This window comes from Leptosomus discolor, chromosome 19 (assembly GCF_034619465.1).
Source record: "Leptosomus discolor isolate bLepDis1 chromosome 19, bLepDis1.hap2, whole genome shotgun sequence".
In the NCBI taxonomy this organism is placed as follows: Eukaryota; Metazoa; Chordata; class Aves; order Leptosomiformes; family Leptosomidae; genus Leptosomus; species Leptosomus discolor.
Window position 1 is genome coordinate 4,873,703 of NC_141409.1, and position 1,153,433 is coordinate 6,027,135.

The 1,153,433-nt window shown below is 46.9% G+C and overlaps 5 protein-coding genes across 9 annotated transcripts; 4 read left to right on the forward strand and 1 right to left on the reverse strand.

Moving 5' to 3' along the window:
• The first annotated feature begins 380,734 nt into the window (after positions 1 to 380,734).
• On the forward strand, positions 380,735 to 558,536 carry PAPPA (pappalysin 1). Of its 3 annotated transcripts, none has more exons than XM_086475664.1 (23): positions 380,735 to 381,131; positions 406,564 to 407,632; positions 433,839 to 433,984; positions 438,439 to 438,732; positions 442,700 to 442,892; positions 449,448 to 449,569; positions 455,145 to 455,652; positions 466,332 to 466,346; positions 472,801 to 472,914; positions 474,525 to 474,616; positions 486,994 to 487,190; positions 505,405 to 505,518; positions 505,916 to 506,051; positions 509,707 to 509,920; positions 519,267 to 519,435; positions 526,019 to 526,202; positions 528,814 to 529,024; positions 529,633 to 529,804; positions 533,183 to 533,330; positions 535,964 to 536,073; positions 542,437 to 542,508; positions 546,380 to 546,478; positions 558,429 to 558,536. In XM_086475664.1, the coding sequence occupies exons 1-23, from the start codon at positions 380,735 to 380,737 to the stop codon at positions 558,534 to 558,536; spliced, it is 4,884 nt and encodes a 1,627-aa protein (XP_086331790.1). The 3 variants fall into 3 exon arrangements, with proteins under 3 accessions (XP_086331790.1, XP_086331788.1, XP_009953353.1); XM_086475662.1 differs by lacking the exon at positions 466,332 to 466,346 and adding an exon at positions 547,270 to 547,320 and having other exon boundaries at positions 472,786 to 472,914; XM_009955051.2 differs by lacking the exon at positions 466,332 to 466,346 and having other exon boundaries at positions 472,786 to 472,914.
• Positions 558,537 to 574,101: 15,565 nt separating this feature from the next.
• On the reverse strand, positions 574,102 to 928,385 carry ASTN2 (astrotactin 2). Its single transcript, XM_086475491.1, has 23 exons — positions 928,010 to 928,385; positions 873,036 to 873,223; positions 837,450 to 837,834; positions 818,040 to 818,189; positions 809,290 to 809,397; positions 795,599 to 795,745; positions 783,466 to 783,633; positions 771,274 to 771,358; positions 771,029 to 771,103; positions 770,433 to 770,570; positions 735,681 to 735,831; positions 723,516 to 723,682; positions 721,334 to 721,522; positions 702,427 to 702,551; positions 701,891 to 701,995; positions 700,173 to 700,352; positions 676,795 to 677,060; positions 663,773 to 663,906; positions 662,453 to 662,601; positions 606,249 to 606,390; positions 582,460 to 582,560; positions 581,025 to 581,208; positions 574,102 to 574,339 (listed from the first exon to the last, which is right to left on the reverse strand). Exons 1-23 carry the CDS (start codon positions 928,383 to 928,385, stop codon positions 574,102 to 574,104), a joined length of 3,951 nt encoding a protein of 1,316 aa, XP_086331617.1.
• TRIM32 (tripartite motif containing 32) lies at positions 688,531 to 693,810 on the forward strand. 3 transcript variants are annotated; one of them, XM_086475493.1, is made up of 3 exons: positions 688,531 to 688,538; positions 689,360 to 691,384; positions 693,793 to 693,810. In XM_086475493.1, exon 2 carries the CDS (start codon positions 689,427 to 689,429, stop codon positions 691,368 to 691,370), a length of 1,944 nt encoding a protein of 647 aa, XP_086331619.1. In that variant the 5' UTR covers positions 688,531 to 688,538; positions 689,360 to 689,426; the 3' UTR covers positions 691,371 to 691,384; positions 693,793 to 693,810. The 3 variants fall into 3 exon arrangements, with proteins under 3 accessions (XP_086331619.1, XP_086331620.1, XP_086331618.1); XM_086475494.1 differs by lacking the exon at positions 693,793 to 693,810 and adding an exon at positions 692,347 to 692,365; XM_086475492.1 differs by lacking the exon at positions 693,793 to 693,810 and having other exon boundaries at positions 689,360 to 692,113.
• A 78,417-nt stretch (positions 928,386 to 1,006,802) lies between the features above and the next one.
• On the forward strand, positions 1,006,803 to 1,022,547 carry LOC147414105 (uncharacterized). Its single transcript, XM_086475927.1, is given in 14 exon segments — positions 1,006,803 to 1,006,861; positions 1,007,181 to 1,007,217; positions 1,007,438 to 1,007,614; positions 1,011,576 to 1,011,672; positions 1,013,233 to 1,013,334; positions 1,013,806 to 1,013,860; positions 1,017,749 to 1,017,844; positions 1,018,404 to 1,018,621; positions 1,018,932 to 1,019,001; positions 1,019,003 to 1,019,036; positions 1,020,488 to 1,020,630; positions 1,021,019 to 1,021,117; positions 1,022,092 to 1,022,153; positions 1,022,471 to 1,022,547. Coding segments are annotated over 14 exon segments (1,326 nt in total).
• Positions 1,022,548 to 1,028,214: 5,667 nt separating this feature from the next.
• TLR4 (toll like receptor 4) lies at positions 1,028,215 to 1,032,874 on the forward strand. Its single transcript, XM_009947763.2, has 3 exons — positions 1,028,215 to 1,028,319; positions 1,029,161 to 1,029,327; positions 1,030,583 to 1,032,874. Exons 1-3 carry the CDS (start codon positions 1,028,215 to 1,028,217, stop codon positions 1,032,840 to 1,032,842), a joined length of 2,532 nt encoding a protein of 843 aa, XP_009946065.2. The 3' UTR covers positions 1,032,843 to 1,032,874.
• The last annotated feature ends 120,559 nt before the right edge of the window (positions 1,032,875 to 1,153,433 follow it).

The following is a 1,153,433-nucleotide window of genomic DNA, read 5'->3' on the forward strand; positions in this document are numbered from 1 at the left end:
ATGGTGTGCTAAAGTCACACCAGAAATTAAGTCTGAGAAAGTGACTGTTGGTAAATCAGAGCACAGTTTCAAAGCCCAGTACCTCAAACTGCCACAGCTCAAAACAAATACCTTTTTATTATTGGAAAGCTGAGGTTTCTAACTTTCCAGTGATGTAAATCATCCATTCCTAAGCCTAGAGCTTTATGAGACAACGGACCTTAAAACTGTCAATGGCCCTTCAGCTTAGCAGACTGTGATGGCATGTGTCCAAGGACAAATATATCAAGTCACAGGCTTCAAATCAGAGTAATTTTTAACCACTCTGAATTTCTCATGTTTCAATATGTGTTGCACAGGTAGAACAGGTAAATGTGTAGCTGATAATGAAGTAGACACCACCCTCTGCATTTACACTTACTCCCAAATGTAATCTTCAACCTATACAGATACCGGGGTTCATAATGGAAATAGCCAACTGAACAAACACTGTTTCTCCCTTACAGATTTGCCAATATGGGACATCCATTTACACCAGACAACTGTTATACAATCCAGTACACTTCACTGCCACTTAGCGCCACTCAAACCTCTGAACATGGGCTCCAAAGCTAGATGAACAGATGTACTGTTCGTGTTGTACTAGGAAAACAGCAGAGAACTGCACAAGCAGGTCTGGTATTTCCAATGGTTTTACCAGAAGGGACGAAAGGGTTAAAGCTGTGGCTCCAAAGCAACATCACTTGCTTCTCAGTTCTGCTTCACTCCTGAAAAGGATGCATGTCCCGAGAAGCACAGAGTCTGACATCTAATCTCATTTTCTTATCAAAAGGTGAAACAATACTCAAGAACAAACTCTGACAGTCTCTTTATAACAAGTCAGAACATCTTCATACATGAATAGTCTTTGGCTATTTTTAGATATTTTATAAAAAGCAGTAATGTGAAAAATATACCACCTGATCTGAACCTCAAACGCGTTTAGAAATGCTGTTCTAGCAACATGATAGTTAAGTTTAAGTGAATACTGAGGAGAAATGATCCAGTCTTGAAGAGCTGGGATAAAAAAAAAAAAGAATAGATCTCCATTAACAAAAAGTCTCCAGTTAACACAGTTACTCATAATTTTGTGGAGCACTTTTTAGCCTGAGTTTAGGGCTACTCCAAGTAGGTCCTAGCATCATTGTTTCAACAGGAGGATTGGATCTGCTTGGTTCTCTTTTCATATGCCTACCACCAGAGTGTACCCGGATAAGACATCTTTAGCAGAATATCAGCTTTGTCTTCAAATGAGACATGGCATTCTAATCTGCAGGCTGTATGGTTTTCAGCAGACCCTTTGGCTCTTCTACAGCTTTGGAAACACTGATAAAGTAACCATAGTTATAGGATTAAGGACTGGAACTTGCAAAGAATTTTCTCTGGGGTAAAAGGAGCCAGAGAATAAAATTAATGAACAAAAAATATGGGAAACAAATAGCCATTTGCTGAAGATAGTGACTGATAGGATCAGTGACAGTGGGGGCAAGCAGTCCCCTGTACAGCATCCCTCTCACTCCACCCCTTTCCAGCTGCTAATCGCCCTTCTCAGCTCAGATGCGCATCCTTTCCTGAGCAGTGGTGCAGATTTGTAGCAGGTTTCATTTATCAAACATCTGCTCCCGAGATCCCCATAGCAGTAAGAAAAAACCCGAAAGACATCATAACACTTTTCTGCAAGTGTTCCTAGGATTCAAAGGACTGTCACTAGCCCCCACTGTTCATCTCATTCTCAGACTACGGCATGCTTAAGATTTCACGGCTTTAAAAGGTAAACGCACAACCCCAGCAGAATAAGACAAAACACGCATATAACATGATTCAGGAAGTGTGTAAAATGAATTCACATTATTTATATGAATTTTTTAAAAAATAAACTGGTAGAGAAAAACAAACACAGTGGCTTGACAATAAGGCTTTTACCCAGTCCATAATGTCACATGCACCTCATTGATTTCTATTTTTTTCATGAAAGACAATTAGATAAATATCTTTATTATGCTTCTTTATGTTATAATGTCCCCACTGTGCAAGAGGACATGTCACCATCATTTCAATCCGAACATACCTTTCTCCTGCATAGGATGATACGGACTTTTCAGAAGTTTAGAATAACTGCCAAAAACTCTGTCTCCTAGAGCCAGAGAGCAAATCAGGCAGGTAAAACACTGCAAAAGTGATATAACACAAAGTTTTGAGTAAGTGGGCTTAACTCCCAAACGAAGCTAAGTGTGATCACCTTCTCCCAGTCAGCTTCTGTATTTTAAGCCAATTTGAGCCTAAGTGGTAAGTGCAGACACAGTCATGCAGAAAATCTCAGTGCACAAGGGAACAAGTAGTAAAGAAAGTGTCTCTGTATTTCCATGATGATGGAGAATTTCAACCTCCCACTCCCCAGAACCCATCCATTTAAGTACTGGTAATAAGATACCTGCTGAATCTTCCTTTGTCTTTTGCTCCCCACTGCAGACTAATGTTACCATACTTCAAAAAGAAACTGGAGCCCAGTGGGGGTGGGGAGGAAGGTGACAAAGGCTTTAGCGCAAATAAGTGTGCAGACAGCAAATTAAAAAGGAAAAGGGCCTGACCCTTTTCAAGTCATACACAAGAGCATAGGAATAGGAGTTACCTGGGAGGTTTAAGAACTGCAAGTGGATTTGGTCTGGTATAGGAGGTGAGGATGGGGGACACATTCAGTAGCCAAGAGGAAATCCCAAATCTGATTTTCTACCCTTCCTGGCAATTCAATTCGTCTGTAGTTCTGTAGATGTTCAGCATTCAACTAACTCATCTTTCATTCATTCATTGGATCAGACTGATGTCATTGAGACACTTCATATTTTATTATTACACCAGATAATAAAGACAAACTAAAGACAGGCACGCTCCAACTCAAAAATATTCCCTAATAAGATCTCTGACTATTCAGACTGATAGTCACAGCTACGAGGATCACAACAGAGTACTGTGTCACTGCAAACTTGTGTGGGAGCTCCTGATTTTTTAGTTCAGGAAAGAAGCAGACTTACCTTACAGACTCTGACAGAGATTAGATCCCGCTGTGAGCAGTCTCCATGAAATAAATATGATGTTAAAGTCAGCTATCGGCTTCTGACTTTGTTGCCGTCCTGTCAAAACTCAGAGAAGTTGCGTTGCTTAATTTCGCGCGTGAGTGTGTGAAAGAGAAACGTTTGACAGTAAGGCAAACTGGTCGCATCAGCCAGATTCGGCTGGGTTTATATAGCTGAGCTGCAAATCCTGATCCTTGGCTCATTCCACTGTAATAGGACGCCTGAAGGCATTTTTTTCAGTTTTGCTTTAAAGGAACAGCCTCTCTCTTTGGCATAGCTTCTGAAAGACACACACGCACACTCACATACACACACTGTCATACACAGGCACACACACAAAAAAAAGAATTTGCATGCAATTTATGGCTAAAGAAGGAAACCCCTGAACCATTAAAAAAGAAAGTCAGCTCAGGGCAAATGACTCAGAAAGCAGAATATTTTCCTTACGGCATCAGCAGAGTACATTATCAGGAGTTTTAATCCTCTCATCCCCATTATTTTAACATTGCGAAAGAGTAGCAAACAAATAAAATCACAGGAATCACCAGGAGGATTTCAATTCTAGAAGCTCCTACAGAACATAATGGGTCTAATGTGCAGTTAGTGTAAATGGACTGCAACTGAAAAATTCAATTTTACACAAGCTGAGGATCTGGCAAATCCCCTTTGCATCCTTTTGCACTCCTTCTGCTCTCTCAAGAGCCGTATGGAGAAGAGTGGAGAAATCAAGAAAAAAAAGTCTCGTAAGTAGAGTGCTAGCCTGATTCTTTGTAAAAAGGAGAGCGAGAGAAAAGCCGGAAGAGAATGACACAGGAGGGATTCCCTTTCTTCTCAGATCTGATAAAAAGAGATTATGTGGCTGTGTGTGTGTAAAGATAATCCAACCACTTTTGTGAGGCTTACGGTTTCTCAGTCATGGCATTCTCTCCGCTTCCCATCCCAGAGATATCAGTAACACACAGAGTGCTCATCTGGGACCTTCTCAGGGGTGGTTTTTATCTGGAACCTCAGACTTACGGCAAACAGTAAAGATTGCAGTGAAAGGATTCTCATTAACACTGATCTCCCTCCTACCTGATACTAAAAATCTGCCTCTCCCTTGCCTACACCCCAGCCCACTGTTGGTTTGATTTTTGCCTCCCCCCCCTTTTTTTTGGGGGTGGGGGGAGGGGCAGGGGGAGCACAGGGAGAGGGGAATATTAATCTTTAACTTTCAGGTCTATCTTCTAGGATGAAGGATGAAATCACTCTTCTGTTTGATGATCTAGAAACCAAGACTCACTCAAACACCTCTGAAGACAATGAAATCACAAAACGTTGCTCACCAATTACCCGTTTCCAGGGCTATGGGACAGCCCAGTAGGAAAGGAATGGGAACAAGAGGTCTCATAAGGGTAAAAATGGATTGGCTGGGCCATTCTGATGATGTTTCTTTCTGAATGTTTCTCCTTCCAGCTGGCCTTTCCCAGGCTTCATGGACTCACACATCACTTCCAGGATATTTACCATTTTGCTGCTTCACAAGCACAGCACTACCAGGAAGATTTGGCCCATCCTACACATTTAGGAAAGGATGGGAGAATTCTGACCCTGAAATCCTTAATCACCATTTTAGAATAATTATTTTTGAAGATGATACAAAATGGAGTTCTTTTGCTCGATGAACTACTTGTATTTGAAAGCCACAGTAAATAAAATATAACATCAACCCCATGTGTGTATTCCCTGGTGTCTAATAATGTTGCTGAGCTCATGCCAATCTCCCTTCCTCAGCACATGGCACAAATTTTAGTCATTTCCAAATAGATGCTGATGAAAAATCATGGAAAAAAATAATCATAGATGTTTTGCAAACTATTTTTCCAACCAACACGGGCCGTTTCTCCAACCAATTACAAAGTGTTCAAAAAACACTGAGAACAAAAGTTTCAGTAAAATCAGTGATGCATCTGTATCAGCCATTTATGAACACTCATCTCTAATTGCTGTGTTAATTTTTTGACTTGCTGCATTTCATAGCAGGCATTCCCTAAGAGAAGAAATGAGACTTTATTGGAAAGAGGGTCAGAAGTGCTGGCTAATCCCTGGTAGAGGCTTCAGATCCTCTTTGATTGCTGACTTTTTAAAAATAAATCTTGTTCTGGACATCTCCACCAATCTCAAAGGCAATGAGGTTACTCTATACAGCCACCAGTAAATCTCCAATTTTTGTGTGCAATTCTTCTTAGAATATGATGGCCCTGGTACCAGTCTACAGTAGCTCTCCCCAGTTATATAGTCCCGTGAAGTTCAATTAAAATGTGTACTCAAGGCCAAAAACTGAACATGAGATGTAACACAATTTTTCCAATAAAATCTGATGGGGACTCAGAAAAAGAGAGTTCCCCATACGATGAACCATTCCCTGTCTCTTACTTCAGTAGGCCTTTCACACATTTGCAAAACACTTTATTTCACTGTCCATACCCACAAGTCTGAACAAGATAGTTAAAGCTTGTGTGGAAACCATGGAAAGTAACTTACAGGATTTGTTTTTAGAGCATTTGCTAATACTAGCTTTTCTGCCAACAGTTGTTGAATCAAAATTTAAATTGAATTTTTCTCCAATAATTCTCCACCCACTTACCTGACTTGAAAAAAAAAGCCATAAGATTAGTTTCAGATAAGAGTTCAGGCCTGTTCTTGTTTTAACTTTTTGGGCTCACCCATCCTTCATCATACGCAGTTGCAAACATTGAATGATACACTGAGTCAGAAGCAAATAATAACATGAAAGAACAGAGAAAATGTATTTTAATCAGAAAGATCGCTTTAGGTTGTGATCTCTAACAAGCAGGACTAAAACTGAATTCTGTGGTATCCTCTTTCATTAGATAAACATTGATAGCAATTGATTTTTTTTATATGAAAGGAACAGGGAGAAATTAAATGGACACTGAACTTCATACTCTTGAGCTTACTGCCGTAGTTTTATGTGCTTACAAGCTGATATTAGATATTAAATTCAAACAAGTATAGAAGATCATAACAGAGATAAATCTAGGAACATCTTGGTATTTATGAGAGCATAAAAGAGAACGACTAACTTTTTTTTTTTTTTTTTAATACGAGTGAACTGCAAAAAATACGCTTATTATTACCTTGTGACAAAATTATTACAACACAGGTAGTTGGACCTCATTCCAATTTAATACCTGTGTTGGTTCACCCAGTCCCAGGAATAATCTACTTTGTAGCAGAATGTTTGAGAGAGTGAAAGCTGCCCTGAATACAAAGATATGAACACAGGGGGAATTAATGCTGCCATTAGCATAGCCTGAGAAGACTTCTGCCATGCACATAGTGCAGCCGATTTTAGTAACATGCAGATGGGAAAGCAGCGAGCCACTGGCATCACGCTTACATGACAAACGGCTAGGTGATACTGCTTTGGGGCAGGGAAACAGATACTTGATTTGAACAATTTTAGGAGCCAGAAGTATTCCGTGCCTGCGGCTGGAAGGAAGCGTATTTCTCATAGAAAACTAATGTTAGAGTAGGGCAATGCTCAAAAGCAGTACCAAGAGCACAGCATGGAGACAGCCAAGCCAGGCAGCTTGAGAAACGGTACCAATTTAGTCACAATGAAACACATCCTGCTGAAGACAGCTTATCTTATTTAATGTTAAGAGGAAGATGAAAAATCAGGATTTTAAAATAGACTATAATATCACAGGGCATGTCCTTAAGAGGACATGACTTTAAAGATGATCCATTCTTCCAACTGATACTTTTAGGTCAAGTAATTTCCAGAGGCATTTTGATACCTCTTCACTGAATAGCCTTTCCCTACATTCTCTGACTTTTGAGACCACATTCACAACATTTCACTGGTACAGAACCAAGTTCAAGGTATTTTGTCTTTACATCTGCATTATCTTGATTCCTTTACAACTGTACCCAAATACAGGTCAGTTAATTCTAGTTCACGCTCAGTACTATTCCTGCAATCGTGCTAAAACTTTGGATCTTGGGCTACCATCTTATTTGCTGCTTTTCAGTTATTTCCCACTAATTTTCAGCAAACCATTGTCCCAGTGTATTCACTGCTTCTTGCTTGACGCTCATTTGCAAAGAGACTTTGATTTCTATGATAGCATTTCTCAGTTAGAACCATCTAATCCTAATATATAAGATGACACTTCAACTTATTTCCCCAGAAAATATCTAAACTCTTGCTTTAAATATCTGCTATTTGCAGCAATTCATGTCTCCTCTACACTAATATTCTCCCTTCCCTGTTGTGATTACTCTCAAACAGACTAAAGGCTTTCAAGCATTGCAGACTTTTGGCTACTTGTCCAGTGCTTGTATTTAGGTGAGAACACTAATTTATATAGTTATACATAGACCATCCTTTCCCAAATGTTATGAACACTGGTATGACCATGCTCAACCATGCTGAAGACAACATTGCTTTGAGGCTGGATTGATCCCAGTAATTGCAACCCACATTAAAAAGCAGAAAAAGTGTCCATTATTTTGCCATCAGAAAATGCAGAAGCTCATTCTTAACCCAGGGGGAGTCTGACCTAAATAGATGAATGTAGAAACTGAAGGTACAAGTTTGCAATTGCTGCACAGATCAGCATTACTGAGAACTTCAGAGGAATAAACTGCACATGCAAAGACAGCAAAGCTTAATGGACATACTGTCCATTAAAATATTAAATATCAGACCAAACGCTAAATTACAAAAACACACTTGTCAATTTTGGAATTTTTAAGAGATGATCTCCAAAAAGGAAAAGGAAATTTCCTTTATTATTTGCCAGGACAAATTATCAGGATTATTTGACAGGATTATTATCAGGTCATTTCCCAAGGGTTGCATTCATTCCCTAAATGAAGAAATAGGAAGCAGCTGTTTGAGAGCACACCCACTGTGCTTGTGTACTGCCTGTACACAGGAAGACAGTTGTGACAGATATTCATTTTGCCTTTCCTTAACTGTTCCTTTAAGAGATAAGTATGTCTCAAGAGCATTTGCATGACCTGCAAAGACCACAGGCTTAATCACAAACAAGCAATGTTAGTGTTTAATAAAGCTATTTCAATCTCTCTTATCACGTCAGTGAAAAGAAGTATGTGCCTGTTAAGGCATACATGAGAGTGGAGCCAGATGACTTGGGTGCTAATGCAAGGTCTGCCATGCTCTGAAAAGATGACCTTGATAATATTTTTCCCTGATCTATAAAATAAATATCCTTTTAAAGGTAGACATCAACACGCTGATAATATACACTAAAAAGGAATTTGTTGTTAGTGAAATCACAGACATCGACAAAGATAATCTAGATGCCAATCACATCCTGGGCTGTATCAAGAGAAGCATGGCCAGCAGATCAAGAGAGGTGATTCTCCCCCTCTACTCTGCTCTGGTGAGGCCCCACTTGGAGTACTGCGTCCAGCTCTGGAGCTCTCAACACAAGGACGACGTGGACCTGGTGGAGCGGGTCCAGAGGAGGCCATGAAAATGATCAGGGGGCTGGAGCACCTCCCCTGTGAGGACAGGCTGGGAGAGTTGGGGTTGTTCAGCCTGGAGAAGAGAAGGCTCCAGGGAGACCTTAAAGCAGCCTTCCAGTGCTTGAAGGGGACTACAGGAAAGGTGGGGAGGGACTGTTTACAGGGGCACGTAGCGATAGGACGAGGGGCAATGGTTTTAAACTAGAAATGGGTAGATTTAGATTGGATATTAGGAAGAAGTTATTTACCATAAGGGTGGTAAAGCACTGGAAGACTTTGCCCAGAGAGGTGGTGGAGGACCCATCCCTGGAGACATTCAAGATCAGGCTTGATGGGGCTCTAGGCAACCTCATCCAGCTAAAGATGTCCTTGCTCACTGCAGGGGGGTTGGACTAGATGACCTTTGGGGGTCTCTTCCACCCAAACCATTCTACGATTCTATGATAGATATATTTGCAGTAGACTTTATTAGAAGTTTATGAGAGAAAATACAGCTTTTACTACGTATCAAGATAGGAATTGCAACAAGAAAGAATATACCAAATTGATGAAAACTGAGTGAGAAAGGGAAGCTCACTGTATAGGATGGTGTAAAGCTTTTATCAGTACATTAGCATTACTTGTAAGTGGCTAATCCATAGACGACACAAGGAAAGGAACTCCACTGCTGTCAAGGTTTTATAACATGCCACCCCAACTTGTATCCTCTAAGCACTTGAGTTCATAAAAATACTCAAGCACAGGCTTCTATCCATCCCTAAATACTTATGTTCACTTTACTGTAATCATGCTTTTAAGATTATTGATGTCAAAATTACAGCTAATCACATTAAACACATCCTTGCAGGAACAGTTTCCCTACTGAAGCTTAAGTAACGAAACCAGCAAAGCAGAAGTCTGTAGTGCTTATCCATTCTATTTGAAAGATGTTCAAATATAACAATAGCCATTACCAGTATCTGCCCTACAGTGATGAGGATTCCTAGTGCTAGTAAAGACTGAGGGGTGGATAGCTATACACAAACAGATGTGAACACACCTAAGTACATTTCTGTTAGAAAACTTGATGCAATTTCACCCAACTATCATTGGGCAGGGGATTGGCCTGGGAGGAAGGTAGCTTGTATTCCCCACAGAATTACTCTACCTAAGCACTCCCTTAGATAGAGATGGGAGCATCAAATGAACATGGCAGTTGAAGAATGTAGGTCTCCACAGAGAGTGATAGCAATGTTCCCTTGGTCTCTATCTTGGTATACCGATTCTTATTGTTTAATAACAATCTATCTTAATTTTTGATAGGAATTTGATGGTGCTTGCTATCCAAACGTCCTCATTTATGCCATGTTAACACCTCCCATACACTTTCCCTGCACCCCAGCAAAAAAAGCTGTGGACACTCCATAATCTTTGACGTCTTCCTGGACTAAGTGATGGTCCCGAAGGGCCCTGCACTTCCCCAAGTGACATGTTGCTCCCAGAAAATGTGTCCAGTCACTAAGAGACACGTCAATGTCAACTGGTCACCAGAAATGGACCACTCATCTAGTGTAAGCATGAGACTACTCCTCCGCAGGAACGTACACCTGTCACGTAAATGGGTCTTTGTTTGCTGCTACTAAATATAAAAATCTGCTTTCTTAGGAAAAAGCAGAATGAAGATTTAGCTACCAGAGCATCTTCTGGTTAACTGCTTCCTTAAATGATTCTAATTAGTGTGAGCTATGCTGTGGTGTACCTAAAAGACAGAGAAGTGGTTTCATGAGTTTAGGCAATATTTAGTCCCAACTGCACTTTTCACCCAAAAATGTCAAAGCACTTACACAGAAAAAGAATGAGATGGGACCTTAAAGGTAATACAGTCTTTCCCTAGGGCACAACAAGCTATACTGAAACCAATACAGTTTAGTAAAACAAGCTTGGCACAGAACATAGCACTTTTCTTTGAGGGGGAACTACACCAAAATTAAACACAACGTCAGTAGCAGGATGAGAAATAAAAGGCCAGAAGCCTACATGTCAAATTTGACATTTTTCAGCTATCCATACCCAAATACACAACACCCTGTTTCTGTTATAATTCCTGCCTTAGGATGAAGGCCTCTATTGTCTCTATTCGTGGAAAACAGTGAAAAACACTTTTGTAAGGGAAAAAAGAAAAGAAAAAAAGATCACAGCTCAGTTTAGTCACTCATGCTTCAGGCAGTGCTGTCAATTTGTCTAAAGGCTGTACCTGGCCTGGTTAGCTATTTCACAGGTAACCCATAATGAACCTACACATGCAACCACCCCTACCCCCACCTCCCCCCAACATAAAAAAAGAGAAACTTTGTAGGATTTGGATCCATGGAGCAGTTGAAAGTGGCGGGTTTGGTGATCACTGTGTAGTAACTAATTTTTGCTAATCGGAGACACAAGACCCACTTGCTGTCAAGGTAACCATGTCCAACCTTTAAAGTAGAAACCTGGTCACAACAGCTGTCTTAATCCTAAAGCAAAACCCTGACACATGGACACACTGTAGAAAAATGTGGCAGAAGCACCTTCAATTATATACCCTCTGGAAATTAAACATCATACCATGCAGATCATCACCTGCATTCCTATGAGTGAAGGTAAGCAAGCCTATAGACAAATTAGTATTTATGACAGGTATTCCAGTCAAAGTTCTATCAATAGCATCCATAAAAGACCCACTTGAGGATGAGCAGACACACTGTGTCCATCTTGTACAGTTTGACTGGCTTTTACAAAGGCAATCCTGATCCACTGACATAAGAGAGGAGGAAAAAATCCATTCCCATTCAAAGCACCCCAATAAGAAAGGAAGAGACCTGTTTGTCTGTCCTTTGAGTTGGCAAAAAAACTATCTCCCCAAAATGCCCAAACCTTTGAGGAAAGTTTCCTGTCAAAGTACTAGAGATCTCGAGCTGTGGTTGAGAAGACAGGAAATGTCCCAAAACAACTAAAAACTTCCTGTTTGTGCTGGCCCTAGACACTTATATCTGTCGTTGTCAAAGCATATCCTAAAATAGTTTTAAACTGATATATCACGGTCACAGATTATCAGTTAGGGATATTTAATCTCTCCATCCTGCTTTTGGGGATGAGTAGCAGATAAAGCCATTAGAGAAAGTCAGGAATCTGGCTGATGGAGAACCGATCATTTTCTTTGTAATACTTAGCCTCTGCAATCAGCTGAAGAGGTGAAAGGTTCACTGAAACAGTAGAGACATAAGCCAGACAGCAGAGCTGTTTGACCTGTATTTTGTACAGACCAGCCAAGTGTTTTAGTGTGAGAGTTGGAACTAATCTGTTCATTTTCAAGGAAGAACTAACTTCGGATGTCGAACCTGAGGTTCAAGAGCAATAACCCAGGAGCAGAGGGGAGGTGGCCTGGGAAAGTACAATAGACACATATACTTGGAATATAATTCTGGCTTTCTTGAGTACTAACAAAGAGGTTTTTACAGCTACATTTGCCTAATTATTGCCTCACTTCTTGATAATGTAACAAAAAACATGGTCAAGGAAAAGCAGAGTTGTGAGAATTTCCACTTGACTCTCCAGCTCCAATCTGGCCAGTTTTTAGTGAAAAGTGCTGATTAGCATCTCCCTCTCCTCTGTTTTTTCTCAGAATTGCCCCCTGACCAGCTAGGATATCATACCCAAGTTGTCAAAGACTGGCAAGGACCAGCTGCCTGATTAATCGCACGTCACTCACAAGAGTCCTCAGAAATGTCCTGCCTGATCTAGCTGTTCATCTCCAGTTTGCACCTAGGCATGAAGAGACAGGAGCAGAATCCTACCAGCCCAGTTCCTGGTGCTGCCCATTTTACCCAAGTTATCTATAGACACAGAAAAGCAGTGGCAAGAGGGAGAAGTGATGCTGGCTCTTCACACAGCTCTGCTCCCATTTGTACGGCAGGGAGGGGGAACACGAGCTCTTTCTGCTCTCTCCTTGTGTATCGCTCACCACACTGCACTGCGTGGCTAGTGAGGTCACACCATAAAAGCAGACCAAAGGAGCAGAGGGAGGCCTTTTTTCCTTGCCTTTTCCCCAGCATTTCCGGTAGGAACCCATACACCTCTCCTCATATCCTGCATTTGGCTTCTTCAGGGACCAAAGGGAAACCTCAAAGCAGATGGGATTTAGCTTACTTACATTCTCTATAGCTAACTCAGATTTTATTAAACACAGCTGTAATCCCAGACCTCTTCAACTGAGTTAGCTCACTTCTTATGTTGCTTCAGTATCTTTAGAAATCCAGGCTTAGCAGTAATTTTGAGCCAAAAAGAAAAAAAAAAAAAAAAAAAGAACAAAGCATCTAAGTCATGAATTTAACAAAAACAAACGCAAGTTTGTAGCTGAGCCCTTACTAATCCTTTCTTATTTCCCAGTTCTTCACATCTTTAATAGGGCAGTGTAGTCTGCCCTAGACTGAGACTAGAGTCCATCAGATAACACAGCAGAAGAAAAATACACACAAGAGTAAGACAGGATAATGCATAACTGACTAGTCCTTATACCAAGTGCCTTTCCTGCATTCCCGCAAGCCCAGAAGCACCCTGTTACTGCCTCGAAAGTTTGGGGCTCTTAACACCAACAAGATGTTACTCGGTTTAAACCTTCTCTCTTCCTGCTAACCATCTTTCTTACCTCAGATTCAAGATTATCTCCCTTTCAGAGCTAGCAAACAAGGCAAACCTTCCACAACAGAATAATCTAAATTATCCCACATTGCAAGAAGGTTGCTTGCAACCCATTTATATGACAGTGCAACAACAGAAATCCTGTATGCAGCTTTTATTCTGAATACAAGACTTTCATGCCCATATTTTGGAGTGTAAATTGTATGACAGTGCAAATACTCCCCCCAAACTTCGTTTACAAAATTGAAGTTAATTAAATGCACAGGTTCAATTCACAAAAGGGCAGACATTTCATATTTTTGCACTATCAGTATCAATACTTTCATAATACCTATGGTTTCAAAATGATCAAGACAGAGCAGAAAAGTCTTGTTGCTGTGTACAGGGGTAAACTCAACTATTTGATCATCCCAAACAAATGTCAGTCTCTGTCTATAATAAGGAATGCACAGCAGAAGCACGCAACTAAAATGAGGATCTAACCAAGGAAAAGAGGGGGAGGGGGGAAGTTCCTGCTGTAGATCTCTGCTTTAATCTGTCATCTCCAGAACAGCCCTGATTTTGTTAGAGTGCAGTTAGGTTTCTCTCATCTAAAGCAATTTTTAGGGCAAACATTTGCATTATGAGAGTTTTTTCCTACTCTTGTTGTTGTTTTAAACTGCATTTATTCTGGCCAAGGCAGTGCCTCCCACAAGGCTGAATTCTAAAAATTGATGCTTGGAGAACAATGAGAGAATTCAGAACCTATATAGGTGTTAAATTCCAAATATTTCATTTCTTCTTTAAAAGCTTTTTACAGACACCATTATGCAATGAGGATTAGAAGTACTCTTGTAACAGCCAGTGCTTTAGTATCCCAAAATGATCATGTCCAAGGTTGCTCATTACAGTTAGGAAGTGATTCCATTTTGTAAAGCCAACAAAAGGTACTCCATGTCATGAATTCCAGTCAATTATAGCCAAATTCAGCCCACGTCCTCATACTGTGGTTTTCCACAACCTCAACATGGTAACTGCTACACAGTAAATTTGTATCTCACTACCTGTTGCTAAATAAGAATAAAATATAAAAAAAGAGCAGTGTGGTGGGAAACTTGGAATTCCACACATCAAGTATCTTGGATTTCAACTTGGCATTTGGCCAAGGTGCAGAAGCACTTATGGTCCTCACATATTTCTCTGATAGTATTATGACTCCTCTTTTTCTTTTTTTTTTTTTCCCCCCTTCTGTCTACATTACTAGTGTCTGTTCCAAACTTGCTGTGTAATGAAGTGACACAAGGCTTAGGAACGTCCCCTGGAACAAACTACCAACCCCCACCGCCTACTGTGACGGGGAGACTCGTGGCTCTGACTTCATGGCACCCGGGACTAACAAGCACAGAGCTACTGCAGCAGCCCTGGCAAGAATAAAAAAGCAACCAGACTCTATACGTCCGCCCAGTACTGAGGGGGAAGTGAGTGAGGACAGATTTTCCATTCTATAACCAGAGGCCCATCTTACGGGAAATTTCAGTCAGTAAAAGCAAAATGTTACTGGAATGTTGCCTTCTTGAGCTTGCATGGAATTTTTTATTATTATTAAACTTGGAGAAACAGGTGTGAAAAATTCATCTCTTTCCCCACGGGGCCTGTTTAGATGTTGCAGATTGCGCGGACTCTGCGAGATGCAAAAGGGCTTCTGTCTGGCAGTGTTACCTGCAGACAAATACCTGTTTCTAATTAGCTGCGGGTGTTCCCCCCCGCCTGCCCACCCCGAGGCAAGTCAGAAGGAAAGCATTTGGCGATAACAACGACATTGTCTGCTGAAACAAGCTGTCAAATCACTTCCTTTGCATTCAGTGTATCCCATAATGTAGCTGAAGAAGTGAGCTGGAGCATCTCAGCTGTGAGCAGCCACAACGTGAAAAAACTCCCCTCTGAAGATAACGGACGCTCAGCCCCCACTGAGAGACTACCATGAAATTACACTGAGGCCCTGTGAAAACACTGGCTGCTCTTCCTTTAGGTGAGGCAGCACAGAAAGACTTCATGGAGCCAGAAAGCATCTTTCCCGGCTGTGCCACCTCCCCACCCTCAGGTGCCACACTCTCAGGCACTCAAGACAGGGCTGCAAGTCCTACAACACTGAGAAGCATTAAGGTAAGAAGGCCCTGAGCAGGCAGCCAGACAATGATAGCACTAGAACAAGGGAGAAATGCCCTTTTCATTCTATTGAGCCCTCTGTTATGAGCTGCATATGTTTAAAGACACATTACAATTCAGGAAGGGTAGTACAACAGATTTTACTCCTTTCAGCAGCTGGCTCGGACAGCAGAGACACAGATTCAGGGAGTCTCAGATCCAGAAAAAAAATAGTACAGAGAGAACAACAAGCAATGCCTCAGTAAAACAATTTTCATCTCCAGGCTAATGGACTCTTAAGGAAGTTATTAAGATATAACCTTGGAAGTGACTCTTGGCACCTGTGCCTGTTCCAACACTGTGGTACAGGTGAACAAAATAACCATCACTAAAAAAGGAAAAAAATTACATTATTTGCATCTACTGACAGGCAAAAGCAAACAGCCCAGTAACAAGGGCAAGGAACATACAAAATCCTCTGAGTTTTCTAACTCAACTTGTTTCCTCTCCAGAAGCTGACTGCAAAGGACATAGTTGGTATAAGAGCTCTATCAAGGGGAACAGCAGGCAACGGACACCTTTCAGGTTCTTTCTTCTGAAAGCAGTCCAGGGAATTAACACTTCTTTTACTGTGTATAAAAAACCCCCCAGAACTAAAAAACCCCAGCAAAAACTCTTGTGCATGAAAGATCAGACGATTAAAAGCTATGGGATTCGCTTGCCTTTCCTAGGGTCAAATCCAGCCCTGCTGCATTGTGGCCACTTTGCAGCCTGGTACACAGCGGGAGTTACGCTGTGCTGCGTTCTCTCCTCCCACCACCAGCAAAGGACTGTCCTGGCCTGTGCCTGTGGGCTTATACTTGTGTTTCATTTGAGTGCAGTGCATTTTGCCAAAGCGAGAATGTATGAGATGCACTTTTTACAAAGGGAGTTTTCTCTCCAGGTTCTGGACTATCTGATAGTCAGACCTTTTCTCAAGGCAGCACTGAAAGTGAGCTATTTGTTCTGTAATTAACTATTTCAGAGATAAGTTACTGGACTGCCTGGACTGCTGTCTAGACCTAGTCTGGCAATTCCCATTTTCCTACAGAGTCTAATGGAGTTCCTCATGTATCACATATCTTTTATTTCATTTTATTTTTTTAACCATGAAATTAAATCTCTTACCTCATTAAAGAAGAATCTGATGAAAGGCAAATCTATTTCAGAGAAAGTTGATATATTTACCCACAATGGACTGCCTGACCTCCAGACTGCTGTGGATTTAATGTGGGAGCCTACAAAAACTTCACTGTTTTAACTAAGCAGGAAGAGGTTGAGAGGAAGGAGAGCACTCAAGAGCAAATTCTACTCTTAAAGGGTAGAATCTACTCCAAAATAGCTTCCCCCCTAAAAAAAGAGACATTACTTCAGGTTTCGACTGGTGAAAACGAGCTTGCCTCCTAAATGACAGGTCAAAAGTTTGATGTTCTAGACTGGAGGAGAGGAAGTGGTTAATGTTTCCCCGCACTGTAAAAAGCCAACTGTGTCAATAGACTATGTTCCACCTGGAGAAAGGAAGTTTCTAAATGTGGTCAAATTGACATCAGAAATGCATAGGTGCAGCCTCCTATACAGTATCAGGAAACTCAAGGCGAGACATTATACGCCAATGGAATATTTTTTTACCTTGAGAATATGTATAATGTAATTATTGAAAATGTGGCTCAGGGACCCTCATGACTCAGGGTGTGCAAATCTCAAATTCCTTCACAGGTTAATAGGCCTATTTGGGGAAAATACCAACAATCTGGACGCTTCTACAAAGCTTTCTCCAAATGCCCCTGTGTCAATTTGGCTTGGAAACTAGGCTGAGCACAGCATGAGACTCAGCTCTCCTCAGAGAGCTATGGGACTTGAATGGTTTCCTTTGCTTGCTAAATGCAAGCTGTACAGGAGGTTTTGAGGACTTAATGAAAATTACTACGACTTACTTAGTTTTCCAAGAAGTTCATTGATGAAAATTGCTGCTCACAGATGCATTTTGAACTCAATTACGACTGGGCAAAACCAACAATTTCCATTCTCCAGACAAGGTGGTCAAAGGATGTGAAATGACACCACCTATGCCATGCAAGTCTGAGACCATGTACACCACCATGTTAGAAAGGCCCTTGGCTCTTACTATGACTTTCCAGTCCTGGGTAATCATGAAGTATCATATCATGACTTAACTAGCTGTCCCTCTCACCAGATCATGACAGGTATTAGCCAGAAAGACAACTACAGAAACAATGTTTACTGGGAGCAAATGCCTACATTCAGAATGGCAACAGTAAGGAGGGAAGGAAGCCTTAGAAATTAACTCAGTCCTCAGTTCTCATGTCCTCAGGACCCACAGCACACAGCAACTCCTGGAGCCTTATGCCCAGGATAAGCCTGTCTGTGCATGCAACTGACACTAGACTGCTGCCAAAATCTCCTCAGAAACATCCTACCTCGTTCATTTTGCACTCTGTGCATAGTTAAAGTCCTGTCATTCCCCCACCTGCAGTGAAATGACAGGTAGAGGAGCAGGTCCTCGGTACCTTCTGTTCTACCAGCCAGGCACTGTGAAGCCATATGTCTCCTCATTCAACCTGAATTCAGGATTCAGGGGAAGGCTCAGAAACAGCTTGTAAAGATGTTTTCTCCTGCTTCATAAACTGTCCCTGTATCACACACAGCTCTTGCAAACAGCTGCAGCCTCCCAAGTACCTACTTTAAAAAACATGCAATATGGTTTTGGCATCTAGAGAAACTGCAATTTAAAAATTGTGAAAGCAGCTTATGCCAACTAGTTCCAGACTAGATGGCAAAGGAAGCAACGAACGTGAAGGCATAGAAAATGAAGTTTCCATACAGACTATTTGGTAACAGGTCGCCTCACAACATAGATGGCACTGAAGGTGTGTTTCAGAATCCCAGGGCAGTTTTGAAGCCCTCTTTCAGTGCCACTGCGGTTCCCTAGACCTAGGGAGTTTATACGCATATAGTTGAGACAAGGTTAAACTATCACACCGTTGGCCTGTAGTACAGACATACCAAAGGCCCCATATAAGTGTCTGACTTTCAAAGGGAAAGAGAAAATAAAGATAAACATACTTGCCAAATGCCACATACTCCTAGAAAATGAAATATTTTCTGGAGTGACTTTTGGCCTGTGCTTTGCCCTTTTGCCAGGGGTTTACAGCCAGATGTTACAGTTCTGTCTGTGTCTTGGTTTGAAAGACAGGTGTCTGCTGAGGAAGGCAGGAGCCTCCCTTGAAATGGAAAATGCAACCCCCTTCCCTCCAAATTATTATAATTTTGAAATTAATGGGCCTTCAGGCAAAGATATGGGGAATAGGAATAACAGTTCTTTACTAATATATATATATATATAACACAAGGCAGGGAAAAACAAACAACCCACTGGTTTACACTGACAGAGTCAGAAATACAACCTGACACCCTGTTAGGGGGGCAGTAGCAGTCCGATAAGATGCTGGCTACAGCCCTCCTGAAGCGATGGATGTAGTGCTGTGGAAGCAGCGATCTTGTAAAAGGGTCTGGTCTTCCTCCGAAGGTCCAGTGGTAGGTAGGTAGCTCTTGTCCTCTGGAACTCCAGTGGGGGGAAAAGCTCCTCTGGGAATCCAGGGGAAGAAGGCTGCTAGGGTGTTCGAGATCTCAGTTTTTATTTAGCATGGACTGCTTGGCTCCTTCCCCCCGGGCGGAGCATCTCACCATGGGATGGGGAGTCGTGAGGCAGTTCCTTGATGGGCCATTAACAGGAGATAGTCCAGGAGCGAGTTATCGATGGGTCAGGCGATAAGGCCTTGTTGTGCCCAGTAACAGGAGATAGTCCAGAGGGGGGAGGCAGGGAGCACCGCCCCACCTGGTCTCAACAGCTCCTGAAGATGGTGATAGAATACTTTTTTTTGGGGGGGGGGGGGGGCACATCTTACACTAATCTAGGACAGTGTGGGTCCCTTCACAGAGCAGGCAGAACAGCTCTGCACTGATTACACAGCCCTGTCTGAGTTTCCTCAGCAAGACAACTAGGGATTTTCCATTTCTCATGAACATTCCTGACTCGCTGTAGTGACTTCCCTCGAGTTTCTGAGCATTTTCAAATATACTTTAAGCACAAAAGGAAGGAACACAACAGCTGAATTGGAGACTGCTAATAAATCTGGGGTTTTTTAAAGGCTGTGCACAGATTTGCAAAACTCATCCCTTTATATCAGTTAACAGAAGAAGGTAAATAACAGAGTAGCATAATTTTGCTAAGAATCTTTGCAATATTTTCTAAATTGCCCTAGAATAACACTGATCTTTGGCCTTGCAGCTGTATGACCTCTGCTGAAAAGGCGACTGTTCACACACACTAACGTATTCTTGGGGTGCATCCACACAGCAAAATGAAGGTGCAACTCGCTATATTGCTTTCACTGTAGCGACACAGATAACGGCTGTAATAAGGAGGTGGCAGTGTGGGATTTGGCTCAACTGAAGTTAGTTTTGAGAGTCTGCTGAAGGTGTAGCTATATAATGTGGCATCTCTCCAGTAGTAAAATCTGTCATGTATTTTAATAGTCCTTACTATTCATGCCACTCAGTTTGAAGCTTACTTGGAAGTTATGCCTGCATATAGTACAATAAGCTCTTCGTTTTGCTGGCAATATGTGAGGACAGAAAGGACAGGTAAACTCCGAACAAGTTCAATGCTGGCTTCTTTCAAAGCAGCAGGAAAAGCCCCAAAGTTAGGGCACAAGTGACGTCCATAAGCTCTCTAGCTACAGGATGACACTTGTGAACACAGGATGACAGAAATTGTGCAATCATTGAAGGGGCTAATGATCACCCTTTAATGACTCTCTAACTCACTGAACTTTCAAAGGTACTTGATAAACTTGGCTGTGTCTCCCATTCACACTGTCTGTCCAACATTTACTACAAATCAGTTTCTGGCAGACAGTCTTGAACCATCTTCAATTCACGGTTCCCTGAAAATAGAGAAGAGGGATGTAAGAACACTTTAGTTGTTCTTATACCTTGTGAGCTCCAAAGCAGGGAAAATCCTAGAGGCATATAGCTCAATGTCATCGAGTTAAGCAAAGTGACATCAAAGGCATCGAGTTATTTCTTGGAGATATCTGGATGAAAAGGGTCCGTGGGGGACTGATATAATTTTGTAAGAATCCCAGCTATAAACAGATTAGTAAATTATTGTGACAGACGGTAAGCCTTTCGTAAGAATGTTTACCACTGAGTTCCACAGGCCAGGATCTGGCCGAGCCCGTCATCCTGAAACATAACCAATGAGTAGAGACTTCCAGGAATCACATGCTGCTAAAGAAGGTGCCGGCAAGGCAGGCTGGAAGCTAGAAGATGACTGTGGAAGAGGTGGCGGGGGCAGGGGCGGGGCGGGGGGGGGCTGGTGACATTCTTTCCTGACTCTTACTCCAAGATTCAAGTATGGAAGCCAGAGGACAGCAAGCCAAAGAGCTAAACACATCTGCTTTTGCAGAGGTGTTAGCCAGAAGAGTCTGACAAACGGATCTGTGCCAACAAAACAGGTCCCTAAGGTGTCAGGCTAGAACTGTGCAAGTGAAGATGTTTGGTCTGAGCTTTATCTACTTCAGAGTATTGCAGCAGCTTTTTCCTTCAGTAAGATAATCAAAGCATTAGAGTGGTGCAGTGAAGGATGGAAATACTTGGATAGATAGTCTCATAAAGGAGAAAGAATAAGTATTCCATGATACAGATCTTGTTCTTCCCTGTATAGCAAACCACAATAAAAGTCTTTCTGGAATAAGATAGGGCTAAGTTTGAAAGCTGAACCTGAAAAACAATGAATTGTACATTAGTGCTATTCTCTGCCTTTCCAAAATCCTCTACCTGAAACTCCACTGCATTTTGTGTAGTTACAGACAGAAAACAAAATAAAGACCAAATGACATAGACAAGGTTACATACAATGTCTGTGACAGAGCCAGAAGCAGCCCGATCTCCTTGCGCCCAGGAGGATGCCTCCTCTAAACCAAATACTTCATCCCTTTGCAAGTCTGCAACGGAATGTGTGGCTTCTGGGCAAGGCAGAACTAGAAGGAAACTTTCTTTGGAATGGACATATCTGCGAAAAAACTTGTTTCAATGTTGCGAAAAGGAAAACACCCAACACCCCTTTCCCAACCTTTAAGTTAAAGGATACTTTTTCCTATTGACTCATGATAACTGTCAGACCCTAAACTTGCAGACACTTACACATTCAGTGACTACAACCCACATCACAAAATCTGTTTCATTAGTGTCATACTGGCTCACTGGGGCCTCAAGCACAAGGGAGAATTAAGCTTATGGGTTATTAGGGCCAGCAAGGAACACACAAATCACTGAAACCAAACTTCTGCCTTCAACAAACCAAAATACTTTGTCAAATATTTCAGTACATGAATACCAATACAGAAATAATTCTTAGCTTGAAATGGGCATCTACACCTCTGCATAGCTATTTACCTGTCTAGAGCTTCAGAATGATATCTAAAACCTGGTGAAGAACAGATCCTTATATAAATTTCACCAGCCCCAGTTCTGCCCTCATGAGCCTCAGTCATGTTTGCCCTTTTCGTTCTTATTAATGCTGAGTAACACATTCCCTACCAATGATGGCTATGTTCATAAATATTTACAACAACTGACTGAAAGAAATCATACTTTGTTCCATCCACCCATCTACACTTAAGTGTGTCAGAAAGCCTAAACTATTACACTGCCAAACAGAGAAGTTCATGAAATATGAAGCAACACAGTTCAACTTTGCTCAAACACAGTTCAGCCAGTTTTCATCAGCTGCACATCTAGTTTTGTATATAGTTTACATTTAGGACCTCCTAACATCACTTATTTCCTTGGTATACTATGAGATAGCCAAACTACCTGTTTTGTCTACTCCGGTTGCTATGGTTTCTCATGGTCCAGTTGAGAAGTCCCTCCTGAACTTCAGAAGCTTCAGACGTATAGCCTTACACACCCTCCTCACACTGCTCCCCACGTGATTTTAGTCTCACTGAGCTTTCTGTGTCTTGTTAAAGCTTGATACAGATTGACCTGTCTCATACAGAAGAAGGGGGGTGGGCTATTTGGTCCATTCTTTCCCAGCCCCGTGCATGTCACATTCAACCCGTTATGAACTGTAATGAGTTTCAGCTACCTGACAGCTCTTTATCATTTATGTTTGTATGAACTGAGTAGACTGGTGCTTTCCCCAAATGCACGGTCCAAGTACAGAACACTACAAGCACTTGGATTTTTCGCCCAAGGCTTTGGGTTTTTTCTCCCATTTTACTTACAGACTGAAGGAAACTTTGGGATGGGAAGACAAAGGCTCGATATCCACTCTCGTTTCATCTTCCTCACAGCAAAAAAAAAAACCCACCCAGGCTTTAGAGCCAAACATTGGTTCCAGTGCAGTAGCAGCGGGCCAGTTTGTTTTCTTACAGTATCTATTCAGAGACAACGAGGCTTTACCCTTCTCAGTTTTGTCCTATATTTCTAATTAGTAGTAAGACTGGATTGTCTTTTTTTTTTAATTCAGCTATTAGATACAAATAGATTCACATAATCTCAACAGCTCTGTAGTGTATTCACTGTTTCTAGTTGCTGCTTCTTTGCATTCTTGCATATTGGACACTGAAATTGCTTTTTAAAGTAGGTTTTGGCTTGCTGCGTTTAACCTCATTGATCCTGAATGTAAATAAAGTTTCAACTTGTTGGATTCCCATTTAAAGTGTGACACAATGTTCTATTTCACAATATTCAGAGGTGAGGGGGAGTGGGGGTTGTGTGGAGATAAATCAAGAAAAGCCGAAGTTCTCAAAAAGATAAAGAGAAGACCAGTGCTGCAATTCACTGAACCAAATATACTTGTTTGCTGCTTGTTTGCAAAGAGGAAAACTTCACCCCAATACAGGCCACTAATTTTCATGTGTATATATTCCTCATCTTCCTGCCTGCCTTATCTTGTCTTTCAGTTAATACTAATTCTTTGTTATTCCCTGTAGTGATAATACAACTTCCTAGGATTTAGACAGAAGGTCCTTCAGAGGAAGACATGCTATAACATCAGTATGCAGATTTTACACCTTTCAGGTTTACTTTTGGTTTCTTTGTTGTTTCTCATTAACTCAAAAGGAAAAATCATTTATAAAGAAGATATTAAATATAATCAAAGTTTAGGAGGATGAGGAAACAGTCTTGCAATAAATACTTTCATTACCCCCAGGACATAGACAAATAATTTAATATTCTTTGGATTTCTGATGAGGAAACTCAGGCACAGTGATACCTCAAAGTCCTCTACTTTTCAGGGCAGGAACGTAAGACACATACCGAGTCAGGGCAGGTACTGTAAGACACATATCGAGTAAAACCAATGCAATTGAGGACAAAATTTGACCAAGGGTGTTCAGTACATTAGCCCCATCCCAGTTACTATATATAAAGGCTCAAATCAGAATCAAGTTCAGCATCAAAAAGAAAACATCAACTACATAAAACCAAATTTTCCACAAACCTGTAATTTACATTTTCACACATGATACTAAGGGCAGGATACTACAGATTGAACTTGTGATTCCAGCATATCCCCACAGCTGGTATGTTGGAATAGCTCCTCAATGTCCAGCTACTGTGAAAAGTATTTATGAAGCATGCTGGGATGGATTAAAAAGGAAAGGAGGAGGAGGGAGCTAACTGGTTGGCCTGTCACAGTTTCCCCACCACTTTCCTATCCCTATTTGGAGGGAATGGGAGCTTTCCAAATGCCTGCATGCAGCAGAGGCTGTAGGTCTGAAATCTACGTCAGCTGCGCTCTCATCCACCGCCCTGCCAGACACAAACCCTGCCTGATGGGAACCGAGTTGTCAGAGGACCTGTCGAGTTTGTTATTTACACTGTCGTGTTTAAAACTGCTGCAAGGAAACCCAGGGGATATTAAGCAGAGCTGTTCCTTCCCTGTCAAAATGTGTAAACATGAACAAATACGGGGTCTGTCTGGAGAACATCAAAGTCAGGTAACAGCCCAGTGCAACACCCAAGAGCTGTGGGGGGACTAAAGTGTGAAAGAGTTCTTGTTTTACATAGCTGCTGTGAAACGTCACACGGCCTGGGGTTAGAGCATGTGTTGGCCATGTTTCCACATCTCCTCCTTCTAGCTGCCTGGAGCCAGATTGTTTCAACCTTTTGTTTGCTTTAAAGTGTCCTTCTGTCCTGCTTTTCTTGAAACATCACACACCCTGCATGCCAGATGCTGCTAATCTAGCACTGCTGACTCGATGCATATTCTGGCCTCTTGAAGAATGAGGGAATAATTTCTTTAATGTCACAGTTTGGTATTGTACACAGAACAGACGCAAATGAAGTGGACACACAATTGTCCCAAACTGTGTGGGTATCCACACAGAAACACCTGCTGCTGTCTCAGCCACAGACGCTCCAGTGTCCAAACACATCAGCAGACTTACTCCTTTCATGTCTCACAGCCCTACTGTGAATTGCAGAGACACATGAAATCTTGGGCAGACGTTAATCTTTACTTACACAAATAATCACGTTGACAAATCCTGTGTTTATAGACTGCTTACATGAGGAAGGTCTACAAGTAAGAACTCTGCTTGGATTTATACTTTATAAGGATGTGACATCCTATAGCCCAAGTACACTGCAGATGTATTTGTATTCGGGGCCAGATCTCTACTCTGATACAGCACAGCTGATTTTGGTGAAGTCACGCTGAGTAACAAGCTGGCCTTCTCTCATTAGTTCGTCATTTTGATTTGCCCTTGCTATTTTAAGAGACCTGCCTGGGATTTCCCATACCAGATACGACCTCCAGGCTGCCCTTTCTCTATGATGACACAATAATATCTAATTGCAAGCCCTTAAGAAAATTTTGTAAAAACATTTATGCACTATTCTTGATCAGCCCTCCCCTCACCCAGCTCAGGCTCAAAACAGTTGGCTCAGTGACTCAGCTGCAAAAATCAGCTAGAAGACTCTACCGTTTCGGTTTTGTTATCATAACAGAAAACCTGAATCCACACACCACATCTTTCCTCCAGATGGAGAATTCCTTCTCTCCAAAGCTCTCTTCAAAATGTTGATTAGCAGTTACTGCATAAGAGAAAGGAGAAACTGCTTTCCTTTAATCCTCTCTAGATACAAATTATTTTTTTTCCACAGTGATGGTGGGCTGCTGCATCTAGCAGGTATATCTGGAAATCAGTAATGTTATTAATTCTCTGCAGTGGCCCAGACTCCTCTGACAGACGACTCAGGGTCTCTGCAAAGCCCAGAGGTCCTCAATGGGCAGGATGGACAGAGCAATCACTTTGACAAATTTTTTTCAAAGACCTGCTAGAGGAACTAGATCTTCTCCCACTTCAGCAATGTAATAAAGTAAGTACATGTTTCCTTTACCACTTACTCTTCCAGGAATAAAGAGTGCTTTCATCAGACAGGGAGATGAAGGCGCTTCTTGCACCCTTTACGTATCTTTCACTGGAGAAGTTAGACCTCCAAAATAAACTAACTGAGCAACAGCTAATGATGTGTAACTGTGTATGAAGCCCCAATGCCGATGTAACTCCAGCACTTTCTTCTACATCCAGTCACATGTGCCCTCCATAGGATGCGTATCGTCATGCAGCTTGTGTCAGAGTCACCATCAACAAAGGAATGGAATTCACATGTGAAAATCCTTTCTTAAATAGAACAGCTGTAGGGGAAGGCTTGTGTATTGAGTAGGGTTCTCACTCTAGGAGAATATATCTGCAAAAAATTCAGTTAAGGACTGGGGTAAGCTGTTTATCCTATCGTTTCACTTCATTACCTTTGGCCAAGGCCCTAGGGTTAGAGCCAATAAAGGATTTTGATGCTCACAACCTAAACGGAGGCCTTGCTTCAGCTGTCTGTCTCTTCCCCCACACCCCACCCCACCCCTCCCAAAGCTATGAAGTCTCATTTTACCAATGGGAATTACAAAGGAGATGAAATCAGTTTGGAAAAATTAATTCCAGAGGATTTCTTTCTCTAATTGAAACAGATTTCTGTTTGGACACCATTGGGAAAGCCACATTTAGAGTAGGAATGGGTGATGACTTCAAAAATACTGTTCTGATGAAAGACAGAATAAAAATATTTTATAGCAGATAAACTATCATGGAGAGAGACTCAGAGTACAGCCTCTGTATGAAAATAGGGGGAAAAAAAACACTTCTGTGAGAGTTTCTGACGCTTCAGATCAACATTTTCTTTCAAGATGTACCCATATCTTTACCAGGTGCTTGTTACAAAAATACTTAAATTTAAATCCTGACTTAAAAGACAAACTGGCACCAGAAAATGTACACCTAGGTAAGAGCATAAAACCAGTATACCCACAGTCAAAAGAAATACTTAAGGCATCTGCTAAGGGAAAAAAAAAAAAAGCCTCCCCTTCATGCATCAGACTTTATTTGAATGATGAAGAGAGTCAGTGGCTTCTAATACACCAGAGACAAGAAAGTGGCTCTCCTCAGAAGGGTGTTGCAAAGACATTTGGAAAGCAGACAAGTTACAGGTGGAAATGCCTCTATGATACTCCAAAGCCTGCCCTATGACATGTTTAGGTATGTGCCTGTATTTACCCTTGCTCAAGAAAACACTGCTATCCAAAATCTTCAAAATTCATGGACATCAAATGAATATTAAAGTTCAGCATATTCTTAAGAATTTGCTGAATCAGGGCCTATATCATGTAGTTTCAGCAGGCGTAGAGATGCAAGTGTAACACCTAACTGTAAACTCTTTGAAATTACTGGTGACAAAGGATAAATATGAGTCAAATATGCATCACTAAAGGTTTTCATGTAATTTTAAGGTGAAGGTCATCTTCAATGGATCATAGCAGCACTCTCGTACCATCATCACACGCCTGTGAATTCTCTAACATTCTATAAAGATGAATATTTGATTCTTCTCACTCTATTTTTGCATATTAAAAAAATACTGAAGTAATACAAACAAATCTCTTTCCTTGCACAGGAGGAGAGTAAAGCACTGTACAAACCAAAGAGAAGATTCTCAGTTGTACTAATAGTCACTGGAGTTGCCTGTCCTGGAGGCAGAGCAAGTGAAATTAATGACTTAAAGTCTCTTTATGGCACCAATTTTGTATGAACAGCCTTTATTTCAAACAAGAATCACAACATCAATCTTTATCCTGCCTTGTACCTTACCCTCCAAATATATACACACAGTTCACCACCACATTGTTTACAAAACAAGTTGTTCCAGAAGCACAGACTGAATTCCTACCGATTTCTGTCCTTTGCCCCTTCCCTGCCACAATGCTTCTACCAAGCATAAGACATCATATTCTGCTCCTATTTAAGGCCTACAGAGCTTGCACTGGCCAGTCAGTACATACACGCTGGCTGGCCAGCTGACTGTGACCAAGTCGTGCCACAGCTGAATTCTTCCTGCCTTTCCACTAGCGGGTACATAGATTTGGGCTCTTCTGGTCTGCATAGTCGCTGGGTTCAGGAATGTGTACAGATTTACTGACATCAAGACTTTCACTCCTCAAACACCTGATCAGAATCCAACAATATGATCAAGTTAAAGGCGCATGTGGAGTGCAGGCAGAGGAGACATGCCAGGCAGGCTGGATGGTTAAATTCATGAATAGGTAGGTTGTATAAACCTCATTTCCCTATGAAAATATGCTAAAAATAGAGCCAATTCAAAAAAAAAAAAAAGACAGACAAGGCATCTTGAAACGCTTTATCTTTTGCTTATTTTCAGTACAACTGACTAATCAGTTGAATCAAACTGTACCATTTTAGTCTTTGCTTAATAAAGGGATTTTAAGCTTTGTACGAAAGAAGACATTACCTAGAACTTCCATGGGGAAGTAAATAGCTTGGCAGTGTGGTACAACTATACCAAAAATACCTTTAAACTCTTGAACAGTACCTGAACCTTCAGGTAAACCTACTAATCAGAGCTGCTCAGCTAGGCCTACATCCCTACCGCTAGCTGCGAGAAAGATCACGTTTATCACCACAGTGATACGTACGTGCCAGGGAGAGAAGTTCACAAGAACTACCATGAACTACTTAATTTGCTTTTACCCTCTCACAGAAATGCCTGTGCTGTACTAACAGTTTACATACAAGGACACACACGAGCAAATTGCATGTCTCCTCCACCTGCAACCCACGCTGGCAGGTCACAAGGCAGCAAGTCCACGGCAATGACAGCCCAGCACTAAACCCGAGCTGATACATCCTTTGTGGCACCACCTGGGATTTCAACGCCATTTTACCACCAATATAGAACTCCTTAACCAGAGCTGCTGCGCACCTGCCAGCTTAGAGCTCATGATGTACAAGTGTATGATTGTCCACTCCTGTCTGTGTAGCCACCATAAGGCTTACCTTAATCCAGTTTGGAAGCGGATGAGCTGAAACTGTGTGAAGGCACTCAGAAGAATGTCTGTAGGAGGATTTACTGCAAAAAAAAGTATGAGAATGAACTTTAAGGGCAGTAGTTATCCCCTGATAGACAAGTCTTGAGCTAGTTTGTTCTCTGCTCTGCTCCAACAGCAAGGCAGTAACAAATTCCCTTTTCCCTTTGCTGGCTCTGCAGCTGAAGACTAGGTCACACTCCAAAACTACTTTCAGTAAATCCTTATGAAGGCATCAAAAGCCCCAGTTACACTAAACTGGGGGTTTTAATTTTTTTTTTTGCTCTACACAGCAAATTCCACCTCCCCTACAGATCCATGACCTAATTCAGTCTCAAAGGATCCAGTAGAAGTACACGGAGAAAAACCAATGAACAATTTGGAATTATGGCACGGTATCTTTCACACAGGACTTAAGCCATTTCATCCTTGATATGTCATTGTTACTCCCGACAGCTCTCTGCATGTGATTTGTGGCACGTGGCAATGACACAGGGCATGATTGTTGTAAATGTTGTAGCACAACTTAACAAACTCCTGTTAAGAGAGATCAAGTCAACATGACATTTGCAGAGAGCAGATTAAGTTGCTTTTGTGTGATGCTCCAGAAGGCTTAGGAGCTCTTGACAATTATTTGGAAAAGCAACTTTTTTTGCTTCCTAGGAACAGATTTTTAAGGAACGAAGTGTGTTATCTACTTCTGCAAAAACCAGTCAGGCAGAAACATCACTGTCAGTACAGAATTCACAATGAAGGAGGCAGTAATGGGAAGCAGATGCAAACATTTTGTGATTCAAGAGGCCAATCCAGACCAACAAAGTGGGTACAGTTAGCTGGAAAGGAAGTGGGAACATCTCCCAAAAATATTCTGCTGACTTGACTTCATGTCTGCTGGGGGAACTCATGAAATCTTGATTGGTTTAAAGATAGCTGTGGCAATGTCTGGGCCTTCAGATTTCATGGAAACAACTATGCTTGGTAGGGGGACACAAAACTGCATGCCCTTCTATTAAAAAAGCATCCAATTAAAATTTTTCAGCTTACTGTGTAGCACATTCAGGTTCTTGATTTAGAAGATCGAACAGACTCTGAATTAAAAGCTGTTGTTCGTGTATATTTTGGGACTCCCTTTCCTGCACTACCCACTTGCCTGACAGCTTCCAAAGGGTGTAGACTCACAATGTTCCTCATGAAAGAAAGCAACTTACTGCCTTCACTGAAGATATGAGACACAGAAAAACTAAAGTCTAGATATTTTGAAGTGGGATCTTGACAGAATTTGGGCACGTCAAACAGCTTCAAAACCCCCCTTGACTTTGTTGTTATTGATGCTTTTTTCCAGTAAAACTCCCTTGATATCTAAAACCCTGTTTCTTCATTTCACAGAATAGTTCATTTAGCTCATATACTGGGAAGGGCTGCTCTTAACCATGGGCCACTTTACCACCTTTCTCCTGAGGTGGAATAATCCGTCTAAAGACAGTTCGTAGAAAAGAATTGAACAGTCACTGAGTTGACAGAACAATGGTGTATGTAGCTTATGCACTTTATATTAAACATTAATTGAAGTAAATTCAAATATTTAAAATAAAAATTTTGGACAACTACCAAATGAAACAGAATTGCATCTGCTTAAGGAGTTACCCACTCATGAGGTCATCAGCACACAATCCCTCTGTATTACATACAAAATACAGCAACTTAAGCTGCTGAAAGAAAATGAGCAAAAGCATGCCAGATTAAACCCTGATGAAAGACAAACAATCTTCCACCTTGGGTCATTTTTTTTTTTGCTGATCCAGCTGATAAGCAGTAACACTGCTGAGGCTGTAACTATCAACTTCAATAATGTCTCACAGCCTCAACCTCGAAGTCATGGCTGATGTCCCCACCACTGCATATAAGTGAAATGTTGTAGTGGAAAATTGTTACCTTTCAAGTAGCAGCCAGTTATTACACTAAAAACCTCTGAAGAAAGAAGCACTAAGAGATAAGACCAAGGTGATAGAAAATAGGCATGCCAAATTGGGCCAGTATGTCCTGAATTTTCCACATCCTTCTTCCTTTTTCCATCTGATTCCCTACTTGAAACCTGAAAGTTCTTCCAGGGGTTTAGCGTAAGCCAGGCATACTTTATATAAAGATGAATACATTCCTGCAATAATAATATAATAATTAAAATAATAAAGCAGTAAAAGACACTTTAACTACCGGCATCATCAACTCCCTAGTAGATCTGACGTAAGCAAGTGAAACACATCACAGCCGCCTTAGTGAAAACTCACTGATAGATTTTAAGGCAGAGAAGCATCACTGAGATTCTTAATTAGACTAGCCGAAAGTCTCATCTGGATTATTTTACCCCATTATTGTAATGATTTCTGAATGCAGAAATTCTGGTTTAGCTACAATTTCTCTACTAAAATGGTTGTATAGATCACCAAGATGAAACAGATTTCCATAGAAATTATATGGGATAGCGTCAACACAACTATAGAGCCTTACAGAATTTATCTACCTTTTTAAAGTTTGGTGACATATTTAACAGAGTACTCCAGGTACCATGAAACTGTTTACGAACCCTATGGAAAAGATCTTCCTGTTCAACTGTTTTTCCCCCTGCAATGGAAGGAACCTTGTGAGAAAGCACGTCCAAGAGCTCTGTGCCAGACCACCTACCGACCTGTTTAACACATGCCAGGAGCTGCAGGATGCCAAGTGGGCCAGTGGGTTTCTCTGCCCAGATGAACTGTTGGTGTCCCAGCAAGGGCAACAAGTTCAGCCACAAGACAAAGGAGCATTTCATTTCTCCTGCTTTCCTGTTCCACTTTTGTGTCTGCCTGTGAGTCTCTGTTGTTAAAAGCAAATGATTAATTGGGCACTGGGGAGCTGTCAGTATTATTTTTTTTAACGAATGGACTTTTCTCAACTCAGATGACAAGCACTTTAAGATATTTGGGGTATTTTCTTCAAATTTTATGTTCCTAAGTCCATGGTTTGTTTTGGGGTTTGGGTTTTTGTTTTGTTTTGTTTTGTTTTTTAAAGATTCTTTATCAGAATTTGTACATGACAAAGCACATGAAAAGAGTGAGCCCTTGCAATGTGCTAACAAGAAGGCTACAGCCAAGTCTGGCTCCCTAACTACAGTGTAATCCAAAATAATTCTTTTCACTTCCGTAGAGAAGTAGCAAAACTAGTTAACGCAACACAAATTAGAGTAACAGCAGTGCTGCTGCAACGTATGCTGGGCAGCTTACACCACACCAAGGGGCTGCTTTAGCACTGAAAGAACCACCAAAATCTGAGCTGTTTGGACATGGCTTCTCCTTGTGGGACAGGTGGGCACAAGCTTCATCTCATGAAGACTGCTTGTTACCAAACTTCTGCATGCTGCTAGGAGCTAATCAACACCTAGTCCAGCCACGTTTACCTTCCCCACCCCCACCACGTCCTGGCATAAGGGAGCTTCAGGCTCAAGGTCTGAGTATGTGTTGCAGTGAAGAAAAAAAAAAAAAAAATCTTTACTGCACACTGCTTCGAATCTGGCTTACTGCATAAGCTGCAATCTCTTCAGCATAGAAACAGATGCTGCTTGTACACATGGGCTGTGTTTGGAAGTGCCACTGGAATTCATCATCACTATGGGTAACAGAGCCTTTTCAAATGTCACTTTAGCCCTAAGCCAGGAACAGTAAAGTACAACCAAAAGCACAGAAGTGAAGTTCTCTGCCTACGGAAATCAATGAGAATTTTGTCCTTGACTTCACTGGAGCCAGGCTTTCATCCAATGTATTTGTACTTTAGGTTTCCCATGGTGAATAAATAGAAATGAAAAGCTGAAGTCCTGGCACCAGTATTATGAGTCAGACAATCAAGTATGTGCAGTATGCACTACTTCAGAAAAATCAGGCTTTTAGGGCATCAGTGTCAAGATATGCAACCATGTGAAATTGTTAAGCTAGACAACATGACTTCTTTAGCAGGAGCAACAACCTCCTGCATGTTTGCTTTTGTAGACAGCAAGTCAGCAGGGTTATCAGTCTCAAAGAAGTTTTGCAGATACCGAGTTGCTCTGGGAAGCACACAGGGTTGCTTGGTATGCTGGGGAAAGAGGAGTATGAAAAGAAAATTGTCAAAGCTGGGACAGCCCTTGTCAAAAAGCTGTGATGTAAACATAGCGTTCATGAAATGAGATTTTGCTATTTTATAACCCAAAGCCAAGGTGCTATTTGGTCCCAAGTGAGAATTTTTCCCCATAATCCAGCTGAAAGGTTCTATCCTTTGTAGGTACTTACACCTCCATACTAAAAAGAGTAAAAAATTATTTCCGCAACAATTTTCACGATTGTTAATAGTTGTCATACTTTATAAACACGTGTTTGTCACATCAGAATTACTAGTCACAATCATTAACTCAAGCTGCCTGATGCTATGTTGTAATTTTCCATTAGGAACATCTGACTGGAAAGAAAAATAATCAAAAACTAAGTGAGGCTAGTATTAAAAAAATAGCTCTTAAAATCTTTTATAGTGCTCCTTTTGTTGTTTTGTCTGTCCTTTATCTGTTAACATGTTGGAGAAATCACATCAGTCCTGTTATGTATAAACATGTTTGGATTTTTCCTTTCTTTTTTAAACACACCTGCAGCATGCCTTTTGTCTGTATATACCTGCACATAGGTACCAACCACCCCAGTTTTAGCTATCCAAAGTCACTGGCCATTTTGGAAAAAAATCTCAAGTGAAAAAATCACAACCTGCAGAGCTAGCACATTTCTAGGATCTGTAAAACCAGAAACATTCTTCTACTAACTGCCTTTTATAGCTTCTGTTTTCTCACCTGCAAAATAACACCCGTCTGCTTTGCAAGACGAGCAAAGAAGAGATACCATTAAAAACAGGTTAGACAGCATCCAACAGTACTAATGGCAAGTTTTTTCCTCTTTTCTCTCTCTCTGTTTTTGTTTGTTTGGGTAGGGGGTTGAGGGGCGTGTTCGGTTTTGGTTTTTAATAAATCAGATATTGAAGGTCTGGTTCTTTGCAAAATTACAGGTCTGTAGCTTACAATCCTTTTTGCCTTGTGTCTTTGAAGATCACCAGTCATCTGGGGGCCACTCCTTATTCAATGCCCTTCCTCCAGGAGGAGCAGCTATAAGAGCTGTGGCAGTGCTACACGCACACGTGCATCACGCTCTGTCCAGCTCAAGTACCAAGAGGAGGGCTAGAGGGGCCAGACCTGCCCCAGCCTATTACAGGTGCCACCAGGAAGCCCCATTTTCTCCATATGAAACAACATGATGTGCCGCTTGAGGAGCCCTTAAGGGAGAGAAGTCAGAAATCCCGGAGCTTTTCCTTCTTTGGGTCATCCCCACCTCCCTCTCCTTTTTCCCCTTCTCTGCAGGGAAGTTGTGTCTGTGGTGCACAGACTTTCCATGTCTGCAGTTGCTCGTATTCTCTTGTTGTGGTTTCTTAGGAGCATTCCTGAACTGTGAACTCGTTGATTCTTCCAGATTAGAGCAGGGAAACCAGTCCAAGTGCCTAGTATTCCCCCCTCCACACGGACAGACAGAGTTCAGCTGGTTTGCATGTGGAGCCTGAACTCCAGAGAATGGCTGAAGCTAAAAGCAGCTGCTGATACTATCACAGCAGGATGCTAACTGCACATTTTCATGTAGAGACATCATCACTTAAGAGCTCTCTGCTAACAATCTCAACAGCTGCTTTTTTGGCTTTGTTGACGCAGATATCCCAGAGTGAGATATATGGGTGCCTGTGCCCTTTTCCTTCCTCCAGGCTCCCTTTAATATCCATTTAATCATGTTTACTGGTTTTCTCTTTAATCCAAATGACGATTTCAAGCAAGATTTTCAAGCTGCATGCATGATTTTGGGGGAAAGATATGTATACACACAGTTAGGAAGATGTTCCCTGATCAGCTTGAATGCTGAACATCCACTGAACAGTGCGGATACCAGGGCAGCTCAGGGACTGATGATCCACAGACAGGCCATAAGCTTCAGCTCTTGATTCACTTTGGATATGTTCCAGCAGACAGGCAGGAGTATGTTCTACCTATTTTCAGGTCCAGACAGCCACAAGCCCCTTTGAATCTAGCATGGCAGAGCTTTTGCAGGAACATACTTTTGCCCAAATTAAGAAGGTCTGCAGAGATGTGGCATGTATGAGTTCGGGCACGGAGTTCTACATAGTCATGTGTCTTTTGGTCAGTTCGGGGCATGTGGTAAACAAGCTTGTGTTTGCCTGCAAAAATACCATGTAGGCATAATCTTAAATACTCCCCAAAACTTCAACCCAGGCTCTCATTTTCCTTAGGTTCTCTTGGTAATTTTAAGGTTACTGTTGTTTGTTTTGAAATTGCTATGGTGATTACCTAGGCAGGTATCTGATTCAGATGATTTACTTTAAAATGATTAGCCCAAGGTAACATTATGTTCCCATCTAGAATTAGTAAGTGTTTGTAAAATGTGCTTAGCGAGCTTCCAGCTGCACCTCATGCACTTCTTGCAGACCTCCCAGGCTCTCAGGGAGGTGCAGCATCTGCCAAGGCCATGGGCAGTGGTGGCTGTTCTGCTGGAGATGCTGATGCTGAGGCATCAGTTCCTCCTGAAGAGATTTTGGTTAAATGTTAGGAGAGTAAGAAAACTCCCCCTCCTCAACAAGGCAAGGGAAGAAAACAAGATGGAAAACTTATGGGCTGAGAAAGACAGGGAGATCACTTACCAACTACAGTCATAGGCAAACCATTTTTTTTTTTTAAAAAAAAAAAGTAATTCAGTGTATTGACAATTAAAATACATTTGGAAAGTGAGAAACAAATTAAAACACTTTTCCCCCACCCCCTTCTTCACAGGCTCCGTTTCACTCCTGACTCCTCTTCTTCCCTCCCAGTTGCGAGCAGTGCAGGGAGACAGGGAATGGAGGGTTATGGTCATAACATACTCCTCTCTGACACTCTTCTCCCTCATACTTTTCACTTCTCTAGCATGGGTCCTTCACGGGTCACAGTTGCTGTCAGGAACTGTCCCCCTCTCCAGCACGAGGTCCTCCAGGGGCTGCAGTGGGGATCTCTGCTCTGCTGTGGGGTCCCCTCTGCGGGCTGCAGGGAAATACCTGCTCCCCCTCCTCCTTCGCTGGCCTGGGTCTTCGCAGGGCTGCTTCCCCACACTTTTTTCCTCATCCTCACTGACTGTGTGGCATTTTGCCCCCCCTTCTAAAATACGTTTTTCACAGAGGTACCCCCAGAGTAGCTTGCAGGCCCAGCCGGGCCTTGCAGTGGCGCTGCTGGAAACAGCTGTGTCCAGCATGGAGCAGGCCCGACCTCACCTCACAGAGGCTTCTGCAGCCTCCCCATGACCCAAACCTTGCCACCTACACTCAGGACACACTTTTATAAGCTTTATTCAAAATGGGAGGCTTTTTTTTTTTAACAAGTCTTTGCCCCTGAAGCACAACTGTTCTGTACGAATGGAAATGCTGGTGATGCTTCCTTGTTAAAATGGCAGGATAACATCCACGCTGCAGGTCAGACACCCCAGCAGCACATCCAGAGCCTGACCCAGATTTCACCCAGTTTTGGCTTTTGCCGAAGTTTGTAGCCAGCGGCCTCTGTTGCACAAAAACACCGACTCCCCGCTCTGATGCGAAGGAAATTGGAACATGTCAATTCCTGCAAAATCTATGGACACCTTGCAACATCCCATCCCAAACAGTGATGAATAACGCAGCATTCATCCTCCACGTTGAGCAAGTGGCAGCGTCGCCAGCTCTCACCCCAGCAGCCGGTGAGTCAGCAGTCCGGGATGTCCCTAGCTGCCGTTCAGGCAGCCCATGCTAACACAAGCTAGACTACTATTTAAGGTCATTCCTAGCTTCTGCGTGGCCCTAGGCCAAATCATATTTGCAGGGCTTTAGCCAACTCCTCCTCTGAAGTTACCCCTCAAACGCAGTATGCAGTCACTTCCTCTGCACGTCTCTGGTGCTCAGGGCTGGGGTGGCTTCCTCCTCCTCTGCCACCTCTGCACGGTGCTCCTGGGGCAACATGGGACACCTTTCTCCCAGAAACACAGCTGGAGCTTCGCTTTCTGGACCATGAAGTCAGGGAAATCACTCACAAACGCAGCTGGGGCTCCAGTCAGACCATAAATGGGGACCTTTGGGCCTTGTTATGAGGTTACATTTAACATTCAAACAATTGTTTTCATGTGACTCTGCATCCGGTAATAAGTTTGTGGCACATGGTTTTCAGAATAGTGCAATCTCTTGTGCCTTCATAAATCTCACAGGCTTTCTGAGTAATCCTGCCTGGGCGAATATACTAGCTCTGACCCAGGGATACTGCCCGGATGCACATGATTGAGGTTTTCTCTCAAGGTCAGATAAGAATACCTCACTTCATTGCAGTGAAGCACAGTTGAAGACATAGGGGGAACTTTTCTACCCTTTACAAGGATAGAGGTAGATGGAATTTTAATGTCAGCTTTGGTCACATCTTTCTTGCTGAGCACGCTTTGTATTTGTCATCAGTTCAGTGGTGTTCCAATTTTTAGCACAAATATTACAGTACAAAAACCACCCAACCCAACAACAACTTGAAATAAAGATGACTCTAGGAACAGTGGAAAACTTTAGCCAAGAAAGACATTAACAGCATAGGATTCAGCTTTGCTTATCCTTCATCTGTTACTCTTCTCCCATATAGAGAGACTTCACTCCAGAAATGAAGGGGTTAGAGATTTAGATACTAGCTAAAGACGTGTGTTCAACATTTTCTCCCCCACCAGAAATCCTGTGTGATTTCAGGTGATGCACGGTCCTTTCATACCACTCTTCCTCACCTGGAAAACCCAAACATCAATCCTCCCTTACAGCAAAAATGCTTTCAAGATTAGGAGGTTGCTTTAAGACCAAGCCCAATGGGATTTATACTTTGATTTCAGAGCAAGAAAAGCAGGCAAATTTCTGAGCAACCTGAAAAATATCTCTTTAAATGCCACTTCTGTCTCATTTACACTTTTTCAATTCGATTTATCTGAACAATTCATTTATCCCTAATCTATTCACGTCTCTAGCTGCACTGGAGGTGAGAACCTTCACATTTAGAATAAAAATCTTTAAAGGATGAGGTAAGTAAGTAGAGGTTCTTGATCCTATGCCCAGCCATTTGATATGCAAGCACTTCATTAATTATCACAGTAACAAAGGAGGTCTCATAAGGTTTTGCAGGAAGAAGACAGTATATGGAACAGCAGATCGCTAAGATATTAAAAACTACTAGGAGAGAGGTGGAGTCTGAAGAAAATCTGGTGTTTAATTCTGGACTGAAAGAACATGCTTATCCCCAGAATGATCTCCCAGAGAGCACCAGTGCAGGTGAATCCCATCTCACACAAAACCAACAAGACAACAGGTAGTACTACCCTCTTCAGCTCAAAGTCAACTGCCAAAGCCATTTAGGGTGAAGAAGATAGGACCAAGACCCAGCTTTGTTGGATTTGGAGCAAGGATGGGAACCCTTGAGTCAAAGCTCCCACAGCAATCCCTAGTTCCCAGCTGGCAGTCTCTCAGCTTCTCATGAACTTGCTCTGCTTTGTGTCACTAGCTAAATATTTGTTGGAGCAAGGATAGAAAGCTGTTCCCATATTCATATCGTGTATCATATCAAATGAGGCATTTAGAAGGGGAGAGCAACTCACCCCAGATGAGCTGCTAGAGAAGACTGTGTCCAAGTCAAAGTTCTGCTTTCATGAAGCCCCCCCTTTTATGTTGCTCCTCTTCAGAAACAACAAAGCAACAATAAAAGCTGGCGTATATCAATGTGCTAGATGGATTTTTATGAGGTTTATTTCTTAAGATGTTGATTCATTTGTAAATTAAGAACATAGTTCATTGTGCAATCTCCTTTTAATGACACTCAAACATCAAATGCAGAAAATTAAATAGTAGCTTGTATACCAAGAAGAGGAGATCCTTTTTAAGTTGTTTTGTCTAATTGTCGGGGTTTTTTTGCCCCAGCATATGACAAGTGTTCCAAGAACATATGAATAAAATACACAGAATATATACTTCAGAAAGATAAAAGTCAAGATTCAATTTGACTTTAGGGCAACTAAAAAAGAAGTGGTTTTTTTTGAACTAGTTACGTTACCCAAACTAGTTCCACACTCACCAACCACAAATGCTACTCAAAACATGAGAGCTGCACAGACTTGTGTTTGCTTCCACAGTCAGAGAAACAACTAGGTCAGGCACCTTCCCTAGTGTCAGCCACCAATCCTCATCGCATTGAGAAAAGAGCACGATGTTTCAGGTAGCACTAGAGACTTATTCAGAACCAGCTACTGTATTTTCTCCATCAGTACTGGCCCTGCTGCCCGAGGAACACGCATAGCTGCAAGACTGAGCTGCAGCAGAACTAGAAAACTGCTCAAAGATGCAAGCAAGCTACACTGCGAAAGTTTGTGTGAGGAGCATACAGCCAGGTGCCGTCAGCAGTTAGAGGCACTATACTAGGTAGTTTCTAACAGAAAGCACAGGAATCCGCAAATTGTGTAACAGGGCTCAGCAAAACACCTCGAGGGACAGTGAAAACTAGTTGAGTTTCTTGTTTTATTATAGTCGAACTGAAAGTCTGACAGAAAGAAAAATGAGTGTGTTCTGGAGAGAATGTTAGCTTTGAAAAAGAGAGCAAGTTGCAAAACAAGCCTTATGGAAAACTTAGTGACACTAGAGGCAGCTTCTGGTTGGGAAAATGAATAGCACAGCTCTTTGCAGCACTTAACCACCTGCTCATGCTGCTACACTCGGTGTAATTAGGCAGAACAAACTATTGGAGGGAATGGAGCGAAGACATGTAGGAAAACATGCATTTCAGGAATCAGAAAGACAAAGTGATCTTTATCACTCATAAATTAAACTCTGAGCCCAAGTGGTGCAGCAGCATGCATGTTAAGCCAGATTTCTGTTCACACAAAAATGGGAAAAATTACTTCCAGAGAGTTTTACTTTGAAAGGGCTAGTTATTAAAGTCCCTTTTGTGAAGATATTAGTTAAAGCTGCCCCTACCACGACTTGCAGTGCAGCTTTTCAGGAGCCTGAGGTCTGTCTGGTGTTGGTTCATGCCTATACAATGGCTCCATTTGAACTCAGAAAAGCAGAGCTCATCTTTCTTCATATTCATTACTGATACTATTCAAGAGCTCATAATCCATTTACATTTAAAACGACTGTAAATAATGCACTTGTTTTGGTATGAAGGGAACAATCCTAAAACTTTTCTCAAATTAGATTTTTTTTTTTTCCCAATCCTCGTATTTTTAGAAGGGATAACATTGCTTCATCTTTCCCTGTAGTGTCCCATGTGGTTGATAATCCTTCTCCAAATTTTGCTTTTACACACAAACAAAAGTGCAGGGATGATCTGGCATGCCTGTACACCATACCCTCTTCTCCCGAATGGGATGTTCTTGGTTGTTAAAGCAAAAAAAAAAAAAAAAAAAGTCTTGCTTTAATCATTCACCCTTATTTCCATTATTAGTCAATTAGGCACATGCTACTTGCCCGCAAGGAATGCCCACTCCATCTCAATTTTAATTGGATCCATATATTGAAAAAGAGCAACTTTCACCCCAAAACCATGCTTCAGACCTGATGGTTTTTTGACTTTTAGAAGAATCCTACTCCTCAGTTTTCTTCTCATTACAGCCTATTTTTTTCCTTGTTCACTTGTTTTTTTTTTTAAATTGTATTCTAAAAGCAAAATTCTGAGCAGAAAACCTTCTGTGATTTCCTTTCTGTGAGATACCTGAGATTTTTTCCTATTTCATAATGGTGATAAAACAACAATACTGTTGCAACACTCAAAAATTATTCTGCAAAATACCTCAAAACTTACACATATTTAAAACAAATCAGTCCAATGTTATTCCCCTAAATGTTCTGCTCATTTCTAGCGCAGAGCACAGCTTTGGCCCATTCTTCCATACGAGGCAAACAAATATGATTTGCAGTGGCAATATACGTCACTGCAAATTTCTCAGAGTCCTACTCAGTTCTAAAGTCAGGCCAACACGAAGATGCTTAACACATTACAGCACTAAAACAAGTCAGTGCTGCATCTGCATAGAGCAGCAGGCTGCTTGTGGCAGTTCAGACAGGAATCTCATGACACTTAAACTTCTCTGGGAGTGCAAGTGGGACGTTAGAAAGAGAGTAACTCATGTCTTACATCCACTTTCAAACCAATAATATGAGGCAATCCCAACAGAGATGAAAATGAAGCACGAGATCTTGCATTCCAGTAAATAAGAATAACATGATGAGAATTACCACTGCAGTCAATGCAGTGAATGTCAGACTGTCACCAATGCAGTGATTCAGGCAAAGGGCACTAGTCACCATATTCACAATCTCTGTAGCATGTTCTGGAACTTGCAGCTACATCAGAATATTTCATTACAAAAGCTGACTGGAAAAAACATTAAAAATCCATTTAATAGAAAAGATAAATCTTCAAAGGGATCTTTTTGCACCACATCAGGATGAATTCAAAACATTTTCAGTCAATTCAGATAATGAAATATAAACCCCAAGAAATAGCTAAGAAATTAGTGTCCATTGCATTCCCAAGAACTGTGCTAAAGTAGGTTCAAAAGTACTGCTCAAAGTGTCACATCTCAGGAAACCATCTTAATCAGTAAGACAGTGAGTTTCTGTATCAGAATGGCGCCACTTTTAAATAAGTAAACAAACACGGGTTTTGGTGACCTGGTCACCTTCCTGAGTGGGACTGAGTCACCACAATTCACCTCTGCGAAAGGCAGATAACCTGAATCTGACTTTATTCACTTAGCCACTGGCTAGCCTGAGACACTCTCCTTCTTCTGACTTTCACCATCAATTCCAGCTAGGGAGAAAGAGCTCTTCCAGATAAGTTTAATCAAAACCACACCATTTCCAAGAACAACTTTGGAAATCTACTGGCACCAAGATTTTTAAAATTCCCAAGCATCCACTCAGCCTTTTTCTGTTAGTAGAATGAAGTTGAATGTGCAGCTTGTTAGGAGAAGTCCTGACAGCGTATGCAGCTCGACTCTGAGAAACTGAGCACTCGCCTTCCTGCAAACGCCTTCAGCAGTGGATGGCTGGGGATTTTTGAAGATGTTGCTGCCAACAGGAAGAAACTGTCAAGTAAAACAAACCACTGGGAAAAACCCATTTCAGGAGACCAAAGAACTGCGGGCATTTTCACATCTGAAGATTAATAGAAGCTTTGTTTTTATTATTATTTCCTTTTTTTTTGTTTTGTTTTGTTGGTTTTGGTTGGTTGGAGGTGGTTTGGTGTTGTGGGGTCTTCTGTTTGGGGTTTTTATTTGTTTGTTTTTAAAATACCTTTGTAAGAATCAAGAACCAGCTAGTGGAATACAGCTGCACTATCCTCTGAAGGTCCTCAGTGTGTGCCTGCAGAAAGGACAGCTGTCACATGACCAGCATAGATCAGACTGTCCAAACCTCACCACTTGGAGAAATCTAGTTTCAGGAGGCCAAAAAGTAATTGTTGCAAGCTTCACATCTGAAGACTATCAAGCTGTTTTTATTATGATTTCAGGTTTATGATATTTTAGTGTCTTTAAAAGAACCAAGCCTCATTTGTCAAATAATAAGTATATAAAATGTATTAAAGTCTTTGTGAAACAGTTCATTAAAAAGAAAAAAAATATGAACAAGCAATCAAAGGCCATTTGTACAGCATCTTCCCCTGGGAATTTAGTGCTCTTGACTGCCATTTGACATTGATCATCACTTCTCTTCACTAGCAGGGAAGGAAATAAGAGTCTCATCTTGTACTCAAGAGCAAAGTTGATATGAATGTCTAAACCAACTACAAGTTCTGACGAGATGCAATCAGATTTGTTTCATTTTCTTATTTTCTACTAAAAGAGGCAACTTGAAACCACAGTATTTTTCACTCTCTGGATTTAGAGTCTCTCCCCAGGAAAGTCTGCTATCCAAACACTTTGATTTCTAAACAAACAAGTTCAGACTGTAGTTGTTTGCACTACAGTAGAAGAAATGAATGCTTCAATGCATAATCACCTGCTGCAAAACCTGCTAAAAACGTGAACAGATCCAAGTTCACCCTTTGGGCTTCACTGGATAAACAACAGGGGAATTCAGCAAAGTTAAGCTCTCTGCCATCAATACTTCTGTCAGCAAACACTTGTAGGCACAGACCTTATTAGAGAAGGTTCATATTTTAGGCTTTGATCCTTATCATAACAAGAAGAGCTAAGCCCTACCTAGGTGCCTTTAACACATGACTTATCTAGAAGACCCACTGCTTTAGCACATTAAGTTGCAAAATATCCTGGCAGATGCATTATCTCTTCCCAAAGCTCACTCGTCACTAATGCTGCTGGTTTTCTGCTACTTCTTTTAAAGACAGTCTGCAGTGACAATCAAAAGCACAACTTTGCTTGGCAAATGTGCACAATGCTCACAGTGCCTCCCCGCCACAAACTCATTTCCTTTCTAAACGCTTTGCTGACCTTTCTCCAGAGGCCACGGCAACTACTTTTTGAAGACTTGTGAGAAAGAGAGGGGAACTCAATCACCACAAAGTATTTTTCTTAGTACTTCTCAGCTATTTCCCCATTATAATTAATCAAGGGCTCTGGGCAACAGGCTCTGAGTCAGGCAGTGTTGCAGGTGGCAACTAATTTCAGGAGAACCAGCTGTAGCTCTGGGTTTGGGTGAGAATGAACTGGAGGAGCAGAGCTGACAGGAACTCACATAGTCTTCAGCACCGTCTCCTCTTCAGCTGATCACTTACAATAAGGAAACAGCAACCAATCCAGGCATCCAAGGGCAGCTTTCAAGGAAAGCAGCTCTTAACCTACAGCTCACTTGCCCTCTGAGCAGACAGGCAAGAAACTTTCCCATTAAACCTAAAATCTAAGTATTGCTAAATAGGAAATTATTTCCTAGGAAACTTAGGGCTTTGCTTTAATTAACTTTACAGAGTCTTCTACCTCCTTGTGATATGTGGTGAAACCCTTTAGTTGTCTGGTTTTCAGTTTGTTCCACAACTATGTTTGTTGAGAAAGCTATGCCCGGGCAGCAGCTCTCCATTCCCTTTGTCCTGCCTGCTGTGCTTGGGTTAAAATAAATCTAGGAAGAGCTAACAAATCCAGCCGGGGAGACCAGAGTTTCACTGTCACCTGCTTTCCAGAGCAATAGCCTGGAACTCAAGAACTAGGGGGCTTCTCTTCAGCTTCGCTATGCCATGCTAGCTTTTTGCTACAATCCCATTCCCTACATAGGCGTTCAGGCTCTCCTACCCTTTGTCACGTATCTGGAAGTTAAGTAATTTCTGCCCCTTAAGGAAAAGTTAGTCAGGAGTTTCTGGAAGTGCTCAGCGTTGTTGTACCCGTAATTAGTTTTTACACAATGCACAATTTCAACCATGAAGTTGCTTTTCCACAGAACGCTCCGAGGTGTTTGCTTTAACAACACTAACCCCTGCAAAATCTATCAACTATCTTGCAGTGATCCTGCTCCCTCCTGAAATATTTTTCTGTTAAAGACATTACTGTCTCACAGGAAATCATTACCTTCCATGCATACACTACCTACCTCGTACTTTTTGGTCACATTGCTATCAAAAGTGAAACTCAAAATTATGCCTAAGCTGGGATGATCATTGCCTATTTGTACAGGCAAGTACCCTATTCATGGACTGACCACACAGAGACATCCCCTTTGGCATAGGCTGGAAAATGCAAACACACTAGGACTGCCTTGTTTCTTTTAAAAATAGCACTGAATAAAGGGCTCCTTCATTTCAGGCAACTACCTAGGAAGTCAGAGAATTTTTTGACCCATTCCTTTGAATTACCAGCTAACATCTCCATTTCATTCAGAAAGCTGCCTTGGGTTCGTGCAGTAAGGAATTAAATTCTCCCCCCCCCCCCTCCCCCCCCAGCAGGAAAAGAAATACTTAGTGGTATCCAAAGATTAACTAAAGGAAGCCTGTAAGCACACATGGAAGCCTGGACAGCACCGCAGCAGTGTGTTTGACGCATGTTCCCTGTGCAGCCAAGTCTTTACCAACACCAATTGTTTTACTTCCCCTCCTTACCTATGTCGGTTTTTGGCAGGGGAATGGTAGAAAGCATATTCAGAGCAAGAGGCATGATATCACGATCTGTAACCAACTCAACTGTGTTTCCTACACAGAACAAGGTAGGGGAGATTCTAAAAACCAGACTAAAGTTCAGAGGTGGATCCAAAACCGTTGTATGAATATTCATTCATCCAGATGCATAGACATAATTTATTTTGTCATATTTACTTGGTGGTAAATGCCAATTTGACCATTTTTGTAAGAAGTAAGATGGTAGATCACTTTTTTTCCCCTTCAATTATTTGCCCAGAATTTTATGGATATACCACAGAAATGGGAAATGCAAGTGCATTACCAACCTTACAACATGCGTAACAAAACCTGTTTAAAAATCTTGCCTTGCAGTTGAACTTGACGATATCTGCATGAACTGAGGCAGTTTCCGACTCAGTGTACGAGCGGGTCAGACATGTAGCAGCAGTTTCAACAGGGCACAGAGCACGAGTTACTGTGCCCTGCCTCTGTTCCTATGGGTCTGAACCGGCTCATGTCAGGCTTTCTGGGAGCACAAGAGGCAAGTAAGGCCAGTCTGCACTGCCATTGAAAATGTGCCCTTGACTCCACACTGCTTGTAGACAATCTTTTTATGCTTTGCTGTTGAGGCTATGACAAGCTATTACTCCTTTGTGAAGGGGAAGCATTCTCAGGTGTAAGGAAGACAAGACAGGAAGAGGAGAAGGAGGAAGGAAGAGACTGGGACGATGACAAGGAAGAAACAGAAGAAACAAAACTTTGTTAAGTAAAATATATGAGAAGACTGAGATCCGGGTCTGATGCAAGACTCCGTAACAGCATACATAGTCTGAAATGTAACTGGAGAGCTATTTCTGACAGGCCTGATTCTAGATGGTGGCATCTTAATGGACTGGCTGGCATCTTGATGGGACATCTAGCAAAGACTCAGATAACCAAGCAGACACAGAGGGTTTCTGGAGAGTTTTTTATGGAAACGGAAACATTCTAGACCAGAGAGGGAAAGAAGAGAAATTACAAAGCGAGAGCTGAGGTGTTATAAACAGACATTAGTAAGACAGTGTGGCAGACTGGGGGGCAGAGTCACCATCGCTCACCAGTAAAATGATTCAAAGAGGTGAGGCACAGTGATAACATAAAGGCCAACAACAAATCTTTGCTCTCGAATCTGTTCTTAGGTAATTTACATGCGAAAAATACTCAAAGGGAAAAAGCAGTGCAATGTAAAGTGGGATACTGCATTAACCTTTTAGCATTTCCATTCGTGCTCTACCTTCCTTTCTTCTGGCATGTTGGTAGGAATGGGCTTCAGCAGAGCTGGCCCTCTTCTCCCTACACCACAAATCCCATCAACATCTGTACCTGCACCACACATCTGGCAAGGAAATGCAACCTTTTGTGGATAAACCACTTCCATACCAACACAAGTAACTGACTTGTAATTTAAAACACTTCATCCCATTCACTGTAACATAAGTTAGTCTGCAAGGTTACGCCACTTCTTGAAGATACCACAGTCCAAAGTAATCCGAGGACAGATACAGGAAGAGAGGCTAAACCAGATTTTTTAAAGTGTACATTAAACAAGCAACACCACAAACAAACTGCCCCACCTTCATTAAGTACTAAAACAAAGATTGTTTCTGCCACTTTTCTGTCTCTGCAAATCTGTTTTCACTAATAAAATCCCTTCCCAAAGCAGTGTTTGCCTCAGCTGAAATATGTTTACCTATTTTTTTCTAGCTATACAGAATTAGAGCAAGCCAGAGAAGCATCATCTCGCTTCTCAGCTCGAGAAGTAAGGACAAGTGGTCCTATTTCAAACTCCTCCACCAACAAAAATCGATATCCACTAAATAGAAAACCAGTAAAGCTCATAAATCCCTGCCTGTACAGTTTCTTGGAGACTGAACAGGAATTGGAAATGAAAAAGTTTCTTATAAAAATCACAAGTCAACATTAATTATTGTATTACAACATCAATGGCTCATTGATCAAAAGAAACATTTATTCTCAAGCATTTAATATCCTTTGTATCTATCACTGTGAAAGAAAGAAAAAAGCTCCCAATGGTCAAATTCTCACTACCTCTCTGTTTTTAGCAAGCCCCTCCCTCTCATGTTCATGCCATTTGTGCCTTCTTTCCATTGCCCTTCTTTGCACCTTAGGGTAGTCACCTAACTTCTTGGTCAGTTTTGCAGCTTTAAGTCAGAAATTTTGGATCCTCTTAGGAACGAGGAGATACATATCCAGTAATGACTATGAGACGCTGTGTTCATTTACAAAAGAGTCAAAAGGCAGCCCTTCTCGTGAGACAGATATAATTTATCTCATTTTGTGGAAACAGAGGCACACAGAGGTTAAGACATCTTGCCCAGGGCTTCATTGAATCATTCTAAAGCCAGAGGTTGGACCAGGAGCCCCAAGCTCTTGCTCCTTTGCTCTAATCAATTAACCACTTTTCCTCTTCAGGATTTATTTCCTCTTTCATGACTGATGACTCAGCTACTCTCTAAGGAGGGCATTGTATACTACTTCATGATGAGGGGCTAATTCCTCCTTGACACATGCTGTTGGGTATAACATGACCCAATGTTACTGAGATAATCAGCCCATTGTCTCAGTATGTTAATTGAGACAAATGGTGTAATGAGTCATGTTTAGGTGTCTGCTTCAATGTTTCCTCTTTGTTTTCTGCTTCTGAGATTAATGCCTTCATTCCTTGGAGGTGACTGCTGATGTTCCTCCTCCTCTGAGCACCACTGCTGGGATAGCACAAGCACATGCAGTATCTCATTTGCAAAATATTCTGCTTATTCAGATTTGCTATTTTCAGAGTCTTTGGAGAATTCTTTTTCCGTGCCAACTGTTTTTAAGGTTAAAAGCAAATGAGAACAGAATCAAAATAACAACTCCCCTTCTGCCCCCCTCTTTACACTTGAATTAAAAATGTGAACACATCGTTTATAAACTTCACCATTTGGGACTACGTTTAAAAGATTTTATCAGCCGAGCATTACTCGGCTGTTAATCAGGGGCGTTTCTGTCTGAGCTTTCAATATGGGAGCCAGGGACCTTCACTCACAGGGCCATGGATGTAGGAACAGAGGGCAAACAGTGATACTCGATTTGTTTAGAGCAGGGCCTGGTATTTGGTATTTGCCATGTTCATGTTTTCACCTTTGCAGGGGATTCATTTGCCCACAACTACTTGAAAAAACGTCATCTAAATCATTCCTCCAGAGAGCAAACCCATAGCTTCCAGAGCTGAAAACACTGGCAGTTACAACTTGAGCTAAAACCCTAAGCCAAGCTTGTGACGCTTCCTTGCTAATGGATAGCTGAAACTTGGGATGCACTACTTTTTCCTCTTTTAATCCCAGTAGGTTGCAATCAAAGCACAGTAAAGGGGTTTCCCTTATCCTCTTTAGCTGCATCTTAGGCAGCTCTCTGAGTCTTATTTCTCCCCAGCCAGTACAGCACAGCACAGCAAAGGCAGTCAGAGAGGCACTGTGGCTCTTACCCCACGTATGGGACCAGTGGTCATCCTTTTTGCTTGCATCTGCTGAAGGCTCATCTAAACACTCCTTGCAAGCAGCCACATAACTTCTGCCCATATTTGAGGCTGGCTAGGCATGAGCCTGCTTCAGGCTAAGAGTCATAGGGGCCCTTTTACACGTCTCTCAAAGCCCCAGGCTTGTGGCCGTACCAGCAGGGCTGCACAGCTTCTAGACAGAGGCCAATTCATACATAGGTGGCTTGAGCAGGCACTTGAACACATGCATAAACCACAGAGCCAGGCTCTGCATTTCTTCAGACAGATCTATTTCCCTCTTTCAAAATCTCACCAAGGGGGAGAAAGGAAATAGCCCTTATGTAGACCCCTGCAATTTTTCTCTTTAGGGGCTATATAATCCCACATATCATATGAGAGTATTCAGCAGACGTGTCTGAATTCAGCAGCTGCACATTTTCCCTCGGCTTGCAGTCAGTGGTTAGAGGTAAACAACTAGGCTTCCCAAATCAAAATATTGTTTAGTGCTAACACCAGAAGCTAAACATAATATTAAAGCTAGAGGATTTTTAACATAGTGAAAGGATTTGAAAGAATGCCTCCTATTCAGTGGAAATTAAAATCTTCCCTAAGACATCCACTGTGAATTAAGCCAAAGCATGTATAGAAAAAAACCAAAACATCCCACAGAGCTGCACTGTAACCATCCATGGTCATACTCAGCATCAGTAAATTACTGCGTATGAGGCATGGCCTCAAGGGAGTTTAGCAAGAGTTGTTTAAGGATTTAACAAAAGGGCACAAGTCTGTGTATAGACAAAACTCAGAGCAGGGCTAGCAAAGTCAATACACTGGAATTTATTGCTAAAGGCAGCAGCAAAAACGGCAAAAAGTTTGCTCTTCTGAAACTTCTAAAAAAGTTATCGTGCTAGCTTTTGCAAGGTCATGTATCTCATCAGAAACATCCACGTCTCCCCCAGCCCATCTGCAGGTGGGCTTTCCGTGGGGGTCCCTCACACGCAGTGGGATGACATCAGCTGCACACGAGACAGCGGCTACGCTCATGTAGGATATGATCCATCTGGAGGCTGCTGAGGTACAGCCGACAGCCTTATAAGAAGCACAACTTGGCCGTGTGCTGTGCACTCTCAGCTGAGACAGGTTAGAGAAGACAGCACCATCAGAAGGGAGCCGAGCGCTCGTGCATTTGCATGGCCACAGTAGTTAATGATGCGGCAGCACGTAAGTAGTGATCCATTTTCACACAACTTTATTCATCGGGATTGTATGGGGTGTTAAAAGCTAGATGTCGTGACAAATCTGGGTCCCAAAATAGAGCCTTAACTCTTTAGCAAGGTGCCTCACCCCCCCACCCCCCTCCGAGGTAGAATATACTCAATTTGGATAAAGATAGAAGCTGCCACTTGGGCGTTTCTTAGCTGGGCCCAAGCACGTGGTTTCAGTTATGCCCTTCATAATTGATTAAATTCCAGACTTGTTTGGATTTTGTTTCCAGCCTGGAAATACAATACACAAGCACAATACAATCACGTTAGAAACAAGTTCTGATGAAGAAGTTTGTTTCCTTGTAAAAGGTTAAAGTGCCACCAAAATATTTGGCTGCCACTGTAAAGAAAGGGGTTTCCCTTCTATGCTGGGCTAGCAAAAATTGAAAGACAGCTTTATGGGTTCTTTCTAAATGTTTAAATAAGGACATGTCAGAAAGTTCAGTCAGAAACAACAAGAAAAGCCTTTTTTTTTTTTTTTTTTCCCCTCTCCATTGCAGCTTTCTGTAATTTCCATCTGACTGTTCAAGGCCAGTCCTCTCTCAGGGACATAAATACCCAAGGGACGCTCTAAATATCCAATCATTACAAAGATATTTTATTTGCAAGATATTTTTACATAGTAGACAAGAGAGTCTAAACCAGGCCATTAGCTGCATAAACAACCCAACTCTGTTTCAGTTTTGTCTCTACAACACTGTTTCAGTTTACAACACTATTTCAGTTTTGCCCCTACAACTGCATATCTCCTCCTGCACTGAGCTAGAAAGCTGAATTATGTCAGCACACCAAACTCTGCAGCTAGGGAAGGGCAGACATTACATTAACTGGACTTGAACTTTACAAGTAAGTTAAAGGTAACACCTGCTATGCGACGTCCAGAGTTTAATCAGTGGAGATTAGGAAAAAGTGAGGCACCCTAATGCCTGCTTCTTCCTTCAGCCATGCTACCATCCTGAATGGGCTCCAGTGTGCACAACAAGCAGAGCTTTGCTACAGCATATTCAAATTCCACTCACAAACCCTCAAGGAGAGACAGAAAATGTATCATTTCTATGTGTACAAATATTGTTCTTTATGGTTTTTTGGCTAAGTACAGCCATTTAAGACCTTTCCTTCTTGCTGCCAAAACAAACACAATTCCTTTTTATTATTTTAAAAACAATAAAATTACATGTTATTCAATTTACACTAAATTTATCTGCCTCTGCACAATAGCTTTTAAAAAAAAATCCAGATAAAACAAATTATACCAAAGGATTCAAAGTGAAGAGGTGAAATGCAAGCTGGGCAGATGACAGAAGAGTTTCAAAGCCAAGGTCAACATTATTTTGAGAAATGCAAAAGTCATGTAAGCTGTCTTCTCTTAACTGCTGCCCACTCTCTTGCCTGCTCCCTTGCCCACCACAGATCTTGCTGTTACGGCTTCAGACACAGTCCTGAGCCTGGTCATTGGACTCAGGAGTACTGCAAAACCTCTGCAAGGACCAGTTAACATTCCAGTTGAGACTCAGAGCTACAAGAGAGGGAATTTGTTCTCCTTGAAGCCCTTCAGATCCCCTCTGCCCCTTTTTTTTCTTTTTCTGTTTTCAATACAAAAGCAGTTTTCAAAAAACAGAGGGTCCAGTGAACAATTTAATACATTCTGGATTGAGTAAAAACTAAAAACTGTGCCATATCCTTAATTCAAACAGCTGGAATATCTATATCTATATCTTATCTATCTATCTATCTATCTATATATCTTTTCTATGGCTCTAAGAGGGGAGGAAGGAAGAAAATAAAAAAAGGGAAGAGAAAGTGTTTTAAAGACAGCAAAGCCCTACCGTAGATTTCCAGAGAGAATCCACAGGCAACTATATTCCCTCGAGGAAGATGAATGAATGGGGACTACACACAAAATAATTTTATGCTGTGTGGTAGGGGAGGTGGAAGAAAAGTTGTTGGGTAACAGTGACAGAAGAAAACACTAGAAAGGAAAGGAAAGTGCCAGTGAAGAAGAGAGCTGACCTTTGACAGGGCTCTGCAGAGCAGATGCAGCAATTCCTGCCTTGTAGATGCAGCGCTGTGTTTTGTAATTGGCCATTGTTGGCGGGGATTTGCACAGTGAGCTCTTTGTAGTGGATTCCTTAATAGACTCCTATTCTTCCTGGGGCTGCTTGCGGAGGTTGGGAGGGAGGCAGAGGGCAGGGTAAGATGGGAGAAACATTTCAGGGAGCTGAGAGACAGAAGAGAAACAGCAAAATAGATTTCCCCACGGGCTGCAGTGGCAAAAACATACACCAGAGGTTTGAGGGCTTGGAAAGTTGAAACAGGAGATTTAAATTCAAGGCAAGGTAACATTTTCTTTTAGGAGCTCAGACTATTTACATTCCAGTTGTGGCTGTGAATGGGCCTGGATAACCCACTGCCCTGAGCACCCCTCCATCTTCTTGGGCTGACAGGCTCAGCCTGCGCTAGGCAGGAAGCCAAACTTCCATATGCTGTCTGATCCACTGTCACCTCTGTCTTGAGAAAGGCTATATGCAGGTAAATCACTCTGCCAACCTTTTCAATGAAAATGCTTTATCTTTCTAGCATTCGAGAGCACAATTTCCCAAAACATAACTGTACTTCTACACTGGTTCAATTCCTTTCATTTTTTCAGATCTTATTTCAGTGAAGTCGGAGAATAACAGAAGCCTAAGGCCTCTGTTAGATGTGTTCACCTTTAAGAATTTGATAGAAATAGATAATCCTGATACAGACTTCCAGGAGTTTGTTCAAGAAATCACACACACACACCCCTTACTGTGTTTAGGTTTTGCAACTGTTCAGATCCCGTTATTTTCATCCTTGATAAGTTCTGTAAGCCATTTTGATAATAACAGGTAAATTCCGAATTTCTAGCTCCCTTTAAGGCTTCTACGCTCTCTCACGCCTTCTCCCAAACTACCACCTCAGAATAAAGAAAAACATTCGGAACAATCAAAAGAAGAAAATTTGGAAATAGATGCAGTTTCCACATTCATCCTTTGAATCACGAATAAATCACTAATAACAGCTTTTTTAATGTTTTGTGAGTTTTTTTGGGGGGTGGGTTTTTTTGATTGTTTGGGGTTTTTTTTTGGTTTGTGAGGGGGTTTTTTTGTTGGTTGTTTGTTTGTTTTTTAAATTGCAGGATGACAGTCAGTCCCTCCTGAAGATGAGAACAGAAAGATAACTCTAGCAGAACATTACTACAAGTGTCACACCTTCAAAAAGAAGTTTCACAACTCCCATTTCCAAACACCAGTAGAGGACACACACACAACCATATAAGCTGTGATGACCTGGAAAACACTTTGCTTGCTTTCTCAATTCTTTATTCAGTCTTGTGCTTGTGGGTTTTGCCTCTTAGTTTGGATAATGGCAGCTGTTCTAAATGCATATCCTTGCAAACACCCATACTGTAGTGCTTAAAGATGGGGACTTTGGATTCAGTCCTGTGTTGATATGACCCAGCAGTGTGCACTCACAGCCCAGAAAGCCAACCACATCCTGGGCTGCATGAAAAGCAGCGTGGCCAGCAGGGCAAGGGAGGGGATTCTCCCCCTCTGTTCTGGTCAGACCCCACCTGCAGGGCTGCCTCCAGCTCTGGGGCCCCCAGCACATGAAGGACATGGACCTGCTCGAGTGGGTCCAGAGGAGGCCACGAAGATGATCAGGGGCTGGAGCAGCTCCCCTGTGAGGACAGGCTGGGAGAGTTGGGGTTGTTCAGCCTGGAGAAGAGAAGGCTCCAGGGAGACATTGCAGGGGCCTTCCAGTGCTTGAAGGGGCTACAGGAAAGATGGGGAGGGACTCTTGATCAGGGAGGGTAGTGACAGGACGAGGGGTAATGGCTTTACACTGAAAGAGGAGAGATTTAGGTTAGATATTAGGAAGAAATTCTTCCCTGTCAGGGTGCTGAGACCCTGGCACAGGTTGCCCAGAGAAGCTGTGGCTGCCCCTCCCTGGCAGTGCTCAAGGCCAGGCTAGATGGGGCTGGGAGCAACCTGGTCTGGTGGAAGGTGTCCCTGCCCATGGTGGGGGGGTTGGACTAGATGGTCTTTCAAGGTCCCTTCCAACCCAAACCATCCTATGATTCCATAATACAGCCTGCTGCTGTGTCACACGGGTCTGAGGTGCAGTGCCATGACCCAGCTGTCACATACAGCCAGTCGCCTGGTGTGTCGATCTGCCAGCCAGTCCTACCAGGCCCACACTCAAAACCTGAGAGCAACTGTACCTAAGGATATACCAGAAACCATGCAAATGCCAGTGTGGCACTGTGGCTCCTTGTAAGTAAATATGCACCGTCAGGTGTGTACTGTATGATCAGGTGGATCAAGCACTGGGCCAACAGCAAAGTTCCACGGTCTGCAGCAGGGAAACAGTCTGCTAAAGCTCAAGTCAAATCCTTCCATGCCAAGTCCCAATTTCTTATAGAAATGCCTTCTTTGACTTTCTCCCCTTTGGACACTACCTGCCTTTAATTATGCTCTCCTTTCTGCAAGTAAAAAAAAAAGGCAAGCTGCGTGCCTCGTGAAGATCAGATCTACTGAATACTTCAGTCTTATGATCCCAAGATTTAGCCAGCTTCACCAAATAGTACCAGCTGAGAGGAAAAATTACAAATACCCCCATGGACGTAATAGTGCCTCTTCCCCTTTTATATTTGTACACAGCCAGCTCAAGGGAAAGCACACAAGGCAAGCAATCGGCGTTCAACACCCTTCTCTGCCCAGGTTCCAAATGCCTGTGTTTAAGGTGGTCATTGTAACCAGCCAGGAGTGCCTCTATACTCACACGCTCAACACATCTTCCACTTGAAGTCTTCCATGTTCCAGCAGGAAGAAACTGTGTTCTTCCACTTAAATTATAGTCTGATAATTAGATCTGCTTGGATGCAGGAGATACAGGTTTGAATCTTTTCAGGAAAAAGAGAAAACTGAGCCAGAATCTTACAACTGACTGAATGCCCCAACCTGTAGTCTGTCTAGAGAAAAGGTAGGATCACCACCTTTATGATTCTGCTTTTCTTTACTTAGACCACAAGTGCAACAAGTATTTGCAGTAAAATACGTTTTTTAAGTGATGGTTTCATTCCAGAGAGAAATGGAAAATACTGAAAATGTAATTTGATTCAACAAGGTAACTAAATCCAGGCCAAGAATAAATAGGCAAACAATTGCTCAGACAATCCATCTATTTAATCCATCCTGCTCCTGATTAAAGCATCTTGGTTTTTTCTTCTCCTTCCAACCCAGTTTCTTTCTCCACACCCTTCTCCCAGTTCCCTCCTGATTTCCTCTCATTCTTTCATCTTTGTCCCCAGGGAGCCAGGCCAGGCCATTGCAGCTGGCAATGACGGGCTATACCCCCCTCCCCATCCCATCGTTGCAACATGCTGTCCTGTTAACAACTCTGGGTACCCTCATGGATTTATTGGACTCATGCAAAACCTTGACCTGTTGGCTTCCCTGAAGCAATGCAGAATTTAAGCAGCAGAAACCTCCCATTTCACTAGACATCACAGTATTTTTTTTTTTTTTTTTTTTTTACAGAGACTGATGTCAGCTTGAACATGTGGCAATTGGAAAGACAACATTTGTACTCTGGGAACAGCAAAAGCTGTTTCCTTTGCTTTGTAATTAGATCTTCAAGTTGGCCTAATCCATGTGCTGCATGAAAAGGCGTATTCTTCTTAGCCTCAGGCACTCCAGTTGGAAAAAGAGACCGTCAAATTTCTCTAAAAGGTATCCCTCAGCCTATTTTGTGGCATAAACCCCAAAATTTACCAACAAGTGGGTCACGTATAATTGAAAGAAGTCCAGCAGGGTTAAACACTGTCTGCGGATGACATGAGAATGGGCATACCTTGTGCAGCTCTGGAATGGGAAATGTTATTTTGAACTGAAAAGCAGAAATTTCCTGCACCTTCACTCGTAGCTGGGATCAGAGTCATTCTCAAGAAGTTAGACGGTTCTAATTCTTCCCATTATGATTTGCATGGACACCTAGAGGTATAAGCTCCCTTTACCCTCTAAGTTCCAGCTCTCCAGCAGCCTGTTGGGGGGGGGGGGGGGGAACAAATCAAGGGGCTTGTGGGTGTCTAAGTGTCTCCTATGCAAAGTGCAGATAAAGGTGCTAACCTCTTCTGAGAGCTACACTGAAGTGTGCCACACGAGGACGTTACTAACAGCAGATGAGTGCTTTCTAAAGTTTTGTCCCATATTTTACAAGAAAAATATGCCTATAAGCTCTGGTCTGAAAAAACTTTTTAATTCCTAGTTTACTGTGAAATACAGAAAAAACATTTCACGAGCCAATTCTCCCATTTTGTAAAAATAAATCTCAGTAAGAGATCCACACAGACTACATTTTCTCCTGGGCCATTCTTCCCCCACTGGGAACTAAAACAGATTTCTAAAATTCTCTCAGCAGGAAACATACTGTGATGTCTCTACTCTACCATTGCATCAGAAACCATACAGCCCTTATGCCTAATTTTGTTCTGACAAAGTTTATTCATGGGCTATAGTATTTTCATCACAAAAGGAAATTCTTAAGAGCAGCTCTGCATTCAATTTTTTCATTGTCAAATTCAGGTTGAGATTACCCCCTTTCCCCCTAAATAAATAGTTTCTAATGTCCTAGACAGAGTTGTTTGTTTTCATTTTGTGTTTGGTTTTGTTTGGGTTTTTGGTTTTGGTTTTTGTTTTTTTACCTTCAGTCATGACGATGTAATTCTTTGTTAGACTGCACTTCAAGCTAGGTCTGTGAAGCGATCTGCAGCTAACTAACCTAATATATGTACCAGTGCATAAATCCATACCACTTCTCTTTGTAATTCCCTCCACCACCCCCAACCCCCTCCACCCTGCATTCTTTTGCTGACCTAGTTTAGAAAACTTCTGCTCTCAAAAAGTTATTCAGTACAAGTGAGGACAAATTTAGCAGGGTGACAGTGTGTGGAGCTGGGAACGGTTTTTTATCATGAGCATTCCTGTGAGAGGTTTCCTAACAGTAAATCATGAATTTGAAATTATCCTTAAGTTCTGAGTCACTTTGAGAGGTTTCATGTGGATGTATTATGTCCTGGGTTGTGGGCACACAAAATAAGTAATTACTTGCTTCTCATTAAGAAGGTACAGACATAAGAATGAGTACTATGCTATGACTATTTAGCAGAAACATCTTGAGAAATATAACAATTAATCCAACCTCAGAGTACAAAATATTCATAGTTTTCCATAAAAATAATGTGTCTTCTTTCCTCAGAGAAGTTGAAACTTCAATTAGATAGCTGAAAACTTTCAACTTAAGTTCTTCTTCAAAACATACAGATCTTCTAGGAAGTACTTTTAGTGCTTTTTAATTATTTGAGAACAAAGTTTCAGTGGAAAAAATATCTGACCCGTGCCAGTAATTACACAATCTGTCATTAGAAAAATGCCACATCTGCCATCCGTAGCACCTTAAACCATGATCTTATTTCTGCTTAGGAAAAGTCATTGGGATAGATGCAGTAGCAACGCACGCACAAAAGAAGCCCCACCATCTCTACATAGATCGAGAGAACCAAGAGCAGCACTTGTTGCCATGATGATGACGCACAGGAAGAAGTATCACTGAAGGCCCTTTTTGCCTTTATCAGGAGGTTTCATAGAAAGCTGCTCATTATTGTCTACTCATACCATTCCATTAATAGATTCATTAAGGGTACACACTGAAAAAATAAGTTTTTACTTGCCTTATTTCCTATTTAAAAAGAAAAAACAACAACCAAAAAAAAAAAAAAATCACAAGAACTCAAGGGCACACCTCCCAGCTACCATATTATGGACTTAAGACCATGCCTAATTTTACCTGCACCATTCATATCTTTAGTTAATTTCATCTGAAGTAAAATAAAGCTTAAAACACCCAAGACTGTAGTCCTGATGTGCACTGTACAGCACTGGCCGACTAACATGTTTTAGACCAGAAGCCAGGAACCTTGCCCTGAGGAAACAGGCAAAACTGAACTAAACAAACTAAACAGCATGAGTTAAGCTTGGGGTTTGGCTTTGTTTTTTTAAAAACTTCATGCAACTATTTAGCTTACTTCAGATCTATGGAAACCAGAGGCCAATCAGCAGGAGAACATCAAGAAGTTAAGCACTGATTTCAACTCACTTCCAGCAGCTGAGGGTTTAGTGAAGAACATTCCCTTGCCCCCAGCTTGTCCTGGGTTACAAATCACATTAGCTCAGTATTGTGAGACACAGAGTGAAACAGAGCATAGCTTCAGAAACTAGCCCAAAGCACTCTAAGAACCAGAGCAAATCAGTGCAAACGATGGGAGGACGGTTGCCAAAGCAATCTTTGCAGTTGTTCTCTTCTGACTTTGGGTGGCAAGAGAACGGGGGTGTTATGCCACAGCCTGCAGCTTCACACGATGTCAAGGGAAAAGATTAGCTCATCTTTCAGTGACAGACAGGAGCTTGGCCTGTGTTTTTTCACAAACATCACCTTTCCCAAGGGAGAGAGAATTTACACCCTTGTCTGTCTCAAGCAATAAGTGTCAGTTATCAAATGCAAACCCACCGCCTTCCAGTCAGCACTTCTCCAGAATGACAAGCAGCTGGAGCAAAACAGCACAATAACCCATTGAGTATGAGAAAGAGAAAGCTTTTTGCCACAGGGCAGTGTTACAGGTCTTTCTGAAGCTTAAGGAAAGGTAATTAGAGGTCTTGTATAATCTATTCCTGTCACGTCTGGGCTGTAGTGGAAAAAGGACCTCCACAGCTCTTCTAAGAAATTTAACATACTGCTGGAGACTGTCTTTACTTTAAACATATGGCATTTTCAGTGTAGTTCCCAATCCTGAACACTGTGTGAAATACTTACAGTACTGGATAACCTTTCCAGTACAATGGCTTTGCAGATTCTGTATTTCAAACACACAAAAAAGCTTACTCAATTCAATGCTTTTTACCATCAAAAAGCTGAACAGCTTTCAGCCAAGTCAAACCTGGAGTAGAAGACACTCAAAGAACATTCACCTGCACCTGTGATGGAGAATTACACATTGCTCATCCAATCGTGACTATTTTGGTAAAGGTACTGACAAAATAACCAAATAAGCCTGGTTCAGAATCTTAGCCTGGATCTACTGGAGTAAGTATCTAAAATAAAGTTGCAAATTGATGTGAAAAAAAAGACAAAAGCCAGTGCCACCTCAAAAATCCCTGCCATAATCAAAGTTTGTAAAAATTATCACTAAAGGAAGTGTTGTCCCAAAATAGGACAATTATTAATCACTGTAGGAAAGGCAGTTTTCCTATGATGAGAACCCTTTGAAAAAAGAAGAGGTGACAAACTGATGAATGCAGTGAAAGCTAAGGAAAACCATTTCGGAGTAATGGCTTACAGCATGCTGAAAGTGCTTGATATCTGCCAGGCACAACAGGTGTGTGTGGGAAGGCCAATGCATTTACTTAAATATGACGGCAAAGGGAAGAGGAATAAAAGAAAATAAAATTAAACCCAAAAGAGACAGAAATCACTGAGCTAATAGCTTTCAGTGTTTCCCGCAGAAGTAGTAGCCAGTACTGTTGAAATGACAGGTCCCTCTCAAGAGCTTTTAAACGCATTGGAAGTGACTACCTCTTCCCAGGAACTCCAAGTCTAAGCAGACAAGGTAGGCAAAGAAAGAGGTGGAGAGGGGAATAATTATACAGAATGTGTAGATGGGGAACAAAGGGACTAAGTTACTTGTCACACAATATCTTGTGTTTCAAATACCTAATTCTACAGTCTAAGCAATAAAGACCACCCTTTCTCTTGACAGCGTATTTTTAATTGCAAACAATCCAAAGGAAAGGAAGGGTCTACCACTGAGAAGTATTAATCCTCCTAATTAAGTGGAGTAGCTGGAAAGCAGTTAAGAAAACAAGTGAAAGAGTGAAAGGAAACTCGCTGAATAACATCAGAAATAAACACCAGCCTTCTTGATAAGTATGACACTTCCATCAGTCAGAGCCCCAGGGGAGTGTCGTGCTGGGAAATACAGATTGGTATTTCTTGAGGAACATTAAAACCCAAAAAGCATTTTAAGCAGTACAGTATATAATAGCACCACAGAGCCCCACTGGAGTATGGTACAGCAAGCAGGAGGTCCAAATTTTATCCCTTCAGCTCCCACTGCCTGAAGTAATTTCAGGCTATTTACTTGCCTTAGCATGTTCAGTAGAAGTGACAGAATTTGAAAATTCACCTTAAAATAAGCATTTAAACTGAAGTAATTAAAAATCCATTTGGCAAATGCTTTGTCCTTTGCTTCTGCAGCCCAGTCCATAAATTAAGAGAATAGAAATGACCGTCTTCGTAAGTAGTCCGACAACTGGCATAAGCAGCAGTGGGATGCTCTTTTGTAATGAAGATGCTTTTAAAGCTCTGTTATCAGTGTGCTTGCAGATCAGCATCTGTATTGGCAAGCAACAGGCACGTTACAAATCAGTACTAAGGAGATTTCCCCAACTTGAAATACGTATTTTTAACAAGCATGCTCTACTGATAGTCTTTGTGACTCTTCCTCTGCAAGTACAAAGTGCTTGGGATTTCCTCCTAGTAGTAAGTATTCATGGTGCTGTAGCAACAATTTGGGCCTGCTCCTCCATGTTAATTAAGTTCACATTTTCAGGTCATGTACTTAGGCTTCATTGCATAGTTATCAGACTTTCTGTTCTCATATTTTGTTTTCTTTTTTCCTCCCTCCTTTCTTTCAAGCTTGGTTGAGGCTTTACTTTTTCACATTTGTCCTTTTCCTGTTATGCCTCATGACCTCTACAGTAGCTTTTCCCCACTCCTTTTGGACTCTGCACTTCATCACTGAAGATGACTATTGTCGCCAGCTACATTCTGGAACGACTTATTTATTTTATTAGTTCCCTTTATCCTCCTCCCTCCTTCATTTATGATGATACATATTCCTGACAGCTTTAATATTTTGACTATGAATAAATTCCTAGCCCCTTCCACAGTCAAGTCCTTGAGCTCCTCAGCCTCATGACTTCATTCCCAACTTCCCTTTGTGTATCGATCTCTGTTCTTTTAAAACCAGTTTGGACTTACTTTTGCTGCTTATATTATATACCAACTCACTGGGAAAATGAAATTGGTTGGAAACTTTTCTGCAGAAGGCATAAAAGCTTTTAAGTCCTCCATTCCCAAATTCAAACAATGGAATAAGAAAAGCCCTGTTGCTTCAACACTCTATAGGCAGCAATTCACAAAGTTACAACAGTGTGTGAAGGTCAGTAACGCAGCCTATCCTCCTCAGCTGGAATTCCTGACACACAGAAGCTATTGTCCATCAGAAATGAGTAGAGGAGAGCTGCTGAGGATTTCTTCCTCTTTCTGAGTAAACAAGGTTAAACACGACATCCAAGAAAACTCCCAAGTCAGCAAAACAAAAAGTAATTGTGTTCTTCCAGGCCAAATATGGCCATAAGGAAAGAAGGAAAGGACCTTTTGGCCACATGAAGAGAGAGTTGTCAAAGACAACTTTTATTTTGTTGTGATGCTATTTCAGCACAACTGTATCCCCTGCATTTCCAGAGGGGAAAAAAAAAATTAAAAAGCAACAGTAATTGCCAAAGAACTGAAGTTGAACAAACAAAATACGAATCAGCTTCCTGAGAAATGGACTTCAGTAAACTTTTTATTTGATCCTCTGAACTTTTAGAGTGAGAAAAAGCAGGGGAAAGAAAGGCCTTCTGAACTAAAGCATTCTTGAGGACAGGTTTTTGAGTCCAGTGATCAAAATGCACAGATTATATTAAATCACAATACTTCATTTAACTGCGAAGACTTGGTTTCATCAGTACCTCGTAAGTTTTTTTTCTTTCAGAATGTGTAGTTTTATATTTGAAACTGTAGTACAAAATGAAGTCTCAAAACAAGAAAGTGTTTTCTAAAACAGAAGTTACATGAGTATCTTTGACTCTCCCCATCTGAACAGATAAGCAGGGAAAGAATATTCTGTGCTCATTACAACTCAGCACTGAAATGAGGAGCTGAGATGATCAGAAAACACATTTTCCACAGTAAAAAAAAATTCTGTAGCTGCAAATCTGGTGGAATTGTGTGACACTTGAGTCGCTCTGAAAAAACCCCCACAGTTTTCAATCACTAGTATGTAGTTGGGGGGGTTAATGCTTTTATAAAAATGTGATCTTTGGGAGATGTGGGATGAATTTTTATTCTTCTTACAGAAAGTCAATTAAATCGGTGAGGCATAAAAAGATCAAATTGCAGTACAGCATTAGCAAAAATTTAAATAGCATCTTTCTAGCATAATGCCATTTCAGAAAGTAGTACAGCATTCCTCCCAGGAGGGCTGACATTTAAATATTTATGGGATCAAATGCTAATGACAGAAGATTTGCTCGACCTTCTGTCCCTGCCAACAGAGGATACAGCTCTATAATGTCTCTGCTAATATTTTAACTGTGCTTCCTTTTAAGTGACACAATAATCAGGGATTTCTCCCATTTTGTCTTTTGTTGTGTTTGAGGCCAGCAGAGTCATCAGCTTCATCAGATCATGGGCAGAGGCCTTATCTATACCCTCAGTGTAGGTTCCAAAACTGGATGAGGTGCTACGCAATAGAAGAAATCAGTGAAGCAACGGTTTTCTAGTAGTTTGTCGTATCAGGCCTCCAACTGCTCTTATGAGATCATGTTCTTACTGAAATCATAAGATAGATTCACATCTCAGCTAATCTTGCAACATCATGTCAGCTAAGCTGCTTTTGCGCCGATTTAAGACGAGATCTGATCCCTGGGAGAACAGAGATTGTTCAAAACATCAATATGAGCCCAAAGTGGTTGTAGATACACCAACTACAAAATAAATCCTTTAATTATAAAGCGTGGGAATACCAATTTAAACACAAAATGCAGGTTTTAGGAACTCATCTTCCAGACTTCTTCAGCACCCTGAGTAACAAAAAAAAATCTTATCCTAAAATTGAGACAAGTTAAGACTGAAGTATTACATGTATTCAACTGGCAAGACAAAAGATGTTGAGCTAGCAATTCTCCTCTGCTGGAAAAGCTTTGGATTATCACTACAGGAAAGAAAAGTTCACCACATAGGGGAGTTGTTGTTTAAAGTAATTATCTCCAATGAACTGGCATGATTTGATGCCTTAGAGCAGGTTGGATAAACAGCACCTTACCAAATGAAGGCTTGCCTACATATAACAGTTAAAGTGATAAAAAACCCCTCCTGTGCACTAACCCTTCCCCACAGAAGCAGCACTGAAAGTCAGCTTCCTGCTGATACTAATAGAACAGTGTTTTTCATAATCTGAGTTTTTCTTCAAAACACTGATTTCACAGTGACTTTTACTTTTCTCTACTTGTCTCTGTAGGAAGCGGGAATCTACTGCTACTGAAGTCCTCTGATAGAACTATGGTAAGTATGGTAAAAAGGACATCAAGTATCTGCAAGAACCGTGGGATGGGCTAGAGCAGGCAGGTAAAAAAACTACTTGAGTGTTTCCCCTCTGATCACATCTGATCCCTTGTTTCTTTCTTCACTGAGGTCTTCATCAGCATGATGCTGCTAAGCTTTCCTCCAAAGCAACAACCACCAAAGCTGAAAGAGTTCTTAAGCACCTTTTTACTATTCAAAGCAGTAAGTTAAGCCCATATCTGCAGGGCCCTGGACCTGCATTCAGAGAGGTGCTCAGTAACACTTTATTCAACTGAAACCACTGTTCCCTCTGGGTTAACTGGAGTTTTTACGGGTCAAGTCACAGCTATATATAGAAAAACTTGCTAATTTATTGTTCTTGAATACTGTAACCTCATAATCTCACAAGGCTCTAAATATGTTTCTCATTAGAAGTGACATTTGAATTTCAGAGGGTGGTGGATGATGTTGTTTTGTTTCCTGTTTTATTTTTATAGCCGTTTCCAATTAGCTGTTTGTTAAATTGATTTTAGTGTTTGATGTATTCTGTATTTAATCAGGACAGTATGTGTTGTACCCTAGATGTCGTATAACACTTTCTGAATGAAATTCACATATCCTCTCTCCACTGTTAATTCTGAACACAAATAGAATAGATTAATCAATGACAGAAGCAAAAGAACCTTACAGAAATTAACTGGCTGCATTATGGAATAAGTGATTGCTCCATAATACCCTGCACATAAGATGAGCTTTTTCTCCTGGCAGATCTCATAAGTGGACTTTTATCATGACAGACAGAACAACAGAGGGTTTCAAATGGTTTCTAATGATTAAAGGCAAGAACAAGTCACAACTCTTTCTCCCTTTCCCAAAAAAAGATTAACGTAAAGCACCTTGGGATTTGTCTACATGAAAAGCTTCATATAAAATAATTGCTGTAAAAATACTTGCCAGCATTTGTCAAATGCTGTCCTTTGAATAGTTGACATCTCTATTAAAATCTCTGTCAATTAGTATTCCATTCAGCATTAGTAAATGGTAAGTGTCAAGCAGTTACAATATAGTCCCAGCTGATGAAACTAAAAAAGAATCTAATGCAAATTCCAGAAGGCTTCAGATGTAGTTTTAAAACACTTTCCTTAGAGCCCAGCCTTTTATTTGCTGACAGATGCTTTTGTAGACCTGCTAACTTTTGAAGCCAGCAAACAGTAATCACCCAGGCAGAGGTTGCATCAGCAGAATAAGCACAGCAACAATGAAAAAGACTCCGTATTTTGAATGAAACTTGAGCACATTTGCCAATATCAACAGGTACCACACCATTGTTTCTTGGAGATTCATCTGCTTGTGTAAGCTGTCCCAGTTCTCTCTGGCAAAAAGGAAAAGCTGCTTTCAAATTTCACCTACATCAGCACCAATGAGGAGCAACACCACAAAACCAGAATTAGTTCCAGTTTATATCAAGATTACTGAGGTTGAAACCCTTGAAATTTCAATTTTCCAGTCACTGAAATGAAGGCAGTAAATAATACTTGCCTACCATAAGAGGGAATTGGGCTGACACAGTAACATTTGCTCAGTGTTCAAAACATTCTAGCTCAAATGATTCACATATTCTAAATTTGCCTCAAGTTCATCCTGTGCCTAACGCCAGTGATTTCAATCAACTTACACCAAAAGATGTTTGGTCAGCCTTTTTTTGCACCAAGCACACTGTATTTTCTGCTGCTGTGCCCAAATGCAACCCAGATGGCTTCCTTGGCATGCAGCCAGGCACAGGTCTTCTTACCTGGCAGCAAACCCCCATGCCACTGCACCACTCAGTGGCCTGAATCTGTCTTCATATATGAAAAATAAGAAACCACACAGAACTCAAGCTAAATTTCATTTCCCTTCCCACTCACCAGCCTCCAGGAGCAAAGAATTTTTGCTTCAGGCTTTTTAATTAAAGCTTGCCTTCTACAGCTGCACTGTGTTAACACTGGACCCATTATTTGGCTTGCAACGTACCTGTATAGCCAAGAACTGCAGACATGAAACAGGAATGTGGCAGACTAGAAAGAGTGAGAGAGATGGTCGCTGGTGAGACATGGGTCAAAGCAGACAAGAGAGTTAGGCTGTATTGTCCATTGTCAGGGCATACGAGCACAGGAGTGCAGAAAAGAACAAGAATCCAGAAATTTGCATTCAGAAGTTTAAGAAAAAAAAATTCCTATGTGGGTTTAGTTAAATCACAAAACGGTTCAAAGTTTCATTTTCTTTGTAAAAACTGTAGTCCTGATTACCACCTTTGGCTGTTGCTGAAATCCCCCATTAATGCCTCAGTTTCTCTCTTCAAAATGCTACACTTTAGCTTTACCCTCACTTCTGTGCATTACCAAGACACTTCAGCTTGGTATCGAGTTGATAACGACCTATGCCCTGGCTGTGCTTAAATGAGATCCCAGTTCTGCATAACCCTCCTGTTCGACCAGTTATGGTATGTTCAGGATTTGTAATACAAAAAAGTCTCTGACAGAACACGCTAACAACTGTAAGTATCTTCTAAAAGATCAGTAGAGAAAGAGTTCTCTCTTCTCATGTACAGCTTCCAAACCTTTAGGAGGCAACCAAAGGTAATGCCAAAGAAACCTCTCTCAAAGAGACATAACCACACAGTTATAGGCTATTCCTACACTGTTCTGGAGGTGTGCTTCATTAGTTTATCTATAAAATTATTAAGAGTTCAGAGGTTTACAGATACTACAGTGACATGGAACAGTCGATAGAAATATACCATCTATCTTCAACAGGTTGCCCGTTGAAACCAATAGCCACCTTTAGTTTCTTTGCCCAAACGAGAAAACAAGCCTATTACAAAGTTTTATTGTAATTTTATGAAGAAAGTGACATGTGTTGGGGATTAACATTAATGAAAGAGAACCAAAACCTCATACTTTTGGAACAGAGTGTCCTGGAATGCAAGAGCAAATTTAGACCTAAAAATCAAGATTCATTTTCACAGCAAGTATTTCCCATTTTCTGCCAACGAAAATAGCAGATTTAATGAAAAATAAGCCGAAGCCCACAATCTCAGTACAAAACAGGGACATGGATGATACCTAAAAGTGAATTTCAACCTTTTGGCTAAGTTGTTATGCAAAAAAGGCCACACATGAAGTGACCACATGAAAGCTGGGACTACAGTGCTGCGGGAAGCAGATGCATTGGAAGGGTAAGACACGGAGAAAGGCTGGAACTTCTTACTGAGACAACACCACCAAGCTGCCTCTGCAGCTGTGCCTAGTGAACCCCAAGATGGAACACTATACGGCCCTACATGTAGTACCAGGCCCTGAATAAATTGGGAAACATGTGAAAAAAGGTAATGCCTAATTACCTTAATTAACAACAGAATTATGACAAACTAGCTGATTGCCAAGACACCCCTTGCTTAACAGAAGGCACTGCTTCCTCAACTCTCAGACATGGCTGTATTTCAACCCTGGTGGTCATACATTACCCAAAGTCACTGAGCAGTAGAATTTTAACACAAAATGCTGCAAAAGGCTTATCTTAAGAGCAAGCTAAAGTGCCTCCACACCTAACCAAAAGTTTTGTAGAAAAAAAGGACCAGGTTATGTAAAAAGCCTTTTGTTTTTCACATTTGAAGCAAGAGCTTCAAAAAAAGGTCTGGGTTCACAAATACTCAGAGCTATAATGAGGGGGTTTTGCCATAGGGCCAGTGTTTTTTAAACAAGGTGTGGAAATTTCTCATGGGCTTATTCAGAAATCGGCCAGTGAATACTGAGTTAAGAACATCCTCAAGCTGCTTCACAGCTGTCTGCACACAGCTCTCCGAAACAGCTCGCGTAGCCTAGTTTAACTCAACGGCAGACACGCTCATGCAGACTGCACTTTAGAAACCATCCCCACGGGTCAGGGTTTTGGAAAAAGCTTTCCCCCATCTCCCTTCCCAGCAACTGCACGGGACTCCAACACAAATCACCGACCCGCCGCTCTCACACGTCCCCTGCCGCTGGCAGGGACAGGCTCCGCCAGCAGCGGCGCGCCCCGGGGCTCGCAGCCGGGCCGGGGCCGCCCGCGGGGCCGGGGCCGCAGCCCCGCAGCCCGGCGCGGGGAGCCCCGGAGCGGCGCGGCCGCGGGCGCTGTCCGCCCCCCGCGGTGCTGAACCGAGCTGCGGCCGCGGCCGCCCGGGCCGGAGCCGGGAGAGGCGAAGCCCTCGGGGCGGCTCCGCTGGGCGCAGCGACCTCCCGAGCCCGCGGACCCGGGCGGCCGCTTCCCGAGCCACGTTTTAGAAGTGGCCGCAGCCCAAGCACGTACCGTCCCGCCAAGGAAGCTGCCGAGATGAGACAAGATCAATTTTTTTTCCCCCGTCACCTCTAGAAAAGGGTTCCTGTGAATCATCACCAGAAGTGACAAACCACACATGGGAAGCTTCAGCTGTATACCGAAGTACCTAGTGCACCTGAAACTCCCATTTTGCCCCAGTCCTGCACATTTGGAGAGCAGAGAACCAGTGACATCAGAATGTAAATGATCCACGTCAGCTTTAGCAGGTGACACTTGAGGTGAAGGGCCATGTGAGCATCAGTAAAGGAGTGAACACTGTTTGCCTCGAGACATATTTAATGTGAGAAAAGCAGAAACTACAATGAGTCAGTCCATCTTTTCAACCACAGTTCACACTGTAACACTCGTAGAAGCTGGGGATAGGCTACCCAAGGTACCAAAGGTCTAAATGGATCTTATCACAAGTATCTAGTTAACCAAAACCAAGAATTTTTATTAGTTGGCCTAAAACTCTAAGTTATTCTCAGTTCCAGGTTGGGACAAATATTTTAAATTTTGTTCTACAGCTGAAACGTCTGTTGGACCAAACATGAGTAAAACTCAAAAATAAAGGATGGAAAAATCAGATCAAACAGACATAACCACACAGTTTTAAAATGAACTTATAGTCTCTACAGTGAAAGCACCAAGAGTCTGATCAAGTGCAAACACTTTGACACTGCAGCAACTGTAGTTTAAGAAAAAGATTGATTAAAAATGTTATGGAAAATTCACATCTGCTAAGAGTGGTAAAAATAGAAAGGCAAGAAACAGCTTGTTCTTAATTCTTTTACTGTTTGCCAGCCAAGCCCTCTGTAGTTCAAATAACTTCTCTGAACTCAGCTTTTAAGCTGGATTGTATATTTTCTTATGCCACAATTACTAAGAGCCTGTTTTCAATATGATTTAACTTAACCAGCTGAGTATATATACTAGCCTATACACACTGCTGAAAGGTTTCTCTTGCTTATGGGCTATTCTGCTGAGAAGAGCTTTAACCATGACATCATCACATAGTTCCATCAACTTAGCACAACAGGATCCCCTTTTCTTTTTCCTGTTCCTCGTGGTTCTTTGGCACCACTTCCAGGAGCTTTAAAAGCAATAAGTAGATCTTGAAAGACAGCAGCTCCTTGAGAGACTTAAGCCACTGAAATTAGAATCTCTGAAGAAAAACAGAATAGGTATTCTAATTATTTTTCCCTCTCCAAAGAGAACAGACCTTGATTGCCTGCTGTGGTAAGCACATGCTAAGAACTGATGAAGACATCTGTTAACCGACAGACTACATTTGCACCTACTTTTATTAAATTCTTTCTCCAGCAATTTTATCTTCTCATCACTGTACTACCTGAACACCTGTCTCCACAGAATTAATCCTTGCAATACCATGAAAAAACCCACGTAACAGTAACAAAATTTCCCAGCATCATACAGAGCTTGCAAGAAGTGTTTCAAGGAAGTAAAAATTCCTTATAAACTGCCATTGAAACAGACCCTTCTCCCTCTCCAAGATTACACTGTTTTGTAAAGCAAAGGCTTCTCAGGCGCAAACCAGTATTTCTAGTCATATATATATATATATGCCAACCAGGAAGGATAAATGACAGGTGATTACGGCACACGTCTGACACGCTAGTGATGTGGCACATTTTTAAATCTATAGAGGGTTTTTTTTTTTTTTTTTTTTAAATTTGGACCTTAGGACTAGAATCAGGGTCCCAGATAGTTCTTAAGAGTAATCAAACTCCCTAAATCCTAGACAATCCCACACATAGCACTAAACAATAATTTCTGCTCAGGCTTGGAGGGCCAAACCGTAGGTGCTGTGAAGTAACAAAGCCCCATTGGAGATGGTGTGGTACTTGGAGCCAACAGGATGACTTTTATTCCGGTGTGCCACTGACTGGACTGACATTTTATATCAAGTCACTTCATCTCTGTGCTTTAGTCTCCCATTTGCAAAATAGAAATGAGACATTTAATTAAGAATACAGTCTGAAGAGCTGCAGGTTTTGCTGTAGTCTTAAGTTACAGTTGCTGGCTGCACTTTATTTTCTCTCATTTGTCTGCATTTACAAGACAGACACTAACAGACAATGTGAACGAGCTGCTTTCAGTGTGGTTAACCAGGTTACTTTAGATCATCTTCAGCAGCACATCTGACTGCGCCCCAAAATGTTTGCTTGAAAAAAACTGATAAAGACCTTACTCTTGTCCAAAACTTTACCCTCTCTTAAATGGTCACTAGAAGTACTTGCTACTACTGGCTGAGCCTGGTTCTCTGCATTCCAGTGGATGGGATTTCCAAAGTTATCCCTATGAGTCTTTTCCACAAATAAATTCTATTCTTTTAGCAATTTTTTTTCTGTGTATCTTTACTTCCCTTCATAACACTAGTAGTAGCTATCTCCCTGTATACCACCTAAATAGTTTCTATAGCCTGGGTTTTTAAATTAGACTTTTCAACACCTCTCAGGTGCTCAGGTGTTACCCTGACCCTAAACACAGGTATCTGTTTAATTTCTCCACATGATCAACCCCTTCATCCTCCTGTTTGTTCATTTTTCCACAATACTTTAATCACTCAGCAGATAACCTGGCAAACAAATTCCTTAACTATATCCTGGGTGTGCTACTCCACAGCAGGACAGAAGCTGGAAAGCCAACAATGACAGTTGTTTTTCCACAGGAAAGATATCAATTGGAAACCAAGCCAGTTATTTTCTGATAAGCATCGGTAGCTTCTCACCCAGAAGGAAGGAGTTCTATGGAACTTTATCTATGCTACTGCAAATCACTCCACTTACTTTATTCCAAATTAGTTTTGACTGAGAAAATGAATCCTTTAAAGATAACATTTGTGGTCCTAACCACATACTCTCTAGGACCTCACACATCCAAAGTTCTTGTGGCTTCCTTTAAATAACTGTCCTCAGCATAACTCCTAACTTGGGCAGTATTTATGCTGCTCAGGCAGCAAAAGCTGCATTTGCCAAAAGGGTTATAAAATAGCCAAAGGACATGGCCTGTTAAAAACTGGGATCAGCTTGATATTGCATGTTTTTACAGGCCTTCAAAGCTTAAGGACATCTCAAGAGTTTGCCATATAAATATCCTGGTGGAAGAAAAAAGCTATTTATAGCTATTTTGGGGTTTTTGTTTGGTTGATTTTTTGTGGGGGCTTTTGAGGGGAGGGGGTGTTGCTTTTTTGTTGTTGTTGTACCTTGAGGAAAAAAACCCTGTGGTATCTAGGGCAAGATCCCACAGTATCTAGCTCCAGGCTAAGAACTTCCACTGTCACGACTCCCTTTGGAAACTGCACATCTATGTTTATTATAAAACAGCTTCTGACTAAACTACACAAGACTTCAAAAAGCTGATCTTTCCCCACTGTAAAACAAGCTGGCTTTTTATGAGGTCTTTTCCCTACCACATCTCCCCCTCCCAAACTTCTACTTGTGTATCTCTGCCTCGCGTTGTGATGCAACATTTCTGTATGACCAACATTTCACATTTCCGCTAAACCTAATGGCTGGTTGGAAGCTAGATACAGGCCACGGCCCCCGAAAGTCAGTTAATGATGACTTTCATACCAGCTTTTTGGAAGTGCATCTCACTAAAACACTGCCTAAGTAAAGATCCATTATGGTGACAAGTCTTGATGCCCTTGATATGTTTGCTGTTCCAAGCCACAAAAGAAAACAGGGAAGAAAAGAAAAAAAAAAAAAAAAAAAAAAAAAAAAAGTGGAAACAGTCATGGCTAGTAAATAATTCCTAGGAAGTTCTGTGCAGGGCTTTCAGCCACACTGTAAATTCTGTAGAGTGAGAAAACTCATTATTATTTGGCACAATGGCATGTTATCCTGATAAAGAAACTGAACAATGCCTGACTAGCTTACCGAAGGCCAAAAAACCCCCAAAAGTCCACCAAGTATTTGCTGCCTGGGGCAAATATTAAAGTGTCACAAAATGTGTAGCTGTTGGTAATTGTGCCAATGCTTTGAGGCTTTGGAGAACACATTTTCCAGTTTGTCAGGACAGTAAAACCATGCAGCTTAAGGTTACTGCAGTCAAGTTTTTGAAACTAATGCTGGTATCACTGGGGTAACATATACATAAACGCAGTCAGGCAGTTGGTAGGGAGCGATAGACTCACTGACGTTATTAGAACAGCATACATTTACATAGGCCAAAGATCTCGGAAATTCATCAAATTCCAGCCTCCAAACTAATTCTTACTTTTTGCAGAAGTTTCAGCATTTCTTTTATTTTGAGAATAGCAGCTTCATGGAGGTAATTCTTCGGCTGTTGTTTTTTAATCCACAATAGTTGAGCTAATTTGATTATTCGTTCCACCTTCTTTTGCTCCAGTGAAATGGCTGTGGACATATTTTCATGGCTGTAAATAGCAAAAAGCTTCATAGTCAGATATAATCCCTACATTCAGTTCTAAAGTAAACTGCCTTTTTCTTAAAAAAAAAAAAAAAAAAAAACCAAACAGCGATGGGACATACAAAGAATTAGCAAAATGCATTTTATTATCTATTTTAACTCCTACTATTTTGAGTTATAAGGAGACTGATTTTACCAACTATAAAAAGAAATCCCATGCCGTTTTTGCGGTAGTTGATTCTTTTTGTCAGTGACCAGACAACAACTCAGTAATCCTGACCTTGCAAGACTGCAGACTGGAGTTCAGTAATGCTGAGCTCCCATGGTTTAGGTTTAAATTTTGCTATCTCTGCGTTTTATACCACTGTGAACTTCTGTGACAGAAGACTGTGTATTTGTACTTCCTTTTCTACAGTAGGATATGTACTTTCCGCACACCTTCTGTCAAAAGCAGGCTCCAAACTACTTCCATAATGCAGGAAGGAAAACAAATACATCTGACATCTTAATAGCTAAAATTCTTAGACATGCACTTACCAGATAGCATCTCTCTAGTGATTCACTGTTTTGAGTAGGCTGTATCTACATGATAACACCAAAGAGGGCCATCATTTGGCCTATCAAAATTTAATGCTACGACTACTGAGACAAAGTATACAGCTGTGTATTGAAGAAATTTGTCTGTTTTCAAGGTGAAATTCTAGCCCAAAGTCACAAGCAAAAACTGAATGCAGTTCAATAGAATTTCATGCTTTTAATCTCAACATCTTAGAGATATATGAAAGATTTATTTATAGCAATTCAACATTATTCAATGTCATTCACTCTACAGAGGAAAGAATCCCTTGGAGCATTAGTACATTAATAAAGCTAGTGTACGCTGCTTCTCCATTCACGACTGTATGAAATGTATAAAAGTTTCCACTGCAAAGCGCAGCTGACTTTTAAACCCGGAGAAATCAGACATCAACCACTAGGTCCTACACATGTCACCTTTTCAGTAATGTTCAGTAGAGAATACTACTTTTCTGAAGTGTTTTGGCATGGAAAACGGAACCAGTGAACTGGCTGAATTGAGTTCCATGTGTTAAATACATCCTCCAACAAAACACATAGACTCCAAAATGACCTCATAGTTTATGCAGCAAGAAATAAGAGGCAAGAATGACAACCAATACAAAGACGCTGTCTCCTAAAAGATGGGGCTTATCGAAAGCCTACTTAAATCAGTGGGAGTCTTTCCATCAACTTCAAGAGTCTTTGGGCCAGATACCATACGAAAAGTCCTACAGCTGGACCAAAATACAGAAACTATAGGGAGGAATATTAAAACCAAGAAAACCACTTAAAAATGCTTAAACCCCAGAAGTATGGCTTCTCCCTAAATGTCATTGAAATATCGTGCAGTTTCCTGCATTAAAAAGACCCTCAAATCAATGCCCTGTGCCAAGAAATAAATTACAAAGAACTATACCATATATTTCTCTGGAAACCGAGGCCAAGGTGAATTACCAGCATCCAAGTACTGAAAGTTCTCTTGAGGAATATATAAACAGTCACCAAAATGCACTGGCTCCCAAACCCATCTGCACCATTTCCTATCAAACATTATCAATATATTCATTCAAACACGCAGCATAAGCATTATCAGAATACATATATACCACAAGTTGTCCACCCGTGTTATTTCGATGCCAGTTGCCTTTAGCACTATGAGGTCTTAGTCTTCTGGACAATCCTTGAAATGTCTATGTGAACCTATGGAGGAAGACTCAAATTTGTTCTGCAATGGCATTCTTTGTTATAGAGCAAAGATTTTTGTGTGTTTAAAGACAATATTTGGAATGGAAATTAGGGTCTTGCTTAGCTTTATAAATATGTGCCTCTTGGCTTTAAAAAGCTGTGCATATCAATACCTAAAATAATTTTAAAAAAAATAATTGAGTGAGTCTCAGTGATTCCCTCCCAGGAAGTTGAAGTCAGGTGAAGTAAAAACTTGAAATCAGTTCACCAACTTAAACCCTTTGGACAGAATTCTAAGCTTCTAGATTTCCAGCAGCTGAAGCTATCAGATATCCAGAACTTTCAGACAAACAGCCTCACTCTATACGACATTTACATCTGGCACACCCCACACAGTGCCTTTGGTCCTGTGCAGGCACATATGAATTCTCTCAAGTCAGAAGCACACGCATTAACATGTAGCCCACTCCTTCAAGTTACAGTTTGCCAGCATACAAATTTTCACAGGAGTGAAGTTTTTGTATGAAAAGATGAAAGTTAAGATTAGTCCTAATTCAGCAAGACTTTTAAACACGTGTCTAATATAAGTAGGCAAGTAATTCAACCGCAAGGCTGAAAGCTGGGAATGTGCAAAAGTGCTTTCCTTAATTATGTCCAAAAAACCAGATCAGTACAGGCTGAATAGTAAAACCAAAATATTTAACTGGTTAATAGTATCAGCAAGAAAAGTTTCGATCCCAGGTTGTCATGATCTGTTCTGTAGGTTTTGTTTTTAACACAGCTTCTGGTTTACCTCTAACAGTGAGACAGTTTTGAACTCCTAAAAATATGAAGTCTATCTGAATCTTCAGAATCTGTTTACACAAATGAATCCCTGTGTTAAAATGCTTTTTCAGCATTTGAGAGGTTCCTGAGTCTACTAACATTAAATATAGTTTAAACATACAAACAAGGGGATATAACCTCCTAGGCAGAGCAAATACAGAGGACTTTCTCTTTTTTTGCTTGTTTTCAATTTTAAAAACTTCAGTCTGCAGCCACATTGAGTTAGTTGATGAGTTGCCTAAAAAGCAGAGTCCCGAGAGTAAACGTGATTTTAAGGGAGAAATTAGGTGGAATCAGTTTATTCAACACAGACCAACTTCCCCTCAGAACAGTTCATTTTACTGCTAGGAATAGTGCTAACATCTGATATGAAACCAACTCTCTCAGAGGAAGGGTAATTTTAAAGATGAAAGGGTAGACAGTATCCATTAATGAACTAATACAGATCATGACTTTAGGAATAGAAGCAGTCTGTGGTGTTGCTGTAATCAGTAATATTATTCCTGACAAATAATGCAATTAGCTCCAAACAGGATCATGGTAATTAGTTTTACCTTAAGTATATAGTAGCAAAAGCATGTAGAAAGCTGTGCTTTCAACAGCTCCAAAGCCAAGGTGAAAGTCCACTGCAATAAACTGCACGACCAGGTCTGGGATTTTTAACTACATTAAAGTCGAGACATCATGGAATCCAGTTGGAGCCATTCCAGACTCTCTGCTCCATCACTCGGCCTCTAATCAGAACCAGTCAAGGGAAACCTGACTGCACAGCTCTGACTCAAACCATTGGCATGCACAGAATAAATAAAAAGTAGCAAATTATTAATTTAAAAAACAACCCTTTGACAGAGTTGATACCTTAACAAATACAAGGAGCTTTCAGAAGGATGTATGTATGTAAATGCCCCCGTTGCTAAGGAAAGGAGACATTATATACACAGTACAGGAGAGCTCCAGGGCTCAGCACACCTATTTCTTTTCCTACCTTCCCCTCCTTCTTTCTTTCTACTAATTGTCTAACTATGTATGTCTGAGGCAAAAGTTTGTCACAGTTTTCCATGCAAGAAGCCAAGCTCAGTAGCAATACGTATGAAATATCTGGGGTATTACAATAAAACTTGCATGCAAGAACACAAAAATTCAAAAACTGAAACTAATAACTGAACTTAGGCCTTGCCTATCACACATTGAAAGAGAAGCTTTCTTTTAATTATATGTTCTTTCTTCTCCTCAGTCGTATTTACTGCAGTATGCTCAAAGCTTAAGCTGCACATTGAATGGTCTGCAAATTCTTTGGGGAACTTCTGCACCCACGGCAGTGCATGAAGTGCCCTTATTACTCCTGTACTACTGACAGAAGGTGTAGTCCTGAACTGGCTCTGGGCTGGCAACAGAAAGTAAAGAGATGCACTCTGAAATTAAACCAGTTCCCTGGCGGAAATGAAAAAAGAACAGCTTGGCACGGAATTCCTCCATTCTCTCTACCCACAGAAGTGACTTTCGTAGTAAATTAACCACATCACAACAGAGTCAGATCGAAACTGAATTTTGAACTCCGCTTGGTTCTCCCACAACCCTCTCTTATTGCTGGAAAATCATATTTCCACAAACGGCTACGTGCTGCTCCACTGTGTCCAGCAGCTGCAGATCTCCATAGCAGCACATGTTCTTCCTTAGTGACCTGATGTTCCACTCTCCCCTTGGCAGGGCTGGCAAGGGACACTGCATGCCTGCTCACACACGGGTATGGGCCGTGTGTTCACTTCCAGTTGACAAGATGATCGGACAGACTGTAAATACACATAGAAATACAAGCGTATGTTAACTGGGAATTGTACACACTCAAATACCTGGGACTGGCAGAAGGGGAAGTCACTTTATGCTCCTTATCCCAGAAGGAGGGAACCTCGCTGAAAAAAATCATAAGACTGGAAAGAAAAAATAAATTCTCATCATCTCACCTAATTACATGAAGCCAAACTTCAGAAAAGGAAACCAAGTTTCCAAAACTGTGGGACTGAAAACTGAATATCGAGAGCTGACAGTGCTTTGAATATCTCTGGTATTTCTTTGCCGCTGCAGAGTGCTGCACTTAATCTATATGCCTGATCTGGAAACCCTTAAACCATTATGAATTCTGTTGCTATGGTATACACACATATGTAGGTATACACACCTACATCCTGCAAAGTACTTATTTGTCTGGCAGGCTGGAAAATATAGGACAATGGGGGAATCTTTCTGGATGAGTCACTATGTGAGCCGCTTAGAACCCTCCAGGGCGGTCTGGGTATTCCTCTGGCTTTTAATGTATTTCAGTAAGAACTGTAGGGTTTGCTGTAATCTTAACAATTCTGTTTCCCTTGGCAGCCTTCCACCTTTGTGAGGTGAAGCCTGAGGTTTGCAAGAGCAGTAGGGGAAGAAGGATTAGTAAGTTATTCTCGATAACTCCCTAACCTCCTTCATTTCTTCCCCTCTTGGCTCTCATCATTTCTTTCCCCACCATTCCTTAAAATGCACTTTAATTACTTCATCATTGCCAAACAGAACCACAAAGTCCCTGTTGACTAGTCTTCCACAATAAAAAGCAAACACACACGCATATAAATACATACACATACTCTATAATAACCCCTTCAAATCTAGAGCTTAGACTGAATTGAGACATCCTAAATATAGTACAGGCTGTGGCTAAAAACCTTGTGGGTTTTATTTTTTCCAATCTAGGAAATAAAGTTTTCATCAGCCTGAAACTTCAGTTCTAATAAAACAAGAAAGTGCCTTTCACTTAATGTTACCAGTAATGCCTCAGGTGGTGCTGAGCACAGACACTTACTGATGAAAACTTTAAAGATCCACAGCTTTGTTAGCAGGAGGGAATCTGAAGGGCTTTTGAGCCTACTGGAGATAGTCTTGCATGAAGATGTTGGTCTATTAACTGTCACAGCAAGGCCAAAGACATCCCATTCAGCTGCTCTTGAAAGGCAAGACACCTCCTCTGACTAAGGGATGACTAGAGAAAGCATGAGCAAAATAACATTGAATAATAGCTACTAGAGCTAAATCTGCTGGTGCTCTAAGAATGTATAAGGGCAGACTTTCAAACTAACAGCATGTACTAAGAACCATGTTAAACAGTAGCTCTGATGACCTCTCTCAGGCCAGTTTTTGCCTGATCAATTGCTTTTAGTGAGTCACTGAAGTTTCTTGCACATTCTGCCTATCCTGTCTAGGTTATAAGTACATCGTGACCGGGACTGTCTCCTTACACTGTTCTCAAAATACTTCTAAAAGTGGAGACTATCACATGGGGTTGAAAAGACAGCTGATAGAAAAATCAAAAAAAGTATAAATAATTGGGCTGTTCCTCTTCACTACCTCTTACCAACTCTTCTAAGCAAGAGAAAGTACATCCAACTGATTCCTGGATCTATGCTTGGGCAAGAGCTTATAAGGAACAGAAAGGACCATTAGGCTACTGGAGACACAGAAGCTGTTAACTGAAATCATGAGGACGGGCTGAGTTTAAGGTGACTATAAAAACACCCGAGTCTTTCAGCACAGGGACAGTGCACAGAAAGTTAATGGTGAGTGAGTTTCAACCTCCTGAATGCACCCTGTAACTTATGTTTTCATGGGGTTTCTGTCTCGCAGTATTGATCCTGAAGGGCCACATCTTCTATACTAAACTAAAACAGGGGACAAGTGTGGACCCAAACCCTTCCTCTAAAGCAATGCAAAGGAGAGAATATCCCTATAGTATTAAGCTCTGATTAGCATCAGTTGAGTCTAGCAAAGCAATAGGCAGAAGTAGCAAAGGAGAAATGCACTGATACTTGCTCCCTCAAAGGAGGGGTGGAAGTAAGCCTCAGTCAGCAAGTGGCTTCTGCAGTAGCCTTGAGAAGGCTGACACTAAAAATCCAGCCTAAGCACCATCACTTTCCCAGTAGATCTCTCACCCGTGAAGCAACACAGACAAGCTACGCAGCTCACTTGCCTGTAGCTGTCTACTGCAATCAAAGTTTCCATTTCTAGTGCTGGCTTGCGACCAGGCCAAAATGAAAGCAGGATGTATTCCCCTGCTGCTGAATGTTTTGTCTGCCTGTTCCTTAACCTCACTGATGTAAACTCTGTGCTTCCCCCCCCAACCCCCTTCAGTGTTTAATTTCTATTTCAGCCTAATGGCTAGCTTGGGTGCGTGTGTTTGCTTTCACTTTGATTCATTGCCAAGCTGTATCTGAAAATGTAGAAGGGTGATGGAAATGTTTAAAAACATATTAAAAGCTATTAAAACTCATTGCTTTTGCATGTTACATGTGTTGTTTCTTCCTCTGAAATGAAGCTAATGATCTTTGAACACTGTTCTCCCTCATTCTGACCCTCCACCTCTCCTCCCACCATGCCACTGTAATATGCAGGAGTTATTCCTTGATGGGATGCTGTTTTGATCAGACCATCCGAGTTTGCCTAAAGGAGAAGAAAAAAACAAACAAACCACAAAACAAAGCAAGAAAGCCTCATTTCCCCCACAAAATACAAGAGTTTTCCAGTGCAAAAGGGTAGCTGCACAAAGGTAATTATTTTTACCCAGCTGGCACTCTTATGCAGCAACTCCCCATATCTGATGCTAGGCATGAACAAACTATTGAGAGCTCCAACCGACAAATATACCTGCATCAGCCCCAGATAGGAGAGACTTGCACTCAGACTAGTCCTGAGAAATCATAACCAATACTATGCATCTGTGTTGAAAAGGCCAGGGCTCATGGGGAGCTGCACATTTCCTAAAGCACTTCACTTTCTTTCCCCTTCTATTAGGACACTTCACTATCCAAGATGGGGTTGCACAGGAATCAGTTTCATTAAGTAATTTTCTGCCCTATACCTGGTTATAATTGATGCAACTAGTTTTGCATTTGTTTACTGCTGGAGTCATTGGAAGGCTGAGTGTAGCAACAAGATGGACTTCAGATGAGAACAGTCCTCTCCAGTCTTAAACTAGTCAAAGCATGGGAACCGGAGGCATTGGGGCACTACCATACAGTGAAGTTAGTAGCACAGATAAGGGGAAACAGCATGTCTTTTGGGATGAAATCCAGTGTCCCAACTCTGACCACATGCCATTCACGTAAGTGTGCACCATTGGAGGGACAGAGCCACCCATTACATGAAGACTTCTTCCATTTCTGGGTGCAGAGTTTTTTGTTTGCTCTCTTCAGGACAGCAAAAGCTAAAATCTCAAGCCAACCTCATACCCACCAGGCAAAACAATTATGAAAGACAAGTGACAAGGGGTCCTCCTTCTGCTGACTGGTTCTCCTAACTAGAGTATCATTTCTTCTCATTTTGCATGGATCAGGTTTGATGTTTCAAATCTCAGGCTTTTAGAAATAGATTGAGAAACAGTGAGAGAATTTTGCCAAATTTCTCCTATAAGTAATGATCAGAGAAAACCTGCTTAGGAAGAGCAAATCCACAGAATTCTACAAAACAAGTTACAGTTTCTTATTCCTTTCTAGGAACAGTAAGGAAAGTTAGAGGTCTATGTCATTATTCCACTGGCTTTAGTAGTAGTTTTTATTTACAATCAGCTGTCTGAAGAATTTCTAAGTTATTTAAACAGGCCTTTTAGGAAAGCAATCCAAAATGTGCGCGCAATCACCCACGAAAGGGGGAAAACCTCTCACTCAAGGGTATGGTACCCAGGAACTATAATCATTCACCCCAAATGGCAAGGGTTCACTCCAGGCTACATCCAGCAGTATTCACTCACGAAAGGTGGGGGTGAGTGCGCTCAGCCCCGGGGAGTTTCCTCAGGCAGGTCCTGACCCCAGGGCAGAGCCCCCCACTGCAGCCCCGTTGCTCCCAGGACGACCAACCCCCAATAGGCTCCGCGGTGGGGCCCCAGTTGTACCCGAGTCCAATTTGGCCTGTGATCATCTCTAATGAGTTGGCACCAGCAGGAGAAGACAAGGTAAACACAGTGATCAGGTTTTCAACAGCCGGAAAGCCCCGTCTTTGTATGTTTAGTCTCCTGAAAGACCTGATCCCTATCAGGTCTTCAGCAAGTCCTAGTTTTCAGGTCAGGGCGATGCCCCTGCCACAGAGGCGACTGATGAATTATCATAAATATTTGGTTCCTGTTGCATCGAATACTCAGCAGCAGGCGGGGACAGTTTGCATCTACTACGGATCAGTGGATACAGCACAGACAGCTATCTGCACTGAACAGAAACAGCAAATTCCGCCAGAGACTTGTTTCTTAGAGGCCTGGTTCTCAAGAAATCCTTTATTGGGTGTCATTGTTGATGCCAAATATTGGTTTGTTCGAAACAAGGGGAACTGAAGCTCTGTCCCCCAGAGCTTTTCTTAGGACAAGCTGTCTGGGTCTGAAAAGGTGGCAAAGCAAGAAAAAAGGGATCTCAGTGTTTCATGACCATGTTAAATGCCACCTGAGTCAGAGCAAGTAACATTAGGGAAATGGTGGCAGAAAGTTTCTGGAACTAACCCACACAGGACTTTCCAACAGATAGCATCAACAACCCATGACTAGCCTATTCTCCACTCTCATACACTCCCATCCACCATCCTAACCTGAAGCATTGATATTGCTTTAAGGTGAATTTGGATCCAGCTATTACACACACACACACACACACACAATCTAGTTGTTACATTTCCTAGATTCATTACATTTGGAAAAAGTAAAACTTACTTAGGCTGGTGTACTAGGCCTAGCTTCAGCACATCTCACCTCACAGACATTGATCTACATTTAAAAAGCAAAGTTGCAGCAAGAAAGGAAAGTGAGAAGAATGGGAGAGAAAGGAGCTATATGTAACAGAATAATGCAAATTATCACCCAATGATCACGCAAGCATGGCAGTTCATAGCCTCACATCAGTATGGTCCAGTGATTATCATGATTTATAGGAGCTAAAACAAAATAAAAGAGCACAAAAGGGGAAGAAGGCATATCCTGGTGACTTGTTAGGGTACTGCAAGATTTACTGAGCAGCCTGAGCAAGAGTGCAAAGTAGGTCAACTCATTATCACTACAAGGCCACTTAGTTTCTTTTATGTCTTTGTAGTACTGTTTCAGCACTTTCTTACAATATTTTTACTAGCTAGATCTCCCTTCTACTTTAGCAGCACGCGCTGTTAGTACTAAACACCTATTGTCTTTGTAGATCAGCATTTCCCTGGTGCAGGCACATTGCTTAATTTCTATAACTTGAATATTCACCTCCTCAGCACAACCACCAAGGCCAAAGCACCTCTTCCTTTGTGCATACACAATGACTTGCTGTGAAGCAGAATACAGTCTTGAAAGGCAAATTCTTGCATAATGCCAGTGCTTCCATAAAAAGTTCACAATTTAAAGCACTATTGCTAAAACATACTCACAAAAGTAAATTGTAAAAACGCTTGGAAAGAGAAACTCAATGCAACAATAACCTACTATCTAAAACAAGTAAATGGAAAGTAACAGGAGTACATTAAGACAACTATTTAGCCATGTCCCTTTAAATGACTATATGATACAGCTTGAATGCAGACCAAGTTCTCTGTTCCACTGTTGTTAGGGTGGTAGCTGTTTAGCAGCTGTAGGTATTTTTCCACAACAATTCAGAGTAGGAAATATCCAAGCTCCTCGGAACAAGTTCTTCACCTATTCCACTCGGTTTTACAAAGAAATACAGCACAGATGCATTCTTGCCATACCCTGTCCCTCCCAAGTCCAGACACGCACTAAACACTAAGACTCATGAACTGAATCCAAAAGCGGAATTCTTTCTCAAATCCTCCATTTGAAATAAAGCTGTTCTCCAATAGCATTGACTCTGCACTGGGGTCCTTCTAATTACTGAATGCCAGTACCTTTATACAGAAAAACTACCAGGTGTCAAATGACTTTTAAGCTACTACAAGGCAAAAACTTATTAAGAACTGACAGCTAAATGTTAAGGCAGAAAAAGAAAATTCTAAAAGAAGGCACAATCTCTTAGCAGAGATAGTGAATAAACTTTGCAACACAACATCTGAACAAGTGGCAGGATCAGTAATCCAGGAGGCGAGGTCAGCATCTCTCCCTCAATATCTAGAGATTAGGTTCCTGCAGAAGAAATGCTTTAACAAAAGAAGTTAAGGCTCCATACAGGAGTAACAGGGAAACGTATAGCCTGCAATGTACCATCTCTAACCTCTTAAAAAGAGCTCCCTGTAGCTTAAGCTGTGTGAAATCTGTCTTCTCTTCAAGCTCAGGCATTTGCCTTTGGAAAGAAAAGCCTTGACAAGAACATTGTAGAGTCATAGTTTTGCTAATTTGAACAAACATGAGTCTGTCCAAACTAAAGAGCTATTCCTTGGTGCTCAGTGGCAATTATGGTTTTCCTGAGGATTTGGCCAGCTTTGGAAAGCAAGAATATGCATTAGTCCACCAGCTCAGGCTTTGCTAGCCAATTTATGCTTCCTTAATCATCACAATATTCTCCATGGGCAGCTCCCAAAGCCACCCAGCTGTCTGACGCCATTTCTCTTGCCAGTCATGATTTAATGATAGCCTTCTCACTGCCACTCCATTTCAACAGCAATCAGCAATTCTTGTATTTGCCTTGCTGACCAGGCTTCCAGCTGTACAGTCCTGTACACACTCTGCACATCAGTTTGCTTCAGAAGTCCATATCCACGTATCATTTCCAGCATACCCACAACTGGCAAGTATGTTTCCAGACAAATCAGGACAGAAGTACACTGCTCAGCTTCAAAGTTGATGAGTAGCAATAAAGCTAAATTACAACAGTACAGTTTGTTCATTGATGTAGCACTTTGTCTGGCCTCCTAAAACCCCATAATGAAAAAAGGAGAACATTTCCTTGGGCCAAATTTAGATGATATATAGACATGACTGCCTAAACATGACTTCAGATGTTAAAGTTGAGTTGTTTTGAGCGAGCCTCCTAGGGTGACAAAGAAACACCAGCTGTAGCCCTCCGAGCTGCGTAGCGCTCGGGAACACAACCCAGCTCTGGTGCACCAGAAAGCTGATGGAGTTTTACTGTCGCCAGTTCCAGAGCCCCACACAAGGTACCTAAGCAGCAATCTGTGCATCACACTTCATTGTGTGACATAGCTCTTGTAAGTTCTGCTCACCCTGAGCTGACAAGAATAAAAAGGGACATCTGGCCTTACCTCTTGTAGCTTCGTTGATCCAGGATTTGTCACCATTTACAAGGGGCAGAACTTTTTAATACAAGCCAAGTTACTTCCATGTTCAATCTTGCTTCAGAAGAGGAGCTGCCACACTTGAACCCTGTGTGGCCAGACTGTCCCAGTTACAGTTGGTATACATGCATTTTTAAATTAGTTGGCAGTTCATATTCACCTACTTGATTACTTTTCCCCTTCCTTTTGTCCCTTATCACTTTCATCCCATAGAAAAGATGTTGCTTCTTCACTCACTCAAGGTGGGCAACAGGACTTGCTGTCTCTTCTCAAAACTACACAGCTTTTCCATCTCAGAATAGCACACAGACACTTGTGCTGTACCTGCTCCGAGAATAAACAAAATTCCAGTTTTCTGTTTAGAGACAAGGGCTACCCTCTGTGGTCTAAGAATATATTGCAGAACAAAGCACAGCTGCAGAGGCAACTTCTTCAAGCTTGCTTGAAACACAATCTGAGGTTGTTAAATCAATCATGCCTGCATAAGGCAAGAGCAGTTTAGACAGAGCTTCACAGCCCAGCTGATTCCAGTACCTAGAACTACAACATACTTCTACCTTAGACCATGCTGAAGGCATACCTTTTATTAATGGTAGCTGCAAACACCTCCTTTGGCTCAGAGGAGACATTATCATAGAACAGGATCCTAGAGCATCTCAGATTGGAAGGGACTCATAAAGATCATCAAGTCCAACTCCCTGCTTCTCACAGGACTACCTAAAACTAAACCATATGACTAAGAGTGTCATCCAGACACTCCTTGAACTCTGACAGGCTGGCACGTGGAAGACATCTTAATTTGGGTTTAGTTTTTAAGAACAACCCTTTTTCTTACTGCAGTTGACAAGACATACTTTTCTTCAAAAATTATAGTCAAGTGCTTCAGGCCCAGAGCACAGCAGAATCATGCATCGAGGTAACAGTACCACAGAAGTTCTCATTTAAAGAAAAAATATTCCCAGAATCTATCAGAAATGTTGGGCAAGTGTTTGAAGTATGGGTGACCGTCAAGTGAAACTGACTGGGGCTGAGTCAATCTTCAGGGGAGATAGCATTGCACCTCCAGAGCATAAACCTTTAGGCAGGATGGAAACAGAATTGACCCAATTCAGAAAAAAGGGTGTTCAGCCATCCAGAGACCTAAAAGGGATTTGAAAGTTTCCCCTGTTCAGCACAGAGGCAGCTGTTTGAGAATTCAAATCACGAAGGCAAATACAAAATTTGGTTCTTATCTGAACCTCCAAGTGCCTTTTAGCTCCTACAGAGCCTGCTGTTTCAAATGCCTACTTAGAAAAAGTGTCTCTAAGCAACAGAGATCTGATTCATCCCAAATTAAAGTAAATTGAAGTGTGACCTTCTGCACCCAGTTTACATTGGATTGGACCCCAACCTGGATAACCAAGTTGCCCAAACCTACACTTAAAGAATGAGCAGGTACAGGCTCAAGCTACATGGCTATAATCTGCAAGAGCTGAGTGCCAAGTACAGCTTTAAAACCTTTCTCTATTTTAAGGAGCAGATTTTTTACTCCCAGATGTATTAAGCTAAACTAGAGCTAATGCACAGATTTGTAAGAGAACAGAACTGAAGAATAGGTCTATATATGGAAAACTCCTGTAATGCAGATAAGTAATTTTTCCAAAATGAGGGGGTGACTAGGCAGACAGCAAGAATTTTGGCAGAGAAGAGATCTTTTGTGGAAGGGCAGTCATTTATCTTTATTCTCCTGCTACAGCTCCAGGAGAAGTAACAATCACCAAGATTTATAACTGGCCATAAATATGCTTAGAACACTCTTAAAACGGCCCAGAAGGGACCACACCATACACTAAGGATTTGAGACTTCTCAAAGCAAGCTTAGAAATCCGTACAAAAAAGGCCCTAATATGCAACAGTTCAGATACACCTGTTACCTCTGTAATAATATTACATTACCAAAAGCTTGGTTTCAAAGTTTTTTGAAAGGGCTCTCTTCCCCCCATCATTTTTAGCTTTCCTCCTTGGATAAAAGCCAAGGTTTCAAGGACAGCACTGATGAAACAGTAACTCGAGTGAAAACAAATTGGAACTGAACAAAGGCACCCTCACATACTGCCTTCCTCACTGGAGCCAAGGTTTCTTATTTCCTTAGTGACTTTCAGCTTATGAGGCTTCCCCTATGTTAACTAGAACAACATTTCTTTCAACAGTACCCAACTGCTTCTGCCAGCTTTGGCCACGTGAGTTCATCCAAGCCTTGCCTTATAGCTCACCCACTGACCAGTTTAGCCCCTGGCCCACACTGATTCTTATCATCCCAACTTTTCTATTTCTCCAGCTTTAGGGTTATGCAGCTCCCAGGTTCTGCTCCCATTTCAGGATTTCTATGTTTCAGGTCCAGCTGACCACTGGCTGGTACATCCCATAATCAGCAAAAGCACAAAGCCACAGCCAGGAGCAAAGGGTGGATGACACTGCAAAGGGAATGAGAGCCCTGCTGTACCTGCTCAGAGAATTAGAACATGGGTTCCCAAGTTCTTTGGAAAGCCCAAACAGAGAGAAGCAGCCAGCACCCAGCCCACCTGGCAGAAAAGTGATACCTCAAGGTGATGGAGGAAATTCTCTCCTCCAGTAATGCTGGCTGTTCAGCACAGATTCTGCCCTCTAGGCAAGCATGCCTAGCTGCCAGTGGCTTGAAAGTTCAGCAACATTTTGCAGGACCAGGCTTAAGGCTCAAAGACTTGACAGTTTCCAGCAACAGAATGTGTCCTTCTGTAGGACTGAAAGACGTAGGAAGACTATCTCCCTTATTAGGCCAGTCCAGTGTGCATGCAGAGGAAAGACTGGGGAGTCTGATATGTTACTAGCTTCCCATTTCCAGGAACCTCTAGAAAAAGGGTAAAAGCAGACAGAGGAGCAGTGATTAAAGTTCAGTGCAGAGGTAAGCAGTCCCTGGCACCAGTCTCAAGTTTAGTATCAGAATTTTCACATGGGCTTGGGGGCACAGTTAGCTATAACACTTTTTAAAATACACCTGACTTTGGACTCCAGACACATTCACTACTTCTGATTTCATTTATGGTAATTGCAGCAGGGAAATATTGGGGAGAGCATGGATAACCACCCTTTGCAATTAAGATGTGCAACTGTGAAGTACCCAACAGCAGCTGACCTACCCACAATGATTGTAGGTGAAAGAGTGAGATGTCAATAAGAGTAAAACCGATTGGTTGTCTTCAGAGTAAATGGAGAGGACAACATCTACCTTTCTAACTTGCAATAGCTATTGACACTGGACCAACTTGATCCAGTGAAAAACTGGCCTACAGGGCAGGAGTTCAGGACTCATTAAGGCCTTGCCCAGTGGATGCTAATTCACACTTCTAAGCTGTGAAAATAAGAAGCTGTTGCAGTTACTGTCAAGACTTTGAAAAGAACTGTTTAATATTCTCAGGGTACTGGTCAAGCCTTCTATGCTTATACTCTGAAAGGTCAGCCAACCTTGTCCAGCCTCAAAAGACAGGTATTTGTGTCTCTCATCTGTCCTCATGAGTGCAAAGACATCATGAGGAAAGAGCTGGGCTACAAGGTATGTCTAAATATAGAGCTACCCTCGGGGGTCATTCTGTAAGAACATCACAAGGTACACAATCCAGGCAGTTCTCTCAGAAAACTCACTTCTCCCAATGACTCCTTAAAAAATTTTCCAAGCAAATTGCTGAGCCCATAGCTTGTCAGCTTTCAGGCATGCTGTTCATCTGAAGCAAGCATTCTGACTCTCTAGTTATTATTACCCAATCTTTCAAGGCAGCCAGCTGGCTACAGGAAAAAGGACTATGGCCTGGATCACAAGACTGGGGTTTCAGAGATGCTCAGCACTTACAGCTCTTCACATAGTTGGAAAAATTGAAGGAGGGACGAAGACAAAAGGGAGAAGAATAAGTCTGGGACTGTAAACACTCATAATTAGTGATGGATTTAAACTATGAAACAACTCAAAAGAAATAAATTCAAAGCCTACTGTTATTATCCTAGTATTCAGTATCACGCAGTGGAATACTACTCTAACATACATATGCATGACAAAATATCAAAGGATTTCTTCACATATCGGTACCTACTTAAGATGGCGTTAAAAAACCAGCATTGCCGTCTACAACAACAAGAGCTCTGCACTTTTCTCACTGAGAAAGTGTTACTGGTGCTCTGCTAAGAGCCTTCTCAGGATTGCTTTTAGAAAATAAAATTAATGTAACTTTAGTTTAGTCATTAGTTCCATTGTCCTAGAAAGAAGTAGTACTGCTAGTGAATTACTACTTCTGTCTGGGGAATTGCTTAGAAGAGTTTTCTGTTAAAACACGAGTTGTGTAGCACAGAAACATGCCACTTCCACTGAAGCACCACTTAAGTCCTCTAATATTGTGACAAGATTCTGTGTGCCCAGAAAACAGACAAATAAACCTGCGAGTTGCAAGTACAGGATTCAGAGCAGTTCAGCTTACTGAAGAGCAGACTACAGCACTCCTCAAAGCCTAGCATCAGACCTATGAGTCTGTCCATATTAGTGTTGGATTCAGCTGCTTGCTGGTGCACTCCAGCTGCCTCACTTGCAGGGAGAACTTAGGTGTAGATGAGTCAGGTTAATTCCTAAATGAAGAGATACTCTGCAAACTCACACAGTGGTCACCCGGCAAAATATAAAGCACTGAACCTGGGACTGCTAGTGCAAACAGAGCTCTATTCTGCAGGAAGAACAAGGAGTTGCCTAGGGCAGCCAAATGTTTAGGAGTGCTTTATTGTGTGACTGACTAGAGGTGGGAGGGACATTTTGAAGACTGCCAAAGAAAGAAACCCCAGGGCCAAGCAGAGGGGCGGAGAACAACCTACAACCTATTTTCTGTCTTTAGCCTCCATCCCCCTTCGAGAAGTTTCTCACGAAATGGTAGATTCTATCATCTTACCTAGCTGGTCTCAGCATGTTCCTGCAGAATTAAATAGTGGTCCATGAAGGAGAAGTTGGGGCTTTAAGTGTCAGCTGTGAAATCAGAACTCTAGATGAAAAACAAACAGTCTCCAGTCACCCTCAGTCTCTTCAGATCACATTTTCCAGCTAACATGCAGTCATCTGACTGGAATTACATCTGGAAGCATATATAATCCTAAGAAAACATCACAGCAGCTCATTCAGTGAAGCAGAAAAGCCCAATCCAAGCTTCTGTTACAGGACACTTCTTGGGACTGGGGGGGGGAAAGGAGAACTGAGGTAGATCTAACGCTAAAATTTTGTTTTGGTATATTTTAACCAACATCCTCACTATGATATCCTGAAAGCTTCTTAGTATTTCTATTGCAAATTCTTCACATCAAAACCCTCTCACACCTTCAGTTCATGCAGGATGAGACAATGCCCTGATCTAGAATAAGGAGTACATGGATGTACGACATGAAAGGCAGGGCAAAGTGCTGCAAACACTTTAACGTGACAGGAAAGTTACAGCTAACAAGTGCAGTCTTTAGTTATCAGTGAAATCAAATCTCATGTGTACTTCACCTACAGCCTGCTACTTCGAGGGTTAAGTGCCACAACCTTATATAAGGTGCACCACAATGCATCTGTCAAGCAGTTATTTTCTATGGATCCTTTCCTCTCGCATTTTGAAATTCTTCAAGACAAGGACTGTCTCCTGTTAGGCATAGGACAGTGCTTACCTCAACAGGGCTCTGAGCTTGACCCTGGCTCCAAGGCGTCACTGCCACCACCACGTCAAATAAAATTTGAACAGTGCAGCCCAGGAAGCTGAATGAGGAGGCAGTGATTGCTGCGCACATGCTCTACGATGGGCTGCTGCACTTGGTAAGGTATGCTAGAACATGATGCTAGTGTCACCATTGCTTTACTGAATGACACCCTGGCCACCATGACATTCTCTATCAAAGAGTACCTCTGCTGGGGACAGCAGGTAAGATTCTCCTGTTAGTCATCAGCTAGGGACAATCATCTAGAGAAGACCTTTGGATTCTCTGCTAGTACCTGGGACGCAGCCACAGTATCATCACTACATCACTGCAGAGCAGAAGGATGCCTTAGATCTAGTCAGAAATCAAGGAAACTGGGACGTTGAACTGAAGATGTCTGCACAAGAGCTTTCTTCCTCTGTGCTATAGCAGATTCCATCTGTAAGTGTATTTACAGAATACAGCAGCACTAGCCAAGTGCATTCTCAGCTGACAGCTAGAATTGTCTTAAGAACAAGTTTATTGGGTTTTCAGGTTTGTCTCATTGGATCATTTTTAAATACCATCTACATTATCTGACACATGACACTGCAGTAAAAAAAACCAGACCACCTACAGTCACTATGATGCTTGCTTTAGTGACTCAACCCTGACCTTCAAAGTGGCTAATTTTATTTGCAGCTTGGAGCTCCAGGTCAACTACTTTCTAGCTAGCACAGCTCTTCCAATATTTCAGGTGACTCCATTGTGCATTATTGATACCTCAATTCTTCCAAAGCATAACAGGTATCCCAAAAAGCCTTATGCCATTGCACTAGTGCCAGTAACATGGGCATGGAAAGGAGAAGGTGACAGGATGAATGCCATGCAACTTACAATAGCCCATTCTGTTAGGAGTGTCACATCTTGAGGGCTGTTCCAACAGCCAAATTTCTTCCTGGTGACACAGGAAAGTGGGCTCAGGTCTGGTTGTATTGGTCCACCTTTCTCTTTCAAGTAGATTAGGGGAGTTAAGATGTAGTACGTGGTGCTGGTCCCTCAAATTTATCTACTTCTACTAATAACTTCATTTACTTTTCATTTTGAATAAGTCCTCAACCTCAAATACTACAAGTGACATTAACAACCTTCTTAAGTTACTTTCCTGGTGAGTGGCAGAGTTTAAAGTCTGCAAGAAAGTGAACTTTCAATTTTGGTCACCCACATCTTTGATAAGTAAAGGATTAATTATAACATATTTTCTTCTAAATAGAGAGAAAGGAAGAATTATCCTAAATTTAGATGTTTTGCTCTGTAAGAACTCAACTAGAAGGAATCTTAAATGTTGATTCATAAGCCAATACAAGTTATAGACAAATATTTTAAAGCCTCACAAATTCAGAGGATACTCAGGTGTCCACAGTTTCTTGCAAAGCATCATCATGAAAGATTACACTCTGCTGAAAGTGCAATGAACTGAAAAACTGGCTGCAGCTGTATGGCAGAGTAAGGCTACTTCCTGATACAATTTAACATAGCTTGACATGCAGCTTTTTCATCTTTTACATGGGTTTTTATTTCTTAGAATGCAGGAGGATGGTATGAAGGGAAAGAGAACCAGCTGATTGGACAAGGCCTCCATGATGGTCTACAGTGCTGGTCTACCAGGGAAAAAGAGTTGGTCAGAAAATGAAAGCCATGAAGGTCATTCTTTTGGGGAGTCATTTACTTACATAATTCTATAAAAATTAGTTTCAGGAAATTTCACTTCCATTTTTAGAAAAAAAAATTTAAGAGGTACTCTTACATATCCTTTCCCCTCCCAGCTTCTGTTTGCTTTCCCTCCTATGTCTCACATTTTCTTCTCTGCTAGTAAAACAAACAAGAAAAGACAGAGTAGTTTGCAAGTTTGCCAAGCTTTCCAACGCTCAAGTTTCATGACAGTGTAAAATGAAAGAGAATCTTTTTCAATATAAAGTGCCTCAAAGAAGTCCTTTCCCAAGTCCAGGATCAGCAGTCCTTATTGTGCCAAGCAAGGTAACAAGAGGCACACAGCAGGCACTTCCTTCGGCTACCCATATTATTGGCTCTGTCTCCAAAGAAGGGGATGTGACTTTTTCTTACACATACAAGAAACCTGCTAGGGCAGAAAACTGAGCCAACAGACTGCATAAGTGGAAAGAATTGGACCTTGGAGAAGGCAACTAGCTGGGTTACACTCAAGAAGGAAATAAAGAACGAGATGTCTGAACGCCTTTTCTGATGTGGTCCATGAACAGCAGCTACGTGCTGCTTCCATCCCTCGGGACGGACTGTACCGTGCTCTTCTCCACACCACTCAGTATGTTATACCCAAGGTCACACAAGTACCCTGGAGACTTCAAGTGCCTTGCTGGAGGAGGAAGGAGGCGGGCAAAGATGACTTATGAATAGAGCTATTCACCATATCCCACGGTGGGCATTCTTTTCAGCTTGAAACAGCAGCCAGGCTCTCCAACACTAACCACAGATGGAGGCTCTGCCAAAAGAGATGCTGAGAAAGGGGAAAAAGCCTCCTGGTTGATTTGTATTTCATCAAGTAAGGTACTGCCAAGAGTCACATTATATAGGGACTTAAGATGCCTCTAGGTTTTGAATAGTGGACTTTGCTGTTGATAACTAGACCTGGATTATTTTTTCCATGCAAAAAATAAAGCAGCCCAGGCCAACAAGAACCATTTGCAGATTAATGCCAAGCTGTGGGAGTGGCTGTGGACAATTCTATTTTTTTCTTCAAAACATCAATCTGTTCTACTGTTTTTGAAAGCTGAAGCCAAACAAGGCAGTACACTGAAGTCAGGTTGCCTAAAAGTTAAAGGGCAATATTCCTACAAGTATTTCTTAAAAGCCCGAGATGTTTGTCAAGAACAGTTTGATCCCAAAGGATTTTCATTTTAGTTCACAAGTAAGCCAAAAAAAGTTAAGTGATTTGTACAACTCAAACACTTCATCAAGGCATCAAGAGCCAGGAAAGCAGATATGCCTAAGCACCCAGCTCCTTTACTTCTTTCATATCTGAGCAACACTCCTAAAAGGCATCTTCTTGAGTGGTCTCTAGTCTCTCCAGAAATTCTGCATTTCTCACATAAGTCAGATTCTTTTAAATGTTCAAGACTTGAAAGGTCAGCTGCCAGTGTCATGCTAACAACTGTGCTACTACGGACAAAAGCTCAGATAGACTTCAAGACCATTGTGTATTGTAAGACATCTTCTGCCTTGTGTAAGCTACACTACCACAAGAATGAAATCTATAAATCATTCCCCCAAAATGATGGATTAATTAGGCTATTTCAATGGGATATACAAACACTGACAACATGCCAAATACTGTTTCCTGCATACCTCATATGTAAAAGCCTACTGCAGAGCTGGGAGTTATTGCCATAGCCAGTGAGCATCTCAAACGTACCTTGTGTAGGAAGACCTTGCCCTGGAGTACTATAATTATGTTTAGCAAAGTTCAGATTTTCAAAATTCAGACCAATTTTCATTTGAAGCATCTGTTTAGCTCAGGTTAGCATAAGTGATTGGAGTGTCATCTGACCAGTTTTACTCCTATTGCCTATTTACCGTGCTGCATTACAGCAAGTTCTTACCTGAAGGAAGCAAATCATACATGTTGGCATTAAACAAGGATCCATGCCTAGTAATTGAGATATGTCATGTCTGCACACCAGAGTTGTCCATACAAGAATATCTCAAGTTTCTTTCCAGAAAACCATCCAGAGCCTCTTTTTGAGCTTTAGCGCATTCAGAATCATTTTGGAAAGTCTACCCATTTGTGGGTCTATAACAAGCTGAGCATTTTAGAGAAACTTAGTCCTTTGGTACCAAGTCCTTTTAAGGATCTCAGCTTATCAGTGAGGTTCTTTAGAAGATTTTAAAGAGCTTGAGAGCAGATGCCAATGTCAGAAACAACAAACTGATGCACCTTTAGCAACTCTGATTTCTAGCTGTATTGTCCCCACTTCACTTTGATCACAATTCAACAGGAAAACACAGAATCAGAGCCCCAGACAAGCAACTTCGATTTCTGCTATATGTTTGCATTGATAAGAAACTTAGGCTTGGAAAGCAGAAGCATGTACTTAAGAAGCAGAAATCCCATGTTATAGCCCCTACTGAATGAAGTCAGGAGCTGGGGATACAGCATTTGAAGGAACTAGCAAAGATCTACAGGACTGGAAGATACATCGTTTCCATCCCTAGATGGGGGATTTATTATTACACAGGCTTCCAGCAAGCAACTGAAGACCATAACAAACTTACCTCATAAGGAAAAAAAAAAAAAAAAAAAAAGCCTTAAAGGAAAAAGCCTCAAGGAATTTTAACAGTGAAGATACCAGGGTATAGGAAATTTCTGTACAAGCAGGCATGTGCTCCTATTCTGGAGGTTTAACTGATGGCAATCAGCATCCAGCACAGAAGCTAGAGGCTGTTCGGATCTGAGGAGCTGCTCTTTGCACTGAGCTGATGCCTCTGCTTCTGCGCCCCAGGGCAGGCAGCTTTAATTAGCACAGGCCAGATGTACACAGGCCTCCGATGAGATGGTTCATGACCTAGAACACAAACAGCTTTAACAAAGTACTAATTCTGCTTCAAAAGGCAAGCCCTTTAATGAATTTATACAAGCCTCAAGGCTAGAGTTACCATCCAAATATTACTGGTCTTAAAAAGAAGGAAGTAAAAAAGGAAGGAGGTAGAAGTACGGATAAATTATAGCCAGGAGCACTGGAACCAGACATGCGTTACCTGGTCTGGTGGTTGGGACAGTGAAGCAACTTGGGAAGTAACGTGGAACTGCTATAAAACCTCATTGCAGCTTCACAAGTGCAACACTGCAGTATTTCAGGCAGATTGTAGCCTTCAAAAACAAGAGTGAGGCTTTGGAAAGGTTTAAGACAAACACTAATGCAGTTGAGAAAATGCCTTCACTGGCCTTTAGCTCCCCAACTGAAAGGCATAGCAAATTTGCAGGTGAAGTTCAGAGAGGAAGAGCCCAAGGCAGCATACCTTATCAAGCTCATTAGCTCTGGCTCATTCCCACAACTGCTTGTTCTTTTTGCTGTCACAGTCAGATGAGCAGAGACATCTAGCTGTGAGGCTGCAGGGTCAACAACAGTTTAGCACTGATGGGAATAGCATAGAAACAGAGGGGAGAACCTAAATCTCCTCTCTTCCCTACTCTGCCACTGACCTGACACGTGAAACAAAGACAAAAACTTGTTCTACCGCAGTATATTAACTCCTATAAGTTCTTAAATCCAGCTAACAGAAGGGACCTTCAGTATAATTTTAAATAATATCCCTCTCAGTCCTTGTGGCTGTTGGCCAACAACATGGCTCTCTTCATCCTCAGCAAGCCAGTTTCCTGCCAGCCATGCCTGTGCTCCAAGCCAGCCAAGCCAGCTCTGATCCCAAAGCCATGCAACTACTGTAGCACAGTACTAAACCTGAGACAGCAAACTAGCAAGCTCTGCCTCAGACACAGGCAGAGAAATCAGCAAGTCCTGATGTACCAGGAAGCCAGAATACGCAAGATGCCTCATGTGGATGATGAAAAGTAAGAACAATCTGTTATCCTGGGAACAGCAAGACCACCACAGGGAGATGAAGGATTACATAAAAGCAGACATTGTCAAACGACTCCTGGGTCTACTGAGTATGCAGTTTTAACATCAGCCTTCTTGGATATTGCAGTGTGCCTGTAGTCTTCTAGGTAGATAGCAGTTTTAGAACCCATCTGTCCATAAAAACATTTCTTCCCAATACTGCTTAGGCCTGTTTGCCTTGTAACGTAAAGGAGAGCAGAAGAAAACAGTTGTTAAATGGAACAGATTCATTGCACTCAAGTTTCTGAATTGTCTGTATGGGAACGCTAGCCTTCAGGAACAGGATGGGTAACAAGTCACTGAGGAGAGTTGGTGATGAGGCTGCTTTTACGGGGCTTTGGCACACAGGAAAAAACCCCAAATTCTATCCATATATAGAAGGAACTTCATTACCTAGTCCTCTCCAAGAGAGTGTTAAAATGGGTTGCTGGTAAATTCGCCTCCTTTTCTTTCCTACTCTCACCTTGCTTTAAAGAAAAGCTTCTTACCACCTTAAATTCCTAGTATATGATTGCCTGCTTTGCCTTCCTTTCCATGTGAGAGCCCTGAGAATGACAGCATTGTGTTCACAATACGGTCAGCGATCTCTTCACCAAGGCTGTTAATTAGTTCATCCATTACTCTGCCTTAGCAAGTCGTATCTCACATATCAGCTTCACTTTTACTACTGGACTGAAATCAGATTGGCCCAACAGCACAGGGACTACCCACAGTTCCATTTGTGTTAAACCCTTACACAGGCCCTATTAGTGTAGGGCTTACAAACTACAGGATTTAATGTGTTGGTTGCAGCTATTAAATGCTCTTACTAGTTTCACCAACAGAAAACCAAGGTAGAGAACAGGCTGCATACCCACAATCCCATGGGAAATACACATAAAACAATGACTCAACTTCAAGTCACTTAAGTCCCATGCGAGAATCACTTTCTCAAAGTTCACATGTTACCATATTGAATCCTTTAAGACTGCTCAGGTGCCTAAAATCAGTCACATGCTCAAAGTAAGTTGTTGATAGACCTCCAAATTATTTAATTTTCTTAAACAGTGCTGAACAAGTTGCAACAAGCAACTTTTCCTACTGACAGACTCACCTTTCGCCTATCAAGATCCTGAGCAATCTGCACAGCCTCCTCCCAGCGTGGGCACTCACAGCCCCCACATCAGTAAAACAGCCACGGAGGAGGAGTGCCCAGGGTGGACACCACACAATTTTAGTCACTTGCATCCAATTACAAAAAATCTGCAGGGGCCAGAAACAAGCCATTTTCTTTCAAGACATTATCATGCTGTGCATCTGATCAACAAGCAAGCAACATGCCATGGCCTGAAATAACTCATGAAGCTGGCTGAGTAGAAAAATAAGTTTTTATAAAAAAACCCAAAAACTATATAAAAGCACATGTCTTTGTCAGACTCTTACTGGTTGCAAGCCTGCATCTCCCAGAACTACTTTTATGAACACAAAAGCAACTATAATGCTGGCAAGAATCCAACACAGCTTGTATCTGTCCAAATCATCAGCTATATTTTTGATTTAGCTGTAATTTACACAGCCAAATTCAACACACCGAACAAGGCAGAGTCATTTTAAAGATGCTCTGAAAGCAAAGGCAGAGAAAGACAAACCATTCAGAAGCAAGGGCAGTGTGGTCAGGCAAGGCTCCTGGAATCTCTATGGAAAAAGAAAAAGTGGTGCCTTCAGGAGTCATAGAGCCTAAACAACTGGGGAAGGTGGGGAAAAGAACAGAGTTCTTCCTGTAGAGCTGGGGGATTTTTTTTTTTTTTTTTTTTTTTTGGAACAAAACCAGCATTTGTCTTCGTATTTGTCCTTGAAATTGTGCAATACCTCTTTGATCAACAGCATCTCTCTGTTTTGTCTCCTTTAGCACTGTCAAATGTTGTCTTTTCTTCACCTAACATTACTTATTTCTGCAAGAGCGTGCAAGGAGCTCACATGCCCCTAACATCACAGGGAACAAGGTGGCATGGAAATCTAAAGTTCTTGGATGAGGTAAGCAAGAGTCACCTACAGAAGAAAGACAAGGTGGGCTCTACATGTGGATGTGCTGGATTCACCAAAGCTCAGATCTCACTTTCTGTGTAAAAGGTTTAAAGCTCGCATTACTACCAATGATTAACTAAACATTTCACTTTTAAAGGAAAGCAGAAAAAGCTTTTTCTGAACATATTTTACTTCTTGATTATACCAGTATCTATAAAGTACAGCAGAAAGACTTACACTGCATGTGGCTTATGGTCTAATATCAGCATTACTTGTGAAAGATTGGTACCACTGCGAAGTACAAGTTGAGGAATAGCATTTGCACTCACACAGGTGACCAAATACAATCTCAAAAGGTAAAAGCTCTCGATAAATTTTTAGAACAGACTACAACTGAAGCAGAGAACCTTATCCATGAGGAACAAAGATTAAAAAGGTGCCCTAAGTGCAGTAACAGTCATGACAGGCTTCTTGCCTTCACAGCTGCTCATTACAAAATCCAAAGCAAAGCCCCCACTGATACCATTGCACAGGGGCATTTGCCTCAAAGGGGTGCAATAACCACAGCTCCACAGCACTCCACAGCTCCTGTGGCCTGAAAAGTCCCTTCAGTGTACATCCCAATGCAAGAGTGCAGCTCAACTCTCCAGCAGTCATGCTCCAACAAAACTGGACTACTGGAGAGCTTTGCATGGAGTTTCATTAATGCACTATGAACAGGCAGACAATAGCCATTAGTGACCAAAAACCAACCATCTTTTTGCACTCAGAAAAGCCCTGGGACATAAGGTGACCAGGGTATTACAAGGAACTGGACTTTCACATTTTGACTAACCTTTTCCACTGTTGTATATTTTTCTTTGCTTCCACCTAAGCCCTGCCAGCCACCGCTGACAAAACTACTGAACTGTGAATTCCTAAACATAAGAGCATAAGTGATCACCCCTACAATGGCAAGAGAAGAACAGATGATGAGTGATGAGGCCTCGTTAACTACCCAGGCTCTGCAGAGGAGTTTCCAACACTCATCACAAAATGACAAATATTAAAATACTCGTGCTGGTTTCTCTGAAGGCATTAGGGACCAGCTATGTAATGGAACACAGATATTCCTAGATTTTATCTCATGCTTTCTCTTCAGGGATCAGGGTACAAGTAACCTAAAATGCACCAAGAACCAAATTAAATTCAGGACCTGGCAAAGAGTTTCAGCCATTCTGAAAAAGCTTTTAACAAGGAAGATTTTCTTTTTAAGAAAAGCTTCTTAAGCTGATCTCGATATTGATTGCTCTTTAGTAGCAGGAATAGGAAAAGGAGCAAGAGGCATGATTTCAACACAGAGAACACTCAGTGGAGCTCGAGTCTGGAAATGCTCAGTGCAACTCAAATGCTTGGTGAAGCTCAGTTTAAAAGCAAAACAAAACCAAAATAACCCCAGAAAGACAAAATACTTCAGAGCACACTGAAAACAAAAGAAAAGAATGCCTGATGAGACAGGCTCTTTCTCCGTCAGAGGTTGGGCCAGTTGCTGACACAAAGCAAGGGTACATCTAACACTACCGACTGTTTCAGACCTGTAACCAAGGCAGGCTCCTACTTTGCATTCCCCCCTGCCCCCAGCACCACTCTGGGCTCTGTTTCAGCTCAACAGGCAGAGCACAAACAAAACCAAGTTTATAAAAAATGAAAGATTTAATACCTCTGCAGCTGTGTTAGTCACGCTGACCTACAACAAGCTATTAGTCCTCAGGCGTACAACAGTCAAAATACACGTGCGAGCATCTGCGCCTTTCCTCCCTGCCCCCCGGCCCCCCAGCCCCCCGTACAGCCGGGCTGCGCGGCTGCCCTTCGAGCCCACTCCCCAAACCAACCTGGCTGCAACGCCACCTTGTGTTTCGCCATTTCGAGGAAAAACGGTATTTACTGTTAGGGTGAACACTCATTCACCCTTTTCATCTAGATTTCCTTACTGCTAAGCATCAATCCCCTCGTACAGCTGAGATAGCAGCACATGTCCAACAGAGGCAACAGCCTTCGGGAATTCTTACATCTAAGTTCTACCAGGCAGCGTAGCCCAAAACACTCGGAACAATCTATTCAAGCATGTAATTTGTTCCAAGAAAACACTACAAAAGGCAAAAGTCGGACCTTTACCCTATTCATTGCTATCCTTAGTTCCCTTTGCCTTCAAAATCCTCAAAACACTTCACTAAAGACACACAGGTGTATTAACCATCTTGATAGCACCCGCCACAAACAGTCCCTGCATTTCATCCAAAATGCTCAAAACACTCTCCTTCCACTGGATCCATGAAGGAGTTTCTACTGATTTCAGTACAGCTAGGAACTAACAGGACATCTAGAAGCCCCAGAGAACTGCTGCTAGAACAAAATTCTGCCTATTCTTCCTGGTTCTTGTAGATGTTTCAATACTTGAGCTTGCTTTAGTGAATGAACACGATTGGAAGCCATCCTTAAGTAATACAGCCACACACAAAATCATACATGAACCTTCTAGGCAGGGCTGAAATCACCCCTCAGCCCAAAGATCTTTCCTACTCATCCTGCTTTCAAACTCTAGCAACAGCCTACTTAGAACCACCTCATCCAGCAAGAAAATTTGGAAATAAGTTTTTGTATTACCTGTTCTTTTTAGCAGCATTGGAGGAGGAAGACTATTGCCCAAGCCTTATTTCTATAGAGGAAAAAAAAAAAACAACATAAGAGCATAGTAGATCTCAGGTATTAAATACCAGAGCGAAAATTGCAGCATTGACTGCAGAGTTTAGACATTAAAATTAGCTTGTATATTTAAGGATATAATTTTAGAATTTCCAAAGAACTACAAGACATAAGTGGTCTGGCAAAACAAAAACATTCTTCGCATTAAAACTGCTTTAATCCAAAATAACATTTGACCCCCAAATGAAGCATGCTTCATTTACTTTTTGAAGGAACTTCCAAAATAGGGGGGAAAAAAAAAAATTAAAAATCAAGATTGAGATTATTTCTTGCTATAACAAAGCTGAAAGAATTAAATGTTTCGAAGATGCTAAAGAAAAAGCTCTCATATCCCCTCCTAAGGATTATAAAAGATTCATTTAACAGTTTGATACCCTGAGAAGTTCTATTGGCCTCCAAACTTTAGCTGAAATAGAACTAGATGAAGCTTTTCAAGACATAACTTGCAGGAACTTCAGCAAAAAAACATTACTTTTTCTAAGTTATACTGGTCCTTGAAGCCCCATCAAAAAAATTATCTTGGAGCTGATTTAAAAACCCCTGCTTTCACCTTTTCTCCATCCCTTCTTAACCTGTTTTACACCTTAGCCTTCTGCTCTGAACCTCTACCCTCCTCCAAAATAATTCTATTTTATCAGAAATTAAATATAATTCTTTAACCAGGACACAGGGACATCTTCCATGACATCCAAAACTTCAGGGCTTTGACTGAAAGCTACAAAAGAAATAAAAGCAAGCGCAGGACCTAGAAGCACTACATGAGATCAGGTTGTCACTGTATCAGCTTGCAAGATGATAATGCTTTGTCCAGAAAAGTTACCCGTTGTCTGGATCATCATCTTAAACTGCAAAGGTGCAACTAGATACAAAAATCCTCCAAAGTCTATTGAGGTAATAGAAGCTTTAAATACTTTTGTTAGTCTCTGTCAAATGACTTGCCAAAGGAGGAATCCATACACTGCCACACTGCTTCAGACCAAAGGTTCATCTAGCTAGAGAGAAAACCATACCAAGTTTAAGCTGTTCACTAGAATGCAACACCCTATGAAGATATTCAGGGATTTCTTCTCCGGTATCCCATTTGAAGACTGGATTTTAAAAGGAAATGAATTGAAGGGGCTGGCAGACTGCTATCAACTTTCTATACACCCCAAGCTAGGTGCGAGCAGACCAGGAAAGTCAAAGGTGCCCAGGAACTGTTGGGCATTGATGCAGCACATCACAGAATGCCCCAGGCACTCAGGCTGACAGCTACCAGCAAAGCCCTAGGGCTTTCTGTCAGTTTAGTCTTTCAGACTAACGAGGTGTTGGCCTTTTGGGTAACTTCTTTGCTGTCTGGGCACAACGTCTTACAAAGTTTTCCAGAAATTACTTGCTTTGTTTGAAAGATCCTCAGTCAGCCCAAAAAAAGTAACTGGAAGCAACAACTCCGGTGGGGGAAGTGCCAAGTCAGCAAAATAATTGAATTTGGTGAGGGCTTCCTCAATTCAACACCTGGGTGTGTTCAAAAGAGAAGCATTTTTCAAGGGAAGTGGCTTGCAAGAGCTGATGAAGTATTATTAAGTCAGCTGAAGAAGCAGAAAGGTCACAAAATAGTGACCTCTGAGCAAGCAGAAGTGAGAGGTTAGCTAAAAAAACTTCACCGTGCTCACAAGCGAGGCCATAAGCACGTAAGAAAAGCAAGAGAAAGGCAAGCCCGCATAGTTTTTCCCCTCAATACTCTCCCAAATTCAGACTGTTTCCACCTCCAGGAATTCTCCAAGTTTGAACTGTTTGCTATATCCTAAGCCAGCTGCACAGCCTAGTTTCTCCACCATACACCTAATCTAGCTATTGAATCTGCCCGTCTCACACTGGTGCTGGACTATTGTGACTTCTGTTCTGAAAACAGGCTGTTCAGAAGCAGAATAATCTTTGTAAACAATTTGGTTTCCACAGACCTATTTGCATCTCACTGCTACAGCTTCTCAGATTCCAGTGAAGTTGTATGTTTGAATGATAGTCTACCCCTGCTAGGAGGTTATGACCCTTAATACCAAAAGTTCCACACTTAAAGAGTCTTTTCTTGAGGTTTTCTATCTAAAACTGATTAAGCAGCTTGTTTTTCCCTTTAATTGATGTTTACTTTCTGTCAGTGCATACGCATCAGTATTTTCTTAAATCGCTGACAGCGGTATGAAGCATTACGAATTCTAACCAACACGGGAAGCCACGCATTTGTTATTTATACTAAGGCACATACACATCACTCATTTTCAGGTCTTTTGGAAAAAAGGAATCAAAAAAGGTCTATTGAATAAACAAACTGTCCAGTAGCATAAATACTTCGCATCAAGTGCCTCAAAACCTTTGATTGGGAGATAAGAGGCAGCTGTTACTGCCTTCCACAGCTTTCACGGGGAACAAGAGATGTGGTTCTTCAGAACTCGTGCTGTTTCTTTCACGGCCTAAAGATGTTCCACTTGCTCGGAGGATGGTTTCCTGTGGCTTCCCTGCCCGGGCATCACCAATCACATCAGTTAGCAGGCGCAGAAAATACACCTTTTAAGTGTGTCCATACTGAGACAAGCCCGGTTCTTTGACCTCAAAGGATCAGTTTTCTGAATGCCTTCATTACAGGAGTAAGTTACCCTTCCCTATGCCATATAAACCAGATATAACTAAAGGTAAGAGTAACATGCAAGTTTGACAACTGGCTCAAGATTTAAGGGCAGTAGGAAAAACTGGATGATAATGCAGAGACTTTTTGCATAGCACCCACTATTCCAAAAAGGTGATACAGCCCAGGGAAAAGCAGGACAACTCCTCTAAGAACTAGTATACTTCTCATAGCTAGTGCAAGTGCTGTAAGCAGAAACAAGTGATACTCTTTTTCCCCTTTCTCAAAATTAATTTATGACCAAGAAAATACACTAAAGACTTAAAATAAGCCTTGCTCATTTTAGTGCATCTCTTCACCCTGATCATACGCTGCTGATCAGAAACCACATATGCCTCTCAAAACCAGCCAAATTTTGGTAAGGTCTGTCAGCTATCTACCCCCTGTAATAGCCATGCAATTTAGTCTATGTACATGATAGCCAAGACCTTTGAACTGCATCTGTTAGTTTTGACTAGAAATTTTACAAGTGTAGTTCATTTTGCTAAATTTTTATTAAGGATGCATCTAGAAAGCCTGAACTGGCCTGGGTCGTTTGGGTCACACCAGCAGTGACATACACTGGCAAACAACTAATAACCTAATTCTAGAGTGTCAATCCTGCCCCTTCAGACTGTACATCTGTACACTGTACAGACTGACTGCCTGCTCGTCACTAGTTCAGGAGGCCTGATCATTGTTTTCCTTGGCATTGAAGTTTTTCAGTAAACTTTCTTTGCTTATTTTTGCCACAGACTTCAAAGATGGATTACTCTAGAACTACACAGTTTTCAAGTCAGAGAAGGAAAAACAACAAGTAACCTTTTAGCTTCAGCTCGCATCAGTTCACTCCCTTCTTCCTTGTTTTCAGTTCAAATATGTACTTCAAACACATACTGCCAAGCATTTCTTGGAGTATCAGTACTCGCAATTAAAACCACACTGCAGCTTAAATGCCCATGTAGGGATCTCTCCATCACCTGCGTGTCTTCACTAGTCAAGGCTCCCCATGTTGACAATCAAAGAATTGATGGAATTTGGGGGTCTGAAAGGCTTTTCAGTTGTTCCAACAAATAACAAATGCACGTGAAAGTTACCAAGTGGATCATTGGGGAACACAGGCAAGAAATTAAACCCAACTAGGCAAGCTACAGATTGCTATCTGGGTGCTGGACTGCATCCTCGTTCCTCCTGGCTGGCGTTCTCCTCCAGCCCAGCTGGACCTGTTGAGTACATACCATGCATAGAAGATTCCTAATCTGGGAGTTAGAAATCAAGCTCTTCATTCTTCCTGTTTGGCTGAACTGGTGATATTGAGGCTTCCACACAAAGTACTTCAAAAATATGAAACAATGAGTAAGTCTTGATCCAGATGGGAGATAGAGAGGCTGACTGCACATGTATACCTCATATCAGAACCAAGATCTTTAATGCTTAGAACTTCAGAGCTTTGTCTTGGACCCACATCTGTTTATAGCGGAATAGTTTGCATAATTTTAAATTTTCCTAAGATCAGCTTCCGTGGAAGTGTACTCCTTTGACACTACTAATCAGAGTATCCAAGGGCCATATCCCAAGCAGATTTACTGGCTTGGCTCCCTTTAACCCAGACATTTGCATTGCATCACTTCCTAGTGAATAGCTCCAGATTGCAACAAGAGGGATGCAACCAAACTTTCTGCCCCAGATCTGGCAGCAACCACCCAATTTATGCCAGTTGTCCTCAGATTCTGCTGCTGAGGTATTTCTATAGTAACAGGTGGTCTCAATCCTAAAAGAATAGCTGTGAAGAATCCAGGGATGATTTTTCAGAAGCTCTAGACACACAGGAACACTTCAATCAGTTCATAAGTAATTATAATAGAGCTATAGGTGTCCTACTCACATTTGACTTAGTCACTAGCGGCCATGTCCTTTGCAAACTAAAGGACTTGGGTCACACACAGAGAACACTGCCAGTTCTCAGCCAATCCCATTTACGCACTACCATCAACATTCTTGACTAAACTCAGGAGGGTGAGAAACAGATCTCCGGACATCCTTTCATGCTGTTATAGCTATTCCCACTTTCCCCTCAGCAGGATGATGGGGATGAATTATTCGCTACAGCAAAGGAACTCCAATTCCTTTTGCTGTGTGCTCTGGGGTCAGAGCACTGGATGTTTTAACAGTCCTACTAAGAGTTCCTGAAAGCCATAACAGCAACTAATGGATCTGCCAGACGCAGCTTCTTAAAAATACCATCAGGTTGGCTAATGGAAACTCCAGCCCTCCTCTGCCTGTTTTTTCATACATTTATTTTAAGTATCGTTTCACTCATGTTAAGAGTAAAAACACTGTCCCTTCACTCAAATTTGATTCTGTGCCAGATCTTCAGTGCTATTTCTAGGGCAATAAATTAAGCATTGATCAAGTTGTGTTTACATTACCTCCTAAGGAACCATGGGTGTGAAAAACCAATAACAAAATATAGAGTCTGGTGTCTAAAACAGAGTTATGCCTCCCCTTTGGGCATTATTCCACTGGCTGTAGGATAAGCTTGTTGTTATTATGGCTAACTACACCAATTTGTATGAAAAACCTGGCTTGAGCCTTCACCTAAAAACTCAAGCCAGTTCTCTTGCTACTGAAGTGCAGGTATTTTCCCTCCCTCCATCGCAGGCTGGGACTAGAAATGTTGAAACACCAAAAGCCCATTTCTTTGTGGTGCTCACCTGAACCATACTGTTATACAGCTGGTGCAGCAAAACAGAAAACCAGGCTGCCTGAAAAAAGCTGCCCTTCCATTTTCCTCACAACAAATCTCTGGTACAAATGTTTTTTCAATCCCCATTTTATAGATTCATATTTAAGTATGCAAAAAAATCAAAATGAAAAATCCTCTGAATCTACAAATTAACTGATACTGGCACAGCCTGCTCCAGTAGCTATAGTCTCCATCACACACCAAGAAACTAATTTATTGGTATTTCTCTCTCATTTAATATTTTCCATTAAAGGAGACCTCAAGAAACTCAAGTTTCAAGCAGATGTACTACCAGCATAACTCGAGTTCCCAATATGGCTATGTCAATCAAAAACTTGCAATCCAGACTCCAGATTCTCAGTTGTTCTCAGGGTCACATCCTTTCATTTAAATTTGTTGCTTCAGATTTTGACTTGAGATCCACAAAGGACAGCCTTTCTCTGATTTTCCCTTTCCTCTTCAGTTTTGCTTACCATTTGGCTGAAACATTATAGCTGAACTAAGAACTCACAACAGAAGCCGAGAAAACAGCTCTTAAAGCATCAGCATCGACGCAAATAACCTTGAAGTCTGCCACTGATTCAATCCTAAATCTCAGTTTAAATCTTAATTTTGTACTGATGAACCAAATCCAAACTTGGGAATATTTGGAGCACGTCCAGAGGAGGGCCACAAAAATTATCAGGGGATGGAGCACCTCCTCTGTGAGGACAGACTGAGAGAGCTGGGGTTGTCCAGCCTGGAGAAGAGAATGGGGAAACCTTATAGTGGCCTCCTAGTACTTCAGCCTGCAAAGCTTTGAGGGCTCTACCTGCTGCTAAAAATAAGCCAGTCTAGGGTAGATAACATCTACAGAGAAGGACAGTTTCTCCATCTCAAGGAGGGGAAAAAAGCATCAGCTGAATAGAGAAAGACAGAGGAAGATGTATTTCAGAAGTGAGACCCTTGCCACAGTCAGGAACTCTGACGTCTTTTGTGATTACTGTCCATTTGAAAATCCTGCCAGGTTAGATACATGGAAAAAACCAAGTCTTTGAACACTCACTAATCCAGAGTTTATAGCTCAAACCTCTTTTTCCACTAGCAACCTTTGATCACTTGCCATGGGTGGAGCCCAATGAATACTTCCTGTTGAGCAGGACATGCCCTTGTTCTTTGCAGTACTACCGTATCTGAACGGTGAGTGGTAGGACCAGCAGCTGTTCGCACATTTGGAGATCAGTACAAGCATCACACCAGGTGGAAATTACCCCATCTATACCAGTAAAAACTGGAGACTTGGCATGTGATAGGGCGCTTCATTCCCGCACTAGGATCTTCTTTCCAAAAAGCAGACAGCATACATGAGCATTGTTGACTTAAAAACCAAGTCAAGGGGAGGCCCAGATGGCTGTGACATTCCACAAGTATTCGTGTGTATGTAGGACTGCATCACAGCTGCAAAGCATAAGGCAATATGAACACCAAACTGATAGGACTTTAAATTGCTATGAAAAGCCAAGCATATCGAAAAGTAGCATCAGCCTTTTCACAGGGAAACGTGAATTCACATCATCAATCTCGTGCTTGCCAAGAGCACATGGCAAGGATGGAGAGGAGCCCTCTCCTTCACCAGATGGCATGTTCTGACACTTATTTTTGTAAAGCTCTATTTACCCACCACACAATTTCACCAGATACTCTCAGCTTTCACTGAAATCCAGGCAACCTTTCCTAGAGTGGGAGGGAGGACACACAGACCTTGGTTAATGCTCTATCAAGAGCTGACCTTATGGTGGGGCATTCTACAGTAATTACAGGGAACAAAACATGAACTCTTCATTTTCAGCAAAAAATCCTATGAGGCCTGTAAGGTCATTTACATAGTTTTAACCTTGCATGACAACAAAACACTTGAGTTTTCTAAATATTCACATAGATGTAATTGGCTTCTGAACTATAACTGATTCTAGCCTGAAAACAAACGGAAATCAAGCATCTTAAGGCAGAGTTTAGTAGACCAAAACATATGCAAGCTAGAACAGTGCCTCATAGGCCAGACTGAATCACGAAAGCAAGATCTCAATTAGCTGTTACTCAAGAAGTACGAAGTAAGACAGGAACCCTCATAGATTAGAGGAAGGTTGGCTGCTTTTCCATCAAGAATTCAAAACTTTGAAAGTCAAATCAGTTTTATTAAGCTGACCAAAGCCAAAAATAATTTTTTTCCATCTGAAATTACGGAAACCATAATTATGGAAACAACACCATAGGAAAGAAGAGACTATATAGCAATACAGTGAACTTGTATATCTTGTCACAGGCAGCAAGTTATTAAGAACAAGCTATTCAACCTCCTCGCACTTTGGTACATTCGTGATTCCCACCTTCTTTTAATCTATTTCAGCTATGAAATAGATTCAGTTGCACCAGACCTTTGGACTCAAAAAATGGAATTTCTTAAGATCTGAGGATAAAATTGATTGAAACATTAATAACCTATTTACAAATGAAAAGCCATTGAAATCAAAGCATCTCCAGTCCACATTCATATTTACATACATGAAAGATACAGATCTAAGCCACCGGAAACTTAACTGTGATTAATCCGATTAGTTACAAAACAGTTTCAGAATCAATGGGGTTAAGGGAACTTGCATTGATTCTCAGCCAATAGTTTGTATTTAAAAAATCTCCCTAACACTGCTAAGGCATAATCCTACAGAAACCCTCACAAATCACGCAGCTGGAAGACATAAGCAACCCGCAAACAATTATCTCAACTTCTGCACTTATCCTTCATATTTCCATCAGGCCATCTTGGGTGAGGCGATACATTCTCTGAGACATAAGGGTGAGTTCCTGAAGAACGCTGACAAATGCTCCCTCAGCTACATAGCTCTTGAGTAAGTCGTGTGGCAGCTCAGTGAATCACAGGCAGAAGGTAAATTGACAGCTTTACAGTCATTTGTGCACTTGGTTGTGGGAGGATATAGATGTGCTATGGCAAAAGGAGACAAAGCACAGGAGGAAAAAAAAAATAAGAAAGAGCTAGAGAGTTGGGACACATTACTCATTTTTTCTGGAACAAACCTTAAAAGAGTCTCTGAACTTCCAAGTTGAGAAGTTTCTTCAGTTCCTCTGGGCAGGCAAATCACAAAAGTTCATCTCACATGAACAAGCATATTTGCAAGACCTCTTGTAAGCCCAGTGAATTATCATCAAGCTGCTGCCCCCTGGCAGTTTGGCTTTTATTTTTAGCAGGAAGCAGCTTGTTATTATGATAAGGACTGAGTGGATTTGCTGCCAGCATCAGTTTTTCAGCTGCCATTAAATAAATAAGTAAGCCTCAAAACAGAGATCTTCAGTCGGAGGACCAGTTCAGGCTTTTCCTTGCCTCATGGACCTGTGCAAACCCTCTCATCTGGAATGATTCTCACAGCATACAGTCCCTAACTCTGTAGCAGAAGGAACCTCTCAATGGGGAGAGATGATAGCAAACCTATCCTCAGCATCTTCAACAGGCAGGGAGGCCAGCATGTGGCTGAACCCTCCTACATTCCAGCCAGCAGCATTGAGTGTCCCAGAGCATTCATCTGCGGACAGCATGGGCAAGCACCGTACTTGGATGAGAATGAGAAACCACAGCCTGAAAAACAATCGTTTCCACCTTCTCATGTACATATTTTTAGAAATTTCAGTTGCATATGGGCTTTGTTGTGCCAAAATTGCCAACTTAGTAAAAGAAACCAACTAAATATCACTCAAAATAACAAGCCTCCAACACACTGCAGTAGCAATACAGGTCCCAAAAGAACACACTGTGCTCCTCCTGGAAAGAGTTATAAAACACCACACACACACCTCTTGGTAATAAAAGTCTGGATTTTCCAAGGCACATGAGTGAGCTGTGCAAACCCTTTCATGTAAGCTCCTATAGCCAGCCTAGCTTCTTGTCACATCTGTGGCACTACTATACATCATATTCTGCTTAATAAGTTCATTTAAAATGAATGTATCAAAGTTGTGGTTTCTGCCACTGCTGCCAGGTTAATATACCTTTGCTCTTGCTGACACCCCTCCACCCCTGCCAGATAACAGGAACAGTTCAAGTTCAAACCCAAGAAAACCTGTCTAGTCACTGTAACAAAAACAGTAGAGCAAAACGTGCTGAAGATTTTATCAGTTCTGATAGTTCAACTCTACCTATTAAAATACACAAAAGTGAACACACCAAAACAGTTTGCATTTTCAAATTTAAACAGTGATCTAATGTGCAATGATAGTAAAAAAATTATGACTTGTAAATACTGGGCATTGTGCAAACATCACAGGTGCACAAAGTATCACTGTACTAGAAACTACAAAGTCAAGAAGTCTAGAGTTAAATGCCAGCATTCAAGACAGTTTTTGCAAGCTTTGTAAGAGCTGGGCATTGCTTGTTACATTCACAAGCATGTGAACAGAACACCTTCACAAACATTGGGGCTATTTATCTCCTTTGAACTCTGACACGGCAATCAAAGCTCAACAAGAGCTGGTTTAAAACCCATCTAGACACAGAGGCAAGGCCTTTTCCTCCATTAATGTCATTTGGTGACAAGAGTGAAGTAGCCTGCTGACAATAAGCTAGACAGGTAGCTATTCTCTTAAAGTTTTAGATGGAAGGCACTGATTTCTAGGAATATAAACAAAGAACAAGAAACTTTAGGCCTCCTTATATACAGCTGGCTCTATTAGCCCCATTAATAGTCTTTATTTATCCATTTCATTGAAAAACAGACATTCTCAAACATCCTTATCTTTCCAGGGAGGATGACAACAAAAAATACAGACAAGCCACTACACCCAAGCACAACACAAATTAAGAGAAAATATTAAACTTGGTCTCATTTTAGTTATAATCAATATTTATCTACTTTCACAGAGCTATATTTGACTTGCTTTCATTGCATAGAATTTTAATTAGACATGAGGTAAGATAATGCAGCCACAGTGAACAAGAGCCAAAATTTTAGTTAACAGGGAAAATGATACCCTAATGCGATTGGTGCTTAGTTCTTCCAAGAAAAATGCACGGCGGTTGAAATGAAAACAATACACACACCAAAGGGACCTTCGAGAAAGCTCCAGCATGGCATCTAGAACAAGGAGACAGGACTATGAGCTCTTTCTATTTTACGAAGGAATTCTGTGATAAATGGATTCCTGCTAAACCAGAGTCTAACAAGAAGCTCTCAATGGCATTCCCTCATTCCAGCTCCTCCCACATGATCTCAAGTCAACACAGTTTCTGAAAAAGTAGTGGAGAACAGTGCTCAAGAGGCTAACAATAAGTGATAAGGACATCCTTCTTGGAAAGAGACATAATTTTGAACTTCTCATCATGAGCAAGTTCTCTAACTACACATTTAAAGCACGATCATATCCTCCTGCAACTATAAGAACAGAAGAGGAATTTCTTTCTGAAGGAGGTAATCACCTGTGCTTATTCCAGGACATGCTTCTGGGATGCAGATCTTGGCAGAAATTGAAGAGGAGCCTTCCTTGCAAACGTAGTGCTTCCTCCATAATGACAGCATCACAGAGGGAATCCTATGATCACTAATAATCTTCTGCCAGGTAGACTGGAGGGCTCCTACTCCCTACATTTGTGTTTCAGATGCCATCATGAGGTGCATCATGCACTGTGGAAACCAGGAAACAACACTCAGGAAACATTTCCTCTCTATTCACCTTGCGGACCTCTCCCTCCAGAGCTCATGCCTAGTCTATAAAGGATCCAGTGAGGAAGCAGGCACATGCTCCTGTAGCTACAGAAATGTAATGGCTAGATGCAGCAAGAACTCTGAGTGCAAGTTTGAAGCTGTATTCTGGGCTGCTGCAAATCAGCACACACAGAGTCTGGGTCTCAAGTCCACAACCAGTGCATTGTCAAAGAAGTATTCTCCAATGTGTACTGCCCAAACCAAATTAGATCATTACCATAATTTTCATCTTTTTGTTGTGGTTTTTGTTTATTTGTCTGTTTTTCAGTAGTCTCAGTCTTCAGTTGCTCTCTTGCTTGGATGCAAGGTACAGCATGAGATATAAAAGGAATATCCAAAGTCAGTTCTTTGGTTTTTTGAGTCAGATTGTCCTGTGCTCTATTACTATTCAATGCCCAAGGTAATACAACAATTCTGTTTTGGTAATGTCTATTTACAGAACACTAAATATCCAGGAATACTAATTTTACTATTTGCAGTCTTAGTAACTGTAATAATGCAAGAAAACATTTCATTTCAGTGCATGCACAGCACAGATGTTGTCTGTCACCTTGCATACATGCTGTCATTTAACACTTATGCAGAATGCTGCTACCAGGCAGAACATTTTGCATCTATTTTATCCTTCCTTTATAGGGCTGCAGAAATTTTATGAGGATCCTGCCCTCCCCTGAAATATTTCGATTACTGTTTTCAGTGCTTAGTACTCATAGCAGTAATCCTCACAGCAGTGAGCATCACTCTTCGAACTGAAAACAAACATCATTCAGAGCTAAAGAGTCATCACAACATGAATATGAAAGACTGATTGGCAACTGCTGTGGCACCGAAGGTTTAGGTCTAATAGGAAGACCAGAAAGGAGACACTTATGCTTTGAAAAGGCACATCCTCAGGTTGTTTCCCCACTGAGACTACAGCAAAGCAGACAGCCCCCCTGCTTCTGTCAGATAAAAAGACTCTAGAAAAATGAACCCAGGCAGACAGTACACAGAACTTGATTTTCCTCTCTGAAGTTCAGCGTTGGCTACACGTTGCAATACACACAGCACCAAGGACCCACCCAGCCCAGGGCTCAGGACACCAAGATTTTTGAAATCAAAAAACATAGCTGCTTTACATTTAGCTGCCTTGTAAAATAGTACCTAGGAAGGGATGGAAAGGAACACATAGCTCACAGATGCTTGCTCTGTAGATTTGAAAGAGTTTTGCCTGCAACACTTAAGGCCCTATCCTGCTGGCTTCATGTGAAAGTTGATGTTCCAAATGCAGTAGAGTGACTTCTGGAAGTTAACTGCTCAACTTTGGTGTTGGGCTACCTCGAGTTCAGTTAAAGTCCGTGAGAACAAGCATCGTGTCTTATTTTACTGCACATATACCTTTAAGTGATGTCCAATATAGAATTAATTTTATCCAACAGAGAACTGTAAAAAACAGAATCCAAAGTTGCAAGCATTCATTCTGCTACTGCTATAGCTGGGAACACTTCCAACATGACAATGCTTTCTTGAAAAGTCATAATTTAAAAGGTGACCTTAGGTGGTAATTTCTGAGAACAAGCACGAGAGTGCCAACCTGAACATACTTGATGATGGACTACCAAGAGACAGCAGACAGCCTGCTATGCCTTCTGCCATCTCTTCAGAATGCCCCAAAAGGTGAAACACAATTAAATAGTTAGAAAGAGTTTTGGCACAAAACTGCTCATCCCCTGAAAGTGGTGCAGCTGAAAGCTAATGAACTATTCTACTTTGAAACCAGCTGCAAATTCACACCTAAGGAAAGTGGGCACTTCCCCTGCTGGATTAATCCGTTGTGTTTAAGGTCAGTAGAAAAGCAGTCAAACAGACTGTGGAAAGATGTTCTTTGAAAGAAGTTCACTGACAGGTTTTTTATTTATTAGTAATAGTGCTATAGCTTTAGAGGACAAGATACTGAGTCACATTCAGATGCGCTATTGTCCTTAATTTTACCAGCAGCAGTAGAACCACCTACCTGATGAAACAGGAGTCAACACAACCTGTTCTGGCAAAACTACCGACTAAGAATAACTAGAACTTAGTGATTTGCACTCAGCACATACACGGGTTGCGAGAAAGGCATAACTACTTTCACACACCTAGCACAGCACATGTAGACTTGGTACCAGATTCTGACTCCAGATGCACCTTTGCATCATTTTGATCAAGAAAGGCAAAGAGGCAGGACTGAAAGTTCTAAGTTTCTACCGTGAGAAATACGTATTTTGCTCCTAGTGAAAGCTGGCATCCATCTGTAACCACCTCTTTTCTTTATAGGAGAGAATTTCTTTTGAAGGGAGGAACGACAAATTCCTCAGACTACACCTTGGTACAATACAGCACACATACATCCCTTTACCCTACAACATTACTGTGAGAGATGCACTCAACCCCTCAACAAAACTACCAGTAGTTTGCTATGGGCTCCAAGGGAAATAAAGGCCTAAACTGACCCAAACATTAAAGTTAGCACAAGATTCCCTCTCCCCAAGCCTAGAATAGATACACGTAACAGTAGCTTCCAGCTTTTAACACACACACCTCCACCATCCCAGTTTGGTTATAAACAATCCCCTGATATACCTGGGAAAATATCAGAATGAGAATTTTTCAGGATCATCATTCTAGGAAGTTTAACAGTTAATTGTTGCTCCCAACTCATTTTATCCACAACAACCAAACATAGGAAGCAGCAGGCACAGAAAGCAAAAATAAGGAGGAGCAAAGTTTCTACTGTATATTCCCAAAGTAGGAGGAAATTAGATCACAAAGAGTCCTAACATAAACAAAGGAGATAAGGAGACTCAATCTGGGGAAGACAAAATGCAAAAACTTACACTAATAATTATCACCCAGACATGAATGATTAATCCAAAAAATACTTCTCCATATGTCATCTTGCAACTTAAAAGTTTGCAAGAAATTTAGAACATGCCGTTGCCTTCCTTCAACAGTATTCTCAGATCACTAAGGCAAGGAAGACAGAAATGCTCAATTTCTAGCATGAGCTGGAAAGACTTTTGAACAACTCTGACAGATCAGTAATAAATTACTATTATATGGCTGCATATTCCCACCTACTGTCTCATGTAATGTGAAAGGAATGAAAAAGAAGAATACGGGCAGATGGAAGCAGCATATAAAAACAGCTTCTTCAAGTCTCCAGAGAGGAAAAATAAAATATCTTAAGAGTTGTTTTGCCTGAGCAGTAGCCACATTAAATGCACCAAGACATTGCTATGATGGACACTGCAAAGCTTATATAGCTTCAAAACATTGAAAGACTAAACATGTACCTTAGACAAGAAGTCCCTGAATACATCTACAAAGCATGCATTTCCTTCACTTTGTCAGGGAGCAACAAGGGTCAGTTACTCCACAGAGCACAGTCTAGAGCATAAGGAAATTGGGCCAGAGACAGATCTGGAAACAAGGCACCAGCACAAGCACAAAGTCCATCCAAGTTGCAGAGCTAAAGACAGGGCTGGAGACAAACTACAGACATGCACACCAAGAGTCCTGTCAGGAGATGACCAGCCTACTTCCATCTGTCCAAAGTCTATTGAGGAGGCAGGGCCAAAGGAAGGAATGGAAACACACATACCTAACACAGCCCCAGCAGATGTGAGGGTCCAAGTCCAAACTTAAATGGGTTTTCTGGGCCCTGGGCAGAGTGTTGGTAGGCAGCCCAGGAGAGGTTGATCAGGGCTATTAAGTCCTAGTGGTGGACTCAGGGCCCCAGCACACTCATCACAGCTCAGCCAGTATTTTTGTTCCCCTAGATTGTGTTTCTGCAACCCCTAAAGACAACGTGATTTAACTTGAACACAGCTGTTTTGAATACACATAAATAGGGGTTTAAGATACCTCTGTTTGCATTTTTGGACTTTAATCTTCAGCTATGAGACTGCCCACAGTTAGCACCCCCACCAAATCGCAGCAGTCCAGAGCTATTATCATTAGGCTACTTGCCATTCTTGCTTCCTTGTAATCCTTTCTTTCCTTCTAGAAATGCAAAAAAAAAAAATCACCCTCACAATAGCGCAACTGCTTCTGCAGGAGGATGCAGCCAAGGCCTGTCTCAGTATACTGAAGCAGAAAAGTCTCTTCTTTTTTTCCAGACCATCCTCTCAGCCAGCAGTACCTTCTAGACTGAAGGCCTTTCAACACCTCCAGGCTACTAAAAACTCAGCACAAAACATTTGGACATGCTTCTACAAGGTACAGGCTAAAACAAGCCGCAGTCAACTGCTACTAGCCAAATTCATAATCATCATTGTAGCCTACAGGGAGAAAGTGCCACAATATAGTTTTTCTTGGACTTGGGCAGTAAGTCTTACCACAAACCACCAGGCAGCCCTCCTACTCCCTTTTAAGCTAAGCCTTGTCCTCTATGGGCAAACCAAAAAGGGAAAACCCTAACACTTAGCTTTGATATCATTGACTGATAGTCCAGTTTGCCTAGTTGTCTACTAGACAAAATAGACTAGTTTGTCTAGTAGAGGAGGCAAAATGGCTTGACTACCTAGAAGGAGCCAAGACTTTCGATCTTCACCTGTGAACTTGCCATATCCTCTGTTAACTTAATGAAGTTAACTTAATGCAAGGCTTTTCAGGGAAAACTGTCTTATGCTAGGTGTTGTATAGATATGTAACAAGGGAACTTTGTCAGCGTATTGCAAACAGTTTTAAAGAAAAGCGTAAATAGCAAGCTAGACTATAAGCAAATAAAATCTTACCAAATAAATGCTGTGCAACAGTCTCGCTAACAAAATCAAAGTGAAAGATGAAAGCAATATTTCTCAGCTCCTACATGAGTGGGAAAGGGGAAAGCTGTTATTTTGTATACTGAAAACCTGCATAGCCCACAACTTTATACATAAATGGAATCACAGACACGCAAACTTAACGCGCTTATTTTTTTAGATTCCAAATCAGTGTCAGTCTCTGTCACCTACTGGAGCACAGTGTTTCAGACCCTGTGTGAAATGTGCTTATCTGATTCGTGTTCGTCTTTGTTCCCGAGTTTTCCTTCCCCCACAAGGATGTTTTATCTATTTGATGAGCAAAATTGGTAAACAGATAACATCTTGCCTAACACGAGAAGACAAAGCTCCAGATATCAAGGAAACACATCTACACACCCAGGACACATCTACACACCCAGGACACATCTACACACCCAGGACACATCTACAGGATTGCTCCTTACAAGAGGTATTTGCATCAGAAAAAGGGCCCTGGCTTGTGCTCAGGGAGGAAGATTCAACTAATGCAAGGAAGCTTAAGAGCGACCATCGGAGGTGTAAATGAATCCCGGGAACTTATCGTCAATCACCAGAGGTGTGGGTGAATCCCGGGAACTCATCACTGTAGGACTGCCCTTCTCAGGAGGTCTGATTAATGTGTGTGATTTTTGTGTATATGAACTGATGTGTCTTGCTAGCCCGCTGCAAAAGAACATGCCTATTATGAATATGTAGTTAATGCTAGACTATAAAAGAAGTTGCTTTGTTTTTCACGGTGTGCATCCTGGTAGAGCAGAGACTCCCGGCGCACCCAGCGCTGTTTGCTTATCTCTATTCACTCAATAAATTGGAAACTTTGTTTAAAAACCTGGTTTGTGACAAAATTATTTATCACACCCTGGAATATCACAAAAGAAAAACGAAAGAGGAGAAAAAACATAGATGGGTTTAATATACTGCAAATAGTGACACTCTGAAGCTTCAAAAAATCACAAGGCTTTTTTAAAAACAAAAGACTGCTTACCTTCTATTTTGGTAACTCTGCCTTTCAGGTCGATTTTTCTTCCAGATGCACACAGGTTGGGGAAGTGCAGGTTCCTGGTAACAGTGGCTGAAGTTCTGACACTGCTTGTCAGGTCTAGGAGCTGGGACACTATGAAAAACTCCAAATCCTGAGACATTCACACTCCTATCACAGCTGCCAGCAGTAAAACCCTGTCAGGGCAGGGAGAGCACTAATGACCCTGACTGCCCCCACCTGACCACAGCCATGGCAAGGCTGTATTTAAGCCCAGATGGGGCTACTGACCTCTTCTTGGGCTGTGTGTGGGGTTGTTTCTGGTGTTGTTAGGGTTGTATGCTGCTTTGTTCCTCTAGCTTCTATCCTGCAACGTTGCCTGGATGGACCTTGGACCTGTCTCATCTCTAAGAGTGTTTTCAATGCTGTGGGCTCTCAGCTGCCCTCCCTGGGCCGGCCCTGCTGCCTTGCTCAGGTATGATACTAGGCCCTGCTGGGCAAGACCCCTGCCCTGTTGTCCTGCTCAGCTCTCATTCACCAAGCCCAAACCCCTTGGAGCCCTGAGCTGGGCACACTGGGGCCTTGGCCCTGCTGCTCCCCCTGAGAGGGACCAGCCTGGCCCAGGGCTCTGGCTTCCCCATGGCACCCCCCCACCGCCTGGTCCTGGGCTCCTGAGAGCTGCCTGGCCTCCCTGTGGACAGCTGGATCCCCTGCTCAGGACCCAGTGTTGCTGTCCTGGCTCTGTCCCTTGAGGTAGGCCCTAATGCCCCCCAGCCATTTAACTGCTCTAGAGCCCAGGCCTCTGTGGGCTTTGGTGCCTATCCTGTGGGGAGGCCCTGAGGGCACCGACAGGCCTTGACAGCCCTGACCAGCCACCCTGGGCCTCCCAGACCCCATTCCAGCCTGGGGCCCTCAGTCCTGGCCCCAGCAGTGCTGTAGGGTGCTGGTCTCTAGCTCTGCCTCAGTCTGAAATGGCTCAGGGGCCTCCATCCTCTTCCCTCACTGCATCTACTGCGCTGTGTGTGAGCACAAGGTTGTCTTCCCTGTCTGACAGCTAAGGGACACTTTGTGAGCTGCTCATCATTGCCAGCTCTGGGTTAAAAGGCTGTGTCCCGGGCCTGCTGGCAGCGGGTGGGGGGGCCTCTGAGCTGGCAGGAAGCACTAACGCTTTCTCAGTGGGGAATAACAGGAATCTCCATGCTCCTAAATCACTGTGTCCTAAACATGCGCTTTCCAGAAGAGAGCATCAATCGCGTTGGAATCAGCAGAGGTACAAAACATGGGGTGGAATGATTTTCTAGGTATAGCAAAACTGAAGAAAGGAGATTAAAAAAGTCATCTTAGTTTTTTTCAATTGAAGCTCAAACAGAGAGAAAGATAAGAAAAATAAACAATGTTTTGTGTTTTCTTCCCAGCAGCTCAAGAAAATTCACTTTGCCTCAATCTGTAACTGCTCCCTTGGACTTGAATCTTTTTGTTTCTTTTAGTTATTTAATCTTTTGAATGCAAAAAAAAAATGGACTTAAAGCATTGCTTTTGAGTCAATATGTATTCATTTTCAAACCAGAAGATACAGAAAATGTAATTTAGAAAAACAAAGCCAAGCAAATCAGGATAAAAACATCACATGACAGCACTTCATTTTTTTTCAAAGGTTTTTTCCTAACTATTCTGGCCAAAACTACCTGATAAATTCAAGGTGCATTGGTAAAAAGCTTCAGCATCCCCTGAAAATCCTTTTATTCTTTTTTAATATTGGTCCCTTCATTTAACCAGCTTGAAAGAGCAAATCCTTATTCCAGTTTAACCACTGCAAATGGAAAATCTAAGCCCTCTCAAAGCATTTTCCTCCTAAATCACTAATTAGAAGGGAAGACAGTAAAAAAAAAAAAAAACCTGTTGAATTTATGACTAGCAGAAGATATCAAGAAAAAGTTTTCTTATCAGAAAAAGCATTTATGTGAACAAATATGAAAATATCATTTGTACTAGATGCCTCTCCACACTGCAACTGTGTCAACATAATGATTACTGAATTTTTTCCCTTGCTAGTTGGGGGACCCTTTATGGTGTTGCCAAGTGTCCTTGTCCTAGCCAGATATAAACCCCGCGCTGTTTTTCCTGCAGAAGGATTTCCTGTAACTCTTCCCTCTGTCCTTCATAGGTTTTAAGTATGGAGTGTGTGGCAGAATGGGTGTGACAGGTTATTACTAAACCACTAAATAAGCAGTCAAACTTCCGGACGTGTGGTGTGAACAGCATGCTAAAGTTCATTATTTAACTTGTTTTTTTCTTCTAAGAACTGAATTCATCTAAGTTCTCAGCTCTCATGATTTATCATACACTGAATATTTGAGTTTTGCCTTACAGTCCAACTGCTGGAGTATGGTGTTTGAACATGAACATCTTTTTTCTTCCCTTATTTTAGGCATTATAGCTATAGAGAAAACAGAAGCTAAAAGAAAAAAATACTAGTGACTTAAGGCAGTCTTGTGATTAATTTTTTTTAATGCTTGGGCAAAGCAACACTGACTCACTGTAGCCATGTCTAGTATCTCCAAACACCCTTGACAAGGGTATTGCCTGGCCAAGATTTGTGCTTAAAAGTCCCAGCTGTTTATGTGGTATTTGTGTGGGGGAAACATGTGGCAATAAATGTTTCTTTTAACTGAAAAATGGTTGAAGGGATGTTCCTACAAATTCCTCAAAATAAGTGAGCAAAACCAACTGTGGGCAGGAATTAAACAAGATCAATTCACAATAAAAATAATGTTTAGGACTGAAATCTTTCTGCACTTCCAGCTGTGGAAGTAGCTCCCCTGTGTGTTCTAGGTGTAGCCTAAGGAAACAGGGGGGCTGCTATTAGGTTTTCATCACAAAGCTGCCTCTGTAGGCCATCTGAAACTCACTGTTCAGTAATTGTAGACTAGCAGCACTTTGTAGAATTTTCAGTTGTGCTCTACTCGGAACACTAAGACCAAGGGTAAAATTCCTAAGAAAAGAAAATGCATTATAGATTTTTTTGCAGATTTAGTGCACCTCACTTTGGTGTTATTTGCATACCACTTTCAGCCAGGTCTTGGCAAGGATTTTATGCAAACTGAACAGACTGACCCCAGATTATCTCTGGCATTGGATTCTACAAAATACCCTTTTGAATCAGTGGGAGCCTTTAAAAGACTTTAAAATATGAAGTCTACCAATACTTCTGAGGTCCTCTCTCATCTGACTTCACCTCATTTGTCCCTGTTCTTAAAACCCATCTGTCTATATGATTGTCTTGGCAATCACTGGGGAAGATCAGGAAGAGAAGCTGTAAAATGGGTTGTTCCATTTTATCTCAGGAGGTCCAAATGCCTCTGTTTCCTTCTCTTTTAGCTCAGGGTAGGATTTTAGTTCCTTAATTCCCCTTATATATAGCATACAGGAAGGTAGAGAAACTAAGATAACCACAACCATCGTAATCATTAAACTTTTGCATCTCTGCAATTTTTTTAATTCCCCAAAATATGTTCATGGATATTTTTGCAGAAGTTAGTGAGATCTTTGGAATTTGTTCTAGGTTTGCTCATTCATGCCTTTACGTGTCCATTCGGTTTGCACAAGCTGTGCATCTTGCACAAGCTGTGCATCTCGCCTCAGCCCAAAATAGGTTTTCTACAGATGCTTAAGTCCTGAACTGCAGGTATTTGGCACACAGGGTAGGATTAACCTCAGTCTCAGTTTGTTGTCTAGAAGTTAGATGTTTAGTCTAAGTGGAATGTCTGGCTTGTATTATAGTCAATGAAGAAACAAGCACTTCAAGAGTGATTGAGCTCGTACAACTGCTTTGGGTAGGCAGTGGGGATCTCTTTACCGGGTAGAGAGGGCATTCAGATAACCATGGAGTGAATCAGAAAGATTTCTACCACAGTTTATCCAGTACTAAGTAATAAGGGGTGGGGGGCATGGCATGGCACAGTGGTTTAATTTGCCCTTTCCAAATGTACAGAGAAAGATAAACCCCTCTTTAAGGTTCGCTGTTTGATATCACAGGGATCCATGGCTCACACTATGAGGACTGTTGGTGTGCATCTTTAGTGTACATCTGGGTTTAAGATTCCCAGTGTGCAAATAAAGCAGCTTGGCTCGAGAGACTAGCAGGCAGAAAGCCCACAGCATGTTTATAGCTACATTTTTTTGGCTTGTATTTATCTGAGGGGTTCCACTTTTGGTTTAATTACATTCTGTATAAATCATGAGTAAAGTTATATTTAAAACTGGAGAGTTCTAATGTAGAACATTTTCAAGGGTGCTGCAGTTTGTAGAGAAAGAGCATCAACCAGCCAGGACAGACTGAGAAAACCAAAAACCTGACCAATAACCTGGGCCTATTAGGTTAGTGTGGGTTAAATAACCTGCTTAACCTACTCCAAAAACTCATGCCCAGTCCTGTTGGCTGCACAAAAGGCCCAGAACCAAAGGCTGATGTAAACGCTGATTAAGTTGTAATTTCCAGAGGTGTGTTTCTTGTCTATAAGATGTGCTGTCCTAGGAGCTCTAGCAGCTTTTTCACAGCTGAAGTGACTTCAGGGCCAGTGTGAGCTACAGACACTCTTACCTAAGCCTATCTTATCCCTGCATGTGATTTTCTAGGTCAGAAACACGCATGCATGCATAGATGGCCTGCATATATGCTATACAGGTTACATTTCAGGGACACATTCAAATGACTGTGTGATAAAGATCTGATATACAGCAGACTGCTGAGGGAACTAGAGAGATTCCTCAAATTCTTGTATTCTGGAAGATGAAAGGCAAAATACAGGAGTAGTACGGGAGAAAGTACACCAGAGTGCCTTCACAAGGCTTTCTCTCCTTAAAGCTTCCACTACAGCAATCACATCACAGGCTCCATTTGACTCCATGACCTAAACCACCTTAAGAGTGGCTCTTTCTTCCCCAGAAGGTAGACCTGAAGGGCATATTTTCTCCTGCCTCTTCCAAAATCCCTTTCCCAACTACTCCAAGCTGTAAGGGTGACTTGGATAAATCCTTATCCCTAGGGTTTTCCTGGCCTCCTGCTCCCTGGTACAGAGCATTTTATTATCCATACGTGAAAGGCATAACTTTAGCTTAACCAGAACACATAAGCTGGATCCAGATTCAAAAGCCAGACTCCCCTGGTGTTACCCTGCTCCCCTTGCTGTGAGCACCCCTGGGAATGGGCAAGATCCCCATGTGGGAGTCCCACACGTATCGGGATGGATGGGCAGGATGACAGGCAGCCTGTTTGTGCAAAGCTGGCTGTGGCGAACGCTGTGGAGCCCCTTATTCGATGTGTCTGTGTACAGGGGTGCTTTGCCTTGCTGCTGTTGTGCCGCAGAGGGAGTGAGGGATTCCCCCAGGGGTTCCCCTGGGTGCTGCCCCAGGGCTGGGCTGGTCTTGGATTAGCCTCCTTGGGATTGAACTGCTGTTTTCACCTGGATGGTGTGCAGGGAGAGTTTTTGTGTGTGTCTTGCTGTGTGTTTGCGCTTGGAACGATTCACTGTGTGAAGATGAGTTTTTCCTTCACCCGAGTTTCAAGAACACACAGTATAATGGAGCTCCCTCTGTGTCTATGATGCACAGCTAAAACTAATAAATGGTAATGAAGATACTGCAGAAGAGAGGAGGAGGTGAGGGCTGTTACTTTCTAGGGGAAATTATTGCTGCTTTCATTTGCATGTAAATGTCATCTCATTTGGAACTGATGTATTCCATCAAATATTTTATAGTAGCCAGTCCTCTCTATTACCACAATTGTTCAGCATTATTGACAATTAAATTTTTCTAATGTATATTTTAAAAATATGCATAGAAATAACATAAAAATGTCTGTTTTCTGCTGCCTGGTACCCATTTACTTTTTCCTATGCAAAAGAAAGTGCAAATGGATGTGAAACATTACCATGTCAGTGTGTAAGTCTCTGTAAGATCTAATTAGATAATCCACATGCAAAGGAATCTATTTTTTTCCTTGCACAATACAATTATATGTTGACCTTTTCTAACATAAAATGTAAATCCCTGGTATATGGGGAAGTCAGGGAAGGTGCTATACAAGCTCAGGCACAAAGGCTAGCAAATCATGACTCTTTCCCTGACCTATCTTTCAGCTAGCTCAGAAAAAGCAGAAATGCAACATGTTGCTTTGAAAAGGAGAAAAAAAAACCCAACAAACAGTCTTGATAAACTAGGCTGGCATTCTTGTCAGCAGCTTGAGCAAACAGAGGCACAGGGAGAAAAAGCATAGCCCTTTGAGTGACCTAGCCCTGGCTTGAGGTTGTGAACAGGAGCCTGGTACAACTGGCATTAAGCATGTTTAGGAGAAAAGCTTGGAAAGGACTTCTGTGGTCAGGGTGCAGGCACAGTAAAGATTAAAAAAAAAAGGTGACTCAACTAGTTAGTCTGAAGGCAAGTTTCGCTCTGACTCAGAAAAAGAACTGAAAACAGTTATGGCAGTTCTATTCAATATATTGGTGTTTTGGAAACAGTGAATGGAAACTTAAGAAATAAGGAGCCGTGTGTGGGGGGCTCAGACGACTCAGACTGGTGGTGATGGATGTGTTTAGGCTGCTTGGTTAGTAAAGGTGAATGACTAGATCACCAGAGCCTGTATAACTGTTTACATTAATCCTCCTCTGTAAATAACATTCCTCTGGGAGTGTGTATGCACACATACACTCCACTTAACAGTTGTAGTCATGTTAAAAAATTGTTACGTTAAAAAAGAAACAAAATCGGATCTAAGCCTGTGAATGATGCCTCTTGAATGGCTTTAGCAGAAGGAAAGCAGACCTTGATGTGAAAAGTATGTTTTTCTGTGCCCTCTTCCTTCTCTTTCATGGTGCAAGCTCAGTATGATTGATGTGACGCTTAAATGTAACAGGGCTTGCTCTCCAATGTGCCTGTGGAGCAGGATGGTAGCCATGTGGTAATGTCATCCAATTTGATCAATCTTTCTCATGTAAATGGATAATTCTCTGCTGTGAAACAATGTCTACAATTTCCTCACCCTTAAACGAGGTTTCATTTTCTGTTGTCTAATCTTTATCTGCCTCCTTGGAGGAAAAATGGTTTATTTTCAGAAGAGGAACAAACAGGACGTAATGAGAGACAACCCATTCCGTGCTGAAAGTGGAGTCCCTTAACATTTTGTTTCTTCTCTGAAATCTGTGATATTTTCTTTAGATAAATATAGCGGGTTTTGACCTTGTAGCTTTTCTGGATTGCCTAATGAGTAAAATCACTTGCCCTACGTTTGTTCCATGTAACTTTCTATTTGGGTCTCATATCTTTGTCACTTGCTCTTACCCAACTTATAAATCCTGATGCTATGTTGTGCGTCACTTCTTGCCTCCCCTAAGCCCCTCCCTTTGTTATAGCAAAGAAAATCTGTGATGCCTGCTCTCATCATCTACTTTTTTGAGGAAAGAGAAATCAGGAAAGACTAATTGCATTGTTAAACCAGCAGAAGTGGAGAGGAGCAGAAGCAATAACTGGACAGACTTGCTTCCAGAAGTAAAAGATTGACTTAGGCCTCATCTGTGTTGACTTCAAAGAACTTAAATTCACAGAGCTGGACTCTGGTTAAAGAAGCTTTGACTCAATGCTAAGAATGTGCAAACACATTCGGATAAGATAAGCACCCTGAGGTTTTAATTCATAATCCTGAGTTTTTGAAGTTGTACTAGAGTAAGTAGTACTGTGAGCAAACATCGTCCTGATATTATAGACCTATTCTGAGGTTTTATTTGTTCCATTGCTCTCTGTCTTCAGATCTCCTGTATCCTGGGCTTCTTGCTTCCTGGTGGGCAGGACTTCACAGATGGGAATGCCCTTGAGGCAAGATGAAGAGCAATTGGAGGAACCCTGAAGGAGAAAAACAAGAATGATCAAAGGTTTAAAAACAACCATGACCTTTGGTGTATGGTTGAAAGAATGGGGATTCTTAAATGTGGAGAGGAGAACTAAGAGACATGATGTTCTTTAAATACATAAAATTTAGCTGCAAAAGATTAAACTGTTCTCCATGTGCAGTATGAACAAGAATAGTAGTGAAAGATTTAAATCACAGGAAAGGAAAATTTAGGGAATATGTTATAAAAGATGTTCTAAGGAGACCAAGGCATTGAATTCCCTAGGGGTATGTGGAATTGCTGTCATTGGAGAGTTTTAAGAACAGAAGAGTCCAACATTTCTTGGAAATGAGGTTAATTAATGCCAGTACCAAATCTGTAGGGGAGAAAATCTGATCCTTTCAAATCAATGGGATATTATGAAGAACATCCTTATGTGGGTTTCCTTTCCAGTATCCCCTTCTTAAACAGATGAATTTACTATAATAAAAACATTTTTAACAGCAAAAAGCCCTTTAAAATATTGACATATCATATTCCATTTTTTGCAAAGATGGTGTTTTGTGTTTTCTTCAGCTTTTGGTGAAAATTAAATTATTTTTTTTTCCTGAAATAGATGATGGCCTTATATCCCAAAGGGATATAAGTGATTATTTTCTTTCCAGTTCTCTTAATGTTTAGAACAGCATTAGAATCTAAACAAGTCCTGTGTGTTTTTCATGCTAGTGGATAAAAACCAGTGTTTTACTGAAAAGACACAGACTAGAGCTTCATCCTATCACACGCTGGTCATCTTCCTGCAGCAAATCCAACCTCAGGCCTTAAGGGGACTTTGAGTATACATGCAGCTCCAACGGCTGAGGTTTTGATCTTGCAGGGTGAGCTACTGACAAAGTTCTACCAAAATATCTCTTGGCTTGGGATGATCTGAAGCCCTGTAGGACGAAGAGAAGAAGATATATAACTCCTTTTCCTTCCTTCGTGCATAACTGGCTATTGGCCTGACAGTAGTGTTAGCTAAAAACACAGGTGACAGGCTTCGGAAGAACAGACTTTGAGAGTGCTGTGTTCTGGGCTACTGAAATTTCACCTGAAATTGCACGGAATAGAAAATGGCCTACCCTGAGCTTCTGAAGTGCTCGGGCTGTAAACCGCTGAGGGTTGTGGGGGTTAGGACTGAGCTGTCTGATGGGCAAGCTCTGAGAAGGGGCTCAGGCCTAAACTGTGTGTGCAGTGTGAGCAGAGCTGTTAAGTGTTCTGGGTCATAAAGAAGGATTATGGCCACAGCTGGTTGATGGTTTTATGCAAAACACTGTTTTGTATCTTTTGATTGCTTTTCAGTTCTTCTGAGCTGAGGCTTACTGATGTATTTGAAATGAGTTGTCATCTGGCAGCTCTCTCAACAGGAGCTGCTTGCTGTAGTGAAGTTACTCATTTGTTCATGTTCACAAAATCAGACGCTTACTGAGTTGTTCTGATATGTACGTTCTTTAAAGCAAAGAATAAAATTCTGTAAAGTATTATATATATAATGTACAAAAAAAATAACATGAGCCCCGATAGCCATCTTCCTTTAATTGTCACTCTGTTGATGACACTGTTTCTGAATCCTTGTCCTTAAGACTGTTGTGGGTACATCCCACTTTGGTGTTGAGACAAGTGAGTGTGTTGTTTATGCTTGCCCTAGACAACAGTTTGGCAAAGGAGAAATTTTCACCCCTCAAGAGTATGGTTGGTGAGCAGCTGGCAGGATGCTGTTATACCTCCGCTTCCTGTCAGCTCCCGTCTACCTCAGAAAGCCCAGATGCAGTTTACTTTATTTGTTGTGTGTCGTGGTGGTAGAAAGTCTGGCTACCGACTTAGCCACAATGTAGATAAATTATATATGCCTGACCAGTGTTTGTGTCATGAAGTATTAACTACAAGACCTGGCTAGGAGCTGAAATCTGGTGTTCTTCACTAACTCTTTGATAAGAGCAGGAGCAGAGTGCTAGCAGAGAAAAACATATCAAATATTTAGCATCTACCCAACTAAAAGAAAACAAATTCTCTGCCTGATCATGGTAAAGACAGTCTAGAAAAGCAAGGTTAGTTTATGCATGGTCTTGATGAGGCACTTCTCTTCCACTAGTCTTTCTGGGGAACGCTGGAGCCAAAAGGGGTATATGGATCCAGCTTTTACAAATCATTCTAGTTTCTGGGATGGGCAGGAGCGAGGCTGTGAAACTAAACATTTCTGACCTTTGCAGAAAGAAGCAATTGAAATCTAGCTGTGGAAAGAGTGTGACATCTGAAACTCGGCCCTTCCTTTCAGTGAAACCTTTCCAAAGTATTGCTGAAGTCTGTTTTACTGAAGGTTTGAAAAAAAGCCACACTGGCTGCTGGATGATAGACCTTTAGCTATTGCAGTCCAAACATGAAAGAAGGGTTGGTGCATTTCTGAAAAAATTATTTTACTCTTTATTCAGCTAGTGGATATGAAATAGCTTCAGTCTGGGGAGTTGGGAAGAATGCAGTGCAGCCCTGTGCTAAAGAGAACATAGACATCAACTAACTGATCGGATGCTGTTGGAGGAACTAAGAAAAAGGGCTGGGAAGGTCTTTCAAAGTCAGGTCCAATCTCTGGCTCTGTCAGGCATTCGTGTCATAATGGCATTTATAAATGCGTCAAGATGGATTTTCAAATCAAGGCTGAGTCCCACTACTGCTGTGAGAAGGCTGCTTCAAAACCTTATCTAAGATGGTTAAAATCCTTCTAATTTCCAACCTTGGCATACTACTGCCCAGCTTATGGCCATTTATTAACGAAAGCTTTGAGCAAGGCTGCTGAACTTCATTTCATCAAGATTAAGTTTTTGTGCCAACAGCCTTTTTTACCTAGCTCTCTCCCTTCCTAAAATTTATATTAATGAATGCCACTCCAAACACTATGCCACCATGTTGCCAAATAACATGCTGTGCTAAAGAATTGGATTAACATGAAAGCAATTTCCCTTTCCTCTGTCTTTCATCTGAAAGTTTTCTAACCCTCTCCTAAGTCTTCCTAAAATGTAAGTTTCTTCCTCCTCATTTACTTTATCCATGTTTTCCTCATCTGTTTGTGGTCTGTTCCAGTCCATCCTTTCTGGAAATGAAGCATCCCTATCACATTCTTTTAGCTCTTGCTTTGCCAGACCAAACTCTCCCTGGTTCCGAGTCACTTGTTTCCACCCATTTCTGGATTTATCTCCAGCAGTCCTCTGGGATGGATAAATGGCCTTCCACTGGAAAATGGTCTCCTGCTCAGTAAAAACTTTTTTTAATTGGAAATATTGCTAGAAAGGATGAATTTTTTCAAGGCATCTTTTACAAAATCTAGCAGATTTTTCCAAGCTGTGTGTTTCATTAACTGGAATATTCCTTTGGCACCAAAGGTAGGATTTTGTGATGTCCTCTGCCAGCATCTTGGCTCCTGGGAAATTCTAGATTTTCACTTCTATGTATTTACTTCTAGAGCCCTTTCCCTCTGTTAAATCAAGTTGGAGTAGTTTATTTTTTTAGAAACATAGGCACTTTCTCGGGTTTTCTCCAATATGTGATTATTTATGCTAAGGGTGGCAACATGCCTCTGATACAGGCCTTTATTAACAAAGATATATTATCAACAAGGAGAAATTCCAAACACCAGAATGCTTCTACATGGCAGAAGATCCTTTTGGTTTTGCCTGCACTTCTCATTTTCAGAGGAAGAAACTGAGAATAATCTTAATGCAAACGATACTTATGGAGTGGCAGTGAGAGCAGGGAGGCTTATTCTCTGTCTTATTGTACTACATCTGTCACCTCCTTGTGACCCTGCCTGCAGGGAAGCTCTGCTCCAGAGAGGAAGCATGTCCTTGGGGAAGGAACAGGGGAGAAGGGTCTTTTTCCATCTGGCCCCTCATCCCACTGGCAGGGCATAGAGGAGATACGGGTAGGGAGCAGGCTACAGAGGGACCTGGTGATAAACAACAGACCTTTATGATGCTGTAGTTTTACTAGCAGCTAATTGTTTGGTATGGGATACAGCCAGAAACCTGCTACTGCTGAGGCATCCTTCTATCGCTGTAACTATATAGTTTGTGCACCAGGGTCACAGAATTCAGGGTTCAAAATACCCATTAAGGCTCACGAGCAATCACCCTTGGGAGCCCCTCAACTGCTGGCTAAACAGTGCCCTCTCATTGCTTAGCCTCTGCTGGAAGAGTCAAGGACATACTGTCTCACTTGTTCTGATTCTGGCCTGGGTTGGTTTGTGCAAATATTAATGTTGGCTTTTCCCTTTCTCAGCCTGCCTCCTCATATGGTGAGAGACCACATGTATGAATAATGTGACAAGCATTTCTTTTGGTGGGGTTGGAAAATGCAACTTTCCTAGAGTTAGATCCAGAATTGGCAAGAGTCACTGCTGCCACTTGGTTCTTGGACTTAGCAGAAGCAGCAGCAACCCCTTTTCATTAGCAGGCATCTGGGGCAGATAAAAGGCCGTCTGAAGTCAGTGGGCACCAGAGAATTGCATTCAGGAATTTACTTCAAAGTCACAAGGCACTCAAGCTGCTGGCAGCGGTTCCCTCTGCGGGAAGACGGGCTGCTCTGCCGCTCTTGAGCTGTGTGTGGCTCAGGCAGCCCCGGGGTGCCTCCTCAGAGAGGACTGACATGGTTAACTGTGGGAGGAAGCACGTGAGCAGGAGTCCCCTGCTACGTCGGGAGTCTAAAATTTTTTTGTGGATGTTACCCTGACAAGAGGGGACTCCCTTGGCCCTACCAGTTAAAAACCTTGCTGGTAAAATGGGAACATGGTTGATTAATAAGAAAAAAGGTCAAAAAACATATGAGTATTGTTTTCAGGATTATGGAACAAATCTTGATGTATCAACCTAAATCTAATCGTAGCCCTCTTTACAGGCTGGTTAGAGCTTATTGAGAATAAAATTAAAGCAGCTTTGATTTTGGCCCAAACATAAAGCTGAAATACTGAAATAGCATGAAAAGACATTTTTCTTATAGTAATTTCTGACCACATGAAAATAAGGAAGTACTACAAATCTTTCAAGAAAGCTCAACTTTATGATATTTCCAGCATCATTTCCAGATTAAACAGATTTGGCTCAATATTCAAGCTGCTTTAGTCTCATCTGAACCAAACACATTTTCTGAGATTTATGTCACTCTGGGCTTTACTCCTTATGGGAGTCTTATTGCAGATTTTTGAAAGTTCTGTTTATGGGTATATTTAGGGGAACTGTGCAAATCATTCAGCCTCAATCTCAAAAGCCTGGATCCTGCTTTCGGCAGCAAACCTGGGACCACTGACCAGATCAGTAAGAGTCTAACAAACTCTGGACAAAGTTCCGTGGAAAGGGGGTCCAGGTCGGATTTTAATTTTGACTTTACTCAGTTTAGAGAAGAGAGAATACTGAGGAATGGGAATGTTGTTGTATGATTTCTTGCTGTCCCACAGGCTTCTTTGATTTCTAAGCTGGCTGTGTAACTTCTAAAAGCTATTTAGGTATCCAGTTGCTGTTGATTTTAATCAGAGGTAAGGAACACCTGGTGAGCGTTAGCTCATTACTTTCTGAGCCGATGTCAGTAATGATTTCTTGATAATGTCTGAGTTGAAGCTCAGTTTTGCAGAGTGTAGCTGCTGAGCCTGCTGGGACCATCTTACAAGAATGACTGTAGTCTGTGTTATTCCTTCTCTGCACAGAGACATACATAGCTTATTCCAGATTCCAGCTGGCCAAAAAAAGGTTGTGAGGTGGTCTGGCAAGTTAGGAATAAGGTTAAGGGAACTCAAGCCCCAGTAAGGCATCACCTCTCTGATTCAGACCTGCATGCAGCAGGGATGGTATATCACTTTGGTACACTAGAGTAGTGTTATAGATTGTGAAGTGCTTCCTTACCACTATGATTACTAGGACCACTTAAGAATTTTTGGATTATTCTGAAGAAAAAGCTATTGAATTGAGGCCAGCTGTTAGGGGGAGATTTCTTCATTTATTTGAATATCAGTGATATGCAGGGTCATAATCAGGATGTTTCATCTAGGAAATCAAAATACTACTTCTTTTGATTTCTATTGCACTTTTATGCATCTAAGCTCTCTCCCGATTAATTTGAATGTAAATGCACTGAGGTCGCACTATGTAAAGGCTGCATTTATCTCCCTGAATGTCCCGTTCAGCAGCCATTTTGTTCTTAGAGCAACTTTCTGGACTGTAACAAAGGAGATGACAACACTAGTTTTTCTTATGACTACTGAACTTTATCTGCTTTCTTTCATGCTACTCTTGTAAAGACTCAGATGAAGCTGGACATGACATGTTTTGTTCGTTTTGTAGGGAAAAGATAAAATAACTGAAAGTCTCTAACAATTTAAAAGAGCAAGTCCTGGCAAAAATGAAATTGTCCTAATTCAGGAAAAAAAGACTTTCACCATAGTGCCCATCATTCTGAAAGCAATAGTGTTTACCAGATTGGTATTTTTGGCCTTTGTTTATCATTAAAAACAAAAATCAGGTTTATAAAGGAGATTTGGCAAAGATATTACCTGTAACAAATTCTAATCACTTTAGATATTTCTAGTATGATGAGATCCATGCTTCTTTCAAAAAGATCTTTGGACTCCCAATGGGGAGGGTGTTTACAGCTCTGTACCTTCAAGGTTTTAACTTGATTATTTGCAGGCAACACAGTCTGCCTACTTATATAACAGAACAACAATTGTATAATCACGACTTTTAAGTGAAAAGTCACATGATTTGAGTTTTGTTTAAACTCAGCTGGTTCTTGTTTCTTAATGGGTTGCCATTCTCTTGTACGCACCCTCAAGGAGAGTGAATTTGATAATTCGAAACAGCATTTCATCTTTGTCTTTTCATTCTTTGTAAAGGCTTTCAAAACCTTCCAAACTGCTGGGGAAATAGCTTCCAGTATTAGTTATCCGGACTAATTACACACTTTTGCGTGGAACTGGTCTGGCATTAATGGTTCAACAAGAGTTTTCCTAGTGAGCACGTTTGCCCTTGTGCATGAACAACTCCCCACAGATCAGTTTGCAGACTTCAGCTTGTAATGGGCCACAGAGACTTGGAGTGCTCTCAAGAACATGGTGGATATGACACAGAGAACTGCAAGGATGGAGGATCAGAGGCAGCAGTCACAAGGAAATGTATGTATATGTGTTTGTATGTATGACAGAAAATAGTTTTCCTGGAGAAAACAAATCTGAATAATGTTCCTGAGGAATTGGGAATACAATAGTTCCCACACCAGGATCAGAGGATTTGAACTGAGTGCCTGTTCAAGCATTCAGACCTTGCAGAATTTTAATGCCCATCTTTTGCGCCATACTAGTTCCTATATTCTGTGAGCTGTTCTTTCAAACTACAGGTCTTCTGGAAGTAAAATAATGGGGGAGAAAACCATCTATTTGTCCTGGATAAGAAATGGTGTAGAATAAAGTGACTAGATTTCCTGTAATGTTCCATTTGATGACTCTTCATAGTTGTAGTAAAAAACATCGTTTGGGAGATAAATTGAGAGAGGCAGTAAACACAAAAAGGTTAATGAAATACTTGATTTCTGGTTCATTCATTGGAAGAGAGGAAACATAAGAGGTTCTGGTGTTCATAATCCATGAGTATTTCCATTATGTACCCTGTGTCTCCTTCTTTCTTTCTCTCCTAGATCGAAGATTCTCTTTTTCCTTTCCTATTTCTTCATCATCCTCCTTTTTGCTACTTCCAATGTACTCCCTGTGGCCTGAAAGAGCTCCCTTGCCCCACACCCCAACTCCCTGTTGAAGTGCTAGCAAGTCCTCTTGTTTTTTCTGCTCAGTCTTGTGCTTTAAGTGGCCTTTCTGGTAGATCTGTTAGAACATATTTAAGATTTGTTTTCTCTTCAGAATATGCTAAACTACATGAGTGTCACAGTTTGCGGCTGAGCCGGCCACTAACGAATGACAGACGCTCTCTACTAACCCGTCTCCTCTCCCAAAAAGGGGAAAGGAAAGAGAACAAAGGAGAGAGACTTTACGGTTTGGAAAAGAAAACTAAAACAGCTTTAATGAAACAATAACAGTAAAAGAAGAGATAATAAAAATAAGGAAATAATGAAATATATACAATATGTACAAATAGATACAAAACAAATACTGAACCCAACTCCCCCCACCCCGATGACGACACGTCACCACCACACTGCAGGGCTGGCACTGGGGCAGTCCCAGGCTGGACTGGGCAGCAGACAGGGACGGGATGCAGGAGCTGGACTCAGACACTGGATTCAGGGCTGCATGGGTTGGGATCGACGACAGAAGGACAGACAGAGTCCTCCTCAGATGTCGCCATCGAAGAAGAGAGAGGGACCCTTGTGATCCCTCAGCTTTATACTGAATATGATGTCTATGGGATGGAACACTCTGTGGGTCAGGTTTGGGTCACCTGTGTGGTTTGCTCCTCCCTGTAGGTGTGACCTTTTTCGTGTTTGTGACCCTTTTCACGGATGGCACCCCAACACAGAGTACAAGGTTTAGCAGTGACCTTGGTCGCTACAAGAACAAGTCTAAGCAAGGGCCTCTCTGCATCCCGTTCCTTGGTACTGGCTGTAAACATCAGGTCTTGTCACTGCTGGGAGCAGTCACTGCCTGGAAAAACATGCTGCTGTTTCAGAAAGTGCCGTTAGTTAGAGGAGACTTAACTAAAAAGTTAAAGCACTAAACCAGAATTAGATCTGATTTAGCCCAAATCAGGACATTGAGGAAAGCTAAACATGCACAGAAAACTGTCTTAACATAAGTGTGGCACTTACAGTAGTTGCTCTGGGATGTCTGTTGACAGCAAATGAGAGTAGAGGTGATTTACTAGTACAGGCTTTTTCTCCTGTAAGATATGATTCCCCATTTGAAGAATTTGAAACTGTTAGGCTTGGCTCTTTTCCTAGAGTCAGGTTTAGCCTGGAAAGGCTAAGTGACATGGCATCTCGGCATGCTAGAAGTACTGCATCCCGCAAACAGATCCTTCCCTTTGCTACAAGACTAGAACAGCAAATATTTGCTGTAGTTACTCTGCTATTCTCCATGTGGCTGTTATGTTTTGTTGAGTGACGATGACAGCTACGTGCATGAGCAAGATGTCTGTTCTTCCTCTGCTGTAAGCTGGTTTTGATTTTCCTTAACATAAAGCAAGCAGAGGACAATGGATCATATTGTGCTTGATTAAATTTTCTGAGCAAATGGCTTAATGTCCCCTGTGCACTATCTTAGCCAGGGTTACTTCACTATAACCACAAGAGAAAGCTGAATCAGCTAGCAGATTGAGCCACAGGTAGTGTCTGAATCCAGCTGCTGATGGGAAAGGCATTTTTCCTCTCTTCCCAAGTCTTTTCTTGTAGCATAGTGTCCACTGGGATGGCTGTGGAGGCAGTATTATATTGCAAGGACATGTGTCTCACTCTCTGACAGTCTTCCATGACTTCATAATTTATAGCATAATAAAGTGAAAATCATATGTTGCAGTTGCTCCTCCTGGAGTGGGCAAGGCAATACAGCGGCTGCCCTAGCAGGCAGGTCATCATCTCTGATTTCAGAAGCCATTTTGAAAAGAAAGAGAGTATTATTGAGTATCATTTATATGGAAAGAAGCAAAGACGCTCTCAAAATGAGGAAAAGCAATCTGTAAGTGCAAAAATGCTAAACATGAGTTGTTATTTGGTGTGTATGTTTGAGAGAGACTTTATCCCTCTATTCTTTGTTTCTAATGTCTGACAAACAGTATTTAATGGAACGGGGCAGACAGAGTCAAGCTGAGACATGGATTTAATTCCTTACCTCTATAAAAAACCCCCACATTTCTTGCTCAACTTTGCATGATGGAGAGGGAATGTATGGGGACATAAATTTAAGCATTAAATTACATTAGAATTCATTTACTCTGTTTTCAAAAAAAGGGAAGGAAAATGTTCACAAAGGTGATAGTATTTGCAGGCACTTCTGCCTTTGCCTGGTCACTAATGTAACTAATGTGTATTTGCACTATTACGCTTTGCTCAGAGCATAGGCACACCCCACAGAACCAGCGCAGAGGGGATTATCCATGGATCTAACTGCTTCCCCTTGAAGGTAGCAAAACTGCAAGTCACAAGGCAGATGCTGTCAAATACAGTAGCACATGCAAAAGTGGGACATGATGGGAAGCTGATCCAGAGGCACAGGATGAGAGAAGCCGTGGTAACAGCAGCATGTGGTTGAAGACAGTGGTGACAAGGAGTGGCATTTGGTCACTTACAAAGCTGGAACTCCGAAGAGCTTTCAGATTTGCTGTACCAATTGCTCTTGGCAGACCAAGTGATGCCCCTGGAAATAGAAGTGCAAATAATGAGCAATGTCAGACGCAAGAGAAGCCCAGATTTGGTGTTTGAAAGTTTATGGACCTGTTGGATCCCCTAGTTCCATCAGCCTTGTTGTATGACAGCATACGTTGTCATGCATCTTCATGCATAGATTTGTGCCAAATATTCCAGTACATCATCCACGTACACTGGGGAGAAAAATGTAAGAGAACTCTTTTCCTTATCATACGGAACCAGCACCTTAAATTATACTTGGTGACTGAGAAACGAGGTGTTCAGGTTTGGTCCGTGTAGGTATGTGCCCTATATCTGAACCACACTCTCGACAGCTGTTTTATCAGGCATGGGGACATGGAAAATACCTATATTTTTAATGCTGAATAGTCTATACCGATGGTCATTCTGTACCTAGGTAATTTTCTTCTTTGTAACCCTTGACTAACCTCTGAATACAGACCCATTTCACGTCACGCTTTAGGAAGTTAGAAGGGCTCCCTGAGAACTGTGGAGTTTGAGCCATGTCAGGATTTCTTCAGTACAGGGAGCTTTCCTTTATGGAGCTTGCTTGGCTGCTCTGTTCTCTCCAGATATATTCCAGCTGCTTCCCATTTCTCAGCTGATGCAGGCTCTTGATATTTTCATAGTTAGGTAAAGGAAGCCAGCAAATCCTTATCCCTTTTGCCTCCCCTTTCCCCTCACACACATGACTGACAGGAAAATAAGCACTAATATGTCATCTTTAAAATAAGAGGGGGACATGGTTTCTCTATGAAGTAGTGGAAACAATGACATCATGTTTGGAACAGCTTTTTTCCCTTTTTCCCTTCTAATTGCACTGAGTTTTTAAAGCCAGGGAATAAAATCTTCCCCTCTGGAGTGGGAGAATGTTCCCTGTAGGCTGCTGTTTGTCTGGGCTTGGTATGACTCATGCTGCTCCTTTTGCAGTTCATTGATGAATGACTAGAACCAGGAGCTGGGAACTTAGGCGGCACAGGGAGAAAGCAAGGAGTGTAAGTCAATTGGCGAATGAAAATGAGGAGGAAACGTTATTTATGGAAAGTCCAGTGACTGGTTCTTTATTTCTTTATTATATTTCTTTCACTTTAAAGGAAACGGCTCCTATAGCAAGAATGACTCAGTCATCAGATGTAGCCAGTGATGTGGGTTTGCCAGTTACTTATTATTATGTTGACCTTTTATCACAGCATGGTGCAAGTGCACAGTTCCAGATAAGACCACAGATGTGAAGGCAGAGGAGGGAAACAGCAGTGGGTGGAAAACCCATCATTTATGGTCAAGCATCAGTCCTGTGTGTCTACAATGAGAAGCAGCTCTTTGATGGCTGTTTGAGCTGACCTGAAATAGTATTGAGAGGTTTGTCCTCCGTAACACTGTGTCCACACAACAGCATGTGTTGACTTTCACAGGTTTTTGGAGTTCCAAGTCTTGACAAAGCACAGTGACAAGTCAGATACAGTGACAAGCCAGGTACAATACTATATCAGCTCTCTCTGTTAAATGTTTTTCTTGCTGCCACAAAGTCTGGCTGTGATAGCACCATCACATCCCAGCTCTGCAGAACTCCTCAGAAATCCCCAAAGGGTCCCTAACTCTTCACTGGGGAGAATTTAGCCATGTGCTAACAGAGGCAAAGGAAGGAGAGAAACAAAGGAGGAGACTGGACAATGGTTGGACCCGATGATCTTGAAGGTCTCTTCCAACCTAAACTGTTCTACTATTCTAAGTGATCTTTCTAGTTTCCCTTCTTTCCTCTCTCTCTCTCTTTCTGCCTCCACTTGTTACAAAATGACAGTGAAGTACAGGAAAGAACCGAAAAATGGATCAAGGTATGGTATCTGATCATTTAGTCTATGAGGGTAGCCCAGAAGTTGCAAAAGTTGTCTGAGCTCAGCAAAGAAAGAAAATACGACACTCTCTTCAGGAGAAGACTTTAAATCCAGCTGATTTTGCTTTGTGCCTGTATTGCCTGTTCTGAAATACTTGTGCTTGCAAGTAAAATTGAATTTTCACTGTTCTGAAACACTTGCAGACAGCATGTTTTTAGACTCAGCAGTAATAAGACTAAGCCTAAGACGGTTAGTGCTAGAGACCTGATGTTACGCTATCCCAGTCAAATCAATCCAAATAAAACCCTCCAGCAGTGGCTAGAAGCTGTTCTGCAAGAGGAGCTGGCTGCTAACTGAAGGTTCAGTGCACATCTGAAACAGTCTAAGTACCATGAATACACTGTTGGTACCTCTGCACTGCTAAATAAAGGAGGCCCAGGAAATGGGGGAGGGCGAGCAAGCAAGCACTCCTAGTTGTCTATGCTGCCTTCTTAAGTCTCTTTTGGACTTCATTTTGGACACTTCAGCAAGCTCTAAGATAAGTCTGCTTTACAGAGGGCTGGCTGTAGGCAGTGTGGGTATCAGCCAGTAAGCACAATGTGATGTTAGAACTGGGAATTAGTTCCTGGTCCTCCCTATTCAGGAGTATAAATACAGTCTCTGGAGTAACGTGAAAACCATTGGCGTACAGGTGACATTCGCTTTTTTACAGTTTTCTTTATGTCGTTCCCACTTCCTAGATGCATACGCTGGAAGGTGCAGCACAAGACAAGACTGAGTCCCTTTTAATCCAATACAACACTTCTTATTGCTACTCATATCACCTAATATCTTAGGACCATGAGAATAACTCCATCTGATAAAAGTTTGGATGCATTTTCAAGGTAGAATTGGACTGCTCTGTGTTTAAACAGAGGCACCCCAAGAGCAGTAGTGGTCTGCTCTCCAAATAAACTAGAGTTACTCAGGAACCTTTGTGCTTATTTTTATAACTATCTCAGACATCTAGGGGTGGATCAACTGAGTTTGAAGTTCAGAGTTTGCTACCTCTGAGATGTACCATTGCTACAGGGTATGGGAGAAGTTCTCTAAAGTGGATCAGGGAAGAGATCAGACTTTAATAAAAGCTATTAAAAATGCTCTTAACCCAGATAATTTCATATATTTGCTTTACTATACATGACTGCCATAACCTAACTGTTAGTGAAACAACTGGGAGGAGGAGGAATATGCACAGCTGGGGTATCTAAGAGGGTCTTAACCTCTTAAAACATTAATGCTGTGGAAGATGAATGTATGCACCTTGAACATTTGTGCACAGAAAGTATAAAATGTTTCTTTTGGTGCTTTAGCCTTGCTAAGTGACTTACACCATGATCTGAAAGGAGTAGAGCATGTAAGAGCAGCGCCATGATTGTAGTTAAATATCCTACAGAAAACTTTGATAAACTTTTCTTGGCATGCTCTAGTCCTGTTAGTGTTACTTTACAGCTTAGCTATTACACACATCAGAATCATGCACAGAACTAATCCCTCCGTTTTAGACAAAACAGCTAGGAGACAGTACAGTTTTAATCCGTGTATCCAATATATCCAAAGTTCTCTGACTTGATGAAATGGAAAGTGCCATAGGAAAGTCTAAAGTGAGGGACTGTAAATAGTTTGAGCTGACATTTCCTCTTGGAAGTTAGGGAAAGGAATGAAGTGAAGCAGCCAGCATGAATGCTCACTTGAATCTTGAGGGAAAACCTAACATTTAAGAGACTCTTGTTTTTTACTGATACTGTAATTTGTAAAGCCACATCTGAAGGCCGTTTGTTTTTGTACTCAAGATACCAATTCAAAACACACTCTTATTTAACACAAAACTACTTGCTGTCCTCTTTTCTTACCCCATTTCTCCATTCCCTCCTTGTCTTTGAATTCTCTGCAGTAATTCCTGAATACAGGTTGGAAATTAAGCTATTTACCAGCTTAGAAAGATGAAAAGATTTGGTAACGAAGCTTGACACGCTAAGCTTGGTGTCTGCACATGGGAGCATTCCTCATCGCTCTTTTTGTGTGCGAGTCTGGAGTTTCCAATTAAATCTGATATAGTGGTCACTCACAGCAGCCCTGGTGTGCTAGGCAGTATCACATACCCAGAAGCAGCACGGGCACTTGCTCTGCTTTTTAGGGCAGCATCCTGAACAGCCTCTGCAGATGTTTATTATAAGAACCTGTAAAGCAAAGCGCTCTGAGGTGAATGAGACACAGGATGCATATCTGAGAAAATTCACTAGAACTAGGAAGTGGGAGAGTTGCCTACAAATGTTTTCCTTTGCATGCTCCTTCACTGTAGTATTATAAACAACCATAAATATTTTTAGGCTTGTTGTAGTTCTGAAAAATACTATCCTCATTTTGTGCATAAAGTCTTGGATGTTCCATTTGTCTAGAGAGGTACTGTTCTATGCTGGGAAATATTTGATCAAGCCAGCCTAGCAAAGAAATGCTTTCGGGAAGTTAGTAAAGCTGGCAGCCAAACAAAAGGCAATGTTTCATTATGTGCCTTTAGAAAATCACGGTGCTTTTCTGGTCTTTGTGCTCTTGCAGCTTTGCGTTCCAGAGCATCGCGTGTGAGCCCTGCTTAGTGCTTGCTCCGAGTTGCTTCAGATTGCTATGACAAACTCGCTGTGTGCTTTTGCTTGTTTACTACATTCTTGTTCAGTTCTTTTCTTCTTTTAATTCTTGTTATAATAAGACCATTTTCAATGGAAAGTGGTGTTTTTATGGCCAAAGCTTTATAAGCCTCTTCTGCTCCTGCAGTCATGAAGCCAGCATAATTTCAGTGTATGACATGTCAGCTGGGAGGTTCAACTGCAGCATGAACAGACGAATGTAATTAACCTAGCTGTAATCCAATTAGTCAGTGGTATCCAAGCTAAAAAGCTGTACCAGCAACAGCCATAACATCCTACCTGGTACCCCAGATATATATTCAACAACTGGGATCTCTTTCACCGCGAGTTTTATTTACAGGATGTCTCTGTGCTGTTTTCACACTTGGTAGACGTACCCCTCAGAACAGCCTACACCTCTTTTCAGAGCAGCATCTCGAACAGCCTCTGAAGATGACGTTTATTGTGGTCTAGGTGTCAACATCTTCAACGAGTCCCAAAGGACCTGTTACCTGGTTAAACAATGACTAAAATAGCGTGCTCATTAGCTCCATTCCACCATGTCCTCTGCAAGCTTGTCTGGCCATACTGTAAAGGAAGGGGATGATTTATGTCTGGCTATAGGATACTCAGATCATGCACTCTGCTGCCAGTTTTCCCCTTTTATTGGCAAATGCAGATACAAGAAAATTCCAAGCAAAATTCTGTATCCAAGGAAAAGGCAATGAAAAAAATTCTGTTGACATGAGTGAAGCCAGGATTTCAAGTATTTTCACCTAATTTTCATTTATTAAACCCAGGTAGTCTGTCAGGAGCTCCCTGAAGGCAGAGGAGCTGTGCTCATTTATGCTTGAAAGCAACTGATTCACATTTTCTGCTGTTTAAAACCCTCTATAAAGTTTATGTGGAGATATTTCCTTACAGGTTTTTTTTTTCCCCCTAGGCTGTCTCCTTCTCATGCCATTTCTTATCCAACACTTTATTGACAAATTTTCTCTTTTGACCTTTTTCCCAGTAAGTTCAAAGCAGCCTTCATTCCCAAGCCTTCACTGCAGTTACCATGACTTTTGGCCTTGCAAGACAAGGGTTTTTAGCCTTCGTAATACATTCGACATCTTTTATCAATGAAAATGCATATAGGTTCAGTGTGTTAATGGGGCTTCTAAAAAATGCTGCAACGTAATTCCATATCTGAATACTTTTGGCATAGATACCTTTATTTCAGATGATTCTAGACTCTAAGATAACAAATAGCTCTTTCTCAGGATGTTAGTACGCAATGGACGGATACGCTCCACAGTGGCTTCCTCTTGAATTTTAATGATGTGCTGTTTGTAATTCTCTCAGTATCAAACAGTTCAGTGCTATCCCAGCAGCTCATCTATCATTGATCTATGAATCCAGTGAGGGGTTTGATCTTCTAGCTTATTTCAGCAAACAAAAATGTTATGGAAACATACTGAGCACTCTCAGCCCAGTGCACAGTGATTTCAATCCTGCCTTCAGCATCCCAGTTTAAAGTAAAACGTGTTCCACCTGAGGGATTTTTTTGGAGGTGGGTGAGAGGGTTTATTTTTTTACACTTCTGGGACTTGTTTCGGCCATCCTGGAAATAAAGAGTTGCTTTCCCTAAGTCCAGAGATGGTCTTCGTAAAGCCCTTTAGAATACCAGGGAGTTTTGCCTCACCTGGGAACAAGGCTGAGACACAATAAACAAGACATTAACGTGTCTCTGGAATCTGATCTGTTATTCCCGTTATGGAAGAGGATGACCTGTACTGATCAGACAAACATAGCAAAGTCTTAGTTCAATACTAAATGGGAATGATACATTTATGTTTGAAAACAACTGCTGGCTTTGGCAGACCTCTGCGGGACTTTGTGCCTGGAATCTGCATGTACAGAGTGAGAAGTTCAGCTGTACAACGGTTATGCCTGTGTTCTTCAGGAAGAAGCGCCGTAGGCTAGATGGAGGTGTCCTTTCCTCATCCTGACCTACAAGCCTCCATAAAAATGTTAATGACTTTGACTTTTGAAGTTAAAAACCTCAATATTCTCCCACTGGTGCCCACTTTAGAGAAGACAAACCATAAGAAGTAAAAAGAATCTGCAGCATACTGCAAACTCTCTGCAGATGTATCTGCACTACACAGTGTAGTGCAAAGTACCAGTAACTGGGCTGGCCAAGGCTTTCTTCCCAGCCCATTACCCCAGTACCATACAGCAACCTAGCTCCCAGTACATGACCCACTTGGGTCAGTGCCATGTGTGTTTTGGTGTGTTGGTTGCCTTCATCACAACAATATCTCATAAGTGGTGACCTTACCTTCACAACTCTTGATGACTTTAATACAGTTAATGGGCTTAACTGTACGTATAGGGAGCGGTGCTACAGAAAAATTGAATCTGTTAATTAAAACCCTAGGCTAAGAGAGGGAGTTGAGATCTCACAGCACAAAAGGAGATTGTAGGGGGTTGACAGGGATAAATAAGCTTGTGTATTGAAATCCACGCAGACACCTGAAGAAGATGCCCGTTCTTTGAAATCAGGTTCTACATGATCTGAAAAAAACAAACAAACAAAAAAACCCCAAACCAAAACAAATCATCAAACAAAAAACCCCCCAGCTGCTTATTTAAGCTGACCAACTGGAAAAACTTGGAAGTTTGGCCTATAGAAAGCATAAATCTAGTTGCATTCTTTCTGCACTAGAGAAAAGTGGATGCACACTAAGGGATCATGAGAATACCTGCTCCGTTTGTGACCTGACTTGCTCCATGCACGTTACAGTGTGTTTTGAAGTGCCATAAATATGAGAAGTATCTAACAAAAAAGTCCTATCTGTAAAATAATACCAATCCTGGATGCTGGTTAATTCAAAAGGGATATTTAAATTCTCAGGCATTTGTTGGAGAGCTATGACTAGTTATTTAGTGTACCCTACTGGGAAATCCTAAGGACCTTGACAACAGGTTTTTTAATTAAAAAGTACTTTTTGGAAACTTCAACTTTGCACATCTCATCACAGCTGACTATGGTATGTGCATTCTCTCACATGAAAATAAGCATCTTTCCAGAATCCAAAAGATTAATAACATGAAATCAAGTTATATTGACAGTAAGGCTCATTCTGCTCATTTGCCCTGGGGAGACATCAAAAGCTGAACTTAGCCTGGAGATTATAGACTTTCCTGTGTCATACTCACAGCCATAGTATCCAAGCGTATTAACCAACTTGTCTAACATCTGTTGTGTGGTGTTGTCTCATCTCTTTGTCTGTTCTTTCCAAACTAAATTTTCACAATTTTCAGAGAACAAAACCCAAATTGTAGTCCTTCTAGTAGATTTCGCTTTAAGTAACTGTTTTGTAAAATGAAAGCACAATAACAGCAAAGCAGAACAGCAAAGGCAAAAGTGCAGCTCCTTTATTTTTTCCTTCTATTCCAGTTCATGCATAGAGTAGCAAAACTTACTTAAAACATTCTTCCTTTTCCGTCCACAGCTGCCTGTGGAGCCGTGCTGGGAACCAGAGCAGGGGACTGATCACACTGAATCAGTCTGCACGAGCATGACCACAGTTATTCTGAAATGTCCAGGGAGTGAAGGAGGAAAAATTGATACTGCCCACTGGTCTCTCTCTCTTTAAACTACTTTCTTGTTTGGGATCACGAGAAAGATATTTTCATAATAGCCCATATAGAGAAACACCTTTCTGGCTACAGCTTGCGATCAGTGTATGCTTGAAGCACAAAGTCATTGTTCTCATCCTATGCAAGTTTTGCACATTCAGAACTGCATGGACTTCACTTCAGCTGGCCGCGTGCCCATGAAAACGATTCACTGCCAGCACAGGCAGATTTATATTTAAGGGCTGACTTTCTGCCTAAAAGACAAGGATTTTAAATCCTTCTGTTACCAGCTGTTTGTTAAAATATCTGTGATCTGAGGGCTTTAACAGGGGTTATACCGATGTATCTGAAGGAAGTATTTGCACCAGTGTTTGTCATAGGTCGTGGGCTCAATCCATTCATGGAATAGCCTGACTGAATTCAAGTCATACTAGGTATAAGCTAGCTTGGTTTTGACTTTTGCTAGAGGATTGAACAGATCAGAGAAATGTGGATGTTAAGGTAGCATAAGCTTAGTCGTGAGTTTACTCCCTGCCAGATCCTCTCTGATCACTCTAAATGTACCTCAGTACTTTGGACTACAGCATAGTGTGGACCTGTGTGGGTACCAGCAACAATTACCACCACAGGCCAGCTTGCAGCGGAATGATCTACAATCATCGTCCCTATGTCCTCATTTGGCGTGAGCAACAAAGATTCTGGCATCAGAACTGGTGTGCACGGCTCCGTGCTCCGCCGAGGTCACAGCCCAGATGTACCCAGTCTGCAGAGACCCCGAATGTTTCCCATATGGACAGTTAGGCTGTAGCTAGCGGATCTGACGCTCATTGCACCGTGGGTTGCTGAGTGGGGATCTCAGCAGAGTCTGATTCACTGTCTGCAGGCAATCTGTGGTTGAGTAACTGTATTTTGCTGCTGCCTGCCTTTCTGGCTGAAGTTGGTCTGGGAGCCTTGCAGCACATTCACATGTCCTTTAGGGAAGATCTTCTTTAATATTAAAATAAACAGATGTCTTGGTGGTTTCTGATATCATAAGTATTCTTTCCTGTGAACTAAAGCTACTATTATTAGTGGGTTCATATCTATTCAAAGAGTTCTTTTATTCCCTTCTCCTTTTTTCATCTCACATACGTGCTGGTTTTCTAGCATCCATTTTACATGTGTAAAGAACATTGCTCTCCCTGTGGTTCTTGTCAATGCGTTAAGCTGCTCCTAATGGGATTCCAGGGTCATCATGTGAGTTTGGGATGCATCTACTTGGGGATATGCTAGTCATATGTCTCTTAAGAACTTTGTTGACAGCTATCAGCTGTTGGATATTGAGTGCATTTTTAGGCATGAACACTTGCCACCAACGTAAATATAAGGTTAGATTCCAAGTTGCCATGAAACAGAGGTGTCAGAAACCATTCCTTGCAGGTGCTCCAGGCAAGAAACTTGCTGGTGGGCAGAGTCTTTCATTCTGGGCAGTTGTTTAAATGGAGGAAGAAACTCGGGACATGATGAGAATGGAGAGACAAACTAGGAACGGGAGGAGAACAGTCTGTGACCATGCTCTCCCTAAACTCACACAGTTGCATCTGAAAATTGGATGAGGGTCTATTTTTTTCTATGATTAGAATACCATTTGAACAAGCCCTTCTAGGAAAGGCCATGGGATTGTGACACAGGGGCTGGACACCTGGACAGAATCTTGTCTATTGATTTGGGGTCCTGAAAACCTTTCTGTACTACCAGACTGTAGATTCAGAACAGCCTATGAGTGTAAGCTCCTGGATTTTGGGTGTATTCTTCCTTGCTAAACAAATAATGAGCAGCTTGTTTGTCCAGATGCCAAAGGACATAGGCTGGATACGTTCACCCAGTACAGCTGCGGTTTCTGTTGTGTGTGTGTGACTTTTAACACATAGTTACTAGGTTTTGCATGCGCTTTTTTTTTTTTTTTTCAGTTCAAGATGCTGGAAGTAGTGCAAGAACTGTGTTGTAGCCCATCAAAATGGTGTTTTCACAGTATGATCATAAAGATGCCACATGCCTTGGTATGGGCCATGACTGCGTACTGGGAACTCCTGAGGGTGCAAAGTCTCCTGGAGCAGTGTAAGGTGAGTCAACCAGCCTGGCGAACTCTTGCCTACGTTACCTAATAAGCCCAGGACCTTGTTTTTCCCAGAACTGAGTCTGAATTTTGCCCTGAAGGCTGCTAGTTGTCACAGAACATGATTGTGCATGGGAGACAGCGACCACCAGTGCTCGAGCCCCTGAACTTATCCTGCTCTGTTCAGCTGTATAGCCACAACCTGTGGGACTACAGGGGGATTTCCTGAGGCTGGAGTTACATTGTGCATTGGGGTACACTTTAGGTTTATGAGCTAAAGACAAATGCTGGCTATCTGAATGGCATAGTGCAATGGCATGCAAAGGTAACAGCCCTGAGCTTAGTAAAAGGTTGCCAAGCTAGTCTATCGTTCCACTTGTGCTACCTTCCTTTCCTTCCCCAGGGCTGACACAGCTGTTCCAAGCCAGCCAGTATGTTTTGCTTTGGAAGGAGGAATTGTATTGTATAGAAACATCCACTGTTAGTCAGCACTGTGCTAAATTCCTTCTCTCTTCTGTACTTTCTGAAAACTTCTCTTGTGTACTTTGCTAAGACCTTTCTCTAGCAAGTCACCTTATTCCCATCTTTTTCCAGCCATATTTTTCCCTAGACTGTTCCATTTCCCAGTACATGCTTCCAGTCACCATTTTCTCAAATTTGCCAGCCCTGATCTCTGCTCGTAACCAGCCCACCCACTTACATATGCGGCTGCCTTTGGGAGTACCTGCCGCCTTCGCTGAGTAGCTTCTTTGCAGACAGACAATCCTCTGGGGAACATCAGTAAGCCTCTCAAAATGTTGGGAGGAATATCAAATTCTCATGCTCTCTGTTATGAAATAGCCTCCTACTAGAAGGAGAAATAAACACACTTCTCTTACAGGCAATGTGTTCATTATTTGTGCCTTCTAGGGGTCCCTTCTACTGATACCTGCCTCTGGGACACATAAATCATTAGTTTAACTTGATATGTGTGTTTTCTAGTCTTCTGTTTTCAGGGCAGTGAACATGTTGGCATTTATCCAGTCAACCTTCCCAGAGCAGTACAGTTATTTTGTTACAGCTCTCTTGAATGCAGTATCTGTACATTTGTTCACATAGTAGATTATGGTAATGTTAAAAATATTCCTTTAACCTTGTTTCAGTCAGGACTCAGAAGAATAGTCTGATTTATCTGCTTCATGGGTGGTACTTCAGGCAGTTAATTAACCAAAGCATAAACTACCTTATTTACCTTGACTGTCTCTTTGTGTCTGCCAATAACATTTAGTATTCCAAATTGAAATTGGCCAGAGAAATGGAAGAATGTGTTCAGTGGCTTTATTATCCTCTAATAGGACATTCCGTCAGTTCACAAATTCATACTGCTCCTGATTCTCTGTCTTCTTGCAGTACTTTTAAGCCAGAAATGAACCTGCTGTGTGTCACAGAACCAGAGGAAGAGGCACCAGCACTACCAAAAGCTTCCACAGTGGTACCCCAGGCCAGTGCAGGTTGTCTGCAGTTCCTGCAGCTGGGTTTGTACCTTAATAGAAAAACGTTGCCAGGTTTGCACCTTAATGGAAAATCTTTTTCCAGTCCCAAACCTGACAATCCTGGACATATGATCAAGACTACAGCTGTTATGCTAAAACAAATAGTAAAGACATGGTATCAACCTTGACAACTGTTCTACTCTGACCAGTTGGAAATAGCTAGAAATAGAGCATCTGCAATTTAGCAGAAGAAAACAAAACTGTGCCTGAGCTGCTAGACATCAGGAGCACACAGGGGCCATGCTCCCTTCCAGACTCCTAGAGGCAAGCAGCAGTAGCCTGAAAGCATGAAATGTAATTTACTGTCTCAATGAAAATCATGAAAGCAAATCAGGACTACTTTTAGCAAAATCATGAGAATTTCTCCTCACATTTTTGCTTGTATCAGCATTAGGGAAAGCAGCAGCTCTATAAATAGGCAGCACTTTTTCCTTATAATGAAGTGCAAGATAAGTATTTGCAAGAGAGTCTTTCTGACATGGTCATAATGTGAAGTTAAGAACTACTGACGTAATGGCAACTGAACTGAACTGGAACTCTGATCTGTAAGTATTAAAGTTTCCTTTAAAATTCATCTTGTGTAAAACCAGTCCCCATGAATCTCATCCAGATTCAACGTTTCAGAAAAAAGCTGGAGGATGCAGATTTCTTCCTGCATAACTTGATGCTATAAATCAAAGCAGCTAGGTGTCTACCTCTGGTTGTTTAGCCTCAGGGTGGGGCTGCAAATATGCCTTCCTTTAAAAGTTTCCTCAGTCTTGTGAAGCTGAGGAGGTCTCGTTCTTCTGACAAGTTTTCTTCACATCTTTAGAAAAGGCAACTTTGTCAGTATAGCTCTCAGAAGTTCCAATGGTCAGTAACAGCGTTTTAACATGGATAATGAAATGGTCAAACTCCATTTCTTTTAATGCCTAAGACTGGGTTTCTTAGAAATGAGTAGGAGATACTCCATTTCACCAGAACAAAGAAAATAGCTGAAGTGGATGGCTGTTAGACTGAAACCCAAGAGCACAGTGTTAAATTCCTCATTCAAAGAGTGACTTCTTGTGCAACCCTGTCTAAGCAGCTTCAGAACAGGCATATCCTTCATGATAAACCAAGTAGGTTAATACTTCTGTCCTGATAAAAGTGCTTTGGGAAAAGAAATGTGGTGGTTTAGGGGTAGGCAGACCATCTTTTGCTCCTGGAATCCCGTGGCAAGATAACTATTCTTTATTCATAATAACCATAAAAAGCAGCGAAGTTCATTGTGAAAGGAAAAATTTTGCTGTAACAACAGTAACGGTTTCCTAAGTGACAGGCAGTATGCCTGTCTGGTCAGAAAGACATAGCAATGATTGTATCTAGACAGTATAGTAAGCACCACTTGGTCCACTTCCGTGGAGACTTCAAAAAAACTTCTAGTTAGATTTGATATGTTGAGCATGGCCCCAAATCCAAGGCATCTGTACAACTGCTGACTTCATTATTTGGCATCCTCCTGGTGTCTGACTGCAGAGGCCAGTCTCCCAGAAGAAGTAAACTGGGTGCCTTGGCTCATGCTCATTTCCATCCATGGGACTGCTGTCTGCTTGTCTAAGCCATCACTTGCAGCTATCTCAGTCTCTCAGTATGTTCAAAAGGAGGGGAGAATTAAAGGGAAAGAGAGCAGGGCGAGGAAATCCCTTTCAACTTAGAAACCGTCTGAGCACCACAAATTCTATCAGAAAAAGATCCAAAATAAGATCCCGGAGAGGGGAGTCTTCACATCAAAATAAACAGTTGAATACCCGTTTGGAGCATGTCATTTTAACTGAAGAGGCTTTTGGATTGCTCTGCACTTAAAGCTTGCCAAGGCCATGGGTGAAAGGACAGCTTGGGAAAAAGATTGTTTGAGTTTCTTGCTAACAGCACTTCAGAAATAATGGGTTGTGAATGATGCATAAGGTTTGACAAGGCCTGTGGACCATCCGTCATCTGATACATAGAGTCCTTCTGTGTACAAGGTCAGGTTGACATGAGCCAAGATGAAATTGTAAAAGTGCTGAATGTCCCTAAAAAACTTCTCTGTGTTAACTGGGTTAACTAACCGCTCTTTTGAAGGCACCTAAAAGTCTGAACAGAACTTAAGTCATAACAAAAGAAGTGGCCTGTGGTAGAAATGCTTATAAACCATCATGTATTATCAGGTACTGCGGAATAAATTTTTGTGGAGTTTGCGGATGAAAAGCAGCTTTGAAAGAGCAGAAAACCAGCCCACCCCCCAAATTTTTAAAGTTTAAGTATAGTACTTCACTATGGGTTTTTAAATCCTCTTTTCTGGGTTTTCAAATATAAACCAAGCATATTAAATGAATCCAGAACAGCACCTGACATTTTAAAAAATGATTGACGTAACGCACTGGGGCTTTTCAGACTGAAAGTTCAAAAAATTAATTAGCATTTGCACTTTTCATTTGAATAGGAAGAGTGTGTAATTTATTTAATGTTTTTAACTGTAAGGAGAGGTCAGTGCAGAAAGACAGGACATTTCCTATTCATTTCTGGAAAACAGAGAAATAATCAGACATGTCTTCTCTGGTAGCAAAGCTCATTGAAGAAATTTCAAATTGCATACTGCAGTTTACTTGCCTTCAGTAACACTGAGGCAACTGTCCACACACGGTTCTGAACAAGATTGCTGAAGTGATCTTGCTTTAAAATAGCTTATTTTTGTTTAAGGAGTGTTTTAGCCAGGTCAGCATGTGGCTTCAGGAGGCATTGTACAGACACAAAGGGAATGGGACGGGGGCAGCAGCTGGGAGCAGGCTGTACACGAGACCTTCCTAAACTATCCAGAAAAAACCACATCATCAGACAACACTGTAAACTTACAATTCTTAGGCAACTTTGAGCAAGTGATTTCTCAGAAACTTGTCATAACACGGTGGACTACATTTTGTGTTTGCAATGGTGACATCTTCATTTTTCTTATCTAGAAAGTTCTGCCTTTAAAAGTGGCATATATTCAGCTAGATCTCCAGTGTAAAAACTAAGGATGGGGTTATGACTTCTTTATAAATGTTCAGTAGTACTTGGTTAACCGTTAAACCACCCCCTTGAAAAGAAGAAAAATATATATTCGTGGAGAGCTACAGCATTAAGGAAAAGTATCAGCTTGTCCCAGAGGGTGGAGAATCACTAGGAACAGTCTGAGCCAGCATCTTCGTATAATTGAGACGAAAATTATCTGGGAGAACAGAAAAACATAGTGGGAATACTCACTGGTTAAGAATGCTGCTGCTGTCATCTCACACAATTTGTTAGTTTGGTGTCCTCCAAAAAGCATAAGGGAATTAGAGACCTAAATTCCATCAGGATTCACTGGGACTTGGTTACGCTACTTCCATGGGCTGTTTTGTAAACAAAACCCATTACGGTCACCTTTGCTCTTCAGCCCATATGCACGGCCTTCTCTTGTCACTGCTGAGGAAACATGATCTTGTACAGACATGGAAACTTGACTTCTGCTCTGGCGCAGCCGGAAAGCCTGTTGTGTTGCATTTAGCCCATGACCTGCACAGTAACGTGTTATCAATATACTAACCACACAAGGATTTGAAGTTATTTCTCACTCAAGCTGAGGAAAGCTACCCTGCGGTGCTCCTTTCACATCACTGAACCTCACTCACTTTCTTCCACTGCCCTGCACAACAGCGATGCAGGCAGGCTGCCTCGGAGTCACCGACCATGGGAAATTGTTGCTTATGAGGCAGACTGTAACCTGCTCACTGAGCAGAGTAACCCAGCAATGCTACAGCTGATGCTCAGCAGACTCCATGACACGTCCTGTTCTTGAACTAAGATATCTGAGTCTGGACCTGGGTTGCCTCAAAGGCTGCAGGCAGCGCAGCAGTCTGCAGCTGTGCTGCACTGACTAGTTTTGACTTGAGCCCTTGAGCCCAGGGAGCAAAGTGGGATGGTGTCAGGCCACAGCAGTGAGGCTATTCCCTGTGGACATCAGCTAGTGTCTGCTTTTGGCCTGTTTCAGCTCTCAATGCAAGATCCACCCACCAGTTTGAGAAGGTCTCACCAGAGCAATGTCCCCTCCACAAGCACTGTGGACTACCAAAGAAAAGAAAAAGAAAAAATGCAGAGAAATAAAGAGGAGGAAATACCCAGACAAATTGTGAGGGTGTGAGAGCCCTGAGGACACTAATAGCCTTCATGGCCCTGACTAGCCTCACCTGAGGCCTCCACCATGCCCATGGGCTCAGAAGATGATTTAAACTCAGTCCTGGGATTTTGCTCCTAGCTCAAGCTATGCTGTAGGATTGCTGGCCTCTAGCTTAGCCCTGCTGAGCCACAGACCGCAGTGATCTGGACCCTGACTCATGAATCGATTTCTGGGCTTGGCATCAAATCTGCACTGTCATATGGACCTCTCTGTAATCACTGGGCTGTGTCTGGCCCTGTTTGCCATCACTGAACCTAATCCTGACTTGCTGACTTATACTTGCTCCTGGCTTGGCCTTGAACCTCATTCATCACTATGGTTTTGTTTGGTGATTGGGACTCTTGGTTGAACCCGGCCACCACACCCTGGTCTGTCCCGCTCACCTTGCTCAGGGGCTAGTGATGCTTCTGCTCTGCTGGCCCCAGGATGACTCCTGCTCTCTGTCCTTTTGGAAGTGGCTGACACTACTGTGCCTGACAGGGGATTGTGAAAGCATTTGGATATCTATGCCAGCATTCCCATGAGCTTGTTGGACGCAAACTTACGAAAGAGTCTCCTTTATGAGTTTGCTTGCCATAGCAGGGAACTAGCCTTGATGACCCAGGTAATTCCTCACAGTTACATGCTGCTAAAATGCACGTGAACAGAATGCAGATGTATTGAGGGTAAATCCTGGATAAGCTGGAACATCCTAAAGAAATGCCCAGTGAAATGAGGGGACTAACTATATTGCACTCACCACTGAGATGTACACCTTTAAAAGTGTGTGTTTGATAAATTCTTCTTGTAAGATTATAGGGTATTTGGGAATAACTCTTCTGGTTTGCTTAGAAAGCAAAAACTCTGGAGAGCAGATTGGAGGGAGCTCTTTTTACTGCTAGCCTTATTCAGGTTCCTAAGCTGATTAAATGAGGCTTTGGATAATGTGTGTCATGTCTCAGCACTGCAAGGGTGAAGTGTTTCAGGAGCCAGAGCAGACTTTTAGTTACATCATAAGAACTCTGGTTACACTTGAAAGGCAGCTTACCTCTGCCTCTTGTTAGTTGTTTCTGCCAGCCATGTCCTCTTAAGTCATTTCTGTTGGTAGGTACCGTAACCCAAGTTTCAGAAGGGACTGGGGAAGGCAGAATTAAGTGCTGCTCTTCTGTAGATACACTGCATGGAAAGGCTTTGATGCTTCAGAATTGAGAAGTGCTGAGCAGAGAGCTATCTCTTCCAATAAGTCAGGAAACACTGGGGACGGGCTGTGTTTTACATCTTGTTCCCTTCAACATCTTGAAAGAAGGTCTTTCCCAGTGAAAGTGAGCTGCTGTTGAATGAAAGTGCAATCAAGATCTGATTTCCTTCTCCAGCCACAAGGCAACAGCTCATCCTCACCCCCTCATTTGTGTAATCAAAGAACTGTAAATGTTGTCTGCAAAGTGGGACAGCTTCAAGCAGAAGGAAAGTAAAAATTCCTTGCGGCTCCACTGTGGAGTAGCCTCTCTGGCACTATCCTAAGGAGTGAGAGCTCTGATGCTCAGTGCACTAAAGTGGAGAAATGAAATTTGGGAGCAGAAGCGACATTAAAGCCACTAAGTTTTCTCCTTTCACTACAGAGAAGATCACGTCTTCGTTATTTAGCATGCAGGAAGGAATGAGACAAACAATAGATTAGAAACTAAAAAACATGGTGTGTCGTCTTTCCCCTAAAAAGAATAATTATTTTAGATAAGGCACTTGGCAGAAAGACCATGCATGGTCTAATCTAGGAAGCATGTCATTATTTAGCCTCAGTTATCTCCCAAATACTGTTTAAAAATTCTAGCCTCCTAGTAAACTAGGATAAAGACCAGTTAACCCAGCGCTGATGGTCACTTCGTGATATGCAGCTGGCCTGTGTGAGAGTCACAGGATTTTCCGTGAAAGAAATCCATTTCTGCTAAATAGATTTTTATACAGAATGGATTGTTTTTGCCAAACTAGACTGGTTTTCAAAATCACAACCAATGTGAATAGAAAAATCCCGGAATTATGGGCCTACGCCCATTTCTGTATGAATATTTTTCACGTACTTAATGTGGACATGTATCTACTTAGCTAATGGAGCGAAAACAACAGCTCACTTCAAATAGGCCACCAAAGAATTGTTGGCTCACTTAGACATTCATATGTTGTTTGCCTGTAACAAATCCACTAAGAACATGCCTCATTTTGTTAATCCTTCTGTTTTAATGTGTGTACAGAGGTCTCTAGTTGGACAGGAAGATTCTTATAAGGCCAAATTAAGATATTCCTCTTTTTTGTGAAGAAGCTGGGGTCTGATTTTTCTGCATATTAATTGCTTGCAGTGAAAGGAGAATTTCAGACCCCTCTAATCCAGTAGGTTATCACATGCCCTTTGTATTTGCCTTGTGACAGGAAAGGCAAATTCAAAACTCACTACTGTTTTTTGAGGCCAGACTCTCCTTAAACTGGCTTAAGTCAGTGATTATTCCTGATTTATCCTGCTATTTTTGAGGGGACAATCATGATGGTTGATATTTAGCTAGCTAAATAGAGACACATGGAGGGAGGAGAAAGGGGCATGAATATACATTTAGAGAAATGTGGAAGGCAATACTCTATTAAATACTTGTGAACAGACCACATAGCACTTAGCTCACCCGTCAGTGCATCGAAACTCCTATCGGTCAGAACAAATAAACCTAAAATGAGATTACAATACTTTCCTATTCTTGAAATCTTTTATCCAAGAAATGCAAAGTTGAAGGAATTCTTTACTGGAAGACTCATAATCCCTAGAGTGGTTTGCATTGTGTGTATTTCACCAAAATCATTTTCATATGAGTATTGGAATGCTTTGCAAAATCCCTCTATTTGCCTTTGGGGATGTTCCAAAACTCTTCCAGAAAGTCTAAAGTTTCAGGGATTTTCTGGGATTATTTGACTTCAACTGGAACGTGCCTCACCTTATTCCAGACAGAAGAGAAATAAAGTCAGCATGTTTCTCCGGAAGCTGAGCCTGTGTATACAAACACAGCACTTCTACTGGTAACTCTTTGTTGCAGAAGACGGTAAGTGTGTGTCTGTGTGCAAGAGAGGCCCCTTTGCCACTCAGGTTAGTGGATCATTATCTTGAAAAATTAATAAAGCACAAGGAAACAAGTTTATAGAGTAAAGAATTTTTCACCTAAAAGATGATGGTTCACTGACCAGTTGTTTTCCTGCAAACAAGTATGTCCTTGTCAAAGCTGGGTTACAAAATGGAAAAAAATGGAAAAGGGAAAAAGGTGTGGGAGGACTAGCATAGAACAGAAAATTTCAAAGATCATGAAGTCTGGGGCAATGTATGTGAGAATCGAGGAAAATATGTCCTCGACTGCCAAGAGCCAGCTGGGAAACACACTTCCATGGGAGATAACGTCCTTAAGCAATGTGACAAAACTATTGTTTTACAAAACTGTTCCTCTATAACAAGGTGATGTTAGTGATGAGGCCTAATCAATGAGCAGGAAGAAGATGTGTTTTCATGCAAAACCGAATGATCTAGAGGAAAAGTTTTCCTTTGAGGAAGACACATCAGCAAGTGACGTAAATATCTAAAGAGGGTTACTTTTCAGCTGTAACCTGCCAAAATACTCATTAAACATTTAGCCCGAAGTTCGTAATATCTTCCATTTAAAATTAATACTATTCAAGATGAAAGCAGCTGAAATTATTTTTTAAAGTATTTTATTTCTCCATTGAAAAATTGTAAGCAACGCTGCATACAAAAATGGCACTCATACTTGTCCGCTGCACCAGGAATTGAAATTCATCGAGTAGACATTAAAACTTAGTAAGTGATCTGCACAGAGATAGACCAAAGTTAACAAATGTATGTGGCCCTATCTAATTCATTGAAGAGCTCTTTAATGCTATGCAGATTGCTTGAACGCTGCTGTGGGAAGCATCTTAAATCCTTAAACAAAGGAGTAGCTACAATGAATTATAAAATTAATATTAGGTCTTTTCAGTCATGTATTAAAAAATGGCAGCTGAAACCTTCTGAAAGAGATGGAAGTCTCTCTTTAAAATCTTGTCACTGCAAGATTCCCTGGTCTCAAGAAAAACAGAGAAAGGAAATACAAATAGCAAGAGAAAAGCCTCCTCTTTCTTCAGCAACGGATTACATTACAAGACGGATTTTGGCAGCCTATTCATATTTCACCTCAGTGGCTGAAGTTTTCACCTCTCATCCCAAAATAAATGTAAAAGGATTTCAAAGCTTCAGTACTTCTATCTGAGCTGTACCTACTCTTTTTTCTTTCGTCATACAATAAACTACCCAGTAAGCTTCTGTCTTTCTAGCTTTGGTGGTTATGAAGGTCACTGAAAAGATATCTATTGCAATTTTGCAGTCAGCTGGAAATATAAGCATGTCAAATTTTCTAGGTGCTTGTCGCAATTCCTTGGCATACATGCAGTAACTTGAGTGAATCAAGGGTCTGTTTCCCCTCCTAGAATATTATACGGGGGGCTTGCAAACACAGTAAGACTTAAAGGATTTTAGGATGACCTTTCTGCTGTACTGCATTCTTCTGGTGTTCACCCGTGCGGGGCTTTAGCTACCACAAGCTGTGCCATACATTCTTTAAGGTTCTTTGTAACATCTAAAATTTTGAAAAAGCTGTGATGCCAGAAAGCGGTAAACTCAACCTGGTTCCTAACATGATAGCTGCTCATTCAGCAGCCTAATTGTTAACAGGCAGTTGTGAACTACTATCAAAGTGTCACGGTTTGATTATTCACTTCAACAGGACTAAGGGGACCTTGTATCTTTTGGCATTTTGCAGATTACATACCAAATGGCTGATACGAGGAAGGGTTTTGAGGTCACCCAAACTCAGTGCCAATTGCTTAATGCACAGCCGTGGCTGAGCTGTATGTCAGTTCACAAAGCCAGCATGCAAGAAGACTTCATTAAAAATTCATATACCTTTCCAGGACACAGAGACATGTGAAAGATGTTTTTGAAGGAAAGCCTGAAATAGAATTAAGAAGGTCTCGTTTGGAAATATTTCACTGCACTATGGGTCCTGATGAGCACACCGCTTGATTCCACTCTTGCAAGGATGACATTTTCTGATCTTGATAATTTGCATAAACCAGGAATAGCCCAGTCTGCAGTAAAGGCTAAGGGATAGGTAATCACCAAGAGTCAAATACTAACCTTTGTCAGCAGTAGCACTCCCAGTGACATTAGTGGTAACTGCATACTGCAGTAGGGACAGAGAGTCTGCTTTCTACAGAAACCTTCAGCTGCAGCCTGTGAAAGTTTAACTAGCCCTGGAATTTTTCTTGAAACAAAGGGACTGGGACATAACTTGTTTCATTTTCTTGTTAGACATACTGGTCTTCTCGAGATTAAATGAAAGATAGGAGGAAAACAAATCCAGCTAACTTTTGTTTATCTTACTGAATCAATTGCATAAAGTCTGGCACAAGTAAATGTTTACTGTAGGTTATTTTGCCAAGTTTAAAATCCTCTTCCTAGATGCACCATGTTTCCAGTGCCTTTCAGAGGGGATTCCTTCCTGCCAACCTTTTTTCTAATATTTACTCAAGGGAAGCAGTGTGTTTTCCACAGAGTGATCCAAATTCACTGCCTGCATAAATCCACAGAAGTCAGTGAAATTGTGTTGCCAGCAAAGAAAATGGTCTCTTCATTCTTCACAAGGCTGAGAGAAAATTGCCTACAAGTAGGAGAGCATATGAAAAATACCAGGATGAGACAATTAAAGATAGAGTCCACTTGACAGGCTTGCCCGTTTTTTTACTTCCTAAGTTTCTTTGTTAGCGCCATTTACCATATTATTAATCATGTCGTCTTTCTACATCACTATTTACTCCTTATTAGCTAATATTTACCTACATCTCTCTGAAGGTTTTTCATACATGTAGCTATCCTTATGATTGTTTTACCCAAAGTTCAGGACTTGGAGTAATTTAAGACATACATAAGGCCTGCAGGGATTCTACAAATGTGTGAGGGGAGAAATATGGCAGCCAAGCTGGCTGGCCTTGCTTAATGTAATTCCAAGACAGTACTGGATATGTCAGAAATGCTGTATTCTTCACTCTTTCAAACTAAAAATGGATAGCCTCTGGAACTAGTGAGCAGAAGACTTCTCATTGGCAGCTACTGTGAAGATCCAATTCCTCCTGTAGTGAAGTTGCAGCTCTTTCTGAAGGTCAGTTTTTTAAGTTACTAGTAGCAGATAATCAATAAGGCAGACCCTGGTTAACGGGGCAGCTTTACTTACCTTCCCAGCTCCATCTTCTGAACCAAGGCTTTGCGCTGTCATCTATCAGTTGCCTTTAACTAAAATATTTGTTGGCTTCCAAATCACAGCTGTTCACAGGTAACCCAGGTTAATGCAGCCATTCAGACAACCACCCCTATCTAAACAGTGCTAACATTCCAGTTGTGCCTCCTGCCACAGAGACACTGAGACATAAGCAAATAAAAGTAGGTCACTCAGCTGTCACAAGCATGAGAACAAACACTCTGCCAGCTTAGAAAATGTGTGTGTTTGCATTTGGGTTTTACACTTTATTTTATTCTTTCATACAAGCAAGAAATTAAAAAAAAAAAAGGCAAGTAATGTGAGCAAAAAACTTCTTGAGCTTCATTTAATATCTTAATGAGCTTTCTTAACTCTGAGTGAGACAGAAAGCAAAGACGTGTTTTCTCTAGATCTTTAGAGAAAACACTTTCCAGTGGAAAGTACCAATCTAGGAATCATTCCATGGAGTCCACTCAAGAAGACTTGTTTGCACTGACACAGTGGAAATTGTCTGGGGATGCAGTGATCTGAGGTCAGAGGGGCTCATTTTGGTAAGGAGGTGTTTTGGAAAGCTAACTAGAGCTGGCTAAGTACTAACATCCATTTTAAATGAGCATGTTGTCAGAAATAATTAGAATTAATATGCTTGTCTTCATGCCATTGCCTTATCTCTTACTGGTGGTTATTTCAGATGATGTGCATGAATCTGAAATGCTAGAATTTAAGTGATTAGTCAAACAAAGTTTACTAAACAGAAAATTGTTTATAAATTATTATGAAGGCACACTAGGAGAACACGCATTGTGTGGGTATGTGGATTGTATTGGCTCTCAGTTTTGCCACAGACCACTTTTCAGACACTGAAAAGCTTAATGGACCTCAACTTTGATTCAGCACTTTAAAGACTGTGTGACAAAGTGTCAGTCTACATTGCAGATTCACCAGAAAGGGAGGAGAGAAAAATACCCCCTCCAAAGGTGACTATATATTAAGCTCTTATGTGTCCTAATCACCGAGGTTAGAGTATCTGCAGTGATGGGAAATGTGGGCTTGACACTCTCCAGGCACAGCACTGAGCTGTTTCACTTCTTGGAGTTCTCTGACTAGAAATAATCACATATTCTGTGCTTCAAAAACATCCACGACAGGGTTCCTTACCTTGGTTTGTCCTGGATGGAGGGGCTTTTCAAAGACGGTTACTGTTCTGAGAGCTGAGGAGAGGAATACCATTTTGTGATAATGCTGATCAATGAGCTAAGCTGTGGGGAGGGAGAGGAGGCACGTTCTGGGGGCTATAGGGCTCTGCTACAGAGACCGAGTGCACCTTGAGCTTTGTCATTTGAACGCCTTTTGTGCATTTGATATTCTGGCTTTCAGAAGGCCACACATGAAATCTGTGATAGAGTAGTGAATAAAACCACAGCCTCCTGGCTTAACATCCACTTAGCTACCCTCACTCCCCTGATTGGAATCTTTCTCTTCTTTCCACTATGCCTGAAGAAATTATTTTTTTCTGGTTTTGTTTTTGTTTTTTAAGAAAAACTTCTTTTAAAAGCTACAAAGGACAGTTGAGATGCATCTCCTTGTTTTCACAAAATGTTAAAGCTAGAAGCTTTATGAGTTGTCTAAGAGATTTAGCTACATTATAGCTACTATAGCCATTAACCTCAATGGCAAAGTCCTCTGCCACCACATGTATTTTTTGAGTTATTTTTGTGCGAGTGTATTTAAAGTTTCAAGGCCAGACTTTCTGAAGTTGAGAAAAGCCAGAATCACAGTTCTTAAGTAATCTGAATTTGGTCTCTTTATATATGTACATTATGGTACAGTTTAAAAAAATACGGTTACTTTTTTCCCCCATGTGACTCAGTACTTCTCATGATGAGGATGAGCAACTACCCCTCTTACAGTCACATGCTTTATTTACCGGATAATATTCAAAGCTATTCTGATTTTTTCTGTTTTTTTTTTTTTTTTTTCCTATTGTGCCCATTACTATAGCGTTTTAGCCTTTACAAAGCCCTCTCATATTCATTTCCATTATGGCTGGATACAATGGGGCTGATGGGGAAATAAAGACACAGGATTTAAGTAACCTCTAACTTTTGGGTGCTTATTGAGAGACCCCCAATGGCTGATTTTTTTCAGAGCACTTAGCAGTACAGAGCACTTCATTTGTTCCCAGCTCCCACTGAGTTCAGCTGCAGCTGTGAGTACTTAGCACTTCGGCACATCAGGCTCCTGGGGCCCCGGTCAAAGAAGGAACACACAGTAAGTGGCCACCTGACATGACTTAGCTTAGCATGGTGGGGTACTTGGTGGTAGAAACTGATATCCAGTCTAAGTCTGTATCCAATTGCCAGAGCCATGAGATCATCTTTTCTTTTCCAGCAAATCTTTCCTCATGTAGCATGAGTTGTCCTAGAAATGAAGTAGGAGTCTTAAAGTTTCTATTGTTATACAGCTCTAATTCAGTGCAGGATATGTCTGCTTTGGGTTTTTTTAACCCAAATGAAGTAACTTGGAATAGGGATGGACAGTGTGTGGTCAAGGCACAGTGAGAAGAAAGTCAGCAGCTTTGAAGGAGGTAAGTTTTTTAAGCATAGGAATCAGATAAGATGCATCTTTTTGGTAGGAGTTGCTGAGAGGTACGGAGGAAAGTTGTCTTAAACTTGTATCTGCATCCTTAATGTTGGTTTTCTTCTAGCACGTCTGTTTTAGAAATACATTACTTCTTTGTAATCTATCTGCCTCCTGAGGGGTGGAAACTGAAAAGGGATATAGTGGCCATCTCTGATATTGATATACAGAAGGACTCTTATGGCTCCTGCTGTCCTGCTCTGTGTCTGCCCTGCACTTCAGAGACATCCCCGGCATCTTTGTCTTGTAGCTACTGTTCTGCAGACTGTATGCTTTTTCCCCCATGCTCCTTGAAAAAGCAAGAGACCCCCATCTGCAGTCTTTCCTCACTAGGAGTGAAGAGAAAGCTTCCTTTTTTAGGGCAGGGCTCATCAATGCTTAGAGATGCAGGACTCTGGAGATGTTTAATAGACCTTTAATCATCTTCCCAGAGAGACAGAAAAGCAAAGGCCAGTGTATATCAACTTTTGCAATTCTCTGTTTTCTTGGCTACATGTACAGCTGGTTCCTACCACCAAATATCCTAAGGAGAGTTTCACTGAGAACAATGAAGCGTTTGAGAAAGAAGAGAAAATTCACAGTGCCATCCAGTTGTTTAAGTCCAGAGGAAGTATTTTGCTCATTCCTTCTATAGCAGTTTTAAGAAGCTCTTGCTCTAGAAAGGATGGCTAGATACACAGGCAGTCAGCCAGAGGATTGGTAAAGCAAGGACAAGCAACTCCCTTTGTATGCAAAGGATTATGGATAAGAAAGGTCCCTATAAAATTTCTCATAACCACCTTGGCATGTTGTCTGTTTTCTCATGGTTTAATATTTTGAGTGAAATGGAAGGCATAGAAACCATATGCAGATGAGCTGAGAAGGCTGTTTTTGTTTAAGATGGCTTAAAAAGGACTATTCCTAATCACCATGCTCAGTTACAGCTGTTGTAAGAAGTCAGATCTGCAAGGTTTGCTTCAAGTATTACAAATATATCCCAAATACTCCTTCCTCTGCAAACACATCAGGAGAACAAAGTAAGTCTGATCCTTCCTGAGGAAGGACTGTATGTACTGAAGGGGTGGTGTTGGTCATCCACTTCAAGAATGTTCTCAGAAGTTTCAACTAATACTTGTTTAAGTGTCCACTTTCAAGCAGCATATGAATAAGCTTCTTTGAGTTTTCTGCCTTATTCTTAACCAGCAAGGGGCACTATTAGTCACCTCAGTATTCAGTTTGCAGACTTTGAATACCAAAACAGAACAAATAGACAGAAAGGCAAAAACACTGACTATGGTTCTGTGTCTTGAAATGTCTGATTCTACGTATTAAGTGCCAGCCACACCACTTACCTCTACAAGAATACTCATGTGTTACTTTGCTGTCTGTTCGCTGGACTTTTTTATTCCTGGGCCTCTAAACCAACAACTAACCCACCTCTTTCTGTAGTGTTTGGCTCTTCTGGACTTGTGACTGGGAAAGCAATGATCAGTCACAATTATTTTAAGAGATAGTGGTGGCCATGGAAACTGATTGAAAGGAAGACTCAAAGGGTGGGAAAGCAGAGCCTGAAGAGCTCTTCAGGGAACCTGTTTATGGCTGAGTTTACAACTGCCAGACAATAGGAATCACAATTAGGCAAGACCAGACTGAAAATGTTGTGCATTATTCTAACAATGAAACAATTAATCTCTTTAATAACTTCCCAGTTACTGTGATTGATTGTCTCACTGACAATCTCATATTTGCTACAGATCTGCTCGAACTAAAATAGCAATTAAATTGTGGGCAGACTAGAGATAACAATCATTGCTTTCAGCCACACCTGTGGTTCACCATTTAGTAGCCTCAGGCACTCCCTTTTCAAAAGCAAGGTGACAGTGGTAAATTCAGGAAAGTATTTTCTTGGCTTTACACTCAGGTAACCTCAAAGGTGCCAGACTAGTCCTGGAGACCAAAAGACCTGCCTGTTTGCAGAAAGGGTGGCTCACTATGTATTAAGAAAGGATTGCCCAGCCCGGGAGGCTCAGTTCCATGCTGACCTAGAGGTAAATTCTTCTGCAGCAATCAATAAAAAATAATACTATTTTCTGAGACTGGTACTAAGGTGTTTGAGCTGACTTGGACATTTTACCACAAACAGCACAACACAGACCTCTGGCTTATTCCTGTTTAGCAAATAAATTGTTTTCAAATACATAGGCTGTGCAGTTACCTAGAAAAATTGTGTCTTATTACTTGTCCCTCCTGCAATCTATTCCTGCGATAAGCAATATGTATTTGTTGGAGATAATACTGTCATGGAGAATTTTGTCTCCAGAGAGTAACAACCACATACTGATTTCCAAATCACAGCCATGATGTTTGCACAGCTGGTTTTATAACCAGGTATTCCAACCACATTTACATGCAAAACTTTCTAGGTTGCTTATGCTTATATTTTGATGTCCAAAATACCCACCTTCACGGAGTGGTTTGACCTGTGGTGAAATCTATAACTTCTAAATGCTGATTCAATGTAGGAGATCTGGTCTGGTAGAATACTTTGTTTTCAGCTTAGTAAGGCTGATAACACCAATGACTTATACAAGGCTTTGTTGTATGTGTCACAGTTTCACCTACAGCTTTCCATGCACAATTGTGCTTCCTGAGAATGGTGAAGGGTAAAGACCTAACTAAAGCTCCTATCCTTTGTGTCTTTGGAGAAAATTCCTTTGTACCTTTGGGGAAATTGTTTTTATCTCAGCTTCATTGGTCTTTCATTCCTTCCTTTGCCCTTTCTTTTTAGTCTCTTTTGTTTGTTTGTTTCATGTGTAGGTTGTTAGATCTTTAAATGCAGGTATTTGACCATCACATCTGTTATGTGCTAACTACTACAGTGAGGCTTGGTCTTAACTGGCTCCTGCTGTATACGATCAATGCCCACGTTCAGTCAGCTGTAGTCTACAAAGGCTCAGTCTATCAATTCTGAGCAAGCTGACTGGGCAAACGTGTCTGATTTCCCAGAGACCTTGGGAGATATTTGCCTTTCAGTTATTTGCAAGATTTCTAAACTGTTCTGTTTTCTTCAGTACTCAAGTATGTCATTACCTTGAATAATCAGAATAAAACTCATTTCTAGTCAGTTCCAAGTGACAGGGAGATCTTACCCAACATGTTCCTTTGCGTAGGAGCTTGAATCCATTCCATTATTTTGTCAGCCAGTATTTATGGTCTTCCAATCTCTTCCCCATGGCAGCTGGCTAAAGTTTGAAAGCAATTACAAGTCTGGGCTGATGTTTGTCAGTTTGTGGGAGGGAGTAACTAAGTGCTAACATTCAAAAACAATTCACTTTCTCTGCCTGAAAGTCTGTTGGGAGAAGACCCTTTTCTCTGGGTTAAATTGTTCGTATAGTGCAAGTGCCAGAACTAGTCTGGGTGCAGTTCTGAGATGGAAAGAAACTATTTTGCCCAAGTTCTGTCTCATGTTTTCTTCTTCTAGAGTCTTTCACAGAGGAATCCAGATCTTCCTCATAAATTTCTACCTAACCCTAGATACATCCTTTCTTGAAATAGCAATCGTAACACTGCATTCTGTGATAAGCATCTGAACAACATCTTTGCCCAAGATGTTCCACAAGCGACCTTCATCCTCCTCGCTCGACAGACAACAGTATTCCTAAATTTATAAGTGGGTTTCAAGTTGGGGAAAGAAAGAAAACATTATCACCCCTTCGTTTTGGAGTCATTTGAGTAATGTGTTTGACAGCCAGATCTGGGTGTGGAGAGCTAGACAGATTGAAAGTGTGTAGGAAAAAATCCATAAATTTTATTCTACTAGACTTCCTATCTCACTTTCTAAAGTCACTTTTTCTTTCTCCCAGTATTTCTTGTCCATAAGCAGACCTGACTGTATGACAGAAAGGAGCCATTCGCTGTACAAAGCAACATTGATCAACTCATGCCAGAAATGCCTCATTTAAGCAAGCTTTGAGATTGAAGCCCTCTCCTTTCCAAAGCACGTCCAACTTGTGTACTAGCAACAAAACACCTTTTGTCTCTCTCATAGCTCTTTATTCTTTAAATCAATGTGAAATCAACAACTGAACAACTCTCTCTCCTATCCTAAACTGGGGATCTGCATTTGGGATTCAGTCCTGGTTCTGACTTAGTTTTCAGTGCCTCTTTCCTACAGTCTGGGCTGACGGCAGTGTGAGAGCTACTAGGTACCACTGCTGCCACCCGCCCTCGTGAATCAGAAATTGCTCCTCTCTCTGACATCACTGCATCATGGTCCTGGGAAAGAAGCTAAGCATGATTGCAGGGTAGGAAAAAAGCATTGAAAGAAAAATTTCATTGGTTTGAGGTTAAATCCATGATTGTAGTCCAAAGATGCCCTAGGACTGACTGTCCTTTGCAGCAAGCTGTTGAGGGGAACACTCACGCAGAAATCTGGCAGAGAGAGAAACCTTGAGATAGCCTGTGATAACCAGACCAAAAAAAGGGAGTGGAGCTGATGGAAGCTGGCCTGGAAATATAAATCTAAAAATAACATATGCTTTCAATAAGTTACTTCTCCTGGCTGCATTCTTTAAATGCCTGTTTATTCAGTGCTATATACAGTGTGTTCTATGCTCCACATACTATATGTAATTTATCCTGCAGCCTGAAATAATCCTGAAAAAAAAAAAAAAAAGACCCCAAAAAACACTCTACAGATGCAAAACTTCAGTCTACAGATTAAGGGCTTAGCACCAAACTGCTAGGCCAGACCACCATGCCTGGAAGTTGTTAAGCACTTTGTGAAGTTTCATGTTATCTCCTAGTGCTTCTCTCCTCCCCTGTTATTTCATCCCTTTAGCTTCACATCTGGACCCCAGAGCACCTCGGGTTGCCGGTTTGCATATCACTGAGAAACACATTTTTCATCACTTTATTGAGAACTACTGCAGTAGACGTCAAGTGAGGAGATGGTATTTTATGGTGGAGCTGACTAACTTCACACATTTTTTGAGATCATTCTAGCCTTGCCAATTTTTTTCTGATAACTGACAAATGCTATAGGGTCTGTATTGAGCACAAAAAACTACAGTCCCCGAGCACCCACCAAGGACTGCAAGCAGGGGAATCTTTGTCTTCTTGTGAGCCCCAAACCTGCCCTCTCACAGGCTCTGCTTCTTCCTGCTCATACCCCCTCTGCAGCCAGTGTGCCTTTCAGGTAGGGAATAGCATGGACAAGAGATGATGTCATGTATTTCAATCCTTCATGGAGCTTTTAAACGGCTGGAAGACTGTATGAGTAATGAATTGTTAAAAATGGTTCATGTCAAGAGGTCACTGCTGCTGCTGCAGGATGTGCCAGTGACTCAAAGAAAAGGCAAATGGCTTATTTCTCTGAGCGAGCAATGACTCATTAACATCTGCCTTTTTCTATTCATACATGTGAATTCTCCCATTGACTTGCAGATTTTCCTTTCCATTCTCTTTTACAGTAAGACTGTTACTATTTTAGTCTATTTTAGTCCTTCTATAGGCAACTTTTTCCACTGCCCTCTTCCACTTCTTCCTTGGGAAGGAGTTGCTGATGAAACTCCCTTTCAGAAAGACTGCAGCTCTCTGAAGCCAGTTTGTCAGGAACCGGTGGCGTTACGAGATCCTTCAGTGCCAAAGTGCAAAGCATTTCACAGAAAGTTTTTCTTAGAGGCTTATGGAGTATGGGAATTCTGAAAGAGGTAGATCTGGAGTGATTTGAGAGCTCCTATACAACTGCTTGCCTGCCTCTCTTTGGAAGGAAGTTTTCCCCCATCATTACACCCTTCTCCACGCTGCCAGGCTGTCTAACCCAGCGTGCTGCTGATTTTGTCAGTTTGATCGGATCTATCTTTAGCTTCCACCTCTGCAGAAATCGGTTGGTTTTCAAATTTCATCAAAACACTTTGAATCAAATTAAAGCCTGTGATTTTTGGTTTGTGTTCTTAGCTGCCAGCAGGGTGCTGGTGGATTTCTTTAATGACAGTCTTGGGTACATGTGGTTGTACTGTGGCATTCTCTGCTTCCAAGAAATGCTGTGTGTAGGTGCTGGCAACATCTCAGAGGTAAGGGTACACTGACACGGCAGTGTCCCTCCTCTTTCTCTGTGCCATTGTGGGCCAAAGTACAGTGGCCTAAAGTCTGGGCACTGGTGTGGGACATACTCTTTAAGGAAGCTTCAAAATAAGATGGTTCATTTGGACCTGTTTAGTGCTAATGTTTGTCATGAAATGGGAAAAAAAAGGTTTAAAGGATAAAACGAAAGCTTTAACCATCATGTCTCTGATGTATAAACGATCCCTGTCTTCGCATCTCCAGCACTTTGTGGATCTAAGCTCCATCCAACTAAACTTTTCCAGGCTCTCTTACATTCCTTCCTTCTCTCTTGTCTTGGTTGACTTTGGCCAGGACATCTCTGCACTCCCAGTTCATTCAATTCAGAACCAATTCTGAAGCTAAAGCTGTAAATGTTTTCTTAGAGATGCTTATCTTTGTGATCACAACAGGGAATCATGACCTCCTTTTAAATAATAAGAATCTGACTATTCATGTCTGGTTTTAGACACCACAATATAGCAGAGGCTTGGAGGGATGGTGAGCAGGGAGTGATTGTCGAGAAATGGAGGGCACAAAAGCCATACCAGGAGAAGAGGTTAAGCACGTCCCCTCCAGCCACTTTTTGGTTATTTTTCCCATAAAATGAGACATTTGTTCATTTTTGCTTATGGCTTGGGAATCATTAATCAGTGTTGTTTACCCTCAAAACTGACCCTAAAGGTGACTAGTGTCGTCTTTTTTTTTTTTTGTTCTGGTTCACAAAACAAAGAGTATAGTGATTAGTTTAGGTTTGAACAAAACAGTATTGAAACCCAAATAAAATACTTTGATTAGAAACTATCAGGTGACACCGCTGCTCCATCAGGGGAAGCTCCCAAACTGCAGGCTGCAGGGCTGCCTTTTCCTCTCCTTCTCCTTTCTGGATTTTCCCAGGGAGACTCTCCTACAGGAGCAGATATGAGACAGCTTCGTTATCTGTGAATCAACAGTCTCTGGAGATCTCATAGCAGATGCATAAAAGTGCAAATTTCAGCATTTTTCAAACCTCAGGTTATTACTTCGGATCTAACAAGCGTGCTTCTACCACCCGCAATGGAATAGGAAAAGAAAAGTTTTCATGCAGTCTCCCCCAGCCAAGGAGCTCTTGGCCTCTGCTCCTCATGCAGAAGACCCCTGTTTGGTGGGAATAATTGCATTATACTATCACCCACGCTTGTCTTCTAAATAGAGCTTTTGCAATCTCTTTGGATGACCCTTAGGTTGAAGGCCAGATACTCTGTTAAAAATTGATGTAATTTGCTGAATGTCAATAGCTTTGCACCCTCAGCTGGTTTAAGTTAGTGCAGCTCCATAAAAGTCAGGGGGTCTATACTAATTGACATCAGCTGGGCTTATGGTGCAGCGCTGCTATTTCTGCAGCAGCTTGCTTTTGTGGAGATGAGGGGGTCAGGCAGTTTCATGGGGTTTGCAGGGAAGGAGCAAAAAGAGATGAGTTTAAAAGGTCTTTGTGCAAAATAGCTTTTTCAGCTGGTACTTTTTAAGAGAGCTTAATGAAGAGGAACCACAGGATGAGACTATTGTATGCTGCAGGGCAGGAGTAAGGGAACTGTGTGGTGCGGACTGTGCTACTGAGCATGGGACTGTTCATGTGAGGAGAGAGAGGCTGCTTTGCTGCACTTCCCTCTTGCTGGCTCTGCTTACACTTTGATGAACATTGCAAGTCTACTATAAGAAGGACCATGTTGTGTTTTTGTGAAGAGCAGGACAGTAACTGCTGTGAAGTGCACAATTTTACACCAGTCTTCGAGACAGAATCTTACCCACCATTTGCAGTGAAAAGAATTAACTTAAACTGTGGTTCAGACTGCCATGATGCTTTTCTTCCTCTTGTGTAATGTCCTAGGCAAATTATAAAATCATTTTAGAGATGTCACTTTGTACACACTTGCAGAAGCAGTTGCATCCATAAGAAAGAGAGTAGGGCACTGCAAAGCCATGTGATCTGAAAAGCATATTTTCCAAACGTTGCTTGATGCAATGCTGTGACTGGCTGTTGTTCAGTGAGACTTTAGCCTAACTGTGGTGTTTAGTTGTATCTGCACAGCAGCATTAAGGCCTGTAGGAAAGAATCCGGGGGGACCAGCTGCCTGCAGGGTGGACACCTCCAGGAAATGCCTCTAGTTATCCCAGCAACACATGAATGGGAATGCATAAGCTGCTTGTCAAGGTAACTCTTTTTACCAAAGCTTAATTAACCTTGATGCTGCTTACAGATATTAACCACACAATGAAGATATGTCTGTACAGATGATAGTATTTTCATATTCCTGATTCAAAAAATCTTCTGAAAGATCCTTAAAGGTCATATGGTGATCTAGAGTCTTCATTGTCTCTGCAGCCTTCGCTTGTCACCACTGTCTGGCAGACCGATGTTCTGCTATGCCAAGCTTGGTCTTGGATGAGGTGTCTGTAACAAAGCATTTCTATTGAATATGACTATCTTCCCACGTGATGCACCTTGCCCTGCAGTCCTATGGCACTTTCACAAACTCTGCTGCCTGGAAATTTTGATCAGCCAGTGACATTCATTTTTGTTTCTGGATCATAAATGAAGGCGTGCAAGCATCCTCGCCATTCAGCCACAGGCCATTCTTGATCTCACCCTGCTTACTTGTCGGAATGATTACAAACCACTTGCAAAACTGTTGGAAATGCCTGAGAATGTTGTGTCTGCAGTACAACTACAGTATTTTTAGTCTGGGGTTTTTCTTGGTGTTTTTTTTTTTTTTTTTTTTTAATTCTCTTCAACACTCCTCATTTGCATCTAGCAATATATGCATGGGATGCTACCCCTACAGCTGAAGTTTTGCAGTGGCCTGTGGATGCTTCTGCTGTGCTTTGGATCACTTGAACCACTGCTCACTGCTGGCTCTACACTGAGGTGGATCAGGAAGGATTTGAAAGGTCTGTTTTGGTGACCAGCTGCTGGAGCCAGCTGTGAGGAGCAGAAAGCAGCGCTCCAGCTTTTTTCAGTAATATGAGGCCATGCTTTCTGAGCTAGTTCTCGGTGGATACATGCCAAAATCTCCCCCTAAAGCCCACCGGTGGTATTGTCACCATTCACCAACATGAGTTGCAGAAGAGTATTCACAGCTTGAACTTGCTTTGCCTCAGTTCTCCCAGATACCTAAAACACAGTGTTGAAGCAGGACTGAAACATGCAAAAGAGCTGCCACTGCTGCACAGCTTCTGTGGGGAAAGAGCAGGTTCCTGTCTCCTTACCCAGCAGTCCCAATAGTGGTACTGTCTATCCTGCTCTTTTCATCCTCCTCTACCTGAGATGTGAAAAGAGAGGATCCTCCCACTGCAATTCTAGGGTGGAAGATGGAATACGCTCTTTGAAATGTTCAGCAGGACACACAATTTGAAGCAATGAGCAAACAGATTACCTTGTACAGCCAGGAACTCATAGGAATTTAAACGGGATAGAAATATGACCCATGTCAGAAATAATTAACCAACATCCTCGATTTCTGGTGATATTCTGGAGCTTCATTTCTGTAAGCCCAAATAAATGTTCAGTCTTAGTTGTACAGGGAGGTCAAAACCTCAGCTCATGACACTCTACAGGCATCAGCTGCAGCCACGCGGAACACTCCCTTTGTTCCGGTGCATGGTTGTAATTTACTTGAACGCTCATGAAAAGAGATACACCTGCTTTTCCTGGACTCCTCTCAGGGACTCGGCGCATATGTGAAAATATATCTTCCATCTGCTGACTTCTAGTTGAAGTTTGTTTCTGTTCTTTAAGGTCTCTGTTTCGAACACACAGAATCAGAGAAAGATCTGCTTCATAACAAAATTTTCAGTGAGTGGTTCTGAGGAAGGAAAGCTAAAGAAATCCCAAAGAAATTGCTTGGTTCATTCCAGCAAGGAATGCTATATGCAGTCACTTAATCCCTGGGCTCATACTGGTATGCATTGTTGTGTTGAAATCAAGACATACTTAAACTTCCAAAGTGAATTAATTTATCTGCTGCTCTGAATTCCTTGTTTTGCTTTAAGAAATATAACAACATTATCCAGAAATGTTCTCTTCCAAGTTGATTACAGAGATGAGTTGCTGGAAGGTATCAAACATTTACAGCTCCAAAGGGAGAGAGACGTTTATGCATAGTAAGAAACTGTAAACACTTCAGGTATTGCATACTTCTGACAGAGAAGGCAGGCATTTATGATGCATAAACAATCTGAACAAACAAGAGGTTTGTACAGGAAGGACGTGATGGTCCAAGTCTTTGCCTGGTGTAAAGCAGTGTTGCTTTACTTGACTTCCTTACTGCAAGATGGTTCATGATGGCCGAGGTCTGGTTCAAGGGCAATCAGTGAATGGACTGGAGCAGGTATAGGGATTTGGTCTAGGAAAACAAGCTCTCTGTTCATACAAATCTTTTGCAAATGTTTTCAAACATTTTTGTGGTGAAAAAATGTTGCTGGGACATTCAAGGTCTTTTATTATTTACTTTTTTTAATTCTTGGATTTTCCATGTGTCCAAATAGGCGGATTGATTGATTGTCAAAGGTAACTTAAACTATTCTAACTGTAGCAGTGGGAAGAACCTGATATGTCAGAGATACCCACAAGAGAACTAAAAGGGCATCATCAATCAAGTGAGGTAGTTAATGGCAAATTAAACATGGAAAAAGCAACAAATGAATTTAAAAGTTGTTGGCCCTGATTTTGAGAATATTTTGTACGAGACTGCTTCCCCGGTAAATGTCCAAATATACTCGGATCTAAAGTGTTCCTAGATACTAGCCAAGCTGCCACAGTCTTTTTTTGTTTCCATGATCCATCTCCTTTGCAGCTAATCTAGCATGTACTACTCACTTTATTGACAGCTCTGTCACCTTCGGGCTACAAGTCTGCTGTTAGCATGTGTGAACATTTTTAACTTCCAGCAAAAACACCAAGGCTTGATATAATGCAGGAGGAGATACTTTTAATAAGATGCTTAATCGAGGTCTGTCCTTGTCAAGGCAACATGAAAACAGATGCTAAGATTCCTCTGTTCCTTTCTAAAATCCTGAATCGTGTCATGTTAACCAGGAAACATTTTTTTTTTCATTCAGTATAAAAAACAAACAACAAACAAATAACAAAAATCGATTAAAAGACAACTTGTTTAGCTAATTGACTATGAAAATAGAGATAGAACCAAGTAATAAAACTCAGTGGAATCTTTCAAATATGAGTCAAATGTAAAATATCTATTCACTAATCTAAACCAGGCTGGTAGCTACAGCTTCCACTTTTCTCTGTGTGGTAATCTAGTCCAAGATTAAAGGTAGCCAAGCTTAGTTTAGCTCACCAGAGATATTTTTCTAAAACTTGACTAGACTCCAAATGTCACGTGTAGACAAATCAAGATCTCATAGCCAAGACAGTGCCAACTGCTTCATATTAGTCTTATTAAACTTATCTGCCCATGTCTCTTGTCCATCACCCTGTCCCTAGTGCGAAAAACATTATATAAACTGCATTTTGTTACATGATGTTGCTGGAATTCAGGCTATGAAATGTTGCCGGTCACATTGTGTTTGCACATGCTTCAAGTGTTCAGGGGATCTGAAAAACTCATTTAGCTCTTCTCTGTTTGGAAGGTTTTAAAACTCATTTGGCATTTCTGTTTGGAAGGTTTTTAAGTCACTGTAAACTAAGCGTAGGCTGAGACACATCTCTTCCCTGAGTCTTTCACTTCTTGCTCAATCTGCCCATCTAGCTGATAAAGTGGTTCACCTCTTCTGAGGTCATGAGATGCTAGACAGGGGTCCTGGGGTTGGTCTGAAACCTGCAGTAGGACACTCTGTGCAGTAAGAGTAAATCAAATGATTACACTGATAATGTGGTCTTCTACCCAGGAAATCTGAAAGCTCTGGGTAGAAGAAATCTACCCAGAAATCTACCCTAGAAATCTCTCTATTTAACTCTAGCCATTTTCTAGCAAAATATCACTGAAAAGTCAGGGGGTCTGTGAGCAAATGCATTTTATTGCTAGAGTGGAACAGCAACTCAAGGTACAGTTCCCCGCTCTCTGGTGATGACAAGTCAAAATCCAGATTCTCCTCCATTGCTCACTACTGATGTTGTATCATAGAATTATTTAGGTTGGAAAGGACCTTTAAGATCATCGAGTCCAACCATTAACGCTCAGATTAACTCTTACGAGTCTGCTCTCTCCACAGTCTGGCAAAGCACAGGACTGGCAAGGACTGATTGGTCTTTGAGTCTGTATAAACCACAAAATATCTCCCAAAGCTGTGAAGCATAAATCATACAGTTAAAGGCCAATAGTCATAACTAGACCATGGCATAGGAGAGAGCACAAGGGAGTAAGGTCAAGGGCCCTAATGCTTCAGGGAATTTGTCAGATAAAACCTCTAGGTAGCCCCAAGGTTTGGCTTTGTCCTGTGCCACTGAAGAAAGTAAAATACCCCTGGTACTCCCTCCCTAATAGTCTGACTTAAGAGTAAAAAAAAATCCATCCTGCCTCCATCTGTGGTTGTAGGCTAGATAAAATGGGCATCTCGGGATGTGAACGAGGCCAGGGTTACTGGTGTACCTGTTCAGCTTGTCTCTAGGTATTGCTGGCTCCAGCAGTGCAGAGAAAGGGTGAGTTCTGTAGAAAGCAGAGGATGCAGAACAGAAATGCTTCCTAGCCACGCTATACACCTAACAGAAGAACCAAAGTGTGAGGTTCACATCGCATAAACCCGATGGACACAAACCAGATCTCACTCCCTTGAAAGTCTACAACGTATACTGAGCTCATATAGAAGTTGAAGCAGCATCGAAATTCAGTTCTGGACCTGAAATCCCACTCAGTCAGTGTACTTTTAAAGCCCTGTAGCACTTGGTGCTTTGGGGCTTGATTTAGACAGCACTTTTAGAGAAAAATAGAGCAGACACCAGATTCTGGTCCTTATAAGCCACTTGGCACAGGGTTCCTTACCACTGTGACAGCCCATCCTTTAGCTGCCACGTAAGTCTCTCCTTCAGCACAGTGGTTTCAATTCACGCTACTGGCACTGTAGAGAATGCATTCAAACCTCACTGCAACGATTTGTTTTCCTTCATTCAGTTTTGTTTCACCAGTTTTGTTGGTGCCAAGCAGAACCAGCCCTTTGAACTCTTTATTTAAAAACCTTTTTATTGTGACTGTCGGGTGTCCCCTCCAGAGCTGACCACCAAGCACTGCACATGGCCAGGCTTGCCAAAACGCTCTGAGAAACTGCTCTTCCCTTTCCCCACTCCCATACTGCCTTTTGTGGTTTGCTATTTAGAAATCTAGAGAAGAAGAACAGATGGAATAAATCGTCTGGTGGTAGCCAAGTGACTGAAACACTTCTGGGAAATGCTGCATCTCTCTTTCTGTTGGATTTAGATGTGAGATGCCCAGAAGTCACTCTTGTGTCAGGAGTGTCAGGAACAATTTGCTTTGCGAAGCACTGTAAATCTCCGAGTCTGTTCTGCTTCCGGGAAGGCTCCCCAGCAGAGACGCCTGGAGCCCGCTCACGGGGAACTTCCAGCCAGCCCGGGGCTCTCCTCTAAACCAGCATCCGTGTTGTTAGAGCATATAGGAATGAGGCCAAAACCACCATCTATATATCACCTCTGCGGATGTGGCATATAAGCAGGGGAAAATGGGGAGGCACACATTAAATCTTACAAGTACCATTTTCTTTTCCCTTCCTTCTTCTCTTCCACCCTCCTCCCCTCTCCTCCTTCCAACCCCTGCTTTTTTTCGGTAGCTGACGGGGGTGGTAAAATTCCAGGGGGCCAAGACAAACTGTTAAACGTTGTGATTTCTAATGGTTCCTCTTGAAAATCGCTGACAGATGCTGGTCCTGAGATCAGAATAGCAGAGGCTGCCAGCGTGAGGCTCAGGGCCAGCCATTGATTCCCCTTTTAACAGTGAAATCTAAATCTATGGTTACTCTCCAGGCAGAGACTATATGCCACTTTTCTCAAAGTTTCTCCTTGTGCCCTCATCTTCCCTTTTATTCCTATTCTGTTTCCCACTTCCCTAGACTTTACCCTTTATTCTCTATTTTGTAATTTTAATTCATAACTTTTCTTTTTCTTTTCGTATTTTCCTTCCTTGTTTCTTTTTGCTGTCTAGCTACTGGACTCTATGGATGTTTGCCCAGCTACAACTTAGAAAAAGAAAAGTGCAGGAATTTGACTGATGCAGCAAGTTTCTCTTCTTTTTGGAGCCTCTAATTCAGCCTGTTTGTGTCTCAAAATAATAGACGGATAGAGCCAAAGAGGGAGATGGCATGGGGGCTCGTTTGGTATTGAGGTCAGTCAGGGTCTTGCCGAAGGAGACAGAGGTAAGCTGCCAGCTTAGGGAAGGAATGCGTTTTGATTCCAGCCAGCCGTGTAGCTGCATTTGTGCACGCTGTGGCAGAACTATTGCTGCATCCATAATGCGCCCCAGCACCTGGCATAGCAGTCTGGGCTTTTTCCTCATTTAACACCGTCTTCTTGTGACAGAATATCCCTAACTGGAAGTCTTGCAAAGGAAGAGATTAGCCAAGGTTTCAGTTTTGCTGGTAGAGCTCGGAACAGCACTGACACAGTCCCAAACATTGTCATGAGTTTAAGAAACAATAGCAGGCACTGAGATGTGGAGGAGGGAAGATATTTGTCCCTAGAAAGGTTCATGAAATTTGCATGGAGTTGGAAACTGCTGCCCTCCAAGGCACAAATTTCTGCCAGCATGCAGGGTTAAGTCTCCAATTCACCTTTCTTTTGCTGTGATTGTTGTGAATATGAAAGCAGTAGAGGTGCAGGTATGAGTACCTGGGAATTGCGTCTGAGGTCCTTAGTTTGAAGTAAATACATGTGCACAGTTTGTGGGACCAAATCTGCTTTCTTTGGTTACTTCTTTGTAAGTGTGCTACGGCCACGAGTTGTGGTGGAGAAAATTCATACTGAGCATCATGGAAAACATCTTCACTAGGAAGATAGTGCAGCACTGAGCAAGCTACTAGAGAGGCTGTGCCATCTCTATCCCCTGGGGCTCTCAGCCTTGGCTGCCTTGATCTAGTACTGGTAATAGTCCAATAGCTGAACGGGAGATTGGACTAGAAACCTCCAGAAATCCTTTCCAACCACCACTTCTGTGATGTTCAGATGTCAGTTGGCAACGGTAGGATGTAAACACAAGTAGACAGAGCTCTTTCCCTGAAAATATTCACCACTGAGACACCCAACTGAGGCACATCCCTGTTCCAACAACCTGATCAGAAAAACAGTGATGGCTACTCCTTACCTTTTGTCTTCAACAGCCGTGTCAATGGACCTCAAGATAGCATCATAGAGTTGCTTTGGGCCAGAAAGTATGACCCATTCAGAGCTGTGCTGCTTAACCAAGCCTTCCTTTCACCAGTGTAGCAATTCATGCATGGAAAGCCATTTTATCCCTTTTCCTGCTTGCAAGGGACCCCAGTATATCCCCTCATGCTTATCCAACAAGCAAATGTTGGAAACTGGGATCTGCCAGAGATGTGAATCCCCAGCTTCCTGGCTGGCAGCATTAGTGGTCATGCTTGCAGAGTGTTTTGCTGCCTTATTAGCAGCTGTCAACACCACTAAGGGAATGCCTCTCACTCTGACCAGCAGCCACAGGAGATTAATGTGTGTGATCCTAGAGGAATCGTTTCTTCTGGCTGCTCATGTGCCACAATTAGCACCTTAATCTCTAAGCTGGTACTTGCTTCATTATTAATGAAACGATTGTCAAGGATTTCCTTCCAGAGAGTTGGGGGAGTGCCATGTCAGAAAGGCAGTGATGAAGGATCAGATGAATAGAGGCAGAGCCTGGGAGCTGTGCAGATATTGCATTGCTCATGTCACCACCTCATTACTGTTGTTGGCTTTTATGGCACCATAAACATTCGGCTGCACCATTTTCCTCCCGCTGCAGACTCTGAAACAAGGGAGCTATCAGCACCTCCGAGGAGGCACTCAGCGTGATGCAGTAGTGAGTTCAGTGCCTATATAAAGGTTACCATAAAAGCAGCCTAGAAGTTTGAGCACAGGCATCCACAGGGTAGGCTATGCATCCTCTCCTGGGGCTGGAGGATTACAACAAAGTTTCAAAAAAACCTTCATCTCCAAAAAGGGGACGTACAGCACTAATGTCCCTTTGTCTCATGGTTCCAAAGCGTAAGAGGTAGCCACGGTGTATGGTGTCTCCTGTTGTTGGAGGGCACGATGAAGTGCAGAAACATATCATCTTCACAGTTGTATCTGTGCCACCACTAGTGTGAAAGGCAAGTTCTGCATTTTTAACAGAGAAAGTCTGAAAGGTGAAGCAGCTACATACGGGCATCCCCATAACTGGTTAAACAAAGAAATTCAAGCAACTGACTCACTGACCTGCATTCATTTTCACTGTGGTCTTCAAACACCAGGCAGCAGGGGAGAGCCTGCTCGAAGCTGCAGCCGTTTCTGAACCGTGAGCTATCTCCAGTGCAACATAGTCCTCTCCCAGCTTCACAGGGACCGTGTTTGTTCTGTCACATAAAGTAAAAAAGCAGGAACCACGGTATAAGCTCTAGGTGAGTGTTTGTTCTTCAGTGTTCTGCTTGCCTGTAGTAGGTATGAGTATGGTGCTGTTCTGTACAAGAGAGACGCATTTGAGATCACAGTGCAGACTGTGGCAGTCACAGATATTTCATTCAAAACCAGAAGGAATTACGTTGCTTCAACGCACAAGCACCTAACCACAGATGGGCAGTTAATACCTCATGGCAGAAACATGATTTGAGTCTTCCAACTCTTAAAATCCAAGTGCTACTCAGAGAGTGAAAGCATCAGCCTTGCCTGTAAAACTGATGAAAAAGTATCAGTCAAGTAATTTAATTCAGTAAGGAACAGCAGTGAAATAGCACTGAAGAAGAAACTCATTACACTGTTTGATATTTTTTGCAAAATACAGGACATATGTAATTGTGTTTTTCATTGCTGGGTTCACTGCCTGATCCTAGTGAATAAATAATGTTAGGGGAAGTAAAGTATATCTGGATACATATTTCTATAAATGTCTCTGTTATAATTGCTATTTATTATTTATAGTGTAGTTAACACCTAAATCCTATCAGAAGTTGCAGTTTTAAGCACTGTACCCACTCAAAACATCTAATACAGCCTTCATCTTGACACACAACCTTAAATAAGACAGACTTAAGACCTGAGGTGTGCTTAGAGTAGGAGAACGAGTGTCATCCATTTGCCTTCGATATTAGGGCAGTGGTGAATCTGCTGGGAATGCTCCTTGTGAGGGCACCAAACCGACCGCATGTTCTGCAGATATGTTTGTGCCCGGCTGTGGGATGTAGGGTATGAATGTGCACAGTTGCCAGAAAGTGCTATATTTCTCACAGTGGCCATAGATGACAAAAGTTTCAGATCCTCCTCCAAGCTCAAATTCTCTGTGCACAAACAGGAGAATGAAAATATAAAGAGAAAATATAACACTGAAAAGCAAGAGCTTCCATGTCACAAAGATGTAGTAAATATGAAGTCAGTGGGGCTTTTTACATTCCTACTGATCTGGTACTTTGCCAAGAACTGTGCAGACTTTACAAAGTCCAGCTAGGGAGCTCATACAGGAGGAGGAGGAGGAAGAAAATGGTGTCTTTTCTTTGAAGTGTTTTGTTTTCTGCCTTGAGATACTCCCATGCAGAACTGAGCTGCGATGGGAGAAAGATGGGGAATAAATAGAGGTCCAGAATGCATAAATAACCATGACAAGTCCTCTACAGAGCCAAACTACTTTGCACGTGGGAAGAACTAAGTGGGATGAAAAAAAAGAGCTATAGGTTAAAACCCAAGAGACTGTCCGTGCTAGAAAATGACTCATTATTAACATCACTTGTTAAAAATAAGACCCTTCCCCTCACGTGGGATTGAAAAGACACTGGCTACTTAAGTGGACAGAGCCAAAATATTTTCAGTACATATTATAGACAACGTATGAGACCCCTGAGCAAGAGATTTCTGTAAAAGAAGATGGGAACGGTTTGGCTTTTTCTACCCCGGCAATCAGGTAATTATTCAGGCAGCGGGTGTGTGCTGGTTTTGGCTGGGATAGAGTCGATTTTCTTCATAGTAGCTAGTATGGGGCTATGTTTTGGATTTGTGCTGAGAATAGTGTTGATAACACAGGGATGGTTGAGTTACCGCTGAGCCTTTTCTGCCTCTCACACCCCACCACCAGCCTGTAGGCTGGGGGTGCACAAGAAGTTGGGAGGTCACACAGCTGGGACAGCTGACCCCAACTTGCCAAAGGGACACTCCATACGACATCATGCTCAGCGTACAAAGCTGGGGGAAGAGAAGGAAGGGTGAGTGATCGGAGTGATGGCATTTGTCTTCTCAAGACACATGATGGAGCCCCACTTTCCTGGAGATGGCTGAACATCTGATGGGAAGTGAACAAATTCCTTGTTTTGCTTTGCATGTGTGTGTGCCTTTTGCTTTACCTATTAAACTGTCTTTATCTCAACCCAGAAGTTTTCCCACTTTTACTCTTCTTTCCCTCGTCCCACCAGGGGGTGTGAGCGAGCGGCTGTGTGGGGCTCAGTTGCCAGCTGGGTTAAACCACGACAGGGTACCAAGCAAGAACTCCTCGCTGGCATCTGTTGTCAGCCACACATCAGAGCCACCGATGACTCAAGAGCTCAAATTTCTGTCGTGCACCAAACCAGAGTGTGCACAGAGATCTCTGATTGTTTGGGTGAGAAATGCCATGGGTGACATCAGCACCTGACTCGTGCTATCTCCTTTGGCCCGTATTTTCTGCAACAGTAGGGAAGTACGTACAAGTGTACAAGTCCGTGCCAGGGAGGTAGAGCCGTGAGCATGTGCTAATTTGTGTCTAGACAGCCTGCCCTCACTGCTCCCCCCGGTTTCCCTGGTGCTAATGCACTGCCTTTTATGCACTGTTTCAGATGGAAGAGGAAGTGTTGAAATGCAAACCTGAGGAAATGGTGTTAATGTCACTTATACCCTGATTATGTCACTGTACGGCTGCATCTGTTAGGTGCCCTGCAATAAACTGCATTTCTTGTCCTCCCTCAGAGGCCTGTTCAGGCACAGTCGACAGCATTTCCAGCTTACAGGCTTGGGTTTCTTCACATGGAGAATGAAGTGCAGGAAGGGCCGAGCAGGGTTGAAACTTGGTTCCGTCACAGAGTTGGAGTTTTGCCAGTACTTACACCTAGACCTGGGAGCCAGGAAGCATTCCTGGGTCCTACAGTACTGCCTGGCTTATTAATCATGGCCTCATAAACCTGGTTACATCAAACACCCTCTTAGTTCACACCTGCATCATGGTGAGATTATTAAAAATCAAGAGTAGGGATATGAGAGGAATTTGTCAGCCTTTTGGATTTCAGAATTGGAGGCAGAATAGTTTGTATGAAGCTTGCAGAAATGCAGCCTGTGTGGTCCAACTTGGCTTAGTTGCTGACGGAATTTTTAAAATTGGAAATATCAAAATTAACAAATACTGAAAAAATAAAATTTAAAAAGTAAACACAATAAAACCAGAAAAAAGTTTTACAGAAAAAAATCTAGTTTTCCTCTTTTTAGCAATCTCTTTTAATGGATACCTCACATACACACTGTGGCTAATAATCTGCACTTAATTTATCGCATATTTTTATTAGTAACCTAAAGTCATGCAAACATCCTCAGATTGTTACCTTTCTTTTCTGGATGCTGTTGTAAAAGTTTCAGAGCTAACAAACGAAAGAGGATGTTTCACTGGTCATTGTGCTTGGAAAGAGACTGTTCAAGTCAGGTTTAAGTGGAGACTTCTTAGGCGACCTCAGTAAATGCTCGGATGGTATTTCAGTGCTTAGTTGTGATTGTTTTCCATGGAAATGAGGTGCCTAAATTCCTTGCCAGAGAGCAAATTACAGGACGATGATTGGTCTCTGCATGTGGTAACAGAGCCATCTGAGGAAACCTTTGTGGGTTACCTTTCACTGAGGGCTGCAAATCAGCCAACACAGCAACTTCTTGGTGTGTCTGAGCCCTCAGATTGGTTATTTCTCTGTTTCCTATTGGCAAAATTAAGATTTCAGTGTTTTTTTCTTCAAAGGAGTGAAGATGAGTACATTTGTGTTCATAAGGTTGACCTATGTTAGAAAAATACTGGAATATATGAAAAGTGCCAGTAATACAACATTAAAGTGGGTGTCTGCATGACTGTTTTGTGTGACTTGCTGATCTGTTGCTGGTTAACAGGGTGCTGAATGCTGGGCCCACACGTTCACCTGGGGAAGTGCTCCTTGTTAATTATTAGTATTTTGACAAAGGTTATCAGAGCTGCCCAGCACCTTTTGAAAACGTATGAATAATTCCCTGATACGATAAGAAAACAAAGAAGTGATTTCTTCTGGTTACTGTTTTCCTTCTCCATCTTGTTCCATGCTGTGCTGGTAAAGGTTTTATGAAACTGAGTGATGCCCTCGGGAACCAGCCACAACTCCAGGAAAGGCGGCAGCAGGCTCTGGTTTCGGTAGTTTGGCTTTTCTCAAATTCCTGGTTTCAAACACCCCCTTGGGGAGGTAGCAGCTGTGAGCGACCCCAGGCCTTAGCATGGGGCTGTGGAGGTTCCTCCCTAGTGGAGCCAGGAAAGGTAAAACCAAGAAATAACTAACTGCAGAGCTCGAAGGAGCAGAAAAAGAGCGCGGGGTGAAACCATGCCATGGGGGAGGTGAGCTTGCCATTTCTGGGGCAAAGCAGCTCAAACTGCGGTGGAGTCAGAAGGTTGCGTCAGGTGCAGCAGGTGATGGCGATGTGCTGCACGACACATGCTCAGTGAACAGGTATTTTCAGATTTAGAGTCAGTTTGTGTCCTTCTTGCAGCACAGGCAGAACTCGAGTCTGTCTGAAACAGGCCTGGTTTGCTCAATCACTGAAGAAACTGTCTTAAATTCTTGCGATTTAAGATCTCTCTGCAAGATGTAGCCAGGAGCTGCTGACCATTCTCTGCATGCAACCCCAGGCAGGGAGCTGCCAGTGCAGGCACAAGTGACTCTATTAGTATAAATTACATTTAAGATCCTAGGGGCTGGATATATATTGTTTCTCTAAGCACAAAGGCATCCAACTAACCAGATCTCCATGGCACTGAGTTGTGCTGTGCCACCCTTACGGGGCCACGTTTGCAGGTTATTGGCCTCCAGGGGCAAGCAGGAGGGTGTACGCTCCTGAAGGGGCACGGGGAAGACAGGGGCTTGTGTTGTCTCTCCAGCTCATCTCTTTGCTGGATTGACTATTTTTTTTGCATAACAACCTCTCCCCTGTCTAGGTCTCGGTGCATGGCTTTATGGCTGGGACTGAACCGGTGCTGGTTGGTCCGCTCATTCAGAGCCTTGTAATGATAATAACAGTCAGTCCATCTAAACCACTGAGAGTACCTCTGGATCTTCTCTACAGACACAATTCACTCATCCATCAGGATTCTCCCTCTTATTCCCCTTGAAAAACATTCGTCATTTCACAGTCTATCTCTGAGGAAGAGCTGGGGACCAGGATGTGTTGCAATGGCTGTGGGGAACACGCCAGCTAGTGACTGCAATACAAAATGCAGTCATTTGCTGACAGCTGGCTCTTTTTTCCTCTCTTGTTTCTCTTTTTCCAGTTCTCCCTGCTGACGTTTGTATGTAATTAGAGAAGAGAAAGTTAATGAGTAAATCATAGGAATTAAAAATGTCTCCAAAGCAGATGGATCCTATTAGCTATAATTCTCAGGCTGCAGTAGTTTTCCAGTGCTTGGGACAAAGTTCTGAGCAATCAGATTTGCAGATGTGTATTGATGTGGCAATTACACACAGCATGTCAAGTGTCAGAGAAGATACATACCAAGGTAGCCTAGGAAAGAGAGAAAATCTTTCTGTTCATCTTCATAGTAGGCATAAATCAACCGGTTTAGATCAAAAAATCATCCCTAGATTGAGAATACAACAAAAGCAAACTGACAAAAGCCCAAACCCGCCCTTTTTTCCATCCCCATTGCATTTGCATTCACTGTAAGAAAACCACTTCCCCCAGAACCTGTACAATCTGATGTTTTGGATGCCTCTGGGAGGATTCCTGTGAGATTCCTCACTTTTTCAGTTGCCAATCAGTTCTCTGCCAAATCCTTGCAGCTCAGTTTTGGGCCAGTTTGTTAGCTTGAACATGGTGCTGTGACGCCCATACATACCTAAACGGCACAGTTATAACAGTTATACCCTCCCAACAGTGGCTGAATTAAAAAACAGTAACAGGATCCAAAATGTTAATCAAGTGGGAGAACTCCTTAGTTCTTTTCTGTGGTTCTTAAATGGGGAAATTTCTCCTCAAGCAAATACCTCACAAGTGTCTATTCTGCAATACAAGGTCATGGAGAAAAGCGCAGAGGGCCAGGGCTGATAGATGCCCTCTCTCCATTCCTGTGTGCTCCCAACATCACTGTTTGCTTCACTGTTTGTTTGGACATTTCAAACTGACACTTGGCACTTGCTCCGCACCGCACAGCAGCACAACCATTTTTAGCCTCAACTAGAAGACAAGTCCAAGGGCTGAATCAGAAGGAGAAAAGTAATGTTCAGAGAATAACATCAGGGAATATTGGACACGACAGAGATTAAAATGTGTTTCAGAGAGCTCCAGAAGAGTTTAACAAACACGGATGACATGACAGCTATGGATAGAACTGCATATAACCTTTCAGACACAAATCAGCTGTCAAAAATGTTCAGCACACATTTTAAAATCTTTCACACAAATCTCACTTTTCTGGCTAAGACAAACTTTCTCCCTTCGAAAAGCAGAAACAGTTTTCAAAGAGCTTTTCTTCCATCATTTACTTATTATGATTGATCTACATGTCACCCAAGATACCATGCCCTTGACTTTTGTTGTATCAGTAGTGACTGGCAGAAAGTGAGAGGCAGAGCAGAGAAGCCAGCCAGCCTATCTGTCAGTGTATCTCCCAGTGAGACAAAGAAAGTTAATCCTGTTGGTTGTGCCTAAGTGGAGCAACAGTAGGACTAAAAGGGTGATTCAGTTCCTCTGTATGGCACTGGTCTGGAACTTGAAAACCAAAGGAAAGCATGTACATGAAACCTTTTCCTTCCAACTCCATCAGCTGATCTAATAAAGTATAAATTATACGCTGTCTCCCCACAAAGCTTGCCTCACTGATGCCTTGGGCCATCACATTTTCCTGCAAAACTGTTCTACTGTGACATGTCATTCTGGCACTGTAGGAAGTGTGAAAATTGTAAAGGAAGGTACAGAAGTTACATGAAGGCTGAGAAAATGCTTCAGAACAAGAATATAAATTGGTGAAATATGTTTAATTGGTAAAAGAAAATATTGAGAGGTGAAGTAAATATGTTATGTAAGTACAATTCCTCGGGAAAAAAATAAAATACTGGGCCATGCTGAGCTCCTCAGTTATCCAGCAAAGTAAGAAGCAGCAGACAGGTCTGAAGCTGAATAAATTTGTGTAAGAAATTCTATGTTGCTGGATGTTTTCATACAAAGCCTTTCTGGAAGATACATTTTAGGCAAACACAAATTATTTTCTTCAGAATAATTAGGTGCAAGGGAATGGTCTGGCCCACATGAAATGTTGGAGTAGGTCATCTAGGGATCCCCCTGATCATAACGTCCCTGCACATGCTTTGCAGCTGCCCACACCACGAAGAGCTGTCCGACAGCTATGCAGCCACTGAGTGGGAGTGGAGGCAGAGGTTAAGTGACTTGCCTGAGGTCACGCAGTGGAACAGGAAAGCAAACCCCCTGTCTCCTGACTGCCCCCGTCTCCCCTGTGGGCTGTCCTCCTCTGTCTTTTCAAACTGTGTCTTCTCCTCCACACATACTGTTGGGACACTAAAAAAAGAAAAAGGTAGTTAAGGAGATTAGCCAGCAGGTCTGAGGTAGTTTCCTGTGCACATAATGACTTCTGATGCTAATGGGGCTGTCGTCCTGGAGTAGCTCAGGGCAAATCATCTGTGTATTGGTGGCTGGAAGGTTAGGTAAGATCTCTGCAGGTCAGGTACCGAGGTGTGCACCACCAGCAGCTCTGACTGACCCTCTGAGAGGTCTGGACTCCCACTGGTTGTGACAGAATATATGCCAGCCCAACACATGCTGGTTTACAGAAGTAGTTATGTGTCTTTACTGCCATACAGCCAACGGGGAAACTGAGGCATAGGGTGGCAATTGAGGTTTCCAAGACATTACAGTAAGTCCCTAGCAGATCTGCACACAGCAACTTTGTACATGGCAAATGGGCCTTTTTGTAATGTTTTCTGACATCCGATCTGACAGGAAATCTGGGACTTCCCCAACAGAAAAAAGGAACGAAGCTGAGAACAGAATAGTCACAAGACATGACTGACCGAGGATTTGGGATTAGTTTGCAACTGGTTTGTAAATGACTTAAGCCGTTTCTATTTTCTTTGCATCTGTTTGCCTTATCTTACAAATGAAAGCTGCCAGATACTCCTGATAGAGAAATAAAGTGCCAGTGCCAAATAATACGCAGTAAATAAACACCTCAGGTACTTTCATAGCTTTTCCCTTGGTTTAAATCTAATTGATGCTTAAAAATCTGTGTACTTCAATTTTCCGGTGGACCAGTATCTTTGAAGGTGCATTCCATCTCTGTGAAAGGCTTGGTGGCAGTGTGGGTCAGCCAGCACGTCTGGTAGCTACTGAGTTTAGGAGACCTGTTGCCTTCTGCTGAGAACTATGGCTTGTTTGCCCTTGAGAGTGCACAGGATCTACTGGCTTCTCATCTCAGGGAAAAAGATCTATGGGCATGGAGGTTAGAGTTCAGGGAAGAAGTCTCACTACCTGAGTGAGATGAAGACCCAGCAGTAGGGAAGAGTAAGAAATTGGGCAGCTCTGGGAGGCAAAGTTGCAGAGCATAAGAATTTTTTTTTTCTCCCTCAAAGGAGAGGAAGGAACATTATGTGCTGGAAGTGTTTTGCACTACACTGCTTGTGGGAAGAAAGTGGCTCTTGAAAAGCTGCTAACTAGGTTATGGGTGAGGAAGGAGATAAAAAAGATCAGGAACCCAGGTAAAACTGCTTAACCAGGCTCAGCCCATCTACTTACCTCCAAGTATAATGGCAGTCTGAAGTCCAAACCCATGTAAGCAAAGCACAGATGTCTGAGCACAAAGGAAGGAACATAACCTACAGCAATCAAGTATTTCTTTCCAGGCCTCTCCATACCATTTCACACCATTAAGCTCGCAGAGACACCATGTTCGGATACGGATGCTGCATGACTGGAGCTTGGGCGCTCCCTCAGAGCGACGGGAGGAAGGTATTTACAGTGTGGGTGTTGATCTCCTTCGGCATCCCCCTGGGTTTGGCCCCGCATTTCTGCCCTCAGTCCCCACCAAAAGCCCAAGCAAAGCACAGGCTTCAGTCCTGGAAAGGGGAAGCACTCACAGAGCACAGCCCTGGTGAACCGGTCTGAAGATTCATTCTTTCTGGTGAGTTTGTACAAATGCTGCTGTTGCTTGTGATTGGCAAGGGGCTAAGGACTGCCAGCAGGAGCAGCCCGGCTCCACAGAGTCCTTCTCCTGAATTCCTCTAATCAGACTATTAATAGTGAACAGTTTTGACTTAGTGTCCCACACAATGTCACTCACCAAACAGTTTCTCAAAAGTTGCTTGAAAGCCCGACAAGCATCACTGGAGCTGTTGTTTTCTTTTCATTTCTTTTTGTAAACTGACTTAAAGCCAGTATCAATATTTATCTGCAACTAGGGAAGTGTTTTGCTGCCAGGAATTTGAACACTCTGTTTTCCTCTAACTATAAATGGGGCAATTACTAAAGAGAATATTTCCAAAATGAATGAATGGAACATTAATTTCCCCTTAGCCCCAGTCTCTAGTCATCCCACAAATAACCCTTTACGTATTTTTAAGTCTTATCTGATGGTTAAGTTGCAGCTCCATTGCAAAATATTATTTTATTAAGATATTCTGGGTATTGCTATCCCTCAGACATGACTATCTAGTTGTTTTGTCCACATTAACTGTTCTTGAAAGGTATGTTTCTTCTGTGTCCTTCACTTGGAGTGACAGAAGAATTTTTTTCCTTCATCACAGATCATAGAAAAAAATCTGAAAGTTACCCTAAGAAATTGTTTAGTTAGCCCCATGCCCAGGGCTAGGTCTGATATACCTGAACTGTTGTCTACAGATAGCAGTCTGACCTGCTTGCACTCAGAAACCTGCAACCTTGGCAAGTCTATAGCTTCCTTACACAAATTATTCAGGGGCTTTGCTACTCCTGTGCATTCACTGCAGTTTCATCAAAACATCCTCAGCTACACTTTAAACTTATAACTTCTTGCCCTTACCACAATCGATATAGTAAATGTTTTATTCTCTTCCTTTTTGCAATTATCTTCCACATATTTGAGCACTGTTACCACGTCTTTCCTTTGCCTTCTCTTCTCCAGGCTTATATAGACCAAGTCTTTTCAGTGGTTCATCACAGGTCACATTCTCCAGGGCTCTGATCATTCCTCTTGCTTTTCTTTGGACTTCTTCAAACTGATCTTCCAGTCTTTCTTGATGTATGGTGCTTCAAACTGAGTAACAGTCTGCCAGCTGGAGTCTCATGGTGTGAGCAGGCTGGCAGGTGATCTATCAGCTCACACAAAACAATAAGGGGATACAAAATAGAAGCTGATGGCTACATGTCATCAGCTCCTAGTACATCTACTGTCTTTTAAAGTCTCTACTAAGTTGTATTGTATACTGGTGTGCCAGCTGACACCAACAGGCCAAAGAAGCCTTATGTTCCTTTCCACCTACACTTTGGCCAACTGTTCTCTGATTAATTTTCAATAGTGGGAGGTAAGACGGGTTCCAAACCTGCTCCCTTTAAACCATCCATCATTATTAACCTACTAAGCCAAATAAAAGTGTTCTTTGATGATAGCTTATGCCCCTGGGGAGGAAAAAGTTGGAAGAAAAGTTGGAGAGAATGAGACATTTCATTAATTACCCCATAGCAACTTAGTGGGAGGCTGGATATTTTCCTAAACTCCCAAGCTGTTTTGTGCACACATCCTCCCCCACATTTTTTTGTACTTGGTATGTTATTTCCATCTCTCTGCTAAACTCTTGGTGTTGCCAGTTGCCAAGCTAAGGTCTTGCAAATTCTCCCTCGCTGTTGAAAACAGGGACATTTCTGTGAATCACTCAGATTAAGAGGAGTTACCACATGCCAAGATACTTGTGATGGATACACTTTAATGGAAGCTGTGACTTCACATATTTATATGTATAGATCAGCCTCCAGCTGTGGAAGGATTCCCTCTTTTCTATCAGTTCAGCTTGGGATGTGATCTCACCACGTTTTGCTTTCTCATGGAAGACCTCCAAGTAAAGCCCAGATTACTGTGGGAAGCTGTGCTGTAGACTTAGAAGTTGCCCTTCTCCATTTCAGCTTCCAAGCCAGTCTCTTATTGTAAAGTCTGCATGGTGTCCATATAAATCACTATGCTCATGGTAGAGGATTGAAGCCAAGTCCCTCAACACCAGTATCCCAGATCCCTGTAACTTTTGCCTGTAAAGTAGCAATTTAATCCAGCAGTTACATTTCTTTTTCTAAAACTCAGACCTAACATTGCTAAATTAGTTCCTGATTTGCTTTAAAAGTTGCTGCATTAGAAGAAAAGACAGTGTAGCCAGAGCCTAAGTAGATAACGCCAAACTTTCTAACACGCTTCATTAAAGCATGCACACAAATACCTCTTTGCGTAATGAGCCCCTAAGGTGTGGGGATGATCCAGTCAAGACTGAGTCTGAAGTTCTCTGTTCTCTGCCCTATGTTGTCTCTGAGCTGCTGTTGGATGTGAAGTTGTTCCTTCCACTTCTCCTTGCCCAGTTTATCAGTCATTTAAAAAAGAGAAAAAAAGATGCTATTGTTTAGTATTTTGTTTGTTTAGGATTTCTCATCTTCAATGTGATGTAAAGGGTAGGCACCATATTATTGTCTTTGGACATGGAATTTGCACAGTTTAAAGACCTGCTTTTAAAACAGTATAGATAAAGTATGGATTATACAATGTTAACTTTATGGGAAGTCAAACACCAACGTTGGATATTTGTAAGATTTTATCCATGTGTATTTTTGGATTAACAGTTAATTAAAAAAATCCCTCCGATGCTCTTCTTTATTCAAGTAGATTGTGGGCAGGAAGTGAGATTCAAAAATAACCTCTCAATAATTCCATATTGAATTCCTGATTGGAGATTGCCAGCATGAGTTCATCAGTCAAATATAAATGAAAAATAACTTAATTTTTTGAATCCTCTAAAGATCTAAATTGCTAATGGTAGACATTGCAGAGTGGAAGGAAAAATCATTAACTGCCTACATTCACAAATTAAAATTATGTTTCTCCAGTCCTAACAAAGGATGAAAGAAATGCTGGACTGGGTATGTTTTGCACTCGCTTACTGCCCACGGTAAGCACATTTCCCTTGTTGGAAGGGGAGAGGCTCCTGATCAGCATTGTGCCTACAGCTTCCAGCAATTCCAGATAACTCTGATTTCATCTCAGGGGGCCAGGAACCAAAACTGTACAGGAGATCCTGGCATTCAAATCCAATCCTCAATTCCCTTGCACTCAAAATGGCAGAACTCTTGGGTTTGGTTTTGACATCGCTCACTTCAAATGGTATCTAACTTATTGTTTGGCTCTTTGGCCGTCGTTTCCATTCCAGAATTTTGTCTTATTACTACAGCAACTTTACTCCATCTACTTTGTGGACAATGCATTAGACAAACTTCATGAAAAATATCTCAATGTTTTTGCTAAAAAGGCTGAAAGTTAATGCTTTCTCCACACAGGAGACAATTTATGTGTATCTGGAATAGCCTTGGCTACCTTCAGCTGTAAAATACAAAATCCTTCCCTGATCTTAATGCCACGTCTGGGGTATGGCTCTAAACTGCTAAGGGCAGCTGTTGTATGCTCTGGGAGGCCATAGGCATTTGTTGGCATTCCCAGGGATTATTACTAAGGCAGACACATGCTGGGGAAGAACCAACGCTCAATTTAGATAATGGTGACTTCTTTACTTGATACAAATTTTGTCTGAAGCCCAGAAACCTTTCTGAACCCACTAGAGGTCACAAACATGAATAAATATTTGAAAATGCATATAGTAAGTTTTTGCACCTTGTTAAAGTCGGTTGCAGAAGTTCCTCTGCCATCAACAGGAGCACGAACAAGCCCTGTCAGAGGTGAAGGAGGGCTGCTGCCTTCTCAGGAGGACTCACCGAAAGAGAAACAATCAAGAAAACAAAGAATAAGCATGTGATTCACCCTCTGAGCTCCCCAGAGACATCCAGGCCTGAATCACTGCATGTGCAGAGGCAGATTAATCGGAAAGCGTTTATTAATAATTTAAGAATAGGCTGACCCTTGGCTTTGTGCTCATCCCTGGCAAGTTTCTTATACCACTGATTCAGTCAAGCCAATTCCAACCTCTGACATTACATGGAGGTACTTGCTTGCTTAAATAGTGGGAAATAATCCAGAAAAACACACTAGCCAGAGGGAATGAAGAGGCAGAGAGCATAAATTTACACTGTCACTTTGAGTCTGAGCCTGTTTCTAAACCCTCACACGCCTTCTCTCCATATTGTTTACCAGCACTTTGACTAAGCCTTGGAGCTTTCTTGAGGATCAGGCTTGAGCACACTTCATGCTTTAGCATATCCCACGTACTCATTCATGTAAAAGGGTGAGTGCAGTCAAATATGTTATGTTCCAGTCTACCAGTAAGCTATTTCACAGCATACTCATCTCTCTTTTTAGATTCCTTTCTTCCCACCCAGGCCATTGGGCAACGGGAAGGTGTGAATCTGCTGCAAAAAGAAACAGCGCATCCTCTTTAATTTTCACATGGGGAAACTGCTCTCAACAGGATGACCCACTCAACAGAATGACCCAACAGGATGACTCAACTGGGAAGTGGGAATCTGCTGCAAAAAGAAGCAGAGCATCCTCTTTATTTGTCATATGGGAAACCACTCAACACAATACCTACACCCTTTGAAACTGGGATATGCTGGGGCTGAGCATTGTGGACCAACCTCAGGTTGCATTTGAAAGGACATTTTTTTTTTCCAAATTGTAGTTTGGATGCATCTAAATCTCATGGTGACCTGGAGATTTTCTGAGATTGTAGATAAATATGGTAAAAGTACCACAACAAGTGAGCTGGATGTTTTAACCAGAATTAGGGTTTGGTCACCCTAACAGCTCTCTTCAAGGACTCAGATGACACCTATCTCTCGGCCTTTAACCCAGTATCCTACCTCCTCAGTCAGTCTCCCCAGTGATTATTAGTGGTGGCAAGCCACAGGGGTCTCACTTTAGTTCTAACAGTCTCCCAATACATTCAGTTTATTTTCAAAACTTTTTGTTTTGAAATGCCAAAACGAATCAGAGAAGAGATCCTCTACACAGCACTAAAGATGTTAAAAAAGTGTGGATTAGGGGCATGTCCTTTTCCAGTGAATCTCTCAAGACACCTGGACATGTAAACGTCTTTACCTGCACCGTTAAGAGTGACAATTTTGGAGACCTTGCCCACTATCTCAAAGGTTACCTGGCTTTCTTTGTATGATAGAGATCCCTCTTTGGTGCTATATAGAAAGGGCTTGCCTTATGATTCCTTGTTGCCTTGTAAGAGTGCAATCACAGGATTGCAGACTCTGGCTTCATTTTCCATGGCGCATCTTTCAGCAAAAGTAACGTGTTTGAAAAACGAGGATGTAATTTTATCCCATTACAGATCACACAGTGTGACTCTATAAAAGGCAGTCTTGTTCTGGTTATAAGATTGGTCCATGGCAGGTAAGTCTGTATTCACCAAGGTATCTTCACAGCCCCATGAAATGCCAGCAGATAACTGCTCTTTCAGCTCATGCTCTGGTTGGTATAAATGATGATGCAGACACAACACTGCATTACCCTCAGATGTGTTTCCAGTTAGCTGCTCAGAAGTGCATGTGCATCAAATCTGTACTCCGAAGCACACTGATCGCCCCTTTTCCCGTGGGAAAGGTGTTAGAACCATGCATAAACTTCCTCACAGACAGGAACTTTGCATATTCTTAACTAGCTGTGATAACCTTGAGCTTATTATCACTGTGAACAGTCAAAATAAAATATGCTAGTTCATCTTTCACTACTGTGCCATTCAGCTTTTGGCTTAGTTCTTCTGTCTTCCCCTACTATGAGTAGCCTCATTGCCAAAGAATAGACTGACACCAGTATCAGTCCTATAGCAGGTCAGAGCAGAAATGAGTGCAGTCCCTTGGTACACTTCACTGTTGGCAGAGAAAGGGTTAAACCTAAATAGAAACGACATTGCCATGCTTTCTGCTCTCTGTCCTTACCATTTTTTGAATAGTCAGGGAAAAGTAGAGGTACATATTGTTTTCTTATTCTTGCTGTTGCATTTAAAACTTTGGAGAGGGGGGGATTTACAGGGCGAGCAAAGCTCCGCTCGCAAGTGGGTTCAAAGCAGTTCTACGAACTGCTTCTGAGCTTTTAAAAAAATATTATCCTTCCCACTCTAAATGATCGATGAAGAAAAAGACAAACCGTTGCCTATCACACAACAATCACTCTCAAACGCTGTTTCCTTAACTGTGTTTTGTATTACTGGCGACTCTCCCATTTCCATCTCCTCCACTTGGCACATATTCTCCGGCTTTCCAATGCCTAGGGGACTGTGTTATCATGATCAACTGAGAAGGAAATTACAAAAATGGCATCCTGTAATATTTCATGTGGGAATCAAATGCCGCTTTACCATGAAGTCATTGTTTTCAGCCCATAAAATCCAGTGTACTTCAGAAGTTAATTTCAGTTACCAGAAACAATTTTTAGACTGGCAAATAGATGTACATGAGCTGAAGCGGATCTGATCCCGCTTTGAAGAGAACTTCACGTTTATGTGTCACAGCTGTCAGAAATTCACGTGCCTCCAGAGACTTCGGGCCTTTCTTTCACTCCAAGTAGTGACAGACGCTGTCAGGATTTGGCTTCTCAGTCCCTATATTGCTATGGATCTGGGCCAGCAATGTGCCGTGAAAGAAGCTGACAGTAATCCCTGCTTGTGGTAAGGTGTCCTTGGTATTTTAAGTAAATCCTCTTGTTCGTTGAACAGGAAAGTTCCCACTTGCCATTCGGCTGAAGGATGGTAACCAGATGTCCGTGCACCGGATCTCCATAACCAAAGAAATGAGGCAGTGAGGGCACCAATCAATTCCCGCTGGCTTCTCCAGGCCGACTGATCTGAACAGCACAGCCAGAGCGAGTACAGGAAGCACAGAGCAGTGAGCTCTCCTTGCACAAATGCTGTGGGTGACCTGACTAGGCACCACGGGCATTTCTCCAGGATTTCCAGATACTCACAGGCTGGTCTGAGCTACTGCCCTGCCTGAGCCGTGAGTTATGTAGAAATCCTGGAAAGTCAGCCAGTGTCTTTGTGCCTGGGCAAACGCTGAGGCAGAGAAAGCATATGGATCTGGGCTTTCCTGGACACAGGGTAACTTTTCAGCTGCTACATTTAAGCCACACATTCAAAGTTCTCTATCTAGATCTAGTGGAACAAGCCTGTTCACTGGCCTGATGGAAGATGCTCCTCTCTGTCTGATTGAGAGATTGAAATCTCAAAACATCATGGCTAAAATAATCTTGGCTGATCTGAAATCTGTGCCTTTTTATTGACTAGTTTGTCATTTTACTGTAGTTCAGAGGATGTTTACCTTCAGAAATATCTTCCCCTCACTGTCAAGAGGGGAACAAGTCAATATGCACTAACTCCTGTATATTGCTTTACGCCTCGAGGAAACTATTCTTTTGAAAGTCTCTCCAAAACTATACATTTGAGGTCCTTCCTATATTATTGCTGTTATGGAAAATATTTAGAAGTTGAAATCGAAATGGTCTGTCCCAGGTTCAAAACTGCAGGGAAGTGTTGCAGAGCAAAGCTGAGGATTTTGTGAATTCACAGAGGTAACCTGCAGTGACGTCTTTTATACTCCAGTGCTAACACCGCTCCAGCCTCCACTTTAATTTAGAGCTGCCCAAATTTTTTCTGTCTTTACCTTATTATCTAAGCTCTCAGGATGATTCTCAGAGGGCCTGAAGCTACACATTAGGCCTGCATGGATCACCTCATATTCTAGTTGTCAGATAGTGATTTTGCCAAAAACCGTGTTTCAGTGGTCCCCAAGCTGTTTTAATTCAGGCTGGATTCACAGATGAGCTCTGGCTGGAGGAGCACGGGCATGGCTGGAGTCATGGTGCTTCCTCGTCTTTTTTCCAATACCTCAGTGGTAAGCGAATGGGAGTGCAACAGGGCTACGAGAAGCTGGGGTTTGTGTCTCTCCTCTGCCAAAGCAGGGCTCATCTTATAGCTCTTGCAAGTCTATCCACTAGGTTACCCAATAGTTAGGCTTCGTGTCTCCAGTTTGGGCTAACCCCACAGTCTGTAGGCTACCTAGATAGGAAGGTGGAGAACAAGTCAGTGCCTGTCAATGGAGGGACTGCCCAGGAGAGAAGATATTACTTCCCACCTTCTGCTCCTGGAAACACATAGCAGAAGAGGACCCTTGGTAGACTGAGGGCACCCTCAGTGATGCCATTCCCTCTGGCTCACACACGTCAGTGTAGTGGTAAAAGACAGGAGTACAAAGCCCTCCAGGCACAGGAGGGAATCTGTGAGCTGCTGGAGGACTGCCAGGGCTGCTCCCAAGTGTCCCATATATGCCCTGAAAAGCAGGAGAGATTTCTCCACAAAGGAGAGCTCTTGAACAGGAGGAGCTGTTGTCCATTGCTGCTTGGTTTGACACAATTAACAGAAGCCAGTTTAATGCTGCCATGAGAAACAGCGCTCTCAGGCTGGGATTGTCAGAAGCAGCTCTGGTGAAAGTTGCCTGGCTCTGCAAAGGCATCCCACGCTGGTTTCAAGGAGTTCTTTTTCAGCAAAGCGAAGGGTAATTCCCTGCCTGTTAAGAGCCATTTCCTTTGGACTGCCCTGCTTATCTTTTCAAATAGTGTATTTAAATACATTTCCCATCTGGGAGAGATTTCTTAGGGTGAGGGGAAGAATTTTAGGGAAAGGATGAAGATCTACGGAAAATAAATTCTGTGGCTGTAAGAAGGGCTCTGAAAAGGGGAGAACAGTCTGGGCTGTAGGTTTTATTAACCATGTATTATATGCAATTACGCACCCCCAAGCGCACATATAGGCTGTAATAATATTTTTTAGTGTCTCCAGCTCCACTTCTGTGTTTGGTGATGTCACCAGCAGCTTGCAGCGAGTTAGAGGCAGAAGAAAGAGGGAAATAGAATGTTATTCCTCATTTTGGATGATGTAGGAAGCAGGGATGTGTAAAAGCTATTCTTGGCATGGTGCTTTTCTTGAAGTCATGTTTGAGGTAACCTGAGCTGCACTCCATGTGTTTCTTATCAGTGGCACAAAAAATTGGTGGAATCCGCAAAACCCCTGAAACACCACCACACCTTCCCACTCCGGAAGCTAAAGTGAAATTCTTTCTGCTGCAGTGTCAGCAGAGAAGGGATGCTGTCATGCTTGTCTTATTTTTGTTAACTGTCTACCTTGAAAGTAGCTTTCACTAGGCAAGAGCAACAGGGCAAGTGCCAAGGCTTCACGCCAAGCTGATCCTAAATTAGTAGTTAACACCTGACCCAAGCTGTAATTACCACCCCTGTGTTACTGTCACATGGGTAGCTGAGGGTTTTTTGTTCACCTGGACTCTTTTTTTGGCTTTACATATTCCAAATTTAAGCTTGCCTGGAAGAAAGGAGTTCTTTTCATCTCGTTGCCTTTGGTGTTGCAGTGTTAGGAAAGCTTGAGACACCACTCTGAAGTTTCCTTCTGAGCAGCACATGCTGTCCTTGCAGGGAAGGGATTAACCCATGAGATGGCACGGCTCTGAGGAGATGCCAACCTGCCATGAAGCTCTGCTAGCATCCTGGGTTCCCCTTGCCCTCCAGTGACATTCAGAACCTTGGAACAGAACCAGGATGTCACACACTCTGTGAGAAACAAGGACATCTTATCAGACAGTGCCTGAACCAAAGAGGTTACAGCCTAGGTAAGCAAAGAGCAGGAGGGGAAGCTGCCCTTGTGGAAGGAAACAGCCCGGCAGGTCACTGGTATAGCTGCTCACAAAGCGGGCTGCCTGGGCTCCCGTGCCAGAGCCGTACCCATATATCATTTGGAGGGTGTCTAGAGTAGGTCTTCTGTAAAACAAAGTGGGGTCCTTCAGTTCAGCACCCAAGTATCTCTGCACAATGCACGGATGCCTGCTTTAGGGCTGCGTGTGCTCAGGAACACATAATTTCTGCCGTCACCCTGCAAGGACACGTCTGAGTGGCTAAACACTGCTTCCACTAAATGGGATGGGACAGAGGAACTGAAAAACACATATGCCAACACGCAGAGAGAGAACATGACTTTCTCTATCTTGGTTTGGTTTTCTTTTGATAGGAATGGATTTGACCCACCTCTTAAGGCAGAATGCTGTGGCGAAGTCAGTGTGGTCAGAAAGCTTGGGAAAATGCTGCAGCCTAAGTCTGTCTGACTGTTGTCTCCCAGTGCCTTGCCCTGGAGGACAACAAACCGAATGGCCTGTTATCTGTGGCTATCTGCAGCAGAACACTGCTTCCCCTGCCATTGACACTGCTAATCAGTCACGGGCAATTCTCCCCGTTTCACACACATATACTTGGGTACAGGCTTTCACCCCATGAATAAACAGGGCTCTATAGTCCTAGCTTTCTTCAAATTCTTTGCTTTGGGGAAATGAGTGGAAGCACAGAGCAATGTGAATTGAAAGCTTGCCACCTTCCGGACATTGCGGAGTACTGTGTCTCCCACAGAAAAAGTAACTGCAAAAAGGGACCTCCAGCCTGCAACTGAAAGTAAATATGCAAGTGCCAGTGTACGTGTACGAACATTAGGGATGAAGACAGAAGAAGATGGATGGAGAAGGAATGTGAGTGGCACAGTGCAGCAGTCTAACCCATCCTCACCAAGGCTGGAGTGCTCATTTTCTCCCTTTATGTTTCTGTATGTTGCTGAGCTGCTGAAAATAAGGGATGGTACAGCACATGCAAGTATGTGCCTATACGACTCCATCCATCCATTCAAGACATATCTTTTCTTTTCCCGGTCCCACCTGCACATCTGCACAGCCCTGGCCATATGCTGGAACCTCGGCCTCTTGCACTGCAAACCCCGGTGACCTTCTCCTAGCAGCGAATAATATTTTTCAGATGATGGGAGCCTGACAGTTTTTTTACCTGAAAGCAAAGCAAAAATAATACAAACTAAAATATTTTTCCTTTCTTTATCTGTTTTTTTTTTTAGATGAGTCCATCTCTTGTGATGGGAGTCTGAACAGACATTTGTGCAGTCTCAGTACAACTTTACTGGTCTGTCTGGACAATGAGAGCTCTCAAAATCCCCAGGATCAGTACAGCTCTCCAATCCTACCCTTTCATTGAAATTTCACAACATTCACCAGTAACTCAACTCTCAACACAGGAAAAAGGCCTGCAGGCAAACAGACTTGTTTTCTGTAGCTGTATCAGATATCAGCGACACACTGTGTACATGCACTGGATGTTTACAGGTCTGGGGAGCAGAAACATGGCTACCACAGAGACACCACTCTCAGATATACCACATGAAACCCAAGGCTCAATTTAAACATCAGTGTATTACCCGGGAGGAAATCACAGCTATTCTTTCTGTGATAGGAGCTATAAACATGGATATTATTCCAAAATAAGGCCAGGGTTACATACTCTTGCAAGCTTCAGAAAGCTTTCAGCTCCCCCTGAAGAAGACAGCTGCAATAGAAAGTGATCAACAAACCACGGAGGTAGCTGTATTTTTGCCAAAAAATACTGCTCTTACTTTCTTGCTGGAGCTGGAGCCAGAAATTGCAAAACCCCATACATGCTGCATGCAGCATCTCTCCCAAATACTGGTACCTAGCCATTCACTTAGAAAGCAGGTATAGGCATCATATAGGGTGTCACAGCATTCCTACTGTATTATGATTTCATTCCTCTGAACATTACAAATCACTTCTTTTCTGGCCTTGTTAAGCCTGACCTGCCTGAAACTCAGTTCGAGTGACTCAAAGTAATTAAGTTCCCCCTCTGTCACCCTCCCAGCCCAGTGTAGTAACAGAAATTGCTTTAGATATTTGTGTTCAGATCCAGGGGTGGTACATTTGTCCTCGAGAGCAAAAGGTCAGAAGGACGTTTCATCCCTCTCCTGCCTAAAGTGCTGCTGCTTTCCTCTTGCCTTTGCACACTTAAGAGCCACGTCTTGGTGTGTGCAGTGCAAATAAACAGCAACCACAAATTTGTCTTCGAGAAATGGAAGACAACTCTTATACAAATAGATCTACTTTGGGTCCCCAGGTACATGTGAACCTGCATCCCCTTTGGGATGCGGAGAAAGGCTTCAATCTCCCATGTGTTTCTGCAGCCTTCAAGCGCTGCCTGAACCTTGGTGTGCTCTTTCCTCCTGCTTTTGCCCGTGTGCAGATGTGCTGGTGGCAGCGAGGTGGCACACTGCACAAACCGCCATCACCGCCTCCTCAGTGGGATCAGAATTTCCCACCCCTTCCAGGACAGCCCAGCAGTAGTAGAGATTTTGCGTCAGCTTCAGGGGCAAATGCCGTTAGAGCAAAAATGATGATGGTAACAGGCATGCAGATGAGTAAAGTCATTTAATCTAGATTATCATCATCTTAATTATGGCAGTGTAATCAACCTTTTTGACCGTACAAATTGCTTACTAAAAACATAGCAAAAAGCTTGAGGGCACATCAGGCAGAGCTCAGACAGCTGTGAGAAGAGGAACTCCAAGGGCGATTCGAAGGTGCGAGGTGGCATCAGCCTCCGAAAATTGTGTCCCCAGGCAAGATGGTGATTTGAGGGTCCCCCTCCTCGCTGGGGATTCACATTAACCAGCAGGCATTATGCTGCAAGGCTGTGACACCAGCAGGAGTAAAGGTGTGTGTGATCTGGTTACAACTCATCTGAGGCTCACAGGGCACTCTGAATTAGGGAGAAGTATGCAACTGCTGTTAGTGTACACTGTGTTACACCAGGTCTAAGTTGCTTTTCCTTTTTTTGAAGTCATCAGGAATTGCCTCTCTCTCTCCTAGTGCTGTTCGCTGTCTCTGACTGTCACCACAAAATTGGCTAATAATGCACAGGTAGTTTCTGTTATCACCCCCCTTTTAGCAGAGTGTGTGAGGTTTTGCAACCCTAAGAAAAAGACTGACAGCTTTTGAGTCTTATCCCACAAAACAAGCTTCAGTCCCAGGATACAATGCACGCAAATGCAGCAGTGTAACCACCTGCACCAACACCATCCCTTTGACTCATAAATTCAGTCTGCAGTGGCCTTGCATCAAGGTGTCCCTTTGCCTTGTCAGACCACCACAACACAAACCTGAGGCTAACTTCACGCCTACCAAAATCAGGAGCACTCTTGAGACACTAGACCTGGTGGCACTAGTGCCACTGCCGCTGAAGCTCCATCACAGAGATGACACCAAGGCAAAAGAACAACCTTGCCCTGCAATATTGCACGGATGCCTTGCAGCAAAACCACTACTGCCAGCCAGTATCCGTGTCCCAGGAAAGACACGTGAACCAATATTAGACCATGGCAGAGCAACCTCACAATGCGCAGGCCTCCCCTCCTTAGACAATTCCCTGAATGTCCCCCATCTGAGTTCCAGTAAGAGATGTGACTGCCTGTCTGCGCGAGGTGATATCTGGCATGCTCAAGGCTTTGTATTGCAGACATCAAACTCAACATAATGGAAGATTTCTTGGAATTTTCCACTAGCTGCAGAGGAGACTTCAGTCTAATTCCTTGTAGTTCCTTTCATGTCTCTCTTCAGAAGACACCCTAAAATTACTAACATCAACCCTGTTTAAAATACTTTGATTCCTAGTGATATTAGCTACTGAATTTGGTGACTTGCAGCTAATGCTCTATACCTGGAACGAATCCCTGCCTTGTTCTCAGGATAAGGAAGTAATCTCAAAAGCTTTTTGAATAAGCTCATGCCGTGCAGATTTCGGGCAGAGGCACATAGAAGAGCCCTTGCAGATGTACTTGGTATAAACCTGCAGACAGAGGCTGAAATAACACGTAAGTGCTTTTGTAGCAGAAGTAACATATTTATGCTGTCACAATTCTTGCACCTTGATCTTTGACTTTCCCTCCACTGTCTGTGTCCACAGCTCTCTCCAAAATCCTACGACCAAGAACAGTCTCTTTTTAATTATACCCATTTTTCTCACAGCACATGCTGTGCCTTTCCATTTCCACATATAGACCTGGCTCCTCCTTTTACTCTGTCTCTTGCTTTAGCCAGGACAACAAGACACGCTGGAGTGACCCGTACAGCCCTGCAGCTTAGAATCCTCTTGTGGTATCAAAGCCAGTCTTGGGGATTCTGTGTTGTCCCACATTTTAGAAGCAGCACAATTGCCCCCCATGGCCTTTTTCTAAGATACAGCTTTTCCTCTCGCACCTTCTCCTCAAGCTGTCAGCGTGGGAACACATCTAGTACTTAGTCCTGAAACACGAAAGAGGAGCACTCACCACCCCCCTTGGCCCCTGCAGAAAACTTCTCCATCCTTTTCTTACCGTTACCGTCTCAATCTGGCCTTGCCCACACTGAACCCTACACCTCCCCAGCTTCCTGGCCACGGGAACGCGGGAGCTTTGCTCCTGTGAGGAGCAGGGGGTGTGGGCGGCCGGCCCGGCACCGCGGTGCCCCGGCTCGGGGCGGGGAGCGCTGGAGGGACCCCGCGGGGCTGTTCACCTGCTCTCAGGGCACCCCTACATGCCTCCTCTGCCCCTCGATGTGATCCTGCAATTAGTTCAGTCCCAGCTGCAGGCGGTGCTGGGCCGGCCCATGTGGCTCCAGTAAGGATTTAAGGGCGGGCTTGCAGCCGCACAGCTTTCTACCTGCGCGGCCTGAGGGGGCGAAGGGGTCCTGTGGGGCGAGCCCCCGCTCCGGCCTGTCCGTCCCCGCGGGAAAGGGCTCCTGCTTCAGGAGGAGGCTCCGGGCGAGGCTGGAGGAAAGGCGGTAAGGCACTCGGCGGGGCGGGCGGCCCCCGGGCGGCGGGGGTGCCGAAGGTGCCGAAGCGCTCCGGTGCCCGCCGGACTTAGGGCCTGGGCCGGGCGAAGGCCGCCGTCGCCCGCCCGCGGAGCGGCTGAGGGCCGGGGAGGGGGGGGGCGGTGTTCAGACCCGCTAGATGGCGGCAGCTCCTCAAATTTGTGTATTTGTCATGGAAATGCGGGGGATGAGGCTTTTCGGGTGGAAGCTGTGATGGGAAGTGGGCGCCTCAATTCCCAGGGGTTCCTGCACCCCCCGGACTGTGGTGTGGGAGCAGTTCGGGGGTGTCGGTGCAACTGGAAACACTTGCTTGGGGGGCTCCCTTCAGAGCAGGGGGAGGATGATGACCTCGAACGTGTAATTCTTCTAAGAAATGCGGCAAACCCGCCTCTCCAGCCCGCTGCTGAGTGCATTGCGAGCCTTTCCCCCGCCAGACGGAGCTTCGGCGTGTTCCTACCCGCTGGGGTGTCTCGGGGCTGGTGAGGCCTGTGCAGCCCCTGAGGTGGCTGATGGGCGGTTAACGGAGCTGAAAGCTCTCTAAATGGGATCCAACGTGTGTAAACATTGCATTTGCCTGAAAGGGCCGCGGGTGTGAGCAGCGCTGGAGCCTCCCTGGGTTTGCAGCTCGTTTGCCAAAATACTTCAGCAGCTCTGGCTGCTGTTCCTGAGACTTTTGCTGTGTTCAAAATCAGTCGTTTCGATGTCAGCAATTTCCAAAGCTAGAACGAGTAGATTTGAGGACAGATTCCTGATCTGTGACAGTGTAATTAACGCCCACCTATTTAAGGCAAGGAATATTGCATCCTAACCCTACGCAGGCTGGATAATGCCTGTCTGTTGCCTTTTGTCATGCAGACCCACCTATGGAGGACTAAGAGCCCCTTCCTGGGTGGGGTTACCGAAGCTCTTAGCAGCTAATGCCTTGTTTCGTGGGAACCCTGGACATGTTCACTGTGTGAAATCAATCCTGGCTAAAACCTTTACTCTCTGCAGATGCAGCAGAATTGTCATGTTTATTTATAGACAGGATATAAATGACTTGATGAAGGTCAGGTGAGAAAGTTGTGGGAAAGCTGGGAGGTAAATAAGCACTTGACTGATGGGCAATGGCAGGGAGAGGGAAGACAGTTGTGTTAGCTCAGACATCTTAATCCCCTTTTCACTGCTGATACTATTAGATTAGTCCTTCCCTTTTGCATGCTTATCTGTACCTCTGTTGTGCAGTGCACACACCCTTTGCGTTTCCCAGGCTGCAGAGAGCATCCCTTTCCTGCCGCAGTTCCGATGCATTTCACGGGAGCGAGCATTTCTAAGTGTTTGCCTGCTGTGTTGCTTTGCTTAGGTGCAATGCTGGGAAGAGAGCAGCCCCCAAATCTTTCGTTTCTGGTTGGTTACAGATTTGCTGGGAAGCTTTCAAGAACTGGGCAGGTTTCCTAATGCCTGATGTTTCAGACTTGCTTGTGTAGCTTTGTAGCAGAGTGCAGTCACCTGGGCATCTCTAGGAGTTGTATCAGGTGACAGGTACCATTGTTCTTGCTATTGTCATTCCTAAAACATGGAATATGCTTCATTGCAGGTCCCTTACCCAGAAACTGTCTTTTGCTGTAACACATCCCTGGTGTTAAAGGTGCCAGGCTATGTTTCCAGTAGTCCACATACAAGACAGCACAACCTGTCAGTGACTCAAAGATGTGCGATCTTCCATGTGCTTATCTGCTTGTAGCTTGCCAGAGGGCGTCTCTTCTATGATGCTTATCATACTGTTGAAGTCCTCACCCAACAGTGCTGGTGGGGCTTGTTCATCCAGATTCTGCTTTTCATGGAACAGTCCTGCAAAACTGGGGACAACTCCCCTGGTTCGTTTGTGTTCAACTCCCTTCCCATCTACACTGTAGTGCAGTTTAATGGGGATGTGAATTTTAACCTTTTTCTGAAGTGCCATTTTCTTCCTGCTTTCCTAATATCACCAGCAGAAACGCTGATGTCCTCTGGATGCAGTTACCTAGAGCCAGCTCTCTTCTGGAAGGCAAAAGGGAGCTTGTTAAGTTACCTCCATGCTTAATTAATGATCGAACTTGGTGGGGTGGAAATGCTCCCTTCTGCCCAGCGCAGTTCTGTTGCACAGAGTGTCATTCTGTACCCAAACCTGTACTTTGTCAGCACTCAAATGGTAACTGTGCTTGATACAGACATAAATGGGATGAATATTGGTAGCTTACATGTAGCTCTTGATTCCCCTTGTGTGTCTGTTCTGCGAAGTGTTTGGAGGGCTGAGCAAAGGAAGGGAATAGGATAGTGAATTTGAGGCCTTTATTTCTATTTGCAGAAGTCAAATGACTGGAATTAAATGTGACCTGTGTGAAAGCCAACCTTGTTTCCAAAAAGTGCATGGGGAGCTGAGATCAGAAGACACATTACAAACATTGCAGTAGCATAACTTGAGGCAAGTGCAATCATTTACTTGACTAATGAATCCCCTGGGCTGCTAGCAAGAGAGCAAATCTCTCATTCATCTTCTTAATTTAATAAGCAGAGGGGTTGGCCTTAAGGGTAAATGAAATGCGTAGTGATCCCATGAATGTTTCAGCAAATTGATGTACAATAAGATAAGGGAGATCCAGCAAATGGCTTACTTTATTCTGAGAGACTGTCAATGGGTTTTAAGGGAAAGGGAGAGAAGCTGGAGCTGATAGCTCTGTGTAGCGCTCTCTGCTGCGTATCTCTCCCAGTCTCTCCAATTTGTACAGGCTGGACCACAGGATTTTTGTTAGGATATCGTCTAGTGAGCTTAGTGCAAAAGTAAGGCCTGTTGTGCTTGGTGCTGCACATGGGATAGCCATCAGAGAGATCAATGAGCTTGCTGAGCTCTGCAGCATGCGAAAGGCTGAGCAGGGAATGCAATCTGTCAGCGGCAAATAACCCTCTGCTGTTTTACGTGCCTCTGTGTATACAGTGAGTTGTTGCTCCTTGGAAAGGTTCATGGCAGAGCTGGAGGATGCCTGTACTTGTGGGAGCTAATGAGGCTCATTCCTGTCTTTCATGCTCTTAATTACTTTAGAGAAGTCTTCTACAGCGTGAAACAATGAAATGCTTTAATGGCTAGAACAGCGATTGTTGGTTCTGCCATCATGGCAATTGCTGTGTGATCACCTGAGTAAGTGTTATGTGTTGGGGAAACTGAGGCAGGGATGAAATCATGATATTGCTATAGATAATAAACTTTTTTAGTATAGAAATAAAAACGGGGTAAGGAAGCTTCTGACACAGGCAATAAATTTGGTAGTTTTTTAAAGAAAAAAACCAACCAATGAATTCCCAGAAGGGAATACTTTTTAAAGTTCAATTAAACCATGAACCATATAAAATGACTTTTGGGAGGCTGACTAAAGCATAAATAAGTTGAAAATGGGAATGTTTGTTCTTGGCTATTGTTCGAGGGAGGATTTTGGGATTAGATGGTCCATTGCTATTGAATGTAGTTCATTACTTATGATCTTCCAAGGCCCTTTACGATGAACACAAAATATAGAGCAGAAAACCAAGTTGAATTATCAAAGAATTAGTACTTTTTGACATGTCATGAGTTTCAGAGTTCTTGAAATCAAACTGGATGGTCAGATTTTCTGTTAATGAAGCTAAAATATGCAGATATAATGAAGTTCATTGCACTGGAATCTGAAATAATTTGTGAACTCTGAGATGGAAGCTACAGAATATGGGTTTCAGTTATGAAACTTCATGTGTACACGTTAGTATAGATCTGTATTAGAGTAAGGTTGTTTATAATGGAGTGCTTTTGAATTCTGGCCAGTATTTGCAGGGCTGCTCTTCTGGAGCTTAGTGCCTTTAAGAATGTCTAGCAAATTGCTGTTTTTAATTGAAGTCAATAGTTGCCATGTGCTAAACAAGGTGTTGGCATAGTGTGAGCAGCATCAGTCTATTTTAGGGTTCAGGTAGTGGAACTGAACACATGAAGGACTGAAATCTCAATATTGCAGCATTTATGCTGGCATAAAGCAAAATTCCTCAGAAACACCAATTGGTGACTGGATTTGTTGTAAACGGACATAGGTTCATTTTGCTTGGAAGCCAAGCTCAGAGCCAGTTTTCGTGGCCTGTTGTTCCCTAGATAGTCACCAACCCTGCTGCCAAATGCAGCAGCGTTGCACAGTGCCTGCAGCTTTGCAGCCTGTGTGGTGATGGGCAAGGTGCTCCTGGGGCAGGGCACAGTCAGTTTTGGGGTGTGGAGAGCTTAATGTTGTAACAAAGAAAATTTGACTGAATTGGACTACTAATGTTTTGTGTCCTTTGCAGTATTGTAGCTGTCAAAGATGCATGTTGTAGGAAGCATTTTTATTTGCATGAGAGAAAACAATAACCAGGTGTTTGGGTTTCAGCGAGCTCGGGCAAAGGGGAAGCTTCCAGAGGGGAATATCCTCGTTTCCACTGTGACTAAGAGGCTTGACATTAAATGGTCTGTGCTGTCAAGACTGTCTAGGAACTGAAAGGTTTAGGCTGATGTGTTGTGGTCAGGTTCAGTGGTTGGAGCTCCTGGTTGTTCATGGAGCAGATGGTACTGGGGGATGAAACAACCCCAGCTGGGTGTGTGGTGTCACTCCCTTGGGTGCTTCCCTACCTGCAGGGCTGCTTTGAACTAGTCAGTAAAGGCCAGATCCATCCCCAAATCAGACTTAAGGCATGAGCTCTGCTGGCATAGGGAGAGGAAAGAGAAGTGTCCTGGTTCTGTAGTTGGGATGCAGAGGGTGAGGGATACCTGCCTCTGTTGGCTAGGAGTCCCCATGATTTGGAGCGCTCCTAAGGTCTTGTAGATTGTCTGCTTGCTGCTCTTCCAGCTTAGCTGCTGTATCTTCATCCCTTCTGGAGACTAGTTTTATCAAAGGAACAACTTGGAGTGAAGGAAGGGACATGCTGTGGCTGAGCCTGAGGGAAACTTCATTCCTGATGGAAAAGAGTGGGTTGTGTAGGTCTGATCTTGCTCCTGGTTGCAAAGTCTCCCCCTCCCCTTGCTTGCAGAGCTCATCAGCTGTGTTGAGCTGATACGGTTTGCTGAACTAACAAAATTATCCCTCTCGGGGCAACCCAGTGAACCCAGTATACATACTAGTTCTGGGTGCAAGTCACTGGATAAGGAACTGTTAACTCCTTCACACACACACACACCCTCCCCCCCCCTTGGCTTGCTTCTTGGTAAGTATGTCAGAGCTGCTTGGTTGTGTCACTTCATCCAGACTAACTCTTTGATGCTTCAGCCTGTTTTTACTTGAGAGTGATTTTTTTTTGTGTGTGTGTGTGCTGGTGTATTAGAAGAATGAATTTTTTTGGCTGTACTGCTAGCTGTCACTTTCTTCCTAAGAGTCTGGGCAACATTTAGCTGTGTTAGGTGGGGAGACAAATAGTGGTGATGGTTCAGGCTGATTCAGCCCTCTGTCCACCTCTGCACGCTGATGCCTAGTTAACCACTTTTTTGTGTGAACCTGATGAGCATCAGGGTGAGAGGGGCCACCAGTCTTGGCTGAGACATCAGATTTTCATTTCTCAGTTTGCTGTGCATAGCTCACTGCAAACTGGGGATTTGATATCAAACTGGTGTCAGGCTTACAAGAAATAAACACTTCCTGCTGACAGACCCTAGGCTGTCACAAGCCTGTTGCACACCCAGGCATGGGACCCCAAGTGTCCCATCTCTCTTGCTGTGCTGCCTCTTTACATGAGTGAGAAGCTCCTGGATTGGTGTGCTGTGCTGTTGTGTGCAGCTGGTGAGCTGAGCAAGTGACTCCAGAGAAGCTTGCCTTGAAATGGAAGAGCTGAATGATAGGGATACACAAGTGCTGTAATACCAGCCAGGGCCTGAGCTTGCATATTCCTGTGTCTCTGAGGGTGGCCAGTGCCAGATGCGTCTGAGAGGTGCCAGAAACTCCTTATGTGCTCTTTTAAAATGTCAAACTCTTCTGTCTGCTCCACAGAGCGAAGAGATCTTTCATGTCTTCAGCTGAGCCTCCATATTAAAAATGGTAGTTCTGTACCTTGTTCCAGAGCTTGCTGGGTTTCATTTGGCCAGAAATCCAAACCTCTCCTGTACTCCTGCCCCAGGAGGTTTAGCCTTAATGCATTTATCTGTGTGTACAAGGAGAAGGGAACATTTCTGTTTTTACAGATGGCGTAGATTCAGGAAATCCAGTCAGCTGGTGTGGATCTGGAAACCATTCTGCCCTTATTAACACCCTCCGATGATATAAACAGAGAATCCCCAAAGCAAGGAGCAGTCTAAATAAAACTTCGGGCCAAACCAGAACATCTAAGGTGTGCCAGATCTTGCCTTAGGGAGAGAGGATGGGAAGTGCCAGGAAAGGGAAGATCTTAATTTCTAAGAGAACAGCCCTATGATTAAGGAAAGTCTGTACTCTTGCCTCTCCCAGAAGGGAGAGAGGAGAGCTGAGGAAGGGATATCCTATGGAAGGGGCTTTTCTCTGCCACTGCCTTGTCTCTTCTCTTGGAAATGACTGGCAAGATCTAAGCCAGGGATTGTTTTAAGACAGAGGTTGGAGGCCAGAAAGCCTTTGTAGATCTGAGCCTGTATTTGCTGTCTGCCTCAGTTTCCTGTCTGTAGTACAGGAAGAGCAACTAAAAATATCCAGCTGCAGAGCAGTATCTGTGCCTGTGGTGGGAGCCCTGAGGTCTTGCTGTATGGCATGTCCTTCCTAGTGTCTGGAGGGGGATCTGGTGGCCACAGGTGTGGTACGTGAGGGGTTGGGGATGTGCCGCTTGCCACTGGAGTGGGTGCCACAGCTCAGGATGCATCTCTGCTGCGTGCCCTTGCCCTGACTTGCATTTGTAGTGGGGAGCAGACCATGGAGCAAATGGATCTTTAATGGGGTGTTTAAGAGGCTGTTCCTGTGTCCTGCCAAATGGAATGGGACAGTTCTTCCAGGGCTGATGTGTCCAATCAAGAGAGATGGTGAAGGGGCTAGAAAATGCTGTGATGCAACTTGGAGAACTGAAATAAAAAAGGGAGTTTCCTCCTCCTTTTCTTCTACTGTCTTATCTTTCTGGTTTCCTTTTATCTCTCTCCCCTTTCTGTTCGTGTCTGTTCTTCCCCTGTAATTCCTAGCGTAAGTAAGAAAGAATTTAATATGCTGAGACAGGAGAGAAGTTGTTCCATGCGTTGCAGATGCACAACATGTCTTCATTAACTCCCCATGACATTCAAAATAGCTGGAGATAAAGACAAACTAAATCTGGGAAGACAAATATAAATACTGTTCCCCCTCCCTTCCTCTCGTCCCTGCACAGTGCACCCCCCTAGGGCATGCATTCAATTACTGAAGATGAATGGAGCAAAGCAGTGCAGCATTTGGGATGTTTTGAATAGCGCTGCCAACTCCTACCATCAGATGGCCCCACACTTCACGAAATCCGCTCCCTGCCCAAGGTCCAGCCTGGGAGATGCTCCATACAGTCTGCAGTCCTTCCTTTCCCTGGTGGGGTGGTGGCTGGCAGGCAGTCAGGGAAGGCCAGCAAAGCCCTGAGCAGGCACTGCTGCTTTTCCCACGTTTGTGCTGTCTCTTTTTGACCTCCTGAGGTGTGTGGAAGGGAAGACCTTGGTGTTTAAGGCATGAGATGGGGAGCGAGGAGTCAGGCTTGCTCTCCCTCACCCTACTGTGTAGCTGTGAGCAAGTGATGTAGCTTCTCCCTGGGGTGTGGACACAGGCTGGTGGCAGTGGGGAGCAGGAGTGCTCGCTCAGAGAGGCTGCATGTGCGGTTGCTTCTGCTCTCCAGTAAATCCGCATGGCATTGCAGAGAGCTTGAGTTCTGCTGAGTGTAGTAGTTCTGTGTGCCTGTGTCCACCCTGGCCTCCCTCCCCGGCACACAGAGGGTTTGGGTCTGAGCTGTGCTGTGGTGTAAGGAGAGCTGATGCACTAGGGCAGCGTGGGCGTGGAGGGTCTCAGCGGTGGAATTGGTTTCATGCAGGTTCTTACCCTGTAGAATGACTGTTGGCATATTATGGGTCCTGTTTGCCAGTGGTTAATGTGTCTGTGTAGGGCTTCCTCACTCCTGGAGATCTGGAGTGAAACTTGAGGATTTTTTGGGGAGAAGTCTCTCTGCCCTGGGGTTTGCAGCTGGGTACCCAGAACAGCCCGGCTTGCTCTGACTCAAAGGTGCACAAAGAGCTGCTCTTTCATGCATCCTTTCCTGTACTCCACCAGACTCAAACTCCATTCAAGCTTTACTTGTGTGGAAGTCTCTCTGATCTCTTGGAGCTTTTCTGTTGCTGCAGTGCTGCAAGAGTTAGGGTGAGTTCAGATTACTGCGAGCTGGGGTGAACAGCTTCCCAAGGAAGGACTTGCCATCTCTTTCCATTATAGTCTTTTCAGTTCCCTACCTCTCTCTGCACAGCAGATGATTATCTCGCAAAAGCATTCTGGGTTTTTTCCTGCGTAGTTCAAATTATCCTTTCCTAAGTGCATTACCTTGCATTTGTCTGCACTGAACTTCATCTGACTTCATGCTGCCCATCTACCTAGCTTTGTTAAATGTAATTGAGATTGAGTTTGGGCTGGGGGGAGGTCTGGGGTTGATGTAGCAGAAAAGCAGAGGCCTGTGCTTCCAGGACTGAAGAAATACTGTGAGCTATTGCAGTTGTTGAGTCCTGTTAAATCCAGTTGTATTCATGTTACAGTGAATTAAGTGAACATCAGAAACAAAAAGGCAGGGCAGAACCTCATCTCTGCTACACCAGGCTTAAAACTAGAATAACCAAATAGCTTTCCTTTTGTGGATTCCCATTTCATGCTCCTTTGTCTGAGGTCAGAATCTGTTCCTTGGAAATTGTCTAGAAATGGCAAGTTCTTTATCTAGCAGCAGCAGGCTGAGAGAGTGAAATGGGGATTGTTACCTTGTGTCAGAGGACACAACCCCTGAGGGTTCACTACAGCCCAAGCAGGAATCTGGACACAGTTTTCTCATTAAGAACAGTATCTGCTTCCAAGGACTTAAGCAAGTTCATCTACACGAATGAGCTGGTGAATAGTCTTTCAATTTGCTCTGATTGTTTCATTGCTTAAATTACTCCAAGTAACTGGCTGCTCCTAAGAAGTTAAACTTCTAATAGGAATCATGGGGGTAAAGCCACAAACTACTGTTAAAATGAACCTGCTGCTTGTCAATAGAAGTATGCAGTCCAGTGGACTCTGCAATAGCAGGGGACTGTATTCAGCCACCCAGGCAATACCTTTCCATCCCTTGCTGTTGAAAGGCTTTTGTGGTGTAAGGTGGCATGCTGTTGAGAAGGACCCAGACCTCCATTTGGAGAAGTGAACTCAACACTTACCTGTGGCTTGCATACAGGTCAGATGAGATGTTTACATGATTTTTTGCAAGGAGTCGATCAGAAATAAATTCAGAGTTTGAATTACCCCTCCTGCAGTCAGCAGAGGAAGGTATGTCAAAGGGTGCCCCTCTGTTCCCATGCTTCTCCTTAGAGGAACAGCAGCCATAATTCGCCTGCTCAAATGCTGTAATTGCCTTGGTGCTGGAACTTGGGTAGTGGGATGTTGAACCCCCTTTAAACTCCTTTAGTCTGGTGTTTTTAAGCCTTGCAGCCCTGCTGTGAGGAAGGGGTTGTGTTATCGCACTGTTTACAGAGCAGGCACCTGAAATGGTGAGATCAGCTATCCAGCACCAACGGAGATGAAACAGAGGGGAGACGGTGGGTGACATAGGCTGTAAGGACTCTGCTTGTGCAGCTGTGACCAGCCAAGTTCTGCTGGAGATCTTCCTGCTGTTCCCTGTACTGCCTCACCTTTCCCTTTGTTGGTGCTTAGTCGTTCTGTTCCTCTCTTTCTTCTTGTGTTCCTTTTAATGGTTTATTATTGCCTTAGTGGGGTTTTTCCCTCCTTCAGTTCCTGTGACTTGCACAATGAACAGCTCCAGCATCCCTGTACATGACTAGCAGCTTCAGGTAACATTTAGTGGCAATTAAATGAGATTCTCCTCCCCCATCCTGCCCCTTTGTTGAATGAATCTAAAAAGGCTTTTATGGGGGGGGAAATGCAGGGGGGAAATTAAAAGGGTTCATAAAAGTGAATTTTAAGAAAAGCCTAATGAAGGAAATGAACCTCCTGAGAGATCAAAGCTGAACCTGCTGTGCCAGTGCAGAGAGTTTAGGCTTTTTCTTATGTTTCCACTGGCATGAAAGCACATGCACAAATATTTCTTCCAACAGCTTTAACTCTTAAAGTCCTGTGGGGTTGGCATTAATGGACTGTTTCTGTTTGCTCTAGTGCTAGAGCTCAACTGTTTAATTAGAACTTTGCTTATGTGAAGCCTCCTTTCACTTATGGAGAGGATTTGGCATCCCCATGATCCATCAGACCCAACAGTATAGGGGTGCCACCTTCTTTGCTAAGAGCGGTGTCAGCTCTGTGCTTTGCTGTGTGGCATTGCTCCTGCTGCTGGCTACAATGGCCCTGAGGAAAGCCATGAAATCATTTAGGTTGAAAAAGACGTAAATACTGTCCCAAGTAGGAGATAAGACAATACCCCTCCATTCTTCTGGTTGCCAGCTCTGCCTCATGCGGGGAGGTGGAAATGGCTAATCACCTGGTCACAGTAAATTATGGAAATGTTACGAAGCCTTAAAATTCCATTTTCCTTAAATTAAAAAAATAGGGGTCTCTCAGTAGGCTCCGAGGGGGATGGAAATGTTGACTGAGTTGCATGTAGGGGAAGTTCCATTAATCATGGAAAGCAAACTGAAGGCTCTTAATTTTTAACCCATTTTGTAGGCCAGACTCCCCATACCTGTAATTTTTCCATTACACATGTAATCTCCTTTCTGAAAAGGGCTAGGTTTGTTTAGCATCAATTTTTTTGGTTGTTGTGGATTAAAGACTGGATGGTTCAAATTTGTCAGGGGCTGGCTCTGGTCTCCTCTCCTCATCTCGTCACTTGTCGCCCTTGCACAGGTCCCAAGGCTCTTACTTTTAAAGTGTTTCCATGTGTTCGAGAATAGAATAAAAATGGGGCTGCACAGAGCGCCTTATGCACTCGCAGCTTCCCAGAGTGCTAATGAGGAACATATTGGCAGTAAGTGGCTGAGTAGAGCAGTATAGCAGGAACAACAACTTGCACGCAGCCTTATTTATTGCAGGCCTGTTTCTCAGAGAGGGAATGTCAACCTGGATTTGGACTTTCACCTAATCTTCTCTGAATGTACCCAGAGATATTAAGTGGCCACCTACTCGGCTGCTGGACTTCAGTTTAAAAGCAGATTCAAAAGCCTGCTTCTATGAAGCAAATTACTCTCAGGCGCAGTGGTGGCTGTGGGTCACGGCTGTAGCCTCAGGCTCAGTATAAAATCTTTGGACCTGATAGTTTTGTGTTTAAGCTGGGGTGATTTTGCCATGGTGAGATTGCTGCTGGTGTAGGATTGGTGGCAAGGGTGGAGGGGAAATTTTGCCCCTTTCCTCTAGTGGGAGGTGATGCTAAAGTTACTATAAGAGCTAGCTGGAATGTGGTCTTCCCAGAACCTAGCCTAGGAGGAAACAGTGGGCTGTCTTGGGTCTGCATGTCAGGAAAGAACCCTTCTGTCTTCCACAGCAGCCTGTTTGAGCAAGGAGGTGGGGAAGAAAACAATAGGGACCAAAGTCAAAATCCAGTGATGTGCACCCAGACCCAGGAAACTTCATGGACATGCCCAGGATGAGAACCTGATTTTTCAGATTGGCCTGTTGCCTTTTAATAGCAGTAATGCTGCTTGCCTGGGCCAAAGGGAGGATTTATTTGTGGGCCAGCACATGTGTTGCATTGCTTGGTCTCCTTCATCTCTTTGCCCTTTTTGAATGCAGTGTTCATAAGCCAGTCTGCTGTGAGTGCTCCACTGTAGTGCCCTATTCTCTAGTAATACTCCTTAATACAGAAAGCGGTGAAAAGTATCCCTGCCTGCTACTGTGTCTCTATTTGTAGGAAAAGCTGGAGATGTCTGGTAGACTGTCTCCTGCCTGCTACTGGGGTGCTTCCAGGAATCTATGGAGTATTGAATTTGGCCCAATGAACATAGTTACACTTCAAAAAGCTAGTCATCGAATTATTTTTATAATTAGTTGTCTCTAGAGATTAGTGATTATCCATGTGCATCCTAATGACCTGATTAAAATATCTTTGAACCATGCTTTCTCTTTTTCATTTACCCGGATCCAATCAGGCAAAGCCATGATGGAGAGCACTTTGCCTTTTACTGGACTGACTGGGTAGCAATTAGCTGACAGTTACAGCATATATATACAGTTATAACTAAAAACAATATATAGTTTTAAAGGGGTCTTCAAGGTGAACAGAGGAAATTTTCTTAAAAAGTTCTTTATTAACAGGCTGACCCAGCTGCTTCAATAGTGCAAAACTGACATTGCTCTGATTTACCCTGGCTGAGAACTTCACCCTCTGCATTAAATTACACAAATTACTATGACTATTGCAAACTACAGTCAGTCCCTTCCTGCCAAGGGATGAGCTCATGATTCCTCACTTGTCTTGTGAGGGTTACAATGACCTAACCGGGACCGAAGATGCGAGTTCTCACAGCCCTTTTTGACTGCTGTTCATAGCAGGAATGGTGACTTCTCTGAAAACCACTGCGTTATCAGCAGCTATGTGGGAATGACAATTCCTTTGTTCTTCCTGGAGCTGGAGGAATATTACCAGCGTGTGTGTGAGCCGGTTGGGGTCTAAAGGCAAATCCATCAGTGTCTGGTCACGTTATCAGGCTGGTTGAAGGTTATTTCTGATTCTGAGCTTTGTCTGTTTCTTGGTATTGCAAACAACATAGCTTCCCCTGGGGATGGTGGTTCCTATTCTAACTGGGTATGAGTTTTGTCCCTGCACAAACTTGCTTATTTGCCTCTCAGACTTTTTACTGCTTATGCAGGGAACGAGGGAGCTGAAGCAAAGCCGTCACCTCGCCTATGCTGAAAAACCTTATAGTGAAGGAGGAAGCTGACTCAAATTGAAGCAGATGCTATGTGGGAACAATTACCTGAGAGAAACTCTGGGAGGGAGTGGAAGAGATAATGAAACACCTAGGGATTTGGGAGTCAGCTTTCCAAGGAGCCAAAGGGGTTAGCAGTTTAGAGTTGGAGCTTGCAGCTGTGGTAAGAATCAGCTTCCCTTTCTCTCTGCTCCTCCTTGTTCCCCTCCTTCCTCCCTCTAGCTCAGGGGATGGAGAAGGTGACCTTTGGAGCATGAGTCACATTGCCAGCAAAGAACCCCGGCTGCAATGGTGCTGTGCTTGAAATGCAACTTGCTGAGCTCAGCTGCTGCCTGCAGCCCTGGCCAAGGCAAACAGCCGGTGTGGGGGCTGCAGCAGGGATATAGCTGGGTCCTGACCCAGCTGCTTGTCAGCAGAGGAGCTCTCTCCCTGCTAGATGGGGCGTCACTGTCGCCAGATCCAAAGCAGCATGAGCTCTACATGGATGTGAACTTAATGCCCTACGAGTCCAGGAGAACAAGAGCAGGATGGGTGCCCAGAAATCATCCAGCCGTGGATTCCCTGGAGCCTGAGGTTTAACTAGCTTCCCTCCCCTTTCTCTTCTCCTGCAGGCAAGCACTCCTATTCCATCAGCTCATCTGAGAAGGCCAGCTTTGTTTTCCGTTTACCTACATGGCTTCCAGTACTGTTGATAGGGGATTTAGCATATGTGTTAATAGCAGGCTGAGCTGGGAGGACCAGGGGTTGAATAACACTCGCTGGGTTTCTGTACCTGTCCTGCCAAAAGCCCACTGTTAGTTAAGGCTGTTTCTATTCAGTCCAATAACAAAAACCAGAGTTTGGACAAATCTTCATTCCTGCAAAACAGCCTGCGCTGTTCAAAATGGGTTGCTGTGGGGGGGTTAGGCAACTTCAGTAGCCCAATGGTGCAAGCAGCAACCTTTGCACTTGCAGTGCACCTCAAAGTAAAAATGGGGTCAATTTTTGGCAGCTGAAGGCCCCCAAGAGATCCAGTCACGTCTCTGAGCCTTCATCCCAGTTTGGTTTCAGGCTCATTGTTCCCCCATCCTTCTGTGCCTCAGTTGCTTTCTGAGAAGAAATGCTGATTGCCGGGGAGCAGAGTGCTTCAGCCTCTCCACGTTGCCTTTCTGTTGACTTCAGAGCCTAGTTCAAGGTTTTGCTGCCTGTATTGAAAGGCCTCCATGGTGCTGGCTGTGGATAATACTTCTTCCTTCTGAACTGTGGATCTCTTGAGCTGCTAAGAGAAAGTCTGAGTGTTAAAGATGGCTGATTTGCAAGAGATGGGCTATGGCCCAGAGGTGAGATGGATTGAGAGAAAGAAAAGCATACCAGAAAACTACTGAAACTACTGGTTTTCAACCTGTGGTTTGTGACTTGCTTCTAAGGAGTTGCGAAGAAATTTAGAGGAACCTGTCATCAGTATGCAGATATCTGCCTTTTGGGGGAGAAACCTGTGTTTTAGGAACTTTAATAATAATAATAATACTACAAAAACCTTCTTCAATGATGTAGGTCTGTCATACAAATTTTGATGTGAATCTTGTCAAAACTGTCAAGTCTGTAATGCGGAGAGCTTCATCTTGTGTACTATAAACTCACGTAAAGTGAGATGTCTGTGGTTTGCTACTTACCTCTGTGGTTTCTTTAACCCATACTGAGGGGTTCAAGAGGTGGCATTGTTTCTAAGACAACATGCAATTTGGCCCAATTCATATGTGGCTTCTGTTCTCCCACTTTAAATCTAAGGGAAAGACTGTAAAAGCTACGTTGGGGGCATGCTGGAGGAGGTTGAGATATACTTTACAATACAGGAGATTACACTCATTTTTCTCAGACTTGATAAACTGGGGCTATCACAGGCAATCACCTTGGCTCGGGTAAAATGTGTCCAGTTAGCAGTTTCTGTGGTAAGCACAGAGAGTGCATCAGCAAAGACTTGAAACATCTTTGTTCATTACTTGTTATTGTTTCACCTGCCTTGAAATGGTAATCGCAAGTGCTTTGATTCATGGGTTAGAACGCAATTTATTTTCAATTGTTGCAGGCCTGTCCTACTTGCTCCTGAGCTGGACTTTGGAAATTTCCCCATGAGCACTCACCAAATCCTAACAGATCCCCCCACTCCTGCTGCAGCAGTGTGCCTTCATCAGCAAAAGATGTAGGGAATGTTATACCCGTTAAACCAAGGCATTATGGTGATCTTGTCTTGTTGGTTTTTTTTTAAGCTTTGTTATTTACTTTATTTTCTTTAGATTTCACACTCAGGAAGGAATAGGCCAAAACTGGCTTAAAGGAAGCTATGGCACTATGCTGAGAGCAGCAGCTGAGGATCCTGCTTTCTATTCAGTCTATTGATTTAGACACTTGTAGATTTTTCTGTACCTGAAATATTTTTCATGCTGTAGCAGAACTAGCTTTAACTCGGATGAAATTTTGCAGTTAAGGCAGTGAAATCTTTAGAAATGTTATGTTTTCACAGTGATCGGGATCTGCAAATTAGCGCTGCCGCTGGTGTTACCATCAGGAACTAGGCGGTGTTGGGGACTGTGTATGTGAGTGCCAGAGAAGAACTTTCGTATTTAGCTGTTGGACAAGCTTGTGCGTGATACTCTGAAAAGAAGCCTCGGTGTTAATCGGAGAGGAACAGTTCCAGAGCTGAACACAATAGCAACAAGTCTGGAGGGGACCTCAAGAAATCATGTAATTCAGCCTGCTGCTCTAAGCCAGGATTTGTTCTACGTAGGTTATTCCTGACATACCTGCCTAATCTGCTTTTAATTTGCAGTGAGGGAGTACTTTTACAGACTGATGGAGGAGATTTTTGGCTTCCTAATATTTCACCTTAATCTCCCATGGTTCAAATTAGTATTGTTATTCCTTGTCCTATCAACCCAGGAGCAGAGAGAAAAAATTGCTTTTGTTCCCTCTTGCCTAGTTGAAGACTGAGGGGAAATTCATTGATCTTTCCTCAGGCAGGACACTCCCTGATCATTCAGCCTTGTCTCTGTGTTTTCTAGACATCTTATTCCTACTCATTTCCTCTGAACTTGCTCCAGTTCTGTGCTTTGCTTAAAATGCAGCACCAAACACTGGATGTGGTACCCCGACCTGAGGCCTGAAGCAATGCAGGAGAAACTCATTTTACAGGGATCCTCTTTGTCTTTATAGGTGTTTAGCTTTTATTCCTCCCAGGAAACCCAGAAACAGTGCAGTTCAGCTCTGTCTGGCCAGGCAGATTTGTGGGATGCTGTGTCTACCAAGTGATTCAAAGTTTCTGATACTGTTTGATTTCAACAAAAATCTAAGGTCGCATATGCAAAATAGACATCCGGGGATCCGCAAAAGCTTGCAAGTCAGTAATATTCAGTCTTGCACAGAAAACTGGTTCATCACTTGGACACATGTAGCCCTCAACATATTGCTGCTGCGGCGCTGTATGCTCTGCCATAGCCTGCTGCAGGAGAGCTGAGTTGAAGGTCAAGTGCTGCAGAGCAATTAGCTTCCAGCCAGCCAAGCCAAAGCAATTCTGACACCTCGGCACAAGAGGGTGCAATAGGTTTGTAATAAAACCGGGACACCTTCTGCTGCAATGGTGCCAGTAGAGAAGTTTTTCTTTGCTGAGACTTCTCTTGCAAACCTAACATTCTGTTAATTGGTGGAGTTTGAGCTGTGTGAGTTTGCCTCGTTATTTTCAAGTCCTTTTCACTCTGAGTATTTCCATAATTATGGTAATTAAACTTGGTGGGTTTTTAATTATTTTTTTAAAATAATCAGAACTGTAGTTGAATTATGAGAGTGCCAAAATGAGCCTGGCAAATCATAATTTTAGTTTGCTGCATTATAAATCAAAAGCAGACTTGATTTCCCAGCTTGCTGGATGTTTTGTTAACCAGATCACTCCAGCTCTCCTGAGGCCTCGTATGCCAAGAGCTGTCCCTGAACGAACAATCAGGCTTTATAAATAGCAGCCTTAACAAGAGCGTCACTGCCAGATGCTGCTGAAATAACTTAGGGACTCGTGCGCAAAGGAAACTCCCTCATCTGGGGGCAGCTGGGCTCCTATCCATTATCCAGGACATCCCCCTGCTTGTGAAATTTCAGAGAAGCTGTTAGGATGCCTGCAGACGGGGTCACAAGCACATTCCCATGTTTCTCAGATGCTGGGCTTGCCAGCAGCTCCTCCTGATATGCTTTGTGTTTACTACAGGAGTTCAAGATCTGAGTTTGATCTATTGCTTCCACTCGTGTCTTGTATAGAAACAGCCGTAACTCATCTCTGCCTAATTAGCTCTAACCAGTGTGTAGCTCTGCTCTCCCTTAGCGCCGCAATGGCTGAGCTGCCTTCTAAGGATCCCTTAATGTTTAGCAACAATTGCAAGGGGTGGTTCAGGCTCCTGCCTTCCCTGAAGAAGCAAGTTCTTTTCTCAAAATCCTTCCTTGTGCCTATTGCCGGTTCTCTTGTCTGGTAACACCATTCTTTTTAAGCAATTAAGGTGATTGGTGGACAATGTGCTGCAGTTTCTAGGTAAACAATGATTTTTAAAGTGCAGGGTATGTGTGCAAGTCTCCAATAAGGCATTATTTAAGAAGCACTATGTGCTGGGTTCTGTATCAGAATATAGTAAGAATTTATAGTCTTGGCCTTTCAGACATCTAGGTAAGGTAATAAGGACCTGCTGGTACTTGAACTCCCTAGGACTTTTGTAAGGAGGCAGATGTCTGTCTGAACAAACTGTAAAAGCCTCTCCAGAGGTATGGGAACAAGAAGCCACTTAAGCCCAGATTGCCTTTGTCCCCATAGTGTGCCTTATTCTGAATGCAGCCTGTCCTTTGGAGCTAATGTTCACAGACCAGCACGGTTGATGTTGCAAAGCCATGGCCTGCTCACAAGCGTGCTTTGGCAGGAAAAGAGGACAGGGAGGAATGACAGAGATGAACTCTGTGGGGCTGGGCAAGTCATTTGGGGTCAGTGTCAGTTTTACCTCTGAACCAAAGCGTGATTAAATACTGTTCTGAGTAAGTGCTTTACTCATGATCTGAGTCTCTGTAGTTTCCCACATATGAAGATGGTCACTGCTTGCATGAGGAGGTACTTCTGGTGCAGTGACAGCGGGCTACGTGAGTGCTGTGGATGGAAAGGAAGAGCCCCGTGTTGCTGTGGAAGCAAATGACTTCATAGCACAAGAGTGTTCTTCCCGAAATACTTTCTGCCTTGTGTGTTGGGTCTCCCGTAAGCCCTAATGTACAAGCTCTTGTCTCTTGTTCTGTCTCGCCAAAGGCGTAGAAATACATGCTTCCATCCTGGGGCATCCCTGTGCATTAGGAATGTGTTTGTTCATCCCCATGCTCTGAAAAATAAGCCCTTCTGTTTCCAGAGAACTGCAAATTTTGTAGTTATTTTGGTAGCTTTTTTCCTGGTTCATTTGAATGTGTTCTGTATTGTGCAAGCTATATAATTTCTTCTATTTCCTGACTGTGCCTCTGTTAACTTTAGTTTTCAGACTTTTAGGTAGGGGAAAAAGGGAATCATGGGGGAAGTCATCTCTAAAAAGGGAAGATAACGCTCTTTCACATCTGGAGCAATGTTTCTCAGTGAAGTCAAACAGTTTGAGACTACCTGGTTCCCAGCATGTGGCATGCTAGGTTTTAAACATTAGAGGCACAGTATATCCCAGGTAACTGCTGATCATGTACCACAGGGTGTGTAAACACATCACCCCATGGGTGGAAATATTTGGCTAAGGAACACTTATTTGCAATCCTTAAATACGTGCAATAAGCGCACCCTGTGCTAAGCAGCAGCTTCTGTACATCTTTGTCTACAGGAAGTTATCAAAAGGCTGAGGAAAATAAATCTTATTTCAGGCTTTCATCTGAAATGAGACTTATAAATATATATGTATAATGTATTTGAAAAAAGTCTAAAGATGTTATGTGGACGAGTCGGGTTCTGTGATCATTTCTGGGAAGATGCTGTCAACAGAAATGCAGACATACTTGCTTACTCATAACCACCGCGATCTGTGGGCTGTTCTGCTGCTCGGACAAACAAGAGCAGGAATGACCAGCTGGGTCACCACAGAGCTCTGAGAGCGTCTTGAATTAACAGTCAAAACATTTTCTGCCTTAACTTCGTGACTGTGTATGCACATTGATGTCTCCTGAACAGGCAGTACTTGCTATGAGAGCTGGATCTGTTCTGAAATGGTGGTATTGAGCCAGGTTCTTGGGACAGGATTTTCTGTCATCCTGTCTGTTATGGAGTCTGTTACACAGGACAAAAATGGAGGTGTGAAACTTGTCATTATGCTTGAAGTATTTACTTCCATTGAAAGTGACTTCACAAACTGCAGGGCTGGAAGATCAGGTCATGTGTAATTTAAGTCCTTGTTTCTGTTCATTTTTCCTGGTGTTTTTGCCCAGGTAGTTTGCCTATTGCAATGACCCACTCTTGCACATCTTGCTATGAAGTGAAATTCCTGAGTGTGGTGCATGGGGGAGAGGTATTCCACAGGAGGATCCATGGAAACTAGTACAGGGAGTTGGGAGCTCCTGGTATTTCCTAGTAGGAATTGCCCTGAGGGGGTAAAAAATGATGACGCTGAACTTGTAGCTGCCACAGACTGAATTTGGCATTATTAAACGTGCATGTATCTTTACTCAGCACTTTTGCTCTTTGAAAACTGAGTAGAGCAATTCCTTGATCTAGTCAAGAACAAACAACAGCTCACCCTGCCTCTCCAGACTCCGAAAGCTTTGCTTGTGTGAGTTTTGCAGGGCATGCATGCATGTGTGAGTGAGAAATAGGGAGAAATGTGTTGGCAGTTCTTAATTTCTTATCATTAAGAACTGGATATTAAATGAATGACATCTAACCCTTCTTCTGACTTTGCCTCAGTCTTCACGGTGCTGGGTTTCTTAAGTGATGTAGTTATTAGTTGGAAAGTTGCTAATTGTGCCTCTTCTCCAGAATTATTGTCATGGTCCAGGAAACGTAACCTCTTTCAAATTCTCCTTGTGTTCTACTTTGTCCTTGTCTGCTCCTCCTTCAGGCTTGCACTGCTCTGTGTTTCTGATTTAGATGTGACGTTAAGCTTATCCAGTTTAGTCTGAGCTGGTGCTTTTGCAACAGAAAGCAAATACTTGCAGTCACCCGTATCTACTGGATCCAGTTTCCATCTGTCTTTTCTGTGGAAGTCCATTGTATTTTTACACCATCATGTCTCAGACTGTAGTAGTACAAGATGTCCCTTTACACCTCTCACAAACAGCTTATGTGGTGCTGTGACCAAATTCAGTGATGGTGCAAATGGGTGCAGCTCTGTAAACGGTATGGAGCTTGGCTAGGCTGCATTTGCCCTGTGAACCTTGCTGCTCATCGCACTTCATCAGTGCTGCAGAAGGAAAAAGAACGCTCTGCATTCAGACTGCATGCAACTCGCTGCAATCCCTTCCCTCCCAATGAAACAAATCTCCCCTTTGAGGCAAACTGCTTACACTAAGCAAATCCTCTGCTACATGCCTGTGTGCATGTGCTTCAACTTACATACCCCATCCCTGCAAAAGGTCTCTTGGGGTTCTCACTAGGTGGCAGTTTTCCTTCCTTACACTGTTCTTGGCATCACTAGTTCCTGTGGCACTTGTTCTTCTGCCACCCACCTTCTGTTTGGATACAGAGTTCATCTCACTAAAAAGGGAACAGTGGATGACTTGATCCTGGCTTAGGGCTCTGATTCAGCTGCCTGCTCCAATCTACCTGTGCAGATCAGGCTCTTGTTGCTTGCCCCTTACCTTCGGTGTTTCCGAAGCAGGAGGGGGTGGATGGGAGAAGGAATTTGTTTACTAATGAATCCCCAAGCCCTGCTATTTAAAGAGTAAGAGGATGGGCTAATAAAAGGGTGTTGCTCAGGTGATGCAGGCTTTGGTTAGCTTATGGTGGCAATTTCCTGCTTCAAGCCATCCACCTGCTACTACTGCCCTTCAACCTGAGCCCTGGACATTCACAGCTTGGCAAAATCCGTGAAGTGTTACTGCATACAGCATTCCTTTAGTATACAAAGTATTCTTAGCATATGCTAAAAATATAGCATGAGTACTAAAACTATACAGCTCTTTCCAGAGAACCTTTCTAATTTCTGTAGATATAGTACATGTCAAGAAGCAAATTACAGGTCATCTCATTTCCCTGTGTTTGTTTAAAAAGAAGGCTAACATTTGGGCAAATGCTTGCTATGACTTGTATTTTTTTTTAGGTAATGGTGGGTTTCATCTTATGGGAGCAATCAAAATGGAGCTTGATTTGGGAAATAAGGAGTATCACAGATCTTGTGCATATAGGTAAATAGAACTCCTGAAAAGGCAAGATGTATTTTGTGCAAGCCTTGAACTAATTGGAAAATAAAATCCTTACTTTATCCATTTTTGTCTCCCTGCCTTTTTTAAGCACACAGATTCTAAAATGTCTTATATCTTTCTAATGGCTTGAATTGCTGTTGTATGACATCTGGCTGCACAGGTGTGGTGGCAAAATAGCTGATTCCTGATGGAAAGAAATGTGCACCTAAGTTGTATGAGGGCATTACTGAAGTACGGACCTCTGCCTTGAACTCCTCTTTACCCCATGTTTCTGATGTACAGATTTTCTGTCCACGTGAGCAGCTTAGGTGAGAAAGGAGGATCTGCCTTTGTGATTTGGAATAGCAAGAGGAAAAATTGGGGAATTCATGAACTTATCACAAACCTTTTGCAAGTGGGGGTGGTGTTGCGTAGAAGGGAAAGAGAAAGGCCCCCATTCAACAGAGAAGTTTGCTGCAAACTTGACTGAGCTAAGCCTGGCAGCAGAACAAGAGCATGGGCAGCAGGCTGGCTGCAATGATAAGGCGTTTTTGAATACATGAGTTTGGTGTAGTTCAGTGGTACAAAGCCAAATTCTCTTTCATAGTGTATCTGGAGTATAACTCCATTTGTCTTAATGGAGATGCATCCCAGGTTTACAGGGGTGGTGGAGTGAAGAGGGAAAAGATTATGCATAAAACAGGTGAGTGGTGGAAAAAACTCTTTTCCTACCACAGTTTTTAGTGAGAAATCATGTGGACAGCAGCTTCTAGTCTGCCAATGCAAATTGAGACAAATTAGAGGGTAGATTAATTATTATAATGTCATGGTAGCAATGCTGCAGTCCAGGTTGCAGAAGGCATTTCCATTATCAGCTCTATTCTTCACAGTTACCTTTTAATTGGTAATGTATTTGTATATAAATTAAGGCAAGAAAGCCTCTAGCCTTTTGTTTTATAGTCATTAAAGAAATGCTTCAGTGGGTTTTGGACTAGAAGGAAAGAGGGACCCTTTACAATGATCGGAACAGACGGTAATGCCCCACAAGGGGGACATTTGTAAGAATGGAAATTCCTTTTTAGACCTCGCAGTGGAATACGAGTTAGATACAGATCTGATAAACAGGCTATTTTAAATCTCTGTTTGGGGATATGGGAAAGTGAAATGTGCAGCTGGCAAGCTAAATCTCATCATGCTTCACTTCTTAGAAACAGACAGTTGCCAAACAAAAGACCTTATTACAGTTATTCTAGTAATAACTAATATACATACCTGTATGTATATGTATATCTCCCTTCAGAGTACAGCTGCAGGAAGAAGCTGTGCAGAAAGATAGTTTGCATTTGCAGTGTCTTGAAGGTGACAAACTCTCCACATTTTTAAGAACTTTGATGTGCACTTTAAGTGTAATCTGAGTTTCAACTTGCAATGAAAACTCCTCTGTAAATAAATAATCTACTTTTAATGTTCTATTTGAGAGGTGCTATGGCCTCAAAGATAGAAAATTTTTTATCTGAAATGTAGAAAATCTGTGCTATAGATCTGATAAGGACCTGTTCATGTGCTAGGTCATCGTACCTGTTTTCCCTTCCCACGCTTTTATAAATGAAATTAAGGCAAGTAGGATCTTTAGAACCTCACCTATCTCGTTATGGGGACGCAGCTTTTATATATATACAAAAAGAAATGGTCATCTTGGAACGATTAGGTTTTTCTGGAAGGTGGGTTAAAAGACTGCAGCGTGGTGAAAACCTGGGTGGAACTTGAAATTTCTCTTTCAACTGGAATCTCAGTGTTTTGTTTGACTTTTCCAAGAGGCTCTAGAGGGGCCTCGTACACCCTGCAGTCTACTTGAGGAGAGCCAGGTGGCTTGGGCTGTCTTGGTGACAAACCTCTGGAGCATCCGTTTGGTGAATTGCCTTGGGGCAAGAGCACTGGGGGCTTGCTGAGTATGCATCAGATTCAGAGCTGGAACCTTCATGTTAATATATGGTTCCTTCTCTTTCTCAGCCCATCATGCTTATTTTCAAGGGGTTGGGACCTGGCCATCCTACCTACAAGGTGGGAATTGTCTTGGTAGCTCAGTGGGCAGAGAACTGATGACCCAGTGGGCAGATGGCCTTGAGACTGCTTTCAAAATGGACGTGCTGTTGCAGTGTTTTGATGAACCATTGCTTTTCCTCAAGAAAATAACAAAAAGACTGTCAGTTCCATACATGCTGTACTTGCACTTAAAGTAAAAGCAGTGAGAACTTTTCCTGCTCCTGGGAGCTTTACGTTTACTTCAGTAGGAAGGACTGTTAATTTAAGTATGCAATTGATATATGTCATCCAAATCAAAACATCTTGCATGAATGCGATTAAATGAAATTCTTCAAGTACGTTCTTGCCATCTGGAACAACTTTTCCATATTTTGTTGTCTCATTGACTTTTCAAAAACTTAACTGAAAATGTATTTTTACTTTTTTTCTTTAATACGTAATTTTCATCTCCACTGCACTTCTATAAAAATCTGCAAATCATTTTGGAATAAGCATTAAGGGGAGGGAGCTCTTCAGTGTCAGAACACAATCCTGTTGGGTACTGGAGGCTTCTGCACAGAGATCCCACTGTGTCCCATCCCTGCCTCCGGGGGACCTGGCATCTTGCTGATTGTAGCCTAGGAGTCCTATCTGACAGATTATCCTGAATGAAATGGGAAGGGATGTGTGGCTGATGTGATGCCCACAGCCTGGCCAGCTGATGCCACTTCTTCCTTAGAGGAGGCAGGCTGCCTTTGTCAGGTAAATGCAGTCTCCAAAGCAGCAGAAAATAAAGTAGCCTCTGTTTGGGATCAGTTGCACACTCCTCACATTGGACCATCCTGTTAGGAACAGGAGCCTTCCCAAGTCTGCTTCTGTGGAGACCAGGGTCAAAATACCCCGTGTATGAATTCAGAGCATACAATACAAATGAACTCCTAAATGCATGGTCAACTTCAGGCTTGTTAAGGCTTGCTGCAAACAAGCTGTGCATGAGATCAAGGCTCAGCTAAGCAGAGATGAAATGCCAAAGCAGGATTTGGGGGGTACAAAGGCATAGATAACCATGCTTGTTGCCTTTCAGGGACCTCTTTAAGCAGAAATATGGACAAATTGTTACATGCAGATTGCTGTGCATGTGTCTGGGGGGACGGGGACGGGGACCACAACAAAAAAAAATCCTGCAAATGTGCTGAGTATGGACTGAATTAGCTGAAACTAGCTTCTTTTCAGATATCCAGCCTGGGATTTTCAAATTTACCTGGATTGTTTGGTGCTCACTTTATTTCCTTAATGGCATCTTATTATCTGAATTACTTGAAAAATCTGTAATTTTGCATTGTCTCAAGTTGTGTGATGTTCCTTTTTACTAAGTTTTGCTTTGGATTATTTTCAGTGAAAAACAATGCCCTCCCACCCCCAAAACTTCCTTTGCCTTGGATGCTGGGTGGGTGCACTCTGGAAGTAACAAAATGAGAGACCCAGCAATCAGTTGTTTAGCAGATTGAAAATATTGAGGGATTCTGTCCTGTAACATAAATAGCTATTTATGTACTTTTTTGTGACTCACTATTTCTGATGTGAATAATTTACAAAAATAGTAATGAGGGAAGACTAAATAAGGAGAAGTACAAGAATTGAAAAGGAAGAATCCAAAAGTTAGGTTTAACTGTAACTGTTTGCTGTTTGCAATGTCTGGAGGTTTAGGCAACTTAAACATTTAAACCACAAAGTGAGGAAAGTCTGGCTTGAGAGTACTTTGTCTCAAACTTTGAGCCTAGCATACCCCAATTAACTTTTGTTTGAATTTTAGTCTTGGCCTAAATCTGATCCTACTGAAGACAGTAGCAACATACCTATTGGTATATGCCCGTCCACAGAAAACTGGGCCAGTGCTTGCAAGATCCTGCTGATGTTACAGATTCAGAAAAATATTTATTATTCTGTGGCAGAAGGAGAAAGACTTCAATATCCGCATTAACTCCGTTTAACTTATGGCACTTACTTCACTGATGCTTGGTGACGGTTGTCTTGGTGTCCTACTATAGATAAGAGGTATACAGGTAGGTATGCACATCCTGACACTGTGGAGGATCATGTTGGAAGGTGTTTTGCCACTACACTGACAAATGAAGGAGTCTAAGGTGCTGTGTGGCTCTATCTGGTACCTTAAGTAGGATGAATGGAGACCTGTGCCAAGGTGGTCGGAAGCTGAAGAGTGGTCTGCAGCTCATCGGCATCCCAGATAGGCAATAGAGAAGGGATTTCTACCAGAGACTAGGTACTGTTGCCCAGTGAGGAGACATCTTTTGATCATTCCTCTGTCTCTTGACTCCTGAAATTGATACATATAAGGCAAAAATATTTTTAAAGTTTTGGCCCACTCTGCTGCTGCTGACCCCAGTGGGAGCAGGGTGAGTACTTCTGACATTCCCACTCTGAGTTCAAGCAACTTCCTTTCTTTTCCCTTGAGCTCTCACCATGGATCTGTTGTGAAGAAAATGATGAGAAAATGTTCCTGCGTCTGGTTTCTCGTTGATGGCGGTAGTGCTGGAGCCATGCTGTCATGTTGTCAGGTCCCAGCTTGCATTTGCAAACTTATCTGCTAGGAAAACTGCTTGTGTCCTATAAATAGAGATGTCCAAGAATGGTTTGATTAAAAGTTTGTTTACTGTTTGAAGTCTCCCATTTGTGGAAAGCATTAAGCCAGTTGGAATAATAAGATTTCCAGAAATACCCATCAGGAAGTTTCCTCAGGTTCAGGGCAGCTCTGTGACAAAGTTGCTGGCTTGGGAAGATGGATAAGGTGCAATTGCTTTTCTGATTAAAGCAGATTGAAGTCTCCGTTCTCAAGCATGCCAATCACTCTTTTACCTCCCCCTGAATCTTTCAGAACTGTTCTCCTTCTAATGCACCAGTGATGTGGAATGAAGCTAAATTTCAAAATGCTGGAGGGTTTAGAGGAGCAGATTGTTCTCTAGCCAGTCCTCCTGCTATGTAAGCGGACTGAAGTCTGGAAGACAATAGATCTTGATAACACAATGTCCCCCTTCTCTGCTCTCCCCTCGAGGTCCTTACTGGAGAACAGCATCAATAGGAAAACACTGTGATGCATAAGATACTTATTAAAAGGCTTTAGAAAAACAGGGTACTTATTTATGTTCCTAAATTTGGCTTTAGGTGGCCACTCATCTTTGAAAATGCTAGCCTCAATGGATAAGCTGTAGGTTGTTTTGTTTTTTTTTTTTAAGCTGCAGACAGATTAAGTGGACTTCTGTTTACCTGCCTGGCAGCCTTGCAGAAATAGGATGGCAAAACCACAAAAGGGAAGAAATGTTCCATCATTTGGAGGGTGACATCATTTGCAAGTCAATGAATGATCTCCCATTTAGGCTCTTGCATAAATGGCTGTTAATGGTTGTTTGGCAGACCCTGCCAAATAGGGTCTGGATTAATGTGGTCATTGTTCTAGATTTATTATTCCCTTTTTTAAAGAATGCTCTTATATATTCAAATGGAGCAGAGGCAGTATTGCTAGTGCGAAGTGAAGCATACTGACTTAGGGGTCATATGTCAGGCACTGAAATTACTGTCTGTATTGTGGTTTTCTTTATTGAAAAAAGAGTTTCAATCAGAATACAAAGAGTTCCTTTGAACCTTTAACCATTCTTAGACCTTCTAATTATTTCGGAAAGACTTAGGTATACTTCCACCTGGACAATACTGAACTCTTTTATCAAAGTTCCCTGAAAACTTGGGGAAGTTCTAGTCCAGAACTGGATCTCAGCTTTGTGGCTTCATCGCTTTGCCAGATAATGTTAGTGTTTATAAGCAGCACGAGTAGCTAGAATTTCCCTGTCAGTTCCTATTACAAGACCCTGATTTTAGTTGATTATAACTTTGCCAGACTTGTACTGTGGAGCTGACGTTTTCCATACTTGATATTTTTTTGAAAGTTGCAGTTAATATGGCTCATCTGTCTTGTTGCAAGGGAGGGAGCTGGAAAATAAGCTGTTTTGCTCATGTGCTCCTCTTCGAACTAGCAATTTTAGAACTAGGAATTTTCTTGGTATAAGGAATTAGTTCAGATGTCAGTTTTCTTGTTTTATGTGGCACTGATGGCTTTGCTAAGAGCTGGAAGTTGGGGCTCATAGCATGTATGTAGCTGGCTTACAGGCTGATCCACCATAATTTCTAAGGGGTACACGAGGGGGCCAAATTCTGGTAGTATGACTACTGCAGTTCTGGAATATCAGACTTCTATAATGCCTGACTAAAGAGCTTTAGCTGCCTTTATTTGCGATTTTCATTTGAACTCTGGATTCTAGAAAGTTGGGTAGGCTTATCTCTTGAAAATTTGATGTAAAAAATGAAAACTGGAGTGGTTTTTTGTGTTTGTGTCAGCAAAGTAATAAAGGGTTTATAGCTGCAATCAGGATTTTGCTTAAAAGAAGTGTGTACATTTAAGTCCTGCTTTGTTTTTGTATAGTTTTTGCCTTGGTGTTTTGTTTCGGTGTTAGTTGAACCCACTTTACAGCAAAAATTTCAGAATAGCACCCTGCTTAGGACAATTCTGAAATGGATTTGAACCACGTTGTGTTTACTCCGGTTTCTAGGTTATACTGCTGAAGGCAAACACTTGTGAAAATGCAAAGAAGCAATGGAAATAAGAAGGAAGTGAACTTATTTGAACTTTCAGGAAAGAATTTAAACCCCATTTAACTTATTTAAAATGTGAGTTGACTGCCCAGGTCTGTTCTTGTGCAGTTTGGATAAATATCCCTGTCCTTAATCACAGCAGAGATCAGCCACTAGTTCTTTGTATGTAAACTGTGTGCACAAGGGCTTACATTGAGGGTGAACTTGGGGGAATGATGTTCCTGGTCATAAAGCAATTAAACTAATATGTTCTGGAAGAGGAGGGAAGGGAAAATGGATGTCCTTTGGCTGGCAGTTCCCATTCCACCTCTGTACATTATATGAAATGCTGGCTTTGCATCATACAGATTTTTTCTTCCACTGTCATTCTTCTACAGTGCTCTTTAAAAGCTGAGAATAATTTATCTTAGCATATGTAAGTTTATTTTTTATGTAATTATATGTACCATCATGTTAACTTTGTGAAAAGGTTGTGCCTATTGTCCTTAGAAAACCAAAGTGATTATCATGGGTTTGTTTTGTTACACAATTGTTTAAATTATAATAAGTTACCATCATTGTTTCTTGAGTCCAGCTGTGTTTATGGATTAAGATCTACTGACTCAAATATTTACAGTGTTCTAAAAATTATGAGAACATGCAGTGCTGGGGGTTTTCCATATGCTGCTTTATTTGACTGTGATGGTTCACAATCACAACTGGAAAAGAAGTCTTGGTCCAGAATGGTTTTGTAAAAGACTGAGTACCTCTTACATCTGTCTGGACCAGTGCTGCCCGTCACTCTGTGGTGTGGGTGTGTAGAGGCTATTCCAGGTTTCCAAGAGAGACCAGAGCTCTGGCGGTGATGGGTGCTGGATCCTCTGGAAAACTTGACCCAGATGGGAGTACTGACTGAGCCCTGGATGTCTGGCTAGAGCCAGTGATAACTGCATCAGATTCTACCCCCAGGCCACTCCAGTTTTAAGCATCTTCTTGATGTGGGTACCTGCTTCTGCAAGGAGTGTAGTCTGTGGACCTCTTCAGAGCAGTTTTGTGTCTCTATCTAAGGCAGACTAAGAGTTGCATTTGTGCTGTTGTTGTGGGCCGGGTCTCTTTGGTGTGAGGAACTGGTGTTACTAATAGAAGTGCTGTGTTTCTTGCAGGGAAAGAACAAGCCCTCATGACTTGAACCCCTGTGCTGCAGTTCAGGAGCATGTGTCTCTGCAGGGAAACACTCAGTTCATTGAAGTCTGTCAGATTTGAGCATGTGCCTGTAAGCCCATGTTTAATGCTGTGTTTGTGTTCAAATACTTCCTCATGCAGGGGCTGAGTCTGCTGCTTCTGAAGCCGTAAGCCAATATCAAATGGTAAGGGGATTAGGAGGGAACTTTCCCTCTTGGCTAGCTGTTCTGTAACTGCCTGCCACAGAGCTGTTGTGTTTTTCCTTTGTAGCACTGAGTACCAGCCACTGTTGACAGCAGGTTGTTAAATTTGTTGGGCCACTAGTCAGTCACCATGGCAATCCCTATGCTTCTGAGGGGGGAGGAAGGGATGTGAGGTCATTGTGCTTTGCTGTAAATAGAGCAGGATGAGTTTGTCAGAAGAGCTGAATCATCAGATTTGTCCTGCGAGCCTTGAATACGCCCTGTCCGGGCTGCCAGCCGTCACCCTCTGCCGTGACTGTTCACACTTTTGCTGTGGGCTCCTGCTACTTGTATTGAGCACAACAGACCTCATGTTGGTTTTGGCACCTCCTTTGCATTTTATGTCATGGCAGTAATAAGTTAGGCATCGTTTTGCTGTCATTCATAAAGCACAAGCTGTTTAAAGGCAAAAACATCATGGAAAGCAGGTGAGATGCATGCCTACCTTACCAAGGCACTGCCCCAACATCAATGTAGAGACTCTGATGGGGCTGGACTCTTGTAGACCCTTTCACAGGTTGTTTTTGGTCCTAGTTCCACATCAGCTTTTAAACTGAGTACAAGTGACCAGGGTGGTCACTTCTGTATAGCCTTTGTGTGTACCAAGTCTCTTGAACTAGGTCATACAAGCACGTGTTCTTACCTTCAAGGCTGAAACTGAATATCTTCATTACTCCGGTAAATGGGCTTTTCTTGCTGCCTGTGTACCCTAGTCTCAAGTGTGTTGCCAGAAACCAGTCCTTTCTGACCCGTTCATGTGACAGCACCTCTGTCACAAGCAAACTCACAGAAGCAAAATGCTCTCACAGGATGGTAGGCTGTGTTCTGTGAACGGCCTGGCAACCTCAGCAGATTGGCCCCTGGCTTGTGCCCTGTTTGCGGAGCCTTGTGTCTTTCCTGGAGCTGTGCTCCTTCTGTTTTCCATGTGGGATGATTATCTACAAGTCTGTCACCGGATCTTGTGACATGAGTGCTGTCCTCCGTTCCACCTGCCCAGGTTCACTGTGGGTGTAGATGGAGTCAGCACTCATCCAGTGATGCTTCAGTTGTATGCAACATTCATGAAGGATGTTGAAGTATGATTAAAACTAGGTTTATGGCAGCTTTTTTACCTAGACTGTTTAAAAAGAACATGTCCATTGTTCTTTCTAGCATTGAGATGGGACGTTGTCCATTTCTTCATTCTCTCAGTGATCAGTCACGTAAGCATGTGCTTAAAGTTAAAGAAGAGTTAAGTCTTGTCCTGAAAGAAGGCCTTGTGGTATTTTGTTTCATTAATAACACTGTAAACCCTGGTTTCTGTGGGTCTGAGGGTTTTTTAAATTCTCGTCTCCATTGCATGTATTGGAATAGAAGTTATTCCCCTGTGCATAGGAAATATCCCTAATGGAGTTATGGACGCTTTGTTTTCCTCTGTACCATGCTGAGGACTCACCTCATTGTGTCTGCCTAATTACAGAGTGAAATACAATCCTCCGTCTGTCTCTTCATTGTTAATCACTGTGAGTTTGGATAAAAATATTAACCCAAAGTATGAAGTAGTGTAAGTATGAAAGCAGTATGAAGACAAAGCAAGAAAGCCATCTGTTCTCTCCTTTTCTTCCTTTGGCATATGGAGGCGTGTTCTTCTGCTAAAGTCCATGTGTTCTTCCTGAGATATTTGTTTTGTTTGTTTTATATATAATATTTTAGTCAAAGTATTTGTGTCTGTGTAGGTGTGAATATCGATGTAATATGATACAATGGAAGCTGGTTGATACAGCTGATGTGCTGAATAGTCGTGCTCTGCCTGTGGTTTTAAAAGTCTGAAATGTCCAAAATGTATTCACCACGTCTGGGGCTTTGTGTTTAGTGAGTTTTTGAAACTGCAAGATTAAACTGAGTAAAAATGATAGCATCCACTCTTACTGAAGTTGTTCAATACTGTTAGTAATTGTACCTTGTGTTCAGAGGCTAATAAATTTGCTGAAGTGGTAGTCATTTGGGTCAGTGCTATGGGCTAACTGTAGACTGATATTCTTCTGGACTCTTGAGACAGCTGATCGATTTGACATATAGATGGAGATGAATGGTTTGCCCATATCTAAAAATATATTTTTAACTTCAGGGGTTGGAGTACTTGAAATAAATAGAAGGTCCTGACGAGGGGACATGAGCTCTGTCCTGCAGATGTATGAACACGCACAGCTTTAGCCTCGTCAAGCTCTAAAACCAAACATGACCCTAAAAAGGGGTGTTGATGGGGGCTACTTGAAGTGATGGGTGTGATTTTCTATCTTGGTGCCAGTGCCCTGCCGGAGTGGGTAGTAGGCCTTTTTCAGATGCATAGGTTCATGCTGCTATTTGTGAGCTTTTGCTTGCTAAAATAACAATTTCCAGCAGAAAAGGCTGTGATGAAATGAGAGAACAGAGGTTGAAGAGTGTGGAATAAATAAATGGTGGGGGTGGGCAGAGTGCTGAAGGAGGGGGAGAGGAATATTTGAGCATTGCTAGCCCTGAGCCTGATCCTGGTGACAGCCAATGTGGTCATGTAAGAGAACTGTTTCACAGGGGTAAGCAGGGCTGAAGGTGTGAACGGTCTGGTGTTCATTAACATCTCGATGTTTGCCTTCAATCAGTTGCTATAATGTCTTTTTTTTGCATATGGTATTAAATATAAAGACTGTTCTTGTGAAATCTAGTTCTTTCATCTAGGGGATTAGAGATAAATATCAGTTTAACACTCCAGTAATTATCTAGCACACTTTTATTTTGCTGATTAGAGCTGTGAAACTTCTGAAAGCTTGCATCAAATCAGACTTGTTCATTAAATCTCCGTTGGAACTATGGTACAAGTTGAGTCTGAAGGTGACAGATGCAGCAGTTCTGTTATAAAACTTGTTTCGCTTACCTGGATGAAATCAAAGTTGTATGTATTTATTAAAAATATGGGTATTTTTAACCCTGATGAATGTGTGAGAAATTAGCAGCTTTAAAAAATGCTATTTTGGAAGATTCACTTAAACCTGAACACTAGTGAGCATTATCATGCCAACTGTGTGCACAAGATAAAAGAGAAAAGAAAATAACCTATAAATAGCTGTGATGATTCTTTAAAACTCCTGTTTTTATCAAATTGTAGTGGATGAATGTTTGACCAGCAGTCACTGTGAACATAAGACAGAAATAGCATTCATAGAAATCTTAGATGATAACACATCACTAGCTTCATTGTATATTTTCTGTTTCATGGTAACTACAGAGGACCAGAGTCCACAAAACAGTCTGTGCTCATACAAAAGGCACCCCTGTATAGCAAATGAACAAAATGTTCTTGGATCAAACTCCAGTTTTTATTTTATTTCTTTTTAGGCCAGAAAAAGTTATTTGAATGCTCCCACAGCTTTCCTCTTCACCTCTTGTCCTGTTACATCCTCTGACATCATACTGTGCTTCCAAGGAGAAGTTTATGGTGTCACGAAAAGGGCCTCAGAAGTTCAAGACGCTGTGACACTGAGAGAAAGTGTCTGTATGTTTTCAAACATTATGGAAATTGTAAGCGTGCTTTCCAAAACTGTCAGAAATATATGCTTTGAAAAGATGAATGCATGTGTGGGATTAACTCCTCATGTTACACATGTACTCTGGAGTGTGTTGTTTTCTCCCACTGGTCTCTGGAGCCCAGTATCTCAAATGGAATCTGACACACCACACCAGATGCTAAATGAGGCCTTTCCAAATTGAGGTGTGTGTTTTCTGTGCTGAATGTAATCTTTCCAGACCTAGTTTGTGTAAGTCTGATGGGAGTTGTCCTGCTGTTTTGGAACTATTCACCTGGCTCCACCACAGCCCATCTTTGTGTTTGCTGGTGTTAACAAATGCATGTGGATGGGTCCCTCCTCCCCCCTGCCTCTGAATCGTCCCCAGTTGAAATGTCTTGTTGGTGTAGTTGGTGTAGCTAGTGGTGTACATATGGAGCATATTTCTAGGAAATGTTATGCGAGCTGGTTCCAAAAAAGAGGCAAGCATAGGAAAATGATGTTAATGCTATCCCTAAAGCAGATAAAATCCATTTCATATGTTATTCCTCTTCTTTTTAAGAAAGGAGAAGTGAATAATTATAGCAGCTGTTTGTGCTATAACAAACTGGCACTGTGTATTCATCGCTAACACTAAACAGCTGATCTGTTGCAGATCCCAAGACTCTTCATAATAAGATCTTGAAAGACAAGGTTTACCTGGATATGAAACAAGAAATCCTCCACTAACCTTGGCACTCACTAGCTCAGAGTACAAATGGCAAGCCGAAATGAGCATAACCAGCTATGACAGGTATCTGGCTTGGGCAGGAGATGTCCCATACCTCATTTAGGAGGAGGGCCATGAGGTTGCCTAAGCGTGTGTGGTTTAAAGGACTGACCTGGTAGATGGCACTATGTTGTCAAGCCTCCTCTTCATGTCTGACTTAAATCTTTTGAGAAGCAAGTGCCCTCTAGCTCCCCTGCTGAAGTTGTTCAGAATTTCTAGGTTAAGAAAGGAGGATGGATGAATGTGAATTTTCTCTTTTCATTGTTTTTAGGCTAATGATCGGGGTTCTCATCAAGCTGAGCAGAGATCTGTACTTCAGTCTCTGTCCCCCAGGAATGTCTAAATCTGTAAAAGTTGACTAATCTTTGGGTACAATACAGTGCCTCTGCCGTGTTCAGTGTGGCACTGCATGAACCTGTCTTTTGATGTTGATCTGTCTGTTACGCTGTCTTCTAGATAAAGTGCTGTTAACACATCATCTCTTAAAGCACGAGACTTTCACATGGCAGTGACAGGTAATATATACTTGTTTCCCTGAAAAAAAAATCTTTTCCGTTAGCAATGACTTGCTGATTGCCTATTTATTTTCACAAATCTTCTCATGTCAAAATATTTTGATAAAAGTCTGGCCCATATTAAATAATCAAGAAAATAATTACTACTTCCAATTTCATTTAATTTTTGACTGTCAAATAATCTAACAAGCTTATTTTTAGATCTCAGGAATACATCTTGTGAGGTGCTGCAGTGAGTGAGCAAAGATGGTTTGTACTCAGCAGAGGCTGGGGAATGGAGGGAAGCGGCTGGTTTCAAAGCTCGGCATACGCTAGGACTGAAAGGGAGAGAGCGTGTGGAAGGAAGAAATACTGTATGTGCAATCTTGACCCAGCAACATTGGGTTAATGATCACAAAGTGGCAGCCAAATTGGTTAATTAGAGAATAAGTGCCTGCTGTTTGCATCTGTCTCATTAAGTCTGAAGAATAAAGCTGCTGAGGAGAGGTACTGAACAGTGCTGGTTCACAGGGTGCTGGCTTTGGGGTGGTTTGGGTACTGGTCTACTGGAATTGTTTCTCAAGTTGTTGAATGTGACTTGTATACTCCGAAAGTTGTATATGGGGTCAAGCACTGAGCTGTAAAGAATGTTTATTCTTAGTTTGATATGCTGGTCTGAAACATTACTGTAAAACGGCTCCGTTTTAACATGCAGCAGGAATTTCCTGTATTTGTGCCATTAATGTTGAAAATGTTGAAGTTGCAAAGAAAAGGTACATGGAGAGGGAGGGAGTTAAGGTAGGGTGGGAGAGTGAAATTGCAGGTGAAGGGGTTGATTTTTAAAGGAGGATGTGGGCTGTTCGAACAAGTCTTTCGAGGCTGTCCCCAGATATCTGCCAAGTGTGGCACTTCTGGGACTGGCGGGAGGCTTGTGTTAGATCGCCAGTATGAGATTTACAGGAACCAGGCCTAAGTGGATGGGACTTGAGAAACCAAAGTGCTTGGGATGCCTTTCTTGCTTATTTGTTTTGGTTTTGTGGTTTTGGTTTGTTTGTTTTTTTTTTGGATGGTGAAAGCCAGTAGAAGGATAGTGAGTCTGCCGAGATAGGTAACTCCCTGTTGCCCTGCCGAGTACGGAGGGGGACAGAAAGGTGAAGACAGTATGAGGTGGTGCAGGTAGAGCAGGACAGGTCAAGAAAAACGTTTGGGGAACGATTGTTGCGTTTCCCCTGTAGTCCTTGCCTGCACAGGATGCATGGGTTAGGATGTGGGCAGTTATTAGATATGCAAGAGTAAAAGTCTCGAAAGCTGGCATGGCACAGGGGACTCCAAACCAGCGTTGGTAACAGTGAACTGAGAAAAAACAGCCCTGCTGCCCATTAACAGGCAGCCCTAATGTGAGACTGTTCTCTTAAGGCTGTTTCTTGTGATCCTTTTTCTTCCAAAGGCCGTTAACTGTATTTGCAGGCCTGATACGGGCAGAATGATGTTCTGCTTTGAGAAAGATGGTAATTCAGGGCACTTCCCAGAGTGTACTGAGGCCATTAGGGACCTAGTCTAAACGACAGTCTTTCTCCATTGACTTTGAATCGGGTTGTTGCATCCTACAGTTGAAACTTCAGCCCCCTTGCAAGGATTTTGGACACTTAGTCCCCCATGGAAAATTAAAATGAGATTAGAAAAGTGCAGCCTGCTATTCTAAGTGGATTGAATCAAAAGTAGGAACAGGCTTGGGGTTTTGTTAACAATCAATTGAAACTTAATACTGCAATCACTTTCAGCATCCACAGGGAGAGAAGGCAATATCTCTGGAAAAAGACAGTATTGTATATCACAGAATTGAATATTCTGCATGGAATATTTATTGGAAAATGATTTATATTCACTTAATTTTCCCCTACAAATGTCTGCCCTTTTCTGGCTGGAATTGTCTTCATAACCACATCCCTGTTTCTAAAACTGCTAATAGAGCTGATTTAAGTTGTTCATATAAAATGCTTTTCGTGGAGAAAAGAATTGTTCTTAAAGTGCATCTGACTAAAATATGCCAAGGTTATTAGCACTTCACATTTTGCAAATGAATTCATATCTTATCTAAAATTTTAATTGAACATACGTGGCTTGCATTTTTAATAACTTTCCTGAAAAGATTATTCTTTTCCTGATAAAAACCAGACTGTGCTCACTAAAGAAAAATCAAAGGAAAATTTGAGCAAAATTACCCTTTCCCTCAAAAAAGATGTTTGAAGAAATAAAATAGCAAAATAGGTCTCTTTGGGCCCTTGCAAAATGCAAATATCTCTTAATGGGCAGGTTTTGCTTGGCTGTTAACTAGTTGTAGCTGTTCTTGCTTCATTTGGTTTGCATAACCATGGCCTAATTCAAAACCATTTTTTCCTAATGTACCCTTTTGTTACTACTTCTGTGCTAATATTCTGGCATTTACCCGTTTCCTTAATAGCTTTGTATCTCCTTTTCACCTGGCCTGCTCCTGCGGTATGCATGGCAGCGACATTTGTGCCTGAGCTGGTGTCTGTCCCTGCAACATGTACCCCTTGCTGTCTCCCTGCTTGTCCCCCTCACCTCAGTCATGAAGATGCCTGGCCCTGTGAGGGCAAGGGACGTGGGGAACAGTGGATGAGGTGCCTGCTCTGTGCCCCAGAGGGATGGTGGAGGGGCACAAGAGGCCTGGGGAGAGGAACAGGCAGTGGGCTTGCATGCTGGACCCTTGGGTGGGGAGATGGACATGGCAGGCACCATGATGGAATGATGGGCCTCAACCTTATCCATCCAGCTTGCAGCTCTTCCTTTGCCTCCACCAGCACCATTGAGCATGCCCTTGTGTGAACTCCTCTAGCACAGGAGTGTTTAAGTTCCTAAGTCTTAACAGGTGATGACCAGAGAATCCAACTGCTTTAAAAACCAGGAAGATTGAAGCAGGGTGGATCCAGAGAACTTTGATGGCAAGCATAAGCACTCAGTTTCCAACAAATAGTTTTCTGGATTTAATTCTTGCCATACATAAACAAGGGCTCCACCAATTGTACTTTGATATTAGAATTAGTTTGATTTGAAATCAACCAGAACACTTCCATCCTGGCAATAGATCACTTTTATGTTGCATGTGGTTCCATTAGGAAAGATTTGATGTCACTGTCAGGGTAGAATTGCTGATTTCAATCTTGTCTGGTTTCCCTCTTTGCACTTTGGCAAGTAGAGAAATATTTTGCTGTTCTGTGTAGTTTTCCACTGAAGAACTAGGGCATCTCAGTAGTCTCTAAAAAAAAAAAAAGGCTGGTAGCTGCCATCTTAGTGTTCTCAAATAAGTAAAACATCTCAAAGATTTTTTTTTTTCTCTGCTGACTTGCAGCTGCTGTGTTCATTTATTAGGGTGGGAGTCTATGGGGTCCAGCCTTCAAATAAATTTTGAAAGGTCAGTTGCATGGTGCTGGACACTTTACCAGAATGCATGAGACATTGTCTTTCTGGGGTTTAATTCCAGTTCTCTGTACCTGTAAAAATATTGATAACCCAATATTACAGATAACCCAATATTACAGAAAAGGGCAGACTTTGTACCCCAGGACCCAGGTTTGACTGAAAAACGAGTGGAGTGGGTAAAAGCAGAGCAGCAGGGGTTGGAGAGAGGTGCTGTCACATCATTGAAATGTGGTCCCAGTTCAGCATCATTCTTTACCAGTACCAGAAACTCTTAAGCAGTCCCTCCTTTCTGTGACATTGTATGACAATGTCCATTTCCACACCAGTTTCTTTTTTCTTCCTCAAATTTAGAAAGTAAGTGCACAATTCTAGTTGGTGTGGCATTTGACTGCTGCGCTATTGTTAGGATGTTGGCCTGTCTATTCTGAATAACCAAAGCTACAGTTAGGCCCCATGCAAAAATTAACTGTGTGTCCCAGGCCGGATCTAACTGTGTTTTCCCCTGACTCACAGGCATAAGAGAATCTCTGGAAGAGTTTGGGAGAGGTAGTGCCATGGGAGGCAATGTCCTGAGTGAAATATTCTGGTGTTGACAGTACTTTTGTTAACATTCTTCAGACAAATCTGTGGAGTACAATTGGTTTGGATTTACATTTAAAACACAAAACTAAATTGAACCCTGAATTTCCAGTCATCATCTAGGCGTTGATACTTTTTGACTTAGGCTTAGCGCTTACGTGTCCCACTAATATCAGTGATATGTTAAAACAGTATGGCCAAGTACCGTACTCCCTCTGATATTTAAATATATAACATATTTGGAGTTCTTTGCTTTTGCTTCTAATCTTTCAGCAACCTTATACTTTCTGACTTATCTCTCAAACCAAGGACAGACTTTTTTTTCTTCATTGGGGAATTCTGTTTTCAATCAGAAGGTGTCAGCAACTTAGACTTCAGGGATACTGTCAAGTAGTGCTAGATTATTGATAATTTTGCAAGAATGACCACACCAAAACACTGTAAATGTTTGCAGATACTCAGAGTCTGTGGCAAGGGTGGGAATAAGCGCTAACATGCCAGGAAAAGCGTATGGGAGAGATTTTTTTGCTTAATAGATAGTAAAGAGAACTAGAAGTCACATGACAAGCCATTTCTCTAAACTTGTCTTTGGTTTCTCAAAGCCAAGTGTAATGTTGGAAGGTTTGGATCTGATAGAGAACTCAAATCTTTGCAAATACTGCGGAAGACTTTCTTGAAGCTGGCTGCCCGGCAGGAGCCCATTTCTTTTCAAGTAGTTCAGCCAAGTGTTCAGATCCTGCAGCACTTGTCGGTGTTGCACAGAACCCTTTTTGCAACTAGTTTTTGGAACATTTGGAAAACTTACTTCACAGTGCGGGAGCTCAAGACCTATTTTACACCTGTTCCTCTAACACCCCTGTGCTTCCAGGATCCTCATCAAAAAGGCATAATTTATACTGACAGAATACTTTGCTGATATTAGTTGATAACTATTCAGTGAGTGAAAAGTGCTGATAAATGTGCTTTTATATGGCTGCATTGGAAAAGCTTTTACTGGCACACACCACAAAAGCTGACCCTGTTCTTCACTTTAATTGACATCGATGGCCAGACTGGCAAGTTTCTTATGTAGATTTAGGATCCGTGTTGGAGTCAAATATCTTCCAGAATTTCACCAGGGCTCCAGCTCTTAATAGTTTGGTGGGCTTTTTTGGAAAGCCAGAGGTTAGGCACAGTATACGTGTGGCATAGTGTGGTAATCCCCTGCTTGGGCCAAGCAGGTTGGCTCCAGCTCTGCACCTCCCTGGCAGTAGCTTTGGCAGGCTTGAATTTAGCTCCTGGAAAATGTGCTGGGGAGTGGAAGAAAAGGAGTTTGGCGTTTACAGGGCCTTGAAAACAAAATGCTTTTTTTTCACAGGAGGATTTTTAGGATTTGTGTGGGGGAGGGAAGCAAGGAGCTTGTTCAGAGGTAAAGGGAATATCTCATTAATGATTTACTAATGAGCTGTAAAAGTTCTGACTCTTTAACATCTGAGGATGGAAAATGTTTTTTTGGAATGCTGCAGCCCCACAAAGGCTGGGGCAGATCCTGGCTGCCTCTGTGTAGGGTCTTTGATACAGTCTGACTTACCTCTTTACTCCAGTCCCTTAGGCCTTAGAAAAGATTAATCACAGTGTGGTGGGAAGCACATGGAAATAGCAAAGAGATGAGAAATGAGAGCGGGAGAGAGCAGGAAAAAAGCCCCAACATGAAACACTGTTTTCTTTCTGGTAGGGCTCGGGCAGGAATAAATTGCCAATGATCTCACTTTCGAGCAATGTCAGTTTACTGCTGACTCTGAACTGACCGTTTAGCAGGGGCTTCTCCTTTTGAGGCCTGATGGGCTTCTCGGCTCTGGCTTACAAGGGAAGAGCCTGGTAATGATACAGGTTTTATGAGCAACGCAGCAGTCATTTGGTTTGGGCAAGTCCAGCCAGAGCCCAGTGCAGTCGATGTAAAGGACACAGGCTTCAGCCTGTTAGCTCTGTCCCTATCAAATTGGCTCAGACCAAAAGGTAACGCTGCACATATCCAGTCCGTAGGTGGGCACAACATACACTGCTGTGGCTTATACAGAAGAAATGAGGCAGATCAGAGCATAACAAAACAGAGATAATTAACTGAAACGTGACAACTCTGAAATCAGAGTCCCTGGAGTGTTAAACAGCAAGGACTTGGAAAGAGTCCAGGAAGGGCCAGGGTATGGTATAGATTTGCCTTTCCTGGAGTTATGCTGCTTTATTCTGTGTTACATCTCTAGCTTGGAAGAATATGAGCATTTTTCTGCAACCAGTTCCTGTGGTCTTTATTTCTCTGGTAGTAGCTAAGGACAGTGCTGGAGTTAAGGCATGGCTCTTGAAATTGGTGTACCAGGGTTTGCGTCCTGGTTCTGCCAGTGACTTGTGTAGCTGTCAGTAAATCACTTAATTCCCTCTGAGCTTCAATTTTCCACCTATGAAATATTTTAACAAAGCTTTTCTTCTGTTCATTATCAGTACAGCCTACAGCTCTTTGGGATGGGGCCACTCGTGGCCAAGTGCATGTGAAGTACCTGCAGGACAAGGCCGTTGCTTTGTTTGAGTCATGATGTTTTCCAATGAAATATTAATAACACAAGTGGAAGCCCCTGCTGGGGTTAGCCGTGAAATCTCTTGGCTTCCAGTTTGCAAGCAGCCTTTGTCAAGTGAGCACAGCACAGAGAAGCTATGACCTCCCCAAAGCCCTGTGCGCACCTTTCCTTGCAATGACTCCTGCCTGGGAACAACTCTAACACTGTAAATCCTCCTGCACGAGGCAGCACTCCCATGGCCTTGTACAGTTAGGGAGAGCAGGGACTGTATGAAGGTGCTCCACGTTTACAACCTCATCTTGCTAAGAGAAGTTGGAACCTACCCAAGCATCTATCTAAGCAGTGTTAGCACTTTGTTTTCTTGGTTTTAAAGCTGAAGTGTTTAGTTAATGTCTGTGCAGGTGGTTAAATACAATGGCTCCCTCTGCCAAGTTACAAATATGAAGTTTACTGGAAAGGAAAAAAAGTCATAAAGTCAAAGTTTATTCATGGTTTTTGTGGGTTGTAAATGTAAGGAAATGAGACCACTCGCACAGATGGGTGTAATAATGTATGTCTAGTGTGATACCTGAAAATGCCACTCAGCTATAGGCCTTGAGACTCAAAGCAGTGTGCCCAAGTCCCCTTTAACTTGTAGGTTGACACAGTTTGTATTTAACAAACTAAGTATGTTCAGTCAGTGTGACTGTATTTTGCAAACATTGCTGCAGAAAAACTATTTAACAGCAAAGCACATATATTTTAACCTAAGCCTAAACACCTTTCTGAAAAAAAGCTGCCATGCCAGGGGTGTGGGATTGGTGGAAGAGGATTCTGCATTTGGTTCGTAACAGCCTGAGAAGCGGCACCCCAAGTAGCGGTGCAAGCTGCAAGGCGCTGGAGCTACCCCCAATTTTGTGGTTCTGTCATCATGATTCTGGGAAGAGCTAAATGACAAACACAAATTTAATATCCTTTGAGCAACAGGTGAATTTTCATCTATTTCTGGATGCAAGGATGCAAATATAATTTACAATGAGTGACCTGTGAGGTAACGTGTGCACCTTCTCTTCCCATTACTGATCACTCTAGGGGAGAGCTTCCTCCCTAGGAAAGGACCTAAAAGCTTGTAGATAATGGAGTCCTGCCCTGTGTTCAAGAGCTGTTGGTGAGCGCTTCTCAGGAACTGAGCAAGCTCTGCAGTGGCTGGGAAAGCAGAGCTTAACAGGCTGTTGCAGATCCCCCTTGTGCAGCTGGCAGGAGAGAGGGCAGTCAGCGTGTACCAGGCAGCCGTGTTCATCTTCCTTCATTTAGCACCAAGGAGAAACTTGAAGCTGCTGGGGAGGTGTCTTCTTAGGCAGTGGTCTGAAAAACCATTACTCTGAAGCATTGCTGGTATTGCTGCTGACCTGCTACCAGTTCTAGTAGCAAATCACTCCTCTTGATTTCTAGACAGAAAAAACATTGATTTGGTTTTCTCCTGCATCCTAGTTTTCATCTTCAGTTTAGGCTGTTATGAAAAGGAGAAAAATATTCTGTTTCTGCAAGCTTTAGAGTAACCTTCTTGCAAAGTAAATGCACTTGTATATTCATGAGTAACAGGCAGTGCCATGGTTGTCCCCTAAATGCCCAGTGAGGAGTGATGGGCAAGCTCCTGTACACTTGGGTAACAGCCAGGCATGTTCTCATGATCAAACTAGCCTCTGGGAGTGTTTTCCCAGTGGATGAGTTAGGAGGCAAGGATATACCTTTTCTGCCCTGGTGAGCTTGTGGTTTAGGTGTCAGAATCTACTTGAACCACCCCCAAGGAAATGATGATTAAAACAGCCCCCAAGTGACACATGTTCCTCTCCGCAGCTTCATGGTGGAAGGCTCCAAGGTCTGTTGGTGAGATCAAGCTTCCTGCTGAGAAGTCAACTCAAGCTGGCTAGAGATTAAATAACACTTTTAACTGCTCGATACTGTGAAGCTTAGAAGAAGGAGACATGCAGTGTCACCTAGGGAGTAAACCAAAGCTTGCTGAAGCCCATTGAAAGGTTTCCATTGAATTCAGCAGGTATGGGAGCAAGCTGCCAGCACCATGCTGATGTGACCTCAGGTTACAGCTGTGCCACTGCCACTAAAGGAGGCTGTTCAGGTTGGAGCTCAGCATCTATCCCAGCAAAGGCAATTGAAAAAGAAAGAAAAGGGGTGGGTTTGAATGTGGAGCTCATTTCAGATGCTTTCAGTTTATAGACTGGATTTATCACCCAGAGCTGAAATGATTTCTCAGTATTAAGACACCTGCCCTTCCCCACGGCCAGCTCATAAATGACATTGCTCTTTAATATAATGGTTTTAAAGGTACAAAGGGTAAGTTCCAGCTGAAGCAATGTTTAATTTGGCTTTTGTGGTTCAGACAGCTAAGGAGCTGTGGGCATGTCAGTTTGAATTTCAGCTGCAGCTCTGTCAGGCACCCAAACTGAGCTGTAAGCATGTACCACTGTGCCCCTAGACAGGGCCTCGTGCTTTAGGCAGCCCTGTACTTCAGGGAGCACTTAACATGTGAAAGAATTTATTCCTGGTTTGAATTTGAGCAGCACTACAGTGCATTGTACTTTATTACAATGCTTCTGAATTGCTTTCATAATTTCCCCTGTGCCACCACCCGAATGTCATTCTTCTCCCGTGCATACTCTGCTCCAGCTTAGCACATGGCTGCCTGCTGAAGCTTGCCTGCAGGCTCCTCTGGCGTGGCTGATGCTTTACGTTCCCATATCATCTCTCAACCAGTCTGAATGAATTTCAATTCACAGTAGTCCTGTGTAGGAACGAAATGTGATTATGTCTTGTGAGGAAAAACAAGGTGAGGAGATGAATGCTGTACATGAAGACAGTGGCAATCCATGGCAGGAGGAAAAAGCAGAAAAGCTGCGGAGCTGCCAGCTGTCTAGTTCTCTTCTGCTACTGGATTTTGGTTTGTCCCATGTGTTAACTGGATTACAGGAAGAAAAGTCTTTTGATGGCCTAAAGCTCATGTCCATCCTGGCAGAGGCAATGGGCAGCCTTCAACACTTACATGTATTCCAGTTTTAATGACAGATTTTTTTGAGCTTAAGAGTTTCCCTTGAGACGTGCATTCTTCTTTTTGAACCTCTGGAAACTGAGGTTAAATGAGAAGATGAGTTTTCTTTAAAATAAGTATCCTTCTGCTTGGTGTCTTCTCTGGAGCTGCGAAGTCCTTCAAGGTGTCAGACAACTGTCAGTGAGGTTATTAGTCACAACTTGGTCCCATGAACGAGTTGGGATTATTGCATTAGGAAAGTGCTCAGCATACAGAGACCCCATCCTGTGCTGTGATTTGGGAGAAGAAAACTGGATGCAAAGTTTCCTCTTAACAAATGTGTCCTCATTTATCATCACTTACTGTCTTTGGAAAATGAGAGATTGTTTTTCCAAGTGATCCTGCAGCATTGGGAAGACTTCACAGAATCATAGAGTGGTTTAGGTTGGAAGGGACCTCAAAGATCATCTAGTTCCAACCCCCTGACTTCTGCAGCTTTGACTCACTGTGATTATTCCCAAGTGTTGTCATTGGTTCTTCCTGTATTTATGTGAAACTGCTCTTAGCCTGTGCTTGGCTCTGAAAGCTGATCCTATTCAGAAGTTCTTTGAATAGGAATAAAACCCACCCAAACACACCTCCACCTCCTGCTTAAGGTCTAAAATATGATTTGCTTCATTCAATTTCATGCTACTGGGAGATGCCAAGCTGAAACTTCTACAGATCCCAAATCTTCTATTTTTCTTTGTCAGGCTATTGTTCACGGAAGAAGTTACATAGATGGGTTATAATTAAGGAGAGGCTAAAAAGAACATAATATAGATCACTATGCAATTATCGTTAAACCTGTACCATGCTGTTCTGGTCTCTGGATGTCTAAACATGCTAAGACGTGATTCTCTGCTGGCCTGTGTTGTAGTCACATCCATCAAAGCAGAAGTCGAAAGCATTACTAAATTGGACTGTGGATGATGACCCTTGCTTTAATGTAAATGACTGTGATGCAGATTTGAGCCCTGCTCTGTTTGTGCCCTGTGAAGATGTGTAACTTCTGCTTCCTGTGAGCGTAGGAGAGGACTGGCCCCATGTAGCAGGTGCTAATACAAACTCTTGCAATCCCAGTCTCAGTACAGTTAAGGATTATCAAGTAAAAGTGCAACTGCTTGTTACTAAAAGCTATAGCCTCCAGTATTTTTCTGCTCACAAATGATAGCTTCCAAAGTTCCTGGTCTTGTAAGATGTGGCAGGATCCCTAACCACCAGTAGTGTGCTGAGGCAACAGTTGAAGTATTGTGCAAAGCCACACATGAAAGGTGAAGTTTATTTCTGTCAGCTCAGTTTAGCTTGGAGCTTAAGTGTATCTGCCTGTGGCAGCCATAATGTAAGGATGTTAATAATGACTTTCTGTATGAACTAGACATAAAAACTTGCTGTATTCTCTTTAGCAAGTAAACATGCTGCTCTTACATCAGGGCTTGTAATAAAGGCTTCTTTCTCTGATTCCTTCTCTATCCAGATGTTTCTCTGTTACCAGTGTAGCAGAGAAACATCTTCAGCTCTTAAGGCCATCAAAATATTCACTACACCCCTGTCTTAATGTCGTCTTTTCTGTTCTATTCATTCAATTCCAAGTATGGTATGTGCTGTATTTTTCTTTTTAGAAAACATGTAGCTACTTCTAAGAAACTTTCTCCCACACTGAATGTCTTTCCCAAGCATGAGAACATTCTACCCTTTCATTTGCTCACCAGACATTGCATGATTTGCAATGGAAACTGGCAAGAACATTTAAAATAATAAAAATAAAAATTGTGATCATCTCAGAACTGGAAGATGAGTGCATTTGCTGAGATATGCAGGGGTTTTGAGCACTGTGATTGAAGTCTCCAGGAATGTTAACTGAATTTTAATTTGTCAGTAACAAAACGGTATGTATGGAGTGAGTGTGTTAGAGGTCAGAAGAGGGTGAGGGAGACGGAGCCGTGCAGGGTAAATGCACCACTTAGTGCACGCTGAACAGGTTTTTGGTTACTGCAGTTTTCAGACTTGTGCTCTAATGTTTATTGATTTGAACAGGGGCTCTCACACACTAATTAATGTGGCATTAGTTGTCCACAGTACTCTTGGAAAAGCTGTGTGCTGTGTATTAGTGTTACTCCTGCTGATGTGAGATCTGCCGTGACTGATGGGGCAGGAATGGACAAAAGTGTGTGGGTATCTTTGGACTAGATTATGAACAGCGGGTGGGCGGGGGTCAGGTGCAGGGATGCTTGTTTCCTCATCCGCCTGCTTTTCTTGTGTGCTTTGTGGGGGAATCCTTGGGAATTTGTTTTAAATGGCTGTTGAATTGACTTGCTTCAGTTTTTCAGGAGCCCCTATCAGACCTTTTGTCTGGCTTTGTGCGGGGAGTTGTTCCCTAAGATCTCATGAATTCTGGTTCAAAAGCAATACATAATCTAGTTCTGATCAAATGAAAATAAGGAATTCAAAGAAAGTGTTGGAGACAGCCCCGAAATTGAAGATGCTTTTAAAATAACATGAGAGGAACCCAGCCTTTTTTATTATTATTTCCTCAGGTCAAAAGATTGAGGAGGTGACTCCAAACTGATTTTGAAGTGCTGAAGACTTTACATGAAAAGGTCCTGCCTATTGTCTGATAAAAGCAGCGTTAATCTCTCTGTACTAGACCACTCAAACCAGTAGCAATCTGGTCGATAATGGAATTGGCTCTCCCATAAGCATGAAGCTGAGCTGTACTTGTTCTGCTCTAGCTTCTTTACAGTCAGATAAGAGTAATTCTTACAGTAGGTTTTTGTTTCATACCAGGGCAAGGAGGTTGGCAAGTAATCCAAAGAGGAGGTACTCTTGAGGTCACCACACTAAATCAGGCAATGGCCCACTCAGGTTTTGTGGGCTTTTATTATTGTGTGAAGTTGCCAGGGACTATTTTGGATCACATGAGTAGCTTTGCTGAGACAAAACTAGTAGAGCTCTGTGTTGTTTGTTGTAGGTAGGTCAAGGTGAATGCCCTCTCACGAAACAAGCTTTTGTGCAGCTGCCCTTCAGAGCTTTCTGCCTAGTGCAGAGCATCCTCCATACATTGCACCATCTCCTCCATTTTTGTCTCCAAATATATGAAGCTGACGTCTACCTCAGGCATTTCTCCTGCTGTTCTGCACTCCTGTGGTGTCTCCTGTCACAGATCTTTGGCCAATGGAGCAGTGAGGAAGAAGGGTCATATAGCAAATGTGGCTCTGAACTGAGGCACAGAGATCAAGGGGAGTAAAGGTTTTGCTTCACCAGCACTGTTAGACCCTGTTGATGTTTCTCACTCAGTCCTTAATCCATAAAGTGAGACTAAAAAAACCTCCCTAAATGCTGGCAGAGCTGAGAGGGTGATTTCAGTATCATTTGTGAGGTATTAAAGCCCAGATCCTTGAAGTATTTCAGCATCTTTTTCCTATTTAAGAGTTGCTGAATGAAGCATCTGAATAAATCTATCTCATGGTTTTGGGCTGGCTTTATTTGTGATTTTTGAGCTTTTTTGGTTTGGCAAAACCATGATAAACTCTTTTTGGATGGAGGCCACGTTTCTCTTTGAAATCCTGTGAAGCGGCACATGAAGCTATGCGCCTCTACTTGTTTCGCAGTAATAAGGGAGTGATGGACTGGGAGCTGTGTGTAGCAGTCCAGCTGTTCCCACACAAATCCTTCATTTGGATGAAAGGAGACTGTCGCTGTTAAAATGATAGCAGTGAATGGCATCAGAAATACGATAGACAGATGGATGTTAATGTAACAGCTGTAAAAGGCCCATATGAGAAAACTGGGATAAAGGCTAATTTCTTCTACTTCAGTTGTATTGCATTGTTTTTTCTGAATGAATTGGGTACTTGGTGATCCAATGGCAACATAATTTCCAATTGTAAAGGGATGATGCACAATTGCTAAAGCTGTCAGGTACTGCCAGCTGGAGGACTGGCTGCTGGGATCCTACATTTGCCCAGATAAGTGGGAAACTTCTTAGTAAGACATAGCTTCAGGACATGGGCACTTGTGGAAGTGCAAAAAATTTGTTCCTTCCTTCCTTTTCAAGTTTGCCCTGTTCTCTTGCAGTACTTGGGCACTGAAAATGGTGAGCTTCCGTTCCCCAAGCGTAAGGGAGAAGATCCAGCACAAAATTGAGATGATCGGGAGCCAACAGTATGTGACCGAGCAAGGACGTTCACAGAGCTGGGCTTGTTTAGTTAGGCAAGGAGGGGATGAAGCAGCTCCTTACGAGCGATCTACAGCTACTTGGAGGGGAGTTACTAAGTCAAGGGAGATGTTAGTAGCGCCAGATAATACAACAAGGGGGCAGTGGCTGTAAAACAGCTGTTTGGAAGCTGCAAGTTGAATATTAGGAAAATAGTTTTCCCTAGAAAGGAAGTGCAGGCCTGGGATGGGTTGTCTAGACAGGCTGTGGAAGCACCATCCTTGGAGGTTGTTGAGTCTTGGCTAGACGAAGCTGTGGCTGACCTGAGCCAGCGTTGGCAATGGTCCTGTGTTGAGCGAGAGACTGAGAGGTCCCTCCCAGACAATATTTCTGTGATAAGAGAGATTGGAAGGGAAAAGCTGTATCTGCAAAACCACTTATTTTAATACTTGACATTGGACAAAATTAGTTGAGGGACAGAAAACATGAGGGAAGCATTTCTTAAATATGTGGGAACAAAGAGCAACTTAAAAATGTAATAAAATAATAAGTCCAGACACTGTATTTTACTTCAGGCTTCTTGAAGAAAAAGTTCTGCAGCATCTCAAACTATAGCTATCCATTTATGTACATGTAAAACCGTACACCAGTGGATCTGTCATAGCTTTTCTTCACTTTGAGACAAGTGTAGATTCTATGGGTTTCTTATTCCCAGCACATTTACTGTATAAACAAAACTTGTTTTATTATGTTTGCTCATTTGGAAAACAGATAATACTTTGGGTGCATATTCTAAGATTTTTTTGGACTCACTTCAATATTTTTTCCTGTGTCATAATAGTTGGCTTGTAACAGCACAGTATAGTAATGGGCTGATTGTGGCTGAAATCAGAACCATATACCAGAGGCTGGTTTTTGATCTTTTATGTCAGTTATGGTTACTACAAAACTTTGACTAGTTGGTTGAATTTGAAGATAGAGAAAAATCTCCTGAGCGAAAAAGAAAAATGAGTACTTGGAGCCAGTAATAGTTACTTAGCTTTTGAGTGTTCAGGGTTTCCCAAAGATTCCTCCTTCTTCCCGAGAAGTGTGAGCTGGTGCTGAGTTTGTAGGTTCATGGGAGAAATAGGTGGTGAAAGATTAGTCATGTTCATTACCACACAATGGTAGTCCTCAGTGCTGTGTGTATCTTGAGCAAGCAGATCTAGGCAAGACGAATTCTGTCCAAGCTTGGTGCTGATGCTGTGAAGGAAAGAGGTGATATTTTTCAGCACATAGGCTTCCTAAACTGCTGTATTGGATCTTTCCAAGCTGCAGAATCGGGAATGGGATTTAAAGATCCATGTGAAATGGCAGAACCCTGGGGCTTCACTGGAGCAAGAATTTCAGCCATATTTTCAAGAACTACTGTCCTCTCTCCAATTTTTCTTATGAGAGATCACGTCTCTTGAGGGCATGCTTGTCACGCTTGCTATGGGGAAATTACCTTGAAGGTGTTCTGCCAGAAGCCTAATTTTGGGCTGGTTCCAGTTTGCTTCGCTAATGGGTAAACGGTTGAGTTATCTTGGGAGCTTAGTCACATCAAGATATTGCTCATACTAAGCACTAATTCATTTAGTTGCATAGAAGGCTTTTGAGATGATGGCTTCATCATGAGTCAGTTATTCATTATCACATTCCTCTGACATTACACAGCAATATTGGAACTGCCACAAGAAAACAGATGAATGATACAAGATTAGATGGACCTTGTCGCTGATAATGGCTAACGTATCATACTTCAGACAGACACAAACAACCAAAGCGTTGCATCAGGCTGCTCATGCGAGGGAGACAGAAGCCCTTCTCAGCCCCTGCCTGCGGTTAGCTTATATATAGAAATGTGAAAGTGACTTTGCAGCTTGATTTCAGTTACTGGCATGGTGAAATTCCTATTCCTAACCATGTAATCATTCCTTTTGAAAATCTTTTTAAGGTATTCTCTTCAATTAGCACTTGTTTCAGTGAGCTTCACAGATTAATTAGATGTTGCATTACAAAAATAATTATGCCTTTTAACCGTTTTCAGTTATTTACTTCTTTAAATGTTAGTTTTGTGAAGCAAACTGGCTTGATGCCATAATCGTTTCAGCAGAATCTAACACAGATTAATGAACAAACTTGAAAAGCAAGCAGTAAGTCCCCCAGCATTTTGTAATTAAGCAGTTTGATTAAAAACAACTGGAATGAGTCTCTGCACTGAGAAACAAAGTGGAACAGCTCTCTGCATTGAGACCTCCATAACAACAAATATCAAAACCAGGTCTGAAAGTAATTTAGACAGCTTAAAATTTTTCTTGGCTACCTGATAGTTTCCTTAGGAGAGGTTTTTGAAGAGTGGGCATTTAGGCAGTGCAGATATTATTCCCCAACCTTCTACTTTGCAAACACAGAATGACAAAGGGATACAGCTGACTTTTTTGAGGAACTCAAAAAGCTTGTCCTGACGCTCTTCTGCTGCTCTGCAGCCACAGCTCATGTAATTCAAAGGAGGTGACTTTTTAATATGAGCTGAGAATTTGTGCCATCAGCTTTAATGGAGTTGCTTCTGCCTTACCATGATGCCAGTGAGATCTAAACCGGGCCCTCTGAAAGTACCTGTGCACAAATGGCTGCTGGCTATGAGAAGCTCTGTTACAAGTGTTGGACCAAAGGCTTAAAACTGCTGCTGGAGTGAAATTCCAGCACCAATTTTGGGGAAGCTGTGCTGATTTACACCGACTGACAAGCTGGCTCAACATAAAGCCAGGCATAATGAGTAGTTTGACTGTGAGTATCCAAGGGCTTCATCATGCTGGTTCCTGTGCGTGTGTGAACAGTGCTGTAATTGATGTGAACAAGGCTAGTCTGAAAAACCTGATCCTGCAGCTGAAGTGCAAGGCAGTCCTAAATGTTGTTCACCTCGCACTAAGGGCAAGTGAGACAGAAAAATACACGCGTTCTTCTCTCCCTGTCCTAGCATTACCTGCCTGAGCTACATTTCTGTGGAAACGTGCCTGTCTGAGGCCTCAGACATCAATTTTCTCTTATTTTCTAACCCATTTAGCTCTCTTTTTCACAGGCAGATCTTGTTTAGAATCAATAGCTCCCCACTATCAGCCCCATTTAGTGTGTATTCATTTATTGGATTTTAAAAAAGGAGAGGAAGAAAATATAAGAGAGAAAATATGGAGTTTTTGTTGGAAGTTAGTATTTGAAATGCAGACTCATTCCTTTGGCTTTTACTATTACTGCATTACAGAACACAGTTGAAACCCTTTATGCTCTGTCTTGTCTTATAAAATCCATAAGCAGACTACAAAGGTCTCTTCTAATGTCCTCCAAACTTGAGACGTCAAATTCTGCTTGTACCCTTTTAGTCAGTCCTCTCCTCAGATGCATCTTCCACAAATTTGCAGCAGGTCATAAAGTCTTTCAGATCTGGCCTCTACCAAACTATGTCATGAAATGAATTCTTGAAGACATCTGACAGTGACCTGTTCTATCATTCTGCAGTTCTCTGCGGAAGGGTGGTCACCTCCTCTACCGAAGGTAGCTTAGATGGCATCTGTAGGGCTATCATGCTGCCTGGCTGTCTGGGTTGTAGATTTGTCAGTCATTCTTGCAGACTTTAAAATTAATTTGTTAGCTTTAGCAATGAATTAAGGAACATCCTGTCTTCCAGAGAGCCTGCTTAAAATTTAGGTGTTTGGAGAAAAAGAAAGTTTAGGGAGAGTTTTGTCTGGAGCTCTGGGGAGGACTCGCGTTGGGGCAGTTGGCTGCTGGGGGGAAGAGGGAGCAGAGCTGAGCCCGGGAAGGCGGGAGGGGTGGGGGGAAGGTGGGTGGTTGTTCAGAGCTGGTTGTATCTCTCGTTGTCCTTGATGGTGGCGGTTGTCCACTAAATTGCTGCTGTTGTCCCCGGGTTGAGTCTGCCTGTTGCCCGTGCCCATCGCTGGTGAGTGAGCCCCCCCTGGGCTGGGTCTCGCCCCTCGGGCCTTTTGGTTGTGTAGGGGTGAGTGGTGAGCAGCTGCGGGGGACTTTTGTTGCCGGCTGGGTAGGCTCAAACCACAACACTGATTTGCCTGAATGTAGAAAGAATGGAAGCAAGTCAGGGCATCTTTTCATGCTGGGAATGTGGACAGACTCCATGCTGGAGATGTGATGAAGTTGGTTTTATTTGAGAAGGCCCAGCACGTGTGGCTCCTTTAAAGCCCTATGTCATGCATGCCTGTCTGTATGGTTCTTCTAAAAGATCCTAAGAAGGACCCAATGAACATGAACACTTAAAGAAAGCCCTGGTACCTAAGTGCACTGCAGTGTATTCCCCAGGGATCAGGCCAAAACTCTCATTGTAGTGTCAATTATTGAAATGGGCCGGCTCAGCTCTCTTCTCAGCAGCCCTTCTCGCCTTGGTGAGGAGCATACTTTCAGGGTCCAGGGAAGAGGCGTGCTACTGCGCCTGCTATTTGGCAGAGGCTTCAAACACATCAAACACCAGAGGCAGAAGTGTTTCTGTTGCAAAGCGTCCAACCGACCTGCTGGGCCAGCTTTCGATGCTGTGGAGGCTCCCTGTGTGTCAGAGTGGTTAGTAAAAGGCAGTTTGAGTTTGGGACTTTTTTTGTCGAGCCAGACCTAGTGGTCTGGGATAGAGAAGTGTGGACAAAAAGAAGTTAATTGAAGGTAAGCTAAACTGAGCTTGCAATATAAGTTGTAGTAACAGCACTGAACCTATCTCTTCCATCCACATTGAAAGGGACTCGACTCTGGAAGCAAACGTACATGCAGCATAGCTTTAGTCCAGGTAGCTCAAGGGCTGATAGATCTACACCTTAGTAGTCCAGGCTTCAGTGCAAGATGCACAAAGTGGATCTGAGAGGCTTTGTACATGTGCAGGATTAATCTTTGCAGCTCCTGCTTCACTGCTTTTGGTACTCAGGCAAACCAGATTAAAGATACACGAGGTATATTTGCTCTTACACCTCCTCCTGTCGTCATAACAGCTATTATGTTTTTGTAGAGACCCACAATTACAATGGTGATTACTGTGAAGCAAATACAATCACCTTTTTTTCCTTTTCTAACATATGCCTATCTGTTATTTAACTGTGAGTTTCTTAGAGCAGGGGTTTCATCTCCTTAAATTGTTGGAAGGCATCTGGCAAATAATGGATGCAAGTGTGTACAAACACTGATAAGCTTCACCTCTTTCAGACTGCTTTCTACTCAGATGGGAATCAAAGCTGGAAAACATAAAACTTCTAAAGCATGTGCTGTTTCCAAGCTTCAGTACAGTGGCCTGAAGTCATGGCTCTCAAACCTCTTATCTGTAAAGCCCCGAGAGAGCTGAGGCTGACCAGGAATGCTGAGTTGTATCTTCCTTGCATTGTGTCTTGTGCTTTGGTGCTGCTGCTTACGGCCCCCATAGGTTAAGGGTCAATGCATGGGCATCATTTAGGTGAAGGCTTGCACTGATGTTACGTATAAACTGTTCTGATTGGTATATTATCTATACTTTGTTCACAATCTGACTGTATTCTGCTTGCTTTCTACCTGAGATTTAGAAGATTCTCCCCCCCCCCCCCCCGCCTCGATACCTTGGCCCCAGACTAGTTGAGCCATTCTATGGCTCACGTAAGGGCTGCCAAATCTGCCCTTCTCTTAGATGCACCTTACAAAGCTCACAGGGAAGTTTAACAGCACAAGTACAAAATCTGCATCCTTTTCTTCTGCTGTGATAATGGGTAATATGAATTCTACTTTACTGTTTATCTAGAAAATACACTAGTGTGAAGCAAAGAGGTGTGAAAAATACTGTGAGGATGGCCATAATGAAGTTTCTCCCCAAACAGTAGAGTCTGCATAGGCTAGTAATAAGTTCACCTTATTGCTGAGGAGATGAAGCTGCTAAATGTGTAAAGGCTCTACTCTTAAGCATTCCCTTAAGAGTAAACAGCCCTTCCTGGGGAGGTTGAAATAATGATCCATTTAGGCTTTTATTCAGAGTTCAAATTTCACCTACATCTCTCTGCCTAGGCTATATCAAAATCCAGGCACTACTGCAATCCTCTGGAGACCCGAATGAAGATCTGAAGACCTGAATCTGAAGCCAGCCAAGAGGCAAAGGGACTCGGGAGAAATCTAGGCAGCCTGAATGTGGTCTTTAGTGACTATTCACATCTCATGTGTTCTTTAGCCAACAGCTTGCATCCAAGAATGTAATATCCTCCTCCACTCGTTCCCCTCTTTCTGTCCAGTCCTACAGCCCTTATGTGAACTTTGAGTAATTCCCATCAAAGTCAGCTGGTTTGCTGAGTGAAGTTCAAGTCCCTCTTGGCTCTCTGTAGCGCAGCTTTAAGTCCTGGTAATAAAAGAGATTGGGGAATCTGCAGAGGATTAGCAAACCACAGGCCAACTCCATATGCTGTGCACTGCCTCATCAGCCCTTTTCTGAAGAAAAGGTAACTTGCTGTCCAGTCTTCCCAAGTCCAGCAGAGACCTTAAAGCCTGCTACCTTTCACCTGAAGGTCTGTCTAGAGATCTTCCCTGAAGCCTCAGTATAAATTATAAGTGAACCCTGTGGTTCCACTCCTAGCGGGGAGGTTAATGAGATACGTTATGAAGATTGACAGTCTTTCTTGACAGCCTTCATAGCATCGCTTGGATTCTCTCCTGACGATAACTTCCATGGTAGTAAATTATAACTGGACGTAAAGCCTTCACAGAGAAATGAAGGCACTATTTTGCACTTACCAACTCTAAATGAGAAAGAGGCAATTTTAAGCGATACACTTATCAGGCTTAGCTTGAGCAATGATTCAAGCTTCCAAGATAGATACTACTGAAGTGGTTTTATTGCTCTAAATGGGATTAAAATTCACTTTTATCAAAGCATCAAGATCCCTAAACATGTACTTAATCAAGAATATTAGACTATAGCCTAAGTTGTTCTATTCCTAATTTCAGTACAGGGCTTTTTAAATGAACGTGGTGTGTGCTAAACAGGAGAGGGCAAATGTGTCAAAGACTTCAACTGTTCTGTGTCCTGAGCTGCTTTTGAATTGTAGCTGGACCTTTCCTCCCTGGCATCTAAGTGCTTTTTGGGTTTGAAATTACTGGATTTTTAATTGTCTTGGTCTGACAATGTGTGGTGATGCAAGCATGTTAGAGATGAACCCAGCTGGAGTGCATGAGAAGGCCCCTCTCCCAGACTTCGGGGCCTTGCCAGACATTTGAAACAAAGCACTGCGTTTCAGGCCTCCTTTATTGATGTGTCTGAACTGCATCACTTATTCTGACCCGCTCCAAGCGAGGGGAATTGATAGCAATATGAATCAGTGCCTGGATCCAATATCCGTGGCTTAAGATCAGCTCATGGAAATACAGGCGTTTCTGAGAGATGTGGTACCCAGGGATGCAAATAGGAAACTGCCAGCTCTAATGCAGCTTTCTTTTCTCCCTACTAATTGTTTTAGATAATGAGGGAGATGGAAGCACTCATGATGTTTAAGCCTAGAGGGTTGAATCCCATCAGGGTTGACTCAGCTATTCGTCTTTGCAAAGCAGATAAGCTTGGTGGTGTGCGTAGTAGAAATGAAAAAAAAAAAGTTCTCCATTATGAAAAAAGACTACGTTTGAACAATGCTTGTAAAAATGCCCTTCCCCCGCCCTCTACCCCAACTGAAGGGGAGGAAAATATTGTTAAAAAAGACGTGTGTATTTGGAATCACCGTTTTAACAGCTTTGACCAAGCTAAAATAGAATGGTAATATTCACAGGGTAAAAGGATCTACAAAACAAGGAGGGGAGGCTGATCCGGGTTGCCCGCGTTGCAGTCCCTGCCCCGGCAGCCTCACCGCAGAGTGAGCGATGCTCTGTGTGCACCGCTGTTGGCTCCGGAATAGCTCCCACTTCAGCTTTTTAATTTCCTATAGTTGAAGGTGCTGCAGGGGATTATCTTGCATCTTTCATACATACGGCTTTTATTTACTTTTCTAAAATACTTATCTTCACATAACAGACACTCCTTTTCTGGCCCTGTGACAAACACGGTTTTGGTGATACACACAGAGCTACTCCTGTGGTGGGGTGGAGGAACGTGCAGTATCGTGTAGCTGGGTGCCAGGAGCATGTCCCAGTATGTGTGATGTGCCTGTGTGATCTGTCATGGCAAGAATGAGCTTCTTTAGGCTATGGAGAAGTTGTGCCAATGTTGCTGTGTGCAAATCGTTGGTAAAATCTGTGCTGTTGTGTGAAAGTGCATGAGTACCCACCACCACGAGGTGTGATGGTGCAGGGTGAGCACTGGCAGCCTGCCCCTTTGGATCCTTAATGTGGTCTCATACTGGTGCTGAGCAGTAATTTTGGTTTGTGAGCGAACTGGAGTAAGGGAGTACAGAATAAATATGGCTGGATTGAAAAGTTCCTGCTTAGGGGAGGAAATTATGCTCAGCCATGCTGACACAAAGCTGCCTTGTGCAAGGCCCTCCGTGGCTTTTGGGAGGGCAGAAGCATTGCTTTGCCCCCTCCTTGCCCACTGGTATGGTTATGGCTTGCAGAGAGCTCTGTTGAGCCTGCAGGGCCTGTGCATTGGCAGCACCGGGATGGCACCTGGATGCAAGGGAAAAACGAGTTCTCCGTTTCTACTCGATTGCGCACCTCTGCAGTGAACTGGTCAAAACTGGGAGCTTTTTCCTAGTACCTGGGGGTTTCATTGGCGTCTTCTGGAATTTTTTTAATAGCTTTTACTTTATCTGTATTTTACAGTTGTAACTCCATTATAGGAAGACTATGGGACTTATCTAGCAGCCATCTTTCTCAAGCGGATGCTGTAGGTCAGAGGCAAAGTCCTTTTCCCTATATATTTTTCTTTACAAGTATCCCATTCTGGTTATCTTCCCTTTGCCCCTGAGTGCTGATGTCTCACACATGCTTATTTTTTTTTCCTTTAGGGACTTGCAGGAATGTGCCTGTTTACAATGGGGAGAGGCGCCATTGTAGCAAGTGTCGTGTTTACCCTGTGACTCTTGTTTCTGAAAAAGGAAGAATTTCCAAGGAGGAGCGGGGATGTCGTTCGGGGAATCCACTTGATCTGTCCCCACAGTTTTCGTGTTTTCTTATCCTCTGGGGGGGTTCTTACTCTAGTCAGAATTGCAGATTGACATAGCTATTTGTTATTCTTAGCTGCTTTTGAGAGAAGCCAAAAATGATGGTTTCCATTAGTCATTTCCCATGTTGACCATATAAAGGCCATGGCAGGGCATGATGCTGGCCCTCAGCCTATTGCCAGTATCCAGGAATCAGGGTGGAGGACTCTCCCTGCAGACTGTACATTAAGGGGAATTCCTTTTCATGGGTGAAGGTTCACATTTTTCCTCTGGGGCTGGAGAATCATCCTGTTCCTTCATCCATAGATTCAGCTATGCTAGGCAGCTTCCCCAAGCTTGCCATGTCTGGGGCTCCCAGAGTTTGATAGACTTTGCTCAGCCACTGAACTGCAATACAGCGTGGCTTGACGCTAGGGGTAGCGATAGGTTTGGCATCCGGAGTAAAAGAATCGGCATGGATAAACAAATACAGAGTAAGGCTAATCCGAAATGCATATCCTTTCCTCTTTTGTTTTCTGTTCTAATTGTTTGAGGTTCACAAAACTGTGGTTAGTTATTTCTCTGTGTTCCTTTTCTCTGTTGCTTTTCAGCTTTGCCAGCTGCCTTCTTTCTTGTGGCATTCCTGGTACGAGAGGAAGGACAGGCACTAGAAGGCAGCTTAAAGGCTGTTTGTGAAAGTTTTGCAGTCCAAGTTGGCAGACAGAAAAGGCCTAAGTGTGGATGGATATTCAAGTGTTTTACTTCTGTGAGCCTAATGATCAGTACTGTGTCGTTGAATCATGAGCTGTATGGAACGTCCATCTGAGCAAAGACTTCGTTTGTTCTCTGAAATGCTTAGCATGTTCTAAAGCGATAATGGCATTAATAATAAAAAGATATATTAAGTTATGGAGATGGTCTCTTTAAAGCAGAGAATACACTCACTGACTGGCAGAGAGAATGCTGTTGCGAAGTGATAGCTTGGTATTATTGTTTATTATACCTTACAGCTTTGAGCGTATTTTTCTTGCTTATTTATTGCTGCTTGAACTTTATTTTGTCCAGAACGTGCCAGAAGGCCTTCAGTCGAGTCACGTTGCTCCTGGCTTAGTGGAATCCTGGGACTCATCTTTGATTTCCTGACACCATCAAAGTTTGGTGGAGCCTAATAGGCAGAAAAGCTTGACCAACACTACTTGGTGACGGAGAACTGATGTTCAAGTCACTTGTGTGTTAGAACGGGCCTTGAAGTAGCTCCAGCTCCAGGCACCCTTGTGTGGAGCAGACTTACCTGAGCTGCCGCCTTGGGGTTACTGCTGTCTGGCAGGAGAAGGTGAATCACTGCCTCAGCGCTTCCAGCAAGTTTCAGATTCTGTTGTACTGTTGCATATTCGGAGGTCTGGAGCATTTTTACTCTTTCCCTTTGCCCACTTTAAATGTGTGAGGTTACAGTTTCAGGGCAGGTATCAAGCCCTTCTCTGTGCTGAGAGATAAGCACCTCAGGCGCCAGAGTAACCTAAAGCTGAAAGCCGTAACGGGTGCCTTGGGTCCTGCTGCGCAGTTTGCTGCTGTCAGTAGTGTCTTAGCACTGTGCAAGGAATAACTTTTTCACAAATTGTACATTCTACAGAAACTGTAAAGAAATTTCAAGAAAGATACAAAACAAAGCAGCTCTCCAAAAGGGTCCTGTATGTTAAGAGATGATAATTTTTAGTGCTTAAGACAGGAAGAAAATTAATGAGAAATTATAACAAAGCCCACTGGAGTCAAACGTGTGATTCCTCCTCTTCTTACTGCCCATCCAGGCCTTTCTTCCTATTAATTTCATTCTTGCATGGTCTTCCTAATTCCTTTTAGTGATCTTATTTACCTGGAACTGTGGCTTGCTTAGCAACTCAGAGCCACAGAAACTGTTGGGTCTGCTATTTTCCAGGCTTTAGCTGAAGCAGAATGGAAGCTGATACTCCTTGTAGAAGAGAGTACTATTGCATAGTGAGTTTCTTTCAGCCTGTGCGGTTCCAAGTCACCTCTGTGGTGAGCACAGCACATGTGCCAGCCCAACTGGGCTGCGAATAAGGATATCCAGGGGAAAAAAGTGGGACATGAGCTTTAGCTCAGTGAAAACATTTCAGATTTTCTGGAAGTGCAGAATAGAAGTGATAAATATTTTACGTTTTTAAAAAAGCCAGCATTGGTTCTGTTAATTTAAGTAATTTTTCATGTAGTTAATGTTTATCAGAGAGCAGTGCTGGTGCTGATCTTCAGCTGGTAAAAATTAGTGTGTTTCCATAGATGAATGAATCTGCTCTGGCTTATTCCAGCTCAGCATTTAACTTACTACAAATAATGAAATTGTGAGGTAGGGATGTAAGGAAGAAATTAGCCAAGCTGCAGCTTGGCAGAAATCACCGTCCTGTTTTCAAGAGTCCTGAATGCTCGAGACTAGAATTGGCCAAAACGCTTATTACAAAGAGTATTAACAACTTAATGCCTTTATAGCTGTTAAGTACTTGCAAATCAACCCCGCTTTGCTTTCAGAGCGTTTGTTGTTTTGCAATTACTCGGAGGCAACTCAGAGGGGTCGCGTTCAGGCTTCAGGCCCGAATCTGTTCTCCATTCCCACCGCCTGTGGTGTGGTTGGTTGCCCAAGTGACGTGGGATCATTTCTCTCCCTGATTGGGCAACCGAAGCATTTTAAGCATGAGAATAATTAATAACACACTGCGCTGTAATGTGGATGGCAGCTGCAGGTGTTTGACGTTTCTGAAACCCAGACATCCACAGGACATTAAAATGTATTAATGTTGTAGCTCTGAGGGGCTTCTGCCGTGGAGAAGACGCCCATTGTACTTGGCACCGTGCAAATGCCGAAGAGATGTCCCCTGCTCCGAAGCATTTACAATGCAAGTAGTTTTTAATCCTGTTGTTAAAAATTACAATGCGTTGTGCGTTACAACTGTGTAACACAATGTTCGTGAAGAAGCAGAAACAAAGATGCGCTGAGAGATGCAGTGCCCACTTGAAAATCCTACATCTGTCGGAAACACTTGGCCTACCTTGTACAAATGACCTTCAAAGGTATTGTCATGGATAGAGATTTTGAAGGGGTAGGGAAAAAGATTGCCCCTTTAGCCTGCTCATGTTCTGTATCTGAAATCGCTTTCCATGGAGTCAGCCTTACATGTGAGCTCTTTGCTTCTCACCCTCATGATGTCCATTGAAGAAAATTATTAGCAGTGAACTCTGTGTGAAGCATCTTTTAAAGTCTGATGTTGCATAAACTGTGATTCCTGCTCATGTGTACTGTGTCTGTAAGCATGTGAAACTTGATTGTCTTCATGTTTCCCTAAAAGTATGCAATTTACAACTTCCAATTTATCACCTTTTTTTCCTGATTATCATTCACTTTGTTTTCTTTATGTTTAGGAGTCATTGTGACAAATACTTTTGCTTTACTTTTTATTGTTGGGTAGACACGGGGATTTCAAATTTGCTGCTTAGTTGCCTTGGAGAAGCTACGTGGGTAAATCGCATTCCCATCCATCTCTTTCCTACAAATCTGATAAATCTGATATATCTAGTTACAGTTTGCACAAAGCTGCTGTTCAAGTGGTACAACCTCAATTTTCCTCTCCCTTAAACAAAAGTAAACAACCACAAGTAGAAAAGAAAAAGGTGATTTCAGAAAGACGACTTCTCAGGTTTTTTGATTAAAAGACAGATTTAAAGGAGTGTGTGTGAAAAGACTCACTTGTGGTCATTACAATCTTCTGTAGTGAAGAAGACTGCATCCTATTTATTTCATTTAAAGAAGTTTTTTGGCCTTTGTGTTTTTCAGAGGCACATATAATTTCTTTTTTTTTTTTATTCCAGAGTTTTGTAAAAAGCTCTGAATGGCTTCCAGAGACCAGAATGCTGAAGATTGAGACTGTTGAGAGTAACCTGTAGTTGGGAAACTCAAAAGCATCCTTTAAGAAATATAGGTGCTCTACTTCATTTAATTAAATGCCCTACTTAGAATAAGTGAATCGGCTGGGTGAAATATCTTTATCTGTCATGTTTTTGTAAAGAAATAAGACAAGTTAAAGGTATGCTAATCTTTCCCATTATTCTGAAGCAAAGCTTTCAATAAGAAATAGTGCCTTTCAAATGCAAGTGTCATAGTTAACACCTCTTTATAAAAGATAAATGGTAATGGAAGAGGAAAACAATTACTATAGTACTTTCAGAGGAAAGCCCTTATGGATGAAATAGAGGTTCTTAGTGGAAGATCGTAAAAGAATGCATCATAAAACAAACAACTTAGAACGAGGAAGAGCTAAACTTAAGAGAAAATTAGTTCTTTTTATTTTCATTTCACTTATTTTCCTGTGGCAGTCAAAATTGATGCTTCTGGTGGAATTTGTGTGGTTGTGACACTCTTATCTTTTGCTGTTGTAAATGTACTTTTGCAAAGAGATTTAAGGACCTGCTGGAGCTCTGATCACCCTGTGGAGGGTCTTCTCTCTTTCCCTGTTGGCTCTAAGGCAGAGGAACTTTCTCTGGTCCAGGCTGGCTTAATGGATCTGTTGTGCCCCGCTGTGCAATATTTGAGCTGAAATTTTCAAGAGACTCAGTGGGGAGTTAACATTTTTGGCAAGAATTTTCCATAAAAATACCTTAGACCCGTTTGATATTTTCAGCCCTTTGTGTTTCCTTCTGTGTTATCTCAGCACGCAGCTGGCAATGGCAAGGGTCAGTCAGAAAGCCCGGATCCAGCAAAGCACTCTGGCGTATGATTGCATTTAGACAGTAAATAGCAGTGGCATCAAATCATGTGAATTAGGAAGAAGGATGAAGTTGGTCAAAGCAATGGACCCCAGTGCCTTGGATTCGGATGGTAGGTCTGCCGCAGAATGTCCCTGTATGACCTTGGAAGACACCTAGCCTTGCTGTGCATACCTGTTAATCGCTGTATTTTCTTTTATTTTTGTTTCTGGGGAATTAAAAACCAAATATTTAGGGCCCTGTGAACTTTTATCAAATTAGACATTTCTGACTGCAGTGAAGCACACATTGTTTGAAAGTGTCTGCAGGCTTCCTCGACCCCTTCCGTTTTCTGGGCAGATTAGTGATGAATGGCAGTTGGTCTTTCTCTCAAAATACAGACTTTTGGATGCGGGAGCGTGTCTACAGCTGCCACTGCCTCACAGACAGAGGTGGAAGTGTGGTGTATTGAACTGCATCTAGAGACCTGCCCTGGGGCCATGGTGAGGACTGGACTTGTGTTTGACGCAGGGACCAGCAAGCCGAACTGAGGTCAAGCCAGGCACGCTCTTGCGAAAACAGTGACCACGTTTGCTTGAACATGCCCAGCTGCTTAAGGCTCTGCAAGATGCAAGGTGTGGTTCCCAGATCAGTGGTTCGTGGGCTGCCCCTGAGGGATTCAAAGCCCATGCAGGGTACAGGCCAGCTGCTGCTGTGTCTTCCCACCAACCACAATCATAGCTAGGGTCTTCCTTCCTGCAAATATCCTACCCTTAGTGTGTGCAAACGGAGAGGTGCAATACAGATGAAGTAACAGATTATGCAAATGTGTAAACAGTTGTGATTTCCCCTGAGATTTTCAGTGCAATTGGATGGAGTGACTACAATGAAGGAACGTTGCTCAGTACTCTTAGGCATGTGAGATCTGACCAATAATACATTACTAAGATAATACTTTCTTAGCTCATATTTATGCTGGGAAGATTGATTAGTCTTTACTTGTAATATGCTGGGAAACTGGGAAGCATTATTTGCAATAAATACTAAGCACTACTCTTACTGAGGCATCTGTGACTCAGTTCCTTAGTTTTAAATAAATAAAAGCCTCTGTCATTAACAACAACAAAATAGATGCAAAAGGCCTTACTCAGCTACAAATTTTCAGTTGACAAATTTGAATTGACAAAGCTCAAGTAATTAAAACCATGAGCTGGAAAAGATCCTCAAATGTCAGAATAGGTCTGAGACCTGGAACTTAGCAATGCTGAAGACTTCTAGCTTTATATCTCAATGTAAGTTTTCCCTCTCATTTCTTTGCAGCCAGGACTAATACCTTGGCTTTTATCTGGCCTCTTACCTAAACACAGGGCTATCCCAAACAATGTGAACAGTAAAGGTTTTGAAGGATCGTGAAGCAATAAGCAGTAGATATCTGCAGAAGCTTGTATGTCATCTCATGGACAGAGCTTAAATTGGAGCAATGTTGCATTGCACCCCTTCCCATCATCAGGAGCCTGGAGAGCGAATGGGATGGGCTCAGGAGGTAAATGATTTTATTTGGTTCGTGAAGCTTTGGTGAACACTGGGAGAAATGCCCCCAGGGTGTTTCTTAGGTGGAGAAGGCTGATGAAAGTGCTCTACAAAAAACCTCTTCGTGAAACTTCTCTCTCTAGCTGGGCTGAGATTTGCAAAGACAGTAGTAGAGCTGGGTGGCCAAACTTCTTTGCACATCCTGTGCTTACTAGGAAATGCCTTGTCCTCTGAGATACTGAGCAGCTGGAAAGGGCTTTACATCCCTGTGATCACTCTAGAACATGCATCTAGCAGGCACTGCTTTCTGTTGGCTTCATGGTGTTTTGCATTTCTCTGCCTCCTGGTTTGTGTCCGTTACTACCATATCAAATGCTTAAGATCTAGTGGATTGTTTTTCTATTTTAATTCCACAGATGAATTGACAAACAGCAGATTCTACACACTTACTCTCCTGAGTTTTTCAAGTGTAGAGATAAGCTCAGCATTTTAATGTGGTATTGATCTGAGCCCTCTGGAATTTGAATTTGCTTGACTTTGTAAAGTTTGCATAGGTAGGATATCTGAACATCAGATGCCTGTCAAGCTAGAGACTGGCCTGTTTGATCTGGCTAACTCGTAATTAATTGAGCTGTTAATGTGAGTATTTGATAAGAACACCTGGGGATGTTTGGCTCAAAAGGTGCTGGAGATGTGGAGCATGACAGATGGCGGCTCTCCAAATTTAAATCAGGTAGGTCTTAAACAATGATTTATAGCTGGGGAGAGTGGAATGTGAAGTGATGTGATATTTTCCAAGTGAAGCAGTCTGGTCTTTCTTAAGATCAGGATACAGGATGGAAATGATCTGAGCTGTCTATTAACAGCCTTCATTTCAGCTGGAACAGGCTTTTCTATTGTGCTTTTTGTGCCAAGAGCCTCCCTAAGCACTTTGCCATGACAAACCGCATAATAGTTCAGTTTATGGAGGCAACACGTAGAACAGTGATAATGCATGTAATACCTCAGTACTGATTTAGGGGTGCGCTTTGACTTGCCAGCAAGCTTCACATCCCAGGAAAATTGACTGCAAGCCCACAAGGATTTAATTTCCAGTGGTAGGTAGAGAGAACACAAAGAGCTCTCGTTCTTCCTAAGTTACAACTACAGAGATCATCAGTCAGGCACTGTTAGGGTTTTCGTGGCAGCTGTAGTGGGGTGTGTTGCAGCACACTCGCATGTTAACCAGGCAAGTTAGCAGCACCTCTTTTCTGAGCGCAATAAGTGGCTCTGGAGAAAGAGGATCAGTTTTCATTTAAGGGGCATGTACGCTGGTGAGGCTAAAGCCTGCAGGGGCTGGAAATGAATGGCATGGTGTGTTTGACTGGTTGCCTCGTTCTTTGCCAATGAAGCAGCTTTCCAACTGCAAATGCTTATTCGGTTATTGCTTCTTTTGGTGTTAACACCCACCACAGGAGTGGATGCAAACAGTGCTGTGTTATCACAAAGTTCCTTCTTCCTTCACAGTCTGACTTGCCATTGCTGATTCCTTGTCCTCCTGGGCTGTTCTAGCCTAATTTGGCAGAAGTCAGAGCTGACTCTGGCCCTTGAACCTGAGTGTGTACTTTATGAAAGGAGAGAACAAGTGACAACTTCCACATAGACAGTCTTGCTGTGTGGGTGGAGGGGAATATACAGCAAGAACTTACTATCCTTTTATTACATCATTCCCAAATATTTTTAACCTCAGTTGTACTAAGATTGTACCCAGAGCTGATTGAAACACCTGTTTTAACACATTCTTGGCTTGTTTTGCTCTTCAGACTGGAAAATTTCCTCTGGGGAATGAATACATTACTTGAGGAGGAGGGTGTAGGAAACGGAGGTTGTGCAAGGAACGCTGAACACCGCATTCTGCTTCTGCACAGTACTTTATAGCTCTATGTGAAGACTTTCTGCAGCTTTACTGTTTGCTTTCTGATCAAACTCATTAGATGCTGAGCCATCAGAAACGTTCATTTACTCATAAGCTTTCTCCCTTTGTGTCTGACTGCTGTTGAAGTTAAACCGGTGTCTGCCCATGCATTTTTGGACTTTGTTCTATCGCTGTTCAGAAAGGATCTGAACTAACCACTGTGCCATTGTGAAGAATGTGTTAAAGCTGAGTTTCTCTGCCAATCTCTTCTCGATTGCTTTTGTTCGTTCTGTCTATATCACCAAACCAAAGCATCGGATTCCACTACAAAGCGTATTCTTATTTCACAGGCTTCTGTTAAGTGTACTCACAGTCAGAGGCACTGCTGTACACTAAGTGACATAAAAAGGGGTTTGGTTTTTTGTATTGAATTCTGTTCATATTCAAGTCACAGCATCTTTTAAATTCATTTTTGTTGCTAAAAGACTGACTCCCTCTTCTCTTAGGAAAAGTGCTGTCTCAATTGAAGATTAAATACATCATAGAATAACTAGTTTGGGGGTGTGTGTGGGACACACATCTGAGTGTTTCTGGTCTAACCCTCCTGCTCCCAGCAGGGCTAAGCTTGACGTTAGATGGGGTTGCTTAGGGCTTTGTGCGGTTGGGGTTTGGTTATCTTTAGAGATGGAGATTGCAGTCTCTCTAGGCAATTCTGTTCCAGTACTTGCTCTTACTGTTATTTTCCCCCCTTTTCTAGTAGGAATTTCTCTCATTGCAACCTGTATGTTTCCTCTTGCTCTTTGTCTCTGCACCTCTAAGAGCTTGGCTCTATCTTCTCATTACCTGCCTGTTCTCATTACCCCCTGGTGCTTGAAGACTCTGATGAGATGTCCCTTTAGCCCTCAGGCAGAGCAAACTCAGCTTTCCCTGCTGCTCTTCATACTTCATGTGCTCTGAAGTATGGTCTGTTACCATCCTAGTCGTTCTTCTCTGAGCTCGGTCCAGCTTGGCCTCATTTTACTGACCTTGGTTTTCCTTCTTTCTATAGTTATGCCTGAGACCCGTTCCTAGGTTAATAAAACTAACAAGGCTCTCTTCCTTTATTTCTACCAAGATGAATTTCAGCTCTACTCGGATTATTTCAAACCAGCTGTTGCTTTATGCAGATGCTGGGAGTGGAAATAGTGAAAAGTCAAGTACAGAGGGAAATGTACTCAAAATATTTGTCCTCATAATGTAGTGTGGGTATCACAGTGAAGTAGGCACAAGCTTGCAGAAATACTCTGGGGTTTTGCATGTATCCAAACATATACGCTGTTTAAGCTTCCTTGTTAAATTCTTATGCTCAATATCAGAAATAATTCTTAATCTGATCAGATCTGTTCTGTGCAGTTGACAGTCTTGTGTCTTCAGGCCCAGATGAGGTTGGTAGCCACGTATCCTTCTCAGAGACAATTGGGAAATAATTAAAATCTGGAAATCATCATTCAGGCAAGGGTGGAAAATGTTTTGCATTTCCTAAGTAGCTATGACAGTTTTCACGAGTGCTTGATTTCTTCTGAAACCCCTCACTTGTTTATTTTGCCACTCAATGTTCATTGTTTCCCCTCAAAAAGTGTATCCTCATGAGAAGCATGGGCAGTATTGGTGTGTCAGCGAGGCAGGAAGGCAGCTACCTTCTGCTCTGAAGGTGTGTATCTGTTCTTTCATCTTTTCTTCCTGTAATACCAATGCTGCAGAATCCTGAAGCTTTTCTTATTGATCTTCATCCATCTCCCACCTTTTGGATGTGGTGGGTTTTTCTCTAAGCTGCTCTCAAGGGTCAGTCCAGAGCAGTCCTGCTGATGCTGAGTTCAGTAGCAGATCAAGGACTTGGTCGGGGCATAAGTGTGGCAACATCCCGATTTGGGAGTGAGCTCTGACACCCGAGCGGCTCAGCTCGCCGGGCCTGTCCCCGCGGCACTGGCGTGCGTGGCTGAGCGCTGCCTGGCCGGCCTCACGGCGCGGCCACCCGTGTACCCGAGCACGTTGGGTGACCTGGCGTGGGAGACCTGCGTGCAGGCATCGGCCGTCGCTGGCGTCTCTGCACGGCAGCCCCACCATAAAGCGCACAACTGGCAGGATCCCACTGCAATCATAGTGCAAAAGCGTTAGGTTTGATTTAGGGTCCTGAAGCAAATGTCTATCTAGATAACCTTTTCTTCTGGCTCTGCCTGTAAAGAGCGGTAGAAGGTGCTGTTATTTTTGGAAGTGACTTTGCTTATGCAGAGTTGTCTGTTAGGAGCTGAAATACAACTGTCCCTTACTTCAGCTGGAGGCATTTCCATATAAAAGCTGCTTTAACTTGTTGCTGTATTGTAAATTTATTTTGGGGGGTTTAATATTGAAGTCTGCCCAGCATATAGTATTAGTGAGAGTGAAATTACATGAATGTGAAATGGAAGAGTTTAAATATTTAAAGGGCACTAAATGGATTAGGTTTCAGTCTCCCACTGAAGGAGCTGTTCTCTGTGTTTCTCCCCAGCATTTTATGCCACACATACATTAGAACTTCAGACTAAGGATGCATAATGCATTCAGGTACTATTTCCAGTTTCTCCTTTTCTTCAGCCTGCAGTGTCTTGCTTAGCTAAAAATCAGTTTGCTATTACACAAATTCCTTCAGGACATAAAGAGGTCTATGTAACTAGCCCAATTAATTAATGTTTTTACGCTGTACTTTAATCAAACATGATAGCCAGGCAGTTAAATATGGCCACTCATCAGTATTTTCCAATGGAGCTTATTTTTTGTGATTAAATTATTATTGCAATCTGTCTATGTGCCCTTCCACTATCAACAAACTATACTTGGTAAATGTGTAGCCCAAAAGATGACCCTAAACCTGTCTGTGAGGTTCCATTTGACTGGCCATCTTGTTACGGGAGGTCACTAGAGCTGTAGGCTGGGGTCACTTTAAAGCTATCTTAAACATGGCTTGCTCCTTGCAGGACTGGTGGAAACACCTGGACCCCCGTTCTGTAGGTTAATTTACTCTGGTTTGCCACAGGAGTGAGTGGAGCATCATTCAGATGGCAAAGCAAAACATCCAAGGCCTCAGGTCTTTCCATTCTTCCTTGTCTCTTCTCGCCCTTGAGATCAGGGCTGAGTTTACATAGGTGTAAATCTACTAGTACTGCGCAAGCAGATAAGTATGAAGAGTTCACTGTACCAAGCTGGGTATTTTCCTATCCCTGGTGGAGCAGAGAGGCTCAGCCGTAGTAATACATTCTATAAAAACAATGCTTATACCTTTTATTGTGCATTCTCCTGCAAGATAACACGCTGAGTTGAAAAATACAGTCTTTGGGAAGTATTTCCTCTTACCTCTCAAGGCAAAAGAGTCAATGGGGCCAAGGGTTCTACCTGGTGGTGGATGCTGTCAGTCGCTTGAAACGTTGGCAAAGCTGAATACAGAAACAAGTTCCTGGAGATTATCATGGTAGCAGTCTACACTTCAGCTACATCTCTTAATGACTGTCCCAAGTAACTTGAGTGCTGCTTGGATGTCCTAAACCCATAGGCATGTGTGTATGTGTGGCCAGTCACAGAACTGCAGAAAATCAGGGCTAGAGGGGGCCTTGGTAGCCTTGGACACTGACAATTCGTTGGCTATTTTAACTCAAGGACTATCTGGACTTCTTAAAAAAAAAAAAAGTAAAGACTATGTTGACCAGCTTTGCCACAGTTGTTTATTGTTTAAGTCAAGCAAATATTAGGCTAAACTACAAGAAATTATGTATTGCTATTTAATTTCATGTGGGTGTGCATGTACAAGAGGCTTTTACTACTGCTTTTACCTACAGCTTCCAGCACTCCTGAGGCACTGACTAAGCTTGGACTTAAAGGATTTCTATGTTGATAGTCTTTATTTTCTTACAGTCTTACTTTCTCTTTTCTGTTGATCTCTGTCTTTATTTCTACCATTTTAGGAGTAGAGAAAGAAGGAAGAGATGGACTGCGTTTTAAAAAAAAAAAAGAGGGAGAGAAGGAACTTATGCTTAACCTATAACTGCATAAAAAAAGGAAAATCCAATTCAACCAAATCCTCAGTGTGTCCGATGTCTCAACTTTTGTTTTGGAAACAAAAAGCAGTTTTGACTTTCAGGAAACTTGAGGTTGGTGTATTGACACTTGGAACAAAAAAATTTGTTAAGCGTAACTTTTTTTGATAGAAAGACCCTCTACTGAAAAGTTCTTGATTGAAAGATAGTTGAATGGTGGATTCACCTGCTGCTTCCCCAGCATCACTTGCTGCCTGGAGGTTCCCCAGTCCATGCATTGATCACGGGTACTCTGGGTTAGCAATTCAGATCGTTGCTGCTCCTCACGCCCTCCGCAAACACAGTTATAGTTCTTGCATTAATTAAAAGTGGCCTTTTTACTTTCTCCAGAAGCCCTGTCACTGTGCAAATGCAGCCTGAAGGGACATTTCTTTTCCTCTCCCAGCAAAGATTGCATAAGGATTGCTAGCACGTGGATGCAGTGCGTGGTGTGCGGCAGCCAAATAATCATGGATTTAAGAGTCCCTCAGCACTCATTCACACGCCAGACCGTAACCGCTCTGATTTTCCCCTTTCAGCAGCTGCAATACCCAGGCACAATGGGGTGAGTTAAGGTTAAGGATGTCATTTCAGCTTTAACTTGGAATGTCCTTGCTTTGATGGCCCCAAGCCAAATCCTTAACATTATTTTAATGTCGTTTTTCTTCTTCATTTTATGTTTGCATACATTTAAAAACAGAGCAGGGGTTACTTATGTCACAGCTGTGCATACTTTCTAAGGCCAATGGATAAATACAGGCTTTATACTCCAAGAGGAAATTTTTTGTAGGACCCAAAATACAAGTTGGTTGAGAGTTTGGTTGGTGGAAGAGATTGGCTGTGTCTCCCTTGATTTTGACGGAATTGGGCTGATTTATCTCTGCTGAGGATCTGGCCCTCTGTTCTCTTTAAGCTCAGAACTTTTTTCTGGCTACTTGACATATATTTTTGTTTGTATAGAATTATCTGTCTCTTCCCACCCATTTCCTACTTCCCGTCTTTCCAGATTTAGGGTTTGATTTTGCAGACTGAATCTATTTATCTGATTTTTTTTTTCCTAAAGAAAAATATTTATTTATTTTTAGGCCAAACAAGTGCTGCATGTTTTGTGTCAGTATGCAAGTGGCTTGGTTGAAATCTCAGCTGAGTGAAGTTTTTCAGTTTGTTTACTGGAGTCTTCCCCAGCAACTTGACTAATTCTTCCTTTTCTGATCAGGATTAATGATGTGCTAAAAGGTGTTCTAGTCTATTTTTCTGGTATTGAAGCATTGAGCCAATATCTATAGTATGAAGTGTCAAAGTACAAAAATGCTTTAGGAGAACCTTTCAAACAAATTTCTTAGCCAAATACTAGAGAAAAATATTGTTTTGTTTTCTTTGGGATTTTTTTTGTTGTTTTCTTTGTAACAGAATGGAGATTTTTGGGATTGATGTCTATTTTTTCTTCAGTTCTCTTGTTTTTATCCTGGGTAAAAGTTTCAACTCTTTATTTTCCTTGCAATCAGAAAATTAAAATCTGGCAGCCATTTTTTCTGCCAAAACAACCTGGGATTTTAGTGGAGGAAGGTCCCAGGGACCCGACAACTACAGCTTTAATTATATACATGAAGTTGCAATGGCAAAAATAAATGATAGCAGTGCTAGTTGAGACTAGTGCGTTGTGTAGCTAGATCAGAATGCGGAGATCAGTGGAAGGTTTTCCACTGACCTTAATAAGCTTCAGGTCAAGCCGTAGGCTTGTAAGATGAAGTTTATTTCTTTGGCAACCCTCTATACACTGCACGGCCATCTCCTAAGCTTAGAAGCTCAGCAGCAGCACGTGTGCCCCCTGTATTGCGGCTCGCTCTGGTTTCCTGCGGATCCCTCCGGAGCAGCAGAAGGTTTGAACGTGATGCTCATTTACAGATGCACAGCGCAGGTTCCACCTCAGAGCTCCTGCGTGTGGTTCCTCTCCTCCAGGGCTGGAGGGAGATGAAACATTCATGGCTCTGTGGCCCCTGAGCGCAGCTAGTTGCAGGAGGGGATTTTTTTAACGCAGTCACGCTATCCCTGCCATGCACAGACTTTTCATTTGAGCACTAATGCTCCACCTGAAGACATAATTGTGACGTTTATGGTCAATGTAATACTGATTGACTCTCCTGGCAGATGGATTTCAAAAGTGTTCTCCTTTGTATCAGTGCTAGTACAGCAGTCGCTGCCTTCCTAGGGGGAAAAAAAATGTTGCATACTCTGTTCTTTAGAAATCTGTATTCTTATTAAAAATGCATATTCTGTATTTCTGAAAGTAAGAAAGGGAGGAAGAGAGCACAAAGCAGCAAGAGGGAGAAAAGTCTTATTCTGAGCACTGGGAGGGTTTATTCCTTTTGGATGTTTTGTTCACAACAAACTTTCCCTGAGCCAAGAGCGCGGAGCAGCGGGAAGCGTCCAGTCCTGCCTGCGTTCTGCTGTCCACATCACACGTTAATACCAACCGCCGTGTTTTTCTGAGCAGAGGGGGTGTACGAGGTGACGCTTCAAGGGGCAGTTTCCTGCTTTGTTGGGAAGAGGCAGAAAGACACTTTGTGTCTCATCAAGCTGGTGCCTTTTCTGGCGTGCCTGAACTGCTGCATCGTGCCCAAACGTGCACATCGGCCGAGGGGCCACGGCCTCCCCTGGAGCAGGCGCCATGGGGCTGGAGGGCGGGCGGCTGCAAGTCAGCCTTGCCTTGTCTGGTTAAGCCCATTCTGTTTTCATGGCACTGGGGGTGTTGTCAGTTAAAATGTTTGCATTCCCCTTGCGAGCTGTGCCCTGTTTTGATGAGCAATTGTGCTGTGGAAGGGCGCGGAGCTGGCAGGGTGGGTGTGCTGGTTGTCCACTGAGCTGCAAGAGCAGCTGAGTCCCCTCGCGCCGTTTCTCCTGTGCTCCCGGGTCTCTGTGAGCTGAGCAGCAATTAGGACAACGGCTTTTTCTTCACGTGCTTTAGTACAATGCACCAGAACTTAGAAACTGTTTTGAGTGCTGGTCTGTGTGCTGACATGTGAAACTCTTTATTCTGGAGGATACTGAGCTGAGGCTCATGCTCGCTCTGGCAAACAGACTGAAATGTCATTGCTTTTTAGTATTTGCATTTGTCATGTCTGGTGCTCCTATTCGCCACCCAGTAATTTCTGTCTTGTGAAACAGCCACAACTTTCATTGTTCTGACCCACCAAATTGCTTTGGACATGTATGAGAGCTGGGCATAGATTCTTGTCATTTCTACACGTACGTGCACGTTCATGCCTGTCCTTGTAGGTTAATTCTTATCTCTCCTGCATTCACTTCTGCAGATACTTCAGCACCTTTCAGCAGCGATCGTGGGTTGTGCATGGATCTGTGTGTCGCACTCGCAACAAAAAACAAGGAGGAGCCAGATGAGGTAAAGGCAAAACAATCCAAAATTAGCATCGTGAAACCTCTACAAAGTTTTGCAAACCTTTACAAAGTTTTACGCTTTCATTTCAGTTGAAGCTGCAATTCTTCTTCCCAGTGGAAGCATTCGGCAGTGTCAACAATTTTCCACAAAATAAAAAAGCTGTGTTTGGAAAAGCATTTTCCCCATGAGAAAACTGTTTAATCTGAAAAAAATAATTTCAGCCATCTCTGGTATGATACAAACTTCGCTCTGCAATAACCTATAGAACCTACATATGCCAGAAACTAAAAACTATTATTTGTTCTTAGAGAATGCTGTATGTTGAAAGAGAAATCTGTTCTACAGGTGCAGGCAACAAGGACAGTATGTTTGTGCAACCTGCAGCAGGGGTGTTTACATCTACCTTGCAGGATGCAAATTTTTAGTTTTTATCTTTTTCAGACCCTTACTCTTTAGCCTGAATAAAAAGAGGCATTGGTGATGTGAGACTGCTGCTTTTGAATAGTGGGATTCAAAACTAAAATTTGTGTTATTGCATCCTAATTTAGGAGATGACTTTTGCTGTTGTATCTGACTGACTTTTTTCCATGGCACATGGTTTCTGGGGGTGGGAAAGAGTATGTTGGAGACATCATCTGTGAAATTATTGCTTCTCTTAGGCAAAAGAAATTCATCCTAATTTACTGAATCCCATAGCATTTCTGTTTCTGAAACAGCCACACTTCTGAGGGACATAATTTTAGCTGTTAGTAGAAGTTGAAACTATGTCCAGAAGCTTGAAGCTGTAACTGTGAAAGGAGAACTAAAAGCATGAATTACTTGGCTTTAAAGTAGGAACTTTTAGCAGAGAACAGTAATGGAGTTGCAATATCTTTGGGATAGACACGTTTCACTCAGGTAGCTTATGGAGTAGAGGTGTTCGTGGTAGATGACTGCACAGGAATAAATCCTGTTCTCAGATGAACTAAAAAGTACCATCCAAAAGCAATCTCCAGTGTCATTTTTAGCTTGAGGAAGCAGGACCAGGGTGATGCTGCAGATACTTCAAACAGGGTCATTTCAAATGTAAATTGTTTTAGTTGCAGTTCTCAGAGGCTGCTGAACTGTATCAAGAATTAAGTCCAAGCCTGAACAAATGCTGGGAAAGAATAATATGAATATTTCTAAATATGAAGAAGTATTATTATTCTCTTCAATGGCAGTAAACAGATAGTATACTTACCTTGGTAATACATTTTAAAATTTTTTTGTAGTGGTGGAAAGTACCAATCATATGCTAAACGAGTCAAGTTGTCTCTCTTTCACAGAATGCGATCTGGTCAGGTTAAGGCTACAGAGGGAATATTAGACTTGATGATTGAATAAATAGCTCCAGCAAACTTGCTGTTGTAGTCTTGATCAAAACCTCAAAATTTTCCAAGAAGGGAGGCAGATGGACTCACCCAGAGCTCCATATATTTGCATCAGTGACTGAAATGTATCAGAGTCAGAAGTTCAGTGGATAGAGAAATGACTCATTTCTTTTTTTGACTAACAATAAAGTCATTCAGCTGAAGTGGAGACAAGTCATATCTGATATCATATTTTTATATCATTTTTGCTTATTATAATTTATTTTCTACAGATTGATACTGCACAGAGAAATATGATGCATTGTTCCGAAATTAAATTTGAATCTGTATCAAGGCAATTTAATCCCACTTGGAGTTGGTGGATAAAGGAGCAAGCGTAACCTTCAATAATTCCCTTGCTCATAGTTGGCTTTTTCTCATGCACAACAATTTAAAACAGAATCACTTTCTCTAATGAGAGACTATAAATTACTCCTTTAATGAGACACATGAAGTTTGAAGAGTAGAATTCCCACGTTCCTCTTATCTGTAAGCCTGGGTGCCTCAAGGGATGGGGAAAGATCCGTAGTGCTGAATTTCTGTGTTATAGCATTGCTCAGTATTAAGATGATTATTACAATATCATTAGGTCCCAGATGGGAATCTGGACTTCAGTATGGTAAGTATTGTTTCCATTTAATGTGAGAGTCTTAAAATGCTTAGAATTGAAACAAAAATTGGGAGGGGAGCTTGGATCTGCCCAAAACCAAAGAGCAATGTGGTGACATAGTTTCTCACCATTCCTTCTATGCTGTTCCTACAAATGCAGTGCTTTGTGTTTCAGTAAGTTATTTTTCATATAGATACTGGCATCTGCATTCTCTCTTGCAAAAAAAAATAGTGTTTGGAAAGGATTACTTATTTGTGCAGATAACTAGCAGTGTAACGTGGTGTAAGGAAGCAAGGGTCAAAACCTCAGAAGTGACCTTTGTGAAGTCAGTTCCACGCATCTTCTGTAGCACAGACTGTGGTAGCTCCACAAATCTTGGAACAAATTTTGGCATATCAAGAGTCCTGTTTTGATTTACAGATTGGTAGCACAGCCTTTGGTCAGTTATATCCTCGCTGTTGAGTGTCCATAATATCAAAACCAACCTCGCTTTTTCCACTGCGGTGCTTCAAGGTGTTGGCAGGTCTGGTGCATGGTCCCCGGGAGTGGCAAATGCTTTGTGCCCTTGTGTAAGGGTTGAGCACGAGTATGTGCGCTGGTGGGGAGCGATCTGGTCTGTGCGCCCTTAGGCTCCACGTCGTGGGTGTTAACTTCTGCCTCACGTGGGGTCCCTACGAGTTTCTCTTTTCTTGACCTCACCCCACGGCATGAATGAGAGAGCTGGAGGGAAGGACTGTTTGCAGTATCCCCGCTGTGCTGGCAGTGCCGTGCTCCTCCATGGCTCGTTGGGGGATTGCTCTCAGCAACTGTCCAGGGAGGTTCTCCCTTAAGAGGTTTTTGGAAGTCAGCTCAGACAGGTCCTGGCCAGGGAACACAGTTTGTGGGTGGTGGCATGTGGCCGCACTATGGGTGGCACCAGTGAGACAGTACAGCGTTGGAGAGAAAGGTCATTGTCCGAGGGATCTTTGAAGAGGGGCTGTGTAGCACTTGTGGCCGAAGAGGCTTATGCATCTGTAAAGAACCACTATTTATGCACGATGACACAGTTTTATATACACTTGTGTACTAAATCCATAGCACTCAACATATTAGTCATGCAGATGCTGTCCTGGCTAGCCCAATGTATTCTCTGCTCATGCTCTGCAATTGTAAGTAATGTAATAAAAGTACAAAGTATGATTGCTAGCTTATTCTTCTCTTCTTTCTTGAAGAAAGGCAGTTTGTTTCATTTATTTTTCATAAACTGTCCAGTTGCTGGTATCATAGCAATACAATTTAAGGTATTAGCATATTTATAAACCAGCGTGTGGTCTAGTGTACTGTTTCTGGTTGGAGACCAAGCTGTTACTGGTCCTTTGCCTCTGCCAAGACCGGCCCAAGGCAGAGCTGTCTCAGCAGACTTTATGTATGTGTCTTCTTTCAGAAGATGTGTTCTTTGCGATGTGGACTTTCATTTATTATGTATTTATACAGCACTTAGCATCATGAAAGTCCTGATCCAATTGATTTCTAGCACTTGGGCGAAAGAAACTTATGCAATAACAATCACTGTCCCCTGTTGCCTTTCAAACACTTCAAAATTTAAGCAGAATACATTCTTAAAAGAGGGCTAATTAAGTAGAGTTGTTCTGCACAGAGAACCAGTGTTTCTCAAATGCTTTCAAAACTGTAAAACAATCTGTGAGTAGCCAACAAAAAAGTATGTTAACAAAGGCCAAATCAAACAGTGATTCAGAATTTGAATTAAAGGTCATAAAAACCCTGTTTGCATTAATCACGGAGTTCTGGTATGAATATTAATAGCAGCTGAGAGCTGTTGAATAGATGTTTAAGCTAAAAATTAAGCATTAATTAAACATTTATTAAAACTTAACTCTATAAATGCTTTATAGCTAAAAAGCTATAATCAGGGCTAGGCTGGATGAAGGCGTGGGCTATTAGTGCCCCTTCCTTTGAGTTAAATGTGGCACCAATAAGACTCAGATTGGTGTGAAAATATGTTTTAGGAAACTATTTGCAGTATCTCAAAGAGCTATGTCTTGCACTAAGGTCCTTGGAGTACCAGGCTGTAAGACATTAACAAGATTAAATTTTCTGACTACTACTAGTTATCTAAATGACTTCTGTACTAGGATTATATCAGGACATTTTCTTTCTGCCCAGATCAGGAAATTCTTTGTGGACAAGATCTGGTGTGTGAGATAAATGGTAACTGCTCAGAATGGATGGCTTAATGGCTGATTTGGTTCTTGCCTTTAAATCTGTGAAAAATCCAAAAGAAATGCCAAAAAATGCAAGTCAAACATGTCGAGTGTTTACGTTTATGGATCTGCTGAAAATACAACTTTAACTGGTTTTGCAGACAGTGAACACTTTTCTCTCTGCAGAAATACAAGCCTAAACTACTCTTTACTTGGCACATTAGTGTTTCTAGAGATCATAATTTCTTTCTACTTTTCCTGTAGAAATTATTATTACAAATAATTTTGCTTGATCTTGATGTTATGGTTTAATGTTGATATATCAGAAAGAGGGACAATAGCTAGTTAGATAAACTTGGGCCGTAGATGGAAGTGACCCATGAAGTTAAAGAAGATTAACCTGTGGAAACAAAGCTGTGTTTTAAGTGGCTGGTAGAAAATACTTCTAAGGGAGCTGGGAGCCCTGCAGTGCTGCTTAATGCATCTCTGAATTGCTAGACTATTACAGACATCCAGATATCTGTATTTGTAATACCTTACAAAATGGGGTTCCAATTTTGAATTGAGGCTCTGGTTATTTGCCTAATAAAAGCAATGGATATATTAATGTTAAGTGAGAAGGAATGGTACATGTCAGCAGGTGGCAAATGCCCTTTTCTAGTAATTGCACTTATCAAGGCTAATGGCCAGATGAAATTACCTAATAATCGTTTTTTCCCTGAATTCCTGTACCATTCATCGACACGTTGTAGGGTTCTGTCAGTAGTGTTTCCTAATGAGAATGCAAAGGGTGCAAGTGATTCTTAGTTGACCTTGTTGGCCTGAATTCATGTTAGCTGGAGATGTTGTAGAGGTCAGTCCTCTGTTTCATTTCAGGAACTGCTCAATAGCAGTTTAAGTAATTCACCAGTGTGAAAAGATGACTTAACATTTCAGATAAAAACACCTTGTCCTTAAAATGCGCTGGATGGCTCTTCTTGGACAGTATGTGATTCCAGGGCTCAGAGGCTTGCTTTAGGAAGCAAGGGATTTTTACATGAGGGATTGCATACCCAAAAGACCTCATGCATCTTGAAAATCTCAGCTCAAACATCTGCTGGCAAACATATATAGCCAGGAGGAAATGTGTGTTGTTTTTTTTCTAGTTTGCACATGAGCCTAAAGCATGGCCAGTGGAGAACTTGGATAGGAGATGCTTGCAGACTGAACTACAGACTGGAGGATGGGAGCAGAAGTTACTGAGTAGCAAGACAGTCTTCCTTCATGGTTTGATGCTACATCGACAGCACACGGCACTACGGTTCAGGAGAAGTCTCATGGCAGGAGTTAGCTTGGATATCTGTAAAATCAAAATTCTGCTTCTGGGTTGCAAAAAGGTCTTTACAAGTGTTGAAGACTTAGTCCCAGCGTACTGGCTAAATTCCAGAAGGCATCAAGTTTTTGTACCATGCCTCCTTTGTGCAATTCCCAATGGATACAATAAACTTGATCTGTTTTGCTGTACCTGAGGAGCTGCTGTGCTTGACCTTTTTGGCGACTATGTTTTGATGTCAAAGTGCTAAATATGTTCTGTCGGAGTCTTTCCTGATAAAAATGCCATGCAAATTTATTCTTTACATTAGATTCATTTATATCACAGCTGACTTGATAGTAGAGGAAAAGTGGATCCTTAGGAGATGTAAATTAGTGAATGCCCATTTCTGTCTGCCAAGAATCTGTCTGGGATGTCTTTGGTCATACTCTTCAAGTTGTAATCAGACACAGGCATATTTCTGTCTCCCAAGGTCTCTTTGTCAAGCACTTAGTTCTTCATTTAAACCATCTTCTGAGTCCAGAAGAGGTTTTCTGTGCTGGCCTAAGAGACACTTACCTTTAAAATGGCTTGTTCTTCCCCATCTGCCCTTGTGTGTTGTTCCTATCCCCTGTGCTACTGCAGCGTGCTATTCTGTCCTGCACAGAGCATGTTGTGTGAAGGCTGAGACGTCCTCGTGTGAGGAGACAGACAGCCTGGCAACATCCTGCAGCAACGCTGGTTTTCATCCTCCCGAGACAAGAAATCAGCACTGTCAAGGGAAGTGCTGGCTATCTTGAACTTCCATGTCCAGTGCAGATCTCCAGTCCTGCAGGTGAGCCTGCAAAACATGCAGTCCCCTAAAATCCCTTTGAGAGTGTTTTATTGATAGGCTACTGGTTTACACTATTTTAATAACTTAATGCAAATAAAAAAATCTGCGAGAACTGAAAGGTCATGTAGGCTGCAAAACAGCATCTGAAACTTATGAAGAGCTCTGCCTCTGCATAAAGAGGCAGAGCTGGTTTGGAAAATTTTCAGTAAAAATATTAATATCCTCATGGACAGGAGTAATCTGGATTATTCCAAATTTCTCATGAGAAAGCCTGTGTTTTTTATAGATACTCTTTTATCCAACAACAAAGAATTCTAAATTATATAATAGCTGAAATTAAGCTAAATTTAGAGAAAGAAGCATCAAGTAAAAGTGATCTAAAGCAAAACAGGATATCTTTAAAGTTTAAAAGGAGAACATTCCACTGTACCCAAACTGTTTTTTCTCTCTTTCCTCATTAACTTTTTGCTCTATACAAACTTTCTGCAATTTTGACATTTTTTTGTCTGATTTGGGCATGGGGGTGTGAGGGGAGAAGAGGATCTTCAAAATCTTGAAAACCATTTCTGCCCAGAGTTAACAGCAAGAGAGGAATCGCTCTAGGGGTAGCAAGAGGAGGCAGATGTGGCATGCCCGCTGCTGAAAGTACTCCGGAAAGTCTAGTCTATCTTTACGTCAATAGAAGGGGAATTAACTTGCCTCCTACCCCTGATGCTGGTTCACAGCCTATATTGCTCACAACTGCTCTTTTATTTGCATTTTAGCTACATGAACTACTGTTACAATTAGTTCTTAAGGTTTCCTGTGGAAGTTCCTTCATTCTGAGGTCAGAAAATCTTTGCTCTGCTCAAAAGTTTTTGAGGAAATGGGAGCCAGCAAAGCAGGGAGCTTGTTAGCAAAGCTGGTCTATGCTTTGGATTGATTTTGTTTTCTCTAATGGCGTGATCATAACAGTTGCACTCTAATTTTTGTACAGAGTTGTAGACATTTCAGGCAATGTAAATATATACATTGGCATGCTTATTAGCTCTGCTGTTTAAGTTACGGATATTTGATAGTGTATAATAAAACCAAGTGGTCCTGTGTACCATTTGTCATGCTGAGCTTGGACTCATCTCTTTGTACTCCCACTCCACCCTTTCCAACTTCATTATATTCCAAATGCTCCTCCTTGCTTGGAGCAAAATCAATCCTCGTTTTGCATTGGGTGGAAGAGGAGAAATGCGTGCTGGGATTTTTCCCAATGCACAGAGCTGCGTGCAGACTTAATACTCGCTTAAACGATAAGCGTGGGGCTTCCCTGGGGGCGGGGAACATTGTAAGACAGCTGAGGTCATGGTCACAGCCTCAGCCCCCATGTATTAAACTGCAGAAAGAAGTGGAAATATGAGAGGGCCCTTTCCACTTATCAGGAGAGAATACTACTGTGAATGCTGCTTCCCTCAGCCGCCATACGCTGCAGGCGAAATAGTAAGTCCCTGCAGCTCTCGGAAGTGATTTTTGTTTAATCATCCCTTCGCTTCAAAACACCGGTTTGCCCCCGCTAGCCCAGTCTGTGTTTCCTTTGCCGAAGGACTGGCTCGTGTTGCTAGCTAAATGCATCAGGCCTGAGTTGGAGTGATGGTAGAAGATGTGTTTTTCTAGCTGAGGATGCAAGTTGCTAGGTGAGGTTTAGGGCATGGTATTTATACCCACAGGACCTCAGAGAGGCTAAAAAATGTGACTTTCTAATTCCACTGGGGGTTGGGTGCTGATTTACCTGTATAACCTGCTAAGGTGAGATGCCAGTGGTGCAGAGATAGGAGAAACCCCAGTATAAATGTCAGAGGGCTCTACATAGTCCCTAGGCTGTGTCCCGTCTTGCAGGAGTACATGTTCCACATATGCCAGTTGGGAGGAAAAAATGCCCCAGAGACCCTTCTCCCTGCCAGGGTACTCCCAGTGCTGGTAGGTTTCTGGGGTGTCCATTTTTCTCAGGGGTGTCCTTGGCCTTTACCCCCTTCTCTTCCCACAAAGACCAATGGCTCAGGCAGACCCTCAGAGTTTTACTCTGAAGCTCTTGAAATTATCCAGCATTGCCAAAAGAAAGGTTTTGCTGACAGTTAGAATCCTATTGGCAAACCTAAGTGGATTTATGATCTTGGGTGGAAACCAATTTGAACTATAATTTTACATGAATCTGATCCCTCTCTTGAGCCAGGCAAAACTTCATGATTCTGGCTGATTTTTCACACTCAGTTTTTGAGCACTTCTGTTCAGATTTGAGCTGAAGATAAAACTCTGGACCCATGATTCTGTGCAAACCAAAACTCCAAGCCCATGCAAATAGGTAGAACTCTGTTCCCTGCTTCTTGATGTCTCTAGCTGTAGGTGGAATTTCTGGATGTCTCCTGCTCGATTTCCTATTCCCCAAAGGAGCCCATTGGAAGTTTCACATATGCTCCAGAATATAAACTAACATGTTCAAAGCATGTGCCACCATCTCATGTTATGACAATTGTTATAATTAAAAGCGTTGCAGTGTTACCTCCCCTACTCCTCTTAGCGTCTTCTGCCATTTGCACACACACCCCTCCCCCCCTCCCCGTCCCCAGTCCAGTGCTATTTGGGGAACAGCAATTTTGAGTTTTCTGGGTTCAGTTTCTGCTCCAGACACTGGGTGTGATCATGGAAAAACACTTCAGGCTTCCCTACGTGCAGGCAGGCGTAAGAGTTAAGTGGGTGCAGTCGAGTGCCCTGCAGATTTTTCTGCATGCTGCAGCCACCGTTTGTAAACAGGAATACACATAATAGGTTGAGAAATCAGCTCCAAAACAACAGGCATTGTTTGTGTGCTGAGTAACTAGTGATCAATTAGGATCTGGGACAAAAACATGTTGTGTCCAGATGAATGTAAAACCAGAGCCTCCCCTGCCAAAAACTCCAAGTGATACCTTTGGAACTAGTGGAAAGTTTAGTTAACTTTTTTCCCCATATTTGATTTAACTTGTGAGAGTATTTTTTTTATTTCAGCAAACTAATGAGAAATGTTATAAAAATAATGAAATATCAAGTGAACACTGGCTAGTTGCACCTCTCCCTGTGTCATGATAGGAATGTGACGGGGTTGTGTTTGCAGCGGCCAGAGCTAAGCCCCTGAGCCGCACGGGTGGCGTTTCTGTCGGGCAAAGATGGGCTGAGGCTTGATGTGCTGTGAAGGTGGTGTCGTGAGCTGTCGGACTGTTTTTCTGCCATCTCCTCGGGGTCTGCGCTGTGAAGGTGTGTGAATTGGTTGGGTGGAGCAGTCTTAGAGGATGTGTAAAGGACCATATACAGTATGTCCCCTATACAGCACCCCCCTATACAGCAGGTGACATTTGTAGTCTGACTTGCGACAGCGTTGACAATCAAATATAAGCAGTGGTGTCTGTCAGTGCACCAGGAGCCCGCTGGTGTCTTGTAGCTATCAGGGCACCAATGGGAATTGGGCTTTGGTGCACCTGGCTGGGTCCAGAAGGTCTGCAGATCAGCTGTGGTAAAGATGCAGGTTCATACAAGCTGCTTTAATTTCTTTATTCTGTGTAATATGAGGGAACATTATCAAAATTTCTTCCCTGTCTGTACCTGTGGGCATTAGGGCTTTGTCTCTGACTTGCTCCCACATTGCTGAATGCAGCAGTCACCTTCTGCCTGAGTTATACCTAGGACAGCTCTTTCTTAAGCTGCATTGGTGACTTCAGAGCCACTCAAGGTCAGTGACCACGCAAGGACAGCAGCAGCATTGTTTGTGATCTGAGGCAAGCGATTCAGTTGCTAAATGGATTTGAGTTGAGCTTGTTTTTTATCATCCTGAAATAACCACTGCTCAAACAATTGTAATTCTTCTGATGTCTTTCTGGAAAACATTTGGCTTGTTTGGCAGTGCAGTGTTGTGTAAATAAATATGTACCAAGCATCAAAGTCAAGGAGGGGAGGGAGAGTTCTCCAATAATTATGTAAATAAATCCACATAGTGCACTCTGATATTAGCTACCACGTGCATTTATATTAATCGGTATGGACATCACTGACAAGTGAATCTATTCCGTTTCGTTCTCCTGAAGGTTTCAAATTAATGCTTCATTTTGCTTCTTGTTTCCCTGTAAGGGATGCAGGGGGGATGCAAAGGCTGCCTTATCTCAGCATCCCCTTCAGGTATCTCTGAGAGACTGAGACCAATCAAACTTTGCCTAAGAGTACTTGGCATGAGAGAGTTTACAAGCTTGATCCAGCACTTAAAAAAACCACATTAGGAAAAAATAAATACACTCGTTTGCTGGAATGGCGTTTATTTGTTGATCTCATCTTGACCTCTTTGGGGAGGCTAAAGGACGTTCAGTGACTGTAAAGCGCAAAGACTTCTGTGTATATCCCCAGATGAACTTTTTTGATGCTCCATTGACAACATCTGTAATTCAGCCAACTTGAGTGGCTCTCCATTTTCCTTTATCCAAAGAACTTGTTTGTTTGTCCAGGATTTGGCACCCCTGCTTAATCACAGAGTAAGTGAGAAAAACCAGTTGCTCTCACTGCTTCTGTGATATTTTCCACCTGAACTACTAACCCACTGAAGTATGTTGTGAGAAGATGGGAAATCTTCCAGTTTGGTGGTGATGCAGGCTACCTAAATTGTAAAGTTGGGTCCTCGTTCAGGGTTCTACCAAACTTGGAGCTGATAACTGGCTACCCATGTCCCTAAGGAAAAAGAGGACATGAGTAATGTGGCAGGAGGTGGAGATGGTCAGGAGTAAGGTGTGAGGGTGCTCTTTTGGAAAGCAGGGAAATGATGAAAATAGCAGTTGGAAGTGATGTTTTCCATTTGTGGAGTCTGAGTTACGGGGCAGTTGGCCCCCTTGTTAAAGTCAGAAGTGTAGGAGCAAGGAGTAGGAGGTGGAGGAAGAAAGGATTGTTACCATCTTCTAATTCAGAATCCCAGAAAACCAGAACTTAACTCATGACTAGGGCATAAAATCACGGTAAATGAGAAAGAGCTGAGATAAGTATCTTACTGCTTTTTAATCCTTATAAAGATGACATGCGGCTTTCTTGGAGAGGCAGATTGCTTCAGCACGAGGAGGGGCAAGTGCCCAGGCCACTACAGAGAAAGAAAATCAATGGGGCAGAGAGGGCCACTTTGGGCCCACTTGTTAGCTAGAATTTACTCAGCTTTTCTGTTTTTCTTTGCAGCCTTATGGCAGGTTCCAGGTAACATGTGTGATTGCTGATTACATTACAGCTAGGAGATTATTTGCATTGGAGTGTAGGGCAAGTGAAATAAGCCTTCAAACCAGAACAGCAGTGTAGATGCTCATGTTTCAGTTTTTAACTGATGCAGAATAGTTTGAGAAAGACCATGCAGTATTTTCACTTCTTGGTGTGAGAATATCATACAGATTTGTTTTATTCGTGCTCTTGGCTAATTTATTGCTGTGAATGGGGATCTGTGTTTCCATTGTATCCTGAAGGTGAGCAAATATGCACTGCATGCATTGTTAAAATTCACTGCACCTCCAGTTGCTAAGATGCTCAGCAAGAGTAGCATTGGTAAATTGATTAATTAGATCAATTACTTAAGATTCCCCTCCCCCCCCTCTGTGCTTGCACAGTTTGCTTCAAATACCAGCATTTAAAATAGCCCTGCCTGAGTTAGAGCTATGAATGATTACTCCTCTGGCCAAAACAGCGCACGCTGTCAGTTTGAAGCTGTCTGTTCAGTGCCTATGGCCGAGCGAACGGTTCTGGCAAGTCCTGCAGTTGTACGGTGCAACGTATTGGTAAGCTGAAGTACCTGGGTGTTCACAGGATCTGCTCTTGCTGCTGCTCACCACTATTTTTCTACTCCTCCTACTTGCTGTATTTTATTAAGCATGTATCATATGCAAATAAATGTTTATTGATAGGTTGGTTATGTACCTTTTACAAAGACTGTAAAGGCAAGATGGGTGTATTTTATATGGTGAAAAATCACAGGAAAACTTAAAAAAATAGCTTTCAGGAAAGCAAGGTAACTGGAACAGACTAAGAATTGGGAGAAAAGATCTTCTGAGAAGGTGAGCTAAGGGAAAAGTGACTTAAGGAAAGCTGGGAGACCCTTAGGGAGTCTCAAGGCCACAAGTTCAAGCTATGCCATTCAGAAGGTATAGTAGGGGACTAAATCGGTTTAATCATGAGCTCATCGTTGACCTCAAATGCAAGAAAGAAACATGCAATAAGAGGAAACTAGGTCACGCTTGAAGAATGAGAACAGAAGTGTAGCAGGAGCATAGACAAAATCAGAAAGGCCAAAGAACTAAATAAAGACAGAACGTTTAAGAGCCATTGGCATAACTAGATATCATTCTATATCACTGTTACAAGAGGCTGTTCTTCTATACAATAGGGAAAGAAAGCTATCAACATATCAGTGCTGAAGATAATTGTTTAATGTCTTTTCTTCATATGAAGTTTCAACACTAATTAGATGATTTCTGTAATTAGGACTAGTTATATACAGTAAGGTCCCAACCTAGTTATGTGAAAATGGGTTAGGACCAACCTGGATAATTTAGGTGTTTTCAGATTGGTTGGAATTATGAATTTAATTTTAGAGTACTTAAAAAAAAAGATATTTCAGTGCTGCAAGTCAGGTTAACTTGCAAAGGAGAGAATCAGAAGCCTGTGAAAAGACTAGCGCAGTGAATATTCTTAAAAAAGAAGAAAGAGGAGGAGTTGGGGAGCTAGAGATCCACCAATTTAACGTTGATTGACGTTAACATGTAGATGACTTAACATTGAACAAGTTCTCCAACAACCTCCTTTAAACACAGACAAGATAACAGGGATAAGAATACCATGCCAAAAATCTCATCAAAGCCATCTAACTTCCTTGTGCGGCGTGGCAGTAGGTCTCGTGGACAGAGAAGCAGCAGCAGATTCGTGTATTCAGATTTCAGTTGGATGTTTGGCAGTGTCTCAGTGACATCATAAGCAAGTTACAGAAAAATTGTCTTAGTCCATTTAAGATCTTAATTACTTTTGAGAGGGCTGTTGTCGCTTTATTGATTAGAGTGGGGATCTAGAAGGCTTACCTTAGGCTTCACCTGCTGGACTTTCTGCTTAAAGGCTTCAGTAAGTGTATAAAGTAAAGTGGGATGAATCTAGGCCAGTATTCAGTGCTATCACTTCAAAGCTCCATGGAGTTTCCGGCAGAACCATGAATGGAGATTTCTTCATCCTCCATGCCATAGATGACCTGCTGAACGCTCCCCAAGGAGAGAGGAACCCCCTCTCTAGGTGACCTGTGTTTGCCTTGCTGGGAGTGGATGAAGAAAGGACCTCGGTAGAGTAGATGCATATGTGTTCATCTAAGTAATCTGTACCGGCTTCTTCCCAGGTGCAAACAGCTCCAGTGGATGCAAGGAGCAGGGAGTGAAACCACTGTTGGATTAGGGATCTGGGGTTACATTGAAGTGGGGGCTCCTCCCTCTAGCTTCTGCAAATGCCCTGACTTGCCCTGTTGCTGAATTCAGCATTGTACTACCTCTCGTGCCCCAGCAACCCAGAGCAATAGCCTGGTTATTCAGTCTTAAAATCAGGCCTAATTGCAAACCAGGCCCAGTGGCCAAAGGACAAGAGTATTATAAATGCCAAATATTTCTGAGAAGCCAACTCGTCCCAGGGAGGGACAGCTGCTCCTAATTTGCCTGAGAGAATCATATTTTAAAGCTTAAAAGTACAATAATTTTTGTGCATAGCAGGGCAGCTACTCCCTACCCAGAAGGGTTTAGTATTTGTGTGCCTTGGCCTGCCAGCTGTGAGATGGGAAGAATACTTGTCTGCTCAAAAGGCGACTTTGAGACATGCTAAATTATTTCAAAATCTATCTTTGAGGCCTTCAGAAGAAAACTGCTGAATGATACTAAGTTTTTAGATACTAGACCCTGTAACAGGATAGCAGTGTCCAACTTCAATAAAGCCAGGTCTTCCAGTCCAGGGGGACCTCAGTGCAGCATAACACAAGAAGGTAAAGATTGTGGATGTTTCACTCAGTCTTGGATTGGAGGAGCTGTTGAAGAAGGCACATGTTCCTAAAGAATGAGCCTGTCTTGAGAGGCACAGTGGGGAAGGAAGAATTCAGCTGGCAGTTGGCACAGTTTGCATCCAGGAGGGTTGGGGAGGACTGGGGCTGGGGCTTTTTGCAGGACACAGCTAAAAGCTATGGCTGTAATTGCTTCTTTTACAGGTGGGATATCCTCTCTCAGCATCAGTCTTTGTCAGGCAGCTGGTTCTACCTGGAACAAATCTTGTTTTGCCTGGGGAAGTCATTGTGACTGCCATCCTTGAAAGGGGTTGTAAATCCTTGATAGGAAGGAGCCCCGCTGTTGCAAGAGGCGACTAATGGGCAAGTTGGGAAGTGATAACTGCACATGCCCAAGGTGTTCAGACAACTGCTGGATGCTTGCAGCAAATGTCAGCGCTGTGGGTTGGGAACGTCATTTACGCCTTGGCTGCGCAGTCTGGCTGTGTGCTTCCGCTCCTGCTGCTTCTCTGAAGGGCTTGTGTGAAAGGATTATAGGAAATGAGAGACAAGGGATCTGAAGAAACTCTGCAGCCTGCTCCCAAGGAGACTGTATATCCACCTGCCTTCTGACAGTGCCATCACTGGACCTATCTAATAAGCTTCTTGTCCATATGCTGCTATGAATTTGGATCACTGAAATGCATACAGATCAAACACTACGTTCAAGAAAATGCAGGCATCCACAGATGCTTTTTGTCCTCTTGCATCAGGTGTTTCTCTTGCAGATGTGGTACTTCCATCTCTGGTCAAAGCGACCTAGAATTTTAAATGTTGATGTCTTTTCAGTGTTCTCACTGTTTGTAGCCACAAGGTGGCATTGCAGATTAAAGGGAAAACCTCTCTTGTTCAGGGAGATACGAGGGAGGTGGGAGACTTGGGAAAAATTGTACAGCCATCCTGAAATGCTTTCTAGGTCTTGGAGATGCAAAGAAGACGTTTCCTTTCAGCTCACAGGCCTCCTGTTTTGATTGGAGTGAGCATGATGTTTGCTTCATTATGATCATGAAGAGTTTCAACTGATTCAGCATCTGCAAATATGTTTGAGCTGTTCAGAGCTGCTACTTTGCTCTCCTCCTGCCTTTGGGATGTGATGTAGTTTTAGAGCTGTGAGAAGGGTGATGGCGTCATCTCACAGGCTCTTTTGTTTCAGTTTATATGTTCAGATCCTGAAGAAAACTTCTTTCTTCCCCTTCCTACTCCTGCTCCCCCAGTCACATTTCCCTTTGTTTCTGTGCAGGCTCAAATTTGGGCTCTCTGAAAGGATGCTGAGCTGTAGCAAGTGAAGCTAAACCCTCGAACAAAGGTTTGAAGCTAGACAAAGTCTTAAGGGCTATTTATTTGTTTACTTACAAACAGCAAGGTGAATTGAGCATACTGTAGCTGGACCTTCTCTGCACTTTCTAGGTTTTACTGTGATCCCAGGATCAGCTTTTTACGTTAAGGGTAAGAAGACTTGGATCAGGATGTTGAAAGGTGTTTGCTTCTCTGTTGAGTCCAGATGCAATAACAAGGCATGTAGGAGATCTGAGTGAATCCTTCGGAAGCCTAATTTGCACTAAAAAAATGATACGAGATTTCTTACTCTGGCAATACTGACCATTTAAGATCAGAATGTCCTTCACCATTTTATTTCCTTGTCTCTCTTGAGTCCCTGTCCCAGGGAGCATGTCATTCCTCTGTGTGAGTACAAGCTGTAACGCAATGAAGGGGCCTGATTATTGCTCAGTCCCCACTATGCTGCTGTAATATAGCTGCTGTATTGCTGATGGCTCCTTTCTAGTCCTAACTATACTTATCAGTGCTTGTTGCCTTTGTCTGTATAGACTTTCCATTTAAACCAGGGAAAGTAGCTCTGCTGAAAGATGGCTCTCCCCAGCAGTGGAAACAAGTGCTAAATGGAGTGGGGGAGCACCATGCCAGCAAAGGAAAATCTTATCTGTTTTGGAAAGAAAGTGAAAATAGTATTACTTTTACCTCTGCTTTGGAGAAGGAAGGGAAGGCAGGTTAAATTAAAAAAGCTAGCTTTTGCTCAAAAACCACTAAAAGTGTTTGCTGTGAATGTTGCAGATAAGTAGAAGATAATTGACAGTGTGTTTCCCCAGGCGAGAGGAACACCTCTGTCCCAATTCTTTTCTAAGAAGGAGGAAAGCAGTGAAAAATTTTCAGCAGTGTTAACGGGCACACGAGAGTGGAGGGAAACATCGTGTGGTTTTGCTTGGACAATTTTCACCTGGTTGAGAAAGCCAGGGCATATAATAAATACTTACAGATCCACAGATAGAGATAGATTTATATACATGTACATATGTGTATGTATAGGAGAATCTTGATATTTTGGGCGTGTCTGATTCCTTTTGTGACAGCTTTTTTCAGAACTATTTCTGAAAAATATTCCTAGCGTCTTCAGCTATGTTTGCTTTGCCAATTGTCCGTACATTTATCCTAGTTTTCCCTGCGTGTCTGCCTTGAGTGTACTGCACTGAGTGGAGAGGCCCTCGCGCAGACCAGCTGTACCCGGGCTGTGAAACTGGTTTCCTCCATGGTCCAAAAGACCATGGTGAGCTGGCCACAAAAGCGTGCAAAAATGTTGTCGGTCTAGGTAGCGTGGGAAACGCTGATCCAGTTCCTTGTTCCGTTACAGGCCTCGCAGCTAACTTTCCCCAAAATATTCATCTGCCTCTTCTCAGCAAGGGCAATGCTGCTCAGCAGTGCACACTGGGCAGTTTATGTTCCCGCTGGAGCAGACGCTGTCTCTCGCTATGTGTAATGCCTGGTCAGACTTGGACTGGGAGGCCTGATGGAATATAAACATCAAGCGTTTATTAAGTATTGTGAATATTCTGCCCCTGATATGTAAATAAGCAGTTGGCATTTTGATTCATGGGATGATTGATGGTGCTAGAAATATGTAAGGCTAATGGGAACATCCAATTAGGTTAGGATAATTTTAAAAGGGTATATGTATCCTTCTGGGTGCTATGTGCTTCTGGGTGTAAGCCAGCTACTAAATGCTAGGGTTTAGGATGGGGCTAGCAAGAAACCTCTTCTTACCAAGGTTGTTTCATAACTGCCTACTGCAGAGTTTCGTATTTACCACTGGAGCAGCTGGTGCTGGCTCAACTCATCTGTCAGGCAGGGTGCCGAAAGAGATGTATTACTGGACTGACCCAAATAGTGAATCTGATGTTCTTGGCATTTTTTCAGTCTCCTGACCTGAAGGGAGAAGTGAACCTTTTGAAAAAGAAAAGTTATACATAAAAAATCCTGTGCAGTGCACATTTCCGGATGAATGTTCAGGCCAGCATTACTTAATGCTGAAATCAAAGCTTTGGGGATTCATGGGCATTTCCAAGGCTGCTGTGATACCACAACCCCTGTGTATAACCTCCTGCTTAACACAGGGCTTTTATTCACCTTGAAATTCTCTTTTACTCTTCAATCAGCTCTGCTCTGGAAGGAGAGTGGGGGAAGGAGTAATATGATTTAGCAGGATCTCTGGAGACGAGCAGATGCAAGTCCAGCTCTCCTGGAATAGAGACACTTATTACAGTGATGGCTGTTCATATTCCAGAGGAGGTGGTCACAGAAAATTTGGGACAGTATGAAGGTTCTCTGGGGAAAAGGTGCTGTTTAAACTACTGTCTGTGTGTAACTGTTAAGTAGCCTGCATCACAGGAGAAAACCAAAATTTGCTGCATCCTGGAAAACACTGTGTGAACAAGTTTGGTAGATGTAGTCTAGTAAAGATGGGATCTCTTGTGCCTATTGCTGCTGACTGATAAGTACCTTGGGGCAGTCTCAGCCTTGCTGAATTCTCATTGAATGCCCGGTTAGTGGGAAAGTTGTGCTTTTGCTAGAGGGGCATGCTGAACAGCATATGGTGTAGCTTGGTGACACAGAGGTTCAGACGTGTATTCTGCTACAGAATGAAATCACAAACTAGATTTCTTTTTTTCTTTTATTTTCCTTCCTTCTATTTCCAAAAAGGAACTTTGCTATTTTCTCCTGCTCCCCAACGAAATAAACCGTATGGTGGTTGCCAGGGCATTCGCCTAACGTGGCAAATACTTGAATTCAGGTGCTTTCTGTAAAGCAGGCAGGTTTTCGACCTGCACAAATTTGAGTATTGCAATCACTCAGCTACTGCTGCTTAGTCTGAATTAGAGGACAGGAAGAAACACCTCTCTGCTTTTGCTGAAAGAAACATGCCTCTGAAAATACCTTTGTTTTTGACAAATCAGTATTTTCTTTAAAATATTTCTATTGTTTGTTGCTGAGTTCAAATGCTAAGGCCTTCATCTAGAATAGCATTGAGTTTGAAAGATTATATTTGGTCTTCAAATCTATAACCTGCTGACACACTACAAAGGTCTGAGATGGCTGCCAACACCTAAGCACATTTTTAGAGTACAAACAGTGGCTTTAGTCATAGCTAAGTTGCATGAATCAGTCCATTCTTCCTTGGACAGTCCTTCTGAAGAGGAAATTTGTTTAAATTTCTCTCTATTGTGCATCTGTAGTTCATGCTTTCGTATGGAAACAATTTTTTCATGTTCATTAGGGAGGGCTGAGTAAGGAAACAGCGACACATTGACCTCAAACGCTCTCAGGGAAGTTTCTAGAGCCTTGGTCTGCCTGTACGGAGGTGTGTGTGTGCTTACTCCAGTCTGTCCTTGTTCCTCTGGTTATCCTGTGTGCACCTCCCACTGACCCACCATCCCTACTTGCACAGCAAAAAGCTCACAGGTATTTTGAAGGTGAGTGCTGAGGAGAAGCAAGTTGATAGGAAGAAGTTTATACTATTGCTATTTTTGTTCTACCTGCTGTGTAGATGCAGAGGAATATACTCACATCCACTGTCAAGTTAGCAATTTCTGTTCTCAGTAGATTCATTTCAAGGTTAAATGCAGAGCAACTACTGCCCTTGATTTCCTTACCAAAAGTCTTAAAGGCCCTGCTTGAAAAGGAAGTTTTGTTTCCATGGCTTGAAGTGACACCAAGAGCTGTGGACATCTGTGCCCAAGGGATGCTGAGCCCCAGTTGGCATTTCAGAGATGTCTCTGCTCACGCGCTCTCTTCTCCCTGTCAGACACTCGTTTTAGCTGCTGCTACCCAGTTCGTGCTGAACACGTTGTTTTTAACAGTCATCTCTCATCCTTTCTGTGCAAGATTCAGTTGGCTAAAAAGGCTTTATTCCTGTTTGTTCTTGTGGAGAATAGGGCAGAACCACACCAGACTAGATCCATATGTATGTGAACACATCTGGCTGTGAGAACATCTGGCAATGGGGTTGAGGAGCACATGTAAGCAGCCCTCTTTGGGTAGCAGCAGGTTCAGTTCAGGAACGTGAGATTAAGGGGTATGGATAAGAGTTAATATTTATGTTTTGTGGGAAAGCCTTGGGGGAAAAAAAAATTCTTCTATTTTGGACCGAAGAAGTACAAATTTGAAATTTTCCATGGAAAAGAATTACTCCCATTTTAAATCTCCTCCCACCCCCCCATGCATTTAAATGTTGGAATGAAATGGAACCAAATTTGAAAGCTCATGACTGGTCCTTAAAAAGTTAACCAGGAGCTGACAGCACGGAAATCTTGGGGTGATAACTGAGCTGAAGACCAAAAGCAATTACTCCTGAGCCCAGAAATGGTGATCTGTACGAAGGCATGGGCCCAGCTTTGAGGAGCATGAAATCTGTTCTTTGATTTTTACCTTGGTTTTGACCATATCATTTAAGAACTACAATTAGGAAACACCATAATTGTCCTCATGTACTTAACTGAATAATTGCGTTGGTTTAATATCACCAATTTGTTTCGTATTTTATACTCCACTCCTTTAGAGTGCCTTTCCATGGAGACTTTGCGCTCCCTTCCTCTTTCCTTCCCTTGCTCTTTTCATTGCTGTATTGTTCATTGTTCGTCTGGGATAGGCAGAACCGTGTTGTTCTTTGTAGTGTCATAGCCCGGAGGGAGAATTTTTTGCGAGATAGTCACTACCGCAAACCTTGAAGCCTCCACGTAACCTTATTTGTAATCCAGTTACGTTGTGCTCTCGTATCTTCCTAGGCCACAAGGCACCCAGATACATCCCTGAGTCGATGATTCCCGGTTGAGCAGCTGTCGTTAAGATAACAGACTTCACCCTCACAGCTCTGCCCGTAGGAATATAGAATGGTTCATACATATGACTAGGTCTTGTGGTTCAGCAGGGCTTTCTGGAATGGCCAATGCATTAGAAGGTAGTTCTCTTCTCTCTCTCCCCTCCCACTGACCTTCCCCGACATGTCCTTGACTAAATATGTAGTGCTGCACACGAAAGGAAGGAATTTAGAAGTGTGTGAAGTACGTGCAATTAAATGTCGTGCAAGCCACATGTGGTTTTGTTGCTCCAAATTCAGCTCACATAGATGGAAAGGATTACAAAATGCGGGAACAACTTGGGTCAACCTGGACTGTTAAACAAAATATGTTTTTCTTTGGTAGCACCTAGGAGTATGTGATGCGTTTTAGCAAATGAAGACGACGATGTGGAATCCAAGTCAGGGGCTCAAGCAAGGTATAATTGTCACAGGACTACGAAAGTCGGGCAGTTACTTCATGAGCCTTACTACTTCTGGTGCTTGAAATAGTTGCTGCTTGCTTTGTTTGGCTTGTGCTGCTGCAGAGAAGGGAATGTTTTCCATGCCCGCTGTGACAGGACAAGAAGGAATGAAGGTAGGAGTTGGAAGTGAGGTGATGGCTCAGGCTCACTAATGGGAAATTAGGCAAAGGAGAGACGGGAACTGTTCATGTTGAGCCTTCAGAGAGCCAAAGCTTAGGGGGCTCTCAGGTCTTTAAGATTATTTAAGATTATTTTCCCTTGCTGGACCATGCAGCAAATGACGTATCCCCATATGTGAGCTTTTATTACCCGCCATTCCTAGGGAGATGAGTAGAGTGTCTCCCTGAGATTAGGGTGTTTTCCACTGGTTTTACTTGAGAATTGCTCTGTCCTGTTAGAACTGCTCTGCCCCTTTTGTAAGCCAAAAGACTACAGCAAACCTGACACAGCCCTGTTGTCTTCTGTGCCCTGAGCTCTGAAAGGTTTGGTACACTGGTTGATGGAGGAAGGATACGTGCCTTTCCCTGAAAAACTAAGGAGAATTAGTTGCTCTCTGTAATGGCAATGCCGTTGCCTTTCCTAGTCAGCTACTGCCAGCTGTGGAAGTCACGTTCCCTCCTGCCAGCCGTTCATTGTGCTTTTGCAGTAGGAAGAGGGGGGATGGAAGAAGGGGGGATCTTAATTGAAAAAATAGGCCTAGGGCTTCAGGGACGTAACAAAGTCAGTGGGAGTGTGTGAACAGCAATTTATTTTGTCAGTTCAAGTTACAGTCACTCTGACATGTGAAAATTGCAGATGCCAGTTTCTCAATGTGTCACTGTGACACAAAGCATCCCAAATAAATAAATAATGAAACTTTGGGCTTGGTTTGCAGAGCTTTGGAAAGCCCAAAGAAATAGCATGTAAAAATTGGCAGATAACCTGAGAGAATTTCGACATAAGGGACACGATTTTAGCTCAGCCTTTCACAAGATGATCTTTGTACCTTTCATTGCTTCAATAGACTGTTTCTTTCGTCATTGGAGTCTTCATATAGTTTATGGCCTTCATAGCCTCTTTGGGCTTTGAAAATGGAGCTGTTTTCACGAAGAATGGAGCAGACCTTTTTCTCTTGGAGGTGTAAATGATTGGCAGGAGTGTGGCTGAGGTGTTGGTCTGAGACTGTGTAGATTTCCAAAGCAACTCGTTAAGGCTAGGATCCAATTAGGAAATTACCTGTTACCCTGACTGCTTAGAAGCCTTTTTTATGTTCCATTTCTGTATTTTATTCTTCACTTGTAAAATGCGAGTAATGGTCTCCTGTCTTTTCTGATTTAGTTTAGATTTTTCAGTAAGGAACACTCCTTTCCACGTATTTCAATAGCACTTAATGTAATTTGGTTCAGCTTTTATTATGCTATCTAAATATTCTAGCAATGATATCTTTTGTGCAAATCAAGTAGTTCCAATGGTAGTGTCACCAATGAATGTTTGTTCATTGGGCTTACAGAAGTAGACAAATAGCCATTAGTGATCAGGTGACAAGTTAGAAAAATGAGGAGTAGATTAAAGTTCAATCAGAAAGAAACTGTTCTGCAGCGACCCTTGTCAGGATCTTGAGTGGCAGCAAAGACATTCATTGCCCTTAAAGAGAAGTCCTTAATAACGTGGCAAAGCTTGAAATGTTTTCTTTCTCATTTCCCCAGTTGATGTGGGTTAGGAGTCAACAGTGTGGTCAGATAGATTGTGTGAATTCTCAGGAAATCTTGAATAACTAGACTAATTTTATCTAAGAAAAAGTGAGAGAAGATTTAAGTCTTCAAATGCATTAAAGGCCTGTGTGTGCAAGAAGATACATGTTATCTTTGGAGAAGGAGAATAGGATGAGAAGCTGTAAATTTAAATTGCAAGGAGATCTGTGTCCAGAAGCTGAAGAAAGTAGCAACAAGGCCAGTGAGGATGAGAGCTTGTGCTGTTATCTGTAGCATGTAGTCCTAGCAAGCTGGGGATGGAAGGGAGTTCCGGACACTGTCTAGCCAACCCTTGCTCTAAACCAACGTCTAAAAGATAAGTGCTAATATTTTTGCACAGTATTTCAAGAAGCTGAAAGTCAATGCAGATAGCAAAGTTTATCTGGTTTTGTGACTTTGGAGGAACTGTTAAGCTGACACTTGTTACCAGCAGGTAGATTGTGCCCAGGGGTGTTTCACTAGTGTAAGAGAATGTCCCTGTTCGTAGGACAGCACATCACCTTCAGCTGCTCTGCTGTCTCTTTTCATGTAAAATTAAAAATAGGGGATGGATTCTCAGAAACTCAAAGCCAAATTGTCCTTCCTGTGCAGCCAGGGCCAAAAGTAATTTTGCTCACATGAGGCTGAGATGTGAAATGAGCCAGAGAGGGATCAGCTCCTGGTGACAGATGGGCGGGCTCAGTCTGCACACTTTGCAGGACATAGTTGTATCTGAAGTTGTTCTTTTCCATGGAAAAGCATCGTTGACTTCACATCAGTGCTCCAAGGGGAAGTGGTGCACTGCCCTTCTCACGCTTTTGAGAGGAACGTATCTGCTTCCTTGGGAATTACGGAAAGAAACGGTACGAACATGAGCCAGCAGTGTGCCCGGGTGGCCAAGAAGGCCAACGGCATCCTGGCCTGTATCAGCAACAGGAAGGCCAGCAGGAATAGGGAGGTGATTGTGCCCCTGTACTCGGCACTGGTGAGGCCGCCCCTCGAATGCTGTGTGCAGTTTTGGGCCCCTCACTACAAGAAAGACATTGAGGTGCTGGAGCGTGTCCAGAGAAAGGCAGCGAAGCTGGTGAAGGGTCTGGAGAACAGGTCTTGTGAGGAGCGGCTGAGGGAACTGGGGGTGTTCAGCCTGGAGAAGAGGAGGCTGAGGGGAGACCTTATCACTCTCTACAACTGCCTGGGAGGAGGTTGTAGTGAGGTGGGGATAGGTCTCTTCTCCCAACTAACTGACGGTAGGAGGAGAGGAAATGGCCACAAGTTGCAGCAGGGGAAGTTTAGATTGGACATTAGGAAAAATTTCTTTACTGAAAGAGTGGTCAAACATTGAACCAGGCTGCCCAGGCAAGTGGTAGAATCACCGTCTCTGGAGGTGTTCAAAAAACATGTACATGTGGCACTTTGGGACATGGTTTGATGGTCATGGTGGTGTTGGGTTGACGGTTGAACTTGATCATCTTAGAGGTCTCTTCCAACCTAATGATTATATGATTCTAAAAAAAAAAAGAATTAGGCTGCAAATAAATCTTAGGACTTTTACTGGATGTTCTTCATCCGTAGCTGTCCTTGTCACATGCTTCTGAGTACATCCTTAGATGGACAGTCTTGAGAGCGCTGATGCAGTTACTCAACAGACCACTTAACATCATGTGAGCTCTGTGCTTGTCTATACCCTTAAAACATGCGTCATTGTACACTGTAATTATAAGGAGAGCAAACTGGCAAGGAAGGATGATTGCATCATTAAGACACTGGAACGGGAATAACTAATTTTGCTGTTAACTCCTCACCTAACCCTGGATATGACACTGAAGATCAGTTTTCTCATTTGAAAGGACAAAAATTTCCTACCTTATTTGTCTTATTTTCTTGTATTGTCATTAAGTCTACATAACAATTTGAAGGGATAGACATGAGGAAGTTGTGTCTACGGCATGAGTGATGAGAATCAAATTCAAACTGGAATTTGAACTAAGACTATAGGTGTCCCACAGTAAGAATATTAGTGTCAATAATAATGTTTATAATAAAAATATTTGCAGAGAGTTTGGAAGTTTAATCATAACAGAAATAGCTAAAAGCAAAGGCTGTAGTATATAATAGACCTGGTTAATTCTTTGTGTCAATTTGCAACCCTGACATCTCTCACCAAGTATTTTGGCAAGCTCATAGCACTTTCAAGAAAAGATTTAACAGCCAAGTTACAGCATTGACATCTCATGTTGCTTTTAGTTTATTATTATTGCAAAATGCACTACTGAACACTTACCAGTGCATCATGAAATAAAATGCTGTAGAATTACAAATGGATTTTGCTTGCAAGATGAATGAGTCTCTGATTTAGAATCTTTACTATCAGTATCATTGATGCTTTCATGGTAAAGATGAATGCAGTTGCAAGGGTGGGTTTTGTTTTGGTTTTTTTAATTTGGAAGTTTTGGCACAATTTTGAAAAGGTAAATTTTGGTGACATTTGTTGTAATCTTTTTCCCAAAGAGTTCAGCCAGCAATGAAATAAGAGTGGTTTTGTTTGGTTTCCCCCCCCCCCCCCCCCCGGTTTGTTTCTTTTTCCTCTTCTAGATAAAGCAGTTTTTGTGAAGTCAACCTTTTTCTACCTCTGCTCCTACCTCCCACACCCCTGCTCTCACACACAAAATTCCGCAGTCCCCGGGGGCTCCGTTACCCATTGGTGCTGTTGGCAAGAAGCTCCTCTGTTCATAGAACCCGTTTTCTTGTGCTGTGTTCCTTGTGTCTCCATCTTTGTGTGTGTCATGTTATAAATACATGCAAAACTATCACAGCTGAAGAGCAAAGTCATCACGTTCAAATTCACAGTGTAAGCAATAGGGTTCTTTTTTGTTAAATATTTCAGACAATGCTTTTATCAAAATGGGTCATTCTGTCTAGTCAGTGTGCCGCTCCTGGCAACGACCAGTTCTAGGTGCAAGAACTGCTGCAGTGTGCAGTAATGGATTAAATACGTCCACTGTGAAAGATTCTTCCTTAATTACATTAGTTTGAGGTTTATTTTATGCCCTGATATGTGGCGTTGAGCCAAAGAGGCCACAATACACCTTCCTTTCCAAGGTCCGAGCACAGAAAAGTATCCCTTTACAAGAAGGGCGCTTAAGTGCTTTTCTGAATCAAAGCCTGAGTCAGTGCTTTAATGTACTCTGTTCATGCTTGGAAATGGCTTATATTCCTCTGAGCAAATTTCCTTTAAAGAAGCTCAGCCTACTACAGTGTCTGAAGAATTCAATGTCATACTGAAAACTTATCCCCCAGATCTGTGTCCAAAGAGATCCTGCTTAATGGATGCTACCTATTACTTACTGCCATACAGCATTCCTCTTTCAAGCACTGAAACAGTCTGTTCTCTCTCCAGGCAATGTGTCAAATTTTCGTCTGGTCGCCTATGGTGTTTTCCATTTATATTCAAGGTTCTAGAGAAGGTCACTTCAGTGCAGCATCAATAGCACCTCCGTACCCATGATCTCATACACATATTTGGGGCTGGCTCTAAGGCAAGAGTAGGGTAGGACTCAGACTGCCCACTGGAAAGTTTAGGCAGCCATCTCGTGTAGGAGAGTAATTTAGAGATATGTTCTCTTTGTCACGGCTGCTTTCAGCACAGTGGACCACATTGTCCTTTCAGAAAGTCCGAAGCAGGTGCCCGACCTGCCTGGAAACGCTTTATTGTGGTTCATTTCAAGCCTTACTGCTGACTGCTGGTTCCTTGTCTGACTATTGCAGTCCTCGAGGAAGATTCATCCCTTAGTCTTGCTGGGCTATTTTAAGGCAGTGCTTCTAAGTATCTGTGTGAGCCCATATGCTTCAATTAGCTTTTGTCTGGCCTGAGCTGTTTTTGTTATCACCCTCTTTTTGCTGATAAAGCAGGAACATTTTTAGAGATGAATTCCCTCTCCACCCCCCTGCAGGAGCTCTAGGATGGATGGGAATGAACTTTGTCAGGTGCTTAGAGTAAAAGGGAATTGTCAGGATACCTGGCTCCCTGTTGGTCCTGACAAATCGCTCAGGGCCCTCGTGTCTCAGGTTGCTCGATCTGCAAAGCAAGGCTAGTATTTCTTTCCATTATATATATTAATAGCACTTAGTAACTTTGAACAAGGTCAGGACTTCACTGCATTACATACTGTGCTAAGACATGCATATATTAGTTCCTGTCTCATGCCTTCTGTAAAGAAGTGATGTAAGAATGCAGTGCCTGAGAGATGCAAGAAATGATCCATAATGCATGATGTATTCTGAGGTTCTGTCCTGTCACTCTGGCTCTTCTGATGGAGTGCGTTATGGGCAGGAGATAACTTGAGCTGGCCTTTTGTAACTTGATTATCTTATATCAGTCTTAATACCCGTGATAAAGATCCATGACTGAAGGGAGGCGATGTCTGAAAACACTCTGCAAAGTTTTGGTGCTGCTGGTGGTGACAAACCAGGGAGAACAAAGCAGCAATGCCAAAGCATGTGTACCTCCACCAAAGCTGACCCGCATTTTCTCTACATTTAAGCTCCTCATTTTCACACTGCCTTAAGTACTGAAGTTGTTCTCTAGATGATCCCATGCTCCTTCAAGTGCAGACCAACGACTCACTGAATTAAGAGATTAGGAGACAACAGCTCTGTGAACCTACAGTATGAGTTAACAAATAGGCTGTTCATGCATCCCATGTTTAGGGCTGCCTGACAAGCAACCTTCTGCCATCACCACCATGACTTTGTTCTACACTTTAAACTTGGAAGCTGTGGTTAAAGCAAAGAATAGTTTGGAACCTCTGGTTGTTAAATCAGTGCAAGCTCCTGTTGTGGATGCACAGTGACAGCACGGTTGCTAATGTCTGTAAAACCGCTTTACAGGACTCAGTTCTTTGGGTGAGACCCACACACTGTTAGTTCCTTTGCAGACAGGATGAGGGACCTTTGTGCGCAGAAGTGATGTGTTGGGGTAGCATTGCTGAGGTTATGGAGATGTGAGTTTGGATCTGTGCTGGGACATGATTTATTTTGGCTCCTTCCATATATGGACAATATTGATAAATGGTGCTTCCTCCTAGTACCATCATGCCTGTATATTCTGGTTTCATACTTGGAGCCAATAGTTAAAGTTCAGCGTGGGAACAAAGGCAACGGGATGTGCTGTTGATCATGTAAATTTGTTGGTGACAAACAGGCTGCCCTTGGGCCAGGATTGGACTAAAGTGGAGTGGGTGCTTGTCTCTGAAAAGCATGAGTTGCTAGGACTTGAGGAAAGAGCAAAGTCTAAGCAAAACCGTAGTAAATTGTCGTCCTCTGTAAGGCACAGAGATGGACCTGCAAAACCAGTTCAGCTGCAGAGCTAAAGCTTCGTATCAGAAGGACCACAGCGAGGCTAGTGATGTACTGATACAGATGTCAACAGAACATCATACTGAACTGAAATGGTTGTGATGTAGCAAAATCAGGGTGTGCAAGCTCTGAAAGTGGAATGAATTTGAGATTAGCAACACTATATGGAGAGCTACAGCTTAATCTTGTGTGAAAAGGCATACAAAATAATTTATGAAATGAGAGCCTAGCTGTGAGATGGTAATCAGTTGCTGACCTGTGATATTCTGAAGGTTTACTTAATGCAGAATTAGTCAGAAATCTTTAAAATCAATGGTGAATAAAATATCCCTTTAGCTTTCCATTTCTATGTTTTTTTTTTTAATAACGCAATCTCAGTTCATAACATTTGAAAGCGAGGTACAAGTTTAGTGAAGGCAGTGAATACAGTTTGAGAGATGCTGGCTCTTCATGCCTTGCAGTCATGCAGGGCAGTGCTTGGGGGGAAAAAAGGTAAATGATCCAGAGCCTTCATTCCAAGAAAGAGTCTAGACATTAAGCCACTGCATAAAAAGCTATTGGAAATTCAAGGATTTCCTTACAAGTACTTGCATCTTTCTTTCCTGGCTTCTTCTGGAAGTTGCAAAGAGGTCCACTGACTTCTCTGAGATTCACAGTACCACATAAATTAAACGTAAAGACTCCATGGGAAGTGGGCCAAAGGAGAAGACAGTTCTTAAATATATTATCTATTTCACTCTTCTCCTTTATACATTTCTCTCCATGGCAACTCTTCCTCTGTACTTAGTGAAATATGCTTTGAAGTAAGTTGAATTGCCAAAAAAGTAAGATAAACTGCCAAAAAACAGTTAAGTTACATTTTCAGTCCCCATTTGGTATGAAATAATACAGCAGAGCTAGTAAATATGACAGTCATGTTACTTCCAGTGTTGATGCAGTGGCCTCAAAAATCACCTCAAATTATTCTGCCTATGTCTGTTTGAGTGATGAGGTGACACAATACCGAACAAGCAGCAAAGAAAGCAGAAGGTCCTATAGAGGGGGGTTGGACTGGATGATCTTTCGAGGTCCCTTCCAACCCCTAGCATTCTGTGATGCTGTGAATACTGGGTCCTTTTAAGAGCTGGTGGCTGTTTGGATAAAGGAACTCATGGAAATAAGCACTGGCTGCACAGCTGGTACCCACTAATAGACCTCTGGAGCAGAAAACAGGCTAGTCACAAGTGAGGTGTCCATGGCTGGTAGCAAGCAGGGACTGTCCATGCTGGATAGAAATGTCACAGGAAAGGCACCTTTTTCTATCGACTGTTTCAGGGTTTAGGGGTGTCGAGTGTGTCTGTCTTCTGATTGTTCGTGTTGGCCAACTCACAGCTGCTTTTTGAAGGTATTTATTTTTGTACCTGTTACGTTTATCAGGGTGGATTAGCCAAGTCTGTTGACTTCAGTGCTTTGGCAGAGGCTGTCAGAAATTATTTTAGCAATGCTCTGCCCTGGACAAAGTGCATTTACTTCTCAACCTGTGCTCTCACTTCCAAGCAATAAGCTACTGAGGGTTTCATTTACAGTCAGACGTTCAGTGGAGTTCCTATCTGCAGCTCTTTGTTGTACGTAGGATTTTTGTTCGCTGAAATCAAAGAGAAAGGACCATCTCCACCTAATGGCTTCTGGCTACCAGTAAATGGTGGCTATTCCACAAGGAGGTATAAAGCAGAGTAGGATGTTTTCAGAGATGTAATAAATCTGCTGGGATTGTCACAAGGAGTGCCAACATCATTTGAAAGAAGGGAACTTGTGGCATTTCCTTCACTCCATCTCAGGCGTCATTTCCACAAAGACTTGAATACATCGGCCAAATTCTCTGCTCAGCAGATCTATCATTTTCCAGCACCAAAGGGCTGGGCCCATCCTCTGCTAATTGTTTAGGGTAATACCATGCTCGATTTTTCACTACCAGTGTTTTAGGGGAACTAAAACCCAGCCCTCTTCTTGGGTAAGCTGATTGACCTTTGATAGTACCTTCAGGGCTGTGAAGAGGTTTTTAATGGAACATATTCACCCTAATGTTGTTCAAGGTAAGGAAGAATTTAATCTGAAGTAAAGGCTCGTTGTTTGAGACTTCCATTGGAAATTGAATATCCTCTCTATCCGATTTTCTCCAGCAAAAAGTTCACTAATTTTCTCTCACATGACTCAGACTAACCTTTACATTCATTCATACGTTTAAAGTAAATGCAGCTACTCACTTCAGAAAGGTTTCTCGCTCACGCGAATTAGTCTGTTCATTCTCTTAATAATTCTACTTGCTTCCCCTGTGGATGAATGTCACTGCAACCTCTGTGCTTCCATACTAAAACCTGATCTCGTCACTCACTTCAAAGATGCAATTCACTGCCAAATACCTCACCTTCATCCATCTCAATCTAAACTCAGCAAAATGACCTCTCAAAAAGTACTTTACAGAGGCACTCTTTAATCAACATCTGTTTAGAGCTTTCCCCGTTAACTTCACATAGGCAGATTGTTTTCCATAATTAGACACAGATAGGCTTTGATATAACCAGCTGACATATAGAATACATATTCATTTCTCCCTCTGACTTCTTGAAGGATCTGAGTAATGCAGAAGATACACCTAGTGCATTTAATACTAGTCTCAAGAGCTTCAGACTTGTCTAAGAGGGTCACTGAAGCACTTCAGGTAAAACTCTCATCTCTTGTTAAAAGGGGAGGCTTAGGACAGTGTGATGCTCTTGACGAATTAAGAGGCTGTATTTAGGTAAGAAATGGAGAGGAACTTGGAGCTCGTGTCTCCTTATTTTCCTTTGCTAGATGGGCTATAAGGGGCAGAAATGTTCTTAAGGGACAAGAAAATGATGACATGAATAGAGCTATCACTGCAAAGAGTTTATGGTTTTGCAGTTACAGCCTTCAACAGCTACTTGGGGCTCATTGATGCTCACTGTGGTGGACTTTGCTTGATCTGTATTGTCTTAGGCCATTGGTAGAGACTCAAGTTCAGATAAACACTTAAACATATGCTTAAAGTTATTCATGTGTAAAATACCCCTTAAGCTGTCTCTACTAAACATGACCTTGGTCTCCTGGTGCTGCAGTTCCACAGTGAAAAATAGAAATACGATAACAGCTTTATCAGTCTGAAAACTGCCAGCAGTCCCATGCTACTATTTCTCATGTAACATAACAAAACATATCTATAAATGTGATAGTATTTACTGGCTTGATTCTGCCATTTCCCTTCAGTGAAATTAAATAACAGCTGACTCCAGAGGCAGGCTGATTGATTTCAGTGAAACTAATGCTACTACTCAACAAGAGTAAAAGCAGAAGTAGCGGAGTCAGGCACCGAGCAGGTTCTTTTTATTCCCCTGTTAGTGCCACAGAGCTCTGGCTATTTTGAGAAAGCCTGTTCGTATTTTCCCTTTTGCTGTCTCCTCCTGTTCTTTTCTTTTCACCTTTTCTCAGCTTGATAGAAGGGTCTCAAAACTTATCAATTGACTGTCAGCTTTAAAAATCTCCTTTTTCTGGAATTTTCAGGTTCTTCAAGTAAGCATTTAGAGCCACCGTATCTCCAAACCATCTGCTGTTATGGGGGCGGGGGCAGACACTTTAAAAGGTGACAGCTGACTTTCAAAAGTCTTTAGTAATTGCAGCCCCAGTTGAAATTATTGAGAACTAATAGTCTGAAATGTTTTGGAAAGTCAGGGCATGGAAGGGTTCATTTACATTCCGCTGCCTCCAGCCCCATAATTTTCTACTGTTTTTCAATGTGTTGTTGTTGAAGGTATTGAAGTTGGGAGGTGATTAAAACTCAGTAGTTCATTTGGTCTTTAGCATGTTGTTTCCAAACATTTCCAACAGAACTAAATGCTCAAGTCCCGTTAAATTGGGGTCTAAATGCCTTAGCTTTCTTTACAAATCCTTCTGGTAGGCATCAGATATCAAACAGACAAAACAAAAAAATTAAGCTGAAGCCAGGGTATTTTTCTTTCCCTATGGGGAAAAGGGCATCCATTATGCAATGAATCTTCTTTTGTAATGGTTTGGTGGCTTTGACAAAATCCATTCTATTTCATTGTCCTTTTACTTTACATAATGTCCATAAAATGGCAAAACAGAAGATGTTATTGCTGATCAGAACAATTAGTATAAAGCTTTTGAGCAGAATAACGTTGCAAAAAAAAAAAAAACCACAAACCTTTCGGGCCAGAGCAACTTTCTCAGGAACTGTGTTCTGCACGAAAGGGTATGACTTGTCTTGCAGTCCCCCAAAGCAGTTTTCATCTGTTGTCTTCATATCAGAAAAAGAAAAAAAAAAAAGGAAGAAAGGAGCTGGCCTAGTTGCTCTCACATTGTAATACCCAGCACGTTGCAAGATACCAGAATGAATGTTACAAGACAGGTAAAGCTTAATTGTACCTTGATCCCAGGGGATGCTGGAAACTCCTAGTAAAATGAGATTCTGTGAAACTGAAACAATTAAATAAGCTTTTTTAACATTAGTCTGGAGAAGACCTAAAATGTGATCCATCTGGGAGACACTGCTCTTATATGGATGCCTCTGGGTTTCAGAGAGGAGTTCCAGCCAGGTGTAGGGGTGTGCCTACGTGTATAAAGTTACAAGGAAGCTTAAAGATCTTTCAGAGCAGAGAGAAAACTAATAAACCTGTAGTTCATCTAATCTGGGTTTAGCCTTGTAGCACACAAGTATTCCATAGGTAAATCCCTGGGTGCAGAGGACACATCTAAGAAGGACAGCGAAGCCAATGCCCCAGTTCCCATTGATTTTTGCTGGGAGTCCGACTTACGTGTGTCTTTGATTATTGGCCCCTGGTTTCTGATGGATATAACCACCCTGCTTTCGTACGAACCCTGTTGTGTTCGCCTGTGGGCTGTCCTCTCCTGCTCCGTAACCCTCGTGGCAGGCTTTGAGGAGCTGTGCCCAAAGCCCAGGAACGGCGATGACGGGAGGGAGCAAGGAGCTTTGGGTGGCTTATTGCAGAAAACTCCAGGAGCATGGGTGGGAGATGCTAAAATTGTTAGGGGAGGCCTCGTAATTGGAATACAGTTCTGTAGATGGTTATTTCATCGGAGAGTAGTCCTTAATTAATACAGAGCCTCCAGAGCACACTTTCTCAGCTCTTTCTTCCCATCCCTCCCCTCACGTATGTGTCTATGCGCATTAATCAAATCACTCTTCTGTTCCATCCATGAGTTGAACACGGGGACTGAATTTCTTGCCAGCTTATGCATAAGTTAAAGCCGAGGTATTTGATCTGTGAAAGCCGGCTGAGCTGCGGCGCTCTGCAACGAGCAGGTCTCGGTCTCTGCAGGCGCCCTCCCTCTATCGGTCCCTGATCCTTCATTTCCTCTGATGTCATCACTCCGATTTAAACAGAGGGGCCAGGTTAAAAAGACAGAAATTTGTTTGGCTTTAACCTCCGGCAAGTTCAGGCCTGTTCGGACATGTCCATGGACGTTTCAAGAAGCGGGAGTTTCTCTAGCGATCGCTGAGCGTTCCTGCCCTCCTCCCCGGCACAGAGCTCTTTGGCATAAGTTCATTCTTCTGAAACCTCAGTATTTACACAGGCTCTGTGACTGCGATTTACTCAGGGTCCAGCTGCTGATACTTCAGTTTTCTGAAGTAAAAGGTTGGAATCGAAAGCTCCAGGAGAGTGCTTCTGCTTGTCACGCAGTTCATACAGTTCCTCCCAGCTTGCTCTGCATTAGGCTGTTTGCATCCAAATGGGGTCCCCCAAACCCACATCCAGCAGCTTGGCATGGGATAACATCCTGAACGGGGGAAACCAAGGTGTCTGGAAAGGGGTGGCTGCCATCCGTGCCCTAGCAGGCCACTCTTCCCCTGGAAAACCTTTGCACACGATCATTTGAATACTGATCCGAAGTTCTTTTCCTTAGGATCGCACTTTCTGTTCTGAGAAGGATGCTGCAGTCAGCACGTATGTCTGAGTGTTTTATAGGATCAGTGAAGAATTTCATAGGATACAGAAGGTCCTGAACAGTGCCAAGTGCAGCTCTTCAGTGCAAAAGGGCAGTGTGAAATTAGCAAATATTTTTCATTAATATTTCTAGTAAAACAACAATAACTCTATTCTAGGCCTGTAATTTTTTTAAAGAAGTCTTTCACCAGCCTTCACTGAGTTTTAACCTTGAATTTCTAAGTTCCTGTGTTTCAGCTTGGGATGGAGAGCGAGAATCATCCTCATCAGAGGTATTATTTTTAGAAGTTGGGATTTCTTGTAAATGTAGAGTTTTAACCAAAAATATTGAGGGCTTTTGTCCAGAAAAGGAACACTCTTAAATAAAAATACTAATCTTCCAGTTAAAAAAGAAATCCTATTTTCAAGTAATACACTGGAAAAACCCTACAATATTTTAATTAAATTAAATCACAATGAAATGCAGAAGACTTAAATAGATTGACTGTCTAGTATAGCTGCTAATCTGTCTCATGTTCAGTGATCTGGTTCACCCTGCATAATCATAATCTATTCTGCATACGTTGTTCCAGACTGACTACATCCCAAAATATTTTGCAGAGTTAATCAAATGCAGACTGAGATTCAAAGAAAAGGAGAACAGTTAAGTTGTATATGCAAGAGATAAATGTATTGCTTTCAGGTACAGCTTGGAAATAGATAAAAAGCTGCAGATCTGTAAGGGAACTTTCTCAGAGCTCCTGTAAGCGTGTTCAGTAGCTCCTGTAAGCTCACAGAGGATTGCAGCGATGCCAGGTGCTCTGCAGTTTGATTTCTGTATCTGGGTCTGTGAGTTAATACAGAGGAGATGGAAGATGTTCCATCATCCCGCTATGGGCAAGCAAAGTTCAGTAGTCAGATTTCTTCTGTGCTTTTAGGATGCAGCTTATCTGAAGGACTTGGCAATACTGCCTTGAGTCTCCATTGCCTTCACTCCAGCCACGCTCATTTACACCAGTTAAGAGTTTAGGCTGAGACCTCCAAGGAGAGCTAGGCACCTAGCTTGCTTTGAAAATCTGGGATTTTTTCCCAGATGCTTTTCAGAGCTTTTGTGGTTGCCTGACTCTCTATTTCTCAAATTCCACTTTTTTTTCCTGGCCTCCTCTGACCCAGCCTAACCCTTCTTTTCTTTCTTGATTCCTCTAACCTGCTTCTGAGCCATTTACTTGTTTTGTTTCTCTGATCAAAATGTATTTTGGTCTGAGCTTGGGAAGAAATTCTTTTTAGTCAGTCTGTATTAGAAACACTCGGCCATGTGCTACCAGTCCACTTTGGCATTATTATTCTTAGCCAGGTTTATTCGGATTTGCACATAAGCCTGTTTTAAGAAGGAAATCAGGCAGAAGCAAACCTTCTGCTTCTATCGAGATCCAGCGTTCAGAAGTCCTCGGTTCGAATTTCAGCCATTTCTAATTAAGAGCTCATCAAACCTCATAAAACCCGCAGGGTTTCCAAGGATCTCTTGCTAATGGCTACACTTGGAAAAAAAAGTACTTGAGTTGGAGTTATTTTGCTTTCAAAGTGCACTGTGTACTTGTGTCATCAACTTCCTTTTCTTTCTGTGACATCTGTGGACAAAATGTTTTTGGAGATGGTTTGGTCAGTTAGATGAGAAATTATATATTAAGCACGTTACCATATAAATTTGCTTTTCAAAGTGCTTTTGGTCATCAGCTCATACACAGAGGCAGGAGCATGCACACATGGTCTCGCATATACCAGTTACATGACAAGCTTCCAGGAAAGCAGAAACTTGCATATGTATTTATATTATTTAGACTTCCGCTAATTTCTAAGGGAATGCTGCCTGTTGTTTTTTATTCAAATGGCTCTGCATTATTTTTGAAGCCAAAATTGAATTATTTTTTTAATTTTAATTTTTGAATTTGAATTTTTGAAGCAAAAAATTACACATAAACTCATCTGCTCACTCTGTCTGAGTTTCCAGATAATACAGATCCTGTTCTTGCATTATTTTTCCCTCCGTATATCAGTCCCTGAGTCGAAACCCCTTAAAAACATAAATGCAAACATAGAAAACAACGAATGTTAGGATAGTTAGTCCATTACTTAAAATGGAAGGAGAGGAAATAACAAATGATACAGAGAATGAAGTATTCAATGCCTTTTTTGGTTGCTTCTCCAAAAAAAGGTCAACTGTGGTTGTGTACTAATGCAGTGAGTTTTAACAAGGGGATCATCTAAAATAGCAAAAGGCTATGCTGGCTAACATGTAGATAATTTCGATGTTCTGCAGTTCAGCAGGACCTGATGAAATCTACCCTGGAGTACTTCAGCATCTAGCTGAAACAATCCCAGAGTGATTAGAGATTATCTTTCAGAGTTCACAGATGACCAAGGTAGAGTCAGAGGCCCAGGGAAGGGTAAACATAAGGTCTATTTTTAAGTAGGGGGAAAATGAGAACCAAGGGGATTATGGAACAGTAAAACTATCTTTAATACCCCAAAAGTTTCTAGAATTAGCTGTTACAAGCACTCAGAGAATAAGAAGTTAATAAGAAACAGCAGATATGGATTTGTCAAGAGCAAATCATGTCAAACCAGTACAATTTCTTTGCCGGGTGGATGAAGTAGTAAATAAAAACCAAGAAGTGCATATGATGTTTGTTGATTTTCAGTAAGGCGTTGAATGCTGTCATTCATGGCATCCTCGCAGTCAAAGTTGTGTGCTGTATTTCAAATTGCCACATTGTGGAGGCACAACTGGTTGTCAACTAAAGCTCAAAAAGTAGATGTAGGTCGTTTCCTGTCAAGATGGGAGGGCATGTCAAGTGGGGTCCCTCAAGGGTCTGCCCTGAGTCGGGAAGTGCTCAGTACTTTAGTGACTGTCTTGCATGATGATTAAAGTGCATATTAATAACATTTTCTGAGGTCGTGTTGGTGGGATTGCAGCATTTTGGAATGGAGAAGCAGAATTCGGAATGATTTTTATACCTGGTTATATGAAATTAGCAACTTGAAATGTGCTAAAACCAAATCATAATGGTTAATGACATGAATGCAAACCAGAAAATACTATGCAAGAGAAGCAATATTTAAAAAATAAGACAATTAAGGATGCTGGAAAATAGTAAACTGAATATCATATAACATCATAAAACTGCTTCAGAAAAGACAACTCATGCACCGGAGAGTTTTGGTGGGACTTGTGGGTGAAAGACAAGGGGTAGATTTTGCTTTGCAGGCAACCTTCGTACAGCCTTGGCTGCGTTCCGCTTTGGTTGTGCAGTTCAAGAAAAATCCTGACAAATTGGAGAGAGACTAAAGGAGAGCCATAGGAATGATAAGAGGTTTGGAAAATGTAACATATGAGGAAAGATTGGAAGAATTGGATTTGTTTAGTCTAGAGAAGGGAAGACTGACAGGACGTGATAACATTCCTCCAATATGTAAAACATGGCTAGAAAGAGAATGGTGATGAATTGTTCTTCATAGCAGCAATGAGTAGGAGAAAAATAATTGGTGGTGTAATTTCTAGCAGAAAGGGTTTAGTTTAGACGTTAGAAAAGCTTTCTAGCTTCGAGGATGTTTTGGTAGTAAAATAAGCCATGTGAGAAGGTTACTGGATCTGCTTCCTTGGAGGTCTTTCAAAACAAGTCAGTCATCTGTCAGGGATGGTCTAGGAGTATTTTGTGTTGCCCTCTATGAGGGAGCAGGCTAGACTGCAGCTTTGGGTACGTTCTGGCACTTAAATCTTAGTTGTAAGTGCATTTAAAGACTAGACTGAATGAAATGCTGGCAACTGGCAGGTAGATGCAGTGTTGGTTGTTTGTCTACTGTGTTTTTCAGAGGGATGATGCTGTAGATGCATCTAAGTTCTTATACTCATGTGAGTTTATACATCCAACACTTGGGCAAGGTAAGTGACACACTTCTTAGAGCAGGCAAGGAACAAGGTGGACTAAGTTGTTTCACCAAGATTATTCTGTATTATATAAACTAACCTGTTTATATTACCAGGCCCAGTGCCCTTTCAACTAAAATATCCTTCAGGTTTTGTGAGAAGCGTTGTGTGTGTCTCGTCTCTGGTGGTTTGGACAGTAGACAATTGGGAATAGTTGTTCCATATGATCGCAGTCTTCCTCAGCATTTGTGTTGTGGTTTTCACACATTTCTCTTCATTGTGCAGTGATTAGTAATTAAGGTGTTTAGGTTTTTAAATGGCTTAATTTGTTATTTACAGTTGACTCTGAGATAACTGTGACCGAGTGGAAGCAGCATGAAGATACATCTACAACTTTCCATTCCCAAGCTCACCATTACCACGTGAATACTGCTTCCTGCAAATTGAGTCCTCTCGTTTTAAATCACAGATGACTTTTTGATACAAATGTCAAGGGAGGCTGGGATTTTTGAAGTGCCTAAGAGGTCCAGACACCTACAGCTTCCTAAACCTGATGAACACCTTGTTGGTGAAACAAGGATAATTTGGGATGTAATTCTGTCTTCCCTCTTTCTAGAATTGTGACCAGAAGAATGGAAATGTGATTGTATGCTATTTGTTTTTCTTGCATGAACCTGGAAGTCTAAAAGGGACATAAAGGTAGTGTAAGTACAGTTGTTGCACGTGGGTTTTTGAGTAAATGGAAGTGGCCTCTGGAAAGGCCAAGTATCTAGAATTGTCATCATTTGAAGTTCCATGGTGCTGTTCAGAAAAAAACAATCTGAAATGCTTTTGTAGCATTTCCTCAGGACTGGTCCGTTCTGACTTTGTGGGGAGGCTCTGCCAGGGGAGGTCCAGCTGAGCAGGGGCTGGCAGTCCGGTGCCATGTTATCCCACTCCAAATGTCTTGCCCCAGGAATCTTGTGGCCTCCATGAAGCCCAGCTTGTGCAGTTACGGGAAACCTTGACACAACAAGGCTACCATCACCACTAATGCCCGTGGTTGTTTTGTCACAGCGGTGTGGGGTATGCTGGATGCCTGTACATTGGAGGGTAAGTAATTTTGTTGAGAGATCACCCTAATGACAAGGTGAGAGAAGAAGTGGAGGTTGGCAGGTTTTCTGCCTCCGCAGCACCCTGTCTTCCCTTACACGATGTTGCTTTATGTGTCTGAGCAGCAGGAAGCAATTGTCCAAGTAACATGAGCTTGAGTCCTCACCACTGATGTGTGTTTAGCATTGGGATTGCCGGTTTTCATGCCTTGGGAGTTGCGATGCAGAATTAGGTAGCCTGATGGTGGGTTTGCGAGAGGTTGCGCAGTGTAGCTGGCTGCCCCAGCACATGACCCTCGCTAGGGCTGGACCAGCACGAGCCAGGCGCGATATCTTCCAGCTGCACCGACCGGTTCCCAAATTCCAGTTTTAAACCTGGGACCAAACAAAGTGATATCCAGAAGGTTTCTTGTTGGGGGGGGGGGGTGTGTGTTTGTGTGTTTTGCTACACAGCTGCATCATCCCAGAATGAACTGTCCTAACTAGAGGCAGAGACTGCGTGGACCAAGGACACCTCTCTGTCTCTGAATCTGTGCTTACAAGAAGCAAACCTCTGTAAAATCCCACCTTCACACTTTGCCTGCGGAACACAAAAGGTTAAAAGCCAAAGCTGTGTGTTGCTTTCCTGCAGTGAATTGACTTCTTTTCTGATAAAGATAATGGGTGAGATGTTCCCCCACCCCTCCACTGATCCCTTCTCACCCCGCTGCTGCACACACCATTTCTTCTGCACTACACATTATAAGTGGGGGAGATTTCTTGAACCAGGGGCCTCCTGCTTAATGCACTAAGGACTCAGTCAGGCCAAAAATGCCTGTAGCATATGGGGAAGGAAAGGGCCAGCAGTGAGCAAGCTTGGACAGATGTGCTATAGAGGGAGTGTGGTGTTAGTGGGGGTGGAGAAAGCTCTCCCCCCCCAGCCGTTTCAGAGGGTGGCCAATGAAGAGAAATGGACCCTTTTTAGGACCCCAACAGTTAGGGAGAGCCCCTGAGGCATTTTTGGCCGGGAGGTTGTGCGCGCACACACACGGAACAGTTCAGCAGCAGTCCAATCCCCAGTGACATGGAGCTTTTTCTTAATTCAGAGCATATTTCAGGCTTCAGTTTAAGGGGGGGAAAAAAAACAACACCAAAAACCAACCCATAAACCATAAAGAATCTATTGAAACAATTGTAAGGGGAAAAAATAGAATGTGGCTGCAGCCGAAGTTGTTAGGGAGGAGATGTAGGGGAGAGATGAAAAATAAAAGAAACAATTACCATTTTCCTCACTGGCCTCAGATAAGCCTGGCAAAATACAGATCTGTGCAGGAGCTTTCCAAAAAAGCAGAGGTGCCTCCCTCAGGCTGCTGCCCTCAGGTGAGCTTCTGGTGGAACTGGGCTTCCTGACAGATGCAGCTCTGCTTGTTCACTTGTCTTTGCCTGGCAGCATCTCCTGTGTTTCTCGGTGGTGTTTTTCAAACAGAAGCTTAAAGCCGGGGGATCAGTAGTTCATCTTCTTGCTTGAGCACCTTCATTTGGGGATCTCAAAGCACATTCGAAGCAAGAGGCTTGCAAGCTTTCTGGGGAAGCGAGGCCATCTGATGAGACTCCACAGATGCAGAAACAGCCTCTTAAAGTGTTCAAGTGATGTTTGAAGGTTGCCTGGCAGGACTCGGAATGGCACCACCATAACGCCAACCCTCCTGCACAGAATCGCTCTGCAGTGTGATCTTTCCTGACAACAATGTTTTTGTTTTGTTTGCAATTAGAAATTAAGTGCCTGGACATTGGTGTCCTATTAAAGAGCCAACTGAGTTGGTCCCTGCCCCAAATACCTTCCGGTCTTTGCTCTCGGGGACAACTTTCCTCTAAAGGTGAATTAGATGCACAGGACTCGTAGCACAGCTTGTTCATTACTGCCAAGGACCTGCAGTGCAGGATGCGTCTCCTCAGTTAACATCTGTTTTTTTGACCAAATTGCCTCAGTTTCTGCATGGGCCCACAGCTGACATAAAATGCTGAGAAATTATGACTATTTTTGTTGTTTGGGTGTGTTGATTTTTTTTTTTTAAAACCAGCTGTTCATTTTGGCATCCTGAGCTGTGTTTACTTACAATGGTACCCAAGCAATTATGATGTTAAAAAAATTACTCTCAACTTACCCCAGTGCAAGGAGGTGGAAAAAAAAAGGGGAGGGATGTGTGTGTCTCGTGAGGGGACTTTTGGCATCGGACCAACAGGAGCAGTCGGCATTTGGAGGGAAAAGATGCATGTGCACATTAGGAGGCAACATCTGGTCCTAGGGCCACACGTTCAAATGCTGCCCTTGCATCTGCTGCCACAAAAGAGAAATGCTGCTTCTGCGCTGTCACGCTGTGTGTGGCGTTGGGTCTCTGTGGGCAAAGGGGTTCGGGGTAGCAAGGTGGCTGTGTGGGAGGTTTAGGCATGCTGACCCAGATTTTTAGTTGTTTATTTTTTTCTGTCAAGTCAAGAAGAAAGCAAGCAGGTGAACAAAATCCAGTTTCGGAAGGGAACTGGGTACCCGAGATATTTCTGCTGTCCTGTTTTTAGATGTTCCTTGTGCACTTAAAAGCTTAAGGGATTGCGTAAGGGATTCTTTGACTGCTGTCTGGGCTCTAATTCCAATTCAAATCAGTGAGAAATCAATAGGTGCTAGGTGCCTGGAAATTGCTCTCCTATTGAGGACTTGAAATGGCAGGAGGAGTAATGCTTGTGTGTCTTTGAAAATAAAGTGGCACTTTGTCACCCAACAGTAATTGTCCCATCAGCCCTACAGCTCTGTTCCGAGGAGCTCCTGTTATGGTTATTTCTGACCTCGGTTTACTGCTTTGCTGTCCAGGTGTCTATCTAGTGCTCACCAGGGTTGTCCAAGGCAGATAGGAAGACTTCGAACTAAAAGCGGTAGCAGCAATTTCCTTGGCTTTAGCGGCAGCCTTTGGGGAGTTGAACATTGGTTGTTTCGTCTGCAGTTAAACTTTGGATCTGATGGCCCTGATTTAGGAATCTAAATTCAGCTTTACATCACCTAAGGCAATAAAATGCCTGGCAGCCTTGAAGACTAATTATTGAGATTAAAAGGAGACAGTGTGGCTTGCTGACTTTTCCAGGGGATGCAAGACATTCAGCCTCAAAACAAAATTGTTGTCATTTATTGTATTTATTGTCAGTCTCTCTAGTGGATTTGGAAAGCTTGAATGCAGGACAGAAAGAAACCAAAGTGCAAGGAGAGGGGATCTGTTTTCCTGTCCCTTACTTGATATTATAGAGTGAGTTATTAATTTTTATACTCTGCATTTGCTCACACCTTTGGGCATATTACGCTGCTTTGGGTAAATCCCTTTGGACCAAATCTGAATTACCTGCAAGACCTCCTCAGTTTAGATTTAACTTTGTGTTGCATTTGCAGTAGTATGCTGAACTCTTAACTCTTGTTTTGCTTCAGCCCTACCTTCCGCTCACAGACAGAAATCCTGATCAGAAGGTGAGCGGGGCTGCAAGCTGAATGCATCTGGGCGATGCTTGTGGACAGAAGGGTTGAAGGTGTGCTGCGGGTGGTGGGGAAGAACCAAACTGGGAGGCTGCCAGCTTTTTTAATCCTGTCACCTTGTGCCAGCAGGATGTTACTGTGCAGTGCGGCTGGCCTCGCCCAAGGAGCTCAGTGTGACCTAACTGTAGTAGAGACCAGTTTGTAAGCAAATGGTGCTTCCCCCGTTCGTCAGTCCGCAGCTTGTGCTCCAGACCCACATTTCCTTCAGCGGGGATAACAGCTGAGAACGTAGCTGCTGCCAGCCCAGCATCTCGGCTCTTGGAGGCTGTGGTCACAGTGCTGTCTACAAGAGTATCTCCATTTTCTTGGCCGGATATCTCTGTGGGTAACTCCATACTTCCTTGCTAAATTCCTCTTGGAGTTTTATTTTGATTTGCATCTGTTCCTTGGGCGATGTAAGGTTTTACTTTGTCTTGACTAGCACTTGTTGTAAATGCATTTTTTTCCCCAATAGTGGTAAAAGCCTGAGTTTGGAAAGTGAGAGCTTTTGAGAAGGTGTTGCAGAGCGTTACCTTTTCCCCAGTGGAGGGATGGTGAGTAGACTAAATAGGCCCAAAGGCATTTAGAAAATGCAGAAGGAGTTAAAAAGCCAATGCTTTTGCAGGTTAAGGGATGAGTTTGGGATCCCTTGTGTATCCAGACATCTTGATATGCTGGTGAAATCAAAGAACTGTAAGTTCAAGTGAGTGTTTACAGGCTTCCAAATTCAGTTAATTTATGACATGTTTAATATGTTTTTACAAATGTTTGCTGTACTCAAGTAGTGACGATGCTTTATTTGGTCAGTAAAATTCCATCCTGCCTGCAATAAGCAAAGACCTGAATGTCACAGGGATGTTCTGGGTCTAAGGAAAAATATTCACACTCATTTTAAACAGATATTCCAAATTCCTCTTCTTTTTTTAAATAGGAACTTAAACCTGTCACTGAAACCACCAACAGGACTTTCCAGTTCTCACTAACATTAAGGGATATTTCTGTTTTTCCTGGTTTCCATTCTTCCTCTTTTTCTTTTCTCTTTTTTTTTTTTCCTTCACCCTCTTTCTTCAGCATAACAAGATTGGAAATTAGTGCTGGCTTGAGGCCATGGCTGCATCTATGAGGCCATTTAAAGTTATTGCTCTCTACTCCCTCTGGGCCAGTAGGAAGTTCAGCTGTGATCACAGAGAAAAAAACACCCTAAAATGCTAGAAATAATAATTTAAAAAAAATCAGAAGACTATAGAGTTGCTTTTATGCACTCCAGGTTTTGCATGTAAAGAACTATGAAAGCAGCTAGAAATACTGAAAAGCAGCTTTTTGTGCTGAGGTGCTGGGATGGCTCTGGTGAGATTTGTGATCATGGCCAGAAGGGAGAGTCTGTTTTACTTTGGGCTTCTGCCCTCTGACCTTTACATAGGTATAGTCAGGAATAGTCCTACTGGCGCTGGTGGGGTTCAGCTGCTGTGCAGTTGGAGTGAGGGAAAGCTCTGAGCATCTGTGCAGGTGGAAAAGGATTTGCAGCTTCACTCCCATTCTAGATCTGAATTTAGCAAATCATCTTATGCAGGAACCTGACCTGAAGGAAGCCTTTTATTAGGGCAGCATGGCTTGGACTAGGATTTGGGAAGGTGAACATGAGATTGGTTCACGTGGGCTAGAATTTTAGTGAAAGAACCTGCCTTCTTAGAAAATATCCTCTCTTGTAAATAGAAGCCTTTTTGGCTGGAACAGGGAGCTGAAGATGAAGGACTGGCCTATACATGTGCACACAGATAACCTTTTTACATGTACAAGTTGGTGGCTTTTCAGACAGTTTGTACACTCATCTGAAAGCATCTGACTTGGTCTAGTGAGTATGAAAAAAGCAGATCCTGGCTTACATGAGTGAATGGATACCCCTAAGCCCTCACCTTCTTTTTCAGCCTGAAGTTGAATGACCTGGTCCTGTGAAATCTGTCCCCACAAGCTTTCTTTTTGCTTTTGTCACAGCAGTAGCTGCTGAGCAGTATTTGGGCTAGTTCTTGAGATACGAGTGGAGTTTTTGTCTTTGCAGACAGAAGAAGCTTTCTAGGAGGGAAGGAAGGGAAACCTCGAGCATATTCACTTTCCATGAAAAGGTGAAGGTGTTTTCCGAGTCTCTGTATGAAGAGGGGAGGATGTTGTTTAATGGATTTAGACATTGTCCCAGCATCAAATATACAAACCATGTCCCAGATCAGGTATGGGTCATGGAGACGATGAAACTTTTAAAGAAATGAGTCACCAGAATGCTTTGAGTCTTCCTGATATTTTCCAACTTGTGGTAGCTCTGAATTTGTGTTCCTTTGAAAATTTCAACTTTCCACTCAATTCTAAAAGGATTAAATCCAGTCATTCATTGAGCTGTGGTCCTACTTGCTATTGCCTGTCCAAAAGGCAGTTGAAAAGCAGCTCAGGACAATTGGTCAATATGTGATGATTTGGTATTATTTTGGTGTTATTTACATCACAGAACCTCCATAGACTCTGCCCTTCGTGATGATCTCATTGTTGATGAAGTCGATGTTCTCCTTGCCCCCCCGAATTTACAGTCAATATAGGTTAGGCAAAGAGAGTCTTACATCATATCCTTGGTTAATTGCAAATTCAGACTGTTCTACTTTAAGACTGCTTATCCTACAGCTCAATTCAATGCCATATCCATTTCTCAGACTATTTTAGATTAATGCAGGCACTCTCTTAACTGAGCAGAGATTTTACCATAGATTTTAAAGTTTAGGAGAATTCTTTAAATTTCTAACCTTGAGTTCCCATTTCTCCTGTGGTCATCAGTTGGCAGATCCTGTGTAAGAAACTCCTTGCTTTCCTGTTTGTCATGAAGGGTTAAAAAATAAATAGCAGTGTGTGTTCTGGGGGGCCAAACTTTTTCTTCTGCTCCGTCTCCTTTTGATTTAAAAGCTTTGTTTATCTCTGTAAAGTCACTGGCAGGCCATAAAGAGATATATTGCCTTGGTGCAGACAGCACAAGCTCTGCTCCTGGGAAAGCAATGGACTGTGAAGTTGAGTGTGTGCGTGTGTGGGCCCGCTCATAATTCAGGAAGGGTTCTCTTTTGGGAAGCTCCCAATGGACACTGCCTACAGCCGCTTGCGGCTCCTTGTAGGAGAAGCGTGCATGTATCCAGGAGGGTTGGTCAGGCGCACTGCTTTTGATGTTCTCATAAAGCCATCACTCCAAAGCCTGGAATCGCAAGGCTGTTGAACTCAGTCATAATAGAGTGGATAAAGTACTCCCAATGTGGGTTTGTTGTGTTTTGGTGGGTTTTTTTTTGGATAGCGAAATAATGTAATGTCAGAGCCCAGCTTGCTCGGGCACTCCCTGTTTAGCCAGCATTGAGTAGTGAGATTCAACCCCAGCGTTACTGCTTGGCTTCGCAGGCACTGCCGCCAGTACCTGCATGGGTACGTTCCCTTGCGGCAGCTGGACTCTGCGTTTCAGAATCGTGTGTTCCCCCTGCACGTCCCTAGCTGCTCCCATGGGTGTTCCCACAAGTGTGGGGGAGCAGTGATCTTGGCTGGGGTGAAAGGTAGAGCTTTTTAGAAGGAGAGATGGAATAGGTGACTGACTTCTGCCTGGCATTTAGACTGCAGAGACTGCTTTATTTGCTGAGCAGAGGACACTTAGGTTTAATCTTCAATGGAATTGACTTGTAATGTCCTTTTTGCTTATCACCAGAGGAGGAATCTACTGAAAAAGAGGGCAGAGCACCAAATGCAGCTGAACCGCTGCCAGCAGAAAGGTTATTGATTCCCTGCAAGGGGAGATAGGAAGCTGCTGCTTTCCTCTTTTAACAGCAAGTCATGCTTTGTGGGAATTCCCTACCTGGTATTACGGATTTCCAAAGATCTGTGTTCAAGTCTTGAGAAAAGGAGTCGGGAAGCAGCAGACCCCTGTCTTGGAGAATTTCCTCTGTGCAGAGGATTAGCATGAGAACAGCGGATCATTTCAATCCCACTGCCTTTCTCAATACATTAAGTGACACGTAGCCTAGAGAAGGCCCCTGAAGATTAATGCTTTCCACCAATTCAGTTTATCTTTGGGAACTCCATCAACATATGTAGAACGTGGGCCCTCAGCCGGCCACCTCCTTGTCTCCAGCAGGCTGAACCCACTCTGGTTTTCCTTGTGGCTGACACAAAAGGGGTTCCAGACTTGCCGTGTCTTCTGCAGCTCTGGGTTGCTATACTGACAAGGCTGTTAATCAGAGCCTCTCTGTAAGCTTGTTTGTCTGGGGAGAAATCATTAGTACCTTTTTATACAGTGAGGATAAATCTGAGAATCGCCTGAAAATCTGCAGGAAATTACTTTTCAAGTGACCGATGATATGACCTCTGATTTCCTAATGATCTAGGAAGAGTTCAAGTCCAAGTGCTTGTATATGCAGAATGCCAAATTTATATATACAAAGCATCATAATTACTGTCATGGAGATTTACAGCGCTTTACAAATCATTAATAATCATAATAATAATATTTACCATAACTCTTTCTGGCAGATTAATTGCAATTCTCTTTGACCATCCTCAAACTACTTTTCTTACAACATCTTTCCCATTGGCATGAAAATGAAGTACACAAAACGTAACTTATTGACATAAAGGGTGGCTTTATTTGCACATGTTTATTTGAGACAAAACCAGGTATTTGCTATTGAAGTGAAAGCATAAGCATCAATGAATCAGCAGATCTTTTAAGACAGCACTGGGTGTTGCTACATTTCATCACGGCGTTATCAGGTGATGTGCTCTGATGGATTTGGGGCAGGCAGGTGGGATTCTTACTGCTCAGTTAAGGTACCATTTGCAGTAATGTGTATAAAAGACATACATAGTCATTTGCGTGAGAATCTTAGAGGTCTTCACACCTGTTTTGGGGTGGAACATCCCCAGATGATAAATGTCAAGTTTAGGCTACACTGACTGATGTATAATTGATGGACTGAGGTGATGGGAATTTCTCATTCTTCTAAATACCACTAAAATTATGAAATTTGAGAAAGGAAGAAAGTAAGAGAATGTTTTACCATTTCCTCTGCTTTCCTACTCCTCGGTATACAAAGCTTGCAAGCAATTTCAGCAGGGATAGAACATAAATGTTGGCATGCAATGGCATTTTTTAGTTTGAAATATTTTATGTTAGTATATTTTCTTATATTTCCTTATATTTTTACAAGATAAAAGCCTTTACAAGCTATGTTATTGTAGCAGTTTTATGAATTTTCCTCCCATTTTTTGACAGCATGTACTATTTCTGCCAATGCCATGGGTATTGTTTCTTTTTTATGAATTATTCTGTCTAGATCTGGTTTTATCCGTTACTGGAAATCTGATATTAATAGGCCTTTATTCTATGGCAGATTCATTAATTTGAAAGGGCATTTAAATTATTGTTTATGCATTTTGACATTGTTCTGTTATCTATTTAAAAAAAAAAAAAGTCAGGCAATATGAACATTTTGTATCTTAGTTTCATGCTTCTCTTTGTTTATTCTTCCAACACATTTTGGGCGTATAATGATCATTCTACTTGCTGTGGTAGCACCCTGCTTGCTGTGGGGTAGAAGAAATCATCCGCTTAATTGTTTACAGGAATACTACCCACTGGTTGATGGTTTAAAATGTTCTGGCTCTAAGATAGACCAACCGCTCACATTTCTGGTGAACTCACTGGGAGCTGCGAGTAGTGTGCGTGAGCCAAAGTTGCAAAAACTTGTAACCTCATATTGAAATACTGCTTCAAATATATTATACAGTAATTTAATAATTTCTCAGACCAATACAACCTTGAACTGCATTCAGTGTGGCAGCATCAGACTCCCTACTGAGGTACAACAGCCTGAATATTAGGAAACCTTCCACAGGATGACAGAGGGAAAGCTCAGACACCTCAACCTCAGCTCTGTCTCATCAAACTTTCATCTCTGTGAGACAGTTACAAAAGCTCATGTGTTATTATGCAAAGCGTTGAACTATTAGTGCCTGCTGACATGGAGAAAAATGGTAATAGTATTTCTCTCCCACCTGCCTGTCCTTCAATTTAATTTTATAGCGGGTGTCTCATAATTTTTTAAGTTTCCAAAAAAAGACGTAAAGAATCTTTTCTAAAAGAAAGTGCCAAGCAAGCTGAATGTAGACGTTGCTGCCAATTCCTCCTTTAATACTTTTAAAACAAATACAGATTTACAGGCACACTCACACCAGAGCTGTGTGCCAAAGACCATCAGAACGAAAGACATGTGTTAGAATACATATGTATAAAGTGGGTCTGATGATTCACATAATTTCATGCCTGGAGACAGAACACATTTACATGATGTTGTTTAATTTGTTTTTAATGTATATGGTGTTTCTTGGTCTAATCTGTTGGTTCCCCATTCTGTGTGTCCAGCAATAGAAGGTGCATGTTTGTGCGAGACACAGTGGCTCACCTAACAAGGACCGTTCTATGTTTATTCCTATATTCTCTGTTCAGTGTAATTCCACAGAGATAATTACCCATGAATGCATTCTCCTTTCTCAAGTAAATTAAAGGGTTTCCCATATGGTACGTCCTCCTGAGACCACAAGGAGTTTTCTGAGAATCTGCAATGGTTCAGGTACAAGGAGACTCCCAGCTTAGCTGTAACCTTTGAGGTCCTTCCTATTTTCATACCGACACCTATGTCATCAATCCCATTACAGAAAAATTCCTCTAATCGGAAAACCCTGCTAGTGGAAAACCTGTCCTCATCCTATGAAAAGTAAGAAGTACCACGGGGATGTTTTTGTTGTTAGTGAATCATATCTGGTAGGAGTTGTTTCTTTTTCGTGTGCCACACCTCCAGCCCCCTCCGAGCCGTCCAGCCAATTGCTTTGGCTGAACAGCCCATGGAAGTATAGCGTACCGTAATTGCTTCATTGTGTTGCTTTAAGAGGAAAGGAAAATAGCTATTACTGTGAGCAAGTGCTTCTGGTTTTTTTCCCCTATTGCTCTCGTGTGTTTTGGTTACAAAACGTATCCTGTTCTGAAACTGGTTTTTTTGAGACTTTCTGTTGTTCAGGTGGAAGATTGAGAATGGGCATCTGTTGGTAACGCAGCCGCTGGTAAAGAGAGAGAACACTGGTTTAGAGAAATATTCTTCATGTATAGAAAGGGAATGAAACTATTACTGACTAATTTTCATTCTGATCTCTGTATGGAAGGTAACAAAGCACAGTTTTATTCCTGGAAAGCATGGTGAGGTGAGGTTTGATGCCTACTTACTTTCATCTCGTCTTCAGTTACATAACAGTAAATGGAGAAGCGACTTTTAAAATTACTGTACTTGTTTATCTATTTGGCTATAGATGCAAATATGGAATTTAATAGTCAGTGGCTGAGATATAAAGCTCTATAAATTCGGGGTTCTGCCTGTAAAGAAGCTGTTCTTCCATAAGAGGCTATTCTGAGAAAAATGAACAAAAAGAGCCCAGCTCTGGTAAACAGAGATCAGACCTATTACTGGAGGTATCTAGAAATTTATGACTAGAAAAGGTATTAAGTTGTGACCTGATGGTCTCCTGCTGCTGAGGCTCCAATGGTGATTAGAAAGAAGTGATTTCATTGTCATATGGAGGCTGCTGCCCTCATCCCTGGGTTTTTTCCTCATTGAGAAGCTGAACGTGGTATTCGGGACAAAGAGGAAAAAATGGCTCCCCACACATGCACACAAAGTGTTATCACTGCCAGCTCCTCATCTTCAAAGACCCCTGACTGAAGCTCTGTGTGACTAAGTCCACTTAATTCCCCACCTAAGAGAAAAAAGTAGAGTTCAGAAGTTCAAGAAACTCTTTTGCTAACCACACGCTTGTGGTTGTCTGGGCTGCAGGGTAAGGACTTAGGCTGAATCGCTCAGTGTTTCAGACCTGCTCACAGTCTTGTAACATCTTCTTTCAAGGCAGTGAATGGCCAGAAAGGTGGAAGGCTTCACACGCTGCTGGTGGGATCTGAGCACTCTTAGATGTCACCTTGGGAGCTGTTCAGTATGAAATATCCGGAAGTCTCATCCCAAGTTCTGGGAACATTTAGCATAAGATGGTGTATTCATGGCCTTGACAGGCTCATATATAACCTGGTATAGCATCCTCCTTTCCTCCCAACTTGTGTAACTGTTAATAGTAGTAGTCTCTTATAAAGCTTAAAGCACATAGAGCATTTAAAGCTTATAACATTTATAGATTGCTACAGTAGCAGGAGAATCAAGCTAATGAAAGGATTGGGTGGGTGCCCTGAATTAATACGACCATAATCTAATTCATTTTAACTTCTTGCTGCCTATGAAACCTTCCTCTCTCCTCCAGCAGCATACTTAGGGCCCAGTTCACAGGCTCGTGGCAGATAACGGGAAGGTTCCTGCACAGCAGGGCTGACAGTCAGGTTTTGAAGAGGAGGCCCTTGGCAAGGACAGAATAGCGATGGCAAGGTCCTCCGTGGAGGGCAGCAGGAGGTCTAGGAGTGGGGGATTCAGAATTTGAAGAGTGAAGAGGAGAATCAGAGCCAGGAGGTGTAGATGAAGCAGTGGGGTTTGAAAGAGGCTCTCTGCTGTAATTGGAAATAGAGATGCTTTTTTTTTTCTTAAAAATTTCCATAGTATGGAGTCTGCTTGCGCCCAGAGGTTGTCTTATAGGCTGCTCCTTTATGTTTATGACCACAGAGCATTTTACCCTCCCTTCTCTGCCCTTGCAATTCCCTGGAGAGATTGTGTTTGGAGAATACTTCTTGTAGTTATAACTGTTAAGTGCAGTAAAATGTATTTGATTGTGCTGTCTACTTTTGTTCTTTGTTTCATCTCCATCTCCCATCTGTTTTGTTTGTTTTGGGCGAAAAGGAAGGATTATTGAGTGATCTGTAGTTCATCCCTTGGAAGCTTGAAGGGTGGGGAGGTTGCTCAGGACTTGCAAGCAGTCAGGTTGAGGAGCTGGAGGGGAAAGCAGTGATTTTGAGAGTGAGCAAGGCGTTGTGGATTGTCCTGACAGATTTTGTTGAACTGTGTTACTGGATCACTGATTCCAAGAAAATATTACAGCACATGTCCGTGTAACAGCCAGTTCATACTTCTGACCTTTTCATGTTCTTCTCAGAAGCTGTGTATGACAGTGTTTTCTATGTACGTACTTTGACAGCCCTCCCTGTCTACTAGAGAGTTATGGAAAATAATATTATAATTTAACAACATGATAAAGGACTATCAAATTCTTTTTCTTAAATCTGAATCCTTGTATACCATGCTAGGGTTTCAGTAGCTTCTGAGTGCTCAGAAGCTAAGGGATGGGCCTGTTCTAGGATGTGGAAAATTCAGTGAAAAACAAGGCATTAAAGAAAGTAATAGCTGGACACGATTGAATGAGTAGCACTGTTCGTCATGGACCTGTCCTGAACTCATGCCCTAGCACAGTTTGAGGACTGGTGTTGTGCTTGGAGTAAACCTAAAACCAAAGTTGAAGCCACTTGTACTCATTAAAGGACTTGTGGCAGCTTTCACAGTGCTGGATGAGCAACACCTTGCCCTGGTCAGACACTTACTTGAGTGTGTCTCTTCTATGTGTTGATTGTGGCTATTTATAACACCTTATTTAGGAGGTTCTCTCCATCACTTTCTTTCTCCATTGAGTCAATGAAGAGAGAGTGTATCTAAATTAAGTTTCTCCTCTTACTTGCCTCCTGTTGTTTTCCCCCTCACTAGGTATATAAGAAATCGGGAGATATTATTCTCATAATGTAGGCTAAGATAGGTATCTAAAAGTGGTGTTTATACCCCCATTCTCTAAGTGTGTCCAGCATCCTCATTCAGGTAAGATATGCCATGTCCTTTCCTCCTAAATTGCTTTGTCATATTAAAGTGCTTCCAAGGTGGCTATGCATCCATCATGATCCCATGCACTTCTGTGAGTACCCGGATACATATGGGGGTGTTAAAATCGATTTTGTATGAAGGGACTTGCGAGCAGCAAAATAATGCCTTGAATAGAGACATGTGTGCAAGGGTTTGCATATAACTAAAGGATGAGGAAATAGGTGCAGTTGAGGCAAATCATGGTTCCCCTCCAGGTAACACAGTCAGCAACCACTGGCTGTAGACTTAGGGCTGGATTAAAGTGTCAGTGAATGCAGAGTTGCGCTACCCAGAGCTCCTGCTCCCAACAAGGCGAGATCTGGGTGATGGGTTCTGCAGGGTGGAGGTGTTTCCCTGCAAGCAAAGGTGCTACAGGCATACAGTTCTCTGCAGCTTCTCGAGTGCCAGGCTCCATCTGCTCTGTCCTGGATCCTGCTGTGAGGCACACGTGACAGATAGCATCGACATCTCTGGGAGGGCTCTGTGTGCTGCCTCTGGTGCTGGTTCCTCTGCTGTCAGCCAGCCTGCAGAGCTGTGGTGCTCACATACACATCTGCCCACTCTGCCTGCTTGAAGGGGCTGTGGTCCAGTCCTTCAGGTCTAGGATGCAGGCAATGAATACCCACAATCAGCATTTGCTTTGTTAATCCCTTGCGTAATCCTACAGATAACGTGGAGACCTGACTTGGTGTCTAGTGGGGAGAGGAAACCACAGCTCTGAAAAGGGCGGTGTCAGGATTCCTGGGATAGTCACCATCAAACCACAACGTGGTATGGTGAAATATGCCCATGCTAGGCTGAAACCTGCTCACGTTCCTTGCGGAAGAGCCGTCTTATAGAGTCTTCCCTTAGAGAAGACATCTGCAGACAAAGCCGATGAGATCCTGCCCCGAGGAGCACCTGCAGGGCCAGGCCTGTGCTCTCCAAGCTGTTTCAGGATGCATGGCGGAGCGAAGCTGGTCAGCCTGCAAATGCAACGATTTGTTTGTTTACACAGAAACTCCCTCCTGTGCCCTGCAGAGCCCTGAAGCCAGAGCTTCATCGGGGAGTGCGCGTGCTGGTTTGGGCAGGAGGCATGGCACGGGGGGCACCCGACCTGGTTGAAAGACAGCTCCTCTGACTCATCAGCTGAAAGCAAAATGAGCTGTATATATTTAAAGGAAAGCTCTATTTTAAAAATTAATGATCTGCAAGGGAGAGAGGAGAAACTGCTTCTCTGTAATGCAGAAAAAGGCCCTGATGACCACAGCCTGGGTCCCTTTCCAGATGATGTCATCATCAGTCTAAATAATAAATTTTTAACGATGTGGAAAAAAAAAAAGAGGAGGAAATAAAAAAGAGGGGGACTCTGTTTCAATGAGGAGTAAAAGTAGCTAGTGGCAACAGGGTCTAAGGAAAATATATGGTTGGGTGAGGTTTCTGCCCTGTGTAATTAGATTATCCCAAGTGTAGGAGTGTGCTGCAAAAGGCACATTGAAATGCCAGTAATTGACTGCTCTGTGTCTTCCCCTGCCGCATAGCCATGCAGAATGGAAAACTGGGGTACTTGGGATATATAAGGCAGAGGGGCAGCCTATAAACGGGATTGCTAATAATAGGCAGTTAAGATTAGAAGGGAAAGTATGGGCTCACATCAGCCCAGAGACTAGGGGATATTTTCCCCTCATAAATAACAGGCCACAAGAAATCTATTCAAACGAATTTGTGTTGGGTTGACAAATGTATGCAGTATATTACCAATGGAGTACTCACACTGACTCTTTAATGCAGCTTAAATTACTAACAACACATTCATTTTTAAATGCGCTCAGTTTTGTTTCACAGTACCCCCCTGGAAACGTGTTGCCCGTTGCTGTGAGCGTGTTGTGCAGGCGAGGAGGGCTTGGGGAGAGCTGGGCCGGCATCAGCAGTGTGCCTTTGAAGGGAGGTTGTGGCACCAGTGAGGACTGAATTTTTTTTTTTTTTTTTTCCACTTTACGCTGACTCCCCATCGTGGGGGGACCCTCTGGCATTTTCCATGAGATTCCAGCCAGAGTTTTCACCAAAAAGCCCCCAAACCAAACCTTAGCTAATACTGGGATTGTGCAAGGTATTAGAATGTATCTGATGTCCTTTTGAGCTGTATTTTAAGTGATCTGACTTCAAGATCCTATTCAGGGCTTAAGCTCCGGTGCACTGTGTATTCCTGTAGAGATGACCCTCTCCATGAAGAACTTATGAGCTAAGGAGACAAGACGGCAGCTATTCCAACCTGGCAGGCGAGGGGGCTCGGTCGTCCAAAAGCAACAAAAAATTCATGTCAAAGCTATGGACCAAAACTGCATTTCTTAAATCTCAGTCTTGTATTTTCCCAACTAAAAGTATTAACCCAAATCAAGGTTTTCATGCACCTCAGCTACCTGAAAGTCAGGCCCTGAAAGGAACAGATGTGTTTCATGAGGTTTGGGGTTTTCTAATGGGAGATTTCAATGGTTTTAATACCCAAATCTTCACCTTCTCCTCAAACTGTAAGGGACAGATTTATGTCATGTTTTGTAGTGGGCTGATCCTAATACCCTTGTTGTGAGACAGATTTACTGTAGTTGTCAAGACTGATTTGCTGTAGAAGTCAATACCTCAGCCCGCTGGTGCTTTAAGGAAAGAAGGCCTGGGTGTTTAATGCCATAAATATTTTATTCTTGCTCTGCCATACAAACGTTGCATGGCCTCTCAAAAACAACTTACTTCTATTATGCCCCAGTTTCTCATGAGTTAAATGGAAATAACAACACTTCTGACGGTGGAGTGAGTAAGGTCTATGAAATAAGGAGACTTCTGACCAGGAAGATGGAAAAAAAAGTCTTTTCTCTGCTAGGCCCTATTATTTTGTTTAAATGATTTTTTTTCCATTTTTCTGTTTTCATTGCTCCTTAAATAGTCACTTTAATTTCCTTTCAGTTTTGTTCTGGTCTGCAAAGGCATACCTTTTAGACACCCTTCACTTTGCGGGTCATTTGGTGTCTCTCTGTGTTGCTGCTGCTATTCCCTTAGTGAGGGAAAAAGGCAGCTTGGAAAGTATTTGTTGGGTTGGAAGGTGACATTCGCAGGGCCCAGCAGAGGTGCTGCAGTTTGCAAATTGGACATGGCTCTTCCCACAGTTAGCTGGTGGTGATGCAGAGGAGGACGAAAATGTTCGGTCTTGACTGTCTTTTTGTCTGCTCTGGGTCCCTGCGAGCAGAGCAGACACTGCTGCGCTCACAGCTGGGTTTTTGTCTGCTGGCCAGGCAGGAGGGGACCAAGCAGGACCTAAATCCTCGGGTCACTGATGTGTCCTTTGTTATTCCCATGTTTCTTCCACCACTGTGAAGGATACATTGAGCTTTGGGTTTTATGCTGGGCTAAAGACCCATCCATCCAAGTCTGCTACAGTCTAAAACACAACTCACATTTCACAGGTCTAATACAGACACTTACGAGCTCTTTTTTTATTATTAGCTTGCTCAGAGTTTGCCACGGATGGACAGTTTGTTAAATATTGGCTCAGCTTGTGTGTGCTGTCTTTCTTTTGTCTGTTTTGATAGAGCTGGTTGCTCTATCAGTGAGCAGCACACAGGTTAAACATGTCTCTTTTTGTACAGGGCGACAGTCAGTTAATGAAAAAGATGAGCAATTTGCATAGAAAAAGGACGCCGAGTTGGCAGTGAAAACTGACAGTGCAAGCTGACTGTGTTTGGTGGAAACAAGTAACGCTGGTGGGAAGACTGGAGTCACCTCGCCGTTCCTTGCGTGTGTTGCACCGGCTGCAGTGGAGTTTCTTTGCCAGCACGCTGGATGCAGAGCTGGGAGAAAAAGTGAACGAGTTGCCAGGGGCTGTCTGGACGGGATGCGAGTACAGCGGAAGCGTGAGCCATCACACCAGCTATGTGGCGGTTGAGGAACCCGTCTGCAGAAACCAGGCCTTCTCCGAAATGTGAGTTACACCATTTCTCAAAACTGTATGTAGCAAGAAGTGACTGGGAGGCCGGTGATTCATTCTGGGTTAATGTAAAGGTACCAGAGGGGCTAATATAAAGGAAGAAAATTGATACTGGCTTTGCAATGTTTGTGGTGCAGAAATATGTACAAATGTTTCACTGGGGAAGAGTGGAACAATCCGATGCAATATTAAAACCAAAAAATACCCACCTAACAACAAACAAACAGCCATGGGGATGTAGGGGCTGGTAACAGTGACTGGGTATCTGTAAATGACTGCACAGGTATTTGCTTACTGCGATGGGTTTCATTGCCGCTGAAAGGAAAGGGCCCTTGTGAGACGGTAGAAATTGTATGAGAAAACTTTGCTTGAATTGTAGCACTGGGATTATTGTGTCAAACACACTTCGGTGTGTATCCATGGGAGTTACACGAGGGACAGATTTGACCCTTTGGGATGAATGCTCTGGGGAAATTAAAACTAGCTGTAAAAGCTATATATAGTTGAAAAGGCTATGGTAACATTTTATGCGGTATAAGCCATGTTCTATTCTTTACAGAAAGCCATATCTGTAAAAAAGCAATTAGAAGTGCTTCCCTGAAAAAAAGGCAATTGAACACAGTGAATGAACTGCAGGAATTGTACAGTTTCCAGAAAATGGTGGTAGTGAAGCATTTGTGGGATCCATAAAGTCACCATAAATTCCTAACTGAATATGGATTCACTCTCCAACTCTAAAACCACAAGATTTATTTCCTGCTGGCAGGGGAGGTGAAGTTTGCAGAGCCAGATCTGTCTCGAGCATGCCAGCAGGTGGTGAAAGCACCAGTATGTTCCCAAGTGTGTAATGTTCCCAACATCACCTTGGTTGGCAGCATCCTTTCAAGATGAGAAGACAGGACTGGGTTGGTTTGGTTTTTTGTTTGAAGACCTGCCTGTGTTTTCAACACATGTGATTGTATATGAGCAGGAAGGTTTACTAGCATGCAACATGCCCTGTTGGAAAAGAAGGATAAGGTAGTGGGTACGCTACTGATTTCACTCAGGAAGATCTAGTTCTGGCTCAAGTGCTGACTTGAAGCCGCACAAGGTCTCTCTGTGCGGTGGGGTTGCTCGCTGGTGATTCACGTCTCTTGTGGTACAAACCCAAACAATGTGATAAAGTTTTTTGAGTTTCCTTTCCGTGAAATTTGCTTTGTCCTCCAGACTGTGGATGTTTCATGGACACGTGCTTTCAGGAGGAGGTATTGCTGTGGATGGTGGAGGTTTTGGGGGGTTTTTCCCTCCTTTCTGCTGATTCCCATTGGCCTCTTCCTCTGGAGCCTGGTTCCAGTGCAGTTTACTTCAGACTCCCATCTTTTAACTGTGCCGTGCTTCTCCTACTGCTGAACGTAAGAGCAGCACCGGCTCCACCAGCCAAAACTTTTAGTCGCTGACTACCTGCGATAGTGATGGAAATACACATACTAATGTTGATTTGGGGTGGGAAAACTGGAGCGTAAGTCCCAGCTTCAGGTAGGATGAAGTAAGACAGGGAGATATCGACTGAAAGTGCTGCACTGAAATGGCGAAGTCTGTGGCTGCAGAAATTTGTAACTATTTGTGCCCTGTCAAAGATGAATGGCTACGTCTCTTTGCAAAGTCATCTGCATAGCTGGGTAAATGTGATTGCATTGATTTAGCGCGTCTTCGTGAGTCTTTTAACAACCACAGGAGCTAGAAATGTCTTTTGTTGTTGTTTTTTTTTAATGAAAGCTGACGTTCTGGAGCACCAGTCAGCAGGAAGCGGGGGTAAGTTTATTGGCTGTTTTGGTGGGGCCTGGAGAATAATTCTGCCTTTCTCCTGCCTTTTGTCTATTCAGACTGTAAATTCATTGAAGCAAGGACTGCTTTCTACTGTGTGTCTTTATAGCACTTGCTGCAATGGATCTGTGCTCTCAGCTAAATCCCCTAAGGCTTAACAAAATATAAATTAGGATAATGGGATAATAAGTGAAATGTTAAATGGTTGTGGGGGGTGGTTTATTTACACGAATTATCACCTTAAAAAAAAAAAAAACCAAAACACAACAAAGTCCTTCTGAAATCCTGGTGGGAGTGTTAGCTCTGTGGCAAAAACTGTGCATTATTCTACAGTGATGATAAGACAGGGCAGTCGTATGGTCGTTGTGCCCCATTTTAGTGGAGAGGACACAGGCTGGTTTCAGACTTCTTGTAACCCAGACTTCTCTAAGCTGAATTTGCTGTTAGCAGTGGGAAATTACTCCCTGCAGTTTCTTTCCACAGACTCCAGTGATTGCTTTGTGTTGCACAGAGCCTTGGGCAGGGCTTTAACACCCAGGAACATATCCTGGAAAGATAAAATGATTTCTTCCTCCTTCAGCGCCTGTGCAGAGGGATCTTCAATGTGTTCTCTGTCTGTTTTGTTAAGGGAGGCTGTGATGCTAAGCTGGGCAGATGTGACAGAGTGGAAGCGTGCAATAGAGCTGCAGCAAGGCTGATGTGGTGTCACGCTGGTGTAGGATTTGTACCTTTGCTTCATATGAGTGCAAATAAGGTAAGACCTTGGGATCCAGGCTGCTATGCATATGGAGGAGCTCAGAAAAGAGGTGTAGAGTGGTGAGATTCCTCAAAAATCCAGGGCAGAATTGCTCATCTGTGTTGTGCAAAAAATGGCAATCTTAATCCCACTCAGCAATGTGCCAAATCCAAGCCCTTGCCAGTGGCTCATTCTCCTACTTGCAAACCCCCAGCCTGTTGTCTGAGTCCTTTTAGGTGCTTTGCTTAGGGCAGTGCTGAGGCCTGTGGGTCCATCCATAGTTCAAGCGAGTGGAAAGCTCATCTCTAGCTCTTGTTTTTAACATAGTTGAAATCATCATCATCAGAACTTTCTGTTGCTCAGATATCGGAAGTCCTCATGGAAGTTAGTGGCCCGTCTGTCTGCCTGTCTGTGTTGTACTGGCTACTTCCAGGTGACCTGCCAGCTGTGGTGTCAGGTCAGCAGGAGACATCGTGTTCTAGGCTTTGCAGGGTGAAGCAGCCCTGGAGGTGGTAAATGTTGCTACCACAAAACAGCCCTACGTGCAGGCTGAGTGCAGTGGTGCAGTGCACGTCCCGTATCCCTACCCACGCTGAGTTCCTGGAGGCCAGAATACCCCGGCTGCATTTTAGCACTGGTTGAACACTTGTATACCTGTCTCTCTGAAGCACCTGCTTCTGTGATAGATCACCTTTGCTTTTTCCACTTCCAGAGCAGACAGCACAGCTCAGTCACACCAGAGAGCCTCACTCCAAACACAGACCAGTGTAAGAGAGCCAAACTGAGGCCAGTGGTCTGTCAGCAGATCATCCAGCTTGGGAGGAGGCAGAAACAGGATTTGCTGTCAGCTTCGTGCCAGTGACAGCACCGCGATGTTACTTGCTGTAGATTAATGTGGGAGAAGGTCCTTGCCGACAACCCCTGCAAAACAGTTCAGCTTCAAGTGGAATTACAGTGGTCCTTTTAGATAAGTATATTTTTGCCAGCTGATCCCCAACAGCACTCCCAGTGGTGGGGAAAGCTGAAACTATTACTGTAAATACAAAAGGGAAGACATACTTGGCATCCCTTTACATTAGAGCTGGCTCAGAAGAACGTCTGCGTAGCTGTTCCGCTGCCAAGATGGATTGTAGTCAGATAGTACACATTGCAAAGGAACCAGAGCACACACTGAGATCTGTTGGGGTTTTTTTAACAATAGTTTATTTGTGTTTCAAAGGGATAGTTACAGGAATCCAGATCAATATGCTTGTCCAGAACTGTGCCTTCCTATTTTAGGGCCTGGATGAATAGGAGGTTACTTGAGTTCACATGCATATTGAGGGATCGGTGCCTGCGGTAATGCAGCCTCCCAGGCTTGTTACTTTTCGGTTTTGAAAGTGAACGTGAAAGAGCTGCAAGACTGAAGTTGCCATTGTTCTGGTTCCTGGAGTTTTATATTTTTTCCAACAAAGTCCGTGTGGCGTTGCATGTTGTGAGGCTCTTTGTGAACGGTGAGGCCGTGTCTCCACAGGAGATGGTAGGAGCTGAGCACTCCCCATCCAAGGTGTTTAAATAGACTTCCGTTGAAGCATTTTAGGCGCGTGTCCTGAGAACATGTCAAGGTTTGGAGTAACTCAAACGCTTCTGAAAGGGATGGAGGACTGGCTGTTTCAGTTACATATTCTGATTTTTTTTTAATGGAAAATGATAAAAGTACAACTTTGAACATGTATTTGGTGTTTCCCAATCCTAGGTTTTGAAACCATCTGTATATTTTCAGCACTTTATCCCATTTGTTGGAACAAGAAAAATGGTTGACTAATGGAGTTGGTTGCATGGGACCAAAAAAATGGTGTCTGGTTGGTTCTGTTTCTGAGATCTTTTGAAATGCTGTTTCGGACAACATGTTGTAAGTGCTTGAGAATTAGACCTGCAATTGATTTGAGAAATGTTGGTTTATGACCTGTTTTTTCTCTACTAATCTTGATATATTTTTAAGGGACACAGGCAAAAAACCAGGAGTTTGAATAGATGTGGGTACTTAGATGCTCAGGGTGAGAGTAAGGTAGTTTCCTGTATAGAATTTCAAGCCCTGATTTATAGCAAGCAATAGTTTTCTGACAGTTTTAAGCATGTTCCACTGCTGCACCTGGGTTTTTGAGGGCAAAATTGCATCCATTACTTGAGCATATATGGTATCTAGCTCATAATGAATTATGCTGCTCGTGCTTTGAATGGTGCCACTGCATTTTTTGTGAAGTGTAGGCTCAACAAAGTATATCAGCAGACAGAGCCAGTTTCTTCTGAATTTCAACCTGTGACAACTTTCTCAACACACACTGGTCTACGTTGAACCAAGGGGCTATCTTGATGCGTGTGTTCCAACGCAGCAGTGCTTCAGAGTTCAAATTCTGGTGTCATCTGGCACATTTCTGATGTCTCTGGCTTCAGTGATGACATCCTGTTACATGAAGAATTTTGGCTGGTGCATGGTGTTCTCAGTTCAACTGTTTTGCATAGCTGAGGAAGACACCATCCTGACTAAGTCAGTGTAGTTTGAAGCAGTGTGTCTGGTCTTTGCTGTGAGAAGGGCTTCTTTAATCTTGTATTACTTTTCTCCATTTTTTCTCCTTCCCCCAGGTGTTTGTGCACTGCCCGGCATGGAAGGTTAGGCGGTTGCTGGTGGTGATACTGTTGCAGGAGCAATAAGCACTGCAGCAGTCCCAGTGGAGGGCAAGAGAAAGGAGTTGTGGTTCAGCAGGGATTTCACAGCCCTCACTTGTAGTTGTATTAGAAGGTGAATGATTGAGAAGGTTATGAAAAGGATGTGGCTTATCTTCTTCTGTTTGCCACTGGTTTTGCTGATTGTTTTTTACCTGAGCTGATAGGATGGGGGCAGCGGGGGGAGACTCTTCCTACACACCCCAACACTATGAGGGGAAGAAATGGTTTTACAGGCTTTAAAGAAGCAAGGCAAGATTTCCAGAAATGCATGAATTAGGAACCAGGCATAATTGCAGGGGATACTTTGAGAGCAGAGCTCTTCCCAGGTGCAGGTCCCTTTAAAAAGAAACCTTTAGCATGTTTCTGACCCCACCGAATTAGGGGACTGGTCCCCCACTGCGGTGATGAGAGGGACAATGAGAGCACAGTCCAGAAGACGCTTGCACAATGCTTCCTGGCCCTGGCTGGGACCTGAAGTCCCTTGCTGTCCTGAGCACAGTAGAAAACTCTGCACACTGACATTGCCTTGCAGATAACTGGCTGGGAAAGGATTTCTTCAGGGCTTGTACTCCATCTCCACCCACACTTGCAGTCCCAGAGTCACCAAAGAAAATTTAAAAATATTGTGCCAAATGTTTGCTCAGTTAATTTTTTTAGGCCTTTTTTGTACTTAACCCCTGTTATGATTCTTGATTTTTTTTTTTTTTTTTTGTTCCTGTCTTCCCTTAAAAAAGTTTCCCTTTTGAGGGATGATCCTTAGGAGTTGGATGTGTAAGAGACTCATACAGAGACTGCCTTAGCCATACTCACCTTGCAAGTGCTCCCATGCAATGCTTTTCTCTGCACACATTTGTGATCTGGGAGTTTTATTTAGCACTTTTTGAGGGGAATCAAATCAAGGTTGGATTTCAACGTCTCTTGGAGAGAGGGAATGCACGGCACAGACTGCATTGCAGGGAAAGGTACCCAGCACGTCATGTGCCTGCTCACTCCTCATTCTTCACTTTGTTCTCGCTGTTCCTTGAGTCGAGGGACCAACCTCTGTTTGCCCCTGTTCAGGAGTAAAGTCACTGAACCAGAGGGGTCCTTGTTTTGGCATAACAAGAGATAGCCTTTTGCTTCTGCTTTTTCGAGCTTTGCACAACTTTTGGAAGAAGCAGTGGTCTTCCATGTTTATCGTATCTGCAGTGTGATGCCATGACATCCATGTGTCGGAATCTACCTGCACTTCCAGTTGGAGAGTGGGAGAGAGGGCAGGGTGCAGCTGCAGGCTCATCCCAAGTCACTTAACCAACTCTTCACCTTCAGTGGCTGTGAAACATGCTTGGGACGTGCTTCCAGGCTCTGTTGGGTCTCGAATGTAGAGGATTGTGGTCTGTCCCAGCAATGGTTCCCCCACCACTGGGGTGGTGGAAGTACAACGACTGTGATGTACAGTGAGTGGTTCTTGTAGGAAGCTTATAACCTGTTCATGTATCGAGAGTTTCAATGTGTGCATGGCTGGAGAGGAATGAAAGGCACAGATTTATTCCTTTAGAAGGTGGGTTAGTCCTGGTTCAGCAGTGCCTGGGCAGGGGTGTGTAGTGGGAGAGAGCAAGCTGTTTCTGTACGTCCCAGGCAGCACCCTGTGAGGTGCATTCAGATGAGTTTCACCTTGGCACATGCCATGCGTCGCCTTGGCTTCCTTAGCAGGTCTGCTCTTCAGCATCTCAGGAGAACACCCAAACGAATCACCAATTACATTTTGTGCTTTAATTAAACAGAAAGGTGGGCCCATGCTTCAGCTTCACTGTGAGCCACAGCATTAAATAATCTCTTGAATGATTACAGACCCAGCAAATTGAGGCACTGCTTGCTGCTTTTCTTCACGTGTCAGTGATTTACCTTGAAGATTCCCCTGCGAGTAGTGAGTTTGGTGTCCTCCTAACCTGCCCCAGAGAGGTTTTGAGGCAGGGATGGTGTGAAGAGTCCTGAGCATCTGTTGGTACTTGGAGGGAGCCCCATGCTGTTAAGGGCTGGCTAGGAGATGCTCAGAATCCTACAGCATCTGGGCCCTGTGTGTAAGACCTGATATTAAAGCAAGGAGCGTATCCAAAATTTGTGCCACAGAGGGAAGCATTGGCAACATGACAGGAGCCCAAAGGTTGTGCTTCATTTGCATGTGTATTTGCATAATTGCTAATGCATGAGATGCACGTTAATAATCACTCTTGCATCTTTATCATTCTCAATAAGTACAGAGAAAATTTCTTGCTCTTGGAGTTCATCAGCAATAAAAACCTGCAGAGTCCTCATTCTGTAATCGCAGGGAATTAGGGACACCTTGGGAGGGACATTTTTGTCGTCGTTGGATGCATCTGCCCTTAAACCTGTAGTTCATAAAATCTAACTCTGGACTAGTTCTGGGCAAGAGAAATTAACTGTGAAGGGAAAAGTACTTAGAAATTTTTATACTAGTGAGGATATTTTGAGGAGCCTAGAAAAGCTGGCACCTGGATCCTGTTGAATTTCAGTGGAAGTTCCACCTCCTTTTGCTCTGTTTGAAGCCTCCGCAAAACCCTATGGGGCACAGCCAAGGAAGAGGGTGGTTCTTTTTGGGTGCTTGGTGTGGGGACTTAGTGGGACTGACTTAGAGTGGCATGTCGGATGGAGCTGGTTGCTCTAGATGTATAGTCTGATCCTGTCCCTGCCACAAAGACTTTGTTTCTCACGTAGACAGGACATAGAAAGGATTGGAAGAGGGAATGCAGGCAGAGGGGTTTGCATATCAGAAAAAGCTCCTCTTTACCAGCTTGTCTTGTTTTAACCTTACCAACTGAATTTCTCTCATTCTCAAGCTTATATTTGCTTTGCAGAGTCGTTCCTTCTGACACCACTCTTCTGCATTATACTGTGGTGGCATTACTTAACTGCTGGAAGTCGCAGTGGCTTTAGGATGGAGAGGGACAGATTTCTGCATGTGACCAAATGATGCAGTTGTCTGTTGCAGGAGGGACCTGACTGCAATGGCCTTGGTGTGATGGACCAGTGCTGTGTTCCAGCCTGGAAAGTCTGGGCTTTGCTCATGTACTTCTACAATGTTTTTGTTACAGTTGGCCCGAAAATGGGGACTCAATTCAACAGAAAACATTTTTTGACTTTCTAATGTTTGTTTTCGTTTTTTCTCAGATTTAAAACTTTTTAACGTTTTTCAGGATGGGGGAGATGGAAGGATATGATTACATCCATCCGAAACCATCACTGTCCCGTGGCTTGGATTGAGATGACTCAAATTCAGAGTCCTCCTTTTCTTTATTTGGGCCTTGAGTCAAATCTAGGTGGGTACCATGATCATGTTGGAGGGCATTCTGGAACAGATTCCTTAATCCCATCTTGATCTTCTTTTAAAACAAGAGTGTAACTGAAACTTCTCTCTACAGTGTTTGGTTCAACAAATCAGCATTTTCTCTAAAAACAAATACATATCAATAGGGATCGTTGATATTGTTCTTTTGTCTTCTCTGCTGTATGTACTGTAATTATGGAATATTACCTTAGTTGGTAATGACTAGATACGTTATGTATTTACCACCACAGCATCTCAGTTTAGTGTCTCTCTTGGGGATATTTGCTCCAGAGTTTTCCCTGTGAAAAAGGGAAATCTTAATTTGTCCAAACAAGCAGCAGCCTGTGAAGAAGGGGACAAGCACTTACAAGCCTTGTTCCGCATGACAGGAGTCCTATGATTTTGCGACAAGGGGTGCCATGTTTCAGGCACCTGCTTTGCTTCAGCAGGGTGAATTCATTGCTGGTGATTGTCTGTTCCACTGTATGGTTTCTCAGGCATCTGGGAAACTGCTGAGTTTTTGCATAATTGTCTTTACACTTCCACTTCAGATGTCTTCAAATGTTTCTAAACTTAACACGTAGGAGATTGAGCAGGCATTGACTGGTTTCTCTAAGGTAGAGATCTCACGTTTTTCTTCCATGGGATTTCACTTTGCCCTTCAAATAATGTTTGTGCCCTCAGAGTCATTGTGGCTTCCGTGCTTACTTTGAAACTGTATTGATCATGTAATTAAAGTGTCTTCTGACTGCCTCAGCAATCTAGCAAGATTGAGACCTAGGCTTTCTTGGCTGGTTTCAGAAACCTCAATCTGTCCTTCATTTTAATCTTAACTCCCAACGTGATTCTTGCAGTTACTTACAGATCTTGCAGCCTGTGCTCCTCAGCCTTCAACTGCGCAGGATTCAGTCAACTAGAAAATGTAGATAGATCTCAGTCCTGCGTTGTGTTAATTCCAGCCTTGCAGTGCAACCGACTCATTCTAGTTGTACTAGACTTCTGTCCAGAGGCCCCAAGGCAGACACAGGGAATCACTGTCCAAATGCATGGAGATACATTCCCTTGGCCTTTGCCGACTTCCAGCAAAGAAATGGGAATGATTCTTGTACTTTTTATTTAAAATTATACATCTGATGGAAAGATAAATGCAATAATCATCATTCACTGTTCAAAATCATCATTGGTTCACTTTATGTTGGCTGTGAATAATGCCAAAGGTGCTTGCACAAAAAAACCACCGTGAAGGGATATCTGGTTGATTGACTAAATTCGGTAGTGCTGCAAAGTGAACCAATAAAAAAGAAGCAAGACTGTCAGCCATTCAATCTCTTTTCATCTCTGCATTGTCTTTCACAGCTGCTACTACAAAGCCTTTCACAAACTTATCAATGCTTCTAAAATCTGTTTGGGATAGGTAGTACAATTCCAGATGTGGCTAGATTGTTCTGGGAAGGAAAGGGTTTAAAAAAAGTTGTTTTAAGGAATAAAATACACACTAGTAACAAGAGGAGGCAAGTCAAGAGTGAATGTGAGTACACTCTGGCAGACAGCTTCCCAGCTGAGGAATATAATGCAAAAAGCCTACTGGCCAAAAGTTTTTGTCCAAGACTTCCAAAGTCCAGCATTACCTATAATCATGTCCAATCTCTTGCTGATCCAAAAGCCAATTTTTCAACTCAATTCCGGCTGAAATTAGAAACCCCTGTAGAGATCTCAGATTGGTGAAAAAAGCCTGTTACCGTACATGCCAGAGATCATTCCTGCTGCCACATTCTGGACCAAGTGCAATTTCTTCTAATAAAAACATTTCTGGCAAAGCTGTACATTAAGAGTTAGCGTAATCGAATCTGGATGTGAGGAAGGCATGCAAACTTGCTTCCAAGTCAGCAAGAGTTAGGCAGGATTTAATCCTCCATGTATTTTTATTATGATATAAAAAGCTGTTATATTGGTATTTTTAATACATTTATCAAAAGGAAACTGCAAATCCAAAGTCGCTTCCAAATTTCCCACTGATACAGGAATGAGTAGCTGAGACAATTCTGAAGTGAACTGAGGCAATGGGATTTTGTAATAGGGGTTTAGCTGCCAGGAGACCAGCACTTGGATTTGACTTTTAACCAGTTCACACTAGACCTATGCAAACATTTTCCCTGAACATTTGCTGTAGCGTGAAGCTGACTTTTTTTTTTTTGTTCTTCCTGTCTGCTCTGTTTGTGCACATTTTTCTGTTGGCTTTTCATGAACATTTCAGCAAGCCATAGGATCTCCTGGGATGACAAAGCCAGTCACCAGCCATGCACCAGCAGCTCCCACCACAGCCAGCACCACTTACTTAGGGGCCTAAGAATAGGAGGCAGCAGACATTTCTATTAAACCCTCTTTTTTAAAAACAGCTTGGCTCTCATTTACTCGTCTAAATAAGGTCCAGATTTTCAGAAGAGCTCAATAGATTGCGTGCTGAACACTTGTGAAAATAGAGTCTACATTTCATGTCTACTCTGGGGCTCAAGGCTTTCAGAAAGCTGGCCTCAAATTTCTTGTTCTTGGACAAACAACGAGTGTTTGGGTATACGTTTGGGTTGGTTTTGCCTTCCTTGCCCTGGGGTTTCCAGTGGTGTGACGCTGTCCAGTGTGAGTGGCTGGGCCGGCGTGACATCCTGCGGGATGCTATGGGAGGAAGTGGTAAGGGGCCTCCGATATGGGAGATGGGCATTTCATTCCCTGCTCCACCACAGATGGCCTTCAGGGTCTTTGGCTGGGCTTTTCAGGCTGTTTAGTGGATGTTTGAGTGTCAAAAGGAAGCAATTCAGCTTTCGCATCCTAAAATTAAGATACTTGGAAAGGACCTGATTTTGAGACCTACCTCTGCCTTTTAATATATATCCCAAGCTAGGTGGTGAGAGTGGAGGCACTCCATCATCGCTCAGAGTTTCGTTCTCAGTTGATGTGCTCTGACTTCTTGATTTGTTTGTTTGCTTTTTAAAATCCTTGCTTCCGAGGGATTTGTGAGGACAAATGCGTTGACACTATAAAAAGTGGTTGGGAACTAAGCTAATAGAGACAGTGTAAATCTGATGTACCAGTTCTGAAGCCCAGTTTAGAGCCTAGGGGCATCTCACTAGCTTTTTATTCCTTCTCAGTACCAATTACTTTTGGATGCTAAACAACCTGTCCTGAAACCTGACTGTACTACAGTATTTTTCATCCTGAAAACCCCTAAAACTACACAGCAAATATATTACATAAACCATACAGGGATCATTTTACCCATCTTTAGAAAGCAACCTTTGTGGGTTTGGAAAGTGTGAGAACAGCAGTGTTATGCAGGAAGCATCATTTTTAATCAGGATGCTTTCATCTGCACAGTGAAAGTCCCTTGCCAAAAGCTCTCTCATCTCTGACCCCTTATGTGGTGATATAACGTAGTTCCTCCTGGGGCATGAGAGATGCTGAGGTCAGCCTTGCCGTGTAGGCTGAATTACTGATATTAAAGAGGATAATTGGCATTTCCACCGCCTGGTACAGTTAATAACACAGCATCCAGATCAACCGTCTAGAGCGCTGTAAAATAATCATAAGGAGAATACAGTTCTTTAATAGCAATAAAAGTATAATAAGGTCCTCTAAATAGCGTAACAAAAGTTGAACGAACCCAATATTAAAACACTATATATTATTAATTTTTTTTTTTAAAGTCTATAACAACGAGATCCTCTGGCACACAAGTACAAAATCAAATTTAACAAGCGAGTTAAATAAGCAATTAGGAGTGGGGATTTTAAACTTCTTTCCCATCTCAACTGCTTTAATTTAGCACAAGTGGAGATCTGCCTTGTGTATTGCAAACCCTCCCTGGTGATAGCCACACCTGAACAGTGGCATTATCAGAGAGACTGGCATTTTTACAAAAAGGTTGAAGTCCTGATTCTCATGGTGCGTCAGATTCCCCAAAGTGACCCTTTCTTACATGATGACCTTGTGAAGACGCACATTCAGTTTTCTCTTCTGCCTGGGGGAATTCAGACTGAAATTTCCTTCTTTCCAGAAACATCTCTGCCCAGGGAGCTGCTTGCTGTGCACTGGGTGCTGTTTCCAGTGCTGCAGTTAGTTTTATTGGTCTCTTAATAAGAATGCAGGAATCATTTGATAAGAAAGAGGGAAAAAAAAATCTGAGGCCTTGTAAAAAGTGCCTTTGCCAGTGGTAGGAGACCTGAGTTCCAGCCGTAACTCCAAGGTTGTTTAAGCGTTTTTCATGGAACAGCTGAGCAAGCAAAGAAGCAAAACCGGAGGAGCTTGAGAAGTTCAAAGGAACTGAGTGAGGTGCCTTTAGGGTTGGCGGAAGTTTTCAGGTTACTGTTTTGAGCATAAGAATCTAAATTCAGAATCTAAACCTCAAGATCCAAGTCCTATTTTGGCCTTGTCCTGATGCACTCTCAAAAAAATTACCTTTGTCTTAAAGAATGTGTATACAGCAAGCAACAGGCATTTCTGTTGGATGAACTCTCCCAGTAAACCATAGTATCTTTCTAGCTCAGCCACCGGGATTTTACTGGCAAATTACGCATCGATGTGTGAGGTCCTCAGATATGCTGTATGTTGGAGGAGCTCTGTGACTGATACTGCTGGTATTCACATTTGCACTACTGCCATTTGAAGAATCTAATCACAGCCATAAAGAAGACATACCATCCTACCTGCTTTTCTAATTCATGAATCTGTTCTGGACGTCCTTAAAATACAGTGGGATTTTTAAGCCATTCTCTTCAAGTGTTGTTACAAGAGGGATTTTGGAGGTATTTTGCAAGGCTGGACTGGTGTGCTGCCATCCTTGGCAGTTCTTTGTTGATAATGGACTCCATCATCTTTAAGGTCTCTGTTTCTGCAATTATTGGAAATGTCATGGATGGTAACTGACTGGCGAAGTAAAGACAACGGACTGTTTTGGAGGAGTACGGTGTTTCAGCCACATTTTGCTTTGCCATTTTCATATAGTATCTGTCTTGTTCAGGAGCATGTCCTGGTTTAACTCTCTGCTCAACAGCAGGAGAGCAGCAGCACTGGCCCTGCAGTCAGCACCAGACATGTCCCTTTTCATTCTCCTTCGTATGACTGAATATTTCCCTTTAGCTATCTTTTTTTTTTTTTTTTTTTTTTTTACAAAGAAACTTTTATCTGTAGCCACATGTGCAAAACTCTCAAATGGGCTGTTTCAAATCTAGTCAAGGTCATTGAAAAAAGATATTTTTTAAGTGGCTAGGGCTCTTAAAAGTCCTTTTGGATTCCCCAGAAGCGAAAAAGCAGCATTTACCCTGTAAGCCTTATAGATCAAGGACTTGAGTATCTTTCAACATCCTAAAGCCCATGCAGACTTTAAACTGGTATTCCCAGCTCATTCGCCAAAAGAAGAGGAGGAAAATGAAATGAACTGAAAGCTTTTGCCTTCAGGTCTGGTGCAATAGGCCTTCTGAAGCCTGGAGTCGGAATTGTTTCAATCTATGTAAATATCGGGAAATTAAATTCCATATGTCCCATGCCAGATGCTCCCAGCTGCTGCTGCTGTGCGGGGATCGGTGAGCAGACAGTTTAGCCTTGTCAGGCGGTGGCGGAGGGTGGGGGGGGCAGAATAAAAAATAGAAGGAATAGGAAGGGGGGTGGATTGTCATTTTGAGGTCAGGAGGGTAATGTGCACAAGTGGCTATGCCAGTGAGCTGACAACCCAAATCACCACATAGCTGTAAGTGCCGTGTGAGGCTTAAAACTGGAAGACCCCAGTGAGAGCGTCACAGGACTTGGCGTGAGAGCTCGACTGTAATGTATATTGTTTATTCCAAAGCGTATAGAAATTGCGTACGTATGGGAAACAGTCAGGTTTGGACCGTGAGTGGCTCGAGTGGGTAAATCCCCGCCTGGGAAAAATAGCCCAGAGCAGGCAAAGGCCTGTTGCTGAGCCAGCCAGCCATTGGCAGTGACTGCACAGGCCACTTGTCACAGGCCCTCGCTGCTCTGCCCCTGGGCCCGGCCGTACCCGCCATGGCCCGTGTCCATCACCCCGGCTCCAGCCTTTTGGCCGGCCCCTATGTACGTGTTACGGCAGGATCGCACGTTTATTTCCTGGGTTTGTTATTTATATCGTGAGCCTCACGCGGTGGAAGGGAAAGAAGCAGAGCGACACAACTGCAATTTTAAATGACCTATTCTTAAAAAAGCACACAGGCCCTAATGAAACTAGAGATTTAAGAATCCTCGTGGAAACTCCAGCTGCCTAAAAATAGGCAGTGCCCCTCTCGCGTCCACACAGATCCTTCGCCGCGCTCCTGGCCGTCAGCGCAGCCGTGCCCCAGCCTGGCCGGAGGCGGGTGGAAGTGCTGCCAGCCCGTCCGGAGCAGCCCTCTGCCTAGGCCGGCCCACGCTCCGGTGGCTGCTCCTGCCTCCCTCCCCCTTCTTATTTTATTTTTTTTTTTTTCGTAATGTGGTGACAAGTGGAACGGTCTCCAAAAAAGAGCGGCCTTGTGGCTTGCCCCAACATCGCTGCAGACGTTCGGTAAACACGAGGGAAGCCGGAGCCCCATGGCTGGGGCGCGGGAGGGAGCGGGCGAGGAGGGCCGAGCGGTTACTCAGCATTTACTGTCTGAGAAGGTGAGAGTTACTGTGGAAAAACCCTGCAGCTTTATTGTTCTAACCTTTATTTAAATATAGAATCTATAACCCGTTTTTCCAGAGAATTTAAAATAGCGGTTTTTCGGCTTGCAACCACCCTGTCCAACTTCTGAGGTATCACATACTTATGTATTATTTTATGGAGCTGACAGAGGGGGAGTCTAGGGGGGTAAAAATAGCTGAAATAGCCAACGGCAGCCTGTGGAATAAACCCGTGTGTGTGCATGCGTCTTGGGAGGAAGGTTGGCTGCCGCCAGCCTGCCAAAGCCTGTGCTTGCTTTGACGTTAGCCCGCCATCCTCCTCCCGTGGCTCCCCAGCACGAGGGGCTCAGGCCTCGGGGCTGCCAACAAAAACCACCATTTCCCCACGCAGTGCCCGCAAGAAGGGCTCAGGCGCCCTCGCCCCCGCCGTCCCGCCTGAAAGAATTATTTGTAAACTTCGCCAGCGAAGGCATATCATTAGAAGTGATATTTTCTAGTGGCAAGCCTGGAAAAAGAAGTGGCGGGGGGGGGGGAGAGGGTATCAAATGAGCAAGGTGGTTTCCTCGGTGCTGCTGGAGCTGCTTAGTCTGGCACGGTCGTGTCGCTCTGCGGTGGGGTTTGCCTGGTTTCGGGACCCGGGGCCTCAGGTTTGCCTGGTTTCGGGACACGGGGCCTCCCCTGTCGCTGCCCATCTGGGACAGGCAGCAGCGTTCTGGTTTCTTGTGTGTCAGAGGAGTCCCTTATGACTTCCATTCCTGCTCCCCTTTTGTTCCCTTGTAGCGTGCTTTTAATACTTTGCTGAAGACTTGCTGTAGAGCGAGAAGCAGAGAAGCCATGAGGAAACACCTCCCTTATTCTCCAGCAAATCTGCACATGTCTGTGGGGTAGCAGTCAGTCTGAAGCAAGGCTTTTTTAAGCTACAAATGCCCATATTGCGGGAGTATTGTGAAATCCCTGTGGAAATCTGGGCCTTGGGTAGGTAGTGATGTTCTGTTGTTCAGGTCTACGTGGCCAAGACAGACGAACTACATGCAGGGAGGCTGGTGTGGCTCGCTGAGGGTCGCACTGAAGCTTGGTGGCAAAGCCAGGTCTGCTCTGCTGCCAGCACAGTGCCCAGAGGCTGTTCAGGGATTTTGCGTGGTCAGTGTTTTCTGTATGGCTCTTTCTGCCCCATTCTCACAGTGACGACTGCTTTGTTCTGCGAAAGAATAAAGTTTTTCCCCTCGAAAGAATGTATTTTAGGGACTTAAACCACATCAGAACAGTCACGGTGAGCATATGGGTATGCCAGCAGAATCTCAGTGGGCTCACTTATCACTCGTGCATCTGTTCCCCTGCTGCTTCCCTCCCCTGTCTCTGTCGGGTACCTCCCTGAATGTCATAGCGTTTACTTCTTAATTTTCTGCGTTTTTGGAAGGTTGATGTTTTGATTGTCTGATGGCTGACTAAAAGTTGCCTACCTGTTTCCCCGTTCTTGATAAATGAGTCTGCAGAACTCAAAAAGTGAAAGTCATGGCGGAAAGATAGAGGGCCAGGAAGTGTACAAGGAGGGGCAGCTAGCAAAAGGTGTTAACCAAATCAAAATGGAATGAAGCCGGTGGGTGGGTGTGAGTCCATCTCATCAGAGCGGGTTTCAGAAAAGCGAGGTGTGTTTGTGGGGAAAAGTTGTACTGTCTTTGTTTGAAAAAGGAAAAGGGAACATTTTGCATTCCATTGGTTATCTCAAGGTGAAATTGTAGTGTACGTAGAGCATGAGGAAGGTTTCTTTCCAGAGTTTGACAAGATCTCTGCCCTGATTCTCCCCAAGCAGGTTTGCCATAGCCAGCTAGGCGGCCATGAAAAGCAATGATCCTTCCTGCCCACCTGGTGTTTTACATGGTAGTAATTGTCTTGGTGTAGAATCACAAAGGAATATCTTGGGTTTTTTTTTTCACCCAGATGGGGTAAAATTACTGATCCTTTGCTTATCCATCCTTTTGATGGATCAAGTTGAGGTAGAGGATTGTTCATGTTTACTCTTCATTCACGACTTGTACTGCATAGTGACACACTAAAATCTCTTTGCTCCCAGAATAAACTTCTAAACTGTTTCTCATAAAGACCCTGTCAGCAAGTTAATCAGGGACTCAACCAATGTATTCTGGTACAAGTTCTTAGATCAATCATCATTTATTATGGAAATATACAGAAGCGCCAAGAGACTTTTGTGTGCGTTATCACGGACAACATACAAATAGTAAATTAAAGGAGACTGCTGAGGATCTAAACTGAACAGAAAGTGCAGAGATATAGGAATGGGTTTGAAAAATTTTCCAAAATCTCTACCTCTGTTTGCTCTATTGCTGTCCAATATGGTGTCTAAGGTATTCAGGGGAAAAAGTGACTTTCATGGAGAGGCTCTGTGTGAGTGTAAGTTGCTTGTAATGTCAGTGTCTTTCTGACCAATGTCTCTAAACATGTGGAATGCTAATTGATCTTTTTTCAACTTCTGTAATCACATGGGATTTAGGTTTTCTTTGAAGTCCTTAGTGAAAGTTCAAGTTGGCTTTTATTTACCATAATTTATTTACCTACTTTTAACTGTGAAAAAAAGGCACTTCTGTCATGATGTCAGGGGGCCAGCCTTCCTCTCTGCTCCCCTCCCACAATGTGACCATTATATCAACATATGGCAAACATTTCTCCTATTCTGTGTTTACTCCCAGCAGTAAAAATTCAGTAAAAAGCCAAGGGCCTTCCATAGAGGGAGGAAAACTCAGCTACAGCCTTCAGGACGGGAAAAGCAAATACACTTTTAACAAGAAAGTTATTGGGACATTGCTAAGTATTTCCAAGAAATAAAATAACAAAGGAGCTTGTATCCAAGAGGAGTCACATATCTTCAGAAAGTATAAGCATCATGGAAAAAAATCCTGAAGGATTATTATTGAAAGGTTAGCTGAAATTAAAAGCACGTTTATGCAGCCAGAGGAGTTTTTGGGCTTTAATTCATTAGCTCAGGTTTCATCTACCAGGATTCTGCCCCCGGCACGTGTAATAAGATTAGTTCATTAATCGTCGAGTCCTTGGGAATTAACATACTGGAGGTGCCTTTCTCCCCCTCTGAAAAGTCCCCCTGGATATATAAACACAGCAGCAATTTTGTTGAATGTGGGATCAGAGTTAGTCGTGCCAGGTTTGGCTTGATGAGAATGACTGAATCCTATAAACAAGTGAACAGTGGGAGAAACATGTTAAGAAAAAAACCCTTGTTTTGTCTTTTAGAGTTGTACTGCAGTGTTTGGCTGACTGCGTATGGAAATCCAGTGTATTAACTCTTTTAAAAAATTGAAAAATGGAAGGAAAAAAGGGAAGCACAGAGTGGTTTGTTTTACAGAATAATTACCCTGGGAACTCTGCTCCCTACCTGCCACCCCATTAGAAAAGTAAGGATGAAGGGTCGGAAGGGGGCCCAAGCAGCAGCTGGGCAAGCACGGGCTGGGGAGGTGTGTGCATCCTTGGGGCCAGACCTGGGCAGAGAGCGATGCAGAAGCATTTCTGCCTGCCAGAGAGGTGTGTTTTGTACGTCCGTGGAAGGGACAGCAGCACCGTCCTGGGGCAGCGCTGGCCTTGTTCGGAAGGCGGGACAGCCAGCCTGGCTGCTCCTGCAGCAGCTGGCTGAAGGCAGGTGGAGGGAGCGCGTGGTCAGCAACGCGGGAAAAGGATGTCGGGATTCTTGTCTTTCCTTCCCTTGCTCAGCCTAAACAAGGTCAAGGCAAGATGTGGCCTGATCCTTTTCACTGACCGAACGGGAAAGAACCACCTTTGTAATAAGACCTTTTAAAAACCGCTTGGGTCATGCGCCCATCTACGTTGTGCCATGTTGTCGTGCAATTTAAGCAGATTAAAAACACATTTAACAAAGTGCAAGGAAGGAAATGCCCTGATCTCAAGCGGCAAGGGTCAGAAGTGACATGAATGATTAGGTGCGTTATTGGGTATTTTGATATGCCCTTGCTTAGTTCTGAGGTTCTTTAAGGATTTTGAAGCAGGGAACGTAAGGCATGAGGCGCTGGATTCATGGGAATTTACCTGCCAGAGGAAATTCAGCTTTCCTTTTTTTGTAACTTCTGAATCTCTTTTTTCTTCTCTCCGCGATCAGATAGAAGCTATTTTGTAACAGAGGCATATTTCACTTTTGGAGCTGTAGGAAAACATTCCTGATATTGGCAAAGGAGACCAGGGTGGGATGATTTATGAGTAGAAGATTAAAAAGAGCTAAATATGGCTGCTTGATTTTAAAATGACTAAGTAGGTATATGATAACTATCTTCAAACACATAAATACTAGAGACAAACAGAAAGTCTAGTTTGAGCCAACAGAGGCAAACCTGTAGGCAGTGGAAGGAAAATAAGGAACACTCAGGCTGAACATCAAGAGAAAATCCCTAGTAGTGAGACCTTTCTAAAAATCTCAAGGTACAACAATGCTCCAGTTGTAATAATGTCGTAAAAGTGTCCCAGTGCTGCAAATATTGTAATGAGTGCTGGGGATTTCCCATTTATTATGCCCAGGTGGGATTAAATAACCAAGGCAAAGGAAGGCTTGATTCAGTCATTAGCCCCTGTGAGGATCTGGAAGGAGTGCAGGAGCAAATCGGGTAAACCTCTCAGTGCCAATAAGTGGGGGGAGATGGTGACCAAAGGAAAGGTGAATGTGAAATTATCCTATTTGGGCTCAAAGTGCGATCTGAATGGTGAATGCCCTTAATGAAAGCATGGCTGCTTTAGTAATCTGAAACCTCCATAACTATTTTAGGCTGTAATTGTGGCTAATAGAAGGAAATGGATTTATATTTTGCTAGAATGCATTATTTATCAGTAAGAGTTTTAGGATTCATACAGCATTGTGGTGAGAACTGCTTGATAAAGAGAGCCTAAATAGACCGATTCAGCTATGCTGTATGCACTGGTTTTTTGGGTGTAAACCCAAAGTCCAGAACCAAATAAAAAAAGAGGATAGTTCTGTATTGACATGGCCAAATAAGACTTTGTAAAGGCAGCCAGAAATACAAAGCGAGGGTGTAGTGCCACTGTGGGATATAGAGCCTGTAAATAAGGAAGAGAGGGAGCAGGGAGAGGGCAGAATCTCCCGAATGTTCCTAAACCAAGGGGACAATATATAGAGAAGGACTGAAAAAAGCAATTGCAAGGGCCCTTTCCAGATCTGCCGAGCTGATGACCAAGCCCTCCTGAGATCATAAAGATCCAGGGGACATCCAGTTTCCCGGAGCAAAATCCTGTACTTATTTCCTTAAGAGAGAAACTTTGTCACCCACCCCAGGGCAAGCTGCTGCAATCCCAGCGAGGTGAATCCTGCTGAATTTTAATTCTACGCCATCCACTTCCAGAGAGGGAGCAGTCTGGGGCTACAAGTAACGGAGTAACACAACAAATGTGGCTATCAGGAAATGTTTATAAGGGAAGGGCACTGGGCTATGAGACTGTCACTGCAGCAGGATGATGGAATCCCATTTTTTAGGGCTTTTTTTTAAAGCAGTCTGGACAAAATCCTAGAAAACGTCTTTGAAGACAAACCTGCGCTGGCAGGGGAACAAGCTGGAAGATCTAACTGGACTTCTCCACCTCCAGCTCTGATGATCTGAGCACAGTTTCCCACGAGGAGGCCGAAGCCTTACTGCCTGAATCACTTCAGCGGCTCAGTCAGACCCACAGCCCCTTACGCTCATGACGGGCGTCTCCCAGCTCCGCCGACACCGGTGGGACTACTGTGTTGGCAACTCCCTGTGCAAGAAGCTCTTGCACAACCTGGCCCTTCTATCAGGAAGTGAGCAATCCTGATGAACAGTTAACTATGCACATCCCAGACGCAATTCCTACACAATCATTGCTATTTTATCATCCATGCCTGCATTTTTGTGGCTGCTGCTTCTTTCAAAAACCGAAGAAAACAAAGTGAACTATTTTATGTTTTGTTTTTCTTAGTAATTCATGATTAATGGAGTAAATCTTGGAATCTCTACTCAGGGATTTTCACTTTGTGTTACCCAGGCCTTCTGTTTATTCATGTTTTGTAACAGAAATAAAACGTATTTCCTTTTAGCTCAAGGCACCTAATCAGGATTAGGCCTGGAGCAGAATATTTTGCATTCTTGCGTTCCAGGAGTACCTTGATGTGGAGTTATCTTTTGTCAACTGTAGATTGAATATTCAATTATGCTACTCTTTTTTTAGAAAGGTATTTTAGGGCCTATCTGATCAAGTGATACTGAATACAGTTATTCTCTGCACCACATTTTGTAAACCTTACAAGTTTATTAGCTGAAAGTTGATAGTTGAAGAAGAATTTGGTTTGTGAGGCTGCGTCTCTGCGGGATTGAGGGATTGGCTGCCACTCACTGCTGTGTAAGCTGTGCAGCAGTCTGCTCGTGTCTGGCACACAAGTTACGGGTCTCAGTCTTACGCTGAGCTCAGACTAGCAACTTGTGCTTTTAGTCCCCGGTTTATGCAGTATCTGCGGCACAGGAGTCACTGTATCTCCTCCTACCGGTTGGCACTGCCACCTCCTCTGCAGACCAGTGAGCACTATAATGTTTACAAGAAGCTGTGATTTATGTACAAAATCAAAGCTCTTTTGAAACAGCATCTAATTTGCAGTGGCTTGAAATAACAGTCTTTTCCTTGTATCTCCAGTGGATGAAGATGAGTGACTTGGAGGGAGACAGATGTCAAATCAAGGCAGAGCGTGTCCTGGATGCTTCTCAGTCAATGCCTCGTTATCAAAGCCAAACTGAATTGTAAAGCTTTTCTGCAATTACAGTAATAAGCAGCTTTATTTAAATGTAATTGCTTTAACTGAAAATATCCTAGTGCGAGTTTTTTTGTTCTGTCTGGTGTTTGGAAAAGTCTCTATAGCTTTGAGTCACCTATTTTGAATTTTTAAAAGGCTTATGTCTAGTTACACTACAGACGTGTTATTACACATTGAGGTCTTAGTCATTTTGTTCTGCTCTTGCATCCTGGTGTGTTTATTCACTTTGGTTTATCTGAATAGGGAGGGAGGGAACCTGGAGGCAGTGGGAAGGGTACACAGATGGAAGGAAAGGTCCCACCTATGTTTAGAAACAGTTGGCCTTTACTTTTTTTTTTTAGATTATTTTTATTTCATTGACTTACTCTAAATAGTGATACAATTGTGAAAGAACGAGAAGTCCAGAAAAATACTGGTTTTCTAAGACAGCTTTCTGTCTGTATTGGAGAATCTCATTGAGTTGTAACATCAGACCTCACCTTTCCAAATAGCTTTTGTATTTACAGTGCATTATTTGCTTTTATTTTCATACAAAGGGATTACTTGTTCCTTTTTTATTGTTGTTATTTTTCCTTTTGTGTTACTGAGCCTGTAATGTACTCAGGAAGTTGGGTTGTTACAGGTTGGCAGACTGTACCAGACTCAGGAACTGAGCAAAACTTTCGATCCCTTGACTTTTGGTTTTCCAAAATTAAAATTTGCATCAAAAGTGTGTACATTACGCTTGTCGCCTAAATATCCAGGCTGATGCTGCTGGGTTTGGGCTGCAGTGAGCCTCGTTCTTCTCTGCTCCATGGCTTTTGCTCCCCACCCTTCCTGTTTGAGCTGTGGTCTGTTCAGTCACGTAAGAGATTTTGAATCAGGACTCCTGAACCTCCTCTTGACCCCATGCGGGACTCTGTACGACATGAGTCACTTCACCAGTCAGCGAAGTTTGGCCTCATTTGGTCTGAGTATTGGGCAAATTACATTACTGGGCACTTGGCGGGACAGCTGTGGTCTCTGGGTCTTCCTGGCCTGGTGAGAGCAGCAGTGAGGTGACCTGGAGGTGACGCTGCTCAGCAGAAACTGCCACGGCAGCGTCCCTGAGGCAGCCTGTGTACCTGTGTGGCTCCCTGTCACTTTGTCTTCAGGCAGTGGCAAAATTAGTAAGTGTAAAAAAGAGGTTTATTAAACAAAACCGATGTGGCAGGAGAACTACTTAAGTGCACTGTGTGGAGGAGAAGTGTTGGCCAGGTACAAGGACAGGGCATAGGAAAATGGGGAAGGACACATCTGTAAATTAATATGAAGAAAAGAAGCAAATTTCCTTTCCGCCTGTGCTGAACTCAGCTCTCTGTTTGATTGTTGCTTTTACCAACAGGGAAGGCGGCCTTTTAAATCTCTCCCCGGCTGCGCAGGTGGCAGTGTAAGTAGCATAAAACAGAACTTGTCAAATCCAGGAATCTGGCTCGTGGAGAGCAAATCCCAGAAAGAGGAAAAAAAACCCTCAACCCCAAAAGAAAACAAAAACACGATACCTAAACCAGACTTCCACTTCTGGGATCAGATCAAAACAACAAAAAGCCCAAAAAGATTAAACTAAGCTCAACTCGAATTAGTTTATTGTGTTGCATGTTTCTTGAGGCGAAAGAGTTTACTTTGGAATTAAAGCGCACACAGAAAGCACAGCCCTCGACTGGACGTTCGGCGCGCTAATAGTTTGCAGAGGAGTTCGGGGAAGTTGACTCTAAAAAACAGATGGGTGTCGAGAGGCACCGTTGAGGTCTCTGCATTCCTCTCTGCGTATCGGCGTGGGGTTGTTGTGCTGAGATGGTCAGAAACTATGCAGCTGTTTGATTCCTCTGCTTGAGCAGCCCTGCACGCGTACGGAGCCGAACACCCCGCGGAGCCCTCTGTGCTGTGTAACGCAGGCTCTGCCAGGGACCAGCCCCGCTGCAAACACAGCGAGGGGGTGGAGGAGAGGGGAGGGCGCTTCAGGGGGCTGAAGACCCGCTTTGGGGAAGGGTCAGTGACGTGCTCTGGGGTGGCCTGGTCGAATTGTATCTGCCTCCATCATTTCTTGTGGTTGTGGGACCGGTGTGAGGATTCCCCCAAAAGGTTTCTCTCGTAGTACTGGTTGGTAGCGTTTTGTAGCGTTTTGGCAGGCAGGATCCCGGCCACAAATAATTAGTGCAGAGGTGGCATGAAATTGAAAAATGAATTAAGAAAATATTTGCTTTTTAACTTTCAGTCAGAGCTTTGGTGTCGTGTTTGGGAATAGTTCCTGTTTGATTCCAGCTGGGTTGAAGTTTTTGTACTTTTCTGGTTCATTCAACTTCTGAGGTGAGAGAAGGACATTTCTTTGTGCTGGGGGTGTCTCCACAAGTCCACCCCCACAGGTCTTTATTGAATGGGGAAACATGGGATGCCATAATAAGAAAGGGTCACTGGTCCCCCAAGGAGGCTGCTGTGTTCTCAGAGGACCTGGCATAATGGGGCTCATGAGCCTGTGACAAGTTCACGTGAAATAATGTTTCCAAGTGGAAGCAAATCCAGTGGTAAAACATTTGGAAACTACTGCCCCAGTGACCCTTTTCTGCAGTGGTAGAGGGTGCAACCTTCCCTGTTACTCCGAGGACTGGCAAAGGAACGGAGATATTGCCAGTCTTAAGTTTCTATTTTATTTACTTATTTTTAAGGCTGCAGTCTTGGCAATAGCAAAATGCCAATGGCTATTTGTGCAAGGGCTGCTAAGCTCCCTTCCATAGCATCACTGGGCTGCCTGCCCTGAGAAGGGCATTTCTTTCAAGGTCATCTCCTGAGGACCAAGGATTGCTCTGTTCAGATGAGGGACAGAGTCTCTCTTCTCTCCTCCAAGGTTGCTCAGCTGGAAGCAGTGCACTGAGAGCTTTCCAGTCTGACTGGGAAGGCTCTGACTGACTGAGAGGGCTGGGAGGTGACGGATGTGAACGCAAGGACATTATGGAGAGCAGGAAGAGTGGCTGAGGTGGAGAACTGGCTGCTTTTTTATTCTACTTCTACTGGCCTAACTCCAAGTTCCTCCTTTACCCCTTAATATCACCCAAGATACGACTCTGGTCCATTTGGAGAAGGCACAGGTAGGATTACAGGGCGCTCTGGGAGCAATTAAGAGGCCAGCCATGAGGCCTCTGACACCACTTCCTAGGTGCCCGCAGCAGCGAGCCTCCTTACTGCTCCAGCTTCTCCAGGCCTGGGGAGTGTCTGGGCAGATGCTGGCTGGCAGCTAGGAGGGAGGTAAGAAGCAGGGGTTGAGTGGTGGGTTGCTTGAAGATGAGTTTCTGAGAAAAAGAGCAGTTTAGTGCCAAAGGACAAGGTGTCAGAGCAGTGTGATGCTTGAGGGAAGGTCAGCCTGGTTTTCCTTGGTTTATTTTCACATTTGACCTTTTGGTTAAGGAGTCCAGTCAGTCCAATTTATTCCAGCATAAAGAAAAGACACTGAATTTAATTGGTGACTGGCAGTGGAAGGTTGTATTTTTGGACCAGGGATGTATACTGAGGGAACCTATTCATTAGCTTTCCTAATACTCTGAATATCAGTGGCTACTGCTGCTTTATGATTCTGGCTTCGTGTGAACAGTGTTTATGCTAGCGCTCTGCTTTGATGGCATTGGATGTATTCCCCAACAGCAACTCCTAAGGTATGGTAAAACAAGGTGGAACTAGCACATGATAAACAGAACCATCTGACTTTGCTATGGCCTCATATGCCCTTGACGCTCTTTGAGGTGTAATGTGGGGTTTCCCTAGCACTAAATCTCTGTGATTTTGTACAGAGTTTGAGGCAAGAGGGGGAAGCTACTTGGCTGGTTTTGTTTGTGGGTTTTTTTTTTCTAAAGGTCTAACTCTCTTGAAATAACACGTAAGAGTCAATAGGGTTGTTAGTAGCTACAGTGGGAATTATTAATCCCACTTTTGTAGATGAGTGGTGACTGTTAAGGATGGATGCATGGTTAAGTCCTCTGTAAACCACAGCTGGGATAATACAAAAATTTAAATTCTAACCAGTGTTTTATTGGTTTGGTGTTTTCTCCATGCTTGTGCTCCTTGCTAGCGACTTGGCCACAGGAAGAGCTGTATTTATTGACTGTTATGTCCAGTCCCAATGAAAACAGGAAATCCCTAGGAATCACAAGAAATCCATCCAAATCTCATCCATTAAATGAGAATCAAAATAGCGAGGAATCAAACTGCTGATTCTTCCTAATATCACGTTACTGCTGGAAAGGTGGTCTCTGAAATCAGCCAGAAGTTGATAGAAACTGGTGGACTTGAAGCTGCAAACTGGCTTTAGTAGGGCTGTAGGGAGTAAGGCTGAAATGTTTCTTTCTCCTTTACGTGTCTGTTTGCTGTATGTTTGAACTATCGCCATGTGCCATATTGTGGCATCAGGTTTTTAAATTCCTCATTGATTGGAGGGAAGATTTCTGTTTAAAAATCAATGGCTCAGGGTGGCTTGTGAGGAACCAGGAAGGGAAGCCCATTTGGTGTTTGTGTAACATTTGCTAGATTTGCTTAAACAGACACACATCAAAATAAATGCTGTAACCTTTCAATAATGTTTAGTCTCCTCGAGAACGAACATACTGTAAGTATGTGTGTTAAGTATACACCATTAATAGTCTCTGTGACATTTGGGCTGGCTCCACAGGGGAGATGAAGGGCATGCACTGAAAATGGTATCAAAAGGGAAAAATAATCACCTTGAGTCACAGAAATAAAATTTACCAGAAGTTGCAGGAATAAAAATAGGTTATTTGCATTCTCTTGATTGACTTTAACCTCTGTGATGTTGCCATCAGAGGACACAGCTTAGGTCCTTTCATAGCCCAGGTTTCTTCTCTGAAGTTGTGACAGGAATGGGTCCAGAAATTCCTGGAGAAGCATCACAGATGATGGATAATTTTGGTGTAAGTTACTGCTATTACTTAAAGGCAGTCATTTTTTCTTAAATTCTGTCTCTCTCTGTTGGCCTTTTCTGTTTCTGTTTGGAATGATAGAACTGTAAGCATAAATACCTAAGGACAAATTCCCCCTATGGCAGACTTTGTCCCCAACTGGTTCACCACATCAAAGCCCGTGGAAGCAATCTTCTGCTTCTGGAAGCGTGTGAACCATTGCAGTCTTCTGCCCTAAAATGAATGGCAGTGGAGAGGTGAGGCTGGCCTAGATGTCAATTAGGTAATTCCATGAAGGAAGAGTGATTTTGATGGAGATGATAAACTCAGTGAAGAGTTCTGTTAATGTCAGTGACCTTGAATACAGCCTTGGAGGAGCACAAAAAGGATTTTTTGTTATGGTTGGGTTTTTTTTCTTTGAAGAATCATGCCTTACCAGTTCACTGGTGTCTGCAAAACACCCCCTACCTGATGTTTTTGTTGTTGGGTTTTTTAATGAACTCAATGGCACTAGCTAACTATGGAGGTTTGTTTCCACTAAGACTGAAGCTAAGAGAACCATGACTTAACTGAAACTCTGAGCTGTATCAAGTTTTGCTTAGGCTCCAGAAAGCTTGGTTATTCCCTTTTTATTAACTTTCCTTGTCTCCCGTTATCTCTCAATGATAAGAATGGTTATTATTTCTGGACCATTGAGCTAAGACTATTTAAATTGTTTATTGGTGTATAAAGGCTGATGTGATTTTTGTGGTGGATCATATCATCCTACAATAAACAGTTAGATAAAGTAGGATGGGATGCCTCAACCTGGTGGATTAATGGTGAGTTTTAACAGAACAAGAATTCCAAGGCCCCTGAGCTCACCCAGACCTGTCCACAGTTGCCTTTTAAGGCTTTGGACAGTCTCTAGAGATAAGTCACTAAGGATGGCTGCAGAGCATGCAACTTTCTCTTCACAGGGGACATGTGTTCAGTCTCGAGAAAAACTGTTCTTCCTACGGTGCATTGCCCAGCTCTGGAGTGTAGTTTAGGTGAACGTAGTTGTCATGAGTTTATGTAACTCTGCCACATCAACTATGTACATCTTGTATTAGCCACAAGGTTCGATTTGACATTTTTCTGTAGCTCTTAACATAAATGGAACTGACAGAGAGGTGCTGCAGGTGAAATCTTAGGGCCTTTCTGGAATACCCCTGGTAATAGGGCTGGGGAGTCAAATGCAGATCTATGAATTTTGTATCATCTCTGCGTCAGCCATGGCCTTGGGGAATGTTCCAGGGTGGACTTGAATAGGCTGAGATGGGAGCAAATCGGGGCATGGCTCAGACAGACCTACATTTGGCTGTGGCTCTGCCGGCAGATTAAACTGGCTTTCCAAAAGATTTTGTCGTTGGTGTGACTCAGCATCATTAAACTTGAAAGCAATAGCTAGATTGGTGATCAGAAAGAGAACTTGGGGACCATCACTCAAGGTTTGATGCCCTAAGTCAGAGTGACATCCAGATGACTCATGTTCTTGCAAGTCTCTAAGCCAATGTTTTTTAAACACAGAAGGGCTTTGGATAAGCTTCTGAACTGGACCCAACCTTCCAATGGTTTGAGGTTCACCTAGTACTATTTTCTGTCTAGCTTAGGCAAAGGCTTAAATTTAGAAAAATAACTTAGTGTGTAAACATTAAGCAGTTTGTTTAAATATTAAGTGTTAAAGTTGCAGGTTGGTTTTTTCACTTGAGCATGGAAATACGTAACCTAATTTGCAGAGGTGTGGAAGCCAAATCAATTTTGGTGCTGGAGTGAGCTCAGCTCAGCACTTACGATGTGTGTATTGCTTAGAGCTATAACCAAAATGTTTGCAGTTTCACTCTGTGCCCTGGACTAGTCAATATTTGGGATAAAGGAGGAATTATTTGCAATTGTAATATTCCAATGGTAGGAAATGACATTGATGATGTCTGATTGCATTTGAATAAGCATGTAGGAGGACAAAACCCCAATTCTGTAAAGGCTTTTGTGGGTAAACAAAACTTTGCATCCTGGGAGCAGCTGGATGAAACAGCAATCATAAGATATATATTAATAACGTCCATATGTCTTTACAGAACTGGGGATAGATATTCTCCCTCTGAGAGCCAAAACAGAATGAAATTAAAGTACAGAATTTGCCACTGTGATGTTCGTTTGGGGAAATTTTGGAAGATGAACTATTGTGTAAAATGTTTCTCTTTGTTGGGGCTTGTGGTTTATTCTCCCTCCTCCAACAATTACAGTTTCTCAAGAGTAACCTAAGAATTGTTGAGTAAAGGTCATTTATCTAGTATAGATTTCCCTAGGATTGCTTTTCACTCTGGCTGTCACAAAGATTTGATGCCGGAAACTGCCCCAATTCATTATAGAAGCAAGCTTGCTAGTACAGAGCGTGGATGTGGAAGTTTGGGGGCAGCTGGCTGGAGAAAGGCAAGGCCTTGTCTGCTAGGAAGAAATCACAGTTTGTTTCGGTTTGTTACCCCCTTGCTTGCCATACTGGTATCCAAAGGGCAGTAACATTTCTACAAATGAAAAGAGGAATGACAGCCAAATGAAAAACCCTCCTCGTTTATTTAAGATAGCATCCAGATCTACCCACTTTGGTTTGATTTTGCTGCTTTTTTTACCTGTTTGCTCCATGCACTGCATAGATTTAGTAGGGTTTGCCAAAGCAGACCTTCAAGTGGTGCCAGCAGGAGAAAATCTGGCAGTGCGGTATGTGAAGCACTCGAGGACTTTTTTAGCTCGATGCATTTTCCCGAGGTCTCTTCCACCTTGTGTTCTCAACAAAGGGCTTTCCCACAAGTTGTCGTGTCTGCTGCGGTATGATACTGTTCCTACAAATGCATCTATCTTTCACTGTGTGGGAATGCCCAGTAACGAGAGCTGAATGGAGTGAAGTTGTGAGTCAGGGACTTGGATAGCTTTCGTACCACGTATCATTAGCTTCCCTGTATCTAGGCTGTCATTCAAATGCATCTTGGGTTGTTGGTGTCTGAACGTTGCTGCCAGCTGATGATTGTCCAGGCATCCAGGTGGTTTCAGCTCTGTACCTGTCAGAAGCAAACAAACAAATCCTCTGTTGTTTGGCTGGTTCTGGTTTTTGCACTTTCAGGCAGTTTCAAAGACTGTTTTCCGTGTCTTTGCCAGTTCTCAGCTGCAGGTGTTTCTCAAGGCCTGGACTTCAAGCCTGGTTTGAGGCTGTGGTTATTTGCTTGTGTGTAGTGAAAGGCACCTGCACAAAGGCTGTCACTTCCCAGGAGATCAGAGAGCCACACAGACTCCCTCTTAACTGCACCTTCGTGAGCCTGAAGTCCCAAGGCTCCCTTAACAACCCAAAGGAGGAAGAGAAAACAAAGTTAGGCTCCTGATGGTTTTTCTGGAGGGTGATTCAATACAGCGACTTCTCAGGCTATAAAGGGAACCCGAGAAGTTTTAACCTGGCAAAATCACGGATCACCCATGTGGATGCCCACTGCCATCAGACATGCAGCAAAGCCCTGCAAGCACTCTTCAGTGTTCAAAGGGATGGTGCAAGGTGCAGGAACCAGAGCCGGTGGCTGGGAGGGAGCGGTACGCACACTGCAGCTGTCTGGACTGTACCTATTATGTGGATAAGCAATCAGCTCCTGTCTCCAGGGCTGTCAATCTGGAACCTTTCACCAGCACTAAATTCACTTTAGAAAAATAAAAGAGAGACAGAAAGATTAGTCAGACTTCTAAAATGCTTCAAGAAACTTTAATGTTATTATCTAAGCAGAAAGATATCCAGCAATTCCTAAGCTATTTAACATAATAGGCAGTTGCTGACAAACGACGTTATCGAGCATACGCTCTTGAGTGAGGAAGAACGATACGATCTTGCTTAAATTGTATTTTAACAAACATGCCTATCTAACAATTAAGCTGGAGCAATTTTACTCTAATAGATGCTTTTGCTGCTTAATATAGAAATTTACATGTTCATTTGTAGCCCCCAGAGATCCCACAGCTGCCAGACTCCCAGCTGCCACCACCCCATTCCTCCCCCTGCGACTTGCTCTCAGCTTTGTCTATGAGCACTTGATCTAACGAAGCACTTTAAAATACAAATCCCACTGTTTTCTTGGCCGTGGAGCCGAGCTCACTGGGCTGTATTTGAAATAGGCTGTCTGCCAGCCAGACACCCTTACTCACCTCAGCTAATTTTACTCCATCTGATGGCAAAATTAGTCGTTCCCTCCTCCCTCCTTATCAGAATCCTGTTGCATTATACACAACTCTACGAAATCCTGGAAAGGGCAGTCCTCCTCGGTGCGCTTGGCCGCTCACCCTGTCCCTCCTCCCGTGACACGGTGCGAGGGCTGTCCTGCCCGGGGTCAGCTCTGCGGCCATGGTGGGCAGTTTCGGGTAGGACGGGCACCAGAAGAGGCAGCGGCTCGTCGGCTGAAACGCTGCCATCCGATTCACGAGGCATTTCCCAGATAAGGAGCTTACAGCGGGAGGTGGCAACAGGCAACTTGGGCGCTGGCAGCGTTTTTCCATTCTCCAGTTACTCTGTAGTTCAGCTTGGGACAGACACAAGCCTGATGTAATACGCTGTGTGCTATTTCAAGGAAGCGGAGCCCGTGTCCTTCAGGCCAGCCCTCGGAAAGTTTGGAAGATAAGAAATCCCACTCTGAATGTTTCTTACAGTCTCAGATGAGAGAAATAGGTAACGCTTTCTTTTAACTCTGCCGGTGAAACATAGTTGTTTCATCTGAAACCCCAGAAGTGGGGTGCCTGTAGCTCATCGTTTCACGTGCACACACATACTTTTAGCATTGCTGTAGCAGAAGGTGGCAGGTAGAAATGAATGCACGGCTAGCAAATTGGGAGTTGTTTGGGAAATGTGAAATCAGTTACCTGTGGACTCTGCCATACCGAAAGCGACACAGTGATGCAGGTACTTGGCTCCTTTTTCCTTGGGGATGAAAAGCAGAGGGCCTTAGTTTACCTTTGGGCCTCATCTGTTTTTCTGTCACACGGATGAAGGATCTTCTGATCCAGGTGCTGCCTTTTGCCCCCTGGACACAGTTGGAGGCAGGATACTGAGCTAGATGGAGGCTGAGTCTGATCATGAGGTTATTCTTATGCAGGAACTAGCAAAAACTGTATCCCTAAGTAACTTGTCTAGCAACAGGAAAAAAGCCCAAACTTCTCTGTGATTTGGCACGAATAATTCTGTAAGCTATAGAGAAAGGGGTATGTTCTCAATTCATGTTTTCTAGGGGTTTGGCCCAGAGCTTTTTTCTCCAACTTGCATACCATTGTGACAGCTTTGTAAAACATTGTCAAAAATAATTCTTTGTGGATTATCTCATATTATGATCAGCTGTCCGTATCGTAACAAGGGGCGTCCAAAAAAGTTATTTCCCCCCTCTCACCCTTGCTGAGTGATAAACCTCATACCAAAGGTGCCTGCAAGGGTTGGAAGGCCAGAGAATCTGTTCCATTTGTTTTCCCGCCTGAAACAAAAACACTTTTACTTAATCAAAGAGGGAGACAACACCACTCCACTTGGCAAACAAACTTATAAAAGTGCACTTGCTGGAAAAATTTATAGTTTGTTCCTGAAAAACGACAGAGCATATTGATAGCATAGCACAATCTGACTTGTGCTTCCTGTGTGGCAAAGGGAGTGAGCATCCTCCCGAAGTCTGGAGATGACCTCTCCTCTGCAAGGTGACAGATGCCTTCATTTATAAATAGGCCTAATTAGAATCAGGATGATGGAGTTGTCCAATGAGTTTGGGAAATTCCTCCCCTCCCGAAGGGAAGAAGTGCATCTTCTGAAATAATTTGTGGAGGACGATAAATTAGCCCTGGAAGAAGTGGCCCCTGGGCTGCTCCAGGGACAGGAAAAACACCACATTGAAGTATTTTCACTGAACACCTTCTCCCCAATCTCCTGCAAGCTTTCCAGCGATGAACCAGAATGGCCTTGCAGAGAACTGTCCCAACTAACCAAGTGCTGCAAATAGAGGTCAGCATGGACAGCTAACTACTAGAAGGCACCTTGAACCAACAATTTAGCCAAATGTGGAGGTGTTAATGCAGACAACAGTGACTGCATGGTTGAGGAGGATGTCTCTGGAAAGTGTCTTCCAAACCACACCCAGAGAGGAAAAGCAGAGTCTCGGATAACCAGAGTCTTGGAAATACTTTCCTCTGCCTAGCATGTGTCCAAAAACTCCTGGAAAGAGACTCCTGAAGATCTTGCATAGAAAAGATTTCAGCCTGTGGAAAAGCTCTGCTGATATTTGTTGCGTGGCCTCTTGTCACTGCCACCTTGTGAAGTGCCTTCCCCTCAAGACATGGGAGGGCATCAGATTAGACAACGATGTTTGTGTAGCTCTAAATAAAGCATTGCATGTAGGCATTCAGTGCTTTAAAATTAAATCAAGGTAAATTTGGTCTCAAAACTCCACATGGAGTGAAAAAGTGAATCTCATTGTTTTGAAAAGTTGGAACGAAAACACTTGGACTCTTTCAGAAGCTTTTGTTTTCTTTCCTTTTTCATCTCTTTTGGCCAAAGCTATTAGCTTCATTTCATACAGCTTGAAGAGAAATTGTGAATGGTCCAGAATTTCACTTACAGCTTAAAAAACCCAACAAAACCAAAACAAAACCCCAAACTTACCTTAAAACAAATGCTCTTAGGTGTAGCTGTTTCTGAGAATAGGCCATGTGAGAGGTAACAGCCGAGGTTACGATTTTCTAGTGCTTTCGATATAAAACGATGACTTTTTTTCAGTTACTCATGCAGCCTGAAATTTTTCCTGCTGGTTCATCTCTTAAAACATTTGAGCCAAACTAGTCTTCTCTTTCCAGGAACAAATTGGAGGAAATTATTTTGTATTACCCGTTAAAAAACCCAAACAAACTCACAGCTGTTTCAGTGTGAAACTCTCAAACACAGAAAGACTTGACATTTGTTAATAGGATGTGGGGGCCTCGCTCTGCTGATGTGCATTTTTCTGACCCTAAATTTGCAGCCAATTCTGTCTGCAACTGTGCATGTTGCATAGTTTTGGAGCCCCTGCTCCTGAACTATCAGTGCACGGTAGAGGAAAAGACTGCCATCCGTGCTCACGTGCCAAAAATAGAGCTTCCGTTGCTCTCCACCCCAGTTCATTCCTGGAGCAAGGATCTCGGCGCTGAGTGAGGCAGCCCTAAGGAGCATGTGATCCTAGTGTCGGGGACGTTGTTGTAGCATGTGTGCACGTGGGGAACAAATTTTGATTGCACAGTCAAGCATAATTCAGGGATTTCCTAATCACTGAAATCTTGACTCTGCAACCTTATGAATTTTCTTCCATCTGTGTGGTGTAATTCATTGCTATAATTGCAACAGATGGCTGGGTTGGATTTTTTTTTTAAACCATGATATGGCAAAAAACTGAGATAGTAAAAATAATTGAGTCTTGGGGTTGGTGATGTTATACACTGTGTGAAGTGTCAGATTCTGACAGGAACATACATTTGGCATTACCTGTCTATAAAATGCGTTGTTCTAAAAATCACAGTACGCTACTTTGTCCTAGGTGTAGTGGCCAGGTAGCAGCCACTTGTCACTGTAACAACTCTTACAGCTCTGGCATGGCTGCTTCATGTGGATGCGTGGTCATCCTTAGCCTGCCTACACCGAGCAGAGACACAACACAAATGATAGGAAGGTATAATCCTGTCTTGCAGGCTGCCAGCTGAGGACAGGTGATTTTGGAGAAAGGAAGTGCAGCTTCTTCCCCAAATCTTTGGCTCAACTCAATGTACATGGCGAGCCCAGTGTTTTAGAGGAGATTCAAGTTAACTTTCCAGAAACCTTCAGTTCTCGTAGACCTCTGCAATTCCTGGCTTCACAGCACCAGGTATGTCAAAACATCACATCGGAGGCTGTTTTGATGGCATCATAGTTCGACCAGATGCAAGATAGAAATCCTAGGAAAGCTTTCATGCCCTCCATTGAATTTTGGAGAGCCTATATTAGAGGCAGCAAAGCAGTTTAAGGAACAGTCCTTTAAACAAACCTTTGAATTTTTTTTGGATTTTAAGTGATCTAAGGAAAATGTCAGATTTTACCTAGTTCCGTACTGGGGTTTGCAAACTGGAGAAAAGTAGAGAATGAAGGTAGGGAATGACCCCTCACTCCCCAGTGTTTGGAAGAAATGTTCCTGCTTCAAATGATGTCTGCCCATCATAATTATCTTTAAAATACACTTTGCAAGTTATGCAGAAAGAGGCTGCGTTTTACCTCTGCAGAGCAATTACCTAGAAGTGATGTATTGATTCAAGATTATACTTTTTGCTTATCAAAAGTTGTCTTTGTGCCCCCTATTATTCCAAAGTCTTCTAGGTAGACACTCTATGGGATAGTAGAGCACATGGAGAAATGGGTGTCTCTATACCTTTAACTGATGAAAGAGATTTCCAGTCTTAAAAGCAAAACCAGAGCTGTTCACAGAATGCTGGTAGAGCCAGTGACATTAATGTGACATGCTGAACCCTGCTCAGTATCTGTGGGAATGCAGATTGAAAAGTTTTGTCTGGTTCAAGTTCAAGATACTGACAGCTTGAGAGGCAGTGCAGGTAGCAAAAGAGGCCACGGTGAGAGACAAAATAAGGGCAAATGTAGATACCCACGTACCTGCCTTGCTGTTCTGGGATGCTGTAGCGCCATCCTTTGGACTCTTTATTTGGGTGGTTGAGTGGCAGATTTTTCAAGTGTTTTGTTTTTCAAGGAACAGAAGCCATGTATCAGCTCAGAAAAGTTGCAAGTCTGTGCTACTGTAGATTTTGTTGGTCATCTTGCATTTCTCTTGTATGAAGGTTTTTTGAGAATTGTTACACAGAGGTAAGGGAAACGTTGGGCCAACATGGGGCCACCTTCTGATGCAGGGTATAGAGTTTTTCTGATTCTCCCTACTGCTCATAGACCATGCTACAACTGCAGAGAATAATGTTATAAAGTATTATTATTTTCATAAGATTTTTTTCACTTAATATAATCACTCGAATATATAATTGAGGCTGCCTGTGACATCCTTTTAATCTAGTAATGGTATAACTCTATAACAGTCTATTTGAAACGTCAGCATTAGGGAGGGAAAGTGAGCTGGATCACCGGAAAATGTGCTCATCCCTAATGCAATTATTAGTCCTTTTAAATAACTTGTTCAAAAAGAGGGAGAGTGAGTTGCTGACTGCACATTCAAAGGTTTTTCCCCACCTTGGGATCCTTTTTCATCCCTAGTGGAGGTGTGGAAGAAGGGAAGCCAAAGCAATGACATAGCTTCTGCCTTTAGCCCTTGCTAGGAAAACATCCTGTTACACCTAATATCCTCCACAGCAATCGCTTCGTTGGCTACAACCCAGAAAACCTTCCCGCTAATGCCAGAGCCTGCTGCCTAACAATAACAGAGGGTGACAGCCACTTGCAAGGTGTGGCTCTGACTCATGCTTCATGTTTGCGCCACTTCCTCCTGCACGCCCACCCCAAAACATGCCCCTGGAGCGGGGCCCCACCGTCCCTTCGTCCACTTGGTCCCGCAGCCAAGCCCGGGGCCCGTTCCAGCGTTGCCGTCTGCTTCTGAGGCTGCTCCTGCACTTTATGTCTTTTTTGGTTTCTTGCATCCCTTCTGGAGGCCTCGATCTACCCTCCTTCATCTCCGGTCAGAAAACTAGACCAGCGCCACTTCCGAGGTGTGCGAACGGGCAGCAGACGTGGGACTGGGAGCCTCTGCGTCGCGGGGCGAGGCGAGCGGTTGTGGGAGCATTGCATCGCCCCGAATTGCACGAGGGCTGGTCACCCACGTGGTGGATTCAGCAGGAGCTGCCCTGCACGCTCTCCCTTCCCAGTCTCCTTTGGGCGCTGCTCTGGAAGCCTGGGGACAGAGTACTTCTAGTGTGGTGGGTTTGGGTTTTTTTTTTTTGGCTTTTTTTTTTGGTTTTGTTTTGTTTTAATCAATTAAGAAGCACAGGAGGAAATCAGTGATGGTAGACTGTTGGGATTATTTTTGAACCATGTTTTATTCTCTTAGTCAACTATAATGGGACTGCAGGAGGCTTTATGACGAGCTGTAAAAACTCACCGCTGAGTGTGGTGGTTTAATGGTCACAGGGACTTTCAAAAAAGAATACAGTTTATTTTTATGTAGCATCCTTTTTTTTTAAAAAAAAAAAAAGTCAGAAAGCATTTCACAGGGAGGAGGTAAAATAGACACTGAATGCTTCCAGGAGCTGGATCCTGCTTTGGAGGGAGAAAGGGCGAAGTGGTATATAAAGAAGGACAGGTACCATTTACAAGTGGGAAGGATGAGGGGAGAGAATGGAAAGTGAGAGTAATGGCAGAAAGAAAATGAATGTGGAGGAGTTGGACGGTACGAGAGGGGAAGGATGCAATTATAGAAAGGGAAAGAAGAGGGGAGGTGAATGCTACCTTAGGGGCTAGATGCATTTTTGGCAGGAGGGGAGACTGGTGGGTTTTGCAGGAGGTAGCTGCTGAGAGGGGAGGGAAAGTAGCAAGAGCTGTGAGAGGAGGGATGATGGCTGGGCAAGACGCGTGCCTGACCGAAACGGTGGGTTTCTGTGCTTCTCCTGGAGGTGATGGTGATACCCTGTATGAGATTTCCGGGAATTTAAGGAAAAACCATTCCAGTATTACACTCACCAGTCATACCACTAGTTTCTGCACAGCAGCGCTTTCCAAAGATGGCCTCTCTACGGGATTTGCACAGAAAGAAAGGCTGATAAGCAGGAACACCCTCGGGAAGACCAAGCATCCAGATTCCTCTGTCGGTGATAGAAGTACCTGAAGTTAGCCCTGTCAAAGATAGTCCTTTGTGGTTTTAATCCTAAGCGATTATATGGCTTCTGCAACATGCCCCATGGTGGCAAACCTCAGAGAAAGGCAAGAACCCGTTTCAGCTAACAGATTTTCTTGTGTTCAGAATAAACTGAGAAAGTAGCACCCGCAATCCCGTTGAGCACTCAGGGCGTGAACACCCAGACACAAAGGCTTGGCGTGTAGCAGGATTAGAAGGGCATAAAGAGACATAGCACCTCCAGGGTGGCACCTCCTGCGCTTCCTACTGAGGAAGGAGTGTCCCAACATAATTTTAATGTCTGCATCCAACAACCAATCTGAAATCTGGCACCAGGGTATTTTAGTTGCAACCTGTGTCTGCTCCTGTTAGAAGTTCATTATTAAGCCTTGATAATGCTATCCCTGTCTCAAAGACCTCGCGGGCCTTCAAGAGATGTAGAGATAGGGAGGTCTGGAGCCATTGGCAAATTGAGACAAGAAATAATTCCCCTTCCCCTGAAGAATGCAAGTGAATGAATTTTTTGCAGATGAAGTGCTTGGTTTAAAAAAACCGACACCCTCCCCCAAAACCAAACAAACAAAACCCAAGATGTCTCAGACTGGAGAAGAAAATAGTGAGAGAAAATACTAAAGAACCTGAAGGCCAAAGAGCTTTTATTCCTCACTCTGAAGAAGAGTAGCATAGATTTAATGGTCTCAGGAGGAGGAATGAGGAAGCTACAAGCAACAGAAGTAATTATAGTAAACTGTGCAGAAAATTAGCTTTTCTGAATGGAGTTATGTCTTGCCCATTTGTCAGTGAATAATCTTAGCTTTTCACTCAGATCTTCCCAGTAAGGGGAGGGCCTTGAGAGCCCAAAGCTTTCCGTAGGGTGCTGCGGGCCCCCTCCAGCTCACTCTGGCTTGCTGCCTCCGGGGAGCCTCAGGAGGGGAGACCCAGCAGGAGCCAGGTGGACGAGGGCTGCTCTTCGTGCGAGGCTTAGATGTCGAGCTGTGGTACAGCAATGGAAATGCCACTGTGGATTTCCATTCAGTGTCTTTTTGCCTGAGATGAACCACTGGAAAAAAAAACACACAAAAAACCCAAACTCATCCAAGAGAGAAGTACTCTGTTCCTCTGACCTGCTTCCTACCCGGCTATGTGCGTGCTGCCTGCCGTAGACATTAAGGCTGTAAAAGCTTATTGTCAAATCAATTCTGCTTTTACTGAGACCGGAGAGACCAGGAGCGCGCCTTGAAAGACTTCAAATCTTGCCCCTCCCTGATGATTTGCAAAGTTTAATTTCTGTAATGGGCTCTGGTGACAGAGGCATTCACTATTTTTCCAACAGGAATTGCTGAATGTATGAATGACTCATTCTGTAGGCGGGAGATATAATGGCAGCCTTCGATATCCTGATCTAAGGGCGGGGAGGTTGTGTGGGAGGGGAGGAATGGGGTACACTTTAAGTTAAATTATCCACCTTGCTTCCCCTTCATCAGGCAGCCCCTCCTTCTCACAAAGTCCCTTCCTGGCCTGGTATCAGGATAATGCTGAAAGGGAAAGGGAAGGCTGAGGGACCTCCTCTGGGAGATGAAGTTTATAATATATGCATTTGCCTGGAAATGCCATAAGAAATTAATATTTGTTACAGAAACAGTGGGACTGCATTAATATTTTAATATTAAATGAATATTTAATTTGAAAGCTTTGATTTGAAAGTGAATGAGACAGCCATGACATGAACAGTTGTGCTGTTCCTGTTAAGAAATGTTAATGATTTATTGACAATGTCGGTAGCAATAACTTTACACTGTTTCAGTTACATAATGCCTTTGAAATATTGGTAAAGTAATTACTGAGAACAAAAAGCAGGCTGGATTCAGCAGCCCTGTTGGGAAGGACTTATGTTAAAGAAAAGTGCGATTTCCTCTAGAAAGAGGATCCCACCCAGTCCCCCAGAGCTGGGCTGGCTGGGGCATTAGGTGGCCACCCTCTCCCCCAAATCAGCCTCTTACCCCGGTTCCGGCTCTCTCTCTTGCCTGAGGTGCGCTAAGCCAACACATTGCTCTGGCAGCGGCTCCTGAAGAGTAAGGCTGAACCTGGAGGGGCTGAGAGCTTCCCAGAGCCAGGCTTCTCAGCCAGCTTCCCACAGCGACTCCTGCCATGGACCCTGGCGCCTTTTGTAGCTGAAAATTGTTTGCTCCGGGGTTTCTTGTGGCTTTTCTGGCTGAAGATGATTCAGGGGTATCTGTTAATTTTCATGCGTTCAGTAATCTCAAACATCAAAAACATCTTAATCGCTCAAGCCAGGTTTATTTTGCACATGTTAAAGGGTTGTTCAAGCTGTACCTGTAGTTTCTGGGAGCTCTCTTAGGGTTTTACCCTGCGGTGTGAAGGTAGTGAGGGAACAGAGGAAAGCAAACAGGTCTGTTGCCTCATGAGCACCCTGAGCTCAGTCTTAAATTGCAGCTGAAACTAGAAGTCCTCGGCTGAATGTGGCTCCAGTGAACCTGAACTAGATGCCTACACCCTGTAGGCATGGGTTCTGAGGACTCTCTGCCTGTAGTTTTTAAACTCCTTGAAAACTCTGAGAAAAAAGCTCTTCTCTGCTGAATAAATAGGGATGTGGAATATTTTTGTGACATGGTCTGTTACGCATTAGCTCAGAACAAGGAAAATTCATCTAAAAAATAAAGAGACACTTTGGCTTGGTGTCTTGAAAGCTGTACCATGCTGTAGGTTCCCAGTTCCAGAAATGTGTTTCTTCTTGAGGCCAATCTTTGCACAAAATTAAGAGAAAAATGAAATCTAAATTCTCAGTGTGACCCAATCTAAACAGAGAGTTTTCTTCCTTATTTTTTCTTTTTTCCTTTGTTGTTTCCCCCCCCCCCCATTTTCATGTTATTGTTACAATCAGCCTTAGTAAAAGTAAGTTAGTGGAATGAGGAAGCAAAAACCCAATATAGGATGCAGTTAAAAATACTGGTTCTTGACCCTGATAATCTTTCTCATTTTCCAATTGCGTTTTTCTGATGGCAGTCTTGGTGAATTTAGTGCTGGCAAAAGATGCTAGACATAGAAGGATGGCTTGAACTTGTATAATGTTAACACATGTTTTTGTCTGCTGCACCTCTGCCCTGGTCCCTCTGCTACCTCCTGGTACCTTCAGGTGGATTCTAGGTGATGTTTTGAGGAGTGAAGGCTCCAACAAATCACATCACAGAAGACAGTCAAAAAGGATCAGATCGACTTAATAACCTTGGCCATACTTAAGGCTGGAAAAAGAACAGCTATTACTGCAGCGTGGTAGAAACTTAGCAGTTGAATATGTAAACATCAGTTCCTGCCTAAATCCTTCACTTCCACTGACATGAGTGGAAAGGTAGGCTTCGACATAACTATGTAGCTCTTGATTTTGGTGGATTTGCCCCAGCCTTTACAGTGGGGCTCATCATCCCACTCACCTTTAGCGAGAGAGCTGCCTGCGTTCCCCATGAAATAACTGCTGCAAACTCAACGAACAGCTTTTCCTATTAAAAATTGGCAATACGTTATTTGCCACAAAGCATGCACTGTTTTGGAGCACATGACATTTTGAGGGCTGAAATATTGTGAATACTCCTAATAGAGTTGATTTCATTTGTGAACAAAAAGCCTCCCTATTTTTCATAGTAACTGTTCAGTAAACTATTCTGACAACAACTGAAGTCTGATCAAATTAAAATCAGTCCAACCTTTTTTTAGTGGCAAACTGAACTGAAAAGATTTTGCTATCCTAGAAAGAGTTGCTAACCTTTGCGGGCAGGTCCTATAGCATTTAATAGCAAAGGGTACCTTCCTGTCTAAATATTGTGAACTATGGAATTTAATGAGATTTGTATTGCGCTATAGAAATGGACTTTAGAGAATTAATTTTGAAGTCTGTAGGTTTAAATGTTTTCTAAAAATAGTATTGAATATATACAGGGCTTTGTGCTTCTATGCCTATTTAGTTTTGGAGAATGTTTTAATGTATTATTTGGGTTTTCATTTGATGCACTTTTCTTTTTCCTTGTTCTTTTTTAAAGCATTGGTGGCAAAGGAATGAAAGGAGGCTATTTTTTGCTACAGGATAAATTTTGATATTTCGATTCCGTTTTTTGCCTCCTGAGGAATTTTCTATTTTCTTGAGATTCTTAACCAGGTCATTCACGTCCTCATTGGTTTAATTACCTGCCTTAGCAGTGTATCTGAGCTGCCATTTCAACAGTCCAGTACATTTAGTGTGTCCAATTCTGTGCACAGATGTACTTGTGCAATAACAAGCAGTTTTAAAACTAGGATACATGAATATCCTCCAATACAAACAAGGTTATATTTTCTCAGATCCAGTTCTCTGCAGCTTTTATAGCTGTCCATATGATGTTTTCTGTTTTTCATGCTAGTGGGCAAACGGGGTTTGACACTCGATAGTGAGCTGTACTACATCAGAGAGATCTGCTACGTATCACTGGAGAACCGGGTATCACCTCAAAGAGCAAAGGGAATTTTTGGAAATCCTGTTAGATGCATTAACAATGAGCTGGGGATAAAGTCAAAACCCTGCTTAAGACATTTCGATTGAGTATTGCCATACAACTACAGCCAGTGGTGGGTCTTGGCTGAAATTTTATTTATACATTAAGACAGATAGAGATGGATTTCACTAGTTTAAACGTAGCTTTAGTGCAGACAAAAGCAATAGGAGGTGGCGGGGAAAGCACAGGCTGCCACCACCCTCACATATGGCAGTTGTTTCCTATAATGCTTCATATATTGTATTTATTTCACACAGTGACATATCACAGAAAGCCACCGATGCCAAATTCCTAACAAAAAAGCCCCAACCTGCAGCTCTTAGCAAGGGTTGTCCTCCAACGTCTTTGTTTTATTGTTGGTTTTCTTTTTTCTTCTGCTTTTCATCTGTCTGGTTTCTATTTCCACTCTTTCTGTTCTTCCCTTCTCCGTTTTGTTTTGTCTTGTTTTGTTTTTTTACTGTATTTGAGGAATCTCAATTGCACTGAGAAGCCGGAGAGGTATGAGTGGAATGTTTTGATTTAATACATCCTTGCCTGAACTTTCTTTTGACAAATCGATTAATCTCTGTGGATTCTGGGGGCAGAGCATTAGAGGGGGCACAGGGAGATGAAGCAGCAGGGGTGCAAGGCTGATATGAGGATGGGGAAACTTGGCGGGGCAGCTGGGATCGGGAAGGGAGGACTCTGGAGTGCTTCAGGTGCAAGGGGATGACAGATAAAGTTATGAGATTTTTCAAATTCTGGAGCTCAGCACGACTGAAAAGACGAGCTGTATCTTCCAGGCAGGCAGGTGATCGCCTTGCTCTGCGCTGCCAGATCCTGCCTGGCTTGCTCTGAACTTCAGGTTTAAGGTATAAGCGGCAGTTGGGCAGAGGCCGGCTCAGAGGCCGGGTGCATGGCGTTCAGGCTGACGTAGCCTCCTGTGTCAGCTTGGGGCAGAAGTTGGCCTTCGGCTGCTGATTTACGGATGATCGCAAGGACCCGAGTCCGGATGAGGATCAGATGCCTGTTGAGGCTTGGGAGCATTTGAGTCAAGGACTTAACTTGGGCCCTGTGTGCTGTGAAGACAGGACAAACTGCTAAATTCAGATCTGCTGCTGAAGGCTGTGACAGCCTGGCTGGGAGGGTTCCCCACTTGGCTCCATACCTCGTGTGCATGGGACTCTGCAGCTGTGTTTTTCAAATGCCATTCAAATGAAAGCAGAAAGGGGAAATCCCATTTCACTGGGAATAGCTCTCAAATACAGAGAGAAGCTTTTCCTCTGAATTCTGTCTTTTGGCTTTCTTGCTGCAGAATGACACACAGTGTCTCTCCCTTGATCAATTTGTTTATCATTTGCTTGATTTTCTTCTTCAATAGCAAGACACGACAGGTTTCTCTAGTTAATCCTGTTAGTACTGGCATTGGAGCAGAAATTTAGTTTAGGAAAAACATTTGGGTATGTTAAACTTTCTTGTAGATGATGCCTGTGAATAGCAAAACATGGCCTGATATGTTTGAATTTTCTAGATTATTCCTGAGCCATGTATTTCCGTCTGTCTGTCTGAGTCCTGCTCCTTGTCTCTCCCCATGCCTGCTTACGTGCCAGCACCAACTTCCCTTCTGGCTTTTGGAGCTGCTTGTGTTGCTCTTCCGATACAATACCACAGTGTGCTGACTACCCTTTGGAGGAGCTGGGAGAGCAGCAAGCAGAGCCCTCTTCTCCATCTCTAGCTCCTGGACCCAGCTCTCCTCCAGTAGCCGATGCCACCCTGCCCGAGGAAGCCCACCCTGGCACGTGGGGCTGGAGAGCTGCCCCACCGCTTCTGCTGTGTTCCTCCTCAGGGACAGCTGATAATGACTTCTCTCTCTTTAATGTTTTAAAAGTGATGTATGGCTAGAGGAAAATGTCAGAGCAGAGCACTGGAAGACTGATGACCTCCCATGTATCTTCTGAACAGGTACCCGGCTAGTAGAGGCCCCATATGCCTTTCCAAGGCAGCCCCCCTCCCCTCTCTGCACCCATGCCTACTATTTATCTTGTGAGGAAAACATTAGTAGGTCTAAGAGGATAGTTTAGGCTCCAGAGCTCACCCAGTCCTTGACCTCTTGGCTGAGACTTGCCGATGGGGCGATGACTAATTAACAGCAACTGCAGTGTTGTGTTTTGGGTTGTGGATGTATATATGCCTCTCTGGGTGGAACGTGTCTGCTGATGTACCGTATGTTTACAAAGGCAGGGGACCCCCGTGTAAGAAGTGAGCCCCCGTCTTTTCTGTCTTAGAGTTGTTTGACTGTCTGGTGCTGTCCAGTAAGTTTTTGGCTCAGTGAAACAGTCTTTTCTCCTCCCCTGTTGGCTTCCCGATTTTGTCTGGGCTGTTTTGGAAGCCTGAGTGCATCCTGGAAATGGATTTGGGGTGGCCCTGGCAGGTGTCAGGGTGGGCTCGTGAGTCCTGTCATGCACACAGCTCTCTGGAGCTGCCAACTGCAGTGAGGCAGCCTGAGCAAAGTGAAAATGCTCGGGGTGAATAAAGCGACGGTCCTGTGCTGTCCTCCTCCAGCTACCAGTATTTGCAAACTGGAGATGCAAACCACAAGGAGTTTTTCCCTTCCTGGTCAGTGGACTGCTTATCTTGCTCCCCTTTCCTTCCCAACCAGGTGTAATTCTCTTCTTCCAGCATTTGACCCAACTCCAGAAATATTGGAGGAAATACAACCTTTGGGTGAGGTGATTTGGGAACCCCATAACACATCTTGCATTCTGGAAAATCAGGGTATCTCCTTGTGCACTCTCCTGGGTTTTACCTGCTTTTTCAGGAGCAACATTTGATAGTTCTCCTCTTAGCCCCTCAGAAATTCCTCATTGGGCAAGAAGCGCAGAAGTGATTAAAATGATGTTCTACAGTTCTGGGTTTCAGCATCCTGGTGTCATCTGAGGATCTTAAATCTCTGGACAAACAGCCTTTTAAAATAGACATCACTTCGGTCTCCTTAAAAGAGAGGGGAAAGCGAGGCAAAGAGTTTTTGTGACCTTGTTGGGGTTTTAAACCTGTCCAAAAGGGGCAGGGGTCTCCAAGCAGGGCTTTCGACACAGGGGCAATGCCAGGAGGGCCTAGGGAGGGTGCTGGGAGCTCGCTCCTGCCAAAGGCGCACAGGGATGCCCCTTGGCCGCCCTGGCGGTGTGGGGCCAGCTGGGCATGGTGCTGTGGGCACTTGCGGAGACCCAAGAGGTCCTTCCTGCTCTCAGTATCTTTTGCTTTAGGCTGTGATTTTGCTGCCCCCATCAGTCTGCTGGTTTAGGAACTTGCCTCCTTTGCCTGTGTGGTGCTCAGCCGTGTCGGGATGTGGCCTTGCAGAAGTGAGAGGTAACGGGCCTGGCCCCAAAGCTGCCCCGTGGGACCCCCTGGGGCTGCTCACGTAAGCCTTGTGCATCCTCACATGCGCGCCTTGGGTCACAGGGACGGGGCCTTGGAGTGGCAACTGGGCACCGCATAGCTGAGGTCTGTGCTCCTTGTTCTCTTCATGCCTGAGCAAAGATTTCGTCCAAGCAGTCCATCCCAGACACTCAGATTTACAGTATTCTGTCCAAATTAAAATGGACCCACTGAATTAATTTACATTGACAAGGAAGAATGTGCCCCATTGCTTACATCATCTACCGTGTCTTTTTGCTCTCACCACAGTGTTGTAGAACAGAGATTATTGTCCCACCCCCAAGAATGTATTTCAAGAATGTGGTGGAAAAAAAAAATAGAAAGAATATGTAACTTTTCTGGAAATACGATATTTCATGAGGGAAATTTGAAGGATAAAGTAACCGAATTCCAGGCGAACAGGCATCGGTATTGTTAGGAAATACAGCTCTCTGCAGGGCAAAAAAGAGTGGTATGCTGGGTTTAAATAGGAATTTATAGCCACTGACTGCAAATTACCTTATAAAATTACTGATACCTTCATAAAGTCATCAATTATGTGTTTAGTCTTGATTGTCATTTATTGCACTTCTTAATTGTTCAGTAAACTTTTCTGGATTAAATGGTATATTTCAAATTGACATGAAGCTGTTTTATTGATATAAATTAGCGTAGTGTGTGTTTTACACATGGGACAACTGGGGGACCAGCAGTAGAAGAGTCTCTTATCCAGTAATGAAGGCGCTGTAGGGCTGGTGTTCCGATTTCTGCTCAAGTTAGCATAGTTGTATGAAATTATGAGTCTGCAGGCAATAGTTACGAAGGACCCTGAAAATCAGGATTATTAGTATGGACTGCGACAGTAAAGGCAGCACACAGGCTTTTAATTGTTTGTCCTTTTCAAAATAGGAGGAGGAAGGACAGATAGAGAAAACACTTAAAAAACTGGCAAATTTTCGCCGAGTCCAAATTAGGTCTTCTGTTAAATCTTTTCCAAGACAGAACATGTTTGGCATTTTTTTATTGTTGGTTTTTCAGTTATTAGCCTTTTTGCGTTTTCTTGGGCTCTCGAGGAGCTGTGGCCACGTTCCACCTAATGCAACCCATGTCTCACTGTCGCGACACCAAGTGAGTGGCTCTGTCTCCTTGGAGGTGCTGAGCTTCGTGGGATTCGCAACCCAGAATGCTCAAATCCCTTTTTCTTTGAAGCTATTCTCGGCTCTTTGGGTTTCATTCCTCGCTATTCTGTGGAGGCAGCGTGATTCCTATCATACCATTGTTGATTGCATAAAATATTCCCTGAATCCAACACGTTGCATTAAAATCTGGTGTCTGGGCCCTGTCTGATTCTGAACAGAGTAGCTGTTGGATTGCGTTTCAGCGACCCTCAACCCAAGCCAAGTTCAGAGAGACTTGATTGGGATATCGGTGAGGGGTAAAAACCATGCAAACCTCTGCTGTGATTGATGGAGTTGTGCACAGTGAGGACAAATATGTACAAATACTTGCCCAAAATAGTAGGGCCTCAATTCAGCTGTAACTGGCAGACTTTGCAGCTCGACTTTCAAGAAACATATTTTTTAATTGACCTTCATGTGAGTAATTTGAAGAGCCAATGCTGGTTTTCACAAGGAGAGTTTCAAGAGGTGGAATCTCCCATCATGTGATAAATTGGTAATTTTACTGTATCATGAGTGATTAAAACTGACCCCCAGGGAGCCAAAAAGAATGCGGTGTGACTTCCTTGCCTAATTAACGGAGAACAAATGTGAAAATGTGTACATTACGGTAAATTGTGTGCTAATTGGCCTTAGAGAAATACTAAATATGAGAAAGAAATGGGCATATGATTTCGAACGTATTTGAGAGGTTTTACAGTGTGCTTGCAAATAGTAGGGAAAAAAGGTCGAATTTTGACAAAACCATTATTTGTTATGATTTATTCACTCAGCTTTAGTCTTGAACCTGGGAGTTATTGGCAGCTTCAGCTAAGATTCCTGCTGAGTATTTCTCTTATAATGACTGCATACAGCATGTAGCTCAATGCTATTTTTTTGGCATAATATCGTAAATATCTATTTTAATTCTTGTCTCTATATGTGTATCTGGGGTTTGGTGCTTTTTTCCTTTTTCTTGTGAAAATACCTCTAGATGGAGGACAGTATCCTGCTCCCTTTACTTAAGAGAATACTCCACTTGAGTTCATCAGGAGGATTATTCTCCTTGGGTAGAAACCCCTCTGCCAGAAGGCCCCGTACATCACTGAAGTACTGGCTTAAGCAGAGAATAAACGTCCATCTGTGCAGGGTAGAATTTCATCTGTTGTCAGGGAAGTTAGATCTGACCCACAGACTTAAGGAATCCCAGATTTACTTGCTATTCCTAAAATCACATTTCTTTCACTCTCTGTTCTTTACCACTCGGGACTCCAGAGTTTATGTATCACATTTTCTTTATGCTTTTGCTATGTCTTAGAAAGAAAAGTGGTTGAACGTGTAATTCATGCGCTAGAGGTGAATTCTGTCTTTTCATACTTCTGCCTTCCCTGAGTACAGAAAGCTGAGCTTTGGGCTTTTCCTTTGTAGCAGGAGTACCCCAGAATTTGTTACTGGAGTTGCAGTCTGATGCACTGAAGTGTTGCGTTTTGGTCCCAGTGAAACCCTTTTCTTTCGCCAGTAATATCGTAAGAGATAGAAGGTCAAGTATGTTCAAAATGAAATGATGCAGTGCCATCAAATCGAAATGTTTCCGTAATGTTCTTTGATGATTTCAGCCAAATCATAATGTCCCTAAGAAACATTGTGATTTCACGGAATTAGTTTTTTCCACTGGAAAAACTGGAACCCGCATTATTTAAGATAAAGAGCCTGCTCTTCCAGACTTGACGTGGGCAAAGTTCCCGGGGACTTCGGGGGAGTTGTCAAGTGCAGAAGGCAGTGTCCCCGGCAGCAGGGCTCTCCCTGGTTTAGCTCTTATTTGAAGTTGAACAGGTTCACTTTAAATCTTTGAATTTTTTGTGTGATTTGCGCTGTCCTCTCTGTGTTAAATTAGAATAGTAAAGCGCAGTACTTCAGCTATGATCTTAAATTGTTTCTGCCGAGCAGGCACGTACGCCTAAGTGTCGTCTTTGCATCCCTCCAAGTTCTTTGAGATGTTTATGGGAGTTTATACTGTGGTGTAGTTTGTTTCTTGGCTAACAATTTCCCCTTGGTTGTTGAGAGGCTTAATTGCTTTGAGGTCTTCTATTAAAAACTTTGTAGATGTTGCCAGTATTTTGTGTGTTTCTTGTAAGTAGAGCTGTCGTGGAGGGAAGGTCTGTATGGTTAGCGAGGCGCTGGGCAGCTGTACTTGACTTCTGGTGGGACTTCGTGGATATAACCAACATTTCTGAAAATGCTAATGGTACATCCTCGAGTGTTTGCAAATTAGTGAGAAACTGAAAAAAACGCCATCTCTTGGAAGCCTTGCAAGAATACAACAACTCTTTCTCGTTGAAAAATTTACTTTTAGTAATTTTATCATGTGTATTGTAAGTGTAAGCAGTCATAACAAACTCACACTAATAGGGTAATCTGCAAAAGCAGAAAGATCACAGTCCCAGGAAAACTCTCTTGTGTGATTGCTGTTCAGAGTCTGTAGGTAAGTAAGGTGTGACATTCGTTAATTTTGAGATGGAAGAGGAGGAGGATGTGGGTTACTGGGTTTGGGACTGAATTTGGTGCGATTTAACTTGGTTCTAGTGGATGACTTCCGAGTGGAATAGTGGCCCGTAGATTCGGAGTGTGCTACTGCTAAGTCATTTCCACTTACTAAGTACTTAGAAAAATCCTTTTTGTTGCCATCAGGGGGAGCTTTTGAGATCTTTCAAGAGTGAAAAAAAAATATTAAAAAAAAAAAAAAGAGGAGAAAAAAAGGAAACGTCCCAGCTCAGAAACAGAGATCTACAAACCAGCAAGCAGCCAGAATCTTACCTGTGGCTGCAACTAAGCCAAGGAAACCAGGGGAGCTGAATTCCTTAGACTGAAAAATTAGCAATATTGAGAGAGGATTTTTTGACTCAATCCACCAATAAAATTATTAATTTTTTTTTACTATTATTTCAAAAAACCCAGGAGTCTTTGGAGCATTCAAAAGCCAAATCCTGCTCTGTTGCTACAGCTTCTGGAAGGCAAATGCTCTTCAAAAAGCTTCTCTCCTTTTAGCTCCTGATGATTCGATGGGGACCTTTGATGCAACATTTGGATTAGCTGCACACAACTGCACTGAGGGGGACCACAAAAGGGGGAGCCTGCCTGATTGCATAACTTTAAGAAAATAATAAGAGGAAAAGAAAGAATTAGAAAAAGAGAGAGAGAGTGAAAAAGAGAGAAAGAAAGCAATTAAAAAAATATCTGAGACTCAAGTTTCAAGACTCTTTATGTGCTGCAGAGGAGCATAAGATTTACCAGCAAAGTGCAACGGGGAGTCTGAGAGGAGAAATAGCTTTCTGTTTTGCCAAGAAAAAAAAATAGGAATGTGTGTTTTGGACTGGGCTGAGAAAGAAAGCTGGGGAGATTGCAAAAAGGGGGGTGCAGGATTTTTGTCACATTGATCCATTCATCTTGATTGTCTTCTTTAAAAAATAAATAAGAGGGGGGGAAAGTGATAGGGGGAAAGAGGAAGAGAGGAAAAGAAGGGGGGAAAAAGAAAACAGCAAAAGTGTTTGAACCTCTGGAGCTATCTGCTCCTTCAAGCTGATTGATTAGTCATGATCCCTGCAGTTTTAATGGGAATCATTCAATTGGGAAGGTGGAGCACCCTAGAGTAGATTAGCATATTCTTGTTTACTCATCTTCTGAGGGGCTTTTTCTCTTTTCTTTCATTTTGTGGAGAAGAAGGGAGGGGGGGAGGTTGGGGGGAAGGAGGGGGTTGTGGCTTATGTTATAAAGGAGGCCAAAAAATAAATAGATTAGAGCATCTTTGGGGGGGAGGGAAATCAGTGGGTCTGAGTCTTGGAGAAAGCTGGGGGGGGTTGTTTTGGGTTTTTTGTTTTGTGTGTGTGTGAGTGTGTGTGTGTTTTTTTTAAGAAGAAAAAAATAAAGGGAAGAAAATCCAGCAGAGAAAAGAAGAGAGAGAGGAATTCCAGCTGTGGAGGAATAGAGGAGAAGAAGACAGATAGAGGAAGAAGAACAGAGAAATACATTTCAACCAAGGAGTTTTGATTTATTTTATTTTTATTTGTTTCAAGGGGGAAAAAAAAAATCTATAAGCAGGAAAAAGAAAGAAAGAAAAAGAAAAAAAGACAAGAAAAAGCAACTGAGAAGGGTTATAAAAAGAGCAAATACCAAGAAGGGTGAACAAGAGAAGAAAGTCAAGGCAAGGAGGAGCCCAAAGCTGGCAGATCGGGAGGATTTGCAGGGGAGAAGGGGGGGGAAGATTGGAAATGCAGCTCTGGAGTTTGCTGCTGCCTCTTGCGCTGCTCTGTACAGCCCTAGCCAGCGGACCCGAATGTGGGATGGACGAGCGCTCCCGCAGGGCGCGGAGGGACACCAGGCACAGCCGCCAGCCCCGCCACACCGCCCCGGGCACCTGTGCCACCAGGTTAGCCCGGGGACGGCGCTCGGCGGCGGGGCTGGAGCCTGGGCATGGCCCCCGCAGGAGGCAACAGCGGGAGGCGGAGGGCGACGAGGAGTCCCTTACCCCGAGCAGGGCGCTCTATTTCAGTGGACAAGGTGACCAGCTGCGGCTGAAGGCAGATGTCGAGCTGCCCCGAGATGCCTTCACTTTGCAAGTGTGGCTGAAAGCCGAAGGAGGACAGAGATCCCCGGCTGTCATTGCAGGTAGGTGGCTGGTCGTGCCTGGGGCTGCAGCATCCCTTTCACGTTTCGGGAGCCGGCAGAGCAGCCAGCTGCAGGCGTGCGTGTGTGTAGTGGCCGTGTGTGCACATCTCGGTGTGCGGGTGTGCCTCGCGATGTGCGGGTGTGTGTGAGTGCGTGTGGAAACGCGCCCGGTGCGTCTGGTGTATGGGTGTTTGGTGAAATACCGGAGCTCAGCAAACTGTCTGAAAGTATATGCTCGCAGAAAAAGTTATGTAAACTTTTGCATAGGGAAATGGCAGTATCCTGGGTAGTTTCTGTGTTTCCGTGTGTACGGGTTAAGATGCACATAGGAGAGAGGGCTCTTACGGTGAGTTTTTACCTAATTTTCACGTTGGAAAACTGTAAATAGAGCATTTGAAAGTTGCTTGTATGGATGGATGAAAAGAAGTGTATGTGTCTACTGTGTGGCTGCAAAGAAATGCATATCTAAGGTCCCCATACAATTTCCTCAGTTTTATTAGCTTTTTAGTGTACTTCACGGTTACCTTTTTAGATGCAGTGTTAGCGTGTGGTTTCCAAAAAGCTATAAAGGAACTTTTGGCTATTGTGAAACCTCAAATGAATCAAATGAGTTTATAAAGTTCCCAACCCCTCGACACTCAGCTGGGGCTGGGACTAGCGCTGCAGCTAGAGGATGTGTTGAGTATTTTTGTCTCTGCTTAGAAATGGCAAGTGTAACACAAATGATTGTAAGGTCAAATAGCCCTATAAAATCATTTAGTACTCAAAGCAGCTACCAGTCTAAGCTGTCTGAGCTGAACAATAACGAGGAATATCGCACTTTTCTTATTTAAATTTTATGAGCCCATCGTGAATTTGGGTCCTTTCCCCCCTCGTTCGCTCCCTCTCCCCCTCCCTCCCGCCACCTCTCGCCCTCTCCCCGCTTTAGTGATAAAGTGCAGCGAAGTTGTCATGAAATCGGATACTTTTCAGAGGGTTACAAGCCCTTATAAATGTCGCCACATCCATCTTTGCTCTGAAGGAAGTCATAGAAAATGGAAATGCCCTTAAAAAACAGAAAACAAGTCAGAAAGAGAAACGGGTATGGGGTGGGGGGGAGGAAGACATGTTTTACAGTTCTTTTGGCAAGGAGATTCCCTGAAAGTACAAAGTTTCCATGTCCTAGGATGCCTTAAAGAGACAGGGAGGATTTCCCCTTTCCCTTGAACTGGAGTCACTTCCTACCAGAAGGCAGCGGATGCTTGTGCCGGTGGTACCGTGGCTGCCCTGGCCAGCCCAGCTCGCCTCGCCCTGCCGCCCTCCTTCTGCCATGGGCTCTGGCTCTGCTGCCCCATCCCCAACCTGGGCGACTGTCCTCTCACAAGAAAGTTGCTTTGTCCTAAGGAAAACAAACCCAAAGATGAGCTCAGCAGTGTTTTTCCTTAACTTTCTCCAATTCCAGCTGCTCTTCTGGCTTGTGAGGAGGGGGCTGCGGGGTGTGTGTGTGGCTGCTGGGGTGTGCAGGAGGTGCTGGGCATGGGCTGGTCCCTTTTGCCTTTAGTAGGACAGGCAGATGAATAATTTCATAGGTGAAATAGATTATGACTTGCTTTATTTCCCTTGGCTTTCTCTTACTCCACTCTTCTGGTTCCCAATCTTAACTTAAACCCCAGGGCTCAAAGTGCTTCCCTTTCAAGTTAGCAAAGACAGAATTTGGGTTTACACGGATCTCATCAGAGGCAAAACAAGGTCAGTGTGGTTTTTTTTAATGTGTTTAATCTGACACCTAAGACCCTGTGTCTGTCTGTGGTGCAAGTATCTCTAATTCATACAATAGGGAACCTGGACAAACACACACAAAGATCATTTGTAGTAAAATACTTTAATTGGATGGGGGAGGTTGGGTTGTTGCCTGTATAAAACACTTGACCCATTTTATGCATGGAAATAACATTCCACTGTGAAAAATGAAAAGAAATGCCCCAGTTTAGCACTGTAGAGCTTGCAGCTCAGCTCGGGAAGACTTTGTGATTTTTATTTTATTTTTAAGCTTCCCCCCCCCCCCCCCCCCCCACTCTTGAAGAGGAGCCAGGTTTGGCTCTGCATGTAAACACCTGGAAGAGGTCCAAGAGGAACTCACTCGGAGTATCCTCCGCACACCACAGCCTCCTAGACCTGCAGCAAGCTTAGGGAGAGATTACACTTCCCTCAATGGGGAAATCAAGGGTTCTGGCTGCCAAAACTCTTGGCTTTCTCATTTTCACTGTTTTGGGATGTGACAGACTCGGGAGCCCTGTTCTGTAGGACCCCACTGACATCAAGAGCCCTTCTGGGTGTTTGGCAGGGAAGAGACTAGGTCAGATTTGCAGACAGTGCCAGAAGTGAATTTCTTCCCAACTTCCATCCCAAAGTGGGAAACCGTGTGATTGTACAGATCTGAGGGAAAGGGCAGAATTGACTGGAAGACCCCTCTTTTTCAGGGTCCTCCTTGTATCTTCATCTTCTTTCTGCCCCCCACCCTCTGCCTGCATTGACTGCTCCCCTTCCATCCCTTCTTGCTGGCATATAAATAGTCACTGCAAGTCCTGTAGGAGCCACATGTGCGCCTACAGGGGAAGCCTGTTGTGTCTGTTAAAAATCTCATGTAGGACCCAAGTTGTTATCAGCTTCTACGCCTGAGCCCTGATATAACGGAGCTCTTCTGCTAATCCAGGCTACAGGAGTTTCTGTCTGGAGCCAACTCTCCTTACGTCACCCTCTGCTGCAGTATTCAATTTGTTTTCATAAATGGCTAATTTTACAGCGCTGTTAAGTGGGTTCGTCATTGTGCCGGGCCATGCCCTGTCTCTGATGAGAGGCAGTCCTTGGTGCCAGGCTCTGCCAATTTTCGCGCTGGTTGGCAGTGATGTTATTGCTGCCCTGTTTGGCTTCACTGATATCTGTGCTGGCATTTGTCAGGGAAAGCTGTTGGGAAACGAGAAGTCTGACCCATTGATCTGTGTTACGCAAAAGCTCAGAAGCGTTTTCGGAGCTGGGCTGTGCTTCATGTGCGGCTCCCGCGGTGCGGGGAGGCAGCTCCCGGCTCGTGCGTACTTGCCTCCCTCCCCGGGCCGCGTAGTTCTTGGACAAACACTCCTTGGATGTGTGTACCTACCACACAGCACAGTACATCCCTCTCATAAACACACACATGTGCACATGGAACTAATCATGCAAGTTTGTGCACTTTCCCCTGTAGAGTCTTTGAATGCATCTCTAGCTGTGAAGGAAGGAGTTAAGGTCCAGACTATGGTCAAGTTAGGTAATACCGTGCAATGCAAAATAAGACGCTTCAAAGCACCGTTGACCTTGCTTCTGTGGTAATCAAAGGTATTTCAGTTCTACTGTGGAAATGCAACTCCATCCTAAGAAAGAGGATCCTCCTGAGTCCCTGTCAGTGTGTTTTCTGGTCTATGGCTCAGGAGCGGGACGGCTTGTGTTTTCATAGGAATGAGATGTTGACTCTTTACTGGCTGGGAGCTGAGAGGAGCGGGATGAATGATCTGCAGCGGGAGCTGGAGTAAGAAGGCGTGCCTGCTCTGAAGAGTGAAAGTTATTTGTGTTTTGTTTGGGTTTTTTTTTTCCTTTCCTGGTTTCATTCTCCTCTGTCTCTCTATTCCTCTGCCTGCCAAAAGAGAGCACGAGCCCAACTTAGTAAAGCTGCATATGTAAGGGAGTGCCTATGTTTTCCCAACTTCAGTCCTTGATGAACATAAAACTGCAGCAGAATCCAAAGGGAAAGAAATGCCAAAATCAGCACAGTGGAGCTCACTGAAAGCCACAGCTCTTGCATGTAAGAGACTGAGAAACATCTGTGTCAGGGTCCAATAATTGGGCAATTATAAAGATATGTAATTGACGCTGTGTAGGTCTGTTCCCTCCTCAGGGTTTAAGTATATATGTTTACTTTTGGGGGTTAATTTGGTTCTTTCCTGAAGTTTTGGAGTCTGCTGTTGATTTAATACGCTTCAGGTAGAATCGGTGAGCTGGGTCCTATCCCTGGAGCTGATCCTTGTAGCGGGTGTGTTGGGAACTTCAGGATGTTTTCAATAGAGAGTTTGCTCTGAGTTTCACTGGCATTAAAATAATAGGTAGATGGATAATGCAGCATTTTCTCAGCGTCAACAACCTGTTGTCTTTTAATGGCATGAATTTTCTTGTGTTGATCTATAATGAAGTACTGTAATGAAGGGCTATAGAATAAGCCAAATGTAAAGCCTGTAGTTCTGTCTAATTAGTGCTGGCATGTGCCATGTCTCAGGGTGATGGGCATGATGGACGGAGAGGAATAACAGCTGGACCAAAGTGACAGGAGCTTAACCGCCTGCCCAGATGCTCCTTCAGGGTGACAAGGTCCAATACACCATTGCTGAAGGCTACAGGTGGCTGTGGGGTTTTGGCTTCCCTGTAGGTGGGTTCAAGTGATTAGCCACGTCAGGACTAAGGATCTGGATAAGACTTGACTAATAGACCAAAGTATGAAAAAAATACAGCATAGCTTCTCATTTACTAAACATTTGTGTTTGAACAGCACATTTCCTTCAGCCTGTAGAAGCCGGGACAAGAGTCAGAAACTGGAAGAGAAAAAGAATTTTTCTTTCTACAAGATTTCCAATTTTAACTGGTCTCATTCTTTTGACCAGCTACGCACTAGAGTCAGAACAGCACAGTTAGAAGAAAGTTGGTTTTTTTGTTGTGGGGTTTTTGGTTGTTTTTTTTTTTTTTTTAAGTTAAAGCAGTTACATGTAGGTAAATGGTAAAAGGATGGTAAATTTGGATTATATGTAGGAAAAAGGTAAAAGGATGGCAAATTTAGATTCCAAAATGACGTATGGCTGTCTCCTGTAGGCACAGAGATGTGTCCCAGGCTGAGCTCGCCTCTCCAAGCTTCATTTCAGCCTGATTTATTTCAAGCCAGCCTGTTTCAGTTAGAAAAATGCGTGTGAGGCGGAAAGCAAGCTGAAGGGATGGTGTTTGGAGAGAGAGCGCGAGCGGGATTCTCCTCAGGGATTCGTGGAGATGTCTGGAGAAGCACAGAGCAGAGCTGCGGTGGGCAGGCCTCAGTGGTGCGGGCGAGAAGAAGCCCTTGGAGAGGCTTTGCACGCTAAGCCATCACGGAAAGACAGACCTGGTCGATGAGTCAGATGCCTGGAAGTTATTGCATCAGGTTGAAGCCGCTCTCTGGGTCCCCACGTCACCTCCCCACACAGCACTGGGGGAGCACTGCAGATCCCCGAGGCCACGGCCGCGCCGAGCGGAGGCGGAGGTGCCCACCATGAGCCCCAGCCACGTGTGGCGTCGTGAGGGCTGCACTCCATTCCCAAATCCCAGAGGTCTCAGTGAGCACTGCAGCGGCTGGGAGCGCTACGCTCGCTCCCTGGGGACCCTCACCCCGACCCTGTCACGAAGGTAGGTGCCCCTCACCTCCCTCATGAAGAACAGGGTCCAGGAGTTTGATGCTGCTTCACAGCCTTCACGTGTTCATTAGCCGTTGCCGCGGGCGGGAGACATCCTTGGCCGGGTTTGTCGAACAGCAAAGAGCCGAACTGCCAGCTGGTCCCTGGGGCCCGACCCCAGTTAAATGAAGCAGAGTGGAGCAGGGATTTTTAGTGGAGAAATTCCCTCTTTGGGGCCTGGGTCTGGCTCTGTCAGGACACAGGTGCCAAGCTCCTCAGGTCTGTCGCAAGAGAGGCACAGCCACGACACCTGCCTGAGCGGCCTTAACTCAAAAATACTACGGGACCGACGGGTTTTAGGTGACCACGGGATTAACTGAGCGCTTTCACCTTGGATTTGCATTGCTCATGCTGGCCTGAGCCAGGAAAAAGAGCCAAAATATAGTGGCTTTTTTCAAAAAGACATATTGAAAAAACAAAAATAAACCCTTCCATGAGTGGGGTCAGCTGAAATGTTCCCGTGTACTAGTTTTGCTTCCAATTTTAGCCATTGTTTTTTCAGCTCCTCTTTTCTTTCCTCTGATAGAAATTATAGGAGCAGAAGCAGAGGAGGGACCACCTGGGTTGCCAAATTCAGTCCCCTGCAGTGTCAGGGATATAACAGCAGATAATTAGTCCAAACATTCACAGAATATCCACTTTGTAGGTTCTGATATAGCACAGGCCACAGAAAATTTCCCAGTGCTCTACTATAAACCGAAGATCTTTAGCTAAGACCAAGAGTCACCACTATAATGTTAGACAGGAAAAGAGAAGGACAGATTGACAACCTCTTAAGTACCTAAAATCCAAAGGATTGGCTTAGAAAACCTTTAAGTATAAGAAAGAAAAACATTTGCTGGTAAAAGATATCAGCTTTCTTATTTTCAGAAAGTTAAAAAAGAATCAGGTGTTTTGACAGTTATGAAACTTCTATTGAAATTTTAAGTTAGAATATTTGCCAAAACTGATCCTTTCCCACAGATAGTCTGTTTTGATTAATTTCCCTTTTTCCTGAGAAAAATATTTTATCAAACATTTCCCACCCTTCTCTGGTCTTAGTCTGTGTGGCAGTTCCTACATCCCGTCACAGTAAGAATGTTCACTTTATTACATTTTTACTTCTTCAAATCTTGTATTCCAGATTATTCTGCGAAGGCATCAGAAAAGTTTTGTTTGATCAAAACCTTCCACATTTTTCTCTCAACTACATCAGCCAGTCTAATATCACCTTTTTCTTCATTTAACCTCCCCTCTCAAAACTAGCAAATTTTTCATCTAATACTGTCTTTACATGATCAGTATATATTACTCTTTCTATTTCAACTATGCAAAAAATATTGGATTTTCTGTTTCCTGGGTTCTGGGCATTTGCTTCATGCATTGTTCTGGGCACAGAACAGTTGACTGTGCTGTCCTTTTTCTTTGTTTATTTTCCCCAAAATGAAGCTTCTGTAAATGAAGGTGTACCTTTCTTCTGACTGTATACTTACATTGCTCTATGAGCATTTCCCTCGAGGTAGCTGATATCTGCATATGATTCTTAGTTTTCTTTCAGCTTTCTGTGGAGAAGAAACACTTGATTGTTGTTCTGCTAATTTCTGCTTGTCCCTACGTTTCTCTTTGTTTTCTCTGGTGTGAGCATGCATGCACATACACAATTTCCAAAGCACCTTTGATTTTTTTTCCCAGATCAATAGAGCATTTAAACTTCAATGATCAAGGAAGAGCAGCTTGTTTATTTCCCCACATACTCTGACACAAGTGGCAGATCTTGTAAACTGCTTTGATTTGATGTTAGTGCCTATTATAAAGTTTACTCTCCCCAAAGCCGCCCATGAAGTCAAAGTACTCTTACTCTGAACGTGAGCAGAGCAGAACTCAAAAAGGTGAGTTAAAAAGAGAACAAGAGTGAATATCTTATCCCAGAATCTTGCTTCCTGCTATCCTTGTTCATAGTGGTCAGAACAATTTGCCTGGTTGAGGACTGTTCAACATCTATAAGGTTGCCAGCACCGAGTGAGGGTGCAGTAGGTGTCGTAGTTAAAACTGTGAACAAATACAAGTCAGATTATCCCTTGGTGAGAGTGAGGCTGGATTCATGATGTTAGCTTTACGCAGGCAGCATGGATTTGATCCTAAACCTTTTCAAGATCATGAAAAAACGCCTTTGACCTTGGCTGACTCTGACTTAGGCTCTGATTTCAGAGAGTGTTTTGCATCCCTCTTCTACCGCCTGGACCCTTCCATGGTCCTTGCTTTAACATCCCTTATTTTGCTGTCCTTTCTTGCTTTGGATACAAGAGCAGAAATATTGTGAAGCTCTAACATCAGAGGAGTTGGCCAGGGGAAGGGGACATGTTTATTTTTGTTGTTTTTGCTATACTCCAAATCCCACTTTGGCCTCTGTCTCTTTCAACCTTGCTCTTAAAATTTTCTTTTTTTTTTTTTCTTTTTGGGGGGCGGGGGGGCACTTTTTCAGTGTTAAAAAGAGCACTTATTCAAAACACTCTGTCCGGTTTTCTGTTTTGCTGGGTGATGTAAGTGTGTAGCTTTCCCGTCCAACCTCTCCACCCTCTCTTATCGTCGTCACAGTCTCGGTTCTTTCTCTACTATCTGGTGTCCTTGTTTCCCCCGTCTTTCCCTTCTTCTTGCCTCGCACAGTTGCTGGTTTTCTCCTCCCTAGCAAGCACGTGCCGTGGGTAACCCTGTGCACTCTGCAGTTCTCACCTTCTTCTGCCGCAGGAGCAGGGTATCTCCTCCTTGCAGACCAAGGGTGGCCACCAGCTTGGTGGCTTCAGCCAACTCGTGTTGGAAGTGCTGTGGGAACAGAGGGTAAGCAGGCTGTGTGTTTGTGTGCTTAGTCAGGCATATGCTCATGCATATTTTCTGGGAATTACTGATATTGTTCTGTTTAATATCCATCCTAGCGGTACACAAACAAGGTTGTTCTCACAAAGAGGGAATCAGGGTGAAGTGAAACTGAGAAGCATCTGGAATTGGCCTGGTGAAGCGGCATCTGAGAGTTATGATACCAGCTCGTGAAAGCAAAAGAATTGCTGTGTTAGAGAAGAAAACCACTTTGTTCTTTGCTGATCAACTCCCGGGGTCTGGTAGGCTTTCCTTGAGTCTCCGTTTTGAGTGATACTTAGGGCTCTTCTATCTCTTCTCCTTCTTCCCTCTGCTGTGTTTTTCCCCCTTTTCCTTATCTAATTTATTGTCTCTCTATTTGCTTTAAATCACCTTCCCATATGGATTTATCTCCTCTGACCTATCTTCCCCTCCCTCATCTGATTCCCGGGAGTCTTCTGTCGTCATGGAATTGGGAGAAGAGGAGCCCTGTTGCCGACACCGAGCATCAGCTGCAGGCTCCTTTCCTCCTTCGTTTTCTTCCTTGCTTGTTCTCTGGTGTTAGTGTTGGAAGCATATTCACAAAGCTCATCCATTGGATTGAGGAAAGAGATCTTATCACCATTATTTTGTTTGTTTTATTTAAGGCAGGGAGAGAAATGGAAAGGAAAGGCCTTCACTGTTACCAATGTTACTTAGTTTTGAATGGAGGGTTTTTTCTCTTGTACTGATGTATCCTACTACTCTTATTTTCCTTTATCATTGTGGTTTTGTAGTCCTGATAACTGCCTCCAAACATCCTGCTGATGGTGGTGATAAGTTTCTCAGGCATGAGAGAACATTGCCCTTAAAATCAGGGAAACTGAGGAATGGAGGGGTGCTCTGATTTGTCCAAGGTGTGGTGGCATGTTGGTGGCAGAGCTGGAAACAGAAGCCAGCAGGCTTGGCCTTTTGTTAAACTTTTTTTGTTAGGGGTGATGATGGTTATTCCTCAGCCTGCGTTGTTCCCCACGTGACGGCAGCACACCCCAATTCCTGGAGGGTGTTTACTTGTAGCTGCCGATGGTTCTTCACTGGTTAGTTGCTGCACTGAGCTAATGGTGGTGATGAAGTCTTTTACCTGGTGTCGCACCGTTGAAAGCTCTGGCAACACAGGGGATGGGTGAAGACGGCATTTGTGACGTGAGCTCTTTGGAGGTGGCAGAAAATCAGGTGGTCTGGAATTAATGTCTCTGAACCAGACATGCTGGTGATGTTTGAATCAGCATGAATTACTGTATTTCTCAAATGGAACAGCGTGTGCAGCCCATGATCAGAGAGAAAAGCAAATACCACCGAAGCCCCTTAGTTCAGAGTACTCTTATTTAAATTGGATACACTGATATTTTTGGTACACCTGCACATTGATTAATATATTGGCTTGCTGGAACAGCTTGTGAAACGTGTACGTTATAACTGCTTCTCTTCTGAGGAAATGCTGAAAATCTGTCTCTGGGTATCTCAGGTTATTAATGAAGGGCAAAAGCAATTAATTTACCCCATAGTTAAGTACAGACCAGGTGAGAGGTTGCAGAAGGGGTCTTGCACACAGCATGTTAGTGCCCCAGACCGTTTTGGGGAGGGATCATCATCTAGTGCATACCCTCGTGGCTAAACGACCAGTGTTTCTGTCAGGAGCGTCAACAGGGAGGCTGTGCATCATACGGCCCATGGGATTTTGCTCTGAATTCAACAGCATCTGTGCTTGTAAAGTCTGAGGTGCTAAGGTTGAAATCTGGAGCTTACATTACTACTGTCTTACATTGCATCTGTCTTGTGGATAAACAGAGCAGCCTCTCCGAGGTCAAAACAGCACCTTTCACCAGTGATAATTTAATGGGAATTATTTTCAGCGTAAACTAGACAAGAATTGGAAACCTGCTGTGCTGTGGCTCATGAATGGAGATGTTCAGGGAGAAAAAGCAAATGTTAACTAAATGCATTACGCACACAATTTTGAAACACGTACTTGGCAGAGGGAAGGGTGAGCAGTAGAAGCCAGATTCTGTTGTTGAACACACCAGTGTAAACCCAGAGTAACTCCTTTGGAGAGGAAATCAGGGGGGCTGCTGCAGACCGATGAACATGTAGAATTTGGGGCAGAGACAGAGTGCGTGCAATGGGGAAAATGAACAAGCTGAGAAGTGGATGTCATGGAGAACAACCTCCAACCACCGTCACCGCTGTTGATGGTTTAATTTGGGTGTGTAATGGTTATGGTGATGCAGTGGGAAACATTTGTACAATGTGGGGTTGTTTTTACTTTTTGGAGCGTTTTCTGCATATACCTATCGTAATCCCTCTAGACTGTGAAATTAGGCCATATACCAGTTTTACAGTGAGCCCTTTGTGTTTCTGGCAACAAACACTTCTGAACTCTACTCTCCAGTCTTGTGACCCTAAACTCCTTCACCCCTCCCATACTGTCCCATCTCCAGCAGTAATATCCCCTCCTCTGTTTATAAACAAACACCCTCAGAGGAAGTTCACAGGAAGAAAAGTTAGTTAATGAAACTGAACCCTGCACTCAAGTCCAGGCTGTGGGTTGGAGCCAGCAGGGTTGCGGGATGTTTCCTACTCTGCATCTGCTTGTAGGAGTTTCTTTGATGAGATGTTTGCCTGTCTGCCTAGCTATGCGTCTTTCTCTTCTTTTCCCTTCGTCACGGAAAATATGAAAAAAGAGAGAGTAAAATTATAGTCTCAATTTGCTTTAAAATCAGTGTGGATAGTCTTCAGGAATCCCGAGCAGGGAGGCTAACTTCGATGAACTTGTAGAAATTCTTTTTGATAAATCTACTGATTTTGTCCCTTTTTTTTTTTTTTTTTTTTTTTTTTTTTTTTTAAAGCACTGGCATTTAGATTCTGGCTCCTGGTAAAACTGTTGCTCTTGAGTTGCGTAAAGGCTGTAAAGGACTAAAACAGCCTAAACGATCATTGTCCTGCTGTAGTCTGAGCATGAGGCTGATACATCTGGTGTTGCACATCACTCTCAGAACTACCAGCTTTAGGAGGTAGGAGTGAGCAGGACCCAAGGAAGTGGATAACGAGGGACTGAGTAGTCACCGTGAGCTGTGGAGCAAAGGACACGTAGGCGTGTGGTAATGGTGCTGTCGGCTGCAAAACACAAAATGCTTTAACGTGCTCCAGAGGTCCCCCAAACCCCTTACAGCACAGGGGGAACCCAAGAAAAAGTCCATTTTCTTGTGGCTGCTCCTGGGTTGTGCCTTTAGTACCGCACCTTGGTGGTCTCAGACAGGAGGTGAGGGAATTATGTGTTTGTTTCCTTCCAGGAGACACTGGGATCCTCTGGAAAAGCCTTTCTGGCTACTCAAAATTGATGGGAAAATCATCAGATAAAGAAAAGCTGTGGAGTGAGGGAGGCAGCACTGGTCGGGGCTGTGTTTCCTCGCTTGTGCAGAGGTGTGTTATCAATGCAGTGCTCATGTCACCGTCCCAGGCTCCTCCTCTTCCATAAGAGTGTCTTTGGAAATTGGGAATAAGGGAGCTTTTACAGATATAGTAGATGTGAAAGTCTGGTCCAATTTTTAGGCCAAAGTGCCTTGAAGTTTTGGATGTATTACAGAAAGTCTCCGGTGCTGGAGAATCTCCATACCTTAAAATGTGGTGGTTTAAAATAGTCTTATCTGTTGTTTTTGTTGAAAGAGCAGTTTCTCTTATTGTACAAATATTTTCTGTCATGTAATTAATAGCCTTATCTCTAAGACTATTCCAGTGTGGTCTCTCCACCTCCCACCCCAATGGATGGGGGAAGACAATCAGAAATGAACATTTCATATTGCAGCATGGACAAAGTTTATCAGTTGTTACACAATCCCTTTGCCTGTGAACAGATTAAATAAAGAAGTGGGGTGGGGTGGTGGTGGAAATGGACCTGATTTATATTGGTGAGTTTCCTCCAAGAATTCCAGGATAACTATCAACAGTTTCTCCTAGGAGGAATGTTGAGCGATTCATTCTTGCCCTTTGAAGAGCTCTGAATTAATGAAGAGCAGAGTATCTTCTGCTCGTTGCGCTGGGAAAGACTGGAATTCCCCAAAGTCCTCTTGCTAGAGATGGTTTAATCAAACAGACTGTTTACATTCTATGTCTCACCAGAGGCAATGCTCAAACAGGGGTGGTCTTCAGCTATATGCTGTAATACTAGGGGTTTATTTTATTTTATTTTAAACACCAGCATACCACCAGTTTTACTGGGAAATGGCTGTATCCGAACACCTGCAGGCTCCGTGGAACAGTCCGGAGAGGGAAGCAACAGCAGCTGCATCACACAGAAGCAGAATGATACTGTGAGGGGTCTGTGTTTCTTCTCCAAAGGTTTCTGCAGGGTTGGGATTTGGCTGCAAAGCAGGAACACTTGCACTCACGGAGGAAGAGATCTTGCAACGGTAGGAGGCTGAACCACACCAAACTCTTCCTTCTGCCTCAAGCGCTGATGGCAGAGGCAGAGAAGCAAGGGCCTTCCTGCCCCCACCATGCGTTTTGTCTCACACTGAAGGCCAAACTGTTTTGGTGAACAGTTTCTGTGCTCTGATACTTAAGAAGGCACTAGATAAAATGGGAGCTATGTATTTCACGAGAGAGAAGGAAGAAAGAAGCGAGATCAGGATAGCTCTTCCTGCCATCGCCCATCTCTCGCCTCCCCTCACGATGAATGTCTCTTGCACCTGTATCAAGAAACCAACACGTTATTGCACATCTGCCTGTCTGAAATTAGCCGTGAACCTTGAGTCAGGATCTAATTTTGTGTTCAGATACATTTTCATTTTTTTCTAAAGACACTTTGGTGTCTTCTGGCAGTGATGTATTTCCTCTCCCCATGCACAGGATCTTCTGTGCATCATTGAGGAGGATGCACGTAAGTAGGCAATGTGGCCAACATTCTTCCAAACCCAAGCAATCCAACCAGCTGTTCAGCAGGGATGTTATTTATTGAGAACTGTCAATGTGTTCAACACATGGTGTCCTTTGCACTGACGAACTTGCAGCCTGGCTTTTATGGGGTTTCTCTGACACTTGTCAAACACTGGTGACAGGGCAAGCTTGACGAGGCACACGTTTTTATGTGAACATGACTATAGAAGGGCATTGCCACAAGATGTTCTGTGAGGAAAGCAGAGACGGAGACTAGTTGGCAGAGAAGAAAACAGAGTCAGTTGCAAAGGGTAGAGGTTTCTTTTTGGCTGGTGGTTTCGGGAAAAGAACAGATATTCCCTTCAGCGATAAATTAGATGCTTTGCGAGAATTTGTTTCAGTGGTGATGAAACTGCTGTGAGAGGCTCCCGCTTCTGCTAATTCAAGCTGCTTATTTTGTGGCACAGTGGCTGGAGGTGCACAGGTTGCTCTGGGATTTTAGTTGCTACCTCGCCATTGCTCTGAGGTGCCTTCAGCCCTGTCCTTTCCATTTGTGAAGGTAGGATAATGGTTCTCAGCAGCCCCCAGAGGGACGCTGTTTGTAAGGATGAGGTAGTACCATCAGTGCAGTGCTTCGATCGTATGATGCTGAAAGTGGGAAATGCCACTCTGTTGTACCAAAAAGAAGAAATGCTTGGCCAAGAAGTCCCATTGGCCAGAGTCGTGCTAGGTCCCTGCAGTGCTATGCTCCTGTAGAGAAGACTGTGGTTGTGGAATGCCAATGAGACAAAAAGACAGAGGCGTATCTTGCCCATCTCCTACTTATCTATTTGTCCCATCTTTTTTCTCTTGACTTGTGTAAGCTCGTATTTGTGAGTATCACAGGTATTTATTTTCCCCTACTGAAAACCAGAGCTGTTGCCTGAGCAGTGTGACTCTGGCCACGTTCCCCCCTATTCAGCACAATGCAATCTTGGCTCTTCAGTGGTTAATATTTTCTGTCAACAACCTGCAAGAAAACATAAAATCAGTGCTGATAAAATTTGCAGATGTTGCAGAGTGCAGGGAGTGGTAAACAATGACCAAAACAGGACTCTCATTTGGGTGTTTTCGAAAATTGAGAACATGCAAACAGTATGCATTAGAAGAAAGCCAAATGTGAAGTCATACATATAGAAAGATGGGCAGCAGGTCATACATAAAGGAGGGATGGTGGGGGAAGGGTCTTTCACCTGGAAGCTAAATGTGTGGGAGTAACTGCCTGTTGGAATAGATAAAGCGTGTAAATGTGAGCTGCTAATGTGGTGCTGTGGCCAAAGGTTTAGAGTCATTGTTGGCTATGTAAACAAGGGAGCCTTGAACAGGATTGGGGAGGTTGTGTTATCCTTGTATTGACACTGGAGTAGCTGCTCCTGAAGTGCTTTTTCCAGTTCTGGTGTCCACAGTTTAAGAAGGATGTTTTCAAAAAGAGGATTTAGATTAAAAAAATTAACAATGACAATAATTATATGACTGGTAACCAGTCTTAAAGTATTTAGTGCAAGAAGGTTAAGAGGTGACTTGATCATTATGATAACTTTATGTTTGGGGAATATTAATCTGATAATTCAAGATTGGAAATCAATTGTAGATGTTAGGAGTAAATCTAATGGATGCACATGGAGACTAAGCAACTTTAGAACAGAGGGAAAGTATGGTATTTTTAGCCCTGAGAGTAGTCAGTCATTGAAAAGTCTTTCCAAGAGAATGGTGGAATACCTGTCACCATAACTTTCAAATAAAAATTTAGTGTTTTTCCAAATTACAAGTTCTTTAAAGAGGAGTTAATTCAGTCCCCACCCGTAATGTGTCTGCTTATAACGTCAGATTATTCTGTGATTTTCAGCTATTACTGCAAAAATAATTGAAGGTAACAGTAAGGCACAGGTAGCACTAGGATGCTAATTTAAAATCCTTTCATTTTCCAGTATATCTATGGATTCTCCTTGATACCTGTAGGGTTTTTGTAGGATCTCCTGGGCATCACTATAGTTGAATTGTCAGGCTCAGTTTCATATGTTGTTAATCTTGTTTAGGTTTTGTCACCTTTAACCAGAATGGTGTGCTGAGCAATGACTTGACTTTTCACCTTCCAAACATCCAGAGTGCTAGTCTGAAGACAAGCTGAAAAACGAGACTGAAATCTTTTCTCATTCCCCTTCAAGGTAGTAAGAGTTTTACTGTTGACTTCAGTGAAGCCAAGAATTTACCTCCAGAATACAACCTTTGGGGAGCAAAATCAAGGTTTCCCTGTGGAAGCTGGAGCACTGACAGTGTCAGGACTGTGAAGCTAACGCAGCAGATGTCCATTAAAAACAAACAGGTGAATGAGAAAGCAGAGAATAAGCTTGAGGTGACTTTTGCTTGTCATCTTCATGCTGAGTGGTCTGTCTCATTGTCTCAGGGCAGAACAGCAGTCTGGAAGGGTACGTAGGCTGCCTGCTGAAGTGACCTATTCCTATGACTTTGGCTGAGTTGCAAACAAAATATAGACCAAAGGCCTATCAAAGGTAATTAGGGTTCTGAGACAGGATTTTGTTTCATTTGAGCCATCCCCAGCTGGAGACCGTTCCTCAAAATTCAAATTTAAGCCAAGTGCTCAAAATGTGCCAGTCTGCTCCCTCAAACCCACGTGCACATGTATATATAGGCCTATGCACAGAGAAAGCAGTACATGTACATGCTGTTTTGTTAGTCTTCATTTCTTTGGTTCCAAATTTAACCAGAAGTGGAAGGGCTGAAATAACATAAGAATGGTTGGACATACGATATTTCCTGCTGCTCAGCTAAACACAAGAATTGCCAAAAACCTTCCAAGGTAGCTTGTTTCTTTTACATTTTTCTCCCAGTTCTGCAGACTTGAGAAGGTCAATTACTTTTGAGAAGCATTTGACTTTGGCAACGCTTATGGAAAGCGAAGTAGAATTATGACCTTTTGGAGGTTTGCCCATCGCTGTCCCATCTTGTCCTTGAAGAACTAAAGGCTGAATTTTCAGCTACAGCCTTCGGTTTAATAGGTGTGAATTTGTTTCTGTACGCTTCCAAGACATTGTGAGTATCTGTGTGAGAATTTTCTTTTAGATGTCTGTTTATTTGTGCTCACAGATCAAGTGATCACTGATATTTGTAGAGCAGAAATACAGGCTCAGGTATTTCCAGGAGGAAAATCATACTAAAACAAATGAAATTGGATTCAAACTGAGCAGAAAAATAGAGCTCTAAAATTATATACTTAGGTTAGTATGTGGTGACTACAGCCTATCTGGAATGCATACTTATAATAGTTATATCATGTTAGAGAGTCAGGTTTTTTCAGCAGGATGTTTCCTAGAAAGCAGAAATATCTCTGTGGTTTGTGTATGGGTTTGGAACTTGTATGCAAGTATGGAGCGGGGAATTTGAGGCACGAAATAGCCATGATTAGAGAAGGCCCGGATCCCTTTCAAAAGCGACAGCAGAAAACAGGCACAATCAGCTCCGTTCTGCCTGCTGTTATTGCATGCTGTTCTGTGTATTGCATTGGAGACATTTCTTTTAAGGTTGGTAAATTCCTCCGTTGTTTCCATTAGTACAGGAAAGATGCAGTCATATGGGAAAGCCAGATGCAATAAGATATTTGAGTCTGGATAAGATCTAAGATATTTTTACAATAAAATATTTAATTCTTACAGAGGCAAAGACCTTGCGTGGTATAAATCAGTGTAAATGCACTGGAACTACTCAGTTTTGCACTCACAAAGTATCTGCCCAAGAATGTTCTCAAAATCCAATTAAATAACTAAAACTGTTTCATGTGGAAATGCCCCTCAATTACAAAGACAAGCCTAAGCTATCATGATGTGATTTTTACAGTCTCCTCGCAGGGTGCCCTAGTTTGCATTCATGGAATTTTTTGGTTTTGTTTTGTTTTTGTAATAATGTGGATGTTGGCCATCTGTCTGATCCTGGAAAGGTTGTAAGGTTGTCCCCGCTCCCCAGGTCCTCTTCCCACTCCCTCATTGATCATAATGTTTGATTTAGGTGCCACTAGATTTCGTTCTTTGTTCTCTAGCCCTAACCTCCCCCCCCAACACACATGCATTGTGCAATGGTGTAAAAGCTCTTCTCTCTGCAGCTGGGAGTAGTAACTGCTCATCTGGTTCCAGTGCTGCCCTAAAGCTGCTGTAAAGGTCAGAGGCAAGGGAATTCTAAAAAGCAAAACAAGCTGTTTTGTTGTCCCCCCTTCAATCCTGGCTGTGTATTTTGATCAGCACCACAAGCAATCTCGTGCGTAGACCTCCACTTCTCGCTGCTCCGCAATTCTGGCCTTTGAGGGGGTTCCGTAGGGCAGAATGTCGGGCAATTTTCCAGCACAACTATGGGCTTGGCCGCTGCTGCAGCTGATTGACTTGCAGTGCTTGTCAGGCACAAAGCACGTTTTGAAAGGAAATGCCATATTGAACTCCCAGTGAGCTGATGGGTATTGTGCACGGTCATCTGATGGCACAGATGTGCCCCTAATAATCCTTCCAGGAGAACGTTTCCTCCTGGGATGCTCTGGCCATCTGATCTGCTCTGAGGTATGCTGACCTATCTTGACCCAGTTTATGATCAAGTCTCTCTGCTGTTTTCGAAAAGGAGCCCAGAAATACCACTTTATCATTTAGATTGCCTGGAAGTGATAGTACTTAACGTGTCTGTTCCTTCCATAGAAGATGCTCTCTGTGTTTGCTCTCTAGCATTAACTCTTACAAAAGGTAGGAAAGCCACTCCGTGTTAGCATGCACAAGAGTGAATTTCTCTGTAGAGCTCTGGCAGCTAATCAGTATTTGGCTAATAGTGCAGGGAAGAGGAGGAAACGTGGAAGCGGAGGTAACGTATGTTCCAACAAGCATGTTGCTGGGTACATTCCTCTGTGTGTGTAGAGTGACCCTTCTGCTGGTGTGCCATTGTGTTTACGCCCTCTTTTGCAGGTTTGTGTGTGCTTCCAGTTTTGTGTGTGTGGTGCATGTGTCTGGGGAAGATGGATGATTTTCATGCATGCCTCTTGATATGTATCTGTGTGTTTTGCAGCATCTGCTTTTAAAGTGGGAACGATGTTAGTGCTGGATTTCTCTGAAGGTGAATACACTGCCTCAGCTACAATAGGATGGTTAATTCGTAACCTGGCTCTGCTGATCAGTGAGCATAGATAAGCTTGGAAGTTGAGAGGTCTGTTAAGGTCCCTTTGAGCCAAACCAACAAACATATTGAGGGCTTTCTGTTCCCTGTATTTGAAGGGTATCTGGGTTTTCATAAACACTAACCTCTGCTTTATTATCAGTGGGCCACACTAGAGTGTCTAAAACTGGCAGCCACCAACCTGAATTCTTGTCTGAATCAAGCATGTTGCAAAGCCTCCCGTATTTGTGACATACACCGGTGATTCTCTGCAGGAAGATGCTGATGGCTGCAGGGTGTATGACTCTAAGTAGTATCCAAACGAAGCCTGCCTGTACTGTCTTAATACTGTCTCTATGTCTGCGTGTGATCATCTCTAATAACATGGACACATACTGGTTTTCCAAGCTTCAACCAAAAATACTGGGTTGTTTCTGAGAACAAGGCAGAAGAAATAGATTGTTTTGTAGATATTAGAAAATCCTTACCCTCGTTCTCTGGAATGTTCCCATGGTCCCAGACTTTATAGCAGGGTCTGAAGTTTGACCCTTGTGAAGGATGTGCTTTTTGCTATCCAGCTAAAAGCCCACCTAAACCTAGTTATTAGATCATAAACAGCCACAGTTTGTTAACCAAGTACCAGTCTCCACTGGTTCTGCAGCTTTGTTGTGAAACGCTTAGGGAGATCTAGATAAGAAGCCAACCTTCCCACTAATACTTGTTTACGCTGATACTGTATACAAAGGAGCCCTTGCAAAAGCAATACCCAGTCTCCAAGCATGACCCTGTTATAATACTGCAAGGACTGAAGCTCGCTCCGCTGTCACCTGGTTATGCAGTGTTGTGTGTTCCCCTACACCTCAAAATCCTCACAATCTAATAATTTCTCACTAACCCCAGCCTACCAGATCTGCTTGCAGGAAGCTCTTAGATACTGTTAGCGCGTATATTCTCACAATAGGCTCAGTGAAGTGTCACTAATGTGATTGTCCATGCCAGTGGCTGCTCTGTTGCAGCCTACATGATTTTGTTATCAGAAGGGAAGGATTTATGTAGTGTTCATAACTAACCAGCCACTACAAATTCATGTTTTGCTGTTTTAGCTGTTCTCACCTCCCTGTTTTCAGGCTTCAAGGTATCTCACTGAGCATGTGAGTGACTGGGAATTTGAGAAACAGTACAGAATATGTGCTTAATATAATGCTAAATGGCAATGATATAAAGATTTTGATATTGCAAAGAGCCTTGTGCCAAATTCTCAATATTAAATAGGCATAGCTGTATTAGACTCTGCATTTCTACATGATGAGGATCTTGTCTTTCATGTCAAAACAAAAAGAACTCTCTCCTGTCTCAGATCTGAATCCTATTGCATAGCTTGTAAGTGATAATATCTGGTGTGAATTCAGCGAGATAGGTGTCAGCAGCAAACATCCCCTTTTTGCTCACTTAAGTAATACATTGCCACCTGAGCAAGTCTCAGGTGGTTTGTTTGAGCCACTCCTTGTCTCAGGGGCCGACCTCAGGAGGCCTCTTAGCTGTGTTGGAAATGGTATAGACAGAGATGTTGCCTAAAGTACTTCTAGACTTTGAATTATTTAACTCTCATGGAAGGAAGTGGGGGCTGGGGAAAGCACGGCAAAGGAAAGGAGAGATTATTTCTCCCCTTTGTAGAACTGTATTGGGTTCAACGTCATACCATGAAATATCCAGTGCAGAACTCAAGAACTGCTCCAGTGGATCTTCGCTGACTTATCCAATTGCATGGAACATGGGGATACTTAACCCAAATCTGTCGGTTTTAATTATTTTCCTCTGGACAGATAAAAGCTTTCTATAGGTTCCTGTAGAATATTTGCTCTTTCAAGCGTTCCTCTGTGCTTTGATACTAAACGATTAAAGCATGCTAAAGAAAAAAACAGCCCCAACCTTTAGCTCCCTGTTCTTGGGCCCCCTGACTGCAGCTTTGATTGTTGACCTAAATTCCCCTTTCATAACTGAGTCCTGTCACCTCTGGTTGGAGTCTCCCAGCAAAACAGGCACAGCCAACTTTCAGAAGTGCGGGGCACTGTTTTCCGTTCTGCCTTGCACGGCTGTGACGGGCGCCACAGCACACCTGATGTGTTCAAAGTCAAAATGACCTCCTCCTTCCCCTGCCCCCAGCCTCTCGGCTCCTGGAAAGGAAAGCATAACAAGTCTTTTTTGTTTGTTTGTTTTGGGTTTTTTTTGGTTGGTTGGGTTGGGTTTTTTTTTTTTTTTTGAGGGGTTTGGTGGTTGTTGTTGTTGTTGTTACTTCCTGTTGCTCAGCAAAGTGGGGAAACTTTTTCTGCATAATGAATTAAATTCTTAGGTAATTCTATGGTTGGGCTGATTACCGGGAAGATTGCTGTTAGCAAGATGCAAGAAACAGCACTGAAGTGCGTGAGGGAGGCCTGGAGTCTGTTATTGATAATATTAAAGTGGATTACAGCAGCTTGCATCGGCTACTTCGGCCTCTCTTCTTTCAAACTCTGCCCACAGAGTGTGCCTTATGACTCCAGCAGCTACAGCCTCTAGCTGTGAGTTCCCGTTTCTCTATGGCTGCTGCTGATAAACATCTCCTCCAATCTCGGTGTCGTGAGCTCGGTTACAGCAACGCCTCATGTCCTCACCCAAGACTTTCTTCCAGAACTTCAGCAGCTGATGCTCATGCTGCCAAATCCTGTCCAGTGCACAGGGCCCGTGCGGGGAGTGTGGCTCTATTTAAGTCCCCAGCAAAGTCCTGAAAACAAACTGGGATCTAAGTCATACACCGGCCTTGGTTAGGGCCTCCTGGAAGAGGTCAGATGGACAGTTGTGTGTTGGAGTGGTTGTGGGTCAGTAGCCAGAGAACTGAGATTTCACTTGTTAAAAAATGGGAGAGACTATATTTATGGTTTTCCATGTTTGGCTTTTGGCCTCTGGAGTTTGATTTTCCAGCTTTCCCCACCCTTTTGATGCCTAGGAATTTACTTTTCCTATAAGGGACAAACATCATGGGACTGGAAGGAGCCTCGTGGGCCATCAAAGTCTGTCTCTGGCCAAGCATACAGGAACGTGGCATCTCACTCTGTTCATGCACTTCTCTGGACTTGTCTGAAAAGTGACTCACTCCTTTGTGGGAAAGGAAGGTTACCAATGCCTCTTACTGGAAAGCTGAACTAGCACCTCTTCTTTTTTTTAGTAAAAGAGAAAATTCTGCTTTAATCGGTTGTGTTTCAGGAACAGAAGCTTTACAGGGAAAAATCATTCAGACTAAGGAGTTAGAAGCGCTGTCAGTATTCCTCTCAGCTGTAGCTCCATCCCTTTCTAGCAACTCAGGGCAAGCAGAAGTGAGGAAAACTGTTTGCTGCTGTATGAAACTTGTACATATTTTTTTAATCTAATTGCTGTGGGGAAAACAAACACCAGTTTTATTTCGCACCATTTGTTGGCTCAGAAACTTCAGGCATATTCGCCAAATTGTGGTTTTGCAGTCATTGGCTTGAATCTCGTTTACCATGAGGCCTCTTTACACCACTCTTGGTTTGTAAAGGGATAATAAGTAGCTAAAAATGTCCTTTACCACATTATTGTAAAGAATTCTCAGTGTAAATGAGAATCTAAACTCTGTATGTTTTTCATGTAAATGTTGGTTGTGGTCACAGCTGAATTTTGAAATTCGGAGTGTCAACCATTGCAAGGGACGATTTTGCTCAAAAACAGCCTTGTTTGGGGTAAAAGAGGCCTCTTCTTGTTTAAAATGTTCTTAATTATGTCTGAGAAATAACTCATGGCTATGGAACCTTTTACTAAATTGAAATAAATTGTGAAAACATCAAATTATTCAGTTTTCAGAAGTTCTGGCAATTATTTCACATGTCCCTCTTTCAATGGCTTTGCCCTTATTAGTTGTCATAGAAGAAGTAATAAATTCTTTTATTATGACATCCAAAGTCCCAGCTGAAATTAGTTTCATTGTGCTGGGGACAAAACGGAAAAGTGACACTCCCTTAGCCGGAGGATTCTTAGTCTAAAGCCAAAAGTAAGTGAAGGATTGGGAAAGTAGGTACAGTGTACAAGCGAAAGAAGGTCATAAAGAACTGGTACGACTTTGCAAGTTATAGGGAGTGTGGATTTTTTATCCCTTTTCTTAGTCTTTTTCCTTTCTCTTAAGAATAAAACAAGTCTTGCTGCCGAAGGGATTGTGTTCAATCTGTCTTTTCATCAAGAGTTGGATGTCTGTAATAGTAAAAGTTTGAGAAAAGAAAACTGTACGTGGCATATGGATTCAGTAGTGACCTTTGCCCTAAACTAGAAAATGTAAGGAACTGGAATAGTAGACTGTTTTAGTTCAGCAGCTTTCATACTGGCATGTTCAGTGGTGTCCCTATTGTCACTGTTTTTTTTCTTTTTCTGCCCTCCTTTGGCTCCCTGTAAATCTTGAATTGATGGCAGCTGTTTGAGCCAAACTCAAGACACATTGCATCACATCAGGGTTTAAATGCTCAAAGGCAAGGGAGGATTGCTACTATTCTGTAGTATTCCTCCAGCAGCTCCATCTGTTCAGCTGAGGTCAATCACTAGCATCATGCAGCACTTCAGAGAGAGAGGAAGATGTTCTTTAATGCTGGCTAGGAAACTGAATTTCCATTCCATAATAATTTATTAGTTCTTTGGGGGAAAATTTCCAGCCCTGGTCAGTACAAAAAGCCAAAGAAACTGACCTTAAAGGCTGTATGGTGGACTTCCCCGGAGCTGGAGACCCCAGAAGCCTGTTCCAGGACTTCCAGCCATCCATCCAAAAGTAGGGATCTTGGATGCCTTAAGAAACAGGTGGTGCAGCTACTGCACGTGCAGCTGCCCTGTGGTCCTCAGGCCTGGAGGATTCAGACAAAGGTGGCAGGAGGTAGTGGGGAGCACGGCTGGGATGAGTTGACTTTCTGTGCTTGCAGTCAAACAGTCAAGGAAGTCCTTGGGTTTTCCCTGACCATGTTGAAGACCTGTAGCTTCTCAGAGAGGTTTGTTGGGACTAGCCTGTTTCTGCATCACTTTTTCTGCTCTCACCGTGTTGGCATTTCTTGGCAGGCAAAAGCTCACTTACAAAACGTCCAACCAGCTCTAATGGTCTTATTATAATAAGTTGAGATTTTTATAACTTTTTTTTATTACTTATTTGGAAGAGGGACTCATCTTGCCAGCTGTCTTGTTATTCATTGCAGTATTATCCACCCACTACCGTTGGACAATACCTTCATTTGAGATCCATAAAAATGCAGATGTTTATGGACTCTCTTACATCTGAAAATGATGTAAAAGTATTTATTCCATAAAGAAAAATTAAAAACCACTTGAAAAACAGACTCCAGAAGGTCATTGGTAGCTTTGGCTTTCATATCACGGATTTCTCTGGTAAATATCCATCCCAGCAAACATGATTTTTTTGTTTTAGCGTATTTGTTTTTTCCTTCTCTGGTTCTCCTCGTCTCCTTTCTTGTGACCAGAAGTAGCAGTATAAACTAGAAGCTGGTCTCGAAAAGGTTTTGAACTGAGTGCGCCCTACAGATGAATAAACACATTACCTTCCGAACCCTGGGATCTCTCTTCCAAAGGAAACAGGAAAAGGGGGAGCTTAGAGTCCCTAGCAAAATACCAGCATGCAGAAAAAAAGGCCTGTTTAAGTTTTTTAACTTTCCCATCAGAAGACTTTCTTTACAGGGGGAGGAGGAGGAGGAGAGGGGAAGGGTGTGAGGAAGGTGGATGCTGGGAGAAAGGAGGAAAAATACAGTGAATGCTCCTGTAACCTTTGCTCTGTTGATACTAGACAAGACTGCACTGTTAATGAGTGATTGTTAACAGATGGCTGTTGAGCAACTTAGTCAGAAGCAGAAGATGTTATTTGGTTGTAGTGCTGGGAGGGTTAGGGTGCAGGGGTGAGGTAAGGGGATATTTAGTCTTTTCATGAGGACTGAACTGTGAGAGATTTATGATTTTTTGTTTAGGCTTTTGAAAGTAGAGGCTTGGGGAAGAATTGCTTTCTATGTGCTGATGGTAGAAAGGCCGTTTGGTGTTGAAGGCTCTAAGGATTATTTTTTCAGTTGACAGGTGTCCCTGAAGCCCTTGGCCTTTGGGAACTAAAAGATGGAAATGTAGGTCTTTAGCTTGCCAAACCTTGTGTCTCAAACTGAGAAGGAGTGGGCTCTTCCCACTGCTTGGAGCTGTCTGAAGACTGGTTGAGAGAGCGTTAGGTGTGGATCCGCACTTTGTCTATGAGAGAAATCATTAGTGCATCTTCCCTGCGATGCACCAAATTGTTAGTAAGTGTGTGTGTGAGGGGGCAGGAATCTTTCTGAATGTATGTGTCCATCCATGCATGTTTCTTGCCCTTTCTGGTGTGGTATATACACCTTGTTCAGCACATCCAGCATACCAGCGTATGCCATTTCCTTACTGGTTTTTATTGTGTATGAATTTGAAGGTAGCCTGAACACATCCCATTCACTCCCTGTTGGATTTGGGTGCTTGAACCTATCAAGATTATTGTAGCTGCTCAGTGTTTCTCAAACTGTGCAGTACTTAGATTTTATACTTATAAAATACTATACTTTGTACTATACTTCTCATCTGGACCTTATTAGATACAAGGGTTGGAGGTATGAGGTATGAGTGAGATCAACAAGGGTTGCTTCTTCAGACTGTTCTTATTGTCAACCAATGATGTACGGTTTCAGTGAAGGTAAGAGCCGAACGCACAGTACAATATTTTGCTGATAGGAGTTTGCAAAAGAGTTTTGGTCTTTGGTCAGGGAGGGAGAATCCCATTTGTACACGCCACTGGCAGATCTTGACCTTTAATAGCAAGTCTTAAGCAAGATCTCCTGCAATCATGCACTAGATGGTTTAATAACTTTCTTTACGCTTTCTAACATATGTAGGTGAGTGTGTGTATATACGTATAGAGATATATATTTATACAATTTAACGACTAATTTCTTTATTCTGTCATCCTTATTCATTTATATTTCTTTTTTGGGGGCACATAGGACTATATGACAAATGTTCTTACACCTCCCGTGACCGAGGATGGGTCCTGGGGATTAACACCGTCAGTGACCAGGGGAATAGAGACCCCCGCTATTTCTTCTCTCTGAAGACGGACCGTGCTCGCAAAATAACCACCATTGCAGCACATCGCAGCTACCTCCCCAACCAGTGGGTGCATCTGGCTGCCACGTATGATGGGCACCTGATGAAACTCTATGTGAACGGTGCCCAGGTGGCCACAAGTGGAGAGCAAGTGGGCAGCATCTTCAGTCTTCTGACCTTGAAGTGTAAGGTGCTCATGGTTGGAGGAAATGCCCTGAACCAGAACTATCGGGGTTACGTAGAGCACTTCAGCCTCTGGAGGACAGCCCGGTCTCAGAAGGAGATCTTGTTGGACATGGGCCAGGCAATTCACAGACAAGACATGCCTCTACCTCAGCTAGTTCTTCAAGACAGTTTACTGAATGTGAAAAGCACCTGGTCTCCCATGAAGGATGGCAGCAGTCCTCAGAGCAAGTTTAGCTATCATCATGGCTATTTGCTGGATACCAGCCTAGACCCTCCTCTCTGCGGACAGACAGTCTGTGACAACACGGATGTAATTGCCAGCTACAACAAGCTCCCTAGCTTCCGCCGCAACAAAATCGTTCGCTACCGCGTGGTAAATCTCTACGACGACAAGCACCAGAACCCTACTGTCAGCCAGCAGCAGATTGAGTTCCAGCATCAGCATTTAAATGAGGCTTTCAGCCACTACAACATCACCTGGGAGCTGGAGGTGCTGGAGGTGAAGAACTCTTCCCTTCGCCACCGACTCATCCTGGCCAACTGTGATATCAGCAAGATCGGGGACGAGAACTGTGATCCTGAGTGCAATCACACCTTGACTGGGTACGATGGCGGAGACTGCCGACACGTACGCCACACGCTCTTCAACAAGAAGAAGCAGAATGGTGTGTGTGACATGGATTGTAATTACGAGAGATACAACTTCGATGGTGGGGAATGCTGTAACCCAGAGATAACAGAAGTCACCAAGACATGCTTTGACCCATATTCTCCTTACAGGTAGGAAATTTCTTAAACAAGCTTTTTTTGATCATAGTAATGAGTATCTGTCTAGCTATTGATCAGCCTGCTGGCTTTTGAACCCTTGTGTTGTTGCCATTATGGACTTTGTAGTTTGTGATTAATGTATTTTTTTCTCAGCATTTGGCTCACGTTACGGTTATCCAAATGCAATCTCAGTAACGGTCTCAACAGCATCTTACCGTTGAGCTGGTATTCTCCATCTAGGCTAAAGAAAGCTAGGGCTAAAGGCTGAAGCAGCCAACTTGGGAGACCGGTTAGTTGTTGGTTACGAGCAGCATATTGTAGCATTGCACAGTTTCTTTTAACCATGGACTCTCGGGACTGGGGACTGGATGTCACTGAAAGATCTCGTGTTTGGAGAGGAAAGAGCCCCTCAGGCATCCTCTTATGTAGACTTTAATTCTGTAGGACTTCTTTGAAGGTAGGTAGGTTATTCTATATTCTTAGAGCTATGAGTACAGCTTTCTGTTAAGCACTGCTGCAGAGGGGCAGCTGAGTCTGTGGGTTGTGAGGAGGGAGGTGGGTACCAGGTTCCTGGCAGTGCTGTTGCACACATGGGGTGGGTAACTGAACTCTTCTGCGCCCCTTTTTGTGTGAATGAAAATGGAGGTAATGCCACTTCATTGCAAATGGCAGGGCGAGTTCCTGTGGGTGGATGTCCATTTATAATACCCTGAGGTCCTCAGCTACAGGCTTCCTTGTGTTGCAGTTTGAAGAGGGATGTCCTTGAACAACTTGCATCAGTTGAGTACCATGTACCTACAGTTACTCCAACTTGCTTTTGGTCATCTTCAGATAAGAATATGTTTAAATAAAAAAAGTGTTCCCTGTGAATGAGTCAGAAATATAAACACAGAAGATGAAGGTTAAAGCTGAAATTCTGTTGTTTGTATTCCATGTTACGTTTTTTTTAGAGCAATTCATGGAGTCATGGGAGTAAACCTGTAGATGGTCAGAACCCCCTCTGTTGTCAACACTAAAGTTCAGGTTAAGAAGGAAGGTATGAGCTGTTCTGGAGTCTCTTCCATTATAGCAATTCAGGCTATGTTTGTAACTTCCTTAGTAGAGAGAAGTTTTTAAACAACATTATCAGCTCTAGTGGAGCTTTAAATACACATAATTAAGCTGCAAAGAAATACTTCCTTTCCAGCTTTTTTTTTTTTTAAACTCCAGTGAGGTTGCTTTTAAAAAAATCCTTATAGCTCAGCTTGACTTCAGTCAGTCACCAGTGAACAAAGCTCAAAAGAGGAATTACTTTAAATACTAATGGTTGAAAATACCGAAAGCAAAAATGCCAGTCTTTTAATACTGTTCAACTGGAGAGGAGCACAACTAAACAAATACCGTCAAAGGCGTAATGCAAATTGGGTTGTTTTAACACCGTAGTTCTGAGAACTCGAGGTGTTAGTTATAACAACTATGACAATTTTTAGAAAAATACATTATTTTAGATTTGATAGTACCCTTTTCTCACTTGTTCTGTGACCAGCATAATACCCATACAAAATGAAATAGGAAGAGACTTGTATATTTTAGTTGACAGATTTGAGGCTGTGCCTTAATGTTATTCTGACATACAGAGATGTTTCTATTTCAAATTAAGTCTTTTTGCTGCACAAATTGTACTTGCACAAGCCTGAGCGAGATATTTAGATCCAAAATGTGAAGTTACCTTAACACAGCATATGCAGTTGGATGTTCCTTTTGGAGACAACCACCTTGCTGAACTTGCCTAGAGGATTTGCATTTCGTGGCATTGAGCTCACAGATCTTCTGTGTGTTCATTTTGGCTTGAGAAGCACCGCCGCTTGATGGACACGCTGAAATCAGTGAGGGAGGCCTGAAGGTCCTCTTCCCCGGTGTAGAGCCTGAGAAAATCATAGATCCTCCAAAGATTTCATTTAGTTGTTAAATTTCATTTATTTGTCTTTGGACAGACATTCTAATGCAGCATTGATCACTGGCAATGAAACCAAGAAAGGCAGTAGAAGATAATCCGTCTCTCCAGAGCCTTTATTTGGTGGCTGATGTGCTTAGGCTGAGCTCATACCCACCACTATGATGCATGTTTGCCCTCAGCATGGCAAAATAGAGCAGCTAGGTCTGTGGACTTATCAGTGAGGTTTGTAAGGCTGAAGATTGCTTTGAGTGTTTAGGCTAACAAATGCAGGTTTAGGGCAGTGGCTTTGGCAGGGATGCCTTCATTGACTAGAAGGGTTGAAGATTCAAACCCTATGTTTGGCTTTGGTATTGCCCTCAGCATCATCCCCTGAGAGAGATTTCCATGCCAATTAGTGACTCAGTCAAAATCTGTGACTCAGTTGGCACCAACTGGGCCCCTTTTGCATCACCAGCCCCTCTTGTCATCACTTTCATTGGCAAAGAGTCCTCGGTCCCCTCTAGTGCAGGTCTTGCACCACGTCAGCGAAGACATCTCGACAGCCACTGAGAGCTCACATCTAATTCCAGGTATTTCCTCTGCCAAAGTTCAGTCTAACAATAGAAGAAGAAAGGGAAAAGAGCCTTCAGTCTGGTGAAGAAAAGGGAGGGGAAGAACGATGAAATGGTACCAATAAAAAGTTTCCTGAACTTTGTGCTGTAAAGACTCTTCACAGCCTTCCTTGGTACTGGGGGGGCCTTCAGATGCAACTGGGTTTTGTTCCTTCTATATCCTTAGTGTCAGCAGTTGTAGCCAGCTGTTTGTCATGCAGAGTTTATTCCTGAAATACTTTTGTCCTTTGGAACCACCCAAAAAGTGCTAATGCTTGATTAATGCTCTTATAAACATGAACCCTCTTCAGTGACTCTTCACCTCCAATTTTTAGTCCCTTTCCTTCTTCTGACTCTCATTCCCAGTCCATCAAGCCTTTGTCCTGGGACAAAGGAGCTGAGTCTTCTTACAGAAAACTCTGTGGATGCTCTTTGACTAAGTGCAACCACCGATACGATATCACTACAACAATTTCAAGACACCTCTGATCTGCGTTAGAAGTTTCTTGCGATCCTTTTGGCACCTTGGACAAAGTGCTCAGATACTTTGACGAACTCCTTCAGTCACTGTTGTGGTACAACTATGGTGACTTTAGAGCTGTTCCCAGCAGCAGAGCTGGGTTTTTTTTCTTCCTAATCTCTCTTTGTGGCACCTCTCCAAAAATACTTTCCTTCAAGAAGCTGAGATTCTGTGCCATAGTCAGGTAGTGGGGATGTTTGTGGATAGAGATTTAGGTTCAGTGACATATCTATAAAGAAATTTGACAGAGGGAAAGGTCAGAGGGACGGCACTGATGGATGGAGACTCTGCTCTCAAAGCTGCTCAGCAAAAAAGCTGTAAACATTGTGGTACCAACTAGATCATCTCTCCTCTTTTTTAATAGCCTACAGGGAAAAAAACAAAGGACTGGTTACCATTAGCCACACAGCAGGCTTTATCCCAGAATATCTGCCTCACTTCTTTTTATTAATTTCATGAGAGTGGGACAAAATGTATTTAGTCCCAGCACAAAATTTGCAAATATTGTTCAGCTTTTCTTTATTTCTGCAGTTCTGGGGAACTAGAACATGCTAAGATCATACAGTCTGGCTCAATACAAAGGGAAGAAGCAAGGATAAACACACTTGCCAGAAAGGCACATTCCTTGTGTTATTTGGGATATTGCTGGTTACAAAATAGGGAAGACTTTGAGCTCATGACACCTACCATGGCTCCTTTTCAAAAAACTTGAAACAAACAGCAAGGGAACATAGGAAATCATGCTCTGTAAGTGCCATTTGATGTGGCAAATTCTTGCACCATACTATGGTTAACTGAGCTGTTCCTTTTATGTAATATTGGGCTTGCACATCAGGCTTCACCACAGGATCCCATGGATAGATAAGAAAGCATTCCCCTTGACGCCCTCTTAGGAAAAGGCTGATGAAATTCCTGAAGCAGTAAAAGCTACTGGAGTCTCTTCAAACCCCCTCGATTCATACCGAATACTTGCTGGAAATCCCCTCAGAATAACTGACCCTGGGGACAGGCTTTCTCAACATCCACATGTGTGCCCTGAAGGCTCCTGCAACCCTTCAGTTCTGCCTAAACAAGGGGCAGGGGTGAGCTGTACATGCTGCAGGGTCTGTTTGCAGCGCCTGCCTGCAGGCTCGGGGTGACACCGAACCAAAGAGCTGGAGTCCAGTGCCCTGCTGATCCCGCCCTTTGCTGTGGCCTTTTCCAACGCTTGAATTGTGGGGTTCAGCAAACCTTAGCGTTGCGTCACATCAGCTCGGTCAAGGTTAAAGGCGTTGGCACGTTCCGGGCACGCGTAAATTTGACTCTGAATACAGGTTTGAACAGTTTGTAGAAATTTCCATAGTGGTTTTGAACAGCAATAGCTGTGGCAGAGCCCTGTACGAGGAGCACGCTGTGCTGTGCCGTGTGGACCACAGCAGTAGCATTAGAAGGAGGTGGTGGCTGGCTAGTCCGCAGCCTAGGTCAGCCCTGTACAGGTAACTGAGCTGTGGCTGCCCTTCAGTGCTCCTCCGTGGAGTTTCTGATTAGATCAGTCCTTGTTTCTTTTTTCCTTCTCTTCCGCTGGAAAGCTATTTATGAGGCTTCTTTGCAAAATATGGTCAATTTACTCTGGAGGAGGGAGGCATACTTAATGCCCTTTTCTAGGAGCTGGAAGAGTTGTAAGAAACACTCCTTGAGTCCTAATAAAGGACTAATTTCCACCTAATCCTAAACACTAAAAAGAACAGAAGAAATTCATCAAAGCTCTTCAATTCAGGAAGCTTGAGAACTTAATCCCCTGCCTGGAAGAGACCATTGTGCAGCTCTTGACATCAAGGATTCCTGCATTCACACAGGTATCAGACAGACATAGAGCAAATACCTGAGGTTTTGTCTAGGGATTCAGTGTTAAATGTCCAGTTCTTTAATTCCCAGCCCCAGGGCTGTTTAGAAGGTGGAGAGGTAGCACTGTCCAGAGTTGCTGTATCTTGGTAGTTGTCACCCAAAAGCCAAGTCCCAACAGGAAATCCTCTGTTCTCTCTGTTTATTCTGTCCTCTCTTCCAGATGTCAGGGATGTTAATCAGCTGGGAGGAGTTGCATCTGTTCCCATGCTAGCAACTGACATTTATAAGTCTAGTATTGAATTCTGATACAGACAGGACTTCAGTTCTAAAGAAACTATTTCTACGTATAAAATTGCACACCCTAGAAACAGTAGGAGTTTGCTCGATTTAGCTTGACCCACAGTCATCTTTTCCAAGTGTTTTTTTCGAGAAACATTTTTTCCCCAAGACTCATAGGACTCATGGTTTCTTTCATGGATGTTATCCGTTATGTAAAAAGATCACTGTCTGGTCAAACTGCAGGATGCTTGGAATGGAGACAGCCTATAAAACCTATGGAGTAAACTATCAGAGATCATTAAGAATCCTTGTGGGAGACAATAGATTAAAGTATTATTATGCTCTCCAGTGCTAATACAGACCCATTTAGCTCTGGCTCTGGAACCTCACATGGAAGATTTGCAAGCGCAGAGTCTGCAGATCTGGCAAGGACTGAATTTGCCCCTCACTGCTCGGAAGCACTGCATCCTCCAGGACCAGCTGCCCCGCGGATGCTCTCCAGCAGCCCCTTACCAGCCACTGTTTAAGCAAACAAGGTGAAGCACATCCCCTCCCACGTTCCGAAAAGTAGCGGTGCATATAAGCTGTCTCATTCTCTTTGCTGATCAATTCGAATGATACTGTGTCACACACCGACCCACAGTTTGGTCACATCCAACACGCCTCTTTCAAATGCTGTGGGGCTTTGCATTAATCACCCTGTTTTTCTCCCAGATCCACTTGTGTACAACCTCTCTTCAGCAGTGGCTGTGAGGTGCCCTTTGCGTTTTTAATTAGCGGCAGCTGAAACCCTCTGTAAAATGAGGAGGTTGCACCTTTCACACAGAGAAAGATGCAAAGCACAGGCTATTTCTGTGGCAAGCGTAACCGGTGCAGTATTCACAATTGCAATTCACATTCTGTCTTTCAGGCTTCTGGTAGGAATTTAAGCCCAATTCTTGCAAGCAATACCTGCCCCTTGGGGAAATACAGAGTAGCCACTTCCACCATGCTCCGTTTGCAGCATCCGTGGTCATTGTGCCTATGACTTTGCCTCTCGCATGCGTTGCTGGACTGGGGCAAACAGTACTTCAGTTGAGGTGGTTTTTTTTCCCACGATCCCTTCGCTATTGCTGCCAGGGGAAATATATGGAAGTCTTTCCGAAGAGATGATGCTGACTTGTGCTGTGTCCTGGGGGGAGTTTGCTCTCTGCAGCCACACTTCAACCCCTCAGCATTTCTGGTGCCTTCACATAGTGGGTTCGCAGGGTTCAGGAGAAGGGGTGAGAAGGAAAAGGTGGATTTTCTTTATATAGTCTCAGCTGAAAATGTCAATGTGAGCAAAGTCATGAATACTGGCCTAGCAGCTCTGCCTTTTCCTGATATCTTGAACTTAATGCTGGGGGAGCAAGCAAACCCAAAAGTGTGATTACTCAAAAAATAGCAGTTTCTATAGGTAGGTTATATTTTTGGGTAGAAAAATACCTTTATGCCATAGAGGACTTACCTGCAGCCTCAGTAATGGAGTGATGAAAAGACTGGGAAAAGAGATGCAAGTTCCTAACAGAAGAAACAGATAATAGTGTGCCAGTGCTATGATTTTCAGAGCAATGGTGTTCTTGAGGTATCTGGGAGAGCCGAAGCTTACAAGTGACAGGTTTCAGCAGCAGGGTGGATATTTTTTCTTAAGCCAATTAAATAGTGTTAGGAATAAAAGATAATAATACAAAGAAGGGTTTATGAGCTTGAAAACTTGTCCTTTTTTCCCAAAATTAGTCAGTTGCTCCAGTTAAAAAAAAAAAAAAAATTCTCCCATGAAATTATTGCCTGTGATTTTTTTTTGTAGTCCTTTTATTTTGTTGGCCTGTTGGGGGATTTCAGAGGTATGAGGAGTGTGTGTCAGGGGATTTGTGTGTGTATGTATGTTTAAATTTGATAGCTGGAACAGCGAGGAGGGGATTAGCTAAATGGAAAGGTGATGGAAAAGAGGAACGTCTTGGAAAAGATTGAAGGAGAAAGGATGCAGAGGTAGATCTGTAGGCAACAACACGAAGCACAGTCTAGTCTGTTGGCCCTTGTTTGAACTTCTTTGGCACCAGTTCCGGATGTTTTAAGTCCCTGTCTGCCTCCTCCCTATTCTGTCTTCCTTCTTTCCCCAAGGCAGGTTGTCCCTTCAGTATAGGCTGTCTCCTCTGCCCAGTTTGGGGCAGGAGACACCCAAGAAGGGGATGTCTCGGTTTATCCTCTCTTAACTGCAGCGAGAGTTAATGGTCCCTCAGACACCCCAGGATCAGGACAGTGTGGAGCTGTCCCATCACTTTTGCACCTGTCCACCACTAAGATACGCTTGTGCAGAGTGATTGGCAGGGACAGTTTCGAAGTACGTGTGATGTCTTCTCCATTAGCTACGTGTCAGGACGCTCACTGAAATCGCCATATAGTCCTAAAACTTTCTCTGTGTGCATATTTGAGAAGGATGAAGAGTGTGGGTGATCAGAGGGGCTACAGAGAGCTGCTGGTAGTAATTTCCTTAGAGCTATCAGGAAACACAATGATACAGAGCCTCACCACAGATCTTTTAGGATTACTGAAATAGCTGGAGCCACTTCAATAGCTGTAACGTGTTCGTAAAAGCTGTGTTGTAAAAAAGCACGATGCTGATAGCCGTAGTCATTTTTCATCCATTAGAGCCAGATTCATTGAGAAGTAAGATGGATCTATCCCCATCCGACGTGGGGGAGTGTTTAGAGCAGGGATACAAACCGCTACTGTCAAAAGCAATTCTGTGTTTGCTTGATTGCAGCCCTGGCTGAGGAGGAGTTACAGGACCCACATAGAGTGGAGGAAGATTAGGAGCTGCTGGGGTCAGTGAAATCCTGTCCTTCAGTTTTGTTCTGAGTAAATTTGCCATTTTGGAGTTTCTCAGGGTAACTCAACTGAAACTAGGTAGTTTAAACATAATTTCAGCGCTCCAAATTAACATAAATTTGCAATAAAGTGTTTTCAGGTTCATTAATAATGGATGGGTGGCTACGCCATCAGAGCACTTGTTCTCAGCTTCCAAAAGCATCAGGGTGAGCTACACATACGAAACTTCTTGGAGTACTTAAATGTTCAGGGTATGAAACTCTTAATAAACCTCAAAAAAAGCCAGGAAATTTGGAGTGAAGGCTGAAACTCCATACCTAGTGCACCCTACTGGGTCTTTGTATTTCAGAACACGTTATGTTTGTTCGCTGAAATATCTCCAGTATGGAGCTCTTTAGGGTGGAGTTTCACCTTTAACTCTAAATTTCCTGGCATGTGTGAGTTTGAAGTACACGCTTAACTTTTCCCCAGTGCTGTTTTTCATTTTTAATTTCCTTTTTCTTTTAAAGGAGGGACCCTGCTAGAGGGACCCGTGCTTAAAAAGGACCCCATTGGAACCAAGATTAGAGGTTTTGGCCTGATTTGATCTTCCTGAAATTCTTCAGGAGAACTAGGTTCAGCGAATTTTTTCTACCGTTGTTTTAAAGGCTCTTGTGGCCAATCCACCCCAGTGAAAAAGATCGATAAAATCTGCACCCTGCAGACCAATTATTTTAGAAGGTACCCAGATGTTTGAGTAGCATATAACAAACTTGGAAACACAGATCATCTCATGTAAATTCTAGTTAAAGATCTGGTCATGGCCATTGATATGTGTGAGCTGTTTGTTGTGAGATGTATTATTTCTGTTAATTCAATGACTGCAGAAGCAGCCCATGTTGACATTTGTTGGGTTACATCAGTGATGGTAAAACAGTGGAAACAGCAGTGGTTTGGAATGACAGCAGTGGCAATTACCTGCAATGCTTTTAAAAATAATTTTGGCCCTAGACGTTGAAAAGATGTATCATCACTGATTTGTGTGAGGGCAGCTTCAGCAGGGTTGAATTACAAGGCTTTGGAGAATAAAATTCTTTCTGCTGCCTCAAAATGCATCTTTTGGGCCGTACTGCCAGTAGATGAATAATACGGAATAAATTTGCTTCTCATGTAATATCCTTGTTGTGTCAATGAATTGAGGACTTCAGCGAGAAGCTGGGGTAGTTAGTTTCCCCAGCACAAGACTGTTGGTTTTTCAAATCATTCCCATCAGCTTTGCAAAGAGAATTTATCTTAGTGAAATGTCCCTCGGGAACTTTGAAAAGTGCTGAAGTTACATGGCGTTGGCTGTGGAAGCGCCTGCAGCCTCAGAGCGGGTGTGCTGTAAGTGCGGGGAGCCCCAGCCTGGTTTGCAGAGGGCTTGAGGCTCCCGTACCATTTCCCTGCTGACCCTCGCGATGGCTGTGCCGCTGTACGCTTTGCGTGGAAGTCCCTGAAACTCAGCAATTGTTGAAGGTTTTCAAGAACTTCAGTTCACGCAGATGAAAATTCAAAGTGAAATCCGGGGAGGATTCCTGCTGCGTGGAGCCAGATTCTTTGTCACCGACCAGCCTCTCTGCGGTGGGACTGGTACCCTGCGGCACTGAGAGGATGAGGAACTCCCTGTATCCTCCGCTAAGCTGAATAGTTCTCATTCTGATGCCTAAAAGCACTTTGTCGCTTCACTGGGAGACAACATTTGTCTCCTTTCACCCTTTCCAGTATGGCCCTGTCAACATCCTTGTGTTCCATCTCCAGCCTTGACTTTGTAATACAGATCACAGCTGGTTGGTTTGAATTTCCCCTGAGTTACCCAGGATGCTGCTGAAAGCACAGGAAGAGCAGAAATGCTTTAATCAGTTAAATCAATCAAACCAAAAAAAGTAGACTAGACCTTAAATTTTACCCCGCGACCTTTGATACTCGCTGCGATGACGTCTTTGTCCTATTTCTTTAAGTGCAAGATTTTATTGGGACTTGGCAGAAGGGTGGAGTGAGGAAGACACAGGAGGGGGGTTTGCTGAGTTAAAAAAGGAAAAAGAAAATGTCAGTGAGAAAATGGAAATACCCTGATGTTTCTCCAGGCTAGTGCTGGAGTTGGCCTCTCTCTCTGTTGCAGGGAAGGGGCTCCTTTTCCGTTAGCTTGACTATGGCCTTATTTAATCGGTTTGCTCTGACATGGAGCCAAGAAAGGGCTTTGCTGTGTGATGCCAGGTCCTGCGTGCGTTCAGGCATCCACAGCTGGTCCCTAGCAAGGGTTGGCTTTTGACTACTGAGGTATTTTTTTATAGCCACAGAGGGCATCTATTAATAGATGAGATTTACCAAAACACGGAGCTACGCAGCATGGTGTGGAGGGGAAGAGGGAAACCTGGGTGATTTATGCCAGGAAAATTCCATGTTAAAATTATACTGAAAGACATCGTAAAAATGAATATGCCAAGAAGGGGATTTAATCTGTTACTCAGGCCATGCCAGTGTTTCTCCTCCATTAAGGATCTGCCACATTGCATGAAGTATGTTGCTGAATTATTTCTTGAGCATTAAACAGCACAAATTATACAACGGATAAAGATAAAACACATAGGCAAAAAATACCAGCTTTTCTGAGGTGTGATTAGACGGTGAAAGAAATACCAAAAGGAAGTGGAGGCATTCCTGACCCAGAAGACATTTCAGTTTGATCAGACATGGGATTAGGGGTAAAATGTGAAGAATTCCACATTGTGTGGTGGGAACGAGCTGATCAGGAGTTTGCTGCTTTGTTTATTGATTCATTTCGAATTTCTGTGATACGATGTAATGAGACTTGTGCCCTTGTCAGACTTGCAAATTATATTTGTATATTGAAGAAGACAGGTTAGGGAGCATTGAGCAGAAAGGAGTAAGGGTGTCAATTTAAGCTTCTTGTGCAGTCAGAGCTCAGACATTGATTAAATAACATAAAATCCAGACGATATCAATTAATAGATCCATCACTGTAATCATCTACACATTTTTTGTGCACCTTCCAAAGGCACAAAAGGGAATTATATTCCCAAGACAAGACCCGCTGATTGCCAGTAGCATGTGGGTATCAAAATCCCCTTTACACTTTGAAAAGCTTTGCCTTAAGTTGTTTGGTGTTTCCTTGATTCATTTATTTGTTTAATTAAAAATGAGACAGGGAGAGATTAATTGGTGAAAAATTCAAAGTAAATAAAGGAATGTGACACACTCATTTAGAGAATGTGGGTAGACGTCAAAAAGGCCAGAGCTTAGTTTTCTTTCACGTGAGCATCAGAGCGTATGGAAGTGTTTGCAAACTCTCTGAACTGCTTAGTTTTGCAGAACTGGTCGAAAACAATTACAAAACAGCATTTTTCTCTGATCTGATTTCCATGAGGTTGATGATGCTCTACTCCTCTCTTCAATCCCAGCAAGCGCAAATGGAGACATAGGCATGCCTGAGAAGTATTAAGAATTACATAAACTTGTATTATTTAAAATACCTGAATATGTTTGGGCTTGGCATTTCTGGTTAAGGGTTTTTATTTTGCATTCACCTTTGGCTTGCTCTCTGTTAGGGACTCATTCTGCAAGTTGCTGATTCCTCCCCAAAATGTGTAGGTTTAGTGTTGCTGCACTAAGTGCTGAGGATAAGCATTGGCTATTTGCAGTTGTGGCTCAGTTAGTTCCTTAGGGGAACAGTCATGCCATCTGCTCGCAGCAGGTATAGTCACACAGCATAGGCATGACCTAGAGAATTAAATCTTGAAGTCTTTATAATTGCTGGAGAAACGATAGCTGCTTCCACTAGGATTCAGAGCACCTAGGTTAGAGACTGAAACTAGGTATGTGAATGCCACGCACAATTTACGTCAGGCTTCCCCATCACGCTGCATTCCTTAACAGTTGTTCAATCTTTTCTATTTTTACATATATAATGTTGTTCCAAACGTATGTTATGCTTTCTGTCTGGACTAAGTTACACATCCCAAGCTCTTTGAAGTCTGTAGAAAGACTGAACTCCCAAAGACTTTGGTCTTTGGCTTGGATCTCTACATCCAGAGCACGAGTGAGGTCAAGAGCCTTCCTGAGACGAAGGGCAATAGCGAAGAGGAAAGCTCCTACAGAACAGCGCTGCACTAGAGTAAGCAGAAGAAATGTTCTGGGTAAGGATTGATGGCAACAGTTCACAGCATTATGAAAATTACTTCCCTTTTGCCTCCAGCCTTTTTACCACGACTGTGTCGGTGCCAAAAACCAGAACTCACTCACTAATTCTTCCAGAATTGATCGGTCATGATAAACTTCCAAACACAGAGCAAAATGCTTTGTCAGACACAGTGTTTCTCCCAGTTTGCCTGAAGAAATCTGTGCCGTTGGATTCCCCCCCTGCACCCAGCTGGATTCAGAAAAGGGCTAGGAGTTCCTGCCTTCCTCCTCATGCACTCGGAGTTCCTCTAAGAGATTTTACTTCTGGGGATGGATTTATTCGTGTGTTTTTGCTTCAAAATGTCTTACTTTGACTAAAAAAAATGCAGGCTCAAACCTTTAGCTATACTTGTCTTGATCAGACACAGAGTTTTCTTTATCCATCTGGGAACAATACCTGAAGCATTTCCAGTTTTTGATCTAGAAAACCATCTGGAGGAGGTAGTCCAAAAGGTGGTTCCAGGCTGCCTTCTTTCCCCCACAGCTGAATAAGGCAGGATATCAGGTTTTGCAAAGTTCTTGAGATGTACTTGGGCTGGCAGCAGAGGAGTTGTGGAAGTGAGGAAATTCGTAACAGCCCCCCTGTGTCTTTGACAGGGAGCTGCAAGGCATTTTGTTTTAACATACGTTTCATAAATGAGGGTTTGTATAATTCAGGGCCTATGTGTGGGAAACAGTGGACAAAAAGGACAACCTGCAATTTTTGCTGGATCCTTTGCAAAGCTAATTTTGCAGTCATCAAGATCTTATGTCCCCTGGTAGTTGTTAGTGATGTGTTACTACTAAATTACTGCAGCGAACCGGAGCGAAAGCTGATGTGTGGTTGAGATACACAAATAGAGTGACAAAGGGTGCAAATGTTACAGGGAAATTAAACTGCATGGCCTGTCTATAGCGGCCATGCTCGTGGCAAGCGTTGGTCAAGAAATTTGTCATAAAGGAAGATTAAAGTTTTGTCCTTCTTATGTTGGTATTCGACAATGGAGAACAGATCTTTGTGTTCTCATACCCCTTTGCTAGAGGTCTGTGTTTAATTCAAGTGGCTCCACAGGCCTATGGTGCCAAAACAGGCAATTTCTGCACTCCTGTCTGAAGGCCAAATATATGGGTATGATTTCCTATAGTTTACTGTTACATGCTGGATCACTATTGTACGTTTCATAAGCTGCCAGTCCAATTTTGTAGGGTCTTGGGAAATGTGTCCTCCAGGGAATGCTTACAATCAGCCTTATGTTTTGGACTGATAGTGCCTGTTTTCTAGTACACGTTAGCGGATCCATATGTGACGCAACCCAAATGTCCTTCTATCCAACTAATAACCTGGGCATTAGATGTGTCTGCTTCCCAGCGTTTTCTTAAGGGGCAGACGGCCTTTTCTGCTTGATACATCCTTCAGTTCAAGAAGCGTCAGCTCTCAGAAGCACACGTGTACGATGGTATTTGCTTTACCTTTGGTCTGTGCAGAAGTTGCAGGTCCTGCATAGGTTTAAAAACCAGAAAGTCTGCAAGTTCTTCAGTGTTTGGAAAAGGCATATTTACATCTTTCCTCCTGTTGCTTGTCTCTGGCTCAACAGAGAGAAATGAGGGGCAGTATTTTGATGTTGGGGAGTTAATTATGTCAGCAGTGTCTCTTACAGCCGTTGCTGCCACGTGTTGTCTCCTAATATTAGCAGCTTGACAAAACCATGATGTACGAAGTCCTCTCTCCTCTTCTTTTCTTTCTGTCTTCCTAATGAACAGGAGTAGAAATAAAATAAACAAATAAATAAATGTTGGATTTAGAAAATACACTGTCCACAATATTTTCTGTCTGCAACTCTGAGCTATTTTCATTGCAGGTGTGTTGGTGTTTCTTCCAGATCACCTGGCAATTTGCTGTGGATTCTGGGAACTTCAAAGCTAAATGTTCTTATGTGAAATTTCTGTTTCAGCGACTGACGTTTTCTGTTTCCTTGTACTCTCTTCACTGTTGGGAAAGAACAAGAGTAACCGGCTTTTGTAGATCTCATAATATTTAGTAGTTCTTTGAATCCTACTATTAAATTTTATTTATTTTTTTTTTCCTCCTTAAAAAATGTGTTCAAGACTTCATTGTTGAAGATAAAGACTTACTGGTGTGATCCATCAATACCCCCTTAAAAACTAGAAAACAAAAAGAGCTAAATATTAGTCCTTTGATGTAACAGGGAGGAAAAAAAACTCACGAACTTTGAAAATGCGATGCTTTTAGTGCCAGGGCACAAGCTTTTCTTGGTTTCCCTGAATCAAAGTCTCCATCACCAGACTATGTTCTTTGTGATCTCACTTTGGTGTCTCCTACTCTTTCCTGCATAAGATGAAATAAGAGGAAGTTTCAACCTGTCTCATTTGAATCAGGTTTTCATTTCTTTCTCAGAAAAGAGGAAAATTGGGATTTTCCTAACCATAAGCCACTGATGACCTGCCCACTGCAGCAGGACCAACTTTATGCACAACCCCGCCAGGAGGTTAAGAAAAGAGATTTCGAAGTCCATGAGTTGTAAAAACAAAAACAGAAAAGAAGCGGCATCTCCAAAGCAAAAGTGATGTTTTGCAAGATGCGTATTTGGACTGGTTATTTTGGCCCATCAGCTCTAGAAGTATCTGTAATAAACATGCTACGTCCTTTGTGGTTATGTATGATTTTTTTTTTTTTTTTTTTTCTGATGTCGGCCTGATTCCAAGTCGCTCTTCATCTTCATTCCAATAGCAATGTGTATCTCACTTTGTGGCATGGGGTTTATGTGCAGGGAGGATTAGTGTCAAAAAGTGAGATGAAAGGAGCAAAGAATTTGATCTTGTTCTTTTTTTCATCCTGCATTTTTTACCGCTAAAGATGCTGAAGGGCCAGCCCCTTAAAGTCCCAGCTGCACACCCCAGCAGGGTCAGTGCCATGTGTCACCCTTCTGCAGGAGCTGGGACTAATTGTGATCTCGCTGTGAGCACCTCAAGGCCCCAGTGCTCCCTACCCTGACCTGTGTTTGGCTTCCTAAAAATCCCAAACATTCCCACGGTAGGTGACTGCTGGAGCCCACCCAGGCAGGTCCTGACCTCTCCTGCCTGCCTGCAGTTGCCTGCTGCAAGGGCAGATGGCACAGGTCGATGGAGCTCAGGGCAGAGCCATATCCACGCAGTGGCATAGCCCCGTGCTTTCCATGGACTCTAAAGAGGGGACACGAAGCATTTCACAGTGCTCCAGAAGTTCCAAAACCTGGGTCGCTCCGGCTGTGACTCCCAAGGGTCACGCCAGCCAGGCACTTGTATGGGCAGGCTGCAAATGTGACCTCAAGCTTGACCCCGCAGCCACTGGGATAGAGATGAGAAAGACGAGGCTGGAGTTGAATATTAGTTGTGGAAATTGTTAGACCACTTTAATACAGAGAGTTGCTAGGAGCTACTCCTGTAATTAAAGAAAATTCTGTGTCAAAGCCTCAAGTTTCCTCTTGATCTCTAACTTCCAGTCTGATTAACAGAGGCTCAGCCTAACTCTTGACCTGATTCAGGGGAGCGATGACAGGCTGCATTCCTGTCTCTGGTGCTTTTCATAAAAAAAATCAGGTTTGTTCTGGTGACTGAAACCAAAATGTCCTTTACTTGAACCGTTGTGCAGCGTGTTATGCACATTATCTGTTGGTTGGTTTTGGAAGCTTTGGGATGAGAGGTGGTATGTAAATGCCAAATATTATTAGAACGGTGGCTGCTCGCTCATTGAAAGCAGAGCCCTGGTTTGACAAGAAAATCTGTTTATGAGGTAAATGTGCTACATTGACTTCAGAAATAGTGAAGCTGAGGGATTCAGGAAGGACCAGCTTATTGTAGGGAGCTCTGACTTTCCATCTGCTGAGCACTGGACCATTAGGACTTTTTTGCAGATTGTAAAATATGACTAAAAGATTGTAAATAGGAGTGAAGGCTTGTAAAATATGATTAGTGGCCACCAGCAGAAAACGTAAAGGATCAGTAACACAAGCCACCACTTATTTAAAAGAAAGATGATCCATATTATCACAGAACATAGGCTCAAGAGATCGGGTTTCTAATCCTAGCTGTCACACTGAATGATTTTGTTACTTTGAACAAATTATTGCATTTCTCTACCTCAATTTTGCCATTCGGAAGGCAAGGAAAATTATTCCATTTGCCTATTTCATGGCTTCTTCAGTCATGGTAAAATTTGTGAAGGGGAGGCCCAGCGCAAGGGTTCTTGTCACACTTTGCTATCACTTAAGCCCTTGGACAGGGTTTGGAGCAGTGCAGAGGGCTTGTGTCAGGGCTTTGACCAGAGTGGAATTTCTCTCTTCATGTTTAGGAAGCATTTTGAGGCCCAGAGGGGAAGCACTGTGGAAGTGCCAAGCAGTATAACTGATGGTTAAAATAGCCTAATATATATATGTGTGTATATATATATATATATATATATATATACACACACACACACACCTTCCTATACTGCTTTAAATTCTGGAGTAAACCTGAATGAGGTTTGCTGCAGCCAAAAAGGGTTTTCAGAAAAGCGGCAAAGGAAATCTGTTGTAACAGAACGGGTTCCTGAAACTATCCTTACACCACTTCTTTATCGTTTGACTTTTCTCCTTGTTACAATGGTTCAGCCTGTAGAGTCTGGAAAAACATCAGGGTAACCAGGGCAGAGGGAATATCAGATGGAGATGAGGGATGGATAAGAGATGAATTACAGTACATTTCTCATGGGTCATTTGGCTGTAGTCTTGAAAAGGAGAGAGAAAAAAATCCCAAAGTAGTAAAAGAAAGAAAAAGAGACAATCAAAACAAATAAACCTGCCAGTGTTGCTGATTTCAAAGGTCTGTGAAATGTGCATATATGCTTCATAATGCTTTGCTGTTTTAAAGAGATGCGTCTTGAAATGTTCCATGCTTTAATCCCACTCACTGTCTCAGAAGTTAATTGTACAGTAAGATCACAATTCTCTTTGCCAAGGCTTTCCCTTTGTTTTCTTTTTTCTTCCTGCAAGTTGGCCAGCCAGCGTATCTTTTCCTAGTTCTGTGTAGTTGGTTAGCTTTATTATTTTTTATGGTCGTGTGAGGAAATGGGGGTTTTCAGTTCTTGCTGCACGACTGAACTCAAATGTTGCTCCACTCTTGGATTTAGACCTTGCAAAGGAAGAAGGCTCAGTGATCATGTTTATTGTCTGTGACACTGAAACTCTTTAAAAACCTACATAAAGATAATCTATAAAGGTTTTTACAAGGACATGCAGTGATAGGGCAAGGGGTAATGGCTTTAAACTGAAAGAGGGGAGATTTAGATCAGATGTAAGGAAGAAGTTCTTCCCTGTGAGGGTGGTGAGATCCTGGCACAGGTTGCCCAGAGAAGCTGTGGCTGCCCCTCCCTGGCAGTGCTCAAGGCCAGGCTGGATGGGGCTGGGAGCAACCTGGTCTGGTGGAAGGTGTCCCTGCCCAGGGCAGGGGTTGGACTAGATGGTCTTTAAGGTCCCTTCCAACCCCAAACCAGTCTGTGATCCTATAATAAAGGTGGGGTCTCTGGTAGAAGAAATGGGCGGTAAAGCCTGGGAGGATAAAGGGAGAGAGGGAACAAATAATTTTGTGTGCATTAACAGCCTCCCCAGATTTTTGCCTAGAGCTCAGACAGAACATGTTTGACATTTGAAAGTTTTTACATCATCTTTTTCCCCATTATTTTTCCCTGAGCCTCTACTCTTTCTTATCCTGGCCAGAACCAGCAGCAAAAGTGCTGGGGGGAAAAAAAAAATAATCTGTTTTCACTGTATTTCTGAATCTCAGCCCAGGTTTGTGAAGGATTTGGCAAGGATTTGCAAACCTTTGAGAGAATCTGTGTGGAGATCTGAGGAAACCCGCCTCCCTCCTTAAAAAAGCAAGTTGTGTTGGCCAGAAATTGGGCAAAAATTGGTCGTTTCAACTGAGGTTTCCTTTGAGATTTTGGATATGAACATGAAGCTGCACTTTGAGAATTAAGTTTTGCTCTGACTAACTCTAGATTTACACTGGAGCGAATACATCACAGTCAGTGCTGATACTTTTGTGCCGCCCATTGAGAACAGAAGCTGGCTCAAAGTGCAAGCTCACGTAAACCAAACCAAAGAGGACCCAGAGCTAGGTTTGGAGCTCCAGCCACCAGGTTTATTCCAGCCTGTTGCTGTGGTTCAGACCATTAAGTAGATGGTGCATTTGAAACATCCAGAAGTTATCGATAAGCAATTGTATGAAATAAAGCTGTATCCTATATTAGAGGTCTTTTATGAGAAAGTCAGATAGGGCTGAGCAGGGGTGTGCCGTTACGGTTCTATAGATGGTAATACTGATTTTTAGAACTTAGTATCGAGTAATTTCCTTAATGTGTGGGGTGGGGTTTTTCCTTGCCGTCCTAAAGATTCATAGTGCAAAATGGTACAGTAGAAATGTGCTTATTCCTAGGACTGTCCTGCTGGAAAGTCAGCATTTCAAAGCAAATGGAATGAAACTGATGACTTGATAGTTGTAAAAATTTCCTACTTTAGACCAAGGAGCTGCTCTCAGTCTTATTATAACATAAAGAAAACCCAGACCCAAAGGATTCCCATATTTTACCCAGTAAAACTCTTTTATTTTCTTTCTATAATTTTTTTAATAGTTTTTTTTTTTTCATAGGGTGGGTAAAGCCTGAGTCACTAGCATAATGGTAGAATTAATTCAGTTGGGAAAAGAGGGCACCCTAGGATCAATGAACACCCAGACTTTTGTAGCCATGTGAGCTTTTATTTTGTAATATGTGTTGCTTAGGGTCGGTCTTAACTGTAGGACCTGCCACTGATGTAAAAATCCTCGTCCAGCTTTAGGCAGCTAACCTGAATGCATTAGCAGTGTCACGGAGAGTGACACAGAGTTCAGCACAGGCTACCAAGCCTACCCAGGAAGCTGGGTTTATATTTAAACAAGTGTCTTTTCTTGGATCCTTATCATATTTTTTTTTTTCGCCAAAACATTCCTCCTTTCTTGTAACGGGAGATCAGATTTGGGGGCTGTAGAGGACATTGTGCTGCAGCGGATAAACCAAAATTCTTTAAAAGCTGCCAAGCCTACATGTGCTGACAGTGCTTGCAATTTATGCTTGTGGACATGACCTAGTGACTGCCTGGTTTGGATGCGGTTGGAATTGCAGTTACACATTTGGATTTCAGTGTGAACACAGGCAGTGATCTGGATCTAAATTGGGACCTGAAGCCTTTCACTTGTAATATTCTGGCTCCGCTCTATTTCAGGCTCTGTCCCAATCACTGAAAGATTTATACCTTAATCAATAAATTATCATGACTTTTACTACATTTACAGCAGTGTCTTAAATTAACACTAAACTAAATGTAGATGAGGCACGCTTCCTGCTTCACATGATTTATGGCAATCCGTATGAAATGAGGAGCAAAATTAAACTTGCCAGCAAAGGCAGATCTTTAACATCAGATCAGACAAAATTTTTATTGCAAGTCCACTGCTAAAGAGGGTTTGTAAGTTGTCTTTTTTTGTTCAGGTTTTTGATAGACCTGTAGCACTTTAGGCAAAAAAAAAAGAAGAAAAAATGTTAGAAACGTTTGTAGGTCTGAAATCTCTACTGTGTACTTTATGTCAGGTTGGAGGTGATAGACAGGACAAATGTAGCAGTTACATGGCACTGATAAGCTCTCAGCTTGAGGACTGTGTCCTCTTTTGATGACCTGCCTTTGAGAAAGATGTGGAGAGTGCAGATAAGAACATCAGAAATGACCAGAGGTCTTAAAAACATAACCAGTGGGGAGAGGCTGAAGAAATACAGTGGTTTTAGCCTAAAAATGAGACAGTTTACAGGAGATAGAATAAGCTTTCAAATAAGTAATAGGTTTGGTAAAGCAGAAGGGAATCATCTAATCTCCCTGTCTGTGAGGAGTGGCACAAATAGTCATGCATATCTGTCACAGCAAAAAGTATTCAGGTGGACCTTCAGATAAAGGTATTGACCATAAAGGTATTGAAAAATGGGCTGCAGGTTGCTGGGGCAGTGGCAGAGTCCTTGTCACGTGTGATCATAAGTATGAGCTAGATAAGAATTTGCTTGGTGGGACAAATGGAGATGGCCCTGCTTTGGGGTGGAGGGCTAGCAGCGATGGTCTCCAGGCATCCTTTTCAGACTTGTTTTTCTGTGACAGAAGGCAAAAGGCAGCTTATACACCAGCATCAACACTGTGTCTCCAAAAGGAGAGTTCCGTGTCTAACCACCCAAGACTGAGAAGTCACAGGGGGGAAATTTAAATTACAATTGTGCACCTCTGCTACATGGCCCCCTTTCATGGTCAGCTTTCAGTGTTGTTGAAGTCACGGCTCTTGCCATTATCTTCAGGAAGAACATCATTTATCTCGAAACCGTCCTTGCTGCTCACTACAGATACTGAAAATCTCTAGGTGGACACTGCACCCTAAAATGTTGGGCCCCCCACATTGCTGGAACAAACGGGACAAAGCTGGTGTCTGTCCACGTACCAACTGATGTGGTCTTTACTGCTCTAGTGAGTTAGTGTCGATCCCAAGACCAAGATCAGAGCTGCAGGGACAAAGGGAACACCACTGAGACCTATCAGCCCCACCACGTTGGGAACCACACCTGGATCTGTCACAGGCTGCTGGTGAGTGTTGCTAGGGCTGTCCAGAAAATCTTTCTCTTTGTCTGCTAAGCTGTATATCATGGGCTGACAGCTTTTTTGAGAGCACCAAATGAAAGCAGAAACAAGGAGCCTTGGGAAGGAGAGTGATGTACTGGGTCCCTTGATTCCAGCAGACTTGGTCTGTCCTGCCTTGTGCTGAACCTGCTGGGTAAAGGATAGGACGTTATATGTCAAAAGATAAAATGGGAACTTTTTGAGGCTGACTTCCCGATTCAAAAGATGCCGATGGTTTTGGATTTTTGGTTTGGTTTGGTTTGGTTTTTTTAATGATGAAATGCAGTGCCTTTTATTCCTAACAAACTCACCAGGTGGTTGGAGGCCTTACTCCAACAGTGAGCAGATAGCAAAGTTCCTACTCTGTATTTGGGTGGGGTCTTGCAAATAATCCCTTAAGTACCCTGTTTGTTTTCTTGCTGTAAAGCGACACTTGTCTTTGAAGGAAAAAACCAAAACAAAGTCAGATAGAGAATAACTCAGAGCAAACAGTAGAAAACATTTCCTAACAATAAGGGCTGGAAAGCTCTGTGTTCCTTGCAAAAACAACCACGAGTGCCAGAGGCTGCACCCCAGCCACATTAGGGAAACATGGGAAAGCCACTCTTTGACCTGGAGGAAAATGGGGGGAGGAAGAGTTTCCAACCCAGTTACAAAACTGCTCGACTCTAGTCACCAAGGCCAGATTTAGTATGATTAGAACTGATACCAACAGAGTTTAAAAGCCGTTGTCAAATATTTGTAGCTGAGCAGCAGAGATTTGTGGCTGGGTTTGGCTTTGGAGCTGAGGGCCAGCAGAAGGGAGCTCCTCGCAGCGGCCCCCGCAGGCAGGTGGGGCTGCTCGCTGGGGGCTTCACCTCACCACCTGAGGACGAGTTCTGCTGCGGCGAAGCCACAGCCCAAAGGGACAGGAGATGGGCTTGACAGATGAGACAGGCACAGGGATAATGGCTCGTGTGACTGATGGGGCAGGCTGTGTGGCGGGTAGGGCAGTCGCGAGACGCTGCTGCATGAGCTAAAGCCTCCATTAGACTGAAACTGGAGCACTGTCCAGGATACACGTTACTGATTGAGGTCGGGGGCTCACTGGGGAAGGGTGAGCTGCTGTACAGTACGGTTTCAGAGGGCTATTTACACTGCAGTGGAGGAAAAAAGCAAACCAAAGCTGTGCATTGGACAAATAAGTCGATGAAAAGATGTGGGTGGGAATGTGCACATTGCTTGATATGATTTGGTGTCCCAAATGGCCTTAAACAGCCCATAGAATTTCTATGTCTAAAACAGATTCCAGCAAAGGAGACCTTTTATGATGCACTAATAGGCTCATTAGGCTTTCTTGAGCAAGGCAGGCTCACAGCATCATATGTTTTTTCCATTACAGGAATTACACGTGTTTTGTTGTGCTTTGGGTTTTGTTTTGTTTTCCACATAGACTTGCCCTGACAGTTCCCCCATTCAGGTTTATATTGGAGGTACCATCTCGAGCCAATGAATTTTATGAAATATGTTGCTGGCACTCACGGAGAGATGCATAAAGGAAATATTCTAATGACAGTTGGAGAGGCTTTGATCCCTTTCCAAGACTGCACTCATGTCTTTGAAATGCGAGTTTGGCAGTGCTGGAAAGGCTGGGCTCTTTGGCTCTCTTTGGCACAAGCCCATGTGACAGACATTAAGTCCTCTATCAGGGGACCCACATAACCTTGAGAAGTGTAAGCAATGCTCGCAGATCGCGTTGGGTCAGATAGTCTGGGCTGATAACAAAGCAGCCGCGGCAGCAGGGGGGAGTCAGCCTAGTCCAACGCAATAACTGAAAACTATTTTGACCTGGTAACTGTTGGGTCTGCTGCCTGTGGCTACGTGGTTGGACATGAACTGCAAAAGTAGTTAATTTATGCCTCCTTGAGTGTAGGAATGTGGTGATGATGGATAGGGATGGGAGGTTATTAGAAACATGGGGAGGAAGGAGAGGATAGAATTCCAGCTCATGTTTTTATCTCTTACACGCACACACATACACACTGGTTCCTTTGCATACGTACTCTTGGTTATCTTGCCTGTGTGCACAATCCAAACCCTTGGTTACACACTCACACCTCTGTTCATGAACGCACATGCAGGCACATGTTCCCACGCTTACGAGGGATTTGCCTCAGCTAAATGCTTGAGCATGTTTATGTGTTGGGGGTTGCTGACTGCTCTTACAAAGGGGTTTGCATTTACTTCCTCCCAAGCACCATCTGCTTACACCTACTCCTGTGCAGACCCGTTGCTAAAGATCCTCTTAGCGTTCTGTTCTTACACCGTTTGAATGTTTTCTGCTCATTTGCAGACCTGCGTTGGCTAGCAGAGGAGCAGTGGTCAGAGAAATCCTATGAAACCAAGTCCAGTTGACTTAGTACAGTGGATTTACATAAGACATGAGTTCAGTCTCGGCGATGGACTGACGTCACTGGTCAATTAGTTAAATGCTGTCTGCTCTGGATGTTTTCTGCAGTAATAGTTGATGTACAAAACTCTGACCAGAGGCCCCACCTGTGTCCAGCTCCTGAGTCCTCAGCACAGGAAAGACATGGACCTGCTCGAGTGTGTCCAGAGGAGGCCACGAAGATGATCAGGGGCTGGAGCAGCTCCCTGTGAGGACAGGCTGGGAGAGTTGGGGTTGTCCAGCCTGGAGAAGAGAAGGCTCTGGGGAGACCTTAGAGCTTAAATGGGGCTACAGGAAAGATGGGGGCAATCTTTTTAGCAGGGCCTGTTGTGATATGGCATGGAGTAATGGTTTTAAACTAAAGGAGGGTGGATTTAGACTAGATATAAGGGAGAAATTTTTTATAATGAGGGTGGTGAAACACTGGCACAGGCTGCCCAGAGAGGTGGTAGAAGCCCCATCCTTGGAAGCTTTCAAGGTCAGGTTGGACGGGGCTCTGAGCAACATGATGTGGCTGAAGATGTCCCTGCTCACTGCGGGGGGGTGATGACCTTTAAAGGTCCCTTCCAACCCAAATCATTGTATGATTTTATGAAAACAGCCCTGGCTGAGTGTTGAAGCACATAGCCTGTATGCAAGTGAGAGGGCAATTGTGGCCATGCACTGAGGATATAAAAGGGGATTGGATTGTGGAAACAACAAGCAGAGAGACAGCTGAGAGTAAAGAAATACTAGTTTAGATTATTTGAAACCCTAAGAGAAGAGCAAGGATAAAAATGGTAATCTCAGGAGGGGGGGTTGATTATAGTTACTCCTACAGAGATTTGCATAGGCCATAGGCATCTGCATCCAGAGTCAACAAGCGCGGTCTCAATGCAGACAGTGAGCCTTCCCTTCCCGCTGTGATACAAAACACACAAACATTTTTCTACTTAGAGGTACGCAGTGCTTCTGTTTCTGTCCTTTTCTCTCTTGCACAAAGTATGACATCACTCTCACGTTCTCCCTTACACTTCTGCTCGCTGGCTTTAACTGATGCTGCCATACATGCAGACATACACATGGTCCCCTTCACGTGCACACATCCTCCGCCACATATTCCCCCTGTGCTCTTACGTTTCTGTTTGGAAATGCACATTAGCTCTCATACGTAATTTCAAACTATTGCTTGTGGACATGTGTAAGTATGAGCCCATGTTTGGAAAAGATGTTTTCAAAGGCACAAAGAAGATCCTAGAAATAGATTACACACAGTCTCAGAACGTTGTGCAGATACGTGCAGAACAAGCTTGAGGAGCTAAGGGGAAGAGCTGTGTATTTTCCATAGATGTGTTGGGAACAGTAGAGAGATGAGAAATGTGTAAAGGGTCACAGCGCTGACCTGTCCTTCAGGATGTCATCCACATTTGATCGGAAGATAAACACTGTATGGAATGGAAACATACCCTTCTACTGGTGTCCCCAAAGAGCACGTCTTCCTCCATGAGTCAGCGAGGGCCTGGGGACACCCAGCCATGATCTATTTTGGAGGCAATGACTTCAGCAAGTGGCAGGGGAAGCTATTGTGGAAATATGAATGTGTTTTCCATTGGGGAGTCCTCCAGGGAAGGACAGAAAGATCTTGGTGCTGAGCCAACTCCCCTATTTTTTCTTCACCCTTCTGGGAACGAAAGCCTTGCAAAGTATGTGAGGAACCCTCCTTATTGAACGTGAGTGCGTTTGGTTTGTGAGAGCTACATGAGCCTTATACACACCCATACACGTATGGAAAGGGGGATTTTAGGAAGCAGGAATCAACCTCCTCAACACCATCATGGAGTCGCTTTCCTTACAAGCTAGTCAACCGTGCTTGACTCAGTGTGATATCTCTCTCTGGTGTTTCTACCTGTCAAGTGAAGATAGCACAGCTTATCTGTATTTTAGATCTTGGGTTAGCACAATGCTTCCTATCAAAAACCAAAGTAAGACAGAAACAGAGAACCAGTGGGTTTACTCTTATACTTCATTTTCTCCAGTTTTACTCTGAGATAGAGCATCACAGTGCCACTGAAAGCAGCGTGGCACTGCAGTATGTGCTTTGGCAGGTAGCTCCTGTATTCCAGTATTGACAAAGTCTGCTTCTTTAAAGGAGTGCAAAAAGTACTTCCAGCGGCCTTCAAGCCTAAGGGATTGGCTTTGCTTGCGTGAAACCTGATTGCTCCATAACCTCCAGACAGCCCAAAAGCTGAGAAGAAACAACGTTCACTTGGCGGGGGGGGAACCTAAGGAGCCGTAGGAATTCATGTCATGGCATGGTACCACTGCTGCGGAGATCTCTTGCAAGGAGACCTCTTGGCACAGCTTCGATTGCTGGAAATAGCAATTCCCAAACAACCATCCTCTTTAGACCATACGCATCTCAGCACGAGTGACTGCCACTGGTGCTAAAGGAGTAACTTTGGGAGCTGGTGTTAGTTGTTGCACTAGCCTAAAGTTGTGAAACTTGTTATCGTGAAGGAAAATTAAAGGTAACAATAATAAACAGTTTAGAGAAAATGTGCAAGGTAACTGCTGATATAAAAAGATTTACTGACTATAACGCATGGTTAATTACATCCATAATGAATAGATTCCTATACTTATCTTAGGAATGTGGACAGCTTTATGTATTTACCTTGGATTTTGTGGCCTTAGTTAATCAATGGCCTGAAGCCCTTAGATGAGATTTACTGTATGAATGCAAAGTAATTGAAGTTTGGGAGTGAGTTACTACAGTGTTTCAGGTGACTGATATGCAGGATATTGTAAGATCTTTGCCTGGATTGCAGCACTTCTTCAATCCTTGGTTGCTTTTTGTGTCACCTTTAGGAAAAAAAAACCACAACTTTTCTCTTTCTACAGAGCATACTTAGATGTCAATGAACTGAAGAACATACTCAAACTGGATGGATCCACACACCTCAACATCTTCTTTGCCAATTCCTCCGAGGAAGAGCTGGCTGGAGTGGCAACTTGGCCCTGGGACAAGGAAGCCTTGATGCATCTAGGTGAGTGATAAAGATGTTTCTTCTTTGTAAAGCATTCTTTTGAGGCTCTAAGAAGGAAAGACAAATATGCATTAAGCTCTGTTCTGATTTCTTATCATTCCTCTGATACATAGTCAGGGGAAAAAAAGTATTTCACGATTCCCAGATACTGGCTCACAACCAGGAAAATATTAGGTTATAAACCCAAAGCATATTATGGTATTTGTAGATGATGTCAAGCTGAAAGTATTTCACGTTTTAAGTGAAGCTACTTTACAGGGCATTCGCTCCATGGGAGCACTTTGTGAAGAAGATTGGGGGGGATAGGTGCACGGATGATAGACAGAAGTGAATTTTTAACCTTAGCCTGATTTTTAGTTCATTACTTAGTAAGGGTTCAATTAATTTTCCTTACAGACTATAGTTAAAATTTTTTGCTATTTTTCTCTACCAATGTGCGAAAGAGCAAACTGCTGAGCGATTATATTTCTAATGTTCATTTGAGTGGAACTGGAAAGAGTTCACTACCCTGCAGATTGCCCTGCGTGTTTCATAACTAGGTTGCTGAGTATGGCTGCTGGAACCCAGGGATCCTGACAAAGCTGTGCAGCCTCCCAAGCAACTCATTGCCCTGACACCTGCAGTGCCACTGGACCTGTGTTCCTTGCAAAATGTCAGATGAACCTCAAAAGGTTCAGAAGGCACCAACTGAGTCTGTATGTACTTCTCTTAACTCACAAAACCTCCCTCGGGCTTCAAACCTGATCTGGTCATTTTGTTAGAGCAGGGATTCTCACAGGTTTTCAAGATATTTCTCCAGCTTGTCCCAAACTTCCTAGGCTGGAAGCCCAGTTTCAGCCAAGTTCAGTCTTTCTGAAAGGCTGTTTCAGACCCAACCCCACGTTGAGCAAAACAAAAAAATTGTGGCAAGTATAAATGTAGATGAGCAGAGCGAAATATGGCGTTTGTTATTCTTAAGCATACTGTGAGAGCTGAACTACAACTTGAGCCATCAGTCAGGGAGGCTCTTCCATGTTCGAAAATACATTACCCCAAGACTAGAAGTTAACATCTCTTTTTAGTCACCTGCCCATAGAGAGGCTCCATGGTCAGACCAAGCAGCTGGAGCTGGCTACCCCACTTCAGTTAGTAAACGTTTCATGGCGATATTCATCTCTGCAGCTGCTCTGGAAGAAGTGTGAGCAAACGTCCCTTCCCAAAGACTGGCACTGTCACACATCCAGTCTCCTGCCAAGCTGGGCTGGAGGTGAAGCCACTTCCACTCTGATTTGCCTCCAGCCCCATCTCCGTGGGCTCCTGCTGGGAGCACCCAAAGCAGAAGGTGCTGTAAATGCCTGTGCCAGTGAGCATTCCCCATGGCAACATTTTCTGGCAAAGCTAGATATTAACCCCAGCCTCAACCAGCACCTACTGCTGTGATTTCTATCACTTTGTAGTACCACAACCCCCTACTCCTGTACTAGCCCCACAGTAACTGTTTGCTTCTGATTGTGCAACAGCATGGGTTGCTGGTGGGAAACGTTAGCCCTGATGCTACTGCTGGAGTGCGATATAGCCGATCCTTCCCTAAATGAGTATTTTTACAGCTTCCCTTGGTATTGCCATGGGAGGGAGCAGAGAACAAGGGCAGAGCTCCAGAGCACCAAGAAGAACCTTCTGCAAGAGGGCTGGGGCGTGCCCAAAGCCCTGATGAGTTCTTCTGTCACTTCGTTAAGCTAATTGTCAACATCATGCCTGAGCAAAACAATTTGAATTCAGCTCCTACAGTGTATTGACAGAATTCATTGACCAAAGAAAGATCTCATGAGAAAAAAAGACATTAGCCAACAGTTTAAAGTTGACTTGCAGTGGAAAAAAGTAAAAATAAATAAATAATGGTCATAATTTCCTGTCATAATAGCCCTCCCAGACCTGTGCTTGGTCTGTAAGAATTCATCTTTAATCTTTTTTACTCTCTTCTATAAATCCAATATGTACTTAATAAAAAATATGAAATACGTCCTGTGGTGCAGATCTAAAGGCTGGGATAGAGATTGTCTGGGTGAGGGAGTTTATCTTTTCTGTAAAACTGCAATTGATTTAGATTCTTGACAGCTGTGAAAAATATAAATTTTCAACAAAGGCAAAAATAAAATTTCCCTCTCCAGCTGCCTCAGGGCTGTCCAGTGCAGAACCATTTACCCTGCCTTTATTTTGAAGGCACGTCCTGCTGAGGAATTTCATGAATACTCTGGCCATTGGAAAACAAACTCTGGAATTATCTTTGGGAAAGAGACCCCCACAAAACGTACCCAGGTACTCTCTGGGTGTAAGTGGATCCACCTGGGATGAGACTAAGCACCAGAGAAATCAGAGCATGTGTTGTGTAAGGGGTGGGGAGAGGGATACAAGGAATATGGGGAATTGCAGTGGCTGGTACTGGTAGCTCTGTATACGCTTAATTGGGGTTGTGGAGAACTTGTCTAAGGAACAGTTCAGTGCTGTGAAAAGGACGTGCAGATGCTACATGTGGCATAATAGGTATTGTGTGATTGATTTTATTCACTCTTTTGTGTCTGTATTCAAATTTTCAGTTCATTTTTTTTAATACTATATAAGTATTTGTATACGCCCGTGTGACTCCTCTGCACTGTGTGTATGTAGTCACACATGCCCGTGCACAAAGGGAAAGTCTTTTCTCTGTTGCTATTCATGCATGTGTCCCTGTAAGACACCCAAAGTGGTCCTTCCTCTCTCTTTGGTATTGACAAAATGTCAACTGGAACACTGTACTTGAAGGAAAATGTGAGACAACTGGAAAAACCAAAGGAGAACAGTCAGGGAAGTCTAGAGAAAGGACTGAGCTACAAGGAAAGGTTGAAGGTATTACAGTTACTCAGACTGAAGGAAAAGAGCCTAAAGTGGGGATGATGACAGTCTCATAAAAGCCGATGAAAGGGGAGGAGGATCTTCTGTTCTTCGTCTCTGTGTGAGGCAGGACTTGAAGTCGTGAACTTAAATTGCCAAAAAATCAATTCAGATTAGATGTGAGTTAAATCCTTGCAGCCCTGCAGCTGAGTGCTGAAATTGATTGCTGGGGCAGTCATGTCATCAGGGGTTGTAAGGAGACGTTAGGCCAATGTGTGTGAGGGGTGGTATAGACCTAATTGGTCCTGCATTGTTTGAGAGTAGAATTTAGGTGACTTCTTAAGATCTTCTCGGTCTTATTTTCCTCTAATTCCATGTTTATTGCAACCAAGTCTCCAGGCAGATGAGAAGAAAGACTCTGTGGTGCGTCAGGACCCAGTGATCTCATCTTTCGTGCACTACAGTCACTGATAAAGTTTCTCCTGCCAAAACCTTTTCTCTCCTCATTGTCACTAAATTATTAGTGTACCATATCCAGGATTTATTTTCCTACTATAGCTTTTACAAAGCAGTCTTCTGTTCTCATGGTAGGCAGTATACACAAACAGTTTTAAATAAAAGGCTTGGAAAAGTTGAGGTCAACAAGCTAAATAAAGAAAATATGAAGCATATCATAAATCCAAAGGTACATCTAGCTGAGCTAAAAATATAATTCTTATGATTAATTCAATATACTGTAAAGGCTCGCTAATTTACCATTTGCTTATCTACACATCCCATAATACATACAACAAAAGAATCACCACTGGTTTTCTTTGCACACATTTAACAACCATGCAGTTCTTTTAGAATTATCACATTCCAGGATTTCATGTTTTTTGACACATTAGACTTATGCATATTCATTAGTGGACTGTGTAGTTCAGATCAAACTAGGCTTGTCTGAATATATGAACAGAGTGTGTTCCTGACAGTTACTTCAAAGCTGTCTGTATGATCAGAGCTCACCCTGCAAAAACTGTTCCATCCTTGCGTGTATCCTGTTTTCTTTGTCCAGCTATTAGTTTGCAAATATTGGTGGAACCCACTGCAATTTTTATGGCATTTCAGAAATTAATAAGCTTCTCTTATATCCTTACCCTGTGGAGTAATATACAGAGAGTGCTTCAGGTATGTTTTGACTCTTGATATCAAATACATTGGTAACACTTCTCTGGGCAGAATCATTCTTTTTAAGCACAGTAATTTATTTGAAATTGTGTAGTATGAAGTAATTGCATGTAGGATTTTTCTCTAAGTTAACTAAGAAACCAGATAATTGAGCGTGTCCACTGAAAGACCAATTGTCACTGTGGTTTTGGTTTAGGACGTTGGGCTTTGTCCCGCAATTCCTCATCCTCAGAGCCCCAGATTAAGGGTGAGACTAAACCTTGCTGTGTAGTTTCTCTGAGCAGGCAATGTGCTTGATTGTGCAAAAAGCTGTCTGTGCTATAGAGGATTCAATAAACTGCCAGTGGATCTGCCCTTAGTTGTCTTCCTTTCCCTTTCTCATGCTTTTTGGAGGAAGACAAGGCAGACATAGAAGCTATTCTCTTTTCCCCTTGCAGGTGGCATTGTGCTGAATCCGTCCTTCTATGGAATCCCTGGCCACACGCACACAATGATCCATGAAATTGGGCACAGCCTGGGGCTCTATCACGTCTTCCGAGGAATCTCAGAGATCCTCTCCTGCAGCGATCCATGCATGGAAACTGAGCCCTCCTTTGAGACTGGGGACCTCTGCAGTGACACCAACCCTGCTCCTAAGCACAAGCTGTGTGGGGATCCTGGACCTGGCAATGACACATGTGGTTTTCACAGTTTCGTGAACACACCGTTCAGTAACTTCATGAGCTATGCAGGTACTTGACTTTCCTCGGTTTGCTGGTGGTGTCTGTGGTTGGGCAAGAACAAAGAATGGCAGTGTTCCCTCTGATTTCTGCAGTCCGCTTCACGCCGGACTTTATGGTGACCTGCGTGTCCATTGGTCTAGGACCAGGCTTGGCAAGGGATCAGACTTGGTGGCCTCAGGAATCCCTTCCAGTTCTCCTGTTCTTTTTTCCCAGCTTTCCCCAACTTTACATAGTTTCATGTGAAGACCAGGCAGAAGGTTTGGGGGAGGGAAGAAATGAGATAAGCATTAAGAAAACAGCTTCTAAAGGCTCTACAGCAACTTTGGCACCCTATTTCCCTGGGATCTGGATGCCTGATCCATGAAGTCTTCTTTGAAAAATCCAAATTCAGATTGTTTGCCCCCTCCCAAGGAGATACTAAATGTTAGGTGAATATTGATACCACCAAGGCTGCAGGAGAAACCTGTGGTAGGTAGACATCTAATGAGACGCTGCTCGTGCCTCCTTGTGTCTGTTCAAATACCATGTTTGTGGTTTGATTTGGAGTCACTGTGGTTCAGCTAGAACACTCACACCTGAGTTTCATCATTAGAGTGTGAGTACTGGGATAGTACCTGGATCAGGATTGCTCTTCTGGTCAAAGTAAAACCACCCCTCCAAGAGGAACAAGCTGCTTAAGCAAAAGCCCGATTTTGTAGTTACAGCCCTGCAAGCTTCTGTAGGCACAGCTCTGTCACTCAGGGGTGCCGGTTCGTGCCCCTCCTACCAACAGAGCGTAATGCAAACAGAGCTTGAGCTCCTGTCAGCCTTACCCATCAGGTGAGGATGGGGTGGGGTCCTTGCTGCACCCCTGGAAGTTCAAGGAGAGTTGAAGGATCCTCTTTATTTTCCCGGAAAGAACAGGGGATACCTTGGCTTGTATTTCCCCTTATTTTGGGTCATGGGGTCTAGCCATGATGAAGGTCTGTGACATTGAGCTGACGGCATCAACAGTGTTTTAAAGGTGACCAATATACTTACAGCCAGTGAAGGGCACCTTTATACTCCAGGCGAAAACACAGATTGCCCACTCAAAAGGTCATAGGAATGCTTATTCTGTAATAAAACTGTAGAGAAGCAAAGTGTTTAATGTCATCTGGGGCACAGATTGAAATGATTTGTAACAGAAATGCTTTTATGCCCTTCATAGCACTAGCTAAAAGTGATGCTTAGTTTTCTCTTTATTTTTCTGTTTGTTTAGAGGGTGTTTTCAGGGACAAGCGTACACGCACTGAGTCAGCTCCTCAGCGTGTTGTGCACTTTGTTGCCTGCGGTAGGGCAGAAAGTCTTATTGCCCGATACAGCCTTCTGGTAACATCACATAAATAAGTCAGTGCCACTTCAGGTGACACGATCCCTCCACTAAATCTGCCTCTGTGTATGTGACAAAGGGTTGACCGTGCTTGTTTCGAAATGCTGAGGTCTCTTCTTCTGAAGAGAACTTGCCTTGCCTGTTCTCTCAAGAGCCGAGACAGAGAAGCAGACCACAGAGATACCTATCTGCTCTTGGGAGCTACGTATGTGCTGGTGTTCTGAGCAGAAACCTTTTTTTTTTTTGTCCCTTGAAAAATCAAGTGAAGCGACATGATAGGCATCTCTAGAGCTCATGCATGAATCTGTTTGCTTTTCTGTTGTTGCCAGTGGAATAAAAATATATCAGGATATCAAATTGCTGTAGAAATACCTTTGAAACATCTAGGTTGAGGTCATGCAGCTCCAAACATTGCCTTTCTTTCCTTTTTTGTTTTGCTGCTTGTATACAGCTTGATCATACTGTGTCTCTGTCTAACATTCATCTGTCCAGTTAACCCCAGCTCTCTAGCAAAGCACAGACTTAAAGGGAAACTTTTCTTTCCCTGCAATAACAAGTTACAATGTCCAGAAGATCAAGAAGCGTGAGAAATTCGACTTGTAAATTATTTTTACAAGTCCAAATAGCTATGGTATTCCCAAATAAAAAGATAAGTTAGTCTTTAAGAAGACTCTTCCTGAAGTCAGCAGGAATTCTTCCTCTGGATTCTGTTGGAGTAATCATCCCAGCAAAGTCTTTTGAATTTCTCTACTTATTACATCATCTGAGGATCTTGAACCTTTCTTGAAATCTAGTGATCAAGTGAAATAACTTTCTCCCTTGCCTTTCCTCCCTTCCCTTCCTCCAGGACACAGACTGTGCTGATGTTTAAGCAGATTAAGAATGCAGGTCATCTTTCTCCGGTGCCATTGTTTCACTGCGTTGTCCTATATGTATTTTATTGTTCCTTTATAATGGCTATTAATGGCCTTTGTCTCCTTCTGGGCTTCCGTGAAGAATATTTATGGCTTTTACAGCATGCTCAGGGATAGACCATTAGTAATTATTGAGGAAATCCAGAGATGTTGTGTTAAAGCAGCTTTTTGCATACCCCCAGAGATTTGTAGGTATTTTCAAGCTGGTGGTGTCTGTCTGTCTGCTGTGCCTGTTTGGTGAGGAGAGGTTCACTGCTCAACGAGATTAGGAGAGACACATAACATGTGAACTGACGTGTCCTTACTGTGGTAGGACTGCATTTGGGGCTGTAATTTGAGCAGGATCCCAGCTGAAGCTGGCTCCTTTTGCTTGCATATCTGGGAAGATGTGGTAAGGTTTTAAATTAGCCAGCAATTTCACACTTCTCTTCAGAACGAATTCATATTTTTTTGTTCCTCTTGAGTTCCACAGGGCACGGACTTGAAGACATCAGAGCATCTAGTAATGCTATAACAATATTGAACTGCCAACTCACACGCAGACAAGCAACTCTCTGAACAGCCTTTGGTGACCTGCATCTTCCCAGAAAAGTGTATTACTTGACCTGTGCAAAACTGTCATTGTTGTTTGTATCGCAGCAACACGCAGAGGTCCCATCTGGGACTGAGCTTCACAGGGCTAGGAACTCTGCAGGCACATGTGAAGAAACACTCTGTTTTCAAGAGCTTTTCATCTGATGGGAAGAGTACCAGAAAAACGGTTGAAGTGCTAGCATCAAGTTCTTCAGCACAGCTTTTCTGGGTGACTTTGCACAACATATTTATCCCTTCTGTGATCTGCGCAAGGAAGAAATAGTAATTTCCTACTTCTCCAACCCATTGTAGTTGTAAAGTTGTTCGGTGTTCAGAGGGCACTAGATGTGTTCTTGTTGGGTGAGAACAGATGAAATGAGAAATGGATGTTTATGGGAAATTATCCAGCAAAATTATTTCTCCATTTTGAATGAAAAAGAAATTTGAAATATCAAAAACATTTATAAAAGTTCAGAAAGGGGTTAGAATCACAATGGCAATGGGGCAGATTTTTGATAGAAATAAAGTTATTTTACTTCACCAAAGATGTATATTTTTAATCAGTGTTTGTAATGATTTTTTTTAAATTAATCTTTCAGAACATTTATTTGTTCATTAGAAATTTTAAGAACCTTAAAAAAGTATTTATTTTTAAAATTCTGTGTTCTTTTAATCTAAGAAATCTGTCGATTGCACAGTTTGCATGCATCTCAGTCAATACTTTATCCTAACACTAGCCCTCCTCTCTCAGAGATATTCTTTTAGACATGGAATTCTTTTGAGCCCAGAGGTCCGCTGGTAGCCCCAATTCTGACCAGAAGATGTGTACTGAGGCTTTCTGTTTCTTCACCTCCGTGTGTCTCTGTCTCATCTAGAGGTGATTTCTAGGTGCTTCATATGTATCTTGGACTAGAGGGAGAGAACGTTTATTGGTTTATTTTTTCCTTTTTAGCTTTTGTTTCCTTTCACCTGCCTCCACGAGTGATGACTGCAGTAATTTCTTCACAGGCCATCAACTCTGGAGTGCTGCGAGAACCTATCCTGGCCCTTGCAAGAAGCTGCCATTTGCTAGGTTGTAATTGTCTCTCTTGTTCCCACCTTATCTCCCACGTTGATGTGGCTTCTGCTTTGATTTCAGACGATGACTGCACCGACTCCTTCACACCCAACCAAGTGGCCAGGATGCACTGCTACTTAGACCTCGTCTATCAGAGCTGGCAGCCCACGAAGAAACCAGCTCCTATTGCGATTGCCCCCCAGATCGTGGCTCGGACCTCCACCTCTGTCACCCTGGAGTGGTTTCCACCCATTGATGGCCACTTCTTTGAAAGGTGATCACGTGCTGCGCTGTACTCTTGCACTGGATTGAATGGAACGGGGAGAAATAGGGGAACGACCTGGGGCCTCACTCCAGGAGTGCAGCTTTAACATGTGCTGAGCTCAGTCTGGATTAAAGCTCGTTTCTAAATCGGTTCATGCCGAGGATGTTATTGATCTGTTTTCTGCTCTTCCTTTCTCAGCCTGTAGCACTCAGTTGAGGGCCATTGATTTGTCATGTAAAGGGCAAATCTTTTTCCATATGTTATGGGAGGAATTTTCAATCAATGATTCTGGCCCTGTGATTCCTGCTGTTATTTCTGCTCACAAATACCTGTGGTCTTCTGCTCTGCCTGCACGTTCCCCCCTCCTCCTCTTGCATGTTTCCTTTGCAAGGACAAAGTGAATCTTGTTTCTACTCCAGTGACAATGCAGAGCTCGTGGGCAGTGGAGTCTCACGGGGCAAGGAGGCGGTAGGGCCGGGGAGAGGGACAAATGCTGCCTCCTCCCTGAGCTGCAGGTCTGAGCTGGGAATTGAGCAAGGCAGAGTCAAAGACCTAAAACCCGGAATATCATGCAAGTGTCACCTTGCTGCACCCTGAGTAGATCGTGTAGGTCAGAGCATGTGTGTGTGTTCGTGTCCAATAGGCACGCAGCTATGTGGTACTGATAATGAAAAATTAGATGAATGTAGGGCTCTGGACAAGAGTTGCAGCACATTGCAGTTCATAGTCTGAGCAACTCTACCCTAGGATGACCTGAGCTACTGGGTAGTTCATCTAAGTACTCTTATGTGGCCCTTGGACGACCCGCATAAGCTATGGGAGTCCTAGCAGAGAACTTCCTAAACGGTGGGCCTTCTCGCGTTACCGCTAACTCACCTACCCTGTTTGCATTTCTTCTCCTCTTCTTGCTTTGTTATTTTATAGAAACAAACTTCAAGTGTCCTTCAGGACTGTTGCAGTACGTATCACAGGAGGCCAAATTTACAAGCGTATTAGTGCCCAAAGAGCTGTTTCAGCACTGCTGCTTTGTTCAGTGAGAGCACCTTGAAAGGCACTGCCTCCATCAGGGATGAAACTCCTTCCAGCACTGCTAGGACATCATGGCCGTTTCAGTGGCCAGCGTGCACTTTATCAGAGTAGGCAGATGGCCGTTATTTTCTGCTCAGATGAGATTTTCCACCTTTATGGCAGATTAATATGGGGAGGGCAATCAAATCATATTAGGAGTTGATAAAGAGAGGTTTTGTGCTCTGAACAGCGTTTGCTTTAATTGCCGTTTTGCAGCTGAATCCTTTTACTCCCTACGTGTGAAAAGGACTTACGTGAAGTTCTGAAAATTATTTCAGAATTTTTTAGCCCATAATCATTTTTAGGTAAATTAAGTTTCCCCAATTTAATTTAGATTTCAGAAGATACTTATTGTGTGTTAAATAAATACCATCTGCCTCTTAAAACACATTGATGCAGAGTTAATTGTTATGTAACCAAATATGTCTTTATTACATATTTCTCATAACTCAATCAATATGTTCTTAATAAACCCTAGTTAGTTGCTTCTTAAATAACATACAGTGGATAGCCTGCTAAAGCTAAAATTTCATAACAGAGTTATCATATGTTAAATAAATAGTGATCTTCTAGAAAAAAAAGTCCTTTGAGTTTTCAAATCTGTGCTCAGTATTACTGAAGAAATTTAAAGAGACAGCCTCGAATACTTTGAGCCCAATTCCTTGTTAAAATGCTAACAGATACCGAAATGTTACTGTGACCATTTAAACATGTCACTGAAATGTATGAATGATCCTGTCTAAAACGTGCCCAAACTTCTGATATATTAATCAAAACAAGGACGATAGTAGTATTACAGTGACAAATACTGGGAAAGCTCGCGTGCTGAACTTGCAGTACGGATGTGTCCAGCGCTGCTTGGTTAGAGATACATGCCTGGATCAATTTGTAAAATTGGGTCACTGTGCAAGACAAGTAGGAGGTAAGATTGGCCAAGTATAATCTTATCTGTGTGTGGGAATACTGTAAATCTTTGCAGATATTTTTACACAAAGTGCACACCATGGCCCAAATTTTACTTGCCTCACTTGAATGAATAAACTCATTCACTTCAATGGGACTATTCATGTAAAAACAGAAGACTGATACTCAACTGCCGAGTGCCTTGGGCCTGGTTTCTAATGCACAGAGGCCCCTTCCATGCTGTTTTGACAGTGTAAAAGGGCCTTGAAAGGATGAATGGCTCTGGCTACATTAGCAAGTATTGTGGCCCAATATAAGTAGATCTCCAGCGCAAAACTGTTGTTAATGAAGACCTGACGTCAACACTGTAGGGTTTTAGGGGGGTTGTTTCAGCCTAGCTCTAGCCAGGCCCCGTGGCATCAGCAGTTGGAGCACATCAGGTGTGGTCCTGGAGCACATCTCCTCTCTGGTTTCAGGCAAAACTGGGTCTTCCAATGCTCCGGGACTGCTCCGAGTGCTGCAAGTGGGGAAGATGAGTTTCACTTCAAAAGCTTGCTCTTGATCCAAATTACAATGCTACTGTAGGTGCACTCAGTGTAACTCAAGTTCCTTTTATGTCCCTGTTATTCTCTAGAGCTATGCATAGGCAGTTACCTCTGCTTAATGAAAGTCAGGAAGGGAAAATTTAGCATTGCGTTTAAAAATGTAGTGCTGGGCTGGCTGTATCTGTGGGTGAGGTCCTGACAGGTCTGCGGTTGAGGGGAGATGAAGCATGGAAGCAAAGACCAGGTGCCTTTTGCCTGCTTAGATGCAGCTTTGCCACAGGTGCCACAGTATTCGGTGCTTTTTTCTGAGGGCCTCAGTTCTAGAAATTACATGATTAATTACATGGGTTTGGGGACGGAGAGTAATGCTAACTCATAGTTCTTGTAATTTTGGGGTTGGCTATCTTGTGACCTGCCACCTTGGCAAGTGTAGCTACATGAGCTGTGCACAGAAGTAAAATCTTCTTCCTGACAGACCCTCCTTACCTGTTTAGTGTGTTCAATTATGTCTGCTGTATTACTCTTGAGTGTCATTTACTGGCACATAAATTTGCCAACGTGTGTTTGACCCTAAACTCCAGAAGCTGGTTGAGCTTCTAAACATCTCTGATAATCAAATACATGAAGAACCAGCATTTCTTCTTGTAGCTACTACACACGGGATTGGAATGCTTGCCGTTCTCCATCCTCCCGTTAAAAAAAAAGCATGAAAAATGTCGCATGCGCATATAATACTATGTAATAATAAAATAATAATAGAGCCAACAAAACAAGTGAAAACAAGTGAGAAAAAGAAAACTCTATTCATTTCCTGACTGCATCTATTAGATGCGTTCATCTGCTGTCGCTTAGCATCCATTCATGCGCCTCCTGTTTGATATGCACAGGCAGGATGTAAACAGTTATTGTAATGGGGCTCTGCAGCAAATTCTGCTTGGACAGAAAACTTTGAATGCATCTGCTCTTCCCAGTTTTCATTGAGGTGACTGCATTAATTTCCATGAATCTGATGCTATCTCATTCTTAGCAAGCAAATATTTTGGTCAGTATGGTGTCCCAGATCTAGATGGCTGGGCTTGATAAATGCTTGCCTAAACCTTGCTGGAAAGTTTCAGGGCCTTAGAGGAGAGAGCACCAATTCTGAATTTCAAGTAAGCAGATACAATTTAGTCTGAAAACAGGCACTCTTTACTGAAAGGAATGACAGATTTTTACTAGTCTTGAATTGCCCACTGAACTGGTGTTGGCCCTGAAGTGAACTGTCTGTTTTTCACTAGTAATCTTTAGATTTTGAATCCACTTCACTGAAATATCATGCTGTAGGAGTGAATTCCTCCTGCGCTCTGAACTTCATAAGCTGGAATTTCCCCAGTACTTGGCTTATTAGAAAACAGAGAAGTCTAGATTTTCCATTACCCTGCACTTTGGGGAGTCATGTGCACCGGTGTATAAGGTGTCAGATATGCTATCATTCCTAATTAATAGTGTTTTGAACCAATTTACGCTCATTTTGTCTTGGTGTCAGTGGCTGCATAAGGTGTAAGGATCTGGCTTAGATTTTCATAAGCCTGTAAATACAATTCCATAATTAGTTTTGACATTCATGGCTGCTTGTAGGATTTGTGTGCAAGTTTCTGCAGACCAAAAACTTTAACCCAGGAGTCATCCCCTGTGTAACTCTTTTCAGCCAGTGGAGTTACATCAGGGTTGAGTTTGGCTCCCAAATTGGAAAAGTAAAAAGAGAAAGTTTGCTCATAGCTTTTCCCACATGATGCTCCTTGTGATTTCTCTTACCTCCAAGTCCTCGCTGGTAAAAGGAAATGTTTGTCTATAAGCCTACAGTTTTTTCCACCATGGCAGCCTGTGATGAAATTGTATAGCTGCTAATTTGAGTAAAAAGCAGTACTAATTGTGGAAACTTGGCTTTCAAAGCCCTGTCCTCATCCAGGACCAAGCGCTAATGCAGGAGTCTCTTTGTAGAGAAACTGAAGGATTGTTAATGCAGGGACTTCTATCCTGACTGTTGGTGGACGTGTCTGAAAAACAACTGCACGATGGTAATTCTACATTTTGATTTCTCAGTACCTTTTATTCTGGATTCTTGAAATTGTTCACTTATATTATTTAGGCAAGCCAAGTTAGACACTTAAACCACTGCAAAATAGACAGCTGACAAATTAAACTGGGAGGCAGTGTCATACCAATAGTGCAGGTGGGTGAAGCCAGACAGACAGACACGTGTTTCGCAATATGCCCAAATTTGTTCATTTCCACTGTTGCAGATTGTGCAAGGAAGAGGAGGGCACCTTTGCTTCCCCCTTCGTTATTCTACCCCATTGCCACGTTTTATTCTTGAGATGTTTTCAGCAGGTGCATCCCTTTCTGCACTGCCTGCAAGTTCAGTCATTTACCGTCTCTTTGTAGGGGTGGCTGTGGGCCATATTGAAATGGATATGAGTTTTACCACCAGTTTCATTCCAAGTCCCCTCTGTTGACAATCCCTGCTTCCGCCTAATTAAGCCAAGAGAAAGTTGACTTTCAAATAGATCCCTGTCAACAAATAGGAGATGCTAAGCTGTGGAGCAGCACCAAAGGGAAAGGAGACAGCACAGCCCGGGAGGGCTCTGAGGGTAAATGTACAGTCCTGGTGTCCTCGCTGAGGATTCAGAATAACTTTGGCCTGAGGATCACAGTGCCCTTCGCAAAGCAGTGCTGAAATAAGTCGCGCAATGGGAGATGGTTAAAATTTGCATAGCTGATTATAATAATTGATGACTCAATTCATACTTACTGGGCTGGCTTAGAGAGTACACTGTGTTATGCACAAATTGTTTGCCTAAAACTTCTGTCCTTTACTAGGTGCATTTAATCATTGAAGTAATTATTTTTTTCCTTTCATTTTGAGTGGGCAGTGTTCCTTAAAGCAAAACAATGACTTCTGAATAATAAGCAACTTACTGGGATGAATGACCACATGTTCTTGGGGCCACAGTTCCAACTTTTGTGACCCCAAGGAATGTAGGGGCTGAACTATGTGAGCTGCATCCTCAGCTGATATAAGTCAGCTTAGTGTTATGAAGATTATAGAGTTACTCCAGCCGACATCAGCTTAAACCCTGATCTTGTGAATGTATTAGCAAAAATATGTGTGAATCAGTGTTTAACTGGGTTTTCCTGTTCAACCACTTCTGTTGATCGCACTTTATTGACAATAGCTGGTATTGCATGTATTGCGTAGGTGAAGTTGTGTTGGTGTTGGGCAGTGAAGTGCCTTTCTTAATGCCATGTCATGCCATCTGATGGTGTGGAGCCATAAGATGTTCCAGTTCAGAAACAGCCATCCACTGGTGCCAAAGCTACCAGGTATTGAATCCAGTTTCTCCTGCAAAAAGGATTAAGGGCATGTTGTTTTCTGTACATTCGTAATCCATCCCTTTTCCAGGCTTGTAATGATCTAGGCTGTGATGCTCTTCCAAAAGCAGGTCCTTGTGTACTTAGTAAAGCCATGCTTTGCAGAGCAGCTCTGTCTGATATTCTCAGAGCCTGGGACTTCACCCTCTCCTCTAATCACCAGTAAGCCCAAGGCCTTCACAATCCTGAAGATACTACAAGTTCAAGCAATAAATCTATGGTGGGAGCAGAAATAGATCTGAAATCTCCTGAGGCTGGTTTTTCTGCTCTAACCGCTAAGCAACATGTATTTTCTTTTGTCAGGGTTTGATCCAGTTGTAGTGCAGGGGGGGGAGGAAAAAAAAACAAAACAAAACACAAAACCCAACAAAACCCAAAAAACCAAGATACAGCTGAGCGTGATTTCACAGGTTGCTGTCGTTTTGTTTTGGATGGTGGACTCACAGATGCCATCTACACAGGCTGTTAGCCCAAACCTACAGAAGGTCAGTGTCAGAGAACACTCTTGTCAGTGCCTTGAGAAAAGAGGGTTAAGTGGAACTGAATTCTAAGTCTTATTGCTTTTAATATAGTTGGATAAGCAGCTCATTCAGCTGTTACTAAGTTGGTGTGTTTTCCTGTTTTCCTGGCCTCCTAGAGAAGTGGGATCAGCATGTGATCTGTGTGCGGAAGGAAGAGTCCTGGTACAATATGCCTTCAGCGCCTCTTCTCCGATGCCCTGCGATCCCTCGGGGCACTGGAGCCCACGGGAAGCAGAAGGTGAGTCATGGGGCTGAGGACAAAGATGTGGTAGCAGAGAAGATGGGCCGGAGCAAAAGGAGAGCCACAAAGACAGTGGGAAAATCTGGGAGAGAATGAGTGATTGTACCTGTATGTAGCATGAACAAAACTAGAGGACAAATGAATATACTGTGCCCTGAAGTAATGCCACTGGCTTAAATGTTTGTGTTTTGGCTCCCATGTCCTGTCCGTGCCCGTGAATTAAATGAATTCCGGGAGCTGAACCTGAATTTCAGAAAGCAGCAGAGTGCCAAGAAATGCTGACCATTCACATCTGCCAGATGAATTCCTCAGGGGAGCTGTTTACTCCTTCTACTCCAACTCTGAAAGTGAAGAATTGCATGTTATTTATTTGGGCCTGGTTTCTGCTGCGTTGGCTTGCGTTGAATCGTAACGGGCTGCACCAGCAGACAGGGTGAAAGGAGATTGCCCTTTGGGCAAGTACGCTGCAGCATAAACACAGGTGACTATGTCAGGCCCAGTCTAGTTCAGAGTGTTTTGCAAGTCATTCTTACTGCTTCTCTTAGAGCATGCCAGAGGGAGACTGGTCTGCAGAGCTGGTTGCACAATGCCATGAGATCTCCATCATTAACTCTCCTCCATATGTACCTTCTATTAGCTAAGTAGGTGGATGCGATGGAACATATTTAAGATTATACCCGGCAGAGGTCAGTAATCACAAATTACGGTTTGGAAAGAGCAAAATAGTTTTTCAATCTGTCCATCACGAGCTGTTCCTTCAGGCAGCACTCTCTGGGCCCAGACTTCACTCTAAACACACAGGTGGGTTCAGTGAACTCAATACCAGGCCAATACCTGGATTTTGCAAACTCGTTATACAAATACCTCCTTACATTAAGGGCTTCTCTGTCCTGCAGCTGGAGCATGCGGGAGGTATTCTACAAGGAAGATGATTTATAAGCTAATGTGGTGATATATGCAGTGCTGGCACCCAGGAGCCCTCCCTAGTCCTAAGGTCAGCACGTGCAGCAAGCTGCATCCCCGCTGCGTGATGGGACAAGATGTGTGAGCAAGTGTCCTCTGCGCCCCCGCACCCACCTCCCAGGATGGGGGCCCAACAGAGGTTGCGGTTCAGTCCAACTCACCTCTCCCGTTTGGGCATCCAAGGGCCAAGGCTGCTGGACACAGTGGAGAGCGCACCTGCCCCTTGGGTGGGTGTTGGAGGGCTTTGACCTGGGAAGTAGCGCTCTGGCTGTGAGTGTGACTGGATTATCAAGTAAACAGGATTAGCGAAGTTTGGATCGCTTGCAGTAGTAGTGCAGGGTGGAAGGTGGAATTTCCCCTTAGCCAAGGATTACAAGACTTTGAAACCTGGTTTCATTTGGAACAAAACCTGAAACTTTTGAAATTCACCATGAAGGAAAATTAAAACCAAAAAGTGTTTGAGGCTGGCCATAATGTTTTGTTTAGCTCATATAATTCCTCTTTCATGAACTTTGGTTAAATTATTACATTCGAAAATATCCTCTTTTAGTATATAATCTAGGGCAAAAGCAACTTAATATTAAAATGAAAAGTATTTCAAAGTGCAAAAGTGAAACGATTTCTTCCAAAAATGTCAAAACACAATGTTCTAATATTGTTAGAACTTTCTTCCCATTTTCTCTTTCCAGAATAAAATTTTGGCCAAATAAACCCAATTTTACAAAGTGTTTTGATTTTGAAAGAACTGCATATTCCATTGAGATATGCAGTTCCGTCAAAATTTCTCCAACGAGCTCTGATTTGAAAACCTCTAGATCTCACATGTCTTGCCAGCGGCATCATTCCTAGAGAAACTAAGCTACTCTAAGATTTATTACTCAGCTGCATTTTGCATTTAATTTCCTCTTCTTACAGTGTGTGCCTGCATGTTCTTAACTATGAAGGGTGCAGCCTGATCCTTATCTGTCTCATTCAATTGCTGTTGTGCCATTGCTCTGGAAAGAAAATTTGGGAATCCTATCCCCTTACTACGTTAATAAGTTGTCTCCAATTTAGGGTAGAAAATACACCAAGTGTATGGTATTTGTTGCTCTGTAATTTTCTGTCATCACTACCACACTCCCTGACATTCAGGATCTCTGCCTATTTGCACTTGGTCTGAGTTACAAATAGCACAGTTAGATCATTGTCTGGCTTCTTTAATTGTCTATCTGTGAGTACTCACATGTGAAAGCTTTAAATTCACTTTCTGCAAGTGTTCACGTGTGTAAATCTCCACTGCTTGAATGTTCATGGAAAGCGAATACAAAAGAGGCATAAGCATGGCCAAAATGAACTCATTTTAAAATTTGAGACGACACTCATGGAAAATGTTTTGTAGTACTCATCCAGCTTCGTACCAGAAAACCACATTTCTTATGTGTCTCCAAAGCAGCTCTGAACTTGACTGGTCTGATTTAATTTTCTTGAGGTCTCATGGTGTTGTTATGCTGCACAGTTACCCCAGGCAGCTGACATCAGCCGTGGTCTGGACTATGTGTGACCCGTGCCCATTGCAAAACTCTGCCGTGGGGCTGTGTCCTTCCTAGTGCCCTGCATGTGCCCAAGCATGGTGGGGTCCAGCCCCCCACGCTGAGATATTTTGTGGTTCTTTCTCAGCCAGTTGTGTCCCTTGCCTGAGGGGCTGTTTGCTCCTTGGCAGTGGTTGTGGGAAGGCACTGGCAGTCAGGCAGTTCTGATTTACTCTTTACCTTCACCATAGAGCAAGAAAGCTCTAACCTACCTGGATTCTCACCAGCAACACCAGCTAGGTAAACAAACCTTACAGCACCTCCGCAACTTGGTCAAAGGGGTTTTTTATATATGAAAGGTGATTTTGGCTCAAACCCAAGTAAGGATCTTTGCTTACTGTGCGATATGTGCATGTATCAGTCAGTTCTTCCTCCCTGGCTCACTACTAACAAAGAGGAGGGTGAGGATATAATACAAAATTTTGCTGCCTTAGACTGCTCTAGTGCCCTGCCTTTCACAATGGCAAATATTTCACTTGAGAGCAATTCATTCTGTATTTGCAAGTGAAATTGTCTCAGTTGGACATTAAAGTCCCACTGGATGGTTCCTTTGTCTTGACTGCCCAATACGTGTGGCAGGTGAGTTATAGTTGTGACACGGCTGCATCCCAAGAGGCTGCTGATCCCAGCTGGCCTCCTTGTACAAGCGTGTCACGTCTCTGTCCGTGTGCCAGGGCAATGGAGGGGCATCCATCCCAGCCAACTCACTTTGCTGCGTGATGCAGCCTTGTGTTGACACACCAGGTGCGGATGATGTTTTGGGGGAAGCCTCCCTCCCAGCCTGCCACCCCTGCTCTCTACCATGAGATGGGATTTGGCTTATCCTCACAAACCTCACGTTCACGTTTTATGTTAGGCAAAGACATGATGTTGTACGAGATGCTGTTCTGTGACCAATCTTTCTGACAGTCTCACAAGCCAAAGGATTTTCAGAACCTGAGGTGCACAGGGCCAGAATAACTAGTACACCATTTCTTTTTATATACAAATATTTGTCATTTTCATAGTATTTACCCATCTCTAGAAAGCTAGTGGAATAAGCTTTCCATCCTCTCCCACACTTAAATGAATGTTTCTTACCCAGGTCTAAGTGTTTGATGATAGTTAAGAAGGCGTTTCTTTATCTCAACTTCATTGAGGATTCTAGTCTGTGGATGACTACAGTCAAGCTCCCATTTGGGGGTAATGATCTGTATTAAACTCTCTGCAGGCTGAGTCCAGTTCATGTAACTCCAGGGATTGCACCCTTACCCACCAAAACATGAGGTTTATTCACTACTTAAATCTTACAGAGGCCTTGATCTGGCAGAGGTGAATTTGCAGGAACCCAAGTGGAGACCACTTTTGAAAACGCACTAGACCTTGAGCCATTAATCAACTCCATTTTCCTATCTGTGAGATAGGAGCGATAAGATTCACAGATGTTTCCAAAGCCCACTGGGATACTAGGGTTAAAAACCGCCTTCTTGGGGCTGCAGTCAGGAGCTTGCTGTGAGTTTGTGAGAAAGTCATCAGAGGGCCCAGCCAAGCCCATGCGGACGGCAGCGAGTGCTGGGAGATAACGTGAATCAAATGGGGTATCTGCTGCTCGGAATGATTATACACAGTACTTGCAAGCGTGCCAGAGGGAAAAAAAACTTGAGCGTGTTAAATGGAACTCTGGCTTTCTTCAAAACATATCGCTGTGGTCTCTCCAGATGCTGAGGTTAGTGGCATTCCCGCTACTCTCTGGCATGTGAGGAGGAGAGGAGGGCTCTGGGGTATGTGCGGCTGAAGGAGGAGTGTTAAAAGGTGTGCATCTGCAGGACAACTGCGTTGGGTCGTGGGGAGGACTGGCTGAGATACCGGGAAATCTATTCTGCGTCTGGGTTCATTTGGTATGAACAGGAGAATTCCCTGTGCTGTTTATCCTTGACAAAAGAGGCACATTTCTAACACTTCGTTGGGTCGCAGACAATGAGAATAACCTTCACACATTGCCCTTTTCTCTTTAAATTAGTAGTGATGTCCTGTTTGTTCATGTTTGCTCAGTGCTTTATCACGCTTTCTTCCTCAGTTGCAAACAGCTGTGCTCTCTTTTTTTTTTTCTCTGCCTTCTTCATTTCTCTCCTTTTACTACCTTTCTTTATCTTCACTTTTCCTTTTCTTCTTTTCTGTACTTCACCTTCCTCTGTCCTGCTTGCTCCCTTTTCTTGTGATTATTTGGGAAGGAAGAGGGAATTTATAGCTTTCACTGGATTCTGTTACCAACTGTTCCACCCATCTGACCTCTCTGGATCTTGCAGTCCACGACTCTGTGCCAAATTGTAATGTTACCATAGTATTTGGGAACCCAGCAAGCATTGTGGCTTTCATTAGTTTTTAGTAATACCTCCCATGTAGCTGAACATAGCCAACGGTGAGAAATGTAAAAGTACAAGTGCCTGTTGTTTCATCACGACGAGCGCAAAGAGACAGCTCAGACCTGTGCTCCATGTGCCTCCGAAAGAAAGGAGTCTTACACAATTACTAGATGAGCCTGTAAATGGCATTGGGGTTGCCCCTCAACAACACAGTGCAACTGTTACTTGGAATCAACAAAAGCTCTTTTCTTGTTTTTGTTAAAGAGAAAAAAGGTGGTATTTTAGAGTGAAAGGCAAGGGAGTCAATAGGAGCACAGAGGTGAGCTGAAGGCAAGGTGACTTTGTTTACCAGGTAAAGTACCAAGTGTAAGGAGTGGAAAATACTGTATGGCACAGGGGAAGGCACTAGAAATAGGAAATACAGGACAAGACACACTGGAGCAGTGTGTGTTGTGTGTGGTGTCCAGTCCAGCTGAGCATGTAAACTGGGTTTGTGTGTCTCACCCAGCCAGGAGACGCTGGCGTTGTATTCCTCCTCTCCACGCTGACCATGCCTGTTCTGCTCAAGTAAATAATTCGTTTCCTGGACAGATATGCTCTCCTGACACCAGTTTGTCTTTCAGGACCGATGCCAATGATAATCCCTGTTCTCTAACTTCTTTTGCGCCCTGTCTCTGCTTCCTTCTTTCTTTCCAGGGCACCCTGATGTTGAGCAGCCTTGTAAATCCAGTGTCAGAACGTGGAGTCCCAACTCGGCAGTCAACCAACACACGGTGCCCCCAGCCTGTCCCGAGCCTCAGGGCTGCTACCTGCAGCTGGAGTTCCGTTATCCCCTGGTTCCAGAGTCCCTCACGATCTGGGTGACATTTGTTTCCCCGGACTGGGACTCTAGCGGGGCGGTGAATGACATCAAGTTGCTCACCATCAGTGGGAAGAACATTTCTCTTGGGCCGCAGAACGTCTTCTGCGACATCCCATTGACCATAAAGCTGGATGTGGGACAAGTGGGCGAGGAGGTGTACGGCATTCAGATCTACACTCTGGATGAGCACCTGGAAATCGATGCTGCCATGCTGAGCTCTGTCCCGCACAGCACGCTGTGCGCGGACTGCAAACCCATCCAGTACAAAGTGGTTCGGGACCCTCCTTTCCAGTCTGGATCTTCAGTTGTCATCTCAAACCTCAGCAGGAGATTTGTTGACACGTAAGTACTGCTTTCCAGAGAGGTGAATAGACTTGTTCGGAGAAAACGATAACCTGTTCTTCTCATCCTGTTACTGTCCAGCATCACAACTGATTGTTAGGGTTTTGAACTAGATAGACATACCAAGTGTCTCCAAGAAAGGATATTCTCGTAGTTTCTCTCTGGATCCAGGAACATCACTTTCAGGTAAAATAGCCTGAGATTTCACAGATAGTTTTTGAGAAATTTCTAGGCTAGTTGTGCAGAGACATGAAATTCAGGCTTTTCTTAACCAGAAAGGATATTGCAAACTACCTAAGTTATGATAAGTTATATGTTTAACATAACCTAAATGAGGACCTCGGGAGTAACATTGTCATAATTTCTTTAGAAATCTTTTGAAAGTAATATTTTGATGGAGAAGACGACAGAGTGGGTCTCAGTGCTGGAGCAACCAATTAACTGATAAAGAAAGGATGCAAGAAAATACGCTTGCGTGTTCAGGTCTATAAATGTATTTCAGTCACTTTCATTTTCTGCTTGCACGTGTCACTAAAATAAATTGTGTCAGAGTGAGATTGTTCTAATGTAGTAAACATGCCAAATGAACTAGTGTGTTGTAGGGACTGAGTTTCATCCCAGATGCAGTTACGCTCATCTAGTCAAGGAATGTGTGATCGTTGAGGAAAGTCCAACTTCAAAATATTTAATGATTTCAAGGAGTCCATGATCTTGTAGGCATTCTACAGCAGCAAGAAAAACATCTTCTGCATCACATGATTCCCTGGAAATGATTCACTCATCTGTGGAAAACAACATGAAGCTCTTTTGAAAAATGAACACCAGATAAAAGGAAACCTGCTAAGAAAACTGCACTCTAATTTAGAAAAGATGATCTAATTAGTACAGCTAATATCAAGGAAGCATACATCATTATGGTCTTATAAAGCATATTTAAATATAATAAAAATGATTAATTAACAATTCAATTAACAAGTAATCACAAGCTACCATCCCTTTCATGGCCCAATTATGCAGCTCAGAAGATGCAAATTGTCCCTATGGATTTAAAAATTCAAGGTAACTAACAATAGTGAATATGAAAACAAAAACCCAGGACATCACTGAGATTACTCATATGCTGAAAGTTAAGCAAGTGCTTAAGTGCTTTCTTGGGTTGTAGCCTTGTTCCAACAATTGCTGGCACTTAACACGAGATGAATATTGGCATATTGGAAACATGGAAAATGGTGAATTTTCCCATGGTTTTGCTGTGAAAGCATCTTTGCCTGAAACCTGGCCCACTCTCATTGGAAAATGGGACTGGTTTGGTTTGAAATATTTGCATACCTTAGCACAAGTTCCCACAGAAACAGGTCCAGTATTGAGTTCGTAACAAAATGTGAAATTTAAAAAAAAAAAGGAAAAAAAGAAAAGCCCAAAACATAACTCATGTTCTGAGTTCTATTCCCTTGTCTTTTATTATGATTTTGTAGGTCACTTCTAGCTTATAGCTAGCTGAAGTGAAAGGGTGCTCTAATAATTGAATCAGCAGCCAGGGATTAGTGACAGTTTTCCTGTGCGTCATGGAATAAACCACACGGGGTAACATTACTGTACCTGTCTGTATGTCTCAGTTACATGGCCAGCTAAAAATTTGGCGTAAAATTTATGTTAGTCTTTCTGGGCTTCACCTGTGATCAGGAGACAGAAATGGGTGCTCCCGGAGGCTGACCCAGCCAGCCTACCCAAACTCCCTGGTCTAGCTGGCCTCAGGTTGTCTGTGACTGTCCAGGGACTACAGAGCTGCGACGAGACACTTGGAAAGCTCAACTGAAGTTATTTGTCACTGGGCTGAGGAGTCAAAGATGCAGATTCTTAAGCACTTGTAGTTGGTTTTAATTCAAAACTTATGCATGTGTTTGAAATTTTGAAAAGTGGGGTGATTTTTTTTATCCTAATAGGCGTATGGGGACAGCACTGAGCCTCTGGTGACGGGGGTCATGCAGATTCGTAGGCTGATGCTGTGTGTCCAGGCTGCTGCTGGGCCACACCTTGAGATGCAGCAAACTTGCTGAAACTCTGCATGGGCTCATGGTTATACGGTAGAGGCAAAGGCAAGATGAATTTGCTATTAGAACCTTGTGCAAAGAGTAGCCCCAGTCCCTATAGTCTGTGAGCAGGAAGGAGGGAAGATGCTTCAGGGAAGTCAAGGACAGAGGTGTTGGGCGATGCTGCTGCGTGTATCTATATATATGTCAAGGTAAATGCAATTTGTCTCAACCTGGTTGCACCTGCCTGTTTGCCTCATTCTGTACAGCTGGAATTCAGCATATCTGTGCAACCAGACCTTGCAGCCCCTTTATCTCTCTGTAAGCCCCAAGCCAGTTACCCCTCCTTTGTGCTTTTGCATGTTTTCAGTATGAAATAAAATGACCCCCCCACATGTTCCATGGAAGGTTATTTTGAAGGCAGTCACATATCTTTACTCTTGCTTCCCCTGACCTTGATCTTCACTTTCTCTTTTTCTCCCAAAGAAATATTTGCTTGCTCTGTTATCTGTGAGCAAGATCCTTCCCCCAGGTGTGGCGATGCTGAAAGAAAAATTAATTTCTCCTACCTTCTTCCTGTCAAAGAGAGGGAACTTCTCTTTAAGCTGAGAGGAGAGACAGCCTTTAATGGATAGCCCTTGCCTAGTCAGCACTGGGTGCTCCACAGAGGAGAGTAAATAACTAGAATAGTGGAAACCTTTTATTAAGAAATGCAAAATAATGCCAGACCTTCTGTTCTCAAACTGAATTTTAATCTCAGCTCTTGGCTCAAGCTGAGGCCAACAAACATTTCTAAGGGACGAAACCTTATCCTTGGACCTTACAGAAACCAGGCAAGATAGACTCAATTCCGCTGAGTATGATCAGCCAGAATTGCTGGTATCTGTGATACAAAATGAGAGTCAGAGCCTAGGAAGAGAGCTGAAAGCTAAATAAATCAGTGGGGAAAAAAAAGAGGTCAGGCCAGGTGCAGCACAGAACTGCTGAGTCTTCACACCACAGCGAGTGATAAGGAAGGAGCCTCATCTGCAAGTCTCAAAGTCTCAGCTCACAATTTAATCCAAAGTTTGGGTTGTGCTCGTACGTAGAAGGTTTCACTCTGGCTGTTCTCTAGAAATAACGTGCAAGATGGTCACAATGACGAACGTGGTAATTGCTTTGCCCTCACTTTGCCCTGACGGTAGCACTTTTATGCTCAAATCGTTGCAGTTGGAAAGTAATCGTTGCTCTCGCGTCCTTTGTAGCAACCACTGATTTTTTAAGAGCTTAGTGAGAAGTGAGTGCCCACAACGAGATGCACTCCTGAGGACGTCACAGGTATAGTTAGGTGTTGGTCCCACTGGGACAGTCTGGGGTGAGCAGCCCTTGTTCCCCATTGCACTCTCAGTAGCCCAATTTGGGAGCAGTGAGCAGCCGGGTGTGCTGGCGAGATCTACGCTCTCCCCTCTGGCAGGCCAAGCCGACAGACACTGAGGTTAGTTTTGGAAAGTTGTCAGAGTAACTGGAAAAGTTTCTAAGAATTGGAAATTTTCCCAACTTTTCTGCCACAGACTTTGTAGGAAACCTCAAAACGTGCTGGATGGCAATGGATCGAGTCGCCTTTGTGGTGTTAACCTGTAGGCTTTTTCAAGACAAAGGCAGTGACTGAAATAGCCTTAGAAAGAACCCAAGCACGAAGCCCTGGTGCGACTTTCAGTGTTGCAGATCACTGAGAAGCAAGTATGCTGTCCTGCGATATATTCATCTGAGCCATTCCTACACCGACTAGAGCTTTAGTACCCAAGTGACACCTAGAGATACTGCATTCATGCTTGAAAGAGAAAGAGACTGAGAGAAACCTGCATTTTCTCATATAGGGAATAAGTTTTTCATCTCAGTTTTGGCTATTTTACACGTATGTTCTATGGCTAAACCTTTTCTGCTGCTCGGTAATCATTGGAGGGGACTGGTCATTATCTGCACACAGTTGCTTAAGCAAGTGCAATATTTTTAGATATTTTGTTAGTCTGGAGTTCCATTCAGTGCTAAGCTTGTAAACTCCCTCTCATTTACTCTGTTTTAACTCCACACCTAAGACGGCGGAGAGCAGAGCGCTCTGGAGCGATTGCAGAGTGGCTGAGAAATTACCATCACCAAGACTGCAGGCAGTCGGAGAGCTGCTGTGGCGTTGTTCACGGGTCCTTAGCGTTTCGTGTACTTTAGCACCGTACGTTACCTGAAACGGTGGTTTGTTTCAGAGTGTTATTGATGTGTTTGCCATTTGTTACCAGTATCCAACCAGAAGGCCGTATAAGTGACTTGTCAGAAGCCCCAGATGATGAGTAGTTGAAGGAGATGGAAATCAGTTCTTAGTCTGGACGTGTGTGAAATATTTGGTGAATTCCTACAAAATGAACAAGCAGAGAGGCTGGAGAATCAGCAGTGACTATTCATAATGAGCAATAATTCATTCCAGCCAATTATTGGTGTGCCTTTTAGCCCCTGAACGTAATAGGAAGAGTGCGTTTACATGACACAAGCCCAGCTGAACAGTGGACTGGAGAAATATGAATATCACAGCGATGATATGTAAACCTAAGTCCCTGCTGAATGCAACACTAAAATTTCACGGCAACATCTGTCCTTATTATGGCATTCCTTCCTTCATCTTGAAGATCTATTTCTCTATTTTCTGAAGGTCTACCAGCCAGAGGAATGTATGATCTAAAGCAGCTGAAATGAATTGCCAGATCCATCTGTCATGAAGATAATTAACACCATATTTCCACCCAAACAAGATACAGATCACTGGGTGGATGTTCTCCCAACACCAAAAGCTGAAGCCCGTATTATCACCATCTTCTGCTCACCCCTCCTCCACAGTTACCATGCCAAACCTCTCTTGATATGCCAGGAAATACTGGGGAGTATCTAAGATAGGACTGAAATGTTAAGAAAGCACTTTACATGCACAGATTTATCTGCAAGAGCTGCTAGGTTGTCCGTGCAGTATTGGCATGCTACACATCTGGATTCCCAACAGGCTTTAGAACTGTATATGGTATTCCAGATGTCCATGTGCATGAATAATTACATAGACTCCCTGGAAATGCCTTGCCTTGATGCGTGCAAGGACCTCATATGCTTTTTTTTTTGTGGATACATGCCACTGATGGTTCATAGTTGTCTTGCAATTGAATAAATACAACCAACTGCTTCTTCCCCTCTCCCTTGCAATGAAGAGCTCCCAGCTTGTCCTGAATTTCTTGATCCTACTTGCATAATACTGTCTTATACTGACTTATGCACCATTTTGAGACATCCAGTCCTATGAATTAGTCATTTCTACATTATAACTCCATTCTTCTCCACATTGACTTAGCCTGTTTACCAGTTCCGTGTTGTCTGTGGATACTTGGACTTTTGGCGTTCAGATCTTTATTTGCAGGAAATGTTTGTTAGTTACCCTCAAAGTGATAACTGAAAGACAGATTTCCATTTCCATTCAAATTTCTCTTTCAGTCAAACCTATTACAGCTACTAGAAGTGCAAAATAGTGTCATCTCTTGTTGAGTCCGTAAGTATTTGGTGCTTGCTGTCATGCCTAGCAGTACCAGAGAGACCTGGTATCATTAAAAGCATTTGTTCTCTAGTCTGCATCTAGGAGGTTTCTTTCCCATAATTACATAATTCTCCATATTCTTTCTCTCTAGTAATATATTAGAGATGCCTATCTGCATCCATCTGAAAGTTTACAGCTCATCTCCAGTAAAAACACTTTTACCAAGCTTCAGCATGAACAGATTTACTCTTATTCACGCTTTCTTGCTCATTCCTAAGAGCTTCCCTATCATTAGTTTGCAGTGCTGCACGGGCAAAGCTATTTTGAGCTTTCCCAAGAAGCAAACACCCTTCTGTCCCACCAGGGTTCTCTTACCTCTATAATTTCCAGTTTCAGGTACAGTACTAGCCCTGCTAGTTCTTGCCTAGTTCTTCACCCAGAGTCCTTGCATTAAGGAGTAAATGTTTCAGTTGTTCCTCTCTGACCCTGGTTTCCCAGCTGGATTGGCGGTCGTGCTGTCACTGTCCGAAAGCCTCCGCGTGTCAGAGAAGAGCTTTGAGTATATCGGAGCTGCCTGTGGTCAGTTTTGGCAAAGTTGTGAAGTTCAATATTCAGCTGGCGTAGGACCGTGTAGCAGTCCCAGAGCTCAGCAGAGGTGCTGGCGACCTGCAGGCAAGCCTCGTCCGTCTTCACGCCTCTCCGAGGCCGTGTCTAGCCTTGGCTGCGTTGTCAGCTCCTTCCTTGTGCAGCCAGTATCGATTGCCCTGTTTCTGCTTAATGAACCTGGAAATTTCCCATGATGAAAGAACAGAAAAATACAGGACGATTTCCTGCCCCACACCTTCCCTTCCAACAGCGGGAAACTGGCCATGGGCTCATCGGACTCCAAGAGAGGTGAAGTGCTGATAGGAAGGAGAGTCCTCCACCCACCAGCATCTTCACTACCAGCATTCCCCCGGAGAAATGCTTTCCTTTCCCAAACAGTGTGTCCTGGTCTCTGACTTGCATGGCAGCAGGGAGCTGGGACTGGGCAGGGAGGCAGCAGGGATGATGGATTCCGCTCCCTGTGCCAGATAGGAGTGTGTACCCCAGCTCTAACTGCGGGCTCAGTAAGCCGGGAAGAGGAAAGCTGCTTCTTTTCCATCTACTGCTTCTGCGCCTTCCCTTCACGTAAGTTGTGCTGCTAAAGACCAAGGCAGCGGTTGTTATTATTTATAGCTGCCGGTAGCGTGCCGGGTGTTTTACAGAAGAAGTACGCCAGGTGCCTTCTTTCAGAGAGCTCACAATTAGATGTTAGAGGCTAGCAGTGCTGCTGCTCTTGGGGATTATACATCTCCACTTGGCTGATGTGACTTGACAGCTGGAAGCCACATTCTGATGGCCTTCCTTCTTTCGTGCTTTCTTCATTAAAGGTGCCAGGTTCTCTTTGGGAAAGAATAAAACCTGCTTCCTGACCCCACACACAGAACAGACAGAGCAATTTTTTCTCTTACCACCCTCTGCCAAATTGCCTTAACCCTGCCCTGGAGAAGAGAAAGAACAATTTGACGGTCTGTGCCCATTCAGTAGGCAGCTTTTCTGCTAAGCCTGTGCAAAGATGCCATTTGGTGCCAGCTGTAGTGATGGATTTGTGATTCTTCGCTGTTGCGGTTTCTTACGTAACGCTGTAACTATAGCTGGCACTTGACAAAATCCGTGGCTCCTGTTCTGGCTTGGCCGCACATGATGCAAGAATAAGGTAGTAAGGGCAGGTTTAAATCTTTATAGTTTAATGATCCTGAGACAGGGCAGCCCAGAGGAATTTTTCAGCCTGGGTCTGTCTTTGAAGGGTGGGATTGCTCTGAATGATGCCCAGCTGCGCCCCGTCAAAGAAATGACTCAAAAGCGTGGGAGGAGCCTGGAAAAGAGGAACAGCCCCATTTGGGGAATGATACTTTGCTTTGGGATCGGCTCTACCAGCTCTGCTCCAGCCAAGGACTCCCCAAAGACTGCTGCTACATTGGATTCACATCTCCAGTCTACCTCTTGGGCGGTACATAGAGGCTGTAGAGAGATCAGACCCCCAGACTACAACTGAGCCACATGCAAGTGTCCCTGAAAAAGTGAACATTAACAGCTGTCCTATTATTAGCCAAATAGATACTATTAGAAATTGATATATTTAATCACTCCCAGCCAGGGTGGAATTTGAACTCACGACCTAGAAGTAGTAGCAGAGTTTTCAGCTGCAGGAAAAAAAAAATGAAGGTCAAAAAGTACTTTTCCTGCTGGGCAAAATAATTTATTGCAGGTGAAACAGTCTCCGATATGTGGTAAATTAGGCTGTGCATTATCTCATGGATAATAATTTCTCTCTGATGTTTGCCTTCTTGTGTGCATCTTTATTTTGGGCTCTAAATAAGATAAGAAGCACTAGAAATCTCCCAGGAATAACAAATGCATTTTCTTTGCTTGATTGAGGAAAGAAATATTGGACAGACATGTGTTATGCAACAATTTAAAAATAACTCTCTTGTAAAACTTGGAGTGAGCCTCAAATACCGCAGAAGAAGCAGAAATGTGTTACCTACCTTTTTATCAGCAGTGTCAGCCAGTACAGCTTTTTTTCAGCTACTTTTGCTGAACTATTGGCCTGATCATTTCCTGGGCATTTTATTTTAATATATTTTCCTAGGAAATAAATTCAAAGTCTCTGTTAAATTTGTAGCTATACTCGAACAGGCAAGGATTTGAAAACAATGCTGCAGTAAGACTAAAATACCTGTGCTGTCCTTAATACCTTGTTGGATACAGCAACAGACAAAACGGGAGCCTTTTAGGTGTATCGTTGCATGGGACGCAATGCACTGAGCACGCTGCGGGCCCAAGGCACCCAGTGTGTGATTGCTTCACCCAAACCTGATCTCATTTTTTCTGGCCGGGACGTTCTCAAACGCATGGTGACGTTGGGCATCTGCGTGCTGATGCCCCAATTCCCACATTTTCCTGGAGCTTTTTGTGATAGGAGGGGCAAGGTGGAAATAAAGCTCATTCTTCTCTGCAAATTGTACCCCAGAGAGGGTGCCTGGAATTGGACACCCCAAATTAGCAGCCACTACTAAAAATAAGTAAACCAGACCATTTATTCACAGTGGTACAGATTTTTTTCAAAATGTAAGACCAGTTGCAGATGTAATGACAATAGAGGAAATTAGCTCATGATGGGATTTTAGAAAGGGTAGTGGAAATATGTTCAGTAATGTTCAGTTATTAAACCATTAAAGATCCCACTGGAGACCAGCTAGTAGGATTTCTCATAATCTAAAGTGGCTTAAGGCAAAACACAGAGCCCCTAAGGAGGGAAATGACAAAATGTTCCTTCGGAATAGTCACCTCATCTCCTCGCCCATCTCTCTGTGCTCTGTGATGCGGCGTGCGTGACAGCAGATTTATCTCTCTCACGCACATGCACATGTACACATAGGCTCCCTCCCTCCTCCCCAGGAGCAGTGCCCGGGGAGTGCCATCGCCCCCGTGTCCTTACCCTCCAACGTGGAGTTTCGGCGAGGAGGGATGGTAGAGGTGAAACCAGAGAAAACTGCAAACATCTGTGTTCACTTGGGGCCCAATCTAAGCCCTACTGAAAATGCACATAATAACTTCCACTGGCTTCGGGAGCCTTTGGATCAGGCACTGCGAGTGTCTGCTCCCATGGCTGTGTTTACCATTTTGGTGGGATTACATGGAAACGGGAAGGTATTAAGTTCTGAAAATTGGGTCTTGGCTCATGTCTGTTGAAAGGAAATCGTAGAGGTCGGGTCTGGATTCAGAGAAGCTGAAGAATGTTATTCTGCCAAGTTGATGACCCTAAATTGGGAAGAGCCTCTGCCTGTGGGGAAAGCCAAGCCTGACAAAGAGGGTAGCAGCCGAAACGCTCCCAGCCCCAGCAATGTATTCATGCAATGAATTCAACATGCAAAAGTTGTTGGGGTCCCAGACCCTGTGCAGGGTTTGCATCAGATGTTTCTCCTGCAACATGGTCCGAACCAGCGCTGGAACCCGCGCAGATGCTGCCGCTGGCGGTCCTGCATGGAGAAGCTGTGGCACAAGAAGGATGTCATTAACAGTGTGAGTAATCAGGCAGTGCTCATCGAGAGGCACGATGCAACAGGCAAAGGTTCGCCAGTGACGATGATGGCCTTTAAAGCAATTAACCTGTCCTAACCTGCCTGCTCGTTGTGTTACTGTTTCCTCCCTGCCGCACCAGTACACCATCCTCAGGTGGTGGATACTGGCACCATTCCCTCAAAATTGATAGAGGAGGGCTGGCTTCCACCGGGTGGAAATAGGGCTTTCTGCATTTCATGTCCCAGATCTTTCCTTCCTCAATCAAAACAGAACAGCCTTCCCTCCTGTGGTGGCCGCATCTGAGCGTCATGTTGAGAAGTGCTCCCGTCTGAGCTTAGGGTCTGATCGCAGCAGTGAAGAAGCAAAACACAACAGATTTTCCCCCTCCTTCCCTGCCTCTAATAGCAACCAGGTGCTCTGACACTTAACCTGTGTGCTGCCGTGAAATTGCCTGTCTAGTGCAAACACCCATGTGAGACCCCGGGCCTCTAGGATTTATCCCAGGATTTGTAACCCAATCTCATTTAGATCCTCCATTTATATCATCCACCTTAAAAATCTGTAATTTTTGCTGTTGTTGTTGTTTGAACATGAGAGTAGAAAATTGTCTGTTGACGTTTAATTTTTTTTCTTTAGTGAAAAACCAAGCGATATCTTTAAGTCCTTAGCTGCAAACTTTGTTTTTTATTAAATGTGCTACTGTGTTTTAAATTGGTACCAGGGCAAATACTTGGACGATTATATCAAAGTCTGCTGGAGTTAATCAGTTGCATGTATATCTATACGTTTGCTATGTGAAAAACCTATGTCTCTTGCATGATGGACAGAAGAGGGCATTCAGGGTGTTTAAGGTCCTAAAGAGGGCCTGGCTTTCGGAGCAGAGGTGCTACAGCCAGGGGTGTAGTCCTGCACCAGGGCACCTTGTGCAGGCAGGGAGCTGGTCTGTGCAGCAAGTGCAAATGTTCACAACTCAGAGGAACAGAGGAGCAGCTGAGTTGCAGCGGTTTAAACCTGGGGTATTTCGCTGAGTTCTGAAGTTACTTGAGATTTACACCAGATTAATAAGCAAAAGCAGAGCTGCACAATAATTGCTTGTTTTCATTTTATGTTAATTATGAGAGGTGGTGGTGAGTGGTTTGTAGAAGTATTTCATGCAGTGAAGGATGTTTTCCTTTTCCTGATAGATTGGATCCCTCAGCCTTTGACTTCAATCTCAAATATGTGGGGTCTCCATGGTGCTGTGTAAGTGGGTAAGGTGGTTGGTTTAGGTGTTAGTAGAAATACCTTCCTGATGCAGTCAGAAGCAAAAGTTGTGTTTGGCCATTGTCTTGATGCCACTTCTTTGAATGGTGAGACTGGGCTTCAGCTAGCAGAGCCACCTCAAGATACAAAACATACCCCACCGGGTATTCAGCTGAGAGTATCTGTCCAGGTCGTTGGCCGCTCTCTCGTCCTTGCTCAGAAATACCCAGTTCAGCTGGGTTTGGGAGCAGAAATCCATCATATGCTCCCCACTCTCCCATCCAACCCACGAGTGTTCATTTAGTACTTCAGCTACCCTGTTTTGAATTGCTTGTAAACAAATAAATCATAAAAAAGCCAGAGAGCACAAAGCAAACCCACCCACCCTTGTTGGGACCAATCTCATCACAGATAGAGAGCAAAGCCTCTCCGAGGCTGCTTCCTTGGCATTTATGTCTTCCAAGTCAGCTTGGAGTCTTGAGAGAGAGGCAGGAGACTTATTTTGCGGCCTTTGCACCTGCCGTGGCGCTGGGCTTATCCAAACAGCGAGAGATTGGACCACAGCTGAAAAAACAGCCCGTCGCAAGAGCTCGGGAATTTTGATGTCCTCTTGTTTACAGCATCCCACCCCTCCTCTCTCCCGACTGCAGAGCTGGGCAGGAATTCTCTTCATTATCTTCTGCCGTGCTTCTCATGCCATTTTTATTAAAAGAAGGAAAGACAAGGCAAGGGGGAGCATGTGCAAGAGAGGAGATAAAAGAAGAAAACAATCATGTTTGTAGAGTCAATGGCAATGCAGGAAAAAAGATGGGAGCTGGGGAGCAGGTCTATTCGAGTTGTCCTAAAGCAGCTTCATCCCTTGGGTTACTCTTTATCCATTGCTTTTGGAGCACCTGAGGATGGGGGAGCCTGCAAACGCCGCAGTGGTGTCGCCAAGAGGTAAAACCCAGTGCAGTTTCGTGACCCACTCTCTAAGCAGTGTTGGAGAGAGCTGTGTTAGCTCCTCTGAACTAGAAACATTGAGCCTTGGTTCAGTGCCCGGCACTGGGAGGCTCTAAACATGTCTGAGCAGCGCAGTGCTTCTTCACTGAGTTAGTGGATATTTGGGGTCATTCAGGACCTCTGTAAATGACACTGGGTGTTTCGATGGCTGTGAGCAGCATGGGGGGACGGACTGGACAGCTCCAGGCTATGGGGGATGGGACAGGAGATGGCATAGACCTTCGGCTCTTCAGTGTGTGGTTGTATTCAGTCCTCCTTGGACAGCTGATCCAAAGCATTGCAACAAGTGACGATGTGGGCTCAATGCTATTTGCTGCCAGCAGATTTCCTGTTTTGCTCAGCAAGGCTTCCTTGCTAGAGAGGAAGAGTAAAGGTGACAGTGTTAGAGGGAAACGGGGACATTGCTGGCAGACCAGGGCTCATTCTGGGCTCCGGAGAGCTGTCCAGGAAATGTTTTCTTTTGGCTCAAGAGTTTGGTGGCTATTTAAGGTCAAAGCAAGACAGGTCCATCATGAGGATGCTTGAGGTGTGGAATTCGCCTCTTTCACAGGACACTGCCTGTGACAGCCATAATTGAATTGGGGACGCCTACAACCTTGTCGTCTTGTCCTTAAAAACCAGGAACGCTGTCTGCTCTCATTGCTTTCTGGCCATTTATGTTTTCATAGGGCAGAAGCTGGGATCAGCCTTAAGGATATTTTCAGTTTTGTTGGAAACAAGTCTTTGCTGTATAAAACGCTTCCTTGCTCTTATTTGTAGTGGGAAAAATATATATGCTGTTGTAGTAGGGAGAGAGGCGTGGGGTGTTTGCTTTCCCTCGGTGCTTTCACTGCCTCTCGAGCGTGTGCTGTGTCCTCAGGTGCTGCAGCCCTGCAGTGGGCGCAGAGCAGATGCGGTTGGGGTAGTGTCAGCCTCTGCAGGTCTGCTGGCACTCAAGGGCATGCGTGCTGCTTCTGTAAATTCAATGATCCTTTAAACCCACCTTGGTCTGAGTAGAAAACAACTTTCCAGAGGTATAATTTTTCCTGTAAGTTTTACAGGAACACCCAAACTGAAAGCAGAGGTCCCTTGCCTGGGGGACACAGCAAGATTAACTCAACCGCCCAGCCTCCCCAGTAAAAACAGGAAAAGAATTAGAGGGGTTTATATTTCTGACCCTGGATCTGTCACTCGCCACAGCAGACAGGAAAGTTGCCCTTATGGTATTTCACACGGCACGTCCTAATTCCCCCTCTAAGCAGAGGGCTTGAGTCATTGCTTTTTAATAAGACTGCCTCCCCACGGGCGGAAGCTGCAGCGATCAATGCGGCTTACTCAGTGCTCGAAAAGGTCATTAAAAGACCATGGATATAAATTTAAAAGAGTGTTTTTTCACATCCTTAATGTTAAAGATGTTCTTCTCTCTCACTTCCTTAAGTAGCGTCATACAAAGCCGGCGTGTGTTGGACCTGCATGACAGCAGAGTGGAAAGAGCACAGTATCGCTGTCAGTGTGCCGTCGGCTCCAAGGGAAGGCGGGAGAGAAAATAAGTGGTCAAAAATCACACTTTCATCACCACTTGGAGCAGAGCTTGTTTTGCTGACATCTCCAGATACAGTCTGTAATATCGACCTTGGTGCCCCATAACGATATAGGAGAGAATAAATTCTTTTCATGGTTTTTTTCCCCTTCATTCCTGCATTCCTTCCTCTCTCCTTCGCTATGGTACTGGATTACTGCCCGAAGTATTGCACGTATTGTCCCTTTAGCAGCTATATTTTTCCAAAATGTGGGTACTGTGAAGGAATGCTAAAACTCTCAGTTGCTTCCAATATGATATATTTAACAGTTCAGGAGGATATAAGTATCTCAGGTTCCAGTTGTTGAGATGTGAAATGCCACATCCACTCAATCAGGTTTTTGTCACCAGTTGCATCAGGCCAGGGCGAGCTGAAAGAGCGGTGGCTCGTGTTTGAGTTTCTAAGGTGGCTTTCTTGGTGCTCCAGTCCAGGCACGTCCCTGGCTATGGCGGCGTGATGCTGGAGGGCACCCCTGGAGCACATGTGCTCCCGTTTCTGATCACTTCTGGGCATGGCTGGTTTGTTGGTGCTGCTCCTGGGTGTGACAGCCTGGGCCTTGCCTGCTGTCCCCGGCGTGGGGAAGGTTGTGAAGCTCCAGGTTGCTCTTGACTGGGCTGTCTGAAAGGGGAGCCGGGATGAGGATGGGGAGGATTGGCCCCATGGCTGCAGTGTGGGTCTGGAGACCTGGCTCCCAGTCCTGCCGTTGCTCTACAGGGACCATATGTCCCCAGGCATTTATCTGCCCTGTCTCTGTGGTTTAACCTAAGACAAGGATATTACATTCATAGCTCATGAGGTATCGTGAGCATAAATAACTTAATTGCTATTTTGTACCCGAACTGTGTAGAAGCAACGGAAGCCAGGCTGTGCAAACACCCCAGTGTATGTGTAAGGAGTCAGGTGGTTTGTTCACCTTCATTTTTGGAGAAGAAATGACCTTTTTTTGTGTATCACTAAACTGTAAGTATCATTTGCCTGTCACAACGTATGATTTCTCCAAGAGCTTTCCATTTTTGAGCAGCAGGCTGCAGTTGGAAATCTCCCCTCCCCAGCGTGTAGCAGGTGACAGGGTAAGACCAAAGCCCACTGCCACAAAGCCAGCAGTCAGTCTTCTCTGGTATCCACAGGGTCCTCTCCCCATACAAAGTTAATTCATTCACAGTCCATTCGATTAGATATGCCAGAGTTCTCCCCACCCAATAACTTTCATTTCCAGTTTTCTGTCTTATTCACCCACATACACATTCATCTCCAGTCACCTAATAATTCATAAACACCATATTCTCTCCCGTGCTTAATTTGGGACTATGTCTTCTTCCATTATGTTCTGCCAACTTCCCACCCTGTACATAAACAAATGTGAACTTTTCCTGTTTTCCGATTGCTTACATGTACACACAAGCGTACACAAACACTCCCACGCACTAGAACACGCTCGCAGAGGCACACTTGCTGCTGTGAGCCGAATGCCTGCCCGTCACCCATGGGTATCGGTGGAAATCACACAAAAAATCAGAATCTGAAAACTACTATTTTGCACTCAGGCGTGTGATCTCAGCGCATCAGAAGGCAGCATGGATTTTATTTATTTTGTAGCTGTTAAAGCTGCCGAAACGGTTTGTTTGTTAACACTCTTTTCTAAGAATTGAATCTTTTTTGTGGTTAGAGGATCCCCAGTGACAAAAATACACATTTCTGCAAGTATATTTGTTAATCTTACATATTTTACGAATGATTTTGAGAAACAACTCAAGAATAACTGCTCTTTAATAATCAAAGCTTGCCTCCACTTTCATTTCATCAGTATATATCAGAAACTTCCCATCTTAATCAGTGGATTTATCCGGGAGTGAAACCTAGAGGAAACCCTTGGTATTATACATCAGAGTGTGTTTGGCCACTTAAGTTATTTCCTATGATTTTTTTTTTTCCAAAGCAGTTATTTTAAGCAGGTCCCAAGGGCAGAAGTTTGAAATTTTTCACTTTGATTGAATAAACACTGATACCAATATCTGGGTAGATGCCTCCCCAGTCTGTAGGTGAATTAAGATAGTGTTTGTGCTACTTGAGTGCTCAAATTTAGCTAATAGGAGCTACAGACTATTGCCGATGGGAATCAGATGAAGAAGCAATGAGAAGGTCACCTGTTGTGTTGTGGTTTTGTTCCACTGAGTTTCACTCCCCATTTCAAGTGTGGTAACAATCACATCAAAGCGCTGTTCGTGTGCAGCTCTTTCAGTGCAATGACAATTTCCATTTTGCAGGCGTAGTATCCGTGAGAAACAGCTTTGTTGTAAAATATAATGTGTGATACTGGAGTTTAAGTCATGCTTGTTAATTTAATGAATGTTGTAAGGAGATACTTATTTCATGAACCTGGAGATTTCAGTAACTACAGTCCATTGATATCGACTTCAATGGCTTTGTTGCTCTGTGTAGTATATCTCTTCCTAGACACACTTCATTAATACATGCTTTTTGACCAAGTTCCTGTGACAAAAAGACATGCATATTACTGTCGGTAATTGGGGCAATACGAGCGAGTAAGTAGAGGACTGGCGTGGGTCAGGGAAAGAGCTGGGTTGCGTTCTGGGCTCTGCAGTTAGCCTGGTTGATGACTTGGAGCAAATCATTTTGCCTTCGCCCCTCCATGGCTTTACAAATTGGCACAATGAGGATAATGGTAATGAGTTTTGTGGAATGTTTTGAGTTCTGATAATGTAAAAGACATTATAAAAAAGTTAAACATTTATATTAGGCCCTTTATTATTTCTGTATTGCATATAAAAAATTATTCCTCATTTACATTACAGGATTTAGGTAATTATGGCTTTACATAAATATGTAACAGTTTGCTAATTCTTTCTGTGAATATTTCGATGCCAATACCGTGATGCAGTGCTGTGGGGTGGATCATTTTTCCTGTGCTTTCCTTTTTAACTCTGTTGTTTTAATACCTGCATGCAAAGTGGATAACTTATTTATCTACCACTGAAACATCCCCAGTCCAATTCCATCTTAAATCAATAGGCAAATTCCCACCGGCTCCAGCTGCAGTTGGATTGAGCTCAGGGCTGTTGAGGAAGTCGTCAGTGTTTGTAGGGTGTTTCAAGTTCCTTAGATGAGCTGTGCCACAGTCTCGCAGGTAACACTGTCCCTGCCATGGAGAGACGGGAGTGGACGTGCTCGGAGGCGAAGCACAGGGAAGCACAGGGGTGGGTTCTCCAACGCTGCCCAGTCTTGGCTGTCGGCAACGCTGTTACCGTTTCCTCCTGCACGGGGTGAGGATTGATGCACAGCCATGGTCTCAGGGCAATGCCATCTCTACAGTGGGTATAGATGTAAGCAGCAACACACCAAACTGCAGGGTTTTCATCAGCAAATAGTTTAGCTGTCAAACAGTCAAGAGTTGCACCTATTTCAGAGCTGTGCGTAAATCGAGCGTGGCCATAGGTAGCGCTGATTGTGCTCACAAGACAAAGGCACCCAACCAAAAATTAATCCCATCAAAATGAGGTAGGAATATTCTGAGGACCTCACTGAACTAAAACTTGCTTTTTTGGTAGCCAGCCCCCATTTCAGTACCTCCTTTTCTGCCCTTTGCTACTGCCTTTGTTGTGCCCATCACTTCGTATTTCCTTTTGTCTTGCAGGGAACTGAGCGATAGGATCACGTACACGTACCAGGTCGTCATTGTTTCCGGGGCGGAGGAGAGTGAGCCTTCCCCCGCACTTGTGTATATCTCTGGAAGTGGATACTGTGGAGACGGGATTATCCAAATGTAAGTCTGGAGCGAGCAAACAGATAAATCTGGGCACATCTCCTCAGCCAGAATCTGAGACTAGAAAGGAATTGATGACCTCTGATGTCTCCTTAGTTTAGGCCAGCTCTCATCTGTAGATAATGACTCATGTGCTTGATGATTACCAGAATGATGACATTTAATTGGAACTTAGGCCCTGCTATCCTGGCACCAGTAGATACAGACAAGAGATACAGATAATGGAGTCCAGACAGCGGGATCGATATGAAAGTACGCTCTATGCTGTTTATGCTGTTTGTTCGTGTATCCATATCTTTACACATGTATATGACATTTCCTATATGGAGCTGAAGTAAGTGCTGGAAAAATTCACACAGCCTTTGATGCTGTCCTTACGCATGAAGTTCCATGTGCGTGGCAGCTGGTGGAGGGTAAAACCCCTGCCACGTGGTGGGCCGTGTTCCTGGTGCAACCTCTTCTTTGACTGACCAGTGGAGCTGGGATGCATTTGGAGGTGATAGATTTGGCCTCTGAGGGAGGGAGGAATGGGACTTCCATGTTCTCAATCAGCTCCTCCCTCTCACCAGCTGCCAGTCCCCAGACCACTGAAAACATAGAGCAATCGTTCACAGCTATGTTAGGGTTTATTCTTTTACTGTATTGGGCCTTAAGGCCACCTGCTTCAAAGCTTCCTGGCATTAGATAATTTAATTATTTGAACGATGGAAGTAACAACAAGCAAGTATTTAATCCACCCAGTATTATTTTCTTGAAATAATGCTGATCAGCCATCACCTAGTGCAGCTCTGTCAGATGATACACCTGGCAGCAAGTATTTGCAGGATGAGGCGGGGTAATCAAAGAGAACAATCAAACGACATATGAAGCCAGGGCAGTCTTGGAGAGAGAGGTGGAGAAAGACAGATTAATTTTGCTTTCCATAACTTTTCTCCTACTGTTATGTTTGCACATTCCTCAAACATCACTTGTGGCTTTGCAGCGAGCGTCGAACAATAGCTGAGCTGCCTCAGGAGCGAGCAGGAACCAGACTGTGTCATAGCTTGGGTGGTTGTGGCCCCACTTGCAGCTGTGGCAGCCCCTTTCTCATCTGGTTCGCACTCTTCTCCCTGCACGCCTCCGCAACTGGGCGGGCTGGCACAAGACAGGACCCCATCCCCGACACCACCTGCTCCCTGTCAACTGCCCTCCTCCGAGTGCTGTCACCTGGAATAGCCCAGCACCGGGCTTTGTGCTTTGTTATTCCCATGCTGGGGCACGGTCTGGCCCTTCTAGATTTAATACAAAGAGTTTCAGAGATTCCTGTTCTCTTTTTCCCCACCTGCTGAGTTGCAGCCACACCAGCTATGAAGGAAGTTGCTCATATCCTCATCAGAGAACAGCAAGTGGTATCCACATGTGGAGGAGAGAAGTGGCCAGGCAAGCTTGTGAACCAGGAATGATGAAAGTCAGGGCTGGAGGAGAAAGGGAGAGGTATTTCAAGGGTCAGCACACAAAGCTGCTGTACTGAGTTTCAGGGCTTTAGGGTTCTGCAGAGGGGTTGCAGCGATCGTCGGGATGGTGCCATTTGCCATCTGACTCCTTTTTGCATGTGTGTGCCCTGTCTACAGAGACTTGGGGGAAGAATGCGATGATATGAATAAGATCAACGGTGATGGCTGCTCCCTATTCTGCCTGCAGGAGTTATCCTTTAATTGCATCGGTAAGTCTGGCTCAGAGCCCTTCCACTCACGGTGGGCAGCAACCCTATGCAGAGTGCAAGGAAAAAAAATCAACCGTATTTACAGCATTTCCAGCTGAAGAGTTGTCATGGAAGAGAGAAAAAAAGGTGGAATTTGTAGGTTTGAAAGGCGAACATATCTTCCCAGCTTCTGGTCATTTTGATGGGAAATTGGTTCTGCTGGCTTTGAAACAGGCTAGGACTTAAGGCTAAGTCAGCCATTGTGGGACTGTTCCAAAGACCATTGAAGTCAGTGGGTGGTTTTCCACTGGATTCAATAGGCTTTAGATCTGGCTACGTGAGAAGACATGAACTGATTTTTTTCTGGTAAACAGGAGGAGGAGTGAAAGGGGAAGGGAGTGAGACCAGAAGCAAGTCCAGCTGAGGTCACACCTCCTTTGAGTTGCAAATCAATATCTGAGGATCAAAGTCTGGCTAATCCCCTTTTTCAGAGGTGAAAACTACTTAATCAGATTTCATTTGCAAGCCTGGTTTGCTCTGATTAGCAAAACCTGTAAGCACAATGGCTGGAAGATGCTCGAGCTATCGGGGATAGCAGGGCTGCAGTTGTGAGCTTTACATATTTATTAAACTCTCTAGGAATGCTGAGGGCAGAGAGGGAAGTGGGGACCAGTTTATGCTGCACCTTCTGTGGGGTAGCCCTGCGTTATGGGCTCAGCAGGTCTGGGGAAGCATGGAACATGCAGAGCTGCTGAAACCAAAGTTAGTATTTATAAAGGGTCAGCCTTTTCTCAAGAGATTTTATGAGATTCCTTATCTGGACTGACCAAGCGAATACTCTGTCCCATCTCGTGATCCTGTGCCTTCAGCTCAGGGCATCAGTCCCAAGCAGATAACATAATGTTGGCAAGATGGAAATTTGCTCTTTTTGGCAAACGGATGATTATCTCTTGTGCCTGGAGCAACATATAAAGGACCTCACAGGCACCACGTTTCCCTTGGGTGGTAAGCTGGGGACTGCTTGTCTCCTCGTAACGGCTACATTTTTACTTCAGCATCCCACGCTGTGCAACTTGAGGCCTGATTTGGTGATGTACTTATTTACATATCTACATATATAAGTTGCTCTATTGAAATCTGAGAGTATTTGTGGTCGAGGCTAATTGTGACTATTGGTGGTCTTGAAGTTACGTTTGTGTTTCAAGTAACTTGCTGCATTAGAGCCTCAAGCACTGAAAGATATTAGTCATAATATTTTGAAAGGGAGATAAACACTTATGCAAATATTTTGGGTTCTCCAAAAGTCAGGCATAGCGTGAGGCTGGTTCCAGCAAGGGTTTTGGTTGGAGCTATATGGTTGCATCTGTATCACCCTGCTCAACATCAGGTCTGAGCTCCTCGGTCCAGGCCTGTACTTTGACCACATCCCAGCGTTATATTAGGACATGACCCAAGTCCTCCCCTGGGTAGACTGGTTCTCAAGGAAACTGGGTTGTGTGGGGTGGACAGGAGATGCATCATGCTCTAAGTAAGTCCCTGGATAGGAGTAAGAGTGAGCTGTCCCAAGCCTTGGGCCACACAGCAGCGTCCTTCCAGGTGGGTGCAGGAGCCTGCTTTATGCCTGAGTAAACATTCATCTCCAGGACCAGCAACAGGGCTGGTTTGGAGTGTGGAAAAAACCTGTCTGACAGCAACATGATTAGAAAATGAAGCAACTAAAACATACACATGGATTTTTCTATATCATTACAGAGGAAGCGATTTTTTTCAGATTTGCTTGTGTTGAAAAGGAAAGGGGAATTCCAGAGGTAAAAAGTTGTTTGTCATGGGCTTTGGAAAGTTGTGGGTTTCCACAGGTCCTGGATTACAAAAGCAAATTAAATCAAATTGCTTGTGAAATACTGACTATGGGGGCGTGCTTAGGTGAATCCAATTGGCCGAATCAATGGAAAGGTGCATGGACACGGACCTTACAGATGTTTTGTTGCGTGGCCTCAGTGTGCATGCAGGGTCTGTGAGGGTAGACCAGCTGCTGTCGCGTTCGGGCAAACACTGCCTTCATCAAGCCCCTAGGAAGGGTTCAGAGAAGGTAATAGCTTCTCTGAAAGGACCTGAAACAGGTCCTGTTGGCTTTTATGGGTCCTGGACCACCATGAGTTAGGACATGAAGAGCTAGGGACAAACTGCTGGATAATCTTTCAGACAAATGAACGGTGCTGATTTCTAGTCTGTTTTAACGTATCGAGCATTAAAATCTCACCAGAAAACATAAAGATGTTGGGGAAGCGAGTGGCTGTACCTGTTGCACAATAAATAATAATTAAAAAGAACAGAAATTCCTCATTCTCCACAATCTAATAATATCAGACCAGAGCGTCTGCTTTCGCCAAACAAAAATTGTCTTTGAGACTGGTGGGATCTTCTCTTGGAAAATACAGAGTGCTTGCGTCCCTGTTTGAGGAGCACAGAAAAATAAGTGTAATTTTTTTCCGTGTTTACAAGGCCAACACATGTTATAATCCTGTAGGACAACAAGTAATTATTTCAGACAGTGTTATTTTTTGCAGTGATGTTCTTGTTGTATTATGTAGCTCTTTAGAGCCCCGGGAATTACTCCCCTTCACCAAAGAATTCAGTGAGCCTCCAACACATGTTCAGAGGCTTTGCTGAATTGGGGGCCTCGGGGTTTGATCTTGCAAATGCTTCCTTCCAGGCATGTTTCTGAACTACCACAAGGCATTCTTTAGACTTCAGCAAATCTAACCACAACAGTGAATGCAATGCTTGTCACAAATTGTCTGTAGGATTGAGTCCCACATGGCTGAAAATAATCACCAGGCATTTTGTTTGCAGAGGCAGGGCTGAAGGGGCATCATTTGGGGGGGTTCCATAGCAGGAGCTTTGATAGCAAAGCCCAAGTGGGCTTCTTCCTTCCAAAGCAGGGACTATGCAAGTCACCTCGCTTGGTAGAAGAGAAATACAACAGAGCCTGCAGACACCATCAAGCTTTAGATTTAGAGCCATGAATCACAGAATAATTTAGGTTCGAAGGAGTCTCTGGAGGTCTCCAGTCCAAGGAGGGCCAACTTCAAAGTTAGATACAGCTTCAAAGTTGGAGCATGTTGCTCAGGGTCATGTCCAGCTGCGTTCTGGATATCTCCAAGGATGGAGGCAGCCTGTTTGCAGGTGTCCCTCTGCCTCTCGTGCTCCCTTTGCCTTTTAGGATCATGAGGTTTATGGTTTTTTTTTTAATTGGTCCAACTTGCCTTTGAGTAAACGGCACAAGGCTCTCAAGACACTTTGCGCTAGTGCTGTAATAAAATTAGACTTTTTTTTTTTTTCCTTGGTTTTGTTTTCCCTCCTCCTTTCCTCTCTAATCAGATAACAGTGGATCAATCTGCTCTGCCACGGGAGGAGGGGCGCGGGGGAAGGAAGGAGGGAGGCAGGGAAGAAAACTGTGTGGTCTTACTGTCAGGCTGTCCTGGCCTTCTCTGAACACAAAGCCGAGTAACAGAAAACAGATAAGATTAATAGCGTTTTCTTCCTGCAACATGCTGAAGAGTGGCAGTGAGATTAATTAATTAATTAATGAAAGCATCTGGCAGCACTCCTTTTTTAAGTTCTGCAGTACACTCACCCTTCCCCATCCTGAAATTTATCATCTCTACTTTTTTTCCCCTTTGTGTAGTGGATTTTGCCTGTTTTATTTCCTCCGCGCAGAATTTGGTCCCACGGGGCAAGTTTCACTTTGCCTTTTGATTTGTAGGAGACGAACGAATCAAAGTTGTGTCCGCTGTGACTGATGCACCCCTCTCCTACCTCTTGGCTGCTTTTCTTTCACCTTGCACTTGAATCCTCCTGGGATAACTGATTTTTGCGATTACTGCGGATCTCAGCCAAGTTCAAGCCGACATGTCCCGTGTAAAACAGACCTTGGTCATAAGAGTTATGATTTGCAGTTGTGGGAACCCAGAGCTTCCTAGCACTTGATCCATTCCCACCAGACCATTGAGAAATGGGTGTCTAACAAGCAGCTGAGCACCTTGTCCTTGGTATGCACTCTCCCACACACCAACATTGTACAAATGCATCTAGATCTGTGTGCGGACGTTGAAAAAGAGCACGGCTTTCATTTGCATTCCTTTTGTTGAGTGTGATGTGCATTATGCATTGATTTAGCTCACCAGTGCTGAAGAAAGAGAAGGATATAATAAAAAAGATGCAGAGATCAATAAAAAACAAAGGAGAGAGAGAGAAAGTAATATCAAAAGAGATGAGTAAAGACTGATAGACGCATTGAAACACAGCTGGGAAGTAGCTTCAGAACTTCTATCTACCCTTAAGTTTGCCTGGTAATTTATGGGGTTTTCAGTCGCATCTTATTGGTGTTATTATTGCTACACTTTATCTCCTTTGCTTATAAGGGACTCTTCGCTAAAGCCTTTTTACAGCAAAACAGGGCAGCGCTCCCACTGACTTCCACGTGTGAGTGGTCCCACTGAAGGACGCTTCAGATTAGACACGCGTCTCCGTGGTTTGTTGGATCAGGGCCTCAGGGATGTAAAATCCAGAGAAAAGGCACAGAGTTGAGGGAAAGAGAAAATAAATATATCTAGCTCTTGAATTTACCACCAGTTTCTGGCATGCTTGAAGCATTAGTTGCCAGTGGTTGTTCAGGGAGGAGTATGATTTTAATTTGACGGTGATCCTTAAACACCTTTTCTTTCGCTCCTGCTTGGCCTCAAATTTTTTTGCTACCTTACAAATCTGGATCTGTCCTTCTCCTCCTCAGAGGCCTCTCCCTCCAGCTGTGAGCCTTACCTTTGTGGGAGCTCTATCCTTTACCTCTCCCATTATCCATAAATTAAGCATAGCACTTTCCCCTAATCTTATTGTTTGGTGGGCTGCATTGCATTCAGGGAGATGATTAATATTCATGAGCTTGCTATCTCTGTTTGGTGCATAATCCTCTAGGGAAATTGCAGTGTTAAATGAGTGACACAAACCTAATTTTATATGTCTTTTCTTTCCTTTCTTTCTTTTTCTTTTTTTTTTTTTTCCCTTTCTGACAGAGAAGTAATGTGCTTAAAATAAATTGATGGATGACCATCCATATTCATTGTGGGCATGCTTTGAGAGCGCGCCTCGCTCCCATCCTCTCCCCCTCCCTTCTTCATACCCCTGCACAGGAACACAGCTTTGACTGCCGAAACCGCGGCCCCACACAGCAGTAATGGTGATTTCGCCTTCTTTCATGAACATTAAATAGGCCTTGGCTGACCCTGCTGAGGGCTTTCAGTAGAACAACAGCATGGGAGAAACCCAACCACCTTGCAAGAGAAACTCAGCAACTCACAGGGCATCAATAAGACTAAATCATTGACCAAGGAGCTTGGGAAAGAGTATTGCTGTCGATAAAGAAGCTGAGGTTCTATAGCAGAATTTCATAGCAAATAGCAATGAATTTACTGACCGGGGCTAGTCAGATGTTATTTGTGTGAATCCTTCAGCTTAAGGCAAATACTTTGAAGCTGACTGTTTCCTGCAGCTCATGGGAGTGTGGCTACATGTTCTAAAATGTCTAAACACTCAGTTGGCAAGTTAGTAATCATAGCACCGTCATAAAGTCTCTTAAAGTGATTTTCAGACTGTCATCATTAGCAGTGCAATCTTAGCAGGGCCAGCTGAGGCACAGCACAGAGAGAGCAGGCATCTCAGGCAGCAAAATGAAAAGGACAGATGGTTTTTTGTGGGGGAGAATGTGGGCTGGAGTGGTATTTGCCTGCATTTTTCCCTAGGCCAGTGACTCCAGCCCAGCTCCATCCAGCTTTGTTTTTTAGGACACAGCTACGATGAGAGCCCAACAGAAGAATCACTCCTTTGCTTGTTGCATCCCTGACACGTTACCCTCCATGGATCAGAGGGGCTTCCACGACTGGTCGTGCTTCCCTCGTTAGAGCATCCTCTGTGACTCGACAGCAACTTGCTGTGCTTAGAGGATGATGCTGAGCGCAAGACCTTCCTTTGCAATACCATCCAACCACACGCACAAACAAGCAGTTTGCTTTCCTTGGTGAATGGCATCACTGGATTTTTTCTCCTGGGCTCCTCCCCAGCCTCCCCAACAAGCGGGCCAGGTGTCAGGAAGGGCCATGCTGGTCACCCTTCTCGTGGTCATAGCAGTTACTGCCTTGTGTGTGACAGAAGCCTCAAGATTTTCAGTCAAACAGTCTCCAAGTTTAGCTAATAAATCAGTGTAAGTCCGAGGAAATACCGAAATATGCTCAGCACTGCTTTTCTGATTTATCCAACCACCCAGGGAGGGGAAACAAGATTAGGTGGAGAGAGAATGTGTGTTGTAGTGCTTTTATAACATGCCTGGTTGCCCAGGGTTGGGGGAAGGCCACGTTGGCTCCTGTCGGCTAGCCACAGAGCAGATAAGGTCTTACTACCACTGCCAGTGACGGAAAATATCCTTTCGCTTAAGTGACAAAGGCTCGTGTTCTTGGAGGTGAAATATCAAATTTCAGTGCCGGGCTCTGCAAGGGAGTTGTAATTGTATCTGTCTCCAGCACGCAGATCAATTGCATAATTATTGTGCTCCGACCGCAGTACCAATACCGATGAGCCGAGTCACGCCAGACAAAGGACAAGGCCAGGAAAGTATTTCCACAAAGCAGCTGAATTACCAGGGAGCCACGCTCCACAAATGCATTATGCCCGTTTGCTGCTCGGTTCAGGAGATGCTCAGACATGATTGTCATATTGTACGGAAAAAAGCCTCCTGCGAGGCCCCTGGATGTTCCGCAGTAGGTTGCAACGCCCGCGCTGCCTTCATTTTCTAGGTGTCTGGTTTATTTCATTGAAGGAAAATGTCACAATTTATTGATATGCAACTTTATTTGGAAAGGTCTGCCCAAGCTCTGTGTAATGGTTTTCCTCTTTTCAAATCAGAACATCCAGGAAGGAAAATAACTCTCGAATATTTAACTGTAGCAGGAAATATCTCTGCCTTCTTCAATATTAAAGAAGAGATTAGCAGATATCCTGGAAGCAGGCCATGTTATTCACTCTCTTCCCACTGAAGCCAAAGGTGAAACTCCCATAGAAATAAATGGAGCAGGTTCTGCGATCACTCAGCCGCCGGGTTCATGTGATCTGCAGTGGAATTATTTCTCCTTTTGTGATAGAAACCTCTGGTTACGTTTCTTTTCATCTGTGAACATAAACACCACCGCTGGAGATGCCGATTAAGTGACGCGGTGGTAAAGTCCTGCTTCTGCAGAAGTTGCTGACTTTGGTGAGCCTGCGATGCGGCCCTCGCTGTGTCCAAAAAGGCCTGCACACCTCTGGACAGACCTTTCAGGGGTTAAATTGTGAAGCTTGCTGTGTTCCAAGAATTTGTTACTTTGAGACAATGCCTCTGCATTCCCCCCCCCCCTTTTTTTTTTTTCTTTTCTTTTCTTTTTTTTTTTTTTGGACAAATAGTTATGTGGCATGAGGCTTGTTATAGTTGGAAACATCCCTAAGTAAACAGCTGAGCTTAAAAATACTCCTTTTTTTTTGTCTGGCCTTTTAAAAAAATAGTACTTATTGCACAAAAGAAGACTATGCTGATGCCAGTCGCTGCGTTCTAGCTGAAAACAGGAAGCTGCCCCGAGTGTCTGTCCCCAGCACTTTGACTGTGTGGCTCGGACATTAAAAGCCTCGTCAGAGGATGTGCTCTGTGCTATGAATGGTATCTCTTTATCTTTTTTTTTTTTTTTTAATGAGGTGGAAGGCTGCCTATCACAGATAAGTGTATATCCTGCATGTCTGCTTCCTGGTCTGTACCAGACTTCATTCGTTTCACTGGTGATTATCTAGCCTCACTTCGAACAGGTAACTGTGATGGGGAGTTACCTGCTCATCCAGACCTGGTCTGGCAGGCGCTTCCCAGGTACTCCCTAAATCCTCTGCCTTACCTTGTGCATCCTGTCGTTGTTGAACCCCGGAGGAGGGGTTTGTATTTCAGTACAAACACTGCCTTTTGCACTGTGCTCGGGCAGCTTAAGAAGCAAACAGGAATGGAGTTTGCATCATTTTCTGGTGCAATGTACAAGCACCCCAAGATCATTCTCGATCCTGAAGCCCGACTGCAATAGTAAACAGGCCAGGTCTTGCCAATCTGTTTCCTCAGCAAATCCCCCTTCTTCAGGTTGATGGTTGCCACAGAGCGTCCAGAGATTCCCAGATGTCACACAAATCTTTGCTGAACCGGAGACTGCCTTTTCCCAAAGCAAGGGCAAGAGAGGGACTTTGGCCCCAACATTTTTGTGCCTTCAGTAAGAACTTTGATAGGGAGAAGGAGCTTGAGATGCCTGAATGAATATATGTTCCCCGAGTTCGGCTCAGGATCCTTTAGCATCTGTTGTCAGTCCCCCAGAGATGGTGACTCCTGCTGCCAGGTGCTGCACCTGCAGACATTTTGCTCTTCTAGATACAAGCTGGATTTCCAGGCAGCTGCTTTTTAATTTTTTGGCATCATTTTTCCTTGGGGACAAATCAGATTTTCCCTTTCTCCATATCTCCTTCAAATCAGATTCAACTTTGAAGTGAGAAGTCCATGGTGTTGATTAACATAGTCCATGATGCAGGCCATACCTGACCGATACATCACTATGACCTTCACCAGCTCTTGGGAGCCTATAGACCTCTGTAGAGACAAAAATTAGCTCCTATTACGAAGGTGCTGCGTTTCATCTTACAGTAGTTGAGAACAGAAAATGCGTTTTTCACCATAATGGAAATAAAGGTATTAGCTACTGCTTCCTAGAAATGTACGGCTCCTGACACTGCCCTCCCCGGCTTTGAGCCTGTGGGACTCTACGGATTTAACTGGGCTGTGTTCACACCACTGTGGAAAGGGAAGAAGCCTGTTAGTTTTTATTTTGTGAGGGCAATCGTAAGAAGAAACAATCTGGTCGTTCTGCACTTCGCTCATGACAATGTAAAGCCCAACGTGAAACCTACCAAGCGTCCAAGACCACGGTAAGAATCAGGAGTCAGAGCTGGTGCGCAGAACCTGTGGAAGGAAGAGCCTCTGCTGCTTCTTGGCAGCCCACCCAGGGGTGCACCACAGAGGTTGATGCCCTCCTCGGTCCCTCCACCAGTGTCTGGGAAGGACGTAAACAAGTCCCCCTCTTTGCTGTCACTCAGAAGTACGAAGCTCATGGGCAGGGAAGGTCTTCCCCTCTTCTCACCAACGCTCCCCTCCAAGTGTGGCATTGCATGCTTCAGCCTGGCGTGTCAATAGTAGGACTTACAGATCTTTCTTAAAAGAAAGCCAAGGTTGTAAAGCTGCTTTCCCCCATTATTTTTCAAAGCACAGAGTCTCTCAGCCTGTGTGCAGTGCCAGCCAGCCCTGGGGTGGAGGGCAGGGTGTGACGACTCTCCAGGACTAGCACAGCAGAAGGGCTCATGACAGCGCAGTTCAGTAAGACTTTGTTAATCATTTAGGCAGTCTCCATTTAATTCAGACATCTCAGTCTCTCCATTCGGTTCCTCCCTCGGGTTTTGCAGACTCTGAGCAGACAGATTTATTGGGGTCTTAAGCATAATCAGGAACAAATTAGCCTCTGTTAGGATCACACACTGGCCTGGATCACAGCTATTCAAAGGCTGCCTTCCCATCCATGTGAGTATGAATTAAGTCATCGGATTGGAGTAGGTCTTGAGTATTCTTTTATCCCAAACACATGATCTTATCAGAAGCCCATTACGTTTATCATCGCATTAGGAGGGAACATTTGGAGCCAGTGCAGGAGTACGTTGCTATATAAATGTTGTGCTTACTTCAGTGCCTGTCGTGAAAATAAGTCAGTGCTTCAGGGAGAACAGGGAAACACTGTCTAAATGCATATGCCTAAAATTAGGCTGTGAGTTTCTGGGTATGTGTTTGCATCAGTGGTGTGACTGCATTGGGGATGTGTAAAGAGAGCGTACATGTGTTTGTGTGTCAGGGTTTCTGTCAGTGTGGGTGTGTATCAGGACGCACTTGGGTGCTGGTGTTTCACTGTAAGTGTATATCTGACTGTGTGTATGTTTATAGGCTCAAGGTTGGGTCTTTTTAATATGGTAGCTGTTTTCCATTCTTTTTTTTTCCTCTTTTACCGAGGTAAGTCTCTTTTCATAAAATGACAAAGAAACTCTTTTTCCAAAAATACATGTTTTCATATGTTTGGGATTTGTTTTGGGGATTTTTGATTGATGACCACAGTCTTTCCAGGGCAGAATGTTTCTCAGAGATTTCTTCTGAGTGTCTCACTCAAACTGGGACATAGTGCTCTGAGGCGGGTGAGCCGCTTAGCTTTATCCTGCTGTTCTTGAGTACAGCAGAGACCTGGCCTACGCTTTGATACGTCTCTGCAGAGAGAGGGGAGCAGAAGAATAACGAGAGGAACCCAAGAGTCTGTCTCCATGCTTGCTGTGCCCCTTCCTTGAGCTGGCCAGACACAGAGCGTGTCTCTCCCAGGGATGAATGAGCCACACTGGCGCAGAGCCGTGCCAGCATTAATAAGCCCTGCAGAGAAGGAAGGCACGTTACAGGGATGTCCAGACCGGGGCTCTCAAGGTTCATCAGCAGTTCCAGCACATGGTCCCAGCTGGGTCAGTGTCGGATGAGCAGTAGCAGGGCCCTGCTGGCATCAGGGCAGTTGGGCGATCCTGCCTTGGGAGGAGGCAAGGCAGGGGCCGCTGGGCCCAGCACTGCTGGGTTGCCTTAGGGCCCATCTGCCCATCCACCGAACCCCCTCCCACCGTGGAGTAACGGGGCACCCCGAGGAGCCATTGTCATCTTTTGTCTGTGAAGCACTCTCCCAAGCGCTCCTCCTCCAAGCTGTTCGAGGTGTGTGGTATATGTTTGGTGGCTCCCAGCCACATGAAGATTTTAAGATGTGACATGTAGGGTCAAGAAGTTTGGCCACCCTGGGAATATTCGCTCAGAGGGACGGCTGCACTCGTACAGCTGAAAGGCTTCCAGATTTACGCTGGCTTCTCTTTGCCAGCTCAGAGTACTGGCCCAGCAAATACGCAGTTCTCCACACTTACTCACATACACAAGTTGTCCACAGAGGTCGTGATGAAATGAAACCATGATGACATTCTTCCCTGATAGACGTCCCCATTCTTTCAAACTCACGCTCTCTTAAGGACCTGGAATTTTGCACAGGGGATTGGGAGGAGGGGAGGGGAAAAGGAGTGAAAGTCATTAAATAATTGAATTGCAATAAACTGATTTTTTTTTTCTGGCTCATGACGGTATTTCACTGTGTAAACTAGGAGGAAAAACAAACAGGGGATTTAGTAGTTTGTAAGTAGCTCAACATTGAGCAGCCGTTGGATTTTCTGACACCTAGCTCGAGATAGTCCAATGCTACCGATAGGACTCTCCTTAGGGATCGTTTCTGTCAGTCCAGCTAGCAGCTCTGGCTAATTTCCTACCGTTTTTTTCAGCAGGCTTATTTGCCAGACAAAAATACAACAGGCTGTCAGAACTGGATACCTCTGGGGACTGGCAATGATAATACAATACAAAATAGGATACCAACAGGTCAAAGGTTTCCATTTCACAGAGTACTCTAATGACTGAAAGTCATTATTGCTATGCAGTCTGTTTGAAAAGAGTAGATGGATCTCAGTTCAGTTTTTAATGGGCCAGTGTTACAGAAACAACCTCAAAAATTTAGCATCTTTGTTGGCAGTCTCATTAGAGAAGCCACAGAATAAATGGACAAGGATAATAAAGTCTTCTGCTGCTTTTGATCCTTTCAGGTCAAATCTGAGTCATGTTGGTTGAAGCTGTGTATGAATGTGGCAAGCTTACCCTCGCACTATGTATACTGTATCGGTTCTTTGAATAAACAGATCTGTTTGGCTCTTTGGTCACTACAACTGTGAATTTGGCAGTTTTCGCCATCCCTGAATTCACAGTTGCTGCTGCTGTTGTTTTGCAGTTATCTTTTAAAAACAAAAAGGGAAACATTGTAGATCAGACCCTCTGTTGGTGGTTTCCCATCCAAGTTGGTGGAATTATGCCAACACCTACATTGTATTTTTATGTATTTTCTATCTCTGCGTTCTTCTGTTTCCATCCTTTTCAATGGAGGTAGATGAAAATGAACAGAAAACCCCTTATATTAGGAAATATCTTGGGGGAATTGCCCAATACAAACGTTGACTCTTGTTGCTTGGCTTTTTTAAAGTCAGCTTCCTGTTGCCTAGACGAGACCAACTCTTTCACTTCCCAGTGACCTGGTCCAGCAGGTAACAACCACTGATGTATTCAGGTCCTAGCAACTAGGTTGCAGAGATGTGTAGCCAGTCCTTTGTGATTTCTCTTCCCTGCTTTCTCCTGGCAGATGAACCCAGCAGGTGCTATTTCCACGATGGTGATGGAGTATGCGAGGAATTTGAGCAAATGACCAGCATCAAAGACTGTGGTGTTTACACTCCCAAAGGCTTCCTCGATCAGTGGGCTTCCAACGTCTCCGTCTCACATCACAGTGACCAGCAGTGTCCAGGATGGGTGGTCATTGGTCAGCCAGCAGCAACCCAGGTAAGGAAAGCATACTCCTTTTCCTGTCCTGGAAGGTGAAGTCCAGCAAGGAGCAACATTCCTGAGCGTAGCTAGACGATCAGTATTCGTGTGTGATGTTACCCCTGCCTGTTAACTTGCTACTTCACCAAGGAAGGCCCCTGACAGCAGTTTCCCTCTTTCTGAGCCGGATGAGTAGCGATGAGTTGAAATTCAGTTCCATTCATCCAGCTGAAAACTGGCTGAAGTTGTGGCCTGCCTGATTCAACTCCTGTGTAGGAGTCAGCTCGGCTAACTCTCATCACCTAAAAGACTAGGCAGGCTCTCTGCAGCTAGCACAGGGTACTGTCTTGTGGCGATGAGTTCTGAAGGCTAATGCCAAATAATACAAAAGAGCGTTCTTTCTTTTTTAATAGTTTTGTGTTTTCTGTCTCCCAGTTTCATAAAAGCACCCTATTGTTCTATTCTGAGAAAGGTCCTGTCCATTCCCAAAGCCATTCATTAACTTTAACCCCCTTCTTACATGTCTCCTTTGTAACATAAATAGCTCCAGTTACCATAACTTTACCTTTTGTCTCCCTGAGAGAATTAGATCCAAATGAGTTCAAAAAGACATTAGAGAAATGCCTGGAAAACAGAGCTGTACACCATGCGGATGCAACAGTCCAGATGCAACCCGACTCAGGGAAGCCCACATTGCTTATTGTGGGTTTTTTAGAGGATACAGCAGGGAGAGGATCATCATATAGAAGAGCTGCTTCATGTCTTCCTCCTTCAGCATCTGCTGTTGTCCTTTGCTAGAGACAGAGCAGTGGCTTAGGTGGACTTTTGGCTTGATGCTGCAAAGTTGTTCTTACGGTCTGATTATCTAGGAGGTGTCTGAAGTGAGCAGTGCAGAGAGGAATGCCGTGTCGCAGATATGACAAGCAGATTTCTCCGTGAATAGTAAACGCTAAGCATTTCCAGTTGGCTTGCAAGAGAAAACATCTTTATCCAAGAGACTTGGCCTTGTTCACGTTGCACAAGTCTGTTACAAATTAATGACCAGGTCAGTTTTAGATGCACAAAGCGTGGTTAGCTGGCATAGTACCAAGACAGAATCCCGAGCCCAGTATTGCCTTTTTGTCATGGTCTCATTTATTATTTCACACAGTAAAAGGAACTTTCCTCTGGACCCCTATCAGTGCCTTCGTAACTTCTTTCTTGTTCGAGCTCCCTGTGCTGTAGCACAGTCCCAAGACCACTGTCTCCGGTTCAGGTGGTGTTTTATGTGCATGTTCCCAAGCACTCTGTCCCCTTGCAGCCCCTACAGAGAGCTGCCATCATTTTCTCCTAATGCACTGGTAGAAACGCAGCCACGCCATGTAGTAGGTAACATATGGTCCTGTGATGGAAAAAACACCACCACGCACACGCACAACAGACAGCCCTGCTGTGTAGCCACAACTCAGGCATGTTTGTTGTACCCAGATGAGATGAAGTTGTCACAGCCTTGTAAAGAAAAAAAAAAAAAAGAAAAAAAAAGGGGAAAAAAAAAGCAGTTGTATTTATAGGCAGAGCACTAGCATGTCACACACTGGCAGAGTGAATGGGAACATGCCTCCTGTTATTGCCTGGCCCCTGGGGAGATAACAGTGTGCTATTTACTTCCAGCAAAAGGAATTTTTGCTTTAGCTCAGCTGGTCCTATTACACCAGTTTGAGTGCACGGGGTTCATTGACCTTTTTAATCATATATGTTGAGAAAGTCTTTGTTTTCCCCAGGAACAAGACAGCCTCGTCGGCTTGTGAAAGCACCTGACTTGTCACTCCGGAGAGGTTAGGTGGGGCAGCAGGTCATCAGTCTGTTAGCTAGCGGAGATGAAAATTAACCTGAGATCTCCTCTAATCACTGCATGTAATGATCACTGGTGTGTAAACATGTTTGGCTTCATTATCTGCACAAGCATTGAGCCTTAGGGGTTTTTTGTATTGATGAAAGGAGCACCTTTCCTCACACAGTTATCTTTCAGAGTAGGTTGTGTGCTTGCTGGTGTTGTGCAAACTTTTCGTGTTGTTGCTGGGTAGTTTCCTGATTAATCAGAGCAGTATTTGTGTTGGCTTCTCATCAAGAATGCCATGAAAGATATGTTTGAGTGCAGTGCACAGCAATATACAGAATACATAAGTTGCCTGTTTGTTAGCCATCCCCATTTCTCATAATTGCCCCAGCGCTTTCAAGGTACTTTAAAGCATTATAAGCATGTCCTACACGAATTAAAATGTTTCTCATCCTTAGATATCTCAACACCCATTTCTCTGCATGACCATCGTAGTTTTGCCTAGGCTGTTTCTGAGGAGTAGGCGTCGCAGGTCGGTTTGTTATTGTGGTATTTCTCAGCAATATCTGCCTGTGTGCACTGGTTTACTGCTGGAGGATTGCTCATGAGCACAAGCCAGAGAACATTTTCTTATTGTTGTAGGGTTGCTTCTGGGAACTGACCGCCCCACACCTGTTTGCTCAGTTCACCTAAGACACTGCCTGTTTCTGCAGAGGTGGTTGTTCCTTAGAAGCAGGAACTTATTATTTTGAGATGGATCTTACATGCTGGTTCCTGACTTGTTAGGATGAGGCTGCTGAATGGCAACATACTAGGGGAGAAAAAAAAAGAGTTCAAAGTATAAGATTTGTTTTGAACAACAAAACACTTACAAAGAATGACACAGTCTTGGCGAAGAGATACACATTTGAAAAATGGAAAGGTCAAACAGCCCCCCCCCCGTTAAACAATCGCTCTTTCTACAGAAGCAAGACTGATAGACAGCTACTTCTACTTTCCTGGCAACCACCCTTCAGTGCTGATTAAGAAATATTCTCAGTACTGACAGCATCATATTTAGAGCCAAAGAGGACCAGTCAGCAACACTGCAGCAGCACAGACATGCGAGCACCCATGCAGGGTGCTTTTACAGTTTGATTTCTAATCTGGCATCCTCCACGGATCTTGAAGCAGACGCTGCTCAGTACCTGTTGTCGACTGCAGGAGGAATTCAGCAATAAGGGCTTTGCACGCTCTTGGGCTGCTCTTTTCCCTGCCACTCTTGCTGTGAGTTTGTAAACAGCCTCTCCTTGCCATCCGCTCTGTGTGTAATGCTATCGGTGTTGATGTACTGGTTGTGTGGGGTTTTCTACAGCACTGTTTATTTCTTGGGGCCTTTCTTGTGCTAAAGATTATTGATGCTAGCATTGAGTCATCAGCTGGTGTATGCTGGCAAAGACTACAAAAAGGCAGTAGCACTGGGAGATTTATAGTAGCTGAAGGAGATTCAGTTGGCATAAACAGACCGACAAAGGGTGCTTCGGCCGATCTGTTTTGTGAATAGCTGCGATTTTGTCTAAATTGGAAGTCCCCAGGGACTTATTTCCCTGACTGGTTTGTACCCAGCTAGGGTCAACCTCCTTGTTACCAGCAGGAGGGGGTGGGACGTGGCCTCCTGACACCAAGTTAAGTGCACCTGGGCTTGACAAGACATGAGTTTAAAAAGCCAACTCGTGACCTACCCGGAGAATCCCCACTGTATCGCCGCTGGTGAGGCTGCGTCAGTGAGGAGTGTTGAGTGGGAACATCAGTGTGGATTAGGTCACTGTAAAAGGTTGTCTGTCCTGTAGGGTTCAAGAAACCAGGGTCTTGCAATTGCCTTAGTGGACTCAATGTCCATGCTGTTATTGCACGCCAATTTTGTTTTGCCACAGTTTACAGGGGGTGGGTGCATTAGCTTATAAGTTCGTCTGTCTTTCTGGAGTAGGTTGTACTCAACAGGAAGGATTTGGGTATTTTATGTCTTGCCTTTGCAGGAAGCCTCTGACAGGCCTGTTTCAGGAGGGTTGCTCCATGGCTTAGGCGAGAGGAGCAGAGGCAGGCGGGTGCAGACCAACCATAGGAGGCTGGAGATGCCATTTCTCCTTTCCTCTTGCTGGTGGCACTCCTGCTTTTGGGGAACTGATTCATCTGCAGATTCCCTTTGGGTCTTTAGGACAGTGAATTATACGAAGGGACTAGTGGAGCTTTAGGTGGCTTATTGCTGACCTTGTTACTCCTGTCACATCAATGTGTGCTCAACACTTGGAAGTTGGTGTGTGCATTGGCGATTTAGAGGGCCAATCCCCCAGTAGCTATGTCTTTCGTTGCATTTCTTCCCAGTTGTGCAGAAGTTGCATATGTATATATATAAAAAATAATTATTTTTCTGCCTATGCCATTGTTTGAGTTTGGTTTTCCCCTGTATGGAAAAAGCTGCTCAGCTCAGGCACAGTTAACCGAAAGGGGACTCTTTCCCAAGGCTGCTGGGCCCAGACAGATCCTGGGATTCATTTTCATTCCCGGACTTACAAACACACCCTGTTCTCCTCCGGGTACCCCACAGGGGCTGCTATGGAGTAAGAAGTTGTGGAAGAGGATTCTTGTTACATCTTGCCCACAAACAGAGGCCCCCTCCTGCCCCTATTACAGTTCCCACAATTGCACTCATCCAGACTCACTGCAACAAACCTATTCTTCCACCAGCAGCAGAAGGATGTCTAGAATTGCAGTATGTCTGAAATTGCCCACAAAAGGAGAAGACAGGAGCACAAAAATATTCTGAATACTAGAAGAAATAACGTGGTAGAGCAAGGGCTCCAAGAGTGGTAAGAGAATACTGTAAGAAAATTGAAGAGAACGATGATGAAGTTCTCTGCCATGCAGTTTTATTCTGTCTAATAAATATAATGCTGAAGATTATTCCCCAAAGATCCAGCAAAGCCAACAAATAATCTTGAACAGGAGTGGGAAGAGAGGAAACCTGCAACTTTTAATGGAGAAGCCATTCCTTTCCTTTGGGGTGATCTTGCTGAGAAGAGGGAGGGTGTCTGTCTGTCGGCTCTGCAAGTGGCCCTTTTTGAACTTCCCAATTCACAGCCAAGTCCTGTTGCTCTTCAATGGTAAGAGTTTTGTTGTGGTTGGAGCGATAAAAAAATCCCCATTTTTAATACGATGATTTGCTTAGCAAATGTCTCTGTTATTTATAGCTGAGCCAGGCTTTGAACCACTAATGTCTGGAGGATGAGGGCAGAATCCCACTAAGAAAAACCGTTAATGGAGGAACCATGAGCGATCAGAGACCAGTTCTGGAAAAAGCTGAACTGGACACTGTGCACAGGCTGTCGCAAGAGGAATGTAGGTTTGCTGTACGCATCTGAGCTCATTTCCAGTACTGGCTGATCCACCAAAACGCTTCAGCTTAGGTTACAGAGTCTCCAAGTCTAAAGTTAGTTCAAGGGGGTCCAAAACTCCGTTTTTTATTTCATCCTTCCCCCAGATACTACAGACCAGCCAATTTGATCTTTTGCCTGAAAGCTGGAGAGTTGCATCATGAGCCTGGCCCTGACCATCAGGCAAATTCAGGCTGGAATGCTCCTTCCTTGGCTTAAGTGATGATATTTTTCGTATTTTGTCAATGCAAAGGGATTAATTAAGCCTTATCACAGCCACACTGCTTGGTTTCTGTTCCATTTAATAGAGGTGGAAACTGGAGCACAGAAAGGTAAAGCTACTGTTCAAGGATTAAACCTCAATATCCTTCAGAGATGTTGCAGGCACTGGGCATTGTTGAGCCTAGACCTCCCCAGGACTAGGAAGTTCAGGGTGTCTTGAAAGGGAAGTGTTCATATCTTGGATAAAAAGAAAACTGTTCAGGGCCTGCTGAGAGTCGCTGTCTGGGAGCAGAGACCTGAAAGCAGTTTGGGGTCATTAAATCTGCATTCTAGCTCTGTCAGCCACCTCGCATCATCCCGTTTGTGAATGAATCGGTCTTTATCCTAGCACAGTTTGACTTTCATTCCCAGTACAAAAGGACTGGAAAACTGTCCCACCAACTCCTTGCTTTAATGGCTAGAAACCTTGTTTCCCACCTGTCTTGTTGGGAAAGCTGGATTTTGCAACGTTTCTGCGAAAGGAGCTCCACTGGTCCTTATTCACATGTTTGCATTGCTGCTTTGCCTCGTTGGAGGAGGTGGTCCATGTGAAGGGTCCACACCAAGGTGGGGAATGCTGCAAAGATGTGTGCTAACATCAGTGCCATGGCTCCTGCTCAAGAATGATCTCTAGTGTTCTGGGGAGATCCCTGAAGCAAAATAGAGTGAGAAAAGGGGTTTCTAGGTAGGCTGGCCTGAAAAAGGCTCAGTTGCAGAGAGATGGCTGAGAAAGAGCGTTACTCTTAAAGTCGATCCAGAGCTGGCTGGAGAAGAGGGGATGCTTCCCCTTACCTGGCTGCTTGATGCCTGCTAGGACAGAGAGCAATTCACTCCCTCTCACCCCTTCATCCCCACATCTTTCAGTGCTCCTCTGCTCCTGGCAGTCGTAAACCAGCAGACCCCATGGCTGATGTCGTAGCCTCTGGCTGATTTGTGTAGGGGGAGGACAGAGGGAACACAATGAGATGTCAGAGGAGATTCCAAGCGATTTTGCCAAACACTCAAGGGATACTTTTTCTTTCCACTCCCCTCCCCCCTTAGTTTGTAGAATAATTTTTCAAGAGCACATATGCAAGTCATCTAAGGGAAACAGAACAGTGAGTACCAGGGGCTGGTACACTGTGTTCCCTTTGTGTACTGTAGAGAAAATAGATAAAAGAAACAAAGGATGATGCAGAGAGCAAAGCAGCCATCAGTACTCTCAGAGAGGTTCAGTCTGACCTTTTCAGAGATGAAGGTCAAACCAAAAATCCTCAGGTGCCGGAAATTGGTCCCGTCTTCCTAGAACCAGGAGACATTTACCACTAACGAAATGAGAGCAGAATTCCATGCCATTCGTTGTTGCTAGAGGCAAGAAGAAAGGCAAGAAGGGAATATTGTCTTGGATAATAATAAGGATTATGTGCTTCTTTAGGAGGTAATTTACCATTTTATGATCATATCTGCTGTACACCCAGCCACCCACCCAGATTACACGCGGTAATAGAACAAGAGCTTGGACCCCCCCCCGGCATCAGCGAGCTGGAAAGCCGGACCCCGCGACAGCAGCGGTGCTCGTTAGCATGCGCTCCTCTGAAAGGAGACCCCCCTCCTTGGCCCTTGCCCCTCAACCTGCCAGTCTCTCTGTCTGCCGTTGCTGCTCACAAGCCTTTAGATGCAGAGCATGTCCAGCCGTAAGCGTGGGATAGCTCTCCTGCATCCCATCCGGGTTGTTTGTCTTGGGTCCCTCTCCATTCAGAGCAGAATGATTTTGCATAAATGCATCGACACGTCTGCTTTGTTCATGCAGGAAGGGTTCTCGGCGTTTCTTATCCCACCCCCGCCCCGGCTGCCTTCTCCCTACCCCCCTGGCATGTAGCTTCACCGGCTTTTGCATGATTTCCCCGTGCAACAGCAAATAAACCTGCCTGAAGCATTGCCAGTCGATCAAGCGTAGTTAAAAATACCCAGTTGATTATTTTGGACAGAATTAAAACAAGTGATGGGAAGAAGGGGATGGAAAAGGGTGGAAGAGCGAAGCCGTAATGGCCTTTACTATGTAATTTGGTTTCATGTTCTGCACAAGAAAACATGTGAAATATGTAAACAGAGCTCTCCAGGATTGTAATGTAGCTACAAAGCCACAGATATACAGGCAGGCAGGCTGCTATTCTTCAGCAGAACGGAATGCCATCCCCAAAACCACACGATCATTTCTTTAAGCTGAAAGTAAACTTTCTCATGCCAGGAGCAGAGATTTTTTTTTTTTTCTTTTAAATGAAGGATTGTCTGCACTACTTGGTCAGAGTGCTGTAGCCCACATTGTCATAAGAGACCTCGTATTTGGAATGCCAGTGAATTTTAGGGTGTTCAACTTGAGATGTCTCTAAAAGGCACGGTCTTTGGAGGATGGTGCTTACCCAGCCTGTCCTGAAGGTCTCTCAAGTCAGTTCCTCTGTCCCCACCTGCAAATAAGTATCTGCTTTAAAAAGGAAAAAAAAAAAAAAACAAACCCAAAACTGGGGACCATTTGGATAAACTCTTGAGCTGCTCTAAATCTCTCCTGAATCGTGCTGCCTTCATTGGAGCCATAACTGCTGAGGAACCCCAAATGCGTGCTCGTTTTTGGAAATACTGCCTGTAAAGTTGGAGGATCACAATTTCTCTGAGGTCATTTCACTGGTGAATCTGATAAGAAGACATGATTCACCCATCTGGTAAGTGGGTCCGGCTCTCCCTGCTATCAGCAGGAGCTTCCCCAGGGCCTGGGTTTCCACCGTAGCCTCAGGGTCTGGCTGCAAACTGTAATGTGTGCCAGGAAATGGTTATTTGCATGATCAGTGCTATTATCTGTCTGTGCATGTATCTGCTCACTGGGAGAAGCCCTCATTTCAGGAGAACATCAAGTTTTGCTCAGTCATTTTGATCATTGGGCCAAAATCCTTACGCTCAGCACTTTGGGCCGTGGATCTTTTTTTCCCGTTTTTTGGTAATTAACCCTTGCATCATTGCTCTTAGCAAAGACAAGTGTCTTTTCAGAGAGGAGAAGCTGAAGCACAGGGTAGAGATGACCGTCTTTCCACCTTTCTGCATCCAAATATCTTTGAAAAATCTGCCCTTCTAGCAGAGCCTGTCTGTTCCCAGTGCACTGTGCTGTGTTTACACTGTGACCCTTACCTGCTGGGGAAGGAAAGCCTTGCTGTATGGAAATTTAGCTGTTTCCCAGTGGTTGTTTCTGGTGGGAAAGGCTGAGCCTTGGCAGGTCTGAGTTCCTCCATCTCCTGTGCTCCCAGTCCATCCTCCCAGAATCTGCTCCTGGGAGACAGTGAGGCCGAAGGACCCACAAGCTTCCTCTTACAGACAGTGCTCGTACTTTGATCCCCTCAGTAAACTCCTTTTGGGAGCAGCTGGGAGTTTCTATGAACTCCCCTACTAGCCTGGGACATCAAGATTTAAATGCTCCAAGTGGTCTTTTGGCTTAATCTGTTGGAGTTTGAGGTTTATCAGAGCAAACAGAGCTGTTCTGTGGTTAGAGGGAAGCGACAGGCTTCCCCAGACACCTGCAACCAAAGCTTTGCTTGGGTGCAGATGTGATCAGGCTGGAGGAATCAACTGGCTGCTGCACTATGAACTCTCCCTGGATGGCCCAGCTTCTTCAGAGGAATTTGTTTGCGCGGTGGCAGCTTTGATACTCGGCAGTTTCGATACTCTGCAGTTTCAGAGGGACAAGAACGGTGAAGCAAGGGGGAACCTTCTGATTTGCATACCGCAACCTGTGCCTTCAGGTACTACAAAAGCAAGCCACAGGGTTTCATCTTAATGAATACTGACATAGGGCTGACTAGTTGGACGGGAAACCAAAAGGCTTTGCCTGCTGAGGTGTAACTGTAGTCAGCTCCCCAGGACGGCACATGGTAGCTCTCCTCCGTGCCCCCCACCGCACTCCCTGGGAGCCCCACCGCAGCCTTCCCTCTCGCTGTTAGATTCAGGGCCTCTTCCCAATGTATCATCTCCCTGGATGTATCCAATTAAGGCCTGTTGACAGCCCAGAGCAGACTTACACCCTTAGGATTAGAGGCATGTGTATGTCTTCATACAGGGAAGGACAACAACTGGGTGTCTGGCTGGCTCGCCGGGAGTGCGGTGTGGGAAGCTGAGCAGCTTGGAGAGGGAAAAGGAGCCAGGGAGAGAGATTTGCACCCCCAATTATCCTTGCATGTGGAAACTCTGTGATGAGGGTTGCATGTGGTTTACACAGCATGTTTACATGGTCCATAACCCTAAACAAAGCTGAAAAGCATGAGTTTAACTCTGGAAATAAAAGCGCTGGAAACCCCTGGTTTTCTGCACATGAGAAAGTTTTGTTCTTTAAACACACAGATGTTTTTAAATGAAAAATCACTCTTTTGACCTTTCCTGAATGTGATCATGTGGTCAGAGCTGACATTAACCACTGCACGGCTGTTTGCTTCAGCCGCAGGCGCAGCTTAGCGAGCAATCTTCAGAGCTCCTGGTAGCACCTGCCTTGTCTCACATCTCTTGGAAGCTGCTCCTGTGCCCCACGTGCACTTGGGGCAGTTCAGGGGAGGTGAGGTTAGGTACGAGGATGTTTAGGGCCTACTCCTACCGTGCTGGAAACGAAAGCATTGGGTTTTTCCTCCTTGATAGCTATAAAAGATGTGGCTTTATTTTTTTTTTCCTATTTGTCTCTCTCCCTATCAGAAACATTGCCCAAGTGCTTCTAAGCGTCTCTGTCCACCTCAGCCAGCGTGTTACTCTGATGGAGAACTCCTCATCGAGCTGAAGTTCTTCAGGGATTTGGGTTTTTTGAGCTTTCTCTACCTAGTTGTGGGCTTTCTTTGACCAAGCAAATTTATAGGACTAGCTTTGGGAAGGAAGGAGGGGATGCTACCAAGTGGATTGTAACAAGCCCAATCCTGCTTTGCCTTGCAGGAGAGCCAAACCAGCAAAACTACAATGAATCCAGTGAGTCAGATCCACTAATATAATAACAAAAATATATTTAAGATCCTCTTAAAGTGTGGTGCACATTCTGCCTTTGACAGTGTGATTTCCTGATGCCAGCTGCTCCCAAATGAAACGCTCCAATCAAAAAAGAAAAAAAAAGCTTTTGCTCTACTCATCAGCAGTAAAAGCTTATGGGATGGGATTGTTTTCCTTTGCTGCAGCACCCCCACGGCCAGCCTTGGCCCGCAGTTACATGCAAGCTCTGCTGTAGTGGACCTAGCTGGTTCAAGTTAAGAGACAGGCAGTTCGGGAACCCGAGTGTGCAGCCAACAATAATGTTCTGGCTACTGTATTTGTTTAACCTCGCTCTCCAGTGGATGGATATACAGTCTGTTAAAGCACTTATCAGTCTATAATGCCTTCACACTTTTGTGAGCAGCAATGTGGAAGCTGTAGACGGGAGCTTTTGCTGCAGAGTGAAAATGTCCTTTAGCTTTAATGAGGCTGATGTTTGCAGAACTGAAGGTATAAGGTCTTGTTTGGGCACTGTTTCTTTATGCTCTCTGTCTAGCAGGTTGCATTTGGCTGCTGTTTCTACTTGTAGATGTATTTGTGAGTTTGAACATAATAGCAGAATGCAATTCAGGGCTAATTCTAAGAATTATGCCTCCTAGGTGAGATCCCAGCAGTGCTGGGGTGGAAGACGCTCTTGTTTGAGAGCTGCATCTGTATGTCCTGCTGCTGTGTTGAAGAAGTAGCAAATGTCTGACATAAATGAACAGGAGCACACGGCAAATTGCTCAGTTACACTTTTGTGTGCTTTGTGTGAGACTGTGTTCTGCATTGCTGCGCCTTTGGAGCTATCGCTCGCTTTCGCATCCTTTCCGTGTGCGTTACCGAACTACAAAAGAAGCGGGGGCAGGTACAAATGGCACTCATGAGCTCCAAATTCTGGTCTTTACTTGTGGGCTTGTGTAAGAGTTGAGTTGGTTATTAAATCACATTAGCACAATTTTTTCTTCTTTTTTTCGCTCTTTTCCTATAGTTTCTGGCTCTGGCTTGACTGATGTCTTTGGGGTGATCCTTTGAACCATGCAGAAATCATCTGGTTAGGGTTTTGTTGTAAAATCAAAACTCCATATTGTTTTTTCCACAGGTCCAGCTAGCATCCTAGAGGTTTTGATTACACCTGGCTGGATGTCAAAGCCAATGTGGGTTTGGGATAGGGCCAGTCAGAACTGATTTACAGTTTTTTCAGGTACACCATGCAAAGTTTATGGGTTTATGTGATTTTGATTTGAACTCACCGGTTTTGAATCTGGAGATAACAGAAATTCAAAGAAAAGCTCAAAGAATGCAGGTCTGCATGATTTAAAAATTGAGATATATAGTTCATACAGACTATTTGGAAGTGAAATAACTGCATTTTTCTGAGAAAGCTCAAGTTAATAACACACATTGAATACACATGCAATCTGGGCCGTCATCTAATGGAAATCCCTGTAGCTCCTATTCGCTTTCCTGAAACTAAATCAGCTTACATGACAAACAACAGCCCTGTGTTACCTCCAAAACTGTACCCAAGGAAATTTCTTTTTGGAAATGAACACTGTCATTTTTATCATCATGTCACATTGCAAACAAACTGTTGATGCCATGCCATATCGGCTGCGGTGTTTTCGTACACGTAAAGGTCATTTCCAGTTACTAAAAAAATCCAGCCAAACCTTCAGCTGAAAGCTGGGGCTCTGTGCTAAGAAAGCTCTAGTAACATGCTAATTGAATACTACACCTGCAAGGTCCAGACACCATCGGCTGCTCCAGATTCACAGGGAAGTGGCTGTGCTGAGACTGGACATAGCAACTGGCCATGGGGCTTTATTTCATCCTGCAGGAGCCGTAATCTGCTTCTTCCCAATCCCACCGCCAAATCCTGTTCTTCATTACACGGGTAGAATTGACAGATGAGTTTTCCTCTTGCTTCTGTGCCAACTGAATCTGGGAGTAATATAGCATCAGTGTGTTACCCCAGGAGTTTTATCAGCTTCCAGTTGATAAAGCTTTTCTGTTGATCACTTGCCTGCATGCCTTTGTCCTGGAGCAGGACATGCTGCAGTTTTTCATCTTTTGCCATCAGACTTTTAAGTACCTCAATGAAAACAGGCAAAAGCAAAGAGCACAAAACTTAGTAAAACTTATCAGACACAAGGAGAGCTTTGGAGCAGAAGCTGCAGTTCGTGAGCATCAGGTAGGGGAAAGTTGCTGCTGAGAAAGAAGCAGCAGACTGGAAGGTAAGAAGGCTATTGAAAGAGGGAGTACACAGCTTTCTCTCATCATCTTATGCTTAGAGTCTATGCTGCTGAATCTCGGAATTATTTTTTAATGTTATTTTTAAAACAACAGGGTATTTTAAACTCATTGTTAGTGCACATAAAAATTTAATATACGTACCAGTTTGGAAAAAGTAACTTTGAATGCTTTCCTTAAGTCTTAGAGGCCAACCTGAAATGACCCAACGCTGACTTTCGTAGTTGGGCAGACAACTGCTGACTCAAATCTTCTGACAAGACAAATCCAGAACTCTAATAAAGAGACTAGTCCTAAAGCATTTCTGACTAGAACCTAAAATAAAACCCAGAGCAAAATTCTGATGTCCCTTGAGTAAGCCTTGTCTATACAATTTCCATCTGAGCTGTGTGGGCTCCTGGGGTTTCAAATGGTCATAGAAATTGGCTGATTTTTGAGGTGTTTATCAGAACCCAAATGGTGGCCTTTTTAATGGTTCAGTGCTCACTAATGTGGGCAATTTAATTTTTGCTGTAACTCCAACTCAATTCCCAGCCTAAATGAGAAGAACAGTGCAACAGCTTTCAGAACAGATTGGAGGACTGTGCTGCATTCGGCAAACTGGGTGGTGTCCATGTGGCAGTCAAGCTGCCTTGTAATATTGGGCAATAAACAAGCAGGAACCTTTCTGATATTTAGCAACTGCACCATAGTTCCTCATCCTTGGGTAAAATTAACCTTAGGTCTGCAAGAACAATAACATATTTAAGAATAAAAGGTCTGGGTGACTGCCAACCCCCATATCTGGCAAAGGAGAGAGAAAGTTTTCATCTGTAAGGGACGTGTTAAAATGCTGCTTATGTCATGGTTGGGATTGTCTGGCATGTGTTGAGTTAAATAAAACAACATTCTGCAGAGCAGTTGGCTAAAAATTGTAGATTAATGAGGTTTCATTATTATGGTTGAAACCTGTTCTTTAGATGGGTCTTCAAACAACAGAATATGACCTGTTTGTGCCTCCACGGGTTGCGTATCAGTCCATGAGTATCGCCGTGCACTTGTACAGCCTCCCTCAGGATGTTGTGTGCTCCACAGATGGATGGTGCTGTGGGTTTTACCAACAGATCCTGTTCCTGCTTGTTCTGTGGCTGCGGTTTTGCAAACGGGACAGGGTATAGCCCATTTCACGCCAGAGACTCTCAGCATTGTCTGCCTTGGTGCAGAAGTGGCAGCAGCAGTCGCTGGTAGAAAGGAAGGAGAGAGAGGCAGCAGCCTCGCCTTTAGGGCATGATACCCACTTCCACCCTCTCCCCGAGAAGGAGGTTGCTCCCTACTGCCTGATGGACAAGTGCTTGCGATGGCCCTTCGCAGCCGTACTTAACTTGAAGATGTGGTCTGGAGGAAGCCCCGCCATGGGACAGCAGATGGGATTTTGGGAGCAGACAGATCTGCGCACTGGAGATTTGCTCTGTTTACAGCCACCCGCGGGCATGCAGACAGGCGTGTCCACTCCAACCGCAGCGCCAGCCGTATGCCAGAGCTGAGTAGGGCAGCATCCTAGTTTAAATAGCGGCTTTGCCTGTCTGCATTTAGAATTATTTTGGTGTTACAATGTGAGAGACAAAAACCACCAGTGTATGCGATGCCTGTGGTGGCTGGCTGTGCTTGCTCGATGGGAAGGACAGAGTGGGACGGCATCCTTTTGTATTCATCCCTCTCCTGTGGGGAGGTATATTCTTCATACGTGTGTGTGCTTGTTTGTCCCTTCTCTTTGTAACATCTGAGCTGCTTTTTGTGGGTCAGGGCTTTTACCCTCAAGGTACCCACCTGACGTGGGGGAATAGTGTCCTCATCTTATAGACAGGGGCCTCAGCCCTGAAGAAGCCAAGTGCTGCCCAGAACGCTGCAATGGGGCCATGCGCTGGGCACAGTCAGGTTGAGACCTAGTCCAGTGCCCAGTCCACAGGTTCAGTGATCCTTGACCTGCAGTTTGTCTGCAGCAGGAGCCCATCAACACAACGTAACATTGCCTGAAGCCATGGGATGGCTGGGAATCATCCACAGGGGTGCCTTCCAAAATTTGCTCTTTAGCAAATTTTCTCATATTACTTTGAAGGAAAACGTTATGAGGAAATGGGGTTGATTGCAATAGTAAATGCGTTTTAGATGTGGCAATGAACTAAGCGCTCCCGATATATCACTTTTCTCCTTCTGCTGACACATTCCTCGGTCCCCTTGAGTAAGAGAAGGAAAACAGGAGAGGCGGTTTGAAGAACATGTTGTCCCTGTGATTGACAAGAAGTTGTATAAATCAGTCAAAGGGAATCCTCCAGGCATTCCCTCTTGTGGGAAGATCCCACAGTGCTCTCTGGCCTTGTTCATTCTGTCTCTCGATGTTTGTGTACAAAATGTGTGGGTGGGAGACGAGCTGGATTAGAACCTCCAAGAGGAACAGACATCAGCTCTTTTAATTGAAAGCAGCTTGCTAGGGAGGGGTCCGACATGGGCTTCCAGTAAGTAGACACAGATAGTCCCTGAATACTTTGGAGCAGATACGAAGCTCCTGTGGATCCCAGTTGCTGTATGGGTCTGAGAACCTGGATAAGCCCCAGTGAGTGAAGTTTTGAGTCCTGCATGATGCTGTCATTCTTCAAAGCAAATACTTTAGTGTTTGGTAACACCCTGAAATGAAAAGTACGTCTATCCCTTCTTGCCTCCACAGCTGTCAGGTGCTTTAGCTGCTGTTTTGCATCACTGTAGCAGACTGGAGTGTGTTAGGAAATAATTTATTTCTCATAAGCGTGAATTCCTATGAATTTGTAGCCATGAGGAGAGATTCTAGTCTGTCTTCCAGGCCATTGGAACGTGTAGCTTAAAAGTGGTTATACTGCGGTAATAAGTGCCTTCACACTGCTGCCATCCTCTAGGGATGCCTTAAAAGCAGAGGTGTGAAGGACTCTCCCAGCAAATGGTTCCCAGACTTTACAGTTGTGGTGTGACACTCCATAACTGAGTAGAATTGAAAAGGGGACATATTTATTGTTGAGATAGTGGAGTCTGCAGTTGGTAGGGACTGTTTATCCAATCAGGTGGTTATTACAAAACCTTAAAGAACTTTCTTGCCATTCGTTGCTAAGTTTACTAGATAGCAGCTAGTGTGGAAGAGGCTCTTGTAGCCACTCCTCATGTTGTGTCTGTTAGACTTTTCCCACACTTCTCAATTAAACTCTTCTAAAAGAACTTTTTTTCCCCTGGTACTACTTTGAAACACTTGTCTGGGTAGCGGTCGATGAGCCTCAGCAGGAGGAAGCTTATCTAACCTGTTCAAACCTGACCAGTCTACCGAGTCTGCACATCTCAGTGGCACGTGTCTCAAACACAGGTTCTTTATGCAACGTTAAGATTTTTGCTAATATTCTCAGGCAGAAGCAGAAAGTGCTGGAGTTCACACACGCACACAAGTCAAACAAGGCATTTGAAAGTTATCAGTGATTTCCAACCCACCTCAGCGGGGTTTATTTTGGGTTTGATTCAAACTTTTGGTGAAGGTCTGGGTGATTTCTTAATACAAGTTTTCACTCATCCATTAAGTGGCACTTAAAATGCATCAAACATCAGTACTTTTCTTTCTTTCAGCCACCTTTTTGGACCAATGGAGCAAAAGGAGATATAAGAATAAGAACAAAATCATATAAAAGTAATGAGACCTTTGTTGATGTCAAAGAACTCTCTGACCATATAAATTGCAGATGTGGGTAAGATAAATTCCCTAGCTGGAGAGGTATTAAAATAAAAACCATGCTCCCAACAAGAGACAGGCTGCTGAAAATGCAAGAAGGGAGAATTGTGAAATGGTACATGTCGAATTGCTGGCCTGGATTTCAGATGCCAAAGATAGTTTATGTAAAGCCTTGCTCTGCTGTAAAATGTAACACTATCCACTGGCTAGCCTCAATGAAGCTTGGTCCCAGTTGTTTTAGAAAATAAATAAACTAAAAATCTTCTTCCAGCCCATTAAAGCTGATTTATGTAGATTCCTCTGTGCTGGATCTTGAGGGACTCGGATTATAGAGGTGATTACCTCACTTTTAGCCAATCTGGTTGCTCATTCCCAGGCATCCCAGGCACTCTTTGCATTGCCCAGACTTTGCCTGCCAAGACCAAGAGGGCAGTTCCATGCAGAATTACTGAGTGGGCATAGGATTTTGAACGGTTAAAAACATCTCTGTTAATTCTCTTGTTTCACTTCAGCGTTTTCTTTTTGTTTTAATAACCAGAGAAATTGCTTATGGGAACAGCTTTACTGACAGCACATCACCACCTGATTGCTCAGTTCAGGCTCTGGTCTTGAAAAGAAATCTAAGTGTCCCCAAGAGAGCGTGGCTCCAGTTAGCACCTAGCGCAGGTGGTCTGTGTGGTCAGTCCTAGGCTCTCCTGTGGCTAACACAACTGCTGGAGGTGGCTGGCCTCTTAGGTTATATTCTAGCTCCATTGCCACCATACTGTGTGACCACATGGAATTCCCTCTATCCCCATGCCTTTGGTAATGACAGTCGCTGAGTTCACCAGCGTTGTGAATCTTAACAGGTGCTCCAAGAGCCTCAGCTGGAAGCATCCTTCGAACGCAGTTGTAGCCTTTTGCAGGGTGGGCATTTCCTTTCTCACGTTTGTTGGGGCTGTAAAGGCTATGGTCATACAGGTTTCTTTTTTTGAAGCGCCTTCACTGAGCTGTGTGGTTTTGGGGTAAATCCTGCCACTTCTTGAAGATTTATTTTCACACCTTACAAACGGATGGCACGGGAAGGCTCTCTGGTACTTAAATTCAGGCACTTTCTTCTTTGAGCTTTTCATCCGTGCTGGCGCTTGGGATTCATCTACTTGTTCTTTGCTGAAGAGAGCAGTTTGCTTAAAATCCCTTCCGTGTGCTGCCTGCCATGGACAGTGCTGTAGATGTAGGAAGAAGGTGATTCCACTTACAGAAACTGGTTAACAAAACAAGAAACTAGTTTGTAGAGACAGGCCTTTCCTGGCTACGCTTGCTTCCAGGCTTACGTGGCCATCTGTGGCTTCCCTGGGGTTGCAGTAACATGCAGGTTTAAATAGGACATTGCTTGAGTACTGTGGAGAGCATCTGCAGGCTGTCTGTGCTGTGAGTTGGTACGTTCAGAAGTGATCGTCACTTTGACGCCAGTGGGAAGAGTCGTGGTCCATTTAGGTGGGAGCAAAGTTGTTCCGAATGCTGTTAAAGTCCTTGTGCCAAATTAAGAGGAGGCTGTTGGCTGCCATCCAGCTGCTGTGAGTCTTTAGCTCCTTTTCATGTTTCAGGTTTTTTTATTGAGGTGGAAGACCTGGAAACTTAACTTTTGAATAATCTCATGGTATTTAGAAACGTCATTATTGTGTATTATGTTATTCTAGCAGTGCACCTGGACTTTTTTCCTCACTTTGAACAGTCGTAATTCTTCCTTACTGTCATCTGCGTCTGTTTTGGTGCTTCTTTTTTCTCCTGCAGATGTGTCGAACAAAGGTGATTGACTTGAACGACGGCGTCTCTCAGTACGCCTGGTATCCCTGCACGGCCAACTTCCAGTACTCCCACATGACACAGACCGTTTTCTGGCTGAAGGTAGGAAGTGCACATGTCATACAGAAGTCTCCCCTTTGCCTGCCTGCACAAAATTTCTCCAATAGGCAAAATATCATGGGACAGCCTTCCCCAGGCCAAGCTGCTCCTTTCTTTGAAGTAGTGCAAAATAGCAAAAGAAAGCCTCTGAGCGCTGTCTAGAGAGTCAGTGGTGAAGTCCCCTCCTGTGACAAGGCTATTGAATTTCTGAGAGGTTACAGCCTCCAGCTGCAGGGCTGTTTGACTCGAGTTTGTCTAGTTTGTGTAGGAGAGATTGGAAGACTTCTGTGTGACCTGGGATGGGAATTGTTATTTTAAAAGTCCGGGACTGACTCTTGGGTTCTTTTAAAGCCCACCACAGTTCTCCACCTCAGCCTTTGTGGGGCTTTTGTTTTCCCAGGCTTATTTTTCTCAGCCTATGGTAGCTGCAGCAGTCCTGGTTCACTTGGTCACTGATGGGACCTATTACCTGGATCAGAAGCAGGAGACCATCGGTGTGCAGCTGTTTGACACCAAAGAGCAAAGCCATGATCTTGGTAAGACTATTTTATTAAACTCCCTCTTTATTGCTTGCTTAGTCTGCCAGTATCCCCGTTCACAAACTGATCAATACTCCTGCTCAGTTTTTCCAAGACCAGACAAAAAAAAAGTGCTTGCTTAGTGCTCCAAGACCTGAGTTTCCCTAGAGTTTGTTGAAAACGATGCATCAGTTTATACAGACGTTTCTCCGTACCTGTTCACTATGTGTTCAGGGGTGATTAGTTCCTCTTTAGTCATTAAAATAAGCACTATTTCAATACTTCATGCACAGCACTTCCTTGGAGAGACATTGACAGTGATACAGATGAACTGCTGGTGGCAGGGAATGAGGGACCTGCAGCAGCTGGTGCAGCAAACTCTTCTGCTTTGCAAGGTGTAGTTGGTCAAATCTCTAGTCCTGCTTGCAGGGAGGTTTCCACAGCTATTTAATGGCCAAAATTTTTCATGCAAAATATTTCATATTTGCTGAAGGTCTAACACCAGGACCCTTGCGGGCTGCTTGCATGGCCTCAAGCAGATGTGTCTGACAGAGGCTGTGGACCTGCTAGTTGTGCTGAAGTGCCAGAACAGACTGGTTTTGTCTCTGTGCTGGGCACAGGTACCTGAGCCTGGGATATTTGTGTCTGGTTAATTGATTCTGGCTGCATTTAAGCTCCAGAGCAAAGGAGCTCACCCTAGCTCCCAACTCCGTGTCAGGGTAGGACTTGCATAATTCCTTTCAGCTGTCCCCTGCCCTTTTTTCCACTGGGAAGAAAGCTGGCCATGTCATCCCGAGAGCAGTTTTTAAGGAAACATAACCCCCTTCTCCCAGCTTTCTGTTTTACCATAACTTCGGAATTTTGACAAGCCGAAACACAAATTGACTTCCTACTAGTGATGAGAAGAAGAAGGGACACCCAGAACACATGGGTGTTGGATGACTATCCAGGGGAATATATAATTTGATGGGGTGTGGAGGAAAAGAAAGAAAGAAAGTATGTGTGGTGTCTGTGGTCTGGGAACAAACCAAAATTCGTAGCAAGTTGTGCAGGTTGAGTCAGGATAGCTCCCAGATTGCCAGGGCCCCTGCATTAGTTTTATCCTCCTCCTTTCGCAAAACAGTGGCACATAGCTCTTTCCCTCTGAGAAATAAGTGATGGAGACGCAAGCACGCCAACAGATTCTTAATGTGACATTTTATAGAGACAGACAGACAGATTGTGAGAGAAAAAGAACAAGAAAGAGGAGCAAAGAGGAAACTGTGGGTTAGGTTTTGAAATCCTTGATGAAGTTGCAACATGGGTTTGGGGTAGCTCAGACTGATGCCTGGAGATCTTCACTGCTGAAATGCTGCCTTCATCACAGAAAAGCCCCTCTGACCTTTTCAGCAGAGGCAGGCCTGCAGCAGGGGAGAGGTGTAGGTAGGCTACCCAGCAGTTCTCACTCAGGCAGAGTTCACAATCCCTGTTTTGTCTGAGTTCTGGGCGCGGCATTAAGTCCTTTTTCTGGATATTGTATTTGATGGGTTTGAATTATCACTGTGGCAAGCTAGAAACTGCAGCTGAAATGCAAACTTTGGCGTGCACTGGGTGCAGGATTAACTGCAGTCGGTCAGCCAGCCTGAAGCAGAAGGCAGTGGCAAACTAAAAGTACGTCCAAAAGGAAGCAGCAATACTTTAAAGCTTGACCAGTCCTCAGTGTGCTAAAGACACTCCCATGAGCAAAACGCAGTCTATCCAGAAGTGCAGTTTCTCACCTTGATCAGAGCAGGTTTTTACCACGTGGACTCCCAGAAGATAATGAGAAGCTTCTTCTGAGTCTCAGTAGGAGATGGAGAGGTTGGGATGCCAAACACCTCAGCGCTGTGGGTTCAGAGCCATTGTAGACACCGGGGTTCAGCTGCTGGGCACTTTGCAAGAGCTGTTGAGCGTTGAATAGGTGGATACAGAGCTGCAGAAACAGAGGGCAGGCATGGAGACAGCTCTAACTCCTCAGCCCTGGGCACCTGTACCATCGTGAGTGTTTCTTTGCTAATGAAGGCAGGTTAGTTAAATGAACCTGACCTGTTCAGCCCTTGTTTCCCTTGTCAGAAAGCACCAGCCACTGCAGCACAGCTCTGAGGGTCTGTTTTGTTGTGGACACCACCTGAGTGCGAGGAATGAAATTGAAGTGAATAAACAGCCTCATACCATAAGGTCTTTCTTGGCTTTCCATCAGAGAAGGCAGAAACTTCCAAGGAATTTGGGAACCCGGGATTTTGAGTATTAACTGCACCTGTTTGTAAGTGAGAAACGTGCACCGTTCCACAAGGAGCTGATATCAAAAGACCTGTGGGAGGCAAGGAGACAGGGAGGTTATTTCAGGGTCAGGTAAAGACCAAAACAAAAAGAGGTTTGCTTTTTTGTTTTATTTTTTTTATTAAAGGAAGATTTTTTTAGAGTAGAGGGTGGGAGATAGATGTTTAAAGAGAGTGGTCAGAAGTCTGTCTTAATTCACAGGAAATCACTTTCTAAGGAGAAAAATGAAAACTTTTTATTCCTTCCCTTTTGAGTCGAGAAACCTGAAGTAAAAAAAAAAAAAAAAAAAAAAAAAGAAATCCCTGAGCCAGTTCAACATGCAAATAGAATTTATTTTATTTTCAAATTTGTAAGTGTATCAGGGTAGCCAAAGGGCCTGGGCCAAAGCCGTTGCTGGGGGAGCTCCAGTGAAGCGAATGGAGCTGGAGCCAAGCTGATCCTCGGAGCGGTGCCACGGAGCCGCAGAAGCACGGCTTTGCAGGCAGCCGTCAGGCCGTGAATCTCAATTAATGAATTTTGAGGCCAGCCGACAGCTGTCTGTCCTTTGAGTTACCTCTGAGATGGATTTGGCCCATTTGAATTTGGGTTGCCTCTACCTGAAGGTGGGAATTTCTTCCTGACTATCACTGTGTGCCTTTTCTGCTGAAGAAAAGGGATTAAGAAGTGTCCTGGTCACCTCTTTGGTGCTTCTGTGCACCTCGACCTCTTGAGACGCTCTTATTTTCCTGAGACACGATGATTTTATTTTCTAAAGGAGACCACCTGTAAAATTCTTAGTGGGTCCATCACCCTTGTTTCTATCTCCAGGACCCTCTTTGCCGTTTTTAGCAAACAACAAGATAGCCTAAGGCTGAAAACCATCCAAAAACCCCAAACTGGGCACATTTAGTGTAAAGCTCATGCAAAAAAGTTTTATGCTGGGTGCTGGTGACCTGCACAGCTACAAACAAGCCACTGGTGCACTGCCCACGGTGTGCAAAGCCACCCAGCCTGCCGGCACCGTTTGATGCGTGGTACAAAGGCTCCAACTGTCCTCTCAGACCAGTTTTACAACAGTGCAGATCTGCTTCCTCCGTGATGGTTGCTCCTGATTTAACAGAGCACAATAGAAACGTAGCTGTGGTCTAAAGAAACTGCCCTGAGAGCCTGCCGTGCTCGCGGAGAGAATGGCAGCCTTTCTTCAGCTGTCTGGAGGGATATACTTCTCGGCTAAGCTCTCGGGAGCGATTTGGGAAGCCCCTCCAGGCAGCTTACCATAACTTTTCAGCTCTATAGGGCCGTTCCTATGGGTGAAATGCTTCTGAAGTGCCCACAGCTTCGGGAAGCGATTGTGTTAAGTCTGACCCTTCCTCTGATCTTGTCTCTCCTCTGGCAGGTGTCCACGTCCTGAGCTGCAGGAACAATCCCCTGATTATCCCCGTCATCCATGACCTCAGTCACCCTTTTTATCACACCCAGGCTGTCCTCATTAGCTTCAGCTCCCAGTTTGTGGCCATCTCTGGGGTGGCCCTGCGTTCCTTCCACAACTTCGACCCCATCACCATCAGCAGCTGCCAGCGAGGACAGACCTACAGCCCGGCGGAGCAGAGGTGAGCCTGTCAGCTTGCTTCCTTCTGCCTCGCCACCCACCGCCCCCCGCGCCGCCCGCCTGCGCCGGGGGTTAAGAGGAGGCAGGAGGGGCACAGCAGCTGAACCCTGCTGACCCTTTTGTGTCGCTGGTGAAAAACCGGCAGTGTTCTCATTGATCAGGATGGATGGGACATTTAACCCGCATGGGATACTGTTAGTGAATTATTTCCTCTTCCTTTCTCCTCCCTCCTTTATCCCAAGCTTGGAATTGGGGCCAGTTAACTCTCCATACATTCCCCAGTACGGCATCATTTTCACCACTCACACACCAGCTTCAATCCAAACTGCTTTGTGCTGCTAAAGTGCTACAGGGACCTCCCATGGAAGTGGTCGCGCGAAGACAAAGTGATGCTTGTGCCCCATCGGGGCCGGATCCTGGAAGGTGCTCAGCCCCGTGCCGCGGGTGCCTAGTCACCAGCATTCGTGGTGCTTTTACGACTGGGTAAGGGCCCTCAGTACCTCTTTGGATCTGGCCCCTGTTCTGAAAAGCTCTGTGGGACCCCCCAGGATGAAAGGTTTATGGCTACCGTTTTATTCTTGTTGTTATTACAGACACATCAATAGATCACCACCAACCCCTCTCAGTCTCTGCTTTACAGCATCCCACAGAGATTGTGACCTTTCATGGCCTCTGGTGCGGCAGCTTCATGGATCCTTTCAGCGAGGCAGTGAAAAGAGGGGAGAATTTAGCAAAACCCCTGAAAGAATATATTTTTTTTTCCCTTTGTGAATTCAAAGTTGTGAGCAGTCGTCATACTATAGCGGCAGCAATAGTAAACCAAGTTGCATATCCCAGCAAACCTCTGCTCAGCCTCCTAAGCAAGCTGTCAGGTTTTTTGATAATGTTCTGGCTTGGTTTTAGGACCTGCTTTTATTCCAGGAAAGGCAGGATGGTGAGAAGGGGAGAGAGGGAAGAGAAAATAAAATAGTAAAAAAAAAAAAAGGAGTATGTCTATAGCTAAATCAATCCAGTCAGTGTGTTCTGACTTAGATTCAAGGAGTCTGATCATTCTGTGCAATAGGTTGTATAAATTCAGAGGCCCAGAGACAGCAGGATCAAGTTTCAGATGAGAAGTCTAGTTGTGGAAGTTTGGCCAAACCCCAGTGCAGGAGCGGGACAGAAAAAAAGAGCAAGAAAGACCCACTGGAAGGAGATGGTGAGGAGCAACAGAGAGCTCGAGAGGGCTGAGAGGCAGGACTGCATTCCTTCCTCTCAAGTTTTCAGTAGGAATTGAACCATTTGTTCACTTATGAAATTAGAAGTGCTCTGTGTTTAGAAAGTTATTTCCTTAATAAAAAATGCATTCCCCTTAGGCAAAGCTTCCGTGAGCCTCTGCAGCCCAGCAAAGCAACCTTTAGAAATCTCTTGAAGAAGAATCACCCGCCGTTTGCCTCTTCTTTTTCTTCTTGATTTTCCTTTTGCGTTGTTTTGTTTTCACGATGCACTGAACCATCTCAGCCCCTTGCTCTCAAAAAACTGCATCAGAGCCTTGCTCGTTCGAAGTAACGTTGTGGGTCTTGCGGGTTACAATGCTGGATTGATCATAAAGTTGCTCATGTCAGTCAAGGAACTAGAAACTCTCTGAAATAAAGCCCTGATCCAAAGCCAATTGAAATCAGTGGGATCATCACTGATGACAGTGCTATAGCAGAAAATCTCTGATTTGCCTTGTGATGAGATCGTTTGGGGTGACCATATATGCTTTCCTCTGTACGAGAAAGTCTAAGGAGTTCAGGTATCCAAGGTGGAGAGAAAGTTGTGCATTAAGTTGTGCAGCCAGGAAATAGGTGATGCCTTTGCTGTCACCTGCCGTCTTTTTCCTTTGTTATTTTACCCAATCCAGGAAGAACATAGGAAGAGGGATTTTAAAAAATTTATTCTTAACCAATTCAGAAGCTGGATGTGGGTTTTCTGCCTCTCGTGCTTACGGTCTCCCCATTAGACTCCCTTTCAGTGTCAGTCCCATGCTGCCCATCCTTCCCTTCTCCCCTTTCTCCGCTGGTTGCATTTGCCTAATACAATTTAAAAAATACTTATTTAATGTTTAAAGGAACTTTCCTTCCTATGTGTAAGCATCAATTCTACCACTTTCATTTTCCTTAGGTCAACATGGATATTTTTGCCAGCTTTTTGGCTTCTCTCTACAAACGATACTATTTCTTTGTCTTCAAGGAGAATTATTTTGGTTGGAGAGGATTTATAGCCAGATACAGACGCTTCTAGGCAAGGGTGCAGATTTTAAATATGTGAGGGAAAAGAAATATATCGGCCCTTAAAAGTTAGCGCAGCTTTTATTTTGCGGGTGAATGGATCACTCCCATGGGTTTGTGACAAGTTAATAACCGAAAATAAAACGTGCACTCACTCTTCTTTCTTAAAATGTGTTTTACAGTTAATATTTTAGAAGGGAAAAAGGAGCTTAAATGCAGAAGTCCCATTGAACTTTATAGGTAGCTGTCCTCAGTCATCGTTAGCTCTTTTGAAAATCCATTCCATCCTTCTGAAGAGATTTATGGAGGCTTTGAAAAAAAAATACTCCGTACTTTCCAGTTGTTGGGTTTTCTGCTGCAGCTGACCACAGGCTCTGTTTTGTTTTCAGCAAAAGTTTACCTCACTGCTGGAGATGTGCTGTAAAAACGACGTGCTTTATTTTCACATTGCATCCTTAGACCAGATATAACAGCCCAGTTAGTTCCTCCTCTTGCACTTTATAGCTCAAATTATTATACTTTTATTGTTTCCTATTTAGCCTCGTGGAGTGGACGGTGAAATTGGGTGTGCAGGAGCAGAGGTATAATCTCCCACCCCGCAGTGACTTGATCAGCAAGAAAGCCTGGTGCATTGGGGCTGCCTTGGACAGCGGTTCCTCAGAAATCAGGTGTTTGGCCCTTCCACTGGGTAGGAAACATCAGCTGGGGGTCTCCCATCCCTGGCCGGGCAGTTCTGGTGAAGTGCTGCTTTCCCTCGGTGGCATTTCCCTGCCATGTTCGCAGGACCTGTCCCCTCCTCCGTCCTGCCTGGTGCTATTTGCACCTCTCCTGGAAGCTGCAATGGGGAGGTGTGAAAACCCTGGCAGACTCCCAAATTTGACTGTCAGAATTGTGGATTTCGGGAGTTTCCAGCTTTCTAATCCTCCGTTAACAACGTGTTCATAGTGAAGATAAACCTCCCCGCCCCTGGCACGGGCCCTGGCTGCCCGCAGCTCTCCAGTGGCCGCACGTTGGGCAGCTCCTTCTGCTTTCTAGTTACCCCAGTGAAAAGATTTTCCTTTCCTCTGTTTGGTTAAATCTTGGTACGAACTCACTGTTATGGCTGCAGAATTGCTTCTGCAGGGGAGATTTTGGGTTTACCTTCCTCCATAAGTGTGCACATCTGGGCATTTGACAGCCAGGGGGGACCAGCACTGTAGACCAAGACCCGCTCCTGGCCAACACGCCATCGCCGGCCCTCGCCCTGGCCTCCCTGGAGGGCTGTCCGCCAAGCTTCACCCTTTGCTGCCCCAAACAAGCCGCAGGGAGACATAGCCCACTCCAGAAATTCTCTTTGTCTTGTTCTCTCCTGCTGTCAGCTTCCCCAACAAGAAAAGATGAAGATAAATCTTCAACAGGAGAACAAATGCAACCGCCCTTTATAGCTCTGGTTATTTTTTTTCCTTTTTATAAGGGGGAGAAAAAAGGGTTTCCTCGTCTTTTTTTTTTTTTTTTTTTGGTGATTTAATGCAGCTTTCTCTTTCCCGATTCGGCCGCCTTTCCCCTGCCCTGCGTTCTGTCATTAAGCGCAATCTCTGTCAGCTTGCTTCTGGTGAAATTAATGAATTTCTCACAGAACTGTTAATCATAGAAGCTTTGGTCCGTGACATGTGTTATAATTCAATGGGTTTTTAACCTTCGCCCCATTTTGGTAATTGGCAAACAGCATCATTTGGCTTTTATTAAAGTGGAAGGCGATGCGTTTTCTTTGTTTGCCTGGACAGACTCTGGCAGGGAGAGCAGGCACACGGTCCCGCTTCCAGGCTGGCAGGGTGAAGGGGCTTTGAGAGCTTTATCAGTTCAATATGGACCCCCCCGGGCAGGAATATCTTGCACAATGGGGTGCAGGCAGAGCCAGTCCCCAAGGACAATGTTGTCCTGCCAGTGGTGGGGACGTGCTGGCTCGTGCCTCTCCTTCCCTCACAGCTTACCTGGGGTTGGATCAAGTGTTTTCTGTAAATCTCTGGGTCTATCTGCATTCCTGACCCTATCAGTTTGAATTAGGGTTTTGCTGTGATTGCTGTCAGAGTCAGGCCCAACAGTGCTGCAGTGAGATTGCTGAAGGGACCACAGGTGATGCTGCTTTTTTGGTTGCTCTTGTGGACTAGATTTGAAGGCAAACACCTAAAAGGAGAGGGCTTGATCCTTCTTCCAGTGGCACAGTCAGCACAGGTTCAACAGTCCCCATCCAGCCCCAAGGCTTCGGGTAGATGTTCTTTGAGATTTTGTGTTAGTACAAGGAGACCAATGCGTTTTAGCTGAAGACTGAAGAAGATAAATGCATTGCCACCTTTGCAGTTCATACTGGTTTTTATTTCTACAACAGGGAATGTGGCTAGCAGCCTTTGCTTTTCAAAGTGCTGCATATGTGTTTGGACTGTGTTGGAGGAGTCTCTACAGAGGAAAAGACAAACCCATTGTAAGGCTAAATATGTTAGAAAAACCTTCAGAAGGCTACACAGGTGTGAGTTGTATGTATGGTGGCATAGAACAAAACCAAATTATGCTTCGCATCCACAGCCCAGGCTGGCCTGGACTGTGGAAAATGGAGTTTTTCCGATGTACAATAGGTAACGGTGTGACTCTTCTCGTAACAAGAGCTTTTATGCTCACCTATGCGTATGTATGTGTCAGAGCTATCATGAAGGAAACAAATAATTAGGGCATTAACTTAAGATGAGTTCTTGGAAAAGTGTTTGACCCCAGGGTTAGGAAAAGAAAGTTTGGCTGCTGTAAGCTTTTCAAAAGAGGAAGTCCTGGATTGTTTTTTTTTTATGTGAGGAAGGAAGAGTTCCACTTAATTGTTATAATTCTCTATAAACATGTTAAAATACAAATGTTTCTAGGATTGTGTCACTAAGACCTCAATTTAGCAAAGCCCTTAGCTATTTGCTTACATCCCCCTGTAGTCAAATCTATCAGTGGGACTTAACCGTGCTTTTGAAGTTAAGCACATATGTAAGTGCCTTGCTGAATTGGGGCCAGTATTGGCACAGAGAAGTAAAGATTTAGAGGCTAATGACTGAGCTCGTTTAGATTAGGGATGGGCAGAGTGGATTTGAATAAAGTAAGAACTGGCTCAGAACTTCAGCCTGCATGTGAAGCTAATTCAGTTGAGGGCTTTTTACATCATTGAAACGATCTGCCTTGATCTGTATTTTTAACATGCTGCAGGCAGTGGAACGTGTGCAAGAAATCCGCTGCTCCTTGCACGCACCTTGGCATGAAAATCGTACACTAGGAAATCATACACTACCAGGGCATGAACAGGAACAGGTGTATCCTGATGTGGACCTAGTAAAATAAACTGTCAGGGAATATCCCAGGCACCGACACTTGTTCATTACATGTAGATCAGTAAATGGTTAGAGTGGTCCTTGGGTCCCTTGCGTAGCTTTCATCCAGACCAGCTCATACTCTGGCAGGCGATTCCCAGGTGCATTTGGGGAGTTAGGATAGACCAGGGATGATTTGAAATAGGCAGTTTTGATGAAGTCACCCAATTTTGATTGCAAGAAAATGGGTTAAGCTGTCCTATGCCAGGAATCAACAGGAGTTAACGTAGAAGTGATTTCATTCTCAGATACTCTATATCGTTTCTTCTCTGAGGAATGCATAGTTTCTGGAGCACGTGATGGTTAACCACTGTTAAATGGCAGTACCTGTGCATGAGCTTCTGTAACCCACAATTCTGCAATATGGATGTGATGGGTTCTTTGTCTAAACTTCCTACTCGGAGATACTCATTTTTCGTTCTTAATTCTGCATTTGCAGAACTCAAGTTCAGGATCGTGACTTCAAAATTCATTGGGATTCACGGCTGACAGTAGCTGATACCAAATTGGAACCAGTAGCTAGAGAACCAGAAATATTTAAATTGGAAACATTTGGTGGCAGTGGTTGTTTTTTTACAAAAAGTGAATGGTTGTATTGTTTGTCACTGAAGTCATTCATATAGAGTTACAGACAGAGAACGCTGCCCAGATGATCTGCTAACCGAGGCATAATCTGGAGCCTGGAGGGGGTGGCTAAAAATGTTCCCTGGCCATTTAGGAAGACCACAAGGGGACTTGTAAACAGAAAGAAGAACATCACAATAAGTGTTTCTTAATGCCTTTGTCTGTGGCGTTTCAGTTCTGTAGGACTTTTAAGCTCCGGCTTTCTCATCTGGTGTCCTGATATGAACTCAAGAAATTAGATTCTTTTTCTCCTTTACGTTGATGGAAATGAAAAGCTATGCCACTGACTGCGGTGACGTTGCTCCAGATTTCCGTTTGTGCAAATTGCAAAGGTTTTCTTGGGCTCATCCTTCCCTCTGAAGCCATTCAAGGCTGAATTCAGTGCTACATCGATGTGTAGCACATTGATTCACATAAGTATTAAATGAAATAGGTCTGCTGTTATTTTATTTTTCCAACTTCAGTGCAGAAAGGTTTTCAGATTTTGCGGGAGGTTTGCGGTGGGCCATCAAGGTTCGCAGTATGTACTTCTGAGAATGGCTTGGCAATAGGGCTTGCTTTTTTCCTCAATGAGTCAGCTTGCTCGTCACCGAAGCCCTGGCATGGGAGGAACTCATATTGCAGCCTCACTGTCTGAAAAATGGAGGGGAGCAAAGTGACAGTTAGCCTTCATGGGTAGGTGTAACTGGGACGTGTAGGGAGGGCCCAACAAGACATCAGTCATTATTTACGCTCTCACTCAACATCCGTGTTCAGATATTCTTGCTTATGTTAATTGATGGCTTAATCGACTAGCAGTGCCGTGAGGTCGGTAGTGAGGTATTGCTCCGCTCGAGGAGCCACAGTGTGTGAGGCTGCCCCGGGGCTGCTGCCAAAACAGTAAAGTCTGTGGTTCACACTCCTGGGTGAGTCACATTGGGCATTTACCAGACAATTGCACAGGGCCGTTCTCCTCATGTCACTCCTCTGCAAGAGGGGACCACCTGGGCACTAGGGTGTACTCTCCCCTTGTTCTACCACCGTCTCATCCACAGTCTTGGTCAGTGCCAAGTGACTCAATGGCAGTGTAAATTTGTATGTCGGGCTGTGAGTCGCAGTGACTGGAAACGTGTGAAACCCTCGGTGTGGCGGGGGGCAGGGGGAATCCTACTGAAGGCAGGATCACTCCGTGTAGGTCAGCTCTGGCAGAGGATCATCCATTCTGCAGGAGTAATGAGCATCGCAGTTGTAGTGCTGATAGACAGGCCGCTGTTTGGTGCATACAAGGGTATCGGGTTGGCCAACACAGAGGTGGAATCCTCCTTCCTCAGTCCTGTCAGCAGCAATACTTTGTGCACAATGAGGAAATAAGATCTTTCTGAATGTAGAAATTGTTTATGGCTCATCACACTCCAGGGAAGGGCTGCCACTGAACAAGCAACCTTAAATTACAAGCAGCGGGCACTTCCCATATAGCACTAGTCTGGGACAGAGAAATGACTTGTGGAGGTACATAATACTGTCGTTTAATCTGATCTAGAGCTCAGTAGAGACATGTGCAGATGTGCCTCTCTATCAGCAACATGGGGATAACAATACCAGCCCAGGTGTCTCGCAGGGGTGTCATGAAAATTAATTAGATAATGTCTGCACAATGCTTTGAACGCAGCAAAACACCATGTACATGCTAAGTCCTGTGCTTACTAAGGTGGATGGGGGTTTGGTGGCTGTTAACCCTTTTTCTAGGGGACAGGAATAGCTTGCTTGTAATCCATTTCAAAATATGTGCATTGATGCGTTGCTTTCCCTTCTTTCTATAACTTTCTGTGTTTCAGGTTCTTCCCTACACCCATAGATGGTGAAATAAGTCAAGGTATTCGCTCCTCAGAATTCATTTGACTGTGTTTAATTTAAATTAATTTTAATTTTCAGCAGAAGCATGTCACCTTGTAGGAATCCTTAACCCCAGAAATTTTGTCTCAGACCCAGCAAAACATCTTTGCACATAGAATCACAGAATGGTTTGGGTTGGAAGGGACCTTTAAAGCTCGTCTAGTCCAACCCCCCTGCAATAAGCAGGGACATCTTTAGCCGGATCAGGTTGCTCAGAGCCCTGTCCAACCTGACCTGGACTGTTTCCAGGGATGGGGCATCTACCACCTCTCTGGGCAGCCGGTTCCAGTGTTGCACCACCCTCATTGTAAAGAATTTCTTCCTTATATGTAGTCTGAATCTACCCTCATGCTCTAAGACTCTCAGCATTTTCATTGCCCTTTAGCCCATAGCCACATACTCACATTTGAACATGTGCTATAATGTTTGACTCAGGTCATCAGAGATGGTGAAAGATTTTGTGTCAATCAGACATCTCCGTATATATAAAAATAAAGCAAAACCCTCTTTTTACAAGTTGTGCTAAATGTTATGGTAATTGACTGTAGGGAGAGCAGACAGTTTCCATCCAGGGAAACATTTTATGGATGGCAGGACAGCAACTGGAGAGATCTGAAATGACAGCATGCTGCTGAGCTTGATAAGAGCTTATCAACACAGCTACACAGCTGATGTTTGGTGTTCCTTGTGCAGTGGAATAAAATGAATATGTTGATTTTGATCGAGTTTCTCAAAGACAAGAGTGTCTGTCACAGAAACCCCTCCTCACACGTGCACACATGCACACTTATCACTAGCAATATCAAGCACTCCTGAATTCAGCACCGGTTTAAAATTGGATGGGGCACAAGGACTGCTCTTGGAGGGAGAGTGCTCCTGTGGGACGGACGGACGGATGGATGGCTGTCGGTACAGGAGCAGGGAGGCCACAGCGCAGTTGAATATCGCAGAACAGAAAAAATTCTGCAGAATTGGCAGGCTCTTCGCTTTTGCCACAAGACCTGTATTGTGCTTTCCCGGTCACCATTGCCACTGTTCCCATCTTTCAGGAGACATAACTGGAGGGTGCGCTCGTTGGTGAGGAGCCCTTTGCCAAGTCGGGTTCAGTATGCAGTCTGTGCCTCTGCGGCCTGACAAGTGATGAGTTTGCAAGTCAGACACACTTGCTCTTGTGGAATGAAATAAATGAAATGAATAAAAATACCACTTCTTGTCTCCCACCTAGCTGTGTCCACTACTCCTGCGAAGCCACCGACTGCCAAAAGCTGGAGATCGAGAACGCGCTGCTGAACTGCACCGGTGGCGGGTGGTACAACGGTGCCCAGTGCAACGTGAGCTGCAGGACGGGCTACATTTTGCAAGTCCAGCGAGACGATGATCTCAGCAAGAGCCAGGTTTGTTCTGCTGGTTTTGTATGGCCCACAAGATAGGGATGAGCAAACAGCTGTGGAGAAATTGAGAAATAACCCAGCCTAAAACCCAAAATCTCAGCTCAGCGCTGGGACAAGGCTTTCCGCAAATTCTTCTAATTAGAATAAGAGCCATCTGACTCTGTAGGAACAAATACTGAAAGCAAGCGAATCTCAGATGTTCCCCAAATTTAGAAATTTTCAACCCAAAAGGTTTAAATATGTGTTCAGGCTCTGATCTCGCTGGCTGTACTCATCCAAACAGTGTTTCTTGGGTTTGGCTTTTTGGGGGTTGGGTGTTTGGTTTTTTGCACAACCAGCTTCTGGGCAAAATACCTCATTTTTATTCCTTGGGTTGAGGCTAACAATGTCTTAACTCATTTGCAGCATTTCAGTCCATCTGCTCCCAACCACACCCTGACACTGCAGAAATACGTGGTATCAAGGGGGTGGAAAAAGCACCCAAACCTTTTTGCTTCCAAACAAAGCACTGAAAACTTACCCCAATGGGCCAGGGAGTGCTCCCCATCTTCGCTAAGCCGTGCATTAATAATCCAGTCCTACAAAAGCTGTATGTGTTGATGCAGCGAGTGGGGTACTGAGGAACAACGATCCATTTCTTTAAACATTAAAAAACGCAGGTCCTTCGTGGTGGGGGAGGCGGATGAGGTGTACGTGCAGCATGGCCCAGCTTTGGCGTGCCACTGGGAGCAGGGTGCACCAGGTGTGTGGGTGCAGGGCAGACTCCCCAGTTTGCCCTCTCGTCCCGAACGCTCCCGCATCCCCTGAACGCGATGTGGGGCTGGTTTCCTCCACCGGCACCTTCTCGCATGTTGTCGGGGCAGCACACGCATCTGGGGCCGCAGGGGGCTGGGGGCAGGCAGCCACGCTCAGCAGCCTGTCTGTATTTGTGAAGTACTGTGTTCCTCATAAGCTCGCAGAGGGGGGAGACAGAGTGGAGGGGAATGAGTCAGCCCTTTCAACTCAATTACAAAACAAATACAGGACCCCGTGAGCTGGGCCTCTTCCATCCTAATTGGCATCAGCACCAGAACCCCAGCTCCAGCTGAGCGTTTTTACGGAACAGAAAACAAGTTCTCAAACGAGCCTGAATGGCTGAACCAGGAAACAGTTGGAAGGGATCTGTACATTGAGCGCACAGGAATCCCAAACCAAATAAAACAGCCTAAACATGTTTCACCAGCGCTGTGTTATTTAAACGCAGGAAGTACCTTCTGGGGAGGCTCAGCCAACTGTATATGGTTTTGCTCTGAGAAGTTTGGTTTCAGAGCCTTGATCAGACTCATATGATAGGAGTGGAGGATTTTAAGACCCCTAGCTAATGTGATTCACTGCCTATTACAACATGCTTCCTCTCACCCTGGTCTACTGTTGCTCTTTGTCGTCTTTTTTCCACCAGTAAAAACCCTGAAGCCAATAGCTTTGTTTTGCTCAGTGCTGTGCATTCACTGTTCAAATCAGGGAAGGAGTGGAGCATCTTAGAGGTATCCATGTTCAGCTAAGCACATTAAACACATGCTTTAAGTTTATTCCTGTGCTTCGGAGAGCTGTTGAAAAGGAACGGGCAGTTTCTTTCTGTATCGTCTTGCTTTATTTCCTTGTGTCAGGTGCTTCAAGCCAGAACTTCTGGAACATGTGTGCAAGAAATTAATTACCCAAGAAAGTCTGGAGTCTGTGATTTGGGTTCCTCATATTGTGTTGTGTTGAATTGCATTGTGCTCCTTCCACAGTTGCTTCCCAGCTTCAGCTCCTCTTCTGAGCACAAGCATTTGGAGATGACGTAGGGCATGCGGGTTGTTATCTGTGGTCAGAGGGACTTCCTGCCGTGATTGAGGAATCTTGCACAAAGCTGTAGGTTGTTTCATTTAGTTGGATATTTTGCTTGTTTGACTGATTTGAGGGTCTAGAGCTATTTTTTTCTCATTTAACTGACCGAGGAGGGGAGCTGTACGAGGAAGAGGAGGAAAGAAAGTAGCTTCGCACATGCTGATGTTTCACACTCTTGGGTAGGAAGGAGGCTGAGGTGAGGTGCAATGTCTCAAGGAGCAGACTGAACATCAGTGGCCCATGACCACTGCGTGCTGATGGTGATTGACAGGCCAGTGAAAACACCCTGGTTTAGCATCTGAACCACATTTGTCTTCTATATTTCACTGAAAGGCAGGAAAAAACGGGGGAACAGAGAATTAAAAGCAAAATTTTCAAAAGCACCTCAGAGATGTAGGGGCACAAGTCACATTTCAAATCAATCTTTTACATCTGAGGGGTCTTTGAAAATCATCTTAACAGTTTCTGCAGTTTCTGGCCTTTGTGTCTTCTGAAGCCACCATTTTAATCAGTCTTAGGGAAAAAAATCATTCATCTCTGCTCTCTGAGAAGCTCCCATTCCCAAATTCTGTTAAAACTCCATAAAATCACCAAACCCTGAAAACTGTCAGCACTATGTGCAATAGAAACTGTTTGCTGTTTGAAAATAAAAAAAAAAAAGCTGAGCTGTTTACAGACTCTTGTGGGCTCTCTCTAATCCTCATTTAGGGGCTTCAGCGACAACAACAAGAAAGGGTTTGCATAGTGATGGAGCACAATCCTTCACGTATCTCTCTCACAAAGAAGATCTCGGGATGTTTTCATTTCCCCCCAGTTTCTTCCCACCCCCCCTGACAACTCCATCGCTCTTTCTTCTGTTCTCCCTCTTTTCCCTCTTTGTCTTTCGCTGCTTTCCTCCCCCTTGTCCTTCACTGAAAGCCCCGCTCATTCAGTTACTTGTTGTCATCTCTCCTTGAAGCTACCACCACTGCTGCTCTGGTCAAGAGGTGTTATTTAAAACCCAGCAGCTCCCTAATGTTGTGCAAAGGCATCATCAATCATGCCAGGAAAAGAAAGCGCGGCTCATGTGGGTTCAATTAGAGGCACAGTAGTGGGCAGAAGTGGAAGAATACTTAGAGGGGAGGGCACAGCTGTTCATTTTTAAGGAGAGGAAACTTCACACGTGAAGCATCGCTTGAAGAAGGAGCCGGCTGGGATCTTGGGCAGCAGGAAGGAGACATGAATTCTCCCAGGCTGTTAAAAGTCCCAAGAAACAAATCTTTCTGGCACCAGATTTGTTTAAGTTTGCATCCTCTTCACTGTACTGCACACTGTATCTTTGGAGGCCCTTTTGTTCCCCCCCTCTTTTCTCCTCCTTGCCTGCCCTCCCTCCTTGCGTGAGCCTCTTTTGGAAGGCAGGACATGAAGGGAAGCAGTTGCTGTGGTGCCAGTCAAAGCAGCACAAACTGCCCAAAGTGACAGCTAATAAACCAGATGAGAAAGCCAAGTGCTTCGTATGGACTGCTGTGAGCTGGGTGACCTTGTCAGATCAGACAGGCGAAACAGGCACGTGCCTGCTCAGGCTTCGGGTGGGAGATCTGCAAAGGTGGATGCAGATGCTGCTGCTGAGACCCAGTGCCAGATGCGAAGGCAGCAGCGCTCAGGCTGAGTGCATTGGAAATACCCGCGAGGTACAGCGTGGTGTTGGGGAGAGATGCATTCCTGCTCAGCAGCCTGGGGTCCTGCCCCCGCTGTCCTTCAGGTGGGACACTGCAAGAGGGAGAAGCTGGAAGCTGGTGGGTGCCATAGGCAATAATTTCCATGGCAGGGTTGTCCTCTGTGCTTTCAATCAAAGCCACTGGTCTTTTTCTTCATTACAGGCAACATTCTCTGCTATGTTCTGCTGCAAAAATGCATGTGCTCCTATAGCTTGAAGCAATGACATGATGGACACACTTTAAAATGTGCCATTGTTATGTCTGACCTTGAAAACCTCAGCTTCATTATACAAAGTGTGGAACAGATTACTGGGAAAAGCTGAGAAGCCAGGGTCTTACCCACCCGGGCACAGCTTCTCTGCGTGGGAATGGCTGTGCCAGTGTGCCAGGAAGAGGAAAAGTCATATGGGTCTGGAAGGAGGTGACTCTTCCAGATTTGGTTAGTGTTTTTGTTGGGAAAGTACCATGGGGAAAAACCCGGAGATGAAAACGTGGAGAGACTGATTTTTTCACATCAAGGGCTAGAACAGTGCAGACATACAGTGCAGTGGGAGTATAGCTGTACTGAGGGATTGCTTCCAAGGAGGGGGGATCCCTTCCAAGGAGGGGTGACCCCAGGCACACCCCATTTTCAGTGGGCTATAGTATCCTGCAGGTTTCTGCTAAGCTGAAAGACCATGGCTGCAGCTGAAATGCTCTCACAAGTGTTAGCTTGGGCAGAATGTTCTTGCCCATTTTCTGTAAGGTGTGACTGTCATGCACGGGTATTGCTTCTGTTTAAAGGTTTGTGTTATATTCCGGATTCTGAATTCGCAGTGTTTATTCGATGTTCTGTAGAGGTACATCTGGTGTGCAACCCTGTCTTTAGAGAAACTCCCTTGTGCACCATACTGTGTCTCAGCAGCCAGTATCAGCTAGTAGGAACAATCATTTATTCCTAAACTACATCACATCAACTGTAATAACTAAATTCTTGGAGTTAAATCTCCTATCACTGATAGAGCTTCCCTGTGCTCAGTGTGGTTCCAGCATCCAGCAAGATACAGTGCGAGACCTGTGTCTTTTCCATAGCGTTTGGGTAGCCCCTGACATCGATAGCTTGGTCTTATGTTTCAACCTGCTGCTGTTGAGGTGCCAGCAGCCACGGTGCTGGAGTGTGATTTGGTGATAGCATCTGCTGAGGGTAAAGGAGGTTTTGCTGAATGCTGAAGCAGCCCAACCTGGGATGCAAATGTGGTGGTGATGCTGCTGTGTGTCTGTATATGCTGTATCATCCCTTCTGCTGTGGCCATCACACCACAACTTTATGGAAGCACAGGCATCTTCTAGTCATCAACTGTGTACAGAATATATATGCTTTTGAATGGTGCAGGTGTTCTGGTAAGCAGCAGAGGTGGAATTAATAGCCACTGGGGAGCAAAATGATTGGGAATGAGAACACAGAGCGTCGCTTCACCTGAGCGCTCGGAGAATCCCAGAATGTGCTACTCTAAATTTGTAGAAAAGACATTTTTTTCCATCAGCAGTGCTCCCTGTTTAAATAAACTCCACGGTCTAGAAAAGGGGTTTTGTGCCCACTTGGGAAGTGTCCAGTTTCTCAGCTCTGGGACTGCTTTTTCCATTCTGAATGCAACCATATATCAAAGGGAGACAGGTCTGAACTTCTGTTGAAACCATTAGGGTGTTTTTGCGAAAAGGGAATCCAGGTCCCTTTGATGTGTGCTAGAAAAATTCCCCTTCCTTTTATAAACTCAGATCAATGGCCGGCGGTGCAAATCTCCTGTGAGCGTACCAGCCCTGAATAAAATATTCCCTGGAGGCAGAGGAGTGCTGCTGTACGGCTTGGTCAGATTCCTCGCTGGTATCTTCCCCTTCTCCTGTTTGGGTTTCTCACATTTTGTTTTCTTCTGTCCCTCTCTTTATTCTGGTATGGAGGGAAGAGTCCTACTTTCAGATTCTTCTTTTCTAGTTTTTAATAATTTTCCTTTTTTAATTAGAAAGTGGATATGTTGTTTATTCTGTTCTCTTTGCCAACATCTGTTTGTCCTTCGGTCACCCAGTAAATTCTTCATCTTAGCCTTGGACAGGTGGCTCCTTTACCTTCCCCCCCCTTTTTTCCCCTCTCCCTAGCACTTCCGGATTTCAGTCTGCTGCATTGTTTGGATTATTCCTCAAATCCAGAGAAGTGCAGCTTCTGTATAGCTATGGCAGTAGAGTGACATTAGAGAAGTCAGAGCACAGGCACTGACTCTGTACTCAACCTCTCAAGTGCCAAGTGAACGTATGGGCAGGATGCTCTTGGGTCTGTCCGTTCCAAACTCCTCCAGGAAAAAGTCTGTCTCTCAGACGTGCATGTCCCCGGTGCCAGGGCAGCAGGGCCCCGAGTTCATTTGGAGCCTCAGGGCCATCTGACAGCAGAAGCCATAACAGCAGCTGTCAGTATCTGAACACAGTGCTGACATGGCCCAGGCCACCTCCCATGGTACCCCAGTCCGAGGGTGACTGACACCTCCTGGGAGAGCCTCGGGTGGGGGTCCCAAAGGGGTTCGTGTCAGGCTGGCTTTTACATCAAACCCAAGAGTGAGTTTGACTACTCAGAAGTACGTGGGGATCCCCTCGGAGTGGCTGTGTCACTGCCAAGGGGACAGGGATCAGGGATAGCTGTCAGCTCCAAACAGCTCAGACTTGCACACACCTTTCTGATCCCCGGGCAGAGCAGCAGGCGTCCCGGCCTGTCTCAGGAGGCGATGCGGACGAGAGTCCAGATTATTTGGAGGGCTCCGCTCTTTATATTGAAGCACTTCAATATGGTGTCTCACCCCATAGGCAACAGAAATACGTCTTGGTTCTCTGACAGTGTTTCTTGTGGTGGATCTAGCAGCTGCTGTCCAAATGATGATGGTAGTGATCAGGCCCGGTTTTGCTTAACTCATGAGCCAAAATAACGGCTGTTATCAGGCTTGAAATGGTTTTGATCTCTCCTTTGCTGGCTGCGGTGGCTGTAGGCATGTGTCTTCTTCCAGATGGAGTCCAGCATCACCATGACTTGCACAGATGGGAAGTGGAACAAGCAGGTGACCTGCGAGCCCGTGGACTGCGGTGTCCCTGACCAGTACCATGTCTACCCAGCCACCTTCAACTGCAGCGAGGGGACCACCTTTGGCAAGAAATGCTCCTTCACTTGCCGACCTCCTGCTCTTCTGAAAGGTATTGGAGGGTGTCTGTGCAGTGACCTGGGGACAGCTAACACAGACTGTTCCTAGTAATATATGTTACTGTTGCTGTTGTTTTAGAATTATTCATGATATTTTAAGTATGAAGAATTATGAGACTCTATGGAAAGGTTTATTTATATTAGAAGTTAAGTTCCTTTGCATCTCTGTATTACCTTCCTTTGACCTTTCCTTGATCACGGCTGGCCAGGCAGTAATGACAGTGAATATTGCTTCCATACAACCAAAACATGGAAAAGTCAGGGGGATAAATCAAATTGAACTCTCTCATCTTCTTTCCCATGCCTTCTCTGTTCTCTGTGTCTGTCTCCCTTCTATGTCTCCTCCATGTATTTGGCAAGGCAGGAGAAGACTGAAAAGTCCTGTGTCCCAGTGACACGGTCCATCACTATTTTTCCCAATCCACCCATCACCACTCTGCTTTTCCAAACTCATCTTGCTCTACCTCTGATCTTTCCCTCCTCTTCTTGTTCAGGACTCTACAATTATTTTTCTTAAACATAGCACACTCTGCTGCCTTCTTTCCTTTTCTTCCCCATCTTCTTCCCTGCTGCTTTGCTGCTAGCATCCCCATCATCTTCTCAGCACCATCAACTCTTCTGCTCACTGACACATTACCCTTTTTGATCTGGTCTTCAGGAAACAGGAAAAGGTATCACTGTTAATTTAAAGGAGCGTTAGAGCCAAATTAACTTGTCATCTTGCAGTGGAGTAATCTTAACTGCTGTTGTCAACTCAGGAACAAACACTGTATAAGCTGGTTTTGTACATGTGGTATCACCTTTTCTGCTAGGGTTCGTTGCAAACCCCAGAAGAAGCATGAGAAGTATTCTTCGTTTCAGTAAAAGGATATGTTGATTTCTTCATATACAACACAATTGCTTAATTCTTTTAACTCTGACTTAGGAGGGTAACCACAAGGAACCAACACACCCTGAAAGTTAAGACTGCTCAAAGGGTCCGTCCTTGATTTTTATCAAAGAATTCCCTTTTCTTGTTCATACACTCAGAGGGTCATTTTCAACAAGAGGTGTTTTTTCACTGAAAATGCCGGGAACTTTTTTGAGAGGGCAGTGAAAATAGTGACACTCCTCATGACCAACAAGAGCTTCAGCTGATGACTCTGGCGGGGGTAGCTGGAGGGATGATAACCAACCCCCAGGTCAGGGGGTGCAGCTGTGGAGTGTAGCATCACTTCACTTTGGTCCAGAAACTCTGTGAGCTGTGACGTAAAGGCACCATTTGGTGTACAGCCATCAGTGATGACTAATAGATGTTGCCACTAAGCTTCTGGAGAATGGTGTTTGAATGACTCATGCCTAATTCAATCACTGACGTCATGACAGCCACTGTTGGTAATGTCACAGCTTATCACTTTGCAGTGGCAAGTATGATATCACCACGGCTGGTCTGCAGAGCTGCTGCATGAGTCAGAGCAGAGGAGCATGCTGGTGCTCTAGAAAAGAGCTCCCTTCTGCACAAAATACCTCTGCAATCATCTGCAGTTGGGGAGGGGAGAGAGAAAGCCAGGGCTGAATTAATGCGGCTTTTCTTATCTTTGTGGGTAGGGCAGGAGGGCTCCTCCACATACCTTCCTGAGCCCTCTAGAGCCCCTTGTTTTCTTCTTCTTTGAATTCCAGCCTCATGCCCCGGCTCTCTTCCTTCCCTCTCAGAGAGATGGCATTGCTCTGGGGTTAGCAGTTTGTCAGTATTATTTTGGATAACTCCGAAGTTGGCTTACCGTTGAAAATATGCCTTGTGGGTTGAGAAGAGTTCCTGCAGCCATGCTCGGGGATTTCAATAGAGGATTGGGGATTTTTGAAGGGTTAGTGGCTCACAGCTGTGCTTTGTTTCTTAGGAAAAGCTTATTCCTTTTCAACATACAGTATAAAATAACAAAGAATGTAAAATACACTGAGACTAGGCTACTTTTAGCTTAACCTTCTGAAGTCAAGTAGGTCATAGCAGAGGCAAATAGATCTATTGTACCTTTTACCTTTGTGGTGCTGGCCAAGAAAGCTTCCTAAGGAAAATGAGTCTCTAATGACTATTATGAATTGTATTTATCACAGTAGTCCCCAAGGACCGAGAGTCCCCAGCTGAGGATGGCTCCTCATTGTGTTGGAGTAGTGACTCTAATACTAACAGATGCTGCTCCAAAAGGCTCAAAATTGAAATAAAAAGGACAGATTCAGGGAAGAGATATAACACAGAAGCAGAATGAAGAATGTAATGGCACCAAACCCTCTATTAATGCCATAACTTTGGAGAGGAGGGGGCTGATGTAGGAAGCAAGCTTCCTTTCAGAGAAGAACAAAATAAGGAAGAGAAATACAAAAGATTACAAAGCCAGTATGGTTTCCCCTATGCTATAGCATTTCCTGAAATAAGCACTGTCTGCCTGTCATCTGAAAACAGTCCTTAATGATTTAATGCCATCATCTAGAAAGAGAAAACGCATAGGACATACGCAGTTGAATTTGTCAAACCAGCTGCGGTGGCTTTTGATATATTATCGGTGTAACGACATTTCAAAGAAAATAGTCCCGCTGAACATTGTTAACTTTGCTCACTGTTCTTCTCAGGAAACAACAGCAACTTGACCTGCATGGAAGATGGGCTGTGGTCCTTTCCGGAGGCCCTGTGTGAGCTGATGTGTCGAGCACCCTCCATCGTCCCTAATGCAGATCTCCAGACTACTCGTTGTCGAGAAGATAAGCACAAAGTGGGCTCGTTTTGCAAGTACAAATGCAAACCAGGTTACCATGTCCCTGGATCCTCCAGAAAAGCAAGAAAGTACGTGAAAGAGTAATGCCACGCAGTCAGCGTAATTCAGAAAGCCATGAGTTAAAATGATTTGGGCAAAGGGATGGGCTGGTTGTAACAGACTGTATGTGCTGTAGGGAATATTACTGAGCAGTTCCTTCATGCAGATAGCTGTGCAGTTTCAAGGGGGTTTGGGCACCTAGCTCACTTGGGCTTCTTTGAAAATCCTAACCAGTGCTCAAAAAACATACCTTACCTTAGAAATACCCCTTTGATATGCAGCCTGAGGAGTCCCCTTTGAAACTCTGCAGGAAAGGGTTAGTGCTATCATACACTTCTGACTCTGAACAAACCCACTTCAGACCAACCACAGCCCACAAGCCTGGGAAGCGGAGTTTTTGGGAGACGTGTCCAAGGCCAAAAGAGGCGTTTAGGCTGGGCAGCTCAGTGTTGCCTTTGCAAATAACGGTTATTTTTGCTCAGAGACCTCATGACGCAGATTCACGGCTTCTTTCCCAAGTGTTAAAAGCTCAAGCACACCCATCCCCTGCAACCTGCTAGCAGAGCTCAGAGGCTTTAGAGGCTCTTAGCTGACTCAGCCACTCACTAAATGATCTTGTTTTTTCCTGGACAAAAAGGCGAGCCTTTAAGATCCAGTGCACGCAAGACGGCACGTGGCTGCCAGGCGCTTGCGTGCCCGTTACCTGCGACCCTCCACCTTCCAAGTTTCATGGGCTCTACCAGTGCTCCAACGGCTTCCAGTTCAACAGCGAGTGCCGGATCAAGTGCGAAGATGATGACAATCAGTCGGTGAGTCTCTCTTATCCAAATTATCTTGGCCCATACAAGCATGGTCTTATCGTATGTTCCCTAAGGACCCTGATCTTGGAGGGGTCGAGTGCTGTTGAGCTCTTTTGAGACCAGAGACAGAGAAATGGAGAAGGGAAATAGATAATTAGAGGGAGAGAGCTGCTGCGAAGAGCCTGGAAATGTTGTTAGTAGTAATGGTAATAACGATTATCCGTAGAGGACTAGCAGGGCATGACTTACTGTTTCCGGATAGTAAGTGGCCGAAACATCTGCCTCGGTGGCTCTATGATCTAGCTAGAAAATAAGGAGTAATGAATGAAAGTAAGTAGGATATGAGTTACCCGCCCTTGTCCTGTTTGTTCGTTCCATTTTACCTCACTTTTCTCTCCAATTCTTTTTCTCGTTATCATTATATGTGTTTGTGCCATATAATAATGTAACTTTATAGGGATTACAACTATTCAGGTGAACTGTCTCTAGGCTGTCATGTTTTCCTGCCTGTGAAGGTGTCGTTTGGCATCAGGAGTCAGATCCTTATCTGGCACAAATCACCATGTTGCGTTTGACTTCCTAGGAGCTGTGTTCACTGATAGGAGAAGGTCTGGCCTTTAGTATCTTGTTTGAAATGCTTACTTTTCCTCACCAGAGGTAATTATAGTTTATGAGATAAGTAACTTCTCCCAGCAGTGCTACTGCTGCTCAATACGCTTGGGAAGAGAAAGTGGGGATGTAGAAGCTGCTGCTACTACATGCACTGCAGAGAGCAGAGAGCTCTGTCAAAGGCCTTTTATTATCATTCCAAATTCTGAGGACAAATTAAAAAGGGACCAACCCTGCCCTAGGGCCAGTGATCTGAAAGACACCTCCGATACCTGCTCCAAACGTTAAAAGCCAATTTTTGCCCCCATTCCCTGCCAGGTTGGCCTGCCCTCTTCATGGAGACAACAGGCAGAGCCCTGGGGTTTTGCATCAGGGCACCTGGAAAAGGTTTCATAGTATAAGGCTTACCTGAGGTTATGAGCCTTGTGAAATGAGAAGTTGCCTGCGTGAGTGCAGTTTGGGTGAGAGCTCTGGGATATGGCATCTGTGGCTTTGTGCATCTACTGCTTGCTCAGACTAGTCAGCGTGGCTGAAGACGTGTACCATTGCTACCAGTGCAGGGAAACTGGGGCCACCAGGGTAATGGCAACTGGTATAACAGGTTTGAGTTCGCTTTTAAGTGAGCTGGATGTGAAGAAGAGCAAGCAGTGGTGTCAGGGTTACAGCAGTAATGAAGTGAGCTCTGGAAAGTGAAAGATACAGCTATGTCTCTCTCTTCACTGTAAGGAAGAGTGTAGTGACTGTTCAGCTGTGAAAGCACCTTGAGCGAAGGAGCAGATAACATCTTGAGAAAGGGATTTGCAGAGAAGGGTATTTCCAGATATCCCAGAAAATAGACTACAGAAAAAGAGGGAGGACTCCTGGCACAAGCCAGAACCACTTGAGAGGTGTTAATTATTTAAGGATTAAACCCCACTAAGTCTCTCTCAGCTATATAAGGTGATAATGCATGTTGCATCCAAGAAAGAAACCCAGCAGGGATTTTCACAAGAGATTTTGCAGGTCAGGGAATGATGGACAGTATGTTACTATAGCAATGGATATCCTGGGATCTCGGAGTATGTTGCAGAAACTGTACAGTAGTACCCTCAAGCACAGCCAGCCCCAGGAACATAAATCAGATTTCATGCCTCACCTTTAATAATCATGCTTGAACCCTGGCATGCAAATTGCAATGGAAGTGCACCACACTTGCTAAAACAGAAAACTGTGCTTAATTATCACTTAGCAATCTCTTCCTGAATTTGTCACCACGCTGAAAGATCATTACTCAGCTGTACATATGGCATCTCTTAATCACCAGGAACGTAATGGTCATTTAAGCCAGTACCTCCCCTGGCACCCAGAGCAAGGGTCTTCTATTTCTGAGTATGGTGCACAAATCATATGAATAGTCAGATCTAAATGAATCAGTCTCTGCCAAACTGGCCCTTAGGTGAGAGTCACCAAGCTGGATCACACCCCGAGTCCATCTGGTCCATTATCCTTTCATATGATTTTCTTATTACTTCTGGCAATGGCCAGATGTCTAGAGAAGGGGAAGCAGGTCCCACGCAGTGGTCTGCCGGTAAGACCACTTTGTGTCTCACTAAACATTGTGTTCATCAACGAAGATGAGCAAAAAAAACATTAGGATATTAAGCACGAGACTAACACTGAAGGCTGTGCAATCTTCCACGCCGGTACCAGGGGCCTGTTCACGTCCCTGTGCAACCATGGGTGTGGGTCATGGGGAAGAGCTCCTAAGAAAAGTCCAGTAGCCCTCCTGGGATCCAAGCCCAGACAGCGCAGTAAATGACCCCCAAAGATACCCAGCACAGTCTCCAAGAGCAGGGTGGGTAGATAGCAGGCTACATGCCTGGCATGTAAAACGGGTGAGGAGAAGCAGAGATCCTGCATGGTTCTCCCACCCAGCAAGGCCCCCGCGGGAGGTTTGGAGCCCGGCCACACCAGCCATCCTCCTGTTGAATGTCCCACATTACCCCATGGCAGTTGGGCTCGCAGATCCTGCAGAACAGCTTGCGCAGAAATCCCCAATGCCATGAGGATAGATCTGACAAAAGATTGCCTGTGCTCTCCTTTGTTGTTTCTAAAGGGCATGATATTTCCCCTCGGACTTTGGTATTCATTCTTCACTATCGTACAGAGAATCTTTTCTATAAGAGAAATGTCATATTCTATTCCTTGCCCATTCCCACACCAGAGGATTTTTTTCTCCTTTCCACCTGCCTCTGTGCGTGCCTGTCTCGGCCTCTTCGCTTGCTGTCACTCACGGCAGCCAAGCTCCAAAGAGCACGTTCTGCCCTGCTAAGCATCCGTGCTCGTGTCCCGTTTTCCTTCCTCCTTCAGACGGCCATTGGGGATTCTGTCTTTTTTGAGACAAAGATGATGCAACTAGTTAGAAAGTGGGAAGAGGGAAGAGGTTGTCTGCATTCAACGCAAACCTCTCATCAACAAGGAAGAAGGCAAATGGGGTGAAGACACCTTTACTGCAACTGGAGTGCGTCTGTTTTAAGGTAGAGACCTTGCAAGGGCCTTGTAGAGACGTTGCCCTGCACAGAAGAGGCATGTGTGTGTTTGTATCAACGCAGGTTTCCTTTTTTTTTTATTCTTTGGAAGAAAACTTCTTGCCTTCCAGGGCTGGCAGTCCCAACCAGGGCCTCTTCCAGCTTCAGCACAACTTTGCTCCCAGCTGAACTCTACCCGCTTCCACCTTCTCAGCCTGTCCTTGCTGTTGTTTTTGTGACCATCCTCGTTATCTCCTTCTCTCGTTCCCAGGGCCGTGGAAGCAACGTGATTCACTGCCGGAAGGATGGCACCTGGAGCGGCTCCTTTCATCTCTGCAGGGAAATGCAGGGCCAGTGCGCGCTGCCCACGCAGCTCAACAGCCACCTGAAGCTGCAGTGCGCCGGCGGCTACGGCATAGGTTTGTGAGCATCAGCCCTGGCCATCTGCCGGGGGAGCTGCAGCTCAGACGGGAGCGGGGAGCAGCGGGACAGGAGCTAAGGAAGAGAATGGGAACAAGAGGGAGGAAGGAAGGAGCCTGCAGTCCTTGAAGTCACCTTCTGCTGTGGACCTGTTCACCTGAGCGAGAGGCTGCTACAGGAGGAACTGCTTTTAGGAAACATGAAGCTTTGGGAGGCCAGGCATCCTGTAACATGCTCTGATTGCCTGCTCCTTGAAGTGCTTCCAGTTTCATCATGTCCCTTCCTGGCCAGCTGGTTTTAATGGGCAGCCAACATGCCGGACTGTGCCAGGGACTCACAAACACAGGGAGAGATTGTACCTGCATTCACTCTGACACTTTCGTAATGTCCCCCTCCTTCAACCACATACACACACGTGCGCTCCAGAGGCTGAAAGGCAGGAAGCTGGCAGGGAAGCACAGCACAGGATAATTCAGGTCTCTCCAGAAAGAATGTGAGACCGGCTGAGCATCCCCTTTGGTATGACAGTTGTTTAGAAGCTGTTGTGAGGGTATGTTTTCCCCCTTCCTTCTGGGGTGCCTGGTCACTCTGCAAGGGGCGATGACTTCCTGGGCTCGGCTTTGCTCTATGTCACCCAGGCAGAGGGAGGGATAGACTAGGCTACACACTGGATTGTACACATGATATTGCGTTTTCAGCCCCTGATTTTGCCTGCTGTAAGGGCTGCAACAGGAGCTGCACTGGCTGCAGCCCACACAGACCTGTGAGGCCCCTTCCTGCAGCCCCAGTCCCAGCTCCTGCCAGCCCCCTCCTCCCTCCGCCCGTCCCTTTGAACTTGGAGAAATTTCCTTGTTGAGCAGCTCCCTCATTATATCGCAGCCATGCGAGGGACCACGAGTCTCCTTGCGTTCCTTCCCTGGGGAGGAGAACACGACCTGGATGAGATCACCGCTCTGTAACGATGCCAATTACAGATCATATATCAAAACAATTCCGACCCGCTCCTTTCCGTAAGCGTAAATAGCGTGGCGGAGCGCAGGAGAGCGAGCGGCAAGCAGGCTGGGGCGAGGCGTTTTACCCTTGAGACGAGATTACCTCCTGGGGCCGGCCAGGTTTTTTGCAAGGAGAGAAATGCTGATCCCTGGTTTGGAGGAGAACATCTCAGTGCTGTGAGCAGGAGGGTCTGCAGCTGCCTGCCAGCCCTCGGTGCTCTCCCAGCCCTGCCGGGGCGGCGTCAGCAGGTGCCGACCCCAGATGCAAGGTCTGGTGAGCCTGCTCCTGGGCTGGGACCATGCAGCCATCATGGAGGCGAGGGACTCATGGGCCAGATCCTCCACAAGAGCGTGGCTCTCGCTGGAGAGGGAGGAAACGCTCGACAAGGGCACAGCGGCCATTGGCTCTTGTCCTCAGCAGATGGAGACATACCACACGCTTTGTTAGCCTCGCCCAGCACCACCTTTTGGGTTGTCGAGGTTTTCTTCTCTTCTTTGTGTTTTCGGAAGCCTGGCCAACGTCCTCTCCTGCCACTCGCTCACAGTGGGGCTGGTGTCAATGGGCCTCACCCAGCGGGTCCGTGGAGCCACTACCACGTGCACTGGGAAACCAAAACAAACCCCAAGCGCTCCCCATCTTGCTGGCTCAACAGCCCAGGTCTGCTCTGCTCCCGCTGACTCCTCCATGTGGGAGTACATGAGAAGGCAGAAGCAGGTGGGGAGAATAATAGCATCCAGTCGTGGTCACTAAGAATCCCACACACCTTCGGTAATTCCTCAGACACCTAATCTGCCCTTCCAGGCTGAGGTGTGTGTTGAGCCAAAGGTTCAGCTCTCCAAACCAATGCGGAGATTAATTCCTCCCCCAGCGCTGATTGGAGTGCAGAAATCCTAATGACATGTTTGCAGCAGCTGTGCCATTCAAGAGCGATTTTCCAGGGGGGAAATGGTAATGGTCCAACACACTAGGGCTTACACTTGTGTCACCACAGGGCTCTGGGATATTGCTGCAGAGTATCGCAGCATGTTTTAATAAAGAAAGGACAGGATTCCCACTGGGCATGACAGTTAATCAGAGAAAAAGCAGGTTTATGTGTGAACAAAGCCATCACTACCTCTCTGCGTACTTCTTATCAACTGTGGGACTTAGGTGATAGCTCGTCTGCAGTATCATTAGGCTTGGTCATCCTCCGAAAGATTATTATTGAAGGTCTGTAAATTTGACAGATCAAACAGTAGGTTTTTGTCATGTCATAGGTGAGATGAGTTCCACAGCCTCTGCTTAATCAGTGCCGTTGCTTGAAAGAGCAGTTGAAATGGAAGAACCTTTACATTTTCTTGATGATCCGAAATCACAAAACTTGACCCTCTTCTTGGAGTTAATAGCCAGAGATACCTAGATATGCAGCTCATACAAAAAGGCCCTGGAATATCTGCCACCCCCACAATCTCCTGCTGAGATGCAGGGTTGTACTCAGCATTTCACGTGTGGCTAGGAGATATGTGATAGTTATGGTTGAACGCTAATTGCAATTTAGGAAAAACGAGCCCTAATCCTGTCCTTCAGCTGGAAGGATGCTGAAAGGGTCAGAAGCTGCTTGTTTTATCCTTTAGCTTTATCCTCTCTGTGTTTTGTGCAGGCACGGAGTGTACCACCTCATGTCTGGATCACAGTCACGAGCCCATCCTCCTGCGCGTGAATGAGACGGTGCAAGACATCCAGCACTGGATGAACCCTCAAAGAGTGAAGGTCAGTGCCTGATGATTTCACTAACTATATCCCTTGTTGCATGTTTATGTGCCGTGAGTGAACAGTGTTACCTGTGGTCCATTCAATGAGGGGAATACATGAGGAATTCTGCCCTTTAGAGAAGAATTCCTGGGTTTTGTTGTGTCTTTGCATGTTGTTCTGGTAACGTGGTGGCTTTCTCTCCAAGTTGCTTGCTTTCTGTGATTTCCCAGTGAAAGGCAGTTCAAGGTAAAGGCCCTAAATCAGTGTGCTCAGCACCTCCAGTGGGTCTGATCTGGAAACATGATTCATTACACAGGAAGATGTGATGGACAGTGAGAGAAAGGGCACTGGCCAAGTTTTATTTTCTTCCTCCTGTTCAGTATTTTGCATTCTTTGGGTGACAGGGCTGCATTTTTCTGTACTGCTTTTGGATGGCAAAAGAAGCTGATACAGAGGGTATTTCATTTCCCGAACCAGCAGAGCTGGCTGAGTCCTCCCCCCGCCCCTCTGCCCGCATGCGAGAGATGCCTGCTCAGCACAGCCCCTTCCAGAGGTCACCACTGCTTCCTCCTGCTTGCTGCCAGCGCACGGGCAGCATTCACCGCTCACGGCACTCCGTCCTGCGCGTCCTCCAGTGCATGCTGGTGCCAGTCTGCCCTGATGAGGCCATGCACACCCGTGTACAGCGCCTTGCACACACGCTCCCTCCTGTGCACACCTGCCACTTGCAGCGAAGAGCTGCTTGGTTTCATGCCTACACTTGGGTACCAGTGGGAGACACACTCACCTACCTCTTCCTGAAAACCCTTATGCCACCTACACCAATGTGCCCTCCTGCCTAGAAATGCACGTAACCAGGTGCTTGTGCCTACACAGTGTGTCTGCAGGTGTACAGGTTCATCTGGACGTGCTCAAGTGTATGGCGGGATACGCTGGCGCATCGTGTGTTCACCAGGATGCAGGTTGTTGATGGTGCTTGAGCAAACACTGTCGGCTTTTACATCCGTGGCCCTGGCTTTGCAGGAGTCCGTTTTACACACTTGAACTTCATTTAGGAGAACAAGCAGCCAACACAACCCCAGCATGTCCTGAGTAGCTTTGACAGTCTATTTGCTTCTCTACGTGCCTAAATATGTGCCCAGGGTTTGGGATTTTTGAAATCTGGCCTTGGCTGCGGATAGTGAGCTGCTCCAAAAATCTCTGCCACTTTATACTTCCCTTTATCACATGGAGCAATAGAATAAATCCTGGAAAGGGATGGGGAACTTAAGTCCAGAGAATACGACAATCTCGCAGTGTCGTTCCCAGCTTCCCATTCACTCCTGACGCCAAGATTATATTGCTGCCTAAGCCTAGGCTTTGCCAAGTTTCTGGCGTGAAATGTAAAGACAACCCCTATCTCTGTATTAGGGACAGTTTCTCACCAGCCCTTTCCCGAGTGCTAGGCTTTAAAGTGGTTTTGTAATTCGTGGTGAAATAAAGTGACAGCTTCCCTCCCGTCCTCTGCTGTGCTCCTTCGTTTATTGATGCGGGTACACAGAGGGAGCTGTAACGAGTTTTATACCTGCAGGTCTCTGGGGGGCTCGTTAAGCAGCAGGGAAAACATGTAGTAGTAAAGGGGGAGATGAGAGGAGTGAGGGATGGAGGAGAAATCATGGTTTCCAAGGGCACAGTGATAAATAAGACCTCCTTTGCCCTGATAGTGAGGATCTCGCAAGAGTTTTAGGCTGTGAGCAGATACAAGTTTGACCCCAGCAACCCTTTGTAACTAGAGGGTGAGATTTGGGCTTGAAAACTTGTGTTGGGAGATGGAGGGGAGCCTTTAGGAGCTGAGTGATGCTGAGACATGCTGGAGGAGATTTTTTTGGTGGCTGTAAAACATCCATCTTATTCAACTCCCCGGGCAAGGGGATGTCAGCCCCAGGGAGTGGTGCCTCGTGGGGTGCCACTGGGGGAAATGCTGCTGCTGGTGGGACCAGGGAGACCCTGGAGAGACGGGACTGCGATGCCTTAGGGGAAGGTCCCCATGGTGATGCATTCTATGTCATTAGTAATAGGTGTCTGTTCATGGTCAGTGACAGCTTGCTGTTGTGCTGTACGAGTAAAGGGAGCAGCTGGTTGCATTTACACGACAAGTCTTTGTGGATCTCAAAGTACTTGAATGACGCAAAGGAAACACTTTTAGTTACTTAATTTCAGGCATAAGTAACGTGCAAATGAGTGCAGTATGAGAAGCAGATAAAGGCAGGACCGATCTCTGGAGCTTCCCTTTGAGCGGACAGGCACAGATGAAACACAGGGAGAGCCAGCAAGAAAAAAAACAATGTTTGTGTGTAGCTGCTCAAGCAACAGCTGTTATGGAAGTGAAGTGGGAAGAGGGAACCATCCTTCCTCTGAGGGTTGTTTAGAGCAGAGCTGTGCAAATCACTTGATTTTTCGGTTTGCTGGAAGTTCTGTCAAATTAAAAAAAAAAAGTTTTCTCCTAATCAAAGTGACTTTGTTGTTGTTGTGATTTTTGGTGAACCAAAAAATTGGAGAAGAAAACATGCTGGTTTGAACATAACGTAGCATTTCATTTCCAAGGATTGTTTTAAACTTTTTGTTTAATGAAAATGAAAAAAAAAAACCTTAGAAATTAAATGTCCTCTCAAAGGAACAACAACAACAGATATTTCATTTCGAAAAATGTCTAAATATTACTGTGTTTTCCAGAACTGGTTTAGTCTGAGTTGCTTTGTTGGGCCTGAAACAGTTTGCCGAAATCAGTGTAAGTTGGCAGTGTGTTCCAAATCAGTATTTTCAGCAAGAAAAAAAAATTCACCTGAAATCTTCTGTGTCCCTTCTGCAGCGAGCCATGTTTGGAGCAACTGTTGCTGTTCCTATGATTTCCCATTTACCGCGCGTGTGCAAGGGGCAGCAAGCTGTTGAAGACACCTATAGATAGAGCTGCCAAGACTGACTATGCAGGCAGTGGAGAGAAAAAAGTGAAATGTCTCAGAAAGACAGCTTGACAGCTCTTTCCCATTGACTGCAGAGAAACAGAGCAGACACCTAATTTCTTACGTTGTCTGAATTTGGGTCCTTGCCTTTGTGCTGAGCAGGAACAGGCCAAATCCTGTGCAAGCACGTGCATGCCTGGGATAGTCTTGAAAGGGTCGGTACGCCCCAGCTCCAAGTGTGGCTGTGGCCCCTCCACATGCCTGGGACGCTGCCCTACTGCTGGCGATGTGTTTGCCCATGTGCACTGCAAGCCCTGGGATTTTGGATGGCCAGAAGTCGTGAATGGGAATTCTCCTTAAATTCTCCCCTATCCATTTAAGCTTTGCAGTTTTCCTCCTTCCTTCCCCTTTCCCCTTTCTGTGGGTGTTGGGAGGACACTTGACCCACCTAAGGTAGAGGAGAGCCTCTCTTGGGGAAACCTAATCTGCTCCGCAGCCCGCAAACGGTTGACATCATTGTGTTAGTCCCACCGTGGGAGGGAAGCGCCGTGACCGGCGGCACTAGGTCTTCCCTCACAAGGGGAAAATGACAGCTGGATTTGCTTTCTTGGCTCTTTGTTACCTACTGTGGGAGCGTGTCCCAGCTTCCTCTCCCTTCACAGCACATGGAGTCACAGCCACCAAACCGCAGATGTGGCTGGATGGCGTTTCTGGGATGGGGAGAGGACCAAAGTCAGTACACCCGGCTGCACAGCGCGGCCCGCACGGGAGGGCGGCTGTGCTGCAGAAGCCGATGCACGAGGGCAGCTGGGGCCATGAGGGCAGCATATGCCACCGCAGTGGCTTGGAGCATGTGGCAGCACGGGGAAGGGATGGGGCTCGCAGAGGCAGTGGCCAGATGGGTTTTATCCTGGCTCGTGTCAGATGTGGTCCTTCCGCCCACCTCTTACTGCATCCCGTGTCGGCCTTGTGAGTCCACCTTCCTTTCTGTGTGCACTGACGCAGTCAGCTCCTGGTCACGTCCCGCAGTAATGCTGCCTGTACCCTTCCTTCCTTGCTTTTTGTACGTGTGATTATCTCAGTTGCCCCATGCAGCACCCCATGGCACCTGTGTACCGTTTGCACCGCAAGAGGCAGGAATGTTGCTCAGCAACCCAAATCATCCCAAATTTCTCAATTTTCCAACCCAGTCTTTCCCTCTGCTCACCCCCGCTTTCCCATCCTGTTGCACCACACAAAACCCAGCAGCAACCTGAGGGTACAAACAGGCTGGATGGTGGGAATTTAGGGTTTGGAAAACCAGCAAGAGGAGGCAGGACCATGGCTGAGGGCCCTTCCCTGAGTGTACTCTGCTTCCAGCTCCGTGAATGTTAGCAGGATTGCATTCAGCTGGAGAAACTCTAATGGTCTCCGCTAGCAAAGTGTCATCCAAGGAGAGGGTGAAGTAACTGGGACTAAGCCGCTGGCAGGTGCCACTCCAGAGCAATGCGGACGTCCCACCAGCCCAGTGATGAAGCTAACACGAAGTCAGCTGGCTTTCCTACACTATGGAGAGTGGCCCGGGGCTGCACACCCTTTCCCTGGAGGATGTCCAGCCCAAGGCTGTGCAGCCCTTGGGATGGAGGATGACCTTGAATGAGAGCTCTGAGGAGAGCACTGTCCTAGCAGAGACTTCACCTTCCATCCCTTCTTCTAAGGAAGGGTGCTGGGTTTGTAATACTGGGAGGGTCAGGAAAGTAGTCAGTGCAACTTCTGTGAGGATTGCCCTTACTTGGAAACCTCCTTTCTTAAGAACCTGTTTCAGGGCTGTTTGTCTCCTTTTGTTAGCTCCACATGCTCACACACATTCACACGTATGGAGGGGTTTTGTAAATATTGATGCTTCTTACGAGAGGAATGTGAGATGCTCTTTGGAAGTCCACTTCTACTTCTTGTCTGCCTGGCCTCGGATACGGAAGGCAAATGCCTGAGTTTTTCTACTTTGGTTTAATTCTTGGGTTCCAATGCTCTTGAACTGCTTCCTTTACTCTCCCTGCTCCCGCTCTGTTGACTGGCCTTGTTTATTTTGAAACCTAGAAAAGTTTCCTTTCTTTTTCCTCTGAAGTGCAATAAACAGAAGAGGGGGAGAAAAAAAAGTAAAAAAATCTCACTGTTTGTGGCAGGCAACAGCCTGGAAATCTCCAGCTGTCTGTCAAGACCGCGCTGGGGGAACGTCTGACACCGCAGGGCTCCCGCACCTTGCAGCCTCCCTCCCAGGGGATAAACAACGTCCTCCCCCCTCGCCCGGCCGCTTCTCCGCTCACACAGACGGGCCCTGTTGTGAGGCAGGTGGGGCAAGCCGGGCTTGAGTAATAGTGGAAAATCCGAAAGCATCGGAAAGATAAACAGCCCAAGTCAGATAGTATAAAAGTCCTTTTTCTAGCACACACCAGGTAAGCCTCAAATGACAGAAACTGTAAAAACATGCTGAGGTTCCCCTGCAGATGGATTAAATTAGCCCTCAAATAAACAAGGGAAGGGGAGGCTGGTGCATCAGGTCTTCTCAAATGTTAATCCCTTCCTTCCCCAGGCCTCCACCCAACCCTGACCCCTGTCTTTGGGTGAGCGCCTATGTGTTCATCATGCCCAACTGGGCAATGTAGTGTTCCATCCATGGGTGATAACCCAAAATGAACATTGTGACTGATGTCTTGATGAATGGATGGGAGTCCTATCTCCTAGACCTCCATGGTATTGAATCACCATCTCCACTGACTGGACAAAATTTTCATCCACCTTTAAAATTTAAGTTTGCATGTCTACAGGCAAACAGTGGCTGCCCTGGCTGTGCCATCATTGGGTAGGCTAGTCATCATTTTTGCCCAAAACTAAGCACTCTAGAATTTATTATAAATACAGAAATTAAAGCGCCTACAACATAACAGATGATATCGTCCTTTCCAGGGGTTATTCTGAAGACATGTAGTGGGAGGTGCTTCCATTTCAGATCTAAAGAATAGTGTGAAAATGTATCTGAAAGTTCACCTTTAGCATCTTGAAGAAGCGTAGCTAAGATGGGTAGTGAAAGAGAACAATGTTTTGCAGCACCAAAGAAATTCCTTAATTAATTCCTAAAATGTCTCCCCCCTACCCAAAAGCAAGACAGTGGACCTGTGCCTTTGCCTTTCCCTGCCACGTTCCCCACCATGAATGAAATATTGGACATGACATTTTAGGAGAACCTTAAATATTATTTTAATCTCAAATGTTCTGTTATTGCAAGTGTCAAGTCCAACACTTCTTGTAAATACCTGGAGGACAGCCAGGTCCTGGGAACACAAGAGGTGTTAGGAGCTGAACTCCATTGGTTAAGTACAGCAGAGCCATAGGAGCCAGCACACTGACTTTCTGTACACTGATTTCTTTGTCTTAACCTGTTGGGGTTTTTTCTTCTTCCCTCCAGAGCGTTGTCTGCACGGCAGGACTGAAGTGGTACCCTCACCCTTCCCTGATCCATTGTGTCAAAGGCTGTGAGGTGAGCTTTCACGTTAGCTCGGGTGGTCCGTGCTTGCTCTTCGAAATGTTGTGGTAACAGTCACTGCAGTCACTTGGGCTATAAATGCTGTTTTTCAAGTGAGGCAAACAGGCTTTTGTGCTGACTGTCCTATCAAACAGACTGTGATCACCTGCATCAGTTCTAACACTCAATGGTGAAACTGGTGGTTTTCCTAGAGCCGATGGCTGGGTGACTCTCACAGGAGGTAAACGATCAAGTAGCTTAAAAACATGGCTAGACGGTCAGAATTTCCCAGAATTTCTGTGAAGTTGCAAAAACCTTCAGTTGCTTATTCTTGATTTTGACATCTTATTAGAAGGCCAGTTCTTTCCAAGGCCAGTTAGGCTTTGGGCACTGGTATGTGCAGATAAACTTTGGGAAAGCCAGGGGCAGAAATGGTACCACTGGGTGGACAGCACAGCTGGACTGTGAGCAAATCACACATCCCTCCAGTGTGCACCTCTGTCTGAACCAGAAAAAAAAAAATCAGAAAAATGCAGTTACATTTCAGCAGTGATACATTTTTACAGTCTTGTGCGTTATTTGAAAAAAGTAATTCTTTTGAAGGATGTCATTTCTGCTGGCAACAGTCTTTGAGAAGTCTGAGAAGTCTTAAGATGCTTCCAGTAGTTAAACAGGGCTGGAGCACCTCTCTCTGGGTCATGGTGCTCATGCAGTTTCCATCGTGCCAGCCCTTGAGTATCTCACCCGTGTGAAGAAGTCAGTCCTCATGGTCCCTCTGCAAGGCTGGGGAGCTCCATGCCTCTTTTAGAAATAGGGTGACTCACAGGCAGGGGGATAGATGGCTGCTTTGGTCACATGGACGGGCAGCAGAAGAGCTGTGTCTTGACCCCACATCTCCTGACTACCCGCAGTGCTGGCTCTTCTTTCAGCACCCAGTAACCCAGTTTTACAAGTGCATTGATTGTTATTTGCCCGGAGTGGCAGAACATGGCACAGAATTCCTAAATCTGACACGGAACTCTAGACCACATTGCTGTGCGACGTGATTTGTCTTGAAGTGAAAGACAGGTTTCCTTCGCATACAAATGTTGGGCCCAAGAGGGTAGTAACTCTCCAACAATGTAGTAGTTTCTGTCTAGTTGTTCCCTAAATGAAAAGCATTCTGCTGTCAGTGCTTTGAATGTCATAAGCCACCTCACGCATTGCATTCATGCAGGCTGGCTAGGCGCCCCTATTCTCCAAAGAGAGCTAAAATAACATCCAGCGACCATTAAGAAATGCCATTCAGGTGCTGATGCACCATTGGGTATCCATTCTCCTGCTGGTTAAGGATAGTTGTTACTGAGGCAAACTTTGCAATGATGTAATAATTTACCAGAAGCCATTATTACTGACATGCTTTTTCTCAGCATTTTCTTCCCTTCCATCATTGTTAATTGCCAGACCCCTCTGCATCAATAGGAACTTTCTTCTTTTCATCATTCATTCAGCAGTGTCACTGCAGCGCAATCTATCATCTTGGAAGGCTTTGCCCAGACAATTGATAATGGCCTCTAGCATCATTTTTAGAGCATGATGCTTCCAGGATCTACGAATGGGCCAGAGCTTGTTCTCTGGCATTAAGATTTCAGAAGAAATGCCATCTTCACCAAGCCTTTTATCACGACTGTGGAAACAGGGACTAATAAGCCTACTGGGCCATTAAGCTGATACAATCCTTAATGTATTAATATCCTTAGCATTAGGGAGGGTTCCCTGAATAGAAGGCTGTAAGCGGGGCATTATTTTACTCCTGGCCCTCACAGTGGTAACCCAGAGTGCTGCTGCAATGTGATTTTTTGTCGCTCCCTAGTGGTAGGAATAGAGGTTTATGAGTCAGCCCCATACTTCTCGGCAGCTACCTTAGGCGTTTCAGTAGAAAACTAGTCCCTCTGGGACTACTCTATAGTCCTCCAAAAATATAGGAGCACTGGGATATGCATGAAGACCTGTAGAGACCTCACCCTCCTCAGCCAGGCCTCCAAAGTCTCCCAAATAAGGATTTTGGTGCCAAGTCAGAATAGATGCTACTGGTCCCATTCGTCTCCTCCAAAGGGCTGACTTGCCTACGCTGTGCCAGTTGGAGGGAAAGGCAATTCTTCAACAAGTTTCTTATACTGGTAATCCAGTGTTCATAGAGGTAGGGTCCAGGCATAGGCATGGAAAATTAAAGTCTAGCCTTCCTTGACAATCAGGCACAGCTAGGCAATACACAGGAAACATGGAGAAGCCTACAAAATTTCCTGGGAGGTTGGGCAAAGTTCACGTATTTAAATATGACCAGGTTGGCATAAAAATATCTCTCCATCTACTTACGAATCATTCCCTTTTAACTCTTAGCATATTAATTAAATGGAAGGGCGTTTGCAAGTCAAAGCCTTTGCCTGTGTAAGTCAGTCAGTCTCTGAGGAAGTCAATGGAGTTAAGCCAGTTTGCAGGGACAGGAGACTCACCCCGTAACTCTGATTTCCTGGTCAGCATTTGTAGTATTTGCGTGGAGCTAAACAAGCGGCAGGCAATGAGTCAGTCACCTCCTGGTACTCCTGCTGAGGTCCGAAATTGCCGTCATCGCCTGGAGTTCCTGTGCGCTGGCAGAAATTTTTAACTTTGCAAAACATCAGCAGTAAAAGCCTGCATCTGCACCACTCACAGGGTCTGTTTCAATACCGATGAGCATGGCCATGGCTCTGCCTGGGGACAGCACAGCAAGCTCTTGTGGCTGGTTCTTCAGGTATCTGTTGTCAGGGAGACTCTGGTACTGCAATTGCTGCCAAATCCTCCCAGGAAACCTCCAGGAGCCTCCCCACCCTCTCTGCAGTGATGCCTTCTTTGTAGGGAAGTCTCTTGTGTGTTTTTCTCAGTGCAGAATAACTGAATTTTCCAAAGAGCAGATAAGATGGGAATGGCCCCATGAGCAAGTGCATGTAAGAAGTGTTACAGAGATATGACTGTGCTCTTGGCTAAGCATCCCCTTTTCAGAGCTTTTATTGCTGCCTGGGATTCTCGTGCTGGGCCTTTTTTAGCATCAGGCGCAGTTTTGACTTCCAAGTACTTACTGACCAAGAGGGCTCCAACGGGTAATGAAACACCAGGTTTCAAGCCTTTTCTTCAGAATTGTGATTATAATTCAGGTCCTGTGCAGCACATAGACTAGTGATCACATTGCACAGATTAGTGACCACATTTTCTTTTTCAAGGTGATGTATGAATTTTACTTAATAGCTCTCCACAACATCCCTCTGAATAATTGCCATTATCCAAGCTCTGAGCTGTGGAGTGGAGGAAGATTACGTGTCATGGCCAAGGTCACATGCAGTCACTGCTGGTCTGAGAATGAGCACGTGGTCCATGTGCTGAGCTCAGACTGCTTCCATTTCTCTTTGTGTGTTATGTTTTGTGCCCTCTTTGCTGACACTTGTTGCAGAGTTAGGAGAACTGTGGTGGAAAGTGCAGCTATTAAAAGCAAGCCAGTTCTGCTGCTATACATAACCTTCTTCTTATACCACGTAGTTTTGGAAGCTTAGCTTAAAATTATCAAAAGGTGCCACAATTTTGGATGCCTTGATGCTGTTGCTGGGCCTAGTCAAATTAATATTCCTGAAGCATCATCTTATGTGGGAGGATGTGAAAAGCCAACAAGGGCTCATTTCCCTTGCATCTAGAGTCCTTTTTTTTCTGTCTGCTTTGAAGGGAGATGGGAATAATTATCCTTTGCCTTTCAGGGCTGTTGGTAATGTTACAAACTATGTGGCTCCTTCAGGTCTTCGTATTTTCCTTCTGACGTGTTGTTACAGGTTTTATCCATGTCCACGCTCTCAGCCTTTTTCTGTTTTTTTTCCTTTTGCAGCCTTTCATGGGGGACAACTACTGTGACTCCATCAACAACCGAGCCTTTTGCAACTACGATGGTGGGGACTGCTGTGCCTCAACAGTCAAGACCAAAAAGGTAGGGATGCCCCTTCCTGTTTTCACTGGGAATTCCTTGGTGAGTGCTGCTTTGCGCCTGGAAAAATTTTATTTTTGCTTGAATAGGGGAGGTGCAAGGTCTCAGAAGGACCTTCAGTCCAGGTATCATCTCACCACAGGCACTGAGTTCTTGCTGGTTCATTTTGAAGGTCTCTCTTGATATGCATGTGCATTTCCCATCATAGCCCGCCTTATACCTGTGCAAGGCAGGTTCTTAAAGTAGTCAGAGGTGTTAGAATCATTGAATCATTAAGGTTGGAAAAGACCTTTAAGTTTATCAAGTCCAACCGTCAACCCAACACCACCGTGCTCACTAAACCATCTCCCGAAGTGCCACATCTACACGTTTTTTGAACACCTCCCAGGGATCGTGACTCCGCCGCTTCCCTGGGCAGCCTGTTCCAGTGCTTAGTGTAAATAAACCCCAGCTTCTCTATAGGCAAAGTCTGGTTCCCTCCAAACCCCCGGGGCATGTTCATCAGCAAAGCTACACCTGCTGCTCAGGAGACCTTCACACAAAGACCCTGGGAAGGGTATGTTTGCCCCTCCTGATGTCCGCCCTCAATGCTCAGAAGGGAAACTGAAGGTTAAAAGTCATTAGGAACAGAGCAGAGAGCAAAATGAAAGCAATCGCTGTAGGTCTGTACTTTGATCCGTGAGTACCCACGTGCGCGTGGCTCGCTGCTGACCTTCCCATCTCCAAAAGGACAGAGTGGGACAGACAAGGGTGTGGAGCAGGCTGAGAAAAAACGTGAAGAATCTTCTCCACAGAGACCATATAGACCAGGGCCTGCAAATCTTGCCAAAGAGACAGTGGGAGTGGTTGGTAGCAGAGATTTATCAAAACATTATTTAATACCAGGAGGATGCTTAGGAAAATAAACCCCACTGTTTCTTATCACACAGCAATGAGGGGGTGAAATGGTGATTACCTGGAAACAGGACCCAAACAAAGGAAAGAAAGTGCTTATTTGCACGATGTGTATTGCAATGATAGGATGCATTGCCACAGAGTATTATTAAGAACGTAAATAATTTGAAGTTAAAAAGAGAGTAGGCATATTCGTGGAGGTTAGCTCCACCAGTGGCTATTGAACACTGTGATCTGAATGCAGTTTCTGGCTCAGGAATATCTAAACCATTGGCTGCTTGAGCCTGGAGAAGGATCCCTCCACACATCTCCCTTTTTTTATGCTTCTTTAACACCCATTTCGGACCACTGTTAAGAGATAGTGACTGGAGTGAGGGAGCTTGTGGTTAGGAATATTTCGTATGGATCAGGATAGATTTTGAACTTGTTTCCCAAAGAAAAGAAAGAAAACTTTAGCCTCTACCGTGTGAGATTTTTACCTTGTCTTCAAGATTTAGGTATAGATCAGAATGAAAATCCAGGTATGTTAAGTATCTGATATACATTAATAAACAACAAAACTTGAGGGAGCTTGGGCTCAGCATATAACATCATCCATTTCACGCACCTGAGGAAGAAGGTCCTCTCAACTGCAGCTGAGGGACTGAAGACCTCTCTGCAGGGAACAGTCCTTTCTCATGCAGCTTTGGCTGGAGGCTTCTTTTGCTTGGTCCAGCCAAAGATCTCTTACCAGTAAAGCACTGTGGGCTGCCTCTGGCCCATCTGGGAACACTGGGGAAGGGAAGTGGACATGTCTTGGCAAGTGGAAGGAGTTCATTTCTCCGTTGAGAAGAGGCAGTTTTCTTTAATGTGCTTTTTTGCACAAATTTTGCCCTGCATGGCTGTTTCTTTTGCAACTGGCCCTGCAAGCCACGTGCTGGGAGGGAAGCACGGGCAGGTGAGCTCCACTGTTCCCCAAGGCTGGTGTAGGGCATGGAGAGCCCGTACAGGGCTCCCTGCTGAAATGACCACAGCGGAGACGAGCAGGGTGACAGACAGCGGCTCGTCTTCAGCGTTGTCTCCAAGAAGAGGTTCCTACCTCTGGTTGATTTTCCACCTCCTTGGGAGGAGCAGCCCAAGGGCAAGCACAGCTTGCTCTCTGGCCTCAAAGGCCCACCAGCTGGGAGGGCAGAGCTGGAAGTGCCTGGTAGCCCAGCATGGCAAAGGTCTTCTCATACAACAGCCTACCTGGGAAACTTTATCTCAGTGCCTCCAGCCTTGAGAGCAGGGGTTGAAAAATCCCAAGAGATGCCAGAGGAATGGAAGTGAGGTGCTGGGAGGGGACCAACCCAAACCAGCCCCGTCAAGACAGGAGCTAAGGGCACAATGTATTGCTGGGGTGGGGACAGGACTGAAACACAAGGGATGTGAGCACTGAATTGAGGGGGAGAGGGATAGGATTAAGGTTTGGGAGCAGAATTTATTGCTGGGCAGGGAGCTGAGACAGAGTGGGATCTGCACAGAGTCGCGAGCACTTACCAGCCAGGCGAGTCACGCTCAAAATATCTGCTGCTTCGCTGCCACCCAGCAATGAAGTGACCACCCAGGAGGGGAAAGGGTTTTGTAGCCCAATCAGTTACCGGTTTCTAAAACTGCCCGATGCAAAGGGCAAATAGTTCAGAGACAGGCAGCTGGTCACGCGTCTGATGGATTTCCCGCATGGAGGGGGAGGTCTTGGAGCCAAGTCTGCTTCCACGGACTTGACTGGGAGCTATATCTTTGTGACCGGGGAAATTAGACTTGCCCTAGTTCGCACTGTCGGAACACCCACCCTAGAGATCACACGGTTTGAGGGCTGAACCACAGAGCCCATCACTTCCTCGGCACGCATTCAGCTTCCAAAATGGTCTCCTCTCTCCCAAAACACCAACAGCATCCCAGGAGCTGAACAAGACCCTTGGGAGCAGTAAGAAAACCACCTTCTTCTTGGATCTTCCATGCCAAAAGCAAGATGCTAAATCCCAGTTTATTACATTTATAGGGTAAAGGGGGGAATAATAACCCAGCCAGCGGGGCTGTGGAGTCAAAGCCGAAGAGGCGGCAGGCAGCACCTCTCTGCCTGCAAAGCAGCCGCCGACACCTGCGGCAGCAGCCGTGGGGCCGCGGGTCTCGGCTCTGCGAGTTATTTTCCCGTCTGAGGCCTTTGACTGAGACCAGATTTCAGGCAAGGCTGTTCAAATACAGCCCTGCCTTTGAAGAGGTTTATGAGTGGAGCGTTACAGGAGATATTCCAAAGGGAAAAACAATGAAAGGTGAGAGAAAAGGGAGCTGAATAAAAATACTCCGCATACCAAATCCTTCCAGCACAGTTTGCCACCTACTTAAAAAGGCACAGTTTTAAAATACACATTGGGTGTAAAAGCCAAAAACCTGGAGGAGACATAGGGAGGGGTGAGTCCAGCTCCGTTAATTCCAATACCAGATGAGGATGTATTTTCATACGGTTGTAGACAGAGCGAGACACTTGAAAGAAACTGCTTTGCTCCTTTTCTTTCAAGGTTACATACTATGTGGCAGATGTGTCAGTCTTTTAAAGCCCCTTCAAGTTTACCCATAAATGTCTAACATTTATGCAACACCTGTTTTTCTCCCAAAATGTCACAGGACATTTTACAAGCTTTAGATTTATCATCTTTTCACCATTGCAACCATTGCTGAGGTGACACATGGTTCACATTTAACAGAACATAGCAACTCCGCACGTTATTTTAGGAAAGGGCTGAAGATTAACATTGCATCATGTGAAGATGCAGGAGTTAACAGTCAAGTAAGAGCTGGCTTCAGATCTTTAATGTCCGCAAACTGTCAAGACTTAAGTTTCTCTGCAATCCCACTACCCTCCCAAATGCACTTTCAGCTGCACATGATGAACCAGCTGCATGAAAGCAAAATTATTCAACCCATTCACTTTAATTCTGAGCCCTCTCACTTTCTGTGAGATTTTGCACGCTCCTGTTTTGTTGCCCTGAAAATGCACAAGAGACTTGAATGCAGCATTCGCTTGGGCCGTGTTTTCCCTTTGCATTTGAGCATTAGCAGCAAATGTCCTTGTGCATTTCTGCAGCGAGAGGGGAACGGAGCGGTGTGACTTATCTGACCAGCCGCCGACTAATCAGCGCTGCTGCTGAGATAGGAAATAATGAGTATTTGCCCTGCACTATTCACAGTCAGGCTAGAGAGCTTAAAAGAAATCATTAAAGATCTCTTTTGAATGCTACAAATGGCAATGAATAAATTCAGTCATATTCTGGGCATAAATTCGAGGCAACTGCAGTCAGCAAGCAGGAAAAAGAGACATTCATCAGCTTAATTATTTGTTGTGCGCTAATTGCTCAGCGTCCCCCTGCAGCGGGCGAGAAGCCAGGGCTGGCGCGGGGACGAGTGCCACCCAGGCAAGCGGGGAGGCGCGTCCTGCGGTGCCTGGCAGCGCGGCCCCGGGCAGGTGGGCTGCGCGGGGAGCAGGGGGCCGGTGGCGGCGTTTGCAGTCGGGGCAGAGGACGGGGCTGCGCTGCTCACAGCTTGCCCTGTGCGTGACCCAGGAGCAGCTTTGAGAGACAGGAAGGCCATTGCCGGCCAACCTCCAAGGGAGAGAAAGCTTCTGTTGTGTATCTGGAGGGGATAAAGTCTTCTGTGAAGGACAAAGCAAAATCCCATCTCCTTTTAATCTTCCTACCCTCCTGACCCAGCACAGGTTGCCAGCTCCCTTCTGCCTGGCTGCTCTAGGAAGCTGCTTCTTGCTTTGTAACCTGCCGCAGATAAAAGAAGATACTATGTTTTAAAGCATTTCATACGTGACGCTGCCAAAGTGAGAAAAATAAATAACTTGGGCATAACTGGCTGTCTCTGGGCTGGCGGCCACCTGCGAGGAGCTCCTGGGGTGTGCAGCATTGCAGGGAGAGAGGCTATGGCTGCTTCTTTTCTGGTTTGTTTCTCCAGTCACTGTTCTCCTTCACTTCTTTTCTCTTCCCCTTCCCTTTCACAAATTTTCCCTGGACAAGGCTGTCTAGAAAGGCCTCGCAGAAATCAGAAATGTCTCTCTTTAGGCTCTGCTTATGTACTTTGTTCCAGACTCAGATCACAGATTTGCTTAGTTGAAGGTCCTGCAGTCTGGGCCATGCAGATCTAAATACACAGAATGTTTAAAGTTCCCCCAACTTAAACCATTTCAAAGAGCAAACTTTCATCTGTCTTTCCTCTCTGCCTTTTCTTTTTGTCGCATAAGGGATAAACCTACAGCTCCCATGAGAAAAACCTGTCTCACTCAGTTATCACTCAGGTTTTCCCTTAACTGCTTTGCCCCATAGCACTTAGAAAAGAAAAGGAAAAATCCTCCCGCCCCTTCAGCCTCTTGACATTTCTGTCCAACACCTTGGAGAGGAAAACCAGCAAGTGCCTCGGCGGAAAACAAATGAGGACTTGCTGTAGATAGAGGACCGTGTGGGATTCATCCAAAGCTTTGCTTATCTGAGAGATAGGCAAGTTATCAAAACCTCTTCAGAGACTTTATGGCCGAGAATTCAAGGCCTAAAGAAAGGAGCTTTGAACTGAGGGGCTGCTGCTGGCTCCAGCAGGGATTTCCAAAGACTGTCCCTGTCTCCCCAGAAAGGGGGGGTCTGCTGCACTCCTACCCCTACGACAACAGAAATAACCACTTCTCAGTATTGTGGAGAAATAAGCGCCTTCTTGCAGCTCTCTAACTGCAACATAGACCTGTCTTGGGGAATCTCAGGTCTTGCTCCATCGGCAGAACACGGGTTTGAGGCAGCTCATGCAATTAGCAGCCTAAGTGACCACCCTGGCTGAGAAAATTCTGCTTATCCAGAAGAATTAACGTTCCTGCCACGATGCTGCTCCCAGCAACTTGAATGTCCCCGGCTGGGTGTGTTTGTCAGCTCTATAATTATCTGCCGAGATGCAGTGAATGGTGGGTGAGCACGGAGGAAGGAAGGATGGATACGATGCGGACTGTTGCTTCATGCCTCTGGAAGCAGCCGAGTGCTGCTGCGTGCTCCGAGCGCATTGGTTCACCCAGGCGTGTGGGTGAACTCACTTACCCATGAGCTGGTGGTCGCAGCCTCAGTGGCTAGCTGTTGGCCATGTGAGAAGAGTTTCAGTCATGGTTGGTTGGGATGGGAGCTTATTTTGGGGCTAAGAGCTTGGTTTCATAATCGTTCAGGGAGGCTTTCCAGGCAGCGATAGATTAAAAGCAGTGATGGTAGTAGCACATGTTGCCCATCCTGAGAGAACGTTCTTGGCTTCAAGGGACATGGGGCTTCCCACAACATACAGCGTTCCCAGGGGACGTGCTAGTGGAGGGTGTTTGCTTTGCTATCCGACCTCACTTCATTAGCAAGTGTTACAAAAACCAGTGAACAAACCTTCCCTGCTCCACCGCCAGCTATTTGGCCTCTGTGTGGTCTGGCTCCTATTAAATCTTTGGTGATTATTTAGAGTAATTACATTCATGTTTGCACAATCAGTAGCACGAGGGTAGGAAGCACAGCTGATTGCTGAGCAACTGAGCTCCATGTGGTTTGGCAAACGGGCTCCCTCGCTCCGCTCGGCGGGCAGGCGGGGATGCGGGGCTCGGTGCGGGCAGGGCTTTCCCCAGGATCCCTGCTGGCTTTGGGCCATCCTGCTTCCACCGGTTCTGGTGAGGCCGCTCCAGATTTATACCTGATGGAGAGAGAGGAGCATCTGTTGGGTTCAGCTGAGCTATGTCGTGTTACACCATATTTGCTGGCTTTAATGGGGGAAAGTCCAGTTTACGGTGGGGTGGTTAACAACAATTCAAGCCTTCGAAACTGTATGAGCTGAACAGGGAGGAGGTTTCCTGCGAGTTTCACCTTCGCCTTTCCCAGGCCCTCTGGAGTGGTGCCCTAGGTGTGAACCTGCATACCAGCCCCCAGAGTTAAAAGGGGGCTCGCTCTTGTTCCATTATCTCAAAACAGCCCTGGTGACCTGAATGCCGAAAACCACTGAGAAGATCCTTACAAGATGCATTTTTGTCCCACAAGGGCCTTGTCAGGGAGCAAAATACTTCCCTGGTGTTTGAGCTGCGAGGGTCTCAGGAGGCGGGGGGCTGTGACACTCAGCACAGCCTGCCACGCTTATCTCGACAGGCCACGCTCGGCCGCAGAGGCTCTGTCTGCAGCGGGGCCTTCGCATTTCCAGTTAGGCTCGTCTGGGAGATTTCGCAAACACTTCAGGGCTGAAATCGAACAACAGGCTGTTTCCCAACACTTTGCAGCCCTCCTCCTCTGCTTCCCACCACACACACACCCACCACCACCACCCCGCCCCTGCACCGGCAACCGCTGCCCTTCCCCAGGCCTTATTCTGCCTCCCTGCTGCTGCTGTGAACCAGCCCCAAGTGCGCTGGATGGGAGGTACAGACAGGTCAGCCTGATAGAGCCTGCGTGAGGGATGAGCTCCAGCCCTTCGCAGAACTTTCCCATCCCTCCCTGTACCTGTCTGGGCTTTCTCCTGTCAACATTCCCACCAGTTCCATAGAGACTGGCCTTTCTCAGCAGGGGTCTGCCTTGGGATGTCACCAGCCTCTTCAGATAGGTGCCTTGTAGCGAGGATTTGTGGCCTCTCACTCGTTTCCTGACCTGGATCCTAATTCTGCACTGGTCTGTTGTATTGTTGTCTTTGTTCCCGTAGTTGGGAGTGTGGCATCAAGGACAAATGTGCCCCTGTTTTCAAGAGGGAGGTTGGGTTTTATCCTGGGTCTCATCACCTAGCGTGGGAGAGGATGCTTAGGGCTACCATACTTTTGTGGAGAGTGGAAGTATGGGTTCATACACTGCACAGAATGGGTGGTGAGTTGGTTGAAGCAGAGGTATCTCAGACCTCCTGTGCGTTACACCTCCGATGTCTGTGCCAGCCTCCTGCCTAGCCCACAAGCCTACACCCGCTGTGATTGCTCCTTTAGGTTCAGAGCAGAGTGCATGCTCCCGGGGTGATGGACATGATTCAGGTTGTGTCTGTTTTCTCTTGAAGAGAGATAGTTTTGTGGTCCAGTGTGGTTCAGGTGTGACCCACATTCCCCTGCATGCTGTTGATCCACGCTGTGGCTCTGTTCTGGATCATCTCCAGCAGATGTGTGTGTGTAAGGGATGCGTGTAGGCATGTGGAGCTGAGTAGTTGGGCCTTTTTCAACCTCTTTTAGTTAGTCTGAGGAGGAAATGTCCTGCACTACGTCATCAAATGACCAAACCAGGCCCTAAACTTAATTTTTAGCTTTTTCTCCCTTCCCTCCTAGATATCAGCAAGGTTTTCTACAAGGGGAGATAGATGTAGGTGAAATTCAGGACTTGATGTGTGGAAGAAGAGCTGATTCTTTAATACTGGCTTTACAATGGGTATATCTGGAAATTTCAGTACAGGTCATACATTCTGTTAATGAGTTGGGCTTTCACAGGCCTATTTAAAAAGAAAAGAAGCAGTCAATCTTGGAGTATGTATGTCTGGGCTCCACACCTAAATGGGCTATCATTCAGAAATAGGTTCAGCATTTATTATTTCTAGCACATCCAGCAACTTTGTTCATGGCTCTGTACTCCAGAGGGCTATCACTGCACAAGCCCAAGGCAATTAACAGTCCTTCTTCTGAGGGGTTTTGTGGTTTCTCTGAGTTGGGTACTTGGGACAATCCTAGTAGATGCTGTGCGGAGGTTAGATTCCATATGGACTTGTGGAAATCAGGACCTTGGGGAACTCAAATGCGTATTTGTTGTAGATGTTGTTTAAAGTGGAAACCCTGTATTACTGCTAAGCGTTTGGAGAATTTCATCTTGTCTAATATGACTGTGGATGTGCTCGTTACCCACAGAAATCTCTGTCTTTTCACATAATAGAAAACTGATCTCTGGAGCTCACTGCCATAAGACAAAACAATTCATCTATCTGGACAATAGCACTGTAAAAATCAAATTGCATAAAAAAACCTCTGTAAGGGACATAAACTGAATAAGGCTAATCTGATCAGGAAGAAACCCTCTTACTCTCAGGCTACCCACTGCTGTGGACTGCTGCTGAGCCATGAAACTATCTGCTCTTGGGGCCACAACTCTGCCCCAGAGAGGAAGCTTCTGCTTTTCTGTCCATGACCAGTATCGGGAGACCAGAGGGTTTCTAGAGGACAACACATGGCAAGACATTTCTTCTCTACTGGCTCCATCTCACCAGAAATTTGCTGCAATGTAGAGTGATCTAGTCTCTTACATGCACTTTTTATTCAAGTTGCTCCAGTGCTGAGCACACGCTTACAGTGACAGAAAACAAAGGGGAAAACAAAGGGATTCAAGGAGAAATGGGAGGAGAGCGAATGAAGAAGGTAGATCACTTCAAGGCAACATCAAACTCATGCCAGTTTGGGTTTCTAAGGCCACTATTTCAGCACAGCCCACAGAGTAGGTTAGGGGAGCATGAGCTGGTAGTTTGGAGACACGGTTGTGCAGGGCTTTCACTCTTGGCTCTGATGTTCCCACAAGTGAAATGGTAGCATTTCTGGGATCTCTGTGCCTGCAACGCGTTTCACTGTCCCACCTGGAGGGACTGGACAGCAGCAGAGACAAAGTGCAGTAGGATGTCACAGCTAATTTCAGCCACTTTACTGAAATGCCTGAGTTGGGTGAGTGGTTGTCCTGTGTTCAGTGCAAAACATGTATCCTCCTTCTCTGTGAGCCTGCCTCTCTCCTTTGAATGCAGGAGCTACTTAATCACTTTTGTTAGAATGTTACAGACAAATACAGTGAATCCAGGCCAGGGAGAGGAAAAAGCTTGATCAAGACAAATTAAAGAATCAGGTTCCCAGGTCTCGCCTCCAACCAGTAGCTTCGTTGTACAACAGGGAGGATTTTTTAAGTCAAAGTCATTGCCAAATCCAGATTGCACTGAATGACTCAGGACTAAAAAAATAAAAATAGGGGAGAACTCCAGGCATACTTAAGTGTTTTGTTTGAGCATTTTCAAAGTGAAATAAGTCTTTATTTCAAGGCATAACTTTTACTCTGAAATAGCCTTTTTTATTTGTATGTCTTGAAGGAAAGGTCAAACCTGAACTGTGGTGGATAATCTAAACCAAAATGTTTCCTTCTGCATTGAACAAAAAAAGTATTTTCTTTTTAATCTTTTCTTTTTTTTCCAGTATTTTAATTCAGTCATTAAACGATCCCTCTTCAGCCTCCTCCCCAAATCCCATTGTTTGCAGACTTCTCTGTTTTCCTATCTAAGAATATTCATAACACTGTGATAGGAGACAGTCCTGCTCTGGCTGGCTTCTGTTGGATCAAGTGACCCTTAAGCTCCTATTGTTTTCTGCAGTTTATTATAAAATTCTTTAGTTTCCAATTATTTGAATTCATTTGCTTTTAACTTTTTGGACTATCTCTTTTCTTTACAACCTCCACATTTACACAACTGTGGATTAATTGTAGATTCACATTATTCACTGGTTGGTTATTTAGCTTGTAAATCACCAAGGCCATGGCTTGATGAAGAGTCGTCACCCTATTCTACCTGGAGGGTCAGGTCTTCTGGGAATGAAGTCAAAAGCAAGGGGAGGAGGCTCTCTAAACCCTGATTTGGTGATGAGCGTCGGCTAGTTAATGTCTCTGTCAGCATGTCCCTGCCTTAGGCTCCCCAGTTGTGAAATAAAGATCCACACCCCTCCATCCCGTTCTTGTGCGCGTCAGGAGAAAGGCATGCTAGAGGTGGACATGCAGGGACACGTATGGAAGGTCTAGGTGGAAATGACAGCTGTGTGTTCGCGCACAGTGCTTGGTCCACATTCCTAGTTGTGCTGTTGATGACACATAGGGAACAGGCCGACCCAGGCTTCATAGCCTGGAGAAAAGTGTTTATGAAAGAGAGAGCAAATATGTGGCAGCAAAGCCAAGGGAAGCAGACGGAGCACGCGTGTGCAGCCCTTGCCGGGGACGTTTGAACAGGTTGTGGCACTGTCTTGGAAGGAGTGTAAAGGAGGGAAATGAGGTCATTTGCTCAGTCTGTGCAGATGGGAGAAGTTCTTGGGAATTCACTTCAGGGCAAGCGAGACACTGTTCCACTGCCACCCCCTTTTCTTTATGTAAATACTGTGATGCAATAGGCCAAAATCAACTTCCACTAGCCAGGCACTGCAGGCTATTGTTTCAGCTCCTTCCCACACTTCTCCAGAGAGATCGCAGGCAGATGACAGATCATGCACGTAGCAGTCTCTCGCTTGCATTCCTTTGCTGTTCCTCAGTGCCCGTTAGCTGCATCTCTTGACCTTAAACACAAGAGGTATTTAGAGAAGTCTCTGCTGGACTGCAGCTTCACTCATCTGCTGGGCAGTGTTTGGTTCAGTTCCTGAGGAATTGAAACCAAGAACATTCATAGTTAAAGGCACAAGTGGACCTAGGCACAACAGCAGCACCCAAGCCATGGGGCCCTTCTGCAAAATGACACCCTACAGAGGGGAGATTATGGCCCAGGAGCAGAGTTTGCCAAAACCCCCAAGCTGGGGGTGGGTAGGAGTGCTATGGGGAGGCTGGAGCTGGTGAACATTTGAGTTGGTGATGTGAGATGAGGGTTTTGTCACTTCGCTGTCATTTAGTGTTTGTAGTCTTTGGGGTAAGGATAGCTTTTCAGAAGAGGTTGGCCATGTAACGTGGTCCCAGCATTTTTGTGGTAAGTACCCCAAAAAGCCCCAGCGTTGCCCAAGAAGTACATGTCTCCCCAGCCAGCTATGTTTATGTGCTTGATGTGAACTGTCAGGGGAGTATTTGCTGACCAGTAACTGCACAAGATGAACAGGTTCTCCTTTACACTTTTCACAACCATAAGGACATAACTCACCTGAGGCCTCAGTATACCACCAGCTCAGCATTAAAATAAATCACAAAAGAAAACTAACACAGCTGAAGACTGCAGCTGATCTCTGAAGGCATCACTCCAGAGGTCTTGTTTGTTCTCCAGGGTGCTGTAGGTGTTCCCTCCTTCATGTCTTTGTGTCTTTGGTTTCCTTCCCCAGGTTACTCCCTTCCCTATGTCCTGTGACCTACAAGGAGAGTGTGCTTGCCGGGACCCCAACGCCCAAGAGCACAATCAGAAAGACCTCCGTGGCTTCAGTCTTGGGTAACGCCAAGTGACGTGGAATGGAGGACCACACTGCTCAAGGCAGGCTAGGAGAGACACCACATCCCTTTTGGTATCGTTTTTAACATTTAGCTGCTCAACTGGATGGCATTTCTGCACCAGGGACCCTTAGAATTCAACCAGTCTGCCTTTAATTTTTGTCCAAGGAGAACTCAAAGTAGGGGTTTATGTATTAAGTATATCTTAAATAGTGATGATGAGAAACAAACAACCAAGAGTCGCGAAGACTTTCATGTATCAAAACAGCATGTTATGCCCACCTAATTTGAACAGTTCATATCTAGATTCAAGGCGAGAAACAAGCTATTTATGTACACATATTTATAGAAATAAGTAGAGAAAGAAAGAATGAGAGATGATGATCGATGCGAGAACACTTTCCCCTCTCCAGCACTCACAACTCAGACCATTCATGGAAGAGGCTGTGCTCTTGGAGGACTCCAAGCTGAGCCTTTTCTGATGCTGAATGCCAAGGTATCGCATGCTCGGGGCACTGAGGTTGGGGTGGGATCTCCACGGGGCTGTGCCTCTTGGCAAGTGACTTGCCAGACGCCCAGCCAGCTCGAGATGTGGGATGCATCTGCTCCTCACAGGAATGCTACTTCCAGCCAGGGAGCTCAGCAGACTGCAGTGGCCTTTCTGTACAGCTCCTCCTTCTCCCCCTGCCCTCAAAAACCCAACAAAAGGTCCCCTTGTAGCCTGCCTGCAAGCTGCAGGGCTGCTGGGTGCGACGTTTCTGTGTGGAGATGGGCAGGTGGTCCCATGGTGGAGTCAGGGAGTGGGAAGTCTAAGGACTGGCATCAAGGAACGTGGATGATTGCTTCTGAGGAGCAGAGAGGGTAACTTGCGCCCACACTTGTCATTTGAGCATGTCTGCTGCTGCTACTCCTGCTGCTATGTCCCATACAACTAGTTTTCTTACTGTGTCAGGACAGGGTGAAAAACAACCCCATGCAACCAAACAGTCTGCCTTAAAGCTTACCTACAACCTGCCTTTCAAACCCTCTGGTCTCTTCCTCAGCATTGGGGCAAGAAAACAGGACACCAGCTAGCCAAAGGAATCTGCTTTCTGGTTTCCACCCAACCAAGTGGTTCTCTAGACCTCCTCCACCCTGCTGTTTTGGTAGTCTGTATCTAACAACCGCTGCATGCTCCTGTTTTCTCAGGAGAGGGGAAGAGGAGAAGGAGGCACATGCTGTGGGGAAAGGACCGCAGGAGACAGTATTAGAATTTTGGCCGTATTTGTCAGTATTAAGCTGCCAGGCCAGTGGGTTGGACACTTCTGATAGACCAGGAGCTTAGCTGCTTGTAATCTTCCAGAAGGAGGGGCATTAGCTGCAGCAGGCCTCACACTTCCCTGTCAATACAGCTCCATCCTTCCATTTCAGCCCAGAGGGAAACAGACCCCTGGGGACTCATTTCATCATAGGGTCCATCACTCAGTGTCACTGAGATGCCCAGCATCCAGTGCTGCCGCTGCTGCTATGGCCCATCCCACGGAAATCCCAGAGATCTTTCCAGTGTGGCTTGGGCTTGTATCCTGCTGTTTCGGGCTCTGCTAGGAAGAACTCACACCCAAAAGAGCGTCCTTCCAATTCTTAAGTCTGTCTGTTCCTTGGGACTCCCCTGACTTGCACAATCTACTGGGTAAAGACAGGTTGGGAAGATTTTTTCCCTACTCCTGCTTTATTGAACATTTAGGCACTGGAGCAAGGCAGAAGGGTAAGGGGAGGGGACCTTTCGCTCGTGGAGATGGATGTAAAATGGATAGGAGAACTAGAAATGGAAAACTGACACAGTTGTAGGTGCAAGGTGCCAGGCTCTTGTCACCCACTGTTGGGGTTGTTTCTGTTGGTGTAAACCAGAGATGAATCTCAAGAACTAAAATGTAGAGGCCTGGAGAGGTGATTGTCGTTAAGAAGGTGAGGAGCTCTCTGTTGTGAAGCTCCTAGTTATTCCTGGAGAAGGCCTGGCCGTGGGAGCTGTGCAGATGGCTCTGCCCGCACCGTGCCGGGTGTACAGGAGAGGGAGGTGCAGTGGGATCAGGGCTCCTTCCGTGGAGTTAGGCTGAACATCCTCCAGTATAGAGACAAGTGGCAAAAACTGGGCCTGAGCAAAACTTCCACTTTTTGCCCTTGCCATCTAATTAACAATGGAAGTAAATAACTGTGAAACAGTTGCTTCCTTCTGGTCCCTTTGTCCTCCCATTTTGTGTTGGCAGTTTGTTCATGTGCCATCCAGCCTGTCAGAAGAGCTCACAACCTCGAAAGCCTTTCAAACTGCTAAAGCATCGTGTCCTTGATGCCTGAGGCATCTCGGCATGATCTCCCCCCTCCACCCCACCTGGGTTTCGCCCTAAGCAGGGACCCTCAGTTCAGGTCCTGTGTGCATCCTGATGGCAGCTCAGTTTGCAAAATCCCCTTCTCAGGGGGATGCAGCTCAGCATGAAGGACAGTTTCCATCTGCTTTTCCCACCTAGGACATTGCCCAGGAGAGACAGGTCTCTATAAGCTTTATTGCCACTTGCTGCTCCCAGGAGCGCAGGGCCTGCCGAGCTTCTCTGCCCAGCCAGGACCAGCCTCTCCTTGCCGAGTTGGAGCCCTTCTCAGCTCAAGAGCGATGGTGGCCTCTTGCCAGCACAGCCTCACACCTCAGCTTCACTCCTGCAGTCCGGGGGTGACCCAACTCCCTTTCCCACGGGCGGGCTTTCCATGCTGCTATTCGATTTTTTTTTTTTCCAGCTGCCATGTGGGTGCTGTCCATCTCCTCCAAGGGGGCTGACAGAACTGGGAGCAGAAGAAGTTCTGCTCTGAGTCACGTTAAATCCAGTGGCTTTTTTTTTTTTTCTTCCATTGGGAAAAGATCGCACTGGGGCAAAGCTTTGCCCTCTGTGTTTCAGGTGCTGTATGATGCACCCAGAGGGATGCGGAGGGGGGAGCCATGGGACACCTGCTCAGCTCTTGTCCCCTGTGCTCCGACCCTGGGTCAAGGCCAGCTGGATGGCCACCACTGTAAGGGCCTTGAGTAGTCAGTGGAGTCCCTAGGAAAGACCCACGATGACTGTGATGGGCATTGGGTTGGGGGTGAGAGGGACATTGCCCGCCACCTCCACCCGCTGACCCAGTGGTGTAGGACAATATCAAACAAGAGGTTTAGGGGAAGAGGAGAGGGTGCTCGTGGGGGTAAAATTTAGCTGCTCATGAAGTCCAGGTCACGTTAGTGCCAAGATCTTCTCTGTCACAGATCGTGAGCCAAGGCTGCACCCTACCTGGGGCTACCAGCCAGCCTCCTGGCTATGGGTGGTGTCCAGGACCAGCGGGAGGGAAAGCTGGAGCAGAAAGCGGTGAATGGTGCATGGTGGGGTGGGAAACTCTTGTCAGCTGCTACCCCTCTCCCTCCCCACCCTCTCGCAGACGGGCTGAGCTGGTGTCCTCCTGCTTTTCTTGCATCTTCCGCTGTCCCCCCCAGGCTGAGAAAGGAGGATGGCACCAGAGGACTCTTGGAGTCGGGTTCCAGCTACCTCCCTTCCGGTTTCGGTTTCACTTGGTTGTAACTGTCGGTTTGTTCTAGGTTTTACCTGTGTTTAAGGAAAGAAAAAAAAAAAAAAAAAAAAGAAAAAGAAAAAGAGGAAAAAAAACAGATGAAAAAGAAAACCCAATAGCCAACAAAAGTTTCATGCTGCAACTGATTCAAGTGGGGGAATAAATAACAACAAGTGAGGCTTTACAGAGAGGAAGAAAAGAAAAGAAAAAACCCCACCATAAAAAGGAGAAAAGAAAACCCGCATAATCCAAATCCAAGAAGAGCAAAGCCTATTTTTGTGTGTTTGAAAGGAAAATACTGATTCTGCCAGCTGAGTAGAGAGCTAGATACTTAAGTGTAGATTTCCCTAGAAGTACCGTGAGGTTTTATAACATTGTCTGGGTTTGTTTTCCTTGTGCTTTGTGGTAAGTCCAGGAACTAAGGCTAAGGTGTTTTTTCCCCTGGTATATGGTTGTTTGTGGGGGGAGGGGGGGGGGGAGGGGGGGCGGAGTTTATTATTATTTTTTTTTCCAGATTATTTTTTTAAGTGTGTATTTGTGCTTATTTTTACATTATCCAACTGTACATACGCATTTAACCAGTATTTCACTGTGCTCTAATTACTGCACTCAGAAGCACTGCACAGTCTGAATCCCGAAGAGCTGCGAGAGACTGGGAGTGAGGGGGGGGAAGGAGAACGCTGCTACGTGAGCAGACAGGTGGTTCCCGTCGGCGGGGAGCGGGGTGCCGACCGTCCCCTTCCCGCACTCCAGCCCATCGTTCCCATTCGAGGCCACGCTAGAAGACAGGAGGGGATGGGGTTAAGTCAGCCAAGGCTGGGATCTCAAAGGGGTTTTGGGGCTGGCGACTTGGCCTTTGAACTTTTTTGGATGCTGTGGAAATTCCCAGCCTTTCGGCAGCGTCTTGCCCTCCCCTGCCCGATCCCTGGAGGCGCCAGTGAGAGTTAATGGGCATGTTCATATCACTGGGAGAGGACCATGTGCCCGGCTGAGATATGCTCTTGAGATCTTCATGGTTGTGGGCCCCATTTTGGTCTCAGTGGTGAACTGAGCTGACTCGCTTTGCATTTCTTCCACATCATCCCATCCTCTGGGGAAAGCCATCTCCCTGCCTCCAGCTGACTTCATGTGTTGGGCACACTGGAGCCCCGGGGACAGTCCCCTTTCCACTGGAGGACCTTGACCACTGGGTTCAGTGGGAGCGTGACCAAAACCTCAGCAGGAGCAGGTCCAGGTGGCCCAAGATGTATTTCCTTGGAGCTACGGTCAGTTTGGGCAATAGGGGTTTGGTGTTGGGCTGTTCCTGCCACCCGGGGAACCAGTGTTCAAAACCCTGGTCATTTGAGCGGGAGCAAAGTGGGGCTTAACGTTTTGTTTCTTAGTTTGGCAAACTGAATTTTCCCCTTTTTGCCTGATCTACATATCCAAGATTCATTAAGAATAATAATCGCTTCCTCTGAGGCCAGAAACAAGAGCTTGGGTTGGCTTCAGGTGTTAGATGAGGAGTCTTGGTGCTACTTGTTGGTGGAGTTAGTCCTGTTAGGTCAAGATGCCGAGCTAATGAGTCCAAGTTGCCTTTGGTTCCCATTCTGGTTTGGTTTGGTCTTTTGGTTTTTCCTTCGTTTGGTGAGGCCACAATTCAGCCACCAGTTTCCATCTTCTGAGTGCAAAGAACCAGGGCTTTAACAAAACATTTCACCAGCAATTAAAGAGGGAATCGGAACCATTGCGGAGTTTGCATTGTACGGCCTCTGTAATTACTTACCTGTCTGCAGATGATTGGCTGAATTTTGCTCCCATCAAGTCAACAAGGGTTTTTGTTGTTGTTGTTGACTTCACTGGGAGCAGGATTGAGCCGTACTATATATATAAATATATATATAAATATATATATGATATATATATAATATTATATGTGTAATATTATATATATATATCAGTGTAATATTTACAAATAAAACTGTGATCTCGTCTAGAGAAAAATGTATTCATATTACCAACTGCTCTTCCATATTTATGTATCATATTGTATCTTTTTATTATTGTTATAATTATTATGATTATTATGGTTATTATTATTATTATTATTATTATGGAATCTTTCTTGGCACCTTTTGGAAGCCACGTCAACCAATACTCCAATGAAGTGCTGAGGATCTATTTTCACAAGAATTCTACTGGTCTACTGTAAAAAAGAGAAAAAAAAAAAAGAAACAAGCAAAATACAGTTCAACCCTTAATTCTGTACCTCACGCCTGTACGTTTGCTGCTCCGATTTTGGGTTTTATTTTGCGTTCGTTTGTTTTTAACGGATCTAATTTAAGTCTCCAAGCAATATATAAAGATGTAAATAGTAAAGCTTATTTATTAAGATTGTCATCTTTTTTAATTTATATTTACACAATTGTTCATCTAATTTATTTTTTTTTTCAATACAGTTTTTAACAGTTGTCCTTTTTTTTGGTTCATGATGTTTTTTAAATCATTTTCACAGAATTTCTTTATACAGGTTTTTCTCTTTCTTTTAATAAGCAACAACTTCCTCTGGTCTTTCAAAAACAGGTCATGTTTCACTCAAAAAAAGTTATGTCAGATTCATCGAAATATTTTGCCATTGTTGATTCCTATACCCTAAAGTTCTATATTATATAAATATATAATACCTTGTATGCTTAAATATTTAACTGTGTGATTTTGTATATATCTTCATACACATGCTCACACACATATGAGGGTTAATGTCCCCAGATGTTGGGAGAACAGAGAATCAGAAACACAAACAATATAAGCTTGTATTAAAGAGTTCTGAACTGGACCGCTTGCTCTTGACGCGTCTCCTTTGCTTTCGGTCGAGCCGGCCCCCGGCATCACCGGGTACCCCGGGGCAGGGGGTGAGGGTGGCTGCGGGGTTCCACATCTGGCTGCACAGCTGCACAGGCCACCCTGTCCACATGCTCCTGCTGAGCTCCAGCGCTTGGTTTGGGACAGGGGTTTTGAAAATCCCAGTGTTTTGGCAGAGCCCTGACGGGAGAGGGCCACAGCGGGTGGAGGGAGGCAGCGCCGGCCGGAGCCACGTGGCAGCCAAAGAGCCCAGTTCACCCCCAGCAGGTTTGGTTCTGCCAAGGCAGTTCAGGTCCTGCTTCGCTCAGAGCAGGCTGGTGCCTGGTGGAGGTTTTGGTGTGAGAGATGCTTGAAAATATGGAAGGTTGGATGCTTGTAATTTTAGAAAGAATTTTTTTTTTTTTTTTTTAAGTTATCCGTGGTCTCTGCTAACTCTCTCCATCACATGCAGATATCCAGAAAATGAGTCCCAATGGGAATTTGCCGTGACTCGGGGGTATTACCTAGGAGGGGAGGAAGGCTGAAAGCGATGTGCAGCTGCAGAGCTGAACATCCCGATGCACAAAGCCTTTGGACACACAAGGAAACGCACAGATAAAGATAAGGGAGTCTCCAGTGGTCAAGCGATAGCTGGGCTTGCAGTCCCCCCACGCCAGACCAAGGCCTTGTAAGGCATGCAGAGTGAGCTCGTGCACATCTGGGGCTGGTAAAGCCCCGTGCCCAGTATAAGCACACACGAGACACGCACACCTATGTGCACACACATGCTGTGTTACAGCCTGTCCCGGTCCCAACCCCTCCTCAGGGCTGGCTCACCTGCAATGCAGCTGCATGACTTTCTCCTCCTGGAGAATGAGGCTCTGCCACCCAGTAACATCGTTTTGGTCGGCACGGTGATGGACACTTCTCAGCTGCACGCCCACAGGCATGCACAGCCCCAAAAGGACCGGGGTGGACTCAGATCACAGGGCTGTCTGTTCTTGCTAATGAATAGGATTAGGAATAGGATTAAGAAACTTTTGGTCCTTCCACACCCAAAGTGTGGCTTTTTGTTGCCACGGCAGGTGTTTGTGGTGAGCAGGGTGGGCTGGAGGAGCTGCAGCTCCAGCAAAGCCTGCAGCAGCCGAGGGCTCAGCCCCGCACAGCTTGGGCAGCCCACCTGCCCCAACCAAGGGCAGCTTCCCTGGGCAATTAAGTTGACCATTAATGGCAAAGTCGTTCAATCCCGTTCTGTCCCACGGACTTTGCAGATTTTCCACCCTCGGAGGCTTTGCCTCCCCTTGGTCCCAGCCGTGCTGGTCCTGCCATGTTGCCTCACTTTGCCAACACTACCCCCGCACTGTTACTGCTCCACTGGGATCCTCACGTTGGAGCCGGGTGCAGGACTCAGCCTGCTGCCTGCTCAGACCCTGATGCGGCAGGCACGGAAAGGGACTTTATGCTGTTACACTGAGAAATCTGTATTGATTCAGCTTCAACATGTGAATTGATTCAGCATTGACACCTCCAAACCTTGAGGATGCACATGCAGTGAGGACAGGTGCCATTTAACCCTGACAGTTATTGACCTGTGATCCTAACAAGAGTCATTTTTAACCCAGTTAACTCCCCAACTCATTAATGATTTAACTCCCCAGGAAAGCCCTGGTAAGACACAGAGGCTGGGAGCATGGGCAGAGGACAAGGAGGGGGTGCCTGGGGACAGGAGTGTTGAACACCAGCTATGCTTTCCTGGTTACACATTTCCCTTTTCATTTGCTTTAGTCAGCACTGGGCCATAGTGCCAGCTAGCTCCGTTTGCCATCCTGATGTAGTTACAGTGCTGACTGGTACCACCTTGGCCCCCTTTTGAAAGTCTGGCAGTAACACCTTAGTGCATAAATGGCCTGTGGCTTGAACAATAAATTAATTCTACACCACACAATCCATGGGATGTTTGGGGGCAACAGACTGAAGGATGAGAATAAATTAATTTCTTTTTTTACACCAGCATCAGTGAGTCAGTGAAAAAAAAAATGTTTTGCATTTTGTCAAAATCCACTGCAATATCTTGAGCAGGGAGAGAGAGAGAGAGAGAGAGAGCGAGAGAGAGACAGAAAGAGCACGAGCAAGAGCGCATCATGCTTTCTATACCATCTTTGTCTATGGTCAATGCATTATTAATAGGTACAAGCGCATCACAGACGGCCCTATCAATGGAACATACTGTAGATAAAAAGGCTCATTGACAACATATTGAATGGGTTGTGTGTGTATTGGACGGGGCTCTGAGCAACCTGATGTAGTTGAAGATGTCCCTGCTCATTGCAGGGGGGTTGGACTGGATGAGCTTTAAAGGTCCCTTCCCACCCAAACCATTCTGTGATTCTACAGCATTATACAGACCAATTGGCTGCGTGTTGAACTATCTATTAAGCATCAATAAGGACCTTAAGATGGGAGCAACCCATAAGGCCAGTGAGCAGCGAGGAGCTCGCTCCTGCTGGCTGGGCTGCATTTGCTGAGCGATGTTCAGCTCTGTTCCTCCCCCACATGCACAACGCCCCCGAGTGCAACCAGCTGAAATGCACAGTCAGAACAACAGTTTCTATGTCCAGTTTACATGTCTGGAAATCAATCACTAAAGAGAGAAAGAGGGGGGTGAAAAAGAAAAAAATCAATACATACATTGAACAAGGTCTGAAGCCACCGTTCTGTGAGATGGCAAAAGGGCTTGTGGCCACCAGCAAATGTTTAATCTGGCTGAGAACTAGCAAGGAAGGCAGCTTTAGGATCTCAGCCCCGTAGTCGTAATGCCAGTCACCTTGCTGTGCAGTGACCAGCCCAGGGAGTCTCGTGACACACTCAAAGTCACCCAGACTGGGCCACCAGCCTCTCCAAGAGGCCCATGTACTGAAGTGACTGCGAGGCACTTGTGACACCAGATGCGGTTCCTGTTGGCCGCATTAAATCAAAAGGAGCTGACTGCATTAATTATATATGAAAGCTGGGGAAATTGCTCTGAATTCATACGGCAATGTTGTCTCCCAGCTGAAAGCCACAGCTTCTCAAACAAGTATGGCATTGGTAATTGTGGTAATGGGAAAATGAAGCTGTTAGCAACTTCGAACAATTTGGACAAAAAGACACAGAGGCTTAAAAAAAAAAAAAAAGCTTCTGTAGAAAGGCTGGGATATAAAGGAAACTGCCCACAAGTACAGAACAAAACTTCTTTCCACATCAGCAAGGGCATCTGAAGAGCAAATGAACGTTGACTGTTCAGGTGCGTAGGCTGGCAGACGTGTGCCCACGTGGTCGCTTGCTGACACACACACACACACCCCCACACACACAGAGACACACAAACCCAGCGAACGCTTTGTGGTCCAGCACTATCTTTTCCTGGGCTTTTCCACCCCACTTCTGCAGGTTTTCAGTTTCTAAAACACACACCTGGGAGGTGAAGAAAAGGGAGCTGTTCCCAGGCCAGAATTCTCCTTTTTGCTGCTCATTAACTACCACAACACTGCGATGGCCCCACATTTTCCCTCTACCCTGAATTGGAATAACAGCTGCCTACATCATTCAAGTCAACAACTGGCCTAAGTTCGCTGACAAAATGCAGCCAACGGGCCAGGGTCTTAAATTTTTTTAAGTACAAGTGAGGCAATACTGTGTCAAAATAGCTTTAAAGGTCTTGAGAATCTTTTGGCTGACTTCTCCCAGGCCTGGGGAGGATTGTTAGTGGCTAAAACCAGCTTTCACAAAAGTAATATTGTTTTGCAGATAAGAAGTTATTCACAACTTTATGTGCTCAAAATAAGCAGGGTCTTTTCAAAATGTCACCCCGATAACACGGTCTTTCCTGAGCCCTGACGCCGCTGTGTTGCCGTCAAGACGTGAAGGCTCCATGACACAGCAGCGGCCAAACAGTCTTGGAGAGACGGGAGGGTGGGCAGAGCAGGGAAGGAGGATCCTTTTAATTGCACACTTTATTAATACCGCAGTGCTCAAACTTTCCACCCAAGCACTTAAAGCCTCCTGACCGCCACTGCACCTTAGGAAATGCCAAAGCTGAAGCGCACCACGCTGACTCAAACGGTGTCCTGGTGTTTGGGAGCTGCCGAGAGCCCTTTGGGCAAAGCCTTCCCGCCCCAGCCCAGCACTGGAGTGGCACTTGCAAGGCCAGAGCTGCCCAGGGCATGTCCCCTCACCATGGTGGGACTATGAGCCATGGTCCCTCCTGGCTTAATGTCATGGCCACCTAGGCTGGGGGAGGCAGACAGGCCAAGCATGCTTAGAAAAAAAAAAAAAAACCAACACAGAAACCTTTTCCTTTGTGTCTTGCAATGCACAAATTGATTCACGACAGTGATGCTCAGCTTCTGGGGAGCTAATCCAGCCTCTGGCCCAGCAGGTACAGCGTGCAGTTTGTACCTCCCAGTGCAACAAGATGTGAGCTCCCAGGCTGCTGAGGCAGTCATCACATCGCAGGGCATTCTCAGGGCTAAGCATTAGTGTTACTGCAAGGCTTTGTCCATCCCAGGCACCCCCCAAGATGGAGAGGACTTGGGCTGTCCATGCCGAACAGCCTCTGGCCCTCCCTTGGCTTCTTCCCCAGCCTCAGCAGAGCCTGCCTCACCCAACCAAGCAAAAATTAAATAAAAATTAAAAAAAGAGGAAAAGCAGAAACCAAAGAAATAAATAAAGGAGCAAACACAGCACTTGACTTGGGAGGCCTTTGCTGTGGGCAGAAGCTGTCCCAAAGTGGTGTGTCATCAGTGGCACAGCAACCGAACAATCAGCCCCTCTGTGCACCGTGCCAGCTGCAGCCCGGCTGGGGACGAGGGCGGTGGGGAACAATGGCCGTGGGGACAATGGGGATTGTTCAGGGCCGCTCTGCTCCTCGGGAGCAGACAGCCCCACGCAGTCCTGGGAGGGGACCTGTGGCTGTCACCAGCTTTGAGCTGCCAAACAAGTGGCAGATTTGAGGTGCCCTTAAGGAGGGCGTGTGCCCGCTGGGATGGTCAAGGGCTGCTGAAAGTGGCGGTGAATGTGTTTGTTAAAAGGAAGAGTGTGAACACACCTACAGTGAAGAGTGAGCAGCCTCTGCAGAGAAACCACCTCCTGGTGCTGAGCTTATGGGGTGCTGGGGGGTGCAGGGGTGGTGGGAGCAGGGCCAGGCTGTGCAGGGCACAGGGGACACCCTGCATGCACCTACAACTGCTCTAGTGATGCCGTTACCTGCACTTGCACTCGCTGCAAAGGCACATGAAGGAGGTTGCTCCTTTTGAGCTGAACTCATCCTAAAGCTGGTGACACCATCCAGGAACCCTTAACGCCAGGTTACCCTTCCCTGCTTCATGCCACTGGACAAATAATTACAGCTTTGCAAATGGATGTGGTTAGTTTACCTGTTAAACCTGAATGATGGCATCTTTTTGCCCCTCTCCCCACTCACTTTTCAGGTTTCATCCACCTCTTGGTGCTCTCCCCACCCAGGATGGCGTTGGCCCCTGGTCTGCCAAAGCCCAGCCAGTGGCACAGCAAAGTCAGGGTGCGGGTTGGCAAGAGGAACCAGCTCCTGGGGCAGCAGCAAGTTTCTTTGGAGCAAGGATCCCTTTTCCCTAAGGGAGCCAGAGGAATGGCGAGGGGTATGTATGCACTCACTACAGGGCACAGGTAGCCTGCCAGCATTGCTAGGCCGTGACTACAACTGTTTATCTTGAAAGCTGGAGAGTTACATTCTCCAAAGTTTCCAGGGAGAAAATACAGACCCTTCCTTTCAGCTGTGTGCTGAAGGATGTGTAACCTCGATGAATTCCTCGGTTTTGTTTGGCTTGGGTACACCGTGCTGGGTAGCATCACTGGCCAAAGGCTCTTCTGGCTTTGATCTGGGAGCTAGGTGCGCTTCTCGACAGGTTAACAGCCATCAGACTCCGCAGCCTTCCTGCCAGGGAGTCTAGACTCTTCCACCTGCTGTGTACATATTAACACAGGCTTACACACAACTTGCTCTGTATACGTACCTGTGTGCAATAGCCAGCCTCACCAAGGATGCGAAGCGAAGCTCTTCAGCAGCCTTCCAAGGTAAGCAGCAAGAACCAAGGCCCTGGTCGTTGCAGTGGACACAGCTGCAGCGCGGAGCCAGGGGGACAGCCAGCCTGTCCTTGTGCTGCTCGTGTTTTGCTCCCAGCAGAGGTTAGGGTTACCAGCGTTGAAGGTCTCCTTTCCACCGCTGTCAGCAGCAAAACGGCCCCGTGCTGCAGGTTTTGTCACTCCCCCCCCCCAAGCTCTGCTGAGGGAGGCTGCTGGGATGGGTGTCCCAGGTGCAAAAGACACCACTGTGTGGGAGTCCATTGTAGCAGAGCGGAGAAAAATGTGCTGAAGGGCATCCAGTCAGCCACCCTGTATTTTGGCTGGCATCTCCTAGTCCTAACACCCAGCACCCCACTAATAGCATTAGCCCTGTCACACCATCAGCAGCGTTACAGAAAACACAAGCAATTTGTCCATCAGGTCGGTCAACACCGGCTCTCGCCTGCAGTGAAACCGCAGAGCTGCTCCTCATCACAGCACACACTGCACAGGGCTTTCAGGAGAAATGAATCATCTCCGAGCAAAACCAAACAAAAAAACCCCAAAATAAAACACCATGTTTGTAAAATACAAGGAAAGGCATGGCTGCAGGCCAGAGCCTTGAGAAAACAAGACGGCTTCAAAGCACCTGGAGGTGTCCCCAGCACTAGCAGCAGCTCACCGTGGCGCTGGGACCAGCTGGGATCTGCGTGGGCGCTGCCGGCCCTGGCAGTCCCAGCGCGGGCCGCATCCTGCTGAGCATCTGGGGGACAGGTCCTGCGGGGCGATGGAGCCACCGCCTGCTCTGCAGAGGCCGGGACAGGAGGATCAATCCTGGTTAATCTGCGTCAGTGGCTCCAAAGAGCTGTTTAGGGGTTCCCCCCGCCCCACCAAGCAGTGCGTATTACCATTACCATTACCATGTCATGAAATGAGCAGCTTGGTGTAACACCACGATGCCAGAAACACCAGTCAGGGCACCGGCCGGGACGCCTGCACATTTGCACTTCAAGAGGTTTGCTGTGCTTTGTTTTACACAACAGCAAAGCTGAACGAATATTGCCTCACCTCCTCCTGCACCGGTGTCTCCCGTTTCAGGAGGGGCAAGAACTGTGAGCCCCAGTTTCTCTGCAGCTCACAGACCTGCGCCAGGCCTGGCTGGTGCACAGATTGCTGGATGGGTGCTGAGAGCCATGCTGGGGCTGGGCAGCTCTAGCCAAACAAATGCAAAGTCTATGTTCGTTTGCAGCAAGTCATGGTCATCGTCATCCTCAAAACCAGCCTCCACGGCCACCAGCCGCCTCTGAAGGGCAAAGGGCTGGTTAATGGGCAGCAGCAGTGCTGGGGGCTGAGAGAGGCTTTAACACATGTGACATCGTGGTCCCTCCATGGCCCTCGTGCTCAGTGCTGCACAAGCCTCAGCGACAGTGGCCACAGCCCAGATCCCTCAGAAAAAGGGATTTAGCTTAAAAATTAAGACCTCAGGCAACCTGCAATGCTTTGGTTCTTGCTCCACAGACTGCTACATCAAGGCAAAGTTTTCTGTGAACTCCAGTGGGAATTTGGCCAGGTACTGGAGGCCTTCCCAATGTGCAACGTCAATGTGGCTCAAGAAAACAAAACATAACCAAAGACGGAGGAAAAAAAAAAAAGCAGCTTGGGAGAAACGATCAGAATTATCTGAGTGGATGCAAATCAGGCAAATAGATTTAGCTCAAGAAGAAAAAGGTCTCTGGCTGAACTTCCTCCACATCAAATCCTGCACCTTTGTTTGGTTTCAAAACATTTTCATTTTGAAATTCACCTCCTGCTTGTTTGCTTTTTTATTAAAGGGTTAAAGAACTTGAAAAAAAGTAAATAAAACTATTGGCTTTGGGCTGACTAAACTGATTCATTCAACCCACACTGTTCCCTTTTCACCTTCCAGGTTCATTGTTTTGCTGTAAAAGGAAAAAGCAATAGCTTTGAGTTGATCTGTTTTTTGGTTTTCCCCATCACCCACCCACCCCCCCGCCATCTTCCTGCACTTTTTGGTTTGGCTACCAGGCTGAGAAATCCATTACCCACAGGGATTCCGGGCCAGCCTAACCCACATCTGACAGTAAAAGAAACCAGATTCTCCACGTCTTTTTAGCCCCTGGCTTCCTTCTTGGGTTTTCCCACACGCCTCTAGTTCCCACTGGGGCTGGTGGCCGAGCTGGGTTTTGGGGAGGGACAGGACCCTACACAAAGAGGCTGCACTTTCACCTCCTCTCTATGCATCCAGCCCTTGGCGTCGGTGCCAGTTTCCAGATACAGCCCCTCATCTCTGCCACATCTCGGCATGGGGACAGCTGCCAGTGATGCCCTCTCTGGTCCTGAAACCCTGCGAACACCCAAGCGGCAGTGAGACAGTGTCAGGAAGAAACACCAAGGAGGCAGCGAGATGGACTTGATATGAATCTTTAATGCACAGAACGAGCTGCCGGGAGCCCCGCGAACGAAGGCTGCGCACGGAGCTGGTCCGTCGGCTCGGAGTGGTACAAAAGCCCAGCTTGCCTGCAGCGTCCCGGCACCTGCCTGGCATCCCCCTCCGGGACCTTCGCTGGCAGCGCGGTGTTGCCGGCCACCCGCGCCACCTCCTCCTGGCCTCCTCGGCCACCACGGCACTGGGGCCCCTCGCCCCACAGCTCCTGCCCGGCGGCAGGGCAGGCAGAGTGGGCAGGGCAGGCAGGGAGGGGGTTACCCTGTCTCCAGCAGCTCCCCTCTGCCTGGACCTGGCCTCGAGCGGGTATCTCCTCCTCCCAGGGTTTTGGAGCGTGTAGTCCAGGAAATTCAGTAAGAAAAGATTAAAAAGGAGAGGCTTTTATGCTGAGTCAAATTAGGTAATTTCTTTTTTTCCTCTTGAAAAAATTAAAAAAAAAAAAAAAGGAAAAGAAATTAAAGTCCAACTTGCTGATTCCTTGTTTCTCTGCCATCTGCGTGAGAAAGTCCTGTTTGGCCTCGCTGTCCCCTTCCACCCCTCCGACCACCACCCGACCCCGAACCCCACCAGCCACTCAGCACATCACGAGTCCTCGACTCCTCGGAGTCCCTTTGCCTCCCACAGCTCCAGGCCCACACCTTCCCTCACCGCCCCTTGGACTCCCCGTACGTGTTGCGCAGCATGGAGACCATCTTCTCCTCGCACGTGACTTTGGTGTCCTTTAGGATGCTGTACCAGACCATGCCGGGCGGCCGGACTTCTTCGCTGCGGCAGAACAAGTAGGGCATGGTCTCCGTGCGGCTCTGGATGTAGGCACTGCGTAGCAGGGTCGAGCAGTGACTGCTGACCTTCTCCAGCCTCCTCAGGATCAGGTGTGCTTTCCTGGAGGGGACAAACAGAGATAGAGACAGAGCAGGGCAGGCAATGCAAAGGGGAGACCAGGAGCCAGGACTTCTGGGTTCCACCAGCAGCTCCATCTTGTGACAAGAACAGACGAGACCCACTGCCTAAGACATTGTCTTTCCTGCTTCAAGTGGAGAGAAGCTCTGTTTTGCCCAAAAGTTCTGGGTATATCTACTATTTCACAGCACCAGGTCAACAGGGCTGGAAGGACCTCAGGTCTGACCCACTAGAGCAGCTTGGGTGCCCTGGAGTACTGTCTGCCCCTGGCTAGACGGTCATCACCACGTGCTCCTGGCAGGCTCCAGCTGGCCCCCATGTACCCTGGTGAGACCCCCAGCACCCTACTGCTCCCGACTGATGAGCCCAGCCATCCCCTTCCTGTTTTCCCAACTCTCCAGGAGGCAAATGGCCCAAAAGGACTGACACTAGAAGAGCGAGGAATAAAAGCACAACACATTAAGACAAAACAAAATAAACCCGTTAGAAACCGAGAATCCCCTTGTGGGAGTCTGCAAAGTGCTAAATCAAACAAAGGGAGGGGAAGAGGGTTTACTTCAGTGGTCTGAAAGTCTCAAGATCACAGATTATTTCCTCTCCCTCTGGTGCCACAGGAAAGCTCTGGATTCGGGGCTAAGGGATTTTGCAGTTCCTGCAGGAATGTAAATTCCCGATAATGATATGTCAGGGGCAGCGCTGTCAGTCAGTGAGGCATAAACATGGGGATTATTTGATTATGAAAGCTGAGTGGTGTTTCAGCCCTGGCTGTGAGCTCCCAGCCGGGGGGGGATCACTGGGAGCCCAGTGTGGCTGCACACCCGCAGGCACCCGGGGACGGGACGCCAGGGACAGGCTGGCCAGAGCCACCCCAGCGCCACAGCAGAGGGCAGAGACGGCGGCAGGAGGCCAGAGGGCATCTCGGCATCCCCAGCCGACTACAAAGCTCTCCCCTCAGAGCGGGAAGACTGGATGAAAGGCTGTAGGGAACCGCTGCTCCTCCACAGCTGCGTGTGGAAAACTTCCCCGCTCCTCCCCAGGGGTGACAGGCTTGGGGTCGGCTTTCCAGGGGAAGGGAAGGGCAGAAGGAGTTGTCCCTTCTTGGACGTGCATCCATGTATTGATTTAATCTATAAAGAGAAGGCTGACTAGGCAATTTCAGCCTCTTACCTATACACACACACATATAATAATGATGTCACAGGCCGAGCTGTGGTATATACCTCTGATCATGCTACTCTCCATAGCAGCCAACTGACCTTGGTGCTCCCACTGTGCGTCAAGACGCGACACACTGCCAAGAACAGGGCCGTCGCTGCTGGACACCAGCCGCTAAGAAGTTATGAAGTTCTATGACGGCTTAATACACTTTCAGTAAAGGCTGATTAAAGCTAAGCTCGGTAGCAAATCAAAGTCTGTAGTGACTGTCACTACAGTTAACAAACTTCAGCAAATCAGTCACTGGTGCTGGAAGGGACCAAAAGGCATCATCTGTGCCATTTCCTTGCTGGGATCAACCTGCCTTGATGTGTAACTGCCTAACCTGTTCTTGGAGCCAAGAGCTGGTGATCCTTCCACTGCTCACCCACCCTAACGCTGAGAAATTTTTTTCATAACATCTGTGCTGATTCTCCTTTTTTTTTAGGGAAGGCTGAGCAATCACAGGGCCCACGGTCAGCTCATAGGACAGACTTTTATGTGAGCTGACAGCGCATGAGAGCAGAGCATTTAGCCAGAATATCCCCCTCCTCAAAAAGGGTAACGATCATCTCTCTAAGGCCATAGCTCCATGGTCACCCTTTTTTATCGTAAATCATCTCTACTGCCAAAAGGGGATATTGACCCTTCCCCAGCCCATTGGCTTGTGCTTGTGCAGGTGTCCATGAACCTGAACGCTGTGCTGACATGGGGAAGTTGTCCATCTGAAGGCCAACCAAGCAACCCATGGATGTCCCCCCAGGGTGCTTCCCACTCCAGCTTGCCCCAAGGCCTTTCCCAGCCATAGCAAGAGGGAAGCGACAATGAGTGGCCACGACCAGCCCTTGAGGCAAACCCCAGTGTGTGTAACCACAACTTGGCCCTAACACCAGAAGGAATGGACTCCCCAGCATGTTCCTACACATGTCTGCTGGCCAAGCTCCTCTCTTCCTCCTCTCCTTTCTCACCACTTATCTTTCTCCTACCCTCCATAGCTTTCTTCACCCGTCTCTCACTTCTCTCCCACACAACCTGCCTTTGCCTCCATTTCCCTCGGTCTTCTCTACCTTCCAGTTTTTATTACTTGCTCCACCATACTTCCATGATCTTCTGGATTTTGCTAAAAATCACCATGTTGTCCTTGCTTCCTGATACATACTCAGGTCTCTTATCCAGACAAACACTCCTACGTGTGAGGAGCAGCTCAAGAAGTCCAGGGGTCAAACCATCCAGACCTGCCGATGTCTCACATGCAGGAGGCTGTGCTCCTCGTGGAGCTGGTCTCCACACACCTGCTGCATCTGCAGTTGTGCTTGATGCAGTCAGTCCCAGGAAAGTATCGATGTGTAAGGGTGGGATGCAGCACACGATGGGTTGGCCCTACAAGGATGCTGAAAACACACTTCACTGTGGTCAAGGAGGAGACAGGGTGAAGGGGAGGGAGGGAATCAGGCCCCTCACTTTTGGTGTCCGATGCCAAAGCCCCAGTTTTGATGGGTTTCATTGCTTGAGTCATTTATTTCAGTGGGGTAATGAAGTCATGTGTAAATGTTAGATTTAGCTTTCGGCTGTCAGCTGTTCCTTCTTAAAAAAAATAAGGGGAAAGAGAGACAGAGCGAGCGAGGGGAGGGGTGAGAAAGAGAGAGAGGCTTTCGTGAAGGCTGGGTAATAAATTACTGGAGCAGTTCTTGCGCTGCCAATTTAACACCATAAATCAAGCCCTGGGTATTACCCAAGTGCTCCCTGCGGAGGGCTGTCGGGTCAGAACGACCACCTTTTCAAATACTGGAAATGAAATCTTCCTAAATGCTGACCAACCTCATCCCTGCCAGAAACGGTAATTTATTGCCTTATTAAAGGGCAGGAATCAGGAGAGGATGGCAGGGGAGCGAGCGAGGGGGGAGTCACTCTCACGGCTGCCTGTGGCCAGACCCCAAGCTGCCAGCCCCCAAAGGGATGAAGCAACCCCCTTCCCCCTCACCCCATAGCCCAGACAAGGGGTGCCCCCACGTCGGCATGAGCCAGCGGTGCCCTCCCACCTGCCCCGTGCCCGCTGCAGGGGCTGTTGTTTTAACTTGGCGCCAGCCAGGGACCGATCCTGGTCTCCACTTACGTGACGGATTTAGGGGGTCGCAGCCGCAGTCATAAATGATGAAGAGGGGGATTTAAAAATACTGACGGCTCTAAATGGCTGCTTCCCTCTGCAGTACCTCGTGGCATGGGGAGGGAAAGGGGAGGGGGGCGGGTGTCTGCTGCCGGGGCACCTTCCGAGGCCTGGTGCATGAACCAGTGGCCCCACCGCAAGGGACTGTGGTGCAGTGATTGCACAGGGGACAGGGCACTGAGGTCCCTGGTTGCCAGCCCCAGCTCTGCAAGGACATGCCCAAGAGCAGGAGACATGTTACCTCCTGCTCTGCCCAGCCCCAGGGGGGCTCCCGCAGGGACGTTTGTCCCTCAGCTGCACAGGGGACAGCAACCGCTCACCTCGATGGCTGGAGTGGGATGAAAACATCTCCAGAGCCAGCAAAACCCTCCCTACCTCACCTAGGAGGAAGATACTAAAAAAGAATGAACCGTCATGAAGAAGCAAAGAAGAAATGATACCTGGGCTGGAGGGAAGGATGAGATCAGGGAGAGGGTGGCTGCCTGGCTGCTGTGTTCCCATATGGGGTGATTCTGTCATAAATTCAGATTTTTCCACTCTACTGAGAACTGACCTGGGTCTGTCAGATCCTCATACGGGAGGACAATGAGTCCGGGACTCGATGGCCTCTTATCACAGCCTCCCATCAGTACATTGCATTCCCCCTCGGTACCAGAAGGCAGCTGCTCTGGAGATGCACATCGTCTCCTGCGGCTGTCCCGGCCTCCTGCCTGGGTGACTTGCTCGAGCAAAGGAGAGGCTGTGAACCCCAGGCCAATGCCACATCCTGACCTCGTTGTTGCTGGTAGCCACAAGCAGGGGCATGGAAGGAAGATTTTTAACTTAATTATTTGTTCTGCCTCCTCCTAAAAGCCAGGCTCTGTTTGCAGTGGTCATAAGAATTGTCCTGAAAACACAGTAAGAGAAAATAATAGAGAAATCTCCCCGTTGCTGTGTCAGGGAGCACTCTGGCTGCACAGATCCAAAGGTCTGAACGCACAGTAGCATTAAACCTTCACTGGTTTTGACAGATTCTTCTGTTTTGTTGGAACAAATTAACTCTGTGAGATTCACTTGGTGTCTGTAAGAGGAATGGGGGGAGCAGGAAAGCGGTTGTTGTTGCTAAAGGAGACTATCAGGATGAAGCAAGCCAGGTGCCATGATGCTGCTCACCACAGACTGTCCTGGTTTAGGGCCACCTATGAGCTAAGTTTTTAATGTCTCCTTAATGTAAACGGTCTGGTTGGGACATCTGGCTGTCAGTGTGTCTTCTCGCAAGCAGCTGTTTGCAGTAACCTGTGGCTTTCATGGAAACTGGGCTCACGAGGACTCCAGTGTGATGTATTTATTACACGGAGGCAATCAACTTCCCTCTTGTCGCTCAGTTTTATGAGCGAACATTTACTGTGAAGCTGAGGCTCATCTGATAAACATTTCAAGGTATGAAAATGAATGTCCCTCTGGGAAGGAGAACAGTCCGTCAATTAAAATCGTGTTATGAGATGGCCTCCCTTGGCAAATCCTCACTCGCCTCCCGCTAGATCAGTGCCTCCGTTTCTGTCCAAGCTCCCTGAGAAGCACGGCTGCACGGCAGAGCTTCGCTCTTGTCAAGAGCCTGGCACTGGCTGCCGCGGCCTTTACAGATGCTTCCCCTCGGCTGCAAGCAGCGTGTTTCTCAAGACCAGAACAGAGGCATACCAGCGCTGCTGGGAGCTCATCTGGCTCGGTGAGGAAGACAGACAGCAGCCAGATTGACCACTGACTGCAGATGTGGCTTGGTACAGAGCCGGGCAACAGGGGCAATTTAAATGTCACCTTGCAAATCTGACGGTTTGATGCCGGTATCAGGTTAGACAGCATCCCTCAGTAAGTGTGTTGGATCTCAAGTAACAGAGGACACACGGATGTGTAAGAAGAGGCTGATGGTTCCCAGGGATTCAGAGAGAGAGAGGAACAACTGAAAAGGACAAACAAGTCTGCAGTGTCATCAAAGAAGGAGGGAAGCAGTGGGAAGGATGAGAATGGATCTGTGCCAGAGGCTAATGAACTACCAAAGAAACTATGACCAAGGTCATCTCTGGAGGAGGGTAAGCCTCAGGCCAGCTTGGATTTATGTCCAGGAGGGGTGTAAACTGTTGTGAGGAGCTGTCATCCTGGTATTATGGGCAGATCCTCAGCCGTGTCCAACAAGCAGGCAGAAGCAAGGGGAAAAGAAGGAAAATCTTTTCCCGTTATTCATGGACTGCAGGACCCCACTCCTCCAGCTCCCTCTGCTTCAGCTTCTCAGAGAACAACATGTTAGATGAGGACGCTGGATGAACTGTGTCTTTAAAAGCTTCAAAGCAGATCAAGGCTATTTGACTCCTGTAAGAGATCCCAAGATGTCCAGAGTGATACGGCTACTTCTGAGCATTTCTGGCTGAGTGTTTCCCAAGGGGCTGGGTGGCAGTCTGGCCTTTGCTGGGACACTGCCAGGACACTGCCAGCCGCCTGGATGCAATGTAGTTTGTGTACGTGTGATCTTGTACAGTTGCACCACTCCTTTCACTGTACACTGGGGGGCTGCAGATGCAGCCCCCTAGAAAGGTTGCTCTTTATACTCCCAGAAACAATCCTCTCCCAGTCCTCCTTAGAGCATGAAATGTATAGTAAAGAGAAAATATTTCTATCATAAAGCTGTACATAGGTAACAGACGAGGTGCTGTGGGCTTGCTGGCCTCCTTGCATGGTGTCAGGGGCACCACAGGGCTAAAATTTAGGAGGACCTTTCTAGTGCCTACATCAGCAAGCTGAATTATTCTTTTGGGAGAGACAGAAGTTGGAAAAGGGAATTTTGGAAATATTTACAGTTTGTACAGCAACCATATGCCACTGTGAGAACAGATATATGTCAAGTCAGATAGACAGAGAAATAACTCAAAGGAAATGTCCGTGAAACACACTATATGGAAGACTCAAGTCTACTGCATATAGATTGCTCTATTGTTGGCTCCTGTGATGGTATCACATAGTCAATCTACAGTCACAAGTAATAATCTGTTCGCCAGCACCTCAGCTCTGCCCTTCCAGGGGCTCAAATCTGCTTTCACATATGAATAATCCCCCTGCAGCAGGGCGTTTGCACCGCCACACATGTCCCCAACCACATGAGGAGGCAGCAGGTGCCCAAAGCCACACCTGGGGGGAGCAGTCCTCTCCTCGACTGTCCTCAGGGAGTACAGGTGTGGAGGTGATACAAGGAGAAGGCCATGAGGGTCACACACACCGTGTCTGAGCAGAGGGACGCTCCAGGTGGCAGGACAGGGGAGGACGCAGGGAAGGGACAGGTACCTGGGCCCCAGCTCGTCCTCACTGCGCCAGACAAAGTCTCCGAACTTCTCATAGTGGGAGTTGTAATGGTGCTGGACTCGGAAGAGCATGGAAGCGGAGACCTCCATCAGTGTGTTGTAGGCGGTCTGCTGCTCCTTCCCACTGGTGTAGCCGTTGTAGAGGTTGTAGATTTTGTCAGCTATCTCTGGAAAGGATCAGGGGGATGGGATTAACGAACAGCCAGAAGGTGCCAGCACAGGAAGAGGAGGAGCGAAGCCCTTGGCAGGGCTGGCAGGAGAGGCGGGCAGCTGGGATGGCTGCCAGTCTCCTGGGGCTGCCTGCAGCAGGGCTTAGCGACCTGGGGAGCATTTATCAGCTCCTCAGGCTCATCCTGCTGCGAGTGCCCTGCACGAGCGGAGCAGCCCCAAAGACTCCAGCAATACTCCATGAAGGAACCGGGAGAAGGCGAGGCGGAGGGCTGCCAGCACAGGGAGACGCAGCCTTATCCTTCCAGGTAGGGCAGGCAAGCTCTTCCCTGATTCACCAAACTAAAAGCAATTGCACATCTATGATGCTAAAGGGTGGGAAGAATACAACACTGTTTATAACAGGAAGGTACTTCAGCCAGAAATACAGCACACCATCATTGTGGGCATCTACTAGAGCAGCTCAGGTGTATTAAACAAGAGGGTGCACTCTCTGCTGCAGAAAAGGATCTCTTTTTGGAAATGAAAAATGCACACAATTCCATTTCTTTCCTTCTTTTTAGCCTCCTGTTTGGTCATTTTTCCTGGGGATGCTTATCAATAACATGGAACAAAGCATTAATCAAAACTTTCTTTTGTGTGCTTTTCAAAACAGAAAGCAAGCAAGCAAGCAAACAGGTAACCCGCCTTTCACTTAGAGGAATCTTTTCAGATTTGTAAGCAGCCAAGTGCTCTGGGCGTAAGAGAACAAATGGGATTGGTTTCAAATGCAAACGTGCAAAAGTGGTTGGGCTTTTATCTGTGTTTCTGTTTCAGAGCTGAACCAGCAGCCACCAGCATCCTTCTAAACCCTGAGCCAAGAGTGCCTCACACCTCTTGCTGCCCTGGCCCAGCAAGGGCTGCCTCTCTCACTTTCGCAAGAAGAGATTGCTCTTTTTCCAGGGGACACGTGTCAAATGTATGTGATCGGCTCCCACGGCCGTGCATGGGGAAGGATGCCGTGGCACCGCGTGGACCAGGACCACAGAGGCCACCAGCTGCCCAGCTGAGGGGACTTTGCTACTGGACACTCCTGCCATTTGTCGCCACTCGCCAGATTAACATCCCCATGCCCGTGGGTTAATTTACAGGAGCCCTCACACTGGGAGAGGAGGGACTGGAGGGGCTTGCAGGAGTACAACGAATAGAGGAAAAGCAAAATTAGCAGGAAATGTCTTCTGCCGTGGAAAACGAGGTGCCTGAACACTGACCTTCTGCCTTGCTGTCGTCTACCAGTGGGCAGGCTGTCCTCAGGGTGACCGTGCTCAGCTCTGAGTGTCTCCCTCGTGTATCTACCGCATAGAGGGTAAATCTGGAAGGCAGGAAGGAAAAGGAAAATAATGTCTTTATCCCTCAGTCCCATACCGCCAGGTTGTTATGGGAACCGGCCTTCACAAGAGAAAGGAAAAATGTGGTCCAGGCTCCTATCAGTCAGTATTGGCATCTCAAGCAGATGTGAGATGATCTTGGGCTTAGACCAGGAGAGCACCCAGAGGAGAGGCCACCATGTCCCCACGTAGCATCCATGCAGCTGCGTTCCCTCTCCCCCCACCGTCCCTGGGAGCCCTGCGGGGCTGCACCCTGCAGCCGCCGGACTGCAGAAGGATGCCATCATCTCCGGGGTTGCTTTGCCATGCACCGATACAAACATTATAATGCTGTGGTGTCTGCAAGCCGGGCTCCTCTCTGGCCCTCCTGAGAGCGGAGCAGTAATTCCTGCCCTAAGCAGGCTCTGTGCTGACAAGTGACAGCTCGTACACATCCTGTGAACGGCCCTTGAGGTTGTTTTCTCCCTCGTTTCCTCACCAGGGTGGGGTTGGTAAAAGGGTGGGAATGATCATTTCACACTTGAAGCTAATGGAGAGCATCTGACAGTAAAATACGGCTTTTGTGCTGGATGAAGCATTGAACAAACAGGCTGTGGCTGTATGGGATGTCCCGGGATGCTGAGCTCAGAGTCCTGGTCAGAGTATCAAAGCTCCAAACTGAGAATGCTTCTTCGCAGCAGGGGCGACAATCTTCCATCCACTCTCCCAAAAGGCATTGGTTCGCATTTATTCACTCAGAGCCAGGCATGGAAACTCAATCTGGCTTTGACAAAGTGCAGGAGCTGGCTCGAACCCCTCGGGGTCTGAGATGCCTGGTGGCGGGGTACCCAGCTCCTGAGAAATAACACAGTCCCGCTCCTTATCCTAAGGTAAAACCAAGCAGCTCTTGCAAGTGAGTGCAAAGAGTACTATAAAAGCAGCTGAAGCTTAAATAGGATCGAGACCCTGAGGTGTGTTTACTTCAGGAATGGTCCTAACTCCTTAGCATCCTTCACAGGGACAGAAGCAATGCCTCCCTTTTCCTCACTCCACACACGAGCACCGCCAGCCCCCCTCTCTCCTCCCCGCTGGCCCTACATACCCCACATGCAGCTGATAAGAGCTGACATTTGCACGGTAGCAATTCCCAGCACAGGACATATTCTCTCTGAGCAATTAGCATTAGCTCCTTCACAATACTTGCTGTCTGAAAGGATGCCAGCAGACTGCCAAGGAACCCACTTGTGTGTAGGGACAACTCCCATGTTCACAAAGCTGAGGCATGCAGGGGATGCACACGCTGAGCTCACCCAAGGAGATGCTATTTAATTCTTTGGCATGACATCATTTTCCTTAATTTACAAGGAATGTTGCTCAGAGTGGGAACATCTCACGAAGGACGTCCGCACTGTGCAACTTCACAAGTACCACACACAGGCTGTTCTCCCACTATAACTAAGGGACAGCAACAGAGCAATAGGATAATATCGAATCCAGGGCAGGAGTCCAACTTCAGGGCTTTTCATCCCATCCCAGACATGCCACCGGCCCTCCTCCTCCTTTCAAAGGTTGAGGGGTTCCAGGTGAGTAAGGAGTCTCCTGCTGTGAGCAGGTAAGTTATGTGTCTCTGAGGCTTGGCAGCATGAACCCCCCTCTATCCAGGTCCAGAAAGCAGCAGCAATAGGGACACCCAGTGTTGGGTGGGGGGACCTCCGCCCCAGCGAGACAAGGAACTCCGCAGTGGGAAAGCTGGGCAGAGACCCCAGGAGTCCCGCTGCCCGTCCAGGCGCTCAGCAGCACAACAAGCAGTAAGAGGGCTTCACAACAGGTTACTGCTACGAGCTGATCTCCAGCCCCATCCTGGGGTCACTCGCTTAGCCACAGCGGCTCGGCTGTTGTGCTTTCTGTTTTAAATGGGTGAGCACAGCTAATGTGTAACCTCTGCTCTGCCCGTAGCAGCTCAGTCAGTAAGGCTCCATTAGCTCTGAGGCAATCAGTGCCAGAGCACTTTCCTTGGAAAACGGCAGACTTTTATCAAAACACAATTGTAATATTCAGCAATTAGTGCCCACATCATCTATTCCATCGCCAGTGGGGTCAGGAGGAAGCATCTCTGCTTGGCAGCGTGTTAATGCACCCCTTTGGGCGATGTTAAAGACCTGTGTTAGCTCTTTGACTGCACTTTTCCCCTCTGCCCAGCACACACAGAGACAAAGTCACTCAGCCACCCAGAGCACGAGCATCTGTACTGGTCAGGCCTGGGTTAAAAAATATATATCAACAAACAAGCCCTTCATTTCATCATTTTTTCAGACTGTGTAAGAAAAAAACCCAAAACAAAATGTAAATGGAAAAACATCAGAATCAAAGTGATTTTGATCTGGTTAAAAATCCTTTTTTGAGAAAAAACATAATTGCTTTACCTCACCTGAAACCAGTCCTCTTTCAAGAACCTTAGAGGAAAGTTTTGCATTTCCATTCACTCTGAATGAGATGTTTTGAAATCAGCACCAATACATTGAGCTCTGGCGGAAGCTGGCAGCCCCGGCAGTACGCAGCCCTCTGCACCTCTCTAGCTCCTTCCAGCGAGTGATCTCAGAAGGTTTTCACATTAATTATGGTTCAAAAGATCACCCTGAAGCACAGCAGTATTAATAGTCCTGTTTTATCGATGGTAAACAGAGACATATGGGGTGAAGCATCGTGCCCCGGCGAGGCTCAGTGACATGAACAGTTTGGAAACTCGGGAGATGATGGTTTCCAATCTTGTTCTCAAACCACTTGACCACCCAGCCTCTCTGCAGCAAAACACTTTTATGGCCAGCTAATGGCACTGTGCAGAGTGCTGGGGTTTATTTTTTTCTTTTATTCCCGGAAACAGACAATTAAGAGAAGAGAGTGCAAAGATCTGTGGCTCAGTGTAAACCCGGCATTAACAGGCGGATCTTGCTGGCTGCATCTAAGAGAAACCTCCGGCAGATGCAGGCGACGAGCCGCTGGCAGGGACAGGCCCAGCCTGGGACCCAACAGGGCACTAAGAGGGCAGCCGGCGGGAGGAGAGGGACCACCATCGCACGGGAGGGATGGGGATGTCTGCACAGCAAATAAGGGGAAAACCGAAGTGAGCTCAATGGAGAGAGGGAGCTATGCAGAGCACGTGGGGGCTGGGGTCCAGCTCTGCAGTGCTACATGGAGATCCTCCTGCCGTACCGACATCTACATAAAGCGTTTGGGGCCAAGGACCCCACTGACGATGATGGAGCTGCCACTGATGATGCCAACCCGGATACTCTGTACAACAGAAAAAAGAGGCCAAAGAGTGGTTCTGAGCATTTTGCCCAAGGCAGGGGATCTCTGGGGTAAAGTCAAAGCCAGAACCGAAAAGGTCCCAGACCCACACACAGTGCATGAAACCATGTCAGACAACCTGGAATGCCATATGGTAGCTACGACCTGGCAGAGCCTCCTTCATAACCTGGAAGTGGGTTTTTTAGCAATAAACTTTCCCCGTGATGTTTTCTCATGTTCTCCCTGTACTTTCCAAAGGAGCCTGGGGCTACCTGCTACTATCTCACAGCTGATCCTCTTTTTCACCCGTGCCTCCAGCCAGATCATACATGAACCCTTGGTTTTCTAGACATACTACAATATATTTTGCCTAAAGAGCTTCCAAAGAGTATTTCACCACTGGAAGCACATACGATTGTGGCAGACATCAGCCCCCCCATGCCTGGAAATGCTGCCACCTCTGCGGCAAAACACAGTAGATGAAGCCCTATAAAGTAATGTCACTTAAATGTTTTCTACGAAATTCAACCCTATTGGGACCTGAAGGAACTTTTAGAGAGAGATAGAAAGCAATTAACATGTAGCCTAATGAAATGTCAACCACACCTTTCTCGTAGATGCCCCACCCAACGTTGGCTGAAGCCTGGATTTTATCACTAGGCTCAAGATGCATCTTGGGGGAGAAAGAGAAAGCGGAGGGGGGAGTTAAAGCTTCGTTTCCTGGAATACAATGATTGTGGAAGATTGTCAGTTGTGTTTAAAAAAAAATATACATATAACATGTTCCTATCCTTTCTCAATGCAGAGAAAAAAGGAACCCAAAATACAAAATTCTAAATGCATGAGACCATAAGGCTGAGAATGAAACCCCATAATGTGTTATTTATTTATAGACAACAACGTTGGCTCATGTTTTTTTAACTCCCTCTCATGATGCTCATGATGTTTGAGTGCTTTACTCATGATCCTTATTTGCGGGAAAGGAGATAAGGACTCCTGCATCTGACCTTCCTTAGCTCGGCAGCTGATTTCTTTATATCCTACAGAGATACCACAGGCATTTCTGTTCTGCCTTGTGCACTGCTCTTCCTGAAGCCTTTGGGCTTCAGAGAAAAGGGTCTGATAAGAAGTCCAATAAGCACTCCTGCAGCTGCCAAACACCCGTGCTAAGTAACTGGGTGCCTACGAGTAGCTGGCTGCATCCGAAAGCAACGGCTGTGTGGAACCCGGGATGTGCTAAGGAGACCCCTGCCCCACGTAAATGGGGCACAGGGCAGAGATGCTGCTCCAGAGTCCAGAGTCGTGCAGAAATATCGTCTCATGCTTTCCCAAGTGGTGCAACCAGAGGATGCCTCTGCCAGTAGGGCTTGGCTTGAGCTTGGCTGATAAGCCTGGGCTTGGCGCCTCGCTCCTGTGGCCACGAGACTCTGTTTTGCTGCTACTCCAGCAGCTCGGCGCAGAGCAGACCTGGCCGGTGTCACACCCACGGTGCAATGGATTCGCTCTCCCCTGGCAGCGTGGGTACCACCACCCGTGATGCTGAGCACGAAAACACAAATCCTGACCCGGCTGAGGTCACATCACCTCGGTGTCATATGCACGTCCTGCTGTCACCCTCCGGCTGGCCATGGCTTACCCATGCCTTCTGCACAGCCTGGGGTCTCTGGGCTCGCACACAACCAGCACCGTGCCGCTGAGGCTGGTCCAGCGGGCTGACGCGCACACATCATACCCCGCTTTGCCAGCCCTTCTCGCTTCCCGTTCCAGCTGGAAAACAATTCGGAGGCCTCTGTTTAAAAGCCCTCAATGGACCAGCTCTTGGCAACCCCTGCCTCCCCCCTCCCTGGTGATCTCAACATGGAGACTGGGCACAAGGGACCCGGGGCCAGCAAGGCTTGGGCTGGGCCTGCGCTCAGGCACGTGCAGAGCAGAGCAGCCAGGAACGGTGCCACAAACAAATGCACGCGGGTGTGAACACACTCCTCGCATCCAGCGCTGTGCACACCCTTGAGCTCGGGCAACCCATGAGTAAACACTGTTCTCTCCCAGCCTTTTAGCACCTTCAGCTCCCAGACACCAAGGCGAGGGGATCACTGGAGGCAGCCCAGAGGTGGGGAGGCTGAGAGGGTGTGCGTGTTTCTTTGTCCTGATACTCACAGCAGAGCATAGCAGAGCATCAGTCTGGTGAGCAGCAACAGACCTTCATCTCACTATCTCCTGGCTGCTAAAAACATCAATAAATTTACTCAAACAGTTTCCCTGAAACACTATTCTTGCATGGCAGGGGAGCCCAGGGGTGCTGTGGGGTGAAGCAGAGCTGTAGGTGTCTTACCCCCAGCCACATGTGCATTGTCCATGGGGCCAGTGGGCACCCACCCACCCTTGTCCCCGCACTGTGGGCTTGTACATCTCCTGCCGAGCCTCCCCGCTGCTTTCATTGACAGCCACGGAGCAGGAGCAGGGCTCGCCTGCCAGCAGCAGTCTGGGCAAGCACGGAAAAGGGGGGGGGGTGTTTAGCACAAGCATTCCCAATCCAGAAACCATTGCAATTTACAAAGAAATCACATCGAATAAAAAGCAGTCCATTCACACAAGCCACAGGAATGCAGCTCAGCTTATTGGTGACTCTGTGATTCGAAATAATTAAGAAAGGTAAATGAGAACAAACACCACCAGCCCCCCCCAACCTCCCCCCGCCCCCCCCCCCCCAGTCTCTGCAGCAAATACCAAGCAGACAATGAGCAGGGAGTGGTTTTTGGAAGGAGAGGATTTCTTGGTCTATTTATTGGGCCCTGACCTCAGGCTGATCGCTCATGCTGTGCCCAAGTCCACAGTGCCAGACAGCGAGGTACGCTGGTACCCTGGCACCAGGCTGACCACGCTGCATCCCTAGCAGAGGCCCTGCTGGAGGCTTGGGATTCGGGCTAAGCATTACAGGGCAGTGGATGTCCTCGTGCTGTCTCCCTGGGGCTGGCACTGTCGCAAGTCTTACAGCAATCAGATGCTCCTGTTAGGCCATTTGAAGCCTGGCAGGAATGCAGGGCAGGGCACAAGGGACTGTGCTGTGACCTCAGGCTGTGCCAGCACAGAGGGGGCAGCTCGTCGTGGAAAAGGAGTTTCTGAGCAGCTCGGTGCCTCCTGCACGCTGGGGAGAGGCACTGGGGGAGGCGACACCAACCTGCTACCACCATCCAGCGAATTGCTGCTTATTTATCATACCCTTCTGCAAAAGGACCGATGTCTTCTGTTTTGCATTGCCATAGCTTTTGGCTCTGCCTTTCCACAGAGCCTATACTGCAATAAGGAAACAGTGGGTAGTGCCATCTTGAAAAAAAAATCCTATCTTTTAGAAAGCTCTCCTCACAGTTCTACCACCCAAGAAAAGTACATTTTATAACTGGGCTTCTTTTAACCACCTGTGACAACTGACCTTGCTCCCATCAGCATGATCAAGGAACAGGTTAGCATCAACGCCAGTGCCACACCGGAGTATTGAAGCTTTGCTGTTACACAAATACATGAGACTGCCAGTAAACTGTTCTCACAATTCACACCTTTATTTCCAGAGCAGCAAATGCTGTGAGACTAATCGTCATCCTTCAACAGCTGCCTCTCAACAATACCAGGCCACAGCTGTCAAACTGAGGTAAATAAATGTACCTGCCACAACATGCCTCAGGTGTCTGATGCCTTTTGGAAGCGTATAAAAAAGTGCCCATCAAATACTCCTGGCAGAAGGATGAGCACAGGCTGCTCTGCAGAGTAAGAGGCTACTTGTTCAAGGAGACCTCTGGAGAAGGGCAGAGGAGACCTGCTTTCTGAGACAGTGAGGGCAGGTGGAGCAGCTGCGGGGCTGGGGACAGGCTTGCACAGCTGTGGGTCCATCTCTGCTCTGTGGCGGCCCTGGCAAAGTCACCCAGGGTTAACCCACTGAAAGGTTACCCTGAGTCGCAGCTGATGCCATTGTCCACACTCAAAACCACTGACTTGAAAGTGCGGTTGCTCTCATGGGAGCTGTCAGGAAGGAGGGCAGGGAGGGGTGCAGTATGGGACAGTGCCACTTTGGTCTCACGGCATCCCACCACTGTGCTTGTAGAGGTGTCCTGCAGCACCCACTGCACGTATGGCAAACCCCACAGCTGCCATGCACCCCTGCACGACACGAGACACAGAAACTAAAGCAGTATCAGATGCCTTCTTACCTGGCACCCAGATTTGTCTGAGGCAATGGCTGGTGTCCCCTGGAAGCTGGGTGCCACTGGGGAGATGACAAGAGGGAGGAGAGGCTCACAGGAGACTGCTGAGCATGTCTACACACAAGGTCGACCCCAGGGAGCACAAACAAGGTAGCTCGGCTACAGCTGTATCAGCTCAAGAGGCAAGGAACGGCAAAATGCCGCTCCATGACTGTTGGCACTGCAATGCTGTCTCCATACCATGCTGCTCCAGGTCTCCTAGGCTTGCCCTCTATCTCTGAGCTACGAAGCCATGGAAAGCCAAACCTGCAGCGGGGCTGGTCCCTCCGACTCCCCTCTGCATGCGCGGCAGACGCTGCACGCCTGAGCCAAGCTACCATGCGGATTCGCTCAGCTCTTGCTCCTTATAGCACTTCATCAGTCTCTTTGTTTCGGATCCCTGTCGAACAAGATCCAAAAAAAGGATGAAAGGGAAAGAAAGAAATTAAAAATCCTGGCCATTTCTTGCTACTGCCTGGATCCATCACTAGAGAAACCCCCGGTAGGACATTCACCTTCCCAGGTTCAGCTGCTCGGTCCCAGTTTCCCAAGATTCCCCTTGAAACCCTGTCAATAAACCCCACCAGAGCAGTGACTCCCAGTACCGCCATGGCTGTGAAAGAGGGCCTTGATACACAGGCCACCTTCTGTTCCCTAGAGCCCTCCTCCTGAATGATACCTGTGTTGGAGGGCCAAGATCCCACAAGGGGCCCCTTTGCCAGCCTGACACCTTGCAAGCAGCAGTGCCAAGATTGCCTTAGGTGAAAACATGTTTCACTGGAAATGAGGGGGAAAATGCCAGCTGGTTTCAGCAGGGCCATGGTCTCACCCAGAAGGTGCAGCATGGTCACTGCAGCCCTCCTGGCTGCTGCGTCCCCAGGATGCCTTCACCATCCCAGGGCTGAGAGCACCTGCAGTGCCCCCTGTCCCCCCTTGACCTTTTCTCCGTCTTACAGATTTCTTCCTTTGTTGCCCCTGCTCCCTGCAACCACTGGCAAGGAGCAGATAATTACTCCATCATCCCTCACCCTTGATAAGGTTTCTATTTCCCCAGTGCATGGTTCACGCTCGAGAGTACATCCTTTCAGCAGCAGCTTTACACCACTGATGAAGGAAGAGCAGAGAAAGCTTCCCCGGAGAGAGAGGCCACTGCACGGCACAGAGCTTCTGACGGAGACGAGATGTGGATGAGCGAATGGTTCCTTGGCCAGGCAGAAGGACAGCACACCCAAAAAAGTCACCCCAACACGAGCTAACATGAACACAGCCTAAGTTGCAACCCTGGGGCTTTGGCTCCTAGGCGTGCTCCAAGGAGCAAGAACTCTTATTACCTTGAAGATGCCCAGCAGACCCTCTAGGGTATCCCACAAGGATGGTCTCTGAACTCTGAGGACAGGATAATGGCAGAAAAAGCAGGATCACTATGGAATTACCAGCTTTGGGGATAATGGATAGAGGGTGTTTGTCATCCATATTTCTTGGTAGTTGTGTCCTTGCTTTTGTCATGCTGGCTGTGAGGATGAAGATTCGCAGATGTGCTTATAAAGGCAACGCAACAAGAACTGGCCCAGGAATTCACCAATCTCCACTGCCTGCCTCAGGGCTTGGGGCATGGTGTTCCCCACCTCTGCCTGGCAAGGCCAGAGAAGGTCTCAGGTCACCCAGGATGTGGAGTCTAATATCTTTTGGTGGAATGAAGAACCAGAAGGAGGTGGTGCTGAGCGACTATGGGCTGGTGCTTCTGTCTCCAGTGAAGCAAAATCAGCTCCTACCAGTCTGCCCCTGCTCTGCTGGGACTCACCAGGAGATCCCAGACAAAGCCCTTGGACAAAGGCCAAACGAGTCACCTCTGACTCCCTGTGCTGCGGGAACAACTCCCCCCATGGCATGGCTAAGATCAACACCCAAGGCTGCAAACCGCAGGGGCTCATCCCACTCCGACGGCAGAGCCTCAGCAACAGCTGGTGATGGATCAAGCTGTCCTGGGTGCAGCACGGCCAGGGAGGGCTTTCCCCAGTCTCTGCATCCCACATGTCCTTCAGGTCCTGCCACAGCCTTCACAGAGGCACTGCAACGCCCTCCAGCTTTCACAACCCCCCGGCCAGCACCCCCTCCACTCCCAGGGGCAGGGTACCCCCCGGCAGCACCCGCATCCTCTCTCCCTCCTGCTGCAATACCTTCTGCTCTCCCCTTCGGTCTGGCATAACCCTGCCCCTCTTCCCTCGGCTGCGGACACCCCGAAGCCTCCAGTCCCGGCTCCACGAAGGTTACACGTTTAGGGGTAAGTCATTAAGGTTTTGTTTGTCTTCTTCACACAGATCTAAGGGTGAGTGGCTTTCAGCCTCATCTGAAAGCATTAGTCCTGCATGCTGGGTGGGTCTCCCAAGAGAGACACATCACTTTAGTACCTTACTTGGGCTACTCCAGGGATGTCTGCTGTCCTCCTCCATGAAAAGACAGCAGGGCTCGGGGAGGCTGTGGCTGCAGGAGACAAGAAGGCTGCTCAGAAGGAGAGAGGGAATAAATCAAACTCTTCCTCCAGTTGTGCCAGGGAGAAAGGAGAGACGAGCGAGGCCCTGGAACCCTGCAGAGAGCTCCACAATGGAAATGTTCACAGCTAACCATACCAGCCGTTCAACCTACCAACGCTCTGCAAAGCGTGGCCATCGCTGGCCCTGGGGAGATGGAGGGAGAGGAAGGTTGTGACCCTTGGCAAATTGGGAAACGTTTGCCCCTCCCAACCTCACAGTCACTCTAAACAAGAACCAGACACTCCACAGTTTGCTACCCCTGGAGATCCCCTTCGTGGGGCTTGTTCTCATCCTCCTGGGGGCTTGGCTTCCATCTGGGCTGCTGGTTGAAATCCAGCCCAGGCTGGTAGCAACTTCAAAAGACAGTGTCATCTGAGGAGTAGTGGGTGGTCCACGTCAAGCAAGTTGATGGCTGACTGTTCTTATATAAGCCACCACAATAGGGCCTCCTGCTTGACAGCCTCAGAAGAAAGGCGAAGGGCTGCATCGACTGCAGGGAGCGGAGCCTGTCCTCAGCCCTGAGGGTGGTCCCTCTGGTGCAGGACAAGTCACCTTAGTAAGAGGGCACGGGGAGGTGGCTGTGCACCCCTACGACCAGAGGCTGTCCATCTATCTCCATTGGGCTTCTCCCCAGCACCCTGGGCCAGCCCTAGCTTCACCCTCCGCATGAAACAAAGCAAAACAAAGCACGATACCAATAACGGCACACAACAGGACGGCTTGGAGGAGGGGGACGCCTCCGCTCACCACGCTTGCAGCATCCCAGGCAGGATCCAAACGTGCCAGCCTCCAAGCGAGAGGCATCTGCGCCCTGAACTGGGTGGCCAACGGGTCCCTGCAACGGCCCCGCAACATCGGCGTGGGGACAGCATGGGGGGAGGATGGTGGCAAGGCAGGGATGCTGCGTGCCAGCGAGCCCTGGCAGAAGGAGACCAGCCAGGTCTGTGGTCACTGTTGCCCACTGCTCCCCCAGCACCTCAAGGTCCCTGGATTGAGAAGGGACAGGGCGAGGGGCTGGCAGCAAGCGGGAGATTCTCACAGCTCCGGCAGGCAGACAGGGAGGGCGGAGGGTAGGATGGCAGGGCAGAGGGGGGGCCCGAAACAAATAATAAAAACAAAATCCCAGTAAGCACGTTAGAATTCGTTTGAAGTGCAGAGGAGCTTTCAGGCAGGGTTATGTACATCTCCCAGCCCGGCATGATTTACACATTCCTTGCAAGCAAAGGAATCTTCCCTGATTTGAAGTAAAACAGATGTTTTGGGTTTTTCTCCCCACGCCCCCCCCTCCACCCCCTTTTAATCATTTCTTTATTGAAATGATGGCTATACAGCCGACCAGCCCGCAGCGAGAGCCCTGCTACCCCCAGCAGGCCTCCGCTGGGAACGGAGACCTGCTGCCCTGCTTCGGGAGAGTGCCTCGTCCTTGCGGCAGCCGTGCTCATGAGCTCCTGGAGGTGTGGAGCCAGCCTCGCTCTCCCGCAAATGCTGCTCTGGAGACATCGCTCCCTCCAGGTTTCTTCCCTTGCTTTTCCCTCTGTGTGGAAGGATTGCAACTCCCAGCAGTTTGTCCTCCTCTGCAGCTAGAGCTTACACACAGCTCCTCCATCCCTGCTCCACCAGCCCAGGTCCAGGAGACCTTCTTCCCTCTACTGCTCGTTCAGGACTTGCCCGCGCTCCTACACCTTAGCATCACACCTCACCCTGGCTGTGCACAGTCCTAGCAGTGCTGCTCAAGAAGGGCAGCCTGGCCAATCCGCACAGACAGGAGAGGCTGGCAGCAGGGTGGCAGCCACACTCCTTATGCACCCCAGGCAAAACAACCCAGCAAGGAGGGTGGTGTTGGGCAGACAGGTTGGAGCTGGGACCGTCTCTTGCTTTGAGCACTATGTGATCTCAGCCAAGTTACTTTGTCCCTGTTTTTGTCCCATGTTTTTTCACCCAGGAAAGTCATTTGGGGAAGGAACTTCCTTTTCCCAGAAGGACGCACAGCACCAAAAGCAGTGGGGGCTTCTGAGCGCTGGTTGATGCTGCAGACTACCAGCATAGCCATGCCCCTGAGTTTACACTCAGAATAATAACTCATGGCCAGTAGCAAATCCATCCAGCTCTCCCCATCGTTCTTTTCTTTCTCTTTTTTTTTTTTTTTTTTCTTTTAAACCCTGTTGTTATTTCTCAGTACTTCGTTGGTGGCAGGGTGGGAAGGTTTTTTGTAACACATTCACGTACCATTGGGACTCACTCCCATTCCCGTCTGGTACAAGAGATTGCACAAGAGAGAGAAACAAACGGGGATGAGGAAATGCGTGTTTATGAGAGGCAGCGCTGTCATCGTGAGCAAGGGACCCCCCGCAAGAGAGCCGGCCTGGGAGCCAGTGGAGAGTTTCCATTCTCTCCTAACACTCCATTCATGCCTCGTTTCATACCTCCCCGGAGGCTCGGCGATTGGCCGCAGTCCCACAGCGCGGCGCGGGACTCGCACCCCCCATGCGCCGCCTTCCGCGATATTTGTTGTTGGGTGGAAAGAGAGAGATGTTGTTGTCTCATAAAGATAATAAATTGAGAAAGAGCAGTGCCCTTTGCTGTTGCACGCGCTCCCTGTTTTCCTCCTGCGGGTCCTCCCGCCCGCATCGCCCAGCGCCCTCCCGCCACGCACCTCGCCCCTGCCCGCTCCCCTCGCACAGCCCTGCTGCCCAGCCTTGCGGGACTCTTCGTTAACACCCACCATGGAGGCTTGCACGGGCCTTCCCCGCTCGGTGTGCTGCGGTCACTGCGACGAGCATCCTCCTGACCCCATCGGGAACCCTCCATATAATCCAAACCACATTGCTGCCTGATCGGATACACTCACCGGTAAATAACCTTGACTGCAGCGGTCTGGAGGAGCGAGGGATCCTATATCACCGCTATTAATGATTCTGGATCATACATCGTTTGCAGATGACACAGACAGGGTTTCACCCCTGCCCAGTCATGTTCTCCAGGACAGTCCCAGCCCTACCTCACTTCAGACGGCTCTAAGAGAAAGTCAGCCAGGTGACTCCTGGTGTGCCCGCAAGGAATGGCAATGGCTGGTCTCTGCACTCCCTCGTGGGCTGCGGCTGGGGTGCCCTCGCAAACAGGTGGGCACTAATAAAACCCATGCACACATACTACAAGCCACTTGGGTCCCTCTCCCTTCTGTTCCTGCAAGCCCCCTGCCTCCCCCTGCTTTCTCCACACACCTCAATTTCATTATCTCTGATCTTGAGCTGCCTATTACGTGCTTTTTGCCAACATAAATATTTAATCCTTGTGCATTGCACAGAAAGGCCCTTGTGGAGTTAATACTTCGACTCATGTTTCCACTCGGAAAACAATTCAGCGCGTGGCTGTGCAGCAGGTACAAGCCAGGGAGAGAGCTGCAAGCTGGGGGTGGCCTGCAAGAGCTCAGGAGCCATGTGGGGTGACACAGGTGGGCTTCACACCATGGCGTGGGCTTCACACCACGGGCGGGCTGCACTGGGGCAGCTCTGCTGCAGCAGCGATCAGGAAGGTTTGGGTAGGCAATGGAAGAGCCACAGGGATGTCAGAGCAAGCTGCTGCCTGGGGAGTGTGGTGCGGGGTACATCGCCAAGGGGAACTCGAGATGCAGCACTTTGGGCTCCGGCACTATTTAGGATTTTCTGTTCCCCGCGGTGCTCTTGGTTGCAATGACGTGGAAAGCCCTGCGTAACGGGTTTGCTTCATCTGCCAGAGCACGGGGCTAACCAGCCGCACGATCACATGCTGCCCCACACGTGCCCAGCCACAGGTGTCCCCATCGAACATCTCAAAATACACCTGCACACCCAGAGGTTATTTAGAGCAGGGTCTGGCCATGATTTCAGCTCAGATGGGCTATGGGACAATGGTTAGGGGATGGTGGGTTTACAGGGCTATTGGGTAGCACTAAGGTGCCTGCTCCTGCTGCTGGTATGGGAAAGACCCCCAGCAAAGTGAGGTGTTCCAGCCCCCCAGAGCCAAACCCATAATGCACATGGGTCGTCCTCCATAGATCTCTCTGCACTCAGGTCCAGCCCTAACAAAAGGCAGCACCCACGGGGATGCAGCAGCACAAAATGTACACAAACCTCACAAACTCCCCAAACCCAGAGGGGAGAAGCACAAGAGGCAGAGAGGACAGAGCAGGTGACACTGGTAGCGCTCATCTGAGCAGGCTGTCACTTGGGTAAATACATCACAGCCTGCGGCAGTGCCACAAAGTTTGGGTTTATAGGATTATCCCAGGCCAGCTTCAGGTCCCTATCAGTCCCCTGCATACTGCCTTGATGGGGATGAGGGTGGCTGGGCAGGCAGGGCAGAGGGTGGGGATGAGACTGAGTCCTTGTTTCTGTCTTGGTCTACCTTACAGGCGTAAAGCAGGGAGAGCTGCAGCGATGTGACTCCGGTGCATTATCCCAGACTTGCTCTGGGACAACTAAGCAAGAAGATGCTCTTATTCAGACAGCAGCTTCCCGTGGAGAACAGGCTGCCCAAGCCAGGGACACACATCAGTCCTTGCCCATGCAGGACGGATGCTCCCACAAGAAGGGAGGCGCAATGCAGAGCCAAGAGTACAACTTGTGGCAGCAGTAATGGCTTGAAATCCTTTCACTTCGTGACACGTCAAAGGGCCCTGAAGAAGTGTTATGGTTCAGGGTGCCGCTTCTGAGAGGTTCCCCTAGCAGGCTGGGGTGGGTCTCCCAGAGACCAAGCAGCACACCCCAGCATCCCCCACCCCATGCAAGAAACTGGCACTGGCACGTGTAGACCCTCCTGTGTGCAGGATACGTACTCCCCCCACACCCTGTCACAGAAAGGCTGGAAGACGGAGACGTTGCAATGACGCAAACCAGAGAGAAAGAAAATAGGAAAGTATCCCAGCCAGGCGGCAGGCCCTTCTGCTGGGGGTTGTGCAACGAGATTAAGAGCTGAGGCTATTTCCGTAACCGCAGGGCAGTGGGAGATGCTCAGAAGGAGGGAGAAAACGATGCCAGGGGCTGGCACGCTCCAGAGGTAGCTGAGGTTGCTGCTGCCGTGTGCTGCCCTGTAGCTTCCCCAGCAGAAATCAAGAGGCAGAAAGATGGAAGAAAAGCAACAGAACCTGATTCAGGGCTATGACAGCCCAGAGCTCAATCAAGGTAAGCACCCAAGCCCACCTCACTGAGCTGCCTGCCGCCCAGCCACTGGCCCCAGGTGTCTGGGCAAACATCTCCCAGGGACCCGTCACTGAGCTCCCTGAATCGGGGCTCCCCTTGCACCCCTTCTTGCCAGGGCAGCAAGTCTCCACACCGGGCTCCATCAGTTCATCTCGTGGAGACAGGACTCTGCCCCACCGCCTCCTCCATCCACCAGCCCCTGAACAGAAAGCAACCCTCAGACCCTATTTCTTTTTTTAGAAACATTTAAATTATGACATAAGCTTTGGCTCTGAGGGTTTTCAGTGAAAGCCAGGGTATTTTCTTTCCCTGTTTCGTAACAGAAACCATATTGCTGTATAATCAAATTTATCTCATTCCTGATGAGGGAAGCGAGTGTGCGTGTGAGGTGATCAGGAGCAACAAGGGCACGTGCTGGGAGAAATCACTCTAAAGGTACTCCAGGCAAATACCCTTGGCAGTATGAGGTAGCAGGGAGACCAAGCAGAGCTCCAGCAGGGAGCACCACCCATGGCAAGACCCACCTCACCATGTAGATCCCACCTCTGCAACCAAGCAGCTATTTCTTGGCTTTCTCTCCCATTTTATTATGCTGTTCTCCTCACGGTATAGGAAACCTGGCAAAGGATGTAGCTCAGTTTTAACATGTTTGCTTTACAGGTGGGCAAACTCAGGAAGAAGCAGCTGCTTTGAGGTTACTTGCTAATCTGGAGCGCCTCCATTTTACACTGACCTACTCTGGTGCAAATTCAGCTCAAGCCAACACGAGCTGAGGCTCTGCCAGTGAAGCCCTGAAGACGATACTCCAAATACGGAGACGCTGAATTCACCGGCTGCTTTTGCAAACACAGGTTCTGCAGCAGGGTCTTGACCATCTAAGCACTAACATAACTTGAGACAGGCACTGAGGGCTGTGAACCTGGGCAGTTGAGGCATTTCTAGTCTCAGGACAGACAACTGAAAAAGGTCTCAAAATGTGGGCACTCCTGACAAGTCCCCTTTTCCGCAGCAGTTGCAGCGGACCGATTGCAGACCATGACCTACCACACTCCTGCTCCATCGTCAGAACCCAAGGCCGCTTGAGGTGTAGGGGAATAATAATTCCCATCGACCGCAATGGGGTCTGAGCCAGACCCCACAATTGAAGATGGGATCAGCACAGAAAAGCCCAGATGCACTCAATATCTTCAAACTAGGAAAATACAAGCAAACTTCTTCTGCAGGGGGGAAACAATCCCAAAACCCAAAGAAAAAGTTAAAAGTCACTCAAGATCTACTGGAAAGCTGCTGAGTTCAGCAACCGCCTGTGCAGGGACTCCATCACCTTCACAGCCCCCCCCAACAAACACCCTGCAGCTGGGAAACAGCCTTGTCCCACGACCCTGAGAGGGAGAAGGGTGGCAGAGCTGGAGGGGGTCGTTGTGTGTAGATAAACTCCAGCGTGGCATGATCAGGAGGCGGGTGCTTACAGATGTAATGTTCTGCACAAGTCAAAAATTAAAAAAGATTTTTTTTTTTAAATACATACCAAAAAAAAAGGCAAATGAAGATAACAAAGCGCTTTCTGGGAGACAAGGCTGGTGAGGGACTCTCTGTGCTGTTGTTGCTACAGGAAAAGGAAGGGGTGGGATATGTGCTGCGGGTGTCCTTTAGAAAAATTAAACAAGAATGTTTAACTAGTTTTATGGACTTGCAGGTCATATCTGAGATATATGCACATTGCTGGTCTGAGCTGGGACAGATCTTGTTGGTAATGGCATCCAAACTTTGCCTCTAGAGTGTGGAGAAAAAGACGGGCAGGTAGGATTAGCTTGTGACTTATCTTTTTATCTGGATACGCATCACCTTTTAGGGCAAATATCTTCAGCTTTTGGAACCTGGGGTCCCATTCAGAGTCTGTCTGAGCTGATTTACTCCATGGGCTGTGGGTATAGCTCTAGGTTCAGATAAGACCTGTGGGTGCAGTAGTATCTGAACACCTGGGCACCAGAGCGGCTTGTCACATCCTTCCTGGCTATTTATGGATACAGCTGAGCTGCTTTTGGCCATTCCCTAAGTAGAATTAGCCTACTAAATACTTTAGTTGTCTGAAAATAGCAGGTTGAGCTGCTACTGGGCACAGGCAACCAGTCAAAGGAGGAGGCAGAAACTGCCCACTCAAACATCAAAGTGTTGGCTAGTGACGTATGAACCCACACGTGGCAGATCTGACCATCATTTTGCAGAGACAAAGCCTGCCTGGGGTGTACAAGAGCTATCCAGCCACAAAACAAGGCACAGTGAAGGGACAATCACCCTAACAGAGACTCGAGGAGGAAAACATCACCACCACTGTACTATGTAAGGCACCAGCTCCAATCCTGCTGCAGACCAGCCCTCCCAGCCCAGGCTTGCAGCCCGTCCGACACCCCTTTGCTCTCCTCTTGGCTCGGCAGAGCAGGTGCAAATCTGCCAAGCGATCGCAGCCGTGTTGCGTCTGGCTTGGGCTGGCTCACACGCAGCCTGCTTGGATCCGTCTGCATCATGCTTGCCCATAATTTAAATTCCAGGATCAGCATGGGCAGAGCTCCTTTTGGGCTGTGTGCACCCCAGCAAGACTGCAAGCAGGCCCTGGAGCTGCAGATGCGATGTAACACTGCCTCTTGGTGCGAAAGCCCTGGTGCTGTCCCGCGCAAAGCGAGCGAGCATCGCTCCTGCTAAGTGCCCAGGATGGAGGGGCGGTGGCAGGAGCTGCATCTGTGCTCTGGCAACAGAGGGGAAACTCCAGCTGGCACAGCGGCATCGCCTGCTGTCTCTAGTACTGTGCAAAAAAAGCCGTTTTGCTGCCAGCTTCGCTTTGCTGGGAAAAAATCACCGGCACATCGAGAACAAGAGAGAGGGGAGAGTGTGAGACACCAAGTCAGCCAGCAGCATTTTCGAGGGCATGTCTCAGGTTCCTTGATGTGCACTCTCAGGTATCTGGGTCCCAGACTGCATGAGATAATTAGAAAGAGAAGACTGTATTTTTATGCAGGAGGCATTGCTTAATCCCCTGACCAAAAAAGCAATTCTTTTAAGTGCTCTCCTGAAGTGGGGTTATGTGGAGTGTGAGCAAGGGCATCCCTTGACTCTGCTCGGCTCCAGACCACTGAAGAGCTTCAGGCATGTCACATCACCTCTCCCTGCCTCAGTTTCCCTAGCCAGGACATGGCCAACAAGAACAAAACCATTTGCCCTTCTCCTGACCTGTTTCTTCCCTACAAGATAAAAGAAACATCCATGCCAAGCAGTGAATTCCTTGTGTCCTGGAAGGGGAGAGGCAAACAGACGAACATGAAAGTGAGACAAAGTGATCTTAAATCACTCAGTAGAGCCAACGGCAAAGTTGTGAAGAGCCTCCAGTGCCTTGACTGGCCATGAGGAAACGGCTTTTATGTGTGTACTCTCCTAATGCTGGAAGCTTCAACAGGAGCCCAACCTTCCTCTACACATGGGACTTCATTACTATCAGCAGAAAGAGAGATTATCTCCTTCTGCTGAACCCCTGACCTCCCTGTACAGACCATCTTTCATGGGCCAATCCACGTCCACTGTAGTGAACCACACGTAGCCCAGATGGGCCCAGACAGCTGGGTGCTGGACTTACTTCAGCAAAAACAACTACACATCCGAGCCAGCATTTGGGCAGCCCGAGTCTGAAGCAACCCTAAACTGCTGAGGAAGGACGAGCCTGCATTTAGAACACAGGCCTAGGATTTAGCAAACACTTGTTCAACTCCTGACTTGCCTTGTTTGAGCTTCCGCAAGCCAAGAATGCCTCAGAAGAAACTACAGCCATACACCCTCGGCTTCAGGAAGCTGGAGAGCATGTGGAACAGAAAAAGTGGATTCAATGAAGCAGCATAGCTCCTGTGCACACAGGGGACTCAGCCAAGGGCTGCAACAGATGTGTTTTAACCCATGCCACTGAGCTATTTGGGATCTGTCTCTGATTGCTCTAGTGCTCATTCACGTGTCTTCCTGACGGAAGACCAACAATAACAATTAGTATCATATAAGGAGCAGCGGATTGCTGCCAGCATTAGTACACTCCTCAGCACCAAGGGTTTCCATTCCACTTTTTATCCCAGTTATGCACAAGGCAGAGGTCAGTCAACATGAATCAGCCTTGCTCTGGGCCAGCTCCTTTAGTGCATTTAGCTTGCTGTATTGCAGTCACTGTCTCTTCATGCCGTGACGGGTTCCCTCTACTCAACATCTTTGCCTCTTTCCTTAAGCTTGCCAAAAAAAAAGTATGCTTACTCTTAGCTAAGCCTGGCCATGCTCGTGATGGCCGCCAGACCCTACAGGGGATGACAATGTCCAGGCGGGTCTTGGTGGTTCTTGGCTGTGGATGGGAGCCTTGTGTTGTCACTCTGAGGTCTAACTGAATCCCCTTCCATCCGATGGCAGTGCCTGCTCTTCAATCCCTAGGAAAGGGTTTGCACCTTTCCAACACTCCTGAAACATGCTCTCCCAGAGCCTTTGGGCTGGTTGAGGATCACCCTGGGTAAACCCTATCTGAGCAGGCTAAGGGACTGCAAAGTCGATGCTCCCTCTCAGCACACAAACACACTCCAAGGAAAGGCTCTGGAAGGGATCCTGATGACTTCCATATTATTTCCAGTAAATTTTGTGCTGATTCTTGGCACAAACACCGGAAATGAATAGGCTAGGTCAGGAATGTAAATAAAGTGAAACATTGGGATTTAATCTAATCTATAATTATAGTATCTGTGGTGCAGGGAAGAAGTTGGTGTGTATGCACTGCAGCTCCATTGAGGAGCTGGAGGGGGTTTTCATTTCCCTTTCCAAAATTTCCCTTCTTTCTGGCTGAGGGATACTTGGTGTCTCCCCAAGTATCTGAAACGAACGTGCTGGGCTGGCAAAGCTGCATTCTAGCAGCCGATCAGGTACAGCTCAGCGGAGAGGCATTCCCAGGCACTCAAGGAATGACAGGATGAGAAGCTGAGATGGATGAGCTGGGCTGAAGGCTCAGGGAGGCTGTGGGAGGCACAAGGGAAGCTCCTGTCTCCACAGTGAAGAGATTGGTTGGGTTTGTAGGGTGCTGAGCTACGTAAGGGCCACAGGCAATGTAACCTCAGTCCTCCAGGCTGCGTTTGACCTCTGAGACAAGCCAGACTGGTGTTTGGTGCTTGGTGCATCACAAGTTGCCTGTCACAGCATGGTGCTCCCAAGCTCCCAAACCATCAGTCTGATTGGCATTAACTGCTGTCCGGGCTGGCTGGTCCATGCAAGATGAGCACTTAACAGACACATAGACATCTCTCCCTCTGCCTTCGTCACCCCATCCTCTTCCAGATCCACCTGGGAGGAAGCTTGACAGACTGCTCTGGTCTAGCTGACCTCGGGGGAGAACAATCCCCTGTCCTGTGATGCATTTTTCAAGAATTACAAGACTGTTGTTTTCTGAGAGCTTAAATCAAACTTGACAGTCTTCAAGGACCATCCTCAGTGTCCCTGCGTGTGTGCACACAAGTGGGCACCCGTGTCTGACAGACCAGCAGGAATGTCCATGTGTGTACTCGAGCCTACGGAGCACGTGCACCTTTGCTGATATGAACTACTTCCCCTCCGAAAGCCCTCTGTGCAGGGTCTAGCATCCCAACCCCAATGTACTGCAGGCAAGGGGAAGAAAAGGGCTGACAGGCAACATATTTTCGTCAGGCTGAAATTGCAAAGGACAAAGAAATCAGTTCTCCTTTTGTTAGTTTATGTTTTGAAATTACAGAAGTTTCAAAAGCAGAGGAGTCAATCAGACTTTGTTTATTTGTTTGCTGGTAGAGCATTTTTTGGTTTTGTTTTTCATATTCAAGCCCAGCTTTGATCTCGGGCTGGTAATACTCCAAATGAATGATCACCAGCAGAGCGTAGGTACTACAGAAGAAAAGAGACAGGATATCTGACACATTAACAGAGCAGAAGAGACTTCCATGATCTCACAGTCCCCTCTCTCAGTTTACATGATACCCTCAGACTACTGAACAAGCAAAAGCATTCGCTATTGAAGAGCTCTGATGCTGCAGACTGTGTGCTCACCTGACAGCCTAGAGAAAAGCACATGTCCCTGCCGAGTGGCTATAATCAGGATTATACCCAGGCCAGAGACTTCTGAGATAGCTGTTTTTCCACAGAAACAAATGAAACAAGTAGAAAAAAATTCAATTTACGAAATGACCCCATGCCCGTGTTTCGGTCGTTGGTATGTCTGTGTGGGCTCAGAACAGTGTTAGCTTCACATTTCACTGTTGTGGCTTTCTTCGTGCTGTGTTGCAACTGTATGGACATCTGGACAGAGGAATATTTAATATTTGTGCCTATGTATCTAAGAATGCACAGATGCTAAGTAAACACGTGCTGGTTAGGTCCTAGGTTGGAGCAAAGGTGTGCGTGTGTGCGCGCATGTGTGTGGATATGCATGCAAACTTGTTGGGCAGTGGGTGTATCGGTCCACCCAGGTGTGCTGGGGCACAGCAGAGGCTGAGGAGGGTGTGCTGTATTGTGTGTGCACGTAAATTTTTTCGATGCCCATGAGTGTGGGTCCATGCCTCAGAGGTGCCAACGTGAACACGGGTCCATCCATGTGCGCTGAAGTGTGCACAGCCCCAGGAACGGCGTGCCAAGCCCCGCTGAGCATTAGCTGCAGGATGGAGCCAACACTGTGCATCACCCTAGGGCCTGTCCCTGCAGAAGGACGAGGTCCAAAGCTCCTCGATGCCAGGGGACTGCTGCCTGCTGGCTGCCTGCAGCCATGGCTCCCCACAAAAAGCTACTGTCCCTCACCCAGGGGCACCTGCAGAGAGCAGGAGCTGCCCACAGCCACCCCCAGGACACGGGGCATCGCCAACTCTGCTTACACCCCTCCATGGCAATGTGCCTCAGGGCTGTGAAGCAGAAGCCTGGCTTTGACCAAAGGGATGACAAAATCCTGGACAAAGCCTTCTGCCTTCCACCCAAGGCTCTCCCAGCCCCTTCCAGACATCAGGAATTAGATCACGGAGCCCCTAAAGTGCTGGGTGAGTGCAATTATCCTTGCCTGGCAGATGGGGAAGAAGATTTGGCAGCCCAGGCTGCCCAAGAGCCAGACCTTCTGGCTCCCAGCTCGGTGTGTTCACCTCAGCAGCAGCCTCCCCATCAATCCCAGCGGCTCTTCCCTTGCCCGGTGCCCCTGGCAGTCGTAAACCGAACGGCTGAGAGCTCACAACTGGCTGATTTTATGGGCAGCGGGTTATTAGCAAGCTCTGTGGTTGCTCCAGCCTCTCCCTGGCACCTTTTCAGAGCAGCGCAGTTCCCAGAGATATTAATAATTATATTTGTGAATTATATATATTTAACAAGAAAACATTTAAAATTATTAAATGGCAAGAGGTATCACTTGGAGCCTGCTCCTGGACACAGCTCTGCTCAAGAGATGCGCAATAAAGGCTTCTCCGTCTTCGGAGGGTGTCAACATATTTAACCGGGGGGTGGTGGAGGGGAAGGCAAAGGGAAAGTATTAATCAAGACCTTAAAAAGTTCTCGCTGACAGACCATTTGCCAGCTCTCACTTTAAATGCTTTTGTGGTCCCATAAAAAGTTTCATTACTCACTACAAAATGTGTTTTAATTATTACAGTCACTCTGACATTAAGCCCTGGGTGTTTCTCTCTTGCTTACTCTGTCTCTCCTCCATCTCCTTGCCTTTTTTCTCGATTTTTTCTTCTCACTTACTGTCCTGACTCCTGATATCCCCTTCAAGACAGAGGACGCCCTAGCTAACTAGCCAGGTTGAAAAACCCAGACCCTCTCCAAATGATACTGAAGGAGTAGTTAATATTCAGATCCTGAAATTATCCCTTTGCTTTGGACACTAATTACTCCACAAGATTCAAACAGAAAATCTGACCCCGTGTGCTCAAAGAATATCTCAGAAGAGTCAAGTGAACAAGAACATCAGCACAGCCATGGCCAGCCATCCCTGCAGAAGTAACTGCGTGATGGGCAGATGGATTTGGTGTCTCTCTGATCTGCTATATGTGTCCTACTAATACAAACAGCAACTTACACAAACACCACCTATCACACTTTGGACATCTGGCTATTTTGGTCCACCAGGCATTTGGCAACTTGCTTCAGCCTGACCATATTAGCTCAGTTCATCCACGAGGCACAACCCTATCCACCAGGCACAGACCTGGAAGTCCAGAAAATGCGAGTTATTCCAGTGGAACCTCCCACAGACTCCCAGTGCCTCCAGCGCTGTACTGGCAGACACTGGTTTTCCATTTCACTAGCTGAGCCTAACATCCAAAGAAACAGAAAGTCTCATCATTTGCTCAGTGTCTGGTGTAACATAATGCTGACCAAAAAGGCCAATAACAATTAAATAACGTCATTGGAAATCCCTCCTTGCCCCCAGCACCTCCCCACATGCCTCTCCTTACTTGTACAGACCATCTGGTTCCAGGCACTTGAAAATGACTGAATAGAGGCTGGTTTCAGGGACATCTCCGTGGCTCCTACCCGCTGCCACACAGGATGTTGCAAGGCCAGAAAGCAAATCATCCGCAAAGCTCAAGGATTCTCCTGGAGAGCAAAGAGATGAGCAAGACCGAAACATCAATACAGGTGCAAAATTATTGCTGACCATTTAAGAAACACTGCAAGAATGCACCCACGCAGCACAGGCAATCAACAAAGCCCCGCTGCCTGCGGCTGGTAGGAATGGCCCTGAGTCTATACGGAGAATATCACCCATGGACAAAGCCAGCAGAAAACACACCTGGGCCATCAGCTGTAACAGGGACCCACGGCAGAAACCAAGGCCAGTGCAAAGTCACTGCTTGGACAGGGGAATGGTGCACTTATAGAGCATACAGGCAATGTGTGGGCTTACTGCAAACACCATATGCAACAACACCATCCAAGGATGGGCTCCAGGTCCCCAGAAGAGCTGGAAGTCTAGCTAAATAGGGCTCTCCTGCCCTATTGCACATTCAGTTGTTAAAGGGGACATGGCCTCTTTCAAAAATCACTTGTCACGGTTTTATGCTATGTCAGTTTATCAGGAAAGGAGACATTTTTAGAGCTTGGATGGAATTGCTCTTGATGTCCTGGGGTTTATTGTGGGGTTGTGGGGTTTTTTTTATTCCATGAAAATCAGTAGCTTTGCATTCCCTTTCAAGTGCAGTCTCCCAGCTCCTGGAGTTCTGACTGGAGCTCCTTCAGCTGTGCTGAAGAACACTTGTCCCTTTACAAGCATTTGAAGGAAAAAAAATACTAATTAAAAATGCTGAAAATCTTTTTTTCTTTTGTCTTCTGGTTTATAAAGCTGATTAAACACTTAGATCATGACCCAGCTGAAACTGAAAATGCTCCATTTATCAAGCTTTTTGGGCCTGATCATCCACTGCCGTGCAACCTGTCTCCTTGCAGTGGGCAGGCCGTCTATCAGTTAGAGCTCATTGCATTCAATTCCCATTTTACATCAGTGTAACTAAAAGCCCAAAGTACCAAGCAGCACAAAAAACCAGCTGCACTGGTTGTGCCCTCATTCCTGTGATGGGAATCGGAGGAAGGGCTGCTGCAGCTGAGAGAGTTATGCTGGGATAAGGAAACCTGGACCCAGACTGCAGTGCTGGGTACCTTGTGCCTGTGTAAATGTCAAGACACCACAGCAGAGGGAGGAGGAGAACTCCCTTCTCTGCACTTTTCTTTATTTTTCTTAAAGCAAAAGTGACTGAACGAAGCACAGGTCTAGGTTCTTCACACAGAAATAACCCAGTGGTACAACCAGCCCAGAATGTCTCACTGAGCGGCTTGATTACCCAGGTAGAAGAAAAAATCCCTCCTCCCCAGCCCCCTGAAACCGCGTTTGCGTCTTGTCTCAAAATACACAACTCGGTAACAAATGTCCCCCTTGGCTAGAGAAAAGAGCAGCAATAAATTCTTTTCCTCCCTAAAGGAATCCAAGCCTTAATTATTCATTTTAATGCTCCCAGCACGACTTGTTCTTTCCAAACTTTTTTCAGGCAGCTCCGTCACCGGTCTCTGTAGCTTAACCCAGTTCCCAGCCGCGGGTCTGTACCAAACCCCAAGTCAACTCAACGGGCAGGTTGGGTTGGCAGCACTAAAATCACTGCTTGGCAGTCACGAGCACTGAATGGCCTTGAGCAAGCCCCTTAGCTCTGGGTTTATGGTTCAAACAAACAAAACCCTACTGCTCACTTCTCGCTTGCATTCCTGTCTCTTTTCACATGATGTCGGGCTGGACTGGGGAACTCCCTGTCACTAGAAGTCCTTGTGAACAGACACTGCCGTGACTTACAAATCAAATGAATCACAAACACATAATGAAGAAGCAGGACCATACCGTGTTGCTGAACTAGAGCAAGAGCTTTTAAGTTCCTTCAGATCTCAAGCAACCTCCCTTCTGATGAGGAAGAAATTTCATGGGGGGGACAGATCATCCTATGGGTGCCTGCTGTGGGATCTCACTGTTTCCTCCAGAGCGCTCAGGGTTGACAGGCAGCTGATGAAGGGTAGCAGAGAAAATAGCTAGGCAGAGAGACTGTGACGAGCAACTGGGCAAGACCAAGGGGAGATTTGGACTGGCAGTCCATGGGTACAAGAAGCATCAGTCAGGGCACCTATGCCGGGGAGCGCAAGAGATGGGACAGGAGAGAAGAACACAGGGCTGAGACAGGGAGTGCAGAGGGCAGAACCAGACTTGCAGGAGCCTGGAAATGGGATAGAAAATGTCATGTGCAACCACCGAATTCAAGTGTGTATTAAAATTGCACAGATATCTCTCCTTAAGGCACCCACTAACTTCTGAGTGCTCATCTTTGCAATGTCATTCATGGTCTTTCTGTGTAGCTGTGATGAGAGAGGAGTGGGCTGGCAGCGAGCGATGCCTGTGTCACACAACGGTCTGGTCTGCCATGGAGTCCGATCAGACCTGCCTAAGTTGCGGGGTGTGTTTCTGTCCCCCTGTACAGGAGAAAAACGAAGCTCTCGTGGTCTGCCAACACAGTGTCAACTTGAGTTAAGCCAAAACCCTTGCAATAAAATCCCTACAGCAAGAGGGTGCTTTGTGTTCAATCCTGAGCCTCCAGGGAACTTTCCCCTCTCGTTGGCCCTGCTATAATCAAACAAAAGCAAAGAGGTTGTTATGAAAATAGCAAAACAGATGCTAGCAAAGGTGCTGAAACCTCAGCCCCAAGGCTGGGAGTTTTTCTGCACCTGTATAAGCAGCAGTGAGATTCGCTGGTGGTGCCAGACTGCACAGGCCACGGAGCAAAGACAGGGTTGGGGTAAGGGATGCCCCAGGGACAAACTGACTACCCAGAGCTGTCAATCCACAGCAAACCCAGGGAGCTGCTTTTCTGTGCTCTCCCCTGGGTGAAGCAGAGCACACGGCAACTTTATTTGTTCATCTTGCACAAGAGAAGTCTCTCTTTGTTCAGTCTGCAGTGCTCTGAGAGCAGCTAAAACGAAATTTCCTAAGCCTTCTCTAGGACCAGAAAACAAGTTATTCCCTAGATTTAGACTGGGACCTTGTCAGCGGAATGCAACTAAGGCAACAAGTGCATTTGCTGGCATTGTAAGAGGATGATGGACCACTAACGTTGCCCTACCAAGGAAAAGCGGTCTTGGGATGTCATGGCAAGAGGAATACTGACCTAACTGCTCAAGGCCATGGTGAGAGCTCAGTGCATAGTATTGCTCATGTGCACTTATGAACAAGGCACAGGGAAAGCAGGAGAGAAGGCTTCACAGGGAAATAACAAAAAGCACAAGTTTACCTTACAAGCAGAGACATAAAAAAGCCACATAGAGATACATGGCTCTGAATACATCAATAGGGCAGGCACTCAGATGGAAAAGAAATATTTAGGCTAACGGACAGTAATGGCAAGAGAAAGTAAATTGGATATGAATAAATGGTCTACTCCTGAGAAGGGCAAATAACTTAATTATCTTTTAAGGAGTTTGATCACTTTATAAAAGGGATTACATGGATAAGTAACTTGTGATGGAAAGCAAAGGGGCTTTTCTTTCCTGTCTGGACTTGTCTTCTCGCACAACCCTGCCAGCAAATATAAAGAAGGATTTCAGCTCCCCAAAGCAGCCCTGAAGCACAAACCTTCTAGATTGCTGTAGTATCGTTGCTTGCATTATTAAATTTCAGAAAGAATCCAAAGGTTCTCTGCAGAGTAAATGATAGCTAAGTAGATCACCGCTGTGGAGTAGGAGATATTTTATTGACCAGACAGCCATCTGTGTCCTTCATTAATAGTAATAAATAATTGATGTCATGCTAAATAAAGCAATAAGCTGTTACAGATATCAAGGACAAATGACCAGCTCCTGTGAGGATGCCTCACCTGTGTTCACCTCTCAGTAGTAAAAAGTCCAGACCAGAGCTCAACCTCACTATGGTAAGTGCTGTACACAGAGCAAAAGATGCTACTTGCTGCACACTGATTACAGGTAACGGAGCAATTGTGCTCAGCAATGGGATATTGATACCCCTAACAACTGCCTTCCCAGGACTGGTCTTCCTCAAACTACCCCATTCCCCAGGCAGCTTTTGACAATCAATCTCTGCTCTGCTAATGACTGCCGGGAAGATGCAGCTCTCTCCAGGTGGCATTTTCCTTCTCTCTGCAGTGCAACCCCTCGCTACTGCCTTGTCCTCTTCCACAGTTTGTCAAAACTCCTCTTTTTTGGTTCTGTAAACATGTATCTTATACTGATTCTGGTGGTGTGGTGAGTCAGAGCTCTCCCCAAAACAGAGGAAAATAACAGCACGCTTGGAGGTTTTCAGCGGGGGTTATCCCCAGTTTGTGAAGCTTTGAAAACTTCTGGCCGCACCAGGTCTTCCCACACCAAGGGATACAAGTCAACCCACCAGTGATGGCTCTGGAACTCAACTTGACGGCTGGTCTGGAGGGGGAGGACACCCCCGACTCAGCTGCTTGTCTGCAAGGCTGAGCTGGCAACCTGCTCTCAAGTGAGCACAGTTCTAGTGGCAGGAGGCTCAGATGGGCAGGAATGGGGACTGAGGAATGAAAATGGACGGGAGCAGGCTCAGATTGCTCCCTTGCAGCTTCCAACAGCTTCAGTCTGCCTCAGTCCTTCCACTGCAACCAGTGCCAGCGCCCAGCAGTTGCGGACAGCAGGCAGGATGAATCACCTATCAACCATCCCACCGAAGACAACAAGAATTGCGGCGTTGAGTTCAACCAGACTAAACAAGAGAGCGAGGCCAGGAGTCTCTAAGGAGGTTAGAGGAGCAAAAGGAAACTCTGGGACCCTCACAGGCGTTCCCACACCTTCAAGCCCATGTCCTTATGCCAAGAGCAGCACAGATAAAACCCAGGTGGTGCAAACCAAATTGGAAATGAAGATGACAGACCTCCCTGCCGTGATTCACCTTCGAGTTTCCTAGAAAGAGCACAAAGGGAAAGTAGGAAGGCATCAATGTCTCTGCCACAACAGCTTCTTTACCAGACTGGATGAAACCAACCCTGCAACGTTACCAGTCACTTTCTTCTGATCGTGGTTTTCTCTCTCTGTCTTTTTTCCCTTTTGCTTTTTTTCAACCTGTTTTCAATTTACTCTTGTGGCATCTCTGACTGTGACCTCATTCTGGTACTTAAGGGGCGGGGAGGGGGGGGGAAGAGAGTTTCCTTTAAAAAAGAAATGAAAGAAATCATATTTTATTTAGCTTGGTTGGTTTTGAAGCTTTAGCAGAAGAAAGATTAACCTTTTCTGCCTAACTTAATGAAAACAAGGAGAAAGCCCGTATGGATAAATAAATATCTGTGTGGGTATGGAGCAGGCACGATCGTGTTACAGCCCCAGTGGAGCTGTAATGGGGAACAGGCGCGTTCCTGCGCAGCGGCTCCCAATTCCCGATCCATTTTCAAGGAAAGAAAAACAGAGTAGAATGTCAGAGGCCCAAGTGGGCATAAACGAGGGAGCCCAGGGAAGGCAGATGGGGCCCAGTGAGGACCTCAGTCCCCGGCAGTGACCTCCGGAGCAATGCCAGCAAAGCAGATGGAAAAAGAGACCTTACTCCACTTTGCTCTCACCAGGTTTTGGTTCCTGAAACAAGGAAACAAATGGCATGCTCAGCCCTCCAAGTTTGTCACCTTTTGAGGGTCCTCGTCCCACCCTCTTCTTCCTCCGGGGCTCTGTGGAGGAGAAGGGGAGGTTCAGAGGAAGGCTGTGAGCAGAAGGTTTGGACTGGGTTTTTGGATGGGTCGATGGGGAGTACAGACTTCTACGGCAGTTCCTCCACAATAACGCTGTACCTGGGTTTAATATGCTTCGGATCTGGAGCTTGATGGGGGAAGGCAGTGAAAGGTGGTTTGTCTTGGAGATGATGGAGTGATTTAAATTAGTGTAACATAACTGTAGGCGACAGAGCTGTTCCGATTTACATCAGCAGATGGTCTGTCTCGCTGCCTAGATCATTAAAAGCAAACTGTCCCTACCAATCCTGGTAGAAGGATGTCAAAACCTCCTTCCCTACATGGCTTGGCAGATTATAAAAGAAATAAAAAGGCCCAGCTATTACTAAAATATATTCTGCCCACATTCTGGGAGCATCCATGCATGCCAGCCTCTCGTGCTAGATGGGAGCCTAAGCCCCACGCCCAAAAAGCCTGCAGCCTCTCAAATAATTTCTTTGTCATGACTTTTCTCAAGGACATATCCATCAGGAATCCCTTTGCCTGGGAACAAGTTGTCTAGGCTGAAATAGAAAAGCCAGCGATTATTCTGTGCAACTTCGGGCACAGGTTGTGCCTCACTTGCCAGCTTGTACAAAGGCACAAATTGCCACACTTCTCTGAGTGACTTCACCTTGCCCAAGCTATGAATTTTGTGGGAATCTGCTTCTTATGTCTGTATGCTACTAGACACATGAACAATGATGAAGAGCTTTCCTCAGGGCTTCCCAGTTCCTCTGCTGATGGAAGGCTGAATTTGTAGACAGCTAAATTTAAGGACCAATGCTTCAGCTGAGCTAAGAGCGAAAGTTGCCTTCTGGTGCCACAAGAGTCCCTCAAATGGTTTCGCTGGTGCTCTCCAGGGCTAGAACTTGCTGCATATCGAGTGACCACGTGGAACTGAAGGATGGGTTGTCTTGCACTGTTCTTATCAAGAGCAGCCAGTTGAACAGAAGGAAATGGTCTTAATTTGGATGAGCTGCAATGTTCTAAAAACATGATGCACAAGGCTAATCATGAGTGTATTCTTCTTTTAGGGTCATCAACAGGACTCACTGGTCCTTCACCTGGGCTCTCCACAGACTGCTTATCACAGTTCTTTCCCAGTCAGTATCTAAGACCTCAGAGAAACTGCTTCAACTCATGTAAAAACACATCACCTCCTCCATCTCCCCCAAGGCAGTATGCTGCTGGAGGAGAGTGAGAATTAATCCATTTCATTCTGTGCTGTGAGCCCTCCAATATTTCTCAAGGTTCACTGGGTTGCTAAGGGTCAATCACAGCCAGACACAAGCTGACTCCGCTATGCTTGGAGCCATCCAGGCATGAGCCAGTTCCAATCTCAAAGCCACGTATTCACATTAGTATGGTGGTGAGTCCAAGTGAATTTATCTGTTCCCTTTGAGTTTGTTTTGGGTTCTGCAGCATGCTAAAATAGTTACTTGATTTCAAGGCAAAGTGGGAACCCATTTGTGCCGGGAGTTCTGCAGACACAAAGCAAAGACATGAGCTTTGTCCTCAGATACTTCTTGTCTGGCAGAAGATTTTGCCCATCACCACAGATCTAGTTCTCACTCTCATTCCCACAGATCTAGTTCCCACCCTTATTCTTGCTTTCCTTTCATTTTTAAATTCTTTTAAATTAGAGATTTCTAAACAATGGACCAGTGGTTCAGACCACTTGGTGGTCCCCAAGGCCCGTACACAGCAGTCTGTAGCAGATCCAGGGACTGCAGGGAGCCTTATGTTCACCAGGAAGCCCACCAGCCCTGCTACAGCCTCAGGGACGCTCTTCTACAGCACAAACTGATGTGTCAGATACTTCAGAGATGGCAACAAAATCTGTATCATAACCTCTTCCTTCTTCAATGCACAAAGCTATTTTACCCTTGTGGTTCCTAGCAGAACAAGCTACTGTCCAAAATTGACTCCCAAATTTTGGATGCACAGATGGTGCCAAGGACCTGGGCTCCACCAGTTCAGAGCACTGGGAGGTTCCATCTATTGCTGGGATCAGGATGACTAAACTTGAAGGGCAGCAGCTTTCACCATGAAACATGTCAGAGGACAAATCCTGGGATCCTTCCTAAGGAAAGGTCCATGACAAGGTGATTCTGGCCAGCCCAGGCAGGCCCTGGTGATACGCCTACAATGCGTCTGACATATAAACCCGCCTAGTCCACAAACTTGCTAACCTGCCTAGGACATGATGGCCTATGAAGAAAGCAGGGGAGATCTGCCAAACAGCAGGGCCAGGTCCTTCATTTCCAGCTCTGCTGAGCAGTCCCTTCCCTTTGTTTTCAATTTGTTATGACCAAACAGTACAGTAGTTTAATGCCCCACAGCATCCCACTGGCTGACTTGCACTCACTGGAGATCCAGCCTCACACACATATGCAAATAGCAGACTAGCAGGAGGGGGAAAGAGCATTTCCTAGAAAGAAACTCAGTGTGCAATTAATTGCTAAAAACGTAATTATCTTGGGTGATTTGTCAAACCAAATTAATGTAAACTATAAGCCATCAGCTGGTCTGTGCTTCACTTCTTGCACTTACTGGGAAAGCGGAATTTTTGGACTTCTTAGATCAGCCAGTTTCTTCTATATTGCCAGTGTTGCCTAACCCTGCTCCTGGGTCACTTATATTTCATGGCTCAGTGCTGGCAAGTGGACCAAACCACTGCCTGTAGTGGCAACCAATTTAAAGAAAATATTCTTTGTTTGGTCCCTTTATTCCAAATAGAGCATATTAATGCATAGATGCTGATGAACTAGTGATAAGATTTTGGACCAGTATCTTCCAAAGGGCTCAGCACACACAACTGCAGCCAGATCTCCAGCCTGTTAGCCAATGAACATTTACAAAAATTGGTCCTGATGGAAGGACCCACATGGAAGCAGACCTCTTATTCGGCCCTAATATGCTGTTTTGGACATTTGAGAATGCGGGGGCAGATCCTCAGTTCATAAAATCTCTTGTAGCCCCCTTGAAGTCAATGGAATAATAACAATTTATACTAGCTGAGTTTCTGCATGCTGGCTGTGAGCTCTTTGGAACAACTACACCATAATGATTATTACAGGTATTTCAGATCACTTGTCTAAGACAGCTAGAAGCATACCACTGCATAAGAAAATAGAGAGTTGGCTTGCTATGATTTCCAAAGAATTATTGACCCATATCTTGCAAACATTTACACATGTTTAGCTTTATTCATGCGAGTTCTTCCATTACACTCATGTGCCAGATAAACTAATGTATACGTTTGCAGGACCAAGGTTAAAACTTCTGCAAACAAAGCAAGTTCTAAATATTTTTGTAGATACATTCAGTTACCTCATGTTTGGACTAGAAAGCATGTCATTTGACTGTGCCTCTTTTCATAACTCTCCATTTATCCAAGCAGGTATCACAAGAGAAGCCAAACATGATAACAGGATAAAACTGAGAAAAGCAGCAATTATCTGACCAAACTCAAAAGCTAGAAAACACCCACTTGGTCAGGACTAACACATGCAAGAGTTGACATAAGTTCTTGAACAAGGAATTACCTGGGTTACTAGAGTATATTCACAACAGCTTTCTTAACACAGCTAATGAATAATTCATTTAGTGATTTCCCCATAATGAAGCAAACATTTTTCTTCACAGTTTTGATTCATTAGAAGACACAAGTCAGTGAAGAGGAGAAAGAGCTGGGAATCTCTTGGCCATGAGGAGTCTACTTCAGCATCCATCTTCTTACCAGTAATCACTCCCTCTTTTCCTCTAAGACTACAAGGGGAGACTTGCACTACCACACAGTCCTGCTGCTCTCAAGGACAGAATACAATCTCTAATTTCTTAAATTGAGCTGATTTTGTTTCCTTGAGGTCAAAACATGTGTCAACAAGGCGCATGACACCTAGAGACTTCAACGCACTTCACAAAGGCCATTAATACCTCTGACAATGTAGCATCTACATCTCTCAGCCAAGACACGAGCTCCGTTATGATACGCACCTGCATCGCAGAAGGCTGCAGCATTGGGAGAGGCGGCAGGCAAAGGAGCAGGGACGCAAGGAAAGGAAATTACTTTTTCAAGATAGCAGGCAAAAGGCAAATTTGAGGCCATAACCCAGAGCCCCAGTCCAGATCCCCAACCACTAATAGCTGGCTTTCATCTCTGAAAGACTATTTACTCTTTTTCAAAAGCGAGCAAACTCCAGGCTCTGAGGATACCTGCTGAAAGCACACACCAGGACACTGGCACAGAAGGAATGCCTTCCGCTCTGAATTTTAAGTCATGCTTCCCAGAAACTAAGACAAACCAACCCCGGCATCCACAGGAAAGGGGAGTTGTTAGTAGCCAGGGCAGCTCTGATGGACAATGTTCCCTGGGATCCCAGCTCACCAAAGACTCTCTACAGTGGGAACAGTTGTTTGACTCCTAGGTGTCCTTGGCAAAGCAAGGTATCTGGGCATGCTTCCCATCCCCAGGACCACCGACCATTCTAGGACGGTTAGTTGGAGACACGTCATCACCAGCAACTGTGCAACATCTTACCACCCAGATGACAAAAGACAGATTCCCAGAATGAGCAGAGCAGGATTAAGCCAAGTGGTAAATGGATTCCAGGGCTGTTCCAGGATCTGTGCCGATGAGGGAAGCCAGTGCCAGGTAGCCAACCTGGAGCTTGTACATCGAGGTTATCACCTTCCTCTTTTCTTCAAATCCGTAAATAGAACCCAAGCATTGCTTGGGCCATGTTAGAGAGATAAGGTCTCTCCCATCCCTTTCAAAGCCTGAAATAGAAGCCCCACTACTCCCTACCCTAAGCATCAAGCATAGGATGTTGACATTTAGCAGTAGGAAAAATTACCCGAACAATGAACCCTCTCAGATCTCTCTTCTCCCCTCCCTCCCCCTGGTCCCCTGGAAAATGTTCATAAAGTGAAGTGGAAAAAAACCAACCAACCCAAACCCCAACAACCAAACCCCAACCTTCCTAAGGCTGTGGAAATAACATGTAGAGGAGAAGAGTGAGTCAGGCTCTGCTAACTGTACACGGGTCACCAGTCTTGAAAGCAGCGATGATTCACCGAGGTAGCAAGAACTAGAAGGTAGAAGAGACCAAAAAGAGGATGTGGAAAGAAAGTTGTATCCAAGAAGAGAAGGAAATAAGAAATGAAATGGTTCTGGGTTGCATGCACCTTGCTCGTCATCGAACACTACTCAACAGGAGCTGGCCCAGGATGACTCACTTGATAGTCGTGAGATTATTCCCTTGGTGCTTTGTCCATCGTTTCTTTATGAGGAGGGCAAACAGGCTGTAAGACCTTAATCCATCCCCTGCCCTTCCCTCTCTTATTCCCATGCCTGAGATGTTCAGCAGAACCTCACCTCCCTGCTGCCTCTGCTTCTACTCCTCCATTCCCGCACTTATTCCTGTTAACTGTGGTGCATTATGGGACTCTGTTTTCCCCATAAAAGATGCCTTCAAGGAGATGAGAAAAAAAGGGCCTGCTTAGGAGCATGACATGCCATGGGGAGGCCCTCCTGGATGCCACTGGCATGGAAAGCACGTTGTCACAAGAGATGGAGAGGAGGATGGGGCTCAGGTGTCTGGGGAGAACTCTGCCTGCCACAGTGCTCTCCTGCTATTCCTCCATTCATCTTTCCTTCTCAGCTGCACCACCCCCCTTTTATTTAATAACCATAAAAATTCAAACACAAAAAACTTGCTCTGAAAAAAAACTAAAAAAAAAAATAAAATCCTCCCTCTCAAGTTCACAATGAGAGCTGTAAAACTTTTTCTGCTTGGAAAATTCTCCCAGTCAGTTTTTCCTACTGTTTAATCCCCGCTTTGAGTTACACAGAATGAGTAAACACATTTTATAAGGTTCTAATTCATACCTAACCCATACAGTTTATAGCTTAACCTAGTAAAATATACACACAGACACACGCACACTTTTTATACATATATATATACAGACACACTCACACATATGCATAAAATAGCCTTGGTCCCACTCCTACAAGCCTCCCAGCAGCAGGTCTGATTGCTCCGGCGTGTGCATGTGCATGAAAGCAGCCTGGCGTGCTTAGGTGCGAGTTAGCTGGCCTGGGGAGTAGTTTCCGCTCTAGATTCCTGCAGCCTCCTTTGTAATAAACAATTAGTCGGGCTCGTTAAGGGAACAACGGGATCCACTGCTCCATCCTTGGAGGACTAAGGAACGCAACCACATGGTATCCCAGGAACAATTTGTGTCCACTTTCTGCCCAGCGAGCACCTAGAGCCAAGTCCCGTGGCAGGGAGTCAGCCGAGGCTGGGCTGGAGGAGCTGCGGCGAGCTCGGCTACCACGCGGCCATGGCCAGTCGCCAGGCAAGGATGTGTCTGTCTGAAAGGCAACTCTCTGCTGGCAGTGACTAGAGAAAACCTGAAGGTGGGCACTCAGTTAGAAGATGGCCTACGGTGCGAACACCACCAGTTGTTGCTCTGGAGGAAGGTAGGTAGCCCTCACACTAAACTACTCCATGGAGCTGTGTGTTAGGGTCAGCCCCAATGGGCTGTTGCAAATGTCTTGCCCTGTGCCAGCCTCTGCACCGAGCTGCTGGAGAGGTAGTTCCTCATCTGCTGTGAAACCGCGTCCTTCACCTTTGCTTGGGACCATGGAGGCCAGCCACGATGTGTTGTGAGCGGCTTTAAGGCCCAAGAGCTACCTGAACCTCAGCCTTCCACTCCAGATATTTGAGACCAGCCACCACCTCCTGCTTTTACTTCCCCAGAGGCAGAGCTGACTGACTCACCCAGTTAGACCTCGGCTCTGCTCCAGGTCCCTCTGCTTCTTCAGCCTTTTAACCCAGTGTGGGCAGGGCAGATGGAGTCCTCTTGACCAGAAACTAACAATTAGCCAATTCTACCCAGGAAAAATACACTGCCTGACACAGAGAGCTCGTGAACAACAGTCCACAAGGAGGTCTACCTTGCCGTTTCTGATGTGCGTCTGTACAGCTCTGGTACTCCCAAGCATCCCTAGGGTGAATAGCTGTGCACATCAGACCAAAAACTCAACAACAACACTCCCGAACTCTGCACAGGGGGAACCTTATAAACATTTTGTGCTGCCTGCCAGTGGCTTTGAACTTGGCTATAACCTGAAGGTAGGAGATGTTTACGATTACTCACTAAGGAATTGTCCATACCACTGCTCTGAAGAAGGTGGCTTCTCTTGAGATTTTGTGTTTTGAGTTTTCCTGCTTGTTTCCTCTAGCAGCTTGCTATTAAATTTAACCAAGCGTCTCGTGCAGTCCCATACTTCTGTCATAGAGAATAACTGTAAGCAATTAAAGTATCATTTCTGCTACACCTCTGCAAGACCACACCAAGAGATCATTTCCTCAGAGAAAAGAGAAACAGAGACACAGAGAAAACTGTGTCAGTGACACAGCCAAAGCCGCTGCTGATACAAGCTGCAGCAGCACCACTGACACGAGTGGGAATAGAGCAACTTGTGCCAGCTGAGAGCCTGGCTTTAAGTGGTGCCTGGTGCGGTGCAGCTCCTCTGAGCAGGAAGACAAGACGACAACAGAAACATACAGAAAAAGTCCCAGACACTGGATTTTGTGGTTCTCAAAAAAAGCCTTTTCGCAGCATTTCTCTGACTTGTGGGATCTGCTGCCCTGAACCCCACGTACTGCCCTGATGGGCTTTCCTCTCCCAGGGGGCATCCCATCAACCAGCAAAGAAATTGACAATTAACTTATTTTAATTTCCTGACTCATTGTCATACCTCCTATCATCTTGGTTTTCCTCATCCTTGCTTCTTTACCCCAGCCCCACCCCCTCTTCTATTCAGAAAGCAAAAAAAAAAAAAAAAAAAGCAGGAACAAATATAACCCCCACCAAAAGGCCAGGGTCAACTGGAAACCTGCACTGCAACAACACAACTGCCTGGTCTTAATCTCCTCAACTTTGTCTTCTCGCCCTCCAGCACAGCCTCCACTCAAGCTGCCAGTAAGCCAAATCCCAGCAAGCAAAAATGACTTGACGTTTGAAATAATTTTTTTAAGTCAGGGTGCCCCTGCATCCTTTAAGGCCTGGAGCAGCCTTGCACAAAAGCCACCTCCCAGGTAGGAGTTTGTCTTGAAAGACCATGCTCTGGGTCTCTGCTAGCAACCATGGCTACAGCTGCCTGAACCATGTCCCCAGGCGAGCTAGTACCGTTACCAGCCCTGTTCTTCTCTCTCTTTATTCCTTCTGCCCATTGCTGCTGTTAAAACCAAGGTTTCCATTTTTCAAGCGCAAAGATTGGCTTGAAGACCCAATCTCGTTTTTCTGGGAGCTTTTTCGATACACAGTCCCCCCAAGGGTGTGCAAAAGCACTCCAGGTCATCAAGGTGAAATCATGGGCATCATTCAAGCCCATTCTGTCCAGTTCTGTGATAACTTGTCAGTTGAAGGCACAGGCAAAAGCCATTGCACAAGCTAGCAGTTTGAAGTCGCTTCCATCTGCACAAAATGTGAGATGTGGGCTTCGTTTTCCTCCTCCTCCAAGAAAATAAACCGAGTGTTTATTTCCTGAATGCTCTGGTCTGAGAAAGGGCAAAACTTTCCTCCGGGAGCCGGGTGGCTGGAAAGGGAAGGCAGAGGCAAATATTTGCCGAATTTGTCAATAAGCTCTTATTCCATTTTTCTTATTAATATTTATTTAGACATAATGTGAGGGAAACCTGCTCAGACCACAGCAATGTGGGAGATTCCACCGTTATTCTTGTGCCAGCTACTGGTGGGGAAGGAGGAGAGAAGGAAAAACAGAGACAAAGAGAAAGTGTCAGAGAGTTCACAAGCAATTTGGAGAAAGTCACAGGCTTTCATCTTGACTTAGCAGAAGATGGGACACCTTGAGAAAGTCAATGCATGTGAAGGGTCAAAGAGGTTGAATAGCTTGGCCTTCCTGATATTCAAGGCACAGGTGTAGGTTTGAGAAAGAAAATTATCTCATTATAAAGCCCTCTTTTTGCTTTTTTTTTTTTCTTTTAAAGGAAGGAATCATTAATGACATGGAGACAAGGAGAACAAACTGCAACCCCAGGTTTAGAAAATTGTGTGAGATGAACCTGATGTATTTCTTCAATGAGACAGTTCATTCCCTAGGCACGAGAAGTGTGGTACAATCTAATTTATCTGGGTACTGAGAGGCACTAGCCATGACGCGACATGGGTAATTATTCGGTAAGCCTGAAAAGATGGGAATTAGCAGAAGAATTATACAGCAGGTAAGGAACTGAGTAATGGAGAAATGAAAACAGGCTATGCTGAAAAGAGAGTGATGGGAACTGAGTTATAACTAGCAGAGTTCCTCAATGATCAGGCTTGTAATCAATCTTACTTCTCGCTGGAAATACAGCAATGACTTTAGCACAAAAGCAGTGGAATGGATTATTAGTGCACAGGAGATCAGAGGATCAATCAAAAGAAATTAAAAGATCTTGAGGGCTATTGTAATATAAATAGAATATTTTAAAATGCAAATTAACTTAAAGCTAGACAATAAAATAGTTCTTTTGTTAGCAGGAACCTCTGCAGGTAGAAACAAAGGAGGAGCAGGAACGCCTAGATGCACTGGCTGGTCACAGCACAACCGCATGTTGCCGCTGGATGAGAGCTGGAGAAAAGGAAAGGAAATTCTTGGATCAGCTTAGAAAGGGTCTTCCAGTTTAAACAGAAAAGAAACAAATCCTTTGATAGTAAAAGGCTGAATGTGGTGGCTCACTACCTGCCTTGCCGCCAGAGAACTACAGAAAGTCTCCAGTCCAACCTCTTCAAAGCGGGGCCAACTGCAATGCCAGGGCACGGTTGTTTGGGGCTTTATCCAGTCGAATTTTGAAAATCTCCAGGGACTCTTCCAAGAGCCACACAGCTGGTGTATAAATAATCACTGCCTGGTAGCAGAAATCCCACTGGACTGTGGTGTCCAGGAGGAAAGATCTGGATGCATTTCTGCAGGGCTTCGAAGCCCCAGTATGCTGGCTCCCCAGACTGGTCAGGATGCACACGGCTGTGAGCGTGTCCCCTGTTGCCCTCCGCTGGATAGAAAGGGAATGTCACACTGCTGTGTCACGTCTGGGGACGGCACAGCCTAAAAGCATCTCCTCTTTCAGCTGGGGTGATGGTCTGTGCTCTGGGAATACAGCAGCTGAACTCTAGCTCTGTTTTTGCTCTGACTGTGTCTCGCGTAGCAACAGCTGGGCAACATAGGTTTGCTCAAACCACAGCCAGACGATTGGAAATAAAAACGATATTCATATATTAATTAACATCTGGTTACCCGTCTAATTACATGGTACAATGTGCATGAGTTTTTTGTTCCCTTCATATTTTATGCATTGAATGAAAACTAAACAAATGTTGCAAAAGCAACAGTGCAAAAGCAAGAAAACAAACACTACCCAAGTTTGTACTTCTAACACTTACTGACACACCAGTTTAATTAACATGTAAAGACGAACATGACTAAACCATGACGACAAAGGTGGTGGTGACACTGAACTGGAATTAATGTCCAGCCTGATCCAACCTGGCCATTTTTCATTAAACTGGGCTTCCTTTTACGCGTATTCTGTTTTAAAAAAATGCAATGATTTGTTAAACTGAGCAGTTCAGAGCCTGATTCAGCAAATTAATACTTACTCATTTTCAAAAGCCACTTTTAATGAAAACTGTTCTTAAAAACTTCCGCTGGACTGTGAAGCACTATCCCAAAGGAAAGGAGCCGATGTCACTCTGCCTGGGCAACACATCTGACAGTACCTGGTGTTTTCTGACACACTTTGGGGATGGACATAAAAAAGGAGGGGGAAGGAGAGCCAGATTAACTAAGAAAAGTCATCACTCATGTTGTCTGGTGGTAGCACATGATCCCATCAGTGTGGCCATCCCCAGGCGGCTGGCAGGGGTGGGTGATCGGATGCCTGGAGGCCACCAGGGAGGTGATGGGGACAGTGCGCATCTGCGCGAGGATGCTGGTGAGCAGGGAAAAGAAAGCTGAAGGCTTGGCTTGGCACTTGGTTCCAGGTTACGTCTGGGTTTTTTGAGACAGGGGTGTTGAGAGGGGAGGCAGGTGGGAGAGCAGAGCCCCTCTTCCTAACCCCACCACAGGCGACCTGGGGGAAATAAATGTCTGACACATGCTGCCCCACTGAGAAATCCAAACAGGCTCTTACATGATGAGCCACTTTCTCAAAAAGGATGCAGGCTTCCTTAAACACACAACAAGAAAAACCAACATCTCTAAGCTCACAAACTCCTTTCTGAACCCAACAGCAAGAGTAGAGTAAGAGGAGTCTTGGGGCTAGCAGAGGGGGAGGGTCACAGGGTTTCGGGAAGCAGCGTACACAGAAGGGGGGCTCCCTGGCACTCGCTCCCCAGTGCCCGCCCTGCTCGGGCACCGGGCCAAAACCACAACTCTCTTTGATGCTGATGCCATGGAGGGAACATAAAGCAACTGCTCACCTTTTGAGTGGGCTGGTGCCCATGCTGGAAGCCACTCCCCAGCACAGCAGATGCGTACAAGTACAACTGGGATACGAGCACGCATCTCCGATGCGAGCTCTGAAGGGTTAATACTGCCAGGCAGCAGCTGGTTCAGCCTCAGTTTGCTAAGAGGGACCAGAGGCAGAGAAGATTCCTCCCCTCACTCAAGTTACCCATCCTTCCTGCAGACCATCCCAACCACACCAGCCCTGCCCTGACAGCAGTGAGGTGTGATCTGGCTCCCTTGGCTCATCTCACTGTAGCATCTCCACGAAGGTGACCAGGCAGGGTTGCACCCTGGGCAGTGATTTTATGGTTAGCACGCAGACACCCATAACTCAATAAAGAGGTTTCTATCACTTACTGCATCTCTGCATGAGGCCAGATCCGTGTTTGCTACCCAAAAAGAGGACATTCATGAAAACACTCCTCCAAGCAGAGCAGGTAGCACAGCCTCAGCATGCTGGCCCAGCACTTTCCATATGTTCAGCTCCTAAAACACTGCCAAACTTTAACTGTTTGAGTTGAAATTTTCCACACTAGGTATCTGCCTCAGGCTGAATTTTTTTTGGAAAGTTTCAGATAAAACAACTCTGGCCAGTTCTATCAAGGCAGCTCAGAAAAAAATACAGTTTTCCTCACATCAAAAAAAAAAAAAAAATTCAGAAAACCGAAACCAATTTACAACTTCTGTTGAGAAGCCCCAGTGTTCAGAGCAGGGACTTGGCATTCAGCAGACAGGGTGGTCACCATGTTAACGACGCTGCTTTGTCATTAGAAATTTCATTCCAATGGGCAGCATTGCAAGGCCAGCAGTACTCAGTTTGCACATCCTCCACAAAGAGGTTGTTTGGCTTCTGCTGAGTTCCCCAAGATGCTCCAGCCTCTCACAGCTCTGCACTGGACCACACCATGTACACATCCCTCCCGAAGGGTGGGTGAGCATGCCCCAGCCAAAAGGCAGCCCATAGCTTCATCACTACATATTCAGAGACTGAAAAACACTGCTTAATGCTTCCCAACTGCCTGGTGCCTGCTGCAGCCCACGGGAGAGGGAACGCCTGCATTAAGCACTAGTGCAATACAAGTGCAGAAAGGGCAGGGGGTGGTGCAGGGGCTACAGCTGATGCTGTGCTGGGTCTTGAAGAGGGCTCTGCAAGACCACCACAGGTGAATGCACAGAGAGATCTCACTGTGTGGAGAAGGGCCTGAATTAAAGGGCTTCACCCATCTCCTGCAGAAATTACTGGGGAACATCAGTGACTTCTGTGGGGCAGGAGTCAGCTCTTATACAGGAAAAATAGACAAAATAAAACAATAAAATCCAGTAATAAAGTGGTATAGAAGCTTTTTGGCAAATTATGACCTATTCTCTGTGAACAGGCCTTGCTGCTTTGCTTGTTTAATTGCATTGGGGCTTCTCTTCTATTAATTTTTTTAATTGCAAGCAATAACAATAACCACATGCTGCCATTTGCTCAGCAGGTAACCCCGCTGGCGTGGCATGCAAGCAGAAAGCACGACAGCTCTCAGGCTGCCAAATAAATCACTTTGGCTGGGATTTACCTCCCTTTAGCCCTCTCCAAACCAGGCATCTAATTAGGTTCTTCCTTTCGTCAACAGAAAGGTAAGGGTATCTCCTGACGGTGATTCCTCACATCCAGACGTTAATGAAGACACGCGAGAGGGATTTCCCATAAAGGAAACCTGTGCAGCTCTGCTGACCGCTGTGGGGGTCGGGCCATGCCGGTTAGGCGGGGGACGTTAACAAGGATGTGTCCAGACCTAAGGATACTAAGGATACAGCTACACCACCATGGAAACAACCAGTCTGCAGTCAGACTCTTCTACCATATGCACCATCAAGGAAGCACAACTGAAATGTGGACAGGGGCAGAGCTTCCGAAAGGAGGACCACAAGACACCATCCCACAGGCCCACATTTCCAGCCACATAGTTTCAACTACTCTGATCAAACCTGCAGTCAACACAACCCATCAGCACTTCTGCAGAGCCACGTGGACATTGGCACATGGGAGCTTGCACTCACAGGCTAAGACCCCATCACCCTGGCCAGTGGGCACCAACTGGCCTGGAAAGCTCAGGCAACTAGCAATGCTTAAGCCAACCCTTACCTCCAGGGCTATGTGCTTCACCTCTACGTTCCCAAAATGGGAATAACAAGAGTTCCCTGCCCCACAGATGGTTGCCGAGAAAAAAAATCACAAGACATTATAAAATACTGATGGAATAAGATCTCAGGTAGAGAAAAAGTCAGACCTTCACTTGCTGGAGTATCCCACTTGCCTCAAATTCTTAACACCATCTAGCACTGAGTGAGGCTTACACCTCACTCCCTAAATTGGACTGGGACACTTGGTAGGTCAGAGCTTGTCCTTTATCCCTGCCTGCTCCATGGTCTTCAAGACTACTTTAGTCTTCAGGGCTACAACCCTCTGATCCTTCACCAGCATCAGGAAACGTGCCAGGAGGAAGGAACAGAAAGAAACCCAGAGGAGACAACCATCATGTGAAACTCCAGCGTGAATGGCGCAACTGGTTGCATGTCAGGGGGCTTGGGAAGGGGTGGTGGGAGCTGCCAGGGTGGGCAGTTGCTCAAAGGAAACCACAGAGGACTGACCAAGCACTTGAAAGATTCCACGCATACCTCCCAGATATGTCAGGAGGAGGTTACAAAATCCCTGACTGGATTGGGTGGCGGCATGCACTTGGAAAAAAAAAGGGAGGGGGAGAAAAAAAGAAAAGGAAAAAACAAAACCCCAAACAACCATTCATGGGACACACAGAGGGCTGCAAGTCCTCTGCTTTAACGAGATGCCGCAGGCATCGTTGCCTTGGAATTTGGGCTATGCTTGCGGTCCATGAGGCGACTAGCAGAATCCTTTGGTCACATTAAGCAACATTACATGATAATGCTGCAGCACTTTCAGGCTGAGGGAGAAGCAAAACAAAACAGATGACTCTGGATGGAAAGGCATTGCTGTAAACCTGGGAGGGAGAAGAACATTCCTTTGGATACTTTTTTTGGCTGGTTGTGTCCTCTCCTCCCGCCTCCCACCTCTCTCTCCCTTTCCCCCCTCCTCCTCTTGAAGAATTGGTGACAGCAAGTTTTTTTACTAATATTTCCATATTAAATAGAAAGGAAGAGTGTGAAAGGCCACGCGGAGTGGTGGCAGCTAGAATCTGCAGTGGAATCTGCAACTGAAGGGTGGAGTTGGAGCACTGGAGAGGTGCCGGTTATTTATAGGGTATGAGAGAACACAAAAAATGTCTGGCCCCTTTAAGGCCCCTTAATCCAAACAACCAATGGAAAGAAAAAAAAATGAAAAAAAAGGGAAAAAAGGAAAAAAAAAAAAAGAAAAAAAAAGGGAAGGAAAAAAAATGAGGAGAAAAGGCATCTCTGCACCAGACTGCAAAGTGTGAAGGAAGACCGGACGATGGCCTGGCACAGTCCTGCCCCCTCCCTCCAGCCAGACCTGCGCCCCATGGCCCTCAGCGCCGCAGGGCAGCATCCCGCCCAGGCAGCGGGACTGGTGTCGGGGCGAGGAGCCCTGCGCTCCCCAGGCAGCCCCGAGACGCAGCTGCCTCGAGGGTGGGACGTGGCAGCTGTTTAAACCATGATACAGCAGCGTTGGACGGGAAGCAGAGATGAACGGCGCGTTCAAAAGAAATCAAAAGGGAGAAGCTGAGAGCGTCGGGAATACGGGCTGGAAATTCCCTTTCTTCAGTCAGCATTTGTGCAGCAACCAGGGATCTTTGCACTCTGATCCGAGAAGAAGAGTCCGTGAGATGTGGCCGGTCACTGTCCTCACTCATTTTGGGATACACAAACTGGAGGGCCATCTTTAGGGCCTTCTCATGGCCAGATATTTCAGTGCAGAAGTGGATGCTCCGGGAAAGCTGCTGGTCAGACCCTCATCACAGCTGGTTTAAGCAGGGTTATTTGGCTCTAGGCCTGGAAGACCATCACTTCCAGTCCTTTCCTAGGATTCCTGATAGATTTGAAGCCAGCTGAGTAATGTCTGTCCTCAAGACGTCTTTCCTGAAGAGAAGTGAGAGGGACCTTGGTGCAAAAAGGTGCCATGCAAACCACAGCAGTTTTGTGCTCTAAGTAAAACTCCTTTTTCCTTCTTTCCAAAAGAAATGCATGAGGTTATGCCTATCTTTTCTAAGCAGACATAAGGGAATTGTGAAGTGGTCCTGGAGGACACTCAGCACTTAGGTGATTTAGTGTACAACAAAGCGGATAAGTCATCAACTTCCATGAATATACACCTGGAACCAGGGAAACTGAAGACAAACAATTCTGTGGATAGAAAGGGGTCAGTAAAGAGATTCAAGAGCTCGAGCAGATGACAGTGACACTAAATCCTCAGGTCTTTTCACAGGCCCTGCTCTTATTCCCTAGGATCCTGTTGAACCCATGAGCCTTCACCAATAGGTTTCATTCTCCTCTGCCAGTATCAAATAACAAATGTCAGATCTCACATGGGAATCACTAACGACGTAAAAATAAGATCTATATGGAAAGACGAAGTTCAAAAGAAGAGTTACAAAACCCAGAAAGGTTTTGTTTGTACCCAAGCACACACAAATAAAATCAAAGTCAAAACGCTGCTGTTCAGGAATGTGATCACCATTGCCTGTGACCTCCTCCCACCATCACTGAGATTCTGAATGCTGGACACTGGCTACAAATTAATTTGTTGAAACTGAAGAAAATGCTTCCCTGATGTGTAAATAAGAAAAGGCTAAACATGCATTAGGTAATCCCAAACTTCATTTGATCACTTCTAGTTCACACAAACTGCACGCTAATACCCCTTTAGCTCTCCTTTCATCTAAGACAGGAGCTCCAGAGCTCTAGATCTGCTCCCTACCTTCCAACCTCACAAGAAGGACAACAGCATTATAAAGTTAAAATCCTTAACTGACAGTTAGTGCCACTGGTTTAGTTTTTCTGGTGACCACAGAAATGCCTAAAGCATCATGGATCTGGAAAAAATGGAGGCATGGAGAGGTAAAAAGACTTGGCCATGGCGGGGAGAGGCAAATCCTCAAGAGGCACAAATCATTACAGCTCTTCTGATGTCAGCACCCCGGGGAGGCTGGACCAGCATCAAGCGGAGCAGCGAGGAACAGGAGGGCTGAGCCTCTTCCTGCTTGTCACAACACGATTCCAGGAAACTCGGACCTCAGCTCTCCTCCTGCTCTGGACTTCAGCCACCAGCTCATCCTGCTCGGAGAATCCATCAGCACACCTCAACCCTCGAAAACTGGAGCTTGAGCCAAGGCCCTCAGAAGGGAGCAAAGGAAGGATGGGAGATGGAGTCCAAAAGAGTCTTTCCGCCCTAAAGGTGAGCCCTTTGGAACAGGCTTGAGTCCCATTCGCTCTGCCTGGGGACGGCCTGCCAGTGGCTGTTTGATATGTGGAGTGAATGAAAACATGACCCCCATGCAATGATGTTCCAGCACCTTTCAGCACCAACTTGTCTTTTCCTTTATCTTTTTTTGTTTTAAACACAGACTCTTGGGAAAGCAACTTAGCAGACAAAGCTGCAAAGCAGAGACAGAATAGAATTGTCTTTTCTTTGGCTTCCAATACAAAAATGCAAAGCATTGTCTCTCTGGGAGGAGAATTAAGTATGGGCAAGTGTTTTGGCAAGACAGCCACAGAGGAGAATGGAAGGCAAGGATGAGGCGGGGGAAGAGGAGGGGAGGGAGAGCTGGGGGTCAGATGGATGGTTTTGTCTTGTATAAATCTTGGATGGGGAAGAGGCACACAGATGGCTTTGTGTTTTAAAACGATTCTAATAAATCAACTCCATAATCATAATCAAAATGCCCTTGTCTCTTTTTCTCCCCCTCTTCCATGGATCACAGCTGATCAACGAGGCTGGAGCCTGTGTCTGGCAAGGGAATGGCAAGTACTTGAGACAAAACCAGACTGCAGCGAAAGAGCGAGGGGATGCGTGCGAGCGAGCGTGCAAACCTGCGTGCCTCTGTGTGCACGTGTGACCACAGCTGGGCGTGGGAGCTGCCACAAGCACTCGCTACGTCAGTGTGCGGGCGAACAAATGACACACGTAGGGGAAGGAAAGAGCATGGGGGGCTTTGCAGCATGCAGTGGGCAGGCAATTTTCAGGGCAAGGGTGGGCACATCCCCACAGAAGCCTGGACCATTTATTTCTAAGCAGGAACGTGCCCATACGTGCAGGAAGAAAGTCTGAGTGGGAGAGCGAGCCTGCAGCTAATGTAAAGAAAGGAGCTATCCTGACGGTGGGGACAGGAGTGGGAAAAGGCAGGGTCTCGTCTCTCCCAGGCGGGAGCAGACGTGCCGGGGAGGAATGCCGCATCCCCGTTCCAGCGCTCGGACTTGGCTGCAAGGAAGGTGCAGCCTCTTCTCCTCCAGCAAGAGCCACTGGGCCTGGACCGCAGGGGGGAGCAGAGGCTCTTGCTCTCAGGGTTTTCCATTTGGAGCTCCACGTGGCATGAAATCCCATCGGTTTCCTTGCCAGAGGGAGCCAGGTGGAGAGAACAATAAAAAGCAGAAGGCGCGGGGCAGGGCGGGATGGTCCAGAGCGGATGCAGAGGATGGAATTAATCAGCTGTCCGGGAGGAATATTAGAGCTCTTCGGCTTGTCGTCAACGCCTTCTCCGCCTTCCCAAAGACAGACACAATGAGAGACCAAGGAACATTTCCTATTGTTACAGGGGATTTGTCCACAAGGTCCAGCCCCATGTGGAAGTCATTACCGGCTGGGAGTGGTAGGTATCTTGCACAGAACATGCAGTTAGATGAGATGGGGGAGGGCAATGGGGAAAAAGTTGAGAGACCAGAGATGATCTGTCCCTGTCTAATTGATTTAGGCATCTTGAGGGAGACTGTCACCATAGCAGCCCAGCTCCAAGTCTGGGGATCACTACGGGCTGAGGTACGAAGTGTTTGGCTTAATATTGCCCCTCGGACTGAGCTGAAGTCCTGAGTGCTCCTGCAAGAAGCCATCAAGGGTAGCTCAGTGCCAGCAGGAATGGATCATGAATTTCACTGTGGCTACTGAACTGGGAAGGGAGGGACAGTTACGTCAAAGTTTTCTTTTCCCTGTCTCCGACCCTCCCTAGATAGAAAACTGAAGAGTGGCTGCAGTAACAGCTGTACAAAACATGAGGTGAAGAGCTGACCACTGCCCACCTGCAAGTCCTCCTGCTCCAGCAGAACTTGGCCTTCAGGATCATTCATAGAAGAATGTAACAATCCATGGGTGAGAGCCCAGGACTGAGTGATCAGAGACAGTCAACACCTCCAGGCTCCCAGGAGAAGGTATATCCTTTTTACACACATGTTACATCTAAGCTCAGTCGTTTCACGCTAAATCATACTTAAGTCAGCAGCATCTCCAAAAGTGGTGATGTCAACATCCCCAGGACAGATAGAGGAAAGGGGCACCTCAGAAATCAATGGGAAATCAACATCCCAACTCATTTGCTGCCATTTCTACATCTCCCTGCTCCTAACCCATTGGGTACTGAATAGGATTGAGTCAAATAGATGTGGCTGTAGGTAAAGCACAGTCTGGTGTATGACAAAGCTAAGCTCCCCAGGCCCCCCAAGTTCACTCATGACTTCCCCAGCCATGAAGGAGCAGATAGAAACAAAGCCACCCATGCCGACTCGGGTAAAAAATAACCGTGTGAAGCCTTGTTTGGCCATCTGGTCTGACAGAAACCACATAATGCACTGCAAAGAGAAGCGAGAGCGCTGCAGTCCAAGGGAACATGCAACAGTCAACAGGCAGCTCAATGTTACCTGGTCAGCAGAGCTGCTACGCAAAGTGGGCCTAGAGGACACCCTTTGGGCTGTGTGCTAAAGGCCACCTGTCACTGCTGGCATCTTTAGTGCAGAAATGTTTCTCCCAGGGATCTCAAGCCACATTGAACGAGCAGCCTTTAGGCTTCCAGGAGAAGGCGGTACTGCTTTTACCTGGATGACACTGGAGCACAGAGCTGCTTTAAACGCTTGCCACTTTTGGATCAGGCTCTCAAAAAACTCTCAACATATAAATACGCAAACAGGGAGCGATACCAACACTGAAGGTTGTCTAACCATAACCTAACTGGCTGTTTTCTACCTAGCAGGATTTCTCTTTCACACAGTTGACTTCCATCAAGTTTCTACCACTGGCTGGGGTTATGGCTTGGATACAGCTGATCTGCAGGCTGCACCTGGGTACGAAGACGTGTCCATCTCCAGAAGATGAAAAACTCAGTCTCACAAATTGCCTTCAGAAAACCGTAACATCTAGAGGGAAAGGACTTGAGAGAGAAAGTAGGGCAGGCACATAGTCAAGGGGACTATAGGGACACAGTCAAGACATAGTCAACACAGACAAAGACAAGCAGTGTCTCCTGGGGTTTTCAGAAGCTCCAAGAATGTCAGCGATAACTACCATGCTTGCAGACAGGGACATGCAACTGTCTCACACCACATGTCCCCTAACAGCACTGGGGGAGCAGGACACCACTGCTGGGGGGGCAGACCAGGAGAAACAAGGACTCTCAGCCACCCTCATGTGTTGTAGGACACCTAGGACAACTGCCCCCCAAAAGCCTCTTTTGCACCAGAGATTAGGTGGATTTCTCCAACCTCCCGCCCTTGCTGCATGGCCCTCCTGCTCCAGCCCAACCCCACCGCACTCTATTTCTTGCCTGCATGGAGTTCGGCGCACACAGAAGCCCTCACCAAACCAAGCACGGAGCTAGACTGCTGTGCTACTCTCTTCGTAAAAGTAAAACAAAATAAAACAAAAATACTTGTTACATTTGCATGGAAATTATCACCACGAAGCTTACGGTGCTCCGCTCATTCATCTTCAAGGAATTTCTTCTCAATCGAGCAGGATGTCCCTCCCCACAGGAGAGCATTCAGTTGGGTACTTTTACCAGCATGAACAATGCGGCTTTTTCTTGTAAATGGCGTGAATGTTCTCCTCTATTTATGTCCTACAAGAACTCATTTTAACCAACATTTATGCATCATATCACGCAGCCCTGATCCAGCAAAACCTCAGCACGGGCAAAGCTTTGTGTATGCCTGAGATCTCCCTGGTTTCAACGAGCTATTCATCAGCACCTTGCTGAAGAGGTTGAAGCTGTACTTATGTTTTATGTACGTGGAAAAATTACGTAGCAACAGGGTTCAAACAGGAGTCCCCAGATTCATCAGATGTTTGACTCACTTGGTACATGCAGTCTAAAATGGAAACAGGGAATGGGAAACATAATAAAATGTAATAAAAATGTCTTTAAACATTTCAGGTTATTGAAAAAAAAAAAAATCTCTCTTTCTAAGTTCTCTAACTTTTGAAATCACAAACATCTATTCTCACAAAGTTAGACCTAAAAGTCGCTCATATTTAATTTAAAATTGCATTGTTCCAATTATACCTACAAAATACACAAAATATATACATGTATAAAATACATAATTACGCTACAAAATATATATTTACATTATTTAAATTAAATTAAAATCATACTGAAACTAAATGTATTTGTTTACTATATGTCTTTGGAGGACATGCTATCCTCATTCCGTAACACCAAAGAAAACAAAAATAAAAGCTAGATATTGAACTCATGTAGCTCTTTTCTCTTTACGTTTTTTTTTTTCTTTTTTTAAACACCAACTGAATTTTGAGGCAAACTATTTGACATTATGTGAACACTCTCCACTGCAGTACCAAAGATGACATGAATACAGTGTGGATCTGTCCTGTCCGGCGCGGGGAATGCACATCACCTCCTCCACCCAGCCAGGCAACAGCAGCGATGCCACGAGGGCTCGGCTGGATGAGGCAACCCCAGCGCTGCCTCGCTGGCACCAGCATCATCTCCTACGACAGCGAAAAGGCAACGGCAACCACGGGGAAGGGCAGGCACCGAGTCCCCATCGTCACCAGCCCATGACACGGTGGCCTTCCAGGGCTCCTCTCGCACAAATGCTGCTCAAAGCAGCCCATTCGCAGCACCACCTCTCTCCCACCTCCCCTCCCGCGCGCTCCCCACACACACCGAGCTTTCCTTCTCCTTGCCTCTCTCTCTCTTTCACTCTCCCACCACAGCTGGTTAAAATTACGCTGGAATTTTGTTTTTCTGTCAAGTGAATTTGGACCTGGTAAATCCCTCCCAGCCATTCCAGTGGCCTCCCAACGAACATCGAGGCTGCATGTAATACACATGATTTAAGAAAGGTGCTGCTGGAGTTATTTTCGAGCACGTTCACGATACAGGGTTCAGGGCAGCCAAGAGGGGCTCCTGTGGCTTGCAGACAGCCAGGGAAGGATGTTGGGGTTTCCACATGAGGAATGGGTGTAGGAAGGAGGAGAGGTCCAAAGGCACGTCACATCAGCTGGAGTGGCTCACCTTGCAACGATGATGCAAAAAAACCCCCAAAACAACAGCATAACAAAACAAAAACATCACAGGGTTGGAGAAATCCCAGTCCTTTTGTCTTAAGAGACCACAGGAGCAAACATGAAAACCCTCTGGTGAGCCAAGCCAACGGGGAGCTGCGGTACAGAAGGAGAAGGACATGTTCTTGGCTCACCTGGGGAAGCTGAGGGCTTGCAAAAACATATAATAATAAATCAAGGCGGCTATGAGTGTGTACCTGCACACATGTGCTCGCACCCGGCACAGTACTGGGGGCTCCCAGTTTGTGCCTGGGGGACCACCAGCTCTTGGTGGTGTTTGACCCACCTCTGCTGGCAGATCATAGTGCAGGGAGGCTCCATGTGCATGGGGCAGTGGGTGGTGGGACCTGGCCAGAGGACATGCCCAAGCCCGGGAGTCTGCCCTGCTCACCTCTGCAGCTTTGGTGGGGAATGCAAAGGGTCCCAAAATCGGTACCCTCTCCTGCAGCAAAAGGCTTAGGCCACCCCCAATGAACTACAAGATCTCCCAAGAGATGAGGCTGCAGTTAAGAGCAGGACTGATTAGGAATACTAGGTCAAAAGCAGTTGTCCAGCAAAAAAGTCCTTCTGGTTAAAAATAACAGCTTTAGAAACAGGCGTACAGGTCAAAGAAATTTTGGGTTGGGGGAAACAAAGTGAGGCAATCCCTTTGATAGTGTTGAAACTGCCCCATTACGACATTTCTGGAATGGAACAATGCAATTTTAACTTTCAAAGTGACTTTTTTAAAGATAATCAATAATGGTTAAAAATCCTAGGTTTTTTTAAAGGTCGGGAAGAGAAAAGCTTTTTTACTTTCGCACAACAAAGCCCCTAAATTAACCCTAAGTGAGTTTTATGAGGGGGCAGGCAGGGCAGATAGGGGGTTGTAGTAGGGGAGATTTTATTTAATGGAATATTTCAGATGAATATAGGAGGGAAAGAAGGGAAACTGTTCCCTTTGGTCATAATTAAATACATGCACATTGTGTATATATATGCATACACACCTCTTTTCCCTTCAGACGGAATACCCAGGCCCTCTCCGGGTTTAATTAATACCTGGTTGTGCTGGGCATGTAGATGCGATCCCTGTCCCGGACAATTCCTGCTCCCCAAAGAGCAAATCAAAGGATGAATTAGGATCTAAGGGGCGAAGCAACAGCTGAAACTCCCCCAACGGGTCAGTGGCAAACCTGCAACCAGAATCCCAGGAGCTCTGGGTATCACTCACTGCACTATGCACTTGGCCAAGTACGTGAAGGAAAAGCTATTTATAAGGTGATGACTGAACAGTCTAAGAGCCGTCTACATGGGCTGGGTTGGATGTGAGCATGAAAAAGAGGTGAGAAATTGTGTGTGCACGCGTGCGTGCCCGTAAGCACGTCTATGCCCACCTCCTGGATGGGGCTTGCAACCAGCACTGAAATTACCAAGAGGAGGTGTAAAGGAAAGAAATAAAATCAAAGACTGAATCTTGGTACTAGTCCGTATTTCTCCCCGCCCCCGGCCTCAAACACAGCAATAAAAATTGTAAATTAACTTTAAGGCATTTTTTTTTCCTCTTAGTCTAGTGTAAGCTTCAGATGATATGAGACGGTTTTATATATAATCTAGATTTATGCCTTTTTTGTTTTTCAGTTAAATGCTGGGTTATGAAAGAAAAGGAAGTCATGTTTTGGTCATAAACAGAAAGCACGCAAACAGAAAATCATTTAGATATTAATTTTGCAAACCCGGTGCCTGCATTTTTATATGCATACAAATACATACATACACACACACCCCAAAGATATAGAGCTAAACCCCATGCTTACACATTATGTTTATACACTATATCTATGTGTACTTATAGAGAACCCACTTACTGAGTTCTTTTGGTGTTTGAAAACATGCCAGTAAAAAGCCAAAATGTCAGTAAACACAGTGGATGTCGTCACTGTTTTCCCTTTTCAGGTTGGTTTCCCTGGTGTACAAAGGTCAGCTCCAGCTCCAGCATAAATTATTACTGCCTATTTGACTCATAATAACATATCCAAATAATAACCAACACATGCTGGATGCTTTATGGATGAATAATTTCTATCTCAAAGAACTGGCAATTTAAAAAGTTTAGATGCAGCAAAACTGGGAGAAAAGTCTCATTGCCCAGGTTGTGTGGCAAGGGGAAGAATAAATCCTGTGCCCAAGGCAGCTCAGAAAGTTTCCTGAACGGAACTGCCACTGGCAGCACCTCTGCACCCACCCCTTGCTGGACCCAAGGCAGGAGGAGCACCTGGGGCACCGTGATGGTCAAACCTCTGCTAAAACCCAGCAAACCTTTGGATGCTTGCAGTCAGTGTGGAGCTGCTGTGCTTTGAGACAGCCAAGTGGGTGTAGAGGAGCGGTGCAAGCTCGGATGGATGGGACACTACCTTCCCTTTGCAGGACAGGGTTGGACTTTCACCCGTCCCTCCTCTGCAGGACCTGCTCCGGTTGAACACGGGGTGGAGACCCCACCAGCCTCCACGATGCCTCGCATGTCTCCCACACGTGATGAGCATGAGCACAAACCCAGCCCATTCCTACGAGCCCATCCTCAGCCTTTGCTGGCTCCGTCCCTGACATGTAAATAATGACATACCATTTCCACGGCTTTCCAGCCTATTACGCTGCTCTTTGGACCTTGCCTCCCATCAGAACAGAAAACCTGTGTCCCTGCGTGACCCTCCTGGTGCAGCCAAAGCAAACCAACGTGCTATATTTGTTTTTCAAGCCCAGGCCAGGAACGATTCCCGTAAGGCTCAGCCTGGCTTAATGGAGCTGTGTCTGTGCTGTGCCTCTAAGCCTACATTTGGCCACGGGGCCGCAGCTGCTTTTCGCCTGGCTCGGGTAGGATGCAGCAGTGTTTGCTGAAGGTAACTCCAAAGTAAGAAGCAGCAGCAGAAAGCGATGATGGGGCAGGGGAGGAGGAAGAAAAAAAAAAAAAAAGGGAGACGAGGGAAAACAAGGAGGAGGGGCAGCCGGAGGTTGCTCCCAACCTTCCCAACGTATTGCGGCTGTTCTGAGACAAACTTGGCTGGGCAGCAGGTTTGCAGCGAGGTGCGCAGCAAGAGGACAGCCAGGGCTGCAGCCCGGTGCGAGCCGTCGCCGGCACCTCCTCGCCACGCCTGTGTCACGCCACCGCGCTCGCCCCCTCCAGCCTCTTGCTCAACCGCCGCGGCAGCTGCGATGTTTTTCTTGGAGGAGGCAGCTGCTGCAGTTGTTCAGGGGCAGGTTGTGCTGCCGGTGGCCGGGGGTGCCGCGGAGAGCAGGTCGGTGCTGTGGGGCTGGTGGCATCGCTCGCGGCCCCGCTGCTTCACCTCTGTGTGTCACGACAGCCCTTGGCTCCCTCGTGCAAACGGGGCTGTCCCCAGACCTGCCAGCAGCTGCTGAGCTGCTGCCGTGGCAAAGCATGGTGCGGCACGTGCCGAAGCCATCGCAGGGCTTTGCTGTCGGTCCTTTCCCCACAGGTCACGCTCTCGGGCCCTGGCTACCCGACCTCCTCTCAAAGGAGCATCCTCAGGACCGCATGCAGCTTGAAAGATCCAGAAATCACTTCTGGGTCCTTCATCATGCAGACAGGTAAGAGATGCCTACCCCCAGCCAGTCACTTATTTCAATCACTCCAGAGTGCTGACAGAAATCTTGCCCTCAGATAGACAGACGAGCTTGGTTTCATCATGACATAGCCCTGTCCTCTGTGTCTTGTGAAGCCTCTTTCCACCCTGCATGGGTACCTGCTGTACTGCATTTGGTCTGCAGCGCAAAGAGAGCCCTAGATATTACCAGCCTGCCACACGCAGAGCCCTGCATACGGACCCTGCCAGTATCAGGGCACAGATGGCTGTTTTTTTTTCTGGGAGACACCTTTTCCCAGCAGGATCTCCCCACCGCCTGCACCTACCAGAGGAACAATCAGGTTTGTCAAACCAATGGTATTTGCAGGTGGTTGAGTGTACGGTTGGAGCTTCACTTAGTAGACAATACCACTAATTACAGAGGTTCACAGCAAGTCCCACTAATTGCATCAGTGAGGTGCAACTGTCCCTCTACACTGGTGTCTGTGCAGACATCCAGGCACCTTGCCCAGCAGCCTGGCGTGCCTGGAGCTCTGCACACCAGAGCAGAGCAAAGGAGTTAAACTGGGCTCAGCACACAAAGCTTGAATAGTTTGACTGCTGCCGGACAGGAAAAGCTTTGGGGAGGATGAGAAAAGCATGGCTGTCGGACCCAGATCTTCTACTTAGTGCTGAAAGGTGTCCAGAGCAAAGCAGGAGAAAGAAGGAGACAGATTGAATCTGCAAAGCTTGGCTTAAGAGCCACAGCAGAAGCTGAGCTCACTCAAAGTTTGGATGTATCTGGACTGGGAAAAGACTCAACCCCTTAGGAAGAGAATGGCCATGAAGTTTGTGCCCGGAACTAAACTTCTATTGAGTTAGTACTGTTTGAATTTCAGGGATTGTTTGGATTCATAAATGTTGCTGCTCGCGGGTGGGACCCCAGGGCAGCTGTACCCTCTGCACCCGCACTGCAGCCCACCTGAAACTCAGACACTTCAACACACGGGGGAAGCAGATGAGCTTCGCATCCAGGATGTGGGAGAGTTATCAAATGCCACCGCCCTGTGGCCAGCACTACTCTGTGTTCTCCAAACAAGCAAGACACATCTTCCTCTGAACACCCTCAAAAACAGCAAACAAGCTACTCAGAAAATCACCAAAGAAACGTGTCCAGGAGGCCTGGGCATGCCTGCACATCCCAGCCTCCCTGGCTCCAAGCAGGAGGGGAGATGAGCACCCCGAGGCCACCTCTCAACCACAGTGCTGAGGGCTTGTGGGTTCCTGCTCGCCCCCACCATGCAGGCATGGTGGGCAGATGTCTGAAGAGCAGCTCCAGTGCTGCAAGTCTGCTGGGCTCCTCCATCCCTGAGAAGCACGGGGAGCAGGGGAAGAGGCAGCTGAACTTTCTAACAGTAAATGTAAAATGTTGCTACTAAAACAGAACCTCTGCCCAGAGGGTGTTGAACAACTCAGCTGCGCGTAAGGAGCCCTTCGCCCCCAGGGAGCGTGTTTCAGGCCAGCCCGGGCACTTGGGATCACAAGTCACCGTTTCTGCCGGGGTGGTAATTAAAAGCATTGAGTCAAATTCCTGACCACGGCCACAGCCACCCGTGGGCTGCGGCGCCGAAGGAGCCAGGGTGCCCACAGCAGCCCAGCGAGAAGCATCTCAGAAACACCACCTCCGGCCAAGAGCTCCCCCTGACCCCCCACCAGCACCCAGCTAGTGCGTGGGCATCTCCCATGGCCCCGTAAACACAGGACATCGGTCTCCAGCCAGGCCACTCCGGCATCTTTCCCCAGCGTGGCACTCAGCAGGCTAAAATTACATCCCTGCCACCTACACCCTCGCCGGCGCTGCCGCAGGGACAGGACACATCGGCGGGGGGAGGCGAGGGGCTGCAGGGCTTGGCTTGGGCACGACGCGGGAGATGCCGCTCTTGCTCTGGAAGATGGGCAGGAGCACGGGCAGAGCCCAACTCCACCTCGGCACTGCCCGTTCCTGCCTGCCTCCCATGGCCCTGGAGACCTGCTGGATGGTCAGAGGCAGCCGATGCTGCATCACTGCCCAGCGGGCACCATGCTGGCCTGCCGGCACGGCAGGGCAAGGCAGGGCAGGGCAGGGCAAGGCAGGGCAGGACAAGGCAGGGCAGGGCAAGGCAAGGCAGGGCGCAGATGGCGAATGGCAGGGCTGGGGCTGCCTGAGCGCAGAGCGACCCAGACGGGGCCCCCTCGGCTTCCCGGCCAAGGCAGGACGGAGCAGCCCAGCTGCTCGGGCTTGGCTTCTCCTTGCATGGCAGCTGGGGGGGAGAGCCAAGCGGAGGGAGAGACGGGGAGCGTGTGCGTGCACAGGGGGCTGCGAACGCCCTCCCGTCGGCTAGGAGGGGAAAAAAAAAAAAAAAAAAAAAGAAATAAGGAATTAGTAATTAGAAGGTGAAATTGGGACATAAAAGAAGCAGAAAATCATCTCAAAGGGTGCTTTTTCTTTTTAAAGGTTTCACCAAGATTTTTGCTTTTCCCCAGGGTGTCCTTTGCAAATCAGGCCTCACTGCAAAGGCTATTGGATATGACTCTGACGTCAGCAGGGAAAAGGTCCCCAGACTCTCATTAGAAAGGGGAAGAAAAAAAAAATCTATCCTTTTTTTTTTTTTCCCCTGACCAATTTAACCTTTTCAGAACAATAAACAGGCTGGTTACAGGACAAAACCAAACAAACAAAAGGGCTGTGGGCTCTCCTTCCCGGGGACGAGGGAAGGCGTGTGGTGGGCAAATGCCAAGAGCTTAAGCTGGCACCGTGGCCCGGCAGCCCCCGTGCTCCCCATCCTGCCCGGCTCAGCACCAAGGAGCTCAGCACCAAGGGGCCCCTGGGCAGCAGCACCATGCCCATGCACGGGGATGTTTTTAACCCTTTGTTAGCCTGGAAGCTGAAGCTCATTTCACTACCTGAGCCAGTGCTCAGCATCAAAAAGGGGTCCTGCGCTGATGTGGGGTACAGGGGAGGCTGCCTTGGACGGGGAGCGGGAGCAACCAGCGGTGATGAGGCAGTGATGAGTTTTGTTTCTGGCTCTGCTGCCAATGCAGCCGTCAGCGCGATGCAAACCAGGGAGCAGAGTGAAACACTGCTCTGCCTTTCCCCAGCAGCCGCTCCCCAAACATGCAGTGCCAAACCGATTTACTGTAACCCCATCTTGCTGAAGGGGGTCGAGGGGTGAAGTGCCATGGCAGGGGGTCCCCAGCAGCTCCCCAAATGCCCCTTGCAGACCGCACACTCATTTTGGAGGACACTTGGATGTCAAGTTTCGCATGATCCTTGCACACAGGCGCCATACAGGAGTAGCGTACGGTTACCAGCAGCTACACATGCCGGAAAGGGAGCAGCTCCTCATTGCAAAAGTAAAGCACTAAGTGTTTCAAGCCCTTGGTCACCATTTCGAGGAACAACAGAGGTGTGAAAGAGGCCCTAAGGGGCCAGGCTTGATCAAGAAGGGTCCCAGCCATAGAGATTCTGCCCAAGTCTCTGGAAAATAAGAAATTTAAGATGGTGAAGGGTCACACCTAAAGGAAACAGGCTTTTCCGAATTATAAAAATGAGGCTTGTCAGCGTGCAGCGCATGGGTCAGTGCTGATGGAGCCTGGCCTGCAATACTTGGGATGGGCAGTAACCCAAAGGGAACATCTGCTCATCGCATGGTATTTTGGGCCCGGTTTTCCCAGCCTGGGATGGGCAGGTCTTGGCGAGCCGATCTGGCAGGGCTGCTCATGAGAACTGGGCCTCTGCCCTCCTGCAGGAAGCAGAGGACAAATCGCTCCGAGGCGGGAAAAAGACGCCACGAGTGGCAGATCCGGCTGACGGAGAAGGGAGGACCAAAGGGCTGGGCAGCTTCTCCAGCCTCCCTGCTCCACCGGCTGTCCACTGTCCATGCAGGACCCGGTTGCTCCTCACCCCCCGGCAGTCTCATTCTCCTGGGGGATGCTGCACAGGTCCCCTCTCCTCTTTCTGGGTGCCCATCTGCCCCGAGCAGCCCCTTTCCCTTGGCCCTATACCATTTCCCATGCCGTCCACGCAATGAGAAGACAACTCCCCACCTGACATGGTGGGACTCTGCTTTAAATTAAACTCTGCCCTGCACATCCTAAAGCCACAGCACACCCAGCCCATATGTTCTCCCAGCCCACTGAAGGACTTTCTCCTTAGCCCTCATGGCACTGTAGGGGTGCACAGCGCTTCTTCCTGCTGTGGGCGCCAGAACCACACCGGTGCTAGATACCAGCTGCCCCAGCTCGGCTGGGCTGGCGAGCGAGAGGACGAGAGGTCTGGCCAGCTCTCCACCCAGCCACGTCCCTCCAGGGTGGAGAGGCAGGAAGCAAAGAGGTCGCTCGCTCCCAGCTGCCTGGCCCCCGAGCTTGGCTTGCCTGCGCAGGGGCATGTGTGCAAACAGGGCTCTTCCCTCTCGCTTTTCCTTTCCATTTTGCACTTCACCGTCCAGGGCGGCGAACACGGAGCCCGTCAGCCCAGAAAGCTCAGATTGCTTTCCCATCGCGCCCCCGTCATTAGCCATGTCACGTCCATCCTGTGACGCTGCCACCCACGCTCAGGCTGAAGCCTCAGCCCTTCCCTGAGGTTTGATAGGGGTGCGCTGGGCTGGACAAGCTTTTGGATGGTCTGCAGGGACATTTCTAGGACAGAGAGATGATAATTCCTCTGTAACAGGGCTAACACCTCTACAGGTCATGTCCCAGATGTCTTCCCAGCTGCCACTGAATGCAGAGGGAGGTGGAGCTCAGTAGCAGCAGATAGGGAAAGCAATGCTGCTATTTTTGGGATTAGGATGCAATCTCCTCCTATTGCCTTCCCCTGCCTCTGCCGCAGTCCCTCCTGGCCTGGCCATGGCTCAGGACCTCCTCGAACCTCATGGGTTTGTCAAAAGGCATCAAAAGGTGCTGAACTTTGTCAAAGGAGAGGGGGTAGAAAACAATGGGAGGGTTCCCGACTCCTATCACTCGCCTGATCTCCAGCCTGTACCTTTGCAGACATTCATCTCAGCTTCTCCTGAGCCTGATTCTCCCCTTTCACTTCCCTGTGATGGCTAAGTCCCCAGCCCAGCAAGGCCAGCCCAACTCAAACATCACCTTGATTTTACCCTGACAAGGCTCATGGGGGGATGCCCACTTGCCAGCGCCGAAAGCGGCTTTGTGCTGCACAGGATAATCCTGGGGGGTAGTGATAAAGATCTCCTCATCCCCATGGAAATCAAGCCATGTTCCTCACATACCTCCCCTAATTCAATTTTACACTGTGTGAATAGACCTGCCAAACCTTTATTATTCTTTCTTCTTGAGAAGTCAGCAGCAGAGGGGTACGGCGGGTGGAGGGGAGGGTGGAGGGCACGAGGGAGGGGTGGGTTGATCTTTGCAATAAATGGTCATGCTTGGTGCTCTTCAGGCATGTTTCATTACTCTCCTTTCAAAATATGGAGGGGAAGAGAAGTCTGAAGCAAATACGTAATCACTTAGAAATACTTGGGGCAGGAGTCAGCGGATTTTGGATTTAGGTGAGTGTGAGGGGGAAAAGCACCTCTGCAGTTCTGCTAGCATTATTAGCCTGGCCTGGCCCACAGCCTGGCCCACTCCTAGTCTCCACTCCTGAGATGTCACAGCATAGAACGCCAGCCTCCCAACACCCCCTGCCCCACACACAGGTCTAAGCCCTCTCCCACACCAGGACAGCCCCCAGCACACCTCAGTCCTGCCCTGAGCTGCCCGCAGGCTTGCCAGCGCTCGTCCAGGCTCGCACATCAGCACCATCACACCCAGTCATCCCAATGCCCTCCAATCCAAGCCAGGGGATCAGTGGGGACACTCAGGGCTTTGGCATGTGCTCTGAGCGCTGGTTCTGTGGCAGGGACCTGGAGCAGCGGGCCATGCTCGGGAGCAACAAAAATGCTGCAAAAAGTCCTTACGATGTTCTATAGCTACTTGTGATGTGCAACAGCATCTGCAGCTAAATCGCTCTGTAAAACCCTGACCGATCATGCAACATCTTACACGACACAGGGATTGGTTGCAATTGCAATGCATGGGTGCAAGAAAACCAAAGAGGTGCCTCTAAACAGGGCTCTTCTTTTGAAGTCCATGCATAAGAAGACCCATTCAGAGGATACACACAAGGAAACTGCCAGCTCAGAGTCATTCAGTCTGCAAGGAGATTTCCTAGATGGGCAAATACTTGTACAAGCAAACGGGTTTTCACAGGAGACTTGGTCTGCTGGAGCCCTAGGTCTGGTCCAGCAGCCATGGCTGACACTGGAAAGCAGATGGCAGGTGGCCTGTTCAGCCATCAGAATTGGAAATCCAAGCCTTTAATTGCAGCTTTCCTCCTCACAAGCCCCTCAGAGGTGGTCTCCTGCACCACGTGCAGGATGCACAAGGCGGCAGGTCATCATCTAGGACAAAGATCAGTTACTCAGTTTCCAAAGATAATCTGATTTTGAGCTCTTACTCTCAGAAATTTATCCCAAATGGAACATGGACTAATGAGTTCTGTTGGCGACCAAACGCAACTGTTCAGCCGGAGCTGGGAAAAAAGTGAACCAAGACACACAAATTACAAGACACTTTGATGAAGCTACTAGTGAGGGTGTGTGAATCTCCTGAGTTCCCAGTCATCAGAGATGAGAGGCAGGAGAGGGATGAAATTAGGAAACTAATACATAAACACAATTGTTAGATATAAACACACAGAAAACATGCAATTCAGTATTGTTTGCAAGATTAAAAATAAATATGGAGAAACTGGTAAGGTCTAACATGCACAAAAAGGCTAATCTTGAGGGCATTTTAAATTTAATTATTTTACAAGTTATTACAGTTTTGAGGTATTTTATACCTCCAAATGGCAGGACCTACAATAAGTAGTTGTAATATTTGCAGCCAAAGTGGCTACTTGAAATGCAAACTAACGTGTTCAAGTCTGATTTAACTTTCACATTCAATAAGTGGGGCTTTCTCCCTTCTCTCTGCCCTTTTTTTCTAATTTTGTTGCGAGATTACCCACTAGTTTTCTTTTAAACCTTAAATTACTCCTATGCATTCTCTACATTAGTTCCACACTGAAGCTATTTGTTTGGGATTAGTTATACTTACCTAACTCGAGGGGTGCTGGGAGGATTACTGGGAGTTTGCAAAGGGCTCTGACGGTGGAAAGCACTATCTAAATGCTAAGTATTACGAAGTCAGATGAGCTATTTACTGACCCCGATTGGCAATATCCCCCCCTCCAAATTGGACGCAGAAATTGAAAGAGCAGAATCCTTTTTTTGGAGAGACAAATAGCGGCAGAAGGCCACGTCGAGGTCCACAAATAAAAGAAATCCTAAAACATCACTTAAGGTCAAAAAAGGGCTGGGTTTATTCCTGGTATGAATAAGCTCCAAGCAAGTGGCAGGACCCAGAGCATGGGCAGGGAGGCTGCAGGAGGCAAAACCACACCTTGCGGGATCTCCCTTCCAGCCTTTCACAGCGTTTCCCCATCAACCATTACACAAACAGCTCGTCTGGCAACAACTTGCAGCCTGGCTCTTAAACAGAGAGGTAGACGGAGCTCCTCTTCTTCACAAAGATGTGTTGTACTGATGCAATGTGGCCTTTTGCTGGGCAATGGAATTCGATCGTTTCATCCTGCAGTAGCAGCTCGAGGTCCCAAGAGAGATCGGGGTCTTGTTGGGAGAGATTTTATACACACACATACAAGCAGACAACTTCTGCTTCAGGGAGTTGAACTTGATGATCCTTATGGGTCTCTTACAACTTGAGATATTCTACGATTCTATGAAATATTGTCACCATCATAGTCCCACATCGGCTTCGTACAGACACAGAGGGCAACCCCCAACCCTGCCCCCCCATCAACCCATGTCTTCAACATATTCACCATGACCATATTGATAGAGGTGGGAGGGTTAATGGGAGCACGGTCCCTTCCCCAGTGCAGACACCACACCCTGTACCTGGAGCTGAATCCTTCCCAGACATGGCCAGGAGAGGGAACGTGCGCCTGACTCTGCCAGTGTCTCCACAGGGAGACACACACCCAGACTCTGTCAGTGACAGCCTCCACGGGGAGACACACACCAGGATAGCCCCACATCACAGGGCTGAAAACGAGAATAAAGACAGACCATTCGGTTTCTTCCTTCATCTTCCTACAGTGATTTTTCCCATCGTGCTGACACTTCATCACCAAGTCAGATTAAGGGGCCATGAATCGTGCTGCAGTTGGTGTGGCTGCGGCGATTTTGGTGTTGGTTTGCTTGCCAGTGCAAACAAAGAGCTTGAACTGCCTCATCAGGGAAGTGTTTAGATGCATTGAAGATTTTTTTCCAATAAGAGCCAACAAGGTCTTCAGACCTGGCTCAAGACTAGCCGCTCTCTGATGGACACTTTGGCCAGCCAGCAGAAAGCAGCACCATGTTTTGCAACCCAGCTACCTGCAGGGCTTGTGCTCAGTGCCAAAACTGGAATGGACAAACACTCTCCTACAAAGCCACAGCTAAAGGCTGTTGTCTGCTCTAGGGATAAGCCACTTCACAAAACCCAGACAAATGCAGCAGTTGCATTACCCAGCCTCCCAAGAAGAGATATTGCAAAGATGAGCCGAGGGAAAACTGTCTGCAGCCAAATGAGACTGCACAGGAAACCAAAAAGCAATGCCCCAAGTGTATTTTGCACTGTCACCCATGGAAGGCTAGCAGGCTCCTGGCTGGAGCTATTCATGCTCAGCAGTGCAGCAGGGGAACCTAGAGAAGATGCGAGGCTGCTGCTGTGCCTGTGGGACAAGGCTGGGGGGAGCTCACTGCGAGGGACACAAAGATGCAAATGGGGGAAAAGAATCTCAGAAGTGGAAATTTGTGCAGAAAGAAAACAGTTCAATGAGCTTGGTGGGAGGTGATGGGGACCCGCAGAAGAATGGATTAGAGGAAGGTCGTGTGGGCAACCAGAGGGGTGTGACAGTGCGTGAGGAGACAGGCAAAATGGGCAGAGGTCTCGCACCTCTCAAATGAGCCACTGGACCACAAGGAGGGCAGGGGGATGGTGTTTGGGCTTAGCCGGTGACTAATGAAGTACCACGTGTTCAAAAGCTCATCCTTTTTCCCCTGATTACTTCTCCAGGTATATCAGTTGGTCTAACAAGACCATTAAGTGTTTTTCCAAAGTGGAATTCAGCAGGTAAAAGAGAGCACAAGCACCAAGAGTGCATCCTCACAAACACAGTCTCCACCCCATGGCTGGACACTGCCACCCAGATGGGAAACCCTTGTCCACAACCGGTGGAAAGAGAGGAGACAGCATCCTCCAGCCCCCACGCTTCACCCACCAGGGATCAACTCATCTATATTGTTCTTTTCCCCAGCCAAAACTATTCCATGAATTTGACCTTAACTTTTGTAATAGTTTAGGGTGACAAACATGGCATTCTTGACGTAGCTAGTGTTTGTGAAAAAAACAGATGAAAAAAGAAATAAATAAGCAAACACCCAGCCACAGACTGTGCTCGGTTTAGCTGTGGTTGACATTTACAGCCTACAGTGGCTGTGGTGAGGATGACAAACTGGGGTGGCCAGAGGTGCTGCCGGGGCAGCCAGGCCGGGCACCGTGGGCAGAGCTGCAGGGCCAGCAAAGGGCTGGGCGGGCACCCACCCTGCGGGCACCCCTCCCAGCTCACAGCATCGCTGCAAACACTAACAGGCTCTTTTCCTGGAAGGGGCAACTTTGCTCTCCAGGTCATCACAGTGGTGGGATGGGCTTGCCTAGAGATTCTTCTGGAAAGGCACAATGTTGATTTGTGGGGGTAATGGCTCTGTTCAGCCTTTAATTCCCTCTGGCAGAGCTGAACTCCTGTTTGCCCAGTCTACCTGACTTTCTACTCGACCTTGGGCAGGTCCCTCCATCCCCCTCCATCTGCTCAGATCATGGGCAAGGAGCTGTCTCAACACATACCATGCCTGGTGTGACTGATGTCCCCAGCGGGGACCATCAGCCCCCAACAGACCCATGACACTGGGTGGAGGACTCTCGGGAAGTGCTCTCTTAATTATTCATGAATCAAGACAAGCTTCCTAATTGGGAACAGAAAAACTCTCACAAGAGATCAGCTGCTCAAGACAAGTTTTGCTGATTGCTCCTAAGAGCAGAGAGAAGGGATACGCTCCTCGCTTTCTCCGCAAGCTTTAAGAGCACATAGAACAGCATTTGCAAGATAATTTGGTGGTCACAGAGGATTGGGTTTTATTCCTGAATTGCAAACTGGCTATTAAACATCATTTAAAGAACAAAATAAAAATAAAACAGCAATTTCATCTTTTATTCTCCCCCTATCATCATCATTAACCTTCTATCTGTGTAATATCCCCTTGCCAAGGATCTTCGACTGAGTAATAAAATTTTAGTACTTAAGCCTTATCAGTGCTCTGGAAGGGAGTATTCTTCTCAGAGAGGGAGAGGGAAACCAAGGCACAAAGAACTGAAATGACCTGCTCAAAGTCACACTGAAAATTACTAGCCGAGCCAGGAATAGAATACCCAAGCCCTGAACCCCGGGAGGCAGCGTGCCCACAGGTACGCTGCTCTTACAGGCCAATTAGCTTTTATGGAAACGTTTAAGGAAACATTTCCTTTCACAGAACTCTGCCTGCTAATTTACTCCCAGGTTTTGTCATCTGTGAGCGAAAGTGTCTTCGTTTTAGGCTGTCGTGGAGCAACTCAGCCCCTTCCCTTGCTTGAGACAAACGCGCTTTCAACAAGTAAAGATACCTGACAACACAGAGCACCCCGCTCCACGCTGGTTAAAAAAAGAGCTGGAAGAGGTTTTTCTGTGGGTCCCTGCCTACTAATTAAGTCTGATTGCAGAGCCTTCCGACAAAGCAGAGGGCTTTGCACAGAGACACAGCCACGGGGACCTCCAGGCTCTGGGTGCAGAGGCACGCTTTGCTTTCCAGCACGCTGTTCTGTTTAGCTCTGCTCAGCTCGGTGGGGCAGGGATGATTTTTCACCAAAATCCTCAACATCCCAGGTCCTGCCTTCGCAGGAGCCAGGAGGGAAAGGCAAGCAGGGGCAGAAGAGAAGACGGGCAGAGGGGATGGGAGCAGGCAAGCACGGCGCAGGAGGAACGCAGACCCTTGTTTGCTTTCCATCTCTCTCCGCTGAGAAACGGTTAATAGGTTGCAAGGTTTCCACCCTTCCAGGACGGAGCCTTTTCCTCCCCTTTCGAGTGCCCCCTGCCTTCCTCCTCCAGCGACTGGGAAGCTGTGACTGCTCTCCACCGCTGACACCTCGGCTGCTCTGGAAACCCATGAACTGTTTGAGAAAGGTCAGCTGGCAGCCGCTGCATCCCTTCTCCTGCCTTCCCAGCCCGGAGGGCCTTGGGCAGTGCAGGAGCCCCCTCTGTAGGCAAAGACCCACATTTACCAGCAACCCCTGCTTCTTGACACGTTTTTTTGGCCACACGCTCTCTTCACCCACCCCAACCCAAGTCCCCACCATGGGGCTGGACTGCGAGGCTCTGTGCCAGCCGGGGATCGGGTCTCCGCTCCACTGCTCGTTAACAGCTGGCCATGTCACACACGACATGAACCGAGGCTGGGCATCCAGCAGGACAGCAGGTCTGCCATCAAAACAGTCGATGTCTTGCCAGCTTGCTGTTGCTGGATAAAACAAGCACACCTCTGTACAGCTCTGGGCTTCGGTACATCTCCTAGGTCCAGAACTGCCCTCTCTCCAACCTCTCCAAAGCAGTCACCTACTTTTCCCTGGTCTCTCGCCACACCCGAGCTCCCCGATGCTGCACAAGCACTTTGCCAGCCCGTGTAACAGAGGCTTTGGTGTACTCCTTCACAGTACAACAGAAGGTAACCATCCACCCCCAGGGCTCCTTCCCATCCTCTCTCGCGCATCTCCTCATCCCAGCACTGCACATCATCCAGGTGAGGCTCTCCTGCACTGCTACAGCTCCCTCAAACCACAGCCTTAAACCAAGCTGCGGTTCAAAATGACCCCATTTGTCCATTAGATATGCTGCGAAATCCTTCTCCCTGCCAGACACTTGCTGGGGCCAGCAGTGAATTAAGGGCAGATGAACACCAGACTGGAAGTAGTAGAGTCAAAATTCCTGCCTGGATGCAAACAAGCTCCATCCTTCCCAGAAGAGGACTCCTTCTGGGGGTGGGAGGTTAGCACTTGAGTCGAGGGCTTCTGGCAGCTGTTATCCCCCACTACTGCTACGAATCAGTTTGACCACAGCTTTTAAGAAAATGTGTGAATTTGCCCATGTTTACTGCTCTCTGTCCTCACCGGTTACAGTGCCTCCTCCTTGGAGATGCTCAGCCTGTGTTCACTACATCCTTTTTTATATGGCCAGCCCTTCCACACCCCTCCTGCTCAGTCATTCACCCAGCATATCTGCCAGCAGCCTCATAAAGATTTGCTAACCTACAGCAAGAACCACCCCCCTTTTTGGATGGTCTGTATTTGGGAGAAACATATAGTCTTACTCTTGGCCCATGGCTATCACTCATGCAGACATGTGCCCCACAAAAAATTGGGGGGGGCCCCACAAAATTAGAAAGGAAAATTATAAGATCTAAAGCAAATTTGTAGGCACCCTGAAATAACTTGATTCCTCTAGTGTCCCGGGAGCACTTCTGTCCAAGACGTAACATTACTCATTTTCATTTGGAGAAGTTTCAGCATGTAACAAAAATATCTCAGGCTCAGTAATGAGGCAAGAAAGCGTGCTTACGTAGCTGAGCAAGTAACATCACTCAACTTCCCTGTCCTTGTGGCGGAAGAAAAATGATTGGAGAATAAATTAATCCTAATAAATGTAGGATTCTGATCAGGCATACATAACAAGCAGCGCATCTGCAGGACGAGCAATTGATGAAGTCATTGCTTCAAAGGTGCCTTGATGCAATTAGTCACTTGTAAAACACGCAGCAGAGGAGAAAATCTTGCTCTTTTTGTTAAGGAGCATGAAAATGCTCCATGTGTTAGAGTGATTTATGGGTTACAGTGCAGCAAAATTAGAGCTTGCGGCAATTAGGATCACTCTCTCGGAGATGAAAGGCTGGGGGAGATGAGTGAAAGGATGGACAGGATGCAGAAGGGCCAGATAAAGGCAAAATGCCAATGTCACATTTCTGTGCTATTGGTGTTTAACAGGGATTATTTCCCCTTTGCACAAATCATTGTGGGGGGAAAGAGGGCTTCACATGTAAAACTGGTGCCACTGAAGATGAATCAAGACATTAATCACCAGCGTGAGTATCTGTAATTAAAGCTGCTGGGAGTCACAGGAGCAAGAGTCAAAGGCTCTAACAAGATTACGGACAGATCTGGATTGTTTTATGACTAATATTAGCAGATAAAGGGAATCTATCACGTACTTGAGGAGGTCAGCAGATGAACACAGGGGGCAGGGAGGAAGGCATTTCCCATCCCCAACGCCGCTGCCCAGCTTCAGTGCCCACTGCACTGTCTGCCCACCGCCACACATGCAGGGAGCAGGGCAGAGGTTCACCCCAGCACCTTGCTCGCGTGGTACCCCAGGGGGAGAGGACCCTCTCTGCAGGCACCACAGCACCCAGGGTGCTGGACCAGCCCACGGCTGAGAGCTGAAGGGAGCTGGCTGACCCGGCCGTGCCAAAGCGGGGTTGGTCCCGGTGCAGCTTGGTGTGTTCCCCACAAACGCGCCAGCTGTTGGCAGCTGGAGGACGCAGGCAGATGCCGAGCAACCCATGCTCACAGCACAGCGCTGGGGCAAGTGGGAAGCGCCCGTTTGGCTACCCACCTCCCACGCTATCCCAGCCCTGCCCAGATGAACCAGGTGCCTTTCCTGCGTCTCACCCCATCACAGGCCATCTCCCCAGCTCTGAGTCTCCCTTCTCCAGCCCTGTTCCCAACAAGCCCCAGCACGCCTCTCCGCAGCTGCCCGCTTTCGGGACAGGAGGGAACAGAGAGGCTGGGAGCTGGGGCCAGGCAGAGCAGGCACCAGAAGTCCTCCCAGCCCCTCCGGGAGGGGAACGCACAGCCTCTCTCTAGGTCTAGAGGCCCCAACACCCAATTTGAAGCAGCTATTGCTGCTTCTCTGAGCTCCTCCTTAAGGACTGGAAAAGGTCTGGGAGGTTTCAAAGAAAGCTCCTTAGTTTAAATAAGGAGACAATAGTCTCACGCCTTTGTCCCCAGAAAGCAGGATGCTGAGATGGGGCTGTGCTGCTGGACACCATCACACCATCCTGAGGGCGTCTGGCAGAGGGAGCTCCATCAGCTGCAGAGCTGCAGGAGGACCCCTGGTGAAGTCAGGACGCTGAGGGGGAATAGTCACTGCGGCCACTGCACGTTGTCCCCCCAGGGTCTGACACAGTCCATGTCCCCATCCATGAGAGCTGTGCACCAGGACAAAGCAGATTCGATGGCTTCTTTGGTGCCTGGGGGGTAGCTATCACTCCTGCTCGCCTTGATCCCTAGCAGGACAGGCACATTCACCTGGGTTTGACACTTTCCATCTACCAAGACAGCACCAAGGTTTTCTAGAGGAACTGGAAACAGATCTGAAAATAATCTGCAGCCAAGTGTGAACTTTTGAGGCTTGAAAGCAGCAAGCACAGTAAATATTAACTGCACGTGAATTCAGACCCTTTGTTCTTAACTGTCTCTTCTGGATTGAGAGTTCACATGTAATTTTTGGCCGTCACTGCTGAATGCCTCAATTTCCCAGGCTGCACAATGAAGTTGGTGAGATTTATCGATTTCCACAGATGACAGCACAGGATAAAGGAAAGCCAAGTATTATCTGTTGCCGCGTACAAACTCTCCTCTCGCAGCACAGCCATGCTGCTAGCACCTGCACTCCTGCCCTCAGTGTCCACGTGAGTGTGCACACATGTGAGTGTGCCACAAAAGGGGAGATGGAGAGTGGGGTCCCTCAGCCATACCTCAACACTCCTGACTCCACCGCCACCTCGGGCAGGTGTTCAGGACCAGCACCAGGGAAACAAAGAACGAGCCTCATTAAAGCCAGCAAATTGACCTAGCTGCATAGGACCATGGATCTCTCTGGACTTGAAATTCAGGTCTTCTCAGTGGAAGTAATGCTTATATTGGTGAGACCAGTCCCATGGACAGCCCATCCAAGAATGACAGAATGACTGTAGGAGCCTGGCTGCTATGTAAGAAGAGCCACTGCCATGCTCCAAGCTCCAGGGAGGTATTTCCTATCACAGCGCCACCCTGTTTCATCAGGGTGAGTCATCAGACCACGATGAAAAACCCCAGGACTTTGCTTCTGCAGTCATGATCAGAAACTTCCTTTATTAAATTAATGACCAACCCCTATCTGTCATCTCACTGTTAATAACAAAAAGAAACAAGGGCTGGAAGGAGCACTGCAGACTGGTGCCTGAGCCAGGCTTGTATCAGCAGAACTCATGTCCAGCAACGCTGCACAGCTTCTCCTGGACACAGCACGCAGGAACAGGAGGTGGTATTAACCCATACACCCAACAGATCTGCGGCATAAACATGGTGGGTTTCCCTTCTCCAATACCCCTTGGGCTGCTGCTTCAGCACAGCATCCCCAATCAGGACGGATACACTCATTTGGCCCATGAGGGACAAGTTCACCTCACTGGTCATCTGATTGGATCAACACAACATCCTTCCTCGAATATATCTCCCACATGGGACAGATGAAAGCATGCACTCCAATCCTCACTGCTCTAAATGATCCCTCTGGGATGTATCAACCCCTTCCCCATGACTGGCATGACACGTGCTAGCAAGGAGGAGGATCTTACTTGGTCCAAACAACATCAGTTCAGAATATGAAGATTTTTCTATCCCAGGTTTCCTGGAGACATCACATCCATTTGAAAGAAGATGTTCTCTCCTCTGCGAAAAAGCCCCAGTGGCAGGTCAGCACCACCCACCCCTCCCTCTGGCAAAGGAGAGGTCATGGTCCTGTTCTCGGGAAGAGCAGGATTACAAGCGTGGAAAGCGCTCAGAGGCAGTCCCTCCCAGCAAAGACCAAGTCAACCCGGTGCTGAGATAAGACCGCTCCTTGACCCCACCACACAGGCCCGATCAGGGGGAACCCAGCAGGGGAATGCTGCAGAATATCCACCCTATCCCCCATAACCCAAACTAGCCACAGCAGTATTTCCTATTATGTCTCCATAACCTAATCTGACCCCCTCTAGGGTCTCCAGATTAATATCTGAGAAAGCTCACAAGTCCAATCACCCAATTACAGGGAGGAAAGGTTTATCCTATCTAAACAGCATGAAATGTAACCTAGACCCAGCTGCCCCCTCGCTCCTAAGAGCCAGATCTCAATCCCTAGCAAGCTGAACAAACTGGGAAGGGGTCACAGGGGAGATGGGGAAGGTCTCTCCCTGCTCTTGTATCATATGAAACCTGCAGGAGGAGCAGATATTTTAATTGGCAAATCCCCCGACTCAAGATTCAATCCTTCTCTGTTTTTACTTAACCTCCCTGACACCAAAGCAACATGGGGAATACACGACATGCCCCACCTTGAGCCACTGCCCAACAAGAGGAGCCCCCATCATCTTGGTGATCAGGGAGGCAGGGGATGACGGTCCTCAGGACACACAGCGTACAAAGCCTAGCTTGGGAGATGCAGAGATGAAGGGCTGGCACCACCATGTGCCATCTAACACAGACACACTTGAGGAATGGTGTGGGTTAGAGCAGCCTTGGTGCCAGCAGGGCAGAGCAGGCAATGGACAGGATCACAGCCTGGAACGACTGCAAGGTCCCCAGAGTACCTCCTGCACTGGGGTTGAGATGTTTCAAACAGAACAGAATAAGCTGTCACAAGGCAGCCTTCATGCCTCCTCGGATCCCTTTCCTATCCTTATTTCTTTCCATAGAAGCTTGGAGGGATGCTGTCTAATTTTTTGGGTTGTATTTCAGCCACCTGACAAAGCTGAATTCATGGGAAACCTCAACAGCAGCCAGAGGACTGGAAAGTAGATTCCCCATGCTGTTCAGGATCTCATCTCAGGCTTTGGCCCAAATGAGAGGAACATGCAAAATCTCCAGGAAGATCCTAAGCTGGCAGGGAATCCTAGCCTGGGAGTCATTCAGAGCCCATTCAAAGGGAAGACCCATGTACTTCACTCAGCAAGCATCCCCAAATTTCCTCCCAGATCAGGGTTCTGTTGCACCCATGGATGCCCCACAGCATAAATTTTCCAAATACCTCAGGGCTGCATTGCCAGGCACTAGCTTTGCAAACACAGACTGAGCTTCCCCAAATTCCAGCCACAATTTATTGATTAGGAAAGCCTGTCTACTCAATAAAGGCTTCTATGAAAAAGTTCCACTGAACTACACTCACATGCCATGATCCGCCTGGCTGTGTCAGCAGCCTTCACTTTTGATGCTGTCTGACAAGATGGATTTGTGGCCTTGACTTTTCCAGATCAGGAGAAACTTAATCCTAGAGGATAAAATTACAGACCAGTAAAAAAACTCCATGACTGGCCTCATTAACTGCCATGTGAGAAGTTCAGAGCCTTCTTAGCTAGAAGGGAGCATCTACAGCTGTCCTTGCTTTGACAGAGAGGTAGCTCTGAACACACAGCACAGAGCCCTTGGCAAACACTGCGCTCTTAAAGTGCATGACATACTCATGGCACTATCCAGGCTGCTCCATCCTCAGCAGGGAACGGGCAGACAGACCCAGCTCTCCACCTACAAAGTGATTTGGGGGAAAGCAAAGATAATACCCAGTTCTGTCCCAAAGGTGTCTGGGCAGATAAAAATAAAAAACCTGGAACAACCATATGGAAATGTGAATTAATGAAATATTTCACCAACCGACTCAATCTTAATTGAGAGCTGAGAATCCTCCACTTCTGTTCTGCTTTCCAGGACACAAAAATGACAGTGGTAGATGGAAATAACTACAGCTGTCCCAGTGGGACAGAAATCAGCGCTTCACAGCAAGTATAATGGCCAAAATTAAGCACTTGCTTGGTGCTATTACACAACACGTCCCAGGAAGCAGCTTCCAAAAACTTGACCTTTTCTTCAAAGGCTTCTCTTTGAATCATCTTTCCTTTTGCTAACAAGTGAAGTGGATTCAGCACTCAAGAAGGTGAGTGCTGAATTTCTGGGTGTTGAAAACATCTTTACCCATGTGCTAGTCACAGGAGAGGCAGCAGCAACGACAGCTTCCACGCAGCAGCCCTGCCCTGGCCAGTCTCCCCACGCACAGGCGCTCGCAGGCGAAGCTCTGCTGCATTTCCATCCTCAGCACCTGAGTGAGCTAGTCCTCACCGACTGGTTGTGATCAGCCAAACACCAGCCCACTGAGAAACCAGCTGAGATCCACCAGGAAGATCTCCAAGGAACGAGCAGGTGGAGACAACCAAGCAGTGAGTATAACACTGGCAACGGTGGGTCACCAGCCCCTGACCACCATCAGGTCCTCCTCTACTTCGGTGATGTTCAAGGACCTCTTTTCAACACGTGTCAAACACACAGATGCCCCCTGAAAGAGCTGTCTATTGCTCCCAGGCTGAGCACTAACCTTCCTGACCACCAGCATCGCTGTGCTGAGAGCAGCAGTCTGGTATCGTAGATAGGGAGAGCAGAAAAACTGCTCTCCTGAAACCAAAGGAGACTGTGGTCTCTTTTCCAAGTCTCAGTTTGTGATCCACCAGCAGCAGAGCCTGGGTCAACATACAAATCAAAAGTGATCTACAAAAATGTACAAAAACCTACAGAGAGTGCTTTGGCTCCACAGAGCTTTACAGAGGTAGTCAGTACCATCACCACCCTCAAGATCATTAGCGTCTTTAACAACAACTCGTTTAAATGCTCATGGTTTAACATCCTCCACACTTCATTCACATGAATTTAAACTCTGGATGTTGACGTATTTACCCAACTCCTGGCTGGACCTCAAGCTCCTACAGTTTCTAAGGGCAGTGTCAGCTCCTACTACTCACTCTTTGGAAGTCAGGACTCTAAAGATGATTTTAAGGCATGTAATAGGAGTGCAACCTGCTTGTACAGAGATTGCACTGACTCCTTATTGACAGGCACGGTGTTTGTTCTGGCCGTATAGTTGTTTCTCTGCTTCTTCCAGCCTATCACAGGTTTCCACATGACAGTAGCAGCACAGCTTGCACACAAGAGGGTGTACTGGAAGTGATGGTTGCCATAGCTATATCTACACAGCCCCGGCCATCCAGACACGTCAGAATGATGCTCTACAGAACAGAGTTAAGTTATAAATAAGACACTCTCAAACCTCAATTCAGAGCACAACTTGCAAGTGTACAAAACATTAAGCCTTCTGGTTTGACCTCTTTCACTTTCTTTTATAGACCTCGTGTGTATTCAAAGACTCCTCTGCAGAACAGCATTGCTCCAGAGAAGCCTGCAATGTCGGCGCGAAGATGCACACAGGTTTCATATAACCATACCCTCAATTTCTCTCCATTGTTCTACCCAGTCTATTCTCCAGACACCCTCCCCAGCTTACCTGCTAGCTCTTCTCCACGCCACAGTCCTGTATGTAGACGGCCCTACCATACCAGAGGGCTCTGACCAAGCTGCTAGAATCTGCGTTCTTCTGCTCTGAGGTCTATGCGCTCTCCAACAAGCTCATTCAGCAAGCTGTGTTTCTGTTCTCCTTTCTTTGAGGATTACAAGCTGTTCTGGAGGAGGGCTACTTCTTACAAATAGGATTGCTGCCCAGCCAAAGAGACTCAGGAGCAGCCAGGATCCCTGGATGTCGTGAGAAATAATAAAGCTTGGGAGTCTCTGCTTAGACCTCACCTGTCCTGGGACATGGCATCTCATGACCAACAGAAGCACTGCTGTAGAAAAGCAAACAAGTGGTGTACTTATTTGTTATCTACTTCATTCAGCTAATACCCCACAAGACCCCCAACTACACTGACCCAGCTGCTGACTCTCACTGACTGTAGAAGTGGTACCACAGAAAAAGGGAGGAACTCACAGCACAAAAGCCTACAGAGAACAGGACAGAAGCTGACAGGCTGGGAGAAAGGTAGAGCCTCACAATGCTTTCGTGATCTGGCAGTAACGCAGAGCAAGCAGCGCAGTGTGGCAGCGTCACATTCACACTCGCTGTCACTCCCAACCACAGTGACAGCAAGTGACGCTTCGTTTCTCTGTGTCTTGCCAGTTCTGCCCACTTTGACAGTGAAGCACAGGCAGGAGGAGATGGCTTCACACTCAAGGAGCATAGCTATGCACGTGCTTTGCATGGGCACAGGGCTGACCACCTTGGTGGAGGGGAATGACAGGGAGGTGCAGCGTAGCTCAGTGGTCAGCTGAGTGAGCGCAGGACAGGGCACAAAGCAGGAGGAATCCAGGACCCGCACCCCTCTCTGCCCCGGGAGGTGAACACCGTGCAATGCTGAGGGTCTTGTGCTGAGGTTAATTCACTGCCCAGCTCTTGCGACCTCGGGGAAGGTGTTTTATCTCTGTGTCTCGGTTTTTAACCCCTCCATCTGCACAGCAAGCAAGAAGCCATTCCTGACTCAGAGCACGCAAGGTCTGACTTATGACCAGCAAAGTGTTTCAAGATGCTCTTATGGCTCACATGCTCAAACCACCACCTCCCCAGGCCTCCTCACTGTCCCCTGTGAAGGCGCGTGGTGGCCACCCCCCAAGCCCCGCACAGATGTGCGTTCAGAGACCCAGCAGCAAACAGAGACGTGGGCAGGAGGGGAAGAAAACTGTACCAGGGAGAGGAACATTGAGAAAGGGACCAAGGAGCTCCCAGAGATACACAGCACCACAGCAGACACAGCCGTCACGCCAGGAGCCCCCTGCAGCCCCCTGCCAAGCCCATGGACCCCAACCCATCACACAGCAAAAGCCCAGCCCCTCATCCTCCCCCAGCTGTCTCCAGGCCTGCTGTGCACATGCTACAGACACATTCAAAACACTTTTTTATTTTTAAACCTTGCATTTTGCACGCTCACGGCGACCACCCCAATCTGCACCGACCCCCAGGTGGGTCTGACCTCCCAGGTGGGCCCCAGAGATGGTCTGCCTGTTCCCACCCAAGGATTTCACCCTTCGTCTTTCAGATGAGGCCTCCCACCTCAGCTCCAGAGCTCCCAACCCTAAAGCCAGGGCAAGGACCCTTCTGTCCTATCCATCACAGGCTGGAGGATGCAGGACTGTCTCAGGCGGTGAGGCTCAGCTCACCCAGGGGACCTTCTGAGCCAGGGCCACTGCAACGAGCAACAGCAGAGACATGGCCTGGCTACGGCAACCAGAACCGAGACATAAAAAGCACTTTGCGCCACGGTCATGTTATTCCCTCGTCCCTCCCCCTCATCCCCTTTGGAGCTTCTTAACTTCAGAAACCTTCCTCCAGAGGAGTGTTGGAGTGACAGAAAACATTTTCCAAGCCTAATATCAGTTCCAGATGTTCACAGCCATTTCAGTTTGTACCTCACCCTGTAAAACACATTTCTCCTCTCCCTCTCTCAAGTGCAGCGCCTGCTTCGTCCATGACATAATGCGCTGGCGGGCTTGGCTGTGCACACACACACACGCTCGCGCCCTCTTCGAGAGCCCCACGTTCAGACAAAGAGCATCACTCAACTACAAAGCCGTCGCACACATGGAGTTATGAGTAATTTCCACAAGTTTTAATAAACAGTTTGGGATGTAATTGCTCTCCGTCTTCTCCGCTGGCTCCCGAGCGGAGAGCCGCTCACTCCCCGCGCGCTGGTGTTGAAAGCGTGGTTTGTTTCACACACAAGTTCACCTCCTATTAGCCTCAGATGGTCCAAAGGCTGTGTTTTTCTAAGCACTAGTAATAAGCCTCTTTAAAAAGCACGTACTGCCGGGGGCAGCCAACCCATGCGAGCTCCCGGCTCCTTCCACCCCATCCTGCAGCATCGCTGCCCCGCGCAGAGCCCGGCAGGGAGCAGAGGAGACGCATGTTAGACCAGCCTCAAAACTCTCTCCTGACTCTGCTCCAAGAAGAAGAGGAGCAAACGTTTTTTGGCTCAAGGGAAAGGCTACATCTTCCAGTTGCAAAGCAAGGGGGAGGCCAAGGAGTTTTGCAAGGGTGAGAGGCTGGAGGCTTTTGGGGGACAGGAGGAAGGCAGAAGGCAGGCTAGGCAGGGGCCAGGTACTATCTAGCTTGCCACGGGGCTGAAGAGCAGGTTGGCACAGCTCTAGCCCCAGCCAATGCCAGGAAGCCCAATAAGAAATGGCTACCACCGCAATAAAACAACCCTCTCCTCCACACAAGCACAAGTAACCCACACATTTAAACTTAAGAGGTCCCAGGGATGAATGGTAGCAGCCTCAAGAGCCCCCAAACCTTGCAGGATCCTCCCAGCCCAGTGCTGCCACCATCTGCAAATGGAGCACTTCCCAGCAACGAGAACAACCTGCTCCTACCTGCCAGCAGCCAGGAGACCAAAGGGAAGAAAGATCTGGCAATATCCAGCAAAACCTATTTAAATCTCATATCCCACACCCCCCTCCCAAAGCTTCCCTCTTCTGGGGTTGACTTAGTGTTTTTTGTGGCTGCTTCTCAGATGTGATGGAGATGTGGTGCAGCAGGACAGGTGGGTGATGGTGGTGAGGGGACACCTATGGTAGGATTTTTGGCTGGGTGAAGTATGGTACCAAGCAAAGCCTTTGAGAGCTGTAGCAGTCAGCATCTCTGCAAACCTATGCAAGGTATTTGCAAGAATCAAGTCATCTGGCATTAGGGGCCTGTAGGGTAAGAAAGGAATGAAGGCAGGAATGTTGTTTGGTTATAAACAACATAGAAGAAAGGGAGAGATTTAGGATTGGCTTTTCTCTTTAATTGTTAATGGGGTCATTCTGTCCCAAACAGTCCCCCAGAGCAGGGAAAGGGAGGGCAGTTCCCTACAATGAATACAATCGCCTGTCAAACACATGGCAGTCATAAAAGGAAAATAATAATAATAATCTGTATTTCCTACTCTGGCTGCCAGGCAAAGATTCAGCCACTTCAAAGGAGAAACCTCACGTTTCCCTGGTCTGGCCTCACCTGACCGAGGTGTGAGCAATCTGGAATCCCCATCCAAAACAAAGCCCCTCCTTTGGTGGCTTGTTTTCTTTGTTACTGGAGGGTGCCCCTCCAAGATAAAGGACCAGCCTTCTTCCATGTCCACAAACATAACCCCAGGGGCCACGGCCACATTGGGCAACTCTGGAAGTGGATGCTGGCAAGGTGTAGGAGAAAGCTCCTGTGGGACAGGACTGGTGTATGAGCTGGGAACCAGAGCTCCTTCTCACAGGAGTCTCCACAAACAGCCAGGGCCCCCCAGGATGTGGGGCTCTGGCTCCCTCCAACAGCAAAAGTCCAGCTCTTGTAGCACAAAAATTTTGGATATGATGGTAAGAGAGGCTGCAGAAGCAGGATAGATGGGCCTGAGAAACAGAGAGGGTGAAAACGTCCCTGTGGCTGTGAGCTGGAGCAGTTTTCTCTGTAGCAGCTCAGGGCAGCAGAGGGTCTTACAAAATTAGTGAGGAGAAGAAAAAAAGCCACCATCACAAGCTGAGAAAGCTTCCAACCAAAACTGCCTGTGTGCAACTCCCAACCTTGCTCTGAATGGTCTTCCTGAGATTGCCTTCCCAACAGGGAAACACAGACAAATATCTTGCCAGGATGTTCACAAAGCCTCTGCAAGACTGTATGAGTGCAGTGAGGTTCCCCCCATCCAATGCCAGCCCTGTCCCCACCTTCAGTCTGGTTCCCTGACCTTCCAGGCAGCCTGGACATGCACACTTTGTATAAGTTGACCAGGCTCCACCTTAAAGCAAATGAGGTTTTTAATCACCCAAAGCAGCAGCTGTTGCAGGGCTTTGCTCCAACCACAGGTGAAAATCTTCTTCCTATGTTCCCTTACCTAGGAGGGGGCTGGAATTCGGAACTGCCAGCACCTGGGGGAAGGAGCCTTCAGACAAAGGTAAATCTCTGCTTTGGTCAACAACACTGGCTGCCCCTGACACGTCACATGAGCTTCTTTGACAAACTACATCCAAAATCCTCTAATGAAAAGCAGTAGGAAGTTTTACCTGGCTTTCCATGCAGCAGTAGCATCACTCAAGGTCTCAAGTGCTATTTTCTGAAATACATCATTGATTCACCCAAATCAAACCCCATCCTTCACACCGCTCCACCTTCCCCAGCAGTTCCTGGAGCATGGCTTGAATTGCTGACAAAGCCTTTGCAAGGCACAGAGCGCTCAGTCCAAGCCTGAGCTGGGAACCAAACTCCAACCCAGGGAAGTTTCAGGTTCCCCTGGAGAAGTTTTGTGCTGCTTAAATGATCTCCCTAAATATTGCAGGCTTTGAGTTACTTCGATAGGTGTGCAAGGCAACTTAAATTGTCCTTTCAAAGGCTGGCATACAATGCAGTACTCATTGGAACAGACCAGTAAAGCCCTTGAGCTGTTGAGGGCTGACCTTCCTCCCACACTCAGCACCCTGCAGCATTTCAGACTGATCAGATCAAACAGTCACTTCAGTCAGAAACTCCAACTCACAGCTCTCCTACCCAAAAATTTCCTTCTGCCACGCTGTGTTTTTGTATTTCCCCTTCCCCTCAAATACCAATGTCTGCAGAAGCCTTCAGAAACCTCTCCTGAATGGAGTGGTTTTGATACCTCATGTAACACCTTGGCACTCTGCACCGCTCTCCACAAAAGCAGCAGGTCCCAGGATGCACCCTCTGCACCCAGAGGAGCTTGCCCTCGGTAGCTGCACCCACCTGTGTAGAGGTCTGTGTCCGTGTACTCATCCACCTTCTTGTGCTGCAGGACGTAGTCAGACACCTTCGTCCCAATGGCGGGCTGCACATCCAGCCACTCCAGAGAGACCACGGTGCTGGAGGGCTCCACGTTGGGGGAGAGCCGCAGGCTGGAGAGAAGACAGAAAAGAAACCAAAACATCAGCTTTCTTTCTGGGGAGGAATCCACCTCTGCCAACAGCACAACCCCAGGCAGGGCTCACACTCATACACAGGGATGTGCACACACACCCACAAGGACAGGGGGCACAAGGGGAGAGCAGGTAGGTGAGCATGGAAGAACTTCCAGTTGAAGGCCAGTTGGATCCAGCCTACTGCAACATGTATGCTTACCTCCCCCTGCTCCTGGAAAAGCCTAGGTCATGCAGTCACAACCATGCAAGCCCAAAAACCCCATCTAAAGGAGCCTTCATCTCCTGGGAGAACTGCTGAACTTCAGCAGCCCCACAGCGAACCAAGGACCAGCTGCCCAGGAGCAAAAGAGAAGGGGAAGAGCCAGCTTAACCTTCACGCACCCCAGCAGGGTTGAGTCTACAGGAGGGGAGGGTCCAGTCTGCACCGCCAGCAAGCAAAGGCGAGGGAGGGCGGGAGGGAGAGAAGGGGCAGGTGTGGCTGTGAATTTACCCAGCTGCAAATGAGCAAACCTCTGCTGGGTGTGAGCAAAAGCCAAAGCAGGGCAGCTGCGCAGGAGCTCCTGCCCGGATCAGGGACCACGTGGGTAGGGGTGAAGAGAGAGCAGCTTTGTGCTCCTGCCTGCACTAGTGTAAAGGCATCCGCTCCCTTTGCACCAGGGTGAATGACAACACAAAGTACAGGGCTATGGAGAGTCCAGCTCCAAACATACGAGCGTGTTTGTTGAACTCAGGGTGGGAAACGAATCCCCTCCAAGGATATTGGCTCACTAAGAAGGTGTTCTGCTCCTTGTGGCTCGCTGGAGCCAGTCTTCCTGCTTTCTCAGCTCATTCCCCATCAGTTTGCTCCTGATTTGCTCTTGCTCTGACAAGCCACAATGAATTGCACGGTAATTCCATTTCTTTCAACATTTGAAATCCCATTCTACAAGCCCTGCTAATCAGGTGATGAAAATCTATAAGGAAACTTTCCAGGGCCACAGCCGGAGCCAGGATATCCTAAAGGCATCAGTCACACAGTAAGGAGTGCTGGACTCTGGCCCCGGGACTCAAAGGTGAGAGGAAGGAGGTGCCCGTGGGCTGAGCCTGCGGGAAAGGGGCTGGTGCTGGGGGGCTGTGACCCGCGGGAGGGCCTCGTATCGATACGTACACAGGCGGAGGGAGAGGGCTGCAGTTCGGGAGTCCGTTCTCATCGAAGGCGTTGAGGTCACACCTGCACCAGTCTTCAATAACATCGCCTTTCCCCGAGCACCAGTATGAGCTCATCAGGGCTCCCTTGAAAGCCTGACGTGAGAACAAAAAGCGTGAACACGTGTGCTAAAGACTCGGTGAAATCCGGCCAGCGGCTTGGCCGCACGGTGCTGAGCGTCAGAGGTGCATGTGTGCAGAGCCCCGGGATCAGGAAATACTGGGGGGGGGGGCCCCGAGGTCCTCCCCAGCTCTGCCACGGACTCTCTGCGTGGCCCTGGGCAAGTCCCTTCACCTCCCTGCACTTTAGCTCCCGTGTAGCGAGTGATGCTGGTTCATCCCCGGGTGCTGCTTTTGGTGTGGGGATGGGGAGCACCTGCACGACCCTACTGAGGGGATCTCCAGGGACGGAGGGCCGAGCTGCCTGAAGAAATACAAACATAAGCCTGTTTGTGACACTGGACACCATACGTAGGGTACCTTTACGCTGCTGCTGTGCACGATGAAACTCTTCCCCACGCCCATCCCGTAGCTGTTTCTGTCCCACTAAGAATAAAGTAATTCCTACATCCCCAACAACACAGACCACTTCCATCCTTCCCGTAGGTTTGTTATTCACACGAGCTGCCCTCCTGCAAGCAAACTGCTGCTTTACTCTTGCATAAGGAACACTCACAAGCAAAATAGCAGTATCTGGAAGAAAAAACCAAAATCCTGTAAAATATTTGCAGGGTGTTCCCCAGCCGGGCAGTCTCCCCTCCGCAGGCTGTTCCAGCCTGACCAGGAGCCCTCCCAACCACTCCTAATGATGCTAATGGATCCCCAGAATAAAAGCTGTTCATCTGCTGGGGTCTGAGGCTGAAACACTTTGAATTCCCAAAGCCCTCCAGGTCTAACCCCATGGTGTCTTCCCTGTGCTCATCCTGCAGCTCGGGGTGCTTGGTGTCAGTCCCCACGCTGCAGGACAGGGCATCCCCCGCTCCATACCCTGCTGTAGTTCAGACTGCATGGATTTACAGCGGTTTCTCCTGCTACCCTTTGCCTGTCGTGCCTCATTAAACCTCCAGCTTGGAAACCAGCATCTCTCGCTGCAAACATACACACACGGCCAACGTTCAACCCAACCCTCTGAAGCCACAACACCCTCCTACAATAATCATAACACCAAAACTTCCTTCACTAAAACAAACCTCTTTGTAATGCTTTTGACCTTTTAAAAGGCACATTTCGGGGCTGAAACGCCTTCACGGGTCCTCATCCACGTACAGCAGCCTCGCTGCCAGCCTCAGCGCAGCCCAGCTCGCAGCAGCACTATTCCGCCCATTCAAAGCCGCCTGCGGATGCCTGGCCCTGGCGATACCAGGTTACGCCTTAAAGATAAAAATGTGCCCTTTGAGGAGGACAGGGACGGCTCCAGTGGCTGCGGCATTTAGCAGAAAACTCTAGGAAAAGCGCCATCCCGGGGAGGTTTCTGAAAAGAGGAGGTATAAATAGAGCCTGACGTCAGGGCTCCCATTGTCCGGGGTTTTGTCGCTCTCCCCAAACACCCCGAGCACCTTTAACGAGGCGCCTTGAGGTTCTCCTGTCTAAAACACTTTCTGTTTCCAGGCATTTAAAAAACGGGATGGTTCCAGAAGGGGGGGGGGGGGGGGAAAGGAAGGAAAAAATGTGAAAGAGAGAAAATGTGACGTTATTTTACTTTGTTCTTCAGAATGTAATTGAAGCACTGGGCTGGAAAGGGCATCGCGAAGTAATTGGAGAGCAGGGAAGACAGGAGTTTATCTGACACATGGATAAATGGGTGCAGATACACCTCTGCAGAGAGCAGCAGGTCCGTGGGGGATAGAAACAGAAAATGATGCACATAGATGGATGGGGAAGTGTGTGCTCTCCCTAGGAAGCAGGATAAATACGTATGTTGCGGGTACACGTGTGCACAGACATGCACCATGGGCGAAGACATACGTTGGGTGATCCCCAGAAGAGCTGCACCGTCACCCTGACAGCACCGCTCTGCTGCCACCCCAGCCCCAGCCCCGACCCCTGCTGCTCTGCGTGCTCCCTCCCCGGCCCCTGACCCAGCTCCTCCCTGCACATCCCCAACCCAGAGAAGAAATCCCACCCGCCCCATCCATGCCCTTTAGCCAAATCCAACAGTCCTGTTCTTCCTTCTGTTTTCTTTTTTCCGCTGGTAAGCGCAAGGTTGGATGAGCAATCCCCTCTGCTCTGCCTGCCCAGCCTCGCACACATTTTAATTAGATCCTGCAGGTACCCAGCCGTCATCTGCCTTGTGTCACCCTTCACACAAACGAGGTTAGCTAATCGATGCGTCCTTCAATTGCACTCATTAAGGCGAGTGCACCTACGCGCACTAACCAGGTTACTCGGAGCACGGCTGGCCGCCGGTGCTGGCTGCTGCCTCCCTCCGATTGCCAGCAGCCAGCTGACGTCAGGGCCAGGCTGGGGTGGCCAGGCAGCTAGGACTCACTTTCCCTCACTTTCCAGTGGGATTTCAAGCCAGCGGTTTCCAGGATTTTCCCATCGGCGGTGTGGAGTGCATGTTGAAGGATGGGGAAGTGGCAAGAGCAAACTGATGGGGGGAAATGGGTAAGATTGTGCAGAAAGAAGGGATGAAGCTCCCCACGTGAAGATGTTTACCATCACTTTAGGAGGCTCTACACCCTCCACGGGGACACCGGCCTGCTCTGTGGGGACATGCAGTTGCTCTGCAGAAACTTGAGGACAAATGGAGGGTCTCTGTGAGCTTTGAGGACTCTGTGGTCCTCCCAGCCCTGAAGCCAGGTACAGCTTTTGCTGTAGCTCCCACACAGCCCACCCTTCCTTCCCTCACCTCTCCCAGCCTGCTCCAGGCTCTGCCTGCCGCCCTCCCCCGCAAAGGCAGTAGCTTTCACCAGCCCAGCCCCAAAGGCACGCTGCCGGCACATGGCAACCAGGTGGAAACCTCTCCTTCCCTTTCTCCTTCTGACAGCATAGCCTGGGAGGTACGGGTCTGCTCACACAAAGCCAGGGGAACAGCAGCTGCCACCCACACCAGGAGCCCAACGGCACAGGAAAACCAAAAGCAATGGACAAAGGATGTAGAAAAGGAGCCGAGACCCATCCCACGGGCAGCTGCAGTCTTCAGGAGAGCTGCAGGTGGGAATGCACAGGGACCTCCCCGGTCTGTGGTGGCTAAGGATCACCTTCCCCTCCTGTCTTGGAGCAGGCACCTCCACATCTCCCGTCCTTCCCTGCTGCCATGCTTGGAAATGTGCAACTCTCCTCCCTGCCGGGAGACAGCACATACAACAAGATCATCTCCAACACGACCACCTCCACCTCGGATGCTTCGCCATGGTGGTCACACCAAGCTACCAAGCTGGGAAAACCCAACAGGCTCTGCAAGCGTGAAGGGCTTCCCAGGAGCAGCCCTTCCTGCTGGCGGTGGCAGAGCAGCCCCCGACGCGCCGTCCTGTGCTTGCCAACCACTCCCCAGGACCTCAACGCCCCTCTGTGCCCTGAGGCAATTTTATCTTTCATTTAAAAGTATCCAAATTGTATTGTTTCCCTGTGAGTCAGCCCATTTAGTTTATGTCCTTCAGTGCCAGAGGGGAAATTTATGAGATGAGAAACTGGCTCGAAACGTTTATTTTCTAGATGACGAGTCATGCCATTAGATATATAGCATTATGAATCATAGGAACAGCATCTAATTTGCTCTTAAAGGTATAATAGGTCTGACTCCCCACACCCATACACACACATATATTGGATTGATAGTTCCCCCATAGGATGGCTAGTTCATTTGTTTTGACACGAGCAAGACTTACAGGACCATAAAGTCCCATCTTACCATAAGTTAAGCCTATTCATAAAAAAAATATTAGGGAAACGAACGATCAGCTAAGCACATTTATCCTACACTCGATTGCATATGGATCTTTCTCCTGTTGTTATTTGTGCTCAGGGGGAGGCCATTTGGCCCCATTTTATAGCTTAGACGCTCTGCAACAGAATATAGAAGAACATTTCCTTTGTCCTCTGTTAGACCTGGCTGATGGAGGGAGAAGCATTAAGTTATTTCTGACTGTGGGTTTTCTGTTGACATCCCCAGAGAGGTAAATCATAGGACATGAAGGAACCTTTCAGATCAGCATTTGCAGGACTCTGCACACACCGCAGGGGCTGGGGTTTCCAGATGGGGTACTGGAAAGGGCGTGTGCTGGGTGCTTATCTGTGTTTGAACACCTGGTATTCTCCATGGCTGACAGGGATATGAAAATCTGGCTCAACTCTTTCTTTGAGTCAAGGTTTCTTTGTGGTTGGTATGCACACCTCAGTTTCTGGAAAAATTAAAAAAGAAGTACAGGGAAATGAAAAAAATAACCACAAATGAGCATGCAGGCTGGACACAGGTACGTTGGAGATATCAGAGATGACCTAAAACCTGGCTGTTTGGTACATTTTGGGTTTTCCACTAGTTTCCCTGGTCTTTGCTTGCTTGTTCGTTTTTCTTCTTCTACCCGTAGAAGGAAGGGAAGAAGAGTGGAAGCAAGGTCATGCCGGTGGACAGGCTCAGCCCCACGCCCAGGCACACTGCAGCCAGCAGAGACATTCTGTCCCTTCCCGTTTGCAGGACGGACATGGTGCCTGCGCACCCCCACCACCTTCCCCCAAACACAGGCAGGCGCCACCGGCGGAGGCAGAGGGCTGCCCGGCAAGGTGCAGCCCTGTCCCACCTACCAGCAAACCCAATCGCCCAGTGATGCTGCCTCAGACAGCGCCTGGCACAACCAGGCCACTGCCGGGTGCTCCCAGACACCGCTGTACTCCGGTCTGCAAACAGCACTAACAATACTGACTGCAGCAAGAGAAAGAAGACTATGGGATGCAGGCTCAAGGAGGGATTTCACAGCCTGAACGAGATGCTACCATGATGACAGGATGGCTGGAGGAAAAGCTTTCCATGCCCTTACAGTAATGCTCAGTGCTGTTCACAGGAGATAAACGCTGCTCCTTCGTCTAGACATCTCTGGGAGAAGAGGGAAAAAAAAAAAAAAAGAAAGGGAGGAGGAAAACTAAGTATTTCCCAGGCCAGAGACTCTTTCCAGGATCACGCAGTTCGCGTCTGAAAGTCTGCTCCAGGTTCACAGCAAAGGAGGATGAAGTTTCCCTACTGCTGTTGGCAGGTGATCTCATCTTGTGCTGCTCACACCCTCCCTGCCTCCGGCTGCCTGGCCCTGGGGAGCAGAATCACCAGCACTTCATCCTGGGAAGGCACATCAGCGGTTTGCCGGAAAGGTCAGGGTGCTGGAAGGGACCCAGGGTGGGCAGCATCCTGGTTTCTGTTATTTATGGGATCCAAGGGAGCAGCAGAGGACACTGTAGAACCTGGCAGCAGGGGAAATAAAAGCCTTCATGCTGCAGCGAGAGTCCTGTCCCGGGGAGCCGGCTCCGCTTTCACACCTCAGCTACAAAGCTCCCCATTATAGCACGATCGGGGCGGTTACAATGCAGCTATTCTTCCCCTGCTAACGCGAGTCGGATGTGGGCTAGAGCTGCAGCGGGATGCTCAAGTGAGCGAGGAGGAAGACAAGGGCCAATTAGCAAATATTAAAACAAAGCGAAAACAAACAAAAAACACCACACCCCAGACCAAACCAAAAAATTCACCTCAACAATACAAACACTGTCCCCATTCGCCCTGGCTCCCTTTCAGCTTTGGCAGCAGAAAAAGAAATCCCTGGCACCAGCTCCCCACGCCTTCAGGGGCTGCTTCGGGGAAGCCGTGTATGTGCAGGGAGGATCGCTGTCCTCCAGCAGCTCTGCCATCGGGTGCTATGTGGGGGCCAAGGTGAGCCCATGGCCTCAGGGATGCCTCTCACCCTACCCTACAGCATCCTGCAAAACCTCACCCTCCTTCTGCCAGGCCCAGATGGGCAGAGGACATCAAGAGAACCAGCCCTGAGATACAGAAAAATGGGAAGGGCCCAGATATCTGCCCTCCTGAATGGGATTCAACCGATATGGCTGAACTCTTCCCTGAAAAATGAGTTTCAATTGACTTCTCCAGCCTCTGCCTCAATTCCTATCCCTCCTCTTCAGGCTCATGTTTCTCCTAGTCCTGCTCAAGCCTAGGATTGATCTCCAGGCATGTCTGTGGTCTCCACTTGTGGAGGTTTGCTCCCCTACGCGCTGAACCAGGATGGCTGCATGGTCCATGTTTACACAACGGAGTCAAGGGCTCCTCTCCAAGGCACAGTTGTGATTTCAAAGCCAGCAGCAGAGCCCAGACGATGCCCAACAAGGCAATCTCCTGCTGTGGGAGCATGGGGTCTCAGGGCAAAAGCGCCGGCCTGCCAGATTCCTCAGGTGTGCTCTTTTTCGTCTGCTCTGCCCTCTGAGGGCAATGTCAACAGCAAAGCTGTGAGTCACAGCACCAGCAATACACTTGGATACTGCAGCTCCTTGCCCAGGGCCTGGAGAGGCGCAATGGCGAGCCCAGTTCGCACAAACGAGGGTGGGCCCCCCGCTGCCCTGAAGGACAAGCGGTCATGGAGGTTCTGAAGGACACATTCCACCCCGTTGTGCGCCCTTTAGACCATCCATCTTGGTAATTCAGGGTTGGTATAAACGCATAGAAGTACACAGCCAGGGCACAGCTCCATCACACGGTCCCTTACAACAGCGAGTGCAAGACAACCTTGACCCCGAGACCCGACCAAGAACCACCAACAGAAGATATCAAAACCAGCTACACTTTGCACTTCTGCTGAAATACAGCCACTGGAGCAAGCGAGCAGCAAGTGCACAGAGATCAGCTGGACCCAGCAGGAAAAGTGACACCAGTCTGTGCAGCTCCCTCTGAAGCTGCCACCACCGCTTTGCCATCATCTGTGCGAGCAGCTGCCCGCTCTGGGGGGAAGGAAGGACACGTGGTCCATCATCATCAGTGCATCCTCAGAGCAAGCTGAGAGCAAGTAGTTTGAAGGATGGAGGACATGATGGATGAAAGAGGAGCTTTCCCCTCTCTTTGCCCCTGCTTGCCTTCTGGTCCGTGACAACTCAGCTGCCCGTCGCTGGAGCTGGCACAGCGCTCCCCTGGGACACGACCACGGGCTGGGCACACTTGCTGCCTGCGGCTCCCCTGGTCCTCACTCCCAGTGCCCTGGCCAAGGCCACCCTGGGGACACTGAAGTGGTCAGCAGTGGCCATGCTCTGCTCTGCAAGGGACGGGTGCTCGCAGGCAAGGGCTGGGAAGGAGCGGTGGGGAATTTTGCTCCAACCTTGAGAGCTGCCATCTCAGCCACTGCCCCAGCGGGGGCTCGGCAGGTCCCCGGCATCAGGCACTGCTGGCACAAGCACACTGTGGTCCGGCCACAGGCAGGGAAGCAGCTCTCACCAAAAGCCCTGCCAGGGACCCAGCCACGCGCCAGGCTCCTGCCGAGGCCGATGGGGCCGGCAGCGCGGGGACGTGCCCCACAACAAGCCTCTGCACCACAGGCTGGGTCGCGTGTGCTGCGAGGAGGCCATGGCTGCACGCAAATGCCGAGAGTACTCAATTTTCAAATTATATCGAGGTCCTAGGGGTCTTCTAAAAATCCAGGCTCCGTATCCCTTTGTTTCCTTAAATACAAACAACAGGGGTTTGAGTCCATTTCCCACCAGGAGTGAGATTGATCTCTCCTGCCTCCCTTCCCCACGCCACCCTCTAAGCACTTCTACAGCTGGCTGAGCTGCTCTGAGGGAGCAGCTTTGTGTTTGTTTCGGGTTTTGGGGGAGAAAGGAACAGACCACAAACAGAAAGGACCATGTTACTGAACATGCCTGCCCCTTTCCTCCCCCACCGCTGGCCACGGCTGCCCTGTGGCTCCGGCTACGCACATGTACCTCTGCATCAAAGGTGCTCCTGCGTGCACTGGATCATCATTTTGGAGCCAGTGCTGGCAGTGGGAGGAATGGGGAAAGCAGGGCACCCCCGCTCCTCCTGGCACCTCTCAGGGTTAGCCGCCTGGCTCGCCTTCCTCCAGCCCAGCCAGGGGACGTGGAGGTTTGCAGAATACGCAGACCTGGGGGGTCTTGCTCTCAGCCCCTGCCTCTTGGTGGATTCCAGGGCTACGCTGGGCAGTAAGAAGTATGTTGCCCATCCCGTGGGGTGAGGGCAGGCAGGAATATGTTGGTGGAGGAGGAAGGTCACCACAGCCTGGCACTCTCGCTGGGGTGACGTGCAGCTCTCCCCTCCTTTGGCTCCAGGATCCTCACTAGAGGGAAACCAGCCAGGGTCACCACGTCTCTCTTCTCTCCCATCACATGCACTAAACAGCATCCTGCCCTTGAGGTGTCAGGGGCGTTTTGCCAGCAGAAAGCCCCACAACATACAGAAACTCCTTGCTGTTGGGCCTGGCCAGCCACTGACACTGGCTGACGTTTCTTTCACAGTCCTGCAGTGAGGAAACTCCTCCAGCTCCACCTGGACATAGCAATGGAGGGACCACTGCTTTGACCACTCTGGTGCCTCCACTGCTGCAGAGCACAAGTGAAGCAGAAGACAGATGTGGGCAGATGGCACCGATCAAAGTCAGATGCAGGCTCCAGAGACATCCAGAGAAGTCACTGCCAAGGTCACAGCTTTTCTGTCTCTTTACATCTTTTGAACGGCTGTTGTGAGCATTTACACTGAAGAGCAATGGAGCTGTAGCAGCAATGGTGCTACAAACCTGCTTGGACTAGTTTAATCTCACCGGCTGACTGGGACCAGTGGAGACAGGACTCCAGCATTGCCGCTGTTCCAACAATCAGTCCTTCCTCTGTGAAACCTTCCACCCACAGCCACATCAGCCATGATGGCTATGAAAAAGCCATTCAACAAAGCCATTCAAAAGGTGCTTGGACTTTCAAACACAATTCCTTGACCCGAAAAAGCTCCTTGCCCAGCACTGCCAAAGTCCCCAGCCAGGCTGAAGCTACCAGGGACCACGCAAGTTCTCTGACCAACGCCATCAAACCACAGGAGGAAACAGAAACACCTCCTAGCAGGGGCTCAACCCGTAGTTTTCATTGCATGCAAGAAGGCAAAGAGGGGCCATCAATAACTGGCAGTGCCTTGATATGCTGTTCCTCCCCACTGCTAGGAGCAAGAACGATGCTTGAGCACGACTGGGGAGACAGACCAAACCCCTGCTGATCACACACAGTTGAGTTTCCTTAAGCTCACAGCACAAACGCCTCCAGACAAATGCTCCCTGGGCAGCAAAAGGCAAAACCTGACTCTGGAGCCCTTCTAAATTTCAAGGCCTTGTTTCAAAGCAAGAAGCAAACAACAGTTCTCAATGACATGGAAATAAAGAGTTTTCCAACTTATTTCTTGTGGGCAAAGCAATATATTTTCATCCAATCTCCCTCTTGGAAATGGTCAGTTTTAGCTGAAATCAAACGTGCATGCGTAGAGAAATCGCAAATCAGCCCAAGGCAGACACCCAGCGTGGAAACTTAAACCCCAGCACTTAAGAGTCTGGCAAGGTCATCAGCAAGCAAGAACATGGCCTTGTACCATGTGGTAGTTGTAAATTTTAAAAAGCGCATAACTCACTGCACTGAGGCAGATGAAAAGACAAACCTGCTAAAAGGAGCTACACATACTGAAGTGGGAAAAATGTTTTTACCTGTGTCTTGCCTCATCTCTGCTGCTAGGCTTAAATGGGAAAACTTTCAGCAAACTTTACAGATATTAGTATCCACCTTATTAATGAATTAGCTTTCTCTCTGTACACGTATATAATTATCTACATGCACATATATGCAAAGAGAAAGATCTTTATTGTTTACAATTATTATTTTTTTAATACCATGGGGGAACAGGGATCTGCTTTCAGTTCCCGTAAGGTCAGCGTTTGCTGTATCGATTGAGTATTACCCACATGAACGGGGAAAAGCAGGCAAGGGAGCACTCAGCTGTGGATGCTGCGCTTGGAGGTGCAGGACTTGGCTCAGCCCAGGCATCTGCAAATCTTGTTCATGCCACAGGCAAACGCCACTCTGCTCAGTGCCTGGGGCCCCGCCCCAGACCTCTTACTTGATGCTGAAAAAGGACATTTCATCATCCAGACTGTACACGAGATGCTCCTGACAGCGCCTGCCCTTTGGGAGCCTACACCAGTGCGCAGAGCGAGGCAGCGGTTACAGCCAGCAGCTTTCCAGCACGCTCGCAGCAGACCAGGGCACACCACTGGGTCTCGGTGACAGGGTGATGCCCCTGTGGTGGTGGCAGCTTCCCACCACCCCTAGACCCCTTTCCCTGTCGTGGCCACCCTCCCTCCCCGCTCACAGGGGAAGGTGAGGGGAAGGCCATGCTCCTGCGCCCGCAGGCATCCCTCATCCCGGGGCTCACGATGCCATGAGAGGCGTGGGGGCACGTTCTTGCACACGCAGTGCTAACCCCGCACCAAACCATCCATCCCTCTAGGGCATGGGCATGGCTACCATCAGCTCCATCTCCTCCAGACAGGTGGGTGCAGCTTTGCCCAGCCCAGGCCGCCCAGTAAAACCTCCAGTGCCAAGAGCCGAGGTTTGTGCTGGGGTGGCAGCAAGCCCCTCCAGCAGCTGCGGATTACAGCCCCCAGATTCATCCCTGCCTGGGGGGCTGAAGGGCAGCAGGGGGAGGAGAAGGAGAGAAACAAACAGCCTTGCAGAAGAGAGGCCGACAGAGAGATGGGCGAGAAGCCAGCTGGGGAGGAAGGGATGGAGGGAGCAGGACAGCAGATCAGATGGAGGCTTAAAAAGTGAACAAGACGGGGAAAGGAACTGATACGAGACAAGAGATTCATGTTGAGGGAATGGGAATGGCCAGGAAAGAGAAGGTAGGGCAGGAAAGGCAAAAAGCAGTCCCTGCGTCCTGCTGCGGCAAGGATGGGGATGGCCTTGGGTGGGCTGCAGGGACCGGGTGGATGAGAAGCCATCAAGAGAAGCTCACAGCCAGAACGACGAGACCCAGTCCAGCTGTGTGCGTGGGGTCAGAGAGGACAGCGGGCACCGACCTGCCCCCCACCCCAGAACCCTCCGCTGCGGACGGCACAAGGTGACGTGTCCTGGCTTGTGCTGCTCGCTGCCAGCTCCTGCTGTCCCCTTAGCACTTCCTCTGGCAACACCCTCCATCCTGCAGCTGCCCAAATCCCTCGCCCTGCCACCTCTAACCCCAGCACCGCTGACTGAGAGCGCCCTGGGGTGAAGGGAGAGCAGATTCACCCGCAGCACCCTTGCGCAGACAGGCTCCCCATGGGTGCCCCTCCACCTCTGGGTGAGCAGGTGGAAGGAAGAGGAGGGAGGCATCAAACGCAGCCCTCTGGAAGACGGTTGGGGCTTCTCTGGTTTGGTTGTTTCACTGGGGTTTTGTTTGTGTGTTTGTTTGCTGGTTTTCCCGGCGCCTCAGCAGAAAGCACAATGCGGGCTGTCCTCCAGCTGCAGCTGACGGGGCCGGCCCTCCGCACGAGCCAGGGGAGGCAGGGAGAGGGAAGGAGATTGCTGCTGGTGAAACGCAGGCTCCAGCTCCCCAGGACAAGAAGGCACCCCAAGCAAGGCTGGCAGGGCTGGGGGGACAGGTGAGGAGGGGACCTTGCAGCCAGGGCCATAAAGGCAGGGTGGCATTGCCATCTGGGCACAGGGCTAGGAAAGGGAGCTGGTGGTGAGCAGGGTCCATGGAGATCCCCCAGATCCTGGTGGGCTCTGCTTGCTTTCACTGTTACCCCTTCCCTGCTGGCTAACCTACTTCTTGTACCCCAAAAGGAGCTGCAGATCATTGCTGGGAAGCGCATCTTTCTTGCCTGAAGGAAACCAACTTTCCCACTGCTCTCTCTGTACCCATAACGCCTCATCCCAGCACTGCCTTGGACATGCTGATAACGGCAGGTCAATGTCTACACCAGAATTGCCCAGAAGGAAGAGCAGGCATGGGTGGAGAAAGGATGCAGGACCAGAAAACAGTGAGAGAAAGGGAGTTTGGGGAAAAGAGATGGAAAGAGGGAGGAACTGAGGTACGGAAGTAAATCACAGCTGCATGGAAAAACCAGGAGTGTTGACAGACAGGAACAAGATCAAGAGGTAGACAAGGAGGGACAGTGCCCACAAAGGACTTGTGTGCCAGGAGAAGCACAGGAGCTCTTTTACCCGTGGATCTGGGAAGGGGATGAAGCATCATTCCTGCTGGTCACACCTCCATGTGCTAGGATTGCTTCCCAACTTGCAGCCCTCTGCATCCCACCCACAGCTGCTGCACCTTGGCTCCCTCCAGGCATCTTAATCAAGTGCGGGCTCAGTGCTAGTAAGTGACTTTAAGCAGGTCTATCATTTTTGGACCTGATATTTGGGTTAGAGGGCTCCAGAGGAGGGTGGGGGTCAGCAGCCTAACCAAGACAGTGGGAAATCAATCTCCATAGGATTAACACTGAAGTTCTTGCAGGAGGCAGAGGAGCCCAACCGCAGGGAAGGGTGACCTCCAGCTTGGCCGGTCCCTCCTGGAGTAACACTGACCTCCTGTGGCTGCGGGACTGTCCCAAGGGGCTGGTTAGTTGCAAAGCTACACTGGAGCCCTGCGAGGGCTTTGGCCACCCCTCCCACAGCTACAGCTGAGATCTCAGAGCCAGGAGCAAAAGACTGATCTGATGCGTGGCTCTTAAGACCCCTCCGCAGGATGCACCCTGCACACCGGTGCCTGCTGTGGATGGACGCTAGGAATGCCCGTGGCCCTGGCATTGCCTTCACCATACTGAAGGCCAGGAGACACAGGTCTGTGAGGGCTTTAAGTGGTGGGCAGCAGGATCTGCCAGCTCCATTGCTGACACCATCCCGAAGCGTTCCCGACCAAACACGCACACAAAAACACTGCCCCACTCCAGGGAACGCAACACTTATGCAGAGACTGAGGCAGGCAGACTTAAGGGTGACTAAGGCAGGATCATAGCAGTGGAGCTGGTCCATCACCGGCTCACTCACCTCCCTGGTATCGTTGTCCTGGATCAAAGCGTACAGAGGCACCACTCGGTTGATCTCCAGCAGAACGGGTGTAGGGCTGAGCTGCTCCTTGCCAGGGCGCCGGCACAAATGGCAAGTGGATGGGCAGCGCCCTTTCTCCTCGCAGTGAATCTCCACACCTGAGATGAGGTGGTCATCAGACAGCATCTGTGCTGTCAGCAGGCCTGAGAGATACGTGATGAAGGGCATGGACTTCAACTCCTTCTTGTTCCCAAGCTCAGTTGTTTCTGGTTTAGGGAGAGGGAAGAAACCAAATAACATTAAACAAATCTCAGCACAGTCATCTTCCCAAACCTAAACTTTGCTGCAGCCAGGATAAACGCAACTGCTGAAGACGCCAGGTGGGAGCAGGAAACCAGAAAGGTCAAGGACAGAAGGAGAAAAACAGGACTTGCAGGTCACTGGTTGGGAGTGGGTAGAAAGTGTGAGCATTTGCAGACAAGCCCTTCTAGAGTGACAGAACTGACTGTGTTCTCCTTCTTCTTTTTTGTAACTTGCATATTCACTTTCTGCACTTCAAAATGAAACAAAACCACTCAAGTATATCTTCCCTGACAAACAGAAACCTCTCTAAAGGGACCAGATCAAAGAGCTGAGTGCCCTCACCCCCACCCCAGCGCCAGCCCTCTCTAGTCCCTGTGGTCCTTAGCTCTCTCTTTTGGGTGACAGATTATCCAGGGCACTGAGATGGACCCACAGGAGGCTGCAAAGAGTCAACATTGTGGGATGAAATCCCTTGGCAGGGGTTTAAGCAGGTCCTGGAACAAACTCACTGCACGGGGAATAGACAGAGGCATTACCAAAACCAAACTGTCAACACTCTGCTTTCAGGAAACATTCAGACCTTTGAAATCCATTGTGAAACTTCCCGGTGGTCTTAACCACAAGGCAATAAACCCAGAGAGCCTTACTTTGTTCTGCCTTGGTCCCAATGCTCGCTAAGGACAAGGAAAGTATCGCACCTGGTGATACCCCGAGCAAAGGAGACAGGACTCCCATCTTTGTCCAGTACACTTCTGTTTAAACTCTTTGGTCCAAGAAGGAAGGCCCAACTTCCATAACCTGGTGACAGACCCACAGAAGAAAAGCCTTTCTTCATCCTGATCCCAAATGAGGCTCCCAACAGCATGAGCTGGATGGCTGTGGCCTCCAGCAACAACTTCCCAGTCCGAAGAAGGAGCTGTAGAGGAACAAGGATTGTCTCAATGCCCTTGGCTTGCAGTGACACGCAGCTGATCTGGCAAGGCACTAGTCAATTAGAAATACAAGTAAACACAGCGTTCATTCATGACTCTTGAAGCCCTTCAGGCTACGGACAGCCCTTCCCTGCTGTCTGGCTGTCACAGAGCAGTTCTGTGCACGGGATCAAAGCTGTCATGGGAAGAACGAGCACATTCCAACCAACCCATCTTTCAGTGGAATAAAAGGGGGGCAGTTTCTAAGATTAATTAAAACAAGGCTGTGAGGAGATGTCTCAACTTCTAGAGAGACACTGGTGTACACAGACATGGAAAATGAGAGTTGGAAGTGGTTCTTGGAGAGATTATTTTCAAGAAGAGCAGCTCCAGGCAACTTCAAGCTTCGCAGGGGAAGGCCATGAAGCCATGATAAACTGGGTGGCTCAGAAAGAGGGAAGCTACAAGGCAGTACCATGAGCCTGTTCTCGCTTCTGGATAAGAATTACTTTTTTTTTTTTTTTTTAACATTGCTATTAAACTACACGTAGAAGAGAAAGAAAGAGACGACAATGACACTTCTGGGCTGCAACGCTTCTTCACTAGAGCTGAAGTAGTGATCTCCATGCAAAAGTAAGTTTTGGAGCCATGCTTTAAGGGAGAACATGAACATAGAGCTGAAGAGAAAGTGGAATCAGTTATCTCATGATTGGCAATAGCATATCAAACCTTCCTTCCAGAATTATTTGCTCTGTAGCTAAGAATTATAGACCACTAGCACCAAATGTCTGGATGTGTCCTTAACACGGGCTATGGCTTAGCCCAAGCATAGCTAAGCCTTGTCCAGAGGTGTGGCACATAGCTGCAAGCCTTTCTAAAAGGCTTTCTGAAAATCATTGTTCAAATCGCGCATATAGGCTTCCACCAACACCTGGAAGAAGACCTGGAGACAGCCCAGGCTGGATGGGCAGCATGGTTCAGCTGCTAGAGCACTGCTCTGGGAATGCCTCATCAGAGGCTCCGTCCCAAGCTCTCTGCTCTGTGCTTCTCCTCCCGTGTCACCCATCCGCTCTGTGTGGAAGCACAGGGCACACAGGGCACACAGTGCTTGTGGGCTCAGGTGCTCTTTGAGTACAAACAAGCAGTAAGGAGCAGGGCAAATAAGCAGGAAGAGCAACTTGGAGCTCCTCAGTTATGGTCTGTGTTTGCAAGGAGCAAGCTGAGGCAAGTAAGGAGCAAAATAAACCTCTGAGCAAGAACTTCCCTCTGCAGGAGAATGCTAACTCCGGTCTTCCTGCCTTGCTCCAACTGACGGACACCCCCGACGGATGCAGCTGTAAGAGCTTTGCTTCAAGTGTTTGCATTAGCTGCCCCGCTCAGGGATACAGATGAAGCTCCATGCAGCAGTGCTGCACCAGACACATTGCCATGGGGACAGAGAGGACATGGTCTCCCTGCAAATGGTGGGCTAGACAAGGAGAGCCATCCTTCAGCGTCCACCCTGACAACACAGCCCCTTTAGCAAGAAAAGAAAATTAACATGAGCTTGTCCAACGTATCCTGCGCTGCCCGCTACCTCCTTCACCCATCGCTCCCAGGAAAGGGCACCGTAGCCGGGGGTGGTGGAGGTGGTGGCTTCAAGAGCTCTCCAAAGGGACTGGCATGAAAGTGAGGGTTCCTCCTTTCTCCTGAAGGAAACCTAGATGGAGCAAAGCCATTTCAGGAGCAGCAGTCATCGAATGGAGCTGCACAGGGGAAAGTGTCTGCAAATAAACTAAGGCAGAAAACTGCGAGCAGTGCAGCTCCCCTTCCGTAGCAGCCATGCACTCAGTAACAGAAGATTAACCATGAAGGCTGGTGACTCATGGTAGACTTGTCAGCAGAGCAGACTTCATACTTCAGGTGGACACGGCTGTCTGCATTTAATCCTCTTTGTAACACTTGAAGCTCCAGTCACTTTGGGGAAAAGGATTGCTTTGCAGACTGGCTTCCTGGGGAGGTAAGGGGTTACTGCAGCCCAGCTTACTGGTTCTACATGCTGGCAAGAGAACCATGGTGTTCCCTTGTACTGAAAAGGCGCTGGATGCGACTCCAAAAGAAGAAAATGAAATAGGATGTGGCTCAGCAGAGGGAGACAGGCTTCACTCCAAATTGCCAGCTCTCATCCAGACGAGCACTTGGAAGTCATCAGCACTGGATAGCAAGTCCTGGTAGCTTTTGTGGAATGAGCTTTGGGGGCTTAAGTAGAGTCCTAACAAAATAATCACCCTGTTTCTGCTATTAAAACCCATCTGAGAGGGCCAGCTGCACACTCTGCTTGTGAGCCAGCTCCTCCAGAGCCGGGGAGAGGCAGCAAGGAGGAACTGCTGCTCCTCATCTGCTTGCTCAGGGGGCAGAAAGTATCAGCTCCAGGTGCCTCATCCCTAGAAAGCTGGTGATTTCCTTGACGGAGATCATGCTTCCTTCTCTTCCCACCCACATCACTTACCACTCACGGCATCTCACAGAGGACTTATTCGGATCTGGGAGGTATTTTCCCCCAAAACACACTCCTTTATTCCTGAACCTGCCATTGCAACTGTAGTCCAGGATCAGGGTCCCTCCATCTCCCTTTCTCCTACCCCTGAGATGAGCTTCAGTCATCTGCTCAACTGCCTGCATGCAAGGAGGGGGCTTGGGGGACAAGCCCGCTCTCCTCACGACGAACCTGACAGTGAACTGGAAAACCCCCACATATTACTGGAGGCTTGGTCTGGCTTTTACTACCTAGTCGCTGCACAGCGTTCGTCAGTGCTGCGGCCCACCTGACTGGCTGCTTCTTGAATGAAAACACGGGCAGCCCAACCCTGTTCCTGATGAAGTCAAAGGGAAGTTTTTGCCATCGGATCGGAGAGAATCAGAACCAGACCCTGCAATGTACCATTGCAATGCCACCTCCAGCTGCCAGTGAAGCCTGTTGTCTTCACCGCAAGCTGGGTCCAGTCCAAAGTGAACCCAGCTGTAGTGTTCAGGTCAACGTTGCACAAGCCCCATGCAGAAGTGGGTAACCTCCCAGAGAACTCAAATTGCTCCTGCAAAGCCTCTGCTTCACTCGTAAGGAAAGGGCTTTGCAGGTGATCGCTGCTAGGGTGCTCCAAAGGTCCCGTTCTGGCAGGAGGATAAGGCTGCAGGGGCTGCAGCGCAGCAGCAGTGAGGACAGAGGGATTCCTTATCAGTCCTTGCATCTGAACATGCTTTCGCTAACGCTGCTGGTGACTCAGCTGAATCCTGGCAACATCTGTCTGGAAGCACAACGGCGCGGATGTGGTTAGGCGCATCACGGCAACTTGTGGGAGTTATTAGCTTGTTTGTTTGTCTGAAATATGTATTCAAAAAAAAAAACCAACACAACAAAACAAATAAATTAACAGCCTTCCACCAAGTATCAAGCTTTGCGTAAGAAAGGGAGGGTGAGCAGCACAGTGTGCAGAGGTACTGCTCGCCTGTCGGGGTGCCTGGTTCTGTCTCTGTGCTCCATCAGGATTTAATAACCCCACAGCACAAGGTGACTGCCTGCACAGGGCTCCCTGCTCGGGATGCAGCAGTTGCAGATGTCGGGAAATGCTTCCAGCGTTACCAGCAGCACCTCCTAGTGCTTGGACAAGAGGGAAGCACAATAATACCGCTAATATAACAATAACAAAAGCACAATACCTAATCCTTTTGTATTGGAGTGCTACTCTGTCTTGAGAGCTCCCAGGAGACTATGGGTTTGCTAATGGTCCAGCGTTTTATACCTCATAAAAGGTCCCAAGTCATTCCAAAACTGGGAATCACTTCACTTACCACAAGAATGCAGCCACATCAGGGGTAGGATGTGATAGCTCTTCAAGAGCAAAAATGTTTGGAATAAGGAGAAGAGAAGGCTCTCCAGCTGAAGCCATAAAGGGAACATCAGGAATAGACCCAGGTAGGGATTTCTCCAGGCTCAGCAGGTTAACCCCACCAACACCAACGGGCTGCTCAGCCACGCCTGATTTAGAAGCTGGGTTTTGCATTCCATGCAAAGAAGAGGTAATTCTGGTCCACCTCCCCTTTACACCACCCTCCAGCTGGACAGACCTTGTGCCACCATGGGCAAGGCAGTGAGGATTTATGGCCAATACACATCTGTTCGCACAGGCTGCCCATTTATTACCTGGTGGAATAATACCCCATTTGTTGGCAAATCCATCGAAAGGGAGTTAGAAAGAAAATCAATAGATGTGTTTTCCCAGGAATTTCTCTTGCAGTGAGATATTGTCAGTGCAGTACCACCAGGTTTGTGAAGAACCTGGACAGGTTTAATGCTGCCCAGGGTTAGCGATGGGCAAACACTGCTCGGGGCTGTGAGGAAGGTGTGGGTGCGATGCCTGGGTGAGCCAGCATTGCCCCTCTGTCATGCACCCATGTATGCAAGAAGCGCAGTGCCAACCCCCGATGCTGCCCAGGAAGGGCTGTACTGGCAGCGGCTCGGGCCGGCTGTGCCAAACCACCAAGCAGCCAGCAACGCCCGCGTCCTGTGGGCTGCGGCAAGTGAGGGTTCACCTAGGAAAAGCTACCTGTCTTTTGGGGAATGCAGCTGTCCCATGGCATGGAATCCCGTGTGGGAAGCCTGGGCGAAGGCAGGACTACAGCCTGTCCAGGAGGGAAGCAGCACACGAGCGCAGACCCCAGAAGCGTGCACGCTGGGGCTTGTGGGCAACCGCAGGCGTACGCCCGTGGGACACCTCTGCTGAGCCCCCCCGAGCAGCTGGTGGGGTGGCCCGGGGAGCTGCCATGGCGTGGAGACCTGCATGGCGTGGGGACCTGCCACAGCGTGGGGACCTGGGGACCTGCCACGGCGTGGGGACCTCCCATGGTGTGGAGACCTGCAACGGTGTGGAGCCTTGCATGGCGTGGGGACCTACAATGGCACGGGGACCTGCCACGGTATGGGGACCTAGGGACCTGCCATGGTGTGGGGACCTGCAACGGTGTGGAGCCTTGCATGGCGTGGGGACCTACAATGGCACGGGGACCTGCCATGGTGCGAGGACCTGGGGACCTGCCGCAGTGTGGAGACCTCCCATGGTGTGGGGACCTGCAACGGTGTGGAGCCTTGCATGGCGTGGGGACCTGCAACGGCGTGGGGACCTGCCACGGTGCGGGGACCTGGGGAACCTGCCGCGGCGTGGGGCTCCGTCCCGCCGCGGGGCTCCGTCCCGCCGCGGCTGCGGGGCAGTTGTGGCCACGCGGTCCGTGAGGCCCTGCTGCCCCCTCGTGGCACCCGGCAGGATGGCTCTCGGGCTGCAGATCCCGCCACCGCCCGCTCTGTCACTGTCACCCCCCCAGCCCCTTCGCCAGGACCTCCGGGGGCCTCACCCTGCGGGGAGACCCACGCCTCGGAAAGACGAGCCTGGCCACCCAAACGCCTAACACCCCGCAGCGCCCACACGGGATCATCTCCCGAACGTGACGGGATGCGACCCCTCTCCTTCCCCCCGTTATGTCCGGAGAGCCCCGCGCTGCCAGCTGCCCGCCTGCCCTTGCCCCCCGGCCGCCTCTCCCTGCAAACCCCCCTCTCCCTGCTGGTGCTCCGCTCCCAGCCAATGAACCCCCCTCAATCAAACGCGGAACCCTGAGGACCCTCCGTGCCCCAACGCCCAGCCGCGATGAGGGGCCAGAGAACTGCCCCGCGGCGCTGGTGGCTCAGGGGCACGGGTGGGCCCTTGCCTGCCCGCCGCAGCCCCTCTGCCCGGGGGCTGGTCTCACAGGGAGAACCCGAAGACAGACCTTCTCCTCTGCCCGCAGGTCGGACGCGGGCTCTGCAGTAACCTCAGCTTCACACGAGGCATTTACAAACTTGCGAGCCTATGGTATTAAGGAAAAAAGCCAGGAGAGCTTTTAGCGACTGCTGATAAACCTCTATAAAAGGGGATGGTGCAGGCATCACTGCTGAGCTCGCTTTATCAAGAGCACTAGCTCCGCAGAGCCCTGCATGGCCCCCACGACCACCCCGCTGCCTGCGCTGGCTCCCAGGAAGAGCAACCGAAGCCCTGCCCTGCTCATCTGACCCCCGGCAGCATCTCAGTGCTCACCCCACTGCCTCTGAGCCACTACGGCCCCGCGAGGATGGCTCTGTGACCCCCCCAAATTGCTGCTGCCACCCCCACCGGGCTGCTTGTGTAAGGCCCGTATGGGCAGCTGGCTCCTGCCCTGCTCCAACGCACCCGCGCACCCATTTCCCATGGGACGGCTGAGACTTACCAAGCCCTGCCAGCTGGGCGGCTGGCTACCAGCGTGGGGCAGCCCCTCGGGACACGCCACTCTGCCAGGGGTGACCAGGGTCCTGGGCTGAACAGCCTACTCACCCTTCCTCATCATGGCACAGGGTCCTCATGCTCCCAATATGCTGGGCAAGACCATCGGCTCATCGTTATCACCACTAACCAAATCCAGAGGTTCCTTTGTTTTCGCCCTAGGATGCATTAAAAGCTTGTTTCCTTACTCCTACCATTTTTTCCTCATACTGTCCACTTCTAGGTGTGGGTGCCCTCACAACATCTGCCAGACCACCCTGGTTCGATGCTTACATCCACTTTTGTTCACTGGAAAATACATCAGGGGCTGAAGGAGCATCTCCCTGGTGATGCCAGGAACGGGGAGTGAACCCTGTGTCCCCTCCCCGGGCACAGCAACACCCCAGGGAAACACTGGTGCCTGGCGGGGTCCCACTGAGGTTTGCTGCTCAGGGCCTGAAGCACGGCATCGGGAGACGGTAAATCTCACTCATTTTCTTTTGCAGCCCTGGTCAGGCTTTGCATCTGCTCTCACTGCCTTTAAGTGCATCTGCTGCCCACGCTGCCGATCCCTGCTGCTCCCCATCGCTGCTTGGATGTAGTTACCTTCTAACTGAAGTATTCTATTTTAAATTTAAAAAAAAAAAAAAAAAAAAAGTAGGAAAAATACCAAAAAACTGAAGGTGGCAAGAACTGCTGCATTATGCCAGCGCTTTCTTCAGTGCTGGTTGGCAGCTGCTGGAGCAGGTGAGCAAGCAGCGCTGGAAATCCGCTGCAGCTTCTGCTGAAAGGTCTGGGCACGGCCCCACAGCCACCGGCACAGCGCGCTCCCGCCTGGGCACGCAGGTGGAGAGGCTACATGCAGGTTCCCAGGATAACCGAGGGCTCACCTCCTCCGCCGGCAGCGAGCTCCTCCAAGCCCCGGGAGTGACCTTCACCTGCCCATCAGCCCCTGAGCAGGGCTGACTGCAGGAGACTGCCTGGGTGCCGCTGGGCCCAGCAGTGCTGCTGGTGGCACCGGAGATGTGGCACTGCCGGCAGGTGAAGGACATGGTTCCCCTGGACCTGCCTGCCCAGGCCTGGGCTTCTCCTGCCCCCCCCCCAGAGGAAGCCCCAGGCCCCGACATCTCCTGATCTGCTGCGCGGCCACACAGGGTCACAGTCAGACTGGTCTTTCCGCCATCTGTAACGCAGTCTCGTGACAGCCGAGTGAAAGCCGAGCTGGAACGGGACCACAACGCCAAGAAACACCAGGGCAGAGCAGAGCCACGGTCCAGCGGCTAAACCCCTGCCAGCCTGCAGGCAGCATGAGAGCCCGTCTGACGGTCGGGGAGGTCAGAAATATAGGCTGGAGGACCAAGGAGGAGGAGGAGAGAAGAGGCAGGAGGGAAATGACTGATTCTATAATTAATGACTCGGGTTGTTAGCGCTGGGTGGCTGTAACAGAGACGCCATCATCCTCTACCGCCTCCCAGGCGTGAGCAGATGAGTCGAACGACGGCCCAACGCAAGCTCTCCTCTGACCGAGGGCAAACCCCATCACCGCTTGATTCCGCACGAAGTGACGATGCCCTGCCTGCGCCATGGCAGCTGCTGACCGCCGGCCACCGGCACCAGAACCTGAGCCGCTGTGGGAACGGAGTGAACACCAACCAGGACGTGCCCCGAGCAAGTCCCTCCACCAGCAGCTGCAGCTGCCTCTCCATTCACCCGCGGTGTTTATGTGCATCACCCAATCAACTGATTACATTTGCTATTCTCTGCCTAAAAATAGTCCTTTTTCTCCTGGGAGCTCACGGGCTGCTCCAGCGCAGTTTATGAAACGGACCAAGAAAGACAAATGTTCAATAAGTGACGCAAAACCCACCCCACGCTCAGGGCCCCACAGCGGGAGGGCAGGGGCTGCTCCGGCAGCCGCTCACCAGGCCGGGCACGGGCCAACCTGCGGGTGACAAAACCGCACGTAATAAAGCAAAACAACAAAAAACCCCGTGTTTCTGCCCTTTTTTTTTTTTTTTTTCTTCTAACTTTCCTCGACAGAGCTACAGCACAAGCGCGGAGGAGGGAGCCCGGCCAACCGGGGAGCTCCCCGGGCGGGGAGGTCCCCGCTCCAGCCCCCGGCGGCGGCAGGCCCGGGACCGGCCTGCGGGCCCACCGCCTGCCCTCACCGACCTGCCTCCCCGGGGCACGGCACCCCCCCGCCGCAGCCTCTCCCTCTCCCCCGCCGCCGCCGCCCGCGCCGGCCCCAGGCCGCCTCCCGGGACTCCACCTCCCGCCATGCTCCGCGGCCCGGCGCACACGTCACGGCGGCGCGGCGGCGCAGGGCATGCCGGGCAGCGGCGCGCGTCCCGGGAGCGGCGGGCAGGTAGGGCGCAACCCCGGGCCCCGCGGCGGCGGCGCCCCCTGGAGGCGGGGCGGGGGCGCGGGGCGGCGGCGGGGGGATCCCCCCTCACGGGCCGCGGGCCCGGGCCGGCCTTGGCGGGCTGGGGGGGGCGGGGGCCACACGGCCGAGCCCCCTCAGGCCGCGGCCGCCCCGGGCGCTGCCCAGCACCTGCTCGGCGGCGGGGGGGGGGGGAGGTGGGAGGGGGCTCGTCCTGCGGTTAAAAGGGCCTTTTGTACCGAACCGGGAGCCCGGTACCACCGCGCGTCCCCCGCCCCGGGCCCGCCCGCTGCCCCCCGCCCGGGGTTCAGTCAACAGCACCGGCCCGGTTCCGTTCACACCGCCCAGACGCTGCGGTGCGTGGGCGGCAGCGGCTGCAGGCGTCGAGGTGGGCAAAGCCCCCGAAGGCGCTGACGGCGGCGCGGTCCGAGCTGCGGGTGAAGCAGCCGCCGCCCCGCACATCCCACCTCAGAACTGCCGAGGGAGAAGGGGAACTACGGCAGGAAAACGTTTGAACATCAGGAGACCGAGCTCCCACCACTGACAGTTTTACAGCTCGGCCCTCAGCTGAGGCTTTCTCCAAGACCCTGCTCTGCGCCAGAGGAGCTGCCCTGGGAGGGACTGATGGGCCAGAACAACTCGCTGTTAAGGGAACTTCCGAGGAGGCACGGCCGAGTGCGAGACAAAGATAAAAGTGCAGCGGTAGAAAGAATTTCACGTTACTAAGGCGCATGCTGGCATTCCCAGAAAAGGGGGTTAGCTGTGAAAAGAATGTCGTACAAATCATCTTTCTAAAAACCGAACCTCACTTAAAACTAAGCAAAATCCCCTCCGCCCTTGTTCTTTAATGAAAATACTTGTTTTTAAAGGTGGCTTTTTATGTAACTCTCTGGTGTGTCTGGTGTCTGTGCTGCTCCCTCGTCCTTCCCTAACCAAGTCTTTTGACATATTTCCAAGCAGAATAAGAATAATGGATCTGGTATCCTGTGTTTCATTTTTAAAAACCCTTTTAAAATACGGGTTTTTCATCCCTCAGAGGAAGGTTTCTGATCTGCACAGCAGTGCCCAGGCTTCTGCTTCCCCAGCTGAGACACATGCTAAGAGTAAGGGGATGTGCATTCGGTGCCGGCAGCAGCAAGCGCTGGGGCTGCCCCTGCTCCCCGGCTGCCAGGGATGTGACACTCCTCGTGCCACTGTCGAGCCAAGGATCAGATCCCAGCTTGGTACGTGGAGATTCCGCTGCGCCACTGACTCCCTTCCTGAAATGTTGGTTTTAAAGGACTGTGAACTGTGGCTGATAAACTGATTTTTCTTTTTTTTAATTCTCTGTATGAACATAAAGAACTTTTCTTCATTGCAGTTTTCTTCCACTTGAGCAAACAGTAAACTGAACTACAGCGAACCTTTCCGTCTGAAATGCTCCTGAGGACGAGGCAGGCAAACCCCGCAGGGAAGCGAGTGCTGCGTGCGTGCAGCCATTGTTCAGAAAAAGCTGTCTGGCACATCCCTCTGTGACCGTTCCTTCCTTTGAAAGACTAACTACTTCCTTCTCCTCCTCTCCCCCAGAAGAAATGTTTTCTTCCCCATTTCTTCTAATGGCTAAGCAATGCAATAGCAAACGTATTGAAACCCAGTCTGCTGAATAACAACTTGATGATGTGAACCTTGTTCTGTTCCTCTTGAACGGATGGCTGCCTTAGCAAGAGAGCTGCTGGGATCTGCTCCCTGCTGTGAGGGATGTGAGGATGGAGAAACCTCGATTGAAGCCGAACGGCAACCAGAGTGGTATAAAACTGAACCAGAACACAAGAATGAGGCCAACGCTGCAAGACTGTAAAATAAGGAGAAATTGTATGCAATTAAGCTAAGTTCCAGAACTAACAGCGAACACTCGCAGTCTCTGTTAATAAATGTTTGGAGTTGTCTGTTTACTCCGTTATTGCTAATACCTGCTAGGACACTGCCGTGCCGAGCTGTCTTTAATTTGCATGCTGAAGCGTGATGCAGCATGGCAGAGGTTAATGAAATACACTGGCTTAAAACCTTCGCTCTGTGTTTTCAGTATGTACAGTCATTCCCAGAACGAGTGGGAGCTGACAAATCGTCCCTTCCAGTTTCGCTTTCTGGTAAATGTATGGAACCTGGAAAATTTATTTTGGCTATCTAGAAAAGCAGAGTAAACCCGCCACATTTATTTCGTTCGTATCTAATGTCACATCTGAATGCAGGTCTCCAGAGGTGATATATTAATGTCCTAAAGCACTGCACCATCTGGTTCCTCTTTTGATGCGCAACATTTGGAATGCTTGGTTTAATCTCCCGGGTTTCAGTAAATTATGTAAACTCGGAGGCTTGGCAGCGGGAGATGGGCACCATGAGGAGATGATTCAGTCATCAATATCTATTGGGCTTCCTTATTGCTGCCATTACACTTCTTTCAGTTCTACTTACAAATTTTGCGACTGAATAATTCATCGCAGTAGGAGCTGCAAGTTAGTTTTGGAATTTGCCCACTCTGAGATTAGCTATGACTAATCCATCCTTTCCAAACGTGAAGAAGCTAACTGGGCTTCTTTTTTTCCAGGGCTGAGTGATAAATCAGAAATAAATTGCATGTATCTGTAACGGCTGGTGATGACATAAATCACATTTCCTTTTTTCTTTCTGGACAGAATTGGAGCACCTCGGAATAGATGCGAGTACAAGACTTTGCACCAGCTGAAGTTGCCTTGGAAAGCCATGGCTGCCGCCCCTCATCTCAACTCCGATGCACTCCGAGAGGTCCTGGAGTGCCCCATTTGCATGGAGTCCTTCACCGAGGAGCACCTGAGACCCAAGCTCTTACACTGCGGGCACACCATCTGCAAACAGTGCTTGGAGAAACTCCTGGCAAACAGCATTAACGGGATACGGTGCCCCTTTTGCAGCAAAATCACGCGGATCACCAGCTTAGCTCAGCTGACTGACAATCTTACTGTGCTGAAGATCATAGACACCACCGGACTGGGGGAAGTGGTGGGTCTCCTCATGTGCAAGGTCTGTGGGAGAAGGTTGCCAAGACACTTTTGCAAGAGCTGCAGCTTGGTTTTATGTGAGCCGTGCAAGGAGGCATCGCACACGCCCCAAGGGCATAGAGTCATTGCTATCAAAGACGCCGCTGCAGAGCGTAGGAGGGAATTTGGGACGAGGGTTGCCAGACTTCGGGAGCTCATGGATGATCTGCAGAAAAGAAAAGCATCTCTGGAGGGTGTTTCGAGAGACCTGCAGTCTAGGTACAAAGCAGTTCTGCAAGATTACAGCAAAGAAGAGCGCAAGATCCAGGAAGAACTGGCCAGGTCACGCAAGTTCTTCACCACTTCTTTGTCGGAAGTGGAGAAGGTAAATAACCAAGTAATGGAGGAGCAAGCTTATCTGCTGAACTTAGCAGAAGTGCAGATAATGTCTCGCTGTGACTATTTCCTTGCCAAAATAAAGCAGGGAGATATCGCTCTCTTGGAGGAGGCGGCAGATGAGGAAGAACCAGAACTAACAAACAGTCTCCCGAGGGAGCTCACTCTTCAAGAGGTTGAACTCCTTAAGGTGAGCCACGTGGGACCACTGCAGATCGGGCAGGTGGTGAAGAAACCCCGGACTGTTAACGTGGAGGACTCGCTCATGGAAACTGCGGCATCCTCACTGGCGGCATTCAGGGAGCCTGACCTGGTGCAAGAGGAGGCCAGCTGCACGCCCCATTCCTCACCAGCCAAGCCAAGGATGCCTGAAGCAGCCGCGAGCATCCAGCAGTGTCACTTCATCAAGAAGATGGGCTCCAAGGGCAGCCTGCCCGGGATGTTTAACCTCCCTGTCAGCCTACACGTCACCCTGCAAGGCGAGGTGCTTGTGGCAGACCGAGGCAATTTCCGAATCCAGGTTTTTACCCGCAAGGGCTTTCTGAAGGAGATTCGCCGGAGCCCGAGCGGAATCGATAGCTTCGTATTGAGTTTCCTCGGAGCGGACTTGCCCAATTTGACTCCCCTTTCTGTTACCATGAACTGCCATGGCCTGATAGGCGTGACTGACAGCTACGATAACTCCGTCAAGGTCTACACCATGGATGGTCACTGCGTGGCGTGTCACCGGAGCCAGCTCAGCAAGCCCTGGGGCATCGCCGCCCTGCCCTCTGGGCAGTTTGTAGTGACCGACGTGGAAGGAGGGAAGCTCTGGTGTTTCACGGTGGACCGTGGCGTGGGGGTAGTAAAGTACAGTTGCTTATGTAGCGCAGTGCGCCCCAAGTTTGTCACCTGCGATGCCGAAGGGACCATATACTTCACTCAAGGGCTGGGGCTTAACCTGGAAAACCGGCAGTACGAACACCACTTAGAAGGAGGCTTCTCCATCGGCTCCGTCGGCCCCGATGGGCAGCTGGGACGCCAGATTAGCCACTTCTTCTCCGAGAACGAGGATTTCAGGTGCATTGCTGGGATGTGTGTCGATGCCAGGGGAGACCTCATTGTTGCTGACAGCAGCCGTAAAGAAATCCTGCATTTTCCTAAAGGAGGTGGCTACAACATCTTAATCCGGGAAGGGCTCACCTGTCCTGTCGGTATCGCCATTACCCCCAAAGGGCAGCTGCTGGTGCTGGACTGTTGGGATCACTGCATTAAGATCTACAGTTACCATCTGAGAAGATATTCCACCCCTTAAAGGCACGTCTCCAGGTAAAGCCTCTTTTGGCAGCAGAGGTTCTCCCAGCCTCGTTGCAATGGGATGGGAACTGGCGTCAAGCGTTCAGGAAGACTGTGCCATAACCAAAGGGGGTTTGACATAGAGGCCGTCATGTTTTGTGGTTAGAAACAAAGTAGCTTACGTGGTGGTGGTCTGCTTTTTCTTCTTTTTTTGTATGAAATCCGTACAATAAAAAACAAACCAGCGTGAGGGAAAGGAGCCATCCTTTCGGAGTATTGGTTCCTTGCTACATGACCGGTCACTCCATAAACCTTCTCACCTCCTTTCGCCACATCTCCTGCACTTGCAGCTTCAACCATTGTTATCTTTCTTTGTGCCATAACGCTGACTGACTGCTCTAAATCACCTTCCCTTAGAGGGCTAGAGAGGCAATCCTCCTCTCGCTGTGGTACACACAAGGAACTGGGTAGCAGTTGTCTGGGCAACTACTAGAGAAAGCAATTTCTGATTGCAGTGCTGCATAAAACGAAATAGCCCTCTTTAACTGTGCGGAGATGGAGCTTTACTTTCAAACTGACGAGGGAGGGTTTTCTCTCTTTTTCTGGTATTCAGGAGATCGCCCCTGTCGTGCCATTTGTGAACCGTGTCTGTTCAATGTGAAGTGAGTACTGTGCAATCACAGGAGACCGAGCTGAGCCAGAAAACTGCCCTCTGATGGCAACAGGGTTATTACTACCGCCTAGTTCTGCTAGGTGGAAGGGGGTAAAAAGGGAGGGGGCTGGAGGAAAAAAAAATAGGGGAACGCACGGTTGATATTTACTGTTGTTTTATTATTAAATGTGTCCTGGAAACTGTCTTTGGAAGGTATGTTTGGTATCTAAAGCTTCATGGGGAGGGGGGAAGGGCTGGGGGAATGAGACTGGGAGACTGTAGTAAATGAAATTAAATGCAACATATCGTATGTTGACCTGCACTTCGCTATTCTGCATTCCAGACCATTGCATTTAGCAATAAATTTCCACTCAGCTGCTCTTCGTATGTGCAAGCTACTCGCTGCTGAGGTGAGGATTGGGGGGGGCGACTGTTTTACTTTTATTTTCTTAATACTTGGAAGCACCTCCGTTGGTGCATTGCTTTTTTTCCCTTGCACAGCAAAACACTGCATTCCTCAGATTATTTTTTTTTTTTATGGCACCAGCAGGCACCAGAGTTCGTGTTCATCACGGCTTTGGGCCAAATGAAGCACAAAACTGCAGCTGTGTGAACCAAGCCCCCCCCAGTGCTACTCTCCTGGCTGATAAATGTGTACCTCAGTGTGGTGCTGCTTGCCTAGAATAGTTTATTGAAGGAAAGATGCATTTAAATAGGGCACAGTGGTAGCATGTTAATCTGCCACAGATAATAGTTACACTGCGGTGCATTTATTTGTTGCTATCAACAATGTAGTTGCAAATTTGAGGGCCCAACAGACAATATAAAAGCTGATTTTATGGTGGCTGCCACACTACAGCAAATTGTTTGCTACTTGTGCTACAACATGTATGCAACAGGTGACTTTCTTTAAGCTCCCATATGCTTTCCCCTGGTGAAACAGCCAAGTAAAATGGGCTTCTGAGCCGCTGCTGCTCCAGCCAGTTGTTTACCAGTTACAGGGTTTGCAGAAGAGCGGATTCTGCTGGGATTTTGTTTTTTTTTTTTCCTTTCCCTGTTCTCTCAGCCAAAGCACTGAAGAGGGCCAGCACAACAAACACCCAGCTGTGTGGTGGAGGTGCCCCCCGTCAGGGCAACTTCCTATTTCTCTTGCTACAATTTGCTGGACAAAGCTTGCGGAGAAGGGAGAAGGAGCTAAGATGCGAGCATGGAAGATGGTGCTGAGGGAGACCCTGGGAACTGAACCGCCCTCCCCTCCTCAGCTCCTCCGTGTGTTTGCCAAGGCTATACCAACTTGCACGTAATTATTTACATTCCCTGCTTCTCTTTTTTGCGTGGGAGCGGGCAGTCGCCCGAGGTGTGTAACAGCAATCTGGGGAGCCGACCTCAGCTTGCATGTATGTTTTTGGGAGACGACTATTACTGGGCCCTTCTGCAGTTAATTACAGTGTAACTCAAGGCATTTTTTCCAGTACTGTGGTAATAGCAGTTCCTCTCCTACTGATCTCTTGTAAACCTTTCTCCTGTTTCTAAGAACTGCTCCAAGCAGGAAGCTACCATGGACCTGACTAACGGAAGCAATATTATCTACGATAATACATACCTCTGTCATTTTCTGTTCCAATGGATTATTTTTTTTTGCAATAAACATCACACTACTAGCAATAACATTTCCTGGAGTGCTTGAAGGGACATAAAAACCAGTCCAGTAAACTGAGCAGTTGGTTACCCCCGCCTGTTCCTGGTTACACAGTTCAAACAAAGCATCTGTCATCTGTTTCTCACTCAGAGGTTCGAGAAAAATAACACTACCCGGCGATGCACTGGTGGGCCAGGACACTGCGATCGGCGCCTGGGGGTGTGTGTCACCTGCAGCTCTTCTTCTAGTCTTGGGTTTCAGGCAGAAAAGAGAAAGAGAGAACCTGCTGTCCCTTGCCCTGGGTACACGTGTCTCCTGACAAACTCGACAGTGACTGTGAGATGGTTTTGCAGAGCTATAGCTCTTGCCGTGGTGCCCCCACACAGCGTTGTGATCGTCTGCCAAACGAGATGAAATGGAGTAATTAAGGATTGTGATGAAATAGTTTGGCTTCTGCTCTCTACCTGGAGAAAGAGCTTGTCTGGTGATATGTATGTGTTTGGTTTTTAAAGATTGTGTAATAAAGGAAAAATTGATCTAATTAAAAGTGCATTGCAAACGGCTCATTTTCTTATTAAAAACACTTCATCTCCTCCCGTTGGTGGCAGATTGTTTGTTAGGGCCAGTAGAACACAATGGGAACACAATGGCTATGAGACCCCTTTTATGCCGTCAGGTTGGGGAGGATAAATCTGATCTCCTTGGCAGGTCCCTGTAACTTTATCTGACACTTGCCTACCCACCTCATCAACAAATACTCGAGTTTCACACCTTAATTCACACCGGCACTCCCACAAGGGCAGTATCTTACTTTTCACCATAGCCGGTACCTGATGTTTTAAAGGTCTGATCCCAATTCACCAGCACGGGACGCGGAAGCCTGGCGGAGGGCTTCATCACCCACGGCCCTGGATCATCAAGGGCCTTTGCCTCAGCTCTGCTGTAGAGGTGACGTATTTGCTGGGGCTGGGAGGAGGGCTGCTGTGAGGGTCCACCTATTATTCTGGATAATTTTGATAAATGCTGCAAAAAATTGTGTTAGGAACAGTGTATTTAGGTGGAGCCAAAGGAGAGCGAAGCAATTTGCCACTCAGCATTCAGAGGCAGCAGCACGTCAGCAGCACGTGCGGGTTCTCCCCTGGTCCTGCTGCCCAGCTGGGTTTGCTGATCAGGGCGAAGGTTTTTATCACTCCTGCTCATCTCAGATAATACGAAGCATCTCTTTAAACAGACAGGGGTGGTGGTTTATCAAACACATGCGGTCCTTGCAGGACCACTGCCGTACTGGTGCTGTTAGACTTATCCTGCTGTTCTGTAAGGAGCTGTGATTTCTTAGGGTAGCAGCAATTAAGCTGCGAACGTTTGTTCTGGGCAGCAACCGACAGCCAGGGTTTCCAACAGGATGAGGGGGAGAGCCTGTTTCTCAATCAAAGGGGGCAGAGCTACAAAAGTAAAAATAAAGCCAGATGCTTCGAGTCTTTTCTGTTGTATAGCTTAAGTGATTTTTCTGGGTCATTACTCAATGCAAGGATTTAAAGTTATTTCATTTTGCACAACTAATTACTCTACTTGCCTGGCAATTTTGGATTACAACGAGCAGCGCATAAGGTCATTTAGCAGACTGAGTCACAGCACATATTTTAGTCTAAACTAAATTTCACGGCAACTAGCTAGATTGTTTTTTCCTCCTCTGAATAAAATGTCAAAATCTGAGGTTTTGAAATAAATATAATGACATAAACCGCAAGCATGAGTGTTACAAAGGTAATAGAGCGGTTGTTTATAGGAACAGATCTCAAGGACAGAGAAATTCTATACATGCTACTTCTGACCAAGCAGGTGTAAGGGAAAGCCATTATCTCCTTTAAGAGATGCAAAGCTTGCCTTACAGCTTTCTTAATGCACCTTATTGTGTCTAGGAAATAAAAACTAAAGGTTCCTGTGGACAAGTCCAATGTTAGTTGTGTTACAGCAGTATCAGACCTGAAAGGAGATGAATGAGACCTTGGGAGGACAGAAGGGATCCACAGACCCTGCTCAGAAGAATATGGACTGCTATTTTAGCAGAGCTCGAGGCTGTATCCTTAATATGGCTTGTATTTTATGAAGATCTTTTACCTAAACTGCTGAGTTCACAAGAAAGCATGAAAACTGTAACCTCTTAAAGGTAAATGCAACCAATGACATACAGTGCGAGAGAAGAGAAGCAAGTCTAGGGGAGGGCGGTGGGCAGAAAGCCTTAGGGAGTGTGGTAGGACCTGCCAGAGCACAGCCACTCCATGGGCTATTTTAATAAACGATCTGTTACTGAGAGGGAACATCTTTCACATCTGTAGCAGCCACTTTCAAAGCTCAGCTTGCTGAGCGCCCAACATGGCCAGGTAACCTCAGCCAAGGAAACTCTGGAGATCATAGGAAATAATACAAGAAAAACAAACATTTCACTCACTGCAGACCTAAAGCAATGTAACAGTTGGGTCCTGAAACCCTCTGAATCTCCTCCACCCATGCACAGCACATCCCGAGCCCATCAGCACCCCTCCCTGCTCCCCACCTGGGCTCCTCCCAGGTCCTCTGTGGAAAGGGAGAGGAGCTCCCGCCAGCCTGCGCGCTCCTCCTCCGCAGCATGCCACCGATACGCTGTTTCTTTTTCCAACTTTTCCCAGCTGGAGAACAGAAGTCTCCCACGCTGAGGCTCAGCTAGTCTGCATGGTGTGAAGGAAAAGAGTTGTCACTCAAATCCTTGACGAGACCCTCCGCGTTACTGCTGATAATGTCTCCATTTTCCCTAAGTGCTGAGCACTTACAGACATTTGTTCTGCATTTTGTGTATCACAGTGGGAACGAGCAAGCTAGAACAGCTCTTGGGGAAATCCCAGCGGGGCTGTCAAATTTCGCTATCAGAGCAGCTCTTCCCTTTCCCTAACCAAGCTCTCCTCCTCCTCCTCCTCGCCCAGCCAGACCGCGGGGCCACAGAGCAACCAGGTCTTTGATAAACCTTCAGCGGGGACTGGCAGGCGGATTTGCTGGATGGAGGGATCGCTCTCTTTCCTCTTGTACATTTTGTGAGTCTCTTTGTGGTGGGCTGACCCCCAGCCTCCACCTCGTTTCATCCCTGAGCATGACCATTATACAGTGTGGAATAACCCAATTTGGGTCAGAAGTCCTGGCTGTGTCCCTTCCCAACATCTTGCCCACCCAAGCCTACTCACTGCAGGGACAGAGTGGGAAAGAGAGGAAGCCCGGACGCTGTGCAAGCGCTGCTCAGCAGCAGCCAGCGTCCTGGCGTGTCATCAACACTGGTCTAGCCACAAAACCAAAGTGCAGCCCCACAGGGGCTGCGACAAAGCCAGTTCACTCCACCCTGGCCAGACCCAGCACATTCTTACACGCAACAGGAGGTGGCCGGGGGGTGTCACGTTTGCCCCAGCTGCCAAGCGAAGATGCTCACACAATTGGTACGAACTTCATGAGGTACTGTCAGTGTTAAATGCTGGCTTTGACGAAGGGGGGAAAACCGATGGGGGCTCCCGTGGCACAGATCAATGGCCGGGTCAATCTCAAGGTCCCTGCTCTGAGGCCACTCCAATGAGTTAAAAGCATTGCTTGGCTGCACAGAGCCAGAGCAAGCAGCCCCAAACCCAGGCTTTTAATCATTCTGCATGACATAAAATTGGGGTTTGGTTTCGTTCACTCACGGGCTAATGCAGGTCCTGGGGGGGAGCCTGGGGGTTCTATGTGTGCCCTGGAAGGAGCGCAGTGCTCAGCGTGCTGCAGCCGTGCCTCTCTGCCACTCTTGTTTGCAAGAATCCACTCCTGCAAATCCTTAGGAACAAGGGCAGGCAGCTCCCACACCTCGCCTCCCCCCACTACACACCTCATTTAACGTTTTGCATTTCTACAGGCAGAGCAGCCCGGCAGCACCGACGGTGCCTGCAGCCCCCCCGTCACGGTGGGGCAGTGGGTCCAGGCAGCGAGAAGGCACCAACTTTCTGCTGCCCCTGGTGAAAGCCAGATCCCTTTCTCCTCCGTTTGGCCCAAGGAAGGGCTCTGCAGACACCAACCCACGTCACAGGCTCCTGTGCCGGCGGCGAGCGCGGCGTTCGGGCTGCTCCAGCCTCGGCAGAGAGCCAGCGCCTGGCCCGGCGCTTTACAAGGCGTCCGGCTGCCAGCGGCGCGGTCTCCTCTTCGGGACCATGTTTTCAATTAGGGCTCGACGCGCAGATTGTGCGCCTTATTGGCGGAGGCCTCCTCCTGAGGCCTGCCGATTGATTTATGAAGCTGATTAAAATATTAAAATAATTTTGTGCGATGCTGCAAACACACGCCGCAATGTGCATTTTTATCATATTTGGTGCCGTTCCAATTAGCTCGAGACTCTCCTCTCCCCCTCCTCTTCTGACCTGCTTTGCTCGCTAACAAATTACAGTTATCCCGGCCTTACTTTTGTATTTATTAGAGATGATGCATATGTGTGCTCTCTGAGCAGTTCGGAAACGGGCTGGCTAGCAGCGGGGGGCCCGGCAGGCCAGAGCTGTTTCTGAGTGGAGAAGGCATCCAAAACTGTCTAGCTGGAGCTATTTATTCAGATCCTCCTTATGTCACTGGCAAAATGAGGGTAAATCAGTGGAGAAGCTGGGAATAAAACCCAACTACCATAAACAGCAAGCTCTTTCTCTTAGCTAACTGGGGTTTCTCCAGGAGAGAGCCCTGGGTTTTCCATGACACCTTCTCTGCCCACAGAGCCAGTCTCCCCTGGTACTGGCAAGAGCCCTGAACATCCTCAATGCCCTTCCAAGAGCGTTTTCTGGCCATCAAACAGCTACAGTTTGCAGTACAACACTAGTCCCCTCTGCAGTACCAATAGCCCCCAAGTTCAACCAAACTGACCCCCCACCAGCTACCGAAGCCACAGACGGAGCCACACATGAAGAACAAGGTCAGAGCCAGCACCCCGTGTCTAAATGCCGCGTGGTCAGAAATTAAATGCTTATGTCCAGGCGTTATGCAAAACCCTCGGGGGATCCCTGGGGTCCAATGAGCGCTTTGGTGCTTCAGGGGTGGTGGGGAAGGATGCCTTGATGTCCCCAGCACGCCAGGGCAGCCCTGCAAGAGGCAGGGGGCGGGCACGGCTCCAGGGGCACGGGTGGGAGCCGGGTGGGGAGCGAGGGAGCCCGCCTCAGCCAGCTACATACCATGGACTAAAATGGAAATGATTTTGTCAGCGAGGCACTGCTCGCCTTCGGGCCCTGTGCCACCGCGGGGCTTTGCGGTTGAGCCCTGGCAACCGCCACTGCCCCCGGCCTGCGGGAAGGTGGGGGCTCAGAAACGGGAGATATTTCACCACCGGATCAAGTGTTGCCACCGTTCATCTCCCCTCTGGCCCCAGCACCGTGAAACAGTGGTGATGCTCACACCGGGCTCAGGCTGCAGCATCTGCCACTTGCTCTGACCCGGCATCTCCGGGGAAACCCTGCATCTGCGGTGACAGCACTGGGACCATGGAGCCACTCCAGGTCTGCTCCCCACCAACGTGTTTGCCCAGGGAGCGCAGGGAGTGTGCCCAAATGATTAATAACATCATGAGTATGTAAACAAGACACCTCCATGACGCTTTCTCCTGCTAAACAGGGGCATTGCTATGGCAAACTTCATTTATCACTATTTAAAACCCAAACAAACGAGTACAGCGTGTTATAAATACCTTTACAAAACGAGCTGCGCTGGGAAGACAGAGGAAAAAAATGAGCAGAAAGCGACAGAGGCAGCGGGCGGGAGCACACCTCTGTCCGCCGGATTGCACGAAACAAGGCCGCTCTGGGCAGTGCCTGTGGGCAGGATGCAAGTGCCTTGGCGACCTCCGTTACCATCAGCCCTACAATGGGCCCTAGGAAACTCCACAGATGTTTTTCAACGGAAAAATACCAAACCCAGGGAATATCCCCAGCTCCCTAGAGGAGGGAGATGAATTGGCAAATGGAAGGCTACAGCGATAAGGGAGTTTTTATAAACATAACCTAATTGTATTACTTCAAAGTCCTGAAGTTTATTGCCCTGTTTAATGATGTGTCTCGTTATTTATGGTGTAGCACAATGACTCTGCTATTGATTTAATACACTTCCTTAAAGACCATCATTGTCACAAGCAATAAAACGAAGCCATTCTGAGACGGCTCAATTATGTCACATCTCCATCACCCGACCCCGAGCACCCCCGGCGTGTGGGGGCCAGTGTGGCGGGGCCGGGGGCAGGTGGTGAAGCGGGTCACTCTGGGGAAAGATGGAGCCAGAGTGTGGCAGCTACAGGGCAGGAGCAGGCGGGATGGGTTCACCTGGCTTAGGGATGCTGCCCACGGACACGTGCCACTGTCACCTGCCGCTGGGCACCCAGTTCGGTACGAGTCTCCCGCCTGTGCCCGCTAACCGGTGTGATGATGGTGTATGCACAGGGAAGAGGGGGTGATGGATGGCAAACAGCACGAACGATAACCGGCATTTGTGCCCCTCCCCGTTCCCACTGGTCTCCTCACCTTTCTGGTACTGGAGCCAGAGCTGCTGCTGGACCTTCTTGCTGGGGAAGTGGATGGTGCAGCTGAACTCGGAGCCGTACAGAGCCTCCGCGATGTAGTGAGAGCCGAACTGCTGGATGAAGGAGAGCAGCTCCTCCCGGCTGCTGTCCTTGTTCAGGATCTTCAGGATGTTTGCAAAGCCTGTGGAGGGAGGCAGGGGCAGGTTGGCCCAGCAGGGCTGCCAGCGACAGCCCGGGGGCGAGGAGGGCCAGACAATCCCCTGCTCAAGATACACAAGTCCCCATGTGGGTGCAAAGCGCAGTCCCTCCTCTCTTGCCTCCATGGTCCACACGATCCTTTGGAATCCACAACCTGCTATTTACCCTGGGCTGTGGCTCTGGCATCGTTCTCTAATTCCTCTTCCTGAAAGATTTCTCTAATAATTTCACAGGGACGTGCACAGGAACACGTGTGCGCGCGCACACCAACACACACACACAAACACCCTCCTGCCAGCTCCGGCCTGTTTTGCAGGCTGCTGGCACATCATCAACGCTCTCCCCAGAGGATGCACTTGGCCTTTGCTTTGCAGTAACCATAACCAGAAATATTCTCCTTCTGTAATGACAAATTTTTCAGAGATTGCACTGCAGACCATCCCCAGTGTAAATACCCTGCACGACCGATAACTATTTTTAGGAAAGCTGGAGACAGGCCAGAGGGATACACGGGGCTGGGCTGATGGCAGCTCCGTGGGCGCGCAAGGGTTGGGGCATCTTTTGAGCAACACCCATGCAGACAGTGGGGACCGCTGGTGTGGGACAAGGACATGGACCCTCACTGCCCTGTGGAGATGAAATATTGCAGAGGCATTGGTGACTACCCAGCACCTTGGCATCATTTAGAGCTGGCCTACATCATCATTTTGGTTCAGTGGTGGAACTGAAAACATACTGCAAGAAAATATGTCATAAGTGTCACCAAAAGGAGGTTATCTGGCTGGTTGGTTAGTTTATTGAAAGAGAAGGTTGGTTTAATAAAAAAGCTAGAAGAATTCATTTTGAGCTGAACCCAAATAGTTTGTTCAGCTCTGAGCAGGTTATTTCATTCTGGGGCTGTGCAGCCTGTCTGCACTAAATTCTTTTTTTCTTCTTCCTCCTTTTAAAAAAGGTTGATTTTTAAATAAAAAATGCTGTTTTGAAATGAAAAGGCAAAACATTTCAGGTCGCAACAAAATGTTTCAGCATTTCTGAAACAAAATGTGTAGCTATAAAAAAGTGGAAGTGAAATGTTTTGACGTTTGCAGGATCCTCCCGCCCACCCCTTCTTCATCTGTGACTCCCCTGCTTTATACGACCCACATTCACAAGTGCTTTGGGTCCTCTTGAAACCACATTTTTTCAAGAACTTACTGGGTTTTGTACACACACGTATACACAGCCACCCTGCAATGAATGCTCCCTGCAGTGTTGCTTTTTAGCTGGATCCTGGCTCTGACCCCACTTCTTGGTTCTTGACTGAGCCACACCAACTCCCTGCCTCAGTTTACCCCTTGTAAAAAGGAGGAAAATCTCTCTGCCTGCCTCTGCAGCAGTGCTGGGAGCACGAGTTACTGCCCGAGCAGAGCCTGGAGGTGGGAAATGCTGGTGAGATGCTTGGCATGACTGTGCCTTGGCGCAGAAGACCACTGCCTGCCTGCCTACGTAGACACACGTCTCCCTGCTGCTAGAAACCCTCACCTGCAGAGAGGGTGATGGAGCTGAGCTTCACCCTGTAGAGGTTGCTCCTGACCCGCCAGTGCTGCACCATGGGGTAGCCCATCGCCTCGTCGTACTTGACGTCCCCTGCAAAGGAAGAGCCGATGCTCAGTCCCTGCCGACCCGCCGGCCGCGCTCTGGGAAATGCTTTAACGCTCACACCGAGCGATTGCTTTGCTCTGTGCCGCAGGGGTGAGAAACGGCACGGCAGCCGGGACAGCGATGTCCTCCAGCAGTCATGCCCTGGGGTCCCCGGGCTGCTGGCAGGACCAGCATGGCGATGGCTGTGGCTGCCTGGAGCTCGCGGGGATGGAGATGCTGCCTCGCCGTGCCGGGGCGGACTCGCACTGCCCATACGCTATTTCTGCCCTCACCCCGCCTGTGTGCCACAAAAGACCCTCAGATGCCAGGGGTCCTGATGCCCCTTGGGGACTACACTGGGATCCAGGGTGGGAGAAAGGGTTCTGGCTACTGCGGTTGTCCCCAGTGGGGGCTGAGCCAGGGGGGACAGCTCGTACCAGTGAGAAGCTGGAGGTCAGGAAGGGGCTCCGAGAGGACACCGCGGCACTGCTCCTCCACGGGCAGCGGGATCACCATGAGGCCGTCGGCAAGCTGGGGGAAGTCCTTGATGAAGTTATTCTCCCTGCAGAGAGAAAAAGACAACTGCAAAGCAACAATGCAGGCTACAGCCGGGCAGGGGGACTGAGCCGCCCTGGTGCCATGGGGATGGGTGGCTCAGGAGGGCGCGGGAACACCTCCTGCGAGCAGGAGACCTAACAGGGGACGGGGTTTGCAGCCCCCACTGCCAGCCACCCCTGGCTGCGCAGCCTTCCGAAGTGATGCTTAACGAGCTCCCCAGGGACCGTGGCTCCGTGAGCTCTCCAGCAACATGTGACTTCTCTCAGCCTGGGGACCTGGCCACTGGTTTTGGCCCAGATTTTCAGTGTGCTACTGGAGAGGGGGCAGACAGCGTCGAGGAGAGAGGAACGGCTGCTACACCCCAAAACTGCCCCTGTGCCGCAGTTATCTTCCCAGCACCGGACCATGACCAAGCACCAGACCAAGCCCTGCTGGGGCTCCCCACCCCAGGCAGCATCATCACCCCCACAGCTTTGCCCCTGGATGGCTGGCTCTCCAAAAGAAGGAAAAAGTACATTTACAGACAGACACTGAAAAAAGCCAGCACATGCAGCTCACAGTGCGATTTTACCACACATGCGGGATCTTTTCTAACCTTGGCAGGTAAAACATTGTATAATAGGCCCCTAATGAATTGTTTCTAGAACAACGATACTGGAGAAATTATTTGAAATGGTGAACAGACAGGTCTCTGGGAGACAAGCCTCCCCTAGCAAGCAAAATGCCTCGCGCCTGCGCAAAGGAAATGGGAGGGAGGATTTTAAATATTGATCTTAGAGCCAAAATATAGGCCAGGAGTCTCTGTATCCTCCGGGTGCAGAGACAAAAGGGCAGCAGAGAAGAAAAAAGGGAGGTTCCTGCAGAATCAGGTCAGCCCCGGGAGCTGGGGGGAGGCTCAGGCTGGCACCGCCTCCCCAGCTGCATTTTTCTGGATAGATTTTCCATTAAACAGCTGCTGGTTTCACTTCCCTTCCCCAGTTTTACCTTTCACAGCCTGTCCTCAGGGAGACACTCCACCATCCCACCATCATCTCGCAAGTGGGACACCTTGGCCACCTCCATGGGTCCCACTGCAGCGAGATGCCAAGCTGGTGGAGCATTTCCCCGGGGCCCTCCCGCTGCTCCAGGGCCAGGATACAGCCAGTGCAACCCACACCAGTGGCAAGCAGAAGGCCACGGCCCTGTGCAACCAGCCTGGGGATGCTCCCAGCCCCGAGGCTGGTGAGGGGCACTGGGATGAGCAGCTGCAGGTGGGGACGCACGAGTGGAGCCAAGCACGGCTGCACAGGCAGCAGCTTGCCTTCATGCTGCACCCCCCATCTCAAAGCTTCAGGAGCTTCACTTTAGGCACTGACGGAGAAGAAGTGGTTTATTTGTCTGAGGGGAAAAGCCTCTCGCTCACACGTGTGCTCACAAATCTCCTGTTGATCACGCTGGGCGCAGGATCCCTGTGGCAGAGCGGTGCTTTGCGGTTCTGAGCCCTTTGCTGTCTTAGCGATGCAAATGGGGAACTGCAATTACTGCCGGAGCCGGGAGCTGTGTGGGTGGTGCGAAGCAGGGGCTGCAAAATTAGGCAAGTCGGTAGGGAACACGGGAAGGAGCGTGTCGGTGTCTCTGCTGCTCCGCCTCAGCAGAAAAGGGAGAAAAGCATCAGCGCTGCCAAATCCCAGCGCCCCAGAGGAGCGCGGTGCCGCACTGGGAAAGCGGGATGCAGCGTCCCTGAGCCCGCCTGCCACCCCAGAGGACAATGACAGTGCTTGGTGGCACCTTCCCAAGTGCTCTCCCACCGCCTTGCACGAGCAGACAGACCTGGTGGTGCCAGAAGAGCTCAGCCACGGGGAACAGAAACACGTGGCTCAGCAGACACCAGAAGATTGTGTTACCCTGCACCCAAGCATGGGGTAGAGAAGATGCAAAGAAGCAGCATCTCCTCCTCCCCGCACACAAACCCACCCGGACCATCTCACCCACACCTGCCCACGCCCCGAGCCTGTGGAATGGCTGTCCCTGTGCATAAGCCCAGCTCACCGGGGTGGCAGCACAGCCCCTGGGGGCTGGTGGTCCATGCGCGGGCAGCTAACGAGGGAGAAGCTGGAGGAGACGCACACCGGTGCGAGGGGAACCCGCGTGCAGCGGCTGCTGCTCAGGGCTGACGCCTGTATGAAAAGGTATTTACCGAAAAGCCGCGCTCTGCGGTGCCGCTCGCTGTGATGCCGTTTGCTTTAACTGCTCTGCAGTCAAAAGGTCGAGGAAAAACAAGAGGCAAGTGCGAGTCGAGGCACGGGTGTACACACCGGTGCGCGCCCACAGCGTGCTCCCATAACGGGCGGGAGCAGCAGTACAAGGCAGGACTTCACGAGCGCTTCGACGATGCATTTTTGCTACCAAACCCTTCCTGCATCTCCTCCCTCCCTCCACACCTCCCTGCTCCTTGCCACCCCGAAGCAGGGACGAGCCGAGCGGCGCGGGGGGAAGCACCCACTGGGTGCAGGGTCCAGGCACGGCACAGCGTCCCCTGCACCGAGCCCTCGCTGCGTCCGCGGGCGCAGGAAGGCAAACCGGGAGGGCAGATGATGATGGGGACACCGAACCCCGCTTGTGCCAGGCAGCTGCTGCCCGTGACACGGCCAGCGCGGCGGAGGGCAGCGCGCTGCGGAGCCGCGGCCGGCAGAGAGCTGCAGCTCCTTGTCTGCTCTGCCTTATTAACAACGCTGCGGCTCGCAGTGCTGCTGACCACAGAGGCACAAAAAGAGTTTCTGCCAGGCTTTTGCTCTCTCTGGCAGCTCTAATCAAAGCCATCAGGCTCTGTGTAAGGGGCAGGGACACAGGGGAGGGACACTGTGCACGTGCCACCCCTCGTGCCTCCAACTGGGGCATGGCTGAGCCACTGGTGCCTCCGCACGGGTTCGCACCTGGGGGTCCTTGCTGTTTCCAAGAGGCACGGCGGTGCCTTCGTGACCTCGTGCTTCCTACCAGTCATGGAGCCGCATTTATTCCAATGGGATCAGGAGAGAGCCAGGCAAGCCTGCCTGCTCCCAACACCTGCTAGCCCCACAACAGCCTCCTCTGTCTCTTGTTCTGCCCCCCAGCATCTCCCCAACACTCACGGAGCAGGTGTCCGACACCGGCAGGAGCAGTGAGCAAGTTGCTCTCTCCAGCACGATGCACACCGAACCCACGCATTGACCCCCCGCCCCCGGTGGGGATCTCATCATCTCTCGGGGCATTTTGCAGAGACTGAGTCATTATACAAGGAAATGTTGTTTCTCCCTCGCAGCCCTGGTCCCCAGTAGCATCTGACGCAGAGTATGTCCCTGCCTTTGGAGGGAGCTGACTTCCAGATAAACAAGTCTTGATGCTGGGAAAGGTCAAATGGCCAAAGGCTTTACTGAGCTCTTGTGGTGGCAGGGTGGGCCGAGGAGGAAGGCAGTTGCCTGGATTAAACAGAGTTAAAAATCCTGGCTTGGATGAACACTTTGTGTAACCTTGGCCGAGTCATAAAATGCACCCGTTGCCTCGGGTGACACAGATAACAGACAGCAGCTCCCTCCGTCTTGGGGTGCTGGTGGGGCAAAGGCAATTGGCGGCTGCTCAGGTACCAGAAGAAGGGCTCAGGCAGCGAGAGCCTGCTGTGCTGCTGTCCTCCTGTCCTTCTGAAACGAAATACACTGACTAGAGATGTTTTCAGGGAATCTGACCTTAAATATTACACCCAAGGTCATGGAACACAGCTGTGGTGTGGTGCAGCATAGGGCTCCATTGCTGTGCCCTGCAGTGCTGGTATCATCTCACGCAGCAGACGGGAAGCCTTCAAAAAGGACCAGCATCCCAAAGCATCCCTGAGCGAAAGTGGGTTTCTGAGGGAGCAGGAGAGCCTGATGCAGGCGCTGGGGAGCAGCAGGAGTGCCATGGACATCCTGGACGGAGCCGTGGCTTCCAGGTCCTGGTCCATGGCACGATTCCGCTGAGCCCTGGGGCACCTCTTCCCCTTGCTGAGGTGCTGAAAGCCAGGGCTGAGCTCACAGTGGGATTTTGGCTCCCAGTAGTGAAAGATCAGCTGGTGACTCACATTCATTCCATTCTCCTCTTAGCAACACCTTTGGGTGAAGGAGCAGCTTCTCCTCCTCTGCTGTGGCTTCCTCCCTTCGCACTTTGCTTCCCAAGGACACAGCCTTGGGGCCGGACTCTGCCCGCTGACCCTCTCGGAGACTGTCCTTGCTCCTGTACAACTCCCACTGCAAATCCAAGCATCAGCTGGCATGGGGCTTCCTGCCTCCATCTGCCACTGACAGCGGAGGCACACCCTGCATCGCAGCAACTGGGCAAATACATTCATGACGGGGTAAAAAAAAAAAAAAAAAAATTAAATGACCCCACAAGTGATTAGCTGATGCCCTGAAGCATGAAATTTAATTACCCTTATCCGAGCCGGCGCAGCTACAAATGTTAATCACATTATCATCCAGCGTGCTTATGTTCAGCAAAGTGACTATGCGAGGACTGAGCTTTCTGCTATGCAAGCCTGGGAGGATGCCTTCTCTGGCAAGAATAATTTATTAATCTTACTTCTTTCTGTCCTGCAACGGCTTGGGGACAACAAGATGGATTTGAGGTTATTTAGTGCCAGCTTTTGACCCAACTTATCCCCGGAGGAGCTTTCCTGCTGGCGTGGCTGCAAGCTCCCAAGAGCCCAGCCTGCATCTGACACGGGGACATTCAGAAATAGCTTCTTTTTAGCTTGTTGTCACCAAAAAACCCATTGATCTAGAGTCACTGGGGGACAGGAAAGAGGGTGTCCTGTTTCCACAACCACTTTGGAGAAGATAAGCACACTGTAAATCTCCCCCCACGTGTCTCCATGACCTCAGGCACTGGTGAATTATAAAGGCTTAATGCAAACCCTCTGAAGCAGCAGTTACTTCCTCCAAATTTACTGCTCATTAATTTTAGCAAGGCCCCACTCTTGTGTAACAAGGCAGGATGAAAAAGGAGAGACCGGTCAGGTTTTGCCAGGCCCCGGAGCCCTCTCTGGCTTCCCCAACTCTCAGCCCTAACCACCGTATGCAACGATGCATGGCCAGACCGTGCTGCGGGGAGAGAGGAGAGCACCAACACGGAGCTGCCCGTGCCCTGGGAACCCCTCTGGTGCGGCCACAGCCATCCACTGGGTCAGACCTGTCCCTGCACTGCCCGTCCCTCCCCGCCACGGCCCCAGCACACCTCACTTCAGCAGCAGCAATAAACAGCCTGACAATATTCAACAGCTGCCTTACCCCCTTGGTTCAGGGAGAATCAGCATTTAAATTGAGGTGTTTCGGGGAGGTAGATCATGCCAGCGCTGGGGCCGCCGTGCCTCTGGCCATGCACGGTGCTCCGTGGGGCCAGCATGATGTGTGTATGTGCATGGTCCTCAGCACCATCCCCTCCATGCACGCTTGGACCAAGCCCCCAAACCCTCCACAGGGCTGGGAGCGACTGGGACCCCCCCTTCCCTTGCCCCCCGCTCCCCTTCTCCCATGGGGCTGGGGCTGCACGACAGCAAAGCCACCTGTTCTGTAATGGGGAGGTGTTGAAAACGGCTCAGCCAACGCCAGCAAAATGCCGTGGGCTCCATCTCGGTGGCTCTTTGATCCTGGCACTGGAATACCAGTCCCCATAGGGCTGTGGGAGGCCCTTGGTGGCACCATCAGGGCTCCTCTTCCCTCGTCGTGCCCAATCTGGGGACACCGAAGCATGGGAGGGGACAGCGAGAGCCATGGGACTGCGCAAAGGGTGGTGGCTGTCACCAGGGACCGTGGATGGGAGCAGGAACTGCAAACCCCACTAGTGCCTGTGCCACCGGGTGCGTGGTGCCGCTCAGGGACCCCAGCTACGGCATGATGATGGTGACAGCCAGCAAAGGACATATGGCCATGGGACTTCAAGACTTGGGACAGCAGTGACAGCCAGACAGAAGGATGTGGGTGGTGGGAGCAGCACTGCTCCCTGGGAGCCGGCATAGGCAGGGAAGAGGATTCCTTCCCGGTGAATAGTTTATTCATGGTAAAACAGGAATGCAGTTGATCCAAAGCTATTTGTCAGCTCCACTTGAACCTGTTGCAGGATGCAAGCAAAGATTTTTTTTGGTTGTTGTTTAGGTACAAAATAGATAGAGAAGATGAATAGTTGCCACCACCACCTCCGCACCTCCTCGCAGGGTCCTGTGCCTCCCTGGTAGCTAAAGGCAAGTCTCATCCTTTCCCATCGTCCTTTAGCACGCCAGAACATCAAACTCATGTCATGGTAATCCAAAGCATGCCACAGCTGGTGTTTTAGTTCAGCTGTTGAACTGGTAACTCAACTCTCCGCACCGCTCATGCCGGAGCCTGGGTCAGCAGCAGGACTCCCTCCAGCCCTGGGAGCCACGTGCCCCTGGACATCAGCATCGTGCTCTGCCAACGCTGGACCACTCCAACCTGATTTTCCTACGGATCATCTCCAAACATTCCACTAAAGCCCTCCTCCAGGCCACACAGCCCTGGTGACATGACCGAGCGCTCAGAGAAACACAGCCAGCCGTGCCCACCACCGTGGCACTGAGAAAAAGTGCATCCTCTCCTGAAGCCATTTCTAAAGGAAACACACAGGAATCTGCCTTGAGATGGAGAGATGGAGAAGCCGCAAGCGATAGGAGCAGAGATCTCCCTCCTGCACCCCGGTGAGCCCCAGAGCAGGCAGCCAGTGGTGGGATGTGCTGCTGGAGAAGACCCACCACTGGCATGTGAATCTGGCCATCGAGAGCAACACAGCTCAGGTGGAGTGCCTGTGGCTGCGTGGAGGGATCCCACGAGGCTCCTCGGCCTCCCCCAGCTGCTAGCTCTCGAGACGCCAGGTCCCCGTGACACCTTTGGTGCCTATTTATCACCTTTTATTATCCTCCCTGCCCCGCTCCCTATTATACAGCTATTTATTTATTCCAGTAAAGCGTGTCTCCTGTGGGTGAAATCCTGCAGTAGGCTGTGGATCTTTCTTCCACCGGAGTGCCTGTTGGGAACAGGCTGAAATGGAGAGCTGAGTGAAAACAAATTTGGAAAGTTACAGTTCCCACAGCAACGCCTGGCGCCTGGGCAGCAGGCAGCGTGCAGGCACGCAAAGCTGGATTTATGCCTTAATTATGGAGTCGGGGACGCAAGAAGAATCCCATGCAAATCTCTGGTTTTCAGCCCTTACAGAACTTTGCAAATATATGGATTATTCCCTTTGGGATTGAAATTTCCCATGCTTAACCTAAGCTTAAAGGTGATTTTCTGCAAGAAGTTTTGCGCAAAGTCAAATCCCCCACGTCTGAGTGAAAGAGTGAAGAAAACAAATGCGGACACACCCGTGGCTGAGAAAGGGAAAAGAGAGGCAACCTGGTTCCTGTTTGCCTGTAACTCTGGCACAAGTTGCTCCTGGAAGCCCACACTTGCCGAGGATGAATCCCCAGGGAGGTCAGTGCCTATGAGCTGACATGACTTGGTACAGAAGCTGCCATCCTTAACACCCGAACCCAGGTAAGACCTGTCTGCATCAGGACCAGAGCCCAAAATAGCCCGCCAACAGTCTCTTCCCTCTGGCAGAGCAGGCTCCAAGCTCTTTGCATTTACTGCTGGAGACCTCTTTGTTTGATGGACTGCTTGCTCGCACAAGCAGCAAGGAAGCTGATGAAATACAACCCAGCGTATGTCTGACCCAACACTTCTCCATCTTTAAGTTGCTATCTCCTTACTACTGTCCTCAAGTCATGTCACCCAGGCACAGCACATCACCGAGGCACAGCACGTCACTTAGAGGCATCGTGACCCAGAACAAGGCCTTCCACACGTACTCCTCTCTCCTTCTGCAGGGGCAAAGCAAATGAGCAAGTAGCCAAAACCTCTCTCCCTGCACGGCTCTGCCTTCAGTTTTTGGCTGATCTCACCGTGAGATAGGCAGTGGCTGTACCCCAGCTCCCATCTGGCTGGGGTTTGGCCTCAGCAGCCTTGTCCTGAGCCTGCAACCCGGTGGCAGGGCCAGGAGGGCATGTCTGAGCCGTGTGCCATCCCTCCTTGACTGGAAGGTCTGGGAAATGCCCAACAGCTGATGTGGCTGATGAGAAATCTGCCCGTTCGCAAAGGGCCGGCGCTCTTGGTGTCTGCCAGGAAGATCCGTGCCTTGCTCCGTGTATCTTCTCTTCAAGGTGTCTCCCTCCATGAGCTTTGCCACTGTTGAGAGCCGAAGGGTCTGACCTTGCTGGCTTCCATAAGCTCAGCAACTTTCAGCTTTTTAACAATTTGAATGGAGAAGACAACAGAGAGACCTTCTGCAGCAGCTCACGGAGGTTCTGCTCACCAAGCTGTGGCCACCGCAAGATGATCTGGGGATGGTTTCTCTATGGCGATGGTTTTTCTAGGCCTGAGCAACCCAGAGCCAGGCTGGACACCTCCTCTGTGTCCAGCCCATTCAGTGATGGGCTGAGCCAAGGCTGCAGGTCTTCTTGCATGGGTTGTTCGGGTGCTGTTTGCAATCATTTTACTGAGTGCTGTTCAAGCAGCTCTGTGCCTGGCGCTTTCATTAGCGTCATCTGAAAGAAGGAAACAAATTACAAAACTCCCACTGACTTCAGAGGAGCCGGGATTGCACGCTGGGACTTCCCAAGGAACCGGCACGAGGCTGGTGCCTGGCTTGCATCCAGTTCCTAGAGGATTTAGGCGTAGCGACCTGAAGCTCCTGGCCTCTCCGCACACCAGCAGCACCAGCAGCGCTTCCAGGGAAACCCACATGCCAGCTGCAACGCCCTGGGAAGCACAAGCACTGCCTTTTAAATAATATTTGCCTTTCCAATGTAAATGCAGACCCAGCTCTCTGCTCAGCACACACATTCATTCTCTTTAACAATTTGGGATCTTAAGCATTTCTTTTTTTCTCTCCTAAGCTTCATCATTAACCTTTAAGATGGAGATAAGGCATAAGAGTTTGGAAAGGAATCAGGAGGGACCTTGGAAATGAGCCAGGAGCAGTGTTGATACTGGGCTGCACATTGTATCTCTTCAGTTCTTCTTTCCCCCTAGGGTGATTCGGACTGCTCTTGACTACCACCACGGTATTACAAACTCTAATGAGGTTTGGAAAATAAGAAACCCACTGCGGCGTGGGAGAAACTAATAGAAATTGTTTTGTCTTCTCTCTATTAGTCATTAGAAGCAGAGGAAAAACAGCCACAGGCAGTGGCAGGGCTGCAATATCACCACACATTTCATATGCTGGCACTCCGACAAAGTCATTTCAACGCAGTTAAGGCTCCCGCTTCCCCTCCGTGCAAGGCCTGCCATATGCCAGCACAGGCTCCAGCTGCGCCAGTGACCCTATGCCACCATCAACCAAGCCTGGGGTGACCCCAGTGGTGCCCAGTGCCCGCCCGAGGTGCCCACGCAGGATGCTTGGCCAGCCCGTGGCTCTGCCCAGCAGCAAACCCGCCGGCATGGACCATCGCAGCCGCTCCGCAGCGAGCAGCAGAGCCCGGTGGCCCCCAGGGGCCAGGGCCAGGAAAGGGTGGTGGAGGCAGCACGCAGGCAGGGCAGCACTGGGGGACGCATCCCTCAGCAGCAGCAGCTCCCCAGCGCTGTCAGGCGGCCAGAGCACATGGTGAACGAGCTGGGATTGGCGGCTGCATCTGCAAAGTCGCGTCTCTGTGTGCAAAGTTAATTACAGAAGCCACGAAACGACGCCTGCGGCAAGCCGGGGTGGGGCGGCGGCACCTGCAGCGACCTCAGCCCTCGCCATCCTCCCGGGGAAAGGCGGGTGCCGAGAGCCGAGCCCTCCTCTGGGGCTCAGCGAGGTGCCTTGGAGCACTTCTGCTTTGCTCCCCTCCTCCCAGCTCGGCAGGCCATCGCGCCCAGGCTGCGCGGCTGCCTGATGCCACGTGGCAGTGCCAGCACATCCAGATGTTCGCCTACTGCCCACGGGGATGGGCACAGCTGGCGAGTGGCACCGTCCCCCGGAAAGCCAGGGCGCAGGCACGCAGGCTGCTCTGCCTGCATCAGGCTCCTTCGGCCCGTGCTGGGGGAGAAACGAACTGGTACAAACTCTCTGAGCTTTCACCTCACAAAATTTTTATGGAAGGCAAGAGCCCATGGGAGACTCCTCCTCACCCAGCTGCGATCTGGGCAGGGTGAGAGCACACCAGCGAGGGAGCATCACTGGGGGACAGGGAGGAGGGTGAGTGATGCTGAGTCGGTCCCCACCGCCTGCTCCTGCACTGCTCTGCACTGAGACACGGCTCCAGCATCCAAGCCAGGTCACGTTGCCCAGGAACCAGCTGCGATGGAAGATGTAGGAGATCTCCTGGGTTATCCCACGTGCCCTACCGGTAGGATGTGGCAGGGGATGGGAGGGCTCCCAGCATAGCTTGCCCACCACCTTTGGTGGACAGTGGGTTCAACTGATGGGCCCCAGCCCAAACCTAGCACCTGCCTTCAGGTTTACACAGTCACGAGTTACACTGCAACACGCAGAACCACAAATCCTCCACCTCCAGAGAGATCACTTGGGATGGGAAAGAGCAAGACAAGATTTTTTGCTGCACCAAGGACTGCATCCAAGCCCTGCTGCTAACTCGGAAGCAGGTATGGCTCGACATCTGGCATAGCTGTGGAGTGCTCAGATATCCCCATGCTGGTGCCTGCTCGTGACTGCATTGCCCGGAGCAAGGATTCGCATTGCTAAGCCAATGTCAAGCTGATTTAGTCCTTGAATGGGGAATCTCCATCGACCAGTGCTGGCACTAGCGAGGAAGAGCAGTGACAGGCTGGTAAGCGTCAGCCTTATCCCCGGAGGTGCTGCTGGAGCCATGTCTGCGGTGCAAGCAGCACAAACCCACAGCCCATGCTAATGGTGACCACCAAAGAAGTGCCCATAGCATGATGGAAAAACCCTGCTATCACAGCTTGACGGCAGGTGATTACAACATACTGCCTCAAACCCTCTCACCTCGCTCTTCTTTCTTTTCAGCTGAACATAACCCTGATTTTCATGTGTCCCAGGAGCAGCTGGCCCCCATGTTGAATGAGGAAAGGAGGAGAAGCAATTCCTCTCTGCAAGCCTGTACACTACTGCAAGGCTATAAAGCCAATAAGGACCCCCTGGGATGAAAGGTACTCTATAAATCTGAGCTGTTATTATTGTAAAACCAATCTCCACCACATCTCTTAATAATGCAGATTAACTATGCAATAACACCAGCTATAATTAGTATCATAAAAGTCAGAGATGGGAAAGGCTAGCAGGTCAGCGAGTCCATCCCACGGACTGCTCCCCAGAGCATGGGGAGAACGGGGAAACCTCCCGGGTGCCCTGGGAGCTCAGAAAAGCAAAGGCAGGCTCGGCAGTGCCGGGCACCACAAAGGGAGCGGTGACAAGGAGGGGGTAGCACCTGAATCTCCGCGCCTCTGCCAAACCTGGGAGGGGAGCAGAGCCCTGCTCTCGCTCTGCAAGTGCCTAATGCCAACCTCCAGTCCCTCCTCTCCTGCGTGGGTCCACATCCCCCCTCTCAAACCTTTATCCTTTCCTCATGCTCAGGGCCTGAGACAAGGGTGTCACCATCAGCTTTTCACAGAGTGGACCCTGAAGACCTCACTGAGCCCCCCCAACAGCTGTAGGCAGGGACGTGGGTGTCCCCTGAGGGCAACAGGCTGATAACAGCAGGGCAGGCTCCTTGCAGTAGGAGCCCGTGTCCCAGACCAGCTCCCCAGGGGACGAGCACGCGCTGGACCCTTCACCTCCCGTCCCACAAGAAGCTCCCAGCCCCAGGGCTAGGAGACACGACCTTCCCATACACACGCCTTGCCCAGCAGTGTTCCTGTACTGGGATCCCACTGCCTGCTCCCACCCTGCCCAGGGACCAGCACTTCTCATCGCTTCACCAACCCGGCCAACCCATGCAGCCCAAGCCCCCTATGCCCGCTGCCTGCCTCCACCTCCCACTCCCAGGAATCCCGTCAGCCTCCTCGCCTCCACGGTGTGCCCGCGAGGCCCCGGCACTTCTCCCCTGCCAGCCCCGGTGGCACGGCGGCGCTGGCGGGGCAAGGGGCAGGAGGGAGGGCTGCCTGCCTGGGCGCAGCGCTGCTCTGCCCAATTAGTGCTGCTGGGTGACAGGCTGTGTTTGCACTGCGTGATTAGCTGTGGAAATGCAAATCTGAACTTTCTCCGCCGCTGCAGCTAACAAGATAATGAATATTTTCATCAGCTGCAGAGAATACAAACATCTGCGCAGACACAAACGCGCTGCCAGGGCCAGGGGGGAGCGGGGAGCAGGGGTGCAGGGTGGGGGAGCAGCTCCCCGGCACTCCTCGCTGTGGGGACAGCAGCTCTGCTGCTGTCAGCTGGTCCCCAAACCCAGCAAAAGCCCTTGGGTGACGCTCCACTGGCTTCAGCGGCTGCTGGTACTTGGCTCTGGACCACGCCTGTGCCTGCGAGAGCGGGTTTGGGGTGCGTACCCACGGTACCCACATCTCCCACAGCACCATGCCGGCTCTGCCCCCTCGCTGCCCATCTCTGGGGCCCGAGCTCCCTTTTGAAACATCAGCTTGCCAATTTGCATGGCTGCAAAGCCTGGTACCAAGGTGAAAGCTGCTTGGCTTTTCCTTGGCCTCATGAGAAAGGTGGGGAGTTTGCTTGAGTTTTTTTAACACCCACCTATTTTTTTGTACTGGCACATCTTCACACACTGCCTGGCACCGCTGGAGCGGCTGGGGAAGGAGCCCAAGCCCCAAGTCATGAATGTTCAATTGGTCTTGGATCTCTAGCTGTGGCAGCAGCTTCTATCCTGGACATCCCTCCTCCTCCCCAGGTCTCAGGCACATGGTGGGGCTCTCGTGGGCAATGGCCAAACAGCAGAGACTGACCCTGTGCAAGGTTACCCTGCTGCCTGCACAGACTGGAATGAAATGGAACAGGGACAGGGCAGCGGGAGCAGGAGGCAGCTGTGACGGCCGTGCCTACGCTCACCAAGGATGTGCTGGCCCGCTCCTTAAATCCTACCCACACCAGGTACAGAACAAGTCTAAAAACCTCTAGTACTTTAAATACCTCAACATCTCAATCAGTGTATTTTAAAAAAACATCTCTTCTACCCTGGACTCCTGCGTTGTCTTTAGGCTATCGCTGGCACTAGACTTGCTTTTGTTTTGCTAGAAGAATAAAAAACTGCTACCAATCCAGTGCAAAAGCTTGTGGCTGCAGACTGTCAGAAACACCAGCTCAAAGCTGCACAATCTGTTCTCCTTCTCGGTGGGATGCTACCTTTGAAGCGGAGCAAGGCTGATGCACACAGGATGGAACAGTAACCTAACTGAGGAGTGCTCTGCTAATTGCATTAGTCATTTATACACTGAATTGATAAAATCTCAATGCTTAGCCTGGCCAGTGAAGATGCGCTCAAAATACATGGTGCGTGTCTATGTGCAACCTGTCGTGGGCTCTGAAAAGCTCTGAAAGCTGGATGGACTCAAGAAAACAGCCAGGATGTCCCCAACGCTAGGCTGAGAGGTGGAAAAAATGGGATTGAGGAAAACTGGCTTGGATGGGGGCCTTTCGGGGGCTGCAAAGCCTTTACGTGTGGCACGGCCACAAGCAGGCACCAGGACATCTCTGCTCTGCAGGCAGCGTCCCCAGTTGGGAGCAGGCAATGCTCCTGCATGGCACATACTGGGAGCGGGGCAGAAAGTGGAGCATCGCATCCCACAACAGCTCCCCAGAGCCGATAAACTGTTTAACAACCCCCTTACCTGCTACTGAGGACCAAGGCCTGAGGCATTAGCCTGGCTTGGAAAGACATCATTGCTTCCAACTAGTCTGAGGCTTCAGAGTTGTGAACAGGTAATAGAATTGCAGCAACAAATAATAAAAAGAGGAATGAAATGGAAGGCAGCCACTGGAAAAGAGATCCATCCGTTATCCCGGCCTGAAGGGTAATAGGTAAACAAGGCGTCGGGTACCGGCTGGCGCTGAGCTTGCCGGCGCAGGAATAATAAACAGCACAATTATAACTTCTGTGCTCAGAGGTTTCAGAGAGAGGGGAAAAAATATGAAAAAATCAACAGCGTTAATTTAACTAGATACAGACGGTGTATTTGTGGTACCGGGGTGGGGGGGGGGCGGGGGGAGGCAGGACGCCCTCGCCGGGGCTGGCCCAGGAGCTCGAAGTTGAGCAGCACCAGTGAAGCCCCGACCCAGCCTCCCGCACCCAGAGGCGATGCTGCACCCAGCTGAGCACCCATCCTGTGCCCCAGTAGCACCCACAGCCAGGAGAGACATGGGGTGCAGCTCGCAGAGGCCTCACCCGGTGCAGGGGGGAGCGATAGTGTGGGGACGTTTCCCAAAGCAGCCGCCCGGCAGGGCTGGCGTCAAGCTGTCAGCTCACCCTGCTGTGGCTGTGCCTGTTTATTAAGGGCTGAGAAGCAGCGAGGGGAAGGAGTGACAGATTTAAAATTAACTTGCCAAACTCCCCATCAATATTATGACAATTCCCTGCATCGGTTCAGCAACCCGGCGTGCCGCCTGACAGCATTAACGTGGCGGTGTGCAGGCAGAGCCGGCTGCCGGGCTGGCAGCGCTTGGGGCAAGCACCCGTCCTTCCCTGCGGCGCCCCGGCCACCTTGATGCCGTGCTCAGCAGCACCGGCCGGCGCTCAGCACCACCTCCAACCCGCCCTTTCCCTTCCCCACGGCTGTAAAGAAGCAGCAGCCCCGTTTCACAGGGGGGGATGTGAGGAACAGCATCCTCCAAGGACCGATTTGCAAAGAGAAGGGTGCTTCCAATTTGCAGGAAGGCGCTCAGCACGGCACAGCACGGCAGCCCTGCATCCTCCAGAGCTGTCCTCCCTGGTTAGGGAGAGGAAAAACAGCAGGATTTTTGCAGCAAAGGAGTGCCGACACGAATCCCCTCCCCGCTCCAGCCACCAAACCATTTTGGCTGTTTGTCTGCCCCCAACACCCAGAAAACTCCCCAGACTCGCATCTCCGCTGGGGTGGGGATCGAATGGGGACTGTGTGGGTGAACGAGGTGCTCCCCGTGTCCCAGGGTTCTGCCAAGCTGGAGTAAGAGCCGGGACAAGAGGCAGAGCCGGAGACAGGGATGGGAAGGGACCCCAGTTAGGGCAGATGGCTGCTCCCCAGGAGCACTCTGCTGCACATTGCTCTGACATCCCGTTTGCCATGCAGTAATAATCCAGAAAGTAGAGCTGGCTTCACGGGTAGTAATTTGGGTTTTCTCCATATTAATGGCATAAAAGCAACAGTCTGAAACTGCAAACAGCTCTTAAACAAAAATCTCTATTCCCTCGTGGCGAAGAGACGGCACAAAACAGATAAGAAATGAACAAACAACCCATTTGGAAAATAATCCCCTGGTGATTTGGGGATGGCACAGAGTTTCGGCTCTGTCCCACCGTGAGGCAACGGGGGGAAAATCGCTCTAATCTAGTCTTTAGCGAGTTGGATCCACTGCTGAGCCTCCCGGCTAGACTGAGAGGTGTGACTGGAATAGATCAGCTCCAATCCCCTCTACTTATTAAAACCACACAAAATTTTGCCAAAGAGAAGAGCCTTTTTTTTTTTTTTTTAAAAAAAAAAAAAGAGAGGGATGCCCAGAAGAAGGCAGCTCTGAATGTGCTTTCAGCTCAACAGTAGAAGGAGCGAGAGCTGTTTCTGGTGCGTGATGAAAGATCCCTCCTCTGCCCCCCAGCAAAGCGCCCGCAAGGGACCACGCAGGAGAAGCATCACCAGAGGAGCACTTTGATTTCAATCCTCGCAATAAAACAGCAGCAGCAGCAATGCCGTGGCGCACTCCTCCAAGCGGGAACCTTGATGCTGGCTTGTCCAACAGGGCAGTCAAGCACCCCAAGCACCACAGCGATAATTAGCAGTTATTAAGCCACCTCAGTACAGAAAAAGCTGTCCACAGAGCTCCTAACTCATGGCGGCTCAAGCTGAGCTGCAAGGATGCTGTGGTGCTCACGTCCTGCTGGGCTGTGGCTTCCCCATTGCTGATGGATGGGGAAAGGGTCCTTGGCACCAGCACGAAGGGACATGTGAGCAGGGACAGGCTCTGTGCTACACAATGAGGTGTTGCATCAGTGCTGGTGTACATATGGAGCACATATAGCGCACGCAGTATAAACCCTGTTGCAGGTACATTGGTTGCAGCAGCCAGAATTTGCTTCCTCCATCCTTCCCTTGGATGTTACCATCTCCCCAGCCACGCCACTGAAGTGCCTGGATGCTGCCTGACCCCCTCCAGTAAAATGATGTGGATTAAAGGGGAAAACCAAAATCTGAAGCAGCACAGACTACGACCCCAGGCTGGTCTCAGGTCTGGCACCTCCAAAGCTGCGCAGCTCTCCCACTACCAGCCCGGTGAGCTGCATGCTCATGTCAAACACCATCCTCGCTCTGCATCCTGAAGGTACCCGCTGCATATCCCCATCCTCTCGAGCTGGCCAGACACATCAGGGCTACACCAGCTCCCCCCTGGTGTCGTGCCGAGCCGTGGCTGGGAGAACCACGCAGCCATCAGAAGGGCAGAGGCTCTAATCAGCATTGCAGACCGTTGGGTGGCAAAGAGATCACCCAAACCCCAACAGGACGGAAATACCGCTGTAACTGATAGGTGTTGCCCAGGCCACGGTGTGTGAGATGGCTTTTCCCAGCACAAAGGCTTCCTCCCAACACCATGCTGACATGCCTGGCGGATTGAGAATATCCTATTTATTAAAGACACTGAAGATGTGGCGACATGGGAAGCAGACACCATTCAAAGGACTGTCACATCTGCATAGCTAAAGGATCCCAGCAGTTATAAATCCCTCTAAAATACTCAGCCCCTTGTTCTGATAGCAGGTTCTTGCTCCTACTTTGCAGAAACACGCTTTTAATCCCTGGTATTAGGCAGCTTCCTGCTATGTTTCAAATGCACCAAATTAAGGGCTTCTCTAACAGCTGGTGTCTTAATGCTCAGAGAGGTTCTTGAATATCTATGAAAATCAGAGGCAAATTACATCTTTTAGTTAATAATTTCTTCTCCATTAACCTCCTTCTCTTCTCTTGTTAGGAGATGATGTAATGGTCCTTCTACGGCGTAACCCTCCGACACACCGGGCAGCCTAGCCGCGGGGAAGGACGGAGGGAAGCGAGCCCTTCTCATCACTGCCTGGCGCTTTTGGAGTCACCAGGCTCCACACCAATGGGAAAGGGCAGCCGTGCCGACCTTCCAGGCTGCCAAAAGCATTTCTGGAGCAAGACCTGCTGCCTCCCGCCAGGCTCCGAGCTCTGCCGAGCCAGCACGTCGCCTGCTTTGCAGGTTGCTCTTGTTTCAGAACTGCTTCTTCCTGCCCCTCACAGCTGTTGGACCCAGGACTAGTCCTGCAACCAACGCCGGGCACCAAAAACCCTCTTTGTGATGGTGAGGTCGTGCAGAGGACCTCATTCGGGAGGAGCCCGTCCAGGTCTGGCATTTCCAAGCAATGAGCTTAGGGAGTTTTTGAAGCCCTCAGACCTGCCTGACATGCCAGCTCATGGAAAATTTCAGCTCTGCAGCCCTGGCTCTGCTCTGATGGACCCACTGATGCTTGCAACACCGGAGGCAGAGAAAGGAAAGAGAAGCCCACTGGGAAAACTGCCTTCGCGTATTGTCAATTGTCGCTTCCAGCAAAGGCTTGCAGCTCTGCTGGCTCCAAGCACTCTGCTGGTTGCAGCTTTCTGAGCGCCTTTGTGCTGGTGGAGCTCATAACTCGTCTGCCATCAGGAGAGCAAAAGGCCAGAGTTCAGTGGGAATTCATAGCTAGGAATGCTTTGCACTCAGCTGGGGAAAGAGCACCCAGAAAAACACCATGGCCAGTAATGATGAGCAACCACAACTGCAGCTAAAATCCAAGGCAGCAATGAGGTCCTGGTGCCTCGACAGGAAAGAAACCCTCAGTGCACTGGCAGATGCTGGGCAAGGAAGAGTCGTGTCTGGATGGGATGGGGGCTGGATCCTCTCCTGACTGTACTCAGCACTGCTGCTTTGAAGCTCATACACCCACCTTGGCTCACAACCGATCAAAACGTGCCCGCATTCAGGAGAACTGAAGAAAAATAAATAAATCAATTCCCTTTCCAGCCCTGAACTGAGCAACTACCAGCGAGCTCTCCTCCACGAGCACTGCAAGGCGAAGCTCTGGGCAGTTCAGACCCTGCTCTCCCCACCCACATCTGACCCTCAGCACTCCTGATATACCTGGGATGCAGCTTGCAAGCACCCTGTGCTATCTGCTACTTGCACTCTGGTGGGTATTTACCTTCAGCTTATTGACGTTACTTCTCACCGTGCTATATCCATAGCTCGCCCCAGTACTATAACTGGGGGCACTGAAAAAAACCAGCTCGCATAGGTTGAAAACATGACAAAGGAAACGCGCTTTCATACTACACGCAGTTAAACGGCAGAACTCATTGTCATAGGATATCACGGAGACGAAAAACATCAGCATTCAGAAAGAGATGAGGCAACACCACCAAGCAAAGCCCATCGAAGGCAATTAAACACTCATCTGACAAGACACACACTGGCCCAGGAGGGTCCTGTGCTGCTGCCTGCAGGAAGGATGAGCGAGTATGAAAACACAGATGCTTGTCGTCCTCTTGCTCTCTTCCCCTAGTGAACGTGTCAGAGATGCTGGCTCTGCACCAACGGACCTTGGTCCCATCTCACCATCCCGATGCTCCCCAAACCAGCAACAGAACTGGGCCGTACCTGAAAGTCATCTGGAACACCTGCCCCTGGTTGACGTGCTGGCTCCTGTTGTTATAGCCATGAAGCATCTCTCCGAAGAGGGTGTCGTTGAACTTGGCATCCGACTTCAGGCACTTGGGGCCCTCGCAGATGTCAGACAGCATCAGGCAGGATTTCCCATCCGGGGCCAGCTTGTACTCCTCCACGCACCTGCGGAGCACCACAACCTCCATGAGATGGGCCCGGCGCAGAGCGTGCCACCCCACCAGCCCTGCCGCGGGACGAGTCTCTGCCGAGCCCAGCCAAGCAGCGTCAACCCCTCCAGCAGCCGCCCGGGAAGGTGCAGAGGTTGCAGAGCCCACAAACTGCAGCGGCTCGCTCGGGTGACCAGCAGCCCACCCCTCCTGCAGCAGCACGACCCTGCAGCCGTGGGCTCCTGCCCGGCAGCTGCCCTCGCGCCGGAGAGCAGAGCTGAGCCCACTGCACATCCCCTGCTCGACCGGCCCCGCCGACCGCCCCTGCCCGCCCGGTGCCCTCTGACGCTGCTGTGGTGCAGGAACAAACGTTCCCCAGGCAAGGACAAAGCGAAATCGAGCTGCTGCCCTTTTGTTCCACCCAGCAGTGTACCCCTGCAAGGAAGGAGCTCCAGCATGGCTGCTCCTTTGCTCCTTGGTCCCACTTTCAAGCTTGTTGTGGATAAGACACGCATGCTCATCTTCAGCAGACACTATGGGAAACTGAGTCAGGCAGCAGGGACGTGATTTAATGACAGACACCGGAGACATCAGCGGCATTTTTTGCATATGTGCTCATCCTGCCTCCCCTCCTTCTCTTCTCCTTCCTTCAGCCTTTTCCCCAGCATTGCAGCCCCCCACCGACAAGGAAACCTGCCTTCCCTGCCTGCTCCTTCCTCCTCGTAGCCACAGTGCCCTGCTAATATCAGTCCCACCTCCATCCAGGCTTGCTCCCCTCTCCCATTCCTCTACCACGTTTTACTGCCGCAAGTGAAACTCCCACCCGTCTGTCGCACTTTCCTTGCCTGTTCCTGAAGTGCAGCTCTGCCTTGAAAAGGGATTATTATAAAAAAAAAAAAAAAAAAAAAGGGAAACAGTCTCTGTCCTTGGGGACGGAAGATTGAAATGCAGATCTCCTGCAGGGGTGTGGATGGAGACCATGTAATGTCTCAAGGTTTTCTAGACCCTCCCCAGAAAAGTTCCTTCTGCCGATATGGATTTCCAAGCCGTTTTGCAGGCACAGAGGAGACAATGTGCCCTCTCTTAGTGACTCAACCACTCTGTACTGCTAAATAATAATAAAAAAAAAGAAGGTGTGTGTGGGAAATCAACAAACCGGCAAAAAGGGATAAAAAAAGAGAGAAGCTGACATGGGCAGAGCTCCCTGGGCTGCTCTTCCCTGGGGAGCAGCCAGTGGCCGGGGCTGCATGAGGTCTCTGCTGCACCTGCAGCATCGGGACTCGACGGATGCTCCTCAAGAGTTATGGTTAGGAATTTGCTCCCCCTCTCACTTGTGGGCATTTCCTTCCCCAAAGGGCTCCTTTTCCCCTCCTTTGGCCTAATTCCCACCAGGACATGCAGTAGGTTCCAGCCGAGGGATGCAATCTGCAGAGCCCCAGCGCTGGGGCCGGGGCGGGCAATGGCTGGCTGGCTGCAGCTGTGCAGCATAAAGCCAGATAATCACTGAGCTCCTTTTAGAACATACTGCAGCCGGGGAGATTTTCCTGAGAGAAAATGCTAAACTGTGTAGGATTACAGGATCCCGGCCAAAATCAGGGATGAAGCTCTATTTTAAGAGAGGCACAGGGGAGGAAAAAAGAAATTTAAAAAGTAGTATTTTTTAAACAAATCCTCCACCTGCCCCCTCCAACACACAACGTACAATTTTTGGGTCCCTCCACAGTGAGTCACAGATCAAACTGTACCATCACACAGTGGAGGAGAGGAGGAAGGTGCATCTGCTCACATTGCTCCTCGCGCTCCCGTATGCTTTTGCCCACAGGCAAACCAGGTGCCTCTATTCCCAGCTGGAAGTCAGCTCCATAACCAGCCTTTTTCTTGGGCACCCAGCGTCCTCGCTGGGCACGCTGGTTTGGGGACAGGTGCCACAGGAGGGCTGGCAGGGATGGCAAGGGGCACGGGTTATTTATCTGCTAGTGGGAGATGCAGGAGTGTCGGAGGGGACTCACCCACAGAACATGAAGATGGTGCTGGACGAGGGGTCGTGGGGCAGAGGGAGGGTCTGCTGGAGACAAAGCTGCTCGCAGCCGCCGTTGAAGCCATCTGAGCAGTCGATCCCTTTGGAGTAGTCGTAGCAACCAGTGCCATCCTTCATAGGGCGGAGGTCCTCGGGACACTGCAGCGAGAGGCGGGACGGGGTAAGGTCACCCGTGGGTCAGCGCCTACACCGGAGCCACAGCCCGGTGGGTGCCCTTGCAGGGCATAGCCCGTTCAAGAGCCAGTTCTGCTGAACTCCACCTACCTCTAAAGGAGAGGAGTTTGTCCTGAGGGATGGATGGGGCAGCCCCAAAGGCCCTGCATCACCTCGCACAGCCCTTGGGGAAGGGGCAAGGACCACAGGGCAAGGACCTGGTCTGCTACAAAAGCCTCGTTCCCCATCCTCCCTCCGGAGGAGGGTGAAATCCTTGAGGCAGCAACATTACACAGCAACGCAGCCTCAAGCCAGCACGGGGTGAAGTGTGACAACCTGCTCCATAACCCTCTGCGTTTGTTGCCTGCTCTTCTGAGGTACGGAGAAGTTTGGTGCAAGCCAGAAAAAACATCTCAACACCTGGGACCAACCCAGAAAACCATCTCAACGCTTGGGAGTGACCCAGAAAACCACCTCAACCCACACCAGGCAGGCCAGAGAACGTGGCCTTGGCATCATCTCCAAAAGTATCTTGCTGCCTCCCACAGGAGGAGGCAGCTGCGCCCAGGACCGGCCAGTGGTGGAGGCAGGACTAGGGGGGGACAAGATCGCAGCCCAGGCTCATCAGTTTTCCACAGCCAAGAGAACAATGCTGATTCACATCAGCTGGAGATCTGGCTCTGGGTTTTAATTCCAGTTCCTCAGCTGGCTTTCCTTGTTCCAAAAGATAAAAGCCAGCAGGCAGCAAATGCCATCAATAAATTGTCATCCAGATTAAAGTACTTTTCTATTCCACTTGCGTTATTTATCCCTTTTCGCCAAACACGCAAGCACACAAACAACAACAAAAAGGCCAAGCCTTGAAAAAAAATCTTGCCTAGGAGCAATTAAAAATGCATTACAGAATTTCCTGAAGATGAGTTGGACTGGAGCTTGTACAGGTAGTGATGAAGGCAGGTTATAAATGGCCTCTGTCAAGCAGAAGAAAGGTTATAAAACCACTATACTTTATGCTTAAAAAAGAAAATCAATTTTCTGTGTCAGCAAAATGCTGTACATATTAATAAAATTTCAGGAGACCCTGGAACCTATGCTCACTGACACCGGCAGGGTCCCGACAGAAGATGGGCTGCTGAGCCTTGCTCACTCTTGGCTACTGAAGCAAACTGCCCGCAGGGGACATCAGAAAGACGCTTTAGGGAGTCCTGGCCCACCTCACCTGAGCGATGAGAAATTTCTCACCAGCTCCTAGAAACCTTGTGCCATTTCCCTATGGCAGCAGCGTCAAAGCTGCTTCTGCCCCACCCCCAGCAACCGTGACAACTTGGGCATCTCCATGCCCGATGTCCCTCAGACACCTCGCTGGCTCCCATGCCCTCAGCTCTGAAGCTCGGGTGGCCCTTGCAAACCTCAGCACCTTCCTTGCAGGCACCGGATAAGGCGGGAAGGGGAGGCAAGGGAAGGCTGAGAGGCACACGGCTTTTCTAGCCAAAGCATGTTGGCAGCAGAGCTCTGGAATAGGATGGTGGCCACCTCTGCAGAGCAGGCAGGGCACAGGCAGGGCCCTGGAGAGGCGGCTTGTGAAACTGTAGCCCTGCCTAGGCATGAGGCAGCAGAAGACAGGGGAGCAGAAAGCTTTCTAGCTGCATATACAGAATAAATACGAAGGAGGAAAGAACACTTAGAACAACCTGTGCTTTTCACCTCCAAGCTGCCTGGGAAACAGGATCAGGATAAGCGTGTTTGCGAATCCGCAGATACAACACTTCGCTCCTGCAGCCTCCTCCACGTCTGCTGGCCCCACTGTAAGAATGAGCTGTGCAAATTGGCAGAAATGCATCTCCCTGGAGGACACAGAGGGCTGACTGCAAACAGCATCTTCCGCTCCACGGCACCGCATCGGCCTCTCCACTGCTCTCCCCACACCAACGGGGACGGGGAGGTCTGGGACCCTGCCTAAGCCCGCTCTGGAGCTCCCGAGGGACCTTCCAGGGTGCTGAAGGCAACTGGATGGGACCTTAAGTCAGCAAAAGCTTCAGGATCACAGCCAGGGGATCAGTCACGGCTTTTCTGAGCTGTCACTTGGGACTCTCACCCTGGCACTGATCTGTGTGCTGAGCTCAGCATCTTCCCCAGCCCACAGAGGAAGACAATGGCTCTTACCCGGCCCCGCGACTGGGTGAGCAGGTCACCAAAGCCCTCCCTCCCTTAGCCCCACTTTGCTCAAGGCCACCCTTGGGATATTCCTCCAGTTTGGGCTTTTAATCACCACGAAATGTGTTTCCTTTCTGTTTGTAATTATGCATCCTAATACGCATTAATTAGGGCAGGCAAATAGCTCAGCACAAAATTTGCGAAAGAAAGCACCCCCTCCCCTCTGCATCCCTCCCTGGCTCAGCACAGAGCCAGATCTCCAGCCAGCTGTGCTGTTGCAGCAAGAAGCTCTCCAGGGACAGAAAGCTTTGGTAGCCAACACACAAACACAGGAGGTGTCCCCACTTGGTGGGGCCACGGGGGACAAAGATGGCAGGGACAGCGAGCCAGCCAGGGGGGACAAAGATAGCAGGGACAGCGAGCCAGGGGAACTGGCGAGCTCTGCCGTTGATACCAAAACCAACAGGCAGGTGAGGCAACGCCAGCTCCCTGCGTGGAGGGCTTTGCAGGGATGAATAGGTGGATGGAGCAACTCTTGGGCACAATAAAACTTTATTACAGATCTGCCCGCCCCTGGAGTGGAGGATTTGCAAACGGGGTGTCCCACCAACAGATCAGAGCAGGGGGAAAACTAAAGCCCATTTAGGTGCAACTATGTTCTTGCCTGCAGTAGTCAGAAAGGATCCAAGAAAAAGCCGGCTTGTGCTAACCCCAGCTTCCCAGGCTGTGCTGAGGGGTCAGTCTGGGCTCTCGGGTGGGCTTACAAAACCAGCACTTGCTCTGCGTTTGCGGGGCTTTTATAAAGGACCAGATCTGGTATTGCTGACTTTGATTTGTCTGGCTCGGGCAGCAGAGAACCGATAATTATGGTGAGTTTTAATCAATCCCCCATCAATTCAGCTGCAGCTCAATTTGTGATCTGCCTTGGCAGCGACACAGGCAGGGGGGCTGTGTCGGAAAACGATTAGAAAATCAATAAGAAACTTGGTCAATAACTCTGTCTGGGCGATCATGGGTGACACGTCCCTCCATGATGGGAAGAAAGCTGGTGAGACATGGTACCCCAGCAGTCCCTGGCCAGCCACCTCTGTACACCCCTCATCCAGATATGGGATGGATCCATTTATCCAGGGAGGCAAAGGGATCCTACAAACTGTTAGCCATTCAAAAGAAAAAGCTGTTTGTGGTTTGCCATGTTAAACAAAGCACTGCTTGGGAACTCGTTTCAAACTCCCAGACCATCCTTCATCCATGGATCTGACAAGCAAAAATATCTGAGAGCTTGGGAAGAGGGTCTGGTACTTAAACCATGCTATGGAGAGGAAAAGGGAGGTAAGGGCGGACTCCAGCTCGTGGTCTGCTCTGAAAAAGCCAAGGAGAAGCCGTTGCCATACAAATGTAATTCCACTGCCTTGTAAATCCACTCCATCTACGCATGAGTGAATCGGTTTCGCTGTGACAACAGCCAGCCCTGAAAACTGCTCTTTGGATTGGAAAAGAAAACCTAGTTTCTTGTCTCCTCGTGCATTAGTACTGATAATCCAGATCCTACAGGCTAAACACAACCCACAGCTACAACGCCCTGACCCTGCTGCTGCCGATAGGTTTGGCTGAGAACACAGCCGGGCACTGGCTGGACCCTCCCAGCCGTGCCCAGCAGAGCACCCAGGTCTTTATTTTTGTGGTTGCAGCCAGCAAACAGACTCCAAGTACGCACAGGGAATTGATATGCTGAATCAGAAAGTGCTATTTTTATCTGTTTTTTTGAGAAACAGGCTTTTTTCCCTTTTAAATGACATCTCCAAGGTGACATGGAGTGGCAGAGCTGGCAGGACCTGCTGCCAACATGCCTGCTACCACCCCCAGGAGGTCATCAGAGCCCGCCTTGCCGATGTGCGGGGCCGTGATTTCAAATGAAATGGGATGCCTGCGCCCACCGCCGTCAACCCGGCACAGTGTGTGACACCGCGTGGCCTCCTGCCACCAGGACCCCGCACAGCTCCTCCGCCCGCCGCCACCATCCTCAGCACCGCCAGAGCAAACGCAACAGGGGGAGGATCACCTTCAAGGGGAAAGAAAGCAAGAATCTGCTGAAACTTATTCAAGATTTTGTCTTAGGAAAATAAGTATCTGGATGAGTCCCTGCTCACGTTAGGGAAAAAAAAGGGGCCTTTGCTGACTTTCTCGTTTACAAAGCTCATTAGCAGTGAGGCGGGTGAGGGGGTCACTGGAAATAAAATCAGAATCTCATTACTGACACAGATCCCCCAGACGAGAGGACAACAGCTCTCCATCTGAGCTGCCTGCCAGTTTCTCAGCTCAGCTCCTCTCTTCTGTTATTAAGTTTAAAAAAAAAAGAATACTTAATAAAGTGTTTCTGTAGAGAGTAAATTGCCCTTTTTATTATTTAGCTCTGTTTTATCAACAATAGCAGCCTTTTTGTCAGAGACTTCTCCCACACTGGGGTGTCGGAGGTGATGCTCTGGGCGCACACAAGCCCAGCTCCTCCCCAGCTCTTCAAAACAGCACAGGGAAGCTGCCACCAGCTGCCCGCTCCCGGTGCCGCTCCCAGTGCCACCCCAGCTACCAAACACCCATGTCTGGATGGGTCCAGAGGTGAGAGCCAGGACCCCAGCCCCATGCCCAGCGCAGCTTTCCCAACCTGCATCCCCAGCACCACGAGGTGAGACTGCAAAAAAGGCTGGTGGCTCAGCGCTGCGGAGGCACCAACTGCAATGTTGAAAGGCCCTAATGACCCCCCTTTATTTGGAGGCATCCTCACTCCTCACCTCTTCAGCATGAGACAAAAACATTAATCTGAGGAACTGCTGAGGTACAAACAAGTGCCAGCATTTTAATGAGCTCCAAACTATGCACTGGCATGTATCTTATTTGCTCGTTGGAGCTCAGAAATGATACAAATGCAGTAAACTCCTCTGGGCCCATATAAATACATAGACATTCAGACAACTTCAGCTTATTCTGCCTTCGCTTTCTTGGCCCAAGAGGCCCCCAGTGAGCAACGCTCCTCAGCAGCAGCAGGACCAGAGTCTGGCTGTACACAGCCCAGTCTCTATGGGTGAGATTTATCCCCTCTGTCCTAATATTTTGGTAAAACGGGCCAAAAGTGCCCGTCGGCTCCAGGCAGTCTCTCTCCAGGGCCACCCCTGCCTCGCATTCTCAGGACAGAGATGTCCTCACCCCCACCCCAGCTGTGGCAGACCCCTCCCTGATACCCCACTGCAGGGGAGCATCCTTCCCAGAGGGAAAGATTACAACTGTTTTCTGAAATAACAGTCATTATCTTCCCACTCTTTTTCCCTTCCCTCCTTTCCCCCTGCTTCCTTTTCCCTTTCAAGATCATCAATCATTATTTTAGCCTCAGAAAATCAAGCCCATCTGTCTTCCAGGCTCTCGAGCACACGCTGTGATAGCTCAGGCTCCTCGGCTCGGTCCCCCCGTGACAGCAGGCTGAGGTCTCCATGGAGAAGACCGAAGCTCTGGGCAATGAGGCAGAGTCCTCTCACCTCCAGCCACCGCTGCTCTCACGTGGACCCTCTCAGGCAAGTCACTATGTGTATGTTTGTATCTCAACTCAAAGTGGGACGGACTTGTTTCAAGCAGCTGGTGGGATGCCATGTCCGTAGACGTAAGCGCTCAGAGCTCCTGAAGCAAGGAAATCAAGCTAGTGGAAACCCTCCAGCTGCTTTCCTTCCAGGAGTCACCAACAGTCTGGGGTGTGCTGGCACCTCCCGCCCTTTGGGGCATTTCCCTCCCTAGCCACAGCAGAGGCTGGCACCTCCAAAAACCTTTGGGAGACCAGAAATTCAACTCCTGCCCGCCTGACATCCAGGGTACAGCCCAGCCACAACGCTACACACCAAATCCTATGACCCAAACCGAACTCAAAGACCCAACCCAGCTGTGACCAGAACACACAAACCATCCCAGTCTGCTGGGGAGCAGAGGGCCAAGGGCTGGTGCCAGCCAAGCCCTCCAAGGAACGCCACTGAAAAAGCCAATGCTGGAGAAAACGGGGCTATTATCACCCAAACTATTTCTTCCCAGTGCAGGCAGAGACCTCCAGCTCACCTCAGTGCCTTCTGAGCTATTGCACTTGCTTTTAAATTTGGCCACTGCTTGCCAACATGGTGCAAACCCCTTCTGCAGCACTGAAAGCCAAGGCAGGCGGGCGGTGGGCTCCCTGCCTGCCCCTCCGCTCCCTGCTGCAGCTGGCTACCAACCCCAGTGGCTTTTGCCATCCTCTGCTTCTCTTGCTTCCTCAAATCCCATTTTCATCACAGGTAGTTACCTTGCTTAATGAGATAAATCCGAAACCACAGGCACCTTGGGAGGGGGGCTTGCTGTTGAGCTCAGGGGGCTTCTGCTTCTAACCGTAACAAGGCACAAGGAGTCATCTTCTGCTTCAAGGAGCCCGCTAAACTTTAAAGGGATTAGAAGTGAACGCTTTCCTCCCCATCTCCCTCCCGTGTGTGTGCATCTCTAACATAATTAGCTAGGTGCCTCGTAAGGCAGGGACGGATGAGTTTTTATTTTTCAAAGAACAACAGTCTGTCAGAAAAATGTAGATTTGATGAAGCTTAAGTGCTTTGTGGGATTCCATCAGTAACATCTCAAAATTCATTGGGAAATTAGGAGAGCATTTAATTTTGACAAGGGTGAAATGTTTTGGTTTCCACCACCTAATTTTGATTTTATTTCAGGCTGTACACTGGAATAACGCAATATATAACATAAAACTCCAGATGATAATGTTGGAATTAAACATTTCCCCCTCCTTCATAGAAAGGAAATGTCTTGAACAAAACACTTCAAAATGTTCATATACGTTGGGATTTCTGCACAGCATTTTGGTTTGAAATGAAACTCACAAACACACAATTTGCCTCCAAGAATATCAGTTCTCAGTATCATCCACCTTGTTTTGAAGTACCTCCCCACCCCCTTTGGTCTCCAAGCCACCCCTGGGTGACTTGTGCTGGAAGGAGGAGACCAGAGTAGTAGCCACCGCCCTGCTCCTTCATTTCTAACCCCATTTCTCCCTGAAATGGTTACACTCTTAAATTAAGCCATTTCTCTGCCCTGCTTTGCAGCAGCTAAGGAACAGCCCATCGTTTCGATGTGGAAGAGAGCAAAAGAGGATTAGCTCCAGACAGGCTGCGCTAAGGCTTATACACCTGTGTGGACCATGCCAAATTTCTCTTCCTTCTCTGTCTAAAAAGGCTGGGACCGACACGGCACCGGTGTCACTGTGGGCCACAACTTCACTAAGAGACTCTCTGGTAGATGATCTCCCTTCTGCATACTGCTGAGCCAGACAAACTCTCTCCTGCTTGACAGGCTGATGCCGTGATTCTCCTACCTCTTGCCGTCACCCCTCCCAAGGTGGGACGGATCCTGGAGCACAGCCACGCTGTGAGCCCTTCCACGTCCACACGCAGCATCTTTGGCCTTCACGGTGCCAGCCATTCTCTTCTGACTGAAAAGGCTAACTCACCCACATCTGGAGGTACCACAGAAGCTGCAGAACCATCAGACCACACCACCTGCACCCACCGGCTGCCACGGCGAAGCTGCTCACGCAGCAGGGAAGCAAGGGGCCTAATGCCGCTGCTACATTGGCCTGGGACCCTGAGCTGCCTTCCTCACCACCAGCTGGGCAGCTCGTGCCCTCCTGCTTCTCCAGAGCTGAATACAGCACCGCAGGTGAGGTCTGACCAGAGCAGAGCAGAGGGGGAGAATCCCTTCCCTCGACCTGCTGGCCACGCTGCTTTTCACGCAGCCCAGGATGCGATTGGCCTTCGGGGATGCGAGCGCACACTGGTGGGTCGTGTTCAGTCTTTCGTCCACCAACACCCCCAAGTCCTTCTCCCCAGGGCTGCTCTCGATCCACTCATCATCGCCCTGCCTGTATCTGTGCTTGGGATTGCCCTGACCCAAGTGCAGGACCTTGCACTTGGCCTTGTGGAACTTCATGAGGTTTGCACGGGTCCACCTCTCCAGCCTGTCCAGGTCCCTCTGGATGGCCTCCCTTCCCTCCAGCATCTTGACTGCACCAAGCAGCTTGGTGTTGTCAGCAAACTTGCTGAAGGTGCTCTTGATGCCACTGTCCACATCACTGACAAAGACATTAAACAGCACCGGTCCCAATACCGACCCCCGAGGAACACTACTCATCACTGGTCTCCTCTTGGACACCAAGCCATTGACTGCAGCTCCTTGAATGCGATCATCCAGCCAGTTCCTTATGCGCTGAGTGGTCCATCTGTCAAATCCATGTCTCTCCAATTTAGAGACAAGGATGCCATGTGGGACAGTGTCAAATGCTTTGCACTGATTCCTCCAGCACAGTTTCTCCTGGTTTGCTGTGATCCCTGCAAGACGGTAAGAAACGCACACCGGATTCAACGTGCAGAGCAGAGCCACCAGATCTAGAGAAGCTGGCTGGGATTTGTTTTCTTGGGAAACGCCCATGGCTTCCCCAGACCTGACAGCGACCCCAGGGTGCAACAAGGAAAAGCAGCACGGAAACAGGTTTTCTAGAGCTTGGGGATTGTTTTGTTACGATGCAAGGCAGGGCTCAAAGGCAAGGCTCCAGTTAGCAATGCCAAGGTCTTAGCAAGGTTGCAGCTCATACTTCTTAAAATTACCCAAATAAAAAAGGCCTCCGATAAGAAATGAACTGCAGAAAACCTTTATGCACTAATGCCATCTACTGGGTACAGGTAAAAATAACTGAAAAGCCATGAGATGAGGAGGAAAAAAGGGCCCCATGGGAAGTGTGGGATGGAAGTTGGGGAGCTGTCACCCCTCCGGGTGGAGACACCACTGTAGAGCCTTTGGGGTTTTCCAGGTGACAACTTGCACGCAGGACTTTAACTAAACAAAGCAACATCCTCTTTTCTCCTTCATAAGCCCCAAGGAGACTGTCCTCAGCGAGACTCCATCATGAGTTGAAAGCAAACCGCCCTCGACATTCTAACCAAGTCCTTTTAAGGCCAAACAATTAGGTAACGGCAGAGCCCCCGCCACTAAAAAGCCCAAAGATAAATGCATCCCCAGTCCTCGCAGAATTACTGGAAGCTGTATTAAGGGCACAAAGGAACTGGTAACAGATGATGATTATATATAAAAGGAACACGAAATCTTTGAGATTTGTGCTGTTCCTTGGTTGAGCTGCTAGGCTCCGGCTCTGCTGTGTATTAATTGCTTACAAGGCTGCATGTATATTTTATGCTCAGTACCTGCCTGGAACATTTGTTGGATTTAGCCTTGATTGATGAACCACTGATTATATACTTCTGTGGTCCTCGGCAAATTAATAAACTGTTGACTGGTAAAGATTAACAACATGTCATGATTCGCGAAACAGTGTGCAGAGTAAAGCTGAAGCAAACCTAGTGCTAAAATTAGTACGTGAATGCTCCCTGAACTCTATAAAAAGGGGATAGCTTAATTAAATTACATCCCGATATCGCCCATAGCACTTACCAAATTGGCAAATTGAGTTCACTGCAGTTCAGCTTTAAAACTAACTGACATCCCTGCAAATTCGCAGCAAATGACCCCATCCCTGCTTGCACTGGAAGCCCAGCTCACTCCCAGCAGACTCCAGGAGCAGGGGCGGGATGAGGAAGGAACATCTCACCCAGCACAGGGACCAGTGTGTAGAAGATGCCACAAGGTTCGGGCTGCGGTGAGCTCCGAAACTCAGGTCCCATTGCCTGCGACCCCACTCAGCACCACGAGCACGACTTGGGGCGGAGGGCAGTGCTGCCTGCCCGCTCGTTAGGCTTTTCGCCAGCCAACAGCCATGGGCCACGGTCAGAAAAATGGGACGGTGCCCTCCAGACCTCTGCTCGCGCCTCTGCCATTGCTGGGGACCAACAAGAAGGTAATGAGTGTAAAACGTTGCATGGGGTTGGGAGAATTGGGAGGGATGGAGCACTGTGCCGCCGGTGTCAGGCCGATGGGAAGCGGGGAGAGATGCGGACCAGAGGTGGGACGCAGAAGCCATCTCCAGACTCTCCCTGAGGAGCTCAGCTCTGCTTCATGTGGGACTGGGGAGCTGGGGGGCTTCACCCCACAACTGGGGACTGTGGAGAGGGGCAGAGCAGACTCATGCTCTTGCAGTGGGGAGAAAAAGGGGCAAAGAGCAAAGGGAGGAAAGATGGGCACCTCTACAGCCGTCTCCTGTCCCCGTGGGACACACAGCCCCAGGAGCCCAGCATGACGCGGGGGGACAGGGGGGGTCCCGTGATCTCCATGTGTCACCTCTCATCCATGGCGCTCAGGGAGGGGATGCACTCCAGCAGAACGGCTCCCACAGCTTCTCCTTTCGCCCCCCACTGCCTGCTGTACACGGTTCATTCTCTTTGCAAAAGCCTCCGTCAGGCATTACAGAAGCAGGGGGTTATTTTCCCCGAGTGACACAGTTTTCAATTTCTGCCTTTCTGTGCGCCAGCGTGGCAAGCACTAGGCCTGTAATTTATTGACAATTTCTATCTTGATAGATCCTGACTTTTAAAAAGAGGCCTCTCCTCCCAGCGGCACGGGGCGATCAGAGTCCCAATCGCTTCTGACAATGTCTGGGAGGCATGTTGGAGTTCAGAGCAAAATAACACCCTGAAAAAGGAGGAAAAAAACCCCAAAAGACTAGAAAGGCAGCTGCTCCCTGGAAAAAGGAACAAATGAAAACGACAATCAGAAAAGAAAGGAGGAAAGGGAGAGGAGCAACAAGGGGGAGATGGCACCAGGCGCTGCCGGTGACACATCAGGCTGTCGTGCTAAATGGCCTTAACAAGCAACCAGAGAAGGGGATAATGAAAATGCCACCCCCGGGATGGCACCGCTCCAGCCTGACCTGTCCTGGCTGCCGTGTATAAACACCTTCAATAAATAAAGAGACACTTAATTCCCACCTCTGCTGAGGCGGGGAAGATGGGGCAACAGGAGATCTGCCTGCAGCAAGAGGGAAGGGAAGAGGCAGAGGGGTTTCAGGGGGCTTTGGAGAAGCGGGTGTGTGTTTGCAGGGCAGGCAGAGTGGGTGGCGAGCTCTGGATCCCCTCGGGGGTCACCACCCGCTGCCTGGCAGGCAGGGGCTCCTACAACAGACAGGGCAGAAGGGATGCTCCAAGCTTCCCTCACTTTCCCAAGGCTCTGCCCCTACATCGCCGCATGTCGTACTGGACTGGCACAAGCTCCACATGCAGGGAAGTGGTGGCTTTGCTGCCGAGGGAGATGGATTAGAGCTGTGAGAGGCGCTGAGCAACGCTGCTTCCACCTAGAAGAATGGCAAAACCCCTCTGTGCGTCGATAGCTGGGAACGATTCAGGGCCTCTGCCCAAAACTAATAGTCTAGGGTGTAAGAGGTCTTCTGGACGGGGGATTGCAAAACCTGGAACTCAGCAGATCGTCTGGCAAGACGTGAGCACATTCAGAAACAAATCAAAACTGAGGGTGTCAGAGAGGCCCAGAGGGAGAGAGGATACGGAGACGCTTCATCTTTCTCCCACGCTAGGACACACAAGGCAGGAGAAAAAGCGAAACTGCTTTCAGCCCCTGCTTTCTCGACAAGCGGGAAAATGACCATCGGCCTCAAGCGTTTTTCTTCAGCTCATCCCAGTCCCTTCCCTGAGGTCCTTAAGCCATGTATGATTTGCTGTGAAGGCTGCAGGGGAGGGAGGAGTCCACCACCAGCACACCTATCCTCTTGGCCACATCCCCGGAGGGGGAGCAGGCAATGTCCCCCTCCAGCTTGTCCCCAAAACAGGGGCCAGCCCCAGGGGCCAGCAGCCATGGTACCTACCACGCAGCCCGTCGAGTCCACCTTGCGATCTGAAACGCACTTGAAGTTGCGGGTACAGCCACCGTTGTTGCGGGAGCAGTCTCGGACCGGCCCGAAGGAGGAGAGCAAGTCATTGATGGTTTCAAAGTAGGTGGACAGCATCGCTTCTTCCCTTGGAGAGAAAAATCACTGTTAGGGCTGGCAGGGAGCTGGCAGCACACGGCATGGGCAGGGCAACCCACAAAGAAAGCTGCTCTGGCAAAATCATGGCACGTTGATTAGCCAAAGTGAGTAGAAGGAGATTTCCCAAGCAAATTAAGGCTTTGTGATTACGCTATATAAAATAAATTTGCTGGATAACGTGGAGATCCTTGATGAAAACCAACCAGCTATGGGGTTTCAAAGATACTACCGACCATTTTCATGCAAATTAGCAACTAAGAGATACTTTATTAGTAGCCTGGAGTTGTGTGTGAATCCAACCCTATACTAGACAACAACGAACCCACAACAGTGAAACTCCTCCTGGACATTTCACAGCTGGGCTAAGCCTCCCCAAGCTCCCACACCTTGTCCATCACCTGGGGACACTGCCGAAGCTGGAGAGCTGTATGAAACCTGGCTCTGTGCTTGCAGGGGAGTGGAGGCGAAGGCTCATCCCTGTGCTTGGCTCCAGGGACGGGGGACATGGAACAGGGGACACAGCAACGGGTGCAGGCACAGCTCTCTGCTGCACTGCTCCAGCCTGTGGCAGCTCTGCAAAGCCCCCAGCACGGCCGTGCTGTGACACCTCTCTATAGCAAGCAAGAAGTGTAAACGCCCAAGAATCCAATGGCCATGGAACGCCTGGGGAGTCTCCCAGCCCTGCCCCTCCGAGCTGCCCACACAGCAGACTCTGTCTGTGACCAAGTATTCAGGTGCTTTGCTTTCTGCTGGGTTCCTGCAAAGGGAACACACATGCTTGTTGAGAACTTTAAGCATCTCCAAGGTACCTTTCATCTTCAAAGCACGTTTTACATATTAACTGGCACCTGCAACCTGTCTTGGGCAACAGACCCCGTCGTCCTCTGACCGGAGAGACAGCGATTTCCCCAAGGTCACAGAACAACTCACTGATGGCGACAGACTTGACCTTCACAGGCTGTTTTTTAGATCTTTATACAAAGAGGGCTGCAAATATATGCTGACCCCTCTGACCTTAAAATACCCCCCGAGGCAATGCCGGGAGTCACACGGGAGGCTTATTCCTCTCTAGCATCTCCCCTGCTCTCCCATCAGCACCTAAGAAGCCAATGGGCTCAACGCCCTGTGCTAGTCTCCTGCTTTTTGGGGGGGGTTAATTTGAAAACCATGTGCTTGGCAATGAAACAGTGGTGGAGGGATATTCAGCTGCTCATGAAGACCACAGCATTGCTGCCTCGAGCTAAGCACTGCATTATCTATCAGCAGAGGGCCCCTGCGCACACACACACGCTGTCACACTCACGCACACAGCCCTGCCAACGCCAAACGCTCGAAAAAATCATGAGTCAGGCATTAAAAAAAAAAATAATGAGATTGGCATAAAAATGATGAGATTTTAAAAATAAATCAATTGCTGGGTGGGGGTTTTTTCCCTCCCCTAAATTTGTCTTCTGCTTTCTGAGCCTTTAGGGTGTAATCGAGCTTTTCCCTGCAAACTTGAGGGCTAGAAACTACCCAGAGACCAAACCCAAAGAAATAAAGCCCTATGCAGTATTGAAGTCACAGCTTTGCAAATCCCAGCTTTCCAGGCAATCACAGGATTCCAGAAGCTGGGACTTTCAACAAGGAAAACACCTTGAACTGGTAAATGGCACATCCCCACTCGAATGGAGCTTCTCCACTACTGTGGGTCGGGGCAGACGAGTTATCCCAGTTTCAGGATAGCTCTGTGCCCACCACAGTGCCTCCAGCTGTATCACTGCCCCATGCACTGCCCGCTTTCACCCCAATTAATGCTTCCCAAGTAACTTTTCCCTCTTAGTGATCATGTTTACGATATTCCCCCTCTCTTGGCCCATCTCCTAGATCTTCCAGCATATTTGGAGCTGAATCTCCCTCTGTCCTTTCTTGGTCATGTTTCAAATATCTTCAGAGGCCCTTTTCTATTAGCACTCTGTTCCCACCAGAATTTGCAGCTCCTCCGAAGTGAGGGAGTGAGAAAGGCAGAATATATTAGATCAGGGCATGTATTTCTGCTGGAGAGATAGGGGGCAGAGAAAGGGCATATTATTTACTAACCAAACCCACTGTTTATTAATGCAGGGAGAATTATTTTTAAAAATAAACCAACAAATCATGACAACTCCTTCACCGCCCACCTGGAAAGCTCAGCCCCATCTGGTCCTACAGGTGGACTGCAAGGAGAACTGTTCCCCCACCCTCCCTCCTGGCTTTTCCATTTGGCCACCAATCAACTGGACTCTCCTGCAGCTCCCACATCCCAGGAGAGAGAAGATGAGGAGCTACAGCTGCACCACGCAGTGGAAAGGAGACCCCAGAGCTGTATCCTCGGCTGGGGCAGCCCTGGAGAGCTGGAGTGCTGCCGGGAGAAGCCAGCCTGTCCCACACTGTGATGAGCTCCAGAGCTGGGGCTGGCAGGGGCAGCTTGTCACGCTTTTAATTAAAACCTGGAAGCACAAACCAACCTTCTGCCCTTGGGAGGGTGGAAGACGGGAACGGGAATCTCGCTTTCCGAAATTGTGCCTGGCATAATGGATGACCCCTGACAAAGCACGGGCAGGGGCTGCCGAGCCGGAACGAGCCATTAAGCGTATTAAAACATTAACCTCGCTGGAAGGTGGGGCAGCGGAGCTGGAGGGAAGCGTTCAAATGTCACCTGCGAGAGGAGCGGGGTGACGGCACTGCCCGCAGATGGAGGGAGGAGGCTGCTCGGCCGGATCGCTTCTGCGTTTGTGGATTAGAGGAGCATCACTTCAGCGCAGCACCCTGACAAGGGGGATGTCAGCAGATGAGAGCGCTGACGCGATGCTCGGAGCAATCTGGGAGCAAATCGCTTTCGTCTGCCTCTGGAGGAGCCGGTGGAGCCAGGCTCAGCGCAGGCAGGCGCTGCCGAGCTGTTGGCACTGCCAGTCTCAGCAGCTCCTTTTAATTTTAGGGGGTGAAGAGCAATAATTAATTACCCACCTCCCACAGCGACAATGGGGCGGGCAACACGCGGCACGGAGCTGACGACTTTCCACCCGTGCAGCTCCGGCAGTAACCCCTGCCCACTGTATGGGACCCCAGCCCCCAAATCCCAGAGCCAGCCCTGGAGAGAGCAGGCAGTGCCACCAAGGCAGGGGACGCCTGAGGAGCGATGGCAGCATCTGGCCACCACTGCACGGTGCCTGCCGGGGGCAGCCGTCCCTCCCCACCACTCGGGCACGCCAGATTAGACCAGCACTGATGGATGAATCACCTTCCCTGCAGCAACGAGCTGCCTGCAAAAGAACAGCTCTTTTCTCTTGTTCTCCATCTATCCATATTGGATTTCACTGAGTAACCCCCAGATCTGTTCTGACAAGGCAGGACGGAGAAGACGGGCTCCGCGGTTTGCGCCATGCCCAGAGCACACCGGAGAACCCGGGGAAGCTGCCAGTGGCCCTGGCCAGACCTGGATGCCGAAACCACAGGGACCAGGCAGGGCTCAGCACCTGGCATACTGGGAGGACGGGACAATTCCCCACAGCCCTGAAGCAGGTGCCAGGTCCCTGTGGGAAACAGCATTTTGGAGCGAGCGACCCGACTCCTGGTGCGAGATTCTCTCTGCAAGCACACGCACTTCTACGAACACACACACGTGCTCTTTCTTTAACTCTCCAGCCCTCCCAAAGACACACACAGATGCCCAAATGATACACTTAAAAATGAAAAGTGCTCCCCTCCCTACCAGAATCCACTGATTACATACCCAGCATCAGCAAAACCCACTTTTCTAACAACTTCTATTGCCACAAATAGTCAGCGTGGTGCACAACAGCAGGGCGCTCTGCCTGACTTTGCACAGCTCCTGTGGTGCAGACCGCGGCACCCATCCTCACCCAGCCCCGTGCCACCTCTCATCACCCGCACTCGCCTCGATTCCCTCGAAAAGACTTCTCTTCATCCTCCTCCTTTGTTCCAGGCCCTCATTAATGAAGCAGATTTAGTGACAAATATTGCTGGGGGTTATTTATTCATGAAATACCAACACCATGCAATTCTCAAAGCCTCCAAAGCACTCATCTCAGAATAAGCTCCTGAGCTTCGCAGTGGCTCTTCTCTCCAGCTCATCCTGGAAGGGGATTAGTGGGTGTTATCCAACTCAGCTGCCCCTTTTTATTGCCTGCTAACCATTAAAGACTTTGGTGTCTTACAAAGTTAACCATCGCTGAGAAAAACAAACAAAAGTCTGCGAACTGGGGACTGAGCCAGTGCTGCTCTACCATCTGCTCCCCGAGCTGTGTTTGGAGAGGGATTGGGGGGAGATCTGGGGTTCATGAGTTTCTGGAGACAGGGCCCACTAGCAGCAAAAGGCATGATGCTGCATCACCTGCAGCTTCATCCCAAAGGAGGGACTGCTACAGAGCAGGGACTCAAAACAACCTGGACAGCCCAGCCAGGATGCCCCACATCCAGCGCCTCGAGCTGCCTCCTACCTCCATTGGCGAGACCCCACACAACAGGGAACTTAAGAGCTGATGCACTTGCAGAACAATAGAGAGCAATTTACACCCAAGCTCTGTATTTTTCATCCCAACAGCTGCTTGCCTGAGCAATTTTGACCAGCTCTGGACACCAAACTTCTGCTATGCTGCGAGGCTTGAGAAAGGGCTGGTGTCCCCGCTGTCAAGAGCCCACCAGAGAGGTGTCCCCTTGTGCAGACTTTGCTCCCTTTTCTCCTTATGACCAGCCAGGGGTTAAACCTGGATGTCCTCTGCCTTTCACCCTTCTTCCCTGTCCCATCAGGTCATATCACCCAGAGCTGGCTTTACCTGGAGGTGGACACCCACCCTCTGCCCCACGGGTGCTGACGTGGGAGCCGTGGCTACTTTCCCCTTCCAGACCCCATGGTGGCCCTATCCAGCCCCAAAATGTGCTGAGGGCACAGCTCAAGTCATGCACCCATCCCTCCAGAGCAGCTTCCAAGACGAGCTGGATGCCCACCCTGGGGGAAAATGCCGCTGAGGAGTCCCCAAACACAGCCCCAGACCTGCCACAGTCCCCATCCACATGGTGGGCAAGTAATTTCCTCCCCAGCAAATGCTCTGTCTGAGCATCACCTGTGCTCTCACCTATTCCACTCCTGTCTTCCTCCACTCTTTCTCTTCTCCCTCACATCTCTTTTTCCTCCACTAAACCCCCACTTTCCTCTGCTAATCCAGCCAGTACTGAAATCATTAGGGAGGGTGCTGAACTCTTTCTCGAGTTTCAGGATAAACTGCTCAAAGATATTAATGGGATCGGTGGAAGTGGGACCTGCATGAGCCTTTTTGCTGTGCAAATGGTTCTGCCTCTGTTTTGTCTGCAGCCATGTGGGTTGGAAACTTCTCTACCAGCCATGAATTGCAAATGCTGGGTGGAAGACGGTGAGCGAGGAAGGGCAGGTGCTTTCAGCTGCAAGTTTGAAATATCAAATTGGAGAGATATAGCAGAAGCAAACCTAACCCAGCCCTTCTTCCCCAGCTTCCTGCACTGCAGACCTTGGGCTTGTTAAGGCTGGGAAGAGCTCAGCCTGTTCACAAAATGCCCAGCAAAATTCATCACAGAAATGGGCGTGATCGACACGTGCACCCCAGCTAAGGGTGGACTGCAAAACTATCATCGCATTTTTTATAAAAGCACTACATATCACCAAAAAAACCAAACGGCATCTGCACAGCCCAGCTTCAGAAGGGAAGCACTGGGATTTGACCAGCACGTGGGGCCAGCACCCCAGCTACAAGCAGACCCCTCGGGACCCCGAGGTACCGCCACCCACAGCCCCAGCCCTGCTGTCAGCACGTGGCATTCCCACTCACCTGCAAAGGCAGGGCCACCCCTTCCCTGGGGCTCTCTCCTCCCAGGGACTCACCACCCTGGACCCCCAGCATCTCATGAACCTCAGTTTATACTCACAGCTTCGGTACACTGAGTATTATTTTCTTCACACTTAAGATGGGGGCCAAGGCAACAAGAGAGGAGGACTAAAGGTGCTCACCCCTGTTGGATGTCCAACTGGAGATGCCTTCAATGTTAGTTTTTAGTACTTTCAGCACTTCCCACGCTTACAGTACAATTCCAGACGGGTTTGACCACACCACAGGCTCAGCTGTTCTGTACAAAGGCCGTGCAGTTGAACACCCAAATTACGATGAACATGCAATAAACGGTCACCTGAGAAAAGTGGTCTCTGATTTAAAAGCAACAGAATATGTTTTTTCCAGGATTTCAACCCTTTTCATTTTTATTCTGCCTGCAACAAGAGACCACTCTCTCTATAGCCCTCTCCTGCACCCACGACACCATTTGCCACGTCTGTAGTGAATGCAGCAACCACCTCCCACAGCACTGAACCATGAGCTACCTCCTGAGCAAGGCCATCTGCATGTGGATCAAGCTGGGATGCTCTGGAAAAGTTATTAACCTCCACAGCCCCAGCACTGGAGGACTTGACGAGGTGGTGGCAGCTTCTAACTCAGGGACTTCACAATCTGAAGTTCTAGTACACTTAAGCTCATGTCTTCAGCCACGTTTCTTTAGCACGGTGCCTCAAGATGTGCGTGCATGCAGCGGATTATTTCATGCAGAAAAACTGAGTTTCTGCCCAGTGCACCCACAGACACTTTTCAGCCACTCCAATGTGCTGGGAGGTTTGAAGAAAAACCATCATCCAAGTCCTAAACTGGGAGCAATCATCCTTACTTGAGTGACACTGGAGAAGGCACTTCAATGGAGCTACGCTGACACACCACTGCTGATGAGCTGCTTACTATAAATTTTCCAGGTAGTCTCACTTCTTGTAGTAATACTATAATAAACACTTGCAAAAACACTCTCCCAAAAACCTTGAGGTTGAAAGTGTGAAAAATTCCCTACCACGCTTCAATAACTTGCTAGAGATTCAATAAAACCATCACTCCGCCAGAGCATTTTGAAGCTCACCTCAGCAACCAGAAGGGCCAGAAATTTAATTACAGCAAAGCAAAGCAAAACCAAACACACCAGAGCTCAGAAAGCCCATCGTACGCGGCACGCATCCTGCGGGTGCTGGGGCTCGTCAGGACCCCCCACCCTGCTGCAGCCCCCTCGGAGGCGTGGTGGCTTTGCCACACGAAGGACCAGTGTGTCATGGATGGGATAAACAAGATAGTTTTAATTCTGAGCATTTTTTTCCCGTTTCAGGGAAGCATCGCGGTCGCTGCTTCAGCCCCGCGCGAGCCAAAGGCAAACGCAGGCGGTTCTGGCTCAGTCTCCCAGGCAACCTCGGCACTGGGAGGTTTAAGAAAAGGCACACGAGCCTTTATAGGGATGATAAATCACGGTCAGCAAGCACGCCGGGAATTACATGTGTCAGTGCCCGCTTCCCCGTGGCTTGTAATTAATCCCAAATTCGGTGGTTTGCATTTCCCGTGCGGTGGCTGTACCTGTGTGTCAGGCCCCTCTGCAGCAAAATGCGGGATGGGATGGGATGGGATGGGATGGGACAGGGGCTGGGAGCACAGCAAGTGTCCTCAAGGGCTCAGAAAACCCACACCAAGCACCTGGGGACACCAGCCAGGAGGAGAAACAGCACTGCCGAGCACTGTGTCCCACCCCAACCACCCCAGCATGTCACGGCAAAAGGGATGGCCATTGCCCTAGATCCCACCATCCCGTTCCGCATTTAAGATGCAGCTTTCCCAGCCATTTTTGAGGTCCCAGGCTTTATCCTCCTGTTTTGTATCGTTTTGGAGCGACATCCTAGCAGGCCTCAGGGGCTCAGCCCCACCACACTGCACCAGGCATACGTCCCCACTCCTGTGCATTTTCCAGCTGCCCCTCCTTAGCTTCATCAGGAGCTAATTCTTCAAGGCGAGGGTGTGACCCTCCCCATTTCAAAGGTGTCCAGCACTGATGAAACTACTTCCCCCCTTCCATCCAACCGCAGAGCCCCAGCTCCCTCCCGTTATTACCACAACCGCCCCTAACACCTCAGCTAATGTTTTCAGCTTCAAAGGAATCCGTTTCCCTCTGTTGACTATATCACCAGCCAGAGCCAGACATATCTAATTCAGTTCTATCAACTTTAGTTATTAAGTTATGAAGCACGCCAAGCTATCTGAGCCTGACCCGTCACTTTCCCTGCATGGCTCCTCCAAACTTCAGCCACAAAAAAACCTTATAATGTGAAATCTAAAAGTTCAAAAAATAGCAGCAAACCAGCAGCATGGGAAAAGCACGGTGTGAACATCTTAAGAAATTAAATTACAAAAATAATACAGCATTTAGACCACCAGAAACAGAAAGCTCCAGGCTCAGTGAGGAGCCACCTGGCCCCTCACACCACTGCAATCACCAATAAACATCTTTTGGTGAGGGGTTCTAGGCAGCTCCAAACATTAATAATTTAAACAGCTAATAGTAGTGGAATCTGCTTGTTCAACACAGAAGCAGAAGTACGCACTAATTGATGGCAATCGCACAGTAATTAACCCACAAAGTAATATGTTTATCTAGCAAAATGGATCACGCTATTGGCGTGGGGGCTATCTGTAAAGGCAGGAATGCATAACTAAAAATAGATATATGAAAATTATCAAATGATTGCGCTGTGCTAATTAATAGTTTTACTAGCTCTGTTTGCCCAGCAATTCCTTCCTTCCCATCTTCTCAAAACATCATTGCCAAAATCGCGAACTTGTAAATACATTTCTGGCTTCAATTTAGAAATAAAAAGCAACTGCAGAGTATTTTTTATATACTCAGAGATAACACGGTGATAACAAGGAAGGAAAAAATCTGCGCAGACGAGGAAGTGAGAGACCACGGGGAGGGCTCGTGGCTCGCCACGGCCGAGCTGCTCTGAGCCGAGCGGACCCCACTGGTGCTCCTGGCAAGACCTTCTGCAGGCTCCCGTGACAGGGGGCATCCAAAAATCCTCCTCACACCCCTACCAACTAAACACTGACCCCAGTGCAGGTGGCCGGCCAGGAATCCCTTGGGCTTATCCAGAGGGATGGAGTGAAAACACACCATGCCGTAGGAGGAAAAGAGAGGGGTGGCGGTGAGGGGAGAAAGCCAGTTTGAGGTTGATTAAAACCCTGGTTCTGACCCCAGAACTGCGTGTCGTGACCAAGGGCAGGGACCCGGGAGGACAAGGGAGGCCAGCCCGGCGCCAGGTCCTCCCTGGGGATCACGCTTCTGCAGGAGCTCGGCAGGGAAGTGCCATGGGCTCTGCTACCATCCCCTCCTGCTCCTGCCACCAACTGCTTGGATGCCACCCAGCCCTTCCCGCAGCCCTGCCACCCAAATCCAGAGCAGCTGCCAAACGCAGTACCCCACAGTTAAACTGACAGGGAGCAAAGCCCCCTGTGGTGGACGCCACGTCCAGGCTATCTCTGCCTGGATGGTGGGATCTCCACCAGCAAAGGGATCCTGCAGAGCATCTGCTATGCAACACAGACCCAGTCCAAGTCTCCAAGGAAAGCCCATGTTAGCAGGGCTGCAGGTACAACAGGCACTGCAAAGCCAGTGAGACATTGAGGTCCACCAGGCACCCCACAAACACGGGCATGCACAGGTCTGAGCATGCAGAAAAAGTATAATAAAGGAAATTATAAAGGTTGTAATGTCACGTACTCAAAACTTAAGAAAATGTAAGAACTAAAGTTGCCAAGGCAACCTTAATGCAGTCTCTGGTAATTATGCACTTCGATGAAGGTGTCGATTGCAAGACCACATACAGGAGGGTTATCTGAAGGACCTATCCCTCCCCAAACACCAAAGGTGACGGTGCCTCTGGGTGCTGAAACAGTCCGGAGCTTGGCATTTAGGCATCTGAAAAAACGCCCCCTGGCACCTACAAACATCCACAGGCTTCTCAGCACCCTACAAACAACTTCATCTGTAGCTTCTCGGTATCTTGTTTTCTCTTCATTAGAGGACACACAGCTCCTACTTTATCGTACTCTATTCAGAAGCTGTTCTGCATGCACAATTGCTCAGCTCCTCATGGGTTGCTTATCCTTTGCTCAACACCAAAAGGCAACAGTATTTCACAACCAATAAAGTGATTAAGTTCCCAATCTCCCTGTTATCATCCCCATTTTACAGACGGGGAGCTTAGGCCCAGGCACGGTAATGTAAAAAACATCCACTACATTACATGCACCAAATCTGAGACATTTAGACTTGATTTTTCAGAGTGCTTAGCATTAAATGACACTTCTCTTGCTCAAAGCACAGCTCTCATTGACTTCAGTTGAAGTTTTTACAGCTCCACATTAATGCAGATCATTCCCACAGCAGGTTCATTGGCTGTGCTGAGCGAGGCAAAGGTGAAAAACTAGGATATGATCATGCCATTAAAGACAGTTTCATAATGCATCTGCACAGAGAGCCTGCCTGAAGGCTGCACAGCAAACTGACCCTGGCACCTCCTGGCTCCAGAGTTTTGCAAACTTGGTACCATTTGCTGAAGAGGAGCCTGATTGGGGTTTTATGGGTTTGTTCCAGGTAGGGAGGAAGGGGAAGGTATTCAGTCTGGAAAAGGAGAACGTTTTTCAGCAGCAGTGCAGAAGGCAGCATTGCTCAGCCTTTGGTGGGCAGAGCTCTCCCTGCGGCAAAATCACCTGGGCAGTCTTCTACCTGCCCGCTCACCACGCCCATCCCCTCTTGTCCCAGTATAGCCCATTCCTCTCCCCCATTCCCCCAGTTCCCCTTCCCCGCTAGACCCAAACTTGGTATTCGGCCAGCTGCTGCTGCCCCCCCACGCCAGCGTTTCAGAGCAGGGATGCTCGGCCGTGCTCGGGCACAGAGGATTGCTGCCGACTCGTGTTGCTCCAATCAAACAAGACTTCACGCCGTGTGCAGCGATTCAAGTTTTTCAAAAGTGCTTTTAAGCTGGCCAAATCGAGGCGGTCTGCCTCAACCCTCTGCAACAGTTTTGCCTGGGGGAGAAAAAGAAATCTCAGGAAAACAAGCAATCCAGCAAAAGCCTAGACAGAAGGCCTGAGATCTCTCATCCTAAATTATTAAAGGCTGAAAACATCATGAGATGGGTCTGGCCACCCCAGTACCAGGCAGTGATTGCAGCCCTGACTGGGCTGGTTCAAATAAAACACAGATTCACATAGACTCTATGTGGCATGGCAAAAAATGCCATTAAACTCAGTGCCGTGATGAGCTCTGGGCACCTCCTCGCTACCTCACCCGTATCCGCTCCCGACACGGACCTGATCAGACACCAGAGAGAAACTGAGCATCCAGCCACCTTCCCCTTGTCTTTGCCCTTCAAAATAATCAGCCATTAGCAAACCAAGATTTCAGGTCACTGCTTGTTCATCATCCCAAAGGGATGAGCTAAAGGATTTTCCCATTTAAAACAGATACATAGTCTAGCACAAAAGAGAGTCTGACAGTGGCAGTTCCCATCTCTCCACCCTGCTTCCCTGGCCTAGAAATTGGGAATTTGCTTGCTGGTGGGAACTTGGAGGGGCCAGAAAGACAGAAAGGAGCTGGAAGGACCCCAGCCCACGCGCCGGCTCCATCCCCTGCTCCTGTGCCCCAGCCCCAGGGGCTGCACAGCTCATCCCCCAGTCCCACAGAGGCACGAATGTCCTACAGTGCCCCAAGGGTGCTGGGGACAGACCCGGTACAGGGTACAGCACGGTGTGGGGCTGCATCTGCCTTCACTTATTATGAGCATCATGTTGAAAATCCCAGCTTGGGGCTCAAACTTCAGCATCTGCTTAGGCACAAATGAGTCACTGGGGTTTTCCTTCCCTTTCACAGCCTTCAAGGGTGTTTTGGGTAAGCCTTCTGTTCTAACGGGCTCTTCTGCATCTGACTTTGTAGCAATTCACGAGGGTCACCAGGAAAAGTTGGACTTTGCAGGGAAACTGGGAGAGGGAGGGGGTTACCCTTTAGCCCGTTGCTTGCCTGCACCCAGCCATGGGGACCAGCCACATCCCAGACTCGACCACTCTCATTACACAGTGATTGGGGGGGGTTTTCAAGAGACATATAAAGTGCTTAGATGGTGGCGATAAGCACTTTAGAAATGCCGATAGAATTAGATTAGATAAATAGGAAACAGCCAGGGCTGCCGGATCAGATATCCATGCCCTGATTTTTCACAGACGCTCCTATCGATCTGCTGGGAACTGACAGCGTTGAGCACCTGGGAAACTGGGTGCCAGGGATCAGCCACCTCCACACAGGCAGGGATAAGCACTGCGACTGGACATCCCTGCCCTGATGAGACACTTGCTGCAGCCAGGATGGCCCACGGAGGAGCAAGCCCCCGAAGACTGCAGCAGCTCAGCATCCTCGTGCGGCGCCAGGAGCAACACCAGTCTCTGCAATAAAGCTCCATCCAGCTGAACACTTGCCCTCCCCAAAAGCCACACAGCTGGGTGACCTTCCCCAATCTCTCCACATCCCGGGGATCACCAGACCCCATCCTCCCCGCAGACCTGCGGAGCTGGGCGTGTTGCTCCCAGCCATGGCACTGGGTGAGCAAGGGTCCCATGGCACAGGGGTACGCATGGCTGCGTGGAGAGAGGGGTAAGAGCCCATCAGAAGCAAAACCAGAGCTTTTTGGAAAACCAAACCCATGAGCTGTATTCTAGAAAACACCACACACCTGGGTCAGTTACTAGGGATGTGTTTACGCATACATATACATATATGCATAGCTTTGATGCTATATATAGCACCTTCTATCAGCAACGCTCGCTGGCTTTGAAAAGGCCAGGTGAATGTCCACAGACAGAGGAACTGAGGCACAACTAGATTATTTACAGCTTGTTTCCAGAAGTACTCTTTGAAGTTGGAATCCAATTAATTTTATACCTGGGAAGAGATTTGCATAGGGACTTTCTGTCCATTTGGGCAGATTTTTCAAGAGGCTTGGCTCTTATCTAGGCACCCAATGCAGACTCTCTTTTCCAAGGAGTCTGGCATCCATTAGCAGCTCCTCAGAGTACAGCTGCGTTTGTCACAAGGGCACCACCCTCCCTGGTAAGCCACCGGTCACCAAGCCCTTCCAAGGATACCACCTCCATAGGTTTGGTCTCCAGAGGGGAGAAGCACCCCGATCTGCTGCTGCCTTTGGTAGGGACCCATCTCACCCCTGCCTGGAGATGTGGGCACCTCAGAGCAAATCATTTCATACCATTGAGAAAAACAGGGGTTTCTGCTGGTTTAAATCCCTGAACAACCTCATCCCAGGATCAGAGAGATGCCACCACTGGCACGGGGGAAGTGACAGGCATTGTGGCTGGGAGAAGGCCAGGACCACCCTGTGCGGTAGCCACATCCCATTAAATCACCTTGGCTATGACCTAAAACTGCACCCACACTGCCAGGAGGTCTTGTCTTCTACATCCCCTACAAAGATGTGCCAGCACAGCAGCGAGCGCTGCCTGGACAGACCTCAAAGCAGCCATGTGCTGTCCCCAACATGCAAACTCTTTGGGGCAGAAGCTGAATTTAGACCTGCACTTGGGGCAGCTCTCTTCAATGCACTTCAATGAACTTTTCCTGATTTGCAGCCTTACAAAAACCCTGGTGGAGAGGCAAGCAAGCCTTCCCCCAGCCCCTTCCATACCCCCATCACAAACCACAGCCCCCAGGAGCCCATGGCGTGATGCCTGAAAATCTCTGATCCAGGCAACAGCTGCAAAACACCACCTTCAGACTTTTGAGGAAGAGACAGAGCTTCAAATGGAACACGAAACCCCCAGAGACCAACATTTCACAAACAAACAGAACCCACCAGGAGGGAGCGGGCAGCAACGCCTGCCTGTAATGAGCTGACCCGCAGGCTTCCTCCCGGCTCTCCAATTCGCGGGGTAATTGCTGTACATTTTTAGCCTTGCCTGCAGCCATATCGTACAGCGAAGGCTGCCGAGCTGTGTCCAGGGCCGGGTGTGTCCAGAAAAAAGGATAATCAGCATTTAAAAAAAAAAAAAAAAAGGAGAAAAATCTGGCACTGAACTCTGTTGCATCCTTTTTTGTTCCTGCTGAACCAAATTGGCTTCCATCGAAGCAAATGGCAGATGAAGAAAACATTGACTTTCTGCTTGGGTCAATAAACAAGATAAATTGAGCGGGGAGTTGAACGTGGAATGGGGAACATCATTATTTACCTGAGGAAGAGAGAGGGTTAAAGGCAGAGACATCGAAGCAGGGCACATCTCCGTATCTCCCATAAGGATGTTTCACTTGGGAGCTCAGCGCTGGGAGGCAGGAACCGTGCCGGCTCTGCCAAGATTTGGGACTATGCTGTGGAACTGGGTCTGACGCTTAAAGCAGAAGACCCCAGACACAAATCCTGAGATAAGATGACGGGGGAACTGCGTTCCTGCAACTGAGCATCGGCTGTGCCCAGAGTGGGTACGCAGCCTGTGCAGGGCTGAGACCTGACTGCTGCTGGTCCACAAGTGGCCAGACCAACCCTTCCTGAGGTCTCAGAGCCACCCATCCCAAGGTAACCCAAGATACACATAGGACTGGTCACTTTGGGCTCCTCCAAACTCACTGGGGGAGACTGACTCATTTTGGGGATGATCCCCCTGACCTAAGGTGGTCAAGGATTGAAGCAAGAGCTGAAAGGTGCCCTGAGCTCCAAAGACCAGATCTCCACTGATTAGATACGGCAGCCTGAGGGACTAGCTTGGATACAGATCTAGGGATGATCTAAGCTACTCCTAAGTCAAATCAGTCCCAGCCTACAGCCCTTGGAACTACTTGCAATAGATGCCAAGGAGAGAAGCAGCAGCCTGTTATTTGCCTTCCTGAGGAAAGGGAAGGTCTGGAGCTCACCCATGGCATTACATAGCTAAAACACCATTTGGGACAGAGACAGCAAGCCTCGATTATGGAAAAAACTCCTTGCACTTTGCACTGTCTTAGACATCACAGATCTACCATGAGACATAAACCTTCAAGATACCAAAATCCCAGTGCCCACAACAGGATTCACTGTCCTTGCTGCACTGTCCCATCTTGTGGCCTCTTGACATCGTAGCTACCCTAGTTTAGAGCTGCCAAGCAGGGCTATTAATGGCACATGCAGGTGGAAATGCAGAGGGCTGAGCAGACTCCCAGGGTCACTTCACTAGTCCCAGACTCAGGTTTCCAAAGGAGACATCACGTTGGAAGATCTACTTCCTTATGTTGCTGGGTAATTTTTTTTTTATTCACAAGCCTACCCCCACTCAACAATGACCTGCGACCTGAAGCACCTCTAAAGAACATCTGATGGTATTAAACCAATGGCAGCACCAACACAGACTGATTTCAAAGTTTAATGCAGAGCTCCTCGGGCCTCACTCTGCTACCAAGCATCCCAGAACAGACATCCTCCCTTTATCTGTAAACCTTTGCGCTATTCTATCGCATTACTAAGCAGAACGTAAAGAATATATACATTTATGAAAGGCAGAAGAGACTATGCCTCCCAGCAGATTCTACCCTGAGCTCAACTACTGGCACTAAGAGTCCCACATCAAAGGTGTTTAGAGGAGCCGCGCTATGGCAGAGGTTGCGAGGGATGCATCGGGGTCCTGAGCCCATGGGCAATGATGGGAGCTGCAGGGAGGTGCGCACGGGATGGGAGCATCCCTGCCCTTGGGCCAGCCAGATCTCAGCCATCAGGTTTGTTTCAGTTGCCAGTGTTAACGTGAAGGATATTCAGTTTGAACTGCAATTCACAGGAGTGCGGGACATAGTCGTTACTATTCCTGCCTGATTAGATCTGTCAAAACCTATCAGGGGGAAGTTTGCCTGGGAACCCACTCTCCAGCTGCACATTTAGCAACAGGAGATTGATGACAGGAGGAAAGGAAGGGAGGGGGAAAGAAGACAAGTAGAGCATTTGCACACTGCAGGACCACACTCCTTCTCCTGCCCATCGCATTTCACTCGCTGCCTTTATTTTAGTGTCTATCTTAATTAAGAAGACTGAATGGAAATGTTTCCCTGCTAACCCAAGGTGTGCCCCGAGGGGCTGAGGAGGATGCCCAAAATACAATTTGCTTCCTCTAAAAGGCACCAGAGACAAACACGCAGAGACAAACACACAGAGACATGTCCCGCCACGGTCCCACCACGACCCCCACAAACCACCTCTGCCAGGGCGGGGAGCAATGGAAGAAGATCTTCTGGCGGGTGCCAGGAGCATCCATCAAAGCCCATGGCAGCCGGTGCCTCTGGGCAGAAAGGGGAGCTGTGAGCATCGTGTGGGCTCTCGGAGGAGGCAGGGGGCAAGGGAGGGCCGATCCCAGCCCGACGCCCGCGGCAGCACGCACCCCGTTCCCCTTCACCGGGTGACCTCTCAGCCTGACTCGCTTCATGCTGCAGCTGCACAAAGAGCAACGCTGACCCGATGCCGTGTGCAAGGAGAGATGAGTTACCCAAAGCCTCTCAGACAAATGCTTTCCCAAAATACAGGCCGAGACTCCTCTTTCATTACATACACAAGGGCCAAAACACTGATTTTTTCAGCCAATAAGCAGCAGCAGAAGCAAGCCTCTAAGAATGTGACCCTTGGAAAAAGAGTCAAGCAGAAGGTTTTTGGAGGCAGAGCTAACCAGAGAGGCAAACCTGGGGATTTATAAGCAAGAAAACAGTCGGTTGTTGCATTTTTACCATTTCACCCAAACAGGCTTCTCCATACATATTTGCAAAAAGCACGAATCACAGCAACGACTGAGCTTAACTTGTTTCTCCAAGTTTTCCTCTCAATGGAGGAGCACCAAAATACTGAATTGCTGCCCAATCGCTGCCCTAAGGGCAATGAATGTGCTTTCAGCATTTGGCCTAATCCACATTAGAAGATACAAATTTGACTTCAGCAACGTTCACCTCTATCTATCCAAAACCAAACTTGGTTTAAAGAAATGAAGAGGACCTCAAAACTCCCAAAGGGCTGCCCTGCCACTGAGGACAAGCAGAGAGCATCACCAGGAATAAAGCCCTGAGCGGTAGCTGGCATTTCGGCATCGGCTGCGGCACAGGATCATGAATCACCACATGACCACGGGCAACTTGCAGGATATGTCAACGCTCAGACTCCTCACCTGTGAAACAGGGACAGCAACAGCTACCTCCCTCCCATCGTGCCGTGCAGTTAATTAATGCTCCTTTGAGTTGTGAAGACGAAAAGCAGAATAAAACTGCAAAATAGTGCTTTATTATTATTATGAATGAAGCCTCCCCTTGTTCCATCAGAGCGCACCCTAAAGCACCGCTACTGTAGCCACTGTGAACTGTTCCTAGCAGCTACGCCACCGCTGGCACTCGCAGGAGTTTGACTGGAGACTTGCATGTAAGAGCTTTGAACATGTTGGAGAAGAAGAAAGAGGGAGAACGAACAAATAGAAATTCCACCACACTTTGTGCTTAGCACCTGGAGATGACACTCCCACCCTCCTGGAGCCTGGAACAAAACAAACCAGAGACAACAGCATCTCTTCACCTCCCATTCTGGCCTCTGCTTTACCTTCACGGGCGGCCATAGCCCTGCGTGCAAAGCATTGGGACAGATTGTACTGCCAGGGCACTTGGACAGCAAATTCAGATCACACGGCTGCTTTAGGAGGGATTAAGAGTGTCTCTGTTTGACAGGTGGGGGAAATGTAGCACAAGACACCGAAGCTGCCCGCAGCAAGCTGGGGCACGACAACGTGCCTGAACTATACAAAGGCACGGACAGACCCTGCTCTGGCTGGGGCAGCCCCAGCTGTTGGCACCACCCAAACCATGTCCTGTCCTCCCAGGCGCGCTGGTGGGAGGGACAGGGGAGCATTCCTCACCCACCCACCCCAGGGGCTCTCCGGTCCCTGCAAACCCACCTTACCCTTACTCGATGCCGTCAGCATCAAACCTGGTGGAGCAGGTCCAGGGCCAACCACGACCCGCAAGCTGTACGCAGGCTCAGTCCCTCTCCTGGTATGGATGGTGTGGAGTTGGTGACACCGGACTAGCACATAACAAAAGAAAGTTCAGATCCTGGCTCGAGGACTTCAGGCAAGTCACCTTTTTGTACCTCCGTTCCCTGCATTATTTAACAGGGGGCCAACATCGTTTCCTTTGCTCCACCTTGCATCTCTTCAGCCTGCATCTCCCCGAGGCAGAAACCCCTCCTTTGATGCCTACACAGCACCTGGCACTCTGCTTTCCCGACCCTGTAGCCAGCCTCTCCATACCCTGGCAACGCAACCCCAACCTCGCAGAGCAGCGTGTGGCTCTCCATCCCCCTGGCACCATCACTCCCCCTCTCCAGGCCGCTCCACCATGCCCAGCTGAAGGACTCGGATGCCTGCAGCACGCAGTGTCCACGCTGCTCCCAATAGGTACCCTTCATCTTTAATTCAGAGACTAGTTTAGTTAATCTATTTTTTAATAATTCATCCCTTCCATCTTAATTCTGGTAGTTGTTGAAAAGCCCTAATAAAACATTTAGGGGCTCTTTTACTGAACCAATGGCATGATTTACTTGATGGAATCCAGTCTTTGATGTCCTCTCTTAATTCCCTCCCTCCTACTGTGCCTCAATCCTGTTTATCGCTGTGCTGGAGGTAAGAGGTTCTTGTCAAGTTTTGCAGCACTTAGACACTTGGTCAGCGTTAATAATTCAGCTGTCCCGCACGGCTTGGACGAATCATGTAGCTCACCAGCCTCTTCCTTTGATCAACGGCTCCCTCTGCCCCCACAGATCCAGGCATCGGCCAGGGGCGGTGCGGAGGGACCAGGCAGAGCATCCCAACCAACGCGGGTCAGAAGCGTGAGCAAAATATCGCAGGTGCCAACTACATTGTTGAAACAATATACACTCTTTTACAACGCTTATATTTCATTCTCTACTGCTGGAATGGAGAAACATGCTGGGTTTTTGCATCCGTAATTGGGGAAGAACAGATGGTGGAGACACAGTTGGAAGTAATAAGGCCATTAAAATAATCTATATGGCTTGTAATTCTCCAACATGTGAGAAAGAGGAGGGCCTGCCTTCGCCCAAGTGCCCACCCAGGCTGCAATATGGGTGGGAACTTTTTTTTTTTTTGCGGTTGTTGGGATATTGAGATGTTTTGGTGAGTTTGATGGTTTTTACCCTTTCCCTTCTCCTGGGGTTCTCCTCTTGAAGCAATCTGAGGAGCCAACAGCTGAACCAGAGCTGCTTCCACTGGGTATTTATTTGACTCCCACATGCCATTCGGGGCACAGATTCCCCCAAAATCACCCAATTAAGGCAAATGCGAGCTTTACATCTATCTTAATGATATAAGAAGAGCAGCAGAAAGTCCCAAGCACTCCAGGCAGGTAGGGGTGTCTCTGTAGTCAACTTAAATTTCACACGGGGGTGAGAGGAGAAAGAATTACACAAAAACTTCCCATTAATTCCAGAAAACTGAAACTTCTCAGGGAATGCACTGTCTTTGCCATCACCCCCATCACTTAAAAATCTCGAGAGCAAGAAAATCACCCAGAAAACCCCAGATGTTTAGTCAATATATGGAAATTTATGTCCTTGATCGGCATGATTTAGGTCACGGTTACAGAGGCCTCTATGCCCTCCAAACACCCCAACCACCACATTGTTTGGTACCTCTTGATGGGTGAGAGTTTTTCTCTGGGATTTGGATACTGCTTTGTGTTGGTTTGTTTTTCCACACAGACATACTATAGAAAAGGTCCTATTGCAATACAAAATGAAGAAAATGTCTGAAATCTCAAAAAAACGCACTGCAAGGAGTTATCCTTTCACACTCAGACCCACAGACCAGCATCTCATCCTGATTTATGGAGGGGAGAAGGAAAGGGAAGCGCAGCAGCATCCACTGGCTGGGAAACCCAAGCATCCCAGGTCCCCCGGGCACTGCACTTCCCACAAGCACCTTCCCGGGCTGGACACAAAGATTTTCTGAGACAGAAACCTCTCTGTTGGGCTTAAAATCTTTACTGCAGTCGCGCAAGCAAGTACCTCCCCAAATCCTTACCCTCCGCCCTGAACACACAGGAGCCAGCAGGATGTTACCTTGACAGCTGGCTTTGCTTTATGGAGCTGTAAATATATTTTTTAATAGGCTGGTAGCAAGAAAGATGTGTTTTCAGGCTCAACATCATCCAAAATTAACTGCAATTCATTTCAAAAGGGGCAAAGGGGTGGAGGAAGGGGGAACGTGAGCCTGAAACCCGCAGAATACAAAAGCCTTGAAAGAAACTGCCAAAACACCCCTGCCTAGCTGCCTTCTGGCTCTCAGAAAGAGATTAAAAACCCGAGCAGCATCAGGCTGAAGCAGACGTCACAGAGGCCACCCTGGGCCGTGCTCATGCTCAGATAAGACACGCTCTTATTATTATTTTCCTGGAGACGACCCAGCCTTTGCCAATGCATAGCTCTGCCCTGATCCTCACATCACCCGGCACGACGGGTTCATCTAAATTGAGGAGAGGAGACACGAGATGCCGGTGCCTGGGGTGAGCAGGGGCTCCCCCCGCACGGTCTCTGGGGACCTCGGAGGGGTCCTGCCATGAACGTCAGCATTTCATCCTCCTTCAGCATCTCATCCTCCTTCACGTGCCAGAGCATCGAGCCTGACGCACCTTCGTTAGCCCCAGCGCTGCTCTCCGACACCTAATTCGACTAACCCTTTAGTGACTAATTTAATTACCCCGGCCCACAAACTGACAGACAGCTGTTAAAAATGGTTATTGCATTATTAATACGCTCCAGTAATTTCCCATTAAAACTATACTGTTAATAATTTTTTTCCCTGTATTTCTTCCCTCTTAATTAGTCTATTTAAAACTTTGAAGGAATATTCTCTTTATGGTAAATGGGAGCGTCGAGCAAATTACATTTTTGATTGAATACTTCTGTGATAGGCCAGCAAATAAGACCGTTGAGTTGTTAATTATTGTCAGAGTTTCACACGATGCCTGCTAATGAGCCAGTCAATCTTCCCTGCCATTCCTAGAATATTAATGGAGGCCGTGGGTATCGATTCTGTCACCAGGAGAAGGCAGGAATCCCTCCTTCTCGGGTGGTTCTGGGAAGGGCAGGGGGGTCTCTGTGCTGGGAGGGAACATGGACGGGACCAGAGACCTTTGGGATGGGCTGAGGCAAGGAGGGCTTGAAGCTGGTTGAAGCTCAGGAAGCTCTTGGCCATGCCAACGGCGACTTGCACAGCTCATGGACCCGGTGCGGGAGTTGGCACATCCCCATGGGCATCACCCCATGGACAGTCATTGATGCACAAGAGCAGCATCCAGGCAGGACAGGCAGTGGGGGCGGGGGGGTGTCAGCTCCTGCCAGACATGCTGCTCCCTGTCCCCCCTCTGTGCCTGTTGACTCTGAAGCGTATCAGATTCACCCCTTATCTTTCTGTGATAAGAGAATTTGTTTGGGGTTTTTTTAAGGAAAGGGAAATACCTGATCTGGCTGGACTTCAATAGATAACTTGATACACTGATGTAGTGAAATTATTAGCAAAGCAATTGTGGATAAGGATTGACATGAAACTGCGAGGTGGCTTAGAGACCATACAAAAGCAGCCTCTGAGTTGTGCTGGAAGATGCGACAGGGAGCTTTCTGCACCTTTCCCAAGCTGTTTGGGGACTGATCCTATTTGATATTTGCACTCGTGCTCTCATGGGAGGATGGAGGAGTTTGGCAGCGAAGTCTGCAGGTTTCAAAGTCATAGGACTTGATGACTCTTCCCATCCAGACTCCCACTGCCCAGCTCAGAGAGCAAGAGCAAGTCTTGTGGGGCTGTGCTCAGTGCGATCCCCAAGGCCAGAGCCATTTCCCTGCCAAGTGTCTTGGCCAAGCCAGAGGTAATCCTACCAAAAAACGTCCTGATTTTAGAACGGGGGAACCGAGATAGAGAGAGGCAGCAGCCCAGGAGGTGCATGGGTCTGTGACTGATGTCCCAGCCGCCCCGTTAATGCCGTCTCTCCTGGGCAGGGAGGGAGCTGCACCTCCCCGAGTGAGAGGGCACATGCACATACCCGCTTCAGCCCCCAAAAGCAAGGATGAGCACACACAGAACCTGTTCCACTTGAGCCATGGAGGCTGTTCCAGTGCACAGACCCCCACACGAGCATGTCCTCCTCAGACTTCTGCAGCCACATCATCTCCCGCAAGAAGCAGCAGCCCTTCCCAGAGCAGCAGCACTTCTACTGCTGCGGGTGAAAACCTCTCGCTGCGAGACACGCGGGGCAGACACTGCGAGACGTGGGGCAGACGCTGGCATGCTGCGCGGCCGTGCTGGCACGGGGCAGCAGGAGGGACCGCAGCAGCCCCTGGCAGGGTGGGAGCTGCAGTAGAGGACGTGGAACTGACTTTGCCGGGACTCTGCGGCACCAAGTCAGAGCAGAGACGTGGATTTCCTAAATAGGTCACCCAGCACTTGGCACTGGGTTTTATTTCTGTAGCTTTGCTCTGAGGAAGAGCCTGCGTGGGCACCTGACCCAGAGACCAGCAGGATCAATGCTGCACACAGAGACACCACGCTGGCCCTGCAAACCAGCTCGGCTCCCTCTAAACTACTCGAGCCTTCCCGGCATGAACCTCCCCTGGCCCCGCTCCCACTGGGAAAGTGAGGAGAGACCAGATGAACCTTGCAAAGCTCAAAAAACCCGTTATAGCAGGTGACATGTCAACACAGGTCAGACTGTCACAGCTGCTGCAGAGAGGTCAGGGTCTTCACTCCAGCTACCTGCTGCAACTACTACAGTTGGGCTTTGCACAGCCAAATCCCCATGCTCCCCAAAACCAAGATTATTTTGGGTTATTCGGGGAACACCCTCCATCTGCCTGACCAGGTGCTGCAGGGAAAGGTGTGGAGGGATTTGGAGCATCTGCAGGGATGCTCCCAACTCTTTGCATGCCCTGTCACCCATAGCTGCACAGCTGGAACGACACCAAGAGACATGGACAGACAGAGGACAACAGCCTCGGCAGGAATGGCTGCCCATCCATCGGGACCACCACCCCCGCAGTAAAGGCATGGCAAAGCCACTGCTGCCTCCCCACCTCTGCCTGCGACCTGAGCACACACGGTGCTCTCTGAACAGGCTGCCAGAATACCGGGGAGCCACATGTTTCGCAGGAAATCTTTTCACGCTCCCTTAAATCCCTGCAAAGCCCCAGCTGATGAATCCAAGAGGCACACAACAACCAGGGCTTCTCCCTGCACCGTTTGCCAGATTTATGCTTGATCCCACCCATTTCTTGGCCCCTTTAGAGGCCTGGCGAGGGGATGGCAGGAATTTCTGTGGTTTCTTTTCCACCCTGGAGCCTGGCAGCAGATTAGCACAACTGCTCCCCAAATACAGGCAGTTTCCCCCTAGCCCAGTCACCCCTGCTGCTTCTGAGCCCATCTACTGCCTGCTCATGCTTTATAAGCAAGCCAGGCGCTATTTTTACTGCAGTGAAGTTTTTCACATTAAAAGCTCCCTTTTTTTTTCTTTTTATAAAGCAGGCATCAATAAAAAGAGACGGTTTACATTATAATTAATTGCCTGTGATGCAGCATATCCCGGTCTTACCGGGAAAGGGGGAGTATGTAACTCTCCCTGAGCTCCAAGTGAGATGCCATGAAAAAGCCCTTCAGGTCAATGGCAGCTATTCTTGACTCTCCTCCTCCTCTATCAGTATCATGCATCAGCATGTTCGGGCACAAACTGTGTCTTTCACCCCCCAAAAACCGATGTCATCCCACTGGTCTGGCACCAAATCAAACTAACACAAACCCAGGAGAGCTCCTTCACCTGGAAACAGCTCCCACCACCCAGCAGAAGGGTGGGAAGGGGGGTCTCGGGTTTGCCTACGGTCATGTCAGGTAGGGATGATCTGCCCCTCTCAAGTTCTCAAGAGGCTCCTGTAAGGGAAAGAAGATGCCAGGTCTCATAACATGCCTACTGCTGGCTTCTTGGCTCAAATAAGCAATGTACCACCTGCCTCCCACAGGTTTCCTTTCCACAGGGAGATGCAGGATGATAACTGGAGCCATCAACATCTCCCTGCAGGAATGAGGAACACGAGCCACCTCTTCAGAAAGGGCAAGGAAGAACTAAGGAGATGGATATCCTGGAATAGTCCGCCCATAATAAACAGTCTTGGCTTGCAGTGGTGCCCATCCCAACTACTAGGATCAGCTCTTAGAGGGCTCATTTTAGCTGTCAGTGAAACAACAGTTGATGTCCTTTGGGCCCAAACAGAGGCCAAATACCAACTTATAGGTAAAATGCCACCACGAAGACTGGCTGTGGGCACGAGGTGAGCAGAAACCCACAGCTTCCCTGAAGGAAGTCATCGCCACAGAACACGGGGAGGAAACCAGGTACCACCACTCAACACCTACCAAGCCCCTACGCAGGGACCTCGGGCACGGCCGGGCTGCGAGCCAGGCCAGCAGCCGCTACGGACGCTTGCAGGCAAGAGGCAGCGCTGCCCAGCCTGCCTGCCCAGATGGCACTTGGCCTCTGCAGACACAGCTGCCTGGGAAAACAGCCTTGGTGCTATCAAGCTTAAAGGTCATGCTTCAAAATAAGGCCAGGCTTTGAGTTAATAAAGGGTTAATGGCAGATTACAGACTGTCAGCATGGGCACATAGGGAATAAAAGAGGGGCTGAGATCAAGAGCCTCGTGGTGGGTTAACTCCATCCCTTCCCGCAGGGTTTTCAGGGCATCCCCCTGGGGAGGGAGTGCAGAATATCTGCTCCACAGTGTTTACTTTGGAATGTAAGTAAGAGCTCTAATACGTCAGAGACCTGTTACACACATAGATCACGTCTGGTATGGATGATTACAAGTAATGTATTCACCCCTTGGACTCTATGGGTCAAGGACCCCTTTGTTGAACTACCCACAACTTCATCATTAACCCCAAGCTGTGTCCAACTCCAGAGGAACCCACATTTCAAAGCCAACATCTCCAGCTCCAGCCTGTCTGTGTTTGATATGCACTGATAAAAAAAAAAAAAAAAAAAAAGGAATGTGGACTGAACTGAATAAAGAGACTTCTCACTGCAAAAGCTCAGTGCATATTTACATAGTATCCTGCCTTAATTCTCAGCTTCTTCATTTATGTCATTTTAAGCCTTCGCAGTAGCAGGGAAGTATTAGCTGGTGTTTAATTGTGTGCTGCTGGGTTCAGCGTGGCTCCCGATGAGCTGCTGCTGGGAGAGAGCCCACAGCAGGGCAGGGCTGGGACGGACGTGGCGAGGCAGTGACAGCGGGACAGCCCATGGCAGAGCCACCAGCCAGGAGGGTGCACAGCATCGGGGGACGCTACCCCAGCCCGAGTCAGTTTTGCCTTACACATAAGGTGAAACAACATTGGCCAGCACCGAATGAGGTGGCTACATGATACCTGGGATCAACCCCTGCGTGCGACATCCAGACCTCCTGCTTGCAGGAGACACCAACACGTTCTCCCCCAAAACCCACCCAGCTGCAGTGCCAACAGACCTGAACGTGCCCCAGGTGTAACTGGGGGTTCACCACCCCCCCACTCCCCTCCGCAGCCTGCTCCATACCAGCCGCTTTCGACTCCTCTGGTGGAGGACAAACACGCGCCGGAAAATTACGTACAGACCTCGTGGTCCACCAGCACCCTCATCCCCATATCCCTCCCTGCCTTCCCTCCTCCACTCCGGTCACCGCCAGCCCCGCCGGAGCCCAGCCCCGGGCGCGGCGCAGCCTGCGGCATGGCGCAGCAGCCCGTCCCTAACTGCACCCATCTGCGTTATGATAAAAGGCACTTGGTTGCAGCCAATAGCACCTCATTATATCAAAAACACCGCAGGAAATGTCTAGAGCTGAATTGATTATGGCACAGTAATTCTTCAGGCAGTGAAAGCAGGGCAATTCCCAAGATGGGATTATTTTTTTGCAAGGCTTCACCTAATTTTCTTGACTTTTTTTTTTCCCCCGGCTTGTTCCCCAGCCCTCCTTCCAAACCTCTCCAGCTTTGCATTGCTCTTTGATTTAGTCCCTCAAAACAATATTCTGCTTAGCACACACCAGCGTAGTGCCCAGGAAAGCACCACCACGCACCAGACCTCCGGGCTTTAAACAGTAGCAGCAGGAAAAAGTCAAGAAAGCTTTTGCTTTTCACCCTCTAGCCAGCAGCCCGATTTGGGGAGACCCAAAAAAGACCTGACACGTACTTAAAAACATCTAAAACAGAAAAGGAGAAGCTGAGTAAGCAGCAAATAAACAGACGAAAAGGGGAAGCAATACAAAACCTGGGCAGACAATCTGCAGCTGATGCACAGCCCGGTCTGGCTGCGGCCACGCTGGACAGCTGCGGCACGGAAAGGTTTTCTGAGCCGATGGGCAATGCCAGACAAGGTGCACCGTCCCCTGCTCTGTGCAACGCTGATGTTGTCTCTAAACCATGGGCTGAGATTTTTGGTGCCTCTAACCTACTTTTGAGCTGCTTTTGCTCCTTTGCCTGGAGGTCAGGGGGCCAGGGAGAGCCTACAGAGCATCTCTCCTGCATCATGAAACAGCACGGCATGAGAACGACCAGCATGGCACATGCAAAGTTACTCTGAACTGCCTGGAAAGCGCTGCACTGACAGCTCCCTTGGCTGTCCTGAGACCAGCAGGAGGAACAGAGGGCATTCTGTCCTAATAAATCACCCCAAGAGCCGGGGTGACATCCCGGAGCAGAGCAGATCCCTCGGGGGCAGCCGCCGTGGCAGTGGGGCACTGTACCGAGTCCATCAGAGCCAATGGAAACTTCACCCCGGCTCTGGCTGCTCAGGAAGCAGGAGCTGAAACTAATTAACTTCATTCGTCTTCGGAGAGTGCGGCCATCCCGGTTCACCGGCTGTGACTGCAGCTGCCCCCGTGCCCGGCCCCGGCTGCCGGCGCTGCGGGGTTCGGCAACCACAGTGCCTGCACGGTCGCTGCCTGCGGCAGGTCACGCCAGCCCTGGGGTGAAAGCTGGACGGAGCTTTGCCCCTCAGTTCTGCCTGGTTTGCACAGAGCTGCCTTCCCTTGTGCCTCCACGGCGAGAACGATGTTCCCCTGCAGCAACATGGGCATTCCCCCTTCCCTTTAGCAAACAGCACCCCCCCATAAGAATAAACCTAAGGGTCCATCTTCTCCAAGAGTCCCTTCCAAGCCCACAAGGGACAGTGTCTTCTTGTGGTGTCCTTAAAGCAGGACAAAGCTCCCCTGGTCATGTCCACCTCTGTCAAGATGACTTCTCCTCCCCGTGCCGGCTGCGAAGGCTGTTGCAGGTCCCTGGCGCGCTCCCAGGAACGTTTCGGCTTGGCTGAATTTTATTAGTTTTGTCCTCTGGATGAAGTGAGCCAACAGTAGTTACGGGAGATAAAAATGAGAACGGAGGAGCAGATACAGTCCATGTCGGGCAAGTTTGAGGCAATCGAAATCTAATCAGAACTGGTTGGTGGATGGTTCCGGCTTTTTCCACTAAGTTGCATCAAGAAATAGCTGAAGAAAAGGTATTTTTTCTCAATGTCACTGCCCCACCTGGGACTGTGACACAGCTAAGCTGAAGGACAGCTACTGGGGCCCATCATCCCCGCCTCGTCCTGGAGCATCTCAGGGCCTTAAGGACAAAGTTGCTGAAGACAGCCCTGGGAGAGAGGGCAGGGACACAGAGCATCCTTCCCAGGTGCCCAGGAAATCCTGTCCCTCCTGCCACTGCCACTGCCCTCATTCCTCTGCTGTCCCTCTCCTGTCCCCAGTGACCCACCAGTGCAGCTCCCAGCCCACCAGCTGGACAGCCGCACACTCTCAGCTGGCACTGGGTGAAGGCGATGTGGGTCGGCTTGCTGTGAAACGGGAGAGGGCAGAGCTGACCCCAAATACTCTGCACTTGCTGGGGGCCATCACGTACCTGCACTACAACCTGGCCCTGTAGTGCTGTCCCAGCGTGGCTGCGTCCATCCCCAGCAACCTGACCCTTTCCAAAAGCACTGCAGCTCCCTCCCCAGCACAGGAGGAAGAGGAGGAGGAGCAGAGCAGAGGTCCCCTGTCCCATGCCTGGCACAGGTCCCCACTGTCCCACCACCATGCTTCCACACAGCCACCCCTGTCTGGGCCCGGGATGAACCACCTGGTCCCTCTCCCACCTGCAAACCTTCTAGCCCCCTTCACAGGCAGGAGATGCACACAAAGGCAAAGGTAATAAAGCTCGAACAGGGGGGAAAAAAACGTAATTCAGGAAAAATAGTGCAGACAGGCTGTATAAACAGAGAGGCCACAGGGCCGCACTTTGAACAGGCAGCTAAAAAGCACGCTCTGGCCGATGTTTAACAGAAAGCAAAGGCAGGGACATAAAAACAAATAACACCATCAAACAGGGATGGGAGAACTCCTTTCATTGAAGAAACCCACGGTCTGATTTTGCCGCCTTGCACCACCTTTTCTGCTAAGCACACACATCAGCCCAGTGTTTTAGAGCCCCTGCCTCCCCCTCCAAACCCTCTGCACTCGCTGCTTGTCTCAGCGCTGGCAGGATCCTGCTCCAGGCAGCTGAATGGACAGACACACAGCTCCAGCACCAGATCTGCTGTAAGGGGCACCTACAGAGTCCAACGCCAAACCCGACTCTGTGATGGGAGATCCCAAGTACATTAAAGGGAGCCATTCTGGTGTGAGACTGCATTTGCATATTTGGCGGGTGTTGATATTCTTTTAATTGTCTCAAGAAACATATAAACAAAACCTGTTTGCTCGCTCGTTGGTTGTTTTTCCCTCCTGGGCTCTGCAGCACCACAGACGAGAGGAACAGCAATAGCTCAGCTGCCAAACTTGTAGCTGTTACTAGTGCTCCCTGCGATGGATTTGCCTACGAGCCAGGTCCAAATTTACATCCACTGCCCCAAAGGGGTTTGATCATTTTCTGTGCAGTTTTACAGCCCTGCCTCAAGACCTCAAAAATGCAGTGGGTTCACACAAAGGACTGGAGCACAGAGAGAGAGAGAGAAACTCAGCATCACCATAGCAAGAATTATTAAAGGCCCCTGAAGAGGGAGGGCTGAAACGTCCCTTGGATTTGGGGCATGAAAGATCACCCATGGCTGGTGATGGATCAGGAAAAGACATGCTGAGGGCAGTGAGGTCCCTGGACCCAGGTGCTGGGTGACTCATATTTTATTTCTGACCTACCCTAGATACTCCCTGGGTGATTTACCTTGAGTTTTGGGGGGGTTTCCCCCCACTTTCCTCTCTGCTCCTGTCTTCCCATCACACCACTCCTGTAATTCTTCCCTTATTTTGCTGCTCACACCCTTTGGTGGCTGCCACAAAGCTACATCTCCATTTAGTCACCCCGTAGCCAAGTGAGACGTACCTGACTCTTCTAACCTGCTCTCATAAATCAAAGCGGGAGGCAGGGAGCAGGAAAAATCCCGGTAAGCAGCCAGGATGATGCTAAGTTGACAGATGCAGGGCAGGGGCTGGTGGCTGCCTCTCTGTAAAGCATCTGTCCTTTTCCTCCAGAGGATGAGGCCAAAGGCTGCCTTTATCCTGGTGTTAAGCACTGCAAGCTGCTTCTCCACCACCTTTTGCGAGACGACGGCATGTTGAGGTGACAAGAAGCCCAGGCCAGAGCGGTGGGGATGTCATCCGTGGAGATGACAGCCTCTCCGTGACGTGCACGGTAATGAATCGCCTTCTTTGCAGAAATGAGTAAGTTGTGCCTGGTGATGCAATGATCAATTTGCTCCATCGTGTAAAGCCGTCCATTCATCACGGGCACCGACTGCCAGCCGCTCACACCTCACTTTATCGGCACCAACAGAGCAACAGGCTCTGCAGGCAGCTCCCTGCGCCCCTGCTGAGGAACAGCCCAACAAAGGGGCTTCCCCTCTCCCCTGACCTTCCCGCTGAGGGTCCCTCCAGCATCGAGCATCCAGCAATCACAGCCTGCTCTGTCCCAGGATGGCAGGAGAAAGAAAAGGGGGAAAAAAACCCACCAAGTTCCCGTGGCGTCTCCTGCACCGAACGGCAAGAAGAGCTGGCAGGGTGTCGTCTACCTGCTCCTGCCTGTACCCCACCGGCACGCTGCCCACCGGGACCAGCCCAGCCCACCTCCTGAGCTTCAGTGATGCTCATCTGCAGCAGCACCCATTGTCCTGTGCTCCTGCAGATGAAGCACACGAGGCTAAGGCACAGGGCAGACAAGCTCTGCTGCTGCTGCAGCAGCAGCATGGCCACAGCAAAGCTGTTTCTCCTCTCCCGGCCCAGATTCCCCTTGCCTTTTCTCATCCACTTCGCTTTTCATCCTCCTCTGCTCCCAGGGAGCCTCACACCGCAGCGCTCGGCATCGACTTGCAAAATCACCAGTGCCCAAATCACTGCAAAACCCCTGCAAAACATCGCTGCAAAACCCCTGCAAGACTGGGGCGGTGGTGGTGTCACAGGGCTCAGCCAGGGAAAGCCACAGGCAGGGAGCAAAAGCCCAGCTCCAATCCTTGACATGAGACAGGACACATGCAGGTGCAGAGCTGGGGAGCAGAGCTCTCTGCCGCCAAAAGAACTGAAAATAAAATTACAAACAAATAAAGAAAAAAATCCAGTTGATTGTACTTTGGCAAAGAATTCAGAGAGCACAGGGGCTCGCTTGGGAGCAAAACGAAGATGAATCGACAGCGAGTTCAAGAGAATTCATTCTGCTGCTGAACACTTGTCTCTCCATCAGGACATCTCAAAGGCTTGTCAAGCAAAGGCAAGGCTTTTATTTGTTTCTATGGTTGCCATAACGATAGAGCTATATGTCATGTCAGGCGGCAGCTGGGGCTCACACCTCTGATTTATAGCTGCTCGCCAGAAATTATCAACTTTTCTGCAGAGCGGGTGGCACAGTGAACCAGGACCACCAGGCATTTGCCAGTGCCATGCTCTGCCCCCCGGGTTACCTCCCCTCTCGGTCCCCAGCAGCCAGCTGTGCCTCAAGGGATGCTTTTATCCCCACAGGGATGCTCGATGCTGACAGTGGCGGGACCCAGGGGCTGCCTGTGTGGGTCCTCCCTGTGAGCCGCTGACGGGGCAGAGCAGCGTATGCTGCCACAATTACAGCGATTCCTGGTCCCGCAGGACAAGTGGTACCTCCTAAAGGGCCAAAAAGAGACAGCAAGCTGCCCAGGGAAGGCCAGCAGAACGATTAAACACCTAATACTAATTTGTTTTTTTAAAAAAAATAAAGGACTACTGTGTTTACCACCAGGTTATGGGAGAAATACAGATAAAGAAAGAAGGATGTGAGCAACGGGGAGAGGGAAACAAAGAGGGGTCTTGAAAACCAGCAAGACAAGGTGGGACCAGGAGGTATTTCTCGTCCTGGCAGGGGATGCGCAGCTGGGACAGTCTGCACAGCCTGGGACCCGGCCTCCAGCCCAAGCCAGAGGCTTCCCAGTGTGGGGAGAGCCCCACCGCACTGCTGGCCAACCTCATATGAACAAAGGCATCACCGTTAGCGTGGCTGCCACAGTCCCAGACACGTGACCGATGCGATCAGCCTGCGGAGGATCAGACTCTGGGGGTGACGAGGGGATGCTCAATATGGTTACTGATAAATTATACATATAAGTTTCATTAACTCAAAGCACCCTCGTGCTTAATTTATGACACGCAGCCCTAAAACCTCCACTACCAAGCTCTGCATGCAAAGTCCTGTCCCCACTCAAGCCCCAGCACACATGGCAGCATCCCCGGTGGGATGTTTGCACGGAGACCTTTGGCTCCTGCCTGTAGGAAGTTTCTCTAAAGGCTGCAACAGCGGGAGGATGGTTCCCATCCACCAAAGCGCTGCATACAGCTTGTTGCACGGCTCAGCAGTGAAATGCACGGAGAAGAGCATCCCTTCCGAGCAGCAGCAGGGAGCCAGCATTTCTCCAGAGAAGTGCTGAAAGGCAGAGCCCCACCTGTCCCTTCCGCAGTCTCAAGCATCTTCATAAAAACGCAAGGCCACGTTTGAACCTCTGACCCTCTGAGTTGTAAAGACTTCATCGCTTGTTTTCTCCAAACCAGGCTTTCTGCAATTTCTTTCTATTAAGCTCTGCAAGACAAGTGACCCCGGACCCAAAAGGTGTCAGACTAATGAAAGGTCTGGAGGAATGCAGCACGATCGTTATTAAAGACACAGAAGAAATACAGGACTGAGTTACCGTCGCAGCGTCACAGGACAGCAAACAGGGCACTCCAGCTGCTGAGACGCAGCCATGTTGCAGCTGGTGTCATGCAGCCCAGGATCTGCCCTTGGCATGGGGACACGACTGTACTAGAGCTCAAGTGCTGCAGGACCACCCGCATGAGCTGCCACCACGGAGGGACAGCAGTGCCACCGTGGTCCCACAACCCAGGGAACAGGTCCCCCCTGCCCCTGTGCAGAGGGATGGTTGCATCTGAACACCTACAAAAGGGACAGCACACGTTCACCTCTGATGGCAGGTCTGACACAGGTTCATCTGGACATCTGAACCATCAAAACTTCTGCGTTACTGCTCCCTTGAGAAGCTACCAACACTCATCTCAGTTCAGAGGGACAAAGCAAAGAGGTTGCAAGATTAACAGATCTAGAAGCACCTTTCTCATTGTGTGACAGCACCCAAGAACCTCAGAGGAGGTTCTGGGAGACAGGTCAATGCAACGCCCGTGAGCACCAAACACAGCAACGTCCCTGCTCGCCAGCTGCAGTGGATCTCGGCAGCCCCAGCATTAGCTCCTCCACACCATCACGCTCCGCTCAGGAAGCATCACCTTGGTTTCCACACCCCAGGGTGCTTGGGACCCCAAGCTTGCAGCCTGATCCCCATTTGAGAAAGGTTTAAGTTCTAATGCAAAAATAATAGATCGCTTTTTGGTTTTCACTGTATCTGTGAAACCTTCCATAATTCAACATCAAATATTTATTATTACGTTTATTAAAGTTTTAATAATTTAGCATCTCCTGTACGTAAGATACAAGTGCCATGAACTCACCTCCCTTATTCTACCTGGGTCACTCCAATATTATACCTGGAATTCTCAGTTCAGTTTCCATTTACAAGGGGAGCAGGCAACAGCCTTTGAGCCAAAAACTACCCTCCTCCTGCCTGGCTTTCATCCATCCCGACCAAAACTCTTCCATGAGGATCAGTGCCCAGAGACAATTACCACACCAGAGCAGAAAGCAAGCTTCCTAGCCTCTATTTGCTCTAACGTACTTTTAACAAAGATGTGAGGAGGCAAGAAAGAAATAATGTTCTCCTGGCATTTTGGCTCAGAAAATGTTAACATGAAACAAGGCGACCCTTCACCTTCTCAAATAAAAAGCAGTAGCCTTCTGTAGATGAGAAAAACAACGCTCCTAAGAGAGCCAAATTGTGATAGATACGTACCATCAGTCTCTTTTTGCAGGAAAGGGAACAAGCACTAATTAGCAACAAAAACACTTGGAAGTGAGGACCTCCTGGATGCCAGTCCTGGCTCTGCCAGAGTTTTTGTAAGCACTTGCTCCAACTATAGCCCTGCCAAGATGATGGGACAGAAGAATGGAAATCCACCACCCCATTGCTCTGGGAAATGACAAGACAGAAGGGGCTGGGGGACATAAGGATCCTGCTAGTGCCCAGGAAGGCAATTCACAACACAGGCAAGAATTTTCAGGTCAGGAAATTGTGTCTGGAGTCAACAGGAGAAGGCAGCGAGAAGGGAGGGAGGGAGGCATCACAGGGTCTCCCTGGCACCCACAGTCACGTGCTCAGTCTTAAGTTAATGGGGGAGAGGGGAACACACCTAAATATCTTAGGAATTAAACCCTTGTAGTTTACAGTTAAACCCTTGTAAACCAGACAGAGAAGGACAATCACCACCACTGCTCTCCTCCAAGGCAGAAGCTGCTGCTCCCTTTCCAGCTGGGGTACAGAGGACAACCGTTTTTCCTAGCTCCTTTTCCAAGGGACCCCCTTTGCCCACCCTCAGGCCAGTCTCCCAGCAGACAGCCCCTCCTTCCACCAGGGCAATTCTCCCCCTGCAATGCCCTCTTAGGTCCCACTTCCGAACTAGACTGTCAAAAGTCAAATGCCATCTGGTCAGAACACTAGCTAGCCAAAATGGGGGAGCCAGAGAAATAGCCAGGCATTTACTGAACTCAAGGAAGGAAAAAAGCCCTCCAAATGTGTAATAATTGGACAGCAACATGGCCTTTCAGAAGGTTCTGACCTTGGCCCTTCATGAGCACCACAGCAGACTTACCTAGGGCTGGGTGGATGTGAGATATGTGAGTTTCTGAAAGATGACAGCACTTCCATATTGGTAATTGCATCCATTTAAGCTATGTAATCTAACATTAGATTTAAGCCCCTTTAAAATTGCCTTGCCACAGGTTCATACCAATTTACCTGATTGGACTGGCAGACTCCAGAGCTATATACACAGCCCTAGCCTAGACCTATCAGGACCAAAAGAGCCTGGAGAGCTATCATATCAGATTTCTTATTGGAAGAAAATTAATCAAACTTATCATCACAGAAACTACCGCATCCTCAGTTACAATTTAAAGAGCAGTGTAGTCACTCAAGCATGAGGGAAATGAGAAATCTGCTTCCTACCTGACATCTGCTGGATCTTCCGTCACCAGAACATCTGTTTTGCAGCTGGCGAGAGGGTTGATGGAAAGCTCCACGGGGGGCACCACGAAGCTCTTACTGACAGGCAGCCACAGGCCTTGACCCAAACTATAAGTGGACCTGGAACAAGGACAAACGTGTCATATAGGAACAGAGCAACCACAGTGAATAGTAGCCCTCTATCGCACCTGACCACTTGGAAGTCAGAGCAGTAGTGGCACCATGGGAAAGTCAGTCATTTGGTCTTGTTCTGAAAGCCAAATGAGAGAGGAATCGCTAGAGATCTGACAGGGAGCATATGGGGATGGTCACACTCTTCTTTTTAGTCCAAGGAGGCTTTCTGTGCATGCTGTCCCCACTTTTGCTGAGCTATGTCTGGCCAAGGGGACAAGAGGGAAACCCTTCCCATCTGCAGAATACAGACAAATCTTTCAGGTCTGTCAAAGGCAAACAACACTCATGTCCCCGAGCCAGCACAACAAGATGGAGCTGGGAGTGACTGAGAGGTAGCATCCGCTGGGATGTCCTCACTGGCTCCCCCATCCCAAAGATCCAAGCTGAATGCTCCTTTGACTCACCTGAGTATTTTCTCTGGCGCCTGCTCTCCTGTGACCAAGTCATATCCCCGCTCGAGCGTCGTGTAGGGCCAGGGCCTGGGAGGCAGAGAGGGAAAGAGCAGCTGTGGCACGTCACCCTGCAGGGAGAGCGGCACAGCCCGGTCCCGGGTCTTTGGCACCGGTGACGGCTGGTGGGGAGGAGAACTGGGCTCCTCACCAACGTGGGAGGCGGGACAGAGTGAACGCACCACCATATCGCCACTCACCCTTCGCTGTGTCCCCAGTCGCTCCGCACACACAAGTGGCGATGGATGGGGTCTGGGGCGTAGCCTTCATGGCAGCTGCATTCTCCTAAAAGAGAAGAAGGAAAGGTGAGACCTCTCTGCCCCAGAGGCACATCAGCAACCGCAGCGCTGGGCCCTCCTTTCCCTGCTGCCTATCTCCGCTTGTTCACGGCCATTTCTGGTCCCTGACGTAGATCTGGAGCACTTTGGACTCTTCTGAAATCTCCAGCAGATGCGGAAAGCTCCAAGAAACCTGTAGCTTTTCTGGAGGGGGTTACATGATGTAGCACCCACAGTAGCTGGGGATGGGATTTCACGATGCAAAAGGTCTGTCCTTAACTCGTGTTCCTGTGCAGCCCTGCAGCTCTCCAGGCTCAGCAAACCTCTGTGGGATGGCCTCCAAGAACACCTCTCGTTCCCCGCAGAGATGTACCCACACAGATCTGGTCCCTGCCCTGTCCTGCTGAGCCCTGCCCACACCCCTGGCAGAGGGGCTGCTCTCAGGGCCAGCAGTTCACTCCTCAGCAGGGATCATGACCTCGCTTGAGGAGAGCCAGTGTCCATGCACTTCCCAAGTGGGGGGATGTCCCCAACAAATGCCCCCTTCACACCTCTGCTCCTGCCACCTCACACCAGGATGGGATGGCAGAGCCTCCAGCAGCCCAAAGTCCCTTAGGAGGATGCGCCAACCCCAAACCTCCATCCTCCGCAGGCGGTGCCCATACCATGCCCCTGTCCTGCAGCAAGGGGCTCTCGGCCCTGCTCCCCTCCCTGCTCCCCTTTGCTTCCCCTTCTGTTGGCTCACCCTGTTACACCCTTTTGACAGCAGGAGAAGACATTTCCCGCACCAGAAACCCCACCAAATCGATTCCATGTTTGGTAGAAATACATAACCCGGAGCAAGAAACAGCAAAATCAAAAGATTAATTGGATTTGCACGTGGAGTTTCTGTTACAAGCTGCTGCCAATGTTTCCCCCCCGCCCCCCCTCCATCGTGCCTGATGGTGCAGCAGGCTGAGCTGCAAATACGAGCAGAGGTGGGGACTGGGGGGGGACGGGGGACACGGACTCGGGGTAGCCCCATCACGGCGGTAATGCAGACTGGCAGGTACCTGCGTGCTCATCGGGATCCTAAGCAAGTTCTTAAAATGCCTCGCAGGGATTACAGTAAAGAGCTTTATTGTCAGGAGGGAGCGAGACGGGGGTTCAGCTGCTGAGATTTTTGAGGAAGAGCTGCCTGGAAAGGGAGAGGCAGCAAAAAAAGAAAAGAGGGGGGGGGGAAAGAGACAGCTAATGATGTGCTAAAATGCAACAGCACCTTCATGAAATATTCACTGCCTTAAACACATCTAATATTAAAGATTAAATGTCCTGGGATTTGTCCTAGCGACTTCGAAGCACTGATTTATGATCTGTCAAAAGCTGCTAACCTCATGATTCATAACGGGAGCGGCAGGAACATTGCTTCTCCAAAGGGAAAGAGTTGGGAGAGAGACAGCAGAGCAGCACTCGTCCCTGCACCAGCTCAGCCACGCCTGGGGGCTGGGGCAGTCTTGTTGTAAGAAAACACGGGTCCTAATGGCTCCATCAGTGATTTTAAAAAAAGAAAAGTTATTTTTTCCTTGGGTGCTTAGTACGCAAGTTTCCCCAGCCGCGCCGTGGATCATTAATTCCTGGCGCTTATTACATAACAAATATATGCTCTGCAAATGAGAGACATCTCAAAGTGCTTGCGAAGCAGAGCTGGGAGTCCTGGGGCACCGGCTCGTGCTCAGCTTCTGCCACAGAAATTAGAGCAAGTAGGGAAAAACCACCTACGGATGTTGGCACCAAAACAGCCCCAACACCTCCCTCCTTATCGATGGCTAGAGGTAACTGGGGCAGTGAACCCCTTTCCCACAGTGCAGGAGGATTTACTTTCTCTGCCGGTTTGTTTACGGCTCCGTCAGTTTGGCATTGGAAGGAGAAACTCTATCAACCTGCAGAAAAATTGATTTTATCGACTCCAATCCTGGAGTTTCAACAGCTACAGCTGGTACTCAAGGCTTTATTGGGAGGTTTATTGGGAGGTTTATTTCAGTAAGTGAGAGGGCAAACAGTGACACCAGCAGATCCAGGGTGGCAGAGAGGTGGGACACTGGGGAAAGCCACCCAGGGCATGGAGACCACAGGTACCTGCCCCTCATCAGGACCACTTGGGACCGGTTTTCCACAGGTTTTCCAGGGAGATCTGGACCCCTTTGGCAGAGTTTTAGAAATTAGATAGGAAGTGTCCCAGCATGGGATCAGCTGAGCGTTGCAGTCTGCTGGAGGAGCAGAACTCTATCTCTTTGGACAGATGGTTTAGGACATACTTCTGTATCTAGAATCATGAACAGGCAATTAGTAGGGTTTCCAAAAACCTCAGTAGAACCTGCTGTGCTCTTACAGGTTTTCACGAGCTTTTGCTCTCTCCCCATCAGCATCCACCCTCCTCCTTCGGTCCCCTGAGCTACTCTGTTATTTTCAGTCTGTCCCCATCCTCCCCAGGTGCGATGATGAGCCAGGGAGGATGCTGAGCCAGCCAGGCTGATCCCCATGGACCAAAAACACCTGGTAAAGTCCCTGGAGCAGCAGGAATGGGGCTTCCTATAACTTTAACTCCTCTTTAGGGTAAGTGCATTTTCTAAAGAGCAGATTTCAACATGCTGCTTAAAGAAACCAAGTCACGAAAAGCCAAAACAACAGCGCCTTTGTTCAGAGCTACTAAATCCCATGTGCTTCTGAGATGGGCAGTTATCTGCTCAGCATCGCTTGGGCTAAGTTAGGATTCAACCTGAGCTTAAAGCCAAAGGCAACCAAAATAACCAAGTTTGACAAATAACCACACCAGGTCCTGCACATGCCTCTGCGCAGCGGAGGACAAATGAATCGGGATCTACAAACCGCTGCAACAAGCAACCCTCTTTCTGCAGCCACCAACCTGCACCCTGCCCACGGTAAAAACATGGTCCTTCCTCTTCCTTTGGATTCATAACCCACAAATTGGGTTGGATAATCCACTGCAAATTTGGAGCCGCTATAGCAAAAGGAAGGATCGCTGCTCACTCAGTTCAAGCAAGAGCAGGCCCCAGTGCTCAGCTCTGGAGGTCCCATGTTATATTCCCAGTGTGTTATTAAACGAGATACTGGGAGAGGAGGGGAAAACCTCTGCTGTTGCAGAGAGAAGATGCACAAACCAGGGAATGCAACACCGTAACTCCAGCAAGAGGCTCAGAAAACACGTTACTCAAGCGACACGTGCAGCTACGTGGAAGGGCGAGGGGAGAGGTGAGGCCATGGGAACGCAGCAGCCCCTCAGCACTGCTCTGCATCCTCCCCTGCTCCTCTCTTCCCACTTACATAAGATCTCATCACGGACCATCCTGCCATGACAAATTACAGGTGACACGGTGTCTCCGTGCCAGTTTCTGCTCAGGGAGAGGGAACCCTTGACAGCAGCAGAAGGACACATCCCCAAACACTGCAGGCACATCTCACCTGCAGCTTCCCTCCTGCTGTGCCTTCATCCCCACGGAGGCTGGTGAAAGAGACCACTGGCAGCTCAGCCCCAAGTGCCACGCAGTGCCACGTGCAGCAAGGCACCGGGCTGCTGCGCAGGCTGGAGTGGGGAGCCCAGCCTGCAGCACCTGGAGAAGCGGCTGTGCAGCTCCAGCCTGCTTTGGCCCCACGATGTTGCAGGCATCGCTCCTGCCCTCAGCTGGGAAGCTGAGAAGGATCTGGAGCCTCACCTGGGGGAACAGGGCAAACTAAGGATACACTGACCTGGTTTCCACCTGCAGACGTGAGCTTCCTCTACCTGTTCCTGAGCAAAGGACTTCTCGTGTTGCCCATGCTTCACACCAGCTTTACTGCTGGAACTGCAGAAGGGCAGGACTGGACCAGTCTGCAGCCATCTGTGGGTTTTGGCTCAGGGTTGGCCCACACTGAGGCTTGCTTATGCCTGAAGGAAACGAATCTAACACAAGCCACACCCGAGTTCAACACCTCCAGTGGCACAGGCATGGTGCAAAACCAACTACGTGGAGGAAAACAGCCCTCCAGCTCTTGTTGCATCTAGACCAACACAGCTGGAGGCTTTAGCTTTCTTCTTTTTTTTATATCTAAGCTGGAAGTTGCAGAACTATTCTTCCATTTCACCCACCGCACCGTGCTGCTGCTCCTCTTGAAACGGGGCCTCGTGCTGCACCCGCACCCTCCCCAGCCATCCCCGCACTCTGCCTAGGGAGCGGCAGAGCAGGGCTGTGGGACAAACCACCAGCGTGCCAGGGTAATCCTGTTAGCCTCATTAGGGCGAAAGGCAATCTGCAGTGATAATGCTGCAGGATCCCCTTAATCCACCCGCCCAGCGCGCAGCAGGAACCAGAGGCTCCCAGAGTCCCTGTGCTCCCGGGGAAGCTGCTCTTTGCTGTCTCTGGCACTCTTATTTAAGGAGTCAGAGGGGCTTTGGCAGTGGTGGAGCAAACCTGTGGCTTGTCAACCCTCTCCTGGCACTGCTGGTGGCCGCGATTCCCTCCTCCACGGCAGGGCCTCCATCCCTGGCGTCCGCCCGCATCACAGAGGGATGCCCTGCTGTGCCAAGGGCTGTGCCCCAGCCACAAAGACAGCATCCTGGGGACAAGTCTGGACCCTAGCTGGGGTGGCAGCCTGTTCCCAGAGGCTGCAGGGCTACAAACACGTGCCTTTCAATCTGCATGAGCACTGCATGTACACGCTCACACCTGAAGGGATACACAGCCTGGCTCCAGCTTTTTGGGTCCCCTCTTCTCTGGGCACACACCGGACGACATGCCAGCCCCAGCAAAGCACCCTCGGTGCCAGCAAGCCGGGAAGCTGCAGCTGAAGCCCCGGCTGCCCTTGGCTCTGCAGCCCAGCTGGGTTGTCCTCCCTGCAGAGCCCCATCCCAGCAACGGGGCGAGCTCCAGCACAGCTGTCTCCCCAACACCGCCTCTTGCTTCTCCTCCTTCCACCCACCACAGCACAGGAGGAGAAAGGGTCTGCAGAGGGAGGTGGGTGCCGGGCGGCAAGCCGAGGCCAAGTATTTTTCGGCGAACAGAGAGGGCCGTTGAGTGCGGCGGCTGCCCACCCCGCCAGCCCTGACTGCACCAGTGTTCGCTGCGGGGCCGTGGCACAAAGCCCCTCTCTTCTGGGCAAGTGCGGAGCCATCTCCAGGGTTACCAGCCTGCTCCGAGGTGGGAGGACTGGAGGGTTCCCCCCCTCCTCTCCTGCTGCAGGAATGCAAAGCCTTCACCCCCACCAGCAGCTCGAAATCCATGGCCCAAATCCCCTCGCCAGGAGCGAAGGCGGCTGCAAAAGGCGTCTCCCGCCTGGGCCCTGCTGTCCTGGCCACCAGCTCGGTGCTTGGCAAGAGCAACGTCCCCTTGTCACCACTGCCCACAGCAGGAGCTGCTGCCCAGGAGCTCCCATCGGGGCACAGGGGACCCAGATGCTCCCATGCTGGGCTCATGGGCTGCCTCCCACTACCACACAGGACACCCTGTGCTGTCCCCAGCTCTGCTGTCACCCCCACACGTCCCTCCCAAGGTGGTGACAACACCCAGGAACACTGGCAGCAGCCCTGAGCACTAGCTGTGGGGCACAAGCCACCAAGAGATCGACACAAGTCATCCCATGGCCACCAACCTCCCATAACGAAGCTGTTGAGGCCTCAGAGTCTCATCCACATTCAGAGGAAGCCCTGCATCAATTTATTCTTTGAGAAAGGTTTCTAAGCTCCTGCTGGAGAAACGACCTCCTCATCCAGCAGCCACAGAAAGTTTGATGTGGGTGAATCAAACCTTATCTCCTTCAGCCATGTGGAGCACATGCTGTGACCCCATGGGTTGTTCTTCCTCACCATTACGGAGCACTCTGGACCCCCAGTGCACAAGGAGGCTGCAGGGCTCCCTCCAGGGCATGGTGTGGTCCGATGGTCCCCACTGCCATCTCTGAACCACATGCCATGCTCGCTACCTTGGCCCGTCTCCCTCTCTGCCTACAGGAACCTCTGTGCAGGCAGATCTGGCTGCACCCCTGCACCCCACCCTAGAGTTGTGATAACCCACAGAGAGGTGCCATGGGCCTCCCAAAGCAACATCCCTCTTTGCTGCCACCCCTCCTCCCGAGGGAGGAGTACTCTACCAGGGAAATGCAAACTCTGGGAACCACACAAGAGATCTCAGCCGCCAAGTCCTCCTCTAGACAGGAGCCCCTCTGCCTGCAGTCTGGCCTAAATAAAAACAAGAAAACATCAAACTATCTGCTAGCAGTACCCCCCGTGATGGCCTCAAACTGGCTGCCAGGGGTGTGAGTGCAGCATCTCACGGCTGCTCGGGTGCCTGAGCCAGCAGGTGACCCAGCGCAGCTCCCCCGGGAGGAGCAGCTCCCAGCGGCATGATGACAAGGGTGAGCTCACCAGGGACGGGACAGGACACACATTCGCACAAGAGTTGGCACCAGGGTTTCCCATCGATGGCGGTATGGATGAGAGGAAAAAATCCCCGCAACAAAACCCTTCCTTAAAGGGTTTGCTGTGCCCCTGCAGGATGGCAGAGCAAGGGCCTCTTTCGAGAAGGAGATTCAGAGAAAATTAAACACAGGCAAAGATGAACGAGGGTCTTAATAGTTCATTAAATTCCCAACTTCAATGAACAACTGAAGTGTCTTCAGAGAGCTGTTCCTTGAGTCAGGGTTGGCCCCTGGCCGAGGCTGTGGCTCCTACAACAAGCGCAGCGGCAGCGCAGGCTCCCTGTGAAGCTCTCTGAAAAACTTCTCTTCTTGCCCTTGCTATCTGCTGTCCCTGGCCTTCAGGGATGGCACTTTACAAACCTGGGTCTCTGCTTTATCCTGACAAGAAATGCAATTTCTGTAAAAGCAGTTTAGCTCTCGAGCAACAAGACAGGGAAGGAGGCTCCCGCCTGGCCAACCTGGTGCAGAGCACAGAGGGAAAACCTGGAGTTAATTTGAATTATCCCTCGTCTCCCCCCATTGCAAGTCATCCTCTTCACTCACATCCATAACCACACTTAAGCACAAGCTTAACTTCCAAGGATTGTGACTGGGTTTATGCTCTGCATGGATTTTATTCTCATTATCATCTGCTCAGCTCCTACACCGCGCAGCCGAGGAAGATCTCCTGGGGCACACGTGCATGGCTGATGCAAGGAAGCAGCGAGAGGTCCCAAGGGTGGACCAAGGGTGGTCTGCCGTGCCGTGGCTGTCATCCTGTGAACACTTCCCCACAGCTGACCATGGCAGCGTGAGACACCACCTCCTGCACTGCTGGTGGGACGGGTCAAGATGGGTCCAGGAGCGGCTGGTACAACAAAACTGATGCCTCTTCCCTCCTCCCCGTGGTCTTTAGACAAGCACAGAAATGCCATTACAAGCACATTAGCAGCTGCAGGATTAAACATTCTAATGGCAGAAAATGAGAGCGTAAAGACAGCACAGATAACCTTAACTCAGCCCCCTCACAGGCATGCATTTTGATTGCTGTTTGTGTATAACACTTCAGCCCGACGCTAAATTAGCTTGGGAGTTAACTGCCTCCTGCCCTGCTTGGTGCATGAGGCAAGCTGTGCCACCACATGAAAAGAAATCATATATTACATGGTTTTTGACCAAGTTATTAAACTCCATACCTTAGAGAAACAGAACCTCATCTTATAAAAGTCTAAGTCAATAAAGACACTAGGATCCTCCAACAGCGAAAATAGCAGAAGTGCACAAGAACAAACAAATATTACTTGATGTGCACAAAAGCTGCATGATATTAAATTGAACTACCAGAGAAAATGGCTGTTTTCATAAACATAAATACACCCTCACCAAGGTTGGTCATCTCCTGATTCACATGCTCAGCTCTGCAACCTCCAAATCCCCTTAACAGGTTGCCTTTAAAAAATGGCTTTGTTTAAAAATGACTTTCATCTGTCTCCTGCCCACAAGACCCCTGTCCTACCTGGACAGGAACACCATCTGTGGCTCTGGTGACAAACCAGCCCATCTGGAAGATGATGGAAACCTTTTTTTTTTTTTGCCTCCAGTTTCCAGAAAAGACCCTTCACTACCACATCTCATTTGGTCCCTACAAGCCCATACCTATTGCTTTGGGGGATGCCATCAATTGTGGATGCAAAGGAGAGAATTTTGATGGAGAAGTGCCTGATTTATAGACGGGGAAAAAAAAAATCCAACGCATTTGCACCTGCTAATCAAGGTAGCTATCCATCTCATTTATGCCACTGCTCCAGCAAGCCTGACAGCACAAAATCAGAGGCTGTTTCTTCCAGCATTTGGCCCTAAGGGACCAATTCTCCAGCAGGTCTCTTAAGCGATGCCCACAGAATGTGCAAGTGAATCAGTTTTGTGCATACAAAGCAGGTAATTGTGCTCACAAATCAGGATTTGCATATGCTGCCGAAAACGGAGGCTCTCATAAACGTTACCGGTGCTGGTAAGGGAGGCCAGTGAAAAAGCAGCACTCCTGGATTTTACACAGAGGTATCCCAGCACGTGGTACAAGTGGCGGTGCTGGCAGCATGCTGCACATCTGTCCAAAATACAGAGAGCAAGGAGAGTTGACTGCACGTTCCAGAAGATGAGAAACCTTTCCCGTTCTTTCCTGAAGCAGCACAGGCAGCACCTGCCAAGAGGATGAACCTCTTCAGCCGACGACTGCATCCTGACCCCGGCGGGGGGCCTGTCCCGTGCAACGAGGCAGCGTGTGACGGCTGGGGCACGGCCACCGTGTCGTGTCTGCAGGGGGAAGACCCTCAGCAGCATCCCTTTATTTGCAGTCATGTCAGACCAACCGGCTTGGCTGTTTCCAAGGCAGGGGGGGAAGGAGAAAGATGATGTTTTGCTCATGTGCAGATGCTGGCGCTCCCTCTGAAAAGCCCTGATGAGCTGGTGCTTTGCAACACGGGTTTGGAATTTGTCAGGGGGCAGCAATCATTTAATTAAAGAGTGAGTCACACGGCAAAGACACAAGAGAGGGCAAATCAAGGTCAGGCAAGCAAAGTGTATTTTGGCATTTCCTACTGCTTCAGAGCCTCCGTTTTCAGTGTGGATTATTACTCATACTGAAGTAGCATTTGGTGGCTGGAGTCACGAGTCAGCACCTTGTATGGACAGACCTTATACAAAACTCCAACCTAAAAGACACCTTCAGTGCTGGGAAGGGGTAAGAGCTCATGTCTCAACAGACAGAGCATGTATGACCTGGGGCCCTCTGGGCAAACGTGTGCCAAGAGCCCATGGCACTGCTGCTGAGGACAAGTCCTGCCCAGAGGTCTGCCTACACCTTGGGGCCAGGAAGCTTTGGGACAAGGCTGCATCCATGCTGCCACAGAGAGGGGCTCCAAGGGGAAGGCTGCAATCAGATTAGCTATAAATGCGCTGGAGGATCTCAAAGCTGGCTCTGTTGCCCTTCACAGGAGAAACCTTCAAGGCTTTCATCCTCCAGACAGGACAAACCTCCGTCCATCCTCCTCATGGACACTTTGCCCAGCCCGAGACGACAGAGGGAAAACCCCCAGCACCCATCGCTTGGGATGCTCACGGAGATGATAAAATCCCTGACCTGAAAAGGTTGAAATCTAGGCAGGATTTACATCCCATAGTAAAACCACAGACCTGCCTCTCTCATGGTGATAAAAATAAATCACCCTTAAAAATAGAATGACATTAATAAAAATAAATCTAAAAATACATGCAGTGCATCATGGAGTTATGGTCTGCTCCCAGCCTGGCTCGGAAACTTCTCACCAGCTAAGGGCTGGCCAGCGGTGATGAAAGTAAGCAGTGCTCGGGGCTATGTCCTGGGGCAGGGTGTCAAATAGATACTTCCAAAGGTCTAATTTTCAGTGCGTGGTTGCTCAGCTCTTATGAAGTTTGGACCTCTTAAGGGGATCTTAGATTTAGGCTCCAAAACTCAGCAGCCCCACCGGCCAGCCCCTCTATACCCCTGCAGATCCAACCGTCAAGAGAAAGATTTTCCTTTATCTGTGTGCAAACTCCCAGGATGGAGAGAGGGGGGAGAAGCCGATTGACAGATTTCGGGTGAGGAACCTGAAGGTTCAGATCAAGGCTGCTCTGCCCGCACCTCCCATCACGGGTAAGCAGGGAGGATGGGAACCAGGGATGGGAGCTGTCGAGCAGCTGCCGAGGCTAGGATCCAGCGCGGTGTCAGAGCAGAGCACCTCCTGGGCGAATGAGCATCTCCCCCTTCCCTGCAAACGAGATCTGACACGTCCTGCTCAAGCGTGGGGCATCCAGCAAGAGCGACAAGCTGCTCCGGTGAGCTGGGGGCGCAGGGGGAGCAGCAGCTGGGCCAGCACGGGAAAACAGCCGCTCCTCACAGCAGAGGCCATGTGAGGATTAAACCAGCCCTGCTCAGTGCCAAGGACACTGTGGGGCCGGTGAGCGAAGCCACAGGGCTCTTCCAACACGGAAGTCATGGTCTGGCTCCATACAGCCTCCCTGGGGTTTCTGCTGGAGGCAGAGATTTTTCTCTCCTCCTGCCCTGAACCAGGGGACAGCTGAATGCATCTTCCCTCTCCTGCTGAGGTGGCTGCGTTTTGCCAATGACTGAAACAATCCTTTTGCTCTGTGACATCTGGATGACAAGAGCCTCCACCTGCACCATCTCCATCTGCCAGGGTGGCTGCTGTCACCTCTCAGCTCTCCTCGGGACTGTAGGTGATGCCCAGGGCTCGTCTACATGGCGAATTCATCCAGCATAATCATTCTGCTGCAGCAATGTCTGCCAGTACCTCCGTGCAGACAAGCCTTGAGGAACAGGAGTGCTAAGAAGAGAACATTGTCTTGACCAGGAAAATGAGCAGGGAGGGATGAGAACAGGGTCACCCCCACCAGCCCATGGTGCATCCATGACTCTGGAGGATTTCTTCCTCTCAAGATGTTATGTATTAATGGCACAGTCTGTGGCAGGGGGATGCTCAGAAAAAGTCTTTTCCTCTATGAGCCATCCCTCTTCAAACCCCCTGGCAAAACCGGCAACCAACATCCCTACCCACAGCCAGGAATCTCATACACAAACAGATAGCGAAGAAACTCTAATTGCTAAGAGAGGAGGGAGGTGGCTCACATGGAGAGGCAGAACCAACCTGGGAACCATACTTCTCTGTAAGGAGACAGGGGGGGTTGCAAGCTCTTTAGATGCAGAGCATGCCAGGAGCAGCAGGGTCACTTGTCTCCACGCCACCAAGAAACCATCCCACCCAAAGTGAGGCACTGGGGACCAGGAGCAATGCTCACGGCTGCAGAGAGCACAGCACATCCCACGATACGAAAAACCAGCAGGTGCCCGAGCCACCTTCCCATGCAAGGTCCTGTCACCCACACCAGCTGAGGAGATGTCGCCTCCTGAGGCCAGCCGTTGGCTGCGCTCACACACTTATTTCCCACCACACAGACCTCCTGCCTTCACTCACTAGTTGCACGTGTGCTGTTTTCTCTGTTCCCAGCTCACTGCAGACTCCAGGATCCCCATCTGTCACCCAGGAGCATGTAGGTCAGAAGGAAAGGTGACCCTTCTCCTTTGCCCAGCCCCACACCTCACAGTCACAGCAGGGCTGGCTGCCACTTCACAGGGGCAGCCTTTGTGTGCAAGCAGAACATGCTCAGCAAAAATGTCATTTACAGATGAGGAAAGATGGCAGACTTCACAACTCCACGAGGAAGGGCTGGAGGAGGGATCCCACCCAGGTGACCACCAGGCAGAAGCACTAATGGGAAATGGGATGCTCTCTGGTGGAATGGTCAAAAAGGGAAAGGGATGGAGATGGAACAAGCTTACAAGTAGGTTTGCCAGACTGGACAGCAAAATAGCACAACTTAGAAGCAGATAAACTCCATGTGCCTGCAGCTGCCACACCAAAGAACTGATAGGTCCATCATTTTCAATCTGCATCCTTGTGCCCATCTTCATTACATTTTGCCGATGGGGGTCACCACTGTGTGACCCTGCTGGTACCTCTCAGTCCTCTGTGCCTAACACCAGGCTAAAGCAGAGGAGAGCTGAGTGGGCGCTGAAGTACCCAGAGACAAACGTTCTCCCTTGCATCTCCAAGCTTTACAAGGTCTTCACTCTTCCTTGGCCTCCCTTACCTGTCTCTTGGTCACACAGCTGCTCACAGGCATCGGTGGTCCTCTGTCCACAGAGGTCTCTCACCCAGGGGGATGTGGCATTGATCTGGTAGTAGAGGGACAGCTTGGCTGGATTAAGCCAGTCAGAGATGTCCAAGTAGCTCCCCTCGCTCACAACGAAGCTGCTGCCTAGAGGGTGGGAAACAAGTGCGTTAAGTGAGTGTAAAAATTTAAAACAAACAAACATACATGCGTTTTGGCCCAATATCAGAGCACTCCACTCTCCAGGAGCTGCTGTGATGTCAATACCAGCAAAGTAATACCAAGTTCACCAACACTTGGACCCAAAGAACTTCATTTGACAATTCCTCTCCATACGAATGTGCCCCAACGAGTGGCCCACCAGCTGGGACACTCCTCTGCCCAGATACTCCCTACCCTTATACTACCCAGCATCACGAGATACTGGTTTTGATTCCCAGAGCTCTGCAGAAATAGGGACCAATGTAATTATCCCGATCGGTCAGATCGGAGCATTGCTTCCGCAGCTCATGCAGGTGGTGTCCACAAGATGCCTAGATGCCAGGCTCAGGACACGGTTGGGCAGCGGCAGCACGAGCTGTTCCCACTTCAGTTCTTTCACTGAGGGTGAGTGAATTGGCCCAACACACAACTTCTCGTATGAGTGGTCTCATATCAGAGACACTCCCTCACCCTCTCCCTCCTGAGAGTTAGAAGTGAATTCCTGCCAAAAATCTTTTCTTACAAAATCTTATGTTTCTTTATTTTGTGAAATATATTTTCCCCACTGGCATCTGGGAATATGCATCATCTAATTAGCCAAATAGATTTTCAGTTCAGCCCAATCATTTTCTTATCTAACATCTGAGGCCCAGCATCGCTTGGGGGATTTTGCAGGCACAGAGGTCCTCATTAACTCTGATCTTCAATTACATTGATTATAAGACTGCCTCCATAATAGCACTGCACAGATCAGAGGGGAGCCAAAAAACCTCTGCCATTAAGTGGTGTTTTGCAAAAGTTACCAGGGTAAAAGCCTCTAAAAACAGGGGAGAAGAAACCTTCAAAGAGGAGTGGGCAAGGGGAACTGCCAGGTAGCCCAGGAACCCACAGCCATCCTTCCACTAAGCGCTACGACTTGCAAGCCTGAGTAAAATTTGCAACCACTATCTGAAGATTCAAATTCTTCTTAGCAACCACTCAAGGATGGCAAGTCTATAGATCCAGGATGTATCTTCATGAAACTTTAGGGCTTGTATCACTTAGTAAAGCACTGGGACATAATTCTTCTAAGCACTGCAAAAGATCTTAGCTCAACAAAGGCCAAACAATTAAAAAGCAGGACAAAAAAACATAGCAGCAACTAGTCCACATGAACCTGCTTGAACACAAACTCCCGATTTCTCTTCAAAGAGATCACTGACACTTTAGCAAGGAGGAGCCCTTCTAAACCTCATCCCACGCCACATTATCTATGCAGAGGATAAAAAAAGCAAAGCTTGAAGTCAAGCATCCCAGTGAGTGACTCTATTTTCAGGCACCCTGAGATCTCAGCACCATACAAATCCGGGCCCTAATTTCACACAAATTCAAATCTTCTACACTTATACTGTTTATACACCATAAACATATTCACAGACGCATCTCTACACTCAAAGCCAATGGAGGCTGCCAAGCTACTGACTGTTCAAGCAAATGAAAATTAGACATCCAGGATCCAGCTGCTCTGGAGACTCAGCAAGGCAGGAGCCTGCATCACCAAGGCTGCAGGATACATCTCAATCAGACACATGGCAGCAGCAAATTGCCCGGGAAACTGCACAGCACCAGTGGAAAGCATCGAAAGGCTGAGCACAAAGAAGGAACTTAGAGCGATGCAATTTTATTTCTAATTATCCTTCTTTTCCATTAATATTTAAAGATAGCTTTAAATATCAAGGATAACTATTACTGGTTGATTTTACCAAACAGAAATGCATCATGAACCCATTGGGAGTGTTTATTATTTACGTGTATATGTCTATGTAGTAACGTGTCAATCCTGCTTTCTTCTTTATTTTTGTAGTTCCTTAATAAACAGCGAGGTCTGGGAGACATGTAAGCACATTTTGAGGCTCAGCTACAGACAACTCCCTCTGCACCCAAAGACTGAAGAGCGAAACCACCAGCTCTCGATTAAATCCCTATTTAATGAACCCCACTTCTAGTTAAAATACATCCAGCTTGAAAGTAAGAGAAGCAAATCAGACATAAAATAGTCATACAGTTGGTATTCATAAAGACAAAGGTGACTTGCGCTGGAAGAGCATCCTGGCCCAAGAGCTGCTACCCAGAGGGGATCCCACAGTCCAGGTGGGTGATGGAGGGGTGGTGACCTCTGGAGCTCCCCACCAGCCCCAGGTGCTGAGCTCCTCCGGGATGAGAAAGCACATTCATGGCCCTGCTGCCAAATTTTCATCTTCTTTGGATAACCCAGCCTTGTTTGCTGTTGGAAATATTAAAAAAAAAACCCAAAACCACCTATTTATGGAAGTACCTCCTAAGTCAACACCAAAACGTGACACGGCCAGGAGTAAGTAACTTCTTTCAGCAGAATTTTGGTGTCCACGTAAAACCAGAAATTTGGGAAGCTTGAAATAATTTGCAAATTGATCAAGCTTTGCCATATCCCGTACAGAGAAAGCTCTTCTCAAATGTAATGCGACCGTAACGTAAATAAAAAAGAAAAGTCCTGGTATTTCAAGATTAATTACTTATTTTGATTTTACTAAGTCTGATGGAGAAATCCTCCCCAATACCAAAAATTTAAATACAAAGCAGAAGTAAAAACATTTGAATCCAAAATCCCCAAATTCAAGTTCAGTGTAAAATGAGGCTTTTCTACTTCAGCCTAAGGAAAAAAAAAAAAAAAAAAAAAAAAAACCACACACAAAAAAAACAACCTGGGGAAATGAAATGTTTTAGTTAATTGTAAACACTTTCCTTCCATCCTAGGAGGGAGAGAACAACTTCCAGCAAGGAAACTTCTCACATCTTTGAAGCTGAGTGTGTCGCAGCTCAGCTGGGTAAGATTTTTAGAGATGTTCACAGACACTCTCGTCACCTTCACTCCCATCGAAAATACAAACAAACAAACAAACATCCCGACCTTGATCCCTTTATAGCTCGTCTGAGGAAAAAAATAACAGGAAAAGGTGTTTTACAAATATTTTGAAAGCTAAAATTCTAAAGATTTCAAAGCCTTTTCATACAATTTTTCTCTTTATTTTCCAAGAATCCACACAGAGAAGACAGTTCTCAAAAGTCACCAGCGTGCACTTATCAAAACCATCTTGAAAAGCTCAGAAAGGGCAGGCTGAGTATCAAATCCTTTTAGAAACTACCAAGAACAAACATTTTCTAAGCAAGAGCTGTTTCAAACATCTTTAGCTTGCCAGGAACATCAGCCAGATTTGTTTTCACCAACACGCAGTCTCTAAATGGAGGGAAATCGAGGAGGAGGGAAGGGGGGTGATGGGGTAGACCCTGCTCTGAACCACCCTCTGAAAACCTGCCTCGAGGACCTCAGTCCCCGTTGAATCACCCCACACCTCCACCTAACCTACAGTTTGATACACACCTACAGTTGCTGCCTGTGGACCCTGGGTGCGGATCGCAGCAGAGACGCTCTCCAAAGACACCCAGAGAGATTGTCCACCCTGCTGTCCTCTACTGCTAACCCCATCCCCTCCCAGGTGTCCTCCTAGACACAAGTTTTGAGCTTCCTGCTCAAAAGCTTGCTGAAACATCCCTTAAATGGAGACATTCGGGCCCCAGGGTAAAGCAACCATCAACCAGGCAAGGGAACACAACGAAATGGCAGCTCTCCACCCACCACTACTACCTCCTCCCAAGAACACCGTTGTAGGGCGTGTCCCTCAAGCACTGTCGGCTTTACGAGCCAGTCTACGCCACAGAGCAGCATCGCAGTGCCATGGAGAACATCAGTACGCAGCCACACAACCGCCTCCCGGCTCCACGAGGTCCACCGGCACTTTGGGGATTGATTTGTTTGGGTTTTTGCATGCGTGTGTTTTCCCCCCGCTTTCCTTTTCCAACACTGATCAAAGCCAGATCAGTTAAGGCAGCATCAAAAGTTCATGTCTCTGATGCTGGGGTCTCCTTCAAAGTTCAGTGGAACTGCTTAAGCCTTGACAAAAGAGGCTTGAAGTTTTGACATTTCAAAAATCATTTTCCAGAAACACAACAGGATAAAACAGCTCAGAAGAGATATCTAACAAGGGAAAAGAACAAAGCGCCCAAAAGGCAGCCAAAAGGGTTTGGCTTTTCCTTTCTCTCTCTCTTTTTTTTTTTACCAAGGGAAAAGATCAAAAAATATTTTTTTTTGAAGAATTTATATTTCTCCCCCTCTCTGCTCTTTATGTCTTCACTGGTCCATTCACTGTTTCTTGGCCAACGAAACTCCTTTTCATCTAAAATTAGTATTTTGTGTTGGAAAGCTATGGGAGGCCATACTACAGGTTACTATTAATGCATCCATCCCTACACTATCATACAATTATAATCCTGTTACTTTTTTTTTTTAAACACTAGAGGAAGGATTATCCCTCTTGCTCCATTCTATAGGTACAAAGAATAACCCTATTTGATTTCTTTAGAGACCTTTTTTTTTTCCCCCTTGTTAAACTTGAAAGAACATTTCCCAAAGAGACAACTCCTCCCCTATCAGCTCTTTCCATTGATCAGCAATCCTGTCCTGGTCCCAGGGAATGAAAAATTCTGCTTCTTAAATTTCTTTCAGAAAATGCAGAAGAACCAGAGAGACGTTGCATGCCCAGGACACACATGTACTGACCTAAGCAAGCCAACTGGGCTTGGTGCAGGATTGCACCCACAGACTAACACGGTGCTCAGCTTTACCAGCCCTCTCCTTCTCAGCACGAAACTTGGTAATTTTAGAATACTTTACATTCTCCAAAATCAAATTATTAATTCTCTATTTTAATTTGAATCCAGGGATAGTATCACACTGGGTTAAAATCCAAGCTGTCCACTTTATCTTGTTTTTCAAATGGTTTCTCTCTTGAACAAGATGAAATGCCTGAACAGAACATTATAACAAGTTTTTAAAACAACAAAAGCCTACAGACACGCCTTTCATTTACTCTTCCATCAGCCAAAGCGTATATAGTCTACATCACGCACAGTGCTTGACTCATGGATGTATTTTCAGCACACCAACTACTTGCACAGCCGTGGGCTGCTCACGCCAGCACTCCCCAACCCGCTGATGATCCAACCCAGAGACCCCCATCCCTTACAAACACTGTCAATCCCGCCAGAACTTCTTCACTCTGGCGAAGCAGAAGCAAATTAGTGATACAAATCTGTATGTAATTACAGCTCAGACTAGAAGCATCTTTCCTGTGGGAGGAGCAGGGTTACATTTTAATTGTTAAATTGCATTTTCTTGATAATTCCGAGAGAGTCTTTCTTTGGATTTTCTTGGCAGTCAGTCTTGATTTCGCCAGGGCTGAACTTCTAACAAGCAACCCACATATTTAACTTTGTATAGCAGGTGATGACTTGGCCAATTTTTCCCAAACCCAAGCGAGATTGCATCTTCCCACCCCTGCCTTGTGGGTCAAGCTCACACTGCAACAGGATCTCCCATGGCGTTATTAGACAATATAATTGCGCAGGCGTTAGTAACAGCATATCTCTCTCCTCAGTAGGCATCTGGGCCAGCAATGGCTGAGACGGAAATTAGACTCCTAAAGAAAAGCTTCTCCTTAATGCTCTGTATCTCCCAACTCCCACGCTCGAGCCTAGGGCTCTTTCTCAGTGATGCTCTCTAGATATTAGACAAGGGTTCGGGGAAATCCAGCCTAAATCTAATCACATCACAAAGTATATGACGGATGAGTTATGATAAGCTTTAAAAAAACATAAATTGTGTGTGAATGGAGATTTTTCAGCCAGCACCAAGATCAAACACCCTCCCAGGATGCCACAAAACACAACCAAGGGGCAGCACGTGCAAAGTCGATACGCCGCGGGACTGAGGCGAGCTACCACCCACTCACCTAGAGATAGCACATCAGCAACGCTACTTGCTGGGAGAGTGATAAAGTAGCACACTCCTAGCGATGCAGCCTCCAAAAATCCTCACTGCATTGCTGCATCATTGGTGCTACAGGTATCCTATGAATTCTTGTTCAAAAGCAAGCGTGGCCTAAGCCAGCTTGCTGGGACTGACCCACCACCACGCTGCGAGCCGGGTCTCATCCTGCAGGTGCAGAAGTCAAGGTTTGCATCTCTCCATCTAGGAAGGGAGCAGGTTAGTTGGTCAAAGATATGCCTTACTGCAGTCATAGGTTAGTTGGTCAAAGATAGGCCTTACTGCAGTCCTCCTCCATCATTCCTCCCAAATCAGAGGGTAAATGGCATTGGTAGAAGCTCAGCAGGCGCTGAGAGATGCCACCTCCTGCCTCTCTCAGGATGCGACAGCTCCCAGCTCTGAACCAGCCCCTGCTGACACCATCCAAATATCAACACTGACCCTCCCCAGCTTTGCTCCGATGAATCCTGCAAAGGAGAAAGGAAAAGGCATCTGCCTTCCCTTGCAAACCCAGCTGCCCTGGCAGGCGGGCACTCCTGCAGCAGGCACACGGCTGGGGAGCCAGGCCGGCACGGGGAAGAGCCGAGCGCAGGATCACAAGCCTGTCAAAGGCACGATAAAAACATGATGTACTTCAGCCTCCAGAATCTTATTAGTTCTTCATGCAAAGAGTGTTCGCACCGTAAAACCGTCTTGGAATCCCTTTGATCCATGCTGATACGGTTTATAAATTGATGTTAATATTTAGAGTTCATGTCTAGTAACGCTGCAGCCATTTGCTCACATTTTCTTGCCAGCCAAACAGGCGCGGGAACAGGAATGAGCTGTAATGCAGACACGGAGGTGACCCGGTGATTAAGAGCTGATGGAATTAAATGCAATCTGTAAAGCTGCTCCCCAAACACGGCCACCTTACCAGAAACACGCGGGGGCCAGGTCAGCCAGACCTGGCACTAAGTCTGCAACGGGAAAGTATTGCTTCTGTTGAAGCCCTGACCCAGGTCTCTGTACAGCAAAACAGGCACCTCTTCAGCGTCAGAGGGAGAAAACAGCACAAGAAAAATCTGATTTCAAGCCAGCAAATTCCCTCTGATGATTTCAGATGTGGCTGGTGGGGCTGGGACCAGCTGGAGAACATGGGGGACCCCAACAGCAGCATCTCTCTGGAAGCTCAGAGAGATACCTTTGAGATCAGATCCCTTTCTCCATCCTTCTGGTATAAACCTGGGGTGTTTCATGTGTAAATCAAAGAGTGTCTCCAGCTTTCCCTTGCTGTAAAAAGGAACGGGGAGGCAGCCAGTCCCCCACCTCCCACTGCTCATTTCTCTGCGGCCGCATGCACAGCACGTGCTGAGCACAAGCGCGGGCGAGCGCCTGAGGACACAAGCTGATGCCTGGTCACCTCTGAGGGCTGCAGAAGATTGAGCAGGAGACGTCAAAAGCAAACAATTTAAAGCAACACATTTAATTAAAACCAAAATTAGAAGTTGTTGCGAGTACAACAATTGCAGTCTGCAGAGCTCTGGCAATCTTCAGGGAAAATTAACACAAGCTGCTAATAGCAGCATCCAATTCCACCAGCATCTTGGAGCAAACAGTGGTAAGGGGAAGGTAGGAAATAATCTTCAGATGAAACAATTACTGATCAGCTGCGTGACAACCACAGAACACCATCGTTCAGACAGGCAGACACAGACGCACAAAGCTTAAAAGAAAAAAAATAAAGAGGAGCATCCACAAAGAAGCTTCCCCCAACTCTGCCATCCTGTCAGGCTCTCAAACCCAAACCACAGACTCGAGTGGCAATTCCACCTCCCGCTGCTCTCCTGGCTTTGCATGGGGTGGGACTGGGTTTGCTTTCCTCCCCCTGTTGCTTCCAGGGCAATGTTCATCCTGGGGAAATTTATCCGTGTTCGCAGGAGGGCTGAAGCCGAAGGGTGGCTCGAAGCAGAGCCCACCAGCAGGACCGTGCCTGCACACATGGTGCCTCTGCTCGCTGACCTCCATAAACCACCCAGTCCGCAGTTCAGCGAGGTTTCAGACTGAGGGGTTACCACATCTCCTCTGGCACGTGTCTCAGGAGAGGAGGGAGGGAGGTTGCGAATACCCTGAGATGTCTTTGAAGTGACAGAAACCTGCTTTATGCCCTTTACTTTATTTCCACTTATAAAACAAAGCCCTACAAGCCCCTAGCTAAATGTAGCTCTTGCTTCCTTCCATACACACTGGAGGCTCTCACCTACCTCTCCCACTAAAGCATCCAGATACAAACATCCACCCACACCATATATAACCTCTTTGCAGGCTGTAAAAATGGGAAGCTTTAATTGATACTATATTTCAAACTGTTGTAGAGCAAGGACGTACTCCAGGCTGAGCCCTCTCGGGTATCTTTCTCCAGCCCTGCCTTCCCTGTAAGCCGCTCCCATTGCTGTATCTCTACTTCTTGAATGATTACTTACAAGAAAGAAAAAAAACCCCGCCAACTATTGAATGTACAGGGCTGAGTGGCTCACATATTCATAAGGGGTTTTATTGCTTAGACGGAGGGGCTCTCTTTCCTTTCTTCCCCTTCTGTGACACTGCTAAAGGGACCTTTAAATAATGCTTTGCATTTCCACATCCTCATAAAACCCACTACGAGTCTTTCTATAAATCCGAGTCATCTCCGAAATCAGAACGATGCCTTCTGCTCAGCGCAGGCAGGGGCTGCCCCAAAACACGATGCCCAGGAGCAGCAGAAGGGAGGAGAGGATGCTCCAACCATCACGTCCCAAGAGAAGCTGTAGAGGCACCGACCCATTGCGTGGAGGCAGGAGGTCTCCAGCCTTCCCCCGCCAGCCACGGCAGCAAAGAGCACGGCAGTTTCTGTCAGGCTTCCCTGGGTCTGGCCGCCCCGTGAAACGAAGGCAGAACAGCTGTACAAACCAGGCAAGAATTGCTCAGAGGGGAGAGGAGCGGGGAGGAGGGGAACCCCCAACAAATGAACAAAAGGAAAAAAACCAACCCGGGAGAGAGCAATAAGGGCAATAGCGACAGGCTGGTTATTAGTACTGCTGCTTGGAATACATTCTCCCAGCTTTTGCTGCCAGTTGGCTTCTGGTTTCAGTCCTTCCCCTCCCCTTTCCCATCCTGTGACTCGGGCGGGCTTGGGAGCTTCTTTCTCTAATGCCGTCGCTTGTTGCAGAGGGGAAAGCTGCTTTCCCCTGAGGCTGGAGACATTTGGTGGGGCTTTTTCCCCCCTCCTCCTTTTCCCAACTTGGCTTTGGCTCCTGGCACGCTGGAGCTGGCTGGCATCTATTTAAAGTTTCCTTCAAAGACGAGTTTTCATCTGCTAGGAGAGGGATTTCTTTCAGCCTCTGTCTTTGTTTGGCTTTTCCTGCAGAGGTGTTGGTAGCTGCTCTGCTTTAAGATTTTCCCTGGCATCTATTGAAATAGCACATTTTCAAAAGGAAGGAGAGGGCACCCTTCTCTCGCACGGGAACATCTCCCATGAATGCACCACCCCTGCCTTCTCGCCGAGCGTGCCTCATCATCATGCAAAATACAAAAGGGAACAGCTTCAGGAACCAGACTATTGAAGCGCATGGCAACGTTCACGAGACGCGGCGCGCGCCGTCAGGTGCCACATGAGAGGCTGGTTTAAGACTGATCAAAGCTCCCAGACTCGGCCGGGCCAAAGACATCAGCCCTGGTATCGCTTCGCTCACCTGGGGATGCCCCCACCAGCCCCCCTTTCGCAGCCAGGCAAAAAGCAGCTTTAAACCCACCCAGGGGATTGCCAGGGAGGAGACAGCCCCCTGTCTTCCATCAGTAAGATTCTGGGTGCCAAGCCCCGGCAAACACAGCCAGCCATGTTTTTCCTGGGTATCATTAAAATCTCCCAAGCCGGCTCAGTTCTGTGATGTCTTTAAATGTTTCATATTTTGCTGCCAGTTGGGTGCTGCCTTGGGATTTGTTGTTATTCAAAAAGAACGGACAACTTTAAGAGCTTTCCTCTTCCCAGGCAAGGGACTCTGCCATCGCATAAAATGATGAGATTTCAGTAAAGTGATAGCCACTGCAAAATGTCTTGGCTGCTTCTATGTGAAGAATTTGACTGTTTCTCATAAAAAATATTAAAAAAAGTTTTTGCCGTTTGTAATTATATTTTACAGTTTCATTACAAAGCTCATTTTAATTCTTCTCCAAACCGTTTTTACCAGTCCTCTTGCCAGTTTCTCTTCAGAAAAGTCATTAAGTCGGGACTGGAGATCATCCCATTTCCCCCAGTTTCAAGGATATTAATCTGTTTTATTGGTATTTCATTGTCACTTCCATTCGAGTGTTCTCCGTATTTGCATAATTTGCATTGCCACCCCCTTCCCAGTGACAAGCGCAGCCTCAGCTTTTCCCTTTCATTCTAAAGAGTCACACTGCATTTTGTTTCATCTGCTTTTTCAGGGATACGCTGTCTTCCCTGGTCCAGAACCACAGGCTGGGAGCAGGATGCCAAGGTCCTACCTCCATCGCCGCCTTCCTGGCCGACCTTCAGCAAGCACCAAAACCAATGGTGAACTCCTGGTCCGAGTGACGAGCTGACCAGTGCCCATCTCAAAGGGACACAAGTTAACACAGGAGCAACCTCACTTCCCAAGTGCAAAAAGAGTTTCAGTTCTCCAGCTACTTGGAATAACAACCTGTGAAGACTTCACAATATTCATGTACAGCCTGGGCAATCCTTAAAGTCTTTCAGAAACAGGTCAAGGCGTTGACAAGTCCCTTGTTCCAAGTTACGCCTTTTTCATGTCTCCACTGATGTTCAGTTTCTCCAACCAAACCACAAAGTAGATGATCTCTTCCTCTTTCCTTTAAGGACCAAGCTTTGACTGCTGGGATAGCCCATGGAGACCGGGTTGTAATTTCCAGAGCTGGTGGCTAAGGAGCATCCTCGGAGATCAGAGCAGAGGCAGCCTCGCACAGCAGCACGGGGGCATCAACCCACCGCACACAACACCCGTCCCACAAGCATCGTTCGGTGCAGACATCCAAGTGAGGTCAGCAAGGCAGCGGGGTCAGTGGTGGGGCTGGGGAGAACGTGCTCTGGCAGTGTGGCAGCGCAGGTAACGTCCTACAAATGTGTATCACGGCCAAGAAGAAGCCACCCTTAGCAGGGCTGAACCCCACTTCAAACATGCTGACAAGTCCTTCCCCACCACGAGGTGATAGTTTAAGCCCCTCTCCATCACCCCCTGCTGTTCCTGTGCTGCTTCACCTCTTGAACCATCTACCTCTCCCTAAAATATTAATCCCCCCCAAGAGCTGTTCTCCATCTCAGCCCCCAAAGTAGGGGGCTGTACAGGAGCTGGCTGTGCTGGGACATCCCAGTCGCTGGTGATGCACCAGCTCCACACAGCACGTTTCTGGCGGAGAAAAAGTGCCCCCTCCGCACACCCCAAGCAGTGAGATGAGTGCAGGAGCTGAGGAATTGGAACCGACTGAATAATGGGTCCCGTCTGCTGGAAGAAAATGAAATTTGCCCTTATGTTACCGAAAACTTGCACTTGATGCTCACTGCACATTATAAAGAAAAGGTCAGTGAAACACAACAAATGCAAGGAGTCCAGCTGGAGAAAGCAATAAATAGTGACAGCAGCCCTCATCTAATTTTTCAAAGCATCTCTGCCTTTGCTCAAACCCTAGCAATTTCAGTCCACGCTGCTGCAAGGGGCTGGCACGAGCAGCTTTGCTGCTGCAGGACAGGAGGACATCTGTCCGTGCCGGCTTCCCAGGGCTCGTCAACGATTTTGGAGAAAAACAGGAATATCCATCAGATGCAATTAGTAGTAATAACAACAATAAGAAGAAGATGTGATGGAGATTTTGGCCTCGGGCTCGCAGATGTGCTTTGCTCCTTTGGGAATGGGGATCCCTGCAGTCAAACGCACTCGGGGCAAATCCCAAAGGGGGGGACCCCCATGTCCCAAACACACCCAGTGAGGCAGGGGGGTCCGAGTCCCCGGAAGGTCTTACCATCCGCAATGAAGTGCTCGGGTACGTGAAGCGTCACCTTGACGGTCAGCGGGCAGGAGAGCTGGGAGCCGCACACCACGGCCAGGACGCAGGAGCTGACGGCGATCAGGGTCAGCGCCGTCTTGTTGACGGGGCTCTTCATGGAACCTGGAAGGCAGAGAGAGGGGTGGGTGGCCAAAAGGCAAAGCTGCACCAGGGGCTTGCTCAGCCTCTCCCCGTCCCTGCATGGGCGCAGGAGAGCCCCAACGCCAAGGAAGGGCAGGAGCTGAAAACAAAGACGTCAGCTCTGAAGACGTCTGAAGCACTGAAGAGCTCCTGACGTCTGCAAACCCCATCATCCCCACCACGCCTTGTTTGACTGTGTTTTTAACATGCATGTTGTTTCACTCACTGAGTTACACACGTCTTGGGGACTATATTTTCCTAGAAGAGGGAGAAAACCTGCTCAGAGCCCTGTACAGACCCTCTCCCTGGGAACCCCTCCTCCCCAGAGCCCCTGCCAGGCTCCCTGGTGAAGCCGCCGTCACTTCTCATCAGCCTTGCATTATTGGGCAAATCTTGTCAAGTCACAAAAAATAATCAAACCGAATCTGAGGGCTGCCTGGACTGTGTCATTGCTTTCTTTCCCTTAACACCAGGAGAAATCTACACCTGTAGATGTTACATAGTGCTGAGGAGTGTTAATTATTTACACAAATATTTATAAATATTGAGTCATCACAGGGGGACTACACCAACAACAAAGCAACCTACAGAGCCTGCTGCTTTTGACAGGCAGGAGACATTACAAAACAAGTTTTATTTTGTCAGGTGCAGAAGCTCATGGCGTCTCCCACAAAGCAGCTCAACGTTTTCTGACACATGAAAGCCAGCCGCTGAAGCAGGCACCCAGCCTGCCCAGTGCCCAGTGGGCAGCTGCACGGCATGTGGGTCACTCTCAGACTGCCATTCCCATCCCTCGTCTCGGAGCCACGTGCCTGGCATGAGGGGTGCCTGCACCGAGGAATAATCCCATGAGGCTGAGGGATCCCATCACCTTAGACCTGCACACTCGGGCAGGCTTGGTTGGCGGCTTCTCTTTTATTTGGATTTTTTTTGAAGAATTGGGTAAAAGCCAACAAGCCAATGAGGAGCTCAAGCATCTCAGGTCTAGAAAGGCCAGCAGCAGGGACAAACCCACCGGGAAACCCTCATGGAGCAGCGCAGCTTTAAGATGACTGAATCACTGTCAACTACAGTTGGGTGGGACAGAGCAACCCTCAACCTCTGCAGGGAAGGAGGTGAAGCTGGGCAATACAGAGTCATCAGGAGAGACGTGGCTGCCCCAGAAGATTCGGATGTGCTTGCTGGGTGCAGACCAGGAGTGCCCACGTGGCTAGCTGAGACACCCTCCACTGATGGAGATGACCAGGAGAAGCTGGCTCCAGGCCACCGCTACCCCATCAGCAGTTCCCTACTGCCCAAGAAGGGAGCAGCCCTGGAGTCTGCATCCTTGGGGCACCACTGGTCCCTCCCCACGCAGCCTCTCCGGACCCAGGGGCTGCCCCACCCCTGCTCCAACTGCACCGCAACCCCCACAGCCACCTAGTCCCACACCTCGCACCAGCACTCCGCTCTGCTCGAAGCCAACGACAGACACCTCACAGAGCAGCCAGATCCCTTCTCCGGTGCTTGGGATGCCAAAAAACAACCTCTGGAGCAGTACGGCAATGCCAATGAGAGGGCACAGCCCGGCAATTAGCCCCAGCCACCGCACAGTCTATTACAGCGCGGCTGAGACGACGGAGCTCCTGGCAGACCTGACCAAGTCCCTGCTCAGGATTCAGGCAAGGACACTTATTTATTCTTGGAAGCCAATCCAGCCTCTCCCCCCTTGCTCCCCAGCCCTCACCATCTCATCAGCAAAGCGAGATTTAAGACGCATCAGTTTGAAAATTGAACGGGAAATACATCCAGCAAGTTAGCACTTCCACACCCTGTAATTTGACCGAAGCTGCTGTCAGAGATGCTGGTGCCAGGGCAGGGATCTCACCCTGCATTTTCCGGGCAGGACAGCGTGCCCCACCAAAGCACCCCCTGCCACAGGATGAAGCCTGCATAGTAGATGCTCCAACCAGCGTTTGCAAGCAGGAGAAGCGGCTGATCTGCTGGAAAAGACCCCCATCGCTGCGACCAACAGCAGTATGCAAATTGATTATTTATGAAGCATCTTTTACTTTCCTTATGCATGCATCATCTAAACAGCCTTCCCACCCCTATTTCACAGCTTTATCGCCGATCTCCCATGCCCTTCACCTTGCGATCCCCTTTTTTTCTTTCCAATCTTTATTTGTATCATCAGCATAAGTTAGCACCTCCTTGGGAGGCAAACTCATCTTCTCACTGGGCATACTGTGCCTGCCACAAACCCTGTGTTTGCTTGAAGTTACTACTTGAATGCCAAAAGAAAAAAAAAAAAAAAAAAGGAGGAAAAAAAAATTTTAAAACAAGGGAAAAAAGCCTCCATCAGGATAATTGGACACAGCTAAGCATACAATAGACCAGAGAACACTGGATTTTACCATTATAAATCACCTTTCAATCCAGGGTCTTAAAGTGCTTTGCAAACATTAAATCACAAATCCCTTATGAGTTAGATGAGTATTATCCCCTTTTCACAAAGAGCCTGAATCACAGGTACGATGGCAGCTTTCACCATCCTGCAGCCAGAGTGGAGCTGGAGGAATTAGGAGCTGGAAGCTCCCATCCCCATTGGTCCACACGGCTTCTTCCTTCCCCATGACTAAGAGGAGAGGGGCACAGGAGCTTGAAACAGCAAAAAGCCCATTACAGCTCTACAAGTTCAGGGACAACGTGCTACAAGTCTCCTATAACCACCTTCCCCACTCCCCACTCATTTCCATCACAGTGCTAATTATAGACCTCCAGAACCGCCTGACTTTGGCTTTGACCAACTGAACCAAAACAACAGGTCTTCTGCTTGAGCAGAAATCAGATTTCCAGCTCAGCTCTTTATTGCTCGTGGCCAGTTTGCTGCGAGATTTGAAGGGAGGCTGCCAGAAAAGCAGATCTTTTCCTCGTTCTTTAAAGAGAGGGACATGGCTCCCATTTTCCATCCCATTGCCTGCTCTTCAGACTGTTGGTGTTCCAGCAGAAGCACCCCGTGCTGCCTTTAAACACCCATCTGGAGATAAACAGCTTCATGCCAAGCCCACTGCTAACCAAGCCAACCCCAGCAGGCTTACCAGGGCTTCAGGCTCCTGTTCAAGAGGTGAGGCAAAATGATCTGTCCCTCCCTTGGCCCAGGGAGGGGATCCAAACCCAGCTCAGTAACTCAGGCAGCACCACATAAACCACAACACCGCAGACGGGAGCTCTACCTGGCTGAAGTCTGCTCATTCCCTCCTCTCCTTCTCATTTCCAGGCTTTCAGGGAGGTGTTTAAAGTGCAGATTTGCAAACCCAGGTCCACCAAACAAGCTGGTATCAACTTCCTTTACCAAAAGGAGGAAGCTTGGGAGGGAATGCAAGACCTTCATGGACAGCTGATGGGACTCAGGAGTCCCGAAAGCCTCAGCACCCAACGTAAGTATTCATTTGAGTCTTGTGGGGTACAAAAAGCCCAAGAGGAAGGTGGCGACCAGGCATGGCTGAGACCAAACTCGCTCCCCAGATTCCCCTGCCCAAATATATCCTTCACATATTGAGACGACCTCTCTATATTTTTAATTAAACTTGTTTCTGCTGCAGTTTGGATGGCTGCAAGAGTGAGTGGGTGCCCGAGTGCTCAGCCAGGCTGTTTTGGGGGGAAAGTGATGGCCCATGGGGACTGCCGAGGGAGGCAGACCCAGGGAGCCTGCGCTCAAGGAGGGGGCAGAGCAGCAGGCAGGACACACAACGAGGATGAAGAATAAGAAGGAATTACTTCTTTCCGAACCTCTCCCCTCCAGCCTATGAGAGCAAAGGAGAGAAAAGTAGAAAGGAAAGGCAAACTGCTTCATTTTAGGGCAGAATCATGACTGAGATGCTTCCTGCTAGCGATCCAATTAATGGCAGCTTAATTAGACTGGAAGACAAGAGGAGTAGCCAGGACTATGGTCAGAGGGGCTCCTGCCACCTTTCCTACCCAGGGTTTTTTTTCTCTGCTTAAACACCAGGGCCAATTAGCCCAACTCCAGCCTCCCGGAGAAGACGCGGGTCCCTCCGCAGACAGCTCAGAAACAGCTTGCAAAGCGCCACGTTCCCCTGAAGATTTTGCACCTGCTGCAAGATGAAGATAAATTCAAAGCCACTGGTGTAAACACTCTGCAAACAGCCCCTCCAAATGCACCGTGTCTCCTTTGAAATATCATTTCCTCGTGCAGTTAATTACTCGCTGCTTTGTACACTTTTCCTTGCCGACCTAAAGGACAAGGTGGGGGAACAACCCAACAAAACTCTCAGCTCATTTCTTTTAAAGTTGGCGGTGCTGCCTAAATTTAGGAAGGGAAGAGGAAAAAAAAAAAAAAAGGTATGTTCAGAACATGTATGGATTTACAAGCAACACAAATATGCCGCGCTCTTGGTAATATGATGTTTCTAAATCAGGCTCATAAATACATGCTTGGGAGATTAGCCTATAGAAAAAAATAAACTTTAATTACCCCATCTCTATCAGCACACAGCCCATGGTGTTAGCCATATGTGGCTGTTAAACGCCAAGTGCTTTGCAATCTTCCCTGTCCCCCCCCGGAGATAACAGCATAATACAGAATGTTTTGGCTACTCGGATATTAAAATGTATTTCTACCACCCGAGGAAGACAGGGCTGGGGGAACCGAGCGGGAGAACAGCGAGTGCCTGAACTGCTTAGCAACGCGCGGCGCAGCCGCCAGCACCCGGCCGCTGTGCCGTGCCGCATGCAGAAGCGCCCGGCACGGTGCAAGCGGCACCCCCGGCACCCCCGGGGAGCAGTGAGCCCGCTGCAGCCCCTCTCGCACCCCCGTGCCGCTCCCCGCGCACGCCGATGGCGCTGGCGTGTCAGAGGAGCCGGGCGCTCCTAATGATCCTTCTTTATGTTCCAGCAGAGGCTCATTAACACGGTACAACGGCGTTTCCAGGACACCCTCACACACAGAAACATCTCAAGGTGTTTTACAAGTGGGAGATCATGTCGAATCAAATCAAACGCCAATTAAGACGAGCAGCGGTGCTGGCAGGCGGCTCTTGCCACAGAGCACCCCTGTGCCGGGGAGCAGCACTGCCCGTCGCCCCTCCCCACCCCTTTCACCTCGGGATGGTCCCTCTCTCCAGCACACCAGACACACAGGATGGGATGAGACATCCTCCTTCCAGCCAGGCACAGCTCTCCTGCACCATGGTGCCCACCAAGCCTTGGTGGACCGCTCTGCCCCAGAGCCACCTCCCTTGGAAGGGGATGGATGCTGATGCAGTGAACAGGCAGCACGTGAAGAGCGGGGTGAGAGCACGAGCAGGCGTTCCATGGCATACCCTCTCCACAGCGCCTGGCCTCAGCCTCTCCATGAGCGGGCACCTTCTCCATCGCTACCTTGGACGAATCCCAAGGGAAGGTGCTCACATCTAGAGTCTGGATCTGCATCAGGGCTTGGGCCACGGGGCTGTCTCCAGCCTCATCCCCAGAATCAGCAGGATGGGGATCAACCCAGAAGTGGTGGCTTTGCTCCCCCTGTGCTGGAGGAGACTCCTCTCATCTCCAAGAAGGCAGAGAGGGTCCACGCAAGAAGGGACAGGGAGGAAGCGAGGAAGAAAGACGGCTGCATTGTGCAGCAGAAGGTTGAGATCAGACGCTTCTGGCTTTATAGAGGATTTGATCTTGCTAAGCACATGCTGAATCAGATAAATACTATTAACATTTATGAATTACCCACTAGCAATTAGCCAAAGTGTCCTTCAGCACAGCACAGGGGGCTGCAGAAAAGGCAGTACTGGGGTGTGGGCAGGATGCCGAGGGGTGGTACGGCCACTGTGGGGAGGTCAGGCTGCTGGACCCCATCATGAGGTCAAACTCGGTGGCTGAGCTCTGGTGTCCACCGCAGGCTGCACCGCTCACCCCAGCAAGGGCTCGTGCTCCTCCAGCAGCCTGAGCCTTGGCTCTTTACGTGCTCCTGGAGTTTTAATGCCTCATGTACTGAATAAATGTGTTTACTTCATATTTATACAGTTGACGGTGGTGCTCCCTCTTTGCTCTAAAACACTGTGCCTGCAGCTTGCAGGGAGACACTGCCAGCAAATTTCAACCAGGAGGAGGAGGAAGAGGAGAAGGAAGGGGGTAAGTGGAAGGAAAAGAAAAGCCCTGAAGGCTGGGCAAGGAAGGGGCAGCAGAGGGGAGGAGGGGAACGGAGATGACTGAGGTGGCACAGGTTGAGATGCTGGTCCTCCAGCTCCATCACCACCATGGCCGCCCCCTCCAGCCCCCGTCACCATGAGCAGGGTCTCTTGCCTGCCTGTCTTAGACCTCCCCCAGCACAGCAGAGGGGGAAGAATTTGTGCAAACCCAATTCGCTCTCCTGGCGCTGTTACATTTTTTGCATTTCTCTGGGCATGGACAATTAAAATCAATGAAGTCAGTTTTGCTTTCATGTTCTCAGTGCTGAATCAGTTGAGATAAAATCACATTAAAGAAACAGTTACATATTTAAAGGCAGAGATTGCCTGCACTGGAATTTTTTTTTCACACAAATCAATGGAAACACTTCTCCTGGAATTAAGGCCTGATCTTTTTTTTTGTTTTAAACTCCAAACGAGCCTCAATTCTACAATATACAAACACAAAGGCAAATCTGAGTGGAAGGCTTCATTTTAAGGAGGAGGGAAAGCAATTTTCAATACACTGTAACGAAAACATTATTCCTACAGGAAAAAAGAGGGAAAAAAAAGTAATCATTATCTATGAAATAGCTCATGTTGAGTCACAGCCCAGGGAGGACTGTGCTCGGCGAGCTGAGGGCTGGCCAGACAGCTGAATTGATTTTGGAGACTGGGAGAGAGCAATGATGGAGGCCAGGCTGCCAGGGAAGGCTCAGGACCCGGGAGGAGATGCCCCAGCACCCAGTGAGCTGCCCATCGCTGCTGGATCTCCATCACGCTGCCCGTTCAGGCCCTGCCCACTCCCCCATCGCCACTCTGCAGGCAGAGCAGGGCTGCTGCCCGGGATCTGGGAACTGGGCTGGGATCTCCAAAGCCAGACGAGTGGGGAAAAAAAAAGGCACAAAACAACCAACCAACCATCATTCCCCTCCCTCCACTATTTTTTGAATAGCTGCAAAACAACTCAACAGGGTAAGAATAAAAACCTCTGCTCTGCAACAGCTGCCCAGGGTAGGGGCATATACCCTCCGTGCCTCAGTTTCCCCTGCAGCCGTGCAAGGACGAGCTTCACCAGCGCGGTGTGACGTCCACCGCCCCTTTGCCTCCTCCCACTCCTCCCCCTGCTCCAGCCGGGAGACAAATCCATCGCATCACGGCCGCGCCGAGCATCGGCACCGAAACACATCTTCATTTTCCAGCCGGCGCTAACCCTCGCCCTCCTCCCGCCCGCATCCAGCACCATGTTTATGTTCCGCTTCCTGGGAAACAAGAGGCTCGTTACCATGCGGAGGGCGACAGCAGAGCGATTAGTGGAATTTGTTACCCACATGCTCTGAACAAAATTAAATTAAAAGTGCTGCTTTGCTGTCAAGATAAGGGCCAAGCCGGAGAGATAATTTTTCACTCTCAAACACTCAATTACTCGCTGAGGCTGTATCAGATACAATCAAAAAATATATAAATAAATAGAGAGACCCACGCTGCCTCCAGGAACAGATGTAAAAGCCGTTATCTCTAGCACAGTCCGGAGAAGTTAAAGAGCCTGCGGCTGCTGCGGCTCCACGACCGCTTTACTTGCGGATCCCTCTGCTCCTCAGCTCACGCTTTGCAACCACCTTCTTGCAGCAGCCCCTCTCCCCAAAACCTCAGTACCCCAGGCACAGGTTTGAGCCTGTGTGTACCCTCGTACCTACAGACTTACAGGACCAAGGAGGCTCCTGGAGTGACCCCAGCCCAGCTTCCCTGCACAGACGGAGTCTAACAGCGGTGGAGAGGGGTTCTGGGTGGGTTTTATGTGCTGATGCAGTGCCTGCTTGCTCTGCGAGCAAAACAAGCCATCATGCAAAAGCACCACGTTTGTTTGCTCGCCGGGAAAAAAAAAAGCATCCAAGACAGAGCTTTAGAGAGCCAAGAAAGGTTGGAAATGAACAGTGTCCCACCACCCCGGGGCATCGCAGTGGTGCGGGCAGGGGCTGCGCTGCAGGGGTAACAGCCTGGGGGGTGGATGTACCCCGGTGCTCTGGGAGGTAAAGACAGGACTTGTATCATGAAGGTATCTCATCTTGTGTCATGAAGGCTCCCCTGAGCACAGACAGACAGCACAAGGCACAGACAGACCCATTACTCCCTCTTGCTACTGTAAGCAACCCAAATCAACACGTTTCCTTTATCGCCTTTTATCTCCCATTTGATTCCTGACAGCATCTCCCCCAGTCTGAAGGCTGCTGGCATGGCGGGCCAAAGCCAGTGCAGACCTGGGGGAGGCAATTCCCCAGGGAGCATGGCAGAGACGGGGCAACACACGGCTCACGGCGTTTGCTCAGCCCCGGCGAGGCCAGGGGGAGCGGCAGAGCACGGAAAACGGTACCCAAATTTCATTCTGCATTTCGTTTAGTTCCCCATGAAATAATAAGTGTCTGCTGCCTCCGGAGACAGGAGAGGATCAAAGCGAAGCTTCCTCATATGTAACAGACTCCGAATACCTAATATTCCCTTATAAAAGACCTTGTTTTAAACACCAAATACAGAGGCAGATCAAAGCTCAGCTTCTCATTTCTCTAACAGCCCTCAGAAGACTTCGCCAGCCAGCAAGGCACACACATGCGCGCGCACACGGGCGGCTGACACCAATCCAAGGTACATAATTGGACTTTGCTAATTTGTCTAAACCATCACTGCGTGCTATGGAAACAACCAGGTGCCTTGTTCATGGAGACCTCAGCCGAGGAGCGTCCGAAAACCATGTCCTCCCTTCCCTGGGGTGCTGGGAAGCTCTCCTGGGATGGCAGCCGGTTGCTGGGATGGGAAGGTGCCACCTGAACGAAAGCTATCCGTGAAAACAGGGGTGGCGTATTTCCCCCCCTCCTCTTTTAACAGGCTGCAATAGAGGCGATGCCAAGAGGGGTGAAGCGATCCCAGACCCAAGCGTGGAGGAGCGGGCTCGGCGTGGCCCAGCTCAGGCTGCAGCAGATGCCAGAGCTTGCTTGAAGAGCAGCAGCCAGCTGAGGACGTTCAATGTGAGATCCCAGCTGGGTCACCCTGCTGGGTACCCTCCAGCACATCGCAACCACCACGGTATCAACAGCATCACTCTGTGCTCGCACCCAGCGCCCCACATTGTATCCAGGTTTCCAGCAACTCTCTGTACCTGACTTTCTGCCTGTTGCGGGGGGGTGAGATCAGCCCCAGTCCCAAGGGCTCACCAGTAGCCGTGGGGAGCCCCAGCAGGTCCCAGGGGCTCAGACACAGGACCCCTGGCAGGTCCTGGGGGCTCAGACAACAGCCAGGCTGGGCCAGAGGCTCTCAGAGATGAATGGGGCCAGGATCCTCAGCCCCTCGCAGGGTCTCCACATGATGCTGTCATTTTCCCTGCCTCAGTTTCCCCTGACCCAGGCAGCTGCACAGTATCTGCCCTGCAGACTAGATGCGATGCCGACTTACTCTTCATTGACCCCTTAGAGACCTTCTCCCAGAAGGGGCTTTCAAAGAGCAGGAACGTTTCTGTCACAGAGCAGCTGCTCTGGGGCCCAAGGAAGCAGATGGAGGCTCGCTCATGCCTCCCCCTCCCCACCGGCGAGCCAGAGGGGCTCGTTAGGCTCACCAAGTCCTTGACGAGCTGGGCAGCACAGAGCATGGGGGCCAGCCCACCGCTGCAGGGAGCCTGGTACAGCCTTGGAGTTATGATGATGCTTTTTTTCCTCCCCCCTGCCCCTTTCTCTATTTAAATAGCCATTCGGCAGGCACTGCATGCAACGTGGGGAGCTCGAGGCTGCAAAGTCAGACCCAGAGCTGAATAAATTCTGCTGGGCAGGAGATAACCACCACCCCAGAGCAAGAAGGATGGAGCAGGAGTAATGCACCGTGCAAGTGAGGGTTTTGTACAGGGCTCTGCCTCCCTGGTTTGAGGGTTTAGGGGGTTTTTTGATACTAATATTTTCTGCTCAAACTCAGAGGGGGACCTGAGTGAACACATCCCACACTGCTCAGGAAAAGAGAGGAACTGAGTAAGTATCAAAGCTTGATATCACCCATGATGGGCAGCCGGGGATGTGGATTAGCATCTCTACAACACTGGCAGGTTCTCTCTCGCAGAGACTTAGCACTGGTGAGAGGTGCGAAGACTGACAGCCCTGGAGACAAGAGCCATCCACATACCACAGCCAGCACACAAGGAGGTTGCTACACTTGACAGTTCTCCCAGCAAAGTGGGAAAAGGGAAAGCCAGCCCTCCTAACAGGCAGAGCCCTGGAGCGCACAAACCCATCACGAACAGGTTGCAAGAAAAAACAATTTCTGGAAAATCTCATGGAGTGAGTGATGAGGGTCAGCAGGAAGGAGCAAGGCCGCCATCCCTGGCCCCCAGCCTCCAAGCACAGAGCTCCGTGTGGCCTGACAGCCTCTCTCAGGACTTGTTTCACTTGGAAAAGCCGGACGGGAAGTCCTAATTCCAGCTCCCTTGGGACTGCAGACCAGCACTGCCATCCCGAGCGGAGGTCACACTGATCCACCAAAAAGCAGCAGAGGATGGAGAGCTGGTGCGGGCACAGGGCTGTGATGAAGAAAAGGGATGCCTCGCTGAAGACAGGTATGAACAGAGCACCTCTTGGCATGAGCCGGCTCCCCAGAGACACTGGTGAGCAGCATTGCCTCTCCCAGCTCAAATCCCAGAGATGCGACTGAGCCCAACAGCAGACAAGGAGCAAGGCTCCATGGCAAAGTCTCTTCTGCATTATTTCTTATACTCTCCCCTCCTCTAATTTCTCTGGAGACTTTCCAAAGACAGGAGAACATAAGCACAAAGGGATTTCACAGACCTAGAAGCCAGGTAGACACATGGTACAGAGCACTGGGATCACAGAAGTTGACACCTCGGCCATCTCTACCTCCATGCCCAGACTGATCAGATATACTTTTCCATGTACTCCAGCACTGAAAACCAGGTATCAACAGGTCTGCTCCTCCTGACCTACCAAAACAAGTTCTCTCTTGCTCAGCATTAACCTGTAGGAACGTCCTAATATACCTTGCCAAGGCACTACGAAACCTGCAGTCTTTCTTCTACAGGAGACAAACAAAGCCCATGACCACTTAACCAGCAGGCCTCAACAAAGCTAAAACGAACGAACCTACATGCCACCGAAGCGGAAACTTCCCATCTCATCAGCTGGGATCAATGCCTTGACAGTATCAGTAATTAGGCTCAATCCTGCAAAATCTAATCCAAGGAGAGAAACTCTCAGGAATCTCTCTCCTTGGACCCGATAACTATCTCACGGCACCTGCAATGACAAGCAACTATGGTGAAATCGATACGGCAACATCATTGTAAGAATTAACCGTATCTGACGACGCATCCTTCTCTATTAGACTTATGTTCTCATCTAATTATGGATCTTTGTGGAACTTGTAATTATGAGTTTGATACTCTGACTTCCCACTAAGCTATTGCTTTCCTTCCACGGGGGAGAGAAGAGTCAATGAAAAGATAATAGAAAATTCCTTTCAAGGACGCAGAGATGGCAAAATTTAGCTAGACAGGAGGAGACATAGTAAGGGGACTTTATGTAAGACAATTCCCTTGGTTAGCCACCACTGAACATGAACAAACCAAGTTCTCGCAGCATCACTCAAACACTAACGTAGATCTAACAGCCAGCTCTGCGCAACCATGCGAGGCAGCTCATCCTCCCGAATTCCCTTCAAACCCAGCCATCAAAGCTGCCCAGGTGAACAACAGCTTATTCAAAGGAAAAGAAAGGAATTCTTCCCATTTATCTACTCCTTTGTATCTGCCCTACAAGCAAGCTTAAACAAACAACCCAAAGCCAACGTATATGTCAATAAGAATATCTTTGTACTCTGCATCCAGCACGAGCATGTTTCAAGAGACTGACAGAGCATTTGACCTCATGGGGAATGGCGTCAAGGCAGCAGGAAAGCAAAGATTTATCTGCTTTTCATTAAAACACAGTTTTCCACACCTTCCTCATGCTCCAAGCACTCCCTTCCCTCATGGTGGCTGAAGAAAACCCAAACTTCAGTGACTTTTCCTAAGTGCCCAAGGTCTTTCACGCCCAGCTCCATATTTCAGAAAGACTCATTGAAAAAATGACTTCCACTTGGGAAATTTTCCCCCTGCACCAGCAACTTTTCAGGACAACTTCTTTCATCCCTGTTTGCAACACAACCAATTTCTTCCTTCCCTTGCACATCATTTTGCCCTTAACGCAGCTATGTTCGTACTGCAACAGATAACTTTAACTCACAATTTCTGTCCCTGCTTTTCATCTAAAAGCTCATTTTAAACTGAGTAAGAATTTCTTGTGGTTCTAAAACACATGGAAAAGGAGAAAAAAAAAAGTAAATTTGGAACGCCCTGCCTTTCGTCAGGAGCAAATGCAATACACCCCTGTGCATGCGTGCGTTTATTCCCATGTGCAATCATCAAGCTGATCAGAGGTGTTGAGGTAATTTCACATTCAAATAAACACATTGCGAGCATTTATCGGAATGCCTAATCATTGAAACAAATGGAGCTGCGTTTGCCGTGGTGGGAGCAGGCATCTATCTGGCGTGCTGCGCTCTGCCGATGCCCGGCTTAATACAGAAAACAAATGGAGGGAGTAGACCCACTGTGCAATTTTAAAATTGCTTTCCAACGTAGTTATTTCCTGACAGTGATTTTTCAAATGCAGCCGCAGCAAGGCTGTCCTGTCCTCCACCAAAGAGCTTGGACCGAGGGTCCTGAACAAAAACGATCCAGCGTGATGTGCCCGGAGGAAACGTGGACACTAATTTCAAGCTGCAGATGATGTTTCAGTTTCTCAGCATCTCTAACTCACAAAAAAAGCCTGAAGGGACTCTGGTCTACAAATCCCTGCCCCAGCCCTCATTTTGAATTTGTTTCTTTTAATTGCCTTTGTGCTGAGAGGAAGGCTGGGAAATTTCCGTCCAACAGATGCTTTGCATGGAAAATAAAGGGTAGAAAATAGGAGTTTGGAGCAATGAATTACCAAGGTGCCCATCCCTGACAGCTGCACTGGCACCAGGACGATGACGGACACAGTCACCACCTGCCAGTGCAGCTTCAGGGAAGCGCCAGGGCATATGTAATGTAGCTGATACTAGAAACCATCAAGGAAACCCAGAACCTCAGCAACATCACCGGGAAATGCTATTTACGGCTCCCGCATGGTGCTGCATCAGGCACACAGCCCATTGTGGCATGTCCTCACCGCTACAGACTGCTATTGCGGTTCTCACCTAGACCCATGCAGTATCAGACCTATAGAAACAGTCAAGATGCTCAACCATTTTTTTCCTCGTACACCCACGTGCATCACCGCTGCCCATGGCCTTCTGTACCTTTGCTTCGTCTCCGGCTCCGGTACTGCTCAGTGTAGAAGGTCAGCTGGGTTTCATCATCCGCCTCTGAGCCAGAGTTTCCTTTGGCACGTCCAAACCCGATCCCACCTGCAAGCAACAGAGAGGAAAAAATCAGCCCTGTCAGCTGGGATGCACGGCAGCAGGGGGGAGCTGGGAGCTCCTCGGCAGAGCCGCCAGATTTGGCCAGCGTCCACTGCTCCTAGCCCAGGTGCTCTGCTTGGGGTCGCCAGAAAGCACCGGGACCTTTTGCCGCTCATGATTTAGCTCGTTCGTTATTGCCCTCATCAAGTATCAAGACCCCCATGGTGCCAATTGTGATGTGAACGTAAGAATATTCTTTCTACCCCCAGGAATGTATTTTACAAATGTGCTGTAACGTATTTACAAAGACAGCCTTTGAATGTAGAAGCTGCTCTCCCCAAGGATACCTACATCATGAAGCACAGCGAATTCTTGTTTGCTTCAAAGCAAACCCAGCGGAGACGAGCAGCACGGGGGGCACTCAGGACCGCTGCATGACGAGGGTCCGGCTTCCCTCCCGCAGCCCCCACTTTGGCCCATCTGCTCCGCCAGCTCACCAGGACAGCCACCAGCATGCATCCCTGCAGCGGCCAGTACCGACAGCCATGGCAAGGAGCAGGGCTGGCCCATGGTTTATCCAGCATCTCCCTCCTGGCGCTGGAGACAGGGCAGGATGCTGGAGGAGCCCGGCTCGCTTCAGCAGCCAGACCCACCACGGAGTGACGGATGCTTAAAAAGCAACACAGACTCTAACTGGCAGAAGTCCTTCAATCCTTGCTGAGCTTAAAGCAAAGAGGCCTCTGGGGGTTGACAGTGGCCCTTTAAACTGCCATTAAGATATTTTACTGTTTTTAAAAAATCCTTTATTCTAAGCAGAAGCACAATTTCGCCACTTCTTGGCAAGAGAACAGAAAACGAGCAGTGCCTTCTGCCCTCTGAAATCCTTAATCACCGTGATGAGAGGTGGCTGGCAGGAGCCAGAGGGACGCCGGGGGCTCGGCACGTGGCTCCTGCCCTGTCCGTGCCCCAACCTGGTCATGCAGTGCCCACAGTGTGGGGGTATCTCAAGGCAGGGTGTAGGATGAGGCTCCGCAAGCTCCTTTCCTCCCGAAAGCAGCAGGAGGGGTCAGTTCTTGCACACAGCAACATTTACTGCTTGGACAATGGGGTCTGGGGGGTTTACAGGCTCACGTCCCAAACCATAACCCACCCTCAGCCCCTCTTCAGACCCCTGTATCACAGCAAACATCTGACGTCATGATGCACCTGCACCCAGGGACGGGGGTGTTGAAGGGCAGAGTGGTGAAACCAATAAGGCTTATTCACATCAGCGAGGAAAATCTTAATTAACCTCAGCTTCTAACGCAGGTCCTTGGGCAACCAGCCAGGGCTGCAGCTCTGCCGCACGTCCCCTTCTCCTGCCGAGCAGGGGCTGCCCTGGGCTCTTCTGCTGCTGGTGGTGCCTGGGGCTGGAAGACAGACACCAGCTACGGGAGGGTTTTTCCCCTAGGAGCTTGGCAGAGCCATCTCCTCTGCCCAGGAGAGCAACCTGCATCCTGCCTGTGCAGGCAGGACGTGGCACATCCCTCTGCCACCTTGCCATGAGCCAGACCTGGCCCACTTTGTGCCGGCAGATGGCCGGGGGTGGACAGAAGCAGTGACCTCTGACGCTCACTCCGCTCTCACACCCCGCCGAGGTGAGCAGGCAGCCGGTGCAGGCAGCGGGTGCAGGCAGCAGCCGCTCCAGCCACTGTCCCAGCCCCCTCTGGCCGCTCCGCGTTTGTTTGCCAGCTGCATCTCCGTGATGGATGGCGCTGACAAGTTAAATTACTCAGGCTGGATGTCTTCAGAGAGCTGGTGACAGCGATATTGCATTTTCTGATTACCCAGCACTGCGCAGGATGTATAAATACAGGAGTCAGGAGACCCGGCGCAGGTCCCCAGCCCGCAGCGGAAACGTCTCCTCTGACCCAGCGTGCGGTGGCAGAGGTCAGCCTGGAAACATGAGCCCGGGGCAGAGAAACGGCTCCAAGGGATATACTTCTACACCTACATGCTATCAAGGATGCTGGAACCCATCTTGGCAGTGGTTTTGGGTGTCCTGGAGCCCAGCTGAGGCAGCCTGCAAGATGTAGGACCACTGATCCTCAACTGATCCCACCGTGAACCTGATGTCATCTTTAACTGGCCCAAAAATCTTGCTGAAGCATCCCTGTGAGATGCTCGCGCTTGGGGCAACACCTCCTGCACCAGCTCCTGTGGTTGGCTTCGGGGGCAGGCTGCTCCCTGGGGCATGGGGCCGAGGATGCTCACAGCAGAGAGCACCCATGTGCAGCTGCTGATGGGGATGAGCAGGGAGAGCACCCAGTCAAAGCCACGCAGCCCTTCCTAGTCAGCACTCCTTTTCTCTTTAAAAAGAGAGAGAAAACCACCAAGTAACAGAAAGGAGATCCTAATCACCGCGACCGATTACAAAGCAGAATAAGAGGCTTAAAAAAAGAGAGGACAGAACCAGCAACTTCACAACACTGGGTACCTGTAATGCACCAGCAACTTTCTGCAGTAGCTCCCCTGAGGAGCTACACCCCCTTTACCCCCAGTTTACTCCTGCTATTTAGATTTGAGAAAAAACAAAGCTCTCCCCGGGGACCAGGCGGTGGGGCAGGAGGCAGGGGCACGGGAGAGGAGGGGGAGCTGAAGGAAGATGCTCTCGCTTCTAATCCTGTTTGCAGATTTACAAGCTCGTTAATCCGTTCAAATAGATCGCAGCTCAGCCCCGCGCCGGGGCCAGGCGCTCGTTTTGAGCACGACATTAATTTAGCGGGGAGCAAGGCGGGGTGCCAAGGCAAACACCTCTCGTTACGGTATAATTAAAGATGGTAGCATTCATGCTAAATAGGGACTAAGGAAATAAAATTCAGGAATTAGGGTTTCTGTCATCCCCAGAGACTTTTTGTTAGCTAAAGCCATGTGTATTTTCTAAAGGTGAGGTGTCATTAAAATGGAAAAAAAAACAAAAAAAAAGGCAAACCTGACATTTTAAATCCCTCCCCAAAGCCAGGAGGTTACAGAGCATCTCACGGAATGAGAGATGCAAAATGAATCAAAGCTGAGTTAAAATAAAGAAATAAGTAACAGGAGCTATTTGGATAACTCCTGTCTGAGGCCAAGTTGACCTCCGATACTTAATCCCTCCAAACTAGATGTCATAATAGAAGTGGTATTTGTCCCCAGGGTGCCACCCTGGGTGACATCTGTGTCCGTGCACCCCCTGCCGCGCAGCTACAGCCCTACTGCCAACGCAAAAGGATCTTCTGCACCCCTCCCCTCCAGAAAAAGGGCCAAACCCTGTACATGCCACAGCATTAAAGACCCACAACCTGTGTTGCCCTGTGCAACACAGTCTCCTGGGTATCCAACAAGTCCCTCTCCTCCCAGGCTTCCCAGTAAAAAACAGATGAAGGGTCCCTTCCCCACCTCCCCAGCACTGCGGTGAGGTCCATGCGCTGAGGGCTGGCAGGGTGGCGCAGAGCTATACAGTTAGCTAAGTGGAAATTTTCAGTTTAATGCGTTTACTCCCAAAAAGAGCACCTGTCAGCTGAAAAACCCAATGTGTACAGACAAAGGTATATTAGATGCAGTTTTAGGAAGGAAAAAAAAAAACCCCAAACATTTTCTTTTGAAATTTATCCAGTCAAAGCAAAAAAAAAAAAAAAAAGACAAGAAATAAAGCCCTTTACAAATGAAGTGCTCTGCTCTGCTATTGCAGCAGCGTACGCACGCACTCACACTGGCTTCAGGTGGTGCAAATTCTTCCTTCTCATTGATTGTCCCTTTTCATTCTGCCTAGACCCAAAACAACACACCGGGGCAGGTGGTGCAACAACCAGGTGACGGCCCCGTGGCTTCCACCATGGAAAACTAGGATCACACTGATCCCAGCTGGCAGCCTTCGCACAGAATCATGGAATGGTTTGGGTTGGAAGGGACTTTTAATGGCCATCTAGTCCAACCCCTCTGCCATGGGCAGGGACATCTTCAGCCAGATCTTGTTGCCTAGAGCCCCGTCCAACCTGACCTTGGATGTTCCCAGGGATGGGGCTTCTACCACCTCTTTGGGCAGCCTGTGCCAGTGTTGCACCACCCTCATTGTAAAAAATTTCTCCCTCATATTTAGTCTAAATTTGCCCTTCTTTAGTTTAAACCTATTACCCTTTGTCCTATTGCAACAGGCCGTGCTAAAAAGTCTGTCCCCATCTTTCCTGTAGCCCCCTTTAAGTACTGGAAGGCTGCTCTAAGGTCTCCGCGGAGCCTCCTCTTCTCCAGGCTGAACAACCCCAACTCTCTCAGCCTGTCCTCACAGGGGAGGTGCTCCAGCACCCCAAGCACCTTTGTGACCCTCCTCTGGACTCGCCCCAACAGGTCCGTGTCTGTCCTGTGCTGAGGACTCCAGAGCCTGTGGTGCAGGCAGAGCTGTGAAGGGGTTTATTTAAACCAAGGACCAACTCAAGGAGCTGGACACGACGCTTTAACTCAGATGAGGTGAAAGCTCCTGGCTGAATCCCAAAAAAGCCTCACCAGCAAAACACGACAGTCCATGGGCACCACAGGAAAGACGGAGGGGGCGAGGCGGGAGGCAGAGGTGTCCTGGCAAAAGCAGGGACCATGGGCGAGCCCAGTCGAGCCACAGCTCTCCTCCCTCGGGTAACTTTGGTAACTTATGGTACAGCCAAGAGCTCTAAAACACAAGAAGCCACAGCCCTGATAAACAGCACATCCCCTCTCGGGCAGAAGGATCTATTAATTGCTTATTCTCAAAGCCAGGGTGCTTTTAAAGGCCTGCCCCAGGAGAGGGCACCAGACCCCCTCTCTGCGCAAGCCGGCCTCGCCCAAGGCCACCTCCCAGCCCTGCACCCCGACATCCCTCCCAGCCCTTGGGGTGGGCGCACAAAGTGGTCCACCAGCCAAACCCGCACCCTCAGTTCCCTGCACCGCTGCCTCTCCCAGGGCATCACTTCCCGGTTTAAGCTCCGCTCCGACGCAGTCGGGTCATGATGCTCCAGGTACCAGCCTGGGTGCATCTTGGGAACCAGTAAATCCAGACCCTCCCGGATACAGCACCCTTCCCTCCAGTGCTGCCAGCCCTCAGCGGAGATCTCCTCCTTGCAGCCCATCCCTCCTGCACCTCGGCTCTTATCATCCTCGCTCTACCTCTATTATTTATAAACTCTAAATGCGCTTCACTCAATAAAAGTGTTTGGGGAGGAAGTTTGTATGAAAAAGGCATTAGATAAAATAAAGTTATATGGCACTGTAAGTGGAGAGGGCGGCGGTTTTTGTTTTGTTTTGTTTTTTAAAGTCGATCTTCTCAGCAAAACACGGCCTTTCCCTGAGTTGTTAGAAACACTTAGCGCAGAATCAGATTTAATGACAAGCAATAGGCAGCAGTTTAAACGCACTTAGTGCAGGGAAGCAAAGCAAGGAAAAGCTTATTCCAGATTTCTGTTGGGCTGGGGCATTGAGTTGTTTGTTTTCTAGTTTGGTTTACCCCAAATTTCTGCAGGAGCAGCACTCGGAGCCCTTTCGGAGCCTTTCAATAAAGGAGGAAATCCTTTTGCTGCGCGCGGTGCCTGCAGGGACAGCGCTCCAACTGTAGGGCTCTGATGAGGTTAAGCATTAATTAAATCGAACCACAAGAAAATAATTACACACATGCATCCGTCAGGCCGACTTGTCACTACCCGGTAACAAAGTTGGATGCAAACTCCATCAGCGGAACTGTCACACGGCTGTTAGAAGGAAATAAATGCATCCCAAACGGACAATTTCATTTAGGGGGAGGGGAAGAAAAACCCCACGGATTGCAAAGGATTAATGAGGCGAAGGGTTTGTGTTTGCAATTGGATGTAAAATGCAAACATTGTGAGTTGTGATATCATCATTTAACCTTAATGTTCAATAGCACTCCAACCGCTCGCCCGCCGGAGGGACAATTAACGCGGGCTGTAAAAACAAAACCTCCAGCACGTGGATATGGCCCCAGCAGCAGCACCCAGCCATGGCTTTTGCAAGCAAAAAGAAATTTAAATTAAAAGGAAAAGACGATGGGATGGGGCTGGGGGAAGCAAGATCTCCGCTGGAGATAATGGAACGGGCTTGCTTTTTGGGACTGCTCACTGATTTCTGATGATTGAGACCTTAAAATCTTTTTTCTAGGGCGTGCCAGTGAGGGTTCCTGTAGGTGGAGACACTCAAAAGTCACAGTCCCCTCCAGAAGCCTGTGGGGTACTTAGGCCTTGGGCAATTCAGTGCAGACACAGCTCCTCACTGTCCGACAGCACACGCGACCAGCCACAGAGGAGCTGCTGGGAGGAACAGAGACCCAAGGAAACTACGGTAGGTTGGGTACCAACACCGTGGGGACCCACCCTGCTCCCAGTGCAGACCAGGGAACAGCCACGGCAGCACTTTGCCAGCTAACCTCAGCCCTTCCCTTCCAGCCATCCTCTTCAATTCTACTGGAGCCAAGCCCTGCAGCATAGGGGTGCGGTGAGACATCCCCACCCATCTTGCAGCACCTTTGTGACCACTGCAACCAGCTCAAGACCAGAGCTGCTCAAGGTGCAGGTGCCCAGCTCCTACCCATCACCTCCCCTCACCAGCATCCTGCCCCTGAAGCCCTTCCCCAGCCCCATGACTTGGGTGTTCAACAGCCTGCGCGGTGTGGGGCTGCTGGAGCACCCGAGACGCACACCCAACGCCCCGGGAGACAGCCAGATACAGAAATACAATGACAAGAGCAAAATACAATGACAGGCACAGTGGGGAAGATGTGTGGCCAGGCAGCCAGGTGTGCTCAGGCTCCCAGGGGTTCCTTCCCCACTGGGAGCACCGGGAAGAGCACAAGAGTCCCAAGGAAGACAATTTTTCTCCAATGTGGGTCTGGCCGAGCCTGCTGCTGGGGACTGGCCAGCCCAGCTCTAATGGCGCATGGCTGAGGATTGTCTGTGCCAGTGGCCAAGGCACGGAGGGATGGAGGGCAACCTCGCTGAGCACCACGAGTGGGTTGCCAAGTGGGGCACAGCAGCCAGAGGGAAAATTTGGCTCCTCAACCCAAGCAGATGTTGGGCGCCAGCCAGTCTCCAACCCTCATGCTGCGGAAACCCAAGTCTGGGCAGGAATGGAGAGCGGCCATGGTCTCTTGTTCTGGTATCCACTGACTAGCCCTGTGGTCACTAATGGGCAGAGGGATTCTGGGGGAGCAGCAGTGATGGGGTGAGGGTTGGGAAGACCTCCCCCTGCCCTCGGGCATGCTCTGGCATGGTGCAGATGGGGATTTGCAGGGAGGCAGGGGAGCACCAGCCCGGGGAAGTGGGAGATGGAGGGTGCTTGTTCCCAGCAACGGGGACAAGCTGGGCTGGCTCGAGGCCACACTGCTCCCACGCAGCCAGAGACTCTGCCTGCAGCCAGGTGTCGTGTCTCCTCCTAAGCTCGGCTACAAGGATTAATTGATTTGCTCCATTAGTGACCAAAAAGCCTCTTACCTTCAGGCAGTTCAAAAGTGAAATAAAAACAAAACAAGAAAAAAAAAAAAAATGAGGCTGGAGCAAGGAATAAGGGAAACTTCACCAGACAGTCACTGTGGACCCCAAAGCACCCACACACATGCTAAAATCCAGACATACGTATTTGAACAACCACTAGAAAACAAACCAAATAATTTAAACCAGTTAAAGACTCGGAACATTTTCTTCACACTAAATGAATAATTTATGGGAAGAGCTATAATAAAAAAAGTCCTCTCCAGGCTTGTATTGCAGGAAAATGTATCCAGAATAAAAGATCACATTTCAGACTCATAAATAAATGAAAAACAAAACCATCAGTAAACAAAGAAAAGTGTTTTCTTCCCGGCTCCCAGCACTGCCACAAAGACCCGCAGTGCCCTGAGAGGACCATAGTCAAAGGACTCTCCTGCCCATCATCCCTGGAGGGACCCTGACACCTTCTCCTCCTCCACAGCTGGAAATCTGGACCCAAACCCTCTGCACATCCTCGGCACTGACCAGTTAACCCACAGCCATTACCATTTTAAGCAGCAATAGCAATAAAAGAAGGCATCACAAGGACCAAATCTTGCTCATGGGGCAGTTCCAGCCAACCTCCTCCTATTGCTCTGGTGTAGCTGGCAACGGCCATCAAGGCTACAAATAAAACTCAGGAGCCCCCAGCATGCTCCTGCACGGTACAGCCTTTAGAGCCACGAATGCTGCTCCTACCCTCCATGTGGCCCCTAAAAAAAAGCCCAAAACCCCCTAAGAACTGGGAAAGTAGAAAGAAGAGAGGTCCCAGTGATGGAGTTATGGCCAAAACTAACCACACCCCATCCTCCAAAATAAAAGCTTGCCAAGAAACTGTATTTCTCTCCCAACAAACCCCAGTTAGCCCAGACAGCTGGCAGGGATCCTGGACTTGCAGCAGACCTGGACAAATCCCTGATGAGGATACAAGGGGACACACTCTCAAGCACCTCCACCGGACCACCCAGAGGATGCTGCGTGGATGTTTGCCCCTTTTCACCCCATCATGCAGGAGCTCCGGGGTCCACGTGAGGGCGAGGAGCTCCTGCCTTCCTCCCTAGCCAAGCTCCTCTGGATGTGGCCAAACGCAGGGCACTGGAGGAGCAGCCAGTGACCATGGCAGCCTACCTCGGGGCCGGCTCCGGCGTTTCCGTCTCCCCATGGACGTGCTGCGCAGCGCGGGCTGGAGCTGCCCGATCTCAATGGGCGTGTTGGTGCGGAAGCTCTCCTTGAACTTCTGCATCAGGGACTCCACCGTCTCCTGTGTCACCTCGGGAGCTGCAACACCAGCAAAGGGACTGCAGTTAAAAGAGGACCAGGCCACCACGTCCCCACCACCCGTACAACCCCTTCCTCACAGAGGACAGCATGAGCCAGAGCTGGGTCCTCGGGCAGGAGCTCCTCAAGGTGGGACAGAGCTTGAGGTCACTCTCCAAAGTCACCCACAGGGACCCACCCAGCACTTTCCACGTCTTACCAAAGCCACAGAAATTAGAAAATTGTGAGTTTATGGAAATTGCCTTTTCATGCTGCTTTCCAGCATTTTGGATTATTCCTTGCCTTTTCCCTTCTGTGCACGCAGGGCACTCAGAAGCATCGTGCCCTTATCTGAGTTACAGGTTCAAAACACACAGGAACCCACCAGGCACGGAGCTGGCTTTGGCTCAGGTTTAACTCTGCCCCAGGAGCTTGCAGTCGAACCCCAGGCTTGGCAGACTTTTGGGGGGTCAGGTACTCCCTGGCAGGCACGTTTGGCATTACAGAGCAATGGGTTATGCTGGGCTGGGAGCCAAGCCAACAATGTATAGCCAGTCCAGGCACGCTTTGGGCTGCAGCAGGAATCTCTGGGGTCTTCCAGGGGCTGCGTTTACACGCTGGGCAGTAGCACCTGAGCTCAGGAAACAGCTTGCTGCAACACCCCACAGCACATCACAGCTTGCTGATACTTCAGTAACTCCCCCCTTGCTCTCACACCCCCCATATACAGTCACGCCCAAAAAAAAAAACCCCTTCAAAACTCACCACCGACCCACCCAACCGGCAGTTAGTGAAATCATGAAACCACTCGCAAACAGCAAAGATGAAATTCAGGATCAAAAGGTTTGTCCTCCTGCAGGCCACAGAGGTCTCCCAGGTTTAACAAACGGTTTGGCCTCTGTCAGCTGCTTGAATAAACTCATTAGCAGAACATAACCTCTGTCCTCTCTCCATTTTGAGAGTCACCAAGTCCCTCCAATTAGCTCCCGAAGCTCCCCCTGCCCGCAGTGCGCGCATGCAGGGCTGGCAGGGATCACCACTGCCCTATAGCTACCCCGCATCCCGCTTGGATAAGGGCTAAGCGAGCCCCTTAGACCTCCCCAGCCTGCCAGGACTTACAGGCTGATGCACCACCCCACACATCTCCTGGGTCCAGAGACACATCAGATCCGTATGGAGCTCCTCAGGCACCCGGCGTGCTCAAGGTGCGTAACTGCTCCGGACTACGGACTCCAATTCCTTTCTCAGCATGGTGCAGGGGCCATTTTAGCGCACAACGAGATGCTGGCCATGCAGGACGAGACATTTGTAATCCTAGATAAGGATTTGGCTTAAATGTGGAGCATTCAGCAGGCTCCTCCAACAGCTCGCCGTGCCACAGGCAGTGCCACATCAGTCCATGGAGCAGCTCCCCCTTCCTTCTCCCCAAATCCCAAAGGCAATGTCCTCAGCCTTCCCAGGGGCAAGAGGCTTTAGACCACCCCAGGGTGCTCTTCTGCCCCCACAGGCTGAAGAGCAGGTACCAAAATCTGCCGGGGCCATCGGGATGGGGAGTGCCGGAGCAAAGCAGACTGACTGCTGCACCCATGGGTGCAGGCACATCGAGAGAGCTCGGAAGAGGATCCAGCCACCCAGCACTGCCACACCGGGTAATGGAGAGATGAGGATCAAACCCACTGTCTGCATAAGCACCAAAAGGTGGGAACCATTTCAGGAGAGCTCCAGAGAGAGCATGGCCCAAAAGACCAGCTATGTTACGTCTTCCAGTCAACACCAGGCTCCCCCATAGACCAAAGGCAGAGCTCCCCAAAGCCCCCTACATCTTTGGCAGGTGCAGCCAGATCCTGCAGTGTCAGATGCCCCAGCAAGAAGCACTGCAGGGGGGGAAAAATAAAATTTAAAAAAAAAAAAAAATCAAAAGCCAGGAAAGGTCTCCAAAGAGCATCTAGTCCCACCCCTGACAGCACACATCCAACCCCCTCTTGCAGGGCTCCTTCGAGGCGCCAGGGAAGGACGCTGTGGCAGCACCGGTGCGGCTCAGCACCCCGCCGCCGTGTCTGCAGGGGGGAAGCCCGTCCCCACAGCTCCTTCGCCCGGGAGCAAGTGTAGCAGGGCCTCCCCGCGAACAGATGGCAAGATATTTGAACCTCGGGGCTGTGCGATATATAGCATGTGCAAGTGGAGCAGGGAGCTCAAGAACCGTGTGGCTGAGGCTTATTTACCAAAAGGAGGCCAGAAGGAGAGCGCGGAGGGGAGGAGGGGGGGGCCATGCCTTCGGCAAGCGACGAAACATGGCGAGGTCACAGCTCTCTTGTGGTCCCTACTCGGCTGATGGCAGTACTCAGCGCCGCGGCGACCGTACCCCATCTGGCCCCCGCACTCAGCATATCCATCCAGAGGCATCTGCTCACGCGCTCGTCAGGGGAGCGGATGCCAAAAGCGGGGGGGAGCGCTCACCTTCGTGGGGAGAGCGTCCCTGCGGTCGCCGGCGATTTGCAACGATGCTACAAATACTTACTCCAGGAACGGGAGCAAAAAGCTGATGCGTCTCACTGCTCTGCACAGCTCGTGTGCGCCAGTACATCGTTGGCCTCCCCATGCTCCCTGAGCGGAGCAATGGGGAAGGAAAAAAACAAAAAAAAATAAGGGAAAAAAAAATAGAAAAAAAAAGTTGTCAACATGATCTCAGCAAGCAGAGTTTGACACGGCCAGCATGGAGAAAACGCTCGCTGACAAATGAAAGCTAGCTGGGCTTCAGCTGAAGGAGCGTCAGGGGTCAAGGATGAAGGAAGGACCCTTCATGCACTGCCAACCATGACATAAGGGAGGGAGAAGGAACCAATGCTCCGTCACATAATGGGGCACGGCACTTGCTGAGGCTACTGGGACCCCACTGACTACAGGGGTATCCATCACATCCACAAAACAGGCACAAACTGCCACCTGGGCTTTGCCACCGGGGGATTTCCATAGTCAGCCATCTGCACCTGGACAGCCAGGGTAGGAACCCACCCCCCGGACCAACGCCTCCGTGGGCACCACACAACCACACGGCTAACGCAAGTTTGAGCACACCCACGCTGCCCCGGCACGCACACACGCAGCGGTATTCCCATCTCCCACAGAGGTTTTAATTGTTCAGAAAAGGATGGGAAGAAGCGCTACCACGGGGCAAACAATGCCCTTAATAACATGCTTTAACCCTGAAATGGTCAGGCAGTCGCACTAGGTGAGCATTGTAGGTCCCTTCCACCTGAACTACTCTATTCTCTTCTACATACTCCAACTCTGCCCTGCAGGACCCACCTGGGATTCAGGTGCCAAACACGGGCTCAGCCGGCGGCTGCCAGAACGATGCAGCCACATTGCCAGTAGCTGGGCACCAGCTCCTCCCAACGACGGCTGAACACGACGCAGATTTAGAGGCGATAGGACCGTCCTGTCCTTGAGCGAAGCTTGCCAAACCGCCTTCTCTCCCATCCTCGGTTTCCAGGAGATAAAACCATCAGGGCTATTGCGCTCACATCTTCATCACCACGTTGAGAGTTTCTCCAGCCTGGCAGAGGTGGTGAGATCCACCCCGAGGTTTGGCGCGCCGCTATGATCTCAGTCTCATCCCGTCCTATAGCGAGGGCCTTTGGCAGCGTAACAACCCCAGGAACAAGCTGAAGTGGAGGAAGCACGAGGCTCTTCAGCCTCCGCAAAAGCAGCTTCCATCTCCGGCAGCGATTTAAGGACGCAGCTGAAGGTCACCGTACCTTTGTAAAGCACATTACGTGTTCCCGACGTACACCTCCCTCCTGTCCACCCCCATACGCTATTTTGAAAGCGATTTGCTCTCCTTATGGCTCCCCTATTCGTTTGCACGTCTCCCACAAAACAATTCACACCAATAGCCTTTCTTCCTTCCTTCCTTCCTTTTTGCTGGCACAAATTGCAGTGGGAAAATATGTTGTTTGGCTTAAAAATTACAACAACAACAAAACCAAAAAAAAAAGTCATCAACTGAACAACATAAGCCATGTTTGGGTAAAAATACATTGCAACAGAGACGGGAAGCAGCAGCACTTGCTCCAGCCCTTGCAGGACTGCCACCGCGGCCAGGAGAGCCACACCTTTACCAGACGCACCGGCTGGGTATGGGGGGCTGTTTTGGGGAGGTACCAAAACTAGTATCTCGCCAACTTCAGTGGCCAGGAGGGATTCTCTAAAACACAATCCCAGGCTCAGATCAGTGCAACCACACACAGCCTGTAGCCTTAACCCTTATCTGAGAGACGCACTAGTTGCGTGCCTCCACCTCCACTGGTTCCACTTGGATGGTGCCTCCACCATCTCAGGACATCCCCAAGGATCCAGCAGAAGGGACAAGGAACTGCAAAACCTCTTCGACTGTGCAACCTGTTTTCTGCCAGCTGAGGCTGGGAAGCCAGGATGGAGCCAGTGGCGATGCAAGTACCCCATAGCCCTTGGAAACAAGCCCTCAACCTTGCAGAGATATTTTAGGGTCTTCAGACGTGGCCTTGGAGGATCCCAATGGAGCAGCTGTACCACATGCTGAAGAACTGCCCGCAGCCTAAGCCAACACTCTTCACCCCGCAGCGACCCTATATCCAACCCAGTACCTGGCAGCCCCACTCGACACCATGTCAGACCCCAGCAGGGCAGGGGAAGGGCAGCAGCTACTCCCCAAACCAGGCTCAACGCCTCATGTTGCCATTGGGTGGTTTGGGGAGCTGGAAAGCCCCACAGCTCTGTTTCTGCAGTGTATTGAAACAAAGCAGGGAGGCTTGAGGTCTGCAAAGGTGCCAGCTGCCCTGAGTCTGCCAGTCTCTGATGTTCAGCTTAAAGTTTCGGTCCCTGGAGCCACAACCATCCCTGTCCTCCTCACATAACATCTGAACTCCTACAGCTGAAGGGAGAAGACTGGAAAGGCAACAGCAGCTTCTATTAGACCTTCCCATGCTAAGTACTGAGTAAGATATAATTCCAAAAAATATAGTTTTTTAAGCATCTGATTTTCCCATTCCCCTTTGATTTCTGAGTGTCAAAGGGCATATTATCGATTCCTTCACATTACCAGTGCTCAAAATAATCCCAGAGTTTTGGAGAGAAGAGTAACCCACAGAGCAGCTCCAGAGCTGCTTGACTCAGCACACCGCTTCGCTGGAATCAGTGTTTCGCGAAAACACATCAAACTCAATCAAGGATTAATTGGAAAAGTTTGGGTGCAATTAGAAGTCAAGGTCAGTGGGATTTTCACCTCCTGACCTGTGCACACATTCATGCTGGCACCCGTGGCCATGTGGAGGATGCAGCCCCCTCGCTCAGACACCAACTCTTCTCCAAGACTACCTCCTCCCCTCTCACCGACTGCTTCCAGTATTTTTAAATAATCTGCTTTTTCTAGGCACAGGGGAGGGTGCTCTCCTGGGATTCACTGACGCTGGCTCTAAAGGTCTAACACATCATCACATCTATTACACACTGTGTAAACATCAGGTACGTGTAATGAAGTTTAATAACATTATAATTGTTTCCTTCAAATCAAACGCCTGAGTTTCAATAAGCTCATCTTGATGTTTCTGGATCAATATTTTGGAAATTTCTATTCTACAACATATTTCAAGAAATTGACTTTCTGATTCTACCTGGGATGAGCATAAATTTCATAATACTGGAAGTTTTCCACACGGTGGAAACCCTGTTTTCTCACCAGCTCTAAATAATGGGTGTTTGTTGCTTTTCGAAGCATGAAATAAGCAACAGTGTTTGCTCTGAAACTGGGATGTGGACTGATTTTCAACAGTGCCACCCCAAAGGTACTAAGCTCCAGAAAGCAGAGAGCTTCACTAGCATAAAATTAGGTAATTACACCGATGCTTATGTGATGACGACGGGAGAGATTTGTACAGCAGCTTCACACATACTGGGACGAAAACACATCACAAGAGCAACGTCCTGCCACAGAGCATGGTGGATACAGCAAAGACAAGAGAAACACTGAGAACTTCACCTCTCCATCTCTTTCTCCAGCCACCAAACCCCTCTACCACCTCTCAAGCAAGAGACTGTCCCCATCGGTTCCCTGCTCTCCATCAGTCCACGTCATACGCCACGTGCAGGTACACCGTGTCGAAGAAACATTGGAAGACTGCTGGCTGCACTACACAACCAACTCAGGAGATACATACATATGTATATGTATATATTTTAAATATATATATATATATGTATAAAACCCATCAAAACAAAGCACAAATAACCACGCACACCCATACGTCAGGGGACCAAGCACCTCCTGCAATGCACACATTTCCAAGCCATCCTTAGGCGAACCCACCAGGGGAAACGACACACGTGGCACACGTGCTTTGTCGGAGCTGGCCCCCAGCCCATCCTGCCAGCGCGGCACGAGGGAGGGCCAACCCCTCTCCAAGAAGCTCTTTTACACAGAGGGGTTTTCAGATGCAGCAACAGAGGGATATGGGAACTCGGGAGCATTTTGAAAACAGGCTTCTATTCCATCTTGACTTTTTCCTTCTTTTCTCTCCCAGCCCTTTTTGTTGAGTTTTAAAATAGAGCACGTATAATTTTTTTTTAACATAGGTATTAATACACAGATATTAATACATTAATAGATTATTATATACATTAATAAATCTCTCACTATAAAAATAGATTTCTTATACGTAAAAATCTTATTTTAATTGCAAATTGGAGGGGGAGGGTAGCAGAAGAAGAGATAAAACTTTATTCAAGATGTCTCCTTTGAAGGAAACTGAATAAATGTACTTTCCTCCTTCATATATTCATGAGATGACTGCTTCCCTACCCCATTCTCCACCACCCTCAGCTCTGGGCTTGGAGCCAGCACAGCCCTTATCTGGTACGAGGCAGGGAAAAAAAAAAACCCCGATAGGATCAAAAGTTTTCAGTAGTTTAACAAATCTGCAAAAAAAAAAGTCTCCATTGGTTTTTAATAAAGCTTGGGGTGCGTGACAGGGAAGGAAGGATGCCAGGAGAGGCTGATGTGCCATGTGGGAGGGGGATGGAGACCTGCCTTGGCTTAGCATCCCACAATGGGGACAGGGACCATGGGGAGCACCAGGGCACCCCAGAACCCCTCTGACCACACACCCACTCTTTGTGTCTCCTCTTTATTGCAAAGCTTTGCTGTTCCACTCATCTACAGAGAGCAGGAGACAGTATCTGCAGCTCCTGTCCTTCTGCAGCCGGGTGAGCTGCTCCTCAAACTGGCAGGACCTGGGGGAATACTGAGCCCGCCAAGAAGGGGCATCCAGACTCGGAGCCCACGGCAGTTCCCACCCAGCACCAGCTGCCCTGACCCCTCTTCATCCTCTCTCCAGTCACGGCGCTCAATCGCTTCCCAGCTAATTGCCTCCACTCATGTGTGCAAACTAACCGTTTACTGGAAAATGCCACGGAATGTTAATTTCATTCGGAATTGGGTAATTGCAAAGCACTTCCATTTTTTTATTACAGGAAATGAATAAGTATTGTATTAATAGCATCACTTCCAACTCCAACCACAATCGCAGCCCCATCGATGGAGGCTGCAAGTTATTCGTCACCCTCTCTTTCCCCACCTTTCTACCTTCCTCCTTTCCCTTCCCCCTACCATGCTCCCAACTTCCCATGTCAGTAATTAAGATAATGCAATATAATTACAAACACACTGCGAAAGACTAAATGCTCAAGAGCCATGGTCCAACGGTCCCCACCCCTGCCTCGCGCCTTTGCACTGCGAGCATCTTGCCAAAGCAGATGGTCTCTGCGCTCCCTGGGCTGCTACCAGCTGGGTTTGACCTCCCCAGGAGCTGTTTCTGGCTAGGAAACCCTCAGCTCTTCTATGGGGCAAAGACTTTTCTAGCACACCCCTCCCCTGACATCCACAGGGCACTGCAGATCGTGGTTGTTTGGCCTGGAGAAGAGAAGGCTCCAGCGAGACCTCAGAGCGGCCTTCCAGTACTTAAAGGGGGCTACAGGAAAGATGGGGACAGACTTTTTAGCACGGCCTGTTGCAATAGGACAAGGGGTAATAGGTTTAAACTAAAGGAGGGCAGATTTAGGCTAAATTTGAGGGAGAAATTTTTTACAATGAGGGTGGTGCAACACTGGCACAGGCTGCCCAAAGAGGTGGTAGAAGCCCCATCCCTGGGAACATCCAAGGTCAGGTTGGACGGGGCTCTGAGCACCCTGATCCAGCTAAAGATGTCCCTGCCCATGGCAGAGGGGTTGGACTAGATGGCCTTTAAAGGTCTCTTCCAACCCAAACCATTATATGTTCTTATGATTTGTCCCTTTACCCTATTTCTCCTTCCACAAGGAAAAGCCTTTGGCCATGGGATGCTGCCTCATCTCCCCCTGCCTCAGCACCAAGAAGGTCCAGGCCACCAGAGACTCTGCTTCCCACCATCTCAACTCCAATAAACCCCTTAACTTACCTTTTTTTATGAGACATTGTAACTTTTTCGCTTACTCAGCAAGCAGAGAGGAGCAAGGAAGATGGGCAGACCCTCAGCAGCAGCTAATGCTCCTCAAGTTATAAAATAATCGAAAAGTTAAATAAGAACACTCTGGAGGAAGCTTCCTGATTTGGTGCTAATGGGCACGCGAAGCGGTCCGGGCTAACGATGCGTGGAGGAGAGACGTCAGCTCGAGAGCACAGCACTGACCTCCAGCTCCCTCCCTCTGCTGCACATCTCCTACAACTCCACAAATCCAGAGGGAAAACTGCCCCATGGAGCCAGCTAGGGCAGAGACCCACCGAGGGCAGGAGAAAGCCCCAACCACACCTGGCCGAGGAACCAGCACTGGGGTACAAACCTGGAGGCAGCAGCCCTTCGGCATCTGTGAAGTGAGGGTGAGCAAATCCCAGCACCCCCACGGATGGGCACGGGCAGGGCAGGGCACAGCAACGGCTGGCAAACGTGGGTGGGAAATGCGGCATGGTGGCCCCACTCCAGTCTCAATCACCATCCAACGCCCTGCTCAGCAGCGCGGTGCAGAAAAAAATCTTTTAGTTGGAAATGAAATTTCCTTTGCCCAACAGGCAAGGTGACACCGTGCCATGTGCCAGGGAGACCAGGGGAGTGACGTCACCTCAGAGAAGAAGGGCAAACCACCAAAAACCCGTATTGCAACGGGGCCAAGGAGCTCCAGCCGTGCATACACGGCACAAACATCACCAAAAGGAGCCCCCTCTGCAGTGGCAGGGACCAACCATCTCCCACACCAGGAAGCACAAGGGTGCAGGTAGCAGGCAGGAAAGGAGGACCCGAGAGCTGGTTTGTTGGCGCAGGAGAAGACCTGGAGCTGAGGGAACACCCAGAGAGCCCAGGCTGTCAAAAGCAAGCTACTTCCAAGGCACGTGGGCAAAGAAGCGAGGCCGAGCACAGCCAGACCCTGCAGGACCCGATGGGTGAGTCGCAGCAAATGCTGTAACTCAGCGGGGCCATCAGAAAGGATTGATTTGAAGCACCTTGTTAATAAGTTTCCTCTCCCGCTGGTCCTTTGGGTAGGTCACTGCCTCATGATAAATGGGGCTGGAAGGTGCCTGCAGACCTAATATCAGCGCAGGTGCCCGGCCTCGATCCATCTTCCTCAGGAGCCAGCCGACAAAACGAACCGTCTCGGCACTGCAGGCAGGTAAAGCACAACCGACAGGAAGAGGACGTGCAAACAGAGCGAAGGGCTGGTGCTGCTGCTGCCCTCCCTGCTCCCCTCCCCCTAAAACCCACAAGCCCAGGACGGACTCACGGGGAGAACATCTTGCAGACACCGACCGGCAGAGCCGCAATGCTGCTAAAAGCCAAGATGAAGAAGTGCTGAGCACCGTGGACTGAGACAAACCCATGGCTCTCACGCAGGCGACAGGATCTCGAGCAGCCTCATCTCTGAGCCACGCGCTCCAGGGGCTGCCCGAATGCTCACTAGCTTCTACCTGTTTCCAGCAGAAACTGGGAACATTGCGGGGTTGTTCTTCATCCCAGACCCCACACCCTCTTCTCCTGGTCAATCTGATTTCAGAAACTGGTGGCAGGGGTTTGCTCCATGCTGACATGACAGAAGAACGGCTCTGGGCAGAGCTGAAGCTCTCCCGGGTCCTCTGCATTGCACACAAGGAGGCTGCAAGAGGCAACCCAGCACGGAAAGCCAGGAGAGATGAGGACACTTGAGATCCCCCAGGGCCTCCCAAGGGGAATAAACAGTCACCATATTATTTTTTTAGGTTATGCATCGGGGGGCTGGGGCGGGGAGGTGAGGTTAAAAAAATCCTCTCAGAGCTAATCCTGGTCAACAACTGGCCTACAATCCAGCTACACCTTAAATAATGTAGTGCTTTATCAAACATTCATAGTGATGCACAAAGCGATGAACAACACATGCCTGACATTTATATAAATATAGTTCCTGATGGCTTGTTTTCCTTGGACAGCCAAAACTTCACAGCTTATCTTCTGTGAGCTTGTGATTTTGCCTGGATGAAAAGCACTTTGGACATCTGGGGAATCAGGGCTACTGCGCACAAAACTGCCACGACATCTCCACCAGGCACCAGCAGCCCCACAAAACCCAACAAAAGCCCACGTTAAAAGAGTTGCTGCTGACTTGAGGGGTCAACAAGTCACCCACTTGTGGCTGGGAGAGGGGATGACCACCAGGGTATTTCTTCTCACATGGGATGTCATGCAGCATCGGGGCGAGACCAGCCCAAGCTTTGCAAAGCCGCAATAAACCAGTGGGACTTCACAAAACCGCCATCCCTTCAGGATGCTTAGCAAAATGTTGGCGTATTAAAACATCCCTTTTCTCCTTCATTCCCTATGGCACCATTAGAAGCCACTTTTCCATCTGCTTCTTCCCTCCTCTGTCTCATGAAATCAGTGAGTAGGATATAGCGAAGGGAGGGGAGAAAAACAAGAAAACCACATTGGGAAATGCAACCTACCAGCCTTTTCTCAACAGCAACACTTCTGGGGGCCAGGAAGAGCCCTGGCTGGTCTAAGATGTTTAAGCATGTTCCAGCACAGCACCTCCCTTGGCCAGGGGGATGCAGGACCAGAGGAGGCCACGAGCCCCCAGGAGTTTCCCCATCCCTTCTGACCTGCTGCTGGAGGCAGGGAGCATGTTGGACGTGGGTCTCATTGAGGAGACCTCCTGGGCATGCTCCCATGCATCCCTGATGCTGCCTTAAGCCACTTTCTTGGGAGGTGTAAGGGAGGGAGAGAGTGTCCCACAGGACCACTGGGACAAGAGACCATTGTTGCCTCCCACAATGTTGATGGGGACAACCCAAATTTGGGAGGGAGGCAACCAGTTCAGTGTGATAGGGTGAACAAACCAACCTAAAACTCCAGCCTGGCAGCTCTCTATTCAAAGCTTGAAAGATAGTTAATGTATTAATTATGACTGTGTTTATCTCTCTGGAAATCAAAGCTTTTCCCTGGCAGGTATGGACATTTTTAAATCAACATTCAAGTCAGAGCTGGCATCACCACAAAACCAAAGGACCCAATGGTGTATCCATCGTAACCTCTGCAACTGGGGCCCCTAGTCTCTTCATTAATGCACTCAAATCAGTTGGAATTAAGCATGTTGGACTTAAAGACATGCTCCATTTCTCTAATAACTAGAGACACGAGCTAAGCACGTGCTTAAATGCTTCCCTGAATTGGGACTCAATTCCTACCCTGTTGGGCTTCATTTTATTTCTTTAAAACTGAAATTTTTAGCCAGGTTTTTCATCCAGGAATAGCAGACCGCAAAAAACACTTTCCACTGGCAGGCTACGTGAATATACATTTTCAAAGGTCTCTGTAAATTACGCAAGGAGTTGGAGGGGATTAGAGCTGGGAAAAGCTGATCACGTACAAAGAAGGTCACGATCCCATCGGGTCACTGGAAAGAAGACAGAGCCCCAAGACACATCAGATGCCAGCCTGATGTACTGTCCCATTTTAGCCGCCAGCCCCAGCAAACATTAAGCCGTCGTTTTATTTATTAAAGGCTCAGAAAGCCTCCAGTTAATACTTGGATTCAGGGTGGCACTGCATCTGCCTGCCCGAGCGGCACAGCGGCGCAGGCACCAGGAACAGCACACCCCGGCACGGCGGCGATCCCCCTGCCGGCAGCCGGCCACGAGCTCAGCCAGGCACAGATGTCCCCTCAAGGATGGTGGGCTGTCAGCTCAGGGACAGCAATTATCAGGCCGGGCATCTCGCTCCTGTTGCCCACGAGCTCTCCATTCTCCATCACGGTGGACAACACCATCACCCTGTCCATTACAAGGGCATCGCCTCTGACACACACCTTGTCTGTAAATCTCGCCTCCAAGATACTGCAGAGCTGATGTATTCGTAACGAATAGAATCACAGAGAGGTTTGGGTTGGAAGAGACCTTTAAAGGTCATCTAGTCCAACCCCCCTGCCATGGGCAGGGACATCTTCAACTAGATCAGGTTGCCCAGAGCCCCGTCCAACCTGATCTTGAATGTTCCCAGGGGATGGGGCTTCTACCACCTCTTTGGGCAGCTGTGCCAATGTTTCACCACTCTCATCATGAAAAATTTCACCCTTATATCTAGCCTGAATCTGCCCTCATAGTTTAAACTCCTTGTCCTAATGAACCAGGCCCTGCTAAAAAGCCTGTCCCCACCTTTCCCATAGACCCCCTTTAAGGGCACTATAAGGTCTCGCTGGAGCCTTCTCTTCTCCAGACTGAACCACCCAAACTGTCTCAGACGGTCCTCACAGGAGAATAGCAACTCCAGGGCATAACTTAACTTTCCACCCTCCTCTTCCACACCTCAGCTCCCAAAATGGCCCTTTCCTCAGCCCAGACATTGCAATCTTGGGCCAGAGTGCTGCCTGATGTATCCCCTAGAGGAGTCTTCATTGGGAGGCAAAAGACTATGACTGAGATGAAGCCACCAGAACAGCTGCTCCAGCATTGGTGGGTGCCATAGGAAGCTCCCTCTCCTCATCACAAGGACCTTCCCCTTGCCTGCCTTTTGCTGGTATCTCAAACCTAAGCCATTTGTCTCCCCTGCCAAAACTCCTTCTCCCGGATGGCATCACCCACAGCAGTTTGACTGGGAGGCTGTTGGGACCACAACTCCTTATATTAGCAATTCTCAACATTTCCTTGTGCTGCCCTGTCTGCTCTCTGGCTTGGCTCTCCTCTCCAACTCACAGATGAGGACTGGACCATTAAGTGACATGACCAGGGTTACCAAAGCCGCCAGTGGCAGAGAGGAGCTGGGACTACATTTCAAGGTTCACTCTAGGTGCCAGACCATCTTTCAGGAATTCTCAAAAGCCTCTCGCTATCCCTACAGAGAAAAGTATCCATAGGTTAAGTAAGAGAAACTTCAGAGGTCTACCTAAGTTAACACAGCAGGTGAGAAGAAAGTCCAGGAGATATGAATTCAAGTTGACTGCACAACCACACCTTTGATACGCCTATGGTCTTAATCATTGGTACCATCGGTAATAAGTCCTGTCTCCTGTCTAGACTTGGAGGCCATACCCCGACTGCAGAGTCTGTGAAGCCAGCACAAAGGCCCGCTTGAAAAGCTCTTTTTTTGAACATGAAAGAAACTGAGAAAATAAAGATGGGTCCTTTGTTGCAGGACCGAAATTGCAGATACTCGATTTTCAAGTCTGACATCTATTTTCTCCTCAGTTTTCACCAGGCAGAACTGTTCTGCTTCTCACTGATCCTTAGGAGATTCGGTTTGGCAAAATCTTCTCCTCGGGGAACTTGTGGGTAACTCCATACTCAGGCTTGCTGGACTTTTATCTGCCTTCATTTACTAACTCCATCTCTCTACATCCCATCTGGGGATGCAGTGGTGCTGCCTGAGATGGACTGGGGGCTAAACCCCCTCAAACAGCACTTGATGAAGAGAAGCAAAGGGCTCCTACCGCTGTAGGATGAAACCATGTCAGCAAAGATGAGAGCCAGGAATATTGAAAGATAAAAGCAAGTTAGGAATTCCCAAAGCGCTGAAGCTTGAGGCCATCTGCTCGGGAAAGGTGGGAGAGCAAAAATCACCAGGAGCACAGACTGGGAGCTACACAGAGAAGTGAGGACAGTGACATCCCCTGCCCAAATTTACCCAAATGCCCTTAAATCGCAGAACACCGCGCACACACAGGTACTGGGTTTGGACACAGGGGTCTCCCCAGCAAAGACCAAGACCCAGAACCTGCGCCCCACACCAGCAGACCCCACCTGGCACCACACCCGGCATGAAACCCCCAAGACCTTCTAATTGCCAGAGAGAACCCAAAACCACGAGGAGATGGCACAGCCCCCGTTCCACACCAGCACAAAGGGATCCTTGATCCTTTCGACTAATTAGGACTGCCTGGCTACTGCCTCCTTCCTTGCACCATTTCATTTTATTATATTAATAATAATAATTAAAAAAAAAAAAAAAAGAGACTACTTTTCTTCTTAAACTGCCTCAGATTTTTCTTCTGTCTAAATTCATCTGGGCTCTGTGCAATGTCACCAGGTCACTTTGTGTTCCTGCTGCAATTCTAATTCTGTCAGCTTTCCATTTTTGAGGGAGTTGAGGGATTTTTCTTTCTTTCTTTCTCTTTTTTTTTTTCCCCCCAAATCAAAAATGATTTTGCATAACAGTAATAATGTTAATGGCCATGCACAGTGCATCCAGATTACAACTGCAGCTAGGGAGAAATAAACATCTCATCTTTGCCCTGCTGTTTATCTACCCACAGCAGAGCCTGGTATCAGGTCAGAACCCGTAATTTCATTAACTTTATCACTCAGACGCGCTTGTTGCTGGATGTCATTATTCAGCACATTGCTCCCGTGTTTTGTTTGCGCTGGGCTTCACTTCAGATGCTCCGGCACCGCGTGGGAACAGCCCTCCCATCCGCATCGCTACAGAGCGCTGCCTGAGACTTGGGAGGAAAGTTTGGCTCGCTGATCCGTGCTCTGCTCGCCTGCGATTTGCAAAACATTTGTGCTGCTCGACCTCCTGGGCAGGGACTTCTCTCCCGTTTTGCAGGGCTGTGCATAGCAGGGTCATCCAGTGCAACTCCCTGCCTGACCCGATACACCCAGAAGCTCCACGTGGGGAATAAAAATCCACACTCTTCCTCGTGGAAAGGGTAATCGAGCTTGACAGCCGCACGGCATGGGGTGCACAAATCCCAAATGATGGAAAGCGCTCACCGCCGGCACCTGCAAATCAATCACTGCCCGGCATGTGGGGGAAAGCGAGCAGCACAGGTGGGTGGAGGGCAAGCCGAAATGCTCCATCTTCATTGCATTTGCCATCCCTGGTAATTAATGCTGGGAAGTGACACTTGAAAGAGCCTCTAGTGACAGCCCCAGTGATGATACCATTTGGAGCCCGCTGACAAGTCCCAGCTGACATCTTATCACAATGCTACGCCGCAAGAGCAGCAAGGAGAGCTTTTCCCTTGGGCACGGATGGACTCCCTGGGATGTGGCTACAGCTCCTCACCCAGCCCTGGTGATCGCACCAAAATCTGGTGGCTCCAGCCATGCAGCCGGGCACCGGGGGGGGAAGGCCGACCCTGTCCTCCATCTGGGTTTCCCCTGATGCATCCATCTTCCATCCACCTGCAAAACGGTGCCCGAGCAGAACTGATTTCCAGCCCCTGGGGATCTCCAGGTACGTGGTGTCTGCTCGCACCAACTGCAGAGTTTCTCCACGCCACCTGCCGCATCCCCACGTGAATCCCGGCTGCATCTGCTGCTCGCAGGGGGGTTGAAGCACGTCCAACACCTCCTGAATCACCGTGTTCCCCATGCATGAGCAAACCAGGTCAGCGCGCAAAGTCCACAGCACGTATAGTTGTATTTCTAGTCTAGACATCCTAGATCTGAACCATAGACTCCTCATCCTCAGCAATCCAGTCTCTGACCAGCTTCGGCAGAGAGGAGTAACTAGCACACACCACAGCCTCACTCCTTGAGCAAAACCTCATCCAAGAGAGAAAATTGTCCATCTGGGAGGAAACACATGGTGAACCGACACGGTTTGGAAGGATCAGACGAGGCAAGGCACAAACCTGCCTTGATCGAAGGTGCAAAGCCCGACGGCATCACAAGCTGAAGTGGTGGGAGCATTTGTGAATGTAACTCACAGCCTGGGGTAGCCCTGGCCCTGCAGGCACCTTGCAGCCCTGGCTTGGGGGGATTTTCCCAGTCAGTATAAGTTCTTTATTGCCAGTGCCTGAAGCCCTCGAATAGTTTAATATTCTGCCCTAGATCTTGTTTACTATTATGTTTTGAAGAGGACTGAAATGCAGTTACTGCTGTCTTCCCTACTCACACAACTCTAAATAATTTATAGAAAAGCAAAACAAAGAAGAGAATACGAAAGAATAAAAAAGGTAGCTCAGTTACGCTATATGAAGGCTTTAATTTGTTCATTCTCACTGAGCAGAGGGTTGGGGAAACATCTCTTAACACCATGGGCCTGTAACAGCCAGCTGTACACAGAGGGAGATGCCAACAGGGACGCTGAGATCAGCACTCGAGCACGGCAGAAGGACCCCTGGGCACCTCCGTGTTTCTTTGAGCGACGATAACCATTACCACTGTCATAACCTTGTTTAAAAGAGGAAAGAGTAAAAACCACTTTAAGGGTGGAAAAAACCACAACCTCAGCCACCGCTTATGACCATCACAAGTGCAGGGACCTACTTTCCAGACACAGTGCATCATCGGGGCTGTCCCTGGCTCTCTTGCTCAGACTGCAGTCTCCTCTGTGGAGCTGAGAAGAGTCCCCGTCCCCATCCCTGTCCCCCAGCACTGCCACTACGGGTGCTCCAACAGGGACCGCTCAATCCTTATGGGAATCCCACACGCTCACAGGAAGCCAGAAGGATGGTCCAGTGTCACCTCAAGAGCCCCTTCCCTGCACAGAGCGAGCCAGCGTATCCTTTCCTCACTCCTGCTGGAATCACTCAGCAATTAGCACTAATGTACTTTGCTTTTGTTTATTCAAATACATTTTACTGTGCATCACAGGTGAACAATATTAAATGGGTTCTAATGACATTTCAATAAGCAGAGGTGGGTGTTGCAGCTTCTGAGAGACAGACTAAAAATGCAGGCAATCAAGTGTGCATTAGACGAAACACTCTGGGGAAAGCACTGCTCTCCTCTGTGCAGGGGAAACACACACCCCACCCCACCCACCCACACCCGCCCCCCAAGTCACACAGTTGTACCCGTGCAGCCCACGGTCCCTCCATCCCCGTTACAGGGAGAGGGGCAGCACCCAGACCCTGCCTGGCCCTCTCGACAACCGTTCTCCAAGTGCAGAGAGTAGAACCATGTGATTCGGCAACAAGAGTTTAATTTGCAGTTCAGAGACCAACTAAATAGAGCAGCCAGTCTAGACTGCTTTATAGAGGGTCTCACACTGGCCTCCTCCTAGAGCTCCCGAGAGCCTTCCAGTATTGCATGAAGAGTCACCACCAGCATCTGTCACCCACGGCTTGGTCTTTTCTCCTCCCTCAGGAGAGGCCGTAGAGGCTGACAGCAGGTAACGTGCCTCCCCAGCCGCTCAGCCTGCGGAAGCGCTGCCAAGCCCTGCCCAGACAGACTCCCCTCTGCTCCCCCATACAGCCAGCGATGGGCGCCATCATGTACACGGTGACCACAGAGGACCCTGTCTGTCTGTCCTACTGCAGCCAAACTTTGGTTACTTGCTGCACTGACGATGGACTGCTTTACCCAGAGGGACCCCACCCCTGCTTTCTGAGCTGGGGAGAGCTTTGGGGAGGAGGAACATCAAAGGGATAAGAGCTCCTCCAAATCCCAGCCCAGCGCCTTCAGGGAAGGGATGAAGCATCCACAGCACCTCAGCTACTCAGGAATGGGCACCCCAGCCCAGCTACTACCAGGAGATTTCTACCTTACGACAGGAACAGTAGCCAATATTATACCTGACAAGCAGTCAGCACCATAGGGACTGACAGCAGCCAGAACCCACACTTGGGGAATTGTATAGGCTTCTTTCTAATCTGACCTATAGATGCTATATAACACTCTACCTGCCACGCCAAACACCACGGGTGGGAAATGGCTTACATTCAGGGTCTGTGTCCATCCATCAGGTCCACACAGATTCAGCTCTGCGCTTCTTCCCGCAATGAAAATTTTCTGATCTGCCATTTCCAACTCCACAAAGGGCTCCTATGGGCTTGCCTTAAATCTACAGCCCTGATGACTTTGTTTGTGGGTGACTACAGGATCATTTGTCTGATTGCTCAGAGAATAAAGCACCGGGGATGTTTTGCCGCTAGTGGAAAATACAGCTTTATGGAGCAGCTCTCCAAGGAGCATCAAGGCTCAGCAGGCTAGAGGAGCCCCAGCACATTGACACATTTGCTCACTAGCACTGATTCCCTACTCAACAGCAAGGCAACGAACATTTCTGCCCCCTAGAGAATAAAGACTGGCCTGATTGATGCCCATGTGCTAGCCCTCACCCAAGTGAAGCCGGGATGAATCTCCACATTCCCATCCTGTTGAGGAGACAGGAGTTCCAGCGCTGCTGGAGCAGCAGGAACAACTCCTCCGCGCTGCCCGATGCACGGCACTGCACAAGCCCACGGCAAACGAGTAGCTCCCCTTCCTGGGGACACGCCAGCTCTGCTCCCCCAACCAGGCTTCCCCTAAACCACTGGGGGTTTCACAGCGTTCTCTGCCATTGCTACAGGACAAGACACACCACCAAGGCTGAAAGCGGAGCCATCAGCTTCCCATCTCATTGCACCAGGCAGGGTCACGTTGGAAACAGGGGATTGGTTTTTGAAGAGAATGCTGACAAAGGAGACGGGTCAAATCCTATGACTCCACATCTCCGTGGAGCTCCCAAACACAGCTCACCTGCTCCTATGGCACACAAACCACCAGCAAAGCACAGTCAGGCTGTGATGCAAGACCAGGGGACCCGGGTCCTCAGGGCTGGCAGTGACAGCTGAAGGCTCATAGCTACTGTGCCTCAGTTTCCCCAGCACCATCTGAAGGTGACCTCCCTCTCAGAAAGCACAGCTTTAGGACGAGGTCTGCAAACCATCTTGTACATGACAGCTGAGGAGCAAAGCCTGGAGAGCCAAGCACCAGATACAGGGGCTATGCATGAATGAGCTGTCCTCTCTAGGTGACATCACACAGGACAGACACCCTGGCAGGTGGATGGGGAGAGGGAAAGAGGAGAGAGAAAAGCCACAAACCTTTCTTTTCGTAGTCAGGCTTCTCCTCCCCGCCCCGGCCCAGGCTCTCCAGTGTCCGTGTCACCTGGCTGCCAAATTCATCCTCCCTGGTGCTGGGCTCTGCCCGCCGCGGGGTCTCCTCCTCCTCCTCATCCTCATAGTCGTCCAGGATGGGGGTCTCGCGAATGGGCACCCCGATGACCGAGTTGTGGGCCTGGAGGCGCGAGTTGCGGAAGCTCTCGCGGGCCTGGGGGCCCAGCAGCACCGAGGGGATGTAGTGGATCTCGTGGGTGGCCTCCGTGCTGGCGCTCTTCTGCGGGATGCGGCGGCGCTTGTGCCAGCGCCGCTGGGCGTACAGAGCCACCATGAAGACCAAGAGGAGCAGGAGCAGCGCGATCAGCCCACCCTGCAGAGGAGAGCAAAGGGTCAGGAGATGCAGGGCGCTCAGGGATGGGTCAGGAGATGCTGTGGTCAGCATCCCCGGACCCGCTCATCTTCCACCCCCAGAGCACCCTTTCGTCAATGCTCCATGGATGTTTCAACCGTGAAGCAGCCACCTCTGGGCCGGGATGTCCCAGGCAGGAGCAGCAGGGCACCAGAGGTGGCCTTCGGCTGGGGACAGCACAGTGACACCCCCAGCTCAGCTCTGCTCAAGTTATTTTGCCCTTTCCCAGGGACTTTATTCTTACCACGCAGCCCTTGGGTACCCCCAGCCCATCCACCCTCAGGGACCGAGGTGGGCAAGCTCCCACTCAAGGGAAAGGAGGCAATCGCATCCCACTACTTAGGAGAAAAACACTCATCAAAACAAACCAGCCACCGACACGGGAGCAGCAAAGCCTCAGCAGAGACACACAACATTTCACATAAACGACGGTGCAACAAATGGCACCACGCAACCACCACTCCCCAGGGCACGGTTCCCCCAGCTCCATCATTTCTGGTTGTGATCTGCCTATGGTTTCAATGAGACTTTAGCTGTAGACCTGGGAGTACAGCACAACATATTCCAGACCAAGACCTGCTCTGCAAAGCTCTCCTCTTCCCCCACCCCCAAATTTTATTTGATTCAGCTCCCAACTACACTACAATTAAAAAAAAAAATACCGAAAAAATAAACTTCCTAAATATCTAGATGTCCATGGAAGTGGCCTCTCCTCCCAAGTGAGCTGGGCTGGGACGCACCAAAGGGAGCCAGCCCTGTTTCTGCTGCGCTGGAGGTTAAATTCAGCCACAGCTGCTCAGCCCTGCGCAGGCAGGAGCCGTGCCTGTGACAGCTTCCAGCCTCTTAATCTCCGCAGCACCGGAGCAATTTTATCCCGTGGCAGACAAGCAAAGCAGGGCATGTAAATCAGGAGCGGCATGAGCAATCGGGGCTTTGCAGCGCGACGTGGAACAGCCAGGTCAGGGCAGGAGTTGCTTTGGCACAGGGGATGCCGCAGCCCAGAACTTTACAGAGCGTACAAAACCAAAGCAGAGACGTGCAAATGCTTCCTCCGCGTTCGACACAAAGCACGGTGCTGAACCCAGAGCACAGCTCCGACTCGTAAGCAGGATCAGCTGTAACGAGGTGGCATTGAAAGCTGCATCTCGCAGGATGAGAGGCCTCAGGAGCAGAGGAGAGGCACTTCTTCCTGCACCACTTTGGCACCACAACCTGCCGCACAGAGGAGCGCAGCCCAGCATCTCCCACCAGGACCCTCCCACCTCTCCCCCCTAAATTGGCAGTAATGGGAGAAGGGCTCAGGGATTCAGGAGGACATTGCTCAGCTTGGCTTCCCTAATTTAAGTGACATGTGCCATCAGGAAAGGTGGTTTAGTATCCAGGAGATGCTCGGGATCTCTGTGTGCAAGAAGGGGAGAGCTCGCTAAGCTGACTACATTTGTGTCCTGCAGTACCAGGGCACCTGAAGGACCAGCAGGATGAGGGCCCTACTGGGTCTTCCATGCTCAGAAGCAAGAAACAGCATGGACACCTCAGCCCAGAAGAGCTGAAACTCGTTTCCTTGAGTTCGGGCAGTGCGTGATGCACGGAGACCCCAGAGCATCAGAGGAGGCTCCCAGCTTGAGCCACCTGCACCCCTCAGCACTGAATAGGGGCCATTCCCTTGGAAGCCTGCTTCGCAGGACAGAAAGCACAGCACGCCAGACCCTCCAAAAGGGAGGCCAGGTGACAAGGAACCAGCAGGGCCATGAACTTCAATATGACAAACGACACTGCAAAATCAGCTCCAGCGTGTGCACCGGCATCCCTCCATCAAAGCGAGGGCTCTCACGTTACAGAAGGGTTTCAGAACAACACTCATGGACATGGCTGCTGGGAAAAGTCTTCTCCAAGGCCTCACCACCAAGGCCCCAAGCTGCCTGGCTGGACATCGCTCATGCCTGGGTGCTCTCTGCAACTGCGAAGTGGCTGCAGGGTAGAGCACTCCACGCCCACAGGCACTTGTCCTCCCTGGAAAAGCACAACCTAGATGCTCAGGGAAAAGCCAGGGTGACCGAGAAAGCCCTTCACGACGAACAGCTTTGTGACCTGGACCCAGGGAAGGGGTCCAAGACACCCACGGCAGTGGCGGGGCCGTGCATCTGCCTGGCTGGGCTGACTTTGCGTCTGCCCCCAGGAAAAACGGCTTGGAGCAGACAAACCTGTCAGCATATTAAATTAAAGATCTCTTTGCTTAGGAGAAATTACAAAAAGGCATAAAGGCACAGAGGTTATTAGCATGCTGTTCCCCCCACCCTGGCTCAGGAACGACAGGGTTGGCTCAAGGCAGCTGAGGGCTCCCAGCCCAGCCCGGCCGCAGTTCCCACATCCTCTGGGGATGAACTGGAGATCTCTGCTCTGCCAGCCACTGAGACAACAGCAGCTGCTTGTTTAACCACGCTGCACATGCTGCGAGAGCTTCCTGGGGAAAAGGGGGGGGGGATTAAAAAAAAAAAAAAAAAAAAAGTCAAACTTAGGAGGCATTCAAGCCAGCCTTATTTTAATCTATTTTTCATGTTAAATTATCCAACTGAGGGAGCAGGAGAGAGAAAGGGGAAGGAAGGGATAATATGAGAAATGTTTTATTTGACAATGTGTCATTCGGAAACTGATTATTTCTGTCTCCGAGCTTTTTAATATTCCCAAACAATGACCGAGCCGCGCGGGGATTTGGTATTCTAAGGCTGGATTTATAATACTCTGTTCTGCAGTGATAAGAACACGGGCCTTTAATCCTCTGAGCTGTGAACATGCATATTCTCCCACGTAATGTCCTTCCTGCCGCGCTCCCGCGTGCCCTGCGCTGGCCGAGTAGGAGCCACCGGGCACCAGAGGGTTGCTGAGACCCACGAGAGAGGAGGAAGAATGGGAGGAGGAGGATGGGGGAGACGAGGGCTGGTGGGGACAACCTACATGCGTGCAGAACTGCAGGTCTCATGGCCCTGGAGCAAACCTCAGCTGAAGCTGGAAAGCAGCAAGGCTGGGACTTACTTGAAGCACAGAAGGAAAACCGGTGGCAGAAGCCACCTCAAAGCCCAAGAGATTGGGCGCTCATATAAATTATGAAGGCTGCCAAGCTGCCGACCGGGAGGGCGATCGCTGTTTGGGCATCCGTCCAAGATGCTGAACAATTTCTGAGCAGCAAGACGATGCATGCACTGCTTCGAACACAAGCCACCACGCTTCCCTACCAAAGTGGTGAAAGAAGAGGGAGTCCTGCTGCTCCTCTGGGGTCTCAAAAAACTTCCTTGCAAGAGGCTCCAGCCTTTCCTGGCTCTGCCTGGTCAGCTCTGCTCCCTATAGCGGGATGGACGTGGCTCCCCACAGGAGTCGCCCAGCCCTGCAGCTTTGCAGTCAAACACCACAACCACATCGATGCAGAGCAGACATTACAAAAACAAGTCCTAGCAGCCTGCCAGCCTCCACGCCAAAAAGGGCCAGAGTCACGGAAGATGGACCCAGGCTGGAGACCACGGCTGGGGCTGGGCAGACCTGTTACACTAACGCATCCCTTCTGCAGGTCAAAGCAAAACCAGTGCAAAACAGGGCAGCATCTACCCTGCACTGACCTAACCCCCTTCTGCTGCTTCCTCTGAACATTGTTTCGCTCTGGGGAAAAAATATCCCTATTTTTTTTCTAACTTTGAAGCCACTATTGCTCCCACACGACATCCAAAACCTATTATTGTCCCACATCGTGCTGACAACCAGCCCCATCGCTACCTACCTGCTGCTGGGCTCTCACAGCCCAGGGCCAATGACAGTCCCCCAGGACAGCTGGGCTCTTCCCAGCACAAACCCTGCACAAAGACATCCCCCCATCACACCCTGCAGCTTCAGAGAGCTGGGATGAGCAGGACCCCAACGCCGGAGCATCACATCGCCCTGCACCGTCCCAGTGGATAAACCACGGTAAGCAAACAGGTATCAGCAACAGCCACACAATCCTCAGAGCTCTTCACACTGTGTACTTTTTCCTTTCTTTCCTTTTTGGCCGTGAAGGTAATTAAACACTAGAACAATTTACCAAGGGTTGTAGTGGATTATCCATCACTGTCATTTTTTTAATTTTTTTTTTTTTTTTTTTTTTTAAATCAAGCCTGGATGCTTTTAGAAAAGTTAAGCTTTATTTCAAATGAGAAATAAAGGCTTCAGGAAGTCCTTGCGCCCTGTGGGGCACTGGAGGGCAGAGCAGATGACCCTCTGGTCTTCCACTCTACCAATTCTGTCCTTCTTACATTTCAGCTCTATAGCATGTTACCTCTCTTTCAAGCATTTCATCCCCTCCCAGGTCAACCCAGAAAGCACCACCGGACCCTGGACACGAGCGGGCAGGTGAGGCATGTCCACCTAATGGCACACCAAAGGGGGAGATGCCACCAGCATAGACCAAACCTCGGACCTCTGCAGCTCGGCACACACAAACCTCTCACGGCTCGTCTCTGCCGGTGCCGAAGGCTATAACGAAGCAGCGCTCCACGAGCAGGTGTAGCAAACATTTGCGTTAGGTTTTAGCCACGCTGTAATTTGAGCTAACAGATTTCTAATTAATTTAACTAAAAGCGATGGCCAACGGCAGCACAGAGACTATACGAATGCCGTTTCACCAGGTGGAGGCTTGCTCCCGCGCACGGATCCTCCGAGGCCACGTCCCAGGGCGAACCACAACCAGAGTTGGGATCACTCGCGTTAGCCTTTACATCAGTGTGTCTTAATTGGCAATAGATCCTCTCAGGCAAACCCTCCTGCAGCCAAACTCAGAGGAGACACCCATCGGTGCCCAGGCTGGCCAGGGGGGGCAGCCCCAGGCCTGTCCATCCTCTCCCTCCTAGCTCTGCCAGCAGGACCATTTCAGGATCCCCACACCCCAACCAAACTCCACTCGAGATGACTTTAGGAGAAAAATACCATGTCATACACGCTGGGCTGCATGGCATCTGCTTCTTCCCTTTCCAGAACAAACTTCCACACCACACCAGCTTCTCCCTAGGACTCCTTTGCCTTACTGCTCTTTTTCTTTTTGCTGCACCTCTTAATCTAGATATTTCTACGCAAATCTTAATTAACATGCTGTTTGCACCTTCTTTCACATCATTAATGATGAAAAATAAGGCTGATCTCTGCAGACGTCTCTCAGAGCCTTCCCTCTCCTGCGCACTGCTGTTTAGCACGACCTCCTCTGCACCCTGCCACCTCCTCACCCTTCTGGGGCGCAGGACATACTCGCAGATGGCACACAATCCCACCGGCTTTGAAGAAACAGCAGGGCTGGGGAAAGGATGTTATAGTGTGCCCTTCCCTAGAGCATGGACAGCCTCTGGTGGTCATCCCCGTAAGGGGGGACTTCTGGCGGCTTCCTGCAAAATCAAGGTTTCTGCACCCACAGCACCTCTGTCTGCCTCTCCGTCCTCCCCTTCTCATGTCTGTACACACTGGCTCACCGCAACTGAGCCTAAAAAAGGCAGAAGAGGTCCTAGAAATACCAACATCCCTTCAGCTTCACAATAAGAGGAGACAGGCAGAGGAAAGAGGCCCCGGATCACCCTGTCCACTAACACACATCGCACACGAGGACAGGGAGGAGTCACTGAACGCATGCAAGGAAGGAGAGGACAGGGGAGAAGCGGGCTTTGCAAGAAGCAGTCACATCTCCTACAAAAGGCAAGTAGGGCTCATGGATAGAAATGGAGCAGCAGCACCTGGAGTCTGGGAAGGTGCCAGATATTGTCTCAAGAGATGCTCCCGTGGGCACAGACCTGACCAAGCCTGCTCGGTCCTCACACAGCCTCTGCCAGCAGAAGTGATGTGACAACACAAACTAGCGATGGAAAGATGCTTACTCTCTTCCTGCGCGGGTGGCACTAGAGGGTGGGTGCTTGACTTGCAACAAGGATCGTTCAAGAAGAAACATAACAGCAAAAAGCATGATGCTCCCAGGAGAGCTGGGACATCTCGATCACTGGAGGAGGTCACCTGGCCCAAAGTGTGGAGCAGTGCTGGCACGCCTCGGGGATGTGGGGGGCCCTCCAACTGCCCCTCCTGAGAGCAGGCAGCTTTTGTCTGGAGAACATGTTCCTCACCCCGCCCATGAAGCACAACCACGCTCTGACAGCACATACCCCCATGCGCTGCACGGGCATGAGGGCAGGGAAAGTGAGACAGAGGACGAGGTTGAGACCAAGGACAAACACAGCAAGCCAGCATGAAGGCTACAGAGGAAGAGATGAACACTAGGATTAAAAAAACAAAACAAAATAAAACAAAAAAACAACAAAACAAAACTTCAAAGAGATCTGAATCTGGTCCTGACCTCAAAACCACTCGACCCCACCTCTCCACAAAGGACAGCAATGATACAGGGCAAATCTACTAAAAAAATACAGCATTTTGTCCCTGTACGCTTCAAATCTCCATTCGAGCACCGCTTCACCAAGGTGCTTAACCACATGCTTAACTTTAATATGTGTTTAATTCCCATTACAGTCCATGAGACTATAGCACACGCCTCAGCGCTTTGCTGAGCAGGGATGGCTCCTTGAATTGTGGCTCGAAGAGAACTGTATTATGTCTTTTTTCTTCCCTCCTTCCATGGCTCTTACAGCATCGCTGAGCTCCAGTGACGATGGGGCACTGTCTTCTGTCGGTGTTATCACAACAGTGTCACCTAACCCTGCCCAGAGCTGACAGCACCCATGAACCACCCTCTCCGAATGGGCTCACACCGGTGCAAAGGAGTGCAGGATTTGGCCCAGGGGTTTAAAAGGAAGGGTTCCCATAGGATTGCTCCATCAGGCCCGTGCAGATCATACGCGGCTGTTCCGCTTGCCACGCCGTACGTACACGCACGGGGCATAAATTTAATAGCATACACAGTTCTGGAAAGTGTAACACACGCACAAGAGATGAGAGTTACAGTTGCTGTGGGAACCATAACTTTAAAATCTCTGACTCTTCTGCATTAAAAAAAAAAAATTAACGAGTCAGACAAAAAGTCACATTTCCATATAATTTTTTTTTTTTTTTAAGTCACGCTGAATTTTGTTTTGCTGTTTCATCCAAGAACAGAAACAAGGAGTGAACCTGTCACTCAGCCTTTCTGCGCTGTTCAGACATGCAATGTGATGTTCCAGTAAATGTTTATTTGAATGGTCTCCCAGGCACTGGCTGCATGCAAGCACCAAAATACACAATCCTCAATCACACCGAACATGCCTGCGTATCCCGAGCTGCACATCTTGCGAGGATAACAATTCAAAATGACTCCTAATCCATTTTTATGATGTAAAAAAAAAAGGCATTTATTTGCAGCGAACTGAAAGAGGAGAGCTGGAGGTGATTCTATTAAGCACCTGATTGCTAGCTCTTTTTAAAGCCAGAGCACAGATTGCATAAATGGTGATTTTAATGCGCGCTAAACGGTTCACCTAAATCGGCTGACCTGCTAACCCAGAGCTTGCCCTCACAGAGGGAAGATTTTAAAATGCACAGGGCCTCGTGTGCTCACGCTCATGTTTCCCTAATGCGGGCAGGCTGGCTGAGTGCAAAGCTGAGACAAAAACAAAAGCTTTTTTTTTTTTTTTCCCCACGGAGTTTCAGTTACAGAGCCCCAACCCTCCTCCTCGACAAGCCTGCTGGAGACACCTCCACGTGTTCCTCCTGCTCAGCTCATTTACACCCAGTACCTGAACTGCATTTTAGCCGTATTCCAAAGGGGAGGAAAAATTCACTTGAGGTAAGAACCATCAACCTTGCTTTTAAATAACAAAGGTCACCACACGCGCAATAAGTCTCTCTAAGCACAGGCAAGGTCTCATGGGCAAGGACCATTGCAGGTTAAGAGAGCCCAGGGTTGCACCAACACACAAAGCACCTTGTGATTAAACATGGGGCTATACAGCAAAGCCCCTCAAAACCAGTAAGCACAGAGCCACCACCCATACAATATCCCTCTCTGCACCATCTTCAGGCCACAGCCCAAACCCCAACCACCCACAGGGACTCAGCTCAGGCGAGGAGCAACCCAACGGCCAGCGGCGCTGCCCAGCAGTCGCATCCTGGCAAAGGCAGCCTCTGCCAGAGGAATGGCAAATGGGAATCCACCTGATATCAAGAAGGGCCACCAGAGACTGTGTGTGTGACCCTAATACCTTCCCAAATGAAAGAGAAGAGAAATTAAGGCCTCCAAGGCTCAGTTTTGGCTTGGTTTCACTGAAACCACCAGTAACAGCAGGTTGACCACGCCTGCTTTGCCTGATGCCAGTGGGCAACATGTCCCTGCCCCACCTCCCCTCTCTCCAGAGCTTCCCATCTTACAGCAGAGATGGTCACTTGGGGGTTCCTCTTAACCAGACCCCTCCAACAGACCTGCAGATTTGCACCTTGCACCTGCACACCCCTGGGCAGGGACAGCCAGTCCCAGGGGAGCCTGAACCTGCCTCACTCTGCACGCCACTCCTGCTTTGTGGGCAGACGGTGCTGCCCATGGGAACATCTCGTGGGCTTTTTCCAGACTTTCCTGCTCTGAGCTGTGGACCATGCAAGTGCTGCATCCACCAACAGAGCATCTGGCACGGCAGAGCATCCAGCACCATGGCCTTGACTGCGCTGGCCAAGCCACACCACTGTTTTTCTGGAGACACTTCTATCACGTTCATGCTTCACCCACTGGAGGGTTCATGCTTCATTCCACTGGCCTTCCCAGTGGAGGCCACAAACATCTCCACAGCTTCTACCCGAGCTGGTGCCTTCTCCTCCAGAAAAAAAAATCCAGAATATTCATTTTAGCATCTGATGGAGAAGTCAACCTGCTGGTCAGCTGGCCCCAAAGGACAGAGCAGCACAGTACTGGTCACAGCAAAGGCGTGAGGAAGTGGCACGGTGAAGGAGGGATGCAGCTAAACTTGCAAGTTAAAAAAAAGGGCTAAAACTCAGAGAAGCTGCGCATCTTTCCGGAGCCTTTGCCTCAGGCTGATTTCAGACCCTCCGAGTGACCACACACAATCCTCAGCACCTCCACTGCTCAGTGCCCCCTACAAAACGTGGTGCAGCTCCTCCCTTGGCTCCCGCCCTGTGTTTATCTGCTTTATTTGGACAACGAATGCAGGAAAGCATCTCCCAGAGCACGGGTACACAGCTCAGGCATCAGCTGGGGCTACCGGGAGCCACCGCAGACTCAAGCGGCAACTACTGTGGGGTCCCCCAAAAGTGACAGCCACTGCGGGATACCTGAACTACCCAGCTGCTTCTCATCCCGTCCAAACAAAGGTTTAACAAATGCTACAGCAAGGTCTCAAGTTCCTAGGATTATTACAACATCTACCAGCAGAGCATTTGCTAGCAAGTGATGAAATACAATTAAAAGTAAAGAACACTTGTCAGATAAATGAGTAACATGTACTGCTGCTGCAAAAGTACCTTTCTTGTTTTTTTAATAATTGTGTTTATCCACTTCCTCACCAATTTACAAAAATGCAGCTAATTCTCAGTGGATCTTACAGCCATTAGCGCGAATTAATGCTGTTTCCACTGTATATTCTGCATATATTAAAAAAACATTAATCTAATAAGAGATGCACATCTCCGGATGAGGGAACATGAACACAATTCACATTGTGCCTCCAGCTTCCAAGCGCTGGTGAGTGACACGGTACAGCATCCTTTCTGCTCAATTAACCAGCCAGCTTCTGGGGGCTGCCAGATCTTGGACAGTTGTCCAGAAAAAGTGGCAAAACACAGAGAAAAGTTCACTGCAGCGTTAAGGAACACGGACTTCTTGGAGCAGCCCAACACCTCCAAGCCCCACTGACGGGCCAGGTCTCTGTGTTGGTGCGCGCTGCTGCTCCACACAGGGCGGAGCAAAGACAGGCGGGAGACTGGAAAAGGGGTTTAGGGTTTACTGGTGGGCATCTCAAAACAATTTACGGAGCAAGGAGCTGATGGGATGTGGTATTATACCCACAGGAGTGGAGGGAAAAGAGCTCTTTTTGCTGTTTTTTTAAAGGTTTATAACTGATCCCAGAGCTGGCAGCTGCTTTGGGAATGATCCAGCCTATTGTGTAAAAAAAAAAAAAAAAAAAAAAACCAACAACACAAAACCAAACAAAAAAACCACCAACCTGCCTCATCATATTTAAAGTGCAAATATTTCAGCATAATGAACCTCTTTCTGAAAAGCAGCAGCACAAACCACTGCTTTCCAGGGGGAGAGGGAGGGTATTCAAACACAGCAAGAGGGACAAAAGCTCCATGCACGCGTCCGTGTAGCGTTTGGCATCTTTGCAATTCCGGCAGCGTAACTCACGCTACAGAAGTCACATACCGCAGCCCCCCTCCACGTTGGAGAAGAGCCTCCGCTGGTACCTGAGGCATTGCATACCAGGAAAAGAAAAAAAAGTTTATCCATTTGCACATATGCAATTTGAAAAAATGCACCGACCCCCCCCAGCCCTGTGCATCACAGAGCAGGAAAATCCAAGACTTTGATTTAAAGAATAGATCAAGAAGTTCAGCAAGTCCACAAACCTTCTCCTCCTTTCCCAAAACACCACAGCTATTCCCATCAGGTTATTAAGAGTCCAGTGAAGTACAGCACTTAACCATACACTTAACTCCCATTAACTTCAGAAGCACTTTGCACATACATAAAATTTCTCAAGTGTTTCAGGACTTTTCTGTCTTCTTGCCCAAGAACAGAGAGTTCCCGTTACCCAGCCCTTGGTGTGATGCCTCCAAACAACCCCGGGGCTCAGCACAGTGGAAAAGTAAATCTACAGGGACAGGATTTTTCCTGCCGTACAGCTCCCACACTCACTGCTTGCACGCCCGTGGCTCCACTGAAACCTTTTTGTTCCACGGCACGTCAGACCACGCTAAGCCACCTCGCTGAAACCCTGCTCCTCGTTCGTCCAGCCCCCTTGCTGTATTGATCGCAAGCTGCGAACATAAAAGGACGGGAACACGCCGGCTTTGTTTTGCTTGCTTGTTTTCAAGTGACTTTGAAGGGTGCAACAAGGCCAGCGATCTCCTTGTTGGGGAGGCAGAACCGCAAGTGGGGAGCACAGGGCATCCCGCTGCTGGGCTGGGAGGGGAAAAGCCAAGTTTGCATCTGCCAAGGGGCCCTTTGCGCCTCCGGGGTGCAGCCAGAGCTGCTTCAGCTCTGGAGAGCTCTACACACCCAGGGGACAGTCCCCATCCCAAAGCACTTACAGCTTGAGGCACCTGCAAGTCAAGTCCCTCTTTTTTCTGTATGGATACAGGACATCAAAGTCGACAGGAGCAGAGCAGAGGAGGCAGCAGAAACCAGGGCTCCTACCTACATCTTTCCCCTGTAGGACCGTGCAGGAGGGAGACTCCAAACAGGTACCAAGATGCTGGCACTTCCAAAAGGACATTTACCCACACATTTTGAGGAAGGACCATTGATTCAGGGCAGTCCAGTCTGGCCCTCCCATCCTCAACAATCTGGATTTAAAGTACCACAATTTGAAAGCCTACGCCTATTTCTGAGCCCTCCACCAGGCCAACCCACACCCCTGCTACAGCAGGGCTAGGGAAGAGGGGACCTGAAGGGGACCACCCAAATGCAGCCCCCTCCGGGGCAGGGCTCAGAGCTATGTCCCTGCTACCCAAAGGGACCTTTGCAGAGCCATGAGCTTTCACTTGTGCTCTCACAAAGCCAGAAGCAGTCCTTACACCCAGCTTTAATTAGAGCCACCTTCTTGCAACGAGGAGACAGACCTTTCATCAAGAGAAGCTGGCACCAGAGCAGGAAGAGGCCAGCGGGCAGCAGCAATGGCTCAGAGGGGCGGGCAAGGTTTGGGGGAGCTGGTGGGCTCACTCAGTGCCACACACACATCAAGGTGTTGGATTTTCTCTCCCTGCATCCTCACAGCCAGGATCGATGCCACTCCCTGCAAAAGAGGTCAATGGTTGTGACCCCTTCCACCTCTGCTTGGGCTGCACGGTGCTGTTCAGCCCCCCAAATCTGGACCCATCCAACATGGACATCTCCTGTGTGGCCACCCCAGCAGCCTGCCTGGTGCTGCAGCAAATCCCAGGGGAGACCAGGAGCAGGGTACGCAGCAGCAGCAGGGGCATAGGGTGGGTTTATTCCAGGCACACAGCTCGTAACAGCCCTGGGCATCCTGCACGCGGACAAGACAGGCCCACTCAGCCCTGAGGACCCTCATCTCCTGACTCCATCCCCCAAGCTGCCCACAGAAAGCAGCAAGCACCAGTGATGCCACCTGGATGCCACCAAGGTGACCTGCCAAGCTCCCCAGTATACACCACTATATGCTTCAAGGGACTGAGACAGTTTGGGACTTGCAGTCCCCAGGCTAGCTGTAAGCAGAGGGCTGGGAGCGCAGTGGAGCAGGGCATGGAGAAACGAGAGCTCCTTCCGAGACAGAGAGAGGACTGAAGGGCACGGCTCTTACAGCCGGTTCACCACAGCCCAGTTGCACCATGCCGTCAGGGTCCGTTCTGGGATGGCTGCAGCCCCCCCCTCCCCATCCAACAGCAGCTGAGAAAGTGCCCATTTGGAAATGGGAAAGAATTCATTTCAATTAAACGTGCCTGGTGCTCCAAACGAAACCAATTAATTCTCCCCATCCGAAAGCTGATTAGCCAGGATATCTGGGTAAATGGATAATAACAGGCTAATAACCCCCTCCCGTCCCCACGCACACGGTGATGCCGCCGTTAGGTTTTTGACACGGTGTCGCCAGCGTAATTGCAGCATCTGTGAATAATCGGGGAGTGAAGTCAGCCACTGACGGCAGGCGGCACCGTCCCCAGCAGCAGGCAGGGACTGGGCAAGGGTGGCTGCTCTGGAGCCGGCCTGACAGCCAGTTACCTGCTCCCAGCCCTCTGCCCCCCACAGCAGCATCCATCATGGCACAAGCTCCACGGCACTGGGCCCCTCATCTCTGCTCGCCCACCGAGTGACACCAAGGGGGGTTGTTAAGGCCAACCACAGCCATGCAGGTTGGGTGTTCAGCTGACGAGCAGTAACTCATTAATGCAAAAAGGCCTCAAACAGGGCTCTGTGCAAGGAAAGCTGCCCCCCGACTCCCAAAACCTCCTTCACCCCCCACGGGAAGGTTCTGCAGGGCAGCCCTGGGCACGGCAGTTCCCAGATTTCCAGCCCTTCCCCCATGGCTGTTATTAGTCAGCATTTAACGCCACTGTTAATTAATTTCCTCATCCTTCCCCCTCCAGGGTGGGCTCCCACCCAGCCTTGACAGACAGCAGACACACCAAGGCACTGGGGTTAACGGGCAGGGGAGAGCTCTGCACCTCCATCCCTAAACAGCCTTACGACCCCACCCCCATCCCAGTTTAAGCATCCCCACTAACCCAGGCACAGGACCAGCAGCTCCTGGAGCTTCAGGTGTCCTCAGGGAGTTCAAACAGCTGAACCCAGACACAGGGATGGCAGCAAGCAGGAGAGAAGAAGGTACAAAGCCATCCCACCCTTTTCTGTGTCCTTGTTCCCTCCAGTCCCCAATCATCCCCAACACCACCGCAGCCCTAACCCCCAGCCCGACCCTCCTGGTCCCTGCCAAGGGGCAGCCGCTGGCTGGGGAGCCAGTGGCAGGAATTTTCCAGCTCTGCTGTCTTTGAGGGTTTTTTTATTTTTTCCAGTTGGAAAGTGTTGATTAGCTAAAAAAACGTTTCCAATAGGGTATTTTTGGCTACAAGAGATCTCCGAGCCAAATCGCGTGCAGAGAAAAACAAAGATCTCAATCCCGCTGCCATTTTCTAATCAAATTTCCTTTTACTAATTTGACAGGCCTGTTTTGAAAATCTAAATTTAAAGCTAAAATAAAGTTAGATTCCACAGCTAAATGGGAACCAAGACGAAATATTTCAAATGGAGCTAATAAAGCCCTTCTACCCACACATTTGGGCTCACAAAGCACCTCTCCACTCTATTTGCTGCTCCTGGTGCAGGTGGTGGGTATTGAGCTTCAGTTTGCTTCCCCCCACCATACACAAGCACCTCCCCAACAGTTTGGTTTTAGCTTTGTAGGAGGCAGAAAAACCACCTCCCACCCAGCTTCAGCTCCATCGCAGCTCACCCCACTGGGGTGCCCATCCTGCCGGCTGGGCTGAGTTCGCAAGTGCACATCTAATCTAAATTAAGCCCAGCCCATGCAATGCCCCTGTCTTCAGAAGAGACCTGGCCTCCTGCAGAAGAAACAGCTTTGCTTGAGAGAAAGCATGAATGGGAGATGAAGACACAGCCATATGTTCCAGGAGCAGCTCACCTAGGTGGCAAGGTGAAGGCAGACAGCGAGGAGAGGAGAGAACCCCCGGGTAGCGACAAGTATCCATTTGAGAGCCAGCACAAATCTGCACAGGCTCCTTCAACTTTCAAACTCTCCCCTTGCTCCACACTAAAAGAACCTCTCAGTCCCCAGGTGCTCAGCTGATGTCCTCAGCATCTGACCTCCTCTCAGGCTTTCATCGCAAAAGAGTAATTTCCCACAGGACAAAGGAAGCCAAAAAAAGAACAGAGGCCCTAGCACATTGTATAGACAGAGCGCTGGAAACTTGGTTCAACATTTCTGGTCCATGCCTGCATGGTCCTTGGGTAAGCCCCCAACTCAGGAAGCCCAGGACATCCAGTCAATGTGCAAAACACCGAGGTGAAGGCAACCATCCAGTCCAGAGCACCTGAATGTGAGACCTGGAGAAACAGGTGCCCCACACGACACCGCAGCAGAGCGGTATCCGAGAGGACAAGGAAGCTGCTCCACTCTTTGCCAGCCGCCCCACCGAGCAACGGCACCCAACACCAGGATGCCGTTCACCAAGAGCTTCGCTTGGGGCCCAGGAGGCACGGTCTTCCCCCAACCCCTCCTGCTGCACAGCCCCATCCCAGCCTCCCTCAGGGTTTCATGGTCAGGCTTTCCACTCCGATGGAGATTTTCCAGGGGTGGCTGGGCTAGTCCACACCCAAGCCCAGGATCTGAGACACCATGGAGGGGACAGTCAGAACTGCCCAGACAAATGGAAGAAACCCTCTCTCCAAGGCAGGCAAGTGTTTTCCATCAAGGTGTTTTCAAAACAAGTTCTTCTCTCCTGGCAGCCTCAGCAGAGGCTGGGACAGGCTCCAGCACACAAACAGGCCGTCGGGAGCCCAAATGGGGCCAGAGTCACCACATGCAACAAAACAATTAAGAAAACGAGGCCCCGGGCTCTGCTCCCTCTCCTCTAACTCCATTTCAAGCAGCAGCACATCCTTCCCTCTGCCCTACCAAGTCCTGTTTCCACCACAGCCCCTCTCCCTGACTCATCCCAGGGCACCACCGAGGGCCTGAGCCACCTCCGGCCACCAGCAGGGCTTGGCCATGCCACAGCAGCCATGCTGGTCCCCTCCTGCCCCTCTGGGATGCTCAGCCCTCCGGAGAAGAGGCAGCGCCACCTGCACACAGCCAGCTCAGGCAGCAGAGGATGCAGACTGTCACAAGCCCTAAAGCTGCTCCTTCCCATCACCAGGTGCAAACCACATTTATCCTTTTAACATTCCCAGCGACAGCTCAGGGCTCCCTTTCCAAAGGACACTCGAGATAAAAATCTATGTGACGGCCAAGCAATTGCAGCAGGCAATTTAATGCGATAGCCCTGGACAGCACGAGGGGAGGAAAAGACTGTCCCAAGAGCACTGGGTGAGTAAAGTTACATGCTCGGTGACTGCATCCCTGCCTGGCCCATAAATGCTCACCACGGAACCAGGCCAGTCTGCCAAGGTGGGGGCAAATACCCCCTTTGTGTACTTAAAGCATGGGTGCAACCCCGAAGAGGAAGGCTGGCGGGGTCAGCAGCAGGCAGGGCTGCTCCGGGGAGATTTGCCATAGGGCCCTGAGCCACAACACCACGTGTCCACCACAGATGGGTCTCGCCAGGGTGAGATCTCGAGGTTTAGGGGATCTGAAGATAGTTTCCTAGGATTCCTCATTTCCACCTTTGTTTTCCTCTTCCTCATACATCTCAGTGATGCTCTTTAACAGTGCAACTGAGCCAAAAGATCCTTCCCAGCCAACACAACTCTACCATTAACTTCTGCCACAAACAGTTACCCTGTACCATGAAGCAGTTTCCAGCCTCACAGCAGGGAGGGCACGTTGTGGCACTGGTAGGGACCAAGCAACCCCACAATGCTTGCAAGCTGCAAACACGCAGGGATGAAAACAGCAAGACCTACAGCAGCGATGGTAGTCCTCCACACGCACGTGTGTCTGCAACTTCTGACCAAGGAGGCGCAGGCAACACCAGGGCAAGGGGAGGATGCCAGCCTGCATTCCTGCTCGCTGCCAGGAGGGAAATACTTGAAGCTAAATCCTCAGAGCAAAACATTTACAGGAAACGGATTTCCATCAATCACTTCAAACCACCTGCTTAGTTAAATCAGTCCAAACACTGTAAAACTTATTTGAAATACTAGGCTGTTGCAAAATGGGGCTGAAGGCAGTGGGCTGGAAGGGAAGCGTGTTTTGGTGGGTTTGTAAGGCTGCCCCTCCCTGGGTCAGCCCCAGTTCAAGCAGATCTTCATCAGACAGCACAGACTGGAACAACCGTCTGCGGGACCGGGAAGTCCTGCAGAACAGGATAGAGAAACATCCATCACCAGTGACAAAGGGTTATTGATCCTGCCCGAGGGCAGAGAGGTGGATTTAATGACCTCTCCAAATCCCTTCCACTCTGAAGATCCTATGGAAAAGTAATCCTCATCCTGCAAAACCCTCGAGAAAGGCAGTACATCCCTGGGGTATCCCAACGGATGCCAGTGGCATCAACAGCGTAGCCACACGTGGAAGGTTTGGGGTACTGACAAAGCAACTCCCCCACTCAAGAAAAAAAAAAAACACCACCCTGCAGTCACAAAACACACCTTCCAAAGCCAAACCACTTCAGCATTAACCTGAAAAACTTGTTTAAGAAAATGACAATGAAAAATTAGCACAGGTACACTTGCGCAGCCTGGGGCGTGCAGGTGAAACTTCCATTTGCACTCGCGTCTCACCAACCCCCAAACCTCAGGGACTGAAGGCAGCTTTCCCGGAAGGTTCAGTGCAGTGAAAGACATTGACGGGTGCAAAGATAGCAAGGGTCATTTGCTTATCCACTTCATGTTGGAGTTTTCAATATTCGCACTGTCACGTTGTTTTCCAGCACAGATAATCGTTTAAACCTTAAACTTCTCAGAACAAAAACATTCAATTAGCAATTCCCCCACCAATTAGGAAAGGAAGAAAGAAGCCCAAGGCACAATTTAAGTCTGTATAAAACAGAAAAGAGCAAAGAACTAGCTATATATGAAAGCAGTTAAATTAAAATAAAGTAGTCATGGCTTCTATTTCTGTACATTACACCCTTCAGATCCCAGCTCAGTAAAAAAATACACATACACATAACTACATGAAGTTTATATTTCGTATATGTCCATGTGCACACACATGCAGAGACATATAACATGCATGAAGTGCTTTTGGTCATATGTCAGCTCTGCGTATTTGCCTGCTGGAGAGTCCCGGTGGGACACCCAGACCCGCGATGCCGAGGGGCTGACGGGACCCCGGGAGCAGCCCGCGAGCTGCCACGCTGAACGAGCGAGAAGGCTCGCAGGAGCTCCCATCGGTTGCTACAGAGAAGGTCAGGGAAGCATATGGCATGCACGCCAGGTGCTGGAAGGAGGATGACCTCCTCCTCCTCCTCCTCAGCAATTTTTAGGACCTTGTGCATTGTGAGCCAGGTTTCCAGCTGCCCTCGCTTGAGGGGACAAGAGGAACAAGGGCATTTTTCTCTGCTATCAAACAAGACATGAGACTCACACGCATCCTTTGATGTGACACAGCTTCGAGGCTACAGGGTTATGCATTCTGGGCTTGTCTCAGCTTCAAGCCTCAGCCCCCAGAGCCCTTCTGCAGGTCGGCCAGACTGCTGTCACTCCCCGCAGAGCCTCACGCAGGGCTCAGCCTTTTAGCTGGTGACAGACCTACCGAGACGCACAAGCAGAAACTAAGGAGACAACCCACCTTTCAAACCAAGACCACCCCACAGTGAAGGTCAAGATTTATTAAATTGGGGGGTTGTCGCACCCAGCCCTTCAGCTTCCCCATATACTGACCCCTTCTCATGACATACCGCTTCTCCTGCATCCAGCCCAGTTTCTCTCCTACATTTACACAAAGCCTGAAATCCCTGTTCAAGGTGAGCTCGTTTTACCTGAGCATGCCCATGATCTATGAGGGGGACCGCAAGAGCCCCCTTTCACCTTCCACTTCTGCAGAAACCCCCCTGTGCCTCTATACGTCTTCATTTTTTGCTCCTCCCCTTCCCATGGGAAACAAGGATGCTCCACCACCTTGCCAAGTGCATTGGGAAGAGACATAAGGATATAAGAACAACTGAAGAACGACTTGGTACCCGTTATCGCATTAGCTGCTCTCCTGAATAACATCCCAGTGCTGCTGCCTGTCATCTAAAGGACATGGAAAGTCACAAACCAGACAAGGAAGACAAATATCTGCCCACCCCCAGCTTCTCAGCCCCAGGAACCAGCACAGCTTGGGGACAGGCACAGCTCCAGCCCTGCAGGGTCACCTCACAAAAGGGGGAGCAAGGGGTGAGCAGAACCACCCCAATAACAGAGGCACCCTCCCCGCTCCAGGAGAGCAACAGCTTTTTGAAGACATAAGGCTTCTCTCCATACTTCAAGCAATGACTCCACCACACTTCCAAATTCCAGCTGCCTAAGCGGTTTTTGCAGATATTTCCTCTTTCTTTGCAATCATTTGGCTAATAAGATGAGCAGGTTGGGATCATTTATTTTGGACACTGTTCTTGGGTCATTAGCAGAAAGGCTAATCATTGCATTGGCAGAAAATATCACTTCTGCTTCAGAGCTGGACGCATAGCACGGGGAGGGCGAGAGACAGCAGGAGCTTGACAGAGCCTTTTTTTTAAAAAAAAAAAAAAAATTACAAAAACCAAGATACATGCCTCTAGAAGTGGAATTTTCCTCTGCTATTTCCCAAGGTACCCACTGCTAGGATGAAGCGGGCAGACTTCAACGCCCGAGGCTCCTCTGCAGAGCTCGCACTCTCTCCCACACATGTGCCACCTCCGAGGGCTCAGCGAAGGAACGATGCTCACAGCAGCAGCCCGACCTCGCCGTCTCCCTCACTCAGCTGCAGCAACGATCCCTGGTGATGCTCAGCCCTCCGGGGAAGGATCCCCTTCCTCACCCACAGGCAACGCCAGGCGGGATGTCAAGAGCCCCAGAGCACAAAGCACAGGAGCCCCTTCTGGGACAGTTTGGGGTTAGGGGAGCACATCAGATGTGACGCCTGCGCACTGTTTGCAACACCTGAGCACCAAAAGCTACCTACAGATAGGTGTTGGAGACATTTAAATACAATTTGTATTCAGTGGTGAAGGCTGGAATGCCACTGGGGGTGCTGAACTGCCCGGCATTTGCAAAGCTGAAGCCTGCATTTCCAGGACAGACGGCAAAGCTGAGCCCTCTCCGTTTCGCTCTCAAGAGAGGTGACAGCAGAAGCAAAAGATGAAGTCCCACAACACAGCCACGCCGAAACACAGCGGTGCTGCTCAGCAAAGCGGCTCCCCGGGCTCGGCTGCTGCAAAACCACCGCTCACCAAGGGCCCTGGGAAAAAAGTCGCCCCGCAGACATCCTGCTAACACAGAGCACAGGGACGCAGAGCTGCTGCCCACTCCCACCTCGCAGCGTGGCAGAAGCAGCCGCTGCCTTCACTGACTGACCTGCCAAGGGCAGAAATGAGATGCTGGGAGGGGGGAACAGCTGGACGTGGCATAGGTTGTCCCCTCCTCTAACAGACACACAGCCAGCACGCCTCCTGCTCTCCTCCTCCAGCTTCATCTGGCCCGAGATGTCCCGGCCACTGGTGATGCCATGACCTTGGCCGCTCTTAGCAGCATCCTTGGGGCAAGCACAGGCTGGGCTCCTGCCTCCCCGAGGAGGCTTTCAGCAGCCATCCATCAGCTCCGCGCCTCCCTTCCCGTTCTCTCAAAGCTGAGAACCCCAACGCGGTTGGCAAGCAAGCCCTGCAAAGTGGTTATATGGGGAGGTAGCTGGGCAGCTGGACACGGTGGCAAAGGCTGGGAGGGGGGATGCCAGAAATTTGCATCGTCACCTCTCCCTGAGGTCCTCCAGCGGGATCTGGTATCCCCACGGGACGGTCACACTGCACCCTCCAGGCAAAGCCCCCCCCCCCCCCGAGCACTGCTGCAAAGCCAGCCGCTTGCCAGGGAGCCCAGTGACAAAAGGGGAGCTTGGGCTTGCTCTGCAGGGTGCTCTGACCAGAGAAAGGGAAGAAGAAGATTTGGGAGCTAATTTAGAGCTTGGATTTCCTAAGCCTTTTCAGGCATCGAGGCTATTGGCAGGCAGCATTACTGCCCCTGCCAGTCTCAGCAGCTACACAATGTCCTTCCCTTGGCAAGGGCAGCAGTGGGGAAAAAATAACACACAAAAAACAAGGGACATGTGATGGAGAGCTTGGCTGAAGGCTCCCTCCCCCTGCTGACCTGCATGCCAAGGAGGAAGAGGATGAAAAAAAACAGTGAAAAGTGGCCATTTAAAAAGGAAAGAAAAAACCAAACCACACTACTTGTTTTGCTAAGGAAAACACAGGTGAGCTGAGGGGATGGAGCTGTGGCAGGAGGTGAGCAGACACAACCACTTTGCTCAGTGGCCAAGGCAAAGCCATCGCCTTCCCCACGTCCTCCAGCCAGCACGGGGAAAGCAGGGCTCGCACTGCCTCCTTCACAGGCAGGAGGGAGCAGCTGCACTTTGCGCAGCCCCCCTGCACCCCGTGCTGATGTACGGAGCCCCCAAAACCAGGGCCTCCACCTTCTGAGGAGGCATCGTACCCACCCCAGTAAACCCACAGAGATAAGCGCTGCCGGGAGCACGGCTCTGCCAATAGGCTCAAGCACACGGGGTGAAATAGACGGCTTTTGCCTCAAAATGTCATGACCAAACAGGCAGGGTGGTGGGAAGCCTCCTCTCTCCTCCCACCCCACGGAGACGACCACTCTGCTGAGGATGCTGCAGCAGGAATGGTCTCACTATCACCCAGAGGGTACAGAGGGCAAATCCCTCTGCAGCTGGAGCAGCAGCTTCTCAGGGAAGGACAGGATGAGTCCAACGTTTGACCTTTTTTCAAGGGAGAAGAAAGGAAGCAGACCAACCATGAGAGCAAGGGGATGACCCCAGCCATCTGGCCCAGGAGCAATCTGAGCGCAGCGCACAGACCCCCCCGTCCGGGTGACAGCTCTGCCCCCAGCTGCAGGGCAGCACCCGCTATTGAGCAGGGTGCGTTTACCCAGGGAGGGACGTAGAGCCCCCACCCAGCTGTGACAGCAGAACGGGCGATGGGAGAGCAAGCCAGCATGGAAAGGGAGCGTGGCGAGAGATCGTTCGTCAGCAGAGACATGCAGACGACAGGCAAGGCACGGTCAGGTGAAGTGTGATGGCTTTAAATAGTGGTTGGCAAAGAGTACAGAGCACATGACTATATCACTAAAGCCACCCTTCCCATCGTTGTGCACCACGCTGGCAAACTGAGCACCACGTACCTCTACAGGTTCTGCTACCCCGTACAACGCCTGGAAAGCTTGAGCCAGCCCTGGGAGCAGAGCAGCCTGCTCACATGTACACAGTGCTTCCTCCACGAAGACCTGCTCAGTTAGCAAAGCCAGGATCTTGGTATTATAGCGGCTTGTGGAGTACAAGTGGCCCAAAGCCAACGTGGGTCACCTCCACCCAGGACTACGTCCTGCCTCGTGGCAGCAGCCACGCAGCCAAGGCCAGCCACGGTGCACAAAGGCAGGGACATATTCCCTTCAAGGGTCTGCGGCTGCCAAGGTCAATGTTTTACCCCAACACGTCTCAGCTGGCAAAGGGCACTTCCACACCACCAGCAACACCCTCAGACCCCTTCAGAGAAGGCTCTGCTGGGCAGTAGTGCAGGATGCTGGGGCTGGCAGCTAGAGAAGGGTATGAGGTCCAGAGTGGGTCATACAGGGACTGGGGTAGCCAAATCCAAAGCAGTCAGTATCCTAAGGCAGGAGCAGCTTGGTTGAGAAAAAAATATCTCTGTGTCTGTGTCTCTGCCTAATGCCAGCCTCAGCCTCCCTGCAGACCACACGCAGGCTGTTGAAATGCTCACACAAACCTCCACCTCACTGCCGTAGCCCCCTATGGGAAACATAAGCCAGCAAACAGCCCAGCTTGTTCCTCCCTTCCAAGGAGGTTGAGGGGGGTAGAAGAACCAGGTCACTTCACTCCTCTGGTTTGGCAAGGTTATTCCCTAACTCCCAGGACTAAGCAGCAGCTACTAGAACAACCTGGCTGACGACTCCTCCTCCTCCCCTTGGTCCCCAGACAACCGGAGGATGAGCCAGGCTGCATGACCGAGGCGCTTCAAGTACACGGAGAGAGCGAGGAGAACTGAAAACGGCTCCACACTACAGCTAGTGCTGCAGCACTCATCCCAGCACAAGCCACGAGTGTCCCAGATGGATTTGGGAAAGGGTGGCCCCAAAGCAGTACTGAGGATGCCTTGAGAGAAGGTCAAGGTAGCTCTCAAAGAGGGAGCCAAGATCTGGCAGCCCAACCAGCATGCCCAGGCAACTGATTCTCAAGATGTGTGGTGCAAATCAGGACCAGAGGCAGGCTGGTTGGGTCACCCCAGGCTGTGGGAGCTGCAGACAACGACAGGACCAGCACCACCAGTGCCAGTGGGCAGAAAAGCTTTCACTGGAAGCTCACACTCTTCCCCAACCAGCGAGGGCATGGCCACATCCATAACCCCTACCGTAACCTCAGCCTAAGGGCACAAACCTTACTTGGTAACTGGATCCTCAGCCACACAGGCGAGAGGCATCTCACAGCTTGTTAGCTGGATGCTGCAGGGCGAGAGGAAGCCTTGGCACTAATTCAAGCGGCAGGCCGACGTACCTGGAGCTGTCGTCTCACTTCTGTTTGTTTTATGAGCCTTGCAGCAATCATTGCTTTTGTTTGCAGTTTGTAAATGAGCCTCTTCCTTACCTAATCCTGTACCACGGATGGCTGGCAGCGCACCACTTCCAGTGCTCTCCGAACCCGGCACCCCAATATTCATCCCCTGTCATCCCCCAACCGCATGAGGCTGTACACAGCTAAGGACCATTTCCCAAGGCGCTTGAAGATTTGCCTGAACCCACAGGGTCCCGAGAGGGTGCAGGAGACATCTGAACAGCTACGCAGCCCAAGCCCCCGCCACAAGGAAGGGCAGGGGGAGAAACGGCTGCTCTGCCCTCGCCATCCCTGAGGTCCCAGCTGCCCCAGGGATGCAGTGTGGGATCAGGTCCCCAGCACTCCGCTCTGCTGTCACCCTGCAGAGCCCTTGCCTGCCTCGCCGAGCTGCCTCCCGGCACGCGAGCTGGTCAGCAAGTCCAAATCATTAATTTCTGCGGCAGAGGGAGTGTGACAGGGCCGGTGCTGGCGTGAATAATGACAGATCTGCAGGAGAGGCCAAGCAAAACCTGCGGCTTAATCATAGCGAGAGACTCCCTTTGGGGCATTAACCAGCGCCCTCCGCCCAATCGTTGCCCCCACCGCAATTTCACGCTGCTGACGGCTGCCGTGCCACTGCGGCTCACGGCACCCAGGCGAGGCTGCGCGTCCCTTTCCTTCTGCTTTACGAAACCCACCCCTCAATGCAGACCTCTGCAGAATGATGCTCCCAAAACACTCCAAAGTTTTCCAAAGCAGCAGCAAATTCAACACCGGGGCTGCTCTCTGCCTCGCTATTGCTGCCGTCACCACCTTGGTTTCACCCCGAGCTCACGAGTTTGCTGCAATGAGGAAAATCATGCCCAGGACAGCAGGAGAGCTCAAGCTTGCCTAAGGGGTGACTGGCAATGAGTTCCTAACCACACACGCCTCTGGGAAGGGAAAAGGAGATGCTCCGTTGGCTTTGCTGCCATCCTCCCGCAGGCAGGTTTCTTGCCTCCCCATCCAAAAAAAAACCCAACCAACAAGTAGACTCCTCTGCCCTGAGGAGCTAGAAAGAAGGAAGCTAGAAGGGAAAACAACCAGCTTCCCTGTTGGATAAAGAGCAACACAACAAATAAAGTGCCAAACCCCTGAAAGCCAAGCATTTCCCAGCAGAGCTGGGCCAGACAGTGCAGCTCACTCTCGCTCCCACTCCAGCCGCTGCCATAATGAATCCAGTCCGGCCCCCAGCGAGCTCCCACCCAGGGCAAAGCCCAGCCAGTCCAAACAGCTCCCTTCAAAAATAATTATTTTCCTGCAGTTTTAGATAATTGGATTTTAAAAATAAGTATGACTCTCTTTTTTTCCCTTTTTCCTTTGCTGCACATTGAGAACACAAGGTTGCTGCTCGGAGCTGGCGGAGACCTTTTGAAGGCTGAAGCAGAGCTCGCTGCCTCTTGTCTGGGGGGACGAAGGTGGGAGGGAGGAGGCGGAGCGGGAGCAGTGACAGGTAAAAATAACCACACTTGGCCTGATGTTGCTCCCAATTAAGCCAGTGGGAATTTTGCCCAGCTTCCTACAGCAGCAAGATCCAGACACACACATAAAAAAAAGTCCTTTACTATATTAGCAGTCTTATGAAGATCACAGAAAATCATGTATGGATGAACTTCTTCCCCCTATTTCACGCTGGTGGGTATTTGAGCAGCGTCTTCACTGGGGACAGGCACTCCAGAGGCTGGAGACACTTGGTAAGTGATCGTCAGACCCATATTGCCTTCCCCCTGGCATCACATCTCCACTGGTTTAGGCACAGTTACTCCACAAAAAGCTTGGCAAGGTCTTTCAAGGAATGGTTTATCTGCTGAGACAGTATCACATCAGCTGAAACTAAAGTGTAAGTGGTTTTGGGGAGGATATGGAAAGTGTTGAAGAGTAGAAACATTTCATTCTGACACTTCCCTGAACAAAAAGCGCTCTGCCTTTTCACAGTGTAATGTTGCCTTGTGAAACTAAGTCCAATTTATTTTTACATGGAGGAGAAAAAAAAGCCCAAACTGAAAGCCAACATCATATTTCTGGGGACAAATATGATATTGCATTTCATCCGGTTGTTAACACTTACTCCCATCTTCGGGATTTGCCAACCAAATGAAAATTCAGTCTTTTGTAGTGCTGTAATGTAAAATCTTTCACAACCACCTTTAAGCTATTCTGCATCAGGTTGATCACAGTTCACCTGTACATGAGCCAATGCCTGATACTGACAACGTTTTAACTGATGCAAACATTTCTAACTTGTATTCAAACAAGAATAACTACCAAGAGAAGCGAGATCTGCAGATAACACAAGGTTTGAAAGAAAAAGCAAGATATTTCGCTCCTTGTCTGAAGACCAATCCAGCCTTCCAGGCCTCAGACTCTCCCTTGCAGCTGAAACAGAAAAAGCAAACCCCAGGGTGAGGAGCATCACCTGCTCCCTGTATCCCCAGGGTCAGAGCCCACGTTGTATCGACAGAAAGCTGGAGATGATGCTACTCCTGCAGGGAGGTAAAGAGCATGCCGGGCATCCCCCAGCACAGCCCAGCCTCACCGGCAAGGGGACAGCACCCACCCTACACGCTGCTGGCATCCCCCTCACCCAGCCAAGGATCACCCCAAGACAGGCAGTGCGAGGTCTGCAGCCCTGGAAAACACTCTCCACCATAAGCAACTACCTTGGAGCCAGGGGCCAGCCACCTCCAGCCACCGCTGCACCTCCCAGAGAACTCAGCAGCCACCAGAGTTTTCCTGGATTAACATTTTGTGACAATTTTAATGCCAGGTGTAGTTTCGAGCCTGGCAATTTAAAGCTGTTAGATCTAGGCCGGTAGCTGCAAAGGCATTTCTGCGTTTACGTCAGTGTTTCAAAGGTACCGATCAAACACTCCCAGCGCTTTACACACAGGATTAGCACGGGGCTCCTGCGTGGAATTGCTCTCTCCAGGAGCCCAGCAGCTCAGCAAACCCAACCTGCACGGGACAGGGATGTTCCTTCCTCTCCGACCACTCTGCAGACCAGGAGCCAAGGCAGAGCTACCCCACCGAAGCCTGGCTTTTCCATCTGCTTCACCCATGCTGAGAGAAAAAGCACCGAGAAAAGGTCACGCTACCATCTACGCCCCGTGGCGCTGTAGAAGCACAAGTATTTCTCCCAGACAGATGGTAGGAAGGAGAAGAGCGAGGAGGAGGAAGGCAGGGAACAAGTTCAAGACAAGAATCTGAAATCAGCAAACTCCCCGCGCAGCCCAGCGCACCGCAGGATAAAAATACACGGCTCGCCGTCGCCAGCAGCACGCAGGGACCCGCCACGGGGGCGAAAGCAGACGCGCACGACGCCTTGCTGCGTGTCCCACCTTGAGCCACGAGCTAAGGCTGCTCCGATGCTCCTCACCCCCCTCCCAAAACCTTCCTTCCGCAGCTTTTCTCCATCTCCTCAGCACTTCAGCATCCCTATTCCAGCTCTAGCACTCCCTGACTCTACTGGCCACCTTTCCAATGTGAGCTCTTACTTTTTCCCCTTCAGCCATCCTCTTTTCTCAGCACACGGAGGTTGGGAATTTTCTAAGGCTGCAGATCCCTCCCACGTGTTCGAGGCCATCTGCAAAAAGCAAACTCCTCCCAAACGCTTCCTATGGCTGCTTTTCCCCCAGTACCAACTTTGATTGCTCTAGGGATGACATAAAGTTAGTTTGCTGCTTAGTTCGGATGAACCAAGAGTATTTATTCAGCCTTGCTTTATCAGAGATGCAAATCAAGCACTCCAGTTACATATTTTAACATGGGGGGGGGGGGGAAGGGAATCTGCTAGATAGAAAGCTATAGTGTCTAAGGTATTCACAGTAGCCAAGGTAGAAAACAAAGAGATTAGTGAACAATTAGTAACATAACAGGTGTCACTGTCACAAAAGTGATACTTTAAAGCAAAACCTCCCAAAATAAGTTCCCTAAATACAAGAGCACATCGTTAACTACATTCAGCCCCTGTTTCATATGATCTCTGCAAAGGAGGAGGAGAGCAGAGAAGAGGAGGAAGGTGAATGAAAGATGCTGCTTCTCCCAGCCAACAAAAAGTTGGTTAATGGCACATTATGGAAACAAAACTTGAAGCTGAAGAATGTCCTCACCCCGGGAAAGAGCAGACACCACCAACAGCATCAGCGTGAGAGGACTGGGAGGCTTACTGCAGGCTTTGCCCACCATCAATGCCCCCGCACTGGTTCAAGTGCACATGCATGACTTCACTGCTGTCTCCAAGGCGCTCTGGACAGCACAGGGCAGACAAAGCTTATTAGGGTCAAGTCCAGCTTGTGCTGAGCTCCAGTCCCCAGATCAACGGAGTCTACAAGTGCTCAGCCCCACTGCCTTGGGCCACTAGAGGCAGGAAAGGTCCCGCTAGCCCCTTTGGCCACCGCAAAGCAGCTCAGGAAAGAGCTTAGGACCACCTCCAGCAGACTGGGGAGGACTGCTGATGGGACACTGCTCCAGGCAAGGTGCCAACAGCTTGGCTTGTCATAAGCACAGAGCCTGCAGCTCCCATCCGCCTCCCGGGGATCTGGGGATGCTCAGTCCCTCTGCGCAGCAGGGTGGGCACCTCCTTTTCCTCTCCCCGCACATAAGAAGTGGGGATGAGATTCTCACACAGACGCGATGAACCAAACTCCTTGGATTTTAGGGGTTTTCTTTTCGGTTTTGTTGGGTTTTTTTAATAAAAACAGCTCATTGGAGATCAATTTAGCTTTTTAATACCTTCCAGATAAGGAAATCTGCTGCAGCAGCAATTCTCCCCCTACCTTAATTAATTCCTAAACGTATCACAAACTGGAAGTGCATGTTTTATGAATCTGGTTGACCTCCTGGTGCAGAAATGATGACACAGATGTTGTGCCTTCTTCACTACCTCATTACTCATGTTTCAACAATTTATTTTTTTTCCCCAATTGAGCTAGCTGACAGGAGCTCCAATGCTGCCATCAGCAAGACATGCTGCAAGGAGCCATAATGAGGCTCAAGTAACATTTTTCACCCATAGAACACCTGGCTCCACTGGAGAGGCCAGCCATCCCGCTGGACACATTGCCAAGCAAGCTGCGAGCACACAGTTGGGAGGGAAGTAAATCCATTGGGAGGTTTTGCACCAAGGAGGACAAAATACTGCTGGGTAGGAAAATGAGGCACCACCCAAATGATGGCCAAGCAGAGGGGAACACCAGAGCTGAAGGAGCCTGCATATGCCTGCGTCCAAAGCCTGTGGGACCTGGAGTGATCCCTCAGAGAGCTGTTTGCTGGGGAGGATGGGAAATGCCCCAGGCTCTGCAAAAGGCTCCTCTCCCCTCCTGTGCCCGCCAGGATAAGCCCAGTTGCACTGGTATGACATTCTATCCATCTATGGGAAGGAGAATAACCCCTATCAGCACATGTAGATAGAAAAGCAATTGGGCTTGCACAGCACTTTGGAGAAGACCTCAACATCCCGTCCAACACGCTGGATGGATGCTGTGTTCAGGGCAGCTGAGGCACCAAGGCACTTGTCCTGCCAGGGTACAGCTGCCATCGGACCCCAACGACTGCGCAGTACAAGCACAATGCCCCCCCCACACGATGGCCCCCATGCAGCCAAGATGAAAGCCAAAAGCCTAACAAGATGCAAGCCCCCCGAGCAAACACGGGCAGTAGAGCACGGAGGGAAGCAGAGCTGTGACACGGGTCACAGATAATGGAAAAGAAAAAGAAAAAAAAGACAAATCAATGCATTCGTCATGGCCCTCGCTGGGTAATTGCAGAAAGGAGACAGCAGCAGCTCCTAAAACCTCATTTGCTCTTGGATACTCTTGCTGCGTTTAAGAAGTTAGAGAGCTGCCCCAGCCCAAGGCAGCCCTGGGAAACTGCGCTCGCCGGGACCCACCTGCACAGTGCATTGGGCCCCCAGGACCCCTCCCCGGCTCCACTCCAGAGCAGGATGCTAAATCAGAGGGAAGCGTTTAAGAGCACACTTTATACCCGGCTCAGAGGCTGACGGAGCACAGCACCAATGGCTGATCATTAGGGAAACATCAGGATGCATGAGAACAAGAAGAAAAAAGGAAACTCGTATAAATAAGAGCTACAAAAATCCGCCGGGAGACCTAGAAACCAGCAGCTAACTTCTCTACTGCCAGTAACAGCCAGCAGAAAGTAGGCATCAAAAAATAAAAAATAATAATATAAAAAAAGCAGCCTGATGAGGTCTGGTCACCTTTTATTCCAGACACTGAAATGCTCCCTTGCAGGGTGATGGTATGAGATGAAACAAGGCTTTTGCTTGTTACCATTCTGAAAAAAGCCCACCTGATTTCTGCTGGAGATGGGGCAGAGGCAGCGCACAGCTCATTTACACACCCGCACACCACACACGTACGGTCCTGGCTCTGATCTCCCACAGCCAAGGCTCTTACCAGCACCGCTCACACGGGCTTAAGGGAGGAAAACCCATCCCTTTCCCAGCACGCGGCTTTGCATCCTCTTCCCAAACCTGCATCCCGGGCACCCGCAGGGCCAGGAGGAGCTGCTGGGTGCAATGGCCCTACCGAAGGTCTGCGAGGTGGGTCAATGCAGAGATAAAACATGCCTGTCCTACCCGTACCCGCCCCTCCACCTCCCCAGAGCCTGGTAAATAACCCCCATCTATGGCAAATGCTGCTGGACATTGCCCTGGGTCTGAATTTACCATGATGCAGAGCAATAATTAAACAGGGACACAAGATGGTAGGGAATAACAAAAAACCCCACCAAGTATCTCTTATGTTTTGTTAAATTCAGCAATTTACAAGGCTGGAATAATTAGTCGTTTAAAATGTTTTGACACATGCAGCCCCAATAATCATGATAAATCATATCAGGCATATGCCCAGCTCCTTGAAGTGACAGATGACAAACAGAGCAGTGACAAGACGCTCCATCACGCGGGGAATCATTGAGTTAATGGAAGAATTATTGCTTCCGAAATCCACTCCAGTCCTATTGTGGGGAACATTCCAATTTATCAAAGCCAAATGAACATTAATTGCTGCAGCCTGGTAAGTTTTCGAGCTGCTGTGACCTTCATTGAATTTTAATCCAAAACAGATAAGATTTACTTCCACACAAGAGGAAACAACACAATTAAACCCAAATGACAGCTAAGATTATGGGGAAAAAACACAACAGGCGTAATGACAAAAATATTGATTCCTTTCTACTTGACACTGCAAAAAAAAAAAAAAAGTAAATAAATAAAATCTAGCATTTGCATATTTGTTTCTTCCCTTTCTCCCTTCCGTTCATTTGGGAGACAAATTTCAGATGCTCAAGCCAAGAGGAAAGGGGTGGCAGACAGTAATGGAGACTGAATTCCCTTAACTGCAGTAATTAATGTTATGTCTCATTGGGGAGAGATTAAGAAAAAATAGTTAGGAAAGGAAAAAAATAACCAAGTATTATTTTGCTGTCAAAGATGCCCTTGAGCTTGGGAAGGGAGGTGTAAAGAGAGTCATGGTCACCCAGTGCTTTTGCAGGGGCAGATGGTGGCCCTGGGCTCATGGACACCGATGGCCCCTTTCCTGCTGTACTGGGAGCAAACCACCAGAAAGCCATGTACCAATAGCCAAAACCACTGGAAGGAGGAGTAAACCCCGGACTTACACCCTCCCGGCGCCCTCACGTAGGACCGAGGGAGTCTTGGCTTTAGAGGCAGAGCAGGAGCGACCAGCCAAGCCATAAACAGCTACACAAATCCAAAACAACGTTCTTGTCAGAGGGAGCTCAGCTTGGAGATGTCTCACTGTCCAATAAAGCTTTGCTAGAGTACCCCCTAAGCACGGGATTAGTGGGATCCCCAGGCAAACCTTCCCCGGCTTTCGATAACTCAGCCGGAGGACGAGGAGACAGGTAAAAGTAAGTGTTACAGCCGCTTAAAGGAGAGGAAAGGAAGCACTGTCCCCTGTAGTGAGATGCTGGGCTGATGATGAACGGGGAACACAGACCCCGCACGCCAAGGCAGCGCTGGGGTGGGCTGAAACTCCTCCTGCGTGGCGGGAACAGTGGCTTAGTTTATAGAGAGCACACAGGAAACATTGGGCTTTATGGCAGGGAGCAGAAGGAAAGGTATTTGAGAAGCTGGAAGGAAGGACATGGGGATGTCCAGCTGCATCTCGAGGCAGGAGAAAGGATACGAACACGGCAGACACAGGGGAGGATGGGCGGGGGGATACCCCACAGCCCCCCACTGGGATCCGGCAGCTGCCAAGCATGGTACGGCCAGGGAACCCCACTCGGGGAGGCAGGAGGGCTCGAGTGATGGGGACTCTCTGGGATGCGAGTTAGCTGGGGTCAGGGAGTGTCCTAGGTTACAGTGTAAAATGTGCCAAAGGGAAAAAAAAAACTATTCTATCACCATCTTCAGGAGCTGTTGAGACCAGGTGGGGCGGTGCTCCCTGCCTCCCCCCTCTGGACTATCTCCTGTCAATGGGCACAACAATGCCTTATCGCCTGACCCATCGATAACTCGCTCCTGGACTATCTCCTGTTAATGGCCCATCAAGGAACTGCCTCACGACTCCCCATCCCATGGTGAGATGCTCCGCCCGGGGGGAAGGAGCCAAGCAGTCCATGCCAAATAAAAACTGAGATCTCGAACACCCTAGCAGCCTTCTTCCCCTGGATTCCCAGAGGAGCTTTTTCCCCCCACTGGAGTTCCAGAGGACAAGAGCTACCTACCTACCACTGGACCTTCGGAGGAAGACCGGACCCTTTTACAAGATCACTGCTTCAACAGAACTACACCCATCACTTCAGGAGGACTGCAGCCAGCATCTTATCGGACTGCTACTGCCACCCTAACAGGGGGTCAGGTTGTATTCCTGACTCTGTCAGTGTAAACCAGTGGGTTGGGTTTTTTCTGCCTTGTGTTTTTTATATATATATATATATATATTAGTAAAGAACTGTTATTCCTATTCCCCATATCTTTGCCTGAAGGCCTGTTAATTTCAAAATTATAATAATTTGGAGGGAAGGGGGTTGCACTTTCCATTTCAAGGGAGGCTCCTGCCTTCCTCCCCAGACACCTGTCTTTCAAACCAAGACAGGGAGGAAAGTAACAGCAGGGGAAAGCAGCCTGAACAGAGCCCGGGGACTCAGAAGAAACATTTCACCCAAGAAATAAAGACTTTTGCCCCATTTTACTTTAGCTACATAACTCCATGTGGTCTTAAGGGGGGAAAGACCCCAACAAAACACACATTTATCTTCTGCTAGTAACTCAAAACTTGGCTTGGGTTCACTCAAAAAGTTAATCAATCTTCAAAAAAAAACCTAGGCAAAGTTTCAAGTCTGTGCTGCAATCCTGACCTGGGGAAGAAACACACAGGGCTTCAGCCACCCCAGGGACACGCGTGCAGCCCAGACCCTGTCCTGGACCCGCATCCCTGCCTGGGACCCCAGCTCCCATTGCGAGGAGTATCAGGATTTTCAGGATTTATGAAGAAAGTGGAATTACAGCTCATTCTGTGAAGGAGGAACATTCGGTTCTCTCCTGTCTCCCCCTTGCTTTTGCAGAAGAGGCTCAGGGTGTGAGCTGACTCTCACAACAAAGCCATGGATGCTCCCAATGCTACTGGCTTCAGTGAGATGCGGCAAAACATATGTTCACCGGCTAACCCGCGATCAGAGTGCAAAAACGTTTCTTCTGCGATACGCACGGCGATGCCTTCAGCTCCAGCCCAGCGGCATCGCTGCTCCCACACTGTAAGGTACAACAGACGAAGGCTCTGGGCAGGAACTTCTCAAAGAACCTCATTTCTCTCTCCAAAGCATCAATCCATTACAAATATGATGTTTTTTAGAAAGATCAGCTTCAGCAAGGTCTGAGGTCCAGGACTGAAGCTCTCCCTACTAAACAAAATCTGCATCTCACGCAATTGCAGCAATCACCGGGCTCCAGAGCCAGCATCTCCCCACAGCCACAGGCCACTCCTCAGGTTTGCCCACAATAGCCAAGTAATCCCACACTCAAATCAGGGATCAAGGTTTTCATGCCTCAGACTTGGGTTTTGCTCTCTTCATTCCTTGCTCGGTCTTTCACTTATTTTTTCAGGCTCATTTTCTAAATACACCAGTTTTACCCTTCCCCCCCCACCCAATACTCCATCAAACTGACATTATTAGCAGGACATAAGAAACGTTCCCCATCCAGCCCAGTAAGCTGCAGTCCCTACTTCCTTTCCCTTTGTCTTGGTTTGAAAAGACAGGTGTCTGTGGAGGAAGGCAGGAGCCTCCCTTGAAATGGAGAGTGCAACCCCCTTCCCTCCAAACTATTATAATTTTGAAATTAACAGGCCTTCAGGCAAAGATATGGGGAATAGGAATAACAGTTCTTTACTAATATATATATATATATATAACACAAGGCAGGGAAAAACAAACAACCCACTGGTTTACACTGACAGAGTCAGGAATACAACCTGACACCCTGTTAGGGAGGCAGTAGCAGTCCGATAAGATGCTGGCTGCAGTCCTCCTGAAGCGATGGGTGTAGTTCTGTGGAAGCAGCAATCAGGTAAAAGAGTCTGGTCTTCCTCCGAAGGTCCAGTGGTAGGTAGGTAGCTCTTGTCCTCTGGAACTCCAGTGGGGGGAAAAGCTCCTCTGGGAATCCAGTGGAAGAAAGGCGGCTAGGGTGTTCAAAATCTCCGTTTTTATTTGGCATGGACTGCTTGGCTCCTTCCCCCCCCCTCCCCGGGCGGAGCATCTCACAATGGGATGGGGAGTCGTGAGGCAGTTCCTTGATGGGCCACGAACAGGAGACAGCCCAGGAGCGAGTTATCGATGGGTCAGGCGATAAGGCCTTGTTGTGCCCATTGACAGGAGATAGTCCAGAGGGGGGAGGCAGGGAGCACCGCCCCACCTGGTCTCAACAGCTCCTGAAGATGGTAATAGAATATATTTTTTTTCTTTTGGCACATTTTACACTGTAACCCAGGACACCCTTCTGCCATCCTGCTATCATACTGCATCTTATCTTGACCAACAGCCTTAATGCAAAGCCTCTCTCCGTGCTCACGTGCATTCGATGCCCGATCTAAAGCCCCACTGACAAGGGCCGAGAAAAATCAGGTTTAAGTTGTAAAAACCAAATAGCCACTTGTTTAGCTGGAAAAATAAAGGCTTTGTGCAGCCATTGTCTCTGTTCCTCCTTCCAAAACAAAGAAGAGAAGCCATGAAGATGACACATGGGTTCCAAGAGATGAACAGAATCACCTTTTGCGGAGGGTTGGGCAAACAGATGACACGCATATACACAGGATCTACAAGCCTAACTTCTTTTTTTTCCTTTTATAGACAGGCTAGTTTATGCCAATGGGAGTTAAGGGACAATACATTTAGTCCCATTTTACAGATGGAGCTCTAAAGCACAGAGGACTGATGGACCAGATGCAAGTACATAGGCAACCACCTCATAAGACACTGAAATAAGCATTTTAAGAGGCAACAGTGCACACACAGGATCTGTTAATAAAAGGTCACATAAACACCCAAGATGGAGATATTCGAAGCATCTGCATCACCTTCTTACTTTCTAGGTCAGGCTTGTCCTTTGCAAGAGAAGGGTCATGCTATGGCCCATATTCACTTGCATAGTAAAATTCTGTTTCAGAAAGCTTCAGGAAGAAATGACCAAGACCAAAATAGTGCCTTTACACATGACCAAACACAAGACCACTAACACACCTTGCCAGTTGCCAGCAGAGGCAGGAGGAATGACAAACTTCCTTGCCACCCTCCCAACACCTTCTTCCCTATGGTCTGTTGTTTTATTTTACTTCATTTTCTTAAAAGACTAACCACACTTTTTTTCCTGGCCCATTCAAACACATCTTTCCCTCTCTGGAGGCCAAACCAAGAAGGGACAAAGACAGTTGAAAGCCAGGCACACCACCCTGCTCCTCATCACCACCCTCCCACCACGATCTGGCTGCCAGCCACCACCCCCTCCCAGAGGGTCCTCAGTCCCTTCTGATGCCATTGGCAGCTTTGACTCACCATGACCGAGATATGAAGAATGTGCATCTGCTCCTCCACTATCTCCGAAGGCTCCTGGAGGCTGGGGGGGGTGGCCCGGGAGAGCTGCTCGGCGCTGCTCATGGAGACATGGAAGTACAGGGTGCCGTTCTCCAGCCACTGCTGCTTCCAGTGCACCAGCGAAATGTCAGCCACGGTCCCCGACATCTCTGCAGGGACAAAACACGCCACTGAGGATCAGTTTTCTCCATGATGCTAAAATGCGGTATTCTTAGCAGTCCTGGAAATCAGGACTTTTGAGTCTGACCCCTAGTACTGTTTCTGATCTACAGGATGAGCTTGAGCACTGTTTTTTGGCCTCTGACTGCTATTCCTCCACGTATGAACAGGAACAGTTGTCTTCCTTAATAAAAAGCAAGGGGCTACAAAGTGCCTTGGGATTTCTAGACTAGAAAGACAACAAGAGTAAAAAACCACATTGCACGAGGTGCCTTTAACATCCCACAGCTCTCCAGCAAAAAGGCTGGAAGAAGCTCCTAGAGATCTGCAGCCAAGCCCAAGGGAGGTTTGCTGCTTGGCACAGGGCGGAGGGAGGACACTTGGTGCCAAGCAAGCCGAAACGCAGACACCAGTACATGCTCCGCTGGCATTTGCAACAGAACCTTCTTCCAGACTGTGAGGCAGCACTGCAGCTGTATTTAACAGGGACATTCCCAGCACAGACTAATGAGCACCAGCAAGAAGAGATGACCACCAGGCTTGACAAATATCTATTGACCTTAGGGTTGCATGTCTGTCAGTCGCCTTCTGCAAACTTCTGTTCCTGCTTCACAGCATAAGCGCCCTGGGAGCTGGGATTACAGCATCCCAGCACACACCCCCACTGCAGCAGCTTCCCCTGACTTAGGGCACCGCACCTGACTAATGAGGGGCTTGGACGATCCAGGCACCGTGTAGCCAAAAGCCAGCCCCACATCTGCAGTCTCCATCACAGCCAGAGCCAGCAGCTCCAAGCCTCAGCTGCAGCTCCTGCCTTGGCCAGGCAGCAGCAGACACAGGCAGGAGCACTGACAGCTCCACAGCTGCCCATCAAGTTTTAAGTAGATCTCTGCAAAGAACTGATTTGGCAGTTTGGCAGCCGAATCAAAACCGACAAAAAAAATACCAGCGCAAAATGAGCCAAAATATTTCTCCTTCCACCACCTCTTTTTTTGTGTTTGTTTTTCCATTTGCAATATAAGCAATGGGAAGCAAGTCAGGTCCTCTTAGTCACCAGGCCCACGGCTTCAGCAATCACCTGCTTTGTGGGAGACCCAAATCCAATTCCATCCTGTTTGGGAAGGGCGACCAGCTATAACGGACCGTGACCTGCAGCCTGCATGGCGTGTCTGCTCCACAAAGGCTGGCAGCACGAGTTCAGGTTCCCCTGGCACCACGGTGCGAATGGAGACACAGCCCTCCTCCACACCTCGCCCACGAAGGGTCAGCGGGGACGACAGGGCTTGCCCTGTGGGCAAAGCAGCCAGGGAAGGGCAACGGCATTTTGCATTTCATTTTCCTGAACCCAGCTGGGCAAAAGTTCCAGCTCCCAGTGGAGATGAAGGAAGAAATAAGCCTGGCTGAGGCTGTCCTGAGGAATTACGCACACCTTTCAGGACAAGATGCTTCAAGACACTTGGGTGCTGGCTCACGAGCAGCCACACAAGCTACAAGACCAGGCACTTCTACATCCCAAACCAGCAAAAAAACCTCTCGATCCTTCAAGAACAATTTTTCTTACCCCTGAAATCAATACATTTTCCAGCAGCAAGCTTCCAGCTTTCCATCATGGATTAAAATGAGTCAACTACCCCCTGCTCCCAGAGAAGTCCCCATCACAGCCCTGGTCCTGCAGGATCCCCCCTCACTGCACAGCCCTGCGGAGGGCAGGCACCAACTCCCCGTCACTGCCAACTCCCTGGTTCAGCACCTCACTAATTACCTTGCTGACATACCTGAGCCGGCTGCACTGGCACCTGAATCTACTCGGAGGGCTGTGCTCATTATCTCTGCCTCCCGAGCACAGCGCCCGTCGTTATCCCCAATCCCCATGCACATCTGAGCACTCAAAGGAGAAAAACTAAACAGCTCCTGACTCTGCATGGGATCCATCACGAGCCCACGGCTGCACTTTGGATGGGACGTGTGAACTCCCTGTCATAACTCTGCCACTGCGAGGGCATCGCTCTTAACAATCCCTTCCCTCCTTTAATATAAATAGATGCTTGCTGGAGCAAATCAGTAGCAAGAGGTGTTGCTTGCACTCCTAACCCTGTAAATCAAGCCAGCCCTGCGGCTCACGCTGCAGGACAGCAGCCTGTGCAAGACCTGGGAATCTAACAAAACGAGTCCTGCGTCTTTCACCTCCGAAGAGGCTAAAGCAGGTTCCTTACAGTTGTAAAAGAGAGGAATATCAGGGCTGCCTAATTGCAGTCATCTTCCTAGCAAGACTTCAAAGGTCTGTACTGAAAAGCACCTCCTTGTCTAATTAAAATTTCAACAAATGGTACTTCTAGGAGCAAAAGCACTAACTCAGCTTTGAGACAGATATCACAAGCTCTTCCAGAGAGGCAAACAGGCGACGGGACAGCACAGAAGCATCAAGAGACAGGACTCTGGTTATGCAAAGCCATCTTAATTCTGTTCAGAGGGACAGTCACCTGTAGGAGAGGATGATTTACAGAGTTACACGCTCATCACATGCACATACCCGCAGCAGACCTTTCCAAAAGAGCTCAGGAAAGGAGGTTATATCACCTAGACCACAGCACAGACCTGACACGGGTGCCACCAGGACCCCACTACTAAAGTTCCTAAAGGCTACCTCACATTAGGGAAGCAAGGAATAAACCTCCAGGGTCATTCTTTCTTCACATTTTTTCCCTTGCGCACACATTTTTGCATGGGATGTTTAAAAGGATCACAGAGAACATTTCTGGGGAGTTCTGAGATATAGGCAATTTTTTGGATTTTAGCCTAGACTGAAGATAAGCCTGTTTCATTTTCAAAAGGTCTCTTCCAAAAGTAGAAACTTCAATTTAACATTCATTTCACAATTTTAAGCAAACACAGCAGTGAGGCAATTTCTCACGAAAGCTGACTTGCCAAGCCTGGGTACCATTTACCATACATTTATAAATACCTGTATGCTCTTCACCCCCGCAGCCCGTGTTGCAGGAAACCTGGCCATTACTACTCCCAGCATTGCCAGGGCACCATGAGCCTTCCATCAGATTCGCTGCTCACAAAAAAAGAAATGCCTTTTTAAGCCCTGTTCGCTGCAGAACCCTTCAATACCCAAACACAGGGAAGTTTCTTGGCCCCATATACTTGACATGAATATTATACTGCCTGTGTTTCACTGGACACGCATTGTCACTCCACTATCTACACAGTAGTTACAGCAGCGATAGCCCGTCTATCAGAAAGGATGCAATAGTCTGCAGCAAGATTGCCCGTTATCAGAGCTTTCAAATGCTTTTGGAACAAATTAAGGGCATTCCTGCACCAAACCAGAATGAGATACAGTTAAGGTTTTAAATGGGCAGCAATGGAAAAGCACTTGTAGTCTACAGCTATTTAAAACCTCCGCATCTAGCAGATGAGGAGTCCTCAGATGGGGTTCAAGCATAGCTTCGTGGGTAAAACACCGACTACAACAGCTGAACAGACCACAGAACATCTGCCACGCCATCTTCCTACCTGCTCACTGCACCCAGCAGAGAAGTGATTACAAGGGCCCTCCTTCCCCGCAGCAGCCAGCCAGACCCCTTCTCCCCCTCCAAAGCCCCCAGGCGCACCTTTCTCCATCCCAGAGCGGAGGACCTGAGGAGCCTGTTCCCCCTGTGACTCGAGCAGAGGCATCTCCTCTCCAGCCTTGCCCAGCTGCCTGCCCCCAACTCTTCGCACCTGCCCTTCATCTCCCATCACGCAGCTCAGCTGTGCCCAAGGGCACCACCACCTCCCACCCCCTCACCCCCCACCCCGCAGCCCCACAAGCCTTTGACATCACCTAACCACGGTCTGAACTTAAGAAAAGGGCACACAGAGCACTTTCTCCTTTTCTGCCCTTCCTCAAGCTCTAGATCTCACAAAACTACAATTTCCACATTTTCCTTGGAAATCAAACAAGCAATCCAAGCAAAACCCCTCCCGGGGCTCAGAGCCCAACCTGGACTCATGTCCATCAGAAGGTCACCCGCCCAGGACAAGGCAGGGGGAGGAGGCAGGGGACAGCAGCGACCACGGCAAGCTCCCTCCCAACTGATTCTCTAATTCCATTTTTCCCTTCACCATTGCTACAACCCTTACATATAAACATTTCATTGAAGTCTTCAACTCGTATTACAATCAAACTTAAAAGCAAAAGGGCCTAAATGCATTTGGTTGGGAACCAAGACGATTCCCATAAAAGCAGATTACGCTGACATGATGAATATAAAACGAAACAGCAGATATTAAAGTTGGAGGATTGTTACTCCGTGCCTTCGGGCTCCTACCCACCTCCTCCCTCCTCTCCACTCCCTCCCCCTCTGTTTTACTGAAGGCAGAGAGCAGGCAGAGATAGCCTTTTCACCTCTGCCTTCTCCAAGGCAGGCTGCCAGGCCTGAAATATTCACTAGCTCCCCCCAGCCCCCCCCGACCTTATGCAATGCTTCAACATTCATCAGTTATTCGGGAGGTTGCAGCCCTGCCTTATCTGTCATGGCATTTTACAAAGCCTGTTTTGTATTTAATTGGCTTGTTCTTGCTAATCTACCATGATTATTGTATTTTTATTTAATTCTTGAAGGTCATTATTAAACTAAGCCATTTTGCTTACGGCAGTTCATCCCTTCACGGTTCCCCACGGATAACCAAACCCTCCTTGCGCTTCCGCTCCCCAGCGCTGCTCAGACCCTGGGACCTGCAGCACACCTTTACCATAAGGACCAAATCCTTGGTGTGACGGCTGAGAAGCCTGTGAGTAATTTCCAGTGCGTGGATCCAGGCGCCTCCTGCCTTTTTTCCTCACCACCTGCTACAGCCCAGCAGGACCTGTACCCTGCAGCCAGGTTTCATCAGCTCACCTGCACAACTCATCATCTTAATCTGTTGGCAGAGGAGAAGCTGGAGATCTGTTTAGCGATTGTATTCCCTTTTACGGCAGGCTCAGAAACACCATCCCATCTTGCACAAAAAGCCAGCACTGACGACTGCGTCGTCCTCTTCTTGCCCATGCGTCACCCCTAATCCTGCAAGCCCATTTCTCCTGCTATTAGTCCAGGGGCTCTTCTGAGTTAATGTTCTCCAGAGGCACCAACCTCCGGCGAAGTGTTAGTTTATAGATTCTTCAGTGCTAGCTACCACTTATGCTAATAAACCAAATTTATGCAGAAAGTCATAAACACAGAGCTCTCCCCAGTGCCCTTGCCAGCACAGGATTGCTCCCTGCAGAATAGATTATCGCGCTCTGTGCAGACTAGCTCCAAAACGACTCTAGTAATGGGGTTTCCCCCATGCTCCCGGGGGGACTATTCTGCAGTCAAACAGGCCCTAACAGTTCTAAGGGTTTGGGTCTTTTGGTGGCAATGTGCTGGGGCTTTTTTATCCCAATCATTAGCTCAGTTCATTATTTTTTTTCCTCTTCCTCTCTGCTCATTTTTTAACATGTTCCTTCCCTTCTACATCGACTCCCCTGCTCTCCCTGCAGAACTCCCTAGGGCAACACACAAACGCAGCTGCGGATCGTAAAAAGTAATAGAGAAGCTCAGAAGTTTAAGAAGGAGGGAAGAAAAAAGATGACAAGCTCCCTCTGATCATCTCTTTTCAAAGTCCCTGTCTGTGAGGAACACAGTGCTGCTCCTGCAGGGCATTTCAGGGGTGGCTTTGGCGCTGTGCAGGTCTGCTGGGACATGGCACGTGTCTGGGGACGGTGCTGGACGGTGGAGGGCTTCAGGGAGCCTCGGGCTCAGGGTGGTCCGTGGGCCACCCTGCTAACACAGTGGGCAGGCAGGGGCGCTCGCTGCATCTCGTCTCCTCTGCCAGCAGCTTCGCGCAGCTGACATTGGATGGGCAGTATGTCAGGCACCCCAGGGCAAGATGAGATTTGCAGTGAAGTGGGTTTGGCTATTTTTAGGCTTTGCTCAAACCGTCTGGAAAGAGAAGAACAAGAAGCCAGGTTTTGGGCATGCTACTGGGACCGGCCACCTCAAAGACTGCACAGATGTGGTAAGAGCTGAGCTGCCACCGAAGGGTCTCTGGCAATCAGAGCCATGCGACTGAAGATGAGGGTGGATCCCAAGCTTAACAGGAACCCAAAAAATGAGAAAGCCTCCCCAGTTCAGATGGAAGCCCTGCCTCTCCCCACGGCCAGGCTGGAGAAGCACAGGGGTGAGGGCAGCCGCAGAGCAGCCCCAGGGCAGAGCTTTCACCTGCGCTGCCAGGGAGAACCGGCGCTCACCAGGGGTGGCACCATCGGTACCACCCCACCATCCATGCTGTCACCAAAGGCAGGTGACAAACACAACACCAGCACAACCGCCTGCTGTCACCTCTGTGGGCAGACCACACGTCTCCCTGCAGCCCCAGGACATCCAACCTTCAGACCCAGCTGGCGCACTGCCCTGTCCCTCACGTGGTGTAGGGCACCACGAATACACAAAGCTGTGACAAGAAGGTGGTGTTCCCACCTTCACAGTGCCTTGGACAAAAATCCTTCCTGGAGACTTTTCAGAAATCGCTAAGAAGGATTTGGCCCATGCAAGGGTAACTCCCAGGCTGAGTTTTTCAATGCTTTTGGTAACAGCGAGGAGCCACCAAACACCCCAGCAACTCTTTCTTCCCTCATGAACACCAGCACCCCTCGTTTCTCGAAGAGCTGGAAGCCTACCACATACACCTCAGCTTGTGGGCTTGAAGATTTACCTCCATTTACCAGTAAAACTCTCCCCACAGGCTGCAGTTTGGTGGGAGCAAGGTTTGTGGGCATATCTGCACCAACAACGCAGAGGTACGTGGCACCCCCTTCACCTGATGCTGTTCTCAAGCTCATTCACCTTTGCAGAAAAAGGGATCGTCATCCTGCACATGGCACAAAGCAGGACGCACACAGCTCATGGGGGCTGAGAGGGATGTAAGGGAATAAATGCATTGAGCTGATAAATTCAGCCACTGGCACTTGAAATCAGACCCAAGGAGGGCTTTCCTCTCTGCATCACATTTCATCATCAACCTATTAGAGCTGTGCAATTGTACCTGCTCCCTCAAGGTGGCCCACAGCATCTGCCCAGCTTCATCAAGCACCAAGGCCAACCCTTACACTTCCCTGCCCAACCCTTCGACTCTGGCTCCAGCCCTTCTGGGGTAGCCTGTGCCATGAGCTGGTGTTACAGGCCCAGAGATGGTACTGGATTTACTCCAGTTTATGTCAGAAATAACGAACTCAGCCAGGACATTTGGATTCTTCCCATCCTCCCACCAACCTTGCTCATAAACATGGTTCATTTTGTGGTTTGTTTTCTTAGAGAGAGTATTTTAGGTAGATGTAATTATTGTGAAATGCAGCAAGAGGTCAGCAGACTGCATCACCACACAGACGGTCCAGGAGATGAGATGGGGTGAGCAGGGAGGACAGAGTCAGCCCCTGGAAACACTTTGAGACAACTGGAGGCTCAGGCTGCTCCAATACAGCTCTCTCCCTCCTGGCTCTGCGCTGTCCCCACATCCCTTCGCCCTTTCTAATCGCAGGCTTTAGGGTCCCTATATACGTCAGCGAGCAGATATTGATCTGCCTGCACTGCCTACAGATCATAATCTGACTCCACGCACCTTAAAGACTCTCAGCGCACGCTCCACGTTCTTACAGCTACTTTGATTGCAATTCAGTCTCCAGTACATTACCCTTATTTATAATGCCAGGGCTTCAGCGCGGCGCCTCAGGCACTCTAAAATTATTACAGGGCCCTTTTGACTTTCAATTCCCTTCCATTCAATTCCATTTTTATTTGTCAGCAGAGACTCCCACTGACCAGCGGCGGAAGCCAACTGTGCGCAGGCAGACGGCGCTACTGCATGTTAAGCCAATCCTATAGAAATTACTCGCAGGCAGCTCAACATGACGGGTCATCTCAGTTTGAATGAGAAACGCCGGGTCTGGAAGAGCAGGTGGCAGAGCACTCCTGGATGCAGCTTCCCAGAGAGATGAGACATCCAGGCTTGGAGCAGCATTGGGGTGCTCAGTCGCAGCTCCTTGACAGTGCCATGCACCTGGCTGATGCAGCCACAATTTTAAAAAAAAGGTGAAGAAAAGCGACTTTAAACATCAGAGCCCCTCTTGCACAGCCTGCAGAGATGAAGGGGCAGGCTTGCAGGAGGGGTGGGTGTGAATGCGGTGCCTTGATGCACAGATTTTGTTCAGCAGCCCTCTCTCCTTCCCCAATCCCCACCCCTCAATTAAGGTACAGGAGTTTGCTTTGGAGGTGCTTTGGGGGTTTACTGAAAAGCTCAAGTTTTTCCACTTCTCTGGAGCCTCCTGGCTCATGCAAGAGGGACACAGGGCTGTCACGGTCCACTCAGTGGACGGACAAGATTGAGACAATGCTGTTCTTCGGACCGACTCTTACAAGGGCTCACTTTTCAAAGAGCACCTGAAGGTGCAAGGAAGAAGGAAAAGCCAAGTCTTTCCTCTTGACACAGGAGAAAGAGCCGCTGGTCCATGAAAGTTGCTGCTGTAGAGATGTGTAAGGAAAGCTGCAAGTGTCTTCTGTTCCCCACTTACTCCAGATCCAAAAAATCCAACAAAAGACAGAGTTGAAAAATGGGGGGGGGGGAAGTCTATTTGAAAGGCACAAGCACCAGTTTTTGATGGTCCAACTATTAATCCCTGTTAAAGACATCAATGTCTTTGATGAGGAAGCTTTCCTGCAGGTAGCAGGCACACAACAATGCCAGCTCTGGCCCGTCGCTGTTTTAGGGATGGATTAAATGAGACAGGTTTTCATGAAGTCAGTAGGGATGGGATGTCCTGGCTCAGAAAATTCAGCGACATGCAGGGGATCAGCAGATATGCTGCCTCAGGGCAGGCAACTCTGCTCAGCCCTGAGCTCTGCTCCACTTCAGGTGCCAGCCTGCACCCACCGCCACACGGGACATCTCTCCATCACCGCCCCAGCCTGGCACATGACTCCACCATGTCTGAAAACCCTCCTGCAGGACCATGAGAAGCATTAGAGGGTCTATTCCCACCGCACATCCAGGGGAACGGCCTTTGAAAACCTTCACTAGGCACTTGGGCAAGAAAAAAAAACAATTTAATCCTCAAGCCCAAGCACAGCTCAGCTAAGCCAAGGTGCCGGTGCTTGGAGTATCATCACGTGCTGCTGCAGATTGCTGCCTGCACGGTGACACCACAGCTTCGCTCGGAGCCTGAACGGATCTGAAGTGTCTAATGACACAACCAGAGGCTACCAAGCAAGAGCTGCTGCATGTGACAACCACTTGCTTGACTTCTCACAGCAGCTGAGGGACCATGAGAGATGCAGCTGCACAGGTAAGGCACCATGCATTGGCGCAGTGGCAGCATGTGGTCCCCGAGCAGGTGGCACACACTGGCGTGTGGAGATGGGTTTGGGTGGGTTCTGACAGTATTTTAACCCAAGTCCCACAGCAAAAGAGAGAAGGTGCTCAGTCAGCCCCAACCTGCCCACAGCCCTCCTGCTTTCTGCTCCTTGACATGGGCGCTAGGCAGTGAGGCTGGGGTGGTGCTGCCTTATTCCAGGACAGCCAGAAGCACCTCAGACATAGAAGTCACAGCAACGGAGCAGCCCCAGGAATCATTATGGCACCGGATAAGGCTTGTGCCAAGACAAAACATTCCATTTTTGAAGAAATACCCCTACAGCCTCTTCCCTGTGCAGGTGACAGCAGCAACTGCTGAGTTTCTGCAGGAGTTGAGGGCTGGGAGCAGAGCAGGGCAGAGGGCAGCCCGGCACAGCGGGATGGGGACCGAGGGGCAGAGGAGGACTGTCACACAGACGAAGGGACAGGCCAGGCAGTGGGGACTGCGCTTCTCTTCCCTGCAAGCTGCGGCAGGAGCAGAAGGACAACGTGACCTATTCAGGTGACTTGAAGAGCACTGCAAAGCCAGGCAGACGCCACAACAAAGCAGAAGCGCTACGTTCGTTTTATAGCGTCCGCCGTTCTGCACAGCGTCCGCCGGGGAGCGAGGGAACGGTGCCGGCCTCGAGGGGTGAGCATCGCTCAGAGCTTGATTAAAACTAGCCAAGTGCTTTATAACCTCTATGCATTTTTAAATGTCTCTCTTTGGGAAACATACCTCTTAAAAAGATAAGTTAGTTTGATAGCTCAGGGCGCTGCTCAAACTGCGAAGCGAAGTAATTTTTCTAGCATGATTCCACTATGGACCTCCCCTCCCAGTAAGCTCTTGAGCACTGGGGGATCCCAGCAGAAACTCCCCATGCGCTGGGCCAGGATGGGCAGAGGAGGAGCAGAAAGCGGGGAAGGAGAGCAGAGGTCTTGCCACTTTCTAGAGAGACAAACACCAGGATGGTTCACCCTCCTGAGAGACAGACATCCTTTTCCAAGGAGAAGGAGCCACCAGTGCGAAGGAGAGGATGTGGCTGCTGGCTGGGCATTTTCATGGAAAAAAAAAAAAAAAAGGTAGTGGATAACTTGGGCTCTTCAGTCTGTGTGTCACCTGGAGCACCAGGTGGGCGCATCAAAAGCAAAGTAGCCTCAAAATTCTGGGCACACCCTTTTGCCCAAAAAGGCAAAAATATCAGTTACTAGGAATGAACATTTGCTGGAGCCCCTCCACATGCATCGTGACGGGGCTCCTACGCTAACAGGTCCCTCTCCCTTGCTGTCAAGGCAGACATCCACAGTGGTTAAACGGTTTAAGGGCCTTCTCTCTTCTCCAGGAGAGGCTTTTGAGTGCTTGCTCCCTGGAACGCCTCCAGTTCCCAGAGCCTCCCAGGTACCTATGGTACCACCCAAGCACCCAGGTTCTCTCTTGGCTACACACAAACCCCAAATTCAGCTCTTACAGAAACGAGTTCTTGCAATCTTACAGGAAACTCGCTTCTACGAGTATTACACCTTAACCCAGGAGTGACCCTGCACGCCTATCTACCCCAGCACCCAGAGGAATGCCATCAGCCCGGGACACGCCGACAGCTTCCCATTCATTGGTCAAGCATCACCGGGTTTCTGCAAAAAGGGACAGAAGCACAGCAAGGGCTATGCAAAAGCAGCCCTGCTGCTCCCAGAGGATGCCATCCCGGGGTGCCAGACCCCCGTGAGCAGGACAGATCCCCTGGGCAGCCTCAGCCCTGGAGCAAAGGGCTGCGGTGGGTGGCTGCAAGCCATCAGGCTGCCAGAAGCAAAGGGGGTTTACTGAGACATAGCTGTGAAAATCCTCACCTCTCTCTCAGGACTGACTCGCACCGAAATGAACTGGACTCAAAGCAGCTGATCTAAGAGCACAGAGAAGTTGCCGGAGGGCTCAGAAAGTGGCATCGTAAGATGAGGAGACATTAAAATCCAAAATAATAAAAGCAACCAAATTTATTAAGGCTTCTTGGAGCCTGTGGGCAAAATAATTTTTCCCCATCTAAAAGCGGGTAAGGCAAAAGAGAAGTTAAGCAATTTATCAGAGATTAGAAGCAACAAATTGGCAAAGACCAAAGCGGCCGTGTCCTCACAAACGCTATCCCCAGCCTGGCTTGGCACAAGCAGGGTCCCTTTCTCCAGCAGTGCAAGTGGAGATGCAGGCGTGCTCGGCATGTCCTGCACCAAGTGCTTCGCCTGCTGAAATAAGAGAGCAACCCTGCATAGGCAGAACACCCTGCCGCGCTGCCGGGGGTGCCCAGCCTGCTACAACACCCCCCTTACCATGCTGAGGTGCAAGGCCCTGCGCGAGGGTCAGGGAAACACCCGAGATGGTGCTGGGATGAGATGCCGCGCGGACACCAGCCCCAGCCAGGCACAGGGAGGTCTCCAGCCACTCCGCTGGCCAAGAAGTTCCTCCAGCTCGAGCCCGTCGGTGCCACATCTTTCCCAACAGGCAGAGGACGACCAGCTTTACTGTCACTGCAGCCTAACCCAGCTTTGCAGAACCTCTGCCAACTCACCATTGACCCACACCACCCCACATGGTCCCACTCCTTCCCCAGCCAGGTTACCTAGCGTTCCCCACCAGTGGAAACGCTTCATGAGGCTCTTCCTGCCCTCCCATCATTAACAATGGGCCTACCACCTCATTCCAGCCCTTCATCCTTACTCTCCTCTTCCCATTAAGTTCAGATCGCTTCCCATCCCCTTCCCCATTAACAGTGGACCTGGTGCCCCCATCATTACCACATCATTAGATCCAAGACCAGAGTTGTTTCATGGTTATACCCCCATTTGCTGTCCTAACAGTCTCAGGAAAAGCTGTACAGCAGCTGCCCAAAAAGGGCCACCTACACCAAGAAAGAAGAGACACAGAGCATTTCCACCCTTGATCTGCACACACAAAGGTCATGGGAAATAGGCAGAGGGGGATGAATCCTTGCAGCCTCATTAGAGGGAAAGAAACTGTTTCTGCAAATAATAATTGATTTCTAAATTTATCCCCTAATTAAATAGGTTCCCTGGATGAATCTGCATGCAAGCTGCAAGGTGATGATTTAGTGCCTGGCTTCCTACGGGAACGCATCAACACATGTTTGCAAATTGTCTCTCTCCCATATTCAAAGGCAGGGTGATCATCTCCCCACGCCAGCACATCAGGAGCAGACGGGCCCCTCCTGCCACCTGGAGCTTTCAGCAAGCCAAGCCAAGCTTTCCTCTGCGCCAGGTTTATCACAGCCACATGCAGGGGAGAAGGGCATTTGTCACCTGTCTTGTCGCTGATCCCTGTGCTCCAATACAGCAGGGACTCTCCCACGGACCAGAGCATGGGATCCATCAGGACCAGAGAGTGCAACTCACACCCTGCCTAAGCGGGAGGCCAGCTGGAGGGGTTTTTGGCAGGTAGCAGCTGTAGAACTACAGCAGAACTGGAAATGCGCTGCCTAAACTCAGCACGTAGCAACAGCGAGAATGAGAAACATTATCTCCAAAACATGCTCTTGCTTCCTACATCAATTCCATGGCTGTTCCTGTCTAGTCGCTTTGACTTTTTCCTACAGACACCATCAGCTAATAAAACCTCAAGAGACGGATCCTGGGATAAAACCAGGCTACAAGCTCTGCAAAAATTAAACACATTTATCACTCTTCTGTGGAGAGTTCCTTTTGGAAACCAGAGAGCCCTGATACTCTCAGACAAGCATCAAAGGACTTTGGACGCGAGAACTCCGTGTTAGCTTGAAAAGGCGACAGCAGCGAGCAGCCCTGCTGCATTAAAGCCCACGCTAATTAACTCCTGCTGCCCGGTACCATAAGCATGGGGCCCACAGCCTGTCCATACAGTGCTGGCTCAGAGCCTTCCCCTCCCAAGAAGAGAGGTACCTGCCTGCATTTACACACCGTCTTCTGCCTGTCAGCAGCAGCAATATCTTTCATCTTCTCTTTCCTTCCTACCAACTTTCCACCCCTCAAGATTATCTGTGCACTGGGCAGACAGGTCCACTTTCCTTCAGGGCTCCAGCCCTTTGGTGTTGAGGCTTTGGGATCTACCTGCAGACGTGGATCATCCCTCCTGGTGCCCCACATACTGGCGTTCCTGCTCCCAGCACGTGGTGCTTGCAAGGATGAACCATAAGTGCAGCCTGGAGATCCTTTACGGTGCCCATCTCTGCCACACTGGGCAGAGATTGAGGAGCCCTCCATTCGACCCTTGACTCTAGCACTCACCCCAGACAAATTCATAAATTCAGATATTTATGGGTCTGCTTGGCCCTGTAGGGGCTTCCAGAAGGCAGAGACGCAGCCTGCATCTCCAGCTAACACCACACTGAAATCAAACAGAGAAGCTCCTCCTACGAAGATCTAAGAGGCTTTTCTGAGGTTTTGAACCTTATTCTGGTCTATGGTGGAAAAAAAAAGACCATTTGGAAGTTACCCGATGAGGGGGAGGGGAAAATAACCTCTCCATCTATCCCCTCCAGAAACAGTGAATGCAGGTTGCAACCAAAGGGTGAAAGGCAAGCACCAGGCATAGCCCAGGCACGACCATGGCCGTTTGCTGTTCCAGGGTGACTACAACATGGACACCTATGCACCTGGTGGTCACATGCTACTCTTTGAAGAAATGCCAAGAGATGGGATTTTCTCCCTCCCCCCCCCCCTTCCCCGCAAAAGTGTTCAAAACCACGGTATTTTGCATTTCTCAACACTTCTGGATGAAAACCATCTCGTTAAGCAAGTTCTCAATCAAAAAATCACTACCGCAGACAGAGCTCAGGCCCTAACCTACTTCTGCATTCAAAAATAAAAAATCCATTAGGTGGCTAAATACTTTAGGAACTGCGTCCCTTCATCTCCCTGCTTTGGTTCTCCATCTGTAGCAGAGCAACCTTCTTTATAAATTGCCTCCGAGAGCCTCAGATCTCTTCTAAAAGAAAACAGTATTATTCACAGGACAGGAAAGAGACGCAAGAAAGCTAATTAGTCCTCGTACAGAGGAGTTTGCAATATACAGCATTTAAATGAAGCTTGATTTTTGGATCACAGCGCTAAAATCTTTGCATTGCGTCACTGGCTTTCTTTTCCAGAGACACCTTTTCTTTGCTCACCTTGAGCATTCTTAAAGGCAAAGAAAATTCCTTTAGGTACCAAAGCAAATTCATAATCTAGCTCTCCACCACTTACCAACTTGAGCGCATTAAAACTCTGTTAAAAGCAGAGCAAGATGAGTCCTTGAAGCCCTGTTCCCCAAGGATGTCTGCACATAAAGCAAGGAAAATCTGTGGTTATTAGAGTTTAGCTTTATTGTTTTCATAAAACACACCGAAGATTGTGTTTATGATTCTGGAGAAAATAAAACCCTCTCTCCAATTGTTAAAATAATGAACACAAGATACTCCAGTGATTTCTAAACAATCAAACACTTCGGACTTCCACAGCACCCTCTATTCCGATTTCGGAAACGTCTGTACGAGAATGAAAATAAGCCTAGATGGGTGGATGATAAATCCAGCATCTCACCTTATAGCTAAAGGAAGCAGAATAGTTTATACATTCATTGCTTGAGGCTAAGTTACACGGACAGGAAAGGAACTGTTCAAAACTCATCACAAAATAGCTTAAAAGCCAGTTTTGCTCGTTTTCAGTAACATCCCAGCTTCTGAATGATCAAATCCCATTTGAAAGCCAGACTTGAGCACCAGATTCATTTAAACACACTCAAAACCAAATAAAAAAGTAAGATCTTAGCCAGCACTTTCTCTCTGGCCCCTACACAGGTTGCTCGCAAAGCCTTCTCCAACACAACGTTCACACCTTCAGAGGGCTTTTGCATCTGGCTGCAAGGGGGCATTTCTACCCATAGCTGCATCCAGTCAGACACACAGCATTGCCCAAGGAACCCAAATGCCTCCATCACTTCTGCTCCTCTACCTCCAGCCTGAAGAAAGGACAAACCAAAGGGGTTTCTTCCCCTCCTTTAAGTATTACAAAGGCTATGTGAGGTTATGAATTATTAAATGGAGCTGTCTCTTCCGTTTACCGTGATGATGATGGAAGGGAAACACAGACCGCAGAGGGGCCATTTCTTCAGCACAGGAGCAGGGCAAGGAGCCAAGGGGCATGACCAAGAAGGATCCTTACCCAACTGCTTAGTGTCTTTGCCCATCCATCAGAGCCTGACACTTGGCTGGCACCACTCGCATGGCAGGGATCGAATTAATCTTGGAAGAAGCCGAGGGAAATACATCTTGCACAGCAATGGCCTGGGAAGGGAGGGAAGCTCTTCAGACAGGTGTCCCGCTCCATATCCCCGCACCTCTACTTGAAAACCTGGGCTGAACCAGGACCTGAGACCCTCTTGGCCATACCCAATGGTTAACCTGGACAGGCCGACCTAGCAGAAGCAGGTCTTTTTTGGAGCTCCAGCACAAGGGAACAGACCAGGAGTAGGGATGGAAAAAGTCAGCGAGGATGGAGATACTGAGAAGATGGCGGCAGAGTCCAGCCTTCAGAGTTTTGCAGATGCCTTCTGGAACGTATTACTGCCAGCTCTAAACCAACCTATTAGTAGGAGCCTTTGGGGCTTGTAATAAAAACCAAGGTTTTTTTTTTCCCAGAGCCAGGTTAGATACAAGATGTCTGAAAATTAAAGGAGCAGCCTAAAAAAAGATTTCAATTCCGTCCCTCCCTTTCCGTTCATTTACTCACAGGCTCCTCAGAGACAGAGGTCAGCCGCAGAACAGCGGCACCCCAGCTGCATTTATCCCCAGAACTGACATAGCATGCAAAAGCACTTTCTGCTCCTTGGACCCACCTTGCTGATTAACGGCTTCATTCCAAAAAGCACAAAACAAGACTGAATTGAGACTGAACTGATTTCAAAGAAACACCAAATTCAACACACACAGCCAGATCTTCAAGTCGAGGCAGCACTGAGTGTCCAAACTAACAGCAGTCTCTGTGCATCCTGCCCCAGCAATACATCCCAAAATCGATGAGAACAGAGTAGTTTCCAGGGCCCCACCTTTCCCCTCTCCTGCAAACTTCTTCTATGGTTCTCCTTCTGAAAAACAAAATAATCAAACCCAACACACTAGCCCACAGAGGTCTGAGTTTCATGAACTACTCATTTTTCTGCTTAAAAAACACTAAGAATCAAGTTTTCTTGCAAGAGATTTGCCACCACGGCTGCCCTTGATCATCCCATCACACACAATATTGCTACCTGTACTCAGGGTTAAGATCCTTATTTAAACACCAGAAACGAAAAGCAGTGCCTTCCCAGGGAAGGGCACAGGAGCCCCACATGGTCCAATCCTGCCCTTTGCTTCCACAAAATGCAACTTAGCCCTGCCTGCAATGACTGTTGGGCTGATCACCGCCTGGCTTGCGAGTCCTGCCCACTCACTTTTTGTTGGTTTTGGTTTTTTTTTTTTTTTTTACTCTGGTTGTTAATGGAAAGAAATCTCTGGATCCATCTGAAATGAATTATACTCCAGTAATTGCAGCTGCTATAGGGCAGTATTAGGTCAAACTGCCCTTTTTGTGCTGTGTCTCAAACACTAGAGATGATGAATGGGCTCATTTTCAGCAGAGCTGGATGCTCACAGCTCCAGGTGAAGCCCATGCAAACCCCAGATGCTCACCACTACGACACCGCATCACCGGTGCCTGCCAAGCGTCTCCTTTAATAAAACATCCAAACTCACACTATATAAACACAATTTTGGCTTGCATCGCTTGCTACTTGTTGTCATCATCCCAGGTCCTCAGCAGACAGCCTTCCCGTGCCATCCCCAAGGCTGTCCTCTCCAGGCTGTATTCGATTGCTTAAGAAATCCATGCCGCTCTCCCCCCAGAAGGACCTTTTCAGCCCAAAACAGAGATTCTCCCCTCCCATTCTAACTCTGTGTTAATTATTAAGATAGGGTGGGATTGAAGAGACTAATTACCACTGTAAAGTTACTCTCCTGAAGGCTGATAAGGAAAGTAATTAGGATGGACAAGCATGGATTACAGAGCTCTAAATCTCTCTCTCTTGTCAAGATAATGCTGCTGCCCAACCTCACAGACGACAAACGAGTCTGTAGGCAAACACAAGGCAGTCATGGAGACAGAACAACGGCCTGGACCTTCACAGAGCATAGACCCTTCATGCTGCAGCACAAGGGGACCCCTTCTCCAGCAGCTCCAGACTGGGACCAGCCTCCAACACACAACCCCAAGGACCTCAGCAAAGGCATCTCGCCCTGGGCCAGGTGACAGCTCATACCGGCACCCACGTTGCTTGCCTTTTGTGGTGAGCTAGCCTTGCTGGCTGCCATATGCCCAGCAAGCCGCTCCCGCACTCCTTTGTTCCCAATCCTTCTACCTCCTCCCCGCCCGAGCAGTGCAGGTGGGATGGGGAATAGGGGTTGCCACATAACCCCAGTGCACCTTCACAGTCAATGAGAGAGTATGCTCCTTCAAGTCAACACACCCAACACCTTCCCCCCTCTGGACACGATGCTTTTGGCCATTTTGCCTTCATCTAGTCTCCCTTCTCCTCCCCAGATATCAGCTAAGACAAGAAGACCACTCAAGCAGTAGATAGAAGATGACAGCTATTCCATTGGGCTGTCATGGGACACGCGTCCTTTTGACACGAGGGCAAGAGTAACATTTCACGGTGTCACAGCAGCGTGTGACTGCCCTCGGAATATGGTTGCTCAAAGCAAAAGCTCAAGACCTGGGAAATCCCAAGAGGATGAACCCCATGGACATCTCCAGCCACCTTCTATCCCACGTCTGCTAGCTCCAGCTTGTTTGTCCACATGGAAGAGTCCTCACAGGTGAGACACAGCAGAGGCAGCTCAGGGGATCTGGACTGAAGCATGACCTCCAGGAGGGCCAGCCCACACGATCCTGCGTGAGCCATTCTGTACTTCACAGCTACCAGAACACAGACGCCCGTACGCCACGTCCCTGCGCTCTGCCGGCTGCAGCCCCCTGCAGTTCTCTGCGTTTGTGCAAGACACAGCAAAAGCGAGGGTCGAGCTTGGGCAGAGCTGCCAACACCACCGATACAAATCTTCAAAGAGACAGCGAAGTGCACAAGAGCGAGCTAACTCACCCCAGCTCCCCAGCAAGCGAGCGCAGACCGCTCGGCTCCCGCTCTCTTCCAGCCGCAGCAATACTGGCTCCCAGGGTCACGTTCCTCCCGCAGCCGTGCACATCTCACATGCATTCCTCATGCACACACACAGATTATTTTCCTCTAACAACTTCAGGCACCCTGCGCTAGAGCATTTGTAACTAATACATATTCTAATGTTCCCATTCACCTGAGACACTCGAAACTTTCCTGGCTCATTTGTCAGATTTTTTTATTTATTTTTTCTAAATACCTTCTTTCCCTCAGGCCAGTCGAGTCAGTCCAGTTAATTTTAATTTCCACGGACATGGAAAGTCATCTCAAGGTCATTTTTGGGTTATTTTCCAGTTTTAAGTCTGGAAGATTTTGCAGGGTTTGCAATTGAGGCTTCTGATTATCTGCTACATATTGAAACGAAAAGGAACTGGCTGAGGAGAGACAGTGATGAAGCACCCCATTGACACCCAGGTAATTAAGGAGAAACAAACATGTTTGTTGGCTGAAACAAGAGGAAAAATGATGCAAACCACTTTATTCTAGCAAGGAAGAGAGGAGGGAGCAAAGAAAAAGAAGCAGCAGCTAATGGGCTGCCATCAGAAGGGCGTGCTTTGCTCAAGCCAAAACCTTCCCAGGGTGTTTGCATTTCAGTGGGAAGCTTGTCGGGTGCCATGGGAAGGCTTTTGTCACTTCTGATCAGAAAGACAGTGAAAAAAAGAAACCCACTAAATCGCAAAACATAACCTTTGCGATGCAGGAGACAGATGAACACAGCCCCATTCCAAAGGCGGGGGGGAAATAAAATTATATATATGTCCTAAGGGCTCAGAAGCCTTGAAGCCTGGATGTTTGCCACAGGACAGCTCGATCTCCTCCTGGCCAGCCACAGCATTAAGGTCCAAGAAATTATTCCCTCGGGAAACTGGTGACTCCCAGCATTAGCCCAGCTCACGGCCAGGACCAGACAATGCCGGGGGCCGCAGCAAGAAACAACTTTCCCAGTGAACATCAACCCTGGGCTCCCAAAGCGAGCCTAGCACAGGCGCGTCAATCTTCGCTCCGAATGTGTTTATTAAATGTTTGTAATATCGCAGTGGCAGACAGAGAAATGCAATCAAGCCTGAGTCACACATCTTCCCAAGTCTTTGGGGACCGTGGGTACAAGCCTGGTTTTGTTCCTTTCCCAGGGAACGATCAAGATACAGGACTCTCAGCTCAAATCACACGCACTCTCCAGGGGCAGGCGACGGTAATTAGTTTGTGTGCATTGGAGTCATTTTTGGTTTCAAGCCTTGCTCAGGGAACCTGGCAGGAACACTCAAGCTACTGGGCAGTGAGCGCTCTGGAAAGACCTCGTCCTGATGGTGGGTGCTGGCCTCAAGCTCGCAAAAACTGGCCTTGTCCCACCGATTATTTGCTATCTAAAACCCACTGTACTGCAGGCTGGTTTTTTTCCCCAGTGGCAAGCATCTTCAGAGAGAAGCGGGTACAAGAAATAGCTTATTTTAGCTTCCTTAAAACAAAGCAAATCCTATTATTCTAGGAGTGCATCATCCTGCTTTCCCAGCCCCAGGAGATGATGTCCCCCCGCAGGCAGAGCTCACCTAGTCCAAGGTACCACCCCACACCTACCCAGGCTCACGATAGCCTGGAGGTGGGGGGGAAAGGGCAAACCCACAGCCCCCCAACAGCACTGGGGCTCACAGGAGGATGGAGAACACCAGTGAGGGCAGTGCTGGACCACCAGATCCTTAACCTCAGTTTTATTTAGCTCTACTCCAAGCCAGACTCAAGAGTGCCTCGGAGTGGTTCGAACATGGCGGTCCAGCCTTCCTTCAATAGCAAGTCCTTTTCCCTGGTCCTGGAGGAAACCTTGGAAACCGTGAGACACACTCATAGGCAGCGGCCAGCAAGTGCACGGGCAGTCCGCAGCAGGAACCCACACACCTCCAGCTGCTCGGGTCAGGTCCTTGCACGATGCTAATGCTGTAAAAGTACAGCTGAAGTCAGGACTATTTTTCTGCTGACTGTGAAACTGGGGAAGGGGGGGGGGGGGGGGCGGGGGGGAGAAAAGAAAAAAAAAGGAATGTATTGCCATGTACATTTGTTCAGATACAGCACTACCAATGCCAGATTGGACATCAGGGCACAGCCATGCGATTAAGTCATTTTTCCGTTTGCTGAAAGCAATAAGGAAAAAAAACTTAAAATGTTTTGCTGTGAACTTAATGTTTCATTTGACAATGAGCTCTGAAACAGCAAAAGCTTGAGAAACAAAGCCAAAAACCCCCTAAATTTTATAAAAATATCACTAAATCAGTGTTGAGCCAAACCTATTTAAAAAAAAAAAAAAAAGTAAAAGAAAATGCTTGAGTCTGAAAAATCCTGGCCGTGCACTGGGATCAGCCTTGTTCCTGGGAACAACCCCAGGGCACCGCAAAGGAAAGCGAGATGGAAACCCACCTGAACTCAGCCAGTGGAATGAATGGTGCTGCCCTCGCTCCTCTGCCCGCCACGCCACACATCGGCATTGGTTAAGGCGGCATTTGAGCGCCAAAATCCGGGCAAAGGGAGCAGCTAACGGCCAGCACCGGCCACACGCCGCAGCCCTGTCATGACTCCAGCATCCTGCCTATTAAGCAGTTTATTTTCTGAGTCGATGCAGCCGAGGACTTGGCTATTTAACCTTGGTACAAAGCTCCTGTCACTTGCAGGGCGGGAGGGATTACGTGCGTGCCTGTGCACGGGGGCGAGGGGACGCGGAGGGCTCGCCACTGCTGAGCGTGAGATCAGCTGCCGTGATTAGTAACCAAAATTAAAATACAAGACAGCACCTAGCAAAGCCAGGGGAGCGACACAGCTGCTGGGTATCGTTAAGGAGAAAAATAAAAAATTAAGTTTACATCTGAATCCACCTTCTATGTGTTGTTTAATGGGGTTCACCACTGCCTCCCCTGCAACCTCCTGCTGCCAGGGGAGTCCCATCTTCCCTCCTCCACTCCCAGGTTGAACAGGCAAGACAAGCTGGCCGGCTTCAAGCCCCACAGACAGCCCTCACCACTGCCAGCCAGGTCAGGTCAAACACCCTGTTTTGAGCCAGAACAAGCCTCTTCTCTTCACACCACAGGAGAAACCCTAAAGCTGCTGGTGGCTATGCCCACCACCCTGCGCAGCCAGCTGGGAGTCAGGGAACCCTCCTTGGGCTTCACCTCACTGTCCCCTGCTCCTTCTGAACTCGCCCTTTGCTAACGCACCTCCCAGCCCTCTCTCCTGCCCTGCTTTTTTAAGGCAAAGCCACGAAATAACCCTGAACTAAGAGATACAAATTCCACTCACAGCAACCCCCAGGGCTGCGCCTCCCTCCCACTGCCCCAGCTCGGAGCAAGGGCTGTGGGAACAGATGTACCAAGGCACGAGGAGTTTAAGAGGCTCCTTGTTTGCATCGAGCTGAGCTGCTGCGAGGAAGAGGGAGCAGCGGGGAGATAAGTACTCGCTTCTGCACACGGTACAGAGAAGGATTAGATACTTACAAATATTTTATCCTAGCTAAAGTAATTGCACCACTTGTTCTTATGAGTCAGAGCTATTTATTTTCATGCTTCAGGGCATCAGTTGATCACACCAGCTGAGGTCAGGCAGAAATTCCCATTGCTCCTGTAAGCGTTTTGCATATTGCAGGGAAGCGCGTTAGCACAAGTGACTGCAGCCTGGCACTCCCCTCGTGCTAGCCCTCTTTGGTCCCCACCGGGTGAAGAGGACATGCCAGCAGGAACAACTTCTTTGCCTTAACCCCCCCAGTATGACACAGGAAACAGTCATTGCTCTCACCAGTTTGACTTCTGCTAGTGGAGAAGCATAGCCCATGCTCCTGCCCTGGGTGGAGGATGCTGACGCTTTCGGTACCATAGCCACCTCCAGCTGTGCTCCATCCTCCAGGCAGCAACCGGGCAGAGACACCAGCGGGAAGAGCATCCAAATGAGAAGAGATGGTAACAGTCATACAGGAGGTGAAAATAAAAACAACTCCTTTTGACCCTGAGCACGAGAGCCAAACCGGGGTCACCTAAGCTCATTTCAGCAGCCAGCGACTCCACCGCCTCTGCTGGGAGCAGACACAGATAACTGCTCATTTCTGAGCACTTGTGGATGCACAGCTCTAATTGTGTCACCACTGAGAACCCTCCTCAAAACCAACACTTGGTCAACATTAATAAATAAAAACCAGGCAGCCCATACACCGAAGGGGCAGAGGAAAGCAACAAAACAGCCACAAGTACTGGACCAGGAATAAAACACCTCCCCATCATCCCTCCCAGCGCTAACTATCCAGCTCCACTAACTCAGGAGCATTTAGTAAAGGTCTTGGAAAGAAACAGCCCTTGATCTCCGAGCACCAAGCATGAAATGAAGTGGCAGAGGCCAACACTCGCCAAATAAAAGGTTCCCTTCGCACAAACAACAGGTCGGCTGCTCTTGGAGCGAAACGCACGCATGTGCCAGCAGCCCATCCAGCAGCAGCCAGGAGGGACTGCAAGGTGCTTCGCCGTACCTGACCGTGCACACACAAACCTGGTCAGAGTATCGCATACCACGCATCCAGCTCGAAATACCGCTGGGAGCTGTGGCAGCACAGGATCGCTCCCCTATCCCCTTCCTTTCATCCTGCTCATTCCCCACCTTCGTCCCCAGCTGTCCTCCCAAACAGCATCATTTTGCCTCCTCACCCCTGCTCAGATGCTCACCAAAAGTCAGGTATCCTACGTTTCCTCATCTGCGCTTTAGTGATGCCCATTAGTAATTACACTGCTGCGGCAGCAGCTCTGTAACTTTAATTATAAGACAATTTCTGTTCTAATCCCTGGTTTTGACTCACTACCGCAGACCCCCCCCTCCTTTCTCTCCCCCACCCTCTCATTCGGTCATTTCAGAAGTGAAGTCATGCAGATAAGGAGTTTGAACAATTAGGTATAATGATAATACCTACACCACTTTCACACAGATGTCTGAATACCACTTCAAGGGCAGGACCACAAAACCAGCCTGCTCTCTGCAGCTTTGCAATTTCTTATGTCATCAGAAACGGTATCAGGATCCTTTTTGGAAGCTTGCATTTGTTCACGTTTCAAACAATTTTATACCCGTCATTTTCAAAGCTCTGGGACACCCTCCCCTCACTGCTGGCATCTAACCTTCAGCAGAAGCCACCACAGAGAAGACGTGCCAGTGAACTTCACACAGGGCTGCAAAGTCACCAGTACCTCCACACCCAGAGCATCCCATCAGCATCCTCTGGGTGACACCCCCTCCAAGGCAGCTAGGGTACAGGGAGAGCATCAGGGAAGTTAAATCCTTCAACTCAGAAGTCAGAAACCCCAGGTTTCACACCCAGATCTTCAGCTCAACTCACTCGACTTCACCTCTCATCCCCCACCTGTCACCAGGGATAATATTTTTTTCCTGACATGCTTTGTTATTCAAAGATAGAAGATTCTGTAAATGCTGAATTATTATCATCAAATTATAATACTCAGAACATTGTCTCCCTTTGGGATTCATGCTGCAGGAGAAGAGAGCACAGCAAAGGCACCCAGAACTGTAATGTGCCACATTTAGCTCTCTTAGAGATAGCGGGGATGGATGCTGCTTCAGTATTTTCTCTCTTCCTCAGCTGTCCTGGAAGAGTCTCTCTCTGACAGAGAGAACTGAGCTATATTTGAAAGGTAATTTTTGAGCAAATGGGAACAGAAGTATCAGAGTTGTCATGATGAGATTTTTTGGAATTTCCTTCCCGTTTCAGGGGAGGAGGGGTGGGAGAAATCAAGACCATTTGCATTTCATTGTTTTCAAAATGGGATGGCTCCTGCCGCCACCTCCAGCTTCCCCAGGCTCCCTGCAGGGTCCCGGCTGGAGGACTCCGCAAAAGCCCCTGAAATGGAGCCAGACAGCCCCACACATCTGGTTCTTTCTAATTTTCACTTTCAGAAATAAAAATAAAGTAGATTCCAGATGGAGCCACTTACAGCACAGGACAAGGGGGAACCCTATTGAGGTACCTACAGGGGAAGCCATCATCCAGCCCCTTCGCGGACCCACCACTGATAGCCAGCACTAAGTGGCATCCAGCACTGCATCTCAGGGCACACATCTACCCCCAAACAAACAGAAAAGCCAATCCACACCGCTGGGACTTCTCAAAAGTACAGCACACAAGCACAGAGCCAGCACCATCTAGTTCTGGTATGTGTGAGGCAGGGCTTGGCTCTCCCTGCACAAACCCCTGGGCACAGGGCTGCTGGTCTAGGGACAGGTTCTTCTGGGGACAGCCTGGAGAAGGGCCAGCACTCACCTCCTCATTGCTGCCCATTTTAAGCCTTCAACATCTTCAAGCCCCTCAAATGTCACCTTTTCAGAAGAGGCAGAGACAACCAAACCTCCAAAGATGAGCAAAAGCTAATAAATCGATAAGCACTGAGAAGAGAGCCAGGAAAATGAGAATCCCTGGGAAGAGCAGCCAGCAAGCGAAGGAAAGCAGCAGCCTGCACCCAGCTTGGCCAAGCCCTGTTATTGCCACCAACACAGCTGCTCCAACGCCTGCCTCCTTCCATAATTCAGGCCAGTATCCCCAGGAAACTTCCCAACGAGTAATGGGGAAAACACAAACGCCGCAGGCACACAACAGCACAGCAAGAAGCCATCAAGCTCATGAGCAGCAGGAGAGGAGAGGAAAGGCTCTTGCAAGCAACAGCCTGCACCTCAGCCTGGGAGGTTTTGCTCCTTCCCTGCTACAAAACTCGCTATCAGCTTTCACCTAAATGCTTTGTTTCCCCATGAAACTAGCCCTGTTCCCCCTCCCACAAAGAGTTTCACATCGCAAAACCCCAGTTAGCATAGGCACTGGAAATGTTAGCCTCACCAGTCCTGCTGGGAAACTGGGCTTCCCGTGCCTGCAGAGCACCACGTCAGCACCTCTGCTCCCTGTACATCAGCCCAGCTCAGGCAGGACACCCCAGTTCATCCCAGAGCCCCCGCCAGCAGCCTGCCCCAGAGGGGTCGAGGCACAGCACCCAGCACAGGCTGCCCTCCTGCCTCTCCCCCAGCTCAGGGTGCAGCCTGGCTCCCTCCTCCCAACACGCTCCTGCTGTCACATCCACGGCTTCTCCCTGAGAATGATGACAGCAGATGATACAAGACCTTGAATTTAATTGCAGTGGGGGAAAAAAAAATAAAATTATGTTCAGAGTGATAAAGAACCCCTTTCATAAGCCACATTATTTGTGTCTCTTTTCTAGAGAATTTTAGAGTTTGCTTGGGGGTTGGTTTGCATTTTACTATTCAGGGCCACAGCTTGCACAGAAACAGGCGTACGGCTGGGCAGTCGGTCGCCCACGAGCATCCTGCCAGTACAGCACGGGAGGTGTCTGGCATCGCCACCAACCGCTGGGGCAAATATCTCACCTCCTCAGTTACCTGCTGGACCCTCACTTCCCAATGCCACACACCCCCACCCCTCCTGCTTACCCTGGATAGAGCAAAGGAGCAGTTTCAAACCCTCACACATGAGACAGACCCCTGGCAGATGTTTCACAGAGATGGGAGAATATTTAAAAACAAAAATCCTACACCCTTACAAACTGTATGGTTCAACCTGCCATCATCACTTCGCTGGTTTGCTTGTAGCAGAAAACCCAGCCAAGGTTTTCCCCTGCTCTTTAGGGCTGTTTCTCCTATGGACCTCATGCTACTAGAGAAGAAGGGGCATGGTCATGCAGTGGTCATTAGTAAATGGATTATCTGGGCATTGCAGGGAAGGGTCTTCCTGGTGGAGGGGGGAGCAGAGAGGGAAAAAGGCACAAGGCCAGCTTGCTGGAGGGCAAACAGTGATTAAATATTTATAGATTTTAATGCATTGATTTGTTCAGTCGGGAAACAGTCCTTTAAGAGTTTGAAGATGCCTTTCAAGGCAATTCTTAATCAGCAACCCAGGTGCAGCAAAGAGGAGCTCAACAAGAGGCAGAAACCACTCCAGGGGAAGGTCTTGAAAGCGGTGCTCTCCTCTCCTCACCCCAGTGGGGGACCCCCTACGGCCAGGACAGGATCCAGGAGGCTCAAAGAGCCCTGCAAGAGATTTATGTCCAAGCCTTTCTAATTAAGTTTCTCCTGTAAAGGATTTGGTTTTGGACAGTATTTTTTTGCAGGAGAAAACTAAATGACACTGCTTAAGGAGAAACAAACTGCAGTATTTCATGTTGGCCAGAACAGAAAGACTCTACACCCCTTCCAAAATCTGCACAACCTGACTGAGGAAAACTGCTGCTCATGCCAGCCTTTGCATCACCATCCCTACACTAGCTCCTTGCCTTGCTTTAGGAAAAAACCTCCACTTCAAAAGCATAAATAAGCGAAAAAGAGGGGGTATCCAGCAAGTGCTGACCCAGCTAAGGCAGCTGGTTGATGCCCCTGGAAGCAGTTTGGCACAAGGCCCCCCATTACACAAGGACGCAGCTCTGTGGCGCTCTTCACATGCATTAGGGCTGCACCTACCCCTGCCTGAGCTGGGACAGACCTTCTGGGTGGCACCATTTGGCCCCTGGAAACGTTTCAGTGCCACCAAAGCAAAGGCGTGCAACTAGGCAGTGCTGCTGAGCAAGCGCTGCACACCTTCGCTGGGTTCAGGCTGAAGCTGATGGCAAACCAGCCTCCCCCATCTCTCATTTATGACAGTGCAGAGCTGGAAGCAGGACACTTACCTGCCCAGTAGAATTCTAAACCTCCTGCAATTCAGCCATGAAAAATAATACTTCGAAGCAAAATGGCAGTTTTAATTCTAATTCAGTCAACTAGAGGGTAGTAATTAAGTGTACGCCCCTCTTTCTTCAGTGAAATTTTATCTTCTGAAAGGGAAACTGTGAGAAGAGTTTTGGGAAACTGGCTGGGAAGCATCAAGCAGCCCCAGGGCTGCAAATACAACATCCCATAGTCCATTGAATCCATTAGCTTACTTATCAATATGAGATTAATTATTCCAGTTCATAGGATATTTGGTTGTTTCTTAATGCTCCAACTACCACATTCAAAAGAGCTGAGATGCTCTTGCCTTGGCTCACTGGATTCACTGCTCCTCATGGTCACTTCCAGCCTTTAAGACACAAGCAAATGCCTCCTCCAGGCTCACAAACAAAATGACAAATAAAACCACACTTCAAGAGCACCCTCCGATGCCCAAGGCAAGGAGGTCCTCTCCTGCAGCCCCAACCAGGGAGGACAGGGGGCTGCAGTCTAACCTCCACTGATAACTCTACAAGTATAACCGAGTGTGCCTTGAGTTTGGGTTTGTGCTGCCAAATTTTAACAGGAGAGGGAGGAGGGGGACAGAAGAGGGAGGGAGCACACAAACAGGGGAATACAAGAAATTGCACACATTTTGTTCCCGAATCCTCCAAATGTGACTCACTTTGCTCTATTGTGACAAACTGAAACGCCTCTGAGGAGTTCATTTCACGTCTCATCCATTCTCTGAATAATGGGAAAATCCCTCTTTGTTTCTCTAAGATATCAGCTCACACGACGCGCCACGTACACCCAGTTCCATTAGACATAATGGAACGAGATTGTCCCAGAAGTTGTTTTCAATTGCTTGAGTGCATCCTTCATTTAGGGAAACAAGAATATATGAGCTGCTCTCCCCCAGCCGATGTGAGGACGCAATCTTTAAGCTGAAGTCAGGGCCATTTGTTTCCTAGCTTTGGCATGGGAAGAGGGTTGGTCCTTCCTCTCCCCAGCTCCAGGACCAAGCGCCTTGGCCATCCTCCTGGGGAAACCCAGGCTCCTGCCAGCACAAAGCCACGTGTGAAGCTGGAGGTCAAGCTGTCCTATGGCAAAGGGTCCCCTCCCCCTCTGTTTCAAGCTTGGGTGCTCCTATTAGGCACTGAAGCCTTGAGATACTACGCCACGTGCCATGCAACGTCAATCAAGGATGCTGCGGGATACACCAGGGATGCCTGCGCTTCCCTGGCTGTTGACCTGGTTTCCCAGTACATCCCACTGTGCCATTATGCAGCACATAATGGTGATGGCTGTACAGTCACAGGGCCCAGGAACACGCCCAGTGTGTAACAAAAAAAGCCTGTGTATCTGACAAGGAAAGCGGATCCCCCAGGAATGCATGTTCTAGCTGGCTGCCTACAATTTACTTTGACTTCTTGGGACAAAAGGAAAGTTTGAAAGCCTTGGAGACAAACCAGGCTGGCTTAAAGACACCACCTGCGATAACAACGTTGTTAGCATTGCGAACATTACTTCTGTATTCAGAAGGAACTGATGGGGCTTAGTGGGAGGGAGAACAACGGATCACAGCAGCCAGGTTTTGAGTTTTGTTTTTTTAATTGACTGCCACCTTGAGATAGCTTCTCTTCCCAACAACAGGGAGGGAGGGGGGGGGGGGGGGGAGCGGATCACAACAAAGCAAACAGCATCTTGAGTCTATCAGATCCTTTTCAGCAAAATATTGGCTTGAAGCCTCCGTGACACTGGTGCTTAAAGCAAAGCAGGTGCCTGAGCTTCGTTGCTGAATCGGGACCGATGTCCCCAGAACAAATTCACACGAATATTTGTCCTGCGCTTGCAGGACACAACAGTGATTACCACCAGCCACGCTGCGCACTGGGGACTTCAGGTCTTCCAAATGTAACAGGTTTTAGGTTTTCCCCTTTGAGAAAGCATGCAATGGGTGCACAAGTAGAGCAACAAAATCTGTGCCCCCCCACCCCCCCAGCACAGAACCACTTTCAAGCTGTTCTTTCTTTTATTTTCTTTTTAGATTTACCTCCCCAACCCTCCAGGGAGGGAACAGAACAACTCCTGACAGCAGTCAAACCGAAGCCAGACCAGCAAGCACCACCAGCAGGCACTGGGGACTGCGAGGAGAGGAGCGAGGCTGAGCTCAGAGGGAAGCAGTCCCAGGGCTTTGCCACAGCCGGCATCAGCTCCCTGCTGTCCCCATGCCCAAAGGCTTATCCCAGCCCTGTCCTAACCTCCAGATAGATGAGCTCAGGGCCACGTTGAATCATACTTTTTTTCCCCTAGAGTTGGCACCCGGCCCTCCCTCTATAGCTTCTCCTGGCTTGGTTTCAACAGCAATAGGTTTTATTATCATGCCTTGCTGCCCTAATTCTCTCCGCACTCAATTTTCCATTGACACGTTGACCCTCTGCTGCATTTGCTAGCTCTGGGCAGGCAGCAGCAAGCACTTGGTCACCTGCCCGCAAGAAATGGGAGTTGAGGGGCAGGAGAAGCGTCCTCCTAGTCCTGCCGGCATCCGCACGGACGTGGCCCCACAGAAGAGAGGAGGATGGGAAGTTTCTGAAGGGAGCAGAAAGACACAGAGGAGGAGACGGTGAACAAAAGGAAAGCCAAGGAAAGTGAAAATGATGCAGCACAAAAAAAGCAAAAGGTCAGGGGAAGAGAAAGAGAGCAAAAGCAGCAGAAATTCGGCTGATGGGGTAGGAAATGCGACGCCAAGACATGACGATAAAAGAGCCGCATGGCACCAGGACGAGGCAGCAGCAGGGCTGTCCTCACCTCGCCCCGGGGAAATCTCCCAGCTCCAGGTGTCACCACTCCAGCCCTGCCCAGCTCCTGGTCACCTTTTCACAGCCCTGCTGGGACATCCGGGAGAGCAGCAGGGAAAGATACGGATGGTTTTGCTCCCAGGACTGTGGAGACACATTTCAGCTTTCTCTTCTGGTTTCTACTCGGTCAGACAGGCCGAGCAGAGGGAGGTGACTGCCCCCAGCTCGTGTCTGGGGTTTCCCCCCAAAAAGCAGATTGCTCCTAGCAGAAGACCCACCTCAAAGCCAGCATTGCAGCTCCAAATGCTACGTGCATCTGCCTCAGGCTGCAAGGCAGGCAGGACAGGAGCCCGACAGCACCCCCATTTTGCTTCCAGCCCCTCCGTTTGGGAGAGGGATGCAGATGCACAAGCACAGCATCCCTAACCCGCAACCCCTGACCTGGCTGCTGCTGCCTGTCCCCAGAAGCCACCTCACCCGCTCCCGCTGGCTTTGCCACAGCGGCCCAGCCCGCTCCATCACAATTTTTACTGGCAGAGGGCATGCAAGTACTCGCTAAGGAGCAACCCTGCTGGGGGTGAGAGTGAGGGGATCAGTGCCAGCATTGCCCAGGGGGCTCCAGGGGGGGAAGGAGGAGGAGGAGGAGGAGGAGGACAGCGCTGGCTCGCAGCTGCCTGCTGAACACAATGCGGAGACAGAGAATGGCCTGTGATTACAATTTGAAGTGAAGGGCTTCTATGCACTGAAAGGGAACTGATTCAATTGTGCCGCAACTCCTGAGAAGCTGTCAGCAATCAAGGCGTTCTCCCCGCTACAATCATCAGCGGCAGGGTGTGAGCGAGAGCAGGGAAAAACTACAGCTTAGGTGATGGCGAGGTACAGCAGCGCGCCTCGTTCTGCAGCTGCGATTTCCTTCCCCATCAGCATCCGTCACAGGAGGCAGGGAGCATCAGGGAGACTGGCAGGACAGAGGAGATGCTGGTTTGTGAAATGCTGCTCTGGCGAGTGCTGGATACCCCCAAGACCCATCAAGCCACAGACCTCCAAGACTGGAGGAGCAGTGAACGCTGCAGGGGTTGAATTTTTGATGCACATTTTGTGATGCACATTTTGTGATGCACATTTTGTGATGCACATTTTGTGACCACTCGCTCTCGTGAGCTCCCCTGCGTGCAACACATCCCCCTCAGTCGCGACCATCCACAGGCAGCGTGAAGGCAGCCAGGCATCCCACACACAGGCGCCACCTCCATCCAGGCATCTTCTGCATCTCAACTCCTTTCTCTGGACACAGGTAACTTGGGTAAAATTTTAGCCCAGCCTCCTCTCCCTGTGTGCACCCAACGTTGACAGTGCCTGCAGCCAAGCCCAGCACCCACCCATTCATTTTGAAATTAGAACAAACAAAGGGGGAACTGACAGCTTTCACTCCACCAAGTCAAGATCCAAGCTGCTGAAAGGCACTTTTAACACCTCGCTGCAAACCTCAGACTGGGCCAAGAAAACTTTAACATAGACAAGCTAGAAACAAAAACCCCTCCGGCTCCTGTCCTTCCCCATACACACCACTCGTCACAGGGAGCGTGAATACTCACAGGGTGCATTCGGAGGGAAAGGTGACAAAGCAGATGACGCAGAGCTGGTGGGCACCAAGGGCAACTGTAATGCCAACCCCTGCCTGCACCCAGCACCAGCTGTCTGCGGCCCCCAGGACCCCAGCAGCACCAGCAGCTTGGAGTCGTCCGTAGCTGCTCATGCACAAAACTCAATTTGCAGAGCTGGAAAGCAACCCTGAGAAGATTTCAGGTTTTGGGGCTGCAAGAGCTTGGGAGTTCATTTAAAAAGCCAGCACCATGCCAGAAATGTTTGCTTTGCCACAAGCTCTGCTCAGCCACTAATCCCAAAACTGAGCCACCAGCGGGCTCGGAGCAGGTTATTTTAGAGTTTATCCCCTGCCCATGGACAAACTCTTCCCAGACAAAAGCAATCCCGTAAAAGCTTCAGCAGGAAGGATGGCACCAGGACACACGTGTTCACCTGCTCATTTCCAGACCTCCCTGCTGACCCAGCTGATGAGTTTTTTCAAGCTTTGCAGAACTATCACTACAAGAAAATGCAGATCTCCAAAGCCTGCTTGAAATCAGCAAAATGCATTACTTGCATGTTGGTAGGTAGAAGCTATCCTATTATCCAAGGAGATTATAATTACCTCATTTGCCTATTAAAAGGATACTGTGACAATATTTAAGTTAGAATGCTTTGGTTATTTGCGAAAAATTATGTGGTAGCAATCAAGTGAAAATTTAGGCGGTAATACAGCCACAGCAATATTGCTAGTAATTTGTGGAACCAATAACAATTATTTTGAATGTATTACCCAGCATGTTTAAATATGATTTTTTACACACACGTATATATATATATATATGTGTACATATACACAAGCATTGATGGGCAACATGGGCTTAATTTCCCCCCTCTGAAAACTGACACCTTTGAAGCATCTTTCTTCACTAGCACAGCATGAAGTGTAACACTTCAGCAGGAGGCCATCTCCCAGATAGCCTGATCCATGCCCCACCAAATGGATGCAGAAGATAAAGTCCCCCATCAGCTGACGACAACCTGTGCAATCAAAGAAGAATTCACAGAGACCTACTGGAAAAGAGACTCGGGGTGAGAGGATGAGGGACAACACAATTTTCACTTCTCTACAAGCCCAACTTGGGGTCAATAGCTCTTCCACCCTGAGATTACCAGGGAAAACGTCCTGGACTCATTCTTACAAGGCTTCTGTAGCTTTGCTCCTAGGCTTTAACCTCTACTGTTAACGTACAGTGCACCCCGTTGTGCAGGCTGTGAGGTTTCTTTTCTTCTAAACAATAAAAAAAAGAAACAGACTCATGCATTTTTACTTGGCATTGCCCTCAGAAAATGGAAATCTGATTACTTATTCCTTGCAATCCCAAATTACCTCTGCCAGGCCAGGCACAGTGTGTAAATCCTTGCTTCTAGAGATACCCTCTCCATTATAAGCACATGATGGGACCAGCATCCCATTGACCCGAAGACACCGGGAGCCCTGGCTGCAACCCCTTTGGCCTGTGTCACTGCCTCCCAGCCAGCAAGCAATCCCAGGAGGGATTAGCACGAGCGCCCAGCAGGATGATGCATTTCCCCAGCTGAGAGCAGCCGTCAGGAGCACAGACACCAAAACTCAATTTCCTTCTCTACTGTGGCATTTAACCTTGCAGAAAGGAGTGAGAGGACGGGGGAGACAGAGGAGGGATGCAGGGGAGGATGGATATTTCTATTCAAAGGCATCCCTCCCGTGCCCAACCCTTCCTGAGAAGTCCAAGAAGAAGCTTGCTTTATTATAGGAAACAGAAGAAAAGAGTAATATTACAGTCCGTTGTAGCCTTCCAGCAATTGGAGTAGGGGAGAGAGCTGCCACGTGAGCAGCTCCTCCAGAAACCAGATGTTCCCAAAGACGCAGGCAGGAGAGATCACAGCAATCGCACAGCACGACCCCCCGCCCGACAGTGGCCAGCTAATTTCGTTTGGGGATTTATGCTCCATTTTCAGCCTGAATTTATCTAATTGCAGCTTCCAGCTGCTGAATACAGTTATGCCCACGCCTGCAAGGTGGGGAGGCTTTGCTCTGAATAGCCTTATTTTCCCAGATACAGAGAGCTGGTCAACCAATGTTCTTTTTCCCCAAGCTTTCACATCAGGGAAAGGCCACAGCCATGTGGCTCGAGAATGGACTTCTTTCACCATACAAGAAAGAAAACAATAATTCCCAGCACAGCGCTGGGCTGTGCACCGGCCTCCCTCCTCCCTGCGCACAGAAGGACTGACCTAAGACCCGCTGTCTGTGGGAAGCCAGCTCATCCACAGCTCTCCCCATCTTATGGGGGTCAGCAGCTCCAGGAAAAAATGCCCCTCCAAGGCAAACGAGGCGTGAACTATCAGAAAAGCCACATCAGAGGTACAGGCTGAGGTTTCTCAGAAGTCACTTAGCGAAATTTGTGTATCCTGGCTGCCAAGCTAATTTCAGTCCTTCAGATCTGAAAGGGCTTCTTAGCTCAGGTACAGTTGTACCAAATACTAATACAATTCCCACAATATCCCCTCAGCTGTGGATGTTTTTCTTAAAAGCTGTGCAAACAGTAAAACAGCAGTGGTTTGTTTTTTCTTAATTACTATTATTTTATTTTTAAAAAGTAGAAGACCATGGCTCCAGGACTGCAGAGCTAAATACCAAACTGCAGGAGAGCAGGAACTTCACTCAGAGTCTAATTAGGGGTCAGTCAACCTAGAAGGCAGCAAAGTATAATCTGAAGAGGTCAAGGCAATGCAACTTCCTTAAGGGATGGTGGAAAAAAGGCATGCTAAGCAACCTGGCAGTATTATCTGCAAAAGAAAGCCTTTAAAATAGATGAAGGTGATTTAAAGGGTCTAATTTCAGCAGATTTTCAGAAAGCTTATGATAAAAGTGCTTCATAAAAGATTAAGGAAAATAAATGGCTACCCAGTAGCCAGGCAGGGATTACAAAGGGCTAGGCAAAAGGAAACAAAGCCAGTGCTTCCCAAATTGAAAAGAGATTCGCAGGCCAACTGCATTATGGAAACACTGCAACAAGCAGAGAGCAAGCTGTAGTTTGCGGAGGATCCTGGGGAACTTTGGTTTGCTGTGGCTACGGGGGCTGCGCATCTCTGGCTGGATCCATTACATACTGCAGGAGGTGGACGATGAAATTCTGTTTAGTTCAATTACTCGCCACGTTCTACACGCTGAACCACACGCCAGAGGAAGGTGGATGTACAGAATAACCACACTGATTTGTGTTTTAGCTGACTTGCCTCTGATACTGCCAATAGAGGAGACTCCAAAGGCGGATGCCGAAGCCGTATCCCTGTGGCGGGATGCAGAGAGAGCCCTGGCCGCTGCTGGACCGGGAAAGAAGGGCGAGATGCGCCTCAGCTGGCAGAGACACGGCAAAGTAGATTGCGAAGCCAAATAACATCCCTGCTTCTGATAACAGATAAGCCAGCGCGGTGGTACCTGCGGGGAGCAGGGCTGCCGTTCACCAGCTCCAAATCCAGTGACTGCGCTGTCCCACGGCAGTGAAGATGATAAAGATGATGGTAGGGCTGCCCACGTGCATGTGGGAAGGAAAAAGCTACTCTGGGAACACCCGAAATTTAATTAACAATCTGCAACACCTCTCCAAAGAAAGGCATGAGGGCACAGAAAGGCATAGACCTCATATTGTCTTCTGGATTTGGTGAAACACGCGCTCACAGCCCGGCCAGTGCCAAGATCTTGCCCATCCAGACCCTGTGTCTCCTTCTCACAGCCGGAGATCTACCACACCAGCCCTCCTCATCACCCCGAGACCTGCCACCAGCCAACCCTCCCCTCCCTACACCAGGAAAGCACAAGAGAGCTCTGAAATACGGCATTTCACAGCTTTTCCATGCTTTCCCCCCCTCTACTTGCTGCCTCAGCAGAGAAATAGGGCTCACGCTGACTCTGCAGGCTGCTTTCCCCAGAAACTCCTGTATGAGCTGCCCACGAGGACACCACACACACACACGCTCCTTCTGCAAACTGGAAAAGGGGACTCCAGCCACACACACGTGCATTGGCCTGCAAGCACCAAGCTGCAAAGTCTATGGAGAACACCTGCAGGCAGCATCGTGTGTGCAGCCCATTCTGGAGGCAGCCCTGGAAGTCTCTCAGTAAATATTTGACATATATTTTTGGGAGGCGTTTGGAGGGGGCTGCCAGCTCATGCAAGCGAATTAAATTGAAGAGAAGTTGGTTCAGTGCTTTTCATTAACAACTCTCCAAGGGTGGGTGGGGGGGAACGTAATTCCCAAGTCTAAGGTAAAAAGAAGAAAAATACAACCAACAGTTTTCTTCATGCGAAGCTAACACAGAGTAAATCAATCAAACTCTGCTCCCCCATGACAGGGGAGGACGCATCACTGAACAACGCTCATCGCTCCCCGTTGGTGATTCCTCATCTCACCCGCGCTAGGAAAGCCCTCCTGAGCGGTGGCCCCGGGGCTGTGGCAGGCAATGCAGCCTCCTCGTCCTGTCCCACAGGCGCTGTAAAATACCCCGAGTGATGCATTTCACTAACACCACCACAAGAGACAAATCGGTCCTTGGGCAATTTAAGACCTTGCCATTTTTTTTTCAAGGACCCAGGAGGGTGCCACATTAGCAGCCTCTGCACACCTAACAAGAAGCTGTTCAGCTAAAACTTCTGGAGAAACCCAGAGACAAAGTGTTCAGCTTCCCAGGGATTTTTCAGTAGGGAGCACTAATGACATCAATCAGAAATCCAGTTGAGCTTCATACACCCGACATCTCGTGGCACTTCTTAGTCAGCATCTTTAGCAGCATCTAACAGTAGGAGAACGCTTCCAACAAACCCCAAGCAATGCACTTCGTTCCTACATACAGAAAAACATCAGGGCTGAGATGCTTCATGCCTCAGCACAGCCATTCGGCCAAGGAGCGACCATACACGTGCCGACAGCCACCTGCACAACCCTCCTCCGTGAGCCCTACAGTCTGTGTGGCACCAGGGATGTCTTGCTCAAACACCACGAAGTCAGAAGCAATGGTGAAGACCAGGCTATTTGACTGTGGACCGCAGACCGAGCAGGTAAAACCAGCGGTGCCACGTCCCCACATATAAAATGAGCGCCCCTTTAATAGCGCTTGCAAATAAATTCAAACAAATTCCCAGGTAGCCCCCTCAAATCAGACACAGTGGTGCAGAGACAAGGAAATTTCACCCCACGTGCTATCCTCGCTGCAGGTGCATCCCCAAGGCTCTGCAGCAGAGATGCTTCTAAAAAAAGCGTAGAGGTTATATGGGACAAAAGTGTTAGCATTTAATCTGAGCGTGGACTTGAGAATCTGCTTTATACACCAGCAGCAGCAGCGCTGGGTACCAGCACAGGGCCCTGTAGTGAGGCCTGGGAAGAGACAGTCACGTAATGGATCTAACTGGAAGAGGGAGAAAGAGTCAATGCTCCACAGGGGCCCCATCAACAGGAGCATCCCAGCAGTGGGCAGGTCACGCCGTGACAGCTGATGCCAGCACACCCCCAGCCCACACTTCATCCTAACAAAGACACAAGTGACATTCGAAAGAGAATGTGCTTGACATCTCCCTGAATCCTCCTCTCAGCCAGAGCCAGCAAACTACGGATCGGTCAAATTTACGCCTCCATGCGTGTCCAGCATCTACTGTCTCTGCAAACACTGCCAGGGAAAACCCCTTCAAATGGGATTTCTCCCCACTGGGGGTTTTTCCTTCGGTACAAATCTATTTGAAAAGAAGATAAAGCATCTGCACTTTGACTGAGGTTTTATTCAGAGAAAGCTCTGGCTCAGAAATAATTGCCATTTGCCATAATTGGTGAGATGCAGGAAGGGACTAGATACAAGTGGAGTCTGGTGCAATTTTGGGAGATTTGTTACGCTTAGCTCACTTCTATCAATTTCAGTGGCTCAGACGCTTATGACCTGTTGCTCAGCTTATTGTGAAAATGGCTTTTATTTACTGCACTTCCATTAAAAGATGAAATCCATGCATAGGGCTCACAGGGCAGAAAATCACAGTTTACGTCTCAGCTTATCTCCCTTCAGCGGCCTCGGCTCATTTTCGCCCTGGCTCGCTCCCAGCTGCTATAAAAAAGTATTTCCGAGCACAGTTTCGAGTAGCCAAGGCCCCTTCCAGCCCACAGGGCAGGAGGCGCATTCAGATTTTAAGGGACTGCCGAATGCCGCAGCCGCTGCGTCAGCCTGGGCAGGGAGGACGGAGGGACGGGGAGGCCGGAGATGCTGCGGCACAGGCAGGCTCTCAGCGCCCACGGCACAGGGCCCCGACGGTCCTTTTGTGGCAAACGTGGACCCTGCGGCACTTGCAACCACCCTCCCAGCCCCAGCCAGCGCTGCTCCGCTGCCAGGCTATCAGCTCCCGCCGCCTGCTCCCTAAGGAGATGGACAAGCCAAGTGAGTGCCCCATGCTGTGCTCCTGGAAGGCAGGTTCCTGCTCTCCTGGATCTCCAGAGCTTCCCCTGATGCAGCTCCAAGCCCCTCGTCACTGCAGCAGAGGCATCACCAGCGTAGAAGCAGGCTCAGCACCTCCTTCTGCACCAGTTCTCTCCCAGTACTGCCCACAGACACCAGAGCACTTCTCCCCACAGCTGCGGCACGGTAGCATGCCCAGCCTGTGCATCAGCAAGGACAGAGCAAGCAGCGATGGGACATAGGTGCCTCCTCCCGTGCCAGCTCTTGCTTTGCACAGCAGCCACCACCAGCCACCCAAAATGGTGACAGGGAGGGAGGGTGGGCGTGCAGGCAGCCCGAGCTCTCCTGTCCTCATGAGAGGCCATCTGAACACCAGACATGCCATCTCCAAGGGCAGCTAGAGATGGTCCCCAGCACCAGCGTGGAGTTGCTAAGGTTACCTCCTCGGCTGTCTAATTACAGAAGCTGTCACTCTCTTGCAAAGATCAGGAGACACATGTGCACGTGGGGGAAAGGAGAGGAACTTTCAACCACGCAGATCATTTTTAGCACACTAAAGCACAAAGAAAACCCCAGCTTCTAACAGGACAGCATGTTACAGCCATCAGACCCAACAGCAGCATCCTGCTCTCCTGCAGCCCAGCCACTCGTTGAGCCGTGGGGAGAGCTGTCGGCTCTCCTCTAAGTGCACAGGGGCAGCAGCTACCCCAGCTCAGAGAAGCAGCAGATCCTGGTCTGTCCAGTCCACTTACCACTCCTCCACCCACCCATTTCTTCCACTTCTGGCTTTGTGCTTCCACTGGTCTCCATTCCTCGGCCCTCTCTGCACCGTCAGCCTGCAGGAAAGGAGCCAAGAGGGTCCGTCCCTCCCACCTCCACACAGGGATTTCACACCACCTTGCTAATGCAAACAGGGAGCTCCTCCAGGCTCCTCTTGCAAACAGTGGGTAAGGAAGAGGTACAGGGAGGTGTGCTCACTTGGTCAAGGTCACTTCATGAGTAAATAGCAAAATCAAGAAGAGAATCCCAGAATGACTCACCCTGTGTTTCCCACCAGATGAATCCGCACGCTCATGTATGCTTCCTTTAAGTGCAGTAAAGATCCTGGAGGGAAGCTCTGCCTCCCAACCTTCAACACAGCTTTCACCTCCTGAAACCAGATCCCAGATCCCATATACAAGGCCAGGAACCAAGCTGGGAGCGTGGAACGAGACCCAACAAAAAATACATCACCTCGAAGAGGCTCAGGAGAGCCTCTCCTTCCTTTGGGAAACACCCAAGCATGGCACGCACATCCCGCATAGGGGTGTGCACCTTCCTGCCCTCCTCCATGATGTAGGGAAGGCAAGACCATCCCCATCCATGGTTAACACTCAGATTTGGGAGTCCTGGGCAGAGGGGGCCCAGGGCTGTCCCATCCAGCACCATCCAGCGGCTGGCACCCTTAGAAGAAACCACAAAAACCATCCAAGTCTCTGCAGCCAGGCCTTCGAGGAATGGGAGCAGTGTTATTCCTGGATGACAGCACTGCTGGGGTGTGACTTTGCAGGTTCAGAAAAGTTTAAGAGCAGCAGGATAAAAAAGCAGATGCAACCAAAAATGCAAGAGATCCCTGGAGCTGAAGCACTTGCCAAGTTTCTCCTTAACGCTTCAAGACACCCACTCATCCTCCCCAAGGGCTTGTCAGACTCACATGGCAAAAAATACATGCTCCACACCCACCCGAGCCTAAAAGAAAAGACCCTTAAATAAATCTGGAATCCAGGGCTGGCAGGAAGACAAAGTTGGGGGCGGAAGAGGAATTTTTGGTGTCTATTTTCTAACGAAGGAACTGCCTGACAGCTCTCCTGCAGCAGACCAGGGCTCGTGGCCTTGTAACTCACACAGCTCCCTCAGACATTGTAATAGATTGCTTTTAATTATAGGGCAGGTGCTTAGAGGCCCCTGGGTATCCAAGGGAGCGCAATGGAAACCAGAGCTTAATGGGAATACTTAATGGGAATAAAATAAAAAAAAAAACATCACCACAAGCCAGGGCATTTAGGTGGCCACGGAAAAGAAAATCCCAAGAAAAGGTGGTTGGTGAGCGACCAACGATGCTGTTTGCCATCCTGGCTGAGAGGAGCTGCAGGCAGCCAACAAAAGGGAGGTACACTTAGCACAGCCTCATCAGGCACCCCGGACAACTTCTCGTATGCCACGTCTTCACGGGGTGCAAGAGGCTGCTCTGTGCAGGAGGCAACCAACAAGCAGCTGGGCTGGGCCAAGGACCGCAGTTTAAACTGGTGAGATGCAACACTGGCATGGGAAAGCCAGTCACTGGAAGAGGCTGTGACAGAGCCCAAGCTGCTGCAAGTCCCCAGACCCACCAGGCCATCCCCCCTCCTGATAACTCTTTCATGGCCAGCCTCTACCCCCCAGCCCAGCTTCCCTGGTGCCAAACAAGCCCTTGGGCATGGCCGAGGAGCAGGAGCAGCCCAGAGCCGGCACCAAAGATGACCAGCTCCAGCCTTCCCTTTCCCTCACCACTGAGAAGGTGCTGTTTGGCTAATCCATTATGCAGATGCTGCTAAACAGCTGTGAAAAACTCATTTTCACAGACCAGCTCCAACCACAGCAAGTGCTGCTGGGGTCAGAAGTGGCAGGGGCATTGTTCAGGCAGCAAGGATGGGACCAGCACATGTCCATGCTCCATCAGCATCTCCTCACCTCACACCCTCCTCCTGCTGCTCCACTGATCCCTCAGCTGCCTGGGGAAGAGCAAGCACCCAACGGGGCAGGGGGCGCCCACCGCTCCCTCCGCCGGGGCTGCATGGAGCTTGCTCTGCCCAGCACATACCAGTAACACCAACAGGAACCACTCACTTTCCCACGCTGGATGCAGGGTCACTATGTGACAGCCAAAGCCAGCAGCACCCCAAAGTACCTTCACCGATCTTTGGGGATGGTCATGTTTGAGTCTGGCCAGGGTAAGTCTGGTTGAGAGCTGTCTTTCGTGCAAACTTTATTTTTCTTTTTTTTAAAAAAATGTGTCAGTTTAAGATTGTAAAAATGCTTTCATCTTCAAAACAGTGTCACAACTCCCCTTCAGCATTTTCATAACAATGCTGCAATTTTGGCTTCAAAACATCTTTCCAAACTTATTGTTCACACATACAGCGAACTTTAAAGCTCAGAACTGAGGGGCTGCGATGAAACTGGAACAAGCCGCTCTTTGAATAAAGACAAGTTTTCCTTTCATCTAGTGCTAATTAACAGAAGCATCCCTCCCTCTGCACCGGCCCCTGGTCAGCACTCGGCGTGTCCATGAGACCTCAAAGAAAAACCTCCCTCTCCCCTCACCGCAGCCCGTCTGGGCACAGCACAACGCAGCATCCCCATCCACAGAGGGACCTCCCAGAGAGGACAACGTTATGGACATGCAGAAGGGAGATGCAGGAGCCCCTCAGGAGCTGCTGTGGGACCCTCTCAGCTCAGGACATATAGACACTTATGGCAGCTATGTGCAGCCCAGCATCCCATGGGAACGCAGGAGCAAACCTCCATGGGGTGCTCCAGGGACCTGTGCCCTGTTCCTCACCTTCTGCTGGCCACCGCAGCAGAGGCCGTGAGACACGGTGGATCTTGGTGCCCAGCGTGAGACTGTTCTCCTGGCCCAACTTTTCCCCTTAACTCAGTTCATGCCAGGAATAAAAATCTCGCCCAGCAGCTCCCTAACTGCTGCAAATATTTGCATAGAGCTGGAAGAACGAGAGCATGGAGAAGACTGGGGAAATGCTGCACGGCCACTACCAGCCAAATTAAAGCTGCAGCTTGTTCCCCAGTCAGGTCCAGAGCATCTCTCCTCTCACCCAGGTCTCACCTGCCCTCCAGCTGCTACAGGCAAGGTGAGAAGCACCATTTCAAATAACAGCTTTCCTTGAATCTAAATTCTTCCCCCACCCAACAACAGGAAAAGGAGGAGAATATTAACACCTGCTGGTTTGCCGTTAGGTGCCTTCCGAGCGCTTTTGTAGAGAGACGATCAGAAAAAGCAGTGATTAAAAACCGCAGACCCATACCCATAGAAAACCCTTGCCTTTTGAGCCACAGCAAAAATATCACCTTCCTTCCCAGCCCAAGCCCTCTCCGCTAGCAGGGATGGGGAGCTGCTGTCCCACACCAGCTCCCTGCAGAGAGAGGCTGCGGGACTTGGGACATCCTTCCCAGGGAGGTGACCACAGAGCTGCTTCAATTGTGGGCCAGGTATCCATGGACAAATTTGCACCATTCCTGTTGGAGAGAGGCTTTGGAGATCAAGATCTACTAAAATACTGGGTTTAGATGATTTGGGGCACATCCCAAACTGACAGAGAACCCTGACGAGCAGTGGGAATATGGTTCTGGGGAGGCAGTGCAGCTGGGAGATGCCCCCGGAGAAACGCCAACGGGTTGCTTTGCAAAGGGAAAGCTCTCACAGGGCTCAACTTTTCTTCGGCATCCCCTCCAAACACCCTGTACCTCAACGCAGAGCAGGCCCCGGGCTGCCACGCCAGCTCAGCTGGGAGGAGTGCTGCAAACAGGATTTTTTCCTCCTGTTTGGCTTTTAAGTGGCTCATGCAACACGCTGTAAAACCCTTCATCGACAAGGAGGGAAAAGGTTTTACAACAGTCTTTAAAGCGAGCCCAGGCAGCACAGAATACCTCCCCCGGCACGCACAATTCTGGGCAGCTCACGCGCTCCCCGGGAGCAGAAGCGGAGGCCAGCAGCATCCCCGCACCTCCAGCTCACGCAGCTCGCATCCTGCCCAAACCCCAGCTCTCAGCCCTGATCCCGCACGCCGCTGGGCCACGGCATATTAAGGAACAGCTTGTCAGCTAAACAGCAAAGGCGGCTGCTGCAAAAGCAGAAGAAAATTGAGTACGACGAGGAGCAGCGCTGTCTGTTGTGCAAACCGCTGCTCCGGCAAGACCCCCAAGCTGGCAACGAGCAGCCCCTACAGGCAGCATCCCCGACCTCCCTCCCAGCTGCCATGCCACCAGATAATGGATTTCCCTCCTCCGACACAGCAGAAGGCAGGAACACAGTAAGGACAACTGTGCTGCTTGTCTGGGAGAGCAAAGAACAGAAGAGGAGGAAACAGCAAGCGCCGGGATGTGATAAGATGTAAAGCAATGTAATGGAGTTTGTGTCTTCAAGCAGCTCTGGTTTCTTGAATTGTGTTAAAAGGCAAGGCTGTTGCTATTTAATTAAATACACTTCTAGCCCCTCTGATCGTGCTCAGAAAAAATTAAACACGTGGCTGTGTTTCCAGTACAATACATGCGACCGCAACAACTACAGCAAGAACGACCGCAAACCTCTATTTCCTTTTCGAAATCCAATTGATATCGAAGGCTGTTAATAGCCACGATCCGTGCTGGCAACGTCATGTCCCATCCCTGGTGGCCTGAGGAACCATCTCGATGGGGTCCAGGGAAGGAGGCAAAGCTAAAGGAGCTGCAGGTGGCAACACCTGTGCTCCTCAGGGATGACCATGGGAACGCTTGGAGGGTCCAAGGCAAGAGCAAATGGACATAGAGGCTGGCACGCCTTTGAGGCGTCTCTGCTCCACCTCAGGAGCACCCACAGCAACTCCTATACTGAAATATGATAAAACAACCTCCCTCGCTGGTGTGTCGTCTCCTCCGTAATCAGGACCTCGGGCTGGCAGGCACCTCAGCCCTGCTGGCACCACACACCCCGGATCTCCTGCGCACCGGGATACATTTAATGGGAACACGTAAAGGCTGCTTTGGATTTTACAGTTTGTTGATAGCATACATTTGGGGAGCTACACAGGATGGGAAAACACATCCCATAAACAAACTGCTAAACAAAACAGGCTAAGTGTGTAGCACTCCAAACAAAAATAGACTCGAGCTAACCTCCGCTTTTCAAGCATATGCCTCTGATGACAGCTTCGTTTAGTGCCCCTTATCCCACTTCCAGTTTTGATTTTTAGGCTCTGCCACCATTGACAGCAGCTTCAGACGCCTGTCACCACCCCCACAGCTCCAGGTAAGCCAAGAGCAGATGAAAATAAACCCAACTGGAGCTGGAGACCATCAAGGGTGACCAAGGCAGGAGGCTGCATCGCCCTTCCCTGCTCCCATCCTGCAGGCAGTGGGAGGCAGCAGCAGCCCAGATGTTGCCAAAGGCTGCAGGACATGGACACGCCATCAGCTGGCTCAGGGACTGTCTCTGCAGGGACAGATGAGAACATTGGGTGACAAAAGACTTGCACACCAAGTATTTCAGGCAGACATTTACAGTCTCCCTCCCAAGAGCTGCCCTGGCAGCTGAACTCTGCAACCCTGCTTACGCCCAGAAGCAATTTCTCAACCGCTCGAACTTTATTATCCCCTTTCTTGGGGCGGCACGGAGGGCACGTTCCCCTGCGAATGCTTTTTCTGCCAAGATCCAAAGCTGTTGAAGCTGCGCGAAAGTAATTCCCACCCACTCCTGCTGCCCCAGGAAGAATATTTCTTCACTGGTTTTGCATAACAAACAGCTACATGGTTTTCCTTTTTCTCCTGAGAAACTCAGGCTTAGAGGAAAACACCGGGCGCAGCGCTAGTCCGAGATCAGACTTCATAAAGTTCCCCCTCCAAGGGGGGGGGGAGGGGGAAATGTGCTACCGCAGAGATTAGACTGCAGCCTTTACTGATAGCATTCAGTCACCCTGGCAGGCTGCAGCACACCGAGTTTGTAAAGCTCCTTGGGAATCCTTCAAGATGAAAGGTACAGTACGATACGGATGTATTATATCCATGGGCTTTGTTACAGCACACATTTCCTAGCACGGTTTTATTGCTAGAACACAAAGTTCAGCTGAAGCCCAGGGGCTCTTCAGGTGACGAATGCACCCCTACAGCCCTCCCTCCGCTCTGCGGGGGATGAAAAACGCAGAAGCCCCTGATGTGAACATGGCAGAAGGAGCAGCCAGCGCCCTCCCAGCAACCATGGGCGAGGACCTGCCTGCACAGATAAGGCCAACAACTTCGCTGCTGCAAGTGCCTTCAGCCTGCAACGTGTCTCATTCTCAAACATACCTGTCAGGTCCCCAAAATGCCACTGCTGTGATTGTTTCCTCTACAGCATCCCTCCTCTTCAGCTGGACCTAATGCTCAGCCTCCTGTCCCAAAGACCATCCCCAGTAAGGACCAGAAGGCTCCCACGAGCTGAGCCTACCTTAACAAGCGGTACCCAGCACTGGCATCCCATGGGAGACGTTGAGCTGCCCACCTCAAGCACCTCCTCCAGACAGAAGATCATGGGAGATGTTTGCTGCATTCAGTGGGTGTCCCTGGGGCTGAGGGATCCCAGGCCACACCAGAGCCTGAACCAGCAAAAGCCCCAGGCACACAGAGGTAAACCCCAGCGTGCTGCTTCGGCTCAGGCTGTCTCTCCTGCAAACTCCTGTCTGTTCCTGGGAGGGAGGGAAGGAAGGAAACGGTTTCTACTTTTTTTTGCAAGCTTAATTGATGCTTGAAATGTTGCAAATTAGTCTGTTGACACAGCTTGACCATGGGCTGCCCAGTTTGGATGGCATGGAGGAGAGGGAGGGGATCACCTTCCCAACACCTCGCCCCTCCTGGGCACCTCTCTCTATCTCGATTTCCCAAGACATCAGAGATGGAGGAACAAGGAGAGTGATGCCAACAAGTAGGTTTTCACAGAAGCTTGAGAGGAATTCTCGGGGCATGTTACAGAGCAGGAAAAGGGAGTTTAAACTCCTCTAATTTAAACAGATCATAGAAACACAGAATGGTTTGGGTGGAAAGGGACCTTTAAAGGTCATCTAGTCCAACCTCCCCCTGCGGTGAGCAGGGACATCTTTAGCCTGATCAGGTTGCTCAGAGCCGTGTCCAACCTGACCTTGGATTTTCCCAGGGATGGGGCTTCTACACGAGAGGTACAAGGACAAGAAAGAAGTGTGATGAGGGTAGAAGGAAAAGGGACATAACAGGATGTCCCAACAAGCCCCAAAGCTCTCCAGTGCCACCACCCATGCTGAACCCACCGCACAAGTGTCTGCTCAGACGCAGAGAGCCAAGGTGAAGGGTTCTCCATCTTCCTCCACCCCCACAGAGCAGCCTGCGCAAGGCAGCGCTGAGCAACAGAGACTGAGGTGGGAACAACTGGCAGGATGTGCCGCAGGAGCCCCTTCACCCCAGGAAGCCCATCCGAGGGGGAAACTGCCCGAGAGAGCAGATCTCGCTCTGGGTGCAGCTGCACGAGTCATTAATCCAGTCAGCAGCATCAACTTTTACCCCAGCTCCCGTCAGACCCCCCAGGCAACAAGAGCAACAGCAACACGGCAAGCATGAGCCAAGAGAGAGGCTCTTCAGCCTCAGCACACAGACCGGGTGCTCCCTGGCCGGGGCAGACAAGCAGCAGGTCTTGGTCCTGGGCTGTAGGGAACATGCTCCAGCCCTCCCCTCCCTGCTCCCACACACAGATTGCCCTGCGTTTGCCATCACAGCATGCTGCTGACACGGGAGTGGTGCATCAAGAAGCTGATGTTACTGAGCAATTGGCTAGAGGCAAAAAAAAAAAAAAAAAAAGAAAAAAAAAGAAAATCCTAGGTTGTTGCCAGCTCCTATTTTCTGTCACTTGATCCCATATTTTAGAGATGTGCTGCACTCCTTGGAACGCAATCGCTCCAGAACCAGAAAGAGCAGCAAGGGAAGGATACGGGCTGTGAATGGCCTTGGGACAGACACAGCCGGGACTGCAGCAGCCACAGGCACGCTCTGCAACGCCGGCTCACGTTAGGCGAGCGCCTCGGCAGCCAGCAGCCCTCCGGGCTGGCCAGGGAGCCCAGCTCACGCAGCAGAGCCAGGACAGGGTTCCAGATGCAGGTGAGGCCACCCTGCCACCCCACAGAGAGACATAGAGGGGAAAAAGGAAAAAGAACTGAAGCCTCAAAGGTTACCAGCAGAGCTGAGCTCTTGTGAGGACGCTCACGGCCAGCAGCACAGCTGGGAGCAAACCTCGGGTCTCCAGACGCTGCACCCCAATTATGCGGTCCCGGGGCCGTAGAGTCCCGTAGGGTCTTTGCAGCCAGGGCAGCGCCCCTCTGTAGGCATATCTCATCAGAAAGAAAGGCATCAGGCACCAAATAACCAGTCTGTCCCCAAAGGCAGGTTGGAGCCAGGCATTCCCCACTCGAGGACAGGCAAGCGCCCAGCCCCAGGGAGCCATGCCCCGCTCCCTGCTGCTGCAGCACGTTAGGGCAGCTGGCAATGCAATTTCTGTTTCGTGCACTGGAAGAGCAGAAGATGGTGCAAGCGAGGTGCTAGGCCCAGCAGGCCCCCGCTCCAACGCAGTGGTTGTCCTCTCCCTGCGGAGAGATGCACAGCTCACCCTTACCAGCTCACCTCCACGCGTGTGGCCATGCAGGTTGGCTCTTGCCTCCTGCTCTTAACAGGATCACTCCCATACATATGCCTGGGAGCAACACCATCAGCTCAGTAATCTTCCTAAATACAGCAGTTACCAGGTGACTGGGAAAAAATCTCTTTTACTGCTGATGCTGCTAATGGAAAATTTCTCCCCTTTCGCTGCTGCTTTCAAAGCCACTCGCGGTTTCATACAGACTTTGTCTTGCACGGAGACGGGAGAGGTGGAAGCACAGAGGGAGAGGTGCAAGACTGGTGGGGAACAGATAACGGGAAACAGAGGGGAACTCGTACTTCTGTCTTCCTCCCCACCAGCCACCTCTGCCCACAGGCAGAGCCCTGGCTCCAAATCTTATCTGTCCCATCTTCTCACAGGCAGTCGCAGACAAACGTCCTCCCGCAAGGAATCCCTCCTTCCTCCCGGACACCAGCGGGATAAGCACGCTGGATGCATTCAAGAGCAGTGCTTCTTGCACGGCATAGAGGGAAGATGCCCAAAGGGGATTGATGGGCCAAAATCATTTACTCCAGATTTTTCTCCCCTCTCCCCCCTCGCCCCCCGCCTCCTGCCCAGCAGACAACCAGAAAGCCTCACCCAGCCAGTGCAGATGCAGGCAGCCAAGATCACTGCTCGTCCCCTTCACATGCCATTCTGCTTCTTCAATACCATTAAGTGTCTCCATACTGTCTGGACACTGGAAACCTTAACTGCATTAGCTGAGACCCGAGCAGCAGCACAAGCATTCAATTCTTTTAAGTGGCACCATTTCTTAAGCTGGTTATGCACAAGAATCATCTCTGCTCGATGCCGTCACCCACCCCACAGGTAGCGACAGGGGCAGGACTGGGCAGCAGCAAGGGAAGATTGAAATGGGGAATGATGAGCCTTGGCCAGACGGTTGCAACCAGAGGAGGAGACCCCTGACACGAGCTGTACTGCAGGCATTCCAGACGATGAAAGACTTCAACCAAGGCATCTCTATTTTCTTTACTTCTCCTTTCAGTCTCCAACCCCAGTCTACCCCCACACTCTACAAGGTATTTAGGTGTGATGGCAGGTGTTTCTCAAGCCACCTGCAACTGCTAACATGTATGTCGAGGCAGCATAAGATCGATACCTCATCGTTCCCACAAGTGGCATCAATCTATTCTCCTCCTGTCCCAGCCAGTCCCACACTTGAACTCCTGTCACACTGGGAAAGCCCAAGAGCTCAACCTGGTTTCACAGCCAGCCAACACCATGTCACTGAGGCAGCACAAAGGCTTGTCCATCACACAGCCGGGGTTCACACTTCCAGGGCTTAGAAAAGGCAGCAAATTTTACAGGTAATGTCCAGCTGCTTGGTGGCACCCAGAGGTCACTCACCTCCCCAGCCCCCAAGGAAAAATGCAATCTCCCCACCTAATTCTGAAGAAAAGCACTCTTTTTTTTTTTTTCCCTCCAGCAGAAGAGCAATAAAGATCTCTGGCATGTCAACATCATGGAAAACCCACTGCCATCACATGGGAGGAAGGAGGGAGCAGAGGGGATCCTCAGCCGTCAGCATCCTCCCGCTACTCCAGCCCGACAGTTCAGCTGCAGAAAACCGGCTCCTCTCTCTATAGTTAATCTTCTGTTGCCACTAGCTGGTCAACACGGGTACTCTTGGAAAGCTGCAACTCCCGGAGCACAGCCTGCCACTCAGTTACAGTTTTAACTGGGATTTTCATCCCAGAAAATACCCGAGACAAAGCAAAATCCCTGCAAGCCCACACCCCAGCGTGATGGACAAGCCACGTTCAACCTTGCCTTTGCAGAGGGAAGCGGTTATCTGAGGACTGACCCATTTTCACAGGCATTTTGTGCCTACAGCCTTCCTGGGTGTTACAGAGCTCACCTCTGATGCAGCCATAGCGGGCAGATCTCGAGCTCAGGACCCACATCACCAGTACAACCCCACCTCAAGCCTGGCTCTCCTTCCTTCCCTTTCCAGCTACAAGAACCCAACGGCCTGGAAAGCTTAAGCAATCACATAGCTTCATAGAAGTAGGGGAGGAAATCGGTACCAGAAGGTTTTCCCTCTTTCCTACACCCTCCCCAGACAGCCCCCGCCACCGAGGACCTGACCCAGACCCAACAGCCACACACAGCTGTGGATGGGCATGAAGGGGAAGGGAAGCAGCCCCTGCTCTCAGGTCTACATCCCTCCCAGTCTCTATGCCAAGGAGCCCACCAACACATCTCATCTTCACTGTATCACCTTACCAAGGCTTTTCGGCTCCCTCCACTTGCCTGGTGGAAGATGTGACTCTTTACCCTTTGGACTACTGTGGAAACAGCCAGAAAAATTAAAATAAAGAAAAAAAAAAAGAAAAAAAAAAAAAGAGACCCCAACACTTGATTAATCAAATCTCCAGCCAGATACACAGTGCGGCTCTTCAAGTCTAGCAGGAGGCAGTTAACAGAAAAGGGAGGTGTTGAAATCAAACTTTGCTTATCGGCTTCTCTCTGCAGAGACACCCCAGGTTTTAGATGCCATGCCCTGACGAGCAGTGTGTGTCACGCTGGGCACATTCTCTCTCTGCTACCCACACGACACTGCTCCGGATGTCACCGGCCAACTCCAAGCAGAGAATGGTGCTTCTGAACCACCAACTTAAAAAGCTTCAGTCTCTCTCATGCTCCCTGGGTAACCTCCAGCCTCTCCCCTGGCTCTGCAAACACGGGAGTTGTTGATACAGGCACGGGTGGCAAAGCCCTGCTCCAGTATTTTAGGAAAAAGCCATGAATTCAAACAATCCGCAGGGAAATAAGTGCTTTCCCTTATATGAATGCGTTCTTATCCTAAAGGGGAGAAGTAGTTCAAGTTATAAGATGGCTTCAGGAAAAGTTAAGAAAGAAGAAAAAAGAAGTGGCACAGAACTGCTGAGGAGATGGAGGAGCTGCAGAGCTTCAAGAAGCAGGGGATAATCATCAGCCACGCACAGGGGCCGTGGTGGGGCACCGGTAATGCAGGTGCACGAGCACCTTTTCCAACAACCACCAAAACAAAGCACCTCGTAGCACTGCAGATGCCCGTCAAACAAGCACCCATTAAAGCCATTTAGGAGAAGTTTGTAGTAAACGGTTCTTATGTAAGCCACTACGGGGTAAGAGCAGTGGCAAAAATTTGTCTGCCTCTTTGCTTCCCTCTCCTCTATATATATCTGCTCACACACAGACAGAGCTCATCTAAATTAGCTCGGAAGCTCATTCCCTGAATTGCACTTAAAGCAGGCTACGCTGCTTGTGGAGCAGCTATTGTACAGAACACATGGCTGCTGACTAAATCAAGATACGTACCTTAGAGAGACCTCATTGTACAAGAATAAAGTCAATGATAGGCTGCACCGTTTGCCAGCGTAACGCCAGAAGAATTAGAGGGGGGGGGAACGAAGAAAAAATACCGCAAAGCATCGGTTGTATCCAAGGTTAAGGAAAGGGCAAGATGCTTTTTCAGGAAAGGGGATGCACAGCAACTCATAATGCACCGGTGGCAAAGTTACATTTGTCATTTCCTGCCACCACTGTGCTTTGCTGGGTAATTTTATAGTAACGTAACCGGCGGGTAGGGGGAGAAACATCCTTCTTGTCTCCAACGCAAGAGAGAAAAAAATAAATTGAGGCGTAGGAAACACAGAAACGGAGACGCCCCATCAGTGAAGGGATGCCGAGCAAACCAGAGCTGCTGATCCGTGTTTCGGCAGCAGGTCCCCTGCTGCAGTCCGGGAAGGATGCAACAAGGAAACCAAGTTTTCTGCCTCTGTTGGGAGCAGACCAAACCATTCCCCCCTGCCCACCCTCCCCACCCACTCACCCTGCGCCCACAGCGAGGCTGCGCCCACGGCAGGGGCTCCCGGCAGAGCATCGCCGGGCTCCGACCACCCCTTCGCAGGCTCCACGCGCTCCCCACGCCACCCACCACCCACGGCTCGTGTGGCCAAGCGAGTGGCTGCTGGTGCCACCGTGCCGTGGGGCCAGGGGTCACCCGTGTGGGGCTCTCCCTGCGCTCCGTTCTCCTTTCACCTCAGCCACGCAGTGGCTCCTGCAGAGCAGGCTTCCCACAGGCAGGGATGCAACCCTGGAAGCTCGCGCTTTCTGCACTTTAAGTGAGTAAAAACTCATCTTGTCAGGGAACAGAAGAAGTTGCTTCCTCCCTAGGAGGAGGAATCCTTTAAAGAAAAGAGACACAGAGGACTGAATGTGCTTTGTACCAGCCACCAATTCAGAGCATCTATCTCCTCAGCCTATTTGAACTTGGTCTGCCCTGAAAAAGAACCAGCAGGTGACGTGGTGTTTAGGGACGTGGTTTAGTGGTGAGCTTCGCAATGTTAAGTTTACAGTTGGACTCCATGATCTTAAAGGTCTTTTCCAACCTGAATGATCCCATGATTCTAAGTTCCACAGTGCTGCAGACGACGCTTTGGCACCTGCCAGCCTTTAGCTACAGATCCCCCGCCCTCCTTTAACACAAAGGAGTGACAAGAAGCACAAGAACCCCTCAGCACCAGGAGACTTACTAAGCTGGGAGTCGCAGAGCAGGCCCAGGACTACAAGTGCCTGCTTAAACAAACTCACTGTCACCAAGCAAGGCAATGTTTTATTTTGTGCTTCCTGGCCTGGAAAGACTGTTGAGCCCTGCAGAATGGGGTGGCCTCAATTTACTCTCAACTTATTTCACTTCAGAGTCCATAGTATCAGCACCAGGCTCAGCTTTGCCTGCTTTATGCTCTTTTCTTTTTTTTTTTTTTCTTTCAAAAATCCCTCCGGGATGCCAGTCAGGGTGGCTGTCCTGAGGGGTGTGCTTTAGGTCTTCCTACCCCATCCTTACCCCTTTGAGGCCAGAAAGCAGCCTTTGCAAGCAGCAAGAGCCTGCACTGAAAGACATTTAGGAGCCCTCAACACATCTGCCATCGGCAGGACATCAGCTCTTGCGTGTCTTCCCAAGCTCAGGCCCAGACAGCCCCTAAACATGTTCAGCAACATGCAGAAATACATACAAGCGTCAGAAATCAGCTAACCATAATGGCTATCCAAGATTTTGGCAAAGAGAAGCCACTGGTTAAAGCAATCCCTGCCCCCAAGTCAGTCCAAAGCCATTCGACTGACCTCCCACATGCAACGCGATTTTCACCTCCAAAAGCCCATTACACGGCAGCAGCGGCTCTCGGGTTCTCAGCCACTGATGAACTTAGACAAGGATGCAGGGGGGGGGAAAAACACTACAGAAAACTCCAGGTCTTACTTCCTGCACTAGAAGAACAAGCCAGCAGAAATCCTCTAAAGCACTCACCCAGAAAAGAGTTAACTGCGAGCGAGACTCAGTTGCCACACCAGGAGACGGGAAGAAATGCAACAAATTTGAAATACCAGAGCATCCACAGCAATTCATGAGCTAGACCTTGGGGAAGGACAAGTGTTTTACCTTCTCTGGAGGCAACATGCAGATTAATTTCAGGACCGTGATGAAGCCATCCCACCATGGGCAAAGCTTCCATTTATCTTCCAGTCTGCCTGATGCCTGTGGGTTCAGGGAAACAGGAGGGGCCGTTTTGGGGTCTTTTGTCCATGAAGAAACAGTAAAAAACCCCACAGTTTTGCAAAAGACATGCTACATATTCAAGAGGACATGCATAACCAGTATCCCAGGCAAGCAAAAGAGAATTTTTTAGACCAAGACTCTCTTTACTGGCAGTCACTCACGGAAAGAGGATTTGCTATACAAGATCATGTCTCTGATCTATCAAGACAAATTTCTCTCCTCCAACTTGAGCTATTACCTAAGCTACACACAGAGGGGTTTCTTTGCCTTCTGATATATTTAGATCACTATGCAATTCACACCCAGTCCCCGAAGAAACTATACTCTAATCTGAAAATTCAACTCTGTGAACCATGAAACTTCTTGTTACTTTTAATCACTGTAAGGTAAATGTCATTCCTACTGCATCAAACCGTTGATTTTTCACTTTTATTACTTGAAATAGAGTATCTGGTTTGTTTGGGATTTTTGCAGTTGCCCAACCGTGTCTAAGGAAGCCACACAGCAAAGCCAGAACCCAAGAGGCTCAAGAAGTACCATCAACTTATTTATTACAGGCGCCTGCTACAAAAAAAAAGCTTCACAGAAGGTAAAATGACAGGACTGGGAGATGCAGGCAATCATTTTTCCAGCCTGGGGAATGGCAGTCACTTCCACAAGGGATGGGAAGGGACTTGTGGTCGGTGCCCAGCAGGTCAGCCTGCACACGGGCACACCTCGACACGCCTGGAGCCCCCAGGGCGACGTGATGGAAGTCACAACCCTGCAGCATCTCAGACCCAAAGTTAAGCAAATACTCGAATTATCCGAGGTTCAGACACCGAAAAGCAAGAAAGCTAGCAGATAAAGATCAACCAAAAAACCTTCGGTGACCTGGCAGAGTAAACACCGCGCTGCCCACACGGCATTCTGAGCTGTTCCCCTGGAGGGTCCCCAGGCTGATTACGGCACCGAAAAGGGTAAAAGTGACCAGAGGCAGCTCGGGCACCCCATCCCAGCCACCAGGATCCAGCATCCAGATGAAAGTACGACTACAAAATCATTCCTAGTCCCATGCCTCCCCCCAAGCTGAGACAGGAGGACAGTCCCCAGGCATTCGCCACAGACCCAGGCGCTGGAGTTGTGCGTGAAGCGAGAGCGAGCTTCGAGGATTAAAACGATGCATTTATAAAATTAGGCTCTGGCTACAAGAAACCGCCTCTCCCGTTCTCCCAGGCTCGGCGGTCCCTCCTCCAGGGCTAAGCGTTCAAGTTGGAGCGCAGGAGGCAGCACCCAGCACTTCACAGCCTGAGCAGAGATGCTTTACTCCCAGGGCTTTTAAAAAGCAGCAGCCGCCCTCAGGCCCTGCTAAAAAATCCCTCCCCAGCAGGAAAAAAAAAAAAAAAAAACGAACCAGGGTGCAGCGAGGGCAGGGTTAGAAAGCGCCAAAAAACACCCTGGCTGTCCACGGTACGGTGAAGAGAAGCCCCGGCGCAGCAGGGTGACAGCACCGGGATGCTCCGCGACCCGGGGAGGTGCGGAGCGGGGGGCGGGGGGAGAGGGAACGGACGGGAAGGGACGGGACGGGACGCGGCGGGGGAAGCGGTGCGGGCGCCTACCGAGGGTGAAGAAGGGCAGCTCGGTGTTGTCCAGGTCGTCCTGCACGGCGACGCGGCCGGGCAGCTCGCTGCGGACGAAGAGCAGCAACCGGGAGTCGGCGGCGGCGGCGGCGGCAGCGGCGGCGGCGGCGGGCGGCGGGGCTCCGCTCCAGCTGATATCGTTCTCGCGGAGCACCGGCAGCGTGGACACCGTGACCGTCTTCACACGGCAGGGACCGGGGGGCTCCCGCGACGCCGCCGCCGCCGCCGCCGCCACCGCCGCGCCGGGCCCGCCGCCCAACATCACCAGCAGCAGCAGCAGCAGCGGCGGCGGCGGCGGCGGCGGCAGCAGCGGGGGCGGCGCGGCGGCGAGGCGGCGGCGCGGCGGAGCGGCCATGCCGGGCCGGAGCCAGGCGCAGGAGAGCCGCGGCGAGGCGAGGGGAGGCGAGCGGAGCCGGGCGCACTGAGCCGCCCCAGCCCGCCGCCGCCGCCGCCGCCCGGCTCCGCCTCCCGCCCCGCCCCGCCACCGCCCCCCCCCCCCCCCCCCCCCCCCCCCTCCGCTCCCCCCGCCGAATCGCCGGGCCGGGGCCCCTCTGCCGCTCCCCGCCCGCTGCGCCCCCCCCCCCCCCCCCCCCCCCCCGGCTCAACCCGCCCCGCTCCGGCCCCGGCACTTTCACGCCGTGAACTCCCGCCGGCCCCGCGCTACCTGTGGCGGCCCCTCCGGCTCGGTGCCGGCCCCTCAGCCCGGCCCTTCCCCGGTTGCCCCGGCCTGCGCTCTCCCTCCGCGGTCCGGCCGGTCCCACACCGCCGCTGACCTGCGCGCATCAGCCCTTCCGCCTCTCACCGCGCTCAGCTTTGCCCTCCGCCTCTTCCCTCTCCCGGGCCATGGGGTCGAGCCCTGCCCGCAGGTACCCCCTCCTCTTAGGCGGTGCCGGGTGCGGTGGAAACGCGCTTCCCGGGAGCTTTTTCCAGCTGTAACCCTTAGCTGAGGGAACAGGCACCTCCCGGGCCCAGGGCACACGGAGATGGCTTGTGATGGCCAGCCTGGAGGGGCCAAACTGCTCACTTGTAGCAAAGGTTTTTGACCTGGGCTTTAGCGGCCGCCGTTTAAAGCAGAGCCGGAGGAGTAAACGGTGCTGAGGTTTGATCCCAGATTCCCATGTCCGTCCACCGCACGGGTGCCCTGGTGCCACCCGAGGGATGGAGTTTGTGCTTGAAGACAAACCGCTGCCGTGGTTTTGGCTCACGCTCTGCCTTGAGCTGTGATGGAGCCAACTGGCTCCCTGTGCTGGTTTGGCTGGGGGGCAATCGCAGGCAGGCCGTGAGCAGTCTGGAGCCAGCCCTGAGGGAGCCACAGGTGTAGCCCAAACCATAACGCCACGGGCAGTATAAAGGGGGAAGGTTTGCTGAGGAAGGGAGCTCCTGTGGGGTTCCTGCTGAGGTCCCTCCTCTGTTTTTTTTCCCAAGGATTGCTCTGCAGTTGATTGTGATGACTGGATATTAATTTGGGTAAGTATAACTCTGTATAGCCCTGTTGGTGGTGTTCCATTAAATCTGTTTCACCTCTACCCACGGGTCTGCTCCCTTTTTTCCTGAGTCCCCTCCCTGGCTGGTGAGGGGTTGTCGGGTGATAGAGTGACTGTTACAGTTCAGCCCTGGGTACAGGCTAAACGTAGATGCTCTTCCAATGGGGAAGCTGGAACGATGGGGATTAGCTTAGAGGCAAACCCTGTCCCTATGGGCAAACCGGACACTGTGAACCCCAGAGCCGCATGAACTCCTGCCCACTGTCAGGCATGACTAACCCAGACAAGGAGAGACAGCCTACGGTAGTTATGAGTCAGTGACTCACAACAACAATCTCCCAGTGACTGCTAATCTACCTGATTTTATTTGTACATGTACATATAAAAGAAGATGTCAAAACCCTAACAAAGCACGCTTAGTGCTAAGGCTTATATTATTTCCACAAGTTAATTAAGATCAATTCATCACATGCCTGTTGCAGCAAAACAGCCTTCTGAGATGCCTAGGTCACCAAATGTTAAAACCACAACAAGGGCAGAATGGCAAAGAACGTGAAATCCAGCAAACAAACAGCTCAAGCCCCACTCCCGGGGGCCAGTCCCCGCTCCAGGAGCAGCCGCAGCTCCAGCTCGCAGCCTTAACAAGCTGCAGCCACCACCGTAAGAGTGTCGGTGTGAGTATGGTCCCTCGTTCCAGCTACAGGAACAGAGAGAAACCAACAAGTGCTCACCAGCAAGCAGGCAACTAGTTACAAAACGTTTATTGGTGGACTTGGCAGTGCTAGGTTAATGGTTGGACTTGATGATCCTAAAGGTCTTTTCCAACCTAAATGATTCTATGATTTTAATGTGGGACCCCAGCTCTGCCTAACTGGGAGGGATGAAGTTTCCAGGCACGCTGGAAAAAAAATCAAGCAAAAAAATGCAGTCTTAAATGTCAGCTGTTGGTTGGGAAAACTGTAATAGTAGAAAAAAGATTTCCCCCCTCTTTTTTTTTTTTTTTTTTTTTTTTTTTTTTTTCAGATGGGGAGAGGGTAGATTTTGGACTGGCTTAGGCTGCTGCCAGTACATGTACTGATTTCCAGGCATTAGCAGGGTGTGTGCTGATTTCTTTTTCCTAGTTTTGAAAATTCTTCTAGGCAAAAAGAGCAAAGAAACAATACTGCATAGAAACGCAAAGTGACACAGTAGTAGGCAGTATGTCTAAAAAGTGAAGTACATTTTTTTTTTTTATTATTGTTTTAGAGTTGGAAATTCTGAAAAAGAAAAATATCTATTTCTGTTTAAGGGCCCATCCCTGTTACTTAATCTCCTTGTAGCCACTGGCTGCACAACTGTGCACGTGTGTGCCACAAGTAGAGCCACTTGAGCTGTCGTGTACGAGAGGGTTTGGTTGTCCTTGGTGTGGGAATGGGATCCAGAGACACTGCGGTCACAGCTCCGGGCAGAGTCCTTTGGGGTGCGGAGGTTTCTTCTTTAGTTTTGCCGTGGATCCAGCTGAATTGGAGGGGAGGGCGCACGTTTTAGGTGTATCCAGATTTTCTCTGACCTAGCACACGCCATCGAGGAATGAGGTGAGTGTTTTTCAGGGTTCAGAGCTGGAAAGCAAGGACCAGGGGCCAAGGGTTCAAATGCCTGCTTTGCTACTGACTGACTCCGGGCACGTCCTGAGGTAGCAGAAAATGGAGCTGGGAGGGACCTTGAAGGGTTGTCTGGTCTGTGCCTCTACCCAAAGATCTGAGCAGCTCTACACGCACCCTTCAATCCTATTTTGCCTTGCCGTCTGTGTTCACAAAGTACTGCTAGCAACCATCTTCTGAGAATCACACTGAGATTTCTTGCAAGTCCTGTACAAACATGGACGCGATGATAACGGGGAACGTTCTGCAAACCGCTGCCTTTCAAGGGGTACGTTCAGCTTCAATTTAGCCTCAGTCCTTCCTGGTGTAAATGCAAATCTCTGTTCTCATTTTCGGGAGAAAAGCATTCCACCTGCTTTTTAGTTCCAAAGAGCTGAGCTAAACACAAAATTTCACTGTCTGAAAACCACCAATAATATTTCCAAAGGGAAATATGTTAGTCCTGGTTCACAATTGAAATAACAGGTTTCTATTACCTCCCCCAAGCAGCATTCAACAGAAAAGTAAATGGCACAAACAGAGTAAAGCGCATTGCACTCAGAAAGTTTCATTCGCTAGCAAAATATTCTGGGAACACTTACAGAAGTTCACTTAAACTTGCTAATTTTGGGATACTTTAAGTCCCTACAAACTGTGGGTTTTCAAGCGGATTGCATAGTCTGTAACCCAGATTTCTGTTTCTAAATGAGATCCGTTTTTGATCTCTTTTTTCCTATTCTTTGCGGAGCCAGCCTTTCCTCAGGGAAGTTGGTGACTGCCTGGCCATCGATTTCAACAGCATCGCAGCCAAGAAACCAGCAAAAACTGCCGTTCCTAGCAAAATCTCCGGGATGAAAATGGAAATCGTCTTACAAGTGAAAACACATTACAGTGACAAGACCCATCTGGGTCGGGTGTGATGGGGCGGGCAGGGGATCTGACGGCTTGTCAGGAGACACCGGCTCCGTTCTCACCTCGGCTGCTAACTGACTGTGCAGTTTGGGGACGAATCCCTTCTATTTTCCACCCTTGGGGTTTCTATCCACTCTTACATACACAAACTCAATAAAATAACTAGTTGTTACTGTAATAGATAAAAAGAGATGCTGATGGCTGTGGAAACCTATCTGTAACAGTCCCAAGCGTGCGGTTTTCAGTACAAAGGGCACAGACGTCTCGGCATGAGCTGGGAGTTTCTCCACTATTGAGCAGCAATAGTGGGCTGTTATCAGGTGGAGCAGCCTCTAGAAGTAGGCAGAGCATATGTTGTGTGTCATGTGAACCGGGAACCTTGGCTACGCTGAACTGTGCCTACCTTATGTCTGCATCTGCGGACATTCATTCCCAATTTTTACCCGAGTGGATTTTTTTAGCAGGAACTTTGAGACACTCTTCAATTTGCTTCTTATTCCCAAGCAGAGCAGCTCAGCCCCAGGGTTATTTTCTTCTGTATGACAATACCCCAAGTGGGATTCAGACAAACCCATGATTTAGTGCCTCTGTGGAGAACTTTGTGCAGACATTTTGCTGGAAAGTGCTTAAAATACCTATACTAAGTTGAAAAAGGATGGGGAAGGGGTGGGGGGCAAAGAGATTCTCATTTAAAGGGTCACAGATGAAGCATTCTTTGACTTTCAATCCTGTGAGCTGGATTTCTGGACACCCAGAACTAATGCATCTTTTATCGGCTGGCGCAGAGGAGGAGGTTATTGCAAAGATATCGATAGCAGCTTTCTGAAGTGGTTTTCAATTGGCCCTATTACCAAAGAGATGTACACCGAGCAGCAATCATTAAAATGCACTATGTATTTACAACATAGAGAACATTTTATGTCTGTACTGCATATCGCAAATCCTACTGCTAGCAAGTGGAGGAGAAAGTCGGTCATACAGCCACGATACAATCAAAGGTTTATATTTCACCCTGCGAGAGTCGCATCAGCATCAACCACGCCGCTAAAGAAGTGAGAAGGGTTTTTTTTTTATATTCTGAAGGAAACACCACAAATTAATTTTGTTTCTAAGCTGCGGTGTACAAATGCTGGTCCGCAGCCATATGGTGTTTGACTGTGGTCGACGACCACATTGCTCAAGCTGTGCTTTTGTCAGCTCTCGCCAGCAAAGGAAGAGACAGGCTGGGTCAGCAATTCAGAGAAACACCTCCTGGGAGAGAGAGCGAGGGGACGCAGAGAGTGCCCTTTGCAATTCAGTAGGTGACGTTCTTGCTTCTAGGTTAATAGTGAGCCAACAGACCCCTCGCTGTGCTCAAAGCTGCAGGAGATGTTGTCTTTCTGACACATCTTTTCTGGCATCAAACCAGGAGCTTCCTGACCACTTCCAGCTAAGCACCCTGAGGAGACACTCTGCTAGCTTTAGCTTCCCTGTTTTTGCAGCCAGGACCTGTCGAATTTCCTCCTCCCTTCTCAAATACAAGCAGTTGATTCCTATCTTTTACTGGACAGCCGTGAAACGCCGCTGTGCGCTGGGAAACAGCGCCTGGGCTCAGTTCAGAAGGGCCTGGAGCGGTAAGAGCGGGCCAGGCAATTTGTGCAGCTCGGAAAGGCAGTTACATTTTGGGTTGAGGTACAGGCTAAACGGTAACATAACAAATAGCAGCCTTGACTTACCCGGGTGGGAAGGTTGTGGTCAGGTGCCCATCACCATGGCATCAGGGCATTTTCTAGTTTTCCTCCTCTGAGCAGTATCATCCTGCACTACCTCCCTCTTTGTAACTCACCCCGGGGTTTCAGCCAGGTGTTACCTGTCCCTGGCACCAGCAGCAAGCTAGGCGCGTTCGGGGCCAAAGCCAGGCTGAAAAGGGACCTCGCACGCCCGAAGGCAAGCCCTACTTCAGCACCCGAGTCAGGCAGGTGCCTTCCTGCACGTCCCCTCCCCAAACCACCCCATTGCCAGCAGGAGCCATGGGCCAGCCTGGCTAGTGAGTACACTCAAGGAGGAAGGGAGAACCCAGGGAAAACTGGAAAGCAGCCTGTTGCTTGAGCCAAAGTCCAGGGAATGAGGCTGTCCCGTCCCCTCCGTCAGTATCACGTAGCCACTCCATCGCTGCCTGCCCTTCGACAGTCTTTCATGAGCAGCAACAGCCTCCAGCGTGGCTCCTCTCCTTCCCAAGATGAAAGAAACTTTAAATGCATGTAACTCTTGCACTCTACTTAATTAATCAGTTTTTGCATTACAAGTGAAACTTCTTTGATGCATGAAATATTAAGGAGCAGCAAAGGGAGGGGAAGGAGAGGGGAGAGTGGTGGGGGGAGGTATTGACTTTCACTGCTCCAGGGATGGGTGGGCTAAGGGGCCCAGGGGCTAAACTGCAGACAGCGCGTCTGCGGCAGGACAGGCTGCCCAGATAGGTGTCAGCAAGCAAAGGATTCTCCCCGCACTTCTTGCCTCCCAAGCAGATGGTTTTTACTCCATGTTCAAGCCCTACATGCTCATCAAGGTTTGCTCACAGAGGCACAGGAAGGGGACAGTGCCTGATTAAACTTTCATGAAAAATAATCTCTGGTTGATTCATTGTTTATTATCTCGTGATGGCTGAAAGAAAGTGAAGCAAAATGAGTCTTTGGTGAAAAGAAACAGCTCTGTTCTAGAAAAGCCAGCTGGGCTTTTAGTCAGATGAGGCTCTCCCAAAGGATGTGTGAGTAGTTATCTGTGTTACGGGTTTGCAAGTGCCATTTCCACACTGAACTATGAAGGAGAGAAAGCAGAAATCCACACATGTCACTGTGGATATCACAGCAGCCCTCGATACTGCACAGCGAGAATTCAGTGCCACAGTACCAAGAACATACGACACCAGAGAGCCGCTCTGCTCTTAAAGAAGAAAACACAACAAAAACCTTTTCTGCCAAACCACCGCACTTGATCAAAGGCACCCATCAGCTCTGCCCAAGAGTTCAAAGCAGAACCCGGAGTCTCTTTGCTTTACACCCTGCTCCTTCTGAGCTGACTCATTCAAGAGCTGGGCTGGCTTCTGAAAAAGCATCCATCAGATCCGACCTGCTTGTACAGCATCACCAGCCCCTCCAAGGCACCACGATGGGCCTGGCTGCTGCACAGCCCAAGCCAAGCAGCCAGGTGACAGGTTCTTCATAAACCAATGGTGACGGTGTAGCCTGCATTAGCTGTATAAAGGGTAATAAATGAATGAATGGGTTAATTATATCCACCACAGAATTTAATTAGAGCATCTCTGTTCACTCTGCTTCAGCCAGAATCTCAATTATAAATCTTTATTTTCAAGGTTTTACAGCTTGGACATAAAAATTTGCTCTGGGCTTAAACATGACACGCAAGGTCTTCTGCTCAGGGACTGCTCCAGTTTTTTTAACCAATCTTTTTTAAAAAGGTCAGGTTGGGGGACCAGATGGCTCAAGGGGAAGGTAATGAAGATGCAGGACTTTTCTGAAAGAGATGGCTGGCTGAAATTGTGGGCAGCTTAACAGAGCTGAAGCATTATTAAAGGCTGCTGGGTGACACCATGCTCGACTCCCACCGGTCCCCGACAGGCAGGAGTTCTCCTTGCAAAATGAAACTGGAGCTCCCGCAAATCGGCATCCCCGCTCCCCACCAGCGGAGCCCGAGGGCTGCAGGGGCTGGGGAGGGGGGTCCCGCAGCCCCCCCAGGCAGCCACAGCAGGGCCGGGCAGGGGAAGCTCCCACACCTGGATGCTGCACAGGGAATGTGCTCCAGGGCTGTCAGGTGTGCGCTGGCTGCTTCCCCCAGCACAACCAGAATCACCCCTCTCCTCCTCCTTTTCAAAGGCCTGCTCCCAGAGGAGGAGGTAAGTTGGGTGACCTAGAGTAGCTGGAAAAAACAGAAGGCAGATTAGAAAGTAGTCCACTTTTTCAATTGTTATGATTTTGAAGGTAATTTAGGACCTGCCTTCTGCTTTCTGGAGTTGACAGTATTGAAATCCAGTACTTCTGTCTCGTTAAATGCGCTCTGAAATATTCTGATCATTTTAAAATGTCAATAGTGTTACAGAAAAAACCCAGAAAACATGTTTACCAGCAGCAGAAGCATCTACAGTCTCAGGTCACATCCTCATTCAATCTGAGGTATGTTGTTTTTTTATTCCCTCATTGAGTTAATTAGTTGATTTGCTTTTCCTGCCCTGTGCCAAACCCCCACCTCCCTCTGAATGAACACAAAGATTGCCAGCAGGGACCAGTTCTCAGCAGCCAACCCTGCTGCCAAGGCTCCTCACCCTGCTGGTAAAGACTGTCACCGGGCGCTCCCTGTGCATAAGAGCTGTCTGTAGGCTCAGGGTATATATTTAGGAGCGCTGCAGATGCCTGTTTGTTTTCTACAAGCTTTGGTCACCCTGGAATATCTCTGTTTTGCAAAGATTTTTTTTCCAACCACCCTCTAGTAATGTTCTCCTGCACATACTACATGTCCTAAATACATACTCACTTGGTAAACTGGAACAAATCTGTTGGGTAAGTCAGACTCCAGTACTGCTGAATACATATTTAACCAGCAGATCACAACTGGTTGATGCACCATAGAATTTAACCCTTAGGAAACATTGGCATGCGTCAGGCAGCCAAATTACTGCTCAGAAGTCTGTGATATATAGTGTGAATTACCGGTAATAAAGAAAAAGATATATGGGATGGATTAATCAAATCATAAATTTCTTAACTCTCTATGGCAGTCCGTAAATCAAATTCAGCTGTATGTTTCTGGCCCTTATTCAATGTATAATATGAAGTAGAAATGACCTACATGTACATAGCAGGTGGGGTTTTTTGGTGGCCAGTTGGAAAACCTTGGTTAAATAATCAAAGCAGGCAAACACCTTTTCTAAAAAGATCATGTTCAGGTATTTCAAGCTGCACCTCTGAAAATGTGTGCACTTTTTGGAAGGTAAAAGGTATATGTTCCTGCACCAAGAGTTAAACCTGGGCCAGACTACTGGACCAGGCCAGACATGGCACAGCTTGGATCAGCTTTAGCTTCATGAGGCAGACACAGGTCTTTCCTAAGCACAGATGACTATCCTAGCCAGGCCTACCAGCCATCCTGATTTTTTAGGTGTTTGCCCCATTTTGTGTGCAAAGCAGCTGCAAACCCTGGAAGAGAATATACTGGGAGTCCAGCAATCACCAGCCCCATCGCTGCTAAGGTTCAGCTGCATCTCAAAGTGGTCACACTCCATCCTGATTTGAAAGAAATACATGACTAAGGGGAACAGAATCTCTCTCTAGTGCCCTATCCTTATTTCCATTAAAAGCTTCCACTTGGAATCATCCCATTAAACCTAAGCCCTCACCCAGCTCAGACTGACCCTTGTTTCTAGCCCACTTAGAGGCACAATTCCCCAGCTCCTGTACCTATTAACCTTCTGCTGGTTTTATGTGCACGGAGAAAGCCTCCGATAAGACTCCTTCCATCCCTAACCCTCACACAAGCCCTGCCTAACACCAGCCCTTGCCTTGGGACATTTGCTGCCCCAGTCAAAACTGGATTCACAGGCTTGCCATCAGACAGGCTGCCTGGCCTTTGAACATCTCAGATGTTCTGGTGTGAGGTCTTAACAAAATAAGAGTGACAGTGTGCTCAGAGTGAGCCTGCTCCGCAGCCCAAACATCAATATGTATTTACCAGAGGGAGCAGCAGGCTTTAGAAGTTCGATTTCTTTTTGACTGTCCACAAGAGACATGAAACAAGGAGATTAAATGCCAGGAATAAACACCTATAAATAAAACTGACTATTTAAGTCCACCAAAGCCAGGACGTTTGTCATGAAATCTCCCGCTCTCCTCCAACGCCAGCACAGCAGTGCTGCTGATTTTGTTTACAGCCGCACAGGACCACAGAGCGCCCACCTTCACTTTGAACCTGGCTGTTCCCCTGCCAGGCTGCGTGGAGCCCTTAGTCACTTATTACCAAAGCCCTGCCTTGACCAAGAGACTGCAGCTGTGGATTATTGTTCACTCCCCACCTCTCCTTTCTCTAAAGGAAAATGAAAACACCCACTGAAAAAGCCCATCTGCTTGAAACCTCCGACAGAGCTTAACCTGAGCCCAAGGGGGAGAGGGTTAAAAAACCCGAGATGCTCTTCAGCTGAAGCCAGGCACAGAGGCTGCAGCAGGGGACCCGAGGCTGCGCGGCTGGCAGCGGATGCCCTCTGTTGGCATCTTGGAGAAACAGGATTAGACACGCAAGCTGCTGGCTCGGGTCTGCGCGATTCACCCCCCCGTTCGCCCTTTGCCGTGCGGAACAGCCCTCAGCGCTGGGTCTGACCCACGAGCACGAAGCAAACGGCAGCCCCTGCCCCCGTGTGCCCGCTGGCTCCGCCGCAAGCGATGCCCCTGCGCGCCGAAGAGAACCTTTGCCCACCCTTTGCAGCGCAGCAATGCAACCAGCACGGAGCGGGGAGCTGCAGAGTCTTCCTGCCTCGCTCCTGCTCTGCCCGGGAGCTGCAGGGGGATGCTTGGGGCTCCCTTCGCCAGGTGCCCGTGGCCCTCCTCGGTGGAAGCAGCGGGTCTGCGGTGCCAGAGCAGCAGCTTTCTGCAGGGAGCAGCTCTGTCAGCAGCTCCAGAAAGAGCATCCGAGTTGCAGATGAGCAAAGGGAGCACAAGGGGAGAAGAAAGCAATGATGCACAAGCGGGTCTTGCAGCAGGCATCAACACCGAGTTGCAGATGATTGTTTTCTCCTCTAAAACCCTTCAAGCACATACATAACAAAGCAAAACATACAGCAATCACCTTTCACAGCTGTTGCTGGGGCCACACAGGCCAACAGGTTGAGAAACTGCTCTCCTGGGACAGAGCTTTCTCCTGCCCCATGCACCCCAGAAAGCAAGGTCAGCTGGGGCCTCCTGGCAGACCTCAAGGCCCAGGGAGGCTGAGTGCAGCAGAAGGTCCGACAGTTTGCAGGGAGGGCTGGTGGCCCCGTGCTAAACCTTCTCAATGCACCTGGAGGTCACTGTGACACATGTCAAGGGGCACAGCCTACCAAGGGGAAAGGCTGTGCATGAAGAGGTGGTTTGGAGGGCTCAGCTCCATCGTGCATTGAACTGCAAGGAAGAACCCGCCTCGGGATCCCTGCCCTGACTCAGCCCCAGCTCTTGGCTTGCAGTACTGCCAATTTTGCCTTGCCTGCTGCCTGCCTGCCCACTGCAGCCCTTGGGGTGCTCTGGTCAATGACCAGCAAGGCAGGTGGCACTTCTGGCCCCCACATCCAGGTGCCATGAGAGCTGGTGCTCCCTCAGGCCCAGATGCCAAGGCGCTATTGTGACCCCCAGGCCACCCCACTATACCTGAGCAGGGAAGTGGGGCCAGCTGCTGAGAACCCACAGCAACAGAAAGATTTGTAGGGACAAGGCAGGTTCAGCATCCATCCAGGAGACCAGTTAGTGGGACAGGACACAGAGGAGCAGCATGGCCATGAGAAGCCTAGAAACAGCACCACGCACAGCCAAAGGGAGACCCAACTACTGGGTCTGAGCTTAAATACAGCCTGTGCTAGCTGGGGGCAGATGCGGCTGGTCAGGCCGTTAGAGCCCATTAGTTCTCCTGGCCCTGACACCACAGGATAGGGCACACGTGCATCTCCTTAGCAGATGATGTTCATAATTCAGCCTTTAGTGAAGAAGGAGACCAATCATTCCCAAGGACGGATCATTCCCGTAACTGGGCACGGCCAGGCTTCACAAGTGTATCCCTGGCTTTGCATAGTCCTGGGGCTCTGGGTAGCAATGTCCTGGGAATCTGGGGGTCTCACCAACATGACAAGTGATGTTATGCCTTGACAGACACCCCAATAGTGAGGGAAGGTTTTTGAAGCTGTAGGTGCTGTATATCCACTTTTCCCAAGTGCAGGAACAAGGCATCTTTCAGGCTGGTCAGGACTAGAGATGATGACTCCATCACCTGATGGGCTTTGCCTCAGGAACTGCTGAAAGCTAAAAGCAAGATGTGCAAGGAGGGCCCCATCTATAAAATTGCCTTTCATGGCAGTTCAAAGGTGTGATGGCACTGTTCGCCCCATCTTCAAGAGTTGTCTCAATAAAGAACAAACACAACAATTTTTCTGAATTACTTGTGGCTATTTTATTGCCAAAAAAGCAAAAGCAAACTCTGAACCAAAGGAGATCGTAAGCAATAAATGATGATTATTCCAGTTACAGTCTCCTCTGTACTTCTCTCTGAGGAGACTTTGTAAGAGAGATTATACATGGCAAGAGTGAATTTACCCTTGGAGGGGATCTAAGTACCTTTTTCCTAAAATGAGTTGTAATCTTGTTTTAATGGTAGATAAAAAACAAGGCGCAGGCATGACTTGTCTATACGTATGGAGTGAGTCCTGTAAATCCTGTTTTGGTATATCAGGGATAATCTAAACAGCTAGTAATAAGAAACATGAATAATCTTAAGTAAACCCTGTGAAGCCAGTGCCAATATTTAAGTCACTTATTCCAAAGAAACCATAGCAAGAGCTGCCTTAAGAAAGGCATATCAAAGAACATCAAAGTTCTTACATCTGAATAAAATCACACTATCCTGCCCCATGACGCAAATTTAGCCAGTGTCTGATTGCAAGGAAACATTTCTAACCAATTTGGCGTTTACTGGAGAAGCTCTCAATATTGTGAATTGTAAGAGCATTTTGACATCCCCTTAAATCAGCTCCAAAATGCAAATAAAACCTTGCAGTGGTATTTTACAGCTTCATCTCATCTGTGAAAATGTGGCTGGGCAGAGACCACGCTGCCGCTGCCCCTTCTTGTGCTTCGCTCTGCTGAACTGTCGTGCTCGCACACCCCGCCTGCGAGGACCCCGCAGCAAAGGGTGGGACAAACGCGTGGCGCTCAGCTCAGCTCAGCTCAGCTCAGAGTTTTCTGACCCCGCTGGATCCCATTGCTCTGTGGAAAGGGTAACGTGACGTTCGATACAAAATTGGCTGCTGTCATCCCTTCGTTGGGGGAAGGACCTTGTAATGTCTTCAGCTCATGAATATGTAATCTGCTGAATGCCTATGCAGTACACTTCTAATTGCCTTTGTTCTTGCTGTGGGAAACTCTCAGAGCATCTTAGGGGTTTTTCTTTTGTTCAGTCAATTTTCTGAATAATTCTTTTAGTTTCATCAGTATTTAATAGTAACTGAAATTCTGTTTCCAAGAAGTCCAAACAACCTTACTTTCATGTATAAAAGTCTTCCAGCTCTCAAAATAGTCCTCTAAATTGAATTAATGCTTAAAGAGTGCCTTTAAACTTGAGCAATCATTAAAGAAGTTATTGTCTTTTTTGCTTAACAATGCTTAGTGAGGTGCCTCTTGACAGATAACTAATTCCCCAATTAATATAAATACTCTATGCTTCAGCTACTGCTATAGCAGTAACCAACTGCAGCATCCTCTGACCTTGCTGTGTTGTACATAAAGCATCTCACCAGTCAGGTAGCAAATGCAGCGGAGAAGTTATTTTGTGAGTGTCTGTACACAGATGCACAGTGCTTGAAACTGCGCATCTCAAGAGAAGCTTGTCATTTCAAACGTTTAAGGAATCAACCAAGCTTTACAGCAACAAGAGGAAACACGAGTTGAACAGGAGTAACTAACGTCTTCCAGAGACTGTTTTCCAGTCCTTGGTTTGTTTTTGTTTGAAGTCTTGAGAGTGTTTATAGACAAAATTACTTTCAGTAGGAATAATATATCACTTCTTTTGGCTGATTTAAAGTAGACGTTTTTTTCTTACATAAAAAAAAAAAAAAAGGAAGAAAGAAGCCTGATTTTTGTCATATGCCTTACGGATCTGGTAACACATTCCTACGTTCTTCTTTTCCCTAAATTTTCCAAAAGGTTTATTTTTTTGCAAGAAAACTCACGTCTGTGCTAAATACTGTCCTATACTCTTTTTCTTTTTTTAATTTGCTGAAACGCTCTTGTTAGCTGTTGTGTGTTGACCAAATGGTTTCTGGCTTTGCAATCTGTCACTAGTACCACATTTACAGCTTGCAATTAAAGGCTTCGATTAAATATTTTGCACAAAGCTGCACGTTCCAATAGCCAATCCTTATATATTTTCCAAAACATGGCAAAAAAAAAAAAAAAGAATATTGAAAAGTAAACCAAGATTGAAGTTATAAAAATGGCCCTTACAGTCTGGATAAATAGGCCCAGTGTTTTATAGCCATGGATGTTATCTCCTTTGATACTGAGGCTTGCCCTTGGGTGACAGAAAGCAGAATCTTCCCTGGATTTCTTTAAATGAGACAGAAAGTCTTCTTTGGTAAAGAGTGTGTATAACACAGGCTGATATTCACCACAAGCATGCTGGGTATTTTTAAAATGGCATATTTTTGATGACTTAACATATGTTAAGATAGCGTACACTAACAGTGCTATAAGCCATTTTTCCCATCAGAATGGATATTATCCCCTTAATTAATGTAGAAACCCCCATGCTCTTCTCTCTCTTGCAAGGGCTCTGAGTCTTGCTAGAGGTTGCTCCTGGTTTCCACCACACTCCCAGTGAGATCAAGGTCTGCCTCATGCTTGCTAGCCTAGTGGCATGGGAGGAGAAGGTCTCCACAAGCCATAAAGCCTTTTGTTTCTGCATTCCACACTGCTGCAGAGCTGATTACAAACACCCATGGTGGGGTTTGTGGTGGGGTGCCAGCAGCTGGGGTGAAGATTTAAGCGTGGTGCAATCTGCTGGATGACTGGAGAGGGCCAGTTGCCACTAGGAGACCAGAGCTTCTCAGGACAGACGGAGCAGCTTGCTGGCATCTCCAGCACAACCACGGGTGAGAGGGAAGGAGCACAGCATGTTGTCCTGTAGCCTCTTTCTCTGCTGTAGCTTGAGTAGAGCAGATGTCAACCAACCCGGGCTCCTTCCCCCTGCCTTCGCCAAGGCACCAGGGCTTGGCAGCCTTCCGAGGACACAAACAATAGGAGGCTGACTGTCTGCACACCATTTCGCACTCACTTGACATGAATCATTTTCTGTTGCCTGTCTCTTGGAAGCAGCATGGGGCTGTCTGGTGCTGGTCCTGCCAGCGGACCGAGGAGCAGGGAAAGGCTGGGTCCTCTCTCCACTCCTCTCCTGGGCTCCTGCCCATCTCTCAGTAGCTATTACATGCTCCTATTTCTCTATCAAGCAGTGATTCTGCAAAGGAAAAAATACTCATTGAAGAGGGTCTCCAGGATGGATCAGGTCTGTGCAGACTGCTTGCAGACAAAGGCTTCTCTGTTCACACTTTGGGGGTCCATTTGGGATGGTCTAACAGGACTTTGCTATCTGCTGCTTTCAGGCTTGCTGCCAGACTGTTGAATGCCTTCTCTTGTGCCTCTTCACCTGCTGACCCAGAAAACCAGAGAGATGTGGCAGTCATGAGTGGTGCTGGAGGATCTTTTTCCCTAAAAATATAAAACATGACCCCAAAAAGCAGCAGATGAACCCAAGGGCAAGAGTTCTTTATTCTCTGCTCAAACCTTCCCATCCTCCCCATCCAGTGCTGCTGAGCAGCCAGCAGCAGCCAGGATGCTGACAAGGGTGAGGACTCAGTTATCCCACCCCAGCAGACCGTCACTGTGTCACCTCCCAGGTGACCACGGCTCTGGCACTCCCCCCTCATCCTGTCAGGCCTGCATAGGCAGCAGGAGCTGTTTGACGACAGGAAAACTGTTGAACATTTTCCCAGCCCGTCTGCTATCCTGTTGCAGTGCAGCAGCAGATGCTGGGGGCCACACAGGGCAGTTTCTAGTGATGCAGAGCCTGGGTATATCCTAAGCTTTATTTACACCCACCCACCAATCCTCGGCTAAGTCCAGCAATCTCTTTTCCCAGATCTCCTCTGAACTGCCCTTCCCAGGTGTTGACTTTGGCTAAAGCTTTCAGTCCAGTCCATGACTCAGGCATAAAAAAATTGCCATGAACTTCTCTATCCAAAACTGGCTCTACAGGCAAGCCTTGCGATCCCCAAAATGATGTTCCACTTTCCTTCTTTCTAGACTATTTTTGTAACCTGGGAATAATTTCTTCCAGCTCTCATCTTTCCTGTTGCTTCCCTCTGATCCCTGTCCCATTCTCCCACCTCTTCCCTCCCCTGTGGTAACCCCTCTGGCCATGGAGCTCCACTGTGGTGTCACCAGTCCCTAGGATTAATGCACGTCGCCTGCATCATCTGCCTTCTTATACAACCTGGGATGATGTTTGCCATTTTTGTACCAGCTTGATATCACTGACTCGTGTTCACTTAGTGGAACAAAGTAAACCTTAGATCTTTTACTGCTGAACTGCAGCCTAGCTCACCTGCGCAGTCCATCATCCCTGGGCATATTACTTTCTGGCTGTCCCAGCTGAATCTCAACCTCTTATTTTTTCAGCCCATTTCTCCAGTTTGTCACAGAGGTTTTTGAAGAAGGCTGTCTTTGACAAATCCATGGTCACCGAGATTCTTCTCCTTGACTCCTCCCAGATACCTGTAAATACTGTATTCATATCTTTCTATCAGGATTTTGCATGGACAGAAGTTAAACTGGTAGGTCTATAGTTCCCCACTTCTGCTCACATACCCAATACTTTTAAAGAGTTAGGCATTTTTGGTCCCTTTCCAACCTTCTGGTGCTTCCAGAGATAACCACTAATGACTGAGATTGCCACAACCAGTTCTGCAAGTATCCATGGCTTAAATTCACCAGGTTTGGAATAATTTTCCCAGAAGGGTTTTCCTCCTTGCCTCTGTCAGTCAGCAGCTGGCTTATCACCAGCAACAGAAGGGATTATATCCCTTGTAATCGTTTTATCCGCTTATCTATGGATGTCCATTATCTGTCTATCACTCTCTGAATCCTCTGGAGCCCTTACCCTCCATGGTTGTTTTGTAGCACCAAGTTCCAGAAGTCAGACCCTTCCTCTAGCCCAAATTTCAGTGTAATCAGAGCCAGACCCTTCTCCCAGCAAAGGATGAGTGGCATCGATCACGAGTAGCAACAAGGGAAATTTTGACTAGATGGGAGGAAAAACTTTCACAACAAGGATGCTTGAATAGAGCTTGGATGAAGCTGCAACCCTGGAAGTGTTCACAGCTCAATGGGATCAGCCCTGAGCAGCCTGACCCAAGTCAGACGTGCTTTGAGCCGGACTTGGACCCGTCAAAGGTCCCTTCAGCCTGTAGTTTTGCAATGCAACATTTCCTTCAGCAGTGTCTGAGGCCCCCACTACATCCCTCCTTTTTGGTGTCTCCTCTTCAAGGGCTGCCAAGGGGAGGGTTAGCTCCTTTCACCTCCTCCTGTAGAGGCTGTCATGCACGGCATCCAGTGCCAGGGTACAGTGAAGTGCCTCTCTATTCAGAAATCCCCAGTCCACTCAGAAAACCCCAATACTCTTTCTGGCTGTCTAGTGTAATGATACGTGAAATGGGATGGGCACAAAAATATCCTCTGAGGAAGGATGAAATTCCATTCTTTTATTTTCCTCAACATTTCCCCAATGAAGCATAACCTAACGCAACCGGAGTGAAATATCAGCAAAAAAAACCCCAAACTCAACATTAAATTTCCCACCAGTGAAAGCAGATCAGTGAAAATCTGCATTTAGACAAGGGAGAAAAGCTGTGAAGGAAAAGCATCAAATTCCTCTTCACTGAGACCAACCCATTGTCTCCACGGGACATGCTTCTCTCTGGTGGTATGTCTATAAAACAACTGGTTTTACCGTTGTCTGAGATTCTTTTTGTCTTAGAAACAGGTGGTCACACAGGCTTCATCTCTAGGAACTGAAAAAAGGACAAAAGAAAGGAGAGAGTCTCGTTAGGTTTGGGCAGAAAATGGCTTCTCCAGTCACTAAAGCTGGTTAAAATTTAAATGTCATCCCATTCTGAACCTGAGAGCATAGACAAGCTTGTCCTCTCCAGAGCACTCGGTTGTTGGGGTCTCTGGGGGTATGTGAGGGGCTGCGATTCAAATCCCTGCCCTCGATCGATTTGACAGAGACTTGGCCTTTACAGCATCCGTGTCATCAGGGTGGCTTGAGCACCAGGCGCTCGATAGTCCTGGATAATCTCCTGCTTTTCTGAGGCCTCTTTCCACTTGTAAGACGGTTTAACCATACATCCCTCTTGGCCATGCTAAACCATCGTATCAGGGTGGGGGTGCTCTTTGGGAAGGTTTGGTTTTTGAGAAGTTGTCTTTGCTCTAATAAAAAAAAGGGGAGCATGGGGGGAAGGGAGAGAGAAAGTGAGAGAGAAAAGAAAAACCCATTTTATTGAAATCTCCAGTCCGGCTGTCGCTGCTGGAAAGGGATCTTACACAATGGAGCCTGCTTTCTGAACTGCTTTCAGCTTGCTCAACAATAGGAGATCAAAACCCAAGTAAGAAGCGATTTCTAAGTATCTGAGTATCTTAATGGGAAATTCTCCAGCAATTGCTCATCTACTTTTATCTGCGATTAGATATTAACATTCCAGACCAGAGTATTTTCCAGATGAAAATGTGAAAAAGTACAAGGTCTTGTCACCTCGTTTTGCTATTCCCCTTCCCTCGCTGCATGTTTTGTTTTTCCTTCCCCCCCTGATCAGGGACTTGATGAGGAACACAAGGAAGAGAAATGCCCAGGAAGGGCTGCGAAGTGAAGCGAGATAATAAGAGGATCTTTGCACTCCACTGCTACTTGCCTGGCCTCTTATTGACAGAGCCTCCAAGATGCCCAAAGATAGCCTTGATGCAGGTTACGTTACCTTGAGATTTATTTCAATGCAATGGAAAAGTGAGGGGGGTGAGGGCAGAGGGAGGGAGGACTGAAGATGTTGCTGTGGGTAGAGTGATTATAACCAGAATTTCTTTTTAATGCAAAAATCTTTAGCCCGACAAAGGATCCATCTCTAGGAGAGGTTTTTCACCATCTGATCCCCCACCCCTTTGCATCAGAGCATTGCAAAATGTACTTGGAAGAGCAGCGAGTTCGTTTTAACCGATAGCATTCAGCGCTTTTTACTGTGCTATTCATCCATATGACAAAGCTGAGAGGGGAGCCCATACTTCTTCCTGACTTTTTATTGCTTTTCAGCCCAGTGGGAACCAGCCGACATGAAAAAAAAAGTGGTTTAACCGCAAAATATGTTTAAGCTCCTTTCTTTTTTTTTTTTTTTTTTTTTTTTTTCTTTTGGCATGTCAGGAAAAAAGAGGAGGGGGGAGTGAATAGCAGTGGCAAAACAGTCACAAAATAACAGTCACAAAATTAAACTGAAAACCAGCCAGAATGCACGTGAGCCTGATCCTACACATAAAGGGTGAGGTTTGAAGATGGTGATTGGGGACAGCCTTCAAATGCTGTGATCACCATGTGGAGTGATGAGAGATGACAGGATCATTTTGGGGTGACTAAATAGAAGCTACAAGGAGAGACCACGGGCTGCAAGTAGGATCGTGGGTTTCCTGGCAGAAAGTTCAGGGACTAGTGCTTGCCCTGGGAAATGACTGTGTGTGCTGGGGGCCTCCATGAAGAGGCTGGGTTTTCCATCTGGATGTACTGAACAGGCTGGCAGTCTGGACTGCGCTTGGCCTCCAACCTTGGTCTCACTCAGTCTGACTCTCCTTCTCACGTCCAGGAAGTGATTCTTTTAACCTTGTGCTTAGCAGAACTATTGCTCACACACATCACACCAGAAAGAAAGGAAAAGTTTAAGGAATGAAAGTCAAACAGTATTTACATGATCTCAGATGTTTCCTTGTTATGTTGATTTGAAACTAAACCTGCAGACTGACCCAAAACACAAGCATTTAGTTAATTCTTTGAAAAAATCTTTATATTTTCTCAAATAATTAAAAAAACCCCAAATATTCCTGGTTTGGGAATACTGTTGTGTGAAGAACAGGGAGGTTTTCAGCTGCTCCCAATCAGAAGAACATCAAAAGATTACCATGAGTGCAAAGTCCCTTCTCTGTGCTGCTCTGCCCCTGCCTGCCACTGCCTTCAAAAATCCAGCTTTAACAGTGAACACCAAGCACTGAAATCTACCCCTAGAAGAGATCAACAGAGGCTTTCGCAACAAGCACCTGCTCCCAGGTCCAAACAACACAACTCCCTGCCAGCTCTACACTCTGGTAGAGAGTCTTTTAAGAGTTTCTTGTTCTCATAACCTCTCCTGATAAAGTGGTTCTCTCCAGCTGAGCCCAGTCTTGCTTGTGCAAGACAAAAATATTAACTCCTTCCCCACCAAGAGCCTGGACAGGGTCTCCTGGTGTGCAGGTCACAGTGTGCTAACATGTGTGTGGTTGGTGCTGCACTTGCTTAGGTGGACTCTTGACACTTTGTGCTGAAAAGCAGCAAAAGGTGATGTGTCTGCCATCTCCAACTGCTGTAATTCGCAAATTATTATAAGACAGGCTAAAGATGGTGAGAGGGGATGGAAATAACTACAAGTGCAGATGCAGGAAGAATAAACAACACACCTAAAAAGAAAATTGGTTGCCTTTAAAATATAGCAAAGGCATTATCTGAAAACACAGCTACATAATTAACCACACCTACATGGGGTACAAAATCCTGGAACCATGGCAAGATGACGACTTCAGACCCTCACCTGTTCTGGGCAGTGAAATAGAGTCTGCCTACCCCAAATGTCACAAAGACTTTATATTTGTTAACATGGGAAGTGTAAGCAGGGCATCAGGGCACTTTGGTCCTCAGCAAAGGTTAGTCACCTTCCTCATAGTCTCCCTCGCTGGCTTCCATAGCCCCTGCTGAAACTCCTCCTGCTCCAGCTGCACCAATGCCCAAGCTGGATGGTGTCAAACTAGCTCAGATCGATCTACGACAGCTGTTGTCCTGCCCATGGGCTGCAGTAGAGACCAATGCTGGACTGATGGCACTGAATGAGCTTCTCCATGGTCACTCTCCTCTGGGTAGCTGGTTGCTTTTGGCTCTGGAGACTGAATATGAGGCAGGCAACAACTGCCAAGTGCCTGCTGCTCCATGAAGGTGTTGCGATTTAACGTAGGAAAGGAAGGTCTGTTGGCACGACACAGACTCCTCCTTCCTTGGGAGGTGGGTGGGCAAGAGAGTCTTGTCTACTGAATCAGTAGTGAAGAAATCTCACCCAGTTTAAAGTGAAATGTCTCTATACTCAGACAGACCTGTGCAAAGCATGCTAGCTGGTGGGATGTCAGGTGCGCCCTGGTGGAGAAGAAGGATGAACAACTTTGGTTCAGAATATAGGAGGGGCTGGTCAGGGGAAGAAACAGTCTTTTCCAGCCTGGCGGCCTACGAACCAGCTCTAGTGGAAAGTCTTACTTGCTGAGTTTCTTTCTTTTTGGCAAAAGTCCAGGTTATCGTTCCCTGGAGCTGTCTGCAAAAGTGCTATAGGATTTAATGCGAATGCAGTTGATGGGGTTTTATAGAAAATTAACAGAGTTCATTGAAATCTCATTCTAAAGCCCACAGAGAGCAACAGCAGGGGGTGATTTTCTAACAGTCCCAAAGAGAATTACAGACTCTTCCCGAAGGCTTTTGCTCCCAAGACCTCCCAACCTGTATCCACTTTCGCCTGAATCTTCCTCACCCTGAAGAGACCTCAAAACAACAGGCCATTTCCCCAAAAGCCATTTCAGTAATGAGACATTGTCTGTCTTCATTAGACGTGCACAGGTGAAACGTGAGGAGAGAAGAGATGCAATTTGCATGTCACCCACAGGCTCCGACAGTGGGTTGCTACTTTAAGACTTACAGAAAGTTTTCATCCTGATTCAGGAAAGCAAAAAATTAATACTGAGTAATTTTAGCCATAAAAGACTTTGTGAGTTGACTGGAGCGCCCCTGAGCTGGAGCTCCTGTCCCCTGTGACCCACAGGAGGGCTTCAAATATCCTAATTGCGCCTCTGGAGGCTGGAGGCCCTGAAGGTGACTGCTGAAGGAATTCGGCATTTCCACCAAAGAATGATCTGTGTTTTGGCAAAAGTTTTGCAAAATTCCATCAGCATTTTCCAGTCATTTTTATTTTTGTCCCTTTAAGGCTCCCAACCACCTTGTGACACCAGACTGCAGGGTGGGTGTCCAGCCTTCTCAGCCATTCCTGACCCCACCGTAAGTCTGGGTTAGGCTGGGAGCAGGCCATTTCCTACAACTGAGTTTCTTTTCCTTGTCAGTCTTTGGTAAGACGAGTTATATGACAACTGATGCCCAATACTAAGTGCTAAGAAATCGTCCTGTGTGGTGAAATGAAGCACAAGACAGCAAATGTGGAAAAATGTTTAGAAACAGCCTTGATGCTGAAGCCATTTTGAATAATCGAAGGGGCTGTTTTGGGGAAAGGCAGGTTATTTCTGAAAGATAACTTTTTAATAGCATGGTGTCTCTTCAGCCGTGCTGCTGCCTTCCATTAGCAGCCAGGAGGGTTAGGAGAACTCATCCAAGGTCTGCAGCTGAGAGGGAATTATTGATTTGTTTATTTTTTACAAACGGCCATCAAAAAGCATTTGTTTCTTGTTAAACCACCGCTGTGGCAGCCATGTTTGTGGGGAGGGGGGCTGTGGTCAGAGCCAGTCACGGACAGGACTGTTCTGTTTTCCATTCCAGAATTGCATAAGCCCAATTACAGATATTAGCCTTGATGCATGTGCGGAGGGAAGGGCTACCCTGCTTTAAGTGATGTTGAGCGACTGGGCGTTTTGCTGACAGCCACAAGCATTGCCTTCTGCCCAACATTGCTAAAAAGCTGGCCACAGTACAAGCGAGACCATCCTGGGGTAGTTTTTCTTCATGTGAGAAAAAAAATACCAATCTTCCCTTCCCCAGGTTGAAGAACAACAGTAAGCGAAGAGTAAATTGTTCAGAGATGATCTGTTTTGGCTCAGAAACCTGTTCAGAAACTTTCTTCCTAATGTCTTTTCCCTGATGCAGGCAGCGCTCTTCTAGCCTGCCTCCTAATGACCAGCATTAGTTTGCATTAGATGGATTTGCGATGATTTCTTTCTGCCTGGCTGCTAAGCCTGCGAGCAATTCAAATTAAGTTCGGCTCCCCGTGCCCCATCTGGCAATAGCAGCTCCCCCGTTTATGTTTGCTGCCTTCTCAGCTGTTCTCCCTCTCTCGCATCCTGTGGCGGTTTGATTTGTCGGAGTTTCGCAGGCCCTCGCTGCTCCGCAGACACCTGCCAGGGCTCATCGCGTCCCAGCCCCAGCCATTTCAAACAACTTGCTCTTGGATGCAAGGTGGGGACTAGCGGGAGAGGGCTGGGGGAGGAGGAGATGGGTGTCAAAGTGCTGCTCTGCAGGAGCGGCAGAGAGCGGCGGTGCTGTGGTTCCCCGCTGACGTGCGGCATCGAGGTGGTACCCACAGCATCAGCCCAAGAGAGCCAGGCTGGGCTCCTGCCTGGGATACCGAGGAAGAGGTGTCCCTGCGATGGGGACTCAAGCCCAAACCTTGGCCCCCACCCTCACTGTCCACTTGGCACCTCATTGGTGTTACTGCCTGGGTTAAGGCAGAAGGAAAGCGAAGCCGGAGGTTTTGGGGAAGATGGCAGGCTCTGGTGAGGTCCAGCCATTCTCCCGGCCAGCGCAGGGTCACAGTGCCCTTACAGGGTGATGGAAGGTGGAGCCTTCTAGAAAGATCAAAAACATGAGAAATAGGGTTAGTTAGAACCTCCTTCTCCCCTCTTTGCTCTCAGCTCCTGCCCAGGGGAGAAGTTACTGGGGAGGAGGGAGAAGGATCCTTTTGGGATGCCAAAACCAGAGAGACTACATGGAGGGCAAAAAAGCAGTTGATCACATTTAACAAACGGCTAACTCACACGTTACAATACTAATTTAGGAACAGCCTGCTCTATTCTGGACACATTCGCTAGTAAGAGACAACATCAGGGTTCATCTTGACCATCCACTAAGGTAGCCTGTCACCACAAGGATCTTAAAACGTGTTGGATAACGCATACTTCAAATTACCCTGTCTTTTTCTGGCAGTGGAGACAAGGCTGGAGGGGCTGGGAGAGAAATGGCATTGGTTTTGTGTCCTTCTCAGTGCTTCTTTGGAAACATTTGGTTTCTTCACCCTTGAGGTGACTCTTGGTTGCTGTCAGATATGTATGACGGCCGAGGACAGCATGGATGGCTGTAAAGAGGTGTCACATCAGAGCAGCAGCGATTCTTCTTTCTTCCCATTCCCCCTCCTCATCCTTGGCACTAGGCTAATGACACCACCAGGTACCGAGCAATAGAGAATTGAGCCTGTTGTTTTTACAGTGAAAATGAATGAAAAGTGCCTGCTGGGTCACATAAACCTGTCAAAAGAACAGCCAGGGCTTCCTGCGAGAGGGATAATAGTTAAGAAACCTGAAATTCTGAGAAAAGGGGATTATGAATCATCAGCAAAATTTACAGTGTAAGTCCCTATTCCCTACATCTCCACTTGTTTTTCTCTCTTTTCCAGGGCAATTATTTCCAGGAGCAGAGGGGCAGAATATCCTCACGGCAGGTAAACAAGCCAAGCCCAGAGTATGGGTCTGACAGAGCCCATGGGCATCTTGCACCCCTGGCCCCACCACCCCCTCCAAACAAGGGGAGTGATAGCAAACAGGGTGTCTCTTGTGTCGTGGGCAGGGTGTCCCCCCATGCTGTGCAGCGGAGCTGCATGCTCACAGCTCGGCAATGCGTCCTACATCAAATCACGCGGGGGTGCGAAGCCAGCAGAACATCTGGGCAGCTGTGCTCGAGCAGGGCAGGCTGGAACGATGTTTAAGCTTTATATTACAGAGTTATTAGACCTCAGGCAGTGCTTAGACCTACTGGGGCTGTTGCGTATGGGGTTAAAGGCTGGCTGAGCACTTGCAGCCATGTACATGCAGCCCAAAGCAAAGCACCCTCCTTTAAGATGCTCCTTAGCACCACTTCCCCCTTGGAGGGATCCTTGCGGAGACAGGGACGTGTAACTGCCAAGGAAGAGCAGCAGGTCCCTGGGTGAGAGGGGGGCTGTGGCATGGGGAAGGGAATACGCAGAGGGGGGGGGGAAAAGCAAATAGCAGTTTGTGCTGGGCAGATGCCAAGTGAAAATGTAAGAGCAGATCAAACACAGCCGGGTTAATGAGAGTACCATTCCCCAGGCCTCACCAAAGTGGGAGAGCGGGGACGGGCTGGTCAGCAGGCACTGAATGATATTCTGTAATTAGGTGGCAAATAGAATATGATATTTAGTGTAATTGCTCGGAAGAATGTCTCACAGCCCCGATACATGCATTACACGCTGAGCGCTGCATCCCAGCTGCCACAGCAACTTTGCTTCCCTTTGTTTCCCTTGCCTGTCATTTCTAATCACTTCGTTCCCAAATTTGATTGCATCATCTCTGAGCTTTAGTTGCTAGGGTAACGCCACAAAGTCATTATATGCATGAGACGAACACATTACCCCCTTGGAGGACTGGTTATTTGGCCATCCCTTTGTGACCCCCAACTCAGATTCCTTTGTCCCTTTTAAACCTGATCCCACAAGGTAAAAAACTGGTGAGAGGCTTGTCACTGATTTCCATGGGAGCAGGTGCGATATGGGGAACTGTCATTCAAAGGTTAGACAAAAAGACTCCAACAAATTGAGCAACTCAACATTTGAAGCGGGGCCACCAGCAAAATCATGCTGCTTTCTAAAGCACAGGGCTGGAGTGATGATGACAACTGCACAAACTACCTATACCTGACCTTACCATGGCCATTCCCTTGCATAAACACAGGCAAACCCGGGGTCTGTGTGGGATTTGCGTGGGCAAGGGGAATATATATGATTTCTGAGCAGGCATATGAGCCCTGCCGGTTGGCTCAGCTGTGTCCAGGTGTGCATTTGCAAGGCTACTTTGTCCCTGCAGCACCACGAAACTGTAGCATTTTGGCAGGTGATAGCATACATGTCTTAACACGACCATCCTGGCTAAAGTGACGACAGCGGTGAAGACGTCGTGGAAGAGGCCACCAGAGTGTGCAGCCGGTGCTGGTGCAGTGTGTGCGTGCTGGTTAGTAGAGCAGCTTCCAGCTCCAGGTATCCCCTCTTCTTTGCCATTGATCCCTGGGTTCGGAAGATTTGCCTGGACGAGTACATCGGCGCATGCTACAGCCAAAGGTTTGCTCTGGGTGCGTAGGGGAGGCGCTGGGCAGCGAAAGCCCGTGGGTGGGAGGTCCGCAGGGAGCACAGCATCTCTGATAAAGCTGGACTGGCCCCTCAGTAAGTCCTGGGTGCAGCAGGGTTTGGCATGACCCATGACCTCAACATTTCGAACACTTTCTCTTCAAGCAGAGGTTGAAGCCCTACTCATCAGCGCTTCCAGTCCACCAGCACACCGCTCTCCACCCCCAGCCCACCTGCAGGCTGCCTTGGGTTCTCCAGCGAGGACAGCGGAGGCAGGCTGCAGCGAGGGTCAGCCTTGTGCAGAGCCAGCTTTTCTCTTTTCCACTTCACCACCTCGCCGGTGTCTGGTGGAGGCAGGACGGGTGTGCACCCAGCCCCCAACAGCGCAAGGCAGAGAGATGAAAGATATTGTTTTTCAGGTGGAATAGCTTCCAAAACGGTACATTTGCAGTCAAAGTGCTGTTTGGAATGCATATGAACCACTGCCTGCAGCAATGAGAAACAAAGCCATTAAAGTTTAGATAGCAGTGTTTTTATTTTTAACCAAATGCGTCAGTCTCCCCTCTAGCTCTGAGCAGGAGAGGGGGAGAAAGTTGGGCACTGTGAGTTCACTTGGCCTTAACCCCACCGGGATCCTGCTGCAGGGAAAGTTCAAGCAGCTTGCTCGGTTTAATTGTGCCTAGAAAAGGTACTTAAAACCGAAGTTGCTGCTTTGATAGTACCTTAGTTGGGTGGAAATTGTGTTTGTTTCCCTGGATTTTTATTAAAAAAAACCAAAAAAGAATAATTTCAGGACACTTACTGCATCTCTCTTTCCACCCCACATCCAGAAGGCCTCATGTTGCCTTTCCTTCTTCTGCATCCCTGCCTGGGGGAGGTTGAGGGCCAACCTGTTTCCCAATCTGGAAGGTGGGCTTAGGATGCTGCAGGTATTCCTTCAAGCTCCCCTGTTAATAAAAACAGACTGAGGGAAGAAGACGACCCAGGGAACCAGCCTGCTGCGTGTGTCGAGTGTCCGTGGTGCCTATGTGTATGCACGCAGGTGCACTCCCCGCCAGACCGAGGCAAGGCTGCAGCCTTCTTGCTATGCACGTCCAGCGCCCAGGCACGCACTGCATTTCAACAAGACATCCACCTGCTTCTGCACCATGGCCCACTCTATTCCTCTAGCAGTTTCTCTCTCCATCCCAGCCCGTTTCCAAGGCTCCTATCCATGTAGCATCTATAAGATGATGTATCCAGCTGTTAAAAAATGCGTGTGCTCTTGCCATCATCCTGGACTGCTTCTCTGAGAGTGCAGAAGGCTCAGCACTCCAGCCCCAGACATTTGAGCACATGCTTAATTTAAAGCTAAGGCTTAGGCCCTTGTGCTGAGCCGGGCAGTGAGTGCTCGGCCACTTGCAGGAAAAAAACCAACAACCTCAAATAGATGGAAAATTACAAAATTACATTCCTACCTCTATTTATTGTTTTTCCATGCCATATGGAAATTTATGTAAATATACAAATGAGAAACAGGCCCTGGAGCTCTGGTGAGTTCGCCAATGTGCCACTAGTGCTCAAAACGTTGGCCATTGTTGATGCTTTAGGAGAACAGTCTGAGAGAAATGAATTCTGGCTCCAAGAGTTGTCCAGAGACATGGCTTCATTTTTTTTTCAACACAATGCCTACTGTTCTCGTGAAAAAACATCCCAGACTCCCCCAGCTGCTCCAGTGAGAGCTGGCTGTTCAGCCCGATCCCAATCAGGCTCAGAAAACCAGGGCTCATCGCATGCATTTGGCTATGGAGCAGGCTCTTTTGCAAGCAAATTCCCTTTACCAAATTTTGCATATGAAAGGTGTGGATAAGCAGACAAGCTGTGCATAGACAGGTTAAATCTCCTGGTATCCTGAGGACTGTGTCCAGCTTGGCCAGCTGACGGGGGGGTGGGGCTCTTCCACTTCCACTCCCCTCAAGTACAAGGGTTGATCCCATATGTGCTTCTCAAATGCCACCAGTACTTTTCTGAAAGCAAAGGCGGCGGCAGGAGGCAGAAGGGGAAGCTTACCAATCCATCCATATTCTAGCCACCTCCATGTGTTTTTTAAGTTATGGGGTGACGTATCCTGTTCCTTTTTGGATCTGACATTGGGAAACAGGAAACCTCACTGTGGGCTGGGTACCGTTACCTGAGCTGTACGGAGCTGGACTGGACCAAAGGTTCATTTCCAAAGTGTGAGCATTTGTGGGTTTTATACATATATATATATATATATGTTTATATGTATATATAAAATATATGTGTAAGCAGGCATGTACGTGTCTAATTTATTTATATCCACTTAGCTTTGAAAAGCAGTCCACTTACAGAATGACAACTTCATTCCATTTTCTTTGTTTTTGTAAGATTCAGCAGTCTTTTTTTATGGGATGGGGATGCTGTTTTTTTTTATTATTTCTTGACACAGATTTGGGAGAGAAGCTGGGATCTGTAGAAGACAGGGACAAGTCTGAGCAAAGTTTTCCTGGAAAAAAAATGCTACTCCTGTGAATTAAAGCCGGAAAAAAACCTCCCAGCTATGCAATTTCCTTGTTTGTTATTAATTATTGGAAGTTCAAACATTTTTGGCATAAACATTACCATTTGTGCTTTGAACATGTATGATAATTTCTATGTGCTAAATATTGTTACTATTTCAAAAGATTTATGTCTTGAGTAAATTATGATTTGGATAATTGCATCCTGTCTACCAAAATCCATCCTGCAGCTTCACTGGAGTGTGGAATCCACCTTCGCTCCCTGGGCTGCACCACTTCATTGTGCTGCAATGTGTGATTAAACATCTGTTCCTCATTCCCTGTGGGAGCAGGGATGCATTTCAGTGGAAGGGTCAGAGCTGGTGAGGTAATGCCACTCGATAGAGGTCTGTTTACAGCAGGAAAAGGCAAGACTGTCGAGCTCATAGTTGATGGAGTAGCTGGAAAAGGATTTGCTTTTCCACAGCGCTCGCTACTTTGGAAGTTCAAGACAGTTCTGTGTTGGATGAGGCAAGAGTTTGCAAAGAAGCTCCAAATTTTGTGTGCCCACTGTTTGGCACCTCAGCAGCCTCTATCATGCCTGGACTGGGGGAGAGCAAGGACACCCTCACGCTGGTTGATTGCTCTCTGGGAAGATAAATGGAATCTTCATGCTGTGGTGCATGCTGTGAAGTCACACAACAGTGGTGACTTCCCATGATTTACTAAACAGATGCTGACGTTAACTGGGGAACTCAGACTCCTCATGGTGTTTCTCTTCAAGATACACATCCCGGCCCATTAAAGTCAGTACTTTGCAGTATAATGTAGACATATCCAAGCTGGTTATGTTTTGCTGGCCCAGATGTTGGCTGTGCTCTGGTCCAAGCCTTTCCTATGCTTCAAGGGCGAGCTCTGTAACACTGTGGACAGACAGCAATTCCTGGTTACGCCTGCATTGTAGGTGCACTCAAAGGTGTGCTGTCCATTCAGTGGGAATGGTGGGAAATGAGCACAGGGCCTTGTGGTAGGGGTCCAAAGTGGTTCCCCTCCAACAAAGAGGAGGTAGGTGTGGACCATATCAAGCTCTAAGGCTTAGTAGGCTGAGTTGTTTGGTGGAAACAGGGCCCATAACCCTTAAAACATTTTGAGCTGGGTCCGTAAGCAACTTTTCACTTCCTTTAGGATTCTCTTAGCTCTGCAGTGGGTACTGTCTCTGACAGAGACAGAACAATGAGCACCCACCAGTATGTCTGAAGGACCCCCTGAAGTACCTGCAAAACCGGTACAGTTGGTGTAGAACCAGAAAAGCTTCCATCAAGAAATATTTCTCTCCCCAGGGTTATTTCACTTGTGCTATGAGTGGAAACAGCAAGTTCCCACTTCAGTCAACAGCTCTTGGAAGGGGTCTGATGTTCAGCAAATGCCGAGGCACCTTCAGCTTCTCCAGCAGTTTCAGCAGAAACAATGGGTGTTGTTCAGCCCTGTGCTGCAAACCGTGAGCTCTCTAAACAGGGAACTGAAAGGAAAAAAAACAACGATGCATTTGTCCTTTAGCTCTAAGTAGGCTGGGAGTAGGAGCAGGTAAATGGAATGTGATTTGGGTTTTTTTATATTTTTACCATAGTCACTTGGGTCCAGAGCTGGAGCTGTAACAGGAGAGACAGAATCATAGGATCACAGAATGGTCGGGGCTGGAAGGGACCTCTGGAGACCATCTAGTCCAACCCCCTGCTAAAGCAGGTTCACCGACAGGAGGTTTCACAGGAACGCATCCAGGTTGGTTTTGAATATCTCCAGAGAAGGAGACTCCTCAGCCTCTCTGGGCAGCCTGTTCCAGGGCTCTGTCCCCCTCAAAGGAAAGAAGTTTTTCCTCATATTCAGGCGGAACTCCCTGTGCTCTAGTTTGTGCCCATTGCCCCTTGTCCTCTCACTGGGCACCACTAAAAAGAGCCTGGCCCCATCCTCTTGACACCCACCCTTTAGATATTTATAAGCATGGGGTTATTCCTCCCCAGGTGCAGGACCCTACACTTGCCCTTGTTGAACCTCATTAAGTTCCTCTCTGCCCAGCTCTCCAGCCTGTCCAGGACTCGCTGGATGCCAGCACAGCCTTCTGGCCTGTCAGCCGCTCCTCCCAGTTTTGTGTCATCAGCAAACTTGCTGGGGGTGCCCTCTGTCCCTTCATCCAGGTCATTGATGAACGTATTGAATAAGACCAGACCCAGCACTGACCCCTGGGGAACACCACTAGCCACAGGCCTCCAGCTAGACTCTGCGCTGCTGATCACAACCCTCCGAGCTCTGTCCTTCAGCCAGTTCTCAATCCCCCTCACTGTCCCCTCAGCTAACCCACACTTCCTAAGCTTACCCATGAGGATGTGATGGGAAAGAGTGTCAACAGCATTGCTGAAGTCAAGGTAGACAATATCCGCTGCTCTCTAGACATGCTCTCTACTGATAAAAGCAAGAGAATCGGCCTTCAGGGACTCTCCAGTGGGACAGGACTAACATGAGTCATCAGTCATGATAGTGAATAGGGATATCACCATAGTTTTGACTAGCATTTTCTAGCATGAATGCAAACTAGATTGAATCTGACAAATCCAGGAGTCATCAAGCCTTCTGTGCTCCAATGCATTACTAGTATGCGTAACTCAGTAGCTCTGCTGTGGCATATTTCTCGTTCATATGCAGAGTATGTGCTGACCAGTATGTTCTGTATACATTTGGCTCACCAGGCAGGACTTTTTCGCAGAGCTAATTGCTTCACAAACAACGGGCGTTTTTGCAGGTTCCATCATTTTTCATTTTGGTGCGACAGGCACTTACAACCGGGCTGCTGATATGTGGAAGCAATGGCCACACTGCATTGCACCAGGCACCTGGACAGGACAGATCTAAAAGAGGTGGTGTGTTCAGATGTACAGGACTCACAGCACCTGTGTCGTGGAGGTGATTTGTGCATTTGGACTTGTCACTATTCCAAGTGAGTGACCAGACAGAAAAACAAAGAAAATACTCAAATTCACCCCAGATGAAGTTCTTAGGTGGAGAAAGAAGACACATCTAACCGTCCCCAAATATATTGTAGCCCTAGAATGAGCCTGTCTTGGGGTGCAGGTTATCTGGCACACCACTGTATGGCTGGATGCTGTGGAACCAGGAATAAGAAGAGTAAATGTGGGTAACAGGAACATACAGAAGCATCCTCTTGCTTGCTTCAGAAGAGAGCCGGCTTGTTAGTCCTTGGGATTAACAGTTTTTCCTGGTAAATTCAGCAGTTTTTCAGGGTAGGAAACACGACCTCACTATATACACAGAAACTTACTATTTTATACCTTACTGCCAGCATGGATCTTAATCAACCAGAAAAACTCAAAATGACAAACAAACAAGAGACAGCTTTGCTATCTGAGGTTCATTAGCTCCTAGCGACCTTTTAAATCTGTGAGAAACCAAAGAGAAATGTTCAGAAAACGGGAGGGCTTTCAAGTCATTTTGCCAGTAATTTCCACCTCTTTCCCAGTTCCCCCTCAATAATGAATGGCATTTCTTGATTGTTTTCCCAAGGTTTGCATTTATCTCAGCAAATGTGGACTGGAGCTTTGACCCACAATATATAGGGGATGGGAGCCAAAGGCTCCCTGGAGGAATGGCGCATACTTTGTGTCTTGAAAGGTTATCTGAAGCCAACTCTCAAGGGGATCGTCTTCCTCATCTGGGAGGTTGGAAATGTGAGCAAAGGGCAGCCTATTTCATGCCTGGCACAAACACACACCAGGGAGCCATCAGCACTGCGTGCTGCAGAGGGTTAGAGGTAGGTTCATGAGGAGGAGCTAATAGCCAGCACGGACCTGGGCTCTGGGATGCATCCAGCACTGGGAAAGGAAAGGCAGATAAAAGCTGAATATGGATGACACACTCTTTGGTGTGCCGACACCCTGCCACTGGCCCAGGGAGCCACCCAGCAGAAAGCAGTGACTGAGAGCATCACTTCACAGATACAGACAAGCCAGTCACCAAGTTGCTTCTCCATGGGAGGCTCTCAGGGCCAGCTCCTCAGCAGCTGTGAATAGATCTTGCTTTTGGTCTACTTGAGGCTACCCCTCTGCACCTTTACCTGGAGTTTTCCTTCCTAAGGGACTTTGAAATGTTGGGTTTTCTTGCCTAACTGGAACAGAGTCAGCAGACGGATCCCTTAATGAAGCAGAGGCTCTGTCCTCTCATCAGTCTTCTTCAGCTTGAGATCTAGCCACCTCCATCCAAGAATGATGACAAGAGGATGATTGCTGGAGTGGAAAAAGAAGAGCTGTTTTAACTATAAGTAAAAACATTTGAGGCCATCTTCTGTCTTCTCAGAAAGTGCTGTTCTGTTGGGACCATAGCTGAGGAACTACTGATTGTAGATGGAGAACAGAGAAAGGCAGACAAGGCATCAGTGAGAGATGAAACATTCAGATTAAGCGGAATAAGGGGGCCCTGAGGGTATCTCTGGAAGATGTTTTCTGTGTTTTACTGACTTGTTTTGATGGAAAAGAAAGATTTTTTTAAAGAAGAGAAATAAGATGTCACACGTGTGTGTACAAGACTGTAGTCCTCCCTGACAACCTTTGTGAACTCCTTCCACTGGAGAAAGAAGTTGAAGAACTTCTGAAAAGAGAGAGAAACTACAAGAGGAAGGCAAAGGCTAGAAAATGGAAACTCCTTTTCCTCCTGCCAAAAGAAAGCTTGCAGTGGGACCTGTTCTTTCAGCCTGAATGTAGCCTCTACTGACATCACCGGGAGTTACTGGGACCCAGTAGGACTGGAACCCAGTTTCATCCAGGCACTGAGGTCCACTAGCAGCATGGAGGAAGAGCAGCCCAGGGCTGAAGAGCGATGAAGCTAGAAAAGGTCTACATCACATAGGAGCAGCTGGGAAGGATAATTTGCCATCTGTGCTAAGCGGTTTCACCCCAGTGCTATTGGTCACACCAGAATGCAGAATTGCAAAGAGACCTCATATTTATTGTGGGGAGGGGAGGGAGAGGAGGGGGAGAAGCCATCTGTGGCAGGGAATCAGGCCAGTATGTGGCCTTGGAGAGTCACATCCAGAGGGGGCTGAGCTAGAAAGCACCTGGCATATATCTGGCACCTGTGAGACCGTGCAACAGGGATGCTGAGAGCAGCTGTGGGAAGCACCTGGCTCAGGCTGTGCAGGGACAGCAGGTACAGACTGACGGTGTCGGGGGGTTTGGAGGTGTGCTGACTGAGCTTTGTTTCTATAGCTAGACCGCTGGGGTTCTCAGTGTGGGGCTCTCCAACACCCTGCCTTCCCCGCTGCTATGTGAAATGGGCTACCACTGTGGAAAGCAGGAGGAGAAGGCTTTGCGGTCTAGGAGAAGAGGGTAAAGGGTTTGCTGAGAGGCGTGTAGGAGCTGGGAAGGAAAAGGGGTATGCTTTAAAGTTGCCTGTAAATCCATATAGGAAGTCCCCGTGGTTTTCTTAGGTCCACTGTTCAGTGCCTCTCTTCATTAGCCTCCCAGCCCGGGAGTGAGCAGAGGATCTTCCAAGCTGAGGTTAATGCACTGCAGTGTTGGGGGCAGAATCCTTGACAGGATAGGCGACCTTTTTCTTCCAGCTTTCTGACAGCACTGCAGTCCTATAACAAACCAAAGGGGAAACTAAGAAGTGTTGATAGCCTTCTTTTTTCCTGGACTGTTAATTCAAATCTGGCTCTAGGCCATTAGTGTTTTCACACTATTACCTTCTAATGGCTTCTTGCTCTTGGCTCAGCTATTACTTGGTAAGTCACAGCTGTGTGCATTGTTAGCTACAGCCTCCCAGTTAGCCTCTTGCTGGGAATCTCAGTCAAGATTATGACTTGTGTCCGTGTTATGAAAATAGCCCGTGTGTAGCAGCTGCTGTCAAATACTGCTCCTTCCAGCACTCACTCTACAGGTGCTATGAGCTGTTTTCCTACCGCCATGGAAGGGATCAGCTGTTCCAACAGAAGGTGCACTTGTAATCCACAGCCCCTCGCTGTGCCGTCTGGGTCACACGGAGCTGCTGCTGAACCTGTGACAGCTTTTGCTCAGGGAGCCGCATCTTTTAGCTCAGATGCTGGAGACTTGCAACGCAGGGGTCTGCGATGCATTGGTGTTCCACCCAGAGCATCAGTTTTGTCTCTGGATTTCATACCCTGCTGGAGGGGATGAGGTGCCTAGCAGACTCTACTGTGAAGGGTTGAACGTGAGTGTGCCCATGCTCTCTGGTCAGATACAGGAGTGTTGCTGGGAGAGATGTCATGACAAAGCTACATTAGATACCTCTTGCAAAGTTCGACTCCCTTCCACGGTGCAGGAGTGGAAGACTTAATGCTCTCCAGTCCTTCATTCTTCCACCCCTGACCATCAAGACCCTTTTGTTTTTTTCCCAAAGTTTACACTCCAAACAGGTATGGATGCAGGAAAATCCCATGGCTTCTTATACCAGAGGCCAAACCAAGGTGTCCCTTTGGCCTTAGGATCTATGTTTCTGTCAGAAGATCCCATTGAAGAGCTACGTAGGGCAGTATGGCTTAAACATTTCTAGGACCAGCTACACAAGAACGGATAAGCATCAATGTTTACACAGGATACAGCAGGATTCAGGCGCAGGTGTAGGACAGGTGGATTAGGACTCAGCCCTGCTGTCTCTTTTCTATGCTTATTCTGAGGGTAACACAGGAGATTTCAATGTGCAGGTCCAGCTGACTGGCATGAAATTAATTTAAAATTCAAAAACTAAATTGGAAAAAAAACTCTCTAAGAGTTTCAGGGAAAATCAATTACCCAGCATGCGAAGGTGATGCCGAGAACACCGCTCCACAAAAAGAGCAAAATTCTCTGCAATTTTAATCTATTCTTCCTGCAATTTCCCTCCCATCCCTTGTGATGTTTTAAGAGATGTATGACTTTCTTTCTCTAGTTTTAGATATGCTTATTGGGGTTGGAGGGTGGAGAGACCAAGAGAGAAAAGACTATTCCAAAAAATGTAATTAAGGTGATATTACTATGTGAATTACATGTTATATTTTGTTTAGAGTCATTATTGGCTGGAGTGGCTCTGAAATTGGATTGTGCTGCAGATTCCTAGCTGATTTCACCCACAGTCACTCACGGCCAGGGATTGCATTAGACCTGGGGAAAAGGCAAGTGTGGATGGAGGAGGGGATCCAGCTGGGGAGGAGGGGCTCTGTAAATAATTTCTTCCTGTGCAGAAGCTTTCATCAGGGAGATGAAGACCCCACATTAAAAATTACTCTTCACCCCACTGAGCCAAAGTGACTTGATGCATGCACCACTAGCCGGTATTCAGCTTGGGGACAGTGAGGACATCTTGCTGCCTTTAATCATATCTCCTCTGCTGAAACAGTCGTTTGTGACAGAGGAGTTCAATGTGCGTTTGCTCACCACCGACTGGCTGAGGAAGGGAGAAGTGCTGTACAGCCACTAAAAGCACTGACTTTCCCCTGCTTTCAGTCAATACTGTTCTAGATGAGTTTGAACCTGTGACTGAGGAGCAAACAGCTCATCAATCTCGTCTCTCCTCACTTCCATGCCCCAATGTCCTTCTGGAGCTGCAGCAATAGGCCAAAGGGTAACAGCATCCCCACCGTCATCGCACTTTCCTCTGAGTATGCTCCCAGGTCTCTCAGCTTTGCTCTTTTGGGATATGAGGCTTTCACACCCTCCACCTGCGGCTGCTTGGAAGATGTGCAGTGGTGGGAAGGAGAGTGCATTTGACAGGGTTGCTGTAGGGTGTAGGGACACTGAGGCATGAGTGACTCAGGGGAGTCTGAAGAGGCAGAATGAGTGCATGGAGGAGACGGGAAGAAATAAGGGCTAACATCAACCTCTGTGTCCTCTCTCCAAGCAACAGCTTCACAGAGTTAGGAAAAGAAGGGATGTTAGGAACAGCTTCTCATAAGGAGAAGCACGAAGGGGCTCGAAGGCCAAAACATCTCGTTATAGCTCCTGTGAGGACACACAGCTGCCTGGGGGCAGTGAAGGTCATGTGTGCTTATCAGGGATGGCATGAAGAGCACAGGGGCCACCTCACCATGGTGGTGTCGCCTACACAAGATGGCAATCACTGGCAGAGCATGGGGTGGGCAGATGGCTGGCATCCCTGTCCTTGGGAACGTTGGCTTTCAAAGGTCAGCGCTTCAGTCTGTCCTTGCAGACTCTTGAGTCTTTTGGTGTCTTGAGTTCACAGCTGTTTGATGGAGGTAAAAATACCCCGCCAGATAGCTCAGGGGTGTAGTGAGCAATTCCCCGCACAGGCAGCAGGACAGAAGCCAGATTTCCTGTGGTGTCTCTTTTTGTGGCCTCTGATGTCTAATAGTGCTCTTGTCTCTTTCCTCTACTTGGCCACCTATTTCTTACACAACCTGTAGGAACACGACAGCTTTGCATTAGCTACTCTGTTAAATCGGTTAAAACTGGCAGGAAAGTTCAGAAGTTCTGGGGAAGGGAGGGGTGAGAGAGAGAACCAACCCCCCAGCATAGCCACAATGAAAAAACTGAGGTGCTGCTATGCAAGAGATATCCACAGCTGAGGGGTAGGGAAAGGTAGGTAAGAAGACATAAAGTCGTTGTGTGTTAACATTTGTGTCCTCATTCTGCAATCCTTTGTTCCTGTAGTCAGGTTTTTGTTTCTTTGCTCCCTTTTGCACTGAGGCATTACCCCTTTGCAGACTGCACTCTCAGTTCCTCTGCTTTGATCTTGAGATGGGCTGTATCGGTGCACGGTGGTGATGAGGGTGCTGCTCACCGGGAGAAGTTTGCTGGGTGAGCTGATGTGGTGTGGCCCTGGCAGCTGGCAGATGCCCTGGGAGGGCTGTGCCAGAGAGGCTTTGGAAGAGCTGCCATCTGCAACGGGGGAGAGGGAAAATATTTCTTCTTGCCTCCTCTTTCCTTAAACCATCTCCCATCTGAATAAAGTGGGGGAATTAGAAGGGGATTATCTACCGGCAGGAGAGGTGTAATTCATTCCTGCCACCGTCTGTGTGTCAGGTTCGATTTTAATTTCAGATAATGTCAAAGCCAGATTAAAGCCCTATCATCTAGGTAGGAAAAAAGACCCATCCTTCCCACCCATCTCACTGAGCTGCCAGGACAGTGACTGCCATCCCTCCCTCCTCTCCCTTCAAACACACTTGGGTCTCAGCACACTGCTAAGGCTCTCGCAGGGGAGGTTGGACCCCCTTCCCCATCTCCTCCCCAGAGCCTCTCCCTGGGCAGCAGAGCCCCCCTAACCTCCATGCGTGGCGCCCAGGATGCTCGCGTGATGCCAGGGTGCTTTATCTAGGGACAAGGAAAGGGACCTGGGAGGCACAGATGTACTGTCCTTCATGGACACTTGGAAAATGAGCTTCCAGTGCGGGAGAGTGTGCGAAAAGTGGGGAGAGGTGAGGGATGGCCGAGCCAACCATTAAAGAACAAGGTGAAAAGAGCATTGGTAGAGCTCCCCGTTGTGCCTGGCTGTCCCCCAGTACCTTTCCTGGGATGCCTGTGGAGTAAGAAAGGGTTATTGATTTGGGGGTGGGGTGTATTCCTGGCTCTGCCGGAGACGTATAGAAATTAGGAACACTTAGAATGGCACCATCAAGTGAAAAAGACCCCTAAAGTAGACACCTATATCTGTACTTGACTGCTAATGAGAGGCAGCATGCACCGAGGATGTTTTACCTTTCTTGGAAGTCATAGCTTTGCTGATTTAATGTTATTCCTCCCTCGGACTCTCCCTTGCACATGCTGGGTCAGAGTCAGCTCTGCTGAGCCCCAGGAGCCTGCTCCAACTTGCACTCCTGCTAGCTGCAGCTCTTTGGGTTTGCAGATGGGTGCTCTGGGGCCTACAAAAATAAGCCTTTTAGCTGGAGTAAGGGTGCTCTTAACTGCTTTGAGATCTTCGGATGGAAGGAGTGGCAGTGCCTGGTTATGTCTTCTTCCCTGGGTGAATGCAGACACAGCTAATTCCTGCTTCTGCTCATACAACATTTAAAGCAAAGTGCTTCTGACAAACAAGGGGGAAGGTGGACCTTATTAAAAATAAAAAAATCTCTTGAGATCTGATCAGGCACTGATAGCTCCTTCTGGGTTCTCCTAGTATTTTCTTCTATTTCTCAGTTATTGCAGGCAGCGGCGGTGAAGAAATGCTGCTCTGATACTGATACGATGGGCCTGCCATGGAGCTGTGTGCATGCAGGTGGATGGGTGACTTTGATGTTTATCATGACAATTAATGTGCTAGTGGACTCTTTTCATTACAACTGTATTGAATCAGAGACAGAGTCAATCCAAGCAACCAGCTGGGTTTTTCCATTGAAAAAAAAATATTGGAAATATGATTAAAAATAATAAAAATAAAGGAATGCTTCTGATGCTCAACATGCCTCTTCATCCCTCTGTTGGCTTTCTCCATCCTTCCCCAGCTGAAATTCAGCCCTGCTCAGCAGCTCTTCCCAGCTGTGCTGCGTGTACCAGCACAGCCCCAGCCTGGAGCAGGACACTGCCTCGAGGGAAGATGGCCAGGCTCCTGCTCCTGGCTTTGACCCCTGCATCAGTCAGTTCTCCTCTCTGCGCTTCAGCACGGAGTACAGGGGTAACTGTTCCTGCCTCCTTGGACATGTGGGGTGGCAGAGAGCTGAGCCTGTATCATAACCCCATTATCTAGGTTTCACAAAATTCAGGTTTTGGAAAATGTAAATCATTCGCATTTTGGTGGATTTTACCATGTCTGCAGTGAGTTGTTAACATAAAAGCGTGCCCTTTTGGGAATGGGAAAAGGCCATTTTGTTTTACCAAAGTACCAATATACACTATGACTCCCATGTCACATTGTGGCAACACTGGACAATATCTAGGAAGGAACTCACATGTCCAAAATAGTATGAAGAGTCAGGAAGCAAAGAAATAATGAGAATAAGGTCAAATTCGGTTCGTCTTGCCTAGCTAGTATGAGATTTTCATACCTCACTGCAGGATCCCAAAGAAACCTGGAATCCAGCTTAACATTTTTCGACATTCATCATGCTCTGCCCATGAGTACCAGCAAAATCCTACTTCTCTGCTCAACCCTGCCTTCCCTGACTGCTACATACCCTAGAGCAATGCAAGAGAGGTGTTGTTTTAGGAGCACAGAGGTCCAGCCTGCACCACCGATGGAGGATGTGGGTTGTTCCTCCAGAAGATGTCTCTGCCTCAGAGCTATGCATAAATCCAAGATTTTGGGGATTACCAGGGGCTGACCTGCAGGGGAGACCTAAAGCCTAGGACTGGAAACAGCTGGTGGTGGCTGGACTGAAGCTGGGCCTGCTTCAGGCTGGCACTTCCTACATTTCCCGGGATTAATGGGTCCAGGCTCCTCCTAAATCTTTACCAGGTCTTTGGCATCGTGTGTGAGTGTGCATGCAGAGCCCTAAGCACGGGCTCCTTTCATGCCCCGACACACCCAGATTTTGTAACACATGCAGTAAATGAGTGGACACCACAACACATCCAGTGTCGCCAGAGTCCGTTTTGGGGTGCCAGAGAACTAGACACATCCCTTCAAACTGGGGGCCTGTGAGATGGCACTGGTGGGTGTTTCAGAAATGCCCGGCAATGACTCAGTCACTGCTGGTCTAATGTCCAGGATGCACAGCTCAGTCAAGGAGAAGAGCCTGATGGCAGCTGAGTTAGCCCAGCGATGAGCAAAAAACTGCTGTGAGCCAATACCATAGATCTGATGTCTGTGTTTGAAAAAATCCCTCCTGTGCCATAAATCTGGCAGCTCTCAGGGAGACAAAACAAAACTAAATAACCCCCCTGCTTTGTTTGCATTTAAACCCAGGCTTGCTTCTCAAACAAAACTGTTCTGTCTCATGGGCACAGATGATGAGGGGAAACTGAGGCACAGCCAAGACCCAACCTCCACCGCTGCCCTCTATCATTAACTCGCACAGCTGTGGGAGCGGCGATACACACAGGAGCGCTGGGAAATGTTCCTATTGATCGGAAATGAATAATTATCACCCGCTCCCTGTTCCAGGGCCTCACGGTGAGCGGAAGAGCGGAAGGACTAAGCGGGATTAATAACTACTTTTCATTACTTTTAATGCAAACTATTGATTTTAAAGTGTTGTAGGGTATGACAGTTTATTACAATAAGACAATAAAACAGACTATATGAAATAATTGAGAATAATCTCTTCCCCTTTCCTGCACGACGCGAGGACATTATGTTCCGTGCATGTGGAGACATTTATGGCAAACTCTATCCAGCAATGGCAGCTTAAGCACTCTATAAAACAGCACTTTGGAGCTGGAGTATTATAAATAATAGGCAATAAAACTGGTAAATGGGGCTTTAATTTGATTCCATTATGTCACCGAATGACAGGAAGGAGGGGGCAGAGCAGCAGTGAGGGGATGCGACGCCAAGCTCGGTTTGGGAGCCCTGGATGCACGGTGGTGGAGCGGACAACAGTGGTGCCAGCGGGTCAGGTCGTGCCAAACCGCAGCCCAAGCGTGGGCTCAATCCTGGCAGGTGACAGCCAGGGAGTCACGCAGGGCTCCTCGCTGCAGCCAGCGCTGAAGATGGCAACAGGGACTCTGCTCTCACAGGACTCAAGGCTCCCGAAGGATGGTCAGGTCCCCATCATGCCAGCTACTGCCCCAATATATGAGGCACTATCCCAAAACCTCCATGCTGCTGCCTGATCTCTGACTGCTGGGACTCTCTTTCTCCACGCTTCCTGCCCCAAACTGGCCAGCGTTTCCCTGCCAGTGCTGCCCTTCCCAGCCCCAGCTTCGGTAAGCAGGGCACACAGGCAGGAGGCAGCGAGCGACAGCCCTCGGCGGAGATGCCTGCATGCCTTTTACTATTCCCAACAGAAACTCTCCTGATTAAGAGCCGCTGCCTGCCAAGGACCGGGGGTACACCTGATTATCACAGCTCAAATCAAATATACCCCAAAGAGCGCTCAGCTGAAATGACCGCCGTGAAGAGACGGGCTTTATTCCTCAGCGCACTGGAAAATGAGTGCAGCGACTCCTCGCTGGGTGCTCCGTGCAAGGAGGATCTCTGCAAGCCCCGGAGAGAAACCGCTACACACTGTCACCGCTTCCCAGCACGGATGCCCATGGCCCAGAGGGGCGGTATTCGGGATGGGGTGGGTGGTGCAGGAGACCGTAACAGACCACACAGCCTCCGGCTCAGGGCTACCGGCTCTCAGTGCTGAGAGCAAGCCATTACTGATGGCTTTGCAGGGCCCAGTGGTATGTGAAATGAGCTGGGAGTCTCAGCCCAGTGGTTTCCACCGTAAAGCTGTTTCTGCTAATTGGGCCCCTCCTCGTCAAGGCTGCGGAGTGAATGTACCAAAGAGATCAAGGGCAAAATGTGGAGAAGGGGCTGAGGAAGCCCTGGAGATGTTTAAGTGCTGTGACGTATGGTTTCCTCCAGCCCATCAGTCCATGTACCCAGCTCTTGTGCTGCCGATATACCCTCTGCCCATCCTCATCCCTTACACTCTGCCTAAAAACACCTCCCGGGCCCCTGGAAAGGGGCTTAAAGGCTCTGGTACAGGGAAGCACCTGGGCAGGGGCTGATCTTGATGCACGGATGGGTCATTTCACCTCCCTCAGGTCTGGGACCTGTGAACCCCAGAAGTACCAGAAAGGTTGACTCTAGGAGAGAGGTTAAGGCAGTTTATCATATCCCTGTGGATTAGCTCTGCGCCTGGAGTATGAAACAAGGCTGGTCAGGACCTACATGGACCTTCCATGGCTCAGTGGGATCATGCTAAATTGCTGTGCACTGGCCCAGTTAACGTGAAATTGGAACGGACCAGAGGGGAGTGAACAGCCGGGACCTCAAAACCACCAATGGGGCAGTCACATCTGGCCTGAACTCACTCGTGCAAACTTGGTGCTGGGGTGCTGCCGGACGCATTTTGCAGCCCTGAAGAGCCTCCGCCAGGAAAGTGCTCCCCTGGCGATGCACTGTACAACTCCTCTCCTTTTTGCCCCTCCTGTCCCTCTTGCTCCACCAGACAGGATTATCTCCCAGACACGTCTGCAGTGGCCCCAGCCCCTCCACACACATCATTATTGCGGTGAAGATTTTTGCAAAGTGGGGAAGAAGTGAGCCAGAGGCTCTTCTTCACTTTGTTTTCAGTTCCAAAAACCCAGCTCCTCACAGATTCTTCTGTAGAGAATCTCAGGGTCCCCGGGGTTTTTCTACCCTCTTGCCTAAGAACATAATCAGGCAGGACTGTTTTTTAGAGAGGGGATTACACACCCAACAGAGCAGGAGAGCTCCACTGGAGCTATCGCAATCTATTAGGATCTGCACTCTACCCAAAACAAGCAGCACAAGGGGAAATACTGAACCAACTTTGCTGCACATGCTATGCAGGCAAGAAGGTTTGGGCTCTGGATTTTAATGGCCTTTTCTTTTGGTCCCTGCATTCCTATTGCATCAGGATGTGTGTCCCCCACTCCCATGGCACTGAACGTTGACGATATTGCAGCGGCGAGCATCAACGCTGGGGGTGAGAGGCAATACCTGCTGCTTCATGCCTGAGACTGGCAGCTTGGCACGGAGGTCTGTGCCAGAGGAGACAGACTGCAAAGAGGGCAGGGAGCAAAAGTACCTGAGAGAAAGAGCTGCTGGTTGGGACCTGTTATGGGAAAGGCCTTGCAGGGAGAGAGGGGAGGTTGGAGATGGGAGAGGGTACCTGCCGAAACAGGGGAGAGACCCTACAGCCAGCCCCACCTGCCGAGCACAGTTTATTCCTGATGCGGGTCTGGGGAACTGACATCCCGGATTAATTTGGGTTTGCAGGAAAGCGGAGAAGACAGGGCCAGCCAGGAGACAGGGTACAGGGGAGCAAGCTGACTTTTGGGGTGAGGTGGAAAGGGTGCAGCAGGGCAGGTGCATGATGGCCTGTGCATGAGGGGTGACTGTTGCCTCCACAGTTCCCCAAGAACTCTCCTGGGTGGCTGCAGGAGGCTGTGGTGAGGATGGGCAACTGGACCTGTTCTTGTTGGGTGTGAGGCTGGCTGGCAGCATTGCCACGGCAACTGGCAGCATCCCAGGAGAAGGAGGAAGAGGAGGAAGGGGAAGAAGAGCAGACCAGCATGCCTCACCATGCGGTTTGAGTGGGGGGAAGTTTTGCACCAGGAGAGCAGCATAAACCCGTGGGGATCCTGCGTGTGTCGTGCCCAGGGTCCCGTGGCCACAGAGGAGGCCAGGTCCAGCTCTTCTCCCTTTCATGCACCCCTGTGACCAATAACCCTGTTTAGTTTCCATTAGACCTGACCATCTCAATAGCACTAGGAGCAATGCATTTTCCTGCTCCATAGGGGTGCCCATGAAAAACAAACCATTTGGAGACATTTCGGCACTGTGAGATCTGGTGATGAAGAAACTCCCTGCTCTGGGTTATTTCATTTACTTTTTTGCTTCAGGTACCCAAGAAAGGTTTACAGTAGGGATACACCTTTTTTCACACCCTTTTGTCTGTCTAGTAAATCTATGTACTGAAGTGTTTCAGGAAATAAAGGGTGATATGCTCTGAACACAAAACTCCTGCACACATGCAAGCACATACACATGCACACACAGATGCAACTATTCATTTCAATGCACAGGGAAATGAAAATGAATTTCAGTCTCTTAATGGAAAATCTGCATTTAGGCCCAGAAATGGCTTTCCACACGTTTTTGCTAGTGCAGCCCCGATGATACACCTGGAGGAAATAAGCAGTCATGTGTAATCCCATGGCTAATGAGGGGTATTGATGAACGAGGCAGGGCCAGGCACACCCTGTATGTAGCAGGAGGGGGGCTGAGCACAGACCCCAGCATGGGGCAAAGACCCAGAGAGGGGCCTGGGTGGACAAAAGGAGTTATGGGAAATGGATGACTGCAAGGTGAGGCAGAGAGAGGACTTTGCCAGGAGACTCAGCCAGCCCCTCTGTCTGAGAAATCAGGCTGTGAAAGCAGTGAGAAGCAGGTGTGAACGGTTTTCTGCCTGCCTCAGGATGGGGTTGGGAATGGAAAGCTGGGGTGGTGCGGAGGAAGGGATATTTCTGCATTTACGTCTCCCCCTGCGTGCTGGCTCCAGGCCACCCAGGCTGAACGCTCCAGAGTTTGTGTTGAAGTGTCAGAGAACTGAAAAGGCCTGAGGCTGTGCTGGCTGGTCCCTGGCATCTTGCATTTCAAAAGCCCTCAAAATGATGGATTTGATGCTTCCCTTTTTATTTATTACATTTAAAGCAGTTTTGCCAGGGGGGTAGCTCAAGAGAACAGTCAACTTCTTTTCCTGAGGATCCCAGGAGCCGGGCTGTTGCACAGCTGCACGCAAGGCAAAAGACAGGACCCTACCCGCAGCCAGCCGTGCAGCAGGGTGCTCGCCCTGTGAGCAGAGAGGGGCAGGGGAAGGCAGCGGTGACATGGGCAGGAAAGGTCTGCCTGCCTCTGACCTGGCTGAGGAGCACAAGGTGGCAGCGAGCGGGGAGTCATTTGCTGTGCTTTCCTCCCAACCGCCGGGCAGTTATTATCAACACGACGCAGCTGTAAATGTTCTCTCAGCGGCAGGGACCTGGGAGCTGAGAGTGCAGCTCAGCTGAGTGTGTTATTGGATTATCAACTGATTAGAGCTGTTAAGAGTCCACTCTTGAATAATCAACATGGTGCTTTTTGGCTGCTGTGTATCAGTGGGAGGGGGAAGCAGGCAGAGCAGCTACCCTGGCTGCCGTTGATTCACGAGTGAACCCTGGGTGTTGCCATCAGCAAGCCCTGCTCACCGGGGAGTTGCGATACCCACTTTCCCCAGCTCCAGGCTGTGCTAGCTCCACAGTGATGGGAGGGGGTGCTGCAGGAGTTCCTCCTCTTTCCCTGGCACAGGTTTCGGGCCATAGAGTTTCCTGCCAGAAGGGGTAGGATTTGGAGAGTCTTCTCCATGTGGGGAGATGCCTGTGCAGTGTGGTGGTGTGCTGATACTGGTGGTTTGATTCACCATGATCCAGGGCAAGTATGTAGTGCATTGGAGACTATGGCTGTCTGTAGATCTGGAGAAGGGAGATCTGGGTCTTGCATGTGGAGATGGAAGAGCTGAATCCCTCTATTGAGCTAATATAATGAGTAAAGATAGTGTGGGGATGTGGGTGTCCCACTGCTTGCAAAAGGGACTCACTAGGTGCAGTAAAGGGCAGGGAGACTTTTCTGGTGGTGTAAGGGCCAGTGAGGTCAAAAAAAGCTTAGCAGGAGCTTGCAGTGATGCACTGTAATGGATTCCTGTTGAGACAAGGCAAGACAGAGGCCCAGGGGTGGAGCTGAGTTAGCAAAGATTAGGCTGGGGACATTTTAAATGAAGACAACACAGTGTTCCCTTTCCTCTGCCTCTCCTTTGTACCAACACACAGCAGCATTTGGGTTATAGACAGAGCAACAGCAATGTGCCTGCTAGACCTTCTTTTTCTTTTCCCCTTATTTCAACTTTTCAAGGTTGGTTTGGCCTGTCGCTGAGTCACAATTTCCCCTGGAGAAGCTTCCTACAGCCACTGCAGTAAGAGTCATCTTGCTCTCCTTTGATGTGTCTTTTTGTTCCCTGGAGCTGAGTCCTTCTGGTGGCCTCTGGCCTGGAGGGCATGATTCACCAACAACTTCATGGACCATGTTTTTTCCCTTTGGTCACGGTGCTCCCATCCTCACTAAAATCAATGGCATGGCACCTGCGTGAGGGCAGAATCTGATATTACAAGGAATAATGAATCACAGGCCTATCAACTGTATCCTAATATTCAGGGGTACTAAGTGACAAAGACGGAGGAGATCCCTCTCTCTCCCTGTGCCTGCCTCTGAGGAGATCAGCATTCTCCTTTCAGAGACCTGTAGGGGTCACAGTTGGATTGTACAACAGGCTGTGATCCTGTCCTTGGGAAAGGCAATGGGAGCATCACACTGCCCACTTCATGCTAAACTGTGGGTCAGAAAGCCAGCAGAAGGACAAGTGCCCAGTGCCCATGCATCACTGCCCCAAACCCCACCCAGGTGGGCTCCAACCCCTCCTTTGCTGTCTCCACCACTAAGCTCTAGGAGATGTTTCCCATGGGATGTATTTCTTTACTTAACAGAACAGTGAAACCAAACACCTTTCAGGCTGGAAAGAGCTGGTCTCAAATTCATGCACAAAAAGGTGTGAAGAACAAAGATTTTAACAAGAGGGAGGGATAAGGGAGAAGGAAGAGGAGAAGCCGTACGTTAGGTAACATGTTTTGTACACGTACAGTGCAATTAAGGGAAGGGAGAATGTCCTAATTAGTAACTTGCAACCTGTCAAAGAAGGCTCAGGCTGAAGAATTCTGTGCGCAGGTTTCTTGTTCATGTAAATGTTGGTGGACCATCAAGGCTGGTGCAAAGGGGCTTTGCTTCCTCTTTGTCTAACCTGATCTTACTCAAGATTCGGTAGTACAGATCTCAAAAAGCAAAATTCATATGGCAGAACTGGAGGAACTTCAAGATATGGGATTTGGGTCTTGGTAGGCCTCCAGTGAAGCGAGATGGATGAGCCAGCTCTTGAAACTCTGACCTGGTTTCCTTTGGGATCTGTACCCATCTCTGCAGCTCGCTTATGGGGCTGTGCTTGTCCATCTTCCATATTCACTGGAGCCTCCTAGTAGCAGAAAAGTCAGAAAAGACATGGAGGACCAAATAGACAGCAGTGTGCTAGAAAGAGGACCTATGCTTGGTTAATTCATACTTCCCATATGAAAGCAGTTCTCAGCAGGGATTTTCTGCCCCTATTGCACCAAACAGCCTGATCCTTCTTCCTTCTACTGGACAACTGAAAGTCTCCAGACGAGCCTGATCAAGTTTCCAACATGAGAAGCAGCAGAAACGTCACCCATCTTTGCTCTCCAAGGTCTCTTTGTGGACACTCACCCATAGGAACACCTGGTCCCTGTCAGAGTCCTCTCTCCATGTCTGCACTGCACAGGGCCCAGGGAGGCAAACGGATCTGGCTGTGATGCTCAGGAAGATGGACCCTTTCCATTATACGATAATTAAATTGCCTGTAATTACATTCTTGACAGTGAATGCAGGCAGTAAATGATCCTAACATTCTGCACTACCTCCCTCTTCCCAGGACCCCCCCCCAGCTGCCCCTCCCCTCTAAATGCTGAATTATTTTACAGTTGATAGTTCCTTAGATTTGCCGACCTTTAAAAGCTGAACACTATATGCCTGTTGAATTTTAATCAATTTATTTTTTTCAACTGGAAATGTCAGACTTCTGTACAGAATTACTTGGTGCCGGCTGATGTGACAAAGACTCAAAGTTCAGCATCTGAAGCCGTGGAGGAGCAGAGAGTTGCGTGCATTAGCACAGATAATTTGCAGGATGTGAAAATGAGAGCAGGAGTGAGGGAGCATATATTTTTCATTAGCTTTGGTTTAGAGGGTTCGGGGACCTGCATTTATTTCATCCAGTGAACTCTGGCCTCATTAAATCCAGACCGTGGCTGGTAATGACTGGAAGTAAGAAGCTGCAGAGGCCACTAAAGGGCAGGAGGTGAAGTGAGTTCTTCACTGGAGCATGGAGTGAACCTTGGTGTATACTGGGACAGTGGGAGAGCAACAACCTCTGCTGTGCCCACTCTGTGGTACCGAGCACGGCAGAGGAGGTGTGAGTTGCCCAAACCATTTGCCAGCCTCCACTGGTCCAGTTCATTAGTGCACATTACATCACATGCTTCACTCTGGTCCTGAAGATCCTGGGCTGTAACCTGAAGAGCCCAGCAGAGGTTTCACCTGCTGTGCTAGCCTTTCTCTGCCCAAGCTAGGAGATTATTAACATTCTCGGTAGCACCGAGCTTGACTGGCATTACCTGGAAGGATTAAATGTTCCCCAACTGGATAAATGACCATCTACAAAGAAAGGAAGAGGCTTGCTTGTAAACATAGTCCTGCAGACTGAGTCCTGCTGCTGGGGAAGCCCTTGGCAGTGAGGAACCTTGCTGTCTGTACTGCGATTTTCTGGCTTTCCTCGTAAATTTGGCATTACATTTGTGAGCAGCAGCTACGGCCAGGGCAATGCTGGGGGCTGCTCTGCCTCCTTTCTGAGCAGGGAATTTCTCTACCATCAGTGGCTAGGACACTCCACATCAGTCCTGTCCTGCATCACCTACTTCCCCACTACCAGTCATTTCAGGCAGCCGCTGGTATTTCCCTCCAGTCCTATAGTCTGTTCCCATCCTGGCCCATGACAGCCCTACAAACATGTTTCTGTCCTATTAAAATTTAATTCCTTCTTTGGAATAGAGACTTCTCATCACACGCAACTGGATGGATAAATGTTTGCTAAGGTGACAAGGATTGAGTATATTTAATCTTCCTTCCTTCTCTTTAAAAAAACTGTGCCCGTCGTTGCCTCTTGGCACAGGTACATTAAAATCAATAATGAACCTTACAAGCAGATCTGTGATAAAATATGGTCTATCCTTCTCCATTGAACTGTAATAAGCAGCTTTTTCAAAACCATGCACGTACCCATGTGCAGCAGAAATAATGCGGTGACTCTGTGTGGGTTCAAGGAAAGTTCCAGGAGACTCAGTAGGCTGAGGTGCACCTCAAACCCAAGTAATCCTCCAGTGGCACAAACCACATGTAGTTAGAGATGTAACTTTTGGAAACTGGCTGACTTAAAGGGCCTTTCTTTATGTATACTGATCCTAGACCCTCTCTGAAGCTTTTCTGTCTGGTTTTTGAGGCAGGGGTCAAGGAATCAAACACAGCACCACATATCCCTTACTATGCCTTCACTTCCCTGAAATGGATTTTAATTGGAAAACATTCATGGATTGACATCAGTTCTTTTGCGGGGGGGGGGGGGGGCGGTGCAGGAGATGAACCAGGTTAGATGAATTCCTAACTGGGACAAGTCTAACAGGCAGAGAGGTGCAGAACTGAGTCATGGTGGTGAGGTACACAGGGTTGTCACCCAAAAGAGCAACCAAGCAATGATTTACGCTAGCCTTGCTCTGAACCAGGCTGAGGCAAAGACTTGAATCTGCATTTACGTCTTAGGTGGCTGTGCTGATCACCAATATATTGACTCATCTGAGGGAACCTGTTTGTTGTGCTTTCCCCTCCCAGTTCTGACCATAAGATTTTGAGATCTCATTTTTGTCCTGAGGAGGATGAAAAATTTCTTTGAATTTTGAGTTTTGCAAGAAAGGGAATCATTCCTGCTGTGTAGCTTTTTATTTAGCTTAGTGGTCCTGCTTCTCAAATCTTCCTATATGAAAAGCCCTCAGAGAAGATAGTGAGCCTATGGAAAGCAGCCCAGCCCAGGCTTACTAACTATTCATCAGTATTCCCTTTAAAGAAGGCAAATGTTATTATCCTCTTTGCCAAAAGGGAGTGTGAACACATCTGCTCCTCCACCCACCCTCTTGGCACCCCCTCCCAATGCAAACTCCCACAACTCACCCTCCGTCACAGCTTGACAGCCCATTACAAATGGCTGTGTTTAAGCGGGGTCTTGCTTTTCATTTACAGCCCTCTCCGTCACTCCGATGGGTTCCTTCCCTGGCCTTTCACAGCCTCCGTTTGCTTCAGGTTAAGAAAATGTCAAGCTCATTTGGAAGTTCCTTGCCCCTCCTTGCTCTGCCGCAGCCATTAGTGGTCCTCTCCCTGCTGCAGGAAGCTGACATTTAAATTGCAAGCTAGGGAGGAGATAATAGCGGGTAAGTCGGACTTTGCTAATCACCAGTTATGGCCACCTTCAGAAATTAGCTCAGGTGTCCAGAGCATATTTTCCTCATTTCTTCGCTTCTTCTCTCTCACATTCTCATATCGCCATCTACCCCTGCCTGGTCCTCCACCCTCCCACCCCATCACCACTTATTTATTGACTGTGGCATTAAGGTGACATTTGATGAAATACGAGTTTAAAAAACAATCACTAATTTTGGAGACAAGATTAGAATTGTCTGAATTTACTCCTCCTCCACACATGATCATCCCTTCCAACTCTCCCCACCCCTTTTGAACCCAGTGGGGAAGATGCTAAAGCCCATTGGCAGAGCTAGCAATGAGGACGGTCTGAGTAAGTCATCAGCCTTGCTCATGTTGGAGATCCTGGGACACACTGGCCTTCAGGGTTGAGGTAAATTCCATAAAGAAAGCAGGTTCTGCCCATTGCATTTTTCTGGTCCAAACAGAGCACAAACCAGAAAAAGGAGCTGGTATTTCCTGTTACCAGTGAACCTCATGCTTACGGGGCTGTTTGACAAGGGGATGGATTAGGTGGCATCTGGAAGTCCTGCTCACCCCTAATTTTCTATGATTCTGCAAGGCTGACATTTAAGGATCAGATCAAGACTGGAAACAGTGGCTTCTGTGGGGCTCTACTAATCACAAGCTTCGTTCAGATTTGAAAATGAGTTTTGACCGGGGCTATTGATTTCCCTCCTTGCTCTGCTTTTTCAACGTGTATGCATATGTGTGTGTTTGCAATTTTAACCTGAAAGACTGGAAAGCACCACTCCCTCCTCTTCCTGACTTCTGTGCACCTCCCCTTTGAAGCCCCGATAAGGGACTTCATTAAGAAAAAGCAAACTGCAGCAGTCAGGAAGTGCAAGGGGAGGAGAAATAGGAAGAACTGATGAGGACAGCAAGTGTTTGAAAGCTGAAGAAGAAGAGGAGGAGCTGCGGCAGATGTTGCCAGCTGTTGCTCAGTGCGTGGGTGTTGTATCAGCCCACCCCTACAGAGCAGGAAAAAACCCACAAATTAAGTCATTGTGCTGTGGCCCTGGTTCTGTCCTTCTCTATTTTAGTTGATCCCTCTCCCCAGGCCTCTTTCTGTCCTGTTCTCGTAGCCTTCATCCACCAAGGTCGGTTCTGGCTGCTCCATTCCATGCTCTGGCCCTTGCTGCTGTGTCCGATGCCTGTCAGCCAGCTGTGAACAACTGGGAGAGGGGAGCTGGGGAAAGCCATCTTTATTCATATGATTGAAGTCCTCTAAAAACATGAAATCAATCCAGTCTGTGTGTTTTATATATATATACACATAAAATCTACTTGGTTTATAGCCTCTTTCTTTTTTCCTCCTTGAAATTTTCTTGTTTTCCTGGAATGACACTGTGCTCTGTCATCAGAAAGGGGAGTGCTGACGTATATTTCTTCTTCTCCATATTACACTGCTCCCTGTGTAGAGTTGTCTTCTACCAGCCTCCAGAAGGTTTTCTCTGAGGTGTCAGGATTTTCTGCAGCTCCCCCATGCAGAAGCAGCTTGCCCCACCACCGCCTCCAGACTTGCCTGTCATGCTAAAAATCACATTAATCCTTCCGATGCCTTCCTTCCCCTTCTTCTCCCATTTGACCACAGAATATTAGTAAGGGTTTAAAAATGAAGTATTTGTATAGCCAGAAGTGAAAGGCCAGCTGTCCATCTAACCTTAAATCCACCCCTTATTTAAATCCATTCTGCCATCTTTATTCTTCTCATCACCTAATATTTTCCCCCAGGACCTTCACCTTATTCTGTATCTAACACTGGCACCTTTTGAGAGTGGACTAGTGAAATGTAACGTAAGAGACTGTTGTCTGTAGGATGGTTGCTTCATTTTTTGCAGACGGTGATCTTTTCATCTGTGCTCGTTCCTCCGTGACCCCTCTGCCCCAATCTTTACTCCCACCCCTGCTCTCAAAAGTTGGAAGAAGAAAGTGAAATGCCCTCAGCCCCTGTAGCTACAAAGGTGTGACCCTCCCACTGCAAGCTCGCCAGCAAACTTTCCACCACATGCAAATTTTTACAGCATATCAATAAAAGGATCTTGAGGCCAAATGGAAATTGAGCAGCTGCTTGAATTGCTTGAGGGGAAAGAAACCCATTCAAAGAAGGTTTTTTTATTATTATTTTTTTAAACATTCAAATGAATGACCCAATCAATTTCAGGCCTCTTTGTTCCGTGAACCTTTCCCAGGAATCCCTGTGTGCTTCAGCTGCAGGACTGGCAGATCTGCCTTGGAGAAAGCAGAGCACTGCTGCAAGTGTAGCTTCTCACCCCTGGGTCCCTCCAGCCCCTCTGGGCTTGTCATCTCCCTGATCTGCTGTCCCTCCCAGGCCATTACATTCAGAGGGTTTCAGTACTCAATGCAGGAGAAGCATTTCCCTGAAAATCCCTCTGTACTGGGTGCAAGGGGAAGAGTCCTGGGAAATTTGGTTTCCCTCTCGTGAGAGCTGAGTACAGAGTGAGAACTTATTCCACTCATGGGGCTGTAAAAAAAAACTTTTATGCTGAGGAGCAGAAACAAGGGGGTCACCAGAGGGCTTTCTCCTCCGCCTGCATAGCAGCGTAAGCCCGTACTCATAGTATCTGAGTGCTGCTGTGTCTAATATTGGCTTTGCATAATGTGATTAATTGATGGATTTTCAGAGTGTGTGACTAGCACTGGACTGGACTTCAGTGCATTTCCACTTTGAAGACTCTAACTAGAGACCCTCAGCTTCATTTTACTGATCAATACTCTGACTAGAGCAAGGCTAAGCCAGCTGCACACCTCTTGCAAAGCCACATGTGCTATGCCTTTATTCTCCTTCTTAGTTCCTTGACCATTGACCTCTCTAGCAGCAATCAGCCTCTCTGGCCCTGTCATTATCCTTGCTGTAATGATGAAATAATAGCTTGCTGCTTCAAGCTTGCCATCAGGATTGTCCTGAGTGCAGATGGCCTGGTATGCTATCCAAGCGAGGGAAAGTGCCAGGGGATGTATCCACTGACGGCAAAAGCATCTGCAGTTTCAGTGGTCCAGCTCAAATGTCCATCCTCAATGGCATTTCTGCACAGCCTTCGAGGGGCAGAGCTGCAAGCAGGCTGGGTTTCAGATGCCATGTGTAGCTGCAAGAGTGCAGGTCCATTCCCTCCCTCGCTACTGCACAAAAAGGTCACCCTGAATGTGTTTACTGAAGGCTTTTTTTTTAATGAGGTGCTAGATCCTCATCAGGAGACAGTCTTTCTTTGGATTCATGCGCTGCCCTTGGAAAAACTCCTTTTTCTTTCTGTGCATCTGTTTACTTGTCTTATCTTTTATTGTGTGTGTCTGTCTGTCTTATCAGTGCTGACTGCAAACTTCATAAGACTGAGACTCCTAGAAGTATTTGCACAGCACTTAGCATGAAGAGATACCCAGGTCCTACATTAGCAGTGTGAGTGTCTAAATGCAGCAGCTGAAAGAACAGGGCATTGCAGGGTGTCACACACTGCCCTCCATTCTGGACAGGGCCTTTCTACAGAGTTCTGTGTCTGGAAGTACCTAATTCCCACCTGTTTCCAGGCTCCTAAGAGCTAGCACGTGCTGCAAAATTCAGACTAACTTCCCTGCCCAACCACCTCTTGTTTGTTTGTTATTTTAATCTTCCTCCCTGGTCCACAGTGAGAAGAGAAAGGGCTGATTGACAGCTTAACTGTTTCAAATCAATAGAAAGAGCACTTGGAGATTAAAGCAATTTAAACAAGGTGTTTATGTGGTTTGGAGCTAAAACTGCACTTGAAGGAAACAAGCAAAGGAGCTGAAGGAAGTGGGTCAGCCACGAGACACAGGGAAACTGCACGAGCAGAGGTAAGATTACAACAATAGGCAGGGATGTTTTTTTCATCAAAAAGAGATCACTGCTTTCCATAAAAAAGGCCTAATCTCGAAATTGCTTTAGCCTCGGACTGATTGTTCCATCGATTTAAACATGCTGGCCCTGCCCCTCTTTCTATCCCGATGCTCTCTAATCTCTGGCACATCTCTCTCTTTCAGTCTCGGATCCACTGTTGTTGTAACCGGGCTGTAGAGACAACCCTTCCCAGCGAAGCACTGTCTTCACCTAAAGGAGGTCCCCTGACTCCATGTGGTTTGCTGGGCTGGAGAACAGAGACAAAGCCCCAGCAGTGCTGTGACTTCTGTCTCTAGCTGATGAAGTACCTCAGGGGCAACTTTGAAGCCATCTCAAAGATCCCATTACATTTTTTAATCAATGCAAAGGCCCTGTCCCCTTGCTAAATTACTTGATCTCCTCCCCTTCCCAGGCTTTTAGGTAATTGCTGTAGATGAGCACTACTGCATATCAAGGATAGCTGAGCCAGGGCTATTGATCAATCCAAATGTGCTGTTGGCATGGTTTAGAAGAGCTTTACTAACTTACCCCAGGGGCAGATCAGGTTTTTTAGCCAAATCAAGCAAGTTTCATATTCTTGCTGTTTTGCATAGTCCTAATGAGGTGGTAATTCAACCCTTCCTTCCCTAGACACCCACTGTATGATGGCAATAATTTGTCCTGGGACGTGCCAATTTTTCTCCAGTGATCACAGAAAAAGTCCAGACAATGGGTTTATACTACTAAGTGCTTGATTTCTGGCCAGCCGAAGTTAGGGGGGAGGGATCCCGCTGAACTTCCCATCAGGGAGCAGCACCATGCAAAGCAGATGGGTCAGCTCTCCCTATGCCGTGTGAGGATCTAACCCTGTGTGGAGGCAATCCACAGAAGATGCACAGACAACCTGCTCCAAAGAGCTGGAACCGGAGAGAAAGCAGGTGCTTGAGGAAGTTCAGTGTAAAGGACAGGAAAATTCGGTTCGTCTGTAACTACCATATTAAAATCTTCAATAAATCTGCAGGTGTAGATCAGCAAAAACCCCTGGCCCCCAATCCAGACACAAAGGTTGATAGCTTTGGGGCCACCACAGAAGATAGGAAGTCCTCAGGCCAGCTTTACAGCAACCAGCCTGCCGTAGAGCAAGTCCCGATTTCTGTCAGTCTCAGGGAGGTAATGTCAGGTCCTGATTCTTTAGCAAGGACTTGAGAGCAGAGCGGGTGGTAAATTACTGTTTGCTTTCTGTGTCACCAGAAACGTGCAGCAGGGATTCTGCCTCTATGGCTTCACAAGAAGAGCATCAAGTAGAAACACCTGCTCCTTTGGTGGGGGAACCAAAGCATGTTTCAAAGGCCATCCACAGCATCGATGTGCCCTAAGTGTTTATTATCTTCTTGGTGATAAGTGTCCAGCTGACACAACAGTTCAGATGGCGCCACGAGGGCTGTCATAGCTCCGTGCAATTAGAGTGTGCCTTACAAAGGCGCGCTTCGTCTTCCTGGGTGACGTGGTGCTCGCAGTGACGCTGCGTGTGTTTGTTCATCAGCTCAGTGGCAAGCCTCAGATGTCCCGCCCTGCGCACTAGGCAGTGCTTGCTCCAACGCACAGCCAGCAAAGCTCCTGGGCTTTCTAGGAGCACGTGCGGGTCCATGCATCTTGGTATGGGATATGACCCAGGTCACTGGACGTGGACGCAGGAGTTCAGATCCATCCTACCACTGGTACAAAGAGATTAGCTTTGCTGCTTTGTGAGTCTGGTCACTGGTCTCCGAGGCAAGGATCATCCTAATTACTTGTCAGAGCATCATTTTGAATATGCTTCACTGAAAGTCCTGCCTGGTGTTTGACCCATGTCTTTTGAAACGAACAGCTTGCTGTGCAGGGAGGGGATGGTGGCCTTTGTGTGAAGGGGCAGGACTTTTGGAGATGGTTAATTATAAGGAGCTTTGTTTAACAGGGAGAGTAGAGGTCTGAGTAGGGTGTTGGTTACAGACTCCAGAGACGCCCAGGCACTGACAGGGATTCACAAGATGTGAAACACAGCCTTAACAAGGGCTGTCACTGGTGGATGGTCTCCAGCTGAAGCAGTGCCAACTTGGGCTCCTGCCATGCAGGGTCCAGTCTTGCAGCTCCTCTGAACTGTGCAGATCGGGTTTAGCTGGGGACTCCGGGGTGCACACAAGCACAGCTTGTGGGTTTACAACACCGGATCAATCTGACAAGGGGACCCCGTGACTGCAGATCTGCTCATCCGCAGCGGCCGGCACTGAGAGCTGGGAGGAAGTGCTACCCAAATCCACCTAGAGGAGCATCAGATACACTCCTGAAAAGCTGGCTTTGCCCCAAACACCCTGCTTTTAATTTTCTGGCACGTGTCAGCCATGCAGGTTGCTCAGGGGGCAAGGGAACTTTGCAGGGAGACAGTGAAAATTTGGGATTAATTCAATATCAGCAAAAGCTTCTACAAAACCAATGTAATGGGCTGGGGAGCCTGCTACAAATGGGGAGAGAAAAGCATCAGATTTTCAGCTTTTACCCCCCCTCCCCTGGACACGTGCACTGTAAATCCTGGGTCCGTGCCATTCTTCCCTGCCCACCCCAGAGCTCGTGCACATACATTATCTGCCAGCTGACAGATTAGTTGAGCTGGAAAAAGGCCATTTGGACCCTGGGATGCTGGCAAGGATGGCGGAAGAGTCCAACAGCCGGCAGCAGGAGTGCACAGAGCAGAGAGGTCTGTGTTCCTCTTGTAATCTCAGTGGAGCCAGAAAGCCCAGGGAAGCAAGAAGGGAAGTCTGAGCCATGGGACTGGATAAAACACATTTTACTTCAGGTCCTGAGCTGGCTGCTCCTGCCTAAGGCCTTTTCGGTGGCTTGAAGGATAATCTCTCACCTAAGGCCAGAAAATGCTCTCCAGCACAATTCCACTACTTAGCATCCAACTGTGTTTCCCCATGAATACAGGCAGTAGGGTGGCACAGCAGGTTTTCAGCCATGCAGGGGAGGAAATAACTCACACTGCACTACTACAGTACCATGAGCCCTTTTCCCCACACCCAGCATGTGGGCACAGACTTTCACTTGGCGATGGCGAAACTGTAGGGAGATGCAAGTGTGACTGCACAAGTTAGGAGCAATCTTACAGATGTGTGAGAGCAAAGCAAGGTCAGCTCTGACACCTCTTCATGCAGTATCAGTGGATGCATTTGCATTGCCAGCCACTAATCTGTGCCAGTTTGCACCAGCTGAACACTTGGGCCATGGGTTTTGTGTGCTGATGGCATACAAAATGTTTTGCTGTGTTCTGCTTGTAAAAAGAAAAATGATTGTACTGGAGCTATACGAAGGTCATCTTCATCAAACATGCTGAATAAATACTGTGCCTTATTTATGAGGCTTTAATTCTCCACCAAATTAGAACCTGACTAAAACATGAATCTATTCCCCAGTTCCTCACACAACACAGAAAACAATGCCAACTTAAATCCAGATTAATTCCATTTTGAAGGTAAAGGCAGGTGGAAAGGGCACTGAGTTCCCACGTGAGGCTAATCCTTAGGAACGTGACAAACCAAACTGTCTCCATTTAGCTGCTGGGGAGGAAGGAGCAGCTTGGCACCTGAAGGTGCAGGTGAACCACAAACTAAGGAAGATGGAGATACTTCATCCAAGAAAGTGTCCTATTTGCTCCCAGTGCGCTTGCTACATCCATGACATCCTTCCTGGACCCAGGATGCCCTTCTATGATAGCTGTCATCACCTCAACATGAGTTACTTGTGCAGACAGTAGGGGCATGACATTGGCAATCAAACACCATGGTTCTCCCTGGGAAAAACGAAACTGTGAAAGGAGCTCCAGATTTCCCAGCTCATCTGATCTCATGGATCTGTGAAAATCTAGAGGGTAAAATGACTTGCCTGGAGGCCTCTGGCTGCTCCTGATGCTGGAACTGGAGTGGATCCATTCTGTCCATGGAAATATAGTTCCCACCAGTGTGCTTTTAGGAAGCCCAGTAAGTTTTGCCTCATGTGGAAGTGACTCCCCACGGGTAAGTGCCATGCTGAATACCCATCACTTTCCTCTCAAACTATGAGGCTCAGTCTTTGAGATGTCAACTACAGAAGAGCCTCTCCAGGAAGAGGGACTACCAGCTGAAGGGCACCAAGTGCCACCAAAACTGCACTGCCTTTCTTCTTGTCTGCTGCTGGCCAGACCTACTGGAGATGGAGGAGATCTTCTCGTCGGGAATGGTGTGGCTGTTGCATTTCAGGGTGCAGGCAGCAAGTATTTCCTTAAACCAATAAGCAAGTGGGTTCTCAGAGCCTGCAGGGAAACATAGTGTTGTTCAGTAAACTGAATGAGACCGTGTTCATTGATGTGCCTCACTGCACCGGTGAACACCTGCACACATTATGGTGGCTGCCAGCAGGCAATTCTGACGGTAATGGCAATAACCCAGTCTAATACAACTCCCCAGTAGTGTGAAAGGTGATGGAGAAGATGGGGAAATTTCTTTCCTAAGGCTAGTCTTTCTCTGCATTCTGAAGTTTGAGATTCCTATTCCCCTATTCACAAGTATAATGACATGCTTTTAATGGCTGTAAAACTACAGAGCTCTTTTTTAACTCCAACCACAGCATATCACCCTCCGACTCCTGCAGTAGGGAATTACATGGACTGACTACACAGTACAGCAGGTGTGGTGGATTTTTTTTCTTTTAACCTGTATTAAATTTGCCTAACCATTAATCTGATGGAATAAGACCATAGTTTTCATATTATGAGATAAGGCAAGAAGAGCAATACATTTCTTTTCACTATAACTCATATAATTCTAAAATACTCCTGCCATTAACATTCCTCCCCAAGTGAAATACCTTCTGAGAATTCTGACCGCATGGGGTAGTCATAGAGAAAACCCATTTAGGCCTTGAGTCGCCTTTGTTTCCCTTCAATTTTTCTATCTCAATTAAACATTGACATCTTTCCCAGTGTGAAATGACCCAGAACACACTGTGCTAGAGTCTAAGTATATCCAGGCTAAATTTGGCTGAATCTTTTCAACAGCTGGGAGACATGGGCAGTGGCTCTTTACCTAACACAGAAAATTCAAACCCCAGTTCCCAAAGATCAAACCTTTCTGTTCCCTGAAGCAGTAGAGCTGTACTGTGACTGTCTACTCTGTATCCTCATGCCTGGAGAAACATCTGAAAGCCCCTTTGCTACCAAAATTTTGGTGATCTAATGTGGCCCAATCAGTAAAGGTTTACTTTGAGTTGAATAAGTTGCTAGACTTATCTTTACAGATCAAGAGCCCAGGTACTATCCTGGATGTTTCATCACTTTGCAGTATCAAAACCAGAACTCCCAACAGGTTTCAGGAAGCAGAAAATGGCCCCATCCCCTTGTTGGTGAGCAGCGCATTGGAAAGACCATTCCTGATATAATATTAACCAAGCTGGATCTTTCCTTTTGTTCATCATACCCTTCCTTGGATGCTATCATCTTTGCTGATTCCAGACCTCTCATATCCTGTCTCTTGATCTTTTACGCTCTGGCCACTGCTCTGGGCAGCAAACACTAGCCTTCAACACAAACAGATCTCAGAAAATTATTTTTGAACTGGGTAAGTCCAGAACGACTGCTACAATAATACCACCCTGCGATTATAGAGAATCTCGGCGCAATCTCAAAAGGTAGGAGAGTATCATTAGCTATGTTTCACAGATGGCGAGCACAGAGAAGAAATGATTTATTTGAAGTCATACCTCAAGGCGGAGACAGAGGCACAAAAGGAACCCAGGAGTCCTGACTTCCAGTTCCATTATAGAGTGTAAGTGGAAACCAACTGAGTGCTTACAAGCCTCTCCAGGTACAGGAAACTCCAAGGCTGCTCTCGCAGACCTGGCTGCTGGCCAGCTGGAGAAAGCAAACACATATGGGGTCCATCTGAAATAAATGAAAACCTCTCAGGGGAGTTTCAGACTTAACTGGCTGTTTTATGATCAAGTAAGCTAACAAAAATCTTGGGCCACATCCCCTTCCTGCAGCTGAGCTGGCTGTGAAGTCCAAACCAAGTCCCATAAACACTGCTTGAGCCTCCAGAGACCCTCTTTCTGGTTTGTGCTTAGCAAAACCTGTCCCTTCTTGCATGAGAATAGCCTTTTTTTTTTCTCTTCTATGAACTCATCTCAGTCACATAGACAAGGGAAACCACCAAGGTGAGATTTGTTGGGGCTGCAAGCCTTCTGTGAGGGTAAATGCAAACATATTTTCCCAACACTCCCCCTGCATACACCTTCCACTTCAGTACAGTCAGCTCCAGCACCAAAAATTAGGCTCCCTGGAGACGTACACACCAGGCAGGCTCTGAGAAGCTCTATCAAGAAACCTGCTATCCCTTAACAGCTGTGACCATGAACATGACCAAAGTTTGCTTCTTTTTGCCCATATCTCCCACTTGCTTTTCAGTACTGGCATCACTTTGACTTTGTTTATTAATTTTCTGTTTCTCTGTCAATGTCCCTTTTTCTCCCTCTCTCACCCTCCCCTCCTTTCCTGGGCCACTCCATAACACCACTTTGCCCAGGCAGTTTGGCAAGGGGAGCTCATGGAATTTGAGCTATTTTTCAGTGGCCTAATTACAGCCCTTGGGGACCTGGGTTGAACGCTGGGGTCCATCACCGAGCAGAGCAGCTGCTCCAGTTCAGCAGGAGGCTGTGGGTACCAGAGCGAATGTCCAACATGGATGACAATGGAGTCAGGATAAGCTCCAGAAAAACCACACGCAGGATACAAAAGATCTCCCGGAGCCAGTTGCTTCCACAAATATGTGTCAGCCCTTGCTTAATGTGGAGCCCAGTGGCCTATATTTGCAAAAGGTAGTGGGAAAAGGGACAAGGAAGGTCTAGTCACTTTAGGGGAGGCACAAGCCTTCATGATAGAGAGACGTGCAGAGAGGTGGGAGAACGTGCCCACAGCAGAGGGCTGTGTAGCGTGGGAAGGAGCCACAATACCGACTAGAGGAAAGCGGATATCCCACATGTAACACCCTTGGGGATCAGTCTACGCTTCTAGCATAATGATTATTCCAACTCAGTGCTCCTGTCACTAGCCTGGAAGATAACCTCTTGCCATCCTCCCTTCTAAGTTGTCTTAGCTAAAAGCAAGATGTAAACCTGGTAGTGGAGACACACTGCACTTACACTATCCAGTGCTTGGCAAGGAGATGCTATAATGCAGCTCCTAGTTTAGAAATCTTACTGAAGACAGACATCCAACTGACAATGAAGACATGCCTCTCTTCTTTTTCCTCTCACCATTTTCAGGGCTGTAAGTAGCAAATCAAACCCTTTCCTACGTGTGGAAATACAACCTGCAGAGTTTGGTGATAGAAAGGGCAGAGCAGGGCCCTGCTCCCACAGTTTGTTTCTCTGAAAATGCCTTGAGTGTTTTATATTTACGCTGTTGTCAAAGGTGGCAGACAAGCCAGTGCTGTTATTCTGCTAAGGGAGAGAAACAGAAATAAAAATAATAAACATGTGCCTTCACTGTGACTTGGAGTCATGGGAGGGAGCACAGAATAAAGAAGGACCTGATACCTGGTCTGCTGCCACCCATGTGAATTCAGAGGACTGGACTTTGTAACGTTTTAAATACCAACTACAGCCTCAAGTAGTCTGATGAAGCCTGATACCACCCCTGTCGAACACCCAGATATCATGAGACAAAGTCCTCCTTCTGCACAGGTTTGGGCTGTATTTTGGAAACAAGTAATCACTTGGTGTTACTGATTTTTTCAAGGCCCCTAATCCAAATGCCTTGGCACCTCTGGAAATAATACACTGAGAATTTCCTTCATCTTGCAACATGGATACCTACAGCAGTGAGCTATTTCGTCTTCTTTTGCAGACAGGAGAGATACAGATACCTCTGGCGTAAAATTCATCCTGTGTTGATGTCTAAAGCAGATGCAATGAATCATGCACTTGACATGCCTCTTTGGTCCATGGACTGGAAAGGCAGCCTAGTGCGATGAAGCCAGACAATGAGCACTCCGGACATTCAGAATGAAGAGGGGAGACTCTCCGGGCATTTCATGGAAGACACTCCAAAATGAAAGCAACGAGAAAGGATTATTTAGGAACCTCTACCCGTCTTTGTACAGACAGTCTGGGCCATTCCCCTCTTCTTTAGCTATTAAACAACACTTATGGTGCAGGGCACAGAGGACGAGGCTCCCCACATCTTTTCTGTGGGGAGAGATATTGCCTCAAATGGTACCAAGTTTGGCTCGGGCTCCAGGCCTCCTCCACCCCATCCTCACAGGGACCTTGACAGAGACACTTGGCTGCTCTTCCACTGGCCTCATGATGGAGCCAGAGCAGCGTGCGGACAGTAGCACCGTGTGCCAGGGGAGCCTACCTGCCAGGGAAGGGGCGTGAGCATCCATGCAGCTCACTGTAATTTCTCTAATGGCTTTCTTTGGCTTGATAGATATTGAAGGAAGCTTGTTGCTGGGGCAATTTCCATGGAGAGATAATAAGAGATCATTTTCAAGTGAGCGAAACTTTAATGGCACATTCTGGTAATGAGGCAGCAAGGAGAGTAATGACCGGTGTGAGCACATCATGAGAGAGGGGGGAGAACTCTTAGTTCACTGCTCAAGGCAGATATTTCAGGCCTGATCTTTGTCCCCTTGAAGTCAGCCTGGAGTTTTGCTGATGACTACAGGGAGAGAAAGATTAAGACCTAAGTGCTGGCAATGGGGCTGGATGGCTCCATAGAGACGCCCCAGTGAATTCACTGGGGAAGCAGGAAGACTCTGGTAGGGCTCAGGCACCAAACGCTCCAACATTCTCCTTCAGCAGAAGGTTAAAAGTCAAAGGAGAGCTGGATACTCCTGTGCACAATCATGTGCTTTCCCTCTGAAACTAACAGGAAATATTTTAGCCTGTGTGTGCTAAGGGACTGCATTCCTAGATGGGAGGGAAGGCTTTACAATGGAGGGTGAAGGTCCTGCCTGTTTTAAGCAGGCATCTGTGATGGGCATATTCAGAAATCTGTAGGAAGAAGATCTGAAATTCAGGGAGGGTGGTAGCACCAGAGGTCGGTAGACAGAGATAAAGATTAAGAAAAGCACTCATCCTCTTCAGCTTTTATATCCAAAGAAGAATTATACCTATTGCTCTGGCCAGTTGTGTGAGTGTAAATATGGAACCCAGCAGCCAGTATAAGTATAAAAGCCACTTCTGAACTAGGAAAGCAAACTGTGCCCATGATAGACCAGCACAAAGTCACAGAGTGCAAAATACCATGCAGAACCTCTGTGGGGCCAAAGATACCTAAAGTGCAGGACTGTGTTTTGTAGTCAGTTCTGAATCTCAGATAAACCTAGAAAGATTTGCCCAGGAATTAAATGATAGGATCATAGAATCATTAGGTTGGAATAGACCTCTAAGATGATCAATTCCAACCATTAACCTAATACCACCATGCCCACTAAACCATGTCTACAAGTGCTACATCAACACATTTTTTGAACACATCCAGGGATGGGGATTCCACCACTTCCCTGGGCATCCTGTTCCAACGTTTGACCACTCTTTTGGTAAAGAAATTTTTACTAATGTCCAATCTAAACCTCCCCTGGTGCAACTTGAGGCCATTTCCTGTTGTCCTAACGCTTGTTACTTGGGAGAAGAGACCGACCCCACCTCACTACACCCTCCTTTCCGGTAGCTGTAGAGAGCGATAAGGTCTCCCCTCAGTCTCCTCTTCTCCAGACTAAACAACCCCAGTTCCCTCAGCCACTCCTAGTAAGACTTGTTCTCTAGACCCTTCACCAGAAAAGGCTGTGGATGTCCTGCCTCCACCTGGAGGCATGAAGCACCTTCCTGCCTCTCAGTTCCTTGAATTCATCTCTGCAGCTTGGTTTTGGCCTTGCTCTTAAGGAGGGCCCTCAATCAGCTACCTCTTAAAGGCAGCCAAAGCCAGTTGTTGTTTACCTACTCTCAAAAGAAGGAAGGTGAAGGGTCTGCTTTCCTCCAGCCTTGTTAACAGTTGTTTCATTAATCACAGCTTTCTCTTCAAAACCGGAGACAATCTGTCCAATTAACATTAAAGCTCTGGCAGTCACTTGTGACGGCAGGGAACTTTGCAAGCGGCACTTTGACAACCGTCACTAATAAGTCTAACATTTTTAAAGATGCTCACAAACAAAACAGCCTGGTTGCACCTCGCTAATACCCTACGCTTCCTCTTTGCATGAGCAGTGGAGCCAGTCTCCTCTCTATTCACTTTTATGATGAATCTCAGAAGAGCCTAGGTCCCAGAATACTTCTCCCACAGACTTGTCTTTGTCCCTCACATCCCACCTGCCTCTGGATTTACCTAGGCAACTCCTTTCTCCTGTAATACACCCCCAACCAGGCTTTAACTGGACTGCACCTGAGTGCACTGAGCTCCTTGGAACTATAGGTCACTAAAGTGTAGGTCCAGCAGAAAAGGTGATTAATAACGTCTTGTAGGGGTCATGCCATATGAGCAGAGAACAGTAGTAGTAGTAAGGTGTGGAGAAAAAGTTACCCAGTTAACTACAAGCCTCTTAGTCTAACCTTGGCTAAAGATTTCAAAGTGAATTTTGAAGGAAAGAACAATTAAATACTCACAGATAAAGGAGAAATGAGATAAGATGCAACATGAGTTTACGAAATGTAGATTGTGTCAGACGAACATGATAGCTTTGTTTTGATAAGATACCTGATTTTCTAGACAAAGGAAATGCTGCTGATCTCCTTTATCTAGACTTCAGTAAGGTATCTGATAGGTGCCATGTGGGAAATTATTAGTGAAGCTGGAGCAAAGGAGGATTAGTAAACTGTAAGGTGAGGTACAACTCTCTAGAGGGAATTTGCCAAAAGAGTTTCTCACAGAACAGTTTTGGAACTGATCTTTTCTTCTTGTGTAGGATCTTGGCAGTCAAAGCAGGGTCCTGAGGCTAAAATCGCCCAGCAACACAGAACTAGAAGTTTTGGCAACGCAGAGGAGAATGAGCGTAGAAGTCTGAAAGAACTAAGTGACCTTGAGAATAAGAATAATTGAAACGAGATGGCAAATAAAAAGTTCGAGATGACAGGTCACGAATCTGAGGACTTGTGATAGCCTCAGATATAATATAGGAGATGATGAGCTGCAAATGATCAAGGATTGTGTGGTCTAAGTGACTGTAGACTGAGATGTCAGGCACAGAAAGGCAAATGCTATTCTTGGATGTATGAGGAGGAATATTTCAGCAAATATAGACAAAAAATGGTGTCATTGACTGTGTGTCTGGCTTTTTAAGGTCAAGATGGATAAGCTTAACCTTGCATGAATGCAGAGGAAGGCTGGAAGATGATATAGAAGATGGAAAACAGATCACAGAGAGGAGGGCAGAAGAGTCAGGAGCAGCATGTTTAATTTGGTAAAACACAGGTTGACATGGGAGAAGTTCCAGAGAGGTAAAACAACTCCATAAGCTGATGGGATACAGCCCCTGAAGCAACTACGGCATGAACGCAGTTAGACCAGTTAGGAGAAAATGTTCCCTGCCTGCTGGTGGAAGATACAGGGGCAAAAGAGAAGGTTTTGAGGTCTGAGATTTTCCTTTTACACCTGCAATGACAAGGACTGGCCTTGCTAACCCAGGAGATCCCTGACATTCATGTGCTCCCAGGCACGTCACTTCTCCCTTGAGTCTTTCCCAGTATTCTGGACAGCTTTCTCATTCCTGATGCTCCTGAGAATCCCTTCAGGCTCCTGCCAGAGAGTCAGTACATCTGCGTGGGAAACTGAAGTGATGATTGCAGCACACAGAGGAAAATCTCAAGTCTAATGTAGCCAGAACAGGTGACAAAACCATGAAAAACAGGTCAGCAGAAGAGTTGGAGTTATCATGGTGTGCTGTCTTGTGCTATCGCAGTTTTACTGCTCCAGGTTAGCATTTCTTGCCATTTTCTTCCTAACTTACATCAACATGTGAGACAATCACCTCTGCATTTTGCAGTCTAAAGATGCCTAAAGAGGGTTAACTGGCATTTGGAATCAGGCACGCTGATACAATTTGCGCAGTGCATGTTTTCCCCTCTTGTCTGTCGCTCCTGCATTAGAGTAATTTTAACCAGCATATGCTTTTTTCTTTCGCTTTATATTTGCCTCAATTTCAGGCCTTTTGTGAAACTGGGACAAGTGCTTTCTGATGAACTGACTATGGATTTGAAGAGCTTGCTGGGAAGACTATTTACTGGGTGGGTAGAAACTGGGCTTAAATCTAAAGGAACTCTTAATGCCTTGTCTGGCCCAGGGCTATCAAACATATCACAGCTTTGATTATTGCTGCCTGCCATGCTGGGAGGTCAATGTGAGCTGAAAAAAGATTGGGAAACAGTCAGATTTGAGCAATCAAGGTGATAGGCCCCTGGAAGGGGCTGGGAGGGAGACAGGCAAAGGCTTTAGTGAGCCTGCAGGTTTTCTTCTCAGCTTCAGAGCAGCAGCACGCATGTTGTAATTACATGGGGATGCTGGCATGGTGGGCAGAAAGCTGTTTAAGGAAATTTTTACAAAGTTTTTTCCCCTGCTGTGATGGTTACATTATCAGGTGCCAGCCATTGGGGAACGTGCCAGGCCCTGAGGAAGAAAGAAGCAGGAGGTGTGGATTAGTGATTGTCAGTGACTTGTTGCCTTTTAAAAAATGCTAACCCTCCTGTACACAAGAATCACAGACTCACAGGATGTCAGGGGTTGGAAGGGACCTTAAAAGCTCATCTAGTCCAACCCCCCCGCCAGAGCAGGACCACCTAGAGCAGGTCACACAGGAACACATCCAGGTGGGTTTTGAATGTCTCCAGAGAAGGAGGCTAGAAGTGGGCTCTGCCTGTCTGCCTGCCCCGTCTCTAACATACATGCAGGGGCAGCTCGTCCTTTTGGTGTACATTTTCCCTGGTATGTTGGGAACCATGCTAAATCATAATTGTCACTGTTATTTTCCCTGTCTGCAGCTCCTGGCTCTTTTCACCCAAGTTCTTTTCATATACAGGACAGGAGACAGGCTGGTGGGCAGGATTTGGCTTAGGAGGTGATGGTTTCTCTTCAGAGGGGATGGTGACAAGCAGTTAGGGCAGCAAGTGGCACCTTTGCTTCTATGCTAGTCCTCATGCCTGGCCAGTTGCTCCAGCTGGTGATGCTTCTGTGTCCACAGAGTGGCTCACACACTCTCCTGGATCTACCTTTGCAATAAACCCTAAAAAATGCCATAATCTGCTTTTGACAGAGCAGGAAACTGAGGCACAGGCAGTGAAAGTGGTCCAAAGCCAAGCATAACAGCCGTAAAAAGTATTCAGGAGGTTTTAGTATGTGGTGCTTTGTTCAACATGACATGACATTTGGGTTATACGATCCCTGTATCTGAATGGCAGGAGCATGCTTCCCCCACTCCGTCAGAGGTGTCTCAGCAAGCACACAGTTACGTGCCCGGAGGCTCCTGTGTCACTCAGTCCTGCCCCTGCCCCTCTTCTTGCCCTGACAGCTCAGCAGCTTTCCCTAGAGCAGGTCTGTACAGGGAAGACAGCTCTGCGAAGGCCCGAGTCCTCTTCCAGATACACATGTAGAGTGTCGGGCTTTATCTCCCCATCTGTGTTGAGCTACCAGATTAGGAAGACCTCCTCCCCTTCCTGTGGCATCACCGTGTTGGCAGGTTGATGGCGAACCTCCGAGTGTCAGTATTTGTTCCCTCCAGAAAAGGTCAATGCCCAGCACTTTTGGGCCGTGGCACCACGACCTTTTCAAAGCACCGACAGCTGGAAGGGGCTCTGTGGAGAAAGGCCAGGGCAGGAGGGCAGCTGGCAGCTTTTCTAGGAGTCTATTTAAGTGGCAGAACGTACAAGTCTCCCAAACACAAACACATCTATGGCCAGCTCCTCCGCTGCTCTGAATTGGGTTTACAGCCAGTGACTTCAGTGGTGCTGTGGTGCTTGAACCAGCATTCAGTCAAAGCTCTTCTATTTGCACGATGCTTCTCTAGTTCCTCCACACACCGTGAGACCACTCAACTCATTTTCTCATCCTGCTCCAAGGGTCTGGCTTTCCTCTCTCTGGTGCTTAGAGAGCCTTACCCCCATGCAGGAGGGCTAAGAAATGGAGCCATGTCTGACTTCTCCACCTGGGCCATCCAGTCTTAATACCCACCCTGCACATAAGCCAAGGCAGGCACAAGGCTGTAACGCAGAGGGGATAGGCTGCCTGCCTGCTGTTGAGTGCCATGCATGGGACCGCTGCTGGGGAGTGTGAAGAGAGGTCAGAACTGAACTTGCAGGTGCTGCCCCTCTCACAAAGATGCTTTGCTAAAATATTTCCATGAAATGAAGACAAAAGATAAATTACATTTGCATTTCAGAGCCTGTATAGATCTCACTCCGGGTCAGGATAAGAATTACTCCCCCTTGTATCAGTATTGCCAAAACAGGCTGCAGAAAAAAGAAGGCTCCGAAAAAAGAAGAAAATTATGTAATCCAGGGTCCTAGCGGCCACATTTTCCATGTGATTTTTCCATGTCTTGGTTTCAGGGTGAGACCTGAAAGTCTTTGCTAACTGTCTGAACTCAGTGAAATGCCTACCTCACCACCCTGCAGATTTAGAGCAAGGCTCATGCTCAAGTGCACAACAGAACTGGGATCCAGATTAGGAGGTATTTCAGAGATGAGGAGAACAGATAAAGCAGATCCCATACCCTCTAGAGAACACAGTTGGGTAAAATTACCTTACTGGCCAAATGAGATGAAGCATGGAGTAGGTTTAATTTGCGTGTTATGTTTTTGTTAATAACAATATCTAATTAAGGCATCTGGCAACAGCTTAATGGGCAGAAAAGGAAAAAATCAAGAAGGTTTTATCGAATTTTTCTTCCAACTCCAGCTCTCCGGATTTGAATGAATCCATCATTGGAGACAGAGCCTTGTTTGAAACTGTCTTCAGCCTAACAGTGTAAATTGTAGCTTTATCATCCAGGACCTATCCCTTAAAATTAAACTCGTCATTCTTATGAAAATGATTGCTTGAAGGGGAGATTAACTTTTATGTTGTGATGATGGAAGTCATTGTTGTTGTTGTTGATCTCAAGATCCCATGAAGACTGTTGGGAGTTGGAAGTGATGGAAACTGGACTAGGATTTGGCAACACAGATGAGAGGTAGAAATGGAGTTTGTCTTTGGTGGGGGTCCTCTCATCCATATTTTCACATCTGATTTAATTGTGGTTTTATTCTTATTTCTATTAAAAATATATATTTAGAAGAGCCTGAAGTCTTATTTGTACATGTGTGCAGCATTTCCTGCAGTAAGATCCCCATCCCTGCCTAGGAACTTTACTTGATCCTAGATAAAAGATGGGTGATTTATCAATAGCTGAGTGGTTAGTTTTGTTTGCTACGTGCTGCGCATTCCCTTTCCTCCTCCTGCTGCTGGCTTGCAGAACAGACAGCCATGTTGTCCTCAGTCTCTTGCAGAGGAAAAGCCCTTTGGCTTTCTCTTCCTGTTATCTTTCAATATGGAAGTCATCAAGGGTGTGCATATCAATATTGCAAGCCCTGGCCCCTCAGATTGTGTCTACATTACAACCCAAAAGTATAATAATGGCTTTTGCAGAGAGGCTGGAGGCAGCTGTAACCTCAGGGAAGGAAGCGAAGTTTCTAGGACAGTTCAACCACCGAAAATCTTAACCCTCACAAAAGGTTGTGCAAGTCCAGCAAGGACATGAGCGTAGCCCTGACTAAACAGTTCTGTGTAAAACGACACTAAGTTGTTTTCAAGCACTTCTCTATGTGATTGATCTCCTGTAACAGGACATGTGCAATTAACCAGCAGCTCTGCTATTAATAACTATCCCTGAGTATGTGGATAAAATGAATTGGTGTCTCTGTGGATTATTGCCTTTCTCCATCTGACACCTCTTTAGATGAATGACACGGAACAAAAAGGGAATCTTAAGAGTATATAATTGAGTGTGTATTAGGGTTTATGAAGAGATTCCTACATAACTGTCATGTTCCACCTGATGGAGTAGCTGTTATGTGAACATGCCAAAGTACCACTTTTCTTGCTGTGATCTTTGTTCTCACTTGCTTTCCGTGCATTATCTTAAAATCTCCTTTAGCTGGTGCCACTGAATGCAGTCTGAGTAATGACTTGAGTGCAAAATAAGGACAGGAATAAAGAATGAGGTGAACATTTACTGTCAGAGGCCTTGAATTGGGCAGCAAGTGAAAAGAGGCCCACTGTTTCAGAGGCAGATAGCTTCTGCTGCTTCCACCAGTGACAGCTTCTCTGGAAATCAGGACATATCGATTCATATCCTGTTGGAAACTGAAGATCCAGGCGCCACTGTGCTAGGTGCTGTCAAACCTCTGCTGCAAAGGGGACAGCTGCATCAGGCAGAGGAAGCACTGTAAGGAAAATGAAGGCATGGAGGGATGAAGTGACTTCATTTCCATGTCACAGTGGGTTGGTGGCAGAGCCAGGAAAGGGGCTCTGTACTGGACTGCTGTGTTGGGTATCCCAGATCCGCAGCTGGAGAGTCCTGGCAGGGTCATCCTCTTGTGTGCATGACAGCGTGATGAAATGTGATTGCTCAGAAAGGAAAATTTATCTATGGTCTTAAACACTGTTTGGAGGTGGATGCAGCAAGATGGAAACTGAACCCTTATGTGCCAGTTATTGGCCTTTGCTGAGGGTGTGCTGAGAGACCTGTGACACTGGGACAGCACTGTGGTCCTGCTGCCCGCGATACCAAACAACAGCAAAAACTGCAGGGTCTCTGAGACCACCCTGTGCCAGCAGGAGAAGAGGAAGATTTACCTTCACAATCTTCAAGGCCATGTTGTGTGCCACTGGCTGCTCTGACTTTCCCCAACAGAGATATTTGCTGCTTTGAGCTACATGTTAACAAAATATCTTGGCTTTGATGACTTGCAATCCTATTTGGATTTGGCGGTGCTGGGGTGCTCTCGTTAAAGAAAAGGTGCAGCTTACAAGTGATCAGGTTTCCCTGCAGCCTGACACCAGGGCCAATTAGGACAGGCACAAATCCTTCCTCTGGCCCGCCGGTGGCTGGTGCAAGGCTGGCTGAGGGCACAGCGGAGTTACAGGCAGAGAGCTTACACCTGCCATGGATGTGCACCCTGAGATTGTTTACAAAAGCACGCCCTGCTTTTGCAGCAGCAACCAGCCCTCGTATCCTTTCACACCCAACAGCAGGGAGAAAACTCCCTTTGCATCCCAGCTCTCCCTCCCCATCACCAGCCCAGCCCTTTTTCCATTGCTGCCCTGGATCTTTCCATCCTGTTTTCTTTCTCTGGCCTTGCTTTCTTCTTCCCCCTCCATCTTTTATTTTGGCTTGTCTCACACACACGCACACGGAGTCACACACGCACACAGAGTCACATACTCAATCCTCCCACAGCCGCAGACCTGCCAGCAGATCTTGAATGCGGTGGGGCTGAGGGATGCCCTGTCACCTTCTGCCCCTCCACGTCCCCCCTGCCCTATTCCCCACTGATCTATTGCAAAGGACAGGTAACCTCAGCCAGAAAGATGGATGCCACAATTACATTCTCCTTTTCAGCAGCTCTTTCCCCTTGCTTCTTCCTGATGGAAATCGTGGGCAAGAAAAATCTATTATTACTCTCCAAATCATATCAAATATTTATCAGGGTAATTCTCTAGTTATCACCACCGATTGCAAGCCTTAGTCACGTAGTAAATCTTGTTAGTGTCATCTCTGGGAACGTGTCTCGTCTGTCTCCTCAGCTGACTGCTGCATAAACCAGGTTGCCCCAGGGGAACCTGGCTTATGGGAAAGGCAGTGGAGAAGGAGGAGGCAGAGGCGATCAGAGATGGGCACAGACTTTCCCAAATCCCCCTTCTCCCAAGACACAAGATGGGGTCTGTTCAGGATGGGGCTAAGGGGAGAGCAGGCAGGTTGCATGTGGGAAGGGGAGTCTGCTGGGCCACGCCAGCTGATGCCTCCCTGATATGCCAGGTGCTGTTGCAGATAAGCTCACTCCTAATCAGAAACGCTCGGAAATAGGCCAGGCTCTAAGAGAGAGATGCATTAACTTCCCCAGGAGAGAGATGGAGTGAGTTACTCGGGGCTGTACGGGAAGTCAGTGGCAGAGGCCAGAACAGAGATCAAGGAAGGTCTCTGGCTCTAAGGCTAGTGGCTTAATTACATGATTATTCCTTTTGGAGCACTGTGGCTGGTTTGAAACAGCGCTGTCCTGGGGGTCCTGTAAGTCAGGGCAACCTTGACATCTCTGCTAGCCGTGCCAAGGACTCTCCCCTTCCACCCGCTGTGTAGAGGACTAGCAAATGCAGCCACTCTAGCTGGGCTTTTTTTTGTTGTTGTTGTTGTTGTTGGCACTAAAATGTTTCCAGATTGTACCTATTTTTAAACTCTTTATTGGGTCAGATCTGGACAGCTTGGAGACTTCAGCTCTTCCCTCTTTCTACCCCTGTGCACATAACTTATTGCTGCAAAGGGAAGAAATGAGCAGCAAATTTCCTCTGCCAGAACCAATCAATCTGGCACCTGTCATCAGCATCACAGCAGCTATAAAATATTTAATTTCTTAATGATGAATTGGCAGATTGTTTAAAAAAGACAACAAGGAAACAAAGAAAAGGAAACAGACACTCACAATCTGCAGTCACACTCTTTGCCAGGCTGAGCCTTTGGAGCCGGTAGCAGGAATGTGTTTTTCCATCCAAGCTACCTGACAGCGCTGACTATTAATAAACCCCTGCTAGCTGTTTCGAGGATGTTCCTGCTCAGACAGTCATTGGACCTGTGACTTGCCATCCTAGGGTCCCACCACAAATTCCTGATGGGACTCAGCCTTCAGAGTAGCATTTTTTCCAGAAAACAGGAAAACAGCTTCTCAATGGCACAGATCTTGCCTCCCTCAAGTGCTGATACACCGGTATAAATAAATAAAAAGAATGACCAGGCTAGGTCAGAGCACAAGTGCTTCCAGCCAAGTATTCTGTCTCCAGCAGTGACCAACAGTGTGCGCCTTGGGAGATGTTTAGGTCAATCATGTAGTGCTATCTCTCTGGAAGCCTCCAGCAATCTACAGCCCAGGGAGATCTTTGAGGTTTCTAGCTCCGACTGGAATTTTCTTCCACAAGCTTGCCTAGTCATTTTTTAAAGTTATGCAAACTTTGAGCATCCACAAAATCTTCACTTAAATAGTCCCATAGTTCTCCTGTGTGAAGCTGTATATCTTATTTTGTTTTCAGCATATCACCTACTAATTTAACTCGATGTTCCCAGTTCTTGCATTAAAAAGACAGTGAAAAATCATTCTCTCTTCACCTCCCATCCTTTGCACATGTTTGGCTCACAAAACAGGGAGCAGCATAGAGAAGCCTGGGCTAATGGAGACCGGAATTGGTAAGTCTGCGGTGGACAGTTGGATCTCACAGGGCGTGTCAGCTTGCCTGTGCCCATGGATACCTTCTGCCTCTGGTACCTACAGCTGTGAGCTTGGAAGAGAGCCAGAGCTCTTACCTGTCTTACATACAGTCTGCTTGCAAATGCATGAGGTGATGCTGGTGGCACTCACTGATTCAGCTAAGGCAGCTGCAGTGGAAGGGGGATGGCACAGGAAGCAAGACCTTCTGCTGATGTTATATGAATTACTTACAGAACTTAAAAACCACATCCCTGCCCCCATGTCAATTTATGTCCATTCCACTCGCACCTCAGTAAATCCTGTAAATACACAGGCAAGCAAACTGCCTGGCCAAAGAGTTTCTCTTGCTGCAGCCTGTTCTGCTGGGCTTTATTGCAAATACAGCGATATTTGAGTTTTTTTGTTTGATTAACTTCTAAATCCTGTTCTTGAGACCTTTTAATTACAAGAGAGTGTAATGCTTCACCAAAGCAAATACAAACTTTTAGCCATCACAGAGAAACCTGACAACCGCAGTTCTAAAGGCTTGCGAAACTCTCCTAAACCCCGGGGAAACGAAGAGGAAGCGAGCATTTTTCACCTACCACTATTTATTATTTTTAAGTCGGTCTCATGATTTGAAGTGGTGACGCTCCTCAGTGGCGTGACCAAACCTACACTATTCATCTGGGCTGGGGGAGCGCACTGGGAAGTTTGGCAGACGTAAGTGGGTGGCTGGCAGCTCGCATGCGGTGCCTTCGTGCTTCCTCCTCTGCCTCTCCTGGCAGTGTGTGGGGAGTGAGGGCTCCAGCAGACGTCCCTGGTGGGATCAGCTGGTTATGGTGGGATGGCAGCGTCCAGCCAGCAGCGAGGGTCGTGCAGCATCTTAGCTCAATTTACCAGGAGGTACCTGGCAGAGCCCTCAAGCTTTGTCTGCTCTTGTGATTTGTTTTAGCCCTCCTGCAGTCACCCTGTGTAAACAGGCAAAACAAAAGCTCCCACTTGTACAGGAAGGGCTTAACCTGCTTTCAAGAGAGGTCACTGCCATTAGGAGCAGTGCCCATTACCGTCAGGAGCTGGTGCGTGATGGCAAACCGCTGCCCATCTCCCCGCTGGCGTGGGTCTCCTCTAGGGCAAAACAAGGTTTCCCCCAGCTCCTGTGCAAAGTCTCCGAACCACAGAATGATGTTTCTGTATGCACCAAAGCGCATTGTGCTCCTAAGGGCTGGTTGCTTTAGCACAGGGATAAGACGAAATCAAAGGACAGTACTTTTGCAGCAGACAGCTCATTTTCCTGTTGACTCTGGATCTCTGTCTTCTGCAGATGGTGTTTAAAGTTTGCTCCATTGATCCTCTCTAATATCTCTTTGGAAGTTTTGAATGGAAAACATCCTGCTTACCTCTAATCAAAGCTGTTTTTTCTCTGCCTCTGGGCCAAAGCAGTCAACAGGCTTGGCCCTTTCAGGCGTAGTGGATGCTGAGCAAATGCAGGACTGCCTGCTGCCTTCCCAGGCATGGGAAGAACCTGAAAACCAGCCTCTCCCTACTGTGCCATCGGCTCCAAGTTTTTTTGGGTATGCAAGGAGTAATTAGAAAGCAGCAATCCAGCAGCTCCTAGCTAGGTGGTAGCTGATTGCAGCACAGTAAGTCTGAAGAGGCATCTCTTTCCCATCTATTAAAATAGACACCACCACCAGCAAAAAATTGGGAAGTGTGACTCAAAGTGGGGGAAGGAAAAGGGATAGGTCTGATCAGTAGCTAGACACCCACATCAGGAGAGCATGTAAGCAAAACCACTTGCACCCTACTGTTGTCAACGCGATTTCAAATCAAACATATGCTTAAGTAGAGAAGGGACCAAAAGAATAGCTGGCTGTAGGAAGTTTTTGGCTCACAGTGATAGAAGGCACGTTAAAGGTGTCCGTGGGATGGACAGTGTCAGAGTCCTCTCTACGACAGTGCTTTTCTATAAAGCTTATAACAAAGACCATGAGGTTAAAGAGATCCTGCTTTTCTTTCTCTCTTGGTACCCAAAATCAGCCCTGGACACTGCTCTGAGGGCGTCCCTCTGCCCTTGACTCCTTGCCAGGCATGCCTGGCTGGAAACCTTCCTCCAGATGGAGCAGGCTAGAAAAGGCAAGGAATGCAAAGAGGAAAGAAGTGAAAATGTATGAACACCCCTAATTTTGCTTATGTTTTTGCTGTCATTTAGACTGCTACAAAATGAATGCAAAATATTGTGATTCCACTGTAATAACATTTTTCATCCATTTACGCTGGCATAAATTTCCTCTGAGTACAAGTTCTTGTCAGAATCTGGCTGGGGCAGATCCTTTATTATTTGATTGCGAAGAACCTACTTTCTCCCAATTTTTTTTTTTTTTTTTTTTTCCATTGAAAAGCAGTAGCTGAACATGGCCAGCCAAAGCCATGTGTTGCAGTGAAGGTGGTCCAGGTAGAGAGCTGTAGCATGAGAGGGACCCAGGAACCAGGCCAGGCTGGATGGGGCTTTCAGCAACCTGGTCTAGTGGAAGGTGTCCCTGCCCAGGGCAAGGCAGTCGAACTAGACGGTCTTTAAGGTCCCTTCCAACCCAAAACCATTCTGTGATTCTGTGATAATACATTGGGTGCTGAGGTGTGAGCATCACCACAGCTAATTATAACACTTTCAGCCTAAACAGTTCAGTTCCTTGTTAGTTGGATAAAAAAGTCAAAATTTCTGCAAAAAGAAGCTTTGACAGAGAAAGGTTCTTGGGTGAGTTTCTCCACGGGAACGCTGTCCCCTGCCACCCCACCTCACCCCTCTGCTGCTCCACTGGGCCGGGTGGTGGGGTGGCCATTCACCCCTTCACCCTGCCCTTCCCAGGGAACGCTCGCTGAGGCTGCGGCAGGGACACAGCCTGAAATAGCAGCTTCTCAGAAAAACACCCCTCCCCGGAGCCGCCCGCCTCTGTGGGCCAGTTTCATCAGCTCCAGGGACTCATCCCCAGCCCAGGGAACGTGCGGGGGGCCCATGGCAGAGGTACCACCGGCTCGGGGTGAGAATGGCCGGCAGCCGGGGCACGGCTGGGATTCAAACCACAGCGGTGACCCTGGCTTGTCCCCGCCGTGACCATGTTTCCCCCCTGTCTGCAGTGCCCGATGAGGGCAGGGAGATGGAGATGGAGATGGGCCTGCATGGGACCAGGCTAAAAATGGCTGCTGGGCTTGTGGGGGCGGCTGGGCGCTTGGTGCCTCACAGCTGTGACAGGCCTGGGGGAGGACGGGACAGGGGACTGTCATTCCGGGGACACAAAGGCCACCTGGCTGCGAGCTGGGTGGGGAAGAAGGACAAGGCCCCCTTCTAGCCCCGAAGTGTTACAGCTGCTGCAGGCCGCCCTGCGGCATGGCGGGCCTCAAAGGCAAACCCCTGCCTGGGAGCGGCCCTGGGTGCCGCTGGCTGCGGGGACGGCGAAGGCGGGGAACGGCAGAGCAGGGCCGGCAGCACAGGGGAGGCCTCCGCGCTGTGGGGGGACAGGGCAGGGCTGTGTTTTGGCAGGGGTCCCCTTCAGCTGGCAGGGCGGGAGGAAAGAGCCAGGCCCTGGAGGAGGAGGCGCTGCACGCCCCTGTGCCCTGCCTGCCCTCCCCTAACGCCGGCCTCACGTTCCTCCTTTCCGCACCCAAAAAGCTGTTTCAGGCCGTGGCGGTTGGAGCAGTTGGTTTCACAACCTGGAGCCCTGGCGTGGCTGGCCAGCGGCATGCCCTGCTTTGTGCACCCCGGCGGCTGTCAGGCTGTTACGCTTTCCTCCCCTCTGGTGCTTCTTTAAACTTTTTACTTTTTTAAAAAAATTATTATTTTCGTGGTGAGTGCAAGAGCCAGAAACAAGGGCCGTGAAGCCAGGAGTGCCCCGTGCCGCCCCATGCCTGTCCTCACCCCAGGATGCTCCCAGCATTGGCTTTTCAGCCCCGGGCGTGCAGGGCTGGACCCGGCTGCAGCCTCCTTTGGGAGGCGCAGGCAGAAGAAGCCTGAAAAGGCTTTTTCTCTCGTTGCGCTCTGTTTCCTCCTGGTCTGTCCTCCCCAGGGCTTAGTGCTCACTGGGACATCTCTGCCCCAGGACGTGGTGCAGGCAGGCAGTTGGGGAGAGCTGTGAGGGCTTTGGGCTCCATCTCCAGAACAGGGGGCACTGGAGGGGAAACAGGCCTCCTGACGTGCACATCTTCCCCTCTGCTTGTGTCACGCTGGACCACAAGCCAAGGGGATGTACGAAAAGGTATGCATACCCCAGGGCTGTGAGAGCCATTGCCTCTGCCTGAGTCTGACAGTGCATGTGGATCCATCCTCTTCTACCAGCCCTGCAGGGCTTCTGCCCTGAATGATTTGGGTTCTCTTGCATTAGCTCATTTTCCCCCTGCAAATGCTCATTTTTCCCATGCAGTAGCTAATTTTTTCCTTGCAGAATAGGCTAGGGCTTGGTTAGGCTCCAGGGCGTGCTTGCATATCTTGCTGCTTGTCTGAGGCTCAGGGGGAAGAAAGGCCAGAGCTGTGGAGGGCGGGATGAATTGCCAAACCTTTGGGCTGGAAAGCTGGTGTCAGAGCAATGGGAGAAAACACGAGGACTGAAGAAGGGTTTAATTTGGACTTGTGCCTTGGAGGGAACTTTAGGAGAATGGGAAGAGGCATTAGGCCATGCAACGACAGCGATAGCCCTGTGGAGGGACAGGACCCATGCTGACCACAGAGGAGATGCAAACAGGTCTGGCTCCTGAGCGACATGGCTGCAGCATCCCAAGGTGCCTTTTCGCACCAGGGAGCCAGACAGCAGCAAGCAAGGGGAATGCAGTGACACCAGCACCCCAAGTGCTGCCAGCCACGTGCCCTGCCCTGCTTACGCTGTGCACGGTGCAGGGCTTCTCTGCCCCCAGCTCTGCTGCTGGAAGACCCCTTCCCAAGTCCCTCGAGGTGGCAGGACACCATGTTGCGCTTGCCAGTCGCTGCTGCCATCACTGATTGGGGCACTTTGCAGCTGTCCCCGTAGGTGCTGTCAAAGCACCGTGATGCCATTTGCTGGCGTCGTTAATGAGTGCTCTCTCCCATGGATTCGTTTAACAACGTGGCACAGCGCCTGCTGACAAGAGCTGAGGACCTGCCATGGCTGGAGCAGGGTTTATTAAGCAGCGAGAAGGACCTGCTGGGAAATCTCCAGGATGGGGAATTTTCCAGGTGAAATAGAGGGCAAAATCTCCATTTTCCACTCCATGGCTCCTTTGCTGGGGGATCTTTTGCTGTTCCTCTCTGAGATCTCTTCAACAGCCCTGTGGGACAGGGGGCTGATTTCTGTCCTGCTCTGAAGGATGGACGTCAAAATTGCCGCAAACATTTGGTCGCCTGTAAGTTTTTGTCAGGCAGGAGCGTCTCTGCAGTGCGTGCCTAAAGCACTTGATGGCACTGCAGGAGCGTAAAACCGCCTCAGCCTCCTCTGCAACTCAACTAGATCTTTAACCCCTCCGTGGAGGTGAAGCTGCTGCAGTTGCGGTGGCTTTCCAGGGACAAGGTGTAGAGAGAGGCTTGGGGGATGACGATGCCCAGAGCTCTGCTGTCCCCAACTAGGGCAAAGCCTTGAGTCCGAGCTGCTGGCAGCTGCTGCAGGATTGCCCCATCTCCTTGGGACCAGAGAAGACACAGGTACATACTGTGCTGCAGCGTGGGCCTGAGCGTGGGTTCGTGAGCTGGCGTCTTCCGATGTGCACGGTGGATGCTTTGTGCGATGGTTCCTCACAGCTGTACGTGAGGAGTCCCTGGTTTGGGCATGCCTGAGACCATTCCCCTCTCTGCACAGGCCTAAACAAACCTTCCCCAAAGAGACCGGCTGTGCTTAGCCACGTAGCGAGACAGGTAGGTCCAGGGCTAATTTGGGCAGTAGCACCTGTAAAGCCGGTGTGTCGCAAATGCATCCACTTGGGTGCACTGAGGAAAGCTGCCCATGTCCTGGGCTTGCTCAGACCCTGCTGCTGCCACGTCGTCTGGCTTCACCTCCTGAGCTCACCCAGCCAGAGAGATGGTCTTCAAATACACAGCGGTAGGAGTCAAGCCCTGGTGCAGGTCTTGCATGACAATATCCTGCGGGCTGGCAGGTGGGTTTCGGAAGAGAGCGAGCAAATTTTTTAGTTTGCTGCTTCCTGAAGTTACTGATCCTCTAGCCAAAAACCAGGGAGAGCTGTAGAAATGAACAGAAAGGCTGCAACAGCATTTTCATATAGCACATGCTTTTTCCTGAAATAATCCCTCGCAGGAGATAAACTCTGTAAAAATATCTGTATGTGACAATCCTGGTATTTATCTGTTCTTATCTACAAAGAACTGAAGAGGTATACACCCAGCAAGTTCTGTCCAAATTATTTCCAGATCCTGTAGGTATTGAAAACAGCGTGATCCCCGTTGTAGAGGTTGTCTTGAATTATCTGGTGGACACAAGGTGGATGGCTCTGTTGTCCCTATAGGAAAAAGTTATCTCTAGGACTTTTCCATAAGCAACAAGACATACATCCAGGAGAGAAAGCACAGAAACAGGAGAGGAGGGGAAAAAAACCTCTTCCAAGAGAGGAGGACAGAGGGGGTCTGGTTGCTGCAGCTCTCGTCCGTCTCTTTGGATGGAGCACTCTTCGCTTGATATCTCACTGTCGTAAATGCAGCTGATTGATTTTCTTTCTGTTTCTTCTTTTGCACTTGTTTATTTTAATAAAGATAGATTTTGGTTTTTTGAAACCTGAAGCAAAATGTTCCAGTGTGTCCACCCACCCTCCTGGCACTAAGCGCTAATGGTTATTTCAGTGGTTATAATTTGATTTCTGCCTCTCCTGCTGGGCTGATGTGAGAGAAACAATATTTAGAGAAGTTGATTTTTAATTTTTTTTTTTTTCTGGAGCAGGGGAGGCAGAAGCTGGGAGTGGTGTGGGAAGAGGGAAAGAGAATCAGCAAGAATGCACTCCTATTTTCTGGGCCATTTTTTTTTCAAGTTTGCAATCTCTGATAGACAAAAATCACAGTATAGCTCAACTGATCAATTGTACTCTGAAGAATGGAGTGTGCCTTATCTCTTCAGGTATTTTTGTATTATTCTTGGTCTGCTGCAGGGACTCATTGTAGCTGCTCTGTGCCAACAATTTTAGGTTTGTAGCCTGAACTGTGATAATCTCCATTTTGCAAGTGGGGAAACTGAGGCACTGAGTAGTCAGTTGGCCCCTTCCCCTTTAGATCACCCGTGCAGCCAAGAACAGTGTACAGCACAGGCACTAAGGGCTGATTTCCAAACCCAGGATTTAGTTAGCATACACAACCCAGGCCACATCTTCAGCAGCACTCAGCTCCCAATTAAACTCAGACAAAATGAGGTTTTCACTAGTGCTTAGCAGCCAGCCCTTCTTCAGTGAGAATGTTGAGCAGCAGATTTTCAAAAGAGTTCAGCTACTCCTCAGCTCTTGGAGTTTCTTAGGGAAAAGCTCCTGCATTTTGCCAAGAGGAATGTTTTTTTTTCTTTGCCAAAAATCTGACCCTTTATTTCTAGGCACAAAATTAAAAACTTGTTCATCATTTTTTCTATGTTTTTAAGGAATAGCATCCCTCTTTTCCCTTTTTTCTTTGATTTTTCTGGCGTCTAAGAACAGGGCTAGTGATTGCTTCTGTGCATATCTGAAGATAATAGCTTTGCTAAATAATTTTTCCTGTTTTAAAATATATATCAAGATTGCCTGCTGCATAGTTTACATTTCCTGCTGTGGAGACAAATACTTTAATTAAAATGGAAGGGAGAAAAAAAAATCACACAGAAAAAGCCTTTATGAAAAGAATCCTAAAAGACTTGAGAGAAGTAGAAGTGGGCAGATGATCCTTTGGCAGCCAGGATGCATATATGCACACAGGCTTTTGGGGCTGTTTTGCTCAGTGCAGGGAGGGAGGTGCTGGTGAAAGCCTTGGCTGCGTAAAGAAACCCAGTTGCATTTCTGTCAAGCAACAAGAGACCTTTTCTTGAACTGCTTGTCCTCCACCTCCTACAGCTCCTACTCCAGTCTGTGTGCAGGACAGATGGAATGGCTTGGTTTCAGATGATCATGTCTTGAGAATAAGAGCAGAACAGGATCTTCTACCTACCTTGGTCCTGCCTCTTTCCTTTAGTTAAGAAAAAAACGTTAGGTTAATCCCCTGTGGTTGCTGTATTTGACTATGGGACTTCTTGTACCTGCTTTGTCTCCCTTGGCTTTAACTTGCCCCTAGGGAAAGCACAGGAGCAGCAAACAGCCAGAAACTCCTAAACGTGCGAGGCTGATACTAACTCCAGGGACATATGAGAGAGATGGAAAGTTGCAGGTACTAAATTCCCGCTCAGACCTGAAGATTTTCTCCCTAAGTTTAGTTAAGAGACTGAAAGCATTGCATCTAGTTTTGGCTGCAAAGTTTGACAGAGCAGGAGAAAGGGAGACCCCATTTTTAAGTGAGAATGCAGTGTGAGTCTGCAAGGCTTACCCACAAGAAAAATTGTTAAGAACTTTTTCCTTGTATTTTTAAGCAAATGAACAGTCTGTGAAGGGCACCCACTCAACCCGCTCCCGTGCCCACAGCAGGTCTACAGCCAGAAGAGATGAGCTAGCTCTCTCTCTATCCCTGTCTTAAGGTCTTTCTGGGAAACGCTCCCAATACCCTTCCCCTAAAGTAAATCCATCCACCCAGGAAAACACCCTGCCTTCCCAAAGCACACCAGGCTCCCATGACTTCCCGTTTAAGGCCAGCCCTGATGCACTGCAGGCACTGCCCACAGTGGGGGATCACTGGAGCTCCTTGGCACAGTCAGGGGGAGCAGCAGCTGCCAGCCCTGGGTTTCAGATGGCAGCGGTGCTCCAGCTGGGTGGCAGGGAGCAGAAGGATCTGCTTGGATGGATTAATCAGCCTTGCAAAGGTCTTTTTCCAGGCCTGCTCCCCCTGTTAGCTGGGATATGTATCTACCTCGTTGAGGATAATTAGATGATCACCATCAGATGGGTAAGCGGAGCTCTCACTTTCTGAACCATCACTCTAAGAGAGGAGCATATTATTCCTGTTTTTCACCAGCCTGAACCAGCAATCATCTCTTTGAGCTGTGATGCTGTCCCTGTATAATTAAGGCTGTCAGTCAAACTCAGATACCTAAACACTACAAACTCCATGGCTTATGAGGACTGATCACAGGCCTTTATTGCTTGGCAAAGTAGCACTTCGTGTGCTCTCTTTTCCCTTGTTGGCAGAACAAACTGTGGGCTTGTGAGAATGAAACATCCTGGGAAAGCAGTTAGGTGCCTCCAGTGCTTACTGCGTGTGCTAACTGTGACCTTGGGTCCTGTGAGGGTGGTGGGATAAGCTGCGCTGGTCCTGATCACTGTTTCTGGTTCAGAGCCTGCTCCTGGGCCTCAGGGTAGGGGTGGGACCTGCCTATCCTGGCAGGGAGCTTGAGTGCTTATCTACTTTCTTGACTGGCCAGAGCAGCCAGCAAAACAGCGAGAGAAGAGCTTGACCCAATGCAGCTGCTCTTGTCCGTGCATGGGGGTCTTGTGTCTCAGCAGACAGAGCATGGGAGGGATCAATGCTGGAAGGACAGAGACATGGCATCGGGAAGTCTAGGCTTGTGGGACAGGCACGCAGCCTGCCTGTCTCTGCAGAAGCGCCAGGTGGAAGTTTATCAGCCTGGTTTTTCACTGGTGGTGTCTTCACTGTTTTGCAGGATGTGCATGGAGACAGCATGAATGCCAGATCTGTAGCAGGGAGACTCATCTTTGCCTCCTTCCAGTGGAAAAAGCTGGTGATCTGGCTCTGTGTAGGTAAGAAAACCTCAATGCATGTGGAGTCCTGCTGCCTCCCAGCCAGCACGCACCGCTGTCCCTCTGCCCTAGGGCCTTGCTGAGCTGGGGCTGTACAACAGGAGGGGACCATCCTGGTCACTGATGAAAGACCCCAAAAATGGGAAGTGGTGGAAGAGGAGAGGGAGGAGGCGTGTTTCCATAAATCAGACACATGGAGCTCTAGGTGTCCCCGCAGACTGAGATGGGGAGGACTTAGTGTGCTCCCAGCACATGGGCATCAGCAGTGGGAGCACAGGCCCTTGTCATGGTGTCCCCTCTTAGCTGCATGTTGATGGCTCCAGCAGTCGTGCTTCCTAAATGCTGAGCCCCCTTCTGCAAAGAGCCCTGCCACATGCAGGTCTTTTATTCACAGGCTGTGCACTTGCATTTGTCACTAGCTAAGGTAGGCTTCTGCAGAGAGGCTTTAACTGTGCCTGGTTTAGGTGTATTTTCGGAAAATCAACTCATCTTGGATGTCTTCGGGGGTGTGGAGACTGGAAAAGCATCTAAAAGGTGACTTGTTTCCCAGAGTGTAAAAATCTTTTTGTTGTTTTGCACAATTGTAAAGTGAATTTTCCCCTATGCCCACCCAATACACTGCCTGTGCAGCAAGGGCAAGCGAGGAATAACTTCTTTCAAAAGTGTTAATATTTGCAAACACCCGGGCAAGACCTGAATCCTGTGTGATATGTGTGCACAGGGCCGTGGGAGGATAGAGCAGGGTTAATGTGCTTCTGTGATACACAAATTAAATTCCTCTGTGTGTGTGGGAGGTCTAGCAGTCACCCTCTGGTAAATGCTGCTGCGATCTTTGCAGGATTAGGGACCAGAGGTGGGTGTTTACCTGTGTTGTGTGTATGTGTGTAGCAGCCCAGAAGTAATCGGCTGATGAAAGCCTCTGTGCGGTGTGTGTAGGATGTCCAGGAGAGACCCACTGATACAGTGCCTGTACAAGCATATGTAACTGCATGTGATCTCCCTCCCAGAGTAAAAGAAACCCAATTCTAGTTTCATACCATCATTGAAAGGCTGGTTGGTTGTCACAGAAAAAGTCACTGCTGCTTAATGACCAAGATGCGACCAGCGTCATTTTATTTAGATGGGTGCAAATGATGGAGGACTTTTTCCCTTCTGCATCCGCAGTCCCTGTGTGGAGCAGGGCACATGAGATGAGCTGGGCTCATTCTCTGAATCAGCACAGCACCTTGATCAAGGTGAAGAGCTGCACAGACAAGCTATTGCCCGTGTTACGGAGCTGCTTTTGGCTAATCTTTTCTCTGGCATGAACCTCTTGCTTTCAGCCTGGGAAGCAGCCCTGGTCAGGACTGGAGGATTTCTCCTGCATGGACATTTCTTCTTATTGCTGTGAGCCTTTGCTGACCTCAGCAAAGGCTTTTGTCCTCTGGGCTTTGTAACCAAGAACCACGGTGTGGGTTGCAGCTGCATCCTCCTGCCTGTCTGTGGGATAACGGATCACTTTGTGCAACAGAGGGTGTTTGATGGCCCTCGTGGTCCCCTGTCCCTTGTAATATCCTGAAGAGCAGCCAGCTGACGGCTATGGAGAGAAAGGAGCGATGGAGCCCATGCCATCAGTGTGGGACTCCACAGCTCACGCCAGCAGCGGGCATGGCCAGGAGGGCTGTGGGTGCCAGGGAAGGGGAGCCAGGCTTGGGGGCCAGGCCAGCCTCATGGGGAGCAGCATGTCGCGGGGCTGAGGGTTTGACCTGCTCAGGGAGTGCCATGGTCTCAATCCCCTCCCCTCTCTGCACTGTCACCGTGTCATTTTACAGATTGATGTGGGTGATTGCTGGAGCGCTGTGAGGCTTGAGCTTGCAAGGAAGTGTCCTTAGCTGCTGGGGAAAAGGACGCTGCGTTCACTAGGGCTCATCACCAGAAGGCCCCGTTTCATTTTGTGTAGCAAGGGGCTAACTCAAATACAACCACTTGGAGGCTCCAGACTCTGAAACAGGGTCTGCTCATCTGCAGGTCTGACGGCTGCAAGGGCTGGGGAGATGCTGTCAGGGGGGAGAGATCCTGTGGGGTGGTCCTGGCTGTAGTGCTGCAGCTGGGTGGCCTCTGTGCCTGTGTCAGCCTCTCCATGGGCTTCTGCAGGTCTGTGCGTGCAGAGCCTCTACTATGTGAGGAACTCACATGAAAGTCACATTGAGTAAGTTACTTTTTCTTCTTCCCTTTTCTGACCTCAATGCCATTGTGGTCTGGGTTAGAGGTGGGGCACAGTTCATTATTGTGGGAAGAAGAGGCAACCACCCTCCTGGGATAAAACCTGAGGAAGAAAGAGCTCACTCAATAATGCAAATCCTTGGGGGCTTGGAGGACTGTGTTCTGCCTGGCAGTGACTTGAGGGCAGGGCAGACAGAAGAGTAGCAGGATGAAGCAGCATCGGCGAGCCTGGAGATGCCTTATCTAGGCAGCAGCAGAGGTTCCCTGGTGCTGATGGTCACTTCCAGACTGCCTTGTGGACATCCCACAGTGCTGTTCGTTGCCTGTCTCTATCTGGAGGAACAAATGAGGCTTACCTGAGGCCAATGATTTTCTAAAACTCAAGCTGTTCAAGGTCCTGAACAGCTTGACATAACTTTGGCATTAGCTCTCCATCTGTTTCCACCTAAATTCGTCTGTGCAAAGGAGCCCTTTATGTGCTTGAGGGAGGGGGGTGGGGCGGGCTGGATGTTAATGGGACTGAAGTGGTCAGGAGCTGGGAGACAGGACAACATGGTCACTAGCTCAAAACCCTACATTTTTAGACCACTTTAAGAGACCTCCTGAACCATCACTGCTTCTCAGGCCACAATCTGAAAGCCTTTAGGAAGGGTTAGTAGGAAATGAACCTTGTTTCTTTCACAGGAAGCATATTGGTGCTTGCCAGAGACACTTTGTGTGGAGGAAGCTTTTTCTTGGAAGGTTTGTTAGCCATGTCTTATTTGTTCGGGGAATTTTGCTGAGAGATGAATCAGTGTCTCAGTGGCTGCTGATGGGTGGACACTGGCAGCCCTGGGGTTTATGTGCAGATTCGCAGGGAGGGAAATAGAGCTAAGTTCATCTAACTCTTGCATAATGGCATTTTGACACCATTACAAGCGAGTCAGCAGGCCAGCAGAATGATGCAATACAGATGTGTGTGTAAAATGAAATGTCCTCTGAAGGACAATCAGAGAGGAAAAGATGTGCTGTTGAACTGATCAGTGTGCAGTGAGGCTTTGTCATGGGTGTCATGAGCTTTGTCATGAATTGAATGAATAGATGAGATTGGAAACGTAACTGGAATTCTATACTTCTCTCCTCTTGTGGATAAACAATGAAAGGATAAATAAGCATTCCCCAAATGTGTACAGAAAGAGGAATGACCAAAAACAGAGAGGAGCTTGAGGGGGAAGAACTGGAGGGAAATGAGATTTCACTGTTGCTACTACTCAGAAGGTGGATTAGAAACAGCAGTAAGGACTGTATTTAAAAGATGTGGATCATTTCTGGGAAGTACTTCAGGATAGCTCAGTAGCTTTCCAAAGCTCTTCATTATGCAGCCTGCTTCAGCTGCCCTAGTCCTTGTGTCTGATACTGCTGTGACTGCTCCACTCATCCCTAAACTCCTGCCTCTCTGAATCTCTCTTGGTAGGTTTGAATCTCACTGGAAACCTTTCCTGACCAGCAAATCCTTATGCTTGCTCATGGACAGACCTTTTAGAAGAGAGCTTGAAAAAGTGCTGTGGTTCCATAAAATGCCTTTTGGGCTGCGGAGCTCGGGTATTGCAATGCTTTTCCCTCAGCGTTGACATGTCTTGGATGGACACCGTGCAGCTGGAGATCCTCCCCCTTAGGGGGCAGCCGTGAGTGCTGGAGAGGAGGTGGAAATACCCCTGGGCACCAGAGTGCACCAGGGGAAATCTGGACCGACTGGGTGGGATGCCTTTGAGAAAAGGTCATGGGCCATGATAGTGGTGATGAATAGGGCAGTGTGGTGGTCTGACCCTGGCTGGATGCCAGGTGCCCACCAAAGCTGCTCTATCACTCTTCCTCTCCTCAACTGGACAGGGGAGAGAAAATATAACCACAGGCACGTGGGTCGAGATAAGGACAGGGAGCTCATTCAGCATTTACCGTCACGGGCAAAACAGACGCGGCTTGGGAACAAATGTAATTTATTACCAATTAATTCAGAGAGGAGTAATAAGAAATAAAAGCAAATCTTAAAACACCTTCCCCCCACCCCTCCCTTCTTTGCCGGGCTTAACTTTGTTCCCGATTTCTCTTTCTCCTCCCCCCCAAGTGGCACAGGGGACAGGGAATGGGGGTTGGGGTCAGTTCATCACACTTTGTTTCTGCCACTCCTTCCTTCTCAGGGGGAGGACTCCTCGCACGCTTCCCCTGCTCCAGTGTGGGGTCCCGTCTCACGGGAGACACTCCTCCATGACTTCTGCAGTGTGAGTCCTTCCCATGGGCTACAGTTTTTGACAAACTGCTCCAGCGTGGGTCTCCTTCCTGGAGTCACTAGCAGCAAACCTACTCCACCGTGGGCTTCTCTCTCTCCATGGGTGCACAGGTCCTGCCAGGAGCCCACCATCACTGATTCGCTCAGCCTTGGCCAGCAGCACGTCCATCTTAAAGCCGGCTGGCATTGGCTATGTTGGACATAGGGGAAACTTCTAGCAGCTTCTCACAGAAGCCACCCCTGTAACCCCCTCACTACCAAAACCTTGCCACACAAACCCATTACAGGCAGTGCTTTGACTCCAGGCTCCTGCTGTGCCAGGAGGGATAGAAGGGAGAGGCTGACAGCAATGCTCTTGTGGACAGAGCAGGAACCATTGTGGAAGTTACCAAATGCCAGCGGAGAGAAGGTACGGAGTGGGTCAGTGTGAGTTACTACAGACCACCTTTGGTTGCTGGTAGTGCTGGTCATAAAGTGGATACCTTTTATGTGGAAAAATGCCTAAGTTTGGACAGGGTTGAGCAGATGGATGTGGCATTTGAGCAGGCTCTCACATGTAAAGTGTCCTGGCACTTTATGAAAGGATGAACCTATCTCTTTAAAGCAGAAGAAAAAGGAGAGTTGGCCTGTTGGTAGTGGCGGGGCCGTGTTTCTTCTTTGAAGATTACTCTTCAACTTCTTGTCTTCCACTTCTCTCTTCTTTTACCGCATTGCAGCTTCTTCCACAGCAGCAGTTGCCTGGACCATTTGCCTGGTACGAGGCTGGGCTGGAGATGGGTGTTGCGGGAGCAGGCATCTGAGGGAAGTGATAGTTGGGTTGAGAGCCCTGGTTTCTGCAGCAACATGAAGTTCTCTCTCTTAGTGCTCAACTTCACAGCTCTCTCTGCCTCTCACTCCTGTCACTGTTCATCTCCTCTCTCAGTAGGTTTCTCTCTCTCTCTGTTTTAAACATGCCCTTTCAAGCAGCTCTCATACTGATGAACTTAAGCTGCTAGATCGCAGCTTGCTCCCTTTAACTCCTGCCATACTGTGATCTCTGTTCTCAGCATTGCCCCATCCCATCTAGTTTATCTTGCTCTAACTCCATCCCAAGTGTGCCAGTCCAGGGCTTGGAAAGTTGGGTGCCTCCCTTGATTCTGCCTGCCCACATTCAGGGAGAGCAGAAAGCGAAGTAGCCTGTGGCAGCTGTTGGCAGATGCTTTCATTCCTCAATTCATTAGAGGAATTATTTTGTGGCCTCTCATTCTTCCTCTCTACAATACACTGCATGCCTTAAGCAGAGGTTCACCCTCCTAGTTACTGGTCTGCTGGGTATCCACACTTGACTTTCTCTCCATTTCTTTAGCGTCTTGTGCCCTCTGGCTAGCTAGAGATCCCTCACAATTTTACTGGTATATTGATGGCACTGCATTGCCTTATGGTCACCAAGATAAGACCCGTCTGTCTAGGATATAGCTGCAGTTCTACCAGTTAGGGCTTCGCCCCTCTGATGCCACCCCAGGAGTTAACTTGGGAACATCAGAAAGGCCCTCGGGGGCTGCTGGTCTAACCTGGTGGGGGCACATGTCAGAGAAGCGCTTAATCTCTTGCAATCTATTATATTGCCAGCTTATGGTGCCATTGGTGCATTGTGGTCAGCAATGGTCACTCCATCCATGGCCAATGCTTTGGGAAAATGATTGACTCTCACCACGTTATCATAAGGTACTGAATCCTTACTAAAGCCTTAACAATTAAACAGAGACTGAGGAGTGATAATGTGCATTCCACTTTCTTTCTAGGCAGACATAACATGTAGTATGCATTAGCTCAGGTAATCAAATAACTTTCTTGCAGTTCATGGCCAAGCACAGGCACTGTAGGAGCCAGAATTTGTACCACTCGTTCACAGATGTTGCTTTGGGGAGCTGGATAGCCGTCTCCAGCTCAGTGGAGTGGCAGGCAGACCCAGCGTTACAGGACTATATGCATTTTTACTCTGACTCGAGAAAGTAATTTTATTTCTCTGTGCCTCACCTCCCTATCTGAAAAATAGTGGTTGTCTGCCACTGCTGTCTGCCTTTTTATTACAAGGGAGGAACTATTGGTGTATCTGTGTGAAGTGCACCATACCATGGAACCAGGCTGCTGGGTTGGGCCATAATGTGTGTTGATGCCCTCAGGTGAGTTCACGCAGCCAGTCATGTATCTGACAGCACACAGCTGCCTCTGTGGTTGGGAACAGTGACACTGAAACTGGACAAATTCTGACTTTGATTCTCAGATTAAATGATGCTCCAGTAAAAGAGCACAAAAAAGATGTGGGCGAGAGAACCAGCATCCGTCTCTTCTTCCCTGAATCAGCTCTGCCCAGCCCTCTGGAAAACAACGACAATGGTACACTGATGGTGTTTGTCCCATTCAAGCCCCTGGATTTCCTCTGGCTTAGGGAAGTGTTGCTGAAAACAAGGAATAATGTGAGATGTCCTTTACGGGAAGGTTGAAACCAGGTTATTTGTAGTGACAGGTCTCATGTATCTTTTGAATATTTAATAAGCTGCATAATGCACCTGAGAGCTTCTGTTTCACTAATTAGAATGACCCCAGTCTCAGCCACATTGGAGACAGTTGTATGGGGATGAGCTGAAAAGACCAGGAGATCCTTTGTTCCTCTGAACTCTCCTCAGTCCTTCTGAGCTCCCAGGAGAGCAGTACACCACAGCAAACTCAGGGACCTTTATCATGGCACTGTCTGGTGTACATGGGCATGCCTCGACTATCTCTCTGCCTTTCTCCTACAGACAAAGGTGGGTTTGGTGCCAGCCCTGCCAGCAGAGGAACGGGAATGTCTCTCAGCTACGTGTTCTCAACCTGTATGTCACCTGCGAAACTGCTGCAGCTGAACGCATCAAGTAGGGTATGATACCGCACTGGAGAGCAGACAGATAAGCATCAGTGTTCTGTGTCTTCCTTTATACCTTACTGCTTCAGTGCGATGCAACGGGAAGGAAAACCTTTTCATCAGACTAGCTAGAATGCAATCTTTTCCTGTTGCACAGTGCTGCAGGTTTGGGGCCCTGCTCCTACCCAGAAAAGGAAGACGTTTCCCCACCTGTCACAACACTGCAGTGTTGTTCTCATTCCAGTCTGCCCCCTCACCCCTTGACGTTTTGCATTCAAACCCCTTTTTAGAGTTACATTTCTGTCCATAGTTCTAGACCTCAGAAAACCTGGTTCTCTAGTGACGAGCAGCTGTGCTGTATAAGCCCTTTCATATGTGTTCTGTGCTTTCCCTGTCTGAAGAGCATTACTGATAATTAGCTAGCATAAAATGGGAGGAATTTTGGTTGGCATTCGTTAAAACACTCTGTTCTCACAGATCTCTGGCCTGAGGCTGGCTGTTATGCCCACTGCTTCTGGAGCGCGGTTTTCCCCCTCACTGCATGATGGAGGATTTTTTCATTAATGAATCTAATGATACTTTGTCTTTGGTCCTGGCGATCTTTGTGATGGTGCTGTGCAATCTTTAATTAACTTTAAGCCTGCCAGGCACTACTAGGATGTTTATAATCTGCAACAAATGCAGGAGAAGTTTGAAGGCCTGGCATGGTAAAATAACCTTGTCTAAGGTCATGCACTGACTTTTGGCTGGGGTTGAGATTCAATGCCAAGTCTCCTGACTGCTGAAGGGATGCTGTAAAAAAAGTCCATTTCCGTGCTAAAATGTTTGAAAAGTGCAAAGTGGGACAATCCAGGTGAGGAGTGCGAAGTGCTCCGTTAGGCTTGGGGACCAGAGAGCATGTTCAGCTGCTCGCGATTGTGGTGGCTGTGCTGCTCAGTCACAAGGCTTTTAAGGCAGCGTTTGAGTTTGTACTTGGCCATGTTAGCTTTACGTGAGCAGAAGGCAGTTTTGTAGCACACAGGCCAGGGACAGGAATTTAATGTGTGGATTAAAAGTGAGGGATCACACAGGGCCTGCCAGCAGGGAATATGCACAAAGAGGCACATGAAAAAAAAAAGAAATGCAGAGACCTTGTATAGGCTCTGTCATGGATGTGGATTTGTCAAGAAGTGTGCTGATTTCTTCCATTCAAAGCTTTTTGATTTCCATGGAGCTCCATAGTTTAGCAACCTAGAGGTGGTATGTTCATGAGCCCTCATCTTCTGCAGCACGTTTTCATAAGATGCTACTTGTTTGAGTTTTGGGAGTGCTGTCTGTGCGCCTGTCCTGTTTTATTTACATACTTTTTTGCTATATTGGGTGTGGAAAAAGCTACTGGTCCCAGCAGCAAAGGTGTTGTTGTTGTCAGTATTGTGAAAGTTTGAGTTCGAAAAGCTAAACAGATGTTCTCTCTTTTTGCTTCCCAGAGATATGCCACCACGGGAATCATTGCTTTGAACTTAGCCCTCCATATGTGTCAAGAGGTCAATATTGCAGTCTTTGGGTACCCTGGCAACCATGACAAAACTACGTCAGTGCATTACTATGGTATGGGTTGCCCATGGAAAAAAAGACATAGAAAATGCCTCCCCCTTCAAACTAAGATGTTCTCTGTAGGGCAACCTACTGGTCAAAGCTGGGGGTCAAGCAGCTGAGAGGTCTGGTAACTATCACTGGTGTTACCCATGGAAATTCCTGCTGGGACATGCCACAGGAATGTGGTGAGACATACCATGGGAATGTGGTGGAACATGCTTTGTTCTCAGAGAGCAGCTTGGGCACAGATGCAGGCACCTTCAGGCTGCCTTTCATCTGTCCTGGTCTGGTGATGAGAGCCCTGTGCAGTAGAGTCCTGCAAGGGGCTGCAGGCAAAGTCGGGCTGGGCAGGATCAAGTGCGTTTTGGGCAGGATGAGGGGCACTGTAAGGAATAATCTATAACCTTGCCTCTCTTGTCCCTGCAGCTTTTTCTGCACAGTATCTGCACTGAGAGGAACTGGCAGCTGAAAATGATCAAGTCAGGGGTGATTGCTGACACAGCCAACCCTTCCTTCCAGAGGTCTGGGCTGCTTGCTGTCCCCTCCAGACACCACTGATGATCCCAGCTGGGCTTTGCCCTTATTCCAGGTTGTTTTGAGAAGGTTTCAGTTTGTCCTGTCGCGTGTGGGGTGGGAGATGAATCCCTGAGATTCAGAGCACATGCCCTTCCCTCTGTTGGCCTCTGGTTTCCACCACAGAGTGCTGTGGTGAAGTGTGGAGTGTTGCATAACCCTTCGGCCTTGGGTAATCCCCTCCTGTTTTGTAAACAGCCATCCTGTGTTCATTAGATTTTTGGGAAAAGCACCAAACTGAGATGCTAAGCTGGTTCTCAGCCCGAGAAAGGGAGGGGGTGAGGGTGCGATAACTGCCATGTGATTTCAAACTCCTTCCTAAGTAGATTGGAGTGAGAGACAGTCATACCCATCGCTTTGGAAAAGGGCCAGGTTGAACACTCAGGTTTCTGTGTCTTGCTAATTGTTGGGAAACGTTAATGTCTGCAGGAAACAAGAAACACTTCTTTTATTGTTGTTTGAGAATAAATGCACTTCTGGTTTCAAGGAGTTGGCAGTGTCTTGTGGGAGGGAGATTTCTGGTCAGGACAGGTGCAAATTACCTTAGCATGTCCTCTGAGGTCTTCTCATGGCTTTGTGACCCCATGTAATCCCCTCTTTTTATTTTTTTATTTTTTTTTTCCCTCAGCATTCTCCCCAGAGCTTTCCATGTCGCTTCCGGCTTGTTCCACGCATGGAGCCACCCTGACAAGTCTACTTTGTGTGCTGAAGATCTTCCACATATAAGAAGCCACCTTAAACCCCCACTTACCTGTGCCTGGCTCATGTCCACATTCCACCTCTGGGACAACATCTTTTCATCCTCTACCACTTCCTTCCAGGATGCAGCTATGTTGTATTTCCTCATCTTTACTTCTTTCATTGCTACTTTCTTCCTCACCTGTTATCATCCTGGGTTCACCTCAGTTGCTGCCTCACCAAGCTTCTGCCTCTACCAGCAGAAAGAACCAACAGTGATGAACTCGCAAGCTGGTAGCTATGCTGGTACGGCCACTTTGCTGCAGCCTTTCAGCTGGGTGCTCTTTGGGAAGAAGGCTCCTCCTGCATAGCTATTAAGAGGGCAAACTCTGAGAGTGGAGTTGGCTTAGCTTCCATCAGCCTGCATGTGTCTTACAGCAGCAGCATTTGGGGTGTGGGAGCATTAGTGTAGTACTCATATAACTGCTAACTATTTCCATGGGAGGTGAAACTTCTGCTTTCCCTCCCATTTCCTCCCTCCCTCCCCTTCACTGTGGTCAGGCTTTCAGGGCACTTCCTGTGCTATTCGTCTCACTCCTTTTCCCGGGTAACTTCTCGTCTAGTATCTCAGCCCTGCCTCCTGAAAGCTTTCCATAACCTGTCTCTCATGATCTGCAAAGTGTTAATCCTCCTCCATTAGAACTGAAATGGTTTTATCCTGTTTGGTGTGTGCAACTCGTGCCCAAAGAAATGCTGACAAAACTCCCCCAAAGCTGCCTTGCCCTGGGAGACTGGTGGAAGAACTGGAGGCCCTTGTCCAGCGCAGTTTGAGAAAGGTCACTTGAAGGCTGAAAGGGGATGACTTCATCTTGCAGATGCAAACAAAACTGAGCTGAGCTTGGGAGGAAAAGGGTGTTTTAATAAATTCCTCTTTATCACCTGAACACTGGCTTCAAGTTTTACTCTGTGCACAGCTAAGTCCTTGCTCTCTAAATGACACATAATAGTCACACAGGTTCTGCAGACAGCAAAAATACGGTGTTCCAAATACATGCAAATACGCATTTGAATCTGACTGGACTGCTCTTTTGGAATATATTGCTTTGTAAGTAATGGCAGTGGGCTCTCAACTATGTGGACAATTAATATTCTAGGTTCTTCTCCTGGTAGAGTAAAATGGCATAAAAAATGTCTGAAAGCTGATGTATAAAGCATGCTATGAACTAACCCCAGGAGTTGGTTTACATTTTCTCTCTAGGTAATGTGTATACAAGAACTTTGCTGGGGCTTGCAGGAGCTGTGTCTGCACTTCCTGACGCAGTTGTTGCAACATTTTCCTGTCATGTAGTGTCAAGTCATGGTAGTGAAACCATAAACATGAGGCTCAAGAGTCTTAGCGTTGGTCACTGCCCATGGCAGTGCTCTCAGTACTTGCGGCAGGCAGGTCTGCTACACAGCTTTTTGCTCTTACATGTGAGAGCTGGCTGGTTTTCCCTCAAAACAGGATTCTGTAATCTCTCCAGGTAACCATGATTCAGTAGAGCTGCCTCTTGTTTCAAACTTTCCCAGAGTGTCGGAGGCAATGCGGAAGGGGCTTAGTATTTAACCATGCTTCGGTGGTGGCACTGAATCCCAAAATCAGCCTTTCTTGTGTCCAGTTTAGAAAGTCTGAGATCTGCAGTCCTCCATGCCCTACACACCTTCCGTGTTTGATAGTCTGAATAAATCCTTGCCCTACAGCAGTCTCATTATTATCACGAGAACTGGAGGAAAGGAGGTGGAATAAGTAGGATAAGGCAAAGCCACAGTAATACAAAACATATGTAAATTAGGCTACGAGATACCATAATAAGGATGTAATGGAGGGGGAAAGAAAAAGAAAATGAGTCCTATTGTTGCTTCAGTAGCCAAAGCTAGGATCGGTCTGAGCCCTTTCTCAGGGCTGCAGAAAGGCAATTATACTCCTTCTAAGCACAGCGCATGTCATGCCAAGGCACTGCAAACACTCTCGCATCGATAGCGACAACGAATCCCCAGCTCTGTGGCCAGCTGAGGGGTGACCATGGTTCATCCGAGGCAGAAGGGAGGTGCTGGGCTGTTTGGTGCCAGCCTGCCTCTCTCCAGGGGTCAAGGGAGCTCCACTGTCACTCACTGGCTGTTCACAAACTCTTGGCAAGCGAGTCTGGATGCCTCCAACATCTGTGTGAAATCCTTCCAACCATTTAGATTAATCATTGACTTCAGTAAAATGTAGGGCTCCTAACTGACCTGACATAGTCCATATGGAGTAGCTGCCACAGATAGTGACTATCCTGACACTGATTAATCACTTCTTCTAGTTGTGTGTTTGTCCCTGGTTACTTGACACAGTTCTTCCCTAATAGGTTTTGAATAGTTCTGGGGTATGCAGATGACCTTGGCTTTGGGGAATAGCCCATCTGATGACACACATTACGTACTTTGATGTAGGCTTGGCTGCTTTTCATCAAACTGACTTGGACACTAGCTTTTGGGGCTGTTTTTTTTCTTTCCCCTGTATACACCAGTTTCTGTCCTTTTCTGCAATGGGAAATGCCTTCGCTATGCTGGATTTTGTTTGGTTTAAGTGGCACCATTTGCAACGGGCTGGGGCTTGGTCTGTGCTATATAACATGTAGAGACTGTCTGTGATTCCACCTCTGTGTCCTTACCTGTCAGAGTCACAGGCATGACAAGCAATCTGCATTACTGATGCTCCTTGCTTTGAAACTAGCAGTTAAATGATCTGTAACTAGAGTCAATCATCGCTCAGACAGACAGCAGCGAAGCTGTCTAACACCCCAAACTAAATGCAGAGTTTCTCTCCCAATCTGAATGTTGTTCTCTTCTGCAAAGATTTGAGATCCAGAAGCAAAGGCAATAGGTCTTCCCTGCTGATCTTCCATCACGTGTGAGATTATTACGCCCACTTCATAGTGGGAAGCATCACAAGTGAAAGTTATAGGCATCAAGGCACTCTTGTAAGGACCTGTTCTGGTGGTATCAGTTTCTTGGCTCCTTCACCAGCCTTGGTGCAGTGTGCGTGTGGTTCAGCACTGTCTCTATCCAGTGTCTGCCAGGTCAGCCGGAGGTTGCTGTGTGAGGCAGTGACTCACCGGTTCCAGGAAGCAATCTATTTGTGGAATTTGCAGCAAACGGATCTTAAAGCCATTTTCAGATTTCCCCCCGCCCCTCCCATTTTTCCTTGTGATTTATAGAAATTGTTTTTCCCAGCAGAATGGCTGGGAAAATTCAACATATACTGTTAAATTTTTGAGACATTTCCTTCCTTTTGCTTTTCCTGTCCACTCAGACAACATTTCAGACTTGGACAAGTGACTGACCTACTGAGTATAAGGACCGGCCATGTGTCAGCTGAACCTCAAGGACTCAGTAACTGTCTACACACCCTGACCCTAGACCCAGCTGCAATGTGACATGGTTTAAGCTGAGTTCACCACGGGCGACTGCTAAGCCGGGTTGTATTAGCTGGTACTGTGCTAGTTAGCAAGACACATATGGCCAGTACTGCCACCCATCTGAGGGCAATAACTGGGTCAGCTGCTGTAGCCTGAGCATATGCCTGAGCTTTTCAAGTACTTTTGGAAGTTCTTGTGGTGCTCCCCATCTCTAGCTCCACAAATACTGCATTGTGTAAGTGCCAGCATCTCAGGAATGCTCTCTCCCATCTGATCCATGACTCACAACCAAATAGTTGTTACAGATGGTCCTTTCACTTAAAATAAGACCTGGTTTGTTTAATCTTGAAATAGTTCCTGCCATGTTCCTCAGCCTCCATTTGCAGATAGACTTGAGGAACTGCTTAGGATGACTACTGAGGCAAATACATTCTCTTTTCTGGGTAATGGCTATTGATCTACACATGATACTGGGTTAGCTGTGACCTTGAAATCACCATAGATACAGACTTCCCTGTCTGTTTTCATGGCTATCACCAGTTGTCTTGCCCCAGAGTTTAGCTAACTTCTTTTTGGCTGGAGTTCACAAATTATTTTTGTTTGATATAAGCAAGTACAAGATGTTTTGTCAGTCCAGCTATGTTGTGTCCATCTTATGCTATGTAATACCTTGCCTGAGGTCACAGAGGTTGAGTATACACTGTCTGCTGTTGTGTTACTTATATTATAATAATGTTCAGGGGAACAAAGATTGCTTGGGCATGTATTTTTAGAAACACAAATTTTCTGTAACACCTCCTTTCTAAGAGATCTTTGATGACACCACCAGTGGATTGCCAGCACAGTGAATCATGTTTCATTTTAGATGTTATTCTTGTCACTTTAAAGGATTCCAAATAATACTTTTGTTTCTTGTGAACCAAAAGAGGCGATTGCATTGACATTATGGCTTTCTACAGTCGTTGCACATTGCTGTATGCAAGCTGAAGAACTTGAAGTTAACCAGCATTGACTTTCTAAGCTGGTGGCTGGGTTTGATTTGCTAGCTTGCATGTTTTCTGCTTGTACCCCATCCCTTGCCATTTCTATGTGATTTGTCCTTGAACAAATTACAATGTGAATTGTGAAACTGTCCCTTGTGATAGAAGCAGCACATTCTTTGAAAGTCCTTCAAACTGTACTTTCCACTTGACCCCTGAGCATGGCTGTTGGACGGATTTTGTGATGCTGCCACACTCTCCAGCATCTTCAGTGAGTCTCCATTGAAATGGTAATTTCTAGAGCATACTTTAGGCTCATCTCAGCTTTAGATAAAAAATTAAATGTGGATTGCTTCATTCTGCATATTGAATACTAAAAGATGCACTCATTTGTCCTCTCTGCAGACACATGATGCTCTGCCAATTTCCTTAATCCAGGCACAGAAGCAGTCAGCAATTGTTTCCATTCACTTGTGATTCCATCTGTAAAAGGAAATACCTGCAATCACGAGAGGCTTTTCAGAGCAGGGATTTTGTAGAACTTGCCCAATTTCAACAAACTTTTGTCTGCTGGCTTAATGGGTGCTATCTGACTGCACATCAGGGTGTCGGTTTTAGCTCCCATTGTGCTGCCATGTGTTTTTCATCCCAGAGATCATCTGTTACTTTAGGGTTTCCCCATCTGTCAGTGGCCCTGGCAAAGAATTCCAATCCACCCATATTTTAAACTTTTCTTTGTAAGTAGATTGCTCACTGGACTGATATTGCAGCTTATATTTGATATTAAGTTTCACTGACTTTTGTGAGTAGCCATTCCTTATTCCATCTACTTCTAGACTAGTATCCCATCCTCATCTCACGTCTGTCTATGTGGTGTTAATAATACGCAGCAACCCTATGCCTGGATCCCCAGTAACACTTCTTAGTTATCTACAGAAAGACAGGAGTAGATACATGAATGCACTACCATTTATCAGAGTAAATGAAGGCAGGGAGCTTTATTAGAAGGCTCACAGCTGATTTAAATTAATATTGCCAACTGTGAGGTTTTACAAAGCCTCTTCCAGAAACAGTAGCTGTGCCTGCACTGTAAATTAAGGATGGTATTGAGACGTACTCACTTTCATAGCAAGGCATTAAATACAGATTCAGGCATGACCATGGCCGATGGTAACTCTAATCCCAGCTGGGGTACTTGTGCTTCTCCTGGCTCGCTGCCTCCAGCAACCCACCCACCCAAGGAAAGGGTGAGGAGGGGTGTAAAGTCCTGGGCTCTGACTGCTCTGTGCATCTCCAGTATTTACAACTTGTGCCTGGACATGTGCAGCTTATTCCTGTGATAATTGCAATATTGACATCCAACCAGATGGATAAAAGCAGATGTATGTTCGTAAGAGCTCAGCCGTAGAGAAACCTATTGTTACCTGGTGCAGGAAAACATCTGCCACAGCTGAGCACTTCTCCATTACTTGCCAGTGTGGTGTGGCTGGGAGCATGGCAGGGGTATAAAGGCAGAGTCATTCTCTCTATCCAGCACGTTTGAATTATGGGATGTGAAGCATGACCCTCCAGAAACTGGACTCAGAATTTCACTAGAGTTTTCCTTTTTTTGCCAATTTGACCTGAGCTAATCTGAGACAGTCAAGTGACACTCTGATACAACTCATATTCCTCTTTAATTTGTAGTCCAAAACGTACTTTTCATTACTTCCTTTTTTCTTAAAACATTTCTTTAGAACAATTGCAAGAAGAGCAATTCACTCAAAGCATGCGTAGAAAACAGAGAGCCACAAGTTTCACTTCCCTCCTTGTTTTCTGCAACTCTCAGTGATGAGAGCAGTGAGAAGCAGGAGTGGTGAAACACAACGCTTGGCATTTCAGGAGGTTTCTCGCTCCGGGTCCTTCAGTGATGCCCACGCTGCTTTCTCCTGCACGCCTGGCCTCCTGAAGATGCCCAGGAGAGGAGCTCTTCCCCTGTGGACACTGGTGGTGCTGCTGCAGCTGGCGCTTTTTCCATCACAGCTGGCAGGCTGCCTCCTCAATCCTTGTTTGGAGGTACATGATCTCTAAATGAGCACAAAAGCCTTCTGCTTCTCTCGCGCAATTTTTCCCTCTGCTTGGGAGATTTGTGCATCAAGTCTGTTGTTTGTTAGTTGTCTTACGAAAGCCCATCTTTTTTTTCTAAAGCTGTTACCAAGGCAATTGAGGTATTTGAAGCAAATGCTGGTCTCAAAAACATCTGAGAACCAGAACAGCAGCATGAACCATTTCTTCTTATTGTCTTTCTGTACCTCTGAGGTTACTGCAGTACAGTTAATCTAATAGATTATGTTTCCCTTCAGGAAGAGATCCAAGCCTTGTCTATAATTTGTCTAAAAATCATAGTCTTTGTCTAAAAATACAGTATTTTTGCTTGATTTGTACTGTAGAGTGATATCGCTGGTACTCCAAGTAGCAGGAACGGATCAACTGCCTTTGCAAACTTTTGCTGACAATTATTACTTACAGAATAACTTTGGTTAGAACTGCCTGCTTATCTGCGGTGTAACAAAGCTGAGGGCTGGTCCTGGATACACCATGCATCCTTGTGTGTTTGTTCTGCTGGTGCTCTCAAAGGTTGCTGCCAGTTCATCCATAGCCTCAAGGAACACTGTCCTGTAGTTTTGCACCTGCCTCGATCAGCAAGAAATGTAGCTCTTGCTGCAGAGCAAGACTGGTTCTGTTAGAACTGGGAAAGATGCTTAGGATATATAAGATTATTCCCTAAAACTCAGGGCAGCTCACTTAGAAATTAACTACAAGGTTAACTACAAGCTCCTGCTTTCCTGACAGTGTAATTTTCTGGCACTTCATGAAGAACCGATGTTGACTGTGATTGGATCTGCCACTGTTACAGGTCACCCCTAACAAAACTTACAGATGCACAGGACTGAACGTCTCTGGAGTTCCTGCTGAAGTCCCAAATACCACCCAGATCTTGGATCTCAGTTTCAGCAATCTGAAATCACTGGGGTCAAATTACTTTTCATCAGTCCCTGAGCTGCAGCTTCTGGATCTTACAAGGTAATGAGCAATTTTATGTGGATAACTGCTTAACCTTGCTTCACCAGCTGGGCTGCCCGGTTGCTTGTTTTGCGATCTGTTGGTCTCGGATGTTCTTTTTTCGTTTGTTTGTTTGTGACTTTAGCCCTGTGTCTGTCTCTCCACATGCCCGTGCACAAGTGATGTGTAGCTTTAAGTCAAGTTACTGAGTGCACATCCTCTGCGCAGAGCTAGGTCTCAGTCTGATCTTGTAGGTTGGGCTGTGAGAAGGACGAGGAAGATGTTTTATTCCTCTCTGAACAGAGAAAAATGTCAGACTTTTCACTGTTACAAAAGCTCCTAAGTGGAACATCTTGGGTGACCTGTTTTTGTAATCACAGTTAAAAAAAAAAAAAAAAAAAAAATGAAGGTACATTCATTTTCTAAAAGGCTGTTTTAAAATATCAACATATTCTCTTTTCCCTTCTTCTCACATATCTGGGGGAGGAGATGGGGGAGGCTTATTAGCAAATTTGAATTGATGTATAATTTCCATTGACTTGAGACAACAGTTCCTCTGGGTAAATTGTTTCACTGAAAAATGTCACTCAGTCCCATCACAGTTACAGCTCCGAAGTGGCTGAGTGGCAGTGCAGGTTTGCTGTAAAGCACTGGCTGGATTATAAAACTAATTTTGCTTGAATTCGTCAAGAAATGGGTTTGGATCTCAAATTCTGGATCTTTCCATATGAAACCATCTGTAGGTGGCCACCCTCTTTTTCCCTTCTTCCTCTCAGATAGCACCAGCAAAACTGCTGACAGAGTTGTGAGCTTTGCTGCTGCTGCATCGTGCTGGTGCCAGTGGGACTGCCCAGATGTGGCTGAGGCAGCAGTCTGAAGGCTGTGAGGGTGCAAGGTGTAAGGAAGTGCTGTATCTGGTTGGCTCTGCCATCAATGATGGTCATTACGATGTTACTTTGGCCTAAACAGAAAGCTAGAATTCCTCTTCCGTGCTGCCTGCATGAATTTTTGACCTTCACCGTGGCTCAAGGTCTCTTGCTTTGCAATTGAACTTCAGCTGTAGAGAGGGAGGAGGAGGTGAGATAGGTCTCCTGCTGTGGGAGGGTCTCCTTTGCACATCCAGAAGTGCTGGCTCTGCCCAGCACAGTAAAGCCAAACCAACACCCAATGTGAGGTTAAGCCTGAGAATACTGCACCAGTGCTTAGTGCTGTAGCATTAGTGAACATGAAAGGGACCATGTTTCATCCACGTTTATTCTCATTTCCTTCCCAACAGGTGCCACCTCCATACAATAGAAGATAACTCCTTCAAAGATCTTCATAAACTTTCCACCTTAATTTTAACTGCCAACTCCCTCCAGTACCTGGGGACAGCAGCCTTCTATGGCTTAACGTCTCTGAAAAAACTAGTACTGGTGGAAAACAACATAGCATCTCTGACTGACCTACCCATTGGACACTTGCATACCCTGCAGGAGCTGAATTTGGGCCACAACAACATTGCTTCGTTGAAGCTTCCCACGTATTTCACCAACCTGACCTCTCTCAGGCACCTGAGCTTTTTCTCTAACAAGATCACATATATCTCCAAAAGAGACCTTGATGCCCTGAGGGAAGTGATCTGGCTCAACCTCACACTGGTGCTTTCCTTGAATAATATAAAATTCATACAGCCAGGGTCTTTTGCAAATATTCACCTTGGTGAGCTGGTTCTAAGGTCCTCTTTTGAGAATTTCAGTGTGATGCACAGTTCTCTTCAAGGCCTGGCTGGTTTACAGGTCAACAGACTAATAGTTGGAGAATTCAACGACAGACAGAGACTGGTAGACTACCAGAGCGGACTCTTGAGTGGCCTGTGTCAGGTACAAATGCAAGAATTTGTCTTAATCTGTTTCAAAGCATTTGAGGATAACACAGACACTCTTTTTAACTGCATAGGCAACGTCTCCAGTATTCGGTTGGTGGACCTCCGACTTGAAGAGGTGTCAAAGGTTCCTATGTTCTCTCAAGTGAAACAGCTGGAATGCAAGAAATGCAAGTTTAAGGAAGTGCCTGCTGTGAAGCTGTCTCTTTTCAAGGAGCTGAGAGTGCTTCGTATTACCAAGAGCAAACACCTCAATAGCTTCCGGCAGAAATTTGAGAGTCTAAGTAACCTGGAGGTCATCGATTTGAGTGAGAATCGCCTCTCCTTCACTAGTTGCTGTTCCCCTCAGTTTCGCAAGTGTCCAAATTTGAAACACTTGAACCTAAGCTTCAATTCTGACATCAGCATGACTGGAGATTTCACTAATGTGGAGAATTTGTTATATTTGGACCTTCAGCACACAAAGTTATTCGGTCCTGGCTCCTACCCTGTATTTCTGTCCCTTCAGAAACTCATTTACCTTGATATTTCCTATACCAGAACTCATGTTATGTCCAAGTGTACATTTTGTGGCTTGAACTCTTTGCAAGTGCTCAAGATGGCAGGCAATTCTTTTGAGAACAATAAATTGTCCAACAACTTCCAGAACCTAAGTCGCCTCCACACCTTGGATATTTCGAGTTGCAAATTAGTACAGGTGGACCAAAGTACATTTGATGCCCTCTCTGAACTAAAAGAGCTAAACATCAGCAACAATAAGCTACTGAGCTTTGATCCTGTAGTCTACAAGCCGCTCCAAGCCCTCACGGCCCTGGATTTCAGCAACAACCAACTGAGTGTTCTGTTGGACTCAGCCCTGGAAATCCTACCTGATAGTCTGGTCCTATTAGACATCTCTCAAAACCTTTTTGAATGCTCTTGCGTCTACAGTAACTTTATGAAATGGATCAAGGAAAAGCAGGAGCTACTGCAGAACAAGGAGTTGATAATATGCCACACGCCTGCATACGCGAAGAACATGAGCCTGTCAAGCTTCTATCTGTCCTCCTGCCAACTCAGTGCAAGCACAGTGGCATCCTCAGTGATCATGTTGCTCGCTGCACTGGTGTTCTTCTTCCTGATTTACAAGTACTACTTCCAGCTATACTACTCATTGGTGCTGCTCAGTGGATGTAAACACTCTGCAGAAAGAGGTAACACCTATGATGCATTTGTTATCCACTCCAGCAAAGACCAAGAATGGGTGATAAAAGAGCTGGTAGAACCCTTAGAAGGAGGAACACCACCCTTCCAGCTTTGTCTTTACTACAGGGATTTCCTACCAGGGGTACCCATTGTCACCAATATCATCCAAGAAGGTTTTCTGAGTAGCAGAAATGTCATCGCAGTAATTTCTACTGACTTTCTGGAAAGTAAGTGGTGTAGCTTTGAGTTTGATATTGCCCAGTCCTGGCAGCTTGTTGAAGGAAAGGCTGGAATCATCATGATTGTACTAGAAGAAGTGAATAAGGCCTTGCTAAGGCAGAGGCTGGGTCTGTCCCGATACCTGAGGAGGAACACCTATCTGGAGTGGAAAAACAAGGAAATAAGCAGGCACATCTTTTGGAGGCAGCTGACAGGAGTCCTGCTAGAAGGCAAAAGGTGGAATCACGAGGAGGTAAAGTTAATGTGAAGAGAATCACACAGAACGTTACAGAGAGATCACTTCTCTCCTGTCTCCCATCCTGACCATGGCTGATGGCTGGTGCTCAGAAGTTGATTCTTCTGTGGCCATTCAGATTTGGAGGAAGCGGATGGAGGCACTGTAAAAGCGCTACAGAACTACCTGCCTTGCTGATCACTCTTTCTCAAGAGAACTTTCAAGCTAAGGAGTGATAACTGCTAGAAGAGCTCCACATTTGTCTGTAGCTGTAAACCAAAGCTGGTCTGGCAATCCATGCAGGTCTGGGGGGCTGGTGAATAGACAGGCTGCTCTTACTGTCATTTGTCTGCCTCTGAAACTGGATTTGGGTCCTGGGGCCATTTACCCAGTGGAACTTCAGGGTCGGTTGCTTTGAGTGGACCCCAGAATCGCTAGGTGAGAGCAAAGGTACAGGATTCTTGGCTTTAAAACTCATGGAAAACAGAAACAAGATTTGGATTCTGAACTAGCTCTGCTTTGTTTGAGTCTGCCTCCTTAAGCACTGTGACTCGGGAAAAACCCTACAGAGGGAACTGAAGTGCCCTACAGCCACAGACCACCTGGCAGCTACTTAGTGAAGCTGAGCAGTTGTGTCATCGGTGTGTGGGGAGGTTGCTGGTGGTGGGAAATTCCCCCAACATGTTTATTTCGGTTTTCTTTAGACCAAGACCAATATTGAAACAACCAAATATTTTCATCCCCTGGAACTCTTATTTATATCCAGATTATAAAGCATTTAAGAGAGTGGTTTGAGTTTTTCTTGTGGGATCCAAAAATCAGTGGGACCAGAAGAAGCCATAGAAATGCTTAACACCTTTAAAATCAAGGTACTTCTTTGCTCCAACTGCTTCTCTTCATCCAGTGTTTCTGGATATACTGTGTGGGACTGCCCTATATGAGCAAGAGTGAGCCTGAGCAAAGTGTTTTGATGTTTACAGGCAGCCAGTTCTAGAATAAACTTTTCCACTCTCTGGACCAGCCTTAATTCGCTGTTGGAAGGTGTTGTAGGAGCCTCCAGCCCATGGGTTGAAATGGACTTCAGATAAGTTCGGACCCAGCAATGAGGCTGAGAGTCCCTCTTCCTTCCTCCCATCACACTGTGGCAGCTTCTGGTCCTGGTGGGCATCTCATCATGTGTGGTCAGGGTTCCCAGGGTTCAGCTGCTATGGCCTAACAGGACAGTCACTGCCTGGGAGAGTTTTGCCTTTGTTTCACTGAGAATGTGCCTGACATTTTGCAGGGAGAAGAGATAGAGGAGAAAAATCTGGGTTAGCTAAACTAAATGTATCCCAGTGCTGCCCTGAATAAAGGGAAGGAAAGTCTAAATGCCATTGAATCATATTACAGAGCACTCCATTGACGTGCTGAATATTGAATAGTGCCGGAGTATTGCTCTCTATTTACGAAAGGCTTTAGTTGGGATTAATCACTGAATTACTCTAGTTTTAAACTTGCAAATCCTTCTATAATCAATGACGTTCTACAGAGGTAAAACAGAAGCAATTGAGTGGTGAATCAGATCTGATATTTATTCAGAAGAAAGGGCCTGATCCGTCTCATTTTCTAAGCACCAGTCAGCGACACCTCTGTGGAAGCCAGTGATAAGTGAGATCAACATCAGACACTATTTGAGAATGAGGGAGAGCTAGTGCCAGGGCTTGTGCTGGCAAAAGCTGAATTACAGTTCCCACTCTACGTGCTATGTCAGTAGTGTATTGGGATAACACTGCTGAAAAACCCTGCAGCCCACTCTAAGGTTTTTTGTGACCCATGAGACAAAGCTTTAATAAAACTAAGCTCGATGCGGCCTTCACTTGCCCAGCAAGTTTGTTTTGCATCTGCTAAGTACTGTTGCAGCGATTTCCAAAGCGGGTGCTCCTCACCTCCTCGGTGACTGATGGCTCCTGAGCACTGCATCTCGCCTCCTCCCCCAGGGACAGAGGTTGCTGGAGCTGGGGAGGGAGTGCAGTAAACCAGGGCACAGCTCGAGGTTCCCTGGATTGAGGCCAAAGGAGAGCACGGAGGACAAATCAAATATTAGCCTGGATTTCAGCAGCTACAAGTTAAATTGGAAAACAAAAGAGGAAAAAATTAAATGGGGTGGGAGTTCCTGCTCCTGAACTGAGCAGCGCTGAAGCTGCATTTCCTCTTCACTCTTTCTCTCTGTGGCTCCTCTACAAACAATTCAGTGTATATATATTTCTGGCATAAAGCAGAGAGTCCTGTGATTCTTGATTGTAATTATAATAATGGGTTTCAGAAAACCTGTGAGTGGTTCTGGGCATTATAATAAGGGTTTAGGACAGCATTGTTTAAGAAGCAAGTGTTTGTTGAATATCAAAGCAACTTTAGGAGAAGAGCTGGAGCGATGCTGAGAGGAGGCTCCCGTCTGTACAATTTAAAAAGAAACCTGTCACTTTTTCTTCTCTTCCTATTCAGAGTCTCCATAGCAGAGATGGATACGTGAGTTGCCCCAGGCTTTCTTACTGCCCAAGAGAAAGCACAAAACCCATCATAGCTTCTGGAATTGAGAGTGAGACAGTGCAGTGAGACAGAGGCTGGAGGCTGGGGCGTTCAGAAAACAAGGGAGTTTGGAAGACATTCATCCTCTGCAAGCCCCACAGTCACTATCACTCCTGTTTCCTTCCATGGATTTAGAGATTTCAGCTGGTCTCAGCAGTAGCTGGTGCTTTGAAGACACAAGCTGATTTCTTTTATTGCTGAGACCTTCATCAACAGAACCAGGTTCTGTTTTTTTTTCCTGCATGGCGCAAGGAGGCTCAGGAGGACAGGATGGCTGGTGACACCCCTTGATGGGACCTGGATGCCAGGCACAGCCACGTGCTGTAAATGTCCATCCACAGAGCCATGGGCTCTGCTGGGTGAGACACTCCCAGCCCTCCCCTCTGCACAGCCCAAGGAGTCATTAACCTGCCCTGACAGTGCCTGTCTTCCATACTTTGTGGTTTATGAGTCTAGGAGGGAAAAGGGCTGGTGAACAATTGTATTTTCACCATTTACCCAGCAGAGAAAAAGTAGATTGGTTTTTGGAAGACTCAAAACAACTTTCCCCAATACTATAAATGGGGGAAATATCGTGGTTCAAACAGAAACACACACACCTATTTGCCTTCGTTATAGGAAGCAATTTTCCAAAGGAAAACTCTGAATGTTCTCATGTGTCTGAACATGTTGGCATGCATTGTTGTTTGAAACTGTACAGCAGGTAGCTTTGATGTTATTTACTCATTTGGGTGAATAAATGAGCAGCCAACCGAACATCCGTGCAGGTCTGCATTCATCTCTCATATAAATAGTTGAACGTGTTCCAGTTATTGAAGCATCTGCTTTACCCAGGTCATGAAAACAGATGGAGATGAAGCTCCAAAGTGCTGTTGCATCCAAGCTATTTAATTTCAGTTGTAATGGGGATGTGCCTTGATTCCACTATGTGCTTAATTTGACCCATGCAAGACGGACGCCAGTACAGATGAAGAACCCGTCTTACTTGCATTGCAAAGGTGATGTCTCAGAGGCAGGCCATCATGATTCAGGATGTGCTGGCATCACCAAGATGTGGTTTGCAGTGAGATCTCTGAATCGAGCAAGCCCTCGTTATCATGATTGCATTTGTGGTCTCCACACTGTAGCAGAGACATTATGTAAAAGCTGAAAACTAGAGCCATTTGCGTGGATGCCCGCCTGGACCTGCTCGCTGCAGGAACAGCACTGCGTGAATGCTCCCTCGGCCTCCCCAAGCACTAGCACAGACTTCCAGTGTCAGTTTAAAAATCAACAAAACAAGAAAAAGCAGCTGGTTTCTCTGGACCAACTGATACCTGACAGGAACAGGTTGAAACTTTTCTGGAAGAGAGTTTGTCATTTGGGAATTGCAATTTTGTAGGTGGTTTATATAATTTAATGAGGTAGCAGAGTGAATCTGTGGAACAGAAATTGTCATCGCAAAGTTTCTGGTTTGGTATTGCATGGGGTTACAATCTTGGAACAGGCACTTTGCATGGAAACACTGTTTTTTGCAATGTTTTGGAGGGGTCGGAAAAAAGGATTTAAGATAAAATTTAAATTGCTCCACAACGTCATTTAAAAAAATGTCGGTTTATGCTTATGCTGTTGTTTCTCAGAGTACCTTTTCATGTTGAAATTTCTTTCTATTTATGTAATCTGACTAGCCTCCCAAAATAAAAAAAAAAAAACAAAATGTAAAAGTGTTTCCACCTACCCAAATTAAAACCCACAAATTTTGTGTTGTGGGAAAACTCACGATTTTTCATTTTTGTACCATGCCGAAAAGCAGAACTTTTGACAAAGTGGAAATTCCACTTCCCTGATAGCTCTTACCCTGACTCTCTGTAAGTTGAACCTTCACCTGGCTGTATCACACATGTAGTTTGGGCATTAAAAACCACAGAAGAATCCCCAGAATAAATTCCACTAAGTGCCTTTTGCAAAACATCTTGAGTAGGTGCAGTCAATCAATACGAACTGCCTGAGACTGAGAGTAATTGAACATGGTAGGAAAGAAGCAATTCCTTAACAAGTTGTTCTTTGCCATCACAGCTCAGGCTGAGAATTGGGACAAATGACAGCAAAGCATGATTTGCAGAAGAGCCCATCTGCCGGTAGCACTAACCTTCCTCCGCTTCAAGGTCATGTAGAGGGCAAAGTCAATAATCCGCCAGCCTGGACCTCCCTGTGCTGCTGCGAGCACGGAGAGAGAAACATTGCATAATTGGGGACAACTCTGTTAAAAGCCTTGAAAATCAAGAAAAAAGAATAAAAAGAATAGGAAAGAGATTGATGCAGGATCTCAGGGGAAGTGGCCACAATTCAGCAGCTGGGTGAATCTCAGCTTCTGGAGGTGGCTTGGTCCCAGGGTTTCCAGCACTAACAGCCTAAAGTACGTAGAAGAAGGCAGAAGTTTTGTGATGAGTCTGTAAGTGCTACCTATTTGCATAATGGTGATAAGAAAATGTTTTGAAATCAGTACCTCTGAGAAGTTGCTTTTAAATCAGGTTTTTGCATACCAGTGCCTATTCAGAGAGCAACTAAGGCAGCAGTGGCGTGTTTTCCATTCCTCCTGAGAAGAGGGAGGTGATTCTGCTCTGTTGAGCAAGTTCTGCTGGGGAGATCCCAGATTCAGGACCTGTGAGGTTCTCACCGTGGTGCTTCCTTGCTGGGAGAGCCACGTTTGCTCTCTCGAAACGTCATCCTGAGGCATCCTGAATGAAAATGGTGCTTTGCATGTTCCTCTCTGTATCTTCCCAGCATGGGCAGCTCCCGGAGGCCAACTCAGGCTGGGCTAGCATTCATTACCTTCATTAGTCCTGTTCCTACCCATGTGGAAGAGACAGACTGAGTCACCATTTAAATATATTTAAATGATGAAACTCTGACCTTCAAGTCTGTTATGTACGTGCCTTCACGTGTTCGTTAGGGGAGCCTTAAATCCATTCTGCAATGCTTTCTATGACCTCAGTATGCAAAAAGTGTGATTTTAGCTATTACTGTCAGTGGATGCCCTATCAGAGAAGCATGACGGCACTTCCCTTAACATTCCCTTGCATTGCTTCCCCCCACGGCCTCCCCTTTCAGCAAATGAAACGTCTGCACCAGAAAGCACATCTGCATTTACCAGCTGCCCACAGTCCATCTTTGGGCCGCTTCAGCTTTAGCAATGGTATTAATGTCTTCTGGCCTTGCCGTACCCCTGTGGCCCACGCTCCAGAGTGGGGATGGATTTAAGACTAGGTCTGTGGAGGAGGGATGGAAATGAGCATCGCGTGGGTACCAGCCTCGTTCTGCAGGTGACGCGGTGGAGCTTGGCAGCCCTCCGGGCTCCAGCTGGGGCAGGCGACTGGAATGAAAGCCCTTCAGCATCTCTACAGGGCTGTGGCCCTGTACAGCAAAAGCAGCCCAGCCCAGATCTCCCTTTGTGCCTGCCAGGCTACCCTCTATGTAGAGGGAGGGAATCAGCAGATATAACAGATCCTCCAGGTCACAATTTGTTATTCTTCACTCTGCTTATAGTCATTCTCAATTACAGGGCACAAGTTACAGGCGGAGAGACAGTCCCAAGGCAGCAGACAGCTTCTTGACATATCTAACCCATTTATCTAAGCCCTCTCATCAGCGGCACATACCCCCTTCCTCCCGGCCTGTCTGAACCCCCCTCTCACACAGGGTCTCTGTGCTGTGAACTGATGGGCAAAGCACGGCCTCCACTTCCCAAAAGGCTTTAGGCACCCCGCAGCTCCCTGCTGTACCCCTTCTTCAACAGCATCCTTTGCTGAACCGCAGCTGAGGAGGTGCACGAAGAGGAGCATGAAGGAGAGGGTTGAAAGGGTGATGGAAGTAAATTCTTGACCACGTCTACAGATGTGTAGCAGAGAGAGGGTATATGGCCCCCATACTTCCAAAATCCTTCCAAAAAACGTTCATGACTGGCGGTGGGGCAGATCCTCAGCTGAGGCAGGGGACCACCCCCATCTCTAGGGCTCGGACCCATATCCCTCCAGCCAGAGGATTTCAAACACTGTCGGCAGTGCAGTGATAAGAGAAAAACTGCAGCCTCCCCTGCTCCTTCCTCCCTTATCGCCACATCTTGAGTACTATGCAAATAACAATGGGGTATTGTTAGGCAAAAGAGATTTAATTGCAGCCTACACTCCCAGAGAGGGTAAGATAGGCTTTTCTCCAGATCTAATCTCCAGACTTTATCTTTTCTTCTCCCCCTCTCTCATCCTTTCCCTCTCCTCAAAGTTTGTCTTTTCTCTCTTTCAGCTCCCAGACAGCAGCGACCAACCCAAATTGTATGAAAGAAGGGAGGGGTGTCTTTTTTTCTTTTCTTTTTTTTTTTTTTTTTTACATTTTTTAAACAGTCTTTAAGTCCTTTGGAGTGTTTTGTCCCGCAAGAAGGATTAGCAGTAATTCCCCTGCCATCGCTTACTTCCGAAGCAATGACAATTCATTCTCCTGAGATCCCCTAAACTCGCTGCTGAATACATTAGCCAGAGGACACGGAGAGGGCTTGAGGAGACTGTTATCCCGTGTCCCCCCCCTCCCTCCAGCCTGGTGGTCCGGTTTAATGCATCCACCAGAGTCCCCTGGGGGAGCACTTCTTTTTAGTAACCCGAAACAAACCCAAAGGTGCCCGATGTGGCAGCGCTGGGATGCTCTGCAGCGGTTCAGCTCCCACGCTGGGGGCTTCGCAAGGCGATGCCTGAACATCGCTCTCCTTTCCTCTCTCACGGGCTCTGTCTCAGCGATGGATCTGGTGGGAGCCTGTGCCCCCTCTCTTGCTCTCGGGGTGCAATCCCTCTGTTTTCCTTTCCGAGCAGTGTAGTCTGCTGGGAAGGGCACACTACCATCCCTGCCTGGCTTTGGATGCTGCACAGCCCCCCTGGGTGAGAAATGCCGCCGGTTGCCTTTGCCCTGCCTCATCTCCTCTGCTGGTAGAATGGGGAGCACAGCCTGCACACTGTGATATACTGGAGAGAAGCACTGAGAGGTAGGTGGAGTCTAGATCAGAGCCTGTGGAAACTGCACTTTCTGTTCCTCAACTTCATTTCCCCCATCTTGGGGTTTCGAAACCCTTCGCTACAGCTCTCCCCCAGGCCAGCAAATGTGTGCCTGAAGTCAGATCCTTCCAAACCCCTTCCCTGTCACTGGTCCTGCTTGTGGTCATTTAAGTTTTGCTTTCTTTAAGGGAAACAAGTGCACTGACAGTACCACAAGAAAAAGCAGTTTTTGGCCCCCAGGACCCTCTTTGCAATTCTGCCTTATCAGTAAAGCCCTCACGGCCAAGGTATTTCTTTCTGTCATCCCTTTCTTGACGCTGTCAATATTAAAATAAGCTGTTAATAAGAAAACACACTGTCTTCCCCCTCTCTGCTCCTCCTGAGACTGCGGCCCACGTCTTTCTGACCTGCACAGAGTCAGCAAGTTTCAGTTCCCTGCCGCTCGCCCCCTCTAGCAGCCCAGATCTTGCTCAGTGCTGAGCTGGGCCAGCCCTGCTCTATGCTCTGCGAGTTTTCCCCCACCTCTCCCTGCCCCACTGTCACAGGATTTGCCCCTCAGCCTCAGACAGAAACTGAGCTGTGTTATTCAGAGCCCTGATGGAAATAAAAGGATGCCTGCCTGCTTAAAAGTGCCATGGCTGGAAAGCAGCCCTCTGCTCTGACCGGGGAGATGCCAGTGGAGGTCCCCTGGGTGCTGGGGATGTGCTGTGAGCTGGGGAGGTGCCCTCCCCGCATCCCTGGGGCTGCAAGGGGGAGAGAAGGATGACAAGATGCTGGGACCTGAGCCTGAGCCAAATCTGGGGAGTTGCTTGCCCTCCTTGATAGCTGTTCCTCTTGGAAAAAAAAAAAAAAAGGAATGTTTTATAAAGAGCCTCATGAAAGCAACGTATATCATGATTTTGGTGTGAGCAGACAGTAAGCAAGATAGGAGCATCCCCTTAGATTTGCCTGCCGGAGGTCATTTACCTCAGGAAGATGCTGAATAAAAGATACAAAAATACAGCAGAAAGTAGTATTATTTGCTCCTTTCAAAGCATGATGGGAGGCAAAAAAAAACATTATAGGGGGTATCTTTGAGTCTTGCCAGCCTGGATTTGTCAGGGCAGAGTTTTCACGGAGCGCTCTCCGGGTGACCCAGTTTCTGAGACACAGGCACAAGACACACACACGTTCACGCACACACACTCCAAGCTGCAATCCACAACTTTAATAACTGTGTGACATACAAAGGAGATTTTGATGCAAAGTGGAGCTGACAGAGAAGTGGAAGGAAGTATCTGGGTTTTTGCCTTTTTTTTTTTTTTCTCCCATCCAGTGCCACACCAGGATTACAGTCAAGGTGGTTTCAACCTTCAGCGAGGACTGATGTTATTGTGGGTTCTGCTTTTAATGACATTTAACAAGAAGCAGTAGCTCGGGGGAGGGGAAACAAGGGTTTTCTTTTCTTTTCAGGAAGAATTTACTAGGGCTGTCAGGATTAAATGCATGAAGTGAATGCATATGGGGCTGCAAAGGGGGCTTAATAGCTTTGCTGCTGGTAACCACAGAACAGCTCTGAGACAGGGTTTGCCAGTCCTGTCATGCAGTTGATGAAACATCTGTGTATGTGTAAGTGTGCATGACAGCAACGTGGTCACGCTGGGGTGACTTTGCTGTCATCTATGGTTTTCTGGCTGTGGGTATGGTGTGGGTGACGTGAAGGTATATTTATATAGCGGTAATTCTGTTTCTGAAAACTTCCCCTCAAGGATGAGGTGGTGGCTGCTCCAGTCCAGGTGGCAAATTCCACCTCTCTCACTGTGATTTTCTCAGACTTTTCTATAGGATCCTGCAGGGAGCAGGCACATATTGGCCTGGGTTGATTTGTCAGGATCCCAGAGCGGGTGCTGGCTGGAGAGATGCTCCAAGTTGGGCACCCAGCTAACCAGCTTAGGGTCCAGGCATCCCAAAAAAGCTCACATCCTTCCCTAAGTCATGCCAGCCTGTTGGATTGAGCGCACCCAGGCTGATTGCAGCTGATTCTATGTCTTTAAAGCAAAACATAGAGACTAGTCGCTTTAATATTCCAGCAAAAGTCTAAAAATGAAACATTCTCATAGAATCTGGGGCTTAGGAAGGAACTATAGGTCGTAGAGGAAGGAAAAACGGGCAAAACAACCAAAGGAGATGAATGCTGGGCCAAAGTGTATCCCTTCTTGAGCTTTTCCAAGATTTGTTCATGGTGGTGAGAGCCCTTGGAGTGATGGTTTGGCTTGGATCTCCATTTAGAAAACAATTTTTAACCATGAATAAGCTGGTGATGCCTTGTGCCCCATTCAGGACATCGTGAGTGGATAGACAATCTCCTGAAAACACAGTAATGGAGAAATGGGGAAGACAGCGCTATTGCAGACCTACCAGAGCCCTAATTGTATGAGCTGGCAAAAGGCAGTGGGCATAGCTCAGTAGAGATGATGCCAGTAAAGAGGAAAATAAAAGGAGGAGTCTGTGCTGTGTGGTGGCGATGCAATTCCCACATGCATTTCAGTCATGTGAACTTTAGCAGATGGTAGACATGTTTGCTGATATAGGTTGGGAGACCTTGTCAGAAATCCCCCCACATCTTGAGGCTTCCAGTCTGCTCCATTGAAGAGATCCAGATGCTGAGGCTCTAGCAGGGACCTTCTCCTCCTGGGGACTGACAGCTCTTTTGTGAAGGGACCTGGCAGAAGGTGCACAGCCCATTCAGCAGAAGTCTCTGCTGGCACCTTGGTGAGATGGCCAGCTAGATAAAATGAGCACTCTCATGCCAAGCAGGTTGTACACCTTGAGTAGGCTGGTGGCAACTTGCCGTAAGAGAAATTTGGTGGTTTTGACTAATTTGGGGGAAAACCACTTGTCGTATGACGTGGGGAATTTTTAATGAGCCAGCATGGGGCTGTGGTGGGGAAGAGACAGTCGCCAGCAGTGAGCGCAGAGCCACATCAGTGAGTGTACGACACATGGTGGGATGTGTGTGCGTTGGGGAAATGTAGCCTTAAGCTCACATTTCTCTGCCCAGCCCCTGTTTGGATGGGGAGCCCTCTCTCCTCCTCCTTCTAGCTGGAGGGGAGAGCGCCCACCAGGCCAGGGACCCTCTTCCCCGCCCTGGGACAAGCTGGCCCAGAGCTCCTCAGTCTCCTTCAGAGCTGAGCTCAAAGCAGATGTACCAGGCCACCAAACGGGCTTAGTGCAGTGGAGTGGTGATAGCTGTGTGCTTCGTTGCTGCTCTTTGCATCTGATACCCAAACACAGCACGGGAAAATGACAGCAATATGTGTCCCCCTGACACCCAGAGAATCTAACGATATTGCTGTGAAAATGAGGCTGCTGCTGCACAGCTAAACTCTGAACCCTTCCCTCTGCGAAGGAGCTATGATTAGAATCTCATCTTGCTCTGTAATGCACAGCACCTGCAGAAGAAAATCCCACCCAGCAGCACATTACTATTTTTAAAGGCCTTTTTCTAATGGGCTGGGAGATGGGGCTCATGAGAATCCTGCTGGTGCCATGGATTTCTTTCAAACACCTCGCAGAAGACGATGGAACTAAACTTGGAGAATGTGGCTCAGAAAAAAAAAGGAAGTGGCAGAATTATTTTGCCAAGTCTGAAGCTTGTGCCAACTCTTCGCATTGGAAAGCTGAATTTCAGCATCTTCTGTGTCTGTTATATTTTTTTTAGGTTTGCTGTACCTAAGGCAGCGACATGCCTCCAGCTGTTGGAAACTGGCTATGTGAGACTCGTGTGCTTTGAATATGTGTCCAGACACATGAGAGGGGTGCAGCGGTCCATTTAACGGGAAATGTGGGCAGGGTGTCCCAGTGATGCTCTGCTCTCCCTTTCAGGGCTGTGTGTCAGGTTGGTTGCCTGCCACAGAGTAAGAGGTGGGGAAAGCCACTGCAGACGGGCAGAGAAGACCAAGAGGCTAAAAGAGTCACGCCTTTGGGATGTGGGACACGATGAGCTGTGAATTTTGGGCGGACAATGCCAAAATGGCACTGGCCGTTTTGAGGTGAATAAATCTACCAACAAGCCCCAGTAGTGTCTGCAATGGAGAGGGAGCGTAAGTGCGAACAGTTTGAAGCAAAGCCCCACTTTCCACTTGATATGCTGCTCATGGATGGAGTTTTATGCTGTTCAAACATAATTTGCTCTCCCTCTCTGAATGGAACCAGAGAAGTGTATTACATTCATCTTAATAAAACAAGTCGCTTTGCAAGCAGTGGAACATAGGAAGCCTGGTTTCCTATGGTCTTCTCCCATGTGGGTTCTCTGGCATCTGACAGAGTGGCTGAGCTCATATCTTGTCCTGGGAGTGGAACAGAAAGTGGAAAGGTGATGGGAAGAACTATTAATTTGAGTATATCCTCCGTTATAAAGCTTGTTAGAACTTAATTCCTCTGAGATGTCTCTTCTTCCATCAAATCTGATTACAGACCAGCAAGCTCAATCAGATAAGCCTTGTTTCCTTGGGAAACTGTTAAAAAAATAAACAGACCTGACCTGAAATCCCTACAAATTATTTGTCATTATATCCCACGGAGTTTGACCCACATACCTGTGCTTTTCATGGCTGGCGTTTATCACCAGGGCTCTGTAGCTGTGATGGAGATTAGCATTAACCTGAGAAAAAGGTCCTGCTTAGTATGTACCATTGACCATACAGTTTGCAGATTGAGCATGCAGCATTAAATAGATGTACCGAGCCACAAAACCACTTCCCATTTTGTATAATACAGGCCAACAGAGATTTGAAAAATGTTCCCTTTCTGTATAGAAAGACTATTTTTAAAATTGAACAGTAAGTTAGTCCTCTATTGACTTTCAATTTCCATCCTCTTACATTTCCATAGCAACTCTGGCCATTTATGCATTTATCTTTGTATTTAACTTTCCGCTTTCATATCATTTCAAGTGGACTCAAGTGCTGCAAAAGGGTTAAACCGGTCTTACAAATATCTCCCTGTTTTTAAGCAATTACTTGAAAATACATATATATATATTTTTGGCTAAATTGACAAGTTTGTGGTTTAATGAAAACTGTCTCTAGAATATTTACCCTGTAAAACCCTTCAGGGTGATAACAAGAATGAGTCACAACCTCTCTCCTCTCACCTTGCCTTCTATTATTACTGTGTTCAAAATTTTCATACAAAATCTAAACTTGCAGCTGCAATAGCTGTAATAGTCAAATGGCTGGGTATTGGGTAAGCTTACACTTTGACAATTCTGGCTTTTTTTTCTTTTTCTTTTTTGTTCTTTTTTTGAGTATTTGCGTGTGTATTTGAGAACAGTGAGAAAGCAAGTGCACTTCACAACTTTTTATGCTTCTGGGCTTGAGGCAGAGATGTGAATTCATCATGACCATCTACAGTGCATGGTTAGAGTTCCCACCAAGAAGATGGAGGGTGTTTGGTGGGAACATACTAACCTCCTCTGAGACCTTGCTGTCCAAGAGAGCTTAGGTAGGTGCAGTAACCCAAATGGATAACCTTGGGTGCAATGGTGAACCTTCATGCATGAGACTGGAGGGCGCATCAAGTAGGTGTTGTTGGCTGAGCTTCTTGGAGAGCAGATTGGTCTTGAAGTCTTTGTAATGTCTGCGTGGGGCACTGGGAAGACAGCTTTTGAGTCAGTAATGCTCTTCTAAGCTCATACTTGCCATTTCCTCCCTATAGTTTCATAGTGCTTTTAGCTGGAAGCCCTGGTGGGGCTTTCATCCTGGCAACCTCTTGACTTTCAAATTACGTTGCCAATGCTGCTTCTCCATTAATGTCTTCTCACCCGTTCCTCTGTCCAGTTGATTATTCCGACCACTTACTGGGGAAGGATGTCCCCTGTCCCCAGGAAAACAACATGTGGCTTAGTTGCAGCACAGAGAAATATGGGACGTGTTTCTCTGGAGACCTAGTGACACGCTCAGGTGAAGCACAAGGGAGAACACGCTGCTTTGGGGAGGCTTTTTCACTGTGACTGTGTTCACCTTGGGCACTGATAATCCACAGTTGCTCTGCAGCAAAGACTTACCTAACTGACCAAGGTGCTTGAATGCCAAAGGCATTTTTAAATTTTTATTTTAATGGGGCTGGGAGTCTAAATCTCATTGACTTTCAAATTGGCTGTGCAGATCAATGCACAATGCCCTGACAAGGCAAGATGGTTTCCTACAAAATGTCCTCCTGCACATCAGCCAGTCCACTTCCACACTGCTCCAGCAGCTTGCCATTCAGTTCTAATCTTCTCCTACTGGGGGATTTCTGATGAATCCTAGAGCCAGACCTTCAAGTTGTTTTGTGCAAAGGTATAATTAAGCAACCGATGCAACTGATGAAACTATTTAAGTGCCTAATTCCCATTGAAATCTGTTGCCTAACCTGCTTAGATGCATCTGAAAATCCTATTAAAGAACTTCCCTGCACCTTTAAGCAACTAAACGCCTTTGAAAATGCATTCTCTGGTCACTTAGGGATGGAAGGCCAGAGTGTTTCCAGAGGATTCGTGCTCCTAACTCACTTGCTGCTCCCTAAAGAAATCTCTGGTTTTGTCCGCATTGTGCCAATGTCCCATGTCACCTTCCCCTTTCATTCCATCACTTGTGTTGTTCCTCGGTGAAGGACTCTAAATAATTCCTCCCCCTTCCTTACTGTTGACACCTTCCTGAGTATTTGCAGGCCGTTATTAAATCACCTCTTTACTCATCCTTTATCTGAGCTGTACATAATTAGTTCCTTTAATCTTTCCTCATAGGTCAATCCTTCTAAACCCTTAATCATCTTTATCTCCTTTTCCTGGAGCCCCTCCAATTTGCTGACACTTTTTTTTTTTTTTCATTTTATTTTGCATCAAGAAATAGCAGAACCCACAAGTTCTGAATGCTTTTCCGACTGACTGAAAGCAGTGTGGGGCTGTGGGTTTCCCTATGGGATTGCCCCTCTTTGCTTCTGGCACAACGTGGTGATCAAAGCTGGTGTTGGAAGGGAGCAAACCATCTCCTGATAATAGTGTCTTGGCTCTGCTGTCAAGCACTGGCTCTCCACAGCCTGTTCTTTGCTGTCACAAAATCTGCATTCCTTTCCAGCTGAGTGCTTTGGGTGACAGAAAGAGGAGTAAGATTTCCAAGTGGCTCAAGTTCACTGTCCAAGCACAGAAGTTGAGCTGCTTCATAGCACAAATGGTCTTGGATGTGTCCAGCTCCTCCCGCTCAGGATGCTTGGGGCTGGCAGGTAGGTGCTCTGCAAGAGGTGCAAGGAAGGGGTGTCCTGGCAGCTCTGGAAGGGACTGGAGCTGCTGGACTATTGGGTTGGGGGAAGGCAAGGACCAGCACTAGCAGCTGGTAGGAGAGAAAGACTCTTTTATTGCTTGCACCAGTGCCAGACACAGAGGAGAGGTGATGCATCATGCATTTCACCAAAAGGAGCTCTTTTTTTTACCACATTTTGTGTCCCTACTAGGTGAGGTTATCAGCACTGCTAGCTAGACAGCCCTTTGCAATGCAGATGAGCTGTCAGTCTCACACTTCTGTCCACGTGGGCCGCACCACCAGGCTGTTTCCCTTGGCTGTTAGTCCCATACCCCTGCAACTTCCCACCTGCGGGAACCCCGATCTACCTGCTCTTGCCAGGGAAGGATGCTGCTGGGTTCCCCCCCCCGGTACTGCATCCCCAACACTGACACACTGTGCCAGCTCCTGTCCAGTTCCATATCCCTGCCCAGAATACCGTGACCTCTTTTGCTTTGCTCATAAGAATACTATTTCTGTGCTTTAATTTATTCTTTTTTTTAACATTATATTTGTCCTCACTCCTTCCCTCCAAGGACTGTGAACCCTTCTCAGCTGACATTCCATTCACCTTCACAATAACCTTGGCTGGTAACAACAGGATGGGGAAACTGAAGCACCACAGAAGAGACGGAAGGCAGAGCCCTGGTCCTCCAACCTGTCGGTGATCCTAGCTCCTGTGCTGTGTGAAAGCACACGACACAGACCCTAAAAGGAGCCGGCTTTGGTGGAGTAGTGGCCACTTATGGTGTCTTACGGTGTGGGATTTTTAATGAGCCAGCACAGGGCCGTGGTGGGGAAAAGACAGTCCTCAGCGGTGAGTGTGGAGCCACGTCAGTGAGCATAGGACACATGGTGTCAGTCACAGTTTGCCTCCGGATTGGACTGAGTGCAGAACAAAATAAAGCCATGAGAGGGTGGTAGATATTTTCAGCTCAAACCTGTCTTGTGGTACTCCTAAAACACTGAAGCCTAAGCCTGTCCTGCAGAACTGGAAGCTGCAAGTGACTGTGACCAGCCCTGGAGAACAGTCCCACTTGACAAGTTGCTGCATTCTTTCATGCCAGAGAGCACTGACAAAGCCACCACAGTCACAGCTTTGCTGGTTCTATTCACAGCAGTAAAGACTAGACATTCTCTGACAGAGATGGTAAGACCTGCATCTTAAGATACCTGTCATTCTGCAGCGAGTTTGCTTTCTCTTTTTCCACCCATCCCAGCAAAACCTTGCAAATGGTGCGCGATAGTCATCCTGACTCCTCTGAGGATGACTGGAGGTTTGACCTGGTCTGGCACGTCACAAACAAGGTGAGATCTGGCTGGTTATGTGGAAACAAGCCATTTCTGTGCTGTGGTATGCACATGTGGCTTCCAGTGACCACTACGTGCTCCAGATATGGTGCGATGGTATGAGCAAAGGATAGGGTAGGGCTCTGGCTCTTGGTTGATGTAGACTGATAGAGTTAAACAGTCAGAATGTTCTCTTAAATGAGCCTAGAGGTATCCACTTGTGCTTAACGAGGATGTAAAGCTGCATGTTTATGCAAGTGCTCCTGGAGTTGATGGAGGAGGCTGCTGACAGAGAAGTTTTTGCTTGACAGAGATGTGAAATACTTGATCGATGTAGCAAGGGTCACCCTCACCTTAAGCATCAGCTGGGAGCAACATGACCTTAAAGAGGAGATTAGTGAAGCGGTCAAAGTGTTGCTCTCCCATTCCTGTGCCCCTCCCAAAGGCTAACAGCACACTGAAGCCCTCAGGGAGCCCAGAGCAGCAGCTGGGTACCCACCCTTCGCCTTCCCCTGGCACCAGCAGCAGGCAGGCAAGCCCTGCAATGCCTCTAGTGCGCTCCTTCCCTAGGGATTTCTGAGCCTATTCCCTAAAGCTGAACTTGCCTGGTAAAAAGAAGACCTCCAGGCCATTTCCAGTGTAGGAGACTTTGAGGAACTCTGGAAGATCAGATGCAGCTGCTCTGCCTCGGGTGTACTGCCTACATGCACGTACACACTAACTCTGCCCCCCAAGCACAGTGCAGGCACTCCACCCTTGCGTGCTCTCTCAGGAGCCACGCTGCGTCCTCTCCCTGTTTCTGATGCAAGGGGAGACGAGGACTGTCTGTGTCATATCCTTGCAATGGCTTTTACGAAGCCTCATACATCCATCTCCTGCTGCTCGGAATTGCCACAACCACTTCTAGCCCCCTCTGAGCTCTGATGTTTCCAGATGGGACTATTAGACTCCCTAGGAGTGCAACTGTAAATATCTGCAGAAATGCCACTGGAGCACTGCAGTGCGGGAGCATCACTAGCACCAGAGCTGCCTTGCTTCTGCGCAGCTGCCTGTATTCATGAAAGGGCCCGCGACTCCCCGAGGGCTCAAAATCAGCAGTGTTTTGCAGCAGCTCTATTATCAAGGCTTGCACTCCATAGCAAGAGAAACAAAGAAGTGGGTGCAATTAGTGCACGGCTGGAGTGGGACAGAGCCGTCCTGTCTCTGCCACTGATATCTCAAGTAGCCATGGTCACCTTACTGGACCCAGTATGATGCAGATGATTCTCTGGAATTTGGGAATGTCTTCTGTAATGTGAACAGCATCTACCACTGAGAGCAGACTAATTTTCAGTGGAACCTTTGCCATAATGGTAATAATAAGCTTACTATTGTCTTTTGTTCTGCCATTAAAAGTAGCATCGTTGTGCCCTTCCTGAGATACTTTTTCTTCATATTTCCTTTCAGAGAAGCTTAGTTGTGTTGCTTCTTCCATCCAAAATGGATTCTGGTGGCATGGCCAATGCTGGATTTTTGGAGGCAGCTTACTGAAAGTGAATCTTTTTTTTAACCAGCGAAACAGCCATACCACTGACTCCCTGCACCACTGAGCAAGTGCGTGCTGTGGTTTCCTGGCTGCCTCATGCTCTCCTCACCCCTGCAATGACCGGTTATTGCAAAGAGTTTCCCAGAAAAGATGAAATTCCAGACTCTAATCAACTTGGTTGCAAAACTCCCAGTGACTTCAAGTCTGAATAGGGTATTGACAGCCTTTCCAGGAACTCAGCAGGGAGAGCAAGAAGCAGGTGCCTCACTCTGGGAGCCGTTTATTTGGAAGAATTCGAAATATCTTGTTATTTTTCACTTAGGGTGTTGTTTCACAGAGCTCCTCCAACACAGCGTGCAGATCTCGACACCCTCCCCTTTCCTCTGTGCATCATGGCACGGAGTGAGGTGACTATGACCTCTTGACGTGCAGACAAGCTGGTAATGCAGCATCCTTGTAGCAAATGTTACTTTCCAGAAGAAAGTTTATTTCCTCTGGGTTTAGCAGGTACCAGTTTGGAAGCAAAGGGACCCCTGTTGCCATAAGGGACTGGGTTAAAGCAATCTCTGTGGAGAAGCCGTAACTGGCCCCACCTTGGGGCAGGGAGATGGCAAAGTACAAAGTGAAAGACCAGCTTTTTCTATGTGCGCTGGTTCACCTACCCACAAGAGATTGAGACACCCAAATGAGGACTCCTCACATGACTTGGTTTACAGGCAGCTCTTCTCAAAATAGCCTTTTTCCAAATAAGCTTCCATACAACAGCAGCTCCTGTAGAGCTCCCAGTTCAGCCACTGTGGCACAGACAGCGAAGCTATAAGTAAAAACAGCAGCAGCAGTTCTGGTTTTATAAAAGCAAAAATTTACCAGTGAGTTCCTCAAACCCCTGATCCCTCCGGTGAGGGACAGCAGTGATGACCCTGGGATCTACCTACCTCCCTGGAACAACTCCCCCCTCGTAAATGCTTTCAAGTAAATAGCTAAGTACCAAGAAACTCAAAGCCTGGGAGATCTGATAAGCAAGCATTTGTCCCCTCCTTCTGGGTATTGATGTGCAAATAGTGTCTGAGATTTCCAGCCAGCGCAGAGTTGTGTTGTTTTCCCTCAGACTCTCACACAATCCTAATAAGAAAAGCTGAAGGGATCTCTGCAGGGAGCACCGCATTTACAGGAACCCATGTGAACTGCCCCGTATTAGCAAACTACATGTGAGACGGGCTTTAAAGCCACCCGTCCCTTTCAAAATGCGACTTTGAAAACTCAGACTCCCTTGACTGTGTGGGCTGAAGTGAGACACTTTCACGCCTTTGAGAAAATGGTTTATAATACATATATGAGAGAAAAATAAAGGATAAAGACTATTCTGTTGTCTGTCTTTTTTTTTTTTTTTTCTTTCTTTTTTTTCTTTCCCCCCTTTTCTTTAGTTACCAAAAGTACCTCCAAGGCTAATGGCATTTTCTTTGGCCGCTGGGAGCAGAGAAAGATTGAAGTCTGAAATATGAAAGCTTTTCTTTTGGTTTTTAACAACTTCGGATCACTCCAGTTAACTCTCAGTCTCTGTTCAAAGCAGAGCTAGAAACTGCAAGGCTGGTTCTGTTTTTCTATTAGAAACGTGCAATAAATGATTTCTCATCCCAGAAAGAAACATAGCAGCTTAAAATTCCTTGTCCTGGATGAAAAGTCAAAATCACTAAGACTTTTGTGAGATGACAAAAAATAAAAAACATTGTCTGCAATACCTCATTTTGATGTTATCAAAGAGTTTCATGTGTGACCTCTTTTTCATTTAAAAAAAATGTTTTTATATATAATCAGCTTAAATTTCAAAACAAAATGACTTTGAATAAAAAGTTAAAACAGGTTGTCTTAGTCTCTTTTTTTTTTTTTCCCGAGAGAAGAAATGCATCAAACTGGCTCTCTTTCTTCGAAGCATTTCCATTCAGATGAATCAGCTTTTTCAAACTGTAATAGATAATCTTAACAAGATATTCCTGCCCGGCTCTTGCTGTTCCAGAAATAGTGAGTTTCTTGGGACAGGCGTGCATGATGATGGCAATGCAGAAGACAGAAGTTTTGGGGCAATATTAGGCTAGGGTTCAAAAAGGAGAATATAAATCTTAAGGAGCCATATCCAAGGGTGACAAGGATTTCAGCCTTTCCCACACTTGGAGGTCCTAATCAGTCCTAAACCTGAGAGACAGCTGCATTAGTGCTGCTGATCATACAAAAGCTGTGGGATTCCCAGCTTGCCTGCTCCGGTGCAAGCAGGAAATTTGTTGTGAATGGCCTTTGACATGTGATTTTTGTGTTCCCTCTCAGGATGTAAAAGTCCAGAAAGAACAATATTTGGCAAACTAATCAAATTCCTTTTAGCCTCTGAAAAACTCTGATATTTCTATTTGAGCTGTCTGGATTTTGCCTTTGCCTTCCCAAAGCTGCTTGCTTGGCTCAGGGAGCAGCTACTGAAGGAAAATGAAGTATTTGAAAGAAGAAAGGTGCAGTTTGCTAAACCTTGGTGCTTTAGTGAGGAGTCACTCTGCTCCTGTGCCTTACTCACCTTTTCAACAACAGAGGGTAATAGGGATGTATAGGCAAAATCATGTGTTAGGAGGATCACAGAAATTTTCTTGCCTACCAGCTGATTGTATCACCACTTTATTTTTAAAAGTCTTACGAACAGAGTGACTTGGCTAGGAGCTTCTCCAAGGATTCAGCACTAGACAGAGAGATGATTTGATGCTCTAATCTTTGCTCTTCTTCTGACCTTAATTTGCTCCATGATCATGAGCTGTTCATGTAATCTCCCTTGGGCACAGGCATGCCAGGAGTGGAACAAGTATTTAGTTGTTGAGGAGAGCTGGAAGAAATATCCCTGAAGTTAACCTGTCCAGCCAGATGGTGGCCAAAGATGAATGAAATCTATCACTCCTAAACTACGTGTCCTCTGGATGTAGAGCTTGAACTGCTAGTAGGAACTGATTCATTGCTATGTTATTCTCTTCTTCCAAGCTTCAGACGTCCCAGGATTTCCTAGATCTGGTGGATCAGCTTTAGCTTTTCATGAACTTGCGCCCTGGCAAAGTGGACAAGGAAGGTGAAAGACTTTCCCCAGAGGGCATTTCATCCAGACCTTTCATCCTGACCGTGACAGGGTGCTCTTCTTCACAGCATCTGCAAGGGGGAGCTGTATTTGGGGTCAATACAGTAATTTTTAGTTCTTAGCAAAGTGATTTTTAAAAAAACGTGACGAAAGAACCCCAAAAAATTTGATGGGGAGTTAGTTTCCACTTAAGAGAAGAGCTATGCTAGGAATAGTACAGAGGGTGGTCCCTGGGGAGGTAAAAAAGTAGAAAGAAGATGAAAAAGGAGGATCCTTAAGGAGATGACACCTTAGCCTCAGCTATGGAAAAGGACGAATTCCCGGTATAGACAGATGAAGATCCAGGGAGCATGGCATCTGGATCTGGCAAGATTCAGGCTGGCAAGCCAGCACCAGTGAAGAGATTACAAATGCTTTCCCTCTCCTCACCTCCTCCTTCCCCAAAGTTTAAAGTTTACCTGTTAATTCCCTTATCAGAAGTTTGTGCTGAGAGCTCTTATCTGGATTTTACAGGCAGCTCCTGGCACCAGACCAAAATTGGGGGAATGCATTTCATTCTTCTCCAGTTGTTAAATGAAAGCAACATTATAAGCCAACAATATTATTCTCATTAATGGGAAGGGACTGTTAATGATGGGAACATATGTGTTTGGCTTTCAAATGAGACTTTGCCATCTATTCCTGCTTCTGACCCGGTGCAGCTTAGCAGGGCTAAATCGTTTTTTAAAGCTGAACAGAATGAACCTTAATTGAGGCATTAAAACCACGTTCATTTGATCTTCCTGGGACCCTCAGCCCTGCCATTGCTGACGGCTGGCTTGGGCTCACCCGGGCAGGCAAGAGGAGCATCCTGCAAGACAAGCGCAGTGCTCGAGTGTCTGGGTTTGTCGGTGGTTTTTCTGTCATTCCCCCCAGCTCTCCCTATTTTTCTCTTTCAAAAGTAATTGAAAGTCATTCTTTCAACTTTATTTATTTATTGGCTTGATACATTTGAAATTGCAGGCACCTTCATCTCAGCATTCATTTCCTCGCCCTTTAATGTGAACCAGACTCAATTCTCCATCTCCTTCAAAGCTCTTTATTAGTTCTGCGGTGTTTTCCCCTCACCCTCCCTCTCCCTAATTTCTCCTTCGTCTTCGGCCTCAGTGGAGACAAGCAGCCCAGCAGCTCAGGGCCAGGCTTGGCCGGAGATGTCCAGCCATGCTGCCGGGGAGACCTCAGCTGTAAAGGTGGTGGCATTACCCTGAGTCTGCTGTGATGTAGCTGAGGGAAAAAGCGGCCCCAAAAGAGCTCTCCCCACGTCGTGTTGCTGATGAAATCACCACTAAACTGCATGGTGGAGGAGCCCACCTTTCTCTTCCCTTCACAAGGTTTGGGGGGCTCTTTCCGCCCAGGTTAGGGGGGGCAGCTGGGTCCCTCTTCCCCTCCTATCAGTGGTAGTGTGCCTTCCTCCAAAATAAGTAAGTTTTGTGCCCTTTTTTTTCTCTTTGCTAGCAACCTTTCAGTGCCTGAACCCACAAGGCTTCTGCCTCGAAGGGCAGGCAATTCAGCAGGGAGGCCAGCAGAGGGGCAGACTGCAGAGAATAATTCAGAACAAAACCCAAAAGGTCCTTTATCTCCAACTTCCTTCATGTAGATGGACAGTTAATTTTCTTCTCTTCCAGCTGGGGAAACTGAGGCTTGGAGCAAGGATGTGGTCTGCTCAGCGTAGCTGGGATTATAACCCAGCTGTATTCTCTATTAAATACCTCTGCCTCCCACAGCAGGACCTGAGGTCCAGCTACAGAGCCCCCAGGGGTTATTTCTGCAGAGCTCCAAGCTCTGGCTCTGCCCTGCTCTTCCCAGGCACAGAGTTGCAGCTGCCTGCAGAGAAAATAAACAACCCGCTTTGGATGTGTCTTGCTGGGAGTTCAGTTGCTTTTTTGCCTTGTCACTGAGATGTGGCGATTAAAGAGATCAACTGTGGGGCTTGGGGCACAGTGAGGGGACCCAGACACTTTGTGAGCTGTCACCTCACACTGTTGGGGTGAGTCTGGTGCAGAGGAGAGCTGTGATAAGGCAGCTGCGTGATGGGACATTGTGCCTAAGGCACTGTGAAATAGCCAATGAATCTCTTCTTGCTGATGAAAACGGCTCCTTTATTATGTTTAATTGTGTTTTATTATTTTATTTTATTTTATTTTATTTTATTTTATTTTATTTTATTTTACTTTTTTTTTTTTTTTCCCTTTCCCCCCAGCCTCTTTTCATCGCCTTATCTTCACTGGTAGTTAATAGATTAATGCATGTCTCAGGAAGATAAATGCACTTTCAGATCTTCAAAAGGCAAGGCAGACTCTGAAACCAGTGTTTACAACCTCTTTGGCTGGTGACAAGGCAGGCAGGCAGTGTGACATGACCTTCGGCTCAGCCTCCAAGGTCAAGCTGAGATGCAAATCCTGGTCCCCAGGAGCAGAGTGGGTACCAGAGCTCCCAGCAGCATATCTGGACCAGTCAGCCATGCAGTGTTTGGGATTACATCTCTTCTGTGCCAGGACAAACTCCCTCACCTCTGCTTATTCTCTTTCTTCAGGCATTGAAAGAGAGTTTTGGGATGGAGAAAGAAAGAGAGAGGGAAGATGGATTCAGGGGGAGAGAGCAAGCCAAAACTCTCCAGGATTCAGGACTATACAGAGGTTGAGACTTTTATGCAGCCTTAAATCCTGGATCTGGATGCACCAGTTAGAAGGTGTCCAGCTCCCAAGGTGCAGTGCCACTGCTGTTCTCCACTGAAGGCCAGATCACACCAGTTTTTGCACTCCTTGAAGATCGGAAGTCCGATATAGGTCTGTCTTGGCCACCTCTTAACATCCCGTTATGAGTTAGGAAAGTCACTCAAGGGTCTGTGACTCTGACTCTAGCCCGAGTTTTCCAAGCACGCTTTAGCTGTGTGGCTAAGCCACAGTCAAAGTACTGAGTTTTATAGATGACTTGAGTCCCAAGATGGCTTTGAAATATCCATCTCTGTGTCTGCATTCCAGCTCCTTCCCCAGCCATCAGGAGTCACAGTTTGGCATCCCTGGCTGCCAGCTTGCCTGGTGCTGCAGAGAGGAGGAGGGCTGGGGGCGGCTGGGTATGCAGGGTCGGGAAGAGCAGGGCTTGTGTTTACAGAGCTTAAGTGGTGGCTCCAGGGTGGGAGAAAATATAATTCTGTTTGAGCAGTTCACAGGCATTTTGAAGCTCGTCCCTGTGAATTAGGGACCGAGTGAAGTCATTAAACCCTAATCAAAAGCAGCTAATCAGGAATCAGTGGGAGATATTCCAATTAATCGCCGCTGGAGCTAGCGGAGCTCCAGTGCTGGCGGCTGGGGAGGGAGGATGGCAGTAAGGAATTAACAGGAGTGGAATGTCTTCTACCACCCAAGGGGTCTGTGGCATCCTGGAAGGGCACATGATATGTCTGGGGATCTCAAAAGTGTTTAAGGCACCTCAGAAGATACCTTGCTACCTAGGAGTTCCCTGTGATTTCAGAAATGTACTTTGAACAAGCTGTGGCCTTTTGGATGTTCTGCTGACCCGCTGCGATGGAAGTCTCACAAGGCTTCTCTGCCTTTTGGGGGCGGAGAGCAGCTCTCACGTACAGTTGTTAGCAGAGAACCATTACCCCATATATCTTTACATCCGTGAGTCTCCAAATGCTTTATGGATTTCACAGGTTAATATCAGCATCTTGATTTTACAGGAAACTGAGTGACATGCAAAAAGTGCCATGACATCCCAGACTTTGCACAGGCTTTGTCTGCAGTCCAGTGAAGATTTATCTGCAGTTAAAATAACTGTTTATGTGCTGGATGCAAAAAATCATTCTTGGCTCTGTTGTGAAGCCCTGCACACTCAGTTGATGTTTTCCTCTTCTGCTGACTCGTGTTAATAGCTAAGATGATGACCAGTCTCTGTGGTCAGTCACTGATAGAGAGTTAATAACTTTCCACAACCCCTAGGCACTAATCTTCTAATGCGACCGTTAATGGGAGCAGCAACGTTTGCATTGCATGGTCTCCTAAATTCAGCCATGGTCATGGTTTCCTACCACACCCTGCTACCATACCAGAAAGACCTAAAGTCTTTCTGCTCCTCATCCCTGAAGTTAGCAGGCAGTTGTATCCCATGAAAGCAGACAGTGTGTGGTGTGGAGCATTAGGGCGTATGAAGGTGCCTGGACCCCTGAACACCTCCTGTGCCATTAAGTTGCTGGAACACAATGCCACTGTGTGTTCCTTTCTATTTTACGATAAAAACCCTCAAGGATATGGTAGAGTCCTCTCACTGTTAAAAGCATCTGGGGAAGAGCAGAGGTATTCTGCTGCTTTTGGAGATTCCCTTGCTTCCCGCTCCAGAGAAATGTCTCTCTTCATAAATCTTATTGTACCAATAAAATCCCTTCCTGTTCTTTAGCTTCTGCCTGATTCCCTCTAACGTGACTGTTACACTATTGCATTCAGGCTGCACTATAAAAAGAATAAAGTGCATTGTGTCGGATCGAGCACGGCTGTAAATCCTTGCCAGGTTGGAGTCGACACAAATTGAATTCTATCATGGCTCTTCTTCTGAGGGTTTGCCGACTACCTTTTAAATTTGCCAGGGATGAGATGCAATTTAGTTTAAGTAACTAAAGTGAAAAGGTGCACAACATTGTTGTAGGGCATTAGCTGCCGAGGTTCAGGTCTGTAGAAGAAGGGGCACTTCTCCGTCCAAAAAACATTACTCAGAAATGCAGATGAATGCGATCAGCGAGCCTGAGCTCACATTTGCAGATATGATCTTATTATTTAAACCCCAAGAGACAGGTTTTCTGGAAAGCCCACCTCCTCACTAGACGGCAAAGTGACAGCAAAATCTGATACGATTCCCTGGTGCTTGAAATATTGCTGCTCGTGCACTCACCCCTTTTCATGTGTGTGTTGCAGGGGGAAGTGGTGCTTATGGAGGCTTTTCATCTAGGTTGAGATAAAGATTTTTGATCTAGGCCATAATCTAAACCAATTCCTATTTTATTGCATAGCCCCACAAATAAACACGTTGGCATAATTGAGGAGGGTGGTAAATCAGGGACAAGGACTGTCTGAGGGTCTCTTGTACTGTGGAGATGCTGTGTGAGAAACCTCCTGACTGAGACTGGACCTGGGCTGACATCTTCCTGGCAGTCTGTCATGTTGGGGGGTTTGGAACTATCAAACATCCCCACAGACCTGGCTTGTCCTCCTCCAAACCTGGGGGGCCGCAAATCTTCATCCCTGCTGGTGGGGCTGGGGGATTTCCAGGAGTCTGAGGACTTCTTAAATGGCATTGCTTGTCCTGTGCCCCCCAGGGCCAAGACTGATGCAGGGCTCTTAAAACCAGCACATCAAGCAACAGGAGTGAGGAGGTTAAGTATTACCAGGGCACTTAAGTTCTCCCAGGGCTTTTCTTTCTGACTCAGACACATCTTCCCTTCCCCGTGTGTTGGTTCCCAGCAGCCAGAGGATGATTTGCCACCCCCTGCAATGTGCATAGAAATCTTCTGGTTTAAAATTGCCCAGATGTTGTCACGGGATGGCATCTCCTGTGACATCTGATGTCACTCTCTTCCCTGCCCTGGAAGCTTGTTTCCTCGCAAGGTTTTGTTTCCTGATCTACCGTCCTGTCCGTCTGCTGCTTTCCTCATCGTCTCTGTGACTGCGCTGAGCTATTGATTTCTGCCTTGCTCATTTTGTAGATTTGGGGAAGGGGGAGGGATGCCTCAAGGGAAGGTCAGGATAAATTGGCAATTTGTCTCCGCGTTGGCTTCTGCATCCCTTACTCGAGGTCTCCATTTCATCCTTGCCCTTGTTGCAATTTTTCTGCCAAACGCCATTTTTACCCTCCTCACAAGTCCCAGGAGAGCTGTTATTTATGGCTGGTGGAACAAAACCAAACGACACAAGCTGGTTCCTAGCTGCAGGAGGATATCCATCAGTGGCTACTTTAAAGAAAGCCTTTTGTTTAATTATGGGATCACTCATGTTCTCTCCAGTCTCTTGCTCCTCTTGGCCTCCCCTTGCATCATACCAGTAAGAAGTCCAGGAGGTACTTCATTCTCTGCTGGTGACTGATGGTTTACTCAAACGATTTCTAGATCTTCTCTGTTCATATTCCTACTAGTGCAAACCCTTCTTCATTGCTCAGAATACTTAATACCTGGGAGGAGGGGGCAAAAGGTCATCCACTTCACAGTCAGTTTTGGAACAATAAATATTATTTCATGAATATTTTTGCAAAAGGACGTGCAGTGTCCCTGATTTCTATCTTCTTCCCCTCCTGTTTAATCAGGGTTTTCTTTTACTAAAAAGCAAAACAAAGACCCTAAGGATTTCACTGAATGAACACAAGAATAATTTTTACCAAATCCTTCCCTATTTACTCTGTTTCTGCTATGGCAGATGCCTCAGTTTTTTCCCAGAACCCAGACAGCTCTGTCTGGAAACGCATCTGAAAGTAGACTGAAGTTTGTCCTCTGTGGCTCTGACCCTGGTAAGTCACCTACCAGTGACAACATGCAGGTAAAAACAATCTTTGGGTGAGTCCTTGCACAGGACTGAATCCAAGACCTCTCTCTCCTCGGCAGACCTTGTTTGTCAGGCTCTGGTAGTTACGAGAAGGAGGAGCAGGTATTTCTTGTCTGGACCTCTCAGAGCCAGAGAAATGGACCGTGCTGGATGGAGAAAGGACATTTGCTTTCTCTGAGGCACTGACATCTCTGAGGTGGTGATATGAGGCATCAGGAATGGAAATGCACTTCTTTAGGAGAGGAAAAAGCCTGTGAGCTCAGACTCTACAGTAATTCACCTGGCTGTGTATCTGGCCCTGAGCCCCAGGAACCCTTTCCAGCTCTGCTTTGCATTTTGTGAGTTGTTTCTAGAAATGGCCGGTTTTCATGGGCAGGTCGCAGTGTGATGAATGACTGAGGACGATCAGCGAGGATATCTGTCTCCACTGAGGCTTTGTGAGTCAGCTACCCCATGTCTAGCTGCTACTTTTCTGCCTTAAAAGCCTCAATATTCTCCACTCAGCTCACCTTCCTGCTCTTTCCTGGTCTCCAGATCCATTAGTCTGTCTGGGCTGGTACCCATTAAACTGCTGAACATGGGCTACTCCAAGCAATCTAATCAGGGCTGCAGCTATGAAAGGCAGAAATAGTAAGAAACCGAGTCACCAGGGCAGGCAGTCTGGCACCTGGATTAAGACAGAAGTTTCATGAAGGCTCGTCATTGTTTGTGGAGAACCACAGAAGCTGATGAGGACAGTATTTGATTGCCGTGACAGTAGTTATTAATAAATAGTTTACTAACGCGGAACAGCAGTATTCGTGGGTCCCACAGTCTGACTTTTGCAAGGCTTCCAGTACCAGTGGTCCGTGTGCCACCTCCCAAAACTGTGATTAGAAGCATGCTTGTGCAGCTCAGCACAAGGAGAGCCCAGTGAGGTTTCCCGGGCTGAGGGCAGTAATTTTACAATTACTAGGTCTGATGGGAAGGCAGGGTGGAATCTGCCTTTTGTGCTCCATTTTCACCCACAAAGTTTACACTTAAGACCCAGATGGATAGTTTTAGCCCTGAACTTCCCAGCTGTTCTGTGCTACCCTTATTCCTGTTTGGAAGTAGATTTATCTTTGAATAGTTCCCACCTTAACTCTATTTCAGTGCTTATTTGTTCGGATTGTCTGTTAAATTCCTTGGAATGAGACTTTTCAGGAAGGGATGTCTTTTTCTTTATGTCCTGTGAAGAGAGAATCTTAGTTAATGTCTCTCTTGAGGCAAGAATAGCAGTTTTACAAATCCCAACTCTACCTCTGGATAAAGTTCAAAGGTTTGCCTGGACAGCTATCTTAGGAAGCAGTTCTTTTACACACTTGTGCCCCTGGAAAAAAATTGCTTTTTCAGTTTGATTTGCTCTTGGTTCAGCAAGCAAACTGTGGAAAACTGGCCAAGAGTTTTATTGCCACATCTAAGTCATAAAAAAATTTAAAAAGCTATTCACCCTTTTAACAGATATAGCTTATGCTGGCCAAACTTTTAAGTGGTCTTTATCTGGGAGTGCTTTTAAAATACATAATGGAGTGTTGAAATGAAGACGTTGGACAGCAGGTGCGCTCCTTGCTTCAAAAGCTCCCAGGTAAGGATTTGTTCACTTTTGACATCCCATCCATCAGAGATGCCGAGATTTTGTCACAGTTCCCAGCAGAACAAATTGTCACATAAATCAGAAAAGGTGGAGCCAGTCAAGACATGGGATCTGGCTGCATTTATTATAAAACTAGGAGTTGCATGCTGAAAAATCCTGGTTTCTGCCCCCTCATGTTAATTTAAAAAGAAAATAAGGCAGTTAATTCTCATTTTGGATGGGAAGAAATCTGTTCAGTGGATTGAAGTGACTGGAGATTTTTTTTCCCCCTATTTGGCATGTGCACATGATTTAGTTATTTCACACTTGGCCTTTGGGTATTATTGGTATAAATCCCTTTGCACTGTGTGGAAATACATAACCCTTGAAGCCCAAAGATACGTTTCTCAGGCCTCCCAGATGGTGTGTGAGTTACCCCGCTCAGCAGAGAGCCACAGCCCTAAGAGACTCTTACTGGAAAGGATGCTAGTTACTGGGACTGTTCATTTCTTTGGTTTTAAGCAGCGCGGTTTTTTGGTATTTAGTGTTTTTCTCAAACACCTGTGAGGGGCTGCTTACAGCCAATGGGCTGCTAAAAGCCCTCGCCTCCAGCCAGAAAAGGAGTTCTGAAAGATGCGTTGGGGGCTGTGGGATCAGATGTGCCCGGAGAACCTGGGACTGGCTTTCCAGGTGCTTAAAAAACAGCATTAAAGCAAGTTCTCAGACGTGACCAGTCTGAATCCAGCATGAAAATTAGCTGTTATTTTAGAAGCCTTAATGAAGGCTGGAAACCTGCCTACTGTTTGGTGAGTGGTCCTGGACTTTTAATTGGTGTTCATTCAAGACCTTTTCATTCTTTGGGGAGTTCGCTTTGAATGAGTATGAGATGCTGAAATTTGGAACTTTTCTATGGAACAGAAGTTGTCACATTTTCAGATTCAGAACAGCCAAGAGTTTCATCCAGCCCATTTGTAATCCCTTCATTTAGATGGAATGAAGCGTTTCGTTCTGATAAGGTCAAAGCATGAAAATATGAATATATTAAAATACGTGTCAAAATGAAGGTAATCAAAATGAGAACTGGAGCAAACACTGTTGAAATAATTCACTCGGTTTTTTTCCCCCCACTATAAATTTCAGCGCTGTGGACATATCCTTATGAAATGTTTTCATGGGAAAACTCTATTTTGCTAGTAGATAGCTACCCTGACCAAAATGATAAGATTTCGATCAGCTCTTGGAAAAATACAGGCTTTGGGAGGGTGATGCTTGAGATTCCCTCGCGCTGGCATCAATCCCACCCCTGCCTCCAGGCTCGCTGGCTGAGGAAGCCCTGGCGCCACTGCTGCTGGTGGTGTGGCTCAGAGGTCCCTGGTGACCCTTAAGCTTAGGGTTTGTGCTAGGGGCTGCACAGGGGCTGCTTGAGATACTGAGGTTTAATCTGTAACTTTCCTCTGGTGTCTCCATAAAGATCTGCTGGCGTCCTTAGACACCGTCCCCAAAGTTGTGTTTGCTGCCCTCCCCTCGGTAGGATAAGACAGTCATTCAAGAGGAGGGAATGCAATTGCAAATGAACACCTGAAAATTGATCCAGGCTATAATCATCTTATAGTATTTCAATTGCGGGTCTCTCCCTCCTGATTCCACAACAGTCAATCGTTCCCTGTTGAGTCAGCCGCCTCTTCTCCTCTCTCCACTTTGCCCCTCTTGGTTTCGATTCAATCTATATGCATTTCCTCGCAAAATATAAACACCGTGCCCTCTTCCAGGCGTGCTGCCTTCCTGCTGTTTCCCAATTGCTAGCAGCGTTTCTATGCCGCTGCCATCTTCCACCGCGGAGGGGGATCTATAAAACTTGACTCATAAAGGGAAAGAGATGGAATTTGACTCATGAAACGAAAGAGACGGTGGATAGGTGAAAAAAAAAAAGATGGATGCCCCCCTCCCCAAAAAATAAAGAAATATGGGCAGAAAATGAAAGAGATTTAAAGCAGCTATCAATCGGTTGCTGTTCGAGCTTTAAGAGCTGTTGAAACAACATAATAAAAGGCAATAAACGAGGGATTTATGACCTACCTGCTGGAAATAGCTCGCTACATCTATTGTGTGGGGTGAACACAGTGTGCAAGGTGGGGGGAGGATCGGTGCCTGCCCGCCTGGTGTGCACACGTGGCCGAGCTGGGAGCCCCTTTACGGGGCTGTGCAGGTACTTGTGGCTCTGCCCTCCAGTTTCTCCCCTGCCTCTTCATCTCCTCCGCTGCCCCTCAACTCTCTGAATCCCCATATTTAGGGGCTTGGCATTTTGTGTCTTAATGACTCGGTTTTGTTCAGTTTGACTAGTAAGCCCAAGACAATTTGTTGTAATCGATGGCAGCAGGCTGGAATTTTAAGGGCCAGGTATTTTACCACTGGGGTTGGACCCTTGAGCTAAATCTTGAAGGCAGGGAAGGTGAAAACATACAATACTGCCTACGGCAGCGTCGAGAAAGGCTTGTAAACTGCTGGCACATATTTAAATTGCAGGAAAATCACCGGGGGGGAATAAATCTACAAAAACAAAACCAAACTGAGAAGAAAGTGAGTGACTAAACATGGAGATTTCTAATGCCTTCTTCAAGGCTGAAACTGTCCTTTTAAAGAAAAAACAACCTTCCCTCCTGCACAAAACCCACAGAGGGTTGAAACTGCAGACATTTGCAGAAAAACATAGTTAGGCAGCACACGTCTGGCGCAGGATTCTGGCTACAGTGCCGGTGGTAGCCTTGCATGGTTTAAGGACCACGGATGCAGGAGAGCTACAGCTCTGAGGAGACTAAATCTCTGGAAGATGGTCCCCTGGGCATGGGGAATGGGCATCTACCCTAGAAACACACATGCAGGATAAAGTGTCTCATCTTTCCCAGCCCTGGATGCGAGAGCGGGGTGTGCCGGGTGTTGCTCTGCTTCGTTTCAAAGCCCTGGCACAAAGCCTTCCCCTGTGATTCGTTTTCCCCTCTTTCTTCCTCAGAAAGAGTTTTAACCTCCTGCCTGTCACTCTTGCTTTCCGGCCACAAGTTACATGCTTTTGTTTTGCAAAACGCAGTAAATCTTCATGGTGACATGAGAAGCTCTGGCATATCCAATGCTGTTTGTTCTTTCGGAGGAAGGTGGGGAGAAAAGCGAGCAGGCTGAGAGGGGTAAATCAGTCCACTTTATAAAAAGAGAGATGCAGCATGGCACAATGCTGTAATCCAATGGAGCCAGTGTGCGCTGGAGAGACAGATCTGGGACGGAGAGAGGAGGGGTGGTGGGGATGCAGTAATCCCATGTCCCTCTTAAATCCCCAGCATGGAACAAAGCCTTTGTTAGCAAATAAGGATAGGAGAGTGGTAGCAATAAGCTAAATAAATGCCCTTAAATTCAGCTGTAATAAAAAGCTTGGGAACCTGCACTGGAGCCCTTTCATAAACATTTTGGGACAAGATTGTTCTAATTATAAAAGCCCAATCAGAGCGATCAGCAGGCATGAAACTGTGGATTAATTCAGCTCCTTGAATGCCAATCTGTGGCAGAGAGGCAACAACTGCCTTCTCCCTCCCCCTGCCTTGAAAGGTTTTGGATGCTCTTTATCTGGCCATACTTTGGAAATGGCTCCTATCAACAAAAGGGGAAAGGGGCACAAAGACCAAGAGAAGAAACGGCTTCAGTGTGTTCACCCTGTGAAGGGGAGAGCTGGCCTGCCTGGCCCTCATAGTCCCAGGGCTTTCCCCCATGTGCTAAGAAGCCTTTTCTTGGTGTTTCAGACTGTGGGGACGTACAGGAGCTTGTCTGTGCAGGATCCTTTTCCATGTCTGTCTGCGCATGTGTAACAGCTCTTGTGCATCTCAGTGGGGTCATGGACTAGGTCCATCCATTCCCCTCCCTTTTGCCCCCTCCTACCTCGAATCGTTCCTGTCTCCATAAATGCAGTGAAAGGAAAAGAAAAGTTAAGTGTTTGAGAGCTGCAGATTTGAAAACTGTCAGGAAAGGATTTGGACACCTCAAAAGAAAAAACAGCAATTTCCCTTCATTGCAAATTCAAGAGTCAGGTCCTCCCTCAGCCATGACTCTGTCAAGTCAATCTTGACCAATCAAGATGCTTGATTAAATAATAAACCATAGCTTCTCTCAAACTGCTGTAGTGTTGGCTTTCTAAAAATTCTCTTGGAGACTCCAAAGGTTAAAAAGTTCTGTGTTTATAAGAACCATAAAGAAATGGCATAGTATGAGTGGTTAGAAACTGCAAGAAAATCGCCCTTTTCTCCCCTAATCACAAGACTATCAAAAAGGTCATCAGATTTGGCAACAGTCTTTGAAAAGATGTTTTGGAAATCTGAGTGGGGAGCAGTTTCAGACCTGTGACACCTTATGCTTGCAGAAAGTCTTGCTGATGGCTGTGAAGAGGGTCCTCCTTGCTGTCCTGGAGGAGATTCCCACCCCAGGTCAATATTTCTGCTTTCAGTTTCCCCCGGTGTTTCTTCCTCTGCTGCCACCTCAGGAGATTTCCCTCATTTCAATTTTTCACTTCACGTGCAAAAATAAAAGCAAACCAAAAATCTACTCCTGTCCCAACCATTTCTCCTAGTCCACCTGCAGCAGACAAATTTTGAGGCAAGAAGCCTGTAGTTAATGGAAATTCTGTGAATTTACAAACAAGCATTCAGAGGGGAGAATGTGCCTATTTATCTCCTAATACAGTGGTTAAAAAAAGTCTTTCTTTAATTGCATTTGGAATCTATTCTAACGATTTACCCAGGAGAGTGTTAAGATGTCAAGGCTTTTTCATTAGTAATATATCCCCAAACAAAATCTTTGTTAAGATAGGTTAAGGCAGTAAATAGACCATTAATTTACAGGGACATAATTAGTACCTTGCAGTTATTCATGAAAATAGTAGGATTTCTTTTGTTGTTATTCAATGGCAAGATTTAAAACAAATATAGAATCAGCAAGTCAAAAAACACAGAGGCCAAAAAAGCATCAGAGGTATTGATTAAAATTTCAACAAGAACCTCAGCTCTGCCCCGGTACCCAAAACAACATAATTTATGCAAACAAAAAGCAGTCTCCAAGTGGTAAATGATGGACACAGAAAACAGCATCTAGAGTTTTGAGCACATATCAATACATGGCTGTAGAACAGCCTGTTTTAAGAGCTGTAGACTATATCCCACATATAAAATAAGGAACAGCATTTGTTCCTAAGAGATTGTTGTCAATATTCAGATTTCCAGTTAAAGTATTTTATTTATTGTTATTTATGTAATTGTCACTATTATCTTTGCAACCTTGGTATCATTTTGTTTAGAGGAACTGAAACAAAATGTTTTGCAGGGTCAAGGTCTTCTACTTTAGATTCTCAGAATTTAAAAAAAAAAAAAGTTTTAATTTGAAAACATTTATCAATTTGAAGCTATTTTTTATTATTCTTAATTTTAGGTTATTAAAATGAAGTAAATTTTGGTTGACTTCAGACTGACTGAAAAACTCATTTTATGAAATTCTGTATCTCCTCATTAGAAAGCTTGGTTTCACACAGTCCAGAAATCAACTTTGAGCCAATTTTAGGTTTTCATGTGTATTACTGCAACTTCCAAAGCAAAAAGGAATTTTCAGGGGTCAGGAACCGTACTCATAGGATAGTAAGGCTATAAATCATGGGCATTGCTCAACAGGTAAAATATATTAGACAGCAGTTAATGTTGCAGTTATAAATAATAGCGAATTATTGAAGTGAAAAAAGGGGCAGTAATAAGGTTATTGTGTGCTGGACCAAGAAGTTCGAAGTTCAGCTGCATCATGAGACGAATGTATTATTGCTTCCCAGACAAGACCTTTTTGTAGCAGCTGAAGTGAAAGCAGAGCAAATAAAGTCTCACTGAAAAGAAGGTAACAAGAACCATTTTAATTTCTTAAGTTGACTTCCCTTACTTGTTCTTGGCTGCTAGTAATGTTGAGGTGCTGTACAGGTGGGTAGAAAATACCGTGTTTTCTTTAGGGGAGTTTTTCCAGGTAGTTTCTCTTTTAAATATAAAAACGATCTTTTATTTTTTTTAAATTGGAAAAATATCTGCCAGAACAATTTCTAGAAAAGGTCTTGGGAAACTAAATGTTCAAAGAAATAGAATAATTGCCCAATTATTTGCTGGAATTGCTCTTCCTATGGCATTTAAAAGGAGCCCAAACTTAATCTTCTCTTGTTAAGCCTTGTAACTCCCATTTTGCTATTGAATGTGAGACTAAAAGCGTGACATAGGAATTGGGGAAACTGAGGCAGGGAGTGATTTCTTAGTTGCTGAAGGCTGCAGAAGGAGGCAGCACTGTCACAGCTGGGCTGTCCCAGGCCAGGTCCCTGATGGCATCAGTGGTGGCATTTGCTAGTGACTCCCTTTCACCACCGTGGGACTGGCCAGAGACCAGCTTGGAGATCGCCGGCAGCGTTGGCCGGTGGAGATACTGGGATGCAAATTCCAGCTCTGCCTTGCCTGCCTTTGTTACCTCTAATCCAGACACGTTGACAGCAGGACAGACTCCTACTGGGACAGTGCTACAGCTTGACCCCGCAGATGGTAAGGATCTCGCAAAGTCTCCGTGTCGTAAAGCTCTGCTGCAGGGTGGAGAATTTTAATAAGGACAGGAAAAAATAGCGAGAGACAGGGAGAAAGGGATACATTGCAAAGAACCTGACCTTATTTCCTCGGAGTGTGTGACTAAATCACACAGCTAAAAATAGGTAAGTGATTTGCTTTGATGCTGTAGGATTTTGCTGATACCACTTTTGTTACACGTATAAATATAGAGATTTAATATAATATTTCTCTTACTGCAGTGTCTTCTATTAAGACAGTGCTAAAGTCTCGAGAGCTGCTGTCTCTGTCTGCTGCCTTAAGCTGTGAGCTGCAAGCCGAGACTTCTTGGCTCCGCAACTGATATGCTGCTGGCCTTTGAAAAAACGCATGAGAAATTTCTTCCAGGAGGGGTGTTTAGTGTCAAGCATTGTCCATTCCTGGTTCTCTGAGACAGTCACTCCAAAACCAGTGGGAACTTCCCTGCTTATTTGTTATATGAGCAACTGCTTTGGAAAATTTTGGTCCCTGTCTCCCCATCTTTATAATGGGAAGGATAAAACTGATCTGCCTCCAGAGGGTCTCAAGCAAATTGGTCGGGTGATGCATGGGGATAGCTGTGAGGTGCTCAGGAGTGGGCACTATGAGCCCACGCAGGTGATTAAGGGGAGGCCGGTCACTGGTGGTGCACCCCAGAGGTGGATACTGGGGCCGGCGTTGTTTCACATCTTCATTAATGACCAGGTCGATGGCGCAGAGAGCACCTCAGCGAGAATGCGGACAATACAAAACTGCAAGGAGGTTTTGATAGACCAGATGGTTGCGGCACCATTCAGAGGGACCTTGACGGGCTGGAGAAATGTGCCAGCAGGAATCCTATAAAGTGGGTACGTCCTATAAAGGGGACGAATAACCCCTTACCTGGGGAGGAATGACCCCAGGCAGCAGCACGTGCTGGAGAGCAGCTTTGCAGAGAAGGACGTGGGAGTCCTGGTGGGCACCAGGTTGGCCATGAGCCACCAACGTGCCCTTGTGGCAAAGCCAGCCAACAGGCACCTGGGGACATTGGGCAGAGCGTGGCCAGCAGGTGGGAGGCAGAGGTCCTGCCGCTCTGCCCAGCCCTGTGAGACACATCTGGGTGGTGGACCTTGGGCAACCTGCTCCAGCTGGCCCTGCTAGAGCAGCAGCTGGATGAGGTGGTGGTGCAGATGTGCCCATCAGTCTCAGCAGCTCAGTGAGTCTGTTATATGGGGATCAGAGAGATCCAAGCCTGGACTCTGCCGTGAGCTCCTCCGCAGGGCTTCAGCTCAGCTCTCCTCACACCTCAATGCTTTTTTCCTTTTCTGACTGAGCTGAGAGTGTCAGCTCTGCTAGGTGTCTGAGGCTGGAAGTGTACAAATGGAGAGAATTATTTAATACTAAACAATTACTCTGTTGCATAAAGCTCTTATATTTGATACTGAGGAGCCTATGCTGAATGCAAACCTCCAGACAGAACTGTCAGGGAGCAGGAGAAAAGAGACGGAGGTTTATTTACATTCAGAGCGCAGTGTCTCACCAGTGCTCATCTTTTTTATGTCCCTCCATGCTTTCCCTTTTCCTTGTTGCCCTCCACTTCTTTTATTCTGTAAAGTCTCTGCTTGCATGCAGGGGTACCAGACTCTCCACCTTCTGGGTGGACTCTGAGAGTTAGTGTAGATGGGGAAACTGAGGAAACGACCACACTCTGGGGACTTTGGTTTCCCAGGCTCCAGGCATGTCTCTGCTCCTCCTGGCTCTCCGGAAAAGTCTGAGAGGATGCTGCTGCTCTCCCACATCTCCTAATGACTCCTCACCTTTGGGAAAGAGCAACACATGCTCCGATGCACGGTGCTCCTTGCAGAGAGCTGTGTAAATAAAGGCTCCAGCTGAGGGATGCCAGGAGCTGGCACGGCAGGGACTGCCACTTTGTCAACATAACCCTGCTCCTGACAGGCCCTGTTTTGTGGAAACAGTTCCTTGCGATGGACTGAGTTTATCTCTAAGTCACTGGATTTACACTGGAGATCTAAACAGCCTGGTAAATCTGCCACCGAAACACCGGGGCAGCATTCATCTGAGCGTCCCTCTGCGCGGCTGGGGATTCTCCGTGCACTGCTCAGCCTGGACGTGACTCTCTGCCCATGCAGCAGGCAGTCTGTTTGGCTCAGGGGGACTCTTAGCAACCATAAAATGTGCAATTAACCCCCCCTTCCTACTTCAAACTGTCTCATCAGGCTCCCAAGCTAGGCAAACGTTACAGCTGTGAAGAGATGAGCATGCTGTTTTCAGCCTGCAGCTGCCAGCCAGCTACCCGAGGAAAACCAGTGTTTAAAAATCAGAGCTCTTCCCTCCTCGCCGCGGTCAGCCCGTGCCCACCGGCCACCATGTGCCGACAGATGAGCCGCCTGTTGCATCCCCTTCCCTGGCGTCAGCCTCCTCGTACCCGTTCTAGGGGGACAGAGCGTCTCGCTGCGGTCCTGGTGCTGAGCAGATACAAAAGCACTAAATTAATTTTCATACAGCCTTTCGGTCAAGCAGTTCAAAGCCTTTTAGAGGCTTTAATTGAGCCTCGGAGTTAATGAAGCCTCACTAACATGCCTGCTGGATAAAGGAGTGTTTCTTATCCCCTGTTTTACAGAGGTTGTGCAGAAAGCTGAGGCAGGTTGCTGTGTGGGTTGGGTTAGGGTTGTTTTCTCCTTCAAAACTAATCATAAAGCACAAAGTGGCCTGCCTTATCAACAGAAATATTTTCAGAGTTTTTTTGGAATAAAAATTGTTTCCCTCCCCTGGTCCTAAAGAAATTGCAAACAAACTTTGGGATTGAAATGAACCTTTTGCCTCCGCACAGATTTTTCAGGCAAACTAAGCCAAGTCTTCTAACTGCCTTGGAAGCAGCAGTGCCCTGTGAGGAGAGGTCCTCTGCGTTCAGAGGTCCCTCACCAGACAAGTCAATTCTGCATCAAATATAAGAACTAAATGACTTCCAAAACCCATGCCGTGAACGGATGGGCCCCCCTGTCCCCCAAACAGTCCACATGTCCCAGGCTTGAGCCATCCTCCAGCTCAGCCAGCGTGCCCAGGAGCTGCGTGTGAGGGCCTGATCCTGCGAAGTCTGTCACACTGGTGGCAGTGAAGATCCCTCCTTCCTCAACCACCTACATGTAATTTCTTGGTGCCCGTGGCCAGGACCTGTTCCAGCTGCCTAGCCCGAGCCCTGGCCAAATGCAAACTTTCTGGGTTTTGCTGCTCCTTGCCAGAGCGAGAGGCACCGCGGAGCAGCAAGCCTTCCCGCGCAGCAGCGCTGCTCAGATATGCTGACCTCAAACCGTTTCAATCACCACCTTCCAAAGGGGCCCTTGTTCTTGGCGATTAAAGCTCACGAAGCTTGTTTAAAACTTGCCCTCTCTGTATTTTTAACGCCGGCTGCTGCAGCGTGACCCTGTGCACGGTGCTCACCGGGCTGAGCAGCTCCCTGCACCCTCCGGCCTGCCTGGCTCCTGCCTCCAGCCCTGGCTCTCCCTGGCTTCCCTCTGCAGTCCTGCAGCCCTGCTGCCCGTGTCTAGTGTGGAAGGGGGTAAAAGGAACGCAGGCTGCCCAGCAGTTTTCAGGTGGGAGCCCGTGGGAGCCTGTATCGAATCAATAAAATGGATAAAGAGGGTAAGACACGTATCCTGCTTCTCAGTTTTTTCCCTGCCCAATTTGAAGAGTCACCCTCGCCAGGCTCCTGGTGGCTCATTTTCCAGTGTGGACGTGAGCAGAAGACAGCACTGGGATGCCATGGGCTGCCGTGGGGTGGGCTGGTCCAAGCTGAGGGCTTTGCCATGACGTTTAGGTGAGTGTGCAAACCACCCTGGCCTAGAAACTACACAGAAATCACAGGGAAAGGCCTCTCCACAAAGAAACCCTTGTTTATCCGTGCGGACTGAAACACCTGCATGGACACCACTCCTCCGGTTCTCCCTGCGGGGCTCCCCAGCACCACAAAACCAGGGCAGGGATCACCCTGCCCACAGCAGCGAGCATCGGCCCTGCGCGGCGCGCAGAGAGCTTGGCAGAGCGAGAGAGCGCTGCGCAGAATGAGTTTCCCCACACCTCAGGGAAGACTCCGCGTTGCCTTTGGGGACACATCGCGTTAGGATTGGTCCCTCCGTCTCAATTGGTTCTTCCCACTGCGGATTTCCTTGAGGATTTTGAGGAAAACTTTTGGATCCATGAAAAGAAATTTTATACATATATATATATATATATATATATATATGTATGCGCATATAAATATATATATACACACCTATATATATATATATATATAAAAATTAATCAAAGTCCCTGATGCTTTCTGATTGCCCCAGGAGCAGCCAGGCTGCATCCTCACCCCTGCAGCTCTGCAACACGCCCCGGCACTGCCTGAAAGCGGAGCTGGGGAGGTTTAGGGCTGGGGGGGGCAGCCGCTGGCCGGACTTTGGTGGCCTTTAGGACCCGCTTTTCAGCCGAGCCCCGTGCGCAGCAGGTGGCGTCCCAGCTCCACGGGAGACGGGCGGCCGCGGGTGGGCGGCGCAGGGATGCGCGGGGCAGGGATGAGCAGGGATAAGCAGGGATGGGCAGGTCAGGGATGGTCAGGGATGGGCAGGGATGGGCAGGGATGGGCAGGGATGGGCAGGGATGCTCGGGGCAGGGATACTCGGGGCAAGGATGGGCAGGAACGCTTGGGGCAGGGATGGGCAGGGATGCTCCGTGAGGGGATGCTCGGGGCAAGGATGCGCGGGGCAGGGATGGGCAGGTCAGGTGTGGGCAGGGATGGGCAGGGATGCTCGGGGCAGGGATGCACAGATATGCTCGGGGCAGGGATGGGCAGGTCAGGTATGGGCAGTGATGGGCAGAGGTGCTCCGGGCAGGGATGGGCAGGGATGCTCGGGGCAGTGATGGGCAGAGGTGCTCCGGGCAGGGATGGGCAGGGATGCTCGGGGCAGGAATGCACAGATCCACTCACCAGGGTGGGGGGCCGGGGAAAGGAGCAAACCCGTTTTCCTCCAACACTGGGGATTTCTTGTGCTGCCCCGTGTTTGCCTCTCTGGCAGCGCTGGGGTTGGCTCGCGTGCTCCCTTTTGCAGTCCTCGCAGGGAGGAGATGCGTGGCTGTCTGAGCTGTTTGGCCAGACAAAGCTGTTTGGGATTATTGCAGCTAAATCTATCTGTATTCTGGAAAATCATCACTGCTCAGTTGAGAAAGCATCCCGCTTCTAAAACATAAAAGCCTCCTGAAATGAGCATTAAGTTCCCAGAATGTTCCCCCATTTCACGCCCCCCAACCTTAGCTCTGTCCCTGTTTCTGACCTGGCTGTGCAGCACTTGCACACAGAGAGGCCTGGGGCATCCTAACGATGCCTTCATCTTTTTTTTTTTTTTTAATTTATTTTTCTGGTGCTTTCAAACACTGTTCAATTTTCAGCTTTGGAAAAGCTTCAGGGACTTTGCCAGAACCACTGCAGTAGGAACTGCACTGCAACCAAATATAGAAATGAAATTTTGGATGAAGTACAGGCTTGGGTGCATTTTGGCAGAAAGTTTCAGTGTTTTCCTCACAGCACTGGCTCTGTGTGGAGTAGAATATTCCCAGGAATAGATGTGGATGGCTCTTGGGGCTGGTGTTTTGAAATGTGTAGGGTAAGTTTGCATCAGTGTGCGAGGAGTTAGCAAGTAGAATAGAGCTGAACTCGGATTTTATGTCCTGTGAAATTCCCAGGGCTTATTTCATTCCAAAGCAGAATAAAACTTTTTTTTTTTCTTTTTTTTTTCTATGTAGAAACAGAATAATCTGGAGAGAAATATTTGCATTTAGAATGATTATCATCAGTGTTGAACTGTTTTGGCTTTGGTAGTTGGTAAGCTCACTCTGACACTTCCATCTTGACTTTTAGAGTCTTTTACAAGTGATAATGTAGTAAGAGTCCAAAAAAGAGAGCCAAAATAAATGACAAAGTAGAACAGTATCAAAGCAATAAAATGTAAGTGGAATTGTCATACTCCTGCAAGCCACTTTGCATTCATTGAATAGCATCCACTGCCTGAAAAATCTTCTGTGGAGTAACTTTTGACCCAGCTGTGCTCAGATTTTCATTTGCAATGGAAAGAGCAGCTGGCATATGTAATTTTCAGGTCAGAATGAATTGTAATTTATAATATTACTCATAAATTGAGGTATATTTATATGTAAATATTTGCATATAAACATATTGGTATTTATAGATTAATTTATAGTTCTGTTTTTTCAGCTGCTCAATTATGATTTAGCAGATACAATGTCTGTGGGTTCATTTACTTCAGCCCTTTCCCTAGAAGACAGCCATACTGGATGAAGTGGAGGAGTGGGAGGCAGAAAGGGGTGCAAGGGGACTGCAGGGATGCTCTGAGGATTTGCTGTGTAAAGCAGGGAGTTAGGGGAGCCCTCGCTCAGCCCTGGTTGCTTCCTTCGGGTGCATGGTGTGTCTCACGGCAGACACAGCGATGCCATTAGGCAAATAAGTTGGCCTGAGACATGCAGATAAGGCTGGAAAGGGACTGCCTGAGCCTTCCCAAGGAGCAGTTCTTTGAAGGCGTTTTGAGGCGCTGGTGCTGCTGGCAAGAGATATGAAGGACCTTGAAAATCAACCAGATGAAGGCCTGTCCCCTAATACCCGTAAGCTTAATTTTATCAAGGAAGTTTCTTGTGCCTGAGGACAGTAATAACCATTCCCTGCAGGATGCCAGTGCCCAGGGGTGGGCCCCTCTCCTGCTCTACCGCACCAACCAGCTCCAGCTCTGTCAGCCATCTCACTCTCCCCTTCCCAGGACACCCCGATGCTGGAGAGGCACATAGTGTACCTCAACTCCCACCATCAGCCTGTGCTTATGAAGGGAGATCGGTTGAGGACATGCACACCCGTATGCACGCGCAACGGGGAATTTGTCTCTGCTGCACGGCTGTGCACCAGCGCGCTTCTGCTCGTGCAGCTGTTTTGGGTTTTGGTTCTGCACATCTGTGCCACCTCGGTGGGAGCACACCCTGCCTTGTGATGTAGGTTTGGTGCAGCCTTGGTTGTACTGAGTTCGTGCAGGCTCAGCGCACTTATTTCTTCATTAAACCCCAGCTCCTTGGGCAGGTGGGTGTGCTGAGCTGCCGGTGAGGCTGCCGATGGGAGCTTTGTCGTGCGTTTGTGATTTGGGGGGGGGTATCCCTGCGAATGCCTCGAAGTTGCATGAGAAGGAAGGATTTCCTTTTTCACTGAATGCTCTGCTTTTCACCTTACAACGCCCTTAATTCATAGGGAGGCTGTTGCTGCAGGTTGGTTCCCTGGGGAGGGCTGATGGGGACCATCAGCAGCAGCAACCCCACCGTTTGCATGGGGACTTCCCTGGGACTGCAACTCCCTTCTCTCTCCTTGTTTCTCTGCTCTCTCTCCTGTACTTCTCCTGCTCAAAAAGACTGTGACCCAGCTGAACTCCCCAGGGCTTTGATATTGAGAAACCTGGAATTGAGCACCTCGCCCATTCCCGGAGTTTCCAGTGAGCAGGGGAAAACGAACTCAAATTGAATAAAACTGCCAAGGATTCCTTTGTTGCAAGCTGCAAATGAGGAGGCAGGATGAGGAAGGAGGAGATAAAGTCTGGGCTGAGAAGTTGGGGTTTGCTGAGCTTCTGTGGCACAAAGAAGACTTCCTGCAGTGACTCAGCCTGCTGATAACTTTTTAGCTTGCGTGCCCTGGTTTCATATTGCTGTGCTTTTCCTAAGCTCCTTCGCAGCCAACAGGACTGGTGAAATTTGAGGTTTCTGCTGGTTTTAGGCTGCTTGTGGATTAGCTGAGCACTTGTGAAATAAGATACTGTCTTGTAGTGTATTTTCAGCTCCTCCAGGGTAAGTAACATGGGGCCGGATTAGGAGAAATGGCTGAGAAAGGCTCAGTGTTTCTGTGCTGGTGCGAAATGCAGGCTCCAAGGTCCAAAGCCCTTGAGGGACCACCTGATTTGATGGCTTTTTATTGAAAAAGTTTTCTCATGTCTAGGGTCTGTTAAAGGAGAAGAGAGAAAGAGGGAGCAGAGCAGCCAAGAAGCTCTGGAGGGAGATCTTCACCCAGAACAGAAGAGAACCTGCTTCAAATACTTCATCTTAATTAGAAGAGGGTGGGAAATAAATCTGAATCTTTCACAACTCAGCCTATCCCTCTTTATCCCCTTTTTACTGGATGAGTAGCATGGATAACTCTCCCTTAAGCGTTATGAGAAAATTAAAAAGGTCTTATTATATCTGCACTGGAAACAAATTATTATTATTAATATTATTATTGTTATTATATCATTACTTTATGCATCTCTCACGAGAGAAACAATTCATTTCCAACTATAGTCCAAGGCTCCTTTTGCTGGAATAAGGTTGGGAATCTCAGGGTCATCCCAGCCTCAGCTTGTGATGCTTTGCTGTTCCCTGGAGCCCCTTGCGGTCTCTGCTCGGTGCTACGTCCTTCGTCTCAGCCTGCGCTGGAGGCACGGGTGGCTCTGAGCTGCTCACACATTCCCTTTGCTTCTGTGGGAGGTGGAAACAGCCCCTAACTGTCCTTGACCTACCTCAAGAGGGGGGTTATGAAGCATAATTAATTTCAGTTTCAGAGGAGCTTTGAGTTCCCAAGAAGAAAAATGCTCGAGAAGTGCAAATCATGATTAATCATTATTATTATTTCTATAAATTCCCCCTTCAGTTTGGTTGGAAAACAGAAGGTGTTTAGTGATGCCTATGAAGGTAGAAAGGATAGAATGGCCTGACTGCAGTCACGTCTGTGGAGTTACACCCGATTAGCATCAATGCAAGTGGGAAGAGGATCCAACCCCATAGTCGCTTTTCTCTGTACTGATGGATAGTGCTGAATCGCTGCTAGTTTCTCTCCCTGCAGCACGCGGGAGACAGTTCAGTACTCGCTGTTCCTCTCTTTCTCCCTTGTGGAGGGGCTGGAAGGTTTAATTCAATCATATTCCTAAATGGAAAATAAAAGTACAATGAAAAAAAATGCACAGATGTCTGTGAAAAGAATTTTGTCTTCAGTGAGTTTTGATCTGGATCCTAAAAGAGCAAGACAAAACCCTGTGATTGACACCCTTGTTCTGCAGGAGGTGCCTTGGAGGAAGCTTTCAGAGCGAAAGATTTCCTTTGCTGGAGGGAGAGTGGAGAAAGTCCAGGTTTCACAGCTTTTTTCTTGTTATTTTTTTTATTTGGTTTTGTGGTTTGTTTTGTTTTTTTTTTCCCCCTATCCGCCGTGTAAAGATGTGAGACCCTCTGAAGTTTTGTTTTTCAGGAGGGAGCAGCCCATCTCAGTAGAAAAACAAGGATTTACAAACCAATGCTGTGCTCCTTCCTGACCGCTGATTTTCCTCTTGAAAAGATGCTCCCAACCTGCATAGGCCTCTCCCCTGAGAGATCCCAAAGCCCCCAAACCCCTCTCAGACCTCTGTGAGGTGTGTAAGCCTGAAAAATGATGGCAGGATGAGTCCAAGTGACTTTCCCACGATCTGCCAGGAACCCCTCACGCCTGCCTCCCGGGGTGCTCCTCCAGGCATCAGTCTTGTGCAGATACTGCGAGATTTTTATTTTAAATCCCCTGTGAGTCTGTGTGAAATCACAGAAATGTTGACTTTCGCTATAAATCAGAAATATCTTGTTTCAGTGATGACGACACTTCCCTGGCTGGGTATGTTGCACTTGGCTCGGGCTGGCCTGGGTGCCGGGTCAGCAGCGGTGCAAATTACCCTGCCTCTGGCATGACTCTTCACCTTGGGACCGTTTTATATAGTCCCATTCTCTGGCATGGTGGGAGCACTGGAAATCCCATGACCTTCCCTCTCACTTGCCACCAAGCTCTGGCTCCGAGGGGGAGAACAGAGGGATGCTTTGCTGGGAGCTCACCCTGTTCATATATCACTGAGAAAACACCACAGACAAACAGCGAGATTCATTTCGGTGCCAGCTGACCATAAATTTATTTGCTTGTTAATGCAGCTTCCCCCAGTTCATGTTTTCCCTAACTAGGAGCATCAAAATGTCAACCTGTCCTCAGGGGTATATCAGCCTCCCGAACTGAAGTCAGTAACGAGATTAGAGTCCATGCTGTTCAGAAGTGCCGTCTCTCCCGCATGGGCTCTCTCCGTCACTTGCACTTATTTTTTTATTATCTGGTTTTTTTCCTCCCACTGATGTATTTTTTCCCTTCCTCTCAATTCCTCTCTTCCTCAATTCTCAATGAAACAAATGTGAGCTGACACACACGCACAGCGTCACCTCCCCTGTCCCCATTTGTCATCTCTCCCCTGCTTCTTCTGCAGACTGCCCAGCCAGACAGCATCAGCCAGGGGACAGGGATGGCTCCTGCTCGGGTCATGCTCCTCACGGAAAATCTCTAACTTTCCTGGTGAACCCTTTCCCTATGAATGTGAAATAAGACAAAGAGCTGCTTAAAATGGAATAAATACGCAAACATACGGCAGCTGGGAGAAGGGCAGATTTGTGGCTGGAGGGAGAAGAGGACATCCTGATGCAGATGGATGCAGTTTGTGGGGCTTGAGCATCATAAGCACTGGAAGATCTTCTAGATGGAGACATATGACCATGATAAGGCAGGGAAACATCAAACAGGCCCCTAGTCATGTGAAACACAGAACTAGAAGAGGAAACCTCCAGTGCTGGGGAGATACCTGCTTTTGATGAGAAGAGGTTTGAGAGCAGAGACAGGAGTGAAGGGTGCTCAGGACACAGCGACAACCCCATGACGGGAGGTCAGATGCTTTAGTGGTCAGAAGGGCACATGTTTTGAGGAATAAAGCTCCCTACTCTACCCCGATAAAACTGCTCAGCTCCTGCCGCCCGAGGAGAACAGGCGTTTGCTTCTTATCACACTTCACTTTTAGGTTTGATTTCAAGCCCCTTTTTATTAACCTGTAGTCACTTGCTGTAGCAGCGTGCTCTGTGTTTGATTAATGGCCCCTGAAATATTATCAAGTTTGGAAGGCGGCTTGTTTGAAATTTTCCAGTTAGCTGGATTTTTGGGGGGGCTTGGCAGCCATTTCACACCACAATCGCCACAAACAGATAAAAACGGCGCAGGTGGAGGCGGGTGGCAAGGGAGCAGCACTCCTGCACCACGGGCAAGAGCTTGCAACTACCTATACCTCAGTCTTTGCAATGTTCGCTCTTCCTAAACATCTCCAAAGCCACCTTGGGGGTGTCTGTTGGGACTGACTCACTAAGCAATTAGCAAGCCCAGACCCCTTTGCAAGGACTGCCCTTCTGCAGACAGTGGGCCTGGGGACACAGGGACTCCAGTCCCTGAACAAGTGACTTGGAGAGACAGTAGAAGAGTGTGGCTAAAAAGCTATTAAACTTCACTTGAAGTAGAAACGTAAAACTTTTTCTGAGAATTTTCCTGACATTTTAATAAAATATTTGACCTTCCAGGATGAAGGTATGAAGTTTTTTTTCACCTTAAAAATTTAAAAATAACTTGACATTTTTCATGGAAGGTGTCTTCCATCCAGGTCTCATTTGGTCTTATACCTGCAAAGCACACTCATACCACTAATTCTTTGCTTTTCTAAGCATGAAATTCACCCATGAAATGAGGGAATTACGAAATTAACTGTCTTGAGAACTCAGCTTGACTTGGCTCAGTCTAATAAGATGGTAGGCACCTACCTATATTTTTTAAAACTATCTGTGCGATGCAGCTGGGCTCAAACCTGGAGAACCCTTATGCTGCATCTCTTACTTGCCTAACTCCTCCCTGAGCAGCAGTTCTGATGAAAGAAGACATGTACCACAATAACTCTTTTTTTGTAAACTGAAATCTCTGGCTTCAAAAAGCAGCACGGCCCAGGCATTTGTGCAAAGAGGAGGGTCCAGCGTTCCCCGCTGACTGTGCTCTGAAGATTGATTTTGGTGTCTGGCCCCCAGGCAATACATGGCTGCTACAGCTCCTCATCGTGACATACTCAGTGGAAGCTGCAGTTGCTGCTGCTTTAGGATTTCTGGGCCACTTTTCAAGCTCTACCAGTGATGGGTGTTGTGCTGGACCAGCCTTTAGCATTTCCTCATGCCTTTGTTTCCTCTTGCTCCTCCCTGCCTGTTTAAGTTGCAGTCTCCCCCAGACAGATGTGATCTCTGCCCAACACTCGGCAAAAGGTGGCCCTTAATTCCTAATCCTGCCCCATCAGCCCACGCTTTTTTCCTCCCTCCTGCAGCTCCGAAAGATGCCAACCCTGCTGGCTCCCAGTGGGGTCCCCTACCCCGTTCTGCCTTTCTTAAAGGGGGCTGGTGCCTCTGGCCACCATGCACCATCCCCTTCCTAATCCCTTCCTAGATCTGACAACTCGAACGGCAATTTAATATGAAGGGATGACATTAAAGTAACCTTGGCAATGGGGGTCTCGTAAGTTGGTTGGTGATTTTGGCTACCACCGTGAACTTGGGAGCACTGTTTGCCTTTCTTCTAGCTCATAAATAGAAACTGAGTAAGAAACAAGAAGAGTCTTCTGCACTGGGGTTTGGAGAGAGGAGGAAAAAGAAAACAGATGCTGCATCTAAGCTGGGATTTCCCTGAGTAAATAAATTATAAAATTATGTTAAAGCATCTTTTTAGTTGCATATAAAAGCTAGGAAATGAATATCTCCTCCGTAATTGCTGCAAAGGGCCTAAAACTGCCATTTCTATTTGCAGTTACATATTTCAATAAACTTTTATTTATTTCCATTTGAGTGAATGTTCCTGTTCATGAATATTTTGAGGGATTCAGTGCAATGCCCGAAACTAATGCTGATTTTCACTAGGGTAAACCCACATTCCCCCTCGACCTATACTGATATTCCTCTCTCCATGCCCCTGGGAAAGCAGCAAGATAACTGCAATAAACATCTTCAGATACCATTGCTTTAGCTCAAACACAAAATTAATTTTCTGATAAGTTTTAAGAAAACAAGTGAGCAAGCAAAAATATCTCTAGTTCTCTCCTTAGGACATTATTTGAGCTGTGCTTTTTACCCTCTTTTCTAGGGGAAACTATGTCATTTGTGGATGTAGACATGCCTTCTGTGTTTAAATTGAACCCAAGTTTTGCAACTTAACTAAATTAGGAAATGCAGGAAATCACTCGCACACCTTGTTCTTAAAGCTCAAAGCCAGGAAATGAGAAGGCTACACTGCTCTTTTTTTTTTTTTTGTTATCCAGAGCTGAAATAAGAACTTGTTCTTTCACATTTTTCAGAGGGCAAGAGTTTGGTCTAGCAAGAAATCAGCTCAGTCGGGGGTGTGAGAGAGACCCAGTTTTAGATTCCTGCTGTGAATCATGCAGTGGATATTACCTAGCTTGCCTTATTCTGTAAGGTTTCTGGTTCTTCTTCTGAGTTTTGAGGAGTAATCCCACCTTGAGAACATTTGCTCTTGAACCTGAAACATGTCTGCAGGGAAATCTCAGTTTAATAAATTTCTCAATAATTATAAGCAATTACAGACTGACTTATTTGATGATTCAGGCTATGGGGTGAAATGTTGGACCCATGAACTCAGCATTTCCCTTCAGACTTGTCATACAAGCACCACTGAATGCGTTTCACATGCAAGAAACTCCCCCTACCCATGCCTTTGGAGACAGTCCCTTTTTTGTCTTTCTTTTTTTTTTAATCATTACTTCTGGGGTGGTCCTGAATTGGCTCTACAGGACCCTAAGTGTCCCCTCAGAGCCTCAGTGCTGATACAGAATTATGAAAAGTTTATTTTCCTAATCTACCCTATCCCATGGGAGGCACTTTAACACCGAGTGGATAAATGTGATTCAATTCCCATCGGCCAGCTGAGCTGCAGTAACCAACTCTCTGCCTGGTATTAGTCCAGGGCCACGACCGAGCAGCTCTTGTTAGCTCGAACCACCTTCTCAGAGCTTTGCCCAGCTTTCCTTGTCAATTAAGCTAATGCGCTTCACTTTGCAAGGGAGCAGGATTACCAGCAGGCGACTGTCTCATGGAGGCTCGGTACCTTGACTGCTTCAGAGAGTATGTCCCACCTTGCTGACTTTTGACGGGGGGTCAATTTTCCTTGTGTGGCGGAGACCTGATTTTTGGGAATCTGGTGTGCAACTGGCTCAGGAGCAGTAGGATGGGAAAGTACTGAAAGATGAGGCTCCAAGGGGAGCTATTATGTGTATTTTTATTTTTGAAGGAGACAGTGCATGGCTGATGGTCGCTCCTGCTTTTGCTCTGAGCTGGCTGTAGCGAGGCTGAGGCTCGTTGCCTGCTGCCAGGGAGTGAAGGGGTGCAGGGGGGAGTGGGGGCTGCTGGAGCAAGCTCGGTCCATATGTCCGCAGGCATCCTGAAGACTGGTGCAATATGGAGCGGTTCAGTGTTTGATGAATGTTGTCATTAGTGTTCGTGGCACTTATGGGCTTCCATTTATCCTGAGCAACAGTGATTTATGTCTGGGGCATATATCCAGGTAAAAAGTATTTTAAAAACTAGGGGAGGGGCTCTCAAAGAGCTTTAGCCTCTTCCTCTCCTCTCCTTCCCTGTAAACTATCACAGTTAAAAATATGCAGGGGTGACAGTGTGATGAGGGAGCCTTCCTTCCTCTCCACGGCTGTCCTCGCCACTCCAATACTACAGCAGGCATTTCCTTCCTTTGAGAAGACCCTTTATCCCTAAAAAATGGCTTTTAAAGGTTCTCAACATTTCTCCTTTTCCTCAGCCTGCCTCTCCATCGCTCCACTCTGCCTTGCGCGCTGCTAAGGGTACATCTTTCAAGCTGCCTGCTCATGCCAGGGTGGTGGTGCAGGGCTGTGCTTGCAAAGGGATGCAGCCCAGCTGGTGTGGAAACGAGCTCAGAAACCTCACTGGTACAGCTCGATGGTGGAAAATGCAGGAGGGAAAAAGAGGTGTGGGGCAGGTTTGATTATTTGGTAAAAAAAGATTTCTCTCCTCCCTAGCCCCAGTTAGCTTTTAGTTGCGCAAAAAGAAAACTCAAAGCCACTAGTTTCATTATGACACTAGGAAAAGTTGCCTTACCTACTTTTATTATGTATGAATAACATTTTGAAGAGTCAAACTGATAAATGCCAGGCATTCAAAAACAAAGTTTTTATTGAACCCAAGTGGCTTTTTTTCACCCTCTTTCTGTTCCATTTTAGGAAAAATAGACCATTTTTGTCCTGATTTGGATGGGGAAGCTGATCTCAATCTTTCACAGAATGGGAACTCAGCTTTCTGATGAGCTCTGCCTGCGTATGGACTCCCCAGTCAGCAGTTTAATGCCATTCCATTCATTTACACCAGTGTAAATCAGGAGTAATTGTCCTGAAATCAATGTCACCGTGATTGACCGGATTTTCAGAAGAGCTCAGCTCCCAGCTAAACCCCTGCAATACGTGGCCAGATGTATTTATTTATTTCATTTAAAGAGCTCTGTGGATACCTATCCCCTGTGAAATTGGGCACTGAGTGACAATATTGAACGCTGATTGCAGCTTGTCAGAAAATGAGGGAGGGGAGAAAAAGCAATATTTGCAAAATGCTTTGAAAAAGAGTTGCTTTGTTGTGTTTTTTTTTTTCTTTCCCTTTTCGAAGAATGTTCTGTTTTTCTCAGTTAACTTCCATCCTCCTCCCCCTTCCAACAACAAGTGTGCACTTCCTGCTTTCTATTCCCGGTTCTTTCTCCCTGCCTCTGACTGTGAGATTGCATCTCAGCCCAAAATGCACACGAGACACCCTATGGACTGAGGAGGCTGCAGAAAAACAAGAACTTCCCCAAAGAGATGTGTTGCCCCATACCTCTACGAGGGTAACAGTCAACATCCCTGGGTGTGAGCCTTTCTCACTAGCTCAAGGCTGAAGTAAGTCTTGAGACATACTAGCGTACTACTACCTTTAAAGGTTTTGAGTTTGCTTTCCTCAAACCAGCCCATCAGGGATAGCTCTGTGCCAGAGGTGAAGGTTGGGGATCAACACTGGTAACGACAGGGCCATGGGCTTTGCCCAAATGTGCCATGGTTGGATTTCTCTTTGCAGCTCTGCCGTCACCTCTACATGTTGCCCTTGAAGCCTGTTCCACACCATAGTGGGAAGGGGACCCAAGCAATAAGAAGATGAGCGCACTGGGGCAGCCACCAAAGGGAGATGTGTGGCACCCTGTGTGGGGCACCCTCTGTGGGGCACCTATGGGTCTGCCTGAAGGCAGGACCCCTCAATTCAGCCTCCCGTGCACACGGTGCTCTTTACTGCAAGGGGGGTTGCTGCAACCTCACTTGCCCATGACGTGGTGTTCCCATGCTGGTTACGTGAAGTAGCATCGTGCTATTAGCTTTGTGTGTGCAGAAGGGCTGGTTGCAGGCCTGAGGGTCTGCCCTGGGTGAGAAATTTATTAATTGCTTCTTTGCTAACCTCCTTGCTATTTCCCCCCCCTCTTCCTTTTGCGAATCAGGTTTTCTGGGTGAGGACGTAGAGGGAGCGGCTGGTGGAACGGGGCGGAGGGGAACATCCTCGGGGAAGGAGGACGACGTGTGTGTGTTGAACCACATGTTCTCATTTTGATTCGCATTGAATATGAAAGGGAAGCAGAAACCCAATTAGTAACCTCTGAACTAGCCCTGTGTTATCTCCGGGAACACATGCCATCTGCCAGCTCCTCTGCCACCTGATGGCCCCCTCCCTCTTCCCAGCTAAATGAAACAGGTGGTGGAGCCTGTTTCTGGGCTAGAGACATCACGCAGGGACCAATATTTAATAAAACAAAACATAGCCACCCACCCCTCCCAAAATCAGCCCCCAGACCATGATTATCTGCAGCCTCCTCTCTTCCCCTCAGTGTTCACACTTTGCTTGCTCATCCTGCGGACCGGCCCAGCTCAGACACTCTTTTGGCTTTGCTGCCCCTGGGAGGGTTGAGAGTAACTCCGCACACTGATGCAGAGAACTTTCGACTGCTGATGGCTGGGCTGACAGGGCTCAGCTCGTGCCACAGGCTGCTGTCAGCACTCCGTTGTCTGCTGCGGTCAGAGAAAGCTGCCCCCAGCCAGGAGGAAGGAGATTTCCAGCGAGAATGCAGCAAAAAACCTTGCAGTTCTGGCATCTAACTTTGTACAATCTGGGCAATGCTGTGATGAAACCCAGAAGTGAGGGACAGGCAGAGACGGTTGCCAATACGCTGCTGACATGAACTGGCAAGAGATGGCTTTTTCTTTGGTGCTGACCTTGATTTTGGGGTGGACGCTGTCACTGGGATGTTTGCACGGCTGATATTTTATATAGCACAGACCTGGGCAGGCATTACAGGTGGCTGTGCCCTGGCGTGACATGGCAGAAAAGGAAGAAAATGGAAACAGTGTGACTGCGATGACCTGGGTGCTGCAAATGGCTGGAGCTCCCCACCAGCCTCTGGTTGAACTCCAGGTTTGCATACTGCTCTTAGAGGCCCAGGGCATGGATGGAGTGGCTGGTGGCATCAACAGCTCATCATCCATCGCTGGGAGGAGAGAGTCACCACTGCAGATGCAATGCTGACAATGAAAAGTCATGGCTCCCTCCACCAAGCTGCCTGGTGGGAAAGGAGAAGGCCACACATCCCAACTTGTCCCTTTCCACGAAGGCCCAAGGTTTGGCTGTGCTGCTTTTTTTCCCCAGCAGCCTGGATAATTGTGTGTTTACAGTAAAATTGACAGATGGGAGTTTCAGTGTTTCACGAAGGCAGATGGTATCAGAGGAGGGTGGGAAAAGTCTGGCAAGGAAATGCCAACCGGCTCTCCTTGTGCCAAAGCTGCAACATATGCCTGCCTTATGCAAAGCAGCCCCGTTTTCCTCCAGAAAAGTTCAGGGAAGTAGAGCTGTGAATCAATAACCTGGGTCTCCTGTCAAATGCTGCACGTGCCGATGGTCTCTGTCTTTCCCAGCTAGAGAGAAGCCTGTATGTGAACATGGGAAGAGAAAAGTAATCTAAAATCTGGATCCTGGCTCCAGCTGTTCATGGGGCCCAAATGGAGTCAGAATGGTGTTGACCCCTTGGTAGATTTGGGATGGTTAATGACAATCCTTGAAGTCTTTTTTCTCTCCTTCTCCCTTTTGCTTATGACTCTGGCTGTGGAGCAAGGACTCTGATTACCCTGAGTGCAGGTTTTTCCTGTGCAAGACAAATGGTGAGGAGGAAAGAGGAAGAGTTGACACTGTACAGAGTCAGCTTCAGAGCACTGGGGTTTGGTTGCTTAAAGGAGCAACAAAGTAGGTTTGTTTTGGATGCAGTTTGGGGTCAAACTTGCCTACTAATATCCTGCTCCTGTACCCTCATGCTCTCACTGCAGGGGTTGGGCTGTGTCAAGGTGTCCATGAACACATCACATTTGTAGCTATAGCCTCTACTCAATCTGTAGACCTATAGATTTTCTCCTTTGCTGCCCCAAAGACCACTACCATCCCCTCTCCTTCCCCCTCTTCTTGGCCCTGTAAAATGAAAATCTGTAAGTCCTCTGGGACAGGTACAGGGATAATTTTCCATTTCCTATTATGCACTAGCTCATATGACAGATATCAATTGAAGTGCCAGCATAGCCACTGCTAGGTCATGGTGGGGGCTAAGCATCAGGCAAAGGACATTTTATGCAAAACACCCTTAAAATGCAAATTGCTGGGCCCTTCTTGTCACCAAAAAGGCAGTAAAGAAAGTTAGAAACTTTACTGGGGCATGGACATCAGAATTAACTCCTTAGAAACTACAAAGGTGGATTTACTAGCCATGAATGACCAGGACTGGGTTTTGAACCTCCTCTGAAAGCAGTTTTCTCTACTGTGGCTGCTGGCACAGTGTTCAGCTTGCTGTGAGACTCCAGGTTTTCAGGATCTTTCCAGGTTTTCAATACCTTCTTCAGTGCCCCTGACATTAAGCTGTCAACAAGGCTGCTAAGTGAGGAGGACTTCACATTTATGAGGAAGAATAGTAGATTTGGGAATTATCAGGCTACTCAAACACAAGATAAATCATAGAAAGAGGTGGATATTTCTTTATTAGGGACAGACCACACTCCCCAGCAGTTGTGGCTGCATACAGGGGGAATGATGGACGTGATGCAGTGTCAGGGCTTACAGCCTGGTCCTGCACTGTGCGGGGGGAGCAGCATGAGGTGCTGGGCTCTCTCAGCATCCACCAGGTCCAAGGGAGAGATGGTGTCTCTATGCATCATGCTGAAGTTTTTCAAGCCAGTCACAAATATTTTAAGCTCACTGCCGAGTCCTTCATTGGGGAGTTCAAGGGAGCATGGCAGAAGGAAAATTGGGGTGAGTTAATTGATAGACACCAAGGAAGAGGAGCCAACAGTTGGGGTAATCAAGGACTTAAGACCTTGCCTGCCCCATGGGACCGTTCCTGATAGGTGCTTTGCTGTGCTGAAAGCCTGGGGTTTATTACCCAGCTTGCAGGATGCAGCCCAGTTTCTGCATCCCACCTAGGTGGCAAGCATTTGAAAGAGAGAAAAACGGCCAACCGGAACATGCCCCTCTCTCTCACAAAGTATGATTAATGGCAGTTAAACGAGTCGCCTGTGCTGCTGCGTCGCATGCAGCGACGAGGCTGAAAGCCCCTTTGTTACAGACCTGGACCACCCCTAATGCAAGGTGTGCAGAGGTCCTGATTTGCTCCACTGGCAGCTCAGTGAAGCTTTGGAGGTGGAAGGTGAGGAGAGAGAGGATGATGTTGCAGGCTTGCTCTTCCTTTCTTTCCTGCTTGTCCATTTTTATTTGGAGGAGTTCATGTGGGAGCCCTGCCCCTCAGGCAGGCGAATGGTTGGGATGCAGCGTGCTTAGATGCTCCCAACAGCACAGTGATCCCTGGGGAGCAGCTGAGTGTCCTTGTCCTTTCTTCACATGTGGAGACAGCTCTTGCAAAGCAATGACAGGCTGGCACCTGTTTTCCAAGGCTCTAGTCATAGTTATAGGCTTTTAACAAAGGAAGAGCATCAAGATCCCCTCTGCAGAGGAAAGCAAAGTCCAGCCCATTCCTGCAGAGACCCCCTTGGCGCAGGATGGGATGGAGGGGGTGATACATCACCACAGACAGCCCGGGGAACAGCAGGTAATGTATCAAAAATGCTATTACAGCTTTCCATTGAGCGTCTCAAACAAACGGGCACAGGCCTCTCTGAGGGACAGCAATCCTGCAGCATTACCCACTGCCCGCGTTCCTACCGTACAGCAAATTCCTTCAGGCATTTCAGCTGCCCTTAGGCGCCAATCACAGCTTCTGAGACTCAAAACCGTTTCATGGTGCAGTGCCCGGCAGTGCAGATGGGCAGCGTTTATTCTGCGCAGAACGAGCTGGGGCTGTGAAGAGCAAGGGAACAGGCGGGAGCAGAAGGGGAGTTGGAGGAGAGCAGTAAACTCTTTAGATCATGCTCGACTTACAAGGCCAGAGTCATCCTTGATGAACCTCTGCTGCAGTCAGTGCAGAGTAACACCCTTGACTGATGGCTGTTTCTCAGTGGTGAGGAGATGGATATCTCCCAGCCAAGCAGCTGCAGCCCTGGCACTTCTCTCTCCCTGGCTGCTTTTGGCATCCATTGCTTACAGCAGTTCCAGTGTGGCCATCATGCTGGGCCATCTGGGAAGGGTGACCACCCAGAAACAGTGATGCTTGTTCACATTACTTATGAGTACAGCAGCACTCCTGAATTTGCTGGGGATGCCACGTGCTTCTCATCCTGGAGCAGCACTGGTGGGAGGCACAGAAGCACAAGCCCCCAGTGCCAGCAGCTGTGGAGGTCCCTGCAGGGTAGCAAGTGCCTCTGCCCAGCTCCTGGGTCCAAAGCCCTCGTTGCCCACAGCCCCAGTGATAGATCTGTCAGTCTGATCTGCTGCTATCCGTTCTGTTGTCTGTCCTTTCACTTCTTTTTCACCTCTGGCTTTCTTCCTCCCTCCCTTTATTCTCCTCTTATTGTCCTTATCTAGTAAGGCCCTATTACCTGCTTTTATCTGCAAGAGCGTCTAATCTCTGACAGCACCTGGTGTTTGGCTGGACGTGGACAGAACATATCAGCTCTATTTTTTGTATTTTTTATTTTTTTATGTGAGATCTTAAACTATCTCTTGGCTCTTGGGATCCCTCTCTCTCCTTTTTTAACTTTGCAGCGATGCTTTTGCAGCTCCTTTCTTGCAGGAAGAGGGCCGTGCGTGGAGGATGAAGGACCAGATTGTATATGCGTTGGTCACACGCCTTGTTTGATTGTCTGAGTAAGTGTCAGCCCTCTGAGTGTGGATTAGCTAACCAAGGGGCTCAGGAGGCCGGCTAAGCACATTACATCTGAAGGGAGGAGGTGAAGAGGGACAGTGGGTCAATCCTTTCCCTGCACTGTCTGAAACTGGGAAGCCAGACCCTGCTACTTAGTGACCTTGGAGAAGGCGCTTGCATTTCTCCTGCAGGCTGTCAGTGCTTTGGGAACAAGAACAGTCTCTCGTTACGTGCGTACATATAAATATATCATTTAGCACAGTGGTGGGCGTCTTTACTGCTATTATAGTAACAACCTGTCTCCCCCCCTCCTATCTCCATCTGAGAAAAAAAAAAGTGCTTCTCTGTCTCTGGATACAAATAGCAAGATGGGATTTGCTGCTGGATTTTGATCTGAGAAAGAACTCAGTCTTTTCCTTTTTTCTTTAAAAATGAGTTGCCAATGGCAGGCTAAATCTGGTGAGTGATGGTTGCTCTCTGTTGCTCTCACCATATGGTAGATACTTGTCAAGCCTGAGCAGCCCAGACTATCCTCATGAACTGCTCGCTGTGTCTCAGCTTTTCTCCCCCTTTAGCAAAGACACCTCTAAGGTATGAGCTAGGAGGAAGGGACCTTGTGCTCATTTCTTGTGTCGCCATGTGTAGGTCCTCCCGCCAAGTGGTTCCTCGGTTTCCATTTGTATAAAATGATAATATTGATCTATTATCAAGGTTGCTCAGGAGTGAGCTTGTTGCTTTTAGATTGACCTTGGATCTTCAGAGCTGCACGGTAGGACCTGAACAAGTGCCCTCTCTATTTCTGACCCCACTGGGAACACAGCACGGTCAGAGCAGGACCGAAAGATGCCAGAGTCCCCGTTCAGGGCTGCAGCTGCAGCAGCTGCCAGGAAGCCAGGCAGGAGTAAATCTGCCACTGGCGGAGGTGAAGGGTGCATGAGAGAAGGACACTATTGTTTCTTCCCCAAAAGGGGAGAAGAAAGGGAAGAGATGGAAAATTCATTTAGTGACTCCCAACAGCTGGAAGCAGAGCTCTGTATAATGCACAGGAGAGTGGAGCGAGGAGGAGACAAAAGGGATCTCAAATCCTTGGGGGTGACTGAGTCTGTGAATTGACCGACCAGGAAACCTTTCCCTGGACTGAAGGGACCTACTCAGACAAGGCAGAAATGCTGCCCTGATGCCCATAGGACTGAGAGGTCCACATGTCAGGAGTGCAGGAAACACCGAAATGCAGGAAGGGTAAGCGAAGAGGGAGGGAAGGAGAAATACGTGAGCTAAGGAGGTGGGCAGGCAGGCCCTGCTGTGGAGGAAGGTTAAAGTCATATTGATCTGTACAAGCAAAACATATTCTCGCCGCTTCTTATCCTCCTTTCAGATGATCCTGCATCAAATAAAAAGAAGGGCTGTTTTCCAAGCCTGGCTTTAGAGATCTTTCCAATGATATAGCAGATAAACAGCCGCTTGCTGACAGTGAAGGTGCCAAAGTGATTTTTTGATGATATAAGCTGGGCTGGGAGGGAGGAGGGAGAGGAGAGGTTGCTGAACATGATAAAACGTGGAGGAAGGTGACAGGCAGGGCTGGAGCCAAGGGCACCAGGCTGATGGGAGACGTGGCAGCTCAGCGCAAGGCGAGCACTTGGGGGGGATGCATGGCTGGGAAGAGAATGGTCAATGCCAGGAACTGGATTGGGGTTAAAGAGGGGATAGACATCCAGGCTACTGTGCCTCCGAAAGTTTAGTTATTTAGGAGCTTGCTGAGTAGTCATCAGGCACCCTTAAAAATAATCAGGACACCAGTGCATTGTTGTTGGCCTGTTTCCCATCACGTATTGGAAGAAGACTGATTATTTGGCTGGATGTTCACCCCTGAAGAGGCAAATGCTCACTGTTATTCATGGCTCTCTTGCTTTTCAGTCACTTGCCGTCCAGCCAGAGGGGGAACCAAAGCAGGAGATCTGTGGGCGATTCCTCACAGCAATGGAGGAAAGTACCAGTAGTGCCTATGGGGACTGGAGAAGGTGCTGCTTTGAAGACAAGGAGTAGCTCTAACATCACTCCAACCCCAGACGTTGACAATAGAAAATGCTTCTGACGGGGCCTGAACGTGTGTGGCAGCATCTGTGTCTATGGCCATAGCGGGCTGAGTGGTGGCAGGCAGCAGCTTTAAGCATTGTGGCTCAACACCAAATCCAGCAGCCCATCAGAAATTCAGCTGCGTGATGTCCCCCAGAATTTGGCTGTCTTTCATGTAACTCTTTTCTAACTGCAGCTCAATCTCAAACAAACAAGGAAAAGCACCAGAAGAAGGAAAAACCTCCAGCAGGATGGTGGAAGGTGGAATGATTCCCAAGTGAAGTGCAAGAGCTCAGGTAGGAACAAATAAAGTTGAAAGAACATTTGTGGTCCAAGATTTAGGGTCATTGCTAAGAATTGAGAGTATTCATGAAAGTGCCTCTGAAGAGGCAAAGGGACCTATCTGCTATGCACTTCTATGGCTAGTTCTCTGAGGAAATCCCAGTCCTATAGAGACCACAGCAGTATTCAGAGCTCTGTCCTGCAGAGAAAACAGGGTCTTTACTCAGCTCTGGTCCAGGCCAGGATCCTCAGCTGTGCACAAACATCTTCATTTCAGGAAATGACACAAAGCATGCTACAAACCTTCTACCACTTGCAGTTTTGGAGTGTTTTATTCCTTGCCTCATACACATGTGTTGGGTGTAGTGTAAGTGGGATAAACACAGAACTGAGTCCCCATCCCATGACCAGGTTGTATCCCCTTTCTGCAGTGTGGCTGGTTCCCAAGACCGGCATGATGGGCAATGATCTTGCGAGAAGCACATTAGGAGCAAAGGAGGAGATTTCTGTGGGGTCCTGGACTCCATCACAAGCCCTACCTTTTCCTAATTCATTTGGGCAATTCTCTTCCACAGCCCTTGCCTCAGCACTCCCAGCTGTTTGATGGAGCTGAGTGTTTCTCTCCATACAGCACTCTGAGATATTTCCATGAAAGGTTGTGTATAACTGTGAAGTATTATTATTGCACACCTTTTGGAAAGTGCCTTGAGACGTCTTGGAATGATAAGGTGCTATAAGGCGGAGAAGTTGTGCAGAGATAAATTCACTGTGAAATGTGTTTTGCTAGAGACATTTATGTAGCATATCATCTTATCAAGGAACTTTGCCCAAGAAACAAATTCTCATGCCTGTATAAAGAGACTATAATTGAACTGTTGACTCACAGTTTTGGGAAAAGACAGAGTGGGGGAAAATTTCCAGGGCCTCTAGGACCCCAAGGAGGAATATAATTAAGAAAGACATAATTGGAAACCTAAAGCAAGCCCATGCACTCAGAGTGAGTGCTGAAACAGCAAGCCAGAATAGCTGGGCTGAGGCTGAACTGCAAAGCAGATGGCTGAGGATTTGTAGGTCAGTAGCTCTTGGATCTGCTGGGCCAAGATGGGGTCAGGGTACCATATGGATGAAGGGCAAAAAAGACAGCGTATCGGAGCAAGCCATGCACTCTGCTTACCCAGAAAGGCTCTGATCACTCAGAAATAGGACAAACTCTCATGCAATTTTTCGCATGTTCTCAACAAGGCAGTGAGTCCCAGGCTTCTTCAGTGACCCTGGGGACAGTATAAGCTTTGGTTATTTGAGATCACACAGCCAGGAAAGAAACAGAGCCCATGTGCAATACTTAACTCTGCCCCTGCTTTGGGTTAGGCCATGCTTGGTCCTACCCGCTTTTTCAATAGATTTGGTTTATAAACTGATGTTCCTCCTTGATGAGTATCTTTATGAGCTTTAATTTTTTCTCTTTTCATATCTGTTGTCAGGATGAACAAATATTGAAAGAAATTATCAGGAAGCAGGAGGGAAAACATCCTCTTTATCTCTAATCTCCCTGGTTAAGGCATAGCCTTAGGATGGAGGAAGTGCCATGTTGAGGACCCTGTTGTGGATTACTTGGACTGTGTTTCTTGTGGATACCCAGGCTTACCAGATGAGCCAGAGCATCAGCAAACCCTTGTGATCAGCTGTAGCTCTCTACCCAAAGCCAGAAGAGGTGGCAGAACAGATGTAAGTCTCCTGCTCAGAACTTGAGCCCATGATCCCATGTTGCTGCAGCTGATCTCTATTTTCCTTAAACTCTACAGACAGCGTCTTCAGAACTTAATTTGATTTTGATTGATTTTTTGAAACTTGAAACACTTCTAAACTAATTTTCAGTATATTACTCTTGTCAACTCTTAAAGATTTTGTCAGTAAGAATTTGCTGAACAGACACAGTAATTTTGTTTCTCATTTTGGCAGATCACGCATAAAGAGTAAAGTGGCGAGGAGGGGGTGTTATTATAGCTGCAGTTATTAGAATATACATTGCAATTACTTCAGTCCTATTTATGGGGCAGTTCAGAGCAGTTTCTGAGAGCAGCCAGTAGGAGCTCAAGGTGTACATGTGTGTGTAAAGCTAACTATATAAAGCCTCACAATTTGCTTATTATCCCACTCCCAGAGTGATTTTTAGCTTTGAGGGGAGTCCGTGTTAGAGGTTGGGTTCTGAGATCCTTCAGACCTAAGGTCCACCTCACACTGGCTGCACCACCGGGCAGTAGGACTGCGGCACTCTCTAGGACTGAGCCCTGCACAAGGGTTAAGGAGGAGAGCTTGTAACACTGTCTGCAACACCACTATCTGGGGACTCCTGCAAATGCCATTCTCACTGCTGCTAACCAAGTGTGAAATGCTACCAAGTGACTTAGTTGTTTTCCCCAGCTTGGATGACAACGTGAAAAAGAAGTCAAGGTGAAATGGGACACATGGTCTATAGGGAGCAAGAGAAGTGAAGAGGAAGTTGTTACATGAAAAATTTTTTTAACTATAAAAGTTGTGAGTGATATCATATCAAATGAGGTAAATTAACAATTTTTGAGGGGCTGGATTAGTCTCCTGCTGGGTTGGAGAGGTGAACTGGCTCACTGAACAGTCTAGTGAGCTCCAGAGCAAAGCGAAGGGATGTGTACAGCCAGGACAGAGGCAGGATGTCCAGGACAGCACAAGAAGGGGTTTATAACCATCTCTTTTTGACATCGGTGAGTTGTTAGTGCAGCTGAACTTGCTCTACAAAGCCTGTCCCAAGGAGGAGAAGCAGAGGCATCACTGCATTGAAAGGCAGCCACTTCTGCAGTAGAACCTGACATCTCTCTACCCATGGACCATTTGTACAACCAGGAGATGTAAAGCATCTCACTGCTGTCCCTGACAAGATAATTAGGTTTTCTTTGATTTCTTTTTTCCCTCCTTTGACTTTTTTATATATGGATGCTCTCGTTTGTTTATGAGCTTAATTGCACAGCAGAGGCAGGCATGAGAAACCTGACACATCGAGTGACCTCCACGACATGGTCTGCATTCGTATGCGTATGTTTTGCTCTGTTGTGGTTGCTGGTAGCTCACAACTCAGTCCTGTGCCTGGTGCACCGTGGGAGCTGTATCTCTTAGGCTGCCTTAGGATGGCGATATTAAAAGTCCATCACTGACCAGCTAGAGAGGAACAGCGTTAGGGATATAAAATGACGTGCCCATTGCAGGCTGGGGTATTAAAACTGACTGAGGAGAGTAACTCAGCACTGGAAGTCTGGGTGGGCACAAGCAGTGACCGTGTTGCAACAGTCCCCATTTGATCAAGTGCTTAATGAATGCGGCTTTTCAGGGATACTTAATCCTCCTGGGTATCTCAATGCAACTCTGCTTCCTCTAGCCTGTTACTTGTTGAGCTGGGAAGTTTACTCTCAGCCTTTTGTCTCTTGTGCTTTCTAGATTACCCTCACCAGTAGGGTGTCTAAGGGAGAGATTTATATTTAAAAAATAGACAAAATCCCTCCAAGCATTAAGCTTAGCTGTTCAGGTTTTTTATCATCAATGACATGTTCATCCCACCTTGTTCCCTCATGCCCTTCATTGTTTTGCTTTATTCTTTCTTCAGGGAAAGACTTCCCTGACTTCAACTCAAACGTGCCAATTGATTTGAACCATTCATGCAAACTGGAATCTTGAAAATTGCAGTGTCTTTTTCCTAAAAAAAACACAAACCAAAAAACCAAGAAAAAAACGAAAAAGGCAAGGCAAGGCAAGGCAAAGGCAAAAGCAAGGCAAGGCAAGGCAAGGCAAGTTTTTTGGTTTTCTTTTTGCACTTTTGAAGTACCAAATGGGATGGGGATGAGGCACAGTGAGGGGCTTCCTACCTATCTGGGCTGGAAGGTCTGCTCAGTGCTGCTCTCTTCACTCTTCCATCATTTGTATCTCTCATCTATTATCATCATGGAACTGGTCGATATTGAAATGAAACTGCCGGGGACTGATAGCAGAACAGCTGAAGAGCATTCTGTAGAACTGACATTTTCCTCATTTTGCGGGCAGGGAGGATGAGTAGGGGTGGGGGGGATGAATGCTAAAATATTTGCCTTATCAGAGAACTTTACAAAATGTCCAAACTTAACAAGCTACCCCATGTACTGCTAATGTGCTTGCGGGGGACAGTTTTTCCTGCTAATGGAGTATTTCTCTGAGCAGTGTGCAAGCCCTCTAGTGGGGTTTGCTGTTTTCTCTGTTTCTTGAAAGCTGTCACAAGCAGCCAGAGCAGATAAATATATGTGGATAGGTTGGGTATTTTGAGTTGAGTTAGTAAACACAGGTACTTAAGGTGCATCTGTGCTTGTGCAGGTTCATTGTATTTTTATTGCGTAAAGGGTGAAGGCACCATGCCTGCCTGCAGTCATGGTTTTCACATCGTGCAGTTTGTTGACTCCCTAAATTTTTCCCCAAGGGAGGCATAGACCCTGCATAGCAGATGTGAGCTCTGTCACAACAGACTTGATCTCTGTAGTTACCACTCATGGATCCATTAGCAAAATAATGGAGGGCCTCCAAGGATTTACAAACTCCAGATTGAAAACCACCGGACTACAGATTTATAGGCACATCACTTTCCTGTGGCAGACTCTTCACAGAGAGGTGAAAGGGGGAATTTCTTGGGCTGAGGGCAGCTCCTGAGCAGCGAAGTCTTGCCTCTAATGGGCATGTCCAGATGGGCTTTAAGGTGATGGTCCCACACTTAGCATAACTTGTTCCCTAAACCTACTGAACATAGAGTTTCTTCCTATATTCTGCTTCCCCCCACCAAAGGAAACTGAAATGTAAGTGGAACATTTTCAGGACAGAAGCTGGAATTTCTTTTTCTCTAAAAACGTACATACTTATTTTTACAGAGCAAGACCAAGATGTTCTCATTAAAAAAACTCAAACATTTAAAATCTTTTTTAAATTAAAAATTTAAATATAAAATGTGCAGGGCTGTCAGAAACAAAGGCAAAAAAGCACTTGTAAGGCTTTTCCAAACAGCAACACAAACCCGACCACAAGCAGAACTTTGGCCTCACTGAGCCTTGCTTTCCAAACCGAGTGCACTGCCAGCACAGCCTGAGCAATACTTAATTTCCGACTCAATTCTCTGACAAGGTATTGGCTCCTAACTTTCCATCTATTTCATTGGGAAGTTATAGTTTAAATACAGTGATGCTGATCCCTAGAAACCAAGGAGCAGACCCCCCTGTGCTCAGTGGTGTAGAATGGACACCAGACCTCTGATCTCAGTTAAACAATTAAAAGCCATTTCTCAGCTCCCCAAGGGTCTTTGTGGAGCTGAGCCGCTTCCCCACTCTTAGCAGGGGCACTGAGTGACGTACACCTATCTTGCCCATACTAGATGACAGCCCGTGACCCAAATATCTGTTATAATATTAGTCCCTTGCCTGCTGCTTATTACCAGGTGCTATTGGCAATGGAAGGAAGGGATTTTGTTTTAAGCACAAGGATATTTTCATCTCTGGCATCATTATGCTGACCTCACCGGAGCTGGAGCTGCTCTGAACTGGGCCTGGCGTGTGCCGCTTTGAAGCTGACGCTTTGCTTGGCCTCCCTCCTGCCTGCTTATCCTGTGTCCCCAGTGAGGGCTCCTCCAGCATATGCTACTTCCCAGCGTGATGCTTGCACAATGTAATTATTTGAAGCTGTCTCCTCCAGTGCTTAGTTTTCCATTGTTCTGTCTTTATTTTGCTTCCAAGGGCCTACTTCCTCCCTTTTTTGTTTTGTTTTGTTTTCTCTTCTCAAGAAATTGGGTGTATACAATGATTCGATCTCATCCCTAGGCTGCATTTGAAGGATATTGTCTATTTTCAGAATCCTCAGCTGTGTTTATGCTCCAGGCTCCAAACCTCACTCCCTTTGAAAAGAGGGAGCAAATCCTCCCTTTGCCTCCTGCCCTGCAGAGCCACTGGCTCAGGGTTGCATTGTTCTAAATGACCATTAATCTCCCCAAAATGTGGGTCACTTTCTATTGCAACGAAAGTTCTTCCTCTCCATCTTTTCTGCACTCTTCTATGTTTGCGCTTGTTACAAACATGCCTGTAGACAGATCCTTGTGAGTGTGCATTGCTGTTGGGCAAACAAGTTCACCACAGGAGGAGAGGTGCTTTGTGGACCACAGAAAACAAAAACAGGCTAATTGTGGCCACCAGAAAATCTCCAGGTTGCTCCCAGTCAAATTCAAAGTCCTTGTCACCCACATTGGAACAGGAGAGGATGGAGGTCTATAACCTCTCCTGGCAGACCACATGTAGGCAAAAACCTGTAGGTTGGCCCTCTGTGATTCAAAGGGTGAGATAAATTGTTTAAGGACATCCGACACTGCTTTTATTCAGGGATGAGAGTCTATGGAAAAGGCCCTGCTACTGGATAATCAGCAGCTCCTGCACATGAAGCTAATTTCTGTTACCCAGATGTAGGCAGTTTAGTTGCTGTTCTTCTTCCCTAGAGAAACATGCTCTGTCCCTGCCCTTACAGAGGTTCAGTGATTAGATGGCCCATTGGGTTCAGCTACTCCATTTGTCCAAGGACATTTAAAGATGGGTTCCAGTGGATCTGAGAGTGCCTTGTCTGCTGGCTAACTGGTTGATTTGAGCTCTGAGGCATCGTTGTGGTTTTCCACGAGATTCCTATTTACATCAGTCCGCAGTGAAGAGTGTGAATCCCTCAGGATCACACCGCAGCAAAAAGACCCTGTGCCCACTGGTTGTTTATTTGAGGTTAAACCAATCCTTGGTCATCTGCACTGGTGGATTTTGTATCAGATAGTTAACCGACAGGCTGGGAGGTCATCAGGAGACAAGCGACCTTCCCCGCTGCTCCCTGGGATACCTGCAGGCTCTGGAGCAAACCCATACCCTGTATTCATTCACATCCTGGGTCCCACTGCTCCCTGAGGATGGCAGACAGCCATTGCAGCACTCAGAGTGAATCCCAGCCCCTTGCATTAATTCTCTCACATCTTGAGAGGCGTATGACAGCAGCAAACCTTCCGAGTGAATCCTAGCCCTATATTAATTCACTCACAGGTCCAGCTCTCTGATCTGCTGTCATCTGAAAGTGATACTAATGCCAGGTTTCCATATCCAGCATCCCACTGTGCCTCCCGCTGCAGTCAGAGTCATGCTGGGAGAGATCAGCTCCGCTTGAGAAGGGTAAACCAAGTGCTTGATTTCAAACAGCATCAAATAAGTCAAGAAAGAATATGTGGTGGGGGAAGAGGGAGGGAGCGAAGGAATGAATCGTTGGGAACACATTCCCTTGAAATGAGTAAGTGGAGAGGAGCACAGATGGGCTTATTTCTATCTCAGATCTCTGTCCATCTTTGCTACCCACACCCCTGGCTTTATACCTCCAGTTGTCCCAGTTCTCTCTTGCCCTGCTTGAACCTAACTTCGCACTGCAAAGGGTCAAATAACCCCAACATATATGATTGCTCCAGTTCTGAGGAATAAGGATGAGGCTGCTTGCTGTACAGCTTAGTGTGCTATCAGCTGCTGAGCCAGTTTTGTGCTCAACTGCCTACAACGCTGCAAGGCACGAGACTTGCCAGGGAGATGTAAGGTCTAGTTCACCATCAAGGTAACGGGCAGTGGACAGGTTGGTGTGGGCTGTCCAGCTCTCTCACCAGTTGACAGCTTCTGACAGCCAAACCTTCTTCCTCTTCATCATGTACTGCCCATCCAGGCAAGGAGGAGGACGGTGAATGCTGATTTAATTTGGCACTCCAAGAAAAGAATAAAGATACCTCGATACAGACATCATCTTTCCTTCAGAAAGTTCCCTGAATACTTTACTGGCCAGCAACGTTGTAGTATTTTTGTGAAGGTCAGTAAAAATTGCTTAAGAAAGCCAAAGAAAAACATTCATAACAAGCAACAGTCACTTCTAAAAAGAGCAGGAAGGAGCTTTCAACAGATCTGAAGTGATTTGTAGTAGTGCCTGCTTTGGGCTGTTTTTTTTTTCCCCATGTGTTTTATCTATTCTGTATCTGAGATACCTTCAGAAACCTAATTTCCAGCAATTTTTTTCCAGCAATTTTTTTCCAGTACTTTTGGAGAATCAAGCTCTTGAAGGGTGTCAGATTGGGGAACCTTTGAATAATAGCCTCCAAACCCTCTTGTCATTTCTGACAGCGCTGGCTGCAGACATCCAACACACCCCACCACAAAGGTGAAGCACAGAGTCAGAATTAGGACTTGCAGTCCCAAGGGATCTGTCAAACAAAGACTGAAGATCTTTGCCAGGTGGATCTGGAGTGTCCTTCCCCTTGCTATGTCTTGGCAATTACCACCACAACCAAGTGGGAAATGCAGTTATGTGTGAGCACTCCTCATTCGCTTCAGTGTGAGGGCCGAGGGTTCAGTGTAAGCTGTTGGAGGAAGGGTGAGTGGGGGGGGTTTGGGCAGGGAGAGGGACTGAGGATAAGTCTCCAATTCCTCATGGAAGTGGTCATGGCATGTACACGCTTTACATTCATCCATCTTTCTGGGGAAAATGGGAACCTGCAGAACAGGGGCAATAAAAAAAAAAAAGATAATATCTTGTATCTCCAGAGTCACTTCTGATGTCTACCTTGCCTGAGTCTTCAATTTCTGAAGTGCTTGGGGCTTGAGTCTGCCAGCATCCATGCTAAACAGTCCCTCAGTCCTAGAGGAAATCTCCTGCAATCCTCCATGAAGGCAGTCTGCGGCAAGGGCGCGGTCTGTCCCTGTTTGATGTTTATGGCAGTGTGGCTCCGCTGGCTGCTACCTTATGCTGTGCCACTTCATTTGCCCTGATGTTCCTTTTTCTAAATGGTAGGAAATCAGTACTTACCAAGTGCTGGCCCAGAATTTATTTGACTTTAATTCCCTTTATGACCCCGTCTGCTAATCTCTATTGCACAGATAAAGAGAGGTAACCCAGGCACCATTACCCGTGATGTGGAGAATTTTCTGCAGTTCAATTATAATCTCTTTTTTTCCCCTTGAGCAATAAAATCTCTGTCTCTCTCTTTCTCTTCCTTTAAACTTGTTCTCATAATTCTCCCTCTTCTGCTCTCAAGATGAGGTTAGGTACTTCCGTGATGTCTTCTTGGCTGGCATGTTTGTGGAAGTCAAAGCAGTTAACGTCGGAGCAGAAGGTTCAGCAACGTGCACGTGTTGTTTAATGCATTGCTGGGAAATGCGCAGAGGCATGGTGCAGGTGAGACACAAGAGGTGAATGGAATAGATTAGCACATGGAAAGGACTGTGAGTTCTGCACAGACACCTCTTTCTGGATTGTTTTCAACCTTTCTTTCTCTAGAAATGCCAGCATGATGAGTGGTAAAGATGCTGCTAAACTGATGGTTTAATTTGACTTCTTTTTCCTGTTGCCTTTAGAGGCATTTTAAGGAAGGCATCCAGTTGCAACCACGCCGCCTCTTCAAAAGGCCGTACTCATTTGTCTGCAACTTCTTTGAAAGGTAAGTAATTCTCAATGCATTTTTCTTGGGCACCACTTACCCTGGCAAGGAGATCTTTCATGTATGCTTGTGACCTTTAGGACAGCAGGACCCTCAATATATCTTCAGTGTATTTGTTGTCTTTGCCATGTGGTGGTTATTTGCAGGGGTGAAACAGCTTTGATTGCAAAGTTTGGGCCACAGGAAAAACAGTTTCTCTATTCTTCTCAACTTTTTTTGTCTTTTCATTTTTTATTAGGAAGTTTCTTTTTTTTTTTTCTTTTTCCATTTTATAGTTTAATTTGACTGAAATTTTGACTAAAGAGGACAGAAGATGAACAAAAATAAAAAGGTAGATCTCTGAGTAATGGTGAAGCTGGCCTTAAAAAGGATATCACAATACCGTAGTCCTGACTTGTGGCTTAATAATAATAGTCACTATTAAAACAGATTGTCATTACTTGGAGATGCTAACTAGACCTCCTTAGAGCATAATTTTCTGAAGTCTGTATTTATAATGAGAAGATGCCCTGCCCATTAGCAAAGATCGGTGGCACTGAACTCAATTAGGCAATTAATAGCCAACTGGAGGTAGGACTGAACCCATATGCCCAGATTCAAGCTAAGTCTGTCAGAAGTAAATTTAAATGGCTGCTGCGTGTCTCAGTTGCATGTTACAGGTCTGAATTATGAAGCCTGTATCTGCATGACTCCAGACTTGTAGAAATACAGTCTGAATCCAAAAAGGTCCTGTTGCATATGTAGGAAGACAGATAGTGACTGAGCTTGCCTTCTCTTGGTAAGATGAAATGATTTACCTCTAAGCTATCTCTAATGAAAAAACATCCAGGGGGCAGTCTGAAACAACGCAGGCACTCTGTAAGTGACCACTTATAGAGACTAGGCTGTTTTTATTTTCCCATGGGTATGGCCGGAAATAAAATGCATGTGTATTTCTGCAATTGTCCTACAAGCCTGCTTTGTAAACCAGCAACTTTTTAGCATAGACAGCACAAGACACCCACATACTGATCCCTATCCTCAGGCATTTCATCCAATTTCATTGTAGGATTAACTTCTTTGCCATAGGATTGGCCTATAGCATTTATTTCTTCAGTGCTACTGTGAGATTTTTCTCAGCGCAAGCAGCAAAACAAAGACTTGCTGTGTATTCTCAGGGTATTTTAATGATCCTCTCTCCATATCTGTTAAAACTTACAATACAGTAGAGCTCTGACTGGCATATGGTTGTCAGCTGAGAGAAAACTGTGCAACTAGGAAGCAGATCAATGTTGACATTGTGGAGGCACCTCTGGAAAGAATTAATCGAGTCTGATCTTTGCATACCTTCTCAGTATGGATTTTCATTAGACGTGGTGCTGTTTCCACACAAAGAGAGTCCAAGGTGCTCTCCTCAAGGTCAGCCCATTGAAGCTGATGAACGCTATATAGACTGTGGGCTTCTTCGGGCAGAGACCTTGGTTGTCTCGGTGCTGCAGTAGCATGCTCTAGTGGAACTAGGGCATCTGGGCAGGGCACTGTAGTACCTAGCCTAGGTCTGAAATTTTAAAAGAGCTTTTGTGTGGGAGATGGCTGTGTGGAGGGAGAAGGACTGGGATTTGAACTTGTGAATACATTTCTAGGAAAAGGAAATTCCTCTTTTAATCAGGGGATAAAGGGAACCGTCAGGCCCCCGGCTCAACTTTAATTCAGGTCCATTAGGTGGACTTGAAGTCCAATAGATCACCTGAGGTAAGATCTAAGTTGCCTTCATCTCATCGGTTGGCTAAATCAGGCTAGCCACACCACATGATGACTTGTCATCATTTATTTTGGCTGGTAGCACAGATACATGCAAAGGCAGAGTGCGTCTACAGCTCCATTGCTCCTAAAGGTAAAATCAAGCCCTTCATTAGTGTTTGTTATTAGTAGCTGTTAGTTATAATTGGATTTAATGATATGTCCACAGTGAAGCACAGAGCAGTCATATTCCTTAGGCAGAACTTAAAACACCCTAATAGGAGAATGCACGACGTATCATTTTTCACATACATTGTATTTCAAGACAATGCCAGAATAGGCGTCATGGGTTTGGGATCTAAGAGGTAATCTTATTAATTATCAAAACTAAAGCTATCATCTAGTAAACAGGTTCTGAATTTGTAATAAATAATAGTCATCATGGCAATTTCTTAATGGGTTATTAAGTGACTTAGGGTGGAATTCTCAGCAGCTGACATGTAAGTATCTAAAACAAAAACCTCTCATTTCCAAATAAATAATGGTCTAATTAATATTGAAAAGAACAGCCTGCTTTCACTATTTCTTGTGCCTTTAAGAACAGAACAGGCTTATAAAATAGAAACCTATCCAGCATATGCTGATTGCTGCCAGAAACCAATTTTTCAAGAACTGTCGTTGAGAGTCATTAATTATCTTCAGGTCCCATTTGCTCTGAATCAGTGACAAACTTTGTAAGATTTTGGATGGTTTTAATTAATGCACGAATATGAGATGTAATATGCTTCTTGTTTGAACAATGATTGTCCTAGCACAACCCTTGAATTAAAGGATTGTGGGAAAAAATAAAAGTAAATGGGTTGCTACAGACCTCTGAGCAGACCCCACCTGGGGAGGAACATGAGCGTTGGTGCAGGCGCACACGATTCTGCCCTGATCGTACAGCCTGAGTCTCCTGCCTGGGAAAGCTGCTGTGACTGCACACACCTCTTCGCAACACAGAGGCCTACTGAGGAAACGTTGCAGTTGTACAAGGACAACAGATCATTTCTCTGTTAGACATGTTGAGACTAAGATGCAATGCACATCTTTTTAAACTAATGAGACAAGCAGCTTACGCTTCCATTTCAAATCTAATCAAGATGCTTGTAGGGTTTTTTTCCCCCCCTTTTTAATTCAGCACAAGCTGCTGCTTTTCTTTTCTTTTCTTTTCTTTTTTTTTTTTTTTTGTGTGTGGGTTTTTTAATGCTTCACTGACACAATTGAAAACAAAATGCATTGGACTAGTGAGCAAGACAACCAGAAATTCTAAATATCATTGACCAGGCTAGTTTCACCATACAGGCAGAATAAACTGTCCGAGGCCATGGGCCTATGAACAGATACCTCAGATGCAATTTTATGTTTACAGCTCTGTCCTAATACAGCTACCTGGCCTCCAGATGGGAGATATCTGATTTCTGGACAGCTCAAGCAGACATAAAGGAATTTGCATCTTCCATGCCACTGGTTTTAACGGGTGGGGTTTCTTATCTGTCTCAAGGCATACACTGCTGTTCCAAGCAGAATTTGTTCTGTATTTAATGGGCGCAAGCTGCAGTGGAACAGTGGAACAGACAGCAAACACTGAGCAGCACTTAGCATTTAGAAAGACAGATCAGGAGGGTGCTCACTCCATCAGAGTTGTGCTTTTACACTGACACAGCTATGTTGGTCAGGGAAGCAGTTGGGTTTTAATTCACATAGTTCCTTTGCCTTCACAGTGATGTAAAAAAATGTGTTTGGGTGTTTGCCTTTGATTTCACAAGGACCACACTTTCACTCATAATTTCACTCAAAAGAGTGATATTATTCTGCTCCAGTAGGATGCTGGCTCCTATTTAACTTTCAGACCTTGTCTTAAGCTGCCACATTTTCATGAATATACTGGCGCCATCTGAATGCTCACGAATAAGGGATAACATGACTATGCATAGCAGATGAGTCAGAAACCCCGAGCTTTTGCTTATGATAATATTTTTTGGTTATTATTTTTGCACCCTGCCAGCTGTTGATCTTGCTAATGTGCCGCTTAGCAGCCAAGCTTTGTTCCCTCTTGGTTAATGAACTGTGCAAGAAATCAGGGGCCAGTGGCTGGTTTTAAAGCTAACAGTGGTGGTCCATGAAGAAGAAATGCCCTAGACCACTAGATCTGGAAACCTAGCAGTGCTGTTGTCAAAGATGATGGAGAGAAAAAGGTGATAGAACAGTCTTGTTTCAACTTCACCTGCTGAAGTTAAATCTTAAGAGTTATTGCATGTGCTGTGGGTCTGACAAGGATTTGTGGCCTGGCAAAATATACTACTCTTCACCCAGAAAACCTTGTATCCCATTAGAGGTCACCTGCCTCACATGACAGAGCACAGCCATAGGCACATGGAAACACTCTCCACATGGTCTTGTAGATGATCCTCAACCGTAGAGTTTGGTTAACATTTCTTCAAGTCCAGGAGAGGTATGTTAGGCTTGGGAACTGTCTTACTAATATCTTGGAGAACAGTGTGAGCTGCCCTCAGTTCTGCATGCAAGCCTGCCTATGGAGGGGCTTGTGGATAGTCCACACGAGTCCATACTGTCTGCTGCAGGGGTGCTCCCTGAGAAGAGGCAGCTGGCTACATGCTGGACAGCGTATTTTCCTCTGGTAGGGAGCTACAGCTTTGCAGCAGCCGGCAGTTTGCTGCCAGCAGACTGCCTCATTCTCATTCAAGAGCTGAAACAGAGGTTGCTGCCAGCTCACTCCTATTGCAGGGGCTTCAGGAAGAGATGCTGTTTCCCCTGAAGCCCCTTTTCAAACATGTTAGCCCTCTGCTTTGTGGAGCCAGTTCTCTCTATCCTCTGTCTCTTGCTTCTTCTTTTGTTGGCTTTGGGATTTCTTGCGGACCTTCTGTTCCCCCTTCCAAGCACCTCTTCGTTATTAAAATGCAGCTCAGGATAGTTCACTTTGCCTGGTACATTATCATTCCTCGTTAGAGACCCCTCCAGGGCCTGTGATATGCCTGCACCGACTTCATAATTACAAAGTCAATTTCTAAACAGACATTTGCAAATAAGTCAATTTAAATACCGAGATTTGCAAACAATAATTAAGCAGTAGCTTCTTTTTTAATATCTATATATATAATTAATGCCCATGGGTTTTTCATTTTACCTTGCGACTGTGTAGCTTGCAATTGTTTGTTGAGCTAAACCATTCTCAGAAAGCAAATCAAATCACTGATGGGTTTTAAAGCTGTTTAAGAATATGCCCTACCTCCCCCTACCTTGTTCCAGCCCAGCTCCATGAACCATTTCTTACGCAGTCCCCAGTCCACCTAGCAGCTATAGGGAAGTAGTGTCAGCTCAAGTGAGAGCAGCTGAGCTGGGAGCTTTCCTCTTCACGATAAGGCTGGGGACCTCATCTGCCAAAAACTATCCAAAACCACAACGGACTCGGGAAGACTGTGTTAAAGAAGCTGAGCAATAGAAGTAGTTTGCAAGCACAAGGGAAAATGCGCTCTGGAGAGGGAGATGAACGTAGTCCACCTGAGGTTTCCTCCAAAGATGTGCACTCTGTCCTTGTCTCCCTAGAGAGAGAAGAGGGTATGGCAGGACTCCCACCCCCCATCAGCCTAGGATCACCAAAGCACTGACAGCATCTTGGAAGCCAGGCTTTGAGACCATGGGAAGATGAGGCATGAACAGCTGAACCTGGATGTAGAGAGGTGAAACAGAGCGTTACATTTCCTGTTAGGAGGCTCCTTGATTTCCACCCTGATGGCTCTGCCTCCTTCAGATGCTCTCTATAGTGGCTGCAGCACTGTCCCTCATGTAAGCCTTGTTATCCCCAAGGCTATTCCCAGATCTCAAGACAAGCTTACCCATTCTTTTGGCTCCCTCTTTCCTCCAAATCACCTCTGTGTCTCTACATGTTTTTAAATCTATCTGGTGACCTGGATAAGATCTTAACTCCTATCTGGTGCTCAATGATTTCTAGTTTTCCTTTCAGCATGCTGCAGTTGCATTTGCGGACAGAGCTTCCCTCAGCACACAAAGGCTGTTGACTAGACTCCCCATTCCAGTCACAAGCAACTTAGATTTTTCACAGCACAGCCCATGCAGGCCCCTATTCTAAACCTCTGTCCTCTCACACCACCTGATCCATGTTGCATTTAGCTTTGTTTTGCCACAGATTGTTTTTCCTGTCCTGGCTTTCCTGCCTTTCTTCCAGTCCTCACAACAAGAGACTTTTTACTTGGTCTTTTCTCCAGCCCTCTTGATCCTGTGCTGTAGCTTCCTTTGTGGCTCAGGGGTCACTTGTACCCCCGTGCCCCTTCACAGCAGGTGGACCCCTGTCTCAGTGGCATGGGCTGTGTTCAGATTTGCTTCCCTTACAAAACCTCCTGCTTAGCCAGAGCAGCTGTCTGTGGAGCGAGGCTCAACATGGCACTTGACAAACATGACTGACCTGCAGCGTGCTTCGGCCTTGATGTCGCACATGATTGTGTTTACCAAATTCAAAAAATTTCTGGTAATAAACAGGGCTTCAACTTTTAGTCCTTTCCTTAGCAGAGACATTCATGTTATATGTGCACACATAGGTATTTGGCATAAACTTTTACCAGCTCCAGAGCCTGTGAGGAGAGACCATAGCCTGATGATTTCCTGCCTTGTCCTCTCTGAGTGATCTCAACAGGTAATAGGTGTGCGGTCAGAGTACCATGCCTCCCCAAGGGGTTTTTGGAGAAGAATAACTCTCTATAGGACCTAGCCTAGAAAATAGTAAGAAAAAGCTGAGTGCAAACTCTTTGCATGTGTGTCATGGTGCATTAAAGATGAATTGTTTCCTGGTTTGCATTTGTGCTTGGTAATTTCAAAGGGCTTACTCATTATTTTTGTGTTGGTTCCACATTTTTGAGCATGCTCCTATCTTAGCTCATCAAACTTTAGCCAGCTGGGGCCAAAAATATCCCTGGCATAATCAGTTCGTTCATCCAAGCCCAAAACCTTCATTTCCCAATTCAAATAGACATTCACGATCAGCGTATTTGAAGGGAACATGGTCCTCAGTATCATCTTGGATGACATTGCTTAAAGCAGACTTCCTTGCACCCTGGCACTCTGCATCCAATTGCTATAAATATGAGCAACAATTACACATCCTTTCTTTTTGCTTTTTATGGGTGTGTGAGGACAATAACTTAAAGCGCTTGCTGCTATTCAGCACAAAAACAAATAACAGAACAACTCCGGCTGTGATGCATTTCAACGGCATAACTTAGACATGCCACTGTTATATTAAGTTATAAATATCTATCACTTGACAATGCCAGTGCTTTTCGGCAGGGAAAGGAGTATTAAAAAAAAAAAAGGAGGAAAAAAAAGCCCAAACCCTGAATCGCAGTTGCTATAGGAATTAACAATGGGCGTCCTTCTTCAGAAGCCAGAGATGCTGATGCAGCTAAAACAAATGTTTGTGTATGGCCATGGTGGGGACGGTGACAGATTAGGGAGTGCTGGCCTTGAGCCTCGTTGTAATCCAATTCTAAATAAATCATAAATCTAAGTGCAGACTGGCAAGCTGGAGAGAATTCCAATGCGAGGAGGGTGACAGCAGGGTAGTTTCAGTTTCTGTTAGGGGCAGAGGTGAAGAGCGAGTAATAGTGCGATGGGTGTAAAAATCCAGATGGAGAGGTTTGTGATTTGGATTTTTTGGCAAAGGACACAGCTAGCCTACAGCCACCACCTCTCACTGCTCCCCTATGGGATTTGCTCCTGTAGGAGCCCTTGTATCCTCTAAGCACCATGGTGGTCTTCTTTTCAGGGATGAATATAAGTTCTAAAGCTAAAGCTAAAGAAAAGAGAAGTGTTAAGTGAGTTCATAGCTTCCTGTCCATCACTAGATGTGGCCTGTGTAATCCATCAGCTTCCCCTTTAGCCCAGTCTACACTGTTACCAGAAGGTTTGTGAGCCCTCTGGGTCCAGGCCCTAATGAAACCATGCCAAGATCCCCACAGGAGCTCTAGTTGTCATACAATGCAGGGCAGCACCACACACTCTGTGGTTGCTGTTGAGCTAAAGAAAAACCTCTGCCCTGTGGAAAATAAAACAAATAGAAGACTAACAGTGATCTGGTGTCTTCTAGCCTCTGCGACACATGGATTCAGCCTTGATATGGAGTGAAAAATGAAAATGAGGACAGCTCAGTCAACAGCATGTCTCAGAAATTAATGAGCCCCTTTGCCTCCAACACCTGATAATTACATCTTTCAATTAAATGAACTCTCTCCCTGTCCAAGTTCTTATAAATTAACTTAAAGTGATGCATCTTTGTGGGCTGCCAAAGCTTCCTTATGCCAAAATCCATGCAAGCTTCCAGGCCATTGCAATGATAGAGTCTTGGGCCCAGATATAGCTAAAGGATTTAGTCCTGGTGTGAGAGCAGCCCAACTCCTAGGTTACTGGCACAAGCAGAATCCATAGCCCTGAGTCCAGCACCTCATCTCCCTGTAAAATGAGGGAGAAAAAGAAAACCTTAGAAGATGCCAGGCAGTCAGCTGCTAGTATGGGAACACCACGTACAGAGCAGTTTCTGAAGTCCCACCCTTTGCTTGGGCTTTTCACTGCAAAGTATGGGACTCCTTTGGCGCAAGTCACAGCTTTCATGTGACTGCTTAGAGATGAAAGCCTTCAGGAAGGTAGTGGAGTGATGGACTCTGCTTTCTGGGGGAATTCACACGATTATAGACAATTGGTTACAGTAAAAGGCACTTGCCAAAGAGGAGACACCTGTCACCATGCTAAGGCCTATTACCATATTTTGCAATTACAGTTTGGGTGTAGAGGCGCACAGAGTTATGTGTTCAATTTCTTGATGAGTTCACATGTGCTCAGAGGTAGGGAAGACAGATGAGTTTCCATTTCCTCCTCCACTCAAATGTATCTTATGATGTTTCTAAGGCTCCCAGTACTACCGTGTTTCATCACCTTCAGCCTGGAGAAAATCCATGCATAAAACGGGGGCTCCTGGTCTAACTCAGTTTGCTGCACATGCAAACCTTAGTCAGCTAGAGAAGACATGCTGAGTGTAGGGAGAGGGGCTGCAGATAGAAATCCCACCCAGCAGGGTGAACGTCACAAACCCAGACAACTGCTCCATTCTCTTTCTATACTCCCCTTCCCTTAAGTAACCAAGTGCAACCAATGCAGCCTAAAGCTGGGGTTTTATCAGCTTGCAATAAATCCAACCAGCTTTTCTAAAGCACAGCAGGCAGCTGATGCAATCACATAATTCAGCCCAAACTCACCGGACAATGGCTAGGAACGCTGAGGATGTATTTTCCTCTTAAACCCACACAGGCATGTATTCCCACTGGTGCAGACGCGCGCCATTTCAATTAAGGCAATTAGCAGTGACCAAGGGCAACTGCAAAGCTCCAATTAAACCAGCACAAAGGCTAACATGATCTACAGTGTCATGGAGCAGGTTGGAACATGTATCCCCGACAGCCGCTCTCTGCCAGATTAAAGGGTTTATACACTGTCTGTTGTCCCCTTCCAGACCTCCTACAATCTCTTCTCATTCAATAAGCCCAAATGCTAATCTCCAGTCTTTGTATCTCCTCATTAATTTATCCCTTGTCAGGGGCCTCAGGGGAAGATGCTTGCTTTTCTCCTGTCTTTCTGTCCCGTTTAAACTGCAGCCTACAGCCACAGTGCCCTATTCCACTTCATCTCCTTAGGGATAGCCTGAAAGCGTGATTTAGGCTTCAGTGACCTTTTCTTAGCTGTGACCAGTGCTAGTCTGTGTGTTTGCTATTTGCACTGGCAGGCTGTGATAGAAAGGAATGGAAACAGACTGCAGAAGAGCAGCAAGAGAGGAAACTAGTCCTCTGCTCAGGCACAGTGATTTCCTACTGGGATGATTTGGGGTGGCCTCTACTTTGGGGGAAGTGTGTGGGGAAGGGGCTGCCTCAAGCCCTCCAGCAGAGGTCCACAGCTATTTGGGGGAGAAGGGAGAAGGAAATCCAGAGTGGATTTCACCATCTGTGAAGAGCGGGAATCTCCTTTGCCTTGCAACAGACCTGCACTTGGATTTGCTTTCAGATGGTCATTTAGACTGTGCTAGAAAATCCACAACAGAATGGTGTGTATGTTGAGCTAGACCATTTGGTGTTGAGAGACAGACTGGAGGTAGGTTTCTAGCAATGGTGTCTGAGCTCTGACTTTGGTTAATATCCAATTCCCTTGTCTCAGACCACCTAGACATAGGCAAGGCTCTCCCAGCCCCTTCTCAGTGGCTTGACCCATGCATTTGGACTCCATCCCATCCATACTTAGTATCTGGCAGCTCTAAAACACTCCAGACAAGCTGTGGCTTGCAGTCTACAAACCACTTTTATTGGGATTTGCCATTAACAGGACATTGCATCAAATCAAGGGCAGAGACTGGCACAGATTGCACCTTTCAGACAGAGACTGGAGCAAGACTGTGGAAGAAGGGACAGCTAACGACAGGGAACCTTTCTGAGGATGGGGAAGACTGTCATGGGGACACGACTGCACCTGGATCTCATGGCCTGTGGTTCAGATCTAGCAGAGACTGGTTGCAGTGATTAGCCTCTGGCACCTGCTCAGTGGCCTGAACTAAATGGTCAGGTCAGCTCCTGAGGCAGTCTCACTTCGGTTCCTAGTGGACCCCTACTTATATAGCAAAAGCCACTTGTACATTTAGTGCTAATTGGTGTCCTCGTTAGCAGTAACTGCTGAAAACCCACTTCTTGAATAGGCCCAAACAGTGAATTCTTTTCCTTAAAGGTGAGTGCTCCAATTAAAGGTTGACAGGCAGTTGGCATAAGATGCTTGCTACGTGCTTGGAGGACATGTAGGAATGTCAAGGTTAGAACCCAGAAACCTTCCACATACTCTCTTAAAAAGAACATCCTTCATTTTGGGTATGGTTGTGAAAGGAGAAAATCGGAGGATATATTTGATACAGAAAAATGTCTTTAATATGTGTTTCTGTGGCTGTCACACCTTTTGGCTGTGCTTCATTTTTCCTTACTGTTTTAGGTTTTCTTGTATAAAACCCATGAAATCCCTTTCTTAATTTTTTTACTTTGTCCCAAGTAACACAGACAAAGGGGCTGTCATGAGCTGCTAGAATGGAAATTAATTTTAAAAGCATCATCATTCATCACTTTTATAGTAAAGAAATGAGAAACTACTGAGATTAGAGCAATTGTGGCAGAAACTCCCTGCACAAGAATTATCAGAAGGTACTTGCAAAAGGGTAATGACATCAAAGTGCTCAAAGAAATTCCAAGCAAAGAACCCAAGGACCTACTACCAGTACACTGCACTGCAGTTGTTTCTTGCAGTATGGGATTTGCCTCTCCCAGTTTGAACCACCGGGAAGCCAGGCATTGACAGTATGATGGTTATCTGACCTCCATTTGTAGTCAGCTGAGAAAGAGGTATGTTTAGAGGGCCACAGGTATGCTTAGAGGGCAACTCTCTGTATCAACATGTGGTGCCTGAGATAGGTGGAACGGGTAGTTCCTCCCATGAGAGCTGGAAGGATTGTTCCTACAGAAATGCTTTGATTTGCAACAGCATCAGTAATGGCAGCAATAATATTGTTGACAAATGCAGCTATCCCTGACTGAAATGGGGAACAATGCCAGAAGAATATGGTTCCAACCTAACAAGTGTTGCAAAGCCATACCAGAGGCTCCAGCTGGGGATGGTTTGAACAACGTAGCCACGAACTGGGAAGAGGAAAAATGCACCAACATATGTGCACTGGCTGCAGGGATCAGGAGCAGCCTGTGGGTCACTTTGTTCTGCAACAAGTGGCCACCTGCAGAGATGATGCTGTGAGTTGTGGACAGTCTATCTCCGACTGAGCCAGGAGCCTCATTTCACACATCTGATCTGGACTGCCACTCCAGAAGAGCTCATTAAATCGAGCATAACAGATCTTCTTCCTTTACTTACTTGCTTACTCTTTTCCCCCTGCATGGAATGACTTAAAGGCCCCTCTTTCCTCATCCATTCTTTCTATTAGAATCTTATCTCATTCCAGTCCTCCCCCTCCTCTCACACACTCCTCTTTTCCTCACACACATCTACTTGCTCCCTCCAGGAAGCCAGCTAATTATTTCCTGAATGCCCCCAGTGTTATTTTGCCTTGAGAACCTCTCCTGCTGGGACTTCTCACATGCTTATGATTCTCTGTGTGACAAAAGGTTTCTCAGTTTAGCTTTGAATGGGTATTTCTTTAATTTCTACATTTAGTCCTTTTGCCTCATCATCTGCACTTGGGCTGAGAATAGAAACTTCACTTGACATTATCTAAACCATTATCAATTAAATCCCTTCTTAACTGCCCTTTTTTTTCCCCTAAGCTGTAAGTTTTTGGGTTTTTCTTCTCCTTCATTCCTGCATACCTTTCATTTGTAGATAAAGCCCTTTGCCCTTCTGCATTAACTTTCCAAACACAACACACTTTTTTGCTGTTGGGCAATTTTTTTTTTAATACCACTGCAGTGATCAGACAAGAACACAGGATCCCAGTTTATTTCACACCTGAAAGTCAGCGCACCCTTTTTGAACTTGTGCAGACATCAGTATATTTGCTGTGTGTAATAGAGGTTCTCCAGTTGGGCATGGAGATTGTCCTGTTGCTGAGTCAGCAGCAGAGCAGCACTGGCCAACAGATGAGTCTGGGTCTCACGGCTTTAAGTGACCTACAGGCACACACAGAGCGTACAATCTGCGAAGAGGCAAATGAAGCCAGTGTAGCTGTGCTTGCTTTGTACAGAACAATCAAAGCAGGCACTTGTCCATGGCCACTGCGCTAGAGCAGCTTTGAACCCAGACTGAAGAATGATGACTCCTGAGTTTACCCAAATATTTTCAGACTGTGTTTCACATATTCCCTAGGATGCAGTGACTGCATCTAGAGGGTGTGTGAAGATGACAAAGAAAAGCAAAGGTATCTCCAGTGTGTTTTCATTCCCTACCCAACAGCCTGCACCTCCACCGCACTAACATCAAGATTACTCCTCTTTACACATAGCAGAGAATGTGAGGGACGTAATTCTCTGAGCAGGGCTGAATGTGACCCACAGCAGTGACTGTAGTCGGAAACCCTTTGACTGTTCATCACGCATGCATGGGCCAGCCAGTCATGGAAGCTGTAGCTCCGGTTTAACTCATCCCAGCTTACAGTGAAAGCATCCAGCTCATGGTAAATAGCTGGTGTGGGTGGAGGAATGCCAGAAGTAATGCAGAGTGGGTGATAAATATCATAAATGTCTCTAGCAAGGTGTCTCTAAGTGGAAAGTGTTGGGGGTGACAGTGACACAAATGCATGGAAACTGGGATTTATTAATGGTTATGGAAGAATTTGTCTCTTTTTTGACTTTCTTAGGATTTCTTCCCCCCACTGGAACAGAACCCATGCAGAATTATAGTCCTATGAGCAAAAGACATACAGGTCACATCCTTCTGACCCAACATATTTGTCACAACTGGAGGCATGCCGAGTTAAAAGCATAAGATACTGAGAATTAATCTAGTCATAATAATTCTGTAACAGTTCATAAACTATCAAACAAACATGGAGGGGTTAAAAAAGTATCAGGACTTTATGACTTGGCACATTTTTTAATACGAACCAACCCCAACTTTTCGGAACAAAAGGACTGGAGAAAATGCAGGTAAGCAGGTAACCTGCAGCTCTCTGGAAGTTTGTCTTTTGGAGACGGCACAAGAAGAAACATTAATTGGTTGCTGTTTCACCTCTTTTCTTTGTTGGATCAGCTGTTAATTCAAGGCCTGTGGCCATGTCATAACCACTTTTATTGAGCTGTTTCAAAACCAAGTCCCAATGAAACTTTTTGTCATTCAAGCAATGAAGGAGATTGCCTCCCAGCTCTGCAAAGGCTGCTCAACCTAGCCTCAGAGCACCCTGAAATCTATCAGCACTAATTAGGGCCTACTTAAAGGCTCCCAGGCTGCCTTACTGGTTTGAAATGCAGAGCGGCATGTGAAAGCCCTTATGCTTGGCTCCTGACAGGAGCAAAAGCAAACAACAGGCCCTGCTGTGACCTCCATTTACAAGACTCATTTACTGCACTGAAGGCATCAACTTCTTGGAAATCAAAAGGAAAAATTAGTTTTGAACCCCTACTGGTTAAGATGGACTTCTCACTGGGACAGTGCTCCTGCCTGGCTGGCTAAATGCTTCCTTAATCTTTGTGTCTGTGGAGTTTCCTCAGGGAGGTTGGGTAGATGAGTCTGCTGCCAGTAAAAGACGCCGGAGTAGCGGGGGGGCACACCACAGGCAGCTCTCCAGCTGCCCCTGGTCTCTGACACCAGGTGGGTACCAGCTGTCATGTAACTAAAACCCATATCACTATTTTTAACTAGTATTAACATCGTTTTCTTTAAGTAAAGGCAGAATTCTGTGCTCTGACCCATTATTGCACTGCCTTTTTCATCATGACATGAGAGATCCATCCAGTGATGCTTTAAATGATGTGCCCCACGTCTCTTCCCATGATTCATGCTCATCTCAATAAACCCAGCTTTGTTGCTGTCTTTTGGGGGGAGATGGGGTCTCTGATTTGTCCCTGTTCTCAGCTCCATAGGACTCCAAGACCATCTATTTTCAGTCAAGTCTACCCAAATTCCCTGCCCAGTGGGCATGAAGCCACCAGAGGATCCTTTCCTCCCCAAGTTCAGCCCAGCCATAATTGTTCCCCATGTAGGCCAGCTATTGGAAAATGTGGTAGAGAACTGGGAGCCTTAGCAAACAAAAATGACAGCATCTTGCCTGGGAATAATAACATGTTTAATTTGTCACCCATGGGATCTTTTAGTCCTTCTGGCAGAAATACCAGAGAAATACGTCTTCTTTCCCGTCTGCCCCACTGCCATCCGTTCATTTCTCTGCATTTCTCTCTTAATCTTCCTGAGACTCAAGTGCCTATCTCATTATGAGATATTTATATTTTCCATTCTGCTGGCATATGGTTCTGTGAGCCTTCTCAAGTCTTTCAAGGGAAATCTGAATTTATTGAATGCTTCTCTCCTTCTTGCCTGTCATTGTCTGAGTTTCAGCATTGGAGGCTAGGAGATAATTGCCCGTCCTCTGGGACCTCTCTTCTGTCTCTTGGAGACCCACAATTATAGAATCATAAAATCATTTTGGTTGGAAAAGACCTTTAAGATCAAGTCCAACCATTATCCTAACACTGCAAGTGGAGAGAAGCAGTGAAGACATTAAACCGTCTAGTGCAGCTCAGCCTTCCCCTTGCTTACCAGCAAGAAGGAAAGCTGGTGGCTGGACAACCCCATGTCTGCTTGAGAAATAAAGTGAGCATTTACTGTTAGTAAAGGTAGGCAAATATAGCCACATCTGACCTGGAAGGGAATATGGGAAGGAAGTGTGTCAAGAGGAGCCAAAAGCTGAAAGATAAGCAGAGAGGAAAGGTTTTCCTCATTGATACCTCACTGTGACTGTTTGAGATATTACTTCTTTTTAATTCCCACCACCTTCATAAACCAGCACAGCACTGCTGTGTCCAGAGATGATCTGAAGCTATGCAGCAATGTCACTCTCAGTTTGTGGCTGAGAAGTGAGGGATGTAAATACATGTAATGCACCAAATCTGTCAGAAAACCAGACTTCTCAGTTGTGTTTTGGTGAGGTCCACAAAGCTGGGAGCAGACATGTGAACCAGTAGAGCTAGAGGATGGCAGTTCAGATCATAATTTTCTGGCTTGCTCCAGGATGGTCACACAGCCTTGTATTGTCTGGCGGAAAGGAATTGCAAGCTGTGAGACTCCTGTCTTTCAGGATTTGACATGGATGGTGGCAGTGACATCATGTGGCCATGGTCACAACTAGGGCTCTCCGTATCGGATCAGGATCCTGTTGTGTAAGATATTATATAAAGAATGAAAAAAACCTGCTCAAATATGATGAAGATTCATTTAAAAATAGCTCTTTAATATGTTCATTGTTTCCTCTGTGTTGATATGGAGAACGAAGGGGAGTACTGCTTCATTTTGTTTATTGTTTGTGTTAGGATTTATTTAGTGAGTGAAAAAAAGTAGATTTAGTATTTCTTTTTTTTATATTTAAAACACCTACTGCTTAGATGATAGTGGGTCACATAATAACAGGGAGAGCCCAGACCCTGGACATATTTCTTAGTAGACAAGACAGATTCAAGATGGCATCTTGCAGGCAAGGAACAGAGGGGCTGAGGAGCAAACCCCACATCTTCACATGCACCTGAAATCCTCTGTGGGACCCTATGATGTTCTGCAGGACCTACATACCTAAATCAAACCCAGATCCTCTGTGGATCTGGGTGAAAACAAAAAGGGGACGATGTGACAGGTGTAGGAAATCAAGGCAGACGGTGACCATGATGAACTGCTGCCATGACTACCCAGTGGTTCTTCCTCTGGTGCGGGAAATGGACATCACCTGGCTACCAGAGTGGCAACAACAGGCAGCGTTACTGCAAGCTGCTTTGAAACAACTCTTCCAGTGAATCCCACCCTCAGGGCTAGAGGCATTTTTCTGGTGCATAAGAAAGAATTGTCCTTCACAGACTGCACAGTCCACAGCCAGTGGTGTAGCTAATGTGTTTGGGGATACTCTCAAACCTTACTAACCTTTAACTTCAGATCTCTAGGTCAGAGGGACCTTCTCCTCCATGTAGCACAGTACTGTCCTGCTAAGTACGTGGCCAGGTGAGCAAGAAGCTCATGATGGACCTTTCCTTCTTGACTTGGGGGCTGGGGTTGCCCTGAGAAAGAGCAGGGTTTACACTAACAGAAGGCCTCATACCAAATCCACATCTCGGTCCTACCAGGCTGGGCACAGAGGTCTGGGCGGGTGTTATGAAGAAGACAAGGTCACTATCAGGCTCAGTTTAGGCCCCTCTCAGGAGCACTCTGAAGTCCTATTTTTCAGCTGTTGGCAGAAGCAACCTGGAAGGTGTCAACGTTGTTTCTAAGGTTGTACACAGGACAGAAAGAGCTCAGGCTTTGGAGAAGACTATTGGCACTGAGAATCACAGCAAGAAAGCTGATGAGATGAATTGATTTCATATCTGTGAATAACATCTCTGTAAATATTGCCAGATGCTTTCCATAAACCCTGCTGACATGGCAGCGAGGTTAGGGGATCCAGCTCCCCCAATCACTTCTGTTCCCAGCCTAAGCCCAGAGTCAAACCACACCTTGGGACCCCTCCCACGCTCTTCCAGCCCCCCTCTCAGTACACAAGCAGGATCACTGCCTGTTACATGCGTGTGGCAGGATTCACAGCACCAAACTGCAAGCTCTATTGTCCACACGCAATGAATTATGACACAGACCCCAAAGTGCCTCTCACAAGCCGCCCCCTCCTACATCGAGACCTGGCTTAAGCCAAGAGGGAGCATGAGGGAAGCAGATGGCAGCCTGGCAGAGTGATTAAAGCCCTAAATATCTGTTTTAATGAATTGCCCACCCAGCAGATTAAATATTGCAATAGTCATTCCTATTCTATGCTGTCAGTAATTTCAGCCTTATTTACGACACGGGGGAAATGCCGTGCTCTTCCCTCTGCTGCACGTTGTCAGCACAGACTGAATTACAAGCTGGGATGGAGAAGAGACCTGTGGACTTTGTGTGTCATCCAGAGTAGGAGTCACTGGGTACCCCAGCTTAGGTAAACCACCTTGCAGGAGGATTCAGTGAAGGAAACGGGCAACAGCTGAGCTTCTGACTTATGAAGATATATGTGTCCTGTGCAGATTTAGACCTGAAGACAGGTGCAATTTTTATTCACTTTTCTCTGCTTTTATACCTCTCCTGTTCCCCTTTTCCCTTTCACCCCATTTCAATATCTCCATCTAGCCCCTTTCTGTGTGAGAGCTGATTTGGAAGTGCAAAATCAAAGCCTTTCTGTGGTGTCCCGCTTCACTCTTACTCCTTTGCTCTTTACTGGGATATTGGCAGAGGAGCTGATTTGGATTTGCTTTGTTAACAGGACTCCTGTCAGTATATTTTATATAGTTAGTCAGGCTTAACAAGCACAAGGGGAGCTGTGTGAGTGCTGGTGCCAAACTCTCCTATGTTCATCACCTATGGGTGGAGGCTATGCCAGAGTTGTGGTGCTTCCACTGCCTCATTTTTACTTCTCTCAAGACTTCCCAGTTGTGGGGCTGGGAACCACTTTTTCCCAGTCCCTTGCAGGATGCTAGAGAGGAGACAAATGTGTTGCTGTTATTAGGAGGTGAGCAAGTCCTCCCTGTGCTCTTCTTTTGAGCTTGGGTTAAGGGAGGTGGTTACCCATTTCCCTCATCCCTGTACAGGTCTACTCAGAGAGGTGCTGGTAAAGCAGGACATACTCCCATGCAGATCTCCTGCAGAAGAGGGGCACATTTTCCACAACAGGGCCCTGGTGTTTGTGGGGTAAGGAGTCCTGAAGACACAAGAACCACTGAGTCTTGGTTTCTTGGAGAAAGTCTAGTTTTGGTGTTTAATAAGCATAAGCTCCAGCTGAACTTTTCAGGACTTTTAACAGGGTGCTGTTGGTGAGGAAACTCTGAGCAAGGTTTGACATAGGGCTTTGAAGGTATTGCTGAGCCTTAAATTTGGGGAGAAACCTTACCTTAGGGCATCTTGCTGGCAGAACTCATTGTCTAAAAGCAGAAGCCTCTGTGACTGGAATGAAAAATAGAGCCAGGATTTTCATCCAGGATTTCCTAGAGAGAAATATGTGCTGTGCTCCGTGAGGTTCATAGAGAGGGAGTGCAGCCTGTCCAGAGTGCCTTGGATCTACTGCACATGCAGAGGGACGAGCACATCAATCCAGGTCCCATTCACCTGTACTGCCTGGGAGGGTCCAGCGAGCACACTGGGGTTTCTGGCTGACCCCCAGACCTATTGGAGCTACAGCATCTCCTCCACTAAGCAAAAAATTGGAGAATAGGCCACGCAGCCAGATTCTTCCCTGAGGATTATTTTTAGAACGGACCAACCTTCCCAACTAAATGTTTGACAAATCCAATGTCTTTCTTCAAAAACTCCAGGTGCCAATAAAAGCATTGGGAGCTTTTTTTTGGCTGGGAGCAAGCACAGAAAGCTTAGATGGTTGTTTTGAGGCCAGCTGTGCTGTTTTCCCATTCATTCATAACTGCTGCGAACAGTAAAACCGGTTGGAGAATACAGGAGGAACCAGTGCCTGGGTCCATTCCCTGCACCTCAGCTGCATGGCTAGGGAAAGCTTGGGAAAGTTCCCATGCCGTGGTTATTTATATTTGCCACCCCTGGTTCTGAACTTTTGTGTGTGTTCGTAATAATATGCCATTACTAAACTGTACTTTATGTGTGCAGCATTCGCATTGCTGAACAGCTGTTAGCCTCTCTAAACGGCTTGCCTGCCATATTGCATAGATAATAATATCTAATCCATATTAATTATAAATACACAAATCGTCTCCTAAATAAGGCAAAGTTTTGTGAGCAATACAAACCAATGGGTGCCAAGAAATGTTAGTGTTACACCTGACACCTCATCCACGGCTGTCATGTCATGAATAAAGAAGAGCCCACAGCACAAGTTAAGGATGGCATCTGAGCTTTAATAGCCTGCAGCCACTGCCATAAACCCTCCAGCTATGATTTCATCACATCTCACAAGCTAAACTGCACTGGGTCTAAAAGAAACCTCTATGGTGAAATTGCTGCAGGAAGTGGGACTGCAATTATTATTCACTACCTGGCGTTTGTCAGCAGCGGATCTATGCTGGACTAACCCCACCTTGTGGTGTTGATGGGGGCTGGCTGACCTGTCTTGGAAGAAAACACTGATTTCCACCCTGTGGAGAGCCCCCTAAAGCTTTGCCTGCTGGAAGTGGAAGTCTCAAATAAACCCTTGCTGTTGGCTCACTTTCCTCTGTTGGCCTTCTCAGCTCTCTCAGAAAAAGCCTATGGATGCCCCAGCTTCCATGACCCAGGGTGAAAATTTCTGGTATAAAACATAATATCCACTAGCTATCATGTGTGGTCATTCATTCTTTTTCACCTCCTTATTGAAGAATTTGTTGTTGCTCCTACTAGTTTCCCTTTTGGCTACTTACTGTCTTCTCCACAGTCTCCACTTCATAATTTCAGATGGGCACGTTTTTCCTTTCCTCCACTCTATGCTACAGTGCTGTATAACACAGCTGTCAAATAGGTCCCACCTTCCTTTCCAGAGGTGGCTGCATTTCCATGTAATGGCTGAAAACTTTCTAGGGCAGTTTCTGCTCCTTTTGGATAGCATGTGAATGGGGCAGTATCTGAAAAAGCAAAAGCAACATAAATGGCAAAGTTCTCGGCTTTTTTTCTGCAGAGTTATAAAGATAATAGAAGGACTCCATACTGCTTCCCCTCCCTGCATATTAGTATAAATGCCAGTGAGATCTTACCTGTGGGTAAACCAGTATACTTGTAAAGTAACCAGCACAAATAGAGCTCTGATTGGAAAAACAACTTCATCACAATAATACTTAAGCTGGGGATGGCAATTTTTGTTTTCATGATGGCTAAAAATGACCATGTATGCTCTTTCCCCTGCAAATTATGATGTCTTTTTCTTAATGGCATTGATTTCCTTTAACATTTCAACCAAAAAAAAGAAGAGTAATTTCTGGAGAGTCAAGCCACTGAAAGACCCTAATTGTTTGCAATACAGATGATCTCAGGACTCAGAACATTCTTACAGATTTCATTTTCTTATATACACCAATTTTTACAGATTTCAAGAGGCAGATTATCAAGCAGAAAGAAACCATCACAGATACTTAGAAATTGTTCAGGATCTAGACAGTTCAGCCAAGATTCATACCAAAGAACCCCAAACCCTCGGTTGCTCTGTAGATGCAAATATTAGCAGTGTAATGCAGCCTCAGTTTCTCAAAAAATCACGAAAACAGGGATAATAACTGCAGATTGTCTTGGACCCTGATGCAGACTGTGGCTAAGTCTAGAGTTTTAAACTACTGTAATGAAATTTTTTAGTTAATAAATTCCGACTCTTCCCTCACCCCACGCACACATGTTCAAGGTGCAAGGCGCAGAATTCATTTGGGAATGATGTATGACAGAGAGACGTGGTGTCTATGCCTCTAAGCATCCATCCTGACATCAGATCCACCTATATGACAGCTCTTTGCCTCTTCTTTCCTCCCATCAGCAGGGCCTTCCCTGCTGTCCCTGGTCAGTTAAAATGCCTCCCTCCCCCTGTGAGCCTGAAGTTAGGGCTTGGGAGGGGAATGCAGCAGCAATGCTGCGCACTGAATTGAAGAAGGTCCGCAGGAAAGCTGTGGGGCAAGCGACAGATTAATTAGCTCAGAGGGAAATCTATAGCTGGGACTTTTCAAATTAGATCAGGAGGATCAGTAGGAAATATGCAGTAGGGAACAATCTTACCTTGGAAAAAAGAGAACGAAAAAGGAGCCAGGTATATTCTGGTGCTGGTTCCTACGTCGCACATGCAATAATGAACTGGAGACACTTTCTCTAAAACCTCTTCAGATTGTCCCTGCTTCTCTCAGAGGTGTATGCATGACTAGAGAGAAAGTGCAAAACAAAAAGACAGGATGGCGGCTGTGTTTGGTGCTGCATTTTTCTCCTGAAAAAGGAGTTTGAGTCCTGTCTGCCTTATCTGGGGGCCGGCAGAGGGAGACAAGACTCTGAGCTTAGTTCATGTGTGTTTTCTCCTCTCCAACAACTTCTCAGGCTCTTTTTGTCCCTTCTTCTGCGTTATTATTATTTGAGTTGAAATATTGTTTTTATGAAAAATAGCTATAAATGACCCTCACCTTGCAGTTACAGAGAAGATTAGATTAAAAATGCTGCAGGGAGATTTGGGTGAGCGAACACGTGGCAACAGTCCTCCTGTGGCAATAATACAAGGAGCAAATTGGCCCAGGTAGGGGCTCTGGATGCTGTGGAGCATGCGTTTTTCTGTGTGAGAAAGGCTCTTCATCACTGCTTGCATCCCTGCATGTATATACGCTTACCAGAAGTCTGAGTTTGATGGCAGATGCGCAGGCATCATGTTTCTCAGGATCTGGTGTAAAACTGCAAATTGGATCTGTAAACCACCAGTTTTTCCTGGCTCGTAGCAGCTATAGCATAGTCGGAGCAAGAATGGGGTGCTGAGAAAATTGCCAGGAGCTGGCAATAACTACAAGGCTGGGGATAATCCTGGGGAGGTATGGGAAGTCCTGGCCCAGTTTCAGTCCAAAGCTATGTAAACTATGTGGGGTTTTTTTCTTTTTCTTTTTCTTTTTTTTTTTTTTTTACCTTTTCTGCACTCCTGAAGAAGTGGAGAGAGGTATGTGGGAGAGAAATGCACAGCACTGTGTGCATGGGCGTTGTACGTCTTTTGCAGTGTGCCATGTGGCAGCGAGTGACTCGTCTGCAAGGACAGACAGGCAGTGCTAAAAGCAGCGAGTCCCATGCATGCAGGCTGAAACTGGGACTTGCAGAGAGAAGGTGCTTTGCAGCGTGGCCAAGCGCCCTCTGCGTGTGAAGGGGGTGCAGAGACAATGGTTAGTGCCCAGTATGCCCAAAAGGGCCTTCTCTGTGTGCTGGTCAGGGTGGCCACAAGCAGCTGGAAGCCCCTGAGTGCACACGTGAGATGTGCATCCTCTGCACGCCCACACACGTATCATCCTCCTGTATCTTCAGGTGAAACTCTTTCAGAGCATGTGACGGCGGCATCCACAGGCAGCTGTATGTGTGTGTGCGTGCATGTGAAGTACCTTTGAGCTTCTCTTCACTTGTGTGAGCTGGGGAGTAACAGCTTTCAGATTGGGTATCACATGTGGATTTTGACTGTGTTGCCAACAAGTCCTCAGCAGAAATTTGAGCAGATAAGGCTGGGTAGCAGTTGGGAGTCCAACACAACCAGGGACAACAAAGGATGAAAGCAACCAAGCAAATGAAACAAGCTTTTTGAAGTCCTTGCAGAAGCAGCCCTTCACTATATTTAGTGAACCTCACGACTCCATCAGAACAAAACTGTTGTCACTGGAGGGAAAAGAGGAGAAGTTGCCCTGAATGAAAATAATTCAGAGAACAGCACAGAGGAAGAGTGAGTGGGAACACAGGATGGAGAAGACAACATTTTAAAGTGTCTCTGTTCCTGTCACCCACTAAAATCAGCCCACAGTTTTCTCATCTCCTCGGAGGGGTGTTAGATCTGGCCCAGTGCCCTGCACGGGCTGCTGGCTATGTGCCCTGCGAGCTTTGGGGAGCATGGGCACCTGCTGGGCTGGCTGGGCATAGAGCAGCTGGATAGCGGGGCCATGCTATAGGTGACAGGTTGCAGGGCCAGACCTTCCTGCAGCTCAGAGAGGTTTTACATTTGTGTAGCTTTGGCCTCTGAGGATGCTGCCCTCACCCTGCCATTTCTGGAAGGGGAGTGAGAAGAGAAGGGGGTGCTTGGGAGGCCCTGCTGGGAATGTACCTCAGCTGTAGGCAAGAGGATATAATCCAGCATTGGTTTGGCTGCTCTTAAGGGTGCCAATCTGATGAGATGAACCTAGGCGAATGCCTACTTCACCTTTATCTCCTCCTCAGGGGTGTTTGCATAGCAGCCTGAGGGCTTCTGCCACCTTCCAACACTGTATTATCAATTACCCTATTTAGAGGTTGGCATCTGCCTGACACCAAGTATTTTTCATTAATTTTTAACCATTTTCTTGCCAGGCCCTACAGCCGATGGTGACAGAACATTTCCTCTAAACCACAGCAAAACAGAAAAAAAAAAAAAAAAAAAAAAGGCAAGCAAGGTTAATGCCAGTTTGATTGGTGTCTGGCTGCAGAGTCTGAAGGTTGTTCTCCATCAGTGCATACACAGTGAAGACCTGTGTTTGCATGGACGGTATTAAGTACAAAGGAGGTGGTCAGGCCCTCATCTTGTGGATTTAATCACTTCTGTGCCTGAGTGCCACGCAGGGCCTTGGCAGTCAGACCCCCCTCCTTCCAGCATGCAGCATCTCACCTGCTTAATATTGCTTTCAGTGTGATATGCAGGAGGAGCTAGAAGTAGCACAGATAAACAGAGAACCATAAGCTTAAATTTGTTTTCCATAAGCATGTAGACAGCCAGCTTCAATCATGCCAGTGTTTGCAGAGAGTTAAAACAAAAGGGGCAGCACCATTGTCAAAGGAAGCTCATTTCGAAATGGCTAATAATGACAATAAGACTTTCAATTTATCTATAATCTTTTCAGTAGCAGTTATCATTGTACTATCTTGCCACCTCCCACACATTAATGGGTTTATCTGTACAAGCCCACTATGAATGGGAAGGATTATCATCCCTCCTGACAGATGGGGAGGGAGGCTCCGGGAAGGTAATATCACACGTTGCAACCACAGCCAGGCAGGAAGGGAAGACCCGGGAGCCTTGACTCAATGGCATGACTTAGAGCTTCTCAAGGCTTTCCAGGTCAAAGACTTCTTATTCAAAGCACAGCAGTTTTGCTGCCTCTCCTCAGCTGCAAACAGGAGTAAAAAGTTTACCTGTGAGAAGCTTATATACATGCACAGCGAGTATGTGTTTGTGTTTAGGCGGATGTGTTCGTGAGCGTGTTTGCTTGTATGTGTATGCATTTGGAGAGCCTGATGAAGATTACTCTGGAGCATTAGGTTGTTTTCTCTGCTCTAGATTGTAATCATATTTTCCGCACTTTCGGAGGCCCCCGGCTGTTTATTGTGACCCTCCTGGGGGCTGTGACGTACCGACTGAGAAAACTGATCCGATCAGCGCATCGCACGGGGAAGCTGTGTGTAGCTGTGTAGCTGTTCCTAAAGACCATGGCTGAACGGGCTGCTTTAAAGTAGAAATCAAGAGGCGTTTTTTAACACTTTCTTGAGATACTTGAGACCTCTGATATGTGGATATGTTGCAGGGCAAAGTCTAAACTTAAGCTCTAGCATCTTGAGAAGCTGCTTGTATTTGCCATGCTGGTGTTGTCTTGGGTACGTATGATGCAGCCCTGGAAAGACATATAGACCTCTGAAAATATCAGGAAGAGGTTTTCCACAGAAGCTATAAAACATTCATAACACCTCCATTGTGCTGTAAATCCTTAGCAGGAGTTGATAACAGTGCATGAATTTTTAATGTAACATTTATAAATGGTTATTAAAACTATCCTTAAAGTAAAGTGTCAGTTTATTTTTAATTAACTGTGGGCTATTTAAGATCCCGATGGCCCCAGGGCAGATCAACAGTCTAACAAGTTAATATTCCAGATTAACCCTTCAGTTGCTGCCTCTTTGCATGAGGAGGATGAAGAGGCATACACAGGATCAACAAGTGGTTAGTTCTCGCTCTCTGAAGAGAAATGTCATAATTTCATGGAATGGGCTTTCTTGGTTTAAGAAGTTTTAGAAGCGGTGGAGGGATTTATTTCCTGAATATTGAACAGGTACAGATAAAGAGCAGAGCCGGGTGATTCTTCTTGGAAAAAAACAAAAAAAGAAAAATATTTGCATGGCGCTGGTGAGAAGAAATTTCCATTGAAGTCAATGAGCTTGGCTCCAATATTTCAAATTGCACCAACTGTGATTTCAGGCAACACACACTTGAAGAGCAGCAAGACTGTGTGATTTGTGAATACAGGTTCAGTTGCAAATGTTGCAATTGACTGTGCAATTTAAAATGTGGCATATTACATAAACTATAACTGTTTATTTAGCAAAGTATGCTATTTGGTAGGTTTCGTCCTCAATAAGCAATGTGGAAAGTATGAGGAGGAAACAGGTCAGCATGTCAATTTTTAATTAATTCGTAGTATAAATTTTTTTAACTGATCATTTTTTGAGGTTTCAAATGAAATTATTCCTCAGCATGCAACATACATTTTGCATTTGTTGTTGTCATTGAAATTAGTCATGGGGTGACAGATTTTACAGATATTATCTTTTCTGTAATTGTTGATACTATCTGTGAGAAGGCTTCCATGGTTATTCTTTGAAAATGAAGGTCAAGCCAGTGCATCCCCACAAACAGTTTGGTTTCAGTGTTACTAACATCCAAAAAAGGTTAAGTTCATAGTGTTTTTATCATTTAAATGACAATTTTTAGCCCAAGTGTGCCACAGAGAAACATTTGTGGTGACAAAAAGAGCTGGCACCAGAGGAGGTTAGTGTTTGGCTGGCAGAGTTTGGGCTATAGCACTCCAGAATAGTGAAGTGCCGGTGCATTTCTTTGCTTCCTTTTTTTGCCCAGCTCAGTTATACCCAGGGCTCTTTGGGGTAAGGAGACAAAGGCCTTCTCTAGATGGGAATTCATGAAGCTGAACTTTGCATTGCTAGTGTCCCGAGGGTCAAGAGCAAAAGGTCAGTGCTTCCAGACAGCGCTTCAGAGCCTGTTTGTCTTGGATTTATCAAGACCTGCACCTGGGTGACACCAGGGTTAGGTCCCAAAAGCTGGAGAGCATGAATATCCTGTGCTTTGGCTCAGCTTCCAGTGCAGTGAAGCTGGGCTTTCCCTTGACCCCCCAGTTTCTTTGTAAAGCTCATTCTCCTGATCATTATTGCTGTCTCTCTTCATCATCTATCACCACCAACTAATCCCTGCATATGCCCTATCATGCCTGTTGATTGAAGGCTAAGTGTCCCTGGGCAAATAATTGTTATTTAAAGTTATATTTTATTTTCCTTTCCAGATGCTTTTTTCCTCCTTTCCCAGATGATCAGCCTGTGTATTGGGAAACCATGAACTTCAGATCTTTGGAGCATGCAAAGCAACAAGGCATCAAGGCAGCAGAATGACACAAGCAGCAATATCCTTCGGTAAATGCCGTTCAATGCAGCAGAGCTTCTTAGCGATTAAAGGAGTCTTGGAAATGTCATTGCCCTGACCAAATGAGATAATTTGTATCTTCTGTCACTGGAATCAAATCCTCTTTTTTTTTTTTTGTAATTAACTTGCGACTGTGGGAAGGTGGGAGCAAGGAAGGGGGTTGGGAAGGGAATTTCATGGGTAATCCAGCTGCAGTATAGAAATGATGGTTGGGTAATTGTGCTCTCTAAATGAACTTGACTTGATGGTTGGTGTCAGGTTTTGTTAAGTGCCCTGGGCCAATGGAGACTAATTAGGAATGCATTAAATATTAAAGCTCTCTGACACTGGGGCATTGACGGTGACAGAAGAAAAGAAATCCCATAACCTAATCTGCACCCAACAGGAGTAATTTATGTTCCCTTCTTTTAACAAAGAAAAATCCAATTATTTGGCCTGCTGGAAAAATGTATTTAAAGGAAAAGTTAATTTAGAGGGGGGAAAAGTATATATGAAAAAATAATACAGATGCTGCCAACACAGCCTGGGAGTGTCAGTTCCCCTGCAGTTTTGGCTTTGTTCATTACTTTCCTTTATGAACAGGGAGAGTACTTCCCTGTTACGAGGCTGTTGTCTGGATTTGCCAACCCAGCAATGGAGGGCAGGAGTGGAAGCTTGTGCTTTCCTTCCTTTGTGGCTCAGGCCAGCTGGCTACATCAAGGGGTGGTCAGCTGGGGATGCTTGTGGCCATACAGTGAGGGTTTGGAGTGTTCGTGGCTGTGCATTGAGGATTTGGCGTGCTGGCATGGTAGCCCTGCGCGGTAAGGTGAGCGCTGCAGTGTGCATGCTGCAGTACGAGTGTGCTTACATAGGGTGCTTTTGAGCTGAGGTGTGTACAAAGCTTTCAAAATTTCTGGCAATTAAACTCTCGTCCTGTCTGTCTAACAGAAACCAGCCCTATCAGCTCCGCCTCCACCTCCACACTTTGCTGTGTCTACCAGTTTCCAGGGCAATTTTGTCTGACCTTTAGTTAAATGTCCTGCTCTACCAGGCAGCTCATTTCTGCTGGTCTGTCTACTTATGCAATCTAATCAAATCCAGAACGGAATATAATCAGCCTCATCTTGTAACAGCAGCTTGCATAAATATCCATCTCACTGTCTGCCGTCCTGTCTATACATCTATCTCATCTGGCCTGGTCCTCTAACTGGGTTTTTGGCAGTTGCCTGCCATTTCGATGGTGAGATTTGGAAGAAATTGCTGGTCGGATATCCAAACCCCTAGATCCTGGGTGGACTGACGGGGTGGAAAGACAAAGGTGGCCGCAGGTGTGCAAGCCCAGCTGTCTGACCAGCGGATGCAGCTGCGCATCCCTCTCTGCAGCCTGCAGGGGTGCCTATGGCGCCTGTCCACACCCACATGGACACATGTGTGTACACAAACACATCTGGTGCCTTTCTCTGTTCTCTTGTCCTCCTTTTTCCCATTTCCAGTCAAAAAAAAAAAAAGAAGCCCGTTCATTTATGAAATTACCGGAAGACCATTTTCTAAAGGAACTTGGTTGCCATGGGTTACCAGATGCTTATCTGCCACCGGTGTTATTTTGCTAACTGCAGCCATTACAGGCAGAGGCTAAAGAAGGAAAGCTGGGATAGCTGTGAACATCAAACCGCTACCTGCCGGGTAACCCTTGCTGTCTGTCATCCACGGAATAGCAGGGAGTGTGTTCCCCTGGGGGAGCTGGAAACCAGCTTTTCCAGGGCCTGGAGTTTCTTGTGCCATTGGGCTTCCGAGTCTATCAGCAGCGCATCTCTGCAGCAGCCCGGCTTGCAGCGGGCTGGCGCTGAATACAAAGTTTGTTGAAACTTCCTTTGCATTGCGAGCAGGGGGGAATGGACTGGGGAAGAGAAGGCAGGCGGAGTATCTGAGGTACCCAAAGAATTTTGGCACTTTTATTCAGATAGTAGGATTTTTCTGAAATGGTCTGGGAACACGGGAAGGAAAAACAGCTATAGAGAGCAATGCTGTTTTGTGACTGTGCTGCACTTTGCATTCTTGTGATGCTTCCAAGCGACGCTGGTGAAGAGAGGAGAAACTTCACCGCGGAGTTTTCTGGGAAGAGCACTAAGGCAACCCAGCCTTGGAGGTCTGGGGGAGGAGGCAGAAAGGACTCAGACAAAAGGGGACCATCTGGGGCCTTGTGATAGGCAGACAGTCAATGCACTGATACCTTTCACTCGAGGGTCTTCTGTTGGTTCCTGACGTGTGCAGACCCATGTCCTTAGGAGATCCCTGATGCTGAGCTGTGTCACTTTTACCTCCTGCTCCCTGTACACGCACAGAACTTCTTGAGTTGACCAGCATTACAGAGCTATTAATTATGCCCTTTTCCCTCATTCCTGTTACAAACCTACTCTTTTGCTAAATGTCTTCAATACTGTGGGCCCCCAAATTCCTTTTTTCTCCTTGGTCTATCCCAGCCATAGGAATTTTTGAGCCCCCTCGGTCCTGCAGCCCTCCTTACCTGCTGCAATTTCAGCCTCTTCATCAGCACAGAGAGAGTACTTTGCTACTACAATAATGAGAGAAAAAGAAGATAAAAACAATACTTTACATTTCAAATAACTCCTGACACATCCCTTGTCTCTTTCTAACAGAATGACAAGTGACTTTATCTTGAAAGAGAAGGCAGCCTCCTAGAGCTGTCTACATTGTCAGGAAAAATAATTTGTAAATTCTCTGACTACCTCTGTCACTGCTCGACTTTTCCGTACTTTTTCATTCCTCCCTCCTGCTAAAGTCCCTTTATGTGCCATTTCCCAAAGTGCTGCACTTACTTTGAATGTTTTCAGCCAAAAGAAAACTCCCTCTCATCTAAAGGTAGGAAGAAAAAAAGCCCTGCCCAGAATGAATTAACACACTGCTATTTCTCTCTCTCGTGTCCCTGCATCTGGATCTTGTACAGGATATACATTTTAAAAATAACTAGGCCTTTATGTCTTGTTAAAATAAAAAACCCCCGAATGTTAATGAGAGAGAAAGACACACAGAGGCCCTGAAACGAGGATTTGTTCAGTGCAGAATAACTAAAATATTTACTAATGAGAGGGAGAAGAGAAAGTAATTGAAAAGATTTAAAACGGTTGTGTGTTGCTTTTTTTTTTAATTCATGCCTCCTTTCATTTTCATTACATATTTCAATATTTGCCTACCTTTCCAGTAAAAGATTTACCTCAAGTGCGTACAAATTATCTGGCATTTGGTTAAGGACAATATGTCTAATTATGGCTGTAAAGACCTGAAATATTTTCGACTTAAGCTAAAAGTCAAACTGAAAAAAAACCAAGAAAGAGTAAAATTAATAATCCTTTTAAAATTCATTCCCATGATCATTGTTGTACAGAACACCTCACGGTGAAAGATTAAAACAAGGGAAATGTGAAAGCGGGGGGAAAAAAAAAGAGAGAGAAAAATAGAATTTCCTACATTACAGCCTGACTTTACCCCTAGTGAAGACATGGGAAAACTCTTGTTTCATCGTCTGGATTTGGGTTACATCCATCCCACACCCTTCTGATGTGAGAGGAGAAACCCTCATGGGGAGGAGTGCTGTGGAAAGGGTGCAGCAGCGCAGGACGTCCGGGGCCATCCTGGGGCAGAGGGGGTCAATATCAGGGTAACCTCGTGCCACCATGCTTCACCCACGGGCTCCCCATCACCGAGTCTGCTGCTCACTGCACGTATGTCCCCCGGCTCGTGCAAACACCTGGTGAGGCTCCTGCTCTGCCAGTAGGGTTGCAGCCTGGCTGTCGGAGTGTCGGAGCCAAACCCTCCACCTTGTGCAGCGATAATGAGGTTCAAACCATGGTGATAAATAACTATTTACTACTGCACCTCCTAGTCGCTGCTTTTCCTCAACCTGAATAACTAATGAAACTCAATTGAGCATATTAATTATTTTCCCCTGGGGGTGAGGAGAAGGAGGAGAATTAGCAATATCTCCAGAGGGTTGCCTGCGCTCCAGCAACTCGGCTGCGGTTTAGAGGGCAGAGTGACCCATCCTCAGGAAGACGCGTAGGTTGCAGGTGTGCTAATCTCACGAAGAAGAAAGGCATTGCCAAATAAAGAACAGATGGCTCCAGTCACTAGTTATTTATTTCTATAATTAGTTGCAAGCTGTGATCTCAGACCTTAAAGAAATTGTCGATTTCTCTGAAATCCCTTCGCGCATCGGGCAGGGTGGAGGCGTGCACCACGTGGGCCGGGCTGTGGCAGGGGCAACTTGCTGGCTAGGACGTCCCCAGCTGGGGCGCACGCTGCTTTTGGCTCCTTAAAGAACTGCGGCGTGTTAAAAAACGTTTCAGGCACTTCTCTCTAGCTGGTGGAGCCCATGTGAACATCAAGGACAGTTTAGTCTTGTTAGGTAGGAAAGCGTTTAAGTCTGAGTTAAATTCAGCTCTGTTACCACGTTGTGTTGCTTTTCCCCTTCACCTTATTTCTCCTCAGGTTATTTCTCCAGCTTGTCCTCTTCTGATCTCACTGTTTCTTATTCTTTTTTCCTTTGGCTTCCCTCTTTTTGTGTTACACCTTGTCAGGGCCACGCTCAGACTCCTTTCAAGCTGGGGTTACGCCGTGATCGAGAGCAGCGAGGCCTCACCCTGGGGCAGAGGCAGCAGGAGTGAGCCCATGCGTGTTTAACGAAGGGTGGGTGTGGGCTATTGCTTGGACAACGCGGTGCGTGGTATTACAGTCCCTGTTATCTGCCCTCGCAGAACCTGTGTTTGCCAACTCCCAGTCATAGCGTTAAGCCTGTCTGTTCTCAAACGTGGGATCAACAGGGCAGGGGGGATATTTATTTCCTTCTGGAACAATCAGGTAGGATAGGTATTTGCCAGCCCACCTAGGCATGTCTAGTCTATTTTTTTCTTTTTAGACGATAGCTGCTAAGTTGGAATTGTTAATAAATGCAGGCCTGCAAGAATCTAGATAGGTAAATCATTTGCTAAATCTGTTATAAATATGCCAAAAGCATCTCATGACAATACCTTTTAATGACACAGGATAGTCAATAAATAGCAAGAATAAAGGAAAAGAATTATAGAACAGCTTCATCTATGCAAAACTTGTGCTTCTGACTTTAAAAAGGTATGCTCCTTATTTTTGTTTTAATAGCTCCATACAGAAAAATATAAGAATGTGTTTTTCAGCTATTTAACAACAATAACAAAGCAACCCCAAACCCCAGACAAACCCAGAAACACTCAAACTTAAACCTGAAGAAAATAATCTGCCTCGATGGGAAAGAATCTAATGAAATCCAATCAAATCTCAGCTGGAAGAACACAGAATGGTGGCTTTGGGCATAAATCAGACATGGAATTAATTTTGTCCTTTATTACACATCTTAAAAATAAAAAGAGGGCACCCTACGCCTGGGAGTGCTGAACAGATTGAAATGATGTCCGCAGACCGCCAGCTCCGGAGTTCAGGCAAACAAGACTGGTTCAAAAATCAATATGTATCCTACTGGTGATAAAAATGCCCACAAAACCACCGATGATAGTGAAGCTTTTTGTCTTTATCATAGCTCCCAGACTGGCAAAATGGATACGTGCTGTGGGTAACACGAAAGGGACCAGGCGACAAGATCTATGAAGATGGGGGTGTCTGGGGTTTCCCTGGAGTCACCGAGTGCTATGAAGAAGATGAGAAGCATTTTGCTGGGCACACCTTAAAAATACAGCAGTCCTATAGCTCACAGAAATCACTGGAGTGGGTCAGGCCTGTTATCCCACCACCACGGACTTCTGATGGAGATGCCAAAACCCCTGTACAGACAGAGATGGAAGCTGGGCAGAGTTAAAATTTCATGCTGGTTTTCACTAGGCAGAACTGTCTTTGTGCTTCATTTGTTCTCAGACTGAACAGTGATGATCCCTTCTTTGAACCTGCCCAAAAGTGCAGTTAAATTTGGACTTTCTACCCCAGGTTTTTATCCTAGCTTGCAACGAAAACTTTAAGTAGACATTTATTATGGATGAACAAACCTTAAAAAAAAGCTCCAAAGTGAAAGAGCACTTTATTTTGAATAATTCCATTACAATGAGTTCCAATTTTGATTTTTTTTTTTTTGTTTTAAATGAAATATTTTGGTCTCATTTTCCCTGAAATTTTTTAGATCAATTCAGTATTAAGCACCTGTTTGTCTTTAGTGACGCACTCCTTGCTGGAGTTGTAGAAGCACTAGCTTGCTGCAAAAATTGGGACAGCAGAATTCCAGAGTATAACCAAAAATATTCTGGAGTCCTGTAATGAGCCTGATACACCATGAATCAAATGTACAAGAGGAATTCTTCTCCAGAGAGCCTAGCTGTTGAAGGAGATCTAGGTGCCCAGATTACATTTTTTTTCTGAGGCAGTGTTTAGTGTGTCATAACTAAAATATGTTTAGTATTTTGTGGCATTATTTTCAAGCAAAACATTTAGAAAAATGAAATATTTGAGCCATGGTTCTATTTTTAATCAGTCCTATTCTGGCCAAAAGTATATATTGCATGTTCATTTTTGAAATAAACAAACAAACTTCAGCAAATGTAAATTTTTCCTTTGAGAAACTGCATTTTCTGTTGTGTATTTCCAATTCATCCCAATAGAAAGTGCCTGAATAACTCAATAGCATATAAAGAACTGAAGGTAAAGGAAAAGAAGTGAAGGCTGAATGCTATTTGGCCAAAGCCCAGAATTAGGCTAGGATTATAAAGATGAGCATGGAGTGATGCAAACCCTCTTAAGGAAGGCCTAATGATTCACAAATGACATGAAATGCATAGGTTGAGTCATTCGTATCCTACATTCAGACAGTAAGGGATTTGAAAAGTGTAGGAAAAGAATTATTGTCCTAATAAGAAAAAGGGCCAAAATCAGTTCTGGTTTACTTAGCATAAACCTGGAGGAACTGCACAGAAGATAGGCGAGGATCCTGGAGGTGACCTGGAGTGAGGACAGTTGAGTGCAGCCCCAGCGGTGGTGGTCGGGCTCTCATGGGATGTGTGGGGTTGAGGATGGGTGTTCTTGCCACAGAGAGATGGAGACTGTTTGGTACCTTCCTGGGAAGGGAGCAGTGAATCAGTACAGAAGATGATTTAAAGGCAAAATCTCTTTTGAGACTGCTGTCGACTTTGGGAGCTTTTAACCGGGCTGTAAGGCATAGGTGCATACACTTTGCCCCTAGAAAAAAAAGCTACACCATATCCCCATTGCAATGCAGAGGCATGAGGGGCAGGGACTAAAGACCATGCACGGGCCTAGTTTTTTCTCTCTTTTTCTCCTTCTCTCCTGCTATTGAATTCTCCACATTTTTTATTTTAAATTAATTTTCTGAGACAAGGAGAAGATGCTGCCTTAGCTTTGTCCTTGTGAATAGCAGATCTTTCCTTGATTGAAGAAATATTTTTATAGCCTAAATGTGCAGGTTAAAGTCATTTTTTTGACAGGCAAAATACTTAGCTGTGGCCCACAGTCAATCTCTCCCCCTCTTTACTCAGCCCTCTGTTTGGGCCCTGCTAATATCTCTGCGTGTTTGCCTCACCAGGAGGTCAGAGCTGCTTTGTAACCAGCTCACCTGCCAGAAGCCAGCACTCCCAGCTCTGCAGCCGATAATGGGTAACGAAACCCTGGGCAGGTAGAGGAGGACTTGGGGAAACTTCTTTGAAGCTGCCCCATGAGACCACCCGCAGGGACAGAGCAGTGCCAGCTGTAAGCCACTGACAGCTTCTGGACACTTTCTCCTGCCCCATGTTCCCAGGAGCAAGCTCTACAAGCACTGCTGCCATGGGGGCCTCTCTGAGCCCCATCCCCAAAAAAAACTCATCCCAAAACACATAGGAAAAACTGGAAAAGGAAACACCTGCGATTGCTCGTTGGCAAGGCACAGAAGCACAAAGATATTATTTACTGTGCATAAAACTTTACTCCTTGACTAATACTTGAGGAGGTGAGAGGGATCCTGGCTGAAGAGGCTTGTCCTGTGCCACAGAGAGAATCTGCTCTTGTGGGATGAAATGTAAAGGACAGTCCAAGATGTCACCAATATAACATAACTGCCAACAAGTCAGAGCCCTCCAAATTACTTCAGGCAAGACCTGAAGATGTGACATCACCCTTAGTCCTAGACAGAGCAGGTGGAGGTAAGACCAAGGTCATCATTTATCTTACCAAGGGAATGCTAAGCTGAGCTACACAAACATCTAACCCTGGTCTGTCTTTCTGCCAGCCTTTGATAGGCAAATTTACCAGCACTAAAGCTAATGTGTCAGTGGCTGGAAGAACACTGTTATCTTCTTATCAGGAGATAAGATGACAACCACAAATACCTTGGCCTGAAAGACTCCTCTGCTATCACCAGGGGTGAACATAAATGCACTTCACAAATAATCTAATTTAGGTGGATAACAGAGGACTTGAATGTGGGAGGTAAAACTCAGAGCTCTGCTCACTTACAAACAGGACAGAAATTTCTTACACGAATACAACACTGGTACAGCAAAAACATACAAACTTTTTTCTCTACTAGCACATCAGATGTGATTGAGACAGGGAGTGAATAGGTCAGCAAGCAGGTTCCAATGCAATAGATACATTAATCATTAATCAATCATTAATCATTAATGGGGTATCGGTATTTAAAGTCCCCAGATCTTCCTCTAACATGTAAAATAATCCCTCCTGACATGGATGGTTTGTTTCACCAAGTAATCCACTCATCCTCTGCTATAATCACAGCAGGTATAACTTCTGCGGGGACTTTTCAGTATCAACATATTTTGGACTGTGATGTCTTTGAGACAGAGAATTTTCTTTTTTCTATGTTTGTGTATCTCCAGGTGAGTTGGGGGGTGCTTTCAGAAATACCATGTAATGAGTAACTGCAGTCAGTCCCTCCTCCATCCTTCTCTGTCTCTCTCTGGAGTATTCAATGTCCTTGTGCCTCTCCCAGACACATTTAAAAGAACAATTTTTCTTGTGACAAGTAAGGCAAGAAGTGTGAGTTTGTGTCTGACAGGTTCAGGGAGAAGCTCGCAATGAAGCAATTAGACAAGGCAAGTGCTGATTAGAAGCACCGGCACCCATAGCAAGGAAAGAAACAAATTTTAAGCAGCAGAAGGAAGAAGGAGTGCGGGGGGGGGGGATGATGAAAAACTGATAAAATGAAGCATTTGATAAAGCAGCAGGTTGTAATAAAAAGCTTGTGACTGACAAGGTCTGATACCAGGCTCTAGGGTTGCTCAAGCCTCCTCTGGTGGTAGCTGGGCCTGGTTACCTCTGGAGGCAGGAGGCTGCCCTTGATGGGTTCCTCTAGCTTAGCAGCCTTTCATTCCCACGCTGGGGCTGCTAGTCACTAGCTCCTTGGAGAGCTCTCCTCTGCAGACCAGACCACACATATTTCTGTAGACCTGTCCCTCCCTCCCTCTGGCAGGAGTAGTGCGACTTCTCTGCTTGCTGGATGCCCGTGGTCCGAGCGAGCCAGCGATGCCCAGTTTCCTCACAGTGGAGGTGCTCTTTGGAGGATTGTCGGAAAGTCAAGAAAGAAAGACACTTTATGCAAATCCAGCCCATGTCTATGATGGCCTTGGGCTGGGCAAAAGGAAACCTGTGGCCCTCCTGTCACTGTGGCCATCAGCTGCGCTGCAAGAGGTCATCGAAGAGCAGAGATGAGCCACTGAGAAAAGGCAGACTGCTGGGGTGTGCAGACAGTGCTGCTCCAGACATGCTAATTTCAAGGAGGGTTTTTTAAAAGTGTTCTTGCACACCCTGTAATTCACCCTGAGCCGATGAGGCAGGGAGGGAGGGAAGGAAATAGCACAGCCCAAACCTTCACTGAATTGCTCCTTTAAAAATACGTAGTCTCCACTTTCGTCTTTCTGGTAATTTTATGCAGCATCAAATAGCTCTAACATGAGCCTGGTGTAACCATTCCAAGGAAGGTACAAAGGACTGTAGACCGTCCAGATCAGATATATGCATAGCTGGATCTGCCTTATAGAGTGGTGGCAACAAGCAGTAAAATATTAACAACAACACAGTAATAATAGCATTATAAAACACATTAATCTCTAGGACTGCTACTGCACTGGCAAGTCTGGCTGCAGCAGATTTCAGCCAATGCTCATTCCAGGTGCAAATGGCTTCTGATTTCCGCATCAGGGAGGTGGCTACAGCGTGGTCTTGGTGACCCATGACGGGGCATTAGGCAAAAGGCACTGTCTCCTTGCATACTGTGTATAAAGCCATGCAGCATCTAACTTACTATTCATTGCACAACTTTTCAACCTTTTGCTGTGAAATGTTCCCAGCCTTTGCTAACTACTTCTGAGGAGCTGAATGCACGCTACCTCAAAGCTGACCATTAAGGGGCAATCAGGTGCTCACGGCAACGCACAGGCAGCAAACAGCAACGTGCGACAGTTGTTTAAGGACATGAAGTGAGAAAGTGCTCTGCCTCTGATGGAATTTAGGTGAACGGACTGTAATTACCCAAATATTTATGGGTTCTCTTTATTGTATGAGTCACTGAGGGCTTGTGAGGGGGCAGACAATTTCCATTTTGTTTAGGGCAGAAATATCCCTGGAGACCAGCCTGATCTATGGAGCTGCCATATCAAACCCTCCTAGGAAAGGCAAAAAAAAAAGATAATGCATTTATTAGTCAGCTCACATTGGACTGCTCTGTGTAGAAAAGGAAAGAACTCAACTGAAAAATGCTCTTAAAACCACAATTCCATAAGCATCTGTCTCATTTCAAGTACGGCTGGGGCCTTTCTGTCTCCTGAAAGGGAAGGAGAGGGTGAATTCAAATGATCTGTAGCTCTGGAGTGCTGAAGGGGAAAAAAAGTCATTTCCAAAAAGCACAGCATCCCTGCAGACAGTGACCAGGCACAGATAACCTCCTCCAGGGAGCCACGCTTTCCCCCAGTGCTCAAGTCCTTGCTCTGCCATCCCTCTGCTCTCCCTGAGGCCGAGATCAAAACTGTAAGAAGTAGCCAGAAAAGAAACAATCATTCTCGGACATCAGGCAAATGGAGAAAGAGGGGGAAAGGAGAAGGCGAGTAAGTGACATTAGTCCTCATCAATCTCCTGTTGCATTTTAGCTACCAGTCACTTTCCCCATAGCTGCCACAGTTTCTGCAGGACTCCCTGACCCCCACAGCAGGTTTGGGGAGCGGTGGTGGATCCCAGCATCGGCAGGGTACGGAGGAGATGGGGCACAGGGAGTGGAAATGCTCCTTGCCATGCTGTTATCTTCAGCCCCTGGTATGATGTGCGCTGGGTGAGACGTGTAGCCCTCCTGTGCACACTGGGGCTGTGTCCACTCAGGACATTGGGGCTCCTGTATCTGTAAATCTGTGAAAAGGAAGGGAATGAGGAAAAAGAGGGAGCCATAAAGAAGGCAGGAGCAGAAACTGCCCTGAAAATTCCTCTTTCTCCTTTGGGTCACCACAGCAGCCCAGCGGCTTTGGCCAAAATAGGGCTTTCCCCAAAATGGGGCTTTCCAGCAGCACCCAGAGGAATAGTCCCTCCTCTGATCTGCTGGTCATGGTGGTAGAGGAGGACAGTCCCATTTCACAGGAAAGCTTTGGGTGCATTGCTGACATCGTCCTTCAGAGAGTTTGGCTGGAGAGCAGGAGCAGTCTAACCAAAAGCTCGGGTGCGACCAAAGCTTGGTACAGGCGTGTTCACCCGCCCAGGAGCATCCCCAGGCCAATGCTGTGACCACTCACCACTGCTGACCCCACCCTGGCCAGCACTGGGCAGGGGCAGGGGTGGCAGAGGAGCAAATGGGCCATGCCACGGTGAAAGCAGGACCCTGCATGTGCGAGGTGCGAGGTTCTGGCGTTGTTGAATCTGAGGATCAACATGAGAGGGAAATGGAGAATAAAGAGCAGTAAATGAGCTGGATTAGAGGAGCTGTTTTACATAGCCCTTCATTTAATCCTCTGCTTTCCTTTCATTGTTTAATTGGTTTAGCTCTTATACTTTTAATGCTGCAGGCAGAGAGCGCCAACCTCCTCCTTTCCTTCCTTTTTCCTGCCTTTCCTTTCCTCTCCTCTCTTTGCATCTCACTATCTAATCCCATTTCTCTCTTTCTCTCTCCATTTCTGTCCCTATCCCTTGTTCTCATTCTCTCCTCCAGCTTCTTTCTCTCTCTCTTCAGGCCCCATATTACTCAAGCAGCTTTTGTTAGCGCTGTCAACTGCATCAGCGTGTAAGTGAAATTGTACTGTAAGTGAAGTTAAAAGTATTTCTATGGTGGGATATTTAATCATTTGAATCCTTGATAGGAGCAGCTCTTTTTATTTTCACTAGCTATAAATCCAGGCTCTATCTAATCTCTGATCACGACGAGGAGAGAATTAACCAACTGAGTGTGTGACTAGAAAGGAGAAGGCTGGAGAGAAGGGATCACTTTATCTGAGTGTGGAGCGGAGCAGCATAGGAATAAGGCAAGGAGCTGTTCCCAGCTCCCTGCCATTCTTCTCATTGCCTTTCCCTGAGTCTACCTTTGCTCCTCCTCCCAAGACACTCCAGCAGATTGAAAATGCCATTTTCCATTTGCAGTTCTTTCTTTTCCCTCTTCAGCGATTAACCCAGCCCATGATGGTGGGGAGGAGATGTGTTTCAGACCACAGAGCCCTGCGGTCTGACTTACTCCACCTTACTCCATCTCCAGCTTGTGCTGGGCTGGATCGGACTGACTCCAGGTGTGGGTGGTGGCTGTGGGCTAAACCCTGCTTCAAGGCAACCTATGCCAAGTTTGGGATCTTGAGGTGACCTTTCCTCTGGTATGCTACAGGCGCAGTCTATGCATACGGAGCCAGTAATTATTTCTCTTCTCCTCTTCACCTGGGTCTGCTTAGAGCAGGTAAGAGCCTCAGTGTCATCTCTTCCAACCACAGTGCCAACTGTGTTTCTTCAGACACGCTGTCAGGACTCCTCTGTGCCACCCATCCTACTGCTACAGTTTAAGTCTTTTTATGTAAAGTGCTGGACGAAGGTATCAGAGTCATATCTAAGCATCTTTCCTTCTTTAGGCTCTTGTTTCACCTTCAGGTATGTGGGATGTAGACAACCCTATGGCTTATTCTCTTCCCAATAATTCTGTTGCTTGTACCCAGCACATCTCCATCAGCTAAGGAGTATAATGGACAGCCAATCAGAAATGTTCTGACTGATTTGGGACTCTCATATTTTTCCTCTCAGAATATGCCAATTTGGTAAAAGCAAAGCATTCTGCTGAGATGTGTTAATTGCAATGAAGCCCCTGACAAATGATGATCATCTCTGGAAACTTTCCTGCTGGGTTATAGGGATACAGGTTATGAGCAGAATGGGCAGATCCATAAGTATGGGAGTCTGCTTGGAAGGAGTGAAGGTCAGTGGCAGGACTGACAGAGATCTGCTGGAAGAACAAAATATTTCCTTCTACCTAGGGCCGAGATTGGGCCACCAAGTGAAGGTAGCAGCCAACAGTCCTGATCAAGGCAGGCACAAAACAGTGGAGAAAGGGGTGGGAAGCCTGTACTGGTTGTCCATACATTGTCCTGCAACATTTTAAGCTCTTCTTAAACCCTACAGTCCAAGAGCTCTATGTAGAGAACCACAGTCTGATCACACAGAGTACATTGGCATAAATATTTACCTTGAACATCTGTCTGAAGGATGAAAAGTGCTATAGGAGCTCAACATCTTGGATGCAGTTCATTGCAAGAAACAGCCAGGCTACGCTTCTCACTTCCAATTCACCAGCCCTTCCATTTCTGTGGCCCGCTTGTTTGCAAAGTCATCAAAGCAAATAAGACTCGCCGAAGAAATACAGCAACTCTCATGACTTGAGGGTTAGATTCCTCCCCTCCTCACTTTCAAGAGGTGCTGGGAGTCATGCATGCTGCTGGGCAGTACTCTGCAAAAGTGGACAATCAGTCACTGTCACCAAGCGGTGGGGGAGGAAGCAAGGGTGATGCCGAGTTTGCACAGAGTACTCATTGCACAGGGAGATTCACACAGCTGTTCTGCTCCCAGTGTAAATATGGACAGCCCCATTCATCACTGGCCTTACTTCCTCAGCACACGTCCAGGGGAGAGGGATGATTTAGTGCTTGCAGCTGGAACAAGTACTATGTTTCTCTAAAAGAGCAACATTTAAAAATTTGGAATATTTTGCATGTGTGTTTTCTGATTCTGGGGAGAAGGGAGGGGACAATGTCAGAAGCTGTGAGCTGCAGAAGAGGTGAGGCCTTACAGGGACTCTTTAGCCTTCCCTATTTTGCTCATCTCATGCCCTCAGTTCACAGGGATCTGCAGGACAGTAGCACTGGGGATCTTCAGTCATGGAGCAGGGTTGCTCCAGGGTGCTTGAAATCTTGTCATAACAGCTGAGATGTCCCAGGAGAACCTAACAGATGAAGCTGAAGGAAGACAGGGAACCAGCATGGATGGAGCTGATCAACAGGCATGGAAGGATCCATTGCGACTGAGGAGTGAGGGATGATGGTCCCATGAAATGAGCTGTGTGAGCAATGGTGGACACCTTCACAGGGATCCTTGCTGACCTGCCCTCGGGCAATGCAGTTTCCCTCTATCAGTGAAAAACCATTGGGGTCCACCTCAGTCTTCCCTGCCAAGGGGGATCACTTTTCATGACAGCAAAGATGTCATCATCCTGACAGATGGGAATGGAACCTGGGCTACCAGGGCGGGGACAGGGTTTGGAGTGCTGGCTGCAAAGGTGTTGGGAGCTCAGGGCTGGGCAGAGCTGCAGAGATGGCCGAGAGGGTGGAGACTTTCTCCTGTACGATGAAGAATGGTCACCTGAGGATCTGCCATCATGCTAACTGAATGAGGGAGGAAGGTTGTGTCCTCTGAGCACCAAGAAGCTGGAAATGCTGGAGGTCTGAGTCCACTGGGTGCAATGAATAGGGACTGAGCAAGACTTTCCTCTACAACCAAGCTGCTCCTACCCCTTGCCGTCTCCTTGGAGAGTGAAACTGCTCTCCTTCGGTGGATGCAGCCTCCCATCCGTGCCCTGCAACTGCAGACGGCAGATGGAGGGAATAGAAAAGGGGCAGCCCTTATCTGTACCTCCAGCAGGTCAGATTTGCTCCTGCCATACTTGGTCAACAGTGCTACAGCTCAATGTCCCCGCCCGATGCCTGGTTTTCACTTTTGTCCATCTTGCAGGCATGCCTCCATTCTGTGTGTGTGTGGTTTACTCAGTCTGTGCTAATTATGCCCTTGACATATGCAGTAGAACTGCTTGTGTCTATAACAGCATGGAGGTGAAGGAGGTTAATTAACTCAGAGGAAGGGAGCTGAGTGTCCCTACATTACACCTCCTTCCATATGCATTAGTTTTGAAGCCTGAAGACACTGTTTAACAAAACACAGCCCACGACACTAACTTTCTTATTTCCTGCCTTTCTTCCCCATATTACTAACGCTACCTAGGATGGATGGCACTGAAGCCGATGAAAAGCCTCACAGAAACAATGGTCTCTGCAGAGAAGATAGCGCCTCATTTACAGTGTGATCGTCTTTTTCCCATGAAGTGCAGGCAGGATGCTCCAGTGAACAAGGCACTGGCATGCTTTCCTGGCTGCTCTGGCTGGAATTGATCCTCACTGCATCCACTGTGGTGGGATTTGCTGTACAAGATGCCCATCAGACCCTCAGCCTGCTGGGTTCCTCCTCTCCAGTGCTGCCAAACTGTGTCAGCATCCTCCAGTGTGGCCCTTCACTTGCATGAGCCACAGATGCAGACCTCCCAAATTTGCCTTTGACTTGCTGGGCAGGAGCAAGACAGCTGCCCCTCCCCAGCCCCGCTGCACTGCAGGGAGACAGACCTGCGTTGGAGCTGCACTTGGTGCACAGGAGTTTTCAGCAGCAGAGTCCATTCTAAACATGGATCGCTCAGGGGACTCCTACAATCAAATGGGACCTGATGGGATACCAAAAACCTCAGCTGCAGCCAAGAGGCATCACTTCTGCCCTGTAGTGTGATCACATGCACAAATATAACATGCCTGGGTCAAGCCACACGTGCGCTTCTTTCTTGGAGACTAGATTTGAGCAGCAGCATGGCCTGGCAGAGTGGCAGCTGCTTGGCAATCAGGCCCATGACTTCTGTTTTCCGTTAACACACACCTTGAAATGGCTTTCCTTCCTCCTCCTCACCCTTCTCCACAGCCGCCCCCGCCCCCAGCACACTTTATCTATTATGGTTGTAAATCCTTTGCAGCAAGCCTGCTGTCTCTCTGCACAGCACCTCGTGCAGTGGGTCTTACAGGTGCTGCGGGAATATAAACAGCAATACAGCTTTAATTATAAACCCTGCCGGGAGATGGACAGCACAAGCCTACAGGTTTGTGTCTCAATCAAGAGGCTCTGCAGGGGCCACCTTCTCGGTGCAGCCCCATTTTAATGTCTATTGGGTGGCTGGTAAGAGAGACTAGTTATGCTCTTTTCTTTCCACTCTCAATAATTATAGGTCTCCCAGGAAAACTGGCCTTAGAGTGGAAATTTTATAAACGTTTTAAAAGATTTTATTAGAAAGGATTTGGTTCCTGTGCAATTATTAGTTTAAGAAGGCACTTTGCTCACCATCTGCACTGGAGCTGTTATCGATCACACTGCAAAAGGAAGACCTAGCGAAAATTTATATAGAGAGCAGCGTGCTGTCTCTATATTTGTATATAATACGTACACTGGCATGTATTTATATGTAGTCACTGAAAAGGTCTTGAGTATGAGCACAGATGTGTCTAGCTCTATATATGCCTACATACACACAGCCCTCGGGCGGAAAAAGCTGATAGGTATTGATTATATAGGTGCATCTGTCCTGTCAGAGTGTATTCATCTTATCCACTGATGGCAATTAACGTGGTCTGAGAGTCTGGGGATCAAGTGTACCTGCAGACACCAGAGAGGCCTTGCCTCAAACAACAGGCAATAGCTGCTTTAAGCCTTGTTTGCAGTTTTGGCCATCTCTGTCCCAGAAAGGCTCAGTTTGGGGTTAGGTCTGGAGTCCTACAAATGGAAAGTCTCAAGTTTGTGAGCAGAGGCTGAGTTATGAGCCCAGAAGTAGGGAAAGCAGAGCTGTAAAGACACAGAGGGTGAGGTGTTTGAAATCTTCCAGTGACAAATGTCGTGTACAGAAATCATTATTATTTCTTTTCATTTGCAAATTTTGCTGCTGCTCGTGATCTGGAATTTCATCTGACTCCTTTCAAAACCCCGCCTTGCCCTAGATGTAAAGCCCTGCTCTGATTTCCTGACCAGAGCTATTCCTTTTGTATGTCTTCCCTATCCAGTAATGCCTGGTACTCCCAGCATCGTATCTTTCCCCTCTGGATGGCAGCCTGGTACAAGCAGCCCATCTCAAAGGCTCTGACTCGTGGCTGCGCCAAGCACCCGCATGGTAAAGGCAGGAGGGAAAGAAGCAACTTAGGAAGGAAAAGATAAAAATCTCAGCTGCTGGCTGATGCCAAACCAGCTCCATTTGCAAAACAGCAGGGACTGGTCCAGGTAGACCATATGAGCATTACACCCCTTCCCATATGAAAACTGGAGTAATCGAAGGATGGAAGGGGCAAAATGCTATTAAACACACAGTCTACCAAACCCATGCTGTCCCCTGCTCAGCACCAGGATGTGCAGAGTCGGGAAGGGAAGGCTGCAGCTCCCTCCTCTGCCCCAGTTAATCTCCCTTTCCATGTACCCCCAGGAGTCATCCCACTCCCAGCTGAGGAGGCACAGCCAGGTTTAAATTGGCACCTCCCCAGCCCTGCCGCATCCCAAAGACTGGTCTAAAGAATATGAAATGTAGAGTGATCTCAGCAAATACAGAGAAAAACACAATGGAGAACAACAAGCTGAAGTCATTGGTGCCCTGATGCACAAAGTCTTGAGATATACTTCACTTAAAGGCTTGCTGCCTTTGACTACAATACATGCTGATATCATTGCCTGAGTCCAGAGGCTTCCCCATGCCAGGATCACAAAATTGGATCCCCTGGACTGTCCCTGCTGTGCTGGACCAGTCAGCTCCTGCCTCTCATTAAATTTGTAGCTTGGAGGCTTCATGGTGTGCACATGGCTCATGAGGTCCATGGGGAACCCATCACACCCCAATAACCACAATGTCTTTCGACAGGGAACAGGTTCGGCTTCAACCAACTGGGGATGAGCTGATAGGAAAGCTTTTTCGTTCACATTTTCACCAATATAAGATTTTCCCTTGCGTGGCTCTGGGTCTCTGTTTTGCTCTATGGGACGTTAGTCAGGATGTACAGGCACCCTTCATAATTTTTTTAGCAGTGTGGTAGACCTTTCAAATTCATGATATTGTTGGGCTGAAAACTGCAGCTAAACTTGGCTGTACAGACCCAGCAACACACATTGAGAAACGAGGATGGAGGCAGCACTTTGCACAGCAAATCCATTTCCAGCCCTTTGCATGGCAGTGGGTTTTTTTCTTTTTACCCATGTTTCTTTCCCTCCCTGTGCTCACACACCTCTCCTGCAGCAAATGACTCAGTCTGTTTACAGAGAAGGAAAGCTAATAGAAACCAGGCAGAATTCGAGCCTCTCTGGGACTGCTTTACACACTGACAAAATCATTCTTTCCTCCCCACGTTAAATATTCATGACACTCAGATTTTTAGATACAAAGGTACATTTTGTTTCTAAATGTGTTGATCCAGAATACGCGTCTAAGCACCGGAGTTTTCTTTCCCACCCACTTTCAGAGGAAAAAAAAAAGAGAAGGGTGTGTGCCCCGAAAGTAATGCAGTCTGACTTCATTTCGATCATGTCTCTTTTGGGTGTTGTTTTGATCTGGGAGCAATTTCGCCATGATATTTATGGCCTGAACTGCTATTTGTACAATGTTGGGCTTCTGTGTACACGTGAGTGTGTGTCACTTGTACAAATAACACATCAACATCTCCATGCTTCCCAGCCTGCAGTTAAGCCCATAAAACAAGATGCTTTAACAAAAGCCTCATATATTACTGCCATTCTGAATATTTGTAATTTTGAGACAATATTTACATAGACTGTTAAAGCTAAGCTCCTGGGCCCACTGACAGATCACCGGCAGCTAAAAGCACGAGGCATGTGCTGCAGTTTAGTACTAAGCAGGGAAAGGAAAAAAAGGCAAAAATACAAGCAAGATAAAAAAGAACAGGCTTATGTATTAACAGACACATAAAGCAAACAACAGAGAGAGAATCAAGTGGAAAATCGTAGTGTAGAAAGCACTGCTGGAAGAGAACTGGATTTGAATTGGAGCTTCCAGAGAGGTGTTTGGAAGAGGGACATCATCTGTGTCCATCTCTACTCCTTTTCATTGCAAGCTAAAAGCTAGGTTTGTGAAAGACCTCAACTCCAGAGTTGAGATATGATCAATTCTTCCCACGTGACAATGTCAATAAAAGTAAAACAAGCCCATAAATTTGGTTTTCTCTAAGATTTTCTGTTGATTTTGTTCTCGTTGTTTAAAAGCGCAGCAATGTTACAAGTTCATGTTGGTTTCATTCTCTGGAATTGATCTGTGCGTACACAGTGGACAAACTGAGATATTGCGGAAACCTGGGAAAAACATCCATAGTTCCCCTTCTCTTTATAAAGAAGAAAGATGTGTGGAAATATAGCTGTGGCTTAGGAAAGTTGGCTGTATTGCAGTGGTGCATGCCACATGCCAGACTGCCTATGTTCTTGTCCCACCCATCCCTGAGCAGAGGAGCTGGTTCCCGTGCAAGGAAGGGTGGTTACTGCAACGGCAATGCCAGGCGGCTGAGGTGTCATAGCTGAAGACTCATTGATCCACCTTGACCCTCATGCACAGATGGCGAGATGCTTACACGATCACCGAGAAGCCTCCTTGAGATCCTAAAATAAACCACCACTGATTGACATTTCTCTTAAGCATGTTCAGCAGCTGATTAATGAGCCATTCATGCAATGAGTTGGATCAGAGGGTACCTCCTCAGCCACCCAAAGCGGTGCCTGAGTGTCCCTTACTGTTTCAAGTGGTTTGGCCTTTCCGCTAACTCTCCTGCTTTCTTTTGTGCCAATTTATAGATGTTGTGGCATTATTTCAGTGGTACCTGACACATATAGTGCACATTTAGTATATGAAGCCAGGAATCAGGATGTGGCTCTGGGGTCTGGAAACAGAAGATGAGGGAATGGACATTAGTCTGAATACCTTCACAACCCGTCTAACCAGGAGCTGGGTCTGAGCAAAACATTTAAATAGGGGTAATGTGGTTGTGGCAGAGTTTCAAATAATCTACTTGACCATTGGGAAAGATCCACCAAATTGCAGTGCCAGATCAGCTGGGTATAAAAGGTCATCATGATCCACACCACAGAAACCACAATCAAATTAGCACTAATTGGAAATTGCAGCTGGGAGACCAAAGACTGAATGGGCCATGAAGACTGAACTCCACGATCTCCTCAGGGTTCTCAAATCAGTACTAAAATCACTTGCATTAAAAGAGAATAACTGTTCTTTCCAAGTTCTTACATATTTTAAAATCTGTGATTCAGTCACATCACACTTCCATGCAGGACAGCGTTTCATCAACATTATGCATTTGCAGTGTGGTGGAAAGCCCCAGTTTGAAGTCTTATTGAAGGAGAGGCTGTACAAAGTCATGATTTCTTTCAAAATAAGCTCACAGCCCACGTATTGTACCACACATTAGCAATGGGTTTTTTTATGGTTTTCATCAAACGTGGTTTAAAGCGAAATGTTCCCAATGTGCAAGGCTACAAACAGAGTTCCCCAGCTTTGAGTACACATCTGACCTCCTCTTCATAGTCCCCAAGCTTATAAAAGGAGGGTATGACCCCTATTGAAGAGAGACCATTCCAGAGACAAAAGACTTCTGAGGACATAGCTATTTGATTTAAGCTGACTTCCTGCTCAATATAGTCCGCACCATTTTACGGGGTTATTTATTGGCAGTAAACGATTACCCAGTGTTTGAGGCACACCTTTCATGAGGCTTTGAGTCTTGGTGTGATTTCCACCTAAGCCTCATTGAGTATTTTCTTTCAGTGGGCTGCCATCACTGGCAAAAAAGTGGATCTTATTTCTACTTTGACTTTCTCTGGCATTCTCTTGTAACCCTTCATTGCTTATGTACCTTTTCTGAGACAACAAGGAGGTTGGCCATTTATTAGTCTGGATTTGCTCCCTATGACTATGCTCACATACCAAAATCTACGATTTCACTTTCCTCACAGTTCAGATCTGCCCTGTAGGAGACTATATCCCCCCTAATGTGCACAGCTTCCATGGCCCTCGTCCCAGACTATCTTGTCAACCTTTTCCATAATGCTAACTCATCTCAAACCTCGGGAGAGGTTTCCCATCCCTTCTCCTTTCTTCCTTGCCCTGATAAAAGGTTGGTTCTGCAATAGCATCACATTCATGCTTCCTCTGAATACACCACTGGTATTCTCATGTCCCAGGAACTGCCTTTATATACTAACGTCAAAGCTGCTAAGCTGCAAGCTACTCCCATGAACATCATTGATGGGTCCATTTCCAAAGGGAAAAGCAGTAGATCTATTCTAATGTACGGAGATAGCAATGAAACTGGCTTCTGGATGAGGAAGTTTTCACCGTAAGAGGGAGTAGAGACAAAATGAGCTCGTTACTGCTTTCACCCATTGCCAGGTATTAAAAGATTTTAACTGTTTTAGTGCAATTGGCCTTTTTTGTTATGTACACAGGCTTCATGATGGACGAGTCGTTAAAAAATAAATACAGAAGTAATGATGGTAGCAATCACAGAAAGCAATTTTCAGATATAATAAAGAGTCTTCTGGATGTGTACAGCCTGTGCTACACTATTGATTTCTTCCTTTCTTTATTGCACTTCACTCCTCTCAGTTCACTGAAGCCCCAACCCTAGTGCTGCCTAGCCTGCCAGCCAACAGCTCTGACGAGCAGCCATTAATTATTAACATGCAGGAGCCCTTTAATTGGATGAGCTGCAATTAATAATTCATTGGAGGTGCTTGCAGAGAGAAGGAAGGAGGGAAAGCGGCGGGAGGTGGGGATGCTGTTGCTGAGAATTGGGCCCACGGTATGGGAGCAAGTGGGAACCTGAGATGATGCAGCTGGAGCCCTCAAAATGATTGCTGTGTGCCTGGCTGCAAGAAGGATGAGGTGCAGCTAGCAGAGACCTGACCAGGAGAATGAGAGAAGCTTTTGAAATTGTGACCCACCATTTGCAGACGGTGTTCCCAGCACATCAAATACATGGCACTGTGCCTAGAGTTTGCAAAATGAGGAGCCCACCGTAGGGTACAGAGCTCAATGATGGGCCTGTCTCCCACCCGTACCCCCAGTGCTCTTTGAAACCGCCTCAGCATCTCATCCCAGCTGTGATTTCCCTCCCTGTGAATGATCCAGAAGCAGAACACGGGGCATGTGGGAGCGAAGCCGCTGTGCTCATCATACCACAAGACTCTGCTTTCAGGGCTCCAACAACAAATTAATACTACTCGGCCATGCACAGTCTTGCTGGCTTCTGCTGACAGGCAAGGCTACAGACCATTAATGTTAATTAATATTTACATTACAGTTGTGCCTGGAGGGCTCAATTCAGGTCTCTATTGTGTGACGCATCCTACAAACGTACTGAGGATCAGGTCCTCTCTTGTGCTATTCAGTCCACAAACATATACAGAGACACGTTCCTCTGCCTAGAAATAGCCTTTTTCTTTTGCTTTTCATAACTTGTATTTTTTATGGCTTCAGTAAAGAAGCCTGGATGGCTATTAAAAAGAAATGAAGAAAAGAAAATAGGAAAAACAAAGCAAGATTTAGTGCTTGTAGAAGTAGCAGGAGTGACAATTTCATACCAATTTCTTTGCTGTGCCCCTAATGTGTGGATAAAAGAGGCATAACAGTTCTGGCATACAAAGACCACTAATATATTTGAGACATGGACAAGTTATTGGGTCACTTAGCTTGACTCCTTCCTTACTATACATTGCTGAATTTCCAGCCATTGTCCCTGTTCTGACCCTAGAAACAGAAGGTGCATGACTGAAGCCTGTCTTCCAGAAATACATCCCATGCCTTCATGATTTCAATATGTCAAAACACTGGAAAACCTGCTACATCACTTGTGGAGAATGAGACTTTTTGCCCTCTAGGACTCGTTAACAGGCTGCGCACGGCTGAATAGGGAGACATGATTTTTAGGAAAGTACACAAAGTAATTTGTCCCAGTTTTCCCATGTCGCTGAAGTTGTGGGGATAACCAGCATCAACAGTGACCGTTTCACTTTTGCACCAGCTCTGGTCAGTACTTTGATGCTGTGCTTACCCTCTCTGAAAGGCAAAGCTGGTTTGTGGTGTCAATTTTCTCCCCGGGAATCAACCCGGGACTTCCTTCCTCAGTCTTTGCCACGCCACTATTGCTTCATCCAATCTGTGCATCTTCCCCATACTCTCTTGTGTCTTTAATTAACCTATATTGTACCTCCAAGCACAGGCTTGAAGCCAGAGTGATAAGTAATTTGCATAGTCTTGTGAGTATAGATATGCTCTAAATCTCAAACCTCCCTCTACTCCTGGCTTCCTCTGTGAAACAGAGGTAAGCGTGGCAACATCTGTATTCCGGCTCAGCTGCTCCATTAGCAAGTTGGGCAGGTGGGGCCAGGCTTTCACCTCTCCCACCTGCTACGGGGACATAACAAGGCTTTGATTCACTGAAGGGCTCCTTCTTCAATGTAAAATACCTGAAAGTTTGTGCGTCTACTAGGAGCCTTAGAGATAAACAGGGACTTAAACTGTTTTCTGAACTAAAATGTAAACAAATGCATGGACCTGCCAGGCTCTAAGGATCAGGCCTGACAGAGAGATTCAAGGGAGCTTAGTTCTTATCTGTTCCAAACGGGCTAAGCAATAACACAGGTCTTACTTTATAAGCTGCTCCCAAGGGTAGGCCAGCCTGTATTACATGAATACGAGCCATGAGACACACCTTGCTTTTTCATTGCCTCTGATTTTCCTGTTTCTTCAAGTATCAAAAGACATTCTCATTTTAATTTTTTCAGAATTACTGACCATACAGATGAACAATTTAGTTAGAAGAGATCTACGATCTTTAGAGTTTACCACTTCCATGATTTTTTGAATATTTAATCCCACAAACTCTACCATGTGGAAACGGGCCGGAAGATTGGAACGAGAAGCTTTGAATAAGGAATTCGAGAACAATTTTTTTTTCATTTAAAGAATTTAATCTCCTTGTGTCTCAGTTTCCCCAGTTGTTCAAGAGCCATAAGAAAGTCAGCTCCCATCTTCACAGTGGGAGTCTGAGTCTTAATGAAGAGGTTCCACACACTGCAAATGAGAGCCGCTATACGGCCACTTGGAGCATTAATGTTATTATAGGAGTACCATGGGGACCCATTCAGAATGGAGTATCATCTTTAAGAGAGAGATGTGGACTGTCTTTGCCTCTGCAGGTTAACAGCTGACCTTTTAATGCCACATTTGCACAGTTTGATACAGTGCAAATGTGTTGATCATTTAATATGGTAAACATAGAAAGAGTTTGGTAGGAAATGATGTTCTTTTAGCTGTGACCCAGTGTTTATTTCCCCTGTTTGACTAACTCCTTTTCCTTTTTGCGGTAAGCAGGCTCAGGCTACGCAAGGCTGGGTTAAGGATTCCCCTGAGCTAAAAGTGTGGCCACACAAACACTTTTTCCAGTGTAAAAGCTAATTAAAAAATTCTTGCCTCTGGCTACCCTTGTGTTGCAGCTCTTCACCCCATCACCTGTGCATTTATCCGGGAGTTATGCTGCAAACCACATCACAGAAACAATCCATGTTTAAAAAACACCAAACACCTGCCACTCATATCTTGCTTGATCATTTCAGGAAAGGTACCCTTTTGAAAAGGACACTGCCAATGCACAGCATGGATCTAAACACCATCACATCACATTCTGCACTTGTCTGGAGTCCTGCTCGCCTCTTGTTCTGCTCCTGGTAGGGAAATTTGCCTAGACAAAACAGGTCTTCTTGATATGTTTGTGTGCAGAAAAGGAACGTGCCTCCAGAAGTAAATTACAGGCAGCTCATGGAAAAAGACGATCCTGTAGGCATCAGCAAATGAACAGCAGGAGATGAGTGCCCCAGGAAGATGATTGCCCCAGGAGTGCCTCTGTTCTGTGGGGTGATCTATTACACAGACTTCTTTCATGAACATTTTCCCCATTCCTATAGCGTGTTGACGTTA

Excerpts from the sequence above, each read along its gene's own strand:
- TRIM32 (XM_086475493.1), top strand. The coding sequence starts at position 689,427 with ATGGCTGCCGCCCCTCATCTCAACTCCGATGCACTCCGAGAGGTCCTG.
- PAPPA (XM_086475662.1), top strand. The coding sequence starts at position 380,735 with ATGCAGCTCTGGAGTTTGCTGCTGCCTCTTGCGCTGCTCTGTACAGCC. Across the intron at positions 438,733-442,699 it reads TAACTTCATGAGCTATGCAG|ACGATGACTGCACCGACTCC; the intron begins GTACTTGACTTT and ends CTTTGATTTCAG. Across the intron at positions 546,479-547,269 it reads CAACAGTCAAGACCAAAAAG|AGACCATATAGACCAGGGCC; the intron begins GTAGGGATGCCC and ends TCTTCTCCACAG.
- ASTN2 (XM_086475491.1), bottom strand. The coding sequence starts at position 928,385 with ATGGCCGCTCCGCCGCGCCGCCGCCTCGCCGCCGCGCCGCCCCCGCTG. Across the intron at positions 771,359-783,465 it reads GCTGTGTGACCAAGAGACAG|GAGAATGCAGCTGCCATGAA; the intron begins GTAAGGGAGGCC and ends CTTCTCTTTTAG. Across the intron at positions 721,523-723,515 it reads ACCATCTTCATGTTCTGTGG|GTGCGTGGAGGAGTACAAGC; the intron begins GTGAGTCCCCTC and ends GGTGCTCCGCAG.
- TLR4 (XM_009947763.2), top strand. The coding sequence starts at position 1,028,215 with ATGCCCAGGAGAGGAGCTCTTCCCCTGTGGACACTGGTGGTGCTGCTG. Across the intron at positions 1,028,320-1,029,160 it reads TCCTCAATCCTTGTTTGGAG|GTCACCCCTAACAAAACTTA; the intron begins GTACATGATCTC and ends CCACTGTTACAG. Across the intron at positions 1,029,328-1,030,582 it reads CAGCTTCTGGATCTTACAAG|GTGCCACCTCCATACAATAG; the intron begins GTAATGAGCAAT and ends CCTTCCCAACAG.